Source organism: Bos grunniens, chromosome X, assembly GCF_055505025.1.
Source record: "Bos grunniens cultivar Pamir isolate PY7600 chromosome X, Bosgru_T2T1.0, whole genome shotgun sequence".
In the NCBI taxonomy this organism is placed as follows: domain Eukaryota; kingdom Metazoa; phylum Chordata; class Mammalia; order Artiodactyla; family Bovidae; genus Bos; species Bos grunniens.
The window spans coordinates 128,057,973-129,211,405 of NC_141194.1; the positions used below are offsets into that span (position 1 = coordinate 128,057,973).

A 1,153,433-nucleotide genomic window follows, 5' to 3' on the forward strand; every position below is an offset into this window, starting at 1 on the left:
CCACCCTGGCCAGGCACCATAGTAACTTTGCATGAGTTGTTTTATGACAGGAGATCCTGATAAGGAATACAGAAGTAATAAGCCACCACCAATCGGAAGAGTTCGGGAAAGGTCGAAAGGAGACACCGCGTGTCTGTCCACTTCCCAGAATCCCTCTCGCTAGCATCCGTCTTGTCTGAGCGATGTGTGCGCCACCAGGAAAGACTCTGAATTAAAGTGATTGGCCAAAGACCACCCGGAAACTAATCCCATCACCATAAAACCCGAGACTGCGAGCCACGAGCAGTTCTCCTGGGTTCCCTTGCCCTACTGCTCTCCACCCAGGTGCCCTTTCCCAATAAAATCTCTTGCTTTGTCAGCAGATGTGTCTCCTCAGACAATTCATTTCTGAGTGTTAGACAAGAGCCCAGTTTCAGGCCCTGAAGGGGTCCCCTTCCTGCAACAGAAAGAAGAGGGTGAGGCAGGTGTGCAGTGGGAGGCAGGATGCAGTGGTGAGTAGGGTGGCCTGGGACGCCTGGTTGGGGGCACGTGGTGAGGAGAGGACTTGGGAGGCATCCTCTTCCTGATCCTGGATGCTACACTCACAAGGTAACACCTCAGACTCACAGGTCACGAAGATCAAATGAGATAACAAAAAGTGAAAATATTTTGCAAACTAGGAAGTTCTAGGACTATAACACATTATTATTCATTATCATTCAAAGTTCCCTGTAGGGAATTACAGCAAACTTTTTAAGGCACAAATACAGCTGGATGGCCTACAAGGTTGCTAGTTCATACCTTACCTGGAGCAGAGAAGCAGTGAAGAGTTTTGGCGTAAAACTTAGCTTCCTGCTCCCAGAAAACAAAAAGTTTTGTTGTTGTTCTTTAGTCAATAGAGTATTCTCTACCCAAAGAAGGTAGCAGTCTATGTTTGAAAAGCTGTGCAAGTGTAGGTGAAGTTGTGACTGAAACAATTTAACAGAATTACAAAAGAGAGAGCCATGTTACTTTATTTTTGGTTGCCCCACTCAGTTTGTGGGATCTTTCTTCCATGACCAGGGATCGAACTTGGGCCCTTGGCAGTGGAAGTGCGAAGTCCTAAGCACTAGAGTGCCAGAGAATTCCCTGAGCCATGTTATTTTAGCATAGGAAAACATAATAAACTATATACTATGTGTCTAAAATCTAAGGCCTCTGAAGAAGGTCTAGCTCCACCAACCCATTTTAATAGATAACCATTATTTGCTGTGTTTGGTCAAGATTACAATTAAACTATCTACTAAAATTTAACAGACAAGGAAAAGGTAGCCAACAGAAAACTAGGTTAATTTGTAGAGAAATGACAGGTATGCATAATTTCCTTTAAAGAGATAGCCTTTATTTGAAGGATTTTTACACTGAAGAATTCAAAAATGGTAGGTTTTTGGAACTTACTGACCTGTATTGAAAAGGAACTGTTGACAAAGATTCACCAGAAATGATCTGAACAAGCAAGAAAATATAGTTAATACTACCGAAACCTACTGAAACACTTGCGGGACATGCGGTCTCTCTGACACAACAATGCCTCAAAGTGCTGTCGTGGGTACGAGACTGCCTCTCGCTACTTTCCTAAGCACACAGTAGCATAGGGAACAATATTCAGTCACTTCTGTTCTTTCCTGAACATATAAAAGTTAAAATACCAATTAAAAAACTAATATATTCTTCTCTTCAAATGTTTCTTACACATACAATTTCCATATTTCCAGTCAATAGTGGTGTGGTTTAAGAGCTATTTCATTCACAAGTCAAACAACAATCTACCCAAAGGGAACTGATAGTCTTTAGGCTCGTAGTGCAAATGAAGAGTTCGGGAATGCAGCAACTGACATTTCTAAAATACAAAACAGATCAAATTCTTAGGAGATACATGCAATAAGCTCTATTAAGCAGCTGGCCACAGAACAAGAACATTGGATCATGTCACTGGTGATTTCACTGGGACGCCAGGTATTTCCAAACTCAACTCGGACTCTCATCTTAGGCTTTGTATTTTGCTTTTCCAGTTTCGCTAATGACACACACGTGCTATAAAATAAAAATTGAGAAATTTACATTAGAAAAGTATCATCTGAAGTAAAAGGCAAGAACAATATTTGGCATGTCTTCTATGAACAGTATTATGCTGCGGGGGTTTTAGTGAAACCAACAGAGGTCTGTGTGCCTTCCCCATCTTCCTCACCCATGCTCACAAATGCATTCTCCAGATTCCTGCCTCCAGAGGAGGAGGTGGGTATTTGAAGGAGAGTGACTTGAGACAGAAACTAGTTCCTTTCTTTCTTATGACCACATCCATCATCTGAAATAATAATGGGACGGTTATTGTGTATTAAAGCTGTTCAACTGTTGAGCCAGCAAGAAGTGTCACCCTCGCCTGGCCAAGTTCCAGCTCTAAGGATGTCTGTACTTGACTACAGCTTTATGTGACTAATGGGAACCATCAGTCTGTTCGAATTATGAGGTGCTGGAAAGAGAAAACAAGTCTTCCCTTTTGTAAATTTTTATATGGGTTCTGAAAACTGAGAGTGAAGAAAAGAAGCATTACTTACATTCAAGTCCCTGAAGTATTCATTATAGTCAAGGGCATATCCCACAACAAACTTGTCTGGAATTTCAAATCCAACAACTAAAAAGAACCATAATTCATCATTCAGATACAGAAAACATCACTTTCAAATCTAATATGTGTAAACATTCTCTAAAGTAACTCTAAACCATTTCATATAAAACTTGTTTGGGTTAAAGATGGTTAAATGATTGACGAAAAGTAATTCACTTACAGTCTGGTTTATATCCAACACTTCGAGGGGTCCTTTTCATCAGCAAGCTGTTAATTATAAAATGTGACATGTGACACGTGGAGACACCAGAGGGCATTACAGAAGAGAACATGTGTGTTCTGCAACATGGTTTCATCTGCTGTTTAGCCTGCTATGGTCAGTTTTCACAAACTCAAAGAAAGACTGTGAAATGGAGAGCAACATCACAGGGCTCGCTGGGCAGGGGCAGCAACGAGTTCACACTACATATGGGGCCCTTGACTGATCTCCACCTGGGACAGAAGGGACTGTTCTGAGAGCTTCCCCCTGACTACCCACATGCCCATCAAAGGGCAGCTCATTGGGAGGATGAATGGGTGGGGAATGCCAATGAGCAAAGATGATAAGATAAAGGCTCTTAGTCCCAAATCCCCAGAAAACAATCCCTAAGCCACAAATAAGTGGCTTACAAAGAGGCACTTTAGCCAAAAAATAAATAAATAAACTACCACCCTAAAGGAGCTGGTATTTATTTTGGAGAGCAGAAACTGCTGGTAGGATGCGGCACCTCTACAAAAGCTAATTTCATAACCCAAATGCTGCCTGCAGAATTTTTTCAGCTGTTAAAAAAAAAAAAAAACAAAAACCTGTAATGGTTCTTTGAAAGTCTTTACATATGATAAGGGCAGTCCCAAAAAAACTCAAGATTTCACACCTTCAGAGATAAGTATATTAAAAGGGCTGGAAAGGACCTGCACATCAGAAGTATCTGGGAACCTTAAAAAATATGTAACAGAACTCAGATGCCCAAGCCATACCCCTCACCAATTACATCTGAAGCTCAAGGGAAGGGACTTTTAAATTCTCAGGTGAGGGACTTCCTGCTCCAAATACAGGGGGTCTGGGTTTGATCTCTGGTCAAGGAACTAGATCCTATGTATCAGAGCTGGGAGTTCACAATGCCACAACTCATAATTCCACATGCCACAGCTGGGGATCAAGGATCCTGAGTGCCATGGCTAGGACCTGGGGCAGCCAAATAAATAAATCAAATAAATAATTATTTTAAAAAACTCTCAGGTGATTACGATGTACAGCCTAAGTTGAGAAGCACTAGCCTAAACCTTAGACTCCAAGAGATCATAGTCTAGTAAGTCCTTCGTGATTCTCCTTTCAGTAATGAGAGGAGACACTTGGACTCGGTTTTCATTTAGAAAGAAAATAACAAATCGATCACAGCAAAACCCCTTCCATCTACCTGAACTCATTCAGGAACAATCCAGAAAAGGTATCATTAAACTCAGTGCAAGCTGTACTAAGAGCTCAGGGGAACTCAGCACCTTATGTTCCTATAGATCTGAATGAAATAATTGGAAGTTACAAAAAAATGCACAGGGAGGATCCCTGCGTCCTTTCTCCAGTGTCCTCCAATGAACATTTCACATAATGTAGCAATTACCACAACCAGGACATGGACATTGGTGGACTGACCTTGCCCCGATCTCACCAGCTTTGCAGGCTCATCTATGTGTAGTTCTAGGCAACTGTATCACACGTGTGGACTCATGTAACCACCACCACAATCAGGATACAGAACTTTCCATCACACATGGCTTTCTCTTGCTACCTCTTTATTTATAGTCACCTCCAAACATCACCTCCTAACCCTTGGCAAACACGAATCTGTTCTCCATTTCTACCATTTTGTCACTTTAAGAGGTTGTATAAACGGAATTATACAGTATGTGCCCTTTTTAAGATTGGCTTTTATTGAACAGTCCCTTGATCCTCCTGCAAGTCATTGTGTGGATCAGTAGCTTGTTCCTTTTTAGGGCTGAGTAGGATTCCATGGTAGGGTGGACCACAGTTTAACCAGCGACCTACCAAAGGACATTTTCATTCTTTCCAGTTTGGGGCTATTACAAATGCAGCTGCCATGAACACGCACACATGGGTTTTGTGCGGATGCAAGTCCGCATTTCTCTGGGAGAAAAGCCCAGTGTACAGCTGTTGGGAGCTGTATGGCAGATACAGGTTCAGTTTCTTAAGAAACTGCCAAACTGGTTCCCAAAGTGGCTGCAGCATTTGACATGCCTCGCAGTTAATAGTTTTTATTTGCAATTTAACTTTGAAGTTAAAAAGCTTTCTAGTCATTCTTAACCCTGCTCTGAATAAAAAGAATAAGCTTTATGTTTCCTCTCTTTATGCATAAAACACAAATACACATACACTACACAAACAAATGCACAATATATCTGTGATATTAAATGTAATGGCAAGGAAGAGATTGAGAAAAAAAGGTTGAAAAACAACTGACTTGGGTCAAGTCCATCACTAAGAAATGACCTAGGTATTCTTTGACTACTTCACACCTCCAGCAACAGGAAATACCTCTCTCATGAGGCAGTCTTTCTCAGTTTCTCAGCATATTCCAGGAAAGAGGCACAAAAGAATATCTAGAGAAGTACATGCCATGGTAGGTTGACATTTAAAACCCTAAAAGCACGTAGACAAATAAGCAAGTGCACTGACTGGTTTACAGGAAATTGCTTAGAGCACTAGAATGCATCATTTCTGCACTTCCATCATGCCTGTCCCAAATCCTGATGATAAACTTGCACCAGCTATCAGAAAAGCCCCGAAGGACAAACTGCAGACATATGACTCAGTGGAAGGCTTACTCTGATTCAAAGATGTTCAACAAATACTTTGTTCCTTTAAGACAGGTTTATAAAAACCAGATAATCATTTAGGGGAAAAAAAGGCAGATCACTATCTGACCCCTACACAAAAATTGCAGATTGGTCAAATTTTTTAAAAAAATGAAAAAAAAAATCCACACAGGAATGTCAGTCGACAAAACACTTAAAATAGTACAGCATAAATTCAGTCAGGTTTCTGGGTTCAAATCTCACCTTTACAGTGATCCAGCTCTGTGCTTTTTGGATAATTCCCTATGCCTTGCTATCCCCATCCGTGAAGTGGGACTAACAACTGACCTCAGAGTTGTCGGGGGGGGGGGGGTGAAACTCTAATTAGGGATAAAATAAACACAGGTAGAATAAAGCAAAAACCAGACAGCATAGGTAGGACCAGGAGGTGAGGCTGATCCAGAAGAAAGGAAGCAGGCACTGTCCATTTTCAATGTAGTTACAAGATGCGACACACAGGCCCACTGCATCACGTGACTGCGGGAGCTAAGGTGCTTCAAGGCCTACCCCTTCCCTCCACCTCCTTACTTGTCTTTAGGATCCTTGGTCTCAGTTTTGCAAAGTGGCCCCAAACCCTCTGCCATGCTACCCTGGACAAGTTGGTATCATTACTATATTGTTGGAAAACCAAATATTAATAACATAAGACGATAAGGCAACTGCACTGAAAGGCTTTAAAACGTGATGAATGATTTACAAGGACATTTACTGAGTCTTATTTGAGATTACATTACTTTTTGAAGATAAAACTAGAGTTGAAAAAATTTACCCTTACAAAGAAGCAAGTACTCTTTTTTCAAATGAAGTAGCTTATGTCAAAATGTTATATACATACCTCGCAACCTTGACCATCTTTGGTTTATGCTTCTTGACCAAGGCAAGCAAAGTCTGCATTGTCTTCCCAGTGTCAATTATATCCTTTCAAAACAAAGAAAAGATATTTAAATGGCAAATAAAACCATCACAGCTTTAAATTCAGTCATTATACAAACACACACAAAAAACCAAAATCCCATGTATAACTGGAATAACGCCATTTTTTTAACTGCAGTTATTCGCACCACAATTCATACTGAGATATTCTGGAATCTGAAAATCAGTTGGCTCTCAGCAAGCAGTAGGAACGCCAGTCCTCAGGGCTGGATTTTATAGGCACCAAGAGGTCAATGACAGCTAGTTTAAATATATATGCAAGTATGTACATGCATATTTTATTAGAGAGTTGTGGTTGCTGCCCTTCATTATAAGAGATTAGATATTTTTTCATAAATTCAAGATGAGGATGCTTTCCTTCCAACTCTTAGACACGGGTGGTGAAAAGACCACACTGAGAAACACTGTTTTCTATCATCTTAAAAGTGTCCAAGGGACTTCCCTGGTGGTCCAGTGGCTAAGACTCCACATTCCCAATGCAGGGGCCCGGGTTCCATCCCTGGTGAGGGAACTAGATCCTGCATGCCACAACTTAAGATCCCGCATGCCACCACCAAGACCAGGTGCAGCCAAGTAAATAAAGACTAAAAAAAGTATCCAAAATATTAAGATTTTACTAAATAGAATGACTTTACATGAAAGTGAATTTTAGCTATTTAGTCAAAAGTAGGACATTATTCAAAAGAAGCCCATCTCTAATTGGGAAAATATTTCTTCAACCATAACCCTAATGTTCTTTTGTGAAAATATTCTCTACAGATGGTCTAAAGCAGCGCTCACAAAATGAAGCTGTAAGTCATCAGAAACATCAGGGCTGGGGATTTGTGAAAAATACAGATTTCTGGGCTGTGGTAGACAGACTCTGACTCCCGCCCCCTAGTGGACACATCGAGAATAATCCCCTGCTCCCTGAGTGTGAGCAGGACTTGTGAAATGATGGAGTAGTCATTAGGTTGTGTTACACAAAACGGCTGGAGCAGCCTGGAGAGACATTCGGCTGGTTTTGAAGAAGTCAGCTGCCATGTGAGAGGGCCATGTGCTAGGACATGAGGATAGCCTAGCAAGAAACTGGGGCTCCCAGTCTCGCAACCACAGGAACTCAGTTGTGCCAACAATGGGAATGAATTTGGAAGACAGTACCAGAATACCATGAACCACAGGTGAGATCAGAGTCCCAGCCTTGATTCAGCCTGATGAGACCTGGGGCAGAGGATTCAGCTACCCTGAACTCAGGCTCCTGATCCCTGAACCCTGAGATAATAAATGTGTGTTGTTTTAAGCTGCTTAGTTTGTAGTAACTTATTAAGTGGCATCACCCTAGACAAAAATGAATCAATCTGAAGTGGAATTAGTGAATCTGCATTTTAAAAAAGCAACCAGTTCCCAGGGATACTCATGTACACAAACCGTTTGGAAAGAGTCTTACTTGTTTATTTACTTTTTTAATCTATAAGCTAAAATCTAAGAACCCTGATAACAATAAAAAAATGAATTAGGGGTTACTGGCGGCTCAGATGGTAAAGAATCCGCCTGTAATGCGGGAGGCCTGGGTTCAACCCCTGGGTCGGGAAGATCCCCTAGAAAAAGAAATGGCAACCCACTCCAGTATTCTTGCCGGGAGGATCCCCATGGACTGTAGCCTGCCAGGCTCCTCTGCCCATGGGGCTGCAAAGAGTCGGACACGACTGAGCAACTAAGCACATGCTGCTCTTAAGCCTTACACCATTTGACACAAAAGAGTGAGAATTTATTCTATATAGTACTATGATGAGTAATTTGGCAATAAGAGTCAAATTGAAAATGTACAAATTCTACAACCAAGTCATTCCACTTCTAAGTGCCTGCACCCGGAAGGAACTGGAACACATGCACACGGGACCTCACAGAAGGATGCTCTCAGCAATCCTGTCGTAGTAGGAAAACCTGGAAGCCAGCTCCCTATTTGTAGGGCAACAAACAGGTTCATTCATACACTGCAAAGTTATGATGGATTTTAAGGTCAAGTAACTCTATATGTCTCAACATGAATAACCTCAAAACCAATTCTGAGTGAGAATAACAAGTTGCAAGAGAGAACATATAGAGACTATGGGCTTCCTTGATAGCTCGGTTGGTAAAGAATCCACCTGCAATGCAGGAGACCCCGGTTTGATTCCTGGGTCAGGAAGATCCGCTTGAGAAGGGATAGGCTACCCACTCCAGTATTCTTGGGCTTCCCTTGTGGCTCAGCTGGTAAAGAATCCGCCTGCAATTTGGGAGACCTGGGTTCGATCCCTGGGTAGGGAAGATCCCCTGGAGAAGAAAAAGGCTACCCACTCCAATATTCTGGCCTGGAGAATGTCATAGACTGTACAGTCCATGGGGTCACAAAGAGTCGGACACAACTGAGTGACTTTCACATGTAAATTATCAAAAGATATGCTTTGTATATGGTTATATATATGCAACAGAAGCATAAATACATGGATGGGAATGATATATGTAATTTTAATTTTTAAATTCCAAGCCAAAAAGAGAGGGGTAAGATATATACCATAATGTTTCCACTATCCAATTTAACTTAAAAATAAATTACTAAATACTTCTTACAAACGATCTCATTCCCTTATAATACAAGCCCATCACTAAAACTGATGCAAAGGAATTTCTTTCCCTGGGTTACCTTTAGGACTGCATATACCAAGTTAGAAAATCATAAACACCATATTAAAAATATGTAAAACTTACTTCAACAATCAAGACATTCTGGAAGAAAAAGAGAAATGAAAATCAGTACAATGAATCAGACAGTGTTTCCAATTATAGTTTAAGTCACATCATAACAAACTCTAAGGATTTCTCCAAATTCTTGTTTTAACCTACTTTACTATATCAAACCCTGATTTAAACAAATGGGCCATCTGTTGGGATTTGGAACTCTTTAATATAAAATTTTCACTGCAATGGAATTTTTAAAATAAAATTTGACCCATATGTTCAATTTTTTAAAAGAGTTTCCATTACTTAAACAGAATAATCTTGGGCAAGTTGAAAAATTTCTCTGGGCCTCAGTTTCCCATGTAGAAATACACTAATGTGTATTCCAACTCCAACATTCAAAAAACTATAATTTGTACAATAACTCCAAAATCATGCATTTAACTTACCATATGGAATCCTATTAAAACCCCCATTTTCTTGGTAGGCTGAAATTGATCTGCATGTGCTCATATTCTTGGACTAAACTAAAAAAAGATATCAATGCTTCCTGCTACCATAAACCCTTATCCCAATTTCTACCTCTTAGAATTTTATAGCTGAAAGAACGCTTAGAGGAAATACTGCCTTAACTGTCTAAGGTAGAGAAGAGTCCTATCTATTCTTGGGAATGAGGTAGCATTTCATATACTGATTATAATCAGTCATAAGAAGATTCATGTATATTATTTATTTGTAGTCCTCATTTCTCTGTCACATACCTATAGCATTAGGTATGATGTTCTCTATACTTTTCTAAGTCAGTGGTTATCAAGGGGGGTTTGAAAGAAACATTTGAAATTTTTTAAACCTCACCTTATTTAATCTGTAATTTTATAACTGCATGTATTTTATAATATACATTATATTACTACAATAGTTCATATACAACACTCTCTTTCTCATATTACAACTAATTTCTCTCTTCTCAAAAGACACTGTAACCTAAATCTTTAGGAAAATTGAATATACAGTTGACCCTTGAATGACAAGGAGGCTAGGGACACCAACCTTCCACACACTTGAAAACCATATATACCTTTACAGCCAACTGTATCACAGTTCCTCCATATTCACAGATTCAACCAACTACAGATTGTATAGTAGTGTAGTACAGATTGATAGGAAAAATGTGCATATGAGTGGACTCACACAGTTGAAACCCATGTTGTTCAAGGGCCAACTGTAATCAAGTAATGAACCAATAATTGTTTCACCACCCACTATGTGGTTTGCTCAGCATTTTCTCTAGCCCAGCTAGCACATTTGAAGGATAATATTTTCCCATCAGTAACTTTGGCTCACTGATGTGGCAATCAGAACCATGGGATGGAGTTATAGTTTGAAAACAGCATTGAATTATGAGACAGAAAAACTGGAGTCTAGTCTTGGCTCTAATACTAAGTAGCTGCAAAAGCTTGTCTAAATCATAATCAAAGACTTTTAGTACTATGAGACAGTTTACACAAATCAAAGTCTAGAGAGATTAAATATTTGCCACACAAAATTATAGTATCCAGAGTATGGTATCATTACTGTTTAAAAAATAAAAGAATGAGAATTACAACCATTATTGAGAGTTTATTTTATATCAAATAACTACCTCTTTACTTAATAAATGAAAAAAAAAAAAGAGGCTCAGAGGTCAAATGATTTGCTTAAAGTTATAAAAATAGTCAAGTGGATAGACTTGAGAGGTTTTCAGGGTTCAAAGCCCATATTCTCAGCTACTAACTAGAAAAAAAAGGGAAAACTACTCATAGAGACAAACTGAAATAGAAAGTCTAAATAATCCATAATCTCACCCCTAAGAAATAACTTCACCCAACTTCTGCATCTTAATTTTTTTCCACAATAAATGAGCTTACTCAAAGTTATTTCAGAAGCAAAGAACTTGTGAGATCACAGAGCTATGCAGTGGGACAGCCATTAGGTGGGAAAGGCAAGGTCGAACGGAATCAGAAAGCTTTGAAGGCTAGGGCCCTTCCAGCACTAAAAACTGATTCTAGGAGTAAGGGCTTCAAATGACTTCTAAATATGGACAAAGCATGCTGAAAGGGAAGGAGGATATGTCTGGCAGAAAGGGAGAAGAGTCAACAGATTACAATTTCTCCTTTGAAGTTTTCAAAAGATGTTGAGGAAGACAACATTAGTTTGGCATGACCCTGATATGGGACCATAGAATTTGACACAAGTGTTGTATGTTAAAATTGCCTTACAGATACTCAGTCATGTAAGTAAGCTATAAGCATTAAAATCTGAAAACCAGAGGAAGAAAAGAACTTTGGAGCTACATAGACCTAAATTTAAATTCAAGTTCTATCATTCGCCAGCTTCCCTGGTAGCTCAGATGGTAAAGATTCTGCCTGCAATGAAGGAGGCCTGGGTTCAATCCCTTGGTTGGGAAGATCCCCTGGAGAAGGGAATGGCAATCCACTCCAGTATTCTTGCTTGGAGAATCCCATGGACAGACCATGGGGTCGCAAAGAGTCAGACATGACTGAGCGACTAACACTTTAACTTTCTTTCACTCTGCTGGCAGAGTGACTTTGGACAAGTCCTTCAACCTTTCTGAGTCCTAAGTTTCTTGATCTATAAAATGAGAATGATAATATCTACCTCACAGGATTCTTGTGAAACTTTTATAAGTTTATGCCTTTATATTTGGTACTGCATCTATCAGCAAAAAAAATAAAATAAAATAACTGGCAGCTGAAAAAGAAATCATAGCATTCCATCATTTATCACAGGTTACTCAAAAATCATTTCAGTGTATCAGAAGAAGAATATTCAAATATTTTAATAGCTCTATTATCTCAGCTAAATGTCTGTACTGGAAGATTTTTGATGTATTTAAAACTCTCTTTGCGATTCCTTAAAATAATAGTATATTTGAAGTGTTCGTACTACCAGAAACTGCTGAAAGTTCTACACAATTATTATCACTTGACCCTTTTAAGTCTCTGAGGTGGTTGCCAGTATCATCCCACCATACATATGGGAGACAGAGAAGTTAAAGAACCTGCCCAAGGTCATGCAGTTAGGAAGCACTGAGTCAAGCATTGAATCCGAAGTTCTCCAGCTCCAGAACCCACACTTTCAGTCACTACATTATACTGTTTATCTTTTAAGAAACGATGTGTGATCTATTTTTAAAAAGGAGGCTTTTCCCTTCATATATTCTTTTGAAGGATCCCAAATTAGATCCCCACAGAAGCATACCAACAGTACTTGGCAACAAGAGATTTGAAGTTTAACGTTGGATTCTGTGGCCTCTTTGCTATATGACCTAGCTTAGATGCCTAACTTAGATTGTTTCCAAGGGCTAAATAACTTGTGTTTGAGTACATAAATAACTATCTAAACTGCCTCCTGGTGATGGATTGAAAGCACAGTATGACTCTTGGTATGGAGTGTTCTTTCCTTCTCCCTCAAGATACATACCTTTCCCTAAGAGGAAGTTTATCTATGAGCTTGCCCCAAGAAATGAGAAAAACATCAAATAAACAACCTAACCTTACACCTAAGAGAACCAGAAAAAGAACAAGATACACACCTTTCCAGTTAAAGTTGAGAGATCATCTCCACCAATTACTTTTATGTCGCCTGTTGACTGGTCGTTCTAATTTAAAAAAAAAAAAAAAGGTATAAATATACATGTATATCCTTCCATATAATACACACACATTTCAAGTTATCAAATGGGAACTAGGAGATTTAAGAAGTTAGCTATCTCATGTCACAGCATTATGATACTCTAAGAATTATGTTTCTAGAAATGAATGACAAAAAATTAAGAAGTTCTAATTAGCCATTACTGATTTGATGCTTTGAAGAGTCCTAAAAATGGGGCACATGCATTTTTGAGTGGGCAGTATTACAGCAGCCACCCATCTTCAGTCTCAGGAATTTCTGAACCATGAAAGAATTTATTAGCATGACAGGTGTCTGGTTCTGGCCCAGGACCATTCCCATGAGTCAATCAAACTGTAGAGTCTGGTCTATATCACATTCAACTCCAAAGATATCTCCCTCAAAAGTCTAGCTGAGGCCCAGGCCATCTTCAGCACAGTCTGGGAAATCAGGTCTGATCAGGAGTCCTTTAAAGCATAACTCTTAGGCTCCAAGTTTTCTGCTATCATAGAATCTAGTAGAAACCATTAAGGAGTTTCAAAAAGGAACGCTCCACACCCACTCTAGCTGGTGGTGATAATGATCGTAATTCAACTGTGCTGGATTCAAGACAGAAAACTAGTGAACGAACAGTGAATGAAAGAGCTTAGACTTGCCCTTCCAGAGAGCAAACCATACCAAAGTTCTGCCAATTACAATGGTGCTGTAACAGATAAAGAGATCAAGGAACAGAATGGAACCCAGAAACAGACCCAGAAGCACATGAGGATTTAGTACATGATAAAGATGGCTATTTCAAGTCAATAAGAAAAAGAAGAATTATTCAATAAATGGTGTTTCATCAACTAGTAATCCATTTGGGAAAAAAATAATGTATGATCCCTACCTCATAGCGTACACAAAAATAAATTCCAGATGGATTACAATCTAAACATAAAAAATAAAGCCATAAGCAGACCAGAAGAAAACGCAGAATATTTTCACATTCTCAACAAAAATTGGAGACAACCAACATGTCTATTAACAGGGAATTATTTAAATTAAGGTCATCCACGCAGTGTAATACTGTGCAGCTATTAAAAAGAATCGGACAGTCTGTACATACTGTCCTGAACAACAGTAACTAAAATACCAAGTTGTAGGGCAATGTGCTGCCCATGAAGCCGTTTCTGTTCAGCATTTTAAAAAAGCTTATAACTGCAATTACCTCTGAGCAGTGACAAGGGATAAGAAGACTTTCTACTTTTACATGTAGGAATACTTGAGATATTTTGGGTTTGGTTCCAGACCATCACGATAACATGAATGTTGCAATAAAGTAAGTCACACAAATTTTTTGGTTTCTCAATGGACATAAAAGTTATATTTACACTGTACTGTAGTCTATCAAGTGTGAAACAGCATTATGTCTGAAAAACAATGTACATTCCTTAATTTTAAAATACTTTATTGCTAGAAAATGTTATCATTTATATGTGGAATCTTAAAAAATGGTACAAATGAACCTATTTACAAAACAGAAATCGAATCAAAGATGTAGAAAACAAACTTAGGGTTACCAGGGGTAAGGGGGGAGAGGGATACATGGGGAGGTTAGGATTGACAGATGCACACTGCTATATATAAAATAGATAATAAAGACCTACTGTGTGCAGTGCAGGGAACTCCACTCAACACTCTATAATGGCCTCTATGTGAAAAGACTAAAAAAAATGGATATACGCCCACATGGGGCTTCCCAGGTGGTGCTAGTGGTAAAGAACCCGCCTGGGAGACAAGATGCGGGTTCCGGAATTTGCCCTGGAGGGTGTGGCAACCCACTCCAGGATTCTCACTTGGAGAATCCCACGGACAAGGGAGCTTGGCGGGCTACAGTCCGTAGGGTTACAAAGAGTCCCACACGACTGAAGCAACTTCATGCACGCACGCATGTGCGTATGCATAACTGATTCACTGGTGTACACCTGAAACTAACACAACGGTGTAAATCAACTATATTCCAATAAAAATTAATTTAAAAGAAAATAAAGTAGTGACAGCAAACACTGTGGAGGATGCAGAGAAACTGGACCATTTATACTTCATGTGAGTGTACAGGCACTCTGGAAATCAGCAGTTTCTTTAAAAATAAAACATGAAACTATGGTACAACCTCCCCCAAAATATATATAAATAAAAATTCTAACCATCATTGGAGCCTTCAGTGAGTCTTAACCTTTTTGTAATGGTAACATCAAAGATCACTAATCACAGATCACCATAATAAATAAAATAATAATGAAAGCTTGAACTGTTGTGTCAATTACCAAAATGTAATTCACAGATGTAAAGAGTGCAAAAGTGTTGCTGGAAAAATGGCACCAATAGACTTGCTTGACACAGAACTGCCAAAAACCTTCAACTTATTTTAAAAAATGCACTATAAAATGAAGCACAATAAAACAAGCTGTGCCTGAATACTTCTATATACACGTCCATATTTGATGGCAATGTTATTTTTGAAAAACACAAATGGGCCAACAGAACACAGTGATGCAAACGAATATAAGATACAAAAGTATGACTTCCAATATAAAAAACCCTTGCATATCACTTCTCATCGCCACCTCTTATTCTAACTAACCTAAAACCTAGAGTTTCAAACACAGAATAGAAAACAAAAAGTGTACAAAACTTGAAGCTTTCAATGAGCACAACAAATCAAGGTAAACAGCGACATCTTCTGTTGAAATTTGGTATTACACTCCAACTTCAATTGACCCTTTTGTACAGAGGATAGATCTGAGAACTGAAAAGTATGGAAAGTATGAAATCATGGAAAAAACCCTGTGATCCAAAGGCGACGGTAATAGGGAAACAGACAAGAGAACTCCAAGTATGCAAGACACTGCTGCTCTGATAGATCTAAATCTCCATATTCGTGTTTGCTTTTTAGCTTCTAAGGGTTTTAGCTTCTAAGGCTTCTTTGATGAAAACACAAACAACTTTTAAAATGCAGGCTAAAACAGCACATTCATTTACGAAAAATGTTACAGTCCACTGTGCTAGAGAAGGCAATGGCACCCCACTCCAGTACTCTTGCCTGGAAAATCCCAGGCTGCAGTCCATGGGGTTGCAAAGAGTCGGACACGACTGAGCGACTTCACTTTCACTTTTCACTTTCATGCACTGGAGAAGGAAATGGCAACCCACTCCAGTGTTCTTGCCTAGAGAATCCCAGGGACGGGGGAGCCTGGTGGGCTGCCGTCTATGGGGTCGCACTGAGTCGGACACGACTGAAGCAACTTAGCAGCAGTTCCCAAATCGCATACAAATGACAACCATGAATCCGTTCCCCCCCAAAGGATTTCCCTCACTCCCTCCATTCCCGTTTAGGTCAAGGTTCCCACTGTCTCCCTGCTGCATTTCACTACTGAGGGACTCTCAAGTACTTCAAACTTCATGAGATGATGGTACTGGCATGGGAGAGCCCAATCTGTCCTTAACTCAGAATGTCACTGTCTACTACATAAAATTCCCAGAGAAGCTCTTTGGGTTTACAAATACATACCCTTAGTGTCTGTGTTTCCATTTTATCAAACCTTCTTTTTTAAAAATATCTATTTATGTGGCTGTACCAGGTCTTAGCTGTGGCATGGGAACTCTTAGTTGCTGCATGTAGGATCTAGTTCCCTGACCAGGGATCGAACCCAGGCTCCCTGCATTGGGAGTGCAGAGTCTTAGCCACTGGACCACCACGGAAATCCCTCCATGTTTAAAAAAATAAAATTTGTGGTTTCATGGGGCCAAACGTGACTACTTCCTTCATGTTCTATGAGTCAGGGTGCTTGTATAAAACCTAAGCTGCGCAAGAAGGACTACATCAAAGTAAAAATCCACAGGCAAGGATGAGAAAACACACTTTTGACCTTTCTGTTAGAGTTTCTTTACACTGTGGACAGTACATATCCCCATTCCTGCCAATTTAAACTGAACAAATTCTTTCCCCCATCAGTGTCCAATAGTCTTAGGTCAATAAGCAGGAGAAAGGCATAAATCACTTCACTTGCTTTATATATATAAAAATAGGTTTACAGAAGATAAGCTTTCAACCACATCAAAGTGGTACTTTACATTTAAACTTTAACTGTTCTGGAGAAAAAAAGCATACCTTAAAGCAATTGACTAAATACATACAGATTGAAAGCTACTGACCTCTTCTTAGAAGAGATACTTTAAGAAACTACTCCAATATTTTCTACATTTTTCTTTAACAAACTCACTCAAAGAGCCAGCTTCTTACAAATAACAAATCACTATAAGTAATTTGCACCTTTCATGTATTTAACAGTTGGCCTAATCAAGCTACTAATCAAGTGACCTCCAAAATTAAGACTGAAACTTATAGCTTTATGAATCTTGATTATAATTGAGGAAAAAAATCCCAGAATTGGCAAAATGAATTGTCTTTGCATGCAAAACTGATGAAGAAATAATAGGAAGCCCATATCAGAGGATCCAAGTCAGTTAAAAAGTTTCCCAAGTAAGACTCTTCTGCACAGAATTAAAGGCCTGGGTTCAAATCAAAGGCCTGCATGATCTTGGGGAAGTCACTTAATCCCTCTGCCCCTCATTGTTCTCAAATGTCTTGTTGCTGTTGTTTAGTTGTGTCCAACTCTTTTTCGACCCCATGGACTGTAGCCCGCCAGCTTCCTCTGTCCATGGGATTTCTCAGGCAAGAATACTGGGGTGGGTTGCCATTTCCTTCTCCAGGGGATCTTCCTGACCCAGGCATCAAACCCATATCTCCTGTGTCGGCAGGTGGATTCTTTACCGCTGAGCCACCAGCGAAGCCCTCCCAAATGTACACTGAGATAAGTCCTAACTCAAAAAAGGTTTCTACAAGATTTAAAATCCTAAGAACAATTTCATTTTAAGGTAAGCCATTTAGTCTGAACACATCATAAATCAGGCTAATTTTTCATTTGATTACAGCCCACAAAAAATTTACTCATCTGACAACTTTCCCTCCTGAGGCTTTCTTCTTTTTTAAAAAAATTATTTATTTTTAATTAGAAGGTAATTTGGAGAAGGCAATGGCACCCCACTCCAGTACTCTTGCCTGGAAAATCCCATGGATGGAGGAGCCTGGTCGGCTGCAGTCCATGGGGTCACTAAGAGTTGGACACGACTGAGCGACTTCACTTTCACTTTTCACTTTCATGCACTGGAGAAGGAAATGGCAGCCCACTCCAGTGTTCTTGCCTGGAGAATCCCAGGGACGGAGGAGCCTGGTGGGCTGCCGTCTATGGGGTTGCACAGAGTCGGACACGACTGAAGCGATTTAGCAGCTTAGCAGAAGGTAATTGCTTTACAATGTTGTGTGTGTTCCTGCTGTGCATCAACGTGAATCAGCCATAGGTATATATATGTCCCCTCCCTCTTAAACCTCCCTCCCACCTCCCACCCCATCCACTCCTCTACATTGTCACAGAACACCTGATTGGAGCTCCCAGCACCACACAGCAACTTTCCACTGGCTCTCTATTTTACATATGGCTATTTATGTTTCCATGCTACTCTCTCCATTCGTGCCACCCTCTCCTTCCCCCGCTGCGTCCATAAGTCTGTTCTCTATGTCTGCGTCTCCACTGCTGCCCTGCAAATAGGCTCATTAGCACCATTTTCCTATATTCCATATGTATGTTAATACATGATACTGTTTTTCTCTTTCTGACCTACTTCATTCTGTATAACAAGGTCTAGATTGATCCACTTCACTAGAACTGACTTTATGGCTGACTAACGTTCCACTGTATACATGGACCACAACTTCTTTATCCATTCATCTTGTCGGTGGGTATCGAGGTTGCTTCCACGTCCTAGCTACTGTAAATGGTGCTGCAATGAACACTGGGGTACATGTCTTTGAAAACTGTGGTTTTCTCAGAGTATATCCTCTTGGAAAAGGAAACGGCAACCCACTCCAGTATTCGTGCCTGGAAAATCTCATGGACATAGGAGCCTGGTGGGCTACAGATCATGGGGTCGCAAAAGAGCCAGACATGACTTAGCAATGAAACAACAAGGTATACGCTCAGTAGTGGGATTGCTGGGTCATAGGGTAGTTTTAGTTCTCGTTTTTCAAGAAATCTCCATACTGTTCTCCATAGTGGCTGTCTCATTTTTTTTAATTAAACTATTTTAGTAAAAAAAATTACTAAAAAATTGAACTCACAATAGAGAAAATACATTTGCACAGTTACTAACTGCTTTTTTAAAAAATATCATAGATCTTTAGTGATAGAAAAGGTCACTTAATATATAGCATTTTATTTTTGAAGGATATATATACACATCTTAATACCTCCTGAAATTGACATATGACAGTTGCCAGCAACTTACAGATATAACTGACAGTGTCTTCTTTCTTAGCAATACAAAAAGTAGTGGGAAATCTTAAAATCGAGGCTATCTTAGATTTAAACATGGTATCTGGAATCCCTAGGCAATTTCTCAACTAGGCAGTAAGCAAATAAAAATCTGAATAGCTAGTCTAAAAGTATGTAAACTATAATATGTGTGTGTATGCACAGAAAATTCTTCAAAATATTACAATTAAAAGAGGTACTGGAATTTAATTCCTTTATAATTTTTTATGGTTGTATGTTCTTTTACAGGTTTTTTTTTTAATCAGAAAAATTTACTTTTTATTCTGAAGAAAAACTAGATAGGCTGTGTTAACACTGTTATGGCTGTTCATATATCCGGGGAAATTTAATTGTTCATGGAGCATTTCTTTAGGATAAGTACAGATCAGTTAATGTTTAAATCACTACTTCAAACTGGTGAAGATTACACTAACGTCATTGTTACCGAGGCTACAAACAATTTTAAATGCCTATTTTATGATTACATCAAATTGTTTTATAATATGCACATGTAAATATCTTCCACAAGTTGATGAATTATTAAAGAGGGTAGAAATGTTACTTCAAATCAACAAAGTATATATGGTTTTCCTAATTTCTATTGTTTAGTAGTAAATCTACACAAAATGTCACATAAAATAGAACAGATAATTTTTCTCTATGGGAAAATTTACCTAAATGTTTGCTTTAATTATGTTCAAGATCTCAACACTTTTTATCAGTTGAGGAGTTCAGCTTAACAATCCTCTAAGATCTAAAACTAACAGGAAAAAACTAGCAATTCCTTGGTGGTCCAGTGGTCGGGACTCCACACTTCCACTGCAGGGGCACAAGTTCAGTCTCTGATCAGGGAACTAAAATCCTGCATGCTGTGTGGCGTAGCCAAAAAAACAGAATTAAAATGTCAATGTTCCTACTGCTTCAAATTGCTCTATGACTATAAATATACTTAAAAAGAAAATATTAAACTCCCTTCATTTTTTAATGAGCTTTCTTTTCAAAGAAAGAACATTCTGCACAAGTCTCCACAGTAATGAAGTAGAAGTCATAAAGCAACAAAACTGATTTTTATGTGTATGTGTGTGGGCAGGAGGATTCTTAAGAAGATCAAAAACAGAAATCATGCCCTGGACTGTGAGCCTCTAAGCAATAGCATATTAAAGTCAGTTATATTGACTAGAATTAAACCTTAGTGTAAATCAGCAAAACAACTTCTGTTAAGTAAAAATCCAAATTTTGCATTTAAGCAAGTCTTTAATTCAAGCAAGATTCGGACAAGTTAAAAGGAGTTTATAATTACAAAGTAATGTCATGATATATAAGCACAAAGATTTTTAACAGGATAGGGAAACTGTCTATGATGATACTTAAATAGTTGTCCAATCACCAGCAGGACTGATAAAAATGGGGGAAAGGTCAAAGACTTGGGTCAAATAGATGATTAACGAAAAGAAAGGAGGCTGAAAGTTAAATGTACGTAAGTGGTCCTTATTTCCAAATGGAAGTGTAAACATAACACAAGTTTCTACAAAGATGCCCTACAATACTGATTTATAAAGCAGAAAAAGATCAGACATTCATTCTAATCCTTGAAGAAGCTAGGGAAAAAAATCTATTATTTAAGGAAAATACTAACTCTCAGGAATTACAATGCCAACATGCAACCAGAAAAAAGGCAACAGTATGAAGTAATAAAAATCAAGCATACGGATGATAAAATTCACATGAAAAGATGACATGGATTTTGGTTCACCCCACAAGCATCAATAATGCTTACTCTGTCAATATTCTAAAGCATTTGAGACTGTGTGACACAGACAGAGGGAATGTGACGCAAAGGTGGTTTCTTCAATGTGCTAATGCTCGCACTCCAACACGCTTCCTAAAGGACAACTGCTGACCCTCCTTATTACTTACAACTAACTCCAAATGCCTAGGACTCCCTTGCAAGTCAATCTAGCGCCAGAGAGGATATCTGCCACCAGTCAACAGAGGATCCCCTAAGTCTCAAGAGCAATTCCTCAAGGGGGTTTTAAAAATCCAGAAAACCGAAACTAAATCAAAAAAACGTTAAAATAAATATAGGCTTTGGGGGAGAATGGATACATGTATATGTATGGCTGAGTCCCTTCACTGTTCAGCCGAAACTACCACAACATTGTTAATAGGCTATATCCTAATACAAAATATAAAGTTAAAAGTTTGAAAAAAACTAAAATAAATACTGGCGACTGTATAAGGCAACTAGTTTGAAAAAGACAATATTCACTTGGATATAAAGTACTAGGGAATATATTAGAAAAGCTCAGTAACCATGTAAAATGAACATGTAAGTATAGTTTGAAGAGCTTCAAAACATAGGAAAACCTACAGCTGCCATGGGTTTTTTTGGTTTTGCAAAACATAATGCTTCACAATAAATTCATGTTAATCTGAATTTTAGAATCCATGTAGTTTTGTTTTTATTTATTAATATAGATCAATTGGAATTTATGCATAATCAGTTAAAGCTGATACATATAGGATGCATAATAAAAATGCCATGTTTATTTTAAACATGTATGAAATATACTTACACAGTAGCTCTTCAGTCTGATAAAATCCACAGTCATAGGAATGGATTTGTCACTATTTCTGTTCAGTGCTTTGATGTAATCCAACAGGTCGGCAAAGAACTTATAGCCCCCCTTGAGCACACAGAGGGCCACAATGTGATGGCCACCCATCTCCTTCATCACATCTCGAGCCAGCCGTTCGGTCCTACAGAAATTAAAATCAGTAACTTAATAGAAATTAAATTATATTATTAAAAAAAACATTTAAACTTTATGGAAATTCCCCGGCAGTCCAGGGGTTAGGACTCCATGTTTTCACTGATGAGGGTCTGGATTTGATCCCTGGTAAGGGAACTTAGATCCTGCAAGCTGAAGGGAGTGGACAAACATTTAAAAAAAAAAAAAAAGGAGGTTCAAGTCAGTAAACCTATAGCTGATTCATGTTGATGTATGGCAGAAACCAACAAATATTGTAAAGCAATTATCCTTCAATTAAAAAATAAGTTCAAAAAAATATAAATAAATAAAATCAATGCATTGCAAATGTAAAAAAAAGGATTAAGCTTCCACAAAACACGTCCTCTGCCCCCTGTGAAGTCTATCTGTGCTCATAAAGCAAAGGTAAAAATTTCAAAAACCTTCAAAATCCATGTGTACTATAAGATCTATCATGAAAAATTTAAAAAAGCAAATTAAAATAAGATACAATTTTTACCTATCAAACTGGCAAATTCTGATAATACAATATTAGAAGAGACGGTGAAGAAAACAGCACACTCATATACCATTGGGAGTATAAATTAATATAACTTTCTGGAGGATACTTTGACAGTATCAAAACATTCAATAAACACCTTCCCCTTGGCCCAAAATTTCCCCATGGATAAAGTTAATTGACCAAATATCTGTAAAAGGATGTTCCCTTCTAGTATGATCTGTAAAAGCAAAAAAATGGAGACATCATGCATCCATCAATAAGGAACTGGTTATATCAATTATGGTACAGCCAGAAAGTGGAATGCCATGCAACCTTTAAATATTGACACAGCACCAGATGTACTAATCTGAAAAAATGTCCAATAAACTGTAGATCTATACAACAGCAATACTCATGTGTTAAAATATATGGTATACATACATAGGCAGTGAGTAGGGAAGAAATGTGTACAGGAGACCGAGAGAACTTTACTCTTCATGTTTAAGCGTCTAGAGTCAGAATATTTTAGAATATAGTTATAATAATATTATAATCTTAGAATAAAAAAGAACAGCCAGAGACACAAGACAAGCATTTAAAGAAAGTGAAGTTTTTCACTGAAATTTATTTAACAGAAAATTTTCAAGCTAGTGTGCATAATAATCAAAATATGACCTTGCCTTCCCATGATTGAGCCCCACTCCATTACCCTGTTCAGGGTTGAGAAATCAAAGACTTTGTGACTAAAGTTCATTCCTCCAGTTTCCCTTCAATATTTACTTTATTCTTCTCCATACAGATTCCCGGTATACCATGACTTATACTGGGTTATTCATAAGTTCTCCTCCCCTCCCTTTTTGTCAAGAGGGCTTCTAAAATAGAAAGCATCAATTATGTGAAAAGCTGGCCTAGTTTATGTTCAAATATCAACTAGTTAAAACAGTTGCTGACACCAGAAATTAATATAAGGAAAGACAAAATTCCAACTTGAGATCATACTAACCTGTCCATAATTAGTCCATGAGGAATAAACACCTTCTCCAAATCCTCAGCATAATGATTGGGTATACAAAATAAATTTAGGTCATAACCTGGTTCATCATCGCTAATCTGAAAAAGAAATACAGCTGTGTTAATGAGAGCATTTCAGGATACAAACACTTGATTGGATTTAGATGTTTAAAAACCTTAGCCTATCACAGAAATTTAGATATTATGAGATATCTTGTGTGTGCTAAGTCATTTCAGTTGTTTCCAACTCTGTGACCCTATGGACTGTGGCCAAGAACTTTCTGTAACTTCATAGGTATAATGAATTGTAGTTATAGAAGAAATCAACCACGTTTCAGAGATGAACAGTTAAGATTACAGAAGTTGAATGACATGAAAATTTCTTTAGTTCAGCAGAGAAGAAAAACTAAATAGCTAAGACAAATATGGCAAAATCTTGATAATATTATAAACAGAGGTGATAAGTACATAGAGATCAATTATACTTTTAATATGCTCTCCACTTCTGCATGTTTGAAAATTTAGTAAAAAATGTTTAATACACTATAGTCTAACAAGTTAAAATATCACAGTGAACAAGAAAAATTGATGGTCCCTAACTCAAATCAAAATAGTCTCATCTCACAGTAGGGGAAAAAAAACCCACCATGAAGCTAAGTGATTCCTTAAAAACCCACGCTTGCATAACCCTGAGACTGTTATAATCAACTCATGAGGAGCCTTCATACTAGACACTCTAAGATTGTTTGAGTAGGACCACATATTGGTCATCTTGGTATGTCCAGTTCCTGGAAAGTAAAATATTAATAACACTGAGGACGTGGTACCTGTGGTGGTGAAACATACTATGAGTACAGCTTTCTAAATTTTGTATATGAACCTATACACACAGAGGACTTCCCAGGTGGTGCTGGTAGTAAAGAACCTGTCTGTCAATGCAGGAGATGTAAGAGACGCAGGTTCGATCCCTGGGTCAGGAAGATCCCCTAGAGGAGGAAATGGCAATCCATTCCAGTATTCTTGCCTGGAGAATCCCATGGACATAGGAGCCTGGTGGGCTATACTCCTTAGGGTCACACAGAGTCAGACACAACTGATGTGATTTAGCACGCATACACACAGAAAAACTATAATAAAATCACAAAAACCTTTATCTTGGGGAGTGGAGTTACAGTGATTTTATTTAGCTATATATTTCAAATTGTCTTCGATGAGTATATATTGCTTTTTACAAAGTCAAGTCCTCATTAATTAGTTGTGGTAGTATGTCTTTTCATATATAATATGAAAAGCATAGGGAAATTTTCTAAGATATATTAAAACCAAATCTATGAATAAAAAATTATAATAGAAATAAAAGGAAGACAAGAAAAAAAAGAAAGGTTGGTATGCAAGAATATACCAAACAGTGGTCAACTGTAAGAACTGGGGACCTGCCACTTTCTGCACATTAATCTTGACTTGGGTTTTTTTCATTGTCAATTTCACTTAAAAAAAAATTATAGTTTCTTTATAATTTCTATTCGGCATTATATTTAAAATTTCTTCAGCACCTGGCCAGTTAGCTCAGTTGGTTAGAGTGGTGCTAATACAGCTTATTCCAAAGACACCAACTAGAATTATAATATTTTGTTTCACATTTTATTCAAGATGGAATATCTTCCAAATCACATTCAAGAAGCTGATGACATGAACTTTGGCAGCTGGCAAGAAATATTGGTCAAACCATAATTAAATCTTGCCAAGTCAGTTATTATCTATTGAGCATCTCCTGCTCCACTCAGCACTGTGTTAGGTGCTTAAGGACAAGTAGCTTGGTTTTCAATAAATTGTAAAAATAGATTTTTAAGATGCATCTATTATCCACAGAATTGATAATTATATTTTAAGAAATTTGAAGTTCATGTCGTCTTTCCTTCGGTCCCCAGAGTTCTGAGTTTTCCAGACTTTGGTGGAGTTTCAAGTGCTGTCAGACTGGTAGTAATTGCACGCCACTTCCGTCTGGAACTGTGGCCAGGAGGCTGGTGGTCATTTGGGCAGGTGGATCGGGACATGTCCACGGGCAAGGTCCAGCAGCACGCAGAGCACAGGCACTCGCTGGGCATGCAGCCTGAAGTCAATATGGGTTTGTTTTAAAAACAAACATGTATTACTTTCATACGCAGGGGGGAAAATCCTATTTTGGGTATGGGAGAAAGATTATGCTAGATCCTCTAGGGTGAAGTACTAATGTACCCAACTCAGCATTCACATCAGGCTTATTTCACAAGACATTACTACAAAAAGAATGCGAATGGGACATCTGTGACACCTACAGGAGTATTTTAAGTGAGTATTATTTTTATAATGCTTCATAACAAGCAAGGTATTACTTTTCCAAATTTTATAAACTGAAATCTAATCAAAGTTTTGGGAAAAGGAGAGGTAGACCTTACTAGATCCTATGCAAGGATAAACATTCATGTCAGGCTTGTCAGACTAGATCTGCTATTACCTGACAAGAATGAAAAATGTACCATTTCAGAGTGCTTTAAAATCAAGATCCAGAGCACCAAAATGGCTTCCCTTCCTCCCAGTTACTCACTGCTCTGTCACAAGCATAAACCAGGACCCACCCAGTACTCTGAAACATGCAAGACTTTCACGGAAGACTACTGCTTCTGTGAAAATGACTCAGTATCTGGCTATGGGTTTTGCATGCATCCTAAGAACTTCAAGTCTTGTTTGTATCCATCAAAGCTAATGTGAATTCTGCCCAGAGTTCAAGTCAGACACGCAGTCTAACACAGACAGATCAGCAGGGATATAGCCCCAAATAGGAATTCTGTCATCATGCCAAATTCATTTCCATCTCAGGGAATTCCCTGGCAGTCCAGTGGTTAGGACTCCATGCTTTCACTGCTGGGTGCCCGGATTCGATCCCTGGTCAAGGAACTAAGATCCCTCCAGCTTCGTGGCATGGCCAAAAAATGAAATTTTTAAACAAATTTTCTCCAATTGAAAAGGTTTTATTTTCAACTGGTACTATTCGATTTATATATCACATTCAGTGTAAAAGGGTTTTTTTGTTATTTGATGCATTAAAAAAAATACATCAATATAACTCTTTCCAAAAGGCAAAAACAAAATTCATAAAATCTGCATCACTTGAGGTACTTTAGACATAAATTCACAACTTTGTTATAATTCACTATAAATATATGGGGTTGCCATTTCCTCCTCCAGGAGATCTTCCCAACCCAGGGATCGAACTAGTGTCTCATACGTCTCCTGCAGTGGCAGGTGAATTTTTTACCACTGAACCACCTGGGAACCTCAATATTAATTGATTAATATCTGATATGAATTAACCCCATCTAATATGGATTAGTTAACAATCCAGTGGGTACTTTGATAGGAAGGGATCATATATACTTAATTACATAAAAATGCATTCAGCATCCACCTTGATTATAGCCCTATGCCAGATTTTGTAGGAGGATACAAAGATGATTATAAATTGAGAGACTTCAAAGAGTTTATAATCTAATGGAAAAGACAAATATATATATATGACTAACTATACAGCACATTAAAGCTTATAATCTGTACCATATCTAATCCCACAAGCCCACAAATGTGTGATTATCAAAAGTGCTTATACACACTAAAGATAAATGGAACCCAAGGTCACCTAGCACCAATGACCCCTTCCTAAAGAAATATTAAGCTTAAAGTATATGATAAAGTATTATATTCTGTTGCCTAAATTGCAAACTGAGTAAATTAGACTGACATGTCTCTGGCACCGAATTAGCACAGCCTTCTAAATCAACTAGGTGACAGAAATGCCCAACCTTGTATATGAGTATAAATTACATGGTATTATTTGTAGCTTGTATGTCTAAGGACAGTGGTTACTACCAACACTTCCTAAAAGAAGTGTATTAGTCTGCTGTAACAAAAAATCATAGACTGGGTGGCTTAAACAACAGTAATAGTAACTTATTTCTCACTGTTCTGGAGGCTGTGAAGTCCAAGATCAAGGTTAGCAAAGTAGGCTCCATTATGAGGCCTCTTCTCCTGGCTTGTAGGCAGCTATCTTCTCCTGGCTATGTGTGTGCTGGGGGCGGCGTGGGGCTGGGAACTCTGGTGTCTTTCTTCAAAGACCAAGGCCCCACCCCCACAACCTTATCTAATCCTAATTACCTTCCCAAAACCACTGCTTGGCAGGGCAGGTGGGGCGGGGCGGTGGCTAAAGCTTCAACATGTGAACTTAAAATGCCTCAAGCTCACAAAGAAGCTTCTGGATGGCTTTGGGAAGGACCCAACCCCAAAATATTTAGGGGAGAGCTCTGGAGGGGCTGGAAGTGGTAAACAAATGAAAATGTGGTTTCTTTGCAGATACATCTTTCCTTCTATGATTCCCAGTTCAGCCAGAAATGGCCAAAAGATAGGTTATTAATAGCTCTGAGACACTTACCATTTACTCAGTTCAGAAATCTGACTGCATCTACTCAGAGCTTTAGAAGGTAGCTTTCAAATTCTAACTCATCTATAATAAACTTGTTAATGGTAAAATCTACAAGGCACTTTTATTAATATGAAAGATTACTGAAAAATGTAACATTAGTATATATCTTTTGTTTAGGACCAAAATCCATCTTTTACTATCATAACTTATCAAAATTATTTTATTTTCCAGTAAAACTGGAGCCACAAATTCTTAATAATTATATGTGTCACATCTATAATAATGGTTTTCATACATGAAAAATGTTGTTGCTTGTACCTAAGATGTCTAATTACAAAGATATATTATCTAAAATTACAGTAAGCAAAGAAATTAACTAGAATGAAGATAACACATGCAACATCAATTCATCATCTGTGAGCTGGATGGCTTAGGTCTATTTGTGATCCAAAAATGACAATGTTTATGTGTCTAAACAAGACTAAATGGAAGTGAGGAAATGAGTTTTAAAATGTGAATTAAAAGGTATACAGTAATAGATAAAATACATTTTATTTTATTCTTAGTAACCAACAATACGGGCTTCCCAGGTGGCGATAGCGGTAAAGAATCTGCCTGCCAAGGCAGGAGACCTAACAGACAAGAGTTCTCTGAGTCAGGAAGATCCCCTGAAAGAGGAAATAGCTACCCATTGCAGTACTTTTGCCTGGAGAATCCCATGGACAGAGGAGCCTGGCAGGCTACAGTCCGTAGGGTCGAAAAGAGTTGGACACGACTGAAGCAACTTAGCACACACACACCAACAATAATCCCAAGCTTCCAGAATGGGCAGAAATGACCAGGTGGCATATTTTTACCTTTGATATTCAGACACTTCAAACTCTCAAAAAACACCAAAGCAGATATGTCATACCCTTGGGATAATCTGTGATAACTCAGGGTATCTTAAGACCAAAATTATGAATTTCTGATGCATTTATTCCTAAATGTGAAAATAGTTTAAGCTAGTAGTATGTTCATTTTCCAATTTTATATCAGCCTTACAAATAAAGTACATATATCACTTGCTTGCCCTCCCTTCTAATAGGTAAAGAATTAAAAGCTTTACAAGAATCTAAGGCTTACAAGAATTAAAATCAGCATTCTATTCAACTCAGGGATAAATTATTACCTGCTTCTATGTAAGCGGGCCCATAACTACTATCTATATGTACAAGGACATGCATTTAGCCAACATTATCATCTTTCCTTTCCAGTGTGCACAGTAGAATAATAGGCATGTTAACTCTGGGCAAAATACATGCCTATCAATTATCAGAAGCACAGTGCTGAAGATAGTAGTTCACAGCAATTTCAAATGTCTGTTTGAATTCTTATTTGTAGCAAATTTTTCTAAATATTAGACATTTGGCAGCCACTGGTAGGAAAGTAACAGTCTCAATATTGATATTAACAATGGTGGCTGGCAATTTTACAGCATATAAATCTTATTGATGCATGTAATATACAATTACAGAGGAAGAAGAGGACACTAGCACATCTTCATCTTTAGCATCTCTTCACACTGGGGGTAAAAATGACACGGCCTAATTACTCCCTAGTGAACTACAGAAAGCTAACAGAAAGCTAAAAGAACTCCAAGACCCTTCTTCTCTGTTGATCTGGTTGTTCCTTTTGTCTTTTTCCCGCCTCTTGCCTACAGACTTTCTGTAATACCTAGATATAAAAAATGGACGGAAAAAGTTAAGATGAATCTATAGGATGCATGTCACATTAATTAATCAATTTTAGAATGAAACCACCAAATTCAACTACTCCATTTCTCAGCGGTCACCAAGGATAATTTTGGTCTACACTGTCAGCCTAAATCCTGTTGATAAAATGATAGTGTTGTGGACCCCAAAAAAGCACTATTTTATCAATTCTGTTAAAATGTGGCAGGGTAAGATTTAAGCCCAGTTAATAGGGATTACATTTCTAGCAGTGCTGCTGCTAAGTCACTGCAGTCGCGTCCGACTCTGTGCGACCCCATAGACGGCAGCCCACTAGGCCCCTCTGTCCCTGGGATTCTCCAGGCAAGAACACTGGAGCGGGTTGCCATTTCCTTCTCCAATGCATGAAAGTGAAAGTGAAGTTGCTCAGTCTTGTTTGACCCTCAGCAACCCCATAGACTGCAGCCTTCCAGGCTCCTCCGTCCATGGGATTTTCCAGGCAAGAGTACTGGAGTCGGCCATCCTGAAATGTAGAAGATATTTTATCCACATAATGTATTTCTGATGCTTCATAATAACCTGCAAAAATTTAAAAGCTTGTTCTTTGTTCAAGTGTGTCCAAGTTTTCCCTGGTAGTTTAGAGACATACTTAGAAGTAGCATGGGTCTTACCAGGTAGATCTGGCGGTCAATTTCATCTGATTGATATTGGGTAAGTTACTTCATCCATCTATGCCTCCAAGATCATACTAGTATTTATCTACCTCCCTCAACGTCCCTCGGAATATCTATTATGTATTCTTAGGGCATTTATACTAGATAATGTTGTAAAATATTTACTTCACTGCCTAAGACATAGTATGTACTAAATAAACACCTACTACTGTCACTTTGAACTTAAAAGTGGAGAGGTTAAGAGCAGACTCTGGGGCCAGATAGCTTAGATTCAAATTCTAGTATTGCTGGGTCATCTTGGGAAAGTTACTTAACCTCTCTGAGCCAGGTAAATTTTTTAAATAAACATCAAACCAATTAATATGTATAAAGGGCTTAGTAACCAGCACATAGCAAGCACTATTTAACTGTTTGTTATTGCTAACATGGAGACAATTTCTGGGAAGGAAATAAAAAAGGGAACAGGAATTTGCAAACCAAAAACACAATGAATATCTTGATGTTTAAACAAAACTAACAGCCAGTTATAGCAAAAATAATTCACTGTATGCTGGGGCAAGCATTGGACCCCAAAACTTAAAACCAATCAACCTCCTCAGCAAGTGAATAAAAATAGCTGAGTACGTACTATTAGCATCATATTTAAGCACATGGCGCTTGATAGAGACCTAGGTTTGAGTCTGAGCTCCTCTCAATAACTTCAGAGATTTAGAGCCTAAAAGGATTCAAAGATTCCCCATCTGTAAAATGATAACCATACTTCTGTTAGAGGGTTGTTTTGAGGACTAAATAGGGATAGGCAGGTAATGACAATGATAGGATCCCAGCTGCTACTGTTGCTAAGCCGCTTCAGTCGTGTCCGACTCTGTGCGACCCCATAGACGGCAGCCCACCAGGCTCCCCTGTCCCTGGGATTCTCCAGGCAAGAACACTGGAGTGGGTTGCCATTTCCTTCTCCAATGCATGAAAGTGAAAAGTGAAAGTGAAGTCGCTTAGTCGTGTCCGACTCCTAGAGACCCCATGGACTGCAGCCTACCAGGCCCCTCCTTCCATGGGGTTTTCCAGGCAAGAGTACTGGAGTGGGGTGCCATTGCCTTCTCTGAAGGATCCGATAGGATCCCAGGGCAGACTCCATTAAGACCACTGCTCTTTAAGTCACAAGGCCTAATATGAAATAGAATCCTTTCTTTTTTAGGGCTCAACGGTTTATTTAATTTACTCATCCAACAGAAAATCATCGAGAATTTCTTACGTGCAAGGCACTGTGATTCCTGCCCTTGTGGGAGAGACAATCAACAGGTAATAAGGTAACTGTTAAAATAATAATAATAGTAATAATGCAGGCTAAGGCATTTAACTATTGAGAGAGGGTTGGCTCTTTTAGCAAGCATGATCAGAAGGGGAGAGCAAGGGGAGGGAGCAGCTTGGCTTCCTGGAGAAACAAGAACCAATGAGGTTGGAGACAGGATACCAGAGATGGATTATGGTACCAATGTCCTTGAAGGTCAGGACCAGATTCGCATTTTTTATGTCCCCTGAGACATCAAAGAGCAACGGATTGGGATTCAAGCATATCTGATTACGAGGCCTGGCTTACCTCTGGGCTGTGGGAAAATTACCTAATATCAGTTAACTATTTTCTACGCATGTAGGTATGGTTACGGCTGCCAAGGCTGCCGCGAGGATGCAATGAAGCAATGCGCATTCCCACAGATATTCATCATAGTGTTTGCAGAACTAAGTGAAAATACCAGTCCCCGCATGCCTCCCATGTGGTCGTTTCCGTGCCCGGGGCCCTCTCCGGACCTGCCCTGAGGACCTCACTCCCACACTCCAAACCTACAGAGAAGAGCCTCTCCTAAGAAATCCCCCACCCTCACCGCGCCAGATCATTCCCGAACTGGCCCACGGCCCCTCCCCATAGCACGCTCGCCAGCGGCACATGTCAACCAAAACGCCATTTCCACCCTCTCCTCCCACACGCAGCCCTCCTTCCCGGGGCTCTCCAGAGGCGGCCACCCCGACCTCGCCGTTCCGTCACCCCAACGCCCCAGCGTGACACGCGGCCGAACCCAGGAAGATGCGGCCTCCCCCCTTCCCGCGACCCCAGGCCACCCGGACCCAAGCCCGCACTGCGGCCCCGCGGCTCGGGGGGGGGCCGGTGGCCGCCGCCACGGGCCTCGCGAGCCAGGTTGCTCACCACCACGCTGGGGCTGCGGGCCGCCATAACGTAGCCGGCTGGCGCGCGGGCTGAAGGCAGTCTGGGGAGGAGGAAGCCGGTGGCGGGGCCGAGCGGGAGGCGGAGGCGCGGCGGTGGGCGGCGCCGCGCGGGAAAGCCAAGAGGTCTGCAGGAGCGCTCTCCACCGCCGCTCAGAGCTCCGGAGCAACAGGCCCCGCCCCGCCCCGCCCCGCCCAGGGCCGTCCGCGCGCTCCCCGCGCGCCTCCGTGGGCGCCTGCGGGTTTCCACGCTCCGGTGGTGGCCGTGGGAATTTTCTTCCCAAGGAAGTGGAGAGTCGTCCGCAACCTCTCTTTTGCTTTCCCTCAGTCTCTGTCCAGACGGTCCCCAAATTCCCAGACCTGCCGCCGCCCTCCTTTCCTCCCAGTGGCCCTAAATCGGGCACCGACTCTTCAGGTTTCTGTCACCACGTGGTTCCTCTCGCCTAGCGTCCCCTTCCCAAGACCTTGGACTGCATTGCGGCTTCCATTTCCCTGAATCGTGGCCCAATTCTAACAAAAATCTTTAACTGGGTGTACGAGTTGAGACCTAGAACCGTAGAGTCAACCCGAACAGGGTATAAATCCGAAGGGAAACCTTAACTGTTCTTTGACTGTGCGAATCAGACTCACTGAGCCACTCTTTTGCGTCTCAGTAAAATGAGGGTATTAACTTGGATCGTTGAGAAATAATGATATGTACGTAGACGGTGTTCTATGAGCACACACTATATATATATATAATATATTATATTTTACATTACATTACATACATATATATGTAATGTATGTGTGTGTGTGTGTACAACACTGAAGACGGTGCACGATCAGTAAATGAGAGCTATCGCCTTCACTGATCTTTATTCTTTGCCGCCACAATTCCCGATATGAATCTGGGGGGAAAAATCTTTCCCTACACTCCAATAGGTCGAGCACGCCAATAACAGTTGTTCCATTTCTACTGTGCTCATCTGTGTAGCTCCAGCACCCACCACAGCGCCTAGCACATAGTTGGTGGCCTCCATTAAGGCCACTGACAGGTACGTGGTGGGAGGAGATTTGTGAAACTGGGCAAGTCATTGAACTCGGAGCGTCAGTCTCTTTCTCAGTTACGAACTTTTTGTACCTATCTTTTGGTGATCATGAGTGTATTTCCATTGGGTATAGACGTTGACGTTCATATCAGCACATTTTTATTACTTATTCCTTTAACAAACACTGTTGCCCTAGGAAGTTAAATCAGAGAAGTTTCGGTTATATATTTGGCCCCTGACACAAGCGGACTCAGCCGCCCACGTTGGTTTCTAAATCAAGTTCCAACTCTTCAGAACCCTTCCAGCTTGCTTCTGCTTTGCAGTTTCTTTCTCCAACCCCTATACTCCTGTATTTTAACAGAGACTTGAAATAAATGGTGAAAGCCAGTGATTTTAAAGACAAACAAATCATTATTTCAACCTTGTCATTTTAGGTGACAACTTGGAGCTTTTACTTGTGAAAAAAAAATTTTTTTAACAGCAAACAGAGTACAACCTACAAGAGGTAATCCTTTTGTTTGGTAAGTGAAAATCTGGTTCATATATGACATCTTTTGCTGATTTTGGACAATATATTTTAAATTGAAATGTATTCATTTAAATTTTTAATTGTTTTAAAACTAAAGATGAAACAAGAAAATAATGGTTTTTACTAATTACTATTTTTTCTGTAGTAATTAGTAATACCATTATTTTAACAGAAAATAATTTTGTCAGATAGGCAAAATAATTTTCTCACATAATTTTGTCATTCTGGGTGTCAAATATGCTAGGTATGCCACCATTCTTCACTAGAAGATCTGCATGCAGAAAGAAGTAAAAAAAAGCATGGGTATAACGCAACATTCCCCTGCCCCACCCCTGCCTTTCAAGAAACAATTTTGTAATCCACTTATGTGGACAGAATGAGGAATTATTTCTATACTACAGCCAATTCTGAGTATATTTCTGCTCCACAGGTTTCTTTGTTTAGTAAGAACCTTGTTTTTACCATGGTACTGTGTATTTCTATGGGGGAAAAAATCACTGCAAAAATCCGTATCCTAAATGTTGAAAAACTGAATTTACAATAGCCTTCTCAATGTCAGATGTTTCTCCATCAGATTAAATTCTCATTAGTTTTACTTTGATTCCATGAATTGGATGAGAAACTGAACAATTACTGGAATTAACTAATGGGATGGTTCATTTTATGTGCCAACTTTGCTGGGTTGTGGTGCCCAGATATTTCATCAAACATTATTCTGGATGTTTCTATGCAGGTGTTTTTTGGATTAGATTAGCATTTAAATCACTGGATTTTGAGTATACCAGATTACCTCCATTTCAAGTCCTAAATAGAACAAAGGCTAACCTCCCCTGCCGGCAAGAAAGAATTCTGCCAGCCAGACTGGAACTGCAACTCTTCCCAGTTTCCAGCCTGCTAGCCTTCTCCATCAGATTTTGGACTCAGCCAGGCCTCCACAATCACATGAGCCAAGTCCATAAAATCTCTCTCTCTCTCCCTTTCTCTCTCCACACACACACATCCTGTTAGTTCTGTTTCTCTTAAGAACCCTGACTAATATAACTGATTTTCAATTTGAATCATCACATGATATCAGTATAAAACTGACATCATTTAACTGTGAAGTTCTCCTGCTAGTAGAGCTACATCTTAAAAGCTATTGTTTCACTTTTCATCATGTACAAGGAAGCATGACATCAAAAAGTAAATGAATGTTGAAAAGTATTTGATCTAAACAAAAGTCATTCATGAGCAATATGAAGCTACCCTCTCTGCAGCTGGACCTCCTTAAGTCATCCTCTTTGGGCACAATTTTCTTAAAATAACTACAAACCTTTGAGGTAGATGATGCTGTCTCTGCAGGCATGCATACAGCTTCTGGTTTTCATGTGATCAGTGATATCACTGAGGAGCCCCACCCACGAGTGGATAATTATCAACAAATGTTTTGTTCACATTGTACATTCATGATCAATTTTCTTAAATAACAAGTTCAGTATTTTTCATTAGTTATGTACTTTAGTTTTTTAAACTCATGCTAAAAGGGTGGACTGCAAGTTTTAAAAAATATAAGGGTTGTAGATTTGCAACATATAATGAATAACTATTGTACCAAGAGCATTCAGACTGTTTGCTGTATTATGTTCTATGGCAGGACATATTTCTACCTCTATTTCCTGAATATATTTTACATACATGTACATATGTAATTTCCTATGTCCACTGGCCTAGTGGCTTCATGTATCTTGCAGGTTTTGGCATGGGCACACCCAGCTGGCACACCCAATGTCCAGCAAGAGGCAGAGTAGTGAATACTGCTCTCCCAACCCCCACCCAGGATAAGAATGAGTCGGTTGTCTCTAACTCATAGTGTGAGTGCATTTGCTGACACAAGTGAACACCCAGCACACTGTCCTTGAGAGGAAAAGGGAGAAGGTTTATCACTGGCTGTCCATTGGTTGTTGCTTAGGTTTAACTGTGTTAAAGTGAGAATTTGGTTCTCTGCATATTGCATCTCACAAGCTAGTAGGCAAGGCCAAGGCAGAAGCTGGAATTTAAAAAGTGGTATGCAACTGACCCATCCTGGCTTATCTCGATTCAACTATTAATACTTACACTTTGACTTCCCTGTTGGTCCAGTGGTTAAGAATCTGCCTGCCAATGCAGGGAACATGGGTTTGATCCCTGGTGCGGGAAGATCCCACATGCCGTGGTACAGCTAAGCCCATGAGCTGCAACTAGTGAAGCCCTTGTGCCTGGAGCCTGTGCTCCACAAGAAGAGAAGCCACCACGAGAAGCCCACACACAGTGCAACAAAGAGTAGCCCCTGCTTGCCACAATGAGAAAAAGCCCACGTGCAGCAACAAAGACCCAGCGCAGCAAAAAATAAATTAATTAGTAAAAAAAATACTTGATAGGAAAATGAAAAATCTGGGACAAATGCTAAATTGGACAAGATGCAGGGTAACACATAAACTGGGACTGTCTTTGGCAAACTGGAATATATAGTCCCCCTATAATGGTGTAGGCCAGGTTGAGGATGTTTTCCAATGCTCCTGATAGGCAGCTCCCAATCTCTGACCGGTTTTCTTCCTCTCCAGTTCATGTTGGCCACCATGCCTAACATAATTTGTGCTTCAGATTCATGGCAGGTCTCCAGTTTCATCATCTAGCATTCTGTTCTTGGCTCTCCTTACAACCTTTACTTCCCACTTCAGTTTGGATTCCACCTGCACCACTCTCTCACCACTGCCAGAGGTCCTTTGTACCCTTCTAATTCTGCTCTGCCACAATGGCAGTGCCACATCCTTGTTCAACCCACAGCCTGCTTTGCCCACCCTATTAGGCCGTTAAGGGCTGCTGGAGAATATCCCACAACCATGGACATTGATTCCTCTACAGATTCATGGTCTCAAACCTCAACCGGGCCCTAAACAGCCATGCACAATCCTTTACAAGTGCTTGGTCAGTTACCCCTCTTGTTCTCCTCAGGAATGTTCTGAACACATTCTCCTTCAACTCCATCAGATTCACTCTAGAACACAGATTCAACCCATTAACTTATGAAGAGATGGAAGGAATCAGACCTGAATCCCATCAGTTCCTTCCGCCAACATCTGCACTGCTTCTTCACCTCTTTTCTCCAGGCCAAGAGGTGATGAGTCTCTCCATACTTGCTCCATCTGCTTTTTCATTTCCCATCTCCTCTCAACAAACCTTCATTACCTCTGTCTCCTGCACCAACCATTGTACTGAAAAAAACTTTAACAAAGAACACCACTGACTGCTATCTTGCCAAATCCAATGGACATTCCTTTTGGCCTTACATAATTGTCCTTCACATTGCATTTGATACTATTTATCACTTTGTTCTTGAATGTCTCTATATTTCTTTGGCTGCTGGAGCACCGCCTTCCTGATTCTCCTACTGCCCTATTTCTTCTTGCTCCTTCTCTCAAACTTCCCAGTATACCCTTCCCATGTTAACATCCAATACAATCACACTTAGTGCAATGATCAAAATCAGGAAATTAACATTGCTACAACAGTGTTAACTAATCTAGAACCCTTATTTCAATTTCACCCATTGTCTCATTAATGTCCTTCCTGGACCATGACTAGTTCCAGGAATGCATATTGCATTTCCCGAACTCTCCTTCATTCTGAAACAGTTCCCCAGTCTCTGTGGTCTTGACATTTTTGAAGGGCACTGGTGAGTTACTCTGAACAATGTCCCTCGATTTGGGTTCGTCCAATGGTATGACATCATTAGATTTCAGGCAGTCCACTTTGGGTCAGAAAGCCAACAGTTGTGATGCTGTGTTCCTCACAGCGCTTCACCTTAGGTGGCGCATGTTACCCATCTGTCCCATTATGGATGTTCACTTGGATTACTTAGTTAAGGCAGTGTCTGCTAGGTTTCTTCACTATAAAGACACTATTTTCCCCTTTGTAACTAATAAAGATTATGAGGAATGGTACTTTAAGACTATGTAAAAAATATTGTTTCTCATCAAACTTTCACCAATTTTAGCATTCTTGCCGGAAAGAATCACTGGGATGTTTATCAAATGTTGATTTTTCCTATTAACATAATTCCTTTTTAGTTTATTAGCTTGAATTCTATTACAATGAAGAGCTTTCCTTTCTCCCTATTCATTATTTATTAAGTTATTTATATCATCATAGACTCAGAGACTCCAATTTTATCTTATACATAATGATCCACTAGTAGCATGACTTTGTTACCCAAATTGCCCAAGATTTGGCCATTGGGAGGCCCTCTATGTTGGCTCCTATATCTTGATGTTTCCCCACCATCCTTTGAGCACCGTGTCTTTATTTTTTTGGCTGTTCCACGCAGCATCCTAGTTCCCAGACAAGGGATCAACTGGTGCCCTCTGTCTTGGGAGCATGGAGTCTTAACCACTTGACTGCCAGGCAAGTCCTGAGCACTAATTTCTGGCACTGCATGATTTTCTATGCTCCTCTTGTGCTTTCCGAGCCCTAGCCTTGGAATCAGCCATTTCCCCAAAAAGCCCTGGTTCCTTTAGGTTATAACTTTTAATTCATGATGGTAAAAACCAAATGTCTTATAATAAGCTTTTAGAGATTCATTCATTCATTCATGCCTCACTGCCAACTGGCAGGATCTTAGTTCTGGACCCGGGATGGTACTCCGGCCCTCAGCAGTCAAATCATAGAGTCCTAGCCACTGGACTGCCAAGTAAATCCCAAGAGTAATTATATTTTAAAAACTAAGGTTTAAAATGTAATGCCATCTATCAGTATTTAGTATGTGTGCTGTGTGTGTGCTCAGTTGCTGAGTCATGTCTGACTCTTTGAGACCCTATGGACTGTAGCCCACCAGGCTCCTCTGTCCATGCAATTTTCCAGGCAAGAATACTAAAGTGGGTTGCCATGCCCTCCTCCAGGGGATCTTCCTGACCCAGGGATCGAACCTGCATCTCCTGTGTCTCCTACACTGGCAGGCAGATTCTTTACCACTGAGCCACCTGGGTATGTATATGTATACTTAAGTTTGTACATTTAAATACTGATATATGTACATTTTGAGGTATGTTATATTATTTTTTGAAAAGAGAACCTTACATAAAATAGAATTAGTAGCTCACAAAAATAAAAAAGAGCTATATACTGAGTATACAGTTTGTTCTCAAGGTGAGGCAATAAAAGAATTAATTTCTACATGAACACAGAGTTGTTGCCTCACCCAATATAAATGTGTACTCTTAAAAGGTCTACCTTTCATGCTTCTGTGCTACATTTGAGTGTTTTTGCTATAGAAATTTGTAAAAATCAGCAAATGAGACAGAAAGGGTTCCTTGCTTCTAGAGAGGCTAAAATCTCTAAGGTTATGTTACCTTCTGTTTTGGTTTTCAGAAAGCACTGTTACTCTGGTTATTAATACAGTTAAAGCTGTGGCTACTTGACGTTCTCAGGTATCTGTATGCTAACATGACATCTCTTTCTGATGGTGCTCTTTTCCAGGATCAGGTTCAAAATTCAGAATATTAAAAACAGACAGGGTATTTTACACCAAACTATCTTTAACACCTTCTTAGATGTCTGCTAGCACCAAAGGCTTACTCCTTGATCTCCTGACCCACAGTGTGGTATCACAAACAAAAGGATTGAGGGGTGTGTGTTAGAAATTATTAGGTATAATAGATATGCTTCATAATTTTTCATGAGTTCAACAGTGAACTGTCTTATATAGTTCAGGATCCCATTGTAGGGAAAGTTGTAAGTCAAAGAAGCTCAGGTTACTTTAGGTTAATTTTGTACAGGTCAAATATACTATAGGAAATTGTGTGTCTTTTCAAGCTGGGCAGTAACAGGGAGACAGATAAGAAATTGACCTAAAAAATATTTTATTGCTGAGTTTAAAATACCTCTGTTGTTTGAAAGTGATTATATAGAACACATTGTACAGGACAGATCGTAACACTGAAGATTTATCAAGGCCTTCTCTGTTGGTATGTTCTTGCCTCAGGGTTATCATACACTAAGTATGATAAAAAGTTACAAGTAGGTTCATTCCCTTGTGTACTAGTCTCTAATCAGACATTCCATTTTCCTCCATTCTGATACTTTTGGTTATTTAAATGCAATCATTCCATCATTCAGCACAGTAGTCTCTGCTCTCCCTTCATGCTTACTTAAAGGGCCCTGCTATAAATAAGATAGAGCTGTGCTGTTTAAGAGAGCAGCCACTAATAAAATCAAATTTAAAAATTGGTTCCTCAGTCTTACTTAGCCACATTTCTTTAAAAAAGTTTTAAATTGGAGTATAATTGCTTTACACTGTTGTGTTGGTTTCTGCTGTACCAAATGAATCAGCCACATGTATATGTATGTCCCATCCCTCTTAGACCTCCCTCCTGGTGGCTCAGACGGTAAAGAATCTGCCTGCAATGCAGGAGACCCAGGTTCGATCCCTGGGTTGGAAAGATCCCCTGGAGAAGGCAATGGCAACCCACTCCAGTATTCTTGCCTGGAGAATTCCATGGACAGAGGAGCCTGGCGGGCTACAGTCCATGGGATCGAAAAGTCAGACACAACTGAGTGAATAACACAACACCCGCCTCCCCCAATCAGTTCCCTCTAGGTCATCACAGAGCATCAGGCTAAGCTCCCTGTGTCATACAGCAGGCTCCTTCTAGCTATCTATTTAACACATGTAGTGTACATTCGTCTAAGCTACTCTCAATTCATTCCACCCGCTCCTTCCCCACGTCTGTTCTCTGTGTCTGTGCCTCTATTCGGGCTCCCCTGATAGCTCAGTTGGTAAAGAATCCTACATTGCAAATAGGTTTATCGGTACCATTGTTCTAGACTTCATATATATTTAGCCACATTTCAAATGCTCAATAGCCATTTGCAGCTAGTGGCTACTGTATTAGTGTGGACACAGAACATTTCCATCACTGTAGAAAGCAGAGTGGGTCTTCTGGAAGGAATGCCAAAGAACAGTCTCAGAGCCTCATGAGAAAGGAAGCAGGCTTCTCCGTGTAAGCGGATACTGATCCCAGGTGCATAAAACTGACAGACTGTTCCAGTGTACCAAAGATTCACAATTTCCAGGACTATTTTAGTGTAGAGGGAGATGAGTTCACAAAAGCAGATGACTATGGGGGGAACACATGTATACCTGTGGGTGATTCATGTTGATGTATGGCAAAAACCATCACAATACTGTAAGTAGCCTCAAATTAAAATAAATTAATTAATTTTTTAAAAAGTAGATGACTACTCCAAGTGGAAAACAAAATAGGACTGAGTAAAATGGATGAGATATCTATGTATGGCAAAACCAATACAATATTGTAAAGTAATTAGCTTCCAATTAAAATAAATATATATTAAAAAAAAAGAAATCTAGTTGTGGTTGTTTTAGACTCTTTTCAGAATTGCTTTCAATATTCTATTTTCCAACAAAGGCCCCATTCTTTTGGCTCCATTTGTAACCCTCAGTTTAGCAGGTGGCGTCAATGCCCTTGAAATGAACACATTTGCTCAAAAATCACTATCAGTGGACTTCCAACTGAAACAATATTTCTAAAACAAAAAGCATAAATTCCTCAGACTGATACGTTATTTCCATTATCTGAGGGAGGAATAGAAACAGGAGAGTGAGAGTTGTGGGCAAGGATACAGAGCCCCGGACTAATCTCCTGCAGGAGTCCTGCCTTCAAGCCCGGATGACAAGATTTTGTATTCTGGTATCCCTGGCTACCTGGGAAGATGGGGAGTGGACCCTCTCAAGCTCCTATCAGTCAAGCGCAAGAAACCAGAGGTCCCTGTGGAAGGTACACTTGGAGCTAATGTGGGATGGGGGCATAGCTAGTAAGGGGCCTGGCTGTGCACTGCCAGCTCAGAGCCATAGGCTACACAAAATAGCTACCAGTGGAAATGAAGTATCATGGGATTTTCCTTGGAAACACCTTCCTAATATAGGAAACTAGTTTGAAGGAATATTATCAGTATAACTAAAAATAATGCTAAAAATGACTTTGTTACTATATAATTAAGACTATGCCTAATTTCCACCATTTACTAGAAGCAGCTGCTTTTTAAATAACTCATTTTCACCAGTAGCTATTGCAAAATAATTTAATGTTTGGCTGAATCCAGGTAAGATTCTGTAATTTTCGTGAACATATAGAAATGTTTCCACTCAACTTTGTGTGTGAACTTTTAAAGGTATAGTATCTGACAGACGTTTGTAATAATTATTTAGCAATTGTATTTTGCCTCTATTATTTTAATTGTACCTCCTAATATTCTTAAGTATCTTTGGGGAGTTTAAATTGGCATTAAACTAGATGAATAAGCACTTGATTTTATATATCTACCAGAATTGCCTGTAACATATACCTATATAACACATAATATAGGGGTACTTACATATGTAAGTGAATTTTGACCTTTAAGATGATTTCAAACAAAACCCCAAGAACTTGTGTTTGCTTCTTCCTCCTCAAATCTGGGGAAATTCAGATAATAGCAAACACTTAAATAGCACTTACCATTGGAGAAATTTAAACACTGGAGGGGTTCAATAATATTATTGTGATTATATTTTTTAAAGTCTTCATGCTATATATATATATATATATATATATATAAAATAATGGGATTTGATTCAAAATAAACCATGGTGTGTGGGAGAGGAATAGGTAGGGGTGTATATGAAACAAGATTGGAAATTAGTAATTGTTGTATCTGGCTACTGTGTTCACAATAAAAATTTTCTGCAGGGCACTTAAGTTATGTGAATTAACGGACTTTAAAAAATGTGCACAGAACTTTGACTTGGGAGTTTCTGTTTAGAAATTTACCTTAAGGAGATAATCAGACAGGGAAGAAAGCTATATGTTTAAGAATGTTCATCTCAGCATTATTTTTAAATATTTTTTACTCATGTATCCTATAAGAAAAAAAGAAATGTTACTTTAATAAAATGAAAAAGGAATCTAAGATGAAGACATGAAATACAAAGCAAAACAGTGGCAGGTGACGGGTCAAAACAGCTCAAAAGACCAGTTTCCTCTATTTTGAGTGTATGTCAGTAGAAAAGGTAGAGAATCCTCTGATTCTTGATTCCCTGATTCCTAAATGGGAAAGGAGAGAGTCCTCTCTAGGCCACCTGATCCAAATATAGTTTATACCCTTTCCTCCAGATGTGGTTCCTTAGTGAAACATCCTGATGACTCACCAAGGCTTACTCATATTTCCTGAGATCCAGCCTTCTTCAGGCTCCCTTAACAAGAACTGCTGTTTCTGCTGGTATGTTTAACTTTAAAAATAAATAATAATTTCAAAATTACAGATAAGTTACAAGAATAGTACAAAAAAAAAAAAAAAAAAAAAGAATAGTACAAAGAACTCCCGTACATCCTTTACCAAGACTTACCAACCTGTGACATTTTGCTCTATTTGTTTTATGTCTTTTTATACATACACACACATGGATTACTTTTTGAACCAGTTAAAATGCAGACATGACACACCTTTACTCCTAAACAGCTCAGTATGTATTTTCTAAGAACAAGGATATTCTCTTATATAACAATAATAATCACAATCAGAAAATTAACATTGAGACAATATCATCTAATATTCAATCCATATTTACATTTAGTTCACAGTCCCCCAAATGTCCTTCATAGCGAGAATTCTTTTTCTGAACCAGGATCCAACTCAGGATTGCACATTGCTTTTACTTGTCATGTCTCTTTGGTCACTTTTAACTTGAAACAGTTCCTCTGCCTTTGTTTTTCAAGACGTTGATTTTTCTGAACAGTACAGGCCAGTTGTTCTGTAGAATATTCTTCAATCTAGAGTTCCCTGTTGTCTCTTCATGATTAGATCAGCCCTCTTTGCACTCGCAAAATAATGGCAACCTAACCTGCAACCAACTTAACTGTATGATGATAGGGAAATGGTTAAATAAACTGTGATACAACCACAAAATGTACTATCATGCAACCAACAAAAATGATAGAGTATATTTACTGAGCTGTGAAGACACTTTCAATTTTTAATTGAAAAAAAGCAGAATACAAATCGATAGTTATAACATGAGCCCATTTTATATAATTACATATATGCATAGAAACCCTGAAGATTTTACAAAAAAATATAATGGTGACCTATGGTCAACAGGAATATGATGGATTAAATTATTTTTTTCTTTTTTTTTTGGTGCCATGACTGAGATGATGGAGTAAATTTTTTAAAATTTATCTGTATTTTCTATGACTATACTACCAAATGCAATCTACAGATTCAATGTGATCCCTATCAAATTATCAATGACATTTTTCACAGAACTAGAACAATAAATTTCACAATTCATATGGAAACACAAGACTCCAAATAGCCAAAGCAGCCTTGAGAAAGAAGAATGGAGCTGGAGGAATCAACCTTCCTGACTTCAGACTATACTACAAAGCTATAGTCATCAAGACAGTATGGTCCTGGCACAAAACAGAAATACAGACCAATGGAACAAGATAGAGAACCCAGAGATAAACCCATGCACCTGTGGGTACCTTATTTTTGACAAAAGAGGCACAAATATATGATGGGGCAAAGATAGCCTCTTCAATAAGTGGTGCTGGGAAAACTGGACAGCTACGTGCAAAAGAATGAAATTAGAACACTACCTAATGCCATACACAAAGATAAACTCAAAATGGACTAAAGACCTAAATGTAAGACCAGAAACTACAAAACTCTTAGAGGAAAACATAGGCAGAACACTCAATGACATAAATCAAAGCAAGATCTTCTATGACCCACCTCCTAGAGTAATGGAAATAATAACAAAAATAAACAAGTGGGACCTAATTAAACTTAAAAGCTTTTGCACAGCAAAGGAAACTACAAATAAAGTGAAAAGACAACCGTCAGAATGGGAGAAAATACTCGTAAAGGAAACAACTGACAAATAATTTCCAAAATATACAAGCAGCTCATACAACTCAATACCAGAAAAGCAAACAACCCAATTAAAAAGTGGGAAAGGGACCTGAAGAGACATTTCTCCAAAGAAGACATACAGATGGCTAGCAGGCACATGAAAAGATGCTCAGCATCACTCATTATTAGAGAAACGCAAATCAAAACTACAAGGAGATATGCCTCACACCGGTCAGAATGGCCATCATCAAAAAGTCTACAAACAATAAATGCTGGAGAGGGTGTGGAGAAAAGGGAACCCTCTTGCATTGCTGGTAAACTAATGGATGTAAACTGGTAAACTGGAATGTAAACTGATACAGCCACTATGAAAGACGGTATGGAGATTCCTTAAAAGACTAGGCATAAAACCACCGTATGACCCAGCAATCCCACTCCTAGGCATATACCCTGAGGAAACCAAAATTGAAAAAGACACATGTACCCCAATGTTCGCTGCAGCACTATTTGCAACAGCTAGAACATGGAAGCAACCTAGATGTCCACTGACAGATGAATGGAAAAAGAAGTTGTGGTACATATGTACAATGGAATATTATTACTCAGCCATAAAAAGGAACACATTTGAATTAGTTCTAATGAGGTGGATGAACCTACAGCCTAATATACAGAGTGAAGTAAGTCAGAAAGAGAAATATAAATATCGTATACTGACACATATATATGGAATCTAAAAAGATGGCACTGATTAATTTATTTTCAGGGCAGCAATGGAGAAATAGACATAGAGTACACACCTATGGACATGGCGGGAGGGGAGGAGGGAGAAGGGGAGATGTATGGAGAACATAATATGGAAATTTACAATACCATATGTAAAATAGATAGCCAATGGGAATTTGCTGTATGATTCAGGGACCTCAAACAGGGGCTCTGTGACAGGCTGAAGGGTGGGATGGGGAGGGAGATAGAAGGGAGGTTTGGGAGGGAGGGGACATGGGTGTACCTATGGCTGATTCTTGTTGATGTACTGAACAGAAAACCACAAAATTCTGTAAAGCAATTATCCTTCAATTTAAAAAAATTTTTTAAACTTAAAAAATTATCTGCATTTTTCTAATTTTGTCATATGAGCATCAAGTCATCTGTGAATAGTGAAAATATCTTTTAAAAACTTTAAAAAGTAACAGGATAGCTTCACTTTTATATCTGAAGGATCACCATGTGGAAAAGGAAATACTTATTACTTTCCTGTACCATGAACCAGCTAATTTCACTTAAAATCACTTCATCTTATTTGCTTTTTATGACAACCCAGTGGTTTAAGGGATATATATTACATATAACATGGATACTATTTTGACAGAGGTGTAGGGGCTGAGACTGAGAGGAGGAAGGTACCTTGCTCAGAGTTTACCACTTACTGGACACAAAGCTAGGACTCAAATCCAGGACTTTCAGACCATAAAGTTCCTAATTTATCCACTTCACTCTGCTCTTGTGTGGCTCTTTTTCAGGTGTCTGCTGCCTGACTCTATCTCATAATGGGCTTAGAATTTTGACAGTTTCCCAGATTTTGGTCTTACCATCATACCTCTGATGATTTTCATAGGTTTCATAAATAGGCACATACCTTAACTTTTATTTTTCTCCTAAGCAAGATTTATATATGTGTATCTATGTACATTGGAGGAGGAAATGATAACCCACTCTAGTATAGTCTTGCCTGGAAAAATCCCATGGACAGAGGAGCCTGGTGGGCTTCAGCCCATGGGATCACAAAGAGTCGGACACAACTGAGTGACTCAGCATCGGTGTACATTAAATGACTTTGCTTTCTGATGTGCCTCAAGCTTTGAGTTATCTTTATTATGTGGCATTTTCCCAAGCAAGGTGGCTAATCAAATTCATTACCTCATGACAGCACTGGCCTCAACATCTTCCTTCTCTCAACTTTCCTTTCCACCATTTTACCTCTCAGGTACCTACGGTTCCCTCCACTCTGTCTTTGTAGGTCCTCTGCCAAGGAAAGGAAACCAGATGGTGATTTTGCACAGGCACCTATTAAACCTCTGCTATTGGGGAGGGGCTAGGTAGACAGTCCATGCACAGTCCCAACCAACAGAAGGACTTTTCAGTTTCGGTCTTGTCATCTAGTGGGTTACTCTTCTCTTTGGGTCATCTGCAAAAGCAGATTGGCAGAGAACCGTGTGATGGAGCGTGGACTATATGGACACTAAATAGAGTCAAGGAAGTCAAGTAAAACAGGAACTCAAAAGCGCAAATTGGCTTTAGCAACAGTCACTGGTGAACTGTGCCCGAGTGGTTTTAGTGTAGTTGAGAGAAATGGAGAGATGTAGACAGAAGTGCATACAGTGAGCTAAAGAGTGTATAATAAAAATATTGAAGTGGAAATATCAAGTGAAGACTTGACTTTCAAGAAAATTATATGAAAAGAGAAGGTAAAGTAAAACTAGAAGGAAGCACAGGAACAAGGGACAGTGTATTAGGGGATGGAGATCTTCAGTCTGTGTTCTCTCCTCTAATTCTCACAGCTCTATGCACAGAGTACTAGTTTCAACTGCATTTAAAAGATGAGAGATAATGGAAGTGGAGAGTCAGCAACCTCATCAAGGCCACCGAAATCCGGAGGCCATCTGTAAGTACAAAGGACTGCAGACTGATATGGAGAATCTGAGACCAAACACCAGTATTTATGGGGCATCAGTCTGCATTGGGATTTCCTCTAGCAGGTCATCTTCCACCAAAGTAAGAGTACGGTAAACTCTAGGCAGAGGAGAAGCAAACAGTGGAAGAGAATTACGAGAAGTGGGAAGCTGAGGCCAGTGGTGTCAAGGGGTAATGGAGCTCATTAACCATCTTATCCAAACTGAGTATTTAAGGAAGCAAGACCAAATAAAATGAAGGAACTAAGAGTCTGGTGAACATGGGCACAGAGTACAAGTTAGGAATCTTGGCCAAAAGTTCAAAAGAAAAACATACAAACAAACAAAACCCAGTAGAATCCAAATTAGTTTATCAGTGGTAAAAATAGATCCAAAAGACAGAATGAGATTCTAAAGAAGTATATGTGGAAATCAAAGCAGATCAATTTTATCACTATGATTGATGGTATCATTAACAGGCAGATAAAATTCAGGTCAGGACAATTTGATGTGACACTCATGCTTGAGTAGCCAACACATTGGGTAAAAATGTCCAGAAGAATAGCATAGTGTCCCATTTGAGACGCAGCTTCAGTGAATGGAGCAGACTGCCGATAGGGACTGGAACTAATCACCTGCGGTCACACAGGTGACAGTTTGATCAGTTGATTGTGGTGACAAGTAAGAACAATACAAGAGGGCAAAGACCAGGACACCATGGAACATTTAGATCAAGGTAGGGGGAAGAGTCAGGAAAGGAGTAGTCTTGAAAGAGTGGTATAGATCATGGAAATAGTTTCCAGGAGGGCATCAAAGGAAAAAAAGAATAAAGATAGGAACGTTTTAAAGTTTTATGTCAACCACCTTTCTAGGAAATGGCCTACAAACAGTTGGCTGCATTTCCAAGTTTCATGAAATGGAGTGACTCTGGTTATTAAATGCAGTAAAGGCAGCCTAAATCCTTTCCTACCTTGCCTCTTTCCCAGGGAAAAAGAAAACCTGTCAAGCCTTTTTCCTAAGCAACATATGTTTTCTTTAACCCCTTTCCCTGCCCCTTGGCCCCCACCCTCATCTCCACCCCCAGCATACTGGATTCCTGCCCTAGGCTGCTTGGACACATGGGATAAGGTGAATCACTTAAGAACCATTCTTCCAAGGGAGGTCTGAGAAGACTATTGTGTTTGAGGATAATGCCAAAATTTCAGCTCTTTGATCTGCAAACTTTCAGACACTGCTTATCTTCTATGCTTGCTCTCTAACAGAGAACATGAGACCAGGGTCCGAAGAATTACTGCTTCCTGGTAATACTAAATCAATACTAAATATAGAACATAAGCCTATTGGGCTTAAGGATCAGGAACATTTGAAAATAAGCCTTTCTGTTAAGTTGTCTGGCTAAACTCTGAAATGAAAATAATACCAGTCTTCATTATTACTAAAGTTTCAAGTTACAAAAATGAACTCTCTAGTGTAGTTATCCTGTTTGTGGCTACTCCTTAAAGACTTAATTATTTCATAAGCATATGAAAAAAAGGGGAGGAAACATAACCAAAGGTCAAGTTATTGGTAAAATATTCAAAAGAATTTTTTGTAAAAAAAAAAGAAAAAAGAAAAGCTATTTGTAATATTATACATCTGACTTAAATCTATTTAAGTAAAATAATTGGCTAAAGTCATAAATACCCAATTTGCACAAAATGTTAAACTAATGGCATCAAGTCCTGGTTCCAAATCAGGAAAGGAGTATATCAAGGCTGTATATTGTCACCCTGCTTATTTAACTTATATGCAGAGAAGGCAATGGCACCCCACTCCAGTACTCTTGCCTGGAAAATCCCATGGGTGGAGGAGCCTGGTGGGCTGCAGTCCATGGGGTCTCGAAGAGTCGGACACAACTGAGCGACTTCACTTTCACTTTTCACTTTCATGCATTGGAGAAGGAAATGGCAACCCACTCCAGTGTCCTTGCCTGGAGAATCCCAGGGACAGGGGAGCCTGGTGGGCTACCATCTATGGGGTCGCCCAGAGTCGGACATGACTGAAGCGACTTAGCAGCAGAGTACATCATGAGAAACGCTGGGCTGGACGAAGCACAAGCTGGAATCAAGATTGCCAGGAGAAATATCAATAACCTCAGATATGCAGATGACACCACCCTTATGGCAGAAAGCAAAGAACTAAAGAGCCTCTTGATGAAAGTCAAAGAGGAGAGTGAAAAAGTTAGCTTAAAACTCAACATTCAGAAAACTAAGATCATGGTATCCAGTCCCATCACTTCATGGCAAATAGATGGGGAAGCAATGGAAATAGTGAGAGACTTTATTTTGGGGGTCTCCAAAATCACTGCAGATGGTAACTGCAGCCATGAAATTAAAAGACGCTTGCTTCTTGGAAGAAAAGCTATGACCAACCTAGACAGCATATTAAAAAGCAGAGACATTACTTTGCCAACTAAGGTACATCTAGTCAAGCTATGGTTTTTCCAGTAGTCATGTATAGATGTGAGAGCTGGACTATAAAGAAAGCTGAGTGCTGAAGAATTGATGCTTTTGAAATGTGGTGTTGGAGAAGACTCTTGGGAGTCCTTTGGACTGCAAGGAGATCCAACCAGTCCATCCCAAAGGAAATCAGTCCTGAATAGTCATTGGAAGGACTGATGCTGAAGCTGAAACTCCAATACTTTGGCCACCTGATACAAAGAACTGACTCATTTGAAAAGACCCTGATGCTGGGAAAGATTGAAGGCAGGAAGAGAAGGGGACGACAGAGGATGAGATGGTTGGATGGCATCACCAACTCAATGGACATGAGTTTGAGTACACTCCAGGAGTTGGTGATGGACAGGAAGGCCTGGTGTGCTGTAGTCCATGGGGTCGCAAAGAGTTGGACATGACTGAGTGACTGAACTGAACTGACTGAATGGCATCAATTCATTCTTGAGTAAATTCAATTTATTCTTTAGAAACTTTCTTGATAACCAAATATTCACGCTATTTTTTCCCCTAATTTATTTATTTACTTATGGCTGTGCTGGGTCTTCCTTGCTGCTCAGGCCTGTCTCTAGTTGTGGCGAGCAGGGGCTCCTCTCTAGTTGCACTGTACAGGCTTCTCATTCTGTGGTTTCTCTTGTTGAAGCACAGGCTCTAGAGCACTTGGACTTCAGTAGTTGCAGCACCTGGGCTCAGTAGTTGTGGCTTCCGGGCTCTAGAGCACAAGCTCAATAGTTGTGGCTTATGAGCTTGGTTGCTCCATGGCATGTGGGATCTTTCCGGACCAGGGATCAAACCCGTGTCTCCTGAATTCACAAGTGGATTCTCTACCACTGAGCTACCAGGGAGGGCCCTATTCATGTTATTTTTACTCTTATTTCTTATTTTATATTCAGACATGCAGGTAACTGGTGCTTGAAATTCTCAAATGAAAAAAAATTCTAGCAGATAAGCTAAAAGCATGATATGTATATCAAGTCATTTTTCCTAGTTAGTCTTAGATTTTATTCATACAAGGACAAACCAACTAGTTGAAAAGGTCAAGTGATTCTACCTTATTTTTTACATAATTGACCAGTTGTTAGACAGTGTTTGGGGAGTAGGAACCATCTCAACAGAAAAAGGTCATAGGAATTCTTCAATAAAACAGTACACAACCCCTTCAAGTACACTGAACTGAGTCACATCTGACCCTGGACACACAGTAAATCCATCTGGCAACAATGAACAGCTATGAGCAAGCTGTTACTTTTCAGAAAGCAGAATGAAGGCAAATGATTCACCAATAATTAATACAAATAATAATACATACAAAACTGTTGATAGTACATACGAAACAAAGCCTTTTGACTTAATCTTTTCACAAATGAAATATAATGTCCAGTTTCTCAAAGATAATTCATATTCCACTTTGAGATATAGTCTATTTGGTCTTTACAGCAAAATCAAAACTCCACAGAATTCTCTATAGAGCATGTATGTTTTTTTTAAAGGCTCCACACCTCTTTTTCATTAAAAAGCACTCCTTTGGAGTAGCAGAGCAGGGAAGCTTAGTCCCTACAGGTGGACTTTTAAATTGGTACTAATTTTTTGGATGGTGATTTTTTTAATCAAAATTTTAAATGTACATACCCTTTACTTAGAAGTTCCACTTCTGAAATATAGCCTAAGAAATTACTTAAGAACATGAAGATGTACATGAGACTGGACAGAACTGCAGTTCATCCATACACTCCAATGCCATGGCGCTGCTAAACAGAATGTGAGAAATCTCGTTGTGCTGACACTTTCTAGTGTTGTTCAAGTGAAAAAGACAAGGTGCAGAACTGGAAGTACAGCATAAGACTATTTATGCTAGGTTATATCTTAACATAAGCATTTGGCAGAATACACATCAAGTACAGGGGAATAGGCTGGTGGAAAAAGGGGGATTTTAGCATTTTGCTTTATACATCTGTATATTTTCATGTTGCACAATGACTACATTTTTTTAAACTGAGGTAAAGTTCACATAACATAAAATTCACCCTTTGAAGTATATAATTTGTGGTTTTTAGTATAGTCACAAAGTTGTATAACCATCACTACTATTTAATTTCACACATTTTCATCACCCCCAAAAGAAACTCCATGCCAGTTATTTCTTACCCGCCCCCGCCCCCCACAGCTCCTGGCACCCACTAATCTGCATTCCGTCTCTATGAATTTGCCTCTTCTGGACATTTCATATAAACAGAATCCTACACTATGATGATCATAGTGTAGTAAGCTGGCTTCATCCAGTTAGTATGAATCAGCACTTCATTTCTTCTTATGGCTATATATGACTTTAATAGCTCCAATTTTAAAGCTACTCAAACAGAAAAACCTTACTCTTTTGTATACACGACTTTATAGAAACTCAACAGCTCTAAATCCAGTGTCCATATTACAGTTTATTTCTACCTCCCTGCTCCTAACACTCCCTTGAACATTTACTCTCTCAGGTCCCATTTAAAAGGTTGCCTCTTCAAACAGTACTTTTGTTTTCACATAAATCTCTTAGACTATTATCATTCACACAGCAGAACGCTTTTTGCCCAGTTGTACCTTCCCTATCTCCACACCACTGGCCCCACCCCCAACATAAAACACATTTGTAAGTCTATAGACTTTTCACTTTCACTTTCCTGCATTGGAGAAGGAAATGGCAACCCACTCCAGTGTTCTTGCCTGGAGAATCCCGGGGATGGGGGAGTCTGGTGGGCTGCCGTCTATGGGGTCGCACAGAGTCAGACACGACTCAAGTGACTTAGCAGCAGCAGCAGACATGTATAGGCAAAGGTAGAATTTGGGAGTTTATGGATCCGCTATGTTGACAAAGACCCAGGTCTGGCTGACTTCAGTACATTTACCACAGGCAGAAATGTCTGCTACAGTGTAACAAAGTAAAATGCTATCGTTAACTTCCATAGTAACTTATTATTAACTTCCATAGGTATTTTATAGCTTTCATCTTCTGAATAAAAATCAAGACTATATTTTTGCCTTGTCCTTCAAGTTCGGTTACCTCATTATCTGAACAAGGCAAAATTATGTAATACTGGTTGATACATAAAGCAGCACTGTCACAGGGACTGGGTTTTTCTCTTAAAAACATGGACTGGCCATAGAATTTTCCTAGGAAATTCTACCACATTTATGCTTTGGAATGACCTCAGCAATGCTGAAAAAAGAAAACAAAAATACCCCAATCCCAAACCCCAGCTGTAAATAGTTTCAATTAGCTAAAGAAAAACCACATAATTCTCTTCTCCATATTTTTATTGGGTAATTAAAATGAAGCTCAGTAATGGATTTTCAATGTGCGCACACACGCACACGCACACACACTCACTCACTCAAACATGACAGGTAACATTTGCAATAAAGCACGCTATAGTTCTAGTTCCAGCATTAATCAGCAATCTCTTGCTTGATTTCTTTTTCCTCTTGAGTAGGGATGCAGGCATGCAGGTTAGAAATTATATGTATGGAATGAGTATATTCTACCAACCAAAACTTTGATTTCTGCCCTCAGTAGGACCACCTCAATATATGAGCACTACCGCTAGAAGTGTCCACAGTAAAGGAAGTACATTTAAATCTTTAAGATGGAATTCCTTTATGACAAGGATATTAACCTTGCACCCTTATGAGCAAGCTGATAAACTATACTAGGAGTTTGGGTTTATCTTTAAAATCGCCTTCTAACTAGGTTTCAGAGGATCTGATGTAAGTCATAGGTATCTGAATCATGTAATGATAAAAGAAACAAGATGTAATGCAGTTCTATTATACTTTTGAAAGATTTGCTGTTTCTCTCCCTGATAAAGCCTTATGTGTGAAACGTCAAAATTAACTCAAATTCACACTTTTCTCTCTTTCATACTTATTTAACCACAAAGTTATTAAACAAACCAGGCATTTCACCTTGAAATAATAGCAAGACTAAAAGGAACATAATACTATTGCAGTTACAGATAAGCTTCATCATACCCTTGTACAAAAAAGACATAAGTACAAACATGAAAGTCATAACTCATTTATTGAATGAATAGTATATGCAAGAATACCAATAAAAGGAAACTAATACTACAAACTACAATTTTGAAAATAAAGCCAATATAACAGGAACAAAATATACATAATATGAGAGGAATGTTTGATTTTGACCCATAATGCATTCCTTATCTTTACAATAACCTAAATGTCTGTTAGAACAAAACTGTATACCTTGGTCTAACTTTAGTGCTTCTTAAAAAAGCAACAACATTCTAGAACACTTTTCTTTTGCTTTGAGATATTTAAGATTCACACATTTGTTCAAGTACATAGATTCTGATTTAACAGTAGATCTACATATCTTGTTATTCTCTTAATATCTTGAGTAACATGTACTCCAGAGCAAGTACTATCCGAAATTCTAAAACTGATGATCATTGAAATAAAATGTACTTCAGTTGTGGGTTTTTAATAAATTGAGATGAAAGTAAAACTCACCCTTCCCACCCCCCTCCCCCCAGGAACAAAGAGCTCATTAAAGTATAGAAACTCAAGTCTATCTTTCTACTCTAAAGAACATTTCTTACTAACATTTCTGGTAAGGCAATAAATGCTCCAGAATAATCTTCAATATATGCTTGCAAAGATTACACTGTTTAATATCGATAACAAAAACAAAACAAAAAAAAAGGAAAAAAGAAAAAATGCTTCAAAATTTTAAGCTAAAATATGCATAAAGGACAGTCATGGCAGTATTTTTTGAAATGATGTAAATGTTATATACTTATCAAATAATGTCATGCTTATTAAAACTACAGTTAAGGACTTAAGAGATGAACAGTAAATACACTGCTGAGGTCCATTTTTCTAAATATTCATACCACAATGTAATTACTACCCAAAAGATGATGATGCTACTTGGGAACATAAGTACTGTACAATTTTTACATTGTAAGGCACTTTTACTCAGCATGTGACGAAAACATGGATAGAGAATCAAAATATTGGAAGTTTACAACCGAAGGTGATTTTTCATGTGACTTCAATTTACATTTCAATTTTTAATGAAAGACTGTTTAGCCAATGACACCACAGTGAGAAAAATAGGTAGCCAGCCACTTATCTAGCCAACCAAATGGTAAAGTGCTATTCTGGTTGCTAGTGGCAGAGAAAGGGTTGAAGAAACCCATACAAAGTCATACACTTTATTACATAACAAATTTATTAACTGACAGCTATAGTATTTGAAGTTCATTATATGATTATTGACTGGCCATTATTACCCCTTGGCACCTTCCATTTTTCCTAAAAATATCATTACAGTAGTTGTCCAAAAATGAAGGTGCTCTATTATTCCGTGGGTAAGTCTATGGCACACAATGTAAAAATGATCTAGACACAGTGATTCAAAGATTTAAAATAATGGGTTTCAAGCTGCTGTAAGGAAATAAAGTACAGATCCTTTGGGAAAAGTCACATAGCTTGGTAAACAAACATCTAGATCTGTCGTTGCACTTCAAGTCATGGTGAATTTTGAAAATTCATCACATACATACACAAAAAAATCCAATGGTATATTTAGAGCAAAAGGAGAACAACGTATAGGGCAATCCACTACTAAAGCTAGTTTCCTTCTAAAAATAATAAAAGATGGTTAAAATAAAGCAATCATTGAGTCCCTTGATTTAAGTAAATGTGTGAATACACACTTGACAAATGTGACTTTAAGGGACTGGCAGTTAAAAAAAATCAGTCATTAAGCACAGTGTAATTTTCCACCTGTTACATTTTTAAAATGCTTTTCCATAATCTGCAGAACATCTCAATGTACAGTCAAGTTAACATGTTATTTCTTGTTGGCTAATCTGCTTTAATGTGGTAGGTTAATAAACCAGAAATCAGAATCCCTACCCTTGATACTGAGGTGCTATGGTAATATTAGGCAGAACACAACTAAAGTTTTTTTGGTTTTGCCACAAAGAAATAGATAAATGTGCTTCAGCAGGTAAATGGAAGAAAATATCACTAGCTAGAAATGCCAGTGTGAAAATCCTTTCTAAAAAGCTGGGTTCTTAGGCTTTGAGAAACAATTCTGATGATCAATGAAACAATACCGAACATTACCAGAAGGAAAATAGGACACAGAAGCCTATTTTATAGATAAGCAAAGCAATGAATGAAAACATTAAAAATATTAAATAAAGTTTCTAAAATAGTGGTCACAAAATTAAAAATAAATACTGTTTTATGCAAAGACTGTTTTTTTTTTTTACTTCTACAGCACATGAGACCTCCTTACATACTTTGGGCCAATATATGAAGTGTTCCACAAAAACACGGCACTTGAGAGGAACAAGTTTCAGACATGGTGGCTAAAGTCCTTAGTAAGTGGTAACCCCTTAAATCTTAAAGAGGTTTCATTTGCTGTTGCCAAATGTTAGTTTAAACTTGAAAGGATCCAATCATTTTGCTAGAAGCTCTTTGTATGACATGAAAAGAGAAGAGGTTTACTGTCAAGAGAATTTTGGCATAAGCACTGGAGCTCAAAGCTTATAATCACCAGTTGCCCGAGTCCATGCTGGTCAGTGAAAACAACTTTAACAGGAACCAAATGAAAAGCTTTAGCACACTTCTTGGAAGAGATTTTTTAGCATGTGCTGTCAAAGCCAAGAGAAAAAGAAGGTTCTCTTCATTTCTAGCCTCCGTTACTTGAGCGTGGAAAAAAAAATTCAAAAATTCCCATGTGTTGCCACCAGAGGCATGTTTGTACTGTAAAGTGAAATTTGCTTACGCTTTCCCTTGAGTATGAATCCACTAAACAAACTTAGACATTCTAAACAGTAGAACTTTGTTCAGTCCAGAAATATAGCTTACTTCATTTCAATGTCTGCTTTAACTGTTGACACTATACACAGGGTTAATAGTGTTTCAATTGCTTCCCAGAAACTGCAAACTACAGCTACGTAATATCAACATGTCAAACTCTGCCATCTAGTGAAGGCTCATAAAACAAACAAGATGCTTTTAGGCAGTTCAATGAAGGATCTAAGAGTTGGGCAGTAAAAAGTTACAAACCCTTTTTGATTTTAGAAAACAGTGAAAAAAGAATAGTAGTTATGGATGTCTTATTCATTCCCAGTTTTCTAACTCTGTCCCATGAACCTGTTTAAAAGATGATAAAAAAATGTAAAATATGATGCTTGAGGGGAGCACAATAAATAAAATGTTATTGAGGAGCAAGAATATCTTATTGGTTTGACACTACAACTACATTTATTGATAAAGTGGATAGCTTGTTTTTACAGTTACAAAATCAGCTAGTTAAAAGAAAAAAAAACTATGCAAGCCTACACATCCTCAGCATTCTAGTAACATGCTTAACTAAATATAATAGCATTAAAAAAAAACCAAACTGCACATTATTAGTTCAATATATATTTATCAGTGTGTACTGTATTCTGACAACACAGCCAATATAGTTAACTTTCATACCTAGTTTCCATTAAGCTGCTGCTGAGTTAGTTGTTGCTGATCAATTTCTACTTTTCCTCGGCTTTTACTCTCTCGTTCTTCATCTTCTTCATCTCTCTCATCATTTCCACTATGATTTTTACAATATAGTCTACAATGATGAAAGACAAGAATCTCAAAATGTTTTGTCATTATTGATGAGAACATATTTACATCATTAGTGGACGAGGTTGACGCCCATTTAAAATATGGTCTCCTCATCCAAAAACTCTCCACAATTAGGTAAAGGTTCATTTCTATTTAATAGAAAGGAAAGCACTCTATTAATGAGATACAAAAAGTTCATCTCAAATAAAACCTCTGGTTTAGGATGAAAGTTACCACATATGTTCAAATATAAGGCAATTCCTCACTTTGCCCAATGAGATTAAAAAGGTTTTCAGCCAACATAAAAATATCAATTTTCAGTATATATGTGAAAATGTCAGTTGCTCAGATTTGTCTGACTCTTTGTGACCCCATGGACTGTAGCTCACCAGGTTCCTCTGCCCGTGGAATTCTCCAGGCAAGAATACTAGAGTGGGTAGCCACTGCCTTCTCCAGGGGATGTTCCCAACTCAGGGATTGAACCCTGGTCTCCTGCATTAACAGGCGGATTCTTTACCATCTGAGCCACCAGGGAAGCTTTACTATTGGTGTTTTACTATATACGCACCAATATATTTTGCATAATCAATCATCTCCACCATAGTCAGAGAAGGGTGGGGGATGATCTGAGCTTAGTTTTAAGGCAATTATACACAAGATGACAAGATGGAACAATGCTTAAAAAATGTTCAGTAGATGCCCTCTTGTGGGCAGCAATGGATAAAAGATGATCACGTAAGAATTCATCTGCCACAGATGATGTAAGAGTAGCTTTAACATGAACGTTTCTAACAAGTGAGTAGAATAAACGGCAGAGGTGGGGTTGGGGGGGCAACAAGGATAATTGACTTCTGACATAGTTTTGCTCATCACTTTTTATTCTTAAAACATTTTCAATAATTTTCAAAGAACTATGGAGAATTTCTACTCTTCAAACACTGCACATTAGGAATCACTTTTTAAATCATGACTTCAAGTATCAAGAGTGAGACTTTTTTATAGTGTACCCGTGAAGTATCTTCCTCCAAAATACAACCTGAATCTAATTAAGCCTTTGAACCAAGTTATAAATACAGGAAATACAGAGGGGTAGGAAATGAGGTATATGGTATATGAAACCACGAACAAGTAAATAGATAAAATCTAGAACAAGGGGCTTTTCCAAGACAACTTATCAGGGTTCTTCAATAAGTAGGAGGAAAAGGCAAGGGTGGAGTGGGGACTGTTCTTTATTGACAGAGACTTACTTAAGAGACTTCCATTAAATGCTATGTAAGGACTGTGAATGTATTGAAGTTTGAACAAATCAAGGCCAAAAGAACATTTTCAAGACAACTGGGGAAAGGTGCAAGTGGACTGGGTATGAGATGATACTAAGAATTTACTGTTAATTTTAAAAAGTGTGATAATAATTGCACAGTGATACTAAAGTATCTAAGGATAAAATGACAGAAGATCTGGGATTCTGCTTTAACATACCTCAGAAAGAAAAAAAATGTAGATGAAACAACTGTGCAATAACTTGGTACCTGCTGAGACTAGGAGTTGTGTAGTTTTAGAAATTTCTATAACAGAATTTTATCTAAAAGATGAGCTCTTTGTTAGAAAAATATTAATCTTCTCTGGGATTATTTTTCACTCAAGGACTATTTCCCATAGATCCATTATGTGTCTTTCCCCAGTCGGGACACCCAGGCCACAGGTGTTGACCAGTCAAAGATCTCTGCTGTCACAGAACTTACTATTTTATGGTGGGAGGCTAACATTTTAGAAAACTATATATTTATATAGTTTAGAAATACAATAAAACAGGATACAAAGATCACTATATAATCTTCCCTTGCCTTTTTAATATGAATATATTCATGATCCATCCTAAAGGAAATCAGTACTGAATATTCATTGGAAGGACTGATGCTGAAGCTGAAACTCTAATACTTTGGCCACCTGATGCAAAGAACTGACTCATTTGAAAAGACCCTGATGCTGGGAAAGATTGAAAGCGAGGAGAAGGGAACAACAGAGGATGAGATAGTTGGATGGCATCACCAACTCAATGGACATGAGTTTCAGTAAACTCTGGGAGTTGGTGATGGACAAGGAGGCCTGGCATGCTGTAGTCCATGGGGTCGCAAAGAGTCAGACATGACTGAGCGACTGAACTGAACTGATTCATGATCCAGAGAGGACTGGTAAAGAAAGAAGGGAAGGAAGCCATTTCATGTAGAAATATTCCTCCTTTCATTTCCTCCTATCTGCCCATTCTTCTCTCCCCAAACTACTCGGTTATGGACTTATTTGAACTCAATGGTCTCCATGAAAAAAGCTAGATTCCACCTTCTAATTTTAGAAACAAATTTCAATGTGAAAAAATGAAAAGAACATTTCAAATCATCGTAGATCCCAGTCCAAATATTTTTGTTCAGAGATGACCACTGCAACATGGTGTTCTAACAACTAAAAAAAACATCTAAACGTCTAAAAGAACTGATTAAACAGGCTAAATCACGCATTCAGTGGAATACTAGACAACCATTAAAATGGTGATGTGCTACTGTTTAACATCACAGAAAAAATGCCTCTACTAAAGATACAGGAAGTGGGAAACAGGTTATAAAATATTATATATAAGAAAGTTTGGTTTTTTAAATGTATACATGTAAATAATCACATAAATGTCTAGAAGAAAACATTCCAGAAGATTTAAGTTATCTTTGATGCTAGAATTAAAGTTGATACTAAGTTTTATTTTTATCTGTAGTTTCCATTTTCTTTCTGAAATGAAAATGGATAACTATTGTGAAAAATATATCTAAATAAAGTTAAATTTTAAATACAATAATTCTCATATATTTGATTTTAAATATTTTAAATGAGCTTGTTATTTTAAAATATTATTGGGGGACTCCCCGGTGGTCCAGTGGCTAAGACTCCATGCTCCCTATTCAGGGGGCTGGGGTTCAATCCCTGGTCAGGGAACTAGGTCCCATATGCCACAACGAAGACCCAGCCCAGCCAAATAAAATAAATAACTAAATAAAATTAAAAATAAAACATTATTGGCTACTTTAAAAAATAATGTATTGCTCATGAACTATATAAAGGAGAATATAAAATTGTCTCTTCTTCCCTATGCAATGAATAAGAGGTGACAGCTATTACATTTGCTGACGATACTCCAAGAAATTCTTTTATGTATAAAAACCATGCGACTTCTCTGGTGGTCCAGTGATTAAGACTCTGTGCTTCAAATGCAGGGAGCATGGGTTTGATCCCTGGTCAGGAAGTTAAGATCCTACATACTGTGCAGTGTGGCCAAAAACAATCCTATAATGTGACGGGATCTAAATATAATTTGGACAAATAGGCTTTAAAAAATACACATATCTTGTATGCATGTACTTTTCATATGCTAAAATAGAATTATGCAACTTCCCCCCCTTGACTGGAAATACCTCTTTCATAACTCTACACATGGGTCTACTTTATTTAACTGCTGCATAGCATTCCACTGTATGTACGAAAATTCATTTACTAAGTCTCTTGATGGAATTCTGATTTTTTTCCTTTCTTTCTTTTCTTCTTGCTATTGTAGGTGAAACATTAATAAAAATATTTCCCCTTTCTGCATGAGAATTTCACCTTTGGTTAACTCTTTAGCTCTGTTCCCCTGGCAACTTAACAAACATTCAGTTCAGTTCAGTTCAACTGGTAGACTATATCTGGACTGGGGGCTTCCCTGATGGCTCAGTGGGTAAAGAGTCTGCCTGCAATGCAGGAGACAGAGGAGACACAGGTTTGATCCCTGGGTCAGGAAGATCCCCTGAAGAAAATGACAACCCACTTCAGTATTCTTGCCTGAAAAATTAATCCCATGGACAGAGGAGCCTGGCGGGCTATAGTCCAAAGGGTCACAAAGAGTTGGATACGACTGAGTGACTCAGCACATGATTGAAACATTACAACTTCTCTAAGCAGAAAGCCTCCAACTCTGTGAACATTTCCATTTCTAAAATTAGTTTTAATGGTGTCCAAGTCCTTACTGGCAACACACACAAGTTAACCAGGAAAGGAAACTTCCCCTGTAAACTCTGCCTCCCCCCAAATAAAAGTAAAATATTTAAATTCTCTAAAGAACCACAGATATAAAATGGAGAGCAATTTATCATTGGAGACCTAAACCTTAAATAATATATATCTTTTACTACTAGTCTGCTTGTGTGGACTGAGCAGACAACAGTGCAAGAACATGTATGTGTAAGAAGTTTCATTGCATTGTTAGTGACAGCAGCAATACCCACTAAGGCATCTTCTTAGATTCTAAGATTCCAACAAAGATATGGATCTATCTTCAGTGATCTTTATCCCTGGGCCAGTACCATACTATTTTCATTACTATACAATATGATTGGCTTTGATATATAACAGGAAGATTTCTCTTCTCAATTGCATTAAAAATTTTCTTGGCTTCATGTGATAAAGATTAGTTGGCTGCTCCAATATCTATCCCTGCCCTTACCTACATAGTACTAAACCATTGTTTGGGTAGCAATGTGTCCACTAAGAGTATATTTCCCAGACTCCTTTGGACACATGACTAAATTCTGGCAAATGAGATGCTGAGTGTATGGAAATTCCAGGAAGGCTGATTAAAGCCTGACTCAGGTGGAGCAACAGCAACTTGGCCCTTTCATCTTCCTTTGCCCCTGCTTCCTCCTGCTTCCTATGGAAGGAAGAGACAATGGGAAGAAGGAAATGGGGACCAATGATAACACTGAAAAGCTGCCTACCAATCTGCATTGCTTTCCCCTGGACGTCTTTCAGGAAAGAAACAAACTTCTATCTTGTTTAAGTTTCCATTTCTTTTTCCAGGTATATAAGGTAACAATCATTACTAATAGACAATAATACTACATTTACTTTTTTAGATAAAACTGTCAAAAAGTTGGATTTCATTAAAATTGTATTAAAATGTATAACTTGGGAAGAATAAGTATCTTTCAAAGTTGAGTCTATCAAGGATCATAATATACTTTGTCATTCATTGGGGTCCTGTGTAAGATGCTATTTTTTTAAAACAAAGTTCACCTTTGGTATGTGTATGTGTGTGTGTGTGTGTGTGTGTGAAGAGGAGTAAGAGTTTGGCAGGGGGAGTGGGAGACAGTTTTCCTTTACATTTTTTAACTAGCTATTTGTTGTTTAGTTGCTAAGTCATGTCTGAGTCTCTTGTAACCCCATGGACTATAGCCTGCCAGGCTTCTCTGTTCATGGCATTCTCCAGGCAAGTATACTGGAGTGTGTTGCCATGGAACTGTGGGGGTTTTTCGTCATGGAATTGTTTTTAAAAATTCATCTCATACTCAGCAGTCTTACTGAGTGAGCTCTTATAAACTGTTAATAAATTCAGAGTTGATTTCTTTGGATTTTCTTGGTAGACAATGAAATCAATAATATTGACAATTTTTTCTCCTTCACAATATTTACTATACATTTTCCTTCCTTTCCTTGTTGTACCAGCTTAACCCTCCAGAAGAACAGTGAAAGTGACTTTGGTAGTTGGCACCCTTGTCTTGTTGAAATGATCTGAATGAAATGAAATGATCTGAAATGATCTGAATGAAAGTGTATTGGTATAGTGGTTCTTAATTAGAGATGAACTTGAGAATCACTTAAGTGAAGTGAAGTGAAGTCACTCAGTCATGCCCGACTCTTTGCGACCCCATGGATAGTAGCCTGCACCAAGCTCCTCCATCCATGGGATTTTCAAGGCAAGAGTACTGGAGTGGGTTGCCATTTCCTTCTCCAGGGAATCTTCCCAACCCAGGGATCGAACCTAGGTCTCTCACATTGTAGACAGACGCTTTACCATCTGAGCCACCAGGGAAGTCCTGGCAAGTCATAAAATACAAGGTTTGGGCCTCAACCTACTGTGAGGGTAGGGCCCAGGCATGACCATTTTTAAAGAGGGCTATCTCTACCTTCTGGTTAAGAACCATGGTCCATTTACTTTAATGCCAAAGAAGCTGTTTTTTTCTTTTAACACTCTAGTAAGACTCCTAGCTTACAACCAAGAGTACTTTTGCTACCTTACTTTAAAATTCAGAAATGAATGTTGAATGATATCAAATGTCTTTTCAGTTTCCACTAGGAAAGCGCTAGGATTTTTCTTTATTAATTACAATGGGTCACAGTCCTAATTTTGAATAATCTTGAAACTGTTAGACTACAGCCCTGGATTTGATTTTCTAATATTTTGGATTTTGGTACATATATTTATAAAAGTAAGATCAGTCTCTAGTTCTTAAATTTCTGTTGTTAAATGGTATCTTTGTCAGATTTAGTGTCACAACTATGCAAGTGTTACAGAGTGAATCAAGAAGTTTTCCATTTTTTGCTATGTGTCCATGGGGTCGCTAGGAGTCGGGCACGACTAAGCAACTTCACTTTCACTTTTCACTTTCATGCATTGCAGAAGGAAATGGCAACCCACTCCAGTGTTCTTGCCTGGAGAATCCCAGGGACGGGGGAGCCTAGTGGGCTGCAGTCTATGGGGTCGCACAGAGTAGGACACGACTAAAGCGACTTAGCAGCAGAAGGACTTAAAAATAACATTGGAATTATCTGTTCCTTAAAGGCTTGATAGAATTCATTTGAAAAACATGTGCCTTTATTATTAAGCAAAGTTTGGCCAAGTTTATAACACAGCATTAGCACCTCATGCAGTCACCCAAATGGCTTGGTGACTGCTGACACAAACTGCTTTGTCCATGAAGTAGCTGACTCTGGGTCACTGGTTTACTGCACACTGGGAATGTGAGAGCAAAGAAGTCCTTTACAACTTGCAAAGACAAACCAAATAAATATTCAGGGATCCCTATCAACTTACTCTCCATTTGATTAAACAATGGGAACCATTAGAGATTCATATTGATACCACTAGTCCAATGCAGCACAGGTAAGAAGACCATAAAAAAATGAAGGTAACATAGAATCCCAAATCTCCAAACCTTACTCTTTCATCAGTCTTCCAAGAGTACCTTTAGACTTCTATCTTCACAACTACTATTCTAATCTACCAGCAGTTCTCACCTGGACTTGCAGCAGTAGTCTCCTACCATCACCTCCCCCCTCCCCACCATTTGCACCCTGGCTTGTGTACCATCTTAGGGCCTTGCACACACTGTTCTCTCTGCCTAGAACACCTTCCAACACCCACATCCATTTTGCCTTTGATATCTCAGCTCAAGCACTATTTCCTTAAGGAAATTCCTAGATACTTTTCCACTACAGACTAGGTTAGCTCCTCCTCCTTATATGCTCTCACAGCACTTTGTAACAGAACTTTTACATCAGGGGTCCCAACCCCTACCAGTACCAGTCCATGGCCTGTTAGGAACCAGGCTGCACAGCAGGACGTGAGCAAACCAAGCTTCATCTGTATTTACAGCTGCTCCCCTTTGCTTGCATTACCGCCTGAGCTCCACCTCCTGTCCAGTCAGTGGCAGCACTGAATTCTCATAGAAGGGCGAACTCTACCGTGAACTGCACATGCAAGGTATCTAGGTTGCACACTCCTTATGAGAATCTAATGCCTGATGGTTGGAGGTGGAGTTGAGGTGGTGATGCTATCGCTGGGGAGTGGCTGCAAATATAGATTATCATTAGTACAATAAATGTAATGCGCTTGAATCATCCTGAAACGATCCCCCCACCCCCCCCCACCCCCAGTCCATGGGAAAATTTTCTTCTGGTTCGGAACCGGAAACCTGGTGCCAAAAAAGTTGAGGACCACTGTTTTATACCGTTTATGAAGTTTGTGATTGTATATTTATTTATGTGGCCATTTGACTGATATGTTTCTCCCACTAGACTGTGAGCTTCCATGAAGACACAGTCTGTGTCCATTTTGATCACTGTTGTATGCTCAGCTCCTAGCCCAATGCCAGGCACATAGGAAGCATAACAAACATTGGATAAACAAATGCTAATCCAGAGATGTCTAGGCAGAGGAAAATGCCACTGCAGTACTCATACAGCGTCCTCAGTATTCTATACGTGGCTAAACATCACCTAAGAAGCGTGAGCAAGTAAACTAATGTCATCTATTTAAGGGTGGTTACTTACTGACAAGTTTAGGAAAATGGACAATTGTTGTTCTCTTACTTGTAAATTCCTCGTGACATATTTTCAATGTATTTAGCTTTGTCTTGTACTCCACAGTGGTAATGGTAAGTCTTAACACAGGCTTTTATTTCACATCCAATAGTAGCACCAGGCTGACTGCAAAGTGTACATTTCTGTTTAGGGGAAGAGAAAGAATAATTATAAGCAGTATTTCCAAGTTTATGCAATCTTATTTTTTCTATTTTAGCCATATTTCAGCCAAACATTCCATGTTACAAAGAAAAGTTTTTCTATTGAAAGAGAGTACACTGAACTTATAGTATAGCATGTATATTAAATAGTGTTACAATCTAAATCATACTTTGACTTTCTAATATGTAGTCACCCCTGATGTTTCCATTATTTAACTCTGGTAACCATTAGCAATCTGACATTGAAACATAAAGGGAACACTCCTTAATACTGGCAAACACACATAAAAATATATTCTATATTTTAGTGGTTGGCTTCTTCTCTTCCCTGCAATCAGTCCCTTTCTTATTATGACCAGGGGGAAGAATGAGAAGATAGGAAAGCAATGCCCCCCAGAAAGGGATTGCTACCAAGTAGGCAAAAGGGCAGAAAGAGACTAAGGGGCTGAAATTCTCGTAAGACTTAAGGTGATTGTTGGCAAAAGAGTTTCATACTCAAAGAAGTTTGAGAAATGCTAGTTTTAAACAGATTACTTGATTGCAGAACTTCTGACAGCCTTTCCTCCAGGAAGGAGGGTATAGTAAACAGTTTCCAAGTTTATTGAATTCCAGATGCCCTTTTAATTTTGGAGCAGTGGGAGAGCATCTTGATGGAGCGATTTCCTTTGAAGCACACATGGGAAAATGCTAGGTTAGTGCTGACACTAACGGTCAATAGTGTAGAAGCAAGCAAGCTGATCAAGAGAACTGAATGGCTATCCTAGTCACCTATTGGACTTCAGATGTATGACATAACAACATTGCTCAACATCATATGACTGTTTTCCCCTTTATTTTTTTTTAATACTCCACATTCTGTTTTAAAGGAGTTTCGTTTTTTAAAAGAATAATCAAAGTATCAAGAAACTGAACTGGATTTAAATGGAACAGATGATATCAATAATTTTTATACCTTCAAAAATGCAGTTCCACAGAGAAAAAGTCATTTCTAATCAATTCAGACAAAGATCAGCAATGTCTGAAACAGATCAAAGGGGAACTTCACAATGGAGGGATTGACTCACCACCTGAATCCAAGGATCAGACATTATGACTTGTCTGATGTGATAAAATATGGACGATATAGTCCCACCTGTGAAGAGTTCTTACCCCCCAAAATGTTGAAAACTGAATCTAATCAGTTTTTTACATCTAACTTCCACTTTAAAAGAAAATCTGGTGGATAGAGGGACAAGTTAAATGGCATTGTGAAAAAGCAAACAGACAAATAAAACATGTGGGATGTTCTATAGGACAATTAATTCATTTTCTTCAACAAGTCAATGGCATACAACAAAACAGAAACAATAAAGACAGGGAGGACGGAGTGCCCTAAATTACCTAAGGGATATGTAACAACCAAATGCAATGTGTGAACCTCCTCTGATTCACACAAACCAACTTTAAAAAGATAGCTTTAAGACAGTTGGGGAAAAACAAATACAAACTAGGTATTAAATGATACTGAAGACTCATTGTTAATTTGTAAGTTGTAATAACATTGTGGTTAGGTAAGAAAATGCCCAACTTTTAAGAGATACATACTGAAATATGTAGAGGTGAAATGATATGAAGTCTCAGCTCTGCTTTAAAATACTTCAAGCAACAAGAATAAAAGGCATAGATGAAACGAGTGCCGCAAATTCTTGATGAGTCAAGGTGATGGACAGACATGTATTACTAGCCTTTCTAATTTTGATGTTTGAAAACTTTCACAATAAAAATTTTTTAAATAAAGTCATTTCTAGAGACAACTGCTGTCTTAAATATTTTGCATTCCTAGAACATTTTATAATATTCATAAACTGTAAAGGAGTAAGTGATCAAATAAAGATGCCAGTATTTCTTAAAGCTATTTATTAGTAATTCAGTATGTTTAAAAACACGAGCTTAGGCACATTTTATAAAGGAAACTTTAAAGCTATGATAAACATATTAAGAGACAACTATGTATGTGAACTTTAAACAGAAGGCTCTGAAAAAAATCTTTTCCTTTTATTTAAAAAAAAAGAATGAATAACAACATGGGGAGGTTCTCAATACTCTATTGGGGTCATGAAATTGTTCTTAAAGCGAGCTTAAACAATTTAACATTTTAAACTTAATAAGGTGTGTCACATTCACATCTTCATTTATTTTATTAAAAGACTCTCAAAATACCCTGAAATATAAATCTCTGTATAATTCTCTTAAGTAATGAAGTTACATAGAAAGAAGAATAACTTTCAGTAACATCAGCATCCTTTATTATATTACAAATGAGTCAAATATATACTTTGCTTTAACACATGAACTACTTTATATTAAAATTTTTGGTGACTGGATGAATTTAAGATGTGTTCTAAATTTAAAGCACAAAGTCAGAAGAGTAACGGTGCATAGCATAAACATAAAAGCACAGACCATTCTTTTCCCTCGTTTAATCTCCTGCAGTACAGTTTTAATATCAAAATCTCCAAATTCTGCTCTTGAAGTTGTTGTGAGCTGCACGGTGCCAGAAGAAAATAACTAGAGAAGAAAAATGCAAAAACATGTAATATTCAGAATCCTTGTGAGGAAAAGATTAAACAATGTGTGCACAAATGTGTTAGATTATTTTAATATCCTGAGAAAGATGACTTTTCCTTAATCAAATACGACTCAAATATTGTTTTAATCTAGTCACATGTCTGATTAAAATATAACTCAAAATAAGAACAATGGAATAAAACTAATATTGCCAGTACAGGAACAAGATTAAATGCTTCATTAAACAAGAAGAGTTCAGCAGTGTCATCCTGTCATCTCAACTATTTTACATTTCCACAAAGTTTAAAAAAATAGTTTCAAATGACAAATTTCAACCACAGATACAGATCAGAATCACCTGGAGATTTTTTTTTCCAACTAGACATGTTTGGCGGAGAAGGCAATGGCACCCCACTCCAGTACTCTTGCCTGGGAAATCCCATGGATGGAGGAGCCTGGTGGGCTGCAGTCCCTGGGGTCGCTAAGAGTCAGACACGACTGAGTGACTTCCCTTTCACTTTTCACTTTCACGCATTGGAGAAGGAAATGGCAACCCACTCCAGTGTTCTTGCCTGGAGAATCCCAGGGACGGGAGCCTGGTGGGCTTCCGTCTATGGGGTCACACAGAGTCGGACACAACTGAAGCGACTTAGCAGCAGCAGCAGCAGACGTGTTTGGGATCTACTCCAGGGATATATATTTTGGAAAAACCTCCCCACATAAATTTGATATGCATCTCTGATTAAGAACTCCTGAAATAAGTAATATAATTTTAAAAAAACTTTGGGGCCATGTCACATGACTTGTGGGATCTTCCTTCCCTGACCAGGGATTGAACCCAGGTCCTCTGCAGTGAAAGTGTAGAGTCCTAACCACTGGACCACTAGAGAATTCTATAAATAATATAATTTTTAAAAGCTAATCATCAATGGGATAAATAATTTCAATACAACCTATTTCAAAAATACTTACATATATTATGTGTCAGGCCTGTATCTAATGATGCAAAGATATAGTTTTTACCCTCAAGGAATTAAGGCTCATAAATGAATAACTGCAATACAGTATAAGAAATACAATAAGAGAGATTTTTACCAGGTTATAGTGGGGTCTAAACACAGCTTCCAAGACAAGTTCATAAAGGTGATGTTTTTAGTTATAAGACTGTTAATTATGGATTATCTGGAACACAGTAACTACAATCAGGATTACTTTAAATCCCACTAAAATCATAAACACTATATATTTTAAAATCTAGAGTTTATGAAGATTTGGGATTATAGAACATAATCTAAAAGAGACGCTCAGAGGGCTCAAACAAACTTTGTGTGCACCAGGACCCAGAGACCCCACAGAGACTGAGACAGAACCATGTTTGAGTGTCTCCTGCGGAGGTACGGGTCAGCAGTGGACTGCTGCAGGGGCAGGAGCTTTAGATGCAGCAGACCTGGGTGTGGCGTAAGCCTTCTTGGAGGAGGCCGCCATTAACCCCACCATAGAGCCTCCAGAACTTACAGAGAACTGCGGAAACAGACTCTTGGAGGGCACAAACAGAACCTTGTGCATGCCAGGACCCAGGGGAAAGGAGCAGTGACCCCACAAGAGACTGACCCAGACTTGGCCGTGAGTGTCCAGGAGTCTTGGCAGAGGCCTGGGTCGACAGTGGCCTGCTTCAGGTATGGGGGCACTGAGTGTAACAGTGCCTGCATGGGACCTTTTGAAGGAGGTTGCCATTACCTGTATTACCTCCACCATAGTTTGGCCCCAGGTAAATAACAGGGAGAAGGAAATGGCAACACACTCCAGTATTCTTGCCTGGAGAATCCTGAGGACTGGAGGAGCCTGGTGTGCTGCTGTCTGTAGGGTTGCGCAGAGTCCAAAAGGACTGATGCGACTTAGCATGCATAGCAGGCATGCAAATAACAGGGAGGGAACACAGCCCCACCCATCAACAGAAAATTGGATTAAAGATTTACTGAGCATGGCCCTGCCCACCAGAACAAGACCCAGTTTCCCCCTTAGGCAGTCTCTCCCATCAGGAAGCTTCCACAAACCTCTTATCCTTCTCTATCAGAGGGCAGACAGACTGAAAACCAGTCACAGAAAACTAATCAGGGCAGACAGACTGAAAACCAGTCACAGAAAACTAACCAATCTGATCACCTGGACCACAGCCTTGGCTAACTCAATGAAACTATGAGCCATGCCATGTAGGGCCACCCAAGACGGATGGGTCATGGTGGAGAGTTCTGACAAAATGTGCTCCACTGGAGAAGGGCATGGCAAACCAAGGCAAGATATTCTTGCCTTGAGAACACCATGAACAGTATGAAAAGGCATAAGATAGGACACTGAAAGATGAACTCCCCAGGTCGGTAGGTGCCCAATATGCTACTGGAGATCAGTGGAGAAGTAACTCAGAAAGAATGAAGAGATGGAGCCAAAGCAAAAACAACACCCAGTTGTGGATGTGAGTGGTGATGGAAGTAAAGACCAATGCTGTAAAGAGCAGTACTGCAAGGGAACCTGGAATCTTAGGTCTGTGAATCTAGGCCATGTAAGTGGTCAAACAGGAGATGGCAAGAGTTAACAGCGACATTTTAGGAATCAGCAAACTCAAATGGACTGGAATGGGTGAATTTAATTCAGATGACCATTATATCTACTACTGCGGGCAGGAATCCCTTAGAAGAAATGGACTAGCCATCATAGTCAACAAAAGAGTCCGAAATGCAGTACTTGGATGCAATATTAAAAACGACAGAATTATCTCTATTCGTTTCCAAGGCAAACCATTCAATATCACAGTAATCCAAGTCTATGCCCTGACCAGTAATGCTAAAGAAGCTGAAGTTGAACAGTTCTATGAAGACCTACAAGACCTTTTAGAACTAACACCCCCAAAAAATGTCCTTTTCATTATAAGGGACTGGAATGCCAAAGTAGGAAGTCAAGAAACACCTGGAGTAACAGGCAAATTTGGCCTTGGAGTACAGAATGAAGCAGGGCAAACGCTAATAGAGTTTTGCCAAGAGAACACACTGGTCATAGCAAACACTCTCTTCCAACAACACAAGAGGACACTCTACACATGGACACCACCAGATGGTCAACACCAAAATCAGATTGATTATATTCTTTGCAGCCAAACTTGGAGAAGCTCTATACAGTTAGCAAAAACAAGACCAGGAGCTGACAGTGGCTCAGATCATGAACTCCTTATTGCCAAATTCACACATAAATTGAAGAAAGTAGGGAAAACCACTAGACCACTCAGGTATGACCTAAATCAAATCCCTTACGATTATACAGTGGAAGTGAGAAATAGATTCAAGGGATTGGATCTGACAGAGTGCCTGATGAACTATGGATGGAGGTTTGTGACACTGTACAGGAGACAGGAATCAAGACCATCCCCAAGAAAAAGAAATGCAAAAAGGCAAAATGGCTGTCTGAGGAGGCCTTACAAATAGCTCTGAAGAGAAGAGAAGCAAAAGGCAAAGGAGAAAAGGAAAGATACAAGCATCTGAATGCAGAGTTCCAAAGAATAGCAAGGAGAGATAAGAAAGCCTTCCTCAGCGATCAGTGCAAAGAAATAGAGGAAACAACAGAATGGGAAAGACTAGAGATCTCTTCAAGAAAATTAGAGATCCCAAGGGAACATTTCATGCAAAGATGGGCTTGATAAAGGACAAAAATGGTAGGGACCTAACAGAAGCAGAAGATATTAAGAAGAGGTGGCAAGAATACACAGAAGAACTATACAAAAAAGATCTTCACAACCCAGATAATCATGATGGTGTGATCACTCACTTAGAGGCAGACATCCTGGAATGTGAAGTCAAGTGGGCCTTAGAAAGCATCACTACGAACAAAGCTAGTGGAGGTGATGGAATTCCAGTTCAGTTATTTGAAATCCTAAAAGATGATTTGTGAAAGTGCTGCACTCAATATGCCAGCAAATTTGGAAAACTCAGCAGGACTGGAAAGGGTCAGTTTTCATTCCAATCCCAAAGAAAGGCAATGCCAAACAATGCTCAAACTACCGCACAATTGCACTCATCTCACACGCTAGCAAAGTAATGCTCAAAATTCTCCAAGCCAGGCTTCAACAGTATGTGAACCATGAATTTCCATATGTTCAAGCTGGATTTAGAAAAGGCAGAGGAACCAGAGATCAAATTGCTGACATCCATTGGATCATCAAAAAGCAAGAGAGTTCCAGGAAAACATCTACTTCTGCTTTATTGACTATACCAAAGCTTTTGACTGTGTGGATCACAACAAAGTGTGGAAAATTCTTCAAGAGATGGGAATACTACACCACCTGACCTGAGAAATCTGTATGCAAGTCAGGAAGCAACAGTTAGAACTGGACATGGAACAAGAGACTGGTTCCCAATCAGGAAAGGAGTACGTCAAGGCTGTATATTGTCACCCTGCTTTTTAACTTATATGCAGAGTACATCATGAGAAATGCTGGGCTGGATGAAGCACAAACTAAAATCAAGATTATGGGGAGAAATATCAATAACCTCAGATATGCAGATGACACCACCCTTATGGCAGAAAGCAAAGAAAAACTAAAGAGCTTCTTGATGAAAGTGAAAGAGGAGAGTGAAAAAGCTGGCTTAAAACTCAACATGCAAAAAACTAAGATCATGGCATCCAGTCCCATCACTTTACGGCATATAGATGGGGAAGCAATGGAAACGGTGAGTGACTTTATTTTGGGGGGCTCCAAAATCACTTCAGATGGTGACTGCAGCCATGAAACTAAAAGACGCTTGCTCCTTGGAAGAAAAGTTATGATCAACCTAGACAGCATATTAAAAAGCAGAGACATTACTTTGCCATCAAAGGTCCATCTAGTCAAAGCTATGGTTTTTCCAGTAGTCATGTGTGGATGTGAGGTTTGGACTATAAAGAAAGCTGAGTGCCAAAGAACTGATGCTTTTGAACTGTGGTGTTGGAGAAGACTCCTGAGAATCCCTCAGACTGCAAGGAGATCCAATCAGTCTATCCTAAAGGAAATCAGTCCTGAATAGTCATTGGAAGGACTGATGCTGAAGCTGAAATTCTAAAACTTTGGCCACCTGATGTGAAGAACTGACTCATTTCAAAATAACCTGATGCTGGGAAAGATTGACGACAGGAGGAGAAGGGGATGACGGAGGATGAGATGGTTGGATGGCATCACTGACTCAATGGACATGAATTTGAGTAAACTCCGGGAGTTGGTGATGGACAGGGAGGCCTGGTGTGCTGCAGTCCATGGGGTCACAAAGAGTCGGACATGACTAAGAGACTGAACTGGGGATGTAATATACAGCATAGGAGACCTAGTCAATAATACTGTAGTAACTTTGTATGATGGAGAAGGCAATGGCACCCCACTCCAGTACTCCTGCCTGGAAAATCCCATGGACGGAGGAGCCTGGTAGGCTGCCCATGGGGTCGCTAAGAGTTGGACACGACTGAGCGACTTCACTTTCACTTTTCACTTTCATGCATTGGAGAAGGAAATGGCAACCCACTCCAGTGTTCTTGCCTGGAGAATCCCAGGGACAGGGGAGCCTGGTGGGCTGTCATCTCTGGGGTCGCACAGAGTCGGACATGACTGAAGCGACTTAGCAGCAACTTTTTATGATACATGGTAACTAGTCTTATTGTGGTGATCATTTCATAATATATAAAAACATTGAATTGCTACGGTGTATGCCTGAAACATATAATGTTATAAGTCAATTATACTTTTTAAAAAGATTTGGGATTATAGGATATGCTATTCCTAATTCTAAAATATGAATACTGTGGAGGGAAGTTCTATATTTGGTCACTAGCTAAATGCCTTTCCAAAACTTGGATTTAAAAGCATATAAAAAGAACCATACTTACCATGCACTTATAATGTGCAGCTGCCTTCTTGGCATTAAATATATGCAGTTTTCCTCTTGCTTGATTTTCTTCCTCCCCTACATGACAAAATCCACATTTAGGCCTGGTGTCACTAGGGCTGCTTCTATGTGGAGATCGATCTCTCTGCAAACGTGAAAGAAAAAGAAAAACTTGAAAAAAATCCATAAAAAATATGCTATCAGTACCTCAAGCTTAGTTAACACTTCAAATGATTAACTTTACCTATAAACACAGGTATACTCATGTTGCCACAAAAGTAAGAATCCAACAATTTTCTACTTACATAGGAACTACTTTCCATTTCATCCGTTCCATGAGAGGATGTAGACCTGGTATCTTCCGACAGTCCTTTAAAATTAGTTTTTCGTGGCCTTCCTTTGCGACTTTTCTTTTTACTTTTAGGCGATGAAGGCTCCAGTTCATGTTCATTAAAACTTTCTTCTAAATCAGCTGCTTAAAAATGAACAAAAGCTTTATTCACATGGACCAATTTTAAAATGAGCATTAGTTCATGGGTCCTTAGAACATACGTTTTTCCTCAGAATATCACCTCAAGATATGAGGAGAAATGGTCTGTGGTATGTTTGATGTAACAGCCTAACATTTCATATAAATGCAATGAAAATCAAATACAAAGAAACAGTTTTATTATAATCATTGTAAATTATTTCCATCAAATATATAATTCTATGCAAATGAGTCTTGTGATCCCGACTGTGCACATAATTCAGTAAACATTTCAAAATACCAATAAGGGAAATTTTAGAGTTAGAACTTGTTGGACTGCCTTGGTGGCGCAGTGGTTAGGAATCCGCCTGCCAATGCAGGGGACACAGGTTTAATCTCTGGTCTAAGAAGATTCCACATGCCATGAAGCAAGCAAGCCCATGAGCCACAACTACTGAGCCCACAATTTAGAGCCCGTTAGCCACAAATACTGAGCCCGTGGGCCACAATTACTGAAGCCTACACACTCTAGAGCCTGTGCTCCACAAGAGAAGCCATCACAGTGAGAAGCCCACACCACAACTATAGTCCCCACTTGCCACAACTAGAGAAAGCCCATGCAAAGCAACGAAGACTCAGTGCAGCCAAAATGATAATAATAATAAAATAAATTACTGTTTTAAAAAAAGAATTAGATGTTGTGTTGTTGTTTTTACCATAGGTTTCAAAGAGTTTTCCCTCACACTACTGGTGAAATTAGAAAAATTACCCAAAATTTAAACTTACAATAACTTGGAAAACTACATGAAAATAAAGTAGGTATAACATGCATATGTGCTCAGTCCCTCAGTCATGTCTGACTCCTTGTGACCCCATGGACTGTAGCCTGCCAGTCTCCTCTGTCCTTGGAATTTTCCAGACAAGAATATTGGAGTGGTTTGCCATTTCCTCCTCCAGGTAGTGGTGGTGGTTTAGTCACTAAGTCATGTCTGACTCTTGCGGTCTCATGGACTGTACCCTGCCAGGCTTCTCTGTCCATGGAATTCTCTAGGCAAGAATACTGGAGTGGTTTGGTTTCCTTCTCCAGGGGATCTTCCCAACTCAGGTTTCAAACCTGGGTCTCCTGCACTGCAGGCGGATTCTTTACTGACTGAGCTACCAGGGAAGCTCAGTCACCTCCTCCAGGGGATCTTCTCCACCCAGGGATTGAACCTGTGTCTCCCGTGTCTCTTGCATTGGCAGCTGGATTCTTTACCACTGTGCCACCTGGGAAGCCCATGTATATCTGTGCTGTCTAATATAGCAGCCACTGGCAACATGCTTTTTTTTGAAATTTAAGTCATTTATAATTAAATAAGATTAAACCATCAGTTTCTCAGTCTGACTGACCACATTTAAGTATTTATTAGTCACATGCAGTAAGCTGAGTCTCTACTGGACATCACAGATACAGAATGTTTCTATCATGGCAGAAAAGTTCTATTAGGCAGCACTGTTCTATATAGCTCTTTAAACTAACATGAAAATCAAAAGACCTAATTCAACAAAGAAGTCATCTACAAATGAGCTAACCAACTGATCAAGTAAACAAATATTAAGCCCTGGTGGCTCTCAGATGGTCAAGAATCTGCTTGCAATGCAGGAGATACAGGAGACCTTGGTTTAATTCCCAGGTTGGGAAGATCCCCTGAAGAAGGAAATGGCAATCCACTCCAGTATTCTTGCCTGGAGAATTCCGTGGACAGAGGACCCTGGCAGGCTACAGTCCGTGGGATCGCAAGAGTCGCACATGACTGAGCAACTAACACTTTCACTTCCTAAGTATAAAAGGAATTTCTAACGTAAGTGGTAGGAAAGCTATGTTGCAGGCTGTCTGTACATACTTTAATGGATTAAACAAAATTAATGTAGAAGTTTCAGAATTGTACTTCCAAGCAATTTGAAAAGAATTTGTACCATTAATAGAGGTGTTTCATTTGGTTATTCACTACAAATATTTTATTCATTGAGGGTGTACAGTATATAAGACAATGTATTTAGTATTCAAAAGATATAAAAACCAAATATTCAGTCTTAGAGTCAAACTACAGAAAGTTTTAGGTACAGTTCTAATGCCTATTTTGATTTTTCTTTTACCATAAATTATTGACTATAATTCCATGGACTAATTTCTCCATGAGAAAGCGTATTAACTCCTATTCTCAGATGCTGATCTTTCCTAATAAATATTTTAAGGGTTTTTTTAAAGCAATAAAAGCACATTCATTATGATAAGAAAAGGGTAATTTAAGTAGTGTACTTGCATATATAAACTCCAGGAACTGAGAGCATTAGATCATCTGCAAAACAGTTACTAAAACTTGTATCAATGTAACTTTACCTAACTATGGTAGAATCTGAGAGAAGAAAAAGGGGAGGGGGAGAGTTTTACAGACAAAAATCTGGATAACTCTCCCTGTGAAGACAGACAAGTCAATTAAAGATATATTCTAATCTTAACACTATAGCAAATTTAACATCAGAACACACCATCTACTTTCTTTAAACATTTAATCTGAGAATTCTTATGACACAATTTCATTAAAGGTACTAGAATTACTGTACGTACCAAAAATTAAAATGAAAAATCATAACCAAATGTTTCACTCATCCTGGTACATACTATATCATATATGTAAAATACATAATATTCTGTCATTTACAACGAAAACAAAAGTCATTAGCTATAATACCTATATTATAATCTATATATAGATTATATATAGAATATATATAGAATATATAACTATATTATAATCACTATAATAACACTACATTGTCAAATACCTATAAAGAAATTACTTAACTGATTCCATTATCAGGCCAACATGTCTAACTTTCTACATGGCAAATCTGTCTGTCCTAAATATGAAATCATTCAGTATAAAATTTCAGGGGACTTTAATAGCAATAGTAAAAAAAAAACAATCACAAAAGATTGACAAAATTTAACTATATTAGACTCTTAAACTTCTCAAAGTAAAAATATAAGTGATAAACTTAAAAGGCAAACAATAAACTGGAAAAATATCTTCTGTACTTATGACAAAGGATTAGTATCTTTATGATCTGATAAGCTCATAAAAGATTAAGAACCCAACACAAAAATATGATCAAATAATTCATAGAACATAAATAGTTAAATACACTTTGAGAAAATTTGACTTCTCTAGAGTCAAAGTGTAAATTAAGTGATATATCATTTTCACCTATCAAAATAGCAATCTTTAGTTATAAAAAGCTACAATAAATCCAACAAGAAGTGTGTTAGAAATACAAACATAAAAGAAACCCTACAAATATACTGAGATAAATGATGCTTCTGGAAGAACCAGATCAAAATGAGAATGGTATCAGTTCTTGCTAACCTTATTTAATGAAATGTTGAAAAGACAGAACTTAAGTTGATTCCCCAGTTTTCTGGAACAGTAAATGTATAATACTATCTTTTTAAAAAAGATATCAAAATATACCATAAAGCAAAAGTACTTAAAAACACTGGCATAGGAATAGACACATATCAGCAGAAGAGAAAGCTAGGTTGAAAACAAACCCATATGGATATGGGAAATCAGAGTATGATAATGGTGGCATTTCAAATGAGTTGGGGAGAGACATAATGGCACAAATGGCTACCTATTTTCTAAAAACTGAGATTCCTATTCTCATACCATATGAAACAATTAGAGATGGAGCCAAAAAATCTAGTAAAATAACAAACTATAAATGTAATAGAAGAAAATGGAAGAGAATTTTGGGATTAGGCCACCTAAGAAGCCATTTAGTGGCAGGGAATGAATATCTATACTTTACAGAGAGCACTTCAAATCAATTTTGAAAAGATAAACCTTGAAAGAAAAACATGTAAAAGATAGAACTGACAGTCCACAGAAGAAATATAAATGACCAAAAAAATGGGCAGAAGCACAACCTTATTAGTGATAAGGGAAATGGAAATTAAATGAGATAATCATATGGGTAAAAGTTATAAGGCTGATAATATCCAGCAGAGGTACAGGGAACTGGACACTCTCATACAATATTGGTACATATTATAGTACTTATTTCCAATGTTAAATGCATAGACTGTCACCTGCCATCACCATTTCTAAGATTTTATCCTATAGAATCACTTGCATAAGTACATAAGCACGTATGTATAGGGAAGATCAATGCAGTTTTATTTGTATGTGGAAAAAGTAGATGTAGGTGTTTTTAAAACACTTTGTTTGTATTTATTTGGTTGCACTGGGTCTTAGTTGCAGAATGTGGGATCTAGCTCCCTCGCCAGGGATCAAAACCGGGGCCCCTGCATTGGGAGCGCAGTCTCAACCACTGGAGCATCAGGGAAGTCCCAAGGTGATTTTTTAAAGTAGAGAAATCTGTAAGTAAACTACAGTTCTATTTATTCTATGGGCTATAACACAACAATTAAAAAGAATGAGGTTGATCTGTATGCAGACAGAGAAGGGTGTCTGATATATCACAGAAAGAAAAAAACAAGTTGCACAACATCACCTTTATATATACTATGATGCCATTGTATTATGAACAGTGCGTATATGGATACATATGTAAGAGTGTGTGTATCTAAGAAAGGTTCTGAGAAGATATACAAACCATTATTAGTAGTTACTCAGAGTGTAATTCTGGGGTGAAGAGAGGGCTTTGTGAATTAATTTAATAGTACTATTGTACTATTTAAATTTTTTAACAATGGGCAGTATACTACCTTTGTATTTAAAAGAATTCGTAACATACAATGTGCTGAAAGGAGGGGGTCAAGTCAGCCACTGCTGACGGGAATATAATCTAGCACAATCTTTCCAGAAAGTAGCATGGCAGTGTGGATTGAGGACCTTAAAAAGATTAAACCTTTTGACCCCAGCAATATTATTTTGGGAAATTTATTCTGAAAATTATTTGCACATGAAAATGTGAGGAGGAAGCTAGTCACAGCACCTTTGTTTAAATTTTTCATGGTTGCTTACTGGTTTTTTTCCTATTCAGAACTGTGAAATATTTTACATTTTTTAAAGGTATCATTTTTAATAATAATTGTAAAAGAATTATCTGCATGAAAGAAGGAAAAATCTTCCTTTCCACCTTCCAATTCCAACTGCTCTGCACTCCCAGCTCTTGCCCTAATTTTCTTGCTTCCCTTTCTTCATATTCACTCCCTCCCTTCTCAAGGTACTACTGTTAAGTAGTATCTGATATTTCTTTTCTCAATCTCAAGGGTAGAGAGCTTGGTTTTGAATCCTGGACCTCTTGTCACAGACTTTGTGTCCTTGGACCTGAGACCTACCTCAGAGGGTTCCTGAATTAAAAGAGTTAAGGTACTTAATCTAGAACAGGGCCTGGCACATAAGACACGCTCAATAAATGTCAGCTGTTATTTTCTATGCATATGCAAATCCAAGCATACTGCTCTACATCTTGCCCTTTTCCATTTAATATATAAATGCAAATACCCAAAATATAAGACCTAACATTTGAGTTTTTACTATACCAGATGTGCTGTGCAGTTTACATGCATTATTTCATTTGCGTCTCGAAACTGCCCCATGAGGTTATATCAGTCATCATCCCCATCTCCCATTTTACAGAAGAAAAGTAAATTCAGAAAAGTTAAAATTATTTTGCCCAAGATCACAAAGCTGGGGAAGAGCAGAGCTGGGACAGACACATGTCAGTGAGTGACTTTATGTTCTAGAAGTATTAATACTGACTATCTAGGAAATAAACATTTTTATATGCTCCTGCAAGGTAGAAAACTGCTAGCTATACATATGCTTATGTATGCATATTAGTGCTCTTGAAGGACACAAAAGAAACTGATCCTAGATGTTGCCTTCAGCGAAAAAATTTGGAAACTGAGAAACAAGGACAAGGATGAGAGGAAAGCTGCCTTTCCAGTACTTAGTAAATCTATTCTATGCACCTAAACTTAAAAGGTTTTTAAAGACCTTGATACCACATTAGGATCTCCCTAAATTTCCATTTAATAAAAGTAATGGAGATTGGAAATTGCCAACATCCTGGGTGATTTCACTGTCCACATGGACAATCCAAGCAACACGTAGTCATTCAGCTCCTTAATCTTCACTAATGTCCTCCATCAACCACCTAATCCCTATAATCACACCCAGATACCTCATAATCACCTAAAAGGATTCTCTCTCTGAAATCACTGCCTCATACCGTGGGACCACAGATGATTGCTTTCCTAAATAGTTTCATTCTCATTGTTCTCCAATCTTACCAGGACCTCCAGTCTATTAATTCCTTTCAGTTTATTTTTCTCTAGCAAATATTCTAAACTTCCTATCCCTTTACTTCTTGGTTGAACTCACTTGGAAAAAATCCTGATTCTGAATGAACCAACTAGCCACTCTCTCTGTGCTACACCCAGGATCCCGAGTTGCTGGAGGAAATGTCACACAAGCTGACAGCATCATTTTATAAATTCAGGGTTACTAACCTCAACTGCTCCAATAAGGTCTGGAAACTTTACACTTCTTTAGGTCAACTTTCTCCCCTGGTCTTCACAACTAGTATTTCAAAACTTTCTCCTTCAACTTCCAACCCTCACCCATCTCCCTACACTTTCCCCCACAGAGAAAACAGACCTAATAGGAACCACCTATCTTCCTTCTCTCCTATTACAGTAGAAAGGTTCTCCTTATCACAGGGCAGTTGTTCCACCTGCACTCAATCCTCCTCCTTGTACCTCCAATCTCTTCTTGTCCATTGAATCCTTTCTTGTAAGCATTAACAACTAATCTCCCTCCCCACAAAGGCCAACTAAGTGAAAGAAACCAAGCTGAAAAGGCTACATATTGTATGATTCCAAGTATATAACATTCTGGAAAAGGCAAAAGTATGGAAGATGGTACAGAGATTCTCAAATCTGATATTTCAAAACACAGTTCATGTTATATCAAGCTAACAGAACAGACTGAATTATATAGTATTTATCACTTTAAGTATTAGTAAAGTAGGTACTGAGCCACAGACGGCAAATGATCAATACACCACCAAAGGTATCAATTCCTCTTTGCTCTATAGACTAGTGCTGTACAATTCTCAAAGACAGTCCCTGAAATACAATCCTATTACCCCCACCATAAATTATAATCATTAAGTAGAACATATGTTTCCCATTAGAATAATGAAGTAAATGGAAGTTGTTTCTGACAAAGCATCCAGTATCTAATAAATTCAAGCTAGATAAACGTGATAAAAGTCTAAATTCAATAAATAGAAATTGCCATATTTTTAAATTGCAAAGTTATGCTCTCAAGTTCTACAATATGAGTATATACACACACTACATATGTCACTAATACAGGGAACCCCAATATGCTATAAAGTATACACCGAACCCAAATTTCAAATCAACTGTATCCTAAGTTTGAATTGTAGTATTCCTGCCAGTTCTACTAAAAGAAAAGTCCTCTCGAAAAGTATGAATTTAGATCTTCCTCATTAAAAAGTTTCTCAAAGCAAAACGGTGGTTAAAATTATTTCACTTTGTGTAGTCTGCAGTGACTTATCTCCACCACTAGATGGTACTATCAGCTTCAGAAACTGAGGGAATAAAAGGGGCGATGTCTATAGGACTCATTGTTGTCACCCTTAAATACCCTGCCCCAGTATGTTGATACACTTGCCAGATCATTAAGTCTCAATCCTTGGTTTACTGCATGTGCTCACTAAAATTTTGAAGAGAATCAAATAAATACATTGTTAAAATCTGAAGCAATGAAAGGTGAGAAAGCTTACTCTTAACCTTTCACTAAAGGTTTTTCAACTCAATTCTAGAATTAAATGAAAAAACTGAAGGAAAACACTATAAAGTTTATCAGTTGTACTTTATCAATCAAAAAAGATTCTGTTCTTATATTTGTCCAGTATCTTTATTAATAATAAGTTTTTGCTAAAGACAGTCTTTAACCAGCACTTCTAAAGTATTTAGATTAATCTGGTCCTAAAGGGAAAACAATACTATTTTGTATTATAAAACCAAGACCTAAGAAATCAAAAAGGGCCACAAATTTTAATGTGCTAACACTGATAATTAGGTAAGTCTTTATAAAAGAGACAACTTCTTAAAACAACAGGCTCAAATCATTCTTAATTCTAAGCAACATGCTCTCAGAAGCTAACAAAAACTTGAAAGATCTCTAATCTAAATGAAAGGATAGAACAATCTCAGATTAAATCTGAGCTTTTCATATTGCTAGTAAGAGTATCAAAACCATCTGTATGAGAAATTTGAAACAAGTCAGAATTCAGTTTCAGAACTTTCCCATACGTTTTAAAGACCAACTATACAGCTTGGCTAAGAATATATAAACATGACTGTTCTGGTTTTGTACAAATTTAAGTGGAAACAAACCATAAAATAATTTTAAAGGTTTGTATTTTAAAATTGATTATTTCTTATGAACATGTCTATATTAAGGGGAGTGAAAGTACTTCAGTGTGAATAAAAATTCAACAGAAAGGTTGTTTATCACAAAATGTACCAGTATTTCTAGTCCACATTTTCTTTATCTGACAGTAGCAAGGACTCTCTATAATTATTACCTTTACAACCCACTAACATAGTCACCTGAACACAGAAACCCATAACCATTGGCATCATTTCCCCCTAAAGATAAATATATTCTCCATGTACTCTTTACAGGAATTTAAGGTAAAAGTTTTCTTTAAAAATTCAGATCTTTTTCACTATTAGTTTAATGTAAACTTTTCACATTAGTTTATCCAAATGCTTTTCTCTTTTTTTCCCATTGTTCTGGTTCATTCATAACTTGAGTAATTTTTATAGTGCCTTAATTTAAAATGAACAAACATGTTCTCTATACTTAAGTATCTTCATTATAAATCTTAATAATAGGAATAAAAATTCATTTGCAGATATAATAAAACTGCTCTCAAAAGGCTTTGAACCTCTGTAGGAACTGGGTTAAGTATTCTTTAAAAAAAAAAACAACTGAAGTATAGTTGATTTACAATGTTGTGAAAAATATGGAATGCTTCATGAATTTGCATGTCATGATTGCACAGGGGCCATGCTAATCTCCTCTGTATTGTTCCAATTTTAGTATATGTGCTGCTAAAGCAAACACCCGAGTGCTTTTCTTAATTCTTCAAATAGCATTCAATTTTAGACACCTCTTGTGGTGAAAATATAGTATAATTCGCTCATATTTTACTCAAATTTCCTCTTGAAATTAAAAAGTAGCTGAATGACGTACCTTCAGAATTATGTGCAGTTTTCTTGTGTTTTCGACAATAAACCCTACAAGAAACGAAAAAATTAAAAATTACCAAGTAAACAAACCAACTCATTTTTCAAACTAAGAATGAGCAGTATACTTCACCCCATTCACTAGATTCCAAAAACCTTATCGTTAAACTTTCTATGCCATTTCTCGGAGCAGTCAATTCCCTACCAAAAACACCCTTTGCAACGGATGATGAGATGCTTGGAATCAGGCACAAGTTTTTTACAAAGACCTAAAGAAAGTATGACTTTAAGAAAGCTAAGAGAAGTTAAATAATTACATGTATATCCCTTGTGAAGGTTTCTCTCGTATCTGAGCTTTGTCATGCAACGCACAGTGGTAGTGGTATGTCCTGTGACAAGTCTTCACGTCACAACCGATTGTTGCTCCGGGACAATGGCACAAAGAGCACATCTACAGCAAAACAATAAAATAGTATTATTAGTGTGTGCTTTTGCTACAGCTATGATATCAGGTTAGAGGCATAGCAAATCTCTGTCAAGGAAAAGAAACTGGTTATTGAAAAGTTCTGTAACTAATATTGTTATTTTTCTTATATTTCTCACCTAGAAATAATTCAAATAAAATTCTACTGGGAGTATTTTTTCCCATGTTAAACAACGACAAAATTAATGGAATATTATTGATGCTACTGTTGTATTGTGGTCAAGAGAAAATCTGAAATGCTGCAGGAATGTAAACTGTGGACCTTTTCACAATCCAGATCTTCCTGGAAATGAGTAACTGGGGAAAATGGCTCATACCAGAAAAAACTGTCCTTCACATTTCCACTTATCAGGGAGAATTTTTAGAAAAGAAATCTCACATACTATTTGGGAACCTGGTAAAATCAATTTCAAGTGAGGGAGGGAAAGAAGATAAAAGAATTAGGTAGATTTTTAAATCCCTCAAGCCCTAAAAATATTCTATGATGTCAAACTGATTGTGAAAACATGCTCATCTATTTTAATTTAACCTGTTACTTACCTTTCACATCATGAATTCAAGCAAATAGATAAAACAGATGCTTTCAACATATTTTAATACAATTTACCTCTGACTTTACTGGATAATTCATATTGTTTAACTAGCTCACATTTAAATTTAGAAAAAAATTCTTTAAGAAAAGTACATAACGATGACTGTTAGTGGTTTTGATTACCATATCATAGTATACTGTACTATGGTGGTGGTTTAGTTGCTAAGTCAAGTCCAACTCTTGCGACCCCGTAGACTGGAGCCTGTCAGGCTCCTCTGTCCATGGGATTCTCCAGGCAAGAATACTGGAGTGGGTTGCCATTTCCTTCTCCAGGGGATCTTCCCTACCAGGAATCAAACCCAGGTCTCCTGCATTGCAGGCAGATTCTTTACCCACTGAGCTACGAGGGAAGCCCATTATGAGTGGACTTTTAATGAGGCTCTCTCCTAAGCTATAAATGCCATGCCAAAATAAATTCACAGGAAGGTAAATCTTAAAAACTGTTCACTTTGTTTCTTGGTAGGGATGCCTCATTGGGAACTGTTCTCATTCCTCTTTACTTGGCCCCTAAGTAATTTTGGTGTACCAAGAGGCTAATGTAAATTCTAATAAAATACCTTCTATTTCTCTAAGCAAGTCAAACACTCAACCTTTCATTCAAGCTATCATTTAAAAAAGACTCCTATATAAGTCAGAAACAGAAACATTCTCAATACAGGTACTTCCCAGAAAACACGAGGGCCAGTGCCCATTATTAATGCTAAAGAAATACACCACTTCCTTAAATAAATACAGAAACTTCAAAGCAATACTGTAAAAAGAAACACTGTGCCAAATTATCAAGCAAGGCAAGTTGTTAAATCCTTTTGGGTGGCTTATAAATTGTTAAGGACATGGAACATTTGTACTCAGCTTATGAGGTTCTATTATTTTAGTAAATTATACTTCTAATTAAAAAAACATAGACTGATTATAGAAATTGCAGAAAACACAAAAGAGCACAAAGAAAATTAAAAAATCATTCATACCAACCAAGTGTAGACACCATTACAGTGTTGCAATGCTTATGTGAAAATATTTTTCTCTGTAATTCTATACATATGAGTCACCTGGTTTTTAACTTAATAAATTGAACATTACCACTACTTCATTAAGAGCTGTACTGAAAGTAGCTCATTTCGAAATTACACTGAAAATGGGTTTGCACAGGTACATTTGGAAAATATTGAATGCAATGAGCAAGCAAAAATAAAAGGAGAGGTACTGTTACAAATCCCGTACCAGCTCAGCACTGGCATACATATAGTGAGATGGCCACTTTCAGATACTGCTGGAAATTGGTATACTCTCTGGACAGCAACTTGCCTTATTTATCACAGAGCTTATTAAAAGTGTATATACTCTCTGATCCAGTATTTTTCCTTTTATTAACCTAGTCTACAAAAGAAATCAGACTTAATTTATATGCAATCATATTCACTGAAGAATTATTTAGAATAACTCCAAATGTAAAACCACCTGTGGAAAACAGCCATTGAAAAATGTTTAAATAAGTTATAGTACAACCATATGTAGGAATGTTCTTTACTCTTTTCAAAAACATTTTAATGGCATGGGAAAAGGTTTATGCATAATATCAAGTGAAAAAACAGGACACAAAGTTAGGTATGCAAATTATGACCCCAATTATGTTTATAACTTTATTCTTTGAAAATAGGTGAAAGTAAAAACAGTGAAATGCTGAGTGAGTATCTCTAATTGGTTTTCTGTCTCATAATTTCCTATATTTTCTGATTTTTCTACAATGGGCGAATTACTTTTGTATATGAAAAATTATTTTAAAACCATTGGGAATACTCCAGCAAATGATTTCAATCCCCATCTCTCAGTTTATTGAGAATGAGAAGGAAACCAAATACCAAAATATATCAAAATGTGTTTTGGTTGGTTATAAATTCAAATCTGCCTAAAGTATAACCAGTTAACTACAGCAACTCAGGACAAATAAATTTTTTGAGTGAGAAAAAGCTTATTCTCATTTTTATTTTGTCAGTTTCTCTCAAGGAAGAAAGGAAAGAGGAAGATATACCAATAAAAATGTTTTCAGAGAGGAAGATTCTTCTCAAGGTTAGGAGTAGGAATTTTTCTTCATTAGAATTTATAGGAAAAAGAAAGAATTTACAAGATTTTATGCAGCATTCATATACCAGCAGATATTTCTGCTTGTAAATACATTCTGGGAAGGTATGAAGAAAATACCAAAATATTATCCAGAATAAAACTAAATATGAAATGTAAATTTGCTTATATACCTGTGAGTACAGAATGGGAACACTACTGTTATGTTCAAGATATCATTGCTATGTTGCAACCCATATCATTGCTATGCTGAACCCTTGAACGCCTATGGGACTTAAGATAGCGTATTCATTTTGGCTCTTACCATTTTACTTCTTTGTATGACTAATTATCTTTGTAAATGTATAGATTTTATCTACTGATTGCTTCTAGACCAAGTTTTTTGAAAGATAAACACTGTGACTACCATGTAGCACTCAATAAACATTTTGATTTTAAACTTACTATGTTACTGAAAATTTTAATATCATATACCATATTTTTTTCTCATTCATGTTTTTAACATCTGCAGACTTGACTACTTATCTTCAAGTACGTCTAAAAAATATTTAAAAGTCTGATTTGAAAAGGTAAAATGGAGAACAATCCAGTTGAAGGGGCAGAGAATGAGCAGAGAGAATGAGGAAGAGATAAAAAGACAATTAAAGACATAAAAATCCCAATTAAAGTTTGGAAACTAGATAGGTGGCTAGTATTCTTTTCTTTTAAAAAAAATATGGATAATAAAATAGAGAGGACTTCTACTGGAAAAAAAAACAGTTGAATAATAGGAAAATAACCCCTGCCCTGACACAGCAAGGCACTACTAGCTGGCTGGACCAGAGTGATGTTATCCTGTGTTCCTCTTTACACACACCATTTATTTGCCCTTCAATCAGTTATAGGCTCTATTGGGCCCTCACCAGAAGTGTGTTAACCTGCCATTTAACATCATGCTTGCACTGCAGTCAGAGTGCTCTCAAATGTGGTGAAATGCAAGTTAACCTGATGGGAACACATTTTTCAAGGACAATGGTGGACTTCCTCCTTGAAAAAAGGTCTTTTCCCACATACCAAATACACATATCAAATATTCTGTTGAAGGCCAACTTCCTGTCTTCAGGATAGGTATAATGTCAATTCTCAGCTTATCCTGCCTATACCCTGATTTCAAGTTCTTTAAATAGAGGTGAAAATGTCTTTGTTGTTAATGATTTTTCTTTTACTTTTATCCCTCTATTCAGTTTGCTATCTAGTAGACCTAACAAATTCAACAATTTGTCTTCCAAAATAGAGAGATTAGAAAATAAGACTCAACAGATGTTTGCATAACATGGTATCTTTTTTAAAATTTTTAATAAAAATTACATATATTTAGGATATACAGCATGTTTTAATGTACATATACATAGTGAAATAATTACTATAGTTGAGCTAATTAACATACCCCTCTCTCCAATATAGTTGCCATTTTTTGGTGCATTGGTATAAGCCCCTGAAGTCTACTGTCAGCAAATTTCCAGGATACCACAGAGTATCATTAACTATGGTCATCATGTTGTACAACAGATCTCTAGACTTATTCATCCTACATTAAGTGCAACTTTGTACCTTTTGACAAACATCTCCCATTTCCCCGACTCCTCCTGCCCCTGGTAACCAGGGTTCTACTCTCTGGGAAGCTATACTATATTAATATTCAGTTGGGCCAGACAAGCAGAGTCTCAAGGAGCTAATCCACAAACAAAAGAGGAACGAAGTCATGCATGAGAGTAGATGAACAGAACTGAAAGGACTATGACTTAGCTAAAGTCCTGCAGGAGCCCGAGGTTGGAACTTATCTGCTCCTCAGTCAGTTGATCAAGGCCAGGACTGAAATTCACTCTACAGAAGGAAGAAGTCTTAAGTAATAAAAAGACAAATACTGCTTTGTTAGTAGCTATGGGGGAAACACAGGGAAAAACTCAAGACCACAGACAGAGACAAGGCAAAACAAATGAGATGCCAACTTCTAGGACAGGTAGAAAGAAAAGGCTCTTGAAGACAAGTTCTAAGACTTAGTTTGCCCTGCTCAATTGCTGTGTATCTACTATGTATGTCAGTAACTGACCACAAGTGTATAGGTATAAATTCTCATAGCCAAGGAGTTACTAATCTCAAGACACTTGTTCCAAGAAAACTGCTACAAAATACAGAGAATGCAACAGATTTCCAAAAAAAAAGTCTGTAGAGAAAAAAATACCAGAAGCACTTGGAGTTGGGACTAGGGTACCTAAGATATTTTCACAGAAGAGATGAGACAAAAATTAAGTGAGAGCAGTTTACCTTACACTAGTGTTTGTCACTTTGTATTTTTTTTTTAATAACAGAAAACATTACCTCTAGTTATTAATAATAAAATAATTAGGTCTAAATGGAAAGCTAGAAAGCAAAACTGAACTCTTAAAGTTGTCTAAGTCATTTTAAAAATAACTTGATAGATTAGGACCTTAAATTCTCCAAGTGCTTCTAAAAAACAGGGCCACTGAAAACTACTTTACTAGAGTGACAGACTAAATCTAAGCAGTTACTGAATAAATAATTTCAGAAGTCTTTTAGAAATCAGAGGGCAAGGAACTAATAATAAGTAAGCCTATCAAGCTCTTACTTAACCTAGTCTCCTGACCTTGCTCTCAATATCACATACTCCAACTCCATCCAACTTTATGAATCATCATTATTCTTACGATTGAAACTGCCCACCCTGGCCAGGCACCATAGTAACCATTTGCATGAGTTGTTTTATGACAGGAGATCCTGATAAGGAATACAGAACTAATAAGCCACCACCAACCGGAAGAGTTCAGGAAAGGTCGAAAGGAGACACCGCGTGTCCGTCCACTTCCCAGAACTCCTCTCACTAGCGTCCATCTTGACTGAGCAATGCGTGCACCACCAGGAAAGACTCTGAATTAGAATGATTGGCCAAAGACCACTCGGAAACTAATCCCATCACCATAAAACCCGAGACTGCGAGCCACGCGGCAGAGCAGTTCTCCTGGGTTCCCTTACCCTACTGCTCTCCACCCGGGTGCCCTTTCCCAATAAAATCTCTTGCTTTGTCAGCACATGTGTCTCCTCGGACAATTCATTTCCGAGTGTTAGACAAGAGCCCAGTTTCAGGCCCTGGAAGGGGTCCCCCATCCTGCAACATTATGAGGAATATAAATTCTCTTGTTGGAGCTTTTGAAATTTGTTTTACTTATCTGAAAGATTCAGATTCAGAGTTTTTCGGAGCTCAGATCTTTATGTTTAAGCTCTTCTAAGATGTAGGTCTTACAGGCTGAGGGTACTCTAAAGTGCCATACTGCTTGCTATACTTAATCTGTGAACACCAAAAATCCATGCTCAAATAAGTACCAAGACATCCCCCCCAAATCAGACATAGATTATTTTATATTATTGGTTAGGTTATCTTCCATTACCACAAGTAATTACATAATGACATAAATTTACAGTATTCTCAACTGCAAAGAAGTATTAAATGAAGGCAAAGGAGAAAAAAATTTGAATTTTTAAAATATTAATTTGTTCAGTAATAGCCAAAGGCCTGATTTTCTCCACCATTAGACTTGAAGTTTCTCTTTGGCCTCACATTTATTCTCTTTAGTCACCTCCAAAGTAAAACAAAGTTATTTTTCTTTTTATAAATGACAGGTAAAATATCTGTGCACATTTAATCTGCATGCCATCATCCGAACTTTGAAAACAATTCACAGCTCTGTGAATACCTTCATGCTGCATGTACACTTAGTTACACAGGTGATGATGAAGCCAGGGAAATCTTCCGGAAAAAACTTACCTGTTTTCCCCCCAAAATACTCTAAGGCAAGCCCAATTCGGCCCATCTCCTGTCTTCACAAAGAAAGTTTTACTGGAACACAATCACACTCCCTTCTTTGGGTACTGTCTATAACTGCAACTGCAACAATATGGCTAGCAAAACCTTAAATATTAATTATCTAATCCTTTATACAAAGTGCGCCAACCCCTGTCCTAAGGCAATGATCCATAACTGAGTGCTCATCAAAAATCATTTGGGAACCTTTTTAAACCCACTCACCCTCCTTTCTGATTGCTGGTTAAGTATCCCTGATCTAAGGATTTAGTAGCACTATTAAGTCCGTGGGCATTTTGTGCTTCTTTGTATGTAGTAAGCAGTGGTAACATTCTATACACTTTGGGTGCTTCATTTTACCCTTAATGAATGCCAAATAAGCCACATACTCTAAATAGCACTGGAGGTGATATACGTATAATTATGGCTGATTTGCATTGTTGTATGGCAGAAACCAACACAACATTGTAAAGCAATTTTCTTCCAATTAAAAAATAAATTTAAAACATAGCACTGGCATTTACTACTCTGTACTTGTTAAAAAGTACTTCCTCCTCCTTGAAACTGTTCCCTCTTTGAGTTCTACAGTATCATTTTCCCAGTGGAACACACTTTAAATGTCACTCTCTCTGAAGTCTTCTGATTTCTCAGGTAAAATTAATTACGGTCCTCTCTCCCAGATCTCCTGTGGCATTCTTTACATTCTAGGCTAAAGTACATGTATTCATGATCGCATACAAAGTGCCTAACATTGTGCTTGGTACAAAGTAGGTGCTTAATTAAGTATCTGATAAATGGACAGACAGATGATTTCTAGACTCTGGATAGAGGCTTTGAATACAATGCCTAAGGAAAACAACAAAAATTTAACACCCTACTGGGAGAGTGAAGGTTGAAGAAACATGGAAACGCCCTTGTTTGAGGCATACACAGCTCTTCACCATCCTGAACAAATAAGCAACCCGATCTTTCCTTCTAGATTTCTCTCATTCCTCTTCAAACAGCTAGAATTGCAAACAACACTAAAACACTGATTAACCAAAACAGAGGAATTTTATGCCTATACTCTTATCTCCATGGGCAATTTACACCTAGCCCATTATTAAAGCTTCACACTATTGTCCCATTGAAGCCCTTCCCTCCTTCAAATTCAGCCAATTAAGGAGTGCCCACTTAATAGAGTACAATTGAGCACAAATGAGATGTCAAGCACCGTGCTAAGTGTTTTCCATGCATTCCCCAGCCCCCACCCCCACTTAATCCTATGCTGGGCAAAAAGAATAGTCTTTGCTCTCCCAGAGCTCACAACACAGTGGAGAAGAAAGGCTTGCGCACGTGTAACAAATACAATGCAGGGTGTCAAACCCTGTGTCAAAGATGAAGGTCGAGTTGGACTCAAAAACCAGAGTTCTGAGAGGCAGCTAGGAGATGAATAACGTCAGTACATGCACAGCAGTGGGGGACAAGTGGAGGATATTCAGGAAACAGCTAGAATGAGATAGGGGATGAGATAAACAATGGAAATGGTGGGTTAAGTTATGCATTCTGAAGGGTAGATATTCTATAGGCAGAAAGGAATCAGTAAAGGTTTGGAGTCAGGGAGTGAGTGGTATTAGGTTATAAAGGTAGAGATCAAGTAATTACCAGCAGTATGCTGGAAGGATGGAAAGAGGAAGACTGGATATAGGGTCGCAATAAGAAAGAATGCTGAGACATCCCAGAAATAGAATCGATGTGAGTAATATGGAAGGAAGGTATAAAGGATTCAGAAAGAGAATCGGGTTTCAGGGCAGGGAGATGATGAACAGTGGAATAGACAGGTTGAGTTTAAGATGCCTGCAGGACATCCAGGTACAGCAGACAAGTATGCTGCCGTTATTGTATTTCATTTTCCACAATGTATATCACTTGTCTCCTGAAAAATCCTGCTTTGCCCTTCCCTTCCCTTCTTACCTGACTTGAAATCCTGTCTAACGTTTACAGACCCTGAAATCATCCCACCTTTCTCAATTCTAATCTATTACTGCCAGTCTCAGTGGCCCATTCTCATATAGTTAACCTATTTCATGGACTCATACTTTTTTTCCCTTTTAAATCTTACCATCTCTGGGATATAGTCTTAGCTACTTAAATTGGCATGACTCCTCCCACACAAAATAAAAAGGTGTATCTATAAATTGTCATACTGCAGATTCATATATGCAGATCATATCTAGATTATGATCTCTCAAAACCAGATATCCTGTTTCGCTGGGGTGCCAAGCACTCAACTGGTAGTGAGTAAACAACAAAGTCAATATGTAGAATTATAGAATTGGTCTTTTTATTTTCAGAGGCTACTAAAAATATCTTGCAAGTAACAGAGACTCAGAATATTCTTAGATAGTATGTAGGTAGGATTTTTGTTCTAAAAACTAACAATGCTATTAACAGACTATATTAATAGCAGCCTGATAATGTCCCAAATTCAGTATTATTTCCATCTTTATTAGAAAACTATTAAGCTTTAATTGTAAAATGTGATTTGGGGTTAGGGAGCTTAAAGACAGTCTAGTATAGCCTAGTGATTAAGAGTTCTGGCTTTGGAGTTAACTGGCCCTGGATTCAAATTCTAGCTCTGCCACTTACCAGCTATATGATCACAGTCAGGTTACTTCTCTGAGCCTCAGGTTCCTAATCTGTTAAGTGAGACTAAATACCTTCCTATCTCACAATATGACTGTGAGGATTAAAAAGGATCATGTATTTAAAGTACTTAGCCCAGTCCCTAGCACATACTAAATGTTCAATAAATGTTAGCTATCTCTGCTACTGAAGAAGAAAACAGGAAAAAATGTTCAGAGGATTTCTCAAGACGTGAGAAAAATTTAGTTTAAAAAGGAGAAAGTTTAGGAATGATCTGAGGATAGTTATCAAGTATATGAAGGACTTTTCATTCTTAACACAGGAAAAAAAATACTTCCCTTAATGGAAAGAGACAGACCTAGAATAAATGACTCTAAATTAAATGAGATATTTGATTTATATAGAAGGACGAATTTCTCAACTGTGAAGAGTGTTATATAATACTGGTCCTGTTTCAGCTTGCTTGGGTAGAATCACAATTTCTTAATATATTTAAATATAAGATAGACAAAAAAAAATCTGTTATATGGCTTGTAGGTAATCTTGCCTAAGGGGAAGGAAAGTGAAATGGCTTCTTAACCCCTTTCGGTCTTAAGAGTTCTTGATACATTTGACACAGGTACCAATTAAAACAGTTCATTATTTGATGTAGATATTTTTGGGGGGGGGAGATGGATTTTAGTTCCCTGACCAGGGCTCGAACCTGGGCCCAGCAGTGAAAGCGAGTTCTGATCACTGGGCTACCAGGGAATTCCCGCATAGATACTCTTAATGATCTCAACACCTAGCTCCATTCATCAAGAGTATGTTCTTCAATATTCCTCCCAAGTGTCTCCTTAAACAAAACGAAAACAGCAACAATAACTCATAATTTTACTTGGAAATTTGCATTTCTTGGCTAGATAGCTGGAGAATAAGAGTAAATGGTACAGATGTTGTATCTCCACATATGGATTCAACAGGAACTAGAAACCATTCTGGAAAAAACAATTTGTCTTAATTGCAAAAAGACTTTCAAATTATAAAAACCTTATATGCTGGCAAATGTCTTGATGTAAAAGAGATAAACATGTTCATGCAGAATGGCTTTTCTCTCCAATTCTTATGGCTGACGTGATAATCTTGGAAAGTGGACTATGGCAGCAAGAACACAGAAACTAGCCACCTGTACCTTCTTTTTTGTGGCTTCCCATCCTTTCAAGACTCTGACGCACCTGGCCACCTATATATTCACACCTTACATCCAAGCCTCTTCTCTTCATGGTTTTCTTTGGGGCAAGCACGAGATACAGACTGGAACCTGCCTTAAAAGGACCTATGGACCAGCACTCTTGCCTTTCATTACTTTCAATGGATATTGACCCACTTCTCACCTAGGAATCTAGATGAAAAAGAGCCAGGGCAAACAGACTCACAAGATAAAACGCCTTAAAAAGTGAATTGTGCTTAGTTGCTCAGTTGTGTCCAACTCTTCGTGATCCCATGGACTGTAGTCCACCAGACTCCTCTGTCCATAGGAATTCTCCAATCAAGAATACTGGAGTGGGTTGCCATGCCTTCCTCCAGGGGATTCTGCCATATGGCAGGTGGATTCTTTACCATATGAGCCACCAGGGAAGCCCAAAAAGTCAATTAGGGAAGCTGATTATCTAGTTTTCACACAGTTTACCTACTTACATGAAACTCTTCACTTTTTGTCTTTCTTTCTGATTTATGCCCTTTTAATTGCTTAGATAAATCTACACAGGGAAAAGTAAAGAAGAAAACCAAAACCTGGAATTTTGGTTACTCAGTAATATTTCATGTAAAAATGATATAATGGAAGGGCCAAAACTAAGGGTAAAAAGGAGACTTAAAAATTATTTCAAAATTTAACATATAAATGCTACTCTAGTCCTAGGCCCTATGTAAATTATGCAAACCTGGCTCAAAAGTTCTCTCCTTCTGCCACTATTACTCAAGGCTGGATGCCCACAGCCTCAAAATTTAGGCTGCAAAACACCTTTCCTAAGGAACTTCCCTGGCAGTCCAATGGCTAAGACTCTGCTATATCACTGCCAAGGGAGCGGGTTCAATCCCTGGTTGGGGAGTGTCAAAAAAGAAAAGAAAAGAAAAAAAAAACCTTCCCTAAGGTAAAACTCTTTACATCTTCTCTAGCATGTTTTAGTTATGCAACATCACTGTATAGCAAGCAGTGATACAGCATTATCCATTTATACTGCTGGTAAAAATACAAATAAGGTAATGACTTGTCTAAAGTTACATAATATATCAGTGGCAGCTATTAGCAAAACAGGCCTCATGAATTCTCAACCCAGTAGGCTTTTCATTAGCCTACAACAATGTTAGCAGGGTCTTATTATTACTTATGAACAATAACTACAACAGGGCTGCCATTTTTAAAATCTTAACTATGTGCAGGCACCATGCTAGGTCCTCTACAGTTTCTTTTTAATTCTCACAATATCCCTGGGAGGCAGGGACTGTCGTTATATCCTTTAGGCAGGTGAAGAAAACACGGCTTAGAGAAGTAAAGAACTTGTGCAGAGTCACCCAGCTAGTCGGTAAGAGAGCTGGGATTCAAATCCCCGTCTGTTACTACAGCTTGTGGTCTTAACCTCCAGTACTGTTCTACTCCCTAGATCAAGGAATAAGCTTAGTTATGTATAACTCACTAGGGCAAAAAAATTAACTCCCTACATCTTGCCATTAAAAATTAATCAAGACAATTTATAATAGTGAAATCTGTACAAAGTTCTGATGCTGTCTGCACAAAGGGGAAATTTTACCTAATTTAAGTAAATTAAGTCTCCACTGAATTTAGCAATACTGATAGATGTATGTTGCTGCTTCTTATAAAAATAGGCATCGCATTTGTTAGTAACACAGTAACCTCAGGGACCAAAACTGCTCCGGTTCTGACTAGAGCAGCCGCATAGAATAACAACAATGCTAACAAGTCAGGGTGTAGACACGTTTTCCATGAATATTCATCAAGCCAAGGAAAAAACAATGGGTGATAAGGGTTACAGTACAACTAGTTTCGAGTTAGTAGTATTCTGTCTTTGTATCCAAATTGGTTTTTAAGGACTAGGAAATAAAAACATACTGCTCTGGTTCTCAAAACTCAGCAAGCACAGTAACATAAAGAAATCTAAAACCACCAAATGAAAAAAAGATCACATTTTTTTTTTTTTAATGGAGCATTCTAGTGTTATCTGCAGTTTTGGGGCTGGGAAAGATAAACGTTGTCATGGTTAAGGTCTCACTGCAACAACAACAAAAATGTCTGGCCTCTGAATTCCCAGTTCTGCCTATAGTGACTCTAGAGTTTAAGACTATGCGAAGGGTTGACTCATTGGAAAAGACTCTGATGCTGGGAGAGATTGGGGGCAGGAGGAGAAGGAGACGACAGAGGATGAGATGGCTGGATGGCATCACTGACTTGATGGACCTGAGTCTCAGTGAACTCCGGGAGTTGGTGATGAACAGGGAGGCCTGGTGTGCTGCGATTCATGGGGTCGCAAAGAGTCGGACACAACTGAGCGACTGATCTGATCTGATCTGATCCTAAAAACAAATCTCAAATGTTCTCTTTGAACTTCTTCATACTGCTTTTATTTTTAAACTATAGAAAACTGACTACTTTTCAAAATAGATTATTCCCGATATCAAAATGAGAGCCCTCCTTCCCATCAAGATTCTTTATGAGTATGAGATTACTCAGTGTCTAAGGACATAGATATATGTTCTGCCAAACCCATCTTTAAAATAAACACTTGATAGTGATTCAATAAAGAGCTCAGAAGAGAAAAATAACCAAAGAAGAAATTATTTCAATGTAAACTATAATGTATCAAATACCACTTGAGACAATACTACTTTTCCACCAGAACAATACAGTATCTTGCCAAACTGGTTACTTGGTAGCGAAGACAACTGCAGGAACATTACACTGGTGAAGTTTCAGAAAAACTGTAAAATTCACCAAAAGTTATCCAAAGTCATAAATACTGTGTTGTATAACTGAATCACAGTAAAATATGCTGTTCAGACACTGGTAACATTTTCTTGTTGAAAGGGTTCTGTCATCTTCATTTGTAATGATCACAATGACTTTATCATGGAAAGTAAAAACATTTCAGAATTATAATTTTAAAAATAAGCTTGAATGATGACTTTAACATAAAACATTCAAATTAAGCAAACTGCTTGTTTCTAAGTCAACACAGCTCGCAAAAAGATTTTAATACTTTTTTGGGGAAAAAAAGATAAATATACATATTGATTTACTCCTTTTTTGTTCATTGGCAGACAAATTAAAACTAGCCTTGCAATTTGCTGATTTGGGGGGAAAAATAAGACTGCAATTTAAAAAAAATTACACTCAGTTAATAAGGCAATACACTTTAAAATAAGCAATTTCCTCCTTAATGAGCTTAAAATAAGTTTTATTCTCAAGAGGCAGAAATAGCAACTTACCAGCTTCGTGCCTCTTTTAATTTCCTTTTGGACATCTTCAATAGAAAATCCACCAAGACTTTCGTTATCAGAGTGTGATGAAACCAAAGCAGATGAGAACAGCTATAAATTACATTTAAAAGAAATTAAGGTTCATATAAAAAGAAATTACAGTGAAACGTAATTTATAGTGAATAAGATGCTAAATTTAAAAGGAAATAGTAAAGTAAAAATGATACAACATTAGTGAGGAACCATTTAGCCGTTTAACTGGTTTTGTTGTTGTTCTGTTTAGTATTCAGGAATATTCATTGTTAAGATTCTCCCGGTTTCAGGTCTCCTGGTTGCCGCGAGCATACTTACCATACACTTATGGTGTGCTGCCACCTTCTGGTTTTCAGATATTAGTAACTGTCCACATTCCTTGTCTCTATTTGACTTACAAAAGCCACATTTGCGCTGTCTTGTAGGCCCTTTTTTCTGTTCAACAGAGCTTGACATGATTTTTAAATTGCCTTTAGAATGCCACTTTATGCCTCAAGAAAAGCTACAGAGGATAAGAAGGGCAACAAAATGGTTAATTTGTTTTAAAAATCAATTTATACATTCATGTAAATTGTTTCATATTTGACCTAGGTTTTAATATGTGTAATTAAAAATAGCTACTTAGTATAGACAAATGAACATTGAAACCTCTGTAATTTTAAAAAGTGTACTATCTATGCATAAAGATAAATTAATGAAGTAACTGGGAAAAATCAAACTGCTCTCAATTAAGGGACATGTGAAATAATTAGAACTACTTCTGCATGGATAAATAAAACATGAACAATGTGTGAAATTAAAATAGTCATCTGCTGACATAATTAATGAAAAATATTTTTCATGTATACCGGGGTGCCCCTTCAAGGAGACAAAGAATTATATATCTAAGAGCAGAGCAAAAACCATTGAGAACTACACAATATCCAGAGTGAACAGAACTCTTTAATTGCACAATTCTGTAAAGTTCACATATTGATAATCCAACAAATGAGAAATAAATTTTACATAACCATGACTTTGGAACACTTATTTTTAATATTTGAGTTCTTTTCAAGTTTAAAAAAATCATTTATACATCTTTATTAGTTTTTGCCACTGTATTCCTTTTGCAAGTAAAGGAAAACTTAAGTTTTACCGCAGTCTATTAAAAAACACAGACTTTAAGAACCAATCATTCATAAAAACAACTATGTTATCTGACTCTGAGATTTACTCCAAAAGTCTGCTTATTAAAGTTACAAACTGACAGTGGTGTTCTATATGCAGTAACTTTCATACTTAAATTAGTAATACTGTATAAAGGGTGGGAAATTTTTCTGAATGAGCCTTCAATTTAGTCAAAATTATAATTATAGGTAGTATAGTCAAACAAAAAAAGGGAAGAAAAGTTCTAACATGGAAGGTTTCAGATTTAGATCATCAGTCTCAACATGGATTCTTCAGAAGAACAAAAACAAATGTAAAATCAGTTACTTGAATTGTGCCGTTTTCCCAAATCAAAAGAACTAAGTAGCTCAGGACCTAGGTTACCATAACACACATTTCAACCAATAAAATCTCAATTTTTTATCTTAAAACTGACTAAATTCTTTCCATTCTTTCATATATTTGGACCTTTTCATAAAATGCTGAAAACATGGACTCACTAACACTACACAGTGTCTTTCTGAGGAGCGCTTGTTCACCAACAGAGCGGCAGCAGCTGGATGCCAGCAAGGTGGTAGCTGCAAACCATGCAGTGCTTCACAATATAAAAACACAAATACTGAAAAGTGAACATAAAGTCACAAAGAAACAGGTCTTCTCATCAATTTTTATCTAGGTTTTTCGGTGTAACGAAACTTCACAGGCCTTGACAGTCTCTACATTGATGGGTTTAACAAACTCTTAATGCTATCAACAATTTTAAATACCTCCCCCTTTCAAATGGCATCGGATACTTTACAACAGTACTGTATTCACAGCACTGGCTATAAACTGTGAAACTGATTGAAAACAGGCAGCAAATACTTTTAGGATTAAAGAAAAAAAAAAAAAAGAACATAACAGAGAAACAAAAGAAACAAAAGGGGAAGTGTGTTTGCATTTGCTCAGGCAAATATGTGTTCAGTTGCTTTATCAAGAATATAGCTGCCAACATCTTTAGAATTAAACATGCAAAACACCAAAATTCATAAATAGCACCAGAATTTGCTACTTGGAGTTCTAAATTAGCTTTCTTTACTACTGTGCAATGAACAGTAAACACTCTGAAAGCACTGTAATGTATTCAGCATTTTTTCCGGTCATCCTTGGCCAGTTGAAAGGATGGCACCACTACAAATCCAATCTATACAGACATCTTAATGTGTAATTTCTGTACAACCCCAGCATAAGCTATAAAATCAGCTTAAGATAAATTCCTAGATTAGAAAATTCTTTATTCTTAAAATTAATTCTGAAAATGGTGTCCCTAAAATCTACCCATATTGAATTCTACCTCTTTCCGTTTATAAACAGATAAATGTCTCATCCTAATTTTGATATCTACTTTACTAGATATCAAAGACCCCAAAATCTAAAAGAGAAAAAAAAGTACACTTTATTTTGCATTCAAAAATATTCTAGTGTATCTTTTCTATAATCAGTTTAAATATAATTTGTTAAGTGAACAGAAACGCATACAAAAGTGCACCAAACCAATTAAAAACTTTCCCCAACGTGCAATGACTAAATGGATTTTTCCACTAAAATTCAAATAATGCATCTGTGCATATCTTGCTAATTTTTTTAACAACCTCCTTGTAAAACATGAAGTGGAGAACATCATGGAAACAATGACTCCTAGCAAAAAATGTCTTTATCATAAAAATATAGATTTTTATCTAATGCTGTCACATTTGTGGTTTCTACTTAAGGAGAAAAAGGGCATTCCAAGGACCAATATTAAGTTCATAATGATCCATACAATACATGGCATTTTAGTTCTAGTCTAAAAGGTTTTTCCGGGCATGCAGAGATCAAACTTTGATGCTTTCGCCCAACAATGAGACCTTTTCCTTAAAAGAAATACAGCATTATGAATAATGTTATAAAGCACAAATAAATAGGCAAAGATGCCTGAGAAACACTGTCTGAAAAAATAGAAAAGCCTGTTTAGTTAGGCTGAAGCAATCAGTGCATTTCTGATTTTCCAAGATGCTGTAAAGCACCAAGCTGGCAATAACCTGAAACATCAAGGAGAGCCTTCAAGAACCAACTCGAGAGCTCATTCAATGTCTGGTATCTGAAAGACCATTTTCATAGAAAAACAAAACAAAAACTGCAGTTCCGGAAGATCAAACAATTCCACACGCAAGCAAGTTGAAATATACAGATCAAATATATATATATAAACATGATCCAAGAAGCAGTATTTCTATCAGTTACACTGGAGAGAAATTAACGAGTAAGAGACGAACCGGAAGGGCACCTGAATTTGGTTGCACGATATTGTTACATGCTTCGCACTGTTTTTGCGGTTATTCAAAAGGAAACTGAAGGAATTTTCCAGTTGTTTCAAACCCAAGGGTAGAGAAAGAATTTGAACTGTATGAAGAAGACCTGATATTACGTAGTAAGCCGATGAAAAGAAAAGGCATTTCAAAAATAAAGGATTTTTCAACTTCCACGCAGAATATCGAAACGAAGAAATTTCAAAAGAATGCCGAGCTGCTCGTCCATATAATAAAGGATGGTACACAGAACGTACCGGATCCTCTCCGTTATTTATTCCTCAGTACAAACTAGACTCCAAGATCTCCCTCTAATCAAGCGCTAGATAAACTCGCAAAACTATCTTCCACTAAAATACTTTAGCAGGTTCCTTTCGGTCGTGAAGTCAGGGTCCCCTAATTGTCCTTTTCCAATCCTCCTGGATCCAGGAAAAGATCACCCTACCACTTTCTTGAACCCTCCTCCCCCCAAGAGTTCGCCCTCTAATAGTCTTCGTTTCGTATCTCAGTTTCACCCCCAATTCCCCCCACCCCGGAGTTTTTCCTCATTCCGAAAGGCTAACCTTCTTGTCATCCTAACAATTTTTCCTCTCACTCTTCCCAAACTGCGAGTCCCCCTCCTCCCCAAATATGTCCTAAGCGATGGGAAAGACTAAAAATTCCCTGTATTTTGTCCTCCTTAAATGTCGCGCCCCCTCCCCCGAAGTCTAGGCTTAAGCCTAACGTCTCCCTCGGCTCCTCCGAAGCACTTTTCTCAGCAGCCTCTTTGCCAAGCGCCTTCAATGAGTGGCGCTTCTGGGGTCCCTGACAATAAAGCGAGACCACCAAGAGTCCCCCTTAACAACGGGCAGGGGCGGCGGCCTGGCCACCGCCATCCTCCTTGTCTTTCCCCGCTGGGCAGAGAATGGGGGGCCCCAGGGTACCGTGGGGACTCACCGGCGGGGCCCAGAGGCGAAGGGAAGGGGAGAAGCGCCAATAAGGGGAAAGAGAAAGAAGTCGATCTCGGTTCTCCGGCAGCGCCTGGGAGCGGGGCTCTGTCGCCGGAGGTTGTTTCCTTTCATTCGAGGAGAGACGGGCTCGCGGAGCGCCCTTACGTCGCCCCCCTCGCACGCAACGACACACTGAGCGTTAATACGTCTCGAGCGCGCCGCGGGCCCTGATTGGCCGCAGAGGGGACAGCTGAAGCCGCCCAGCCAGGACGCATGTGTAGAAGCCACCCCCAGGATGGATCCAGGCAGCAGGCCCCACCTCCTGCTCGCGCGCGTACCTTCTATTCTCCGGTCCACCGCTTAGCCAAGTGTTTGGGGGCAGAATCCTAGGAGATGAAGAAAGAGATTTAAAGATATCGCTGTGGGTTGGGCGGAGAAGGGACTGGGCTGGGACTAGAAACCGTTGACCAGGGGCCCTGGGTAACCAGTTTTCAACAGTGATTCAAGTTGGTAGGCCTTATCCCTTGCACTTGTTCACTGAGGCCTTTTCACATCCATTATTTCATTGTACTCTCGTGGCATCTCTTTCAGGTCCTCCATTCTCTCATTTTACTGCCAGGAAAAACTGAGAACCTGGTAGTGGAGTCAGTCTGCCTGGATTTCAGTCTGTGGGCCAATCATGTTTCACCTCTGTGCCTTAAATTTGTGTGTATCTTTAAAATGGGGATAAAAATAGTAGCTCACGGGTTTATTGTGAGGTAGAAATAAGATAATGCCAGTAAACCGTGTATTAGGGCCCCTGACGTATACCAGGCCCTGTATAAGTTATGAGATTTTCACAATCCGAAAAGATAAGTGATTTTCTTCATAATTCGCACAGGTAAACCCAACACCTAAACTGAGCACTTTTCCCCTTTAATGAATGACGCCAGACTGCGTGGGTTTGAAACTCAGCTCCCCCCACTTCTAGTTCAATGACCTTGAGCACATTGTATTACCTCTGTCCCTCAGTTTCGAGACATCGAAAATGGAGATCACAGTGGTATCTATCTCATAGGGTGGTTAAGAGAAATGGATTGAGATATGTAAATCACATAGAATGATGCTTGCGCACATAGTATGCCATGCTGCTGCTGCTGCTAAGTCGCTTCAGTCGTGTCCGACTCTGTGCAACCCCACAGACGGCAGCCCACTAGGCTCCCCGGTCCCTGGGATTCTCCAGGCAAGAACACTGGAGTGGGTTGCCATTTCCTTCTCCAATGCATGCAAGTAAAAAGTGAAAGTGAAGTCGCTCAGTCGTATCCGACTCTCAGCGACCCCATGGACTGCAGCCCACCAGTCAGTGGGAGTTTCCAGGCAAGAGTACTGGAGTGGGGTGCCATTGCCTTCTCCGTAGTATGCCATAAGGGTCAGCTTTTGTTATTTTTCTCCTGGGCTCACAGACTGCTAACTAGTGGTTTAAAAGAACAACAACAACAAAAAGCCTTAATAAACCGATGAAAATTTAAAGATCTCCTTCAGGTAGCTATTTTTCCCGTCTAAAAAATAAAGAGGGGAGCAGTGGATTTCCATTGTTTTGATCCGCTACCGTTTCGATGCTGTTTCACCATTTTTTTTTTTTTTCCGACCTCAATGTCAACATTCGATTGTAATCCTCAAGAAAATGGGAACCGCATTTGATGTAACACTTTATCCCGTTTGAAAGTGTTAGTCGCGCAGTCCTGTCCGACTCTTTGGGATTGCATGGACTTAAGCCTGTCAGGCTCCTCTGTCCGTGGGATTTTACAGGCAAGAACACGGGAGTGGGTTGCTATTTTCTTCTCCAGGGGATCTTCCTGACCCAGGAATCGAACCCGTGTTTCCTGTGTTGCAGACGGATTCTTTACCCTCTGAAGTGAGTGAATGAGTGAGTGAAGTCGCTCAGTCGTGTCCGACTCATTGCGACCCCATGGACTGTAGCCCATCAGGCTCCTCCATCCATGGGATTCTCCAGGCAAGAGTACTAGAGTGGGGGGTGCTATTTCCTTACCCTCTGAACATGTACCCAATAAGGGTAGACAAAGCAGGACCCTTTGCCCTTTCATCCAGGCCCTGTACCCTTGAAAGGGAGAAACTAGAGATTTACATAAGATCCAGAATGTGTATTCCAAATATTTACAGCGTGTTTGAAAACAGGTTCTCCCCCCACCCCAACCCCTAGCATCATTTCCCACCAACTTCACACACTTACTGATGTGAGGATGAGACTGATGATTGTGTAAGTGACAAAATGTAGTGCCTGTGCAGTATGTCATCATTTTAGATTTCCTCACAAATCCCCATATTTTGCTCTCTTTTATTCATTCTCTCATCCATGCATTCCTTCTAACACCCTTTGATTGAGTAAACATCTGCACAGCTACTAAGTTCCAAACATAAGAAGAGACATAGATCAACTCAATCCCTGACCTTGAACTCATGGTCTAAAAAGGGAGACAGACAAGCAAACAAAAACATTATGATGTGAAATATGCTGTATTAGGTGTGTGCCTGGTACAGATATCCTCTATTATGTACAAAGTATTATGCTAAGGCACAACGCCACTGTGAATAAGACACAGTCTTTGCCCTCAACTCTTTACAGGGTACCAAGGTTAAGATGAATAGCTGCGCTAGGGATAGACTATAGCAAGTGCCTTTACAGTGGAAAGGAAGTGCAAGGAGAGTTCAGGAGAAGAAGAGATCAGTGACCCCAGTTAGTTTCAGGTCCCAGGTCTGGTAACTAGTTCCAGTTAGCCTGACTGATCCATGCAACCTGTTATTTCAAGGGCTACAGAAAGGAGTCAGATGGTGGTAACTTGCTTTTAACAATGCCTGAGGATGGAACATCAGATCTCTTAATCTCTTACTGATTCACCAGCACACTCCCACCCAATACTCTTTCTTTTCCTTTCACTTTTTCTTCAGGCTCTAGGTCTGGTTTTTTGTACCTGATTCTCAGCAAAGTCTTTAACTTCCTGACTTATTTAGTGTAGGGCTATCTGAGCTACGCTACTTTATCTTGTACACCCATCCTCTCTGGCTTCCTTCAAGATGCAGAGAGAGAATCGTCCTTCCTGCTTTTTAAAGTTAAAGCTGTAGGTTTAATCACATTGTTTCTGTACTCTGGAGGAACTGATTCCCTACTTATTTTCTGCTTCAGCAGCATCAGTTGCCCTGCTCTCATTTACCTTCACTGCCAGACTCTGCCTTCACTGGTAGACTGTGTTATTTCTCTCAAATTGCTTTCCCATCACTCATTCAGCAAGCATTTGCAGATATTTTCTATATGCCAGGTATTATGCCAGACATTGCATGTTTGAAAAGGAGTAAGACACAGCTCCTGCCTTCAAGGAATTCTCAGTCTAATGAGAAAGACAGAATTTCTTTCTGTCTGTAGGTGAAATGCTACAATAGAATTACATACCTCCAAGATTTATGGACTCTGTCCAGTGGAGCAGGAAATACATCCCTGCAGAGGAAATGTTTTGAGTTGAGTCTTAAAAGACAGGTCCTGGTCTAGAAAAATCTGGATCCCATCTTCATGACTCTTCTGTCTTCATTCTTTACATCTTTGTTTCATTTGACTCTTAGGCCATTTACTTGTTCTGAAACGTTCACCTTCCTTGTCTTGTAAGGGACTCTGACTCTGGCTTTCTGGCTGTTATTTCAGTCTCTTTTGTAGGTTTCCCTTCTTCTCTTTTTAAATGCAGGCTTCTGCCTAGACAGAATCCTGTACCCTCCCCTGGTCTACTGTTCTATAAGCCCATGTATGTGCTAAGTTGCTTCAGTCATGTCCAACTCTTTGCAAGCCTGTGGACTGCAGCCTGCCAGCCTTCTCTGTTCCATGGGATTCTCCAGGCAGGAATACTGGAGTGAGTTGCCATTTCCTTCTCCAGGGGCTCTTCCCAACCCAGGGATTGAAACTGCATCTTTTATGTCTCCTGTACTGGCAGGCAGCTTCTTTACCACTAGCGCCACCTGGGTTGAACCCAGGTTTCCCGCATTGCAGGCAGATTCTTTACCAGCTGAACCACAAGGGAAGCTCCAACCCAGGAATTGAACTTGGGTCTCATGCATTGCAGGCAGATTCTTTACCATCTGAGCTATCAGGGAAGCCCTGTATCAGCCCAGCTGGTCTTAAACTTTGGAGGTGAGAATTATCTGAGGAGTTTGTTAAAAATGCAGAATTTCTGGCACCCCTCCTCTGAGGATTCTGAAGGTTTGGGTCCAGGAATCTGTGTTCTTAAACTGGCCAGATAGCCTGATGTGGATATTCTGGGGATCACACATTAAGAAACTTCCCTGCATTCTTTTTTTGTAGAACAGATACTATCTCTTGACTTCCACTAACTTGTAAACAACCATTTAGCAACTGCGCTTGCTCTGCTTACATCAGCCCTGTCCTTGAGCTTAAATCACTAAGTCCAATATAAGCAAATTCATCCTCTCCAGCAACTACAAAGTACTTTTCCTTCCATCTTCAGTGTTTTTGTGTAAGATACCACTAGCATTTCTGCTCCTGCCTAAACCAAAGGCTAAATTCACCTAGTGCCATGACCTCCCTTCTAGCTGTAATCAACACCAGTGGATTATGCATTCATTCATTAAGTACCTATTGATTACCTACTACATTGTTAGATAAATATGGACATGGTCCATTTGGGTCGAGTGGGGGAGACAGACAGTAATCAATTAATCACATAAACCAGTGTAAAATTATAATTATGACAAATTTTGCACAATTTGTTCAAAAAAGCAAATGTCCCTTATATGAAACTTAAGTCTATTTGCATTTTGTATATTGGATACATATTTTTTTATTCTTTATTTTTAAAGTGGATGGATTAAGCATTTGAAATGTTTCTGTGAAAAAAAATACAATGCTATGTATTTGTGTGAGATGAGTCAGAAGACCTGAGTTTGAATTGCTGGCCTGCCACTAACTAGCAGCGTTACCTCAGGTTATTCATTTGGCTTTGTTTACACATCAGTCAGATGAGATTACTGTTACTTGAAAAATTGATTGCAGGTTACTTGCAAGATTACTGTTACTTGCAAGGACAGATAATGAGGTACAAGAGTGTTCTTGCCCAATAAATATGAAGGACAATTTTGTATCCCTGAACTGCCGTATCATCTGCTTGATCTACCTGCTGACATAGGCTCCCAGCACTTGGCCACTATACTCTTCTACGCTAAAGCGTCTGTCTACAATGCAGGAGACCCGGGTTCGATCCCTGGGTCGGGAAGATCCCCTGGAGAAGGCAATGGCACCCCACTCCAGTACTCTTGCCTGGAAAATCCCGTGGACGGAGGAGCCTGGTAGGCTGCAGTCCATGGGGTCGCAAACAGTCGGACACGACTGAGCGCCTTCACTTTTCACTTTCACTTTTCACTCTTCTACTTAGTTTTTGTTGTTGTTGTTATTGTTTCAACTTCCACTTAGTGTGTTGATGAGCCTTTATAATATTGTTAACTCTCTCCACCCTATGGAGCTATTCTGGTACCGAAGTGAGGAGATGGGGGCCTTGAGGGCCTTGAGGGCCCCCATCCTTGAGGAATTCCCCATTCCTTGAGGGAATTTGTATAGATCTCTTTCCCTAGTTTAGCAATTTGAAGCTGAATGTGGAGAATGGGCAATGGAAAAGAGAGTAGAAAATGAAGAATGGGAAAGAGACTGTAATGAAGAACGGGAAGAAGTGAAATTGGAATGGGATGACATCATCTCAAGAGTTTGTTAATAATACAGCAGCCCAAGCCCCTACCCCAATAATTCTGGCATAGGTATGAAATGAGGCCCAGCAACTATATTTTTAGCAAGCTCCCCAGGTAAAAAACTGTGATAGATACAAAAGTTTGAGAACAACTGACCTATAGCCATCAAGCTGAAAGCAAGAAAAAAAACACAAACACTTATCACTTGGGCAATTCATCAGTTTCACCTGACTGCCCAAGAGATTTCATTCTGATAAATATCATTCTTACACATAGATGTTAGTGAGGACACGTGCTTATAACTGGCTTTGCCATTGGGTCCCAGGTGATCTTGAACATTGTGGTTCTGTGGCCGGCCCTATTTTGGCTGTTGGCTAAGTAGCATGATCAGACAAGTCTACACTAATCGCACATATTATAATAATGTTTTAAAACAAGAAGAATTGTATATGAATAAGATTTGTGGGGAGCTAACATTCACAATGAGATATAGTCTGAGCCAGGAGACAAAAAACAAATGGTATGGACAAAAATCCTGGTTTCAGGTTAACTTTTCAGTGCCTTAATTTCCTCATCTGTATACTGAAGATGATGGAAGTGCCTGTCTCAAGGATCTGGCACAGTTCCTGGCCCACAGAACTCGATAAACATTAGAGCTAGCTTTATGGGCAGCAGTATGGAGTGTTCCACTTAATGAGCAGCTGTAGTAGTCTTCAGTGTTTCTGATAAGTGGAATGGAGAGACAAAAGACTTTTGTTTCTTTCTTTTTGCTGTATTTGCTTCCTACAACTCCTTTGACAGTTTTCTTGGACTTGCTAGGACCTAGCAGCCTTCAAACTCTGGTTCAGTTGTCAGCCCTTAGCTTCCCGAAGCTTTAATTACCCTTCCACTGGGTGAAGCTCCCACCCTCTGTTTCCACAGCATCCTGGCCAGACCTTGAGCTCGTCATTTTCCACCTTGTATTGGAGTTATTGTACTTCTGTCTCTTCCACTAGACAGTGAGCTCTTGGGGAGAACAGGCCATGTCCTATTCATTTTTCTACCCTTAGCACCTAGCACAGTGCTTGCCCCATAAATGTTTACTGAACTTTCTCAGAGGAACATGTTAGGGAGCCAATGGTTACTACTTTGGGAAGACTTTTTCCTGTCTGAGACTGCTGTCTTTATTATTTTATTTATTTATTTGGCTGCACTGGGTCTTAGTTGGGGCATGCAGATCTTTAGTTGTGACATGTGGGATCTAGCTTCCTGACCAGGGATTGAACCCAGGGCCCCTGCATTGGGAGTGCAGTCTGCCGCTGGACCACCAGAGAAGTCTCTGATTCTGCTATCTTGTACTCTGTGCCTTGGCTCCTACACCTTTCTGTTGTGCTGAGAATCATTCAATGCAATTTAGCAATTAATTATATATTGTATACACTATACTATTTTAATTGCTTCATATGTTAATCTACCGCTTATTTCCTCTTCCCTCGGGCATTAAGAGAAGACAGGGCTATAAATGGGAAGTGGATAATCTAGCTGGAAGCCACACCCAGTTGTCAGTCAGGCCTGCTTATTGAATGCCCAGGATACTGTGGATGATACTATCAATCACCAGAGGTGAATGCAAATGAAAAAGTAGCATAATTTACCACAAGTGCCTAGAACACTTAGGCACTCAGTATTTGTTAAATGAATGAGCAATTTTGTGAAAAACAGTAGTGTACTTGATTAGACTAGAAATCAGGAGCCCTGGCTTCCAAACTTCATTTTGAACTTGAAAAGTCACTTCATCTTCCTGGGACACCTTTTCTTGTTCTAAAAAAATATGAAATCAGACTAGATTATCTTTAAGATCTCTTCTAGTTTTAATATGCAGTTCTGCCCAACAGTTAGGCTCCTCAAGGGTAAACCTGGTAGATATTGCCTCTTATCTTCTCCATAGCACATAGCACAGTGGTGAGCACACAGGAGGACTTGAGAAATACTCAAAGTCAGAAACTTCACCAAGATAGTTTTTTTACCAAGATATTTTTTTAAAAAGCACAACCGATGGACTCCAAGTGTGCCATGAAACATGCCTCATCTCTAAAAATGGGGCCTCAAAAAAGTAGGAGAAAACCTGGAAACCTGAATTGTTGCACTGCAAAATCATTAAAATATTTAGGATTTGGAAGCCTAACTTAGGCTCCAGTTGACAATCCAGTGATTTCCTTTCCTTAATCCAAGTGAAAACTTGAGTGCATGTGGGATACAATTACAGCTTGATCTTAGACTCTGTTCTCTCTCTTACTTGGTAATCATCCACCCCACCACTTTATTTACCACCCACTGGGATTGACAGCACACTCATTTAGCTCTCTAGCCAAAACATCTCTCCTCTGAATTCTAGGGCCATATGTCCAACTGCCTATTTGAAATTGCCTAGTCACCTCAAAAGCATCTCAGACTCAGTATGTCTGAAACACAACTCGTTATCTTCTCCCTATAACCTTGGTACTGCTCCACTGTTTGCTAACTCACTGACTGGTACCTCTGTCCACCAGTTCTGCAGGCTGGAGATCAAGAAGTCATCCTTGACACCTCCCTCTATTTCACTCCCCACACTGACCTCTAGTCTATCAATAATCATGGTAATTTTGACTCCTAATGATATCTAAAATCAGCCTACTCTTTGTTATCTCTACTGCCTCTACCATTTCCAACCTGGATCACTCCACCAGTTTACTGACTTGGCTATCTGATTTAATTGTCTCTCTTCCAATCTATCTCCAACACTCCTGCAAGTATCATTAATTCATTTATTCACCAAAAAATATTTATTAAAAAAAGAAAAAGAAAAAAAATATTTATTGAGTACCTAAAACTGATGTGCCAAGCACTCAGGATATAGCAGTGTACAAAACAAGCAAAAATTCCTATTTTCATGGAGTTTGCATTTTAGCAAAAGAGACACACACTAAAAATAATGTGTAGGGACTTCCCTGGTAGTCCAGTGGTTGAGACTTCGCTTTCCAGTGCAGGGGTTACAGGTTCGATCCCTGGTCAGGGAATGAAGATCCCACGTGCCTCGGGGCCAAAAAAGCCAAAATATAAAACAGAAACAACGTTGTAACAATTCAATAAAAGATTTTTAAAAATAAAAATAATACGGAGAATACATAGTATGGGGAATTTACTTCCAGCATGATGAATTAAGAAAGTTAACAAGTCTTCTCCACCCAAAGCAACTATGAAGCTTTACAAAACTATCAAAAACAGCCCTTTCAGTGCTCTGGAAAGCTGCCAAAGACATAACAGGGTGACCAATTATCCTGATCTTCTTGGTTTGTCCCAGTTTCAGCACTGAAAGTCCTACATCCCAGGAAACTCTTTCCCAGTATGCAAAATCAGTTTTCAGCAATGGCTGCCCAGGTTTGAGGGAAAGGTACCAAACTCATACTATGGCTCCAAATACAGGGGCTGAAAGCAATGCTATTTTCAGTGTCCAGTGAATATGGTAGCAATTATCTACCCCTAGTCACTGTTGCTGTTTTTAATCCTGACCACTGATATTGGCAACCATGATTCACTGTTCACAATATCCCATCATTCATTGTAATAGTCAGAGAGATGCAACTTTAAGTTTGCAGCTTATATACATTGTAGTCATGATTTGTAACATTCTGTCTTTGACTTTGCCTGTGGATTAACTGTTGTGATTTGTATGGAGATAGTGGCACTGTAATTTTTTTAAAAAATTTGTTGGGGTATAGACAATGTTGTGATAGTCTCAAGTGAACAGTGAAGGGACTCAGCCATACATATACATGTATCCATTCTCCCCATAATGGGCTTCTCTCATAGCTCAGTTGGTAAAGAATCCACCTGCAATGCAGGAGACCCCAGTTTGATTCCTGGGTCAGGAAGATCTGCTGGAGAAGGGATAGGCTATCCACTCCAGTATTCTTGGGCTTCCCTTGTGGCTCAGCTGGTAAAGAATCTGCCCGCAGTGCGGGAGACCTGGGTTCAATCCCTGGGTTGGGAAGATCCTCTGGAGAAGGGAAAGGCTACCCACTCCAGTATTATGGCCTGGAGAAAGTCACAGAGTTGGACATGACACAGAGAATAGTTCACTCACTATTCTCCCCCAAACTCTCCTCCCATCCAGGCTGCCACATAACTTTGAGCAGAATTCTATGTGCTATTCCGTAAGTCCTTCTTGGTTATCCATTTTAAAATAGCAGTGTAGTGGTACTTTAATTTTAAACTTTATGAACATTGTGTTCTAAGTGTTCAGATAAAGAAAATGAGAACAATTACAATACCAACTGCAGCTTGACCCAGAAATTACCAAAAAGGAAAACTAAATAAATGACTATGTTATTTTGATGACAGATGGAAGGACACATACAAATGGATTAGGGAGGTAAACAATGAAAACGACATACTGGATAATAAACTGAAAAGAGTTTGGAACTGAGCATGGCAGAGAAGGAAATGTGTAAGCACATACGGAGATTGAATCTCACAGGTGAAAGGTAAGACAGATAAGTGCTTATAAATCAGTCAAAGGCTTTTGGTCTTCCAAAAGGACACTAACGTTTGGTTGAAACTGGTGGCCACTAATTTACCCTAGGCATATCATAACAAATATGTCTTATTCTATCATTCCTATCATTGCTCTTTGAATAAAGTTACATTTCCTGATTCTAAGACAGCAACTAAAATGTCCTGTGGGTGAATGAAAGGGGAAATTTTGGTATAAAATGTTTGGCTCCTAGCAGTCTGGAGTTGATTTTACCGAGGATCTTACCAAGGATCATGCTTTGTACAGTAAATCAAATGATGTGTCAAATCATGGCAACTGAAAAATGTTCCTCCTAGCTTTTAGGTACTTTGATTTGAAAAAGAGGATTTCAAATCATCTTCTTAACTTCTTTGAAGATCATAATGAAGCTTCAAAAAATAATAAGAATAAAAGATTGTTGATATCTATCTTTGATCATTGTTCTGCATATTCAGTAGACAGTGCCAATGTAAATTTTGGAAAGCAGATGGTTTTAGAACTCAAAATAAAATGTCACCCAGTAAAGGGCAGTCAAGTTAAACAGTGCTTCCTCAATTTCTTATGAAAATTCTAACTTATTTGGAATCCAATTTTGATTTCACAATTTCAAATTTCCTCTGTACTTTTTTTGCCCTGAGAACAAGGGTTAACTTATGAGTAAAAATTATAGACATTTTAGGCATGAATAAGCCCATACAATGAATTTATAGATACAAAGGACCTGATTGGCAAACAGCTAGTCTAACAAAAGTAGCTTGAAGATACAAAGTGAATGAATGTACATTTTTGGAGAGTTGGAAAATAATTCCTGCAAGTCTAGCAACCTGTTTCCACTTAGTAAAATCTATGTATTCTGTGCTCAACACTTTTGTTGAGATTATTTTAGCTCTTACAGTTAAGCCTTTGATCAATTTTTGGTTAATTTTTGCATATGGTGGGAGGTAGGGTTCCAACTTGACTCTTGCGTGTGGATATACTGTTGTCCCAGCACCATTTGTTGAAAACGCCATGCTTTCTGCATTGAATGGTCTTGGCACCCTTGCTGAAAATCAATTGACCATAAATGTGAGAGTTTATTTCTGGACTCTCAATGCTCTTCCATTGATCAATATGTTTATTCTTTTGTTAGTACCTCACTGTCTTGATTAGTAGAGCTTTGCAGAAAGTTTTGAAGTTAGGAAATGTGAATCCTCCAACTTTGTTCTTCTTTTGCAGGGTTGTTTTGGCTATTCTGGGTCCTTTGAATTTACAGATGAATTTTAGGATCAGCTTATCAAATTCTGCAACAAAACCAGCTGTGTTCTTGATAAAAGGTTGTGTTAAATCTATAAATCAATTTGGAAGGTATTTCTAGCTTTGAAATATTTAAGTCTTCTGATCTATGAACATGGGGCCATTTTTAATATTTTAGGTTTTTTAATTTCTTTTTTTAATCCAATTTATTTTATTTATTTTTTTACCATTTTAAAAATTTTAATTGGAGGCTAATTACAATATTGTGGTCTTTTTGTGCCATACATTCACATGAATCAGCCATGGGTGTACATGTGTTCTCCATCCTGACCCTCCCTCCCACCTCCCTCCCCATCCCATCCCTCAGGGTCATCCCAGTGCACCAGCCCTGGAGCACCCTGTCTCATGCATCGAACCACAGTTTTCAGTGTAAAAGTCAGCACATCTTTTGTTAAGTTTATTCCTAGGTATTTTATTCTTTTTGATGCCATTGTGGATGGAATCATTTTATTTTTTAAATTGAACTATAGTTTATTTACAGTGTTGTGTTAATTTCACCTGTACAGCAAAGTGGTTCCATTCTGCATATATATTCATTCTTTTTTATATTATTTTCCATTATGGTTTATCACAAGATATTGAATATAGTTCCCTTGCTATACAGTAGGACCTTGTTTTTATCCCTTCTATATTTAATACTTTGCATCCTATGGAATTGTTTTCTTAATTTCACTTTATATTTGATCATTCCTAGTATACAGAAATACATGTGATTTTTGTATTTTGCTTCTATGTCCATGACTTTGCTGAAATCATTTTCTAGTAGGTTTTTAATGTGTTTGTTAGAATATGCTATATATAAGATCAGTTCAGTTCAGTTCAGTCCCTCAGTCGTGTCCAACTCTTTGCAACCCCATGGACCGCAGCACACCAGGCCTCCCTGTCCATCACCACTCCCGGAATTTACTCAAACTCATGTCCATTGAGTAGGTGATGCAATCCAACCATCTCATCTTCTGTCGTCCCTTTCTCCTCCTGCCTTCAATCTTTCCCAGAATCAGGGTCTTTTCAAATGAGTGAGTACTTCGCATCAGGTGGTCCAAGTATTGGAGTTGCAGCTTCAACATCAATCCTTTCAATGGATATTCAGGACTGATTTCCTTTAGGATGGGCTGGTTGGATCTTCTTGCAGTCTGAGGGACTCTCAAGAGTCTTCCCCAACACCACAATTCAAAAGCATCAGTTCTTCAGCACTAAGATTTCTTTACGGTCCAGCTCTCACATCCATACATGGAAAACCATAGGTTTGACTAGACAGACCTTTGATGGCAAAGTAATGTCTCTGCTTTTTAATATGCTGTCTAGGTTGGTCATAACTTTCCTTCCAAGGAGTAAGTGTCTTTTAATTTCATGGCTGAAATCACCATCTGCAGTGATTTTGGAGCCCCAAAAAATAAAGTCTGACACTGTTTTCCACTGTTTCTCCATCTATTTGCCATGAAGTGATGGGACCAGATGCCATGATGTTAGTTTTCTGAATGTTGAGCTTTAAGCCAACTTTTTCACTCTCCTCTTTCACTTTCATCAAGAGGCTCTTTAGTTCCTCATCACTTTCTGCCATAAGGGTGGTGTCATCTGCATATCTGAGGTTATTGATATTTCTCCCAGCAATCTTGATTCCAGCGTGTGCTTCATCGAACCCAGCGATTCTCAAGATGTACTCTGCATATAAGTTGAATAAGCAGGGTGACAATATACAACCTTGACGTACTCCTTTTCCTATTTGGAACCAGTCTGTTGTTCCATGTCTAGTTACTTTGTTGTTGCTTCCTGACCTGCATACAGGTTTCTCAAGAGGCAGGTCAGGTGTTCTGATATTCCCATCTCTTTCAGAATTTTCCACAGTTTATTGTGATCCACACAGTCAAAGGCTTTGGCATGGTCAAAGCAGAAGTAGATGTTTTTCTGGAACTCTCTTGCTTTTTCAATGATCCAACGGATGTTGGCAATTTGATCTCTGGTTCCTCTGCCTTTTCTAAAACCAGCTTGAACATCTGGAAGTTCACAGTTCACGTATTGCTGAAGCCTGGCTTGGAAAATTTCAGGCATGACTTTACTGGTGTGTGAGAGGAGCATTCTTTGGCGTTGCCTTTCTTTGGGATTGGAATGAAAACTGACCTTTTCCAGTCATGTGGCCACTTCTGCATTTTCCAACTTTGCTGGCATATTGAGTGCAGCACTTTCACAAAATCTTCTTTTAGGATTTGAAATAGCTGAACTGGAATTTCATCACCTCCTCTAGCTTTGTTCATAGTGATGCTTCCTAAGGCCCACTTGACTTCACATTCCAGGATGTCTGGCTCTAGGTGAATGATCACACCATCGTGATTATCTGAGTCATGAAGATCTTTTTTGTATAGTTCTTCTGTGTATTCTTGCCACCTCTTCTTAATATCTTCTGCTTCTGTTAGGTCCATACCATTTCTGTCCTTTATTGAGCCCATCTTTGCATGAAATGTTCCCTTGGTATCTCTAATTTTCTTGAAGAGATCTCTAGTCTTTCCCATTCTATTATTTTCCTCTATTTCTTTGCACTGATCACTGAGGAAGGCTTTCTTATCTCTCCTTGCTATTCTTTGGAACTCTGCATTCAAATGGGTATATCTTTCCTTTTCTCCTTTGCTTTTCACATCTCTTCTTTTCAAAGCTATTTGTGAGGCCTCCCCAGACAGCCATTTTTCTTTTTTGCATTTCTTTTTTTGGGGGATGGTCTTGCTCCCTGTCTCCTGTAGAATGTCATGAACCTCTGTCCATAGTTCATCAGGCACTCTATCAGATCTTGTCCCTTAAATCTATTTCCCACTTCCACTGTATAATCGTAAGGGATTTGATTTTGGTCATACCTGAATGGTCTAGTGGTTTTCCCTACTTTCTTCAATTTAAGTCTGAATTTGGCAATAAGGAGTTCATGATCTGAGCCACAGTCAGCTCCCAGTCTTGTTTTTGCTGACTATATAGAGCTTCTCCAAGTTTGGCTGCAAAGAATATAATCAGTCTGATTTCGGTGTTGACCATCTGGTGATATCCATGTATAGAGTCTCCTCTTGTGTTGTTGGAAGAGGGTGTTTGCTATGACCAGTGCATTCTGTTGGCAAAACTCTATTAGCTTTTGCCCTGCTTCATTCTGCACTCCAAGGCCAAATTTGCCTGTTACTCTAGGTGTTTCTTGACTTCCTACTTTTCCATTCCAGTCCCCTATAATGAAAAGGACATCTTTTTGGGGTGTTAGTTCCAAAAGGTCTTGTAGGTCTTCATAGAACCATTCAACTTCAGCTTCTTCAGCATTACTGGTCGGGGCATAGACTTGGATTACTGTGATACTGAATGGTTTGCCTTGGAGATGAACAGAGGTCATTCTGTCATTTTTGATATTGCATCCAAATACTGCATTTCAGACTCTTGTTGACTATGATGGCTAGTCCATTTCTTCTAAGGGATTCTTGCCCACAGTAGCAGATATAATGGTCATCTGAGTTAAATTCACCCATTCCAGTCCATTTTAGTTCTCTGATCCCTAATACGTCAATGGTCACTCTTGCCATCTCTTGTTTGACCACTTCCATTTTGCCTTGATTCTTGGACCTAACATTCCAGGTTCCTATGCAATATTGCTCTTTACGGCATCAGACCTTGCTTCCATCACCAGTCACATCCACAACTGGGTGTTGTTTTTGCTGTGGTTCTGTCTCTTCACTCTTTCTGGAGTTATTTCTCCACTCATCTCCAGTAGCATATTGGGCCCCTACTGACCTGGGGAGTTCATCTTTCAGTGACCTATATTTTTGCCTTTTCATGCTATTCATGGGGTTCTCAAGGAAAGAATACTGAAGTGGTTTGCCATTCCCTTAATAAGATCAAATTATCTGCAAATAGAGATAATATTGTTTACTTTTTCATTTCCTATCTGGATGCCTAGTTTCCTTGCTAAGGCCTGGTTAGAACCACTAGTACAATATTGAATAGGAGAGATGTTGTTTATGGATGAAAACTTGCAACTAGTAGGTAAATAAATCCTGGAAATCTAATACACAATATAGTGAATATAGACAACAATATTGTATTATGATCATCAAACTTGCAAAGAGACTAGATCTTAATTATTCCCACCACAAAAAAGAAATGATAATTATGTGATGTAATAGAGGTGCTAACTATCCCTACAATGACAATCACATTACTAGGTATATATGTATAACACAGTATTATATGTCAAATATATGTCTTTTACTGTGTTATACATATATACCTAGTAATGTGATTGTCATTGTAGGGATAGTTAGCACCTCTATTACATCACATAATTAGTTGTGGCACATAGTATCCAGTTCCTTGACCAGGGATCGATCCTGGGCCCGCTGCATTGGGAGTGTAGAGTCTTAGCCACTGGACCATGAGGGGAGTCCCTACGGCAAATATATTTCAATAAAAAATGTTGAAACATGTGGTTGACTACTATTGACTTGAGCAGACATTCACATTTCATTCCTGATCTTACGGAAAAAATTTTACTATTTCATCATTAAATATGATGATAGTTGTGGGTTTTTCAAAGATATTCTTCATCAAGTCAAGAAAGTTTCCTTCAATTCTTAGTTTATTGAGCCCTTTTATCATTAAGGGATGGCAAATTTCACCAAATACTTTTTCTGCATCTATTGAGAGGATTATGTTAGTTTTGTCCTTTATTCTATTCATATGGTATATTATTAATACATTAATTGACTTGTGGATATTAAAACAACTTTGGAATCCTGGGATGAATCACACTTGGTCATGGTCTGTAATTCTTTTTATATGTTGTGGGATTTGATTTGCCAGTATTTGATTGAGGATTTTTGTTTTTGTTTTCATAAGAGATACTGGTTTTTAGCTTTCTTTATTTGCTGTATTTTTGTCTGATTTTGGTGTCAGAGTAATACTGGCCTCATAAAATAAGTTAAGAAGTGTTCCCTCTTCTTTTATTTTTTGGAAGAGTTTGTGGGAAAGTGCTATTAATTCTTCTTTAAATATTTGGTAGAATTCACCAGTGAAGTCTTTTTTGTGTGTGGGTAGTTTGTTTTTTTTTTTAATTTATTTTTTATTGAAGGATAATTGCTTTATAGAATTTTGCTGTTTTCTGTCAAACCTCAACATGAATCAGCCATCAGCTCAGTTCAGTTCAGTTCAGTTGCTCAGTTGTGTCCGACTCTTGCGACCCCATGAATCACAGCACAGCAGGCCTCCCAGTCCATCACCAACTCCTGGAGTTCACTGAGACTCACGTCCATCGAGTCATTGATGCTATCCAGCCATCTCATCCTCTGTCGTCCCCTTCTCCTCCTGCCCCCAATCCCTCCCAGCATCAGAGTCCTTTCCAATGAGTCATCTCTTTGCATGAGGTGGCCAAAGTACTGGAGTTTCAGCTTTAGCATCATTCCTTCCAAAGAACACCCAGGACTGATCTCCTTTAGAATGGACTGCCATAGGTATACATATATCCCCTCCCTTTTGAAACTCCCTCCCATCTCCCTCCCCATCCCACCCCTCTAGGTTGAATACAGAGCCCCTGTTTGAGTTTCCTGAGCCATACAGCAAATTCCCATTGACTATCTATTAAAATGACGAATTCAGTCTCTTTGCTTATTTTAGTTCTAGTCATAATTTTCTATTTCCTATTCTGTCCAGTACAGTAGGTTGTGTCTTTCTAGTAATTTATTCATTTTATCTAAGTTATCTAATTTGTTGGCATCTAGTTGTCCAGGTGGTGCTAGTGGTAAAGAACCCGCCTGCCAATGCAGGAGATATAAGAGACATGGGTTCAATCTGTGGTTCAGGAAGATTCCCTGGAGTAGGAAATGGCAAGCCATCCCAGTATTCTTGCCTGGAGAATCCCATGGACAGAGGAGTCTGCCAGGTTACAATCCATAGAGTCGCAAAAAGTTGGACATGACTGAAGTGACTTAGCACATAATTGTTCATAGTATATGCTTATAATCCTTTTTATTTTTATTTCTGTAAAGTTGGTAGTAATGTCCTCTATTTTATTCTTGCTTTTAGTAAATTTTTTCTTGGATAGTCTAGTTAAATGTTTTTCAATTTCCTTGAACTTTTCAAAGAACCAACTTTTGGTTACATTAATTTTTTTCTATTTTTTCCTATTCTCTATTAATTTCCACTCTACTCTTTATTATTCCCTTCTAATTGCTTTGGGTTTCGAGTTTAGTTTAGTTTTTAGTTTTTTTGTTTGTTTTTTAGTTTCTTAAGCAGGAAAGTTAGGCTTTGAATTTGAATCTTTCTTTTTTTACTGTAGGTGGTTTATGGTTTTTCCAGTAGTCATGTATGGATGTGAGAGTTGGACTGTGAAGAAAGCTGAGTGCCGAAGAATTGGTGCTTTTGAACTGTGGTGTTGGAGAAGACTCTTGAGAGTCCCTTGGACTGCAAGGAGATCCAACCAGTCCATTCTGAAGGAGATCAGCCCTGGGATTTCTTTGGAAGGAATGATGCTAAAGCTGAAACTCCAGTACTCTGGCCAACTCATGCGAAGAGTTGACTCATTTGGAAAAGACTCTGATGCTGGGAGGGATTGGGGGCAGGAGGAGAAGGGGATGACAGAGGATGAGATGGCTGGATGGCATCACTGACTCAGTAGACGTGAGTCTGAGTGAACTCCGGGAGTTGGTGATGGACAGGGAGGCCTGGCGTGCTATGATTCATGGGATTGCAAAGAGTCGGACACAACTGAGCGAATGAACTGAACTGAACTTACAGCTATACATTTCTCTGTAAACAATACTGTAGCTGCATCACATAAATTTTGTATGTTGTATCTACATTTTCATTTATCTCAAAGTATTCTGTAATCACTCTGTGATTTCTTTGGCCCATTGTTTATTTATGAATATGTTGTTTAATTTCCACATATTTGACTTCTATTTCCTATGTGTACACCTATGTTCATTGCAACATTATTTATAATAGCCAAGATATAGAACAATCTAAGTGCCCATCAATGGATGAATGGATAAAGAAGATATATACAATTAAACATTACTCAGCCATAAAAAAAAAATGAAATCTTGCCATTTGTGACAACATGAATGGACCTAGATGATATTATACTACATGAAATAAGTCAGATAAAGATAAATACTGTATGATTTCACCTATATGTGTAATCTAAAACAAAATAAATGAACAAACATAGCAAAACATAAATAGAAATATAGAGAATAAACAGGTGGCTGCCAGAGGGGAGGGGGTGGGAAGAGGACAGAAATAGGTAAGGGAGATTAAGAGGTACAAACTTCCAGTTATAAAATAAATGAGTCACAAGGATGAAATGTATAGTATGGGGAATATAGTCAATAATAATGTAATATCTTCATATGGTGACAGATGGTAACTAGACTTATCATGGTGATTATTTTGAAATGTTAGAAATATCAAATCACTATGTTGTATATCACTATCTTGCCTTGAGAACCCCATGAACAGTATGAAAAGGCAAAATGATAGGATACCGAAAGAGGAACTCCCCAGGTCGGTGGGTGCCCAATATGCTACTGGAGATCAGTGGAGAAATAACTCCAGAAAGAATGACGGGATGGAGCCAAAGCAAAAACAATACCCAGCTGTGGATGTGACTGGTGATAGAAGCAAGGTCCGATGCTGTAAAGAGCAATATTGCATAGGAACCTGGAATGTCAGGTCCATGAATCAAGGCAAATTGGAAGTAGTCAAACAAGAGATGGCAAGAGTGAATGTCGACATTCTAGGAATCAGTGAACTAAAATGGACTGGAATGAGTGAAGTTAACTCAGATGACCATTATATCTACTACTGTGGGCAGGAATCCCTTAGAAGAAATGGAGTAGCCATCATGGTCAACTAAAGAGTCCGAAATGCAGTACTTGGATGCAATCTCAAAAATGACAGAATAATCTCTGTTAGTTTCCAAGGCAAACCATTCAATATCACGGTAATCTAAGTCTATGCCCCAACCAGTAACGCTGAAGAAGCTGAACGGTTCTATGAAGACCTACAAGACATTTTAGAACTAACACCCAAAAAAGATGTCCTTTTCATTATAGGGGACTGGAATGCAAAAGTAGGAAGTCAAGAAACACCTGGAGTAACAGGCAAATTTGGCCTTGGAATATGGAATGAAGCAGGGCAAAGACTAATAGAGTTTTGGCAAGAGAATGCACTGGTCATAGCAAACACCCTCTTCCAACAACACAAGAGAAGACTCTACACATGGACATCACCAGATGGTCAACACCAAAATCAGATTGATTACATTCTTTCCAGCCAAAGATGGAGAAGCTCTATACAGTCACCAAAAACAAGACATGGAGCTGACTGTGGCTCAGATCATGAACTCCTTATTGCCAAATTCAGACTTAAATTGAAGAAAGTAGGGAAAACCACTAGACCATTCAGGTATGACCAAAATCAAATCCCTTATGATTTTACAGTGGAAGTGACAAGTAGATTTAAGGGCCTAGATCTGATAGATAGAGTGCCTGATGAACTATGGACAGAGGTTCATGACATTCTACAGGAGACAGGGAGCAAGACCATCCCCCAAAAAAAGAAATGCAAAAAAGAAAAATGGCTGTCTGGGGAGGCCTTACAAATAGCTTTGAAAAGAAGGGATGTGAAAAGCAAAGGAGAAAATGAAAGATATAAGCATTTGAATGCAGAGTTCCAAAGAATAGCAAGGAAAGATAAGAAAGCCTTCCTCAGCACTCAATCCAAAGAAATAGAGGAAAACAACAGAATGGGAAAGACTAGAGATCTCTTCAAGAAAATTAGAGATACCAAGGGAACATTTCATGCAAAGATGGGCTCGATAAAGGACAGAAATGGCATGGACCTAATAGAAGCAGAAGATATGAAGAAGAGGTGGCAAGAATCCACAGAAGAACTCTACAAAAAAGATCTTCACTACCAAGATAATCATAATGGTGTGATCACTCACCTAGAGCCGGACATCCTGGAATGTGAAGTCAAGCGGACCTTAGAAAGCATTACTACGAACAAAGCTAGGGGAGGTGATGGAATTCCAGTTGAGCTATTTCAAATCCTGGAAGATGATGCTGTGAAAGCGATGCACTCAATATGCCAGCAAATCTGGAAAACTTAGCAGTGGCCACAGGACTGGAAAAGGTCAGTTTTCATTCCAATCCCAAAGAAAGGCAATGCCAAAGAATGCTCAAACTACTGCACAATTGCACTCATCTCACATGCTAGTAAAGTAATGCTCAAAATTTTCCAAGCCAGGCTTCAGCAATACGTGAGCCGTGAACTTCCAGATATTCAAGCTGGTTTTAGAAAAGGCAGAGGAACCAGAGATCAAATTGCCAACATCCGCTGGATCATGGAAAAAGCAAGAGTTCCAGAAAAACCTCTATTTCTGCTTTCTTGACTATGCCAAAGCCTTTGACTGTGTGGATCACAATAAACTGTGGAAAATTCTGAAAGAGATGGGAATACCAGACCACCTGACCTGCCTCTTGAGAAACCTGTATGCAGGTCAGAAAGCAACAGTCAGAACTAGACATGGAACAACAGACTGGTTCCAAATAGGAAAAGGAGTATGTCAAGGCTGTATATTGTCACCCTGCTTATTCAACTTCTACGCAGAGAACATCATGAGAAATGCTGGGCTGGAAGAAGCACAAGCTGGAATCAAGATTTCCAGGAGAAGTATCAATAACCTCAGATATGCAGATGACACCACCCTTATAGCAGAAAGTGAAGAGGAACTAAAAAGCTCTTGATGAAAGTGAAAGAGGAGAGTGAAAAAGTTGGCTTAAAGCTCAACATTCAGAAAACTAAGATCATGGCATCTGGTCCCATCACTTCATGGCAAGTAGATGGGGAAACAGTGGAAACAGTGTCAGACTTCATTTTGGGGGGTTCCAAAATCACTGCAGATGGTGATTTCAGCCTTGAAATTAAAAGATGCGTACTCCTTGGAAGGAAAGTTATGACCAACCTAGACAGCATATTGAAAAGCAGAGATATTACTTTGCCAACAAAGGTCCATCTAGTCAAGGCTATGGTTTTTCCAGTGGTCGTGTATGGATGTGAGAGTTGGACTGTGAAGAAAGCTGAGTGCCGAAGAATTGATGCTTTTGAACTGTGGTGTTCAAAAGACTCTTGGGACTCTTGAGAGACTCTTGAGACTCTTGAAGACTCTTGAGAGTCCCTTGGACTGCAAGGAGATCCAACCAGTCCATCCTAAAGGGGATCAGCCCTGGGTGTTCTTTGGAAGGACCAATGCTGAAGCTGAAACTCCTAATACTTTGGCCACCTCATGCGAAGACTTGACTCATTGGAAAAGACTCTGATGCTGGGAGGGATTGGGGGCAGGAGGAGAAGGGGACGACAGAGGATGAGATGGCTGGATGGCATCACTGACTCGATGCACATGAGTTTGAGTGAACTCTGGGAGTTGGTGATGGACAGAGAGGCCTGGCGTGCTGCGATTCATGGGGTCACAAAGAGTCAGACACGACTGAGTGACTGAACTGAACTGAACTGATACTGTATAATAAGAACTAACATATGGTTTTAGGTCAATTATACTTAAAAAACAAATAAATAGAAAAAGAGATCAGATTTGTGGTTACCAGATACAGAGGTTAGGGGGGAAGGGGAATTAGATAAAGGTGGTCAAAAGTTAGAAATTTCAAGTTATAAGAGAAACAAGTACTAGGTATGTAATGTACAACATAAGTATAATTAACACTGCTGCATGTTATATCTTAAAGTTGTTAAGAGTAAATCTTAAGAGTTCTCATCACAAGGAAAAATAATTTTTCTCTTCCTTTAATTTTGTATCTATATGAGATGATGGATATTCACTAAACCTACTATGTCATCACTTCATGACATATGTAAGTCAAATCACTATGCTGTACACCTTAAATTTATACAGTGCAATATGTCAATTATATCTCAATAAAACTGGAAGAAAAAAAGGCTTTTATTTCCTTTTCATCTTCTGCATAGTTTTTCTGTCTATTATCAAAAGTAAGGTGTTGAAATCTTCAATTATTGTCGAATTCTCTAATTCCTTGTTTCACTTAAGTCAGTTTTTGCTTCATGTATTTGGGGCTCTGTTGTAGGTGTGTATGCTTATAGTTCATATATGATCGTGGTGGAATGACTCTATCAATATATGATGTTTTCCTTTGTGTCTAGTAATGATTTCCTTTTTGGTGTCCACTTTGCCTGATACTAATAGAGCCACTCCAGCTTTCTTATGGTTGCTATTTGCATTATGTATCCTATTCCATTTTTTAAGTTTTAACCTATTTGTATCTTTGAATCTAAAGTGTGACTCCTCCAGTAAACAGCATACATTTGCATCTTGTCTTCTTTTATCAAGTCTGATATTCTCTGCCTTTTGATTGGATTGTTTAATCCATTCACTTTTGATTTTATTATTGATGGAGTACTTGCACTGATATTTCCCTTTTTGTTTACTGTATACAGTTGACCTCTGAACAACATAGGTTTGAACTGTGTGGGTCCACTTATACATGGATTCTTCTCAATAAATCCATACTACAGTATTACACAATCCTTGGTTGGTTGAATCCTCCAAAGCAGAACCGTGAATACAAATGAACAGCATCTATGGAGGGCTGACTATAAATTATACTTGGATTTTCATCTGCAGGGGTGAGAGTTGGGGCCCCATGATGCTCAAGGGTCAACTTAATTTCATGCCTTTTATATTCCTCTATTCTTCCTTACTACTTTATTTTGCATTCAATTCAGTTCAGTGGCTCAGTCTTGTCCGACTCTTTGCGACCCCATGAATCGCAGCATGCCAGGCCTCCCTGTCCATCACCAACTCCCAGGATTCACTCAGACTCACGTCTATCGAGTCAGTGATGCCATCCAACCATCTCATCCTCTGTCGTCCCCTTCTCCTCCTGCCCCCAATCCCTCCCAGCATCAGAGTCTTTTCCAATGAGTCAACTCTTCGCATGAGGTGGCCAAAGTACTGGAGTTTCAGCTTTAGCATCATTCCTTCCAAAGAAATCCCAGGGCTGATCTCCTTCAGAATGGACTCGTTGGATCTCCTTGCAGTCCAAGGGACTCTCAAGACTCTTCTCCAACACTACAGTTCAAAAGCATCAATTCTTCAGTGCTCAGCCTTCTTCACAGTCCAACTCTCACATCCATACATGACCACAGGAAAAACCATAGCCTTGACTAGACGAACCTTTGTTGGCAAAGTAATGTCTCTGCTTTTGAATATGCTATCTAGATTGGTCATAACTTTCCTTCCAAGGAGTAAGCGTCTTTTAATTTCATGGCCGAAGTCACCATCTGCAGTGATTTTGGAGCCCCAAAAAATAAAGTCTGACACTGTTTCCCCATCTATTTACCATGAAGTGATGGGACCAGATGCCATGATCTTCGTTTTCTGAATGTTGAGCTTTAAGCCAACTTTTTCACTCTCCACTTTCACTTTCATCAGAAGGCTTTTTAGTTATTCTTCACTTTCTGCCATAAGGGTGGTGTCATCTGCATATCTGAGTTATTGATATTTTTCCCGGCAATCTTGATTCCAGCTTGTGTTTCTTCCATCCAGCGTTTCTCATGATGTACTCTGCATATAAGTTAAATAAGCAGGGTGACAATATACAGCCTTGATGTACTCCTTTTCCTATTTGGAACCAGTCTGTTGTTCCATGTCCAGTTCTAACTGTTGCTTCCTGACCTGCATACAAATTTCTCAAGAGGCAGATCAGGTGGTCTAGTATTCCCATCTCTTTCAGAATTTTCCACAGTTTATTGTGATCCACACAGTCAAAGGCTTTGGCGTAGTCAATAAAGCAGAAATAGATGTTTTTTTGGAACTCTCTTGCTTTTTCAATGATCCAGCATTGTTATTCAGTCACCAAAAACTCTTCATGACTCCATGGACTGCAGCATGCCAGGCCTCTCTGTCCCTCACTATCTCCCAGAGTTTGCCCAAGTTCATGTCCATTGAATTGGTGATGCCATCCAACAATCTTAACCTCTGTCTCCCTCTTCTCTTTTGCCTTCAGTCTTTCCCAGCATAAGGGTCTTTTCCAATGAGTCAGCTGTTTTCATGGATATGTCTGGACTATTTTTGACCCTTTGCATTTCCATATAAATATTATAATCAGTGTGTCAAATTTTTTAGTGGAATAAAAATAACCTATGCTGCTAAAGAATCTGCCTGCAATGGTGGAGACCTGGGTTTGATCCCTGGGTTGGGAAGATCCCCTGGAGAAGGGAACAGCTACCCACTCCAATATTCTGGCCTGGAGAATTCCATGGACTACATAGTCCATGGGCTCACAAAGAGTTAGACACGACTGAGCTACTTTCACTTCACTTCACTTCATTGATATTTTGATTACTATTCCGTTCAGTTTACAGATCAGTTTGGGGAAAATCAATACTTTCACTGTACTGAGTCATGTAATCCATAAACATGGCGTATCATTCTATTTTTTAAATCTTTTTCTGAACTTTCTCAATATATTTTAGTTTTCAGTTTACAGCTCTTGGGTATCTTTTGTTAGATTTATTCCTTATTGCTTGATGTTGTTTGATACCATTATAAATGGTATCTTTCAAAATTTCATTTTCAAAGAAAATTTCATTTCTATTTACTTGATGCTAGTATATAGAAATACTATTGATTTTTTATATTTTTATATATGAACTATCCAGTAGATTTGCTAAATTTGCTTATTAATTCTAATAGATTTTCTGTAGATTCTTTTGGACCTTTTTTTTGGGTGCAAATCATGTCATCAATAATGACAGTTTGATTTCTTCCTTTCCTACCATATACTCTTTGTAGCTTTCCCCGGTGTTATTGCCACTGGACTCCAAGCTTCGTTGAATAGAAGTTGTGATAACAGACTTCCTTGTATCAGTCCTGATCTCAGGGAGAAATTTTTCAATAATTCATCATGATGTTTGATCTAGCGGGTTTTTTTTTTTTTTATAGGTACACTTTATATGATTAAGAGTTTCTATTACTAATGTGCTATGAGTTAATTTTTTCCTAATCATGAGTGAATGTTGTATTTTTAAAGATTTGCTCTCCATCCATTGGATCATTCTTACTGTGGCTGCAAATTTATCTATTTCACCTTTTAGTTCTGTCAGTTTTTGCTTTTTATCTAGTATGGGTGTGTATGGCTTTAGAATTTGTAATATTCTCCAAGTCTACTGATTCTTCTATTTTTACAAAATATTCTCTATCTCCGATCATGTTTTGTCTGTGATTAGTACAGCTGCATCAGCTTTCTTGTGGCTAGTGTTTGCAGAATATATCTTTTTTCATTCTTTAACTTTCAACTTATATTTAAGGTGTATCTTTTGTAAGCCGTTTGTAGTTGAGTTTTATTTTTATCTAGTCTGACAATTTTGACCTTTTGATTGGTATATTTCATCCATTCACTTTAAAAAACAACTTTATTGAGATATGATTCACATACTACAGAATTCACCCATTAAACTGTATAACTCAATGACTTTTAGTAAATTCATAGAGTTGTATAACTCAATGACTTTCAGTATATTCATAGAGTTGTGCAACCATTACCACAATCAAATTTTTAACATTTTCATAACCAGACAATTCACTTTTAATGAAATTATAAACATGTTTGGGTTTTTAACTCCCACTCTTTTTCTTCTATTTGATTCAGCTGTTTTATGTTCATTTCTCTGTTTTGCTTTCTTTTACGTTAACCTTTGCTGTTACTCAGATTTTCTCTTCTAGCCCGTGGCTTGTACATTCTTTTGTTTTTCTTTCAGTGATTACCCTGGAGATTACACGTGTATCCTTAGCTTATTGCAGCCCAATACAAAGTATTGCTTTTCTTCTTTACCAATAATTTTATATAACCTTAAAGTTCTTTAACTCCATTTACACTCCCATTTTGCATTATTGTCTTTATACTTTAAAAACGGTACTTAATTCACAGAATTGCAAATTTCAGAGATAGGCTAGCTTTCAGGGATAGGTGGACTCAGGATCTTACATCCCAAATAGACCTCTGTCCATCTACCATCTCTGCTTCCTTCTGTTTTGGATTCATTTCAGATAGGCGATCCCACTGTTATATTAAGCCTTGGAATCTCAAGGTATGCAACCTACTGCTTAGCAACCCGGTGGGGGAAAAAATGCCTATACCATAATACTTCCAGCTAAAGTTTCAGGGTTGGTGCTTGCTGGCTTGTTAGGGGTTCATCTTTGATCAAATACCCTACACTCAACCAATCATCATGGTATTTTATTGACCACATCTGTATCACATGCCTAACCCTGAAGTTAGAGATTGGAATGAACTCCACCCAAATTCCATGGTGTTGTTATGCATTTAAATTATATTTTACACCCTACTAAGCATTACTATTACTGTTTTGTACAAGTAAATCAATCTGTGTTTATTCCAATATTTAGTTCTTTATAGCTCTTTATTTTTTCCTGCATTTTTAGTATCCATCTGGGATCGTTTCCTTCTGCTTAAAGAATTCCTTTTAGTGTAGGCTTGCTGACTATAAATTCACTCAGATTTTGTGTGTCTGACATAAAATAAGTATGGCACCTTTGTTTTTCAAGAATATTTTTACTGACTGGATTTTTACTTTTGCAAGTCACTTTCCTTCATGCTGTAATAACACCATTGTGTTCTGGCTTCTATGGTTCCCGTTGAGAAGTTAGTTTTTTTTTAATGCAGTATTTTATTTGTTAATTGCATAATTAAAATGGCATGGTGTTTATACTTTTCATGTATCACCTGTTTGGAACTGGTACATTTCCCTCAAAATGTGTTATTCTTTATAAACACCCTCTAGATTGAATAGCTGTATTTTTCAAGGCATAATAGTATATTGCTTTAGTTTGTTGTGGCAATATGCTTCCATTTACAGATATTTAAATTTATAAATCTAATTTTTCAAAGTTCTTCAAAATGAAATGAAATGCTTTAAGCATATATGTCTAAATCCACTGTGTGTGTCTCTCTCTCTGTTTTATTCTTTTTTTTCTTAAATGTCTACTTCTGATCTTAGATTTCACTTGCTCAAAAACATCATCATCTACCATTTCATTATCAACTTTCCACATCACAACTCATTCACTCACTGAGGAAAGAAACTTTGAATCATCTTGGAATCCTTTCCTTCCTCCGTCTATTTATATTATATCACAGAATAAAGGAAGCAGGCAACAGAAATGCATCAGGAGAGATGCTTCAGTTTTAACCATTTATCTTGAAACGTGTAGAATAGGACTATGTAATAAAGCAAATGATGTAAGATGTGAATGTAAATCCATATTTCAAATTGTCTTCTTGATAATTAGAAAAACTTTTGCCTGACTTTTGTTCTATCTGCTTAGAGTGTCTCAGTCTTCACCTTGAAATAGCGATGAAGAAGCACTTATATTGGGATGATGGGAAACCTCTGCTCTTCCATTTTCTTTGCTTGTTTTGTGCTTGCATCATTAGCATTCGCTTCAACCCACGGCTTCTTTGCAAAGATCTGAAATATTTTGTCCACTGTATTAGAGTTGGTTTGTCTCAAATTAGATAACATTATGCATAAACATATTTAACCCTCCACAGGTAAACTGCAAGACTAAAGAGCCAAGGAATGTGGGAGAACACCATGAGCAAGTCATTTGCTTTGTGGAACTTCTCTTTGACTCATGAATCCCTCAGGCCTTGTTTGTGACCATCTGATATATGGATCCAGGGAAGGTGCTGATGACAACTTGTATATTAAACATTAGTGAAGCTACTTTTAAAATTTTCTTTGGATTAAAAGAACTATCACTATAAGCTCTAATATTTTCTTACAGTACCCAGTGGTACATCTTGCATCTCCCCTCGGGATATACACCCCATTGGGGATCATTACTATCTACCGTCCTGAAATGATGACCCATAAGTAACAGAACTTCACTACAGAAAGTCAGGCAAACGACAGTGTACATTTTTCTCGCTCTTTTCTGTCTCAACCCTAAAGTTCTCAGTGCAGAAGAAGGAAGAGAGAGCAAAAGAGAAGGAAACCCCCTACTCTGTTCTAGACCCATGTTGGAACTCCTCCTTGCCCTGAGAAAAGAATTTTGAATGAACTCAAAGACTGAAGCTTAGAAATCAGCATAACTGGGGAATTCCCTGGTGGTCCAGTGGCTAAGACTCTGCACTCCCAATACAGGGGAGCTGGGTTCAATCCCTGGTCAAAGAACTAGATCCCACATGCCACAACTAAAACTCTATGCAGCCAAATAAATAAAAATAAATATTAAAAAAAATAAATCAGCATAACTGGATCTTAATTACTAAAATGAAACTCATGGAAGGGGTTGGAAACTCCTGGGATTGGACCAAGATGTCACTGAAACAAATGAAAAGATAGAAAGGGAATTTCAACCTAGTAGGATGGTCATCACATTAAAAAAAATCCTAAGGAAATGTCATATTTTGAAACTTCAGAGATATCCAGTTGTGGACAAGTCCAAAAGACAGAGAATGAAGGAACTACAGAGAAAACTGGGCCAGGCCAATGGAAGGAGGCACAGAAGCAGTATCACTGTGGGGTGTGACACAAGACTTCCAGATGGATCGTGTAGATGGTCTTGCCAAGAGACTTGGCCAGTCTGGCATAAATGAGTGGTGTGGATCACCTAAGATCTCAAGCACAACCTCAAAGGTGAGGACATATTGGTTTGGATCTAGGCTTTGCCATTTTCACTTTAAGCATGTTGCTTAACCTCCTTAAGCCCCAGTTGCCCCAACTGTAAAATGGGAATGATAATAGTACTGGTCTTATAGGGTTGCTTTAAGGAGTAAATAAAGGTAAATGGGCGCATAGTAAGTGCTCCAATAAATGGTAGGTAGAGTCATCATTGTTATCACCATCACCTTCTTTATCATCAGATGGTTGCAGGTGCTTCTGCTGAAAGTGAAACATTTGGTAAATTCTTTACCTGCTCTGCTGAAAATGTTCCATCTTGAAAGAAGATATTGGCTGCCTTTCACAGAACTCCTATGTTATCACAGGTACTGTGCTAAAAGCATTTCTCAATTGCCACATAACTCCCACAAGATGGATTGTTGCCATTGTTCAGTCTCTAAGTCATGTCAGACTCTTTGTGACCCAATGGACAGCAGCATGGACTGCATTTTACAGGTAAGAACTATCACCAAGTTTTAAAGAGCTTAGTTCACCAATTTGCCCAAGTTCACAATGCTTGTTGGAGACAGAGCCCTACTATTTCCACCAAACCACAGTGCCTCCCACTGAGCATGGACCTCATTCTGGAGAATCTGCTAATAATATGGAAATGTTAGTAACAAAGAAAGAAAGGGACTGGGTTGACAGCAAGTTGCAACTGTCAGAAAAAGAACTAAAGGCATACTCATAAATGTACCTTGATTTTATGGAAGTCAGCTTCAAAATGTTCCAGGTTGCAAAGTCATTTTTAAGACTTCTTTCGCTTTTTTTTTTTTGAAGGTAATTTGGCTTTTTCTCTTTGGTTGCTTCTAAGACTTTGTGTCTGACTTTTGCAATTTTACTCTGATGTCACCATAAGTATTTTTTTTGTGTGTGTACTTAGCCTGTATGTGGTTCCATCTGTGTGTTAATGTCTTTACTTGATTTTGGAAAATGCTCATCCATAATCTCTTCAAATACTACTTCTGTCCCAATTGTTCTCACTCCTGTCCTCTGGGACTTAAAAGACATTTATATTAGGCATTTTCAATGCGTCCCACCTGTCTTTTTGTTCTGTCTGTTTTTTATTCTTTTTTCTTTCAGCACTACAATTTAAGTGTTATGTATTTAACTCTCAATTCACTGATCCTGGCTTCTGCCAGGTCTGTTTTGTTGTTAGATGTTTCTAGCTAGTTCTTAATTTCAGATATTAGTTTTCTGTTCTATAATTTCCATTTGATTCTTTTTTCCAGCTTTATTGAAATATCATTTACATAAAATATGGTGCAGGTTTAAGGTATTCAGTGTGATGATTTGACACATGTATATATTACAAAATGTTTACTGTGATTAGGTTAACGCATCAACCTCACACATTTACCGTTTTGTTTTTGCTGTTGTTACGGCAAGAATACTTAAGATTTACTCGTAGCAACTTTCAAGTATACAATACAGTATTGTTAACTACCCTCACCATGCTGCACATTATGTTCTTGGAATTCATTCATCTTATAACTGGAAGTTTGTATCCTTTCATCAATATCTTCCCATTTCTCCACCACCCCAGCCCTGGTAACCATCAATCTCATCTCTGTTTGTATGCCTTTGATATTTATTTATTTTAAACAATATTTATTTATTTATTTGGCTGCACCAGGTCTCAGTTGCAGCATGTGGGATCTAGTTCCTTAACCGGGGATCAAACCTGGGCCCTTGTGCTGGAGGTGCGGAATCTTGATCACTGGATGACCAGGGAAGTCCCCCAACTGTCTTTCTCATTTGACTATAAACTCCATGAGGAAAAGAACCCTGCCCATCATGTTTACCACCATAGTCTCAAAGTTTAACCCACATGGTACTCAGTTAATGTTTACTAACTGAATGAGTCAGTGGATGAAAACAAGAAGGCAAGGGGACACGCATGCAAGGAAAACTACTCAAGAGGGTGTCATGGTTAACTAGGAATTAACTATTATGGATTGGTTAATTAACTAGTTGACTATGAATTAATTAACCAATTAACTTTGTCACTGAATTACATTAATTACTTATGTTAATTAGCTTATTAATTATGAATGAACTATTAACAAGAAGGAACTGAGACTTGCAGTAAATGTTGAAAACGAAGAAAATACACAAAAAGCCCAAAGCTAAAACAAACAATAACAAAAAGACCTCTTGCTGCTGCTGCTGCTGCTAAGTTGCTTCAGTCGTGTCCGACTCTGTGCGACCCCATGGACTGCAGCCTACCAGGCTCCTCCATCCATGGGATTTTCCAGGCAAGAGTACTGGAGTGGGTTGCCATTGTCTTCTCCAAAAGACCTCTTAGGGAATTTATATTCAGAGAAGGAGAAGGAAGATTAAGAAAAGTATATACCTGATGCTTAGGGCAAATGATTAAATTTGATGGATGACACAGGAAATGAATAACTCCAACTCTCACTGTGTTTATTTCTGCTTTGATTGAGAAGTTGTTGGAGAAAAGAGATGTTCAGCAAGAGTGGAAGTAGGCAAAGGAGCTTAGAGGAATAGATGTAGACGTTAGAACTAGACAACAGCGCGATGAATTCTGGCTCTGACATTGGCCTTGGTTAAATCACATAAATAATTCTCACAGCCTCAGTTTTTCCATATGTAAAATGAGGATATAATTATTGGACAAGGTAAGGATTTGAATAATAAATGTGTGTTTAATGCTTTATATACCATAGAGCTTTCTCCTCAAAGAGAAGGTAGATTCCTTAAAAATTACTTGTTATTAATATAACAGTTAATTCTGGCAAGGATTATTAAAGGAAAATGTTCTTCAGTAATTGGATAAAGAAGGGACCAACTGACATGATATGTTTATATATGATCTAATTATATGTATATATAGGGGAGGAGAAGAGGATCAGTTCAGTTCAGTTCAGTCACTCAGTCATGTCCTACTCTATGACCCCATGGACTGCAGCATGCCAAGCTTTCCTGTTCATCACCAATTCCCAGAGCTTGCTCAAACTCATGTCCAATTAATTCGGTGATGCCTTCCAACCATCTCATCCTCTGTCGTCCCCTTCTCCTCCTGCCTTCAATCTTTGCCAGCATCAGGGATTTTTCCAATGAGTAAGTACTTCCCATCAGGTGGCCAAAGTATTGGAGCTTCAGTTTCAATATTCAGGAATGATTTCCTTTAGGACTGACTGGTTGGATCTCCTTGCAGTCCAAGGGACTCTCAAGAGTCTTCTCCAACACCACAGTTCAAAAGCATCAATTGTTCGATGTTCAGCTTTCTTTATGGTCCACCTCTCACATCCATATGTGGCTACTGGAAAAACCATAGCTTTGACTAGATAGACCTTTGTCAGCAAAGTAATGTCTCTGCTTTTTAATACTCTGTCTGGGTTGGTTATAGCTTTTCTTCCAAGGAGCAAGCATCTTTTAATTTCATGGCTGCAGTCACCATCTGCAGTGATTTTGGAAACCAAGAGGATATATGTACATATTTCTACATAGTGAGTTCTGGGTTGGTTATAGCTTTTCTTCCAAGGAGCAAGCATCTTTTAATTTCATGGCTGCAGTCACCATCTGCAGTGATTTTGGAAACCAAGAGGATATATGTACATATTTCTACATAGTTAGAGATACAGATAGCAAACTAACTTGATTTGATAGAGTAATTTAGACAGGTTGAATTGGATTACCAAATTGATCATAAAATGACATACAGCCTCTCCAGACTTCAGCAAGGCATTTGACAAGGGTTCTTTAAGTGCAGAAATACAGGTGGACAGTTTTTTTAATTATGGTAAAATATTTTGTGATATTGTGATTAATAATAAGAAATATATATTTGGTCTTCATCTCCATCTCTAGCACAGAGCTCCTAAAACCTTTTGTATTTCCTAAGTGATGAGAACCATAAAGGTATCTTTTGTATGTTAATCAGTAATCTCAGATGTGCAGCTGACACCACCCTTATGTCAGAAAGTGAAGAGGAACTAAAGAGCCTCTTGATGAAAGTGAGAGAGTGAAAGAGCTGGCGTAAAACTCAACATTCAGAAAACTAAGATCATGGCATCCAGTCCCATCACTTCATGGGAAATAGAGGGGAAACAATGTGCCAGTGTCAGACTTTATTTTGGGGGGCTCCAAAAATCATTGCAGATACTGATTGCAACCATGAAATTAAAAGACACTTGCTCCTTGGAAGAAAAGCTATGACCAACCTAGACAGCATATTAAAAAGCAGAGACATTACTTTGCTGACAAAGGTCTGTCTAGTCAAAGCTATGGCTTTTCCGGTAGCCACATATGGATGCGAGAGGTGGACCATAAAGAAAGCTGAGCGCCGAAGAATTGACGCTTTTGAACTGTGGTGTTGGAGAAGACTCTTGAGAGTCCCTTGGACCAAAAGGAGATCCAACAAGTCAGTCTTGAAGGAAATCAGTCCTGAATATTCATTGGAAGGACTGATGCTGAAGCTGAAGCTCCAATACTCTGGCATTGGAAAGACTGATGCTGAAGCTGAAGCTCCAGTACTTTGGCCAGGTGATGTGAAGAACTGATTCATTAGAAAAGACCATGATGCTGGGAAAGATTGAAGGCAGGAGGAGAAGGGGATGACAGAGGATGAGATGGTTGGATGGCATCAGTGACTCAATGGATATGATTTTGGGCAAGCTCTGGGAGTTGGTGAGGGCAGGGAAGCCTGGCATGCTGCAGTCCATGAGGTCACAAAGAATAGGACATGACTGAACAACTGAACTGAAGTGATAAGAGCCAGAAAGGTGTCTTTTGTGTGTTAATGAGTGAATTTGGAACTCATCTAAGGATAGGGATGGGTTGTCAGGGTAACCAATTGGGATTAGAGGGTTGGAATTTTCAGTTCCACTTCTTGATTTCTGGGGAGGGGAGAGGGGCTGGAGGTTGAATAAGTCAGCAACAGCTAATGATTTAATGATTTAATCAGTCATGCATACATAATGAAACTGTCATAAAAATCCTAAAGGATGGGGTTCAGGGAGCTTCCAAGTTGGTGAACCTGTGGAGGGCTGGGACAGAGCATGGATGCTCCATACCCTCACCCCATACCTTGCCCTCTGCATCTCTTCCATCTGCTGTTCCTGAAGTCTATCCTTTTATAATGGGCTTTCCTGGTAAGTCAGCTAGTAAAGAATCTGACTGCAATGAAGGAGATCCCGGTTCAATTCCTGGGTCGGGAAGATCCCCGGGGGAAGGGATAGGGTATTCATGGGCTCCAGTATTCATGGACTTCCCTGGTGGCACAGATGGTAAAGAACCCACCTGCAATGCAGGAAACCTGGGTTTGATTCCTGGGTTGGGAAGATCCCCTGGAGGAGGGCATGGCAACCCACTCCAGTATTCTTGTCTGGAAAATTCCACAGACAGAGGCGCCTACCAGGCTGCAGTCCATGGGGTAGCAAAGAGTCAGACGTGACTGAAGCGACTGAGCATGGCACGGCACAGCATAGGACAATTTCCGGGACAATTCACCTGCTGGTATCCATGAACTGTTTGGTTGATATGTGGATAAGTCTCCACTCCACATGTTGGAAATTGTGTCCAGGAATTAAAATTATATACATAACATAAAATTTACCATTTTAACCATTTTAAGTGTGTAATCCAGTGGCCTTAACTATATTCACAATGTTGTAAATTCATCTCCTCTATCCATTTCCAGAAATTTTTTTTTAGCCTCCTAAATAGAAATTCTGTATCTGTTAAATAATCACTCACATATTCCCCTTCTCTGAGCCCCTGTTAATTTTTCTTCTTTTTCTGTGTTTATGAATTTGACCACTATAGATACTTCTTATAAGTGGAGTCATAATATTTGTCCTTCTGTGTCTGGATTATTTCATTCAGCATAATCTTTTTAAGGTTCCATGTTGACAGTATCAGAATTTCATTTCAAGGCTAAATTATATTCCATTTCATGTATATGCCATGTTTTGCTTATCCATTTTTCTGTTCATGGACATTCTTATTGTTTCCAACTTTTGGCTATTGTGAACAATGCTGCTGTGAATAAGCTGTTTAAACAATTTGATGAATTAGCAACTGGTTGATACAGTTGTACTCAAAGGGTGCTGCTGAGTGATGGCACCCTTGAAGGAAGTTTCTAGTGGCTTGCCACAGGGTTCTTTTCTGCAGCCTTCCTCTGTTCATCAGTCTTTTCAAAAAAATATAGAACATAAGACTGGCTCCTTGTGTTGCAATAAATACAAACTTGGGGGAATGATAACTATATCATATAGAAAGATTAGAACTCAAAAAGATATTGGCGAGTTAAAGACACTGAATGAATTAAGAAAGACGGAAGTTTACAGGGGCAAAATATAAGGTCATATATTTGAGTTCAAAAAACCAACTGCATGAGTACAGTTTAGGTATGCTATCTCTTTGAAAGCATAAGCTTAATGTGTGCCAATAATATAAATTGTTCCCTCCAAACATTCAACTGATAGTAGGCTACATTCAAGAAAATATAATATCTAAAAAGGAGATCATAGCCATACGTACTTTGTGCCACACCTAAGGTATTGGTGTTCAATTGTGAGCAACACTCTTAAGAATGCAGAATAGTGTGGCGTGGGCTTTACCGTCTCAACTGCCCTACCCCAATTCCAGTTTTGTCACTTTTAATTCAATTTGTCACTTTTCATTTATTTTTAATTTTGTGGCATTGAGCAAGTTACTTAACTTCTGTGTTTCTTCAACTGTCAGATAGAGATAATAATAAGAATATTGTGAAAATTAAATGAAGTAACACATAGTAAGTACTCCATAAATATTAATTTTTAAAATGATGTGTTCAAAACAGAGTATTAATATAGTCAAAGAAAAAGAAACACTTATCTTTTCAACCCACAATTATTTATTAAGCTCCTCCACGGTTATAGGAGGAACACTTGAAGAAACTAGGGATGTTCAGCCTAGAGAAGACATAACATGGGGAGTATGAGAGCTGTCTTTAAATCTTTGAAGGACTGTCACGTGGAAGAGGCATTAGACTTTTTTTTGAATGGCCTCCTGGAGTAGAACTAAAACCAATGGGTGGAAGCTACAGATTTTGGATCAATGTAAGGAAGATGGAATTCTCTGCCTTCTGAGATAATGAGTTAACTGTCATTGCAAATATTCAAGCAGAAGCTCGACAAAGATTTGGCAAGGTACTGTAAAGGAGATTCTAGTATCACATGGGTGATTCGAGTACATGACCGTTAATGTTCATTAATCCTTCCAGACCTGAAGAGTCTATGATGATATGAAAACATTTTTGCTCTTTCTTAACTGTGGGATTGTATAGGGTCTGCACACCTTCTACCTGCTTCCAATTTATTTTGTCAAATCACATTTGGACCTAAACAGAATGACTTGAAGTCAAATGCAGGTCGATCTGGGAAATCTTAGTGGTTTATTTTTCAGCTATCTAGTTTACAAGTGGTTCTTTTGGAACCACATCACTCAGAGTCCCCAACCACTACCCCAACTCCTGTTTGGAATTACAGAGAAAAATGGTAACCCAGACTCCTGGGATACAGAGGCTGAGGGAAGTCTGATGAATTTTTAAAGAAACTATTGAAATGTTCCTAAGTGCTTACTAGAATAAGTGTCATTTGGTGGAAGTGTGGGGAAGATGTATATTTAAATTTTCAACCATAGATTCAGGAATATCATCTGAGAACAACTGAGGTTTGGTAGAGTTTTCTGAAGAGTTGAGAATGAAAAATAAAGCTTGTTATTTTTATAGGCTAGAGTTTAGGAATTCATAAACTGTAACTGTTGTCATAAGAAAATTTGAATCAGGAAAGTTTGACTTAGCAAGTGGCTCAAACATGCTCTTTATTTGTCATCTAAATTAAAATGTGAAACAGGATGAACTAAAACAGAAAGTTACATAGAAAAATGTATTATGCATTGTTTTTCATTACCTCCTAAATAGATAAGGATGAGCTAGAGAAAAAAGGCACTAGGTAAATCTACTAAATAAATGAATAAATTGTAAGAAGACTTTGTCATTTAGAGGAGACAACTAGCATTTATCCACAAAATACATAAATGACCAGGCAATTTACATGAATCTGTGACATGATTCGTCTGACATACATTAAAAAAAGAGGTTGATAAGTACATTTAAAAATTTCACAACCAATTTTGTTGGTACTTTGAGATAGTGTCTTAAAAAATACAGAGAAAATTTTTGAAATGTAAGCCAACAATACAGACTTTATTTCCATTTCTGGATTAGATACTAATGGATAGTATCAATAATTCTGGAGCCCATAGAAGCATATACTGGTTTGGCTACACTCATCTTTATTTGTAAGTTAATTACTTTTCAAGTGACAACAAAAATCTTAGTAGATTTTGTTTGTGGGACTTTTTTTCTTACAGTAATTATTTTCTTACCAAAAGATAATTCATTTTCAAGAGGCTGCTCGGGGAAAAGTTAAAAATAGAACACATACCATAGTAGGTGTCAAAAGCACTCTACAGTTCATGAACTACATTGATATCTCATAAATCTATTTTTGAATCGCTACAGAGAATAACTATTGGAATTCAGTAAGTAATAAGATCATAGTTTATAAAACCAAGTCAAGGTACACTAGAGCTGTGCCACAAAATATCTAATACCATCTGATATACTTGTGTAGCACCTCACTGTGTACAAAAGCATGTTAACACCCCTTCTCATTTGAATAAATTCATAACAGCTCTATGAATAGACAATATTATCCAGATCTTGCAGATGAGGAAACTGATATTTAAAGACTGTAATTGATTTGCCCAAGGTCTTACAATGAGAAAAGGCAGTTCTAGGACTCAAACTTAAGATGGCTGGCTCTGTGCTCCAGAGCAGTCATCCTTTATCTCCTGAAGGATACATTCAGCCTACAAGTGACAACTTGTGGGTCCATTAGTAACTAAACCACTCTGATTAAAAGCCCAAAATACAAAGCACTTCTTATATTGTTTCTCTCCTTTGGGAAGAATTACAACAAGTGTTACAAGTTTTAAATATTCTGACAAGTGGAGACTTCCAAGAAAGTGTATGAATATGTAACATCAGAATAGATACATTATGTGATTGTTTCGTCTGGGTACCTGAATTAGACACAAAGCTCTGTTTATTTTTCTTGCTAGTAAAGAAGCAATGTACCAGAACTGTATTGCTTGGGTCACTCAGATATTGGGTATCTACAGTGTACTGGGCACTCTATGTATACAACCCCATGAGTAACATAACTATTACTCTCATTTTAGAGATCAAGTATCCAAGTTTCACAGAGATTAAATAACTTGATTGAGACCACATAGTTAATAACTGAAAAAGCTGGGATATAAACACAGATGCTCTGACTTCAAAACTCATTCTATTAATCAAAACTACATTACTTCTAACATAAAAGAGGTATGAAACCATATATGACTTCAAAAAGAAAAGGATATTTTAAAGGTTAAAAAAAAGAATAAAAGCAGGAACACAAATTCCGGGTTACTTTGAAAGCTTTTTAAGATCATTTCTTTTAGTTTTTATTGGAGTATATAGTTGATTTAAAATGTTATGTTAGGTTTTGGTGTACTGCAAAGTGAATCAGTTATACATAAACATATACACACTCTTTTTTAGATTCTTTTCCCATTTGGGCCTTTATAGACTACTGAGTAGAGTTCCCTGTGCTACACAGTAAGTCCTTATTCAGTTACCTGTTTCAAATATAGTAATGCGTATATGTCAATCCCAATCTGGGATCATTTCATTAAAAAAAATTTTTTTGGCACACCCTGTGGCATATGGGATCTTACTTCCCTGACCAGGGATCAAACTCTCACTTCTTGCATTGGAAAAGGGGGTCTTAAGCACTGGACCACTGGGGAAGTCCCTGGTATCATTTCTTAATAAGTAGTCATATAGGTATCTCTCATTTTCTCTGTGTAAATAATAATCTCTAGTAGAATAAAATCGCTCTGTATGTGCAATATATACATATACAGATATATTTAATACTTTCTAGTCTACATTCCAATTTTTTTCTTGATTTTGGAGAAATTATGAGTACACACTGATACTTCTAACTTCATTCCAACTCTACAAGTTATCTCCTGCTGGTGACCCTTTTAAAATTTTTATCTCCCTTCTTCCAGCAAGAAGTCCGATTTCCAACAGTATTAACTCATTTTCTCCAATACACATAAAATAGTTTCAGAATTACTGTTTTCATACTACTATATAAAACAAATCTACTTAGATGGATTGAAGATCTGTATGCAGGTCTTTTTTATCCCTAGTCAGAGAATACACAGCCCAGGTACTTTGTTTGAAAGTTATTTGGATTAGTTATTTTCCATGTGGTGATGTTATTCATTTGAAATACAGTTGGGTTCATTTGTTTCTGTTTGTATTCAGTTTTAAGTTTCTTTTCCCCTCCTGTTGATTCAATTTTATTTTTGAAAATGTAGAACATTGGCACAATTTCCAAAGCTAAAACTGCAAAAATGTATCCTCAGAGAAGTGTGACTCCCTCTCCATCCTTTACAACATGCCCCTGCTCTCTCCTCCCTGAAACAGAACCTTAGCCATAACAATAATTTGTCACTTTCCAAACCTCAGTCCTACCTGATAAAATCTTCTTCCTTGGTATTTCATTTGGGAGGAAGCTATTAGAAAAAAATGTCTAAAAACTCTTCTCAGGGGGGCCAAAAATGAAAAAAAAAGTTAAAAAACACTGATCTATTCTCCATCTTTATAATTTTGTCTTTTTTATCATATTAAATAAATTGAATCATACAGTATGTAACCTTCTGAGATTGGATTTTTATCATTCAACATAATGTCTTTCAGACCCATTCAAATTGTGTAGATGAGAAGTTCTTTCCTTTATATTGCTATGTAGTGTTTCATGGTATGAATATATCAGTTTGCTTATCCATTTATCCACTGAAGGTCTCTTGGGTAGTTTCTAGTTTTTAGAGATTGTGATTGAAGCCTCTATAAACATTTGCATATGGGTTTTTGTGTGAACATAAAGTTTTATTTCTCTGGAATAAATACCAGGCATACAGTTGCTGGGATGCATGGCAAGAAAATGACAAACTATTTCTAGAATGTCTGTACCATTTTAGATTCCCACCAGCAATGTATGAGAGATCCAGTTTCTCCACATCTTCACCAGCATTTGCTAGCATCAGTATTTTTAATTTTAGCTATTTTGGTGAAAGTGAAAGTGTTAGTCGCTCGGTCGTGTCTGACTCTTTACGACCCCATGGACTGTAGCCCACCAGGCTCCTCTATCCACGGAATTCTCCAGGCAAGAATACTGGAGGGGGTTGCTATTCCTTTCTCCAGGGGATTTTCCCAACCCAGGGATCAAACCTTGGTCTCCTGCACTTTCTGGTAGATTCTTAACCATCTGAGCCACTGGGGAAGCCCAGGTGTGTATTAATATCTCATTGTGGTTTCAATTTACATTTCTCTAGTGGCTAATGATGTTGAACATCTTTTTGTGTGCTTATTTGTAGTCGTTCAGCACTTAGATTTTGTACATGTTTTGTTAACATTTTACCTAATTATTTTATTTAGCCTCTTGATGAAAGTGAAAGAGGAGAGTGAAAAAGTTGGCTTAAAGCTCAATATCTTTTCTGATCTTCAGAAAACTAAGATCATGGCAACTGGTCCCATCACTTCATGGGAAATAGATGGGGAAACAGTGGATACAGTGGCTGACTTTATTTTGGGGGGTTCCAAAATCACTGCAGATGGTGACTGCAGCCATGAAATTAAAAGACGCTTACTCCTTGGAAGGAAAGTTATGACCAACCTAGATAGCATATTGAAAAGCAGAGACATTACTTTGCCAACAAAGGTCCGTCTAGTCAAGGCTATGGTTTTTCCAGTGGTCGTGTATGGATGTGAGAGTTGGACTGTGAAGAAAGCTGAGCGCCAAAGAATTGATGCTTTTGAACTGTGGTGTTGGAGAAGACTCTTGAGAGTCCCTTGGACTGCAAGGAGATCCAACCAGTCCATTCTAAAGGAGATCAGTCCTGGGTGTTCATTGGAAGGACTGATGTTGAAGCTGAAACTCCAGTACTTTGGCCACCTCATGCGAAGAGCTGACTCATTGGAAAAGACCCTGATGCTGGGAGGGATTGGGGGCAGGAGGAGAAGGGGACGACAGGGGATGAGATGGCTGGATGGCATCACCGACTCGATGGACATGGGTTTGGGTGGACTCTGGGAGTTGGTGATGGACAGGGAGGCCTGGTGTGCTGCGTTTCATGGGTTTGCAAAGAGTCAGACACAACTGAGTGACTGAACTGAACTGAACTGATTTCATGTTTAAAATGGTATTGTTTTTAATTCTGGTTTCTACCTGTTCAATGCCAGCATATAGAAATACAGCTGATATCTGTGTGTTATCCTCGACCCAGTGACCTTTGGCCTTGCTGAATTCACTTATTTTAGTGCTTTCTGGTAGATTCTTGGGATTTTCTACTTAGACAAAATGACATCTGCAAATAAGGACAGTTTTATTTCCTCCTTTCTAATTTGCATATCTTTTTCTTGCCTTCTTGTCCTGTTTAGGAGTTTCAGTACCATGATGAATAAGAGTAGCGAGAGTAGAAGGCATCCTTGCCTTTTGCTTGTTTTCTGGGGAAAGCATTCAATATTGCACCATTAATTATAATGTTAACTATAGGGTTTTTTAGTACGATGATCTTTATTAAGTTGAGCAAGTTCCCTTCTATCCTTAGTTGGGAAAGAGTTTTTATCATCAATTTTATGGACTGAATGTTTACTTCCCCCCAGAATTCGTATGACAGCACTGGCCTTAATTCCCAAACCATCCACCTTTGCCAGCCACAATGATAACCACTTGCATGAGTTGTCTTATAACAGTAGGTCCCAATAAGGAACATGGTGCTGCCACCAAAAGCTAATTACAAGAATTTGGGAGGGGCCAAAAAGAGGGAGAAGACTCTGGCCCATAATATGTCTTATAAAACTAACCCGAAGTATTTGGGAGGGGTCAAAAGGAGGTAGGAGATGCCATCCCATAATATTGTCCTGCCAACCTCCCAGAATCCTTTTCACTGGAATCCATCTTGGCTGCAAGATGTACGTATCACCAGGAAGGACCCTGAGTCAGACCAAATATGGGCACAAGCATGATGACTGACCAGAGACAACTGGGAAACTAACCCCATTACAATACAACCTGAGACTGTGAGGCACATGGCAGAGCAGTTCTCCTGGGTTCCCTTACCCTGCTGCTCTCCACCCAGGCACCCTTCTCAAATAAAGTCTCTTGCTTTGTCAGCACGTGTGTCTCCTCAGACAATTCATTTCTGAATGTTAGACAAGAGCCCACTCTGAGGCCCTGGAAGGGGTCCCCCTTCCTGCAACACTTTCTTTTGATTAATGTTTACAGGATATATCTATTTTCATTCTTTTGCTTTCAACTTCCGTATACCGTTATAGTTGAAGTGAGTTTGTGTAGACAGCATCTAATTGAACCATATTCATTTATCCACTCTTCCAGTCCCTCTTTTTCAACAAATGTGCTTACATTTACTTTTAATGAAATATTGCTATGTTAAGGCTTATGGTTTCCATTTTGTTATTTATTTCTCTTTGTTCATTTTCTCTTTTTTATTGAAGTAGAATTCATATAACTTAAAGTTAACAATTTTAAATTATACAATTTAGTGGCACATTCATAATATTGTATACCTCTATCTAGTTTCAAAACAGTTTCATTACTACAAAAAGAAATCCTGCACCCTTTAAGCACTCATTCCTCATTCCCTCCTCCCCTCAGACCTTGACGACCACTATTTTACTTCCTGTTTCTGTGGATTTGCCTGTTCTGGGTACTTCATATGAATGTGGCCTTTTATGTCTGACTTTTTTTACTTCGCATGTTTCTATGTTTCACCCAGAATGCATTATGTATCACTACTTCATTCCTTTTTATAACTCAATAATGTTCCATTGTATGGATGTATCACATTTTACTCATACATGCATGATTTTATGCATTTGAGTTATTTCAAACTATCAGCAATTGGAAATAGTTTTGAACATTTTGTGTACAAGTCTTAAATACTTATACAAGTAAAAATAGACATCTGATTTTTAGCCAGTGGATAAGAAGAAAAGATAACATCTGTACTTGAAGTGTATGTTGGTGGGGAGGGGTCAGTCTTGTGGGACTGAGACCTTAATTTGTGGTCTCTGACAACTATTTCCAGGTAGATAGTGTCAGAATTGAGCTGAATCATAGGACACTCAAAGAATTGTTTGGTGGTGTGTAAAGCCAACCACCCCCAACACATATACACATTGCAATTGGTGACTAGAACCTTTTCATACCTATTTTCAATTTTTTTTGCATATCTCCCTAGCAGTGGAATTGCTGAGTCATTTAGTGATTCTATATTTATTGTTTTTAGAAACTTTCAGACTGTTTCTAATGTGGTTGCCCCATTTACAAATCCACCAGAAGTGTGTAAAAGTTCTAGTTTCTCCACATCCTCACCTACAATTTTTTTAATGTTTTTTTTTTTTTAATAATCATCCTAGTGGGTTTGAAATGTATATGAGCCGTATCCCATTGTGAATTTGAATTGCATGTCTCTGATGCCTAATTTTGCTGAGCATCTTTTCTTATGCTTCTTGTCCATTAGCACATCTTAGGAGAAATGTCTATTCAGATCCTTTTTCCATTTTTAAATTTGATCATTTGTCTGTTGCTGAGTTTAAAAGTTCTTTATATATTCTGGTTATAAGACCCATATTGGGCTTGCAAGGTGGCTCAGTGGTAAAGAACCTGCTTGTCAATGCAGGAGACACAGGTTCGATCCCTGGGTCAGGAAGATCCTCTGGAGGAGGAAATGGCAGCCCACTCCAGTATTCTTGCCTGGGAAATCCTATAGACAGAGAAGCCTGGTGGGCTACAGTCCATGGGGTCACAAAGAGTAGAAAATGAGTTAGCGACTAAACAACAACAACAGAAAAGATAAAGATTAGTAAATTGATCTTCCTTAAAATGAAGAATTTTTTGTACACCAAAAGACACCATTTAAAAAGTGGAAAGGCAAGAGATAGAGAGATAAGATTTGAAATCCATTTATCCAATGAAAGACTCCTGTGCAGCATGCATGCTAAATTGCTTCAGCCATATCTGATTCTTTGCGACCCTATGGGCTATAGCCTGCCAGGCTCCTCTGTCCATGGGGTTCTCCAGGCAAGATTACTGGAATGGGTTGCCAAGGCCATCTCCAGGGGATCTTCCCAACCCAGGGATTGAACCTGCATCTCTTATGTCACCTGCATTGGAAGGTGGGTTCTATGACTATATAAAGAATTGTTACATATTAAGAAAAAGAAAGTTCATTTTTTAATGAATAAAAAGACTTAACTGATATTTCAAAAATAGTATCTACAGATGGCCAATTACCACATACAAAAGTGCTTAACATATTATCAAATTAAATCCATAATGTGATAACAAATCTATCTGAAAAATCTAAAATTTAAAAGCCTGATGATGGAAGGTTTGGCAAGTTTGTGGAGTAATTTTTATACTCTATTCATTGCAGTAAAAATTGGTACAACCATTTGGGGAAACTGTTTGACAGTATCTGCCAAGCTGAACACGTTTTTCCTATGACCTAGTAATCAGGGTGCCAAATATATACCCAATACAAAAATTAATACAACATTGTAAATCAGCTTTATTTCAATAAAATAAATTTTAATAATCAATAAAAAGTTATGACCAACCTAGATAGCATATTCAAAAGCAGAGACATTACTTTGCCAACAAAGGTCCGTCTAGTCAAGGTTTTTCCAGTAGTCATGTATGGATGTGAGGGTTGGACTGTGAAGAAAGCTGAGCGTTGAAGAATTGATGCTTTTGAACTGTGGTGTTGGAGAAGACTCTTGAGAGTCCCTTGGACTGCAAGGAGATCCAACCAGTCCATTCTAAAGGAGATCAGTCCTGGGTGTTCATCGGAAGGACTAATGCTAAAGCTGAAACTCCAGTACTTTGGCCACCTCATGCAAAGAGTTGACTCATTGGAAAAGACTCTGATGCTGGGAGGGATTGGGAGCAGGAGGAGAAGGGGACCACAGAGGATGAGATGGCTGTATGGCATCACCAACTCGATGGACATGAGTTTGAGTAAACTCCAGGAGTTGGTGATGGACAGGGAAGCCTGGAGTGCTGCGATTCATGGGGTCGTGAAGAGTCGGACACGACTGAGCGACTGAACTGAACTGAACTGTACCACATGAGATCCCAGTTCCCTAAAGCCCATCCCTCACAATGGAAGCACTGAGTCTTAGCCACTGGACCAGTAGGGAAGTCCCTGTTCTTCATTTTCATCTGGGTAGTGAGGACATGACTGTGTTCATTTTGTGACAATTCACTGGGCTATGCATTAAAGGTCTGTGTACTTTATGTAGTATGTAGATTTTACTTCAAAAGAAAATTAACCTGAAAATTGGCCTTTGAAAATTCTCATAAAGGTAAATGGAATCCAAGGGAGAATAGGGAGAGAAAGAAAACCATGTTTTGTTATTTTCTGTGATTTGAATTTATATAAAAATACCTTTTCCCAGAAGTATAATACAGATCTAGTGGGTGGGACATATTTCCTGACTTTATAGTTGATCATAAGAAGGATAATAAAAGTAAGTAAAACATATATTCTAAGGGTCAAATTACATCCCTTTCCCCTCACTCAGTTCCCCTCACCTCTTCCTTATTTTGGCACCAAAAATGAGGCAGTACACTATGGTTAAAGGAACATAGGCTCCTTGAGTCAGGTAGCCCTAGGTTTGAATCCCTGCTCAGCCACAAGCCAGCTAGCTGTGTGAGCTGACCCAAGCATTGTATCCTCTTTGAGCTTCGTGTCCTTCAACATTAAAATCAGGCTGATGAGACCTCCCTCATAGGGCTTTATGTCAAATACTTAGCCCCTAGTGCCCATTCAGTAAATGCTAGCTGTTGTTGTTCTTCTTCTTCTTTGGGCCATTGTTCTTTTCGTAAACTGTATTACTGTATTCATATTACTGTAAAGTGTAGAGGCTTCTTCAGTTGGAAGTATGGAGATAGCTGTCTTGCAAAGACAGGCGGAGGAAAGGTGCTAGGATTGTGTCTGCTGCTGCTGCTTAGTCGCTTCAGTTGTGTCTGACTCTGTGCAACCCTATGGATTGTAGCATGCCCAGCTCCTCTGCTCATGGAATTCTCCAGGCAAGAATACTGGAGTGGGTTGCCATGCCCTCCTCCAGGGGATCTTACCAACTCAGGGATTGAACCCAGGTCTCCTGCATTGCAGGCAGATTCCTTACTGCTGAGCCAGGGAAGCCCCAGGATTGTATCTACTATCCCCTAATCCATAACTTTTTAAATTTTAAAAAAATTGGTCAATTTGGGGCGATCCTAAGATGGCGGAGGAATAGGACGGGGAGGCCACTTTCTCCCTGACAAATTCATCAAAAGAACATTTGAACACTGAGAAAATTCCACAAAACAACTTCTGAATGCCAGCAGAGGACATCAGGCACCCAGAAAAGCAGCCCATTGTCTTTGAAAGGAGATGTTTTATCATTGGTGCTGTATAGATGGAGAAGTCTTGAGGCTACTGTAAGAATAAGACTGAAAACCAGAAGCAGGAGGCTTATGTCTAAATCCTGAGAACACCAGAGAACTCCTGACTCCAGGGAACGTTAATCGACAGGAGCTCATCAAACGCCTCCATACCTACATTGAAACCAAGCACCCCCCAAGGGCTAACAAGTTCCAGAGCAAGACATACCACGCAAATTCTCCAGCAACTCAGGAACATAGTCCTGAGCTTCAATATACAGGCTGCCCAAAGTCACTCCAAACCCACTGACATCTCATAACTCATTACTGGACACTTCTTTGCACTCCAGAGAGAAGAAATCCAGCTCCACCCACCAGAACACCAACACAAGCTTCCCTAACCAGGAAACCTTGACAAGCCACCCATACAACCTCACCCACAGTGAGGAACCTCCACAATAAAGAGAACTCCACAAACTGCCAGAATACAGAAAGGACACCCCAAACACAGCAATATAAACAAGATGAAGAGACAGAGGAATACCCAGCAGATAAAGGAACAGGATAAATGCCCACCAAGCCAAACAAAAGAGGAAGAGATAGGGAATCTACCTGATAAAGAATTCCGAATAATGATAGTGAAAATGCTCCAAAATGGAATCACAGATAAATAGCCTGGAGACAAGGATCGAGAAGATACAAGAAAGGTTTAACAAGGACCTAGAAGAAATAAAAAAGAGTCAATATACAATGAATAATGCAATAAATGAGATCAAAAACACTCTGGAGGGTATGAATAGTAGAATAATGGAGGCAGAAGATAGTATTAGTGAGGTAGAGGATAGAATGGTAGAAATAAATGAATCAGAGAGGAAAAAGGAAAAATGAATTAAAAGAAATGAGGACAATCTCAGAGACCTCTGGGACAATGTTAAAAGCCCCAACATTCGAATCATAGGAGTCCCAGAAGAAGAAGACAAAAAGAAAGACCATGAGAAAATACTTGAGGAGAAAATAGTTGAAAACTTCCCTAAAACGGGGAAGGAAATAATCAACCAAGTCCAAGAAACCCAGAGAGTACCAGACAGGATAAACCGAAGGTGAAACACACCAAGACACATATTAATAAATTAACAAAGATCAAACACAAAGAACAAATATTAAAAGCAGCAAGGGAAAAACAACAAATAACACACAAGGGGATTCCCATAAGGATAACAACTGATCTTTCAATAGAAACTCTTCAGGCCAGGAGGGGATGGCAGGACATACTTAAAGTGATGAAAGAAAATAACCTGCAGCCCAGATTACTTTACCCAGCAAGGATCTCATTCAAATATGAAGGAGAAATCAAAAGCTTTACAGACAAGCAAAAGCTGAGAGAATTCAGCACCACCAAACCAGCTCTCCAACAAATGCTAAAGGATCTTCTCTAGACGGGAAACATAGAAAGGGTGTATAAACTCAAACCCAAAACAATAAAGTAAATGACAACGGGATCATACTTATCAATAATTACCTTAAACTTAAATGGGTTGAATGCCCCAACCAAAAGACAAAGACTGGCTGAACGGATACCTAAACAAGACCCCTATATATGTTGTATACAAGAGACCCACCTCAAAACAACGGACACATGCAGACTGAAAGTGAAGGGCTGGAAAAAGATATTCCACACAAATAGAGACCCAAAGAAAGCAGAAGTAGCAATACTCATATCAGATAAAATAGACTTTAAAACAAAGGTTGTGAAAAGAGACAAAGAAGGACTCTACATAATGATCAAAGGACCAATCCAAGAAGAAGATATAACAATTATAAATATATATGCACCCAACATAGGAGCACCGCAATATGTAAGACAAATGCTAACAAGTATGACAGGGGAAATTAACAATAACACAATAATAGTGGGAGACTTTAATACCCCACTCACGCCTATGGACAGATCAACTAAACAGAAAATTAACAATGAAACACAAACTTTAAATGATACAATAGACCAGTTAGACCTAATTGATATCTATAGGACATTTCACCCCAAAACAATGAATTTCACCTTTTTCTCAAGCGCACACGGAACCTTCTCCAGGATAGATCACATCCTGGGCCATAAATCTAGCCTTGGTAAATTCAAAAAAATTGAAATCATTCCAAGCATCTTTTCTGACTGACTACAATGCAGTAAGATTAGATGTCAATTACAGGAGAAAAACTATTAAAAATTTCAACATATGGAGGGTGAACAACATGCTGCTGAATAACCAACAAATCACAGAAGAAATCAAAAAAGAAATAAAAATATGCATAGAAATGAATGAAAATGAAAACACAACAACCCAAAACCTGTGGGACACTGTAAAAGCAGTGCTAAGGGGAAGGTTCATAGCAATACAGACATACCTCAAGAAACAAGAAAAAAGTCAAATAGATAATCTAACTCTACACCTAAAGCAACTAGAAAAGGAAGAAATGAAGAACCCCAGGGTTAGTAGAAGGAAAGAAATCTTAAAAATTAGGGCAGAAATAAATGCAAAAGAAACAAAAGAGACCATAGCAAAAATCAACAAAGCCAAAAGCTGGTTCTTTGAGAGGATAAATAAAATTGACAAACCATTAGCCAGACTCATCAAGAAACAAAGGGAGAAAAATCAGATCAATAAAATTAGAAATGAAAATGGAGAGATCACAACAGACAACACAGAAATACAAAGGATCATAAGAGACTACTGTCAGCAATTATATGCCCATAAAATGGACAACTTGGAAGAAATGGACAAATTCTCAGAAAAGTACAACTTTCCAAAACTGAACCAGAAAGAAACAGAAAATCTTAACAGACCCATCACAAGCATGGAAATTGAAACTGTAATCAGAAATCTTCCAGCAAACAAAAGCCCATGTCCAGACGGCTTCACAGCTGAATTCTGCCAAAATTTTAGAGACGAGCTAACACCTATCCTACTCAAACTCTTCCAGAAAATTGCAGAGGAAGGTAAACTTCCAAACTCATTCTATGAGGCCACCATCACCCTAATACCAAAACCTGACAAAGATGCCACAGAAAAAGAAAACTACAGGCCAATATCGCTAATGAACATAGATGCAAAAATCCTTAACAAAATTCTAGCAATCAGAATCCAACAACACATTAAAAAGATCATACATCATGACCAAGTGGGCTTTATCCCAGGGATGCAAGGATTCTTCAATATCCGCAAATCAATCAATGTAATACACCACATTAACAAACTGAAAGATAAAAGCCATATGATTATCTCAATAGATGCAGAGAAAGCCTTTGACAAAATTCAACATCCATTTATGATTAAAAAAAAAAAAAAAAAAAACACCCTCCAGAAAGCAGGAATAGAAGGAACATACCTCAACATAATAAAAGCTATATATGACAAACCCTCAGCAAACATTATCCTCAATGGTGAAACATTGAAAGCATTTCCCCTAAAGTCAGGAACAAGACAAGGGTGCCCACTTTCACCACTACTATTCAACATAGTTTTGGAAGTTTTGGCCACAGCAATCAGAGCAGAAAAAGAAATAAAAGGAATCCAAATTGGAAAAGAAGAAGTAAAACTCTTACTGTTTGCAGATGACATGATCCTCTACATAGAAAACCCTAAAGACTCCACCAGAAAATTACTAGAGCTAATCAATGAATATAGTAAAGTTGCAGGATATAAAATCAACACACAGAAATCTGTTGCATTCCTATACACTAATAATGAGGAAATAGAAAGAGAAATTAAGGAAACAATTCCATTCACCATTGCAATGAAAAGAATAAAATACTTAGGAATATATCTACCTAAAGAAACAAAAGACCTATATATGGAAAACGATAAAACACTGGTGAAAGAAATCAAAGAGGACACTAATAGATGGAGAAATATACCATGTTCATGGATCAGAAGAATCAATATAGTGAAAATGAGTATACTACCCAAAGCAATCTATAGATTCAATGCAATCCCTATCAAGCTACCAATGGTGTTTTTCACAGAGCTAGAACAAATAATTTCACAATTTGTATGGAAATACAAAAATCCTCGAATAGCCAAAGCAATCTTGAGAAAGAAGAATGGAACTGGAGGAATCAACCTGCCTGACTTCAGGCTCTACTACAAAGCCACAGTCATCAAGACAGTATGGTACTGGCACAAAGACAGAAATATAGATCAGTGGAACAAAATAGAAAGCCCAGAGATAAATCCACGCACCTATGGACACCTTATCTTTGACAAAGGAGGCAAGAATATACAATGGAGAAAAGACAATCTCTTTAACAAGTCGTGCTGGGAAAACTGGTCGACCACTTGTAAAAGAATGAAACTAGAACACTTTCTAACACCAGGATGGGGAACACATGTATACCTGTGGCGGATTCATTTCGATGTTTGGCAAAACCAATACAATATTGTAAAGTTTAAAAATAAAATAAAATTTAAAAAAATAATAAACTCAAAATGGATTAAAGATCTAACCATAAGACCAGAAACTATAAAACTCCTAGAGGAGAACATAGGCAAAACACTCTCCAACATAAATCACAGTAGGATCCTCTATGACCCACCTCCCAGAATGTTGGAAATAAAAGCAAAAATAAACAAATGGGACCTAATTAAAATTAAAAGCTTCTGTACAACAAAGGAAACTATAAGCAAGGTGAAAAGACAGCCTTCAGAATGGGAGAAAATAATAGCAAATGAAGCAACTGACAAAGAATTTATCTCAAAAATATACAAGCAACTCCTGCAGCTCAATTCCAGAAAAATATATGACCCAATCAAAAAATGGGCCAAAGAACTAAATAGACATTTCTCCAAAGAAGACATACAGATGGCTAACAAAAGATGAAAAGATGCTCAACATCACTCATTATCAGAGAAATGCAAATCAAAACCACAATGAGGTACCATTTCACGCCAGTCAGAATGGCTGCTATCCAAAAGTCTACAAACAATAAATGCTGGAGAGGGTGTAGAGAAAAGGGAACCCTCTTACACTGTTGGTGGGAATGCAAACTAGTACAGCCACTATGGAGAACAGTGTGGAGATTCCTTAAAAAACTGGAAATAGAACTGCCATATGACACAGCAATCCCATTGCTGGGCATACACACTGAGGAAACCAGAATTGAAAGAGACACGTGTACCCCAATGTTCATCGCAGCACTGTTTATAATAGCCAGGACATGGAAGCAACCTAGATGTCCATCAGCAGATGAATGGATAAGAAAGCAGTGGTACATATACACAATGGAGTATTACTCAGCCATTAAAAAGAATACATTTGAAGCAGTTGTAATGAAGTGGATGAAACTGGAGCCTATTATACAGAGTGAAGTAAGCCAGAAAGAAAAACACCAGTACAGTGTACTAACACATATATATGGAATTTAAAAAGATGGTAATGATAACCCTGTATGCGAGACAGCAAAAGAGACACAGATGTATAGAACAGTCTTTTGGACTCTGTGGGAGAGGGCGAGGGTAGGATGATTTGGGAGAATGCAATTGAAATATGTATAATATCATATGTGAAATGAATCGCCAGTCCAGGTTTGATGCATGATACAGGATGCTTGGGTCTGGTGCACTGGGATGACCCAGAGGGATGGTACAGGGAGGGGATGTGGGAGGGGGGTTCAGGATGGGGAACACGTGTACACCCATGGCAGATTCATGTTGATGTATGGCAAAACCAATACAATATTGTAAAGTAATTAGCCTCCAATTAAAATAAATAAATTTATATTTTTTAAAAATTGGTCAATTTTATCTAATGAAAAACATCTGCCAAAACAGTTCACCCATTCCTCCCACCCTCTACTCCCTGTCTCTTAAAACTACCAATCTGTTCTCTTTATCTATGAACTTGGTGGCTTTTTTCCCTTAGATTCCACATATAAGAGAGATCATACAGGGACTTCCCTGGCAGTCTAGTGGTTAAAACTCTGTACTTCCACTGCAGAGGGTGAGGTTTCATCCTTATTCAGGGAACTAAGTTCCTGCATGCCATGGTAAATGGCCAAAAAAGAAAAAAAGAGAGAGAGAAGGAGAGAGAGAGAGATCATACAATAGTTCTCTTTCTCTGTTCGACTTTTTTCACTTAGCATAATGCCTTTAAGGTCCATCCATGTTGTGGAAAATTGATAAGAATTTACTCTTTTTATGACTGAATAATATTCCATTGCATATATGTACCACAATTTCTTTACCAATTTAATCATTGATGGACACTTGGGTTGTTTTCCTATCTTGGTTATTGTAAATAATGTTGCAATGAACACAAGGGTACCTATATCTTTTTGAATTAGTGTTTTCATTTTCTTCAGATAAATTTCTTAAATATTTCCTATGTTCAAAGTTGTATGCTGACCAGCATGGAAATGATGTGACCCCAGGGCTTAGAACACACCTTTTGGCAGAAACAAGACATGTTCAGAAAGGATTGGTGGAAAGCAGGCATAGAGGTGGCCTAGGTCTGAAAGATAGGGATGAAAGTTACATATGAGCTTGGTAGCAGTAGGGGTCTGGGACCAAATTGTAATGATAAAAGTCCACACAAACTTCCAAATTCAGTTGAGAAATTGAGACAGCAGGAAGACTTTCAAAGCAAGAAAGGGATTTGGACTTGCCAGTTAGTTCAGTAATTCCCTGAGTAGTTACCAGGGATATCACTGTTGACCAAGTGTGGGTGGTGTTCAGGTTGGAGCTTACAGACCTTTCAAGACACTTTCAAAGAAGGGGAGAAAAACAGGGCTGGCAAATGGTTTAGGAACACGGCGAGCAAGGACTTCTGTGACCTGAGCGCTGTCATCCATAAGTGAGCAATTAAAGCGACTTTCAACCTTAACACAGGGGTTGTCCTTAATCATTGACAACTTGGCTAAAACTTTTCAACTTCTGATTATTTCATCTCCCATGATGAAGCTATCTGTTCCTTGTTATCAGTTTATCAGGCTGTAAGCCTTTTGAGCACCCACAAGGGGCAACAGAGAGCATTAAGTATTCCCAAGGGCTTCCCTTGTAGTTCAGCTGGTAAAGAACCTGCCTGCAATGTGGGAGACATGGGTTCGATCCTCGGGTTGGGAAGATCCCCTGGAGAAAGAAACTGCAACCCACTCCAGTACTCTTGCCTGGAGAATTCCATGGACAGAGGAGTGGGACAGGCTATAGTCCATGAAATCGCAGATTCGGACATGACTGTGTGCTACCTTTCACTTTTTTTCACTTTAGGCTCAGCAAACCCAATCTTTGGGAGTCTTTGAAGAAACTGCACTCCATGCCAATATGAAGCCTTCATTCAGTAACTAGAGTTAAGGAGAGGTCAACTGCTTGGAAGAGGAAATAAAGAGACTGTGCACAGGGAGACCTACCTTCTTTTATGGCCTAACCCTCACTCTTGCCTGGCTCTTTCCTGGACTCCTAGGAATCATGCTATTGGCTGGGGACAAAGCGATCCACGTTCATAACAGATCCTATCACACTACTGTCTTTCTGCTTCCTAGCCTTTGACTTTTCATTTAAATGATGTTGGATCTAATTTCTTTATGGCTGACTCACAACATAAAACATTTATTTATGATTCTGTACCCCCCTGAAAAATAAACAAGAAAAACACATCATTCATTCATTCATTAGACATTTGTGCAGAATCTACTATTGAAGAATTCTTTCAGACAAGATGACAATGTGGGGTAATTGTTATTGAACTGGCAGGAAGCCAAGCAGCATTAACAACAAACAAGTGAAAAGAAAAACTTTTCACTGGCAAACTAGGTGGCAAAATCATTCCACACAAGCCTGAGTATTTATATTCTCCCATTTCAGTATAAAAACAAATGCCTTGATCACAAATTTATGGGATTTAAACTACAAACAAGAGCATGTCACTTAACTGACACTGCATTAATCCTCTTTCATAGGCCAGAATGTGTGTAAGTGAGACAGCTTCTCATCAGACATGATCAGCTCCCTGGCATGTCCATTGCTCAGCTGGAGAAGAAAATGTCTTTCAAGAACAACCTGTGCATCTAAGTTTCGGATAAACATAGAACAGAAAACATCACTGTGCTTTTAACAGAAATTGTTGGGGAAAGCAAAATGTACTGCACACATTTCTGGAGAAATTACCAGAGTAACTATTAGAGGAGTGTTATTAAAATGTGTCCTGCAGGGTCCTGGAGCACAGCCATTCCCAATTAGATGTTGGCTTTATCAGAAACCTGCCCCTTCCCTTCACAGAGAAAATAATTGGCACCTTAGGAGAATCTGTGACAACATCAGCAATTTCATTTGCTTGGTAGTGGTATTTTTTCCCTTCTCCTTTTCTTCCTCTCCCCCACCCCAAGCTATAATTCACATGCCACATACCATTTTTAAATGTACAGTTCATTGCTTTTTAGTGTATTCACAAAGTTGTGCAACCTTGACCTCTAATTAACTTTCTGTCTCGATGGATTTGTCTATCCTGGATGTTTCAAATGAATGGAATTATCCATATGGGGCCTTTTGTGTCTGCCTTCTTTGATTTAACGTCATTTTTTTCAAGGTTCATCTATGCTATGGTATGGATCAGTACTGCATTCCTTTTATGGCTGATTGATATTCCATTTTACTGATATACCACACTTTATCAATGTATCAATGGACACAGATTATTTCCACATTTTGGCTATTATATATAATGTTGCTATGAACATTCACAGACAAGTCTTGTGAGATTGCATATTTTATTTCTCTTAGATGTATACTTAGAAGTGGAATTGCTAGGTCATGTAGTAAATATGTTTAACTTTTTGGTTAAAACTTTGGTTAACTTTTTGGTTTTCCAAATCAGCTGCAACATTTTGCTTCACACCAGCCATGTATGAGGTTTCAACTTTTCTCCATATCTTTACCAATACTTGTTATCATCCTTCTTTTTGTTTATTGCCATCTTAGTGGATATGAAGTGGTATTTCACTGTGGTTTTGATTTGCATTTCCCTAATGAGTAATTTGGAAAACTCAGCAGTGGCCACAGGACTGGAAAAGGTCAGTTTTCATTCCAATCCTAAAGAAAGGCAATGCCACAGAATGCTCAAACTACCGCACAATTGCACTTTTCTCACACGCTAGTAAAGTAATGCTCAAAATTCTCCAAGCCAGGCTTCAGCAGTACATGAACCATGAACTTCCAGATGTTCAAGCTGGTTTTAGAAAAGGCAGAGGAACCAGAGATCAAATTGCCAACATCTGTTGGATCGTTGAAAAAGCAAGAGAGTTCCAGAAAAACATCTATTTCTGCTTTATTGACTATGCCAAAGCCTTTGACTGTGTGGATCACAATAAACTGTGGAAAATTCTGAAAGAGATGGGAATACCAGACCACCTGACCTGCCTCTGGAGAAACCTATATGCAGGTCAGGAAGCAATAACAAAGTAACTGGACATGGAACAACAGACTGGTTCCAAATAGGAAAAGGAGTATGTCAAGGCTGTATATTGTCACCCTGTTTATTTAACTTATATGCAGAGTACATCATGAGAAATGCTGGGCTGGAAGAAGCACAAGCTGGAATCAAGATTTCCGGGAGAAAGATCAATAACCTCAGATATGCAGATGACACCACCCTTATGGCAGAAAGTGAAGAGGAACTAAAAAGCATTCTGATGAAAGTGAAAGTGGAGAGTGAAAAAGTTGGCTTAAAGCTCAACATTCAGAAGACAAAGATCATGGCATCTGGTCCCATCACTTCATGGCAAGTAGATGGGGAAACAGTGGAAACAGGGTCAGACTTTATTTTTGGGGGCTCCAAAATCACTGCAGATGGTGATTGCAGCCATGAAATTAAAAGACGCTTACTCCTTGGAAGGAAAGTTATGACCAACCTAGATAGCATATTGAAAAGCAGAGACATTACTTTGCCAACAAAGGTCTGTCTAGTCAAGGCTATGGTTTTTCTAGTGGCCATGTATGGATGTGAGAGTTGGACTGTGAAGAAGGCTAGGCACCAAAGAATTGATGCTTTTGAACTGTGGTGATGGAGAAGACTCTTGAGAGTCCCTTGGACTGCAAGGAGATCCAACCAGTCCATTCTGAAGATCAGCCCTGGGATTTCTTTGGAAGGAATGATGCTAAAGCTGAAACTCCAGTACTTTGGCCACCTCATGCGAAGAGTTGACTCATTGGAAAAGACTCTGATGCTGGGAGGGATTGGGGGTAGGAGGAGAAGGGGACGACAGAGGATGAGATGGCTGGATGGCATCACTGACTTGATGCATGTGAGTCTGAGTGAACTCCGGGAGTTGGTGATGGACAGGGAGGCCTGGCGTGCTGCAATTCATGGGGTCGTAAAGAGGTGGACATGACTGAGCGACTGAACTGAACTAAACTGAATGAGTAATGACATTATTAGACATGAAGGAAGCTTAAATACATATTACCAAGTGAAAGAAGTCAATCTTAAGAGGTTACATAATGTATAATTTCAACTATTTGACATTTTGGAAAAGGTGACAGTAAAAAAATCAGTAGTTGCCAGGGATTGGGGCAGAGGTGAGAGGAAGATAGATGAACAGGCAGAGTACAGTGGATTTTTAGGGCAGTGAAAATACTCTGTGGGCTTCCCAGGTGGCTCAGTGGGTAAAGAATCCACCTGCAGGGCAGGAGACCCAGGTTCGATCCCTGGATCGAGAAGATCCCCTGGGGGAGGGCAAGACAACCCCACTCCAGTATTCTTGCTTGGAGAACCCCATGGACAGAGGAGCCTGGTGGACTATAGTCCATAGGGTTGCAAAGAGTTGGACATGACTGAAGTGACTGAGCACCCAGGCACAAATACTCTATCATTCTATAATGGTGGATACATATTATTATCCATTTGTCTAAACTCATAAAATGTACACTGTCAAGAGTGAATGGTAATGTAAACTATGGATTTGGATGATTATATTTCAGTGTCAGTTCATCATTTGTAACAAATGTACCACTCTGGTGGGGGAAGTAAATAATGGGAGAGGATATGCATACACGGAGATAGGAGGTATATGGGAAATCTCTGTACCTACTGCTTAGTGTTGCTGTGAACATAAAATGGCTCTAAAATATAAAGTCTATTTAAAAAAACAGAAAGCAGGGCTTCCCTGGTAGCTCAGTGGTAAAGAATCTGCCTGCCAATGTAGGAGACACAGGTTCAATCCTTGATGCAGGAAGACTCCACATGCCTCAGAGCGACTATTGAGCTTGTGCTCTAGAGCCCGAGAGCCACAACTACTGAGCCCACATGCTGCAATTAGTGAAATTTGAGCACCTAGATCCTGTGCTTCACAACAAGAGAAGCCATTGCAATGAGAAGCCCATGCACTGCAACTAGAGAATGGCCGCTGCTTGCCAGAACTAGAGAAAACCCCATGCAGGGACAAAGACCCAGCACAGCCGAAAAAAAGACCTTGTTAAAAAAATCAAGATAATGCAAGAGGTATTTAGGGAATAGTGCTAGAAAATGTATATGCCTCACATTCAAGTATAATAATTGTATTTTTAATGTATTAACTTTTGTATTCTTGACTCAGCTCCTAAATTATAAAGACCTTGAAACTATAAAAACCTTGATAAACCATGGTTTCTTTTTTATGTTACATTTAAGCTCTAGCACAATGCATATAATAAACTTTCAATATATACTTTTACCAAGAAAAGGAAAAGAGAATGGATAACGTCTCAAATGGACGAATCAAGAAACAATAATATGCATATAATATTATTTGGAAATATCATGGTAAATACAGTCAAGACTTGTTTAAATATTTTGAAAGTGGTTGTCTTTTGAAAATGAAAACAGCACCTCAAATCACATATTTTAAAAAACCCAACAAATGAAGCCTTGTTTTGAATGAAATTTATAAACTCTTAAATATATTCACTATTATAGTACCCTTGGTTCTCCTGACTCCTCTTGTTTTCAAAAAATATTTTTGAGTCTTTTGCTTAAAGTATATTTTACTTGGTTTCTATTTCTTCTCTGTTTTCAAAATGCAAGCAACTTTTCAAATATATGTTGTCAAACTTTTTAAAATTAATTTTTACTGGAGTATAGTTTATTAATAGTGTTGTATTAGTTTCTGCTGTACAGCAAAGTACATCACTTATACATATATGCACTTTTTTTAGAGTCCATTCCTATATAGGCCATTTTGAAATGAGTTTACTCTTTAAAAACTCTTAATAATTTTCTTTTGTTTTTTCCATTATGTCTTATTTAATTTAAATTTATTTTTAATTGGACAATAATTGCTTTACAATATTGTGCTGGTTTCTGCCATATATCAATATGAATTAGCCACAGGTACACATATGTCCCCTCCCTCTTGAACCTCCCTCCCACTCCCACCCCATCCCATCCAATTTAGGTTGTCACAGAGCACTGGATTTGAGCTCCCTGCATCACACAGCAAATTCATGGATCTCAAAACTACTCCTGAAGAGATTTAAGGGAGAAATCTTAGATTGTACCTGGGTATATCTGGTTAACTTCTGTCTGGGAGTTCCTTACTCCCTTTATCTCTTCCTGAAAGCAATTTTTTTTTAAGTAAATGGCCAAAGTCATACCCCCAAAGTTTCCATGTCTTATGGTCTTATATTCAAAACATTCTAAATCATTTAAAAGATTACAAAGAGTCCAAGTGTCCATCAGTAAGGGCTTGGTTAAATTATGGTGCATCTACCCAATGTTAAATTTCAAGTTCAGCTACTTCCTTTCACCATCTTTCTAAAATAACAACAGGAATACAATTAGTGAGATATAAGTAGTGTACTCAATTTTTCATCATTTTTCAAATTGATTAGAGTAAAAATGTTTGACCTAAATACAAAAAGGACAGTGGATAAATTAAGGAGTAATGGCAACTAATTAACCAAAATATATATATATAAATTTATATATATATATATATATATTTGTTGTTTTCAGTTGCCTAATTCTATTTGTGATTAGACCAATAATTAAATTTACTTTTATTCCCTGAGAAGACACCAAATGATCATGGAACATATGAATAACAGAGATGCAAGTGTGAGAATCAACTGGCTGGTGACTAATCCATGAAGTAAAAAATTTACATGCTGAAAATTAATAATCAATTTTCTGTGAAATGCATCCTCAGTTCCTCGACAAGTTACAGTTACCATATGACCTAGCAATTCTCCTCCTAGAGAAACGAAAGCATACGTCCTCATAGAAACCTGTGTGTTAATGTTCATAGCAGCATTATTCATAATAGCCAAAAAAGTAGAAACTATACAACGTTCACAACAGATGAACATATGAATAAGAAGTGGTATATCCCTACACTGGAGATATTACTCAGCCATAAAAAAGAATGAAGTACTAATACATACTACAATCTAGATGAACCTCAAAAACATTATGTGCAATGAAAGAAAACAATGTTTCCATTGACATAACATACCCAGAATAGGCAAATCAGTAGAGACAAAGCAGATTGGTATTTGCTTGGGGTTGGGGGATAGGGTCTTGCCTGGAGAATCCCAGGGACAGGGGAGCCTGGTGGGCTGCCGTCTATGGGATCGCACAGAGTCGGACACGACTGAAGCGACTTAGCAGCAGGGGGATAGGGAAATGGGAAACTATTGCTTAATCAGTACAGGTTTTCCTTTTGGGATGAGGAAAATTTTCTAAAATTAGATGGTGGTGATGGTTGCACAAGCCTATGAATATAGTAAAAATCACTGGATTGTACGTATTAAATGAGTGAATTATATGTATTAGGAAGTTATATGAATAAAACTGTCAACAAAAAAGAAAGGAGCAATTAGGACAGATAAGAGGAGGGTAGCAGGTCTCCCTGGCAGATTCAGGTCCTTGGGTTTTGGAAGGAGCCACAGCTGTGGTTTGCCAAAGCACCTGAAAGGCTCCCATCAGTCACAGGCCTAGAGAAACATCATGAGCTGAGAGAAGCAGGATTCTTGATCTGCATGGCAGTCAGCCGGATCTCCAGCCACCCATGCCTGTGGGTGAATGAAATCACCTATATGGCAGGGAACACCAACCACTTGGTGCTGGGAAATGGAAGTCAGAGGCCCAAGCAAGCATGGTACCACTTGGAAGAAGAGCACAGCAGAAGGTGTGTGGGAAGCCAGCTCTCCCCTGGGATGCCCATGGACTATATGAGGAGACTGTCGACAGCCAGTTCTGATAGAGATCAATATATGCTAACTACAAAATCATTCCAAAAAAAGGAAAAAAGATACATGTACATTTTATCCTATCTTAAAACCTGTACACTTGCTCACCAATCTATTGATTTAAGGCCAATGTTTTTTTTCCCCCGAACATGAATATGTTGATGGGTTTTTCTCCTTATCCTTCTTGTTTAAATAGCACATTTAAACAGCATCTGATTTCCAGTGTCTGTTTATTCAAAACAAATAAAGGACTCAGAGATATGGGTAGTGAAATCTGAGAGCAGGATATTTCTAGATTTTCATGTTTTCCCATCTTTGCTGATATCTCAACCACAACTAAACTGACAATGATATTTTAGCTATTTAAGTCTTTTAACAGTTTCTACAATCATTAAACTTAGCTTTTATAAAATGTTTTTACAGCCATATCTATTCAATTTATGTAATATTTAGTTATAATTACAATAACTAGTGTTATTAGGGGTTAGGGGACTGCTTTGGTCTGAATGTGTCCCTCCAAAATTCATATGTGGACATTCTTACCCCTCAGGTGATGATATTAGGAGGTGACTATATCATGAGGTTGGAACCCTCCTGAATGAAATTAGTGCTCTTATACAAGGAGCTCCCAATCCAGTATTCTGGCCTAGAGAATTCCATAGACTGTATAGTCCATGGGGTCAGGTTGCAAAGAGTTGAACACAACTGAGTGACTTTCACTCACAAGGAGCTCGAGAGCTTGCTCACCCCTTTCACCATGTGAGGATACAGTGAGAAGCTAGCAGTCTGCAACCTAGAAAAGGGCCTTCAATAGAATGAGACTGTTCTGGCTCATTCACATTGGACTTCCAACTTCCAGAAGTGTGAGGAAAAATTCATTGTCTATAAGCCACCCAGTCTGTGATATTTTGTTATAGCAGCCTGAATGGTCCAAAAGAGGGACAGACTGAACTGACTTGTGGAAGGTATACCACCCCAGTGGACGAGGTGGGAGTGCTCAGGGCTGACCGGTGGGAAGCCTTCCACAGGCAGGTGACTCCTGTAGGCAGACAACTCAGGCATTAGTGAGCACATCCACAGAGACTGGAAAGTATCTGTGAGTTCAGCTAGTCAGATTGGTGGAGGTTGTCTAAGAGGCCTTTTGTTGTACCCAGTTCACCTCTTGGCCACAGTCAATCTTAATAGAGCCCTGCTCCTGAGTGATTGGACCCCACTCTGAAGGTTGTTCTGAACCTTGATTTTATCTGTCACTCTAGGTCTGAGGTGTGACATGCTGGCTTTCAGATGCTCCCAATGACCCCCATCTCCTGGCATTCACACCTTGTGTAATTGTCTCCCTTCAAGTGTGGTCTGAAACTTGCTTTTAACCAGTAGAATGTGGCAGGGGCTATGGGTGTCACTTCCATGATTATGTTACGTAAAATGGTAACCTCTGTCTTGCTAAGCAGACTCTCTGTTGCTGTCTCAGCACTTTGGTGAAGCAGGCAGCCATATTAGGGAAGCCTAGGTGACAAGAAAATGAGGTGAGTGTCTGGCCAGGAGACAGCCAGGAACTGAGTCCCTCAGTCCAACAGAGACCACAAGGAAATAAACCCTGACAGCAAACTGTAAGATTTTAGGAATGGATTCTTCCCCAACTGAGTCTCAGAAGAGGCCCCAGCACTAGTTAACACTTTGCACCTTGTGAGAGACCTTGAGGCGAAGGACTCAGCTAAACCAAGCCTGGATTCCTGGAACTGAGATAATAAATATATGTGTCGTTTTAATTTAAGCTGCCGATTTTGTTTTTGTTTTTGTTTTGGTGAGGGGGGCTACTCTATACGGCATATAGGATCTTAGTTCACCGACCATGGGTTGAACCCCTGCCCCCAGCTAGACTGCCAGGGAAGTCCCTTAAGCTGCTTTTGAAAAATGTAGAATTAGGGCTTCCCTGGTGGTCCAGTGGTGAAGATCTGTCTAGCAATGCAAAGGACACTGCTTCTATCCCTAGTCTGAGAAGATCTCACATGCTATGAGGCAACTAAGCCCATGTGCCACAAGTACTGAAGCCCGTGTGCCTAGAGCCTGTGCTCCACGACGAGAAATCACTGCAATGAGAAGTCACTGCGATGAGAAGCCCATGAGCTACAAGCAGAGAAAGCCTGCTTGCAGCAATGAAGACCCAGTGCAGCCAAAGATAAAACAAAGAAAGAATACAGGATTAAATACCAATACTGCCTTGTTGAGAATATTTGATTTTACATTTTCCTCAAAGAGATTAATATTGTTATAGATACCAGTAAACAAACACAACATGGCAAATATCTCTTTCAAAATAGTTTTTAGAAACTGAAGCATTTATTGGTGAAATGATATGCTGTCTCAGATTTGCTTTAAAATTGTCCTGTAGGAGTTGGGGGAGGAAGAATGGAGCAATATATTTGACACAAGTTGGGCTATGTGCTAGTAATTATTGAAGCTGAGTGATGTATCTGTGGGGGTTCATTATATTATTGCTTACTTTTCTGTATGTTTGAAATTTTCCATAATAAAACCAAAACAATTTCTATAATGTCACACAGTTCAGCAAAGGTAACAATAGTTAAACAACTAGTATTTCAGAAGCTATTATAATCTATGTATAAACACTGTACAAAGTAATGGGAATATTGTGATTCAAAGTAGGTCGTATGGATACTTCTATACTTGATTTGAGACACTGTTTTTCAAATACTATATATTCATGCAAGTTATGACATTGTTAATTATTCAGTTTTGGAGAGGGAGGGGATCCAAGACTATAGCTTTCTAAATGTATTTTGGTTATATAAGCTGTATGTAAATCATTGCCATATTAATTGGCAATGACTTTGTATAGAAAATTTAATTAGAAAATTTTAAGCAGAAAAAGTTAAATATATTGACTGTAACATAGGTTGACTCTCTTCCTATATGTGTGTATTTCTCTTTTATATACATATATATAGTAGCATAAATAAAACTGAAATCATATGTAAAAATGAAAAAGTTCCTATGTAAAGTTCTATGAAACTTGGGGAAAGCCTAGAGTGAAAAAAAAGTAGTTTAGTTGTTCTCTTGGAACCAGAACATTTAATAGAAGGGGAACAAATGAGGCCTTCTATTTAGCAATAAACATCTCTTTTTTATTTTTTTAAATTAAATTTATTTATTTTAATTAGAGGCTAATTACTTTACAATATTGTATGGATTTTGCCATACATCAACATGCATCCACCATGGGTGTACATGTGTTCCCAATCCTGAACCCCCCTCCCACCTCCCTCCCCATACCATCCCTCTGGGTCATCCCAGTGCACCAGCCCCAAGCTTCCTGTATCGTGCATCGAACTTGGACTGGCGATTTGTTTCTTATATGATAACATCTCTTTTTTTTAATTGCCTTTTAAAAATATTTCATTCAGTCACTTAGTCATTCAACAAATATTATTGAATATCTGTACTGTGATAATCAAGGAGCTCATGTTTTGATAGGAAAGAAAGAGGAAATTTAAAGTCCAGCCTTCAGTGAGAAAGTGACACTTTGGGGCAAGGCCTCAAGGAAAGGACTTTTAAAAATTATTTTATTTATTTATGGTTATGCTGGGTCTTGTTGCTATGGGCAAGCTTTCTCTACTTGCGGCGAGCAGAGACTACTCTTTGTTGCGGTGTGCGGCTTCTCATTGTGGCGACCTCTTCTATTGCAGAGCACAGGCTCTAGGCACACAGGCTTCAGTAATTACGGCACTTGGCTCAGTAGTTGTGGCCCACAGGCTATAGATTGCGGGCTTGGTAGTTGTGGTGCATGGGCCCAGCCACTCCACTGCACATGGAATCCTCCCACACCAGGGCTCAAACCTGTGTTCCCTGTATTGGCAGGCTGACTCCTGTGGACTGTACCACCACGGAAGTCCAGAAAGGACTTCTTGACAGTGGCTTGAAATTATCTTTCAGGGAGGGACTGATTGGTCAGAAAATAATATTAATGGAAATGAAAGCATGCACACAGTCATTTACAAAGCTTCTTATGTACATGATCACATAGGATCCTCACACGATAGAAAGAAGCATTGTCTACCTAAACAAGAGCTTACTTGCATGAACATGATTATAAAGCCACCAGGTACATACTACTAACAATTTGTGCCTGTTACAAGGGAGCCAATGAGCCAATTGTCTCAGAACATGCAGGACCCATCTGATGGGAAATTCTCAGCCCGTTGGTAATGGCATATTCAAACTAAAGGATTTCACAACCTGTTGGTCTACTAATGTAGCTATATCATGAAAATAAAATATGGGTTTATTATTTAATTTTCCAGATAATTATTCATTTCTGATTACATTTTCTGTCTCCTCTAAAAGTGGGCACAACTTTTCCCATTCACTCACTAACTGAGCAAATATTTATTGAGTGCCAAGCTCTGTATTGGGTTTCCAAGGTGGCTCAGAATTAAAGAATATGCTTGTAGTACAGGAGATTTTGATCCCTGGGTCAGGAAGATCACTTCAAGAAGGAAGTGGCAACTCACTCCAGCATTATTGCGTGGAAAATCCCATGGACAGAGAGCATGGTGGGCTATAGTCCAAAAGAGTTGGACATGACTTAGTGACTAAACAACAACAAACAAAGCTCTGTATTAGGCACTATTGGCTATCCATATTAAGTCAAACATGGATCTTCACATGAAAGGAAGATCTTTCCCCAATACAGGAAAAATGCTGGTTAAGACTTTATTCAGTGCATCACCTTAATTTAGGAGGCTGAAAGAAGTGGAAGTAGTTCAGAGAAAGGGAAAAAACCCTATGAATCCCAGTTAATGTGGACTTTTTTGCATGTAGAGATTTATAATACACCTTAGAGTTTACAAAGTGATATCATATGTGTATTGCTTCCTTTAATCTTCCCATAACAACCCCATGAGGGAGGTATTTCCATAAAGATTCAGCAATGTAGAACTTTGTCCGGTGTCACACAGTGAGTCAGGACTCAGATCCTCCTCGTCTTCTCCGTGATAGACACAAAGAAGTCCACCTCGAGGAAGGAAATGCTGCCTAGCTGTGGGGAGTTCAGTCAGCAAACAGCCTCCAGCTGTCAGCTCCTTCCACAGCTACAGAGTTACCTCACAGCCAGATCGCACCTTTTCTGAGACAGCCTGCATCTGTTGACTCAGAGAGGTTGGATTATAAAGGTGTAGCTATTTTGGCTTGATAACAGAGCACTTAGGTCATCACTGGTTGCTCCAGAGTCCCACAGAAGTAGAGAAAAAACAATCCTAAAGTTCATATGGAAACACAAAAGACCCCCAATAGCCAAAGCAATCTTGAGAAAGAAGAGCAAGCCTGGAGGCATCATGTGTTCTGATTTCATACTATATAACAAAGCTATAGTAATCAAAATAGTATGGTATTGGCATAAAAATGATACATAGATCAATGGAACAGGATAGAGAACTCAGAAATAAACTCATACATATACAGCCAAGTCATCTTTGACCAGGGTGTCAAGAGCACACAGTGGGCAACAAACGGTGCTGTGAATACAGGGTAAGTCTAAACATAACCCAGATGCACTGGGCCTGACAACGGAGGAAAAGGACTATACTCCAAAGAAGCTGCAAGAGGTAGCTGGTGTGTGTCAGCAGGAGAAGATCGGATTTTGAGGTTGGTTGATCGATGTGGGGATGGATAACCTCAGAGAGATGTAATTGAGTTTACTGAGTACTTTCCTGAAATACAGGTATAACACCTTGTTACGGACCCCAGGAAGTGGTGTAAATTTTCTATTAGGATGGCTCCTAGAAGGAAAATGTGATAGCCTATGCTGTATGGATTTGAAATGTCAATTACTGTGGTGGCAAATAGTTGAGGATGGGACTAGAAGGCTCAAGGAAGTGGGCGTGCTGGAATGGACATCCCCACGTCCAACCACAAGAACCAGCATAAAAGTTTGTCTTCCATAGGAAGAGCCAGAGAGCACGCTATTTAACAAAGCTGTCAGGAATGCTCAGGTGAGATGGACGCCAACGTCACTCAAGAGTTCAGTGGTGGCCTCCTTTGCCATCCAGGTCTGAGAAAAAACTGTCATAAACTTAGGTTACTGATAGCATTATAGATGAAAAAACTCATGACAACAGAAGCCAGGTTGTGGTGCTTAATCACCAGGCACCAGGAGTTTGCAGTTATTGTAATATAACCAAGTTTACACTGGCAGCCAAGGGGTCCGACCCACAGAGTTATGGAGATGGTGAACAGAGCGTAGCATTTACAGGCACTATTACTACTCCATTTGTGATAACAGAAACAGTCTGGGAGCCCTTGTTTAAAAAAAAAAAAATCATGATCCCCTGTCCAGTTTCCAGACCCAATTCAGTTTTCGACTCACTGATAGAAGACCTGGCTGAATCCCTCAGAGAAAGGACCCTGCAATATCACAGCAAGTATCCACTATAGTGATTTCCCTTCTGCAAAGGGACCTCTGATCATTTATTTGGGTAACTGTGTACTGGAGAAAGAGTACACTTTGATATTTTGAGGGCTATAGGACATAGGGTCTGAGTTGACATAGATACCTGGATACTCAAAATATCATCATAGCCTCCAGTGAAAGTGGGAACATATAAGGCCCAGGTAATACGTGGTGGAGTCCTGGCCAAGATCCAGTTCATGGAAGGTCCGTGGCTACAAGAACTTCGTGGTCATCACTCCAGTCTCCAAGGGTACAATTAGGTAGTTGGCACAACTACCACTCTGTGTCCTTGGCCAGTGAGATAAGAGCTATCACAGTGGGGAAGGCAAGTGGAAACCTCTGATACTGAACCACCAGCACCACACTGCCCTGCTTGGCTGTGACAGTAAATGGTCACATTGCAGAAGGGGCTTGTAGAGATTAATACCACCCTTAAGGTTCTAAAGGATTGCAGGGTGGTGATTCTCATCATATTTCTATTTAATTTGCCAGTCTTGTGCCTGCAGACATTAGCTGGGATAGGACTGTAGACCACCACAAGTTCAACCAAGTAGTAGCTCCAATCACATCAGCTGTGCTAGATGTGATCCCCTTAAATACGTCCTTATGGCCACTGGTTTGGCAAATACTTTATTTTCTGTCCCAATCAGAAAGGAGAATCAAAAAGAATTAGCATTCAAATGGAAGAGGAAATAGTATACACATTTACAGTTGTTGGGGTTTTTGGGGCGGTTCTGGCGGACACTCGTTTCTTCGCGAGGCCTTTCTCTAGTTGCGGTGAGTGGGGGCTGCTCTTCATTGCAGTGCGTGGGCTTCTCATCGTGGTGGCTTCTCTTGTTGTGGAGCACAGGCTCTAGGCACGTGGGCTTTAGTAGTTGCAGCTTGTGGGCCCTAGAACATGGGCTCAGTAGTTGTGGCACACGGGCTTAGTTGTTCCACGGCATGTGGAATCTTCCTGGACCAGGGATCAAGCCTGTGTCCCCTGCACTGGCAGGTAGATGCCTATCCACTGTGCTACCAGGGAAGTCCCACACCTACAGCTTTGTCCCAGCGCTATATTAGCTCTGCTATCCTCTGTCATAATTTAGTCTGAAGAGATCAGAACCTTCTGGGAATCCTGCAGAACATCTCACTAGCCTACTACATTGACAATATTTCGTTGATCAGACTAGAAGAGCAAGAGGGAGCTATTGTTCCACTTCTTGGTAAGATGCATGTACTCCTGAGGATGGCAGATAAACCCTACAAAGATTCAGAGGTTTACCAGATCCATAAAATATTTAGAGGTCCAGTGGCCAGGGATTTGCTGGGGCACCCCCTTCAAAGCAAAATACAACTTCTTATACTTGTACCTCTTCCCACAAGAGAAGGAATCATGACCTCTGATGGGTCTTCTTGGGTTGTAGAGGCAGTGTATCTCACATCCAGAGATTCCACTCCATCCCAAGTGACAAGGCAACACACATCAGCTATGACTGGGGCCCAGAGCAGTGAAGGGCTTTGCAGCAGGTCCAGGCTGCCATACATGCTGCCCAGCCATATGATCTTGGCAGATCACATGGAATTAGAGGTATCAGCAGTGGGAAGACACAGTATGGAATCCATGGCAAACCCCCATGGGAGAATCACAATGCAGGCCCACAGGGTTCTGGAACAAGGCCATGCCATCTGCAGAAAAGAGTCACATGCCTTTAGAAAAACAGCTCCTGGTATGCTGCTGGGCCCTGGAGAAGATGAAACACCTGACCACAGGACACGAAGTAACCATGCAACTAGAATTATCTATCATAAACTGGGTCTTATCAGGTCCATTAAATCATAAGGTCAGGCAGACCCAGCAACAATTCATTACAAGATGAAAGGGAGGTATCCAAGGGTGATCATGAACAGTACTAAAGGGCATAAGCAAGTTGCCAGCTCAGGTAGCTCCGATGCCCATAGCACACACCACTGATGCACAGAGCACCTCCCTCAGTTCATGCCAACAGCTCTTTGGGGACCCCCATCAGATGAACTGGAGGAGGAGGGAAAAGCCTGGTTTACAGATGGGTTGGGTCAGTATGTGGGCAGAAGTGAAAAATGGATGGTAGCTATATTAGCCTCCTTCAGGGGGTGGGGGACTTGAAAGAGAGTGTCACATGAAAGTCCTCCCAATGGGCAGTGATTTGGGTGATATACTTAATCACCCACTTCGGGTGGAAAGAGAAGTAGCTCTAGGTTAAAATATTTATACATTGATGGTCAGTGGTGAAGGTTCTGAATAGCTGGTTAGGGGTTTGGAAGGAAAAAGCCTGGTAGATGAGGAACAAGGAGATCTGAGACAGAAGCATGTGAATTGGCTCTACGCATGAAGATCTTTGCATCACATGTTAACATCCACCAGAGAGCATACTGCTCAGAGGAGGCACTGAATAACCAAGTAAACAAAACGACCTGGGCAGCCGACATCAGCCAGTCTTTGTCACTGGCCACCCCAGTGATGGCAAGATGGGTACGTGAACACAGTGCCCATGGTGGCAGACTCAGAAGCTACACATGGCTCCAACAGCATGGACTCCTGCTTACGAAGGCTGATCTTGCTAATGCTACTGCAGAATGTTCAACATGCCACATACAGAGACCAACACAAAGCCCCCAGGATGGCACTATTCCTTGAGACCAACTGGGCACCTGGTAGCAAGCTCACAACATTATGTTCCTTCCATCCTGAAAGGGCCAATGGGTCATTCTCATAGAAATAGACACAGATTTCAAGTATGGGCTTCACTCTCCTGCCTGCAGGTCCTCAGCTAGCAACTTCTTTCTCAGGACTTATTATGGGATGCCATATAACATTGTATCACACCATCTCTGATGTCTCTATCCATAGATGACAGATAGGTAGACAGATAGATAGGTGATAAAGAAATGTAGAAGATATAGGTATAGATATCAAAATAAAATCTCTTAATGGTTCTACTTCTCTGTTTGAATCCTGCCTAATGCAGGAACTTACACTTACCCTCCCTGTAACTCTACAGGACTTGAGGACCTGGTTTCCAAAGGAGGCATCCCTTCTCTGGGGACACAACTAGAATCCCACTGAGTTTGTTTCCTTTCCTTTTCTTTTGGTTGCACTGTGCAGCTTGTGGGATCTTAGTTCCCTGACCAGGGATCAAACCAGGGCCCTGGCAGTGAGAGCACCATGTCCTAACCACTGGACCACCAGGGAATTCCCAAGAATCCCATTGAATTCTAAGCTACAGCTGCTGCCTAAGCCTTTTAGGGCCCTTGTGTCCAGTGTCCAGCAGGCCAGAAGAGAGGTAAGTGACACAGCAGGGGTAATGGACTCTGATTGTCAGGAGCAGGGCTGCTGTTAAACGAGAGCCCTGAAGAAGCGCGTGTGGAACTGTGTGGCCACTTGGGCCTCTGTGAGTTCTCTTTTGCCCAGTGATGACAGGAGGCGGACAGATACAGCAGCCCCAGCCTGAGAAGGGCATGATGACTAGGGGCTCCCTCCCTTCGAAGACGGTCTGGGTCAGGCCCGCCAGTAAGGCACTGAGGCCACCAGAGGGCGGTAGCACCGGTAGAGCATGACCTAGAACAGAGAGTGAAGGAAGAAGATCCTGTGGTTATGCATGCTGTCGTGTCTGACTTTTCGCGACCCAGCTGACTGTAGCCCGCCAGCCTCCTCTGTCCATGGGATTCTCCAGGCAAGAATACTGGAGTGGGTTGCCATTTCCTTCTCCAGGGGATCTTCCCGACCAGTGATCGAACCCACATCTCCTGCATTGGCAGGTGGGTTCTTTACCAGTGAGCCTCCTGGGAAGCCTAAGAAGCTGAAGGAAGGAGATGCTGAGTGATAATTGCAGCCCCAAGAGCAGCTGCAGAGGTGGTGGTTGTCGTCAGTCCCACGAACGTAACTCTTTTAAGTTTCCCCTCTGGAAGAGAAGCCTGAAGGAGGCCAGAAAGACTTTGGAGGACAGGGTGGTGGATGCAAAGATGAACCTCCCAAATCTCCTTAAGGACGGACTCTACCCGACAGAGGGGAGTGAGGGCTGCAGACATCTGTAGCCGTCAGCTCTTTGAGGAACAGCTTTATCCTCAGAGAGCCATTCCGCCTTCCAGAGACCACCGGCATTTGGCGAGGCACAAAGGCCCAGCCATTTCCACCCAATGGGGGTCACTTTGATGGATAAAACTCCAGAGCTTCTGCCCGGTTGTCAAGACTTTGCTGTTCACATGGCAATTCCCTCTCTGCTCAATGTTGCTTCCTTTTTTCCTTCACAGGTGTCGATCCCTCATAAATTTCTGGGATCCTAAACTCCATCTTCTATCAGTGACCCAACAAGGCAAACTCCACATCTCCTGCTTTGCTAGTACACTGCCCTGCCTTGGCACAAACATATGAGCTGGAGCCCTTCAACCTCAGCTCTATTTATAAACATACCCTAATATATACCCAAAGGAAAAGATTTTAGATAACTCATGTTTTATGGGAGAAAAGTCCTTATGCTACATGTAAAGGTATTTTTGTACTCATTAAAACCACATAAAATGTATTATGCATTTTAAAAGGTTGATTACCTTATAACCAGAAATGCCCTCCAGGCTTACTGCTGACATAACCCACATTCATGAATGTCGAGAGCAGCTCTCCAGATTTTCTTCTACTTCATTATATGAAGGGGACATGTTGTTTTATAAAATCTTGAAAAAATTTGTAAATCTAAAGGAAACATTTTGTCTGTTATTGAAGATATTTTAATAAAGAGATATTGAAATGGTTTTTCGGAGAACTGTTTAGTTATGAATGAACACAATATGATTCCTTCATTGGAACTTTCAGAAATTTACCAGAGCATCAAGGAAAGAATAAGAGTGAAGTATATAAATTATCAGCATACTTAACACTGTCCAAGCAGTAAGGGGGGCTTAGAGCATTTTTTTTTTTTCTTAAAAAGTAGCCATCTTTCAATGAAAACACTTTAGGAAGCAAAGATACAAAGGAAAAAATTGGGTAAAATGTGATTAGTAATTTTTAATTTTAAAGAAAAAACTCAAACCCCAAAGCTATGATGAGCATAGAAAGACTCCTCGTTGTTTACTAAGTTGGTTCTATTAGTGCTGGAGCTTGTTTTAGAGAGCTGTCAATTGGTCTTCATATTTCAACTGTTCTTGTTTATGTTACTGTATGTTGTGTCCTTCATGTAGACCTAATAACCCACCATCAGAAGATGTATACTTTATGGTCTTTTCAATAATCAGATGCATCTTCACTACTCAGCCTTGCCATTTAAGAGATGGTTGACTCAAGTTGAGTCTGGATTGTGGCAATAAACCAGTTTATCCTTGAGAAAGTTAAATAACCTCTATGGTGATTGAACCTTTGGCTTATTAATTTTTGTACAAAAAAGTGACCTGATATAATGGAACAAACATCACATGTGGAGTTGGCCAAGCTGGGTTTGAATTCCAGATCCACTGCTTACTGTGTGATATTGAAAAAGTCATTTAATATATTTGAGCCTTGGTTTCCTCATCTGATAATCAAGGATTTTTGTGCAGATTACAGAAGACAAGGTACAAGGAAATATTTGACACAAAATAAATTAGTCTCCAACCAACAGTCCAAGTGCAGGCTACAGTACTACTGACATAAAAAAGAATCTCTCAGGTTATATCTTCTATCATGGTCTGGAATATACCTATTGTGGAGTTAGCAGGCATGGGCTGAAAGGCCAAAGAAATTCTTAAAAGTACCCCAGAACACACCCTCAGAGAAGCAGGTATAAACTGAGTCTCCTGGGAAATGCAACTTGAGCCCACTGAAATGTTGCAATCATCAAAAGTTGGGTGTGATCAATGGTGAGGAAGAGAATGAGAATGAGAGGGGGAGAGGAAGCGAGGGAGGAGGAGGCTGTGTGAACAGTAGCTCTGCCCACTCAACAGGGGAGACACCACCTTGATACTCAGTATGGAAAAAAGGGCACACCTACAGTACATGGGAAACTTCAGCTTCAGTGTCTTAAGAGTACAGAAAAGAAGACAATGACTTATTCTTATCCGAGCAGCTGTAGTAGTGGGTCCCCAGCTGCATGGCTCCTTGTGCCAAGGGGAAATGGAAAATACTATAATAGCCTCTCTTGTCTCCATTCCCTCTTCCTAGATGAGCTTTTTCCCACTGGAGCACTAGAGCGGGGCTTTCTTCCTCCTTCTGGTATTGTGCCTGCCAAGGCCAGGGGCCAGCCTTACTCTGACCTGATTGAAGGGGGGCTGGGTGGGCTCTGACCCAAGAAAATTCCCTTTGTCTTGAGGCCTGAAAGTCCATCATGACAGATTCACTACTTTGGCTTAAGCCTTCATACACTAACAAAATCAAAATATCCCCCCCCCCTGCAATTTGTTCCATCTTCCCAAATATATCACACACATCATTGATACACATCTTATGAATGAGTTTATCCTAATTCTCCAGAGAACACAATTTGAGGGTCAATAAATGTAAAAAGCTTAATGAAAATAATAGCTGGGAGGAGACAGATGGACTTGATCAACTTCCCCTTGTCAGTTATATGATAAAATAATAATAATAAAGATGGTGACATTTACTGACTATATGTGATCTCATCTTATCCTTCTGACAACACTATTTATTAACCCCATCCTGCAAAGTGAGAAAATTGAGCTACAGGGAATCACACAACTTGACCAGCCACAGGGCTAGTAAGTAGATAACAAAAGTTTGGGCACTTCATCTCTGTGTTACACTGCTTCTTGAAGACAGGAGCCACTGTGGTATTTCTGTTTCATATCTCTCTTTGAAACCGGACCACTCACAGTGGACTTAGCTGGGTACTATGAAGACAATCTCTTAGATCTTTTGTTTCCAAAACAAAAATGATGGCAGCCACAGGTACAGTGGCACCAGTAAAAAAATGTTTCCTGCAATTTGTTATCTGGAATCTCGTGTTTATGTCACGAGAACTTCATTCTCCAGTTTATCTGCAAAAAGCTGGAATCCAGGCAGTTTTCAGAGTAGAACCTCGCATGGGACTTTAAAACGTAGTCAGCAGAATGTAACATCGCAGTGTTCTAATTCATTGCTGTTAAAGAGTTTTCTTTGAAGCCAAATAGACTTTGCACATTCACATTCCAGAAATGCCCCCACCCCTGCCCCCATGCTTTGCCTGGAAAAATCCTTCTTATCCTTCAAGGCCCAGCTCAAATGTCACCTCCTTTATGAAGTCCTTCCCAGCCCCACAGGCAGAATTAATTGCTCCTCCTCTGTGCTCCCACAGCACTTTGTATTAGCACTGCTAGTAGAGCCCTGGCCACGTTGTTTTAGTTAGTTGCATAAGTAAGGTCCCTGAGGTCAGAGACCTGTCTTACTCTTAAATCCTTTTATCCCCATATCCCTGGCCTAGCTCATACCACATTTCATCAAATCTAAAACCCCAGTGATTGTAAGATCCACCATTATTTTATGAACTACTAAGAGAGACTTAAAAAACCAAACACAGACAATTATACTATGACTTGCCATCAATTTAAAGATGTGCCCCAAATTCAGGGATGTTTATTTATTTAGTTATTTATTTATTTGGGGCTTCCCAGGTGGTGCTAGTGGTAAAGAAGCCGCCTGCCAATGCAGGAGACAAGAGATGCAGGTTTGATCCCTGGGTTGGGAAGATCCCCTGGAGAAGGAAAGGGCAACCCACTCCAATATTCTTACCTGGAGAATCCCACGGACAGAGGAACCTGGTGGGGTGCAGTCGGAGGGGTTGCAAAGAGTCATACATGATTGAAGCGACTTAGCACTTAGTATATCTATGTTTTAGAAGTGATTAACTATGGTAATAACTGCTCAGCAAATGTTTCTAGAACTGGGTTGTAAACTCAAGGTGGAGCAGCTATTCCTAGAGCCCTTGTTTTTGAATAATTATGGAATTGGGAGTTGATAGGGATGGTGTGCAATTGTATTGCTGATTTCAAATATTTTACCCAACAGATTGAAGGGATAAGTGGCTTGACATGCCATTCCTGTTAAGAAACACTGCCACATTGCTCATTCAATGGACTAGAAGGTACAGTGACAATATGTTCTGATCTAAATTGGGGGCCCACAATCACTCAAGTGAGTGTGATTACAGAGACAATGGGACAGAGTATTTGCATCAGCCTTGACTCTGGTTCTGTAAGCCAATTCAATCCACTGCTGTTCCCATCTGCCCATGAAGATGAACAGTAACTTCTAAGCTTTCTCTCAGCTTGCTTCAGCCCTGCTTTGAAAAATTAAAGCATCAAAAGATGTGGTCCTTTCTCAGCTCCAAACTGTTGGCTCTCCTTGGCCCTCTGGACTTGGTGATTTTATATTGTTCTCCCTGGATTGTTTCTGGATCTAGGCTTTCTAAAGGGCCTTTCCAAAGGGTGAAGCTTGCTGGGACTCACCATCCCAGGCTGTCTCATCAGGACTGTTTCAGTTCCATCCTAGAAATACAAAGCCTCCCCCACCACTCGACTAAGAGCTGGACTAAGTGATGCACTTATCTTTTCTGCACCTCCTAAAACCATACTCCTTTCTCATCCCCCAAGCACTCATAAACACATACACACACACACGCAAGATAAACCAAGTTGTCACCGAAGACTATCGATGTGTGGTTGGTTGATAGAAATTCTGGAGTAAAAACTTCTCTTTAGAAATTGAAATATACTAAGAGGTTGGAGCGTAATAGCTTAATACAATTTGTGAAATATTTTAAACATGTAAGCTTATGTGCACACTAGCAGTCAGGGGCTGAGGGTCTTTGTGGGGGAAGGAAAGACCCTGGGTTGGAAGCAGTGACCATTAAAAGCCTGAAAGTCAGCTTCCTCTTTGAGCAGGCTGCCAGCTCCTGGGTAAAGTTATCACGTTGAAGTCAGAAAGTTCCAAAGATGATTATCTCCCAATTTAGTCCAATCTTCCCAGGCCAGGCAAGTTCTGCTCAACTCCAGGTCAACCTAGTTTCTCTCTATTCAAGTGCCTTCCCTGACCTTAATGAGTAAAAAGGAATCAAGAGAAAGGAGAAGAAATAACCTCATTTACTCCCTCTCCTGATTTATTATTGACATGGTATTCGGAGATGTTCAAACTATAAAAAAGAGCCTTTGTGCATTTCCTTTGAAAGGAGAAGCTCTGTAAAGTAGGTCCCCTGAAGTATTAAGAGCTGAATGCTTTCAAAGCCATGTTTTACTTCCTCGTAGGTAGTTATACACTTGTGATTAAATTCACTGTGATGAAATCACAGAATGTTAGAACTGAACAGAATCTGGATGATAGATCTACTTCTGCATTTTATAGATGAGGACTTCTAGGTCTAGAAGGTTAATTAGCTAGTTAGTAACAACAAAGCAGGTCCTAGAACTCAAAATGTCTAGACTCCCAGTCTGGGGATTTCCCGTGAGGGAAAATACTTGAACCCTTACAACTGTATCTCACCATCACAGGCTGTAATTACATTTGGCTCACTGGACTTAAAAATACCATGCAAATAGAGCTCCAATTACAAAAAAAATCTTGATTGATACAAACAAGTGCAACAATCGACTGGCCCACAGTCTCCACCAAAGGCCTGAGGCAGTACATTTTTATTCTTTTTAAGTAAAAAAGAAACTGTCATCGTCTGGGCTCTTTACACAGCTGGATTCCTGTATAAATCAAGCCGCTCAGTAAAAGCTTACCTAGATGACATCCAACACCTTTCACTCCCTCTCAGCCAGCTGGTGAAGTAAACTGGACAGGAAGCTTACAAATTTTCCCCTGGTAGAATTTTGGAAGAACTGTGTCAACATCGCCCCTTGCTGGTCAACATAAGAAAATGCAAAAGCCAAGGCTGTCAAAATCAGGGCTCTAGCCAAGGTCACAGCCATGTCTCTAAGTTGTCTTCCAGTCTATGAGAACCATGGCCAGGTCAAGTGAGAAAGCATGGGGAAAACAGCAGGAAGGAGGAAAAGCCTGCATTTGGGGGTGATGTTTATCTATTCCTAATTAAGGATAGATCTCAGGGAAAGCAGATAACTTTTCAGTATCCTGTTGAGTCTTTAAGACCCATACACAAGTCATACTTATATCCATAAATGAAATTTTTATTGTTAATATCAATGAACACAGATAGAAGAATATTCATGTGCCAAGGAAATATTGCTCACAAGATCACAAATGTCTGTTAATTTGTATTTATCAATGATTTGGTGAATTACTATATGTCTCTGAGTTAAAAACATATATATATATATACATATATATATATATATATATATATATACATATGTATATATATAAAGGGGTTTCTGAAACTTCATTTCTATTTGGACTTAGGCAATAAATTCATTAGAAAAAGAAAGCAGAAGCTTTGAAGTTAACATCTATAGCCTTTATGGGTAGCCTGATTCACCAAACATGAAAACTATATCCTGTCCCACACGTTTTAAGTCATACACAAGGAAAGCACAAGAAACACTGATTTGGCTCAAAGATTTGCCCAATGAAAGGATTTTTTTATTTTCTTTTTTTAAGTTCTAAAAAAATCCCCCATAAAGTTGTCAGAGGTACCTGATGGCATTACAGAAGCAAAGTGTTTCCTAAGCAACTCCAGGGCTCTGTTATTTCTTGCTTGTAGGGTCTTCTCTGTTCTCAGTTCATTCTTGATGGCAGTGAGCTCTCCACGGATCTTTTCCATTTCTAATTCATAATACAATTTCATTTCTTCTTTTAGGAATGCATTTCCGACCTCAGTCTGCCGCTTTAACTTCCTAACAGTTTCTTTTAAATCCTTGTTCTCAAGGCTCAACTTGTGGATGACCTCTTTGGCTTGCTGGAGCTCTTCAGTTAAGTTTTTAACATTTGTTGCTTTTTCAGAGAGGTCATTTCTTAAAGCTTGAAGCTCCCAGTCTGTCTTGGAGGTTTCCACCTCTGCTTCTTGAAAATTTAGGGGTTTTGTGGAGACTTCTTTTTTGGAGTTCAAAAGTTCTTTTTCTGCACTTTCAAATTCCTCTTCAATTTTTTTGCATTTCATATCAAGCACTTCCAGCTCTTCATTCAAAAGATTCAGGCGAAGTTTTGAAGACATTCCTTCAGTGAATTTCTTTTTCTTGTCTTTTTGTGGTGGAGTTGATAACTCCTTTATAACCCAGGTAGGAAGCTCTTCTGTGCTATTAAAGCTTTCTTCAGTTGCAATGTCTAAATTAGATGACTCACAGGAGACAGAATTTGTGTCTGCCTCAGTCTTTGAAATGTTTATCTTTCTCTCTATTAAATTTGATTCTTGCTCATTTTCATTTGGTTGGGAAATAAATTCTTTCCTTTTAAATTTATTTTCTTCTCGAAACTTTCTACTAGACAAATTAAATATTATTTCCATTCTCTTGATCTTATCTAAAGGCATTTGTTCAGAAGAAGATTCAAGCTGAGCAGCTTCGTTTGGAATATCCTGTGCACTGAAAAGAGGAGCAAACTTATTCTCCTTCCAGTGTTTTCTCCTAGCATCCATTTCTTCAGGTACCTCTTCCAATTCCTGAAAAACAAAATTTAAAATCAAGGCACATATTTACACTGGCAGCTGGGACAGTGGAAAGAACTAAGAATCCTGGCCCGTTGGTGAAAGAATCTAAATATTTGAGGGCTGGCACACCCTCTAATTCACCACGCGACTCAGGCCTCAGTTCCTTCTTTTATAAATGGAAAGGGCTAAACTGGCTAAGTTCTACAGACCCTTCCAGCTTTAAAGTTCTCTGATCCTATGAAATATAACCAATAAATGGACAAGCTTGGCTATTTATTATAGAGAAAATAATCCTATGAGAAAGCAACATGAAAACAGATTGCTTCAAAACAGTATAAGTGATTTTTAATTAATAGGTAAGCCTGTGCTTCCAATGTGCTTGATTTTTTTCTAGTTCTTCTTGGTTGAACTACTGTTTATTCATTCTTTAAAGTGACTGAAACATCAGTGCTTAATGCAATGTGAGCTGTTTTTGGTAAAGTATACCATGCAGACTTCCTTATGACTAACTCTGCCAAGTGCCCTTCTGTCTTGACCTGTAAATTCCTGTTATTCCAGTCTTGGGCTTTGCTTTTAGACAAGACTGCCAAGTGTACAGAATTCAATCCATTTTGACAGCAATTTCATGATGAGAACCGAATGTCAACAATTGGAAATACTAATGCCACCAAATGGGTTTCTTTTTCCAAGATACTGACTCCAAGTATAATTTTTAGATGAAAAATTAGCATATTAAACCACAACCAACTTTCTAAATTTACAAAAGTTACAGGATATTTATTTTGTTTCAAAAGGAGTCTTCCCCATTCAAAGAGAGTCCATAACATACAGCTTTCCTAAAACACAAAAATATTTGATCAGTGACTACTTTTGAAAAAAGGGAAAAAGAAGGACCCAAGCAACACACTGATGGGCAACTGGCATCTGAAGCCACCAAACTGGTGACTGCAGTTACTGCTAAAGGGTGGGAAGAAAAAGGAGGGGATCACTTTATTCATTCTATACATTAAATTGCTGCAATATATTTGCAACATTACTACTGAGAAAAATCAAAGTATGTTTGCATCTATTCTTCCCATGCACACAAATGTAATTTTATCTTGGTAACAAAAATGGCAGTTGTGCTTATTTTTAAATTAATATTTTCTTTAGTATTATTAAAGAGTATAAATGTTATATTATATTAATTAATATAATATTTCATATAAAGATGCTAATAGTCATGCATTAGCATGACTGTAAAATTTTGGAAGATACAGAAGATCACAGACACACACACACACACAGAAATATTCGTCATGATCCCATGGTACTGAGATAACCACTCTTTGGTATATTACTTCTCGATACTTTTTAACAAATGTAGTTTAAATTTTAGCAAGTTTTTCTTGCTACAGACAATGAGAGAATAAACTCAATACCTACATGCCTGACACCTTCCCCCGCAAAGAAGAGGGAAGGTAACTCATTATACCCAAGGATATATCTCCACTGACAAGTATTTGGTTTCGAGGAAAGGAAAAGGTGCAAATATGCAGTGAAGGTGTTAAAATGATTGGTTTAAAAGCCATAACCCAAACTTTAAGTTTAGTCAATCAGACCACAGTAGTAAGTCGAGACTTGAAATTCATGATATGTACCAATATTTGCCATTGGAGCATCCTCTGCTTTCTCTTGAAATAGTCCTCTCTGACTTTGTTATCCTATTAGTCACCATCCAGAAGCATCAGTGATGTATCTGCCCTTAAAGACGAAGATGACCATAATCACACTTGCTCTCCTCTCTAGAAACATGAATGCAAATACTGGGGATTATTACAGTGATCATAAAGGAAACGAACAGAGAAAAGGGGAAAGATGCTAATTGCCAGTCACAGTTTTTAGCAGTCAAATTTTTACCAGACAACTCTGTAAGAGTTTAAAAATGCATCTAGGGAATTCCCTGGCAGTCCAGCAGTTGGAACTGTGTACTTTCACTGCTGAGGGCTCGGGTTCCAACCCTGGTTGGGGAATGAAGATCCCACAGGTTGTGCTGCTGCTGCTGCTGCTAAGTCGCTTCAGTCGTGTCCAACTCTGTGAGACCCCATAGACGGCAGCCCACCAGGCTCCACTGTCCCTGGGATTCTCCAGGCAAGAACACTGGAGTGGGTTGCCATTTCCTTCTCCAATGCATGAAAGTGAAAAGTGAAAGTGAAGTCGCTCAGCCGTGTCTGACTCTTAGCGACCCCATGAACTGCAGCCCACCAGGCTCCTCTGTCCATGGGATTTTCCAGGCAAAAGTACTGGAGTGGGGTGCAGTACTCTCTGACAAGTTGTGCAGAGTGGCCCCAAAAATGCTTCTAATCTGGTAGCACTGGGAGACAGATTACTATTATTCCTTCTACCAAATTCTGAGTGAAAGGTATTGGTGAGGTTGACCAGGAAAGAGGTGTGCAGCGGGGCAAGTCAGGTGAGGCCACTTTATACTTGGAGATAGCAATAATGACAAATCTGAGATAGGGGTCTGGCTGTAGATAAAGGTTAAAATAGAAAGCTCTTTTCATTAATGATTTTGCACCTTGAAAAAGTCACTCTATCTCCAACCCTCCCATAAATCTCTGGCTAAAAACTTATATATATATATTTTTTTTCAGTGTTACTATCTTTCTTTCCTGAGCCTCTGTACAATTTCCTGATACAGCCAATGCTTTTCACAGAACTGGGAACAGTCCACTTATTTTATAACTGAGGCTCAAAGAAGTGAAGTGACTTGTCCAAGTCCTCACAGCCTATAGTGGTAAAACTGAGACCCTGTCTCCCAGATCAGTGCTTATTCTAAAATTTCTCTTTATTCTTCTGATAGGTTTCATTCCACAGATTGAAAGAAAACAACCCACTATTTTCAGAGCTTAGGTATTTTTTAAAGGGCCACAAAAGGAGAGAGGAAAAATGAATGGGGGAGGGTAAGGAGAATTGCATGTCACATATCAAAGGACAGAACAGAGAAAGGTTTGAAAAGCCTTTTGGAATTTCCCTCCCCTGGCTTACACAGGGCAGGGTCAAGAGGTCTCTGAACTGCTTCTTTCTTTCTCTCTCCCTTTCTTTCTTTCCTTTCTCTTTCTTTTTTTCCTCTTTCATTGGCAAGATATGCTTTAAGGGATTGTTCCCAAATCGAGTCACAGAGGATGGCAAAGCCCAGACTGAGGGTAAAAGGTACCAGGCTCATTTTCTCTTCACAAATTGTGCTCTTTGTTTTTTCCACAGAACAAGTACGACATTGGTATTCTCTGGCAAAGACAAGAAATATGCTTTGAGACAATGACACTCCTTCCTCTATCCTGGCATGGCAGCCAGTTTGCTTTCAATAAACTTGACTAGGTAATTTGTCGCAGCATAAGGCAAATCAAACCAGAGCCATTGAGAGAATAAGCATGCCTTTTTAGTGGGTCAATTGCTAACACTTTTTATTACAAGTGCCTACCCAACACAATATCGGGTGTTGAAGGACCTTCGGTAGGGGAAGGAGGTTCAAGAGGAATGAAACATTTAAAGAAAGAAACAACCAGGACACAGGAAAACAATATAAAGTCATATGACAAAAATGACGTTAGTGGTCCTCTAAGCCAGTGATCTCCCAGAAGTCCTTGGGACTGCACTGCATGCTTGTCCATTATATGGCTACATGTATGCATTTGTGTCTGACGTGAATTGATAATGGACTCCTGATTATTCTAGTTAGTGTCTCTCTAAAACATCACCATTCATCCTCTAGTAACTTCCTTATTTTTGCAAAGGTAAAGTAGTAGTGCATCTTGGTGGAGTAAGGAAATTTATTGACTCATGGAAATGGTTTCTACTCACCTAAAGAATTTGGGAACCACTGATAAAATAAATTGAAAATGATTTATAATGTAATATAACATAGCGTAATTGTTGAGAGCTAAGCGAAGAGTGATCACTTATTGTGGATTTTTAGGCAAACTATTACATAAAAATCTTAGGTGAATGCATATCTGTCCTCAAATAGCTCCAGAAACTAATACACTGTTTATTGTGAAAGGAGAAACCCACTAAACTATCTCATTTTCATTTTCAAGGTATGGGGCCCTGGGGAATATGCTCATATTAAGATGGATAAGTGATCAAATATAGGAAATCTAATTATTTTCTAAAATATTCACTTTAAATTACATGCTTTAGAGAAATCTGATGACATAAAAATCAAAGATCTTTTTTCTCTATTTCCTTATCTCATTTACATTAGATTTTATTTCAAAATGTCAGGAGTATCTCTTTTGCATAAATCTCGATCTGCCTGCAAAAGGCAATTATGCTTCCAGGCAGGGGGAGCCAGGGACTGGGAAACCTCCAGAAGCTTTTTCCCATCTTGCAACAGTGCTTTGCCCCAAACTTTGTAAACTGGGAGTGATGTTTAGAAAAGGTCATTTCCAACCTGTGATGGACAACCTTATGTTATAACCCTCAGCACTTCAGCCACACTCAACTAAAACTGTGGCTTTTAGTGACAGCTTAGGGGCAGTAAGGGGGAAGACAAAAGGCCCTTCTTAGCCCAGGGAACTTTTCCCCATTATTCTTGGATGGTTTCAGTTCTCTCAACCCTCAGAAAAACTGGTTGGCCAAGATAGGAATAGAAAAGTTTGTTACAAAGATCACTGGCCTTCCTTCATTGCTCAACTGTCCAATCTGTTCTCACATAAAAGCAGTAGTTCTCAACCTATTTTTCTGCTTCCCTTGTTCCCAAGCACAAAACCCTGCCACCATTACTCTCTTCCCTTGCTCCAGAAGATTCTGACCTGCCCCCTCTATGGGAGCTTCTCCATTATGAGGACTCTCCAAAGCTGTCTGAAAGAAGGTTGGTAAATATGTTTTGCCGTGCAAAATTGTGGGAAGAAGGAAAAGAAAGTTCTTGAGAAAGGAATTGTGTCAACCCTGGTGGAAAAAAGACTGAAGACGTCAGATATCTTGGCACCCACATTTTAGAACTTCATAGAAACTTACCTTTTGTGAACCTCAGTTTCTTCAGGTGTAATATACAGACAATACACCTTTTTCCAGGTGGTTAAGAAAAATTAGTGAAAACGAAAATGCAAGCAATTTTATACTGTACACAATGGGTTTTGTTCTTTTTTAGATTTTCCTTACCTTCCCTTGAAACATCAACCAACAACCCAACCCTTCTCCAAAGATATGTGCTTCAGAATTGCCAGTCTGAAGTCATCAGACCTCAGAAGAAGTCAGTTAAAAAAAAAAGAAGTACTGTTAAGGTAGGTAGAGGGGAACTTAAACTTGAATCTTACATTAATTTGAGCTGTATCTTCATGGAAGAATTAGCCCTAAATCCTGTAAGTTGTTGATGTCCCCAGATTTCCAAGCTAAATTTATTCTAAGCAGAAGAGTGGTAGCCTTTCTACACCAAAGAGATTTACATTTTTTTAAATCACTAATTGCTTTGCCATGAACTTACCAAATGTCCCAATGTTTTTCAGAGCCACCAATAAACATCTTAAAAATATTACAATTGGGGCATCAGTTTGAAGATTAGCAAGGATGACTCTGCAAGTTTTTTCTGTGCTTCAGCATCATTTCATACAGTTTCATTTTACCAATATGCTGAGATCTCCTGGCATCTTTTTCATCATTGTATCCCTTGTTGTTGCCTGGCACATAGTAGCCCTCAATAAATATTTGTTGAGTGAATAATTCTTAATATTCTTCCTGAAAATTCTATAATGTTTTGATTCTAATTGAGTTTCTGTAAATACTTGTAATTTTTCCTTTGGCTTATGAGGTTTTGTGGGTGGCATTTTAGGGAAAGAACTTTTATTTTTCCCTCAAAGTTTATTGGGCTCAGCTAAAGTCTTTAGGACACTTTTTTTTGTATTTCTATGAGGCTTTTTTGATAGTGTACTGACAGTGCAGACTAATGGTCTTGTTAAAAGATTGAAGATATTTGTTGGGTGAGGCTCTGTGCTTCTCAACACCCATAGCAAGCTATCAGCCAGCACAAGGGTACTTACAGTTCCTGAAGTCCAAGGTCTTCTGTTGGTTGCCACCGTTCTCCTTCTCCAGATTGAACTGAAAAAGAAAATGCCACAGCTTAATTAGAAAATATAATTAACAAGAATGACCAAATTGTGTTCATATCTGAGCTGTAGCTTAAAATTACAAGTGATAGCTTTAACGTTGTTTGGCTGATCTGAAATGCAACATCAGACACTTTGAAGCAAGTTTTCGTTTTAACTTGTCAACCCAATTTCCCAGCTATTACGCCATTAAGTCTTCCTTCCCCCAGCAATGCAAATATCAGATGGGACAACAATCATGGTCGCATCTTATTCAACACTGTACCTTCTTGCCTTTAGCAACTACTGAACAAATGAGCCACCACTAGCGGCCACAGCAACATGCTTGTTAGTAAGGAGCATGCCAAGAGCCACGTTAGCAGAGGCTGGAGCCAAGGCCTTGGCTCCCTCTCCCAGAGTCCAGTTATTTTGAAAAACCATTAAAAAGGAAAGGGATCCCAGTTTTTGCCTTAATCTCTCAGGGTCCTCACATATGAGCCAAGTGTCCACTTCACGGGACAAACTGTCTTGTCTATTGTTTGGCGGATATTGAGAGCGAAGCCAAGAACCATTGAAAACTGGGCCCTGTGAACGGTTCTTACCCCCAATTCTTTGTTATTAGTGTGGAATTACTCCTTCTAGAAGAAAAGATAGGAAGTCACCTTAATTCTGAAAGGCTGAGTACCGTATTAGTATGAAAGTCACATTTTTGCTATAAAGCTGCATCTAAGCATGCAGAGTTTGGGGGTTTTCTCTGTAAACGATTAACTAAACTCCTGCCACCGCAGCTTCCCGTGCAGAGGAGATGGTGAGGCTCGGGTGCTGACCAGGACGCCACTGCAGGTGACACCTCCCACTTCCCCAGGCCCTACCCCCATCTACCCCTTGGCTGAGAGAAAGCAGGGACGAGGCCTGACCCCACCCCTCCTTCCACACCCCGACTTCCACGCCCAGTCACCTTCGTTCGCAAACGCCCGCCAGTTCCCGGCCGGAGCCCTAAAGAGTGAGGAAACCGCAGCGGGCGTCGAGGCAGGGAGCACGATGCCTCCGCCCGGGTCACCCAGGGAGGGCGAGGGGCGAGCCTGGGGAGCCCCGGCCTGACTGGGCTCAGACGTACCTGGTGGCGTGGGTGGGGTCCAGTGGGCCCTGGTCCCTCTTCTCCGAAGACGGCCTCCAGCAGCGGGCAGATGACCTGGGTTCGGCGCTGGCCACCGCGACCCGGCCGGGCCGGCCGGGAGCAGAGCCTCTGCACTGCAGCGCCAGCGCGGGTCGCGCCGTTGCCTGGCAACCGGCCGGTCCGATTTAAAGGGACCCGCGCGCCGCTGCCAGGCGCGCGGGGCCCTGCGCTGCTTGGCGGTCGTCACAACCCGCCTGAGCACTGAGCATGCCCGGTGGGGCGGGCGCTGCGGTGGCTTCTGCCTGCACGAAAGCCGAGCTCGAAGAGCAGGAGAGAAGAGTCAGGGAGGGAAGGAGCGAGAAACTGCGAGGCAGCCCCACCCATGGTGGCCTTATTACGGAGGGTGTGGGTGACTCACAAAGCCACCTGGACTCTGCGATTGGCGGGGGGGGGGGTAGGTGGGGGGGGGGGCGGGAGTGGCACACGGATAATCCCTAGGCCTGCAGTTTAGTAACGTTCCCTCGAGGACGGTCAGCTCTGGAAGGTTGCCTGGATTTGGTTCGGAGTCCCTGATAACGTGGGAATTACACGCCCCCCACCCCCACCCCCCCGCCCCGCACATCCTTGCCAGTCAGCACAATGGTCTGGCCGGAATTTCTGCCTCTGACCGAGGTTCTAAGGGCCTGTATCAGGAGAGCATGTGTCCTGGTCGCGCCTATGGGAGACCAGGCTCGTTCCCCAGCTAGCCCATGGTGTCCTCACCCATCACTCAGGAATTTCTCTAAACCACTCTTGCACCTATTTGAATTTAAAACCAGTTGCTGGTAAATGGGCGTCCCTGATGGCTCAGATGGTAAAGAATCTGCCTGCAACGCAGGAGACCTGGGTTCAATCCCTGGGTTGAGAAGATCCCCTGGAGGAGGGCATGGCAACCCACTCCAGTATTCTTGAAGGCAACTATTCCAACACTGGGCTTCTCTGGTGGCTCAGACAGTAAAGAATCTGCCTATAATGCAGAAGACATGAGTTCGATCCCTGGGTTGGGAAGATCCCCTGGAAAAGGGCTTGGCAACTCACTCCAGTATTCTTCCCTGGAGAATCCCATGGACAGAGGAGCCTGGTGAGTTACAGTCCATGGGGTCACAAAGAGACAGATAGGACTGAGCGACTAAAACACACACACACACACATTCACACACACAAGAGTCCAAGCTACTGGCAGTGTAAAGTGGTTTCCTTTGATCAGTCCCCAAGCTACTCTCTTCCAGCTTCAAAGGTTGTTCACAACTTTCCTGATTTGGTTGGGGAACAAGCCCATGTTCTTCATCATGTGATAGATTTAAGTCCTACTATTTTGTTAAATAAATTAATGATCTCTTCAGACTTTGACTAGCCTTGTTGCCGAATGATGATTCTTCCATCATCAAATTGGCTACACACACTGACTATGCACCTTGGCTATAGTCTGATTGGTACCCAGCCTGGGCTTAACAGATGGACTAGATGGACTTAAAAGATGGACTAGACAAAAGTTGTGAGGCCTGAAACAAAGAGAGACTGGACTGTCCAAAATAATAATCCTAGTGACCCACTCCAGTACTCTTGCCTGGCAAATCCCATGGATGGAGGAGCCTGGTAGGCTGCAGTCCATGGGGTCGCTGGGAGTCGGACACGACTGAGTGACTTCACTTTCACTTTTCACTTTCATGCATTGCAGAAGGAAATGGCAACCCACTCCAGTGTTCTTGCCTGGAGAATCCCAGGGATGACGGAGCCTGGTAGGCTGCCGTCTATGGGGTCACACAGAGTCAGACATGACTGAAGCGACTTAGCAGCAGCAGCAGCAGCAGTGACTTTCAGGAAATCTGGTATTTTCTAGGAAGTAGCAAGGTGAAAAGAAACTTTGACTCTGGAATCTCAAGTGAAAGGAGGTTTATACAATTTAAAAAATGACAGTCTAAGGGCTTCCCTGGTGGTCTAGTGATTAAGAATCCACCTACCAATGCAGGGGACACCATTTCCATCCCTGGTCCTGTAAGATGCCACATGCCAGAGAGCAACTAAAGCCTATGTGCCTGCAACCAGTGAGCCGCTGTAACTGGAGAAAGCCCGCATGTAGCAACAAAGACCCAGTGCAGGCAAAAATACACAAACAAATAAATCTTAAAAAATAAATAAAGAGAAAAGGATTTTAAAAAAGAAAGTGACAGTCTAATTTTTCAAGACCTAGCAAGGGAATGACAGAAACAAGACCAGGATTCATTTCAAAACTTCTTGGGAATCAGATCTAACAGGTGTTTGGTGGCTGACAATGTTGCGTTCAGATGCCCGGAGGCCTAGTTCTCAGTCTTTTTTTTCCTCCTTAGAGAACCAATGTCAACAAGAGTTGGCAGCAGGAAGAGGCTCAATGCCAACATTGATTTTGTTATGGACCCCATCAGAATTAGTTTCTGGGATTCTGACAAAACTACTTTCCTTGACATTAAGTCTCCAAACTACTTTGCATTTTATCATGTCTATTTTCGTTCTTTTAAAAGGGTTTCATTTTTTTCCCCTGATATAAGATCCTTTATTAATATAAGAAAAGCTGCTGCTGCTGCTAAGTCGCTTCAGTCGTGTCCGACTCTGTGCGACCCCAGAGACGGCAGCCCACCAGACTTCCCCACCCCTGGGATTCTCCAGGCAAGAACACTGGAGTGGGTTGCCATTTCCTTCTCCAATGCATGAAAATGAAAAGTGAAAGTGAAGTCGCTCAGTCGTGCCCGACTCCCAGCGACCCCATGGACTGCAGCCTACCAGGCTCCTCTGTCCATGGATTTTCCAGGCAAGAGTACTAGAATGAGGTGCTATTGCCTTCTCCGAATATAAGAAAAGAATGTTTCCTAATTGCTCTGTGAGTCAGTTTCCCTGTTCATACAATAGAAGCTATAATTGTACCTAACTCATAGGAATGTTGTGAGGATTGGGTGAGTTAATATCTTTAAAACCCTTAGAGTAATCCCTGACATGTTGTTGTTCAGTCGCTAAGTTGTGTCCGACTATTTGTGGCCCCATGGACTGCAGCATGCCAGATGCCTCTGTCCTCCACTATCTCCCAGAGTTTGCTCCAACTCACGTCCACTGAGACGGTTATGCTATCTAACCATCTCATCCTCTGCTACCCCTTTTCACATAGCCAACCCTATATAAATGTTTGCTGTTATCATTAGTACTAATATCATCTTGTCTTATAAATTCATTACCCTCCTAAAATATAAACACACTGATGGAGGGCACTTCTATGGCAGTCCAGTGGTGAGGACTCTGCTTCCGTTGTAGGAGGTCACTCCTTCATGTAGTCAAGTATCAAATGGCAGAGAGTAAACAACAGTGAGGACAGAGATTTGTTATTTGAAGGTACTCAGACTTGGAGATGTTTTCAAATATGGAAGACAGAAAACAGTTTACCCCTCTAGAACCTTTATCAATACCAAAACAAGGCATGTGATAGTAACAAGATCATACAGTCACACAATGGAACCCAATCTTCTTGTTTTACCAAATAGGATATTGAGACCCAGACAAGTAATGTGATTTACTCCTTGATCACACAGCAAAATAAGCTGCTTTTTGATTTCCCTGGCAAACTTGCTTGAGTAGTCTCAAATGCAGGATATTTGGGAGAATGAAAAAATACACATTTATTGGTATATGCATCATGTTTATAAATATTTAAATTATTCATGCAGATAATAACAGCGAATATTTCTTGCACTTCATATCCTATACATCAGCAGATTCTGTTGGCTGTACCTTCATAATGTATTCAGGATCTGATGGCGTCTCGCTGTCTCTATTATCACCACTCTGATCCTGACCCCCACCATCTCTTGCCTGGACTATGGCAATAGCCTCCTAACTGCTTCCACACTTGATCTATATTAGTTTCCTAGGGCTGGCATATCAAAGTATCACAAACTGGGCACTTAAAACAACAGACACTTATTCTGTCATAGTTCTAGAGGCTAGCAGTCTGAAATCAGGGTGTCACCAGAGCTGACTCCTTCTTGAGCTTCTGAGGAACAGTGTGTCTCTCCTAACTCCTGGGAGTTGCCAGCCATCTGTCGCCTTCCCTGGCTTGTAGACACATCACTCCGATCTCTGCCTCTGTGTTCTTGTGGTGTTCTTATGTGTCTGTGTGTCTCCACATAGCTATCTCTTCTCTGTGTGTGTCTGTGTGCCCAAAGTCCCCTCCTTTTGTAAGAATGTTAGTTAACTGGGTTAGGGCCCACGTTAATTCAGTACGACCTCATCTTAACTTGATTATATTTGCAAAGACCTTGTTTCTAACAAGAGCACATTCATAGGTACAGGAAGAGGGGTAAGGACATGATGATATCTTTTGGGGGGACACAAGTCAACCCACAACCCCCTCACCATCTATTCTCAACACAGATCCAGAGAGACTGTTATAAAATACTAAGTCAGACCATGTTACCACTCTGCTCAAAAGCCTAACAAAGGCTTTCACTTTGACTTGTTGTAAAAACCAAAATCCTTATAACAGCCTACAAGGTCCTACAGGATTTGCATGGAGAATCCCCATCCCCTCTTTCTCCACTCCCACCTCCATACAATACCTTTTTGACCTCCTCTCCCGCCACTTTGTCCCTTGATGACGCCACTCTAGCAATACTGGCTGCCTTGTTCCTATAGCACCCAGGCACCCTCTCACCATTAGGGATTTGGCTGCCTGTTCCCTCTGCCTTGAATGCTCCTCAAAAAGTACATGATATTCACATATCTTATTGCCTTACCTTCCTCAAGTGTTTGTTCAGATCTTAGCTTCTCTGTGAGACCTACCCTGACCCTTCTATTTAATCCTGTCAACTTTCAACCTCTCCAGTGTTTCCACTTCTTGTTATCCTACTCTACTTGAAAAAATATAGCACTTTATTACTTTTGAATGTACTATACTGTTTTTCTTCTGTTCTCTCCATCCACCCCCCTTCCAGGTTGCTCTTTACTATGCTCCAAGAGGGCACGATCTTTGATTTGTTCACGGATCCATCCCAAGCATCAAAGTGCCTGGCACATGGTAAGCACGAACAAATATTTGTTGAATAGGTGAATGAATGAATGAAGCTCACACCTTATGCCAGGAATGATTCCTTTAACTTTCACAAAAATCATATGACCTAGGTGCTATTATTATCTACAGTTTTGGATGAGAAAACTGGGCCACAAAAAGGTTAAGTAACTAAGTGCCTAAGGTCACAGGGTTAGTGAGCAGCAGAGTTGGGGTTTGAACTCAGAAAAGTCTGGTTTTCAACAACTATACAGCATTGACATATAAAGGGCATCTGACCACAAGTGCCTGGGAGACCCTGTATCTCTTGTTCTGACATTCACATTTTGCAACTGCAGGTGATGCAAAGTAGCCATTTTACACTATTGCCATATGTTGCTGAGATAGTTTGATGTTGTTTGTACATTGCACTGAACAAACTCTGGAGACTTGTTATCTGGGGTCAGATACCAGCTCCACCACTTAGCTCTTATGGGTCTTTGTTAACTTCTTTCTATGCCAGATTATTCATTGGTAAATGGGGAGTAATTATAGTACCTACTTCACAGGGGGCTTTGAGGATAAATTAGTTAATATATGTAAAGCAATTAGAACTATACTTGGTAAACAGAAAGCGCTCAACAAGCCTTAGCCACTGCTAGTAGTAGTGGTGTATGGTTGAAGTGTATAATGAAGGTATCAAATTTTGATCCAGTCTTGGCTGTAATACAGAAGTTGTTATACAGACAAGACTTATCTTTGGTGTTAGAAGTTAGATTAATAGTTCTCTTAGGGGAGATAGTGACTGAGAAAGGGTACCAGGTAGGCTTCTGGGGTTTTTGTAATGTTCTATTAATATTTCTTGACCTGGGCGTTGGTTAAATGGATGCTTTTACATGTAAAAAATCATGAATTGTACACTGGAGATTTGCAAATTTTTTTGTTTGTGTACCTCAATAAATATTTTATTTAAAAGCAACTGAAAAAAAAATAAAAGCAACTGAACCCAGCCTTATATGACTTTCTTCTAGTGTCTCTATTCTTTTTCTTCAATTTCACCCCAGCTTCCATTTATTCAAGCAACAATTGCAGAGAACATATATGTTTTATGTATATATATAAATTAAATCACTTTGCTGCACACCTGAAACTAACACAGTTATTGTAAATCAACTATACTTCAATTTAAAAATAAATTTTAAAAATCAATTGACTATACATTTGAGGGTTTATTTCTGAACTTTCAATTCTATCCCTTTGATTTATATGTATATCTTTGTACCAGTACCACACTGTCTCGGTTCCTGTAGTGCTGTAGTCAGTTTTGAAATTGGGATACGCAAGTCCTTCTACTTTGTTCTATTTCAAGGTTGTTTTGATCTCCTTGAATTTCCATATGAATTTTACGCTCAACTTGTCAATCTCTACAAAGACATCACCTGAGATTTTGGTAGAAATTGCCTTGAATCTGTATATCAAGTTGGGTTGCATACTGTTCTATGATATATACGTTTCCCATTCTTTTCCTTTCAATATTTTTGCTTTCTTATGGTTTTTAATATGTCTCAGTAAATAACTGGCTGTATGTTTCTAAGACCAATCTGACATCTTTGTTCATTTCAGCTAGTTAAATACTTTAAATACTTAAATATTTGGTTTAACTTTATAGCCTTACTTTTGTTCTATAAGCTCCTCTTTACCACGTTTCTGTCCTTTCTTTCTTACCTTTTTTTATTCCATGGTTTTCTTCTCTTCTAATCCCAAGATTATGCCCTCTGATTTTATTTTTAAACAGTTATTCATTACTGAGACTGCAGTATGAAACCTACAAAAATTTAGAACTAATCAATACTCTTCAGACAACAAAAGGACCTTTAAATACTAGGTTCATTTACTGCTCCCTCTCAGTTTGTGTTGTTATTATATCCTAATTCTATATATTTATATAATTTAACCCTCTAAGACTTAATTATTTTTATACAGTTAATATTTATTTAGATTTATTCATATGTTTTCACTTGCTTTGCTCTGTTCTTCTTTTTACATCTCTGGCATCTGCAGTAACTTATTTTGCCTTTGAAATTTCCTAAATGAGATTCTGGTGGCAATTCCTTTCATTATATTTCACCGTCTTAGCTGAAAGATATTTCTGCAAGGCATACACTTGTAGGTTGATAGTTCTTTTCCATTAGCACATTAAAGCTATAATTCAATTGTCTTTTGGTTCCACCATTGTTGGGAATCAGCTGTCAGTTAGCTGTCTGATGTCTCTCCTTTCTTTGAAAGTAATCTGTGTTATTTCTCTGGCTGCTTTACTCTGTATCTCTGCTTAGTTCTGAAAAGCTCTTAGCTATTACCTCTACTTTCTTTTTAGAACTCTGATTAAGTGTATAATTCAGATCTATCACTCTAAATTCCAAGTTTCTTTCTTGGAAATTTTGTTTTCTTTTATCGGTTGATTTTTTGATCAGAAAAAAAATTTATTATAATATCTACTAGATGTTATATTATACACCTTGGATTGAAACTTATCAAATAGCAAAGCCTGTCTATAAAATTACTTTGTAGACTCTTTCATATATTTTACCTCTTTGCCTCTCTGTGCTGATTTCTGAATAATTTCTGTTTTTAAAAAAACTGAGGGACTTCTCTGGTGGTCCAGTGGTTAAGACTCCACATTTCCACTACAAGGGACATGGGTTGGATTCCTTTGTGGGGAAACTAAGATCCTACATCCCACACGCCATGTGCAGTGTGGCCAAAAATATTGAGGTATTATTGATGTATGACATTATATCAGTTTCAGGTGTACTACAAAGTGATTTGATATTTGTATATATGGTGACATGATCACCATGATAAATCTAGTTAACATCTATTACCACCACAGTTATAATTATTTTCTCATGGTGAGAACTTTTAAGATTTATTGTCTTAGAAATTATTTCTTCTGAAATGTCTTCCAATCCACTAATTCTCTAATTAATTGTGTCTAATTTGCTATAAATCTCTTCAGTTTGAGTTCCTTGATTTTTTTAACTTTCTGAAGTTTAATGAAATAATTTTTCAAATATGGTCATTCTCTAGAATTTCTTGTTTCCCACACACATTTTTATTTCTTTAAACATAATAAGTATAGAATTTCATATTCTGTGTTTAATAATTCCAAAATCTAAATTATTTCAGCATATGGCTCTGTTGTCTGGTAGTTTTGCTAATTCTCACTTATGGTAATTCAATTCCTTTTTTGATTATTAACTTTTTTTGTGAGCTGCTCATTTTCCTTATAAAATAATTTGGACAAATTCTTTGAGATCTTGGACAAAGAATCTATGTTTGCTCTTGCTAGTTGTCTGGAACATTAACTTGCCAGAATCACTTTAAATTTATGACTAGAGATATCTTGGAGAAGGAAATGGCAACCCACTCCAGTATTCTTGCCTGGAGAATCCCATGGACAGAGGAGCCTGGCAGGTCCATGTGGTCACAAGAGTTGGACATGACTTAGTGACTAATACCACCACCAGAGATATCTTGAGTCACCTCAGCAGTGTGATTTGGGGCTACAAGATGACAGTTTCTGGGTCATCTTTTTCCTCCTTGTCCTGCTTGGCATCATCAAGAAAATATTCCTTTGTAGTCCCTGGGGGAGTGGGTAGGAAAGCAAATTAAGTTCTCATTTGTTGAGGGTTTATTCCTTTGGGGCACTAATTTAATAGAAAAAGATTTCTATTAGACTGTTCACCTTTAATTGGTCCCTGGGCTTGCATCTTTTACCCCTATGTTGTAGATGGCTTTTGCAAAGTTGAACTCCTCAAACACCCAAATTTCTCAGTTGTTTTCAGGACAAAGCTGGTTTCATGACTTCACTTCTCTGTGTTCTCAGAGTCTCAGAGGTTTTATCCTGATAATTCCTTACCTTGTAGATCTTTAAGGCTTTTTCAGTGGATGTTTTCTATATATGAACCGTAATTTTTGTCATCTTCAGCAGTGATGACATGCCAGAAACAGAAAGCCTATACTCCCTCTTTGGCCCTCATCAACACAGCTTCTGGATTCACTAAAACCTTTCACAAAGGTCAGTAAAGATCACTCAGCTGCCATATCGATTTGACATACTTTTCATTCCTATTGAATTCAACCTCTCCATGGTTTCCGACACACCTGATTATATTCCTTCCCTCTTGGAACCAGCTTCTGCTTTCACAACACCTCACTTTCCTATACAGCTCATCAACGACCACTCCTCATGGCTCATATCTGACTCTTCTCATTTCTACATTTCCTCTGCCATCATTCTACCTTCACCTACTAACATCTATCTCTTATATTACTTTGGTAGCCTCCTTGTGATGTCCTCTACCCACTCTTCTCTCCAACCAATTCATTCTCCCCACAGCAACCAGAGTGATTTTTTAAAAATGAAACTTATTAGGATCTTGGGATTAACATACACCCACTGCTACATATAAAATAGATAACCAATAAGGATCTATGGTATAACACAGGGAACTCTGCTCAATATTCTGCAATAACCTGAATGGGAAAAGAATCTGAAGAAGAGTATGTATATGTATACGTATAGCTGAATCACTATGTTGTAAACCTGAAACCAACACAACAGTGTAAACCAACTATACTTCAATAAAAAATGTAAAAAATAGAGTTCTTTGAGAATAAAATAAAAATGAAAATTAGGTCATGTCATGTTGCCTGGGCCAAACCCTTCAAAGCACTGTATTTGGTAGATAAATTTCAAACTATTTACCGTTACCCATAACCACAAACTTTATATAATCTAACTCTAGATTATATATGGCTAATTGTCCCTTTATATAATGCTATAGACAAGCTGATTTTTTTTTCCGGTTCCTCAAACATGTTACACTCTTTCTCACCTCAGATTCTTACAGTTGCTGTTTCCTCTTCCTGGAATACTGTTTCCATGCTTTTTACATGACTAACTTCTATTTATACTTTCATATCTCACCTTTAACTGTAAATTTGTCAGAGGCTTTTCCTAACCACCTGATCTAATGGCATCCTGTTCTTTTCCTTGAGAAAGTTTTTCCTAATTTGCAATTAAATATTTATTGTAGGTTTATTTATTTAAGGTCTCTTCCCCCAATTATCTTTAAATGTTAAGAAGGTGGAGGCCCTACTTGGTTCACATAGCTGAGATGATTATTACCAGGCTAAGGGTTGAGCATATGAATTCAGCCTGTTCATAATAAATTCCTTCTTATGAAAAGTTTTTATTCCTTCTGATGAGAAAGGGCCTCCTTATTTTGAAGAGTTTATAAAATTTCACCCCCAAAAGCAAGGGTTTTTAGTCAATGAGTGCTAATAATTTTTTGGTAATTGAAGAATTCACTATGCTGTCATTTAGATGATAAAAAGTCATTATATTTTTCAGGCTCAGGCTATAACTATCAGAGGGAATATCTGAGGGAATTGTTCAAATTTAACATAATTTATTTCTATTCAAAATTTTATAAATAAAGATTCAAGTTTATAGACTATTGTCATCTTAACAATACCAAGTCTTCCAATTCATGAACACAGAGGTCTTTTCATTTATTTGGATCTTTACTTTCTTTCAACAATATTTTGTAGTTTCCAGTCTTGCACTTCTTTTGTGTTAAATTTACCCATAGTGTTTTATTCTTTTTAATGCTATTGTAAGTAAGATTTTTTTTTTGGCTGCACTGGATCTTTAGCACATGGGTTTTGTCTAGTTGCAGCATCCACGGGCTTAGTTGTCCTGATAAATGTGGGTTTCTAGTTCCCTGACCAGGGATTGAACTTAGTCCCATGCATTGGAAAGTGAATTGTTAATCACTGGACCACCAGGGAAGGTCCTGTGAATAGGATTATTTTAATTTCATTTCTGGAATGTTCTTTACTAGTATATACAAATACAAGTGATTGAGGCCTCCCTGGTGGCTCAGTAGTAAAGAATCTGCCTGCCAATGCAGGAGACACAGGTTTGATCCTCAATCCAGGAAGATTCCACATGCTGCGGAGCAACTAAATTCATGCACCACAATTACTGAGCCCGTGCTGTAGACCTTGCGAGACACAACTCCTGAAGCCCATGTGCCCTTGCGAGACACAACTCCTGAAGCCCATGTGCCCTAGAGACCATGCTCTGCAACAAGAGAAGCTAACACAATGAGAAATTTGTGCACCACAAATAGAGAGTAGACTCTGCTCGCTGCAACCAGAGAAAAGCCCTAGCAGCAATGAAGACCCAGTACAGCCAAAATGAAATAAATAAATAAAGTATATATATAAAAAACAAATACAAGTGATTGACCTTTTATCTTGCTATCTTGCTATACTGGTTTATTAGCTCTAAGAAGTTTGTTGTTGGGGGGGTAGGTGTGTATGCATTTATGAATTCTTCAAAATTTTCTATATACAAGATAAATTCCCAATTTAAAAATTCCCCCCAAAGAAATCTTCAGATCCAAATAGTTTTACTAACGAATTCTACCAAATGTTTAAAGATTTAACTCCAGGTTTGCACAATCCCATCCAGTTCATTTTATTAAACTATTATTACCTCTACCATCACTCCAGTGGGGAGGGGAAGGAGCATCTCATTGTTGCCAGGGGTGGCAAATCCAAGCTCTCCATGAGGTCTCCGCTGATACATTTTTGATGGAGAGTGGAAGAGGGGAAGCTTATTATGGGTCAGCAGAGTGACCTGACTTGGCTTTCTCTGACACCACTCTGGTGGGGGTGCTACAGAACTTTGTTACTGCCTGCTTACTGTGGAATTCTAAGCCAGCTCCTGAGCATTTGCTGTTAGGGCTGGGGGTGGGATCGCAGATTTTTCTGTGGTGTTTGGCTGGAGTAGAGCAGTTACTGCAAAATGTTTTCTTTCTTTCTAGGCTGCCCCTTTCTTGGCCCTTTGGCTAAGGAGTGCAGGCTTTTACTGGGACTATTTTGAGTCTGTTCCTGTTGGCATTTCTGGGTTGCCAACTTCTTCTCCATGTCTGGGAAAAATGAGGCAAAAAAGAAAACGCAGGGAACTCAACACCATGCTATTCTTCAGGGCCTGAAGTTCTTAACCAATATGGTTTGTCTGTTTCAGTCCAGCTTTCAGAGTCTTCTTTTGTTGCTTCATATATGATATATATATGAATTGTGTATATATCAATACACAATTGGAGGAAGGAATAGGAACAAGTATGTCTATACCATATTCGTGGAAGAGGAAGTTTTCTTGCTTAGTTTTTTTAAACAAAGAAACAAAGCTCTTTAGTTCTCAATGTTTTAATATTTTAAATGACAATATACTAAGCAAACACTCACTTTACTACATTTTTCTTTTCTCTATACACTTATAAACAACAGTAAAAGAGTTTTAATATTTTGATAAAAAATTTCCAAGCTCACAGAACTATTGTTACTTTCTCATTATTAAGATCTCTTGTACAGTTCAGCTTGGGTGGTCATTTTTACAGTCCAGCAGTATCATGCAAAAAGATGACTTTCTGTACTACAAGCCCTAGAAAGCAATAATCAAAATACAACTACAAAGAGTTGTAACTAATGTCAACAAAGGAGATAAGAAGTATTATAATAATTAAAAATACTCAATCCAAAGGAAGGCAGAAAAAGGAACAAAAAGAGATGGGACAAATAGAAGACACACATGGACGGAGGAGCCTGGTAGGCTGCAGTCCTGCTGCTGCTGCTAAGTCGCTTCAGTCGTGTCCGACTCGGTGCGACCCCATAGATGGCAGCCCACCAGGCTCCCCCGTCCCTGGGATTCTCCAGGCAAGAACACTGGAGTGGGTTGCCATTTCCTTCTCCAATGCATGAAAGTGAAAAGTGAAAGTGAAGTCGCTCAGCCGTGTCCGACTCTTAGCGACCCCATAGGCAGCCTACCAGGCTCCTCCATCCATGGGATTTTCCAGGCAAGAGTACTGGAGTGGGTTGCCATTGCCTTTTCCGAGGCTGCAGTCCATGAGGTCGCTAAGAATCGGACACAACTGAGCGACTTCACTTTCACTTTTCACTTTCATGCATTGGAGAAGGAAATGGCAACCCACTCCAGTGTTCTTGCCTGGAGAATCCCAGGGACAGGGGAGCCTGGTGGGCTGCTGTCTATGGGGTTGCACAGGGTCGGACACGACTGAAGCGACTTAGCAGCAGCAGCAGCAGCAGTACAAAGGTAGGCTTAAATCCAAGCATATCAATAATCACATTAAATATGAATGGTTGATACATCTCAATTAAAAGACAGAGATTGCCATATTAAATAACAAAGAAAACCTTAAACATATGTCACTTTCAAGAAAATTTAAATACAAAGATACATAGGTTGAAACCAAACAGATGGATTAAGGCACTGTGCTAACACTAATCAAAAGAAAGCTGAGGTGGTTATATTAATATCAAACACAGTAGATTTCAGAGTAAAAACTGTTACCAGGGATAAAGATTATCATTACATAATGATAAAGCAGTCTATTCTTCTAGATAAGAAGCCTAAATATTTTTGTGCCTAATAGCCAAGCTTCAAAGTACATGAAACATAAACTTACAGAATGCAAAAAGAAACAGAGAAATCCACAATAATACCTGGAGACTTCAACACTCCTCTCTCAATGATTGATAGGACAAGTAAACAGAAAATTGTTGAGCATATAGAAGACCCAAACAACATTATCAGCTCATTTGACCTAATTGATATTTATACAACATTCCACCACTACCAGCAAAATGCATATTGTTTTTAATTACATACATTGACCAAGATAAAACATTCTGGGCCATAAGTCTCAATTAATTTTAAAGAATTGAAACAAAACGTTCTCTCTGTTCACAATGGAATTAAATTAGAAATCAACAACAGAAGGACATCTGAGAAATCCTCAAATATTTGGAAACTAAATAACACACTTTTCAATGACACACTTTTCAATATGGGTCAAAGTAGAGCTCAGAAGGATTTTTAAAATATTTGAAACCGAATGAAAATGAAAACATAGTATATAAAATTGTATTATAGGCAGCTAAAGCAGTGCTCAGAGAAAAATTTAAAGCACTAAATACTTATGTTATAAAAGGAGCCAGTTCTATCTTCTCAAATCAATGACTTCAACTTCTGCTTTAAAAATCTAGAAAAATAAGAACTAATGAAACTCAAAGTAAGCCAAAGAAAAGAAGTAACAAAGATAGAAGTAAAAATAAAAATTTAAAATATAAAGATAACAGAAAAAATCTATGAAATTAGTTCTTCTTTTTGAGAAGACTAATAAAACCTATAAACCTCTAGCCAGATTAATCAGGAAAAGAGAGAGAAGACACAAAAAACTAAAGTGGAATGAGACAGAAGACATCATTACAGATATTAAAAGCACAAAAAGGGAATGTTATGAACAACTTTACATCTATAAATTCAATGACAGACGAAATGGAGAAAGTCTTTTAACAAACTACCTACTAAAACTCACTCAAGAAGAAATATATAACTTGAATAACAATCTACTATAATAATCGAACTTATTGAAAAGGTTTCTACAGAGAAGACTCCAGTCCCAGATAACATTATTTGGATTCTTCCCAGCACTTAGGAACAAAATATTAATTCTACACAAAGTTTTTTAGAAAATGAAAAAGTTGGGATACCTCCCAATTCAGTCTATGAAGCCACCAAAGCTATACAAAGGAATCACAAGTTAAGACAATAATCCTTCATGAACATAGATACCAAAATTCTTAATAAAATATTAACAAATCAAATTTAATTATATAAAGGATAATCCACCAAGTGACATTTTTCCTGGGAATGGAAGTTTGGGTTAACATTTGTAAATCAATCTATGTAACTCAAGATTTTATTCCAAAAAGGAAAAAATATGATCATCAAAACAGACATAGAAAAAGTATTTGACAAAATCCAACATTCATCTCTGATAAAACTTCTCAGCAAGCCAGGAATAGAAAAAAACTTCCTCCACCTTACAAAGGGCATCTATCAATACTAAAACCTACAGCTGATATCATACTCAGTGATGAAAGGCTGAATGGTTTTGCACTAAGATTAGGAGTAAGGTAAGGATGTCTGTTCTCTCCATTTATAGTCAATATATTACCAGAGTTTCTAACCAGTGCAACTAGGGAAGAAAAAGAAAATCTTTCCACATTGAGAAGAAAGATGTAATGCCAATTTTATCCTTTGAGACATGATCATCTTTGTACAAAATCCTACAAAAATATGACAAATAATAAGTAAGTTTAACAAGGTTGTAGAACACAAGATCAATATAAAAAAATCAATTGCATTGCTATTTACCACTCTAAAGGCAGAAAGTGAAGAGGAATTAAAGAGCCTCTTGATAAGGGTGAAGGAGGAGAGTGAGGAAGCTGGCTTAAAACTTAATATTAAAAAAGTAAGATCCTTGGAGAAGGCAGTGGCACCCCACTCCAGTACTCTTGCCTGGAAAATCCCATGGACCGAGGAGCCTAGTAGGCTGCAGTCCATGGGATCGCTAAGAGTCGGACACGACTGAGCGACTTCACTTTCACTTTTCACTTTCCTGCATTGGAGAAGGAAATGGCAACCCACTCTAGTGTTCTTGCCTGGAGAATCCCAGGGACGGGGGAGCCTGGTGGGCTGCTGTCTATGGGGTCACACAGAGTCGGACACGACTGAAGCGACAGCAGCAGCACCATGCACATAGTTGAATTTTCTCTTTCAACGTTGGAATCATTCTGATACACAGTTTTTAACTTGCTGTCGAAACAATATGTTGTGAATATTTTTCCATGGCAATAAATATAACGTACTTCTAAAAAAAAAAAAAGTAAGATCCTGGCATCTGGTCCCATCACTCATGGCAAACAGATGGGGGAAAAGGGGAAGCAGTGACAGATTTTATTTTCTTGAGCTCCAAAATCACTGCAGACGGTGACCACAGCCATGAAATTAAAAGACTCTTGCTCTTTGGAAGAAGAGCTATGAGAAACCTAACAGCATATTAAAATGCAAATACATCACTTTGCCAACAAAAGTCCAGCTAGTTAAAGCTGTGGTTTTTCTAGTAGTCAGGTACAGATGTGAAAGTTGGACCATAAAGAAGGCTGAGTGTGGAAGAATTGATGCCTTTGAATTGTGGTGTTGGAGAAGATTCTTTGAGAGTCCCTTGGACTGCAAAGAGATCAAACCAGTCAATTCTAAAGGAAATCAACCCTGAATATTCATTGGAAGGACTGATGCTGAAGCTCCAATACTTTGGCCACCGGATGCAAAGAGCTGACTCATTGGAAAAGACCCTGATTCTGGGAAAGATTGAAAGCAAAAGGAAAAGAGGCCGATAGAGAGGATGAAATGGTTCGATGGCATCATCGAAATGAGTTTGAGCAAACTCTGGGAGATAGAGAAGGACAGTAAAGCCGGCTGTGCTGCACTCCATGGCGTTGCAAAGAGTCGGACACAACTTAGCAACTGAACGACAACAGGTCGCTTAGCTGGTAAAGAATCCGCCTGCAATTCGGGAGACCTGGGTTCTATCCCTGGCTTGGGAAGATGCCCTGGAGAAGAGCATGGCAACCCACTCCAGTATTCTTGCCTGGAGGATCCCCATGGACTGTAGCCTTCCAGGCTCCTTTGTCCACGGGGTCACAAAGAGTTGGACACGACTGAGCAATGGAGCACATGCACACTCTTTAGCTATCAATTCTCCTCCAAATTGATTTGTAGGTTCAACACAACCCCAATCCGAATCCTAGAAGTTTTCTTTGGTGAAAATAAAAAAAAAAAAACTGATTTTAAAATTCATATAAGATGTATGAATATATGTACACAAGCGATTTTTGACCAAGTGCAAAGGCAACTCATGGAGAAAGGGTTGTATTTTCAACAATTCATGCTGGAATATTTTAATACCATATGCAAAAAAATAATTTGTATCCATATCTTGTATCAAATACATTCACTCCAAATGTGTCACAGATCTCGTCCAAACTGTAGTCTTTAAACTACATAACATATGGGGTTTTCCCTGGTGGCTTAGTGATAAAGAATCTGCCTGCCAATGCAGGAGGACTCAGGTTCTATCCCTGGTCCAGGAAGATCTCACATGCCTCAGAGCTACTAAGCCCATTCACCACATCTATTAAGCCTGTGCTCTACAGCTCGAGAACTGCAACTGCTGAGACCTTGCACCCCGACTACTGAAGTCGTCGCTCCCTAGAGCCCGTGCTCCGCAATAAGAGAAGCCACCACAACGATGAGAAGCCTGGGCAGGGCAACTAGAGAGTAGCCCCTACTTGCTGCAACTAGAGAAAAGCCAGCACATCAATGAAAACCCAGCAGAGCCACGAATAAATAAATAAAATTTAAAAATTAAAGCCTATATAGTTTATAAAAGAAAATCTTAGAGAAAAATTTTTTGACCGTAGATGAGGCATCTCAGGTGGTGCTAGTGGTAAAGAACCTGCCTGCCAATGCAGGATACTAAAGAGATGCGGGTTCGATTCCTCGGTTGGGAAGATCCCCTAAAGAAGGGCATGGCTACCTACTCCAGTATTCTCCCCTGGAGAATCTCATGGACAGAGGAGCCTGATGCACTACAGTCCATGGGGTCGCAAAGAGTCGGACAAGACTAAAGGGACTAAGCATGTGTGCATGCAGAGACATGCTGCTGCTGCTGCTGTCACTTCAGTCGTGTCCGACTCTGTGTGACCCCGTAGATGGCAGCCCACCAGGCTCCCCCATCCCTGGGATTCTCCAGGCAAGAACACTGGAGTGGGTTGCCATTTCCTTCTCCAATGCGTGAAAGTGAAAAGTGAAAGTGAAGTCACTCTGTTGTGTCTGACTCTTAGCGACCCCATGGACTGCAGCCTACCAGGCTCCTTCGTCCATGGGATTTTCCAGGCAAGAGTACTGGAGTGGGGTGCCATTGCCTTCTCTGATGCAGAGGTATAGGTTTCTTATATATAACACCAACAGCACATCCATGAAAGAATAAATTTATAAACTGGGCTTCATCAAAATCTAAAACATCTGCTCTTCATGGTACCCAGTTTAAGAAATATAAAGGTAAGGCATGGACTGGGAGAAAATAATCACAAATTTTATATCTAATGAAAGATGCATACAGAATATATAGCACTCTTACAGCTCAATAATAAAAAGACAAGTAACACAATTACGAAAAAAAAAGCAAAAGACTTGAATCAACATGTTACCAAAGAAGATATATCTATATATCGATGGCAAATAAGCACATGGAAAAGATACTCAATGTCATTAGTCATTAATGAAACGCAAATTAAAACCACTTCATGCCTATTAAAATGACTAAAATTTAGAAGACTGTTTGTACCAAATGTTGGCAAGGATGTAGAAGAGCTAGAATTTTTATACACCACTAGTGTGAATGTAAAATGATACAAGCATTTCGGAAAGCAATTTGGTAATTTTTTAAAAATTTTATTTTATTATTTTTATTGAGATACAATTTACAAACCACATTATGTACATTTCAGGTGTACTGTACAACATAATGATTAAATATTTGTATACATTGCAAAATGATCACCATAATTAGTCTCACATCTGTCACCATACATAGTTACATAATTTTGTTTTCTTGTGATGAGAAATTTTGGCAAATTCTTAAAAAGCTTAATATACACCAACTATATGATCCAGCCATTCTACTCCTAGGTATTTATGCAAGAGACATGAAACCATATGTCCATTTCAAAGACTTGTACATAGATATTTATAGCAACTTTAATTGTAATGGCCCAAAATGGAAAGCAACTCAAATGTCCATTCCACAGCTGAGTGGATAAACAAATTCTAGTATATTCACACAATGTAACACTATTCAGCAACAAAAAGGAATGAACTTTTGTTATATATAACATCATGAATCATCATCCTAAATGAAAAAAGCCAGACAAAATGACTATATACTATATGATTCTGTTTATAAAGAAAATTCTGGAAATGCAAATTCACCTATAGTAGCATAAAGCAGGTCAGAGGTTTTCAAAGGACGGGGTGCAGTGGGGTGGGCACTACACAAGGGCACAAGGAAATGTTGGGGGTGATGGATACATTCATTATCTTGATTGTGGTGATGATTTCATGGGTATATACAGATGGCAAGATGTACAGTTTGTGTTATGTCAGTGAAAGCATCACTATGAACAAAGCTAGTGGAGGTGATGAATTCCAGTTGAGCTATTCCAAATCCTGAAAGATGATGCTGTGAAAGTGCTGCACTCAATATGCCAGCAAATTTGGAAAACTCAGCAGTGGCCACAGGACTGGAAAAGGTCAGTTTTCATTCCAATCCCAAAGAAAGGAAATGCCAAAGAATGCTCAAACTACCACACAATTGCACTCATCTCACATACTAGTAAAGTAATGCTCAAAATTCTCCAAGCCAGGCTTCAGCAATATGTGAACTGTTAACTTCCTGATGTTCAAGCTGGTTTTAGAAAAGGCAGAGGAACCAGAGATCAAATTGCCAACATCTGCTGGATCATGGAAAAAGCAAGAGAGTTCCAGAAAAACATCTATTTCTGCTGTATTGACTATGCCAAAGCCTTTGACTGTGTGGATCACAATAAACTGTGGCAAATTCTGAAAGAGATGGGAATACCAGACCACCTGACCTGCCTCTTGAGCAATCTGTATGCAGGTCAGGAAGCAACAGTTAGAACTGGACATGGAACAACAGACTGGTTCCAAATAGGAAAAGGAGTACATCAAGGCTGTATATTGTCACCCTGCTTATTTAACTTATATGCAGAGTATATCATGAGAAACGCTGGACTGGAAGAAGCACAAGCTGGAATCAAGATTGCTGGGAGAAATATCAATAACTTCAGATATGCAGATGACACCACCCTTATGGCAGAAAGTGAAGAGGAACTCAAAAGCCTCTTGATGAAAGTGAAAGTGGAGAGTGAAAAAGTTGGCTTAAAGCTCAACATTCAGAAAACGAGGATCATGGCATCCGGTCCCATCACTTCATGGGAAATAGATGGGGAAACAGTGGAAACAGTGTCAGACTTTATTTTGGGGGGCTCCAAAATCACTGCAGATGGTGACTGCAGCCATGAAATTAAAAGATGCTTACTCCTTGGAAGGAAAGTTATGACCAACCTAGATAGCATATTCAAAAGCAGAGACTACTTTGCCAACAAAGGTTCGTCTAGTCAAGGCTATGGTTTTTCCTGTGGTCATATATGGAAGTGAGAGTTGGACTGTGGTGAAGGCTGAGCGCCCAAGAATTGATGCTTTTGAACTATGGTGTTGGATAAGACTCTTGAGAGTCCCTTGGACTGCAAGGAGATCCAACCAGTCCATTCTGAAGGAGATCAGCCCTGGGATTTCTTTGGAAGGAATGATGCTAAAGCTGAAACTCCAATACTTTGGCCACCTCATGCGAAGAGTTGACTCATTGGAAAAGACTCTGATGCTGGGAGGGATTGGGGGCAGGAGGAGAAGGGGACGACAGAGGATGAGATGGCTGGATGGCATCACTGACTCAATGGACGTGAGTCTGAGTGAACTCCGGGAGTTGGTGATGGACAGGGAGGCCTGGCGTGCTGTAGTTCATGAGGTCGCAAAGATCAGACACGACTGAGGGACTGATCTGATCTGATTTGGTCTCAGTAAAGCTGTTTAACAAGTATTGGGTAGAAAAGCCTGAACAAACATTTTGGCTAACCCAATATTTTTAAAAGTTACAACTAGATGGATAAGTTCTGGAGAGCTAATGTACTGCATAGTAATTATAGACAACAACACTGTATTGTATATTTCAAAATTGCTAAGAGGCTAGGTCTTAAGTGCTCTCACCACAAAAAGAAATAGCACTTATGGTGGTAATCACATTACAATATATAAATGTATCAAATCAACATGTGGCACACCTTAAACCTATACAATGTTACATGTCAATTATGTCCCCAAAAAAAACAAGCAACCAAAAAAGAGGAATAAGATTACTGAGCATTCTGGAGACAATTAAGGGAGATTGTAGGATAAGACAGTGTTAGAATCTCTAGAATCTCTAGTACGTTTGAAAACAAGACATTTTGTTGCATTGCCATGATTTGTTTGCAGTTGTGTGTTAGTCGCTCAGTCATGTCCGACTCTTGGCGACCCCATGGACTGTAACTGGAGCAGGTTGCCAAGATTCCCCAGGGGATCTTCCAAACCTAGGGATTAAACCCAGGTCTCCCGCATTGCAGACAGATTCTTTACCATCTGAGCCACCAGGGAAGCCCAAGAATACTGGAGTGGGTAGCCTAACCCTTCCCCAGGCGATCTTCCTGACCCAGGGATCGAACCCCGGTCTCCTTCATTGGCAGGTGGATTCTTTACCACTGAACCACCTGGGAAGCTCCTTGTTTGCAGTTACAATGTTCAATTTACTTTAAAATTTCAAAAAGCACTAAAGGAGAATGTGACATTTTAAAATGTACCAAAAGAGAGGCATGGGGTTTCAGGGGTTCTTTTGGCCACATAGCCCAGCTTGTGGGATCTTAGTTCCTCTGCTGCTGCTGCTGCTAAGTCACTACAGTCGTGTCCGACTCTGTGCGACCCCATAGACGGCAGCCCACCAGGCTCCCCCGTCCCTGGGATTCTCCAGGCAAGAACACTGGAGTGGATTGCCATTTCCTTCTCCAGTGCAAGAAAGAGAAAAGTGAAAGGGAAGTCGCTCAGTCGTGTCCGACCCTAGCAACCCCATGGACTGCAGCCTACCAGGCTCCTCCATCCATGGGATTTTCCAGGCAAGAGTACTGGAGTGGGGTGCCATTGCCTTCTCCTACCAGGGATCAAACCCATGTGCCCTGCAGTGAAAATGCAGAGTCCTAACCACTGGACCACTAGAGCAGTCCCTATAGGTTCTTAAAAGTTACAAAGCTATGGTATTTTCTTTTCTTTTTCTATTTTATTTATTTATGGGTGCACTGGGTCTTCGTTGCTGTGTGTGGGTTTTCTCTAGTTGCAGCGAGCCGGGGGATACTCTCTAGTTGCGATGCACGGATTTCTTTACGCTGTGGCTTCTCTTATTGTGGAGCACAGGCTCTAGGTGCCCAGGCTTCAGTAGTTGTGGCGTCCGGGCTTACTTGCTCCGCGGCATATGGAATCTTCCCCGACCAGAGATCAAAGTATTGGCAGGCAGATTCTTAACCACTGGATCACCAGGGCATTTCCTATAAGTTTTTAAAAGTTACAAAATTATGGTATTTTATTTTCAAAGAACTTTTTCAGCATCTCTTTTCTATTATTTTAGATATGTATGCATGTTTTAAAAGTCAAACAAAACAGTAAGGTAAAAAATGAAAACTCTTCCTTTGTCCTTGTCTCACTGTAATGTAGCCTCCTGGGCATTACCATCATTAACGATTTCTTTCAAATTCATTCCAAATTTTCTACAACATACAAGCAGAGAAAGAAACATTTTTGGGGGGTTTATTTTTGTTTTGTTTGGATACCAATGGGATCACATTAAACAGAGTCCAATACAAACAGATCTTTCATTATTTTTAACAGCTGCCTGTTACTCCATTGCCTGATGTACCTTAATTTATGTAACTAGTCACTCATTCATGGGTATTTGTGCTCTTTCTAGCTTTTTACTATTTCAATATTGTAATGAACATTCTTCAAGGATGTTTCCTGTACTGGTGGGCATATATTTGTAGGAGAAAAATCACAAAACTTGGACAGCAGGTGGTATAGAGTTATTAAGTGCATGGACATTGGTCCCGAAGAGGTTGCCAAGATTTGTATTCTCACTATTATTGTTTGGAGAGTGCCTATGGATTTCCCCAGCACCCCTGCCAACATGGGAAGGTGAATAATGCTGTTTTAATGTGCATTCTTGAACTCTGAGTGAGGTTGAGCGTTTTCTTATGTTTTACTGGAGATGTGTATTTCTTTAAAGAAGCACTTTGCTAAAGAGAGTTGAAAATGAATGGATGTATATACACTTTAGGGGAATACAGCAATTATGGTAAATGAAACACACTTCTCTGTTACTTGCACTTAAAAAAATAAAACTTTTCTATCACTAAGAAAAGTGGTAAACGTATAAAGGACAATAGAAATACAGTCTTCTGGCATTTAAAAAATAGACCAGTGATCTGCAATGTGCCATGGGCAGTAAAACATATGGTGGGAATTAAGATTTTCAGAGGGATAGAAAGGATGGCTTGTTTCTTTCACTGGCTTAAAGGTTATGACCCACCGTGCACCATGTGACCTGTCAGGACCTACTGACCCACCAATTATCCTGTGGAAAATGGAACTCACTAACTCTTCCTAACTTTTGCCCAAATCTGTAGCTCCTGCTGCGTTCCCCATCTCTGTTAAAAGCATCACATCTACCCAGTCAGCCGAGCTAGAAATCTAGGGGGCGTCACCACTTCTTTCTCTGCTCCATGCAGCTGCTCCTAGCCCTCACCTCTTTCACAGGGTCTTTGTGAGCCTGAAATGAGGTCCCACGTCTAGAAGTGCCCAGTACACTGTTAGGCAGGCAGTGGTCAGGAAAAGGGATTTCATTCTTTTGCCTTTGGCAGCTTTATCCATCAGTTCCATGCCCCCAAACAACAATCTCCCACAAAAAAAGCAACAAAAAATATTTTTAAAAGCAATGCCCTCTTACCAGCCACCCAGGAACTTTCCACGTTGTCTACCTAAGGCTTCTGCCCTACTTGTTAAACTGTGTACCTGGAGGAATCAGTGTACCAGACAATCACCTTCCACTAGGCAGGAATAATGGAGTTGCCCACGTGCAACATATTAATTGAAAAATATCCTAATCTTTTTCCTTTAAATAGAAAGGATTTTAATGATTTCTTCTCTTCTTATAGACAAGCATTGTTATTTTAAACTTTGGTTTGGAAGGAAAATTTGATGGAATGCTTTCAGAAAGATTTTGGAGGGGAGGTCATATGAAGGCAAAGGCAGAATGTCTAAATGGTGATGGGAAGTGAAATAAAAATCTTCAGTCACCACCTTGTGACCCAGTTATAGGTTATCAGCATCTCCTCTATCACAAAGCTGATTTCTGGCCCATGTCTTCCACCACCTTCTGTTGGTGGGTGCTCAGCGACTACAAATTCACTTTAATATGTCTATTACCCTCAGCAAAACATAATTAAGAACATAAATGGCCTGTTTCTAAAAATAATATTATGCATTTAAAAACAAAATATTATGAAGTTTGGATTATCTGCTGTTTTGGATTATCTCTTCCACTGCCTGAGAGGGTTGAATTTCCTCTGCAGTTTCATAGCCCTTGAAAACATGTGTTTAGTTATAAACATAGGTCCCTCTGGGGAATCTCCAAATGGGAATGTTTCTCTCGTTTGTGAGTGAGAAGTGCATGCATTTCCTTGACACAAAGGAGAGCATTAATGCTTGCCAATTTGCACATAATTTCAAAATGTGTTCTAACCCCCCAACTTTTACCAGTCAGCAAAATTTTTGTCTAGCATCTATTTGGCAATGAGCATGAGTCGACTCAAGAAGTTTAGTTCTTAGATACTACTCTAGGCTATATTTTCAAGCGTGAAAAAAATGAAAAGTATTTTTTAAATTAGAAAAGTTGTCAGAAGCAGTCTCTCTCACCCCATTCTCCTTTAATAGCCAGATTCTTATGTGGGGGCAACCACTGTTAGCAATTTCTTAAGAATATCTTTGAAAATAACCTCTACAAATACATATACATATGGGTATATTTATCCCTTCCTTTTCATGTAAATGGGAACATTTTATTCATACTGTCCTGAAAGATTGTTTCATATCAGGAGATCTGTCAATCCATCTGTCTTTTACTTTTAACAATATCACAGTATCCTATTGTGTGACTATACATTTATTTTATTTAACTAATCCTTATTCTAGATATATGGGCTTCCTTGGTGGCTCAGATGGTAAAGAATCCACCTGCAATGCAGGAGACCTGGGTTCAATCCCTGGGTTGGGAAGATCCCCTGGAGGAGGGCATGCCAACCCACTCCAGTATTCTTGCCTGGAGAATCCCAGGACAGAGCAGCCTGGTGGGCTACAGTCCATGCAGTCACAAAGAGTCAGACACAACTGAGCGACGAAGCACACAGCACAGCATAGTCCTTATTCTAGATATATAGGTTGTTCATAAGTTTCTTTCCAATTACAAGCAATACTGCTATAAAACTTTACACTTCACTATTTTTAAAAAGTCAATGTAAAAGATATTCAAAAGTTAAAAAAAAAAAAAGATATACAAAAGTAGAGAAACAACACAACAAACTCCCATATACTGAACACCTATCTTTAACAGTAATCAACTGACTCATGGGCAAAATTGTCCCATCCATACTCCTCCACTTCCCCCACCACATTTTGAGGCAGATTTCTTCTGTAAAAATTTCATTATCTATGTATAGAGGTAAGGACTCTTTAAAAAAAATAAACACACACCACTGCCATACCTAAAAAATAACAATAATTTCTTCATACCAAAAATATGCTGTCAGTGTTCAAATTTCCCCTAAGGACAATTGTTTACTGCTAATCTATTAAAAGTCAGAATCCAAACAAGGTCCACGTATTATACTTGATCAACATGTTTCTGAAGTCACTTTTAATTTAGAAGTTCTCACTCCCCTTTTCTTCCCTTGCAATTTATTTGTTGGCAAAATTCGGTTGTTTGTCCTGCAGTTTCCCATATTCTGGGTTTTGCTGACCGCTTTGCATGGTTTTGTTTAACATGTTCTCTCTTCCTGGTCTTTCCTCCAAACTGATAGCTTGATAAGCAGGCTTTGTCATATTCAGGTTCAATGCTTTGGCAAGAATGCTTCCAATACGATGCTGTGTACTTCCCTCAGGAGACCATACGCATTCTGCTATGGAGGTGGGGCTTCCTGGGTGGCACAGCGTAAAGAATACACCTGCCAATACAAGAGACACAAGAGAGGTGGGTTCAATCCCTGGGTCAGGAAGATCCCCTGGAGGAGGAAATGCCAATACACTCCACTACTCTTGCCTGGGAAATCCCACAGACAGAGGAGCCTGGCGGGCTACTGTCTACAGGATCACAAAAGAGTCAGAGGCGACTGAGCACACAGGCATAGAGGTGGGGGGTGACTGTTGAATACATAACTTTAAGTAAGATTACTTGTTCCATTTTAAAATTTTGACAGTTATTACCAAATTACCATGTGTCTTCTGCAGAAATTGTGCCAATTTACATTCTCTTCTGAAATAAATAAGAATCTCTATTTCTCCATACCAACACTGCTTTATCAAGCTCTTCTTAGTCTTTGCCAACTTGATACACAAAAAAATGTTATCTTATCAAGTGTTCATACAATCTAGATTTGACTAGAACCAGAGTTCACATTTCTGCAGCCCAATTTCTTTCTTCCCTGGCTCACATGAGTACAATATTGTACATCGATATATCTATAACCACAGCAACATTACAAATGATCTATATAAGCCAAAATGAATTGGCATGTGTGAAATAGTTGTTAAAATTTAATATAAAGCCACATGTACAATGCTACTGCCTTTGTCATGTCAGTGCCAAGTGCAAAGAAATTTGTGTATATATTTAGGAAGTTGGTAGAATTTCCCAAGTCTAGAACACCTGTCCTGTGCTGACTATATGGAGGGATCCAGTGATGACTGAGACCAAGATCTTTGTGCCAACAAGCTTACAGTCCAGTAAAGGAGGTGAGACAAGTATAACGCAGTTAAAATTTAGAGGAAGAAGGGGTCCCTTACTTCTTCAAACAGGTGGCATTGCAAACAGGCTTTGACAAATGAATAAGTCTCAGAAAAGCAGAGGTGGATATTGCATTCCTGATCACAAGAAGGGCATGAGCCAAAACTGGAGTGAAGCAAGCACAGAATATATTCAAGGAATCCTGAGCAAGCTAGTTGGAATGAGGAGTAGATAAAGGACTGGATAATTGAAAGGATAACAAGCCTAGGAAGTATGGAAAATCAAGCTAATTAGCATAGTTACTTTTGAGATACAATGTTTTGAAAGATTAAAAGGAAATAACTTACTGTAAAAAGTAAAAAGCCAACAAGGTGATTAAAAAAATATATATCACATGGGCCTTTTGAATAGTAGTCACTTTACAACATGCTACCATTATATCTTCGCTTAACGATCTTCCATGATAATTTTGTGTTCATTTACTGTATGTCAGCCAAACACAGTTTCCACAGTGTTCTATATATCTTGGTTAGGGAAAAAAAACAGAAGAAGCTACCTTTCTTCTTTGGTTAATCAAAGCTAGAGGGCACTGGGGAGTTTGATTTGGTTTCGTTGTTTATTTTTAATTATAGGTTAGAGTAACAAACAACTCTTAAAGGGAATTTTCAGAATTCTTAATAATCACACTAAATTACCAGCCCCAGTGAATTTCTCAAATACATTATGACTGGGAGAAGAGATACCACTCAACTTCTAGAAAGTTGGGCTTCTCTGGATAGGAAGCTACAACAATCATCAGTGTTTTCTGCTGCCAGATATGAAGAGTCATGTCAAAGAATAAGTACCCTTTGAAGCAGTGCTGTCCAATAGAACTTTCGGCAATGAGGGAAACACTCTACATCTTCATTGTCCAGGTTAGCGAGACTGAGGCACTGCATTTTTTGTGTTGCTGAATTTTCATTAATTAAACTTCAAATATAAAATAGCAACATATGACTGGTGGCTAGTGGTGCAGTTTTTAACTGTAAATGTTTATTCATTTTTCCTTAAAAGATTGAGTTATCAATGAAAACAAACATACAACATGAACTCACAAAACACTTTAATGCTCATACTCTAATGAGGGCAAGAGATTCAGTCTGGAGCAGTGGAACTTTTCACGCCTTGAACATTCCACTTATAGTCAAAGGCAATGGTAATTTACTTCTTTAGGCCAGTTTACTGGGTCCTATTCTTTTAACAAAGGCAAGCACGCCTGTGTTGTTTAACACACTTTAAAGTAGAGATAATAAAACATTAAAATCCTTAAGTGGCAATACTCAAACTATGCATATTGCTGCTAAATTCTTTGACTTTAACTGAGCTGGATTTTCTTTTTCTCCAAAAGTCTTGAGTGCTAACCCCTCTGGATACTTCATGCAGTGGAATTATGCCTTAAATTGCCAACCAATAGCCCCTTTTGCATACTTTTAAAAATGGAATTTCAGATTCATTAGAACAAAAGGATGCACTTTTCTCGACCTTGGGAGCTTGTGATCGTTGGGAGATGAAAAGAGTAGTGACACTAAGGAAAACTATTGTCCAGAAAAATAAGCCTCTCCAAGGGGCACCAGGAATCCACAATAAAATCCCTGTTTCCAAGAAAATCCAGGCATTTCCATCAAAAAAGCCTGGAAAGATAAATAGAATGTCCTTAAAAGCCACAGGTTTTTAATAATACAAAATGTCTAAGTCCAGGGTAAACAAAGAGCTAAGAAAAACTAACATCTACTAACTCAAGTTTCTCAAGACCCAGGTCGTGACCTAGAGCCTGATCACAAGGTATTTTCAAAAGAGCTGCTTTTCCTGCGCCTGCGATGAGTTTATTTTGTAGAACTTACTTGGCTACAGAACTCAACAACTGCGAGAAATTTTAAAGCCAGGTGAATTACCATGACTCCTTCAGTTCACAACAAGAAGAAATGGGGTTTGGGGGCTCATGTAAAAAGTGATGTCAATTTTTACATGATGTCATTTTAAAAAGGGACGCCCTTCATCTAACAACCAAAATGAACCGGGCTGATTTGTTGAATCCAAAGTTAACACTTACTTTTATCGTATCATTTTCCTGATACATTACTTCCTCTCTCATCTGAATTCCCCAAAGTGATGAGTGAAGCTTTTCAAAATGGAATGGTTTCTTCCTCTTCTATGCTTTCTGAATGAGCTATTTAAATATAGTTCTTTCTGATTTCAACCCTCTAGGAGGCAGAAGTCAACAGAGCTCTCTTCCCTTTGTTGCACAAGCTATTTAAACTTGCTGCTACACCACATCCTTTCTCTGACCAGCTGACTTCCAGGAACTAACCTGTGGTTTTGAAAACAGTATTTTCCATAGCAGGCTGTATTAGTTATTATTGATATTATTCATGCATTCTGAAGGTGTGCCCCAGGGCTTTTACAATGGGCTACTAAAAAAAAAATCAAAGAGCAATAAACAAAAATCAGAAGTCTTGCTCAACCACCTAAATATTAATTCACTTGTTTTTGGACTTAGCATTTTGTTCACTGAGATAGGCTCTGAAAATGTTAAAAGCAAGGACAAAATGAATTTTCCCATGGTCCCTAAAGTGTATTTTGCACGATTTTTATTAATAATTCAAGAATATGTCATTTGGCTTTTTAAAGTTCTGTTAAGTAACAGCTCTTGAGAATTAAGCTGTCACTACCGAGTCTCTATTCTCCCCTGGAACTAGCTCTGTAGCCTTTTCCATCTTCATCCAACAATGAGGGAGACCATCCTCTTTTGTACTTGAGAATTTGTTTAATGTAAACTATTTTGATTTTTTAATGATTTAGAATAAATGATGTAAAGCAGGCAAAAAAAAATCATTAAGGAGCAGCCTCTCATCATGTTCATTAGAAGAAGGGTTTTCTGAGCACTTCTAAAAAGTCAGGTTGAGGTTGTGTCAGGGCTCAAGTTTCACAGCCATCTCCACTTTGAAACATAATATACAAAAGCTGAGGTTTTTGTTTTAGCCGAAATCAAGTGTGTTTTGTGCTTAAGTGGGAAACATTTCAACATTTAAACTGTGGTCAAGCTCTCCACTTTGAAATATAAGGATCCGAGGAAAGAAAGATGGCTAGTTCGAGGCTGAAAGAGAATCTTTGTGAGATGTTACTGCTGTCCCTTTGGCTGCAATGGCAACCAGCACTAATCTAAAGGTCAAGCTGGTAACAATTCTTTCTGAGTAGTGCATCTTAACATCATTTAATAAAATCTATAAAACGAAAAGGCTAAATCCAACCTCCTCATACTGATAATTGTACAATTTCAATTGTGTTAATTACGTATTTATTACAGGCTCAGAATTAGGGCAGTAGAGAATTTAGATAAGTGTATGATAGTGTCTTAATCCTTAAAGAACCTCATATGTGAATTTAAATAAATGTATGATGGTGTCTTAATCCTTAAAGAGCTTAATAAGGGGTTGGCCGGGTGAATCATTAAGGCAACCATGTAAATGCCTGACTAGCGGTGTAAACAAGGGAAGGCAAGAGGAATCCACTTTAACTCTGAGTTCTCCAATTGTAAATTTCTAAAAAACACAAATGCTTTTTGTAAATGCTGACACAATAAAAAAAATGCTACTGTGGCAGAGAGGATAAACATTTGATAAAGTGTGTATTAGTGAGAATGGAATTGCCACACTGTTGCAACTCCTATCTTTCATATGGGAAGTATCCTGGGTAAGAGGTAGTTAGTAGATACAAAATTACTTGAAGTCAGATTATCTGGGTTCTACTTCAGCTGTGTAATTTGGAGCAAGTCTCTTAACTGCTGGCTGCACTGAATTTTCTTGATAAGATTGGTCTTTCAGAGCTCTTCTGGCTCTACAATTCTCTGGTTTTTATGAATACTCTGTAAAGTTTGTGTTTGATCTGTGTGTGTGTGTGTGTGTGTGTGCGTGTGTGTGCACGCGCACATGCGCATGTAGGTACAGATCTACACAGAGAGAGATCTACAAACCCTATATATTGTACTATGAACTAGTTACTATGGGCAACCACAACAGCAGATGTCCAGATTCCTCGCAGGTCTGGCATGGCCCAGGAGGACCTGAGACTAAGTTGTACCTCTGTCACGGAGTCAGATGGAGTTCTCCTTAGTCAGCTGTGACTCTGATTCTAGAACATGGAATGGATGCAGAGGTGGTTAAGCTTGTGGGGCTGAAATCATGGCTCCTTCACTTCCCAGTTGTCTAGCTTTCGACAGTTAAATGACTTCCGTTTCCTTAATTGTAAAATGGAGAGATGGTAAAAAGATTAGCTCATACGGTTGCTGTGAAGATTTTTATGACTTAATACATGTAAGGCTAAAGCTCTTAGAAGCGTGCCTGGCACATAATACATATTCAATAAATGTTAATGTTATTATGAGATGGATATAGAGTGAACCTCTTATTAACAGGGATGGCTTGATGACCTGGAAACATTGGGAAAGCAATATTAACAGCTAACAGCCACACTGTGGATAATGAATAAGAAGAGGGAAGACTAGTTGGTGCTATTAATAGAGTGGTTAGTGCCACAAGGCAGTGAAAATCCCCTAAGCCCTTGCTGTCTGGTATGGTCACCACCAGCCACATGTGCCATGAAGCACTTGAAAAGCATTTAGTCTGAAATAAGATGTGCTATAAATATGAAATACACACCGAATTTGGTAAAAAAGAAAAAACAGGTAAAATATCTCATTCATAATTGTATATTGATTACATAGTTAAACAAGTATATCTTGCATATATTGGGTTAGATAAAATATAGTACTGAAGTTAATTTCACCTGTTTCTTTTTCCTTTTTTAATGTGGCTATAAGAAAATTTTAAATTACACGTGCAGCTTGCTTTACCTTTCTATCGGACCGTGCTGCTTTGAAGAGTTAAAGGAGCCAACTATCCCTGTCCTTAAATTTTTTTCCCCAATAAGTCTCTCACTGAAGGCTAAATCACTCTGTGACTCTATCCCGGAAAGTTCTATTTCCCTTCCTCCCAGATACGTTCCCAGAGAAGTCACGTTCTATCACTGCTACCAGCACTGAGCTCTACTCTGACTTATCATGGCTTTGCTGTGTGTCCTTTGGTGTGAGGATAAAGATTTCTGAAATGATGCTGAGTGACAGGCCAACCTGGCTTCAAGTGCAGGCTCCCTCATGTCAAATTACCAATCCTCTCAGAGCCTCAGCTCACCATCTAGGACAGAAGGATAACAGTAACAATTGCCTATCTAATAGAGTCACAGTGGGAGACATTAATATACAGTATTTAGAGCAGTTCCTGGCACATAGTAAACCTTCAATCAGTGTTACAGATTATTAACATCTTTGCCTGGAGTGTTTCTTGGGATGAGGGGTCTGCATTAATAAATCTGTTTCGAGTTTAGGTGAAAAATCTACCCAAGCTATTCTGCTGATAATGATAAGACAATGGGATCACCTATGATTTTGCATTTTGGGTATTGGTATCCTTCATTTAAGGGAACTGATGGAGTAGAGATAGCAGCTGAAACTATTTTCTAAGGGCCAAGTGACAGTGAAGAGCAGACTTTGTGTACCTGAAGCTAATGAAGGAATGAGATCTCCTGGAGCTATGGCATTTGGGATTGCTAAGGAGGGATTGAGCAAGGTGCGTGGAGACCTGAATTGCTCATTCAACCTCTGTCAGCCCCATTTTCTGCAAACAGAAAACACTAAATGCCTAAGCACACAATTGAAACAAAATGGAAATTCTGTTCCATGATAGACTGGAGGAGGCAGAAATCACTGCGTGCTGGATTGAGCAAGGAAGCCTTCCTGCAGGAGGCGTAACTCGAAATGGCGCTTAAAGAATGGGAGGAGAGAGACCTAAAGACCCCAGATTTGCCGACATCTCTGCCAACCCTGTGTCCTTGTCACGAGGTGAATCCATTTTGGACATAATCATAGTCAAAGGGGTCTGCAGAATCTTTCTGCTGACTTACATGAATGAAAACCCTTATTTATAGCTTAAAAGATGAGGTCAAATGCAACTTGAGCCTCGGGTTCCAATGCTCACCCTTTTAGAATATTTTTCTATATGGTAGACCTAGGTAAAATAATGCCACATTAATTCCTGATTTACTGCACTCCTTGCGGCCAAATGTTTTGTGTTAACATTCATATCCACAAAAGAGGAACATTTTTGGCAGATTATTGAATACTTCAAGGTAATAACCACCTTAAATGGATGAGAAATGGTAATTTAATCAATAAAGAAAACAGACGGAAAGAAAGAAAAAAGTTCACAGCAGAGATAAAAAGCCAGTCTCCATTAATTCTCCACACACCATCTCAAGTCTCTCTCCAGAGGTAACTAATTCATTATTACTATTATTGCAGTTAAAAGGAAGACCAGGAAGAGGGGGTGGGGTGGGGGGAAAGGAAGAACAAAAAGGAGGGGGGAATAAGATAAAGAGCAAAGATTTATGGAGTGGGAAGAGACCTCAGAGGTAATCTAGTAAGTGATTTGCTTAAATGTCATTCAGCTAGTTAGTGACAGAGAGCAGACTCAAGCTGAGGGCTCCTGCTTCTAACTCCTCGTCCCTTTCGACACTACCACAGGGTTTGGGGAGAGGGTCGGTTAGAGCAGTCAGCAGGAAGGGCAAGGCCCGCATTCCCAGCCTCAGTCTTCTTAGCGTTCCAGCCCCTCCCCCTCTTTGAGATGCAAAACCCTCTTTCTAACACTTTGAACTGGCTTCCCTTAATCTTCCCCTACCCTTTCTATTCCAAATCACCAAAAGGAACTTCTCTGCGAGCTGTCTAAATCTTTACAGAGAAACTCCCTGGACTTATCTTTATTTACTAGGGGAACGCTTGATCTCTCAGTTATATATTTTTAGACAGAGTTAAAGAGTTGCTCGTGTTATCTAGTACTTTACATACGGTTTGTGATCGTTAGTAAACACTTAGTGTTGAAATACAATTAACAAAGTGGAAAAGAGCTGCCATTTCTGTATCCCCCAATACAAATATTCAACCTAGTCACTAGACTAACAGTGGAAGTGTCAACACACTCTGATAGCGTCTCATAAAACTACAAAGTTGAAGTTGTCTCCACCATCACGGAGTTTACAATCTAGTTGGGTGGACGGACAAAGCTCAATTATCCATAATGGCCTCAGCAAAGATGTGATAATACCTCATCTCATTAGCATGTTAGCATATGCTATAAAATATGATAATTTTAAACTCAGATGAACGCTTTTTATTCTTTTTCCCTATAAAAGGCTGGGGTGGGGATCCAATTCATGACATTCCTATACAACAATGGGGACACTGTTTCCACATTGCTCATTCCAAAAGGCATTTCTGAAAGCTAGAGATAGATGCCTTTTAGAAAGTAGACCACATTTTCTGGCACAATACTTAATTTATTCTCCTTTGATGACACGCCTGGTGGAATGAAGGAAACGGAGGGGGGGGGCATTTCCATAAAACCTGATGAGGCAGAATTATAACACAGATGGTATAACAGTTTATACAATATTAACAGCTCTTTTACTGTCAAACTAGTACCGATAAAGGCATCAGAGAGCGAGCTGTGTTTCTCCTTTTTAACTGCATAGTTGACGAAAAGCCTAAGACGCAAGGAACAAAGGAGGCAAATTTCAGTTTGCAGGTTACGAAGTTGAACATAAAGTTGCATCTGGATGGTCAAAGGTTCATTATTATTTATGATTTAGGATCCCAGTTTGGAGTGGGGCTGCGAGGCGTGAGAAATGTACCCATTTCCCTGTGTAACAGCCAGGTTCCTTGGAACACTTGAGTAGGAGGGGGTAGTTTTGTGTGTCATTTCAGCTGGCATAATCAGATCCTAGTTAAAGTGTGAGGATGATTAGATTGTTAACATTTTTGGATAGCATGAGTCTGTCCAAACTCTCTTTCAGTGCCTTGCTTGCAACTCTGGTGCCCCAAATGCTGACAGTAAGAACTTGGGATCTTGGCAAGGAGACTGAGAAATAGGCACAGGGCGTCAGTAGGAAAGAGAAGAGAGGGAGAAAGAGCGTTCATTGGGTGCTGTCAAGTGCTGCACATTGTGATCACTCTGATGCTCTCCTGCATGATCTCATTGAATCTTCACAGCAGCCCTATGGGAAAACCAAGCTTGAAAATACGTCAAAAACCATCTAGATTTCTTTCCAAATTAACCAAAAGAGTGGTTTTCTTTATTCTGGCTTTGTGCCAATTTAGTGGAGGCATCTTAGGCAAATTATTTTGGGCGTCTTAGTGTCTTTGTCTGTAAAACTAAGTGATTGGGTTAGATGCCTACTAAGGACCTTTCGAACCTAAAATATTGGCTCAAACTATCCTTTAAAAGATATCTTGCTATGTCCTTTCAAGGTTTAATGCTGTTATTTCAGTGTTTCATCACTTAGCATTGAAAAAACATACACACTTGACCAGGAGTTAGGCAAAATGAAAGGCAAATTGGAATTTGGGATTTTTTTTTTTTTTCAAAAATTGTGCCAATCTGTCAAATACTAGGATTAATTTCTATCACTGCAAATATATGACAGTGTTAAAAGCCAGCAAAATTAATTTTAGGATTAATTTGTTAGGAGCTTTAGATCTTAAATATCAAGACTTTTGTGTATACTTGGTAACTTTCTTAGTGAAGTTAAAAAAAAGATGCAGTATGCTTGCAGGGATTAATCAAGTATAGAGATTAGTTTAAGAATGGTGGGTTTGAATTGTAAATGAAATAGTTGAAATTGCAGAAAACCAAGGAACTGTAGACCAAAACAAGCATAAATAGGACACTTTGTTTAGGAACCAAAATATAAAATGAATTCTCTTAACTTTTCTATTTAAATTTCTGACACAGAAGTAAAAATCAAGTAAATGTATTGACTACCCTCCCCTCCTCCCAGTAGATTTTAAAGGTGTTATAAACTGCTATTTAAAGAAGAGCCTTTTGAAGCTTAATGAATAAGGATAATTAGTTTAGTGGGACAAATATAGCAAATGGAAATTGGTCGTGTTTTGTTAGGTGATTAACCAAACTGATGGGATCTATTCAATTTCTAGTTTGTTGATTATCCTTAGACACATTAAATGTTTGTAAATAATTTGGGTTGAGGTATAAATAAAAGGCTGTAATTGTATCTATATCTAATAAAAGATATAACATCTAGATACACTAACAAATAATATAATGTCAGAAGAATAAGTACATTTCCAATAACTGAAAAAAACATGATTAAAATATACAGACGGAAAAAAGCAAATTTTTTTTCAGACCAAATTAAAGAAAGCCTCAAAGAGTATAATTTGGTCTGAAGGTAAGTTGTATATCTTACTTTAAAGACGCTATCTACTACTGTTCATCAAGATCTAGTGGTTTCTATGCTTTTGTTTAATGAGTCTTTAAAGAAAAATTACAAACGAAATAAATATGAAAGGATTTACAGATTAGTCAAGTATTACATTCTAAAAATATAATTTAACGCTAGATATTCACTAGGATTATTTGTCTTGCTGTTTCTCCAAAATCAACAAGCAGACTCTATATTTAAAATAGCTTTGTTTATTAGCCTTGATATCCTCCAAGGAAACACTGAACTTTGGTCTAGTTAATCAATTATAAAAAGCAAAAAAGGTTTAAATGCTGTAATACAGTATTTTTTGTAATACATACCAACATATCATGTTTGCTTCCTTAACCTCGAGTTCTAGTATATTTAAATCACATCCTATAATAATGTTATTTAGTTCAGCAAGTTTATCAATTTGATATCTAAACATTTTCTCAAATATGCAACCCATACTTAAATCTTAACTTCCACATTTTCTTCTTGCTTTAATCTTCTAGCAGCACATAAACTGTTTTAATTCTTAAAGATGGTTTAATAAGTAGCAGCTATAGAAATGGGATCACTAGCAGCTATAAAGCAGCCGTTTGTCTTAGTGATGTGAATCATATTTTAAATCTAGGGAGTAAAGTTTCAAGTAGTTAAATTCATTAGGAATTGAAAAAGTGGGGGATGCTACAGACAGATCACTCTTCTCTAAAAGGAAAATATACATATACAGAGCTCCAAGTAGGGTTATAAATGCTATGATTTTTTAAAAAGAGAACTGTGTCCTTCCATGCTGGATTTTTAAATCATTAGTCTCCCTGTTGACTTAGACATCCTTTCAAAAATGTCAAAAGTAAGCTAGATTACATTTGTTTTGAGAAAATAAAATCTCTCTTTCATTTTGAAAGTAGATATCTTCTGTAGGCTGTATCTGTTGAAAGATTCCCTTTTACAGTGAGTGGTAGTCCTGTTATTTAGGTTGTTCCAAGCTTTCATTGCAGTCTTTTCAGGCATCTGGATAATTCAACACATTTCACTGCGCCTTCCTCCTCAGCATGAAAAAGGCCAGACAATAGTTCTACTTCCTTCAGCAATCACAAGTCAGGAGACAGTTAAAGAGACTCTCTAAGCTTAGCAGAGGACTACCAAACTGAGGATAAACGTTATCTTTGAGGAGAGGGAAGAGAGAGAAGCTCTAAAAAATACTATTGTGCTCTCTCTACCCAAGGTAGTAGGACTTTGCCATGCTTTATTGCAGTGATAGCAGAGACAAGACTGAATGACTGAAATTTTTCAAACATTAAATGAATACTCAGGATCTTGAGTCTTTACTTCTGAATCACGACCTTTTCAAGTAACACACTTAATATTGTAAAATTATTATATAAATGGATAATCCTTAACATTACGATTTGCTTGCTTTGGAAGAAAATGTGATGATAAGTCTTGGGAGATTGTACTTTGAATATAAAACTGTATCTTTCATCATGTTCCATGTCATGACTATTTTCCCTTAGAAAATTTATAATGGTGCAAAGATGGACACATTTAATCTGAAAAAATGATTGAAAAAAGTGATGTGTGTAAAATATTTCTGCTTTATAGCTTTTTCTTTGATTATAGTATTACAGTCTGCTAGCAATTTTATGGTTTGTAATATCAGAAGTTCTACTTCTAAGATCACATAAACAGGAAAATCAAAGTGTTTCAAACAGAGTGTAAAAATACCTTTAACACTATTTAATCTTAATAGTGAATCACTTAATGTCTACTGAGTCTATTCTCAAGGTAGGAGAATTAATTTAAGAAATTTTCCTACTGATGGAAGGCAGGTTATTTTGATATCTTTTCAGTATTTGCATAAGTATTTTGACTTGAAATATTTGACTTGTAAAAAATAATGCTGTTAGTGGGAGGAAACTGTTTTATCATACTGTTGAGAGAAGCAAAGATGGACAGAACAGTAATTTTAAAGTATCACATAATAACAAAATTAGTTCCATGCTGTAAGTGCTAGTACTCACATACCTCATTCGATTTACGCAAGATGTAATTTTATTCTATTGTAACTTATTCTTGCTATTCAAAACAAGATTAAATCATTAATAAGGATAAGAGATGTTTGTAAATAATGAAACACTTTTACTTTTAAAAATCAAAGTTAGCAAAGACCAATTCATAAAAGTAAAGTTTACTAACAAATGAAATTTAATAAAATGTGTATTTTAAACTTTTTCACATTTCAGAAAGTCGATCCACCTCTTCTACCATTTGATCTTCATAAAACCCTTTGAGATTGAGATAAATGTATTTTTGCTTTCTGCATTTTAAAACCAAATTATATAATTGTGCATGTTCAATTAGTGAAATTTCCTGCTTCTTAACAAGGGGTAAATCTTTTGAAATTGATGTTTAATTCACACTGACACTATTTAGTTGAAGAAGTATTGTTTACTTTACTCATATGATTTATGTTGGTATATGTTATTGAAAATAAATAGCATTCAGAAGTTCATTATTAATGCAAATATTTTCTTTTGTTTCATTGACACAAATTTTCTCAAACAAATTAAGCCTCAGTAACAAAAAATTCAAATTTCTTTTATTCAGATTAATTTATTTTCATATTCTTGCCATTCAAAACAAGATGATTCATTTTTAAAACAGGAAATGCTTGTAAATAAATAAATACTTTGAAAAGAAACAAAGTTAGTCAAGCCCAGTTTAAAGTGACTCTCCTGAAATCCCAGTTCTTGTTCTAGAATCAAATAGCAAAATAGCATTTGAAATATTTTCTCTTTGGTACCTCCACACGCCCCCCCCCCATATTGTTCAGTGAGTGTTCTGATCTGCTGGCTTTGTTTTAGGCCCCCTGGGCCCACACTCACATATGAACACAGAACCATGCAAATGTAGCCAAACACACAGTGCAGGAGGATGCTGAATTCCTGATCCCAGGCAAAACTAGAGTGTAAGAGACCTTTGCAAGTGTAGTCCAAAAAATTAAAGTAGTAAATACACATAGAACAAAAGCTCCATTCTAGTTGTGTGAGGAACATAATACTCTTAAATTACTTTCTGGTTTCCATGGGGACCTTTTTGTCCTAAGATACCAATCATTAGGTTTAACAGAGCCACTTAATATTATTTCTAAATCAAGTAAAATGATTTCTCAAATGGGTAAAATGTTTATTACCAGTATTTTTAAAGTGCTAAAATTCAAATTACTTGAGACTGCTGCTTTTGGTGGCACAATTAAATCTAGAGTCAATATAGAGGTATCCTCCTCTCCTTTTCAGGCGGATGAACGCTCCAAGTATCTCTATTTGGGGGGCAATTCTTCACAAGATATCTGGTTTTTAATTCATTAGAAACTCAAAATAGTGTCAAGAATTTTACATTATGATGAGAATTCTTAAATAAATTCTCTCTTCCTCCCTTTGGCCAGTTTCAATGCCTTCCTTACACATTCTTATATAACATCTGGGCTTCTGTGTAAGCGTATGTATGTTCTATATGAGATACACACATATATATATTATACCCACACCCATACACATAAACACACACACACAGGCCAATCTGTTTGGGCGTAAATGATGTGACTGGGACTGGGAGTTGTGGCTCCTTTATTTTGCAGAATGCTTAAGTATTGTTTGTCTCACAATACTGGGAGGGAGAAGGAGCCTGGTGGGAGCTGGAGCCTTAAGCCCTGGGCTGTGGTCTGGGGGAGGGGACGGGGTTGCGGGGTCACAAGCTCTTAGCTTTTAGCCTCAGCATGACCACAAGTTTTAAAGCATGAAGGGATCACGTGCTTTTCTTTGAGCTGTTAGTTATTCTGACTTTTGGGGTGTGTGTGTGTGTGAAATGCTTTGTTCTTTAGCTTTTTTTGATTCTCTAGGTATTTTGGCTGATGATTATAATTTTTTTTCCCAAAAGAAAAAGACCAAAATAAGTGACTTATGTATCAAATGATGTCCTAGTTTTTTCTGGATAGTAACATATAGCTTGTGCTTAATTTTACCTTACACTACCCAGGTACTGAGATGGAATAAATTATTTTCGCCAGTTGGGAACTTGATCCAGACATTCTATATGTTGCAAGCCTTAAAAAAATCAAGAACAAGAAAATATCCTGGTAAAGCAATCTCAAAATACCTTATTCCGGGTATTGTTCTGGCTTTAAAGGGAAGGGGGGTGGGAGGAGGGGTGTAAGTTGAGGGGGGCGAGTAGGAAGACTCTGGAGGATGTCTTGTTTAATGAACTGTTTAAAACTTTTGGAAAATCTTAAGCTACTGAAGTCCCTCAACATGGTATTTCCATTTGAAAGCCTCTACTCAGATCTTTCACTTTTGGGTAGCTGCTTCTGCTAGTTCTCTTTTAAAAGGATGATTTCATCTTTTCCAACTCTCTTCTCTTTCTCAAACCAAGACACAGAGACAGAATGCCAAATTAAGACTTCTGATGATAATGAGATTTATTTGGGAACATTTTCCAAAATCAGGGTAATGGGTCTTTTTGTTCTGATGGTGAAGAGGATGAGGATATGTTTACTCATTGACTGGGAGCTCTGGCTGCAGCACACAATTAATTATGCTAATAGTTTGTGAGGAGCGGATGTAACTCCCCTACCCCCCTTTTTTCGGGGGGAGGGGAGTTTGGCAAAAGGGGAAGGAGACGCCCTGGGGTCGGATCACATGATATTATCTTCGCGCCACTTTTGCAAAAACCCTTTTTTTACTCCAGGTTTTGCTCGAGCTCAAAGGTACTGTTCTTATCTTGCTTTAATACAATGTTTCTTGAAGTCGGGTTTAAGATCTCTTCCCTCCCCCTCCTCTTCTTTCCACTGCTAGTCGTTACCATTAAAGGTCGAAAATTGCATTGAAGTCGGTGCAATCTCACAGGACGGATCTGGTTCAGTAGTAAACTTTGGGCTGCGTAGTTTCCAGAAAGTATCAGGCAGAAGCGCCAGGGTGGGCTGCAAAGTCTGTTTGCGTGTTTTATGAAAAAAGGAGAAAGCCCACCTGTAGGAGTGACTCCCATCGAAGAAATAAGTGTGGCTTTCGTTGCCTCCACCCCAGACTCATAAGAGGCACTAGCCGTTCAGGTTGGACTCCATCGCGGACCAGGGCCGGGAGAGGCCAGTCTTTTGTAATCCGCTTGCCTGAGCTACTACTGTACACCAGGTTGAGAATCATATGGCGCCCTTGTCCCCGTCTGGGCTTTGGGCTGCCACAATCTCCTGCGGTAACAATAGTGGGGAGGGAGAGGTCGGCTTCATTTGGCACACCCCTTTCCTCATCCCCCGCTAGCGTCCCAGTGCTTTCCTCTCTGGAATCCGCGTGTTCTTTCCCTTCTCTGATTTGTAACTCTCCCGCACTCCCAAGCTCCCTGCCCGCTCCCGGGTCCGCCCGGAACCTGGAGTGGGTATAGTCTGATGACCGCATTTTGCCCAGTGTTCAAAGTCTGGTATGCTTAATTCCATTTTTATTGTGCTTCTTAAAAACTAAGACGTCGTCTTACTTTTCACAGAGAGTGTACTTGGGCTTTGGCCTTTAAGCAGCCGGCCTTCAATTGGTTCTCATTAGCTGTGGAATGAGAAGAGAAAGCCAGATAATTGCACCGTATCTTCCTTGCATTTGTGCGTGTACTCGGTGGCTGCTACCGTTAACGATGCCTGCCAAGAAAGCCTGATTTACTGGGTGAGGGGGGCTCCTGGCAAAGGCGAAACCCTCCCAACAGTAGCACAAGGTGCCAGAGGTTAGAACTTTCACATGTGCACAGAGTGAATATGCTGTGTCTGTATTTCTTTCCTCCTGGGGCCTTAGGAACACTTTCAATCTAGCGGCGAGGTGGCGCGCATGCGCGCGCCGGGTGGGGGACACCCCGGTCCCACGGCTCCGTGGGCCTCGTCGTCTATCTCCGGTGGGGGGATGGGGCGAGCGCCGCGGGAGCGGGACCGGACGAGGTGGTAGCGAGTGCGCCCTCCTGGGCTCGCCGCCAGTGGCACCGGCTCTAGCACCGGACGCCGCCCGCCCGCGTCGGAGGTGCGCCTTTAATTAAAAGACTTCGGCTCGCGGGAAAGAGGGGAAAATGCCGACTGCGCTCGGCCCGTGGGTAACTGGGACTCGGTGGGGTTTTCGCTTTGGCGGGGTGGGGGTTCCGTTTCCTAATTCCTGTGCGGGCCGGGTGGGCGGGGGCGGGCTTTTTCCCTGGGCTATTAAAGGCAGAGGGGCGGGCTTTTCCCAGGGATAGAGCGTCGGACGGAGGGCCGAGGGGACGGAGCGCTCCTCGAGTGGTGGCAGGACGGCTGGTGGCCCCGCGTCGTGCTGGCCGGGGGCGCTTTGGGTGAGGCGGGCACTCGTGGCCCCGATTAATTTCCTGAACGCCGCTTCTCGCTTCTCTTCCTCCTCGGGCTTTCCGCAGGAGGCTGCGCTCGCGCCGGGTCCGCGGAGCGCTCGGGTGGCGCGCGCCGCCCAGGGTGTGTGGTGGGGCGCCTGCGGGGGACGGGAAGAGGGGTGGCCGGTGCGGGATCGCTGCGCGCGCCACCTGCAAGGGGCGGGCGCGGGCCGGGTCCCGTGCCGGAGTGGCCCGGGCCGGCGGCCGGAGCCGAAGGGGCGAATCTTCGTTGGGGCAGCTCTGATGGGGAGAATTGACTGGCTGGGTGGGAGGGGACGGAGCGGGTGGGACTTGAGAAAAGCAAAGTACCCTAGTGCAGTTGAGGGGTAGCGGGGAGCGCGCGGGAAACGACTCGCCTTTTCTTTTCCATCACTGACCTTTAGGTTCCAGGAGAACTTTGGGGGTGCGGAATGAGGGGGTGCACGTGAAGGGGAAAAAAGGACTCCCCTCCCCCTTGGCTTGTCTCCCACCAACCCGGGAATGGAGGGGGAGGGAGGCGTGGGCTTGGCGCGTTTTTGGGGCTTTGAATGGAGAACTCCGTTTCCCATGATGCTTTGTTTCTTTCTCTTTAATCTCGGCGGCGGCGGCTGCAGCACGAGGACGGGAGCGCGTGGTGTGAGCAGCTGGAGCACACTCTGGGCGCGCGGGCGGCTCCCGGACTTCAACAGGAGCGCTAGGTAAGTGTGTGAGAGGCGCGGGAAGAACCCGAGGGATGCACAAAGGCGGAGGTGGAGGCTTTCCTCGTGGGGAGGGGAGTGTTTTTACATTTTAAGGAAGTGGGAGAGTGGCTGTCCATCGCGGGCGAGGTATACCAGATGAACAGCTCATTAAAGAAAAATAGTAATTGCGGCAGGCGCTCTCCGACCCGTGTGTGGCTCAGTGTTGCCAAGTTGAATCAAATACAATACATTTTTGAGTCCATTTAGGAGTATTTTTTTAAGGGGGAAAAGTACAGGCGGAGAAATCTAATTTAAGAGGAAAAATGGTCCTCTTCTCTACTAATTTTAGTCTTCTTTCTCCATAGAATTTAGATTTTTAGATTTAAGTGTAGTTTTTATGCATCAGTTTAAGGAGTTTTCTTATAAAAATTAGATTAGTGGTTTGGAATACCGTGAAGGAAGCCCAACATTTAAAATTCCCTCACTAGTTAAACATAGTACGGATTCTGAGTCTCTGAATTTTTCTTTTTCTTTTTTTGACAAAACTTAATCCATCATGGAAGAGGTAGAGTAACCCTGTGAACCCTTTTCAAATAGGGGCTCATTTCCTTGCTGCATGTTCTTAGGTAAGATAAGCACTTGGGAATGGAGAAGGTTTGCTTATGGACGATAATGACATGAAGGGAAGAGAAGCTAATCTGCCTTCTTTGGGTTTAATGGAGAAAATGGGTCCATAAATGTTTAAACAGAACAAGAGCCCTTTGAAATAGATCAAAATGTGACATCTCTAGGCCATCTGTGCATTATGTGAAGAGCGTGGAAGGCTGCGTTTCTTAAACCAGCTTTAAAATTTCTCTCATAGTCTATTAATGGAGTGGGGGCAGGGAATGTTCATTTAATCTCACAGTCATTTTTTGTATGGTGCCCTACCTCAAGAAGTGGATAGTCACTCTGATTTTCATATGCTTCTTTCTCTAAATAAACCTCTTCTAAAACCGGGGTGGAGGGAGGTAATGGACCTGCACATTTTCTGGGATGCAGATACCAAGTTTTCTTGGTGGAAAGATGGAGAGGGGAGGTCCGAAATCCGCTTATACATAAGAATTGGACTTTTGAAATTGCCAGTGTTATTTGTGTTCAACTCTGTGTAAATAATTCAGAGTATTAATATTTCTCAGGACTTGGCTGAAACTCCAAAACCTAGCTGGGACTCTCTAAGCCAAAGAAAAGCTTGTTTCAGGAATATTAACTAGTAGTTGACTTGTTCAGTATCTAACTTTTTTTTTTTTTGAACCAGGTGAGTCTGAATAGGTCAGTGAGGATGGAAAAGAAGAGCTCACGAAAGACACTTTTGCTTTTTTGCTTCAGGAATAGGCCTTGGCCATGTAAAAGTGCTTACAGTGCAGGTAGCTTTTTGAGATCTACTGCAATGCAAGCACTTCTTACATTACCATGGTGATTTAATCAATGGCTACTGAGACCTGTAGTTTGTGCAGAAGGAAGCTGTCGGTGCTTTGGAGCTGTTTCCCAGAACGTGTCTCTTGTGTTAAGGTGCATCTAGTGCAGTTAGTGAAGCAGCTCAGAATCTACTGCCCTAAATGCTCCTTCTGGCACAGGCTGCCTGACATACAGCATTGGAAAATATACCTTGACTGATAATTTGCATAGGACGCCTTTCAAAGGTTTGTCTTTGGTTTTGTCCTTGTTTGTTGGGAGCAGAGGGGTGAGGGTGGTGTGCAGCACACGTTTTTTGGTATCAAAGCATAAGATCAGGTCCCAGTAGTACCAAAGTGCTCACAGTGCAGGTAGTTTTGGCAGCGCTCTACTGTAGTGTGGGCACTTCCAGTACTCTTGGATAACGGCTCTTGCTGATGCTGAGAACATTCAAAGACACTGCTACTTACAGTTAGTTTTGCTGGTTTGCATTTCAGCGTGTGGATATATGGCTGTGCAAATCCATGCAAAACTGATTGTGATACTGTGTTTCTTCTGCGGCCCTACCTTCTCACGAATCTCCAGTCTTCGCACGAATCTCCAGTCTTCGCACCCATTCATTCATGGGTGGGGATTTGTTGCACTGCTTGTGTTATATATAAAGTATTGCACTTGTCCCGGCCTGTGGAAGAAATGAGGAATTTATCATCTTCTTTTAATGTTTAAAGGTTGTAAGTTCTGATACTTGATCATTGTAAAATGACCTGTTTTGCTGTTGTCGGGTGGATCACGATGCAATTTTGATTAGTATAATAGGAGAAAAATTGCACGGTATCCATCTGCGAACCGCAGGACCCTTGTTGACAACAGTCTGTTGGTACTTAAGTAAGATGTCCTTTCTCTAGTTAACTGCAGTTAAAAAATGTTCTGAAACACATCTGGAGTTTTAAAAATGGTAACAGTTTTTAAAATAAAATATTTGAAATCAAGAAGGTGTATTTTCGCAGTTGGGTGAAGGAGCAGATTGTTACTGAATGTAAATGGACATTTAAATGTAAATGTGCAAAATAAAAGATATTTATAGATCTGGAAAAAATTGACTCTTTTTCAAACAATTGAGAATGCTGGTAGATTCAAGAAAAAAATATCTCATGGTTGGATGAGATGGGGTCCTAAAGGGAAACTTGTGCATATCTGCTTTTCAAGTGTGCATCTGCAGAAAGCAGCAAGACACCTAATTTGGAAGATTTTTATGATGCAGACACATATCTGGACAAAATGTGCTCATTTTAAGTACCCGTGCTTACCCATATGAGGGAGATGCAAAGTTATAGATCAATGGGACGCCTACCCTTGAGGAACTGGGCACACTTGAGATTTAACAGGGTAGGGGGAGCTTGTTGATCCACTCACTTTGGGACTGTCAGAGGAAATCATTTGGTGGAAGGGCCACTGAGATGGAGAAATACTGCCTTGCTTTGGAGACTAGTAGATGTTGGAAACCTGGACGTGGGCTTATTAGAATTTGGGGCCCAGGGTTCTATGGGGTGACTAACCTTGTGCAGAAATTACCCTTGAGAGCTGTTTGAGACAGATCACATGGTAGAAAAAGTGAATATTGACTAATAACACAATGAAAGTGTTAAGTTTATTCAGCCAGTCGCCACCCCAGATAAGGCAGCTTGGATCCTGTAGTGGTTCTTGAATGTTAGCACTTGTTAAAATACAGATCCCCAGCCTTACCTCCAAAAACTGATTCAGTAGGTCTGGAGTGAGGCCTGAGGGTTTGCATTTCTAATCCAGGTACTGCTGTGATGGCTGGAGACCACACTTTGAGAACTACTGCTCAAAAACAATGAAAGACCTCAGTTTCTAGGACACAAAGTCAGTTTCTAGTCAACAAAGGAAGGTGTCTATTTGAAATGTCATCTTTTAGTCTTTATTTCTCATCAAAAAGAGATAACGGACAACCGAAAGGTGGTGTGTGTGTGTGTCATTTTTAGTTTGTTTCCTGTTGCCATGGAATTTTTGAATTTTAAAACCATTTTAATTTTCCCTTATAACAGTCCAGTTTAATCAAGAAGAGGAGCTCTTACTGAATTGCACTTAGCATTGAGCTACTTGCCTAAGGCTTCTGTTTCCTCATAAGGGGAAATAATGATAACGTTGGTCTACCTCAAGTATATGTGGGTTCAGTATGTTTTCTTTGGTGGTAGTGGTTTGGGGGATGGATTTTAATTCTTGGTGATGAAGTGAAATCTTAATGAAAAGAGACTTGGTAGTAAATTCTGTCTTCCATTATTAAGTAAGTGTGTGATTTTTTAAAAGTGACTAATGCTTGAGGCAATTATACAAGCATAAAGAACTCTACAGATATTTCCTGTGCTGTCTAATGCTTACTACTTTGTTGGTGCCTAATCATAGTTAAGTTTGATGTGGCAGCAAAGCAAAGGTCTCCCTCCCCCCTAATAAAGTAGCTCACTAAAAGAGGGGATTAAAGCTTATTTGTTATAATCCTTAACACCAGCAAACCTCCGCTTTAATAATGCAAGTTTATTGTCTCTAGTGGTTCACTGGTGCTTTAGCAAAGGTGGCTAGTATGCAGACAGTTATTGCAGTTTCCACTTTTAATGGGCATGTGTGGAGGGGCTGTGTTCCTGAGGGGTAAACCACTTGGCCTCTTTTGAGTCTCAGTTCCTTCATCTAAAATCAGGGCGGATCTGGGTGATGCTAGCTTCAGATATTCTGATCTACCTTTGGAGGAGAAATGTCAAATGGCATCCCGTGTATGCAGAATCTAAAAGGAAATGATGTGATGCAAATAAACTTATTACAAAACAGAAACGGACTTAGAACAAACTGGTTGCTGGAGGGGAAGGATGAGGGGAAGAGATAGTTTGGGATGGATATATACACACTGCTATCTTTAAAATGGATAACCAAAAAGGACCTACTGTATAGCACATGGAACTCTACTCAATGTTATATGGCAGCTTGGACAGGAGGGGAGTTTCAGGAAGAATGGACACGTGTATGTATGGCCAAGTCCACCTGAACTATCACTATCAGTTGCTGTCCATCTGAAACTACCACAACATTGTTAATGGACTATACCCCAATGTAGAATAAAAAGTTTAAAAAATAATAATAATCTCTGTTAAAATTCAGTTCAGTCACTCAGTCATGTCCGACTCTTTGCGACCCCATGGACCGTACCACGCCAGGCTTCCCTGTCTATCACCAACTCCTGGAGCTTGTTAATGGACTATACTCCAATATAAAATGAAAACTTTAAAAAATAAAAATAATCTGTTAGACATCTCCAATAATTCTAAAAGTGCTTTGCATTTAAGTCATTTGTTTAGAATTTGAGGGGAAATGGGTCACTTAAATTGGTAGTTATGGAGAAAATTTGGAGAAGGAAGTGGCAACCCACTTCAGTATTCTTGCCTGGAGAATCCCATGGACAGAGGAGCCTGGCAGGCTACACTCCATGGAGTCAAAAGAGTCGGACATGATTTAGCAACTAAACCACCACATGGGGAAATGAGTAACATACCACATACAGCTTACTTATTTCTAAAGATTTACAATAGGTTCAGGAGAAGCACTACAAGTATATGATTTGCCTTTGATTCAGTTTTTTTTTTCCTAAGGTCATCAGTGTGGGCATTTATTTTCCCCAGACAGAAGAGTCAATGTGGCATCAGTTTAATTAGCACAAACATATGTTGACTGAGAAGTTGTCTATTTGGCAATTCTGTTACATTAGCTTTGAAACAAGGGACTGTATAAAATTTAAGCTGAAAGAATCCTACCTTATACATCACTGTTGTTCAGTCGCTCAGTCATGTCTGACTCTGCAACCTTATGGACTATATAGCACGCAGGGCTTCCCTGTCCTTCACCATCACCTGGAGCTTGCTCAAACTCATGTCCATTGAGTCGGTGATGCCATCCAACAATCTTGTCCTCTGTCGTCCCCTTCTCCTACTGCCTTCAATCTTTCCTTGCATCAGGATCTTTTCTAATGAATCAGCTCTTTGCATCAGATGGCCAAAGTTTTGGGGCTTCAGCTTCAGCATCAGTCCTTCCAATGAATATTCAGGGTTGATTTCCTTTAGGACTGACTGGTTTAATCTTGCAGTCCAAGGGACTCTCAGGAGTCTTCTCCAACATCGTAGTTCAAAAGCATCAATTCTTTGGCACTCAGCCTTCTTTATGGTCCAACACTCACATCCATACATGACCACTGGAAAGACCATAGCTTTGACTAGATGGACCTTTGTTGGCAAAGTCAAGTCTCTGCTTTTTAATAGACTGTCTAGGTTTGTCATAGCTTTTCTTCCAAGGAGCAAGTGTCTTTTAATTTCATGGCTGCAGTCACCATCTGCAGTGATTTTGGAGCCCAGAAAAATAAAGTGTCATTGTTTTCATTGTTTCCCCATCTATTTGCCATGATGTGATGGGATCAGATGCCATTGGTCTTTGTTTTTTGAATGTTGAGCTTTAAGCCAGCATTTTCACTCTCCTCTTTCACCTTCATCAAGAGGCTCTTTAGTTCCTCTTCACTTTCTGCCATAAGGGTGGTGTCATCTGCTTATCTGAGGTTATTGATATTTCTCCCGGCAATCTTGATTCCAGGTTGTGCTTCATCCAGCCTGGTGTTTCTCATGATGTACTCTGAATATAAGTTAAATAATCTGAGTGACAGACAATATGCAGCCTAGATGTACTCCTTTCCCAATTTGGAACCAGTCTGTTGTTCCATGTCCGGTTCTAACTGTTGCTTCTTGACCTTCATACAGGTTTCTCAGGAGGCAGGTGAGATGATCTGGTATTCCCATCTCTTTAAGAATTTTCCACAGTTTGTTGTGATCCACATAGTCAAAGGCTTTAACATAGTTAATAAAGCAGAAGTACATATTTTTCTGGAATTCTCTTGCTTTTTTGATGATCCAGTGGATGTTGGCAATTTGATCTCTGGTTCCTCTGCCTTTTCTAAGTCCAGCTTGAACATCTGAAAGTTCTTGGTTCAGGTACTGTTGAAGCCTAGCTTGGAGAATTTTGAGCATTACTTTGCTAGTATGTGAAATGAGTGCAATTGTGTGGTAGTTTGAACATTCTTTGGCACTACCTTTCTTTGGGAGTGGAATGAAAACTGACCTTTTCCTGTCCTGTGGCCACTGCTGAGTTTTCCAAATTTGCTAGCATATAGATCATAGTCCAGCTTTATTCTTAAGTGGGGAGACTGAAGCCCAGGAGGAAGTGACTTGCTCAAGGTTTTGATAAATAAGCAATTAGGGACCAATATGTTGAGTGCCAAGATAGATGTCCAGAGGCAGAGAAGAGGACGTGAAACCCAGGCTGGATCAGGTAGTGCTTCCCAGGGGGCCTCAGGAAAGGGGGCCTGAGGGGAGGTAGGCAAGAAGGTCAGTGAAGGGTCTTTTTAGGCAGAGTGGTTTATGTAAAAAGACGAGAGCAGATGGAGGTTCTTCTTCAGAATGGCTGGCCCATGTGAGGAGAGAAGTAAGTTGGGGCTAGATCACAGAACCTTGTCCTGAATGGAAAGGGAAGTCACTTAAAAGTTTTAAGCAGAGAAGTGACCCTCATTTGCCCATTTAGTAAGACCTCTCTGACAGCAGCATAGAGGCTGGCTTGGAGAGTACTGGGCCCAAAGGTGGCTAGTAGGCTAAGCAGGAGGTGAAGATGTGAGTCAGGACAGCAGCCCCAGCACAGAGGTAGTGGCAGCTTTCTTCTATAAATACATGGATAAATCTAACACAGTTCCAACCAGTTTCCAAACTTCATGATGATTCTGAAGTTCATCTGTAAGAATACACAGGGAAGACACATGAACCCCGATGTTCACTGCAGCACTGTTTACAGTAGCCAGGACATGGAAGCATGTCCATCAGCAGACAAATGGATAAGCAAGTTGTTGTACATATACACAATGGAATATTACTCAGCTGTAAGAAAGAACACATTTGAGTCAGTTCTAATGTGGTGGATGAAATTGGTGTCTATTATACAGAGTGAAGTAAGTCAGAAAGAGAAACACCAATACAGTACATTAAAGCATATATATGGAATTTAGAAAGCCGGTAATGACAACCCTGTATGCAAGACAGCAAAACAGACAGAGATGTAAAGAACAGACTTTTGGACTCTGTGGGAGAAGGCTAGGGTGGGACGATTTGAGAGAATAGCATTGAAACATGTATATTACCATATGTGAAATAGATGACCAGTGCAAGTTTGATGCATGAAGCAGGGCACTCAAAGCTGGTGCTCTGGGACAACCTAGAGGGATGGGATGGGGAGGGAGGTGGGAGGGGGGTTCAGGATCGGGGGACACATGTGCACCCATGGCTGACTCATGTCGATGTATGGCAAAAACCACCACGATATTGTAATTATCCTCCAATTAAAATAAATAAATAAAAAATTTAAAAAAATGGTGAGGAGGAAAAGGAGTCATGAAGGAGAACTTAACAGATATTAAAACTTAGAAAGTAGCATTTTAAAAGTGATGCTAGGAAAAAATAAAAGTGATGCTAAGATTAAAAATAGATGCCTGTTGCTGAGATTTCTCTGCTGTTCTACTGATTGAAATATATATATAAGTATTTAGATGGTCATTAGGGTGCCATTTCAAATTGGGAAAGAAAAGATAGGTTAGTCAGTAAAAGTTGGTTAATTATTTTGAGAAAACCTGAAATGAAATAACAGCTAAAACTCTGATCCCACTCATCAGAATAAACCCCAGATGGATAAAGAGCTGAATATAAAAAATGAAACTGCACATTATCTAATTCTCCCTACTTTTCTTTATATTTAAAATTTTCATAACAAAACAATTAAACTATAAAGTACTAAGAAAATAAGGTGAGAAAAGCTCAGTCATGAGATTGAGAAAAGCTGTTTTAAGAATAATATTGATGACAAGGAACCACTAAAAAAAGATGAATTTGAACACAAAAACTTCACATCAAAAATCATCTGAAAATTAAAAAGCAGAAGATAAACTCATAATGTTTTATATGTTGTATTACATATGAATAGTATATAATAGTGTATTATATATGAATAGTAAACCAACTTTCTCCTTCCCTGCTTCCCTCCCTCCTCCCTCCTTCCTTCCATGAACGTTTATTGAGGATCTATTATGTCAGATACCCTCTTAGTGCTAGGGAATCACTATGAACAAAACAAAGTACCTCTTCCCTGGTGGTCCAGTGGTTAAGAATCTGCCTTGCAGTGCAAAGGATGTGTGTTCAATCCCTGGTTGAAGAACTAAGATCCCACATGTCTCAGGGCATCTAAGCCTGCGTGCCACATTGAGAAAGATCCCATGAGCCATAACTAAGACCTGACACAGACAACATTAATAAGTATTGAAAAAGTCCCTGCTCTAATGGATCCTTTAGTCAGGGAAATGGATAATAAACAAAATAATTATTATATCAGATGGCAAGTGATATGCAGAAAAATAAGTGAATTTGTTCATCTGCTAGGGCTGCTGTAACAAACTCGGTGGCTTAAAACCACAGAAATTTATTCTTTAATAGTTCTAAAGGCTAGAAGTCCAAAATCAAAGTGTTGGCAGGCCCTCTGAGGGCTCCAGGGGGTGATGCTTCCTTGTCTCTTCCTGGCTTCTGGTGGTTGCCCTCAGTCCTTGGTTTGTAGACACATTACTCCAATCTCTGCCTCTATTGTTGCATGATACTGTTCCTGTGTGTTTCTATGTGTCTCTCTGTTTCTTACAAGAATACCAGTAATTGGACTTAGGGTCTACCCTAATGCAGTGTGACCTGATTTCAACTTGACTACATCTGCAAAGATTCCATTTCCGAAAAAAGTCACATTTACAGGTATAGGTATTAGGACTTGAACATATCTTTTGAAGGAACACAGTTCAACCCAGTACAGCAAGGTGGGGGAAACAGTGTTGGGGTTGGTTGCTGTGTTAAAATATGACAATCAAGGGAGTTGTCACTGATGAGGTGACAATTGAGTAGAGAGGAGGAGGTCATGAGGGTATGAGCTATGTGGGTATGGAAGGAAGAGCACAGTAATTATTCTTAATCCAAATGAAACACTTGATAATAATAGCTGACACTCATTGAACAATTTCTGTGTCTTAGGTATAGTATCTCATAATTTTTACAATCCTATAAGGTTCTATAAGATAAATCAATTATTATGTCCATATTAGAGATGAAGAAACTGAAGCTCAGGAAGGTCAAGTAATTTGTCCAAGTTTTCACATCTGATAAACCAAGAACCAAGTCTCTACCCTACTGTCTGCAGAGTCTAAGGCAATAGAAAAATGAATGTAAAAGAATTCCTAAGTGATAACTTTTTAGGAGTTCATCCTCAGTAGTAATTAGTGCAAATCAGAACAACAGGGAGGTTTTTTTGACATCAAGTTTACCACCATTAAAAAGATTGAGGATAAGAGTACATCCTGTATTACTCCATTCATATGTCATTCTAGACTAGATTAAACTAATCTCTGACAAGGAAAAAAAAAATCAGAGCAGTGACTGCCTTTTGAAAGGGTAGGGGCATCCCAGGTATGAAGCGGCATGAAACAACCTTCTAGGGTGATGCAAATGTTCTATATTTTGACAGGGGTTTGGGTTCCACAGGTGTGTGCATTTGTCAAAACTCATCAAAGTACATATACTTAAGATTCATTCATTTCACTACATGTTCATTTTATCTAAAAAAGGAATTAAGTATTAAACTCTAGTTAATGACAAGCATGCTAAAGCATTTAGGGATAGAGTTAACTGAAGCTGCAACTTACTTTGAAGAGCTTAAAAAGTTAAGGTGGACTGATGGATGGATGGATGGATAGATGGATAGACATGCAATAAAGTCAATATCAGTTCAGTTCAGTTCAGTCGCTCAGTCATGTCCGACTCTTTGCGACCCCATGAATCGCAGCACGCCAGGCCTCCCTGTCCATCACCAACTCCCGGAGTTCACTCAGACTCACGTCCATCGAGTCAGTGATGCCATCCAGCCATCTCATCCTCTGTCGTCCCCTTCTCCTCCGGCCCCCAATCCCTCCCAGCATCAGAGTCTTTTCCAATGAGTCAACTCTTCGCATGAGGTGGCCAAAGTACTGGAGTTTCAGCTTTAGCATCATTCCTTCCAAAGAAATCCCAGGGCTGATCTCCTTCAGAATAGACTGGTTGGATCTCCATGCAGTCCAAGGGACTCTCAAGAGTCTTCTCCAACACCACAGTTCAAAAGCATCAATTCTTCAACGCTCAGCCTTCTTCACAGTCCAATTCTCACATCCATACATGACCACAGGAAAAACCATAGCCTTGACTAGACGGACCTTTGTTGGCAAAGTAATGTCTCTGCTTTTGAATATGCTATGTAGGTTGGACATAACTTTCCTTCCAAGGAGTAAGCATATTTTAATTTCATGGCTGCAGACACCATCTGCAGTGATTTTGGAGCCCCCAAAAATAAAGTCTGACACTGTTTCCACTGTTTCCCCATCTATTTCCCGTGAAGTGATGGGACCGGATGCCATGATCCTCATTTTCTGAATGTTGAACTTTAAGCCAACTTTTTCTCTCTCCACTTTCACTTTCAACAAGAGGCTTTTGAGTTCCTCTTCACTTTCTGCCATAAGGGTGGTGTCATCTGCATATCTGAGGTTATTGATATTTCTCCCGGCAATCTTGATTCCAGCTTGTGTTTCTTCCAGTCCAGCGTTTCTCATGATATACTCTGCATATAAGTTAAATAAGCAGGGTGACAATATACACCCTTGATGTACTCCTCTTCCTGTTTGGAACCAGCCTGTTGTTCCATGTCCAGTTCTAACTGCTGCTTCCTGACCTGCATACAGATTGCTCAAGAGGCAGGTCAGATGGTCTGGTATTCCCATCTCTTTCAGAATTTTCCACAGTTTATTGTGATCCACACAAAGGCTTTGGCATAGTCAATAAAGCAGAAATAGATGTTTTTCTGGAACTCTCTTGCTTTTTCCATCATCCAGTGGATGTTGGCAATTTGATCTCTGATTCTTCTGCCTTTTCTAAAACCAGCTTGAACATCAGGAAGTTCACGGTTCACGTATAGCCAGCTGTTAACAATAGTAGAACTTAGGTGATAAGGATGTGCATGTTCAATGTACAATTCTTTGAGCTTTTCTTCATGTTCAGGAGTTTTTACAATAAAATATTGGAAGGAGAACATGATTGGATGAGGGAAGAATGTAGACAACTAAAATAATGGCTAATATTTACTGAGTGGTTACTATGTACCGGTCCTTGTATTGCATGCAATACGTCTGTATTATCTCTGTCTTACAGATGAAGAAAATCAGGCCCATAAAGGTTAGATAACTTGCCCAAGGTGACACAGCTTGCAAGTAGGTGATATAGGCTGTGAATCCTGCCTGATTATAGTGGCCAGACTCTATATGGAATTAGTAAGTGGGAGAAAAAAAATCTACTTCTGCTTTATTGACTATGCCAAAGCCTTTGAATGTGTGGATCACAACAAACTGGAAAATTCTTAAAGAGATGGGAATACCAGACCACCTGACCTGCCTCATGAGAAATCTGTATGCAGGTCAGGAAGCAACAGTTAGAACTGGACATGGAACAACAGACTGGTTCCAAATAGGAAAAGGAGTACGTCAAGGCTGTATTTTCTCACCCTGCTTATTTAACTTATATGCAGAGTATATCATGAGAAATGCTGGACTGGAAGAAACACAAGCTGGAATCAAGATTGCCGGGAGAAATATCAATAACCTCAGATATGCAGATGACACCACCCTTATGGGAGAAAGTGAAGAGGAACTAAAAAGCCTCTTGATGAAAGTGAAAGTGGAGAGTGAAAAAGTTGGCTTAAAACTCAACATTCAGAAAACTAACATCATGGCATCTGGCCCCATCACTTCATGGGAAATAGATGGGGAAACAATGGAAACAGTGAGCAACTTCATTTTTCTGGACTCCAAAATCACTGCAGATGGTGACTGTAGCCGTGAAATTATAAGACGCTTGCTCCTTGGAAGAAAAGTTATGACCAACATAGACAGCATGTTAAAAAGCAGAGACATTACTTTGCCAACAAAGGTCCATCTAGTCAAAGCTATGGACTCCATATGGATATGAGAGTTGGACTATAAGAAAATGATGTGAGAGTTTGGATGTGAGAGTTGGACTATAAGGAAAGCTGAGCACCGAAGAATTGATGCTTTTGAACTGTAGTGTTGGAGAAGACTCTTGAGAGTCCCTTGGACAGCAAGGAGATCCAACCAGTCCATCCTAAAGGAGAGATCAATCCTGAGTATTCATTGGAAAGACTGATGCTGAAGCTGAAACTCCAATACTTTGGCCACCTGATGTGAAGAACTGACTCGTTTGAAAAGACCCTGATGCTGGGAAAGATTTAAGGTGGGAGGAGAAGGGGATGACAGAGGATGAGATGGTTGGATGCCATCACCGAATCAATGAACATGAGTTTGAGTAAGTTCTGGGAGTTGGTGATGAACAGGGAAGCCTGGCATGCTGCAGTCCATGGGGTCACAGAGTTGGGCACGACTAAGTGACTGAACTGAACTGAACTGAAGTGGGAGAATCTTGCTGATAGTTTCTCTAATTAGAATGTGACTGCATCTGGAGTATCCTAACTCCAAAGTCCACACACTTTATCCCTACTTCTTGAATTTTTTTTGGAGTGGCTCCCGAAATCCTGGCAAGCACAGCTGAAATACAGAGGAACAGCAGGTAGTGGCAATAGGTAAAAGGTTGTGGGAAATGATGCGGGGCTGGTGGACGTGATGGAGAAAGACAACAAGATCACTTTTGTACAAGTGAGTTTAGGAGGTTTTTGGGACATCCAGGGAGAGATGGGGAGAGCGGGACTAGAGCAGAGGACACAGATCTGGCTCTGCCCATCCATTAAAGCCTTAGCAATGAGGAGAGCAGAGAGTGCTGAGGACAGTCATTTAAAGAGCTGATGAAAAAAGAGCATGCAGCCAAGCTGAGGGCCGAAGAAAAAGCAGAGCAAAGTGGTGTCATAGAGATCAACATTTGCTGTGTATCCCAATTTCACACCATTTTCACTTAAGAACATCTGGTCTTGTGTTGGATAATACCCAAACAGCTTTATGTAGCCTGTCTTCTATAGGAACATACGAGAAAATATCCTCATGACTTATATTCACCATATTTTTTTTAACAAGACAAAGGAAAAGCAAGTTCACTTCAGGAACCATAACATTGTTTCATGGTAAAGTGCAGGTTCTTTCATATTCCAGTAATTCCTCTTTTTCTCCAAGAATTTTTCCAGCCATAGATTACTTTGACTATAAGCCAGAACACTTTGAATGCTTTAGAAGAAACAAAGTATCAAATGGCATCTGTTTTACAGTGACTTCTGTTCTTTTGTTGCTTTGAGTAATTTATGTAGAATTGTGCTTAAAGGACAATCCTATTTAGACACTATGTTGGAGGTCTGGGATGGTTTTTCAATTGACTTGTTGGAAGCAATTATAATTACTATCTATAATATTGGTTTTTAAAGTGTATCAAATTTGATTTTAGTACGGTCATTTGACAAAAGCTTAAGCATCTCTAATTTGCTTAAATTGCTTTGGCTACCAAACCGGGGATATTACTAGCGCTATTTCTAGGAGCTGCTCAAAAGCATCAACTTGGGAAACACTGTTACAGCCATTGCTTCTAATTTATTTCAAGCATACTCCATGGTTTCTGCATTGAATAATTTGAAAACAGCCATAGTTTAACTTAATGCATAAGTATGCTATTTTAATTTTGACAGGGCTCTTAAATTTTAGGTTGGAGACTGACTGTATTGAAAACAATTGGAAATAAGTATACCTGTTTTGGGCTTCCCAGGTGGCGCTAGTGGTAAAGAACCCGTCTGCCAGTGCAAGAGATGTAAGAGACACGGGTTTGATCCCTGGGTCTGGAAGATCCCCTGGAAGAGAGCATGGCAATCCAGTCTGGTATTCTTGCCTAGAGAATCCCATGGACAGAGGAGACTGGCATGCTACAGTCCATGAGGCTGCAAAAAGTTGGACACAACTGAAGCGACTTAGCACAGCACAGCAGCATACTTGTTTAAGGGTAAAAGCATATCATCAGTAATTTTTCTAAAGACGAAAACTTCATAATTTCCCCAGGGTTTTAGGTCCTGATTTGTGTTATACCATGGTTGATTCAGACAAAATTTAAGTTAGAGATTTATCTTCTTTAATATTGATAATTGGAAGCAGTATTTGAATAAACAGCAATTCTTTCTTGAATATGAAAAATATCTTAAATCAGAAACCAAGAACATTGTTTTTGCTTTGTCAGGTTGAGCAACTTTCACCTCCTTTCTTCCTGGCCCAACAGTGTGATCTTCCCCACATTTCAGGCTGTAACTGAAACATGGTTTAAACTTTTACTTGTGGGTACATTATTAACAATGAGCACTTCTTTAAAAAAGTTTGACTACTTTGGTGGTGGTGGGGTGTGTGTGTGTGTGTGTGTGTTTAGCACTGTGTTCTTAAAGTGTGGTCAAGTGAGGTTCTACCAAGTGACCTTCAGGGGACTGGCCTATTGTATAATAATCTCCATCTTAGCTCTAAGTATAGATTCTGTAAGATAGTGAGTGTCAGCCGCAAATCATCACATCATTCTTGACAAAACCAACATCACTCTGTCAATTAGTGTGTGTATGTCTTGTGATGGGATGACCAGTCAGTAGGGGTTTTAGCTCTGCTGAATTGATTTTTTAATCATCACCCTAGGCAAGGACTAGTCTAAGCAAGAAAATAATGGCAAAGCCACTATTGAATTCTGGTCTGAGCTTGCTAGTAAATTTGCTATGTGCCCTTGGGCATCAAAATTAAACTCTGCTAGTCCTTCACCTGTAAGGTGAGAACCACAGCCTCCTTTCCCTATTAAAGGTTTGTTTCACCCTACAGAGAAATCAAGGAGCCAGATCCTTGGGTAGTACAAGGATCCAGTAGTGGGTATCTCCCGTAACTTTTTGTTGAAGGTTAAGTCAGTGATAGGGAAGTCTGGCTGGAGACAGTTTGGAAAATTACAGGACATTAATTCATTGCTTGGACAGCTGATTATTTATTTATTTATTTTTGGCTGCACAGCATACAAGATCTAGTTCTCTGGCCAAGGATGGAAGCCACAGTCCTCTGCATTAGAAGCATGGAGTCTCAACCACCGGACCACCAAGGAAGTCTCAGACAGCTGGTTATTTTAGAGGAAGGATTATCCAGACTTCATGATGGGGAAACCCTAAATTGAAAGCGTCTAGATTCAATCCTAAAGTGTAAGTGCATATTATTTTTGCTAATTTCCGGATGTCTTGGTTTGTCCACTGAAATCCTGACTGTTGAACTAGATAGGTAAATACCTGCCAAAGCAGATTGTGTGATCTTAAGCAATTTTCAGGATGGAAAATATCAATTGCTCAAGCTAGAAGGGAAAAGGAATGAACATTCATAGGGTGCTTACTATGTGCTGGTTGTTTTATACATATTATCTCACTGGATCATCACAAGAATCCTGGGAAGTAGGAGTTACACCCATTGAGATTCAGAGCAGTTACCTGTTGTATTTTTTTAGCTTACTGTAATTTTGGCCAAGGTCACAAATCTATTAAAATAATAAAAAATTAAATACTGCCTTTTTTTTTTTGCTTTTCAATTTTTATTTATTTAATTTTTGATATTTTATTTTATTGAAGCATAGTTAACCTACAATGTTGTGTTAGTTTCTGGTGTATAGCAAAGTGATTCAGTTATACATATATATGTATTATTTTTCATGATCTTTTACATTATGGTTTGTTACAGGTTATTGAATATAATTCCCTGTGCTATATAGTAGGGCCTTGTTGCTTACCTATTCTACATGTACTAGTTTGCATCTACCGATCCTAAACTCCCAGTCCATCCCTCCTCCAACCCCTCTTGGCAGCTACAAGTCTGTTCTCTATGTTTGTGAATCTGTTTCTATTTCATAGATAAGTTCATTTTAGATTCCGCATATAAGTGATATCATATGGTATTTGTCTTTCTCTATCAACTTACTTCACTTTGTATGATAGTCGCTAGGTCCATGCGTGTAGTTGCAAATGGCATTATTCCACTCCTTTTTGTGGTTGAGTAGTAGTCTCCTGTCTGTCTATACCGTATCTTTAACCATTCAGCTGTTGATGGACACTTAGGTTGTTTCTTGTCTGGGCTATTGTAAATAGTGTTGCCACGAACACAGGGGTGCACATATCTTTTCAAATTATAGTTTTGTCTGGATTTATGCCCAGGAGTGGGATTGCTGGATCATGTGGCAACTCTATTTTTAGTTTCTTTTTTCTTTTTGGCCATGCCTCATGGCTTGTGAGATCTTAGTCCCTCAACTAGGGATTGAATCCACTCCCTTGGCAGTGAAAGCTCAAAGTTCTTACCATGGACCCCCAGGGAATTCTTTATTTTTAGTTTTTTAAGGAATCTCCAAACTGTTTTCCATAGTGGCTGCACCAGTTCACATTCCTACCAACAGTGTAGGAGGCTTCCCTTTTCTCCACACTCTCTCCAGAGTTTGTTTGTGGACTTTCTAATAATGGCTATTCTGACTGGTGTGAGCTGGTACCTCATTGTAGTTTTGATTTGCATTAAATGCCACTTGAGAGAAACTTTACTTGATATTCTGTGAAAAGTAAACTTGCCTCTACCCCCATCTCCACACACTATTTCTATCACAGTGTTTACCGTGTGACGCTTATCCAAATTTATAGTATTTGCTTATTTGCTCATTCCTTGCCTATTTTCCCAACTAGAAGGTAAACTTTGTAAGGGCTGGGACTACCCAATATCAGTCTTGTTCATCTCTCTGTCTCCAGTGCCTGACTTGGTGACTGACACAGAGTGGACACTCCATAAACATTGCTTTAGTGAATGAATGAATGAAAAATCTTGTCTTACACAGAACTCTTTTTTTCTTTCTACAACATAGCACTGACTCATATGTTTAGAAATGGAAAAGTTGAGACTCACAGCTGTTGAATAACTTGTCCAGGAGATCTGATATAGGTCAGACCATGAAAGCTGATTGTGGTCCAAAGACCTAGGATTATATTAATCACAGTATCAACTCACACTGGCCTGAAGTTGCATGTTTGGTTTGCTCTAGAACCATCAAACGGAGAAGGCAATGTCACCCCACTCCAGTACGCTTGCCTGGCAAATCCTATGGACAGAGGAGCCTGGTAGGCTGCAGTCCATGGGGTCGCTAAGAGTCGGACACGACTGAGCGACTTCACTTTCATGTTTCTCTTTCATGCATTGGAGAAGGAAATGGCAACCCACTCCAGTGTTCTTGCCTGGAGAATCCCAGGGACGGGGGAGCCTGGTGGGCTGCCGTCTATGGGGTAGCACAGAGTTGGACACGACTGAGGCGACTTAGCAGCAGTAGCAGCAGAACCATCAAATACTCAGTACAAAGGGTGTGGGATCAAGGACATAAGTGAGGGAGTGGATACAGTTTCCAATGACCCTGTTTCTTGCACAGGTCTGGTGGTCAAGGCAGTCCTCCAAGGGTGAGAAAGGGAAGAGCCCTGGAGCCAGGCTTGCAACCTTCTGTAACACTGTGCTGGGAGTAGCCGCATCCTTCCTCAAGGGGCTTCCCACTACAGCAGGCAATTCTTGGCTGCATTATTGGTGCCATGCTGAAGCCTTCTCTGTCCTACTGGGTTTTGGGGCTCCCCAAATGTGACAGCTGGTTAGTGGCAGAGCAAATTCAGCTCTCTTGGCTGAAAGCCAGACTCATGTCACAGTGCATACTGATATAGTTTGCTATTACTGCCCAACATAGTAGGAGATGATGTGATCATTATCTGGTAAATATCCACATAGGAGAAGAAGGGAAGAGTGGGTTTAGGGGCTGCAAGAGTAAAGTCAGAATCATGAGGTTATGGTCCAGAAATGACCCAGAGTGGAACAAAGTGTGTGACCTTGGGGAATTTACTTAACCTCTGTGACCCAGTATCCTTATCTATACAAGGAGAATATGGGACGGTTTTTAACACCCTGAGTTTCAGTTCATTTTTCCATTAAGTGGAGATAATGAGGGCTAATGTGAGGTTTTCATGAATAATAAGACATAAAAATTTAGCAAATTCTTGCTCCATAGCAAGCACCCAATAAATGTTAGTTGTTACTATGAATACTAAAAAATGAAAAGGAGTGATTGATGAAAATTAAATGAGTTAATATCTGTAAAGCACTTAGAATAGTGTCTGACACATAGTAAACTATATATTTGAACCTGTTAAATAAGACAAATAAAAATGAAATAGGATACCAAAAAAGAGAGTTTTGGGTAAAGTGGTTTAATCTATTTTGATACCTTTTATCATTTTGGGTCCTTAAATGTCAACTGGGATTTTTCCCTCAATGGCAATATATCTCTGATTTTTATCATTTTCTTTGTAGGTTTCCAAAATCAACTTTATAGGAACATACTTTATAGTCAGCTTTGTTAAAAACAAAGCAATTTCTCCTGACTCTCACACCAGAAAGATTCAAAGAGGCCCAGGGAGCCCAGGGGTTAAATGTCAGAAAATCTTTCAAGAGAACAAGGAAAAGCTAGAATTATATGTTTCAACAGGTGTTTTATGATAGAAACTCATTAAACTATATGAACATGTGAAAATAATACCCTGCACTTGTAGGACACTTTTCACTATTTCCTTCAACGTGCCTTCATGTCTAGTATTTCAATTGTCCTTGTAAGGTCTGCATGTGGTAGGGAGAGCAGGTATTCTCATTTGACATAAGAAGAAACTGAATCCAGAAACTCAACCAACGTTTATTGAGTCCTTACAATGTGTGAGGCATTTGTGATACAAAGATGGATAAAACATAGTTGTTCTTGTTCAGCTGCTCAGTCATGTCTGACTCTTTGCAACCCCATGAACTGCAGCACGCCAGGCTTCCCTGTCCTTCACCATCTCCCAGAGTTTGCTCAAACTCATGTCTTTTGAGTCAGTGATGCCATCTAACCATCTCATCCTCTGTCATCCCCTTCTCCTCCCGCCTTCAATCTTTCCCAGCATCAGGGTCTTTTCCTATGAGTTAGTTCTTCACATCAGGTGGCCAAAGTATTGGAGTTTCAGCTTCAGCATCAGTTATTCCAATGAATATTCAGGACTGATTTCCTTTAGGATGGACTGGTCGAATCTCCTTGCAGTCCAAGGGACTCTCAAGAGTCTTTTCCAACATCACAGTTCAGAAGCATCAATTCTTTGGCGCTCAGCCTTCTTTATGGTCCAACTCTCACATGCATACATGACTACTGGAAAAACATAGTACCTGCCTTTAATTAAACCAACTCTTGAAATAGAGTATGTTAAAATGCTATCATGGGGTATAGGAGGGGTGTGGTGATCAACTGGTATGTGTGTGTGTTTGTGTGTGTACATGCGTGTGCACACGTGCATCTAAGGAGGAGAGAATCAGAGCAGGCTGCACAGAGGTGCTCCTTGAGTTGGGTTATAACACTGGTGTGCTGGTAAATACTTTACAATTGGCTCTCTAGGGAAAACCAAGTCTTGACTTGTGGCATTTGCTGATTTCTGTGCTGTAAATACTTCCACCCACTTTAAGCTATCAGTGTGAAGTCCATGAATGCAGAGCTGGGAAGAGATGTACTGTGGCACATATTTATAGGCTATTTCCACCACATAGATGCAATGGATGGAGATAGCATCACAAACACAGATAACAATAAAGTGTGGAAAAATAATTAGGAAGTGATGAGTTTTGAGTATTTATTACCTTTACTTTTAATATAGTTTACTTAATTGGAAATTTATTTAATTAAACTTTGAGTAATGGCTGTGTTTAAAAACCAGTTCACAAAATTACTGTTTAACAATCAGCTCTCTTGAGCCTGTGATCTGGTTCCAGCACACCACTGGCAAAGCATAAGTTGCTAGGTAAAAGCAGGGAAGGGACATTTCAAGTAGGGAGACACGTTTGTCAAGGTAGCAAGCATATGAAGCAGCATGGTGCTTTTACCAAACTGGTGACTCTTCTTAGAAGTTGATTTTATGTGATGCTAATGAATTTTAAGCTTCAGGGTTCCTCACTTGCAGGGCCTGCCCCCCATCCCGCCCCAGAGTCTCCTACCTAATTTTGTATTCTTTTTCTTAAAGAGACCTCATTAGTGGTATACACTTCAGATGCTGAATCACTGAATCCCTGAGTGCCCTGTTTAAGAAAGAACAGAGCCAGAGATGAGGTTGTTGAGGATAATATAGAATCTTTTACGTCACATAAAAAGTGGCCTTAATCTTTTAGGCACTAAGGGAAGTTATCTGCTCTGACTTGTGCTCTGTTAGCACATCTCTGGCTGTATGTGGACAATGGGTGGAGGAGTCCAAACAAGAATGCTGTCCAGGTGGTTTGGACTAGAGAGGTGGTGGTGGAGATAGAGGGAGGTGGATGGATTCAAAGGTATTATGAGGTAAAATCAGCAGGACTTAGTAATGGAGGAGATTATATTACATGGGGAGAGGTCTTGAGGAAGAAGAGATGAGCATAACTCTCAGGTTTCTGGTTTAGGTAACATGGTGAATAGTGGTTCCACTGAGCAGGACAGAGCCTTGTAAGTACGGCATAGAAAATTCCAAAATTATCAAAGGGCACTCATGAATGGAGGATGGGATTTTCAGTCAGCCAGACTTAGGCTCAAATCCCAGCCCTGACTATTGTAGCAGACTTAGAAACTGGGCAAGTTGTGTAAACAGAGCCTCAGTTATATCATCTTTAAAATTTGAGTGTTCTTATGTAAATTAAGTTTGTAAAGTAAGGCTCAATACATTGGAAGAAGACTAAATATGAGGTGGGTAGGAGAATGAGCTGGACAAATCTGTTGTGCTGGATCTGAAGGGCTTGTGGGATAGCCAAGTAGAGAGGTCCAGTATGGCGACAGAGTCCTGGAGATATGACTATTTTAAAGGGCAGTTGAAGAAAGAAGGTTCAATAAAAGAGACTGTAAATGAGTGACCATGAAGACAGAAAGAGGACGAGGATATAGTGATGTCATGGAAATCACTGCTGAACCTCTTAGCACCACAACCTCACAGTAAATTGGCTTCAACTCTGCCTACTTCCAACCTCTACCCCCACCCTCCCTTTGCACTATCTTTTTTTCCCAAATCCTGATCTTTACCATTGAATCCAGTATCCGTGGTCCATCTATTCAACATCTGTCATGCCATACTACTACCTCCCTTGTCCTTGTCCTGATACAATACTCATTATACAAAATCCCAACTGTGGCCCTAATACAACAGCTCTCCTTTCTCTGCTCCTGCACCTGGCTGGCTGGACACTGCCAGAGAACATGACATGCCCAAGTGGGGATTGATGACTTCATGATCTCAGAGGAGTTCACAATGCTGCTATTTTACTGTCCGTATTCTGATTCTCCAATTTTCTTACAGCACTAGCTTGTGAGAATGTTAGGGAACTGTTAACCAAAACTATCCACCTTGACAAGGCATGATGATAACCACTTGTATGAGTTGTCTCAAAATAGGAGGTCCCAATAAGGAGCATGGTGCTGTTAACACCATGGTGCTGTTAATTTTTGTTAACACCAAAAATTAATTGGGAGAATTTGGGAGGGGCCAAAAAGAGGGAAGAGACTCCGGCCCGTAATATGTCTTCTAAAACTGACTGGAAGTATTCAGGAGGGGTCAAAAGGAGGCAGGAGATGCCAGCCCATAATATTGTCCTGCCAACCTCCCAGAATCCTTTTCACTGGAATCCATCTTGGCTGCGAGATGTACGCACCACCAGGAAGGACCCTGAGTCAGACCAAATATGGGCACAAGCATGATGACTGACCAGAGACAACTGGGAAACTAACCCCATTACAATAAAACCTGAGACTGTGAGGCACGTGGCAGAGCAGTTCTCCTGGGTTCCCTTACCCTGCTGCTCCCCATCCAGGTGCCCCTTCTCAATAAAGTCTCTTGCTTTGTCAACACACGTGTCTCCTCAGACAATTCATTTCTGAATGTTAGACAAGAGCCCACTCTCAGGCCCTGGAAGGGGTGCCCCTTTCTGCAACAAAAACAGCTGAATTCTCCTGTAACCTCTAAGAAGGGCACTGAAGTTATCTGAGAAAAAGAGGAAGCTGGCAGATTGGAAGAAGGCTGCCAGTCACGACTGTATGCATTCAGGGCATGATCGTTAGGCTGGGAAAAATATGAGCCTGGGCTTATCTCAGTGGAGCAATGTGGAGGAGGGACATTAGCCCAGATCCAATGGAATAATGCTGATTTACCTTGAAGCCATTGAAGTTTCAGCTTCAGGGCCCCTCATTTGCACAGACAAATTCCAAGGCCTGTACTTAATATTTATTCACAATTCTTTTAAAAAAACTCTCCAGGGATTTCACTGGCTGTCCAGTGGTTAAGACTCACTCCATGCTTCCAATGCAGGCGGCATGGGTTTGATCCCTGGTCAGGTAACTAAGATCCTGCATGCCACACAGCATGGCCAAAAAAGGAAAAAAGCCTCTCCAAATTGTGTAAATAGGGTCCCATCAACCTGAATCCACCTCTGATCTAAGTGTTTCCAGGGTGAATAGCTGCTTCTTACAGTAGCCGCTGGGCTTCCTTGGTGGCTCAGATGGTAAAGAATCTGCTTGCAATGCAAGGGATCTGGGTTCGATCCTTGGATGGGGAAGATCTTCTGGAGAAGAAGGGAATAGCAACCCAAATGCTGTACTCTTGCCTGGAAAATTCTATGGACAAAGGAGCCTGATGGGCTACAGTCCATTGGGTCACAAAGAGTCAGACATGACTGAGTGACTAACACTTTCAATTTTTCAATGCAGCCTCTGGGCTGTTCAAGCCTGCTAGAACTGAGATGCCAGCCCAGGAAGGAGGATGAAGGAAAAATCCTCAACTGATGAAGTTTTATTTATTTAAGTGATATTTTTAGGCAAAATATGTAAATTGTAGATCATCTTCAATTCAATAGGCATTGCCTGTCCCTTCTCTGGCGGATCTTCCCAACCCAAGAATTGAACTGGGGTCTCCTGCATTGCAGGCTGAGCTACCAGGGAATCCCCAAAGAATATATAAGTCTCCTTCTCACCATCCCATTCTTTCTCAAGGCATATCCACTTGTTACTAGTTTCTTGTGTATTCTTTTTAGAGATAGATGCATACATACAAATAAGCATGTATATTCTTTGATTTGGCTTCTCCTTTTCCACATACATTTATAGCATGCTATACCCAGTGTTCTTCAACATGTTTTTTCACTTTGCAATATGTTTTAGAGTTCATTCCACGTCAATCCAAAGAGAGCTACCTAATTCTTTTTAGTAGTTGTAGGCTGTTCCATTGTGGAAATGAACCATAATTTGTTTTATGAATCCCTTATGCTGGAGATTTTGTTTGTTTTCAATGTTTTGCTATTGTTATCACAAACAATATAGACAGAACTGAAATCTGATTATAACTTGAGATAGAGACTGAACTCATTGAAATAATAATCAAGTCACTTTTTTTTTGGCTATGCTGTGCAACTTGCTGGATCTTAGTTCCCAGGGAACTAAGGAATAGAACCTGTGCCCCCTGCAGTGGAAGTGCGGCATCTTAACCACTGGACCACCAGGGAGTTCTCTAAAGTCACTTGTGCAAACTGAGCACAAACTTAAAACTTGTACTCTTTATAATACTGACCTTTAAGTATTACAATTATTAGGTTAGATATATTTATAAAGCACTTAGTATCTAGAATGTGCTCAGCCAATGTTAGTTCTTGTCCCCTTCCTTAGGGCTCAAAGAATGAGAAGTGTCTGTTCCTAACCAGAGCCCATCCCTCCTTCTGTATCCCAGGTCTCCATCCCTTCCATGCCCTCATTAACCTTATCTGTCAACTGGGTCTGCTATCTCCCTTTCTACTGACTCCTTTCTCTAGCTATAAGCATTATCTTCTCTCCCCCATCCTAAAGAAAACCACCCTTTGTATTTCTTAGGATTAGATCCTGCTGTGAGTAACAGAAAAACCCAACCTAACAATGGCTTAAACAAAATTGAAGTTTCTTTCTCATGTGAAGGGTGTGAGGAGGGCAATCCAAGGTTGATGTGGTGATTGTATAGTTATCCGGAACTCGAGTTTCTTCCAGCTTTCTGCTCTGCCATTCCCAGAGTGTGGCTCTCTTCCTCAGGGACCAAGAGGAGGTGCCAACCATTGTATCAATATTCCAAGCAGTAAGAAGGAGGAAGGGGTAGGAAGAAGCAAGGGGCACACATCAATGACCTTTTCAGGGAAATATGCAAAATTCTACCACACATTTCTGCTTATATCCCACTGGCCACGTAGAGTTTCAAGAGAGTCAGGAAATATAGACTTTATTCCAATTTAGATGATCATGTGCCCAGTGGAAGCCAGTCTTTTAGAGGGGACAATGAATATTGGTTAGGGAACTAGCAATCTCTGTAACATCTTCCCTCAGCCCTCCTTTCTTCCTTCCCGCCGCCCATTTTTTCATGGCCCATACTCATCTTCTCCATGTACTCCCCCTTCAGTTGTTTTTTAGCTTTTTGGAAACAAGTTTGCTCTTGAATGTGCTTTTCCAAGGTCACTATTTGTTTACCAGCTCAGTTCAGTTCAGTTCAGTCGCTCAGCCATGTCTGACTCTTTGCAACCCCATGGACTGCAGCATGCCAGGCTTCCCTGTCCATCATGAACTCCTGGAGCTTGCTCAAACTCATGTTCATCAAGTCGGTGATGCCATCCAACCATCTCATCCTCTGTCATCCCTTTCTCCTCCTGCCTTCAATCTTTCCCAGCATCAGGGTCTTTTCCAATGAGTCAGTTCTTTGCATCAGGTGGCCAAAGTATTGGAGTTTCAGTTTCAACATCAGTCCTTCCAATGAATATTCAGGACTGATTTCCTTTAGGATGGTCTGGTTGGATCTCATTGCAGTCCAAGGGACTCTCAAGAGTCTTCTCCAACACCACAGTTCAAAAGTATCAATTCTTGGGTGCTCAGCAGTCTTTATGGTTCAACTCTCACATCCATATGTGACTCCTGGAAAAACCATAGCTTTGACTAGATGGACCTTTGTCGGCAAAGTAACGTCTCTGCTTTTTAATATGCTGTCTAGGTTGGTCACAGCTTTTCTTATTTGTTCATAAGTTTATGTATTAATAACTTATTCAATAGACATTTATTGATGCCTAGTACACATCATGGAGAAGGCAATGGCAACCCACTCCAGTACTCTTGCCTGGAAACTCCCGTGGATGGAGGAGCCTGGTAGGCTGCAGTCCATGGGGCAGACACGACTGAGCGACTTCACTTTCACTTTTCACTTTCATGCATTGGAGAAGGAAATGGCAACCCACTCCAGCGTTCTTGCCTGGAGAATCCCAGGGATGGGGGAGCCTGGTGGGCTGCCATCTATGGGATCGCATAGAGTCGGACACGACTGAAGTGACTTAGCAGCAGCAGCAGCAGTACACATCAGGTACTGGGCTAAATATCGGTGATATAGAGATAAATAGATCAAAGTTGTCTTTGCCTTACAGGACTCTCATGGTTTCATGAAAGGAACAGGAAATAAACAGAATGATTAAAATACTGACTAGTATGTGACATGATAAGGAAGGCATGAGAACATCTGGAAGCACAAAGGCAGCTAGGATGGTGAAAGTAAAGAAAATATTAGAAAATGACACTTAAACTTGCTATCTAAAGATAAGCAGTAGTAAGTAGATGAAGAAGTCAAGGGCTTCTTGGAAGAGAGTGTCACGGGCAAGGACATATAGCATTCTTAGAATTGCAGGTAGGCTAAAATGGTTAGAGTGAGGCTTCACAGGAGGCAGTGAGGAAAGGAGATCAGCTGGAGATAGATTACAAAGGCCTTGATGTATATGTAATGCCTCCAAGCTCAGGGGCTTTGTACACATGTTTATGGAGCCCTGTCTTTAACTTTCTCCTAGGTGTAAGGTGCAATGTGGAAAGCTGATGAGCAGAAAGACCTGATTAGATTTCTGTTTGGATAGATGACTGTAGCTACTTGATGGAGGGTGGAGAGTAGGACAAGATTAGAAGAAATGAGATCAACTAGGAGTCTACAATTCTAGCCCAAGTGAGAGACAATGCTCACTTGGACTGAGAGAGAGAAAATTTGATGAGTTTGAAAGATATTTAGAGGGGAGAAGGGTAGGATTCAGTGACTAGGTTGCTGCATGAGTACAGGAAGAGTCAAGAATGATTTTTGGCTTGGGCATGTAGGTTGATGATGGTGCCAGTACTGAGTAGGGGGAGGCTAAGAGGAAGAGTTTGGGTTGGGAGGATAATTAAGAATTCCAATTTGGTCATGTTAAAAGTTTGAGATGCCTAAGAGACCAATAAGCAGGTAAGTTAAGTAGCTAGTCACTTATGGAAGACTAGAACTAGCAATGTCTAAAATACATGGCCAGAGATATAATTTTGGGCAACATTGGGATCTGGAAACTGCATTCCTCAGTCATTCACAAGATCTCCTTAGAAGAATGCAGATTAAAAAAAGAAGAGAGCATAAGACCAAATCGTTTGGATCTTCAATATCTAATTGTTTGATAGGAGAAGATGAACCTGAGAGGGATCAGCCAGAGAAAAATAATGAGACTATAGTTTCATGGAGGCCAAGAGAAAGAGCTCAAATGAAGAGACTGCTAAAAGAAGAAGGAAAGAGTTTCCAGTGTTGAATGTGTGGAAGATGATAACTAAAAGCATATCTGGTAGACTTGAAGTGATGTAGATCATTTGTGACCCTAATGAGAGATGGTTTGATAGAGTTATGGGGAAGGAGGGTTGATTAGTTGAGTGGAGAAGTGAGTAGAGGGTGAAAAATGGAGACTTTTGGTATAGATAACACTTTAAATAAATTTGGCTTATGATTGGGAAGATAGGAAGGAAATGGAAGGATTCAGTGGAAAGGAAGCCATTGCATCTATTTAGAAGGAAAAGATAGTTGAGAGTGTAAGTTTCCTGAGAAAGCAGGAGGGGTGAGGTCAGTGGTTCTCAGTTGTGGTCCCTTGACCACTATCACTTGGAGCTGCTTAGAAAAGCAGATTCTTATGCCTCATTTCAGACTACCTGAATCAGAAACTTGGGGTACAGCTGTATTTTAACAAGTTGTGGTTTAGAGTTCTGTATTTTAACAAGCCTTCCAGGGAATTCTGATGTGCACTCAAGTTTGAGGTTCACTGTACCATAGATAAAAGGGAGAATATCTCCTTCACTGTTACAGGAGAGAATGAGAATCAGAAAAAATACAGATGTGGACAGATGCATCAGTTTGGTTTGGGGAAGTTCATTCATTCAACAAATATATAACATGTTCCAGGCACTAAGGATACAGACCAACAAATTCCTGACTTCATGCAATTTACTTTCTAGTAGCAGGAGACATTGGAGAAGGCAATGGCACCCCATTCCAGTACTCTTGCCTGGAAAATCCCATGGACAGAGGAGCCTGGTGGGCTGCAGTCCATGGGGTCGCTAAGAGTCGGACACGACTGAGTGACTTCACTTTCACTTTTCACTTTCATGCATTGGAGAAGGAAATGGCAACCCACTCCAGTGTTCTTGCCTGAAGAATCCCAGAGACAGGGGAGCCTGGTGGTCTGCCGTCTATGGGGTTGCACAGAGTCGGACACAACTGAAGCGACTTAGCAGCAGCAGCAGCAGCAGGAGACATGGGCTTCCCAGGTGGCACTAGTGGTAAAGAACCTGCTTGCCAGTGCAGGAGATGTGAAAGATGCGGGTTTGATCCCTGGGTCGGGAAGATTCCCTGGAGGAGGGCATGGAAACCCACTCCAGTATTCTTGCCTGGGATCCCATCAACAGAGAAGCCAGGTGGGCTACAGTCCATGGGGTCACAAAGAGACAGACATGACTGAAGCGACTTAGCACACACGCATGCAACTGGAAACACAATAAGCTAATAAAGAAATCTATCATAATAAGGACTTCAGATATTCTGAGTGAGCAGGGAAGTCATTACTAGAATGTAAGTTCCATGAAGGTAGGAATTTTTATCTGTTTTGTTCAGTGCTGTGTCTCATGGCCTTGAAGGGTACATTGATTATGTTTGTTGAATGAAAAAATTACAGAGTTTTGAACTGACATGATTTGGTTTACGTTTTTTAAACTCTCACTATATTGAGAATTGACATTTGAGATCAACAGTGGGAGCAATGACACCAGTTAGAGGCAGCTGAAATATACCAAGCAAGAGTTGATCATGGGGGTTAGTACACAGTGCTAGTGGTGGAAATGGTAAGAAGTAGTCAGTTTCTGAATATATTTAGAGTGGAGGCAGCAGGATTTTCTGACATACTAGATGTAGGATTGGAGAAAAAGGAGAGTCAGTGATAACTGGACAGGTTTAGGCCTGATAAGCTTGAAGGTTGGAGTTGCCATTGGCTAGGAGAGGCAGGCCTATCGGACACGTGTGGTGGAGCGGGGGCAGTGCAAGAATGAACACTAGGAGCAGAGGTAGGTTAACTGTAAAGCTAGCGAAGCTTAGGTCTCTCATTTGCTCTGGCTCTAGCAATATGTTAAGAAGTATTTTTAAGTTCTTCTTCCTAAGGAAGGAACTCTACATTGTATCAGTTTCAGGAACCAAACATTTGTATTTACCCAGATCAGAAGTTACATTTTGGAAACATTAAGGTTGAGATGTCTATTAGACATCTATTATGAAGCTGTATACAGTCAACAAAAACAAGACCAGGAGCTGACTGTGGCTCAGATCATGAACTCCTTATTACCAATTCAGACTTAAATTGAAGAAAGTAGGGAAAACCACTAGACCAATCAGGTATGACCTAAATCAAATCCCTTATGATTATACAGTGGAAGTGAGAAATAGATTTAAGGGCCTAGATCTGATAGAGAGAGTGCCTGATGAACTATGGAATGAGGATAGTGACATTGTACAGGAGACAGGGATCAAGACCATCCCCATGGAAAAGAAATGCAAAAAAGCAAAATGGCTGTCTGAGGAAGCCTTACAAATAGCTGTGAAAAGAAGAGAAGCGAAAAGCAAAGGAGCAAAGGAAAGATATAAGCATCTGAATGCAGAGTTCCAAAGAATAGCAAGAAGAGATAAGAAAGCCTTCTTCGGCGATCAATGCAAAGAAATAGAGGAAAACAACAGAATGGGAAAGACTAGAGATCTCTTCAAGAAAATTAGAGCTACCAAGGGAACATTTCATGCAAAGATGGGCTCTATAAAGCACAGAAATGGTATGGACCTAACAGAAGCAGAAGATATTAAGAAGAGGTGGCAAGAATCCACAGAAGAACTCTACAAAAAAGATCTTCACGACCCAGATAATCACGATGGTGTGATCACTGACCTAGAGCCAGACATCCTGGAATGTGAAGTCAAGTGGGCCTTAGAAAGCATCACTATGAACAAAGCTAGTGGAGGTGATGGAATTCCAGTTGAGCTATTCCAAATCCTGAAAGATGATGCTGTGAAAGTGCTGCACTCAATATGCCAGCAAATTTGGAAAACTCAGCAGTGGCCACAGGACTGAAAAAGGTCAGTTTTCATTCCAATCCCAAAGAAAGGCAATGCCAAAGAATGCTCAAACTACTGCACAATTACACTCATCTCACATGCTAGTAAAATAATGCTCAAAATTCTTCAAGCCAGGCTTCAGCAATATGTGAACCGTGAACTTCCTGATGTTCAAGCTGGTTTTAGAAAAGGCAGAGGAACCAGAGATCAAATTGCCAACATCTGCTGGATCATGGAAAAAGCAAGAGAGTTCCAGAAAAACATCTATTTCTGCTGTATTGACTATGCCAAAGCCTTTGACTGTGTGGATCACAATAAACTGTGGCAAATTCTGAAAGAGATGGGAATACCAGACCACCTGACCTGCCTCTTGAGCAATCTGTATGCAGGTCAGGAAGCAACAGTTAGAACTGGACATGGAAAAAAAAAAAAAAAAGAACTGGACATGGAACAACAGACTGGTTCCAAATAGGAAAAGGAGTATGTCAAGGCTGTATATTGTCACCCTGCTTATTTAACTTATATGCAGAGTACATCATGAGAAATGCTGGGCTGGAAGAAGCACAAGCTGGAATCAAGATTGCCGGGAGAAATATCAATAACCTCAGATATGCAGATGACACCACCCTTATGGCAGAAAGTGAAGAGGAACTCAAAAGCCTCTTGATGAAAGTGAAAGTGGAGAGTGAAAAAGTTGGCTTAAAGCTCAACATTCAGAAAACGAAGATCATGGCATCCGGTCCCATCACTTCATGGGAAATAGATGGGGAAACAGTGGAAATAGTGTCAGACTTTATTTTTTTGGGCTCCAAAATCACTGCAGATGGTGTCTGCAGCCATGAAATTAAAAGACGCTTACTCCTTGGAAGGAAAGTTATGTCCAACCTAGATAGCATATTGAAAAGCAGAGACATCACTTTGCCAACAAAGGTCCATCTGGTCAAGGCTATGGTTTTTCCTGTGGTCATGTATGGATGTGAGAGTTGGACTGTGAAGATGGCTGAGCACCGAAGAATTGATGCTTTTGAACTGTGGTGTTGGAAAAGACTCTTGAGAGTCCCTTGGACTGCAAGGAGATCTAACCAGTCCATTCTGAAGGAGATCAGCCCTGGGATTTCTTTGGAAGGAATGATGCTAAAGCTGAAACTCCAGTACTTTGGCCACCTCATGCGAAGAGTTGACTCATTGGAAAAGACTCTGATTCTGGGAGGGATTGGGGGCAGGAGAAGGGGATGACAGAGGATGAGATGGCTGGATGGCATCACGGACTCAATGGACATGAGTCTGAGTGAACTCCAGGAGTTGGTGATGGACAGGGAGGCCTGGCGTGCTGTGACTCATGGGGTCGCACAGAGTCGGACACGACTGAGCAACTGAACTGAACTGAACTGATGGACTGAATTGTGTTCCTCCCAAATCATATGTTAAAACCCTAATCCCCAATGTGGAAGTATGTGAATATAGGGCCTTTAGGGAGGTAATGAAGGCTAAATGAAGTCAAAAGAAGGGAGCCCAAATTCGACAGGATTGGTATCCTTATAAAAAGAGAAAGACGCACCAGAGAATTCTCTTTCTCTCCATGAGCACACAGAAGAAAAACTTGGGCTTTCCTGGTGATCTAGTGGTTAATAATCTACCTCCTAATGCAGGGGACATGGGTTCGATCTCTGGTCCTGGAAGATTCCATGTGCCAAGGAGCAATGAAGCCTGTGCGCCACAACTACTGAGCCTGAGTTCTAGAGCCTGGGAGCCACAACTATTGAAGCCTGGGAGCCTAGAGACCATGCTCTGCAACAAGAGAAGCCACTGCCAGGAGAAGCTCATGCACTGCGACTAGAGAGTAACCCCACTTGCCGCAACTAGAGAAAGCTGGTGTGTAGCAACAAAGACCCAGAGCTGCCAAAAATAAATAAATCTTTTTTTTTTTTTAAGAAAAACTATGTGAGGTCACAGCAAGAAGGTGGCCATATACAAACCATGAAGAAGTCTCACCAGACACCGAACATGACAGCAACTTGCTCTTGGACTTTCGGCCTCCAGAACTGTGAAAAAGTAAATGTCTGTCGTTTAAGGCATCCAATCCGTGGGGATATGTAGCGGGCAGCAGAATATGGGTCTGGAATTCAGGAGAGAGATCTAGACTAAAGATATAAACTTGGTGTCATCAATGTATAGACAGTAGTTAGTCATGAAATGATGCATTCATCAAGGGAGTAAAGTAGATAACAACAGAAGAGGTCCAAGGACAGAACTGTGGGCTCTCAAATATTAAAAGTTGACTTGATGATGAGAAACCAGCAATGGAGGGTGAAGAAAAGCTGCCACTAAGGGAAAAGGGGAAACAAGGGATTGTAGCATCTAGAAACCAAGGAATGAAAGTGTATCGAGGAGAGGGAATGACTTTATCAAATGCTGCCAGAAAGGGCCAAAAAGGGGAGGACCGCACATCCTGACAGAGTCATCAACTCTGTGTGATGCTTTTGGCTCTGATAGCTTCAGTTTACTCTGTGAAGTAGGTCAACCCTTGAGAGGCAGCGGTGGAACGGGGAGTGCTGTGGAGATAGCAAGTGGGGAGATTTAAGAATGAGGACATCTTCGGGGAAAATGAAAGCACAAGCTGACCTGAGAGAATGAGTAGGATTGTTGGGCAATGCGGAGTGCCTTTTTGAGACATCTGAAAGGCCACTGGCTTCACAGTTGCTGGAGGGGAAAAGACTGTTAAGGGTTAATAAAGTTTTTTTCCACCTATTTAAAAATGAGAACAGCAGATCCTTGTTTAGGGCCTCAAAGACAGTTTCAAGATAAGAAAGAGCAGGATGCTGACAGTCTAGGAGAGGCCACTTGGACCTCAGGGGGTGTCACGTAGCAATGTACAGCTGTAAGAAATCACACAGCTAGAGCTCGCCGAACCAGCTTTTATCCCCACACAAAGAGCTGCCCCTGGAGCTCTTTGACACTGGGCTGCCCCAGGTGACGTTTGTTGTCCTGACGTTGCTTCCCATTTCCTGGCTGGCCTCAAGGAGCATGTATACATGTGTCTAGTATACGGCAAGGGGAATCGGGAATGAGACCCAGATGGCTGTGCTCTGACAGGCTCACAGACGCATTCCCTGCCTTGCTGAGGAGAGCGCTAGCACGAATATTTTATCCTTTGGAAGCACCGTTCTAGAGAGAACTGAGGCTCTGCGACGTTAAGTAACTTGCTATTAGACACACCAGCAGGAAGCAGTAGAGCCAGAATCCAGCCCCAGGAAGACTGACCAACACAGTATAAAACAGAGTGGGTGTTTGCCATGTTGGTGCCAGGCCATGCACTAAGCACTTCATGTGGATTATCTCATTTCATCCTCACTACAACCTATTAAGGTTGACACCATTATTAATCTCATTTTACTAATGAGGTCAAGTAACTTAAGCCAGATCACATAGCTAAGAAGTGATAGAGGGCACTTTTGAACTCAGGAGAGGGGTTAGGATCAGGAGAGCTAGTCCCAGTGTAGATAGATGTGAAAAGAAATGGATGTTTCTTGTGAGCATGTGAGTTTTCTCTTAAAGGGCCCTTAGCCCCAGCAGTAATAAGGGCTCTGTAGTCCACAGTGGAGGACCAGGCTGGAGACCTGAGAGCAGAGAGAAATTTGCACTGGGCAGGGGTGTGGGGAGAGAAATCAGTGGGAGGTGAGAAAGTGGAGACAATGAGCCCAGACCACTCTCTGAAGAAGCTTGACTGTGAAAGGAAAGAGAGATGTGATTTAGAGCCAAGAGAGAAAGAAATTCTTTTAAGATGGGGGAGATCTGAGCATGTGTATGACCTGCGGCAATGGGGCGGGAAAGGGGGACGATACAAGTGAGAAAAGGGGTGGACTGAGCGAGTATCTGACTCACGGGAGGGACCAGCCTGGGCAAAGAGGAGGGGCCCCTCCTCAAAGACTAGATGCAAGTTAGTGCAGGTGGGTGTCAGTCAAGTTTGTAGATTAGGACGGTACAGCTCCCCATCTTCCCCATACCTCATGTCTTCTATTTTCCCTGTGAGATAAGGTGGTTTGTATAGAGTGAGGGAAATGCAGATGGTGTTGGGTGCCAGAAAACTGGCAATAAATGAGCTGTGTATATGAATGATCTGCAGTGTGCCAGGCCATTTACGTGCATACCCGTCATTCTTCACAACAACCTGCAGGATAGATATGATCACCGCCAGCTTGTCTATGAGGAAGCAGAGATACTCAGAGGCGTAGGAGCTTGGGAAGAGCTGAAGGATGACAAGGAGAGATAGCTGATGCAGGACAGGTGAAAACCAAAGGAAAGCTCTGAGGCCTGAGCTGGACTGGGCTCTCCTAACTGTGGGCTGGCACCTGTTTCTCCCGCTGTGCCCCTTGCTTCAGCTGTGGTCATCCTCCTGGAAGGGGGGGGGATGCAGACAGATGATCAGACTGAGGCAGAGTTGGGGGCCAGGCTGACAGACAGAGGCCAAGGAGCTCAGGTGCTGATGAGAATGCAGTTCAAGTGGTCACATGAGGCCTCCAGGGCAGGGGAAGGATGTGAAGTCGGGAGAGGGTGGATAGGCTGGGAAAAGAGGGGTGGCTCATGGTTCTGAAAGTCTGCTGGAAGTTAAAAGAATAGTCTCAGTGGGAAGGCGAAAAAGTGGAAAGAACAGAAAGTCGTGGTCCAGTCTGAGAATGAGATTTTGGAGTTGAACATGTCAGAAGAGGAGAGATGGCAAAGCCAAAGTTATGTACGTGGGCATGTGTGTGAGGTTGTGAGTGATACCCTGGAGGAACCCTGAGCCTGGTGTTTGGAGGGGGTGCCCACTTAGATACTGGAATCACTTTGGATGATGGCAACCTCATCTGTTCTTGTTCTCACGGTTGGAGAGAATGAGCCACCTGCATTGGGGAAGAGGACCAGGAAGGTTAGTGATCAGGAAAAGCATGCAAACCAGGCTTTCCTCATATCCACGGTCACCACGGTGGCTTTTAAATTTTTTAATCAATTTGGCCATGCTTCGTGGCTTGTGGGATCTCAGTTCCCTGATCAAGGATTGAACTCTGGCCATGGCAGGAAGAGCACCGAATCCTAACCACCAAGCCATCAGGGAACTCCCCGCATGGTGGTTTTTTAACTGACAATGTTGAAATAGTACTTTACCATCTAGAAAGTGTGTCTCAATGGAAATATTCTACTGCATGAATTTTAGGCCATCTCTTAACATATTTTCACACCCAGATAGCTTGGAAACAGATTATGTTGGTTTGCATAGAGTTACAAATGCATTTCACATCATTTTAAAAAGCTATTTTAACAATACTTCCTGGTATCTGAGACATAAAGCCCATTCATCTTTTGTTCCTTCCTCTCCTGTCCCTCACCTGCATAAACAAACAAGCAGACACACTCCTAGTATCACATCCTCCTTTTTAGATCACATGCCTCGTGGTGCCTGTTGCCCCAATGAGCTGAAGGACCAGATTTAAGGCTTCTGGCCTAATACTTTTTTCCTACCACATGAGGGCAGACTTTTTAACAAAAAAAAAAAAAGAGGGAACAACTGTTTACCTTATACTATATAGAACTGAAACAGTGCTGGGGATGTATCGTACAACGTGATGACTATAGCCAACAATGCTGTTTTGCATATTTGAACATTGCTAAGAGGGTAGACCTGAAAAGTTCTCACCATGAGAAAAAAGAATTGTAACTATGTGAGTTGATGGATGTTAATTTTTTTTTTTTACCATGGTGACCATGTCCCAATAACCACCTGTATCATATTATTACGTTGTACACCTTCAACTTAGACAGTGTTGTATATCAATTCTATTTCAATAAAACTGGAGGAAAAAGGAAGAAGAAAGAAAATAATGAGAAATTATATTAAATCCAGATCTTCTGTGGTTTCTAGGCCTTGACAAATCTAGTGATTTCCTCAAGCCTGCAACACTTCCTGCGCACACTCCATCAGGGATGAACTGGCTCCTTTCTTCCCTGCCTTGCTTCTTTTATTCTTTCCTCTGTCATTCCCTTACTCCCATAAATATCTATTGAACATTTACTCTTAGTAGGATTGACAAAATACAGGATGCCCTGTTTTGAACTGCAGATAAATGACAAAAATTTCGTAGTATAAGGATGTCCCATGTGTATACTTGGGGAGTCAAACTATAAAATATTTGTTGTTCAGGAAATACAAATTTAACTGGGTAGCTTGTGTTTTTGTTTGTTTTTGGCCACAACTCGCAGCTTGTGAGATCTTAGTCTCCCCACCAGGAAATGAACCCATGCCCTTGGCACTGAAAGTGAGGAATTCTAACCACTGACCTGTCAGAGAATTCCCAACCTGTGTTTTTGTTACATCTGGTGACCCTAACTCTGGGCCAAGAGCAATGCTGGAAGCTGCAGGGTGGGGCTAGGTCTAGAGGTCGGGGCTCCTGGTGGAGGCACGCCTAAGACAGTGAGCAGTGCAATGTGAAAGCCAGGGGTCCATCCAGGAGGGTGACCTTAGTAACCTCACCTTCAATGCTACCTCTTACCTCTTCACCTTGCAAAGCCCAACTTGAGGATCTCTTCCCTGGGACAGCTGTCACCTCAATGCCTTGTATCCACACCACTATGATTTACATTTCTGTCTCATCCACCAGACTATCGGGGAACTAGACGTCAGAGATTTCTGTTGTTGTTCACCTCTGTTTCCCAGTGGTGAACGCAGTGCCTGGCACAGAACAGGCATGGAGTGTTGTGGGAGCACAGACAAGGGGCATCTTATTCAGATGGGGGTCATCTAAGCTGAGACTGAATGGTGAGTAGGACTTAACCAGGCAAAGTCACGGTGTGTGTGTGACTGGGGTGGGTATGTGGATTGCAAACCGTATTGGAGGTAGGAAAAAGCATTATGTGCAAAGATCTAGAGGGGAGACAGTAAGTGTGGCTAGCTTTGGGGAGTGCTACATCTCCTAAGATTTCAGTGCAAACTCTGAAACTCCCATCTTTACCAAAGCCTTCTACATTTGATCTGACTGCATCTAGGCCTTTAAGTTCCTTCTATGCTTTGAGGCTCCCTCCGCCTCACCTTCCCCTGCCCCCCATCGCCCATCACCATTCCACTCTTTGTTATGCTCACTTCCCAACTGAGCTTATGGTCAGTCACACCAGAACTGAACTCTGAGGGCCTCTGGCCAATCCCAGGCTATGGGGAAACCACACACCTCCAACTCTCAAGTAAAAGTCAGGCACTGGCTAATTTTCTTATGATTTCCTGCTAATCTTGGCCAAGCCTTGACTGTATGATGTATGGCAAGAACCTGAGGTGTAGAGTCATACAAACATGGGTTTGAATCCTGACTCCTCTTACCATCACTATGGCCTTGGACAAGGTCCTCATCATTGAAAGTTTGTTTCCTCTTCTGTAAAATAGGAATACCAATACTATCTACCATCGAGAGTTGTTGAGAAAATTCAAAATAATATAGGCAGGGACTTCCCCCCTCATCCAGTGATTAAGACTCTGCACTTCCACTGCAGAGGGAATGGGTTCAATCCCTGGTTGGGGAACTAAGATTCCACATGCCATGTGGCACGGTAATAATAGTAATAATAATAGGCAAAGAACAATAAACTCAAAATGGATCAGGTACCTAAGTAAGACCTAAAACAATAAAACTCTTAGAAGACATGAGACAAAAACTTCACAACATTGGATTTGGTAATGATTTCTTAGATATGACATCAAAGGCATGGGTAACAATAGGAAAAAATAGACAAATTGGGCTTCAATGAAAAATTTAAAATTAGTGCATCAAAAGATACTATCCACAGAATAATGGATACAATCCACATAATGGGAGAAAATATTTGAAAATCATATATCTTATATTTAGAATATAAAGAGAACTTCAAAGACTCAACAATAAAGAAAACAAGCAACCCAATTCAAAAATGGGCAAAGAATCTGAATAGACATTTTTCCAAAGAAAAATATAAATGGAAATAAACATAAAAGATGCTCAACATCACTAATCATTAGGGAAATGCACATCAAAACTACAATGAGATACTACTTCTCACCCATTAGGATGACTGCTATCAAAAAACCACAAAACAAATCCAGAAAATAACAGGTTTTGGTGAAAATGTGAAGAAATTGGGACCCTTGGGTACTGTTGGTAGAAATGTAAAATGGTACAGCTGCTGTAGAATACAGTATGGCAGCTCCTCAAAAAAAATTAAAAATAGAATTACCATATGATCCAGCAATGCCACTTTTGGGTATATACCCAAAATAATTGAAAGCAGTGTCTCAAAGAGTTATTTGTGCTCCCATGCTCACAGCAACATTATTCACAATAGCTACATCATGGAGGCAAACCAAGCGTCCATCAGTGGATGAATGGACAAACAAAGTGTGGTTGTAAAGAGGAAAACCTAGCAGCCTCTCCTTTACTCTCACACTTCTACTAGTTCACAGTACTTCTGACACCTGGTGTGGTGGGAGGGCGGTTTTCCCACTAAGCACTTCTCTGATACCTCAGTTGGGTATCTTATAATTTCACTCAATTCTGACACTCTCTATCTGGAGATAGAGTCAGACCCCACAGGTTAAGCACTCAGTCCCAAGAAACTGCCCCCACCCCCACTTCAGATGCCAGTTGCCAGGTAACCCAATCCCTGGGTTACCCACAACTTCTCTCCAACATGGCTACAGACTGAAGGATCCCATGAACCCCTCCTGAAGTTGTATTAATTTGCTTTAACACTCAGAGAATTCAGGGAAACAATTATGTTTACCAGTTTATTAAGGGATATGATAAAAGGCACAGAACAGCCAGATGAAGAGATACCCATAGGGCAAAATCTGGGAGGGTCACAAGTACAGGAGCGTCTGTCTCTGCAGAATTTGAGTCCATCACCCTCCTGGTACATGGATGTGTTCACCAACCTGGAAGCTCCCTTTACCACCTACTATTGGGATTTTGGGGCTTCCTAGGTGGTGCTAGTGGTAACGAGCCTGTTTCCCAATGCAGGAGATGTTAAGAGACATGGGTTCGATCCCTGGGCCTGGAAGATCCCCCAGAGGAGGACATGGCAATCCACTCCAGTATTTTTGCCTGAAGAATCCCACAGACAGAGGAGCCTGGTGGGCTATGGTCCATAGGGCAGCACAGAGTTGGACATGACTGAGCAACTTAGCACACACACACTGGGATTGTTATGAAAGTTTCATCACATAGGCATAATCAATTATTAACTCTATTTCCAGCCCTTCTCCCTTCTCTAGAGAAGTGGGGTTGAGGCTGAAAGTTCCAAGCTTCTAATCATGACGAAGTATTTCTGGTGACCAGCCTCCATCCAGGAGCTCACCCAGAGTTACTGGTCATAAGAACAAATGATGCTCCTACCACCTAGGAAATTCCAGGGGGTTTAGGAGCCTTGAGTCAGGGACCAGGGTCAAAAACCAAATATTAGAACACAAGATGTTCCTTGTGCTCTTATCACTTAGGAGTTTGCAAGGTTTTCTGGGGCCCTGTGCCAGGAACTAGGGGCAGAGAGCAATATATATATTTTCTATGCTGTCACAGTGGTATATGCATACAATGGAATATTACTGAGCCTTAAAAAGGAAGGCAAGTCTGTGACATGCTACTATAAGGATGAATCTTGGGGAACACTATCCTAAGTGAAATGACCAGTCACATTTTTAAAAGACAAATATTGTGTGATTCCACAACTATGTGATACTTAGTCAAAATCATAAGGACAGAAAGTGTAATAATGATTGCTAGGAGCTGAGGGGAGAGGGGAGTGGGGAGTTAATATTTAATAGATATAGAGTTTCGGTTTTGCAAGATGAAAAGAGTTATGGCAGTGGATGGTGGTAATGGTTACACAACAAAATGAACGTGTTTAATGCCCCTGAACTGTACACTTAATAGTTGAGATGGTAAATATTATGTTGTGTGGATTCTACCATGATAAAAACAATGATCCAGGCAGTTCTTGTCACAGTGCCCGCTGCTTAATAGGTGCTGAATAGTTGGAAGCTGCCTGGAGGGCTACAGTCCATGGGGGTGGCAAAGAGCTGGACACAACTTGGCAACTAAATAATGATAACAAAGCTGGAAGCTTTCTTTATTATCTACCTCTTTTTTATCACTAGGTGAATCCCCACAGTTTTATTTAGAGGACCTACTCCAAACTTTTTCCCTTTCCTCAGCCTTCAGTTCTCACTTTCTTTCCTTGCCTTCTGTGTTCTTGGTTCTCCTTTCACTTCTTTGACAGTCTCTTGTGTTGCCTGTACTGGCTCTTCTTCCTTTTCTTTATTTCCTAAATGTAGATATGCCCTCATGATCTCGTGCTCAAAAGTCTTCTTGTTCTGCATTCCCTCTCTTAGTAATTTCATTTCAGGCTTTACGTGAACGACTTCTAAATGTGTATCTCTGGTTCCAATTTTCCACTTGAACTCCAGACCTGATTTCCAGGCTCCCAACTTGGCCATCTTCACCTGGATATCTCAAAGGCCCCCCACATTTAGTATATGCCAATGTCATCATTTCCAATTCTGCTCCCTGCCCCCACCTCACACCTGTCCTTTTGAATATTTTATGTCTGTTAATGGCATTATCATATTCTCAGGCCCTAAGCTTAAACTCTTGACCTCTCAGAGTTCTAAGGAATTGTCATGCAGTCTTTATATTTCCATTCTCACTGTTGTCAGCCAATTTTATACTTCAGCATCTTGTCCTCCAATAGAGGTAATCACTTTTCCATAAATAGGATGTTTGAGTAGTGTCGTATGTAAAGTACTCCCTTTTCCTGATATCAGAATTGTTGAGAGATACAATTCACAAATATGCTTGGTGAGCAAGGACTTAAAGGGAGGGGAATAGTCTTGAGGGATGTTTTATTCCAGCTATGATGAAGCCCGAAGAACTGTCTCTGCTTTGCAGCAAATGGCACCTAGGTTCAACTTTTCACTCCCTCATAAAGTGCAAGATATATCTTGCCAAACTATGCTCATGGAACACTTTTTTCAATGCTGAGTTCTACGAAGAGACATTATTGAGTGTTGTTAACACCACTGGCTGAGTGACAGTGGAGTTGACAGTCTCCTTCCATTTTGAGTTGATGTAATCAGCTGATGTCTCAAAAAAGCGGTCTTAATCCTTGGATTATGGCCTTGCCATGGCAAAGGGGCTTGCATAACTCAATGAAGTTATGAGCCATGCCGTGCAGGGCTACTCAAGATGGATGGGTCAAAGTGAAGAGTTCTGACAAAAAGTGGTCCACCTGATGAGAAAATGGCAACACATTCTAGTATTCTTGCCAGGAGAGTCCTATGAACAGTATGAAAAAGCAAAAAGATATGATACCAGAAGGTCATCCCACAGGTCAGGAGGTGGCCAATATGCTACCGAGGAAGAGTGGAGGGCAATTACTAATAGTTCCAGAAAGAATGAAGCAGCTGGGCCAAAGTGGAAACGATGCTCAGTTGTGGATGTGTCTGGTGAAGAAACTAAAGTCCCATGCTGTAAAAAACAATATTGCACAGGAACCTGGAATGTTAAGTCAATGAATCAAGGTAAATTGGACATAGTCGAATAGGAGATGGCAAAATTGAACATTGACATCTTAGTAATCAGTGAACTAAAATGGACAGGAATGGGTGAATTTAATTCAGATGACCACTATATCTACTACTGTGGGCAAGAATCCCTTAGAAGAAATGGAGTAGCCCTCATAGTCAACAAGAGAGTCTGAAATGCAGCTGAAGTGCAAGCTCCAAAACGACAGAATGATTTCTATTCATCTCCAAGGCAAACCATTTCAACATCGCAGTAATCCAAGCCTATGCCCTAATCACTGATGCTAAAGAAGCTGAAGTTGACCAGTTCTATGAAGACCTACAATACCTTCTAGGACTAACACACACACACAAAAAGATGTCCTTTTCATCATAGGGGATTGGAATGCAAAAGTAGGAAGTCAAGAGATACCTGGAAACTCTTGGTATTTCAAGGTGAGTTTGGCCTTGGAGTACAAAATGAACCAGGGCAAAGACTAACATAAATGTGTCAAGAGAGCACACTGGTCATAGTAAACACCCCTTTCCAACTAGACAAGAGACAACTCTGCACATGAACATCACTGGGTGGTCAACACCGAAATCAGATTGATTATGTTCTTTGCTGCCAAAGATGGAGAAGCTCTATACAGTCACCAAAAACAAGACCTGGAGCTGACTGTGGCTCAGATCGTGAGCTCCTTATTGCAGAATTCAGACTGAAATTGAAGAAAGTAGGGAAAACTACTAGGCCATTCAGGTAAGACCTAAATAAAATCCTTTATGATTATACAGGCATGGGTGACAAATAGATTCATGAGATTAGATCTGGTAGGCAGAGTGCCCGAAGAACTATGGATGGAGGTTCATACATTTTACAGGAGGCAGTAACCAAAACCATCCTCAAGAAAAAGAAATGCAAGAAGGCAAAGTGGTTGTCTGAGGAGGTTTTACAAATAGCTGAGGACAGAACAGAAGCAAAAGGCAAGGCAGAAAAGAAAACTTAATGCAGAGTTCCAGAGAATAGCAAGGAGAGATAAGAAGGTCTTCTTAAATAAACATTGCAAAGAAATAGAGGAAAACAATAGAATGGGAAAGACTAGAGATCTCTTCAAGAAAATTGGACATACTAAGAGAACATTTCAAGAAAGGATGGGCATGATAAAGGACAGAAATAGCAAGGACCTAACAACAGAAGCAGAAGAGGAGGCAAGAATGCACAGAAGAACTATACAAAAAAAGATCTCAATGACCTGGATAACCATGACGGTGTGATCACTCATCTAGAGCCAGACATCCTGGAGTGCGAAATCAAGTGGGCCTTAGGAATGATCACTACGAACAAAGCTAGTGGAGGTGACAGAATTCCAGCTGAGCTATTTCAAATCCTGGGCTACCCTGGTGGCTCAGATGGTAAAGAAACCACCTGAAATGTGGGAAACATGGGTTCAATCCCTGGGTTGGGAAGATCCCCTGGACGAGGGCGTGGCAACCCACTCCAGTATTCTTGCCTGGAGAATCCCCATGAACAGAGGAGGCTGGTAGGCTACAGTCCAAGGGGTCACAAAGAGTTGGACTTGACTGAGTGACTAAGCACAGCAAAAAAAAAAAAAAACCCATAAAACTATTTAAAATCCTAAAAGATGCTGTTAAAGTGCTGCACTCAATATGTCAGCAAACTTGGAAAACCCAGCAGTGACTATAGGACTAGAAACGGTCAGTTTTCATTCCAATCCCAAAGAAGGGCAATGCCAAAGAATGTTGAAACTACTGTACCTTGGGCTGATTTCATGCTAGCAAAGTTATGCTCCATATGCTTCAAGCTAGGCTTCAGCATTCCATGAACTGAGAACTTCCAGACGTACAAGTTGGGTTTAGAAAAGGCAAAGGAACCAGAGATCAAATTGCCAACATCCGTTGGATCATAGAAAAAGCAAGGGAATTACAGAAAAACATCTGCTTCATTGACTATGCTAAAGCCTTTAACTGTGTGGAGCACAACAAACTGTGGAAAACTCTTAAAGAGATAGAAATACCAGACCACTTTACCTGTCTCCTGAGAAACCTGTATGCAGGTCAAAAAACAACAGTTAGAACCAGATATGGAATAACTGACTGGTTCCAAATTAGGAAAGGGGTATGACAAAGCTGAATATTGTCACCCAGTTTATTTAACTTATATGTGGAGTACATCATGTGAAATGCTGGGCTGGATGAATCAAAAACTGGAACCAAGACTGCTGGGAGAACTACCAACAACCTCAGATATGCAGATGATACCATTCTAATGGCATAAAGTGAAGAGGAATGAAAAAGTTTCTTGATGAGGGTGAAAGAGGTGAGTAAAAAAGCTGGTTTAAAACTCAACATTCAAAAAACTAAGATCATGGTGTCTGTTCCATCACTTCATGGCAAATAGAAAGGGGAAAAATGGAAGCAATGTCAGATTTTATTTTTTTGAGTTTCAAAATCACTGTGGACAGTGACTGCAACCACATAATTAAAAGACACTTGCTCCTTGGAAGGAAAGGTACAACAAACCTAGACAGCATATTAAAAAGCAAAGACATCACTTTGCAGACAAAGGTCCATATAGTCAAAGTTATGGTTTTTCCAGGAGTCATGTATGGATGTGAGAGTTGGACTATAAAGAAAGCTGAGCACTGCAGAATTGATGCTTTTGAACTGTGGTGCTGTAGAAGACTCTTGAGAGTCCCTTGGACTGCAAGGAGATCCAACCAGTCCATCCTAAAGGAAATCAACCCTGAATACTCATGAGAAGGACTGATGCTGAAGCTGAAGCTCCAATAATTTGGCCACCTGATGCAAAGAGCCAACTCACTGCAAAAGCCTCTGATGCTGAAGCCAAAAGGAGAATGGGGTGGCAGAGGATGAGATGGTTAGATAGCATCACCAACTCAATGGACATGAATTTGAATAAACAATGGGAGATAGCAGAGAACAAAGGAACCTGGCATGATGCAGCCCATGGGGTTGCAAAGAGTAGGATGTGACTTTGTGAGTGAACGACAATAGCAACAATCCTACACTTAGATTCTACTCTTAAGCCATTCAGTTCAGTTTAGTCGCTCAGTTGTGTTTGACTCTTTGCAACCCAATGGACTGCAGCACGCCAGGCTTCCCTGTCAATCACCAACTCCCAGAGCTTGCTCAAACTCAAGTCCATCGAGTCGGTGATGCCATCCAACCATCTCATCCTCCATCGCCATCCAACCATCTCATCCTCTGTCATCCCCTTCTCCTGCCTTCAATCTTTCCCAGCATCAGGGTCTTTCCCAATGAGTCAGTTCTTCACATCAGGTGGCCAAAGTATTGAAGTTTCAGCTTCAGCATCAGTCCTTCCAATGAATATTCAGGGCTGATTTCCTTTAGGATGGACTGGTTGGATCTCCTTGCAGTCCAAGGGACTCTCAAGAGTCTTCTCCAACACCACAGTTCCAAAGTATCAGTTCTTCGGTGCTCAGTTTTCCTTACAGTCCAACTCTCACATCCATCCATGAGTACTGGAAAAACCATAGCTTTAACTAGACAGACATTTGTCAGCACAGTAATGTCTCTGCTTTTTAATATACTGTCTAGGTTGGTCATAGCTTTTCTTCCAAGGAGTTTGAACATTCTTTGGCATTACCTTTCTTTGGGATTGGAATGAAAACTGACCTTTTCTTTCTTTTAATTTCATGAATACAGGAACCATCTGCAGTGATTTTGGAGTCCAAAAAAATAGTCTCTCCCTGATTCCACTGTTTCCCCATCTATTTGCCATGAAGTGATGGGACTGGATGCCATGATCTTAGTTTTCTGAATGTTGAGTTTTAAGCCAGCTTTTTCACTCGCCTGTTTCACTTTCATCAAAAGGCTGTTTAGTTCTTCGCTTTCTGCCATAAAGGTGGTGTCATCTGCATATCTGAGGTCATTGATATTTCTTCCAGCAATCTTGATTCCAGCTTGTGCTTCCTCCAATCTGGCATTTCTCATGATGTACTCTGCTTATAAGTTAAATAAGCGGGGTGACAATATACAGCCTTGACGTATTCCTTTCCGATTTGGAACCAGTCTGTTGCTCCATGTCCAGTTCTAACTGTTGCTTCCTGATCTGCATAGAGATTTCTCAGGAGGCAGGTCAGGTGGTCTGGTATTCCCATCTCTTTAAGAATTTTCCAGTTTGTTGTGATCCACACAGTCAAAGGCTTTGGCATAGTCAGTAAAGCAGAAATAGATGTTTTTCTGGAACTCTCTTGCTTTTTCCATGATCCAGCAGATGTTGGCAATTTGATCTCTGGTTCCTCTGCCTTTTCTAAAACCAGCTTGAATATCTGGAAATTCATGGTTCATGTACTGTTGAAGCCTGGCTTGGAGAATTTTAAGCATTACTTTGCTCGTGTGTGAGATAAGTGCAACTGTGCAGTAGTTTGAACATTCTTTGGCAGTGCCTTTCTTTGGGATTGGAATGAAAACTGACATTTTCCAGTCCTAGGAAAATCCTTGCATCTATGCTCGAAAGACATGTAAATGATTACTTTTAATAGCAAGCTGCCCCAAACTGAAGGCAACATAAGCATTCATCAGTTGTATAAATTACATCTATGGTTGTATGCTGCTGCTGCTGCTGCTAAGTCGCCTCAGTCGTGTCCGACTCTGTGTGACCCCATAGACGGCAGCCACCAGGCTCCCCCGTCCCTGGGATTCTTCAGGCAAGAACACTGGAGTGGGTTGCCATTTCCTTCTCCAATGCATGAAAGTGAAAAGTGAAAGTGAAGTCGCTCAGTCGTGTCCGACTCTTAGCGACCCCATGGTCTGCAGTCTACCAGGCTCCTCCGTCCATGGGAGGAGTACTTTTTCAGGCAAGAGTACCGGAGTGGGGTGCCATTGCCTTCTCCGGCCTTCTCCGCTATGGTTGTATGAATATGGCATATTCATAAAATGGAAAAGCAAAACAAAAGAATAATCTGCAATTACCAAAAAAGAATCACAGATAAATCTCAAAAATGTTGAACAAAGTGAGTCAGGGAACACATGCAGTATAATTTCATTTCTTTGAAGTTCAAAAACAGTAAAACTAAGTAATATCTTATTGGTTTGTGGTTATGGAGGTAAACACATGTGATAAAAACTCTAAAGATAAATGAAGAATAAATAGCACAAAATTGAGCAGAGTGGCTAGCTCTTGCAGGTGGTAAGAAAGAGATGTTAGACCAAGGAGCGGCATGGAAGGTTTTAAAGGCATTCTTTCTGAAGCTGGGTGGTATATCACAGATTTTCATTGTATTTTTATTCTTTGAACTATGTATTTGCCTTAAATACACTATTACACGCATGGTATACTTCACAGTTTTTATTTTATTTTTTTAAAGGTACTATTATTTTTAAGTTCTTTGAGATGAGAGGATGGCCTTTTTTTTTTTCAGCTAGATAGCTCTTGTCCACCTTCAAAACTCACTTCAAATTTCCTTTGGGAAGCCACCTCTGACTCCCTAAGATGATTTATTTAATATGGAATATTTCAAACATACACAAAAGTAAAGAGAATAATACGATGAACCACCATGTAACTGTCTCCTAGCTTCAAAAATTTTTAACATATAGTCAATTATGTTTATTCTACAGCCTGCCACATTTCCCTGCCTGCCGCCCCCCCGCCCATCCCGTTAGATCATTTGAAAGCAAATCTCTACCATCCTATCACTTCATCTGTAAATACTTTTGTAAGAGTCCCTAAGAGTTAAGAATTCAAAAAAGGCACAACTCCAATATGATTATCCACTTAAAGAAATTGACAATGACTCCTTAATATCAAATATCCAGATAGTGTTAAATTTTCTCTGTGTCCTATAGTTTTTGATTTGTTTGAATAAGGATCTAGGCAAACTTTGCACATTACATTTGGTTATTGTGATTTTTAAATCTCTTTAAATGTAAGGTTTCTGCCCCCCCCCCTTTTTCCCCTTGAAATTTATTTGTTGACAAAACGAGAAGTGGTCAATTTTGTGCATTCTGGATGTCTGGCTGATTTACCTATCCTCTGCTCATTTCATAAGCCTCTCTATCTTTCCTTTTCCTAACATTTTCTATTTTCATCTATACATTTTGGGGGAATAGATGAGAAAGGATGCCAGGAGAGAACAGAATGAGGATGGGGGTAACCTCTACATGGATACACCCTAGGGTTCCCCACATTTGATTGGAATCATGAGTTTATTTGCCCATCTCCCTCCAGCATACCTCCTGGGGGCCAACACCAATGTCTTCTTTGATTCTGTATCCTCTGTTTACACAGAATTTTACACACAGTAAGTACTAAATACACGCTTATTGAATGAACGAATGCTGCTGCTCTCTTGGACTGCTATGTGCTACACCTTCTTTTCCAACTTTGTAGGAAGATTAAGAATTTGTGAAAACTTTGATTTCAACCCCCTGGGGTAAGGTATTATGCAAAATTCTTTTGATAGTTACTTTTCTCGAAAAGTATGACAAATTTCATTGTGAAGAGCACTTTATTTATTGTACTTTCCTTTGTTGCCTATTTCCTGAACCACCATGGTCTTGATAGGCTTGTTTGAATTTAAACACAAAAGTCCCTGCTCTGTAACTTAATGGGAGGTTGAGGGGGACTCCCAGCAGACTTGTCTTCAGGGAGAATTGTGGGTTAACGGCTTCTGAGTAATGCATTACTCACCACAGCTTCTTAGAAACTTCTGAACCAAATTGTTACTTTCTGAGATATCATTGCTCTGTTCCTTGAATTTCATGGGTCATCCCCTCTTGTAGATTTTCTGACTTCACTCTATGAAAAACAAACGTCCTTCTCTGCACTTGCTCTAGTATTTCCTCCTGATTTATGGTTGAGGCATATGTACTCTCTAGGGCACATGGCTAAATATCCCTTCTGTTAGCTCTGTAGCAGGTACTTAGACTTGTATTTATTGTCTGTTTTACTTTGTCACTAACAGAAAATGTACCAGTCCCACCAAATAAGGACACTTTTCTATCTGCTATTGGATTTGATAATATTGTACTCATCCGTCTGATCCTGTGAATACCACTGATGTCTTTAGAATTCTTTTAGAAATACTCCCTGTTTTCCTAATTCCAGGTAATGAATCTGGTTCACGGAACTTGAAATGTAGTTTTTGTAAAACTGTTATAAATTGGACTCAATAATTTAAAATCCAACCAAACTAATCATGCTGTAGCTCTGAGTGTGTAGGGTTTATGGAATTATGTTTGAAATGGTAGGTGATGAAGTCCCTCCCTCATTATTTTTTAATGCAGCAGTTAGATAATAGTGAATTAAGATTTCCTGGAGAGGCAATTTTAAGCCATAAACTGACAGTGAAAGATGAACAAAGACTGGATGACATATTGAAATTATACCTAGTACATAAACTTATATCAAACACTTCTAATCTGGCAAACAATGCAATGAGTGACAGCAGATGCAATAAAACAGAAACCTAGATCAATTATCTTAGAAAGATTGCAGTCAGCAGATAAAAATGGGACTGTGGAGTCTTCTGAATTAACTAGCACTGAGAACATGAATCAGTCTTTCATCTTTTATTATTTCATCCTTTTCCTTTGAAGTAAACTTAAAAATAATCTTTTTGCCAACTCCTAAAAATGAAATATTCACTATATCACTTTTGCTCCTTATTAAAAACTGGTATTAGTGTGCCTTTATACTGAAGACATCAAAGAAACTATGGAGTATACTTGTATAAACATAAGGAAGCCTGAAGTATATTGTTTATTTTTCTATGGAATAAATGCAAGATCATGATACTTCATTGTTGTGCATTTACTGAATTCTACTTGGATTTTTTGAAAGAAATTTTCCTTCCCTTTTTGATTCGACCTTTGTTGAATGGATGAAATATATGGTAATTTGTTTATAGCATTTTGCGATCAGCTCCACTTTTCATCCATGATAATGTCCACCAAGTGGACCACTGCATTCGTTTACTCTTTCCAATGGGCTTGGGTTTTAATAGTTTTATTCCACTGCCAAATAGTATCTAACTATATGTAATCAAGTACATCTGGATGTTATCTGTTCCTCCCATGTTTTAAACTGTCAGTATATCCTGGTACATGTTGCAGACACCATTGATTGCCTACCATCACTACCTCTTCCACGATAACAGAACCCCAACTTGTACTGGTTTGAGGCACTGTAGGTTTCAACAGAGGCTCAATCCCTTCTATCTCAGTCTGTTACCCAGCTAAGCTGGCCTTGGTAAATTTTTAAATTAAAACTTATTATTTTTTTTTTAGAGCAGTTTTACATTTGTTATTGACTCTCTCTAGCTGGGCTCCAACAACGGTCCTCCTGCCCAGTGCCATTGGAGCCAACAGAAGGAGACCAAGTTCAGTTCAGAGGCAAAGAAAGCAGAGGAATGGTCTGATCAGAGTGGAGAGGTGCGAGCTTGAGCTGTAGAGCACACGTCTATGGGCAGGGCTGCTTTATAGGGCTTTGTCAGCAGGCAGGGGCCAGGATTTCTCACGGGTGGGGAATGGTTGTGCTGCTCAGAGCACTCGGTCCGGATCCAAGTGCTGGGCGCGACGCTTCTGCACTTGGCCTGCCGCCGCCATCTTGGTCATGTGCAGCATTATCGGCATCCAGTCTGCTGCCACCCTGTTGGGTTGCAATGTCATGTACAGAGCTTCTGCACAGGGCCCGCTAAGCTGAGGCATCAGGCACAGCCATTTCACGCTAGGACTCTGTTATGAAGTGCCGGATGCGAGACTTCTATACACAACCCCAGGAACAAGTGAAACTAGACTAAGCACAAAAGACAAGAGGAGGAAAAAAAGGGTTAGACTTCATTTTATTACCTAGATTCTATTTTTATCTCCTGGGAATTGTTAATGGCCTTTGCCAGTGACAGATTCACGGCAATAGGTACAGAGATTTTTCTGTTCACCTCTGCTCCCAGCTATGCACAGCCTCCCTCCTGCTCCTTCCCTGTTACCCACATCCCCTCTAGCATGGTACGTTTGTTACAATTGTTGAACCTATGTTGTCACATCATTATCAGCCAAAGTCCATAGCTTACATTACCATTCACTCTTGGTGTTGAACATTCTATGCATTTGGACAAATGCTTAATGCCATATATCCATAATCATGGTATCATACAGAGTATTTTCACTGCCCTAAAAATCTTCTGTGCTCTGCCTATTCATCCCTCTCTGACCCCCAACTCCTGGCAACTACTGACTGATCTTTGTAATATCTTCGTAGTTTTCCTTTCTCCAGAATGTCATGTAGTTAGCATCATCCACTATGTAGCCTTTTCAGAGTGTCTTCCTTCACTTAGTGATAGGCATCTAAGTTTCCTCCATGTCTGTTCATGGCCTGATCATTCATTACTTTTTAGCATCACATAACAGTCCAATGTCTAGATGAACCACGGTTTATGCATCCATTCACCTGCTGAAGGACATCCTGGTTGCTTCCAAGTTTCGGCAATTAGGAGGCAAGTTGCTATAAACATTGTGCACAAGTTTTTGTGTGGACAAAAATTTTCAACTCCTTTGGGTGAATATCAAGCGGGGAGATTGCTGGATTGCATGGCAACAAAGAGTATGTTTAGTTTTATAAGAAATCATCAAAATGGCTATACCATTTTACATTCCCCTCAGCTGTGAAGGAGAGTTCCTGTTGTTCCGCATCCTGGCCAGCACTTGATGTTGTCAGTGTTCTGGATTTTGGCTGTTCTAATAGGAGTGTACTGGTATCTTGTTGTTTTAATTTACATTTCCCTGAATACATATGTTGTGGAGCATCTTTTCATATGCTTACTTGCCATCTGTATATCTTCTTTGTTGAGATGCCTGTTAAGGTCTTTGACCCATTTATTTTTTTTACAGGTTGCTTCTTTTCTTATTGAGTTGTAAGTGTTCTTCATATATTTGGTATAATAGTCCTTTTTATCAGATGTATCTTTTGCAAATATTTTCCCCATTCTGAAGCCATGAGAATTCCATTATCCTTGTTAATGACAGGCTTAGGCAAGGACATGTGATTTAATTCTGATAATGACGCAAATGGAAAAGTCCGTTGGAGGCCTCTGGGGAAGGTCTTTATCTCAGTCTTAGAAAGAAGCACCAGAAAAGAATGTCCTCTTTCCTGGCCTTTGGAAATTGTTTGAGGACATAGTGCCTGGAGGTGTTGTAACCATTCTGCAGCTATGAGAACAGTAGCAGACAAAGAGAACCTCAGAGTAGAAAAATGGAAAGAATGAATACTTGATAATATTGTTGAACCTGTGAATTGCTGACACTGCTTTATCTCTGTTTTCTTTGTCATATGATTTAATAAGCTAACAATTGTTGAACCCAGTTTGGGTTGAGTTTTCTATTAGTCACATCCAGGCATCCAACATAAAGCTGATGGTTCCTATATTGCATTAGGTGAAGTCACTCTCTTGGTTTCCAAGCACTGCACTAAAATTTCATAGCTTCAGCCCCATTAGGGCTGAATATCAACATGAAATAATTAAAACTGAATTACAGGGTATGCTTTCCTATTGTCATTACTTTTATTTTATTCATTAAATGTGTAGCTATCAAAGCAATAGTTGATGTCATAGAAAATTATGAATTTTTAAAATCTTTTTCTTTTTCAAACTGAAGAATTATTGGAGAAGGTGTGTTTAGCAAATTTGTGATGATACAAAGATAGGAGAGCACCATATGACAGGATTCAGAACTAGTTCAACAGGCTGTAATGATGAGCCACAAACAAGTGAATTGTAATAGAGAGAAATGTATGTATTTTTGCATTGAGGTTAATGAGATGCGGGCTAAGGTTGTTTGGGATGAGCATTAAAGTCTGCTTATATGACAAGCATCTGGTGAATTCAGTTCACTGTTAATTCTGTAAGTGCCAAGATTAGGACAAAGCCAAAAAATTACTAAAAGAGTAAATATATAAATCCTTCTTTCATTCAACAAGAATTTATTAAACATGCATTCCAGAAATGCATATTAAGAGCTGGTTGAGAGAAAGGGCTTTGGACGTCAACTGGTCTCAGCTTGGACTCTGAGATCTTAGGCAAGTTACTTCTTGGTGCCTCCATTTTCTTATCTGTAAAATATGACTAATAATAATGCATGATGATTGAGAGAACCAAAATAATTTATGTAAAGAGCCTGGAAAAGTATTTAGTAGCAAGAATAAATTTTTAGCATTTAGCCTTGTTCTAGATCAGCTGTGGTAATTGTTCACACTAATCTGCTTTGTTCAGTTTATACCTGGAGAACTTTGTTTTTGTATCATATTTGGAAGCACACTGAGAGACTAGGGAGCAACCAAGTAAGCGTGAAAAGAGGATCTCTGGAAACAATATCAGACAAGGAATAATATCAGGAATTAAATATATGACCTCAAAAGGCTTCTTATATTTAAAAGGGAGCCATATAAATCGGGGAATAAATTTATTTTGTGTTGTTGCAAAGGGAACCCTGGGCACAATAAGGAGAAGCAGAATTCAGCTTAATACACTGATGACTCTTAGCTATAACTGCTATGCAACAGTTGCCTGGCCTAATTGGAAAAGCAGTGACCTCCCTATCGTTGGAAGTACTTGGGCAGAGGCCAGATGAGCATCTGTCAGGGATGATACAGGGAATTCAATGAGTCCTGCAATTTCTGCAGTTGTGTATTTGACTTGAATCCTTTTTAGCAATGAGGTTCTGATTGAATTTTCAATCCATATATCCTTGGAAGGTTTTTTAACCTACAAGAAATATTAATACACCAACAAGAAAACTATTTTGCAGAATTAAGAATTTCAGAACTGTCTGAAATGTCCTTCAGAGACTAAATAGATACATTTCTCAATTACTAGTCCCTGAATTGATTGGTAAGGGAATTAAAAATTTGTTATTATTTTTACATTTTATTAATTTTCCTTTCATTATAAAAGAGATACATTAAATAAAATGGTAGAAGAGAAAGAAAAAATCAGTTTCATCACATTTTTATGCATAGTTGATCACATATGACTTGAATTTATATATACAAATATAAATATATTACATAATATATAACATATAAATATATTTTTGCTATTTTAATTGTATAAGGGTTTTATTATTTTTCTATGTTGTAGAAGACTCTTGAGAGTCCCCTGGACTGCAAGGAGATCCAACCAGTCCATTCTAAAGGAGATCAGTCCTGGGTGTTCATTGGAAGGACTGATGTTGATGCTGAAACTCCAATACTTTGGCCACCTGATGTGAAGAGCTGACTCATTTGAAAAGACCTTGATGCTGAGAAAGATTGAGGGCAGGAGGAGAAAGGGATGACAGAGGATGAGATGGTTGGATGGCATCACCGACTCAATGGACGTGTGTTTGGGTAGACTCCGGGAGTTGGTGATGGACAGGGAGGCCTGGCGTGCTGCCACTCATGGGGTCGCAAAGAGTCGGACACAACTGAGTGACTGAACTGAAATGAGGGCTGCCATAACAAAATACCACAAATTAGGTGGTTTAAACAACAAAAATTTAATTTCCCCGTTTCCTAAGGATTCTAGTCATATTGGATTAGGGGCCCACCATACTCCAGCATCATGTCATCCTAACTTAACTAATTACATCTGCAACAATCTTATTTCCATATATAAGGCTACATTAAGGGTGAGGATTTCAATGTATGAATTTTAGGGGTACACAGTTCAACCCACAACAAGGATCAAACCAATTGTAGTGCCATCTATAATGTATAAGAGCACTGTTTTCCTGTATCCTCAATGACATTTAAGCTTTATTATTTATTTATTTATTTTTAAATTAATTATTTTAATTGGAGGCTAATTACTTTACAATATTACAGTGGTTTTTGCCATACATTGACATGAATCAGCCATGGCTTAAGCTTTATTTTTAAAAGAAGTTGTTTTGCCAATTAGGTGAAGAATTGTACCACAGTGATGTTTTAATATATATTCTTTTTCTAGTGAGTGCAAAATTTTTTTATGTTTGCTTACTAGTTGAATTTCCTCTTTTGTGAAATGTCTGTTCCTGTCTACTGCCTGTATTTTTTTAATTATGAAAATAATATATTACAAAAGATTTGAAAAACAGAGAAAATAAAAACCGGCCATAATGCCACTATTCCAACACAGCTATTATCATTTTTACTGATTTCTGGGCTATTTTCATACGCATGTTTTACCCTTTTGTAATTGTAGTGTACATGTAGTCTTATCTCCTGCTTTCTTTTTTATCTTACAATGTAATATAATATGAAAATGGGTTAATCCTCAGTGCACCAGAATAGCTCATTCAACAATTATGAATTTGAACTAGGCTTCTAATATTAGACAAATAGAAACTTTTTTCAAGGATATACTACCTGGCCATTAATGGGGTACAAAATAAGAGTATTCCTGGTTGCAAGAAAGTTAAAATTACATTTCCATACCATGGCCTAGCTTTGGGTATCTGGTGCTCGGGTGTCCAATACATGTTAAATGAATTAATAGTCTAGTTATTAGACATCATTTTTTATTCATTTTTTTGGTGAAATATCTCCATTTTCAGAATTTTCTTCATTCTAGGCTCACACATGAAATACAGCATTAAGACTTTACAACATAAGGATCAATGCATTATCAATCATGCATTTAAGAACCAGCATCATACTGGACAAAATATAAGTTAAACTAGTATAAGATCCACCATTTAAAAAAACATATTTTAAAAGTCATAAGTGAAAGGAGGATTTTACAAAACGTCTTTCAAAGTAAACTTGTGTGTATCAAGAACTATGGTTCACAAAAACAAATTTATTCAGTGGACAAAATCCAAACATGGAATCCTTTTTATCCCTTGTAATAAAAAAAAAAAAACTTCACATTAGAACCAAGAGATGTTACAAGTTATCATTGACCTATCGTCTGAGATATACTGAGCTAAAATAAATATCTGATGGTGTTTATAATTCTACAGGTGTATATCGATAATATACACCAAAGATTTCTTTCTTTTTTCTTTCTTCTCCTTCCTCTCATTTCATTGGAAATATTTTGCACATATTGTCACTTGTATTTCAGTCTTTATAATTAAACAATAAGATGGAACAGACTAGAGATCTTTAAGAAAATTAGAGATACCAAGGGAACATTTCATGTAAAGATAGGCACAAAAAAGGACAGAAAATGGTATGGACCTAACAAAAGGAGAAGATATTAAGAAGAGGTGGCAAGAATACACAGAATTATACAAGAAAGATCTTAATGACCCAGATAACCATGATGGTGTGATCACTCACCTACAGCCAGACATCCTGGAGTGTGAAGTCAAGTGGGCCTTAGGAAACATCATTACACACAAAGCTAGTGGAGGTGATGGAATTCCAGCTGAGCTATTTAAAATCCTAAAAGATGATGCTGTGAAAGTGCTGCACTCAATATGCCAGCAAATTTGGAAAACTCAGCAGTAGTCACAGGACTGGAAAAGGTTGGTTTTCATTCCAATTCCAAAGAAAGTCAGTGCCAAAGAATGTTCAAACTACCACCCAATTGCGCTCATTTCACATGCTAGCAAAGTAATGTTGAAAATCCTTCAATATAGGCTTCAACAGTATGTGAACCAAGAAATTCCAGATGTACAAGCTGGATTTAGAATAGGCAGAGGAACCAGAGACCAAATTGCCAACATCTATTGGATCATAGAAAAAGCAAGAGAATTCCAGAAAAACATCTACTTCTGCTTCATTGATTATGCTAAAGCCTTTGGCTATGTGGATCACAACAAACTGTGGAAAATTCGTAAAGACTTAAGAATACCAGACCACCTTACCTGCCTCCTATGAAACCTATATGCAGGTCAAGAAGCAATAGTTAGAACTGAACATGGAACAATGGACTGGTTCAAAATTGGCAAAGAAGTACATCAAGCCTGTATATTGTCACCCTGTTTATTTAACTTATATGCAGAGTACTTAATGAGAAATGTTGGACTGGAGGAAACACAAGCTGGAATCAAGACTAAAGGGAGAAATATCAATAACCTCAGATATGCAGATGACACCACCCTTATGGCAGAAAGTGAAGAGGAACTAAAGAGCCTCTTGATGAAAGTGAAAGAGGAGCATGAAAAAGCTGGCTTAAAACTCAACATTCAGAAAACTAAGATCATGGCATCTGGTCCCATCACTTCATGGCAAATAGATGGGGAAACAATGGAAACAGTGACAGACTTTATTTTCTTGGGTTCCCAAATCAGTGCAGATGGTGACTGCAGCCATGAAATTAAAAGACACTTGCTCCTTGGAAGAAAAGCAATGAGAAACCTAGACAGCTTATGAAAAAGCAGAGATATTACTTTGCCGACAAAGGTCCACATAGTCAAAGCTATAGCTGTTCTAGTAGTCATGTACAGATGTGAAAGTTGGACAATTAAACAAGGCTGAGCACCAAAGAATTGATGCTTTTGAACCGTGATGGTTGGAGAAGATTCTTGAGAGTCCCTTGGACAGCAAGGAGATCAAACCAGTCAATCGTAAAGGAAATCAGTCTTGGATTTTCATTGGAAGGACTGATGTTGAAGCTGAAGCTCCAATATGTTGGCCACCTGATGCGAAAAGCTGACTCATTTGAAAAGACCCTGATGCTGGGAAAGATTGAAGGCAGGAGGAGAAGGGGACGACAGAAGATGAGATGATTGGATAGCATCCCCAACTCAATGGACATGAGTTTGAGCTAACTCTGGGAGATGGTGATGGACCGGGAAGCCTGACATGCTGCAGTCCATGAGCTCGGAAAGAGTTGGGCACGAGCCGGGCGCGGTGGCGCGCGCCTGTAATCCCAGCTACTCAGGAGGCTGAGGCTGGAGGATCACTTGAGCTCAGGAGTTCTGGGCTGCAGTGCGCTATGCCGATCGGGTGTCCACACTAAGTTCAGCATCAATATGGTGACCTCCCGGGAGCGGGGGGCCACCAGGTTGCCTAAGGAGGGGTGAACTGGCCCAGGTCGGAAACGGAGCAGGTCAAAACTCCCGTGCTGATCAGAAGTGGGATCGCGCCTGTGAATAGCCACTGTACTCCAGCCTGGGCAATATAGCGAGACCCTGTCTCTAAGAAAAAAAAAAAAAAGAGTTGGACATGACTGAGCGACCAAACAACAACAAATTAAACTATAAAAAATGGTGTCAAACTTAAAAGCTTCACATCCTTCTTCTCTGCCATCTCGTCTTCTCTAAAGCTTCCAATTAAAAAAAAGTGATATAAAAATATTGCTTCTCAAAATATGTGGTGAAGGACATTTAAAAAATTTTCAAATTGTAGTGAACTAATACTTTTATAAAATACAATAAAAACAAACTATTAGAAGAATTAAAAGATCAATGTCATAGAAAATAAAAATCCAAAAAATTTTAAAGATTCTATAGACATGAAAATTATCTTGTCAAATTTCTGTATATAATGTAAAATGCTTAATCTTAATTCCTGTACTTGTCTAGCTATGGACTGGTAATATAGAGTCTACACACTACACTTTGAGTAACATTGATATAAAACAAAGACCCTCTCCTTAAGGAGTTGAGAATCTTGTTAGGGTGAACACTATAATAGTAAAAAATTGTATTACAATTTATAATTGTATTTTTATATAATACAAAATTGTATTATAATCTATGCTATCCCAGACCACACCAGCCTGGAGTGACATAAAAGACATGCTCACTGTGAGACAGTAAAAAAATTTTATCTTGGTCTCTTCCCTGGTTACTGGTATAAGGCTCCTAAAACCCAAGTCATTTTCTGGGTGATAGAAGTGTCTTTTGTTCTACTGAGGCAACTCTAGGGGGGAAGGGGCTCCTGGCTGCCTCCTGAATGAAGACTGGCCACCAGAAAGACCAAGCCATGATTAGTGGCTTGCAATTTTCAGCCTTGCTTCCTTTCTTTTGAGAAAGGAGAAGGGCTGGTACTGGAATTAATGGTCAGTCATAAGGTGACATATACCAACCTCATGGGGACAGAAGCTCCTGTTCTCAGGACCCTCTCAGATCTTGCCCTGTGTATCTTTTCATCTGGTGGTTCATCTGTATCTTTTATCATATCCTTTAATAAACTGGTAAATGTTAGTAAATGTCTTCTTGAGTTCTGCGAGCCACTCTAACAAATTAATCAAACCTGAAGAGAGGGTCCTTGGAATTTCTGATCTATAGCCAGTTGGTCAGGGCTTGTGAGTGGCATCTGAAGTGTGTGTGTGTGTGTGTGTGTGTGTGTGTGTGAGTGAGTGTGTGCGTGTATGTGTGTGTGTGTGGCAGGGGGCAGTCTTGTGGGACTGAGCTCACCTGTGGGATCTGACATATCTCCAGATAGATCCTATCAGAATTGAGTTAAATCTTAGGACAGCCAGCTGGTGGCACAGAGAATTTGCTTGGTGGGAGAAAATCTGCACATATCTGGTGCCAGAAGTGTGAGTGCAGTAGTAGTGAGAATAAAAGAGATACACAGGAGGAGGACTGAGGTTTTTCCTTCTCATCTTAAAGGTAAAGATGGGTACAACATTGATAGGGGAGCACATATCTACATACACAGAGGTAACTATTAACAAAAATGGTAATAGTTAAAAGAAGTAAGATGGTCAAAAATATACCAAAACAGCTGTATAAATTATAAAACATACATCATGATTCTTTCAGCTGCATGACTGTAAAATTCACAAATTTCATGGGAAAAAATGCCATTATCATGTTTAAATAATCACAATATGGTCAGAGTGTCACACTCATCATTTCTCTGGGTTTGCTTGAGTTCCTTCTTGTGGAGTCTCCAGTTTCTCTCCACATCAAAACTCAACCACATTATTTCTTGGAACTCCCAGGAATAAAATCTCATTCATACAGCTTTCAAGTGGTCTTGTCCATACTTTTTCCATTGTCTGGTGACCTGCTGCCAAGACTTTTGATGTAATGAAGTTGTCATTACTGCCAGAGTCTATCAAAGATACTACTGTCCTCAACTTCTAAGTTTCAAATAATGGAAACAAAGGTTTGTCAAGGGACCGTTAGGTTTAATGATTCATGAGAGGTGCCAGTAACCTTTTCGACTTCTTGGTTCCCAGTCCCATGTATTCGGACAATGAAAGAAATAGCATTATATGTACTATTGGCTGACTCAGAGTGATTCCACATCCTGTAGCAGCATCCCAACCTCGCAAGGTGTTAGTTTCCTAGGTGGTACCGTAACTGAGTCTTCAGTAACCTTTCCAATGATCTATGAGACCTGCACCTTCAGTGATGGTGTACATAACACCAGTGAATCTCGTGGACTTCAACCCAATTTATCAGTAGCAACACACTTTGAGCCCCTGGTAAAGTACCATACTTTGAGGTGACTAGCCATAACCTTAGGGAAAGTTGATTGCATTAGACCCCTTCCTTTATGGATGGGGTAGCAACTTCCCTCACTAAAGCAGAAACTGTTTCTGGATTCACTCTCTCTCTGACCCTGCTGGTACAATACTTTTGCAATGGAGAGTAAGGCCTTTTAGCATGCATTCTACTTGAGACATGAAAGTTCTCATTCTCGAGGCCCATTCTGAAGACTTCTTAGCCATTTTCTTTTAAAAGCTTTGGTAGTCTGGTAAAGCTCATGAACCCATTCTCAGAGTAGTATTTTTAAGTGCAACACATAAAATACATAAGATTATTAAGGAAACCAGGATTCTATAATATTATATTGTTCCATCTTCCAGCCACTTAGGATTCTGTGGACCCCAAATTAAGAGGCTAATCTAGTTACCAATTTTCTACTTTCATGTTTTCCAAATCCATAACAATAAATCAAACCATTAGATTCTGCCAGTGAATTGTATAGCTAAGAGGCTGGTAAACTCCAGTTTATTAACTGCTTTTATAAATAAAGTTTTATTGAAATACATATCCTTCTATTTACATATTATCTATGGTCATTTTTACACTACAGGGGTAAAATTAAGAAGTTGCAACAAGATCATATGTGGCCCAAAAGCTGAAAATATTTACTACCTAGCTGTTTAGAGCAGAGAAGGCAATGGCACCCCACTCCAGTACTCTTGCCTGGCAAATCCCATGGACAGAGGAGCCTGGTAGGCTGTAGTCCATGGAGTCGCTAGTAGTCGGACACGACTGAGCGACTTCACTTTCACTTTTCACTTTCATGCATTGGAGAAGGAAATGGCAACCCACTCCAGTGTTCTTGCCTGGAGAATCCCAGGGACGGGGGAGCCTGGTGGGCTGACGTCTCTGTGGTCGCACAGAGTCAGACATGACTGAAGCAACATAGCAGCAGCAGCAGCAGCAGCTGTTTAGAGAAAAAGTTTGCCAACCACTGGTATAGATCCTGGCCTAAAGGCCAAGCAAGCAAAGTGGACCTGAAGTTGTACTCCTTGAAGTTCTGCACATTGGGAGGACTTTACTTCTCCACTGTTCTTCTGGGGTAGCCCTCAGGACTATAATGCTGGAACAATTCACTTCTGGCTTTTTCAGGCATATTACGCAGAGCCAGTTTTAAATAAGCCTTGAACTTCCCATGAGGTTGTTGGTATTGCAAAAATAGCTATGAAGCAGGAGTAGATATGCTGAGACTTGTAACTTCAATATCTACTCAGGCCACATTCTGAATGTATACTCAATAGCTTCCATTGAAGAGGAAATGCTTCAGGGTACATGTAAGGTTATAGCTAGGCAGCTGACTCTTAGCATTCAGTTCATGATGGGCAGTTTGGGTTATAATTAGTCACTTGAAGATCTGTGTTAGAAATTCAACCAGAAACTAAAAACAACCAGAAACTAGAAGCAAGACATGGATTGGTTTTAAAGGAGAAAAGTTACTTCCTTAAGGGAACATAAGTTTGTTTAAGAACTCCAGGGACTCCTTGCTGTGATTCTTGGGTATGGACTTTCCACAAGCTATTATAACATCCCAATATGCCACAAATGTTTCTGGCACCATTGGGTTTAATGGGTTATAGTGGCCAAGTGGTAGAACCACTCCTCGGATTAGGTGGAGCACCATCTCTTGCTCTGTGTTCCCTCAAAGATGAAAGATTACAGCATTGTAGGCCAGTAAATGGAAAGAAGCAACCAGTCAAACATGATCTATGTTTTCTAAAAATCCGTTGAAATTCTTTAAATGATAGGGAGTCAAAGATGCAACAACTTTTTATTTACTTTGGAAGGGATATTCAGTATGTCTCAAATCCTGGATGTACTTGCCCCCCTCCCACCAAAATTTTACTGATGTGTCAGGATAACCTTGTATTTTGGGGAGAACTGTTGCCCATTTTCTAGCATCTGAGGTACCTGTTAATTTTTGCTTTCTGTATTTAGTCAATATGATGTTATCAGTAGTAGACTAGCATAATGATAGGGGCTTCCCTGGTGGCTCACCAGTAAAGAAACTGCCTGAAATGTAGGAGACCCGGGTTTTATCCCTGGGTTGGGAAGATCCCCTGGAGGAGAGCATGGCAACCCACTCCGGTACCCTTGCCTAGAGAATCCCATAGACACAGGAGCCTGGCGGGCTGTGGTCCATAAGGTCACACAGAGTCAGACACATCTGAAGCAACTCAGCAGCAGCAGCAGCAGCACAATGATGTGCTGTGGGATGGTGAGATGATCAGTGTTCCCTGCAAATTAGTAGCACATGGCTGAAGAGTTGACATAATCTGTGGTATTCTGCTTCTGCTATTCTCTGTTGCTAAGCTTGTCTCTATTTAAAATTTTGCTATTTTGTATGTCACGGGTTTTTGCGTTAGTTTTAGTTTTGTAAAATATTGCATTAAAATATCATTTATCTTGGTTACTGATTTTGGGGGGGAGTCCCTTAAACTTTGTGCCAGAGGCAACTGCTTCACTCACCTCACCCTAATCTTTGTCCTGATTGATATATAGAGAAAGTGCTTTCATTAGATCAATAACTACTTGCCAACTGTTTACAAGATCACATCTGGAACAGTAGCCAGATTTAGAGTTGACATACAATTAATGATAATTTAAGGTCACTTTCAGACTCACCTGACCTTTAAAGTAGCCAAATATGAATTAAATCATCACTTCTATATCTCCTATGTTGATTTGAAAGTCACTCAGTCATGTCTGATTCTTTGCAAGCCCATGAACTGTAGCCCCCCAAGCTCCTCTGTCCATGGAATTCTCCAGGCAAGAATACTGGAGTGGGTAGCCATTCCTTTCTCCAGGGAATCTTCCCAATCCAGGGATCAAACCCAGGTCTCCAGCCTTGCATGTTCTTTACCATCTGAGCCACTATGGTAATATTTATCTCTACTATTCTACCAGGGAGGCAATATTGCTTCCTTGTTAAGGAGGTGGAGTTCCAAGAGTCTATACTTGGCCTTTTCTTCCATAATAGTCTCAAAGGCCTATCTCTGTGGCTCAAGAAGTCCAGTGGGAATTCTGTCATTTGCTGAGGATATGCATTTCATTTCTACCTTTAGGAACTGGGAGTATTTTCATTGAATTGGGCTTGGTGGTTTCATTGGGCCTATGGTGAGACTGCCTAGGGTCAAAACTGTACTTATATTCTGTCAGTCCTTATCCTAAAAGTCTATGGCTGGTGGCTATAGTGTTCTGACTGTCCAGAAAATAGTGTTAACTCAACATTAGGATCTACTGTTCTCCAAAATGTGGATATTCCCTTTCTGTAGGGAAAATGGCTTCAGTGTCACTGGGCAGAAAATGAGGAAAATGTATATATACTTGTGGTATTCTTCTTTAAGGGTACCTGGACTCCTTTTCATTTATGAGATCCTAAATCTATAAACTGACTCAGATATGGTAATGGGGTGAAAGGTCGTGACTCTCTATTGTGGTAGATCAAACCATGTTTCCCTTCACTAAACCAGGAATTTTGTTAGTGTCCCTAGGGTACCTGCTCAGTTATATAATGCCAAAGGACCAGTGAACTACAATTTCTGATTACCCATACAGGCCCTGCTACCTGTCCTAGTAGCTCCCCCCACCACACCATATCCTCATTGAGACCAACAAGCTGGTTTTGACTGCAGTATGTCATATTAGCTTCCTCACCTAGAAAGGACCATCGATAAAGCTGTTTTAAAATATGAGTCCTTGAGTATTGAATGGCAATTGCAGAGGGAGTACTGGAGCTGGAAAATCATCATTTTTCAACCATCATAGTAAAGATTGATTTAAGCAGGAGTCATAAATTGATGCTAAACCAAAGGGAAATTTTTGATGAGGATCAGAATACTTACATTGTTCTTAAAATGTCTCTCCACAGACTACTTATTAGTTGTTAGAGAAAAAAATATTAAGTGTAAAGCGGAAAAATCAGAAAACAACCTGATGGGATGATCAAAAATTACATCACCCATGGAGGTCAGATAAACCTGACCTCATATGAGAGACCTTAATATGTCTCTCAATATTAAACCCTATGAATGACACAGCAGCAAGTATGTAGTTTTCTAGCCAGGAATATATAACATGGATCTAAATATGAGGAAATACTAGACAAACTCCAAATGAGGAACAGTCTATTAAAACAAAAGGAATGAAGGCTTTATTCTTCAAAAAATCTCAATGTCATAAAAGAAAGACTGTGTGCATGCTCCAAACTAAAGAGATGCGACAAATAAATCTATATCTGATCTTAGACTGGATCCTGTGCTAAAGGACAATAAAGTGCTGTAAAGGATATTACTGGTCAATTGACAAAATTGTACTATGGAGGTTGGATCATATATATATATATATATATATATATATGACAGAATTTCCCATTTTGATACTCTACTTCAGTGTGGGTAAGTGATATACACATTAATACATAAAAAGACAAGGATCCTGTCTTACACAGAAGTTTTTTGCTGGTTTGTGAAAGAAAGCGAAGTCGCGCAGTCGTGTCCCACTCTTTTTGACCCTATGCACTGTAGCCCACCAGGCTCCTCTGTCCATGGGAATTCTCCAGGCAAGAATACTGGAGTGGGTTGCCATTTCCTTCTCCAGGGGATTTTCCTGACCTAGGGATAGAACCCGAGTCTCCCACATTGCAGGCAGACTCTTTACCATCTGAGCCACCAGGGAAGCCCAAATGCATATGAGAATCTGTGATTCTGTTACCTATTCAATTCCTAGAAAGCTGCACAAGTTGATATAACAACATTTGGTGCAAAGGAGGAGGAAGTAGTGGAGATTAAAAACTCAGATCTAGATGACTTCAAGAATGATGAAATGAGGAACTCTGAAAACCCTCCCTTCCGTAAAATCAATGAAAACACTAACCAAAAATTGTCAAAAGTAACTTTTCTAGTATTCCAGAAAATAAGTGAAAGCTTACAAAAATCCAGAGAGCATTTCTTCAAGAAAATGGCTTAATCTTGATAAGAACAGTAAGCTTTGTGTTATTAGAAAGTCCCTCTGTTTCCATGCTCCCTCCCCAGTCCTGTGGTAGCCTTAAAAATCAACAGCCCACAAGCACAGTGAAAACCAGCAACTAAGCAGCCACCGGAGGGATGAGAAGGACAAAGAATGTGAACTTTATACTTCGTGATTTCAAAACTTACTATTAAACTACTTTAATGAAAGCAGTGTGATACTGGCCTAAAGACATATAGATCAATGGAGTAAGAAAGAAAGTCCACAAATAAACCCTCACTTCTAAGGTCAATTGATTTTCAACAAGGGTGCCAGGACCATTCTATGGGGAAAGCATAGTCTTTTCAGCAAAAGGTACTGAGATAAATGTATATTTGCATGCAAAAGAGGGAAGTTACCTCACACCATATACCAAAACTTAATTTTAAATGGATCAAAGAGCTAACACTATCAAACTTTAAGAAGGAAAATAGGTGTAAATCTTCATGATCTAGATTAGAGAATCTAGGCACTTTTTAGGTAAGACACCAAAAGCACAAGCAACCAAAAGAAAAAACAGATAATTTCATGAATATTAAAACTTTTATACTTCAAAGGGTGCCATCAAGAAAGTGGTGAAACAACCCACAGAATGGGAGAAAACATTTGCAGATCACATATATGATATGTCTTACATACAAAATATATAAAGAACTCTTACAGCTCAACAATAAAAAGGCATTCCACTTAGAAAATGGGCAGTGGGGATTTTCCTGGGAGTCCAGTGGTTAAAACTCTTCTTTGGCTTCCCTTGTAGCTCAGTTGGTAAAGAATCTGCCTGCAGTTCAGGAGACCCAGGTTCGATCCCTGGGTTGGGAAGATCCTCTGGAGAAAGAAATGGCAACCCACTCCAGTATCCTTGCCTGGAAAATCTCATGGACAGAGGAGCCTGATGGGCTACAGTCCATGGGGTCGCAAAGAGTCGGGCATGACTGAGTGGCTAACACTTACTTACTGACTTTCCAATGCAAGGGGTGTAGGTTCAACCCCTCATTGGGGAACTAAGGTCCCACATGCTATAGGATGTGACTAAATTTTTTTTTAAAGAGAATGGGCAATGAATTTGAATATACACTTTCCCAAAGATGATACACAAATGGTTAAAAAGCACCTGAAAAGATGCTCAAAATAATTAGTCATTAAGGAAATGCAAATCAAAACATGATGAGATACCACCTCATACCCACTAGGGTAGCTATAATGGCTAGGGTATTGTATAAATATATAAAGGCAGACAATATTAAATGTTGATGAAAGGAGAACACTCACTATAGAATACAGACTGGCAATTCCTTTAGTGGTTAAACATAGAGTTATCATATATTCAAGGAACTCCACTCCTAGGTATGTATCCAAGGGAAACGAAAACTGATATCCACACAAAAACTAGTATATAAATGTTCATAGAAGCATTATTCATAATAGCCCCAAAGTGGAAAGAACTCAAAAGTCTACCAACTGATGAATGAATAAGTAAAATGTGGTATATACAGACAATGGAATAGTATTTGGCAATTAAAAGTAATGAAGCACTCAGTAACATGGATGGACCTAGAAATTATCATACTAAGTGAAGTAAGTCAGACAAAGATAAATTTCACATGATATCATTCGTATGTGGAATCTAATTTTAAAACATAATAGAAATGAACTTATTTACAAAAGAGAAAAAAGATTACAGATATAACAAACAAATCTATGGTTACCAAAAGTGAAATGTGGCGGGGCAGGGGAGGAATAAATCAGGAGCCTGGGATTAACATGTACACACTACTATATGTTGTTGTTTAGTCACTCAGTCATGTCCAACTCTTGTGCAACCCCATGGACTGTAGCCTGCCAGGCTCCTCTGTCCATGGGATTTCCCAGGCAGGAATACTGGAATGGGTTGCCATTTCTTTCTCCAGGGGATCTTCCCTGGCCCAGGGATCAAACTCACATCTTCTGCATTGGCAGGCAGATTCTTTACCACTGAGCCACCAGGGAAGCCTCACTGCTATACATAAGATAAACAAACAACAAGGACCTACTGTATAGCACAGGGAATTCTATTCAATATTATGTGATAATCTATATGAGAAAAGAGTCTGAAAAATAATGAATATATGTATATGTATAATTGAATCACTTTGCTGTACATCTGAAACTAACACATCGGATTAACCATGAGTGAAATCACTCAGTCATGTCTGACTCTTTGCGACCCCATGAACTGTAGTCCATTAGGCTCCTCCATCCATGGGATTTTCCAGGCAGTAGTACTGGAGTGGGTTGCCATTTCCTTCTCCAGGGTATCTTCCTGACCCAGGGATCAAACCCAGATCTCCGTCATTGTGGACAGATGCTGTACCATCTGAGCCACCAGGGAAGTCAATAAAAATTTTAAAAAGTAATGAAGCACTGATACCTGCTACATCATTGATGCACCTTGAATACATGCTTCATGAAAACACCCAGTCAGAAAGACCATGTATTGTTTGATTCCTTTCATATGAGATGTCCAGAATAGGAAAATCCATAAAGGCAGAAAGTACATTAGTGGTTGTCATTGGCTGGTGGGAAGGAGGAGAGGGGAGTGACTGCTACTGAGCGTGGGGTTTCTTTTTGGGGTGATGAAAATTTTTTGGATTTAAGGAGTGGTGAGGATTGCACAACCTTTTAAATATACTAAAAGCCACTGAATTGTATACTTTAAAATGGTGAAGCTTTTGGTATGTAAATTAAATCTCAGTGAAAAAAAATATCAGACCTTTAAAACTGCTTGATACTTCTTTGCAAGCAAATATAATGATCTAGAATTCCACTTATCAAGTTAGGGGCTGAGATGTAAATGCAACTTACTTGTTTGGATTCCCAGCATGAGGCAAAAAAGCTATGTCCTGTAGTGTCTTAAAAGTATACTCTTTCCTACAAATGAAATTCAAATGGATTGTTGAGAATATGCTTAAAAATTGCTTCCAACTTTGCCATTCCTCTTCTCACATAAGAAAACTACATAACTCTCTTCAAAACAATTTTGTATGTTTAAGATATGTTTAAAAATAGCAAATTTCAAAAATGGGAAAACTTCTTTACTAGGAGCTGCAATTACTTAAAAATTGTCAGTGCCTACACATTTGAGAATTTTCATTGCATGTTAAAGGCTGATTCATCATAAAGAAAATGGAAACAGAAGAGTGAATAGTACAGAAAGGAAAGACAACAGGAGCTTCCTACATGGAGTCATGGTTTCTTAGGTAATCATGTTCTGATTTTACAAAAACCATTACAGGATCTTAGGCTTTTGGGGTGAAAGAAGGGCAGCATGTTACATTATCCATCTTTCTTCCTTCAAATTTTGATTAGTGTAGACAAAGAAGTAGGTGGAAAGCCGATTGACATTAGGGAGAAATACAAACACCCCTCTAGTGAAAACTGTGCTTTCACCTTTAAAACATTATCATATAGTAGAGTAGTAATAAACAGTTTCTGGAAGACCATTCCTTTGGGAGCGTCCATATGCTCTCAAAGCAGGAAACATAAATCAAACACCTTAATCAGTTCATCTTGCTCTAGCCTACTGCTTGAATTAACCCACTATAGAGGTTCAGCGGGAAGACTTTGAACACACTCCATCTGAGACAACCATAGTGAGGGAAAGCTAACAAAGTGCTGAGAAACAGAGAAATCCATTGGTAAGAAAACCCAAATATTTGGAAGATAAATAATAACAAATATTGGTAAAGACATGAAGAAATTGGAAACCTCATACATTGTTGGTTGGAATATAAACGGTTTAGTTCATTAGAAAACAGTTTGGTAGTTTCTAAAGAAATTAAAGTAACCATATGATTTAGCAATACCACTCGTAAAGATACTGAAAATGTCCAAGTGAATTGAAAACATACATCCATGCAAAAACTTGTATACAAATGTTCCCAGCAACACTATTCATGAAAGCTAAAAAGTGGAAACAATACAAATGCCCATCAATTGACTAATGGATAAACAAATGTTGTATATTCATAAAATGGAGTATTATTCAGTCATAAAAAAGAATGAAATCCTTATTCAACATGGAGGAAACTAGAAAACATTATGCTAAGTGAAAGAAACCAGACACAAAAGGACAAATATCATATGATTCCCCTTATGTGAAATGTCCAAAATAGACAAATATATAGAGACAGAAAGTGGAATAGTGGTTGCCAAAGGCTGAGGGGGAGTAGAGAATGGGGAATGACTACATAGGTATAGGGTTTCTTTTTTGGGTAGATGAAAATATTGTGGAATTAGAGAATGGCGATTGTCGCATGTTGTTTTTCAGTCAGTAAGTTGTGTCCGACTATTTGCACCCCATGGACTGCAGCACACCAGGCTCCTCTGGCCTCCACTATCTCCTGAAGTTTGTTCAAATTCATGTCCATAGAGTCAGTGATGCTATCTAACAATCTCATCCTCTGCCACCCTCTTCTCCTTTTGCCTTCAATCTTTCCCAGTACCAGGGTCCTTTCTAATGAGTCAGCTCTCAACATCAGGTGGCCAAAGTATTGGAACTTCAGCTTCAGCATCAGTCCTTCCCATAAATATTCAGGGTTGATTTTCTTTAGGATTAACTGGTTTGATCTCCTGGTAGTCCAAGGGATTGTCAAGAGTCTTCTCCAGCACCACAATTTGAAAGCCTCAGTTCTTCAGCCCTCCCCTTTCTTTATAGTCCAACTCTCACATTTGTACATGACTCCTGGAAAAAACATAGCTTTGACTAGACAGAACTTTGTAGGCAAAGTGATGTCTCTGCCATTTAATATGTTGTCTAGGTTTGTCATAGCTTTTCTTCCAAGAAGCAAGTGTCTTTTAATTTCATCGCAGCAGTCACTGTCCACAATGATTTTAGAGCCCAAGAAAATAAAGTCTCTCACTGTTTCCTTTTTTTCTTCTTTTATTTGCCATAAAGTGATGGGACCAAATCCATGATCTTAGTTTTTTGAATGTTGAATTTCAAGCCAGCTTTTTCATGCTCCTCTTTCACCCTCATCAAGAAGCTCTTTAGTTCCTCTTTACTTTCTGCCATTAAAGTGGTATCATCTGCATATCTGAGGTTTGATATTTCTCCTGTCAAGTATTAACCAAGTTCTGAGATCAGAGAAAATCAGGTACATTCAGGGTAGTGTGACTATAGGACTGTTACATAGGCTTGTAAATATACTAAAAGACATTGAATTGAAAGAATACATATAAACAAAAACTTGTACACTGATTTTCATAACAGCATTATTTATAATAGCCAAGAAGTGAAAACAACTCAAATGTCCATCCACTAATGAATGGGTGACCAAATGTGGTATATTAATACAACTAGCTATCATTCATTAAAAAAAACTATAAAACTCTAGATAAAAGAAAGCAGACACAAATAAATGGAGGAATATCCATGGAGATATCCCATGTCCATGGATCGGAAGTATTAGTATCGTTAAAAGGTCCATATTGCCCACAGCTATCTGCAGATTCAATGCAATCTCTATCAAAACCCAATGGCATTTTTTAGAAAAATAGAAAAACAATCGTAAAATTCATATGGAACCACAAAAAAACCCAAATAAAGAAATTTTGTGCTAGAAGAACAAAGTTGGGGGCATCCCATATCCTGATTTCAAAATATATTACAAAGATACAGTAAACAAAACAGTATGGCACTGGCATAAAAACAGACACATAGACCAAAGGCACAGCCTAGACAGCCCAGAAATAAACCAACACAAATATAGCCAACTAATCTTCAATAAAACTGTCAAGACCATTGAATGGGGAAAGGATAGTCCTTCAATAAACAGTGCTGGGAAAACTGGATGTCCACATGCAAAAGAATGAAATATGGACCCCTATCTTACATAATATACAAAAAGCAACAAAAAATGAATTAAAGACTTAAATGAGACCCAAATCCATAGAAATCCTAGAAGAAAAAAGGGGAAAATCTTCTTGACATTGATCTTGGCAATGATTTCTTAAATGTGACACTGAAAGCACAGCCAACAAAGGCATAAATAGACAAATGTTACTATGTAAATTAAAAAGTTTTGAACAGCGAACGAGCCCATCAACAAAATAAAAGGCAACCTATGGACTGAGAGAAAAATATTTGGAACTCCCAAATGAGTGAGTTTTATGGTATATTAATTATATCTTATTACAGTTGGTTTTTTTAAGAACAGAGAAGACACAAATAAATGGAAAACATCTTGTGTTCATAGATTAGAAAACTTAATATTGTTAAGATGTCAATAGCACCCAAAGTAATCTACAGATTTAATTGCATTTTTTGTGGAAACAGAAAGATCCATCCTGAACTTCCCTGGTGGTACAGTGGTTGAGAGTCCACCTGCGAATGCAGGGGACATGGGTTCAATCCCTGGTCTGGGAAGACTCCACATGCCATTGAGCATCTAGGTCTGTGCACCACAACTACTGAGTCCATGCTCTAGGGCCCATGAGCCACAACTCCTGAGGATGCATGCTGCAACAACTGAAGCCCATGTGCCTAGAGTCTGTGCTCTGCAATAAGAGAAGCCACAACAGTAAGAAGTCCTGTGCACTGTAACTAGAGAAAGCTCATGTGCAGCAACAATGACCCAGAACAACAACAACAAAATTTCTTTTTAATAAATAAATTAAGAAAAGAAAGATCCATATAAAATTCATATAGAATCTTGAGGGACTCTGAATAGCCCAAGACAATCTTTGGGAAAAAAAAGAATGAGATTGGAGGTCTCACACGTGCTGATTTCAAAACTTATTATAAACATATAGTTACGAAAATAGTGTTGTACTGGAATTAAGACAGACCTACAGATCATTGGAATAGAACAGAGACCTTAGAAATAAATTTTCATATATATATATATTTTTTTCATATATACTGTCAAATATTTTTTTACAAAGCTGTCAAGACCATGAATTTCAAAAGGGAAAAAAAATCCTCTTAAACAAATGATGCTGAAACAACTGTATATCCGTATGCAAACAAACCAAGTTTGACCCATACTTTATAGCATGTATGAAAATTAACTCAATATGGATCAAAGATCTAAATGTAAAACCTTCATGACATTGGATTTTTCAAGGATTTCCTAGCTGTGATACCAAAAGTACAGGTAACAAAAATAAAAATAGAGAAATACAACTGTGTTACATTTTAAAACTTCTGTGCATAAAAGGACACAATAAACAGAGTTAAAAAGTAACCTATATAATGGTAGAAAAGATTTGCAAATCCTATGTCTGATGAGGAGGTAATGTCCAGAATATATAAAGAACTTCTACGACTGAACAACAGGAAAGCAAATAACACAATTAAAAAATGGACAAAAATTTGAATAGACATTTCTCAAAGATATATACAAATGGCCAATGATGCTCAACATCATTAGTCATTACGGAAATGTAAATCAAAACCACAAAGAGATACCAAGTCACATCCCACTAGGATGGCTACTATAAAAAAGAACAGAAAATAAGATGTGGAGAAATTGAAACCTTGGTAGAAGGCACTGATAGTAGAAATGAAAAATGGTACAGATGCTATGGAAAACAGTATGGTGATTGCTCAAAAAATTAAAAATAGAATTACTATATGATCCATCAATCCCATGATTGGATATAGGTCCTGAACAGTTGAAATCAGGATCTTGCAGAGATACTTGCACACCCATGTCCATAACAGCATTATTTACAATAGCTAAGAGGCAGGAAAAAGCCCAGTGTTCATGGTGGCACAGTGGTAAAGAAGCCGCCTGCCAATGCAAGGGGATACAGGTTCTATTTCTGGGTCAGGAAGATTGCCTGGAGGAGGAAATGGCAACCCACTCTAGTATTTTTGCCAGAAAAATTCCATGGACAGAGGAGCCTGGCAGGCTACAGTCCACAGGGTCACAATAAGTCAGACATGACTGAGCAACTGAACACACACCATCAATGGATGAATGGATAAACAAAGTGTGGTATATATATACAATGGAATATTATTCACCCTTAAAAAGGAAGGAAATCTTGTCACATGATATGACATGGATGAACTTTGAGTTATCATGCTCAGTGAAATAAGCCAGCCACAAAAAGACAAACAAATATGGTATGATTCCATCTATATGAGGTACCTCAAATGATCAAATTCATAGAAATAAAATAAAATGATGGTTGCCAGGAGCTGAGTTGGAGAGGGGAAGGGAGATCTGTTGTTTAATGGGTATAATTTCAGTTTTGCAAGACAAAAAAGTTTTAGAGATTGATTGCACAACCATGTGAATATAGTTAACACTACTGAACAGGACACTTAGAAAGTGTTAAGATGGTAAATTTTATGTTAGGTGTGTTTTTTAATCACAATCTCAAAAATATACAAGCAACTCCTACAGCTCAACTCCAGAAAAATAAATGACCCAATCAAAAAATGGGCCAAAGAACTAAATAGACATTTCTCCAAAGAAGACATACAGATGGCTAACAAACACATGAAAAGATGCTCAACATCACTCATTATCAGAGAAATGCAAATCAAAACCACTATGAGGTACCATTTCACGCCAGTCAGAATGGCTGCGATCCAAAAGTCTACAAGCAATAAATGCTGGAGAGGGTGTGGAGAAAAGGGAACTCTCTTACACTGTTGGTGGGAATGCAAACTAGTACAGCCACTATGGAGAACAGTGTGGAGATTCCTTAAAAAACTGGAAATAGAACTGCCTTATGATCCAGCAATCCCACTACTGGGCATACGCACTGAGGAAACCAGAAGGGAAAGAGACACGTGTACCCCAATGTTCATCGCAGCACTGTTTATTAATAGCCAGGACATGGAAGCAACCTAGATGCCCATCAGCAGATGAATGGATAAGAAAGCAGTGGTACATATACACAATGGAGTATTACTCAGCCGTTAAAAAGAATACATTTGAATCAGTTCTAATGAGATGGATGAAACTGGAACCTATTATACAGAGTGAAGTAAGCCAGAAAGAAAAACAGCAATACAGTATACTAACACATATATATGGAATTTAGAAAGATGGTAACAATAACCCTGTGTACGAGACTGCAAAAGAGACACTGATGTATAGATCAGTCTTATGGACTCTGTGGGAGAGGGAGAGGGTGAGGAGATTTGGGAGAATAGCATTGAAACATGTATAATATCATGTATGAAACGAGTTGCCAGTCCAGGTTCGATGCACGGTACTGGATGCTTGGGGCTGGTGCACTGGGACGACCCAGAGGGAGGGTAGGGGAGGGAGGAGGGAGGAGGGTTTAGGATGGGGAACGCGGATATACCTGTGGCGGATTCATTTCGATATTTGGCAAAACTAATACAATATTGTAAAGTTTAAAAATAAAATAAAATTAAAAAAATATTTTAAAAAGAAAAAAAAGTTGGAGGTGCTACTTAACACTACAGGCAGCAGATTTAATTAGCCATTCAAGAACTGGTATTGGTTCATATTGTTCATAAATTTAAGAAAAGTTTTAGCACAATTATAAATGATAACATTAAAATGGCTTTTTAACAGAATTTGGGATGTTTCTGTGAATCCAGATCTTTGAAATCATCATTAACAAGGGATTATTAGGTTATCAAAAAACCCAGCTTCTAGTACATGGAAAAGAGAGACTTCTGGCCTGAATGGACCACAGTTCTGATAGAATGATTCTATTATTATGTTCCAATAAAATTTAATGTCTAAGTGTGCTTGTTTAATTACTCAATTGCTTAAATAGTAGTAAAGTGATACTGCACAGAGCTTTGTGAAACAACCAAACCCAAACAGTGGTATATATTTAAAAAAAACCTGAAAGGACCCTTAATCATTATTTTATAGTTCTATATTTTCATGGCAGATGTTGACATTTTACCATTGTTCCAGAATCAAATGTCAAGTTATTCCTGTTCAGAATTTTCCATTTCCATGTGCAAAGAATTCCATCTGCAGCTGTATTTATAAGTGAACTCTCTGCTTGCAAAAGTCCAGCATTTCTAAGCAGGTTTGTAAATAGGTTTTGAAGGAGGACATGCAAGCACTAGAGACCTGCCTGGGTTAATTAATTCTCTTTTCAGGCACTAGAACCTACACAAGTAGGCCAGCTGGAGGTGAATGTTTCCTTTGAAAGAGATAATTATATGCCCTACCAATTGTTTGCTTTTCTACATCTCCCCCAGTTAGATTCCCCAGAATTCATAAACTGTCAGGAGAGGTTTTTCCCTTCCTGGGAAACTGAACATGTAGATAAGTTGAGATAATTGTGGGTAATTCAGATAGTTTGAAGGTCCGGATGATGCATACAAATAATTACAAAGAAGAGACTGTGAGCTTCTGTTAAATACAGTGTATGGAAACTGCTATGGCTCTATGAAAACAGGACGGTACTTCAGTTCACGTTTTCTTTCTTCTGAGATGCTCTTCCTCTGTTCCACACTATCCATTTTCTTTCCAGCAGAGCGCTGTGCAAAATAGCTCCCTGCCTCACCTGGCAAGAGTAAGAGCAAGGGGACCCTTCCTTCCCGGGGGAAGGGAGAGCACATGACCCCGGCACCAGCAGGGGGCAGCGAGGACTCTGGGAGCTCTTTGCACAACTAACTGGCCTTGCCCCTCCAAAGCCCACCTCATCCAGGAGCTGGATTTCCTGAGCAGTTTGTTAGATAGACCAAAGTTCTCATTCTTCCTCCCTGTTAGGAATTCAAGCACACCCGACAGACTCTCAGAGGCAGGCTGCTTCTTCAAGTGGTGTGAGGTGGGGAGAAGGTTCTGTGTCCCAGGCTGCCTATTCGGGTGAATGCGTGGACTTAGATGCCTGTCTGAATCTTACTCCCAATACTCTTTTCTTTACAGCTATTTAGAACATGAACTGGAAAGGTTACAAGTTTCACGTGTTCCTCTTCTGTCATGCCTAAAACCTTGTTTGTTCTACAGTATTGGGCTAGTGGAACTTTATAAAGCTAGAGGGCTTGATGTCTTCCCTCTTCCACCTTTAGCTTCACTCAAGGGAAGGAATATATGGGGAACAGGTCAAGAGTGACCTCTGCTTCCTTTGGAGGAATAGGAGAGGCCAGGAGGGGGTTTGTCTGGTAGCACCTGAGACACAAGTTAACGACTTTCTCCACAGAAAAAACAGCAGGGACAAGGGAGCAGATCACACCTGCCTCAGCTTCACAGGTCAGTGCTGCTCCGGGCCTCAGGCTCATGGAGATTTCCTTTCTCATTTTACCAGGACTGCTGTATTAGTGCCACTATAGAGGCAAGGAGCTCATGGTATCTAATGTCTTCACCCCTGTCTTGCTGTTCAGGGGCAAAGTGTGTGGTGGTTCATAAAAGGGAGAGATCAACAAAGACACCAGACTTGCTGGTTGGAGTAGAAGTTAGTCCAAAGGGAGAAACAGTGGGAGGCCCTGACAGGGGCCTTTGGTCTTAGTCCACGATGTGGCAGATGAAGGATGAAGGCCGACCTGCCTTATCACACTGGCTCCTTCATCATGAGTCTCTTATCCTGGGGATCCCATCCTACCACTCAGTTACAGAACTAGAGGCTGGGAGTTCCTGGTGGCTTCCTTTTTCCCTTTTTTTTATTCTTACAAGCAAGGAATATCTGTAAAAAGGGGGAACTGAGGATGACTGAATCTTGCCATAATTAGTAGAATGAAAGTTTCACAGAGTGAAATGTGAGGGAGCAGGTACCCAAAGAGTGATGCCATCTATGCTGATTTGGAAGCAAGACAGAAGCTGCTCTGTAAAGTTTTCTTTTTTAACACCAACATCTCCTTCATAAACCTCTATGGCCTGGGCCTATGAGCTTTAGAAACCTTGCTCCCTCTCCTTTTGAGAGAGTAAAAAAGGGCAGCTGTATGAGTGCTTTTTACAGAGACTGGGGACTGGAAACACCATCAGATTTTCCATTTTCCTGGTCCATAATCTATTTCCAATAGAAACAACTGTGCAGCAGCTCCAAGGGAGCTGGAGCAGGAGTGATCCACACCTTGCTTCACATGTTGGAAGGCAGCCCAAAAGGAAACTTAGGGGGAGCTCTGGTATATGTCTCCAGAGAGGAAGTAGTGGTGGAGGAAATGTTGTTGCCCTGGGAAGTCTAGAACATTGAAGGCAGGCCTCTGCTACCCTGTACCTGTGGGCTTGGCTACTTCTCTATTTTGGTTAAAATAAACTTTTAATTTTAGAGCAGTTTAGATGTATAGAAAAGTTGTACTGTCGTTGGATAGTACAGAGAACTCCTGTGTAGCCCACGCCCACTTTCCACTATTATCGACGTTTTATTATAGTCTATTTGCCATAACTAATGAACCCAAACTGGTACATTACTGCTAACTAAATCCACACTTATTCACATTTCATTGGTTCCCCCCTAATATCCTCTTTCTGTTTCAGGATCCCATCCAGGATACCACCTGCATTAGTCTGCTCAGGCTACCATAATAAAATTTCACAGACAGGGCAGCTTGAAAAACAGAAGTTCATTTTTTCCACAGTTCTGTAGGCTGCAAATGTAAGATTAAAGTGTTGACAGGTTTGGTTTCTCCTGAGGCCTCTCTCTTTGTGGCTTGCAGATGGCTGTCTTCTTTCTGTGTCCACATATGGCCTTCCCTCTATGTACATATGCTGTTGGTGCCTCCTCCTTATCAGGACACCAGTACTATTTGGCCCCCACCTTAATGACCTCTGTGCTGTGCTTAGTCACTCAGTTGTGTCCAACTCTTTGCAACTCCATGGGCTATAGCCCATCAGGCTCCTCTGTCCATGGGGATTCTCTAGGCAAGAATACTGGAGTGGGTTGCCGTGCCCTCCTCCAGGGGATCTTCCCAATCCAGGGATCAAACCCAGGTCTCCCGAATTGCAGGTGGATTCTTTACCATCTAAGCCCCCAGGGAAGTCCAAGAATACTGGAGTGGGTAGCCTACCCCTTCTCCAGTGGATCTTCTCAACCCGGGAACTGAACCAGGGTCTCCTGCATTGCAGTCAGAGTCTTTACCAGCTGAGCTACCAGGGAAGCCCAAATGACCTCATTTAACCCTAATTATCTCTTTAATAAAACCTTTGCCAACAAAGGTCCATCTAGTCAAGGCTATGGTTTTTCCAGTAGTCATGTATGGATGTGAGAGTTGGACTATAAAGAAAGCTGAGCACCGAAGAATTGATGCTTTTGAACTGTGGTGTTGGAGAAGACTCTTGAGAGTCCCTTGAACTGCAAGGAGATCCAGCCAGTACATCCTAAAGGAAATCAGCCCTGAATATTCATTGGAAGGACAGATGCTGAAGCTGAAACTCCAATACTTTGGCCACCTGATGCAAAGAGCTGACTCATTTGAAAAGACACTGATGCTGGAAAAGACTCAAGGCAAGAGGAGAAGGGGCCACAGAGGGTGAGATGGTTGGATGACATCACCTACTCAATGGACATGAGTTTGAGTAATCTCTGGGAGTTGGTGATGGACAGGGAGGCCTGGCGTGCTGCGATTCATGGGGTCTCAAAGAGTTGAATACAAGTGAGCAACTGAACTGAACTGAACTGATCTCTTTAAACCCTAATTACCTCTTTAAAGGCCCTATATTCAAATGCAGTCACATTGGGGATTTGAGATTCAACATGAATTTTGTGGGGACACAATTCAGCCCACAACACTATCTCTCCTTTCTTTTTCATTAATAAAAACTTTTATTTTGTATTGGAGTATATTCGATTAACAATGTTGTGATGGTTTCAAGTGAACAGTGAATGGACTCAGCCATACATGTACGTGTATGTATCCATTCTCCCCCAAACTCCCCTCCCATCCAGGCTGCCCTATAACATTGAGCAGAGTTCCATGTGCTGTACTTGTTGATTATCCATTTAAAACATAGCAATGTGTACATGTCCATCCCAAACTCCCACTCCATTCTTTTTAATTGAGTTGAGACTGAGCAACCATGTTTCTGCTATTATGGAGGTCGGAAACTGGAATGACTGTCAGATTTTTCATTTTCCCAGAAGTATTTTTTTATTTAACATAATTGATTCACAATATTGTGTTAGTTTCAGGAGTATAGCTTCAGGTTGTTTTTTCCATATAGGTTTTTTTAAGTTGAATATAATTTCCTGTGCTATATAGTAAATCCTTGTTGTTTATCTATTTTTATATAGTGGTGTTTATCTATTAATCCCAACTTCCTAATTTATCTCCAAGTTCCCCTTTGGCAACCATAAGCCTGATTCTGTTTTGTGACTAAGTTTATTTGTACCCATTTTTAGAAGCCACATATAAGTGATATCAAATGATATTTATCTTTCTCTCTCTGACTTACTTCAGTCAGTAAGACAATCTCTAGCTTCGTTCATGTTACTGCACATGGTATTATTTAGCTCTTTTTGTGGCTGAGTAATTTTCAATTCAGAGAAGGCAATGGCACCCCACTCCAGTACTCTTGCCTGGAAAATCCCATGGACAGAGGAGCCTGGTAGGCTGCAGTCCATGGGGTTGTGAAGAGTCGGACACGACTGAGCGACTTCACTTTCACTTTTCATTTTCATGCATTGGAGAAGGAAATGGCAACCCACTCCAGTGTTCTTGCCTGGAGAATCCCAGGGAACGTGGAGCCTGGTGGGCTGCCATCTACGGGGTCACACAGAGTCGGACACGACTGAAGCGACTTAGCAGCAGGAGCAGCAGCAATTTTCAACTGCATATATTAATATGTAACACAACTTTATCCATTCATCTGTCAATGGGCATTTAGGTTGTTTCCATGTCTTAGATATTGTAAAGAGTGCTGCTATGAATACTGGGGTACATGTATCTTTTTGAATTATAGTTTTCTCCAGACATATGCCCAAGAATGGGAATACTGTATCATATGGTATTCTATTTTTAGTTTTTTAAGGAATCTCCATACTGTTTTCCATAGTGGCTGCACCAATTTACATTCCTATCAACAGTGTAGAAGGCTTCCCTTTTTTCTACCATTTACTATTTGTAGACTTTTTGATCATGGTCATTCTGGCCAGTGTGATATCTTATTACAGTTTTTTTTTTTAGTATAAATGTATTTATTTTAATTGGAGGCTAATTACTTTACAATATTGTATTGGTTTTGCCATACATTGACATGAATCCTCCACGGGTGTACATGCATTCCCCATCCTGAACCCCCCTCCCACTTCCCTTCCCATACCATCCCTCTGGGTCATCCCAGTGCACCAACCCCGAGCATCCTGTATCATGCATTGAACCTGGATTGGCGATTTGTTTCACATATGATAATATACATGTTTCAATGCCATTCTCCCAAATCATCCCACACTCGCCCTCTCCCACAGAGTCCAAAAGACTATTCTATACATCTGTGTCTCTTTTGCTATCTTGGATACAGGGTTATCATTATTATCTTTCTAAATTCCATATATATATGTTAGTATACTGTATTGGTGTTTTTCTTTCTGGCTTACTTCACTCTGTATAATAGGCTCCAGTTTCATCCATCTCATTAGAACTGATTCAAATGTATTCTTTTTAATGGCTGAGTAATACTCCATTGTGTATATGTACCACTGCTTTCTTATCCATTCATCTGCTGATGGACATCTAGGTTGCTTCCATGTCCTAGCTATTGTAAACAGTGCTGCGATGAACATTGGGGTACACGTGTCTTTTTCAATTCAGTGTATATGCCTAGCAGTGGGATTGTTGGGTCATATGGCAGTTCTATTTCCGGTTTTTTAAGGAATTTCCACACTGTTCTCCATAGTGGCTGTACGAGTTTGCATTCCCACCAACAGAGTAAGAGGATTCCCTTTTCTCCACACCCTCTCCAGCATTTATTATTTGTAGACTTTTGGATCGCAGCCATTCTGACCAGTGTGAGATGGTACCTCATTGTGGTTTTGATTTGCATTTCTCTGATAATGAGTGATATTGAGCATCTTTTCATGTGTTTGTTAGCCATCTGTATGTCTTCTTTGGAGAAATGTCTGTTTAGTTCTTTGGCCCATTTTTTGATTGGGTCATTTATTTTTCTGGAATTGAGCTGCAGGAGTTGCTTGTATATTTTTGAGATTAATTCTTTGTCAGTTGCTTCGTTTGCTATTATTTTCTCCCATTCTGAAGGCTATCTTTTCACCTTGCTTATAGTTTCCTTCATTGTGCAAAAGTTTTTAAGTTTAATTAGGTCTCATTTGTTTATTTTTGCGTTTATTTCCATTACTCTGGGAGGTGGGTATAGAGGATCCTGCTGTGATTTATGTCAGAGAGTGTTTTGCCTATGTTTTCCTCTAGGAGTTTTATAGTTTATGGTCTTACGTTTAGATCTTTCCTCCATTTTGAGTTTATTTTCATGTATGGTGTTAGAAAGTGTTCTTCTGCTGCTGCTAAGTTGCTTCAGTCATGTCTGACTCTGTGTGACCCCAGAGATGGCAGCCCACCAGGCTCCCCTGTCCCCGGGATTCTCCAGGCAAGAACACTGGAGTGGGTTGCCATTTCCTTCTTCAACACATGAAAGTGAAAAGTGAAAGTGTTCTAGTTTCATTCTTTTACAAGTGGTTGACCAGTTTTCCCAGCACCGCTTGTTAAAGAGATTGTCTTTTCTCCATTGTATATTCTTGCCTCCTTTGTCAAAGATAAGGTGTCCATAGGTGCGTGGATTTATCTCTGGACTTTCTGTTTTGTTCCATTGATCTATATTTCTGTCTTTGTGCCAGTACCATACTGTCTTGATGACTGTGGCTTTGTAGTAGAGCCTGAAGTCAGGCAGGTTGATTCCTCCAGTTCCATTCTTCTTTCTCAAAATTGCTTTGGCTATTTGAGGTTTTTTGTATTTCCATACAAATTGTGAAATTATTTGTTTTAGCTCTGTGAAAAATACCGTTGGTAGCTTGATAAGGATTGCATTGAATCTATAGATTGCTTTGGGTAGTATACTCATTTTCACTATATTGATTCTTCCTATCCATGAATACGGTATATTTCTCCATTTATTAGTGTCCTCTTTGATTTCTTTCACCAGTGTTTTATCGTTTTCTATATATAGGTCTTTTGTTTCTTTAGGTAGATATATTCCTAAGTATTTTATTCTTTTCGTTGCAATGGTGAATGGAATTGTTTCCTTAATTTCTCTTTCTGTTTTCTCATTATTAGTGTATAAGAATGCAAGGGATTTCTGTGTGTTGATTTTATATCCTGCAACTTTACTATATTCATTGATTAGCTCTAGTAATTTTTTGGTGGAGTCTTTAGGGCTTTCCTTTTCTTAAATCACTTAAACATTTTTTTTGGCCACACCATGCAACTTGTGGGATTTTAGCTTCCCAATCAGGGACTGAACCTGGGGCCTCTGCAATGAGAACATGGAGTTCTAACCACTGGACCTCCAGAGAATTCACTATCTCATTGTGGTTTTGATTTGCATTTTTCTAATAATTAGTGTTGTGGAGCATCTTTTCATGTGCCTATTGGCCATCTATGTGTCTTCTTTGGAGAAATTTTCATTTTTCTATTGGTTTTTGTTGTTGTTGTTTTTATTATTGTTTTGTTTTGTTGTTTTGTTTTTTGTTGTTTTTATTGTTGTTTTGTTATTAAATTGTGTGAGCTGTTTCTATATTTTGGAAATTAAACCCTTGTTGGTTGTGCCATTTTCTAATATTTTCTCTCAGTCCATAGGTTGTCCTTTTGTTTTGTTTATGGTTACCTTTGCTGTGCAAAAACTTATTAAATTTGGCTAGATACTAATCATTTATTATTGCTTTTATTTCTCTTGTCATGGAAAACTGACCTAAGAAAATATTGGTACAATGATTTATGTCAATTTATGTCAGAGGATGTTTCTCTTATGTTCTCTTTAGGAGTTTTATGGTGTCATGTCTTATATTCCAGTCTTTAAACAATTTTGAGTTTATTTTTGTGCATGGTGAGAGAACACGTTCTAACTTCATTAATTTACATGAAGGTGTCCAGCTTTCTCAATATAATTTGCTGAAGAGACTGTTTTTTTCCCCATTGTATATTCTTCCATCCTTTGTCAAAGGTTAATTGACCATAGGTGTGTGGGTTTATTTATAGGCTCTGTATTCTGCTCCATTGATTTACATGTCTGTTTTTGTGCCGATTGGATTACTGTAACTTTGTGGTATTGTCTGAAGTCTGGGAGGGTTATCTTCCAGTTTTGTTCTTTTTCCTCAGATTCCATATAAATTTTACGATTATTTGTTCTAGTTCTGTGAAAAATGTCATAGATAATTTCATAGTTCAGTTCAGTTCAGTTCAGTCGCTCATTTGTGCCCAACTCTTTGCAACACCATGGACTGCAGCATGCCAGGACTCCCTGTGTATCACCAATTCCCAGAGTTTACCCAAACCCATGTCCATTGAGTCGGTGATGCCATTAAACCATCTCATCCTCTGTAGTCCCCTTCTCCTCCTGTCTTCAATCTTTCCCAGCATCAGGGTCTTTTCAAATGAGTCTGCTCTTCGCATCAGGTGGCCAAAGTATTGGAGTTTCAGCTTCAACATCAGTCCTTCCAGTGAACACTCAGGACTGATCTCCTTTAGAATGGACTGGTTGGATCTCCTTGCTGTCCAAGGGACTCTCATGAGTCTTCTCCAACACCACAGTTCAAAAGCATCAATTCTTCAGTGCTCAGCTTTCTTTATAGTCCAACTCTCACATCCATACATGACTACTGGAAAAACCATAGCATGACTAGATGGACCTTTGTTGGCAAAGTAATGTCTCTGCTTTTTAATATGCTGTCTAGGTCAGTCATAACTTTCCTTCCAAGGAGTAAGCGTCTTCTAATTTCATGGCCGAAATCACCATCTGCTGTGATTTTGGAGCCCCTCAAAATAAAGTCAGCCACTGTTTCCACTGTTTCCCCATCTACTTGCCATGATGTGATGGGACCAGTTGCCATGATCTTCGTTTTCTGAATGTTGAGCCTTAAGCCAACTTTTTCACTCTCTTCTTTCACTTTCATCAAGAAGCTCTGTAGTTCATCTTCGCTTTCTGCCATAAGGGTGGTATCATCTACATATCTGAGGTTATTGGTATTTTTCCCAGAAATCTTGATTCCAGCTTGTGCTTCATTGAGCTGAGCATTCCCATGATGTACTCTGCATATAAGTTAAATAAGCAGAGTGACAACATACAGCCTTGATGTACTCCTTTTCCTGTTTGGAACCAGTCTGTTGTTCCATGTCCAGTTCTAACTGTTGCTTCCTGACCTGCATACAGATTCCTCAAGAGGCAGGTCAGGTAGTCTGGTATTCCTATCTCTTTCAGAATTTTCCACAGTTTATTGTGATCCACACAGTCAAAGACTTTGGCATAGTCAATAAAGCAGAAAGAGATGTTTTTCTGGAACTCTCTTGCTTTATCTATGATCCAACGGATGTGGCCATTTGATCTCTGGTTCCTCTGCCTTTTCTAAAACCAGCTTGAACATCTGAAAGTTCATGGTTCATGTATTGTTCAAGCCTGGCTTGGAGAATTTTGAGCATTACTCTACTGGCATGTGAGATGAGTTCAATTGTGCGGTAATTTGAACATTCTTGGGCCTTCCCTGGTGGCTCAGAGGTTAAAGCGTCTGCCTGGAATATGGGAAGCCCAGGTTCAATCCCTGGGTCGTGAAGATCTCCTGGAGAAGGAAATGGCAACCCACTCCAGTACTCTTGCCTGGAGAATCCCATGGAGGAACGAGCCTGGTAGTCTACAGTCCATGGGGTCGCAAAGAGTTGGAGGCGACTGAGTGACTTCACTTTCACTTGAACATTCTTTGGCATTGCCTTTCTTTGGGATTGGAATGAAAACTGACCTTTTCCAGTCTTGTGAGCACTGCTGAGTTTTCCAAATTTACTGGCATATTGAGTGCAGCCTTTTCACAAAACCATCTTTTAGGATTTGAAATAGCTCAACTGGAATTCTATCACCTCCACCAGCTTTGTTCATAGTGATGCTTCCTAAGGCCCACTTGACTTCACATTCCAGGATGTCTGGCTCTAGGTGAGTGATCACACCATCGTCATTATCTGGGTCATGAAGATCTTTTTTGTATAGTTCTTCTGTGTATTCTTGCCACCTCTTCTTAATATCTTCTTCTTCTGTTAGGTCCATACCATTTCTGTCCTTTACTGAGCCCATCTTTGCATGAAATGTTCCCTGGGTATCTTTAATTTTCTTGCAGAAATTTCTAGTCTTCCCATTCTGTTGTTTTCTTCTATTTCTTTGCATTGATCGCTGAGGAAGGCTTTCTTATCTCTCCTTGCTAGTCTTTCAAATTCTGCATTCAAATGGGTATGTCTTTTCTTTTCTCCTTTAATTTCGTTGGGATCACATTAAATCTGTAGATTGCTTTGGGTTGTGTGGCCATTTTGATAATATTAATTCTTCCGATCCAAGAACATGGGATATCTTTTCATTTCTTTGAATCATCTTCAACTTCCTTTATCAGTGTTTTATAGTTCTCAGTGTGTGTCTTTCACCTTTCAGTCAACCAAGAATTCTAAATACATTGAAACTATACTTCATAAAAGAGGAAGCAACCAAGACATTGCCAGAAGAATAAAAGTAAATAATTCTTTGCTTTTCTTGAAGCACCTACCCTCTAAGTAATACCAAAGGGAGCTCTTTAGCCTGAAGTGAAAGGACACTCACTAGACAGTAAGTTGAACCCACACGAATAAATAAAGAGCACCAGCAAAGTTAGCTACATAGATAAAGATAAAAAGACTGTATATAGGTATATAAGTGTATGTATACATATGTATAGTTTGTAACTTCTTTTTTCTACCTGATTTAAAAAGACAGCTACAGAAAGCAATGATTTTTAATCTGTGTTCATGGACATACAATGTATAAAATGTAAAGCAAAAAGGAAGGGAGAAGGAATGGAGTTTTAGGAATGCATACTTTTTGTAAACAATTAAAACGAAGTTGATTTTAATAAAAACTAGACTCTTATAGATTAAGATGTTAATTGTAATCACCACTGCAACCACTCAATGTTACTATGCCACACAATGTTAGTTTATTCTCTTTACATTGATCTGCTCTTTGCCTGTAGCATGATTTGCTCTCCCTTACTCAGTTCCCTGTGTTTTTCCTCCAGTGCTACTAAGTTACCATCTTTACAGAGCTGGGGGTGTGGAGTGAGGGAGACATGGTTTATTCTGTTTTATGCATATCTAAGGTAAAATAATTCATTATGTCCATTTCTTTATTAGTCACAGGCTATTTTCATCCAAAGTGAATTTTAGTGAAAATAATACTTTTGTGGAATTATCTTTGATTGGTGAAGCAGTTCCAGCTGGAAAGCTTGCCTTCCTGGGCACTCTCTCCACCTTAGTCAGGCTGGCCACAGGCAGGCCACATGCAAATGATGTGTCTATAGTCTCAGTGGGCTTCCGTTGTGGCTCAGTCAGTAAAGAATTCGCCTGCAATGTGGGAGACCTGGGTTCGATCCCTGAGTTGGGAAGATCCCCTGGAGGAGGGCATGACAACCCACTCCAGTATTCTTGCCTAGAGAATCCCCATGGACAGAGGAGCCTGGTGGGCTACAGTCCATGGGGTCACAAAGAGTCAGACACAACTGAGTGACTAAACAGAGAAGAGCACATAGTCTCTGTCTATAGTTTGTAGCATGTTTATGAATGTAGGCATTCACTTGACAGAGCCTGGGAACTAAAGACGGATTTTCAGAGACAGTGTTGGTATACCTACTGAGTCACAGTACAGTTGAGAAGGATCAAATGAGTTCATGAAAAGATGACAGTCTGGACATTACACATGAACTTCTCTTTCACAGACCTTAGCTGCTTTGTGCCAAAAACCTTTGTTGATCTGTCTGTATTTGATGTCCATTTTGTAAACTTTGCTTTCCTCTTTGCCCTTCTGCAAGTGCTGGGTTAGTGGTTTGGTGTTTTGTTCCCTCTAAAATAAATGCACTTTATACCCCAATCCTGTCATGCTCACATGCTGCCCTACATTTTAAAGAGAAAGGAAAAATGTTTATTTGGTTCCCTCTCTATCTTCCTTCTCTGCCTTCCTTCTCTTCTCTTCAGGCTTGAGAAGTTATCTCCATCTCTAGAACAATGGGCAGTGGCTCACATTTTGTCTGTGAGGATCTGAGGAGTACCTTGAGGGAATCATGCTGGGATAGACAGGGCCCAAGACCACCAGGAAGCAGGTAACACTGGAAAGTGTTTGATGTAAAGGCTTCTGTTTTTTCTTTGCTAGAGATCTGGTGCAAAGGCCAGACCAGCAGGCAAAATGTGACCACAATAGGCAATCGGTAGTGGGGGTAGGAGTCGTGCTCCGTGTCTGTGGCCCAAGAAGCACCACCACACAAGCAGGGAATCTGGTTAGATGATGTGAGAAATCATGGTAGGTTGACAGGAGGAAACTGTGAACATGTATCAAAGTCTGGATATGAATAGGATTTCAGTTGTAGGAGGGAAGATAGCAAGGCTGGTGTTGTGGGATTAGGGGTTTAGGTAGGATATCAGAGTGAGGGTTTTGGCTCAGGAGGAGGCATACATCCATTGACCAGAACTGGAGCACAGGTAGGGCCTGGACCTTAGGACAAGGTGTGTGCAGAGCAGTAAAGAGCACAACTTGGTAAGCTTTCATTCATCCTGAACTTCTATCCTGTACCAGGTGCAAGCACTGGGCTAGATATTTAATGATGACTAACACAGGAAGGCAATGGTACCCCACTCCAGTACCCTTGCCTGGAAAATCCCATGGACAGAGGAGCCTGGTAAGCTGCAGTCCATGAGGTCGCTAAGAGTCGGACAAGACTGAACAACTTCACTTTGAGTTTTCACTTTCATGCATTGGAGAAGGAAATGGCAACCCACTCCAGTATTCTTGCCTGGAGAATCACAGGGACGGGGGAACCTGGTGGGCTGCCATCTCTGGGGTCGCACAGAGTCCGACACGACTGAAGTGACTTAGCAGCAGTAGCAACACAGGATGATTCCAGCCTTGCAAAATTGGGGAATAAAATGACTCTTCTACTAGCTGTGTGACCTTCGGCAAGTCACTGAACTACCTTGCAGCCCAGTTTTCTCAACTGTAAAATGTTTTGAGGGTATGGCAGCTCCTGAATTTCCAGTCTGTGTGGAAGAAGCAGAGGCGTGGTAGGCTAAGGAACTAGTTTTGAGGACGCTTTCATACAAAAGCAGAGTTTGTTTTTTCTCTAACACTTTATTATGAAGCTTTCAAATGTTTAAAAATTTGAAAGAAGTATAGAGCAAACACCCACCCACCACCTAGATTCTGCAGTGATTAACATTTTACTCTATTTGTTTTACCACATATCTGTCCATCCAGCCATTCATCAATCAAGGTAAGTTGCAGACATTGGTACCCTTCACCCCTAAATGCTTCAGCATGTATTGAAATGTCATTAACTATAATTCAGTATTTATTTATGGTACTTTTTCTTTTTGAGATAAATCTTAAGTGTACTATTAGCTGAGTTGTGACAAACGGATATATTCATGTAACCCAAGCCCCTATCAAAATATAGAACATTTTCTTTACCCCAGAAAGTTCCCTAATGCTTCTTTCCAGTCAGTCCCTACTTCACCCACCTTGTATTAGTTTCCTACTGTAACAAGTTATCACAAACTGGATGGCTTAAAACAACAGAAGCTTATTTTCTCACAGTTCTGGAGGGTTCAGTTCAGTCGCTCAGACGTGTCCGACTCTTTGCGACCCCATGGACTGCAGCATGCCAGGCCTCCCTGTCCATCACCAACTCTTGGAGCTTGCTCAAACTCATGTCCATTGAGTCGGTGATGCCATCCAACCATCTCATCCTCTGTCATCCCCTTCTCCTCCTGCCTTCAATCTTTCCCAGCATCAGGGTCTTATCAAATGAGTCAGTTCTTCACATCAGTTGGCCTAAGTATTGAAGTTTCAGCTTCAGCATCAGTCCTTCCAACGTACCCAAATCAGGGTATCCACAGAGACACACTCTCTCTGAGGGCTCTAGGAAAGAATCCATTCGATTCCCTTGTTTTTGCTTCTGGTGTTCCTGGCAGTCTTGGTGTTTCTTGGCTTATAGATGCACCACTACAACCTCTGTCTCTGTCGTCACATGGCATTCTCCTTGTGGACTTCTGTCTTTGTCTCTCTTATAAGACACCAGTCATATTGGATTAGGACCCACTCTAATCAAATTAGTTAAATTTGATTCTATCTGCAAAGACCCTGTTTCTAAATAAGGTCACATTTGCAGGTATTGAGGATTAGGACTTCAACATATATTTTGGGGAGACATAATTCAGGTGGTGCTAGTGGTAAAGAACCCGCCTGCCAATGCAGGAAACATAAGAGACTCGAGTTCACTCCCTGGGTCGGGAAGATCCCCTGCAGGAGGGCATGGCAACCCACTCCAGTATTCTTGCCTGGAGAGCCCTCATGGACAGAGGAGCCTGGTGGGCTACAGTCCATAGTGTCGGAAAGAGTCGGACATGACTGAATCAACTGACAGGCCTAATTCAAACCATAACACATCCCGGATGCAACTGCTATTCTGATTTTTCCACCACTGATTTTGCCTGTTCTAGAATTTCATGTAAATGGAATTATGCAGTATATATTGTTTTGTGTCTAGCTTCTTGCACTCAGCATGTTTTCATAATTCATTCATTTCATTGCATGTATCAGTTTGTATTTCCCTTCTGTTTCTGAGTAGTATTCCATTGTATGAAATCACCCTGGTGGCTCAGACAGTAAAGAATCTGCCTGTAATGCAGGAGACCTGGGTTTGATCCCTGGGTTGGCAAGATCCCCTGGAGGAGGAAATGGCAACCCACTCCAGTATTCATGCCTGGAGAATTCCATGGACAGAGGAGCCTGGTGGGCTACAGTCCATGGGGTTGCAAAGAGTTGGATATGACTGAGTGACTAACACTTTCAATACTTCTTTCCATTGTATGGATGTACTACAGTTTATCCACTCTTCTGTTGATGGAAATTTGGGCTGTTTCTAGATTTTTAGCTATTAAAAATAAAGTTGCTTTGAATATTGATATTCAAGTCTTTTTGTAGACATATTTTCATTTCTCTTGGGTAAAAACCTAGAGGTGGAATTGCTGGATGATAGGGAGGAAGGAAGGAAGAGAGGGAGGAAGGGAAAAAGGGAAGGGAATTCCATTTTAACAAACTGGGCTACGAGGACAGGACTTGAAGCAAGTTGGCATTGAGTCTTAAGAGTGTTGGAGTGGACCTTCTTAAAGCTCTGCTGACAGAACTGTGTCTGCGGCTAGCAATAAGCCTGTAGCTGAGATCAAATTGATGTCTTTGCTATGGGTAAAGGAGGTCTTCGAGACTGGAATCAGACCCTCGTGAATGACCTTAGAGCCAGGGTCAGGAATGAAGGTTAAATTGTCATGTGTGTATTCCATCAGCCCCTTACTGATATTTATGGACAAAGCTGTAGGGACTGGGGTCCATGTGCTTCACATTTTTTCCCCTTTGGCCAGCTGTGCCACTTGCAGGATCTTAGTTCCCTGACCAGGGATTGAACCCATGCCCCCTGCTGTGGAAGTATGGAGTTCTAACCACTGGACTACCAGGGAAGTCCCTGAGGTTTGTTTTTTAAACATCAGTTGCTGTTTCTTTGTCTAATATATATTTTAATCAAAGATCCTAGAGGCTTAGAATAAATCATATTCTGATTTCTAAATGTTATATTAGTGGCCCTGTTGTGGCCATGTTTTCACAGAAGAAAGGAGATGGAATGAAGCAGAATTGGAGAGTCCAGTTCTCTAGGAACCACCCCTTGACACTCTCTGGCCACACTAGAGTTAACTGATCCTGCCAGACTGCTGGAATGGCTACCCTATGCAGCTGGCTGGGATCCAGTTTTTTGGCTGCAGCCAGCCCTTGCTGCAGACCATGTTTAGTTCATCTCTATGTCTGGTATTTCTCTGACTCTACTCCTGGATTTATTCCAAGTGGGTATCTTTCTTGTTCTTAATGAGTTCCAGGGCAGAAGATTTTGCAGCCTCCTCTGACAGCTTATATCATAGAGCTTTATAACACTGTCAAGAACTGCCTATTTCTACTACAACTCATTTCATCCTTTTATGAATTAGTGAAAATAGAGATGAGGCCACCACAGCCTTCTTTCATGGTAGCCCTTATGTTCAGTGTTCTTGTAAAGGCAATTTAGTGCATTAGCTCTCAGACATGTCTGGTTCTCTCATGTCTTCTGCATTGACAGGTTGGTGCTAACTGGGAAACCCAATGTTACCTATGAAAGATTATTCATAGTAGATTTTCTTTAGGATTGACTGGTTTGATCTCCTTGCTGTCCAAGGGACTCTCAAGAGTCTTCAGCACCACAATTCAAAAGCATCAATACTTCAGCGCTCAGCCTTCTTTATGGTCCAACTCTCACATCCCTACATGACTACTGGAAAAATCATAGCTTTGACTAGATGGATCTTTGTCGGAAAAGTGATGTCTCTGTTTTTTAATATTCTGTCTTGGTTTGTCATAGCTTTCCTTCCAAGGGACAAATGTCTTTTAATTTCATGGCTGCAGTCACCGTCCACAATGTTTTTGGAGCCTAAGAAAATAAAATCTGTCAGTGCTTCCACTTTTCCCCCTTCTATTTGCCATGAAGTGATGGGACTGGATGCCATGATTTTAGTTTTTTTCTTCCAATTTTATTAAGATATAATCGAGAACAGCACTGTAAAACTTTAAGATGCAGAGCATGATGATATGATTTTCATATATCATAAAATGATTATCACAATAAGTTTAGTGAACATTCATCATCTCAAATAGATAAAAAATTAAAGAAATACAGAAAGACCTTTTTTCTTGTGATGAGAACTCTTAAGCTTTACCCTCTTAACAACTTTCATATATAACATAAGAAGTGTTAATTTTATTTATCGTGTTGTACATTACATCTCCAGTACTTATTTATCTATTTTTTTCCTTTAAACAACTTTAATTGTAGGACAATTACAATATTGTGATGATTTTTGCCATACATCAATGTGAAATGGCCATAGGTATACTATGTCCCCTGCCTCTTATACCCCCCTCTCACTTCCCTCACCTTCCCACCCCTCTGCTACTGCTAAGTCACTTCAGTCGTGTCTGACTCTGTGCGACCCCAGAGACAGCAGCCCACCAGGCTCCCCCATCCCTGGGATTCTCCAGGCAAGAACACTGGAGTGGGTTGCCATTTCCTTCTCCAATGTGTGAAAGTGAAGTCACTCAGTCGTGTTCGACCCTCAGCGACCCCATGGACTGCAGCCTTCAAGGTTCCTCCGTCCATGGGATTTTGTCACAAAGCACAAGCTTCGGTTCCCTGCATCATACATCAAACTCTCACTGTCTATCTATTTTACATATGGTAATATTGTGTAAAGACCTAAATGAAAGACCAGAAACTATAAAACTCTTAGAGGAAAACATAGGCAGGACACTCTCTGACATAGATCACAGCAAGATCCTCTAAGACCTGCCTCCTAGAATAATGGAAATAAAAACAAAAATAAACAAATGGGACCTAATTAAACTTAAAAGCTTTTGCACAGTGAAGGAAACTATAAGCAAGGTGAAAAGACAACCCTCAGAATGGGAGAAAATAACAGCAAATGAAGCAACTGACAAAGAATTAATCTCCAAAATATACAAGCAGCTCAATGCAGTTCAATACCAGAAAAACAAACAACCCAGTCAAACAGTGGACAGAAGACCTTAACAGACATTCCTCCAATGATCTTAGTTTTTTAATGCTAAGTTTCAAGCCCGTTTTTTCACTCTCCTCTTTCACTGTGAATAGAATTTTATTGAAGTATAGTTGATTTACAATGTTGTGTTAGTTTATGCTGGACAGAAAAGTGATTCAGTTATACATATATGCATTCTTTTCTTATTCTTTTCCATTATGGTTTATCACAGCATATTGAATATAGTTCTCTGTGCTCTACAGTAGGACCTCACTGTTTATTCTGTGTGTAAAAGCTTACATCTGCTAACCCCAACCTCCCAGTCCTTCCCTTCCCCACCCCTCCTCTGCCTTGGCAATCACAGTCTATTCTGAATAGAAAACATTTCTATCCAGAAGAAATATTTTAAATTTTTGTTGAATATTTTGGAAGTAAGAAAGAAGTGGGGTCTAAAAGCATTTTCTATAAGGTTTCTTTCAGAATATAAAGTTTCTTGTAGCCTCAAGTCTTGTTACTCAAATTGCGGTCCAGCAAGATGAACACCACCTGGGAACTTGTTAGAAATGCAGGATCATGGGTCCCATGGAGACTTACTGAATCAGAATCTGCATTTTAACAAGATCCGCAGGTGTTTGGCATGCACATTACAGTCTGACAGCAATAGCCTGAAGGTTAGCAGGATGACTTCATGACACTTTAATTTGCCCTGTAATCAGTCTGTAAGTGAGATGGTGCAGCATATTTAATATTGTATTATGTTAATATTCTTTATATAGATTAATCATAGATGTAAACATAGTCTTAAAAATTGAAGGTGAGTCCATTTTAGTATGATTTCTGCCCTTACTTTTAATATTACCTTTTACAGCTCTTTGTAAAATCCTATGATACATTTCTTTTCAATAATATTTCAGTGGTAATTTTTCATTAAAATGGTTACACATTCCAAGAAGACACATCTGGTTAGTATACTTTTAAAAAATTCTTGGAATTTTAAATTAAAAGTATGGGTACAATGATAATTTCCAGTTTTTAAGTGAAACTCAGTAGTAAGGAAAACTATTTAGTATTTAGTGTATTATTTGTTTAGTATGCCAAGTAGGTACATTACACTACTTAGTTAAAAGCTGTTCATTTCCAAAGGATTGTTGTGTCCTTGTTAAATTGCTAAATCACATTTTCAATTTTATGGGACTGCTCTTTCATTCATGTAGAAATTAAGATAAAACGACAGACTGGTTTCATAAATGTTAGGTACATTAATTTGACCAATATTCAATAACTATATATTGTATATATTTTGGAGGAGGAACCATATAGTAAACTTTGAAATCATTTTTGAGATATCAATCATATATACGCATTTTGTAAAATCCAAATAATTTTTTTCTTGCCTTCCTATAGCAATATTATGCCTTTTGAATGTCCATTTGAATGATAAAAAGGTTTTCTTGATTTTACTATATTGCTGGGGATTTTATTTCGCAATTCAACTGCACAATCTCTCAAGAATGATCATTATTAATCATTGTGTAGGCCAGAACTCATTAGCCAAAGCAGCGGCTGTGTGCCATATTGTTGTTTAGTTGCTAAATTGTATCCAACTCTTTTGCTGCCCTGTGGACTGTAGCCTGCCAGGTTCCTCTGTCCACGAGGTTTCCCAGTCAGGAATACTGGAGTGGGCTGCCATTTCCTTCTTCAGGGGAATCTTCCCGACTCAGGTGGTGCAGTGGTAAAGAATCTGCCTGCCAATGCAGATGTGGCTTGGACCCCTGGGTTGGGGAGATCCCCTGGAATAGGAAATGGCAGTCCACTCCAGTATTCTTGTCTGGATAATTCTCTGAACAGAAAAGACTGGTAGGCAGGTTATAATCCATGGGATCCCAAAGAGTTTCACACGACTGAGTGGCAGAGTACACACGCAGGCCAGAACCTGTGTTCATTTTCTTCCTAAGTCATTGTGGCATAAAAAGAATGTGGCTTATTCGTGGTTTAAGTATCCTTCATTAACATTGTTTGATAGTATATATGGCCCCATTTCTTCTTGCCTTTGCTCTCTTCTGGCCCATTATTTATAGGAGAATAAGGACAACTCGTTGTTATTCAGTCAGTAAGTCATGTCCGACTCTTTGCGGCCCCATGGACTGCAGCACGCCAGGCTTCACTGTCCTTCACTATCTCCTGGAATTTGCTCAAACTCATGTCCATTGATGACAACTTACTCTTTAAGAATTACTCTGTTGGGTTAATCCATGGAGATTGCGAGGGAAGGTATCAGGTGTGAAAGAGAATGGTCTTCCCAGTAGGAACATGGTCAGAGCTGTCCGCTAGTATTTTATTGTTGAAAACAGTTTTGAGTATTAAGTGCATAGTAAAGGCCAAAATTCTTCACATGATCTACAAAGCCCTGCATCATCTGGCCCCTTCCTCTCTCACTGAGAAGAAACTATAGAAATATTATACTTATTTTGTTTTACCTGTTGTTTAGTTGCTCAGTCGTGTCTGATTCTTTGTAACCCCATGGACTGCAGCACGCCAGACTTCCCTGTCCTTCACCATCTCCCGGAGTTTGCTCAAACTCATACCCATTAAGTCAATCATGCCATTCAATCATCTCATTCTCTGTTGTCCCCTTCTCCTCCTGCCTTCAATCTTTCCCAGCATCAGGGTCCTTTCCAATGAATCAGCTCTCCACATCAGGTGGCCAAAGTACTGGAGCTTCAGTTTCAGCATCAGTCCTTCCCATGAACATTCAGCATCAGTCTTTCCCATGAATATTCCCATGATTTCCTTTAGGATTGTGTGGTTTGATCTCCTTACTGTTCAAGGGACTCTCAAGAGTCTTCTCCAGCACCACAGTTCAAAAGCATCAATTCTTCAGCGCTCAGCCTTCTTTATGGTCCAACTCTCACATCCATACATGACTACTGGAGAAATTATAGCTTTGACTATACAGACCTTTGTCAGCAAAGTGATGTCTCAGCTTTTTAATATGCTGTCTAGGTTGGTCATAGCTTTTCTTCCAAGGAGCAAGTTACTTTTAATTTGATGTCTGCAGTCCCTGTCTGCAGTGATTTTTGGAGCTCAAGAAAATAAAATATGTCACTGTTTCCATTTTTTCCCTATCTATTTGCCATGAAGTGATGGGACCAGATGCCATGATCTTAGTTTTCTGAACATTGAGTTTTAAGCCAGCTTTTTCACTCACCTCTTTCACCTTCATCAAGAGGCTCTTTAGTTCCTCTTAGCTTTCTGCCATAAGGGTAATGTCATCTGCATATCTGAGGTTATTGATATTTCTCCCAGCAGTCTTGATTCCAGCTTGTGATTCATACAGCCTGGCATTTTGCATTATTTTGCTTGGTCTATGTCTAAAGTTTAAATGAGCTCTTTCAGTAAACACAGAGTAAGAACTCCAAATGAAAAGACAGCATCAAGTTTTTTGTTTGACTGGCAGTGTTTATCTTTTCTTCAGTTCAGTTCAGTTCAGTCACTCAGTCGTGTCTGACTCTTTGTGACCCCATGAATCACAGCATGCCAGGCCTCCCTGTCCATCACCAACTTAGTATTGAATAAAATAACAATGTGTCTTATAATCATTGGTGGCTTAGATTCACTGAAATGTAGTACTTGTGATTATTATGTACATCTTAGTGAGTTTTCCTATTCAGTTACCTCAGCCTGGAATCTTTTTCCCCTTTCTATGCATACGGGCTCCAAAATCACTGAAGATGGTGATTGCAGCCATGAAATTAAAAGACGCTTACTCCTTGGAAGGAAAGTTATGATCAACTTAGATAGCATATTGAAAAGCAGAGACATTACTTTGCCAACAAAGGTCTGTCTAGTCAAGGCTATCGTTTTTCCAGTGGTCATGTATGGATGTGAGAGTTGGACTGTGAAGAAAGCTGAGTGCCGAAGAATTGATGCTTTTGAACTGTGGTGTTGGAGAAGATTCTTGAGAGTCCCTTGGACTGCAAGGAGATCCACCCAGTCCATCCTAAAGGAGATCAGTCCTGGGTGTTCATTGGAAGGACTGATGCCAAAGCTGAAACTCCTATACTTTGGCCACCTCATGCGAAGAGTTGACTTGTTGGAAAAGACCCTGATGCTGGGAGGGATTGCGGGCAGGAGGAGAAGGGGATGACAGAGGATGAGATGGCTGGATGGCATCACTGACTCAATGGACATGGGTTTGAGTGAACTCCGGGAGTTGGTGATGGACAGGGAGGCCTGGTGTGCTGTGATTCATGGGGTTGCAAAAAGTCGGACACGACTAAGTGACTGAACTGAACTGAACTGATGCATACTACAACCTCTCCAATCGTTCAAGCCCCAGGAGCTACTCACCTCCTCTGGGAAGACTCTCCTAATATCATCAGCTTGAAATAATTTATTGCCTTAAATTTGTGTATCATTTAGTCCTATTTATGTACTTCTTATTTTCATCATTTTATTATGGTTATTTGTATATAGGCCCATCCCTTTTTCTAGTCTGTAATTTTTATTCATATTTATATCTCCCACAATGTCTTGAATTTAGTAATTAAATAAACATTTGGATAATAGACACTTGACAGGTACTAGAAGGCCTCTTCTCTTCCATCTTCAAAATGGACCCTCATTTTTCATTTCCAAAATTGAACTGAATCAAAGCATCAGTTCTCATCTCTTTATTTATTTACACTGAGCTTTGTGCACCCCACCTCAACTTTGTAAGACTTCCCACAAGGGAACCTCAATGAAAATGAGTTTATAAGGTCTTTTTGACCTTGACTGACAATTCCAGGAAACATAGAGATCAGTGGAGGAGGGGATGCAAAAATAGGACAAGGAAACCAAAAAAGAAATGGAGTATTTGGTGATGATGACAGGCCAACATATTGAAGAGCAGCTCTGCCCAGGATTTGATGGAGCCACTGGCTTAACCTAGAATCTGACTTCATTGTTAGAGTGCACATGCTTCTCAGGAATATCTCAGTTATTGGATTTTAAAATCCAAATCTCTCTTTGATTTTAAAATCTATTGTCAAGACAAAATTAAAGGCAATTTTAGAAAGAAAAAAATCACCTTTAATTCTCATACCTAAATATGACTCTTTTTGGGACTTCCCTGGTGGTCCAGTGGTTAAGACTCCGGGCTCCCAATGCAGGGGACACGGGTTCAAGCTCTGGTTAGGGAACCAGGATCCTGCATACTGCATGGGCACAGACAAATAGATAAACAAATAGTCATCTGCTTGAAAAACGACTCTTTTCATATTTTTATGTTCTGTTCCACTATTTGTATATACAGAATTTTGTATTCAGTTTTTTATATTATAGTATATATGTATATTATGTAAGAATGTTTATATATCTTAGTGTTATTACATTATGTTTGTAATTATTACCTTTATAGTTACATACTATTACATTGAATATTGATTTATATAGCATACTTTCTTTAAATTTTTCTCAGTAGTTGTGCTTTTAAGTTATTACAGTACTTGCTAGTATCAGTTCAGTTCAGTCGCTGAGTCGTGTCCAACTTTTTGTGACCCCATGAACCGCAGCATGCCAGGCCTCCCTGTCCATCACCAACTCCTGGAGTTTACCCAAACTCATGTCCACTGAGTCAGTGATGCCATCCAGCCATCTCATTCTCTATAATCCCCTTCTCCTCCTGCCCTCAATCTTTCCCAACATCAGGGTCTTTTCAAATAAGTCAGCTCTTCGTATCAGGTGGCCAAAGTATTGGAGTTTTAACTTCAACATCAGTCCTTCCAATGAACACCCAGGACTGATTTCCTTTAGGATGGACAGGTTGGATCTCCTTGCAGTCCAAGGGACTCTCAAGAATCTTCTCCAACACCACAGTTCAAAAGCATCAATTCTTCGGTGCTCAGCTTTCTTTATAGTCCAACTCTCACATCCATACATGACCACAGGAAAAACCATAGCCTTGACTACACAGACCTTTGTTGGCAAAGTAATGGCTCTGCTTTTGAATATGCTGTCTAGGTTGGTCATAACTTTCCTTCCAAGGAGTAAGCATCTTTTAATTTCATGGCTGCAATCACCATGTGCAGTGATTTTGGAGCCCCCCAAAATAAAGTCAGTCACTGTTTCCACTGTTTCTCCATCTATTTGCCATGAAGTGATTGGACCAGATGCCATGATCTTCGTTTTCTGAATGTTGAGCTTTAAGCCAACTTTTCCACTCTCTGCTTTCACTTTCATCAAGAGGCTCTTTAGTTCTTCTTCACTTTATGCCATAAGGTGGTGTCATCTAAATATCTGAGGTTATTGATATTTCTCCTGGCAATCTTGATTCCAGCTTGTGCTTCATCCAGCCAAGAATTTCTCATGATGTACTCTGTATATAAGTTAAATAAGCAGGGTGACAATATACAGCCTTGATGTACTCCTTTTCCTGTTTGGAACCAGTCTGTTGTTCCATGTCCAGTTCTAACTGTTGCTTCCTGACCTGCATACAGATTTCTCCAGAGGCAGGTCAGGTGATTTGGTAGTCCCATCTCTTTCAGATTTTTCCACAGTTTATTGTGATCCACACACTCAAAGGCTTTGGTGTAGTCAATAAAGCAGAAGTAGATGTTTTTCTGGAACTCTCTTGCTTTTTAGATGATCCAGCAGATGCTGGCAATTTGATCTCTGGTTCCTCTGCCTTTTCTAAAACCAGCTTGAATATCTGGAAGTTCATCGTTCACATATTGCTGAAGCCTGGCTTGGAGAATTTTGAGCATTACTTTACTAGCGTGTGAGATGAGTGCAATTGTGCAGTAGTTTGAGCATTCTTTGGCATTTCCTTTCTTTGGGATTGGAATGAAAACTGACCTTTTTGGTAGTATAGGTTAATACAATTACTCATATAATACAGAGCTGAAGTAAATATGGATGCATATAGTTTTTGTTCATTTGAATTCCTTCCTCAGGGAAAATTCCCAGGCATGCGATTACTAGGTTAAAGGTTCTTTATAGGTCTTTCCAAATTATTTTCTGCAGTGGACATTGTGGTTCTCTTCTAAGGAACTACTTGATATGGGTGGAACTGATTCTACCACCACCTCCAACTGTGAACCCTCATTACTCTTAACCACTCTGGGCAATCCATTCTCTGCCATAGTATTTGGTTGAGGCAATCCAGGCCTAACCTACTTAGCCTCTGGTATTCCACTGGTCACAGACATCAGTTCAGTGGTGGCCCAGTCAGTATGAAGCTCAGGACTTCTTTCCATGCTTATAAAATGCAGCGGACTCTCTTTCCCAAGATCCCAAGAGGAATTATATAGCCTCATTCCTTTGGCAGACATTTTGCAGCATTGAGGAGTGGCAACCTGAGGATGAAGTCAACATAAAGACGTAGGCAGAGGTGAAGGGATTACAAAGAAACAGAGATAGATCCATAATTAAACTGTGCCTTGGAACCTCCTTACTCCTGAACTCTTAGTTATATGATTCAATAAATTCCCTTTAAGTGAATCTGAATTGGGCATCCTGTTACAAGCAGAAGCATACTGACATACTTTTAAAAGAGAAGTCTGTCAATTTATATTGCTACTATTTGAACCAAAACTTCATTGAGCATTTTAAACTGCTAATTTGTCTTAATCCCTTTTTATTTGAATATTTTTTCCATGTTTGCTTCCTACTTTTATTTTCTCATGTGAACTGATTGTTCATGTCCCTTATTCATTTATATACTCGTTCACTTGTTCATTCATTCATTCAGCACATTTTGCTTGACTGCTATTATGAGCCTAGTTTTAATGTCATTTTTATAAATTCAGACAAATTCTTTATCTAGAAGAGCCATTAAGACTTTGCTTATCATGTTTGATGGAATTTTTCTATGGTAGAATCTTGCTCTTAGTTTAGTCTTTTGTTCATTCATTTAGCAAATACTTATTGAGCTCTGCTATACGTCAGGTTTGATTTCAGGCCCCAGGTGTATAGCAATAAAGAAATCAAATTTTTTGCCTTCACAGTCCTTAAATTCTAGTATGGTCAATAATTCAGAAATAAATAAACAAGTAAATTTATAATATGTTAGAGGATAATAAATGCTATAGTTCAAGAAAAATAATGGTCAGTAATGAGGACAAAGAGTGTTGGGTGGAAGGCATTGTTATTGCACATAGGGTGTTATGGAACATTTGAACAGGTGTGTATCTGAGTAGACAGCATTCCAGGCAGAGGAAAATAGCAAGTACAAAGGCCCAGAAGAAGGATCATACATGGTATGTTCAAGGAAGCCAACATGTTTGAGCAGTGAGTAGCTGAGGTCAGAGAGACACTAGATATCCAAATTATATAAATCTTTGCAGATTATCATAAGAATTTTTTCAATGGTGAAAAATTGAAAGAATTTCCCCTAAAGTCAGAAACAAGACAAGGGTACCCACTTTCACCACTACTATTCAACATAGTTTTGGAAGTTTTAGCCACAGCAATCAGAGAAGAAAAAAAAAAATAAAAGGAATACAGATTGGAAAAGAAGAAGTAAAACTCTCACTGTTTGCAGATGACATGATCCTCTACATAGAAAACTCTAAAGATTACACCAGAAAATTGCTAGAGCTAATCAGTGAATATAATAAAGTTGCAGGATATAAAATTAGCACACAGAAATCCCTTGCATTCCTATACACTAACAATGAGAAAACAGAAAGAGAAATTAAGGAAACAATTCCATTCACCATTGCAATGAAAAGAATAAAGTTCTTAGGAATAAATCTACCTAAAGAAACAAAAAACCTATATATAGAAAACTATAAAGCACTGGTGAAAGAAATCAAAGAGGACACAAATAGATGGAGAAATATACCATGTTCATGGATCAGAAGAATCAATATAGTGAAAATGAATATCCTACCCAAAGCAATCTATAGATTCAATGCAATCCCTATCAAGCTACAAAGGGTATTTTTCAGAGAACTAGGACAAATCATTTCACAATTTGTATGGAAATACAAAAAAAACTTGAATAGCCAAAGCAATCTTGAGAAAGAAGAGTGGAACTGGAGGAAGCAACCTGCCTGACTTCAGACTATACTACAAAGCTACAATCATGAAGACAGTATGGTATTGGCACAAAGACAGAAATATAGATCAATGGAACAAAATAGAAAGCCCAGAGATAAATCCATGCACCTATGGACACCTTATCTTTGACAAAGGAGGCAAGAAAAGACAATCTCTTTAACAAGTGGTGCTGTGAAAACTGGTCAACCACTTGTAAAATAATGAAACTCAAGCACTTTCTAACACCATGCACAAAAATAAACTCAAAATAGATTAAAGATCTAAATGTAAGACCAGAAACTGTAAAACTCTTAGAGGAAAACATAAGCAAAACACTCTCTGACATAAATCACAGCAGGATCCTCTGTGACCCACCTCCCAGAGTAATGGAAATAAAAGCAAAAATAAATGGGACCTAATTAAAATTAAAAGCTTTTGCACAATGAAGGAAACTATAAGCAAGGTGAAAAGACAGCCTTCAGAATGGGAGAAAATAATAGCAAACGAAGCAACTGACAAAGAATTAATCTCAAAAATATACAAGCAACTCCTGCAGCTCAATTCCAGAAAAATAAATGACCCAATCAAAAAATGGGTCAAAGAACTAAACAGACATTTCTCCAAAGAAGACATACAGATGGCTAAAAAACACATGAAAAGATGCTCAACATCACTCATCAGAGAAATGCAAATCAAAACCACAATGAGGTACCATCTCACGCCGGTCAGAATAGCTGCTATCCAAAAGTCTACAAACCCTCTTACGCTGTTGGTGGGAATGCAAACTAGTACAGCCACTATGGAGAACAGTGTAGAGATTCCTTAAAAAGCTGGAAATAGAACTGCCATACAACCCAGCAAACCCACTGCTGGGCATACACACTGAGGAAACCAGAATTGAAAGAGACGCGTATACCCCAATTTCATTGCAGCACTGTTTACAATAGCCAGGACATGGAAGCAACCTAGATGTCCATCAGCAGACAAATGGATAAGAAAGCTGTGGTACATATACACAATGAAGTATTACTCAGCTATTAAAAAGAATACATTTGAATCAGTTCTAATAAGGTGGATGAAACTGGAGCCTATTATATAGAGTGAAGTAAGTCAGAAAGAAAAACATCAGTACAGTATATTAACGCATATATATGGAATTTAGAAAGATGATATCAATGACCCTATATGCAAGACAGCAAAAGAGACATAGATGTAAAGAACAGACAATTGGATTCTGTGGGAGAAGGTGAGGGTGGGATGATTTGAGAAAATAGCATTGAAACATGTATATTATCATATATGAAATAGATTGCCAGTCCAGGTTTTGATGCATGAGGCAGGGTGCTCAGGGCTGGTGCACTGGGATGACCCTGAGGGATGGATTGGGGAGGGAGGTGGGAAGGGGGTTCATGATAGGGAACACATGTACCCCCATGGCTGATTCATGTCAGTGTATGGCAAAAACCACTACAATATTGTAAAGTAATTAGCCTCTAATTAAAATAACTTAATTGTTTAAAAAAAGAATTTAAAAAATTTTCTGTATTGCTTAGAAGTTTACTTTTTTAAACAGTGCAGTCATAAAAGATCATCATTTCCTTTTAAATTTCTTTTCCTAGAAAATATCTTTTCAAAGATATAATATGTGTTCTTTCCTAAACCCAGTTTGTTTTTCATCAACTAAATTTTCAATATTTTATCCATCCAAAATTTATGTTGCATAATGTAAGGAATGTAATTCAACCAAATTTTCCCCCAAAGTGGCCATAGTTATCCTAGCACTATTACATAAATATTTCTTTCCCAGTGTTTGACAGTGCTTACCTCATTTGCATAGTAAATTCTTATATATAAATGATTTCTTTCTGGATTGCTTTCCTTTTCTACTAGTTCTCTTTATTTTTCTGTTTTATATTAGTACTATATTGTTTTGATTATTATTATTTTATGTTGTGTTCCAATATTTGGCAAGGTTGTACCTTCTCCTTTTTATTCCTTTGCAAAATATTGTTTTGATATTATTGATGTTGATTTTTTCCAAATGAATTTTAGAATCATTTTGTTGAGTGTCATAGCAAACATTTTGGGATTTAGATTAGGAATTTATCAAATTTGATACATTATCATTGAGGAATAGTCTAGTACAATGGGAAAAATCATTTTAGCTGTGTTAATGTACAACTAACTGAATTTTTCCTTGGTCTGGGGATTTGATCAAATGGTGATTTTACTTTTTGTGGGAATAAGTTAGTGTCAGTTAACTTAGTTAAAATTTGGGGATTTAAAAAGTTTAAATGAGTAATAAGTATTTTATTTTAATTTCTTTGGGGATTAATGCCAAGCGAGGGTGTGGCACACCACAAAGTAAAATTGAGAATGTAGTTATTTATACATTCAAAAAAATTTTTTGAATGCCTCCTGTTGTGCTAGGTTTTGGGAGCACAACAGAATAGAAAACAAACCCAAATCCCTGCCTTCCTGGAGCTCACAATCTAATCATAGAGTGTTTAATGATCAATGGTGACAACTGAAATATTAGCTCCCAGGCTACAGAAGATTTTACTGAGAAATTCTAGGAGATTCCTTGTCCAAAATTTAGTGTGCTTTCTGCCTGCTTAATTTGAACTGGTTCTGAGGTTTTGCCAAGGATGGCTGGGAAAGACTTGTAATGATATTGGGTAATATCCAGAATGTAATGTGAACGTAGAACCATCACTGAAATATGCTACCCTGCACCTGCATTGCAGCTGTACCCATGAATCTTTATTCTGAGAGGAATGGGTTTCTTGTTTGGCTTTAGATGAGTTTTGTGATCTCATGCTCAGTGACCCAGGCACTGTTGTGAATGTTGCATTGGGCTTATGGGACTTGGTATATTTCTCTTAAATGTTCTTAATATTTGATTTGATTCTTTATGGGGCTTCCCAGGTGGTTCAGTGGTAAAGAATGCGCCTGCCAATGCAGGAGATGTGGGTTCGATCCCTGGGTTGGGAAGATCCCCTGGAGGAGGAAATGGCAACCCACTGCAGTATTCTGCCTGGGAAATCCCATAGACAGAGGAGCCTACAGTTCATGGGGTTGCAAAGAGTTGGACAAAACTGACCACGCACACATGCAATGATTTAGTCTGATATTCTTGATTGGCTATCTGCTCAGAGACTTGGAGGGAGTTGAAAATAAAGGACAAAATGCAAAGGCAAATATTAAAAGCCTTTATGGGAGGGATTGAAGAACAGATGGCATCGGTATGTAGTGGTAGCTGGCATGGGGACATGGGAAGTTTGAGGGAAGATGGCAAAAAAGTCCAAAGTAAGGTAAATGAAGGTTTGTAGAAATCTCCCCGTCACTGAGGAAGTTAGACTTGGCCTCGAAATTAATTAGGGCATGCTCAGTGGTGAAAGAATTTCTTTTGGCATGGGTCTAATCTGAGCAGTTTGAATTTCTCAAAAACAACAGTTGTGGTAGAACAGCTGTTATTTTACATCTGCAAATCTCCACAGGACAAACCCTGTGCCCTATATTTGGCTATTTTTCATTAATAGGGATAGAATCCCTGGAAGAGAAAGCAGTCTTGGGTCTTGGATTGAGAGAGTACTGAGCCTTGACACTCTGGAGCTTTAAGAGCAGCTTGCAAAAGGGCATTTGGCAGGGAGGGATGTTTGAAGAGGCAATAAGAGAAGTCAAAGAAGAGGGGAGGGAATCAACAGTAAAGCTGCCTGTGACAAAAGGATAAGCAATTGGATCAGTACAGAAAAATATGAAAGAAGTCATCTTGGGGTTCTGGCAGAGGAGGCAGAGTTTATTAATGTATGTAATTGTCAACAGTGTTAACAGTTGCCTTATACATGTTATCTCATTTAATCCTCACAGCAATTCTCTGAGGTAATTATTATCACTACCCCATTTTACAAAAAAACAGAGGTGAAGGGACTTAGCTAAAGTTATCCAGGTAGTAAGTGGCAGAGTCAGGATTCTAGTCTCAACAGTTTGGTCTTGAGGGACTCAACTATTACACTTACACAGTCTTTCCCAGACTATGTGGAATCAGAGCAGGATTTTGACATCATCCCAAGCCCATTTTTGTTTCTTTAGTTATTACTAATCTGTGTTTAGTGTATGAGGATTTATTTTGTGATATGGGATGCTTTGTGGGTCCTCTTTGAGTGAAGATTACTTTTGCTTTTTTTTTTTCCTTCAGAGTGCCCAGTGGAGAACAGTTGGATCTCTGTATTTCTGAACTAATGCCAGGGTTAAACCCAGGATCACTGGGCTGGTCCATGCTTTTAATGGTTTAAGTGTTTTATTTGTGAACCCCTTCCATTCTTGAAGCACCTCAATCTTGGATGATTTAATGAGCTTCTATTCATTCATATAAAAGCAACAAGCTTATAAAGCAAAACAAAAAGTAGGAATGTTGAAGTGATTATAAAAGGGGAAAATAAATCTTGAGGAAAAGTCTTGAGAAAAGATGGAGAAAGCAAAATCAAAACACACAAGAGTCTTTAGATTACATTCCTGTCTGTTAGGAAGGAGGGAGCTAAAAGTGGGTGAGGGTCTTAATAATGGCCAAGTACAAGGGTCTTCTTGTGTTCTGAGAATGTCTGGCATGAAGTTACCAGGGGAGAAACTAGAGCTATAGAACTCTATACTTTAAACAGGGTTGAAGAAGACACCCCAGTGGACTTCGAGGTATCTCTCTTAAGGGCATCAAGTAAAATATATTAATAAATACATCCAAAGACTCTCCTTTCATAAGCTATCTAGATTCTGTCCATCTCTGGAGTTAGTTTTACTCCAGTATGTGGCACTTAAAAATAACAACTGATTCAAGAATTTATGTCCTTATAACATTTAGGGTTTCCATCTATGAACATAGCATGTGTTCTATTTATGTAATTCATCTTTTATATCTCATAAAAGGAAAACATCTACCTTTGTTAATTAAATTAAGCCTAGAACCCTTAACTCTTGTCCTCAACAAATTGTCTTTCCCTAGGGGTCTTTTGAAATAGGTAGCAGTAAAGAACAGGCGTTTGAAGTTGGACAGAACTTTGAAGTTCTGCCATTTTCCTTGCTGTATAATTTTGGGTGCATCACTACACTTTTCTGAGTTTTAGTTTTCTCATCTGTAAATTGAGGTTTAAGAAGTATCCACCTCCCTGGTTTGTGGAGAGGTTTAAATGAGATTATGTGTGAATTCCCTGGCGGTCTAGTGGTTAGGACTTCATGCTTTTCACTGAAGGCTGGGGTTCAATCTCTGGTTGGGGAACCAAGGTCTCAAGGCCTAAATAAATAAATAAATATAATGAGATTATGTAAAGCAGTGCCTAGTTCAAGCACTCAGTTACCCACATAATTACCCACAACCCATGACTGCCTGTCTATGAAAGAAGAGATTCTGCTCCCCCATGAGCATTTTGGTCTAAATGTGGCTACATTAACTTTACCTGAATACTTTCTAGCATAGTTGAAATAAGGCTGGAACATTTAACAAAATTGTTCTAAAGGCTAGGGAATAACAATAGATCAATAAACACAGAGAATAATAGACACCAGATCATTGTACTTTACAAAAAGACTTGCTTTTCAGAACCCCATTTTATCCTTGATCCACAACTATTTCCACAAGATGGGTACCGTCTTGTGTATTCTTTTTTTTAAAATTTTTTATGTGGACCATTTTTAAAAGTCTTTGTTGACTTTGTCACAATATTGCTTCAGTTATATATATATATATATATATATATATATATATATATATATATATATATGTCTTCTTCAACCCTGTTTAAAGTATAGAATTTTATATATATATATATATTTCGGCTGCAAGGCATGTGGAATCTTAGTTCTCTGACTAGATATTGAACCTGTACCCCCTGCATTGGGAGGTGAGGTCCTAACCACTGGACTGCTAAGGAAGTCCCTCTCTTGTTTATTCTTAAATTCCTTATATTTTCCATCATAATTTATTTAATACTTGTATTTTATTTCTTTTTTATATTTTATTGAATTGATCAAAAGTTCTAAAATAATATTAAAAATGATAGAAGATATCTTTTTCTTGTTTTTTTAAAAAGGAAATACTGTTAATAATTTTCAATAAATATTATTATGCTTCCTGTTTAAAATAGATGTTCTGGGACTTCCCTGGTGTTCCAGTGGTTAAGACTGTGCATCCAGTGTAGGGAAATAGATCCCACATGCCACAACTAAAGATCCTACATACTGCATCTGAGAACCAGTGCAGTCAAATAAATAAATATTTAAAAATAAAGTAGATATTCTTTGTCATATTATCATTTTCAAATATATCCTTAGCATATTCATCATTCTATTCCTAATTTTACAGAATGCATATTAAATATTATTATTTGCTCTTTTGGTTTTCTCTTGGAATTAAATTTTGATCCATCTGGCAAATACTCATTAAGGTTCTACTCTGTGTCGGGCACTATATGAGGGTGCTGGAGAGACAAAGATGAATAGTATCACAGACTAGTCATAAGGACAAGATGCCAACCATTACAATACAGGGTGGTAAGTCCTAAAACAGACTAAGAGTGCAGGTTAATCCAGACCTTCCCAAGTGATTCACGTGACGGATTGGGTCTGGGTTGCAGACAGAGCTTATATTCAACTGGTCCTCACTAAAACAAATGGATCATTTAAAATATTGAAATACTTCCATAGTCAATCACTGTTGCCTTAAGCACCCTGAGCAATCACTCACTGACCCAGCTGTTTCCTGGAACTCACCCCAGCCCAGACCTCCTGGGAATTTACCAGCTAAAGGAGTAACACCTGCTACAGTATGACACCACAAGCACCCAGATTTAATGCTGCCACCCAGAATCCAAGTACATTCTGATTGGTCAATTCTTGTACCTTATCACTTGATAAATACTGTGAATAGCACCCTTGGTTATGAATGTACCAATATATCCATCCTCTTGACTCTCAAGATGACCAGTGATTTGGGACAGCCAGAGACCCCTTCTCTTCTCCTCCATCTAGGAGCAGCCTCATCTGCATACCTCAATGACCCATACAAATATTTTTATTTTCTATCTATGCTATGAAAACAGTTGGCAAGCACTGATTTAACCTATTTGTTGTTGTTGTTGTTTAGTTGCCAAGTCATGTCCAACTCTTTTATGACCCCATGGACTGTACACCAGGCTCCTCTGTCCATGGGATTTCCCAGGCAAGAATACTAGATTGGGTTGCCATTTCCTTCTCTAGGGAATCTTCCTGACCCAGGGACTGAACCCGAGTCTCCTGCATTGCAGGCAGATTCTTTAGCACTGGGCCACCAGACCTATATCAGTTCAGTTCAGTTCAGTTCAGTCGCTCAGTCGTGTCCGACTCTTTGCGACCCCATGAATTGCAGCACGCCAGGCCTCCCTGTCCATCACCAACTCCCAGAATTCACTCAAACTCACGTCCATCAAGTCAGTGATGCCATCCAGCCATCTCATCCTCTGTTGTCCCCTTCTCCTCCTGCCCCCAATCCCTCCCACTATCAGAGTCTTTTCCAATGAGTCAACTCTTCGCATGAGGTGGCCAGAGTACTGGAGTTTCAGCTTTAGCATCATTCCTTCCAAAGAATACCCAGGACTGATCTCCTTTAGAATGGACTGGTTGGATCTCCTTGCAGTCCAAGGGACTCTCAAGAGTCTTCTCCAACACCACAGTTCAAAAGCATCAATTGTTCGGCGCTCAGCTTTCTTCACAGTCCAACTCTCATATCCATACATGACCACTGGAAAAACTATAGCCTTGACTAGATGGACCTTTGTTGGCAAAGTAATGTCTCTGCTTTTGAATATGCTGTCTAGGTTGGTCATAACTTTCCTTACAAGGAGTAAGCATCTTTTAATTTCATGGCTGCAATCACCATCTGCAGTGATTTTGGAGCCCCCCAAAATAAAGTCTGACACTGTTTCCAATGTTTCCTCATGTATTTCCCATGAAGTGATGGGACCAGTTGCCATGATCTTTGTTTTCTGAATGTTGAGCTTTAAGCCAACTTTTTCACTCTCCTCTTTCACTTTCATCAAGAGGCTTTTTATATAGATAGTCTTATACTAATAGACTGTGTTAGTCTCAACCATTGTTGCTTTCCTACAATCAGTCCTTTATGATTGTGGGTTGCCATTGCCTTCTCCAATGCATGAAAGTGAAAGGGAAGTCGCTCAGTGGTGTCCGACTCTTCTCGACCCCATGGACTTTAGCCTACCAGGCTCCTCCATCCATGGGATTTAAGTTTTGCTAAATCATAACTGCTAGGATCTTCAAGATTTTTTCCTCATATTCAGAGTTTATACGGGTCTCTGATTTTTGTGTTTTATTTTATCTTTGTCAGGTTTTGGGATCAGGGCTAGATTTGTTTATCATGGAGCAAATTAGGTATCTCCTCACTTTTTTTATACTTTCTTCCTTGGAAATTTGAAAATACTTATTTATTAGTTTTAACAACTTTATGTGGTGACAGTTTCTCAATTTATTCCTCAATTATTAATTTCTTCAAATTTTCTACTTGTAGTATGAATTTTGGAGAAGGCAAAGGCACCCCACTCCAGTACGCTTGCCTGGGAAATCCCATGGATGGAGGAGCCTGGTAGGCTACAGTCCATGGGGTCGCTAAGAGTGGCTTCACTTTCACTTTTCAGTTTCATGCATTGGAGAAGGAAATGGCAACCTATTCCAGTCTTGCCTGGAGAACCCAGGGATGGGGGAGCCTGGTGGGCTGCCATCTATGGGGTCGCACAGAGTCAGACACGACTGAAGCGACTTCCCTTTCAGCAGCAGTATGAATTTTAGTATTTTATATTTTGAAGAAAAATGTATTAGCATACAATTGTGGATAGCATTTCTTTACAATTAAAAAATATTGTTTATCCTGGTTGTTATATTCCCTCTCTCATTTTTAATTTTGTGTGTATGTTTTTCTTACATAGGTTTGTCAGAGGTTCATCTACTTTATTAGCCCTTTCAAGCAACCAGCTCTTGAATTTACTTATTAATTCCACTGTTTTTACATCCTCTAATTAATTTTTTTGTTTTTATCTTTATTATTTCCTTCCTCCTATTTTCTCATGCAATATTTTGCTCTTTTTCTAAAATGTTCCATTTATTGTATTGGCCTTAAATTTTAACAGTGAGAGGTGAAGACGATGCTATTATACATCCATCAGAAATCCTTTTCTCTGAGCTAGACAGGTGTTGGAGGAAATGGAAAATGGGGGCTGCTAGAAACCCAAAACCAGAGACTACCACAACAAATATATGTATTCGCTTTCCTGAAAGCGTTTCTCCACAATGGGGCAGTAGGGAGTAAGAAGTGTTGGACCTGGCTTTCAAGAGAGGAAAACGTTTCCCTCTGTGCTATGAGACCTGGGCATGTTTGAGCTAGGAGCCCTCCATCCAGCCTGTCTGCTCTTGGTGCAGAGGCTGTGCTTGTAATTCTTGTCCCTAGTGTTTGCTTTCTCTGAGTCTTGCTTTCCTTCCTGCTCACCATAGTAGTTAGGAAGCACACCCTCTAGACTGATGTTTTAACCAAACTAAAATGGTCTGAATCTCTCCAGGAGTCAAGCAGAAGAAGCCCTAGAGCTTTGAGCTCAGGCCGGGATGTGGCGGCTGCACTGCCACCGTCACTCCCTCTTATTTGACTCCAGGGTTTCTGCATTAGAGGCTCAGGCACAGCTTGGCTGTCTCATGGCGTCAGGAGGAGCTGAAGGATATGGCTTGCATGTTTAAATTGTTTAGAGATGTGTGTGGAGGAGGAGGCAGAAGGAGAGTAAAAAGTGGGAGGAGGCTACAGAGATAGGCATTCCCAGGGGACAGAGGAAGCAGGTGCAGGGAAGACCCGTGCTTTCCTTCCTGAGCCCAGGGATCTTGCCTCTGAATATCCCCCTTCATAAATGTGTTTCTTCCAGCCTGGCTCTTGTTATAAGTCAATAGGGGGCAGCAGTCCCAATCCTAAGTGTAGGTACAACTAGAGGTGCGCAGAGCCTGCACAGTTCTGTAAGATCTGACATCTATCAGTCACCCCTTTGCTTCCTGTGCTCTGCCCACCCTAGCCCTCTTTTCTGTCCTTTAATGGGCAAAACACTTTCTTAGCTCCTGGCTCCTATACATCCTGGCTCATCTGCCTGAAACATGCTTCTACTGGCTCTTATCATGGTTGGCTCTTTCTCATCATTTAAGTTGCAGCTCAAATGAATCATCACCTACGTAGAGAAGCCTTCCCTGACCACCTACCTTAGTCTCATAAAGCACTGCCCACCTCCACCCCAAGCTACTGTTAGTTCCATTTTCTTGCTGTATTTTCTTCATAGACAAATCTTGGTTTTTTACTTGCCTGTCTCCTTCACCTGAGTGTAAGCTCCATCAGGCCAGGGGTCTTACTGCCTTGTTCACTGATGTATGGTCTAGTCCTACAATCAGTGTTTAGTATATAGTACACACTCAATAGATCTGTTTTGAAGGAATGAATGAACCACTGTGCAAAGCATTATGCTAGGTGCTGGTGGCACAAACCCAGAGGGAGCTTATAGCACAGTAGGAGAGGAAGATATGTAAATGAATAATTACTAATGGAAGGCAAGTGTACTGTACCATCATAAGCCTTGCCTCTGCATTTAGACAGGTCTGGTTTAAATCTTGGCTCTATCATTTACTGGATGCATGACTGGCTCAAGCCAGTCATGGTGGTTGCTCAAGCTCTCTGTGGCTCAGTTTCCTTATTTGTAAAATGTGGATAATAATAATAATACTTACTCCATGGGATCGTTATGAACATTATACTATGTTATAAAGAGTCAACATGGTGTTTGATAAATGGGAGTTATTATATTGAAGCCTTAGAGTGTGTTTATAGACGGAGTGTGCTGTGCTTCTAAATTTTTTTGTTGCTTTTGACAATTTTAGCTCTAGTTGCTCTAATGGAGAGCAGTATAGACTGAGAAGGAGCCACAGTGATATTCATTAACAGCAAGCCCACTAAGAAGAGTTCAGGCCTGGCTGATGGAGCTGGGAAAGGCTTCACTGAGAGAGAGCAGTACCTCCTACTTTCTATTCCATCTTACATAGCCAGGCCAGTGGAGAGAAATTAAATGCTGATAAATGCACAGGCACTTACTACTACAAATTCAATCAAGTGTCAAGATAGAACTGATTAAAAGAGGATTCAGAAGCTTCTAGCTGATAACCATTCTAATGTAAGACATTATTTTAATTTTTTTTGTTTATTTGACGCCAGTAAATGCCACATTGCTAATACTTTAAAGGAAAAAAAAAGCAATATTTTGCAAAGTGCCACTTTGTATTAATTTGAGAGAAATATACTTTTATTGCATTTGGTTTCCTTTTGGCTCTCCTTCACAATTATAAAACTAAACATATCAGTTCAGTTCAGTCGTTCAGTCATGTCCCACTCTTTGCAACCCCATGGACTGCAGCACACTAGGCTTCCCTGTCCATTACCAACTCCCAGACCTTACTCAAACTCATGTCCATAGAGTCAGTAATGCCATCCAACCATTTACTCCTCTGTCGTCCCCTTCTCCTCCACCTTCAATCTTTCCCAGCATCAGAGTCTTTTCCAATGAGTCAGTTCTCATCAGATGGCCAAAGTATTGGAATTTCAGCTATAGCATCAGTCCTTCGAATGAATATTCAGGGCTGATTTCCTTTAGGATGGACTGGTTGGATCTCCTTGCAGTCCAAGGGACTCTCAAGAGTCTTCTCCAACACCACATTTCAAAAGCATCAGTTCTTCGGCACTCAGCTTTCTTTATAGTCCAACTCTCACATCAGTACATGACTACTGGAAAAGCCATAGCTTTGACTAGACAGACGTTTGTTGGCAAAGTAATGTCTCAGCTTTTTAGTATGCTGGCTAGGTTGGTCATAGCTTTTCTTCCAAGGAGCAAGCGTCTTCATTTTCATTTTTTCATTTCATTTCATTTTCATTAATTTCATGGCTGCAGTCACCATCTGCAGTGATTTTGGAGCCCCCAAAAATAAAGTCTCACTGTTTCCATTGTTTCCCTGTCTATTTGCCATGAAGTAATGGGACTGGATGCCATGATCTTAGTTTTCTGAATATTGAGTTTTAAGCCAACTTTTTTACTCTCCTCTTTCACTTTCATCAAGAGGCTCTTTAGTTCTTCTTCAGTTTCTGCCATAAGGGTGGTGTCATCTGCATATCTGAGATTATTGATATTTCTCCCAGAAATCTTGATTCCAGCTTGTGCTTCATCCATCCCAGCATTTCTCATGATGTATTCTCATATAAGTTAAATAAACAGGGTGATAATATACTTGACATACTCCTTTCCCTATTTGGAACCAGTCTGTTGTTTCATGTCCAGTTCTAACTGTTACTTCCTGACCTGCATACAGATTTCTCAGGAGGCAGGTCAGTTGGTCTGGTATTCCCATCTCTTTCAGAATTTTCCACAATTTGTTGTGATCCACACAGTCAAGGGCTCTGGCATAGTCAATAAAGCAGAAGTTTTTCTGGAACTCTCTTACTTTTTCGATGATCCAACGGATGTTGGCAATTTGATTTTTAGTTCCTCTGCTTTTTCTAAATCCAGCTTGAACATCTGAAATTTCATGGTTCATGTACTGTTGAAGCCTGGCTTGGAGAATTTTAAGCATTACTTTGCTAGCGTGTGAGATGAGTGCAATTGTGTGGTAGTTTGAACATTCTTTGGCATTGCCTTTCTTTGGGATTGGAGTGAAAACTGACCTTTTCCAGTCCTGTGGCCACTGCTGAGTTTTCCAAATTTGCTGGCATATTGAGTGCAGCACTTTCATAGCATCTTTTTTTAAGAATTTGAAATAGCTGAACTGGAATTTCATCACCTCTACCAGCTTTGTTCGTAGTGATGCTTCCTAAGGCCCACTTGACTTTGCATTCCAGGATGTCTGGCTCTAGGTAAGTGATCACACCATCATGGTTATCTGGGTCATGAAGACCTTTTTTGTATAGTTCTTCTGTGTATTGTTGCCACCTCTTCTTAATGTCTTCTGCTTCTGTTAGGTCCACACCATTTTTGTCCTTTATTGTGTCCATCTTTGCATGAAATGTTCCCTTGGTATCTCTAATTTTCTTGAAGAGATCTCTAGTCTTTCCCATTCTATTATTTTCCTCTATTTGTTTGCACTGATCACTGAGGAAGGGTTTCTTATCTCTCCTTGCTATTCTTTGGAACTCTGCATTCAAGTTACAAGTATCACTGATACTTGAAAGCAATCAGTGTCTGAGGTGAAAAAAACTGTAAGGATTATTCAGGTGAACTCTTCATTTTGTAGAGGAAAAACTGAGGCCCAGCATCTTGCATGAGGACATTAGATTTGAAAAAAGTAGTGTTTTAGAAAGTTTAATCTAGTAACACAGCGAAAAACCTCCTGTTGGTCTGCTACCAATAAAACGTCCACTTTTCTGTTCTGGGCCAGCTTCTCATGTTTCTGTTTCATTAATTCAACAAAGTAATTAACTGCTTACCATGTGTCACACACTGCTGGTGTTGGGTACAAGCAACATACACACAGCCCACCTTACTGTTCAGCTGGCAAACTGAGAGAAAAACAGACAAAAAACAAGCAAGAAGGGATGCACAGGATATTGGGGGAGCACCTAGGAAGCTTGCCTAATTCAGGCTGGAGCAGGAGGGGATATGGAAGAGGGCTGTCATCAAAGGCTTCTAGGGGGCAATCTTATCATTCCATCTAAATTGAGAACTGAAGTTTTAACTGGGAGTTAGCCATGTGCGTCGAGGTGGAGGGCAGCTATATGTTACTACCAGAGGGGATACCAAGTACAAAGGTCAATGAAAGAACACTTGGTATGGCCATAAACAAGGAATGAAGTACTGATATATGCTACCGCATGGAGAAACGTTGACAACATTATGCTAAGTGGAAGAAGTCAGACACAAAAGGCCACATATTGCATGATTCTACTTATATGAAAATTCCAGAAGAGGTAAATCCATGCAGACAGAAAGTAGATGAATGAGTGGTTTCCTAGAGCTAGGGCAGAGGGAGGTGGCTGGGGGTGATGGCTAAGGGGTGTGGGACTTCTTTGAGGGGTGATGAAAATATTCTAAAATTGAGTGAGATGATGGATACACAATTCTACAAATATACTAGAAGCCATTGAATAGTGCACTTAAAAAAGGAGACTGTGTTATGCTGTAGAAACTAAAAGACATATGATATGACTAGAGGATAGAGAGAGAGGAGAAGAAATAGCAAAAGATAAGGCTGAAGAGATAATTTTACTATGAAAAGCTAACATAGAGCACTATTTGAAAACTATGCATATATTAACAAAGTATTAAAAAACAGCTCTAGAATGTAGGTACTGTAATTACCTCATTTTACAGATGAGAAAACTAAGACATAGGGAAGTTAACTTGCTCAAAGTTACATAGCTACTAAAAATGGTAAAGCTGAGATATAAACCCAGCCAGTCTTGCTTCCGAGTGTAACCATTACACTTTACCATGAAAGCAAGATCTGATCATGAAGAGCTTTGGAAATCACGTTCAGTGCTCAGTCATGTCTGACTCTTTGCAACCCCATGGACTGTAGCCCGCCAGGCTCCTCCGTCCATGGAATTCTCCAGGCAAGAATGCTGGAGTGGGTAGCCATTTCCTCCTCCAGAGCATCTTCCTGACCTAGGGATCGAACCGACATTGGCAGGTGGATTCTTTACCACTGGGCCACCTGGGAAGCCCAGAAATCATGTTAAAGAGTTTTAATTTTTTATTGAGGTCCTCTTAAAGTGTTTTAAGCAGAGGTGATAAGATCAGACCTGTGTTGGAGAAGACCAATTGCATTCCTGTTGCAATGTGACCAAATGGATTGGGCTGGGGCGGGGAGAGGAGTAGCAAGATCAGAGGCTGTGAGATCTGTAAGGAGTTGATCTGAACTGGGGGCTGTGAAATAAGAATGGCAGTAGCAATGAGGATGAAGGATGAAGAGAAGATAGATTTCAGAAATATTTAGGAGGATTAATTGACAGAATGTGATGATTGACTGTAGAGAGAAAGTCGAGATTGACTCAAGGGTTTTCACTTGGACAGCTGGCTTGCTGATGATGCTGTTTTCTGAGCTCATAGGAAGAAGATGAATTCAGATTTTTGTATGTCAAGTATGTGCTGTGCTGTGTTTAGTTGCTCAGTCACGTCCTACTCTTTGTGACCCTCTGAACTGTAGCCTGCCAGGTTCCTCTGTCCATTGGAATTCTCCAGGCAAGTGTACTGGAATGGGTTGCCATGCCCTCCTCCAGGGGATCTTCCCGACCCAGGGATCGAATCCAGGTTTCCTGCATTGCAGGCAGATTCTTTACCACTGAGCCACTAGGGAAGCCCATGTTGAGTATAAGTTCAAGTTTAAATGTTGAGTAGGATGTTGGATATTAAGGTCCAAAAATCAAGGAGACGTACCACACCAGGCATACAGATTTGGGGAGTTATCAGCCTACTGATGGTAGGAAGCCATGGGAGTAGGTGAGTGCTCAGAGTATGTGTCAAGTGAGAAGAGAAGGCGGCCTAGGGCACATTCTCAAGGAATACCCCTATTTAAGGATTCACAGTATGAGGAGATTGAGCTGGAGAAGCCAAAGAAGTAGGACCAAAATCGGGAGAACCTGATTTTGTAGACGGCAAACGAACAGAATGCTTCAAGAACGAGGGAGTGGCGACTGCATCAGAGATATCTGAGAGCTAATGATGGGAAAGTGCCCATTGAGTTTTGCAATAAGGGGTCAGTCCATTGGTGAGTGCAATTTCAGTGGAGTATGGGGAGAGGAAGACTGATTATAGTCATTGAGAGAGTGATTCATAGGAAACTTGCTTTTTGCCTTTTTTCCACAGATCCCACTAGCTGATTTTTCTACTTGAGTTACTCTCTGCCTTGTCCAGAGAGGTAGCTCCTATTGAACACTCAGCTTCCTTTCCCTTTAAAGCTCCATTTTGCTGGTGATAACTAAATGGAAATAGGCAGCAGATAAAAAAAATTCTAAGGAAGGGATTTAAGGCTTCTAGAAATCTGATAACTTTCTTATCATGGTTATTTCCTAGACCAGTTTTTTTCTAAAATATTTTCCACAGATATTAGATGATAAAAAGTTTCTGTGATTAAGATTGTTTCTTTTATATCTGACATTTGAAAGCCTTTAATATACTTATATACCTTGTGAATCTGTGGGTGCACTGAGTGTAGAATTAATGATGCTGTGTTTCTCAAACTTACTTGTTCATGGAACCTTTTGTTAAGAAGCATTCATAAGATTAGTGTTCCCCAGTATACACTTTGGGCAAGTCTACTCATGTTTATAATTCCAAATAACACTCTTCTGATGGCTCTAGAAGTTTTAAAACCCTCTTACTATTACTCTTCCACTCTTGAGGGTGGAGCTCCTACTCCTTCACCACCTCTTCAAAGTCTACATTCCCTTTCTCTTACCACTACCTGAGTGAAGCCTAATATGGAGGTGCATACAGGATTGGAATATGAAAGTCCAGCCAGGATCCCATTGCAGATGTCTAGTGTTTCATTTATTTATCCATCCATCCATTCATTCAGAGAGTAACTAAGCCAGACACTGTACATGGTCCTGGAGATATTTCAATGAATTCAACAGCAAAAAAACACAAACCTGCTCTCATGGAACTTATATTCATAGTAGCAGGTGACAGACGGTAATCAAGTAGACAAAAATATAGAATGATTTCAGGCATGAAAGGATGAACTCCTAAACCAAGTAAGGTAGAGGGAATAAGAATAGATTAGTTAAGTCTCAGGAGCAGGTATGGAGCATAGGGAGAGAAATTTCAGTTTGGCAAAGCTGAATGAATGAAACCCAGTCCAGAGCTTGGCATTACCAGTCCTTTTTTGCTCATATCTTTCTCCCAGAGAAGCTCTGGGCAGCGTTTTCTCTGCTTACTTAGAAAACCAATTGTCTTTCTTCACATCTATTGCCTGGGTAAGGATGTTAAGGAAAGCACAAAACATTCTAAAGGGCGTCAGAGGGGTAGTTTTAGACCTCCTAACTTGACACAAGTTGAAGTAATAACTTATTTTGTGTTTGTAGTTTTCAAAATGCTTTTTCATACAAGGTAGAATTTATTAGCCCCATTATATAGAAAAGGACATTGAAACTTATAGTCTGACTTGCTGAAGATTGTATAGCTGTTCATCCTTGGGATTGGGTCTTGAATTCAAGTCTAGCTGGCAAAACATCTAAACGTTGGTTATATTACTGCAGATTTAAAAATTCTCATGCTCATGGACATGTCTGGATTATTCTGGTGTGTTGGGGGGATTGGTAGGAAGTGGAGAGGGTAGAGAGGAGGAGGTGGAGTAATGATTAACTCTCCTTGAGGGGAAAATGGTCCCCATTAATGCATTTAGATTGAATGAAAGAGTTGTCAGGGCAAGGGCCAAATAGCGATTAGATCTTTTTCCCTCCGAGTAATCTCCATTCAGGGCCACATAAATTAGAATCCTAAGGGGAGGAACTGCGAAGCAACTAACCCTTTAGTCTCTCTCCCAACTAGTCAGACACTTTGAATGAGAGAATCTGGATGGGGTTTATGTGAAGGTTTAGGTTTGTAGCTTAAAGGCAGATGTGGTGAACTTGAAGAAGGCTCAGAGGAGCTGATAAAAGGATTGCAGAATAGAGGTTGAATTAAAAAGGTTGAAAGGATTGGAACTGTTCTACTTGGGACTTGCCTACCTCTCTCATCATCCCTCATAACTTTCTGCTTGCAGTTTGTGTTTCTGAGGTACTGAAATGCTTATAGCATTTCACATCCCTCCCCACATTTCTGTGGCATTTCTCACACCATGTCTGTGTATCATGTTGTCCAATTTGCTCAGGATGTCCTCTCTCCACATACCCAGACTTTACTAAGAGTCTGCACTTAACGAACTCTTACTTGGTATCTAGGACTGTGCTAAATATTTTAGAGGCAGTGATTCATGTCATCCTCATAGAACCTTCTGAGGTGGACAGTGCTGCCTCCATTTTCCATACAAGTGAACGGGGTTCAGAGAAGTGTGGTAACTTGCCCAAGGCCACACAGTTGAATCCAGATATTTCTGATACCAGAGTCTGGCTGCCTATGTTAGTCTGGGTCTTCTGAGAAGCAGAAACCAATATGGGATTAAATGTGCAAAAATCTCTTTAGGGAAGACCAGTATGAGAGAAACTGGAGAGGTTGCTGGAGAAGGCTGAGAGCTATCAGGCTGAGATACAGATCTGAGCTGTGTTGGAAAGATAGGGAAATATCTGGTAGGACTATCCTAGATTGCCAGGTAGTCAAAGAAAGATTCAGAGAGGCCTTCACCATTCTCTTGAGCCAAAGTCTGGTGTTGGTGGATTCCTGCATCTCCCCCACAACAGGTCTGTCTTACTGTTCCTGATGGCCTCAGTCTCTTCGCTAGAGATGGCCTGTGGAAGTGCAGCCTTGCGCACATTCAGTGATGAATTTCAGAATACAGCACCTCAGGCCTTTGATCAAATTATGCTCCTTGTAGTTCAATATCAATCACCTGGGCTAATTTTGTCCCTCCAGGGGACATTTGATAAGACCTGGGACATTTTTGATTGCCACAAGTTGGAGGAGGGTGCTCCTGACATCCAGTGGGTAGAGGCCAGGGAGGCTGCTCAATATCTTGCAATGCACAGCACAGCCCCTACAGCAAAGAAGGACGTAGTCTAAATACCAATAGTGTTGAGGCTGAGAAAGGCTGCTTAGTGAAAAGCCTGCAAGGACCATTCTCCTGGCCTCTGTGATTCTTCCCCTCTCCATCATACTGCCTCTGTTGTTGTTGTCATGTCTGACTCTTTTGCAACCCCCTGGACTATAGCCTGCCAGGCTCCCCTGTCCATGGGATTCTTCAGGCAAGAATACTGGAGTGGGTGGCCATTTTCTTCTTCAGGGGATCTTCCCGACCCAGGGACTAAACTCACATTTCCTGCATTAGTGGGTGAATTCTTTACCCCTGAGCCACAGGGAAGCCCCATATTGCCTCTACCAGCAAGCTTTCTCTGCCTTTCTGCCTTACCCTCACTCCTTTAGGTGCTCTTCCTCTCCTGCTCTTACAGCATTCTTCAGATATGCATCATAGTGCTTATCAAACTGCGTTATTGCCGCACGTTTACTTATCTGTCTCCCTCTATGGACTGTGAGAACCTTGAAGGCTCTGAGCTGTTTAGTGGCAAATGTAGTCGTATATGACAGGAAGTCACATAGTTCCTTTTCAGAACCCATTTACCCTAGTAGCTCCCATAACTCTCTGCTTAATGCTCACCAGTATGGCAAAGCCCCTTTTGAACATTTTCACTTGAATGTCCTATAGTAGCTCAAACTCAACACACAGTAATAAAATTCATGCTGCTTCTCCTCAGTTGCTTCAGTCGTGTCCGACTCTGTGCGACCCTGTGGATTGTAGCCCAGCTCTGTCCATGGGATTCTCCAGGCAAGAACACTGGAGTGGGTTGCTGTGCCCTCCTCCAGGGGATCTTCCCAACCCAGGGATTGAACCCAGGTCTCCTGCATTGCAGGTGGATTCTTTACCACTGAGCTACCAGGGAAGCCCAATAAAATGTATAGGCCTCCTCAAACCTGATTTTCTTCTTATGTTTTCTTCATCTGTGAACGACCCCATAATTTATCCAACTATTGAAACTAGAAACTTCGGAGTCATATCTTTTCCTTCATCTCCCCAATATCCCTAAATCACTAAATCCTCCCAAGAATTTTACTTTTATTCATATCTCTCAAATCTTCCCCCTTTACTCCATTCCCAGAGCCATTGCCTAAACAGTGACTCTCATCACTTACTTTCTGCATGATTGCAAGAGTCTTTGAACTCATCACCCTGCTTCCACTCTTTCCACACATGCCCTTCAAGTTTACACTCGACACTGCTGCCAGAGTGATAAGTCTTGCACATCTGAACATATTATCTTCTGGCTTGACATGCTTCAAGGGCTTCTTGTGATCTTCAGGATAAAGTCCAAACTTCTTATCACAGTGCACATGACTTTCATGACCTGGACCCCTGCCTGGCCTTCCAATCTTGTTTCCCATCACTTCCTCACACAAACCTTTGCCTCTAACTGTTTCTCAACTGGGAGTTATTTTGCCCCCTGAGGAACATCTGGCAATAACTGGAGACATTTTTGGTTGTTGCAACTCAGGGAAGCGAGGTGCTACTCAAGTAGTAGGTCGGGTCTAGAGCTATTGCTGCTCAACATCCTACAATGCACAGGACAGCCTCCCACAACAGTGAATTATCCAGGCCATAATGCCAATAGTAACTGTATCAACTGGGCTTCCCAGGTGGCTCAATGATAAAGAATCTGCCTGCCAATGCAGGAGACATGGGTTCAAACCCTGGGTTGGGAAGATCCCCTGAAGGGAAAGGGCAACCCACTCCAGTATTCTTGCCTGGGAAATCCCACAGATAGAAGAGCCTGGTGGGTTACAGTCCATGGGGTCACAATGAATTGGAGATGACTTAGTGACTAAAAAACATCAAACTGTATCAACTACCTATAGTTCCTTGGAAACAGCATGCTGCTTTCACCAGCCTATGTCTAAAACATGCCTTTCTCTTTTTCATCTTGGCTAACTTCCACCTGCCCTACAAAACTCCAGTGAATTCTCACCTCTCCTGGGAAGCCTTTCCTGACCTCTCAGCCTAAATTAGATGTCCCTCCTTTGTGCTCCCACGGCCCTTGGTGCCTATCCCCTCAAGCACTTATAAGATAGCATTGCAATTATTTTATTGTCTATTCCCTAGACAGATTGAATTCCTTGACAGACAGTACCACAGTTTATTCATGTTTGTATTCCCTATACTTGGCACATGGTACATTTCAATAAATGTTTATTACCTGAATGAATGACCACATGATCTAAACACATGACTGCTCAAATCCAAAACAGAGTAGAAGCTATTCCTTGTCATCATCCTCACCATTTGTCTTTATGAGATGCCTAAAATATTTACTGTGATGTTTGGCCAGCAAACCTACTAGAAGTTGATCTGAAAGGATTCCTTCATTTATTCATCAATGTTTCATTGGTTACCTAGTAGGTGCCGGACACTGAGCTAGGCACTGAGGACACAGCAATGAAAAAGACAGACATTTGTAAGTTGTCTCAAGGAATTTACAAATCTAGCAGGTTATACATGTTTGACTGAAATCTAGTTTGTCTAAGTAGACCACCTTGGGGATCCCAGTTAAGGGTCTGGAAATAATATCTATTAGAAAGAGTGCTTTCCAGTCTGGTTTGATTTGCTTGTAGTAAACTGACCATCTTGCAAATCCTTGCTGTAATAGGCATGTCCTTCCCCTTAGCAATACACAGAGTAAAAATGCAGCTAAACTTGCTCTATTTCTGGCCCTGAGTATTCAGCCATAGGACTGTATCTGAAAGGAAGAAGAAGATTACTGGTCTGAATAAGCTGCAAAATAAGTGCAGCCACTTCCTTAATTGGCTTTGTATGAAGAACATGAACGCTCATTACATATCTTGTCAATTGCCCCCATCCCTGGAACTGGGGCAGCAATTAAATAATGAAAAAAGCTCACTAGCACAGAAACAGTTAACATTAACTATGGTACTGGGTGTCAGGTGAGGTTTGGGCCTGTTATCTCTTTTCTAGGAGTGTCTCAAACTCAGCTACAGCACTAAGATATCCAAAGCAAAGGAGTAAATCATTACATTTTTCCAAGTGGATCTAATGATATTCATTCAACTTATTTGAGTAGCTTTGGGATGAACTAACACTGAAAGTGAAAGCATTAGTTTTAGTTACTCAGTCGTGTCTGACTCTTTGGGACCCCATGGACTGTAGCCTACCAGGTTGCTCTGTCCACGGAATTCTCCAGGCAAGAATACTGGAGTGGGGGGAGAGGCTGGGATGATTTGGGAGAATGGCATTGAAACATGTATGTCATATATGAAACAAGTCACCAGTCCAGGTTCGATGCACGATACTGGATGCTTGGGGCTGGTGCACTGGGATGACCCAGAGGGATGGTATGGGGAGGGAGGAGGGAGGAGGGTTCAGGATGGAGAACACGTGTATACCAGTGGTGGATTCATGTTGATATATGGCAAAACCAATACAATATTGTAAAGTTAAAAAAAAAAAAAAAGAATACTGGAGTGGGTTGCCATTTCCTTCTCCAGGGGATCTTCCTGACCCAGGGATTGAACCCAGGTCTCCTGCATTGCAGGCAGATTCTTTTTCATCTGAGCCATCAGGGAAGCACTACTAAAAGACTTACTTTGACCATGACTGGAAAAAAAATGCTACAGGAAAGGTTAAACCCCAGTATATGAGAGAATGGAAGGGACAGTATCCTCCAGATGCCCAGAGCAATTTCCAACTGACCTAACCTTGGGAGTTATCATGGAGTCTTTGGGCATCAGAGGAAACTCTGCTTTCATCCATTTAACAAATATTTATTGAGCACATACTATACATCAGCCACCATGCTGTGTGCTAGAGATGCTGCAATACAGGGGGCGGTAAGACAAAAATCCCTGACCTGGTGGAGTTTACATACTATTGCGTAAACATTTGGTGAACAAAGATAAGCTGCTCTGTGTGTATGGGAGAATTCCTGCTGGGTTTATGTTCAGCCTTTCTCCTCACCCCTTTGCCCTCCCCCAGGAAGGGCTAGTAATTCTTTTACAGATTCTGTAACTTTGGGGGGAACTGAACTAGATGGATATATCAAATCATTGATGAAACTGTCTTGACCCTTAGGTACAATTGGAGTTTTCCCTTAAACACTTACCTTGCCTTTCAGGACTTTACTGCTATAAATGGAATCATTCTGGTTCTCAGTATCCATGATTAAGCTCCTCTGTTTGCATGTTCAAATCTTGAGGGTGCCCCTTGGGCGTTTGGAGAGCATTTAGCACACTCAGCAGCCTCTGCAACAGAAGCCAAAGTGGCAGCAGGAGTGCATTCCATAAAAGCAGCTCTCTTCCTAGAGCCCATAATTAGAATGTGTTAACTACATCCTCTTTGCATCTGGTACAGAGCAATTGAAGGGTGACAGAGGCAGAATGGAAATGGTACCCATAAAAACGTCTCACTATCTGTAAAGGTAAAAAGTTGGTCTTTATTCTCACTTGTTCACTGGAAGTTAGGTTTTTTTCCCTTCCCTAGATTAGACACCTATGGAATCCTCACTATTTTCGGAGCAAAGGATTCTATGCTAAACACCACAGTTCCTGGCACATCGTAAGAATTAAAAAAAACAACAAAACATGACAGCTATCGTCATCATCATCATCATCATGTTAGCAGAGAATGCAATAACCAGAAGTAAACACATTGGATTGAGAGGAGTTCAGGTCTGTGATCTGATTTTGTCACTAAATAGTCGTGGGGTGTCTCAGATGCCATGATAAGAAGTGCAGTCTGGCGTATGGAATAGGGAGGAAGGAGGAAGTGGAAGGAATCTGCTCTCAGGAGCACACTGGGGCTAGGGAGGAAATAATCAAGTTGCACAGTGTTACTAGATACGCAGATCCGCCCTTCACTCTGCTCTGTGCCACAGGAGGCGGATCCATCTGGATTGCATTAATGGGCTCCCTTGCCTCCTGACTTCTGGTTGTGTTTGGCACCAACTGGAGATCAGAGGGTGGACGGAGAGCGAAGCTGGAGTATTTATTCCCCAGGCTCTCTTCTGATGGGCCGAGTACTGGCAGCAGCTGCTTCCCTCTGCTGAAGGCCACAGGTCCTGTAAAACCACACTCTTCATACTGTTCCCACTCCTTAGCCCTTCGGGTGGGTAACAGCTCCCTGCTATTACTATCTCCTGGGTACCATTCAGTCTCTTGTGAAGTTCCTACACTCTACTCATACCTTTATAAATAACCTCTTTATGAAATTCTCCCAACAGTACTCAGTTTGAGTATGCCATCTGTTTCCTGCCCAGACCTTAATTGATAAACCTGGGTGATTCTTGTACTCTATCCCCAAACCCAAGGCATTAGCATCATCACATCAGAAGACGTCCCTCCTTTTGGTCCCTCAAGCCCCTAGCACAGTGCTTGGCAAATAGAAGGTACACGGTAAAGATTAGTTAAATGAATAAATTAATGGACTTTAGTGAGGAGAGCTGCGTGGTCCAAAGGAAAGAGTTAACTAACTTGGGTATAGTTCTGGTCATCAGTAGTTCTCGAAGGGCCAGTCTGGCAAAAGGAGCTGCCTTATGGTGGGGGCATAGGATTTAGGGAGAGCAGAATCCAGCTCTTAGAAGAAGGTTGGCAGAAATCGAGCAAGAATAGTTTCTAAGACCCTCGTCACTGCCTGAGGTTCAAGATAGGGCCCAGATATGGGTGTTTAAGGACAGAAAAAGCAACATTGCAGTTACACTTAATCACTGGAGTTCTGGAGGAGAGTGTCCTGACTGATTGATTTATAGGCCTGGAATCTATTGAGTAGGAGTCAAAGAGTCTAATTCACTAGGCTGGCATAGTTTGAGGACTATTAACTAGTCATCCATGAAAGGTATTTATTGGGCTCCTTATTCTGATTTTGACACTTACCAAACAATCTTCAAGACTTAACTCAGTTTTCATTATCTTCCTTCTTGGAGAGACAGTACACAAACTAGCCAACAAGTACCATTTTTTCAGTATAAAATAATGAGTAATGGTGGGTGTAAGGTTAAGAACATGGGCATTAGAATCAGATAGACTTTTATTAATAAAAGAATCCTAACTTGCCCAGCTTGGGTAAGTCCTAACCTTTCTAAGTCTTGTTTATTGACTTTAAAAATGAAGGTGGTGGGAGTAGTTTTCTCATAGTGTTGCTATGACTGTTAAATAAGATAATTCACATAAAGCCCTTAGAACACTTCTTGGCATATAGTAAATACATAGTAAAGTAATTTTAGTGCATCATTTATATTAGTACTTGACTTTCTTGTTTATCAGTCCCTTGGAGTTTGATTAGCCCTAGAGCAACTCTTAAAAATAAGTTTCTGAATCTGCAATACTGAGGCCTGTGGCCAATCTTCATGATGCCGCCGCAGCCATTCCTTAGCTCAGCTCTATGTCAATCACTAGCATTGGCCAGAGGAGAACAGTTCTCTCTCCTCTGGGCTCCCTCAGCTTTCGGCTTGTGCTTCTGTCATAGTGAGCCATGTGAGTGCAGGGTGAGGCGCAAGAGTACGAGCTCAAATACACTTTTTGAAGAGTTTTAAAATAAAATTTCATTTGCATACATCATTCTAGGATGTCAACCTCTTCTGAAGAATAAGTTGGGCACTTTCAGCATATGAGGGCACCTGCTTCTCTCCTCTTATTCCAATCCCTGTTCCTTCCACTCCCAGACACCTGCCTCCTGCTCTGAACAAGTGTTGGAAAGCAAATATGGCCGAAATAAATACCATTCAAGCAGTGCCTACCCTGCAGGGAGCCCATAAAAGGAGAAGGCCCCTCTAAACTGGAGATCTGTTTATTTTGCAATTAACAAAAGGTCAGGAGGCCTGGCATAGAATCCAAGTGTAACTCTGCTGTGTTAGCAAGAATTGTGGAGTTTGAAAGTTATTGCTGGGGATTTGGTATTTTTATTATGAATTCTGGGAAGCCAAAGGTTTCTGGGTAATATGTGAATCACAGCAAAGTATTCTGCCATGGTTTGACCCAAAGTTAGCTCCTTTTTGGTGATATAAAAGGTCAATAGGTCATGGGAGCTCCTCTGTGTTACCTTAAAATGACCCCTGTTGAGGATGTAACAGATTATTAATCAGGAGCCATATCAAGGAGCTATGGCTAGGGAGGAGCCAGCTTTCAACTTCTGATTTAGGACCTGGGAATTTACAGTTCTCTTTCTTCCGCAGGGCCCTAAATTGGCTTGACATAAGTTTAACAGGAACGTTTATTTAGCTGTGGTTCTTTTCATCACAGGGTATTATGGGATATCATCCATTCAAAAAAAGTTTTGAGCACCTATTATGCACTAGGTACTGAATTAGAGTGATGAAGACACACAAAAGAATCAGAGGACCTTGTCCTCAAAGTACTTGAAGTCCAGCAGTGACACAGACATGAAAACAGAAATGCAAAAAAAAAAAAAAAAAAAAACAAACAGAAATGCAGTAAGTTGTTATGGGTGATGTGATGGAGCGTGTACCAGGGCACAGTGAGACCAAAAGGAAAGAAAGTCAAGTTGTTTAGTCGTGTCCGACTCTTTGCGACCCCATGGGCTGTAGCCTACCAGGCTCCTCCATCCATGGGATTTTCCAGGCAAGAATACTGGAGTGGGTTGCCATTGCCTTCTCCAGAGGATCTTCCCGACCCAGGGATCAGACCTGGGTCTCCCACGTTATAGGCAGATGCTTTACCATCTGAGCCACCAGGGAAGTCCAACCAAAAAGAAAGAGTAGGCCAATGTAGCCAGGGGAAGAGTGAGAGACAGGAAAGACTTCAGAGAGGAGGTAGTGTATTTCAATTGCATGAGCAAAAAAGCATCTTTTAAATGAGAAAAGTGCCTCCCTAAGATTTGCTTCATTGTTGCATTGGCCACAGCATCACTGATCCTGCATTTACTTTAGCCCTCTTCTATTGGCTTGTATCTACTTGTACTTTGAAAATTGGTTTTGAAGTCTTAATTGTAAGATTGTGCATTTCAAATTCTTTCACTTTGCCTTTGAAGCTAAAACGCTTATGCTCCTCTATCCCTCAGTTAATGCATATATTACATTGGTTAACAATGAAACATTTCTGTACTACGTGTGTCATCTCAGGCCGGAAACTTCTTGGAAGGGGAATCCCTTTGTTGTTATAAGCTGCCTGCCTTGTAAGCTTTTAAAGCTTATTACATGAGGTGCATGCTGGGAGGTAAGGGATGATAAAGTATTTGGGCTACAAAACCCAGTTCAGAATACTTACCTCTTAGCACTAAACTACCTCAAACCCTCAGTCACATGTCTTACCTGCTGCTAGCCAGGTAAGCTCCTATCACCAAGCCTTAACACTCCCTTTCTATTGATGAGACTCAGAACCAGAGCAGCATCATTGCTTCTTTTTTATTCCTGGGGCTCTCAGAATGCTTTTTCAACAGCAAGTCATAATTCTTGTCATATAGGAAACAAATATCAATACAACTATCAATTGACATATGTGTGTGTGTATGTGTGTATACACACATATATAAAACCAAAGACCTATATAAAGCTTCTGAACCTGGCTTAATGTCTTCCTGGGAAACTCCAGCTACTGCACACAGGCTAGAACCCTTGGCATGATAGACTCCCACAGGCTTTAGAGATGAAGTGCTCTTAATATGATTAGAAACATGAAATTCTTATTTAAATATTCTCTTTACACATGTCCTTTAAATGACGTATGGCTCACTTTTTTTGAGCATGCACTTTATAGCTTGATGATCTTAGAAAATATTGTTCAAAAGTAACACATCACAGGTGTCATTGCAATCCAAAGAGATATCTCAAAGGGCGTGACCGGCCAGAGCATCTTCTAGGATACCTCTAAGTTATCTCATTCTAGGATACCTCTAAGTTATTGATGAGCATTTGAGCTTCATGTTTGAAGCCCAAATGCTTGAAAGCTAACTTAATTTGACATTAGCTTAATAACATTTATGAAACCGAAGAAGAAAAACAAAGTTGTTTGGAACTTGGCAAGAAAGTCAGTGCTCATTCTTGTTGTAACACAACTTTCTAGTGAGAACCAAGGTAAATAATAAGTTGGGAAAAAATGGTCACCTATTGATCCTAATAGTGAGATGTCAAACCGTGTGTCTCAAATTAAAAGAGAGGGTGCGAGAAACCTCTTCTTCCTTACCACTTGCAAACTACTTGAAAATCTGCCTCAGTAAAATCTCATCTATTTGGACTAATGGGGGTGGGGGCAGGCAGACCAATCTGAATTAGTGACAGGCTGGAATTCTGGAATGTCTTAAAACATGCCCTTTTATTAGTTGAAGTCTATGTGTACAATAACTCAAACTAACTGCTCACAATGGTTCCCAAGAGAGATTCTCGGAGACTTGCTTTCTAGAATAGATAAGACCCATTTGTTATTAGCAGTTGCCATTGACTCATAAACCATGTGCTGAAGTCCTTAATAAGTTTGTTCCTTTAAGGAGATAGAAATGCATTTGCAGTATGGTTTAAAGAATCCTGCCCAGCAAACTTTTTCTTCATGGGGAATGCAAAGAGATCTCTCCCTAGAATCTCTCACACACAGTTGCTTGTGGGGTGAGGTAAAGGAAGTTAAGAGAAGCAGAGAATGTAGAGTTGGGAGAAACAACCCTTCCCCACACCAGCCTCTGCTTGAGTCCTTCTGGTCACAGGAACGGAGATCACTACCTCAGGAAGCTGATCAGTGCTAATGTTTAGAAACGGTGTTCCTTTACTCTCCATTATTTGAGGGGAGGACAGCTCCTCAAAGCCTCTGTGAGGGTGGATTTGTCACATCAGTATCTTTTGCCTCCCTGCCTCCTTCACTTGGGTGTAAAAGTGAAAGCTGATCTTGGTTGCCCACCCATCTCCTGTCCTCCCCCACTGCTTCCTCTCTCATACTGGAGCCCTGTAATAAAAAACAGGAAACAAACTGTTAGCTGAAAACCAGTCGTGTCCCTTCTTGGGTTATTTGCCTACTCATTAGGAGTTGTGGAAGATCCTAATCCTTCAAGATTTGAAAAAAGGACTATAATTGTGGAATGCATGACAGGCTGTGGCGTTGATATATTTTTGAGAAATGTATTGGGAGCAGCATCTAGTCAAATTACCCTGTATGGACAGCCTGCCCTCCTTCCATCCCAAAATGCACTCACCTTTGCTCTGTTGGGTAATGTAAATACCCAGCTGCCTCTCCATATCTGGGCTGAATGTTTGTGTTCTCTTGCCTGTGTGGCCTTGACATGCCTGACCACATCATGAAGGGTCTGTATTACAATGTAAACTTCAGCAAAGGGTTTGTGTTTGTTAATCTTTGAACAATGCTCACAAAAAGCGGTTTAATAAGTGTTTAAAATTTTTTTAAATTGTGGTGAAATACACTTAACAGAAAATTTACCATCACAATCATTGTAAGTGTACAGCTCAGTAATATTAAGTATATTCAAGTTGTTGTGCTCCAGAGCTCTAGAACTTTTTCATCTTGCTAAACTGAAACTCTATGCCTGTTAACATGAGAAACTTTCCATTCCTCCCTCTTCCTAGCCCCTGGCAGCCAACGATTCTACTTTCTTGTCTTTTTGTGGCTGGTTTAATTCACTCAGCATAATGTCCTCAAGGTCTATCCAGTTACACCATGTATCAGAATTTCCTTCCTTTTAAAGGCTGAATAATACTCTATTTGTATGCATAAATGCTGCTATGAGCTGCTGCTGCTACTGCTGCTAAGTCGCTTCAGTCGTGTCTGACTCTTTGCGACCCCATAGACGGCAGCCCGCCAGGCTCCCCCATCCCTGGGATTCTCTAGGCAAGAACACTGGAGTGGGTTGCCATTTCCTTCTCCAACGCATGCATGCATGCTAAGTCGCTTCAGTTGAGTCCGACTGTATGCAACCCTATGGACAGCAGCCCACCAGGCTCCTCTGGCCACAGGATTCTGTAGGCAGGAATACTGGCTGCTGCTGCTGCTAAGTCACTTCAGTCGTGTCCAACTCTGTGCAACCCCATAGATGGCAGCCCACCAGGCTCCGCCGTCCCTGGGATTCTCTAGGCAAGAACACTGGAGTGGGTTGCCATTTCCTTCTCCACTGGTGTACAAATAGCTGCTAAAGCTTCTACTTTCACTTCTTTTGGACATATACATAGGAATGAAATGACTGGATCATATGGTAATTATATTCTTAATTTTTTGAGGATAATAAGTTTTTTTAAATGAGACTGAGGAGGCAGAGAAACATAAAGTAGATGCATTATTATATTAGAGTCTCCCATTTCACCACACATCTATTGGGTGCTCACCATGTGCTCAGTGCTGTGTCTGATATAACTTGAGACCTTATAGTTCCTTCTTGGCTCTCACTACAATGTCATCTCCATAAAGGTGAGGATTTTTGCTTATTTTCTTCACTGCTGAATGCCCAGAACCTAGCATAGCACCTGACATTCAGTAATTTTTTTCACCAAATACTACTGAATATCTAGTATGTATCAAGTACAAAATGATCATGAAAGTCAGTGAGGAAAGCGATGTTTCCTGTCTTCTTGACTCGTGAGCAGAGTGGGTGAAAGGAGGCAACAGGGTCTTTCCCCCATTACTCTGTGCTAAACACTGGTGATACCCTACTTGCAAAGGGAGAAAGGGGTGAATTTAAGACCAAGAGAGAGCAGCTCAGCTAGAAATAAAGATCAGCGGAGACAGAAGCTTTTTGTGTTCCTAGACAGACAGCTGCCCATTCACAATACTGAAGCCATATTGAATTAGGAAGAGAGCAGAGAGCAGTACTTGATTATCCAAATCAACTGCTTATCTTGGCAGGGCACAATGAGCTCTTGACTGAAAAGAATTTTATTTTACTTTTGCATCAAATCGAAGTGAGGAGTTGGGGGCCCAAGCAGAGCTTTCAAATTAGGGGATTTAAGATGTTACCTCATACCTCGTCAATTCCACTTACAGAATATTAAAGAATATTCTCAGAGTTCTCTGGGGTTCACAAAATGGTGCATTCACGTAACAATGCCCATTCAAGGGCCCTTCCCTAAGTTAGCATGAGATATACTATTGCAAAAGTTTGTCTGGTAGGGAAATACCTAGGGTTCTTCACAAAGCCCTCAAAGGATTTGGCAGTCCTGTGCTGGTTCCAGGTATGCAGCATTTCTTATCCCTTCTGTGAGCCTCAGAGATTTTTCTTGTCTATTTTCTACTTTTAAAACCACCACCACCACTTATTCCATTCCTTAGGGTCCTTTTCACTTCCTTTGGGGTAGGCTGTACTCTCTCCCGTTATCCTCTTCTTGCGGTAATCCCAGTGCTGATACTTCAAGGGAATAAGCAAGTCGCAAATACAGAGAAGAGTTACACAAACTCAAGCCATTTCACAAAGTTCTTGTAATTAGTTCCTGCTTCGTTTCCTCGAAGGTACCCAGAAGCCCCAGTGGTCTGTTTTCTTTTATCTGTGAGGGTGGCACTCCTTCTTGCTTATAGGATAAGGCAACACTAATTAGCCTAGCATTCAAGGTCCTCTATAAGCAGACTAAGGTCCAGCGCTCCATTATTATCTCCCACTTGTCTTCCAGTCTACACAAACTGTCTGCTCCCATCAAATGGTCTCCTAATTGTTTCCCTCCCCAAACTATTTTCATTCCTGTTTCCTGGTCTTTGTTCACATTAATTCTCTCAGGCTCTCTGCTACTCTTTCCTCAGGGCTTGGAGTCTTACCTTTTGTGACCACCTGGGCCCTTTGGGCAGAGTTACTCCTTCCTTGGAATTCCAGTAATCCTTCTAGTGTGAGCCACTTCTCTGGATTTAGCACATGGGAGTACATATGTGTGCAGGTGTGCCTAAGGGCGGGTGGTTACTCCATCTCTAGGACTAACAGCACTATGCACTGAGTAGGTACTCAGTAAACACTTATTTTTAATGATGATGTCATGTTCTTGAAGCCTGTTCTTTCTTTCCCTAGGTAATGTTTACTAATGTGAATGAAGTGTTGCTGAGACTTGCTCATGTTTTTAAAAAGATGAGGATGGTGATGACTCAGTGGCAAGATCTTTTGGCAGAGAATTCATCTTGAAAATACTTGTATTATCCTAGCAACACACATGTAACAAGGGGAAACAGCCCAACAGTCTTAAGATAAAGCAGCAAAGATTTTTAGGATTTTAGTAAGCAAGACTTTCTTTCTTTCTTTCTTTCATCAAAGTGATTAAACACTGGAATGAGCTACAGAGGTAGATTATTAAGAAAATTTGGAGGGCTGGACAATTTATTCATTCATTCAAAGGAAAACGGGGAGGCAAAATAAAGGAAGGGGGAAAAGTTTAAGTATGAAGGATTTGGCATTTATCCATGTAAAACAGAGGAAGGCGGATGCAATCTTTTTTTTTTTTTTTTTTTTGCACTTTTTGGTCTTTCAGCTATGTATGGCTTCCCCAGCAGGATGAAGAGCCTTGTGGTGGGTGGGGCTCCTTCTTCACTGGGTTGTATAGCCATCAAGCAGGCCAATAAAATTAAAAAGGCAGCAGATGTTTTTCTCCCCAAAGAAGGGGTTGAAATGGTTATTGAGTAACTGTTTTTGTGATAATGTCCATATACATTTAATCACAAAAAGATACAAACAAATGACAATTGTAGCTCTGATATACTTCACCCAAAGAAGTACTGGGGGTGAGGGGTAGAAAAGGATCTGCTGGTACAACAAAGGGGCATCAGGAGTTGGAAAAAAGATAGGCTCATGCATGTAGCAGGACAGGAAGTAAAATAATAAAAAGAAGTACAGAAAGTCACTGAACGGAAAGCACGAAAACAAAAATAAAACGTTAGTGAGAAGTTTGGAAGTTTGCGATTAGATTCTTGGAAGAAAGTACAGACAATTTGGCATGTATTGCACAAAAAGCTGGTGATTGAATCCAATACAGAATACATCAATCCCAGAAACATCAGACCTTGCACTGCTCAATGACACAGTAATTTCAGGTGTCCAAGAGTAGGAATCTGTGTTTCTAATAAGTGATTTTGTTGATTGTAGTTGCTATTCAGTCACTCACTTATGTCCAACTCTTTGCAACTCCATGAACTGCAGCATGCCAGGCTTCCTTGTCCTTCACTATCTCCCTGAGTTTGGTCAACTCATGTCCATCGAGTCAGTGATGCCATCCCACCATCTCATCTTCTGTTGCCCCTTTCTCCTCTTGCCCTCAATCTTTCCCAGCATCAGGGTCTTTTCCAATAAGATCAAAGAAGTTTGGGGAGCACTCTCCTGTAAGGTAGTAGGAGTTTCATCAAAGTGTGAAACATCAAATGATTTCACTTGAAAGACAATTCATACAGAAGACAGAAGGAGAAGTGAGATAAAAGATTGAAAATTTGATTTGAGGAATAATAATTTTCTTTTGCCCTTCTTGCTCCCAAAATGATTAAAGGTAACATAGTTATTAATAATGGATACTAGCTGCTTGGCACTATACATGTATTATTTAATGCCTACAACAACCCCATGAGGGAGAAACTGCAATTGTTGTTTCCATTTTACAGATGAGGAAACTGAGACTCAGGTTAAACTATGAAAGGGTGGAGCTAGGATCCAGAGCCTCCGCTGCTCTTGTTTCATGAAACTGTTTACAAACATCACAAGAGACCAATCCAGAAATCCCAGAAACAACAGCAAAAAACACAACTAAGTGAAGAAATTTGGATGAAGAGAAAGCAAAGGAAGGAAAGTGGGTGAAGCTGAGATAGGGTCCTGTTCATTGATCTACATTTGGCTCTGAGCTTTCCAACAGTCAAAGGGAAAGAGGCAACATCTCTTGATTCAAAGTATCCATAAGGTGAAAGCAAACCTGCTTTTTAGGAGAAACTTAAGGATCTCTGGTAGAATTTCCTGAGAGCAGTGTCCCATGTGGGTCCTCAAATAGAGGAGAAATGCTTCTATTGAAAGGATTTTTTCAAAGGAGAAAGGAAACTTTACTGTATTAATTTTTTAAAGCTTGGGAAAGCAAATGTTTAAAAAAGGAAATAATTTGAAGATGGATTATAATATTATTCCCTTGTAAATATGTTTTACAGTTCACACTTTTTATAATAAAAGAACTACATGTGGAGTTCTTGTCTTTTGAGATCTTAAAGAGAAAGGTGGCTATTCCTCTGGCGTGGATGCCTGAAGGCAAGGACTGGCTTAATGGGGCCCCCTCCAAATCAGGGGCTGTGATTCTATACTTCTGTCGCTGTGCAAACACTTTTACCTGGGGCAGCTTAACCAGTCTTAAACGTAAAGACTCAGCCACAGCCATGGCAATGAATGCTTCCATTGTGAGAATCCTTTCTGATAAAATAAATGGTTTTTAAAAAAAAAAAAAAAACACATACACACATACACACAATAAAACAAAACCTCCACAACATTCAGGATTAAGACACACCCAAGTAAGACATTTGCAGTAACAAAAGTTTCACTTAGTAAATGCTTGTCACTGGGGATGGAGAGTCAGCACTTAAGCACCACTCGTTTAACTCCGAGCGTTTGCTGAAGTCCTTTGTGTCTTAGATGTCAAAGAAATCTTTTCTAAGGGAGCCATCAGCACCACCTCAGGGGTGATGTTTTAAGCCTAATGTGAAAAAGAGAGCTTCTCTAAAACTTCTTATATGATTAACACAGTTGAATGCCCTTTATGACAAAGCATGGGGAGTGCAAATAAAATTCTCTTCAGGAGGAGACCTTCGTCCTTGCTTTTTTCTTAAATCATTTCTTAGCAATGTAACACTGGGAAAGAACTTTCACATTTCAGGGGGATAAAAGCTCAGGAACATATAGCTGTGCGGTTTAAACTGACTCAACTCATCACGAATCGGGTCAAATGGCTCAGAAGAGGCTTCCTGGCTGTATGCAGCGAGGCTGAAACCTGGAAAAGAGGGGAGACAATCGAGTTACCGTCACCGTGTGTGTGGGGAAATGTGTTATGTGGCAGTAGTTAACCCAACAGCATTTGCCTTTGAGGGTCTATTTGAATCTTTGGCCTTCTGTCTAGTGCGGCACATCCAGGAAGAAGTGCACAGGAGGTTTCTCTAAAAAAAGAATGAGATGCTTGCTTCTGCAAAGAGAAGGGTATGGTTATGCCGCTGTCAAATGAAAGACTTCAGCCTTCCAACAGAAGGTGTCACCCTCTGGAGCGCCTGATGGACTGCTACCCTAACAGGTTTCCCCTTTATAAACAGAGTCCAGCCGCTTTGGCCTTATCTACTTGATTCTGAAATAGCTCGTCAATTTAATAGCATTCAGGTTGTTTATGCACACACAAGGCCCTTTGAAAATAACCCTTTTCATGTCGCCAAACAGGCATTTTGAAATCAACTAATTGGATGGTTGTCTGAATTCAACTCGTTGTTTTAAAAATAACCAGTTGTTCCACTGAATTACATTTTTTTACCCCCAAGCCAATTGGTGTGTGTAGACAGAGTTTGAGTCAATCCAGATGGCTGGCTGCATTTTTGACTTGAACTGACTGGATGTTTTGTGGTCAGATATATACAGCTCTTGATAGCCACTGGGGAAATGGAGTAGAAGGGAAGGAAGGTGTAGGAAAGTTAGGAGAAATTATATCAACAAAAGTTTCCATCTTGAGTGCTGTGGATCCAGACATTTTCTGCAATCAATCCTCCCTCCCCCTCAACACATGCACACACGCACGTGCGCGCACACACACACACACACGCACACACACACACACGCACATAGTTAAGAAAACAGAAATAAAGTAATAACATCCCTCCCAGCTGGCTCTGCTCACGGCTGTGGGTCTTTTCTTTCTTTATTTCTCTCCATGAATTTCTTCACCGCTTGGGTGGCCTGTGGAGGGATTCTGGCAACTCAGCATCATGGGTTTAGCTCCCTCTTAGGCTAACTTTTCCTTACTGTGTGGAGCTCTCCTTTGAGGGACTTCGTGCTTCTCTCGGTCTGTAAAAGCAAGGCAGGAAGAAGAGGGCTTCAGGCAGACCTGAATCCCTAATTCCAAGCATGAGGCCTGACTCTGACCCATGGAACCACTTTACCTGAGGGAAACTGAATTTCCTGTAATGAATGTAACCAGTTCTCCCTGCTCAAGCATTACTACTACGTTTTGAGAAATTCTGAGTTTTGTATCATATATGGGCTCCATAATTAGCTGTCAAATTCCGCTGGCATGAGGAAGTGCAGTTCAGATGCTTTCAAAGGCTACTTCATTCAGACTTAATTTAATTTCTTCATCTGCCTTTCTGATAACATGATGACAGTAGAACCACCTTACAAGGAAGAAAAGGTTCTTCAAACATTTAAAATCAAACTGCAGAGGCAATTTCCGAAATGCCTTCCACCTTTTTTCCCACAAACTTTGAGTGAATTATATGATACAAACTCACTTTTCTACTGCCAACATGGTGCCTTTTCTACCTTGTGCTAATGTCATCATTTGCAGTGAATAGAAGAGCAAAAGAAATATTCTGTTTGAAACCTGGCTCTGTCTCTGTTGTCCCTAACTTCTCTCTCTCATTTAGTAAATCTCAAATTGGCGTGCTTCTCAGAACATGTCATTTTTCATGCCTGGCTCTTTAAGGTGCATATTGAATCCTGGGAGGCTTTCAGAGACATCTGGATAACATTCAAAAGTTTTTGCCTATGACATTTAGGTTTTAAACCACTGCCACATGGCTTGTTGGGATTTTGTAGTTTGGGAGGTATTGGAGGTATCTGACTCATGTTATGGCCCTGTCTTCATTGCTGACCAGCTATCTATGTGACCTTGGGCACATCACTTTACTCTCTGAATCTCAGAGGTTTTCTCATCAATATTATGGGGGCAATAATATTTGCCCCCATATCTATCTCATGCCTGATCTAGCTCAGAGGACTCTTGGGAAGAACAATCCAGATAAGGCACAGGGAAGCCCTTTGTAAGAAGAATGAAGTCTCAAACAAATATAAGAGATTCTCAAAAGAGAAAATTTAACTGGGATTATTACTTAATAGGTAGTCCTGAAAACTTGGCCCTTCTTTCCCAGATCAAGAGGTTTGTTGTCAGCTCACAAAATTGCACCGTGTGCTACAATTACTTTAATTTCCTGCTTGTTGAATTTTTAAAAAAAACCCAAAGATCAAATTCTAAGGAAAAATGATATAAGTAGATATATTGCCTCAGTTTTCAGAATCCATAATAATATTAGCATAGGTTTAAAGAAACTTGGCAGGCTTAAAGTTTTTTTTTTTAGTATTAATGACACTAAATATAATGACTATGTTAAAGTAATCAGTAATATTACAAGTTCTGTTTGCAGCAAAACTAAAGTGAGAAAGTGAATTTCTCCCTGGATTTCAGATTCAGTTCTGCTTCAGTTGTGAACACAACTGCTTATAGCAAGGTAACCTGCTGTTCTTCTCATTTTAGAGGCAAGAACTAAGCCATATCTATGAAAATATACAAAAGGACAACAGGCACATCCATCCTTTATTCTTTGATGTTTCTGTTTAACCGTCTCAGGGTTTCCCATCCTTGAGTGGTGTAGGGGCAGCTGATAAAGCCCCGATGATTTAGAAGCACACAGAATCCTGCTTTATATTATCATCTTGTCTAGCTGCTCCCATGTGATTAAATGACCTTTTTTTGCCATAGGAGCAGTTATACTGAGGAAGATGAACTTTCCCTTCCATCTGTGTGTGAAATGTTGTTCCTCCATATGCAGACTATCAGCCAAGAGAATGGCATTCTTTCCGGTTGTCAGGATATCATTGGCCTTTTTCCTCTGAAGAAGAGTCAATTCATAGCCTAGTATCAAGCAGAAAAAAAGAAAAATAAATACATCATGATGTTTCTGTACAATGGTAAGTTAGAAATGATATGAGTATATGTGAGTATGACTGTGAAGTTTAAAACTAGGGTAGATCTGGCTGCAAGCTTAAGTTTGAAAACTTTTTTTTCAGAAGTGAATTTGAGCTCCTGTAGTTACATCCAGGAAATACGAGCCATTACTAAGGCTGGGAATTGAGGGTAAGGCCAAAAAAAAAAAAAAAAAAACAAAAAAAGGTCTGGAAATGTAATTGTAATTGGGGAGGCCAAACGACAGAGGTTAAGCCCTGGGAAATGGAATGGCAAATCGGTGTCTGAGAATTCCTGGGCCTGTGGCAGGTCTCTTGCTGGACTCTGGCCATCAATGAACACTGCTTAGCTCTCATACTCTCCACATGGACCTGTTTTAAGGGAGGCTGAAGGAGGACTGAGCAGCAGGCAAGATTGTGAAGTTCAAGGAGACCCTCTCAGAGCATATGCCTCCTTCAAACTTATGAATCATGTAAAACCTTGATAATCTGGCAGTCCCAGTGCTGGCATTGAGGTAACCCTGGCAGTGAACTGACAACTGAAGATGCCTGCTCACTCAGATGGTTAAAACAAACCTGGAAAATGTACATGAGGGCAAAAATTTTGCCCTCATCACTATATCACCAGTGCCTAGAACATAGTGACTGTTCTATAAATGTTGGTAATACAAATATTAATTAATGTTTATTACAAATAAACAAACAAACCTGGCTTTGATGGCCTTTAAGAGAAATAGCCTTAAAGTTCATAGAATAATATGAATACCTACAACATGCCAGAAGCTTTACCTATTTTATCTCTAGTCTCTCAAAGACCTTGCAAGGTTATATTTTTCCTAACATACAGAAAAGCTGAAAGAATATTATAGTGGACACTAGTATTCTGACTGCCTATATTCCATAAGAACCATTGTGTTCTCTTTGACTTATCATATGGATCTATCTATCTATTCATCCATTCATCAACGGAGGTTAAGTGTTTAATCCTCATTTTGTAAGTGAAGTCTCAACCAGGTAAGGCGGCTTATCCAAGGTCCCCCAGCTAGTAAGTAATAGAGCTGAAATTTGGACTTGGAACTATTGAACTGCATAACCTATGCCCACTCCACCACGCTGTGTGGACTTTTGTGATCACTGTGTTGCAACATAAGTTAAAGCAAGTAAACTGGAGGGTGGGTTGAAATCGACTGAGAGGTTGAAGGTACTAGTGCTGAAATCAGAGGAACATCCTAGGAAGGGCTAACGTAGCCTTTGACCTCAGTATTACAATGTGTAAATAGCAGACTAACGCAGGAGGGCAAGGATCTATACATTCTACATCATATGTTAAAGAGGAAGAGATAAATCATTACAGGGTATTCTTTTTAAAAATTAATTAATTATTGTTTTTCGCTGTGCTGGATCTTTGTTGCTTCATGTGGGCTTCTCTAGGTGCAGAGAGAGGGGGCTACTCTCTAGCTGTGGTGCATAGGCCTCTCATTGTAGGGGTTTCTCTTGTTGCGGAGCACGGGCTCCAGGCACCGGGGATTCAGTAGTTGTTACACATGGGCTTAGTGGACCCGCAGGATGTGGGATCTTCTCAGACCAGGGATCGAACCTGTGTCCCCTGCATTGGCAGGTGAATTCTTAGCCAGTGTGTCACCAGGGAAGTCCTTCTACAGGGAATTCTTATTATTGTTTTTAAGAAAGCAAGTTTCATGCCATGCCATAGACCCAGCATAGACTCAGTTTATTGTCTCACCATTTCTGTAGATTCATAGCCTAGTATAAAAATTGAATATGATATAACAGAACATCAAGAATAGATTAGATTAGATTTCATATACTTTGTTTACTAAGGCAGGGAAATATGTAATACAGTTCAGAAAGATTTCCATAGAAAGGATTGACACAGGTTTTCAACAGGGAAAAATGAATACTAAACCCCCCTAAAAGTTTATTACCATAATTTCCAAACAACAAAGTAATTTGTTAGGCCCATGTATACTGAGATTTAGGTAAACATAGTCTCTTACCTTTAGTACTTTACAATCTTAAAGAGTCAACATCAAAGCCTCAGTTATTTAAAAAATTTAATGACTTAATTACAAAAATCTCTAATTTAGATTTTTGGAGATAAAGAAAACACAAAGGAAGTATGTCTGTTTATATTTCCACTCTTGCAATATTGCTTACAACAAGCATTACTGTGCTGCTCATTAGGAGAAAAATTAGATTTTAAATGTTGTACACAATACTTTGATTAAAGAGAGTGCTAAGGAATCAACAAATATACCTTGAGAATCTCCTATGAAGCCATTTCTGGGGTCTGTGTTGTGGATGCATTCAGCCTTTCATTCAATAAATAGGTACTGGGGGCCTACTATATCCTAGGCACTGCTCTAGATTCTGGGTACAGAAGTGTAAGAACTCTTCCTTCAAGGAGTTCACAATCTTAGAGACACAGACTGTCAGAGGTGGAAGGAACCTTGGAGAGCATGAAGTCGGCCATCCTCAATTTACAGTTAAGGAGGCTGTGATTCAGAGATGTGAAGTTGCATATTCAGGGTCACAATGCTCAGAGAGGCAGGACGAGAATGAGAAACCAGTGCTTTAGACTGCTGCTCCTCTGCTCCTTCGATTATTCCAATCTATTTGGGAAGACAGGGTACTCTCACATGAAACAACTTCAGAACGATATGAGACAAAAAGCTGCTAACAAACCATATGGTATTAAGCATAAGTTTAACAGCAGTTAGGGAAGGACTGGAGACATCCAACAGAGCTTAAATCTTCTGAGTAATGACATGCAGTTTATTTATGGCAGGGGAGACTTGCTGTACTTCTGACATGAGAATGAATGAGATGAAGGCATTCCAAGGAGCCTACTTCCCTCTGTATCTTATCATCTTGTTTTGTTTTGGTATGTTTGCTATGTTTTTGTACACAGGCAAGCGTCTCTTTCATTTACAACAGAAAACATGACATAAATTAGGGGGGAAATAATGGATATAATAAAACATGAAGGTTGTGGAGATCAACCTCCATTCTGTAATTTACACCAAGTTCTACTGAGGGGCAAAATCTCATGCAAACCATATTTCCTGTCTTCTGAGTATTACTTGAATAAGAGTGAGCCAAAGTAGAAGAGTGTTCCTATGGGATAATTTTTTTGGAGAAATCTTTTAGTTACACATTTATCCTCACATGGGCTACCTATTATTGGAAAGTTTTTATGCCTTGTGAATAGGAATTCCCTATAATTAGGGAATGTGGGAATTTTTTTTGTAAAGAAAAGCATTTCAGAGCTTTATTTAAAAACATTTACTCAGTGACTACCATGGGCCAAGGCACTGTGCACATACTTAGCATAATACTTCTCAAACAGTTTGTAGTGAAGGGTCAATTTATTTAATATTATTTTTATTTTCTGATATTAATGTGAACTCCTGATCACCTAAAGCTCAAAAGTCATGATAGAGACAAAAAAGTAAACATACATTTACCCAATGTGGTAAATGCAGTGGTCACCCCAGGTTTTGGTACAGCAAGTGTAGCAGCCTCTGGGCTTGGTTGGTAGGGGATGGAACCATCTAGCACTTCTCTTCCCCTCCTTTGGCTGCAGGTCCCAACCGTACTGCCTCTGAACAACACAGTTTCTAATAGGTAGACTTTACAATTGACTATAGAGTTACCAGTGGGGTGATGGCCTTTTCTTATGAGATGCTACCGTTGAAATTCCCCTGGACTTGGTACTGTGGCTGAGGCTTGGGAAGTCAGATGGACGAGGCCACTCAAAGTATGAATTGCTGTCCGTGGTGGCTGTTGACTCCCTCCCATATGTTGTTGGGAGCTCAGGGAGCTCTGGGGGTGGGAAAAGGCCTTGAGAGAAGCAAACATGCGAGCGGTCAATGGTTAGAGGTCAACTATTGACCTATTGGGCACCCAGGCTCCAAAGCAAAAAGACCCAGAAAAAACTTAGCAAATTTACTTATAGATTCTACACAGCATACATCCAAATAAACATATTACATTACCTAAACCACTGAGTTTTGGGGGACACAATAATTCAAAGCAAAACAAAGTATTCATGAATTGCCATGTGACACCTAAAGCCATGCCTCAGGCGTCACCACTCTTTCCATTTAAAGCTACCATCTTCTCAATCACCTAACTACAAGCTCCTTAAATTTTAATAGAAAACTGATTATCTTACACAATAGAGACAAAATGTTAGATATACATTTATCTGCCCAATCAAAAAAAAATCAATGGACTAGGGGTATGAAGAAATATGTTAGGAATCTAGATCAATATCCTTTATACATATGAAGACAAAATGGAATAATTTCTTATTTGCAGCAATAAACATGATGCCACAAATAAAAATCTCAATAGTTGTTTTCAAAGTCTTGAACTCTAACTTACAAGAACCTCAGGATATTTTGTGGATTTAGTGAGGGCAAAGTATAGTCCTGGTCTGGGGAGAGGCCATCCATCCACAACTCATAATGCAGGCATCTCAGCTGGGTCTATTAATTTTCCACACACATGGAGCCAAATTCTGCCTAGGATTATTATGCAATTTTCAAAATGGCTTTAAGTCTTTCAACTTACAAAGTTACCATTTACATTGCACTGGCCTGCTGGCTGGGATGAATGAATGAACACTCTTTCCCAAAGGACCATAATTCATTCTCTGATCATAGCTTATACATTTGGGAGAATTGGGATCAGTGTGCCTGGCGCCTCCCCTCCCCTCCACCCCACAAAGGAGTCATACACTGCAAGAGAAGGAGACAAAGTGGCTGTGTGCCATAGAGCACAGAGGTGTGGCTAGGGAGGTGTTGACTGTGAGCAGCACCAGTCTAACATATAAGCAACTGTCTACATGATGTGATTTCAGGTGTACCAAAAAAGGCCTCATTGCCCCTCAGTTTAAACACTCCCTTCCCACTAGCAAATGCCTCGAATTCCACAGTTTTTAGAGCCCTGTTCCTTTGGTTTAAAGCTTTGATCCCTGTGAAAATACCCCCTACCCTGGGTGGGCAGCCTCATTGTACCCCATCAACCATATACACTGTGAGCGGATGAGTTTTAAAATTTCTGTTCAGAAAGGAGGTTTTGAGGGTGGTGTGAAGGGGAGAAGATACTGTGTACCTCAGAGGAATGGCGTGGGGAGAGCATCACCTGGAGGGGGGGTGGTGGCAAGGGGAACTGGGCCCAAAACAAACCATGTGTGCGTGTGTGGCCGTATGCATGGCTATATATGAGCCCCTCCCATGGCGGCAGCTGTTGAACACCCTTTCTTAACCCTCTCCCAGAAACCTTGATTTATGCTGCTTTTGGAGTCATAGAACCAGACTCTCCTCCCAGCTACAGCAAGATAATAGCTGCCGGCTACAGCTGGGAATTCTCGAATTCTTTCAAACTAGAGACTAGGAACGAAAGGTGAAGAAAAGTTCTTCTGGGCCTGCTGTGCTAGGTAGCCTTCCTCTGAGGCCCAAAGAGGAAAATGGGGCCCAGTGGTGTTATCTAAATGCTTCCAACTGGGCCTGAAAGCACAGAGCCATGAATTGTGGAAAGTGAACACCGGTGCTCAATCAGCACATCCTTTTGTGTTTCTAGACTGATTGTTTCTCTTTGTCTCTTCCAGCTGAAGAGTAAGGATGAGTCATTGGCCTGACTTCGAAAATAAGGAAGGGAGCCCTGAAAAGTAAGATGGTTGTTTATGTAAAAAGAAAAATAAAACCCAATCTTAATTCATAGTCACTCATCTTGGCAATATATAGCAGATAAAGTAACAGCTTTAACAGTTTGGCAAAGGAACGGGATTTTGTCAGTAAAACTCCACACACCGGACACTGGCAGAATGGACAGCTGTCCAGAGTGTCCCTACAGTCTGTCCTGACCAAAAGCCTATTCTTCAGTGCCTATTCCAGGGCCTGAAATCCCACTGGCAGAGTCTTAGCTTGGGGACTGAAACGTTAGAAAGTCTTTGGGAGTCACTTATTAAAAAAATGCAACCACTCCTTAAGCCTAGCAAGTTTTATTAATCCCACCTTGCTGCTGCTGCTAAGTTGCTTCAGTCGTGTCCGACTCTGTGCGACCCCATAGACGGCAGCCCACCAGGCTCCCCCGTCCCTGGGATCCTCCAGGCAAGAACACTGGAGTGGGTTGCCATTCCCTTCTCCAACTCCTTAGGTCGGCTTAAAGCCCTCAAGTAGCTGCTTGTGGGGGGAGCAGAAACTTTAAGGCCAAAACCTTAAATATTTGCCAAAACCTCAGGGTGAGTTTGCTTATGACCGAAGTCCAAATTCTACTCTTTCACATACCACCGCACAAGTTTTGCTAAATCCTCATATTCTCAGTACTATTAAAAAATTTTGAAGCTAACTCACAGTTTTATTTAAGTTAATTGATCATAGTATTGTCTACTAACTTTGTCTTAATGAAATCATGGGTTGAATGTAGTACTATGCATGTTCATACATTTCTGATCCACATTACAACAAAAATTTATTTAAAAAAAAAAACAAACAAAACTTCACTGGTCCACATACCACCAGAGATTCACACACCTCACTTAGGGAAGCACTGCCCTAATTGCTTCCCTGGTTCATATAAAGTATATTAGATATAAAAGTATATATTAAAAATAAGTCATAGTCCCTCTGTTCAAGGTACTCAATACCCAGTAGTTGAAAACAACTGTTGCCTTTGTAGTTAGTTGCATGAGCTCTGGAAGATCATGAATTTATGGGAGGTCATGTCTTCCTCTGCGAGGTCATGAAATTCAATCAATGCTTGCCTTCCAATCTGCCCTTTGGTCACAGGGCTCCACAGGTGGAACATATCAAACTCACCAGCCAAATTATGACTCTTAATTGGTGTTTCTTTTAAAGTGGATATGTCATTTGTCAAATGTTCAATGCAGGCGCAGGCCTAGCCCCAGGCAAAATTATGAAGTAGGAGAAGAATGCCAGAGACGTAGGCCGCACTCAAATGTTTGTTGAAAAAAGAATGAATGAGCCTTCCGTCCTTGAATCCCTCTCTCCCAACCCCCGCATCCACTTGGTGCCTTTTTAAATTCTATCTCCTAAATATCTCCAGTAGTGTTTTCCCTTTCCAAGTCTCCTCTGCCACAGGACTTTATCATTTCTTGTCTGGATTATTTTCACAGCCTCTTAACTTACTTCCAATCTGCTTCCTTCTCCAAGCCAATCCCCACAATGTTGCTGTAGAGATATTTTCATAGGGCAAACAAGATCATATCACCCCTCTGCTTAGAAGTTCCTTCAGTGCTTCCCCAGGCTCCTTTGCATGGTTTGGGGACTGATAATCTGACCCTTGCTTACCTCTGCTGCTTTAGCTTCCCTAACTCCCCAGCCTGAGACCCTTACTTGCACCTCCCATCATCCAACTGGGTCATGCTCTCTCCTGTCAGAATCTTTGTTCATGTTGCTTGTTTTCCCCTGACACCCTCCCCCCATTTTCTTTTCTCACCTCAATTCTACTGGTCTTTCAAGCCTGAGTTTAGGATATCACCTCTTCTGGGAAGCTTTCTGTGACTTGCCTTCTCACCCCTTAGAACTTTGCATTTGCCCCCATGTTAGCACTTACCACATGCTGGGTTGACATTTTTCTGTTTGGTTGTCTTTCCCACAAGACCCGTAGATCTTTGAGGTCAGGTACCAATGGTTAATCTTTGTATCTCATTGTTTGTACCTCACAGTGTCTGGCATGTAGCAGCAATTCAAATATTTGTCATTGAATGAATGAATGAGCCCCTCAGTCACCTACCTTTCCTTTGTCTCTCTTCTAAGCCCACAAGTTCTGGCACACAACCTCTTCCTCCATGGCCTGGCACTCACTGCAGAATTCCTGGGGTGGAGGCTCTCCTTTTCCTTTCTTTATCTGAACCTGCTTCTCCCTAGATCAGAGACAACAGGATCAGATGGTAAACTAATTCACACTGAGGTGTTAAGTCATTTCATTATACAAACACTTATTGAGTTCCTACTATGTGCCAGGCATTGTGCTAAGGTGTGTGTGAGCCACTAGAAAGAATATGGGAGTTAAAGATCCCTACTTATGGGTAATGACTAAATGCATTTCTCCTCTGAGAGGTATTTGATTTTCAAAGAACCGGATTTCAAATGATGAAATTTAAGCAGGAGAGGTGGGATTTGGGCTAGGAGACCTCTCAAACAGGCTAGCTCTGGCTCAATGAATTTGCTGTGTGAAACGGTTTTCTAATGAATTAGTCTGACTTTAAGCCTTAGGTTATCTTGTTGTCACCAGTTGTGCTTTGCTTCATGAAGGGTCACCAGGGGCTACCTTACAGGAGACATTCTTTTAACATCCTGGGATCAGGTGCCTTATCTGACTTTGTGTGCTTCTATTAAATTAACCCCCATGGGCTGTCAGATTTTTAGTTATAGTATTCAAAGATGAGGCAGGTGTGAACCTACCCCGCTTCGCCAGCGGTCCCCAGCTGCCCTGAATGTGACTCTTTGTGGGGTAGGTTTGTGAGCTGCGTTGGGAAAAAGAATCGAGGGAAGCCCCTCAGAAAGCAGGAAGAAGAGGTGGATTTTGTGCGGAGGAGGAAGACCTCTTGGGAAGCTCTGGTGGCCAGAGATGAGCTGGACCTGGCTGGCGGGGTGGGTACCGAGGCCAGGGACCTCCACGCACCCCAAGGAAGGATGGAGAGGTTGCAAAAATCCTAAAGGAAAAAGCCCACTCGGCTGTAGGCCAATGAGCGGCGGGAAGGAGGAGTGAGGCTGGGGAACTTCTCTCAGAGCCAGTCAGAGGGGACGGCTGCTGGGAAGCCAATCAGCGCGCCCGAGCCTGCAGCCCCTCTGCAGTAGTTATGCCAGAGCGCCCTGTGTAGAGCGGCGGCGAGCCGGCAGCTGGGCTGGGCGGCCAGGAGCCACCGCACGCGCTCCGCGTCCTCCTCTCGCGCGGCTCCTGCGGGATCCCAACACTGCGGTACCCCAGCAGTTCCCGCAGCCCCGCGCCCGCAGGCTGGCCACGCGGCCACCACCGCCCCCTGGCCGCGCAGTTCGCCTCGCCCCGCCCCGCCCGGTCCCTCCTCGCCCCGCCCCAATCCGGTCAGCCCCGCCCCGCCCCGAGCCACCAAGCAGTTCCCGCCCTCGCCCAGCGCCCAGGTAGCTGCGAGGAAACTTTTGCAGCGGCTGGGTAGCGGCACGTCTCCAGCTCCTTAGGGCCACTGCCAGGCTTGCCGCGTCCTGGGACCTCTCTCGCCCCCGCTGCCACTCTCCCACTCTCTCCTCGCTCCCCGCGAAGCAGGATGGCAGGGACCGTGCGCACCGCGTGCTTGGTGGTGGCGATGCTGCTCAGCTTGGACTGCCCGGGACAGGCGCAGCCCCCGCCGCCGCCGCCGGACGCCACCTGTCACCAGGTCCGCTCCTTCTTCCAGAGACTGCAGCCCGGACTCAAATGGGTGCCTGAAACCCCGGTGCCAGGTGAGGAGTCGTCCCTCGCGCATTCCCCTCGCCGAGCGGTGAGCCAAGGGGCGCATGGTGACCGTAACCCGAGCGCGCTAGCCCCGCGGGGCCGCGATCGTGAGCCCAGCGGCTGAGTACCTGGGAGTGGTCCCCGCGCTCGAGCCCGGCCAGGTCTCCCGAGGAAGAGAAGAAGGGTATATGTGGACCGTGTCCGCATCTCCCAGGCTCGCTGGGCTGTCAGCGAAGATGCGAGTGGTTGAAACCGCGAGCATGGCCTTCTAGCGGGCGCCCATTTTTTGGGGAGGGGAGGCAGGGCGGGAAGGCTGGAGTTGGTTCTCCTAGCCTCGGCGAACTGGCGCCGCACATCCGAGCTGGTGCCTCGGGAATTTGCCACCCTCGCTCACACTTACATGCCAGAATTTCAGCCTCAGCTGGACCACGGCTCCAGCCATTCTTTCACCAACCTGCCCTCACGCCCTCCTTTCTGCAGCCTGGGTTCCCAAGGCTCGCGGGCCCAAGTGCAAGCAAAGTTGAGGACAGATCTCCGAATCCGCAGTGACAGGTAAAGACACGCGGAGGGAAACTTTTGAGTAGGAGGGTCCCCCAAATGAGGAGGACTGAGCCTTTTCCCTTCAAAACAGCGTCTCTTCTCTAGGCTGGCAAAATCGTTTCCAAAACCATGCTGCTGGCCGGGGGAGCAAGAGTCCAAAGATGATTTAACTCCTCCCCTTCTCAAATTCATCTGCCTTCTTGACAGGCTGGACCCTGAAGGGAAGATGATTTTAGGTGGAGGAAAGTTTCTGAACGCTTGCCTTTTGTTCAGCACAATCAGATCGTGTTGTAAGGGCATATTTTAACCTTCCCTGAGCACTGCCGCTGTCAACAGATGAATATTAATGGCCTTGTGTGATTGACTGTCCCACGGTTGGAGTCCTAAAAGCCTGCCTTAGAATCCAATTAGGACAAGTTGCTACACTGACAATGCAGGCAAGAAGAGTCGGCTTCAAACAGGTTAATTTATCAGAGGTGCGCTCTAAGAAACGGCTGGTTGTATTCACAAACCGTAAAACGTTTGTGGCCTCCGAGGTCTCTTCACCACCCATGCATCCACCAAGGCGCGCGTCCCGCGCTTCCGAGGGATCAGGGAGCAGCCCTCGCCAAAACTTGGCTCGTGGCTCTCAACAAGTCAGGGAGGCGGGCCTGCTGGTTGGGCCAAGTTGTGAATGCGATGCGCGCCCTGTGGGCGCTGCCGGCGAGCGTTCACTAGCGGGAGGTTACCTAGGCAGCCAGCGCGCCCTCAGCCTTTTCTTTAGGTGGATGAAAAGAGCCAAGCGAGCCTGCTGTTTAGTTGCAAAGGTGATTGGTCACCCTTTTTGGTGACTGAAATGCATTTGCGCATATGTTAAATATTGCTTTGCAGGATTTTGCTCTATGGGAGGGTAAAACTACCTCTTCCACTGTTAAGTGTTAATAACATAACACGTGGGCGTGTGCAGGAGCTGTAAGGGGCAACCTATGAATCAGTTCCACAGAGCTGAAACAGCGGGCGAATCTCTCTCCCCTCGAAGTGCCATCCGTGGTAATTAGATTGCTAAGGCCAGAGACATGCTTTTGTTGATAATGTAAAAATTGGTCCTCGCAGGATGAGCCCCCACAAGATGAATGGGTCCAAGGTTGGGGCTGGGGCCACACTGGGCGGATTTGAAGCCAAGGAGTAAAGATTGTACTTAAAAGAAGAAAAAAGACCAGAGGGAATGCACAGATACTCATTTAGCAACCCCCCTCTACAGAGACTCAAACAGGCCCTCACCCTCCCTTGCCCTCCCCCAGATCTCTGGCTGCCTGCCTCTTTGCAGCATCTGTATAAAAGTATTGGGAGGGCCCACACACCGTGTGTGTGAGATTCGGCCTGGGCTCCCTCCTTCCAAGTTCCCTTACTCCTGGCCTAAGGATGGCCATATTCCATGTAGAGAACAGGGACTTGTGATGGAGATTTTTCATTTTCCTCAAGTATCTCCCAAACTCTATAGGAAAAATCATGTTCCGAGCATCTTTACCATATAAACCCAGCGTTCTCTACTTCACTTCTATTTAACAAACATATGCCCTGTTGAGGACCTTCTATATGGCAGGCACTGTTCTGACTCGCCCTGGAGCAAAGCTAAACTTCAAATATGGTGGATTATACCCACATAGCTACCATATAGCCTGGATTTTCTAGGGGCGGCGCAGATTTCCAATACCCCTGGCATAAAACCATGTGTCCCAAGCTTTAGTTGGGCAAATACGGTCTTTGTAGATACAGAAAGCATGGTGAAAATCCTAATGTCCGTGTGTGGAAAGAGCTCATCAGTATTTCAGAGAAGAGATGATAATGGCGGACTTAAATACAATGCCAAGTGCATAATTTCAAAATGAATAAATGTGTGATTTGCTGCTGTCATTCAGTGGTTGGAAATTGAAAAACAGCTGCAAAGTACTTGATAGTTATGAACCATCATGATGACCGCTTGACATTTTTTTCCCTATCTATATTTTAAGCCATGTTCAGTTTGCCCGCTCCACTGTATTAACTGCATTAAAGCTTTCTTTGTCCCAGATAAAATGAGATTTGGTCACAGTAAAGAGAAATCCTCAAGAATGTCCTGTGTCACTTAGGGGGAGCATTTGGGATTGACTGCTAACTTTGACCATTAGCAGAATTGGGTTAGACTGGAGAAGGTACATTTCTTATGCTAATATGGATGAGACTAAATAGCATTTGAAATCGGCCAGCCTAAATAAATCATTGGTGCTGAAGGACTACACTAGACTTCCACAAAGCTGATCTAAAGCCTTACAATCTTGTGTTCCCGTTTTTTTTTTTAGTGTTCAAACACACAGGATAGCAATTCTAAATGGCATGTCCCCCAAATCCATAGATCTTTTCATACCCCACTCTTTTTTTTTTTTAAAGGATTTGTAACTTGGAAAGCACCACAGATGGAAACCAGGCACACAGTTAGCATTTGGCAGAAAAATCCATATAACTGACTTTCAGTGCAGCTCTTTTGCCCTTATTTAATTTAGAAAAATTCAGAAAAAAGCCAATGAGCTCATAAGTCTAGATGTTTATTTTGTTTTGCTTAACCTACCCACAGGCGCAATCAAGAATGGATACAATTTTAGGCAAGGAAAGTGAGCTAGTAATCAGACAATGATGTTTCCAATTGTCTCAAGGGAATGTTACAGAAGTCTGAAAAAAAAATTCCTCTAAACAAAAATCAAGTGTAATTCACTTTATGAATGCCATACACCACTTTTGGAGGGGGGTGGTGGTGGTGAAGGGAATGGATGGAAATGAGAAAAACAAACCGTGGTAGTGTTGCAACTCCCAGAAGATTGAGGAATCTTGCCTTAGAGGGCCTTGGAAAGTTCAAGAACCAATCCAGAAGGCCAAATGCCTGTATGGGTAAAAGGCAGCCTTGAAGAGCCAAAATCGACTTGGAGTTTCTCAAAATAGATGAAACAACATAAAAATAAAAATCAACATTCTTGAAAAAAGAGAGAGTTTGGTATTCGTTGCTGTTGTTTTAAAGTATGAGAACTAGCAATCTCATCCGGGTTGCCAGCTGTGGCTCCCCAATTAGTTGGAAGCTGTTAGTGGTGCTAAAGCCGGGAGACAGAATAAGTGAGGCATGGGAGGGTTTCTCTCCCCTGAGATTGCACTAGACATTTGAGTGAGCAGGTGATTTGTTGAAACTTTGGAAAAGTCGTATTACCATGTGCTAACTTGGACTAGTTTGGCGAACTTGCTCAGATGTGGTCTGAATATATTTATTATGCTAATCCTGATGATCAGTACCGGGATGTACTTAGAGGGAAGCATCAGTCTGATTGAGGAGATGGCTGATGATTGGTGGGGCACCTTGGCTTGAAAGGAGTCTCAGATTGCCTGCTCCTTGGCAGGCTCTCTTGTTAGGTGTTGGGGGGTGCCCAGAGGAAGAAGACATGGTCTCTTTTGTCAAGGCACTCACAGTCTAGTGGGGGAGCATACGAGTAAACAGGCTTCTCAGGAAACTTGTAGGATTAAATAGGGTGAAAAGGGCTAGAAAATACCTTCAGGAAATTAGCTGAAATGGTCACAATAGCCAGCCTGGTCAATGGAAAAAAAAAAAAAAAAAAACTGAAGAGATGAAGTGGGAGATAGGGAGAGGTCGCTTAATAGGGCCGCCATCTTAAAAAGAGTTTTCTTAATTCTTGGAGCAAATTCTGTTTGTAAGCATTAGGAAATACAGGCATAAGAAGATTTCGATGGATGTTAGATGACACAGATGGTGTCAGTTTGGCAATGTGGTTTTTTTCTTATGGGCTGGTAGGTTGTATCCAATGTTTTGATGCAATATTTTTGAGCATTCTGCTGCTTCCATCTTTAGAGTTGCAATGTTTGCTGTTCACTGTAGCCTAGAAAGAGGCTGCTTATTACCAACCTAGGAGAAAAGAGGTCCGGATTTGTCTGCTACGAGAAAAGACAGAAAATATGTTTTCTCCTTAAATGGCAGCTATCAATAGGACCACGCCAACTCTAGTGTTTGATGCATATACAAAAGCATGGGTCTTAAGAGGTATCTTATTACTCATTTCTAAGAAAATTGAAGATAATCACTTATAACTTGTGCACATGATACATCATTTGGAAAGAATTTCACTGGGGATCATATTGCTCAACTGAAAAGTTCTGGCATGCTGAATTTGTACATTTTTGTGAATGCTTCCTTTTACTCTGATCTCTAGCTTTTTTTCTGCATATGGTTATTTGTATGTTTTAGATTATAAGCTCCTTAAAGGGAAAGCACTGCATTTGATGCAGTGTGGAGCCCAATGCTAAGAGTACCATAGCATGTTTCGTAAATAATAGATAATACACTTTCACTTTTCACTTTCCTACACTGGAGAAGGAAATGGCAACCCACTCCAGTGTTCTTGCCTGGAGAATCCCAGGGACGGGGGAGCCTCGTGGGCTGCCCTCTATGGGGTCGCACAGAGTCGGACACGACTGAAGCGACTTAGCAGCAGCATTTTTAGATCATTATGTATTCTTTGATGAAACTCTCAAATCCTTTCTTAAGCTATATGTCATCTTACTTAAAGTCGAAGTCCAAATTTTTATGAGACATATTGGGGTATGTGGACAAACTTCAAGCTGCATATATTTTGGAGACTGATTCAGGCTTACCTCAGTTAGCTGGCGACTCTTAACCATCAAGCAGGGCTTATTAAGGTTGAGATTAAGGTTGAGTACTCAGAGAACAAATTGAAATTAGCAACATTGTTATGACTGGCTTAGTATCATTAAAGATCAACAATTATTATAGCACATAAATTGTAAGACATCTCTTAAATCAAACTCTCTTTGATTTAATGTCAGCTAGACCTTTCTCACTAATGTTGACATTACCATATTTGGGAGTTGAGCTATAACACATGCATGGACCTGTTGAAGTACCTCACAGGTTTCTGTAACCTGGAATCAGAATTTGTGCACAGCCTCAATTCCAGAGATCACACCAGGAGCCAGCATCTCATCAGCCCTAGCTGAACTTCTAAGCGGGTTCAGTGTTTTTTGTTAATCTAAGGTCAAATGGAAAGTGTGTGCTGAAAAATCTCCCCTCTTCTGCCCATGTTTAGCAAGTTGTCAGGCTTGAAACAGGATCCCGAGGACTCCATTAAGAAATGAGTACCAGAAAATAAGAGTCCAAGTCATGGGCCCCCAACTGGCTTTAGAAAGAGCATAAAGTAATGGGATTTTATCTCCTGAAACATAATGACAGTAAAAATGTGATTCACAAAGCATCCTGAAGGTGAGCATTATCAGCAGAGAAAACGTGCCTTTTGAAATGCTGTGTGTGAGTGGAAAACGCTCACTCGAACGTTATAGTCTTACTTGAATGCCTGTTGAACAGACAATGTAAAGATTTACTTCTCTTCTTCAGATTAGGCCAGTTGAATATTAATTATCCAAGTGCTAATTATTAAAAATACTTGTTTGCCATTTTTAAATAAAAATGAATCCAGATTGATTAACAGAGAACGCATTCCCATGTTACAGCCTTATTTGAGAGTTTGTATTTTTTTCTCATGAATAAAAAGGAGTCAATGTTAGGACCAAAATGTGTTGCTAGTGTTCTGAACAGTTAATTACGTCTAGTAGCTGAAATTGCATTTATATGCTAGATTAGTAAATCTACTAAGCTCTTTGAAGTATACTTAATAGGCTTATATTGATAAATAATTGATAGGAAGACAGATAAAATACAAGCGAAAGTGGCAGTAAAAAGGGACAGAGAAGTTAAAGCGATTGTAAATGAAAGCTCCACCCACTGGATTCCAACCATTCACCTGAAAGTTGAAAGATGTACATTTCTCAGAAGTGGAAATTTTGAGTTTTCAGTATTTTTCAAAATTTACACAATGAAGCATGCATTTATTTCTTATAATTTCAGCAAAACTGTAGAATTTTAATTGGCTTTTTTGAATCTGCCTTTTGAATATAAATTTATTACTGGAAAATTAGAAATCTTGATTATGGTATCTTTAAGGTATGTGTTTGTAATAATTTAAATCTCCTTACTAGATTGTGATTTTCTTAGGGTTATAGCGGCTGTGTTTTATCTTTGTATCCCCAGTACCTAGCATAGTGCATAGTACAAATAACAGGTACTCAATACAATTTGTGGGTTAAATAAATAAATGGAATTATAAATGTAACCATAAAATTTCCATAAAACCATTATTTAAGTAGTTGATTCATTTTTACTAAAATACTAAAATTTCTAAAAAAGGAACTACTTTTTCAGGTCAAAAATCCATTTGTTGCCTATAGGTAAGTGATAAAGGACATTGATTTAATGCATTTGGCTGTACTATAACTCCCTGGAAAAAGTAGGATAGCCAAGACTTACAAGAGGTAAGTAGTTTGTACTTGTTTACAAGGTTATTTTAAGTAGTTAAAAATAAATTTAATATGTCTACATGTACATAAATGCATATTACATAAATGCATACATTTAACTTCACTTTACAGATCTGTAGTATGTAGTGTGAAAATAATGCAACTGGTGTCAGTTACAGAAACATATACTAAATGTATATCAGTTTTTCTTCAGTGTTTGCTGCATCTTACTTAAACATCAAGCTTCATAAATGTACATCTAAGAGGACATAATTCAAAGTGGATTTTCAGCCATGGGAATTTTATTGAAGTAGTATAAAGGGCCTTATGAAAGTCCTCTTAATTTCTGTATGCATTAGGGCATCCTTTTAAAGTTGGCTAGCGATGTTCTTGCAGATACAGGCCCAAGTAGTATAGAGGGGAAAAGAGAAAAAGATTATGATTGTTTAAAAATAATATTAGATTTGAATAGTTTCCTTCTTAATTGTGATTCTGTTCTCTGTCTCCCAAACTCTGCATACTGGTACTTCCAGTGCGTATCATGGCATCCTGGGATTCTCCATTGCTCTTTGTCAAATTTTGGTTTGGATGATTGAAGCTGAGGGAAACATGGTGGAGCCAGGAAAAGTTAGGGTGACAGATACAAGGAGGAGGTAAAAAGCCCTCCCTCTGGTATGTATCAAAAAGTGAACTCACACGTAATGGACTAAAAAGGATGGGGAAACATTTGAACATGGGAATTAACACGTGTGCAGAGACAATACAGAGGTATGCCCCGATTACATTCGGCTCCCAAAATTACCTTATTTGGACTTCTTACTTAGTATCCATGATTTTGAAGTTCATTGTTTATTCATAGCCTCTGACAGACCCTGTGCTCATTGAATGTAGGAGTCATGTTTGATTGTCACAGTATCCTCTAGAGTGGTGAGCAGAGTGCCTTGTACAGAGTTGTTATTAAAAGTTGAAATGAATGTAAGAATAAACACATAAAGACCTAGTTTGGAGGACTTTGTCGCTGTCAGATGACATCCTAGGATGCCACGTGTGCTAAGTCTCTCAGCCATGTTTGACTCTGTGCGACCCCATGGACAGTAGCCCACCAGGCTCCCCTGTCCATGGGATTCTCCAGGCAAGAATTCTGGAGTGGGTTGCCATGCCCTCTTCCAGGGGATCTTCATGACCCAGGGATCGAACCCAAGTCTCTTAAGTCTCCTCCATTGGCAGGTGGGTTCTTTACCACTAGCGCCACCCAGGAAGCCCTCAGGATGCTATGTACCTAGAAAAACACTGATTCTCTGAATGCATCATTTTCTAAATTGATTTGTAGCAGTGACTGAGGAAGAGGGGATGGTGAAGTTGAAGCATATTTTTCTATTCTTTGTGACCCTGGGAGCCTTTTTGCCCCTCTTTAAAAACTGAAGTTTGACAAGTAGAGAGATTTTAGCTGCAGCTTTATCTGAATGTGGTATTTGTATATGTTTTATGTATATATTAATAGATTATATATGTATAAATATATGTTTCTGTTATTTTGATAGCAACAATTAATAATTATGTGTTATTTAAACTGTTTGAAAGTTGTGAGTTGCTACTCTTTGCAGTGGGTGGTCTTTCACAATCATACCTTACATTTGTGTCATGAAAGCTTTGCTTTTATATCTTATGTACAAACAATGCAACCACTCATAAAGTGTCTGCAGGTTCTGAGTTCCACAGATCTGCTTGGTTCCAACAGCCCCCATACATATGTGTATACTTGTACATACACACATGTAAAATATCCCTATAACTGTCCACCCTTAATAATCCAGAGAATAAGCCTAACCTACACTGGGAAGAACTAAGGGGGTACAGCTTTTTAGCACCTGAATAAACCATTTTCAGTTGGATTCACCCCAAAGTGTTGCAGACCTAATTGTCACTGATACAGAGCTACTGCTCATTTATTGAGTTCCATCATTTCCCTAAGTACAGAGATATGATCCTTGTTCAAGTTGTGATGGTTAACCCATACTGTGAATTTGGCTCAGTTTGGAGAACTACATCTAGCGCTGGCTCGATTGCATGTTGAGCTCCCTGGAAATGAGACTATGACCCAAGAGATAGTTTTCAAGTTAGGTTTCATAGAGTGATTTTATTGGGGAACCACATTTGACTATTTTGAAAGACAGATGGAAATTCTCAGAAAATGAACCTATTAATAATGAACTTTGTATGCTATCTCTGAATAAATATTACAAGTTTTTCATTCATTCTTCAACCAACATTTATTGAGCACTGATTCTATGCCAGGTACTGAGCTAGGAGCTGATGAATAAGATAAAACCACTGCTTAGGGAGGGAATCAGTAAGGAAAACTATGGTGTCAAGGCAGCTTGATGAGCTGGGTTCCCTGTGGGGATCTGGTTGCTGTTGAATTATGGAAGAGGGTAACCAGTTGCCTTAAGTGGGCTGTCCTGTAAAGGTATTTGCAAAGGTACAGAGTTACTAGACAAAATGAGACATTTGTTGTATTGGTCTAGCTTGGATTGTTTGGAGTGCAGATGTGGGGAAAGTAGAGGAAAGATGAACAAGAGAAGTAGGTAGGAAATGCTAAGGGGTTTTGATGAACTGTATCCAAGGATGATGAGGAGCCATGAAAACATTTTAAGAGAGGAAACACTATTCAGTATGGAGGATAATTGGAGAGTGGGTGGTGGCAGAGAGTTTTAATAATGCAGGTGAAAAGGCAGGGCAGTAAATAGGAGAATAAAAGATCAAGTTGAGAGAATATAGGAAGTAGAATAGACATGACTTGTTGACTGGTTACGAGGATAGAAGGGAGAGTCTAGAACTTCTAGTTTTGCTGGGTGGTGGGGCCACAGCAGATAATAGGTGCTCAGTAAATATTTGCTGAATGAATGAGTGAAACATAGGAGGAACATGTTTTTGAGGGGTAAAATAATGAGTTTGATTTTGAACAGGTTGTGTCTGAGGGGTCCTTTGATCATTGGGGCAGAAATGCCTGGTAGGTAGTTGAGGTTGTGTTTTGGACCATAGAAGAGAGAGCAGTCAGGGCTGGAGGTATCTATTTGGACGTTATCAGCATGTAGATGGTAACTTAATACTGGGGATAGATAGATGAGATCACGGGGAAAGAGGGTATATACTCTTCTGGAGTACCAGAGAAGCAGGATTGCGAATCGTTAGCATATAGGCTCAAGTTGGAACTCATGGGTGTGGATGATATTTTCCAGGCTTTTTCATGTGACATGTCTTAAAGTGTGTTTTGCCAACATCTGGTGATTTTTCAGGGGAAAAAAAAAAAACAGCCAAAGACTTTAAGAACTCTCTTGATTAAAAGTATGAGTGTATGTTGTCATAGTGCAAGACTTTTGCAAAAAAGATAACGTCCTCCAACATACACACACACAGACTTCTATGTAGAAAAATACATTAGAAGCAACGGATCAGACTTCTATTATTTTTGATAGCAATAATTAATAATTATGTATGTCATTTAAACTGTTTGAAAGTTGTTGTTAACTCTTAGCGGTGGGTGGTCTTTCACAGTCACACCTTACATTTACATTGGTAAAGCCTTGTTTTTATATATCTTATGTGCAAACAATGCAGCCACTCGTAAAGTGTCAGCAGGTTCTGACTTCCACAGATCTGCTTGGTTCCAACATGGAGGTCCCTCTGGCTCTCCTGCTTTGGAGAGAAAGAAAGCTCTAACTGTGTGTAGCTTTGGAGCTCTGGTCTCTATTCCATTTTAGACTGGGCCCTGCTGACGAGTCTTTGAAACATATGGTTCCAGGCAAATACTAGGAATACTTATGTAATTGGGCTGGTCTTTTCCTTTTTTCTTTATTTTTAATTGGAGGATAATTGCTTCACAATATTGTGTTGGCTTCTGCCATATAATAACATGAATCAGCCACAAGCATACGTATTTCCCTTCCCTCCTGAACCTCCCCCCAAGTGTCTATGGAGATGGGAATTTTTTTGGTTGATGGTGGGGAAAGGGTTGTATACTTTTCTGTTTCTCCTGCAAAATGGTTTCTTTAATTTCTCTGTTGCTGAGGTTACTATTTTCATTCAACGTAAGCTTGAAACTCCTTGTTCTTCAGTAGATTTTTTGAGTCTACTTTGTTTGATGGCCTAGTTTGAAAGGGCACAAGAGAAGAGCATGGAGACTACAATTCACTGAGTGCCTACTGGATGTCACTTGTTTTATGTTTAATCTCTCATGTAATCTACACAGCAAAGTTAAAAGGTAGGTGATGTCATCTCCATTTTACAGACGAAGAAACTGAGGCCCGGAAGTTTCCTTTCCCCAAGGTTGTTTAAGTAGTGGAGCCAGGATTTACATCCAGATTAGTCTCACTCCATAGCTCATGTTCTTTCCAGTATTCACACTGTATTATGAGGGGAAGAATATGGTCTGGATGGATATAAAGTTTTTGTCCTAAATTCCCACCCTCCTTTGACTTTTGTGATACTGTACACTCTGGCTTCCCCTCCTAATTGTAAAACAGAGTCTCTTTGCCTGTTTATGCTCTTCCTCCCACCCTTCATTAGACACAAGTGTTCCAGTTGGGTTTGTCCTTTGCCCTTTCTGTTCTCTTTGTTCATTCCCACAACCATTCCCATGACTTCATTATCTTCACTGCTTGAATGACTCCCCCGTCTTTTTCCAACCTGACCTCTTCCTTGCTGTCTAGTTCAGTATTTCCCAGTTGCCTGTTGGATATCTCCATCCAGAAGTCCTGCCAGTGCTTTACTTTTAACACAGTAAAAAATTAGTCCATCATTTTCTTTTTCTATCTGCACAAACTGCCTCTCTCCAACATTCTTATTTCTGGTGATAGCATCTCTGCATGGTACCCAACTTGAAACCTTGAAATCATCTTTGACTTCTCTTTTTATACATCTCACATCCAAATCAGATGTCTGAGTCCTGCAAGTCGGCCTCCATCTTCCCTTTCACTCTTATCCTGTTGACATGTGTGCCCTCTATTTAAGCATAACAGGCTGCTAACTCACTACTGAGAGGATCCTGTAGTTGTCTGCCTTCAAGCCTTTACTTATAGACCACCTGACTGTCTTCCTCTCTCTGGTGCCTGTGGCCGTCTTACCCATTTTTCAAGGTGTCAGTGAAATGTTATGTTCTTCATGAATCACTTTATGATTAACCAAGACTAGATGTGATTGTCCGTTTGAACCCTGTGATCAATGAACTTCTATGGCTTTGGTTCTTCTTTGCTCTTGTAAATTATTTATATACTTGTTTCTTATTAGATCCTTGCTCATTAAAGTGTGGCCCTTGGACCAGCAGCATCAGCAGCATCTGGGAGCTTGTAAGAAAATGTAGAATCTGGGTTTCAAAACAGAAAGAAAAAAGCAGAATCTCAGCTGCCACCCTAGATCTACTGAATCCGTATTTCTATTTTTTTAAACAGGATTCCCCCCAGGTTACTTGTATGCATGTATAAACTCCTTGAGGGTAAGAACCTTGGAGCACTTAAGAGAGGGTCTTGCATATAATAGATCATTGTTCTTTTGACTTCTCAAGTTTGTGCCCCGCTTCAGCTGTTGATTCACTGATGTGGGAGCGTGGGGTGTGGGTGGAAAGGAGGGTGGGAGGAGGGGGAAGGAGAGAGAGATTTGGAGTGTCGAGGGGAGAGGGAGAGAATGTAGGGGTGTAAGAAAGTGAGAAGGGGTAGGCTAGAGAGAGCCTACAGGATCTTTGCTCATTTGCTAATAACTACGACTGGTTTGGAAAATAGTCTTTGCTCCTCTATTGTCTAGGCCTTGGCTTAATTTAACGTGGCCAGAGGCAGTATCTCTTGTGATCATTTTGCTCTTACTCTAGGGAACTAGGACCTTCCCTGTAGTTCGTAAGAATCTGTTTGCAATTCAGGAGACCTGCGTTTGACCCCTGGGTCGGGAAGATCCTCTGGAGAAGGGAATGGCAACCCACACCAGTCTTCTTGCCTGGAGAATCTAGAGCTTCCCAGGTGGCGCGGTGGTAAAGAATCTGCCTGCCAATGCAGGAGACACAGGTTCCATCGCTGGGTCAGGAAAATGCCCTGGAGGAGGAAATAGCAACCCACTCCTGTACTCTTGCCTGGGAAATCCCAGGACAGAGGAGCCTTGTGGGCTGCAATCCACGGGGTTGCAGAGTCAGACGATACCGAGCATGCACATGCGCTAGGGAAGTAATGTTCCCCACGTTCTCTTTTGCTGTATTCTGTGGTGTGTCTTCTCTGGCCATCTCCAGAAGTCAGAGTGGAGCCTGTGAGGAGTTTCAAAGAGCCACAGAACTGTGCTCAGTGTTTCAAATAGTCCCTTCTGTTTTCAGAAACAGATTTTCTGTTTTGTTTTCAAACTTCAAAGTCTATTTCTGAAATAAGGTTTATTTCCCCCCCCGGAATTCTGAAGATTTTATACAAGTGTTAATTTCTAAAACCCAAGTCATTTCTTTCCTTTGAAACTTCAGTGCTGTGGGTCAATTTAATAAAGTCGCCTGAGGGTTCTTTTGGCCTTCAAAAGCTGTCAGATTGCCTTTTTGTTCTTTGAGAGAGTGAGGTTGCCTCATTCACAATGCCTGAAGGTGATGTTGGAATCAACATTTATTCAGTTATTCAGAGTCTTTCCCCACCCCTCAACAATATTCAGTTTTATTTTCAAGTGAGGTCTTGGTGGCCACATGATGTTTTACCAACTAACAAATTCCCCAAAGCTCCGGAGTGTTCCATAGAGGAGTGATAAGCAGCCCAAGCTCCTCTGACACCCACAGTAAGGGGAAGAGTGAGCGTTCTGTGTGCTTTTGTCTTCCTTTTTCGCCTTCCTCTTTCCCACCCGCACACTCTTTCAAGTGGTGATAGTTTAGAACAGAAGGTGTTTTATGGTTTGCTATATTTATTGAATGCTTTTGTGTTTCTTGTTCTCTTAAAAAGATGAGTGGAATGCTTTGTATTTCCCTCACTATTTTTAAAGTGGCGTTTCCTTTTCCTCTTGCTTCTGAGTTCCCCTTTTCCCCTCTTTCCCCCTGTCTTCCTCTGCCTCCTCCACATCCGCTTGCCCTCAGCGATTCTGGAGAGAAAACAGGCTTTGCATTTCTGCCCACATATTGGGTTGGGGCACCTGGTTACTTCTCTTGGGATATTGTGAAATTCACTTCCTTAGTTTGGAAATGAAGAGGTCTAAAATGTGCACTGATGAATTTACACTCCACTTTCTAAGAACTCTGAGTAGTTAAGAGGCTTCTTGTACAGATAGAACAAGGCTAAATATATCTGACTTGAATACCTCTGATCGTTGCAATATAGTTTACATTCACTCTTACTTTGTCATAATTCTCAATGAATGCAAATTGCATCTCTGTTCTTCAAAATCTCTTTTCTTACATGGAATGCCTTTCCTTTTTCTTGGGTTAAGGGAGCCCCTTTGAAACACTGCTAACATGGGGTAGAACTGCTACCTACCTTGTAGGCTAACCAAACTAGTCTGCTTTTCCGTGATGAAGGGATCACATTTCAGGACATTGTTTCATTTGTAGGATTTTAGTGGCCTAGTTTCAAGTTTGACTGCAGGTTACAGAGTGTATTCCAATTGGAGTATTCTGTGGTATTTTTTTTTCTGTGTGTTTACACTTTGGGGATCTTGGGTTTGTCCTATATCTATTATCTCTTCCAAGCCTGGCCAAGGTTGTTAGGTTATGCAGTTATGTATAAATATTTAACAAGATAAGTTAGACAAAATGTGCTTAAAGATACTTTAGCCCTCCCCCCAACCTCCTCACCACCCCGGGCCCCAGCTCAGTTTTTGTGTGGACTCACAGATGGTTGCTTTATCTCACATGTTTAGATTTGGAAGACATTCCTTTGCACTTTGCTTGATGGACACAGTGAAATGGAAGCTTTTCAGTCAATCTTGACTACCAAAATGGTAGCACCAAGTAACAGATAACATTAGGCTCCTCTTCCTATTTTTTTTTTCCTGACCAGCTATCCAAACTCCCCTAAGCCAGAAGAGTTTTAAGCATGAGATTGTATGTTTTTTAAGAAAATATTTTGGATAAAGACTAATGCTCTCAAGTCCGGAATAACAATTAGTACCATTCATTAATCAGGGGCATGTTTTGACTTTGAGTCCTGGCGAGGAAATATAAACTGTGAAAGTCACACATATATATGAACCTCAGGCAAATTTATGACTTGTCAACCTTTTAAGGTTAAATTCTTAACCCCAAATCGGGGCTGGCTTTATATGTGGAGTTTGACACATTCCTTTGGGCCACTGAACACCCCCCTCCCTGAGCCCTTTGCTTAACAGCAGCTAATGGCCTAATGAGCAAGAAGGATTTCTGCCTCTTATCAGCTGCCTAAACAGCAACAGGAAGGCTGATATACAGAGTATAGGTCAAAACCAGAGTTCTTGAACCAAAAAAAACCCACAAGGTCAGTTAAAAACTCTGGATATATGGCATCGCTATAGTCATCAATACCTGTCAGTAAAGGAGCTGGACACTTGAGTTCAAACAAATAGTTAATAGTTGTCAAAAGCATGAACAGTCTAATTAATTTTGCTAGTAGTCCTTTCCTTCTTTGTTTAGTTCTTCTATAAATAGCCTTCATATAGTCTTTAATGAGCTTTTAGTTTGTGCCTGGAAGTTGTTATGGTCATGCGGCAGGAGTGTTTGATTGTCAGGTGGTGATGATGATGGAGGCAAGGGTATTTATATTTTGGCCCCAATTTTGGAAGGGGCTGCCAGATAAAGGTAAATAGATCTCTACTACTACTTTTCTTCCTTTTCGAAACGGAGTTTTTGAATAAATACACACTCAACTTGCCACAGAGTCAGAGAACCCTTTGTGATTCTTCATATTGTACTCAGACCTTTTTAAGGAGAAAAGAGTCATGGCTTGTTTCTTAGATCCACTTGGAATCCAGGCTCAGACTCGCATAGGATAAATATTTTAGGGGATTCAGTGCCCATCATAGTGAAAGCCCCTTGACTTTCATCTTCCGCATTTGCATTTTTTCAGAGACAATAATGAAAACATTTTTTTTCAGATTCCGTTCCGTTATTGAAAATCCTATTTACATAAACAGGCATTGTTGTGGCTTAGGGAAGAATGTGGGGTCCCATTCTTTAGCTCCTTGTATATCTTTGCTAAGGCTTGTCTAAATAGAAGTAATGACGCTTTAGTCTAAGCAGCTTTTCTCATTTAGGTAAGCAGGGTGGTTTGAAATTTCAGTTTACTAGATAATTGAGTTTCTTCTTCTTAATTATTTCAGGCATGCAGGTTGCTCTCTTGATAGCAAAGACCTTAAAAATCTAGTAATCTCCTCCGGCATCCATTGGGTAATAAAATCCTGTGCATTTTCAGGGGTTAATTTTCATGACAATTGTGTATCCCCTCCCCACCTACAACCCAACCCCCACCCCTGAAGAAATTCTGCTATCTATTAGGGCTTTGATCTCCTCACATTTGCAAAAAGCACACTTAAAAAATATATAAGGATGATGCTGGAATAACTGGATCTAGAGGAAATTTAAATATATTCAGATTCATGCTCATTACACAACTTTAATTTAGCATTTATAATAGCCTTGTCATATTCTTCAGAAAATCATCTGCCTGACTTTGCCAGACTTGGTTTTCTGCCCTGAATGAAAAACTGAAGATCAGCAAAACTGGAGCCTAACTATCCCTATTCTATTCCATTTCTCGAAAAAAAGAAAAGAAAGGAAAAAAAATGAAAGAAAAAGAAAAATTCTCACAGGTCATCTAGTGCATAGTGAGGTGAGGAAAAACCTTAAAAAAAAAAAAGAGCTCAGGCTGCCTTCACATCTGCTATTCATTCCCACTGGTGTGACTTCAATTCAACAAGTTTTTATTGAGCACCTGTGCTGGGGGTGGTGCTAATAATCATTAACATTTATTGAGCCAGGCGCTGTGCTAAACCCTTTATGGGCAACATCCCATTTAATCTTTACAATAGAACTACCAGGTGGGTATGATTTCTCCCATTTTACAGATAAGGAAACAGAGGCTTACAGAGGTTTAGTGACTTGTCCAAGTTTGAATAACCACAAAATGAATTAAATCTGCTTAGGCTGGTTTAAGAGCCATGTTCCTAATCACTACTCTTGTGATGGGCTCAGCATTTCTGGGGATTATTTTTGAAACCAGTTTTGAGAATCCAGTATATGTTAGATACTAGGGGTTTGAAGTAAAACAACAACAACAACTCTACTCTCTGTTCTTGATGGGGGAGGCAGACATGGAGACAGATGAGGACCAGGCTTGGAGGGGTCTCTGTATCTGTTGAGGGTAAGGAGGAGGGCATGGGAAGAGCAAAGGCTTGAATCTGTGGGAATGCTGCATCCCAAATGTAGCTCAGCAGACAGGGGTCATGGGCATTTGATTTTCCTGTTCAGTGAAGGTTATCATCTCTGGGTTGATCTGCCTCAGTGATTGCATCAAATGGTTTCCATCACTGCCCTAGTTGTCTGTAGCATCAGCTACCTTGAACACCTATACTCTTTAGATATACATGCAGGGTCAGCGTGGTTTGGGGAGAATTGGCCCCATAGTTCCCATATTGTTTCTACTTTATATCAGTTCTTTCTTTTAAGAAAGTAAAAATTAAATGGGGCAGATATTCCCGAATCAAATTACTGTGGTCTCAAGAGCTGGTGGCTTTCTGAAGGCAGGTCATATAAGACTAGCAGCTCACAGGGAGGTCCTAGATCCAGGCTTAGTTCGTTCAGCTTGATCTGGAGCCCTCCTGGCACTGCCTCTTGGAGCCCACACTGGGCTCTAGAGAGCTCTGTATCTGAATCATCCTTAGCTAGACAGGAGAATGAAGTTACTGTTAGCAATTTTTGAGTTTTTCAGTGAAATCCTGGGATGAGAAGGCCAATCCTCAAATCACCTGTTTGGGTAATTTATTTTTGTTTTTAGTAGCTCCTGAAGAAAGCAAGGAGGAAAAAAGTCACTACTGGGCATCACGGAACCATCTTTTATGTGTTGCAGTAATAACTTAAAATTTCCTCAGTTTTTGGAAACATTTAGTTCAGGGCAAAGTGAATTCACCAACGTGTATGTGTGTGTTTGAAACAATATTCTTTAGTTTCCAGTCTCAGCTTACCCCAAACTCATGTCTCCAAGTTTCTTATAGCTGATTTGCTCGCCAACTCCTCTCCCATGCACTTTCACCTTCATTAAATCTCTTCCACAGAAGGGGTTGCCACCAAGTCTAGACTTCAGTAACACACAAGAGGAGGGCCAATTAGTGAAGATTTTGATTCATATTACATGAGAGTCGGGGGAGGAGGAGGGGGAGGAGGAAAATGTGTCCTTCCCAGTCCTTCAGATACTAAAGTTCTAACACAACAGTATGCTGAAGATGTATAAAATTACTGGAGCATTTACACAGCTATTCCCCAAGATGGCATAAATGCCACAGCACTAGAGCATGTCAGTGTAGACACTCAGATCAGCTGAAGGATAGGAAAAAGGAAAAGATCAATAACGTTGCTTCTCACTAAGGGATCAAGAGTGAGGGTTTGATTTTCTTTTGGTTGCATTTTGCTCAGGTGCAATGTGTCTGTTGTACTAACAAGGCACCCGGCTCCCTTTTCCACAGGTTCCTATCATAGGGAAAGGGGAAAGATAAAATAGAGGGCACAGATTATTTACAGTGGCTGAGAAAGTAATTACAAGGTGCAATGGCTTGAAACTGAAATTTAGGTTAGCCATTAGAGCTGGGAGAAGCATCTTAACAGTAAGGGCAATTGGGCATCGGAAAGATTTGCTTGGGAGCTGGTTAAACAGCATCTCCAGAAGTGCTGGAAGACTAGGGCACCTATAATGTGAAGAAAGACAATGGGATATGCCAGCTCTCTGTGGTTGTTCGGTTGCTAATAGCTTAAAACTCTTTTCATGTATATGAAATACATCTAATTTATCAGACTTAAGAAAACAAACAGGGATTTCCCTGGAGGTCCAGTGGCTAAGACTCTGCACTCCCCATACAGGGCGCCCAGGTTCAATCCCTGGTCAGGTACCTACATCCCACACTCACCAACTAAAGAGCCCACACGCTGCAATGAAGATTGAGGATGCTGAGTGGTATAACGAAGACCTGGTACAGCCAAATAAATAAATACTTTAAAAAGATAACAAACACATTTGAGCACTGAGAATGAGGCATTTGGATTAGTCTGAGCACCCTTCTAACAACTTTTCTGTAATATAAGCCAAGGACTAAGGCAATAATATTGTTTTTTGCTTCTGCAAGATGTCTGTTTTATGGCTTGGGACTAATGCTGTTAAAGTGACATTTGGGCTTTGTCAGTAGGACTTCCTCAAGGCTGAACATAAATAAAATTTGTTTTTTTTTTTTTGTCCCTTTTGATCTTTTTTAAAACTTTCACTTTGACTGTCCAGGTGTTCTGGGTTAACTCCCACCCCCTCTTTCCTGTGCTGAAGGAAGCTCCCACATAAACTCTTTAGATTTGGAGTAAGAGAATTAATTACTCAAGAAATGTTGCACTTTAAGACAACACCTGATGAAACTGTTAATCAAAGTAGTAACTCATTCATGATGGAACATTGAGACATTACTAGGCAGATACTTGGGAACTTCCCAGATGGCTCAGTGGGTAAAGAAACCACCTGCAATGCAGGAGATGCAGGTTTGATCCCTGGGTCGGGAAGATCCGCTGGAGAAGGAAATGGCAACCAACTCCAGTATTCTTGCCTGGGAAATCCCATGGACAGAGGAGCCTGGCGGGCTATGGTTCAGGGCGTTGCAAAAAGTCAGACACGACTGAGCAACTGGCCACACACACATAGGTAGATACTTATAGGTGGTAGAGAGGAGGGTGTACTAGTTTCCTTGGGCTGTCATAATAAATTACCTCAAATTTTGTGGCTTATAACAAGTGAGTTTATTATCTCATAGTTCTGGAGGCCATAAGTACAAACTCAAAGTATCAGCTGAATTCCCTCCATAGGCTGTAAGAGAATCCTCACTGGCCTCTTCCAGCTTCTGTTGGCTCCAAGCCTTCCTTGGCTTGTGGCTGCATCAGTCCAGTCCCTGCCTCTGTCTTCACATGGCCTTCTGTTCTTCCTATATCTCCTTTGTATGTGTGTTGTTCATAAGGACTTGTCATTGGATTTAGGGCCCACCTAGCTAAACCAGGATGACCTCATCTCGAGATCTTTAATTTAATCACATCTTCAAGACCCTTTTTTCCAAATAAGATCACATTCACTGGTTCTAGGGGTTAGGAGGTAGACATCATCTTTTTAGGGGTACCAGTCAATCTACTATAGAAGAGAACTTTCAGGGCCTCTTGAATCATACCAATTTACCAGAGCTTTCTACTCTAAGGGTAGCTTGTTCTAGGGAAGCTTAAATTTGGTTGTAACATTTCAGTGTGTTTCCTGAAGGGGATGTAGGTTCAACTGCTGTTAACCCACTTTCTAAATGGGAGTGAAATGACTTACCTAGTCATGCTGGATCAGAAGAAGAGTTCTGAAACAGAGTAGGCTACCATATTATTATTCAGCATGGACTTGGTGTCTTAACTCTTGGCCTTATTGGGTTGGATTTTTCTCATAAAAATATATCTTTTTCTAAACACTTTAGCCATAAGAAGGCAACTATTGCTTATTAACCACTTGAAAAACCTTTCAGATCCTTTTCAGGGGATCTGTAGGGTCAGGGTGGTTGGTGTGTTTTCAGTCTAGTTTTTATGGTTTGCAGAAACATCAGGTACAGGGATTTTACAAACCAGAGACATCTGTGAAGCAAAAGGTTGCTTTTTCAGGGTTAGGTATACTGAGTCTTGATCTTCCCTGGTGGCTCAGTGGTAAAGAATCTGCCTGCAATGCAGGAGCTTCAGGAGACACAGGTTCAATCCCTGGGTCAGGAGGATCCCCCAGAGAAGGGAATGGCAACCCACTCCAGTATTCTTGCCTGGAGAATTCCATGGACAGAGGAGCCTGGTGGGATATAGTCCATGGAGTTGCAAAGAGTTGGACACGACTGAGTGACTAAACAACAATTCTTAATCTAGAATGGGCTCAGTGATTATCGATTAACCTATAGTTGGAAACTTAGACTCTCAGACCGGAAATTATCTATGCAGTCATCTAGTGAGGCCCAGATTTGAAAAGGTTTTGGTTGAGTTATAATAACACTTTAGTCATGATACAGAGGGTTCTTTCTTCTCCCCTGCCCCAGTGTGATTTCATACACAGGGGGAATGGCCTAGCACTTAGATTGGGCCTAGGTTGTTGAAATTCTCAGCTATGCTTCAGGTCTACATGTTTGAAGATTGTATCTGAAAAATAAAAATTATACATCTCCTAAAATATGGGCTCTCTGCTACTTATCTGAGTAGAATAGCAATTAGTGAAAGAGCGACTTGGGGAGACAGGAAAATTGCCTTGGTTTAGTTCTTCTGGCAGATTTCTAAAGATTCTTTATCCCAATTGGTATATCCTCCACCCCTATTTTGTTTTTATTAGGGTTTTCCCCTGTCGAAGTAATATAGGTGGGTGGGAGGAGGGTGCAGGGAAGAGAAGAGGGGAAAAGAGGAGGAGAGAGAGAGATCTCCATTTTGGGCCCTGAGCACTCTTCATTTTCTCTGGAATACTGTTCTACAAGTTGCTCTGCTGCTGCTACTGCTGCTAAGTCACTTCAGTCGTGTCCGACTCTGTGCGACCCCATAGACGGCAGCCACCAGGCTCCCCCGTCCCTGGGATTCTCCAGGCAAGAACACTGGGGTGGGTTGCCATTTCCTTCTCCAATGCATGAAAGTGAAAAGTGAAAGTGAAGTCGCTCAGTCGTGTCCGACTCTTAGCGACCCCATGGACTGCAGCCTACCAGGCTCTCCGTCCATGGGATTTTCCAGGCAAGAGTACTGGAGTGGGGTGCCATTGCCTTCTCCACAAGTTGCTCTAGTAGCATCGATTGGTCTGACCTAGTTCCTTTAAAATTGAACTCTCTTGACGTTCTGGCATTGGTTCCAAGTCAAAGGGGAGGGCGTGAAGCCCAAACCTCAGTGAGCCCCTTGAGATACAAAGATGAGTCAGTTAAGGAACTTAAATCTAGCAAAGATAAGGCATGCAAATATAACCATGATGCAAGTTACACAGTGTGAGAAGTGTCTGTGGAGTGCTGTGGGAATTCAAAGGGTAGACAGCTTGTGGAGGATGGAGGACATCTCTGCTTCCACGAACACTCTTTCCTGTGAGAATCCAATCCAAAGATAACTCAGAGTCAGTGATACCTCAGTAAAGCTGGAAAAAGTATTTAAAAAGACAAGAAAACAAAAAGTAGCCAAAGATAACTAGGAATCATCTTGTGGCAGGGCTCATATCACTCCTCCTCATCTGGCCCCAGCCACTTTGCACCAGCTCACTTTTGCCTCTAGCCTTACCAGTTTGCTCGGCAATGCCTGAGTATGCCACCCCTTTCACACCCCTGAGCACTTGCTCTGTTTTAAGAAGGAGAAGGATGTAGATGTATATGTTACCAACATCTCTCTAGGGCTTATATGGAAGAGCGTGTAGAGGCAGGAAGGCCAGTTTGGGGGCTGTAATAGTTTTCCAAGTGAAAAGAGGTGAGGAGATGAGGCAGAGATGGAAAGAAGGGGAATGATGAGGGATTTTTTAAAAAGCAGAATCAGTAGGAGCGGGCTTCCCTTGTAGCTCAATTGGGAAAGAACCTGGCTGCAATGCAGGAGACCCGGATTCGATTCCTGATTCCTGGGTCAGGAAGATTCCCTGGAGAAGGAAATGGCAACCCACTCCAGTATTCTTGCCTGGAAAATCCCATGGACAGAGGAGCCTGGCGGGCTACCGTTCATGGGGTTGCAAGAGTTGGAGACGACTTAGCTATAACCAGTGACAGTTGGCTATAGGGGGAAAAGGTGAATGAGATGTCCTGAGTGATCTAGAGGTTTCCTGTTAGTTTGGGAGTCCATTTCCTGGACCAGTCTGTGAACTCCAGGGCAGAGACTATGCCCTGTTCATTATTGTATTCCTTGAGTTGGGCAGAGACCCTAGCTCAGAGTAGGCATTCAGTAAATGTTGGATGAATGAATTGTTCACCACTTTGGCAGGCTGCATGTAATCAGTGAATTTGTATTCCCAGAGCACATGTTGATGGCTGGTTGGCAATGTGGTCCAGAAAGAACCTCTTTGTGGGAGAGTGTAGCAATCAAGGGATTCAGCCTTTACTGGGCATGAAATGATACGCAATTAATTGACAGTTGGCAGTAGAGATAAAGGTAATTCGTTCTTTAATTCTCAGGCTTAGAGAATGGCTTATCTCCAGGGTTGCTTTAAACTCCCAGTACTCGAGTGTGGTAGCGACATTTTTGGCCTGCCTTTTACAGAGGCAGAATCTGTGGCGGCCCCAGGCATGATCTTTGATTTAAAGTCTGAGCTCGTGATACCCAGGTGTGCCCTCTGCAAGGTCATGTTCTTTCAGGCTAAATAATAGAAGAATAACCTTCATCTGGGTTCCCTAAGACAATTTCTTCTACCAGCAATTCTCACTTCCCCATTGGTTTCAAATGCAGCCATTTCTTTCATCTGTATTCCTATCTTGATTAGTAAGAAATTAATGAGCGTGTAAGATTTGATTTAGATAATGATTAATTAGGGGAAAAGGCACCGTTCTAACAGCAAGTCACTATTATATGCTAAGGAAATTAGTTAATATTTTTGGATGGCAAATTGACTTGTCCTCTGTTTAAAAAAAAACCTTTTAAAAATGGTTGATATGGTTTTTTTTTTTGGTTCATTAGTAGAGCAATCTGCACTTAATCCTTTGGATAATTCAAATAGGCATCTATTATTTTCCCAATAAGTCATGAAGCAACCAGTTTTGGATATCATTCATTTCTTTGCTTAATATTACTTTAATGGTAATATTGCATTATTACTTTTAGCACAACATACTTTTGTTAGCAAAAAAGTCTGCTGTTCATAAAGCAGACCTTGGCAATAAAATATGTCAAATCATCACATACACACACACACACACACACATATATATGGAAAAGATTTCAATTTTCATTGTTACTGAGCCCTGATGATTTATTCTCTTCTGTTGCTGTTTGAATATGTTCTATCTGCTTTTAGAAAAGTATGAGGATAAAGGTCTGCATTAATATTTCTTCTGTTCTTTAGTGTGTTTTTAAATGTGATTTTTGACAATTTATGGTCATTAGCTAAAATTGCAGTGTAGTAAAATAAACCAATATGTAGAACATAATAAAGGTAATTAGAGAATCAGAGGGCTGGAAGTGACCTTGAGGGTTATTTCGCCCATTTCCCAACTTCAAGCTTTAAGACTAATCTTCCTAGACAGCACCCTTCATCATATTATGCCTCTGCTTGAGACTCAACGGGGTTCTTTATTGTCTGTACAGTCAAGCTCATAGTCTTTTAACTCCATTCCAGGCCTTTCAGACTCTGGCCCCTCTTGTCTGGTAAGCTAGCTACACCCCAGATTCTAGCTTTTCTCCAGACGGGTTAGACTTGCCCCACTATTCCACTCGTGCCAAACACATTTCGCCCATTGGCCTCATCTTTTACTGTTTAGCTTAAGCCCCACCTCCTCTTGGAAGTCTTGTTTGACCCCTAGAGCCTCTGGTGAGCATTTACTTATATAGCAAATGTTGTCTATATTTCATATTTTAAAAAATCAACTGTATTGAAATATAATTTACAAATAACAAAGTACATTTTGAGTGAAGAATTTACTGAGTTTTGACAAATTTATATACCCATGTAACTACCACCCCGATTAAAATATAGACTATTTCCATTCCCTCAGAAAATATACTGCATATTTTTTCACCTAACCATATATCAGCTTTAACTGTTCTCTAGCTATTTTTGTGTGTGAAAGTCTGGTCTCTTAGCATGAATTTATTTTTTGTTTATTTTAATTTTACTTAACATATATTGAATATTTACCTTGTACCAAGTAGTAGGCTAAGAGCTTCATATGCATAGTGTTACTCAGTCCTTGCAACAACTTCGCAGGGTAAGTGCTGTTGATAATAAGGATTGAAAAAGCATGTATAGGTTAAATAATCCATCTTTGCTTGCAAGCTGGTAAGTGGTGGGGCTTAGGACTGAATTGTAAACTACTTGACCAGAGGGGCCATAAGTGTTTTGCTCCTTCCTGCCTACTAGTGTCTTACAATGATGTAAGGCTGTTAAAACTTAACTGACTTAGAATAAAATCCAATAGAACAGATGCATTTAAACAGCCTCATACACAGTGTTCACTGTCCCCTTCCAATTAGAGACCAGGCTTAGGCCTGGAATGGGGTCTCCAAGTGAATGTGGCACTGACATCCTGGTACTGGCAGAGGTAGCTAAGGGAATCCAGAGCAGTCTAAAATGTCAAGTCTTTGAATGGAGCTAAAGAAAGACCAAGAACTAGGCCCGAAGGAAAGAGTCTGTGTTATGGGCCAAGAAGGTAAGGCTGGGGAACTTCACTGCTGGGCCAGTAGCTAAGACTCCATGCTCCCAATGCAGGGGGCCCGGGTTCAGTCCCTAGTTGGGGAACTAGATTCCACGTGCCGCAACGAAGAGTTCGTATACTGCAAGTAGAGATCCTGAATGTAACTAAGACCCAGCACAGCCAGATAAATAAATAAAAGAATGCAAGGCCATAGGTAGCCAAACCTAAGAGATCCATTTACACAAGAGGACACAGGAGGGAGCCTGCTGTGGACTTCTTGTGATTTAGCCTCTGGAAGGGGAAGCAACTGGTAAAGGTGCCCAGCTTGGATACACATGGGAATAATCCTCCAGAGAAGAGCTTCCATAACTCAAATATCCATTCTCAGTTGGAAGACCCAGAGCTGGACCCAATGTGCAAGCAAGACATTGTCTCAAAATAACTAGGAATAAATTACTTCATAGCTCCTTCAAGTGAAGCATCTATTTGTGAATCTTCAAGGTGTTTGGAAATTGATTTTTATGGAATTTTAAAATATTTTTCAGAGATCAAAGTTAAGCATACAGATGTAACATTTTCAGGGTTGTCTATCTCCACCCCTCCATTTTCGATCAGACAGAAAGTTCTTTTCTAGTGCTCTCAGTCTGCAGCCCTCATTAATCACTGCTACATGCACAGGGCTGGCTGAGATCGACAGAGCATCCCAAAGGAGATGGGAGTCATTCTCTGCTCTTCAGGAACTGAAAATCTAGGAGAGGAGATTATAGTATGAAGGTACTTTTTAATCCTCCAAAATAAATGGGAACTAGCAGCCCCATAATGACTTTAATTTTTTTTTTTTTTTAGCATCTGGGAATGCAAGTTATTAAGCCCTAAAGAGTTGAACCTTTGTGACTCATTTGAATAGTCAATTGCTAAGTCTTCTCCTTATCTCCATCCCATGCTATACTGCTTGTCTCTAGTCCCATTTCCCAGCTGAATTCCATTTTTACAAAAAAAAAAAAAAAATGAACACCTCTTTGACGAGTGTGGCCCGCGATTACTTTCCTTTCCCACCTAATAAAGGAGCACTTTCCCCTGGACCTTCTTTTGTTCCTGACATACTTAAGGAATGCTTTGCTACTTACTACGTCTTTTGTAGGTTGCATCTTATTTTGAATTGGCCTTTCTGCTTTTATTCACACAAGTGTGTACCAGTTCTCAGTGTGCCTCCTTAGTCATCTGCCCTGGGTTTTACTTTGTATTCATCCCACTTGGCATTTGGTTCCCAGAGTAATTCTTTGTTTTGTTGATGAGGATTCCTCTCTAAATTCTTTCTGTCTTTCTTTCTGTTTTGTGCATTCTTTCTGTCTTGTTTCTTTCCTGTGCTTGTTCATGCATTAAAATGATTGTATTTCATTGTTGTCATTTAATTTAGGTATGTCTAGCTCTCCTGGCCCACTGTTCCTTATGCTGTCATGTGCGGAGGCTTATTTTAACCTGGCCTGTGAGTTATATGAAATTTACTTAAAAGAAAATGTTTTTCCCTTTGGCATTTATTTTTCTCCTTTGTGGTTTGGAAATCCTGAATTCTTATCAGTTTAGAGATGTTTTATTTCCTCCAATCTATAGCTCACTCTTAGCCCCCAGATCAATTGTACTGGTTTATTGATTAACCAGGCAGTGATAAGTTGGAGGGAGGATAAATATTGCTATATATACATTTCTTATATTTGGATATAATAAGTACCTTTCTTCATGACATCTGACATGTTTTCCCATAAGTTCTCATTTAAGATTTTAGTCCTTTAAAGATTTTGGCTAAACAAATTCTTGAGGTAGTGGGAGTCTGTACAATGATGAGACTCGATCAACTCAGGGAACGGTTACCCCTATGCTTGCTCTAAGTTACTTTGTGAATTATCATATTAAGGCAAACCAAATTGGGGTCATGGTAATTTAAAGAGCCATTCCTGGGCTTCTGTTGGTACATCGAGTGGCAGTTTGTTACCTTATAGTAAGGTGCTCAGGGTACTTCACAAAGAAAAACTATGAGCCCTATTATATTATGACTCCCACTGGTTAGAGCTGGTGGGAGAAAAGCAGTACTAACAGCCACCCTTCCAAATAAACTCCAGCATTCTTGAAAACTGGAAATCTTCATCAGTGATGAAACACCGGTTTAGAAACACAAAGAGTTTATTGATAACATTTAATTTTAAGAGTGTATGCAAATAAAGGTATTTTAAACACACATTACTTAGGTATCAATTTACTAAGAAAATAAATTAAACCTTGCTAAATGGACAGGAACTTGGTATACGGAAATTGCCTGCTATGTAGGATTTTTCATATCTACACATCAGTCTCAACTACCCTTGTTTAACTCTAGATTAACCACATGTCCCCAAGGGGACTCTTTCCTTTCTTGGTCCAGTAAACTGCATCAGTTTCTGCTTTTAGAAAAGCATTACATTTTGTAACTTCATATAGAAAGAACACCATGAGCTAGAGAGCTCTGTTTTATTTTTTCTTTTTTCCTAAGATAATAATAAAGCTTTGAGCTTAGACCCTATTAAAATTGGTTTAAGGCTTGTACATGAGATTGACATTTATAGGAGATAAATCTGAACTCTGTGTCTCCAGACCCCAAACTGTATTTTGACACATTAAATATCACCTTTCCATCCAGGACTATAAATCGCAGTGCTGGATTAGGGTTGGTGATACATGTTATCTGTGCTCTCCTTCACTACTTTTGTCAGCAGCTCCCTTGAGGAGGGGAAAGTGGAGAGGTTGGAGTCAATACAGTGAACTCCAACAGTGATCTTATGTGAGGTTGAACTTGATTAATTTCATTCCTAAATTAACAAAACTTGGACACATACATTAAGGTCATGATTAACTGGAATTCATAGGGAAATGAGACATTGTAATAATCAATTTTCTGATAACTTATGGCTAATTAATCCCCCCCACTGAAAACAACACCTCAGATGTTGAAAAGCTGTCTAAAATGTCTGAATATGGGGACTTCCTTGGTGGTCCAGTGGCTAAGACTCTGCACTCCCAATGCAGGGGGCCCAGGTTCAATCCCTGGTCAGAGAACTAGATCCCACATGTCACAACTAAAGATCCCACATGCTGCAATGAAGATCGAAGATCCTGCGTGCAGCAACTAAGACCCAACGTAGCTAAATAAAATATAAATATTCTAAAAAGAATGTCTGAATATGCTTTCTAGCCTCACTTCAGTAAGATTTGATGTTTATTATGAAACTGTACTTTGCCAGGACTTCCCAGGTGGCACAATGGTAAAGAACAGGCCTGCCAATGCAGGAGATGCCAGAGACATGGGTTTGATCCCTGGGTTGGGGAGATCCCCTGGAGAAGGGAATGGCAACCCACTCCAGTATTCTTGCCTGGAGAATCACATGGATGGAGGATCCTGGTGAGCTACAACTCATGGGTTTGCAAAGAGTTGAATATGACTGAACACACATGCACTTAGGTTACTTTGCCAACCACCTCATGGAACTTTGGGGGTGTGCCCCCTCTGGGGGATATCCCATATATGTGTTTTGTCAACCCAGCTAATGATGTTGCTTTATTGCACTCATTTATATGCACTAGGTATTCATCTCTTAACCCCTTTAGACAGTCCACGTTTTTCCTGTTGAAAGCTGCACAGTGCTTGGCACATAGAAGATATGTTAGCCTGGGTCCTCTGAGAAGCAGATGTTAACTAGATGTGCAAGAAATTTATTGGGGAAAACACTGGGGAAGGAAATGAGCAGGGAATTGAAGGATGCTGGAGAAGCCATTTGACTGTGGTGTAGGTCTGACCCCTGTAGAGGGGAGAGGGAAGGAAGGAGGATTGAGTAGAAAGAATGTAAACTGCAGGGCAGTTTTAAGGAAGTTTTGTCAAGGTCAGTGGGGAGTCCTCAAGCCAAAATGCCTGTCAGCACCTTTGCCATGCTCAGTCATTGGCTGGGAGCAGCCCCTAAGGATTGTGGCGTAGGTATAACATGGCAGTGAATGCAGAGTGCAGCAGCTGGGGTCGTTAGTTATACACCCTGCGGCAGAAGGTCTGAGATGCCCATATTCATGGCCACTACAGAAGGAGCTCAACAAATGCTTATTGAAGGGAAAGTTTGAGAAAAACAGGAATTACAGAAGAAGGGGATTAGACTTAAATATTCATTGAGCCCTAATATTTGCTAGTACTGGTGGAGGATATAAAATCATGGGACTCCCTCCTGGTTCTCGCTTCTCCTCAAATGTCACCTTGTGAAAGAAACCATCCCTGATTACCCTATATAAATAGAGTCATCCCTGCAGCCACTACATCCCCTATGTCCCTTAGTTTGTTCCTTAAACATTAAAAAAATCAGCAGCTTTATTGAAGTTTAATTGACATACCACAAATATTTTAAGGGTACCCTTTGACAATTTGACATATGCCTTCAGCCATGAAACAGTCATCACAATCAAAATAACGAGCATACCAATCACTCTCCCAAATTTCCTCACTCTCACCCCCTCCTTGCCCTCCGACTCTCCCAACAACCACTGAACTGCTTTCTGTCACTATGAATTTTCACTTTCTAGATGGAAACATACAGTTCAGTTCAGTTCAGTTGCTCAGTCGTGTCCAACTCTTTGCGACCCCATGAATTGCAGCACGCCAGGCCTCCCTGTCCATCACCAACTCCCGGAGTTCACCCAGACTCACGTCCATCGAGTCGGTGATGCCATCCAGCCATTTCATCCTCTGTCGTCCCCTTCTCCTCCTGCCCCCAATCCCTCCCAGCATCAAAGTCTTTTCCAATGAGTCAGCTCTTCGCATGAGGTGGCCAAAGTATTGGAGTTTCAGCTTCAGCATCAGTCCTTGCAATGAACACCCAGGACTGATCTCCTTTAGGATGGACTGGTTGGATCTCCTTGCAGTCCAAGGGACTCTCAAGAGTCTTCTCCAACACCATAGTTCAAAAGCATCAATTCTTCAGCGCTCAGCTTTCTTCACAGTCCAACTCTCACATCCATACATGACCACAGGAAAAACCACAGCCTTGACTAGACGGACCTTTGTTGGCAAAGTAATGTCTCTGCTTCTGAATATGCTGTCTAGGTTGGTCATGACTTTCCTTCCAAGGAGTAAGCGTCTTTTAATTTCATGGCCGCAATCACCATACAGTAGGTAATATTAAAATCAGGTTTCTTTCACCTAGCATGATGTTTTGGGGGGTTCATCCGTGTGGTGGCATGTATCAATAGTTTATTTCTTTTTATGGCTGAGTAGTATTCCATTGTATGTATATACCACAGTTTGTTTTCCCTTTACTTAGTGTTTTTTTTAATCTGTAGCATTTTTCACTACTTGACCTTACATATGCAGTTTGTTGCCTCCCAGAATATAAGCTCCACAGGGGCAGGGTTGTTACAGGACTGCTATATATCCACAGTGCTTGGCACATAGTGGATACCCAATAAAACATTTGTTGAATGACTCTTACTCCCACAGCTTCAATTTTCTTTCACATACTGATGAATTCCAGGGATACAGGAATGTGTTGAGTCACCAGTGAAGAGCAGAAAACAGAAAGAGGGGTTTTTATCATTGAGAAACTTGGTAGTTGGTAATTGTTAACTGAGATACAGAATGCAGGAGACTTTGTGTTTGTGCTTCTGGGATATATTGAGTTCAGTTTGGGGTATGCTGAATTTGAGATTCCCATAGAGTAGTTTGAAAATGTGGGATTTGGGAGCTGAGAAGAGAGGTAAAGTCAGGATTAGAGAGTTCAGCAGTCATAGGAGTTATATCAGATCATCAGGGTTGAGAGAGAGAGAGAATGAGAAAGGGAGTCAACAACATTTATGTGTTAGGCAGAAGAATAGGAAGCAAGAAAAGACAGATAAGAATAGCCATAGCAGTAGGAGGGTGTATGTGGGTGTATGGGGATGTGTGGGCTCAGAGTAGGTTCACTAAAGCAAGGAATGGGGAGAATTTTAAATAGGGAATGGTTTACTGTGAGGACTGCAAAGTGTCACATTGAGTAAGGACTGAGAAGAAAAGGTTCTGGTTCCCTAATTTTGGAATAATCGAGAAGATGATTCATTTGGAAAATCTTTATCAAGATACAAAAATAAAAAAGGCATTATGTATCCTTTGGGAGGTGGTGAAGAGGTGGCTCAGAAATTCAGAGGAACAAGAGTTTGGCATTTGTGATAGAGCTAGAATTGTTGGGGTTGTAAGGGATTTTGGTGATTGTCTGTATGCTAATGTTAGAAGCATGGGATTGGCCAGACATACATTTCACTTGGAAATCATAACTGGAAGTTTGAAAATTGCTTCTTGGTTGTGTTCTCATTCATAAATTATAGTCATGAAAAAGAAATTGTAGGAGTGAAGACTGATCTTTTAACAGGCAAATTAAATATTGGTGTTCAATGACGTATACTTTGTGCTATAAATTAGTTTATGCAGAATTTATGAGTCAAACCTAGGCAATAAGTTCTCATGGTTATTCAAAAAGATTCAGTCATAAGGATAACTGGGAGAAATCAGGGATTATTTAAGATAAACTGTAATTTTAAATAATCAAGATTTTACTGTATTTTAAAAGAAACGCATTGTTTTGCTGTATTTGCCTTGTGTGTGTGACATTCTGCTTACTGAAACGTGAAAAACTTACTTGTTTCAGGATCAGATCTGCAAGTGTGTCTCCCCAAGGGCCCAACATGCTGCTCAAGAAAGATGGAAGAAAAGTATCAACTAACAGCACGATTGAACATGGAACAACTGCTTCAGTCTGCAAGTATGGAGCTCAAGTTCTTAATTATTCAGAATGCTGCAGTTTTCCAAGGTGAGTTCTGGGCATCATTTGAGATGTGCTGTGCAATGGCATCATTCTTCGGGCACTGGGCTTTTCACATGCTAAGTATAATTTAGAAATTACCATTCCAGTATTAATGCTTGATATAAAAACCTCCCAATGAGAGATTCTGGTTAAGGAAAAACATGGTTTTTAGAGAAGCCACATTACAGTCTTTGGGAAGGTGGGTATTGTCAAAAATCATTGTCCAAGGATATTCTGTTTACCTGTATGGAAAGGATATAAATCTCTGAAGAAAGAGTAAATGGTACTTTTTCTCCACTAGCCCATTAAACTTGTTTAAAACACAAAAAAGTTTACTTAAATACCAGTTTTCTGCACAAGTTAGTTGGATATTTGTAGAACATGCACGAACTCTTTCTGACCACTGGGACTATTTTCATTTAAGAGGGAGAAACTGGCTTAATGGCTCCACATCTTCTCATCTGTGTGAGTGGCTATCTTTCCTTTCTTTCTGAGTCTCAGTACTTACTATGTGTGTATAAAGGATAGCTAGGAGTGATAGCGAATACGTGTGTAGCGCTATGTGCTAGGTACTCTTGTATGTGTTTTACATATATTAACCCATTTGAGCCTCACAGTAAACCCTTTGAAGTAAGTAGCATTATTGAGTGAAGAATGAGTGAGTGAGTGAAGTCGCTCAATCGTGTTCGACTCTTTGCGACCCCGTGGACTGTAGCCCACCAGGCTCCTCTGTCCATGGGATTCTCCAGGCAAGAATACTGGAGTGGGTTGCCATTTCCTTCTCCAGGGGATCTTCCCAACCCAGGGATTGAACCCAGGTCTCCCGCATTGCAGGCAGATGCTTTAACCTCTGAGCCACCAGGGAAGCCATAGTGGTATGATTAGTTTCCCCATTTTATGGATGAAAACTCAAGGCACAGAGTGGTTAAGTAACTTGCCCAAGGTCACACAACTAATAAATGGGGAAAGTAGGATTTGAACCTAGACAGCCTGACTTGCCGAGCGTTTGCTTCATTACACCACTTTCTGTGAAGGAAAGTTAATTATGGATATTGGAGGTTTCTTCTATCCTTCCTTAAGCAGATGGAATGAGCTGCCTTCTTGTCCCACAAGGAGAGAATTGGGGTCAGGTGAAAAAAGAAAACCACTTCTGACTACTTGACATTCAAACTCTCTTGATTTATGGCACCTTTATAAGAATTAACCTGTTTGAATTGTAAGGTGGGCTGATTATAGCTTATTTTGTCTATTGTAACGAAATACTTAGAATTAGCTACAAAAAATTTTCAAATTAGCTAATAAAACATATGTTCACAACAGTTTCTTGGGTCAAAGCCTCAGGGGACATTGGGCTGATTATATGAAGTATAATACAGAAGCTTGAAGTATTTGTTAAAGCTATTTATGCAGTCAGACTCTTGTGAAGAGTTTGTTGAGACTAACAATTTGGCAAAAGAATGAATAATTTAAGCTCATTTTAAAAATACATGTACCATTCATGTACTTCTTAGATTAGTTTTGGAGCTGATCCGTTGGGTGAAAGTGGGGTGATGAGAAGTGATGTGATACCGACAATCGAGTTGAAGGAAGGCTGAATCTTACTCTGTGGGGTGTCAAGGTGCTTTTCTAGAATGTAGTATTTGTGATTTGTTTCATTTCTGGAGAAACCAAGCTCACAGATGTTATCTTGCTACCTTTTCCTGGCCCGGCTGGAGCGGGGTGGTGGCGTGATCACATTGGTATTGTAGTGCAGAGTAAGCTGATGCGGCTGTCCATCTGAGGACCTTGCATGTCAGCATTCATATCTCCATCCAGTTCTGCATTTTGCATGTTGTATTTTCTGTTTCTGGAACAGCACAAGAGCAGGAGAGAAAGTTTTGACAAGATTTTGGATTAGCTTCCAACCATGGCTGCTTTAGAATGGAAGTTGAACATTTGTCATGTGAATAGATGGTGGCGGGGGGTGGACAATACCTATTAGCTGTCCTCTCTCTCTCTCTCTCTCTCTCTCTCTCTCTCTCTCACACACACACACACACACAGACAGAGACATCATTTCTCAAATTGTGGGGACAGGCAGGACAACCCTAGCAAGGGAACCTGGAGACAACTGACGTGTAAACTCATTGCTGCTGCCACCTTCTCAAGGCTGGTGCCTTGCCACCATGTGTACTCATTTGGTATCTGTTTCATTCTGTCTTCTTACTCCTTTCCTGTTTATTTTTTCGAAAAAATAAACCCCAAAAGAAAAAAATAGAACATGGTCCTAGACCTCGAGGCAATTATACCATGCTTGTAGAGACATTGCCCCAAATCCTTTTTGTACGATTGTCCCCTTGTTTGGAGAGACAAGACTGAAATCAGGGACTGCTACAAGATGATGTGTTATTAATTACTGAGAAAAAGAGTATAAGTATCTCCCCTTTTTTTCTTATAACTACTTAGTATTCCAATTAATTTAAATTGGGAGCACAGTTGCTTTTTCTCTAAAATACACCCCATCCCCAAGATTCTGGTAGAACAATTTATTGAGAAAATTGCTCCAATACTTCACTCCTGTGAAATTTGATGTTAGCTGTTTTCACCACATGAAGTTGAAGAAGGCGCATCTTGATCTTGGCCTACATCCACAATCTCTTTAGGATTCCTTCATTAGTCCACATTGGGGGTATTAAGTAGTGACTGCGTTCTGCAAATATGTGCACAGTTCCACGAGCAATCCTTACTGCCTCGATTTGGAGTTATGTCTTCTTTTGCAGGAAGCCTTTGCCCTCATAAATGAGCCTGGGGTCCTTTGCTGCAGTGGTTAGAATGCTCTACTGCTAATGTTGTTTTGATAATGATTGAAGCATTAAAAAAGTTGTTCTTTATTTTCAATCTTTGCATTGCCTCGTTTCCTAAATTTAATTTACTTTGATGTGCTAAGTAAAATGGGGCAGCACAATCGTTTTTTGTTTCTGCTTAATTAATTCTTTTTGAAAAACCCCTTCACTTAAAGTAGATTTCCTTTTCTCTTTTTCTTCTCCACTACCTAATAATGAGGATGATGATGATGATAATGATAATAATAATAGCGATAGTAACAGTTTGTTAAGTGCCTACTATATGATGCTTACTTTTACATAATTATCTCTCATTCAATTTTCCCAGCAGCCCTATGAAGTTCATACTGTAATCATCTCCATTTTACAGATGAGGAAACTCATTGATGCCCAGCTTTTTCCAAGCCATCATGTGACATGGTTTTCCTTGTTCTTAGTGTGCTTGAGGTAAAACAAAATTAAGAAGTTGCAGGATTTGTGGTCCTTGAGAAGAAAAATGGGATAGAATTCTGAATTTTTCATCATATCTCCACCACCTATCTATCTTCAAGCCTTGGGTTCTGCTTTCTTTGTAGAATTTTAAACTTGTATGGGAAGATCCCCTGGAGAGGGCATGGCAACCCACTCTAGTAGTCTCACATGGAGAATCCCATGGACTGAGGAGCCTGGCAGGCTGCAGTCCATGGGGTCATAAAGAGTTGGACACAGCTGAAGTGACTTAGCACACACACACCCAGGAAATATTTGGGGTATGTCCAGGTGTTTTCTGTATGGTAGAGGATGCCAGTCTTCCCCAAGTTACCACTGACTTGGAGTGAGAATACTCTTCAGAATGTAGCAACACTTTGCTTTTCTGGAAGTTGCCTCTCTCACAACTGGAAGTCTCTCTATCAGAGAGGAGAAATGCTGGGTAAAGCAGAAAACATCTCTGCACCTAAAATGAAGCTCCTGATTAGGTAGTTGACTCATCTGAGAGCTCCTGGGTCCTTGTTCAGAGCCTACTACTGTTCTGCATTTATGCACAGTCTTTACAAACTTGATTTTCTAGTTTTCTAGTCACTAGTAGATAAGCAGTTAACTAGAAGCGTTTTTTGAAAGACTGCCAGAGGAAAGTACATATGAGGAGCAAGAAGTTAACGAGTGACAGTAAGAATAGAGGACATAAAAGTGACTCGAGTACCCATTGAATGTGGCAGCTGGGAGCATCTTATAGAGGCTTATATTGCTACGTGCCTCATAGCCCCTAGGTTATAGTAGATCCAACAACTAATGTCCCTAGTGATGGCTATGAATTGATAGGGAAAGATCAAGTTATGTTCATTTTTTCCCCTGAATATTTCCATTTTGAATGGCTAAAAATATTTTTGGTGCTGAAAGGCGAAGGAGGACATGCTGGACTTGGAGTCAGAAAAATTTAAATTCTGGTTTTCTGTTTATGGGCTTTATGTCTTTGAGTGGTTCTTTAGACTTTAATAGCCTCAGTTTTCTTATCTGCAAAATGGAGACAATAATTACAGTCCTGCTTCCCTCAGGAGTAGAGGTAATATATGCGAAAATGTCTTGAAAACTGTAAAACACTATATGCATGCAGTATTATCTAGACAGTTCATTTTATGGCTGCTTTACCCCACATGGGCCAGATAAATGATGCATTACCATTGCAGACAGTAACCTAGATAAAGCCAGAGTTCCTGATGCAATTTAACAACTTTTACCAAGTGTAGGTGATGCTGAAGCAGCTCCAGTGCGCAGGTGAGAGAGCACTTAGGCAAAGGACCCTTTGAAAGAGAGGTTTATTTTATGCATTCATAGATATGAAGCTGTGTTGTTTGAAATGCCAATACTTCCATGAGCAATCCTTTTTTAAGCTTCTGAAATCTTCTCGGAAGGCCCCTACCTGGTGTATTTTACACACAAATGGAAGGCTAGATCACAAAGACACTGCTGTGTTCAGGTCATGGTTTCATTGCATCTTCTGGTCCATTCTACCAGGGCAGAGAGGAAGAAAAACGCTGTCTTCATCCAGTGCTGGAAGGCTTTCTCCTACCTGCTCTCCATGGAAGAGACGAATGGGGTGGGGGCAGTGCTTTGCGCTTCTTTTCTTTTTCTGCTCCCTTATTTTCCATTTCCATCTGCTCTTTTTTCTCTGTCAGATTCCTGTCTCTCCCACTCCCCCCTAAATAAAATTGTCCTTGGTTAGAACACCCTTTTCCATCAGCTCAGAGCAATTTCTCCAGTCATTTCTGCTTGAAATAACTGTTTAGGGACATTATTCAAGCAAAGCTTTTTTCCTTCACAGTTAATATGTGACTAAATAATTGCTTGAATGTTGATAAACATGTTTTTGAGATTCAATCATTTGTTAATTTAGTTTTTATAATGTGGTGGGGGGTTTTAAGTGAGTACTGAGCAATTTTTCTCCATTTCACACTTTTTTTCCTGCTGCCTAGTCTGACACTTCTCCTGCCCATGCTGAGCTGCAGTGAGTCCTCAGCACAAACTGCGGGCCATTCTGTCACAACCCTTTCTTTTTCAAAAACAACATACAGGAGAAAATAATTACACTGATGTCTAATCAGGACTTAATTCATTTGCCAAGACCAAATATAATAACATTAAACTGACTCAGAGAATTTTAGGAACGCAGACCATGACCATGAGTGAGGTTATATATCCTCAAAAATGTAAATTATTAATCAAACCACTCATCTGTACAGCAAAGCTCTAGTAATCCCATTATAAAAGGGTGAATTTCTCATCAGAGGCCAGAAGATGCTGGCTTTAATTAGTGGACTTTTATGGTGTTGACTCAAAGAGATATTTTGGTTATAAAGTTTTTTAAAAATGTGATTAATTATTAGTACTATTGGAAAAACAATTGGAAACTGGGCGTTTAAAGTTATTTTGGTTTTAAACTAAGAATTTTTTGGATTTAATTCAGTTTCAAAATTCTGTGGCTGTAGCAGAGCCAGAGACGGTTCCGGGTGGGGGGAGGCATGTGGGTACAGTTGTAAACCTTTCCTGTGCCTGCTATTGATTTAGAAGTCAGTCATTAGACTGAAAACTGTTTAATAAAAGGAGCTTAGAAATATGACTCAGTGGGCAGGTGGGGACTGTCTTGGGCCAAGAGTGGGGTGACGAGATTGTGCAGATTAACCCTTTACCCCAGCCTGTGCCCCTTGTTTCTGAACTCCCCCCTGGAGCTGCCTTCATCACTGCCCACCTTCTCACTAGTGGGCCTGACAAAGCAAATTAAAGGAAATTGTCCCTGCCCTCTAGAAGCTTCCAGGAAAAATACCACTTTTGGCTGGAGTGATTACTCCCTCCCCTCCCCTACTGGGATTTGTTTACTTTCTGAAAACATATGTTCCTCCTCCTCTTTCTGTCTCACTGAGTTGTACTACCTGATAGCGGAGTAATGAAGCATATGTTCCAGAGATTTGAATTCTCCTGTCAATCGAGTGGAGGTACAAACAATTTGCCTTTAAGCTGGAAGTGGTATCACAGAAATGAAAAACACCTTTCCTTCTATTGACTGTGAGATGCTTCCAGGGGCTGCTGCACACCGTGGTACTCCTCCGTTTGCTGTCTGCTCTTTCATTCAGTCATCAGGTCTTGCTGCTGCTTTCATACTTCCTCCCATCTTTCCCCCACATTCTGTTCCCCTTTGCCTTCCCTAGGTCTCAGTCATCTCATTAATCACATACCATTGCCTTGTAGCTCTGTTTCTCTGATTTTAGTTTCAGGCTCCATCAGCTCACATCCAGGCCACCTGCAAAAGCTGAACTGGGTTTCATGTCTGTGGTCTCCTCCCTTGCTTCTCAGTTCAGCCGTGGAGTTTAAGTTCAAGATGGCAGGCTCTGGGATCACTTGGGCTGGGTTTGAATGAGTCTAGGTGGCAGAGGTAGGAGATGTGGAGCTGGTGTGGAGGAGAGAAATTGAAGGCTTTTGCAGTAAGAATCACAAACCTCCTGTCTGAATATGTATTTAAGTCCGTGAGAGATGAATGAAAAATTTCCTGTTCTAAAGTGTTTTACTTATATTATCTCATTTAGACCTCACACCAACCCGCAAAGTTGGTACTATTTATTATTAGCCTCATTTTATTGCTGAGGAAGTAGAGGCTTAGAGAGATTAAGTAACTTGTCTAAAGTTGCATAGCCAATAAATACATGGAGCAGACAGGAGTTGAACCTGGACATACAGCTCCAGAGCCTGTGCCCTTAATCACCACGTGTTTTATAGTCACTGTATTTTGTTTCATGGTCAAGGACAATCTCCCCAGTTCTAGCTTTCTTGCAGGGGAATTCTATTATATTTAACTAAGTAACATTTGCTGAGCAAGTATTTAGCACGTCTGCAGGCAGGCAGGTATAGGGAATTCAAAGATAAAAACTACTTCATGCCTACTTTCAAATAGCTCAAATTTCAGAAACCAAGACTTTTATACATCAGTATCCTATGAGAAATTCAGTAAAAAAATGTTAGCCGGTTTCTCTATAGGGGTTAGGAGTGGATCCAGGTTTTTTTTTTTACATTTATTTATTTTAATTGGAGGCTAATTACTTTACAATATTGTATTGGTTTTGCCATACATCAGGATCCAGGTTTTTTAAGGCTCAAAGGTTACAGAATTTGAAGGCCCTCTTAAAAAAAGGAGACAAATGTGCAAAAACCAAATGCCTGTGGTTCTTCTAGAAGGAGGCTTGCAAGTGCGGGTCCCTGTAGTTTGTTTCATTAACTTCATAGGAAATTCACCTCTGTGTGGGGCTGTGGGGTTGGAAGAGATTAATTTCAACCAGAGGGCAGAGATTCTTGGAAGAGATTGCCTGTATGAATTCTCCAGACAGATGTGGCTCTTGATCAAAGAGAAGGGCCAGTGAGGGAGTTAGGTAAATCAGTACACATCTTTCTGTAAATTTAAACTAAACTTTAAACATTATTAATTGCCTACTAGGTACAAGTCTTTCTGGACTTCCTAGCTAGCCCTTTGGTAAGTAGTTATCCCTTTGGAAAGGGCAAAACACCTAGGCAAGAAGCAGGGGGTGGGGGCGTAATGAGACGGGCACGTGCTCTGGCTTCAGGTAGACTGGAATCTAAGTCCCAGCTCTCCTACCTCCTCTCTTTGTAACCCAGGGCAAGTCATTTCTCTCTGAGCCATGAATTAAAGAGGGTTAAATCTAGTGAGGATGGAAGAACTCAGCTCTGTGCTGGTCTATAGGAACCAAATGCATGGTAGCCATTGTTTTTGTTATTCCTTCTCATACATTTATAAGCATCATTGTGTATGAAATATAATACCTGCTTTGCAGTATTGAATGTCAGATACCTGGCACATATACATTAAAAATGCTTTTCATGTTATAATATCATTTAATTAATATGCAATGCTCTAATATACCCACTCATAATCTTGTCATTCAGAGAAAACTATGTTTTCAGAGAATAGCGTTTCTGTGTGTTTTCATTCTTTCTCTGTGTGTATGTGTATACTTAAGACTAAAAAGAGTCTATGTTTTCTCCATAGTCCCCTAGTGGTCTGAATGAGTTAATGTAGCCTCTTGATCTAAGTAGCAATGGCAGACTCTGATTTCATTGGGTTGATTAGGAGAGGAAGGAGAACAAAAATGATGAAATAAGGATGTTTATCTTGCTTCCCTCCTTTGGTTGAAGTTCTTTAGCATTAGTACTGGACTTGATTAACTGAAATGTAATTATCAGATTAGAACAAGTTCTACTGTATTCCCTCTCCTGGGATCCTATGTTCTTTCTAGCACTTACCAAGTTGATAGTGATATATAATGATTATTTTATTAACATGAATCTCCTTTACTAGAGAATAACCTCTCTGAAGGTGGGGCTTATGTGTATTCTACCTCAACCCTGTATCCCCCAGTGAGATAGTGGACACTCAGTAAATGTTTCAGCAACATACACATACACACACAATTAAAATAAGTAATATTAATAGAAGCAAATTACTGTCTCTTCCACTTCCTCTGCAATCACTACCACGATGACCAGATGGACAGAAAAGTATAAGCTATTGCCTACAGCATTTATTCCTAGGTTTTGAAGTCTACTCAGATGTAAGATCTTAAAAGTCTAGATAGTGGATTGATGCTTTCCCATTGAGATGGAATGTCTTATGTTTACCTGAACCTCTGTCTCTGCATCTAGCCTCGCCATTCCCTGGCTGGTCTTTTCCTCCAGCCTAACCTCTTCACAGAGAACTGTGAACAAAGTGCAAAGCCAAAGATGTACATCTTGTGACCAAGAATAACAAGAATGGTGGCATCGATCACCTTTTCCAGATATACTCTTATATGTCATTCTTGATTACTGTGGGCACTTTAAAGTAATATAGCAAACTTTGTTTGAGAATATTCTTTTTTTTAAATAAGTTTTTAGTATACAAATGAATATACGTTTATTAGATACAATGAAAAAACCCACAAAGAAATGAAACAGTAGAAAATAAAATGACCCACATTCTATCCCCTAGAGGATAACTACTATTAATGTTTTAGTATATAATTTAACATACTTTTGTTCAGTATTGTACAGATATAGGTATGTATATATTTAAAAAATGGATTACACTGCTCTTTCAAGTAATGCAATATAACCATCTTTCCATGTAAATATTTGTATAATATAATAGTAATAGAATATTTAGAGGTTACCTAGTACTTAGTCATGCTATTTTCTCATATGTTATTAATCCAACTCTCTCTATTGTTAGAAATTTCAGTTGCTTTCAGTAGACCATAGTAAAATAATGTCCATGTAAGTATTTATGCATATCTTTATTTCCTTAGGATAAATTCCTGGAACTGGAATTGCTGGGTCAGGGGCTTATGCAGTTTTTAAGGTTTCTCACATTTATTGCCTATTTTATTTCCATCAAGTTGTATCTCTTCTCTTGCTAGCAATGTATGAATGTCCATTTTCCTGACCATTTGCCCTTTTAGAATAACCCCAGTTTAGGTGAAAAAAATAGTACTCTTTTCTTGTCAGGAAACTTTGTTGATCATTTGTACTTTTTATTTTGTGATTTTTCTCAATAATATTCTTTCATCTTTTAAAAAATTTAGCTATTCATTGTTCTTATTGGAATGCCCTTTTATTATTGATTTTAAGAGCTCTTTATATATTCAGGATCATAACCCATTTTATATGTTATAAATTGATTTTACTGATTTGTTAATACAATATTCATTTTTTTATGGTGCTTTAATAGCACTTCCAGTCAAATGTATCAATATCTTCCTTAGGCTTTCAATATAGCCTTTGGATTTTGCCTAATTGATGTTAGCCTTAGATGAATCAAAAATATGTTCTATTTCCTATTCTGACAGTAGCTGTGTAAAAATTGGTAAGTAATTTAAAGTGTCTGAATTTGTTTTCTTATGTGTGTGATAACACCCGATCTACCAACTTGCCAGAGCTTTTGAGGACCAAAAGAGGTAATGTATATAAAAATGCTTTGAAAAGTTTAAAGGATTATTGTTGTTGTTATGCAGTTATCTTTGACACTGACCATTAGTCTGAATGAGTTCCTGTTTATAGTACTGCTATCAGCATTGCCTTTTTTCCCCTGTAGATTTGAGACCTTTCTGACCATTTACTAGGAAATAATCTTGGTCTAGAGTTGCACTGGAGTCTGTGCTCTGGTAGCTGGAAAGGCCCTGGGAGGGTGGTGAAATGTTGCCTGCCACCAGTCTCGGCCTGGAGCATGGATTCTGGGCATCCTTCCCACCTTCCCAGCTGGGAAAATGGGCCCTGGAACTATTCTTTGAAGTAGTGTGCGTGTTGACTCCCACATGCCAGCCCATGAAGGGTAGCTAGAGAAACTCATCCAGTGAGGCCAGAGTGCCTGTTCCTGTCCAACAGAGCAGTAGGTGGGAGAATACCCAAAGCCTTCTGTCCACACTCATATTCCCTAGGGACTGGAAAAATAGTACTCTTTCTAGCAATTAACATTTGAAACAGACACACTGGCCTATCAGATAAATCAGCAGCTTAGCCTTGTTTTGTGGTACATATTCTGGAACGAGTTATTAGGAAAACCTTTTTTTTTTTTTTTTTAAATTATGAAATGACCAGAATTCTCCCTCTCTAAATGCCAGCTTAAAAAAATCAGAGGAAAAACAATTAAGCTATCTCATGCATCAAAGTAATCATTAGTAGAAAAACAAAGTATGTTCTTTCTGGCAATCTCTGCCAGATGGTTGAGATGGGTGATAGTGGAAGAAGAGGCTTAAATGATACACATATTATTTCAAATATAACCTTGAAGGCTTTTGTTTGTATTTTGATGGGAGGGGAAGATAGTGTATACTTGCATAACTTAAGCCTTCTTGAAGGTCAGAGGCCTCTGGATAGCTGGTTAGACATTTGTGAGGTTAGACATTTGAATTCATCTGGATCACTTACATGAAGGAGAAGCAAGGTTAACGAAGTTTACTGAAAGACTGTGTGTTAGGTTTGATTAATCTTCCTTATGGTAGTGATATGGCTAGGTATTATTATCCCCATTTCACAGACATGGAAGCTCGAGTTTGGAGCCATTAAGCAATCTGCCCAAGGCCACATAACCAGTAAGTGGCAGCATTAAGTTTCTAACTTCAAAGTCATTGCTCTTTTCATTGAGCCACACTGTCTCCCTTGGAGGTAGAAGATAAAAATAAGATTTACGAAGTGATAAAAATGATCGTAGAGAGTTTTGAGAAATAGAAAGTGCTGTTAGGAATCTGTACAGTAATGGAGAAATAAACAAAATGCCTCAAGAATGGCCCCCAAATTTTATTTGGCATAAGGCTTCAAATTCCATTGATGTGAAACGATTCTCTGTAGGGACATACTCTGGCGAGTTAATTGTACTCCGAGTATTCTATGGCAGCACGGCAGCCTTTCCTATTGCCTCATAAAGAATCGCACACACCCCCTTCAGAGTTCATTTTAGTACTTTTCAGGCTGACATCTAAAGGGGCTGCTACTCTGACAAACACAATCTGGCCAGATGTTATTATTTTGCACTACATTTAATTTCTTCCTGCCAAAGATTTAGACTTCTTTTCCCTGATAAAGATCAGGGGAAATTGTCTGGTATTTACAAAATCCCATCCAGGCGTATCTGTTACAATGTTCACTTAACAAAGTTTATTAGATTATTAGGGCTTTAAACCCTTGGGCTCTTTCGGTATTGAAATTAAAAAAAGAAAAACCCAAACATCTTCAACAAATTTAAGTGGCATAATTAGACCCTGGGCTTGTCTTACAGGCATTTTAGAATTATGAAAATGATTTAAATAGTATTTGCTTCCTGAGAAACTTGCTGAGTTTGACAGGGATGAAAGGAAGGCGGTTATGCTCCTTTGGTCTCCTGAGTTAATGGGGAAAGTGATATCTGGAACTGAAATAAATTTGCTATAGTTGTATGGTGAAATCACTCCCATAAGTAGTTAGCCGTACCACACAGGGCCTCTCTTTCTTGGCCTAGTTAAAATGTGGGCACGACAGTGTTAGAGAAACATGGGGGTCTGTCATTTCTTTGCTCATAAAATCTATTTAGAGGAAACACTTACCTGGACTCCTTGAACTTGAATTCTCTGCTCATATCTTCTATATTAGGCGTATTAAGACTGTAATAGCAGTGTTCAATATTTTAAAGGTATGGTTTGTACACACTTTTCCTCAAGAGATTTCAATGTGCTTTATGTTCACTGATTATATTTTTAAGTGTTTCCAGTTGGAGCTTTGTGGTACTCTTGTTTTCTTTTGTGTGAATGTAAACATGGGAGGGTTGAGAAGGTGACCTGTATTAGTCAAAATAAGGAACTCAGAACCGATCTGAAGCTTTGCCTATATGATGTACATGGGAGAGAGAAGCTAGACAGAAGCAGTCTAATTATGCTTATTTGTCTGGGGAGTTGGGTGGACTGGTACTAATTTAGACACCAGAATGCTGGACCATCAGACTTGGCATAACAAGAGAGAGGACTGTTTAAGAACATTGAATGCAAGTGTTAATTACATATGTCAACTTGGGCATTTTCTTCTATTGTATATTTATTTGGCATTAGACTGGGTTTTTAACAAATTATTAAAGCATAGTTCTTTAGAGACTATGTTAGAAATGTCTCACAAATAAAGCAAGACCACAGTTGGGCTTTTCCTTTTTATTTTGAAAGTGGCCAGAAGCCCGTTATATGAAAACTATAATAATGCAAACATACGTCTGTACAGTGCCGTAAGTGTAACTGTAAGTGTAGCAGTAAGTGCTGAAATGGCAGAAGTGAAGGCAAGGCAGGAGGTAAATATTTTGCAAAAATTAATGATCTAGAGTGAACTCTCATTAACTTTTGGCTCTGTTAATTTGAATATTGTGATAATTTGACTTGGACTGAAGTTTATGAAAGAATCTGCTAAACAAATTAATAGTGTATATAAGATTTGTAGGAAGGCATGTTTAATTTGCTTGAAGGACTTGAGCAAGCCCATTAATTGGGGCTGCTAATTATAACGAGCTTTGCTTATTAAAGCAAACCTGATAGAAACTCTACTTGGAAACACTTTATTAGCAGTGATTTAGAGTTACTCCAGGTATGGAAAAAAATAATAAAAAGTAGTGTAGTGTTTAAGAGAATAGATTCTGGAACAAATTGACTTTGAGCTTGAATCTTGTTACCTAGGGGAGCACACTTAACCTCTCTAAGCCTCAATTTCCTTAAACAGGGATAATAAATAATAGGACCTAACCACACACACACAGTTGTTGTGAGAAATAAATGATATGATGCTTGTAAAACTTAGAATAGTGCCTAGTATACAGCAAGTGCTCAGTAAATGTTAGCTGATGTTTGTTATTCTTGGAAAGTAGTTGTTAATCACACTTAACTAACTTAAACTGTCCTTTCCTTTATCAGATCAATTTAGTGAAGATGTTCCAGGACAACATACTGCTTGTTGAGCTAGCCACTCCTAAATTTGAATGAGAGGCCCTCTGGGGACAGTAACTTAATAAATTGCTTTCCATATTCTATAGACTAAATGTACACATGGAAAGGGATGATGACCAGATTCAAAGGCTTTTTAGTTTCCCAGGAAGGAAATTCTAATTGAGCATATTTTATGTTATAAGCCTAGTTGACCATGCATTGAGGTTGTGAAGTTATTTTGGAGCCTGAAAAATACCAAGACTTTATATGTCTGAATATTGTAACATTTCTAATCTTATTCCTTTTCTGCTATCCCGTTGATACTACATAAATTATAGGTGTTTGTTTTGAAAGAAAAATTGGTAACTATTGGTAAATATAAAACAGAATATAAATACCACCCAGAATCCTAACACCTAGAGATGACCATAAGTTTTCTGGCTTTCTCTCTGCATATATTCAAATACGCATATGTAGATTTTCTTACAAAAATGGAATCATACTGCACTCATTAAAAGCAGTGCTAGTGATAAAGCGGAGAGTGTACATGTTCTTTTCAGGTATGCCTTAAAATAGGGCATTAATTGGTAATCATGAGGTGGACTTGAAAAATTGCATATAATTTTACATCTGAGAGTCCTTGATCTGTTTCTGTTAAGACCAATAGAAATTCAGCACAGAGAATATGGACTCAATTATCTTTATAGGTCCATTATTATTCATATTTGATGTCTGTGTGTATAAGTGTGTGTGAGAGAGAGAGAGAGAAAGACAGAGAGAGGGAGGGAGGCAGGCAGGCAGGCTGCCTGTGTATCCTGGGTGGAGATTTCTCCTTGTTGTGTGGTCTAGTGACGAGCATTGGACAGGGAATAAGAAGATAGCAGCTTGTAGCTGTGACTCCATCATGACTCACTGGATGACCTTAGGCAATTAATTTCATTTCTCTGGGCCTTTGTTCATTTTCTCATATATGAAATGTGGGGTTAGACCAGATAACTTCTACATCTGCTTGCAGCTCAGAGAATCAGAGTTTTTTTGTTTTTAAGTCAAAGTTGCCTGTCTGCCTGGAAGAACCCGAGGCTCTGTGGAGATCTTCCTAAAGAGAGGACAGTGATGAATTTCAATAGTTTCTTTGGCGCCAGATAGACCAAAGCTGTAATTTTTAGCCTATCAGGCATTTGACTTTTGAAAGTGCTAAATCCTCCATTAGGAATAAATGTGGAAGCTTCAGGTTATTTATTGTTATTTACACTTTCCATTCATAACTGTCAGTGTCACAGGCTCTGTCGACATAACTGCGTCAGTGAGGTTAGCTTTAATCAGTTTAGTGGCGGCTAAGTCACAAATATATCAAATAGCCAATCATAATGCAGGAGTCCTCTAAAGCCTGACTGAATTATTTATTTTGTTATGATGAAAATGTCTGGGCTTTATTGTTTTTTTTTTTTTTTTTTTAAGAACTTGATTCAGCTTGAAGTCTAAAAATAAAAGATCAGTGATTGTCTCTTAGATTTTTATTCTGCCTTCCTTCAAGGCTTTTCATTTTTCACAAGCCGTTGTTAACACTTTTAAAGTCAAGGTGAGAGATCTGTGATGTTTTTTATCCTAGGGGTTTAAGCATATGTGAAAAACTTTTACCTTTGATTTCTTGTTCCTTTCTGTCATGTGAAAGCTGTGTGACCTTGAACTAACCACTCAACCTGTTTGAGCCTCATTTTCTTTGTCTGTAAAATGGGGATAATCTTAGTCTTTTCTAAATCTCAAATTATTATGAGACACAAATAAGATAATGCTTTAGTTGTCATACAAATGTATGATAAACTTGTGATTATCATTAAGTTTAGTGTTATCATTTAGGCCTTCAGTGGGTAGGTCTGACTTGATATAATAGATATTTGTGTGTGTGCATATCAGGCGTGTCTGACTGTTGGCGACCCCATGGACTGTAGCCCACCACGCTCCTCTGTCCGTGGGATTTCCCAGGCAAGAATACTCGAGTGGGTTGCCTTTTCCTTCTCTAGAGGATCTTCCTGACACAGGTATTGAACCCGTGTGATGCTGAAAAATTATATGGAAGCCAATTTTATAAATCAAAACTCTTCTATGTCTTACATTATATCGTGATAATATTACCCACAGAAAATTTTGTCCTCCAGAGGTCATTAAAAAAATAAAGGATTCAACGAACTTAAAATATACTCAGTACTGAAAAATGAGCAATATTCAAATTAAACATGTGTACTGCAAATCATATTAAATACAGTGCTACAAATATAGAGACTCTGAAAAGGGAAATAATTCATCATGATTCAAAAATGCTCAGGACATTTTAGGGGATGGGTTGAGAAGGGTGGGGGAATGGGCCACTGGCAGTGGGAGGTCAGGGAGGTAAGACAAGAAGAAAAACATTTAAAATATAGCTGAACAATCCTCTCTGTGTCAACCCATGCAGCTATTACCAACCCCCACTGCACACTTATTATTCTTTTTCCAGACATCTTTAATACAGACAGTGAAACTAGAGTAGAAATGTGGCTTTGTACTTAGAATACAGTTGTATGGGCTCTCTAAGAATCACTTTTGTTTTCTTTTTTTCTACCCGGCCATTCAGAGGCCCTGATTACCAGCGAAACAGTAAAGAAAAGAGAAATAGTTAGAGCCAAAGCAAAACACAAAGGAAGCAAGATTAGAAAATGGAGAAGCTGGAGGGAGAACATCTGAGTATAGTAACACGGTCACTTGTAGGCAGAAACTGTTTCAGGTTTACATACTTAATTATCTCATGTTTAAGTTGAATCATGGCTAATTAATTTTCCTGTGCTAAAGCAGATTTACAGGTACTGAGCATGTACTAACTGAGAGTGACGTTTATTGAAAATTGAAGAGTTAGGTGGATTTATTCCTGATGTGACTGAAGCTATGCTCCCAGAATGATTTTTCAACCTCGTCTTATTTCCAAGTCCTTGGGAAGCTCATACCATGGGGAAATACCAGCCTTAGGACCCAAATATAGAGGTTCCAGTTCCACCTTGGTCATTCTTCTAGCTCTGGGACCTGCAGCCAGCGCGGATCTTTTGTCAAACTTGCCTGTTTCTCTGCCGCTTTGCTCAGGCCTGCCTGCTCCATGCTCCCTTCTGTATCCTGTGCTGTGCTAAGTCACTTCAGTTTTGTCCGACTCTTTGTGACCCCATAGACTGCAACCCACCAGGCTCCTCTGTCCATGGGATTCTCCAGGCAAGAATACTGGAGTGGGTTGTCATGCCCTTGTCCAGGGGATCATCCCAACCCGGGGATTGAACTCGCGTCTCCTATATCGCCTGCATTGGCAGGTGGATTCTTTACAACTATTGCCCCCTGGCCAAACTAGAAATGATGTGCTTTGGATGAAGGAGGAGGATTTCTGTCCCCCTCACTGAACTGAAGCTCCTCAAGGATCTTCTTTGAGCCCGTCTTTGTATCTCTGCCTCCTAACTGAGTGTTGGTGGGTAGATGCACAAAATAGATTTTCAACACATGTTCGTGGAACTTTAATATCTCTAAACCTTGGGTTCTCATCTATAAAATGGAGCAGCTGCTTTTCCAATCTATCTTATTTAGGAGAATATGAAGATGTACATATAAAATTGCATACTAAACCAAACAGCACTATACACTCATTCATGTAAGGGGCTATTACAAATTAGAGTTGTTATGTGTAATTCACATTTTAAAATTTAGGGCTATTTTCTTAATGGAACTTGATCAAGTTAACCTTTCTGAAGTGTAAATTGTCTGTCCAAAGAGGTGAGTAGATTACCACATTGTTCTTTTAACTGGACAGGTTGCAGGGGATCCACAAAGCCCCTGAAACCGTATATAAAATGTTTTGTATATGTGACTTTTTTTGGAAGAGAGAGCACATATCTCAAATCAGATTTGGGGGTCTATGTACCCCAAACTGTTGAGAACCACAAGGCTGACTAATCTCTAGATTTCATTCTGCTCTAATCTGATTCTATGAAGAATCCTAGTCTGAATAAATAGTTTCAAATTTCTGATTATTTAATGGACTTAAGTAAGTAGCCTCAGTTATTTTAATGGCACTTAAGTCAGAATTCCCAGATTTAATAATACCCATTTCAGTACTGATCGTTGGCATATTCTGCTACCACTCAGATGCCAACTTGGCTTGAGGGAAGAACTATTATTTCAAATGTTGCCTCCCATCTACTTTCTCAAATGTAGTTACTTTGTCCTCACCTATGTTGCTTTTTAAGAGGGGCTGTATTTTGGTCTGTAGAATTAGAAACTTTACTCATGTTTGTGAACTGAGTGCAATAAACATTCCTTAAAGAAATAAAATAGCAATAGCAAAACTAAAGCCCAGGAGAGGCATTGGAGGAGTTGCACCATTTAGGAGCCCAGCTGTGGTTGTTCTGATCATAATGAAGCTACTGTATACCATTTAATTCTCTTGGGAAGTGATACAGTTAAAGTCCCAACATCTGTAGAAATAGCAAGGTGGATTCAACTTTGTTATGTACACTGAGCTTTCTATTTTCATGATGAGAGATGGGAGAAAAACTACCAGATTAGGAAGTATGGGCAGTTTTTACAGTGAGTAGAAGGAGGTGGTCTTCCAGTCTGTTTTAGAATCTTATTCATTGCTGGCACTGGAAGGAGAAGACTGCTAACCATGTGGGTGATCTCACCATAATCTTTGGGAGGAGAGCATCTCTAGCCAGTCACTTGGAATGATATAGTGGGAAGGAAAAAAAAACAGCCATTGACTAGGATGCAGAAGATAAGAGTTTTTGTTTATGGCTCTGCCACTAAGCAGATAGTGTATCATTGGGCAAGTCTCTTCCTGATCCTGAGCCTCTTGGCCTAGTTATCATATAGAGGCCTGTTCCAGTGTCAGTTGCTCAGTTGGGTCCGACTCTTTGCAACCCTAAGGACTGTAGCCCACCAGGTTCCTCTGTCCATGGAATTCTCCAGGCAAGAATACTGGAGTGGGTAGCCATTCCCTTCTCCAGGGGATTGTCCCCACCCAGGGATCGAACCTGGGTCTCCTGCATTGCAGGCAGATTCTTTACCATCTGAGCCAATGCTGTAATTATTTTTAATAATAATTATAATAATAGAGTTTCAATTTAATTGTCTACTGGGTGCAACTATGTTAGTGTTAGTAGCTCAGTCATGTCTGAGTCTTTGTGGCCCCATGGGCTATAGCCTGCCAGGCTCCTCTGTCCATGGAATTCTCCAGGCAAGAACATTAGAGTCGGTTGCTGTTTCCTTCTCCAGGGGATCTTCTTGACCGAGGGATCAAACCCATGTCTCGTGCTTTGCAGGCAGATTCTTTACTGTCTGAGCCACCAGGGAAGTCCCCACTATGTTATGGGTTTTAAAATAAAATTGATTTACTTACAATAATCCTGTTAGGTAGGTGGTATTATCTCCATTTTATGGATGAGGAAAACTGAAGTCCAGAGAGGATAAGCAACTTGCTCAAGTGCTGGCATCTGCCCACTCCTTCCTGATTTCTTTTCCCTGCAGCCAATCACCACCAAATCCTGCTAGTTATTCGTCTTCACTATCTCTACCATCACTGCCCTGGTTTCAATGCTTACCTCTAGTCTGGACTTTTAAACCACTTCCTAACTAATCTCTCTGCCTCCAGGTTTATATCCTTCCTCTAGTGTCTATCAGTTTTTAAGAAGTAACTCAGATATCATTTCTTTTAAGAAACCTTCCCTGTCTACCCGCTCCACTGGATTATGTTACCTTCTTCTGTGTCCCATAGTACCTTGTTTATCTCTGGTCTGCTTCATTAACAATATAATACTAGCCAATATTTAATTATTTAATTTAAATATTTAATCTAATAGGTGTCTACTATCTACCAAGTATAATACTATTCTAAGCTCATTATATCCATTAAGTCATCGAATCCTCACAGCAACCATATGAAGTGTAGATACTATTGATGCCATGTTTTACAGATGTTCAATAAGTTGCCCATGATCACAAAGCTATTGTGTACCAGAGCTGGAATTTCAAACCCAGACACGCTTGAGAGCCTGAGTTCTCAGTCTCTGCTCTATACTGTCTTTTGCCTCAAGTACTGCCTTCACCAGGGAGCCTTCTATGGCTCTTTTTAAAATTACTTTAAAAAATAATTTGGATTTCATGAAGTCCAAATTAAAGTTTGAAGCTGAAAATGAACCATTGTCAGGCACTTTTGATAGACTTCGGGGCTTTCCTGATGGCTCAGTTGGTAAAGAATCTGCCTGCAATGCAGGAGACCCCAGTTCAATTCCTGGGTTGGTAAGATCCGCTGGAGAAGGGATAGGCTACCTACTCCAGTGTTCTTGGGCTTCCCTTATGGCTCAGCTGGTGAAGAATCTGCCTGCAATGTGGGAGACCTGGGTTTGATCCCTGGATTGGGAAGATCCCCTGGAGAAGGGAAAGGCTACCCACTCCAGTATTCTGGCCTGGAGATTTCCATGGACTATACCGTATAGTCCATGGGGTCGCAAAGAGTCGGACATGACTGAGTGACTTTCACTTCCACTTTGATAGACTTGACGCACTAAATTGACCCCGGGATCAGATAATTCTATATTTATATAAAGCTAAACACTTCAGAACATTTATACTTTCAGGAGACACATGGTTCCTATTTTCCAGGTAACAAAATTGAGGATAGAGTTGTCTTCCATTCACATTCTGATGAGGAAGACCTTGGTCCAGGAGGTGCTTTTTCACGTTAACCTTTTCTTTCAAGAAGCACAGAAAGTGTTTGGTGTCTAACCGAAGAAGCACTCATGAGTGATTTACAGGAGCGCTTTGTTGATTCAATCTAGTTATTTGATGCTGTCTCATTTTCTTTTCCTAAACAACTTGTGCATGAGTGTGTCTGGGAGGATTGGATAGAAAAGAACATGCATATCAAGGTTTTATTGCCTGGAGGCTTATGAATCAGCACCTTCATTTTACTGAGTTTCTTTTTGCCTCAAGTGCCAGATTTTCTCCATCTTTCTTCGACAATGGCAAGTAGTTGGTAGGTGCATTACATAATTTTCATAGTGAGCACTGCTGTTGTTGATTACGAGAAGGCTTTGAGAAAGGGTTCTAATGAGACAGGATTGTTGATTCTCCCTGGGTTTTGACTTTCTAAGAAAGTCACTTATTCATAAATTGTCCCCCACTTGGCGCTATGTACCACCCTGAGAACTTTTCTCCCCTGAAACCCCTCACCCCCAAGAGAGAGTGGGAATGACTTGAGTGGAGCAGGGAAGCTAAGTGGGTCCTTCAGCATGGCCCTCTGTGAAGTCCGTGGAGGCTTGGTGAGAGCTTGAGTCCTTAGTTTTTGATATTTTTTCAAATTATGCATGTAATTTTCTGAGATGGAAAAGTGTGTGTAGTATTTAGATGTGCCTAATGCAAAAAAAAGCAATACAGAAATATCTAGAGAGTAAAAAGTGAAAATAGAAAAGTTCCAAGTCCCCCTTTGTCCATCTCCCTCTGTCTGACTGGCTATGCTGACTGGAAACACGGTAGTTTGATGTGTGTGTCCTTCCTCAACCATTTCCTATGCCTTTGTGTATGTACATACACACTCACTGCTGCTGCTGCTACTAAGTCACTTCAGTCGTGTCTGACTCTGTGCGACCCCATAGACGGCAGCCCACTAGGCTCCTCTGTCCCTGGGATTCTCCAGGCAAGAACACTGGAGTGGGTTGCCATTTCCTTCTCCAATGCATGACAGTGAAAAGTGAAAGTGGAGTTGTTCAGTCGTGCCCGACTCCTAGCGACCCCATGGACTGCAGCCCACCAGGCTCCTCCGCCCATGGGATTTTCCAGGCAAGAGTACTGGAGTGGGGTGCCATTGCCTTCTCCGATACACACACTCACTAGTCACTCTCAATTTTTTCCCTATGTAAATGTGACCGTGCCATATGTGCTGTTTTACAATATAATTTTTCACTTCATATATCTTACAAAGTCTTTCAAAATAAGTACTGAAAGGTTTTGTCCTTTTTAAAAATGATTGTGTAATGTTCCTATCCATCTCCTCTCCTGTTGGCACCTGGGTTTGTTATTTGCTTTTTTACTCTGACACACAGTGTCGAAGGGAATATGTTTAGTCACATCTTTTCATGCACTTGAAAACTTATACCTGGAGCAGAAGCTGTCTAGGCTATCCCTAGAAGGAGGACTTTGGGTCCAAGGAAACATTTCCAGAGGCAACGGGCCAGTTTTACATTCGGTGTTACCTCCCAACGTGCAGAGAGAGCCAGCATTTTCCATGTCACTGGGGAAGCACCTAACTGCTCCAGAGATCTGACCCTGAGCAATCTGTCTAGGAGTCTGTCCTTTGTTCAGTGACCCAGAAGTCCAGGAACAGCAAGGACAACTTAACACGGCCGAGCCCTGTTAAGTTGTCTCAAGTAGAAGATGGTCTTCTAAATCCTGCTGTCATACTATAGGCTGGAATTTTGAGGGCAGTTTTTGGTTAAATGCCTCAAAAACTTTCTTTCTCTGTTTTTGTTAGCCGGTCAGCAACCATTCAGGAGCATCTACTGTATGCCATGTGCTGCAGTGCATTTTCAGACACACACATGGGATTATGCAGCTGTACTCCTCAAAAACGTGGTCTTGTCTGCTTATGGATATGCTCTCCATTATTTTTTATGTCTTAATTAAGGGCTCATAGAAGAGATGCTTTGACTTAGATGGACTTTCAGTAGCATTTCACAAATAATATTCTTAAAGTGGGTTAGTTGTTTTTTTTTTTTTTTTTTGGTCCCTTTTCATATAAATCACTCTGTCTATAGAAAAACATCAAACTGTTTTCACAGAAGGCAGGGAAATAAGTTGTTTACACATCACCATTTGACTCTCTTTACCCTCATCCTCATTACAAACATCTCAGCCACCCAAGTGAAGTTAGTTTAAACCTCCAAGCTATCCATGCAAACAAGACCCCTACCGCTAAGGAGTTTGGAGCAAGAAAGCATGGGGGTTGTCTGCTATTTTTGTAGTCTCTCTTCTGGGTTCAGAATATTTTTTCCTGTGTTAATTCACTACCAAGAGGTTTGGTTTTAGTTCTGTGTCCTTTTTCAGTTCTATAAATGAAGGAAGGTGGTTCCATAATGTCACAGTATCTCAGAGTTGACAGGGAGCATTAGAGGTCCATCAAATGCAGCCTTCCTGCCTTCATGTGACTCCTCTGTACAATGTATTCTGAGCCAGTGATCATTTGGTTTTGGAGTGAAAACCTCCTCTGATGAAGGAATCCTACCCTTTAAGAAGCAGCCCATTTGATTTTTGTTCAGCTTTAATTGCTAGTTTTTATGTTAGTTTGGGCCAAAGTCAATCTCCTAGTAACTCTTTTGCCATACTGGTCACTCTCATGTGGATAAGCTTCTATTTGGTGATTAGTCCCCTAAACTCTTTTGCCATACTGGTCACTCTCATGTGGATAAGCTTCTATTTGGTGATTAGTCCCCTCAGAATTGCCCAGTACTGAGCACAGAGTAGCCTTCACCTCCTATAGTCTACATATGATTCTTTTATTGAGGCAGCCAGCCTAAGACACTATTGAGTCAAGAAGTGTTGATCTTAAAGTCAAGCAAAATTCTCCAAATTGATGTCACCAGCCTTCATCCCATGTTTGGGGTGTTGGTCTTATATGATAATAATATCTTGTCAAATTTCAGCTAAAACTGTAGCCTGTTGAGATCACTAGGATTTCAAAATGAGTTAACTGTGCCTTCCAGCTTCATGCAGTTTGTAAATTTGATCAGTGTACCATTACGCCATCATACTAGCCATTGATAAAAATGCCGAGCAGAGCAGATCACGTAGGTTCCCCATCAGAAATTTCCTTTTGGATTGACATTAGTCTATTAACTGGCACCTTTGGATACAGCCATTAAAGCAGCGAAGGAACCAGCTAGCAGTATTCTTTCCAATCTCTAATAGTCTGTCTTGGACGTGATGGTTCACTTTGTTCTCAACCCTCTTGAAATCCAGAAGCAGTATATCCACTGTTTTCCCTTAGTTTTCAGTCCAATACTCCCATCATAAAAGGAAATGAGGTTACTGGCATGACTTGTTCTTATAAAACTATGCCAGCTTCTTGTGATTACTTATTTCTTTGCTCACAAATCTGCTTGATGCTGTGTTCTGAAATCCTGCTTGAGACTGATGTTAGACTGATGAGATTATTATCTGTGACAGCCACCTACTTTTCCCCTTTAAGGAATATGGGAACCAGAGGGGCTTTGTTTTCTGGTTCCCCCTCACCAGTGTTTCCCAAATACTCCTTTCTTTGTCACCTTTTCCTATGCTGGGCTGACTCTCCTTCCCATCCCATCAGAACACTGCCCTCAGTTTTCCTAGGTGACACCTACTTAGTATGCTAATGGGTGCTAATGGACTAAAATGTATTCAACAATGAGTAATCTGTTTGCTTTCTGAGCAGGGCCTAAATCCCAACATGTGATTAGGATGGTGGTAATTTTGGGCATCATGGCGGTTATTAATGTAGTGTGGGAGGCTAAAACCTTTTGTTTCCTCTCAAATAGGTGACTGCCATTTAAACTCCATGTATGGCTTTCTGCCAATTGTGTTGGGGGCAATTTGAAGCGAAATTGATTGGCTAATTGCTTGTGGTCATCCGGCTTTTCAGCTGCCCGTGTAGCATCCCTGGAGGTAATTAGCACTTCCAGAATTGGGGGTGATTTGGAGTTATTCATGGTCATGGCTTCTGTTGTGGGAGCCAGGGCAGCAGTAGCTTAGTTATGAGTGAATCAGTTTTACTTTAAAATGATTACTGAGGATTGATGAGTTTCTTTAACAATTAAAAAAAAAATCCATTATGGAGGAGTTTGATATACAATTGCCTCCTAGAGTCATTTAAAGTAGCCAGTTGGGTTCTATATATTGTGTGATAAACTCATTGGTAGGAAATAGCTTCAAAAATGTTGAGCATTTTCCAAAAGCGACTGGAATTTCAATTGCAGCCCTATAACAGCACACATAGTGGAATATTTTTCAGCCAGTGTTATGCTAAACAGTATAGAATATATTTTTCATTAAGAATGTCTTCATATGTAAATGTCATGTAAAAACCACCGATATCTGTGATCCCCAAATTTAGAATCATCAGCACTTCAAGGTGATTGCTCTCTTTTAAAAACAATGTTCCTGGGTAATTTACAAGGACAGTGAATACCCAAGGAGAGCATCTTGGGATTCTGCCATTTCCCTCCAAAACCTGGCATTTGTCAGTGTCAGTCAGCATTGAAATTCTACCTGTGGCAGTAGAGGAAAGCCCAGAGTCATCTGCTTAGTTTGATTGTTCCTTTTTCATAATTAAATGGGAACCAATGTTATCATCTTTGGAAGATCCAGCTTGAGGGTGATATGCTTTTGCAATGCAAAGAAACAGTGGGTTTGTGTCAGTGCTGAGGCTAGGGCTGAGAAGCCTTGGCCCAACCAGCTGTTATGTTCCAGTTGTTCCCAGGCTCTTCAGTGTGGTCGCCTAGTCCCTTGACCTGCTGGTTGCAGTGTACAGCCCTCCTCTTAGGAATTCTTCTAGTTTTCTCCATTTCTAGCTTGGATTCCCAGCCTTGACTGATGCTGGAATTCAGGGAAGGCTAGAAGGAAAAGGCAATAATTCCTTTCTTTTGTCTACCCAATGATCACAGAAGCCCTACCCTGTATTTTAGGATGAGGTTATAAGAGAGGATGTGACTTAGACTATTTTCTCTTTCTTTTTTTTTTTCTGCAAAAAGCTTTATTGTTTCCATTTGGTCCAAGGCTTGAGAGAGGGCTCCAGGGTGTTAAAAAGCTGCCTAATGGCTGCAGAGGGGGGCTTCAGGCAGTCCTGATGTCAGGTGGGTTCTTCAATGGCCACCGGTCTCCAGAAGCTCCTAGTCGTGCTTGAGGGTGAGCCTTTCGAAGAGATACTCGTCCAACCCAGCCTGGGGACCAGCCAGCCTGCGGAGGTTGGTCAGGTGGTCACCCATCTTCTTGATGAGTTTCACTTCCTCATATAGGAAGTGCTTCTCCAGGAAGTCACAGATGTGGGGGTGTCCGCGGGCACAAGCCAGGCCATGCAGATCCAACAGGGCTTGATTCAGGTTCTTCTCTACGAGAAGGGCGGCTTCCATAGAGTCCTGTTTTGTTTTGTTTTTTTTTTTCAGGTTTTAAAACTTTTTATTTGCATATTAAAAAAATTGTGCATTCCAATAATTAAAATCATTTGAACAATAAAAAAATGGCACTCCAATTAAACTGCATTTTACAGTCCGCAGAACACCTTGGACCAGCTTTTTACTCTAGATTTCACTGTCATCCCACCCAGCTTCCTCCTTCACCAACATGCAAGTTCTTTTCCTTCCCTGCCAGCCACACAGGCAGATGGGAGAGGCAGGCGCGGCCTACGTTGTCAGTAGTTCTCCATTCTTTGATGTGAAAAGGGGTAGCACAGTCATTTAAACTCGATCCAACCTCTTTGCATCTTACAAAGTTAAACAGCTAAAAGAAGTAAAATAAGAAGGCAATGCTTGTGGAATTTACAGTGCATACTGGCGGTGCACGCTTCATTATGACTCGCCTACTTGCTTCTCCTCTTCAATCATTTCTTTCGAAGGCAGTGGATTTTTCTCTTGCGTTTCCATTTTCTTCAATTTCGACTTATCGAACTTCTTAATCTCAGCCATATCGGGTTTGTCAGACATGGTTGCAGAGGGTGCGAAGCGAACTGCGAGCGAGTGAAGTCGGGTCTGCGCTGTGGCCGCCGCCGAATGCCCGCGTCCTGGGTTTTACCCAACTCATCTTGAGATGGCTTCTGCACGTCCAGGAAGAGGGCGCGGCCGCCATGTTGGTTTTGCAGTTTCAAGAGACGCTCCGCGCCCTCACGCTTCTCCTTGGCCAGTTCGCGAAAAAAGTGACCGACACCCTCCAGGGCCACATCGTCGCGGTCGAAATAGAAGCCCAGAGAGAGGTAGGTGTAGGAGGCCCGCAGTTGCATGTTAACCAGGCGGTTGACGGCAGCCTCTACCTCGGTAGAATAATTCTGATGAATCTGGGAGCTCATGATTGGTTGGTAATAAGGAGTTAAAAAATGTTGGCTGGTCCGTGATCACAGACAGCTGAGTGGCTGACTCCGGAGGTTGCGACTGGAAAAAAGGTTGGAGGGTGGTCAGAGGCTGGAGCAAGGGGCGTCCCTGGGTCTGTTCCATCCAAGCACTGTTGAAGCAAGAGACAGATCCACGGGCCGCCGAGCGCACTTCTGACTATTTTCTTTTACATTCTTGTTTTAAAACATCTCACAAACAAGGAATCAGTGCCTGACATCTACTGTGTTCCATCTCTGATCACAGCTTCCAGCCTGCTTTCTCTACTTCCTGTTTTCAGCAAGTTTGATTTTTACTTTCACTTGCTTGTCTGTTCTCAGCCTGTCTTCTCTCCCTAACTAAATTGGTCAGATTTTGTTTCCTAAAAGGAGATTACATTGCTCTTTGCTGGAAAAGACAGTCACTGGCATGGTGGGAGTAGGGGTGTGTGTGTGTGTGTGTGTGTGTGTGTGTGTGTGTGTTGGCAAGGGGTGCTGTGACAGGGTGTGTAAGGCTGCTTTGCTAAAGTCTGTTTTTAATCCTAATGACTCTCTTAGTTCTAAGACTGAGTTCAAATCCTAGTTCTGCCTCTTTGTGATCTTGGGAGTTGTTTCCTTAGTGCTTCAGTTTCCCCATCTTTAACATGCGTGGTAGAAGACTCTATCTCATACAGTTCTAGTGTGGACCAAGTGAATAAACTCATGTAAGCTTACATTGATGGTTTCTAAAAAGGTCAGAGGAAAAGGTGGGAAGAAGGTAATGGTGGTGATACGTTTGTATTCACCCCCCTTCACTCCCATCAACAGACGGGGCACTAGGAAAAGTCACTGGTTTCTCCTGAGGATTCCCTGTTTGACCTAGAGGAAATTGCATAACCCATCTATCCCCAAACTGTTTCTGTCCCGAGTACAAGCTAGATCTTCTGCCGGGGGATCAATCAAAGAGCTGTCTTTGGCAGGGGGAAGTGTCATGAGAATAAACAGCTGCTCTCTCCGCCCCACAACCCCTCCTGCTGCTAAATGACTCTAGGGAAGAGGAAACCAGTCATCAAAGGCTTCTGCCACCTGTGCACAGCTGGTAGTTCCTGAGGTCACTTGGTAGTGACTGGAGGAGTTTAGAAAGTATCCACGGAGCTAAGTCACTGATATATCCCTTTCCCTAAGGCTTAAGGACTTGCTTTCTTCTCTGTCCTTCATTCCCAGAGTGGGGAAGCTCCTTTGTAAGCTGGAACACACTAGGCTGAGATTGCCCTAGGTCTTCCCTAGCGCTGTTTTGTGAATAGCATCCTTTGAGTGATTCTCAGTGTGAAGAAAAGGAGCAGGACTAGGCTTTCTTGTCCTTCTTCAGCCAGAAGAAGAATCTTCAGGAAGATTAGGAAGTCATTTCCTTTGAGCTACTTGCTGCCAAGTGTCAACTCTCCCGGGAAATCCAGGCTGCTTCAGCTAGACTTCCCTTTTCCTGTCTCCAAGGTTGCCAAGCCAACTGGCAGAGTGCAGGGCCCAAAGGTACAGCTAGGCCTGTGTTCCAGAGGGGGCAGAGTGGCTGACAGAGCAAAGGACACCAGAGGCCCCTCATCGTTGGGGACAGGCAGGACGGTCCCCAACCAGGCAGATCCAGAAAGCTTTAACAGAACATGACTGAGACACACTACAGAGGGGTCAACTTGGTTGGTATAGATACAGCACATCTGAGCAGCTAAGGCCAAGGTTTAGTAAAAGGGGAAGGAAGGCACATGGCCACAAATATCAAATCAGAACCACTGCTGGGTCAGAGTTCTATTCAAGGTTGGAATAGTCAGGGTTTAAGAACTAGAACTGGAATAATTCGGCTCCATCATTTATTGAGAGTTTCTCAAGGAGGAACAATAACAATCAAGAGCATGGATTTAGAGTAACAGAGGAACTGGGGTTAGAATCACTGTTCTGCCATCTATTAACTAATAGACTTTTTGTGGAGTTACTCAGCCTCTCTGCACCACTCTGAAACAGCACACATGATGCTAAAAAGGATTTTATGTATAGATACTAAAGAAATGTTTGGTAAGTGAATCATTTTTATCCAGAGGTTATTTCTGGCAAGATTGAGTTATTGATGGTAGCTCCCAACCTTAAAGTTCTACTGCAGTCAGTTTAGTACTTGTTCTGTGTCTGAGATGGTGCTGCCCTAGTGCCCAGCCACCTGGGGCCTGATCATTAGGGGAATGTGAAACCAGTTAACAGGGACCCAGGGACCACGGGAGGGGGGAAACACAAAGTTCTCTGGGAAGAATTCTGAAATAAATTCATGTGCAAATCAGGAAAACAGATTATTTTGACTTATTTTAAAATGATCTTTTTTATACCTTCATGGCTCTTCAATAGAAATGGCTTAAGCGAAAAGAAAACTTAATTAAATGAATAGGCAATTTATGAGTCTTGGGTGAGGCACAAATTTGAATTCTCTTGTTAAAATTGAGTGACCAAGTAAATGCAATGTGGTATCTTGAATTAGAGCTTGGAACAGATAAAAGACATTAGTGGAAAACCTGGGGAAATCTGAATAAAGGCTGTAGTTTGGTCGATAGCATTGTACCAATGTCAACATTTTAATTTTGACAAATGGCCCATGGTTATTTAAGATGTTACTATTAGGGGAAACCAAGTGAAACTAGCTTTGTAACTCTACTGTAAATCTAAAATTATTGCAAAATAAATCAAGTGGTTAAACTCTCTTACTTTCAATGGTGATAAGCTCTGCTTTTCAAAAAAAATTGAAATGTAATTGAATTACAATGTTATATAAATTTCAGGTGTACAGCATAATGATTCAGTATTTTTACAAATTATACTCTGTTAACTGTTATTACAAGATAATGGCTATAATTCCCTGTGCTATATGATATTTGCTTGTTGCTTATCTATTTTATATGTAGTAGTTTGTATCTCATAGCCCTAATTTGCCCCATCCCCTCCATCTCCCCAGTGGTAACCAGTAAGTAGTTTGTTATCTAGATCTGTGCATCTGTTTCTCTTTTGTATATACATTCATTTGTACTATATTTTAGGTACTACATATAAGTGATATCATATAGTATTTGTCTTTCATTGTCTGACATTTCAGTAAGCACAACATTCTCTAGTTTCATCCCCATCTCTGCTTTTTTTTTTTTTTTCCCCCACGCACTTTGTTTGAAGATGTTTTTGAAATTACATGGCATTGGGATGGGGGCACTCGGATACTTGCTTCTACTACATAGAGTTTTGAACTCTGCCCTTTTCCTTAACAATATATACATGCACTTTCACATGCCATTAGAAGTTCATGGTAAGTGTGATTGTTCATATGCATAATGTATGTAAGCACCCCCTTACTGATGTACGTTTAGGGTGTTTCCAATTTCGTGCTGCCGTGAACATTTGTGTACATATAACTTTGTGCTGATTTCTGATGTTTCCTTGGGCTAGAGACATAAGGAAACTGCACCAAAGAATGTAAACTTTTAGGAAGATCTAGATACTTAATACCGTATCACTTTCCAGAAGAGTTTTATCAGTCTATACACCCAGGAGCAGTGTGCAAGTGCCCGTCTCACTACCTCCTAATCAACATTGAGTCTTACTATTAAGAACAAGCATCTTTTCTGCATGCACTTGCTTTAACTTGGCTCCCTGCTTAGAATCCGAGTGTCAACCTATGGTTTAAGAATGACCAGACTTGGCCCCTGCCCCACTCATCCTTTTACCATTTTTGTATGTAATTCCTTAACATGGTAGCTAACTGGGACATGATCTTTTAAAAGACAATATCGTATTGACAAGTAACTGGAGATTCTCTTTCTTTTTAACCTTGTTTCTGGGAATATTGTGAAATTCACAGACAAACCTTTTGATTCTTGTTGATATTTACATGCACACACACACTTTAATACCACTGAATGGAAGGGGTGGGGAAAACAAAAAGTTGTCCCTTCGGGAGTCACTATATACCTGGGATTTGGAGAATACCAATTTGGCATGGCCTGGGTTTGCTAAATGCACCATTGCCTAGCACTCTACGCTCCTCACATATAGTAAGCAGCTTCTCAATAAGCAGGACTAATGACTACATTCTGCCTGTTTAACCTGCAGAAGTAGAATGGAGGCAGAAGGCGTAGAATGTTCTTGGTGGTGGCAGTGTCACTTCTGCTCCTATCTTGCTGTGTTGGGTCGCAGTTGAGCTCAGGGCCTTCCTTTGACACCAGTCATTCAGGAGGAGTGCACCCTAGCCTGCAAGCCAGCCTCCTATTCTGCTGTAGGGACCGCTCTCAGAAAACCAGCTGCCATTGCTGGGGAAGTAGTTCTTTCCGCTTCTGTCACCCTTCACAGCCTTAGCTCCTCTTGTATTTATAAGACTGTTTTAATAGTCTTGTCTTGTAATTACATCTGGAGACAGGAGACAGCATCTTTTGATAGTTCAAGTCCTAACGCATTTAAATTGCCCTCCTAATGCTGTAAAAGAGTCAAATTATATATTCTGGTTTGCACTAGACAGCAATAAATGTCAAGGTGCCATCCCCTCTGGTCTTTAACTCCTTGATGCTGTCTGTTTTCGTGCACCTCGCACTGACCGTACACTAGTGTTTTCCCATCTCCAGGCTCGAAAGGATCAAGTTGGGGAGATAAATTTCACTATTCAAAATATATTAAAAGGCAAAGGAAGTTTGTAAACATTGCTTTGGAAAGCTAAGCAAAGCAATAAAGTCAAGGACAGGAACCTGATTCAGTAAAGGAAACATTTCACAAGATTGTCATCTACTTTATTTTTAAAGCCGCAATAAGATGTAACGATAAAAAGGCCAATGATGCATTTCAGCCAAGTGATATGAACTCTTGCTAAACCAATTAAACTGTCAGTATACTATGGTTTCACATTTTCTATAACATACTAGGTCACCTTAGGACACTTAGTCACTTATGACTTTTTACCACTGATGCAAAATCAATTTGGCAATTTATAATCTTACATTTCATTATGAAAGTATATTATTCTGTAAGAAAGCTGCTGGAAAAATAAGAGGCTTCTGAAGCCCATTCATTCCTCTCCTGTTCAGGTGATGTCATAAAAGAATAAAATCAATCATATTATCTGATGTTTTGAGACTTCTAGTAGTTTTTGATTTATATGGTTTTTAAAGAAGATGTACCGAGTATACAATTCTAACCCAGGATGCAATTCTGAATGTTAGATAAAATTGCAGACATTAAAAAGTGAGAATTTTTACCGAAGAGCTCATTTTTCATCTACCTCTTTAAAATGTTCGAGTGTATGGATTGAAAGAACCCTTTTGCTTAAGTATCTATATGCCAGAGGGCGGGCTTTTTTGTGTTCCTGTATTTGGAGTTCCTGCTCTTCTCAAAGAGATGGCACAGATGGTTATTCATATTTAATACCATCACATTTCTCAGTTTATTTTTTGGAAATTGTAAGTTACAGAATGATACACCAGCTTATTTGAGAGAGAGGTGGAAAAAAGAAAGAGGAAGAGTTGGAGGCTTATTATTATTATAACTCTCATTTGGAAATACCTTCCTTTTTTCTCTCTAGGACAAACATTTCACCGCTTTTGGAAAAACCCAATGGCAGTAATAAAGTGCACATGACAGATCCTTAGTTTTAGGTGCTCATTAGCACAGAAGCAGACAGAACTGTTCTCATAAGATCATATGGCTAACAAGAGCATAATTAACATTGACTGTACATATAGCCCTTTTCTTTTGTTACGAAGTCAACAAGAGTTTCCTTTAACCTTCCCTTATGACTATTAACCACACTTGTTAATACATCTCCCCGTTCCCAAAGCTCAAATCAGATGTGTGCCTCTGGCAATTACAGCTGCAGTTACACTGGACCATTTAAATATGAGATTTAAACCTGAGATTCTCTTCTTTTTTGGTTTAAGTCAGGGTTACAGGGTAGGTAGGGGCGACAAACTGCATTAATTTTGATTCTGCTTGTGATCAAGCATCTCATGATACAAGGACTGTGTGGTACTCAGCTATTTGTCTACTCCCATTGTCTCAGGTATTTCCACTCTCATTGGCATCTCTCCTGTTTGCGTATTCTTTTTTACATTCCAGTCTGAACACAGAAGGACACATTGAGTGAGAAGAGAAACACAGAGTAGAAATTGAATAATTATAATGAGAGTCACTTTGCACTTTGTATCTTGCTGAGAAAGGTATTGGAACTAGGTTTAACTGACTTTCCGTTTACCAGGTATAGGAAGAGACACTTCCACCTGCACTGTCTCATTTCAACTCACAACAACCCTGTGAGGTAGACAGGATATTCCCTACTTTAGAGATGAGGGCTGTGGTTCCAGGAGATTAAGCAGTTTGCCAGGGGCATAATGTTAGGAACAGGTTGAGTTTAGTTTCCAGTTCTAATTCCAGTATTCTATGGGCTCCATCATGGTTATTTATTATTGTTGATATAATTAAGTCTTGACAAGCCAGAATACATAGGGAATGGTAGCACACACCTTAATAGGGGTTTAGAATATGAATGAATGTACAATTTTGGCTTTTTTAAAAGAATAATTTATTGGTATGATACCTGTTAACGTTAGAAAATGCAGCAATATAGGTAAGATAGTGAAGCAAACAATTTACTTGTGATACTAAGACCTATTAACAGTTTGGCTAGTAGACTTTTCTTTTTTAGATCTTTAAATTATATGTATACATTACAAGGGATGGTTAGAAAACATCACAGACTCAGTGGACATGAATTTCAGCAAACTCCAGGAGATAGTGGAAGACAGAGGAGCCTGCCTGGTGTGCTGCAGTCCGTGGGGTCACAGAGAGTCGGACATAACTTAGCGACTAAACAAAAACAAACATACATACCGTTTTATACCCTGCTTTTTAAAAAATGTAACTATTTTCAGAACATGTTCTTGTGTTATTACATAGATGTCAACATGATTTTAATGGCTATGCAGTACTCTACTGTCTGGGTATCCCATAAAATATTTAAGCAATTTATCTTGGATATATTAATGTGAACCAGTCCTCTGGTTTGATAATGTTCCTCTGATGTCACAAAATACATGGTAATGTGGTTTGTTAAAATGTTCAGAATATGTATTTTATTATTAGTTAGCTATGGTTAAATGTACATCATGTTGCATCTTTTTCGAGCTAGTGGTTGCCTTGGACATGGCCCCAAAGTCTAACTTTCAGAGCTTTTGCTTAGACATATGCAGGTAACACTAAAGCCAGTAACCCCTGACAAAGATGGCTGGAAGCTTGGGGGCTGAACATGAGGTGTAATTTAAGGGAAACAGAAACTCCTCCCTGAAATTCTCATTGGAAGAATCCTCTGGGTTGAGCTACAGAGGCCTATGGTGAAAAGTCAATTGTTTCTGTTGAATCAGTGTTGTGTCTGTTAAACTAGTTATGGTGAATCTATTCACTGGAATATTATGAAGCTGTTAACACTGATATTTCCAAAGAATATTTTATGATATATGTTAACACTTTATAAAGAATGGGATGTGTGTGTGTGTATATATAAAATTCCAGTTTGGTGGAAAAAACATATATACATATATACTGAAATATCTCAGGGCCTATTTTTGGATGGTGGGTGTAAAGTAAGGGAGTTAGAGAAGGCGAGGTTCAGAAAAAGAACAAGACTGGCACTTTACAGGAACAGATCACCTTTAATGAGGCAAGAAGGGGCAGCAGTCAGATTAGCGAGCTGCTGCGCTTATCCAAGAAAAGAGTAAGTATATATAGGCATGTATGTGGAAAGTTACTGTCTTAAGGGGGCCTGTTCTTCTCCAAGGTTGTTTGGAGTAGTTATCTCTTAAACGGCTGGGGTAAGGAATTTTGGAGATAGACCAGGGGCTGGACCAGCTGGGAGCTGGGCGTAATCAACTTTAATGTCCATTTTTTTCTTCGGGTGAGAGAGTTCTTTGTTTTGCATAGAATGGTGGGGAGGACCTGGAGGGGAGTTTTAACTCCAGGCTGTTTTGAGCCGTGTAACTTTCCTTCAGTGGGCATGATAGTTCATTTTTTTCTCCATATGTTTCTGAATTTAAAAAATATAAATTTTTTTATTATTCACTATGTGCTAGGCACTGTACTAGTATCTCAGTCTTCACAACAACACTGAAGTTACTATGATTGTCTGTTTGGCTAAGACCACACAGATTGCTTGGGGACAGAGCCAGGATATGAACTTGGGGTCTTGTTGTTTAGTCGCTAAGTCATGTCTGACTCTTTCGTGACCCCATGGACTGTAACTTGCCAGGCTTCTCTGTCCATGGGATTTCCCAGGCAAGAATACTGGAGAGGGTTGTCATTTCCTTCTCTAGGGGATCTTTCCAACCCAGGGATCAAACCCATGTCTCCTGCATTGACAGGTAGATTCTTTACCACTGAGCCACCAGGGAAGCCCAAGTTGGGGTCTGTTTATTTCCAAAACCCATATGACATCAGATAGAAAAGGGAGAAGATATATTTTTGATTTTTTCTTAACTGTTGAAAACCAAGCAGTCAAAGCAGTACTGGGACAAGAAAATACAAGTCCATGGCCAGACGATAGGGCATTTATGCTGGTGAATCCTGGGAGGTCCTTTGGCAACAGGGGTTAGCCTAAGGACTCTGCATCCCTGGGGTTAATAATATCTAACGTCACAGAGCTATTGTGAGGATTAAATGAGGCAATGCATGTAAAGGGCACATGGTGCATGCTTGCTCAATAATGGTAGCTAGTAGTATTATTTCTCTTATTTAGGACCTTGCTTGTTATAGGGATTAGAGACTCCAAGAAGCCTGAGGTAGGACATGTTTACCTAGGGAATCCTGTCACATCTCAATAGTCCTCAAACATTCCTGACCAGTTGAAATACCTTTTATTTGAAACTTTCAAATAAATAAGTCCTAATCAGCTTTGTGGACCCTACCAGCTTTTCCCGAAAACTACTCTGCTTTTTGGGGACTTATTTATTTACTCAATGAAAATAGGGACTTTGTGTAACACAAGGGAAGCAGGAAGTGATTGGTTTGGAGTTAATAGGCAAGCCTTTTCTTTTCCCTTTAACCTGAGGAGGCTTGATTGGGTTATGCTCCTTAAGAGTCTTGGAGCGTCTGGGAATTTGGAGAACAAAAGCTCTGCAGGGAGGCCACCTAAGAGAGAAGGCTCTTCACAAATCTTTGTACATTCTTAAATTTTTCATTCTGTTTTTCTCCTCTCTCAGTCCCTAGAATTGAGTGGCATTATCTTGAAGCCATGGAGATTTAAGAAACAACCAAGGTTGGCCTCTCTTTGTTGAGCTTATGAAAGCCATATTTAGTTTTAGTAGGAATGTGTTTTTCCCTTGGGAGGCCCCTCTATACCTGCAGCCATCAGAAATTCCATATTAAAATCCCACATTTAAGTCTTTACAGCTAAAGTCTGTTCTTGCGTGTCTGGACCAAGTCCAGCTGTCAGACTGCAATATTATTGACTTTCTCTTCTCAAGTGAGTGCTTTATATCTGCTGGCTCCATTTCTTTACCACTCGTTCTGAAACACCTTGTAATCTGGCTTCTGCTGCTGCCTCTTTAGTAAAATTGCTCCCCTGCAGGTTACCAATGACGGACTTTTTACTGAATTCACTGGGGCTTATTTTTCTTTCTCCCCCTTGAATGTTTTCCTTTCCTTGGCTTGTGGCAGTACATGTATCTGTTTCCCTCCCACCCCTCTGAGCATTCCTTCTCTCCTTTTTGATGACAAATCTTCCTCTTCCATTCAAATGTGACTATTCTCGAAAGGGGATGTCTTTAGTGCTCCCTTCCCCCTCTACTCTTTACTCATTTTCATGGCTTCAACTGCTATCTCAATATCATTAATTCTCCAGTTCTCACTTCTTACCGATGCCCCAGTCCTAGAGATCTTAGGGACTAATAATAAAGCTTTCTTTTGTTGTTGTTGTTCAGTTGCTCAGTCGAGGTTGACTCTTTGCGACGCCATGGACTGCAGCACTTCAGGCTTCCCTGTCCTTCACCATTTCCCGGAGCTTGCTCAAACTCATGTCCATTGAGTCAGTGATGCCATCCAACCATCTCATCCTCTGTCGTCCCCGTCTCCTCCTGCCTTCAATCTTTCCCATCATCAGGGTCTTTTCCAATGAGTCAGTTCTTCGCATCAGGTGGCCAAAGTATTGGAGCTTCAGCATCAGTCCTTCCAATGAATATTCAGGGTTGATTCTCTTTAGAATTGACTGGTTGGATCTCCTTGCAGTCCAAGGGACTCTCAAGAGTCTTCTCCAACACCACACTTCAAAAGCATCAATTCTTTGGCACTCAGTCTTCTTTATGGTCCAACACTCATATCCATACATGACTACCACAAAAACCATAGCTTTGACTAGACGGACCTTTGTTGGCAAAGTAATGTCTCTGCTTTTTAATACACTGTCTAGCTTTTTGTCATAGCTTTTCTTCCAAGGAGCAAGCGTCTTTTAATTTCATGGCTGCAGTCACCATCTGCAGTGATTTTGGAGCACAAGAAAATAAAGTCTGTCATTGTTTCCATTGTTTCCCCATCTGTTTGCCATGAAATGATGGGTCTGGATGCCATGATCTTCATTTTTTGAAAGTTGAGTTTTAAGTCAGCTTTTCACTCTCCTCTCTCACCTTCATCAAGAGGCTCTTCAGTGCCTCTTCGCTTCCTGCCATAAGGGTGGTATTATCTGCATATCTGAGATTACTGATATTTCTCCCGGCAATCTTGATTCCAGCTTGTACTTCCTCCAGTCCAGCATTTTGCATGATGTACTCTGCATATAAGTTAAATAAGCAGGGTGACAATATACAGCCTTGGCGTATTCCGTTCCCAATTTGGAACCAGTCCATTGTTTCATATCCCATTCTGACTGTTGCTTCTTGACCTGCATAAAGATTTCTCAGGAGGCAGGTCAGGTGGTCTGGTATTCCCATCTCTTTAAGAATTTTGCACGGTTTGTTGTGATCCACACAGTCACAATCCACACAGTCACTTTTGTGTACTCAGTGGAGCAGAAGTAGATGTTTTTCTGGAATTCCCTTGCTTTTTCTATGATCCAGTGGATGTTGGCAATTTGATCTCTGGTTCCTCTGCCTTTTCTAAATCCAGCTTGAACATTTGGAATTTCTTGGTTCACATACTGTTGAAGCCTAGCTTGAAGAGTTTTGAGCATTACTTTGCTACCATGTGAAATGAGTGCAATTGTGCAGTAGTTTGAGCATTCTTTGGCATTGCCCTTCTTTGGGATTAGAATGAAAACTGATCTTTTCCCGTCCTGTGGCCCCTGCTGAGTTATCCACATTTGCTGGCATATTGAGTGCAGCACTTTCACAGCATCATCTTTTAGGATTTGAAATAGCTCAGCTGGAGTTCCATCACCTCTACTAGCTTTGTCACTTGACTTTGCACTCCAAGATGTCTGGCTCTAGGTGAGTGATCACACCATCGTGGTTATTTGGGTCATGAAGATCTTTTTTGTATAGTTCTTCTGTGTATTCTTGTCACTTCTTCTTAATGTCTTCTGCTTCTGTTAGGTCCATACCATTTCTGTCCTTTATTGTGCCCATCTTTGCATGAAATATTCCCTTGGTTTTTGTGATTTTCTTAAAGAGATCTCTAGTTTTTCCAGTTCTATTGTTTTCCCCTATTTCTTTGCACTGATCACTGAGGAAGGGTTTCTTATCTCTGCTTGCTATTCTTTGGAACTCTGCATTCAGATGGGTATATCCTTCCTTTTCTCCTTTGTCTTTCACTTCAACTAAAAGTTGTCTTTTAGAGTCAGGCATTGTGCTCTGTACTTATTTACGTTATCTCTAATTCTCATAACATTCTTCAAGGCAGATAGTCTTAAGTCCATTTTACATAAGAGGAAACCAGCTCAAATAAGTTACATGTGTTTGTATTTTTCCATTCAGTCTCCTACCATCAACTGAAACTCAGCAGGTCCAAAAGAGAATTCCTTCTCTGGCTCCAAACTCCTGACTTTAAGGCAGTGCCACTCTCCCACTTTCTGTTCTATCCCTTGCAGGCTGAGAGAGTTGAAAATCAGACAGGTATTTGCTTTGGAATATTGCCCTCCCTCTCCAATAAAACAACACCCTCAAAATCCCCCAAGTCCAAATTATTACAGCTTCCATATCTTGAAAATTAAAGTTTAGGCTATCCTACAGATGAGCAGATCCCAACTATTAGGAGAGCTAAGTCTCATAACTTTCCAATACTGCATGTTCTGGGCTGCCTAGAGTTAAACTTAATTCTCAGCCCCAGCTGTGTTTTCTTCAGTCCTCAAGATACACCTCCCAAGTAGGTCCCTCCCATAGGTGGGGCTAGCCTGGCTTCTGCGCACTTCCCAGTGTACCAGCGGTAATCCCGCCCCTTTCTTCTCTCTTGGACTGGAAAGCCTACTGGAATGTGAATGATTTAGTGATGGTATTTCTGTAGTATAGGAATAGCTTTCAATGTACTATTTTTTAAAAAGAAAATTACTTACAAATGTTGGTAGTTCAGTATTAGTAACAGCTGATGCAAAACATATTCACAGCTGATCTGCACATACCGATGTGTTGAGACCATGAGTTTGAAAACACACAGATTACCAGGGAAGACCCAAATGCCCATTGGTGAGGACTAGCTTTCCTCTGCATGTGGTGTATTTGCCTAATGCTACAACATTTTAAACCTGATACTACTTAAGAGTCAGAGAAGTGCGAAACTCCACATCTTTCTGAAGTCCACTAACAGGATCACCAGGTGACAAGACCTTACTGTAGATTCTCTATGTGCCATTCTTTACTTGGGCTGTTTTTACTAGTACAGCTCCTATCTCTGTGACCATTTCATTTAAAAACAGAAATCTGCCATAGCTGCTATCATTTTTTAATGGAAGCAGTACAGAAGGTTAAAAGTTCACTTATATTTCATTCTTATGAAGTCAGGCTAAAGGAAAGCATAGACCCATTGAGAAATTTTGGTTATCTGTTCAGTACTTCCGTTTCTTCTCTTAGTAAGGAATGGGAGTCTGGAATTACGGTGGCATGACTCTTTAATCAGACTTGACCAGGATGGTAGTAACATGTATCAAAAGAGAAACATACTCAGATTAGCCTTTGGTGAATGGTCTTCTTAATAAGGAACTTGGAGCATACCTTTTAAAAAATCTGAGAAGCTGGGTGTTTAATCATTGTCATGAAAAGAAGATAAAAAACTGATGGTGTTTTCCAGGATTGTAACCTATATCTAGTTGAACAAACTAGTGACTAGTGGTGTCTAGCATGTACTTGGGGTTCAATGAACACTTGTGGAATGAATTTGTTATTTTAGTAAAAAGATTAAAATGTTCTGAATTATTATGACATTCCCTGTGGTTGTTAGCATAAATTAAAGTTTGATAGCAGTAAAATTTACTTTGAAAAAAATCACTGAAATACTTAGACTGTAAGAAAAGCTTTATCCTAGAATGTAAAATATCAGTGATATCTTACCAGGCTACCTTTTTCCTTCTTGGACTGTAGGGTGCTTTTCATCTTTGACTTAACATATACTATTTAGGCCAAGGGCAGTGGAGAGGTGATGAAGTTGGGGTCACTTGGAAGCATCAGTCCGTCTGGCCAGGGTCTACCATGGAGGACCTTGCATCAGATTTACTTTTGGGGGGCTCAATATTTTCTCAGTCATCCTTGTAAATTTTTATGTTCTGTAAGCAAAGAGTTTGGCCTGATAGTTACAGTCTGACCAGCAACCAAGGTTACCTGTGGTGTCATATGCTCTTCAGAGAAAAATTATTGAATAGAAGCCTAATTATAGCCAGTTTAGCTCACAAGAGGGAAATCAGTTCAATTGAAAAATGGTTAAGTGCCGACTATGGGCCCAGATTGTGTGATGCCTTCTGTAGAAGTATGAGATGTGGTCCTTGACCCAGAGATGCTTAAAGGCAAGATAATTACAAATGAAATAGTAGTAACAGTACCAGGCATCTGAGAATCATCGCTTGAGAAAGAACTATGAAGATCATTTAGCCCAAACTTTCCAGTTACAAGGAAGACAGGCTCAGATTAGGAATAGAATTTCCCAAGGTCTGCCAAATGATTGGTAGAAATCGTAAATATATACTCAAATCTTCTAATTCTCAGGTACTCCTTTCATTCCATCATTTAGGTAGTTATATGGCATTTGGACACACTTTGCTTGGATCAGTTCTTTTGATGCTGGGAACTTTTTGACAAGACCATTTTAACATGGGCGGGGAGGGGGGACTTCTGCAAAAGCCTACAAAACAAGCTAGTAAAATGTCCAGCTACTTTTTAAAAATTACCAAGTAATGTGCAAAACAGGCATCCTCACCCCATCCCTCAGCTTCACCTCATCCCTTAGCCTGGAGGGTGGAGATCAGGGATGAGGTAGGAGAGGAGGTCAAAGATGGAATGGGTGTCATGGATGGGGTAAAGCTCCAAAAAGGGATGAAGGATGGGGTGGAGGGTCAGGCACCATCTGGCAGGCAAAGCACACATTGCCAGGAGTCATGTGTTTCCCACACTTGCTCATCTTTGAAAGGCCATTAATCATGCTGGGCACATTATCTGCTCATTCTCTGAGAATTCTTTTATTTCTTTAACAGCCTATTTCTTAGAATCTCTGATTCCAAACTTTCAAGGGACGGGAATGGAGTGGGGAAGGATATTTGGGTGACAGTATAGTCCTGTAGTCTCAGACTCCGGCTTCCCTGGTGCCTTAAGTCAGCGTCTATCGGTTCTCTCATTAACATTCCATGTAAAATACTATATGTTTCTGCTCTTTTAAAAATTGTAAGCTTTGATAGGTTCTTTTGAAGGCATAGGACTGTGTAGGCTCTTTTGAGGTTTATCCTCTTTCAAAAGCTAATAAACCTAAATATACATCTAGTATTTTTAATAAAAAATGTATGAGTTTTTCACTTTGTCAGTGCAGTTTTTAATGTAAAATTATTTTTTAAAAATTGCCTGTCTAATGTAAAGAACCTAAAGGCATAAAAGGACTGAATATTCAAGAGTATTCATATAGGAGAAAGTAGAAAATGGAAGTTCCCCTGTAATCTGGGTAAGGATTGAGGATAAAGTGTCAGGGAGGTAAATGATAAACAGCCTCTAGTAGTCTGTTTTTTTCACGGCTGCATCGTGCTGTCTGCATTCTAACAACTGTGCCAGAATGTCAAACATAAATACAGGATGTCTGGATTTTAGCAAACCATTCGAAAGTTTTCTGTAATATCTTGTGCATAAGATTGTGAAATTTGACTGCATAACCAGTAATTAGGCAAATTCACAGCTAGTTGAGCAACAGATTCAGCGTCAACCTGGAGGAAGATGTTTTAGTGAAGGGCCACAGGACTGTTTTGGCTCTGCCTGGGCATTCGTTCACGCAACAAATACTGAGCACCTACTGTGTAAAAGGCAGCCTACTTAGTACTGTGAGGGGTACAAAGGTGTCCATATCATGGCCCCCACCTTAATGGAGCAAAGTCTTGATCACAATTGATCACAAAGACCGGCTTTTCACTTTGCAGATAACGTAAAGCTGGGTGGCATAGTTTAATATATAGGATGACAGAATCCAGATTTAAAATGACCTCAGCTTGTAGGAACTCTAGGTCAAAACCTACAAGATGAAATTTAACAGTGATAGATGTAAAGTCTTGAATTTAGGTTTAAAAAATTGCATATGTACAGGATATGAGAGATGTGACTTGGCAGCAGTTTATGTAAAAAGTTCTTGGGGATTTAGCTGATCACAAGTTTAATATGAGCCAACAATGTGGTGTAGCTTATTTTTTTTTAAAGCCAAACAATTTTAGGCTGTATTAGAAGCATGTGTGCTGATCAGACCACATCTGGAGTATTATGTTCAAGTATAGTCACCACATTTTACGAACATTGACAAAGTTGAGTATATCCAGAAGACAGTGACCAGGATGGGTCTGAAAATCCTATCACATGAGAAATGGTTGAAAGAAAGACCTGAGGGGTAGGGGTGGAGTGTCAGCTTTTGCTTTAAGCCTCAGCTTAGACCCTTCAAGTCTTGGTTAGGTTTCATGGCTGTGTACGTCCACATTCCTCTGGACAACCCTCTTGCCTTCTGCACTAGACTAGGGTTTTGTTAGACCAGGATTTAGTCTTTGTTCACTGTGACATCAGTTGGTCGAGCACTTTGTTTGATAACAAGGTCTGTCCCCAGCAATGCTTACAGAATGATGGAGGGAAATTTCCAAGTGTGACACGTTATGTACAACTGGGGGAAAACGGATGAAGAACTATCATGCCTGGCATCTATAGTCATTAAAGAACAGAGAAGAAATGTCAAAGTTCCTAAAAGGTTTTGAATGACTCTCCTTTAGTCATTTTCTTTTGCCTTCTGCTAGGATCTAATACTAGATTTGCATGTCTGTTTTAACAGAAATCCTAAAAATGCATTCTCTCCAAAAGGAGCATTTTCAAAACTAAGTTAAAGTTCAGGCACTAGTATCGAGGAGATACAAATGAAAACAATGAGATACCATTTTTTCACTTGGAGATTAGGGAAAGAATCCATGGTGGTCTTTCCATGGCATTGGTTGAAAAGAGTCAGACAAGACTGAGTGGCTGAACAACAACAAGGGAAAGAGTGGATAAAAAATAACACGCACTGCCAGTGAGGCTTTAGTTAAATGGACACACTCATGCATTTCTGGTGCAACCCTTTTGGAACAGCAGTTTGGCAATTTGTATTATCAAGGGCCTGAAAATATTCATAGTTTGATCCAATAATTCTACTTCTGGGACTTTATCCTATGAAAACCATCCTGAATACAGGAAAAAAAGCCCTATGAACAGAGGTGTTTTCTGATAACAAAAATATTGGAAATAACAAAGTATTTAATAATAGAGAAGTGAATGGTTATATAAAATGTGATCTGTCCCTTTGATATAAGGTTATAAAGCCATTAAAGTTTATAGTCTCCACAGGATATAAAGCTGTGCATATAATATGATACAAGTGCATGAAAATAAATAAACCTAAACTTATATGGAGAAAAATCCTGGAAAGTCTTATACTAAAATATCAAAAGTGGCTGTTGTTCAGTGTGAGATTATCAGACTGAAATTACTTTTGCATTTGTCTTCTTTTTTGGATTTTCTAAATTTCTTTTTTAAAAAGCATTTTTATTTCAAAGAGAATTTATGAGTCCTATAATATCTAGGAATAGATCCATAGAGTCCAGGCCTTCAGTCCTCCTGCATGTCACCAGTTATATCAAGGACATTCAGAAACTGTGAGGAAAAAGCAAATCCAAACAACTTCAAGGCTAAATTGATTTTAATTCTAAATTTAATTAAAATTAATTTTAATTCACTTTCATTCAAAGCACGTAAATGTAAATATATACTAGGCACACTTGGATCAAGGGTGTGTTAATGAACTTTACAAATAAAAGATGATACAATTCTTACAAAGGAAATAATCAGCATCTCAGATTCTAAAGAGCCAGGTACCTTTTGTAAATGGACATGAAAAAGTGCCTTGTGGTAACAGGCACTTAATAAAGTCTTGAATGACTGGCTCCTGGATGTGAGGAGGGAAGAATGAGAGATTGATTGCAAATGGATAAGATTGAATCGCTTGATGTGTACTGGAAGAATCTGGATATCAGGTATTATCTCGTTAAATCAAAATCTGTTCTAATGGATATTTATATATTGCTCAGATGTATGAAAGTTCAAGCTGTCAGACTTCTGTATACTGTAAAAATGCATCCATTACAAGTAATTTGCACTAACCCATGACTCTAGACATTCAATTCAGTCCAATTTTCTTCTATCAAAATTACTAGTAGGTTTTCCAATATCCATTGTTTAATTTAACACACGGTTTACCTTCTACAAAGAAGACATGTTCACAGGCATGTTTGATGCAAACTTCATTGTGGGCTACATATTAATGCAGCCTGGCCCTGCCTCTTCCTCTAATGAGAGTCTTGGTCCCTGAGTCTCTTGCATTATCATTTTCCCCATCATTTCTACTTTAAAAAAAAGGACCATGCAGCCCTCAGAAAACGAAATGGTTCTAAATTTAGTCTGTAATGTTAGTGAGTGGTTGTGGGTAGCAGGGATCAGGATTCTATCAGAGGTAAATAACAGATCCAGTTTCATTGAGGATGTTCAGAATATTTGAAGACAGTCTAGATTTGAAGAGAAAATAGAGTTTTTATACATGTTCACATTTTATAATCCTGTTTTTTTCTGTCTTAGAGTTCTACATAGCATGTGTATATATTTCTGTGGACTTAATTTTATTCTCTGTTTTCTTGTATATTGCATATATTAACGATAATGAAACACTATTAAGCAGATGGCTTCCCAGGTGGCTGTATGGGAAAGAACCCACCTGCCAATGCAGGAGACTTGGGAGACATGGGTTTGACCCCTGGGTCGGGAAGATCCCCTAGAGGAGGGCATGGCAACCCACCCCAGTATTCTTGCCTGGAGAATCCCGTGGACAGAGGAGCCTGGCGAGCTATGGTCCGTAGGGTCGCAAAGAATCAGACATGACTGAAGCGACTTAGCACACACACATTCAGTTCAGATAAGTTCAGTCACTCAGTCGTGTCTGACTCTTTGCGACCCCATGAACTGCAGCACGCCAGGCCTCCCTATCTATCACCAAATCGTGGAGTTTACCCAAACTCATGTCCATTGAGTCAGTGATGCCATCCAACCATCTCATCCTCTGTCATCGCCTTTTCCTTCCCTCAATCTTTCCCAGCATCAGGGTCTTTTCAAATGAGTCAACTCTTCTCATCAGGTGGCCAAAGTATTGGAGTTTCAGCTTCAACATCAGTCCTTCCAATGAACACCCAGGACTGATCTCCTTTAGGATGGACTGTTTGGATATCCTTACAGTCCAAGGGACTCTCAAGAGTCTTCTCCAACACCACAGTTCAAAAGCATCAATTCTTCGGTGCTCAGCTTTTTTTATAGTCCAATTCTTACATCCATACATGACTACTGGAAAAACCATAGCCTTGACTAGATGGACCTTTGTTGACAAAGTAATGTCTCAGCTTTTGAATATGCTGTCTAGGTTGGTCATAACTTTCCTTACAAGGAGTAAGCATCTTTTAATTTCGTGGCTGTAATCACCATCTGCAGTGATTTTGGAGCCCCCAAAAATAAAGTCAGCCACTGTTTCCCCATCTATCTGCCATGAAGTGATGGGACCAGATGCCATGATCTTTGTTTTTTGAATGTTGAGCTTTAAGCCAACTTTTTCACTCTCCTCTTTCAATTTCATCAAGAGGCTCTTTAGTTCCTCTTCACTTTCTGCCATAAGGGTGGTGTCATCAGCATATCTGAGGTTATTGATATTTCTCCTGGCAATCTTGATTCCAGCTTGTGCTTCTTCCAGACCAGCATTTCTCAGGATGTACTCTGCATATAAGTTAAATAAGCGGGGTGACAGTATACAGCCTTGACGTACTCCTTTTCCTATTTGGAACCAGTCTGTTGTTTCTTGTCCAGTTCTAACTGTTGCTTCCTGACCTATATACAGGTTTCTCAAGAGGCAGGTCAGGTGATCTGGTATTCCCATCTCTTTCAGAATTTCCCACAGTTTATTGTGATCCACACAGTCAAAGGCTTTGGCATAGTCAGTAAAGCAGATATAGATATTTTTTCTGGAACTCTCTTGCTTTTTCTACGATCCAGCAGACATTGGCAATTTCATCTCTGGTTCCTCTGCCTTTCCTAAAACCAGCTTGAACATCTGGAAGTTCATGATTCATGTACTGCTGAAGCCTGGCTTGGAGAATTTTGAGCATTACTTTGGGATGAGTGCAATTGTGCGGTAGTTTGAGCATCCTTTGGCATTGCCTTTCTCTGGGATGCGAATGAAAACTGACCTTTTCCAGTCCTGTGGCCGCTGCTGAGTTTTCCAAATTTGCTGGCATATTGAGTGCAGCACTTTCACAGCATCATCTTTCAGGATTTGAAATAGCTGAACTGGAATTCCATCACCTCCACTAGCTTTCTTCATAGTGATGCTTCCTAAGGCCCACTTGCAGATGAATTTGATAACTTATTTCTGTTCCTTGCTTGTGTTTTATTCTTTTCCCTCCTCTTATTTAAAAATACTTTCTTCTTATTTTCTTGTATCCCCTTGTTTTCTGTCTCAGTGGGAAGCAAACTATTTTTCAGAATTGGTCACTTCCTTTGGTTTTTTTTTTTTTAACCTCCAATCTCTGTTAAATGAAAAATTTCATTCAGCATTGAATTGACATGTCTATAGAGCCCCAAAATAAATAGAAAGTATTTAAGAATGGATTTGATATGAATTTTCTTGTAAGACGTCCTAGGTTGGTTGATACTGACAGATTTTCCACTTGATAATCTGAAGCTGTGATCCCAGGGATGAGTATACTTAAATGGGGATCTGGATTACTGGAAAGAATGGTATGTACTTCAAAACTCTTTTCCCCTCATCTGCAGTTAACTTTAGTGTCTTGTCGGTCTGGCAAGTGTTAATAATAGCTTGATCATTTGCCTGCAGATGACTCCATTGGAACTGTAGGTTGTTTTAGTGGGGGAAGAGGCGGTGAGTCTTTGATCTCCATATAGACAGAGGATAATTCACAAAGAATTCTATTGGAGTGATTTATGGCAGAAACAGCACAATTTTATGAATGTTTTCCCCCAGGATGTCCAAAATATGTTGGCAAAACTAAGTGGAAGATGCGCTCTTTCCATTGCTCCAACTTTCCTTTGAAATGGGCTTCTTGATTATATGAATTTTCAACCCCTGTTTTTTTTTTTTTTAATAAAATGTTTTTAAGAATAAGTAAGTGTCTCCTGATAGTTAAACATGTGAAATATTGGTGCTTGGTGAGGACAGGGGAAAATTTATTTTGAAGGGAGCAGATGGTACCCCATGGGGTGAAGATGATGTGGTAAATTTGCTTTCTTTACCGTGTGCATAAGGTCATGTACAAATGGCCGGAAAGCAAATGAAAGGTACCCTGGAGGCCATTTGCACTTGGATGTCAACTTTCTTTCAGGAAAGGCTATTTTTCTTTATTTTTGTTTTTATACAGATTTAGGCCCCAATGCTGGTTGTTAGTTTCTCTTTTTTTATTGCTGCTTATTTAGGGCTGCTTCATCAAGGGCTTAGGTTTCTCTTTGAAGTATCTGGGTCCTTCCTACCTCTAGAATGCAGCCTCTTAAGGCCTTTAGTGATAAACCAGATTTGAGCCTGTAGCCTAGCCAGCGTATTTTGCCTAACTGCCTCCTGCCGTCTCGGCATCATTTGAGTCTGTGGGGGTAGATATACTAGACTGATTACTGATGGTGGTGCATTCCCTCTTTGGTGGTTTTATTAATCTAGGAACATCTTCCCTGTCTCTCTCTGGGTAGCCAGAGACTATCCCGTTTCATTGCTTACTTCTCAGAGCACTAAATGCTAGTCTGACAATAGTCTCACTGCTTCATTTTATTATTCTCTGGTCCTTCCTTGTATTTTCCTTTCTGCTTCCCACTTAGTTTGCAATGCTCTGCAAGGAGAAACCATGTTTTACAGAATAATTCCTATATTAACAAGCTGTATGTGGTCCGGTGACACACCTTGATGTCAAACCATTTTTGGCCAAAGGAAGAAATGCTATAAGAAACACAGGGCTCCACGAAGTCAAAGAAAAAGTTATGTCAGATATATCAGAAAAAATAAACTGGATGTTGATGAGAGTACTAATATTTACTTTCAGGTTATAGTATATTGAGTTTTTTTTTCTGAAGCCCTCCAGCTGTACTTCTGTTCTGTCCTCTGAATTGTGTTAGGAATTTGTACTTCAGTAATGACATGCGTGCCTGCTCAGTCACTTCAGTCATGTTTGACTCTTTGAGACCCTATGGAGTGTAACCCGCCAGGTTCCTCTGTCCATGGGATTCTCCAGGCAAGAATACTGGAGTGAGTTGCCATGCCCTTCTCCAGGGGATCTTCCTGACCCAGGGGTTAAACCCGTGTCTTCTGCATTGCAGGTGAATTCTTTACCTGCTAAGCCATCAGGGCTGCAGTGTGTGCTCATTTGTGTCTGACTCTGTGTGACCCTATGGAATATAGCCCACTAGGCTCCTCTGTCCATGGGATTCTCCAGGCAAGAACAATGGAGTGTGTTGCCATGCCCTTCTCCAGGGGATCTTCCCTATGCAGGGATCAAACCTAAGTCTGCTGCATTGCAGGTGGATTCTTTACTGCTGAGCCACCCGGGAAGCCCAGAGCCAGTAATGGCATGGCTGTTGCCTGAGGCTCAGGGGCTATGTCGATGGAGAGCTTGTGGTCCCTTTCCCATCCTGACCCAGGCTAGGAAAACCAGTCACTTCATGTCTGGTGTCGAGTGCTGTTCAGATCACCAGCCAGAGAGTGGGTTGCCCCATGGGCCAGGTCGTTGGTGCCTTCTTTTCTAGCTGCAACCTTGTATGTGTTTGCCCGTCTCCTCAGCCACTTCAGCTCAGTGCAGCAGGGTAGAATCAATCAGAATCTAGAGCCAAATTTAACACAGTGAGGGAGGGGAAAACTGAACAGTAGAAAGGCAAGTAAAAAAGGGGAGGGGTGGGAATGGGGCAAGTTAGCCCCCTCTTGGCTTCCCACAGTGTTGCTCTTTCCTTCTTGGGCAGTGAGTTACTGCAAGGAGATACAAGTTCAGGTGTACCTGAGACGCGCACAAAAACATTTATATAGGAGTTCATTGCAGCATTATTTGTAATAGTGAACAATTTGGATTGGTTGTATAGAGTACACTACGATAAAGCTGTTAAAATGGTGTTCTCACATATTTTTAATGACTGCAAAGTACTCACAAAATAATACACATGAAAAAGTAAAATATGGAATAATAGACCTGATCCCAGTTGACCATTTATAATACCCATAGAGAAAATACTATGCAGAAATGTAGTAAAATATTAATGGAGACTATTTTTGGTGGATTTATAAAACATTTCCTTTTTGTATTATATATTCTAAAATTTCTAGAATGCAGATTTATAATTTTATACTCAGAAAAGTAAAATATTCCTTACTACCATCTTTGACCTCCAAATCCACATGCCAATATAGAGAGAACTACTTTTTCTGAGAATAAAAATTATATTTGTATTATGGAAGCTTTTTTAAATATAGAAAAATAAGGGGAAAATAGCAGCAATGAAATGTCTTGCTGCTACTGCTGCTAAGTAACTTCAGTCGTGTCCGACTCTGTGCGACCCCATAGACGGCAGCCCACCAGGCTCCCCCGTCCCTGGGATTCTCCAGGCAAGAACACTGGAGTGGGTTGCCATTTCCTTCTCCAGTGCAGGAAAGTGAAAAGTGAAAGTGAAGTCGCTCAGTCGTTTCCGACTCTTAGTGACCCCATGGACTACAGCCTACCAGGCTCCTCCATCCATGGGATTTTCCAGGCAAGAGTACTGGAGTGGGGTGCCATTGCCTTCTCCGGGAATGAAATGTCTTAAAATACCCTTAAAACTCTTTTCCTTTTGCTATGCTATGCTATGCTAAGTCACTTCAGTCGTGTCCGACTCTGTGCGACCCCATAGACGGCAGACCACCAGGCTCCCCCATCCCTGGGGTTCTCCAGGCAAGAACACCGGAGTGGGTTGCCATTTCCTTCTCCAATGCACAAAAGTGAAAAGTGAAAGTGAAGTTGCTCAGTCATGTCCGACTCTTAGCGACCCCATGGACTGCAGCCCACCAGGCTCCTCTGTCCATGGGATTTTCCAAGCAAGAGTACTGGAGTGGGGTGCCATTGCCTTCTCCGCTTTTCCTTTTAAGAGGTGCATACTATGACGTATCACTGTAATTTCTGTTACCTAACAAATTAGTGAGGTTTCAAATACAAGATACTTTAAAATAGGTCCTTATATTTTAGACGGTATCTTCATGCATGATTTTTAGAAACCACAAGGACCTTATACATCCTCTGGCCCAACTCTGGGTAAAGTTAAACAGTAGATTTTGACAGTATTCTTTGCTAGGCAGGGCTCTAACATACCTAAACTGAGAGAGAGTCTAAATGGCTTCTTTCTGGTTATACAACTAGCTCCAGAATCCTGGAGATACCCAGGACTTTGCTCTATCAGTTTATTTCCAATGAGGAAAGACATTTTGATATTCCTAGGGGTAGTAGCTTTCTTAAAATCATGTACCTCACATTTCTAAAAAAGGAACTACCTTTTGTTTTCCTTTAAGATAAGTAACTGTAACTCAAAAATATAGACAAATTTAAAAGATGTGTGTGTATGTGTGTTCATATACAAATGAACAGATTACTTGCTTTGGTGAAATAAAAAGTTGGTGCTTGTTTTTAAGAATGTTTCAAAATTAAAAACTGCTCTAATATTGAGTGAGTAAATATTTGGTGTAATAATTCACTCAGGTTAATGTCTTCTAAGCCTTTTTGCTATACCCTGTTTAAGAAATAAGAATTATTTGACTTATAGTTAATTTTTTATTAAAACATAGCATTTCACATGCCTTTAAATACACCTATCATAGAAATAGTTCTTTTATCGGATTTATATTATGGTAGGTTAACAGAAGGAGTTGGAGAAGGCAGTGGCACCCCACTCCAGTACTCTTGCCTGGAGAATCCCATGGACGGAGGAGCCTGGTAGGCTGCAGTCCATGGGGTTGCACAGAGTTGGACACGACTGAGCAACTTCACTTTCACTTTTCACTTTCCTGCACTGGAGAAGGAAATGGCAACCCACTCCAGTGTTCTTGCCTGGAGAATCCCAGGGACAGAGGAGTCTGGTGGGCTGCCGTCCATGGGGTCGCACAGAGTCGGACATGACTGAATCGACTTAGCAGCAGCAGCAGCAACAGAAGGAATTGGTTTGATTCAAACAGCAACTCCTGGAAAACCTATGTGATTGTATTTATAAACAATTTAACAATATATTATTCCAAAGAAAGAGAGAGAGATGGACAATACAGAACATAATTTACCTTAAAAAACGAATCCTACTTTGTGAAAAAAATTCCCGTTTTCCTTCTGGATGGTACTTGGTGGGCCTTTTTGTATAAGTAGTTTGTTCTTTAATAACTTTGGCCAGTTGAAGCTTGATTGGAAGCCTGCTTTGCTCAGTGCAGCAAGCTAGCAGAACATGAATGATAACTGAGCAGAGGGATCTCCATGAGAGAAGATTCCAGCAAATGGGGAACCCTTAGAGGACCTTTAAAAATGGTCCTAGGTAAGATCTTATATCCTGGGATCAGTTTCCTTCCTCCTTGTCATTTTGTTGGAAGAGCATTCAATAAGGAAATTGGTTTTCAGTGATGGTTGGTAAAATGTTTAAAGAAGATGACGCCTTGTAGCTCTGCTTGGTTTAATCTCTAGACCTTCCACATGGAGTGAGGTATATACATCTGATATTTTCTCAGACCCCACAGCTAGTCTGTCTGGATGGCTTTGGACTCTTAAGAACAAGTGTACAGAGTTGATGCTTTGTAATTGTTACCAGCACTTGATCGCATTACTTTGTTGAAAACACATCCTTTTTTTTTTTTTCTCACAGACTTTTTGCACAGGGCCCCGTATGTGCCAGGCAATCAATAAATATTTGATTGACTGTTATCTTTTAAATGTAAATTCAACATTTAACATTCAGATATTGAAGTTTCCCTGTGCCAAAACCCAAAGAAGTCTCTGCCAGGAGAATGCCTGCTTGAATACTTGGACTAGCTCTCCATAGGTCAGTTGGCATGTGTGTGTTCTGATTCTATGCCTTAGTCTATGAGGAATCTAATAACCAGTAGACTGTTAGTCAATTCACTTATTTAACAGCCACTCAGAGAATAAGGATCTTCCAATAGCTGGTAGGCAACCTAGAATCCTGAAGTTCAATCAAACTGTTTATTGAACATTCCTTGAACTAGGTTTGGGTCATGGAGGGTTGGAGGTAGATTTCACCTACAGTGATGGCTTGGATTTAGTCTCTATTCTCTGAGATCCTATAATATAGAGTGCTGGAATTCATTGAAGAAGACTGATGATATCCCGTTTGAAGAAGACATACTTTGACAACTTAGAAGAAACGGGGCTGGAGTTGGTTGATTATACCTGGGAATGCCAGGCTCCTTGAGGTACTGGAACAAGGAGGAGAAAAAGGAGGTATGTGAGTGCAGGAAACAGCAAAAAAGAATGGAAGAAGGAACAGAGGATGATTGTAAGAAGGTAGATGTGGCCCCAGGGAAGTAGCACACCCAGCTCCATGTCCTACACTGTGGAGACTGATGTTCGTTATAATGAACCAGAGCCATTACATAGTTTATGTTTCATATACAGAACTCCATTTACAGAGACAAACAAATGTAAGAAATATCCATACAGCAGTGTGTAAGTATTTAAAAAGTTACTTTTCATGCAGAAGACCTTAATCTGCAAATACTTAACAAGGTCAGACATCCTGGGGGAGACAGAAAAACATGTGTGTGCCTTTGAGCAGTTTATTTAGCTGAGAAGACCAGACATATACAAATGAAAATTTGACTCTTGTTACAAGGCCGTATAGGCCAGTTGCTTATGGATGGCGACTTCCAGTGGGCTCCAGGGGTTGGCCAGCTCCCAGGGGCCTTGAACAGTCAGGAAAAGTTTCCAGGTTCTTGAGCTGGCCTTGGTGGTTGGGCAAGATTTAGGTTGAGCAAACATAATGCAAGATCTGCAAAAATGTTGTCATTTGCCCTCTGAGAAGTTGCAGTGTCTGAGCTGCTCTCATAAACGCCTCCCCAAAAAAGGCTTGTGCACTTAGCAGTAATAGATTGAACCATCAACTCCTTAAAGCACACCTGGTTGATAATTAGCTCAATCACATTGTGTTTCAGTCATTACCCTTGCATTTCCCAAGGATGAGCTTAATTCATCTCCCACATTCAAGTGAGTGCCTGCATGACCAAAACTTGACTGAATAGAATTTCCGTCTCTATTATGTCAATTTAATGCTGTGGTAGTTTTATTGCAAAATAGGTATTGGGTTACAATTTGCCACCCAAATATATGCTCGGAAATTGTTAATATATGCTGTAAAAAGAGGTCCGATGGCAAAGGACTGTCTTTTTTTTCTAAACAGTGCTTTATCTGAAGGAAGACAAAGAGGAAATGAGCTGAAACTCTAAGTTGAGGAATTTAGAGCTGATAAGATCAACTGTTGTTTATTCAGAGACTACTTACTCTGGTTTTATAGCTTATAAACGTATTGATGATGGATACAGCCCCTTGCTTCTCAGGTTTTACAGAGTTTACTTTGTGTTTTAACCACACTTTCTTTGCCACTGACCTGCTGCTGGATATGAAGGGATAAACTGGTGGTGCATAGGCTATATTACCAAAGTGGAAATGGAAGGGGGTACCTTTATTATATTGGATTACTAGCCAAATGCCTGGAATGCTCAAATCTACTCACTGGTTGCTATTTAAAAGGGAAAAATACAGATATAACCACTTCTAGGAATGGTGCCAGGTGTCTGTACTAAGGCAACCCAACTCCAGAAGGCTATAAAAATAGCCCCCAAGTAGTAGGTTCTGATTTCCCACTGAGCTGACCAATAAATCCAACAACCAGTTAATTAAAAATGCTGGGAGGGAATGTTCGTTCTCCATTACCCACCTGTCCTGTGAATACTCATTGGTTACAAACAGGAGGCTACAACCTAGCGTTTCAACGTCTGCATTAGGAAACTTGCTCTTTCCTTTTTATAGTAACCTGGAGATATAAATGGCCTTTGTGGTTGCCTGGTACTCCTGCTTGGGTGTCAGGGTTTATTTGAGGCCAAAGTGATGTGGATCTTCTAAAAGATGAACCCGTTTATTATATTTGTCTCAGGGTTTCCTGGCACCATCTACAACAGCATGTTTAGTCTACCTTAGCTCCCCCTTGTTCAGGCTGTAAGTTTTCTTATAGCCTGCTGAAACCTGATGGGAAACGTTCCTGTCCTGACTGCTGCTATAGACAGGATACCATCATAGTCTAATATGCAAAGAAGAGTGCTAAAAGTTGGATCTTTTAGCATTTCAACCCGATAAAGGTTAAAATCAATTTGTGAAGCAAGCAAGCAAGAACTTGGATCAAGTAGACCATCCATACCATCCTAACCATCAAAGTTATTAAAAGGGACACACAGAAAGTATCAGAGAGAATACTGGACTTGGAGGTGAAAGTTCTGGGTTTGAATCCTGACTGTATTTATATGGTTTCTCTGAGCTGAGCTCCAGTGGTTCATCTGGAAAACGGGCATAATAGCACCTACTTCACTGGGTTATTATGAAGAATAAATGAGATCCTGTGTGTGAAAGTGCCCAGCACTTAGTGGATGCCCAGTAAATATTATTTGAATCTGATTTTGTTTACAGACTTGGTGTCCTCTGTTGCCTTAGGTGGATACAGGAAACACACATTTGCAGGGAGCTGCTGAAAAGAGGAGAAAGTGGTGGTGGTAAGGTGGAACAGATCCAAACTCACTGCATACAACTTTGGTCACCAGGAACCTTTTTTTCCCAAGACACCACTATTAGTTGAATTATGTCTCTTGATGTTTTTTGCAGACTTTTTTTTTTAAACGTAGATGTATTTTGATAGAAAACAGAGAAAAGTCATGAAACTTGAGTTCTAGTCAGGGCTCTGCCACTTACAAGTCACTTTCCCTAAGGCTCACTTTCTTCTATCTAAAAAATATATTGGATTGGAGAAGCATTGTGATTCTCTGTTCACAACCTAAATTCATGGGGATGATTGGCTTTTGCATCTTTAATAACTGTAACTGGAAGTTTTTATATAGAGTGAAAAGTTAGGGGAGAGACTGCTGAGTCCAAGGGTGCAGAAACTTAGCAAGGACAGAAACTTCTCTTGCCAGTGAGCAGTAATCAGGAGACCTGATTGAGATGAATATACAGATTGCTGTTTAAAAAAATTCATGCTTTTGAGCTGTGCTGTGAGCCTGTGTTCGGTTTCAAGACCTTGCTAAAGCTGAAGCTCTAATGTGATTTGCTGCACATTAGCAGGATATGGATTATTATTCTTGATAATATATACTTGATCATAAAGACCACAAACTGGGGCCCTATTATTTGAGGACCTATTGCATCCCTTTTCCACCATCAAAATAGGTTTGTAAATTGTTATTGGGGCCCAGCTATCAACCTTCTAAATAACTCTATCTCCTGCTACCTGGAATTACTTTAATAAGGAATGGCAGAGGGACTCAGAATCACATTACATGAGAAAAAGTTGAGAGACCTGTAATTTTTTAGCTTGGGGAATGAGAGTTTAAAGGGGCCATGTTGGCTGATGTGAAAAGCATGAAGTTTTCTCAAGTCCAATAGAATTAAGCTAGTGTGTGTGTATGTGTGTGTGTGTGTACGTGTTTGGTTTTTGGTGTGGGAGGAGGCACACTAGGATTGATGGAGGAGAATTATAGGGAGATACAGCTTTCTCAAGCCAGGCAATAACTTTCCGGCAATCTAAGCTACCCAAAAAGGGAATAAGGAGCCACCTCACAGAGGTGGCAGAATTCCCACGAGCAGTTCCTATTTATAATCCTAGCTGAAGTAAAAAGTGAGTCTCTTTGATTGGAAGGTTGACTCTTTTTCTAGAATAGATCTGTAGGGATCCAGCAGTCTGGTGCTGTTTCCACTACACTGAATACTTCCAGGGCCTAGCCTATGTCTCATTTGTGTCCTCAGCACCTAGCATAGGGCTTGGTCGTAGAAGGCGCTCAGAAAATGTTTGTTGATTGACTGATTGAAATTGCACTTGCAAGTAACCAAGTAGGTGCTTTTGGTCCTTGGATCAAGTGTGTTAAATTGATTTCCATATAACTATAATGTCCACGCTTTTCTTCAGGTGTTTCTATGCATTTCACTCACAGAAATCCACCAATTAACAACTTGTCATTGGTAGAGAACTAAGAGAGAAGAAATGTAATTTTAGCATTTTAGCTAGCCAGCTTTATGCTCAGTCATGTCCAACTCTTTGAGACCCCATGGACTGTAGCCTACCAGGCTCCTCTGTCCTTGGGATTTCCCAGGCAAGAATACTGGAGTGGGTTGCCATTTCCTCCTACAGGGGATCTTCCTGACCCAGGGATTGAACCTGGGTCTCCTGCATTGCAGGCAGATTCTTTACCATCTGAGCCACCAGGGAAGCTCAGTTTTAACATTGAATAAGCATTATTACAGTTACTGCATATATGGTAGCACAAAAATGACTACACACTCTGGAAAGAATTTTATGCATTTTAATGATGAAAATGTTTATACAGAAAAGTAGAAGAGAGAACAATTTAAATCTTCTTTTGTTTCCTTGAGAAATAAGAGGATGTACCTTGTGATTGTCCTGTGTGTACCTTGCAAGAGACCTCGGAGCCAGTTCTGAAGGTAAGTGTTTGTAGTTCCAGTGGCCAGAGGCCCATGAACAAACATTAGAAAACCAAAAGATCGAGAGTTTTTTGTCAGCCCTATTATGTTCACAATGAGACAGCCTAAAGAAAGGAAGATGAGTTCGCTGGGACTCGGTCTTCAACACTGGTTTCATCATTTTAGTCTTAAATCACCTGGTATGATTGGATACTACGTGTTCTTCCTGGTATTATCAGGCTTCCTGAGGATTAACTCATTTGTCCGGTAAAACATCTTCCCTATCAGATGCCATTGCGTTGATGCTCTAAACCTGCCTCTCATTACTTTATTGGTTGATTCTATAATTACTAGTTTGTTTTTTGTTTGTTTCTTTTTCTTCTTTTTAAACTTTTGACTGTACTGCTAGGCATTTTGGAGAAGGAAATGGCAACCCACTCCAGTGTTCTTGCCTGGAGAATCCCAGGGACGGGGGAGCCTGGTGGGCTGTCGTCTATGGGGTCGCACAGAGTCAGACACAACTGAAGTGACTTAGCAGCAGCAGCAGCTAGGCATTTGGGATCTTAGTTCCCTGACCAGGGATCGAACCTGCAGTGGAAGCTTGAAATCCTAAGCACTGGACTGTATAATTAACTAGTTTTTTAAATAAAGCACTTTGAACGATGCCTTGTAAAAATCATATTAAAGGAGTACACAGGCTAAACCTAATGGGAAAATGCAATCTTCTTCCTCGAGTACCTTGCAGATAACGCAATTTCTTTAGAAACTACCAAGAAATGACAGGAACTTCAAAAATATAATTTGATTAGCAACCTAGGGAAGATAACTGATGGCTCTTTGAAAGACTGGCCCCTGAGAAATATTTGAGCTAGTACCTAATAAAGTAATTAAAGATGCATCTGAAACTTTGGTTGTGTTTGCCTGATGTCTTATGACTACAACTTTTGCCTAACCCAACCTACATTCTCCTGGCAGTGGTTTTCCTGACTAGCCAGTTGTGTGGACACTTTATTCCTCTCCAAGGTATGTAAAGTTCTTTGCAGGGACTTCGTAGGCATTTCTTCCCAAGTATTCATATAGGCAGCTCTCAAAGGTAGTTTATCTCCCTCTTTCCAGCTTGTCTTTCCCTCTCTTTTGGTGTGGAGTGGCTTGAGGGTGTCATCATAGGAATACTACTTTTGAGCCACCCTGGTCACCATTTAGAAAAAAAAAAAATCCAAGCATCCTGTTTGGACAGATTGTAGGCTGTGACATTAGACCTTCCTGGTATGCAGAATGGCTTTCATCACTCTCCCACCCCATTCGACAAGGTTAAAGGTCTCAGGAAGGTATTTGACTTGTGGCTTAATCTTGCCCTCACTGCTGAGCAATGATGGGTCTTTTTGCTTGAACCACTTAGGAGGTGCCCATAAGAGAAGCAAACCAGAGAGGAGAAGTGAAGAGCAAAAGTGAGTTCATTGCTGCATTTGAAATGAAGAGGGCACTGAGAGGGAAATAGAATGTACACTGAAGCCTTTGCTTGTAGCCTTTTTTTTTGTTAAGGTTCTACTTAGGAAGTAAAATGGTGTTTAGTGGTATTTTGTTCAGAGACAGTATAGGGAATCTGAAAAAGCACTGTAATTTATCTTAGATGAGATGACCCTTAGAGCCAGGTACTAACGTCCCTTCTGCCATTTCTGTCTTGACCCAGGATCTGGCATTTGCATGGTATCACTACACGTAACCTTATTGACTATTGAAAACTGTTGTATGCTTTCATGTTAAAAAAACTGTGTGTGTGTGTATTACCCAAAAAAGAATTCTGTCCTTTCTGAATTTTGTAATATATAAATAATAAAGCTGTAAGTGTTCATGATATCAATATTTTTATGCCAAGGTTAAGTCTCAGTCTAGGTGATTTTCAGCTAAACTGTTTATTTAGGTGATCTTACTAGTTGTTGCACAACATTCAGAACACTCTCAAAAGACAATTAATTTTAGTTCATTTTAAATAATTGTTTAAAATAAAAAGCTTAGAATTTTTGTTTAACCTTTGACCAAACAGTAACAGACCTCAGACTTTTTAATAACTTCATTGAGCTATAGACATACTATTTTATCTCTAATATTTATTAGAGATAAAAATTGTTTTACTGAGATAAAATTCATCCCTTTAAAGTGTGCAATTCATTGTGTGTTTTTTTTAGTATATTTGCATGGTTATGCAGTTATCACTACTGTCTAATTTCAGAATATTTTCATTACCACCAAAAGAAAGCTTATATCCATTTGCAGTCCTTTCCCATTCCCAATTTCTGTCAGCCCCTGGCAACAGCGTTATACTTTCTGTCTTTATGGATTTGCCTGTTTTGAACATCTTGTGTAAGTGGAATCATACAGTATTTGTCCTTTCCCATCTGACTTCTTTCACTTAGCATGATGTTTTCAAGGTTCATCCGTGTTTTAGCATGTATCAGAACTTCATTCCTTTTCATGGCTGAGTAATATTCCGCTGGGTTTCCCTGGTGGCTCAGACAGTAAAGAATCTGCCTCCAATGCAGGAGACCTGGATTGGGAAGACACCCTGGAGAAGGAAATGGCAACCCACTCCAATATTGCTGCCTAGGAAATCCTATGGACAGAGGAGCCTGGTGGACTGTAATCCATGGAGTGCTTAAGAGTCAGACACGATTGAGCAGACTAACAGACACAGTATTCCACTGTATGGATATACATAATTTATTCATCTATCATGGTTGTTTCCCTTTTTTGCGTATCCAGGAATTTATCCTGAGGAAATAACTAAGTGGGTACATAAAGAATTAGTTATAAGGTTATTCATTTGATATTATGCAATTAAGAAACTGAAAATAACCTGAATCTCCAACATTAAGGGATTGGTTCAATTATGGGATATTTATATGATGGAATATTGTACAGCTCTTAAAAATGACATAGGAAAATGCTGACAACTTATTATTAAGTGACAAAATATTACATATAGTGTGATTCCATTTTTATAAAAAATTATTTAATATGCCCAGAAATAAGGCTGGAATCACGGATAACAGGAAACAGTGATTTTCTCTAGATAATGGGGTTATGGGGGTTTTACTGTCTTCTTTTTTATCTGTTTTCTAATTTTTCTAAAATTAAATCATAATTATTTATTGAGTACTTTGTATGTGCAAGACATTTTGTGGTGTACATGTATTTTGTAATAAGGAAATTAAAATCAATGTTATTATTAAAAACAATACAAAAGGGAGTGGGGGATTATGTATTGTGTCTACTCACATGGGCATATACCAGCTTCTGGAGATGTGAAAGGATCTTATAAGCAGCACTAGGGTCTGATGCCTGAACTCCAAACAGATTAAGAAGTACTGATAATGACATGTTTATCAGATAAGAAAGACACTGAGTCACTTTTTTGAAGCAGTCCTGTGCATTTCTGCTTTCTCAGTGGAATGTCTAGCTATTCTTTCCCTACAGGAAGTGATTGGAAGTGGAATGCAGAGTTTATTTCCACCTACACGGTCTGACATTTTGACATTTCCTGAACTGCAGGATGTTTGAGCACAAACAATTTGGCTTTTACTGCAAAAATTAATTTACTGCCACTTTCTCATAGTGATGGGCCTTTCTTTGTAAGAGGACAAAGCTATTCAAGTGGAGAAAATGAGATGGTTAATAGGATGACGGTAACATAAAGGTCTTGAGTCTGGAGAAAAGGACCTCGTTAAGCATTGATTATCAGCGTGGTGTAAACTCTTTGAGAAAGTGTTACTACATTCAGCACCACTGTTGAGTGAGGGAATTTAAATCTGCGTTCCATTTACATCATAAATGAGATGTGTGTATTCTAATAATAGGCTGCTCTTGCTTTTGCTGCATCAGTACACACGCATTTGTTCAGTTGCTCTGACTGGTTTGTCACATCAAGCCAGTCATTTGTGTGTTGACATGCAACCCTTCTGACTGTCTGGAGATAAAAACAATTTGGTCCACCAGGAATATGTATCTTTGAGTTACTTTTGTGGGCAGGACGTACTGTAGGGTAGAAGTTACTGAGTACAATCAAACCAACCTGAGTTCTAATCCCTGACAAGATCGAGTCTCTGAGCCTCAATTTTCTCGTTCATAGAATGGGGATGATAATATCTGTCTCACAGAGTTGATGCACAAATTAAATGAAGTTATCTTTTCAATGCACTCAACATATTCCCTGGTACATTGTAAGGGTTCAATAAACTTTTATACTTTTAATGGGTGTGCAAAGGAATTTAGGGAAGAAAATTGAATTCCTATTATTTTCCTTTTTTCCCTCTTCACTACATCTCAGCTTTCTCATTCCTGTTTTTTTTTTTTTTTTATCTTTGCCTAAAGTGAATTTTTTAAAATTTCTAAACTGTAAATTTTAAAATGTAAGCTTTAAGGTTACTTTATAGCCCAATGAGGAAATCCTGACATTGTCATGGAACAAAACAAAATGCACAAAGACCCATAGCATTCATACCCAACAAAGCTTGTGCTTAGTAATCTCGGTCATATTTACTTACAGTTGTCTAATTTTTGCTTTTTTCTTCTTAGCCTTAGACCTTTCATAAGGATAAACATATATCTAGATCTAAATAGATTTGGCCTCTTAAAATATAAGGCTTTTGTGGGTTTTTCTATAATCCTCACCAGAACACCAACCTATTAGTACATTCCTTTACCCCTCTAACTTGCTGCTTTTAATCTGTTTGGGGCTGAACAACTAGGTTACAAAACTTATCAGAACTGCAGATAAATGAAAAATATTCAGTTCTGAATGAGGACCGGGGTTGGAGAGAGAGGGATCTACATTGTTCCTGCTGAGATACCTTTTCTTTGATTATATTCTGATTCTTTTTTTAACTCTGGCCATCGAGGATACCTATAAGGGAGATCCGAATACTATTTCTCAGTAAAATGTGTGACCCTGTTAACATAGAAGAAGAATCTTCTTTGACTCCCTAAAAGGAGTTATTTAGGAAGCTATATGTAATGACTCTGTGCCACAGAACCCAAGCTGTAGTGAATTGTTACATGGGTCAGGTATTGCCAGGGTCACCACAAATGAGCTTTCCAAAAGCGATAGGTGATGTGGAGTCAAATATCTTGGGGAAGGGGAATCTTTGAAATTAAGTCAAATGGTGTGTTTACAAGAGTGAAATATTTAGTGCTCTGATAATTGTCTTCTTGATAGACAAAGGGGAAATATTTCTATCCAAAGTATCTGGTTAATATTTGACAACAGACAGTAGTCAGAATGGCAGGCTAATGTCTCGAGAGTAAACTAAAATTACCAGAAAGCACCTAATTTAGATGTGGAAAAAAAATTTGACTTCGTGGTTTGTGCCTTTCCTAATTTGATATGACAAATGAACAGTTCATCTCTGATATCTTTCGATGAATTTTCTTGTACTATAGTTTATGTTGAGCATGGATTAGGCTTTTAAGCAAATGCGAGACACAAGCTTTGACAGTTGTATATTTACATACAGATGACTTATAATTTTCATTCAGGAAGATTCTTGTCTATTAATGTCCCCGAGGTTCTCTCTGTAGATACACAATTACAGCATTGTAGCTGGGACCTTGCAGTCAGCATCTATTGGTTGTTTAATCTCAGTATCCCAGTTTCCTGATATGTATTGATATAATGGAATGGCTAACAACCCATTCAAAAGGTTGCTGTAAAGATTAAATGAGGTAATATGTGCCAAGCACCTAATACAGTGCTTGTACATCATAGAAATCCATAAGTTAATGTTATCACCTAGAGCTGGTCTTGGCTTTGATGATTGGCTAAGGAGACATCCACCAAGTGACCTAGCTGTGTATTTGGCTTGTGATTTGTTAAATCTCTGGAAGACCCAAGGGCTTATTGCAGTCTAGAGGAATGAGACTCTGAGAAGTGAAGACAGCTTGCATGCAGAAAATTGATAGGCAATCACGATGAAGTATTCTTGACTTGCCAAAATGAAAACTTCTTAGTGCAATTGGTAAACGTAGTTAGAGGCTGTTTATTTCTTTTGCTAGTGAAACCTTGCTATTCAGTGCCTCAAGTCTCTCTCTTCCTTAGGATATAGCCTTTTAGAGGAGGACCTATGGAAACTTTCCTGGGATCTCAATGAGCTTAATAAACTTCATCTAGGAATGAGCCGGAGGAGATTTCTTCATCTAGGAATAGGCAGGAGGAGAAGGGGACAACAGAGGATGAGATGGTTGGATGGCATCACCGCCTCATTGGACATGAGTTTGAGCAAGCTCCAGGAGTTGGTGACAGACAGGGAAGCCTGGCGTGCTGCAGTCCATGGGGTCACAAAGAGTTGCACACGACTGAGTGACTGAACTGAACTGACTGAGGAACGAGCCATCATTACCATAATAAAGGCTCACTAATCACTGTTGAAAGCCACAGGTTAATTATTGCATAAGGGTTGTATAATGTAGTTTCAGGAACTGAATAATTAAAAAATTTAAAAGACCATTTAACATATCTTTGACACAGAGCCAGAAAGTAGAAGACAACCTTACTTTAATCATTTAACAGGGATTTAGCAACTCAGGCAACATATATCTGAAGCAGTTATTAATAGTATATTGTGGTTGCAGTGTTGAAGAATAACATTTCCTCAGGACAATTGAAATTCAGTAATGAAAGCTAAAATTGAATACAAATAGGGGGGTTGCTGGGGGAAGAGTATTGGTAATGAGGACCATATAACGTTCAGAATTTGAGTGTCTAGATTCTAGAGTATATCCCAATACACTTTGAATTTCTACTCCCCCTAAAGTTGCTTAAAAGATTTCTTTGGCTTAATTGCCCTCTCTTTCATGCCCTTCTTTAGCTTAAATTCCTTATATTCTGTAAAAACTGACTTGCAATTCCCCTGTCTCATTCTGTGTCTTCTCAGTACATACACAGTAAGGATATGTTGCATGTAGAATCCTGTTAAAGGGCAGGATGACAATAATGGTCACATTGTATTAGAGACTCATCGAAACAAATGCCTACCACAAACCTACAGTTTTGATTTGGCCATGCTAAGCTGGGTACTCTAAATGCTCTTACAAATGAAGGGATAGGGAAGATTGTACAAAAGAGGCTATTTTGCTGATTCCAGAGCAGTGGTGTCTCTAAGTAAATACCTCTATAACCTTCTACTATAATTGTATTGGAAAGCAATACAAGTGGGATCTATAAGTATTGAAAGGCCCATAATAAAGACAGGATAAAGGTATTCTTAACCTTTTGTAGGTTTTAAAATTTGTTTATTGTTCATGGGGTATGTCCAACTGAATGCAGAGTTCCAAAGAATAGCGAGTAGAGATAACAAAACCTTCTTAAGTGAACAATGCAAAGAAATAGAAGAAAACAATAGAATGGGAAACGTTAGAGATGACTTCAAGAAAATTAGAGCTACCAAGGCAACATTTCATGCAAAGATGGACATAATAAAGGACAGAAATGGTAAGGACCTAACAGAAGCAAAGAGATTAAGAAGAGGTGGCATGAATACATATAAGAACTATACAAAAAAGATGTTAATGACCCAGATAACCACAATGGTGTGATCACTCACCTAAAGCCAAACATCCTGGAGTGTCAAGTCAAGTGGGCCTTAGGAAGAATTATTCCGAACAAAGCTAGTGGAGGTGATGGAATTCCAGCTGAGCTATTTCAAATCTTATAAGATGATAATGCACTCAATATGTCAGCAAATTTGCAAAACTCAACAGTGGTCACAGGACTGGAAAAGGTCAGTTTTCATTCCAGTCCCAAAGAAAAGGCAATGTCAAAGAATGTTCAAATTACCTACAATTACACTCATTTCACATGCTAGCAGGGTAATGCTCAAAATCCTTCAAGCTAGGCTTCAACAGTACGTGAACCAAGAACTTCCAGATGTACAGGCTGGATTTAGAAAAGGCAGAGGAGCCAGAGAAATTGCCAACATCTGTTGGATCATAGAGAAAGCAAGGGAATTCCAGAAGAGCTTCTACTTCGGCTCCATTGACCACTTTAAAGCCTTTGTGTGGATCACAGCAGACTGTGGGAAATTCTTAAAGAGATGGGAATACCAGACCACCTTACCTGCCTCCTAAGAAACCTGTATGCGGGTCAAGAAGCAACAGTTAGAACCGGACATGGAATAACTGACTTGATTTTGAACCAGGAAATTGGGAAAGGAGTACAATATACATGGGTGTATCTTGTCACCCTGCTTATTTAACTTATATGCAGAGTGCATCATGCTAAATACCAGTCTGGATGAAGCACAGGCTGGAATCAAGATTGCTGGAAGAAATATCAACCTCAGATATGCAGATGACACCACCCTTATGGCAGAAAGTGAAGAGGAACTAAAGAGTCTCTTGATGAAAGTGAAAGAGGAGAGTTAAAAAGCTGACTTAAAACTCAACATTTAAAAAACTAACTCCTATAGCTGATTCATGTTGAAGTTTGACAAAGCAACAAAATTCTGTAAAGCAATTACATTTCAATTGAAAAATAAATAAATTAAAAACTAAGATCATTGCATCCTGTCCCATCACTTCATGGCAAATAGATGGGGAAAGTGGAAACAGTGACAGATTTTATTTTCTTGGTCTCCAAAATCACTGCAGATGGTGACTGCAGCCATGAAATTAAAAGATGCTTGCTCCTTGGAAGAAAAGCTATGACAAACCTTGACAGCATATTAAAAAGCAGAGACATGACTTTGCTGACAAAGGTATGGGTAGTCAAAGCTATGGTTTTTCCAGTAGTCATGTATAGATATGAAAGTTGGGCCATAAAGAATGTTGAGCACTGAAGAATTGATGCTTTCAAACTGGTGCGGGAGAAGACTCTTGAGAGTCTCTTTGACTGCAAGGAGGTAAAACCAGTCAGTCCTAAATGAAATCAGTCTTGAATATTCATTGGAAGGACTGATGCTGAAGCTGAAGCTCCAATACTGTGGCCACCTGATGTGAAGAGCTGATTCATTGCAAAAGACCCTGATGCTGTGAAAGACTGAAGGCAGGAGGAGAAAGGGACAACAGAGGATGGGATGGTTGGATGGCATCACCGACTCAATGGACGTGAGTTTGAGCCAACTCTGGGAGATGGTAAAGGGCAGGGAAACCTGGCATGGTACAGTCCATGGGGTCGCAAAGAGTTGGACATGACTTAGTGACTGAAGACCAACAAATTTGTTTAAAAGGTGATTAGGGAAGGACTTTAGATACACATGTTCAAAGAAAGGCAATGCCAAAGAATGCTCAAACTACCGCATAATTGCACTCATCGCACACACTAGTAAAGTGGTGCTCAAAATTCTCCAAGCCAGGCTTCAGCAAATACATAAACCGTGAACTTCCAGATGTTCAAGCTGGTTTTAGGAAAGGCAGAGGAACCAGAGATAAAATTGCCAACATCCGTTGGATCATAGAAAAAGCAAGAGAGTTCCAGAAAAACATCTATTTCTGCTTTATTGACTATGCCAAAGCCTTTGACTGTGTGGATCACAATAAACTGTGGAAAATTCTGAAAGAGATGGGAATACCAGACCACCTGACCTGCCTCTTGAGAAACCTGTATATAGGTCAGGAAGCAACACTTAGAACTGGACAAGGAACAACAGACTGGTTCCAAATCGGAGAAGGAGTACGTCAAGGCTGTATATTGTCACCCTGCTTATTTAACTTATATGCAGAGTACATCATGAGAAACACTGGTCTGGAAGAAGCACAAGCTGAAATCAAGATTGCTGGGAGAAATATCAATAACCTCAGATATGCAGATGACACCACCCTTATGGCAGAACGTGAAGAGGAACTGAAAAGCCTCTTGATAAAAGTGAAAGAGGAGAGTGAAAAAGTTGGCTTAAAGCTCAACATTCAGAAAACGAAGATCATGGCATCTGGTCCCATCACTTCATGGGAAATAGATGGGGAAACAGTGGAAACAGTGTCAGACTTTATTTTTCTGGGCTCCAAAATCACTGCAGATGGTGACTGCAGCCATGAAATTAAAAGACACTTACTCCTTGGAAGGAAAGTTATGACCAACCTAGACAGCATATTGAAAATCAGAGACATTACTTTGCCAACAAAGGTCCATCTAGTCAAGGCTATGGTTTTCCCAGTGGTCATGTATGGATGTGAGAGTTGGACTGTGAAGAAAGCTGAGCGCTGAAGAATTGATGCTTTTGAACTGTGGTGTTGGAGAAGACTCTTGAGAGTCCCTTGGACTGCAAGGAGATCCAACCAGTCCATTCTAAAGGAGATCAGTCCTGGGTGTTCATTGGAAGGACTGATGTTGAAGCTGAAACTCCAGTACTTTGGCCACCTCATGCGAAGAGTTGACTCATTGGAAAAGACCCTGATTCTGGGAGGAACTGGGGGCAGGAGGAGAACGGGACAACAGAGGATGAGATGGCTGGATGCATCACCGACTTGATGGACATGAGTTTGGGTAAGCTCTGGGAGTTGGTGATGGAGAGGGAGGCCTGGCGTGCTGCGATTCATGGGGTTGCAAAGAGTCGGACACGACTGAGCAACTGAACTGACTGATTCATATATATGTTTATGTGTGTGTGTGCACACAGGCATGTATTTATACATATGTGTATTTCTAAATTTAGACTAGCAGACCATGAAGTCATTCTCAGCAAAGTTCAGAGCCTGTCTTTATGTAAATGACGGCTCAGCTTGAGACATTTTGTTGGACCTAGGGAACTGTTTTAGCAGAAGATGGATATTATCTTAGGCTATCTGGGGAAGGGAAAATGGGAGCAGCTGTGGAAAAATTTGAGTTATCTAGTGGGAGCCAGATTAGAAATAAGGTTGTCAGGGGTTGGATCGGCCTCCCTCCACCATGTATCCTGCTTCTGAGCAAGACATCTTCCCATTCAACCCAGCTTCTTCGTTGTCCCCTGCCTGTTTGCACAATTAGTGCAAGGTCGGTCACATGATGAGGTAATGGCAGATGGAGACAGTAATTCTCTGTAGGCAAAGACTTGGTGTGCAACTTTGCTCTTGTTTAGGGGCAGAGTTGGTGAGCACAATTTAGGTTTTGTAAATGCTTGCTGACTTGTACCCCACAGGCAACTCCTTGTTAATTAAATTGGCAGCTAAGCCTCAAAAAGTTGTTTCAAATATCTAGTGGTCATTTAAATGGAAATCAAGCAAAATTATGTCTTTCATTCTAGGGACAAAAAAGGATGATGCATCTAAACACATCCAAAGGTATTAAAAAGCACATTTCTAAAGAGCAAGTCCAAGGTCCAGTATCTTTCAGGAGCAAAAATAGACAAATTCAAGCAGGGTTTAAGGGCCATATCACTCAGTAGCACCTATGAACAGTTTTAGTCAAGGTCCACATTTAAATGGTTGTTAGTCAGGTCAAGCTATAGATTAGGAAAGGTGGTAGATGAAATCAACTCAGGGTCTGGCACCAGTTACAAAAGGAAGCAGGTCATTGGGTTGTGTTTATAGAGGAAAGAGAATGGATTGTAAGATTGTTATCGCTGGAATCATGGTAGGGGAGGGGATACCCTCATTTGAAGCCTGGGCCCCCAGACTAAAGGAGCCCAGAGTGCTTTAAGGACTCACATTTAATTGGCCATACATTCCACAGGAAGAAGCCCTGCCTCTGGCTACATCCCTTTGCCTTGAAGAAAGGAAAAGGAGGGGAGGGGTGGGGGAGAGCCCTCTGGCATCCTGGGAAGACGTTTCTAAAGCATCTCCAGATTTTCTAGCCTGGTTTCAGGCTTTATACTGAACACTGGCAGATATTTACACACCCTGGTTAACAACTTGGTGAAGAGTTTCTTTTACTGTTGCATCAGTAAGCAGTGGCATATGGAGTTTATACGATCCAGGTTGTTTGGAGCCAGATGATCTCCTAGCCCCTTCGATGTAAATGTTTTATACTGCTTTACGGTTTGCAGCAGTACTGTCCCTGACCCTAGAGGGAGGGAAAAAAAGAACTAAAGTCTTCACTTTGAGAATCCAGGTAACAAAGTGAAAAATAGAAGTACAGTTTCACATGTATAATATCATATGTGAAACGAATCGCCAGTCCAGGTTTGATGCATGATAACAGGGTGCCTGGGGCTGGTGCACTGGGATGACCCAGAGGGATGGCACGGGGAGGGAGGTGGGAGGCGGGTTCAGGATGGGGAACACGTGTACACCCGTGGTTGATTCATGTTGATGTATGGCAAAACCAATACAATGTATAGCCTCCAATTAAAATAAATAAATTTATATTAAAAAAATTTTTTTAAAGTTAAATTGCTTAAAAAAAAAAGAAGTACAATTTCATTAGCTAGAGGTCTTGGGTGTAGTTCACCCTGTTGAATCATACATGATGATCAACATGAATACAAGCAGCTAAGTAGTTTTCATTAGGATCCAATTAGTAGGTGATTTGGTTGCTAAATGTGTTTGCTAATTCATTAACAATTAGGTAAATTAAATTTAATGGAAATGATTTAAATTTGAAAATAAAATGCTGTACATATTAATTTTCACTTTATAGATTAAAATCCATTTGCTGCCTCCCCCATCCCCTTCCTCCCTCTCTCTCTTTTTAAATCATACACAGCACACAGGCAATTAGAGCACACAGGGTAGATTGTTTTTCTCATTTAAAGTATCTCTTCGCTCTGGAAATCAGTCCTCCAGTGGAGCATGTCTGTCTCTGGTTGAGTGTCAGCAACAAATGGTGCATGTGCACATAATACTGATGGGGATTGTTGGTGCAAGTGAGAGCAGGAAAAGCCCTTTGCAATACTGGGAGGGATTCTGGAAGGTATTTTAGAATTTGAAGGGGCTTAAGGCTTGATTCCGCTGCTGATATTGAATTGCAGCATGACCAAATGATTAACAAACTTGTCTTTCTTGAAATATCTCAGGGCAGAGAGGTTCTCAAATGATTGCAAATTGGTTAATGACTTTAAAAAGCATGTTTCTGGCTGTAAACATGTAACTTTGCTGGGTTTTCCTGAACAGTTGAGTATGTTTAGGAGGTAGCAATATAAATCAAGATATACCGAACTAGAAAGGTTATGTTACTTTTTTGTTAAATCTCAGAAAAAGCTCTTCAGTTCAGGATGATTCTTTGAAGACTGGTATCTCGATTTATTTTAAATAAGTTCATTTCAGCTTTACTATCAGGGATTATAAAAGTTGCAGTGCATTTCCTATTGTAACGTTTTGGGTTGTTTTCATTGTCTTTCTGATTTTTTCCTGATCTTTGAATAGGACAATAGTTGAATTGACAACTTCCTGGAAAAACAACCAGTCTTTTCTCACAGGGGATCATATTATGTAATTTTTCCTTGTTGTCAAATAGAAGATTGAACTATCAAAGCTAAACAGGTAGGCAAGGCAAACTTTAATGTGGATTGGTCTTTTCATTTTTAAATATCGTATTCAAATAGGATGGTTGTTATTGTGTGTATCTGAAAGCAGTAAGATGCTGAAGGCCTTTGTTCTTTGGACTTCCCTGGTGGCTCAGTTGGTAAAGAATCTGCCTGTAATGTAGGAGACCCAGGTTTTATCCCTGGGCCTGGAAGATCCACTGGAGAAGGAAATGGCAACCCACTGCAGTATCCTTGCCTGGAGAATTCCATGGACAGAGGAGCCTGGTGGGCTAAAGTCCATGGGGTTGCAAAGAGTCAGACCTGACTGTGAGACTAACACTTCCACTTTTCACTTTCACTTTGATCTTTACTATGGAACAGTGTGAGGAGAATGTGTGACCCAGTATGGTTGGTGACTTGCCAGGGTAGGTTCACATTTCTGAGAAACTGGCTGTGATTGTACAGTTAACATCAGTATTTTGCTTTCAACTCATGTTAATAGGTTGTTGAAAGTTCAAGTGAACATTGTTGAGGTTGAGTGAGTGAAAAATATTTAATGGGGTCTGTTAAGTATAAGAGGAGATCATTCATTGCTGGCTTCCATCAGGATATCTAATTTCTCCTTGAGGATCTGACCTGATTTTTTGTCATATGAGGGTCAGATTACTATTTACCTCAAAGTCAGCTACTGTGCTCATAAAAGTTGTGTTTATTTTCTCTCTCGGATATGTGGCCATAAATATTGGGTTAGAAGCATCATTGGATTTTTGTCCTGCTTTTACAGTGCCTTCTCTTAGTGAACTTGTCCTGTTTTCTCCCTTTTACATTCAGTTTTATGGGATTCTATAGAAAAATCTTCATAATATGAAATGGATGATGACTTTTATCTTTTTAAAGAGTTTAAGCTATGAAAAAGAGGAGAATCTTGGAGTTAAGCAAGATAGTGATAGTTGGTTCAAAAAATAATGAGGATTCAAGTAAGGATTGCATTCTTATTTTTTTTTAAATATAGATCTATTCATTGGATTGTCCTTATTGTTTCCATTCATTAACCTTGTCAAGTGATCATTTGACTGATAGACCTCTCAATATCACCAATTTTTGAATTTTCAATTAGATGTTACAGAGATAACCACTGAGTTGTTTGACTTTGCATTTGAAGTGTACTTCTTAGAAGCTTGCATCCTATATATAGATAGACTAAATCTTTAAAAAGCCATAGATGGAAATTTGGGTAATTTTCTTATCTCTCAGGATGGATGAGGGAACAGGGAGACAAAGCACTTAATCCTATGCAGATAGTTCACTGATGTCTCAGTTTTAAAATGTCTCCCTGGATGTGCCATGGCCCTTTCTCTTTGAGGCTTATTCAGTCCAATAAAGCACAGCTGTCAAGTGAACACGTTTAAAAATTCTGTCATTTATACCTCCAATTTCTATATTTGTCTTGTATCCTCCCATTTCCCTATATTTTCCAAAATATTCGAGTTTTGTATAGTTTTCTAGGATTGCTGTCTTATCTAGCAGTTTATAGGTTCTAAGTTTGTCTTCTGGACTGGAGGCCTTGCCAGTGATGAAGATAGATAAATGTATTGTATCCTCATTTGTCATACTAAAGAGGACACTTCTTCACTTGACTCCTGCAGTCATGTGGACATTTTTGCTGTGTATCTAACTGGACAGAGTAGTGGAATATACTTTCTTACCTTAGAAAACAAAAATGTTGTATAGCTAAAATAACTCTAAGGAGTTTTCAACAGCTTCTGATCCATGTTATCAGGTACCATGTGTAGAATGAAAAGAAAAGGTAAGAAGCACATTTAAGGTGTGGAAAGTCAAGCAAGGCCACAGAAGGAACTTTCTCAATACAGTTCTTTTCAGAAACACTTTTTTTAGTTGAATTATTTTTGTCTGTTGACAGTGAGGATTTGAATTTCCCTAACAATAATGTGAAGTGAAGTCGCTCAGTCGTGTCCGACTCTTTGCGATCCCATGGACTGTAGTCTACCAGGCTTCTCTGTCCATGGGATTTTCCAGGCAAGAGTACTGAGTGGGTTGCCATTTCTTTCTCCAGGGGATCTTCCTGACCCAAGAATCGAACCCAGGTCTCCTGCATTGCAGGCAGACGCTTTACCCTCTGACCCACCAGGGAAGCCCCTCTAACAATAATAATATGATCTTATTTTTGTAATGGGCTTCCCAGCTGGTGCTTGTGGTAAAGAACCTGCCTGCCAATTCAGGAGACAGTATGGCAAAAACCACTACGATATTGTAAAGTAATTCGCCTCCAATTAAAGTAAATTTTTAAAAAAAGAAAAAGAGATGTGGGTTTTATCCTTGGATGGGGAATATCCCCTGGAGGAGGGCATGTCAACCCACTGCAGTATTCTTGCCTGGGGTATTCCATGGACAGAGGAGCCTGACTGGCTACAGTCCATGGGGTCACAAAGAGTCCAACACAACTTAAGCAATGTATTATTCTTGTAATATTATCTTAGCGTTTACAAATATACTTTCACAAATATTTAATACCACCATCCAAAATAGCAGTAGACAGGCAATATTACTTAAAATTCATTTTCAGATTATAAATACAATGCATGGTTTTTAAAGAAGATTTGAAAATGCTGAGTATAAAAAGACAATAAAAGTCATCCATAATTCCTTCTAAAGATAACAATGAGTCAATAGCTCGTGTTTTGGCTTATTTCACTGCAGTCTTTCTCCTTTGCATATGTTGTGTTTGTATCGTTATTTGCATTAGGTTTTATGTACTGCTTGGAAACCCACTTTTCTGCTGTGTGTTTATTGTGAACCTGCTAGTTCATTAAGTATTCTTCTCAATACTGCAGTTTCCACTGTGTGGATTTAGCCCAATTTATTTGGACTTCATCATCTGTTTAGATTGTTTCTGACTTTTTCAACAAGAATTCATGCTGTGATTAACATTCTGGTACCTAAATATTTGGGTGCATTTCTAGTTATTTTATCAGGATAAAATCTTGAAGTTTCAGGATTCCTGAGTTAAAAAACATGTATGAAGATATAAAATTCTTTGATGTATTTTCCAAGTTACACTTTGAAAAGTTGTTTTCGTTTAGTCCCATCCGCAGTGTGTAAGGAAAGAACAATTGATATTATCCCAAAAGCTCGGGTCTAGAGAGACTCAAGACTTGCCCAGGGTCATATGACTAATATCACTTGTCCTTTGGTTTTCTGGCAGTTCTACAGTTTTTCCACTCCACCACTGCTGTTGTAAAGTTAGTGACAGATCTATAGTAATTTAACTGTGCAGTTTGTGCAGGGAAACCTCATCCAGCCATGGCTTTAAAATAAATTTAGTCCTATTTAGTTCTATTATTATTATTATCTATTATCTATCTACTATCTACTATCTATTATCTATTATTACAAACTCTAACGTGTTTGGAATTTGATAAATAATGAGAACTAAACATGAATGCGTGGGTCTCTTCTCAAAGGCATTCTTTTATATTTGCAATATGTTTTCTGACTTACACCTAAAATATCCACTATAGAGATTATGCTTAACTGAGAAATGATAGCCTAAAGTGATTTTGTTGTTCTTTTCTTGGTCACAAAGAGGTGGTTTAAAGTACTATTCTTTATTAAGTAACAGTTTTTCCAGTTCAGCATCAAGACATTGAAAAGATTACTTCTGTCAAGATTGCATCTTCTCTCAAACCATAATAAGTAACCCTTAACATCTACAAAATGAACTGAAACTTTTGTTGACTCTCGTTTTTGGAAAAAGAAGGAAAAAAAAAAAAACCACATAATTTTTATGTGTTTTTTATGTCAGGACTTCAGAATGAGATGGAATATAGCAATTAAAGATGGTTTCCTTAATTGGAATAGAACCAAACCAAATGTGGGAAGTAAAACAAACCTCTGCTCCACCACCACCAAAACAAAAACAAAACAATACTGCCAAAAGGCAAAACCACATCGGTAGCCTTTACTTCTTTCCCGTAGCATACACTCAATTCTTAGAACAGCTCAGCACCATGGCTGTGTGAGGACGGCCCATTCACAAATTCTAGGTCACCAGGGAGCCATATTTGCACTCTGTTGAAGGCCTTTTGCTCTTTGTCTTAGGGAATCAGTGTGATGACATTGTTTTACTTCTGGATTCCAAGGTATTGGAATAGATAGAAGGGACATAAACTGAAACGAAAACATTCAGATTCTGAAAGCTGGGGTAAGGCTTTATCTTATTTAAGGCCATGTTCTCTTTAGTATCACCTTACCCTGGGGGCCCTGTGTAAGTGTTTAATAGGTACCATTGCTTCTGGACTTAGTAGTATGTTGTTGGAAGTCTTCTTTTCGTATCATGATACGCCTTTGAGGGGAAAACGTTTTCCAGGTGTTAATAGGATCTGTATTCTGTTGTAGGCCTTGTCATTATTATTTCAAATCATATGATCTTAATGAAATAGGAATCTATGTAATATGAATTTTGTTATGTTTGACAACAATTAAAGATGCTTGGGAATGGTGCTTATGTTATTCTAATTGCCTAAAATGTGTTAATGTCCCTTACTTCAGTTGTTTTGTATTGGTTGAACAGCTTTCCAGGTAGATGGCAAATCCAGGTAGATGGCTTTAGTAATAAGGATCTAAATAGCCTATTAATATTTTTGAATGTAGCAGTTCTTCAGTGTTTTGGGAAATGACTGTTTTTTTCAGCTTTATTGAGACATAATTGATATATTGTCTGAGTGTAAGGTCAACAGTGTAATGATTTGATATATGTATATATCATGAAATGATTACCACAATACCATTAGTTAACACATTACTTACCTCACATGGTTATATTATGTGTGTGTATGTGCATGTGGTGAGAACTTTTTGTTAGAATTAATTAATTTATTTGGCATGAACCCCATAGACAGAAGAGCTTGGTGGGCTACAGTCCATGTGGTCACAAAAGGATCAGTCATGACTGAGCAAACAAACACAAAAAATCTCCAGGTCTTAGTTGCAGCACACGAAATCTTTAGCTGTGGCATGTGGGATCTAGTTTCCTGAGCAGGGATTGAACCCAGGCCCTCTGCATCAGGAGTGCTGAGTCTTACACTTTGGACCACCAGGGAAGTGCTATGGGGAGAAGTTTTAAAGACTTATTCTCTTTGCAAACACAGCGTTGTTGACTATGGTTACCATGTTGTATATTACATCCCCAGAACTTTTAGTCATGTTATTACTCTTTGAGCATCTTCACCCAAGGAAATGCCAATTTCTCATCAAGGTGTTTACACTGAATTCAGATAGTGATAGTAGTGGAGGTCTCTGTTGCTTAACTGTTATCACACAACAAGAACTATATTTTGAATATGTGCATCTTCTGAAGTTAAATTCTCAAAATGTCCGTGTTACAGTAAGCATCTTGAGACAGATATCAGTTGACAGGTTCAGTCAATTTGCAAGTATTTATTGAGCATCTGCCAAGTGCCAAGTACTGTGCTAGATACTGTGAGGGTGGTATGTCAGATGCAATTTCTACTTTTAAGTGAGGGTTTATAGTCTAGTTAACAAAGAGGTCATGCACATACTATCCCTTTTTGAGCTAAGCCTGAATGATGGAGAGGCTATTGATGAAAGGATATGAGAGACTGTGATATGTATTGTATATATAATGGCCTGACCAAAATCTTGGAGCCAGGAAAAATGAGCCTTGTGGGTGCCAAAGTAACTATTTGGGCTGGAATAAATGGTTCCTTAAAGGGAATAGTGTAGTGAAAGAGAAAGTTGAAAAGGCAGGCAAGGGACCGAACACCCTCATTTTCATTTCCCAGCTGTTTTCTAGGGCTATATGCCTAGAGCTCAATAAATATGAATAAATTTTAAAAACTTGTCTAGTTTAAAGCAACACCCAAGGAACAATATCTTGAGTTAATCCGTACAACATGTGGCATTGTAAAATAACCCTTCAGGGTGTCCCACTTGAAACAGCCCCCTTTTTAGTTTCTGCATATATCATGTGGGCCACCCAATGAGACCAGTTGGAAATGAAAGACTTGGATTGGAAAATTTGCCAGAGTGGTTAACATCTCTTTGGATCAAGCTGAGCAGCTGTGTGATTTCAAACTCACTACTTTCTAGTTAAATGATGTAGTATGTATTCCTGGATGTTTGAAAGTAAAAGTTGTTGATCAAATGATCTCATATGTGAGCCCTTCATATGAGACATTCCACTAGCCAGAGGATGGCTCAGAGTCTGTCCTTGACATAGTATCTGTTTTTTTTTTTTATTATTATTCTGTCTTGGCCACTGCCTTCATCTGACATATTTTAAAAGCAAGACCCTAGGAGTTTACCTTTGAAGTCAATATTCTAAAGCAAATTTTCTGATGCATTTAATTAATGGCAGTGAACCAGAAGTATGAGCAATTACAAATGGCAGATGATGAATAACTCATTTATATGAGACTTAGAAAGTCTGTTTATATTTACATTTGACTATGGGTGAGTCTGTTTTTGAAATTCACTTTCAAACTAAATAATGAAGTCTTACTATAAAGGTCTGACTTGAGCTGCTGAGAGGCTGGCCTAATTTCCTGCAACTGCTCCATGCTGGCTAAAGAACAAAAACATCGCCTGTTGTCCAACATATTACTTACATAGCATCATTCTCAGTCTAACTGATATGACTACCTGAAAAATTTTACTCTCTGGCTTACAGCTATTTCCTCTTGGTTTGTCCTCAACAAATACAGAAGGGAACAAAATCAGAGGACTTGAAAGTAAGATAGTTGTGTATAGGGAACTGTAGGGAAAGAAATATAAGCATAAAATGGAAGGATTAAGACTCAGCAACATAAGCAAATCTTTATACTTTTATTTGTTAATTTTTGGCTGTGCTGCTCTGAGTCTTCATTGCTCTATGGGCTTTTCTCTAGTTGTCGTGGGCAGGGGCTACTCCCTAGGTGTGGAGTGAGGGCTTCCCATGTGGTGGCTTCTCTTGTTGCACAGCACAAGCTCTAGGGTACGTTGGCTTCAGTAGTTGTGGCATGTGGACTCGTAGTTGTGGCAAATGGGCTTAGTTTATTGGTGGCATGTAGGGTCTTCCTCGGAGAAGGCAATGGCACCCCACTCCAGTACTCTTGCCTGGAAAATCCCATGGACGGAGGAGCCTGGAAGGCTGCAGTCCATGTGGTCGCTGAGGGTCGGACACGACTTGGCGACTTCACTTTCACTTTTCACTTTCATGCATTGGAGAAGGAAATGGCAACCCACTCCAGTGTTCTTGCCTGGAGAATCCCAGGGACGGCGGGGCCTGGTGGGCTGCCTTCTATGGGGTCGCACAGAGTCGGACATGACTGAAGCGACTTAGCAGCAGCAGCAGCAGCAGGGTCTTCCTGGACCAGGGTTTGAACCTGTGTCTCCTGCATTGGCAAGGGGATTATTTACCAATGAGCCCTCAGGGAAGCCAAACAAATCTTTAAAAGGGATGAGATAAAGGAGTTGCAGCAAAACTAAGATAACATGACATTTAATGCTCAAGTAGTTAGTTATTGGTCAAACCAAACAGAAAAAAAGTTTCTCTGAGATTAAAAAAATAGGATTGTTTATGCACTCCCAAAATGCAATTGCAAAAGATTAGGGGCTATAAAACATGGAATAGAAGGATTATAACCGTATTCTAGAAAAACAATTGAGGATAATCATGTTCCTTAATAAGAAGGAAATGTTCATAAAAATGTCATTGTAATTTAATGATTTGTTTTGGGTAAAAATAAGATCCCTAGTAAACCTTTTGAACGCTTCTTAGGTATCATAATTAGAACTGGATCATTTCTGCACTTTCAAGGAGTCTGCTTCTGAAGATCAGGTTCTATTTTGAAATTATGCTCATTCAGTAAACCATTGTGGATTTAAATCTTATGAATGTGTCTTACTCAATTTTGGGGAAACTGTGTAGTTTCAGCCATTAGCTCCTCTTGGTTTGAAAAATGTAATGTGTTCTCTATGTTTAAATTGGCTCCTTCCCACCATCACCCATTTTAATCTGTTTTAAGCTTAGCTTTGTTTACTTTTGAAAGTCTTCTTTATCTCTGCTGTATTAGGATTTGGTGAATAAGTTCACTTCACCTCATCAATATCCATTATTATTTGACAGACTGATTATATCCTTTCCTAGCCTCAATCTGTTTTGACTGGAGTGCCTGAGGTCTGTAATCTGCCTTCCTATAGCATCCCCTGAAGATATTAGCTAAATTTCTCAAGCTTTATTCTGTCTTGTCACCAGGGAGCCCAGAATAGTATGTTGCAACCCAGGTGAATAAGCATCTTGCTTATACCCCTGGCGCCATTTTGTTCATTTTAATACTTTGTGGATGGTTTACATCTCAGCAACAGTCTTTGGATTTTTGAGGGGAGAGCATATACAATAGGCCTAGCTAGTATTTTCTGTACTTTGTGTTGGTTGGTGTACCTGGGAACCTGCGGAGTTGTCTGTGATATTTGTTAAATGGCAAAAGAATGCCAAAGGGTAGTGTTTCTGCCTGGCATCATTGTAAAATGCATTAGCCTTGCATTTTACTTTTGTAGTAAACTTCTGGGATGGCAGCCTGCCAGGGCCTATTAACTAAAGTTTAGAAGACTGTGTGGTTGAGGTTCCAGCCGTCTGTTACCTGTACAATTCCTGCCAGTTAGGTGACTGTGACTAGGGCTACTTTATGAGGGTATAAAAACTTCTTAGCAAATTCAGCTTTTTATTATGTACTGCACAATTCCTATTTCAGGAAGACAGTCTATACCAGGAAATATAAGGGAAAGGAAAGACTTTTAAGTGCTCTCTGTGGGGGCCTTTTAAACATTTTAGCTACTTTGGCAGTTGGCACTGAGTGGGGCGGGGGGCAGTTGTCTTTTAAAAGGGATGATTTTTACATCTGTGATTTGGGGACACACAGTGAGGTGAATGCCCTAGCCATCAGGCAGTTAGGTCAGGCAATTTTCTTCCAACATTGATGCTGTTCCTACCCAAGATTTCCTTATCAATAGTTAAACCCATACAGCAAAATGGAACTGAAGGGAAAAGAGAGGCAGACTTTGCAGCCAGCAGGCAAATGATTAGTTGAAGTAGCCAGGCTCACAGAAGTTCTAAAAACTTAGAAACACCATCTGTATCCTTTCTTCCTCTCTTCTCATCTCTGTATCCCTCTATCCCCATCCCTCTCAAGGTCACATCAAAAGCCCAGAGCAATACAAGAACAAAGAAAAGACAGTTGGGAGGAAGCAGAAATCATTCTAGTTTTCTCCTCTCCACGTCAACACTGTTGTAGGAATAGTTTTGAGCTCCAGAGAACCATGAATTATATAAATAAAACCAGGAATGTGTCTTTTACTGATGACATTAGATGTTTTAGTGTGATCAGGATACCCACAGAGGCAGTTAGGTACCCCTGCACAGCTAGTTCTTTTTCTGTAAGAAGCTACATTTGCATCCTTTAACATCCCCTTGGCATTTATATACCAAGGAGAATGTCTGACACTCAGAGGAAAAAAAAAATGAGATTCCTGGGTACTTGAAACAGAAAATTGCACTTCTTTCTGTCATGTTTCTTCAGAGTCTTCGGAGAAGGTATTGTATGATGTGCGTGGAGACAGTTAATATAAAAGGTAACCTGTTATCATCTTCCAGTTCTTTGGGTATTAAATGGGGTTGAAACCATTTAAGGGACAATGTCTTGTTTGGCATCCTGTTGCTCCCTTTGGAAGGGACTAAATATGTCGGCCCCGTTTTCACTGTTGTATGGATACATCTTTCTCTGTGAGAGAGCACGTTTCTACTTAACGTGTACCATACGGTTGCACTACTTGAGGAGAGTGGACTGCCTCGTTATAGCACCTAATCACTTCTCCATTCCTACTTTATATGTGGTTAAAAGTGTACGATCTCTCACATGAAACTTTTTATTCAAGGCTTTTATGTGTTTACAAGAAAATTCTTCTGGGATTGCCAGTTCGTGGTGATGGTTGTTAATAGTTGCTTGGCATCATCTGTAGGAAAATGATGGCGTATCAAACACAGATTTATTGTTCACCTGCTATGTGAGCCATGCTGTGTAAAGCACTGAGCAGTGTCCCTTGCATTGCACGGATGATGAAGATCTTAACTTGGGAAGTAGCAGAGGAGATAGAGAAAAGCTGGAGATGGGTGTGAGAAATATTGAGGAAAAGGGAACTGGTTAAGACTTGATGAGTGGATGGATAGGGATGAGTGAGAGGAACGAAAGAAAGGTTTTTTACTTTCAGAGCCATTAGTAACTGGGAACTAGCATGGTGATGCCCTGAATAGAAATGGGGAGATCAGTTGAAGCAGTAAGGATTGAGTGGCAGTCATTCCAGGAGAGAAGATGATAACCTTAGTAATGTGTTAAGACAGAGAAGCAGGGCATCATAGGAACTCAGAATATCTTCTGTTTAATATCTTCAATTTTATCTGGTAAAAAGGAATTTTATTTGCTAGAAGTGAAGAGGACAGGATTGGGTTTGGGACTTGGGAAACTTGGAAAGAGTAGAAAATGGGAAAGATTTAGATTGGCTGTCCTGGAAAATGCCAGGTAATCTGCAAGATATCAATAAAAGGCTTGCTTAACATCAACCAGGGCTTAGCTAAAGTTAAGCTTTATCTTGAATGTATGCCATCAACATGGCAAAATTTCAAGATTATCTGGAGAAAGTCATGAAATTAAGAAGAGAAGCAGTGAAAGTAAATGATTTGGGAGTTGGCAAACTGATGATGGTCACACAGTCATTATTTTGGGGGGACTACCAAGAGCACTGAATATTTGGAAAAGAAAAGTGATCACTTAAATCATACATTTTCCAACCATGCATTCCTTTTGAAATGAATGAATTCAATTGTCCTTCCAAATGTTGCTTGGAAAAAAGAGGATCCCCTCTACTCCCTAACTTATTGCTGTTACAGTGGTGATTGATACATCATCACTAAAAAGAAAAAAAATCAAAGTTGAATTTCCATGTGTGAGAATTCACTGAAGTCGTATGAAATGTAAAATGGTGATTTCTGTAGTTGCCCAGGACTCTTAGAACCAAAAAACAGTCCCTCTCTTTCCCCACCCTTTGGAAAGTTCAAGTTTCTATTCTGAGCTCATTATTAAAGCAGACTGGGCCATTCAAGCTTGAAATGTGCTTGTGTTGCCATGGTTTGTGTCAATATTCTTCCCATCACGCTTACAGTTGCTTGTGTTCAGTGAACCCCAACAGGTGTGACTTAATGTAGAATGTAAGGAAGAACGCATGAAAACATCTGTTAGTGCTAGATTCTGTGTGCATTTCAAATGAAGTTATAATTGTGACATTTACAATTACTCACACAAGTTAAATTTGCAAGGCATTCCTTCTAAAAGTCATTAGTTCTTCCTAGGCACCATGCATCTGATCTAAGATGACTATTCTTGCACAGAAGCTGTTAAATCTAACTCATATTTTCTGAGATGTAGAGGACTGGCATGTTTCCTTTCAGAGACAACCAGTTTCCTACCATTACATTTCCTCTTCAAGTTTTAAGTGTGTGAAAGAAAAGGATGGTAACAGGGTCGAAGAAAGGTGGGTAGTGCTGAATACCGGAAGAAGCCTTGAGCTCAGTGAAAGGAACTAGGGAAATCAGGCCTAATCCCATCTCCATTCCACTTAGGATCTGTGATAGTTGTTTCTGGAGGCTTTTTAGGTTTCTTAGAACTTCTCTGTGTGTGTTATTAAACCTTGTCTGTTCCCCTATAGTTATTAGCTGTAAAACCCTTTACAAAACCTCAAAAGGGTTTCTGGGCTTAAGTAGATACAGATGGGGAAACTATATAGCTGTGTTCTGCTTGGCAGTGAGCCCAAGAGAAAACCTGAGTCAAAGAATAAGTGCTGGCAGCAGAGGAGGGGCAGGAGGGAGCCAGCACCAAGGGCCTGTTGAAACTGAATGAAGGACGATTCGGAGGGCTCCAAGAGAGGGTGCCCTTTTCATGGAAGACAATTTTTCCACCAACCGGGGTTGGGGGATGGTTTGGGGATGATTCAAGCACATTATATTTATTGTGTACCTTATTTCTATTATTATTACATCAGCTCCACCTCAGATCATCAGGCGTTAGATCCTGGAGGCTGGGGACCCCTGCCTTAAAGGCATCTGTTATTTAGTATCTTGCATTTGTTGTTGTTCTTATTTTGTACTTTAACAGCTATTTGTAAACATGTCTTATACCCTGAGCTCCTTGAGGGAGCTCTTTGTCTCTCCCACGGCGTCTGCTCCAGTGACTTGCCCATAGTGACTGTTTAATAAAGTTTGACTGATTGACCAAGTGAATGTGTGCTACAGTATGCCATTTCCCCATAGATTCTGCCAGTATTTTTTGAATGTTGCCACTATGGGAATAGAGGGGATTTTCAAGATGGAGGCCTGCCCTCCAGGACTTGCCTAGCTAGGTAGGAGGACCAGACACCAAAGACTATTCTACCTGTGATTCCTTGGGCTTCATTCAGTTCTGTGCTTGCCGTGACTTGTTCAGGTATTTTTTTCATTTCCCCAGTTGCAGTTTTAGCTAACGTTCTCTTTCCTCTGAACACTATTATCAATTCTCCTTCTGCCATTTATTTTCTGGGCCTGGGAACCTAATAATTCAGCATCTGATTCAGTGAAGACTCATTGCCAAACGTGCCACTGACAGTAACAAACTCCTTCCTGGGAGTTAGTCATTTCAAGTCACAAGAGAATCTTAGCGTTAAATGATATTACTCAGGCACTAAATGCGTAGCCTAGAAGCCTGAGAGAGAATGACGGCTTCTTCCTCTAGTACTTTCAACCCTAGAGGAGCCACTTCTATCTCTTATTTACCTATTCCCTCTTCTAGTTCTGATGATTGACTCAAGAGGTTTGGGGGCTTGATCTCTAAAAAAACATGGAAGTTCTTTGAAAATGACGTTAGTTTTATTGAAGAACATTGAAGTAGCAGGTTAGTCCGGACTTTTTTTTTTTAATCAGGGAAATTCCATTTCCTGTATTTGGTAAGAATATTATGAATGAGTTAACATGTTACTGTAGGTTAAGATAATCTAGAAATGTATCTGGAAAATCTATTTCAATTACCTTCTGGGTGCTTTTAGTGAAAACAATAAATTTCAAAGAATTAGGCGAGTCATAAAAATAAATGTTATGAGGGGATGATGCCTCGTTTTTCACCTTCAGAATTAAACATGCACTGTGGAATTATGCACGGCCAGGGTCACTGCCTTGCTTGTGGGTATTAATCGCTGCCATAGGTAACTTCTGAAGGAGGTGAAGGGAACGTTTCCCATAACACAGAGATTAAAGCATGCAATTTACTGAAAATCTCCTAAATAAATAGCGACCCAATGCTGGATTGTGCATTAAAGGGAATGCTGCTTCATATTTACAATTTGCATATGGATACCCTGTTGAAACTTGCATTTGCATATATAAGGTATTGATTTTGGTTAATGGAACATGAGGTCATTTCTCTTTAGTTTCTTTCAATTTAAGTATCATTTTCTTTTACAGCTCAGAGAGAGGAAGGCAGAAAAATAGCTTCAGATGATTGTGTCTGGAAATACTACACATATTCGTCTGTTTTTATTTCAATTTTTCATATTTAAATTGCCTGTATTGCTTATTAATCTCTGTAGCTGGCCACTTCTTAAAACTAGAAATTTGCATGACAAGTAATATTTACTTTCCCGAGCTACATTAAGTGGATCTAAAATGCCCTCAGACATCCCTGTAGCATTGTCTCCTAAAATCAGTAAGGCCCAGCATCTCTGGCCCATGTGAAGTGGCTTGGTTGAGTTTTTTTGCCGTACAATTCAGTAAATTGCCTGGCCCTCCTAATTGTGCTGAAGATTTAATGTCAAAATGGTGCCAGGGCTTAATTAGCTTTGGGCTTCAGGTTTTTGTAACTATTATGTTGGTTGCTTACCAATTACCACATGTTAGAAAAGATGAAAAAGGTACTCCATTTTACTGAGACAACAGAATCAGCTGATTTACATCTGCCTATACATTTTCAAGTAAGCAAATTTTATATAGTTTTTTGTTGCAGCAACCAAAACCCAAACTGATTTCTCCTTCCATGAGTGCTCTTTCCTGTGTGAAATGTTTCTTGTTCTTTCTTCCCTCCTGCTTGATTCAATAACATACACAGCTCATTATAGAGTGGGCACTCCATGGAGAGGATTGCTTGCGACTTTCCAACATGAAATGACAGCATCGATATGCAACTATTTTGTGAAAAAGTGCAAAAGGATTTTGAAACATACCATCTGTAATACTGTAACCTCAATTACATTGTTTTGTTGGCTTGTACGTAGAAAAATGAGAATGACTCTTATTGCTTCTCAGTACCAAAATCACCCAGTGTAATGTTATCTCTTTAGAATTTATGGTTTCCATGATAGGTTTGAATTTTGAACTTATACAGGGAGAAAACATTAATATTAAAATATCATTTCATTTTGTGGGGGATATGGATAAAAAGACATCCCACAGATAGCTGTAATTGAATTTTATTGAAAGAAGAGAACTTATAAATAGAGCAACAGCTGGATATGTTAAATTAAAAAACAAAACAATACCACATTTAAAGTACTTATGTCTAAGAGTATGTTTATTGTGCCCATATCACATTTTCAGTTCAAGAAGATCAAGGACATCCTTTTCCCATTGGCAAGTTATAATCTGTGTAAAACACCAGGTATGTTTCCATAGGCTATATAAATGCAGGGACATTCAGAATGAAAGAAGACCCCAAATCAACACTAGTTATTTTAGTTTCATTTCATTCACAGTTTGAGAGTTGTGTTTCACACTCATATTTGAGTAAGAAACTTCCTGGCTTCATGAATAAAAATGTTCAACAAAAAAGTTAAATCAAATGTTTGGAAATAGCAACACATTTCTCCATAAATTTTCACCAAAACTTTAGAATTGTATTCCCAAGAAGAAATATTTTTAAATTGGGCAACTTAGCCCATCTGTCAGTTACACTTGGGTTCAGAGGAGACAAGGCTGCTGGAGATGTGAGTGTTGCCTGTTCACAGAGATTAGGGATGGGGCTGAACAACGATCAGAGCCAGGTGGAAATGAGAGGCGATGGGAGTTGCAGCTGTTTGTATCTACCAACCATCATGCTATGCCAACAGCTGGAGAACAAATTTGGTATAAATTCCCAGGAGCTACTGTCGGTTAATGCGAGCCTTCCAGGAACACATACCAAATGATAGCCTACTTTCCTAATTCTATTATGGGAAATTTCTTCAGAGTCAATCCCTGTGAAATGGGATCAGGAAAGGTTTTAGCCAAAACCATGAAGTGAGTGCAATTTGGGTTTCCTGCCCTTTAACCTTTTCTTCAACTTTCATCCCTTCTTCTCCTTTCCCCTCCTAAGATGTCCAGTATTTGATGTCTTTAAAATACTACCCCAACTGTCCTTAGCCCTCCCATCCCAAAACCAGCACTGTGCTGCACTTTTTCTAGAAAATAGCCCTGTGATCAAGGTTTTGAATCTATTGCCCTATGTTGTTCTCGCTCTACTTAAAGTTAGCTGGGTATTCCTTTTCTTCCAGACGCTGTATGTGGAAAGGAAAATGTGCCAGTAATCAGAGATTCTTATTGTGTTCTCTCTCTCAGGAATGTTTTCATGTTAACTAGGGGTATGTGTGTGTGTGTGGCAATACTGGTCGGTGACTGCACAGTGCCCTTAATAAAGAGTGAGGTAACATAAAGGATAGCATTTATTAGTTGTGTGGCCTTCTCAGCACTCTTCAAATTCCATCACTTGGGTGACCCCTTCTCTGCCTGCTAACGCTATCCTGGAATAGGAGATTTTGCATCCATTCATTTACTGCCTGCCAGAAATAACAATTTAAAATTATTCCTGTGGCCCAGTGGAACCAAGAAGAAACTTTCAAGATTATCAAAATGTTCATTCTTACTTAAAGTAAGAGAGGGATAACATCATTCTTCAGTATTCTCTTACTATGCTTAAAATATTTTTTCCTTAGAGCATTGGTCAGAGTATTGCAATCCAGATTTATGGCTATTCTATTGACAAGGGGTTATTGCACAAATGTTTTACTTGCTGTTCCTAGGGGCTTATCAAAAATAATTGACTGGATGTCATTTTCTCTTTGAGACCAATTACTATTGACCCAGCTTTGCTTATTGTTTTCATTACTGTCTAATAAAGAGTGAAAATGTTGCTGAATGTTCTTAGAATTGACATGAGAAGAGCAGTCTTAAGAAGTGAGCAGGTATCTCTTGTGCTTTCCTAGTGCTGCTAAACAGAGCCCATATTCAGTGCCAGGAGATTGTGTGAACAAAAGCGTCTCCAGTATGTAAAAATCAAAACTGCCCAAGCTATGTTTTGGGATAACTGGGAGTGGGGGTAGCAGTGGGGAAATATAGTAGACTGACGTATGCAAGCATGTGGGTTATGCTCTGCATATAAACATCATGGTCCACGTGCAAGTCACAGCCATATGTGGAAGCCTGGGAGGCATTAGGATAGCTTTTGTGGCTTCTGTGATTAATATTGTCTAGAAGTGAGAAGGCTATAATGTATGAATCAGCACCTTATAAAGGCATGAGCTGCCTGTTTTACTTTTGTTATATGGCCTGTTGGTTGGACATTAACTATATCTTGATACATCCTTGTGCTGTCATCTAGGGATGATTGTTATTTTCTACAGTGGGAAGAGCCTGGCAAATGATACTTGGGCATATGCTGATTAGACAGGAAACTAGATGTGACTTATTAAATATGTTCCATTCTTCATAGGTAGAGTGGAAAGTAAACCCTCTCACTTAGTGAGTGGCAAAGAAATGCCCCTTTCCCCAAAATACTAAGACTTAGCCTTAATAAAGAGGAAATGCAAGTTTATATTCACATATAAGACTAATTTATTTATGAGTTTGGTTTAAGGAGCTGAAAACTACTCTTTATAAATTGGGGCTTTCTCCCTTCAGTTTCTTTAAGCATCTCCAAATATATTTAGTATCATCCATGATCCAGTCCCCATTTAAACTAGTACAGAAGACATACTTTTAGCTTATCCAACTTTGAGGTTGTTAATCTTATGGAAACAAGAACTCAAAGTTGAAGCTTTACATAGTAGCTGGCCAGATTTCAGTTCTTAGGATCCAAATTTCAGATATGCCTAAGTAGGTTTCATTCTTGGATTTAAATCAAATGATCCCAGTCATAGATCCTGTTTTTGAGGGCCCAGATGAGATGCAGATTAGTTACTTACTATGATGAAATTATCTATAAATAAAAATTTAAGGCCCTGCAGTTTTATGCTTATTATTTATATAGTTGCCTCCTCCCAACTGGGTTAAAATGAATATTCCAATCAACATTTTTCTTCCAGTTTTACTGAGATATAATTGACATTCTACACTATATATATTTAAGGTGTGCAGCATAAAGATTTGACTTACAGACATCATGAAATGATGTCCATGATAAGTTTAGTGAATATCCATCATCTCATATAGATACAAAATTAAAAATAATTTTTTCTTGTGATAATCAAATATGGAGTCATGTGACGAACCAGGCCCCTCTCTTTTATTTCCTGTTGAGATATTATACATATAAGCATGCTATCAGAATTTAGTTTTTGGAAGTATCTCATCCCTACAAAGCCATTCTTCCTCTTTTGGTTATTATTTGCCAATAATATTTGCTGATTTACACCAACTATTCTTATGAACTCTTTGGATTTATTCTCTTGACAACTTTCATATATAACATACAGCAGTATCAATCACATTGTAAATTACATCCTTAGTATTTATTTATTTTATAGCTGGAATATTGTGCCTTTTCACCACCTTCATCCAATTCATCCTCCCTTCACTCCTCAAAGCTGGTAACCACAGATCTCATCTCTTTTTTTCTGAGTTTGTTTTTTCAAAGTATCATTGACGTACAACAAACACTATGTTAGTTCCTGTTACAGAACATAGTGATTCTGTGTTCATTGCATCACTGTTTATAATAGCCAAGATATGGAAGCAGCCTAAGTGCTCATCAGTAGATGAATGGATAAAGGAAATGTGGTATACAGATTCAATGCAAAAAGAATGAAATCTTGCCATTTGTGACAACCTAGATGGACCTAGTGAGTATTATGGTAAAAATGAAATAAGTCAAAGGAAGACACATACATGATTTTACTTATATGTGGAATCCAAAAACCAAAACAAATGAACAAGCATAAGAAAACATAGATACAAAGACAAATAGGTAGTTGCCAGAGGGGTTGGGAGGCAGGGAGGAAAAGTAAACAAATAGATGAGGGAGATTAAGAGGCACAAACTTCCAGACGAGTATGAAATGTACAGTGTGGAGAATATAGTTGATAATGAAGTAGTATCTTTGTATGGTGACGTATCGTAGACTTATCATGGTGATCATTTTGAAATGTATAGAAGTATCCAATTAACTTTTTTAAAAGATTTACTATGTGTACTAGAATAAGAAGCTTAAGATGCTCTCAATGTTTGGTCCATAGGACCCTCTACAATTCGTAGTTAACATCTCGTGCATGCGTGCTAAGTCGCTTCAGTCATGTCCGACTCTTTACGACCCTGTGAAATGTAGCCTGCCAGGTTCCTCTGTGCATGTAATTCTCCAGGCAAGAATATTTGAGTGGATAGCTATTCCCTTCTCCAAGGGATCTTCCCCACCCAGCGATTGAACCTACATTCCTGCATTGACAGGCGGGTTCTTTACCACTGGCGCCACCTGGGAATCCCAGTTAACAGCACATCTATTGTCAAATCAATTTGAGTTAGAATTCTGGTTTACTCTATCCTAGATGGTCAACTCTGAAATAGTCCATCTTTCTCAGGCCTTTTCTCATTTCTAGAATAGGAATATGGATAGACCTTTCTTCCTTGGAATGTTGTCAGGATTAAACAGGACAGTATCCATAAAGCACTTAGCACAGAGCCTAGTATTTAGTAAGCACTCATTAAGTGCTGCGGAGAAGGCAATGGCAACCCACTCCAGTACTCTTGCCTAGAAAATCCCATGGACATCATGCATTGGAGAAGGAAATGGCAACCCACTGCAGTGTTCTTGCCTGGAGAATCCCAGGGACGGCGGAGCCTGGTGGGCTGCCGTCTTTGGGGTCCCGCAGAGTTGGACACGACTGAAGCGACTTAGCAGCAGCAGCAGCAGCATGCTGCTGCTAAGTCGCTTCAGTCGTGTCCGACTCTGTAGTTTTCACAGTGGTCTGAGTGTCACTTATCAGGTGATCTCCCTTGTTAGTCTGTGAATTTTTCCAGGAAAGGACTATGTCTGCCTGATTGTCCTTTGTATTCCCAACACCTAACCCAGTGACTATTACAAAGCAAGCCCTCTGAGTCTCAGTTTCCGAGTCTAGACAAAAGGGGGATAAGAATGGTGCTTACCTTCACAGGTTTGTTATGAGGATTTAAATTATTCACTAGGATAACATATAGATGAAAATCTCAGTGATTTACACATATATATCAATACTAGGAATTTACTTCCCTTTTTAAATATTTTTTTATGTGGACCATTTTTTTTTAAAACCTTTACTGAATTTATTACAATATTGCTTCTGTTTTATGTTTTGGTTTTTTGGCCATGAAGCATGTGGGACCTTAGCTCGGGGATTGAACCCACACCCCCTGCACTGGAAGGCAAAGTGTTAACCACTGGACCACCAGGGAAATCTCTACTTCCCCTTTTTAATTCAGAGGATTGCCAAGGGTCCAGTGAGATAATGCCATTATCGCTTTGCAAACTCAAAATCTTGACATAGAGGGTGTCTGTAAATCTGTTGAAATTTTCTTTTTGTCAGGAACCTGGCACCCTCACAGACAAGCAATGTCTCTTTCCCAAGCCTCAGACCTTGTTTTCTAAAGTCAGTCATTATCACCCCTTTATCTCCACCCCCACACACCAAAACCGGGTCCGGGGGTCCCTGGCAGAGCACAGTTCTTTGACAATAGCTTTCCTTCACCAGGTGCACGTCCTGGATCCTAAGGGACACATTGAGCCAGGGGCTTCCAATCTGCAATCATTGTTCTCTGGGAACCCGGTGCTAAGGCTCCAATAGCTCTGCTTTCAGACATCCTCTCCTCTCCAGGAAAGGTGGCTGGGGTGTGCAGAAGGGCTGTGTTCTTGGGGAGTATACTGGGAAGGAAGCCTGGAATGTGTGGAAGATGAGGCTTTCTCAGCAGATTCCACTGTTTATAAGTTTGAGTAATTGTGGGTGAAACAGAGCCTTATTCACTAATGTGTGATTTTAATTTCCAGGGCATACAGTAGATAGAATTTCCAAGACTCCAAGAAATAGTTAATGGCACTACCAGTGAGACTCATTCAGGTTTCCATATCGCAAAATGATTTTCTTCTCATTAAGATACTGACCGAAACCTTTAATTTTCATTCACTCAGGGATGAATCTGGGCGCATCCAGAGCACAATGAGAAATGACAGTAGTACCCAGTATGACTGGATCAGTGATGGAAGTCAGGGAGTCGAATGCAGGAGTGGGTAGCAGTTTGTCAGAAATTAACCTAACCTGGACTCATACTGGAGCAGGGGTGTGGAATTGGAGGTAAGGAGTAGGAGCTAGGAGCAGGCACCATCAGGGTCCCAGAGTATGCTAGATGGTAGGCTGAAGGGTGCACCATGTGGGAGCTGAGATCAGCCAGGGTATTGGTTGCCAACCATTGCTTTTTTGGGGGGGAGTCTGCCCCCAAAGGGCACTATTTGCAATCCCTCATCGTTTTTCCAGCTGGGTGAGCCAGAGGCAGTGTCATTTGGTGCCAGAAAGTAGCCTTTTCCCACTTTGCACAAAGGCGCACAGTGTACTAGCAGTGGCCCCAAGGGTGATTACCCGAGGTGGTGTGGGGGCGAGAATGTCTGTCTGGTGTTAGATGGGACGGGTGGAGGGAAGGTTAGTGATTGCTGGGAATTTTCTCTGGATAATGGCGGGGCACTCCATCAGCAGTCCATTTCCTGAACTGTCCACTTATGAGACTCTGTCCACATGGCCTGTTCTGTGTACCCAGATATCCATTTATCTTGATAACAATCTGATCTCACATCCACCATACCATCTCAGAAGATTGTCTGGCAGACTAAAATATTTCCTCAGCTTTGCTCCCCGACTCTTATAACAAGACTAGCTCCCTTTTCCCCATTTTATCCCTTTTATCTATAAGTACTTTTTAAAAAAAAAAAAAAAAAAAAAAACAAGGGCTGACAGCTTTATTGTTCAGGAATAATTGCCAAAAGGCTTAGTGGACTGTACTTGCCAGTAAAAGGTTATTTGCTGGCTTGGGATGTGGGCTCCCGTGCTGTAGTGTGTCATTCCAATTATGTTGTCACGTATTGAGCTCCTGCTTTGTGCCTTGTGCTGTTCTGGGCGAGGGCATAGTGACCAGTAGAGGCAGCTCATTTATACGGTGGTATGTTCCCATTTCCCATCTCCCTGCTCCCCTGGCTCTGAGGCATGGAGTCTTGAACAGCTGTTGCGGCTGAACTCATAGGGTGAAAGGGGTGATGACATTCATATTTGAATGTTTCCTAACTCATACAATTTCCATGGATAACTATACCTAGCAGGCAGAGAAGGCAATGGCACCCCACTCCAGTACTCTTGCCTGGAAAATCCCATGGATGGAGGAGCCTGGTGAGCTGCAGTCCATGGGGTCGCTAAGAGTCAAATACAACTGAGCGACTTCACTTTCACTTTTCACTTTCATGCATTGGAGAAGGAAATGGCAACCCACTCCAGTGTTCTTGCCTGGAGAATCCCAGGGACGGGGGAGCCTGGTGGGCTGCTGTCTATGGGGTCGCACAGAGTCGGACACGACTGAAGTGACTTAGCAGCAGTGGCAGCATACCTAGCAGGAGTCAAAGAATGGCAATTGAAAAAATAGTTCTATCAACTTCATATCCAAGTTAATTAAACAAACTTTTATTGATTCAAGAGAAACTGGTTAATCAAGTTCATGATTCATTCATAATCAATTTAACTTGGTATGACAATATTTGCCGGTGTGAGCAAGAAATGTAGGCAAAACGAGCCAGAGAACAAGAAGAATAGGGCAGAAGAAGGGGTATTTGGGGAAAAGAAACGTTTCATGGGGGTGGACAGTGGTAGACAGAAATCTGGGAGTCAATAGGCACATAGATAACAGAAATGACAGTGGGTGAAACTGCGGAAGACAATCTAAACAAACATCATACAGTAGAGAATGAAAATCTCCATTACTACTTGCTGTGTATCTTTCTTTCCTGAGTTCAAAGCATTTCACCAATGCTCTCACACTCACCGTCACAGAATCCCTTTGAGGCATGGAGTAATTATTGATTTCCTAAAACAGACACGAGTTAAGTGACCTGGCCTGAACCAGAGCCAGTGGAGACAGAGCCTGAAAGTATTGCAAAGGTCCATGGCAGTAGAATGGACTCACTTCAGTAACACATGGTTATTCGTGTTTGTCTTTGCTAACTTCTTGGACAATCTAGTTTTTCTTAGTTGAGTTTTGGCCCTGTAAAATTAGTACATGTTCACTCTAGAAAATTTTTTTAAATATAGAAACCATGAAGAACATAAAACCCAGACTATCATCTTGCCATCCAAAGAAAATTGCTATTAACATTTTAGTGTATGTTCTTCCTTTTTATATGCATTGTTATACCTTTTTATTACTACAAAGCAATAGTACTGTTACAGAAAATTTGGAAAATTCAGAGAAATATTAAAAAGAACAGTAAAATCACCTGTAATCACACTGCCTGGCAATAATTACTGTTAACGTTCTGGTATATTTCAGTCTTTTTTCTCTATGCATTCACAAAGAAAAATATATTGTTTTAACAGAATGCAATTAAGCTTATATTCAGTTTGATACCTGTCATATTCCCTTAATATTACAGCATGAGTATTTTACCATATCATTACACATTCTTAAAAAGTTTATTTTTAATGGTTGTATAGAATTCACTTTTGTGGTTGTACCGTGGTTTCTTATGGATGCACTATACTTTATTTACCATCTCCACTAACAGTGTATGAGTACCCATCTCACCACACTGTTGTCATTGCAGTTTATCTTTTTATATCTTTGCCAATTTGCTAGGAGAATGATGGAATTTCATTGTTTTAACTTAAATTTCTTTGACTACTAATGGGTTTAGCTTTTTTAAAGCAGCTCAGTTTTTTGACATGTGGCTTTCAGCACCTACTGAATGTACAACTTCTAGTCAAAACCACATATACATGTTGAGGACTCGTGGCTCCAGTTGTGACAGAACAAAGATTGCCTTGCTAATATGTTTTATATAGTACTGGGCTCAGTGCCACAGCCGCTAAATAAATCATAAGCTCACTGACAACCAGGCCCATATCTTAATCATTTCTGCATCTCCCATAGCCCCCAGCCTAATGCCTGACACAGAGAAAGGCTTAATAAATGTTTGTTAAATGGCTATGGAGGTGCAGCTTTTGTGAGGGTCAATATTAGGTTACTAAAATAGTATTTGACGTCTTGACGTGTTAGAAAAAAAGAATCTGTGGATTTAAAATTTTAAATCATTGCCCAGGACTCAACCTATCATCTTATTTTATAAGGAACAAGGAAGAAACTGATCCTTTCATACTAGGGAACCTCTTTTTGCCAAAAGAGCTGTTTTGCAACCATAATATCAAATCTATAAACACAACACCATCATGATAGAAGAGAGTCAAAAGCAAAGCTACCAGAAATGACTAGTTGGCTGCAAGGGAAAATGAATGCATGAGAAGAATAGGAGGAAAGAAGAAATAACTGTGGAATTCAGAGCTATTTTCCCTTCACTTGCCTAGTTGGTAAAAAGTTCCAGACTTTTAAAGTCACAAGGACTAATGGAGATTCTTGACTCCTATCTGTTCATTTTTCTGATACGGAAAATGGGCTTAAAGGGGTGGGCTGAACTGGCCAAGGCGATGCAGCTTGGATAAGAGCATAGCTAGGACTGGAACGAGTGTCTTTTTCCAAGAGATCTTCTTTGACTACTGTCCTAACTCTCACCCCCAGTTCCCACATCAGTACAATACAGCATTTTGGGGTTCCCCATTCCCCCTCGCCAGCTTTATATTCATACATCTCTCACTTTCTTTATTGAGGCATAATCAGCACACAACACTGTCATAGTTTCTGGTGTACACGAAATGTTCCGTGTTTGTAAATATTGTGAAATGATCACCACTGTAAGTCTAGTTAACATCTGTCACTATACACAATTACAGAGTTTTTCCTCTGTGATGAGAATCTTTAAGATCTATTAGCAACTTACAGTTGCCATACTGTACATTGTATCCTCATGTCTTATTATTTTATAACTGGAAGTTTTGACCTTTTGACTTCTTTCACCCATTTACCCACCTCCACCCGCTGCCACTGACAACCACCTGTTCTCTATATCTGTGAGCTTGTTGTTTTCTCAGATTCCACATTTAAGTGGTATCATATAGTGTTTGTCTTTCTGTCTTCCATTTTACTAAGCATAATATTCTCTACATGTATCCACATTGGTGCAAATGCCAGAATTTCATTCTATTATGGCTAAAAAGTATTCCATCACACACACCCCCCCCCCCCCCACCGCCACCACCACCACATCTTTATACAGTCATTTGTTGATGTGTCCTTGGGTTGCTTCCAAATCTTGGCTATTGTAAATAGTGCTATTAATGACTATCAGGGTGTATGTATCTGTTCAAATTAGTGTTTTTTCTGGATATATACCTAAGAATGGGATTGCTGGAATGTATGCTAACTCTATTTTAAATTTTCTCAGGAACCTCCATACTGTCTTCCATAGCAGCTGCACCAAATTTAATTCGCACCAACAGTGTAGTAGGGTTTCCACATATCTTTATTCTTGTGCTTGTTACACTCTACTACAATTATTTGTTTTTAAGTCTGTCTCCTCCAATAGACTGATTTCTTTGAGGACCTAGCATAATGCTCTACCTAGATAATCATGATAATCACCCAAGGTGTGTTGTTACATTTTGGCATTTAAACTCAAAGTGTCTAGAAGTCTTCCTAGTCCTATAAATCTGCAAGGTATCCAATCAGTCCCAGTAAGTACTGCTAATTACTCCTGATTTTACCATAAGGCATCAGTTGGAAAGAATAACTATTAAAAATTCTTTATTCTATAAAGTTAAGTGAAGTCGCTCAGTCGAGTCCAACTCTTTGCGACCCCATGGACTGTAGCCTAGCAGGCTCCTCTGTCCATGGAATTTTCCAGGCAAGAATACTGGAGTGGGTTGCCATTTCCTTCTCCAGGGGATCTTCCCCACCCAGGGATCGAACCCAGGTCTCCCGCATTGCAGGCAGACATTTTACCATCTGAGCCACCAGTTAAGTGGCTCAGATTTTCCCTTGCAGCCATTTATATTGAAGTATAAATGATTATACCACCAGGGCTTCCCTGGTGGCTCATAGGTTAAAGCGTCTGCCTGTAATGTGGGAGACCCGGGTTCGAATCCTGGGTCAGGAAGATCCCCTGAAGAAGGAAATGGCAATCCACTCCAGTAATCTTGCCTGGAGAATCCCATGGAGGGAGGAGCCTGGTAGGTTACAGTCCATGGGGTCGCAGAGAGTCGGACACGACTGAGCAACTTCACTTTCACTATAAATGATTAACAATGTTGTGTTAGTTTCAAGTATACAGCAAAGTGATTCAGTTATAATATATATGTATCTGATCATTTTCAAATTCTTTTCCCATTAGGTTGTTATGTAATATTGAGCAGTGTTCCCTGTGCTATGCAATAGTCCTTGTTGGTTATCCATTTTAGATATAGCAGTGTGTAATAACTATTGTAGAGAAATGCAGACTGGCAGTAGAAGGGCAACGTGAAGTAAACAGAGGAGATCAGGGTAAACTGAAGAGGGTAGTGGGTAGAAGGAGATCCTAAGGGAAATGAACAGTTATTGTTAGGCATATGGTGCTGCACTACGTGTTTTAACATGCACACATTTCTCACTGTAGTATCACACCCATTTTACAGATGAGGGAAATGAGAGATGTTAACAGTATCACCCAGGGTTACACAGTTATGAAGTGGCAGTGGTAAAATCCAAATTCTTGCTTCTCTGATTTCGAAACCTCTGTTTTTCCTTAGGTTTTCTGATACTACATGCTGCTTCTTTCTATATAGTCGGAGGTCACTAACATTTAAAGGAATAAAACATAAGATGCTTTTTTTTTTTTAAGAAGTTTAAAAAATTACATGTCACATTTACCAAATATTAATGATATGCCATACCTTCTTCTTCTGAGACTTTCCCTTAAATTTTCTTGATAATTCTTAGCCCTTTGGGTTTGCTTATTTATGTAACATTACCTGTGATGTGCTCTACAAGGAAAAGTCATAGGCGACAATGATATTAATGAAAGATTTTAGCATTATTTTAAAGCATCAAAGTTATATGTGTTATCTTGCCTTATTATTGAAATAGCAGACTGTGCTGTTATCAGAAACCTGGCTACCTTGAGCCCCTTCCCCCACTTTTGCCTCCCTGTTGGCTCTGCCAAACTCCTACCAGCTCAATGATCCTTGTCTCAGTGTGTTGTTTATTTCTTGACTGGCAAAGTTCCTACTTATTACTCTCTCTCAACCAATTGGCAGATGATTAGAAATGATATGTAGCTTGCCAAGATTTGTAAAAGTTTAGGGTGTATTTAGTCCCCTAACAATGAGGAAATCTTGCCCTGATCTTCAAAGAATTCCATTTGAGCTGCTGCTGCTGCTAAGTCGCTTCAGTCGTGTCCAACTGTGTGCGACCCCATAGACGGCAGCCCACCAGGCTCCCCCGTCCCTGGGATTCTCCGGGCAAGAACACTGGAGTGGGTTGCCATTTCCTTCTCCAATGCAGTAAAGTGAAAAGTGAAAGTGAAGTCGCTCAGTCGTGTCCGACTCTTCACGACCCCATGGACTGCAGCTTTCCAGGCTCGTCCATCCATGGGATTTTCCAGGCAAGAGTACTGGAGTGGGGTGTCATTGCCTTCTCCGCCATTTGAGCTATGTGTTCTCAAAAGTAAAGTTAATACCCATAGCAGTTGATTGCACCTAGTTGGTTGAACAATATGCCAGATTCAGTAAATTTTCTAATAATTTCCCTCCTCTTTTCTAGAGGCAACCTGGCATCAGCTTTAAGGAAAGGCAGGAAGATGGGTCAGTCTCACCCCTTCACCCCTCAAAGGCCTTATTAAATTACAGATTCCATCTTTTCCCCAAGAGGAGCTCAAACTGAATAAAATATTGAGTCGTTTGGGATAATATCTTGACTTGGCTTTGCTTTAATGAATTTTATCTTCATTCTACAAGAATCTAAAAATTTTCTTAGCAAAAATTGAGACATGTAGCTGGATGAGTATATTGTAGGACCTTAGACCTTGAATAAATAAGCCCCTCAATGCAGCCATCTGCTTAGGTATCCCTACACCTAAATCATATATGAGTTGTGGTTTTCCATCTTATTTGAGATTTTGAGACATAGATATTTTATGTCTTGTTTTTCCTCATGGTCTGTTTCAGTGTTTAAGTCTAACTCTTTTTCATGGGCAAGAAGTTATTCCTAATGTTTGAATTCTCTTCTAGCTATGCATTTAAGCCCAAATGATTGGAGAAATTTTGAAATCTTGGCAAGATTCATGACACTGAAATTTGCTAAAAAGTACTCAGGGTTGAATTACGGTAGAAACAATGAAGAATCGTGCCAGTCAGTAGGGATGTAAACAGAAGAGGAAAATGCAGAGCTGCTTTGATCGTGAATTTGCATGCATATAGGGATGAAGCCATGTATGGGAGAAGGACAAACAACAGGAAGGGAAAGTAGAATTTACATTAATGTTATTGGAAGTGAATCAATAGAGGAGAAAGATTTTAAAGTAATAGTATGAAATAACTGGAGGAAATAAGGCCTACTTCACAGAGAGTAGCAAGATGTGTGGGGATAGCTTTTCAATGGAGAGAACAAGACTGATTGTATGAAATCCATGAAATCATTATAATTAGTGTACTGGGAAGTTGGAGAGTAGATAGATAAAATATTAACTGGTTTACCAGGGGGTGGGGTAGTGCTACGGTATCTAATAAGCTAAGTAATCCACTGATTTTTAAGCATAAATGAAGAAAAACTCTTTGATGCAGTAATTGGAGTGATGTGCATTATGGGGTTTTATTTAGCAAGGATTTATGTTAAGGCCTTGGCAAAATTAGAAGTCATGTTTGAGAACTATCCATTTTGAACACGTATTCATGTGGGCCAGGGTAAAGGCCTTTCTGGAGGTTCAGTTCAGTTCAGTCGCTCAGTCATGTCCGACTCTTTGTGACCCCATGAGATGCAGCACTCCAGGCCTCCCTGTCCATCACCAACTCCTGGAGTTCACCCAAACTCATGTGCATCAAGTCAGTGATGCCATCCAGCCATCTCATCCTCTGTCGTCCCCTTCTCCTTCTGCCCCCAATCCCTCCCAGCATCAGAGTCTTTTCCAATGAGTCAACTCTTCGCATGAGGTGGCCAAAGTATTGGAGTTTCAGCTTCAACATCAGTCCTTCCAATGAACACCCAGGACCAGTCTCCTTCAGAATGGACTGGTTGGATCTCCTTGCAGTCCAGGGGACTCTCAAGAGTCTTCTCCAGCACCACAGTTCAAAGGCATCAATTCTTCAGCGCTCAGCTCTCTTCACAGTCCAACTCTCACATCCATACATGACCACTGGAAAAACCATAGCCTTGACTAGATGACCTTTGTTGGCAAAGTAATATCTCTGCTTTTGAATATGCTATGTAGGTTGGTCATAATTTTCCTTCCAAGGAGTACGCATCTTTTAATTTCCTGGCTGCAATCACCATCGACAGTGGTTTTGGAGCCCAACAAAATAAAGTCAGCCACTGTTTCCACTGTTTCCTCATCTATTTGCCATCAGGTGATGGGACCAGATGCCATGATCTTAGTTTTCTGAATGTTGAGCTTTAAGCCAACTTTTTCACTCTCCTCTTTCAATTTCATCAAGAGGCTTTTGAGTTCCTCTTCACTTTCTCCCATAAGGGTGGTGTCATCTGCATATCTGAGGTTATTGATATTTCTCCCGACAATCTTGATTCCAGCTTGTGCTTCCTCCAGCCCAGCGTTTCTCATGATGTACTCTGCATATAAGTTAAATAAGCAGGGTGACAATATACAGCCTTGACGTACTCCTTTTCCTATTTGGAACAAGTCTGTTGTTCCATGTCCAGTTCTAACTGTTGCTTCCTGATCTGCATATTGGTTTCTCAAGAGGCAGGTCAGATGGTCTGGTATTCCCATCTCTTTCAGAATTTTCCACAGTTTATTGTGATCCACACAGTCAAAGGCTTTGCATAGTCAATAAAGCAGAAATAGATGTTTTTCTGGAACTCTCTTGCTTTTTCGATGATCTGGAAGTTAGGGGAAAATAAATGAGGAATAGGATCTTTGAGGGGTGAGTTTTGAAATAGCTCTTTTAGACAAATCAAAGTTCTCTTTTAACCATGAATGATATCACTTTTTCACTCCTAGTTGGAGATTCTGCCCAGGGAAAGAGGAAAGTGTACTAGGTGAAGACTATTCCCATTCAGAATTCATTGTTGGGCACCTGTGCTAAGGATAGGTGCCCTCATCATTGCCATTGATGAGGAAAGATGAACTCATAAAATACATATGTCTTATACATACTTGAAGGCTTCCCTGGTTTCTCACACAGAAGAATCTGCCTGTAATGCAGGAGATACAGGTTCGATCCCTGGGCTGGGAAGATCCCCTGGAAAAGGGAATGGCTACCCATTCCAGTATTCTGGCCTGGAGAATTCCATGGACAGAGGAGCCTGGTGGGCTACAGTCCATGGGGTCTCAAAGAGTTGGACACGACGGAGTGACTAACACTTTCACTTTCATACATGCTTGAAGTTATATGATCATTACACTAGTATTTAAATGCAGCTTCTATGACTCTGCTCAGCTCAGCTAACATTTCTTGGTACTTAAAGTTAGAAGTTTTTGACTGAGGCCGGCAGCTATTGTAAGGATTACTGAGTAAATACCACATCTCTGTTTGATATTAGCTATTGATCTCCACCCCCCTCAGAAATTGGACAGTAGTGATCTTTTCTCATTCTTCAGGGTACTTCCCGAGCTTTGGAGGTTCTGATAATTGTGTGAAGTTTTGAACCTTCACTTTTCAAATCATTTTACAAGCGACTGTGGAGAAGCTAATGAGAATCCTGTGAATTTGCTGGGTTTGAACTTTTTTTTTTCATCTTAAGCTTTAAGGAAGGAGCACAGCTAGCTTTATTTAACAAAAAACTCATGTTAGACCATAGAGGAACATATCTGGTGAATAGAATTTTAGTATCTTAGAGTTTAATTTCGAGGCTCAAAGTAAAGATTATTGATTTTATCTATTATAATATTTTACACAATAATCCAGACTTGAAAGAAATAGACAATTAAGTAAGTTCCTGTCAGGGACCTGTTAGGTTTAAACCATGGCTTTAAACCTAGGAAAGGGCTGTAACTCAACTCACTGAATTTCAATACCCAGGCAGTTTCCTTGAAGTCATAGGGATCCTGAGATGAGTCAGCCATAATCTCTGCCCTCAAGGGATTTCTAGTTTGCTAGAAAAGAGAAGATACAGCCCAGTAATAATCCAAGGTAGAATTTGTCAAATGTGCTAAGACAGGTAAACACAGAGCTCTACAAGTTTAGAAGTGGTTGAGGTTACCTTTGAGTGGGGGTAGGGAGATCAAGTAAGGACTGGACCAAAGGATCATGTGACAGTTAAGTGGGTCCTGTCTCCAGCAAGGATCAGGCAGACTGGGCACAGGAAATGAGATTTTTCTGTGACTTTTTTGCCAGATGGAAAAGATTTTGAAAGTGGATGAGGGGAGCTTACTAAAAAAAAAAAAAAGAGAGGTTGATGAAATAGAAATAGTTACCTTTTAAGCTGAATGCTGGTATTAAACTTTATTAGAAAGTTATGGTGAATTATGGGCATATTATTGTTATATGTTGACAGATCAGGATGGATGTTAAGTACAGTGATTGGAAAAAACATGTATCTCCAAGGTCTCTATAAAATTTGTATTTTAATTTTAGAGTGCTTGGTAGAATTGATCAGAAACTGATCAGAGCCATATGGAACTTCAGTGAACTTATTTATTCTGTTGTCCAGCCTAGTTCGTCTTGGTTATATGAGAATCCATGTTATTTTAAGGTATTTTCAGTTTCCCTTAGTAATCTTGGGCTTCCCTGGTGGCTCAGATGGTAAAGATGGTAAATGAGGGAGACCCAGGTTCGATCCCCAGTTTGGGAAGATACCCTGAAGAAGGAAATGGCAACCCACTCCAGTATTCCTGCCTGGAGCACCCCATGGACAGAGGAGACTGCCAGGCTGCAATCCATGGGGTCACAAGAGTCGGACATGACTGAGTGATTAACACTTTTCATTTTCACTTAGTAATCTGTCCAAGTATTTGACAAGAAGTCTTCTTTGTATGTAACTTAAGTTTAACCTAAGTCGTGTAAACAGTGTTTCATCTTGTCCTCTCTTCAGCAGAGATGGAGATCAGCCATGCCCATTCCCTTCTCCAGGGAATCTTCCTGACCCAGGGATCAAAACCAGGTCTTCCACATTGCAGGCAGATTCTTTACCATCTGAGCCATCAGGGAAGCCCAAAATATCCTGGTGTGTGTGTGTGTGTGTGTGTGTGTGTTAGTTGCTCAGTTGTATGTGACCCCATGGACTGTAGCATGCCAGGCACCTCTGTCCATGGAATTCTCCAGGCAAGAATACTGGAGTGGGTTGTCATGCCCTTCTCCAGGAGATCTTCCCAACCCAGGGATCGAACCCAGGTCTCCTGCATTGTAGGCAGATTCTTTACTGTCTTGGCCACCAAGGAAGCCCATAGTATCCTGGAAGACTTATGAAATGTTTTCTCCATTTTATCTAAGCGTAAATAATTCCACTGTCGTTACCTTTACTTAAAAACTTACTCCCAAACTTTTTAATGATCTTCTTTTTCTCTAAACATCTTTATTCTGTACATCCTTCCGCCCTCCCAGAGATATTTAGAGAGCATGTGAGTCACTGTGCTAAGTGCTATAGCGTATCAGCCTTCCTTCCCCTATAACACTGATGTGTACCTTGCTGGTTATGGGACCACCTGGCCCTTACGAGGATAATGTACCATAAAGGAAGGGTGTGCCTTTGAACCGTACAGTTTTAATGACCTCGCTAAAAAAATACATCAGCATCACTGGAAACGTTGGATTTCTTGTCTGTTTCCAACTGAGTTCAGTTTCCTCTAGGAATGTGATCAGCATTGATATTCTTGCAGTCTGTCGGCAGCATGCTTCAGTGCTGCTTTTTGTTTGGTGTGACCACTTCGGTTGGTTTATGTGAAGATTGTGTATCTCCTAGTTCAGCTTCCAGTCCATTACCCTTCTCCATCTGTGAGCTCTATGGGAGGAATACCACAGACTTTTTCAGGAAGCAGGCCTATGATAAATTTTTTTCAAGGTAACAAATTCTTCCTTCTGTTTGTTTCTTAATCCCCCTTGGCTCCAACCTCTTCTCTCACTCCCACCCCATATTTCTTTTCCCCATAAAACAAGCAGAAAATCTGTGGCCATGAAGTGTCAGTGGACTCTGACTTAGGTTAGCTGAACTAATTTTGAATTCTTGGTTGTCATGAATGTTTCTGCAGTAATTAGCAGCATCTCTTTCCACCGTTGTTTTTATTAATACTGATTGACCTTCCTTGTTCTATCATTTCATGTATGTGAAATGACACCCCTTTCTCTTCCTTCATTGAAGTGGCAGCATTGATTTTCTATGCTTCTGTTTTCAGAAAAAACAATCAGACACACATTGTTTCTGTGAGTAGCTGTTTCTTTTGTCTCTTCTGGCTGGTGTTTTTAATACAAATTTCCTTTCTTATGATCAAATTCTTTTGTACACTAATAGAAGCAGGCATCAGAGAAGTAAGCACGTAACATTAATTCTGATTCTGACTCCCATCCAACAAGTCAGGGACTCTGTATTGTGCTTTTTTCTCTTTAAGTGAACACAGTCGTGAGTATTAACTTATTGTAGTTTGAAAATAGTTCATTCTTATTTTTAAGTTATGAAAAATTTCCTCTTTATAGATAACAGGTCTATGCTAACTGTTGCTGTAAAAGTTCTTTATTTCAGATACAAAAAGCTGTGAGCTGGAGAACTGTCATGGAAAGTAGGCAATGGAAAAGTCTCCTAAAATTGGTCCAATTTAAGCCAACTTGTTCCATTTATAAAAACATGATATAGTCAGTTGGATTTCTACTACCAGTGAGTGCATATACAGTGGTATCTGAAATTGAGAGCATATGAAATCCACGTTTCATAGAAGATATCTTTTCTGAATAATGAAAATTATGGTAGGGAAATCAATCTTCAAGCAGGAATCAGCTTTTAAAGAGTTTTTTGAAGGTATCTATGCCTACTCTGAAGTAAAAGAGGATAAAATACCTCCTTTGGTGAGAGAAATAAAAATACTCCTTAATACAGATGGCAAATGGTAGAGAAATGCCCTATATGAGATGTCATGTGTAATTATATAGTTTTATCTTGAAACATTTTATGGGTTTTGCTTTGCTGCATGTCTGTTGTCTTTATCCTATGTCATATGCATACATTCAATGTATATGTATGTATACATACAATTTGTTTCTATAAATCCACTTAAGTTAGGTGCTCTTGGCTTTTTCTTTGCTTTGTGACTGGAAGGGTCACATGTCAAAGGTTTCAAAATAGAGAATATTTGAGATGTCAGTCTTTATTTTTAAATGTCTGTTATGTGTTAGCTCTCATAAGGAGTAGTTTGAGTAATAGAAGCTTTACGATGAGTTCTATGGGCACAACTAGTTTAGGTGATGAAGTTCTGTTTAATAAAATGATATTGAATCTTGTGATATCACATCTTAGAATTATTCATCTGTAACTGATAGGCACAAAACTATACAGTATGTATTTATTAGGGCTGGTTAAACTATAAAAATAAAATATTTTGATGGCACTTAGAGAGGAGAACATTTTTCAGGATTTCCGAAAGAACACAGTTTTGTAGAACTGAGTGAATTCTGCCTTTTCACGTTGGATATCATTCTGGGTCTCATCCACATTGGGTCACAAGTTCAGTATCATAAATTTATGATGACTGTAAAACCAAACCATCCCTTCAGGTCTTTGGAGAGAAATATGGAAAAAGTACTGGAGAAAACAAATATGTATTTTTGTTAGCCAGGTTGTGTTTAAAGGACGTAAATATTAGAGTATTTGTCATTCACTTCAAAATCGTGCCTTTGGAAAGTGAAACTCTGGCAAGAATTCTTCAGTAGCTCCCAAAAGAAAAGTTATATTTTTGAGGTCGGGTGTATCATTGGGGTGGGAGGAGAATTATTTCCATGTGTGTTAAAGTTAGCCTGTATTTGAAGTTATTTAAAAAGATCACAGTTCAGTTCAGTTCAGTCACTCAGTTGTGTCCGACTCTTTGTGACCCCATGAATCTCAGCACGCCAGGCTTCCCTGTCCATCACCATCTCCCAGAGTTCACTCAAACTCATGTCCATTGAGTCGGTGATGCCATCCAGCCATCTCATCCTCTGTCGTCCCCTTTTCCTCCTGCCCCCAATCCCTACAGATCACAGTTAGACCTCATTAATTCAGAATTCTGTTAATTTGTAAACAAGATTGCCTGAGGAAGCCTTTAAACTTCCTGAGACTAAACTTCTCAAATACTTTAGAAGTAGCTCCTGGTAGACTAATTTCAAATAGTTATTTGCATGTGAGGCAAAAATTCTTGCTAGGCTACGTTTTATTCACTTTACTCTAGGTGTAGTATATATACAGTAATCCTTCCTTAAGTCTGAATTCAAAATTGCAGCCTGTAAAGATTTCCACCTATGTATTTTTCTCATCATCTCAAGAATTTTGGATTAACATTACAGAAATCTCCATTTATTGTCAGTTGTGAATTAGGGAGTGTTATCTAGGGACTCAGTATCAAAACATTTGGATGGAGGAAGGAAAAAATGTCTCTTAATATTTTATTTGTAACATTAGCTGCTTAGTCGCTCAGTCGTGTCTGACTCTTTGCGATTCCATGGACTCTAGCCCACCAGGTTCCTCTGTCCATGGAATTTTCCAGGCAAGAATAGTGGAGTGGGTTGCCATTTCCTTCTCCAGGGGATCTTCCCGACCGAGGATTGAACCCGGGTCTCCTGCATTGGCAGGTGGGTTCTTTATGATATGAGCAAGTGAATTTATAAAGATCTCACTCAAACTATTGTGGCAGAAGATCCTGGAAAGTTTGCAGTCAGCAGATAATGGTAAATAAAAGTTAATTGTATCGTACCAAATATTATTGATATTCTTTTATTTATTGTGCTATTTTTCTTGTCTTATTTTGATGAACATTAATAGATATTTATAAAAGTTGTCCTAGAGGTTTCCTGGCAGTCCAGTGGTTAAGACTCTGCACTTTCAATGCAGGGGGCATGGGTTTGATCCCTGGCTGGGGAACCAGGATCCTACATGACTCGTGGTGTGTCCAAAAAATAAAATTAAAAAAAATTTTTTTTTAAAAAAAGGAGTTTTCCTAGGGTCACTTCTACCATAGTCTCCTGAACTCTAGGGAGTGTGGTAACTAAAGAGAGACTTCTGATGGCGCCTTGAAGGTACTGGGTGTTTATGTTCCGCTCCTGGGACCCACACTGATGTCAGACTAGGATCTTCTTTTCCTGAGTATCTGAGAGGTGAGCTTTCTCTTTCTTGTTTTATTCTGTTTCTCTTGTCAAATACTGAACTTCTCTAGGCTCCTCTCATCTTTGAATAAAGAAAAACTTCCACACAAACCCCACCTTCTGTCCTCAGCCAGTCACATTGGTGCCCCAGGCCTAATTCTCATCGTTTTAAGTCAGCAGGACTGTGCTAGTTGGTAGCTATACCCTCCCCCAGTTTTCAGCTCCTTCCAGGCCTGACTTCCCCTTTCACCTCATCTAATCTATTATTAAGTCTCAGCTTATTGTTTCTCCTGACCAGCACCTTATCTCTTCAAAAGTAGCATGTACAAGCAGAGTCATTTGTCTAAACTGGGAAGGTTGGATCCTAGCTCCAACCATGAGGAATGTGCAAGGAGTGCAAAAAAGGGACTTGGTATTTCTGCTCCTTCCACTGTTGCCTACAACCTCCTTGCCTTCTGAGCCAGGACCCTCAGGGTTTGTCCCTGGATTAGTCATTTATTTTCTATAGTTTCTTCCAGTGGTCTCACTGGCTTATTGACCCATTATCTGCAGTGACTGTTACTTTCTGCAGTGAATATGGTGGAGGCATGTGATGTAAAATGGGACCAAACATTTAAACATCAAAACTGTTCCTTATGTGCTGCCATTCTTGTGAGTCAGTCATATGTTTCTGTCTTTCCCTCACCTTCCAGAAACTTAAGGGTAAAGGGGGGGAGGTAGAAGAGTGAGAGGGTTTTGTGAAATAAGTCTTGCTTCTCTTTGAATGGGAAAAATAAGTTCTGATTGTCTCCATTTTTTTTTTTCCTGAAGCAAAGTGGATTTACCAAATAAGGTTTCACAAATAGGTCTGCTTTGTCTTCCATAAACCTGGGCTCCTGTACAATCATCCTTGGTGCGAGTGGTTAATTTGGGCTCCTCATACACTTTATTTTGGTGAACAAGTTTAATCAATTTACCATGAATGTCCAGTCACATTTTTAAGATTCTACTGGCCTTCCATGTCATGGTTAACTTGTCTTTATTCACAAGTATATTTTGCCAGGAAGATATTAGGATAATTATTTTAGTTTCCTTTCAATGATTGTCTTCTGTGACATAGATTACCTGGGACTTCGTCTCTTGCTAAAAGGATGTATAAACCAAGGAATGACCCCCGGCAACAGCCATGTAGTTCATGTAGTTTTAAGATACATTAGTTGATGTAAAGGACAGGGAGGGAAACAGTAATGAAATGTACCAATAATGACTGAGTGGAAGAAACTTTTCATAGCAGGAAATGTATGGTTCTGAATAAAGTGTTACAGATTTTTTAAAAAACTGTTGATTAGATTTAGGAGAAGGAGGCGTTTGTACAGTTATCTATTTCTGCATGACAAATCACTCCAAACTTACTTGCTTAAAACAGCAATGACAATTTATCTCTCATGGTTTCTGTAGATAAGAAACTGGGGAATGGCTCAGTTGAATGGTTCATAATGTGGGTTCTCTAATAGGATTGCAGTCAAATGGTGGCTGGTGCTCCATTTATCTGAAGTCTTGACTAGGGCTGGAGGATATATTTCCAGATGGCTCACTCACTTGGCTGGCAAATGGATGCTGATTGAACGTGGGGAGTCTCAGTTCTTCTACATGGGCTTCTCTGTAGGTTGGCTTGAATGTCCTCTTAGCATGGTAGTTGGCTTTTCTTAGGACAAATGATCTGAGAGACCAAAATAGAATCCACAATGCCTGTTTTGATCTAGACTTGGAAGTCTTACATCATCACTTCTACTGTATTTTGTTGCTCAAGCGGGGCCAGATCTGATTCATTTTGGAAGGAGACTCTTCTAGGGCAGAGATTCCAAGAGGTATGAGTCATTGCGGGCCACCTTGGAAGCTGGCTACTGCCCCGTCTACGTGAATAAGGAAAAGCCCTCTGAGTACTGAAAATAGGAATGATCACAACAGTGATTCTGGACTGGCGTTCTTTCCTGATTGTTCTTTACTCTTAGCCTCTATTTTGTCTCTCTCTTTCTTCAGTTTACCCTTCCAGTATGTTTCCTCGGGGGCTCATCTTTGCTTTTCCTCATTGCATACACTGTACCTGGCTGACTCACAGGCTTACTGCTGAGGACTCAAGTATATTCATAGTTTCAGTCTAGACTTCTCTCATTCCAAGCAGCTATCTAAGGGCATTGCAAACTGAACATGTTCAAAACATAATTGACCACCTTCCTCTCTAAGTTTGCCCTTCCTGCATTCCCTTTCTGGATACCTCATCACTGGACTGTGAGTCCTTGAGACTAGGGCCAGTGTCTCATTGCCTTTTTATTTATTTAGTTAGGTATACTAGATATTGGTTTTTCCTGTGGTCATATATGGATGTGAGAGTTGGACTGTGAAGAAGGCTGAGCGCCGAAGAATTGATGCTTTTGAACTGTGGTGTTGGAGAAGACTCTTGGGAGTCCCTTGGACTGCAAGGAGATCCAACCAGTCCATTCTGAAGGAGATCAGCCCTGGGATTTCTTTGGAAGGAATGATGCTAAAGCTGAAACTCCAGTACTTTGGCCACCTCATTCGAAGAGTTGACTCACTGGAAAAGACTCTGATGCTGGGAGGGATTGGGGGCAGGAGGAGAAGGGGACGGCAGAGGATGAGATGGCTGGATGGCATCACTGACTCGATGGACGTGAGTCTCAGTGAACTCCGGGAGTTGGTGATAGACAGGGAGGCCTGGCGTGCTGGGATTCATGGGGTCGCAAAGAGTCGGACATGACTGAGCGACTGAACTGATCTGACTAGATATTAGCTGTGGCATGTGAGATCTTCAATTCTTGTTGCAGGATCTTTAGTTGGGGCACGCAGGGTCCTTAGTTGCCACATGAGGGTTCTTTTATTTGTGGCATACAAACTCTTACTTGTGGCTGTGGGATCTAGTTCCCTGACCAGGGTTTGAACCCGAGCCTCTGCATTGGGAGCATGGAGTGCAGCATAGCCACTAGACCACCAGGGAAGTGCCGTCATCACCTTTTTAATCCCATGCCTGCCTGAAGTCAACATGGGAGTGTTTGCCAAATGATGGTATGCATTATGAAGTCTCTGTCTGTAGGTATCTTTATGCTTTTGACAGTAGTGGAATGTGACGCTGGTAAAAATAAGTTGATAAAATTTTAAAAGTATAGATGATGCATTAGGATTACACGGGCCATATATATATATGGCCCGTGTAATCCTAATATATATATAATATATATATATAATATATATATATAATTATAATTTTTAAGGGATGTTTCAAGGGCTTATTTATGGACCAGAAGAGATGTCTGAGAGTCATTGCAAATGTTCCTTGGCATCTCAATATCCAGTTCTACCAGAAGGGGCCCACATAGACAGGCATCCTCAGGATAGGAACAAAGCTTTGCCTTTTAAAAAAATTCCCCTTTTATTGGGTACTTCGCCATGTGGCCCTTTGTAATCGTTCCTTGCTCCAACTTAAGCAGAGTTCCAACTTTCTCCTTTGACCCACATACCTTCCATATAATGCACTAGTTCTGAGATGCTGAGACTGAAATCTCTGTCAAAGGAGAAGGAAAGAGGGTGATGACAATTCAGAATGTTTTCTAATATTCCAAGTACTGTGTTAAAGTGATCTATCTGCATTATCTCATTTAAAGTTCACAGCAGCTTAATGGAAAAGATACTACTACCTTTCACCCTGTTTTAGAAAATGAGGAAACTGAATCTTCCATTACACAGTGAAAGAGAGATGGATTCAGATTGGGATTGAAGACTTTCTTACTCGAGACCTTTCTGTGGCATCTTTTCCATCCCTGAGCCTTACCTTAATGGTTGCTAGCTGTATGTATATATGTATCTATTATAGAGGAGATGTATGTATTATAGAGGGGATAATTTTGCCTAGAGTCATTGTTAGAGGGAGCTCTAAGTCATATATGTTGTTTATAAATATACATATGTTGGATACAAAATAGTATTACTTCCGTTAATACTTTAGTATCCTAATTTGAAACTCTGTACAGTTCAGTGAAGTATCTATGAAAGCTATTTTCACCATTTACACAAGAAAAGAATCTGAAATAGCTACGTGGCTTGTCAAAAGTCATCCACTGAGCTTAGAACTGAGCTGGGACTAGAACTTAGGTCTCTGAAAACCAAGTTCATTGTTTTTTTCTTCTTTTTTAGTGTTTCTAGTCACATGTCTAATCATTATTAGCCAGTAGATACACATGAATGCTTTGTGTTCTGAGTAATCTCAAATGATACTTATTTTTAAAATTAGGCAACAAAGGACTAATATTAGTTGTGAGCTTGAGAATCACCCTCAAAGGTTTCGATGACTCATTTGCCTTCACCCAAGCACCCTCTTTATTCCTTTAACTTAATTAAAATAAGTATATTCTCCCAGGACCCAGATAAAAGTTAGCTCCTGGGTCCTAGCACCGGGTGTGCGTTAATACAGCTTCTCCCCACAAGGGGGAGCCAAAAATGCTTCGGGGCCTTAGCGACAAACTACTCAAATACCAAGTTCTGAAAATCCTGCTGCCTCTGTTTTCTCAGTGAGGACCTCCCAGTACCATCACCAGAAAGGAAAAGCAGATGGTGCTTATATTGATGGTGGTGTGTTTGGGTATGGACATGGGATGTGGGTGGGGGATTTTCATCTGAAGAAACTCAGCTCTGAGAAATAAAGCTATTATGAGTCAGTCCTATGCTCTCTTTACCTGTTTCTCCTGCTGGAACATTGTCCTTCAAGCCCTTCTTTGGCCACCGTACACGTGAATCAGATAGCTCCCTGCTGAAGTCAGCTCCCTTAGCCCTGGATCAATAATCTTTCCATGTCATCACACTGGAGCTGTTTCTGCCACCTTCCATTAAGGGAGTTAAAGAGTACTTGGTAGAAAGGCTTCCACTGCTTCCTTTGCAGATGGTGGGTGGTGTGGGGAGGGGGCAGACCCCACAGGGTTATGCCCTTTGCTCTTTGCTCGGCTTTAACTTTAGTACTTCAGTTAGGCCAGGAGCAAGAATAGTTGTTGCGGCTTTGACAGATACAGCAAACATCTGAATTTGCATTTGAAGAATAAATTTGGATAACAACCAGGTATATAAAGGGTGGGGAAATGAAAGCTTTTTCTTTACATAAAAATGAAACTGTTGTTTTCATTGACACCATGTGGATCTCTTTTCTATCAGAAATATTTAAGAAATTTAAGTGTGATTATAACTTTCAAATATAATGTTTCCAAGTGTCAAGTTAATGTGTTCAGGGAACAGAAAGACTCAAATACTCAGTGTGAGTCTCACGTAACATCTGCTTCCACAAGTACTTTGGGGACCCTTTGAGGCAAAGACAGTGGGGAACCTTGACTTATTTGCTAGACATGGAGGTGGAGATGGGAACATCCCTCCGACCTCCCTTTCTTTTTGAAAATGAGGATTTCTGAACATAACCTATCATTTCAGGAGAAAACAAATTATGAGTCATTTTAGTTACATAGATAACAATATTCATAAATGAAAAATGGGGTTATTTTTTAGGACAGAGAAAAGCAGGCTATCACCACAATGTACAATGAACAGTATAACCCCCAGCTAAGATGTAATTACTGAATTTTTAAAATAGTAAAGCAATAATCTAGGCATTTAAGAATTACTGTTTGTATTTTGGAGTGGAAGTAACATCTTTCTCAGTTATTTTTTGGAACATGGCCACTGCTGAATAAAGGGGTCCAGTTTGTACATTGTATTTCTTCTGCATAATTGCACTAAAAGAATACGTTGGCATATTGTATGGTTTATAACGAGCTAGAAAAAACCTCCAGAAACCCTCCACAATGAATTAGGTATTCTGAAAACTTTTATTTTTTAAACAGTGATACTCTGTTCAGTTCAGTCGCTCAGTCGTGTCCGACTCTTTGCAACTCCATGAACCGCAGCACGCCAGGCCTCCCTGTCCATCATCAACTCTGAGTCCACCCAAACCCATGTCCATTGAGTCGGTGATGCCATCCAACCATCTCATCCTCTGTTGTCCCCTTCTCCTCCTGTCCTCAATCTTTCCATCATCAGGGTCTTTTCAGAGGAGTCAGTTCTTCACATCAGGTGGCCAAAGTATTGGAGTTTCAGCTTCAACATCAGTCCTTCCAATGAACACCCAGGACTGATCTCCTTTAGGATGGACTGGTTGGATCTCCTTGCAGTCCAAGGGACTCTCAAGAGTCTTCTCCAACACCACAGTTCAAAAGCATCAATTCTTTGGCGTTCAGCTTTTTTTATAGTCCATCTCTCACATCCATACATGACTACTGGAAAAACCATAGCCTTGACTAGCCGGACCTTTGTTGACAAAGTGATGTCTCTGCTTTTTAATATGCTGTCTAGGTTGGTCATAACTTTCCTTCCAAGGAGTAAGCATCTTTTAATTTCATAGCTGCAGTCACCATCTGCAGTGATTTTGGAGCCCAAAAAATAAAGTCAGCCACTGTTTCCACTGTTTCCCCATCTATTTGCCATCAGGTGATGGGACCAGATGCCATGCTCTTAGTTTTCTGAATATTGAGCTTTAAGCCAACTTTTTCACTCTCCTCTTTCACTTTCATCAAGAGGCTCTCTAGTTCTTCTTCACTTTCTGCCCTAAGGGTGGTGTCATCTGCATATCTGAGGTTATTGATATTTCTCCTGGCAATCTTGATTCCAGCTTGTCCTTCCTCCAGCCCAGCATTTCTCATGATGTACTCTGCATATAAGTTAAATAAGCAGGGTGAAGCAAGGTCTGATGCTGTAAAGAGCAATATTGCATAGGAATCTGGAATGTTAGGTCCATGAATTAAGGCAAATTGGAAGTGGTCAAACAGGAGATGGCAAGAGTGAACATCGACATTCTAGGAATCAGCGAACTAAGATGGACTGGAATGGGTGAATTTAACTCAGGTGATACTATGTAAATTGAACAAAAAATGTCAAAAAATGCTTGTTAGTTTTTAGTGTTAATCACTCAGTCATGTTTGACTCTTTGTGACCCCATGGACTGTAGCCCACCAGGCCCCTCTGTCCATGGGATTTCCCAGGCAAGAATCCTGGAGTGGGTTGCCATTTCCTCTTCCACGGGATCTTCCTGACCCAGGGATTGAACCCAGCTCTCCCTCATTGCAAGCAGACTCTTTACCGACTGAGCCATCAGGGAAGCCCTTTGTTGGTCTTTAGGCCGAGAGTTAAACCAAAGCTCTCCTAGATACAGAACAGGCCAGTGACTGGACTTTTGATTCTTCCAAGGAGGTCCTTCATAAGGCAGTTCAGCTCTGTCTAAACCTGCCCTTGAAGACATTTTGGGTTAGGTCCGTTGGACTGCAAGGAGGTCCAACCAGTCCATTCTGAAGGAGATCAGCCCTGGGATTTCTTTGGAGGGAATGATGCTGAAGCTGAAACTCCAGTACTTTGGCCACCTCATGCGAAGAGTTGACTCATTGCAAAAGACTCTGATGCTGGGAGGGATTGGGGGCAGAAGGAGAAGGGGACGACAGAGGATGAGATGGCTGGATGGCATCACTGACTCAACGGATGTGAGTCTGAGTGAACTCTGGGAGTTGGTGATGGACAGGGAGGCCTGGCGTGCTGCGATTCATGGGGTCGCAAAGAGTCGGACACGACTGACTGAATGAACTGAACTGAACTGAAACCTGTTCTTTTATCACCATGGCCCCAAATCAAGCACTAATGAGGTTTTGTGACCCCCATGGCCCCAGTAGCAACTAAAGTAGTTAATTGTTAAAAACACATGCAGTTGTTCTGTGACAGTGACTGTCTTGAACCACGAGCAATTCTTTCACATTTTGGCTGTAGATTCTGCACTTTCTTCCTAATTGCTTCTGTGGATTTTATACGAGTCTAGTCAGGGAGTACAGATTGTTAAGAACTGTGATGGGTTGAATTTTTACCTAACTTGCTGGCAGGAGGCACAGGGTTCCTGGATCAGAGATGAAGAACAGTTTCTTATTCACGCAGTAGTCAGAGTATTAGCATTTTTGCCCTGGCCCTAGTACCCACAGATGATGCGAAGACAGGTGGGTGGTAATTGTACACTCAGTGGGTTGAATTACAGGAGAGGAACCCTGAGTTTAGGGAGCTCAAATCTTTTATAACGGGCAGTAAGTACACCATCCGTTTGCTCCAGAGAGACATTATCTTCATTATACTGGACCACACTCAGCTATATCTTCTAAGTGAACCTGCTCTTTCCTTCAGAGTTAGACACTCTCTCTGTCTTCCAAGGCTGTTTGCTATACATACATCCTCGAAAAAATGTTCCAAAACAAAGGCACTCAGTGCTTCTGTTCACAAGATATGTAGAAACATTAGTTGTCCATGGAGAATTGTCTCCCAACACAGACCAAAGCCAAGAGGGCCTCCGAAGAACTGTTGGGTTGTTCCATCTTTGGGAGTCCTGCTGAGAGGACGAAGCACTACAGTCATCACCATTACTACTATTTCCATTGTCTGGAAGAGTATGGTCCTGAAGGTACTTTATCTCCCCTAACCAAAAAGTCTGGACTCCATTCCTGACTCCATGTTTGGCCAAGAGATTAGGGAGGATGTCTCTTGGTTACCATAATTTGTCTTGTGACCAGAGATCGGGAAACAGTGGTCCACAAGTTACCATGTTCCTTTGTTTTACCTCTGTTCCCTCACTTAAAACACAATAAACTTATCTGACTGAGGCTTTATGTAGTCCTAACTCAGAGGCACAGAGCTTTTAAAAAGAAAGACCATTCTATTGTAAGGAAAGAGGTGGAATTTGAAAGCTCAGGCCAACTCCTTGTCCCTGAATAAAAGTCAGTTTCCCAACATATCCTTTAATAAGCTCTGGATCAAGAGGTCAGAAGGCCAGCCAAAAGAACTGTCTTTGTCTGCCATATTTTTAAGCAAGCAAGATGTATAATCTGAAATTAAAAAAAAAATATTGAATCCTAGAACGGTGTCCATCACAGATGTCCGAAAATGATTCTGTGTCTTTAAAAATTCTTTTGCCTTGAAAAATACATTGTTTCTCTGTTGTCTGATTTTAGGTCTTCCAACCTGAGAGGCGGCTGTATTGCCAGACTGTATTTGATGGACACAGTTGTAAGGAACCATCGAGTCTTGTAGCTTAGCCGGATCCCTATCTAAGTCCTTGGTCTAGCATCTTGCCAGAACTCAGATGGTAGCTGGGGCATCAGAGCTCTGTACTGGGTGGAGCCCTGGATCTGTTCTAACGTCTGCCATTAATTTGGCTATGACACTCTGTGGACATCATGAGTCTCCTCACAGCCTAGGTGTACTCAATCTAAATAGAGAGGCTTATAGTATTCTACCAGCTCTGGCATGCCTCTGGGTGGGTGGGTGGGTGGGTGGGTGGAGTCATCTCCAATTTCTGTAATATGTGAATATTGGAACTTTGTAGAAGGATGATTCTCTTTTCTTGATAACAGCACTAACACATGCTTATTTTAGAAAAATAAGAATATATTGATTTACAAAAAGAATAATTTTTAACCCTATTTTCAATTTCAGTGCCATTTTTTTTTCTCAGTGCCATTTAATAGACCATTTTTTGGTCTATTTTATTTGTGTATCTGTGATATAATTGAGATCATATTGTGGTGTAGTTTGCCTTTTTTACTTAAGCTACCATGAACATCTTACCATTGCATTTATACTCTACCCTGAAGATGAAAACTCTTATTAAGTGGAGAGCCATTGAAGAGTTTTAAGTAGGTTTCACTGTAAGTCCTCTCTCTTCAGATCAGAGATAGAGAAAAGAGCCTATTCATACAATTTTGAGTTGGATTCATTCCATTCTTCATTGCTGTCTGCACAGAAAAAGAATGGCTCAGGGTTATATGCATTAAAGATGGGAGTTATAGATTAGAGGTTTAGTTATCTTGAGATGCTATATTATTAGCACTTGCATGTACACATTTATATGTTATGAAAATGAATTCGAATGGCACAGATCAAGACATCAATCACATGCAGACCACAATCAAAACTATCAACTACGGAATATCAAATCTCACAAGCCCCGATCAGATATGGATAGCTATCGAGCCAGGTTTTAGGAGCATGTGTCTCGTTGTTACCATAAAGCTTTTACTGACTATATTTAAGATTCCTTTCATTCCATGTACCTTCAAAATGATCCAAGGTAGTATATAAAATTTAAAAAAATAAACATAGGACCTTTCAAATAGAAAAACGGAGACAAACCAAAGGAACCAGAAAGGGTGGATGCCATGAGGTATTTGGACAGGCCAATCCAATAATCTGTTTCCTAGCAGCAAAAAGTAAACAGGAAAATACACTGGCGTGTATAGTTTTCATTGTTACTGAAGAAAAATATGTATACTTCTTTTCACCAGACAAAATTTATCATGAAAATTATTATACGGACCCTTCTGTGAGAGATAATAGATTATAGCAGACATCTTCAGCTACAGTTTTGCAAAGGAACAACAACCCTGTTGAAATGGGTAATTGCTGTATCAGCCTTGCACATAAAGGGTGAGAATGTGATATTAAATCATAATTCAGTTTAGGCATTTCTTTGGAGGCTGAGATAATGTGGGCCAGGTACTTGGCTTTCTGATGATTTAAATTAATATGAGAATAGAACTTAGGAAACACAGATGATCATCTTGGAACATGCCCAGTTTTTTGTCAAAACTTTTGAGTTTTGATTTGAGGTCAGATGCCTCAAATGAACTATTGATTGATGATAGCTTGTGTCGGAAATCATACTGGAAACATTGGTTGGGTTATTCTAAGACTAAGGGTCTGACTTGATTCATATGTTTTGAGTAGGCGAGTGATAACCTTTTCTTGAGTGAATAACTTAACCCGGACCCACAGCATGGGCAGAGTCTTTCCTCCCTCTTACTATTTCCTCTCTAGTAAGAACCAGGTTACCTGAATCCATTTTTTCTTTTCACGAAGTGCCCGACTTCTCTCCTTATTTATCACCGAAGGGTCTTCCACTCTTCCTCTTTCTCTTCAGCAGCTGTACCCTGGGGCAGCCTGAAACCGCCATGTTCCTGGACAACAGCTGTCACAGAGTGCAAACAGGATTGCATTTCAAAAGTAACTCCTGGTATAATTGCAAAAATAGGAAACAACAAGTCATAAAGGACTGGTTAAATTATGAAAGAGCAATATGATAGAATCCTAGGCAGCTATTAAAAAGATGCTGTTGAAGATTTAATAATATGAATAAATAGTCATTCTATATTTTAAGTGGGAAAAGCCCTGAGTGTGTGTGTGAGAGAGAGAGTGTCTACATATATTTCTGTCCATAGATATAAAGAGAGAGACATACCTGTCTATCTAGAAAGAGAGAAAGACAGACTGAGATGCAGAGAGAGACTATGCAGCTTTGAGTGGTGGAGGTATATTTTTTTTAACATTTTTTCTGTACTCTTAAAATATTGTACAGTAAACATGGATTATTTGTGTTTAAACAAAAGACATAAAATGTGAAAGTTCTTGGCATAGAATACAAGGCCCTTCAGTATGTGTTTGCTGCATCTTCCTTCAACTTATTTCTTGGTGATCTCCCGTCCTTTGTCGTATGCCCTGAAAACTCCAGTTACACAGCCCCACTACTGCTGCTGCTGCTGCTAAGTCGTTTCAGTCGTGTCCGACTCTGTGTGACCCCATAGACGGCAGCCCACCAGGCTCCCCGGTCCCTGGGATTCTCCAGGCAAGAACACTGGAGTGGGTTGCCATTTCCTTCTCCAATGCATGAAAGTGAACAGTGAAAGCGAAGTCGCCCAGTCGTGTCCGACTCTTTGTGACCCCATGGACTGCAGCCTACCAGACTCCTCCATCCCTGGGATTTTCCAGGCAAGAGTACTGGAGTGGGGTGCCATTGCCTTCTCCAACACAGCCCCACTAGTATTTTCCCAAAGGCTTTGGGATCTTAGTGGCTTGCCCAGCACTTAGCAGGTGCTCAGTGCCTGTTTGTTGAATAAATAGCAAAGGTGTCACTCTCCCCTCCCAGTTTTCATCAGAACCTCACTCCTCCTTCCTGGTCCCTGGTGCACTTCTTCCCACACACTTTCCAACTGCTGGCAGAGTCATGCATTTGAAATATAAACGGGCAGTTTAGTTCTCAAATGGTGGACCTTAGAGCATACAGCTGGCTCGGGTATGTTAATATGGATTTGGGGAAAGTCAGAATGTGTCTGCGGTTGTTTAACAGTGAACTTATATACATTCTTGCTCTTAAACATTTCCTTACCTCTAAGCAAGCTCACTCCTTGTCTGCTTCATGAAATTAGCCCTTCATTTTAGGACTTATTTTGAACATATAAAAGAAGGAAACGATCCAAAGGCATCTTAACTATAAAAACCCGCAGGATCTATTTCCTTCCCCAAACAACGTATCTGGCTCTGTTTTCCCTTCAAAGTAAAATCAGTCCTTGAAGAGACAGTACAATTTACACAGCGCCACCCAATTAACTTTTCTGGTCAATTTTATTTCAAAAACAATAACTAAACATGGTCCTCTATAACATCTATTCCTTCTCCCCAAGGAGAGATTTTGTGTTACTTGTTTTTGTCTTTGCTCAGCACTTTGGTGTGTGTGAGTTTTCATTAACTATTCTGAATGTAGGCAAAGGCAATGTGGTTGGAACAAACACAAATCAAGACCGCATAAATTAATAATCTTTTTAGTACCATTGTCCTACATGCCTTTAGAAATTAATTTTAATATCAGCAAACAAGTTAAAAACTCCTCTTCCACTTCTGCAGCTACTATAGGAAACCCAAACCTCTTTTGGCAGTTTTGTGAATGATAAAGGTTCATTTTTGTTTATGTTTAAATAGCAAGTGTCATATGGATTTATGCAAGGAGACCAAAAAAATTCATGGCAAGAAACCAGCCACCTGTGTTAATCAGTACAGTCTGTGGGAAAGTGAGATGTAAATTCCGACAGGTAGGTCTTTTGCTTCTGCTTTTCGTCTCTTCCTGACTGATTGGTTGTTTGAATTTAAATCTTAAGGACTTTCTTTAGAGAGTATCAGTTAATAAGCACCTCAAATAGGGTTATTGATGAGGAGAGAGTATCTTCTAAAGAGCTTGTAGTATAGAGCATAGAACTCGGTAAAGCTTCGTAATTAACAGTAGAGACTCTGGACTTAGACTGAAGTTTGGCTTTAATCTCAGCCCCACCTCATCCCAGCTCTTGTCATTTTAGACAGATTATTTAAGATCAATATATATCACTTTCCTTGTGTGTAAAATGGGGAGAATACTTACTTACCTCCTGCTGCTGCTGCTGCTAAGTCACTTCAGTCGTGTCCGACTCTGCAACCCCATAGACGGCAGCCCACCAGGCTTCCCCGTCCCTGGGATTCTCCAGGCAAGAACACTGGAGTGTTGCCATTTCCTTCTCCAGTGCATGGAAGTGTAAAGTGAAAGTGAAGTCTCTCAGTCGTGTCCCACTCTTCACGACCACCTGGACTGCAGCCCACCAGGCTCCTCTGTCCATGGGATTTTCAAGGCAAGAGTACTGGAGTGGGTTGCCATTGCCTTCTCTGACTTACCTCCTAGGATTACTGTTAAAATTAAATGAGTTAATATTTGTCCAATACTTAGAAAAATGCCTGGACTCTGTAAGCGCTATGTGCATATGTGCTCCTAATTTTAAATTTCTAGGTTGTGAAACGACAGTATTACTCTCATAATTGTTATTTTATTTTAAATTAGCATACAATAAATTAGCATATCTTTTGGTGTAGAGGTTTTTTACTGTTTACGCATGCATAAATGCATGTGACCACTATTGAAATGAGGATTCAGTACAGACATCACTTCAAAAAAACTTTGTCTTGCTACTCCTTTGTAACATCCCAGTCCTGTTCTCTATTGCTCTGGTTTTGCATTTTAAAGAATGTCACATAAGTGGCATCTTCTAATGTTGCAGCCTTTTGAGACTGACTTCCCTCACTTAGTGCACTGGCTTTGATATTCATCCAAGTTGTTGCATGTATGAATACTGTGTTCCTTTTTACTGTAAAGTAGTATTCCGTGGTTTAGATAGACTACAGTTTGCTCTTATATTCTCAAGTTGAAGGATATTTGGGTTGTTTATAGTTTGGGGAAACTACAAATAAAGATGCTATACACAATTGAGTATATAAGTTCTATAAGTTTTCATTTCTCTAGAGAATTCTAGAGAATCCACATTATCTAGATGTGGAATTTCTGGATCATATGATAAGTGTATGGTTAACTTTATCAGAAACTGCCAAATGGTTTTCCAGAGTAGCTGTACCATTTTGCATTCCCACCAGCAATTGATGAGAGTTGCTGTCACTTCACATCCTAGTCAGCACTTGGTATTATTGTCAGCAATATTTATTTTAGCCATTTTAATAGGGTTATAATGGTATCTCAACAGTGACTTTAATTCGCATTCCTGCAGTAGCTAATGATATTAGCATCTTTTCATGTGTTTACTGGTCATATATGTATCCTTTTTTAGCAAAATGTCTGTTCAAGTTGTTTGCCCATTTTTAAATTGGATTGTCTGTTTTCATATTGCTGAGCTCTTTTAGTACAACTTTTAATTTTGAAAAAGTTTACAAATTACAAGAAATTACAAAAATACAGAGATTTTTCTCTGTACCCTTCACCTAGATTGACCCAATGATAATATTTTACATAACCTTAGTACATTGTCAGGAGAAGGCAATGGCAACCCACTCCAGTACTCTTGCCTGGAAAATCCCATGGACGGAGAGCCTGGTAGGCTCCAGTCCATGGGGTTGCTAAGAGTCGGACATGACTGAGTGATGACTTCACTTTCACTTTTCACTTTCCTGCATTGGAGAAGGAAATGGCAACCCGCTCCAGTGTTCTTGCCTGGAGAATCCCAGGGACGGGGGAGCCTTGAGGGCTGCCGTCTCTGGGGTAGCACAGAGTCGGACACGACTGAAGCTACTTAGCAGCAGCAGCAGCAGTACATTGTCAAAACCAGAAAACTGGCACTGGCATAGTACTGTTAACTTAGTATAGATTTAATTAAGGTTTCACTACTTTTTACACATACTTTTTCATGTATCATTCCCTGAAATTTTATTACATGTGTCAGTTTGTATACACATCATGAAAACCGGGATACTAAACTGTTCCATCACAAGTAAACTCCCTTGTGTTGCTCTTTGATGGTCATACTCTTCCCTCAACACTAACGTGTAGTAACCAGTGATCACTCTTATAGCACTTTAATTTGGTCACCTCAAGAACATCATATCAATGGAATTCGACAGTAACCATTTAGGATTTTTTTTTCTCTCAAGATAATGCCCTTCAAGATCTATTACTCGAGGTCTCTTCATATACTATAATATAAATCCCTTGTAATAATATGATTTGCAAATATTTTCTTCCGCTCTGTAGTTTGTCTTTTTGTTCTCTTTAAAAGTTTCTTTCTCAGGGTTTCTCTGGTGGTTCAGTGGCTAAGACTCCTTGTACCCAAAGCACGGGGCCCAGGTTCAGTGCCTGATTGGGGAACTAGACCTACATGCTGCAACTAAAAAAAAGAAAGGAAAAAGAAATCCAACATGCCACAACAAACATCCTGAGTGCCCAGCTAAGATCTGGCACAGCGAAATAAAGAAATAATGAATAAGATAAAATTTAAAAGTCTCTTTCTCAGAGCAAAAGTTTTACTTGTGATGAATCAGTCCAAGTGATCATTTTTTTCTGTGGTAGATTGTGCCTTCAGTTCAGTTTAGTTGCTCAGTCGTGTCCGACTCTTTGCAACCCCATGAATCGCAGCACGCCAGGCCTCCCTGTCCATCACCAACTCCCGGAGTTCACTCAAACTCATGTCCATTGAGTTGGTGATGCCATCCAGCCATCTCAGCCTCTGTCGTCCCTTTCTCCTCCTGCCCCCAATCCCTCACAGCATCAGAGTCTTTTCCAATGAGTCAACTCTTCACATGAGGTGGCCAAAGTATTGGAGTTTCAGCTTTTGCATCAGTCCTTCCAAAGAACACCCAGGGCTGATCTCCTTCAGAATGGACTGGTTGGATCTCCTTGCAGTCCAAGGGACTCTCAAGAGTCTTCTCCAACACCACAGTTCAGGATTATGCCTTAGGTGTCATTTAAAACAACTCTTTGACCAAACCCAGGTCAAAATATTTTCTCACATATGTTCTCTTCTAAAAGTTTTATAGTTTTGCAATTTACATTTAGATCTATAATCAATTTTTTGATCTGTAATCAATTTTGAGTTAATTTTTGTGTAAGACATGATTTTAGGGAGAGGTTCATTATTTTTCAGTACATGTGTGCAATTACTCCAACACCATTGCGGAAAAGACTGTTTTTGCTCCATTAAATCGCCTTTGAACTCTTATCAAAACTCAGTTGGTCATATTTATGTAGATCTATTTCTGAACTCTCAGTTCTATTCCATAGATCTATATCAGTACTGTCTACTGTCTATACTATTAGATCTTTAAGGAAGACTTAAAATTGTGTGCTGTGATTGCTTTGATTTCATTTGTCTTTTTCAAAATTGTTTTGATTATTCTAGGTATTTTGGGTTTCCATAGGAATTTTAAGATTGGCTTGTCTGTGTATACAGAGAAAGTCTTAGAGAAATTTTGGTTGGAATCATGTTAATTCTATAGATCAATTTGGGGAGAATTGACATCTTTACTATATTATGTCTTCATGTATCTTGAAGCCCTTTTGTTATGTGCATGCACATTTATAATGGGTAGGCTTTCTTGGTGGATTGACTCTTGTCATTATGTAATGTGGTATCCCTGATATTTCTTTTTGCTCTGTAATCTACATTTTCTGGTTTTAAAATAGGCACTCCAGTTGTCTTTTGATTAATGTTGGCACAGTAAATTATTTTCTACCTTTTGCTTTAAATGTCCACATATTTTGTGAATTTCTCAAATTTCCTTTTGTTAATGATTTCTAATTTCACTCCATTATGGTCAGAAAATCCTGTGTATCATTTCAATCTTTAAAAATTTTTTTAAATTGTTTTTGATTTGTGGTCTATCCTGAAGAATGTTCCATGGACACTTGTAAAGAATTGTATTCTACTGTTTTTGGAGGGAGCATGTATAAATGTGAAGTCTGGTTGGTTTATATTGTTGTTTGTGCCTTGTTTCTCTGCTCATCTCCTGTCTAGTTGTGCTATATGTTAATTATTGAAAATGGGTTGTTGAAGTCTTCAACTATTATTGTTGAATTTTTTCTTTCTTTAATTCTGTCATCTTTTGTTCCATGTATTTTGGTTTCTGTTATTAGGTTCAGATGTGTTTATTGATTGTCATTTATTTATTTTGGCTGCACTGGGTCTTCATTGCGTTTGTGTGGGCTTTCTCTAGTGGCAGCCAGCGGGAGTTACTCTTTGCTGTGGGCTTCTCATCTCGGTGGCTTCTCTTGTTGCAGAGCACAGGCTCTAGGAACATGGGCTTCCGTAGTTGCAGCGTGCAGGCTCATTAGTTATGGCGCACGTGCTCCGGAGGTGCAGCTTGCGGGCTCTAGAGCACGGGCTCAGTAGTTGTGATGCGTGGGCTTCTTGGCATGTGGCATCTTCCCAGACAGAGATTGAACCCATGTCCCCTGCATTGGCAAGTAGATTCCTATCCACTGTGCCACCAGGGAAGTCCACAGATATGTTTATAATTGTTACATCTTCTTAACTTTTTAACATTATAAAATGTCCTTTGTGTCTAGTAACAATTTTTGATAGTGTTATTAGTGTAATACGTTAGCATAGCCACTCAAGCTCTCTTTAGATTGCTGTTTTCATGGTATATCTGTATCTTTTTCCATCCATTTACTTTGAAAATATTTGTTTTTTTTTATTTAAATGTGTCTCTTGTAGACAAAATATAGTTAGATTATATTTTATATCCATTTTGTCAATCTCTTTCAATTAGTGTAATAAATTTCCATTTAATGTGATTACTAATACATTAATGTGATTACTAATTACTAATAAAAGGTCACATTTACACCTGCCATTTTATTATTTATTTTCCATGTCCTGTATCTTTTCTTATTCTAGTATTCTTCCATTTCTGACTTGTTTTGTTTTAAATATGTTATTTTACTATGCCATTTTAATTCCCTTATCACTTCTGCTGTAGAGTATCTAGTTATTTTCTTAGTGCTTGTCCTATTAACTTCTTTTTTTGCTCTTTTTCTTAACAGCTTTATTGAGATATAATTTACATACCACACAAGTCACCCATTTAAAGTATACTGTTCAGTGGCGTTTAGTATTAATATATTCAGAGTTGTACATCCATAATAACAATCAATTTTAGAGTATTTTCTTTACCCAAAAGAAATCTTGTACCTCCTAGCCGTGACCTCCAGTGCTGTCATTCCCTCTAGTCCTAGGCAGCTACTAATTTACTTTCTGTCGCTGTAGGTTTGCTTATGCTGGACATTTCTTTTCTTGTTTTTTTTTTTTTTTTCTTTATCCCTCCATTACCAAAGGAAAAACCCTTTTATTTCTAAATTTTTTTATTTAAAAAATATTTATTGGCAAATAGTTGATTTACAATATTGTGTTTCAGGTGTACAGTAAAGTGATTCAGTTATGCATATATATATTCATTCTTTTTCAGATTCTTTTCTCATGTAGGTTATCATAGAGTTACTTCTTAATTTTTGAAGATCTAGTTCAGGTTAATATCATCTTGATATATAAAAACTTTGCTCCTCCCTGTTCTTTATGCTATTATTTTCATAAATTATGTATTATACATTGTGTTTCCAAACACAGAATTATAATGTTTGCTCTATGCCCTTGTTTTTTAAATAAAGTAGGAGGGAAAATAATTATTAAAAAATATATTTATACTCTTTTTTATATTTACCTATGGAGTTACCCTTATTAGTGTTCTGTGTTTCTTCCTGTAGATTGGGGTCACTGTTTCTTTTTCCAGTCATTGCTCTAGGAATTAGAATATGCATACTCTATTTTTCACAGTTTTTACAATCCATACTTTACCAACCAAAGCTGAATGCAGAAATCTTCCACTGTATAGATCCCTTTTATATTCTCTTTTTATATTATTTTATCCAAATATATTGAAAATCTTGCCAGACATGGCTATAATGGTTGCTTTTAATTGTGAAGCATATTTTAAAGAACTCAAGAAGAGGAAAATGTTATATTTTATTTATCTTGATATTCATTATTTTTTGTCTCTTACTTCAGTCTTGATTTTCCAATTTTCCTTCTGGTATCATTTCCCTTCTCTACAAAGGACTCCCTTTATAGCAGTTCAGTGGCTGTGAATTCTCATAGTTTTCCATCACCTGAGAATGTTTTTTTCTCATCTTTATTTCTTAAAAAATATTTTCACTAGATGCAGAATTGTGGGTTGATAGTTGTTTTCTGCAGTTTAAAAATGTGCTGCTTTTTTTTTTCTTACTCCATGGTTTCACGTGAGTAATCCATAGTCATTCAAATTGTTATTTCCTTGTAAGCAATATATTAGTTTTCTCAATATATTAGTTTTCTCTGGCCAGTTTCAAGATTTTTTTGTTTTTCTTTAACTTCAGCAGTTTATTATCTGCCTGAGTACAGATCTCTTGGCGTTATCCAGTTCAACATTTGCTGAGTTTCTTGAATGTGTAGATTTATGTATTTTGCCAAATTGGGATAAATTTCTTCTATTTATTTATGTTTTTCTGTACACTCTTCCTTATCTTTTTGGACTCTGGTGGTACAAATATTAGACTTTGTGTTTTATCTTTCCACCATAAGCCTATGTTCATTTTCATTTGCAATCGTTTTCCTCTCTGTTATTCAGATTGGAGAATTTATATTGCTTTATCTTTGTCATCTCCATTCTGCCATTGAATGAACCTAGTGAAGTTTTTTTGTTTGTTTCTTCAGTTTTTTTTTTTAAATTGTGTTGCTCAGACCTAAACTTTCCATCTGACCTTACTTATGCCTTCTGTTTCTTTGCAGAAACATACTATCTTTCCATTCCTTTCAAGAGGGTTTATCCTTATTTTTTGCAGCATTTTTATAATAACTGCTTTAACATCTTTGTCTGACAACTCTCTCATCTTTGTTATCTCAGTGTTGGCGAGATAAGATTGATCATCTTTGCCCTTGTGAGTTGTTTTGTTTTTTGTTTTATTTTAGTTTTTGTGTGCTAAGTAATTTTTGGTCATATCCTGGACATTTTGTATATTATACTGTGAGACTCTGGATCTTTTAATATCCTATGGTAATTAGGTTAATTGTATCTTCTAAATATGTTTGAATGTTTGGCCTGTGTTACTTATGCATGTTCTTTAGGAAGATAAAATGCATGGTCTCTGCAGTATACAGTTACCTGTTTAATAGATCAAGTGATGCCAATTCATAAAAGAAGTTTTGGGAACATATATACAATGGAATATTACTCAGCCATGAAAGGAACAAAATTTGGTCATTTACAGTGATGTAGATGAACCTAGTGGAGAAGGCAATGGCACCCCACTCCAGTACTCTTGCCTGGAAAATCCCATGGACGGAGGAGCCTGGAAGGCTGCAGTCCATGGGGTCGCTGAGGGTTGGACACGACTGAGCGACTTCACTTTCACTTTTCACTTTCATGCATTGGAGAAGGAAATGGCAACCCACTCCAGTGTTCTTGCCTGGAGAATCCCAGGGACGGGGAAGCCTGGTGGGCTGCCGTCTATGGGTTCGCATAGGGTCAGACACGACTGAAGCGATTTAGCAGCAGTAGATGAACCTAGAGTCTGTCATACAGAGTGAAGTAAGTCAGAAAGAGAAAAAAAAAAACATTGTATATTAACACATATATATGGAATGTAAAAAAAATGGTACAGATGAATCCATTTGCAGAGCAGGAATAGAGATGTAGAGAATGGACATATGAACATGAGAGGGAAGGGGAAGCTGGGCCGAATTGGGAAAGTAGTACTGACGTGCATACAATACCATGTGTAAAATAGCTAGCTAGTGGGAACCTGCTGTATCACAGGGAGCTCAGCTCAGTGTTCTGTGATGACCTAGAGGGGTGGGAGGGAGGGGATATATGTATACATATACTTCATTAATGCTGTTATAGAGTAGAAACTAACATAACATTGTAAAGCAATTATACTACAATTAAAAATAATAATAGTGCCTATCTTAGATTTGTTACAAGGTTTAATAAAGCATTTTTTAAAGTTTGAAAAAATAAAAATGGAATTATTTTAAAAATAAATTCAAGGCAATCTGTTTCGATAAAATGATGTTGGGGGTGTGATAATTGTAGAATTATTATCATACTTGTTTTTAATATGCATGTCTTTCTGGCAAACAAAAAATTCCAGGGTCAACTATTATGTGTTTTTGAAATTTTCATCACCAAGCAACAAATGTTTCTAAGGCATCTGCTCACTGTTTGTCTGGCACAATTTTCATGTCAGTAACAGATATAAAGATGAATAATATCTACATGGAAAGAGGTAACCTTAGTTAATGTGGGTGGGGGATCTGAGGCACAGAGAGTTAGCTTATCTACTAAGTGGCAGAACTAGGCCTTGGTATCAGGTTTTCTGACTCTAAATTATTTGCTTCTCTCTAGCCCCAGGTTGTCTCTATTAAGTACACAGTCTAAGAAAAAAGGATGGCAGAGCTTCAAAAGAGGTATAAAATAACTCTCCATTCCACCACGATTTGGACAGAATCATCAGTGTGCTAATATTCCTGAATGATAGATACAGTTGACAGTACAAGGATTGTGACATTGCTGTTCTTCACTTATTTGGGCCAGTTAAGAATGTGCCAGGATTATATAGAAATTCAAAATATGAATAATTGGTATATATTTAACCAAAATTCTTTTTTCTTTCTTATGAAGTCAGAAAGCATATTAGTCATTGTAGTAGACATGTTGCCAGCGGGCAATAATTAGTATACATTCATATTTCCAAAATAAGCTGTTTTGATGTTATCCTTGGTTATTAACTTACCCTCATTTTTAATTATTATGTGTTGAAAAATATAATTTTATAGAAAATGTTGCTATGTAGATGTGTGACTAGAAAGATCACTTTGCATACACTTGGAAATTTTCATCCTTTGGTTTTTAGGCATAATCTCTTTTGCAGGACTTAAAAAAATGTGTTGAGATCCTATTGTGTGCTGGCAATTAGACTAGCTTCCTGGTATATTTTCTCAGTCATAACTTTGACCACAGTCATTTTGAGACTCTATTGCCAGAGTGCCTAATCACATTTCTGTACTGTCTCCCACCTACCAGCTAGTTATTCCTGTGTCTGTTTTGCTCAGCCAGATCTCATTTCCCTCTTTGCTACTAGCTGAAGATATAACTGGTGTATTTCTTCTGTGAGAGAAAGTACGTAAGAGTATCTGGTTCAAGCCAGGTGCCTCAAAGAATGATTTTTTGTATGGACTTCTCCCATGTACTCCACTCAAACACATGACTCCACTGCCTGCTCTGAATTCCGATGTCTGCGTCTTTCTTTATCTCTGCATAATCTCCTTGGCTTCCTGACTTTTCAGTTGTGCTAACTACTAGTATGGCCTTAGCAAACTTCGCAGTCCCATCATTTATCTGATGGCCCCAGCATTACTGTCACTCAAAGTCCTAGCATGACATTTTATGGAAAACAAGGCATTCTGTTTATGATTCCTTCACACCAGCTTGAAATAACTGCTTCTGCTACCCCTAGCTAAACTGCATCATCTGACATCATGATCAGTAAGTATTGTACTAATTGGCAAGGAAAAAATGCATTAGCAGCACTACTGTAAAATCAAGTTCAAATAGACTAAATAAAATATATGTCTTATGCTGCCCTTTGTATTCTTGTTACAGCATCCATTCTTCGCCCTTAGTGTTGAGACACTTGTTTCTCTTCAATTAGATATGTTATTAATCGTGACATTGATAACAAACATGGCTTGAAGAAGTGAGGTTTCCATGTTTTAATTCTAACTGTTTCCTGAGCAGGTATCTAAGTTGTCATTGACTGCTCACTCGGTAGATGGGATTATTCGGTTCTATTCTGGTTAGCTTTATGTGGCCCAGACCTGATTTCTCAGTAACCAGAGGGACAGTGAAGAAAATAATTCAGGCTTAGATTGAACTCGAAGGGCTGATGGAAGTCTTGATGGTAACCTGATGGAATCAGTGGTAAAAGGTGATTTTAGAGCCATCTTGACCATGGTTTGAATATAAACTCTACAACTATGTATGACTTTGAGCAAGTTTACTTAAGCTCACTGAACCAGTTTTTTCATATTAAAATGGAGATAACAATCTGATAGGATTGTTAGGATCAAATGAGATATTATGTACAGCACACCTATTGTGCCTGCCACTGATGCACAGAGAAGCTAAGTACCTTGCCTAAGATCACACTGCTAGTAAGTTGCGGAGTCTAGTCATAGACCCAAGTCAGTTTGGTTCCAAAGACTTAAGCTCTTTTTACTCTGTTTTTTTTTTCCCACTAGCAATAGGGCATGTGAGCTGTTAATACGTAGAAACATAGAACTTTAGGACTGGAAGGAATTCAGACATCATCTATTATGCCACTAATTAGATATTTGAATTCCCTTTACAACATATTTCACCAAAGCCCTCTCAAGATATCATTGTGCTTCTCGTGAACACTTCTATTTTATCTGTAATTTATCTCCTCTGTTGTTATGTAAAGTGCCTGACCATGTTTGTGTTATGTTGGAGAGGACACTATCAGAAAGATGTGCAAAGAGAATAGGCACATCATTTAATGAGGAGAAGCCCCTGCCTCCTTCAGTGTTGGTAGCAAGTTTTTTTGTTAATTTTTTTAAACTCTCAGGAGAGAAAATCACCAAGGCATTCTCCATTGCAGCATTCCCTAGAGCTGGCTTTATCAGTCAATCCTAAAGGAAATCAGTCCTGAATATTCACTGGGAGGACTGATGCTGAAGCTGATGTTCCAATACTTTGACCACCTGATGTGGAGAGCTGACTCATTGGAAAAGACCCTGATGCTGAGAAAGATTGAAGGCAGGAGGAGAAGGGGACAACAGAGGAGTAAATGGTTGGATGGCATCACCAACTCGGTGGACATGAGTTTGGGCAAGTTTCAGGAGTTGGTGATGGACAGGGAAGCCTGGTGTGCTGCAGTCCATGGGGTTGCAAAGAGTCAGACATGACTGAGCAACTGAACTGAACTGATGTGGGGTTGCGGTTGTGGCACATCAGTTTTAGAAAGAACTGCTTTGACCTGAACCCAGCTCCTTTTGCTGAAGTACAGAATCATCCCAGATTCCCAAGGGGATTGGGCAGCCTTTTGTTGCCGTAGTGGAGATAGCCATAACTTTACAACTTACCCAGATTAGATGTGGCCAACCACTCTGTTGAGCTTGTTAAGCTGTTTGGGTAATTTGCTTTTCGGCTTCCTGCAACAAGTATTATGTTCTGGGGAGCAACCAGTCTATTTCACTCTTCATTACCTATCATTCAATATCAACATCTAGGGAATTCAGGATGTCTGATTCTGATTGTTTTTGTTTAGTCACTAAGTCATGTCCAACTCTGTGCAACCCCGTGGACTGTGGCCAGTCAGGCCCCTCTGTCCATGGGATTTCCCAGGCAAGAATACTAGAGTGGGTTGCCATTTCCTTGTCCTGGAGTCCTGGTTTAAATCCTCTTTGTTGGGATTACACAGCTGAAGCAGCGCTCTAAGGTTTAGTAGTTAGGCTAACTCTGGAAATGCCTAGCTGCTTTAGACCAAGGTAGGGAGGGTGGTCCTCCATTCTCAGCTTATTTCAATTCCATATCTTGGGGAGGATGCTACTCCGTCTTGTTTGATGTCATAATTTTAAACCACTTGGAATAATATTCTCCTTTGCTTTAATGTTATACATCCCTGTGCATGTTCTTCAGTAATTGAAAGGGATATCGGACAAATTTGATCTGTCTAGCTTTGACTTATGCTGTCCTTATCTTGGCCTTTGTGTCATTAAGAAAAAAATTGGTATTGATCTCGGACCATACCACTACATTGTGCTGCAATTTTTCTTCCTTGCTAGTGGAATATAAATCGATAAAAGGCAGCTGCTTTAGACCAGGGCCAGATATGGTGCTGTCATTTATATATTGTAAATCCAATGATAGCTGATCAAATCAGTGCCTCTCCTGTTCCAAACTTGACATGATTGAATTGTCAATAAAAAGGATTTTACAGTAAGGGAAGGAGAGCTGACAGTGTAAATGTCTGAAAACCCAATGAAATTCAGTGTAAAATGAAACAATGAACTAGGATATCATTTTATAATTTCCAATGGGAAAAAATATTTAGTGAATCATAGCTGAAATTGGGGATGATCACAGGAGGAGGGAAGCAGGAATGAAAAGCCAGCTCACTCGTATTATAATTTTTGAGAAATCTGAAATGCAAATTTGCAGATGCAAATTTTTGGAATTATGCATCATACTCACTGACTTGTTTATTTACAGAAGTGGTTCAAATACTCTCCACCTCCTCCCTCTTCCGTGCACATATTTTCTAGTGATAATACCCAGTTGCTGGGGAAAAATAAGCATTTCCTTCCCCAGGAGTCCTACTGACTTCTCACACGTGATTCAGGAACAGATCTGGTAGAATTTAACCCTACATTCTTAAAGTCAACCAGTAGAGCTCTAGTTTCACTTAATAGGTCCCTAGTGGAGAGTGAAAAAGTTGGCTTAAAGCTCAACATTCAGAAAACGAAGATCATGGCATCTGGTCCCATCACTTCATGGGAAATAGATGGGGAAACAGTGGAAACAGTGTCAGACTTTGTTTTTGGGGGCTCCAAAATCACTGCAGATGGTGACTGCAGCCATTAAATTAAAAGACGCTTACTCCTTGAAAGAAAAGTTATGACCAACCTAGATAGCATATTCAAAAGCAGAGACATTACTTTGCCAACTAAGGTCCATTTAGTCAAGGCTATGGTTTTTCCTGTGGTCATGTATGGATGTGAGAGTTGGACTGTGAAGAAGGCTGAGCACCGAAGAATTGACGCTTTTGAACTGTGGTGTTGGAGAAGACTCTTGAGAGTCCCTTGGACTGCAAGGAGATCCAACCAGTCCATTCTGAAGGAGATCAGCCCTGGGATTTCTTTGGAAAGAATGATGCTAAAGCTGAAACTCCATTACTTTGGCCACCTCATGTGAAGAGTTGACTCATTGGAAAAGACTCTGATGCTGGGAGGGATGGGGGCAGGAGGAGAAGGGGACGACAGAGGATGAGATGGCTGGATCACATCACTGACTCGATGGACATGAGTCTGAGTGAACTCTGGGAGTTGGTGATGGACAGGGAGGCCTGTCGTGCTGCGATTCATTGGGTCACAAAGAGTCGGACACGACTGAGTGGAACTGAACTGAACTGAGAAGTACTCAAAAAAATTTAAAGGGAAAACTCTAAATAAGAAGCTCCGACAGATGTAACTCTTGGTATGTGGCCCATCAAACTTAGTTTAGGTAACTAAGATCTGACCCCTTGAAAGCTGAAGAAATCCTGCCAATTTTTCATGAGACCTGATTAATCTATTTGCAAATGTAAGAGCATGGCACTTAATTGTATGTTGAGAAGTATATGCTGGGAGAGGCCAGGTTGGGAACTGATAAGAGGATGCTGTTTCGTTTAAATGCTGCCAGAGGCATGTTTGCATGACATTCTTCCCTCTGGACCTGATTAGAGGAGAATTGGCTTCTGAGAGATGCTTGACTTCTGAATTTTCAGCTTGAAAACTGTATTCCGAGTTTGATATATATTTTTGGAGGGCTCTTTTTCCACATTTTCTCATGATAACAGGGTTTTATAAACTGTAGCAACCATGACTACCACTGCAACAAGTGTGTTCTTGTGTCATCATGAGGTACCTTATAGGAGAGGGGATTAATCACCACTGTGCATCTTGGAAAGTATTATTTTGACCAGGAGTAAGGCGAGTCTCCTTTCCTGATTTGAACTTGAGATAACTCAAGTAAAATCTAACCTTGTTCCTTTGCTCTTGTTGAGGTACCTCACACCACTAAGAGTCCTCTTCCTCCTGTGATATGCTCTTCTCCTTGGGCTTCTCTTATACTGCTCTTATTTGAAACTTGTCAAAGCTTGTTCTTTGTCTCGTTCAACCAATTTCTTTCTTCTGTTTTCCTCAACTTATTATCATGGCTACCATTTCTAGGAGTGATATACAAACCAGGGACTGTGCCCTTCAAATTATACCTATTATTTCATTTAATATTGACAGTATCTCTATAAAAATCAACCAACTGAACCTGTGCAGAGAACAAAAGAGGGTCAAGGATATGCTAGATTCTTGGTTAACACCCAGTTTTACTGGACAGGGAAAAGAGTAGGAGTGAAAGAAAGAAATGGAGAAGTAGCGATCAGACCGGAAGGAGGGAACCAGAAAGGGCAGGATCCTGGAAGTCAAGAGAAGTTCATGTGATACCCACTATGAATAAAGCTCCCAGCCTGTCTCTCTTCATTTTCAATTTATTACTCATGGCTTATACCAAAGGTATTGTGAGTGGGTTTTGAAGAGTCGCTGGCCCTATGAACTGTGAAGCAAAATTTCAAGTTCACACAAGTGTACATTTTCTGGGGAATGGATCGGCAGATTTCTTTAGTGATCCATACATAAAACAAAGGTATATCTTCAAGCTCACACCTTCAGCTTTCCACTGGACATTTTCCATCATTCTTTCAAAGTCAGCATGTCTAAAATTTAACCTTTGTACCACCTCTTTGCAAACCACCCATCTTACCCCTCCCCTACCTTCTCCTGGGAATCTTGTGCTTTCCCCTTCGCATCACCATTGTCTCTAGGGTTTATCCTTTCTCTATTCTTAATTTTCACTACCTTTTCTTGGAACCTCTTCTCCTAGTTGACTGGATTATTGAGGTTACTCTTTTAACTTTTTTAAAAATTTGTTTGACTGTGCCAGGTCTTCATTACAGCACGGGGATCTTTAGTTGTGGTATGATAGATCTTGTTCCCTGACCAGGGCTTGAACCTGGGCCCCCTGCATTGGGAGCGTGGAGTTTTAGCCAGTGGACCGCCAGGGAAGTCCCCTGGGCATGTGTGCTCAGTCACTCAGTGATATTTGACTTTCTGCAACTCCATAGACTGTAGCCCACCGGGCTCTTCTGTCTCTGGGATTTCCCAGGCAAGAATATTGGAGTGGGTTGCCGTTTCCTTTTTCAGGTGATATTCCCAACCCAGGGATTGAAACTGAGTCTTCTGCATTGGTAGGCGGATGCCTTACTACTGAGCCATCTGGGAATCCAAAAGTCCCTTGAGGTTGCTCTTAACCAGTATTGTTGCTTCCTAACCTTCTCTGTTTTATAATAATGTCATACTTTTTGAAAGTTAGCCTCATCACATAAAGCAAGCTATTTACGAGCACAGTGTTTACGGGCAGTGGAATCTGACATAAAGTGAAAGTGTTATTCACTTAGTCATGTCCAACTCTTTGTGACCCCATAGACTGTATAGCCCGCCAGGCTCCTCTATCCATGGAATTCTCCAGGCAAGAATACTGGAGTGGTTAGCTGTTCCCTTTTCCAGGGGATCGTCCCAGCCCAGGGATAGAACCCAGGTCTCCCGCATTTCAGGTGGATTCTTTACTGTCTGAGTCACCAGGGAATCTGACATATCTGGGTTACAGTTCTGATTTTTCCTCTTGTTCACTGTGCAGTCGTAGTCAAGTTGCTTAATATTTCTGATCTTCATTTTTCCCTCTTTAAGAAAATAGGGGTAATGCCAATACTACCTCCTGGGCTTATTGTGAATACTCAGTGAGATAATCCATGTAAGGAGCTTAGCAGAGTGCTAGCACATTTGTAAGCTTTCAGGAGAGAGCTATTATTTTCTTCCAAAGAACATAAAATGTCTCCCTGACGCTTACCTCACCACACATAAAATCTTCTGTGTGACTTTTCAGACCTACCAGAAACTGGTCCCCAACTTGCCTGACCCTCAGAAGATGTGTACATCAGGGTTCTGTGTCCTAAATGTGCTCTCATCGTGCATACCTCACCCCCACCTCTGCATTTTCACTCATGCTGTTTCCTCATCCTAAAATGTTGGAGCCCATTCATTCAGCCTTCCTTCACACTCCAGTTCCTGTACCTTCTCTGGTCTCAAGTCCCCCGGTTCTCAACATATTCTAATTTCTCTTGTACTTCGTCATTGTCTGTAGTGCCTGATTAGTACCTTATAATACACTGTTCAGCACAATTTGTGCTTTACTTATGAGTTTATAGTGTTGCAAAATATGAAGCTGTTCATTTCCTTCCTGCTTGTTTTTGTTTGTTTTTTTCCTATCTGAGCAGGGATCAGGTCTTGACTTTTTTCCTCTGTTCCATGTGACTTGTAACAGTTTCTCTGTAATTATGTGCTGTATTTGTTGGGTTTTCTTTCTTTTCTTTTTTTGGTTGTTTTAATCAAACTGTCAAAGCTTGGATGCAGAAGACATGTTATATAAAACTTGCCACCATGCCTTATTTTTTTATGAACTCAGATACCTGGAGACATGGAATCTAAAGCTGAGATTGCTGGCTTGGGGAAAGCCGAGCACCTCCTTTCTCTCATTTCTAGAAATATTGGGTTTTCCTGGTGGCTCAGATGGTAAAGAATCCGCCTGCAATGCAGGAGACTTGAGTTTGATCCCTGGGTGGGGAAGATCCCCTGGAGAAGGGCATGGCAACCCACTCCAGTGTTCTTGCCTGGAGAATCCCATTGATAGAGGAGCCTGGCGGGCTATAATCCATGGGGACACAGACAAGATGGAGCAACTAAGCACAAGTAAGACCAGCAGGCTGGGTGAAGTCTCTTAAGTCCTCTCTGATCTCCTAGGACTCTGCGATTCTGATAAAACTAAGAATCTGCTCCAAAGGCCATACGGCTTTATTCTCAGCCTTTGCCCTGGCTTGCTGTGGTTTTGACAGAATGTAGCATCTCAAACAAGGCTTACGTGCTGTCCTTAATTGAAACTGTTTGTCCCTCCTAGTGAGCAGACAAGCCTCAGTTGAGGAAACCACGTCAGCAGATTTCATTCCAGGGTGGGGAACTGTTTCTGACAAGGAGCCCCATAAAGTATGTGTGCTTCAGAGAAAAGGGAAAACTGGGTAAACAAATACTCCCTTTGCTGAAGGAGGATGTGGGTTGAAAATCATATTATAGAAGAGGTATCCTGGAGTGTCCTGGGTAACCAGCCAAAAACTTGATCTGGTTTCTCTTAGCATGGGGTAACTCACTACGCCAACTGACATATTTCTCCAGTGACCTCTGCATCTGAAAATGTCCCCTAAAAGCACAGCTGTCCATTCTCCATGCTCCAAGCCTCACCGTTAGCCCTAACAGCCTGCAAGATGCTGTTGTGCGGGCATTTCTTCAGCATTTCTCAATAGAGGGGCATGTTCGGCTCCTTTCCATTTCTGACATTTGTGCGATTGAATCCCTGCCTAGAGAACAGGAGTGGCTTTTATATGGCCTAGGCCCTCTGTGCTGGGCAAGCCTGGGCTTTGTTGTAACAGCATCTTACTGTTGTTCATCCGCTATTTACCCACTGCCCCGATCTGAGCCGACAGCAACTTGAAAGTTGCTTCCTCAGGATATTCTAGGGAGCAGAGTGGAAAGAAGAAACATTGGCATGTCCTCCAGAATTTTAACTAACCAGAGAGCTGTCTGCTGATGGGTGCTCCGTGCACCACTAGCTCCAAACCCTCACTAATTATACAAACTCATCAGGAATGTCGCCTAGTGTTCTTCTATTTAATGGGTGGTTGTGCACCACATTCCTTTCATTCTGCATTCGAATTATTGACATAATATTGACATTCATGGGCAGGTTAGTTTTCTAATGATGGTCAGAAAATCAAAGGTTTTTTTTTTTGTATTTCCTGACTTTACCTGTCCTTTCAGAAAACCTGAGAGTGTTATTAATACTTAATGCTGCATACAGTTTTCGCAGCAGTACTCCTTTCCCCAGAGGTTAGTCTCAGAGAATACAGGACAGGGTAATTAGGTCTATTGATCTTTGCTATAGCCAGTGTTATCGGAATGGCTATCAACTTTATAAGTAAGATGTGGATATTCATTTTAGTTAAGGAGCTGTGACAGCTCTTGCTTCTTGAACATTCTTTACCCTAACAGAGGCATTTCTCAGCAGCAGCTATCTCCAGCTCTCTTTTCCTAGGGCTGGTATTAGGGGCCAGAGTGAATAGGTGCTGTGCCGAGAATGGGAAAACCTTAAACTTAAATAGATTTGGCCTGTGGGGCAAGTTTCAGAAAGTCAAAAACTCTCTTAAGGAGTTCCTGTCCCTGCCATTTAAGTTGACAAGTGAATTCTCTGAAAGAGAGTCTCTCTGGTAAAATGTTCCATATTGAACCCATCTCAGGAGACTCTTCTTTCACTTCACTGAACTTCCAAGTGGGGCAGATAATAGCTTAGCTCATAGCTGGAGATGTGTTAAGCAAGTGGCTTTGACAATGGTATTGGAACTTCAGTTCAGTTCAGTCACTCAGTTGTGTCTGACTCTTTGCAACCCAATGGACTGCAGCATGCCAGGCTTCCCTGTTCATCGCCAACTCTCAGAGTTTGCTCAAACTCAAGTCCATTGAGTCGGTGATACCATCCAACCATCTCATCCTCTGTTGTCCCCTTCTCCTCCCACCTTCAATCTTTCCCAGCATCAGGGTCTTTTCTAATGAGTCAGTTCTTTGCATCAGGTGGCCAAAGTATTGGAGCTTCAGCTTCAGCATCAGTCCTCCCAGTGAATATTCAGGACTGATTTCCTTGAGGACTGACTGGTTTGATCTCCTTGCTGTCCAAGTGACTCTCAAGAGTCTTCTCCAACACCACAGTTAAAAAGCATCAATTCTTTGGTGCTCAGTTTTCTTTACGGTCCAAATCTCACGTCCATACATGACTACTGGAAAAACCATAGCTTTGACTAGATGGACCTTTGTCAGCAAAGTATGTCTCTGATTTTTAATATGCTGTCTAGGTTGATCATAGCTTTTCTTCCAAGGAGCAAGCATCCTTTAATTTCATAGCTGCAGTCACCATCTGCAATGATTTTGGAGCTCAGGAAAATATTGGTTCCCCATCTATTTGCCATGAAGTGATGGGACCAGATGTCATGATCTTCATTTTTTGAATGTTGAGTTTTAAGCCAGCTTTTTTACTCTCCTCTTTCACTTTCATCAAGAGGCTCTTCAGTGCCTCTCTGCTCTCTGCCATAAGAGCAGTGTCATCTGCATATTTGAGGTTATTGATATTTCTCCCGGCAATCTTGATTCCAGTTTGTGCTTCATCCAGCCTGGCATTTCTCATGATGTACTCTGCATAGATGTTAGATAAGCAGGGTGACAATATACAGCCTTGATGTACTCCTTTCTCAATTGGGAACCAGTCTGCTCTTCCAAGTCTGGTTCTGTTGCTTCTTGACCTGCATACAGGTTTCTCAGGAGGCAGGTCAGGTGGTCTGGTATTCCCATCTCTTTAAGAATTTTCCACAGTTTGTTGTGATCCACACAGTCAAAGGCTTTAGTGTAGTCAGGTGAAGCAGAAATAGATTTTTTTTTGGTTTGAATTCTCTTGCTTTTTCTATGATCCAGTGGATATTGGCAATTTAATCTCTGGTTCCTCTGCCTTTTCTTAGTTCAGCTTGAACATCTGGAAGTTCTTGATTCACGTACTGTTGAAGCCTAGCTTGGAAAATTTTGAGCGTTACTTTGCTTGCCTAGAGAGGTACATCAGCGTCTACTCAGAGGGCCAGAGAGTCTGAGTGCTGGTTAGGACTGTTTTCTGGATTGTCTGGTGTATAATTCCTAGAGTCAAAGATTATTAGGTCACTAAATCCCTGAGAATAGCTCACAGGGAGTCAGGACTCCTTGTGTTTATTGCTGACAGTAGCCACCCTATGCTCCTTTCTCTTTGGTTTCCCAAGGAGGGATTGTTTTTAAAAAACGGAAGCTCAAATATTCAGGGGCAGTAGGTTCAAACATTTGTCTGGCAAGAGATGTGGTGGGGAAAGATGGAGGCTATACCACCAGGCACACATATACCACTAAGCAAGAGTCTAAAACGTGAATCACCTCTCAGACAGCAAGATAATTTAAAGTCAAGCTAGAAGGATCTGGACTGAGATCTCTTTATATCTCCTTGCCACCCATGTCCACCCTTCACCCTCAATTTCCCATAGGGTTTATGGAAATTGTGGCCACTGCTTTCCATGCACACCTGTACATCTATATACATAGCCTGAGCCAAATATATCAAGATCGAAAATCATTTGAGTTTAAATATTAACAGCATTTTGTTTCTCAAATGGCCTTGTAATTAAAAAGTAGATCCTTCTGGCTTGAATGATAAATAGTTTTTGAGGTTAGACCTGTCTGCCAGGTATTTCTTCACTGGAAGTATCTAATATTTTTTATATGATGAAGTCCATTAGATACTCGTATATATCTGCTTCTAGGTTGACAAAACAAGTGAAATATTTAGATTCCAAAGAAATTTCAATAAGATTTAACCCAAAGAGCATGAATACCAGAGAAGGCAATGGCACCCCACTCCAGTACTCTTACCTGGAAAATCCCATGGACGGAGGAGCCTGGTGGGCTGCCGTCCATGGGGTCGCGAAGAGTCGGACACGGCTGAGCGACTTCACTTTCACTTTTCACTTTCATGCATTGGAGAGGGGAATGGCAACCCACTCCAGTGTTCTTGCCTGGAGAATCCCAGGGACGGGGGAGCCTGGTGGGCTGCCATCTATGGGGTTGCACAGAGTCGGACATGAGTGAAGCGACTTAGCAGTAGCAGCTTAGCAGCATGAATATTTGTTGAAATTTTGTTCTATTTCAATAATTTAGATATGGTTTTGGGTTTTTACAATAGTTTGTTGTAAACTTTTGTAATCCCAGGAAAGGAAGACTTGGGAATTATCATCACTGTTTCCAACAAAACTTCTTTTCCTTATTTGATTTTTAAAGTAAAACTTTTATGTGAGACATACATTTTAAATTAGATTTAGGTACCTTTGAGGAATTTCTTTTAAGTAGCCTCAATATTTAAAGAAGTTATTTAAGCCTGAAATTCTCAAGACACATTTAAACTAGCACCCTAAACTCTGTGATTATTCGAATAAGAATTGTTGGTGGCTACCCAAGGGCAGATTTCAGCCTATGTGAGCAGCTATGTTGAGTTTTGTGACTTCAGAATGGCTAGTTTTTAGAATTAGACCCTTTTCCCTCAATTTAACTTATGTGCCTTGACCAATACTATATATAAATGGTGTTTGATGATAAAAGGGAGTGAGTCACACTTAAGGAGCAACATCAATGCCCATTAAGCAGAATATAAATAACCCTTTCTAGATATGCAATAGAGATTTAAAATGGTCCCATGGGAGCTGAATTATATAGGAGAATTTCCTGTGTAATTATTCTGAAACAAAAAAACAAACAAAAACCCTCAATAATTTCAGTTAGAGTCTTTACATCTCTTTAGCCAAATAGAGGAAACTCAACTTTACGTTCACTTTAGTCAAACTTATTTCTTTTTATGTCACTGGTTTTATCCTCCCTCCCTCCCTTCCTTCCTCTTTTTCCTCCTTCCTTTCTTTAGGAATGAAGCTCTGTAATTTTAAGCATGTTAGCTAGAGATATGTAATTATCTAGAGCTGTGTACCAAAGTACAAAACTTACATTTAAAAATGACTCAGAGGTAGAATGACAATGTAAATTATTGTCCAAAAAGGGACACTATTGAGAGTGAAAGAAGAGCTAAAAACAACCAACAGGTTGGTTGATCTACAAGGTGTAAATGGAGACTTTAGCAGGTTTGTTGTTGTTCAATCACTAAGTTGTGTCTGGCCCTTTTCAACTCCATGGACTGCAGCAGCACTTCCCTGTCCTTCACTTATCTCCATGTCCATTGAGTTGGTGATGCTATCTAACCATCTCATCCTCTTCTGCTCCCCTCTCCTTTTGCCTTCAATCTTTCCCAGCATCAGGGGCTTTTCCAGTAGGTCAGCTCTTTGCATCAGGTAGCCAAAGTATTGGAGCTTCAGCTTCAGCATCAGTCCTTCCAATGAATTTTCAGGGTTGATTTCCTTTAAGATTGACTGGTTTGATTTCCTTGCTGTCCACAGGACTCTCAAGAATCTTTTCCAGGACCACAATTTGGAAGTATCAATTCTTTGGTACTCAGCCTTCTTTATGGTCTAACTCTCATATCTATATATGACTAATGGAAAAACCATAGCTTTAACTATACAGACCTGAGTCAGCAAAATGATGTCTCTGCTTTTTAATATGCTGTCTAGGTTGGTCATAGCTTTCCTTCCAAGGAGCAAGCGTCTTTAAATTTCATGGCTTCAGTCACTGTCGTCGGTGACTATAGATCCCAAGAAAATTAAATCTGTCACTGCTTCCACTTTTTCCCCATCTATTTGCCATGAAGTGATGGGACCAGATGCCATGATCTTAGTTTTTTGTATATTGAGTTTTAAGCAAGTTTTTCACTCTCCTCTTTCACCCCCATCAAGAGGTAGCAGGTTAATCAGAATGTATGGTCACCTTATTCACAGGGAAGCCTAGTTAAGGTGTAAGAGGCTTTAGAAAGCCTCTAGTGTACACTTTTTCACAGAGGAAACTGAGACTCTGGACCCATAATACCTGGTTCTCGTCCAGGTCTTCTGGCTCTCAGCCCAGGCTTCTTTCAGTTACTCTCCGTGCCTCACCACTCTGGCTAGATGAAAGAACAGACAGCACAGAGCCATTTCATTCTCATATTTTCTTTCTCCTAACAGATAGCTTTTTAGATGTGAAATTTCTCAGACATGAGACTCACCAGCCCCTCTTCCCTCCAAATCAGTGCTTCACAGTTAATTAAGTGCACTGATTCTTATTGAACCTTCAGTACAAATTCATTGTGATCTTTCTCTCACTTTCTTGTGGTTTAGTTAGGATGATAAGTTCACAAAATCTAAGCCAATTAGATATTATAGAAGCATTTGGATAGTTTAAATCCAAAAATACTTTTCTTTTGAGAATGGAACCAAGTGAATCCTTAATGGATTTCAAGGCATATTTTTCAAACTAGCCAACATTAGGCAATGGAGTGCCGTTTTTCCTGAAATAATGAACTTGAACTTTTGCATCTGGTTGAGAGTTAAGAATGACTAAAAATCTTTGCTGTTGGCTGACATATTTGAAACTGCACAAAATGTAACTGAAAGAAATGGGCCAGAAACTGAGATTAAGGTTATAAATGTAATACTCATGGTCTCCTCTGGCTTTTATCCTGTGTGTGTTCTTTCATCCCTGTGATTGAAACACTAGCTTCCCTTTCCCTGGTGATAGGCAGTGTAGTGATAACCTCATTAATGAAGAGGATGTTCTCCAATGATATACTTTGTTGTCAGAAACTTCATCACCAGTGATACAAATGACAGAGACAATGTTCAGATGAGTTTAGGGATACATGAACAAAAAAGATATAGAATAAAAATATTGTCAGATTGTGATGGAAATCAGCGTGACTGATATAAGGCCCTCAGCATTGACATCAACATCTCACTCCCCTTTTATGTATAGCTCAGTCGTCGTTTGTTGACTGAATAGCATTGTTGGGTGCCACCACTGAGTCTCCAAGCCAATTGTTCTTCCTTTCATTCATTTAATGGCTCTGGCTGGGCAACTTGGAAGCTATAGCTAGAGGGTGTCTCTAGCTCCTTCTCACTACCCTCCGTTTTGCCCTCCTGGTTGGCACTTTCAAACTAGTAAATTGATTACTTTGGAACTTGCTCTCATCCAAACAAACTTCTGATATTCAGGCAAGCTAGCATTTGGCTTCACAATTTACAAAGTTGTAAGAAATGAATGAAAAGGAGCGCCAATACAACTAACTTCTTTGTAAGTGAATTTCCTGGAGAGTTCGATAGTGGAGGTATATGAAATTGTCTACGTGTTGCTGAGGGTTGGTTAGTTATTTTCTCGAGTCATTTGTGCATTGGTGTTCTTCCACCCCCTAATGTCTCATCCTCCTCTCACATACTTTATAGAATTGATGTTTCTCTTCTTGGCCCTCATATTGGTTCACTTTCTCACCTTACTCTTATATATAGCTTTCAGTTTTTTCCCATCTTCTGTCTTTCCTCCACATCACTGACCTCATTTAAATTCAGGAAACAAGGATTTGAATAGGAAAATGAGAGTAACCTGAAAGATACAGTGAAAAACTAACTTTTCTAGTGCATTCAGAACATATTTTCATTTAAATGCATCTTCTTTATTTGTATTTGGGAATACTGAAGCCATAAAAAGTACTATCTTTTTATTATGTATGAAGTTTCTTTCTGTGTGTTATGCATCTTTGTGTGCGGGAGGATATGTAGGAATATAGTCAAAACTGTAGGTGCTGGTATTATAAATTTGCAAACTTAGAACAGGTATTTGGTTGTTTCCTGGTTTTATAATAGTAATTGTGTGACCGGTACTTTACATATATTATCTCATTTAATTCTCACCGCAATCCTGTTAATGGAGTCTTTTCTGTCATCTTATAGCTAGTAAGTGGTAGAACCAGAATTTGAATACAGATTTCTCTGCCTCCAAAGCCCCAGTCTCTTTTCACTATATTATACTGCTTCCAAACATAAAAGATTCTGGGTTTTTTTATTTCCTAATGTTATAGCATATAAGGACCAGGCATATTTCCCCACTGACCTGCGTGTTCTTATATTCAATTTTTTATATCCAAAAGTCTGTAATTTTTTATTTACGAAGCATTCTAAGCTTTGATTTGTATTTTGGGATTGGACGACCCTTCTCCCATTTTCTTTCCCCAACACATATGGATTACTTTGAAAAATTAAACTGTCATTTGAGACTAAGAAGGAAAGGCAGAGTGTGTTAAATTTCTCCTTGTCTTGAGGGCATGTTTTTCATTAAGCTCTCTGCCTTTCTTGCAGGGAACAACTCTTTGGGGCTGGGCTTATGTTTAATTTGTTTTATGTAGACATGGTCTCCTCCCTATTCTTAGGGCCCTTTCATGATTACTTCATAGTAGTGTAGCCAAGTCCTGCCAATGGCATTGCAGTGGTTTGGCCTTCAGTACTTGGCTAGTATTATTAACAGAGTTACTTTCTCTCTGTTCTGCACTAAGTACCATATATTCATCCTTCTACTACATAGTCATTCATTCCTTAGAGGTTGTGCATTTGCCAGATATAACCAGATATGAAACACAGTGTATGCCTTTCCCAGGATATACTTCTTCAAAGTTTAGCCTGCAAGACATAAAATTGCTGATACTTGACTTTTTTAAACTGAAAAAAATGGCAGTTTAGTACGATTCAACCCCTGGTGACTCAGTGGTAAAGAACCTACCCGCCAATGCAAGAGATGCAGGAGACACGAGGTCAATCCCTGGGTCAGGAAGGTCTGCTGGAGAAGGAAATGGCAACCCACTCCAGTATTCTTGCCTGGGAATCCCATGCGCAGAGGAGCCTGGTGGGCTACAGTCAATGGGGTCACAAAAGCGTTGGAGACAACTTTGGGACTAAACAACAACAAACCTAATAGTTTCAGATAATATAATTTTCAAATAGATATGTAGAGTAATTCCTCAAGGTATCTAATAATGATGATAATAGGGATAAAAGCTAGCATTTACACAGGGCCTGCTATGTGCCATGTACTTTCTATGTGATTTCTCATTAACTCCTCTCAACAAACATAGAAGGTATTATTAACACTGTTAGTATCCTCTCTTTATAATGGAAGACACTAACTCTCAGAGAGGTTAAGGAATTTGCTCAAAGTCATGCACAATCAGTTAGCAAAGCTGGGATCCCAACCTAGGTTTGGCTGACTCCAAAGCTTGGGCTCTTTCCAATGTACCATCACCCTTGTGTTGTAATTGAGTATGTGGAATTGTGAATGGTGAGACAGTTCACTGATGATCACATTCAAAGAGAAGCTGTCTTACATCCAGCTCTAACTTTGGTCTAGAACTTGACCTTATATTTCACTATCTCCAAATCCTAGACTGTGTCTCTTGCCTTTCACCAGTTAAATTCTTCCTTGAGGCATTATCGGAAAGGGAGTTCCAGACAAGGCACCCACTTTTATTTTCTTCCTAGTATTAGATGGGGGGTGAGGGATAGTTGGAGAGGTGAGGGGAGGATCAAGATGAAGCTGTGTAGATGACCCAGTTTGTGACACTACCACAGCTTTCTGTGTCTAATATTTGTCCTCTTTATATTCCCCTTTGGTTGTCAAGACCGAATGATGGATCAGAGAATTCTAACAAAGGCTACAGCTTAAGTTCTATTCTCATATACTCAGCACAACTCCAGGGCCAATTTTAACCTCCATGTGCTTGCTTTTGTGTAATCTGGTGGATAAACAATCTCTCTGAAAAGCCGATGATGGAACTTGCCTCTTCTGATACTTAACTGATACTTCAATTAAGGCCTATTTTAAAAGGACCCAATTTGATAAATAATGGTGATATTCCATGTCTGCATACAAATAATATAATAAGCCTAGTTGATTTTTGTAAATAAAACAGAGTGTTTCCTAGAGTCCATTCCTTGAAAAAAATGTATGTGGCCCCCAAGAAAACTGGCAAATAAAGGATGGTAAAAGTTTGTTACAAGTTTTTAAATTATCAGTTAAAAACAGAATTTTAAAGGAATATTAAGGTATAAGGTTGGGCTTGCCAGGTGACTCAGTGGTAAAAAATCCACCTGCCAATGCAGGAGAGGCGGGTTCGATCCCTGGGTTGGGAAGATCCCCTGGAGAAGGAAATGACAACCCACTCCGGTATTCTTGCCTGGGAAATCCCATGGACAGAGCCGCCTGGTGAGCTATAGTCCAGAGGGTCACAGAGAGTTGGACATGACTTAGCGACTAAACAACAGCAAGGTATAAGATTGCAAGCCAGCTAGAATTCTAGTTCATAGAAGTGCAACTGATCTTGGCACTTGTCTGTTTTTCATGTTAAAAGCAACCTGAAATGAGACTGAAAGAAGGAACAAGTTGGAGAGGAAAAGAAACAGATTCAGTATTTGGGCCTTAGTGCATTGGAGGTGCCCCTCAGATACCCAGAGGGCTTATCTGGAGCTCAAGAGAAAGGTCAGGACTGGAGAGAGACAGGAGCATCCTCAGAAGAGACCCAAGTTGATACCTGAGGATGCGATGGGTTGGTACAGATGTTTTGAAACTAGTTAAAAGTACAGATTCTTTGGCCTTGCACTTGGAGGTATTTATATGGGGTCTCTGTTTGTTGTGGTGGTCATTTTTGTTTTCCCTTTTGTTTAACAAGCTCCCCAGGCCATTCTGATTTGCAGCCAGGTTAGACCATTGCCTTGTCCATCACCTCAGGACTTGGCTGCTGCTTTGTTGCCTCCAACAGGGATCATAAAACGTGAACGATTCTTCTCTTGTCCTTTCAAAAGAAGGTAGTTTCCAAAGCAAAGCAAGTTTTTGAGATATAGTTAAAGGAAATATGTAGGAAAATCCCAGAGACAATGGAGTTTCTCCACTGCAATATGTTTATCTGTTTAAAGGAAAGGAAATCATTTTTGTGGACTTAGATATTGAATGGGATGCACATTTTCCAAAGTTGCCCAAAGAGAAATAATTTAGGAAAAAAATAGGATACTGGGTTGATTTTATTATGTTAAAGAAATAGAACATTCTTAGCTTTAGTGGCTTCCACACTAAAAATATTGTTTTATTTTATTTTTTTTTAAATAGAGGTCTATAGATATGAAAGACACGTGCATACTTTGGGAAAAAATTGCATTTGGTCAGTAATATAGGATAAATGATAGTTGTGGTTCAAATTAACCTGAATCAAGTATAGATACCAGGCCATTTTTGAGGTTGAATATTGGATTTTTCCCCTCCAAGCATTGTCTCCAGATCTAACTGTAAGCCCTGGACACTCCAGGCTTCTCGAATCAGATCTGTTTCTCATTTGAAACAGATGGAACCATCAAGGATTTTTCCCATTTGACTATGCCTGGGGAGAGAAGAATGCTTTTCCCTTTGGGCACGTTTAAGGCCAGACCAGTCAAATTGAAGGATGGAGGGAGCAGTCTCTATTTTAGGCGCCAAAGGGTCAGAAGGGGAGTTGTCTTCTCAGGTGACCTAGAAGCCCAGAATGGGATCTTTTGGACCATGGTAGGGAACCTGGAAATTTCAGTTGGTCTAAATTCTTGGTTATGGAATTAAAACAAGTTATATCTACTTTGGTTATCAACTTAGCCTAGTATTTTGTCTCGGCTGCATCCTGCTGGAGTCATATTTTACTTTTGAATTTCTTCTCTTGTGACCTTGCATCTTTCACACATCTCCAAGTTTTCTGCTCATTCTCTCCTTCTGCTCATCTAAACAGATGTTTCCCAGTGGAGCTGGACTGGTCCCTAGTCTCTGGCAGGATCTTTCATTAGATAAGAAACTTGGAAGACATTTTGCATGCTTGATCAATCACTAGCATGTAATATGTAGATTGTTTTTATTGATAAAGTATTGTTGTTGCATATTTGGAGGGATGTTTTTTAGAACAGTTTTATGCGTGTTATCTGCTTTTCACAATAGGCCTGTGAGATAGAGAGGGTAGGGAGGTTTAATACTACCATTTTCCAGACTGGAAACCAAGGTTTTAGATTTATCTCAGTCCAGAGCCCTTGCCATTCAGCCTTCCTGTGGATTGAAGAAGACAAGGAGGAATGGAGAAGAAGATATGGATGCATGGGCTTTGAAACAGCTTTGCAGATATGCAGGCAGGGGATCATCATGATTAATAATTTGCCCATAGGAGGAAAATTATTAAGCACATTCTTAATAACCACGCAGTTCATATAAGACTGTTTACAGGCTAGACTCAGTCACAGATTTGGCTTTGAATTTATTATGTTGTTTTGAATATAACACCTGCTTCTTAAATACCATTAACTTTTTATCTTTTCAAATTACTTTTTCTTGGAGTATAATTGCTTACTAATGTTGTGTCAGTTTGTACTGCACAACAAAATGAATCAGCCATGCATATACCTATAACCATCTCTTTTGGATTTCCTGCCCATTCACGTTGCCACAGAGCATTGAGCTATACAGTAGGTTCTCATCAGTTACTATTTTCATGAGTTGTTGAGGGTGTGCATGTGAATGTATATAAAAAGTAGAGTTCCTGGAGTTCTCCCTAGATGATGGAGACCTATTGTGCTTAACAATGTGCTTATTTTATATATCGTACTTCAGATATAGAATACATGGTTCTATGAAATGCTGCTTCTATCCAGACCTTCAGAAAGTTTAATTATTCATCTTATTGTTCTGTTTGTATTGAGTCTCACATTGGAAGGGGTTATAAGGCTTGGTGTTTATGATTAAGAGTGTTAGAGTTTATAATTAAGTGTATTACCAATGGTTATCAGAAATGGAGATGTCAGCAAGGGCTTTTTTTCCCCTCTAGGCCCGTTTATGTTTCTTCATTGTATTCTGTCACTATCTTTGAACACATACACACACATACAGATAGACACACACACACACACACACACTCACTCACTCCCCTCTGGATGGTTAATTCATTCACGTGCAATTAAACTTAGAATGCAGACTTCCTGGAGACAAAATATAAAAAACCAAAGCTTAAGAGACCTATTAGTGAAGTTCATCTGAGTGCCTGAGGTATAAAGAGTCTTTACAGCCTTGACAAAATGTATCTGTAAGTGTTCTTTGTTTAACCAAGATGTGCTAATACATGTTGTGTTGTATTTTAGTGTTCTTGACCTTTTAATTAAAATCCCTTGAAATGAAGACTTGAAGAGATAACTGAGATTTAGTTGAAGCTACCCAAGATTAGTATTTCTTAAGGTCATGCCAGTTTTGCTGTCAGTTTTTTAAAAACACAGTAGCTGTTTCTTTCCTTAGAGAAAAAGAAGTGCTTTTTCCTGCATGGTTTTTTAAAATTGTACTAGCCTTTATGTGGATTTACTGGATTCTTAAGCAGAAAGATGCATGCATAAGCACACTTTACCAAGCATATTTTTATGAAAAATTAGACTTATGAACCTCCATTTTCCAATGTAGAAAGGAAGAAAGCTACAACTCCATTGCTTAGAATACTTTCAATTGAACCTGACAAAAAGTAGAAAATGTATTTCAAAGACCATCTCTGCATGGGCTAGTTAAAGACTGGGACCACCTATCTATCTAATTTCTATGGCTGCTTCAGATGAAAAGCTCTTGGTGGTCACATTTCTCTTTGAATTAAAAGGAACCCCCTCAGTGAACTCTGTTGCCACATTTTTTTTTCTTGTGAGATATTCCTTACAAGAAAGTTTCAGAAGTCATTGATCAATCCTGCTGTTTCTACTAACCTTGATTACTAGTGCTCAGATCTCCTAGTTCATTTACTGGGGAGATTCTTGATTATTCAATTAGTTGCTTGTAAGGGAAGATGTCATACACGAGTAGACTTCAGATGGAAGCAGTGATGGCGTCATTGCAGCTTAGACTATTTGAAATCAGCACATCAGATCAGATCAGATCAGTCGCTCAGTTGTGTCCGACTCTTTGCGACCCCATGAATTGCAGCATGCCAGGCCTCCCTGTCCATCACCGACTCCCAGAGTTCACTCAGACTCACGTCCATCGAGTCAGTGATGCCATCCAGCCATCTCATCCTCTGTCGTCCCCTTCTCCTCCTGCCCCCAATCCCTCCCAGCATCAGGGTCTTTTCCAATGAGTCAACTCTTCACATGAGGTGGCCAAAGTACTGGAGTTTCAGCTTTAGCATCATTCCTTCCAAAGAAATCCCAGGGCTGATCTCCTTCAGAATGGACTGGTTGGATCTCCTTGCAGTCCAAGGGACTCTCAAGAGTCTTCTCCAACACCACAGTTTAAAAGCATCAACTCTTCGGCGCTCAGCCTTCTTCACAGTCCAGCTCATAGATGTGCTTAAACAAAAGGCTTACTTCTCCCATTAATTGGCCATTTAAGCCTTCCCATAGGGAGAGAAGTAGAGTCCAGTTCAGTTTGGGAATTCTCTCAAACATTGGTGGTCTTTAATGATGCTTTTTAATTTAGTTAAATTCCAAGCCTTCCTAAGTGATCAATGCAAAGAAATAGAGGAAAACAATAGAATGGGAAAGATTAGAGATCTCTTCAAGAAAATTAGAGATTAGAACATTTCATGCAAAAATGTACACAATAAGACAGAAACAGTATAGACCTAACAGAAGCAGAAGATATTAAGAACAGGTGGCAAGAATACACAGAAGACCTATACAAAAAAGATCTTAATGACCCAAGATAACCATGATGATGTGATCACTCATCTAGAGCCAGACATCCTGGAATGCAAAGTCAAGTGGGCCTTAGGAAGCATCACTATGAATAAAGCTAGTGGAAGTGATGGAATTCCAGCTGAGATAGTTCAAATCCTAAAATATGATGCTGTGAAAGTTCTATACTCAATATACCAGCAAATTTGGAAAATTCAGCAGTGGCCACGGGACTGGAAAAGGTCAGTTTTCATTACAGTCCCAGAGAAAGGCAATGTCAAAGAATGTTCCAACTACCGCACAATTGCACTCATTTCACATGCTTGCAAAGTAATGCTCAAAATTCTCCACATGAACCAAGAACTTCCACATGTACAAGCTGGATTTAGAAAAGTCAGAGGAACCAGAGATCAAATTGCCAAGATCTGTTGCATCATAGATAAAGCAAGAGAATTCCAGAAAAACATCTACTTCTGCTTCACTGACTACACTAAAGCCTTTGACTGTGTGGATCACAACAAACTGTGGAAACTTATTCAAGAGATGGGAATACCAGACCACCTTACCTGCCTCCTGAGCAATCTGTATGCAGGTCAAGAAGCAACAGTTAGAACTGGACATGGAATAATGGACTGGCTCAAAATTGGGAAAGGAGCACGTCAAGGCTGTATACCGTAACCCTACTTATTTAACTTCTAGGCAGAGTACATCATGCAAAATGCCAGGCTGGATGAAGCACAAGCTGGAATCAAGATTGCTGGGAGAAATATCAATAATCTCAGATATGCAGATGACACCACCCTGGAACTTCCTACTGTACATAGCTCCAATGGTTCTTTCTACAATCTTTCCACAATACACTAGAACATTTTTTTTTTTTGCTTTTGCTTTTTAAATATGCATCCTACTCTATTATTTGGAAAACCATTCACATGTGCTTTTTTCTTTTGTTTTCTTGTTTAGATAAATGACCACCTAAAGAGATTTCAGGACAAAATGAACCCCCAAAGGCTAGGTTGACAGATACCATAATAACCAGTATCTCAGAGTTCTGCATGCTTGAGTTTTATAATACAGTGGATGAACTCAGATTGAGTGTGGAACCTGAAATTCTTTGCTCAAGTCCCCAGAAATCTAAACACCCTGATTTATTATCTGTAATATCTGGGCTGGTCTATGTATTTATAAAATGTTTTCTGCATTGAGAAGATGAACATTTCTGTGGAACATTGAGTAAGTTCTTTGGTTCTGGGGAATTCTCAGATGGTGAAGTGAAGTGAAAGTCACTCAGTTGTGTCCAGCTGTTTGTGATCTCATGGACTATACAGTCCATGGAATTCTCCAGGGCAGAATACTGGAGTGGATAGCCGTTCCCTTCACCAGGGAATCGTCCCAACCCAGGGATCGAATCCAAGTCTCCCACATGGCAGGCAGATTCTTTACCAGCTGAGTCACCAGGAAAGCCGTCTCAGATGGTAGAGGTGGTCATTTGAAGCCAAAACAGCCATCTAATCATAGGGCGACATAATTATTTTTACCTATTCCAATTATTGAATTTGACTCTTTTTTTTCTTATTTTGTCTGTTACTTTTTTTGTACAAACTCAATTTCCCCAAGGCAGTCAATCTTTGGGAGGCCAATGAAAGAAGGGATTAGAGGTATCATGGGTCAAAGAAAATGCAAGGTTAGTTGACCAGCTCTGTTCAGAAGGGTGCTGCCAGTTCTGGGTGGCTCCCAGCAAACTGATAAGAGAGCAGAGACCTCTCTGTAAAGTTATTCACGTTCCCTTGGGTTGACACACTGACCCATCAGGTCACCCTGGGAAAAGTGGAGCCTATCCTTTTTCCTTTGAGGCTTCCCTGGTGGCTCAGCTGGTAGAGAATCTGCCTGCAATGTGGGAGACCTAGGTTCGATCCCTGGGTGGGATCCCTGGGAAGATCCCCTGGAAAAAGGAATGGCTACCCATTCCAGTATTCTTGCCTGGAGAATCCCATGGACAGAGAAGCCTGGTGGGCTATAGTCCATGGGGTCAAAAAGAATTGGACACAACTGAAGTGACTTAGCTCTCATGCATGCACAATCATATGGAGCCCTGTGCTTAGGGCATAGCACTTGGTTAAATGTTGTCCACTTGCAATTCTCAATTTTTTAAACAAAAAGATGCCCTGGATTTTTGTTTGCACTATTGTGGTTTAGTCACTAAGTCGTGTCCAACTCTTGAGACCCATTGGGCTGTAGCCCGCCAGACTCCTCTGTCCATGGCATTTTCCAGGCAAGACTGGAGTGGGTTGCCATTTCCTTCTCCAGGGGATCTTCCCAACCCAGGGATCAAGCCCAGGTCTCCTGTGCTGCAGGTGGTCTCCTGCATTGCACGCAGATTTTTTTTTTTTTTTACTGACTGAGCCACCGGGGAAGCCTTGTTTGCACTGGGACCCACAAATTATGAATACTGATCTGCTTGTTGGTGAAGGCAATGGCCCACCCACACTCCAGTGTTCTTGCCTGGAGAATCCCAGGGATGGGGGAGCCTGGTGGGCTGCCATCTATAGGGTTGCACAGAGTCGGACACGACTGAAGTGACTTAGCAGTAGCAGCAGCAGATCTGCTTGTACCATGTCCTGCTTTAACAAGTGTTGGCCTGAGATGAAATAAAAACATCCACCACCCTTTTTTGCACACTTTCATCTTCTATATGCCACCCCAGCTCTGTCCCAGTGAAGGAAGCACCAGATTATACTAATTTCTACCTAAGTTTAGAGGACCTAATGGCTCTCACTTCCAAGGACAATTTTCTTTCTAAAAGAAGGTAGCAGACAAAGGGTAGTGTTCAAAGGAATGCATTTTTAGGTCATTTTTTGTTTGTTTTTGGCCTTTTAAAAAAATATAAAGTGTTTATTGGGACTTCCCTGGTGGTCTAGTGATTAGCACTCTGCGCTTCCACTCTAAGGGGTTTAGGTTTGATCCCTGATCAGGGAACTAAGATCCCACATGCCTAACACTAATCCTAAGATCCCACATGCCATTCGGTCAAAAAAAGTGTGTGTGTATATATATTTATATGTGTGTGTATAATATAAATATGTTTAGTTATGGCAAAAACAGGAACAACAGCAACAGTTGAACTTAGCTGTTTACAAAACTCATTATTGCAGATTGTTCCACGTACAAAGCGCAGGCAGTGTGATAGTGTTGGTGTTCTATTCAGGAGAGGTAAATAAACAAGCTGAATGGCTCAGAGAAGTTCCTGAAAATAAGCACGTTCATCCTGTCCCATGGGGTTCAAATGCCTGTCCTTGATATCTAAGAGCCTTGGTACTGGCTGTTGGAGGACTGAGCCCTACTCCTTCTTCTCTTGCCAGCATCAATGGGCCAGCAGATCTGAAGACACATAGACCAGGATCTCCTCTCTTGTGAACACCATCATTGCACCATCTGTCTGACCAGCACCTCTTTTAATTATTAGCAATCTGATCTTTCAGTGAAGGAAAGCCGGTTTGCTCTGTTATTTTTGCCAGTTAAATATAAAATGAAGTGTACCACCTTAATGTGTTACTGAGCTCCAGCTGAATTTGAAGTTGACCTTTCTTCACCTGTGCTAAAGAGGCATTATAAAAAGGGATTTCTTGATGTTTTGACAAACTTAGTCTATTGAGAAAAGATTTGTAAACATGAGATATCAGGAAATTTCTTAAAATTTTTTTTCAAGGAGTAGGAATTTTTTTCTTAATAACATTGAGAGGTTTGAGAAAAGACTTAAGAAGAACAGAACTAAGATCTAACAATTATTTATGTAAATTTTAGATGCAAAATCTAAGAAACTTGTCCCTAAGCCTTTAAAGAAACTCGGGAACATGGGGGTGGTGATCAGAGAAAATTTCAGAAGTTTAGCTTTATGAGGATAACATCAGTTCAAGTAAACATGGAAGTAAATGATAAATATGGTAGAGGTCTACTGATTCAGCTCTCCCTAGGCTTTCTACTGGTGAAGGCAACGGCACCCCACTCTAGTACTCTTGCCTGGAAAATCCCATGGACGGAGGAGCCTGGTAGGCTGCAGTCCATGGGGTCGCTAGGAGTCGGACACGACTGAGCGACTTCACTTTCACTTTTCACTTTCATGCATTGGAGAAGGAAATGGCAACCCACTCCAGTGTTCTTGCCTAGAGAATCCCAGGGATGGGGGAGCCTGGTGGGCTGCTGTCTATGGGGTCGCACAGAGTCGGACACGACTGAAGCAACTTAATAGCAGCAGCAGCAGCAGGCTTTCTATATGCTGCGCCTTGTGTTCAGTTCTATGGAATAAAGATGAATATAGTAAGGTCTTTGTTCTTGAGTGCAGAGTCTAGGAAGGGAGATAGACCTGTGCCCAATTGGGATATCTGATTTCAGCTGAGCCCATCTGACTCTAGTTAAGAACATGGATTTTTAATCCTTGGCTCTAAGGCCAGAACCATAAGGAGCAGCAGCAAGGGAATCCAGAAGAACTAGAGTTCTAGCCAGGAAATCAAGACAAGAACTGAGTCAGGCAAGATAGAGTGTCAAGGACAGGCGCAGGATTCCCGGAACTGACCGAGGCGTATAAATCTCATTGAGTTACTAAAGGCTCCCTTACTGCAACTGGAGTAAAATGTCAGAGCAGGACTAGAAGCCCAGGGAGACTTGATGCTGAGCCTTGGGCTTTCTACGAGCTTCCCTGGTTTCAGAGATTATCCTGAGACAAGGTAGGACTGGGCTTGTCTGTGGTCACTCAAAAGTAGTAGTGATGAGATTTAGTTAGGTTAACTGTGAGGGCAAAGCAGACAGCGTTATGGTTTCTTGAACAAAAAAGAAAAAGTTATCTCTGACAGTTTATAAATTGTACCACTTAAGCTTTGGGTCATTTGAAAAAAAAGTGTCCTCAGAAATCCTAATTTGACTGGTGGCTACTCAAGTAATTGAAGCAGTGGATATTAGAGAAACCTCATCTAAATAAGCACTGAACTCATCTATAGGAATAGAGAATGTTCCAGAATTTAAGTAGGCTTCCTTCTAAGTAGTTTCTGTTTTGAATCTTAGATAAGGTATAGCCAGTTCCTAATTATCATGTTTTCACTGAAAACCATTTGTTTCCTCCCAGTGCACCCCTTTCTTGGTATTACTATGGCAAATGTCTAACTTGTCAGTACATTTGTCTTCAGGCACATTTAAGGATTTGTCATATATGGTGGAAAGTGCTATTTTAAAACTCATACTTAAAAAACTGTATCAGCTTAGGGTTGATTTTGTGCTTATACTTTAGCATTCAGAAATGAGTTTCTTGATCGTGTTGAAATGTTTCACATTGCCTTCTAAGTTAAAAGTAAAAATATAAATTACTGAAATATTAAACTATTAGGAAATGGCTCTAGTCTATGTCCCTGAGGACTTTTGCTCCATGGAATGTACTTAACCCCATGTACAATATAGATGATGATTGTTTATTTGAGATCCTTATGAGAGGGTTGACCCACCATTTTTCATATCATAGCAGCACAAGAAGTAGAATAGTATTCTAGCACATAATGTGTTTTTCAAAAGCTTCAAGATAATTTATATTACTTGTAATATAACCTTTTTAAAACAGATTTTTAGGTCCATAAGTATTTAGATACATAAGCAAGATAGTGAAGTTGTTTTACTGTTTTTTTCTTTTTGAAGATTTGAATGAAAAATTACATTTCACTGGATAGTTTTCATGACAATCTATCTTATCGGACCAAAGCCAGGTTGTTCAGAATAGAAGCTGGAAATTTTCTCTCGTCTCACCCCACCTTGACCAGGCATTGCAACATGAATTTGGAATTGGGACCATGTGTGACCCTTATCCATTTATTTAATATTTAATCCTAGCAAAGCATAAGCAGACTCTCTTCCTTTGTAGTTTTTCATGGCTATGACCACTTTATGTGAATTACCACAAGGGGAGAACATGGTTCCTGACAGGCAGATAAAGGATAGTGTTTCTGAAGGACATTTTTCCTGAGGAATAGAACAACTTTTTGAATGTTCCTTGCTTCTTTTGATTATATCAGTTGTTTTCTGGTTGGAATAATCATATCTGTCTTAACTACTAAGGTTTTAAAAACATTCTATGATCCACACATTAGCTTATTTTCAGTTGGCAGATTTTAGGCTGAAGGCAGTGTTCTGTTGACTCTTGAATCAGAGCTTGATTCAGGTAGATAGTTATCGAATGCCCCTTTGTGTGTCAGGCTCTGAGGTAAATACTGAGACACAAAGATGAGAGAGACAAAGCCCCTAGCCTCTCAGGGTTCACAGTCCAATGGGGTAGACTAAGAGATAAATAGTTTCCGTGTATCGTGATATACTCAGATGGAGGTATGCAAAAATGTGCGACTGGAGCAAGTACGAAGATATTGTTTCTGCCTCTTAGAACTTGTTTGCCTACTTGCTAGTCACCAAATTTTTACATATTCCTTAAACTAGACTAGGAAGCCAGTAGCATCTTCTGCTGCTTAGTAGCCAACCTTCTGTCCTATGGAAGGACATTTACAGTGGATATGCTTTTGCGCTCAGATATATTTAGGCTCCGAGATACCTGAGGCCACTGTGGAGGCAGGTTTCCAACCCCAATTCAGGGTAGTTGGTTTTGGCCTTTTCCACAAGGTTGAGAAGGAACAGACAATAAGTGGAAGCAGGAGGAGGGGAAAAAATGGGGAAAGCTGGAGAAATACTGGGAGGAAGGAGTAGAAAAAATAAGGCAGCAGGAATGGTACACTCCTCCTGTCCCTCAAACCTAGGTGCCTTCAAGGCTAGAAAGGTTACTGACCCGGGTGTAGACTCTGTGTATTTTCGGTAAGCTATATTTAGCTGTCTGCTCCTCCAGCTCCTTCTTCGCAACTTTCACACAAAGGAGGCCTCCTTTGTGCTTAGGGACATTCTCAAGCACTTAGGTTTTTTCCCTGGAATTCACAGGCCCTGCTCTGTTCTGTGTTTTATTGCTTTCAGCTTACTTCCTGTTCTTTTGATTAAAAACTAAAGCCTCTGTAGAAATGATAAGAAGTTTAAAAATGGAGCAGACACCAAGCAGTGCTTACTGGTGTCCACGCCCTGTCCAGGTGCCGTGAATCTAGGGCAGCTGGGGTAAAAACGCTAAGTGGAACCAGCTTTCTGCACATATCTTGTGCATAGGAAAAAAGAGTGCTTTTGAAAAGGCTTTGCTTTTTTGAATTTTCTGTGGAGTTATTTATGTAAGTTTAGAGCTGTTTATTTTTTTTCTTTCATTCTGCTGTGTCGTATGTAGATGGAGGAGAAGTCTGCTATGTTAGCTTGGTTTAAATGATGCTAAAGGGGATACGTTTGCTGACACTATCAGGGGGCCGTCTGAAAATGATCACCTCCGACAGTCCAAGATGGACCAGCTCTTTCTTTTTACCTCCTGAGGGTTGAAACACTCTCAACTTTATTAACAGGAATTTGTAGGGACAAGCCTGCTAAGCTTATCTAGTTCCAAATGAATACCTTAATTCATCAAACGCTTACAGCGAGGCTCTGCAGGTTTATAGAAGAAACACCATACAGAAGCCTCTCAGAGGTCCCAGGCAGTGATGTAGTTCTGAAGCTAGAGATTATTGGTTTGCCACACAAATATATAGAGGTTGTTAGTATTTTGAGCAGACTGCAGTTGGTGGCCTGAGGGGTTGTGTGTGACACTGGAGTCCATAAAAGGATGTACCCAGGGAGTAGAATTTGGATATTGTGGGTTTGGTGAATTAGGGGGAAAATATGAAGAAAATCTGTTTAGGCGTAAGACTTGGACTATATTTACTAAGAGCATCAAACCTGTTATTTCACAGGAAGGAATGGTTAAAATTAAATATGTACATTATAGGCGCTAAGAATTCAAAACCAATAGAATATGACATCACAATCGAAATTCACATATTGAATGGTTTTCGATTTTCATTAAGGCCTTAAATTTCATAATAGAAATTATGTACATATGCCCATACGTATTAACTGTAATAAGGTTTTCTTTATATATATTTTCATACGTACCTTTAATATTGTAGCCGAGTGCTCAATTTTTGGATTTAATTATACTCTTTAAAAAAAGAAGCCCCAGTTTATAATGGGTACAGTATTTTAATTAAAGTGCACTTTTAGCAAGTCACAATGATAAATTTCTTGGAGAGGCAAATAATCAGCTTGTAATGTCAGCTTACTTTGATGCCAGGAGTTGGCTTTTTTTCTGGGTGAGGGGGAACTCGGGATGAGTGTAAACCAAAAGATTATCATTATCATTTTATTACATTACTCTAATTAAAGAGAACACATCAAAAAGAAGATTGCATTTGGCAGCCCTTTACATAATGGGCTTTTGTTACAAGGAAACGTGGCTCCCTCTCCTAGTGTGTATAGAGCAACCCGGGACGCTTCTGGCAGCTGGCCATGGAGTCCGTCCTGGCTTTGGCAAGAACAGATGGTTTTGGGGTCTGTTGTTCACGTTTGAGTTCCATGTTACCAATTTTGAATGAAGTCTTTACTGAACCCTTTGTCCTGCAGTCTACAGCTCCTCACGTCAGGGGGCAGTTAGGCGCCGTTCCTGACATGCCAATTGAACGCCGGAGTCCTGCCATTTCTTCTGAACTTGGATTCTCCCTGCCTCTGGCCCTCTGCTGGATGAAAGCAGCAAGTGTGGGTCTACTGCCCCCCGGTGTCCAGCTCGGAGAGATGCCGGACAGCCCTGCTCTGAGCTCTAGGAACCCAGGGGAAACAAATGCCTGAGCTGTCTCTCTGGCTCTTGGGAGCAGATGTGGAGGTGCCTGCTTGACTACCAAATTCTTATCAGGACATGCAGATGCCATGGTCTGTAGACTTTCTACTTTGACAAGGACCTTGCATTCATCCATTTCACCGCTTTAATTGTCCCACTCTATACACATTTATTGAGCATCTACTATGCTTTTAATTTTTAATTCAACAGATACTTTTGGCACCTACTGTGTGATAGGCACTGTGCCCTGAAGCTAGGGCTCTAGCTGTGGAAGGGAGGCAGTGATAAAGAAAAATCTCTGCCTTAATAGAACTCAAATTCTATTGGCAGGTGAGGAGGTGGAGGGCAAGGAGACAGCAAACAAGGAAATGTGTAAATAAGGCAATTGAAAATTTGTGCCAAGTGCTATTATGGTGTAAAGGTAAGGCAGACTCAAGTAAAAGAGTGAGGTAGGTGGTGATGAGATGTCAGAAAAGCCTTTCCAATGAAGTAGTATTTGAAAGGAGAGCTGAATGAAGTGTGAGAACACACCATTGTGAGGGTGCTAGGGAATGGAGGCCAGAGAGGGGAAGAGACTAGCCTAAAGACACAGCTTTTTCCACAGCAGAAGTATGACTAGAATACATGTGTTCCCTGACTCCAAAGCAATGATCTTATCTCTGTGCTGCATCCAGATAAAATAAGTGGGGAAAATCGTTACTGAGCTTCTATATATTGAGAGGACACCTGGCTTATAAGGAGAGACACAAACATGAGTTAAAAGTTAAGAGAGAGGCTAAATCTCTAAGTGTGTGTGTCTGGCAGGTATCCTTGGCATAGAAAAGTGTGCAGTTACCTGCATGAATGGCAGTCTTGCTGCTCAAATATCTCGTTGTAATCCTGTGGTGCCTGAGAGTAGCCAGGTGAGTGCTAGGTGGCCTGTGTGTCTTAGAGGAAGGGCTTCCAGGGTAGATACAACACTAGTTCGTTTGCTGTCTCTCCCGCCACCTCCTAACCATCCCCTCCCCCCAGCAGAATGGCTGCTCCTTGTATTCTCCTCGAGTGCTTGTTGGAAGAGAGGGGCTGTCTCTGCTTGCTTTAAAAGGCGCCAAGTCAGGAGAACTCTGTAGAGGATAAGTCTCTCTTATTCACAAAATGGCGGGGGTGATGCTCAAAGGTCATCAGATTCAGAGAAAGGGTCAAAGCACTAATGAAGTGGAACCCTCATCCACATGGCAGTCTAGTCACTTAGGATGGACGGAGGAGACACTGCCTTTGTTGAGAGCCTGCCCTATGTGCACTTTCTGGCATAACCTTGGCCCTTCCTGCTTTTTATGACTTAACTCCCACTCCTTTCATGGGGTTATCCATACTGTGTGTTTTGACTTTGGATCTTTCTTTAGAAGAAACAGCCTCCTGTTCTCATTTCTTTTTACATAACGATTCAAAGATTGGAAGGGAGTATTTTCCTAGTTGACCTTTAAAGTTTGGTTTTCATCTCTTTAAAATCTATTATCATATGTAGCTATGATGTCATATCTGACAGCCTAATTGTGGACATGCCTTTGAACATACCAATAGGCATGTAGTATAAGGGTGTAGCAAGTGACCAGCTTAACCTTTATTTACCTATGCTTTTTCTGCTGCCAAAGGGAATTTTTTTTTTAAGTGAGCATTTTTGGAGTAAAGAAATTTCTAGCAGAAAACATGTCCTTTTGAAAGATAAGCATGTTTCATCTCCTATAATAACATAGCCTTTTATGTCCCCCACCTCCAACTTGGAGAATGACACATGAAAATTAAAGAAGAAGAGTTTGAAATGAAATGTGATGAATATAATTGGAGGTTGCTTTTAGAATGGTCAGTTCAGTTCAGTCACTCAGTCGTGTCCGACTCTTTGCGACCCTGTGAATCACAGCACGCCAGGCCTCCCTGTCCATCACCAACTCCCGGAGTTCACTCAAACTCACGTCCATCGAGTCAGTGATGCCATCCAGCCATCTCATCCTCTGTCGTCCCCTTCTCCTCCTGCCCCCAATCCCTCCCAGCATCAGAGTTTTTTCCAATGAGTCAACTCTTCACATGAGGTGGCCAAAGTACTGGAGTTTCAGCTTTAGCATCATTCCTTCCAAAGAAATCCCAGGGCTGATCTCCTTCAGAATGGACTGGTTGGATCTCCTTGGAGTCCAAGGGACTCTCAAAAGCCTTCTCCAACACCACAGTTCAAAAGCATCAATTCTTGGGCGCTCAGCCTTCTTCACAGTCCAACTCTCACATCCATAATGGTCAGTGTGAGTGTAATCAATCTCCTGAGGAAATGATCGGCCCCTCTTCCCAGGGAGAGATGCTTCTTGTGGCTGGTAGGAGAGGAACAGGTTCTTTCTTTGCCTCTGACGCTTGCTAAAATCCAGGACTTCTTTGCTGCACATACCTCTTTCTTGGGGCTTTATCATTCATTTTCATTCTCTCTCCCCCTCTTCCTTCTTTTTCTCTCTCATAAATCAGCTGGTGTGTGTGTGTGTGTGTGTGTGTGTGTGTGTGTGTGTGTATGTGTGTATGGCTGATCCCCACGTTCTCTATGTAATCCAGCCAATTGACTCCTAATTTATCAGTTAATTACTAATACTGCACTGATTACCCTAGACTTCTCCCAGTCCTGTCTGGGGAGGAATCTGCCCTCATTGACCTCATTTCATTGTATCTCTTGCATCAGCATTGTTTTGGAAATAAGTAATTGCCTTGGGGAGCTTAAATAAAAGCCATAGTTAAGCAGGAGTTCCCCCAAGCTTTTAGCTGACTGAGAATATTTCCCTTTGGGAAATTCTTCCAAGTGCGCTCTGGTCTCATTTACAACTTTATTTGGTAAAGTTGAAGAATAGCAAAATGATCCATTTATGTTTTTTCAAATGATAATAGCTTGTATTTGCAGGGTCCTTTAAAAGCATTTCTGTATTTGTTTCATTTTTCTCCTGTAACAACCCTGTGAAGGATATAGCATCATCCTGTTTGATGGTGAGGCAGCAAGGTGTAGTTGAAAGCCTTTCAGACTCAGAATCAAAGGACCTGGTCTCGGTTGGCCGTCCATGGAGGTGACAGGTGTCCCCTGAAGACTCTGAAAATAGGTTGTTCTCTGATAATTAAACTTTAAACAAGATGCAATAGATCAAAGCAGAGAGGTGTCACCGGAAGGTATTAACATTGTTAAAGAAGTGATATGTCAAGGAGAACAGAGGCTGGAGAGAGTAATTGAGGGCATTCTGCAGAGCCTGTCTAGTTCTAAGGGCCAGTTCCTGTAGCAGGTTTATTTTCATTGCGGAGACGGTTCATTAGATTACAAAGACCTGATACCACTGAACGTGATTTCACTGACTCATCTGGTAATGATTCCGACTCACTAATCAACCCTCTGATTATAATTCATCTTTTCATGTAGCTTGTCAGTGGAGATATGGCCAGGAATATGAGAATCTAGTCTCCCTAGTAGTAATAATTCATATTGCAAATGAATACTTAGGCATTCTGGTTGCATATGCCAGTTACTTGGGATCTTTCTTAGCATGAGTCAGGTGAACACTGGGACACTGACAAAATAAAATTTGTCAAAATGAAGCCTCTTCGCAGTGGTTGCCTTTCCCTGATGACACCCTTCATTATTACTATGCACATATTCTTTTGACCATCTAGGGATTTTTTGTATTTATAGATTGTACAAACTTGAGCAAGTCATTCCTCTGCTCTGAACTTGGTTTCAAATCGGGAAAGGAGTATGTCAAGGCTGTATATTGTCACCCTGCTTATTTAACTTATATGCAGAGTATCATGAGAAATGCTGGACTGGATGAAACACAAGCTGGAATCAAGATTTCCGGGAGAAATATCAATAACCTTACATATGCAGATGACACCAGCCTTAGGGCAGAAAGCAAAGAAGAACTAAAGAGCCTCCTGATGAAGGTGAAAGAGGAGAATAAAAATGTTGGCTTAAAACCCAACATTCAGAAAACTAAGATCATGGCATCCGGTCCCATCACTTCATGGCAAATAGATGGGGAAACAGTAGAAACAGTGACAGACTTTATTTTCTTGGGCTCCCAAATCATTGCAGATGGTGATTGCAGCCATGAAATTAAAAGATGCTTGCTACTTGGAAGGAAAGTTATGACCAACCTAGACAGCATATTCAGAGAAGGCAATGGCACCCCACTCCAGTACTTTTTCCTAGAACATCCCATGGACGGAGGAGCCTGGTAGGCTACAGTCCATGGGGTCACTAGAGTCGGACACGACTGAGCGACTTCCCTTTCACTTTTTACTTTCATGCATTGGAGAAGGAAATGGCAAGCCACTCCAGTGTTCTTGCCTGGAGAATCCCAGGGACGGGGAAGCCTGGTGGGCTGCCGTCTGTGGGGTCTCACAGAGTCGGACACGACTGAAGCAACTTAGCAGCAGTAGCAGCAGCAGACATCATATTAAAAAGCAGAGACATTACTTTGCCAACAAAGGTCTGTCTATCAAAGCTCTGATTTTTCCAGTAGTTATGTGTGGATGTGAAAGTTGGACTATAGAGAAAGCTGAGCACTGAAGAATTGATGCTTTTGAACTGTGGTGTTGGAGAAGACTCTTGAGAGTCCCTTGGACAGCAAGGAGATCCAACCAGTCCATTCTAAAGGAGATCAGTCCTGAGCATTCATTGGAAGGACTGGTGCTGAAGCTGAAACGCCAATACTTTGGCCACCTGATGCGAAGAACTAACTCATTTGAAAAGACGCTGATGCTGGGAAAGATTGAAGGCAGGAAGAGAAGCAGACGACAGAAAATGAGATGGTTGGAGGGCATCACCGACTCTGGACATGAGTTTGAGTAAACTCTGGGAGTTGATGATGGACAGGGAGGCCTGGCGTGCTGCAGTCAATGGAGTCACAAAGAGTCGGACATGACTGAGTGACTGAACTGAACTGAGCCTTGGTGTCTGCATTTTTTGAGTGCTTTGGAAACTGAAGAAATGTAAGGTAGTAGTAGAATGATGAAGAGGAAGGAAGAAAGCAGGTTTGAGATTTGGCATCAGAGGTAATTTACCTGCATATATATGGAATCTAGAAAGATAGTAGTGATGAACCTATTTGTGGGGCAGGGATAGAGATGCAGACATAGAAAACAGACTTGTGGACACAACGGTGTAAGGGTGGGAGGAACTGAGAGAGTAGCATGGAAACATATATGTCACCGTATGCAAAATAGATAGCCAGTCAGAATTTGCTGTATGATGTGGAGCTCAAACCCCGTGTTCTGTGACAACCTAGAGGGGTGGGATGGGGTGGGATGTGGGAGGGAGGTTCCAGAGGGAGGGGACATATGTATACCTATGACTGATTCATGTTTGTGTATGGCAGAAACCAGCACAACATTGTAAAGCAATTTTCTTCTAACTAAAGAAGAAAAAGGTAATTTGCCTAACATCACATACCTAGCTGACAGCAGCCATAAGTAGCATATGACCCTCACTGTATTCTAGGCACACAGGAGCAAGAGATGGGGACAGAAGCCAGATTTAGGATAGGCTAGGCTAGAATCCCACGGACAGAGGAGCCTGTCAGGCTCCAGTCCATGGGGTCGCAAAGCATCGGACACAACTGTAGTGACTTAGCACACACACAGCAGGGTAGGATAGGACAGGGTAGGGTAGATATAAGTTGTGAAGCAGGGGACTGGCCTTCTACATGGCATTTAGGCTTCTCCCACTCTGTTTAGTCCACCTTGTTCCAAACTTCTTTGTGCTGGAGGGAAATGGTTAACTGAATTCTCAGGGGTTCTTCACCACTTGTTCAGTGTTCTTTCTGTTTAAAATCAAAGCCTGATTGCTGTAAGAACTAAAGACCAGATTTTTTTTTTCCAGAAAAAAATTCCAAAAAGTTAGTTTCATACAGCCATTCACTCTGCCATGGGACCCTCAGAACCTAGCTAGAATCCAGGAGTGTTTCTTTTAGATGGTTTTGCTGAGAGGAAAATATATACATTCCAATATCAGGTTATTGATACACAGTTGTATCCTAATCCTCATTCCTTTGATACTGATAAATGTTGGTAGCTCCAGTCTGTTCTTCCTGGGTGTAATTTGATGAGGTTCGGGTAGTTGTGGACCAAAGATTCAGTTGAACCTAGTTCTTAAGGATTATAGGAAATCCTATAGACATGGAATTCTGTTGGGAACCCACTGCTTTGTGATTATATTCTATTGCTATAAACAGCATTAAGCATCAAGTTATTGCTCATTAAACCTGACGTAGTTAAATAATCAGTACAGGTAGAGACCTATGGTAATTCCCTTGTTTTTGTCCACCTACCAGATGGACTGTGTATACAGTTATAAACTATTCGACTTGGAACTTTTATTAGTGAAGATACATGCTTAATTGTGTTTAAAAATCCTGTTGGAATTTCACACATACTTTGTAAAATATGTATTCTTTATTTTGACAGGATTGTGTTTAAAGGAGTCTTTTGATGATAGACATTTATCTTTTCTAGATCTTTTGTCCCTGGCGATTTGCTGTAACTTTTATAAGTCAGAGGGCTTATTGATCTATAGATTTTATATTATGCTGTGCATGAATAGCTATTGCTATATTACTGGAGAAACTGACTGCTGTATAGTCTGGGTGAAACATATTGATTTTCATGGACTGTAGTATTCTTCACAGAAAGAACATGTTGAATTTTAATTTCCTGAGAATGTCAACTTGCCTTGCCTGTCAAGAAATTAATCTGAGGCTAGTGTTTACTGGTGTGATAGCAGTCTTTTACTTGCTCTGACATCATGTCATCTTATTACATCAATATCTTTTATAGGCATTGCCAATCCTTGTATTCAGAATCTCATCTTTCCTTTTAATGGAAGGTAAGTAACCAGTGAATACAAAAACCTGTACCTGGCACATAATAGGCATTTAATTTGAGATATTTAATGAGATATTGCAAATACCTGCTCTAGTACCAAGTTATCTATATCTATATTCACATCTATCTGTCTAGCTATCTGTTTCTCATTTAGTCCTCAAAAAGAATCCTGTGAGGTAGATCCTACTCTTTCTTTTTCACAGGTGAAAAACTGAGGCTCAGAGAGGTCATTAAAGCTTGCCCATAGTCACACAGCAGAGAATACATAAAAAGTGGTGGAGCTGTGGTTTGGACCTGGTTTACCTGGTTTTGGAGTCTACTTGGCTATCCTACTTCCTACAAACAGACTGGGACTGACTTGGAGATATTCACATCTACCCTGTCTCTGACAAATCGCAAAATAAGACCCTCCCACTTTCGGAAAGAGAACGATACCTGGTGGGAAGGGCTGTGCTCAGGCAGTGCTGTCTGTCAACACCTGTCCGCATCCAGAAGTAAAGGCCCTAAGGGAAGTTTCTCGCAAGGAAATTCTCAGGCTGGTTTGTTCAAAGACGTAAATTTTAAATGGAACCACCTCAACATTTCCTACTGATTTATTGTTTCCTGAAGGGGAAAATCCAATGGTTACTTAAGAAACAAAATAAAAGTCAAAAACCCTTATGCAAAAAGGAATGATTGTCCAGAAGAGGCAAATCCATGCAGACAGAAAGAATAGGGCTTGCCAGGGCTGGGGGTGGGGAGAAGGGGAAGGAGAAGTGACTCCCAATGTGTCCAAGGTTTCTTTTTGGAGTGGTTAAAATGTTTTGGAATCAGGTGGCAGTGATGGTTATACATCTTTGTGAATATACCAAAACCCACAGAATTGTATACTTTAAAGTGGTGAATTTTATATTATGGGAATTATATCTCAGTATTATTTTTAAAAAGGAAACGGAACATCTGCTTAGAACATCCCCTAAGTGTTCATAGTGCTCTGAGATGCCTTTTTGTGGCCTATGACTTTTGATCAAAGATCAGTGAGTAACTTTAAAATCAGCTCTGCCCAGGGGCTTGTCAGCATGGACTCCTAGTTACCAGTAAAGATTTTTAACTCTGATTACAGTTTTCCTATGAAAATCAGAGTGCCAGATTGGGTCCCTGACCCTCTGCAGGATATCCAGGTAAAGGCTGTGTTTTTCTCCTTAGGAAAAAAATGTGAATAGAGATTTTTAACTCTGATTACAATTTTCCTATGAAAATCAGAGTGCCAGATTGGGTCCCTGACCCTCTGCAGGATATCCAGGTAAAGGCTGTGTTTTTCTCCTTAGGAAAAAATGTGAATAGTTAAAGTGTAACTTCCCCAAATAACTTGATTTATCTTAAAGTGCAGCAATTTGCTACACGTGCGGTTTTCAGAAAGCACTAATCAATTCCAGGTCAGAATCAGTTAAAGCGCTCCACAAATTGATAGTGAGGTCTTAAAAAGGCTCAGCAGCTTTGGAACGTTAAATTTACTTGCTGTAAATTTGGAATAAGAACATAAAGAATCACTTTCCAGCAAGATGATGAAAATTCATCATGTACATTATGTGTTTCTTCAGAAGCACACTACATTAATTTTCCAGCTCAAATAAGTGGAGGAAGTAAGGTTTCTTGTTACTAAAAAGTTGCTGTGATGTTTAGAGAGGCAGACCAATTCCATTAATGAATCCAATCTGCTCTGACTTGTGATACTGCCTAAAGTGTCCTAAAAACCCTAATGTTGATAAATGTCATACAAACCAGTATTAGGCTTTTTCCCCTTAAAACAAGACTGAGAAGGCCTTAGTCTTAACTTAGTTTTGTTTCCCAAGGATCCGAATGCTTACAGTCAGCTCTTGATTATCCAGGCCAATCGTGGAGAGCAGGGGCATGGCTCCTCTGAAAATCTCTCTTTGCCTTTGGTGTATGTATTAGCCCTCATTTGACTCTGAGGGCTGCCTAAGAATGAAAGAAGGCGGAAAATTTTTAAAAAGTCCCGCTAGTCAGCATCTCTCCTCAAAACCCTCTTCAGACATCTGTCCCACTCTAGGCTATGCTGAAGAATTATGGCATCCCCACTCAGCCCAGAGGGGTCTTCTCCTAGCTAGATGAAAATCATGAAGTTTTCATGTTTAAAAGGCCTCCTGCTTCGTTGCTGGCCCACAGAGAGAAGTGAAAAGAAGAGCAAGGCAACATCAGCCGTTCTTTCATCTGCTTTGCTTAACTTTGTTAATAAACATGTGAAAGCAAGGTAATCTACCCTAGGATACCCAAGATTTGCTTTCTTATCTTTGTTGGCCTGTCAAACACAGCTTTCCATCTCATCTTAAAGCACCCCCAAAAGCTTTGCAAATCTACGCTGTGGTCTAGAACTGCTTCACAGCTCCTAAGATGCAGTCTCTGTTGTTGTGAATGATGGCAGCTATTAAATAAATCCTGGAGATGCTGCCCTGAAACTCAGATCAGGAAAGGCTCATTGTACCTTGCCTTCATGTGGTCCCAGCACCTCCAACTGTAGGATCCCTGGCTCTCTGTGGCCCCTATCTGCTTGGATTCTCCTGACCAAGCTGAGTAGTACCTTGACACGTCTTTTTTGCCTGATGTCTGCTGCGGTGGCACAGGTCTCTTGGTCCCCTCCTTGCCTACTGATTCTGTGACATCTGCCAGACTTCTCTGGTGGCTCAGTCAATAAAAAATCTCCCTGCAATGCAGGAGACCACCTGCAGTGTAGGAGACCTGGGTTCAATCCCTGCGTGGAGGAGATCCCCTAGAGGAGGAAATAGCAACCCACTCCAATATTGTTGCTTGGAAAATCCCATGGACAGAGGAGCCTGGCAGGCTACAGTTTGTGGGGTTGCAAGAGTCGAACACGACTTAGTAACTAAACCACCACCAGGCTCTGCAGGCCCAGCAAACTCTGAGGGCTGGCCTCTGCTAACCCATCTCTTTGCTGTCTGGGTTGAAAGCTTTGGCAGCCAGTTTGCATAGATGTGTAACACCTATTCTTGTGACAGATCTCTGTTACCATGGGAACTAGGCACAGGAAGTCCATATACCAGACATCCAGTCTGAATTTCTGTGGTCATTTCTTAGTTGTTAGTGCTAATGGAGGGAAGCAGGGGCATTGGTGATCTGATTGAGTGGATGATCCCAAATTCATTTGTGTTTGATGTTGGAATGGACATGCACAGTCCATCAGCAGCCATGGATAAGCAGACTACTCTGAGTCTGACTAGGACTTCCATCCTCTAGTAAGATGCTAGCAGAGTATAGAGAAGAAGAAATGGGGAAAGGGGATGGAGCAAGAGGGAGAGAGAGAGGATGGGGCGGCATGTGGAATAGGAAATGTGAAGAGATGTACTCAGAGAAGGAGTATGTCTATGAGTTAAAGCAGGTGGAGTTCTGAGAGCTTCCCAAGGTAACTGGCTGGCTCTGCTGGGCTCTCCTTTTCCTTTTGTTCACTAACCAGCAACCTCAGGTTTGCATTTCTATCATGGTTTCAAGCGTGATTGCTCTTAACAACTGCTTCTCAGAAAGAGAGCCACCTTTTTATTATACTTTCCATAGAGATGAAATTTAGCAAGTGGTGGTAATTACGGTTAGGTCCCCAGCCCCTAGCAGAGAGTATGAGCTTGCAGGGTTCGTGTATGTACCATGATGTTGCTTTGGGGCTGGGCCAGGGGCTTAGGGCTAATACTCTGTCTCGCACAGAAAAGATGGAAGGGAAGGTCTGCCCTTTCAGTAAGTAGGATCCCTATGGTGACTTTTGGGGCTTCTCTGGTAGCTCAGCTGGTAAAGAATCCACCTGCAATGCAGGAGACCCTGGTTCGATTCCTGAGTCAGGAAGATCCACTAGAGAAGGGCTAGGCCACCCACTCCAGTATTCTTTGGCTTCCCTGGTGGCTCAGACAGTAAAGAATCCACCTGCAATGTGGGAAACCTGGGTTCAATCCCTGGGTTGGGAAGGTCCCCTGGAGAACGGCATGGCAACCCACTCTAGTATTCTTGTCTGGAGAATCCCCATGGACAGAGGTGCCTGGCGGGCTACAGTCCATGGGGTCGCAAAGAGTCAGACACGACTGAGCGACTAAGCACAGCACATGATGGCTTATAGGGCTGTCTCTTCTTACAGCAGTTCCTATTTTGGGAATGAGCTCTCTGATGAATCTCTAGTTTGCATGATTCATGGAGGTCTTTGCAAATGACAGTGCTTCTGACTCAAAAGGAGTTCTTAATTTCTGTCCTCAGAAGTGCGTGTAACATTAAAGCCCCAGGAAGCCTAAATAAACTGTTGATGACATGGCAGAGGTTGGATTTCACACCGGGCAAGGTCCTTCTGGACGAGACTCACATCTGATTCTCTTTGGGGCATGTGGCACCCATAGTACAGTGCAGGCCCTCACTGTACCTGGGAGCAGAAGCCAAACAAGCCTGGCCTCGGCCAGCTCCTCACTACCAAGCTGCCTCTTCCCCACTTTCCTGTGGCATACTTACACCTAGTTTGTGCTTCATCAGCCTTGTCCAAAGAGTTTCAGAAGAGAAGTCTACTCTAACGTATCACTTCCTCCAAGCAATCTAGAGTTCGCCTTTGCAAATAGGAGTCCGCTAGTAAAGAAAAGGGTGCAAGTTATTATTTTCTCAGTTTGTTGGAAAAGTGTTTTATTGGTCTCCTGTCATCCTGGCCTTAGAGTCATTTCATGGAGTCCCCAGTTGCCTCATTTTGAGCTGTGACACCTGGCCCAGCTTTAGCCTCTATGATCCTGGCAGTATACCCAGCCGGCTGTGACAGTTGCCATCTGGCCTGGCCTTTCACTCCTCTTACATCAGGATTGACTCATGTGGCAGGAAAACATCCCCGTTACCTTTTTGTGGATGAGGCATGCCAGTGGATTTACTTCTGTTGTGAAGGAAATGAGACCGAGAGAGATTTCCTTCCAGCCTATATTGCCAGAGAACATCACTGTGAGGCACTTGAGAAAGAAAATATCGAGCTACCTTTGTAGATGCAGAGGATCGATTCAGAGAGAAAATAATTTAAAAAAAATACAGAATTAAAAAGAAACACAATGTAAGGCTGTAATTGGAGGAGGAAATGCAATATCGCTCATACCGAGAATATCGTTTCTGTAATAATTTTCAATAAGTCAGTGTGAACATTGTAATTCTACTGGGATTTGAGATATGAGAAAAATGAAGTAAATATTCGGAATGAGCCATTATGGAGAAAGGTCCCTGATGAGTTGCTATTCACTATGACTATACTATAATGATGCTAACACAGAAATCCTTTGGAGCCTCCTTTTTGAAAGTTTTATTGAAGTACTGCAGTTCATTGTTCTCTATCCCTTTTGGGGTAACAACACCCCAGGTAGACTGTGAGGGGTTTGATCAAGGTGGTGATGTTGCCTATCGATCACTCTTTAAATCTCTGGCAACAGAACCTACTTGTTTCCCAGGCGAAGGACCACATTTCTGAAGGGTGGCTATCACTAAGACCACAGTTCCAGTGTTGCAGAAGCAAGTTGGTCGGTAATTATATGTTCTTATATAGATTGCTTTCAGAGATAGGTAATTATTGTGAAACTGACCAGCTGGAACTTACAGTTAGCTCAGGTCTAGACTTCCCAGGCTACCAGCAACCACCTGTCTTTCAGACAGGGTAATCTTGGACATACATTGTTTCTCTTTAATATTATAAAACAGAAAAGCAATGAAAACGAGATATGAGTGAACCCTTTAGAAAAAAGAATCTGTTATTAAAACAAAGTACAAAAGGATATATTGTATCTTTTAAAAAGCTTCCTTGTGGAGGGACAGGTAAGAAAAGGAATTGCTCTGAAACAGTTGTGGCAGGGTTAAAGAGAAATGAACTTTACTATTGAATAGTGAGAAAGCTATAAACTGCTCTTTTAGCCTGCAAATAGCTTTCCCTTTTTCCTTTCCCACTTTTATAACTCAGAAAAATGTATTGACCCTCCATAGCTTGTAAGATCAAACCTAAACTCAAGCGTGGTGCCTAGGTCCCTTCTCAACCTGGCTTCCGTCTGCTTTCAGCCTCCTCTTCCATATAGTCTCCATACCCACCTCATTTCATCTATCTATATGACATTTATACAGAGGCGCCATGTACAAGACATCGCTAGGTTCGTTGTGATCTAACACACATCATTTTACTTCAGTGGGGGCTTTATTAGTTTACCATGCATCCAACATGAGCTCCATTAAAATATTATGAGGTGCTATGTGCCTGGGCTGGGATTGTAGCAAAATAACCTGGAGGAAAAAAAGGAGTCTCGGATGTGGTGGGAAAGGGAAGAGTTGAAACGATGAGGGAGTTTGAAAAAAGACCATTGAATAACAAAAATGATGGGTATGATCTACCTCCTGTTTTTAATTTTTAGTGATTTTTTTCCAAACTCCTATGAACTCATCTAAAATTATGCACGATGAAATTGGCTAAGCCAATGAAACATTGCATAGTTACATGAAAATGTGCATATGAAATAATGCTATTAATAATACTTAACATTGAGTATTAGTATATTATGTGCCAGGCACTGTTGTAAGCATGTTTATAAATATTTTATCTTGTAACCCTCAGAACAACCTTCTGAGGGTAGGCACTATTATTTTCCCAATCTTACAGGTAGAGAATCCAATAATGAAAGTTTGAGTGACTGACTGAAGGTCACCCATCTAGCCTGTAGCGGAGTCAGGATTTGAAAGTACCTGTATTCTGGCTCCAGAGTTCATGCTTTTAACTACTATAATACATCTGTCTCTAAATGGAAAAGAACTTCAAAAAGTATATAAATATATTTATGCACATATAGATACATTGACAAAGATAATTCAAATAAATAGATTTAAAATTAGACTCATTCTCTGGTTGTTGTTGTCCCATTGCATCCGACTCTTTGCTACCCCATGGACTGCAGCACGCCAGGTTTCTCTGTCCTTCACCATCTTCCGGAGCTTGCTCAAACTCTTGTCCGTTGAGTCGATGATGCCATCCAACCATCTCATCCTCTGTCCCTTCTCCTCCTGCCCTCAATCTTTCCCAGCATCAGTGTCTTTTCCAGTGAGTCAGTTCTTCACATCAGGTGGTCAAAGTATTGGAGCTTCAGCTTCAGCGTCAGTCCTTCTAATGAATGTTCAGGATTTATTTCCTTTAGGATTACTGGTGAAGAAGTTTAAATTCATAAGAAAAGGAAAAGAGTAAGAATGGTTTAGTGTCAGAGAGGTCAAGAGAAAGCAGTTTAGGAAGGAGGATATCAACAGGTTCAAATGTCAACTGAATTAGTAATTAACTGATTAACTTAATAACTTTAAGTAAGTCACTTAGCTTCCTTTGTAATTGTTTTCTTATCGTTAAAAATTGCTGTTGCCTTACAGCTATGTTTAGAAGATTATTGAGATAATGTTAAAAAAGTCTTTGTTGTTTCCTTAGATAATAAAGACTTTTTTGAAATACCCCCACACTATTGTAAGCCATGTCCTAACAGATAAAGCTAACGGCAGATTATGTGTGAATTTTCCAAGTCTTGTGCAGTAGTCTGAGGTGTTTTATGGGCTTCTCTGGTTTCTCATTGGTAAAGAATCTGCCTGCAGATGCAAGAGACACGGGTTCAATCCCTGGGTTGGGAAGATCCTTTGGAGAAGGAAATGGCCACCCACTCTAGTATTCTTGCCTGGGAAATCCCCTGAACAGAGGAGTCTGGGGAACAACAAACAGTCCATGGGGGTCGCAAAAGAATTGGACATGTCTTAGCGACTGAACAACAACAAAAGTGTTTTATGTCCTTCAGTTCTAGTTGAAATGTCTTGATATTCGAAGGCAGTAAAAGCAAGCATATTCCTAGTTTGGTATCTTGTAGAAAAACCAGTTGATTGATTGTCTAATTTTTCATTGTTAGCATTCATTATGCACAGCGTGAACCATCCATGATGTCTAGTTGACGTCCTTTGATTTCTCATTCATCTGTTTACTCACTCATCCATTCATTTAGCAAACACACATTGGGAACTAGGCTTCCCTGGTGGCTCAGTGCTAAAGACTCTGCCTGCCAGTGCAAGAGCTGCAGGAGACTGTGGGTTCGATCCGTGGGTCGAGAAGATCCCCTGGAGAAAGAAATGGCAACCCACTCCAGTATTCTTGCCTGGAATATCCCATGGACAGAGGAGCCTGGCAGGTTTAGTCCATGGGGTTGCAAAGAGCTGGCCATGATTGAACAACTAAACAACGAAATTGGGAGCCTCTTATGTAACCAGAATCTATCTAGGTGCTGTAGTTAAGATGAATGAGACACACAGTTCTTGCCCTTAGAGCACTCATATGGAGAGATAGGTTTGTAAGTGTAGACTGTCATTACACCTTAGTGAGTATGCTTTAATATAAGGAGTACACATGATATACTCTGGGTGCACGGAAGAGAGAGAGAGACTAAGATAGGCAGGCTTGTTCTTTCTTTTTTTTAATTTAGTTTTTTATTGAAGGGTAATTGCTTTATAGAATTTTGTTGTTTTCTGTCAAACCTCAATATGAATCAGCCATAGGTATACGTATATCCCCTACCTTTTGAACCTCACTCCCATCTCTTGCCCCATCCTACCCTTCTAGACTGATACAGAGCCCCTGTTTGAATTTCCTGAGGCAGGCTTGTTCTTATTCAGTTGCTAACTCGTGTCCAAATCTTTGCAACCCCATGGACTGCAGCATGCCAGGCTTCCCTGTCCTTTACGATCTCCTGGAATTTGCTCAAATTCATGTTCATTGAGTTGGTGATGCCATCGAACCATGTCATCCTTTGTCACCCCCTTCTCCTGCCCTTAATCCTTCCCAGCATCGGGGTCTTTTCCAATGAGTTGGCTCTTTGCATCAGGTGGCCAAAGTATTGGAGCTTCAGCTTCAGCATCAGTCCTTCCAATGAATATTCAAGGTTGATTTCCTTTAGAATTGACTGGTTTGATCTCCTTGCTGTCCAGGCTGTTGATTCTTTTTCATTAAATTGAAAGTTTGTATAATCTTTCTCTCTTTCCAGGTGACCAAAATAGCAATAAGTTGAGAAGTAGAGAAGATAACTAAAATTTCTTAATCGTAGCAAATACACGCACAGCACAGACTTGCAGACTCTAAGGCCCTGTACTTTTGTAGGCAATTGCCATACACGTGTTCCACCACCTTTATTACATTTGGATCTAGGTAAACTCATAGCCAAATACTTTTGGTGTCAGCTCTGATCACATATATAAGCCCAGTGCCTTTGTCACATCTTTATATAACTCTCCCACCTGCTATTTCTTGAATCACCCATGAGCCCTATTCTCTCATATTCAAACCAAGCTTTCAGAGGCCGTCAGGCAGTCCCAGGTAAAGAAAACAATCTGGTATTTCCAGTTGAGTCTTACATGTCTTTGGCTACTATATTTAACTAAGTTTGAAGTGATTTTTTACATTTTTACCAAGTGGGAGATCATGATAATGCTGTAATAGACTTTATGGTCATCTGACTCAGGCCCAAAGTAGTTGATTATTACCTTAAATTCTCAGTTGTTTGTATTATCAAATAATCACACTATTGGTTCTATTAATGTCATCCCACCCCAGTACTCTTGCCTGGAAAATCCCATGGGCGGAGGAGCCTGGTGGGCTGCAGTCCATGGGGTCGTGAAGAGTCGGACATGACTGAGCGACTTCACTTTAACTTTTCACTTTCCTGCATTGGAGAAGCAAATGGCACCCCACTCCAGTGTTCTTGCCTGGAGGATCCCAGGGACAGGGGAGCCTGGTGGGCTGCCGTCTATGGGGTCGCACAGAGTCGGACACGACTGAAGCGACTTAGCAGCAGCAGCAGATAAGAGTTCATTACTAATTTTGTTTCCAAAATATTTATCTACAATGGAAAAATTTCTTTGTGTAAGTCTCTTCTCTTTTTTCTCTTCTTTTAAAACTTTTATTTGGTGGAAAATTGTCTTACAATTTTGTGTTCATTTCTGCTGTATGGCAACGTGAATAAATCATAATTTTGCATATATATCCCTTCCCTCTTGAGCATCCCACCCCTCTAAGTCATCACAGGGCACCAGGCTGGGCTCCCTGTGTTACTCAGCAACTTCCCACTAACTATTTCTTTTGCACAGGATAGTGTATGTATGTCAATGTACTTCCTCAGTTTGTCCTGCCTTCTCCTTCCTCTGCTTTTTCCACAAGTCTGTTCTCTGCTAGGTTCATCGGTACCATTTTTCTAGATTCAATGTACATGTGTTAATAGAAGATACTTGTTTTTCTCTTTCTGACTTAACTTCACTCTGTATAAGAGGCTCTAGGTTCATCCACCTCACTATAAGTGACTCAAATTTGTTCCTTTTATGGCTGAGTAATATTCCATTGTATAAATGCACCACAACTTCTTTATCCAGTCATCTGTCAGTGGACATCTAGGTTGCTTCCATATCTTGCCTATTGTAAATATTACTGCAATGAACACTGGTGTACGTCTGTCTTTTCGAATTGTGATTTTCTTAGGACATGTGCCCAGTAGTCAGATTACTGGGTCATATGGTAGATTTATTTATTTCTAGTTTTTTAAGGAATCTCCATACTGTTCTCCATACTGGCTGTAACAGTTTACATTCCCACCAATGGTGTAGGAGGGTATCCTTTGCTCCACATCCTTTCCAGAATTTATTGTTTGTAAATTTTTTGATGATGGCCATTCTGACCAGTGTGAGGTGATGCCTCACTGTGGTTTTGTTTTGCATCTCTCTAATAATGAGCAATGTTGAGCATCTTTTCAAGTGTTTATTGGCCATCTGTATGTCTTCTTTAGAGAAATGTCTATTTAGGTCTTATGCACATTTTTTTGTTTTGTTTTGTTTTGTTTTCCTTCATATTGAGCTGTTTGAACTGTTTATATATTTTAGAGATAAACCCTTAGTTGGGTCATCTGAAAATTATTTTCTCCCATTCTGAGGGTTGTCTTTGTCTTGTTTATAGTTTCCTTTGCTGTGCAAAAGCTTTTGAATTTTATTAGGTCTCATTTATTTATTTTTGTTTTTATATTCATTAAACTAGGAGGTGAGTCAGAGAGAATCTTGCTGTGATTTATGTCAAAGAGTGTAATGCAGATGTTTTCCTCTAAGAGTTTTATAGTTTCTGGCCTTACATTTAAGTCTTTAATCCATTTTGAGTTTATTTTTTTATGTGATATTAGGAATTGTTGTAATTTCATTCTTTTACACATAGCTTTCCTGTTTTCCCAGCACCACTTATTAAGGCTGTCTTTTCTCCATTGTTTATTCTTGCCTCCTTTGTCAAAGATTAGGTGCCCATATGTGCATGGGTTTATCTCTGGGCTTTCTATCTTGTTCCATTGGTCTATATTTCTGTTTTTGTGCCAGTAACATACTGTCTTGATGACTGTAGCTTTGTCATATAGTCTGAAGTCAGGGAGGTTGATTCCTCTAGCTCCATTTTTCTTTCTCAAGCTTGCTTTGGCTATTTGGGATCTTTTGTGTTTGCATATAAATTGTGAAATTTTTTGTTCTAGTTCTGTGAAAGATGCCTTTGGTAATTTGATAGGGCTTCCCTGTTGGCTCAGATGGTAAAGCGTCTGCCTGCGATGCAGGAGACCCAGGTTCGGTCCCTGGGTTGGGAAGATCCTCTGGAGAAGGAAATGGCAATACACTCCAGTAGTCTTGCCTGGAAAATTCCATGGATGGAGGAGCCTGGTGGGCTACAGTCCATGGGGTCACAAAGAGTTGGACACTACTGAACGACTTCACTTTTCAATGAATCTCTAGGTTGCTTTGGGCAGTATAGTCATTTTGAAAATATTAATTCTTCCAATCCAATAACATGGTATCTCACCATCTGTTTGTGTCATCTTTGATTTCTTTCATCAGTGTCATAGTTTTCTGCATACAGGTCTTTTGTCTCTTTAGGTAGGTTTACTCCTAAATATTTTTTTCTTTTTGTTGCAATTGTGAATTGGATCGTTTCCTTAATTTCTCTTTCTGATTTTTCATTGTTAGTGCATTGGAATGCAAGGCATTTCTGTGTATTAATTTTATATCCTGCAACTTTACTAAATTCACTGATTAGCTCTAGTAGTGTTTTGGTGGCATTTTTAGTGTTAGGTTGTGTGTGTAAGTTATTAAACTGTAAGCTAAACTGGAAGCAACTAAAGCCTAAGGCTGTCTGAAGGGCTACAGTTCTTTCTTTGCTAGTGCTTCTTTTCCATTTTGCTTTTGGCTGTTTGGTTCTCATCCTATTGTCTTTATAAAGAAGGGGTAATAGGTAGATTAGATAGCTCATGTAATCATTCTCATATAATTCTCTAGTGCTCCAATGCAATGCTCAAACTCAACATTCTCTCCTGTTTGTGACCCATTTAAGTTTTGTGGAGGAGAAATCATAAATATTCAGGAGTCAATATGTGTCACCACGAGATGGCTGTCTTCAATGGTGTGCAACCCTTTTAAAAGGGTTTTCAGAGAGTTTTGAGAGGGCTTTGAGAGACTGCAGCAATGAAATTAAAAGACACTTACTCCTTGGAAAGTTATGACCAACCTAGATAGCATATTCAAAAGCAGAGACATTACTTTGCCAACAAAGGTCCGTCTAGTCAAGGCTATGGTTTTTCCAGTGGTCATGTATGGATGTGAGAGTTGGACTATAAAGAAAGCTGAGTGCCGAAGAATTGATGCTTTTGAACTATAGTGTTGGAGAAGACTCTTGAGAGTCCCTTGGACTGCAAGGAGATCTAACCAGTCCATCCTAAAAGAGATCAGTCCTGAATATTCATTGGAAGGACTGATGCTGTAGCTGAAACTCCAATACTTAGGCCACCTGATGCAAAGAGCTGACTCATTTGAAAAGACCCTGATTCTGGGAAAGATTGAAGGCGGGAGGAGAAGGGGCTGACAGAGGATGAGATGGCTGGATGGCATCACCGACTCAATGGACATGAGTTTGAGTGAACTCCGGGAGTTGGTGATGGACAGGGAGGCCTGGCGTGCTGTGGTCCATGGGGTCACAAAGAGTTGGACATGACTGAGCGACTGAACTGAACTGAGAGAGTTTAGCTGATAGGCCACTCTGTATTCTTTACAAACAAGTTTTTTGTGGTCATGGACATTATAACTAGCTCTTATGCAAGATAGTTTCAAATGCTTCTCCCTGCAGGAGAGACAGAAGTATGATAGAAAGAACAAAAGACTGGAACTGATGAGCTTTGGGTTTTTTAGTAGCTTCTAAGTTTCCTCATCTGTGAAATGACAGGCTTGATAGTCAGTAGGCCCAGACCTATTTCTATACCAGACTTACCTTGGGAACTTGTTAAAATGTGGATTCTTGAGACCAATGCCTAGAAACTCAGAGTTTATACATTTGTAGTAGGGCCTACAACAAGCACCCTGGGGGATTCTGGTATCATAGATTTCCAGACCAAAAATGTCCAGGAGACACTGAATTTGATGTAAGCAGAACTGATAAGAGGATCCTTATATTAATATTTTCACACTAAGCTTTTGTTTTCTGGAATTAGAGTTCTCGGTGTCAGGCCTAACTAGAATATATTGGTGAGGTTGTGGGTTCAGCCAATGTGCTGGAGTCAGGGTTGATTTCTAACCTGGGAAGGGGAGGTGAGCACTATGATGCCATGATTTCAGGTCAAGAAATTGGCCTCCAAGGGTCTGGAGCAGATAGGAAAAAATGAAGAGGAGTAGAAGCCAAACTTTTACAGGAGTTGGTCGATTTGGAATGCAAGTAATTCCTGGATCAAGAGGGGTAGAGACCAAGGGAGAAGTAGAGATAGAGAAGGTGAGACTGGAGAATAAAATCTCAATTTTTAGAATGGCTGATGCTCCATGCATTAGTAAAGGAAGGCTGTGACTGTCTACTTTTTGCACTAATTTTGGAGTATACTCATTGCTATAATGCTGTATGAGGATGTGCGCAGGCAAGTGCATGGACTGTGAGTGGAACAGAAATGTTTTTTACATAATAAGGTATTAGAGATGCACCTGGCTCAGTATTCTTCTGTGCTTTGGACTATCACTGTAGGGGTTGAGAAAAATGACCAGAAGGGGATGATTGTCAGACAGTGTGAGCGGAGATAGAAAGATGAAGGTGGATCAGAAGGAGCCTGAGATGTTCAGCTCAAATGATCCAGAGAGATTTGATAACACAGAATAATGAGGAACAATGAAGGGTTCATGGCATTAGTAAATTTAAAGGACATGTTGATTTTCTATGTATAAAACAATGATATGAATAGGTAGATTTTGCTACTCCAGTTGAAAACTCAGAGAATAAAAGGATTATACAGTTGTTTGCCTTAATACTGGCGGTAGAACACTCTGGATCTCTGCATAGTAGGAGTGTGCCAAATGCTGTCTGAGAAAGGTTCTGTGAAGGGCTGAGGCAGGAGGGATGTGTTATGTCATACCTGGCATGGCCAGGAGGGGGAGCAAGTCATTTGGTTGATAGTTCATAATCTATGATAAGATTCTTTGAATGGTGTTTTTATCAGAAATAGCAATGAATTTAGTTTATAATATCTCCTCTGTTTTCTGCTATATATATATTATGAGAAGGATATACTTAGAGTAGATAAACTATAAAAATAACTCTATAATGACAACTCTAGAAGTTTAATGTATCACAGACTGAAAAAGGCTTCTTTGATTCAATGGAAAAGATTTCTTTGACCATTGTTCACTGGGCTCACTTGTTGATATTTGCCATGCACACCACAGTTTTCCCCTTCAGGGAGGCTTTTTAGTTTGCATTAATTTTGTGGTCTTATCCTTTTGCAGATAACCTTTAAAAGTAGTTTTGGGCATGTATCTTTCTTTAAACCCCAAAACCAACAGCCCCTTTAATTTTTTGTTTTGAAATAAATATAACTGTCATTCATCTGATATCGTGAATTATGTCTGTGAGTTTCAGAAATGTTCAGAGGTGCTTCTAAATAGGTTACTTTGCTATTTCCAAGGTATCTCTTTTCAAAATGATGCCCTCAGTTTTGCTAAAGTCACCCATGTAATTAATTGTTTATATTCAATCCTGTAATTTCCTTGTCAAAATGTAAATACTTTTGCATTGTTGGGGAAAGCTTGTGTAGTCACTGACTCCTTTAAAATGCCATTTTTTTGCAATCTTTTATGCCGACCTGGATTTTTCTTAACAATTAAGAGAGTTAAGCAAGCTAGACAAAGTATATGGTTTTGAATTCTGCTGTTAATATGATGGTCAATCTTACCTACCTGTTTTTATACCAATCTTACCATATCTGGTAATAGGTAGTTAGGGCATGATAGCAGCTTGAAGCGGCCTCCCCAAGCACCTGAAAATATTGAAAATAAATTTCCCCCTAAGAGGTAAGCTAGGAAATCAACAGGTTATAAAGGAGAACAGAGTTATGCAAATTCCCTTTGAAGAGAGTAAATTATAAAAGAAGAATGTCATCACATATTATTTGTATAATTTTTAAAGCATACATGTAGAAGAAAAGACTGGAAGCAAATTGGCAAAATTTACCTATTGTTGATAGTAGTTCTCAGAAATATGGGTGATTATTATGCTGCTTCTTTGAATTTTATTTTTTAAATTCCAGAAAGAGAGAGAGCAATACTGAGACAGAGACAGGCAGATTTAATGGCTCCTAGGGAAAAAGACCAGACAGCAGCCTGATTGACCGTGTCAACACAGCTGAAGAAAGAATATGTCAATTAGGCAGCGGGAGTTAGGGGCTGTTGGTCATGAAAGCAGAGAAAAAGGAGAAAGTCACAGAGAAAGCTAGTAGCTCTGATCAGCCTGTTCTACCCAGGTGAGAGACTGCCTTGTATGGCTCTGGAGTAGGCGTCACAGCAATGAAGCAGTGTGGTTATGAGTGAAGTCCCATAATCAGACTGATTAGTGTTCATGTCTCATGCCTAACACTCCCTAGTTTTATGATCTTGGGCAAGTGGCTATATGTTCAGTCTTTATTTTAATAATGTTAGTTACCACATAGAGCCTTTGTGAGAATAAAGGAAGATAATTTATATATTTAGCACAGTGCCTGGTACATTGCAATCCCTCAATAAATGTTAGCTATTGTTGTAACATGTTATTATAAAATCCTAGTTGTAGAGCTATATCTTAACATGATGCTATTATTAAACATTCAAATCTTATAACTTGAGTTGATACCAACTCTATGTTTGTTAAGCAAATCTTAGATGATACTTTGGCTTCCCATGTTATTTACCAGGGAGATTAGTGAGGATCTGACACGTTGTAAATTATGTTTATCATTATAAATGTATACAGTGGCATTTAGCTTTGATATAGCAGTCTTAAGAGGGTTTGATACTATGTGCTTAATTAATTCGAGACATTCTCAAAATTAAGTTTGGAGTCTCCAAAGCCTGGGAATTTAAAAATTTTACACACAGCCCTTTGTGAGCTTGGTTGATGTGAATCTATACCTGAGAGAAGTATTACTCAACTCTGGATCTAGTGAGGTTTCTTCGAAGGCAGTCTTCAGCATCCTCCAGCCGATTAACTCCCTCTGTTTCTATAAAAAAATTCCACAGAATAAAAACAAAAATCACATGCCCTTTTTATTGTGTGAAATTTTAGTAATAGTGAATATGCCATTTCAAACTTCTCTCTTCTCTCCTTCTCCAAGGAGAATCAAGTCTCCCATATTGGCATTAGAGAGAGGTGCTTAAGAACTTTGGAACCAGACAGACCTCACTCTGAATTCCAGCTGTGCACCACTTACTGGCTGTGTGGGCTTGGGCAAGTTCATTTTGCTCTCTGATCCTCAGTTTTCTCATCTTATAAAATGGGAATAAGAATTGTAATGTCTATATCATAAGGTGGTTGTGAGGATTAAAATGAATTAATGAATGTAAAGGGCTTAGAATAGTGCCTAGTTCAAATGAATGTGTCAGGCAGATGTTGGGCTTCCCTGGTGGCTCAGGTGATAAAGAATCTGCCTGCAATGTGGGAGACCCGGATTCAATCCCTGGGCTGGGAAAACCCCCTGGAGAAGGGAATGGCTACCCATTCCAGTATTCTTACCTGGAGAATTCCACGGACAGAGGAGTCTGGCGGGCTACAGATCATGGGGTCTCAAAGAGTCAGACATGACTGAGTGCATGCATGCATGCAAGCAGATATTGTTGTTGCTGTTGTCATTATTATTGTTGTTGTTAGAATATTGTCAATCAGTCATCATTATAGAACCAGTCTGTTGTTGTTCAGTCACTAAGTTGTACCCAGCTCTTTGCGACCCCAGGGACTACAGCACACTGTCCTCACTCTCTCCTGGAATTTGCTCAAATCCATTTCCATTGGGTCAGTGATGCCGTCTAACCTTCTCAGGAGGTGGCAGAGGATGAGATGGTTAGAACCAGTCTGTTGACATGTTAACCAATGATACTTGACCTGGATTGTCAGTGTCAGCACTGGCAGGGCCGTCATGGCATTTCTGAAACAAAATGAAATTAACTTTAATTTTAATTTAAAGAAAAAAGGACACTTGGCACTTATGGCGGTAGGGTATGATCATAGTATTAGCCAAATGAGCTAATGATAGAGACACAGTTCCAGCTAGGTTGGGACCAATTATGGTGGATCTTTTCACTGGGTTGCTGTCAGCAGCATACCTGTCTCAACATTGGTCTGTGCTGGCAGAACACACCAGCACCTTTCTTTATGATCAACACTGACAAATGGCTGCTCAGATGAATTAACATTCTCATCCGGCCTAACGCATTTTGTGGAAACAAGTTGGTAAGCCAGTGTATGAGCTGACCCACAAAACCTCTTAGCTTAAAAAAAAAACTACTGTATATCGTTGTTGTTTAATCACCGTGTTGTGTCTGACTCTTTGCGACCCTATGGACTGTAGCCCACCAGGCTCCTCTGTCCATGGGATGTCCCAGGCAAGAATACTGGAGTGGGTTGCCATTTCCTCTTCCAGGGGATCTTCCCAACCCATGGATCAAACCCGCATCTCCTACTTTGGCGGGCAGCTTCTTTACCTCTGAGCCACCTCAGAAGTACCAATATCATTGTACTTGTAGTCTAAGGAGTATTGAGAAATGGCAGATAAACTTTTGTTTTTTCCTTCTGTGGCCGCATTTGTTGACCTCCACTTGGTGTTTTTGAGAGGCCCATAGAAAGAAAACTGAAAATTCAGTAGTGGAGGAGGAAAAGATCACGGGGGAAAGGGGCATCTTATAATTTGTCAGCATGAGTACTGGTCACTTGTTCCACAGTAAAAACTCAGATCCAAAAAGTCCTGAAAAGCCTAAACATATAGCACAGCAATAGGGCAGCCTCATAATGGGTCTATCACAGGGACAATTTGAGCATCATTCACACTACTATTCCAGTGAACCTTTGATGTCGTGGTATGCCAGGACCACAGCGCACTTCTATTTCCTTACCCTTTCCCTGCTAAAAGAACTGAGAGCCTAGGGAAGACTAGGAAAGAGTTCACTTCTCTACTTCGGTTTCAGTCATTTTGGACCAGAGTCATTGACCTTGGTGATTTCCACAGGCAGATTTTGGAAAATGAGAACATTGAATTGTAATTCGTCCTTTTGTGGTACATGGCTCAATCGGGAACACTAATGTTTTAGGAACTTCCCCTCAACTTTCCTTCTTAAAACAGAGAATTTTCAGTGCTGTCAGCTCCAGGGTTCTAGACCCCATGAGATGAAATTTTAAAAATTATTTATTTATAATTGAAGGATAATTGCTTTACAATATTTTGTTGGTTTCTGCCATACATTAACATGAATCAACCATCGGTATACATATGTCCCCTCCCTCTTGAACCTCCCTCCCACCTCCCAGCTTTTCCCACCCCTCTAGTTGTTATAGAGCTCTGGTTTGCATTCTCTGAGTCATACAGCAAACTCCCGTTGGCTACCTATTCTCCATATGGTAGTGTATATGCTTCCATGCTCCTCTCTCCATTCATCTCACCCTCTCCTTCCTCTCCCCTCCCACTGACCATAAGTCTGTTCTCTTGTGTCTGCATATCCATTGCTGCCCTGCACGTACATTCATCATTACCATCTTTCTAGATTCCATATATATGTTAATATATGATATTTGTTTTTCTCTTTCTGACTTACTTCACTCTGTATAATAGGCTCTAGGTTTATCCACCTCATTAGGATTGACTCAAATGTGTTCCTTTTTATGGCTGAGTCATAATCCATTGTGTATAGGTACCACAGCCTCTTTATCCATTCATCTGTTGATGGACATCTAGGTTGCTTCCATGTCCTAGCTATTGTAAATAGAGCTGCAATGAACATTGGCGTACATGTGTCTTTTTCAATTTTGGTCTCCTTGGAATATATGCCTAGTACTGGGATTGCTGGGTCATATGATAGTTTTATTCCTAGTTTTTTAAGGAATGTCCACACTGTCTTCCATAGTGGCTGTATCAGTTTACATTCCCACCAACAGTGCAAGAGGGTTCCCTTTTCTCCACATCCTCTCCAACATTTATTGTCTGTGGATTTTTTGATGATAGCCATTCTGCCCGGTGCGAGGTGATATCTCATTGTAGTTTTGATTTGCATTTCACTAATCATGGGCGATGTTAAGCATCTTTTCCTGTTTATTAGCCATCTGTATGTCTTCTTTGGAGAGCAAGCTGGAATTTATAGCTCAGTTGAGGACAGTTAGGTCAGTGGAGGAGGACACAGTGCAATTGTGCTGTTTCTTCCTTTGCAGTGGCATCGGGGCTGCCTGCAGTCCTGCAAGGGGAGCCCCAAGCATGATTAAGGGAAGTGCTAAGCAACAGGATCAGAAGGTCTCATTAGAGAAAGTGACTGTGGCTTATATTTTAGAGATTGTCTTTAAAATGCCCAATCACAAGATCAGCTTTTTCCAGGCATGTTGCCAAGTTACAGTAATGGACCAGTTTTCAAATGTCCATTTAAAATCAGCTCTCTTGAATGTAGCACTGTGGCAAAGGTCCTTCTGGCAGGAAGCCACTTAAGACATCAGACCACTCCATGCATTATTTTTAAATAGTGCCCAGGCCTTTTAGTGATTTAGGCACTATTTTCTTTGAATCCGGAAAATGTCAGTGTTCCAGAAGCAAACCTAAGTGGTGCTGCCTGGCCAACAACTGGATTTCCTTTTGCGCAGACGTTCCCTTCTTGGGGCTTGAGCCTTGATATTTGTTTATATTGCCCCCTGTCCATCTACCCCATGGAACTATCTTGATTCAGTCCTTTTCCCTATTCCCTCCTAGATTTAAAAATTAGGTTGAGTTTGTGGAGGTTTAGGAATAGAAGAGTTAAAAGGAAGGACATTCACTGTGGCCTGGATGACACTCCTAGAATATAAAAGAAAATCATCCTGCTGTGAGGAGGCGCCTGTGCTCAGCCCCCCACCCCCTTATCTGGAAAAGGGGGGAGGGATTGGCAAAGGCTGCCAGAGGAGTTTTCCAAAGACATTTCTAAAATCATGAGGTTGGATCTTCTTTAAATAAAGACCTGCAGTTTGCTGGAAGCTCATGGACAAATGGCCGGTCAAGGTGGCCCATGTCTGGGATGCTGTAAGTAACTGAGGTACCTCTGAGTGGCTTGTTTCCTATTTTCTCACTCAGGACCTGGGATTCCCTCACTGATTTTAATATTATTCCATATGATGGTTGCCAGAGGTACTCAGACAACACGAAATGGGAAGCTGAATCAAACATTTATGTTTGTGGGAATGGCTGCTTGTCTTTCTGAGAGGGTACTTTTCTTCTTCCAGGTTGTAATTCTAGGATTACTTCAGTCACCAGCTCTCCGTTTTTATAACTCCCCGTTAAGGCCATTTTGTTAAGATAATTGGCTGTTCAAGATTGTTTGGAATGTCAGATTCCATTAGGTCACCTCATCCTTAGTCATTAACATTGTTCAACAGTAGGACACTGACAGCCCTCGTGGCTGGTGATGTCACACTTCTGTGGAAGGACGGTGGTATACTCTTCTTGCATGCATGGCATTCAGCATGCCCTTCATATATCTTAAAGAAATGTGCCCTTTAAAAACAAATATAATTGTGTGTTTAATAAAAGATGTTTCTGTAACTAATTTCTTTGAATATGTACTAGAAGTTTCGCCTCTTCAGATAGTTGCCAAAGCCCTCAATAACTGCTACAGACCAGAATTCAGGTAGCAGTCAAGCCTCAAAATTTAGCTCGTTTGGTGTGAATAGGTACTGATTAATAGTTTATGCATGCCTAGAGAGATGATGCGGAGAAGGCAATGGCACCCCACTCCAGTAGTTTTGCCTAGAAAATCCCACGGACGGAGGGGCCTGGTGGGCTGCAGTCCGTGGGGTTGCTAGAGTCGGACACAACTGAGCAACTTCACTTTCACTTTTCACTTTCATGCATTGGAGAAGGAAATGGCAACCCACTCCAGTGTTCTTGCCTGGAGAATCCCAGGGACGGGAAGCCTGGTGGGCTGCTGTCTATGGGGTCGCACAGAGTTGGACATGACTAAAGCGACGCAGCAGCAGCAGAGAGATGATGGAGGAGGGGATGGTTGGATGGCATCACCGATGCGGTGGACATGAGTTTGAGTGGGCTCTGGGAGCTGGTGATGGACAGGGAAGCCTGGCGTGCTGCAGTCCATGGGGTCGCAAAGAGTCGGACACGACTGAGTGACTGAATTGAACTGAGAGAGATTAGATGACCTGCTTCATAGATCCTACTGATACTGTAGTGGTTTTTTTTCCTTACTGCATTTCACCATTTTAGAGGTCACTAGAACTGGTTCTTTATCCGAAGATTAAGGGGGAGAGGAGGAGGTCTGGAAGAGGAAAGAAATCACAGGCAGTACTCAGATAGGTTCACATGTATTTTTGGATACATAACAATAATTTTCTTGTTAAACAAAAGAAAGGTAATGTCAAAAAAGAGATTATCAAACATCTATTTTTAGAAGAAAGAAAAGTGATTCATGAGAATGTCCATGGAGTCACATTGACTTACTCTCAACTTTTTCCTGAAGGAAGAATTATTTCCTTTAGGTCTTTGCTGCTAAGTAAATTGCAAAACACTTCCCTTTTTGCATGTAAACATTTTTTGACTTCTGGAGAAGCATCCAGCATTTATCAAACCCTCCCGCAGTCAAGTCATAATTGCAAATCATAGTGATTTCTCCAGTGCCTTGACGTCCTTGAGAATCTGAGGGAAACATAGACTACCTTGCCCAGCTTCACCAGGGACGTCTTCAGATATTCTGTATTTTTTCCACCCGCTGGCTTTTTTTTGGTCAGGTTCTAACCTTAATCCTATAGTTCCACTGCTTTTCCTACCCCATTCTTTTACATAGACACATACCAGATGCGCACACAGTGTGAGTCAGTTCTAATGTGGAGGCAAAAAGCATTTTATAAAGTTTATAGAATATAATAGCAGCTTGCTAAAGTGAAATATTCCCTCCTTTAAACAAGCTCAGGGGAAAGCCACGTGGTTGACTTTTGCTGGCGTTCCTTGCCTTCCTCCCTGCCTTTGAATTCAGCTGAAGTCATAGTGGTGATTCTGACTTTCCTGCCAAGTCTTTGGTCACTCCCAGAGCCCATTGAGTTCGCCCGAGCAGCTTTCTCCCCCTGAGTTTATCAAGCCAGCCCTCACCTTCCCTGTGTTGCCTGACCTGTCCTGCAGGACGCTGATTCCCAAGAAACTGTCAAGATCCTGGCCCTTGAATCCTGTCTCTGCCAGTAGCACTTTGAAGGAACTGTGGGCTCAAGGGAGGGCCTGGCCTTTTTGCAAAGGCTAGCTTTTCAGTTAAATACCATAGTTTTATGATTAGAGCTGAGAGCTCTGAGATTTCATACCCGTATCAATAATCCCAAGGAAATGCATAGTATTGACCTTTTTCTCTTATTTTCTTATAATTTCCATTTCTTTTTGGCTATAAGGCACTGCAGGCTATGTGTTTCTGGGGAATTTTTGTTCTCTGTAAGTAGTTGGAATCATTCAGGCTTTTGCCTTGTTCTCACATCCTACCCAACTTATGAAGTTGCTTTCCTGAGATATCCTGGAAACCCAGTATAGCCAAACAGCTGAAATACTTTTTTGGTGTTGAACCACGGGGGGAAAAAATGGTAAAGCAAGCTACTCACACCTCAAGGAATTATTGCATAGTGTTTTACTGTGTAAGCTTTGGAGTCAAAGTGCTTGAATTCTTACTGACTGTATATCCTTTGTGGTAAGTTACTTAACCTCTCTGTGCCTCAGTTTTCTCATTTTTAAAATGGAGATAATAGTATACTCACCTCATAGGCAAATGAAGTGAAGTCGCTCAGTCCTGTCCAACCCTTAGCGACCCCATGGACTGCAGCCCACCAGGCTCCTCCATCCATGGGATTTTCCAGGCAAGAGTACTGGAGTGGGTTGCCATTGCCTTCTCCAGGGGATTTTCCCAACCCAGGGATCGAACCTGGGTCTCCTGCATTGCAGGCAGATGCTTTAACCTCTGAGCCACCATAGGGGGGTTCTGATAATACGTGAAACACTGCAGTGTTTCATATCTATGAGGTATCTTATGTTTTTCAAAGTATATAGTAAGAAGATGCTCGCTCTTACTACACAGAAAACTAATCTTTAAGTGCTATGCAATAGTTTCCTTGGAAGGAGATGGTAATAATGGCAAAAAAACATTGCACAGTCAGGAGTCCTGTGTTTCGTTGCTGTCAACAACTGCTGCATAACTATGACTTATGGCCAATCATAGTTTCAGTTATCTCAGCTGTGAAAGTGGGCTAATAATAGTTCCCTTCACTACGCTTTGCATACATGAGTGTGGGCACACACACAGACAAACACAGATACACACACACGCATGCACATTCACTTTCCATGATAGAGAAGGAGGAGAATTCAATGAGAACACAAACATTAAAACTCTGGAAGGGCATGAAACACTTCAGTTATGGTGATTGTGTTGCCCGGTATACTATGTGTATTTAAGCTATAGTATTCTTGGAACAAAAATTACTTTCATATCTATAAGGTATTTTATGCTTTTCAAAGAAAATAGGCCAGCCAGTATTTTATCACAGCTGGCTGCTGCAAGCCTCTAGGGCATAAGGACCCTGTTTACTTGGTATATTCACAGTACAGCAGATAGTGTACATTCAGTAAATGTTAAGTGGAAAAAAATGTAATTTTATACAAGTGAAGTTGATCTAATGAGAGAGGTAAGATGCCTTGGAAATGGTCTTTAAATAGTTTTCTAGCAAGTGGTTATTGTTGTTGACTTCACATAATGTCAGAGGCCTGTGATAATTTAGGTTTCAAACAAGTTGAAATTTGGTTCAGACACATATCTTTAGAGACTATGTTATAGCTCAGCAGGAAAAGCCATAGCCTAAGCCTGAGGCTTGGAAACTGCTATCTCAGATCTATCTTATCTTTCATTTGAGAGTAGACTGTAGCCTTTAGGCTCTATATGTGTAAAAAGTGAAAAGTTGTTATAAAGAGTGCTCTGTGAATACTTGTTGAGTGCATGAGTGAAGAAGACCTTGGCAGAGTGTGTGAATAAATTTAAACCAACTCAAACTTGGTACTTCTCATTAGCGTGAGAGGAAGGAGGTTGGAACTGCATCTTCTAGTAACCATGTGGAAGAGGAGTCTGTTTCTTTAATAGTCACTAAAGTGTTGGCTGTGAAGCACTTGGAGCAATATAAAGTGCTACGGAAATTCCTAATAACAGGTTACAGACAGAACTCTTTTGTTGCATAGACTACTGACAATTAACTTTTCTTAGGTTACTCATTTAGTGTCTAAGTGGTTAAAGGAGGAAAGAAGAGCAAACAAGAGTGAGACTGTATCAGACAAATACATTAATTGTCCTAATATCAACAGAAAAATCCCCTTGTTGTGCTCTTTCTTTTCAATATAATGGTATATTGAAAAGAAATATGTTTTTATTAGATAAAGGTACTACCAGAATATTTGCATTGAAACTTTTAAGTGAAGCTATTCCCTCTTTATTCAGCAAAATCTTTCATTCAGTAGTTCCATAAAAGACGTTTTATTTTCCTCATGTATGTTTAGTAACAGTAGGAAGTTCAGAAATTCTTTATCCTTGATTCATGGAATTATGGTTCAGTTCAGTCACTCAGTCATGTCCAACTCTTTGCAACCCCATGGACTACAGCACACCAGGCCTCCCTATCCATTACCAACTCCTGGAGCTTACTCAAACTCATGTCCATCACGTTGGTGATACCATCCAACCATCTCATCCTCTGTCGTCCCCTTCTCCTCCAGCTTTCAGTCTTTCCCAGCATCAGGGTCTTTTCAAATGAGTCAATTCTTCGCATCAGGTGGCCAAAGTATTGGAGTTTCAGCTTCAACATCAGTCCTTCCAATGAATATTCAGGACTGATTTCCTTTAGGATGGACTGGTTGGATCTCCTTGCAGCCCAAGGGACTCTCAAGAGTCTTCTCCAACACCACAGTTCAAAAGCATCAGTTCTTCAGCTCTCAGCTTTCTTTATAGTCCAACTCTCACATCCATACATGACTACTGGAAAAACCATAGCTTTGACTAGATGGACCTTTGTTGGCAAAGTAATGTCTCTCCTTTTTAATATGCTGTCTAGGTTGGTCATAACTTTTCTCCCAAGGAGTAAGCGTCTTTTATGTTTATGGCTGCAGTCACCATCTACAATTTGGAGCCAAAATAAATAAGGTCTGTCACTGTTTCCACTGTTTCCACACCTATTTGCCATGAAGTGTCGAGACAGAATGTCATGATCTTAGTTTTCTGAATGTTGAGTTTTAAGCCAACTTTTTCACTCCCTTCTTTCACTTTCATCAAGAGGCTGTTTAGTTCTTCTTCGCTTCTACCATAAGGGTGGTGTCATCTGCATATCTGAGGTTATTGATATTTCTCCCAGCAATCTTGATTCCAGCTTGTGTTTCTTCCAGCGCAGCATTTCTCATGATGTACTCTGCATATAAGTTAAATAAGCAGGGTGACAATATACAGCCTTGACGTACTCCTTTCCCGATTTGGAACCAGTCTATTGTTCCATGTCCAGTTCTAACTGTTGCTTCTTGACCTGCATACAGATTTCTCGGGAAGCAGGTCAGGTGGTCTGGTATTCCCATCTTTTTAAGAATTTTCCAGTTTGTTGTGATCCAGTCAGAGGCTTTGGCGTAGTCAATAAAGCAGAAGTAGATGGTTTTCTGGAACTCTCTTGTTCTTTCTGTGATCCAGCGGATGTTGGCAATCTGATCTCTGGTTCCTCTGCTTTTTCTAAATCCAGCTTGTACATCTGGAAGCTCACGATTCACGTACTGTTGAAGCCTGGCTTGGAGAATTTTGAAAATTACTTTGCTAGTGTGTGAGATGAGTGCGGTTGTCTGGTAGTTTGAACATTCTTTGGCATTGCCTTTCTTTAGGATTGGAATGAAAATTGACCTTTTCCAGTCCTGTGGCCACTGCTGAGTTTTCCAAATTTCCTGGCATATTGAGTGCAGCACTTTCACAGCATCATCTTTTAGGATTTGAAATAGCTGAACTGGAATTCCATCACCTCCACTAACTTTGTTCATAGTGATGCTTCCTAAGGCCCACATGACTTTACATTCCAGGATGTCTGGCTCTATCTAGGTGAGCACACCATCGTGGTTATCTGGGTCATTAAGATTTTTTTTGTATAGTTCTGTGTATTCTTGCCACATCTTCTTAACATCTTCTGCTTCTGTTAGGTCCATACGGTTTCTGTCCTTTCTTGAGCCCATCTTTGCATGAAATGTTCCCTTGGTATCTCTAATTTTCTTGAAGAGATCTCTAATCTTTCCCATTCTGTTGTTTTCCTCTATTTCTTTGCATTGATCACTGAGGAAGGCTTTCTTATCTCTCCTTGCTATTCTTTGGAAATCTGCATTAAAATGGGTGTATCTTTCCTGTTCTCCTTTGCCTTTTGCATCTTTTCTTTTCTCAGCTATTTGTAAGGCCTCCTCGGAGAACCATTTTGCCTTTTTACATTTCTTTTTCTTGGGGATGGTCTTGAATTACTGTCTTCTGTACAGTGTGATGAACCTCCATCCCTAGTTCTTCAGGTACTCTATAAGATATAATCCCTTGAATCTTTTGTCACAAAAATAAAATTTCACAAGCTGAGAAGATAATAACCAAACCTAGAATGTCTTAATGATTTTTTTTGTTTGGCTAAGACATAAGCCATTCTTGTGACTGTTTGTTTGGAGCAATCCATGTCCCATAAACTCTTTGATGGGGGGGAACTTTTATTTTTACTAAAATATTTTAGTTAAGTAGAATGATTTGGTGAGCTCTGGGGACTTTAATAAAGTAATTGTGGATTCTGGGAGGAACTACATACAAAACTTGACTTCCTTGGATACTCTCAGACTTTCTGTTCTAAAGAGTAAACTACAAGATCTAAGAACGTGACCCTGAGGCCTCTTTTTGTAGGAGTCATTTATTAGCCATGGCAACCTTGAATATGTAAGAATATTTCCTAATTAATCAAGGATTGGCTTCTTCAAGTGAAAGCCTGGGAGACAGAAAATGAGAAAAAGACTAAAACTTGTGTCTTAGAACTTACTCACCAAGATGACGGGCAAGGTATGGTCTAGCATGAAAAATGCTGGACTACAAGATTATCACGTAAGAATCAGAGTTATTCTTAGTGTATCCACAGTAAATGAGTTCCAGGAGAAATTAAAGTCAACATCTGGAATTCCCTTATATTCCACTGTTAAGCCACTTTCTTGATTTCTCAAGGGTGGCTTGTTCCTTAATCCAATGTGAAAACAGACATATTCCAAGCCATGGTGAAGTCAGCCTTGTTCATGCCTACCCAGTTTTAACATTGTTATATATACTTGACCAATGTTTTAATATATAATAGAAGGGCAGAAAGATAAAAGGTTTTGAAAGGATCATGTATGCAGATTGCATCTCTGGCCCTGACAACTGTAAGGGAAGACAGTGTTGGGCTGCTAATGAGCCCCTGGGAAGTGTCTGGCATTTATGAATACAAACATTTCTATCATTGCTACTAAAACTAAAACTCATGAGAATACATTGTTGAAATAATATTTTATCTTGAAGTAGTAGGTATAGCTGCTCTTTTTCTCCTTCTCCTTATTTATCTACCTACCTATTTATTTATATCCTACCTTCTCCTGAAAAGAGTTTAAAGTACTCTACAAAGGGGCACATAGTAAAAGCAAGATCCAGTGCAACTAAAATACATGGGAACAATTAGGCAAAGGGAAAAATACAGGTAGGGAAGTAAGATGGAACGAGGACTAGGGTTGTGACGCAAAATGCATGACATGAAGTTTACTATGCTTGATAGAGGTAGACCACAAATTTGGTCTATGCTTTCAACCAACATATATGAAGAGAGAAAAATGATTGACGACATGAATCAGAATGTACAGAAGGTTAAAACAAAGTAGTTTTTCAGAAAAGCTAATGGAGGGTGAAGAATAAGAACTAATTGGGCTAATGGGGCAAAAGGTGGTCAACTGTTGCAAGATTCATAAATTTCCTAGTAGCTATGGATATTCATTTTTGTTTCTGGAGATCCTTTGGGTGAATCATTTTAATTGTCTTCTCTGGTCTGGAATAGTCTTTGGGGGAAAATTCATCGTGTCTATCTATGTATTTATCTATCCATCTATCTATGAAATGATATATATAATAGTGCTTAAAAAATGTTTCCTTCATGTTTTCTTTCATTTATTTCTTTATTTCCAGTTCATGTACTTTGTATTGATATTTAGATGTCTAGCATGTGAGACTTAGAATGCAAACCTGCATACATTTACAGTCTGGTCATAGACCTGCACCAGCCAATGGTTCATGTGTAATAGCAACTTATTTCTAAGCTTGTCAGTTCTATCTAAATTAATGTGGAACATAAAATTCCAGAAAAGTTCAATAGAAATTGCAGTAGAACTTCTAGTATCCTCTATATTAACTACTGTGAAAAATGTGGGAGGCTTTCTTACCACCTAAACTTGTATTTTTATGTGGTTGATTTTTTAAAAAAAATCATTCAATATTCAAAAGTAGCGTTGACATGTGTTACCTATTTGGGTATTTTGGTCCATTAACTTTTTCCAGTGGTTTTTCCAATTAAAATTACATTGATGCCATATGACATCTATTTGTATGGTAAAACTCCCTAATTCTTGAAAGAAATGTCAAAGCAGATTGAGCAGAGGGAGTGAGTTAACACTTTTCAGTGGTTCTAGTCACTAGTTCCATCAAGTACTAATTTCCAAGGTTCAGTTTTTCTCATTTGAAAAATTAGACTGTAAAAAAAAAAAAAGAAAAGAAAAATTAGACTTTTTTAAAGAACAGTTCTACATTTAAGCAAAAGTCAAGCAGATAATACAGAAGTCCTATTTGCTTCCATTTCCTTGCACACAGTTTCCTCTATTATTAATATTATTAGCATTAATATGTTATATTTCTTGTAATTAGTGATTGAGTATCGATATTATTATTTACTGAAGTCCATAGTTTACTTTAAAATGGACTGTTTCACAGTTCTGTGGGTTTTAACAAATGCATTATGTCTTGTATCCTCTATTAGTATATGATACAGAACTCTGTTACCATCCTAATAATATTTGTGCTTCACCTGTTTACTCTTTCTCCCTGCCTCTCCACCATGCTCAAATCCCTGGTCACTGATCGTTGTTTCCCAATAGTTTTGCCTTTTCCAGAATGGCAAATAGTTGGAATCATATAGTATACAACTTGTTAAAACTGGCTTGTTTTACTTAGCAATAAATGATCTAAGACTCTTCCAAGTCTCTTTGTGGCTTGATAGCTCATTTCTTTTTATTGCTAAATAGTATTCCATTGTGTGGATATACCACTGTTTATCCTTTGAAGGGCATCTTGCTTGTTTCTAGTTGATTATAAATAAAGACTCTATAAACAGTCATGCATAGCTTTTTGTGTGAACTTGTTTTCAATTTGATCCAACAAATATCTAGGAGCACAATTGCTGGGTCATTATTTTATTTATAATAAACTGCCAAACTGCCTTCTAGAGTGACTTTGCTACTTTGCATTCCCATCAGCAGTGTTGTGCTGCCTCTTTGTCAGCATTTGGTATTGTCAGTGTTAAGGATTTTAGCCGTTCTAATAGCTGTGTATTGGTATCTCATTGTTGGCTTAGTTTGAAATTCCCTAATGGCATAAGACATTGAGCATATTTTCTTATGGTTATTTGCCATCTACATATTTTCACTGATGAGATGTTTGTTCAGATCTTTTGTCCATTTTTAAATGAATTGTTTGTTTTTTATTGTTAAATTTTAACAGTTCTTTTATATTTTGCAAATATTTTCTCACAGGCTGTGCTTTGTTTTTCCATTCTCCTAACAGATGTTTGTTTCTTTATTCTTTTAACAAAACAAATGTTCTAAATTTTAATAAATTCCAGCTTATCAATCGTTTATTTCATGTATTGTACTTTTGATAGTCTATCTAAAACCTTATTGCTAAATTCAGAATAATCAAGATCTTTTCCCATGTTACCATCTACAAGTTTTATAATTTATATTTAGGTCTACAGTCCTTTTTGAGTTAATTTTGATGAAGAGTGTAAGGTCTGTATCTAAGATTTATTTCTTTGCATGTAAGTGTCTTGTTTCAGAACTATTTGTTGAGAAGACTATCTTTTTTTCATTGAATTGCCTTTCTTCTTTTTGTCAGTCTATTTTGAGGTTTTGTGTTCAGTTCCATTGATCTATTTCTTTATTCTTTTGCTAACACTCTGTTGTCTTGGGGGCTTCCCTGGTGGCTCAGACAGTGAAGAATCTGCCTGCAATGCAGGAGACAGAAGAGACCCAGGTTCAAGCTCTGCGTTGGGAAGCTCCCTGGAGGAAGGCATGGCAACCCAACCAGTATTCTTGCCTGGAGAATTCCATGGACAGAGGAGTCTGGCAGGCTACAGTCCATGGGGTTGCAAAGAGTCAGACACTACTTCGTGACTAACACTTGTGCTTTATGCCATCTTGATTACTGTAACTTTATAAGAATTTCTTTTCCCTCTTTGAAAATTTATTTTGGTCTCAGTGTTTCTCATTTATCTGATTGTAGATATAGGCACTCTGAGAAAACAATAATTAACAATTTGATTGTCTAGTAGTTCTTTTTAAAATTTTCAATATTGTATTAGTTTCAGGTGTAGAACACAGTGATTCAGTTTTTTTTTTTCAGATTATACTCCATTATAAATTATTACCAAAGGGTAGAGGGAAGGGACACAGTACAAATTAGGGGTATGGGATTCATAGACACAAAGTACTATATATAAAGTAGATAAGGAACAAGGATATACTGTATAGCACAGGGAAATATAGCCATTATCTTATAATAACCTATAGAAATTCTTGAACTTGGGTGTCCTAGTCCTGTGATTTTGTAATTCTTCAGTGTTGTGATGTCTATTCTGGGTCTTTTGCCTTTCCATATAAATTTTAGTATTGTTATCCACAAAATAACCTGCAAGGATTTTGACTGGTCTTCCATGGAATGTATAGACCATGTTTGGAAGAATTTACTTCATAATAATATTGAGCCTTTCTATTCATGAACAGAGAATATCTCTCCACTTATTCTTATACATATTTTATTAAAATTGTATCTAAGCTTTCCATTGGGGATGGTAATGTAAATGATATTGTATTTCCCATTTGAAATACCAGTTCATCATTGTTGGTGTATAGAAAACAATTGACTTCTGTATATTAACTTTGTATCCTGCAACCGTGCTATATAAGATTATTAATTCAAGCAGAGTTTTACATCAATTCTTTGTGATGATCTATATAGACAAGCATGTCATTTTTGAACAAAGACAGCTTTATTTTTCCTTTCCAATCTGTGTATCTTTCATTTCTTTATCTTGTCTTAATGTGTTGCTGCTGCTGCTGCTAAGTCGCTTCAGTCGTGTCTGACTCTGTGCGACCCCATAGACGGCAGCCCACCAGGCTCCCGTCCCTGGGATTCTCCAGGCAAGAACACTGGAGTGGGTTGCCATTTCCTTCTCCAATGCATGAAAGTGAAAAGTGAAAGTGAAGTCACTCAGTCATTTCTGACTCTTCGCAACCCCATGGACTGCAGCCTACCAGGCTCCTCCGCCCATGGGATTTTCCAGGCGAGAGTACTGGAGTGGGTTGCCATTGCCTTCTCCGGTCTTAATGTGTCAGGTAGGACTTTAAATATGATATTAAATAGAAGCACTAAAAGGGACATCCTTGCCTTGTTCCCTTATCTTAAGTTAGGGAGCAAGCCTCTAATTCCTCACCATTAAGTATGATATTAGCTGTAAATTACTTTATCAAGTAGAGAAATTTCCCCTCTATTTCTAGTTAACTGAAAGTTTTTATCATGAATGGTGTTGGATTTTGGTAAATGTTTTTTCTGTACCTATTGGTACAATTTTTTATAGCCCTTTAATATGATGGATTATATGAACTGATTTACTAATATTTTATTGTGGGTTTTTGTATTTATATTTGTGAGAAATATTGGTATCTATCTTTCCTTTCTTATAATGCCTTTATCTGGTTTTGGTTTTAGGGTAATGATGGTCTTACAGAATGAATTAGGAAATGTTCTCTCTGCTTGTATTTCCTGGAAGAGATTGTGTAGAGTTGGTATTCTTTCTTCCTTAAATGTTTGATAGAATTCACCTGCGAAACCATCTGGACCTGCATTGCTTTTGGAAGTTTATTAATTGATCACTTAATTTCTCTGATGAACAGAGAATAATTCAGTTTGCCTATTTGTCATTTTGTAAGTTTTGGTGCCTTTTGTCTTTTAAGCAATTGGTGGTGCATTTTATCAAGTGCACCAAGTCGTGGGACATAGAGTTGTTCATAATATTCATATATTATCCTATTAATATCCATATAATTATTAATAATGACCCCCCTTTCATTTCTAATATTAATAAATTATATCTTTTGTTTTCTTCTTGATTAGCCTGGCCAGGTATTTTAAAATTTTATCTTTTCAAAGAACTAGCTTTTTGTTTCGTTGGATTTATCTATGATATTTATTTTCAGTTTCACTGAATTTTGCCCTAATTTTTTATAATTTGTATTCTTTTACTTGCTTTAGGTTTATATTGCTCTTAATTCTCTAGTTTTGTTTGGTGAAATCTTAAATTTATTGATCTGAGATCTTTTTTCCTTTTCTAATATAAGCATTCAATGCTACAAATTTCCCTCTAAACACTGCCTTTGCTACATAACACAAATTTCAGTAAGTTTAATGGTCATTTTCATTTAGTTAAACATTTAAAAAAATTTCTCTTAAGACATTTTTTGTCCCATATGTTGTACTGAAATGTGTTGTTTACTTTGCAGAGGATTGGATATTGTCTTACCTTTCTGTTATTGACTTGTAATTTAAATTCATTGAGTGGGCTAAGAACATTATTTGTATGATTTCTGAGCTTTTAAATTTGTTAAGGTGTATTTTATGGCCAAGTGTTACAGTCTGTTTTGCTGAATGTTACATGTAAGCTTGAGAATGTATATTCTGCTGTTGATGGATGAATTACCCTATAAGTGTCAATTAGATCTAGTTCATTGATGATGCTAATCAGTTCAACCATGTCTTTAGTCAGTTTCTGCATGATGGATTTATTAGGTATTGATAGATGGGTGCTGATGTCTCCAACTATAATTGTGGGTTTGTATATATAAGAATTACGTCTTTTTGGAGAATTGACCCTTCAGATTATGTGACACCCTTTTTTATTCCTGATAATATTCCTTCTTCCAAAGTGTGCTCTGAAACTAATTTGGCTATTCCAGTTTTTTCTGTCTGGTGTTAGTATGATATGTCTTTCTTCATCCCTTTATCTGTATCTTTATATTGAAGATGTGTTACCTTAGATAATCTACAGTTGGGTTTTATTTTTATGTTTATTCTGATCATCTCTATCTTTTACTTTTTGTATTTAAACCATTCACATTTAAAGTGATTAGTGAGGTAATGTGTTAATATTCATCATTTATAAATGCTTTTTGTTTATTGCACATATTATTTGTTTTGGTTATTTTTAATCTTCTCTTTTTTTGCCTTCTCAGGCTTTAACTGAAGCCTGAGATATATGATTCCATCTCGATTATGCTTCATTTTGAAAATTTTTAGTGGTTCCTGTCAAGTTTGCAATATGCTTTCTAAACTACTTTAAGTCCAATTTCAAGTCTACACTAAATTGCTTCACCGGTAGTTCGAGTGCCTTATAATATTCATTTTACTTATCCATATACTATAATCACTGATACGTTATTGCTGTTATTACTTTGAACAAAGTTATATGTTAAATCATTGTTTTAAAAAAAGAAAAGGTTTTATTTTGCCCTTATATATATATATATATATATATATATATATATATATATTCCTTCTCTGATGCTCTTCCTTTCTTTATTTAGATCTGATTTTCTGGCTTATATACTTTTCTAGAAAAACATATTTTTTACATTTTTTTGCAAGCCATATCTACTGATGACAAATTTCTTCCGTTCTTGTTTGTCTGAGAAAGGTTTTTGTGTTCCTTTTTGATGGTAATTTTGCTGGAAAGAGAATTCTAGCTTGTTGTTTTTTCTTTCAATGCAAGATATTTCCTTTTACTCTCTTCTTTCTTGGATGATTTCTGATGAGATGTTCAACATAATTCTTATCCTGTTCCTTTATAGGTAAGATGATTTTCTTTCTTCCTCTGGCTTCTTGGAAAATTTTCTCTTTGTCTTTGATTTTTTACCATTTGAATATGATATGCCTTAGAGCAGGTACTTTGGTATTCAACCTGCTTGTAACTCTGAGTTTCATGGGTCTGTGGATGGTATCTATTATGAATTTTGTGAAATTTTTGGTATCATTTCCTCAAATATTTCTTTTGCTCTCTTTTGTCTTTCTTCTCTTTCTATAATTGCAATTATACATATGTTACAGATTTTGATTTTTCCCACAGTTCTTGGATGTTCCTTTTTGTGTCTTGTTTTTTTCTCGCCATATTTTCATTTGGGAAGTTTATATCACCATTTCTTTAAGCTCCCTGGTTCTTTCCTTGGTCGTTTCCAGTATACTGATAAGCCCATGAAAGGCATACTTTATTTCTGTTTGTGTTTTCTATAAGACTGCTTTATTCTTAAGGCCTTGAAGGGAACTCAATGGTTTATTTATTCTTCTCTCCAAATGATGTATGGCAAAACCAATACAATATTGTAAAGTAATTAACCTCCAATTAAAATAAATAAATTTATACTAAAAAAAAAAAAGAAGTCCAGTCTTCTACTGAAAAGACCCTTGGTCTGGGTCTGAATAAAGAAACATCTGCACCAAGTACTAAGGACAGTCATTTTGCTCTGGTGATAGGATATATGTCCTGGGTTAATAGGGGACAAGTTATTGATTCGTTTAAAGAGAGGTGATAGTTTGATTGCACACTTTACATACCAAACCATATTGGAAAGTTGTGTCCCCTTTGGAGCAACATATTTTAAGAAGGAAGTTGGTAACAGTAAAATGTGTCCAAAATGGGTGACCAGGATAGTGATAGGGGTATTAGTAAATCTAGAAACCTTGCTATATTTGGATGTGTATTAATTTATCAGATGTCTTTATCTGTATCATCTGTCTTTCTATATATAGTGTTAAAAATAGAATGTTTTCTGTTTGGTGCCAAATTTTTCATAATATCTCTGATTTTACATTGTTCTAATTTTTCCTGGATATAATGCTTGACTTTTTCCCAGGAAAGAGACAGAGGAAAACCTCCCCTAGCATAAGTGTACCTTATTATCTGACCAAAAAAAATCAGTAGGCTGAACATTTTTTGCAGTAATTCTAGCTCTTGGCTTCATTTCAGGAAACCTCAAGTTGCCAACTTCAAGCTGAGCGTCACTTTTCACCTGGTGTTGGTTCCTCTACGTCCCCAAGGAGTCTTTGCTTGAGTAGTTATGGTTTGGGCTGTTGTCCTGTGATATAGAAGTAAGGGGGTTGGGTAAAACCCAGAGATGTGCTAAGTGGATTCTGAGCTGTGAAAGTTGGAGCAGGGAGCACATGTGAGTTTGAGGTTGCATATGAACCCCTAGCCCTTTCCCCCTGCAATATGTGTTGTTATTATTATTTCTGGAGAAGAGTTCGTGATCTTTTATAATTTTCTTTTCCTGTTGATCCAGCAGTGCTAGTAACAGAAACTTAAAACAGTTATGGCATATAGTGTATGGAATTTCACGGTCATATATCTTGCACATTAGAGAATAAATGTACTGTGCCAAAGATGAAATTTGCCTTGTAGAGAATTCATTTTAGGGTAGCTTCAATGACTGAGATCCACAGGGTAGCATCTCAGCAGCCGTCTTCCTTCTCTGACCTTATGCAGCCCCAAGACAAAGGTGAAAGTACAATTGGCTTTAGCTGCAATTTCTCCCAGTACTTTTCCATTCGGAGAGGAGAAGCCGATAGAAATATAATGAGCTTAAAAATGAACTTGACTTTCAAAGACTTTTGAGAATGTGTGTGTTTGGCCATATGGCTGAGGACAGCTAGAGTGAAACCATTGCTGCGAGACAGTAGTTTGAGTTGACTACTTCTGCTTTGCATGACTGTGGGAAAGTGCTTAAATTCTGCTTGCCTCAGTTTCATCATCTATAAAGTGGGGACTGCAAAACCAAACTCAGAAGATTGTGGTAAAAAGTGGATATTGTAATATACTTGGAAATGCTTTGTAAATGCTATGCATGCCTTTTCAGTTGCTACAGTCATGTCTGACTTGACTGTAGCCTGCCATGCTGTCTGTCCATGGGATTCTCCAGACAAGAATACTCAAGTGGGTTGCCATCCCCTTCTTCAGGGGATCTTCCCAACCCAGGGATCGAAGCTGCATTTCCTTTCTCCTGTGACTCCTGCATTGCAGGCGGATTCTTTACCACTGAGCTACCAGGAAAGCCCCGCTTATAAGGTATATGGTATAGCATTTAAGGGCTTCCCAGGTGGCGCTAGCCACCAGTAGTCATATATGGGTGTGAAAGCTGGACCATAAAGAAGGCTGAGCATTGAAGCATTGATGCTTTTGAACTGTGGCATTGGAGAAGACTCTTGAGAGTCTCTTGGACAGCAAGGAGATCCAATCGGTCAATCCTGAAGGAAATCAACCCTGAATATTCATTGAAAGGACTGATGCTTAAGCTGAAGCTCCAATACTTTGACCACCCGTTGGGAAGAACTGACTCATTTGTAAAGACCTTGATGCTGGAAAGATTGAAGGCAGGAGGAGAAGGGGATGACAGAGGATGAGATGTTTGGATGGCATCTCTGACTTGATGGACATGAGTTTGAGCAAGCTCCAGGAGTTGGTGATGGACAGGGGAGCCTGGTGTGCTACAGTCCATGGGGTCACAAAGAGTTGGACACGACTGAGTGACTGAACAACAACAGGTGGCGCTAGTGGTAAAGAATCTGCCTGCCAATGCAGAGTTCAGTCCCCAGGTCGGAAAGATCCCCTGGAGTAGGAATGGCTACCCACTCCAGTATTCTTGTCTGCAGAGTCCCACGGACAGAGGAGCCTGGTGGGCTACAGTCCATGGGGTTGCAGAGAGTCAAGCATAACTGAAGCAACTGAGCATGCACACACATACCTTATACTTTCAAGACAAGGACAGTATATTATTTATCCCCATCTACTTAGCACTTATATACCCCTAGAACCTAGCACAGAGTCTAGTATTAATAGAGGATTGGTAGCTAAAATTAATGAATAGTTTTAAATCTTCAAATTTCTGATGATTTTGAAGAATTAATTGACTGGTCCTTTGGATTGCATTAGAAAATCTCTTCAATTCATTCAATGTTTAGATTCAAGGATTGAGAATAGTGTATGAGGTTAAGAAGAGATTGTTATAGATAAGCTTTCCAAGAAGTTCTTAATATTCTAAACAACAAAAATCACAAATGAACATTTAGCAATTGATGAAAATGAAGATTCTTTCTCAAGTGGGCTTGGAAACCCAGTAGAATTGCTCTGGCATCTACTCAACATTTCTGGGCATGGTCATAAACCCAAGGGAAGACTCTAGTATGCGCGTTCTACTTTGTGAGGGGTCTGGGGCAGATGGTGGTGGTACAACCTAGAGCTCACTTCTGCCACAGATGACTGAGGTGTTTGGCTAAGTGATCCCAAGGAGCAGTTGGAATGCAGTCTCCCTAGGTAGTCTGAAAATGGTAATAATTTGATTTTTCAAGGCTCCTGAAATGGCATCATTTTGGGGTACATCTGTTGTGGACCTCTGTTCTTTGGAAGGAAATGAAAGTGCTAAGTTAATTTTAAAAGTCTTGGGAAACTTGATTATTTTTGTTTTTAAGCTATGTCTTATTTCTTGAAAAATCTGTTATTGTTGTTTTTCTTTCCCTCATAAGAAATGCAGAACTCTGATTATTTGGGATAAATTGTGTCTAGAGGGCTTCAGTTTGGAGAAAATGGGATGGTGACATTATTACTTTCTCTCTCAAACCAGTGACACGAATCAGGCCTTATGCCAAGGGTTAGGGGCAGCAGATGTAATCCTGAACCCCTAGTCTCTGTAGAGTGGATAAGGCTTCCAAGCCATGTGGAAGCCGAACTTACCAAGGAAACTTAGCTATTATCCTTCCAGATGTTCAGCTTGCAAATAGCAGAGGTGTTATTTTCAGTATCAAATGTATAGATAAGTACATGCCTTGTTTTTTCCATCCTGATACCGTTTAGGGGATAAATTCCATTTTCAGGTCTGGCAATCTGTCAGATAGCTCCGTTTAAAGTTATCTACCAAAATGATTAAATTGGTGATAGCTTTTATTCTTGGCTAAGAACTTGTCTTTCCTCCAGAGATGAACAGGCTTGAATCGTTATGTGAGTTTATATAGTATATGGTTGGTTGTCAAATATTTATCTTTGTCTAAAAATGAAATAAATGTCTTGAAATACAATTTCTTTTTAACTGAATAAATCAATGAGAGAAAAAGAACTTCTCATTTAGCCAATTTTTAATCGCTATTTTTATGAGAGGCCAGAATGTTAACTGAATCCTGACTTTCGTCATTTGAAATATAATTTGTGTGTTTAAGAATTTATGTTCACATCAAGGTTTGGACTTCATGTTCAGAAAAGAAAATTGATTTATAGGAACAAACAACTGCAGGAGTAGAGGCAATTGCCAGAAGTAAACACGAGTCAATTATTTAAGGCAAATGGGACCTTAATCACCACAGCGATAGAGAAATCTCAAATTCAATTAAATACTGGACTTTCATGCTTTAATTTGTGGGCATTTCTATATCTCTTATTTTGCAGAGGCCTTTGAAATTGTCGTTCGCCACGCCAAGAACTACACCAATGCCATGTTCAAGAACAACTATCCGAGCCTGACCCCACAAGCTTTTGACTTTGTGGGTGAATTTTTCACTGATGTATCTCTCTACATCCTGGGTTCTGACATCAACGTGGACGACATGGTCAATGAATTGTTTGACAGCCTGTTTCCAGTCATCTATACCCAGCTGATGAACCCAGGCCTTCCAGAGTCCACCTTAGACATCAATGAGTGCCTCCGAGGGGCAAGGCGTGACCTGAAAGTATTTGGGAATTTCCCCAAGCTTATTATGACCCAGGTTTCCAAGTCACTGCAAGTCACTAGGATCTTCCTCCAGGCCCTGAATCTTGGAATTGAAGTGATCAACACAACCGATCACCTGAAGTTCAGTAAGGACTGTGGCCGAATGCTCACGAGGATGTGGTACTGCTCTTACTGCCAGGGACTGATGATGGTGAAGCCATGTGGCGGCTACTGCAATGTGGTCATGCAGGGCTGTATGGCAGGTGTGGTGGAGATTGACAAGTACTGGAGAGAATACATCCTGTCTCTGGAAGAACTGGTGAACGGCATGTACAGAGTCTATGACATGGAGAATGTACTGCTTGGTCTCTTTTCTACGATCCATGACTCCATCCAGTACGTCCAGAAGAATGGAGGAAAGCTCACCACCACGGTGAGTACCATTCTACCGTTTTCCAAGGAATTGGATTCTATTCGGGGTGTGGTGGCATGGCCAGTAGGTGCCGTTGGAGAGAACTAAGAAAAATATGGGCAGGGATGATAGAGGGCCTGAATGTCCTCACAAAGCTGGGCAGTGCATTAAATCCACAGGTTATGGAGTCCAAAGCCTGGCTTTGCATTTTAGATCCATCTACTTTCTTGTTTTCAGACCTTGGTTATGAGGCTCTATATGAGCCTCATCTTGCTGATTGATAAAATAAAGATTAAAAAGAGTAACTTCTTCATTGGGAGTAACATGGGTTACAGTTCTTCAGTAATTATTAGTTATTGTTACCACTGCTGTTAGTTAACACAACATTCTCGACAACCCTGTGAGGTATGAGCTATTATCTCCATTTTGTAAACGAGGGAACTGAAGCTCAGGGAAACAGAAACTTGACCAAGGGCACCCAGCTATAGTTAATGAAAGAGCCATGATTCACAAATTGATCAGGTGTCCTTTTAATTAGGTTATCACCAGTTTCTCTGGTTCTGATTTCACTCTTGTGCTCTTAATCACATTACTATTTTGAGTAACGGAGAAGGCAATGATACCCCACTCCAGTACTCTTGCCTGGGAAATCCCATGGACAGAGGAGCCTGGTGCACTTCTGTCTATGGGGTCGCACAGAGTCGGACATGACTGAAGTGACTTAGCAGCAGCAGCATTTTGAGTAGTTGATTTGCGATGTTAGTTTTGATGTGCATTTTGAGTAGTGTCTTTAGAAGTAGGAAACCCAGTTAGAACCTACTAACTAAAGCTACAAATGAATGAGGCAAAACATTCATATCTTCCACCAGTTGTTTCTGCAGCCTTGATTCATACCAGTGTAAGCCTGATGGTATTTGTATTGGGGTGGGACAGTTCTGTGAGGGAGCAGCTTGCTTGCTTTCAGTCAGACATTATTAGTTACATTGTACCTGCTAAGCTAGGATGCACACATTCAGAACCACAGGAGCACACACTTTTCAATACAGAAAAGAACATAGAGCCAAGAGCTCTCACTAAGGTTATAGTGACTAACTCCTGAATGTTGTCAGCTTTGTTGAAGGAGGTGGCAGAATCATCTAATACACTAGCCTTGTTGGGATCCTACCATCACCAGTTTACATAAAATTATGTCACAGTAATCCATGGGATAGATCCTAATATTATCCCCATTTTACACAGGAGTAGATGAAGCCAGCTTCAGAGCTGGCTTATGAGTAAATATTAAAAATAACTAAGGTCATGGCATCTGGCCCCATTACTGCATGGCAAATAGAAGAGGAAAAGGTGGAAGTAGTGACAGATTTCCTCTTCTTGGGCTCCAAAATCACTGCGGATGGTGACTGCAGCCATGAAATCAGAAGATGATTGCTTCTTGGCAGGAAAGTGATGACAAACCTAGACAGTGTGTTGAAAAGCAGAGACATCACTCTGCTGACAAAGGTCCGTATAGTCAAGGCTACGATCTTTCCAGTGATCATGAACGGTTGTGAGAGCTGGTCTGCAAAGAAGGCAGAATGCTGAGGAATTGATTCCTTCAAACTGTGGTACTGGAGAAGACCCCTGAAAGTCCCTTGAACAGCAAGGAGTTCAAACCAGTCAATCTTAAGAGAGATCAGCCCTGAATATTCACTGGAAGGACTGATGCTGAAGCTCCAGTGTTGTGGTCATCTGACATTCACAGGTGACTCATTGGAAAAGTCCCTGATGCTGGGAAAGATTAAGGGCAGAATGAGAAGAGGGCATCAGAGGATGAGATGGCTGGATGGCATCAATGATGTGAGGAATATGAACTAGGGCAAACTCTGGGAGATGGTGAGGGACAAGGAGGCCTGGCGTGCTGCAGTCCATGGGGTTGCAAAGAGTCAGACACAGCAACAAGATGAAGCTTAGTGGCTCAGCTGGTAAAGAATCTGCCTGCAGTGCGGGACACCTGGGTTTGATCCCTGGGTTGGGATGATCCCCTGGAGAAGGGAAAGGCTACCCACTCCAGTATTCTGGCCTGGAGAATTCCATGGACTGTATAGTCCACAGGGCGCAGAGTCAGACACGACTGAGCGACTTTCACTTCACTTCACAGAGCCTAAATACCTTGCCCCGACATCAAAGCTAGTTAAATGGCAGTGGGGAAACTGGGATTCCAACCCTGGGTTGTTGCCTTGCTTGATTCATGCTCTTACCTTCTATGCAGTGCAACTGCTGTGTACTCTGAACCATCGCTTACCCAGAATGTGGAGGGCAGCTTAGGCCATTTAGCCCTGTCCTTAAGCTCTGCAAGTACGAAATGATAGGGGTAATTGGTTTCTTTGGTGAATTAAACAAGAAAGGAGAACAAAAAATGATTCAACCCACAGGATGGCTACTCACAGAGCCGCTCTAATTGTCCCATTCAGAATGTTAGCCATTTAAAACACATTTGCTGAGAAAATATTTTATAGTAAAATGAACAGAAATGTCCTAGCAGTAGTGTTCTTCAGTGGTTAATTATTCCTCTGATTGCTTTATAATTCGAGGCCAGATTCTTGGGCCTTAAACAAAAGTAAATCTCAGAGAATTAGAAAAATGAAAAGCCAGTGCATTCGTATGTTCATTTCACCTGATGTTCGTTGAGGGCCCTCTATGTGTCCGACACAAAGCAAGAGTGCCAGGGGTGTGGAAATGTCTTCAATAAGAGGAAAAACAAGAAGATAACATTAAAGACAGAGTATGGGAGGCTTTAAAGTTTGCCTCTGATGTTGGTCACTTTGACAGCAACATTTTGAAAACTGATATTGGTCACTTTGACAGCAACATTTTGAAAACTGATGTTGGTCACTTTGACAGCAACATTTTGAAAACATGTTTTCTTCTCTAGTTATTTTCAACACAGAAAAAAAGGTGGGGTGGAGCTGGTAGTGGATTGAGTCCACTATTTTGATCAGGCTCTAGACATGAAAGTTTACTTAGTGAACATTTCTTAAGCATTTGCTCTATTCATGGCACTTTGCCAGGTGCTGGGTACTCGATGGCCCCAGACATAGTTCTTAAGTCTTTAAAAGGTCAGTTTAGCTTTGTTGACAGACGGACGTGTAACTGAATAATTTTCAGCACAGTGAACATCTCACTGTAATGTGAATCTTAGAAGGCCTGAAAGAGATTACCTAGTCCAGTCCCTTTGATTTTACAAATGAAAAAATAAAGTTCAGAGAGGCTTGCCCACAGTTATATAGTTAGTGGAAGAGCCAGAAGTAGGGTCCAAGGTCTGCTGCTGCTACAGTCGAGCACTCTTTCCACCACACTGATCTGTCTCCCATAAGACCCTCCCAGATTTTCACTCAAAAAGCTCCGTTAGGATTCTGCAAAGACATCTTGAACTTAAATTGAACAGCTATTTTGGGGGTGCCAACCCTGCTGTATGTTAGGTGCACGTGGGAGCATCTGTGTGTGTGCACGTGTACACACACACACAGGGAGTACATTTCATGCCATTATCATTCAGGAAGAAAAGCCTTGGCTGTCAGGAGGTGCTCAGTGAGGCAGTCAGTCCCTTTCTGTTTTGGCCATTAAGGGCCTGATTGCTCCCAGCTCCCAGCTGGTTATGAGAGCGTGAAGTCTGTCTTCCCCAGGGAATGCATAAACTAGAACAGAAAGTGTATGTAAAGTCTGCCTTGTTAGTGGTTTATGATTGCCAGCTCTAAGTAATGTATACCAAATGGTGGGGGTGGGGAATCACGGTCCAGGTGTGATCCAGTATACTCTGTATGCCCCATCAAGGGGCCAGGTCATTCATTATGGGTGGTGAGGGGAAGTGAGGGCTGGGTGGATTGCAGAGCACTGTTCCCGTTAACAAAACCACAGAAGGCCCCCAAGCCTAAGCTCCTTGAAAACTAAGGCATTAATGAGATTCTGCTGCAGCACCCTCACCTTCCGCTTGTGATCAAATGTGAGACCCGGCCAGTTAGTCCTGATTGAGGTTAAGTTGTGAGAGACCTCTGTGAAAATCAGCTCTTCCAGAGCTCTGTTAGGACAGCATTTTTAGCTAGCTATAAGCTGTGCATGAAGTCTGCCATGGGCTTACCCAGTGGCTCTGCAGTAAAGAATCCACCTACAGTGCAGAAGCCATGAAGTCTGCCAAGCAGGGACTGCTCATCTACCCCAGATCATGAAGGACATTTTGGTTTTATGGTGATGGACAGGGAGGCCTGGCGTGCTGTGATTCATGGGGTCGCAAAGAGTCGGACACGACTGAGTGACTGATCTGATCTGATCTGATCTGACGTGAGTGGGGCACTGTGAATTTTTTATAATTATGCCCTATTAGTGTTTCAGTTTTCCCTAAGATACTTTTCCATTCTTCAGACTACCAAGTGAAGACATGTGAGCAAATGTTAGGATGTTGTTCCTTGCTGCACACCTAGAGGTGGTAAGCATGTGGTTCTCAAACTTGACTCATCACCACAATCATCTAGGGAACTCATTAAACAGATTCCTGGAGCCCCTCCCCCTGCCCTGGGGATTCTGATACCATAGGTCTGTGCCAGAGAATTTGTCACTTAAAAAGTACTCCATTTGATTCTGATACTTCCTTGGAAGCAAATCCAGCCACCTTGTTTAGAAGATAAGACCCAGAGGTTGGAAGTGAATGACAATGGCAAAGCTGTGAGCACATCTATCAGATGGGGCTGATACTTGGGAATTCACTGAAATGGTAGGTTCAAAGTACCTGGCAGAGTTCGAGGCACATGGCAAGTACTAACTAAGCCGCAGTGCAGTACTCCTTCTACAGCGTGTTTCTAAGTGCCAAATGGATAATGAGTTTTTCTTAAACTTGTTTTTAAGTGCGAGGACATTTCATGTTATTTTAACCCAAAGAAGTGAATAAAAATACCAATATTTTATTGTGTGTTTATATGTGTGAGAGAGAGAAAGAGAGAAGAGGTGAGAGGAAGGTAAGGAAAGAGAAAAGTTTTACTGAAAAGTATTAACGATGGGACTGTAAATAGATCCATCTTGGTTCTTCATCTACATTTGTGAACTAGGTTAAATATCATGGCCCCAAGTGAGTACTGAGTAGGTCTTTAATAGTATTGAGGCATCATTTGGGTAGTATTTGAGAGTATTTGAGAGTGTCATTTTAAAATTTATCAGCACATTATTGAATTCCATACCTTATGGATATGCTCAGTCCTTCAGCTGTATCTGACTCTTTGCGACCCCATGGACAGGATTCTCCAGGCAAGAATATTGGAGCGGGTTGCCATTCCCTTCTCCAGGGGATCTACCTGACCTAGGGATTGAACCCGGGTTTCCTGCATTGCAGGCAGATTCTTTTCTGTCTGAGCCACCAGGGAAGCCCAGTAATCAGCATGTTGGATGTTTATTGCTAATTGAGAAAGTTTCCCAAGAATCTCTATGATTGGACTTACTTTCTTTACCCCCCTAAAGTAAATTGCTCATATGTCCTCACATGGCTGTTTGCACTTTTGTTTTTCCATTTTTACTTATGTACTTTCTTTATTGATTCATTTCAGAGTTTCTCAGCATTAGTGTTTCCTCTCCCACAATTTCATTACCTTGACTAGTTATGTGCTTCATTGAATGTTGTCCAAAACTGCAACCTTTTCTACCTTCTCTGTTTCTCCCCTTATTTCCTCACTTCAGTTCACTCGCTCAGTCATGTCCAGCTCCTTGTGACCCCATGGACTCTTCCCTGTCCATCACCAACTCCTGGAGCTTGCTCAAACTCAGGTTCATTGAGTCAGTCATGCCATCTAACCATCTCATCCTCTGTCAGCCCCTTCCCCTCCCAGCGTCAATCTTTCCCAGCATCAGGGTCTTTTCCACTGAGTCAATTCTTCCCAACAGGTGGCCAAAGTATTGGAGCTTCAGCATCAGTCCTTTCAATGAATATTCAGGACTGATTTCCTTTAGGGCTGACTGGTTTGATTTTACTGTCCAAGGGACTCTCAAGAGTCTTCTCCAACACCACAGCTCAAAAGTATCAGATTCTTCGGCACTCAGCTTTATTTATGGTCCAACTCTCACATCCATACATGACTACTGGAAAAACCATAGCCTTGAGTAGATGGACCTTTGTCAGCAAAGTAATGTCTCTGCTTTTTATGCTGTCTAGGTTGGTCATAGCTTTTCTTCCAGGGAGCAAGCATCTTTTAATTTCAAGACTGCAGTCACCATCTGTAGTGATTTTGGAGCCCCAGAAAAATAAAGTCTATCGTTGTTTCCATTGTTTCCCATGTATTTGCCATGAAGTGATGGGACTGGATGCCATGATATTAGGTTTTTTTTTTTTGAAAATTTCAGGTGTGTTTATTTTTTTTTTCCTTACAGAAACAGTTTTTTAGTTTTTAATGAATTTGTAAACAAAAAAGCTCCCAGTTCAAAATAAAAACAAAATCCCAGATCATATAGATGTTTACAGTGATTACATTTATCTAAGCAACATACATACATGTTCAGTTGTAAGATGTTAACTAAATTTCTGTGACAAATATGCGTTTTTTTTTTAATACCAAGAACATTATAGAGTTAATGCAGAGTCCTAAGGATAACCTAGTAGTCACTAAGTTTTTCTTTTCTTTTTTTTTTCAAGTTTCTGCTTATTTTATTTTATTTTTAAACTTTACAATATTGTATTAGTTTTACCAAAGATCTTAGTTTTTTTAATGTTGAGTTTTAAGGCAGCTTTTTCATTCTCCTCTTTTACTTTCATCAAAAGGCTCTTTAGTTCCTCTTCACTTTCTGCCATAGGGGTGGTGTCATCTGCATATCTGAGGTTATTGATATTTCTCCCGGCAACCTTGATTTGACTTTGTGCTTCATCCAGCCTGGCATTTTGCATGATGTACTCTGCATATAAGTTTAATAAGCAAGGTGACAATATACAGCCTTGATGTGCTCTTCATCAATTTGGAGCCAGTCTTTCCTCACTATGATATTCATTTTAGCACTGTCTGAAATAACATTCATCTCAGGGAACATTTAGTGAGTGTCCAATTGTGGAGCCACTAACAGACACAGGAGGTGCAAGAAGTGGCTGGAAAGATGACCGCGACTGTTGCTGTCCTCAGAAATCATTTGGCCAGGAGGTAGCAGAGCTGGGATTCAAAGCTGGATCTGTCAGACTCCAAAGCACATGCTTCTCACAATTTCTCTACATTGCTCTTTCAAATAGGTTCACTCTCTTCTCACCAAAATTTTCATTCCTTTACCACAGGCTATGTGGGTCTTGATTATCTTGTTTAATATCCTGTATTACTCTCTCCTGTTTTTACAGCTGCACAATCAGTTTGTGAATTCATTCTCCCTCCTTGGAGATTTCTCCTATAGTATTCCTCAATCAAGTGCTACAAAACATGAGATTTTTCGTCTCCGTAACATTTAAAGGCACAGAATAGTTTCTAGAGGAAGAATGAATGTCTTTGTAGGTGATGGAAGACCCAGTCACATGGTGAAACGACTTTGCCTAGAATCTGTATGCACTGTGCCAATGATGAGGGATGGATTATCTTGCCCCTGCAGTGTTTGGAGTCTGCCTGTTGTATCAACATACAGTTTTTAATGCATTTGTCTTTGATTCTGGACTTCGGTACACCCAGGTCTCCATTATGGAGTCTCCTTAATATTAGTAACACTGCCTACTGAGTACCTAACATATTCCAGTATTCAGGTACATCCATTTTCTTAGGTAGAATTTCTGAAGATATCTTCAGTGAAGTCAGTATTTATTTATGTGAGCTAGGAAGCTCTCGGGAAGATTCTCTGTTGATCCTCAATAATAATTCACTCTATCAAATTCTTATATTTTGCTGTCTATGTGAGTGACTGTAGCTCATCAGAATTTCCAAGATTAGCCCTACACTTTTGAAAGCTGAGGTTATTTCTCAGGTGTCAGAATGTCAGTGTTTTTCTCCTCATGCCATCACTTTGGACTTTCATTTTTTAGTCTCATATAGAGATACCTTGTCTGAATTCATACAAGCTGTTGTCAGTAGCAAGTGATTTCAAAGTGATAAAAACAAGTAAATGGCTCACTGCCTAATTACTGTCTGCAGGTCAGCATCTAGAACTGTGGCAAGCAGCTTTATTTCCATGAGGTCCATTTCTGGAGAGAGAAAAATGTTTACAGCATGCCATCTTTTTTTCGTTCACAATAAAAATAGCTTTAGTGATTCCCATGGGGAAAATATATAGTTTTAAAACATAGAGTACCTATTTATTGACAAGCCAAATACAAATGAAAAAATTTACATCACTTTCAGGCACCTAATGTTAATTTTGGGACACGTTTCAAACAGTGGTCACACAAGGGAAGCTCTTTATAATGCTTCATCTTGAAATTATGTATATTATGGGGCATATTAGGGAATCCAATGGGGTCCTCACAAATCTAGAATTACTTGCCTTTGCCTTGGCAAGAGTGGCACTGTGATTATATGTTCTGAATCTTTAGAAAGAAGTCTTCCCCCCTTGCTGTGGTCTCTGGAGTAATGTGGCAAGAAAGTATCCTCAAGAACTGTGAAACATCTGAGATTTTTACCCTGATTGCAAACTAACAAGTTACGCAGCCAGTATCATGGATGCTGGATAAGGACAGGAGACTCCAGCTCAGATATGCAGCACAGTTTACTTCTCACAACGAGAGCAGTAGCCAGAGTATTAGCATTTGTGCTGGGTCCCCAAGCCCCAGCTCCCACAGGGAAAGGCAAAGAGGACCAGATGACTCCTACGCACAGTGTGATGCATTACAGGAGAGGAGGCTTGAACTTCAGTTCAGTTCAGTTGCTAAGTCGTGTCTGACTCTTTGCGACCCCATGGACTGCAGCACATCAGGCCTCCCTGTCCATTGCCAACTCCGGGAGTTTACTCAAACTCATGTCCATTGAGTCGGTGATGCCATCCAACCGTCTCATCCTCTGTCATCCCCTTCTCCTCCCGCCTTCAATCTTTCCCAGCATCAGGGTCTTTTCTAATGAGTTAGCTCTTCGCATCAGGTGGCCGAAGTATTGGAGTTTCAGCTTCAACAACAGTCCTTCCAATGAATATTCAGGACTGATTTCCTTTAGGATGGACTGGTTGGATCTCCTTGCAGTCCAAGGGACTCTCAAGAGTCTTCTCCAACACCACAGTTCAAAAGCATCAATTCCTCAGCACTCAGCTTTCTTTATAGTCCAACTCTCGCATCCATACATGACTACTGGAAAAACCATAGCCTTGACTAGATGGACCTTTGTTGACAAAGTAATGTCTCTGCTTTTTAATATGCTGTCTAGGTTGGACATAACTTTTCTTCCAAGGAGTAAGCATCTTTTAATTTCATGGCTGCAGTCACCATCTGCAGTGATTTTGGAGCCCCCCAAAACAAAGTCTGACACTGTTTCCACTGTTTCCCCATCTGTTTTCCATGAAGTGATGGGACCGGATGCCATGATCTTAGTTTTCTGAATGTTGAGTTTTAAGCCAACTTTTTCACTCTCCTCTTTCACTTTCATCAAGAGGCTGTTTAGTTCTTCTTCCTTTTCTGCCATAAGGGTGGTGTCATCTGCATATCTGAGGTTATTGATATTTCTCCCAGCAATCTTTTTTTTAATTTATTTATTTTAATTGGAAGCTAATTACTTTACAATATTGTGGTGGTTTTTGCCATACGTTGACATGAAACAGCCATGAGTGTACATATGTTCCCCACCCTGAATCCCCCTCCCACCTCCTTCCCCATCCCATCCCTCGTGCTCATCTCAGTGCACCAGCCCTGAGCACTCTGTCTCACACATCGAACCTGGACTGGCGATCTGTTTCACATATAATAATATACATATTTCAATGCTATTGTCTCAAATCATCCCACCCTCACCTTCTCCCACAGAGTACAAAAGTCTGTTCTTTACATCTGTGTCTCTTTCGCTGTCTCGCATATAGGGTCATCATTATCATCTTTCTAAATTCCATATATATGCGTTAATATACTGAATTGCTGTTTTTCTTTCTGACTTACTTCGCTCTGTATAATAAACTCCAGTTTCATCCACCTCATTAGAACTGATTCAAATGCATTCTTTTTATTAGCTGAGTAATACTCCATTGTGTATATGTACCACAGCTTTATTATCCATTCGTCTGCCAATGGGCATCTAGGTTGCTTCCATGTCCTGGCTATTGTAAACAGTGCTGCAATGAACATTGTCTCCCAGCAATCTTGATTCCAGCCTGTGCTTCTTCCAGCCCAGCGTTTCTCATGATGTACTCTGCCTATAAGTTAAAAAAGCACGATGACAATATACAGCCTTGATGTACTCCTTTCCCAATTTGTAACCAGTCTCTTGTTCCATGTCCAGTTCTAACTGTTGCTTCCTGACCTGCATGGAGATTTCTCAAGAGGCAGGTAGGGTGGTCTGGAATCTCTTGAAGAATTTTCCATAGTTTGTGGTGATCCACACAGTCAAAGGATTTGGCGTAGTCAATAAAGCAGAAATAGATGTTTTGTGGAACTCTCTTGCTTTTTCTGTGATCCAGCGGATGTTGGCAATTTGATCTCTGGTTCCTCCGCCTTTTCTAAAACCAGCTTGAACATCTGGAAGTTCATAGTTCATGTACTGTTGTAGCCTGGCTTGGAGAATTTTGAGCATTACTTTACTAGCATGTGACATGAGAGCAATTGTGCAGTAGTTTGAGCATTCTTTGGCATTGCCTTTCTTTGGGATTGGAATGAAAACTGACTTTTTCCAGTCCTGTGGCCACTGCTGAGTTTTCCAAATTTGCTGGCATATTGAGTGCAGCACTTTCACAGCATCATCTTCTAGGATTTGAAATAGCTCAGCTGGAATTCCATCACCTCCACTAGCTTTGTTCGTAGTGATGCTTTCTAAGGCCAACTTGACTTCACATTCCAGGATGTCTGGCTCTAGGTCAGTGATCACACCATTGTGATTATCTGGGTTGTGAAGATCTTTTTTGTATAGTTCTTCTTTGTATTCTTGCCACCTCTTCTTAATATCTTCTGCTTCTCTTAGGTCCATACCATTTCTGTCCTTTATTGTGGCCATCTTTGTGTGGAAAGTTCCCTTGGTATCTCTAATTTTCTTGAAGAGATCTCTAGTCTTTCCCATTCTATTGTTTTCCTCTATTTCTTTGCATTGATCACTGAGGAAGGCTTTCTTATCTTTCCTTGCTATTCTTTGAACTCTGCATTCAAATAGGTAATATCTTTCCTTTTCCTTTGCTTTTGGCTTCTCTTCTTTTCACAGCTATTTGTAAGGCCTCCTCAGACAACCATTTTGCTTTTTTTGCATTTCATTTTCTTGGGCATGGTCTTGATCCCTGTCTCCTGTACAATGTCACGAACCTCCATCCATAGTTCATCAGACACTCTGTCTATCAGATCTAATCCTTTGAATCTATTTCTCACTTCCGCTGTATAATCATAAGAGATTTGATTTAGGTCATACCTGAATGGTCTAGTGGTTTTCCCTACTTTCTGGAATTTAAGTCTGAATTTGGCAATAAGGAGTTCATGGCCTGAGGCACAGTCAGCTCCCAGTCTTGTTTTTGCTGACTGTATAGAGCTTCTCCATGTTTGGCTACAAAGAATATAATCTATCTAATTTTGATATAACGGTGATGTCCATGTGTAGAGTCTTCTCTTGTGTTGTTGGAAGAGGGTGTTTGCTATGACCAGTGTGTTCTCTTGGCAAAACTCTATTAGCCTTTGCCCTGCTTCATTCTATACTCTAAGGCCAAATTTGCCTGTTACTCCAGGTGTTTCTTGACTTCCTACTTTTGCATTCTAGTCCCCTGTAATGAAAAGGGCCTCTTTTTTGGGTGTTAGTTCTAGAAGGTCTTGTAGGTCTTCATAAAACCATTCAACTTCAGCTTCTTCAGCATTACTGGTCGGGGCATAGACTTGGATTACCACGAATATTGAATGGTTTACCTTGGAACCAAACAGAGATCTTTCTTTCGTTTTTTAGTTTGCATCCAAGTACTGCATTTTGGACTCTCTTGTTGACCATGATGGCTACTCCATTTCTTCTAAGGGGTTCCTGCCCACAGTAGTAGATATAATGGTCATCTGAGTTAAATTCACCCATCCCAGTCTGTTTTAGTTTGCTGATTCCTATAATGTCAACATTCAGTCTTGCCATCCCCTGTTTGACCACTTCCAATTTGCCTCGAATCATAGATCTAACATTCCCAGTTCCTATGCAATATTGCTCTTTACAGCATCGGACTTTGCTTCTATCACCAGTCACATCCACAACTGGGTGTTGTTTTTGCTCTGGCTCTGTCTCCTCATTCTTTCTGGAGTTATTTCTGCACTGAGCTTCAATAGCATATTGGGGACCTAGTGACTTGGGGAGTTCATCTTTCAGTGTCCTATCTTTTTGCCTTTTCATACTGTTCATGGGGTTCTCAAGGCAGGAATACTGAAGTGGTTTGCCATTCCCTTCTTCAATGGACCATATTTGGTCAGAACTCTTCACCATGACTCGTCCGTCTTGGGTGGCCCTACATGGCATGGCTCATAGTTCCATTGAGTTAGACAAGGCTGTGGTCCATGTGATCAGATTGGTTAGTTTTCTGTGATTGTTGTTTTCAGTCTGTCTTCCCCCTGATGGAGAAGGATAAGAGGCTTATGGAAGCTTCCTGGTGGGAGAGACTGACTGAGGGGGAAACTGGGTCTTGTTCTGATGGGCGGGGCCATGCTCAGTAAATCTTTAATCCAATTTTCTGTTGATGGGTGGAGCTGTGTTCCCCCACACAAGCTTTTAGGGAACTCAAATCTTTTCTCATAGATACTAAGACTGTCCCCTGCTTTCTCTGACAGAGACACCATTACTATCTTCCAAGACTATTTGGTACAGAAAGATATTTGATACAAATAGTCTGGGGGTGGGGAGATGTGCCTCTGTTTATAAGACATGCAGAAACACAAGAGGACCATGGAGAATTGTCTTGCAACACATGAGTCCCCCAACCTTGGATGGCTGCCAAAACTTCTCAAGTTCATGATGCTTCTGGAGGATCTGTCAAGGAAATAAGAAGTTGCTGAAAGACACTTAGCTCAGCCTTGACTGTTTAGTCAAAAGGCTGGATGTGCACCAACTGTTGGACGCTAGCAGAAGGAACATCGAAGAATAGATGGCAGCTGTTTTCTCAGCTCTTCAGAGAATACTCTAAAAAATATAAAAGGGGCATTTGAGTAGTTGCCTCTGGTTAGGAATAAACTCGCCCCTTTGGGCCTCCATCTGCTCACTACTCTGTTGCTGTCTCTTTCAGTCTCCAAGCTCTTGTTTCCTTTCTTGCTTGTTCAGGCTCTGGGTTTGGGGGTTTTGTGTTGCTAAGTAGCTTGCCTGAGACTTTTCTCTTTTATGGACGGAGGAGCCTGGTAGGCTGTAGTCCATGGGGTCGCGAAGAGTCGGACACGACTGAGCATCTTCACTTTCATGCATTGGAGAAGGAAATGGCAACCCACTCCAGTGTTCTTGCCTGGAGAATCCCAGGGACGGTGGAGCCTGGTGGGCTTCCGTCTATGGGGTCGCACAGAGTCGGACACGACTGAAGCGACTTAGCAGCAGCATGATGAAGCAAGTGATAACCACCAAGTAGTAAGCAGATGCTTATCCATGTCTGTAGGAGTGCTGTGGAGGACAGATTTGTGCTTGGAATATATTCAGAAAGGTTAGAAAGTCAGGAATATTTGTTCAAGTGGGCAGCAGTCTAGGAAGCCCCCACTGATGACCTGGTATTCAGAGAATCCATCTGTTCCCATGATGAGAATGAGGGAGTCCAAAATGCCTTTTTAATGTTGGGTGGCCCGGGAATCAGAGCAGAGGGAAAGCAGCCTTCTATCTGGTGAGGGTAGAAAAGCTCTCGAATACTTGCTTCTTTTTTTTTTAATTGCAAAACCTTAAACACCTCAGAAAAGTGGAGTCATGTACACAGTGTGATTCCTCTGATTCTTTTTTACCCACTTGGAATAAGGTTACCTTTGGCAGCTGTAGGGCTACGTCGTTCGCTTGCAGTAGTGCTGCAGATGGCCTCTGCTATGCATTTTGCTGTGTTTCTCAGGTCTCAGGCAGAAAATGCTTTCCACTTGGCCCGTTTCTTAAAGGGCTGTCACTCCCCACCCACATTAAAAATTAAGTATGTATTATGAACATCACAGAAGCATTTTTAAACACACTTACACTGTAGTATAGTCATTTCCTCCAGGGAAGGGATAGTTATAATATTTGCTGTATTAAAGAATTTCACATAAGGCCACGATGACAGAATTTGGGGCAGATTTCTTCCAGTGTCTTACAGCCTTCATAAGATAAAACACACACTTTCATCATCACCAGCAGCCACAACTTTCTGAGTTCTGGTACTGGGTACTCTTCTACGTCTTTCTGTTTGCCATTATTTTCCTTACTGGGTAGACTGTTAATCAGTTCAGTTCAGTTCAGTCGCTCAGTCGTGTCCGACTCTTTGCAACCCCATGAATCGCAGCACGCCAGGCCTCCCTGTCCATCACCAACTCCCAGAGTTCACTCAGACTCACGTCCATTGAGTCGGTGATGCCATCCAGCCATCTCATCTTCTGTCATCCCCTTCTCCTCGTGACCCCAATCCCTCCCAGCATCAGAGTCCTTTCCAATGAGTCAACTCTTCCTTCGCATGAGGTGGCCAAAGTACTGGAGTTTCAGCCTGAGCATCAGTCCTTCCAATGAACACCCAGGACCAGTCTCCTTTAGGATGGACTGGTTGGACCTCCTTGCAGTCCAAGGGACTCTCAAGAGTCTTCTCCAACACCACAGTTCAAAAGCATCAATTCTTCAGCGCTCAGCCTTCTTCACAGTCCAACTCTCACATCCATACATGACCACTGGAAAAACCATAGCCTTGACTGGACGGACCTTTGTTGGCAAAGTAATATCTCTGCTTTTTAATATGCTATCTAGACTGTTAATAGAAAGTGGAAGTGAAGTCGCTCAATCGTGTCCGACTCTTTGCGACCCCGTGGACTGTATGTAGCCTACTAGGCTCCTCTGTCCATGGGGTTCTCCAGGCAAGAATACTGGAGTGGGTTGCCATTCCCTAATAGAGTAAGATAAATAACCCCTGTTTTGGTGAAGGTACAGAGTTCTTAATGTCCTTTAAAATGTCCTTTTGGCGATAGGGATTCAGAATGCATCAGTAGTAGTGTAGTTAGTCACTCAGTCGTGTCTGACTCTTTGTGACCCCATGGACTGTAGCCTGCCAGGCTCCTCTGTCCATGGGGATTCTCCAGGCAAGAGTACTGGAGTGGGTTGCCATTCCCTAATAGAGTAAGATAAATAACCCCTGTTTTGGTGAAGGTACAGAGTTCTTAATGTCCTTTAAAGTGTCCCTTTGGCGATAGGGATTCAGAATGCATCAGTAGTAGTGTAGTTAGTCACTCAGTCGTGCCTGACTCTTTGTGACCCCATGGACTGTAGCCTGCCAGGCTCCTCTGTCCATGGGGATTCTCCAGGCAAGACCACTGGAGTGGGTTACCATTCCTTTCTCCAGTGGATCTTCCTGACCCGGGGTTCGAACCCAGGTCTCCTGCCTGGCAGGGAGATTCTTTATCATCTGAGCTACAGCTAGAATGGGCATGAGGGATCTTATTGGGGAGATGAAAATGTTGCCAAACAGGTTTGTCATGGTCGCACAACTTCATAAATTTAGTAAAAATCATTAAATTGTACACTTGAAATGGGCGAAATGTATAAATTGAAAATTACACCTGAATAACATTGTGAAAAGAAGGACTTTGTAAAATTAAAAAACTGTAGAATTAACATATAAAGCATTTCGAATACAACAATGTATCAGCATATTATAAAACACCTAGTAAAATGAGACATGTATAACTGTTAGTCATATCATTCCAATAAATTACTCGCCTGAAAGCCTTCAGCCCTTTCATCCCTTGCCTGGCCTCAACCTCTGACCACCCTCTCTTCTAAGCCTATAAAGTAAACAAAAACAAATAAAAGCAGTGCTAGAAACTAGAAGGTTTAAAAAAAAGTCTCTTTGCGAAGTGCACCCTCCATCAAGGTGGCTTTCTTGTTTTAAATGGAGGGGGAGTGGGAGGTTGGGGAGGGTTGATTCTGACTTCCTGTTGCCCAAATTCAAATCCTTTCCGAAGAACATTCAGAAAGTGAATTAATTTTTCCTTTTTTTCATTCCACTCAGAATGCCTAAAACAGATAAAGTAGGAAACAGAGTCATTATATTTGGGTGCTGTCTATTATCATTTACTGACTGAGAGTCTGTCTAAGCCTTTCTGCTTTTTGCAGATAATTAATTTTGTTCCTAAATGTAGGAAAGAGTGATTGTAATCAGTATGTTTGTACTTTCAGCCACAAATAGAGCCCATCAAAGATATGCAGTCCAAATAAACCTCATAAAATATGCAGCCCCAGCAATGCTTGAAGTGAATGTTGTATCTTTTTTTTCCAAAGAAAAAATCTAAATGTATGATTTTTAAAAGTCGTTCTTGGTATTCTTGTGTGGTTAGTAGATGAACCCCTCTTTTTCTAACTCAAACCTACACTGTGAATTATTTTTATCATTAAATTTCATGAAGTAGAGCTGAAAGAGACTTTGATTTGGCCCAGAAATCACCTTGTCAGCATACACATATCTCTTGAGTTTTGGGTGCAGGTTGCTCTTATGCTTCTAGAAAATTATGAATAATTAGATCTGAGTTCAAGGCTCAGGTTCATGCAATAAAACCTAAGAGAGTAATGTCTGTGAATGAAGTTGAAGTCCCCTGAACCCTCCTGAAAGCCTTTAACCCTTTTTTCCCCCAGTTGCCTGGCCTCCACCTCTGACCACCCTCTCTTCTAAACCTATCCCCCCTCCCTCTTCTTCAAAATTATACCTGTCTCAGTGTCTTTCTCAGTCTCAGTGTTCATTCAGGGTCTGCATTTGGTTTAAAATGATGTTTAATCACGGTTTAGTCATCACAGGAAGTCCATTTCTACTTTTGCTAGTTCTCTAATGTGTTCCCTCTCCTGAGACAAACCCACTTCACTTAATGAAATTTTATATCACCAGAAAACTCTTCAAAGGGGTTATTAAGGCTGGAGATCTCAGTCACCATGACACAGCTGTAGGGGGAACTATTTAAATGTGTGAGGGGCCTTTCAGTGCTTTTGCAATCACCTGCTATGCATCGTAAAGGGGAAATAACATCAGTTCAGGAAGCAGACTATGGATATAGAGTCTGTGCCTTGTGCTACCACAGGAGACTGGCGTTGGCAAAGCGACTTAATCTGTACAGTGAAGAATGGGATGATGATGAAAGTGATTATTATTAAGCACTTGCATATGCCACACGTAGTTCTAAGCCCTTTACGTGGATTAACTCATTTAATGTTTATGACAATCCCAACAAGAAAGGAAAAATGATCATTAGTACCATTTTTCCAGGTTAAAGAACTGAGGCAGAAACACCGGGAAGTAGGTGGCAGCTACAAGGTTGCTTTTTAATGGAGGGCCTTCTTAGGGTCTTCTCTTGCCCAGAGCCACAGCCAGCCTTCAGTGTCAAAGTGGAGCCTGGCTCCCTCTGCAGGTGGTCACAAGATGACTTATTTGGTAGAAATGAGGCACAATGTGGAGCCAGGGAATCGCTTAGGGTCTTTCATTCCTGCCTGCTCTCTGTTATCATTCATCCTATTTCCTATATGTAGCCTTGAAAACAGCATGGAAACCATTCTTATGGGCTTAGCTTTTATTCTCTGCATTTTCTCATACTTAAATAAATCCTAATTAGATTTTTCTAAATCTGTTTAGAGCTCAGACTTCCCCCCAGGATCAGGGTCTATTCCATTTACCCTTTAAAAAAAATCCATTTTTGATAAGCTTAGGTTTAAGAGATACTTTAAAAGATAATGGCACTTAAGGTTCCCCCCTTTCAGATCAGAAATCCAATGAAATACTAAGTTCTGTGCCTTTCTTATTATGCATTAAACCCTGCAATGATCTCTTTCCAAACAGGAAAAGGGATTCCATAGTAATTGAGTTTCTGATTTACTCTACTGCCCCATTCTGCTGAACAATTCTTAATGTAAAGTGAATAGGTTTCTTGACTATAGCAACCTCCTAGCAGATTTTTAAAAAATTATGAACACTTTAAATTACCCTTGGACACTCTTCACAAGTTTTCTAGACAAAGTACTGTGGACAAAAGAGCAAGAAACTAAATTAGTGCCCTTACTCTGATTAAAAATAAAACAGTAATTGTGATAAATTGTCGTAATCAAACTTGACAGATGGAAGCTATAGAGTGCGTGTTATATTTCCTTTCAGCATGAAAAGGATAGTAACAAGCCCTGGATCACAGAGGGTGAAAGAATACAGTACTTATGGGAATGTTTCCCTCACACATCTGTGTTTATCAAGTTAAAGTCTGTTTCTTCCTCCATCATTTCTTCTGAATCTGTAATCCATTGATTTTTTTAAAAAAATAATGCATGACTCAAACCACTCTGCTGTGAAAAGCCCCATTCAGAATTGTCTCAGCTTTGGTTATCATTGACCAAAGACTCTTCAAGAAACCAGGGATAATAAATTGCAACATTCATTTTAATAGCACCATAGAGATTTTTAAGAGCAAAGCTTTCAAGATGGAAAGCCAAGTCAATATCCTGCACAGGAATGGGCCAGCCTGGTATTGCAAGGAGCAGGGTAAAAAAAGGTGCTCTGATGTAGTAGAAGGAACACAGGCTTCAGGAGTTATGGTGTGAATCTCTGCTCAGCCAATCCTTATCTTAGTGACACTGGGCATAGTGTATAATCTCCCTATTCTTAGCTGTATCATCTGTAAAATGGGGAGGAAAATGCCAGCCTCTTATAACTATTATGCAAATTAGCAGGGATGCCTAGCACCTAGTAGCACTATAAAATCTGACATGTAACATGATAGATTTCATATGCTGTGATACCGAGTGGCCTTTTCTTCCTAGGTCTTTCCTCACATGGGGGCATTCATCTTTGGGATCCTCTCATTAGCAACACCATCATTGATAAATATTTACCGAGCCCTTGTGACAAAAACCCTATGACAGAAGCTGGTAGCACAAATATTAGGCTGCCGTTTCAACAGATGAAACCAGTTGGCTTGGAGCAGAATTTCTGGATTCTTTTCCTAACACTAGGATAGCTCTGTCAGGCTAGGTTGCTTGTCTAGGTACTCCACATGTCTCCTGAGGACTTGAAGCTCCTGCAGGTCTTTTCATTCAGAGTTTGGCGTGTTTTATTGATTTGTTTGTTGATTGATTTAGTTTTATTTGTGGCTGTGCTGGGTCTTCGTTGCTGCACAGGCTTCTCTCTAGTTGTGAGTGGGGGTTGCTCTCTAGTTGTGGCACACAGGGTGCTTATTGCGCTGGCTTCTCTTGTTGGGGAGCACAGGCTCTGGGGTGCATGGGCTTCAGTAGTTGTGGTTCAGGCTCCAGAGCACTGGCTCAGGAGTTGTGGCATTTGGACTGAACTGCTCCGTGGCAATGGCACCCCACTCCAGTACTCTTGCCTGAAAAATCCCATGGACGGAGGAGCCTGGTGGGCTGCAGTCCATGGGGTCGTGAAGAGTCAGACACGACTTCCCTTTCACTTTTTACTTTCATGCATTGGAGAAGGAAATGGCAACCCACTCCAGTGTTCTTGCCTGGAGAATCCCAGGGACGGGGGAGCCTGGTGGGCTGCCGTCTATGGGGTCGCACAGGGTTGGACATGACTGAAGCGACGCAGCAGCAGCAGCAGCAGCAGCTCCATGGCATGTGGAATCCTCCCAGACCACAGATCAGACCCATGTTCTCTGCATTGGCAGGCAGACTCCTCTCCACTGAGCCACCAGGGAAGTCCTTGGTGTGGTTTTGAACAAGTTCATTCAGCCTGTATGGCTATAGGCCTCTCCTTCCATTTGTCCAATGCTTGCCACGAATAACCAGGATGATCAATCATGTTCCCCCAGGCATTCAGGCGAGCTGATGCCCAGCCAGGCAGATCAAGTTGAACTCATAAGTTTTCCAGCTGCTCAGAGAGGTCTTCACAGAAGACTCATGAATAAAGGGCAGTGTGATATGTCTAGATTCCCGATGGGGGTTTCTAGCATTCATTGAATTTGTTTGGGTTTAGTGCTGAAATACTTGGGAGTGGAGGAGGACTCAAGCTGTGCTGATGGTCCCTTTGTTTTGGAGTGTATCTGATGCAGTATGATGCTAAATTGCTTTTGCTGGGCACTACTGTTAAATGTGATTACATTTAGGTTGGTAGAAAAATAAATAGATCGGCTATACCTCATTACAAAATAAAAAGTTCAAATCGAAGAAATGAATAGATACCTAGTACATGTCTTTGGGATAATTTAATGATATCCTCTTGTTTTAGACGTTATACTTTTATGAAATCTCCCAATTTTGTTGTCTGTTCTTATCCATCCTGCCTACTCAGAGTCTCTTCCCCCGCTTTGTAATGAATGGCAACTACCTTTATGATTTGGGGGATTTGGGTTTTCATTCTATGTCTTTGGACATAGGGAGAAGAAGAAAACAATAGGAGGAAGTGAAGGGAGTTACAGGAGAGAAACAGGAACAGGGGAAGTGAATTAAACCATCTGAAAATGATTTTTTCTTGGCACATGTCATCTACAGTATTTAATATAATCATTGCTCCACTCATGCTGGCACAATACAAATAAGTCATAAATTCTAGATTTAAAAAATACAGTGTGTATCAGGGTTTTCTTGATTGCATCAGTTTTAGCATGTGACTACCATTCTCTCCTCACCTCTAGTCTTACATAGGGTAGGGCTTTCATTTTTCTCTTAAATCAAGCTAAAGGGGAATGGAGTCCCTCCTTGGGATAGTGAGGAGCCATCAAAAGTATTGTTGTTCAGTCACTAAATTGCATCATGTCTCTTTGTGACCCCAAGGACTGCAGCATGCTAGCCTTCCCTGTCCTCCAGTATCTCCTGGAGATTGCTCAACTCATGTCCATTGAGTCAGTGATGCTATCTAACCATCTCATTCTTTGCTGCCCGCTTTCTCTTTTTGCCTTCAGCCTTTCCCAGCATCAGTACAGAGAGCATGAATCTCCATCCACAAAATCAGAAGTATAATAAAGTACATTTTAAATGCTTTTTTTTAAATAGACTATTTTAAAGCACTTTTTAGGTTCACAGCAAACTTGAGCAGAAAGTACCAAGATTTCTCATATATCTCTTGCCTCCTCAATAACCATAGCCTCCCCCACTATCAACATCCTGCACCAGAGTGGTACATCTGTTATAATCGATGAGCCTGCACTGATATGTATCATTATCACCCAAAGTCCATCCTTTATATTAGGGTTCACTCTTGGGCTTCCCCGGTGGCCCAGAGGTAAAGAATCTGCCCACAGTGCAGGAGACCTGGGTTCAATCCCTGCGTCAGGAAGATCCCCTGGAGAAGGAAATGGCAACCCACTCCAGTATTCTTGCCTGGAGAATTCCATGGACAGAGGAGCCTGGTGGGCTACAGTCCATGGGGTTGCAAAGAGACACGACTGAGCGACTAACACTTTACTTGGTGTTATACATTCTATTGGTTTTGATAAATGTACAGTGATGTGTATCTACCATCACAGCATCATACAGAACAGTTTTACTGCCTTAAAAATTCTCTGTGCATGCCTGTTCATCCCTCCTTTCTGCTCCACTCCAGCCTTGAACTTCTAGCAACAGCTGTTATGTTTTACTGTCCCCATAGATTTGCCTTTCCCAGAATGTCATGTAGTTGGAATCATACAGCATGTAGCCTTTTCAGATTGTTTCCTTTCTCTTAGTAGTATGCATTTAATCTTCCTCCATGTCTTTTTGATAGCTCATTTCATTTTAATGCTAAATAATATCCCATTGTCTGGAGCATCTTGTATTTTTAAATCAATTTAATTTCCAGTCCAAATCCTTGTTCCCACTGAGTTAGTGGTAAATCCCACATCATTACTTTTTTAATTTATTGAGATATAATTCATATAGAATACATTTACCAATTTACCCATTTAAAGTGTACAATTCAGTGGGTTTTAGTATATTTGTGGAGTTGTGTAACCATCACCAAAAATCAGTATTAGTACAGTTTTATCTTTCCAAAAGAAACTCTGTACCAATAGGTTGTCACTCCCTCTTCTCCTCCCCACCACCCACCTAAGCCCCTACCCTGAAAACCTCTGATCTGCTTTCTGTCTCTGTGGATTTGTTTGTTCTAGACATTTCATAGAAATGGAATCATACAAGTCCAGCCTTTTTTGTCTGGTACCTTTCACATAACATAATGTATTCAAGGTTCATCCATATTATAGAATGTTTCACTACTTCTTTCCTTTTTATGACCAAATAATACTCCATTGTATGAATATAGATGGGCTTTCCCTGGTGACTCAGTGATAAAGGATCCACCTGTAATGCAGGAAATGCAAGAGATGTAGGTTCAATCCCTGGGTTGGGAAGATGCCCTGGAGGAGTAAATGACAATCCACTCCAGTATTCTTGCCAGGAAAATCCCATGGATAGAGGAGTCTAGTGGGCTACAGTCTATGGGATCTCAAAGAGTCAGACACAATTGAGAGACTGAGCATAATGACTGTTGATGTTGAGTAATTTTCTTGTGATTGTTGGCCAAATAAGATGTATATCTTCTTTGGTGAAAGGGTCTATTAAGATCCTTTTCAATTTTTAAATTGGGGTATCTGTCATTCCATTGTTGAATTGTAAGGATTATTTGTATATTCTTGATATGAGACACTTATCAGATGTATGATTTGCAAATATTTTCTCCCATGGTGTGGGATGTCTTTTCATTTTTCTAATAATATCCTTTAAAACATAAAAGTTTATAATTTTGTTTAAGTCTAATTTATATATTTTTGTGTGTTTGTCATATCTAAGAAATCATTGCCTAATCCAAAGTCATGATGATTTACACCTATGGTTTCTTCTAAAAATTTTTTAGGCTTTGTTGTTATGCATAGATGTATGATCCATTTTGAGTTAATTTTCTATATTTGGTGTGAGGTAGGGGTACAACTTCATTCTTTTGCTTGTGGATATCCAGTTTTCAGGAGAAGGCAATGTCAGCCCACTCCAGTACTCTTGTCTGGAGAATCCCATGGACAGAGGAGCCTGGAAGGCTGTGGTCCATGGGGTTGCTGAGGGTCGGACACGACTGAGCGACTTCACTTTCACTTTTCAGTTTCATGCATTGGAGAAGGAAATGGCAACCCACTCCAGTGTTCTTGCCTGGAGAGAATCCCAGGGACGGGGAAGCCTGGTGGGCTGCCGTCTATGGGGTCGCACAGAGTTGGACACGACTGAAGTGGCTTAGCAGCAGCAGCAGCAGCATCCAGTTTTCACAGCTCCATTTGTTGAAAACACTGTTTTTTCCCCGTTGAATGGTCTTAAAAACTTTTTCAAAAATCAATTGACCATAAATGTATGGATTGAACTTCGAGTGAAATGGCAAGAATGGACATCTCTGTCTTTATAATCTTAAGAAAAAAAGTCTTCAGTCTTTCCCCATTAAGTATAGAGTTAGCTGTGAGTTTTTCATAAATGCCTTTTATTAGTTTGAGGAAGTTCCTTTGTATTACTAGTTTGTTGATTGTTTTTATTATCAAGATATATTGGTTTTTTAATCAAATTCCTCTTCTGCATCTAATATATATGTGTCTTTTATTCTATTAATGTATTAAGTATACTAAAGTGATAACAATAATAATAATTAAACTAATTATTATACTAGATGTTATACCTCCCTTGCATCTCTGGGACAAATATCACTTGGTTGTGATATATGATCCTTTTAATGCATTGGTGGGCTTTGTTTTATACCTTTTTGTTGAGGATTTTGATATTTATCTTCGTGAGAGATATTGGTCTATAGTTTCCTTGTAGTCTTTGTCTGGTTTTGGTATCAGAGTAATATTAGCCTCATAGAATGAGTTGAGATGTGTTCCCACCTCTTCTGTTTTTTCAAAAGCGTTTTATAAGGATTGGCATTAATTATTCTTTAAATGTTCAGTAGAATTTGCCAGTAAGGCCATCTGGCCCTGGGCTTTTTTTTTTTAAATGGGAAGATTCAAATTGCTAATTCAATCGCTTTGTTATGAATTGATTCAGATTTTCTATTTCTTCTTGAGTCATTTTTGTTGTTTTAGGAATTTGTCCATTTAGCATCTATGTTATATAGTTCGTTGACATGCAGTTTTTCTTAGTAATTCCTTAAGACGTATTTTGTTTATATAAGACTTGTACTAATGTCCCCTCTTTCATTCCTTATATAGTAATTTGACTCTTTTTTCTGTCAACCTAACTAAAGGTAGATTGATCTTGTTAATTTTTTTCACAGAACCAACTTTCAATTTTGTTGCTTTCTTTATTTTTGTATTCTTGATTTTATTAATTTGTGCTCTAACTTACTATTTTCTTCCTTTTCTTTTGACTTGTGTATCTAGTGCATTTATATTTAATGTACTTACAGATATGGTAGGATTTACATCTGCCATTTTACTCTTAGTTTTCTGTTTGCCTCATATATTTTTTTGTCTGTGTTCCTCCTTTGTTTCCTTCTTTGCCATTAAGTTTATATTTTTTAGTGTAACATTTTCATTTCTTTGAAGATTTTTTTCCACTTCTTTTGTTATTTTCTTAGTACCTGTTCTAGGACTTAACAGTACACAACTTAAATTGTCAGAGTCTACTTAGATTTATACTAACAATTCCAGTTAGATATTGATATACCAGTGCTTTGGTTTTTTTCAATGCCCTGTCCACTCTGGTGGCCAAATAATTGTCTACTTGTTGTTCTAGAGTTTGAAAATGATTTGTTATCTGGAAAAGGCCCTCTCACAGTTCTACTATCAGCTCTGCCAACTAATTCTGAGTCTTATTTTGCAGTCATCTACTTTTTTTGTGTTTAGTCTTCATGGAATTTTTTTATTTTTTTATTTTTTTTTACTCAATTTTAATTAAAAAAAAATTATACATGTGTTCCCCATCCTGAACCCTCCTCCCTCCTCCCTCCCCATACCATCCCTCTGGGTCGTCCCAGTGCACCAGCCCCAAGCATCCAGCATCGTGCATTGAACCTGGACTGGCATCTCGTTTCATACATGACATTTCACATGTTTCAATGCCATTCTCCCAAATCTTCCCACCCTCTCCCTCTCCCACAGAGTCCATAAGCCTGTTCTATACATCAGTGTCTCTTTTGCTGTCTCGTATACAGGGTTATCGTTACCATCTTTCTAAATTCCATATATATGTGTTAGTATACTGTATTGGTGTTTGTCCTTCTGGCTTACTTCACTCTGTATAATAGGTTCCAGTTTCATCCACCTCATTAGAACTGATTCAAATGTATTCTTTTTAATGGCTGAGTAATACTCCATTGTGTATATGTACCACAGCTTTCTTATCCATTCATCTGCTGATGGACATCTAGGTTGCTTCCATGTCCTGACTATTATAAACAGTGCTGCGATGAACATTGGGGTACACGTGTCTCTTTCCCTTCTGGTTTCCTCAGTGTGTATGCCCAGCAGTGGGATTGCTGGATCATAAGGCAGTTCTATTTCCAGGTTTTTAAGGAATCTCCACACTGTTCTCCATAGTGGCTGTACTAGTTTGCATTCCCACCAACAGTGTAAGAGGGTTCCCTTTTCTCCACACCCTCTCCAGCATTTATTATTTGTAGACTTTTGGATCGCAGCCATTCTGACTGGTGTGAAATGGTATCTCATAGTGGTTTTGATTTGCATTTCTCTGATAATGAGTGATGTTGAGCATCTTTTCATGTGTTTGTTAGCCATCTGTATGTATTCTTTGGAGAAATGTCTATTTAGATCTTTGGCCCATTTTTTGATTGGGTCATTTATTTTTCTGGAGTTGAGCTGTAGGAGTTGCTTGTATATTTTTGAGATTAGTTGTTTGTCGGTTGCTTCATTTGCTATTATTTTCTCCCATTCTGAAGGCTGTCTTTTCACCTTGCTAATAGTTTCCTTTGATGTGCAGAAGCTTTTAAGTTTAATTAGGTCCCATTTGTTTATTTTTGCTTTTATTTCCAATATTCTGGGAGGTGGGTCATAGAGGATCCTGCTGTGATGTATGTCAGAGAGTGTTTTGCCTATGTTCTCCTCTAGGAGTTTTATAGTTTCTGGTCTTACGTTGAGATCTTTAATCCATTTTGAGTTTATTTTTGTATATGGTGTTAGAAAGTGTTCTAGTTTCATTCTTTTACAAGTGGTTGACCAGATTTCCCAGCACCACTTGTTAAAGAGATTGTCTTTAATCTATTGTATATTCTTGCCTCCTTTGTCAAAGATAAGGTGTCCATATGTGCGTGGATTTATCTCTGGGCTTTCTATTTTGTTCCATTGATCTATATTTCTGTCTTTGTGCCAGTACCATACTGTCTTGATAACTGTGGCTTTGTAGTAGAGCCTGAAGTCAGGTAGGTTGATTCCTCCAGTTCCATTTTTCTTTCTCAAGATCGCTTTGGCTATTCGAGGTTTTTTGTATTTCCATACAAATTGTGAAATTATTTGTTCTAGCTCTGTGAAGAATACTGTTGGTAGCTTGATAGGGATTGCATTGAATCTATAAATTGCTTTGGGTAGTATACTCATTTTCACTATATTGATTCTTCCGATCCATGAACATGGTATATTTCTCCATCTATTAGTGTCCTCTTTGATTTCTTTCACCAGTGTTTTATAGTTTTCTATATATAGGTCTTTAGTTTCTTTAGGTAGATATATTCCTAAGTATTTTATTCTTTTCATTGCAATGGTGAATGGAATTGTTTCCTTAATTTCTCTTTCTGTTTTCTCATTATTAGTGTATAGGAATGCAAGGGATTTCTGTGTGTTGATTTTATATCCTGCAACTTTACTATAATCATTGATTAGTTCTAGTAATTTTCTGGTGGAGTCTTTAGGGTTTTCTATGTAGAGGATCATGTCATCTGCAAATAGTGAGAGTTTTACTTCTTCTTTTCCAATTTGGATTCCTTTTATTTCTTTTTCTGCTCTGATTGCTGTGGCCAAAACTTCCAAAACTATGTTGAATAGTAATGGTGAAAGTGGGCACCCTTGTTTTGTTCCTGACTTTAGAGGAAATGCTTTCAATTTTTCACCATTGAGGATAATGTTTGCTATATATGACAAACCCACAGCAAACATTATCTTCATGGAATTTTAATTTTCCTTTCTCCCTACAATTCAATATACTTTGTACTTTCCTTTGGTGACAATGTATCTCAGTGTGATTTCCAAGTTAGTACTGCTCAATAGAAGTATAATGTAAGCCACATAGTAATCTTAAATTTTCTAAAAGCCACAGTAAAAAGTTGGAAGAAATAGGTGAAGTTAATATTTTTATTTAGCCTAATTGTGCCCCCGAATTAGTGTTTTGGCATGTAATCAGCATTTTAAAAATTGTTAATGAGATATTTTACATTTGTTTTTCATCTCAACTTGGACTAGTCACATTTCATGTGCTCAATGGTCACATGATACAGATTGGACAGTGTAGTTCCAACCTCCCCTCTGGGAAGGAATGTAGTGACAGTGCCAGTCCCACCCCTGGAAGGCTGCTTTCACAAATAATACTAGTTCAGTTCACTCAGTCGTGTCCGACTCTTGGTGACCCCATCGATCGCAGCACGCCAGGCCTCCCTGTCCATCACCAACTCACGGAGTTTACTCAAACTCATGTCCATTGAGTCAGGGATGCCATCCGACCATCTCATCCTCTGTCATCCCCTTCTCCTCCTGTCTTCAATCTTTCCCAGCATCAAGGTGTTTTCAAATGAGTCAGCTCTTTGCATCAGGTGGTCAAAGTATTAGAGTTTCAGCTTCAACATCAGTCCTTCCAGTGAACACCCAGGACTGATCTCCTTTAGGATGGACTGGTTGGATCTCCTTGCAGTCCAAGGGACTCTCAAGAGTCTTCTCCAACACCACAATTCAAAAGCATCAATTCCTTGGCGCTAAGCTTTCTTCATGGTCCAACTCTCACATCCATACATGACTACTGGAAAAACCATAGCCTTGACTAGGTGGACCTTTGCTGACAAAGTAATGTCTCTGCTTTTTAATATGCTGTCTAGGTTGGTCATAACTTTTCTTCCAAGGAGCAAGCATCTTTTAATTTCATGGCTGTAATCACCATCTGCAGTGATTTTGGAGCCCCAAAAATAAAGTCAGCCACTGTTTCCACTGTTTCCCCATCTATTTGCCATGAAGTGATGGGACTGGATGCCATGATCTTCGTTTTCTGAATGTGGAGCTTTAAGCCAACATTTTCATTCTGCTCCTTCACTTTCATTAAGAAGCTGTTTAGTTCTTCTTCACTTTCTGCCATGAGGGTGGTGTCATCTGCATATCTGAGGTTATTGATATTTCTTCCGACAGTCTTGCTTCCAGCTTGTGCTTCATCTAGCTGAGCATGTCTCATGATGTACTCGGCATAGAAGTTAAATAAGCAGGGTGACAATACAACTAACTGCCCTTCTAAGTTGCCCTGCTGAGAACTGCTCACAAGTAGAAGAAAGTAACTCAGAAGAAAGTGTGTGGTCTCTCTGACACACAACTTCTCATCCAAAGCATACTTGCAGGCAATGAAAAATTAATTTGAGGGAACTAGTTTATATTTCGAGGAAGGCATGGCAAACTACTCCAGTATTCTTCCCTGCAGAATCCCCATGGACAGAGAAGCCTGGGGGGCTACAGTCCAAAGAGTTGGACATGACTGAGCAACTAAGCACAGCACAGTTAATATTTCAGTTAATGATAGTTCTTTGTATATATAGAAAATAAAGTGTAGCAAGCTTTTTAATACTAACATTCTGGGGTGGATACCCTATAAAGGATTAAATCAGGCCAAAGCAAGGGGAAAGCCGCACAGTAACTGTACAAATTTGAGCCATTTCAAGTGCCATTTTGGGTGATCCAGTCCCTCCAGACACCTCTCCCTCCTGAAGAGGGTATTTTTCATTGTTTTGTTTTTGACTGGTGTCTAGGAGGTCGTGAGATGAATAGAAGCGTCTGTATATTTGCCCAAATCTCTCCCTCTATCCTTTTGTCTGATTTGGATGATTACTGGTTTCTTGTCCCTTGAATATTGCTTATTCTTAGCTTACTTTTGGTTTTTAAGGAAGAGTTACTGCTGCTTCTCTCATTTACTTCTTAACCTTTCTTGTTTCATGTACTTCTCTTTCTTCATTTTTGGCTGTGCTGAGTCTCTGTGGCTTGTGGGTTTTTCTCTAGTTGTAGTGCATGGGCTCCCCATCGTGGTGGCTTCTGGTTGCGGAGCCTGGCTCTCGGTGTGCAGCTCCTGTAGTTGTGGAGCATGGCCTTAGTTGCCCCATGGCGTGTGAGATCTTCCTGGACCAGGGATTGAACCGCATTGGCAGGTGGGTTCTTTACCCCTGAACCACCAGGGAAGTCCGATTCTTAATTTTTCTTAGTCACTCAATTTGATATCTACCCTTTTTGCCTCAGTTTTGCGGACAGTGCAGATAACTAATTTAGGCCTCTGATTTTTTATAAGGTTTTTCATGTTCTCTCTGGCTTTGACAGTAGTACTTTAGGATTCATGTTCCCTTTTTGTTAATTCCATCTATCTGCCATTCAGACTCTTTGCCCAGATCCTGCTGTCTCCTTGCCTAGACTCTGTATCAGGTCCCTGGGCTTGTGTTTTATAGATCCTTATCTGGATGCCTGAAACTTCTGGCCTGAATCTAGTGGCCATCAGGCTTGCCTGGATCTAAATTACTTGCCTGTTTCTCCTTCCATTCCTTCAGTCCCCTCTCTTAATACAGCATCTAAATTTCCTTGCTTCGATTATTAGCCAGAAACCTCACTCCACACCCATACCAGCCAACCCTCCTGGGCTTGGCCTTGGATTTCAAAGTGACAGAAGAAGAGGAAGAAAGAAACACTCCTTGAATGCAACTTTCAAGGCAATACACAGCTTTTAGGAAGTAACAAGTGAGGACTCTATATGGGGAGCTTAACTCTGCAAAATAAAAGACCCTATTGGATAAAAACAGAAAGAAACCTATCAGTCCAGCAGCTACGAAGAGTTATCATAGGGAAGACATTTTCTTGTTTTATCTGTCAAGTCAGAATGGGGAGATTTAGTTGATAGAATGTGGTAGACAAATCAGCAAGACAGAGCAGTGAGGATTAGAAGCACAGCAAAGTAAGCAAATATGATACGACTGCCTGTTGTAAAGACTGGAAAAACAAATACTAAGTGGGTATTTTAGTAGCATCTGTAAGTTCTGGGATCAAAGGAAAAATCCATAAACACTTCAAGATGTTTGCCTTGTACTATTTGGCTAATTGGCCAAATGTAATATCAACTTATAGGGGAAAGTAAAACACTGAAGTGTAGAAATATAGACAAATAGCCCAGGTTAGCACAAGCATACATGTCCATAAAAGAAGACCATAAAAACCTGAAATGTCATTCTTGGGATTGGCCTCATGTCAGTTTTAAAAAGCTGAGGTTGTGCTCTGTCAGGGATGCCACAGGAAGTATCCTCCGAAACCACAAGCTTCCTTTACCATCTGTTCTCAAAAACATCCTTGGGAAATGCTGACCGTGGGTTAGGACTTTTGTTTCTGTTATTGAAACCTCCTGATCTCTGATCCTGGGAAAAGTTCTCACTTGGTCTGTCTTCCTTCTTTGTCCTGTAGGTGGTATAAAGTTATGCATTTTTTTCAGTTATACATATATATTCTTTTTCATATTCTTTTCCATTATGGCTCATCACAGGATAGTGCATATAATCACCTGTGCTGTATGGTAGGATCTTGTTTATCCCTCCTATGTATAATAGTTTGTATCTGCTAATCCCAACCCCCCAACTCCCAAACCTCCTCTCCTGGCAACCTGTTCTCTATGTCTGTGAGTCTGTTTTTGTTTCATAAATATGTTCATTTGGGTTGTATTTTAGAGTCTATGTATGCTGCTGCTGCTGCTAAGTCACTTCAGTCGTGTCCAACTCTGTGCAACCCCATAGACGGCAGCCACCAGGCTCCCCCATCCCTGGGATTCTCCAGGCAAGAACACTGGAGTGGGTTGCCATTTCCTTCTCCATTGCATGAAAGTGAAAAGTGAAAGTGAAGTCGCTCAGTTGTGTCCGGCTCTTATCGACCCCATGGACTGCAGCCCTCCAGGCTCCTCCGTCCATGGGATTTTCCAGGCACGAGTACAGGAGTGGGGTGCCGTTGCCTTCTCCGGGGTCCATGTATACGTGATATCATATGGTATTTGTCTTTCTCTTTCTGACTTAGTTCATTTAGTATGATAATCTCTAAGTCCATCTATGTTGCTGCATATGGTATTATTTCATTCTTTTATGGCTGAGTAGGAAATGGTAACCCACTCCAGTATTCTTGCCTGGAAAGTTCCATCGAGAAAGGAGCCCAGCGATCTACAGTCCACTCGGTTGCAAAGAGTCGGGCACGACTGAGCACACACGCAATATTCCATGGTATTCGTGTATCACATCTTCTGTATGCCTTCATCTGTCAGTGGATATTTAGGTTGTTCCATGTCTTGCTTATTGTAAATGAGTCTGCTTGGAACATAAGGATGCGTGTACCTTTTCAAGTTTAGTTTTGTCTCAGTATGTGACCAGGAGTGTGATTGCTGGGTCACATGACAAGTCTGTTTTTAGTTGTTGTTCTTCAGGAAACTTCAGACTGTTTTCCATAGTGGCTGTACCAGTTTACATATTCACCAACAGTGTAAGAGGATTCCTTTTTCTCCACATCCTCTGCAACATTTATTATTTCTAAAGTTTTTAATGGTGGCCATTCTTTCTGTTATGGGGTGGTAACTTAATGTAGTTTTGATTTGCATTTCTCCAATAATTAGTGACAATGAGTATCTTTTCATGTGCCTATTGACTATCTGTATGTCTTCTTTGGAAAAATGTATATTTAGGTCTTCTGCCCATTTTTCAATTGGGCTTTTGTTTACTTGTTATTGAATTGTACTAGTTGTTCGTATGGTTTGCAAATTAAGCCCTTGTCAGTTGCATCATTTTCAACTATTTTCTGCCAGTCCTTTGCTTGTCTTTTATTTTGTTTATGGTTTCTTTACTGTGCAACAGCTTGTAAATTTGAGTAGGTTCTATTTGTTTATTTTTGCTTTTTTTTCCTATTGCCTTGAAAGACAGACCTAAGAAAACATTTGTACGGTTTGTGTCATAGAAAGTTTTGCCTTTGTTCTCTTATAGGAGTTTTATGGTATCATGTCTTATATTTAAGCCATTTTGAGTTTATGTTTGTATATGGTGTGATGGTGTGTGCTAATTTCATTGATTTGCATGTGGTTCTCTAACTTTCGTAACACCAGTTGCTGAAGAGACTATCTTTTCTCCATTGTATACTCTTCCGTCCTTTGCTGAAAATTAACTGACATAGGTGTGTGGGCTTATTCTGTTTCATTGATCCATTGTCTCTTTCTGTGCCAGTTCTACCCTGTTTTGATTACTGTAGCTTTGTAATATTATCTGATGTATGAGAGGGTTATACCTCCTGTTTGGTTTTTTCTTCAGGTTTGCTTTGGCAATTCTGGATATCTTACAGTTCCGTATACATTTTAGGATTGTTTATTCTAGTTCTGTGGAAAATTCCATGGGTCATTTGGTGGTGGTGTTGTTGTTTGGTTGCTAAGTTGTATCTGACTCTATTGTGACCCCATGGACTATAGCCTGCCAGGCTCCTCTGTTAATGGGATTTCTCAGGCAAGAATCCTGAAGTGGGTTGCCATTTCCTTCTCCAGGGGATCTTTCTGACCCAGGAATCGAACCCACATCTCCTTCATTGGCAGGCAGATTCTTTACTACTGAGCCACCAGGGAAACCTGGGTAATTTGATATGCTGCTGCTGCTGCTAAGTTGCTTCAGTCGTGTCCGTCTCTGTGCGACCCCATAGACAGCAGCCCACCAGGCTCCCCCATCCCTGGGATTCTCCAGGCAAGAACACTGGAGTGGGTTGCCATTTCCTCCTCCAATGCATGAAAGTGAAAAGTGAAAGTGAAGTCGCCCAGTCGTGTCCCACTCTCAGCGATCCCATGGACTGCAGCCCACCAGGTTTCTCCGTCCATGGGATTTTCCAGGCAAGAGTACTGGAGTGGGGTGCCATTGCCTTCTCCAATTTGATACAGATTGCATTAAATCTATAGAGTGCTTTGAGTTGTGGCCATCTTAACAATATTAATTTTTCCAATTCACAAGCATAGAACATCTTTCCATTTCTTTGAATCCTCTTTCATTCCTTTATTAATGTTTTTTAGTTCTCAGCATATGTCTTTCACCTCCTTGGTGAGGTTTCTAAGTATTAAATGAGATTTTAAAGGGGATTGTTTGCTTACACTCCATTTCTGATATTTCATTGTTAGTATAAAGAAATGCAACCAATTTCTCTGTGTTAATTTTGTATACTGCTACCTTGCTGAATGTATGAGTTCTAATAGTTTGTATGGAATCTTTAGAGTTTTCGATATATAATATCATGTTTCTTCCCTACTAATTTCAATACCTTTTATTTCTTTTTCTTGTCTTGAGTGCCGTGACTAGGACTTCCAATACTGTATTGAATTGAAGTGATGAGAGTGGGCATCCTTGTCTTCAGATTTTAGTGGGAAGGCTTTCAGCTTTTCACTGATGAGTATTATATTTGCTGTGGGTTTGTCATAAATAGCTTTTATTGAGTTGAGATATGTTCCCACTATACCCACTTTCATAAGAATTTTTATCATGAATGGATGTTGAATTTTATTAAATTAAAGCTTCTTTTTTAAACCAACTTTCCACTTTATATTTAGAGTCAGAAATAACCCTCAAAGATCTACTCTAGTCTCCTTACTTTGAAGATGAGAATACTCAGGCATATGATTTGAGGCAAAGGATTTTCCAAAGATGAACTAGTTAATGTCATATTAGGGTGTAAAACCTGTGGTTTCTGACAAACACGCCAGTATTCTTTCTAAAATACTATCTAATTCTTTGATAGGACATAGTGAGTATGCTAACTTTCATTATTGGACATGCAAACATACTCGCAGCTTTGAAAGTTCACAACTTGAAGGTTCATATGGAGGGGACTTACTGTATCTGCTCCTACCAAAAAATATTCAAAATAACATCTGAGATGCTTCTTGATTCTCTTTGTTTCTTGATTATAGGATTCCTAGAAATCACAATAAATGCATTATGAGTGTGGATTTCAATGTACAGACTCTTATGAGCCTTTTTTCCCATATGATCTTTTTAATTTTATTTTTAATTTATTTTTTAATTTGAGGAAAATTGCTTTACATTGTTGTATTGGTTTCTGCAATACAACAGCACATATCAGCCATAATTATATATCATAAGCATTTTTAGGTGAAGAAAATTAAAATAGGCAGAGGATGAAATTTCTTGCCAAGGTATCCTGTATCTATGTGTTTAAAAGTTACCTGAGAAAGTCTTTATGCAGAAGGAATCAAATACAAATATGCAGTTTAGACTTGGAGAACATCTTAAAGATGGCTCGCTATATAAATAGTGAATAGAAACCGTCAGTCTTGTTTCTCTTAGACTCTTGCAGAAGTCTAAGCAAATCAATATGAAAGTGTTGCTCAGAATGTGCTCCAGTTATAGCCAATTAAAGGTCAGCATATATAATTTACACAAAATAGATGAGCAGGAACAAAAGGTATCTGTTGTGCCATGAGGAATGATTCTATTTCATCTGCAGATGAGTACTAAAAAGGTCATTGAAAATACAAGATGCAAATCATTGTTTTTTTTTTTCAATAAAACATTTGTTCTAGGTTTGTTCTTTCAGCCAGTTTTATTCTCTTGTTTGCATGCATGCCATAGTCATTAGTACAATTGAATTATAGAATGACCTACACCATTAGACTGTTAGGCTGCTTGATTGAAATTATCTTTATAATGGAAATCAGAGAACACTTTTAACCTTGTTAGAGCACCACTGTACCGTTGATTAATATATAAAGCAAGTCATAAATTTCATAGTGAGCTATTTATTTCCAGACTATCTTGTGAAAACAGTTTGGGCTATATTACAGAAACTTTCTTCATACCTTTTTCTAGCTGACACTAATGATCCTGATTATTTCTAGGACTTTCAAAGCGTCAGTGTTAATTAAACTAATGCTTAAAAATAGGGGTAAAACAGAACATTTGACTGTTATATCTTCAATGTTTGACAATGTGTATGGTACTTCTTTTGTTAGGTGGTTAATTTCAGAAAACTGACTTCCTTTGATAAGGTTTTTCTCCAGAAGCAAATACTTGCCTGACTCAGTGGTAATAACCATTATTACCAAGGTCACAGCTTTATCTATACATCTAATGAGTGTTTGTTGAGTACTTTAGGTATGTTTTGTACTGGATTGTGTGGTATGAATAAAAAGATTTTTTAAAAAGTCGGCCCCTGCTCTCAAAAGAGTTCACTGTCTTGTGAGGGATACAATTGACAAAAACAGAGACCATCCAATGCACAATATAAGGACATAGGTTAAGGGGCTTCTAACCTAGCCTGTGGAGAAGGCAATGGCACCCCACTCCAGTACTCTTGCCTGGAAAATCCCATGGACGGAGGAGCCTGGTGGGCTGCAGTCCATGGGGTCGCTAAGAGTCGGACACGACTGAGCGACTTCACTTTCACTTTTCACTTTCATGCGTTGGAGAAGGAAATGGCAACCCACTCCAGTGTTCTTGCCTGGAGAATCCCAGGGACGGGGGAGCCTGGTGGGTTGCCGTCTGTGGGGTCGCACAGAGTCAGACACGACTGAAGCAACTTAGCAGCAGCAGCAGCAACAGCAACCTAGCCTGGGAAGCTGCCACAGAGAACTTCCCCATGAATAAAGGCTCTTCCAGCCAGTGAAGAGGCGAGCACCAAGTTTGTGGGGAATAGATGACTGTGGACAAGGAAACACAGAGGCATGGAACTTAGGTAGAGACTACGGAATATAGAAGGAAGAGGGTCTTTCTTACTCCCAGAACTCATCCTATGGCCCAGACTTCCGTCCTAAGCAGTAGCAGGCCACCCGGATCCTGAGACCTTGGATTGACTTTGGAAGAAAGGAGTCTGATATACTGCCTTTCCCCAAGGCCCACTGTAGCTGGCTCCAGCAGCAAGAGGGCAACATGAGTGCTGGAGAGGTCAGGCCTCCCACTCTGGACCAGTCACCTGTATATATGGGAGGTTTGGAAACAGGAGCTTGGACGTCTGGGTGGGCCTGGATTGTTTCCAGAAAAGAAAACAGAAAGGGTTTGTGGGGAAGGGAACTGGTCCTGTTTCTAAAGAAACCACTTCCTATAAAATTATACCCTTGCTTTTAGACTCTCATTAAGGGAAAGTAGGACTAATTAAGAAACCTGAACATCATCAATAATTTTTCTACTTGAGTTTTATGAGTAGTAATTTTTTTTAAAAAAGCACTCATGAAGTCACTGGTAGAAAAGCTAATGCACAGCTTTTTAGCAAATGCCCTTGAAGACTCAAGTTTTATTCAGTCATAAATTGCATACAAATAGCTAATTGCTAGCTTCCAGAATAAAATGTACTTATTGTCTCAAATTGGATACATAGCTTTAAAAGTCAAGCCATAGCCAATCTTTGTTTTTAGCGAACATTGCTAAAGGAGATACCAAACCAAACGGCCTGGGTGATACCATGCTAAACTCTCTAGGCTGGATTGGTGTGCTTTTAGTTCATGGAAATAGAATTGGGTAAACTCATTGAGTCCATGATGGTTTCAAATAAACTGTGCAACAGCAGAGATTTATAGGGTGATTCCTGGTTCACTTGAGAATAATCGACCCTAATAGGTAACTTTGTTTCTTGTCTAAATTGTCCTTCATCTTCTGCTCCTTCTCTTCATTGCTTTCCTTTCCTGCCTCCTTCTCCCTCCTCTTCCTTCTCAATTCTTCTTCTTCAATAAAAATGTAATAGTGAGAACAGATTGCAGTTTCCTTTTATGGGAAGACCTGCTACACGGTGTTTTATCTCCAGAGGCAGATCTTTAAGTGAAGAAGTGACGGCAGAGGACGGGCATTGCTACACAGGCCACAGAGGCCACTGGCGTAGGCATGAGGCAGTTTGCTTGTGGGGAGAACTAGGGCTAGCCTTGTGCCATTTTATTGCCTTTTAGGACAGTTTTCAGGTCTCAAAGTGAAAACTCAATAAAACTTTCAGAAGCAAATAAATAGAACCCAGAAGGCTTGTTTCCCTGGGGATGGGGAAGCACCGTATGTCAGTTTCATGCTTTTAATAAAAAGGCCATGGCTTCAAATAAATCGTAGTAAGTGTTTGCTTTTCAGGGATTTTCATTGAAATGACAAATGCCTGACTGTTTCTTATGCACTTTTCCCTGACCAGAGAAAAATCCAGTTCAAAATAAAATACCCACAATAATTTCCTATTGGACAATTTCCTGTATGATGTGTTGTCAGTATCCAATCTATTTCTGAGGGAGTCGTTATAACAGTTGTTTGCCCAAGAAGCATTGGAACCCAGACTGTGGCTATAGTTGTGCTGTTTGGAACCCTTAGAGCTTGTGTAGTCCATTCATATTCTTGTACCAGTGAGGAACCAGAGAACCAGATTGGAGAGGAAAGATGCATATAGAGGAGAACAGGAAGTTGGAGATAACCATGGTAAAAGGGAGTGAAGAGGAAGAACATAAAGTATGTTCAGAAGAACCCTCTGTCACTTTTTAAAATTTTTGGTAAGATTAGAGAGTGGAGTGACAGGGTGGGCATACAATATGCATTGGAGGAAAGGGAATTGCTGTTTTTTGAGTCCCTTTTATATACTGAGCTTAGTGCTGAGCACTTTGTATAGATTCTTTCTTTTAACCCTCACCACAATGACATAAAGTGAAACTTATTATTGTCCCCATTCTACAGATGAGGAAGCTGAGGTTGAGTGGAGTGAAATCACATATATTTTCTTTCCATTTAAGAAGAGGCAGGAGAGGATTTCCCTGGAGGCTCAGTGGTTAAGATTCTGTTTTCCCATGGCAAGGGGTGGAGGGGCAGGTATGGGTTCAACCCTTGGTTCAGGAACTAAGATCCCACTTGCCATGTGGTAGAGCAGAAAAGAAAAAAAAAGCAGCAGCAGGAGACCTGGGATCAGATGTGTGTGTTTTGAGGGCTCAAGTGAAGCACCTTGCCTCCCAGCCCATGTTGTGAAGTCTGTAACCTGAGAGTGAACACAAAGACTGAAGTCAACACACAGAGAGGGGCAGATCACAGGTAAGAAATTTAGATCTGAAGGGAATTCTTGATAAGAAGAGCACATGACTGCCAGCGTTTTCACTGGACAACATACGAGGCCACCCAGATAGGGAATGATTTCTTTGGAAGACACATTTCAAGTAAAATCCTCCTTGCAGAGTAAACAGAAAGATTTGTGAGCATGGAGGTGAGTGGGGCGATGGAGAGGACTATTTGAACACCTAAGAGTAAGAATAGGAAGACAGACATGTGACTGTCTGCTGAGAGGGGAGCCTGTGAGAAGAGGATGGCAGACTGATACATCAGAGAGGTGAGTGACCAAGAAAGTGAATGAGTAGGTGGCTGCAAGACTCCATGGAGCTCCTCATAGCTTTGTTTGCTCTTTGGACATTTGTGTAAGGACTATTTTTATGGTGTGATCCATAAAACTGAATGCTGACTTCATGCAGTCATTCTACTTCATGTGTTTTTCTTATGATTATTCAATTAGTTGCTTTTTAAGCATTTACTTTTACTCAGTAATCCAGATTCGCTGTCTCAGAATTGATATTTGAGGTAGTGTCTGAAGGGAGACCTACTTAGTGGCCTTTTGCAGGGGAGCTGGAACCTGAATGTCGTCATGTTCTTTTGTTGCTGAACTGCCAATGTCCGGATCAAAACAATCCACTTCTGAGTCATGTATGTTATTAGCTCTGGCAGGATAGCAAGACGTGAGGCAGATATTATTTTATATGTTAGGGAAACATAGATAAGGAAACAGAATGAAGAGACTGTCTTTATTCTTTATTAGAAAAGCAATCTTTTGTGATACATCTTAGCAACAAGCAATGAGTTTTTAATAAAACTGAGCAGATAGAGCACTCATATGTCCAGGCTTGCTCCCCCTCTTTGGCTCCAGAAACATATGATTTCATGACACTAGCAAGAGGCCTGCTGATTTGTCAGTTGATCAAAAGTTGCTGAAGGAAAGTCAATACAAAAAAGCTACTCATCATCTTGTCTTTTCCCGGTAACTCTACTGGACTTCCAGTGTCCACTTGCCTGTTCTCCACAGCAGTGTTATTAACACTAGTGCTTGTCCCTCTGTTGTAAAGGGTGAGAATCTCATTTTGTTTCTTTTCCTCTTGTTCAAAGACCGGGGGCTGACTCCTTGGAAGATCTGGAAGAATTATTATCACCAGCTATGTGTAGCCAAGGGTTGCTTTTCTTCCCTTTCTTCTTCAGTCATTTTCACAGTAATGCATTTCTTTATCACACTTGCCCTCCTCTGGACATATGTCTTAGAAGCCCTGCTCTTACTCACTGTAAATTGACTCAGAAATGAAGCAATTTGATTGTTCTTCAAGTAGAACAGTATGTTTCAGGTGTCCCCAGTCCGAGAGGGTTTGCATAGCTGCCATGCCTGCAGTGGAGTCAGCATAATTGCCTCTACCAGTATTTTGTAATAGACGTCACTAATTTTGTGCAGACAATTCCCACATGGGCAGAATCCGATGCTACAACAAGGATTTTTGCTAAAAGTACCTTTCTCCTTGGAACAATCTTGTTTTGCAATTCTCCTGTGTTATGTAGAGGCTAAATGATTTGTCTTAGGGGTCTATAGCTGACCTGAGAGTATTTCTATTAACAATAATTCTGGGTACCATTGAAGGGCCTTTGAAATCAGTGGGTGATTCTCTGTGAGCCCCAGCTGCCCAAGGTAATATGTTCTCCTGACAGGTTGCAGACTCTCTGATCTGATGGTGCCCATCAGGAGCCCCGTGTATGTCCCTCAAACTTCTGTTTATTTTTCATTATTAGTTGTCACATCACTATATTAAATTATGAAATCTGTTAAAAGATCATGATACAGTGAGCAAGCTTCTTGTCCAAGTCTTACTTATCTTTATTATAGTGGCTGCAAAACCATGAGGGGGAAAAAAGGCAAAATGATGGGCAAGGAAGGAGACAGCCTCTACTTTCAAAGGGGAATGACTCCTTTTTCCTGGCACCATACCTGCTCGTAGAGCCATAGGATTTTAAGATGCCACAGTTGGGAGTGCTTATTTAATCCAATCCCCTTCATCTTGTAGATGAGAAAGCTGAGGCCCCCAGAAGACCTTACCAAGGGCACAAAGGTCCCAGTAGCAGAGCTCGGGCTAGAATAGGCCTTGGATATTCACCCTACTAATTGAGTAACTCATGAAGAATAAGAGATGGGTTTTAAAGTTCACATCTGGTGTACCTAAGACACATTTCAAGTGAAGTCCTTATTACTCTTCAGTATAAATCAAAAATAGGTCCCATTTTTCAATCACCATGTCCAACTGGACAATGTGGGTGTCACCTGAGACCATTTTTGCTGTTAAGAAAGAAATACAGGAAACACTTGCCCAGGGTTATTTCTGTTGCTACTCGTTTTTTCCATCTTCTTGAAGACCACAGTTTCTTAAGTATTAACTTTGAACTTGGTGAATCTTTGATTGTAAGTTACTCCCAAACAGTTTCCTCAACAGGGACTATAGAGAAGCATGTTGGAATTTGGAGTGTTAGGTCCTGGTTTAAAGGCCCTTTTTTGTCCCTTATTAGCTGTGTGGCCTTGAGCAATCACTTAACTTCTTAGAACCTCTCTTGGTAAAAATAGGCATAAGATCTTCATAGACCTGGTTATAAAACACCTACGTCATAATGTAATATGGACAAGTGCTTTGTAAAGAGCAAAGGGCTATAACTAACCACAATGTTAGTTATTAGAATGCTTACCATACAGATTTCCTGAAACTGGCCTGGAATAGCCTTCATTCTTGAATGATCTATAAGCAGTAGATCCTTCAATTTCAATAACTTCTCAATTATTCACACTAATGGTAGGGTGGAAGAGCACAGATGATACAAAACAGCAATCCATTTCGATACCATTTCTGTTTGAGTTTTATTGTATTTGGGAAAGCTTCTAAAATCTCTTTGCAGAAAGCAAAATTCAACCGAGATGAATTCTGTGGGCACATCCAGCGCTTCCAAAAGCTGGCCATGTGTAAACCTGTGACCTTCTCTGGACCTCGGTTTCCTAACTGTAAAAGGGAGAATTGGCCTAACTGATTTCCTGGTGCCCGCCAGCTCTGACATCCATGTGTCTGTGAGTCTAGGTGTATTGAAGGCAACAGGTGAAAGCCCATTTTAGATGATGCCCCAGAGTTCTGTGGGGTGGCTGGAGTTGTGCAAATACTAGGGAACAAAAAAAATCACAAGCTGACAAAATGGCACTACCTCATTAATTTTTTTTGATATATGAATTTTAAACATTTATTTATATTTGTTTTCAAATATATATTCACACCTTGATTTAGATCAATGGGTTAGTCATTATATACACATAGATATATAGAGTTTAGAATTTGAGGCTCTATATTACCTCATTAATTGCATAGGCAAGGACAGAAGCCAATCCAGGGTGTAGGAAAACCATGACGGACATTTAAGGAAGTGACCAAAAGAAGAGATTGGAGGAAAAAGTGAAAATAACATCTATAGGCAGAAAGGGTTAGAATGATAGCAGTGTTCAACGCTGCTGTCACAGAGGAAACGCGCGAGATGAGTTTCTTTGTGCTATTTCTGTTCAGAGGTCACAACTCTTCTCAATTCACCTGATTTTTTTTTCTCTCTTTTCAATCATGTCCTTTTCAAAATTCATCTCAGCAGTATTTCTGAACCCTTCTGATTATATCTTTTGCTAAAACCAATCAGCAGAGGTCTGTCTACAGTGCAGGGCAATCAGCAGAGACTCCAGGTATTGGTCAGAGACCATGTCTTTATTTAGATGGACTGTGGCTAGTGGGTTTGGCTGAAGTTACAATCAGAACAATCCTGGAACAGTCCTGCTGCCATCTGTCAGTACATGGCTTCCCATACAATTTTAGGAGTAGTTCCTGGCAGTACAGTGGTTTTTGAATATTTGCATGAGAAATGGAGTATATACATAATGTATGTTGTACTCTAATATTTTTTCTTTTTAACTCATCTAATACCCTACCCCTTCAGCCTCTCAGAATTTAACAACAGTGGTAATCAGAGTGAGTTAAAGAAAATCCAAAATTCGGCTCTCCTGACATACTGTACTATGCGGTGGTAGCCTGTACCAGGGATAGCATGGACATTGCTGTATGTGATCTGAAATTCTGTGATAGAGTGGTAGGTAATGTTGCATGATAGTCGGCCTCAGTTTTCCATACTATGCATTCCCATTACATACTATACCTCTTCGTCAGACTCAAGTTTTAATTGTGCATAGTGAATAGGAAGTAAAAGTGTTAGTCACTCAGTGGTGTCCAACTCTTTGCCACCCCATGAGCTGTAGCCCTCCAGGCTCCTCTGTCCGTGGGATTCTCCAGACAAGAATACTGGAATGGATTGCCATTCCCTTCTGCAGGAGATCTTCCTGACCCAGGGATCAAACCTGGGTCTCCTGCATTGCAGGCAGATTCCTTACCCACTGAGCCACCAGGGAAACCCAGTGAATAGAAACAGACACATGAATAGCAACAAGCTATGAGAAATGAAGATGCATAATTAGTATCAGGTAAGTGACAGATTATAAAGGGGCTAATCAGATTATATCCATGGATTTAATATTATTATTATTTTATTGTTGAGTCATAAGAGTTCTTTAGCATTCAGAATACTAGATGCTTATCAGATATATGATTTGAAAATATTATCTCTCACTCTGTAGGTTTTCTTTTCACATTCTTAATAGTGTCCTTTGAGGCATGAAAGTACTTAATTTATATGAAGTCCAATTTATTTTTTCTTTTGTCAATTGTGTTTTTAGTGTCATATCTAAGAAATCATTGCCAAATAAATCCAGTGTCACAAAACTTTATGCCTGTATTTTCTTCTAAAAGTTGTATATTTTTAGCACTTAAGTATAAGTCTTTATGAGGTAGGGTTCCAAATTCAGGGATGTGTTACTAGATGCAGCTTGTTGGAATTTTGTTGAGGATTTTTTAGTCTATCTTCATAAGTGATATCTTTCTGTAGTTTTCTTTTTTTGTGACTTTTCTTTCTAAGTTGCTTCAGTTGTGTCCGACTCTGTGCGACCCCATGGACTGCAGCCTACCAGGCTCCTCCGTCCATGGGATTTTCCAGGCAAGAGTACTGGAGTGGGGTGCCATTGCCTTCTCCGTTTTTTGTTTTTTTTTTTTTTTTGTGTGTGTGTGTGTGTGATATCTTTGTGCAATTTTGATATCAGGCTATTACTGGATTCATAGAATGCTCACTACTCTTTCAGAGGTTCAGTCATTTTCTTGAATAAATACTCCTTGGATCTTTGCAGTCCTTTTGTTAATTTCTCGAGCTATGAAAATGTTGATTCTGACATTTTTTTTCCAGTTTTTTCACAGCTTTTTTGAAGGAGAAATTTCTCCTAGATATGTATGCAGAAATTTTTGCTGATGTCCTGTGATTGGTATTTTGATACATATGTTATATAACATTTTATTGCTTAATTTATTATTCATTCAACAAATATTTATTAATCACCTAATAAGTAGAGAGTTTTGCTGAGCACTGGGAATTCATTGATGAACAAGACTGCTTTTGTCTATGTCCTTGTGAAGCTTACACCTTTGTGGACAGATAGGCTCAAAGAAGTAATATTACAATGCGGTGTCATAAGTACCATGGTCAGGGAAGTATAGAGGACTGTAGGAGATTAGAGAATTAGATCAAATCCAGACTTTGGGGGACAGGAAAAGTTTCTGGAAGGAAGTCAAATGTAAATTGGAACCCAAAGAACAAGGGGATGGTTTCCAGGCAGAATGTAGAGCATGTGTAAAAAGCTTATGATGCTATGAAAGAACTCAGCATAAAATGTGATGGGAGGAGGGAGACACAAAGCTCGGAGTTTTGCAGGAAAAAGATCATCAAGGATATTGTAAGTGAAGGTAAGATATATATTTTATCCTAAAGGCTTTGGGAAGCCACTGAAGGCTTTTAAGCTGAGTAATGATATTATCTTTGCTGTGACTCCAGCACTCAGAACACATTTTGTTGTTTTGTTGCTAAGTCATGTCCAACTCTTTGCAACCCTATGGACTGTAGCCTGCCAGACTCCTCTGTCCATGGGACTTCCCAGGCAAAAATACTGGAGTGGGTTGCCATGCCCTTCTCCAGGGTATCTTTCCCACCCAGGGATTGAGCCCGTGTATCCTTCATTGAGGGTGAACTCCTTACCACTGAGCTACCTGGGAAGCTCTCCAAACACAGTAGATAAATAATGGTTTATTTACTATAAATACTTTGTAATTTACTTATAAATTATTGTTTTCTGATTATTCTGGGTGTTAGTATGCAGGAAACCTTTGGTGTCAGGACTCTTTTTCACTCTGAAAAAGTATAGAAGCCTCCAAAGAGACTTGCTTATGTGAATTATATCTATTGTTATTTATTGTATTAGAAATTAAAACAGGATTTTAAAATACTTATCTACTATTTTATTTAAAAAATAATAGGGACTTCCTTGGTGGTACAGGGGCTAAGATTCTGTGCTGCCAGTTCAGGGTACCGGGTTCAATCCCTGCTCAGGGAACTGGATCCCACACGCTATAACTAAAGATCTCCCATGCCGCAACTAAGAGCTGGTACAAGCCACATAAATACAAATGATTTCTTAAAACAAATAGTAAAGTCATCATGCTCACATATATTTTTCTAAGAAAATAGATATGTTTTCCAAAACAAAATCCTTTAATGGGATGAGTGGCATTGTTTTACGTTTTGTAAATCTCTTTCTTTTGACTTAATAGTAGACTTAATAATCCTTAATAGTAGGATTATCATATCTGCTTCTGCACTCAGTGTGGTTAAACTGATGAAAATTTGATCTCACACAGATAAACAGTTGGAAAAAGAGCAGTGTTTTAATATGCTTTTAAGATAACTAAGGCATTCTCTGATATTACATAAAAATTTGACAAGTGACAGTTCCTTTTTTTTTAAAGTGACAGTTTCTTAAAGGTTAGCTGCAATATGGAATCTGAAACATATCAATTAACTTTTTATTTTCTGTTACAAAAAAAAAATCTTCCTTGCAGTTTTAGTGGATCTTTAGCCATTATGTGATTTTGTATCATTTGAAAAATGGGGTTCACTGAGTTATGCAGATCTGCCAAAGGTTAACACACTTCACTATACAATATCAAAATACCATATGCGTTAATATCACCACAGCCTCATCAAAAGCTGTAAAGCTCATAGTGGAAGAACTAAGTTTTACCAAATCCTGATTTTTACTTGATAGTGAAAGCCTTTTCTTATTGAAAGACTTTATTGGGATTTCCCTGGCAGTCCAGTGGTTAAGACTCCACACGTCCATTGCAGGGGGCACTTGTTTGATCCCTGGTCGGGAAACTAAGGTCCTGCATACTGCACAATGTGGCAAAAAAGAAAGGTTTTATTTTTTAGAGCAGTTTTAGGTTTACAACAAATTTGAGAGGGAGGTACAGACATTTCTTATATAGCCCCTGACCTCACACATGCATAACTCTCCCCATTTTACCAGACTAGTCCTTATTTTTTTCTTTTTAAAAAAATTTTTACAAGGATGAACCTACACTGGCACATCATTATCAACCAAAGTCCATAGTTTATGTTAGGGTTCACTAGATATTATGTGTTTTATGGCTTTGAACAGAAGTATAATGACATATATCTATCAATGTAATATAATACAGGGTACTCTTACTCATCTAAAAATCCTCTATCCTCTGCCTGTTTATGTCTGCTCCTACCCCCGACCCTGACAACCACTGATCTTTTCACTGTCTCCATAGTTTTTCCTTTACCAGGATATCATCTAATTAGAATCATGTAGTAAGTAGCCTTTTTCATATGGGCTTTTTTCACTTACTAATATGCATGTAAGTTTCCTCCATGTTTTTCATGGCTTTATAGCTAATTTCCAGAGAAGGCAATGGCACCCCACTCCAGTACTCTTGCCTGGAAAATCCCATGGACAGAGGATCCTGGTAGGCTGCAGTCCATGGGGTCTCTAAGAGTCGAACATGACTGAGTGACTTCACTTTCACTTTTCACTTTCATGCATTGGAGAAGGAAATGACACCCCACTCCAGTGTTCTTGCCTGGAGAATCCCAGGGACGGGGGAGCCTGGTGGGCTGCCGTCCATGGGGTCGCACAGAGTCGGATACGACTGAAGTGACTTAGCATAGCTAATTTCTTTTTAGTGCTGAATTAAATCCCATTGTCTGGCTGTATCACAACTTTTTACTCATTTCACCTACTAAGGGACATCTTGATTGCTCCTGAGTTTCAGCAATTATGGAATAAAGCTTCTATAAACATCCTCGTGTGGGTTTTTGTGTAGACATAAGTTTTCAGCTCCTTTAGGAAACTAGGAAGGAGTGCAATTGGTGGGTCATGTGGTAAGAGTGTGGTTAGTTTTGCAAGAAACCACCAAACTGTCTTCCCAAATGGCTGTACCATTTTGCAGTCCCACCAGCAATGTTTGAGAATACCTGCTTTTCCACATCCTCATCAGCATTTGGTGGTGTTAGTTTTACAGATTTGGGGCATTCTAATAGCCAGAACAATTCTACAGTCCTTCTAATAGGTGTGTACTGGTATCTCATTTTAATTTGTATTTCTTTTATCACATATAATATGAAAGATCTTTTAATATAACGTCTTTATTTGGGGTGCTTTCCCAATGGCTCAGTGGGTAAAGAATCTGCCTGCAATACTGAAGACCCAGGACACTCAAGTTTGATCCCTGGCTTGGGACAATCCCCAGGAGAAGGAAATGGCTACCCACTCCAGTATTCTTGTCTGAAAAAAAAAATCCCATGGCCAGAGGAGCCTGGCAGGCTACAGTCCATGGGGTTGCAACTAGTTGGACACGACTGAGCACACAAGCATGTTCATGTTCATTAGCTATTTTGGTATCAATGATTTCCTATAGTGAGTGAAGAGGTATTCCCTTTCCTTGTATCCTGTAAAAGAGATTGTAGAGAATTGGCATAATTTCTTCTTTAAATGTTTGATAGAATTCACCAGTGATCCATCTGGGCCTAGTTCTTTCTGCTTTGGAAAGATATTCATCATTGATTCAATTTCTTTACTAGGTGTAGTTCTAATCAGATCATCTAATTCTTGTGTAAGTTTTGGCAGATCATGTCTTTAAAGGGATTGGCCCATTATATAGGTTATCAAATTTGTGGGCATAGAGCTGTTCATAGTATTCCCTTATTTCCTTTTAACTTATTTTCATTTCTGTTATTAGTAATCTGTGTCCTCTGCTTTTTTCTTAGCCTGACCAGAGGATTATCAATTAAATCAATTTTCACAAAGAACCAGTTTTTGGTTTTATTGATCTTCTCTATTGATTTCCTGTTTCCAGTTTTATTGATTTCTGCTCTAAGTCATATTATTGCTTTTCTTCCGCTTACATGAGATTTAATTTGCTTGTCTCTTTCTAGTTTCTTAAGGTAGAAACATATGATTTTAGAACTTTCTGATTTTTTAATTACATATTTAATGCTATGCATTTCACTTTGAGCACTACTTTTACAGCATCCCACAAATTTTGTTAAGTTGTATTTTCATCTTCTTTTAGTCTTCTTTGACCCAAGTATTATTTGCTGCTGCTGCTGCTAAGTCCCTTCAGTCGTGTCTGACTCTGTGCGACCCCATAGACGGCAGCCCACCAGACTCCCCTGTCCCTGGGATGCTCCAGGCAAGAACACTGGAGTGGGTTGCCATTTCCTTCTCCAAAGTGTTATTTAGAAACATGTTATCTTATCTTCCAGTATTTTGGAATATTCCAGTTATGTTTCTGTTATTGATTTCCAATTCCATTCTTTTGTGGTCAAACAGTAGATATTATATGATTCCTTTGCTTTTAAACATTTTAAGATGTGTTTATAGCCTAGAATGTGGTTCATCTTGGTGAATGTCCCATGTGTGTCTGAGAAGAATGTATATTCTGCTGTTGGTAGATGACATAGTCTATAGATGTCAATTATATCCAGTTGATTGGTAGTGTTGTTAAGTTCCACTATGTCCTTACTGATTTTCTGCCTGCTGGGATTTGTTTATTTCTGAGAGAGGTGTGTTGAAGCCTCTATGATAGTGGATTCATCTATTTTCCCTGGCAGTTCTATCAGTTTTTGCCTCATGTGGCTTAATGTTCTATTGTTATGCACATACATGTTAAGAATTGTTGGAGAATTGACCTCTCTATCACTGTGTAATGCCCTTTTTTATCCCTGATAAATTTTCTTACTTTGAAGTCTGCTCTATCTGAAATCAATATAGCTATGCCTGCTATCTTTTGATTAGTGTTAGCATGGTACATTTTTCTCCACCCACTTACTTTTAATCTCTATGGGTTTTTATATTTAAAGTGGGTTTCTTGTAGACAACATATAGGTAGGTCATGTTTGTGATCTACCCTGAAAATTTCTGTCTTTTAGTTAATTCATGTAGACCACTGACATTCAAAGTTAATATTTATGTATGTATTAATGTCTTGGTCACTGTGTTTTCTATTTGCTGCCCTTGTACATTGTTCTTGGTTTTGTCTTCCACTCTTCTCCTGCTTTTTGTAGTTTTAACTGAGCTTTTTATGTGACTCCATTATTTTCTCCTTTCTTAGTCTATCAATTTTAGTTCTTTTAAGCTTTTTTTATTGGTTGCTCTGGAGTTTGCAATATACATTTACAACTAACCCAGGTTCACATTCAAATAACACTACACCACTTTGCAGGTAGTGTGAATACCTTATAATAACGAAATAATCCCAATTCCTTACTCCCATTTCTTGTATTATTGCTGTCATTCATTTCATTTATATATGCTGCTAAGTCACTTCAGTCGTGTCCGACTCTGTGCAACCCCACAGACGGCAGCCCACGACACTCCCCCGTCCCTGGGATTCTCCAGGCAAGAACACTGGAGTGGGTTGCCATTTCCTTCTCCAATGCATGAAAGTGAAAAGTGAAAGTGAAGTCGCTGAGTCTTGTCCGACTCTTAGCGACCCCATGGACTGCAGCCCACCAGGCTCCTCCATCCATGGGATTTTCTAGGCAAAAGTACTGGAGTGGGGTGCCATTGCCTTCTCCAGTTTAAGAGTAAGAAAAGAGGTTTTGTTTTTATTTCGTCTTCACTTATTCCTTTTTCAGTGCTCTTCTTTCTTTATATAGATCCAAGTTTCTGAGCCATATTATTTTCCATCTCTCTAAAGAACTTCTTTTAACATTTCTTGCAAGGCAGGTCTACCAGCAACAAACTCTCTTAATTTTTGTTTGTCAGAGAAAGTTTTCATTTCTCCTTCACTTTTGAATGGTAATTTTTCAGATTACTCTCAACTTTCTAGATTGGTGATTTTTTTTCTCTCCACACTTTATTTTTACTCCACTCTCTTTTTGCTTGCGTGGTTCCTAAAGAAATGTCAGCTATAATTATTATCTTTGTTTCTCTATAAGTAGGATATTTCCTCCATCCCAGATTTCTTTCAGGAATTTTTCTTCATCTTTGATTTTCTGTATTTTGAAAATTGTATGCCTATGTGTGGGGTGTTTTTTTTTTTGGGGGGGTGCATTTAACCTGCTAGATGTTCTCCAAGCTTTCTGTATCTATGATTTGGTGTCTAACATTAATTTAGAGAAATTCTCAGTCATTACTATTTTAAATATTTCTTCTGTTCTTTCTTCTCCTTCTGATAGTCCCATTATGTATATGTTATACCTTTTGTAGTTGCCCCACAGTTGTTAGATATTCTATTGTTTTTGTCTCTTTTCTCTTTGCTTTTCTGTTTTAGAGCATTCTGTTGACATATCCTCCAGTTAGAGATTCTTTTCTCAGCTGTGTCCAATCTTCTAATAAGCCCATCAAAGGCATACTTCATTTCTGTTAGTAGTTTTCTTTCTTTTTGGCTTTCTTAGAATTTCCATCTCTCTGCTTACATTGCCAATCTGTTCTTGGGTACTGTTTACTGTATCCATTATTAATAGGTCATAGTTGTTTTAAATTCCCAGTCTGATAATTCCTACATCTTGCTGTCTCTTTAATTTGTGCTTTTTGCCTTTTAGTATGCCTTGTAATTTTCTTCTTGATAGCTGGACATGATCTACTGGTTAAAAGGAACTGCTATAAATAGGCCTGTAATGATATGATAGTAAGATGTAGGGAAGAGGAGGCAGTCTACAGTCTTATATTTAGGTCTTGGACTTTTAATGAGCCTAAGCCTCTGGAGCATAAACCTCCCAACTGTTTCTCAGTTTTTAAAATTCCACCTCCGCTATTAGGTGGGACAGGATGGCTAGAGTGGGCTGGAGTTGGGTATTTCTCTTGCCCAGGTGAGTTAGGTTCTGAAAATACCCTATAGCATTAGGCTTTAGTTAATTGGTTTCTGCTGAGGGCAAGCCTTGTTGAGAAGACCAGAATGCTCTGGTGTATTTCAAAATGATTCCTTTCCCTTTCTCCATGCTGGAAGCATGAGGAATTTTTTTCTCAGACATTTACTATGGGAAGCTGGTCAAACTCCTGAAGGTAAAATTCACATTGTTGGGGTGCCTTTATGGCTAGGTATCTCTGGAGAGTTTAACTTTCAAAGTTGTCTTTGTTGAGCCTCTAGCAGTTTGCCAGTTAGTTTGATTTCCTACTCCAGCCCTGGGTTCCCAAGGCAGTTTCTGCTCCTAAGTCTGTGCTTTGTAAGCCCTTACTCCCTCTATTCGCTATCTGTTTCTCTCATCTTGGTAGTAGTGGATTACCAGCTCTCCCCTCCTCTCTTATAGATCTGGAAAGAGTTGAATTTTCAGTCTGTTTAGCTTCTTACTTGTTTTTTAGATGGAGTGGCAACTTCCAAACTCCTTACATGTGGAACTGGGAGCCCTGATAATGCAAATTTTATCATTGGTTACAAACTGTCAGTTGTTTTCTTTAAAGTAACCGGCTTATTTTGTTCCTTTCCAAGGGTGAACATTTACTCAAATTTTTACTGTTTCTTCAAGTGCAGTAAGTGAAATTGGCTTTTTTAAAAACCGGAAGTGCTTAGCAGTGGGAAGTACAGTGACTACTATTAAGAATTTGGTGTCTCTAACCTGACTCATGCTAAGCTGCCAGCAGTTTTACCTCCTATATCTTTTGCATCATCAATGTAAATGCCCTCATAGTTTTTTGAAGGTAAATCATGAATTTCAACATTATTCAACACAGTATTTCCACACTGCTCATGTTTTTCCCCCAAATTCTCATAGATCTTCGATGATTAGTTATACTGGATGGATATAAGCAAAATAGCAGGTCCAGCTCATGAGTGTAGACTTGTCCATTTGAAAGGCAAAAACTCAATTCTGTTGAGGAGGTATAACTCCATCTTTATGTTTGCAGCTTAATCTTTAATTTGGTGAGTTACCTTCTTTCATTGGAAGGTGGTGTGATTTTTTTTTTCCTATTGAGTCTTCATCCTGTAGACATTGAGCAAATATCAGTCCTTCCGTGTTTATTCGTTTCTTCACCCCATGTGTAACTCTCCAGCTACTGTAATATAACAGCTTACCCTAAACTATGCTTCAGTTGTTTTTCCATTTCTATTTTGAAAAGCTCTAACAAATTTTGACTTTTAAAGAGCTCATAACTTCTTTTAAATATTTAACTCCTTTTTTTACTCCTTTTTCTTTAAACTGAATGATTTTCAAGATGACTACAACTTAGCTCACACTACAATCCTATTCTGAAATGTTGAATCATACACCCTATGATGAATTATTAATGTATATAAGGCCAAAGGAATGAGGTTTTGTTGTATTTTTGTTTATAGTTAATACTTTTTCAAAAATGTTTATTATTGCAAATAAGACTACAAACTGTAGTTACTTCCTGTGTTTTCACATAGACACAAAGCTTCCGGATTTTACAATTAAATGATAATGAAGTTACAAAAATTATAGTAGGCATAACCTAAGTAAATAGCCAATGAGAGCACTAAGGACTGAGAATAAATTAACCTCTGAAATAAAATATATTTGTGCCCTAAACATGCTATCTAGACCCACATATTCCAGAGCAATGATGTCATTATACAACATGACGTCTCTGGAAAATTATTCAATGTATTTGTGAGAGACTAGACCAAGTTAAGTCTTAGTACTATTATGATAATAGATTTGACCTCTAGGACTTCCTGAGAGGGTCTCAGAGAACTGCTGTTAAGGGAATGAATCTGCTGCTGTTGTTCAGTCGCTCAGTCGTGTCTGATGCTTTGCAACCCCATGGACTGTAGCATGTCAGGTTCCTCTGAATTGAAAGAGGTCAAAACTGGAGGTTGGAAGGCCAATTAAGAGGATGCTGGGCTCATCTATGTACTGGTGGTTTTCCAACTTGAAGTGTATCAAAATCCCCTGGAGGATGGCCAGACCCTACTCCCAGGGTTTTTGATTCAATAGGTTTAAGGTCAGGCCTTAAAATTTGCATTTGTAATGAGTTCCCAGGTGATACTGATGCTGCTTGTTTTGGAGCCACACTTTGATAACCACTGCCCAAGGACCTTCGGAGAAGGCAATGGCACGCCACTCCAGTACTCTTGCCTGGAAAATCCCATGGACGGAGGAGCCTGGTGGGCTGCAGTCCATGGGGTCGCTAAGAGTCGGACACGACTGAGCGACTTCACTTTCAGTTTTCAGTTTCATGCATTGGAGAAGGAAATGGCAACCCACTCCAGTGTTCTTGCCTGGAGAATCCCAGGGACTGGGGAGCCTGGTGGGCTGCCGTCTATGGGGTCGCACAGAGTCGGACACGACTGAAGTGACTTAGCAGCAGCCCAAGGACCTTGCTGCTCATCCCAGACCTCACCCCAGATATACTGTGTGTGTTCGAATCTAACTGTGTAGGATCCCAGGTGATTTGTATACATATCCAAGTTTGAGAAGCACTGCTCTAAGAGGCAGTTTCAGTTCAGTTCAGTCTCTCAGTCGTGTCCGATTCTTTGTGACCCCATGGACTGCATCACACCAGGCCTCCCTGTCCATCACCAACTCCCAGAGCTTACTTAAACTCATGTCCATTGAGTTGGTGGTGCCATCCAACCATCTCATCCTCTGTCGTCCCCTTCTCCTTCCCCTTCAATCTTTCCCAGCATTAGAGTCTTTCCCAATGAGTCAGTTCTTCGGTTCAGGTGGCCAAAGTATTGGAGTTTCTTGAGGCAGTTTATGGTATCCTAAAAGCTGAGTATAGAGAAAAGCCCAGAAGTTTAAAAGTTATATGAGAGAAAAAAATAAGACTTAGTGGCTGGACATAGAGAAGTCAGGGAAAGGGAGAATTCACCAGAAATGCTTTCATTTCTTCTGGCTTGAGCAATTGTGAGTAGGTGATTGATTCCTGTTCGCTGGGACAGGGAGCACAAGCAGATGAGTATACTTGGAAGAGTGTGTTTGAATTCAGTATTGAGTTTATTGACTGCATGGAGTTCTCTTTTAGCCCCCACAATATTGGCCATATGTGATTAAACAATAAAGTCCTAGGCTCCTGGTGCTGGGAAGGGATTGGTATTACATAAACTTTAGGCACACATGCACAGTTCTGTTTCTTCTCAGAATCCACTTATGACAGTTATAAATTACTAAAAATAAAAGTCTCTTCCACAAAATGAGTTTTTAAAACCTGTTTCGCCTCCTCACAGCATTCATTCCCATGGACACAAGTAAACAAGTTAGAGACAGAGTAACTGGCGAAGATCATGTAGCACCCGTCAATAATTGGAACCCTGAAGAACAGAATGGGATATCCCAGGTGTCCCAGCGCAAAACAGATCAGACTGTGATGCATGAACAATGTGGGCAGACTCAGTATGGCTCCCTTTCAGAGTGGGGATCCAGTCTCACCAAACAGTTTCACTAGTTCCCCAAAGTCCCCCTTTTAAAGAACTCCTCCAAATATTACTTATAGGTAGCTATGTACCTGACCAGCTAGGCCAGGATTCTAATTCACAAAGAGGGCTGCCAAAGGTAAGCAGTTCTGCCTTATGGAATGAATGAGTCAGTTTTCTGTCTGGATGTGGGAGACATTTCACTTTCATCCATTATTTTATTTGATCTTCACACTACTGCCAGGTACAGCAGGCATTATTATCTTCAGTTTACAGACGAGGAAGCCGAGTTTGAAGGTTATTAAAGGACTCTTCTACAGTTATTGAAATGGTAGGAGGATGTACTGGGACTGGAACCCAGGTCTCCTGACTCCAAATTGCATGCTCTTTTTACTGTAAGTGATATAGTTCAACTAAACATCAGACTGATCTATAGGACATTAGTTCCGTTTTTTTAAAATTCCAGCTTATTTAAAGAGCTGACTTGAATGAAATGTTCAAACAGTGGCACCTGATTTTTAAAAATAGCTTGATTCAGAATACATTACAGATTATTACTGAACTTTTATTTTAATAGTCAAGCAATTAATGATGAGTCACAGCAAATCTGTGGGAGCATAAAATGCTCACATTGTCCCCAGGTCTGTTCATTATCCTCTGTGCTCTCTATCCTGATCAATCAATAGTTAATTAATAATGATGTGCTTCCCGAAGTACAAGGTTATAAATTAATTTAATACTCATATGCATATATTCTGTAGGAAAAATGAGTGGAAACTGCCTGCCATGCCCATCTCATTGTAAGAAAATGTATGTAATGATTACAAGCATATAATAAGAATGGTTGGCCCAGCCAAATGTTTGTTCATTTCTGTTAATCAGTATTCATTTGAGCTACTTCCATGCAGTTCATGGAAGCAGTGCAATCAGTTGAGTAGTGTGGCAGATTTAAATCAGTAATAAAAGCCCTGGGGAAATTAACAAGACAAAACATTAACCACAGACTAAACATTAACATATATTAGCATTTTTATTATACCTGTAGAATTGTTAAATGGGCATGGTTGCTACTGTTTAAAAGTTTATGTTGTATATCACATAATTTCAATGTATATTTTGTTTTAAAACTTTTAAGATTTAATTAAGTGAAATTGAACAATGATATGATAGACAATTGAACAAAATGAACTTAAGTTCATTCTTTTCATTTAACTGGAACCTTACGGCCTTTCCACACTACCCTCTCCCCAGCCCCAGGCATGGGGGGAAAATCCATGGCAAGGTTCCCTAAAACAAAGACCACACATAATATTCCACCAGAGTGGACTGCAGGGTCAGAATCAATATTAAATTGTATAACTATATAGGATATTTTATTTTTAATTCTTCAGGATTCTGCTACATCCATCGACAATGGAAGACTAAATTTATATGAATTATTTAGCAACATTTCTCAGAGAAACACTCCTTGCGACCACAGTCATCAGCTGGATTCTAGCAGAGTAGTTATTCTGTCATTAAATAAAACTGAAAAGGTCCCCTAGAGGTCCTCAAGTCTTGGTGGCCTCAGGCACAGCTCTTGAGAGGAAAGGAGCTGTACTGCTCACAGGAGAAGTCAGTGGGATATCCATCTTACCAATTAGAAGCGGTCAGATTGCTGAGGGCAGTATGTGTCGTCGCCGGCTCAGCTCGCGCCACTGCCTTAGTGATGGGAACTTTTCTCTCTTCACTTCTGCTGCTTCCTCTCCTTCCTCCTCTTCCCCCTTCCCTCCTGCTCTTCCTTCTGTTATGAACCATATAAGTTAAAGCACACACACACCCACCCGCCCGCCACCCCACCACCCCTTAGCTGCTTTTTAAGAAAGAGAATGTAAAGTCATACACCTGATGTTTAAATCGAGAGCAGTTAGGGCTAGTTAAGAGTAGGGGAGAGGCAGAGATACTCATTAATGTAGGCCAGTATAGCTAAAAGCTTAAACCTCTTGAATTCTTGTAGCCATAGGATTAACCTGGAATTTCCATTTGGGGAGAAACTGTAAAGGATATACTTAAGCCAGATACCAGAACAGACCTGGCAGGATCCAGGGATATCCTGCAGGCAGTAAGCAGCAGGCTAGACCTACTTGAGAACTACGTTCCCACATCCAACAGAACTTGACATTCAGTGCTTTGGTATGGTTATGAAATGAATCTTGTCTGGCAGGTCAAAGAGTTTAAATCATTCCATGAGCAATACTTTCTGAAACTTTGGTCAAAATTGGGTATCACTTTTCTATTGATCTTTAAGAATGAGCCCTTCTTTGAAGTATAGTTTTAGAGGTTTCATAATCATTATCTTTCTGCAGTTATGGGTGGGATGTCCACATAACTATGGAACCAGGCCACACCAAGCCTCAGAGTCAATCCTTTTGATAGAAATCCATGGTATGGGGGGGAAAAGCAAAAACAAAACCATAGGTTTTAAAGTCAGACAGATCTGGCTTCTAGTCCCCGGCTCTGCCATTTACTAGGCATTTGACTCTGTTTTAGTTGCTTAACTTTTGTGAGCCTCAGTTTCCTTATCTTTTAAGATAGGGTCAATAATACCTGTACTATATGCCTCGGAGCACTGTGGTAGGACTCACTGGATACAATAGGGAATGGGTGGAGAGGTTTCCTGTGAAGCACCAGGCTGGAGAGAGAGATTATGTTACAAATGCAAGGCATTGATGTTGATGAGAAGCTTACAACAGACCCTCTTTCTCTGCTCAGCCATCTGGAGGGAAAGATCAAGTCTGAGTTTTTTGTCACCTGAGAGTTCCTAGAACCAACAATGAATGGGAGCCTGAGAATGAATTTAATCAGTAGAGTGTCTGCATTTCTTGACATGTTGATTATGGGGTGTATGTGTGAATTGCATCAAACCCAAATGCTTGGCATAGTTTCAAAATCTTCGGTAAAGTACTCTACTGGTAAAGGAATCCCCACATTCTCAAAGGAGCCCAGAATAAAATATGGCACTTCAAATACCACACCTTCCTCTTTTGAGACTAGAGTTAAAGGTGGATTGGAACTATGGGAGGTCAAAAGGAAGTCCTTCCCTCAGTGACAGGTGGAAGTGGGGTTGTAGGCCACACTTCCTGATGTCCAGTCTACTGGGCTCTTACTTACAAATACCTTGCTGGGCCCAGCAGTGTATATTCTCCAGGTATGTGCAAAGCCAGTGCTTCTGGACTCTGGTTAGAGGGAAAGATCAAGTCTGAGTTTTTTGTCACCTGAGAGTTCCTAGAACCAACAACGACCCGCTGGCCTGGATATGCTCAGAGGCCCTGGCTTCTTCTAACACTTTGGATCTTATAACACTTCAGAGCACTATTGCTTTCCCTGCCACAGGTTCTGGCGCATAAATAAAGGCACCATTAGGAATCACAGTTCATGGAGAACAAAAAGGTTTTATATTCCCGGTCTACTGATAGAGACACCTTCGTATCCAATAAATTCACTCCAACTAAGTAGATTTAAAGGCAGTGGTATCCTTGACTAGGTACATTAGTCAGTGAGAAGAAATTGGACTGCACTTTTTATTTAAGAGTCTAAAACTCCTGGGCAGGATACTGATTTCTCAAATGCCACTTGGGAGGCTGACTTCTTTAGCAAGTGCAGCTATAGAGTAAGAGCCAGGTCTCTCAGCATAGCCTGAGGTTTCCCAAGTAGGAAGCTGAAAGGACCTCTTTAATGTGAATACCGCATCTCTTTGTAAATTATGTTTTCTTTTTATGTCTACTTCTCAAAATAAGCTCATAATATTCACCTACAGCTCACACAGTGTGGAGGAGAAAGATGTGGAGAGAAGGGCCCAAAGGGGGGTCTACATTTGACAAACGCTTTGTATATGAGAAGAATTTGCTTCATGGTAGATTTGTGGAAGAAAATACAGCCTGTCTGATAAGATGTGGCAGATTTCAGATGGGGCAGTGGGGGTGTTGGCAGGATACCATTGTTTGCCCCTTACCCCACACAGAGCCTTGGGAAGTCGGCTTGATAATGCCACATTGGGTGGCTTGGGAAGAAAGGTCAGACTGCAGGCTTGCTACATTCTCATTTGTTCTTAACCTTCCTACTTCTGCTTCAGCTGCCCCCCTTTCCAGTAGATTTGGAGGGACTCAAAACTTTAAAGTCTTGCTGGGGTCCAATTAGTATTCACTGATACAAAGGGCAGACTTTCAATGGCGAGGGAGATTTTGCAGCTGTGGGTTGCAAGTAGGCAAGTTACTGTGCAAGATGTGTGAAAGATTGTGATTTTGGTGCTGGATTTGAAGCAGGTGTCGATGAAGAAAGTGTGTCCTGTGCTCCTGAATGTGATGATTAGAATACTTGAATCTCTTTGAAATAAACTCTAACATTGATATGTGTTCACAGAGTCATAAATAGATATTTATGGAAGGAAAATCAAGATTTTGTTCCATGAACGGTCATCTGCAGTTTAACAAAGAAATGCGTATGTGTCTAAGGACATAATTTTATGATGCACAGTCTGCACTCGGTTATTTGTAGCTGCATTATGTAAGTTCTTAAAATTTAACTCCCCAGTGCAGCCAGGCAGCCCCTGCCTAAAGTACCCTACCAGACTGCCACCAAATGGGGCGAATTCAGAGAATACAGACTCTTCATTTGAAGTTAATTAGCCCAAGTCAAGTGGCATTACATAAACACATCTGAAAAATTCAGTATCATACATTCCAAAGCCAAATGGAGTGTTTTAAAATGTCTGCAACTTTTGTTTTATTCTCATTAAGATAAACTATTGAGAAGAGGTGGTCTGAATATCATGCTATATAGGTGCTGTCTTTCATAAATGGAGGTGATATTACTGTGGATTCTAAATTTTTTTATACTTCAAAAATTCATTTATATATGGATAACTTTCCAAAGCTATACCAGCTATATGCTATTTGTCCCTTTATTAAGAGATTGATAACTTAGTGAATATGATCAGGACCATCTTCAGAAATCCAAAAGCTGGGATTAGCACTCAGAGCCCATGGCCTCTCGGTAGAATGGTATGCCAGATCAGATACTAGGATTTTCCTTCAATTCACTTCAATTATGTCTTTACTAAATGCCTAACCGTGTGTAAAATCCAATGTGAATTCCATGGAGGTATAGAAGTTGACAAAGATATAACCTTTGTCTTCACAAGGTATCTCTAGTATTTTTCCTAAAGTATACAATCTATATTTAAACCTTGTCTATGTTTTTGAGAATGGGGAATTCTTTCTTATCCCCAAACATAGAATGTAAGCAACTGGAAACCAAGCATCATCTTCTTGGAAGGCGATGTTGCATTAGCTTTGAAGTCAGACATGTAGGTTCCAAGGCAGATGGTGAATCCACTGCCTGTTTGTCTCAGGCAAGTCACATCACCTCTCTGAGCCTCAATTTCCTCAGCTATAAAATGGGAAGTCTGAATCTGATTATGAATTGAAAAGCCCTCTGCCTAATTAAGTGGTGGCGCTAGTGGTGAAGAACCCACCTGCCAATGCAAGAGATGTAAAGAGACATAGGTTCAGTCCCTGGGTCAGGAAGATCCCCTGGAGAAAGAAACGATACCCCACTCCAGTATTCTTGCCTGGAGAATCCCCTGGACAGAGGAGCCTCATGGGCTCCAGTCCCTAGGGTCGCAAAGACCTGGACACAGCTGAAGCGACTTAGCACACAGTGAGTTGCCTTATTAAAATAACACACAAGGAAACGAAGCATAGCATCTGGCACAAAGGGAAACATATGTTAATATTCATACTTACTTATATAGAAGTTTATTCAGGCTTTTGACTGAAAATGAACAAATAACAAATCTACAAATATTTTCACCAAATCATTTAGATTTGAGATAAGAAAGCTGATGCCATTTTTATCATTGCTCTGAGTATAATAGAGCTAAGCTTTAAATTCTAATGCTGTACACCTGAGATTTATATAATTTTAAAAAGAGCTAGCAAAATGCTCAGAAGAATCGGATCACTTTGTGTGCAGGAGGTTGCTCTTCTATTAACAGACTACTCTGTACATCTCCCACACACCCCTTCACTTCCTACACCAAACCTTCCTAAACTTGAAAGTTTCCATTTGTGAACTTCCTAGGGATAAATATCAAGTGCCATTGAAAGGTATCAGTAGCATAAGTCCTGTGTAGAGGGTCCTTTCTAACATGTACTTCACTATAGAAATAAGGCATTTTCATCTGAGGAAATCTGTGAATAGACTGCACCCAAAGTGCCCCCGCCGGTCTTCAGCCTTCCTGGTTCTTTGCCTTAAAAGCGTATCACCTTTTTTGACTCCAGTAATAGCTTCGTTCTGCTCTTTAAAAAGAAATTGGGGAAGAAATTGAAGTGCTTTTCAGAATTTGTTTCTACTATCATATCTGTGAAAGTATCATATAATTATATTGCATTTCTTTTTTCAGATTGGCAAGTTATGTGCCCATTCTCAACAACGTCAATATAGATCTGCTTATTATCCTGAAGATCTATTTATTGACAAGAAGGTATTAAAAGTTGCTCGTGTAGAACGTGAAGAAACCTTATCCAGCCGAAGAAGGTGAGAGGGTTTTTTTTTTTTTTCCTTCTAGATTTCAGCATACAATTAGCAATTGTGTTTTAAGATCAAAAACCACTGGAGTGAAGCTTCTTAAATACATGTTATTTAGTTCTTCTGAGTAGAGTATTCAATTAATTAAATTCTATCCTCTGTTAATGTTAAAAGAAAAAAGATATTGTATTATATCCAAGCCATATTTAAATGTAAATTTACCATATGTAAATATCCAGTACAGCAACACAGAGTGGAATAGATTTCCCAAGATCTTTATTGATTAAGCAAAACCTTTTTTATTTATGATCTGGTCTCACAATTCCATGGCTTGGTTTGTGTCTTTCCCAATTCCCAGACATTGAGTCTGGGGTGAGTTCACCAAAGAGAAACTGGCAAGACACTCTGATGTGTACACACCTACAGTGTACACTCTACACACTCTTTTAAGAATGATGAAATGAAGGATTTGGTTTCAGTTCCTTAAGACAGCAGTTGAGGGACCAAATTAAAGTTTCTTATTCTTTTCATTCTTCCCTCCCCCATCCGGATTCCCTCCTTCCCTATTATAGTTTCATGCTTACCTATAAAGGGTAAAAACTGGATTGGGAAGTTCAGTGCAAATCTTGAACTGATTTCCCCAAAAGGACTGCACCAGTAGCCAACCCTGCCACTGGCTCAGGAATAGCTAGACATGAGTTTAGCCTTGTGATGACTTTGAGAGGATTGGGAGAGATTGGCCTAGAGATGGAAAATTAAGAGATGAAATAAGTAACAGTCTCAGATTTGGACTAAGTTATTTTCTTTCATACCCATTTACTACAGGAGATTTTGAAATGGCAACTCTTAAGCATATATGATACAGTTTAGAGTGAGAGAGGGCAGTAAGGCCACTTGAGAGACAGTCCTCCAAAGCATTTCAGGAAGTCCCATTTTCTTTGTTGACTTCCAACCTAATACATTTCTAGTTTCCCTAGAGTAGCAGTTTTGAAGTGTGATTTGAGAACTCAGGGAGTCCCAGAAACTCTTTCAGAGGTGTGTAAGATCTTCCTTTTACTAACTACATATCTGTGTGAAGCTGGTTTTTATTCATACACTTCAACCAAAATAATATATGACAACACATTAAATACAGAAACCAATGCCGAAATTTAGCTGTCTCCTGTTCAGCCAGGCAGCGAAGATATTTTGCAAAAACACAAAAGCTTTACTGCTTTTCACACTTTTTTCATTAAAATGTTATTTATGCTAACATATCAAGACTGGGTTTAAAATTAATAATAAATTAAAATTTTTTTCCTGAGTTTTAATTTCTAAAACAGTAGATGTCACTATATATCATGTAAACAAAAGCTCTTCGGGGTCCTCAATAATTCTTAAGAACCTTTTGGGTTGTGTTGGTTATCTAGGGCTATATAAAAAGTGACAGCAAAACATAGGTATTTAAAACAACAAACATTTATTATCTCCCAGTTTCTGTCAGGACTTTGGGAGCAGCTTAGCTGGGTGCTCCTTAGTCTCAAAGAAATTTCAGTCAAGGTGTTTCCTGGAGCTGCAGTCCGCTGACAGGTGACGGGAAGCAGGAGGGTCCACCTCCAAGGGGACTCATTTACACGTGGAACAAGTTAGTTGATTGGAAGGAGGCCTCCGTTTCTTACCACACGGACCTTCTGAGTGTCCTTATAACACGACTGCTGACTTTCCCAGAATAAGTGAGCCATGGAAGAGAGAGAGCAAGGAGAAAGCCGCAATGTTTCTTACAACCTAGTCTCGGAAGTGATACACTGTCATTTCTGATGTATTTGATTTGTTAAACACAAGTTACCAGTTCTAGTCCACGTGCAAGGGGAGGGAAATTGAGCTCCACCTCTTGAATAGAGGAGTGTCAAAGATTTTGTAAACATATTTTTTATTTTGGCAGTGCCGCAAGGCATGCAGGATCTTAGTTCCCCGAGCAGGGATCAAACCTGCGCTCCCTGCAGTGGAAGTGTGGAGTCCTAATCACTGGACCACTGAGAAAGTCCTTGGACATATTTAAAACCATCTCAGGGGTCCTGGCACCAGAGTACTCTGAGAACCATTTCCACATAGCAAAGGGGTTCTTTGGGAAATTTTTGTCTTTCTGGGAAGACGAAATTAAGGCATTTCTCGAGGCCCTTTTTAGCTTCTGTCTGTCCCCTGTCCATTGTTCTCCATTGCTTTCACTCTGCCCAAACCACCCGAGAAATTAACATTACTTGTTGATCTTTAACTAATGGAAATCTCTTGCATATTGCACTGAAATGAGGAATTTATATAATATTATGTATTATTTATAAATAATACATAAAATGAAACAGAAATTATAATGTTTGTTTGTTATATTTGTTTTTATTTACAGAATAATATAAATTACATATATAGTACTGTGTGTATATATGTGTGTATGTATGTGCATGTATGTGTATATATATATATTTTGTTGTTACTGCTGTTGTTCAGTTCAGAAATTTGGGAAACACCTATTATGTGCCAAAATGTATACTGGGCACTGAAAGTCAAAACACAGTCTGCTCTGCCAAGTCAGTCTAATGTGGAAATAGACTTAAGTACAAATAATTTCAAACCAGTTTTATAAGTGCAAAAGAATGTGCAGAGTCTATGGAGGCAGCCAACAGGGGAGGGGAGAGCTCTGCCCAGGTAGAGTGGAGGCTTCATGGGAGATGTGCTGTATTAATTTGTAACAGAATCACATGTAAAGCTTTTTCAAAATAGCACACTATTCCAGTCACATTTTGAGTTTACTCTGTCACCCTAAACACACTTATAAGTAAATAGGTTTATTAAGATCCTGCTGCCTTCTATCTTGGGCTCTGTGAGATCCATTCCCTTTTGCCTTATTGGGGAGAGCTCTATGGGTGTTGATTCCTCCAGGGAAAAGAAAAAAATTGGTAAATGAGTTCCTGGCTGAGCACCCAGATTTGGCACTTTGTTAAACTCATTTTTGAATTTGTTGCTAACCCCCAAAGAAAAGAAAGGGTAGTGAGAAAAATGTCAAAACCTGTAGACTTGAGTTAAGTTGCAGTCAGGTAGGACTCCTTGGGTGTTGGAAACATGAGCCCACCCCATAATGCTTCTCATCTTTTTTGCAAACTGAAGCAAAACTGAGATGGAGCCCTTCTTTCTGAATTCTCTGCCGGAATAAGAAAACAAAGCAACAGGAGAGTATCTGATTTCATTTAACTCTCTCAAATAGGCATTGTAAACCCTCTTAGGGAGAGTGGAGAATTGAAGGTTAAGATGCTCTCTTGCTAAATGCACTGCCCCCTGCAATCTGATGTTATTAAGAGGGCTTGTTTGGGCAGAGTGGTAGCACCTTTGTAAATTTCTCTTTTTGTTCTGCACAGCATTTCACACTGTCCAAAAAATATCTGTGCCTCCAGCACCCCTCACACCCATGCTCCAGGGCCATCCTCTGATAATTGGAAAGGAGCCCTATTGTAGCTTTCAGTTTGTGGAGGTTGTAAGCAAGCTGTCTGAATCTGATGATGAGTTGAAAAGCTCCATTGCCTTATTAAAATAAAAACACACAAAGAAATGCAGGATTCCTTTGGTAGCATTCAGAAATCATCTGTTTGTTTTGTCTGCCCCCAACTGGGTAGTTTGCAACACACAACTAATCTTAGAAATTGCTTAGTTCAATTTAAAGGCGATTTGATAACTCAACTGGTGGTCTAAGTATGGGACTCAGCAATCCTTGGAGATACAAATATTGAAAATATCTGTCATCAGATTTCAACCAGTGAGGATAGGACAAGATGTACAAGTAGGACAATCACAATAGAAGAAATGATATTTTCACAGCCCTTTCCAACTCGAACATTTTTAGCACATCTCAGATGTCAGTCTGACCCTCCTTTGCTCCAATGAATGTCTCTTTCACCACTTCCCCTATGATACTACTTACCTTGTCATTTGCATATCCCCCCAAAGTTTGGTATTTTATGACATGAGCACTATCTTTCCCTTTTCCAAACACAAAATCTGTAGTTGAATATAGTCCATTCAGCATCTACATACCAAGCTTCTGGCCCAACTGCTAACCCGTGAGAAAGTCACATGGTCCCTCTACCCTCATGAAATTACATCTATGTATTCCAGCCTTCCTTGTCCTGCACTCCCCCTCCTCCCTTTCCTCTCTGACTTGGCCTAAAGGGGCAATGGATTAGGTGACACTAGTAATGACCTAGAAAGGAAAGAACAAAAGCTGATCTCAGCTCCCTGGTCCAAAATCAATGCTTACTCCCACTGCCTCTCCGATTGCTGCTCTGGTTTGGCCGGGCAGCTTTGTAAGCTCAGTGGTGCCTTCCACCCTCTGAACAAAACAACAAAACATGTCCTAAATGAATCAATGAGTTTCAGATCTGGTACAAGTCATTCTGCCCAAAATGGAACTCAGGTGCTTTCAACATTTGTCAGCACCATCTATGTTGGTATAAGGATTAGGCTCTGATAAATAGGAGGAGCTTCTAGCCTAGTTAGGGAGACAGAGACACACAATTTTGATACATTGATGGGTGAGTACCGAAACAGAGCTATGTACAAAAGAATGGCAGCAGCATAGATGGCGAAGTTAGCAGCTCTCTTGTGAAAAGGTAACTCTTAAGGAGGGCCTTGAAGGAAGAACAGCAATTCTACAAATGAAAGAAGGAAAAGAGTGTTCCAGGCAAAGGGAACAGTGTGAGAGAAAGTCTGGGCTAGTCTTTGGAATGGTAGAAAATGATAGTTTAGCGTCAGACTGTGAAAGGTTCTCGGCAGCAGAATTAAGCATGATTCTGCATCATTCTAATGATAATTATTTTAGTTTACATGCTTTTTTGTGTTTTCAATTTTTTTGAGCTCGTATTATTTTATATTAAGAAAAAAAGTCCTAATGATAAAGGAGAAAAGTTCAAGATCTGCAGTTGGGGATGAAAGGCTGTTTTTATTGGCAGTGGTTTCCAATTAGTGCTGCTTTGATGCCTGGCCCAAGCAAATCATTGCAAGAAAGCCAAGGGAATCCCCTCCCCCACAACTCAAGAAGGGGACGCTCCTCTTGAGGATGGTGGGAGACCCCAGGGAAGATCACGTGTGCCCATCTGCAACATTTCAAAATAGTTCGTGCATGCAAAGGGGCCCTCTCCTTTAGTTCCACATTTAACACATTGAAGAGACTCTTTTTCCTGAGTAGACTGCTGTGAGCAAGCATTGGGTTTGTCCCAAGCGAGAGCCTATGGCTCCACTATTTATATGTCAAATGATATGTTTGACATGTATGATTAGAATAAAGTGGAATTGGAATCAAAGAACATTCCCTTCAATTAAATTGTTTTTTCCATTCCAGGCAACTAATTGTCCAAACTTTTTTCTTTTTTTTAACCAGAGACAATTCAGTTGAGCAGACTGCCTTATTTCATGAGTGGAGATTTTTCTATTGTCTGTCATGTGCTACTAGCACAAAGAAAAGAAATCTGAACTGAGTCACACGTGGGTAATTAATATGTCAATTTAGTTTTAGGTATCTTTCTTTAAAGAAATAAAATATTCAACTCATCTCCTTCTAAACTTACTAGTATAAGCAGGGAGACAGAAAGTTACTTAAGAAAAGATAAAAGTAAAATATACTTAGTTCCCATGCCAGAACAAGTGTAGGAAGGAGTGACAAAGAAGAGGAGAAAGAGATGCCCAGTAAACCCAGTAGGCAGTAAACTGCTTCTGTCCTACTCTGCTACTTTGGGGGCTGTGGTGTCATCAACTCTCCATCAGTTTAGAAAGTCTTCTATCCTGAAAAATGTAACGTCTGGCTTTCTTTGAAAAAATCAAAGTTTTTGGAAACCAAGACTTATTTTCTCAGTCTTTTGGAACCGAAAAGCTGTATGTGGGGACTGTGAAGTATTGGCCAGTTTTCTAGATGCGCTAGAGCCCTGCTCCTTGTTTTCATCGAGCAGCTACTGCCTCATCCCGCAGGTCCTGGGGGTTACTTGAGAACAAGCATTTATTTCATCATTTTGATGTTCTTTGTATACCAAACCCACCCTGGATTCTCGGTGGATTCTAATGGGGGTAATATACACTGAGAACCAAAAAGAACTCAGTGAATAGCCTATCAAGAAGAATAGGTTTTAGAGAAATAACAGTAAAACTTTTCTGGAGAGGAAAGTCTACAAAGGAAATATATCCAAATATTAACAGTGATTATCTCTGGCTGGTAGGACTATAAATAAGAGATTTTTTTCTTCTTTTACATGTCTATGTTCTATAATATTAGCAATGATTATCTCTGGCTGGTAGGACTATAAACAAGAGGGTTTTTTCCTTTCTGCATTTCTATATTCTATAAATTCTCAATAGTGAACATACATTTTTCTTTTATAATGAGAAAAAAGCAGCAGAGTTCATTTTCTAAGATGGAAGAAATAGATTTTAACCATTCTTTGCTGCTCTTACCAATTTCTTTTCTCACGCTTCACCCTTATCTTTTTTTCAAGTCCATCCAAACTGGCTCTTTCCCAGCTCTCCTGACTGTCTCTTTCCACTGTTTCAAGGAGTCTCTCTCTCTTGTAGACAAGCCCTCTCTTTCTCTAAGACATATTTCACCTTGTAGCTTTTCTGGAGTTATGTCTCAATAACAGCTTTATTGAAATATAATCCACACACCATACAATTCATCCATTTAAAGTATGTAATTCAGCTGTTTTTACTATAGTCACAGAGTTGTACAACCCTCACCACAATGAATTCTCGAACGTTTTTGTCACCTTCAGAAGAAATCCCATACCCTGTAGCTGTCGTTCCCCAGCTTTCATCTGTCCCAGCCCAAAGCAACTACTGATCTACCTTATGTCTCTCTCCATTTGCCTATTCTGGACATTTCACATGAATGGAATCAATCGTTATGTGGTCTTTCATGACTGGTTTCTTTCACTTAGCGTAATGTTCTCAAGGTACACCTCTGTTATAGAATGTAGGAATACTTTTTTTATTTTAAGACCGAATAATACTCCATCATATGGAATATGTAATCATTTATCCATTTATCAGTTGATGCACATCTGTCTTGTTCTGCCTTTTGCTATTGTTAATAGTACTGCTATGAGCGGGTGTGTACATGTACTTATTAGGAGTACTTGTTTTTAATTATTTTGTGTATATACCTGTTATGTAGTGGAATTGCTGGGTCATGTGGGAACTCTATGCTTAACTTTGTGAAAAACCACCAAACTCTTTTCCGCAGTGGTTTCACTATTTTACATTCCCACCAGCAATGTGTGAGAGTTCCAGTTTCTTCACTTCCTGTCTTTTTTTATTATAGTCATGCTGGTGATGTGGTATCTTACTGTGGTTTTGATTTACATTTCCCTGACGATTAACATATCTTTTTATTTAAAAAAATTTTTTAATTGTTTTTGAATCTCAATTCTTTTTTTAAATCGGCATATAGCTGCTTTACATTGTTCTTAGTTTCTGCTGTACAGCAAAGTGAATCGGATATACATATACATATATCCCCTCATTTTTAGATTCTCTTCCCATATAGGCCATTACACAGAGTATTGAATAGAGTTCCCTGTGCTATGTAGTCGGTTCCCATCAGTTATATATTTTATGCATAGTAGTGTATATATGGGAGAAGGCAATGGCACCCCACTCCAGTACTCTTGCCTGGAAAACCCCATGGACGGAGGAGCCTGGTAGGCTGCAGTCCATGGGGTCGCGAAGAGTTGGACACAACTGAGCAACTAAACTTTCACTTTTCACTTTCATGCATTGGAGAAGGAAATGGCAACCCACTCCAGTGTTCTTGCCTGGAGAATCCCAGGGACTGGGGAGCCTGGTGGGCTGCCGTCTATGGCGTCGCACAGAGTTGGACACGACTGAAGCGACTTAGCAGCAGCAGTGTATATATGCCAACCCTAATCTCCCAATCCATCCCTTCCCTCTTCCCTTCCCCCCTTGGTATCCCACCTGATGATTAATCTACCTTTTAAAATTCAACATCAGATTCTTAGACACGAATCCTTTTGAAGGCCACCACCACTTTGCTACCAAGTAAAGACCATCCAAACTGCTATACCAGATTAGTCCAGTGATTTACCCAGTCCAATAGCTAGCTAGTCTCTGAAAAAGAGTAACAGGAAAAATATTTAGGGAGAGAACATGGTTGTACTTTCTCATACCCACTTTAACAGATGAAATATTATTTACCTTGTGTATATAAAGTTATCTGGGACTTGAAAAAGCTTAATTATCTTGCATATATAAGTTTATCTGGAATATAATATATATTTCTATAGATTATATATTTATATTCTACAGGCTCATAATAATGGAAATAAATTGCCAAATGGCTAACATTGTAAGGTATTATTCTGTGCCAGGTACTATGCTAAGCACTTTACATGCATTGTCTCATTTAATCATCCCAGCAACCTATCGTTTGCTTCATTTTAAAATAAAGAAACTAAGCCTCAGAGAAGTTTAGTCTGTCTAGTAAGGTTTTCCTGTTAAGTAAGTGAGGGAATAATTGGCATTTGAAACTCATATGAGTTAGACTCCAAAATCAGTGCTCTTAGCTACTACTCCTAATAAGTTTTAAGGGGCTGTCCTGAGAAGCCAACCATCATTATATCATAGCTCGTAGATGATACTGTGTTCTAAATTCAAAATAACTAATTCAGGAACAAGTTTTAAAAATACAGTCTCTTAGATCCATCGTGTATGTCCTATGGAGGTAATGAGTACTCTGTGAAGTAAGATGATCTTTTATTTCCCCAGGCTACCTTGTTCAAGTGTCAGAGAGATTCCCTAAGTTCTACAGTTTTAATGAGCCAGACATTATTTACATTCCTTGTGTCTTTCTTAGACTTTTATCTTGACCCAACCGAGTAATATCTTTCCATATTAAAGTGGGAGGTCTTAGGTTTATCACAGCCCTTCGTCCCCTCAACACTTAGATAGACCCTCTCTGAATCTGCTCCAGTGTGTCAGTGATCTTTATGATCAGCCAAGAAAAAGACTCCAAGAGTTGGGAGGCTGGAAGCAGTTCAGAGTGTTACGCTGAGTTTTTTTTTTTTAAACTTCTAGAAAAGTCAAACGGGAAGGCTTTGCTATGAGTTCAATTTTTCTTGCCAGCGCTATGTTAGTGAGAGAGAATTTGGAGGTAGGAGGAGGCCTAAGGGAAACTTTCATTAAAGGGATGGCCATCACTTCTCATAGACTAATAGCCATATTCCATTTCCTCGTGTAAGGAGGGGAATTACTCGGCCTCAGCCTTTAGTCTTTCAATTTCCACTCTTGGGAACCGTATTATTACCTTGTAAAACGGAGCATCTCCCCTATTAGCGTTAATTGAACGCATCTTTTTCCTCTGTGAGAAACTATAATGTTGACTTTTATGTTCAGAGCCCTATACTGAGCCTCTTCACTTTGGAGACTGACGAAGCGCAGCCACCAGGAGTAGGCTATGAGAGAGTTTGAGCATAACAGGAAGTAACTGTTGGGGTATCAGGAGTTATATATGTCTCAATAGCCCTTCCCCAGTTGTTTTGTCCATCACCCTGGCTTTACTGTGATTCGAGCCTTTCTGAAGATGTGCCAAGTATTGTAAGCACGCATTCTCTCTGTCTTCCTCTGAATCATTAGTTGAAATGAGTCGTCTTATGGTAATAAAATGGAAAATGGCATTAAATGCAAGAAAATAATTTCCACCAGTCTTCTTCTTTTAGCCAAATCTGAGAACAACCCCCAGAAGGCATTTCTGGGCTCTCACCAGTGTCCAAATGAGATTCAGGCCTCTAGCTCCTCCAGAGGCCTGTATATCAGGTCAGTCCATTCTTAGCCTGGAGACAATATTGAATAATTACTCCACTGCCAGGAAATTCCCTAGTGAGACTCTCTAAAAACTTAGTGGAGACTTAAGATAAACTTGGATACAGGAAGTACTCTTTAATTTCCTTTCTATCGATACTAGAAATACTGCTTTAGAAAATAAAGAGTATTTTACTTTGGTTTGTTTACCACTGGACATCTTTTGCATAGATAGTTTAGTATTTCTTTATAAGCATATACACTTCCCTCCAGTCTATAGTGTCTTATTTTGTGTGTTCATGTACATCTGAAAGAAGATAATAGGCCAAAAATTTTGCAGGGTATTTATGGGTGTGTGTTTATGCATGTTTGCATATATAATATGTTTTCTCTCTCTCTGTGTGTGTCTGTCTCTCACACGCACTCCTATAACATGAAAGCCAGAGCAAATATATAAAATATACTAAGAGCCCTCCCAACCCCCTTATAGGAACCACAATATACAAACAAAGAACAAAGAAACCTTCCTCCTCTAGCAGATGTGAGTTTCTCTGATGACATTGTCAGGAGAATTTCATAGAGCTTATACTGCTCTGAGCACCCTGCGATTCTGATCTGCAACTAATAGCCAGAGTCTATATGGAAAGGGGCCATCTCTAGGGTAATAGCATTGAAAATTACAATCAATGCACTCAATTACACTCAGAAGCCAAAAGATATGTAGCGCTTCAATGTGCCTTGTAATCTGCACCTTTGAGAATGTAGGTAACAGCATCTGAATGAAAAATGGAAGCTGAACGTGTTAGAAAATGGATGTTAGAATTAAATCATCCTCCTGATAGGAATAGCACCTTATATGGCAGGCAACTTTTTTTTCTAATATCATTTTATTGATTTTAAAAAAAACCTAAATTGTGACCTTGTAGCCAAGAATGTCTTTTAAAATCATTTATTGCTCTAATCAGCCTGGCAGAGCCTTTCTGTCATGCTGATAAGGAAATTAAACTTTCCTCATACTGGGTTTACTTGCATCTTATGCACAGATGTTTTGTTTTTCTTTCAGGGAACTAATTCAGAAGTTAAAATCTTTCATCAGCTTCTATAGTGCTTTGCCTGGCTACATCTGCAGCCATAGCCCTGTGGCTGAAAATGACACTCTTTGCTGGAATGGACAAGAACTCGTGGAGAGGTAATCTTTTTTGAATGTTAAATATAGCAGTATATGAGAAATACTCATCATATGCTCATCTCAGGCTTAGTTATGTCTTCTCTCCATTAATTTCATGAGAAAAATAATAGAAAAAAACATACACATGAACATCTATGACATGGCACATGCTGTCTATAACTTACAGCCCTCATAGAACTTACAAACTTTGAAGCGCACAGAGAACTATGGATTCAGGTACATTTTACAAATGGTAAGCATAAGGCAAGTCTTTTTTCTGTGGGTCTTTGGCTTCTTCCACCTTCTCATTATGTGGGCCCTTATTGATTGATTGATTTAAAGAAATCATATTTGTACTAATGGTCGTTATTTATGAGAATGAACTACATATCAAGCACCATGCTAAGTGCTTGTATGTGTTAACTCTCTATCCTTATGTCAATCCTATGAAATTGCATTATTTCCCCCTGTGTTATAGATGAAGATGGAGAAAAGAAGAAAGGGGAAGGAAGGAGGAGTACCATTTCACATCATTTTTATTGAAATGTTTGATTCTTTGAGTGTTTCTTAGTATTATCTGTACTAACATTTGTCATCTCTGAAGAATTTGCTAATCGCTGGAAAGGAAATAATATATATTCTTTTTCAGCAAATATTTACTGAGCATTTTCTAAGTGCCTCTCATGTAGAAGTAAACAGAACAGGCAAATTTTTCTATCCTCTAGGAGCCTTCATTCTAGCGGGTTAGTGATATTCCTGACCGCCATTGCTTTGTATGTGTAGAAAATGGCTTACAATTAAAGAATTAAATCAGGAGGGTACAATGCTTAGGAAACTCCATAATGGGGTGGATGAACATGCTTTCAAAAATGTGCGTGCAAGGGGTAGCATGTTGTAGAGGGGAGTACAGAAGAGACCTGGGTGCAAGTTCTGAATTTTTCACTGGCCAGTTGTTTAACCCAGGGCAAGTGACTTGAGGCAAGAACTGAGGTGGTTGGGTTAAAGTAGCACTAGTTCCAACAGTCTGTGTGTTTTATTTCCTTATCCACTCATTCACCCATACCTTCAACATTTATGTTTTGAGATTGATGTTTATGATTATGTTTTGAGATACTATGCATTAGGCATTGAGGTGGGTGCTAGGGGTATGAAGATGAACAAGATGACAGGCAAGTTACTTGCTTTGAAGACCTTTACATTCTAGCAGAACCCAATATCCAGACATAGGATAATTAATAATGATGCTAAATGGAATTAATTAGTGGTGTAATGCCATGGACAGAGGAACGCTTTGGAGCCACATGAACTTGGGTTTTCATCTCAGCTCTGCTACTGACTCGGTGTGGTCTTGGGTGAGTCACTTCACCCAGAAAGTGTCAAGATCCTCTTCTGTAAGAAAGGGGTATCTCCCAGTATTGTTGTAACTAGCAGGTGAGATAAAGCCCCTAGCAGGCAGGCACATACTGGAAGCTCAGTTGGTGTTAGTTCTCTTCTTTCTACCTTCCCCCACCACCCCTCCTCTTCCCAGGGCAAAGTAGAACATAGGCCTGAAAACAGCTTGTTTCTCAACTAAGCTTTGTACTGACCTGAAACAATGGGAATGGGGTGTATATTTATCATGCTAAAGTTTCTATCAGGTGCTGAGTAGAATCATGAAAATGTATCCAACTGTTGTGGCATATTCATTTAAATTATCAAAGAGAAGCAGTTGGTATTTGGCTTTATAAAAAGCAGATGCTTTAAAACGGGTATGCTGTTTAGTTGCTTAGTTGTGTCCGACTCTGTGCGACCCCATGGACTGTAGCCCGCCAGGCTCCTTTGTCCATGGAATTCTCCAGGCAAGAATACTAGAGTGGGTTGCCACTTCCTTCTCCATTAAAACAGGTATAAATGATACCATATTTCAAAAAGAAAATTCCCACAGGTTCAGTATGTGGTTCTTGCGTAAACTTGATGAGAAACCATCCCAATAACTTACCCACTGGTATATTAAGATGGTGGAAAATGAACAATTTTTCATTTGTTTTGAGCAGCATAACCATGGTTTTTTTTAATTAAAAAGCAAATTTTAGTTTATACTTATTTACTATTGTAATCATTCATTCATTTACTCATTTAACAAATATTTGAGTGCCTATTATGTATCAAGCACTAATATTTGTTTCCTCCTTGTTGTGATCATTTAGAGCAAATGTCGTCACCTCACTGAATATATCTTCTGATATATCAGATGATCCCGTTTTAGTTACTTCAAAACGGTTTCTTCTTAGGCAGTCCTATGTTTTTTGAATTAGTGGGATTTTTAAAAATTGAATTTTACTCATATAAACTATTTATGTTCGGTATACTTTCATGAAGGATGTTGTCCTGAAACTGAGAAAATCGTTTTCTATCAAATGGTGGAATCCAAAGCCTGCTAACTTTGAATGAGTCCAGAAGTTAACCAAGGGGGCACTTTTGCACCATGAAAATAGCTCTGCTAAACAAAAACTTTTCTGTTTAATTTGCCAGCTTTTAATATCTTAGGATATTGAACAAAATAATAAATATTATAGTATGGAGGAAAGCCATTATTTCAAGCTCTTATTTGTTACTTCTGCAAAACCTATTTTTTTCAAAGCAACTTTTATTGTTAATATATATGATGCAGAAAATGAAGGAAGGAAGAGAAAGAAGGTGGGAGGAAGGAAGGAAGTCAAATGTTATTTGTAGACAGAATACGGGTAGTGTAATCCAGGAAGTGCTTCTTCCATGGTTGGCAACCTTGGCTTATCATTAACCTGTACTTTAATCACTGACCTAATGCAATGATTGGAGAAGGAAATGGCAACCCACTCCAGTATTCATGTCTGGAGAATCTCAGGGACAGAGGAGCCTGGTGGGCTGCCGTCTATGGGGTCGTACAGAGTCGGACACGACTGAAGCAACTTAGCCTGCATAGCATGCAATGCAATGATGGGAGCAGGAAATAGTCTTAAACTAGGTTTTTACCAAATTACTCAAGAATATACATGTAATAATATGAAGTTCTGTAGCCTGAGCATATGTGTGCCCTCTCTTTGCACCATTTATGAAGAGTAGCCTTGAGCTGCATGTATCATCTATAGTTTTATCCCCTCTCTGAGGCTTTTCATTGAATTTCTCATTTAGTCTTAAGTAACAGTTGCCACTTCATATTGTCAAATGGGTTGTGACTTTGTTATCTTTATAGGTTGGGTTTGTGTTCCTTTGAAAATATTTTACTTTAAATCAAGAAAATTAATGAAAATCAAGGATCCCGAAAAAGAATAAGACTTGTCAGTGGAGACACATGATTAAAATGAAAATATTGATGTTAAAAATCCATATCAGCTGGGTTATCATAACTATTTATACCCTCCCACTGTGGATCTACCTATTTCTCAACTTTTAAAAGTCAAACAAGTCACTGTCTCTCTGAACAGAGCCATATCTCACATCCTTTCAGTTTTTATCTCTTCTGAATAAAATTAATCAAACTATGCAGGAAAAGAACGTTTTCACACATCTAGTCTCAGGGAGTACCACGTAAGCATCATTTGTCTTCTCACCTCCCCCGCCCTCCACCTCCTCCCCATCTTGGCTGGAAATAAATATTGGCTTCCAGGATTTCACAAAGAAGTCTTCAAATTAGCAAGCTTGACTCATGTGAGGTATACTCCATCATGAGAACCAGCATGTATCCTTCAGGCAAAAACCTCCTACCACTGCCAAAGGCAGAAAATCCTCCATCTTTTGCCTTTGTAGAAGCACAGAGAATTTCAACTAGAGAATCCCTGAGACCAAGATAAATATAAAGGTGCTCACGGAAGAAAGCTAACACTGGGCTTAAAAACAGCTAAATGTAGGCTTTGCCTGCAATGATGCTGAAAATACCTGTATGAAGAGTGAACAATTTAGCAAATACATTCTCAAGCACCTTTTTAGAACTGTTAGGCCAACTATCTGGCTGAAATTTTCATTCTTCTTTTAAACGGTTTGATACCACGTAAGCCCTGTTTTATTATTTAATCGTTTATTTTGAATTAGCATGAGAGAAATTATTTGAACCTATACATATTTGAAAACCTTAGAAAAAATGCTGGTTTTTCCATTTAACATCTGATAATTCAGGTTCCTTCAACAAAAATTGAGCACTTAGTATGTACTAGGCCCTGTGGGGCATCAGTGATAGGTATTAGAAGCCAGTGCCTGCCCCTGCTGAGGGGTTTCCAACTCAGTGAGGAGAAAAATAAGGGAAAAAATCAGCCAGCCTTTTTTCCTCAGCAGTCCAGAGAGAGCTCCCCTCAGAGGTGTCAAAGCAGAGGTTCTACCCATCTGTATTGGGTATCTTTTCCTGCATAGTTCAATTAAGTTTATTCACAAGAGATAAAACTGAAAGAATATGAAATATGGCCTATAGAGTGACAGTCACTTTGACTCTTTAAAAGTTGAGAGATCTGTGGATCCATAGTGGGAGGGTATAAATTGCTATGATAACCCAGCTGATACTAATTGATATTTTCTTCAGCATCAATATTTTCATTTTAATCAGGTGTCCCCACCGACAAATCTTATTCTTTTTCAAGATTCTTGATTTTCATAAATTTTCTTGACTAAAAGTAAGGAATTTTCAAAGGAACAAAAACCCAACCTATAAAGATAACTATGCATGCTTGTGTGTGTGTGTTGAGGTGAAATTCATATGATATAAAAGTAACCATTTTATGGTGTACAATTCAGTGGCATTTAGCACATTCACAGTGTTGTACAATCAGCACCTCTATCTTGTTCTAAGACTATATCATCACCCCAGAAGAAACCTTGTACCCATTAGCGGTCACTTCCCATTCTCCCCTTCCGTCAGCCTCTGGCAACTAACCAACTGCTTTCAATCTCTAGATTTACCTATTCTGGATATTTCGTATAAATGGAACAATTCACTTAGCATAATGCTTTTTAAGGTTTATCCAAGTTGTAGCATGTACCAGCACTTCTTTTCTTCTTATGGCCATATAGTACATTTTGTTTATCCAGTCATCAGTTTTCCACCCTTTTTTTTTTTTTTTTGGTTGCACTGAGTCTTTGTTGCTGTGCGTGGGCTTTCTGTAGTTACGGTGAGTGGGGACTACTCTAGTCGCGGCGTGCGGGCTTCTTATTGCGGTGGCTTCTCTTGCTGAGGAGTACAGGCTCAGTGGTTGTGGCATCCGGACTTAATTTGCCCCGTGGCATGTGAATCTTCCTGGACCAGATATCAAACCTCTGTCTCCTCACTGATAGGCGGATTCCCATCATTGTACCACCAGGGATGTCCCTCCACCCGTTTTTATGTTAACCCTGAGCAACTACCGCTCTGGTTAGGCTTTTCCCACCCCCTCTGAATCAGCTTGGCTCACGCTTAACCTTGAGGATAAGAGAGCCAAAGCTTTAGGTCTTCCATCCTCATCATACTTGAGCAGCATTCCCGTGCTAGGCTCTCCTCCACCTGTCCTCATCTCCATGGGCCTTTGCAGTCATTCTCCTCTGAGTCCTTTTTTCTCAGCGTTGTATATATACTCAGCTGGCTTCTCCTACAGTCAGCATACCTCCTACAGGAGTTTCTACTTCCCTGGTGACCTTGACGTTCATCCATTCCACATGTACAACTATTTGTGCTTTGTGGCACGATGCCTCAGTTCCCTCTCTGACCCAGTCCTAGCTGGTTTTGCTGCTCCTCTGCCATGTTGTTGGCCTCCATGGGCCTGGATCTAGATGTCAGCCCCAGAATGTTTCTGTTCTCTTCTGGCTAATAGATCTACATAGCCACTTGTGTTCATTGTGGATCAGTATCCATTTTGCACTTCCTCAGTATGACGCTGGGACTCTGGGTGGAGTACACGGGGCACCTGGCATTAGAGAATAAACTCCATGAGATCCGCAGGGTCACACTGCAGTGAAGGCACGTCCTCTGCCTCTTAAATAATCTTACCTTCCACTTCACCTGAGAGACTATAGACACATACTCTTACTGCGAATTTTCCCTTGTTGCCACTGATCAGACAAGTCTTCCAATGTTTATAAGGCCTCTCCAGGATTTCTCTACTTAATTGGAGAGGCAGAAGCAGGAATATACAAAGCAATTATTTTACTTCTCGAGTTTTGTTCTGGTCTCGAAACCTTCTGAATGCTTCAGGAAAGTAGGGTAATGAGACTATTTTTCTTCTGCTGGATTGGAGGGATAGACTGTGTCATAGCAACAAGTGGGAATGAATGTGAGAACCATTAACACCCAATTTCTGACATGTACAAAATAATTTTTTTTAATTGAGATGAACAAAATGGTTGATTTTGGCTGTATATGCAGGAAAGATGAGGGAAAATAGTTGATTCTGTTTTTATAATGCAGTTATTTAAAGAACACTGTTTTGAGGATTTGAGGTAGGAGGAGGGGCCAATTTGTAACACTAAAAGGTTTTTCACTGGTTCACAGAGCAAAACGGAAAGACCTTCAGAATCTTCAATCTGGCAATGAATGATTAATTGCAGAAAAGACCTATGTGCCGAGTGTATAGATATTCAGACACAGACATTTGCACAGCTCATTCCAATCACATCAGAACAGGCCAGCAGAATGCAGCAGTTGCTACATATAGCTCCCATACTCTCATGCTAAAGTAAGTTATTATTATTGTTTGCCTTCTGTTCGTTTAGGATTATGTTGTAGTTTTTGAAGGCTCAAGGCCGTATACATAGAATTTTAAATATGGTATAGCCAGTGAAAACCCCGATGGAGAAGCAAATATAAGATTACAAAAAAACAGAGCCAAGAGGAAGTGGGCAGAGGAAAGAAAGTAAACAGTGGATCATGGAAATAATATTGAGTGATATTGAGTCAAGTCCTAAAGTCATTTGCTTCTGAGCTGGTTTAGGCACAAACCAGACTAAACTCGTGCTGAAGCCAGGGCTTATATCTCTTCTCAGCAGCCCCTGTTGTGGTGCCTGGAGGATTATAATCTGAGGTGCAGTCTTCAGTATCCCAGCTCTTCTCATTGCTAGTTCTTCCTCTGCCTCCTATCCTGCAGGAAGCTCTGCTTGTGAAAGGCTGGTAGGAGGGAGAGAAGAACAAATAGGGATTTGGTTGGTTTTCCTTTTTTTTTTGACCAGGAAAATATTATTTTGTTTGGAGCACTGTCTGCCTCCACGTCTTCTCGGTCCCCTTCAGACATTTTTGGATTTCATTTTATTCAATCTTCCTGGAAGCAGAAACATGACTCTTGACTTTTTTCTGATTTGACTGTGTGTCCTAGAATGAAAGTACTGAGGTATAGCTAGTATGGCAGCTTACATTCTAACTTGCTTTAGGTAAACATAATTGCTCATGGAAAAGTTTGGAAGGAAAAATAGATTACATAGAAAATGGCTTAACTTGGTGTAGCATGAAATATTTGTGTCAGTGAAAGATTTTTATAATCCTGATAAGGTAAGATAGATACATTTGACATGCACCCCTGTGCAATAATTCCTCTAAGGGCTTAGATTGGCATATTCTCCATCATATATTTATTTCAAAACTTGCCTCTAGTGACAGCTATTTTTCAGGACCTACTCCATGGCAATACAGTGACATTTATCCCTTAAGATTATAGTGTCACATACAGCAGCTCAACCTGCAGAATTGAGTGAGAAAAACCCAGCTTATCCTAGTGACTAACAGCATAATATGGTCTGCCACATTCAGGATGGGCTTGTCAACTGTCAGGTCTAAAGTAGTGAGAGGAGACACCCTCACGGCTCAGCACAGATGTCTGTAACCACCTGTTGAAGGCTGGATGACCTATTCTTGAAGCAGAGTGTGCCCTATTAGTACTTAGGCCAGCCCCACCCACGCTCAGTTGGATCATCTCATTATAAGAAGAGCATTTGGGCCTTCAAGACAGGACCCCACACATCCATACCCTCACCAAACCTATCTCACCACACAGCTTCCTCTTTGCAATGTGATTCTGAAGGTGGAGTGAGGCCTGTCTCCTATTACGGTCACTGCTCCATGCACTGCTCCATTTTTGCTTGGAAGGCTTAGGAGATGGATCCATGAAGGACTATAATTGCTTTTAAGAAATTATTTATTAAACACATCAGGGCTTCTATGTGCTTGAGGTATTATTGCCTCCTTCAGAGTAGGCAACTTTAGTAGGTCATGGACTGACTTCACTGAGGCCACCAGTCCTCAAAATATTTTTTGACATCTTCTTTAGGAAAGGGTCCCTGATAGCTCAGTTGGTAAAGAATCTGCCTGCAATGCAGGAAACCCCGGTTTGATCCACTGGAGAAGGAATAGGCTACCCACTCCAGTATTCTTGGGCTTCCCTAGTGGCTCAGCTGGTAAAGAATCTGCCTGTAGTGCGGGAGACCTGGGTTTGATCCCTGGGTTGGGAAGATTCCCTGGAGAAAAAGCCTTGAGGTCATATGGTCAGTTTCCCAGTCTGCAAGCTGTTGGTGTTCAGCCCATTGATCATCAGTGATACAGACGGAGAATTAGAGAAGGCCCTGAGAGGTTAGGATGCATGAGCCAGGTGATTGGTGCGTGTCTGGAAGAGTGAGTACAGTCACTAGAATGATCCAGGTGAAGGTTTTAATCTTGGTTTAGACATTGACTGTGTGCTTCTGGCAGGTCCTTTAACAGCACAACCTCTTCCCTTATTTTGAGATGGGCATAATTGTACCTGTTCTGCAGGACTGTTGTGAAGGGGTATGCTGACACATGAGTACGTGATTGCTGTTGTTAATATTGGCACATCATTAGGGTGTGGTTGAACAGGACAGGTAAATGTCCAGGGCCAGGGTGAAGAGTTGTAGGCCATTCTTCCTGTCAAGGCACACTGGATTTGGGGTAAATATCTGTAAGTCTTTTGGAACCACACTGTTGAATGGGGAGGCTGCTTAAGCTGCGTTATACCATTTGGGATCTATTTGGGGTAAGAGGATAAAAGGAGCTGTGTATTTCTTGTGACACTTAAACTGATTTTACATAGACTTTCCAGAGAGGCACTCCAGAAATGTTTTAAGTAACGTCAGAATCGCTGATGGTACCCAACATAGTTTTGGCTGTATACATTCTGATTGATATTTATTTACAAATTTGAAGTCTGCCATTGCTTTCTATTCAGCGCTCTGAGAGCACGTAAGGGAGGTGGCGAATTGACTGAAACAAGGCTGCTGGGCGGGACAAGTGCCCCGGCCTTTTCTGTCTGAAGTGGACAGTCAATCCTTGAGTGATAGCAGTGTTGCTTCATCAGAACGCCTTTGACTGACGCAAGCAGAACCTGCCTGAAACATTTTCATCCAGGTGCTCTGACCCAGAAGAGTTATTTCTGGCAGTCACTGAGCATCAAGAAAATGGACTCTTAAGACTCCGAGTTTGAAGGACAGGCAGAGGCCTGTTAGGGGAGCCTCTTGGGAGGCTCTTGCCAGTGGCTCTGCTCTTAGACCCCTCTGGCTGCCTTATTGTTGGGGCTGCTGTGATCGTGCTATAGATTTTACCCGCTGCCGGAAACGATTGGCAGGTGCCCCTTCTCTACTGCCACTGGCCCCAGTTCTTGCCCCAGGGTAAGCTTTTGGGGGCTCCCTTGCAAGAAACTCAGCTCTGCAGGTTTTTTTTTTTTTTTTTTTTTTTGCCCTTTACCACCTATACTTAAGTGAATGCAAAATATTGGCTGCGTTTCTCTGGTGATTTTTACTAATAAAGTCAAGCAGTTAGGAATTAACAAAAAGCACCCAGAGGCAAATTGCAAAGTTACGGGGCAATTGTAAAAAGCCATGGGGTAGTTGTTTCAATGCATAGCTTTCGGGTCAGCAAGCCTGGGTTTGGATTTCTGCTCCAGTAGGTATTAGCTCTTTCTCTTCTCTGAGCCCATTTCCACATCTGCCCAATGGAGTTAATAATTTCTACCTTTAATGAATTGTTGACAGGATTCAGAGAGATTGTGAATACAGAGTACAGTGCCCGAAACACAGTAGGCCCTTAAGAAATGGTAGCTGCTATTGCTGTTTTTCAATAAAATGAGCCTATAAAAATGGTCCTTCCCATTTTTTACTGGAAGAGACATGGAGCTCTGCATGACTTTAATTCCCTTCAGTGATCCATTTCTGAAGTCTTTTACCAACAAAGGTCCATATAGTCAAAACTTTGGTTTTTCCAGTAGTCATATATGGATGTGAGAGTTGGACTATAAAGAAAGCCGAGCACTGAAGAATTGATGCTTTTGAACTGTGGTGTTGGAGAAGACTCTTGAGAGTCCCTTGGACTGCAAGGAGATCCAACCAGTCCATCCTAAAGGAAATCAGTCCTGAATATTCATTGGAAGGACTGATGCTGAAGCTGAAACTCCAATATTTTCCAACCTGATGTGAAGAACTGACTCATTGGAAAAGACCATGATGCTGGGAAAGATTGAAGGCAGGAGGAGAAGGGGACGACAGAGGATGAGATGGTTGGATGGCATCACCGACGTGATGGACGTGAATTGGAGTAGCCTCTAGGAGTTGGTGATGGACAGGGAAGCCTGGCGTGCTGCAGTCCCTGGCATTGCAGAGAGTCAGATACAACTGAGCAACTGAACTGAACTGAACAGGGAGACAGCTTCACCCACTTCCTCTCATCTTTATCTTTGTTTTTTCTTCCTTCTGCAAAAATGTTAAAATCCTCACCCTTGCCCCTGTTCAGCACAGGTGGTGGGCATTTGGGCCCATTGCTGATAAAGTGAGAGTTAATTGCATCTATGGATATGTCCTAGACTAGACTGCCTACCTTTAATATCTTGTTTCATAGCAAAGGCCGTTTCAACAGTTCCACCTAGAACTTTTTTAACAGTGACTCATTCAGGGAATCTTTCTATTTTACTTGCGTTAGAAACCAGGAAGGGTGAGGTTGCAGGGCAAATCTAGTTGCCCAATTCTCTGAAGTCCTTTCTGTCACCCTTGGGTTAACCTTTGTGGAAAAGGAGAGAGGTCATTAAAATCAGTCATGATTGCCCAATTTCTCAAGCCAATGAATGTTACTTTTTTACGTGAGTGTGCCTTTGATCCTTGGATTTGTCGCCTCTGTAATGAAGTTTCATTTCCCTCTGAAGGAAAATTTACTTTGATTTGTAGCTCCGGTGTCACAGGAGCTTCTACATTTTGCCCCCTGGTATTTTAGTGGTCCACGTGTCTCTGAATGGATGGATCTTAAGCCACCATAGTTTGAGTTACTCGGTGGCCCATTTTGTCCCCCTTCTTGCTTCTGGACACAGCTTCAGGCCCAGAGCTGGGATAAGTCCCTCTTGAAAGAGAGCCAGAGTGAGCTGGCCTCACCTGAGGTCAGGGTGCACCAGCCTTGGGTCCAACGGATGTGTAGAGGGTTATGCTACACAAGAACTCAGGCTGGGGACTTCCTGGTAATCGAGTAGTTAAGCCTCCGAGCTGCCAGTACAGGGAGTGAGGGTTCGATCCCTGGTCAAGGAACTAAGATCCCACGTGCCATGCAGTGTGCCCCCCGCCAAAAAAAAAAACTCAGGCTGAAAAGCTTAATGACCAGGACCAGAAAAGGCCTGAAGGGGCCAGAAAAAGCTGTTGCTGTGGCCTGCCCCTCCTTATCCTTGACTCAATGGCATCCTCTGAGGAGCCTGAATCCCCCTGCCCCAAGCCCAGTCTAAGACCCTCAGCACATAGATGTCCCTCTGGCACATCTCCAGTGAGCATGTTTTATCTAATCTCCCACTAGAAGACAAGCCTGTGTCTTCTCTATGTATCCTCCCTGTTTAGTTGTACCTGCCGTAGAATTGACTCTCTATACTGTTGAATACTGTTGAATTCAATAAATGAACCAACAAACATACTTGTTGGTAACAAACCTGAGTACCAGATCCAGCTTGCTCATGGTATATGTGTCTGCCTTTGGACAGGTTTACTTTAACTCTATGTTTCATTTTCTCCTTCTATGAAATGGTGAAATTAATGCTTCCCCTGCTGACCTCATAGGGTTGTAGTGAGCCTCCAGTAAGCAAACGCACATGAAATATCTTTGAAAATTGTGAGGCGCCCTCCATTTACTAGGTGTTAATGTAGAAAAGTGCTTCCCAAGTGGCTCAGTGGTAAAGAATCCGCTTGCCAATGTAGGAGATGTAGGTTTGTTCCCTGGGTTGGGAAGATCCTCTGGAGAAGGGAAATGCTGCCCACTCCAGTATTCTGGCCTGGAGAATTCCATGGACTGTATAGTCTATGGGGTCGCAAAGAGTTGGACACGACTGAGTGACTTTCACTTCACTTCACTTCAGGAAGATCATCTGGAGAAGGAAATGGCAACCCATTCCAGTATTCTTGCCTGGTGGGCTGCAGCCCATGGGGTCACAAAAAAGTCAGAGACAACTTAGGGACTAAACAATAAAAATGTAGAAAAGTAGATCAGACACGGAGGGAAGTTTTACCTTGAATAAATGGCATTATGTGTTGGCTAATTAGCATAGCATTACTGGACTCTCTTTATGAACACGCAGCTTTGAGCATCTTCCTGAGTATCTCTCTGTCTATGCATCTCTCCAGAAAGAGTACTTTAAAAAAACTGGGGACTTCCCTGGTGATCCAGTGGTTAAAACTTCACCTTCCCATGGAGGAGGGGTTCAGGTTCAGTCCCTGGTTAGGGAGCTAAGATCCCACATGCTTTGCGGCCAAAAACCAAAACATGACACAGAAGAAGATTGTAGCAAATTCAATAAAAACTTAAAAAATAGTCCACATCGAAAACATCTTTAAATTCCTTTTTTCCTTAAGCAAATCCACCTATTCCCACAAACTTCTATTTTTAAACAAGCCATTCCACAGTGTTGAATAAACTGATTGGCCCTGCTTAAGGAGATACTTTGGGGGATTTGTAGCATCAGTTTAAATTAATGAAAAGTCTCAGTGACAGACTTTTAAAATAAATGCAGCTTTATTACATTCAAGCACATATAGCAACACCACTGGGAATAGAACTTGAAGAAAGCCTGCGTCGGAGAATCAAAGTGAACAAATAAGGATTGTTGATAATGAGGCTATTGTGTGAATGTCCTGCTGAAGACCAACATCCTCAAACGGGCTAACGTACCCCTGGTGAAACCCATTAATTTTAGAAACTCTTCCCCTGCTCTTCATAGATACGATGAAAGTCCAATTAAAGCCTCCTTCACATGGCTTCTGGATAACCCAGCTTTTCCAAACCCCAGCGGATGGCATTTAGCTGGAGTGCTCTGTCCTCTGGTTATAACATAGTGATCCTGAACCGCAAACACCCTCTGGCCCCTATGGTGATCAGCTTGGTCAGGTTGGCCCAAGACTTTCTAATTTGGGCACAGAATGTCCCAAGTCCTGGGAAATTTCTCAGTCTCGGGCAAAGAGGGACAGTTGGTCATCTCCTGGCAACTATGCCCTCAGGAGCATAGGGAAAAGGCACCACCATAGGAGGTTTACACTGGATGGTTGAAGTGTTGCTGGGGAACTGCAGATCTGTTCGGCTTTCAGCCATCACGGTTTACCTTCTCTTACCTTTTCTTCCCTGAGGCATTCTGAAACCTTCTCTCTTCCCTTTGCCCCCTCTAATTCCTGTCTGAGCATGCAGTGAAACTTCAGAAAGTAGGACTGAGTGGAGGTGGCATAGCCCAGGGGTAGAGCATTTGACTGCAGAAGGTAGGACTGAAACAGTGAAAGTCTTAATCAAAAGAATGGCTAACATTTCTATAGCGCTTCTCATGTGTGCATTAAGTAAGTTAATTCTCACCACAGCCTTCTGATCTGGACGTGATTGTTGTTCTGTTGCTCAGTTGTGTCCAACTCTTTGTGACCCCATGGACTGCAGCACGCTAGGCTTCCCTGTCCTTCATCATCTCCCAGAGCTGCTCAAACTCATGCCCACTGAGTCGCTGATGCCATCGACCATCTCATCTTCTGTCGTCCCCTTTTCCTCCTGCCTTTAATCTTTCCCAGCATCAAGGTCTTTTCCAACAAATCAGTTCTTCACATCAGGTGGCCAAAGTATTGGAGCTTCAGCTTCAGCATCAGCCCTTCCAATGTATATTCAGGACTGATTTCCTTTAGGATGGACTGGTTGGATCTCCTTGCTGTCCAAGGGACTCTCAAGAGTCTTCTCAAGCACCACAGTTCAAAAGCATGAATTCTTTGGCGCTCAGCCTTTTTTATTGTCCAGCTCTAACATCCATACACGACTACTGGAAAAGCCATAGCTTTGACTATACAGACCTTTGTCTGCAAAGTAATGTTTCTGCTTTTAATATGCTGTCTAGGTTTGTCGTTGCTTTTCTTCCAAGGAGCAGACATCTTTTAATTTGGTGGCTACAGTCACCATCCACAGTAATTTTGGAGCCCAAGAAAATAAAAGTCTGTCACTGTTTCCATTGTTTCCCCATCTTTTTGCCATGAAGTGATGGGACCAGATGCCATGGTCTTCGTTTTTTAAATGTTGATGTTTAAGCCAGCTTTTCCACTCTCCTCGTTCACCTTCATCAAGAGGCTCTTTAATCCTTTTTGCTTTCTACCATAATGACGGTGTCATCTGCATATCTGAGGTTATTGATAATTCTCCCTGCGACCTTGATTCCAGCTTGTGCTTCATCCAACCCAGCATTTCTCATGATGTACTCTGCATATAAGTTAAATAAGCAGGGTGACAGTATACAGCCTTGACGTACTCCTTTTCCTATTTGGAATCAGTCTGTTGTTCCATGTCCGGTTCTAACTGTTGCTTCCTGACCTGCATACAGATTTCTCAGGAGGCAGATCCGGTGGTCTGGTATTCCCATCTCCTGAAGAATTTTCCACAGTTTGTTGTGATCTACACAGTCAAAGGTTTTAGTGTGGTTAATGAAGCAGATGTTTTTCTGAAATTCTCTTGCTTTTTCTATGATCCAGTGGATGTTGGCAATTTGATCTCTGATTCCTCTGCCTTTTCTAAATGCAGCTTGAACATCTGGAAGTTCTCAGTTCATGTACTTTTGAAGCCTAGCTTGAAGGATTTTGAGCATTCTTTGCTAGCATGTGAAATGAGTACAATTGTGCAGTAGTTTGAACATTCTTTGGCATTGCCCTTCTTTGGGATTAGAATGGAAACTGACTTTTTCCAGTCCAGTGACCACTACTGACTGTTCCAAATTTGCTGGCATATTGAGTGCAGCACTCATCTTTCAGGATTTGAAATAGCTCAGCTGGAATCCCATCACCTCCACTAGCTTTGTTGATAGTGGTGTTTCCTAAGGCCCACTTGACTTCACACTCTAAGATGTCTGGATCTAGGTGAGTGATCACACCATCATGGTTATCTGGGTCATGAAGATCTTTTTTGTATAGTTTTTCTGTGTCTTCTTGCCATCTCTTCTTAATATTTTCTGCTTTTGTTAGGTCCATACTGTTTCTGTCCTTTATTGTGCCTGTCTTTGAATGAAATGTTCCCTTGGTGTCTCTAATTTTCTTGAAAGAATCTCTCCTGTTGTCTTCCTCTATTTCTTTGCATTGTTCACTGGAAAAGGCTTTCTTATCTCTCCTTGCTCTTCTTTGGAACTCTGCATTCAGATGGATATATCTTTCTTTTTCTCCTTTGCCTTTGCTTCTCTTCTTTTCTCAGCTATTTGAGAATAGCTCAGTCAACCATTTTGCCTTTTTGCATTTCTTTTTCTTGGGGATGGTTTTGATCAGTGCCTGTTGTACAGTGTTATGAATCTCCATCCATAGTTCTTCAGGACATGATTATTACCCTCATTTATTGATGTGGTTGAAAGTGAAAGTCACTCAGTCATGTCTGACTCTTTGAAACCCCATGGCATGTACAGTCCATAGAATTCTCCAGGCCTGAATACTGGAGTGGGTACCCTTTCCCTTCTCCAGGGGATCTTCCCAACCCAGGGATTGAACCCAGGTCTCCCGCATTGCAGGCAGATTCTTTACCAGCTGAGACACAAGGGAAGCCCCAATGATATGGTTAAATAACAACAAAAGCCACGGCACTATTAAGAGAGATGGGATCTGAAATCAGGTAGTCTATGCTGTCTTGTCCACGACACTGCCTGTCACATGCTTGGCTTCTCTTCTTCCTGTTCTTGATGGAAACCCTGATCTAAGCTTGTTCTCCTAGTCCAGCACACTTGGGATAGGTGTTCTGTCTGGCTTTTCTTGGCCTGTGCTGCTAAATTCTATCCTTCCCTTGGTCTATCCCCAGTCCTGGCCCAGGAAATCGCAGTTCTTTTTCTGCCTCTTGCACCATGCTTCTCAGCTTTCAGATTTTCTCAGGGCTGGAAGGTGGTATCCCCTGGGAGAAAGAGCCAATGACCTTCACCTCCTTCTGAGGCCAGTACACCATGGCTCCTATGATAACACCATTACCTATGAATGTGAAGCCCATGCAAGTAGAGACCCCTTTAGCCCTAGACTGGAAGTCCAGCTTGGCTCTTAACTCTACCACAAACTGGTTTGTGTGACCTTGGGCAAGTCACTGACCGCCAGTCTTCTATTTGTAAAATGGAGTTAGACAAGATGACCTCTAAAGCTCTTTCCAGCTCTAACAGTCCATGAGTTTCAATGGCAAGGATATTTGAGGGAAGGCGGGAGTCTGAATGGAGGAGGATTGCCCTAAAGCCTCCTTGATGACATTGAATATCCAGTTCTTTCTCTGATGGCTTCCCAAATAGACCAAAGTGAAAGCAATTGAAAAGGAGCCCCGGGGTGTAATCATTCTCATTAGAACAGATCCTTCGGGTATCTTTGGGGCTACAGGGGGGCAGGTAGGTTGGCTGATTGAGATGTCAGAGTACTCAGTTTCTGATATTGGAGAGTTTGGGGTGAAATTAACATAATTAAGCCTTAAAGAAATTGCCACCCCCATAGCACCACACGACCCCAATGGAGCTTCTGAGCAAAAGAAATAGAATTCAGTGTCTGTTGCTCCAAATAATATTTGACACAACCACCCAGAATGAAAATGAGAAGCCCTCAAACCACAGAGCTCTATCAGTGTGGAGAGAGATCCATGGAGTGGAGTGCCAGGGGCTGAAGGGCAGGTCAGTGCAGAGGGATACAAAGTGGCTGAGCAAACCCAAGGGAGGGAGACAGTTCTCTCTTTGCTGAAACCCTCCGGGCTAGAGAGCTAGGGTAATTTTTGACCTAGCTGTCCTTGTGTGCATTGCTGTGAGCTTTTATTAAGTATTTATGTAGCAGTTTATATTTCACCAAGTGCTTTACAATCACTTTTATTTGGCTGAGTAAAGTTTTCCTGGAATCCCATCTACTTTATGATCAGGAGAGGCACTTCTCGTTTGCTTAGCACCACCCTGCACACAGCTGCACACAATAGGCCCCTTGTTCTGGCCGGAGAGCAGGTGCAAAGAGTCGAGGACCTGGAGGCACCTGCCAACTGCTGGGGAGGCTGGAGTAGGGGTGGTTTACACTTCAGTTCACCTTTCCTTCCCTCTGTTACTCTTGAGTGTTATTTTATTGCTGGTGACTAGAGAGCGGCCGTGCCAGACTTGGGCCCGCCAAGGGCAGAGCTGTTCTGCTATTGGCAGTGGAAGGGCCGGTGGCTCTAGTTTGGTTCCTCTGGCCATGCCCACCATGGGCACCGTCTTCCACCAGGGGAATACTGGAACACACTTCCACCAGAGTGTTTCCTTCTGCTCCCCAGGGCCGTGACTGCAGCCTGCATCCTGGGGCTCTGGGACCGAGTTTAAGAGAAGGCAGCAGAAGTGGCAGTTCTGCTTTCTTCAGGCCAGACTTTTTAGTGTCCTTGGGCAAGTCTCACACCTTCTTCTTGCTAGTTTCATCTCCTCTCCATCAGCCACAGAGGCGCCCTCTGCTGGCTCTCTGGGTGTCATGATGGAGGCCGGTGTGTGTCCTCAGCTCATGAAGTGGTGGGCTGCACATTCTCAAGCATCTTAGTTTGCAGGGAAATCCCACACAGTCACTAGTTGAAGATTTCATTTTCTGAGGACCAGATTTGCCAAAGACCAAACCAGAATCTGGTCTGTGAAGTCCAAACTGGGGATAGTGGGCTTTTAGAACACTGGACAGTTCAGTGTCTCTAACTCCTAGAGTTCTGTAACAGCACAGAGCTGCATAGATGCTTAATAGGCAAGTGCAGAATAGAAGATATTTGCATTCTGTACTGACATGTGCTAAGTCGCTTCAGTCATGTCCAACTCTTTGCAACCCCATGGACTATAGCCCACCAGGCTCCTCTGTCTGTGGAATTCTCCAGGTAAGAATATTGGAGTGGGTTGCCATGCCCTCCTCCAGGGGATCTTCCCAACCCAAGGATTGAACCCAGGTGTCCCACATTGCAGGTGGATTCTTTACCATCTGAGCCACCAGGGAATCACATTGCTTAAGGTTGCTGCTGCTGCTGCTAAGTCACTTCGGTCATGTCCGACTCTGTGTGACCCCATAGACAGCAGCCCACCAGGCTCCCTCGTCCCTGGGATTCTCCAGGCAAGAACACTGGAGTGGGTTGCCATTTCCTTCTCCAATGCATGAAAGTGGAAAGTGAAAGTTTAGTTGCTCAGTCATGTCCGACTCTTCGCGACCCCATGGACTGCGGCCTACCAGGCTCCTCCGCCCATGGGAGTTTCCAGGCAAGAGTACTGGAGTGGGGTGCCATTGCCTTCTTCGTGGTTAAGGTAGCACAAAACTCTTCTCCTTACTTCTAAGCTCAGATACCTTTTTGTCACTGGGTTGTTATTCCCTTCTCCAGGGGAATCTTCCTGACCCAGGAATCAAACCCATGTCTCTTACATCTCCTGCATTGGCAGGTGGGTTCTTTACCACTAGCGCGACCTGGGAAGCCTCTGTACTGATGGAAGACAGCAAATCCTTTTTCTGACCCCCAAAACTGAGAACCTGGAAATTTCACCATCAGATTTGAAACCCTCTCGAAGTTATTGCCTTGATCGTAGCGAATATAACAGATGGGTTCAAAGAATTGCTTTCACGACGGTAAAATCTTCTCAGAAGCGGGCCAAAGTTTAGACCACTGGAATAGGGTTTGTGATGCAAATTGATATTGTGTAGTGTGGGTGGGCTCAGTGTGGGAGCCCAGGCAATGGGACACAGGCTGCATGAGTGAGTGGTGCTCGGACTGTGGCAGCTCTCCCATTCGGCTGGCCCAAGTGGGCAGTGACCTGCCACTTGAACGATGGTGTTCACTGGGGCCTCAGGCAGGAACTCCACCATCCCCTACCTGGCCATTGTTTTCCAAAGTGCTGCAATCTGGCGGCTTGGGACACAGTGGCAGGTTTTCCTGGCAGGGCTCAGACAGAAGTCCAGTATAATGCAGGTCCTCAGTCACTGGCTCCAGATTGGGGCAGAAGACCCCAGGGGAACAGACTGACAAGAGCTGGGCAGAATAGATCAGCTTTGGATGAAGTCTTCAGTCTCAATTCATTTCAACAGAGGTATATTGACTGCCTGTTGTATGCTGGCCACTGGGTAAAGCAGAGGACTGACTCAGGTGAATATAAACACAGAAACCAGGATGGAATTTGGCCATATGGCCCAGGAAAATATACCCGACCAGACGAAGCCATGCCTGAACATGTAGGGTTCACCCCCAAAGCATGAAATACTGGCTCCAAGGATAGGTCAGACAGCTAAGCTCTCACCATTGTCTCCATTGGCTCAGGATCTCAGTAGGCCTAATCCCATGCACTGAAGATTTATTGTTGTTGTTCAGTTGCTAAGTCATGTATGACTCTTTCTGACCCCATGGAGTGCAGCATGCCAGGCTTCCCTGACCTTCACTGTCTCCTGGAGTTTGTTCAAACTCATGTCCATTGAGCCAGTGATGCCATCCAACCATCTCATCCTCTGTCATCCCCTTCTTTTGCCTTCCATCTTTCCCAGCATCAGGGTCTTTCCCAATGAATCGGCACTTATCACGTGTCCACAGTATTGGAGCTTCAGCTTCAGCATCAGACCTTCCAATGAATATTCAGGACTGATTTCCTTTAGAATTGACTGGTTTGATCTCCTTGCAGTCCAAGGGACTCTCAAGAGTCTTCTCGAGCACCACATTTTGAAAGCATCAACTCTTCAGTGCTCAACCTTCTATATGGTCCAAGTCTCACATCCATACATGACTACTGAAAAAACCATAGCTTTGACTGTATGGACCTTTGTTGGCAAAGTGATGTTTCTCTTTAATATGCTGTCTAGGTTTGTTATCACTTTCCTTCAAAGGAGCAAGCGTCTTTTAATTTCGTGGCTGCACTCACCATCGACAGTGATTTTGGAGCCCAAGAAAATAAAATATGCCACTGTTTCTCCACATTTTCCCCATCTATTTGCCATGAAGTGATGGGACAGGATGCCATGATCTTAGTTTTCTCAATGCTGAGTTTTAAGCCAGGTTTTTCTCTCTCCTCTTTCACCCTCGTCAAGAGGGTGTTTACTTCTTCTTCACTTTATGCCATTAGAGTGGTGTCATAGGCATATATGAGGTTATCAGTATTTCTTCCTGCAGTCTTGATTCCAGCTTGGGATTCATCCAACCCAGCATTTTGCATTATGTACTCTGAATATAAGTTAAATAAACAGGGTGACAGCATACAGCCTTGACAAACTCCTTTCTCATGTCTGCTGTTTCATGTCTGGTTCTAACTTGCTTCTTGACCTGCATACAGGTTTCTCAAGGATTAGGGGCCTGTAAAGGACTGTGGCTTAGACACTGACAACGAAACAGTGACAAGAATGTTGAGCTTTCTTTTAAAGCATTTCAGTAGTACCCATTCATGTAAAAACAGTTTATCCTTTGCTCGCAGTCTTTATCAGTTCATGAAATAAGGTTCAGCAAGACATCCAAAGCAACATTTAGGAGGCTTTTCTTTGTGAAACGCAATGCATGAAAAAAATCCACAAGTTACATTCTTCTCTAACTCAGACTTGCCTCTCCCTGAAACTCCTCTTGAGTCTGTAAAGTGTGATTGTAGGTAGAGTTTGAAAGTTCTCTTCTTAATTTTGAAGATCCTTGCATTAAAGAATGGATGTTTGTTCTGGATCCCGCAGGGACCTGGGACAAACAAAGCAGTGTTCTGAAGAGAAAGATTTGAAAAAGTGTGTGGGTGTTTCCAAGAGCCATGTAATTCGTTACTTGTGACAGTTATATGCAAAGTGGAAGCAGAATATTTTCTGTCACAGAGAGCAGGAACATGAAATGTGGAGGGAGGAGAGAGTGAAAAGGCTTCTGACACCCAAGTTGATCACTCGGGAAACTTGGCTGTCTGCCCTGGGGCACAGGTCAACAACGTCTTCTTCAGTGGACTAAAATAAATGTTGAACCGTTTGAAGTCCTAACCATAAGTTCCCTGCCTCAGACGCCCCATCCACTAGCAGTTTTGTGAGGACCTCTGCTGAGGAGTAGTTCCTTTCAATCAGGCCTGCCTGCTCAGTGCTGGCTACTCACCCAACGGAGACTCTTCCACCTCTGCAGTTCTCTCGGTACAGGGATGAGCGGACTTGAAGCTTCCCCTAAGTATTCATGGCAAGATTTATTCATTCTACTTCAGAAACTTCTTTTCCAAATAACATTTATTGAACACCTATTTTGTGTTGGATACTTTCACAAAACAATACCAGTGCTCATATATGTGTTGGGCCCTCTTCTAAACACTTAACCTATGTTATCTTAAATTTGCTAACATTCATTACATCAGCTAATCCTCAAAACAAATGTAGGTGGCATTATCCCTATTTCAGAGATAAGGACACTCAAGTCCAGGAGAGTTTAGTTACTTGTCAAAAGTCACACAGTACCAGCCTTGGAACGTATGTCTTGACTCCAGGACCAGTGCTCTTTCCACCATATTACTCAGCCTTTCTAAAGTATACTGTCTTTGCTGTCTCAGTAAACTATGTAGACAGGACTGAATTTTACCTTTGAAAAATAAAATAATTATTGATCATTATTTTCAACATCAGTTACTTTCATACAATGTTCTCGTGTGTGTGACCTGTTCTTTGATCTCTTCTTGTCTTTTCTATTTGGGGGACGTTGTGGCTCTAATCACATTCCATCAGCAGTGATACCAATAATAATTTGGATGGCTACTGTTGGGTCTCTCTGGAACTCAGTTTGCCCATCTGTAAGAGGGGTGCCTTGAACTAAATGATTTTGAGGGTCCTTTATGACTCAAATATTTTTGAGTTAAAATCTAACTTTCAAAAAAAAACTAAAAAAAGGTAAAGACCATTTCCTTTTGGTTTAACTCCAGTGGGACAAGAAAACATCTGGTTTTCTGGGCTAGAAAGTAAAAGTCACTCAGTCGTGTCTGACTCTTTGGAATTCTCCAGGCCAGAATACTGGAGTGGGTAGCCTTTCCCTTCTCCAGGGGATCTTCCCAACCCAGGGATCGAACCCAGGTCTCCCACACTGCAGGCAGATTCTTTACGAGCTGAGCCATAAGGGAAGCCCAAGAAGACTGGTGTGGGTAGCCTTTCCCTTCTCCAGTGGATCTTCCCAATCCAGGAATCAAACTGGGGTTTCCTGCATTGCAGGCGGATTCTTTACCAACTGAGCTATCAGGGAAGCCCACTGTCTGGGCTAGAGGGACTCGGTAAATGAGTTTGGGGTGATTTAATGATAAATCACCATTACACACCCTGTGCTACTACATCTCCACTCCCAATTATTGAACTTTGAATTGCCTTTTTTTTTTTTTTTTTTTTTGCTATTTTTGGAAATCTTACACTGGCTCAGATTCCTCTCCTCCTTGGTATGTTCCCCTCAAGGACACCCCTCAGAGAACCCTTCAGCAGCCCTGCCCGCCCTGGCTTGGTGTCTTGGCTGCCCGTGGTCAGGGCTCAAAGCCCAGGAGGCTGTTCTCACCAACCTTCCCACACATCAGGCTCTGCCTATGCTGCGGTTCTCACAGGAATCGCTTTTGCTTCCTTATTTACTTTTCTCTCTCCTTACCTCCAGGCTCCTCTGTGGGGTTTGCCTCTTCAGACAAACATTCAGGCATTTTCTCTCTGCCTCCCCATCTCTGCAGGAGGCTGTTCCCCACAGCGGGTGATATCAACTTCTCAAGCTTTCCTCACCATCTGGAAAATATTCTTTGCTTCTTGAGGTTTAAATGACTTCTTGATTATATTCCAAGACCAATCTTTTAGTCTCTCCTCACAGTGAGGTTAGAAACTAGGCTAAAAGAGGATTCTAATATAGCTATTCCCTTATATAGGTAATGTCCACTAGATGAGGTATAAATGGGCTTTCAGCCCCCTGATTTCTACTCTAAATTTTGCTTCCTTTCTGTTGAAATATATCTGTAATTTCTGAAAGGCTATTGTTTGAGAATCAAAGTAGTTCTTGGAGTCTGGTGGTCATATCTGTTTCTGGCACTCTCCTGTCTGATATTTGCTCTCAAGTGGTATTGCTGTACCAACAATTATGAAAACCATTTTTCTTTAGACTTGTGCATACATAAATGAGAAGCAAATTGCTGCCTTCTTTATTAAACATATTTATTAAACTCAGCAATTTTCACTTTCGCTTTATTTTTCTGTTCATTTATGTAAATGAAGACTGCATCTTGGATAGAAAAAGAACATTTTCTTAGGCCTATTGATAAGGTGGGTTTTCTACCCTGTGTTCTAGTTTGTTTTTAAAGGTATTTATACTCTTTAAATTATGCCATTTTTTCACAGTGATTGTTGCAGCTGGAGTGCTTTCCAAGGAAATAGTCTGATAAATCACTGTTTGGGCAAAGGGCTACTTGCAATACTGCAGCCTTTCCATAAGATGGCGCACTGAGAATGTGAGATCTGTAACTTCTGTGTAGATCATCTAAAACCCCAGTAGTAAATGAAACAAACTTCTGTGAAATTAAATATTTGGTGGGGGGAGGGGGCAAGTTGGTTTTTCTAAGACTTGCTTTCAAATACTTTCCAGTAGTCTAATGCCTAGAAGAAGGAGGAAAGTGAATTTTCTAGCAACTTCTCTCTCCTGCATCCGTACTAGCAATGCTCAAAATCACCAATGTGTATTTAAGGAACCTTTTAAAGAAGAAATTTCTTCTAAAGGTGAGAGTTATGATACTAACTACCTGTGATGCTGGGAAAGTCCCTCCCTGGGTCTCAGTTTCTTAATCTGCACCATCAGTGGATTGGATAAGGGTGCTTCCTATTTGAATGTTGTATGTTTGAATCCATTGATTTTCTTCCACTTCACCTGTGCTGCCTCAGCCAGCACAGACCCAGGAAGAAAAGACTGCCCATTTTACACATGTTTGACTCTATTCCTCTTCTACTAGTGCTCTCTTTGTGTCATTTGTCCTAACACCATCATGCCCAGATGTCCTATTTTCATTGGGTTCCTTTGCTCTTTATGGCTTTTGCAAGGTGTCCCCCCTCCATCCCTGCCCAATCTGCCTGAACAGAGATGTGTCTTCCTTTCACTTCACAAATCAAATTTGCTATTTTTGTGCTAATAAGCAGGTACCACACTGGATGGGGGAAGAAGACACCACAGGTAATGCTTTATGGGGACACTTCTAACATCACGCATAACATGTCCAGTTAAGAAGAGTTTAGATTTAGGAGGCAGGAGCGCCTCTCTATTTTTCCTCCTCCACTGGCCAGTATTCATTGCCAGAACCATGTCAAAGCTTTAGGAAAAAGCAGTGTTCTGGAGAGAGGACAGTTAATCTAATTAGAGATGAGTGTTGCTAAGCAGATAACCCATCCTTAAAATCCCCCATGGCCAACAGTGTCCCCATTTCTGACACTCGGGGCAGTCTGGGTGGGGAGAATTGTGGCTGCAGTGACTTAGCCTCACTGAAAATCTGTCAGGAACCATAGTACACCAGGGGCACAGAGGAAGTGAGTGGAAATAAAATGCTGGATGAATGAATTAATTACTGCAACTCTACAGAGACACCCCTAACTGAGTCCCTCTGAGCTTAAAGCTTGGAGCATGTATGTTACATGAAATTCCCTGGGGTTCCATTGCATATGTCGTATTGCTACGTGGCAGGGAGACCTTCGCCAACACTCACTTTCCTATTGTCCTTAGAGATTTCAGATCACCTTTGGTGTTTGTCTATACAGTGGTGGTGGAGGAGGATTATTTATATGTCTAACTTCAATACCTTATCTTTCAAGAATGCAAATATTTCACTGAATGGTGATGCTGTTGGATCTCTGTTTGGGAGAAGAAACTCCATACACAGGGCTCTCCCCAAGGGCTTTTAAAGGGCAAGCCCAGGAATCCGCTGATTAGGTAAAGAGAGCTGTTGTGGCAAACCCTGTTGTGAGCCTCGTAGACCATCACCAGTAGCTGGCTAATTGTATCATACCATGAATTGGGCAGTGTGAAATGGAAATGTCAAATATTTAGTCAGCGTGGATTATTTCTAAGGAATAATGGCAGCGGAGTGGTTAAGAACAGAGGCAGCTGGACATAGACTCAAACGTTCAAACTCTAGCTTTGCTATTGAGTAGCTGTGTGACCTTCAGCAAGTGGCTTCACTTCATGCCTCAGTGTTCTTCTTTGCAAGAAGGAGCTGATTATAATACTGTCCATCTTGTAGGGCTCTTAGGAGGACTCAGTGTGGTGCTGCGGGTTGTATTTTCCCTCATGCTGGAACAGTATCTGGCATAGAGAAAGCACTCAGCACTGCCAGCTGGTGTTACTACATGTACTAGGAGGTGCTCTGGGTGGTACACAAGACAGCTAACCAAGCCTCTGCCTTCAGAGAGCTCACGGACTGTACGGGCTGGTAAATGGAACGTATGTGGAAGGAGCACAAGCCACTCAGCGTGGTACCCACAATGCATTTGGGTGCAAGAGCAGCAGTTCAGAATGAATCCCAGGGAGGCCCTCAACTCCCATCAGGAGAGGACTCTATGCATCTTCTGGGAAGGTTGGCAAGAACTTGAATGGTTTTTATGCCTCTATTTAGAGACAGGGTCCTCATAATAATACACATTCAGTCATATCCTTACTGACTGTCCTTTTGAAATAGGTTAGCATTACCTCATTGAGGAGTAGAAAACATATAGGCTGTGTTTAACCTAACAAAGTATAGTTTGTGACCTGATGATAACCATCTGAGGTGTGAAGGAATTCCAGGGTGACACTGTGTGTGTTGGCCCAAACATGTGTTCTCATAAGGGATCCCCTTTAAGCCGGGGATCTAGTCATGGCCGACATAACTCTGATTAACAAGAATAATTTCCCAGAGGCTCTGAGTGAGGCCTAGGAGTTAGGCCCACTTTTTATTTTCCTTTGATTTGTTTTTTCTTGTTGTTGTTATTGTTGTTTCATGTTGTTTTCTTTTGCCTTAAAAATAACTGCTATATAAATTTTCACCCATTAAAAATTACTGTAAAGGTTTTAAAGTGTAAAAGATATAGAAGGACATAAAAAAGTAAAATTTCCCCCAATATCTTACTTACTGGAAGTAACTGCTTTTACCATTCTTTTTTTTCTCATTAAATTTTTTAAGTGTCTCAAATTCTATGACATATTTTTAATCAAGTTGTTTCCATTAAAAAGTACTGATTTTAAAGACCAATGACTTAGAACGGCCACACAAAAAATGAATGGTCCACAAGATATTCTCCTTTCCTTCTGAAGGTTTATCATGCCAGGTTACCATTAACTAGTCTTTGACTATTGAGCTTAAATGGCCAATTGAGACAAACAGTTCTGAGACCATTCTTCCACCACTGATTAAGATGGCAGGTATTGAGGATGTTGTTCATTTAGCCTTCTGAGCTATCTGGGCAGACTTGGTGACCTTGCCAGCTCCAGTTGCCTTCTTGTCTACTGCTTTGATGACACCCACAGGAACCATCTGTCTCATGTCGCGAACAGCAAAATGGCTCAGAGGAGGATAGAGAAGCTCTCAACACACGTGCGCTTGCCAGGAACCCTATCAATGATGGTAGCATCACCAGATTTCAAGAATTTGGGGCCATCTTCAGCTCTGTTCTAACTTTGTTCTGTTGATGTCTGCATAGTATTCCATTTGAACACTCAAGAATTTTAAGATTCTGCTCTACATTTTGTCTGGCTAAGGAGAAAAGGGTAGAGGTGTGAGAAACAGGACATAGTATTGGGGATGGGGGAGAGGTATTCACATGCCTAAATGGATAGGGGAAGAGCAGAGTTCCTGAACAGTTTTAAAATAGTGCCACTAAATTTAAAAATAGGGCCACTAAATTTTAGCAGATGTAGACATCAATCGAACCAGTACTTTTGGTTACTGCTTTGTGGAGTAAATAAAATAAAGTTTTAGGTCTAAGCCATAAGCCAGCTCTTCCCAACACTTCTGTAACCAGAAACCATGCTTAATTTACTAAGTCTTTTGAGGATTTAAATAGCACATGGATAGAGCAAAATAGTGGATGCTGTTTCAACTTTCAGAAAGTTTGACAAGCTTTTAAACTCAAGGCTGTTTTTAAAAAATTGAGTCACCATGGGATGGGGGAGCAGTGTTTAGTCCCGGCTCCTTATCCAAGACTTGGGGGTAAGAGACAAAAAAAAAAGAGCCGAAAGGGCATTTTTCTAAATGGCAGGAAATAGACAGTAGGGCCACAAGGGATCAGCTATGCGACTAATTTGACTTAATATTTATAAATGATTTGGAAGAAGGAGTACAGGGCAAAGTCACTAAGTTGGCAGATGTCTTTACACTATTCCACTGAGGATAATAAACTTTAGAAGGTGACTTGTTTTATAGGAGTGGGCAGGCTTCGATAGGAATAAGTCCAGGGAGATGTCTCTAGGGACACGTTCCTAAAGTTCATTTTAGAACTGCTTACCTCTTTACCTGTGAATCAGGTCTCTGCTTCAGGCATCAGTAGATATAAAGAAAAAGAGAATGGAGTTGGTGGTCATCAAGACGGAGATGATATTTAAACAGACAGCATTATATACAAGCACACAAAAGGAGGCTAATAGGGAGCTGATTCTCACCAGATATATAAACAAAGAATTTCCCTTAAAGAAATGCATTACATTTCTTTAACACAGCCCCCAAAGGCAATTGGTATGTGGTAGGTGATCTGTATATTCACTGGAGAAGGACATGGCAACCCATTCCAGTATCCTTGCCAGGAGAATCCCTTGAACAGAGGAGCCTGGCGGGCTACAGTCTATGAGGTCGCAAAGAGTTGGGCTCAACTGAAGTACTTCACACGCACACACAGTGTATTCACTAAGTTTTAACGTTAGGTAAGCTAAATAGTCAAGGCTGTATATTGCCACCCTGCTTATTTAACTTATACACAGAGGACATCATGAGAAACGCTGGGCTGGAAGAAGCACAAGCTGGAATCAAGATTGTTGGGAGAAATATCAGTAACCTCAGATATGCAGATGACACCACCCTTATGGCAGAAAGTGAAGAGGAACTAAAGAGCCTCTTGATGAAAGTGAAAGAGGAGAGTGAAAAAGTTGGCTTAAAGCTCAACATTGAGAAAACGAAGATCATGGCATCTGGTCCCATCACTTCATGGGAAATAGATGGGGAAACAGTGGAAACAGTGTCAGACTTTATTTTTCTGGGCTCCAAAATCACTGGAGATGGTGACTGCAGCCATGAAATTAAAAGACGCTTACTCCTTGAAGGAAAGTTATGACCAACCTAGATAGCATATTCAAAAGCAGAGACATTACTTTGCCAACAAAGGTCCGTCTAGTCAAGGCTATGGTTTTTCCTGTGGTCATGTATGGATGTGAGAGTTGGACTGTGAAGAAGGCTGAGCGCCCAAGAATTGATGCTTTTGAACTGTGGTGTTGGAGAAGACTCTTGAGCGTCCCATGGACTGCAAGGAGATCCAACCAGTCCATTCTAAAGGAGACCAGTCCTGGGTGTTCTTTGGAAGGAAAGATGCTAAAGCTGAAACTCCAGTACTTTGGCCACCTCATGCAAAGAGTTGACTCATTGGAAAAGACCGTGATGCTGGGAGGGATTGGGGGTAGGAGGAGAAGGGGATGACAGAAGATGAGATGGCTGGATGGCATCATCAACTTGATGGACGTGAGTATGAGTGAACTCCCGGAGTTGGTGATGGACAGGGAGGCCTGGTGTGCTGTGATTCATGGGGTCACAAAGAGTTGGACAGGACTGAGCGACTGAACTGAACTGAATATTGACAGAGTATTATACTATAAGGAAGCATCTATTAGATCACTATCTTCTGAAGTTGTGAAATTTTCAATAATAAAGAGATAATGAGGTCTGCCCTATCTCCTCACAGTGTGGCTGAGAAACTCAAGTGAGCTAAGGGATACAAAACCGCTTTGTAAAATGCTGTGCAAAAATACAGTGGTGTTAATTATTCTTGGCATGTCATAATTTGGGATTAGAAGTACAAATTGATAAAATTCTAGGAACTTATCCTTAATAGATATTCATGAAATGTACAAAGATCACCATACAAGGATGTTCTTTGCAGCATTGTTTATATTAGTAAAATATTAGAAATACCTCACTTGTTTATCAGTAAGAGATTAGATAAATAATTTATGATCTAGCCATACAGAGGAATAAAAACAAAGCAGTTATTTATGTTCTGACACAGAAATGGATCTAAGATACATATTAAGTGATAAGTTGCAAATCAGCCTAACTAGTACAATTCCAATTTTGGTTAGACTTGCATGTTAGTATACGCCTGTGAAGGGCTTCCCACGTGGCTCAGTGGGTAAAGAATCTGCCTGCCATGCAGGAGATGAAGGCAGACGTGAGTTCATTCCCCATGTTGGGAAGATTCCCTGGAGGAGGGCATGGCAACTCACTCCAGTATTCTCACCTGGAGAATACCATGGACAGAGGAGCCTGGCAGGCTACAGTTCATAGGGTCGCAAAGAGTCGGACACGACTGAGCGGCTGAGCATGCACATATGCACACATATACATGTGGAAACCTCTAGAAGAATATATATCAAACTTAAAGATGACTCTCTCTTGGAAGGATAAGATGATGCAGGAACTTGTGCTGTATGCTTTGATTATGTCTGTATATTTTAATTGTCTTCAATGAGCACTGTTATTTTTGTAATTAAAAATATGAGTAAAAAATATGAATTTGCCCTTAATTCAACTGCCCTATTGTAATTTTTTAAGTGTATAAGGTAGGGGCAAAAGTCCTGCAAATTTTTCTATTTCTTTAAGAGAATATTCCATTATCAGGATGAGGAAAAAGCGAAAAAAAAAAAAAAGAGAGATCAAAACCTTCTCCCCCTTTGGTAACAGTGTTCTGGTCTTTCTACATGAGAAAAGATAAAGGAGAAAATGAAATCTGTTTCTTGTTTTTGTTTTGTGTTTGTTTGCCTTGTTTTGAAAGGTGAGTAAATGTACAGAGGTCTGGAACCATGAAGCCAGCAAAGAAACCACCTCAGTAGTGAATTACTGTTCCAGTTGAAGTTGACAAAGCCCCGCACTGAAAGGCAGAATTGCCCAGGATTGTAAATATCCCCCATTCTCATGCTGGTGAGGATGTCCATAGATAGCTTGAAACTTCATTCTTGAAGCAGAAACCTATGTCTTATCCTGGGGGACCACGTTAAAACCTTCCCTTGAGCTGCTGGTTTGCCTCCCTGTGGAGAACAGAGACAGAAGCTGGCAGGTATAATTTATGCTGCAAATGGGTTGGGAAAGCCTTTTCAGGAGGAGCTGGGCTGCCCAGACCTGCAGGAAATGATGGGAGGAGGAAGTGGAGAAGGAGGAAATAAAGAACATGCAAGAGTCTTTATCCTTCAGATGAATAGAAAGCACACTCAGAATTAAGGACCCTCCTGTGTGCTTCCCTGGCCAAGACCCAACACCTCCCTTAGTGCTCTTCTGGACTCTACACTAGATGGAGGGCAAAATAAGGGCAGAGACCTTGTCTCTGTCTTGTTCATTGCCATATCCCCAACACCGAGAAAAAAGGAATGATGAATTAATACTTGTTAACTTTTTTTTAAAAAAACTTTACAATATTGTATTGGTTTTACCATACATTGACATGAATCTGCCACGGGTGTACACGTGTTCCCCATCCTGAACCCCCCTCCCACCTCCCTCCCCGTACCATTCCTCTGGGCCATCCCAGTGCACCAGCCCCAAGCATCCTGTATCATGCATCAAACCTGGACTGGCGATTTGTTTCATATATGATAATTTACATGTTTCAGTGCCCTTCTCCCATATCATCCCACCCTCGCCCTCTCCCACAGAGTCCAAAAGACTGTTCTATACATCTGTGTCTCTTTTGCTGTCTCGCATACAGGGTTATTGTTACCATCTTTCTAAATTCCATATATATGCATTAGTATACTCTATTGGTGTTTTTCTTTCTGGCTTATTTCACTCTGTAAAATAGGCTCCAGTTTCATGTACACAATGGAATATTACTCAGCCGTTAAAAAGAATATGTTTGAATCAGTTCTAATGAGATGGAGGAAACTTGTTGACTTTTGAATGAATGTTCTCCAGTACAAGTAGACTCTATCTGGAGTGGTCTGCCTTTGTACCATGCAGGCATCCCACGGGCTGGAAGCTAAAGGTAGCTTGTGGTCAGCTCGACCATGTGCCAAATACAGTCAACTTGCACTTTGCTTGGAACTCTCTTGTGACAAACCTTTTCTTTACCTTCATATTTCCAGATACAGCCAAAAGGCAGCGAGGAATGGAATGAAGAATCAGTTCAACCTCCATGAGCTGAAAATGAAGGGCCCTGAGCCAGTGGTCAGTCAAATTATTGACAAACTGAAGCACATTAACCAGGTATGTGTGTATCCAACAAAAACAGATATGACAAAAAATTGAGCAATGGATGATGTTGAGTGTTCATACTGTATTCTTGGGCTTTTGGAAAGGCAGCCATGTTCATCGTCTTCAGAGTCTCTCTGCTAAACAGGACTTCTGACCTTTGTTTTTCACCCCATTTTTAAATTATAAAGAAAATATCACAACATAAGAGAAAGCTTGGAAAACAGAAGGAAAAGTATTTGTCTCAACCCCACTAGTCCATCCTGTTTTCATTTTTATATTTTTTAATATTTGGTCAAAAAATCACACATAGGCTTTTTACGTAATTGGAAGTATATTAGTGATTTCTGCTTCTTAGAATTAACACTGTGTTGGAAACACTTTTTCATGTTGCCACAAATCTGCATACTAATCATCTTTTGTGGCCCCGAAAGATTCCTTTGAGTGTTAATTATAATTAATTTGCCTTTGCTATGCATTCAGATTGCTTCAAATTTTTACCATTAAATAAAGCGACCTCCTGCATAGTGCTGTCTCCTAATCTTAGCTCAATTTCTTAACATACTGGAGTTATGGGGTTAAAGGATATGAGCGTTTTACTGCATGTTTCCAAACTGCTGTCCAATGGGGATGTGACAGCTTTCACTGCCACCAGCAAGATACGAGAGGACAAGCTTCACTGCACCCATGCCAACTTCTGAGTCACTGCCATGCACAGAGCACCCACAGATTCCCTTGACTTGCACAGTTTTTCTTCTCAGGAGTTTAGTAACTGAGACACAAATAGAAGTTAGTTGTACCATCTGCTTGTGATTGCTTTGTGGCCACAGTTTAAAAAATGCCATCAAAAATGCCACCAGATACCAGAGTGGCAGTGTTCCTACCCTATGGTCCATGGGTGGGAGGACCCTGGCACCGCTGACTTCTATTCATAGCTGAGGAAAGACTTAATGAATTAAACTCCTTCTGCAAGGACAGAGGTTTCTGTAGGATGACATTGGCATGATTTTGTCTTTTCCTGTGAAGTTTAGCAGTGAAATCTTTATGGTTTTTAGGAAAAATATTTGGAAGGGCTTCCTAATAGTGACATATTTCATGGCGAATGGCATTTTGAAAGTATTTACTACACTTTTGAGTGAGATTCCTCCAGAGCCTAAGAAAGTGCTCTGCTCTCTGTGAGCACTTAATAATTAGTTGTTACTGCTTCTGAGCACAGAATAGTGGTAGTATTTGCATAACAGATCCTTCTTTTTGGTGAACTCACAACCTCACTAAGTTCTATAAAGCCTGGTTACATACAAGATGTTTCAAAACACATCTCTGAAGAATTCAGAGCACAGCGTAAACCTCCCATTGCTGTTGGTGTGCTTTACCTGGGGACAAAGGCAGTGTTTCTTTGAATTATTTCTAAATTATCTCAAACCAAATGTGTCTGGGTGACTCCACTCAACTGGTTAGATCCAAGCACTGGTAAGGCCAGAACCTCAGGGTCCATCTCTGTGCCCCTCATTTTAAATGAATAGTGTCAACAGATGTCTTTGGTCACCAGACATGAAGGAATACCTACTATGTGCTCAGCCAGGTTCCAGGGAGTTTGAGGATTCAAAAGGAGTCTGGCCTGTTTTCATACCTTCCTTGGAGGAGAAACACATGTTTAAATACAAAGAAAAGGCAGCCAATAATGAAGAAGAGCTAGACAGTGATGCTGCTCATCAGTTTTGGGGTGATTTGCTTAGGCCTGAGGTGGGCTGGGTACTGTGAGAAGGCTTTCATAAGAAATATCAGAGAAAGACCTGTGGATGGAGCCCCACCCTGTAAAAAGGGAAAGCTGCATCAGAGCATATGATCTGGCAGTCACTAAAAGTGACTATTTATAGCAAGCCCCTCAGTAAAGACTTTGGGTGTTTGATATTAATGCTCTGGGAGACCATGTCATATAATGAATAGAACATGGGCTTTGAATCCACGTGGATCCCAGTTCAACTGTGGGTCTTACTAGATATATAACTTTGGGCAAATCATTCAACCTCTCTGAGCTTTAGTTTTCATCTGTAGTATTTAGAGTTAGCAAAATAGTTCCTTACAAGATTATTGTGAGTATAAGAAATCATGTCTATGTATCTATGTCTATTCATATCCCATTATATAAAATTTATGTATAATTATACATTTTACATATTTGCATATATATGTAAAATGTATATATATATGTATACACACACACACACACACATAATTGCATGTGCATGACACAGTTAAGGTGATTATTATAGTCAGGATGTCCACTGTAGTCAGGACTTGAGTGAGTCTGAAAGAGAACAGTATTCCAATACTTCTTCCCAGTCTAATTCTGCCACCCAAATTTTGGGTGGATCAAAGAGATCCCTTTGATACATCTTTCTCTCCCATGTTGTTTCCTTCTTTCTCTTCCTGCTAACTTTCAGCCACAAAAGGTGAAGCCTCTTCATAGGTAGGGAGGTATATATTGTCAGTGTCGGAAAGGTCACCATTATAATTACTTTCTCCTACCTTTGCCATGGACATATGTGTGGACATTTTTGGTTCCTTTATAAATACCATTGAGCAACCAATTAATTCTCATTGATAGACCAGTTTTACCCGTTTAAGTTGAGCTGTTAAAATTGGCTGGGCTCCAAACACCCACGCTGGTTTTTTCTTGTCTCATCTGTATTGCTTTACATGGCCAAAATATATCATCTTTCAGACCTTCAGTAAAATTCATATTTTGGCCATGGTTCAATCTGAAAGTGAGACACTTTAGGGAAGTCATAATGAAGAATGGGATGATGATGATAATGTGTTGTATTTGTGTAGCATTGAACCATATTTCAAAGTGCTTTTATGTCCTAAAAGTCTTAACTGCTCATATTGGAAAAAAAATATCCAGCCTGGAATTGTATAAGATACAGTACTGTCAAAGAATCATTCTTTTCAGGAACTCATTGTTACCCTTGGGTATTATTTCATCCTCACTGCCTCCTGGGAGGTAAGTGATAATGTTTGTACCTTTTTTTATAGCTAGGGAAACTGAGGCAGAAAGCCATTAAGGGCTGTGTGGGCATGCTGCCAAAACATTCAGTAAGTTCAGTTGAAAATTCAACCAATCATCCAGATGTTGTTTCCTAGTCACTGCCAAACATCTGGATTCACTGAATGCCTGGCTACATTGACCTACAGTTAGAGTGATGAGGAGGTAGAATCAAGTTAACTTGCCTCAGTTCACATGTAAGTGAGTGGAGAATCCAGGAGTATAATGTTATTTTCCTAAGCTCCTCGCTTGGTGCTGCCACTATTAAAGTACAGTAGGCTGCTCCAACATACGCAACTGTAAGTGCAGAGCTACTTTTGTCTATGCACGCATGCCCGTGTGTGTCCATCCAGATGGACTGTGGCTAGGCCGTTTATGAGCACGTCCCCCAAGACCTCTTCACTTTCTTCCATGGAAATTCTCAGCTGCCTCCTTTCAAGTTATGGTTGCTGTTGATAGGATTTGAAATAATATATTCACTGAGGGAGTAATGTAACATTATTTCCGTATTGACAGTCCCACGATGTAACCTGGAGGGGACGTGTTCCGGGTCAGGCCCAGGGCCCCTTTCCTGGGAAGACCTGCAGGTGTGGAATGTCCTCCCCTCCTCCTTCCAAACCAGAGTTCTTGTGTAACATTCCCACGATTGGAAATGAGGACCCTTTTATTTCCTTTGCAGTTTTTAATTTGTGTGTGAGGATTTATTGTCTTGTGTTAGGAGAGGAATTGAACTCTTAAGTCCTCAATATCAGTCCTGGAATTTGCTGGGCCATGTTGCTTTAAAAGAAAAATTGTGTTTTTCTTACTATCCTGCTTCAAGGCTCCTGCATGGAGAGAAGACCCCACAAATACCAAGAATGATCATGATCCACTCTTACCCACAGGCCACTGTGGCCTGTGCGTCCTCTAACTCAGTTTGTTGGTAACAGTTTCTCTCTAAGACTTGCTGTGTCGTTAGTGTTAATGTCGCAGACCTTAAACTACTACAGAAGCTATTGTTTCCAAGAAAAACCTAGCTGTTTATTATTTTCCCTCAGTTTCAGTTCGGGTTCAAATGAAATTCCAGAAATTGTTTTCCTGCCTGTTGGAAACAGCTGAAGCCAGAGCAGTCAATACCTGCTCATTTGGTGTCAGAGCTTTTCATTCGAAGTTGGATAGTCTCATCTGTTTGGGATGGTTGAAATGTCCTGCTGAATGGTGGGGGTGTGGACGAGATGGCCTCTTAAGATTCCTTCCAGCCGTGTGATTCAGTGATTTGTGGCTCAAGGTCAGGCTTTAACCCAGGACCCTCTTGTGAACAAGTCTTGTGACTTTATTCTCTGCCCTGCCACTCTTTTTTAAACACCCTGTTCCCAGGTCACCCCTTTCTACTTTGTAACCTCGCATCTTTTCAGAGATTCTTCCCTTCCCACCAGTCTTCCAGCCTGGGCAGATGGAACTTAAACTTGCCCTTCCCCCTACCCAATTCTTCTGTTCTCCTGCCTTGTTCTCATTAGGCCATGAAAACATTAAACTACGAAAACACTTGCATTTATCACCCTCCTCCAGAACCAGATAGGTGATCTGTCTTCAGATCGTGTTAGCCATGTGACTCCATATGAATGATAATAATTCTGCCATCAATTTGCACAGCACAATTCAGTTTGTAAAGCTCTTTCATGAATATTACATAAATGGATCTTCACAGTGACTCAGAGAAGCAGACATTATTACCTAGATTTACCAGATGAAGAACCTATGGGCACTGGATGTCTAAGTGACCTTCATATAGTAAGTGGTCAAACTAGACCTAGAATCCAGGGGGACTGATCGCAGTCTCTGTGCTATTTCCTTCTATGTCTTTGAAGACACAGCATGCCTTGCTGTGGTTAGCATGATCCATATATAAAAGATGTGCAGAAAGAAGTACAAATAGCAGAAACTCCTTAATTTGTCTAACAATTTCCAAGTCCCTAATGTAGTAATATCTATAGCTGAAGCTCTAAAATTGGCAGCAGAGAAAGAGTAAGCATGTTGTTTACCAAGCATCCACTGGGAAGAGTCCTAGAAAACTGACCCCAATTGTGTATGGTGTGGCAACTGAGGCACTTTGTGACATAGACAGCAGACAAACTTTCTATTAGCTATCTCTAACTCATAAAATGATTTTAAATGGCCAAAGAAAATTTTAAATGTCGAGCACACAGTGGAATGTCTCCACTTCCATCCCCCTTCATAAATACCTGAAAAGTATTTTTAAGATGCCTGACAGATTATTTTGGTATCGTGAAAAGGCACTGACTTTGAAATAGAAAGTTGCAACTTTAATAAATTAATTAATAAAGTTGTTACATGTCAGAAAAGTACCCAGGGCATACCTTAGCATGTAAGTTTTAAAAATCTTTAAATGAATCTCAAGCATGATCAAAAATTCTTTGAGTAACTTTTTTCTCACAATAATGCCAGTGAGAGTCATAAAATGCTGGCCTACTCCAGTGGTTGCTAGAAAAGCTAACACTGATCTAAAATTTCTAAACCAAAGGAGAAATGTTTTGAGAGTCAAATTTAAATAAAAGGCCTTTCCAAATGAAATTATGTCCCAGTGTCTCTCACACTTCTTCACATACAAATAGTGTAGCCGAACTGTAATAATTGCCATTTCCATATGGAGTCAGAATGTGTGTTTGTGTGAAAGACAGAGTATCTACAATGGCATGTTAACAACAGCCAATGAATGACTTCTGAGTTATAAAAGAACAATGCGAGTTGGTCTTCAAATCCCAGACCTAGACTCTGTGGAGCTAAACATGATTTCATGAAGTAAAAGGGAATTAGCTGATGCATTCCAAAACACATTTATCATTAAAAAATCTTCTGTCATTTTGCTTAATAGCTTGAAAAATAATTACAATGTCTGGTGGCTTTGGGGAGCATGTGTTTTTAATATCTTAATTACTGTGTACAGTTTAATAACACTGCACCAAGATGAATTCCCAAGTATTTCATATTAAATTTCTTGAAAATGAACTATTTGCTTTTTTTAGAGGATACAGGATTAAAGGTACTTAAATTGGGTCATGTATTTTAATCTTTGCACATTAAGTTAAGTTATTCAAAAGCAGAAGATAAGTCAAGAGTGGTAAGCCAAAATGTTGTTGATAGCAACAACATTTGCTGGTGATTGTGGCTTATCAGTGAAAGGAAATACATGATCTTTTTCATTGCGGTATTATACTCTTTCATAAGGTTTTTTTAGTAAGAAGTATTGGAAGTGTTCAGAGAAGGCAATGGCACCCCGCTCCAGTACTCTTGCCTGGAAAATCCCATGGACGGAGGAGCCTGGTGGGCTGCAGTCCATGGGGTTGCTAAGAGTCAGACACGACTGAGCAACTTCCCTTTCGCTTTTCACTTTCATGCATTGGAGAAGGAAATGGCAACCCACTCCAGTGTTCTTGCCTAGAGAATCCCAGGGATGGGGGAGCCTGGTGGGCTGCCGTCTATGGGGTCGCACAGACTTGGACACGACTGAAGCGACTTAGCAGCAGCAGCATTGGAAGTGTTAACTATGGAAAGACAAGTTCTACATATGAAAAGGAAATTCTATCAAACTATAAAGGCTATTGGGTTTACAAAGTTAGAAATATATTTCCAAAATATCTATGAAATCCATAGAGTCTCTTATTTACATCTACCTGCTGGCCAAATACAACACAGCAAAAATAAATGCTTACAAATGATTGCTCTCTGCCGCCATAAACCTGTATTATAAGCAGTATATTGGTGTATGTATGTTCAAATACTCTTCGGAAATTCAGAGACAACTTTTATCTTGATATATTTATGAACATATACGTATCCTGCCTCTGGATTGTCAGCTCCTTAAGTCTGAAATCATGCATACAAGTCTGTTTTCTACAGCACCTAACATAGTGGCATATACAGAATAGACCCTCATATACAGTATTTTATAGATCATCAGTTCATTCAAAGAAGTTAATCTTTGTTGCCCTAAATTTATTTCTGACCTTTGATTTAATTTAAGGTACTTTTCACATTGAATATCAACCAGTTTTTGTGCTAAAGAAGAGGGTTATGTAAGTGCACCGTTACAGTTTGCAGGGATGTTTCGGTCATAGGGTCCAGCCCTTGGATTTTATAGACGAGGAAATGAAAACCTAGAGAGAGAAATGACTTGTCCAAAGTCACACTGCTAGTAAATGACAAAGCTGGGTCTGGGAAACAAACAGATTGATAGTTTGTGGTGCCTTTGCTCTGCTTCCAAAGGCTCTTGTGTAATCCAAAACATGCTTCTAAACACGCAAGCACATTTTCTTATACAGAACTCCCAACCACAGCAGAAGCCCCTACTGAAGCAGTTCATCTTTGGAACAAAAATGGGCATAGCGAGAGACAGGAACTTGCTAATTATTATCTCTTGTCATATCTATTAACTAGTCTTTGGTCATAACAAGCACGCCTCAGTGCCTCCTGCCTCATTAAACCCAGTGAGCAATGGTTGCACGTGGGCTAGGAGCCAGGGCAGGGGGCTCTCTGCTGGGATCACTGGACCCAAACCAGGCAGAGTCAGCAGGACCTATTGCTCGTGGTTTTATGCCCACTCACACAGTCTGACTTGGGCTCCTGTCCACACTCAGGATTAGTCATTAGTCATCTGTTCACTCTCATGCTCGTATCTCAACTCCTCCACCTTCCTGGGTACCCTATAATGATTTATCCAGTGCTTATCCCTCCTTCCAGAATGGCAAAATTAGCATCATATTAGTCAGTGGGCTTATGTGCCAGTTAGCTCAGTTGTCAAGGCAGTGTGTTCAGATTCTGTTCCATGGAAAGTAGAGATGTGGGAGACATGCTGTGGGGGTTATTCTGCGTCCTCCATTCCTTTTTTAACCAGAGTGTCTAAAATCTGCTTTACATATGGGTCTTCTAAATACGATTTCACTTAAACAAAGGGCTTCAACTGCTAAAACAATAAAAAGTCTCAGAGTGCCCTTGAAGCTAATATTAAAGGTTTAATCCCATATGGAGCCATTTCTTCATGTGAGCATTCACTCAATGAATGTACTAAGTATCTACAATACACAACGCAGTCACAGAATGCCTTCCAATCTCCATCTGCCACTCCTAAAATGAACTGTTAGTTAAAATGGAGACAATATGGAAAGTATGAATGGGTTGGTGGAGACATTATTCCTATTGGAAATGATGTTCCCATTGGAAGGCCCATTATTCTCATATTGGTGAACCAAAAGTATCTTCTTTGAAGCTGAAGACCAAAACAAAGTTTTCCTTGCCCATGTCATTAGGATTTTGACAAAACTCAATGGTAATAAAACTAACTTCTGAATAGAGAGCAGATACGTTTGCCCCAGGATGGCAGACCTATGTTAATTGGCTCAACCAAAAGTTTGGCCTTACTCCTTGATATCCATGGGTATTGAGACCCAGGGCTTCCCAGGTGGCATTAGTGGTAAAGAACCAGCCTGCCAATGCAGGAGACTTAAGAGACGTGGGTTCAATCCCTGGGTCGGGAAGATCCAGTGGAGGAGGGCATGGCAACCCACTCTAGTATCCTTGCCTGGAGAATCCCATGGACAGAGGAGCCCGGTGGGCTGCAGTCCATAGGTCGCAGAGTCAGACACGACTGAAGTGACTTAGCACACACACACACTGAGACCTAACCTTCAACTGTAAGCTTATTTGACATATGGCCAGGGACGTTTCCATATTCTGTGTAGGCTCAGTGTTAGTATTTAGTGAATGTAAAGTAATAATAATGGGGTCAGTTCTGTGTGCCTGACTGTATGCTTTCCTTAGATAGCAACCACGGTAATTTTGCATAGCAAATTTTGAGTGGAATATTTCCAGCAGAGTTATAATTAATGTTCAAAGTAAAAATTGTGTTATTATTCATATGTGCTTCATTGTCTTGGATAAGTTCCTAATATAGTTAAAGTGAAAGTGAAGTCGCTCAGTCGTGTCCGACTCTTTGTGACCCCGTGGACTGTAGCCCACCAGGCTCCTCCGTCCATGGGATTTTCCAGGCAAGAATACTGGAGTGGGGTGCCATTGCCTTCTCCAGGGGAATCTTCCTGACCCAGGGATCGAACCCAGGTCTCCCACATTGCAGGCAGACGCTTTAACCTCTAAAGATGGTCTTATTTGTTTAGTGGATCTGTGTTATTTACTTCACAGTCCATATCTTGCTAGTTCATCACTGCACTATGGGTAAGCAGTTGACAAGACCAAATCAGCTAAGAGAATTCCCATTGTGATAAGTCCTAGATAATGATGCCCAGGTTCAGATCAGTTTATATCCCATAGCACTGAAGAGTCTTCTGGTTATTCTCATGGTATCACTATTAGCAAATTTTGAGTCATCACAACAAGCAGAAGAAGAGCCAAAAGACTGGAGAAAGGCACAAAGTTTTACCCTCACCTTGAATAAGGAGGGGCAATTGGATTGTGGAAACCACACATCAGGGAACCTGGTATCACATCTTCCCCGAATTCTAGACCAGAATCTTGGAGACTGTGAGCTTCCAGACACCATGGTGATGGTTACTAGGAGCCACTTGGGGCTCACTCAGAACAAATCAGACCACTTCCCCTTACTTATATGTACATGTGATATAGATATGGTATACCTAGATTTCAGCAAAATGTTTGCCAGAAACTCCTATGATCATTTTTAAACAAGTGACATAAAATGTTGGCTTAAGTAATCATATGGTTTGGGGAATGTGTAGCTAATTCAGCATCATTCCTAAAGAGTATTTTCTTAATGTGTCAGTGTTAGCCTGGAGAGAGGCTTTTAGCTATTTGCTTTGACCTTTACTGCCTAAAGTTGTTACCAATGACTTACTACAGACAGAGAAGACATACTTCTGATATTTAGTGATGGCATGAAGCTAGATGGGGTTAGCCGATGCATAGATAACACAATCAGGATCTCAAAATATCTCAGTAGGATAGAGTGGCAGAGAAAACTAGCAAGGTGAAATGTTTCAGGGAAAAATGGGAAGTATTACATGAAGATTCACAAACATGATTTAGCCACTCTTTTGATGTGGCCACTACTGGGGGGTGGGGGGAACAGAAGCATGTAAATATATACATATGTGTTGGAGTAGAGGAGGGAGAGCATGCAAGTAAGTAGCTAGAGAAATAGTATCTATCCTATTTAAAGGTTCAGAAGAACTCTTTGAGGATTGTAAGGTTCACTATTCCACATGAGTTTTTAATAAACCAATGCTACCTGTTTCCGTTGTAAAGTCTTACTGGTATGTGACTTAGAGTCATAATGAGAAATTGGAGAGCCACAACACTATATACTCTAGTTTGGCGGACGTACAAAGGCTTTAGAACCAAACGTAGATGTATGTTTAAGTCCCAGATGTGTCACTTTGTGATTGCCTAGCTTATGGCCGAATTAGTTAACCTCATTGTACCTCAAATCCCCTAATCTGTGAAATAGCTATACTGCAATCTATCTTGAAGATTTAATAGAAGTGTTAGAGATAATACATGTAGTAGCATAGTAAATCATTGGTCTCCAACCTCTTTGCCACCAGGGACCAGTTTCATGGAAGACAATTTTCCATAGAGCAGGGTTGTGTGGGAATGGTTTTGAGATGATTCAAGTGCATTACATTTACTGAGCACTTTGTTTCTTTATTTTAAATCAATTAATTTATTTTAATTGGAGGCTAATTACTTTCCAATGTTGTAGTGGTTTTTGCCATACATCGACATGAATCAGCCACGGGTGCAAATGTGTTCCCCATCCAGAACCCCCCTCCCCCCTCCCTCCCCATCCCATCCCCCAAGGTCATCTCCGTGAGCACTTTATTTCTAATCTAATGCTGCCACTGATATGATGGGAGGTACGGGTCCATGGCTTGGAGGATGGGGACCCTTGCAATAAATTATAGCTACTCTTTTTCTTCATGTTATGATAGTCTGAAGAGTTAACATAAAGGAAAGTCACAGGTAACCTTTTAAGTAACTTGATTCACTGTGCCTCAGTTTATCAGTTTTTGGAATGTAGAAACTCTAACTTTTCTAGGTTGAATTATTGTTTAAATGATTTTAAATATAATTATCTCAACCATAAAGATTCTTGGAAAAGTATGTCTAGTGAATCTTTGACAGATTTTTTAACTATTTAATGTTCAGTTTGGCTCAAGGTAACTGAATGGAAAATGAAGCTGATAAATTTAAAAATTATATATACATACATATGTAGTAATATGTTCATATGTCTATGTACACACACACACACACACATATATGAAGGAGCGTGTGTTTAAATTAAGTTCCTCAGATTTTTCCAAGTTTGAACTCTGCCCTAAAGTGGAGGATCTATTAATAGGCAGGCTATCCTTAGAGTATAACTTAGAGACCATGATCCAGAAGTCCGATTTTAATCTTCAGCCCCACCAGGACCTTTCATGGAAGGATGGTATCAAGTGAAAAGACTTCAGAGGTATAAAGTTCAGGGCAAATTAATCTGCATTCCTTTTGAACATCTTGCTCTCTGGTTGAAGATGGTGAGCAGTTCCTATATTTAAAACCCGGCTGACATGTTATCCTTATTGGCAGATGTCTCACAGGAGGTATTTAGAATGATTTTGAGTGGCATATAATATGTTCATGAGTGTGTGTGTGTGTATTTCACATGCCGACAGAGCAGAAAGAATTCACAGGGCTTGGGGTTACTGAGCTTTCTTGAGACACCATCACTTTCAGCTGTCGGGGTGATGTCACAAATGCCAGGAACACTGCCTAGGCCCAAATTCCCAAAGCTCAGTTTTGCATTGCAGAGTCTAAGGCAGACAAGACCCCTTCCATGGGCTCTGCCATCTAAGAACCATGGAATTTGTTAGCTACACGCTGGGACCAGCCGCCACTTGTTGTCAGGCAAAAAGAGAGCTGCCCCCTGCTGCCTGAGCCTTTATCCCTGCCTGGGATACCATGGAAAATGGGGAAGGAATCCAGACTCATTAATGGGCTGGTACAAAAGATTAAGCCAAGCTAGAGGCAGTTTGTTATAGCTGCATATGGATTCTTGAAGGCAGTTGAAGGATCTCCAGACCAGAATCCAGTGGTGCTGTTGCCTTTGTTTGCCAGACCCAAGTATATGATAAGGGTGTCCCTGTAGGGAGCAGTTTTCTTATTGCTAGTTTCTATTTTACAGAATGTCATTCCCCCGGCTAGTGTAGCAAATTGGTTGATCAATAATTGCAATCTGATAACCCACAGTACCAATTATTGTTAAAGCTACAGGTTTTATTGTAAGAGGCTGAGAGGGAGCTCAGGTCTAAGCTTCTGCTTGGATGAACAGTCTTTGTTCTTATCTGTTGTTCTTGGAAATCAGTTAAACCATGATTCCTTCTATGACTTCTTTTCAAAATGAAACTCAATCAGGAAAAAAAGTAAAACATATATATATTTATAACATATATATATATATATATATATATATATATATCTCCTCACTGTTCATTTAGCACTTACTTATTGAATGCACACCTTATGTGCAATGCTGAATCTGGTGGGCTCTATTGTTAAGATATAAAGAATCCCTCCTCCTTGTCTAGACTTGTTACATATACGTGTATCATTATCATTTGAATTCATTTGTTCACTATTGAGCAGCTCTATGTACTGGAGGTAGGGGCTGTGGACAAGGATATAGGAATAAGTTTAAGCACAATTCTTGCTTTCAAGGAGGGTGATGAAAACATACCTACATAACTATAATCCAATGCATAGTGTAAGTATCACTAGACAAATATAAACCAAGTACTCTGCTCACCCAGAGAAGGGAAGGATTAATTTCAAGACTTCAAAAATAGGTAGCCTTTAAGCCTTTATGGCTTTGAAAGATGAGGAGAATTTTGACAGATAGAGGTTGGTGGGAAGGATCTTCCTGGCAGAGAAACGTGGTATGCACAGTGGCACAAAGACATGAAAGTACATCGATAACCAGAGTGGAAGAGGATGTAAGTAGTGAGAGATGAGACTGAAAAGATGGTATACTGCAAAATTTGGGAGGGTCATGAATAGTATAGAACATCTGACTTTGCCTCTGTTAGCAGTGGAAGTTGGGGTAGAGAGAGAGGGGGGCGTGCAAGTAAGTAGCTAGAGAAATACTATCTATTATCTTTGAAGGTTCAGAAGAACTCTTTGGGGATTGTAAATTTCATGATTCCACGTGAGTTTTTAATAAACCAATACTACCTGTTTAATAAACCAATATTCCCTGAGCTAGTGCAGCTGCTGGAGCCAGAGTGACGAGGTCAGATCAGTGTTTTATGATGTTAACTCCACGAGGGGCATGAAGGGTGGCTTGGACATCAGAAATTGGAAGCAAAGAGTTCAGTTAAGCTTGCTCAGGTTCACGAGGCAAAGATGTGACGCTTGCTACTAAAAATCATTCACCTTCCTTTCCTCTTCCTGATGGAACAGTTCAGGGGATGAAAACTGCTCTGTACGTGTTCAAGCCAGTCATCTTCTAGCTGTTAGCCAGGACATAGGGAGGCTGGAGCGTGCATTGGTTCGGGCTTCAAGAGTGAAGGTAGCGTGGTGTGACCTCACAGCAGACCAGTACCTAACTCAGGTCTCACAGAAAAAAAAAAATTATTTTTAATTCTGGTATTTCATTGAACCTGAAGTAGAAGTTCTCACAATAGAGTATTTAGAGTCCCTGGTGAATGTGTTAACTATAACTTTTTAATCAATTTGTTACACACTTTTTTATTCAGGATTCCAATTAAAAGTGGCTCCTTGGCTGTTGAATGTTGAGCGTCATCCATTCACCGAAGCCTCAAAAATTACCAAAACTGTGAGAAAGAGTGAGAGAGATTATAGTGGTTTTTCTTCAGCTGCCACCGTGGGTGCTTAAATGTGTTGGAGAGATGACTGTGTTTCGTGACAGCCTCACAAAGAGGAGGGGGGGTGGGACCCGAGGGAAGTGGTGACTGTTCGCCTTCTCCAACCTCCTTAAAACACATTTTCCCATTTGTTACCAACTCCTGTGTCTTTCTAATTATGGCAGCTACTTATAGTTTGTGCTGTTTCCCTAGAATGGTCTTCAAGAACTTTATACACTTTATAAAGTACAGGGCTCTGCTTGTTCAGTTTACTCAAACGTCTGCTGACAATGAGCTGAGCTGACCTGACCTTTCGCCGAGGCTGGCTGGCAGGCACTCGATACCACTTTTTCTCTCCACCTTAGCACTCTTGTGCCCTTGCTGGTCAGAGCAGATACAGAGAAGGCAGGCAGTGTAAAAGCCTGTTTACAGCACTTCCACAAGGGTAGGGTCTTATCTGCCCCACTCACCACTGTATCTTCTGCTTCTAGAACAGTGCCTGGCACATCTTAGGCAATGACTTTTTATTGTGTGAATAAGCGAAGTATTCTGTTCCAGCTTTTGAACCAGCTGTTTAACTCCAGTGTAGGGAGTCTGTAAGTTTTATCCTACGCCTGTTTCACCATGGAATTTGGGGAGCAGAAAACTTGCTTTCTAGTTTCACAGGCATACAGACAGAGGGGAAATTCTGACCTAGAATGGACCATGTGCAATGTCTCACTAGTACTTGATTGAGATGATGAGATTTGGGACTTTTCAGCTAAGATGATTAATGAGATTTTTGGACCTAGAGTTGAGTCTGTATTGGATTGAGACTTTAAGGAATATTGGGATAGGGCAAATGTATTTTGTTCATAGGGAGATAGTGTGCATGCATGAAAGAGAAAGCAGGGGCATTCTTTCCAGCATTAAAAAAAATTATTAAATATTACATTACAGTTTAACCTTTAAAGTATGTACAGAATATGCTAAATCTGCCAAAACCATCTAGAATAGTGCTTCCTTCGATTCAAAATTTTGTTTTACTTTTTCCAGTTTTATTGAATATAATTGACATATAACATCATGAAAGTTTAAGATGTACAATGTGTTAATTTGATACACTTCTATATCATAAAATGATGACCACCATAGCATTAGCTAACATCTCCATTCAATCACATCATTATATTTCTTTTTTATGATGACATTTAAGATCTCTCTTTCTTCACTTTCTTGAGAAACATGGTGGAATTGTACCATGTCCACCCCATGAATCCACTATTCCATTCATTCAGAACTTGGAGAACTTGGAAAATTCGTGATCTCACTGTTCCGTCTTCCTTTGTTGACCTTCATTTGGCGGCTATGCCATGGTTCCCATCCAGTGCAGTGATTTTTGACAGAGACTGCAGGCTGTGGCCTGCTCCCTCCTACTATGCCTACACTGTCTCTCTAAAATACGGTATTGAGAGGAGATGGGAAACCTACTTTATCTGCCAGAGCCTGAGTAACAGGAACTTTCATTTTCTGGCTGTCTCCTTTCTACTTCAAGCTCAGCTTGTTGAGGCTTGAAGAGCTAAGATGGAATTACAATTCATGTCCCTGTTTTATTTCTCAACTCATCTTCCTGGATTCTGAAGACTGTGGTGGTTCCTGCCTCAGTTATATGTAGGAAACTTTCTTATTTGCAGGCTATGAAAGAGAATCAGGTGATCAAAATCTTTATCATCATCTATCCTATTTACACATATTTCTTGTGCTTTTCTATAGGAAATAGTTTCTGTAAGGGAAGACAAATGGGTCTGTGATCTTATCTACTCTCAGCATCATCTAGTCCTGGTCTCTCTTCCCTGGAGCTCGTCAATCACCAAGTGCTTTCATGTCATTCTTTGTAACCTTCTTTGTCTGAGATCCTTTTCTATCTGTATACCATCACCCTTACTCCAGGCCTGCCTTACTTCACCTCCAATCCCCTGATGGGCACAGTGACTAGAAAAATCGATGAGACACTCACTGCCCTTGGCTTCTAGGGATGGGCAATCTTTTTTTTTTTTAACATCTTTGTTTTCTTATAGCACTAAAGTCTCCAATATGACTTTACATTTCACTTTATATTTTTCTTTTGTTGATTCATTTGTATAACTTCTGTCTCTACCACAAAAATACTTGTTGCTTTCCTTTTATAAGTCCCCAAATATGAGACTTGACTCCCACTTATGCCATGCTACCTTCTCTGAGATGGGGAACCTCTTTGCCCACAACTGCTTGCTTCTCATCTTCCTATCCACCCACTCTCATATTCCATATAAGTTAAAATTTTTTTCTTATAGGTTGATTTTTTTTCTTTATGCCCTTAGTGATGATTCTATCTTTAATAGAAAGTTAAAAAATGACTCTTGGAGAAAGACCGTAATCAAGACTACATAGCATTTATCGAGTGCTTGCTGAGTGCTGGTATTACCGGGTGTTTCAAAACATCTAATTAAGAAGCCCCATGCTTTCTATATGCTCCTTCTAGATTAAAAAAAATCTATATAAATGCTTTTGGCTTGAGAACCATACTTGCTATGTGCTCCTTTCTAGATTAAAAAAAATCCATAATCTATAAATGGTTTTGGCTAGTGATAATGAACAGCAGCACTTTTTTTTCCAAAGCAAAAACACCAGAAGTTTGGAAAGGAATTTGCAAGTTGTGTTGTAATGCAACTGATCTCTTTCTTCCTGAGAAAGTTGGTTTCTTGCCAGAGCGTTCAATTCAGGCCCACGCAAACTGGGTGTATTTATAGAGGGCTGAATGAGGAAGAAAACATGATAAACTTTTCTCCCCAGTACAGCAGACAGTGGTAAACAATCACCAGGTGAATACCATGTAGCACACAACTTGGGGAATCAAATGCCACCTTGGTATATGGCAGCCAGACATCTACTAGGTTGAAGGGTTCCCCCTTGCCCCTGTAGGCAGACAGTTGACGTCTGGAGACTCAGGAATGCTATTCTGGGTGATGGCAAGCCCTCAGAGGTTTCTTTGAGCACTCTTAGTGTGGGGCACATCTAGGAGAATATGCTCCCTAAAAGTGCCTCCAAATTCTTAATATAAAATGTTAAGAAAATCAGAATTTCTGCATTTAAAGTGCTTTAAGGGCCTTCCTTGTTGGCTCAGATAGTAAAGAATCTGCCTTCAATGCAGGAGACCTGGGTCAGGAAGATCCCCTGAAGAAGTGAATGGCAACCCACTCCAGTATTCTTGCCTGGAGAGTCCCGTGGACAGAGGACCCTGGTGGGTTACAGTTCATGGGGTCACAAAGAGTCAGACACAGCTGAGAGACTAACACACACAAAGTGCTTTAAAGTGTATGAGACTCTTTAATTTACATGACCATGTGTATTTCTCACAAATATTCTGTGAGCTGGTTATTATTCATTTTGGTTCAGTTCAGTCGCTCAGTCGTGTCTGAGTCTTTCCGACCCCATGAACCGCAGCACACCAGGCCTCCCTGTCCATCACCAACTCCCGGGGTCCACCCAAACCCATGTCCATTGAGTCAGTGATGCCATCCAACCATCTCATCCTCTGTCGTCCCCTTCTCCTCCTGCCCTCAATCTTTCCCAGCATCAGGGTCTTTTCAAATGAGTCAGATCTTCTCATCAGGTGGCCAAAGTATTGGAGTTTCAGCTTCAACATCATTCCTTCCAATAGCACACCCAGGACTGATCTCCTTTAGGATGGACTGGTTGGATCTCCTTGCAGTCCAAGGGACTCTCAAGAGTCTTCTCCAACACCACAGTTCAAAAGCATCAATTCTTCGGTGCTCAGCTTTCTTTATAGTCCAACTCTCACATCCATACATGACTATTGGAAAAGCCATAGCCTTGACTAGATGGACCTTTGTTGACAAAGTAATGTCTCTGCTTTTTATATGCTGTCTAGATTGGTTATAACTTTCCTTCCAAGGAGTAAGGGTCTTTTAATTTCATGGCTGCAATCACCATCTGCAGTGGTTTTGGAGCCCAGGAAAATAAAGTCAGCCACTGTTTCCCCATCTATTTGCCATGAAGTGATGGGACCAGATACCATGATCTTAGTTTTCTGAATGCATTAGTATTCTCTTTTATAGATGAAGATATTGACACTCAGATTTTAAATGACTAAAAGGTTGCATTTACTCTAAGTTCTGTGATCTTTCTTCCACTCTTTGGAGGGAAGAAGAACCATTAAGACAGTCTCAGTATATGGCAGGTCATTGGAAGTAGCCTGGAACCAGTAGCTATACCTGTAGCGATTTCTGCCAGGGCAAGAGTGTGACAGTCCACAAAGACGTGTGTATAAGCTAAGAACTTGTAGAAAAATTTAAAATTACAACATAAATGGATGATAATATGTTGGAATGATTTGCACTTGGATGTACAATTCAGAATGCTTTGTTGAATATATGCTTGTGTAGGGAAAAGTAATAATTTCCCAAAATATGACTTCTGTTCGGTGTAAAATCTTACACCTGCATCTCTGGATGATGATTACAGTGACAACAACAATGATGATGCCTTTGATTGTAATATTTAAGTTAAAAGGCTGATCTGGGGGAAAAAAAAAGATGTGTGTATAAGGATATTTCAGTGGTGGTGTTTGCATGGAAAAATTAAAAGCAGCACACATGTCTATCAATAGGAGATTTATTATGTGAACTACACCGTTTTTATACAATGGAATAATCTGAAGCCATTAAAAATATTGTTAAAATTTTGTTATAGATAGAAAGCTATCTGTGATATACTGAGAAGTACAAAAAGCAGGTGATGAGATAGTACTAAAGTACAATCCAATTTTAACAAAAAATTAGCACATGTATAAAGGTATGTACAGGGAAAGAGTCTGTAAAACTACATATCAAAACATTAGCAATAGTTGGGTAGTTTTCATTTTATTTTCTACTTCTCTGTTCTCTTCCCAAGTACTTTTTAAAAATCATCTTTAAATCTGAAAAAGCAGTGTTCTGAGACACAGATTATAGTTACCCTACCCATCACAGCTATATGCATTTCTCTCATTTTTCCCATTAGCCTTCATGTTTTCAGACTCAGGGTGTCCGTGATTTTCATCTGTCATCATATAGCTTTGCCTTCTTCTCCATCTTTCATTATCTTACTTCCCCTTCTCTGGACATTTTCCTGTTACATTTTGCCTTTAATACACCATCAGCAGAGGGTAATCCCAAATATTCTGGGAATAAGGTACAGTAGCACATATATGGAGAAGGCAATGGCACCCCACTCCAGTACTCTTGCCTGGAAAATCCCATGGGCGGAGGAGCCTGGTGGGCTGTAGTCCATGAGGTCGCTAAGAGTCGGACACGCCTGAGCGACTTCCCTTTCACTTTTCACTTTCATGCACTGGAGAAGGAAATGGCGCCCCACTCCAGTGTTCTTGCCTGGAGAATCCCAGGGACGGGGGAGCCTGGTGGGCTGCCGTCTATGGGGTCGCACAGAGTCGGACACGACTGAAGCGACTTAGCAGCAGCAGCAGCACATATATAGTAGCTCTAAAATCAGTATTGCAGCTTCGAAGCAACATCTCTCTTAGTGGGTTGCTAGGTGCAGTCATTCAGAAGTTGAGCTTTCACTGGGAGAAGAGTGGTAAAGAGCCGTGGATGCTGGTTGTTTTGACTTAACTCAGAGATGTGTATGTGGTCTCCATTGCATGTTGTCTGCTACACCAGCTTCCAGCTAAACCCCACTAAGTTTGATTTGGGGAAAAAACTTTCAAATCTATGGAATAAATGTTGATTCCAGATATAATATCCAGACTCTATGAAATAAGACAGCCCTAATCTCTCAGAGACCAAAGATAAGGCCATCTGACAGCTTTGCAACGTCAGAGATTTTTCAGTCATTCCTTTACACACATGTAAAACCTTCAGACTTTCTTGCGAAAATAATCTTTATTTCAAAAACTAGCTTTGAAGTTTGAAAATCAAAGCAGACCAGCTGTTTCTCAGCACAGAGAGGACTTTTCTGAAACTGCTAGAAAGCTAATAAGGATTTCAAAGGCCGGTGATAACTTAACTCTAATACCCAGCGTACACGGAGCACTGGGGGTGGGTACAAGCTGTTTACTGCAACCAAGACATTAACTAGGGAGTCTGCCAAGCCTAGTTCTTGTTTTTCCCTCTTTTCCTTTCTCTCAGAATCTGTTTTTCGACTTCCTCTCACAATCTCCTGGCTTCTTTCTTTGCCTTACCTTTCATTTTTTCCCTTATTTTCCCAATTTTTCTCTTAGCTCTCCCTCCACATCTTTTTATTTAACCACCTCATTGCCCAAACTTGCTGTAGCATAAACCTGGACTATATTTTAACCACTTATTATATCTTTTGAATGGAGTTTCCCTCCCCCTGTTATTTTTCTAGAGGAGATGAAGTGAATATTTTATATTTATTCCACAAAAACAAATACAAACTAGACTAAATCAAGTGGTTTCTTGTGTGTGGCCCCCATTGGTTTTTTTTCCCTCTGTGGGTCAGTGGCCCTTGGGAGAATAATGGTCCCCACCCTTGCACTAAGGGGTCTTGCCAATTTAATTCTTCAGAAAAGGAGATGAATAACAGTATGGACAATTAGTTACTGTGGGTGGGAGAAGGAATTTGACTGGAGGCCATTTTCTTTGGAAAGAGATAGGAAAGCACAAGAGGTTGCAATAGTTTTACTTGTGAAAACTAGAGGGTATGAAACGACTTGGTGGAAAGTTTAGCCGAGAACGGGAACATCTGGGGCTTATTCATGGTTTTGCAGAAGTTTTTGAAGTTTTTTTATTAGCTGGGTTGACCTCAGATTGAGGAGGAGATTTTTCAACTGTTAAACAGTTTTTTCTTTGCATTCCTAAAGTCATATTGTGCTCAGCTTGTTAATATCTGCACAGGGGGCCTTGGGCAGAGTCGCCAAGCCGAGCGGCATGCTTTTGGGACATATTTCCCCAGAGCTGGTATTTCCTTTTCTTGTTGAGGATTTGCATGTGTCCCTTTCATCCATGCACACAGCAGATTCCTCTGCAAATAATTGCATTTGACATCACAGTTGTTGGAGAAGATGCGGGGTGGGGGAGGGAATCCCCATTTCCCCTACACTGAGACAGCTGGAGGGAGGAAGCAGGTTAGACAGGGACATACATAAACATACCTGGAATGCAGCAGCAGGTAATTCTGTCTGTGTTAGTCATGATAATAACTTGCATGTTGGAATATCAACGACATAGATTCCAAGATGTCTAGAATTCAGAAAGGGGGAAAAAAACCCACAGATCGACACCTAGCATCTCACAGATTTACTGAGCCTGATGCTGGAAACACTGGCAAACATATTTAGTTAGTATCAGTGGAGCATGTTCCAAGGCACTTTTCCCTAATTTTTTCTAGGGAAGGATTGTAGGTCATTTATTTGGAGCTTCTGGAGGCCACAGCAAGAACATCCTGCAGGGAGACCACTACCCACTCCACCCAGCTCCCAATAGGCTGAAGGGGAGGGGATGTCATCAGTAGAGGTTCCTATTATTTGGGACCCTCAGAAAGGCAGACTCTCCAAAAAAGAGTGTTTGTTCAGGGCGTGACAGTGCTGAGAAAAGTGAAAAATAATCTATGCCCTAACACTGTGACCAGAAATAACTTTGTGTTAGAAATTAACCAGTACTGCCTAAACAGAAGCCTTCATTCTTAATGTCTGCAAAATGTTCTGTGGCTAAAACTCTTGGAGGTAAGTCAGTGATTTTTTTTTTCTTTTAACTGCCAGGCCCACAAAGGTTTCGTGCAAGCAAAAGAATTCAAACAAATTTCCAAAAATTTGACATTTAAAAATTTGGGGGATTATTCTGACACAGATGTTCTGTGTTCTGTATTGGGTTTGTGGTCTATGCCAGGCTCCTTGATTAACAGCTAGAAGACATAGACAGTTCAATAAATCAACACATAGTACTTGAGCTCCTATTCTAAATGCTTATTGTTTATTTAGCCACTGAGTACCAGGCACTTGGCTAGGCCCTGGGAATCTGTAGAGGCACAAAGATGAATCAGACACAGTTCCACCCTCAAAAAGTCATTAGTCTCATGGAGGAGACAGACAGAGACACAAATAATTACAATACAAGGCAGAATGTGATTGGGATTTTAAGACAGGCTAAAACAAAGTGTTGTGGGAGCACAGATGAAACAGATTCAGCTACAGAGACATTACTTTGCCAACAAAGGTCTGTCTAGTCGAGGCTATGGTTTTTCCAGTGGTCATGTATGGATGTGAGAGTTGGACTGTGAAGAAAGCTGAGTGCCAAAGAATTGATGCTTTTGAACTGTGGTGTTGGAGAAGACCCTTGAGAGTCCCTTGGACTGCAAGGAGGTCCAACCAGTCCATCCTAAAGGAGACCAGTCCTGGGTGTTCATTGGAAGGACTGATGCTGAAGCTGAAACTCCAGTACTTTGGCCACCTCATGTGAAGAGTTGACTCATTGGAAAAGACTCTGATGCTGGGAGGGATTGGGGGCAGGAGGAGAAGGGACGACAGAGGATGAGATGGCTGGATGGCATCACTGACTCGATGGACATGAGTTTGAGTGAACTCCGGGAGTTGGTGATGGACAGGGAGGCCTGTCATGCTGTGATTTATGGGGTCACAAAGAGTCGGACATGACTGAGCAACTGAACTGAACAGGAATTGGGGAAGAATCTGTGAAGGAAATGACATATGAGATGATTCTTGGAAGATACATAGAATTTTAACTGAGGAGGTTACACAAGGCTAAGAGCATAGCATGGACAAAGCATGGAGGTGTGAAACCATATGGTGTATTTGGAAGACGGGAATTAGTGAAGGTACCTGGAGAGGGTTGTGAGAGTTGGGGGACTCACTGGAATTGTAGCTTGGGCAGTTATGAACTTGAGTTAGCAGCCTGAGAGAAAAGTCTAACCACAGATTCTTTTTAAAAAAATATCTGAACCATATCATTCCTTTGAAGCCAGGTCCCTTGGGGACAATATTAGAACACTACATCTACTCTTAGGATCCACAATTAAATTTAGAGGCAAGGTTTTCATATATACCTACACTAGAAAACAGAAAGACGTGCATACTATACGATACAGTATGCATGGACACCAACTGAAGAGTGGAAGGAGGAAAGCACAAGGTATATTATTGGTGATTCATTGTTCTTGAGGCCAACTTGGAGCCTTGGTATATCCCCCCCTGCCATTCAAATATCACACCCTTCCTAGACAAACACTGCCACAAACCACAAACAGACTTCGTTTATCAACACTAATGGATGGGAAGGAAGGGAACAGAGAAGAAAAGGCTGGTGGGTGAAGGAACAATCAATTCATTTTTAGGTTCGAGAATGAAAAAATTAACTGATCATAAATTCCAAGTGATTGGTTTTTCTCCTGTTTTATTATGAATAAAGGATCTGTTCACGTTTTTAAAGTAATACCTCATAGTACAAAATGGAATAAGCAGGTAGGCCAGATTCCTTTTGTGTGTTTGTAAAGGTGTGAGAATAGTAGTTTGTCTAACACACATCTGGACTCCCTAGGGGACAAAAACCCTTCTCGTCATGTAGGAACACGTAAATATTTGACACTTCCTGCTGTATTGAAAATAGATTCAATTAAAATATCTAGTAATGACTCATTTTGATGATCAGGTGCTTACACATCCTTATTATTTTGCCTTCCAGAGTGTAATAGATTTGAAAGACAATCCCTGGGTGAATTTATGTTGCCCCTAGTAGAGTTTCTTTCTGGGCATCATTGTGGAAGTCATCATGGATGGCCTGTGAGAGGAAGCCCTGGGGAGAGTGGAGTTTACTAAGAGTGAACTTCCTTACTCTCCCTTTGGATCTGGTTGGCTAAGGCATCTACTGCCTTTTAGAGCATCATTCTTCCCGGTACATTTCCATTGCCCTACACTACGAGCAGCAGTGCACCTGTCTTGTGCTGGAAAGGAAATAAGTGTCAAAGTGAGAACAAAGTAAGGACAGTTGGCTCATTCCAAGTTCATGTGGGACTGGAATACAACTGCTCTTCCCAGCGTGTTGGAAGGGGAAAAGGCAGCCACATGGGGAAGGAGTATTAAATTGTGGCTTGTGTCCAGATCCATTCCAGCTATCATCCCTTTAAATCACTCCAAAATAATGCCAAGTTCATATTTAGAAGTGAATTTTCCAGAGAGCCTACCTTCTGAATAGCAAGGGGAGATCTACTAGTAAAACCATGTAAGTCACCCCCGGCCCCCAGTCAAAACTAGATTGATGCAAATGCAAAGGGTCAGGGCTCCAGAAGTTTCTGCTTTGAATAAGATGTGATGCCAAGGTTGCAGTGACTTTGGGAGCATTAAAGGTCCCATGGCACTTCTTAAAGGAGAGTTTGCCCAGACCGCCTTGGCCAGTGTTCACATCTGGTAATTGCATCTGTTGACATTGGCTCGCCTTGTCCTTTCAGCGGCATACAATATTGCCTCGCTCGCATCCTGTCTCAGACCCTTGCATGGTGTTGCTATATGCTGTTAAATAGCAGTTGCATCTCACCCAGTGGGGAATGCATGTGGAAATCCTTCAGGGAGAGTGGTGCAATAGAAATGTTGGATCGACGGTGTTTTTTCTTTCGTGAGCCAGGAAGTGTTAGTGTAAGAAACAGAGTCAAACACTGCGCAGACTAACCGTTAATGTGTGCAGCAGAGTAAGAAACCACCATATGCAAGGCAAGATATGTCAGGGATCAACAAGACCCCTTAGAGATAGGGAAATGAAAGCAATGTTTTTTGAAGTAATCTTGGGGCATGCCCTATAAGTTCAGAGTACCATCTAAAGAATTTTGGAGTTTCTGGAAAGTAGAAAGCTTCTATTGGCATGGGTCTCTGCAGTTTACAAAGTCCTTTTTATATACACAAGCACATTTAATTCCCATAACCCTGTGAGGTAGGTATTACTGTTATCCTAATTTTATAGCATGGGAAACTAGAGATTTGTGAGGTTCAGAGATCTGCCGAAGGTTTCACTTCCAGTAAGTGGAGGAAACAAAGGAGTTAGGAATCCGGGTCCTCAGACTCCAAATGCTTTACTCTTTGCAGTATACCAGGGCGTAATGAATGTGTTGGTTGTGGTTTGATAAACAAATCATGGGTCTGGCATATCATCTTAGGTACATTTTAAACATTGAGGTCCTAAATTTCTTGGGAATTCTGGAAAGCCCAGGTAGTTTTGACACCTCAAAGTTAGGACCAAAATTTCAAAATGTTAACTCTTTTTTATTTATTTTTTTAAAGAAACCTTTCTAAAGTAGACTTCCTTACCTTTTATGACTACATTGTACAATATAGAGAGAGATGCTTTAAGGTGTCGCTTCAGTGTCCAAGACTCTTGGCTACCTCTGCCTTTGGCTCAGGGCTTTACCTGGTAGCTTAGTGGTAAAGAATCTGCCTGCAATGCAGGAGACACAGGAGATGCAGTTCGATCCCTGGGTTGGGAAGATCCCCTGTAAAAGGGCAAGACAACCCACTCCAGTATTCTTGCCTAGAAAATCCCACGGACAGAGGAGCCTGGCAGGGCCACAAAGAGTCGGACATGACTAAAGCACTCACACATGCAGTGCATTTGTCTGATGCCAAGTCCTCCAGTCCTCACAGAGTAACTCAAAGAAGTATTGTCTAGCTGGCCTATTTTCATTTTCTGTTCACTTCTGCATTGTTGGATAGATAATGATATTTTGCATCCATACAAGAGTGAGTATAGATTGGAAATCACTAGTTCTACAAGTAAGTAGTTCAGTTATCTGTTGGGATCTGTCTGTTCCAATATAAATTCATTGCTATGAAATACTGCCTATAAGAGCCATGAGCATGGAATTAGGAAAGAGGAAGAGAAAAGAGCTCATGCAGACTATAGAAGGAAAAAGTGTGTATAAGTTGAGCAAAACAACACATTTCTGGGGGGAACAACATAAAACAAATATTGAAAAAACTGAAAGACATGGGATGGAAAAGAGAAATCTCAGAGGACTAGTAATTGAGTTTTTAAAAGTATCAACTTGAACTTCCTGTAGTTAATGTGTCTCCCAGCTAATGGCATGATTACAGTGGCTGAAAGCTAGGATAAGAAAGGAATCTGGGAAGACATTGCTGGCTTCCTATTGGGTTTTGATTCCAAGGGCAGGCATTTTCATCAAAGCTTGTTTTTCTCCTCTGTCACATTGACTGGCACTTCTCCCTTTTTTACAAAGAGATTTTTAACCACTTTAGTGAAATATAATTTACATTTAATAAAATTCACCCATTGTTGTTCAGTCATTCAGTTGTGTCCGACTCTTTGAGACCCCATGGACTGCAGCACACCAGGCTTCCCTGTCCTTCACCAACTCCTGGAACTTGCTCAAACTCATGTCCATTGAGTCGGTGATGCCATCCAACCATCTTGTCCTCTCATCATCTTCTCCTGCCTTCAATGTGTCCCAGCATCAGGGTCTTTTCTAATGAGTCAGCTCTTTGCATCAGGTGGCCAAAGTATTGGAGCTTCAGCTTCATCATCAGTTCTACCAATGAATATTCAGAATTGATTTCCTTTAGGATGGACTGGTTGGATCTCCTTACAGTCCAAGGGACTCTCAAGAGTCTTCTCTAGCACCACAGTTCAAAAGCATCAATTCTTCAGCGCTCAGTCTTCTTCACGGTCCAACTCTCACACTAATACATAACCACTGGAAAAACCATAGCTTTGATTATATAGACCTTTGTTAGCAAAGTAATGTCTCTGCTTTTTAATATGCTGTCTAGGTTTGTCATATATACAGTCTGAAGAGTGTTACTAAGTGTATACAGTTGAGCAACCATCACCCCAATCCAATTTGGAACATTTCCATCAGCCCAACAATTTCTCCATGCCTGTTTGGAGTCACTTTCTGTACTCATTCCCAGCCCCAAGCAATCACTAAACTGCTTTCTGTCCCTATAGATTTACCTTTTCTGAATATTTCATATAAACACAATTATATAAAATATGGTCTTCTGTGTCTGGCTTTTTTCACTTAGCATAATGTTTTTGAGGTTCATTTATGTTGTAGCATATATCAATATTTTGTTCCTTTTTATTGCTGAGTAGTCTTTCAGTGTCTGCATATATACCCCATTTTGTTTATCCATTCACCAATTTTGGTAAATGTTTCTGGATTTGGACTACTATAAATAATGCTGCTATGAACATTCATGTAGAAGGCTTTGTATGGACATATGTGCCATGGTCTGTGTGCAGATTGGAAAAGAATTTCCAGATACAGTATTTCAGAAAGGAGTGAGTTTATGAAAAACAAAGATTAGAGATAATCAGGGCACTGCAAGCTCAGGAGGCTGAGCTCCTGACAGACCAGGGAGAGCTGACCGTTGGAACAGCAGGCTGGCTCAAGGGAGAGTTGACCCCTTTCATAGGCTAGCAGCCAATTTTTGTAGCTTCAAAACAAATACAATTCCTGCTGGAAGGGTGGCATTAGGTGATTGGTTAGGGTGGGTATTTTTACCTAATATGGGGTCAGGGAGCTGGCCAGTTTAGATCAGGGTGGCTCATGGCAGTGGCTGCTGTGGGTTCAGTCATTTCCAGAGATGACCTTATTCTGGGCTCCATGTCTGTGGCCTTGGAACAAGGCCTTGCACCTGTGACCTTGGTCTGGGACTCCACAGTATGTTTTAATTTCTTCTGGGTAGATACCCAGGAGGGTCATATGATAAATAAATGTTTAACTTTTTAAGAAACTCTAAACTGTTTTCCAAAGTGATTGTACCATTTGACGGTCCCACAAGCAATGTGGGAGAGCTCTAATTTGTCTGTATCCTATTCAGCACTTGGTACTCTCATTCTTTGAGTGTAGACTTTTAGGTAGATGTGTAGTAGTATCTCATTGTGGTTTTAATTTGTGTTTCCCTAGTGGGTCATGGTGGTAAGCACATTTTCATGTGTTTCTTGGCAATCTGTATATATTCTTTAATGAAATGCCTGCTCAGTCATTTTGCATGGATATTTTATAGTTTAAATAAGAGAAGATAAGGGGAAAAAATGTGACTATGCTAGGAGATTATACACTCCTCTCTTCTACATGTTAATTAGCTTGTTTCTCTTTCAGTTGTTTTGGGGCTTTTGTTTGTTTTGTTTTGAATAAGTGAAGGACTAAAATGGTCCATAATAGTTCCCTGGGTTAAACAGAATTTCTGAAGACACTGATAATCTTCTAAGTAGAGTTTCTCTGTAGTGGGTGTGTGAAAATCGCTCAGTCGTGTCCAACTCTTTACAGTCCATGGGATTCTCCAGGCCAGAATACTGGAGTGGGTAGCCTTTCCCTTCTCCAGGGGATCTTCCCAACCCAGGGATCAAACCCAGGTCTCCCGCGTCACAGACGGAATCTTTACCAGCTGAGCCACCAAGAAACTTACCGTAAATTACTATGGGTGACATATTACAAAATACTTTTACGTGTATCATCTCAATGATTCCTCACAGTTGCTCTAGTAGGTACTATAGTCAGTCATCTACCTGAAGTTTCCACATCTGTGGATTCAACCCACCTCAAATCGAAAGTATTCAGAAAAAAAAAAAAAATTCCAGACAGTTCCAAAGAGCAAAACGTGAATTTGCCGACCATGGGCAACTATTTAGAGAGCACCTTACATCACATTTACAACTGTATTAGATATTGCAAGTAATCTATAGATGATTTAAAGTATACAGAAGGATGTGCATAGGTTGTATGCAAATACTTTGCCATTTTATATAAGGGTTGTGAGCACCTGAGGATCCTGGTATCCACGTGGGGAACTAGAATGAAAACCCCATGAATACGGAGGGATGACTGCATTTTAATCTGCTTATGACAGATGAGACTGATTAGGGAAGTGACTTGTATATGTGTAATCAGTTGGCAAGTTGGTAGAGCTGAGTTTTGACCCCAGGTCTGGCTCCCAATCCTCTACTCTTTCCACTCGATCAGGCAACCACATGTAAAGGTCCACTCTGGTTTTTTGTATCAGAATTTCAGCCAAGCCCAGATTAGTAACTTCAGGATATCACTTGTGGGAATAGCTGTTTGATAAACTTGCAGGAAGTATTTCCTCCATTACCTGATTGAATGGTTTTGCCCATTTTCCCTTGGCCCATATGTTTGGATTTCTGTATTATGGACAGCTTGATTGTAATCTGGAAACAATGAGGACTCAGAACATCTGTTGAGAGGAGGAAAGCTAATAGATGAGATGGCATATTCTGATTGGATATTATTTTAGGAACAAGTCAGTTTACATAAAACCAATTAAACAATGTTTGACAAAATGCTAAGTTGTAGAATCAAAATATTGTCCAAAACTTAAATGGAGAAATAAGAATACTAGTGTCTATAATATTGGAGAAATTATTGTTTAATTTCTTATATTCAGTGTCCTCTAATGTTTTGAGAATGTTTTATTGTTGGGTTTGGGTAACAGTTCTGCATCATTCAAGAGCATACTTTTAAACATTTGTCTGTTTTGCCTCATAAATCAGAGAATGCACCAGAATTTCAGTATTATAATATTCATATGAAGACTCCCAAACTGCTTCACGTGTCAGATACCACATGAACACAGAGAAACACATCCTTTGTTAGATGATGTGGCTTGTTAGGGTTGGAAATTGTGGTTATTATTACTGGGATATGCAAAAGAAATATAAAACACAGTGCCTTCCCCTAAAGATTTTGCAAGTATTAAAGCTGTCAATATTCACGCACAGAGAATAATTAGCAAATGATATAAGTCAGAACCTAAGAAACTGCTAAATGGAGCGCAGGAACATAAAATTTGTGACAAGAAAAGGATCACTGGAAGCTGAGTGCTATGGCCAAAACAGCTAGCACAGTACTGCACTCTAGCTATTTATCATCAAGTATACTAACGTTTGGGCTTCCCTGGTGGGTCAGATGGTAAAGAATCTGCATGCACTGCAGGAGACCTGGGTTCATTCCCTGGGTTGGGAAGATCCCCTGGAGGAGGAAATGGCTACCCACTCCAGTATTCTTGCCCTGAGAATTCCATGGACAGAGGAGCCTGGCGGGCTATCATCCATAGGGTCACACAGAGTCAGACAGGACTGAAGCTACTAAGCAGCAGCAGAAGACTAGAGTTTAACAATTACTTAATACAGGTTAATTGTAGAAATTTAGAAATTACATAAAAGTCAAAATAACTTAGTTCACTCCTAATCCTACCACCCAGAGATAATCACTGTTTGGACACATACTAATTGTATACGAGTTACCTTCAAACTAGTAAATATTAGCTGCTCTTAAAATAAATGGACAAAAACTCCTCTATCCTGAAAAGCGGTCATTATCATTCATCTGCTCTAGCAATATACCTCTGAGTGTGTTTCCCAGAAATTTTACTGATATGGTGTTAAAAAAAAAAAAAAAAAAGAAAAAAAAAACTTCTTTCAACAAGCAGATGGAAAGATGCTCAAAATCACTAATCATTCAGTTCAGTTCAGTTCTGTCACTCAGCCGTGTCCGACTCTTGGCGACCCCATGAATCACAGCATGCCAGGCCTCCCTGTGCATCACCAACTCCCGAAGCCTATTCAGACTCATGTGCATCGAGTCAGTGATGCCATCCAGCCATCTCATCCTCTGTCGTCCCCTTCTCCTCCTGCCCCCAATCCCTCCCAGCATCAGAGTCTTTTCCAATGAGTCAACTCTTCACATGAGGTGGCCAAAGTATTGGAGTTTCGGCTTTAGCATCATTCCTTCCAAAGAAATCCCAGGGCTGATCTCCTTCAGAATGGACTGGTTGGATCTCCTTGCAGTCCAAGGGACTCTCAAGAATCTTCTCCAACACCACAGTTAAAAGCATCGTTAGGAAGATGCAAATCAAAGCCACACTGAGATCCACCTATTTGGGTGCCTTGTTGTTGTTTAGTTGCTAAGTCATGACTGACTCTTGCGACCCTGTCAGGCTCCTCTGTCCATGGGATTTCCCAGGCAAGAATACTAGAGTGGGTTGCCATTTCCTTTTCCAGGGGATATTCCTGACCCAGGGATCAAACTCTCGTCTCCTGCATTGGCAGGCAAATTCTTTACCATTGAGCCACCAGGGAAGCCCATTTGGGTGCCTACTGTCAATAAAAACAGTAAATAACAAGTGTTGTCAAGACGATGGAGAAACTGGGATCCTTGTGCCCTGTTGATGGGAATGTAAGATGGTGCAACCACCATGGAAAACAGTATGGTGGTTCCTCAAGAAATTAAATATTAAATTACTGTATGATACAGCAATTCCATTTCTGAGTATATATTCAAAAGAATTGAAAGCAGAATCTCAAAGAGATATTTGCATACCCATGTTTATAGCAGCATTATTTACAATAGCCAAGAGGTAAGAGAAACCCAAATGTCCATCAATGGATAAATGGATAAACAAAATGTAGTATGTACATGCAATGAAATATTATTCAGCCTAGGAGGAAATCCTCTCACTTGCTACAACATGGATGAACCTTGCGGGCGTTATGCTGAGTGAAATAAGCCAGGCACAAAAGGACAATACCATATTATTATACTTACATGAAGTATCTAGAGGAGTCAAATTCATAGAGACAGAAAGTAGAACATTGGTTGCCAGGGGCTGGGAGAAGGGAGAAATGGGAAGTTGTTGTTTAATGGATGAGAAGTTTTAGTTTTGCAAAATGAAAATGTTCTGGAAATTGGGTGCACAGCAATGTGAGCATACATAACACTGGTGAACTATATATTTTTAAATAGTTAAGATGGTAAATGTTATGTGTATTGGACCACAATTTAAATTTTTTTCAGAAGCATTCCATATGCTCACCTAAGGATTAAACAGTAGATGAAATAAAATTTGTTTACATCAGGACTTAGAACCTTTACTATGCTAATATGCATTATGACACTTCATGAAGAGATGTAGCATAATGTATTTTCCCAACTTATCTGACCATGGATCTCTTTTTCCACAGTATTATGGAACAAGGGAAAATATATTAAGGATTTCTCCTTAGGAAATATTACTACAAAGTGTTGGTGATTTAATAACTCACCTCTCCAACAGACATTTTATTTCAGGAAGACACCTGAGATGATCAATGTTTATCCCAAAGGAATGTGTCTCTAGAGTTGGAATGTCAAGCCCTGCAAGTACCTAAGAAGGAAAAGATTTGGGGACACAGCACCTCTCAGATCTCTACTTGTCCGCAACCAACTCTTCTGCCTGCTTGCAAGTTCAGCCCTGCAGTTTGGCAGTTGAGAGGGGAGGCCATCAAGTGTAGAAAGTATTCTTAGGGAGGGGACAATCTTTAGTATCTCATTATAAAGTTTCATGGTTTCATTAAGGCATCCAGTCATTCTAGCATAGACAGGAGGCCCTCCTAAGCAGGAACTTCAATGCAGTGCTGGAACCTTTGGATGAACAGGATTCAGGTCAAGGGAAAGACAATTCTCTGGGTTGAGTATCTTGCTGTGTAATTCAAAATGAGAGGTTGCTAGTAGGTTTAAATGTAGTTGAGTTAAAGGAGGATGTCATAGTTAAAAGCCAAGAATTTCCTCTAGGAACAGGTGATAAAACAGCTGACATTCCCAATTGTTTTTCTGTTTAAAATGACTTTTCCAGACCTAGAGCCTGTAAGCATTTTATTAACATTTGATTAGCAATTATTCCTTACTGTGTTGAAGCTAAAATTAGATCAGGTTTCCTTGCATCGCCACACACACACACACACAAAAATCCTGAGTTCACAAAGAATCATTCGAAAATAATTCCCCCTTTTCCTGTCCTTACCTCTTCTTAACAATCTCTAAAAATCATAGCCTGTCAGAGCTAGAAAAGACTTGGAGCTCATGCAGTCCAAACCCCTCGTTATATATGTGGGGAAACCAAGGCTCAGAGAAGGGGAGAGATTTCCCCCAAGACCCAGAGAGTGTCAAAGCTGAGAAGACCTGCCTGTCCTTTGCAGTACACTGGGCTACCCCATTAGAAGATGATCTGCAGGGGCCCAATATAGCTATGACTCCAGATCAAACTTGTTTATAATTTATTAGACAGGCAAATAGCAAGGGTTTTTATTTGAAAGCCAGAATGCAATTTCTCTTAGGTAATACAATTTGTAGGCTGAACATGAAACTTAAAACCTGAAATAAATCAGCATTCACAGCATGTAAGAATGTACAGTCAACTATAATGTGACATTTTGTTTTATGTGTAAACATATAGCAATTAGGTCAAATATATCCGCTGGAATTACTTGGTGGCTTTGATTTGTGCGGATGCCTATAGCAGATTTATTCAGATTCTGAAGGGAATTGTTATTGTGAATTATCAGGTTTTATAGGAACTCTGTATTTGTAAATGATACACAGGCTATGTAGCTTAATAAAAACCAGGAAATAGTTTACTTGATAGGAAAGTTTGGTAAGAATATAATATAGATAAAATGTATGTTGCGTAAAAAATGGGGGTGGGGTACTTTTTGGTAATGTTCATATTCACTTACTAATTAACATACTGGTGTGTATGTATTTAAGGTCATGTGCTATTAACCAGTTTAAGAGCTATCACCAATCAACCAGTTATTAGTATGACACTTCAGATGTCAACCTTGGGAGTCATTATTCTGTAATCTATGGGACTCACACTTGGTAGCTCAGATGGTTAAGAATCTTCCTGCAATGTGGGAAAGCCAGGTTCGATCCCTGGGTTGGTAAGATCCCCTGGAGAAGCGAATGGCAACCCACTCCAGTATTCTTGCCTGGAAAATTCTATGGAAAGAAGAGCCTGGTGGGCTACAGTCCATGGGATCACAAAGAGTTGGACATGACCGAGCAACTCACTTGGGAGTCTGATGTCAACCAGTGGTATATTTCATTGTTCTCTTCAGGGATTCTTAGTATATTAGAATATTTAGAATTGGGACATGTGGGTTTCAAGAGTTTCTTGGGAGAAGCCATCAACTACATAAACAACCCCAATGCAGGTGTTGAGATAGGTTCAGTCTAGTTGTTTTACGATTGCTAAACTTTATCTATACAACAACCTCAGATGCAAAGGTTATAAACAATAGGAACAACAACAAAAAGAAAGGTGGCGTTAACTATTGTTAAAATGCCTAACCCATCAGCACTAAAAGGCAAACCGATTAAGCCATATCTTCCCCTTGTCCTAGACTCCAGGTTCCTGGTATGATTGACAGATGTCAATAAGATGCAGTAGTGCAAACGAGAAGCCTAATTAGCAGCTCTTTCATAAAGAGAATTACTAGTTTCATAACTGTGTAGTACTTGGAAGAAGCAGTACAGAATGGCTGTACTCCTACAGCCAATGCCCACAGGAAGTCTGTTAACTCAGAGCCCAGGGAGGCAATCCCTATAGAGAGATTGTCCACAGAATCACTTGTTTTCCGTAGATGTTTGAAATGTAATTAGAATTTACCATTTTTCTGTTTGTGTAAAAATAGGCTCCAAAATATTACATGTGGTGTCTTTTACCTATGGATTGGAACAGATAAAACAGATAAATCCAACCAGGTTTAGAAGTAGGCTTTTGTTGAATTTGTACTTATCAGAAAGCTAGCACTGTTAGTTTAAAGGAAAGAGTATAGCCATGTTCCAAAAGCATCAGATGATAATATTTCCCTTGTAAGATGAAACTGGAAATATGATGGAAATTTCAGAAATATAACAATCTCATTTGCCAAGTTTCCCACTTGGGATCCAGAGAGTCACTCACACAGCACTATTACTATTAACAGTAGGATTGAATTCAACTCCCCCAGGAAACCATAACTTTCCAATACATTATTCATGGTTTAGGAATCATTTTCATTTTCTACCTCAAGAATTTAGCCAAATGACAACTGTTTACTGAATTCTTTTTCCCAGTGTTTCATCATGTACTAAAATTCTACAGGCCCTTGTCATACCAGGACTAGCAATGTTGCTTCTCCTTGATGGCCCTTCTCCTCGCATGACTCGCTTTCCATGGTCTGAATGAGTACTGAAAGCAAATCCATGAGAGATTCTTGTGGAAGTTGAGGTCACTGAGATTTTGGTGAAATAAGATAATTGATACGCTGTGCTGTGCTTAGTTGCTCAGTCGTGTCTGACTGTTTGTGACCCCGTGGACTGTAGCCCACTAGGCTTCTCTGTCCACAGAGTAGAATTTTTCAGTGACCTTTTCAATTCTAGCAATAGAAAGTTTGTTTCTAAATTTGGGGTTGCAAATTTTTCCTAATTAGTTGTTTCCATTTTTTTCTCTTTTTATTGAGAAATAAAATACACATACTACAAAATTTATCTTATTAAAATATATGGTCTACTGGTTATTAGTATATTGACCAAGTTGTGCAACCTTTAGTTCAGTTCAGTTCAGTCGCTCAGTCGTGTCCGACTCTTTGCGACCCCATGAATTGCAGCACTCCAGGCCTCCCTGTCCATCACCAACTCCTGGAGTTCACCCAGACTCACGTCCATCGAGTCAGTGATGCCATCCAGCCATCTCATCCTCTGTCGTCCCCTTCTCCTCCTGCCCCCAATCCCTCCCAGCATCAGAGTCTTTTCCAATGAGTCAACTCTTCACATGAGGTGGCCAAAGTACTGGAGTTTCAGCTTTAGCATCATTCCTTCCAAAGAAATCCCAGGGCTGATCTCCTTCAGAATGGACTGGTTGGATCTCCTTGCAGTCCAAGGGACTCTCAAGAGTCTTCTCCAACACCACAGTTCAAAAGCATCAATTCTTGGGCGCTCAGCCTTCTTCACAGTCCAACTCTCACATCCATACATGACCACAGGAAAAACCATAGCCTTGACCAGACAGACCTTTGTTGGCAAAGTAATGTCTCTGCTTTTGAATATGCTATCTAGGTTGGTCATAACTTTCCTTCCAAGGAGTAAAGCGTCTTTTAATTTCATGGCTGCAGTCACCAGCTGCAGTGATTTTGGAGCCCCAAAAAATAAAGTCTGACACTGTTTCCACTGTTTCCCCATCTATTTCCCATGAAGTGATGGGACCAGATGCCATGATCTTCGTTTTCTGAATGTTGAGCTTTAAGCCAACTTTTTCACTCTCCACTTTGACTTTCATCAAGAGGTTTTTTAGTTCCTCTTCACTTTCTGCCATAAGGGTGGTGTCATCTGCATATCTGAGGTGATTGATATTTCTCCCGGCAATCTTAATTCCAGCTTGTGTTTCTTCCAGCCCAGCGTTTCTCATGATGTACTCTGCATGTAAGTTAAATAAGCAGGGTGACAATATACAGCCTTGACGTATTCCTTTTCCTATTTGGAACTGTTGTTCCAAACAGGAAATATGTCTGTTGTTCCATGTCCAGTTCTAACTGTTGCTTCCTGACCTGCATACAGATTTCTCAAGAGGCAGGTCGGGTGGTCTGGTATTCCCATCTCTTTCAGAATTTTCCACAGTTTATTGTGATCCACACAGTCAAAGGCTTTGGCATAGTCAATAAAGCAGAAATAGATGTTTTTCTGGAACTCTCTTGCTTTTTTGATGATCCAGCAGATGTTGGCAATTTGATCTGTGGTTCCTCTGCCTTTTCTAAAACCAGCTTGAACATCAGGAAGTTCATGGTTCACGTATTGCTGAATCCTGGCTTGGAGAATTTTGAGCAGTACTTTACTAGCATGTGAGATGAGTGCAATCGTGTGGTAGTTTGAGCATTCTTTGTCATTGCCTTTCAACCATCACCACTATCTAATTCCAGAACATTTTCATCACCCCAAAAAAGAAAACCCATATTATTAGCAGTCAGTCCTCATTCCCCCCTCCCCCAACTTGTGGGAACCACTAACTACTTTCTGTTCCTATGAATTTGCCTATTCTGAACATTTTATATAAATGGCATCATATAATGTATGGTCCTTTTAACTGACTTATTTCACTTAGCATAATGTGTTCAAGGTTCACCCATGTTGCAGTATGTATTAGTGCTTTATTCCTTTTTCATGGCTGAGTAATATTCCATTGTGTGGATACACTATATTTTATGTATCCATTAATTCACTGATGGACATTTGGGTTGTTTCTACCTTTTGTCTATTGTGAATAATACTGCTTTGAACATTTGTGTGCAGGTATCTGCTGGAGTCCTTGATTTCAGTTATTTTGGGTATATACCTAGGAGTGAAATTGCTGGGTCATATGGTAATTATATATTTATAATGTATATAATTTTAAGTTATATGTAACAGTTTAACTTATTGAAGAACAGTGAAACCATTTCAACAATGACTGTACCATTTTACATTCCCATAAGCAATGTATGAGGATTCCCCTTTTTCTATATCCTAACTTGTTATTTTCTGATTATTATTGTTGCCATCTTAGTGGGTGTGAAGTGATAACTCATTGTGGTTTTTGATTTGCATGTCAGTAACGACTCATGTTGATTCTGGGAGGGATTGGGGGCAGGAGGAGAAGGGGACGACAGAGGATGAGATGGCTGGATGTCATCACCGACTCGATGGACGTGAGTCTGAGTGAACTCCGAGAATTGGTGATGGACAGGGAAGCCTGGTGTGCTGTGATTCATGGGGTCACAAAGAGTCGGACACGACTGAGCGACTGAACTGAACTGAATTGAATGACTCATGATGTTGAATATCTTTTAATTTACCATTTACATATCTTTAGATAAATGTTTATTCAGATCTTTTTTAGATTTTAAAAATCAGGTCCCTTTTCATTTTTTACTTATGAGAGTTCATTAGATAATCTGGATACAAGACCCTTATCAGATACGTGGTTTTCAAAGAATTTTTCTCAGTCTGTGAGTTGTCTTTTCACTTTTTTGATAGTCTTTTTTGTCACACAAAAGTTTTTCATTTTGATGAAGTCCAATTGATTTTGTTTCTTTTGTCACTTACACTTTGCCTCACTGAAATTCACAAAGATTTACCCCTGTATTTTCTCCTAAGGGCTTTATAATTTTAGGTCTTACATTTTGGCTTTCAGTCACTTTGAGTTACTTGTTGTATATGAGGTAGAGATCAAAAATCATTTATATGAAGTAGGAATCAAAATCATTCTTTTGCATATGGATATCCAGTTTCCTCAGCACCAGTTTGTAATGTTGTTTAAGTCATTTATATCCTGTTGATAATCTGTCTAGTTGCTCTCGCCATTATTTAAAATAGGATATTAATATCTATAGTTATGAGTGTGCCAGTTTTTTTAATTTATTTTCTAATTGCAGGGAAATTGCTTTACAATATTATTTTATTTATTTTTGGCTATGCTAGGTCCTCATTGCTGCTCAGGCTTTTCACTAGTTGCAGTGAGCAGGGACTCCACAGCGGTGCACGGTCTTCTCAAAGTGCTGGCTTCTCTTGTTTTGGAGCGTGGGTGGTGGGGTACGTGGGCTCAGCAGTCATGACTCCTAGGCTCTAGAGCAGTGGCTCAACAGTGATGGTGCATGGGCTTAGTTGCTCCATGGCATGTGGGTTCTTCCCAGATCAGGGATCGAACAAGTGGCTCCTGCATTGGCAGACGGATTCTTTACCACTGAGCCACCAGGGAAGCCCCTAGTTATTATTTTTAAATTGCTTACTTTTCCTTTCAATTCTGTCAGTTTTTACTTCATGTCTTTTCAAGTTCTGTTGTTAGATGCATATACATTTATAATTGTAAAGGATTGGCCTTGACCCTCAATGTTTTTAAAAAATGAACTTCTTTGTCTACAGTACCAATTTTTGTCTTAAAATATATCTTATCTGATACAACAATTCTAGCTCTTTTTAAGTTACTCTTTGCATAGTATATTTTCTTATCTTTTTACTTTCAACCTATTTTTATATTTGAGTGGGGAGTGTGTCTCTTATAAGCAGTTTATAATTAGATCCGGAGAAGACAATGGCACCCCACTCCAGTACTCTTGCCTGGAAAATCCCATGGACGGAGGAGCCTGGGAGGCTGCAGTCCATGGGGTGGCTAAGAGTCGGACACGCCTGAGCGACTTCACTTTCTCTTTTCACTTTCATGCATTGGAGAAGGAAATAGCAACCCACTCCAGTGTTCTTGCCTGGAGAATCCCAGGGATGGGGAAGCCTGGTGGGCTGCCGTCTATGGGGTCGCACAAAGTCAGACATGACTGAAGTGACTTAGCATAGCATAGCATAGCATATAATTAGATCTCTGCCTTTAGATTGGAGAGTTTAATCCAATTACGGTTAATGTCATATTGATATAATAGGATTCACATCTATCATCTTGCTTGTTTTCTACATATCTTATGTCTCTTTCTCTCTATTTCTCCATAACTGCCTTTTGCATTAAATATTTTCTAGTTTGTAATTTAATTCCCTTGTCATCTATTTTATCACATTTAAAAATTATTTTATTTGTAGTTTCCCTGTGGATTACAGTTAACATCTTAACTATAACAATTGGGCTTCCCAGGTGGCGCTTGTAGTAAAGAATCCACCTGCCAATGCAGGAGACACAAGAGTCGTGGGTTTGATCCCTGAGTTGACCGTCCCTGAGTCAAGAAGATCCCTTGGAGGAGGGCATGGCAACCCACTGAAGTATTCTTGCCAGGAAAATCCCACAGACAGAGGACCCTGGTGGGTCACAGTCCATGGGGTTGCAAAGAGTCAGACATGACAAAGAGACTGAGCATGCACATTGATAGTTTGGATTAATCCTAACTTAATGTTACTACTCTATGGTTTTGTTCCCTCTCTCCTCTGTGCTATTATTACCATACACCTTATATCTTTATAAGTCCATCCATGCATAATTGTAATTATTGCTTTATGCAATTTTCCTTTAAAAGAAATAGGGACTTCCCTGGTGGTCCAGTTGTTAAGATTCTGCACTTCCACCACAGGGGGTGTGGGTTCAATCCATTGTACCATTGCATGCCACATGGTACAGCCAAAGAAAAAATTAATTGAAAATAAAAATAATAAAAGAAATAGGAAAAATATTTACCAAGTAAAAATTGAATAATGATAATCTATGAAGTTACTTTTTCTAGTTTTCTTCATTTCTTCCTACAGCTTTTGGGATATTGTCTAGTATCTTTTCATTTCAGCTGAAAGGATTCCCTGTACCATTTCTTGAAGGCATGTTTAATAGTGACAAATTCCTTTACTGTTTTTCCGGAAATGTCTTCAGTTTTTTGAAGGACTGTTTTGCTGGATATAGAATTTTTGCGTGCGTGCTCAGTCATATCTGAGTCTTTGTGACCCCATGGACTATAGCCCCCAGGCTTCTCCGTCCATGGGATTCTCCAGGCAAGAATACTGGAGTGGGTTACTATTTCCTTCTCCAGGGGATCTTCCTGACCCAAGGATTGAGCCCACAGTCTCCTACAGCTCCTACATTGGCAGGTGGCTTCTTTACCATGGAGCCATCAGGGAAGCCCATAGAATTCTTGATTGACAGAATTTTTAAAATTTTTTTTCAGTGTTTTGAATCTCTTATTCCACTGTCTTTGGCTTCTTGGTTTTTTATGAGAAATTGGTTGTTAATCCTATTGATTATTACTTGTACATGATGAGTTGCTTCTCTCACTGCTTTCATAATTCTCCCTTTGTCTTTGATTTTAAATAGAACTGTTAGAAATAGTAGGTTTGGATAATAATTTAACATAGAGCTAGAAAGTGGAACTTCACAAAGAAATATAGGGAATGATTTGCTCCTCTAAAAGGGAGGTAGTGTAGACAAAAGTGAAGGATCTATTTTCCCAGCTGAGCTGATAGAAAATATTTTTTCTGGCTTGTGTAAATAGAATAAGAAATAGACGTCAAGTTGGAGGTGGCCTGGACTAGGGTCATGTTTGGGAAAGGAGAAGAATTTGTTTAGCAGTAACAGCAGCTTCCTGTAAAACCTGTACTAATTAAGGCAGTTATGCACTTGTTTTCCATGAATTAAGGTATCTGCATAAGTGTGAGTACCTCAGTGTGTAAATTTGCTGAACACTTTGTCTCTGATGCTGTAGGTGATGTATTTATAGCAGAAAGTCTCTGCACTGTTAACTGACAAATAATGATGCTGGAATTTAGTTCAAACTTGTAGAATCACTACATATAACATCACTGACGGTTACACTACATATTCCTGTCTCTTTCTGGAACCATTAAAACACAAGATGTCGACCGTCTGAAATATCATGGTAGTCCCCAAACATAATTATTATTTAAAGATATAAAGATTATAACCAGCCTACCAAACCTAATCTTCGGGACAGCAACATATTTGAAATTTCAATTTAGTTGAAAGCTACCATAACTTAGGAATTTACCACTTATTTTAGCAAAATGCTTAAATGTAATGAGAGTAGGAAACAAAATGGAATTATGTGTAATTGAATGCAAATGCAAGGATTTCAGTATGATTAAGCCTCTCTAAGATGTTTTCAACCAGAATTATTTGGGAATAGACAGGAAGAGATGAATGGGAGAAAATAAAGAAGTACCAATACTTTGGCAGGTGAATTTATCCACCTAATCAGAAATGGATAAGATGAGGACTTTGGAAGGTGTTATTCCACTGCTTTTTACACCTTCTAGAGAAGAACTGCTTTTGGACTATATACTTCTTGAGGGCAGGCTTCATGTTCTATTATTACCCCTTACCCATGCCAACCTGGAAATTGGCTGCCAAGTTCTCAGGAGCCACGCTGTCCTCTTCATAGCCTGTGCTTTGACTACTACTAATGATCCAGGAGAAAGAACCTCATCTCCCTCCTTCCTGTTTTTATTTTTTATTTTTTTGTGTGACCCCATGAACTATAAAATCCATGGAATTCTCTAGGCCAGAATACTGGAGTGGGTACCCTTTCCCTTCTCCAGGGGATCTTCCCAACACAGGGATCGAACCCAGGTCTCCCACATTGCAGGTGGATTCTTTACCAGCTGAGCCAGAAGGGAAGCCCCTGTTTTTAAAGTCATTTTGCAAGTCCCTTTGCCTCTCTCCTGCTGCTGCTGCTGCTGCTAAGCTGCTTCAGTCGTGTCCAACTCTATGCGACCCCACAGATGGCAGCCCACCAGGCTCCCCCATCCCTGGGATTCTCCAGGCAAGAATACTGGAGTGGGTTGCCATTTCCTTCTCCAGTGCATGAAAGTGAAAAGTGAAAGTGAAGTTGCTCAGTCATATCCAATTCCTAGCAACCCCATGGACTGCAGCCTACCAGGCTCCTCCGTCCATGGGATTTTCCAGGCAAGAGTACTGGAGTGGGTTGCCATTGCCTTCTCCGAGCCTCTCTCCTACCTGCTGTCAACTGATTCTCCTGTGGTATCCCCAAGGATTAGGCAGCACTGGTGTGCTGAAAAGCTCTACTAACAATTGTCTGTGTGGGCTTGCTGTGCTCATCTGTAAAATGGGATTGGACCATATGATCTCTCAGGTCCTTTCGAACTCACTTACCATTCTAGGTCTATGACCTGATTCCCTTAGTAACAGGTTGAATATAATGCTGACTACTTTAGGGTGCTCAATACACCTAATATCTGCATTTCTTACATTGGACGCCATTCTCTGAGAGGTAAGTTCTCTGCTTCTCAACCATCTCCTTACCTGTTGCATGGGCATATGAGCTAATTTCTTCAAAGATGAAAATGACCATGGCTGTATCCAGAAATGTGTTGAATAAACAAGATATTCAGAATGTGTGCATATTACCCACTATATCCAAAGAGGTTAAACATTGTGGAGTAGGGAAACAAGTGTTTATTTAACAAAATGTTAATATGACTAAAAAGAGTCTCAGAAGATGGTGGAGAAGTCCATGTTAGAACTGATGAAGCCATTCTTACTTACTGAGCTCAATGAAAAGAAACAAATAAAGGTAAAATTATAAATATGTGTTGGCTGCAGCCTGTCATAAACTGTCCTTTTCCCCTCCCACACTTACATTCTCCTATTCCTGCTACTCTGTCACTACCATCACCACCAAATAGTTGTGTGAAATAGAGAAGGAACTCAGGTAAGATAGCCAGCCAAGCTCTTCAGTTCTAGTAGCAAGCAAAATGTACATACCCCATCCACCAAAGAGCCAATAAGGAAAATAATTTATCATAATCCCTAGGACATATACACCACCAAAATAGCACAGAATCAAGCTCTGCCCAACACTGAATACAAATTAGCTGGACTTGGCTACATGGTGCTCTTCCCAGACCTTGTGGTTAAATCGTAATGAGCTTTTTAGGAAAAACAAGGGGCCTGTATGAGAAATGGATTCCTAGGCAGAGCCAATAGGAGAAATGCTTGATGAGGTTTGGAATTTAAGAATAAGAAGCAATGATTAGAGAAACCCAGATGGGGATGAAAATGATTATATCTGTACTAGACTCCAACTCTGCTTATTTACTTCAGAGAAGTGAAATTAATCTAAGATATGCTACCAAGTGGCAAGTATTTCCATATACTAAGTGAGTGAGTATTTTATTTAGGGGATGAAAGGTGAGTGTGAAGGATAGTTTAGCCAAATGCTAAGTAGCAGTTATTTCATAAGTATATACAATCAACCCAGCAGAAACTTCTGCAGGTGGAATTTCTAAAAGTATTTGTATTTTGTAAATAAGTTCATTTGTATCCTAGTTTACATTCCACATATAAATGATACCATATGACATTTGTCTTTGGGTTACTTCACTTAATATGGTTATCTATAGATTCATCTATGTCAGTGCATTTTGTGTTATTTCATTCTTTTTATGACTAATATGCCTTTGGATGTATGTATATGTATATGTATGTATGTGTATTACCACATCTTCTTTATCCATTCATTTGTCATTGGGCATTTAGGTTGCTTCCATGTCTTGGCTATTGTGAATAATGCTGCTGTGAACATTGTTGAAGAGCACCATTCTTTTGATTCATCTATTTCAACCTTTAAATCTTTTGATTCATCTATTTCAACCTTTAAATCTTTTGATTCATCTATTTCAACCTTTAAAAGATGTGATTAGATGTGATTATTAAAATAATTTTACTCATGTTTTCTGTTTCCTATGGGAGCCTCCTTCCCTTTTAGGAATCTACAGCCTAAAACTTGGAAAGGGAAGGGTTTAAAGCGCTCTGATTTCCAAGGAAAGAATAACTAGAAACTCAGAATCTAGTTTTTCATCAAGTCTCAGCTAATTTACTTGTACCAGAGGCACCAGGCCATTTATTACACTTCAGAATAATACAGTGCAGCCTTAATTATCTGAAGCATATTTGAAGTTCATATTTTTCTAAGAGTACACCAGAGAAGGAAAACAGTTTTCAATGAAAACCTATTTATCAACCCTGATCTAGACGTCACTTTAAAGGCAGGAAGCTCTCACAGGAAAACTAGAGGCATCTCACTAACCCTTGGTGGGCCTCCTTCTGAAAGATAGTGAACCCTTTACTCCGGCCATTGAGGTTGACTCTTAAAGCCCTGTGCTTGATGACATAGCTGCTGTGGTTCATTCACAGAGGTTATTTTTAGAGGCAAGAATTCTCATTTCCCAAAAGTATAACCACAAAATATCTATTTGGAATGAGTCCCACTTATACACTAGGACAACAGTAAATGTGCAGATCGTGTCTGTGTAACCTCAGTTCCCCGAGGAAATGTGATATCCGAATATACCCTCACCCTGGGGCCTTTACCCTCCGTCAGTGGCCCTCCCACGTCTAACAAGGTGATTCCTTTGGAAACCAAGTAGAGCTATGGGGTTTTACAGATGTCTTCAAAGTAAGTTTTCCTTCCAGAAAAGAAGATACGTTTCATCCCCGAGACTTTTCACAATTTAAAACTGACATGGGGATAAAAAGGTCACTCATCTTCAACAATGGTGGTGGCCAGGGTTGAATGCCTTCCGAGGAAAACTGGACTTGGCGGCCTGAAAGGTTACCCTGCTGTATTTGCATTTTGTGGCCACACTGGCAAATCAGCCCAATCTGGCCGGCTCCTGGAGGCTAGGCCAGCCTTGACTCCAGCCTTAGAACCAGAACTGTGTTTGTGGGGTTTTTGAACCCCTAAAATGAGATTCATTCTAGTAATGCTAGAGACACTAAAGGAGGTCATTACAGAGCACGGAACTGACCCCCATTAGACCAAGTCATCTAGAAACAGAAGACTCACCTGGGGATTGGCAGACGCTCACCAGGTGGCCTGAAGCAACCATGTTCAGCCCCTTAGTGCTTTGGTTGGTTTTGGCTACATCTTTGAATTAGTTGGTTCATTTGCTTAAAAAGATTAATTTCCTGCCTTCCTCTTTCAATTTATCCCACTTTATCAGAGGAAGGGGCTCCCTCAGCCAGGGGGAGTAAAGGACCTGCTGGCAGTCAGTCACTCCGTGTATCTGTACATCTGTCTAGCCTCAGTATATCCAGGGCTCCCTGGCAGGAATCAGCTAAAACCATACGAAAGCAATAGCAATGGCTTATCAGACCAGGGTTGAAGAGAGGGAGATTGAGAGAACCAAAATTCGGTGAATAAATTGCTTGTTTATTTTGTTAGCCCTTTGGTTCATTTATTCTTTCGATCACCAAGCATTTCCTAAGCACCTGTTATGTGTCAGGAACGGTGCTCGTCCCAGGGCCATACCCTTTCCAATTTAATGCTGGAATACAAAAGCCTTCCTCCCTGGCCCCATTCCAAATCCTAACCACTTTAAAGTACCTATACTTGAACTTTTTTAAGGTAAAAATGAGTACATTGCCTCATATCTCCCTCAGCTCCAAGTTCTTTATTTATAAAAATGAACCTAATAATACTTGCCCTGCTGCCTTACAGGGGTGCAAGATGGATCCACTGAGAAAATAGAAATACCTTTAATTATAAAAATAATGAAATGCTGATAGTAATGACACAATAACTAAGATTTATTGAGAGCTTATAGGCTTCCCAGTAGTAAAGAATCTGCCTGCCAATGAAGTAGACATGGCTTCGATCCCTGGGTTGGGAAGATCCCCTGGAGAAGGGATTGGCAACCCGTTCCAATATTCTTGCCTAGACAATCCCATGGACAGGGGAGCCTGGTGGGCTACAGTCCATAGGATTGCAAAGAGTCGGACATGACTGAGCAACTAAACAACACATGTCCCACAGAACAAGTCTTAGCCAGGCCATAGCTGAATGTTAACTGGAACCAAAAGTTCAGAATTCATCCTCTTCAGAGATTCAGATCTTATAAATGTATTATTTTAATATAAAATTTAATACACTATTGTGTAACTACTTACTATGTGCCAGATACTAAGATTAGTGCTTTACATGGATTACCTCATTTTATCCCCATGATAATGCAATGTGGGAGATAGGAATAGGTATTATGAAACACATTTTATAGATAAGAAATATAAGACTCAGAGAGGTAAAAGAATAACTTGCTTATAGTAACAAAGCTAGTAAATGATAAAGTCTAGATTTGAATACAAGTTTTCTTTGTCTAGAGTGAGCTTTTTAACCACCGTGCTTTGCCTCCTCTTAGAAAAGTATAAAACTCTACAGTTCTAAGCTATTAGTAATATTATTGTAGATATTTTTATTTTAAGGCAGTGGACAGCTTCCTAAAACTGCAGAGAACCTTTTCTACCACTGGGAGGGAGCCCCATGGGAATAATTGTAATTTCATCCCAAGTTCGCTTCTCTTACATCCTGGCTTGTTTTACTATCCAGGTACTTACTGAATTGGGAGGACTTATTTTCACACGTTTCCACTCTACATTAGCAAACATCAAGTAAGAATCAGGGAAGCTAGAAGTGGTAGAGAAAGCATGTGCTGTGGGTAAGAGGCAGAAGTGGAAGCAATTCCCAGGCAGGAGTGTATAGAGCCTCTGACAGGCCCCACTGCTATCTGTTACTGCACATTTCTCTCTCTGCGTGCATCCCTAGTGTACAGACCCTTATCTTCCTGGGAGCATCCAGAAGGCTTTCCCCAGCCTCTTAAAAACATTTCACCCACCCTCTCTCCTGGTGCCTCAGTATTTGGCCATGGAGTGTTACTTGTTTTGCTTCACAAAGCATTTGTAATAAGCTCTTCATGGTGGCTCCTGTGCCTGCTACTGCTTCTCCTCTTCCTCCCTTTCTACATCTTTACGACCATCACCATCAACCTCAGCAACAGAGTTAACACGTTTGAGCCTCGCCAGGCAATGTGCTAAGCACTTTATACCCATTCTTCTATTTAGTCATTTAGTCATTCATCCATTTAATGACTATTTAGTAAACGTTTACTTTGTACCAAACACTGCCCTACACACTGGTAATCGAAACAGACGGTTATTTCTTCTGTTAGTGGGGGTGCAACAGGGGACTATATAATTACAAACTGTGGAAAGTTCTATGAAAGAAGATACATGGGACTATGAAAGGTGAAAGGTACTATTGAATTTACATCTTCAACAACCCTGTGAAGTTAATAAATAGCATTGTCCTCTCTTTTATGGGCATGGAAACTGAAACTCGAAGAGGTTGAGTGACTTGCCCAAAGTAACACAGATAGTAAGTATGCTGAGTAGAGATTCATATCCATGCTGGTCAGATTCCAGAGCTCACACTCTTAAGGGCTATACTTTATTGCCTCTCCAATGTGTGAATTGCCTATATAGCCATTCATTCTAGCCCTATGCACTTTGGTTCTGGCTTCTCCTCAAACGTGTGGAGTTGCAATTGTTTCCAATTAGTTGTGGCTGTGGTTTGGTGCATTAGTTCAAAGAAACTGTGCACGCAAAGCAGAGGTCACGTGCCCTAGGTCTCGTGGATGTGCACAACGTATAAATAATAATGGCATTCCTCCAAAGCTGGGATTCATTGGAGCCACTACATTTGTTTCCCATTAGCTTATGCTACTCAAATACAAACAGTCAAGCATGTATTTACATCGCTGTGGACATGGAAAGCCGAGCCCCCAAAGCATTCCTTGCAAGTTGTATAATGCTGAGCACCCAAATAGTTCAAAATCAGTTTTGTAAGCCCAGCTCAATAGCTTTAAAAGGTAACCTGGATTCCAGATATTTTGAAAAATGCCTAGAGAGAGGTATGTGAGTGGCCAAAAGAGACAAACCTAGCTAAATCCTCAAAATATGTACCAAGCCCCATATTTTGTTATTTATCCTTTATTTTTAAAATGCTAAAGTGCTTGAAGTCAAGAAAACTCTTAGCCATGTAGCAGCAGTGATGGAATTCTTCATTCTATTCTAACCAGCTGTCTGAAGCTTTTCAAAACAAACGTGTTTATGATACGATGGTTTGGTTCTTTAAGACACAGGAGATGCGAGGCTGGGAAAAAAGCAGGAGGCATCCGGTGTCATTATCTCCCCCTCCGCCCCTGTCCCCCCAACCGGCTTTCCCAGCCAATAACAGAAGGCTTTCCCATCAAGGTATAGTTCATGGATGGTGTCTGAGAAAATGAGATTGAACTGGAAATTATCTTAGGTAAAGAAGTCAAGATGACAAAAAATGTGAATGAAGGCCCCATTAGTTGATGTCTTTACCTAAGAGAGCATAGGTTTTGTGGGGTTTTTTTGTTTTGTTTTTTTTTGAAGACCTGAGGACTTGGAAGAAGACTCTATTTTTAATGAGGACTCTATCACTTACTTAGTGCTTGGTCTAGTCTTATCTCCTCTCCCAGCCTCCCTTGACATGGGAAATGGGGATGGCAGTCTTCCTTGTTTATACAAATTGATAGTGTGGATTTGAGGATTACATGAAAGAACATATGTTAAGTCCTAGCAAAGTGTGTGGCTGATAAAGTCCATATCTTTACAATCAAGATAATTCCAAGAGGCACATTACTTATACCATATAGGCAGATCGAGAATTGCTGCTCTCTCTGTTCTTTTTTTTTTTTTTCCCTCTGTTCTAATTTCAGCATATTTGATCCCGCTAAGAACAACAAGTACGTCGTTTGATCTTTGTTCTCCTGTCAACCAAGCATGAAAAGAGCTTTGGCCAAATCACACTGTCCCATGCTGCAGTGTTCTTTCGTTATCTTGGTTATGGTTTTAAGAACATGAAATTGCTGTACTCTAGAAAGCCTTTTTTGCTCTTATCCTTTGGTTCTAATTTTCTTAAGTAATTATTCGAGGCTTGTTTCCTTTTATCACACAACCCTGAATACCTGTTCCAAGGAAACTTAAATATTTCCCTTTGTAATCCTGAAGTCACTCACTTTACACAAGAGTATTTTCATTAACTACAAAGACAAAAGGTCATGGTGTCTATACCTAAGTAAAAAGGAAATCATCAGATTTTTAATAAAATGGTTTGAAGAACATGCATTAAGGATTCAGACACCTGTGGAGCTGAGGTGACTCTTGTCCAAAGATGGTTTCACTGGGTTTCTGGGAGGTGGAGTAACACTAGAGTCAGTTCAGTTCATCTCAGTCGTGTCCAACTCTTTGCGACCCCATGAATCGCAGCACGCCAGGCCTCCCTGTCCATCACCAACTCCCGGAGTTCACTCAAACTCACGTCCATCGAGTTGGTGATGTCATCCAGCCATCTCATCCTCTGTCGTCCCCTTCTCCTCCTGGCCCCAATCCCTCCCAGCATCAGAGTCTTTTCCAATGAGTCAACTCTTCGCATGAGGTGGCCAAAGTACTGGAGTTTCAGCTTTAGCATCATTCCTTCCAAAGAAATCCCAGGGCTGATCTCCTTTAGAATGGACTGGTTGGATCTCCTTGCCAGTCCAAGGGACGCTCAAGAGTCTTCTCCCACACCACAGTTCAAAAGCATCAATTCTTTGGTGCTCAGCTTTCTTCACATCCATACATGACTATTGGAAAAACCATAGCCTTGACTAGACGGACCTTTGTTGGCAAAGTAATGTCTTTGCTTTTCAATATACTATCTAGGTTGGTCATAACTTTCCTTCCAAGGAGTAAGCATCTTTTAATTTCATGGCTGCAATTACCATCTCCAGTGATTTTGGAGCCCAGAAAAATAAAGTCTGACACTGTTTCCACTGTTTCCCCATCTATTTCCCATGAAGTGGTGGGACCGGATGCCATGATCTTCGTTTTCTGAATGTTGAGCTTTAAGCCAACTTTTTCACTCTCCTCTTTCACTTTCATCAAGAGGCTTTTGAGTTCCTCTTCACTTCCTGCCATAAGGGTGGTGTCATCTGCATATCTGAGGTTATTGATATTTCTCCTGGCAATCTTGATTCCAGGTTGTGCTTCCTCCAGCCCAGTGTTTCTCATGATGTACTCTGCATGTAAGTTAAATAAGCAGGGTGACAGTATACAGCCTTGACATACTCCTTTTCCTATTTGGAACCAGCATGTTGTTCCATGTCCAGTTCTAACTGTTGCTTCCTGACCTGCATATAGGTTTCTCAGTAGGCAGGTCAGGTGGTCTGGTATTCCCATCTCTTTCAGAATTTCCCACAGTTTATTGTGATCCACACAGTCAAAGGCTTTGGTATAGTCAGTAAACCAGAAATAGATGTTTTTCTGGAACTCTCCTGCTTTTTCCATGGTCCAGCGGATGTTGGCAATTTGATCTGTGGTTCCTCTGCCTTTTCTAAAACCAGCCTGAACATCAGGAAGTTCACGGTTCACGTATTGCTGAAGCCTGGTTTGAAGAATTTTGAGCATTACTTTACTAGCGTATGAGATGAGTGCAATTGTGCTGTAGTTTGAGCATTCTTTGGCATTGCCTTTCTTTGGGATTCGAATGAAAACTGACCTTTTCCAGTCCTGTGGCCACTGCTGAGTTTTCCAAATTTGCTGACATATTGAGTGCAGCACTTTCACAGCATCATCTTTCAGGATTTGAAATAGCTCAACTGGAAATCCATCACCTCCACTAGCTTTGTTCATAGTGATGCTTTCTAAGTCCCACTTGACTTCACATTCCAGGATGTCTGGCTCTAGGTCAGTGATCACACCATCGTGATTATCTTGGTTGTGAAGATCTTTTTTGTACTGTTCTTCTGTGTATTCTTGCCACCTCTTCTTAATATCTTCTGCTTCTCTTAGGTCCATACCATTTCTGTCTTTTATCGAGCCCATGTTTGCATGAAATGTTCCCTTGGTATCTCTAATTTTCTTGCAGAGATCTCTAGTCTTTCCCATTCTGTTGTTTTCCTCTATTTCTTTGCATTGATCGCTGAAGAAGGCTTTCTTGTCTCTTCTTGCTATTCTTTGGAACTCTGCATTCAGATGCTTATATCTTTCCTTTTGTCCTTTGCTTTTCACTTCTCTTCTTTTCACAGCTATTTGTAAGGCTCCCCAGACAGCCACTTTGCTTTTTGCATTTCTTTTCCATGGGGATGGTCTTGCTCCCTGTCTCCTGTACAATGTCACGAACCTCCGTCCATAGTTCATCAGGCACTCTGTCTATCACTAGAGTAGCCCTTCTTAAAGTGTGGTCTGTGGTTCACTCACAGGAAGGTGGGGACAGGGCAGGATGGGGCTGTGCTCCACCCCAGACCTATTCAGTTAAAAGCTCTGTGGGTGGGGCCTGGAAGCTGGAGTTTTTAACAAACATCCTAGGTGATTCAGATGGAAATTGAAGACTCACTCTCATGGTACATAAAAATGTACACACCATTTGACCCAGTAATCCTACTAATGGGAAACTAAGGAAATAATCCAAAATATGGAAAGAACTATTGAATACTCCTGATGATCCATCTTTATTTATAGGCGCAAAAGAACTAGAAGTAATGTAATATTTTCAAAATTAGGAAAATGGTTAGGTAGATTTTGGTAGATCCCTGGAAGGCACTGTGTAGGTGTTTTAAACACATTTGAAGTATTACATTGATCACATTTATTCATTACAACAATTCTAGAAGACAGGCATTTCCCTCATTTTACAGATGAGGACATTGTGGTTTAGGGAGATTAAGCAGCAAAGTTAGTAGTGGAAGAAAAGAAGTTAGTAAGGGGGAAAGTCAGGGTTCTAACCCGAGTCACTCTAAACTCTAAAGTGCAAGTTCACCTGTGTAAAAATACAGCCATTAGAAACAAACCCTACCCTCGAAAACCAAACACTGGTTCTTAAAGTTTGGAAATTGGAATTTCTCCCTTATATCCCTTTCTTTCATCTTTCTATTTTAATACTTAGATAATGAAAATATGACATCATAAAATAAAAACTGATTGTATATTTAAGCAACTGTGAAAGTTTCCTGTGAGTCAACAGAGTAGCAAGGAGGGTAGAAAATGGAAAAAGCTGCACAGTGGAAAGGTCTCGTGTACTTCTCGCTAGGGCCGGCCGAATGATGCAAGGCAGAAATGTCAGGTTTCGCGAATGTTTCAGTGGGGTCGTGGAGCAAAATCATCAGACCAGTGTTTTAATAAGATCGTTTACATTACTAATCATTATTCTGAGCCCTGGCTTTTAAAAAGCTAATAGGATATTGTCCTTTGAAAATGGCAAACAGTTAATCAAAAGCATTAGGCACCTAAAGTTAACTGTACAAGGTCCTCATAACTTTCCTTTCATAAAGTGAGCATTCAGTCTGGAAGACATTGTAAAGAGTGACAGAGGGAACAAAAAGGTCAATATTGTGAATTGTAATTAGCTGATTTGATTTCTATGCCAAATTCCAGGCTGTACTAAATCCACAGTCCTCACTGGCAGCTCCTCATCTCTGACACATTACCCTTCTTTCAACACTCTGGCGCTTCAGAGTCCTTTAAGACTTTTGCATTAACATTAGCTTTCTAGGTTTGGATTGGTTTTGTTAATGTGTGAGGGTTAGGCTCATCAGCAACGTGTATGTAATATGGTTGGAAAGTGTGCTATAATCCTTCTTCAATGCTGAAGTTGTCACCCAAGTGGGAGTAATTTAAGAACTAAAGAAGTAATTTCACTGGCAAAGTTTTAAAGTTTTTTTTTTTAATTGCACTTTAAAAAAAAAAACTGAAATACCAGAGAATACTGGAGGCATTGTACACGGGGTTGGAAAACAGCCTCTCAAAGATTAGCTACAGATCTCAGCCAGGGTCATCCAAAAGCCTTTAGCTATTCATTTACAAGTTTTTCTATAATTCATCTGTGCTTTGGCTTTCTCTTTTTTTATGAGGTTGTGGAAGTAGCTCTTAGAGAATTAAATATGCCATGCCACTTCCTTTTGCTTCAGTTCAGTGCTATTGAGTGCCTATCATGTGCCAGGGGCTTCCCTGGTAGCTCAGTGGTAAAGAGCCCGCCTGCCAATGCAGAAGATGAGGGTTCGATCCCTGGGTCAGGAAAATCCCCCGGAGGAGGAAATGGCAACCCATTCCAGTATTCTTGCCTGGAGAATCCCATGGACAGAGAAGCCTGGAAAGCTACAGTCCATGGGGTCACAAAAGAGTTGGCTACAACTTAGTGACTCAATGACAACTATGTGCCAGACACTGCCTTCAGTGGTATGGGGTTCAAAGATAAATAAGGCATTCACTGTCTGCTGGTGGAGTGAAGCCACATGTACAATAAATAATACCAGGTTGCATTCATAAAGTGCTGTTTGGGAGGTACAGATACAGGGAGCAGTGCTGGAAGAGGGAAAGGGAGAATTATAATGAGCATCTGTGGTGGCCAAGAAGGCTTTATTAAGGAAGTGACATTTGAACTTGGCTTGAAAGGATGGAGTGCTTTCAATCGACGGAAATGAAAACAACTCACATTAGGTGCTCAATTAATGTTTGCTGAAGGGATTAATAAAAGGCACAGATGTGAGATGTGCTTGAGAAATAGCAAGTCCACAAGGCTGTATCTAACCACAGATTCCCCTTATGTGAACAGTTCTAATTCAGGTAATCTGTGACATACATGAAAGATGTATTTTTCAAAATTGGCCTTAAAACGTGTATGTCAAAAGCAGTTTTCCCGTACATTTCATAATGGTAATGGAAGAAATTAGGGTGGTTTGGTCAAACTGAAATGACATCGTCTAGGTAGTAGTACTTAAATAGTTAATGAACCCTGGTAGTCCATGAAACCCAAGGACCCACACAGTCAAAATGACTTGCCCAACAATACTAAATATTATTTGCCTTTTCACTGTGCTGATATTTGCACTGATGGTACAGAAGCAATAGTGAGAACAACTGTCAGTACCGCAGTATGAATCAAGGCAGTGACACCAAATTGTACTCGAAATCATTACACTTGGAGGAAAATAAAAGGCACTCCACTTAAGAATATCATTGCTAAAGCAGTACAAATGATTAATATTATTAAACCTTAGCAATTGAGTGTACTTTAAAAAATACATTCTGTGTTATGACATTTGACTTACGTGTAAGGTACTTATGCTACAAACTGAGTTGATATGTGTCTGAAGGAAAAGCATTTGTGAGATTATTTAAGCCATGAGCTAAATTAGCCTGTTTTACTGACTGACAAACTATGGTTATGCAGGCTTGAGTATTTGTTAGACATTTTATTTGAAAGGAACAAAGAGAGCCTGACAGTTAAAGGAAATACTGACAGTGTTTGTTGCCAAGGAAAAAATTCAAACTTTAAAGAGTAAATTAAAATTTTGGAAAACTTGTATCTACCACCATGACCCTGAGAGCTTCCCAATGCTTCAGAGACTTTTTAAATGAGATTGGAGGTGATGTTAATGAATGTGATTTTTAAAATATCATATAATGAAAGGTGTCAACATTTGGGAGACCTGCAGAGCTCAGTGAACCAATATTTTCCAGATGATCTGTGCATGATGAGACAAAATGGGTAAAAGGCCGATTCAAAATTCAAAACATACCAATGGATTTTAATGTAACATAACATGGAAAGTTTACTTATATGGTTTCATATTCAACATTGCAAGTAAGCTTTTTCACTTGTTGAGTTTTTATGTAGTTTCAATGAAAAATATCCAGAATTATCTGAAAAGGCTACTCTTAATAAAATACTTCTGTCTTTTCCCATTACATACCTGTGAGAGGCTGGATTTTCTGCAAATGTTTCAACTGAAACAACATATAACAACAGATTGAAGGGAGAAGTAGACACGTTAATCCAGGTATCATATGAAGCTAGATATTAAAGATACTTGCAAAAATGTCAAACTATGCCAGCCTTCCTTCTAATGGGTTTATGTCAGGGGAAAATATATTTCTTTTTCATTAAAAATGCTATTTATGTTAACATGTTATGGGATTTTTATTTGTTATGTTTTTAAATATTCCTTTTAATTTCTCAGTTGTAATTTCTGAGATGGTAATGTTGATAGATACAACTGTATAATCAAAAGTTCCATGATATTCCCAATAAGAGTATAAAGGGGTCCTGAAATCTAAATGTTAGAGAACTGCTGGTCTGGCTTATCCCAGCCTTTGTGTCTGTATTATACGTTTAGATGTGTAGGATGGGGGAAACGGTAGAGAAGGAAATGTGTTTAGAGTTTGATGGTGGAGATGGTGCTGGAGTAGATGATAGAGGGGTTGGCTTCACTGATACCATTAGAGGCTGTTGCCCAGGAAAGAGCCAGCTTTTTATTGTGGATTTTTCTTTCTTTGCTTAGAAAGGGAAACAAACCTGCAGAGTCACATTTCTCTATGGTATATAGCTTGTTCCAAGTAGATCATGGTGTAACAGCTAAATCACAGGTGGAGAGCAGAAAAGTATATTTTGCAGGGACAGTGAACACAGACAGTGAAAGCCACGGAAACCAAAATGTGCCTGTGTAAATATGCAGCGTTTCTTTTCTTGGATACTTGTTCTGCAGTTGCGAAAGTCTCACTTTCTGCATATCCACATCTTTTATTGTCCACTATTTAAAAATAGGAGGTGGACTGATATTTAGGACTAAACATGGATGGTGGGGCAGAAGCTACAGTAGGAACAGAGGGTATTGGAATACAGCCTTGGAGAGAGATGGTGAGGAAAAGTAAAATTGCCCTCAGAAGACCACTCATGCTGTGAGCTGGGCTTCTGAGTCTGTGGTGAGACTTTTGGGAGTGGAAGTCACCCTAAAATTAAAAAGGCATCGACTGTGTGACTGAAAGGCCAGATACTGCAGAGCAAAACAGGCATGCCTCTTATTAGGTATATGATCTACAATAAAGCAGAATGAATCTCAAAGCATCTTATGGAAGCTGTAGAAGATGGAGATATTTTTTAAAGTTTTTCAAGTGGTCAGGGCATAGTATGAAACAATTAATTATAAGTATTCATCTAAATGTGTATAAAATGTCACTGCCATTTTCTTCATGTGGTGGGATGCATTTGCTGATTTAATTAGGTGAATGTAAATATAGATCTAGTGGGCTTTCACAGGCATCTTTTCTGAACTTGGTGTTCTCTCAGCCTATAAATATGCTTTGCCTATCATGACTTAGTTCCTCATCAGTGACTTCTCCTCCCACGGAGGCTGAAGACATGGGGAAGTTCTGATACAATACTCATTCTGGCTACTGATGGTGGAAGTAGAGTGGAAGAGAGGAGAATCATGTCAAATGCTATGGAAAGGTCCAGAAGTATGCAGCTCTAAAGAGTATAAGCAATGTATGTCTATGTAAAGTTTGAAAATGATTTTTAAAACTTTCTATGTAGCTCTTTTTCACATTTTAAAATGCTTCCCGTTAAAAACACACTGTCTTAGACCTACCTGAGAAATATAAAAAGTTGCTGCAATCCTGGTTGTTTTCTTTCAGCTCCTGAGGACCATGTCTGTACCCAAAGGCAGAGTTCTGGATAAAAACCTTGATGAGGAAGGGCTTGAAAGTGGAGACTGTGGCGATGATGAAGATGAGTGCATCGGAGGCTCTGGTGATGGAATGATGAAAGTGAAGAACCAGCTCCGCTTCCTTGCGGGTAAGTGATTAGTGCTGGTTCAAATCTGAGCTAAAGTGGTGATGCTTGGGAATTAAATACCAATTGAATCTGCTCTTTCTAACTTCCCTAAAATCTCTGTAACACACAATGCCATCAAGGAAAGGTGACACTTTAGAAAAATGAAGTTTTCAGGTAGCTTTTTAAATCTTCTCTGGACCTAAACTTTAGAAAAATGAAGTTTTCAGGTAGCTTTTTAAAACTTCTCTGGACCTAAACTTCCTGTTTTTCATTGTCTAAAATGAACTGACCTAAATCAGTTGGCTTTGTTTCCTACTGGAAATTTCCTTGGTTCTTCTCAGTTATAAAAAGAGGTGCTAAAAGAAATGCAATCTTGAGAGCCTAGTGAAAAACCAATGATGGGGTAACTTTCAAAGAAAAGATATTAGGTGACCTTCCCCTCTGAGAATGGCATATTGGTTTTTTTCCAGTAGTAGTTTAACACTGATAGGCTATGCTACATAACTGTACAGCTACCTGAAAACAAGGAGAAGAAAAATAGAGAGCTGATGCCGCCAAGAAGGCAAACAGCCATAACAAAAAATATTTCTTCACAAGCTACATTTGTATCTGTTCGCCCAATGTTCAAAATGCTTTCGTATGGATAGGCATTCTTGTTTCCATTTATACAGAGAGATAAAGTAGTGTATGACTACAAGAAAATTGGGGCTCAGAGAAGAAATGAGATTCATCTAAATGAAAGAGCTAGAAATCCAACTTGGGTCTTAAGACTTCTGGTGTCCGTTCTTCTGCAATGCACAGCCTTCTCCTTGAAATCCTATTGCCTGTGGCCTCTGAGACCCTACAAGCTCCTCTTTCTGTTGCAGCCTCTTTCCTTCCCTATTTCTTTCTAATGCTGTCCTGAAACTGAATCTCTTCTTAAGCTTCTATGTTTTCTCACTTCTCCAGAGAAAATACGTATCTTATCTACTTTGGCTATTTCATTTTTTAAAATGATTTCTGTAAGTTCTTTTTTTTTTTTTTTATTCTGGCAAAAAAAATCTAACATGAAATCTACCCTCTTAACAAACTTTTTAAAATCATTTCTTTTTTTTGACTGTACCAAGTCTTTAATTGCCGCGCATAAGAATTTTGATCTTCATTGTGGCGTGTAGGGTCTTGAGTTGCAGCATGTGAACCCTTTGTTGTGGGATAGGATCTAGTTCCCTGACCAGGGTTGGAACCTGGGCCCCCTGCCTTGGGAGCACAGTCTTAGCCACTGGACCATCAGGGAAGTCCCTCATAACAAACTTTTAAGTGTACAGTATTGTTATTAATAATAATTATTAGATTGTACAGCACATCTCTAGACTTCTTCATTTGTATGATTGAAAATCTGTCCCCATTAAACACTAACTTCCCTTTCCCCCTCCCTCAGTCCCTGGCACCAGCATTTGACTTTCTGCATCTATGAGTTTGGCTACTTCACTCCCTCATAGAAGCGGAGTCACATAGCCCTTCTGTGACTGGTTTATTTCACCCAGCATGATGTCCTCAAGTTTCATCCACATTGTAGTGTATGACTACATGATTTCCCTCTTCTTAAGGCTAAATAATGTTCCACTGTATGCCTGTCCATGATTACTTTATTCCTTTAGCCATCAGTGGACATTTAGGCTGTTTCTACCTCTTGGCTGTGTGGTTAATGCTGCCGTGATCATTCTTTAAGTATTATACCACTGTGGGGATAACTCATAAAATCATTACCTCCAGTCTTCACTGGTCTCCTGAGCTACCTTCCCAGATCTCCAGCTACTTACTAGCTTTCTTCCTGACTTTCCCACCATTACCCCTAACTCTATGTATCATAAATCAAACTTAACAATAGACCATCTCAAACTGGTTCCTCCCTTAATATCATTATTTTTCTAATGCTGCTACCATTATCCCAGTCTCTGAGGCTTAAAACTGAAGTCATCTTTGACTCGTCTCCCTTGCCTTTCATATATAGTTGGGCACCAAATCTCTGTAGATGATTTATAATTTTTTTCCTGCTTCTCTCACAGTTTCCTTTCTATCCTCCTTTCCTCACATCCCCGACCCCTGCCTATGCTAAGATCACATTGTAAGTGGTCTCCAGGCTTCTAGGATAAGCCAGGAGTATTGAGAGCCTTAGGCTAACAGATTAGAGAACAAAGAATCAGAGACCCAGGCAGAAGATTCCACCAAATTCACCTTGTACAGCTGCCAGGTTAATCTTTCTAAAGCGTCTCCTACCTCTTCCTAGCTCAGCTCCTTTCATCCTGTCCCCGTTGCCTAGAGGGTTATGCTCAGACTCCTTAGCAGAGTTCTGAGGGCTTTCTGGTCTAGCCTAAAGTATCCTTCCAGTGTCACTTCCCATCACTAGCCCCACAGCAACCCTACACTTCGGAAAGAACAAACCATACTCATCCCCCAGGAGCATGAATTGACATACTGTTCTTATTCCTGTCTTCAAATGTTCCCCACATTTATTTCTATGTACATACCCTTTTATTTTCTATTGAATTATACCCATCCCTAAAAATGCATTTCAAGTATTATGCAGTGAAAATATTTTTAGGGGTCGAGTAAACTTGTATTTGAATTCTGGCTCTATTCCTTATGAGCTAGCAGGACCTGGGTCAGTTCTTAGCCTCCTAGCTAAATCTGCATCCCCTCATCCATCAAAAGGGGCTCCATTTGATCCATCCATCATTAAGCAACTAGTTCAGGATCAAACCAAGGGAAAAAGTTTGTGAAGCATCTGTCCCAGTATCTGCAACATACTGGATGCTCCGTAATTGTTTGTTTCCTTCAATGAAATCTTTCACAACCATCTCATTACATACTTATCTCTGCCCTCTGAATTACTAAAACAAATTCTGCCAATTCATTCAAGAAATAGTCTGCACTGTCTCCCAAGTTCCATTCCTAAGGCATAACATGGTCACTCAGAGCCTGGCATCCTACAGAAAGAATGTTGAGTACACATAATAAGTAAAACTCATAGAAGGTTTTGTTTATTGGACACTTAGCATGCTGCAAGTGCTGTGCCAGAAATTCACACACATTGCCTCATGTCATTTTCACAACACCACTATTATTATTCCCACTTTACAGATGAGAAAACTGATGCTGGAAGAGGTAGGGTAATTTGCTTAAGGTCATGCAGTGGCTAAGGTCAGAGTCAGGATTCAGAGTCAGGCAGTCAGCTTTCAGAGGCCATTTATTGGACAAATCTGCTTTGCATTTTGCTCCCCCCGAAAAGCTTGTGGTCAGCTAAAGGCTGCTTAGATGACTCAGCAAACTAGTAACTGGTCCCCATGCTGATCCTTAGTACACACCACTGTTTGTGTTTCTCCAGAAGTCCCTGTTTATCCCTCCTCTTGCTCTCCTGCCCAGAAGCTACTTCCCTATCCATTTCAAAGTGCAATTCCCCAATTCCATGGTGACTTAACTTTTTTAAAGAGTGTTTGGTGTGGGACCTCGTCAAGGGCCTTTTCAAAATATAAATAGATTACATCTACTGGTTTTCCTTTGTCCAAATGCACATTTATCCTCTCAAAGAATTCTAGTCAATTAGTTAGGCATGATTAACCCTAAGTGCTTTGTCAACTGTAAAATGCTACACAAATGGTGGTTAATTTAATGTACAGAAAAAATGATGCTTTACTCCCAATAGGGTACACTTGCCTAAACATGTTCAGTGAGCCTACCTGCCTGGAGTTCCTTGAGTCCCCTTTGAAATGCTTCTCATGAAGAGGAGACTCACTGGCAATCTGCCAGGCTCGTGGCACAATAGCTATTAGGAATAACAAGCTATACACTTTGGTCAGCTATTACACAGTTTTACCCCAAATCTGGGTAGATGCCATCTGACCCTGGTGATACATCAACATCCACTTGGTCAGCTAGACTTGGAACACTGTGTGCGGTCACCTCTGTCTCTTTTAGAGCTTCCAAATTCCTTCCTTTAAAAGACAACTTGAAAATAAAAAACAAGGCTCAGAGTATGTTCAGACTCTCTCCTGTCTCCCTTCTGTCCCCGAACAGTTCTTTTGCACTCTGACCAGCAAGCAGTCCTACTGGCTGCTCTCCCTGGCTCACTTATTCCCAGCTTTTGATGCACTGGAGGAAGTGCAGGACACGGAGCTTCTATTCTTGGCTTTGCTTCCAACTCCCATGTGTCCCGGGACGAGCTTCTGCCTCTTTTGAGAAGTCAGTTTCTCCATTTGTAAAATGAAGAGAATGCCCAGGCATCTCTCGCTGGCCATGCTAGTGCCAACAGTCTGTGATGATGTTGGCTTTAGTCCCTGGCAACATGCTTACCGGAGTCTTTCAGGGACACCTTCTTCATGCAGATTCCCTGTGTTTTGTTCTTCTCCTGAGCTATTTACACATTAAAACAGATCTTATTTTCTCTATACTAGCTCCTTTGACTGTCCCAGTCAGACAAGCCAGGCTTCTTACCAAGGGCTGCCCACGCCTGGCCCTCGGCACACTTGTAGGCCAGGATGCTCATAAGAAGTTCTGAGCAGTAACCAGGCCTTCTGAGCTGTATTCACTTTTAAAAGTCTTCATCCTAAAGTTTCCCAAGTGCTCTCTTTTTTCCTATAATTCTTCTTCCTGAATTTGGAGTCTGACCCTTCTTTCCGATTGTTGGATTTAATTGCTGCTGAGATGACCACTAAACGATGTCTTCTTACCCACGGTTACAGCTGACCTATTCCTTTCACTTCTCAAAACAAGGCTAAAATGTTTTCCTTTTGGAGGGTTACCTCTTTTCTCAGCCTGTTTCATAGTGTTGTGGCCATTAAATAAAATAATCCATGCAAAGCACTTGGCACAGGGTCTGGACCTAGTAAACACTCCAAAAATGTTGCCTACTGTTAAAGCACCTGGTGTGTTGCTGTTGCTACTGACCTATGGGAACTCCAAGAGCCTGCAAATGTAGATCAGAATTAATCGCCTTATTTTTTGGTTTATTTAAGACCCATAAATGGCAACTAAAGCCAGGTAAGTGACATTCTGCAATCTCCCCTTACCCCATGCTACTCCAAGTGGGGTCCATGGAGCAACAGTATCTGTATCAGCTGGGAGCTTGTTAGAAATGCAGGATCTTAGGCCCCACCTCAAGACCTAGTGAATCAGGAGGTCATATTAACACAATTCCTAGGTGATTTGTTTAGTTGTTACCACTTTCTAATTGAACTCTTGTGGCATTTAGGCTTAATACTTGAAGCATCCCAGAAGCCACTAACCTGTCCCTGCATTGAGCTAAGTACTCTAAGGAATATGAGAGAGGCCCAAGGCCCATCATCTCTGTGATAGGTTAGGATACTTCGGTTCTAGTCCTAGCATATTTACTACAGTGGGACCTTGAGCAAGTTATGTAGCTGCTCTGAGCCTCAGTTTCTCTAGCTATAAAATGGGGATAATCATACTTGCCTACCTCAATGGGTGGTTGTGAAAATCAAAGGTGATAATAAGCGTGAAAGTGCTTTGTAACCTATGAAGCTCTACAAATATTTATAACAACCAGAGGACTGTTATTATTATTCCAAAGTCTCTGGAAGCTCTTTGGCTTTCTCAGCAACCCTAGTTCAGCATGTATTTTCTGAAAAGATTGAATTTAACGCATGAGTTATAAAGCACTCGCATTGAACACCCATGTTCAGACTCCCTTCCAAAGATAGATCATCCATGATGGACCTGGTGCAATAAGATGACTGTTTTGTTGCCAGGTTGCCATCAGCATTGTTCCTAGTTTTTGGCCTTGTCAAAACTCTTATTGTAAGCTGTTTGGGTAGCTGGCAACTCGCAGAGCTTTGGCTGGGGCTGAGCCCTGAGAAGCTTTGCAAGCTCTGGCCATGTGTCCCTGGCCAAGACATGATGACTAAGCATCTTAAGCATCTGCTTCCTGTCCGCCAAGTCTCACCCACAGAGAAAACACACACACATGCCCATGTACACACACACACACATACGTAGGTGTGCACATGTGCATACCTGCTGTTGGAAACACAATTGAAATTTATGCTCACAGAAAACCTCCCAGCAAGAAGTACCTGTCTCAGAGACATCTGTGTTAGCACTCCCTCACCCCTGTCTCTCCTGGACCTCTTCTTGCTCCAGCTTGTGCTGTTCTGTGGGTACAGCCAAAGCATGCTGGCGAGCCTAACATCTTTATAACAGCGAGTCAGAAAACAAAGAGGCTCTTGTCTCAAGCTGGGCCAAAGAATGGATACTGCAAAAGCTGATTTCTTTGGATGAGGAAAGCAGAAACAGACCATAGAATATAGGAACATTCCTTGTGGCTCCCTGGGAGGCAGAGGGGCTTCAGCTGCTTGGTGGCAGCGTGAGGAGAACAGTCCATGGAACATACCTCAGGCCTAGGACTTGAACCAGTCGTAGAGCCAAAGGGCAGTCTCCTGCCATACTCAGCCAGTGTTTCTTGTGGAGATATTTGCCCTCAAGAAACATGCAGTCTCTTCATGTCAGTGTGAGGACTGAAAAAAGAAAACTTGACACTTGTTCCCTGACTGGAAGGGAAGGTGAATCCAAGTCTCAGTAGGTCCCTTCTGCCATTCCTCTCTCTCTTCCCCAGCTGTTGGGAGGGACAGAAGCTGGCTGCTTCCCCACCCCTTCCAGTCACCCCTTCCCAGCAGTTCTGGAGAGAAGCTGTGAGCCCCATGAGTCTCTGCACCTCATAGTCCCTCCCTACAGTTACTTTACAATCTGGAAGCAAAAGAACAATGACTCTCCTCTTGCTAAAAACAGAGATTAGAAAATATTTTTAAGCCAATGATTTTCATTCTTTTTTGTTTTTTAAGTGGATGTAGCCTTATACTCCGATTCCTAACACGCTTGTGCACATAGAATAAGGGAAGGATGCTTCAGTGGCTTAAACTGTTCTTCTGAACTGTCAAATCAAACCCTCATAAATGTGGGCTAGTAGTCACGTGTAAGTCATTGACTTGGTGAAAAGGGTAAAATTAATGGAGGAACTCTAAAATGGGCCTTTGATCATGGGTAACATCTGCAAAATTTTCACACTTTAGAACAAATCATATTGCCTGCTGAAGAATGAGTACAGGGTTTGTAGGAGAATGAAATGTCCTCGGATATTTTTAATGGGAAAGTGATCAAGTCCTGTTCAGAGCTCAAAATATATGCGGATTTCTACTGCCCTGCTGGTAACAAGTCCAGGAATAGATTATGGCAGTGTTCCCACAATGTATTCTACAGTTTGAATAACCTGATCTCACTTCCTTTGCACTCCTTGGAAAGCCAGCAGTCAGATCTCTGGCACTTATGTTGAAGGTTGCTAACCACTAAGTGCACTTTCGAAATTCTCAGCTAGGATCCTGTAGTGACTCCCTTCAGCCTTCTTCCTTGGGATATCAGTCCCTCAACCATGAGATCTCAGCATAAGTGGACCCCCTGTCATTTACCCTGGGAGGTAGGTCCCATCTGATGGGTGATCGGGACACTCTCCTACCCTTAGGCTGCTGAAGCTTGAGATACCACGGGAAGGAGGGCATTTCATCTATGGAGTCAGACAAACTGAGTCTCAGTTCTGCTCTATTACCTCCCAGTGTTGGACAAAGTCACTCAACTCCTCTGAGCCTCATATTCCTCATATGCAAAAATAATAAAATATTTCCTGATCTGCCCACTTCATAAGGAATTGAATGAAACACATGTGATAATGAATATAAAAATCCTTTATAAAGCAATTACCCATTTAGGGTAACATTATTAATATTATTTGGTACCATGGGGTCATAATTGAATTTTATTCATCAAAAGCCTACAGCTAAAATAAGAATAATAAAATAATAAATTAAATTCCCAATGTTCTGGCCAACAAATTTCACTATAATGTGCTCTCTCTTTTTTTCATCCCCAGGGTAGCATTTTCAGTTGCTCATTAACTTGTTTTTAGCCCAGTAAGAAGGTATTTAAACAGTAACAAATATGTCTGCTGAGTTGTGCAAATAACCAGTCACAAAAGTAGTAGTCACGTACATCTTGAAAGAATCTCAGCTAGTTATGTTTTGTTTTCTTTGGTGTTAGTGGGGCAGTCAGGGCAGGGGAGGACAATGAGTTGGGTAGGGTCATGAAAGGGCCCCTGATTCTTTCCATTCTATCTTGCTCTTAGCTACAAGCAATCTGCTTTCATGCCTTGATCTTCTCTTTTAGAGATCAAATGCCATAGGGAAGCTGAAGGAACCAAAGCTCACTATAATAGCACTTTTCTCCCAGACACAGACCAGGTGGTTCAGGCTAATACATGGACAAGACAGCCATTCCCACCTCACCCCAGAGCTTTGTGCAGTTCCCATGGCTCACGCAGAGGGATCTGGATGCAAACTTACATAGTGACATTACCAGCCAACTGAGTAAGTGTACCCAGAAAGGGGCCATCCCCACGCCTTAGTGTTGACTAGGGAATTACTTCAGGTAAGCTGGTGGAAGATGAGAATAAGGAAAGGTAAAAACTAAAGTTACCGTCTTGTTATTTTAAAGGACATATGCTGAGGTTCACGTTTGTGGGTCTACTGCCCTCTGAACCATTAGGCCATGAGGCTTTTATCAGGGGAAATGCTATAATGCTTCTGCTTATTGGTAGACCTTCCATACAACTGTAAGAATTGGGGGAGTGTTGGGGATAGTGTGAGCAATTTGTGACCATTGTATTATATTTTGTCATCAATTTTCAAATGAAAAGGAAACAGTTGACTATATGAATGTGGCTAAATGGGGTGATTGATTCCCCTGGAGGAAGCCATGTTGGCCACTTGAGTGACAGCCTCAACTAATTGCTGTGATCTAGTGTGACTAGAAAGGAATAGGAGGGGGAGGTTCAATACTTACTAGTAGAAAAGAAAGAGCAGAACCAGCAGGAAAGTGGCCAGCCCAGAGCCTCCACCTGAGCTGACAGATAGAAGTGAAGGGATCCTCACTTCATCCCCAAGGGATCTGGGAGCACCAGAAAGAGAGATTCAATGTCTAATCAAACCTGAGTGATGGCCCTACATTCCCCTGATGGACGATAGACTCTAGAGGGAGCCAAATCAGAGGACCCCAGGGGAGCAAGGAATCATGAGCCTGCAGAACAAGGGAGAAGCTGAGAGCACGTGGTGAGCACAGTCCCAGGGGCTGCAGGTGGAGATTAGATATGAAGCCAGGCTGAGGTCCCATTCTTAGAGGAGGGACTCAGTCATCAGCTGCCTTACAATCACTGACCTTCCACAAAACCCCTGAAACTACACGCATTGCACAAGTGCGCACACATATTATCAAGTCTCTTTCCAATTCAGACAGTGCTGTCTGTTAACTTTGTTAATATGGCGAAAAGAATAGAGGTACAGCTATCACCTCTTTCTTCCTCTTATTTGCCTGTGCCAGGGACAGGAGAGTTCCAGTTTCCTTTGGTAGGAATGACGTTACTGGCAGTTTTTGTTGTTAGTCTTTCTGAAAGGAAATCTTCTTACAGACCCTGCCTACGTACACACCTGTACAAGAGATGTTTAATGATCCAGAAAAATGATCCAAAGCACTACTGGTTTTTGATGTTTCTAAATAGACTGACTTACTGCCTTTTGATTTTTTTAAAACAATCCTAATGGATATGGGTGATGGTAAATAAAACCTTTAAAGATAAGAATGGGAATACCTGTGCAGACAGAATCTTAATTTGTAGCTCATTGGTGGACTTAAGCACTAATATAATTAGCAAGTAAACAAAAATGGAGTCAAGGCTAGTCTGCAAATTCTGGTGTCTGAGAACAGTCTGTTAGACCAGGGGGCAATCTCATTAGCACATTCAGGATGGCTTTCCGAGTGAAGTGGTTTCTTTGATTAATGACGTGCCTCTCAGAGGTTAGAAAGCAAGTCTTGGTCATCAGCAATCAGTCGCCAACCTCTGCTTCCTTCTCCTGCCTTGCCCCACAGTTGTCATTCAGTAGGTGTTTGATAAATACTTCAGTTATCCATGGGCAAGGTTTACCTGTCAGCATTTGCTTCTCTTTGCATCCTGCTTGGTAGCTTTCACGCGCTCTGCTTCTTTCATTGTGTGTGTGTGCTCGGTCGCTTCAGTCATGTCCGACTCTGTGCGACCCCATGGACTGTAGTCCGCCAGGCTCCTCTGTCCATGGGATTCTCCCGGCAAGAATACTGGAGTGGGTTGTCATGCCCTCCTCCAGAGGATCTTCCTGACCTAGGGATCAAACCCAAGTCTTATGTCTCCTGCATTGGCAGGCGGGTTCTTTACCACTAGCACCTCCTGGGAAGCTTCTTTCATTAGCTTCCTCAAAGTATCCTCCTAGCAATGGAAGTTGTGAGCCAAGAGACAAGAGATCCCTCTTCCAGTCAACACCTGGATAGGGCCTCCTGTGAGGGGCCTATCCCTCAGGCCCTATACCTATCCCACAGTGTATCCACACTGTGTGAGACATTGTGAGTCTGTAGCCTTGAGTGCATCCTGAAGAGAGTGAGCAGGATGGAGAAGAATCTGCAAACAGGGTCAGTGAAAGGACAACTGAAAAAAAGTCCCAACGTTCAGTCTCTACAAGAGGAGAATTAGGGGGCTTCCCTGGTGGCTCAGATGGTAAAGCGTCTGCCTGCAATGCGGGAGACCTGGGTTCGATTCTTGGGTCGGGAAGATCCCCTGGAGAAGGAAATGGCAATCCACTCCAGCACTCCTGCCTGGAAAATCCCATGGATGGAGGAGCCTGGTAGGCTACAGTCCATGGGGTCGCAAAGAGTCGGACACAACTGAGCAACTTCACTTTCACTTTCTACTATTTAGAGGTCTTGCATATGGAAGATGAGAATAGATCTAGAACCAATACTTGGAATTTATAAGGAAATATATTTTGGCTGACAAAAAGGTTAAACTTTCCACTTTAAGCAATTCTTCAGTGGAATGGATTGCTCTAGGAAATCAGCTTCCTGACTCTGGAGGTGTTTGACTAGAGAGTGAGTAACCATGTATCTGAAGCTGAAGCTCCAGTACTTTGGCCACCTGATGCAAAGAGCTGAGATGCTGGGAATGATTGAAAGCAAAAGGAGAAGGGCGTGGCAGAGGATGAGATGGTTGAACGGCATCATCGACTCAATAGACATGAGTTTGAGCAAACTCTGGAAGATAATGAAGGACAGGGAAGCCTGGCGTGCTGCCATCCATGGGGTCACAGAGTCGGACACGACTGAGTGAATGAACAACCATATATCAGAAACATTGGCTTGGTGTGAGGGTAGAGTGGAATGTCAGAGAATGGATAGACACCTACATTAGGGGCTCTTGACTTCCATGGTCCTGAATAGCTCTGAGATGCTGTGGTTTTATGATGCAGACATGTAAGTAGAACAAAAGAGAACCAAGTTGTTGGAGCAAACCAATGAGGCAATTTTTCAGGCTCCAGGAAAGAAAGAGGAGTGGAGAAGAGATTTTCTGGTTGTATTTGAGCACCTGTCACCAATTATGATTTTCTGCAACTATTTTCCTAAGCAAACGGATCCTTACAAATGGCAGACTCTTCCAGGGAGCAATTCTTTTCAACACCCTGTCTGTCACTCACAGCCTCTCGATTTGTTTTACTACTATGAGAATCCAGTTCTAATTTCTCCCCAATTATTTCCAGGCTTGTAGCTTCCTGCCTCGTGTTAGAAAAGCAAACTGGGATACGGACTCTCCTCCAGTTACAATTCTTTATCCTTAATGGCTGAATGGTCAATATCAAGGCTGTCCAGTCCACCCTTATCTCCTCCACCACTCTCTCCCTTCCAACTCTGGCCTCAAAGAATAGGCCAGTACATTCAGGTTCTCTAGTGAAGAACCAGAGTATTTTTTTAGTTTGCTTTTTTGTTGCAATTGTTGTTCCTCCCAAATCTGTCATGGACCAATACTTTTGTACGACATAATAAAAGGAAATGATAAAAAGGCCTACAAAAATAAAAGCCACAGTTTTTAATTATGAGACTCAGCAGATCTAAAAAATTTCTCTGTCAAATTGCTATAAAGATGTCTAAGTGCTTATTGCAACTTCTGGACTTACGTCCTCGAAGACTGGCAGTAAAGAGCAGCAGACCCCACTCTGAGCGGGAAGAAGTAACCCGCTATCTGTTTCTGCCTTGGATCGCTCCCTACCCTTGGACCCAGAGATGGAATAGACTCAAGCAGCAGTCTAGATGGAGGTGGGGGCAGTGGGGTACCGCTGCTGGCTTGCACTGGCTCACATGAGCCAACTGTTCTTTTCAGAATTTTCATGACTCAGTTGTTTAAAATAGCCATTATTAAAAATTAAATTCTATATAGCTATAATTATATTCTATTAAAAACAAGCCATTTAAAATTCATCAGATCCTGGTTATTTTAGTAGTTTTACCATTGTTGTTGTTCAGTCACTCAGTCACGTCTGACTCTTTGCGACCCCATGAACTGCAGCATGCCAGGCTTCCCTGTCTTTCATTATCTCCCGGAGTTTGCTCAAACTCATGTCCATTGATTCGGTGATGTTATCTAACCATCTCATCCTCTGCCACTCCCTTCTTCTCTTGCCATCAATCTTTCCCCACATTAGGGTCTTTTCCAATGAGTTGGCTCTTCATATCAGGTGACCAAAGTATTGGAGCTTCAGCTTCAGCATCAGTCTCTCCGATGAATATTCAGGGTTGGATTCCTTTAGAATTGACTGGTTTGATATTCTCTATGCCTTTTTGACATTACCTGTGTCTCCTTGTGCCTGAGTGGTAGAAGTACTCTATACTCTTCCCAACTATCATTAGCTTGAAATTGACCATGACAGAAATATTTACACCCCAGAAATCACTGAAAACTACAAATGAGGGCTTGACTTATTGGTTTGTTGATTGTCTAGAATCTAGAGTCAAGAAAGTGATGGAAAAAAATGTTAGCAGTGCAGATTAAACTTTAAATCGGGTTGCCTCTGTAGCTACTTTGTTGCGAATAAATAGCAGAATACATCGAGAAACTATTCTTCCACTATTTGCAAACTATTATCCAATTTAGCAGAAAAGTCACTCCTGTCATTGATAAAGGAGTGATGTTCCCACATAAGTCTTTGTTATTTCATTTTTGTCCTGTTCCTTAATGTAAACCAATATATCAAGCAGTGTTCTGGCAGGAACTACACTTGCTTGTCAATTGCAACCTTGGCCTGGCTACAGATGCCAGAGTCTGGCAAGAGTCAGTGAAAGCATTCTATGAAAACCAACTGGCTTGTTTTGGAGTTTAAAGAATATTGATAGATTTTATGATATGTAAATTGTATGACCCACATCCTTTATTCCAACAAAATTTAAAATAAGCCAACATGCATGCTTTTTTTTTTTTTTTTTGAGAGAGAGCCAGTTATTAAACATTTACCAGCACATCATGGGGTAAAGGGAGTGCTTTGAAAGATTATTTTCCTTCCTTCAACCTTAAAGTTTCTAGGCTTGAATCAATAGCTCTTTCTACCACAAGTGGGAGAAAATTTTTCTCTTCCAAAGTTATGCTGGCAAATGAAAGAGCCCCTCATTTTCAGTTAGTCTGAAATCTAAGATGCCTTTGGAATGCCTTAGGAATCCTAGAATTGGAAACTTGGAAACTATTAACCAGATGCATAAAGTTTTTTTTTTTTTCTTCCTCAAAAGCCCTTATTCCCTGTTGAGGTTGATGGACTGCCATTGAAATCTCTCTGCTAACCAATGGAAATCTCTTCAGCTCCCTCCCAAATCTAGATGGGAGTCTTGTAGACCAGCTCATGGGGCACCAAAGCAAGGCCCACTTTCAGAGCTGAGTCTCCCTATATCGGCGGGTATTAAGACAAATGAATGCCGTGTGCTGGGATTAGCCCTGGTTTCACAGACTGAGAGTGGAACTCCTAATATCAGGTTACATTTTGTTGGCTTGGTAATAATTTTTTTAACCACCAACCATATGGGCAGAGGTTGGAAGGAAAGCTAAATTTGGAACACACCCCCACTCTCCCTTTTAGCATTTCTTTCTTGTTTGTGCCAGGAGGCAACATGTTACTCATACTCACATTAACAGCACTGGTTGCTATAGGACTGAGGAATGAGATTCTCCCAAAATGCAGTTGGAGCAGGGTATTGGAGATTTTCTACCCAAGTACGCAGTAGTGCAGTCAGAACGTCTGTGCTCTGCTTCTGCAGATTTCTGAACGTGTCTGTGCACACAGCACTAGAAGACTAAATCAATAATGAAAGGATTTCATGTCTATTGGCTCATAAATGCTTTATCATTTTTAGTTGACATCCAGAGACAGCACTTTTCTGCCCTAATATCTTTCTGACTCAGGCGTTTTAGAGCATGGAGCCATGAATTCTCTCTCCGTTTAGTTTTTTATGTTCTGGCTTTCCTTCTCCCCATCCGCCACTTCATGAAGATGGATTAGGTTTTGGTAGTGGTAATGATTTGGGCAGTATCTGTAGAAATTATGCACATTTCAGTTCCAGGGCTTTCTCAACCTGAATACATAAGGCATACTTGAGCCTAAAACAGGAGTTTTAGCATCTCAAAGGAATTTAGAATCAGATTCAGTTTAAGGAATGGAAATTAGTCTACCTTCCTTCAAGGAGCTGTTGTAGTCTCCCTACGATGGCAATTTGAGGTCAGAAGGGCATTCTTCTTGCTGTCCCTGGATTCCAGGAAACAATGAGAAGTCCTGAAGCCAGATCTCACAGCCCAGCCTCCTCCTCTAATCTTGTCTCCCGCTAATCCCTACCCCACCCTATGTTCCAACTACTTTGAATTTCTCGCTGTTCCTGAACTTGCTGTTCTGCTTTTTAAGGCCTGCCTGAGCCTTTATAAATCCCTGTCTTTGCGACACACATAAAGCACTTAGCTCAGTGTGTGCCCCTCGGTGGGTTCTAATAATTGTTGGCTGTTAATACTCTGCACATGCTGGTTTTTGAGCCCAGAAAAGTTTCCCCTTCTTTACCTTTAAAACTCAGCTCAGATGTGCCTTCCTCCACAGTGAATCCTTGCCCTCGGCAGAGTGCTTTGTTTTGTTAATACCCATTCTAGCCATTATGAGCTTGAAGTCAGGTGATGGCCAGTGCCCGACACGTCACCGGTGCTCAGTAAGTTTTTGTCGAGTGACCCTGGCCATACAGCTATGAATAAGCACAGTACCTGCCCATGTAAGCACCTAGTCCAGTCGGGAGCATGGGGGACAAACACTGAACTAGATAATTATGATGTGATGTGATTAAGGTACAGATTGCTATATGCACATGGGGTTGTGGAAACACAAAGGAAAAGCTTCAAACCCAGACAGGGTGGTCAGAAAGTAAGCTGAATCTTAAAACGATGTGTAAGAGTCAGGGGAAAGGTGGAAGGCATTGCAAGGCAGGAGGATAATATGAGAAAAGACATGGAGGTGAGAAAGAGCATGGTGGTTCTGGGAACAATATGCAGCATGATGGGCCACAGCAAAGAGAGGCGAGAGGTGAGGCCAGAAGATTAGTTAGGGTCAGAGCATGAAAGCCTTCTCTGCCTTGTTAAGGAGCTTGGCCTTGATCCTATAGCAGGGTCTATAAATTCACAACATATGGGTCATCAGCCTCCCCACCCCCACCCCTCTCATGGCAGACATTGATAATCAATCACAGCACCCCATTCCACTGGGTCCAGATGTGACCTCATAATCCTTCTCAACGTACTACTGCAGGGCACACCACCCAGAGATCAGAGGTGGCACTCTGGTTGGCTGGTGTAAGATTTTCCACGTGTGTGTATATGAAGGTTGAGAGTTTGGGAGAGTATGAGTTACGGGAGAATTATGACATGGTCAGACTTGCATTTTGGAAATCTCTATGCACATTAAAAAGAAGAATCAACAGAGCCCAATTGTTTAGATGTGGCAAGATGAAGAAGAAAGAGTAGTCAAGAACCAGATGATTGTTCCTTCGTTGGGCAACTGGGCAGATCCCAGTGCCATTCAGAGACAGCATGAAGGAGGTAGTGATAGATTTGGCATGATAACAAGAGCTCACTTTTTTTGAGTGTTTACTATATACTGAGTAATGTTTTCAGCATTTTCTGTGAAGCAATTGATTTTATCCTCCCAACAACCCTGTGGGGTAGGTACCATTATTATTTCTGTTTTGCAGATAAAGAAACTGCACAGAGAGGTGTAAAATATTAAAAACCTAACAAAATCAGTGGGACTAAGAGAGATCATTAGGGCAAGAAAAGCTGAAAATACATCACTGAGTCATTTGGATGAATATAAAGAGAGCCAATCAAGTCACCAGGCACCCGTGCTAGGGTTTATCTGTTTGTCGTTAATCTTTTGGAACCCAAAGTATCTATCATTCTTGGAAAAGGACCACTGTGATGAATACAAATCCATCCAGCCTTCAACACATCTGTTCTACTCACAGGGCAGACATCAGTAGGAAATGAACTCAGTCTGTCAGTTCAGATGCTCAGTCACGTCCAACTCTTTGCAGCCCCACGGACTGCAGCACGCCAGGCTTCCCTGTCCTTCACCATTTCCCGGAGCTTGCTCAAACTCATGTCCATTGAGTCGGTGATGCCATCCAACCATCTCATCCTCTGTCGTCCCCTTCTCCTCCTGCCTTCAATCTTTCCCAGCATCAGGGTCTTTTCCAATGAGTCAGTTCTTCACATCAAGTGGCCAAAGTATTGGAGCTTCAGCTTTAGCATCAGTCCTTCCAATGAATAGTCAAGACTGATTTCCTTTAGGATGGACTGGTTGGATCTCCTTGCAGTCCAAGGGACTCTCAAGAGTCTTCTCAAACACCACAGTTCAAAACCATCAATTCTTTAGCACTCAGCTTTCTTTGTAGTCCAACTCTCACATCCATACATGATTACTGGAAAAGCCATAGCTTTTACTAGACAGACCTTTGTTGGCAAAGTAATGTCTCTGCTTTTTAATATGCTGTCTAGGTTGGTCAGAGGTTTTATTCCATGGAGCAAGCGACTTTTAATTTCATGAATTCAGTCACCATCTGCAGTGATTTTGGAGTTCAAGAAAATAAAGTCTCTCACTGTTTCCATTGTTTCCCCATCTATTTGCCATGAAGTGATGGGACCAGATGCCATGATCTTGGTTTTCTGAATGCTGAGTTTCAAGCCAGCTTTTTCACTCTGCTCTTTCACTTTCATCAAGAGGCTCTTCAGTTCCTCTTCGCTTTCTTCCGTCAGAGTGGTATCATCTGCATATCTGAGGTTATTGATATTTCTCCCAGCAATTTTGATTCCAGCTTGTGCTTCATCCAGCCCAGCGTTTCACATGATGTACTCTGCATATAAGTTAAACAAGCGGAGTGACAGTATATAGCATTGATGTACTCCTTTCCCAATTTGGAACCAGTCTCTTTTTCCATGTCTGATTCTAACTGTTGCTTCTTGACCTGCATACAGATTTCTCAGGAGGCAGGTAAGGTGGTCTGGTATTCCCATCTTTTGAAGAAGTTTTCACAGTACTGTTGAAGCCTAGCTTAGAGAATTTTGAGCATTACTTTGCTAGCGTGTGAGATGAGTGCAATTGTGTGGTAGTTTAAACATTCTTTGGCATTGCCTTTCTTTGGGATTTGAATGAAATCTGACCTTTTCCAATCCTGTGGCCTCTGCTGATTTTTTTTTATTTCTTTGCATTGATCACTGAGGAAGGCTTTCTTATCTCTCCTTGCTATTATTTGGAACTCTGCATTCAGATGGGTGTATCTTTGCTTATCTCCTTTGCCTTTACCTTCTCTTCTTTTCTCAGCTATTTGTAAAAGGCAGGCAGAATGAAATCCACAATCAAAGAAAACTAACCAAACTGATCACATGGACCACAGCCTTGTCTAACTCAATGAAACCATGAGAAATGCCATGTAGGGCCACCCAAGACAGACAGGTCATGGTGGAGAGTTTTGACAAAACATGGTCCACTGGAGAAGGGAATGGCAAAACACTTCAGTATTCTTGCCTTGAGAACCCCATGAGCAGTATGAAAAGGCAGAGAGACACTGAAAGATGAACTCCCCAGGTCAGTAGGTGCCCAATATGCTACTGGAGAAGAGTAGAGAAAGAACTCCAGAAAGAAGGAAGAGACAGAGTCAAAGAGAAAACAACACCCAGTTGTGGATGTGACTGGTAATGGAAGTAAAGTCCGATTCTGTAAAGAACAATATTGCATAGGAATCTGGAATGTTAGGTGCACGAATCAAGGTAAATTGGAAGTGGTCAAACAGAAGATGGCAAGAGCAAACATCGACATATTAGGAATCAGTGAACTAAAATGGACTGGAATGGGCAAACTTAATTCAGATGACCATTTTATCTTCTACTGTGGGCAGGAATCCCTTAGAAGAAATGGAGTAGCCTTCATAGTCAATAAGAGTCCAAAATGCAGTACAATCTCAAAAACGACAGAATGATCTGTTTCTTTCCAAGACAAGCCATTCAACATCACAGTAATCCAATTCTTTGCCCCAACCACTAATGCCAAAGAAGCTGAAGTTGAACAGTTCTATGATGACCTACAAACCCTTCTAGAATTAGCACCAAAAAAGATGCCCTTTTCATCATAAGGGATTGGAATGCAAAAGTAGGAAGTCAAGAGATACCTGGAGTAAGAGACAAGTTTGGCCTTGGAGTACAAAATGAAGCAGGGCAAAGGCTAACAGAGTTTTGCCAATCAAACGCACTGGTCATAGCAAACACCCTCTTTCAACAACACAAGAAACAACTCTACACATGGACATCACCAGATGTTCAATACTGAAATCAGATTGATTATAATCTTTGCGGCCAAAGATGGAGAAGCTCTATACAGTCAGCAAAAGCAAGACCAAGAGCTGATTGTGGCTCAGATCATGAACTCCTTATTGCAAAATTCAGACTTAAATTGAATAAAGTAGGGAAACCACTAGACCATTCAGGTATAACCTAAATCAAATCTCTTACAATTTTACAGTGGAAATGACAAATAGGTTCAAGGGATTAGATCTGATAGGGTGCCTGAAGAACTATGAATGGAGCTTCATGACACTGTACAAGAGGCAGTGATCAAAACCATCCCCAAGAAAAAGAAATGCAAAAAGGAAAGTGAATTAAAACAAGCCTATCCAAATGATGACCTATATGATTTCCAAATGAATCTTCAGAAGCAAAAGGCAAATGAGAAAAGGAAAGATATATCCATTTGAATGCAGAGTTCCAAAGAATAGTGAGGAGAGATAAGAAAACCTTCCTCAGTGATCAGTGCAAAGAAATAGAGGAAAACAATAGAATGGGAAAGACTACAGATCTCTTAAAGAAAATTAAAGATACCAAGGGAAGATGTCATGCAAAGATGGGCACAATAAAAGACAGAAATGTTCTTAATGACCCAGATAACCATGATAGTGTGATCACTCACCTAGAGCCAGACATCCTAGAATGTGAAGTCAAGTGGGCCTTAGGAAGAATCACTACCAACAAAGCTAATGGAGGTGATGGAATTCCAGTTGAGCTATTTAAAATCCTAAAAGATGATGCTGTGAAAGTGCTGCACTCAATATACCAGCAAATTTGGAAAATTGCAGTGGTCACAGGACTGAAAAGGTCAGTTTTCATTCCAGTCCCAAAGAAAGGCAATGCCAAAGAATGTTTAAACTACCACACAACTGCACTCACCTCACAAGCTAGCAAAGTAATACTCAAAATTCTCTAAGCTAGGCTACAACAGTACGTGAACCGAGAACTTGCAGATGTTCAAGCTGGATTTAGAAAAGGCACAGCAATCAGATATCAAATTGCCAACATCTGTTGGATCATAGAAAAAGCAAGAGAGTTCCAGAAAAACATCTATTTCTGCTTCATTTACTACGTTAAAGCCTTTGACTGTGTGGATCACAACAAACTGTGGAAACTTCTTCAAGAGATGGGAATACCAGACCACCTAACCTGTCTCCTGAGAAATCTGTATGCAGGTCAGGAAGCAACAGTTAGAACTGGACATGGAACAACAGGCTGGTTCCAAATCAGGAAAGAAGTATGTCAAGGCTGTATATTGTCATCCTTCTTTAATTTATGCGCAGAATGCATCATGCGAAATGCTGGGCTGATGAAACAGCCCAGCTGGAACAAGCTGGAATCAAGCTGGAATTAAGATTGCCAGGAAAAAATATCAATAACCTCAGATATGCAGATGATACCACCGTTATGGCAGAAAGTGAAGAGGAACTGAAGAGCCTCTTGATGAAAGTGAAAAAGGAGAGTGAAAAAGCTGGCTTAAAACTCAGCATTCAGAAAACCAAGATCATGGCATCTGGTCCCATCACTTCATGGCAAAAAGATGGGGAAACAATGGAATCAGTGACAGACTTTATTTTCTTAGACTCCAAAATCAATGCAGATATTGACTGCAGCCATGAAATTAAAAGATACTTGCTCCTGGAAGAAAAGTTCTGACCAACCTAGACAGCATATTAAAAAGCAGAGACATTACTTTGCCAACAAAGGTCCATCTAGTCAAAGCTATTACTTCTCCAGTAGTCATGTGTGGATATGAGATTTGGACTATAAAGAAAGCTGAGTGCTGAAGAATTGATGCTTTTGAACTGTGGTGTTGGAGAAGACTCTTGAGAGTTCCTTGGACTGCAAGGAGATCCACCAGTCCATCCTAAAGGAGATCAGTCCTGAATATTCATTGGAAGGACTGATACTGAAGCTCCAATACTTTGGCCACCTGTTGGGAAGATCTGACTCATTGGAAAAGACCCTGATGCTGGGAAGGATTGAAGGCAGGAGGAGAAGGGGACAGCAGAGGATGAGAAGGTTGGATGGCATCACTGACTCAATGGAAATGAGTTTGAGTAAGCTCCAGGAGTTGGTGATGGACAGGGAAGCCTGGCGTGTTGCAGTCCATGGGGTCACAAAGAACTGGACACAACTGAGTGACTGAACTGAACTGAGTGTTCATAAATTAAAAGAGCAAGATTAGAGGGGTATTGGATTACAGCACAATGAATTGTGCTGTGTTTTTCCAATGATTAACCTTTTCTTATTTCAGTGATGATATGCAGTGTACATTTGTGTGTGTGTAAATGTATGTATTTGATCCGTTTGTTTAATAACTTCTTGCCTTCTAAAGCACTTTTTCATTCCCCATTAAAGTGTTCTAATCAGGAATCTAATTGCTTTAAGGAATAGGCTATTTCGGTGGGTAATAGATGTGGTGTTGTTTTCATCTTAGCTTCACGTCTGGCTGTCTGGGCTGCATCAGTGGCATAGTGGCAAGCACTTCCAGGAGACAAGGCACTTTGGCCGGGAGGGAAAAAATGTCCTTGTCTAAGACCTGAGCACACAGCTCTGCATTGGTGTCAAATAGTAGTGAGGACTGTGCAGCCTGTATTTCCTTATCCCCAGACCAAGTTGCCTATTAACCCTGAACTCAGATCATGAGACCATAGATGTGCTAATGATTCCAGTGTTGTCTGGAACTTTTTATAGCTACAAGTGTCCATCTTTTGCCTGAACATACCAATCTCATTACCACCTACCTCTCTTTGATCAGATCATTCTTTACATCTGCCTGTGATGCCCTCTGTTCTCCCCTCCAGTACTTAAATCGTCCTCCACAAAACTCATGTTTGATGGCCTCAGCCTTCCATGTCTCTTCCTTTTCCAAAACGCTGGATCCACCATTCTGCACATAACAAAAATCAACTAGCAGATTGTGATTTACAAACAGCTTTCAAATTCATCATCTGATTAAACCCTTCTGACAGTCTTATGTGGTTTTAATATTAGCTTGTGTACAGGAGAAAACTCAGGCTCAGAGAGTTGGATTACTGGCCCAAGGTCAATTCATGGTAAGAACTAGAATTGGAGCCCAGCTCTTTCTGATGACAAAAGCATTTCCATAACTACCTTGCTACATGGCCCAGCACATGTAGCTGATGAATATTTGTTGATGATGATGATAACAGTCCTCTTATGCCAGTAAATAGCCATTGACTTTCTCCATGGACTTGATGCTCAAAATCAGAACAGCCTCAGCAGGCGTAGTTCAGGGTCTCTCCAGCCTTTAGGGATTAGGTCGTGAAGGGATGAGCTGAAAGCATGGTGCTCAGGCCAGTTTTGTTGGGCTAGTCTGGGTTCCCTCTCCTTTCTCTCTCCCTGTAACCCAGTATCTTTCCCATGAATCACAGTTCCTCTGGGTGCCTGAGTCTGGCCCTAAAGCAGGGACCATAGAGCACATGGTGTTCAAGCAACTCACTCTCTGTGCTTGGGAGATCTGAGTTCACGCCTCTCCGCTCCACTTGAGACCTATAATTATTGACCCACAGCGCATTCTTGTGCTCTGTGACCATCTGGCCTGAGTACGTCCTAGGCTATCATTTGCTTGGGCAGCAGTTGGTTTAGACAGCTTATCCTGAACATATCTTTGGAAACCTGCATAATCTTGGTTCTGGGAGACTGAGCAGGCAGCCAGGCTAAAGGCCCCATGTGCTGTTCTTGGGCCCAATGCCCCAGCTAAAATAATACACTTGGAATTATTCATTATCCCTTCCATGCAACTCTAAATTTTAAATTGCATACTTGTGAGTGAGCCTGGCTTTTTGTAGGTCTTTCGTACATTAGAGAATTGCATGTTTCAAAGATTCAAAATGATTGTGGGAATGAACTTCATTCTAGCAGTAACAACAACAATAGTCAGAAACATAGTAACACTCAACACTGGTAATTCTCTCTGTGATTACACTGGCCTGAATATTACCACATTTAATCTCTACAATATCCTCTGAAAGGTTGGTGATATTATATCCCCCATTTTACAGATGAGGAAAATGAAGCTCAGAGAGATTAAGTAAATGTCTTAAGATTATGCAACTAATAAATGGTTGAACCCAGATTCCAACCCATGCCTTTTTGGCTCCAAAGGCCATGAAATTCTAAAGCCAACCCTTTGCTCTGCCCCCTCCCTTCTTGGTTCATAGGACACTTGTCTATGCCATGTAAGCCTTCAGTTGGCAGCCCATGACACAGGTCCACAAACAGGTCATGAGCAGGATTCAGCACTAGGGTCCTGAAACTGGTCATTCTGTCTATGCTGTGCTCCACTGGCCAACCCTGAGCCTCCTTGTTCTTGGTTCTCCCGATGAGAAAAGGTAGACACAAGAATTCACATAGAGTGCATGAGAGGATGCCACTGAATTGGTCAACTTGGACTTTTGTAAAAATATAAACAAATCTGGTCTAGTATTTATTCCTCTTTTTCTTGAGCCTAGACATGCTCACAAAATCAGTCCTCTTTTGGCCAGCCAAAGATCGGACATGTTCCATGAAGAAGAGATCAGTTTTAAACATCTACAACCTTGGCTGAAAAGTATAAATTTGTTCACAGAAAAATCTGGTAAGAAATGACAAAAAATCTAAAATAACTTGAACCAGTGGTTATCTTTGGCTCATATGATGTGGCCAATGAATATAGATAATCTCTACTTTATAAAGAATGTTGCATTTATTAATGTGGGCCTCTATGGAATCTCATTTTAAATATGAGTTGATGAACTGGTCATTTTTTTTTTTTTAGTAACAGCTTTTTTTAAGATATCATTAAAATACCTATATAATCACCCATTTTAAGTGTAGAATTCAGTGGTTTTTAGTATATTCACAGAGTTGCACAACTGTTACCACCATTTGAGAATATGTTCATTATCTGAAAAAGGAACTCCATGCTGCTTAGTCATAGACCCTTATCCCTCCCACTTGCCCCCCGCCCCAACTCTAGGTAAGCACTAATCTACTTTCTGTTTCTATGAATTTGCCTGTTCTTGAAATTTTGTATAGATGGAATCTTACTACATGTGATCCTTTGTGACTGGCTTCTCTCATTCAGCATAATACTTTCAAGATTCATTCATGTTGAAGTATGTATAATACTTCAGTTTTTTTATTGCCAAATAGTATTTCATTGTATGAATAGATCACAATGTACTGTTGATGGAAGTTTGGGTTGTTCCCACTTTCTGGCATTATAAATAATGCTGCTATGAACAAGATTTTGTGTGGATATGTTTTTGTTGCTCTTGGAAATAAAACTAGGAGTGGAATTTCTGGGGCTTATGGTTAAGTCTTTGCTGTTTTGAGAACTGCCAGATTGTTTGTCAAAGTGACTATACTGTTTTACATTATCACCAGTGGTATGTGAATGTTTCGATTTCTCCACATCCTTTCCAGTATTTACCTTTTTTATTATATCCTAGTGGATGTGATGTGGTATCTCCTTGTGGTTTGGATTTGCCTTTTCCTGATAACTAATGATGTTGAGCATCTTTTCATGTGCTTATTGGCCATTTGTAGATATTCTTTGTGGAAAAATGTCTATGCAGATCCTTTGACCACTTTAAATTGTTATTTTCTTTTCACTGCTGGGTTGTATTTATATATTCTAGATACAAAACTCCTATCAGATATGACTTGCACATGTATTCTCCCATGCTTGACTTACCTTTTCACTTTACACTATTGTTGCGGCACAAAAGTTGTTCATTTTGGTAGTGTCCAATTTATTTTTTTTCTTCTTTTCACTTGTGCTTTTCGTGTCATATATAAGGAATGATTGCCTAATCTCAGATCAGAAAGATTTACACTTCTTCTAGGAGTTTTATAGTGTTAGTTCTTACATTTAGGTCTTTCAATCCATTTTCATTTTGGCACATAGTGTGAGATAGGGATCCAAATTCATTCTTCTGCACATGGATATCTGGTTACGCTACCACGTGTTGAAAAGGCGATTCTTTCTCTATTAGATGATCTTTATACTGTCATCAAAGTCAGTTTATTACAAATGTGAAAGTTTATTTCTAGACTTTCAATTTTATTCTATGAATATATACTTTTGCCAGTTCCTCACTGTCTTGATTTCTATATGTGCAGTAAGTTTTTAAACATGGAAATGTGAGGCCTCCAACTTTGTTCTCCTTTTTCAAGATTCTTTTGGCTATTGTGGGTATTTTGAATTTCCTTATGAATTTTAGGATCTGCTTGTCAGTTTTTAGATTTGTAGAAAAATCTGGGGGAGTTGATACCTTATCAATATTAAGTCTCCCAGTCCATGAATGGGGTGACTTTTTGCTTATCTAGGTCTTTAATTTTTTTCAACAGTGTATTACAGTATTCAGAATATAGGTTTTGCATGTCTCTTATTAAATGTATGTCTACATTTTTTATTGTTTTTGATATTGTTGTAAATGGAATTGTTTCCCTAATTTTCTGATTGCTCATCCCAAGTGTATAGAAATACAATTGACTTTTGTATGTTGATCTAGTATTCTGCTACCTTGCTGAACTCATTTATTACTTCTAATATTTTTTAGTGATTTCCTCAGAATTTTATACATGCAGAATTGTGTTGTGTGCAAATAAAGATAATTTCACTGCTTCCTTTCCGGTCTGGACACTTTTTATTTCTTTCCTGGCTTGACTACACTGGCTATAACTTCTACAATGTTGAATAGAAGAGGCAAGATCTGACATCCTTCTTGTTCCTGACCTTGTGGGGAAAGCTTTTATACATTCACCCTTAAATATGATGTTAGCACTGGGTTTTTTGTGGATGCCCTTTATCATTTTGAGGAAATTCCATTCTATTCTTAAATTGTTAAGTGCTTTTATCATGAAAAAATGTTGAATTTTGTCAAATCCTTTTTCTGCATTTATTGAAATAAGTATGTGGGATTTGTCTTTATTCTGATAATATGGTGTATTGTATTGTTTACTTTTTGTATGTTAAACCAACCTTGCATTCCTAGGATAAATCTCACTTGGTCATGGTATATGGTCCGTTTTACATGTTGCTGGATTTGCTTTGCTTATATTTTGTAAAGTTTTGTGCTTATACTTATCATGGATATTGGTCTGTAGTTTATTTCCCTTTGTGTTATATTTACATAGTAGTATCATGGCCTCATATAATAAGTTAGTAGTGTCTCCACTTCTGCTTTTTGGAAGAGTTATGAAGGATTGTTGTTAATTCTTCTTTCAACATTTGATAGAAAAAGCCATCTGGGCCTGGGCTTTGTCACTTCAGACTTTCTATTTCTTCTTAAGTCAGTTTTGGTAGTTTGTGTATTTCTATGAATATATCCATTTCATCTAGGGTATCTAATGGTGTTGGTATACAGCTGTTCACAATATTTCCTTATAATTTTTTCCCATAAGGTTAGTTGTAATGTTCCTTTTTCATTCCTGATTTTAGTAATTTTTTTTTCTCTTTCTTTTCCTTATTCACTTGAGCTAAATGTTGGTCAATTTTCTGATATTTCAAAGAACCAATTTTTGGTTTTGTTGATTTCATCTATTGGTTTTTCTGTTGTCTGTTACATTGATTTTGGTTAATTTCCCAAATGACTTTCTTCTTTGATCTAATTTATTTATTTATTTATGTACACAACATAAACCTAAATAAACTATATTGAAAAAGAAATCACAAAGTAAATTAGAAAATATTTTGAGATAAATGAAAATGAAGATACAACATACTAAAACTTAATGGCTTCAGGGAAAGTAGTACCATGCCATGACCTGCCCTTCAAACTGCCCTTCAACCTTCCTTTCAAACTTCCATTCTCTTCCATTCAAACTTCTCTTCTCTTCCCTTGCCTATCCTTTCCTACCATTTCCTATCCTTCCCTTCCCTCCCCTTCCCTATCCTTCCCTCCTCTTCCCTCCCCTTCCCTATCCTTCCCTCCCCTTCCCTATTCTTCCCTTCCATATACTTCCCTTCCCTATCCTTCCCATCCTTTCCCTATCCTTCTCTAAATTTCCCTATCTTTCCCTATCCTTCCCTCCCCTTGCCTCCCCATCCTTATCTTTCACTATTCTGCCATCCCCTTCCCTTCCCTCCACTTACCTATCCTTCCTGGCCATTCCCAGTCCTTCCATAAGTTTCCCTATCTCTCCTCATTTCCCTGGCTTTCCTTATCCTCCCCTTTCCTCCTCTCTCATTCCCTTCCCTTCCCTATCCTTCCCTATCTTTTCCTATCTTTCCCTTCCATTCTCTATCCTTCCCTCCCCTTCCCTAAATTTCCCTATCTTTCCTTATTTACGTATGTTTCCTTATCCTTCCCTTCCCTTCCCTTTCCTTCCCTGCTTCTGCTGCTAAGACGCTTCAGTCATGTCCGACTCTGTGTGACCCCATAGACAGCAGCCCACCATGCTCCCCCATCCCTGGGATTCTCCAGGCAAGAACACTGGAGTGGGTTGCCATTTCCTTCTCCAATGCATGAAAGTGAAGTCGCTCAGTCGTGTCCGACTCAGCCTTCCCTAAATTTCCCTATCTTTCCTTATTTCCATATCTTTCCTTATCCTTCCCTTCCCTCCCCTATCTTTCCCTATCCTTCCCTTCTCTATCCTTCCCTTCCCTATCCTTCCCTATCCTTCCTTCCCCTTTTCTGTCCTTCCTTCCTCTTCCCTGTCCTTCCTTCCCCATCCCTATCCTTCCCTTCCCTATCTTTCCCTTTCCTATCCTTCCTTTTCCCTTTCCCTTTCCCTTCAGAAGAGACTTCCTATAGGTCTGTTTTTAACCCTAAAATCAAATGGTAATTGTGAATCACATGCCCTCTTCTAAAGGACATGGAGGAAGGATCTTTGATTGAACTTTCCACTTTGTGGCTTATCTGAACTTGCAGCTTTCAATCCTTCTGCCACGCCTCCCAGGCTGAAGCAACTGATGTAAACCAGCACAGAAGTGAGGGGATTTTGAGTACTTGAATGTAGTGGTTTGTTATCCTGTTGCTGAAGCCATAAGAGCCCAGAAAGTAAGAAACCTCTATTTGACCAGTATTCTCAATCTCCTCAGTGACAAAATCAGATCAGCTGTAGAAAATGGCTATCAATACACCTGAAAAGAAGTAGACAGCCTAAATGCATAGAACACAATGGCTGACTCTGAGTGACTGGATGAAGTCAAACGTGATGCCTAAATTGTCTGTTGCTATCATTTATGCCATTTTTAAAAGCTGACTGTACCTCAAAAAAGTAAGTTCTGGAACTAATTTCCTATTTTAAATGGTGTTCAATATTGCCTTTTGTCAGTGAAAATTTCTCACTTGTAGATTTATAAGGTAATGCAAATAAACATCAAAGAAATAAAAATATTATGATCAACCAAGATGTGGGTTTCAAGACAAAAAGAAAAAATCCGATCTCTTTTCATTATTCTAAATCCTCATGATACTTATGCCATGCACATATGTATAAGTTTATAAAGCTATGCAATAATAAAAATCACAGACATTCACAGTAGGTAAGCTTAAGTTTGAAACACAGGAGAACCATTTCTTATGAGATTTTTTTTTTTTTACTTCTTACATAAATGCTCTTAAAATCAACCACAAAATATCCTGTCTCTAAGTACTAAAATTGGGTACACACTGGCTACAGTAATATAAAGATGGCCAAAGACCAGGTTCTCAGACCTGGACTGTATATCTAATTCTCTTTCAGTAAATCAAGCTAGTAAAGGCAGTGAATCTCATGCTGAGAAAAGACAGAAGCCCAAGCTCAGTAGGGCCTGATTCTAGTGAGAGCTGAGACATTGGATGCCTTTAAGAGAATCCTTTTGTTCAGCTTAAAATGAATCATCCACAGATGTGCCCATTTCATATTACATTCATTAATATCTCTGTTTTAAAATGTTCTGTATTGATACAAATGTGTTAAAGCTGATGTTTCTAGCGTAACCAAAATTTATGTAATCTAAAATAACTTCCATCTGCTAATGCTCATTATGCAATATGAAGATGGCTCTTAAGAGCTTACTGTCTGTATCTATAGGGCACTATGCAGATACGGCCACATGTGTCTCACATTTAACCGTAAAATGGATACCAACGTCCATTCAGCACAGAGTAATGTGAAATACAACATTTAATTCCCAAATGCTAATTTTGCTAAGAAAAAATATAAAACCTTTCTGGTTGGGGAAGAATTTATAGAATCAGGCTTCAAGGCTATTATAATTGAAGTTGTATCTTTACTTCAATTAAAGTTCCCATCAACAGTGATGGTCAGGAACTAGGTTCATGGCAGTGGGCTCTCCTGTGAAGAAAGGCAACTTCTGTCCCCAGCTCCCAGGAACTGGGATCATGGTTTCTAAGTCTCACACACACACACACGCAACACACAGTTGGTCCTAAAATCTAGTGTTTGGCTGTAGACAGAAATAGAGCAGGAACACCACAGCTTTGAAAGGATTGTAGCTCCAAGGTTAAAAGCTCATCTGCATTGGACAACTGCTTTAGATTTGTTCATTTATTGAATTGAAGGTGGGAGAAGAGGTCGACAGAGGATGAGATGGTTGGATGGCATCACCGATGTGATGGACATGAGTTTGAGTAGGCTCCAGGAGTTGGTGATGGACAGGGAAGCCTGGTGTGCTGCAGTCCATGGGGTTGCAAGGAGTCTGATATGACTGAGTGACTGGACTGAACTGCTCATTTTTTTCATGGCCCTCTACAGTTTCATCCTACTCAGCCTTTCCCATCTAATCCCTTGCTTCTTCTCGCTCAGTACAGCCAAAGTGTTTCCTGAATATTTTCCATTTTTCCATGCCTCTGTGCGTCCCTATGTACCATTCTTTTTCCATCTGAAATATTTATATCTGTCCTTCCACTTCCTCCTTCCCCTTAATCTGCACTTATCCATACCTACCCATGCTTTCCAGCCTCCTTTTCAGTGCTTCTTCCCTCATAAAATCTCCATGATTTTAAAACATTCATACCCAACCCAGAAGTGCTCGATTCCTCCTCTAAACTTTCTCTGTACCTGACCGAGACAATATAACACAGTAGATAAGAACGTAGCCACATACAAGTGTTTTGGACAACCACGCTTCTCTGAGTCTCAGTCCCTAAATTTGTAAAATGGAGATATCACTACTTCATAGGACTCTTATGAGGGTTAAATGAAATTATGCACACTGAGAACCCACATGGTAGATGCTCTGTCAGTTGTAACTGGCCTTAAGTACAGGGACCATGTCTTGTTCAACTTTGTACCCTCCGCACTTAGCATTGTTCCTGGCCCAGAGTGGGTACTATGTGACTGTTTCTGGAGTCAATAGGCACCCCTTTAATAGAGGGAGGACATGCTTTCTAGACATCTGGGAGTTAATCTACTGGGTCTGTCACTTGCCTTCCTCTAGCTTCCTTGTTAGCCTACAAAAGGGAGCTGCTCACTGCAGACTGTAGTAGCTTTCTCTCTGCTTAAGTTGGCCATCAGGTTGAACAATACAAATTGGGCATTCGGTGCTTCATTCTAGCCTTCTGGTTATTCTCTGAGGATTTGTTCTCCTATGTCGGACCTGGAGCTTATCCTTTGTTAAGGATTGAATTCATTCAGAATTTTGCATTGTTAGGTTTTTAAAGCAATTTCAGCTGGTTTGGTAGTTTGTTTATTGTTGGCCAGTGTGACTTCCTTTTCTCTCAAAATCCCTTTGAAAAGTTCTGTAAAGTTTTTGGTACATTCAGAAGAACATGAAAGGTTTTATGTGTAAATAAATGAGAAATGCTTTGGTTTCTCTTAAAGTGCTTCTCTGGTAAAGTCAAGAGGAAAACATGTGTTGTAAATGGGCCCCAGTTTTTATTTGTTGGATTTTGGCCTCTCTGCAATCCCTTTTTGACAGATATGTGGAGCATGTTGAATTCCAAGTTGACTTTCAATTAAACTACATTTCTATATCTTCTTTTAAAAAGTATTCTTAGGGATACAGGGGAAAATCTTTAGTGCCAGAGACACTGGTCAATAGCTTGACCACATTTTCAGGAGATAAAGGCAAGGATAAATCCAAATGAGGAACAGGAAACTCAAATGGAAGAAAAGTAAGTAACTAAAAGAGCTCTGCTATGGACCATTGGTTTGACTGCAAAGGAGAATGTGAGTTTTGTCCATCACAGGCAAAATGTGCAACTCTTAATTGTGTTTTAAGAATTGGAGGATGCTACTCCGATGGGATGTGGCCATAATTTTTAAGCGATCAGAGTCTTTAGTCTGTTGTTTCTCTTCTTAGAGCCAAGGTAAGGGTCTCGTGGCAAGGCAGATTGGACATGCAGTTCTGTGCCACCGTTACGCACTTAGGTGCACTCTAGGAAGGGGAAGAGACTGGGTCCACCCAGGAAACTTGGCATTCAATCCACGGTATGGTACACAGTATACACTCCAAAGTACTTGAACAAAGGGAAGGAACTAGCCTGATAAGAATGTGTTCCTTGCAGCTTCCTGCTGGCATCAGTGCAGGAGAAATAAGGGAAATACTGACCTTTTCTCTGCCCTTGTGACTCTTGAGCCAATTCCTGCTTGGGTGTCACTGAATTTCAGAAAAAGGTGGAAGGAAAGGGGAAGATTCCCTTTTTAATTTTATCCTATCTTTCCTGTCTCTGCTTGGAAGCTACTGACATATGGACAGACTCAAAGGTTTTTGGTTTTGTTCATTACTTATCACTTTTGTGGTCTAGAAGTCAAGCTTGAGCTAGGTCACAGGGCACAGTGGTGGTGGTTGGTGGTGAGAGGTAAGGTGGAGCTGAGGGAATAAGGCCCTCTCTGTAGGAAGAAAAGGCCCAAGGTCATGTTTTGACCTTGTGTCTGCTCACCTTCTGCAGCATAAACCAATTGGTGAGTATTTTATTTGCATAGGATACCTGAAGCTATACAGGTATGTTATATTCACTTTGATACCTCATGTGGTGTCCGTAGGTTTCACGGGCTTAGCTGCAGTACAGCTAAAGATTTTGGAAGAATGGAAGACAAGTAGCAATGTCAGCGCATGTCTGACTTCCATACCACCACGTGGGTAGAGTGTGTGTGTGTGTGTGTGTGTGTGTGTTAATTAAAAATTGAATTCAGAATATTGTAAAGCAATTATCTTTCAATTAAAAATAAATGTAAAAAAAACGAATTCAGTTCTCAGTTAGGAAGCCAAAAAAAAAAAGTTGAAAAGCCACAGTAACTCCTAGTGCCCCATGTTATGAACAGAAGTGCCTTCATTCAGGTCAGGCCCCCCGTGTCCTCTCCAGAGGAGGGCCACCCTGTTGGCGTCTGGACGTGGATGATGGTTCTTAAACTACACATAGGAATCCCTCACTGCCGCCGTCAACACCTGCACTCTAGACAGATGACTCACTCATTGTGCCAGCAGACGCATCACTGAAACAGATCGTAATCTGCAACACAATCCATTGGGCCAGGAATACACATTGGGGAGTGGGTATCGTCATGGAGCCTGGCAAGCTCTACATGGAAAAATGATTCAAAGGAAGCATTCTGGCCAGTCCAGTTCTGAGGCTAATGGCTTTATTTGGGAAAATTAGTCATTCTTCCACTTTTGACCAACAAATATTTATTGAGATCCCACTAAATATCGAGTCTTCTACGAGGAACTTGACATAAATGCTCTCATGTAATATGCACAGCAGCTAGTGGGGGAGGTAATTAGGCTCCCTTTAGAGATGACAAATGGAGAAGGCAATGGCACCCCACTCCAGTACTCTTGCCTGGAAAATCCCATGGACGGAGGAGCCTGGTGGGCTGTAGTCCATGGGGTCGCTAAGAGTTGGACACGACTGAGTGACTTCACTTTGACTTTTCACTTTCATGCATTGGAGAAGGAAATGGCAACCCACTCCAGTGTTCTTGCCTGGAGAATCCCAGGGACGGGGGAGCCTGGTGGACTGCCGTCTATGGGGTCGCACAGAGTCGGACACGACTGAACTGACTTAGCAGCAGCAGCAGCAGCAGAGATGACAAAACCGAGGTAAAAGAAGTCAAGTGACTTGCTCAAAGTCTTACTGCTGGCGATAGGTGGAGTTTAGATCTGCTCTCAGGTCTGTCTTTTCCTCAAAATCTCCCTTTGCTGCCTGTGGCATGCCAGGAATGCTTTCTCCTTATTTCACGTTATTTCATAGCTCAGTTCTCCCCAAGAGCATAAATCTGTTAAGGGCTCCATCGTTACCAAGGTCCCTTGAGGATGGGCCACTTGATGATTTTTAGTGGCCACCTTCAAAGTTTTCCAAGTTCCTTTCTGGCTAACTGTATGCAGGTAGTCGATGGCATGGGAAAATGCCCTCATCTGCATTAACCTGGGAAGGTGCAAGGGCTGAAGACAAGGTGCTCAGAGAGAATTGAATTCAGCCAGTTATTTCAGCTCAATTCACGCATTTTTATGGCATACCTCCTCTGCGCCTCACACATTATTAGACATGATGAGGATGAAGAAGCCACATGTGATAGTATGTGCTCTCCAGGAGGAAGGAAGGTATAGAACCAAAGAGTTTGTACTTAATCCTAGGAACAGCGGGGAGGCACTGGTGATTCTTGAGCAGAGATGTGACAACTGCTCCCAAGGTATTTTCATTCACTCCTGCAAGGCTTCCTTGGGGGTCAGGAACGGAAAGAGCACAGGGTGGTGGGCATTGGGAAAGCCTGACTGCATGCTCCTGGGGTATTAAAGACGTGACAGTTTCTGCATCTTTGCCTAGCACCTCCCATACATGTGAAATCCCACAGTTGAGTGGAAAGGATATAAACCATCTGCAGTAACATATTTGTTTAAAAAGGAGACACCAGCATGAAGACTTAGCAACTTTGAACCAGCTGAAAGAAGAGCAGCTGCCTGATATTTTTGTAGTGCTTATATTGATTGTTCATCTTCCATTCTTCTTGTGGTTTGTGTTACTAGCATATTTGTATTGGTTCTGCCAAAAGAGTCCTTGAGAGAAGAAAAATTCATAAATTATTTTGGAGAGTTTAAATCTACATAAGAATTAAAGTCCCCTGGAGCTTTGGGCCACTGGCGTGCACAGTTGAAGTACATAAGATTATGTGTGCTGTGTGCTAAGTCACTTCAGTCATGTCTGACTCTGTGTGACACGATGGACTGTAGCCCGCCAGGCTCCTCTGTCCATGGGATTCTCCAGGCAAGAATGCTGGAGTGGGTTGCCATGCCCTCCTCCAGGGGATCTTCCTGACCCAGGGATCAAAGCCATGTCTCTTAGGTCTCCTGGATTGGCAGGCAGGTTCTTTACCACTTGCACCACCTTGGAAGATTCAGTTCAGTTCAGTCGCTGAGTCGTGTCCAACTCTTTGCAACCCCATGGACTGTAGCATGCCAGGCTTCCCTTTCTTCACCAAGTCCTGGAGCTTACTCAAACTCAGGTCCATCGAGTCGGTGATGCCATCCAGCCATCCCATACTCTGTTGTCCCCTTCATGAGTGTCCTTTTATATCTTGAGGGCCTGGGGGAGGGGCCAGGAATCTCCAATCCCTATTTGCCTTTTTCTGGAATGTTTGCATTTTGGAGGTACCCGCTCTGTGCCAGACGCCATGCTAAGTTCTCACACAACCTTACAGCAACACTGTTTTTACAGGTGAGGAAACTATGGTCCAGAGAAGTTATATAACTTGCCTGAAGTCAGAGTTTAGTATATAGTTGGTCCGTTATTGACATCTCTGTTTCCAGCTCCCAGTCTAGGACTCTTACCACTATACTATATTACCTTCCTCCCCGATCTATTTGGCATTCCTAGAGTTTACACGGAGAAGGCAATGGCACCCCACTCCAGTACTCTTGCCTGGAAAATCCCATGGATGGAGGAGCCTGGTGGGCTGCAGTCCATGGGGTCGCTAAGAGTCGGACACGACTGAGCGACTTCACTTTCACTTTTCACTTTCATGCATTGCAAAAGGAAATGGCAACCCACTCCAGTGTTCTTGCCTGGAGAATCCCAGGGACGAGGGAGCCTCGTGGGCTGCCGTCTGTGGGGTCACACAGAGTCAGACATAACTGAAGCGACTTAGCAGCAGCAGAGTTTACACAGTATGCATCACAGGAAAAGGATGGCAGTCTCTGATTTGTTCATGAGCACTCATTGTCACTTAAAACCCAGGGTTCTGCAGAAATAGGGCTTGAGACTGTTGTGTTGTGATGGGGGAGAGGGACATGTTGAGAGAATTGGGTACTGATGGAGCAGTGCTAGCCTAGGAAAGTTGCCCTGATCTGCTACAAGACAGCGTGAAGTCAGCAAATCTCTTGAGAAGACAAGGAAGGACCGTGATGCAAAGGACATTAAAATGGGAAGAGATACGCTTGTCTTCTCAATTTTGTCCCAGGTAGACGAGTTAACAACGTGGGGCTATCTGATTTCTTCCTATTCCTTCTGCGGATCCAGGATCCATCTCCCCCAGGGAGCTTGTGGACTGGTAACAGAGATCAAGGTTGATAAATGGTCTCAAGGCCAACTAACAGTGGCAGGTCACTCGAGGGTGGGTCAAAATCTCAGACTTGATTCTGGGATCCCTTTAAGCTCCTGAACTCCTCTATTAGGTTATGAATTCATAATTTGGCATTGTCCCGACCTTTCAGCACACTCCTCCCAAGTACTTCTAGAAGAAGTGTTGGCATGGGAAATGAAGTCTGGTGAAGAGTTGGCCAGAACCCCACCCCTACATTTTTGAGGGCCATGACACAGGACACCCCATTGTTAGAAATGGTCATGGTACACACGTAGGAAATGGGACATAGAGCCCGACCTGGCTAAATCACACACTTACAGGTGCCTGGGCCCAGAGTCCGGGCTTTGGAGGAATAAAATTTAGGGAAGCCTTGTCAGCAAATGAAGGGTTAAGTAGACTGAACTGCCTGCAAAGGAAAAAGGAAGTATTTGAACTTGGTTATTTCAAAAATGCTTGATGTGCTAGCCTATTGCTTTTTACCATCACAAAGCTATGAGGAGTGACAACTTGATTTATATCTGAAATCTAGTATCTGGCATTTCAAAACAGTCACAAGAACTGTATGCAAGAAAACATTTCCTATCTTCAGTTACCTGTAACCGCCTCTTTCTCATTTGAGCGGATTTTGTGAATCAGATTATTTCTAATATATGTAACATTAAGCACCACTGATTGCACGTTCAAACTCAGTCTATCTAGACACAAATCAATTGGACCGACTTTCTAAAAAAGAAAGTTGAATTGTCTTGTTTCCATAGCATTAGATAGCCAGCCTGCCTCTTTCATCCTCCAAGTGTTTTGGATTCTTGTAGCTCAGCTTCATTTATTGGTCCCTAAACAAAAATTTAAATATACCCAAACTCAGCCTATTCAGGGAACAGAAACATATTTCAGTTGTCTTTTTTTCTTTGTTCCTGACCATTTCCCTCTCTTTGGTCCACAAATTAGGACTTATGTATTATTTCAGTCAATTCCCTCGATAAACCTGTGAAGGTAGTGGTATTATGTTCACTTTTCAGATTAGCAATCAAGAGCTCAGATTTTTAAAAATGTGGTCACATAGCTAGTAAGTGAGGGGCCTGAGAGAATGGGTTAGGAACCTGGGACCCTCAGTCTCTGACACTGCCCTTCTAGATCCTAACATTCCCGGGACAGCTCCATGATGGTGATCCTCATTTCAGACTAATCCAGTGGAAGCAGACTAGCATCTCTCCAGAACGGACCTGGCCGTGCAAATTCCATCTGAGTTCTACTTTAGCACATTACCTATATTGCAGATGGAGACTAAGGCACAGACATCAAGTCATTTATTCTTTGTTTTTAAATTTATTTATTTATTTTAATTGGAGGCTAATTACAATATCGGTAGGCGTACATGTGTCCCCTCCATCCTGAACCTCCCTCCCACCTCCTCATTTATTCTTGATCTTGGAGAAACTCAAGACTAGAACCTCATACCTCTAAGGGAAACTGAGCCAGGCGGCCTCCTTATTTTAATGCTGCTTGGGAAGGTTTTCGTGACTCCTTCACCTTTTTGATTTTACACGAATATTCCAAGACGCCCAGAAGTTTTCCAGGGCCTAATTTCATTCTTTTGAGTTCTCTTAAAGTTAAAACAGAAAGTCTATATGTGTGTGCCACGTGTATATTTTAGAACTTTGTGTTTTATGTACTATGGCTTTCAAGCCATATTATTATGGATTTATACAGGTTTTCATAATCACTCAAATGGTGCAATTCATGCTTTTGTCATCAAATATAAACTAAATTTCCTAATGGAGAATGCACTTGGTCTGGAACAATGCCAAAAAGAGTCCAAAGAAGCCACTGGAAGTTTGCTTCCCCAAATATGTGTTGATGAATTATCAGGTGTTCAATTAAAAATACAGAACTGATTTTTAATTCCTATTGAAATCGTTGCAAGTGCTCCAGGTTCTATCGCTTGTGCACTTTACATGCCTTCTCCATTATTAACATAAAGAAATTAATGTTTTACAAGCTTCAATACTTGATGCCATATGCGTCCTGAGGATATTTAAAGGGAGAAGAAATGTAAATAGAATGAAATTCTTAAGCAAGATTACTGATATGACAGGACTAAAGAGCTTGGGAGTCTGTGAAAAGTGCCTCTTTTCTTCCCTTTAATAAGTCCATTACTTGCACTTGGGCATATTTTAAGGTCCTTTTCATGCTGAATCTAGAGTTGAGCATGCTTTGCATTTCAAGCTTTGTCTATGAATCAGTAGAAGCCAAAGTTATTTCTGCTTTAAAATAACAGGAGCCAGGAACAGCTAATCTCTTTTCATTCTGAGTTCTTGACATTATTTTACTGGACAAAGTTTGTGTTGGCTACAAAACAGGCCATTCATAACATCTATGAGAAGGAATTTAGGTAAGAATGAAGAGAGATTGTAGGATGTATAAAGACTCCCTCTCCTGAGGCCATTAAGAAATTCCAAATTGGTGCTGTTTTGAATAGTGACATTGCATTAGCCTTGCTAATTTCAGTCATTCAGGCTGATAGTCTGTTTACCAATCTACTAGATGAAACCTTCCCCTAACTACAGCTTCTTACCCAAGGTGAGTTGGTATTTTTAGACAGGCATGGGGGCGCAGGGGGTGGGTAGGTAGTGAGAGAAGTTGGAAGGTGATCAAGGCTAGCACAGTAGAGCCTCTCAGCCAGAAACTCTTTGGAAAGTGGTGTATGTGTTTAATGCCTCAGTAAGACATGTCCTACATTGTTGAAGGAAGTTTACTTTCCTTTCCTTAAGGAGGAATGAGAATATGAGATTTTGTCACACCCCTGGCTCATTGCATCCAACCTCTTTGATTATCTCTGACTTTTGTCTGTAGTTCAATAATCAGGACTGGCAAAATAATCCATCCACGTGTGTTTGTTTTTAAGTGGGCATATATTTGCTCTTCAGTTCATAAAAATGTGCAAATAAACTGACAGATAATTAGTGGCAAAAACTCCAGGGGATAGGGAACTCCTTTTTAGGGGAGACTACATGTAAATGACATTCTCATAAATCTCTCTGGACTAACTGGCATCTCACATCATGCTGGAAAAATGTATGGAGGGAAATCTTTGGAGCTTCACAAGCAGAGAAAGTAGAAAGATTGCCGAGTGTTTGAAAGGGTTTAGGGTTTCATTGGAAGAGCAGCTGCACCCCACCATGCCTGTGCTCAGATACACGGAACACCAGTGAAGTGGTGCGCTGGAAATCATGCGGCACAGAGAAGCCCGCGTGAGGGCAGGGGGCCCTCCACGCCCACTCACATCCGGCCCTGAGTTACTGACCTAGGTTTCCTGTCAGTCAGTGACTGAGACCAAAGGACACGACAAGATCCTTCCCTGAGCTCCACGGGCCATCACACAGTAAAGATGAGAGCGAGAAAGAGGAGGGGTGGGGTGGGGGTGGGAAAACAGGAGAGATTTACTTAGGCTCTAGAGCAATGTCTCTCCAGAGAGAGGACTAATATTTCTGGTTTTCTCAAGTAACAAAAAATAACACCCGTAGCGGATTCATGTTGATGTATGGCAAAACCAATACAATATTGTCAAGTAATTAGCCTCCAATTAAAATAAATAAATGTATATTTAAAAAAAATAACACACTTGTAGAGCACGTTAAGGTTTAGAAATCACGTTTACATATCTTCTCATACTTCTCATCCTTCTCACTTAAGAAGCAGCACAACTTTGGTGCCCAGTAACCAAGGATTCTCTGCTTACAGGCAGAACTAGAAAGGTGCAAGGGTCAGGCTCCACCCCAGAACCCCCACTGCACTCAGCTCCTGCCTTTCTTGTGGCACTTCCCCCATTCTAACCTGGATACAGTGATTTTTGTTCCTGTCTCTCCTTCCTGACAGGATAGAGAGGTCCTTGAGGCCAGTGACTGAGTTTTCCTCATCTCCGTATCCCCCATGGCACCTGGCACAGTGTCTAGCAAACAACAGGCTCCCAGTTGATACTCATGGTCTGCGCCTCCCTAGATGGACTCCTTGAGGATGGGTGCCGTCAGTGAGAACTGCAGTGCCAGGCCTGCATGGTTCTCAGGACGTCAGTAAATGTTCCTAATGCTCAGCAAGTAATTAGTTAATTACACTGGACATAACACAAACCCTTCCATTCAGCCATGGCTGCCACTCGTCCACCTCAAGTGGTTATCGGTGATATCACATTTAAAATGACATCTTTTAGAACAACTCAGGTATTTGTAACAAATATAAGGACCCAGAATTTGATACATTTTCAGTCCTATTTTCTGCCAAAAGAGCACTATGGAAACCCAAGGGTGAGAAGAGGTTTTAGGGAAAGAGAAAAAAGTCACGAGGTAAACAAGGCAGGCTGAGAGGCTGGGGGGTGAAGAACGCTGCCTGAGTCTGTATCCAGGGCCCCATACTCTACACTCTGCCTGCCTGCCTGGGGCATGAGAAAGGTGAAGCCAAAAAAAGAAAAAAAATCAAATTGAAAAGGAGGCCTCCTAAACTCAGTCTTAGGCTTAATACTAAGGGGAAAAAAAGATTTGAGGATTACTTACCTTGTTGTTAGTCAAAAGGGGGCTTCGGATTTCTCCCCTGGGTGACCTAAGCTGTAATCTGTCTCTATAGTCCTCTGTTAATACGTCTTCCATTTGTGAGGAAATTACAGTGAGCGCAGAAGCTCGACTTACTTTCTGTAATCTCTTGGCAGAGAGATTAAAAAGACAACAAAAATTGCTGTCCAACTGGAATACTGCATGACATAGGGGGAATTGATTGGGACAAATCAATGGAAGAAAACAATCTCTATTTAAGGAGAATGCATCTTTAATCATGGTAATCCCTTTAGTAAATTACTTTCTCTGGTGACATGGCGTACCTAATTACAGTTTGCTCATTTTGATTCCCCCTTATAGTGTTCCTTGCTGCTAATGCGGTGGTGGATTTGCAGGCTGAGCAGTGAACTTATTAGTGGCATTAAAAACTCAGCCAGTTGGGTCTCAGGACCAAGATGTCACCACATTTAGAAGTGAATCAGAGATCACAGGACAATTATATTTTCATTTCACTTCCTCAGATCTAGTTTCCATCCCCTTAATGATCTGGATTCTCTGCTCTGAGAAGTATTCTCAATATCCTTCTAAAATTGTGAAAATAAAAATGGAATACAATAGTAAAATGGGTATAACCAAAGACAGCTTATGTACTAAGATTTGTTCAACAATCCAGTTTATACAGTTAAGCATAATATTAGGGGTTTTTGTTGGGGCTGGGGGCGGGGGGGGGGGGGGCTGTGCTGCACAGCATGTGGGATCGTAGTTCCCTAACTAGGGATCGAACCTATGCCCCTTGCATTGGAAGTGGGTCATTGTGACTCCCAGGTATTCTGTGGCTGTTGTGACCAGACAGATTTGTTATAACTCAGAAGTACCTCCTTTGTTTTAAATGAGTATCTGTCTGTTTTAAAAATAATTGTTGCAATAGGGTGATGATTTTTCCCCAAAGATGCTTTAATATCATCCTATGTTATTGATGGGCTTCCCAGGTGGCACTAGTGATAAAGAATCAGCCTGCTGATGCTGGAGATGTAAAAGATATGGGTTCAATCCCTGGGTCAGGAAGGTTCCCTGGAGGAGGGCATGGCAACCCACTCCAGCATTCTTTCCTGAAGAATCCTATGGACAGAAGAGCCTGGTGGGTTACAGTTCATACTGTTGCAAAGAGTCGGACACAACTGAAGTGACTTAACACGCATAAACATATTATTAATATCCTCTATGAGGAACCAGAGATCAAATTGCCAACATCCAATGGATCATCGAAAAAGCAAGAGAGTTCCAGAAAAACATCTATTTCTGCTTTATTAACTATGCCAAAGCCTTTGACTGTGTAGATCACAATAAACTGTGGGAAATTCTGAAAGAGATGGGAATACCAGACCACCTGACCTGCCTCTTGAGAAACCTATATGCAGGGCAGGAAGCAACAGTTAGAACTGGACATGGAACAACAAACCGGTTCCAAATAGGAAAAGGAGTATGTCAAGGCTGTATACTGTCACCCTGATTATTTAACTTATATGCAGAGTACAAAATGAGAAACGCTGGGCTGGAAGAAACACAAGCTGGAATCAAGATTGCTGGGAGAAATATCAATAACCTCAGATATGCAGATGACACCACCCTTATGGCAGAATGTGAAGAGGAACTGAAAAGCCTCTTGATGAAAGTGAAAGAGGAGAGTGAAAAAGTTGGCTTTAAGCTTAACATTCAGAAAACTAAGATCATGGCATCTGGTCCCATCACTTCATGGCAAATAGATGGGGAAACAGTGGAAACAGTGTCAGACTTTATTTTTTTGGGCTCCAAAATCACTGCAGATGGTGACTGCAGCCATGAAATTAAAAGACGCTTACTCCTTGCAAGGAAAGTTATGACCAACCTAGATAGCATATTCAAAAGCAGAGACATTACTTTGCCAACAAAGGTCCGTCTAGTCAAGGCTATGGTTTTTCCAGTGGTCATGTATGGATGTGAGAGTTGGACTGTGAAGAAAGCTTAGTGTCGAAGAATTGATGCTTTTGAACTGTGGTGTTGGAGAAGACTCTTGAGAGTCCCTTGGACTGCAAGGAGGTCCAACCAGTCCATCCTAAAGGAGATCAGTCCTGGGATTTCTTTGGAAGGAATGATGCTAAAGCTGAAACTCCAGTACTTTGGCCACCTCATGTGAAGAGTTGATTCATTGGAAAAGACCCTGATGCTGGGAGGGATTGGGAGCAGGAGGAAAAGGGGACGACAGAGGATGAGATGGCTGGATGGCATCACCGACTCGATGGACATGAGTTTGAGTGAACTCTGAGAGTTGGTGATGGACAGGGACGCCTGGCGTGCTGCGATTCATAGGGTCGCTAAGAGTCGGACACGACTGAGTGACTGAACTGAACTGAACTGAATGTCATCATTTTAAGAAAAAAATAATCTCCTTACTCTCAAAATTTTCTCCAACCCAGCTTTCCCAACTTCTGTCCTACTGTCTTGCAACTTATCTCCCACGCATAGCCTCCATCCCTACTTGTCAGTATTATTCTTGGAATATTTCTGAAAGAAAGACACCATGTTTTCAAAGGTGTATGTCAGAGGATGTTCACTACAGCCTTGTTCATGCTGGGGAGAAATTAAAAACAAACTAAATGCCTATTAGTGGGAAAATGCCTAATAGCACCGTTATATCTATTCATACTATGGAATTTCTCGCAGTGATTAAAGGAATGAGGCAGTTCTCCATGTATTAGCATTCAAAGATTTCCAAGACCTAGTAGCATATGCATAGAAAATACATTTACTGGTAATTACCTCTTTTGAGTTGTGGAAAGGGACATGTTGAAAAGGTGGCTGGCTTTTTTTTTTTTTAACTCCATATATTCAGGTATTGTTTCAATCTTTAGCTTCAAGAACATATTCATGTGTTGAGTACTTCAAAAATTAACAAAATAAAAAGAGTCTGTTAACTGTGTGGAGGATGGTTTACGTGAGAAGGAGACCAGGGGAGAGGTTAGAAGAATGTCATCTAAGCAGTAGTGGAATAAGCAGTGGCGCTGGGAAGGGGAAGAAGTCACAGAATATTAAGGAAGCAGAATTCATGGGATGTGAGAATTAATTACACCTGGAGGATGGAAAAGGAAAAGGAATCTAGGGTGACTTGTGGGTTTCTGGCTTGGGCAAATGGATAGCTCAGTTCAGTCCAGTCACTCAGTCGTGTCTGACTCTTTGCGACCCCATGGACTGCAGCACGCCAGGCCTCCCTGTCCATCACCAACACCCAGAGTTTACTCAAACTCATGTCCATTGAGTTGGTGATGCCATCCAACCATCTCATCCTCTGTCGTCCCCTTCTCCTCCCACCTTCAATCTTTCCCAGCATCAGGGTCTTTTCAAATGAGTCAGTTTTTCACATCAGGTGGCCAAAGTATTGGAGTTTCAGCTTCAGCATCAGTCCTTCTGTTGTAGCCACGTGTTCCCGGAAACAAACTCACTCAGAAGGACAATGCAGATAGTGGAGTGCAGTTTATTACACCGGCGGGCCCAAGGCAGAGTCTCCTCTTAGCCAAGGACCCTGACCAGCATTTGTGAAAATCTTTTATACCCCATGTGTACGTGTCTGAACCCACCACTCCAAATTCCTTGAGACACATAAACAAAGGAAGGGTAAATACAATCCCAATAACCCCATCAATTCACGTGTTATGTGCTCAAAAGTTAAACAATTAGCCAATAATCAATAAGCCCAAGGTTACACTCCGATAGGTACGGAAAAATTTACGGCCTGACCAGAGGGGGTCTTACCCTTCTGTCGTTTCCATAGTCACTAAACACAGAGTTCAGAGTCCATTGGAGAGGTGGCCGAGCATGATCAGCATGAACAGACCTAAGATGGAGTCCAGGCCCTATGAATTCCCTCTTCACTTTCAATGAATATTCAGGACTGATTTCCTTTAGATGGACTGGTTGGATCTCCTTGCAGTCCAAGGGACTCTCAAGAGTCTTCTCTAACACCACAGTTCAAAAGCATCAATTCTTCAGTGCTCAGCTTTCTTTATAATCCAACTCTTATATCCATACATGATTACTGGAAAAACCATAGCTTTGACTAGATGGACCTTTGTTGGCAAAGTAATGTCTCTGCTTTTTAATATGCTGTCTAGGTTGGTCATAACTTTTCTTCCAAGGAGCAAACGTCTTTTAATTTCATGGCCGAAATCACCATCTGCAGTGATTTGGGACCCCAAGAAAATACAGTCTGTCACTGTTTCCACTGTTTCCCCATCTATTTGCCGTGAAGTGATGGGACCAGATGCCATGATCTTCGTTTTCTGAGCTTTAAGCCAACTTTTTCACTCTCATCTTTCACTTTCATCAAGTCTCTTTAGTTCCTCTTCACTTTCTGCCATAAGGGTGGTGTCATCGGCATATCTGAGGTTATTGATATTTCTCCTGGCAATCTTGATTCCAGCTTGTGCTTCATCCAGTTTTCAAGTACTGGATGGCTAGTTGAAGCTAATCTGAACTGGGGCGAGGGTAGGGCAGCAGGGGCCCACTGGAAGAGAGCAGCTAAGGGAATAGAAACGCTGTGTTGTTTGTGGCTTATTGAGTCTGAGTTGCCTGAGGGACATCCAGGTCAGAACAGTTCACTTTCCAGACAATGTCTGAGCAAGAGATAGATTTGGGACTCTGGGGAAAGAGAAAACCAGGGCCACAGATGAGAACGTTCAAGAAGGCTTATCAAGTGAGAAGTGAGGAGAGTCAAAGAAGGAGAGAACACTCGTCTTTAAGAAAAACAGCCCCCAGAGCAGTCTGAGAATGATTAGAGGAGGGACCTGAGAGGAAGTGGTATCAGATAGTGAGGAGGACAGCTAGTTTTAAGACAGAGTAGCCAACAACAGTATTGGATGGTGCAGAGAGCTCAAGATGAGAAGATGAGAAACTCAAAAGAAACCATTGAGGGATTAACTGTAAACTAGTACAAGGGACCTTATGGGTAAAGCTCCATGACTGATAGCTGCTGCTGCTAAGTCGCTTCAGTCGTGTCCGACTCTGTGTGACCCCATAGACGGCAGCCCACCAGGCTCCCCCGTCCCTGGGATTCTCCAGGCAAGAACACTGGAGTGGGTTGCCATTTCCTTCTCCAATGCACGAAAGTGAAAAGTGAAAGTGAAGTCGCTCAGTCATGTCCGACTCTTAGCGACCCCATGGACTGCAGCCCACCAGGCTCCTCCATCCATGGGATTTTCCAGGCAAGAGTAATGGAGTGGGGTGCCATTGCCTTCTCCTCCATGACTGATAAAAATGGTCTAAAATTGAATTACAATGGTTGCACACCTTGCTAAATTTACTAAAAGTCATTGAACTGTATACCTGAAATTTACTTGAAGTAGGTGATGTGGTATGTACTCAATAAATTTCTTTAAAAAGTAAAAATGAGGGGTGGGGGAAGTATATATTGGAACTTAGTTTGAAGCAAGCTCTGATTCCAGGGAGAACTTTCCAGTCTAACCTCTTCTTCCTAATTGGTTAGAAAAAGTCCCATGAAATACAACAGGCAGGAAGCGTACATTGCTGATGCCACATCCTGATCCTTTCCCAATCTCTTGCAACATCAAAAACTCCTTTATGTGTGTGATTTGCTTTTCACCCAGCAATAAATACTACCACCCTATTCCCTGTCTTCCTTCAGATGATTGCAGTATAGTTGCTGTGTTCATTATTTGTATTAACTTCTAGCATATATTTCCATTTTATAGTGCCAGGCTATAAGGCCCCGGTTCTGATCTGTTTTGTTGTTGTTGATTGCATTTTAGTGTCTTTAAATGTGGCTTCATTATTGCCCCTGCAAGGCCTTTCAGTCTGAAATCTCATCATTCATTTTCTAACACCTCTCTTATGCTTATAGCCTGATGCCTCATTCTTCTCAGTCATTTCCCTTCTTAAATTGATTTGGCCAATGACATGTATTTGTGTGTTAACAGGCACATTTGCCTTATTCTGTAGACAGGTAAAAACAATATGGAAAACTTCTGCCCCTTCTTAGTTATAAGGAACTAGGGCTGCCCTTGACCCTATGTATTTTTTAAAAAATATGGAACACTTAATGAATTTGCGTGTCGTCCTTGTACAGGGACCATGCTAATTGTCTCTGTGTCATTCCAGTTTTAGTATACGTGCTGCCAAAGCAAGCACAACCCTATTTATTTTTTATGTATTTACTTTTTTAATTGAAGTATAGTTGATTTACAACATTTTGTTAGTTTCAGGTGAATGGCAAACGGATTCATACACACACATATATGCATACATACTCTTTTTCAGATATTTTCCCATTATGGTTTATTTTTGTTGTTGTTGTTCAGCCGCTAAGTCCTGTCCCATACTCTTGCAACTATATGGACTGCAGCACACCAGACTCCTCTTGTCCTTTACTATCTCCAAGATTTTGCTCAAATTCATATCTGTTGAGTCAGTGATGCTGTGGGGTACAAGATACTCTTTTCTTCCTCTGGATCCTGAATGATACCATTATGTGGCTGTACTGAGCGAGGTGTCTACCACCTGCAAATTACTGATAATTGTTTCCTGTTGATAGGGAAAACTTTCCATGGAAACAACTCCTAAGATGCTTGTTCTGTCTTCTCTATAAACAGCATCCTCTTATGGCCATCCCATACCATATATGCATGTTTCATAGTGTGTGAGTTACTCAGTTGTGTCCAACTCTTTGCAACCCCATGGACTGTAGCCGGTTAGGCTCCTCTGTCCGTGGAATTTTCCAGGCAAGAATACTAGAGTGAGTTGCCATTTTCTTTTCCAGGGATCTTCCCGACCCAGGGCCAGGGATCAAACCTGGATCATCTGCATTGCAGGCAGATTCTTTACCGTCTGAGCTACCAGGGAGGCCCATGCACATTTCATATTGCCTGACAAATACTCATGTTATTTCTGAGACTTAGCCTCTATCTTAATAAGTGGGACAGATTTTGTGCGGGGGTTTCTCCCTACCCTAGGCAGGTCAGTAGTTACTCCCTTAAATTTATGTCTTGGTTGATAACTCTTTGGCAAACTTAAAGCTCTAGTCACTAAGCTACTCATGGTCTCCAAAAGACACTGATCCCTTTCTTTGAAAGAGAGAATCCAAAGCAGTCTCTTTAGATTCCTCTCTAGACAGTGTTTGTGTCAAAGGGAGGAATGCAAAGGTCACTTGAACCCTGTCCCTTCACCCTTTATCCCTGCCATGAGACCTAGAAAGACCTGAATGAAATCCTAGAATCTCAGGTTTGGAAGGGTCATCAGAAGCTCTTTACCTTCACCCCCTCATTCTATGTTTGAATCCCTTCACCAGCCTTTCTACCAAATGGCTGTCCAGATTCTCATGGACCACCTCCAGAGATGGATCTCAGTGCCTAGGGGCAGCCTACGCAATTGTCAGATTGCAGTAATTAAAGAAAGTTCTTTATCTCTTTTGAGTTCAAATCATTTTCCCCTTAGAAGGATGACAAGGCTGTGAAACAGAAGTACTAAAATGGCATGGCTGTGAAGCAAGAAGAGTCTGAGATGAGAAAGAGAAGGGAAGGAGCAACAGTGGTATGCGTGGTGCAGGGGCTGGAGCAGAGGCAGATAAGTAGGTCAGTGGAGGTGGCGGTGGGGGGTGGGGCAATGAAGGAGACTGAGCTGAGAGGCAGGACTGTGCCGAGGGTAAACAGGAAGGCCATGGGTATGTTGATGGAAGATTAAGGAGATACTAGAACCTCTTCTAAAACAAATGGAACCCAGGTTAGAGGTTTAAATCAAAGTGCAGAGGAACAAAAAAGCATCTTTAACATTCGGAATCCATCAGAGGATTCCAACCTTGCCCTTTGCCTAAGGATATGGAAAAGATCACTGTAGAGACAGGAGAGAATGTTTAGTAAAGCAACAACTAGACAGAAGAGAAGGGATAATTGGACAGAGGAAATGAGTTTAAAGAGCAATGGAAAGAGAAAAAGAAGTGAATAGAGAAATGGAAAGGGGGGAATGAAAACACAGAACTTTTAGGTTAAGGAATTGTATTTATTCTCATGCCAGCACATAATTGTATTTTCCTGGCAGCCATTCCACAGACCTCTGCAAGGGGAAGGGGTGCCGGCACATGTGACTATAGGGATTGAGGTCTTACTGCTCTGTGCTTTTACAGCCAAGCAAAGGACTTCATGAAGCTGTATTTTGATGTTGCAGGGACAGGCACTGAAATGTCAATCACCAGAAAACAGCTCCTCATTTGGGAATTGGTGGTGATGGAAAGGGCAGGGTATGCTCCAGCGGTGGGTAGATTCCGGGGCAAGGGCAAGGGTCAAAGGTATGGGAAGCCAATCACAACGGTTCCAAGTGAGAAAGAAATGGAACCTGCCCACCAGCAATCCTGTTTCCCACCCAGTGTGGCACCCAGAATGCTGGCATGTGTCCCTTGCTTACATAGTAAGGCATCGAGTTTCAGACAGTGAAAGGGAGTAAGAAGCAAATCGTGTAGATTCCGTCCACACTCGGTACAGTGAACTGATGCTGTGGGTAATGAGAACTGGCTATTGAAAGGGCGGTTTTGGTATCTAAAGGTCAGGGTTTGAACGCTGCCATGTGCTTCCTGGGCCACCCACACCGTTGGCCCTGCCTTTGTGTTATGTTCATCATTGCTCAGTGGGACTCCTTCCGCTAAGGAAATCTTCAGTTGATAAAGATAGACTCCTCAGGAAGGGTATCTACTAAGGAGGTAGCCCTTCACCTTCATATTCTCAGTAGACTGGGGTTACGTGTTCATTTGTGTGGCCATTGAGTCACACATTCATTCAGTTTTTCACTGTCTCTGCTAGCTCAGTACCAGGTGGGAGCTAAAGAGAGAAGTAAGACTCATTTCTTCCTTTGATGGGGCTCCAAGTCTAGCTGAGTGACTAACTCTACTATGTATGCTGCAGATTGAAATTCGTGCTATGATAGAAGTACAATCCAATTAATAATCAGAGAGAGAAGTGATTCATCTGGACTGCGGTGATAAGGGAAAGAAAGCTTCCTGGAAGAAGTGCCATGTAAGTTGAAGCCTGAGAGAGAGGGAAAAAAAGAGATGCCATCCCAAGTTGAGGGAACAGCATGAAGAAAGACACGGGAAGCTCAAAGCACTTGCCACTCTCAGAAAATAATAAACGGGGTGGTACGACCACAGTCTATGGTACTTGGGGAAATATATGGGCAGTTGAAACTGGAAAGCAAGACAAGATGAGTTCAAGAAGCTCATGAATGCCCATGCTAAGGAACTAGGACTTTACCCACATGCAGTAGGGAACCATCATCGGATTTTGAGAAGAGAGAAATGTGATTCAACAGGTGATTGGGGAAAAGGGTATTTGTCTTTTTTCTACTGTCACAGAATAGAACATATTCTTTCTTCCCGGACAGCAGCGGGCCATTGGAGAGCAATGGGCATCTTGTCTGCTAGGGCACTGAGGACTGTGGCGGGAGGGGAGAAAACAGGGGGAGAGAGGCTGAGGAGAAGAGGAGAAATGGTCACTGCCCAAAGACTGAGGAGGGGGGACTTCCCTGGCAGTCCAGTGGTTAAGTCTCCATGCTCCCACTGCAGGGGGGCATGGGTTCCATCCCTGGTCACCAAGCTAAGATCCCACATGCCAAGCAGCTCAGCCAAAAACCCCCACACAGACACAGGAAGTGGCACCTTTGTGAACGGTGGTGTACTGACAGTCCAGACCCAAAGACGGGAAGGGAGGAGGGAGCCAGGATGACAATGTGTTCTTCCAAGTAAATTGACAGTAAAATAAACTCAGTTCCCCAAATCCCATTAATGATGAGGGGGGCATTTCACAACTGGAGAGTTTTTGGGGAACAGCTTCAGATAAAACAACTAAGCGAGGCTTTTCATCTTTCATTTATGAGGGCACCTGCCTCCTGTTGATTTCTGGCCTGCAATGTTCCTACACCCAGGCTGAGTGTTTTCAGGGACTTGAGCCATTTTGACCTATTGGCTATTATTCTAGTAACTTTCCTTTGCTGTTGGATATTGTATGCAGTTTAGTTCTCAGGTACATTTTTTGTAAGATCCACCATGGCTGATTAAAAACGGAAGAGTACCAGATTTGGGGTTTTCCCATTCCAGTCTGTCTAAAACCCTATGTCAACTACTATCAAAGAGTTTTTTATTAAGCATCTTGGAGCGCGGGTTCCAAGGGACTATAAGGGCACTCCCTCACTCCTAACCGCCCCCTCAGCGATTTGATTTGGCTACAAAAAGTGACATTTTGTATCTTCCTTCTACATCTTCAAAGCCCAATGATGCATACCTCTGTAGCTGCATCATGTTTGAAATTTATATTATAAAGAGAGCTCTGTGAATCTAAACCATTAAGTTTTTTAAAGTAATGAGGACAGAGTGTATTTATTCCTTCATTGATGTTTTTAAAAAATGCATTTTCAGCTTAGATTTGTGTGACTCACAAAAGTAAATGTAAGTTTCCTGCAGTTGTATATAAATTTCTCTTAAAATAGCCTCAGATTAAAATTCTTGACAAAAAATGCCCTCTTCCTTCACTCCCAATTGAGGAGCCATATTTGCAATTCTAGGGTAGTGCTTAAATATCCATTTAAATTTTTTTGGACAACTTGAATTTCGAAGCATACCTTTTGGGGGTGGGTGTTTTGGTATCAGGTATATTCACACACTCACTCCTCTCTAAAGTAAAATGCCAGAGGAACGCTGCATTCACACTCCCCTTAGGAACTAGGATGTACCTGTAAATGCCATTATCTTTTGGCTTCTATAGTTTTTTAATCACGGTGAAATATATATCACAAAACACTTGTCTTTTTAACCATTAAGTATACAATTCACAGGCATTATTTACACTTGTAATGTGTGCGACCATTACCACTATTGCCAAAATTTGCCTATTCTGCCTAGTTATATTTCTAGAAATGGAATCATGTATTATGTGGTATTTAGTGGCTGGCTTCTTTCAGTTAGTGTAGGTTTTAAGGTTCATATAATCTTGGAGCAGGCAGCAGTACTTCATCCCTTTCTATGGCTGAATAATATTCCATCGTATGGGTAGACCATGTTTTCTTTATCCATTAATCGACGGGTAGACATTTGGGTTTCTTCCACCTCCTGGATGCTGTGAATAATCTGCTGTAAACATTGGTACAGGTATTAATGCGTCAGGGATAACAAGAATATAGCATTTCCAAGACCATCTGGAGTTGGAACTCTGGAGACACCTCCTAATGAAGCTTGCTTGTGCAGGCGTTTGCTGATAGCTCTGCCACAAGACACACAATACACAGCTCTGACGACAGTGCTTCATCTCACTCGCTCCCCAAAGGCTAATCAGCATTGAGTGAATCCACATCAGCTCCCTCTCTCTTCTCAATTCGGTACTATCTGGTTTTGGCCCAACCCGATCGAAAGTTCTCTCAAAAATCTTCCATTACCTTCTTGTTGACACTTTGAGTAGCTTCTTCTCAGTCCTTACTTTCCTTGACCTTTCTATAATACTGTGCTTCTCCTCCTCTCTTTAAAGTGTTCTCTTCACTTGCCTTCTTGAAGCCTGTTTTCTTCATCTTCTCCCCTGGCCCTGGCTGAATCATGTCTCTGTCACCAGCTTCTCATATTCCAATGAGTCTCAGGCCATTACTTCCCATGGGAAGGAAAGGCTTTGAGGAACTGTGATTCCTGTGGAGCCCTTAGGCAGCCTCAGATGAGAAGGGTCTGAATCTCTGACAGTAATAGTTATGACACTCCCGTGGAAGGTGGTGATCATTCTCAGGCTGGTGGAGGAAAGCCAGCACCCACACCACCCATCCACACTGTCAGTTTCCAGGATGAAGTTGTTCTGTTTTGGGGAATATGACTTGACCCATGATGTACCTAAACAAGTATAGCATTGGCCCACATCATAATAAGATTCTACAGCAAAATGACAGTTTCCAAACGTATTACATGATGTTCTTCTTTGTTCCTTTCTCAGTGGCTGGACACAAAAGTGAGGCATAGTTAGTGGCCAAATCCCCTGGACGCCATCTTGTATTATACACTAAGCTTTCTGAGCCCCATTTAAGGGCAATTACTGTGGCATCCCTCTCCTGACTAGGAAGTTATCGCAAAATGACTTTAAGTCATTAATCAGGAATATGTGGTCAGAATAGCCCAGCTTTGATAGTATACACAGCCTGGGTGACCCAAGTATCCCATGGTGCTCTTAAAACCATTATACAGCAGTGAAGAGTGGGAGTGAACACCTGATTCTGAGGATCTGGGACATAACCTGGAGGTCCTAGTAAACGGGAAATACTTTATGAAATCTTAACTGAGTTTGCAAATAACACCCTTTTGCTCCATCATACAGCCTTGTGTGTCCCAGTATAAAATAGTGTGCTTTTCCCTCTAAATCCCTGGGAAGAAGCATGCCATGGCCTCATGTCCCCACAGCCCACTGCAGCATATACCCAGCCCAGACTGAGAAACAGAGCCTAGAGGAAGAGAGGCCATGCCTCTACTAGTGGTAAAGTCCACTGTATTCTTTCAGCATCCTAGCAGTGTACCTAAGGGTATTTGTAGGCTGGAATTAGCTGTAGGAAATGAAGTGGGCATCTCATTGCCCGGCCCTCTGCCAGGAGCGGTGACTGGATTGTTCCCAGAATTTGCAGTCACGTAGTTGGGGAAATTGGCAGCTCACTTATTTGTCACGAAGGCACGTTGTGAAATGGACCCTAAAAGGAGTCCCATTAGACCAATTAAAACCAGAGGCCTCAAGTGTGCCATTTCCCTCGTCTGATCTATGAAGAAGAAAATCTCCGACTCACTCCCGGAGACCTGAGGTTCATTAACAAAGTCATTTTCCTCTGCTTTCAAGTCTTAAGTAGTCATTTCACACCTGAAAGTTCACAAAGGTGGTGGTGGGGGGGGCGTTGATGTGGCAGGAAGGAAGGTTGTATTGAGGGGAGGACAAGGAAAACCAAGATCAATTAGGGATTCAGAAGCCAACGGCCCAAAGGCTTCTGTGGGAAGGGGCAGCAGAGTGTGCAGTAGTACAATTTCTAGTGATTTTCCCCATTTCAGCCTCGGGGGCCTACCAAGCAGTGCATGCTGGTTTCACATACTCATGTCCCAGGGCCCAACCATACACAGCAGATACAAAACACGGGGAGAACAGTGTTGCTCTGTTGCCATATTAGGGCCTGGATTGAAGCCTTCTGCTGGTGAAGGCTTGGCAAGGAAGACACCCCCTGTTCAGCTCAGCAGCAGCATTTGCTCCCCTGGCATTGCAATGACAGCTCCTCTCTTGGGCTGCCCCTGTGAAGTCCGCCAGCTGGGGTGGGTGAGGCCCCTCTAGCAGTGCCTTGCCCTGCTTGATGCCCATGCCACCAGAGGGTGAGCGTTTGAATCTTCTTATATGTTCAAGACCCCAGTGGCTCTGTAAGGGCCCAAAGGCTTGTCTCACTGGCTGACGGATTTTCCTTGGTTGCCTGTGCACGCCTGCTTGATGTACCTCAGCAACTTCTCCCCCAGGGCTTGGTGTTTACGGCCTTTAGGAGCCATCAGGGTTTAAAGAAAATAAAAACAGTCCAGCATGGATTTATTTCTTGCCAGGGTCTCTTATCCGCCATTAAACCAGCTTAAGAAGAAAGAGGATTCAGAATTTGGTCGCTGGTGAACATGACTAGGAAGGCTCACACCCCAGGAAAAGCAACTGACTGCAGCTTACAGGTGCTCTGGTGGGGCAGCCATCTTGGCTCCTGTGGGTAGAGGAATGATGGCGGCCTGAGCAGACTGTGCTCCTCATTGGGCCCCAAGAGCCTTGGAATCAGAGAGAAATAAAACTAGAAGGAAATTTAGAGTTCATCCAGTCCAGTACCTTGATTTAGCAAAATGGGGTGACTGAGGCCCAGGAGAGGTGACTTGCCAAAGGTGAAATAGTAACTCAGTGACTGAGACAGGCCTGGAACCCAGGGCTCCAGACTCCCAGGATGGAGGCATCTTCCTTAACTCCCCTAGGAGATTCTGAATAACTAAGAATGGGGTTGTTGGTAGTATTGTTGAGTTGTTTCTGACTCTTTGTGACCCCATGGACTGCAGTATGCCACGCTTCCCTGTCCATCACCAACTCCCAGAGCTTGCTCAAAGTCATGCCCATTGAGTCGGTGATGCCATCCAACCATCTCATCTTCTGTTGTCCCCTTCTCCTCCTTTGAATCTTTTCCAGCATCAGGGTCTTTTCCAATGAGTCAGCTCTTCACATCAGATGGCCAAAGTATTGGAGCTTCAGCTTTAGCATCAGTCCTTCCAATAAATATTCAGGGTTGTACCCCAGAGTAAGTGCTTCTTCCAATGCAGAAAACTTTTTCCACACAAAGCTCAGGCCTAAATGACTGATGATAATTTAAAGGGATTATCTAATCTGCAACACAAAGGACATAAGAGCAAAATGAGAGTCAGGGCTGAGTCTGTAATTAGTACAGACTGTTGGGTCTAACCCTCTGGGTGTAGTTAAACTGATGACAAATAGAAACAGATTTTTTAATTTAGCATGAAAATCTCCTTGCTGGCCCAAAAGGTTCTCACTGACATTCAACTGCAAGACAGAAACAATTTATGTACATTTTACACTATGTACCTAACCAAACATCACTGATCAACATAAAAATATGAGTGATTTAAGAGTATGGTTTGTGGTGATCCCCATAATGCATCTGGCATGTAGCAAAATGAGATGGTCTTGGTTTGGTGTAGATTTAGCTTCTTCGTAGGTTTTTGAATTTTTTTTTTTTTTTTCATATTTGCTACTGGCAGATCCCCAGATACTGTTCCCACAGGCTTCTTGTTTTTCCCAAGACAAGATGTCTGACAAGTCTCTCCCACCCACTTAGGGCTGTCCTCCAAACTGTTAACAATGATCTTTCTGAAAAACACAAAACAGATTGTGCGGATTCCTTCCTTAGAAACCTGCAGTGGCTCCCTATTGCCCACAGAATAAAGTTTTATCTTTCTAATCTGTCAAGATCTGGCCTTTATTTTCTTGTCCTTCCTGCCTTACCTTTTATCATCCAGCAAGCAACCCGTGCACAAACACACCCCCCACAACAACGAGTGCTCAACATTGCTTCCCTCCATAGAGGCCGCTGGCGCGCACTGAGCGTGCCCTCTCGGCAGTCTCGGGTGTTGATGATTCGACTCCAGCGGAACCCTCTGCCTGAAATGGGTAACCGTCTCACTCAGCCCTGCCACAGTCCACCCATGCTTCATGGCACAGTTATAACCCAGTTGTCCAAAGGAGCCTTCCAGCAAGCTTTTTATTTGGAATTTCTCTCCCTTCTTTGTTTTTAAAATTTATATTTTGGCCATGCTGGGTCTTCATTGCAGCACACAGGCTTTCTAGAAACCGTGGCATGTCGGATCTTAGTTTCTTGACCCGAGGTCAAACCTGCACCCCCGGCATTGGAAGGCGGATTTTTTTTTTCGGGGGGGGGGGGGCAGTATAATTGCTTTACAATGTTGTGTTAGTTTCTGCTGTACAACAATGTGAATTACACATCCCCTTCCTTTTGAACATCTTACCCCCTAGATCATCACAGAGCACCAGGTTTCCCACTAGCTATCTATTTTATACATGGCGGTCAGTGTTACTCTCTCAGTATGTCCCACCCTCCCCTTCTCCACCCCAAGTCTACATGTCTGTTCTCTCTGTCTGCATCTCTATTCCTGCCCTGCAAATAGGTTCATTGGTACCGTTTTTCTAGATTTCACATATTGCATTAATATATGATATTTTTCTCTTTCTGACTTACTTCATTCTGTATGACAGACTCTAGGACCATCCACATCAGTACAAATGGCCCAGTTTCATTCCTTTTTATGGCTGAGTAATACTTCATTGTATATATGTACCATATCTTCTTTATCCACTCATCTGTCAATGGACATCTAGGTTGGGAAGGCTGATTCTTAACCGCTAGACAAGGGAAGTCCCTTCTCTCCTTTCTAACCCCCTGGTGTTTCATTTTTGCCTTTATCTGAACTCTTTCCACTTTCTGTCAAGTGTCTTGTTGATTTGTCTATTGGTCTGTAATCCCACCATAGTGTGGATTCCTCAAGGCAAACATTAAGTAAGTCTTTCTCCAATCTTCTAGCTCAATGCTTGGGACATAGTAGGCTGCCATTAAGTTTGTTGAATTAAATTGGATTGTATTTCCCCTGTCCAGGAATGTCCATGCCTATCTTAACCAAATCTCTATTTCCTCTGTGTCCCATAGTGCTTCCTTGTCATGCTAAGCTGTCCTCTTCATCTCTGTTCTTCATGATGGTGGCCCAGGCTCAGAATGAGTCTTTGCTGGGACCCCCATCAGTATCAGCCACGGGAGCCTGGCTATAGGACTGAGTGATAAAGCTTTGCTGCTGCTGGGTAGGAAGTCTCAGGAAACCCATAGCCACAGCGTAGGAAGCACAGGAAGGTATTATTCTGAATATTCCTAGGGTCATTTGGAGGTAGGAGACTTGGCCCAGCTTTGTGCCAGGTGTGTGTCTGATGGCCTTGGCCATCATTGCTGATTGCTTCAGGAAAATAGAGCTGATGTAAAAACCACTTGGGGTCCCAAAACCTAAAACTCTTTTCAGTAGTTCACAAAGCTTCAGAAGGCTACTTAATCAACTGTGATCGGTTGTATGCGGAAACGTTGATTTCTCTCATGTGATTTTTCCTATTGATGTATAGTTGATTTACAATGTTCTGTTTCTGCTGTATAGCAAAGTGATTCAGTTATACACATAGATACTTTTTAAATATTTTCCATTATGGTTCATCACCAGATACTGACTACAGTGCCCTGTGCTGTATAGTAGGACCTTGTTGTTTATCCATTTTATATTTAGTAGTTTGTATCTGCTAATCCCAAACTCCCATCCTTCCCCTGCCCGTCCTCCTCCTCGACAACCACAAGTCTGTTCCCTGTGTCTGTGAGTCTGTCTGTTTCATAGATAAGTTCATTTGTGTCATATTTTAGACTCCACACGTAAGTGACGTCATAAGGTATGTGTATTTCTTTCTGACTTCACTTAGTATGATAATCTCGAGGTCCATCCATATTGCTACCAATGGCATTACTTCGTTCTTTTTTATGGTTGAGTGATATTCCATATATGTGTGTGTGTATATATACACGCAGCAGATCTTTATTCATTCATCTGTGGATGAACATTTAAGTTCCTTCCATATCTTGGCAATTGTAAATCATGATGCTGTGAACACTGAGGTACATGTATCTTTTTGAATTATAGTTTTGTTCAGATATACACGCAGGAGTGGGATTGACGGATCATATGTCAATCTATTGACATATGATCTAAAAAACTCTATTTTTAGTTTCCTGGGATACCCTCCATGATGTTTTCCGTAATGGCTGCACCAGCTTACATTGCCCCCAACAGTGTAGGAGGCCCTGTTCTCCACACCCTCTCCAGCATTTGTTATAGCCGTTTTGACTGGTGTGAGGTGATATCTCATTGTGGTTTTGATTTGCATTTTCCTAATAATTAGTGATGTTGAGCATCTTTTTATTGCCTGTTGGCCACCTGTATGTCTTCTCTGGAGAAATGTCGATTTAGATCTTAGGCCCGTAAGACCTAAGTTGGGTTGTTGGGGGTTTTGTTATTGTTGCATTGTATGAACTGTTTGTTTTGGAAATTAAGCCGTTGTTGGTCACATCATTTACAAATATTTTCTTCCAGTCTGTAAGTTGTCTTTTTGCTTCATTTATTTCATCTGGTTTTTAGTTCTCATTGGCAGGATATTTTCACTAATTGAGGTTTTGGTTTGGTTTGTTTTTTTTTTTTTCAAGAAGGAACCCATTACTACTTAATCACTGCAGTATATTTGGTGTATAAAATTTGCAATTCGTGTATGGTATAGCTCCATGTGAGGTTCAGAGTTAGCCGTGTGTTCAAAGAACACTTCTGCCACTTACCAGCTGTGTAAATATGGGCAAAAAAGTAACCTGAGCTTGAGCTTCCTCATCAGTAAAATGGGAATTATAATACCTATTTTATAACATTGCTGAGAGGGTTCAGTTACATGAGATCATGTATATAAAGGGTACTTAGCACAGTGCCTAGCACACAATGAGGACTCCATAATTGGTAGTCATTTTTATAATTTCAAAACATAGATCCTAGATATAGACATAACAAAAGATGTATTGGGTGGTACAAAGATGAGAAACTGCTGGATTTAACATAATTCCTGGGTGTACCATAACTGCTATAGTAGACAAAAGTGTGTAGTGTTCATGGATTATTTGAAGAGCAAGATAAATAGTAGGGGAATCGAGTGTTCACAGTAGTAGATGTTGTTTGTTTAATCCTGATGTTGGGCAAGGGGAATATCCGGAAAAGGAATTTTAAAGCACTGCTGAGAAGGCTGTCATTCAGGTCAGTCCTAAAAATACTCCTCTTCATTTAAGTTGAGAAGTTGCCGTGAAACTCAAGGCTGGGCTTTCAGCAGACCCAGCCATATGTGTTCTCAAGGCTGGTGAAATCTGATCAGGCCCTAAGCCTGCACTGTCCTTGCCGACTGACAGCTGACCTCCGCCTGCTCTGTGTGCCCTGCACCATTCACCTTGCAGAGACAGAGGTCTGATTTCCAAGCAAAGCATTGCTCTTTGTTCTTTTTCTCTTTGATTTTCTTCGTATCTAGTTATTTTGGGGGGAGAAGGAATGGAGATTAGTCTGCTGATTTGCTTTTCCCTCAGTAAGAGGGTTCACGGGAAATTTTGATTTGAATTATTAACAATGAAGAAGAAACACTTTCTCAGCTTCAGAAGAGCACAATGTGGTCAGATTCCTATATATTGGAAGTTAGGACATCATTTCTTTGTACAGCAATGAAAAATAATTATAGTTCATAACAAAATAGAAAAATTATTTGTATTGAATATAAGCAAAGGACTCAATGAAATATGCATTCAGATTAATAGGAAAAACATCAATACCAATTAGATAAGAAGGCAAAGAATATGAACTGTCCTTCATTGAGAAATACAATTAGTGAATGACAAAAAAAACCTTCATCTATACTAATAATTGCACATGTGTGCTCAGTCGTGTCCAACTCTTTGTGATCCTATGACTGCACCCCACCAGGCTCCTCTGTCCATGGGATTCTCCAGGCAAGAATACGGGAGTGTTCCTCCTCCAGGGGATCATCCCAGTCCAGGGGATGAACCCGCATCTGCGTCTGCTGCATCGGCAGGCAGATTCTTTACCACTGTGCCACCTGGGAAGCTCATACTAGTAATCAGATACATGCAAATTAGAGAAACTGTAAGGTAGCACCTTATACAGACTGCAGTATCTTTCTTTATTGAGACATAGTAAATTTGGTTCCCTCATCATTGCTAGTGGCATTATAAACTGCAATAGCCCTTTGGAAAGTAGCACTGTGGACTGTGTAATCAGACCCTTTGGCTTTGATCACCTTGACTTTGCTGTCTGCTCTCAGCAATGCCAGCCTGTTAACAGCAGCCCTGGTCTTAGGCCCTGCTCTGCACACATCCTGGACCAGCTGAGTCCCCACACCTTCTTCCTGTGACTTATTGCATGTTTCATCCGCTGTAAGAGGAGCTCTTCCTTCCTCTTCCTTCCTTCCTTCTGCAGAATCCCAGTCATTTCCTCTCTGCCTGTTGCTAAGCATCTCCATGTCCCCAAGAGATCTTTCTGGCTCCATTGGCCACAGGACAGTTGGCTGCTGAAGTTGCTCACATCACATCACCTTCACAAGATATTGAAATAGAAACACTGGTGACCAAGTCTAGAAAAGCCAAAAGAAAAGATTTGCACTCTAAATCTGGAAAAGCAAATCTAAAAGAAACTGAGCCTTGGGCCAACCATCTTTAATTTCCTGATACACCACTATCAACTTAGATTTGCCTTCTGGGGGACTTTTGAGTTAGGCCAACCCCAGTACCCCAGTTTCTTTACTGAATCATAAAGATATCTCATAAATGGTAGGCAAAGAAGGACTGTTACCCATAGGCCTCTTAGTCTTAATTTACTTGATATCAACTTAAATCCTAAGCATATCATGTGTGTGTGTGTTGCCAGGCAGCAGTAAAAAGACCATATAGATAAAAGAAGAAATATTTCAGAAAAATAAAACAACTTTCAGTAGCAAACTACCCTACTGTCAACTCTAAGGCAAGGCTCCCAGGGGTGCAGGACACAGAACAGGTACACTGGGGGTTCACATCCCCTCCCCCACCCACACACATACACATGAGAACACACCTGGAGTTACCCACAGGGCACAGCCTTGCCAACCAGGAGACGTGACAAGCACCAGTGTGCACCCCGGGGTGTGGGTGGAGCCAAGGGCAGGAGGGGCGTGGCCAGCTCATGTGCGCCTTGCTGGTGTGCTCTCTGGCAGGAATACCACTAGCCCTCTTCCTCGGGCGGGCCCCCAGCTCCTCACCCGTGTTTTCTTCCCATCTCCCAGTGGCCTTCCTTTCAAGGAAAGAAAGAACTCAAAACCGGGCTACCCCAACAGTCCAGACAAGTGCCTGGCCATGAAGAGTGCATACCTGAAGCCGTTGGTGAGCCTGCATTTAAAGTCTTTCTTCTCTTTCCACAGAACTGGCTTATGATCTGGACGTGGACGATGCTCCTGGAAGCAAGCAACATGTGAATCAGAAGGACAATGAGATAGTTGCCTCTCACAACCTTGGGAATGGCCATCCTCCCCTGAAGCTTCTCACCAGCTTGGCAATCTCTGTGCTGTGCTTTTTCCTCCTGGTGCACTGACTGCCAAGCTCACAGGATATGTGCTGCCCTTCAGCACCCTGTGGTCTCCCTCTATAAAGGGAACCACCTTTTTCTTTTTCCCTCTTTTTTTTAATCTTCTATACCTCCTTCAGCCATTAAGTAGAAAACTAACCCTGTGTTACGTTTTCGAAAATCACGTGGCATCTCCATGAGGAGGGCAAATTTTAGTGGTAGTATAGATTGTCTTTTGCAATAAAAAAAATCAAATTGTGCCAAATTATTTTCCTATGTTTGGCTGCTAGAACATGGTTGCCATGTCTTTCTCTCTGTCTTTCCCTTTGCATGGATTTCTTTGAAAAAAAAAATAATAAACACTCAAATAAAAATGCATTGAGTCTTTTTTGTAAGCCCTTGTACATGGTGACCATGCCGTGCTTTCCTCCTCCTCACCTAGCTTTCTAGTCTGTATAAGAAAATCCCCCTCCCTCCCTATCTTTTGGGTGAGTATCAGTCTTGGCCCCAAGCTCCAGCCAAAGCCAATCCCTCCCAACACACACCCCATCCATAATCTCTATTTAGGTTAGAAGGAATTCTCTGATGGTCCAGGGGGTAAGACTCTATGTTCTCAATGCAGGGGGCCTGGGTTCGATCCCTGATCAAGGAACTCAATAGATCCCACATGCTGCTACTGAAGCTCCCGCATGCTGCAACTAAGACCCAGCACAGCCAAATAAATAATTTTTAAAAATAAATGGGTTAGAGTGTCTTACCTGTGAAACTAAAGACACTTCAAAATAGTCCCCCCCATCTCTCTTTACAAATTTCACTTTGCTGAAAATGTTTTGCCCAACGAGAAATCCTCTGTATGAATCATGTACACAATAGTCTTCCTTTCTCCCTACCCAGAGAGGGGTCCCCAAGGGTACAAAGGAGTACTTCCCCCAGGTTCCTTGCTGCCTGTCACTCTTCTCCAGGGGTTGCCACATGGCAAGGCCGGCAGTTGCTCTGGGTCAGGTCATAGGGGTGGTTGTTGGGAGACCCAGGATTATAGGAAGCAACGCAGCTCTTGGCCTCAGACGGGGTCCTTCAACAGTTGTTTTTTCCACAACTAGGCCTTGCATACCTGTTGGCTGTCAGGCACTCTCCCAGCTGCAAAATGATAGAAAACCAGATTGGATCCCGCTCTCATGGAGCTGAAGGTTTGGCACCAATACTAATTCCAACACCAACTTTCTGTCCATTGTAGGCCCAGTATTATCACTGAAGACTCTGTTTCACACATACGCCATCCCAATAATGATGCCGATGCTGCTCTTTGAATGTTCTGCTGCCAAAGAACCTCAGGAATGACTGACTTCACATTGTTTCCAAGGCCTGGCTTATTGCCCATTTGCCAGATCAGGTCACCAGAAACATTGTTGACTCTTTCTAAGTGGGACCTCAACTCCCACCTGAGGGCAAGGAGAAGCCAAGCTGAAGGATGAGGAGAGAGAGGGGCTGGGCACACAGCCGGAGTGTGAGCCAAGGTCCAGGAGGGGCTGAGACGTCCCCTTTGATTCTGGGAGGCGGTCCCAACCAGGAGCTCTCATATCTGCAGGGTGACAGGAGGAGGGCGGGGGGTCATTTCTCACAACTTATGGGTCACCAACACACTTTCATCAGGGTCTCCTGAGGAGCACAAGTTCCTGGTAGCCATCCTTTGCAGAAATTTTGCAAATACAAATTGGAAACTTCTGGTTTAGCATTTCCTTCACTTGGTTTTGGTCAAGGCTACAATCAGTGGTCTTTGTTAGCATCTTTCAATGATTTGTAGTGGTTGGTAAAACTTGAACAGGCATTATCTTTTAAACATCATTATTTCTGTATTTGAGTAAGATTTATGAGAATCATTATTCTTTGATTCATGAAACCTAAATACCGCAAAAGTTTGTTCCTTGGACTCGAGTATGCCAGGCTACACTACCAGCAGACCAGAAGGCTGGGAAGCTCAGTTAGCACCTAATGGCGGTCCCTGTCACTTGACAGCAAGCTTTTATTTAATGTGGCAAAAAGGTGACCCTGAGATTGGGTTTTATGGCTACAAACAGAAGGGCACCATCTTAAAGTCCTTTTCCTCCTCTCTAGGAGATGAAAGGGACTGTTTCTGAACATCTTTCACATTCATTTCCCTTTAGTCCTCAGCTTCCCTCTTGTAAAATGGACAATCCAGTTCAGATGTCCAGCTTCTCTGTTGCTCCGATTTTGTGGCATCGTTGGTCCCAAAAGGAAGTAAGAGCCACTCCCTCTGCCCAGTGTTGGGCTTACGCATGTGCTGTTGCCACGTGCCTCTCAAGACGTTGCCAGCTTCAGGTCATATTTGATACACTTCAGTTCCCAGAACATGACCCAAGCCAGGCAGCGTTTCTGTGATCTTGGTACACCGCCACTACAGTCCATGCCCACTGAGTGATGAGCAGCCAGCAGAAGGCTCTATATAAAGTCCAAGGCCTTCTGGCTTCAGCTAAATGGTCAGAATTAAAATAACTACTCACACTTACAAAACATGGAAAATCCACCACCTCCTATTGACACTTTACTTTTACTCAATGGCCCGTCTCAGCATTTTATCCATGCCTTTTCCTGTTTCTCTGTATTTATTCTCCTAGTTCAGAATCTAGTTTCACAGCTTGTTGCTGGTAGCTTTATACCTTTGAAGTGTTTATCTTACCCTTTGCTTTAAACATCCTACATGAATTCCGTTAAGATGACAATTCTGTCCTTAGACTAAGCCTGTGTACATGTGTGCTAAGTCGCTTCAGTCATGTCCGACTCTTTGTGATCCTATGGAGTGTAACCTGCTGGGCTCCTCTGTCCATGGGATTCTTTAGGCAATAATACTGGAGAGGGTTGCCATGCCCTCCTCCAGGGAATCTTCCTGACCCAGGGATCGAACCCATATCTCTCATGTTTCCTGCATTGGCAGGTGGGTTCTTTACCACTAGCACCACCTGGGAGTCCTTAGACTAGGCTCAGTAGTTGGAAAGTTGCACCATCTTTGGAGTTTTCAGGCCTCTTTCTGGTTGGATCCATGTGTGAACTTCCACCAGCTCAACTCTGGTATTTTGAACAAGGTTAAATCATGTAACAACATACTGAATCCCTAGGTTGAAAAGGGCCCATTAGTTCATCCCACAACCCGTGTTTGATTAGCACCTAAGGCAGAGCTCTCACTAGGTTGCAAAGCAGACTATTTGGTTGCTGGACACCTCTGATTTTTAGAAAGTTCATTTTTTCAAAAGAAATTTACACAGGTAATCAAAATCTAATTGTACATCATCATGTAAAGCTTAAAAGATGACATTTGTCTCGTGATTCCATACCCCATAGTTAGTATTAAATATTTGATTGAAATCTTTCCACTTATTTTTTTTGCTTTGTATGTATATATTCACACACATGAGATTATAATGAATGTGTAAGTCTATAATATGAATCAGTCTTTGATAGGTTGAGCCTAAATCTGCCTTTCTGTAATTTCTACCCATCGTTCTTGGCCCTTCCATAATGATTAACATGAGAGTAAGACAATACCACTTTTCACATAGCTGTCTTTAATCAGTCAGTGACTCTTGCCTCTTCTGAGCTGGTTTCTTCAACTCATTCACCTGTTCCCTGCTCCAGCGGGTCAGTGGTCCTTTCATGCTGTTGTGCTGATCCGATCAGATCAAATTAGTTGCTCAGTCATGTCCAACTCTTTGCGACCCCATGGACTGCAGCACACCAGGCCTCCCTGTCCATCACCAACCCCCGGAGCTTGCTCAAACTCATGTCCATCGAGTTGGTGATGCCATCCAGCCATCTCATCTTCTGTCGTCCCCTTCTCCTCCTGCCCCCAATCCCTCCCAGCATCAGAGTCTTCCAATAAGTCAACTCTTCACATGAGGTGGCCAAAGTACTGGAGTTTCAGCTTTAGCATCATTCCTTCCAAAGAAATCCCAGGGCTGATCTCCTTCAGAATGGACTGGTTGGATCTCCTTGCAGTCCAAGGGACTGCTGAGCTCAAAGTGCAGCTGGAGCCTGTGCAGAATGGAGCATGGATTTTCAAGTTCCTACAGAGCCCAAGACCTCCACCTCCTTAGAATGTAGACACTTAGAGGCCACGTCACATTCTTCATGAAGGATGGGCTTGTAGCCAACTGAAACCCCCAGGTGATTTTGCATGAATAGCTGCCAAGCCAGGTCTCTTCCATCCCATACTCATGTAACTGATTTTTTTAAACCAAATTCCAAGGGCTTTTGATTTTACTTGTCTAGATATTGGGCCAGACAGTATACACTGTGTGTGAGATAGAGACAGAGAACAAGAACAGGGGGAGAAAATTTTCTTCTTGCCAAGGCCATACATTTTTGGAAGTCTTCTTTTGGAACGACTGTTGAGCCAGTCTATGTACCATACAAGAAAATCAGCCTCATTTCTTTATAGTCACACCTTGTTTGAAACCAAAAATAATGTTCTTCAGCTTGATCACCCACCTCATTCACTACATTTGCTGCCAAGTAGCTTTTAGCTGTTTCCAAAAATCTAATTTGCCTCCAAGAAACAAAGGCCTCCCTGAGAAGATTCCAAAGAATATGCTATGGGATATGGAGGAGTTTTCCCCCAAGGAAAAGTTCTACAGTATTTGAGGACACTGTACATCTTGGAAGGACACGGCATTAGTTTGAATATAAAAGGTCTGCTAGGTTTGCCAAGGAACCGACAAAATAAGCTCATTGCTTTTTATTCATTTTTATTTGTTTGGAAACATATATACTGGTTTTGAAAGTTTCACATTAAAAATAGATGGAAAAGAACAAAATGGCAGAGTAGGAAGACACAGATTTCACCTACTCCCCAACCAACACATCAAAAATACCTCTATATTTGGAGCAATCTCACTGAAAACTAACAAGACTAACATAAAGGCTCTTCTGCAACCAAGGCTAAAAGAAAGATCCACACAGAATCAGGTAGGAAGGGAAGAGACGTGATCAAGTCGGGATGTTTGCCCCTGGAAGAGGACACAGAATGGAGGGAGGGGGTGAAAAACACAGAGATCCTCACTGGGGAGGGAGCAGTTCCAGCCACACATTGGGCATATGCAGGCCTGGGAAGATGAGTCCCCTTAGCTACTTTGAAAACCAGTGGGACTAACAGGAGGGCTGTAAGAAACCTAGACTCTGCTAGTGAAGTGCATGCACACACTTGGCTTACTCCTGAAACAAGGCAGGAAAAGTGAAATTGTATGAGATTCTTTCTAGTTTCCCACGAACACTCCAACGAGCTCCCTAGCCTGAGCCACACATTCACTGTGCCCACTTGCTTCACCACGCAGCTCTACACTAGGGTAAAGGCTGCCATGAGAGGAGTGATCAATCATGAGGGAATGTGCCGACCCAGACCCAGAAGAGCATCTGAACAGCACAGGGGCAGCCATTACTGGTGCTTATAGAGTCAGCACATCAGAAGTGGTCCCAGACTCTGACTGGTCAGGTGGCCACAGACCAGGCCAGTAGACCCACACTATGTACCCATGCCTGGCCCCTCTTCCTGTAGGGAACCCTGGTTCCTCTAGGGCAAGGGTTCTGGTGCTGGGAGGAGGGAGAGCACACACTTAGAAGGAATGGAGCCAGCTTGGACACAAACTTTAGGGCTTCTGCTCCAGCAACGTGGGATCCAACCCCCACTCTAATAGGGTGTTTTTTGGCCACTAAGCAAAGTAGAAGATCATATCTGGCTCCGGTTCTAGCCCCTCTATCTCCAGCCCCACCTCCCACCATGGTGATAGCTGCCAGCACACCCTGAGTAAAGACATAACTCACATGCATGTCAGATTCAGCTCTCCCACCAAAGCCACTGGGCACATGCAGACGGCAGAGGGCCACTCCCACACAAGGACACACCTTCGGGACTACAACAGGTAACTCTTTCTTTGTCTAATTTCACAGAAACAGAGAAAGTTAAGCAAAATAAAAAGCAGAGAAATTTGTTTCAATTGACAAAACAGGAGAAAATCCCAGTAAAAAGAACTAGTGAAACAAAAATAACATAACCAGATAGAGTTCAAAGCATAAGTCATAGGAATGCTAACTGAATTAAAGAAAAGAATAGATGAACACAGTGAGAATTTTAACAAGGAACTAGAAACTATTAAAAAAAAAAAAGTGAAAAATACAATAAATGAAGTAAAAAACATACTCTGGTGGCTCAGATGATAAAGAAAAACACTAGAAGGAATTAATAAGACTAAATGATACAGAAGAACACATAAGTGATCTGGAAGATAGAACAGTGGAAAGGGTTCGTCGCTCAGTCAGGTCTGACTCTTTGCAACCCCATGGACTATAGCCCACCAGGCTCCTCTCTCTATGGAATTCTCCAGGCAAGAATACTGGAGTGGGTAGCAATTCCCTTCTGCAGGGGATCTCCTCAACCCAGGGATGGAACCTGGGTCTCCTGCATTGCAGGAAGATTCTTTACCATCTGAACCACCAAGGCAGTGGAAATGATCCAGTGATCCAATAAGAACAGCACAAAGGATTTTCCTGGTGATCAGTGGTTCAGAATCCACCTGCCAATGCAGGGGACACGGGTTTGATCCCTGGTATGGGAAGATTCCACCTGCTGTGGAATAACTAAGCCCTTGCACCACAACTATTCAGCCTGTGCTCTAGAGCCCGAGAGCCATAACTAAGGATAGTCCCCACCCGCCACAACGAGAGAGAGCCTGTGTGCAGCAACAAAGACCCAGCGTAGCCAAAACATCAACAAAACAAAACAGCAAACAGAAAAACAAATTTTAAAGAATGAGAATAGTTTAAGGGACATGGAAAAAGCAAGAGAGTTCCAGAAAAACATCTATTTCTGCTTTATTGACTATGCCAAAGCCTTTGACTGTGTGGATCACAATAAACTGTGGGAAATTCTGAAAGAGATGGGAATACCAGACCACCTGACCTGCCTCTTGAGAAATCTGTATGCAGGTCAGGAAGCAACAGTTAGAACTGGACATGGAACAACAGACTGGTTCCAAATCGGGAAAGGAGTACGTCAAGGCTGTATATTGTCACCCTGCTTATTTTACTTATATGCAGAGTACATCATGAGAAACGCTGGGCTGGAAGAAACACAAGCTGGAATCAAGATTGCTGGGAGAAATATCAAGAACCTCAGATATGCAGATGACACCACCCTTATGGCAGAAAGTGAAGAGGAACTAAAAAGCCTCTTGATGAAAGTGAAAGTGGAGAGTGAAAAAGTTGGCTTAAAGCTCAACATTCAGAAAACTAAGATCATGGCATCTGGTCCCATCACTTCATGGGAAATAGATAGGGAAACAGTGGAAACAATGTCAGATTTTATTTTTTTGTGCTCCAAAATCACTGCAGATGGTGACTGCAGCCATGAAATTAAAAGACGCTTACTCCTTGGAAGGAAAGTTATGTCTAACCTAGACAGCATATTCAAAAGCAGAGACATTACTTTGCCAACAAAGGTCCATCTAGTCAAGGCTATGGTTTTTCCTGTGGTCATGTATGGATATGCGAGTTGGACTGTGAAGAAAGCTGAGCTCTGAAGAATTTATGCTTTTGAACTGTGGTGTTGGAGAAGACTCTTGAGAGTCCCTTGGACTGCAAAGAGATCCAACCAGTCCATTCTGAAGGAGATCAGTCCTGGGTGTTCATGGGAAGGACTGATGCTGAAGCTGAAACTCCAGTACTTTGGCCACCTCATGTGAAGAGTTGACTCATTGGAAAAGACTCTGATGCTGGGAGGGATGGGGGGCAGGAGGAGAAGGGGACGACAGAGGATGAGATGGCTGGACGGCATCACTGACTCGATGGACGTGAGTCTGGGTGGACTCCGGGAGTTGGTGATGGACAGGGAGGCCTGGCGTGCTGCAATTCATGGGGTCGCAAAGAGTCGGACACGACTGAGTGACTGAACTGAACTGAACTGAAGCAATATAAAGTATACCAACATTTTCATTATAGGAGTCTTTAAAGGAGAAGAGAGAAAAAGGTGAAAAATATACTTTATGAAATTGGAATGGAAGAAATGAAACTGTCACTATTTGCAGATGAACTGATACTACATATATAAAACCCTACCATAAAACTACACAAATCAGCCATAATTATACATATGGCTGATTTGTGTTTTTGTACAGAAGAAACCAATACAGCATTGTAAAGCAATTTTCCCCTGATTAAAAATAAATTTAAAAATAAATAAAAGTTGAGAAAAATAAAATTAACAGTTAACAAAAAAGAGAAAATCCTAAAGTCTTCACCAGAAAGAGAAATCAAAGAAAAAAATATCCTGTTTAAGACTACATCAAAAAGAGTAAACTACCTAGATATAAAATTAACCAAGGATGCAAAAGGCCTATTCTCTGAAAACTATAAAACACTGATGAAGGAAATTGAGGACAGTACAAAGAAATGGGAAGATATACCCTGGGTTCACTGATTGGAAGAATTAATATTGTTAAAATGTCCCTATGCCCAAAGTAATCTATAGACTTAATGCAATCCCTATAAAAAAATTTCATATTTTTCAGAATTACAAATAACCCTAAAATTTACATAGAACCACAAAAGAGCCAAGATTTCCAATGCAACCTTGAGAGGAAAAAAAAAAAAAAAACAACAATAACAAAACTGGATGTATCATGCTCCCTAACTTAGACTATACAACAAAGCTACAGTAATTAAAACAGCATGGTACTGGCATAAAAACAGACACATAGATCAGTGAAACCAATAACCCAAAATAAATCGACTCATCTATGATCAATTAATCCACAGCAAAGGAGACAAGAATATACAAAGGGGAAAAGATAATTTCTTCAACAATTTCTACTGAGAAAATTGGACAGCCACACGTAAAACAATGAGATTCAAACATACCCTCATACCATATACAAAAATAAACTCAAAAGGCTTTAAAGACTTAAACGCAAGAGGGAAACCATAAAACTCCTAGGAGAGAACAGAGGCAGACTATTCATTGACATAAACTGTAGCAATGTTTTCTTGGATCAGTCTCCTAAGGTAAAAGAAATAAAAGCAAAAATAAATAAATGGGACCTAATTAAACATTAAAGGTTTAGCACAGAAAAGGAAACCACTGACAATACAAAAAGACAACCTATGGAATGACAGAATATTTGCAGGTCATGTGATGAACAAGAAGTTAATATACAAAATATACAAATAGCACAGACAACTCAATATGTAAAAAAAAAAAAAAAAAAAAAAACCGCAATCAAAAAATGGACAGAAGGCCCAAATAGACATTTTTCCAAAATAGACATACAGATGGCCAACAGACACATGAAAAAATGCTCAACATCACTAATTATTAGAGAAATGCAAATCAAAATCGCAATGTGATATCACCTCACACCTGTCAGAATGGCTATCATCAAAAAGTCTACAAATAACAAATGTTGGAGAGAATGTGGAGAAAAGGGAATATTGATACACTACTGGTGGGAATGTAAATTGGTACAGCCACTATGGAAAATAGTACTTAATATGAAGGTTCTTCAAAAAAATAAAAATAGAACTACCATAGGATCAAGCAATTCCAATCCTGGCAATATATACCCCCTAAAATGAAGACACTAATTTGAAAAAATAAATGCACCCCAATGTTCATTGCAGCATTATTCACCATAATCATGACATGGAAGCAATCCCTGCTCTCATGGGGATTCACATCTATTGGGGGAGACAAGAAATTACAATACAATATAAACATTAGAATAGAAGTATACACAGGATGTGAGGGAGAGCATAGAACGGGGAACATATTATGGTCAATGTCACTTTCTTCAAGGGATATAACCCTTGAAGAAAGTGTAGAAGAAAGCACAGAAATTTACATATGGCCGATTTGTGTTTTTGTGTGGAAGAAACCAATACAGCATTGTAAGGCAATTTTCCCCTGATTAAAAATGATGTAGAAACTGTAGAAATGCTCCAGATTACAAAGGAGACAGAGTGTCTTCGGCAGAGCAGTATGACACAGGTCCACAGTGGACCATGCACACGGCTATTGCATTATTGGCCATTGTGGGGCACCGTGGGACTCCAGGGTGCCCATCCACGAGACGGGAAACTTATGTGGAGCATACACAGAGCATGCAAGGATGGGCACAATAAAGGACAGAAATGGTAGGAACCTAACAGAAGCAGAAGAGATTAAGAAGATGTGGCAAGAAAATACAGAACTGTACAAAAAAGGCCTTAATGACCTGGATAACCACGATGATGTGGTCACTCACCTAGAGCCAGACATTCTGGAGTATAAACTCAGATAGGCTATAAACAATGCTAGTGGAGGTGATAGAATTACAGCTGAGCTATTTAAAATCCTAAAAGATGATGTATCAAAGTGAAAGAAAGTGAAGTTGCTCAGTCGTGTCTGACTCTTTGTGACCCCATGGACTGTAGCCTAGCAGGCTCCGCCATCCATGGGATCTTCCAGGCAAGAATACTGGTTGCCATTTCCTTCTCTAGGAGATCTTCCCGACCCAGGGGTTGAACCTGGGTCTCCCGCATTGTAGGCAGATGCTTTGCTACACTAAACATGCCACCAAATCTGGAAAACTCAGCAATGGCCACAGGACTGGAAAAGGTCAGTTTTCATTCCAATCCCAAAGAAAGACAATGCCAAAAAATGTTCAAACTACAGCACAATTGTGCTTGTTTCACATGCTAGCAAGGTAATACTCAAAATCCTTCATGCTAGGCTTCAACAGTATGTGAACTGAGAACTTCCAGATGTATAAGCTGGGTTTAGGAAAAGCAGAGAAACCAGAGATAAAATTGCTAACATCTGCTGGATCCTAGAGAAAGCAAGGGAATTCCAGAGAAACATCTACTTCTGTTTCATTGACTATGCTAAAGCCTTTGACTGTGTGGATCACAACAAACTGTGGGAAATTATTCAAGAGATGGGAATACCAGACCGTCACCTTACCTGCCTCCAAAAAAACCTGTATGCAGGTCAAGAAGCAACAGTTAGGACCGGACATGGAACAACAGACTGGTTACAAATTGGGAAAGGAGTACGTCAAGGGTACATGTTGTCACCATGTTTATTTAACTTATATGCAGCATACATCATGTGAAATTCCAGGCTGGATGACTCACAAGCTGGAATCCAAATTGCTGGGAGAAATATCAACAAACTCAGATATATAGATGATACAACTCTAATGGCAGAAAGTGAAGAGGAACTAAAGAGCCTCTTGATGAGGGTGAAATGAGAGTGAAAAGGTTGGCTTAAAATTCAACATTCAAAAACTAAAATCATGGCATCCAGTCTCATCACTTCATGGCAAATAGATGGGAGCGGGGAAATGGAAACAGTGGCAGATTTTATTTCCTTGGGCTCCAAAATCACTGCAGATGGTGACTGCAACCATGAAATTAAAAGATGCTTGCTACTTGGAAGAAAAGGCATGGCAAACCTAGACAGAGTATTAAAAAACAGAGATATCACTTTGCCAACAAAGGTCCCTATAGTCAAAGTTATGATTTTTCTAGTAGTCATGTATGAATGTGAGAGTTGGACCATAAAGAAGGCTGAGTGCCGAAGAATTGATCCTTTCAAACTGTGGTGCTCAAGAAGACTCTTGAGATTCCTTTGGACACCAAGGAGGTCAAACCAGTCAGTCCTAAAGGAAATCAACCCTGAATACTCACTGGAAAAACTGATGCTGAAGCTGAAGCTCCAATACTTCAGCCACCTGATGCGAAGAGCCAACTCATTGGAAAAGACCCTGATGCTGGGAAAGATTGAAGGCAGGAGGAGAAGGGGACGACAGAGGATGAGATGGTTGGATGGTATTGCTGACTCAATGGACATGAGTTTGAGCAAGCTCTGGGAGATAGTGAAGGACAGGGAAGCCTGGCGTGCTGCAGTCCGTGGGGCTGCATAGAGTCAGACGTGACTTAGTGACTGAACAACACAGAGCACCACATAGTGGTTAGAAACAATGAGAAGTATTCACAGCCAGCAGGATGAGTCTATCTCAAAAGCGCAATATGGACAAAAAAGCAAGACACCGAATGGACTATATCACATCTAACCTTTGCAATGAATGAAGATATATTCACAGAAGACAATACACATTTTACAAAAAAAGTACACACTAAAAAGCATACACTGAGCATGTTAGAATGGTTGCCTTTGTATGGAGGGGAGTGGGCTTTGGGAATAAAAAGGAATAAATAAGTCAAACAGAGCAAGAAAAAGAGCCTTGTCTTGACCAACTCTGATGATATACAGTGAACTGAGCAGTTATCTTTAACTCAACCTTTTGTACCCGAGGTCACAAACAGAACCAAACTTGAAGAAGAGAGGGAAAGAGGGAGGCTTAGAATTTTGGGAGAAACATCTCTCCAAGGCCTGGCATAGAGTAGGTGCTCAGTAAATACATATTGAGAGAATGAACAAATGAGCAGTCCACACGTTCTACCTCAGGTCACTTGAAAGTATTGGCTAAGCAAGTGTGCTTTCAATCATGTGGCGTGTGGAGGTGATTCAGAAGTGACCCATAGAATCCCCGAAGTTTCAGTTTGAGACAATATATTTAAGAGCTCCTTCAGACAGATAATTATTGCTTTCTTTTGGGGTGAAAATCCCATTTCCAGTACCCTTAGGCAAGGGAACTGTAATATTTATTCTGCTTTATTAGAGTCTTGAACTCATAGAGATAGATGATGAACATTAACTCCCTCATTTTACCAATGTAGAAACGGAGGCCCAGAGAGGCTAGGGGACATGCATAAAGTCACACAGCAAGGTAAGTGCAAAGTCAGTACTGATTCAACCAGAGCCTCTCCCATCACATTATATATACCGTCACCTGGAAAGAGCAGAATTAACAAATGGTTACACTGGAGAGCTAGAGTCAAGGCTGAAGTTTCTTGAAATCTGTGTGCATATAGAGTTAGTTATACTGATCTTCATTTTGATCCTAGTGTGAGTTCAAAAAAAAAAATCTCTTATCTAACAAAACACATTGCCCTTCCAAATGAATGCGTTCAAGCCAGGGCCTGCTTCTAGACGCTTTGTGTTGCCCTTACAAATTGGAACCTGGGGTGCGGGAATTCCATCCTCCTCAGGAAGACTCCCTGGCACAACGGCTCCATTGTTCTCCTCTCTCACACTGTTTGGTTTCATGCCTTTGCTGTAAGATGTTAGGTATTTATTTTGTTTTGTTGGCGCTTTTGTGATCAGTCTAGACATGGGCCTCCATGGAACCATCCAGGAGGCAGATAAATCTCCCACGGTGGAACTGGGGAACCCCCTTGGTGCTGTTCTCTCAGGGAAGGAAGGGCGGCAGCTCCTGGTCACCCAGCTCCCCAGCCAAAAATTCATGAAAACGACCGCAGGATGGACTGAATTCACTAACAGAGGAGGTAGGAAGTGTTCCATCTCTAAAAATATTCCCAGTCCCGTAGTAATCCTCACTTGGTCCTTGGGATGAATTTGCTGCCCACATTTTTGTCTTAGCCAGAGCACTCAACACTGTCTCACTGGAGATGAAAAGTCTCTTTTTTGCATGGATCACAGAGACTGCGTTCTTACATGTCTCCACAATGGAGGATCTGAAGATCTGACTTAACCCTAGATAAGCAAAGATACATATTAAGACAAAAATACAGGGGGAGGGCAAAGCTGACTCAGATTGAATAGAGGTGGGTTTTATTTCGACTCTCTTGATGCGAACTGTTTTGGATTCTTATACTATCACAGAACAAACAGAAGCATGACAACTGTTTCACAATTTACAGGGCTGATTACTTTTGCCATTAGGGTACAGTGCTGATAGATAGTAACAATTTTTTACCCTTCCGGAAATTAAAAAAATGTACACCCTTCTCCTATGGCCTCCCCCAACACCACACTGCCAACAGGAGAAGCTTCTAGGGCATTGAGAATTCCAAATAAAAATGGTCTTAGGCTTGCAGTCAATAAAATCATTTAGCCTGGGATCTGCCACCGCACTGAGGTCCACCCCTTACACACAGCAGCACCATAGATGTTTGTGGCATGAACATCAATTTGAGTGGCCGGATCCCTGGCAGGTAACGTGGAAACTATTCACTTTCCCTCAGACAACAGTACCACAGATTCCCACGTCTATACAGCAAGGCCACCAAGCACCAGCCACATGGAACATTGACCATAAGCTTCAAGTCTGACCTCCTACTGATGGAGCATGTATCAGTAACCTAGGGCACACTTACCTTGGAATAATATCGTCTTGTGTTCTGCCCTTTTACCAACAAGAAAGTTTTATTCTCCCACAGTTTTCTAGAACTTGTTTATGGTTATAGTTGCAAAACTATTACACGGCAAAAGTATTGTTTAGGAGCAACACCAAAAATACGGCTACTTCCAAATGGCCATGGGACTGTCTAAACTTCTCTTTATGCCCTATTTAGAGTGATCAGAGTCCTCAACCATCAAAGAGTCAATGCTTTCTCCATATGCCTTCCTTCAGTGTGTTTCACTGTATTTTAATTCTGGGAATATCAGGAAGCTGTGTATATACATACACAAAACAAAAATGGCATATTTAGTTTTGCCAAATCTATAATTATAAAGAGTTTACCACATTATAACTTGTTCAGTCTAGAAGCTGCTAGTTAAAGGTTGTCTTTCCATTATAATGAATATTTAAAACACAGTTCTGGCTCCCAACAAATTAGAATCTGTCCGAAATATATTGCCACACCCCTCCTTTCCAAGGGTAAACTTCCATCTCTTTAGTTCCTTAAATTTGCTGACAAACTTTGGTATTCCCTGTGCCATCAAAACGGTTATATCTAGTGTTGATGAGCTAAGTTCCTGTGATTTCAGAGGCCCCTGTAGTCCTACCTCACTGGATCATATAAAATCTATGATTCCCCAGCATGGGTCCCTCACCTGGTTTTGAGAAACCTATAGAAAACTGAAGAAGTTTTAGTTAGCAACTTCTCACTGCCTATCATCAGGTCAGCCAAAGAGTATCAACAAAAACATTTTGGTAGATTTTAAAAGTTCTCATAAGGGACAAAAATGTAACTTTAGGAGCTGATGGATGTTATCTAAACGTATTGTGATCACTCATTTATCTATACATATATTCATCACGCTGTACACCTTAAACTTGGACAATGTTATATGTCAACTAGAACTCAATAAAACTGGGGTAAAAAGAATATTAAGTATTACTTCAAGCCCTGTACTGCTTACTGTCAGGCTCGTCCTGAGGCTCACATAGGGAAATGGACAGGAAAATCTTTTAAATGGCTTGACACATCCATTGGAGGTTTTTGAAAAAAGAACTACCACATTTTTGGTGGGAAGAGAGCACTGTGCTTTGCCCCATGAGAGCAGGAAGCTGTCAGCTCTCTTAGGCCTTTGTAACTGCCTAGTGTCACCTGACTTACGCAGGCCCCTACCTGTCAGGATGAGAGCTCTCCTCAGCCTCAAATGGGCAGTGGTCCTCATATCAAAAGAATCTCTTAGAGACATCACTTGAAAAGGCTTACAGCTTCAGAACCTTTGCCCTCCTCATCCTCTTCCGAGCATTTCACACTTGAAGTTGAGAGGACACCTTCAGAAGGAAGAGAACAAGATGGATATGAAGAATTGAATACTCTGGCTTCTTTTGATCCCAAGAATCAATGTTCCTTTTGAAGGAAACATTACTGAAAACTCATGAATGACCAAGGCCAAGAGCCTGCATGACCACTGCAAAACATTGTTCTTAATCAATCCTGCCTCATCTCTTATTTCTCCTGAAAGAGCCTTTTTAAAGCCTCACCGGTGGTCTTATTCCACCTGACAATGCAATAAAAATTCAGTCCCCTATATTTTGTATTTAGGGGCTCAGGTCCTGCGAGGTATTTTCCAACATCTCTCTCACTGGGCACTCTTGCGTTACCCCCTAGCTAGGGCAGGAGGAAAGGCCCAAGGGGCTGCCTATCCATGACAGTCACCCGAAGGAGACAGGCAAATCCACTTGTCACCGGTCAACTCTGGTCATGGTCTAGGTTTTTCAGAATGCTTTTGTTCATTATAAAGCCATCAGCGGTTCAGGGATATGTGTGTACAGCAGGACTTTGGGAGGGGAATGAGGAGCCTCTAAAGATGAGGTTAGAAAGAGCCAAACTGTGAGGAAAGCTTAGGCTTCCCAAGCATTGACTAGAACCATTGAAGCCTGTGCTCTGAGATGGCCACAGACACAAGGACAAAGGTACTCATATTTTCTAAGCACCTGTCAGATCTTCAGTTCAGTTCAGTCACTCAGTAGTGTCTGACCCTTTGTGATCCCATGGACTGCAGCACGCAGGGTTCCCTGTCCATCATCAACTCCTGGAGTTTACTCAAACTCATGTTCATTGAGTCAGTGATGCCATCCAACCATCTCATCCTCAGTTGTCCCCTTCTCCTCCCACTTTCAATCTTGCCCAGCATCAGGGTCTTTTCAAATGAGTCAGTGCTGCACATCAGGTGGCCAAACTATTGGAGTTTCAGCTTCAACATCAGTCCTTCCAATGAATATTCAGGACTGATTTCCTTTAGCATGGACTGGTTGGATCTCCTTGCAGTCCAAGGGACTCTGAAGAGTCTTCTCCAACACCACACTTCAAAAGCATTAATTCTTCAGCACTCAGCTTTCTTTATGGTCCAACTCTCACATCCATACATGACTACTGGAAAAACCATAGGCTTGACTAGACGGACCTTTGTTGGCAAAGTAATATCTCTGCTTTTTAATATGCTGTCTAGGTTGGTGATAACTTTCCTTCCAAGGAGTAAGCATCTTTTAATTTCATGGCTGCAATCACCAACTGCAGTGATTTTGGAGCCCAGAAAAATAAAGTCAGCCACTGTTTCCACTGTTTCCCCATCTATTTGCCATGAAGTGATGGGACCGGAGGCCATGATCTTAGTTTTCTGAATGTTGAGTTTTAAGCCAACTTTTTCACTTTCATCAAGATGCTCTTCAGTTTTTCTTCCCTTTCTGCCATAAGGGTGGTGTCATCTGCATATCTGAGGTTATTGATGTTTCTCCCTGCAATCTTGATTCCAGCTTGTGGTTCATCCAGTCCAGCATTTCTCATGATGTACTCTGCATATAAGTTAAATAAGCAGGGTGACAATATACAGCCTTGACGTACTCCTTTCCCGATTTGGAACCAGTCTGTTGTTCCATGTCCAGTTCTAACTCTTGCTTCTTGACCTGCATACACATTTCTCAGGAGGCAGGCCAGGTGGTCTGGTATTCCCATCTCTTTCAGAATTTTCCACAGTTTATGGTGATCCACACAGTCAAAGGCTTTGGCATAGTCAATAAAGCAGAAGTAGATGTTTTTCTGGAACTCTCTTGCTTGTTTGATGATCCAATGGATGTTGTCAATTTGATCTCTGGTTCCTCTGCCTTTTCTAAATTCAGCTTGAACATGTGGAAGCTCACGGTTCACGTACTACTGAAGCCTGGCTTGGAGAATTTTGAGCATTACTTTGCTCATGTGTGAGATGAATGCAATTGTGCGGTAGTTTGAGCATTCTTTGGCATTGCCTTTCTTTGGGATTGGAATGAAAACTGACCTTTTCCAGTCCTGTGGCCACTGCTGAGTTTTCCAAATGTGCTGGCATATTGAGTGCAGCACTTTTACAGCATCATGTTTCAGGATTTGAAATAGCTCAGCTGGAATTCCATCACCTCCACTAGCTTTGTTCATAGTGATACTTTCTAAGGCCCACTTGACTTCACATTCCAGGATATTTGGCTCTATGAGAGTGATCACACCATCGTGATTATCTGGGTTGTGAAGATCTTTTTTGTATAGTTCTGTGTATTCTTGCCACCTCTTCTTAATATCTTCTGCTTCTATTAGGTCCATACCATTTCTGTCCTTTATTGAGCCCATCTTTGCATGAAATGTTCCCTTGGTATACTCTAATTTTCTTGCAGAGATCTCTAGTCTTTCCCATTCTATTGTTTTCCTCTATTTCTTTGCATTGATTGCTGAGGAAGGCTCTCTTATCTCTCCTTGCTATTCTTTGGAACTCTGCATTCAAATGGGTATATCTTTCCTTTTCTCCTTTGCCTTTTGCTTCTCTTCTTTTCATAGCTATTCTTAAGGCCTCCTCAGACAACCATTTTGCCTTTTTGCATTTCTTTTTCTTGGGGATGGTCTTGATCACTGCCTCCTGTACAATGTCACAAACCTCCGTCCATAGTTCATCAGGCACTCTGTCTATCAGCTCTTGTCCCTTAATCTATTTCTCACTTCTACTGTATAATCGTAAGGGATTTGATTTAGGTCATACCTGAATGATCTAGTGGTTTTCCCTATTTCTTCAATTTAAGTCTGAATTTGGCAATAAGGAGTTCATGATCTGAGCCACAGCCATCTCCTGGTCTTGCTTTTGCTGACTGTATAGAGCTTCTCCATCTTTGGCTGCAAAGAATATAATCAATCTGATTTTGGTGTTGACCATCTCGTGATGTCCATGTGTGGAGTCTTCTCTTGTGTTGTTGGAAGAAGGTGTTTGCAATGACCAGTGCATTCTCTTGGCAGAACTCTATTAGCCTTTGCCCTGTTTCATTCTGTACTCCAAGGCCAAATTTGCCTGCTACTCCAGGTATTTCTTGACTTCCTACTTTGGAATTCCAGTCCCCTATAATGAAAAAGATATCTTTTTTTTTTTTGGTGTTTAGTTATAGAAGGTCTTGTAGGTCTTCATAGAATTGTTCAGCTTCTTCAGCATTACTGGTTGGGGCATAGGCTTGGATTACCATGATATTGAATTGTTTGCCTTGGAAACAAACAGAGATCATTCTGTCGTTTTTGAGATTGCATCCAAGTACTGAATTTTGGACTCTTTTGTTGACCATGATGGCTACTCCATTTCTTCTAAGGGATTCCTGCCTGCAGTAGTAGATATAATGGTCACCTGAGTTAAATTCACCCATTCCAGTCCATTTGAGTTTGCTGATTCCTAGAATGTCGATGCCATCTCCTGTTTGACCACTTCCAATTTGCCTTGATTCATGGACCTAACATTCCAGGTTCCTATGCAATATTGCTCTTTACAACATCGGACCTTGCTTCCGTCACCAGTCACATCCACAACTGGGTGTTGTTTTTGCTCTGGCTCCGTCTCTTCATTCTTTCTGGAGTTATTTCTCCACTGATCTCCAATAGCATATTGGGCATCTACCAACTGGGGATATTCATCTTTCAGCGTCCTATCTTTTTGCCTTTTCATACTGTTCATGGGGTTCTCAAGTAAGAATACTGAAGTGGTTTGCCATTCCCTTCTCCAGTGGAGCACATTTTGTCAGAACTCTCCACCGTGACCTGTTCATCTTGGGTGGCCCTACAGGGCATGGCTCATAGTTTCATTGAGTTAGACAAGACTGTGGTCCATGTGAGCAGATTGGTTAGTTTTCTGTGACTGTGGTTTTCAGTCTGTCTGCCCTTTGATGGAGAAGGATAAGAGGCTTACGGAAGCTTCCTGGTGGGAGAGACTGACTGAGGGGGAAACTGGGTCTTGTTCTGATGGGCGGGGCCACGCTCAGTAATTCTTTAATCCAATTTTCTGTTGATGGGCTATGTTCCCTCCCTGTTGTTTGACCTGAGGCCAAACTATGGTGGAGGTAATGAAGATAATGGTGACCTCCTTCCAAAGGTCCCATGCAGGCACTGCTGCACTCAGTGCCCCCAACCCTGTAGCAGGCCATTGCCGACCCCGGCCTCTGCCGAGACTCCTGGACACTCACGGCCAAGTCTGGGTCAGTCTCTTGTGGGGTCACTGCTCCTTTCTCCTGGGTCCTGGTGTGTAGAAGGTTCTGTTTGTGCCCTCCAAGAGTCTGTTTCCCCAGTCCTCTGTAAGTTCTGGCGGCTCTATGGTGGGGTTAATGGCAACCTCTTCCAAGAGGGCTTATGCCACACCCGAGTCTGCTGCACCCAGAGCCCCTGTCCCTGCAGCAGTCCACTGCTGACCCGTACCTCCACAGGAGACACTCAAACATGGTTCTGTCTCAGTCTCTGTGGGGTCTCTGGGTCCTGGTACACACAAGGTTTGTTTGAGCCCTCTGAGCGTCTCTGGCGGGTATGGGGTTTGATTCTAAACATGATTTCGCCCCTCCTACCATCTTGATGAGGCTTCTCCTTTGCCCTTCAACATGGGGTATCTCCTCAAAGTCACTCTAGCACTGCGCAGCTGCCATTCCAGAACCTGCTGTCTTGCTGGGGCTTCTCTGCCTTTAGACCTGGGATATCTCCTCACAGCCACTCCAGCACCACACAGCTGCCACTCCAGCACTGCGCAGCCACTGCTCCAGGTCTAGCCACCCACTGAATTCAAATGAGAGCTTCAGGTACAGAGTCACTTTGCCCAGCAGTGAGGTAGGATATCCACCTGCCACCAGAAGGAGCCTGCAGCTCACACAACAAAGCTCCATGGTGACTCCCTCCTCCCTGCTTGGCTCTGCTGATCGCCAGTTCCCCTTCCTGGCCAGCAGCCCATAGGCCCTGCCCCTGTGGCTTCAGAGAACACTTTTAGGCCTGGTCTGTGCCCTGAAGGAGGGATTCACAGATCTTCTCATGTGGTCTGGCCCAGGCCCTTCCAGAAGCTATACTTCCAGGTGGGATGGAGTCCATCCACCAATGCAGCTCAGCCCAAAGGTCTTCTGAGGGTCCCATTTTGCTTTTGACCTTAAGCTCTAAAAGGCAAGGTAGAGTACCAGAACCTGACATCCTCAGAGGCGCCATCCATCACGTCCCTGTAAGTCCAGATGAAACCGAAGTCTTCGGAGCCGGCAGGCAGCCAGGCTTGGTTTCATGCGCTTCCACATTCTTCTTCTCTAAGATGTTTCCGGAAGCTGCAGAGCTTAGTGTTTCTGATCCAAAAATCTTCTGGCATTTTTTATTTGTAATAATTCCAAACCCACTGAACATTCTTGTAACAACTGAGATTTGGGAGTGAGAGTGGAAAAAAAGGATCAGTGAAATGATGAGGGGCCTACTCACTGTTAGATGCTAGATTTCAAAGGGAAAGGAATTTGATGGCCCTGTTTGAGCTCCCAGGAAGTGTTGATCTCCTGCCTGAAGCCCCACAAGGGTTTTTTATTGTGGATCAGGGTAGCGGCAGGTATGGGACTCAGGGCTATGATCCAGCAAGAGTTTGGCAGGTCTGGGAGGAAGTGCCCAGATGCCTCTCAAACCTGGGTACCTTATTCTCAGCCTTTCCTCCTCTACACGTTGCAGCCAGGAGCAGAGCAGGCAGGCCCTTGAGGTCAACTAGTCCAGTCCCCTCAGCTAATAGAAGGGGAAAGTAAGGCCTTGGGGTGAGGGACCTTGGGATTGTTCTAGAGCCTAGGGCCTCCTGGCTCCAGTCCAGGGCTCTCTTGGTCCTAGCCCATAGTAGGATCAAAAACAAAATCACATCTGCCAAGTTACAGTCTAGAGCTTTCTCCATCTTACGAGTCCCTGACTTCTAACCCCTCCTATCACCAGTCCTTGTGACAAGAATCAGACCAATAAACACCTTGTAGAATCCTTAAATCGCCTAGAAACTGGAAGACAGGTGCAAGGGCAGTGAATAGAGAGCTTATTAGAATCGGTGTTCCCTACGAGTCCTAACAGACATGAATTTTCCTTAGAGAAACAGATGGAGATTCATTTCAAGGGCCATGAAGAAGAAAAAACACATTTGCTCAAATGGCATGGTCTTTTTCTTCTGCAATGACTCAAGCTCATGCTCCTGCCCCATCCCCTGTGAGCTCACAAATGTGCATGTCTGTAGATCTGCCTTTCCCATTGCTCAGCCCTTATTATAGGGAGGGAGGATTCAACTGCTGATTCCAAAAACTATTTTCCAAGAATAACAGCATATCTGGCCCAGCACAAGGCTTTCACTTCCACTTGCTGGCAAAATATGGAGGCTGGGCATTCCCTTTTATCCATCCCTGTCACTGAGGCTTGGCCCAGGCCCTTTGGAAATCTCAGCTCCAGGAGGGGTTCACACATTCAGTTCTTAGAACCAAAAGGAGAGGTTGACAAAAGCAGGGCAGTGTAAGTGAAGAGAAACCAACACCCCCCCTACAGTAGGAGCTAATTGGATTGGAAACATAACTCTGGCAAGACTAAGTTATGGGGCCACAAGGATTTGGCTCAACTAGGGCCTCAGGAAACCTTTTCCAGAGGCCTGCTGGCTCCTGGAGTATAGAGAACCCTGCCCGAGAAGTTGTGGGGAGAAACTGAGCTCCTCCAGACACTGTAAATCCATCTGACCTAGGGCAATCTATATCTGCATGTTAAATGTATTGTCACAGAATACCACGGAGCTATCTACCAGGCCTTTCTGAGAGGTGAATTCTCATAGGGGGAGCACATAATATTAGCAGCTCAGAAAATCTAATGGGTCTAGGGGGAGGGGGACGTGGAACAGACCTTGCAATCATTTTGCTTAAGTAAACTTTGAGTTTTTAATCCTACATGGGTCCCTTTCCTTACATTCCTTTAAACATGAGAAAGAGGTTAGATCTTATATTTAACTTTGAAATTTTGGAACAAAATCTCTTCCTTAGTCAAAATCTCCATTTCAATTTCCTCCAAACTAGTTCTTAAACTGTCTAGGGGCAAGAGTGGGTGTTGAGGGTGGTATAAGACTTCTCTGCAAATCATATGAAGGCTTAGATTTCTCTATTAAAAAAATAGCATAGATACACTGTGATAGGCAACCTCTCTGATGGCTCCTAATAATCCCTTGATAGTCACATCTTTCAGTAACTGTTTCCCCTTGAGTGGAGACTGAACTTAGTGATTTGTTTCTAATGAGTAGGATAAGACAAAAGTGGTGGGATTAGGTTAGAAATAGATTGTGGCTTCCTTATATATATTTTCCCACAGTAATAATAATAAAGGACTGTTGCTTCCATCTTCCTGCTCACTCTCTTGCTCACTCACTGAAGAAGCCAACTGTCATGTTGCAAGATACACTATGGAGAAATTCACATGGCAAAAAATGAATGTCTCTGGACAGTAGCTAGCAAAGAACTGAGACTTGCCAACAATCATGTGAGTGACTGTAGAAGCAGACAAGCCTTGAGATGAATGCAGCACTGGCCAATACTTGGTTGCAGCCTATGAAAGAACCTAAGCCACACCTGTGTTCCTGACATATAGAATCAAGTGATAATAAATTGTTGATTTTTAAGCTGCTAAATATGAATATAGGGCTTCCCTGGTGGCTCAGCTGGTAAAGAATCTGCCTGCAAGTGGGAGACCTGGGTTCGATCCCTGGATTGAGAAGATCCCCTGGAGGAGGGCATGGCAACCCACTCCAGTATCCTTGCCTAGAGAACTCCATGGACAGAGGAGCCTGGCAGGCTACAGTCCATGGGGTCGCAAAGAGTCAGACATGACTGAGCAATTAAGCACAGCACAAAACGTGGATATTACTTGTTACACAGCAGTAAATAACTAATGCATAGCAATGCACAAAGATTTTGCACATATGTTCAGGGGATTTCAGAACATCCTAAATCTCACGCCATGGCCCTTCTAAGTTAACTCCTTGTTAAGAACCCCTTGACCAGTGATGACCAACAGAAATGCAATACAACCCACACAGATATTTAAAATTTTCTAGGAGCCATGTTTAAAAAGTAAAAACAAATAGGTAAAAAAATTTCAATAGCAAATTTAGTTTAAACTAGTATGCCTCAAATATCATCATTTTAGCATATAATCAATATTATTAGTGAAGTTTTTTCCTTTTGTTTCAAATGTTTGAAATCAGATATGTCTCCTCAATTTAGACTAGCAACATTTCAAGTGCTCAGTAACCACACGTGGTCAGTGGCTTCTGTAAATGGACAGTACAGCCCAGGACTAATATGAAATTCACATAATGAACAAATAGTGGTTTCTTTGGTCATCACAGCACCTGCTGCCCTAAATGCCTGGCACTGACAGGGAAGTTAGCAGGGCTTACTGCTATTGAAAAAGCCCAAGGGGGTAAAAATGGTAATATTCTCCAAATTGCTCTATAGATCCAAAACAATTCTTGTCAAATCCCAGCTAGCCTTTTTTGGCAGAAATTAACAAGTTGATCTGAAAAATCATATGAAATCATGAGGACACATGATAGCTTAAAAATATTGAAAAAGAACAAAGCTGTATGAATCACATTTCCCCATTTTAAAACTGAAGATAAAGCAACCAAAATCAAGACAGTATAGTACTGGAATTGGACTAACATATAAACTAATGGATACTGTTTGGTGGTGCAAGTGGTAAAGAATCCGCCTGCCAATGCAGGAGATGCAAGAGAGGCGGGTTCAATCCCTGGGTAGGAAAATCCCCTGGAGTAAGAAATGGCAACCTGCTCCAGTATTCTTGCCTGGAAAACTTCTATGGACAGAGGAGCCTGGCAGGCTACAGTCCATGGGGGTCACAAAGAGTTGGACACGACTGAACACATATAGACCAATGGAACAGAATTGAGAGTCCAGAAATCAACCTATACACTGATTTTTGACAAGAGTGCCAAGATCATTCAATGGGGAAAGAACAGTCTCTTTCAATACATGGTGCTAGGAAAGCTGGATATCCACATGCACAAGAGTGAAGCTAGACCCTCCCCCCCACCTCGCACCATATATAAAAATTAACTGAAAATGGATCAAAGACTTAAACATGAGAGCTAAAGTGAAAGTGAAGTCCCTCAGTCGTGTCCGACTCTTTGCGACTCCATGGACTGTAGCCTACCAGGCTCCTCCGTCCATGGGATTTTCCAGGCAAGAATACCGGAGTAGGTTGCCATTTGCTTCTCCAGGAGATCTTCCCCACCCAGGGACTGAACCCAGGTCTCCAGCATTGTAGGCAGACGCTTTACCGTCTGACCCACCAGGGAAGTTCTTAGAAGAAAACTTAAGAGTGAATCCTATGACATTTGATTTGGCAATAGTTACTTAGATATATCATCAAAAGCACATGCAACAACAACAACAAAAAAGATAAATCGGACATCACATCAAAATTTTAAAGATTGTACTTTAAAGGAAACCATTAAGACAATGAAAAGGCAACTCACAGAATGGGAAAATAAAATTTCAAACCATATATCTCATAAGGGACATGTATCGAAAACATATAAAGAATTCTTACAACTTAATAAAAAAGGCAAACAACTCAATTTTTTAATGGGCAAAGGATCTGAATAAGCATTCCTTAAAAAATATACAAATGACCCATAAATTCTTTAAAAGATACTCAATACCACCATTAGCCATTAGGGAAATCCAAATCAAGACCACAGTGACATCCTACTTCATACCAATTAGGATGACTAGTTTTTTTAAAAAAAGGAAAAAAATAAGTGATGGCAAGAATGTAAAGAAATTGGAACTCCTCTACATTGCTGATGGGAATGTAAACTTATGCAACTATTTTGGAAAACAATCTGGCAGTTCCTCAAAATGTTAAACATCATATGACTCAACAATTCGACTCTTAGGTATATAGCTAAGAGAATTGAAAACATATGTCCACATAAAAAACTTGTTCATGATTTGGCAGTTTCTCAAAAGCCAAACATAGAATTACCATATAATCTAATCTAACAATTCCACTTCTGGGAATATATTCAAAAGAATTAAAAGTAGGGACACAACAGGTATTTGTACACCAATGTCTATTTCAGCATTATTCAGAACAGCCAAAAGGTGGAAACAATACATGCCCATCAGTGGATGAATGGATGAATGAAAATAGTATATCCATAAAATGGAATATTATTCAGTCACAAAAAAGAATGAAGTAATGATATGTGCTATAACTTCAATAAACTTTAAAAGAAGTAAAAGAAGCCAGTCACAAAAGGTTATGTATTAGTTGATTCCATTTTAATAAAATGTCCAGAACCAGGGAAATCAAGACTGAAAGTAAATAGTTTAATTTAAAAAAATTTTTAACTTTTATTTAGTAAACTAATATTATATGTTTCACATGTAAAGGTTCAGATTCTTTTCCATTACAAGTTATTATAAGATATTGAATATAGTTCCCTGTGCTATACAGTAACACCTTGCTGTTTAGCTACTTTATATATAGTAGTGTATATCTGTTAATCCTAAACTCCTGGTTTATCCCTCTCCCCCCCCTTTTCCCTTTGGTAATCATAAGTTTGTTTTCTATGTCTGTCTGTGAGTCTGTTTCTTTTTGTAAATAAGTTGATTTGTATTGTTATTTTAGATTCCATATATAAGTGACATCATGTAATATTTGTTTTTCTCTGACTTACTTCACTTAGTATGACAATCTCTACGTCCATCCATGTTGGTGCAAATAGCATTATTTCATTCTCTTTTGTGGGTGATGCCCCTGCCCTTCCATCTACACAAGGCAGAAGTGGGTTTTCCCTGCCGGCTCTGCACACGCACATATACACATCAAGTCTGCTCCTGAGAGATTGATTCCTCTTAGGGCCTTTCCCTGTGGCCCATGGAAGCATGGACTAGAAAGAGGTACCATCCACTTATAGGCATTGCCTCCTCCCCTCTCCCTGCACAGAGCCCCATCTCTGTTTACAGAATTGTCTAGAACAAACTTGTTGGTCTTCACTTCTGACCTCCATTTAACTCTGTACCCTAGCTCCTCACCCAGCCTTTGACAATCTCTTTGGAATATACACCTATGAGAGCACCAGCTTACCCTCTCAGTGCCACCCTTTCTTGCCTTTAGGAGATAAAGTAGGATGAAATACAGCCCCTTGAAAGATATCTGTATCCTAATCCCAAGAACCTGTGAATATATCCTTAGATGGAAACAGAATTTTGCCGGTATGGTTAAAGTAAAGGTGTTATAGATAAGCAACAAGGAATTACTGTATAGCACAGCAAACTATATTTGAAATCTGAAAAAAAATATATATATATATAACTGAATCACTTTGCTTTATACCTGAAATTAACACAATATTGTAAATCAACTATACGTCAATTTTAAAAATAAAATAATAATAAACTGAAACTTGTTCAGTCGCATCTGACTCTTTGTGACCCCATGGACTGTAGCCACCAGGCTCCTCTGTACATGGAATTCTCCAGGCAAGAATACTGGAAAGGGTAGCCACTCCCTTCTCCAGGGGATCTTCCTGATCCAAGGATTGAACCTGGCTCTCCCACATTGCAGGCAGAGTCTTTCCCATCTGAGCCACCAGGGAAAGGGTCCTAAAATAGGGAAACTATCTTGGATTATCTGAGTGGACTCTAAATGCAATTATAAGTGTCCTTAAGAAAGAGAGGAGACTTCCCTCGTAGTCCAGTGACTAAGACTCTGAGCTCCCAATACAAGGGGCGAAGATTCAATTCCTGGTCAGGGAGCTAGATCCCACATGCCTCAGCTAAAGATTCCTCATGCTGCTACTAAAAGATCTGGTATGCCACAATAAAGATTGAAGATCATACAGACCCTGCACAGCCAAATACATAAGTAAATAAATATTTTTTTAAAGGAGATAAGTGAGATTTGATAGACAGAAGAGGAGGCAATGCGACCTACCAGAGAGGAAGATATTGGAATGATGCAGTCACAAGCCAAGGAATGCTGGCAGACACCAGAAGCAGAAAGAGGCTAGGAAGGAACTCTTCCCTAGAGACTCCAGAGGTAGGACAGTGCTGCTAGCCCCTGATTTTGGACTTCCAGCTTCCAGAACTATGAAAGTAGAAATTGTGTGGCTTTCAACCACCAAGTTTATATTAACCTGCTGCAGCACACACAGGAAACTAATACAGGAGGGATGCGCCTCAGCTTCAGGCGAGACTCCTTCCTGCTTGAGGATTTCACTTGGCCCCTAAGGCAAAGTCTATTCCCTGTGTGACAAACCAAAGAGGGGAGACCAACAGGGCCAACACAGGCTTCGGTTCCTGAGATTCTGAGGCCCAGGAATCCTGGGGAAGCCCAGGGAAGAAAGTGGATTACTTTATCTCAAATCACAGAAATTTAGAGCTTACAGAGGACACAAGAGTGGTGAAATGCTTTGTAACAGCACTGAGAACTCCAAGCTAACTCACTGGCAAGGCCTAACTGTGGGGAACTCAGTTCTGATGCTTCCCAAATCTTCCTGGCAAGTGGTTCAGAAAGTGCTAACCAGAAAGTATTTTGCATAAACGTATTTATTAAATACAAACTCTTCCTCTTGGCCTTGGTTGTATCCTGGTGTCACCTGGGGAGCTGTGAAAAATCCCAACACACAAGCCACAACCTAAACCAACTAGATCAGAATCTCTGGGGATGAGACCCAGGTATCAGTATTATTAAAGCTCTCCAGATGGTGCCAACGTGCAGCCAAGGTTGAGGACTGCTGCCGAAGTCTTAACCTTCAGCCTGTTCCACCACCTTGTATAGTGCAACCCTGGGAGGTCAGGATAGAAGACAAAGGCAAAGGCTCGTTGAAGATCTCACCTCCAACCTAGCTGGAAAGAGGGAAAGAGAGGCAAAAAGTAAGTGGAACCAAGAGATATTCAGAGGCTCCTCCAAAGACCTCTACACAAGAACCCTAGTAGTGCCTGCAGACTGGAAAACCTCTCTCTCGGGGGGGCATTACAGAAGCATCTAATGGTTCCCTTGGATTGGAAGTGAACCTAGAGTCCTGGGACTGGCTTCATTTAAGATGACACAAGCCCTAGACCAGATAGGGGCATCCCTGGACTCATTTATCCTGATAGGAAGCTGCTGTAGGGTGTTGTCAGGGGCATGACTTACCTCCTCCAGCAGAAAAGACTAAAGAAAACAAATTCTCCTTCCTTCTCTGTTTCCAAGTTTTCTTTGTAGAATAATTATGGTGACTATACAGAATGAGTATTCACTGCCATTTCTGTGAGCTATCTATCATTTACACTTGGTTATAATGTCCTGTTCTTGCCTGGAGAATCCCAGGGATGGGGGAGCCTGGTGTGCTGCCGTCTCTGGGGTCACACAGAGTCGGACACGACTGAAGTGACTTAGCATAGCATAGCATAGCATCACATCCTGTAGAGCTGAGTATAAAAACTGTCACATGAGTCTGCTTGGGTTGTGAGGTTTGATCAACACTAAACTTTGTTTGCATGCATGCTAAGTCACTTCAGTCATGTCCGGGACTCTTTGAGACCCCATGGACTGTAGCCTTGGACGAGGGGTATCTCCTCACCACCGCCCTTCCTGACCTTCAATGTGGGAAGAGATACCCCACGCCCAAAGTAAGAAAAACCCAAGTAAGACGGTAGGTGTTGCAAGAGGGCATCAGAGGGCAAACACACTGAAACCATCCTCACAGAAAACTAGTCAATCTAATCACACTAGGACCACAGCCTTGTCTAACTCAATGAAACTAAGCCATGCCCATGGGGCAACCCAAGACGGGCGGGTCATGGTGGAGAGATTTGACAGAATGTGGTCCACTGGAGAAGGGAATGGCAAACCACTTCAGTATTCTTGCCTTGAGAACCCCATGAACAGTATGAAAAGGCAAAATGATAGGATACTGAAAGAGAAACTCCCTAGGTCAGTAGGTGCCCAATATGCTACTGGAGATAGTGGAGAAATAACTCCATGAACAGTATGAAAAGGCAAAATGATAGGATACTGAAAGAGAAACTCCCCAGGTCAGTAGGTGCCCAATATGCTACTGGAGATCAGTGGAGAAATAACTCCAGAAAGAATGAAGGGATGGAGCCAAAGCAAAAACAATACCCAGCTGTGGATGTGACTGGTGATAGAAGCAAGGTCCGATGTTGTAAAGAGCAATATTGCATAGGAACCTGGAATGTCAGGTCCATTGATCAAGGCAAATTGGAAGTGGTCAAAGACGAGATGGCAAGAGTGAATGTCGACATTCTAGGAATCAGCGAACTGAAATGGACTGGAATGGGTGAATTTAACTCAGATGACCATTATATCTACTACTGTGGGCAGGAATCCCTCAGAAGAAATGGAGTAGACATCACGGTCAACAAAAAAGTCCGAAATGCAGTACTTGGATGCAATCTCAAAAACAGAATAATCTGTTTGTTTCCAAGGCAAACCATTCAATATCACAGTAATCCAAGTCTATGCCCCAAGCAGTAACGCTGAAGAAGCTGAAGTTGAACAGTTCTATGAAGACCTACAAGACCTTTTAGAACTAACACCCTAAAAAGATGTCCTTTTCATTATAGGGGACTGGAATGCAAAAGTAGGAAGTCAAGAAACACCTGGAGTAACAGGCAAATTTGGCCTTGGAATACGGAATGAAGCAGGGCAAAGACTAATAGAGTTTTGCCAAGAAAGTGCACTGGTCATAAAAAACACACTCTTCCAACAACACAAGAGAAGACTCTATACATGGACATCACCAGATGGTCAACACTGAAATCAGATTGATTATATTCTTTGCAGCCAAAGATGGAGAAGCTCTATACAGTCAGCAAAAACAAGACCAGGAGCTGACTGTGGTCATGAACTCCTTATTGCCAAATTCAGACTTAAATTGAAGAAAGTAGAGAAAACCACTAGACCATTCAGGTATGACCTAAATCAAATCCCTTATGATTATACAGTGGAAGTGAGAAATAGATTTAAGGGCCTAGATCTGATAGATAGAGTGCCTGATGAACTATGGAATTAGGTTCGTGACACTGTACAGGAGACAGGGATCAAGACCATTCCCATAGAAAAGAAATGCAAAAAAGCAAAATGGCTGTCTGGGGAGGCCTTACAAATAGCTGTGAAAAGAAGAGAAGTGAAAAGCAAAGGAGAAAAGGAAAGATATAAACATCTGAATGCAGAGTTCCAAAGAATAGCAAGAAGAGATAAGAAAGCCTTCTTCAGAGATCAATGCAAAAAAATAGAGGAAAACAACAGAATGGGAAAGACTAGGGATCTCTTCAAGAAAATCAGAGATACCAAAGGAACATTTCATGCAAAGATGAGTTCGATAAAGGACAGAAATGGTATGGACCTAACAGAAGCAGAAGATATTAAGAAGAGATGGCAAGAATACACAGAAGAACTGTACAAAAATGATCTTCATGACCCAGATAATCATGATGGTGTGATCACTGACCTAGAGCCAGACATCCTGGAATGTGAAGTCAAGTGGGCCTTAGAAAGCTTCACTACGAACAAAGCTAGTGGAGGTGATGGAATTCCAGTTGAGCTATTCCAAATCCTGAAAGATGATGCTGTGAAAGTGCTGCACTCAATATGCCAGCACATTTGGAAAACTCAGCAGTGGCCACAGGACTGGAAAAGGTCAGTTTTCATTCCAATCCCAAAGAAAGGCAATGCCAAGGAATGCTCAAACTACCGCACAATTGCACTCATCTCACACGCTAGTAAAGTAATGCTCAAAATTCTCCAAGCCAGGCTTCAGCAATATGTGAACCGTGAACTTCCTGATGTTCAAGCTGGTTTTAGAAAAGGCAGAGGAACCACAGATCAAATTGCCAACATCTGCTGGATCATGGAAAAAGCAAGAGAGTTCCAGAAAAACATGCATTTCTGCTTTATTGACTATGCCAAAGCCTTTGACTGTGTGGATCACAATAAACTGGAAAATTCTGAAAAAGATGGGAATACCAGATCACCTGATCTGCCTCTTGAGAAATTTGTATGCAGGTCAGGAAGCAACAGTTAGAACTGGACATGGAACAACAGACTGGTTCCAAATAGGAAAAGGAGTACATCAAGGCTGTATATTGTCACCCTGTTTATTTAACTTATATGCAGAGTACATCATGAGAAACGCTGGACTGGAAGAAACACAAACTGGAATCAAGATTGCCGGGAGAAATATCAATAACCTCAGATATGCAGATGACACCACCCTTATGGCAGAAAGTGAAGAGGAACTCAAAAGCCTCTTGATGAAGGTGAAAGTGGAGAGTGAAAAGGTTGGCTTAAAGCTCAACATTCAGAAAACGAAGATCATGGCATCCGGTCCCATCACTTCATGGCAAATAGATGGGGAAACAGTGGAAACAGGGTCAGACTTTATTTTTTGGGGCTCCAAAATCACTACAGATGGTGACTGCAGCCATGAAATTAAAAGATGCTTACTCCTTGGAAGGAAGGTTATGACCAACCTAGATAGCATATGCAAAAGCAGAGACATTACTTTGCCAACAAAGGTTCATCTAGTCAAGGCTATGGTTTTTCCTGTGGTCATGTATGGATGTGAGAGTTGGACTGTGAAGAAGGATGAGCGCTGAAGAATTGATGCTTTTGAACTGTGGTGTTGGAGAAGACTCTTGAGAGTCCCTTGGACTGCAAGGAGATCCAACCAGTCCATTCTGAAGGAGATCAGCCCTGGGATTTCTTTGGAAGGAATGATGCTAAAGCTGAAACTCCAGTACTTTGACCACCTCATGCGAAGAGTTTACTCATTGGAAAAGACCCTGATGCTGGGAGGGATTGGGGGCAGGAGGAGAAGGGGACAACAGAGGATGAGATGGCTGGATGGCATCACTGACTCGATGGATGTGAGTCTCAGTGAACTCGGGGAGTTGGTGATGGACAGGGAGGCCTGGCATGCTGCGATTCATGGGGTCGCAAAGAGTCGGACATGACTGAGCGACTGATCTCATCTGGACTGTAGCCTGCCAGGCTTCTCTGTCCATGGGGATTCTCTAGGCAAGAATACTGGAGTGGGTTGCCATTTCCTTTTCTTCCTGGCTCTTGGCTTTGTTGAGTAATGAATGCTGTCCACTAAGTAACTGACGTTCATAGCAGAGTTCCATGCCTGAGAAATTTGTGACCTTGGAAAATACCAGTCTAGCTTCAGAGGTGAGGAAGATGAGCCCTTAAGGAGATCTTTCTTAAAAAAAAAAAAACATGACCAAATCTGCTCCTTTCTTATCTGTGTTTTAAAGCTACCTGATCCACAGTACCAACAGTGCTGGTTTATCGTGGAAAATATAAATGCAGTAGAGCAGCTTGGAGTCCAAATAATGAAAAGGTGGATTTGAGTCTTCTGTAGGCAGCCAAGAATAATGGAGCTGAAGCAGTCCTTGGAGAGAAAGGGGGCTCAGTCAGGAATGTGTGGGAAAATCAAACTCCTCTGTGTCTCTCCAGCTCAACTTGAGAGGAGAGAATGCGTCAGCAAAGACAAACGTTTCAGGACTCTCCCAGGGAGCTCAGTGCGAGCCAAGGGATCTGCTTGGAAGTCATTGTCCAAGAAGGAACACCAGGGCTTTGAAGATGGAGAAAATCATAGGATCTGGCCTGGCTCCGTCCAGCTCCTGACTAGATACAGCAAGTACAGCCACCTTGGGCCCACTGCTGTGTCCTGGGAGACATGGATCAGAAAAAAAGGATCCCATGGGGGAGCAGGGGCACGGGGAGGCTGGGGGTGATATCAGCAGGCAGAGAAGCAGAGCATGTAAGCAGCACTCATCTCTTTGGGTTACAACTTTCTGGCATTCCCCTCAGCTGAGGTAAGGGGCTTCCTGTTAGAAGCAGATGAACAGCTCCTAGCATGTTTATACAACTAGCGATTTTGTTGTTGAAGAAAGTTTCTGTTAATCAAATAGAGTATATTTTGCTCAGAGTTTGGATCCTTTGGAAAATAAACATCTGATCTTATTTCACTAGAAATCTGCTGGTTGCTGTCTATGGGGAATCTCTTGAGAGTTTTTCTCTCTTTAAATGCCACATCAAATAGATTTTATTTGGGAATTTTTATCCTCTTCCCCAAAAACATTTCATTAAAATAAAAATCCAAACTGCAGCCCCAAACCCTGAACTGAATGAGAATCGGGGGTTCATGTCTGCTGCTAGGACTCATTGGAGCTTTGGAGTCACATTATATTTGACCCCCATTATTTTTTCTCCTGAAACTTGAGGTTTGGGGAGCTTGACATACCACATTTCCTTTGAAATTCAAGGGTGTACACATTAACAGTAAATCTTTCCTCATGGACATAACCAATTTTAACTGATTTGTTTTCTACCCGTGAAAGAGAAATCAACTCAAAGTTCCCAGAACCTAAATAAATAGAAGTGGAATTGGTACATGCATTTTTCAAATGTTTCAAACACTTCAATAACTATGGAAATATCAACGATACAATTCAAAATAACAGTGAAGGAAAATATAATCGGAATAGGTTTGTGTTTAAACTAACAGAGCCCTAATACGCCTGAGAGAAACACTATAATGAAGTTAATTAAGAATTAATGAAGTTTACTAACTAGCAATTAATAAAGCTCTCACAATGTGACACCTGACATTTAGTTCCATGATTTCTTTTTTCTGGTTCCAGATGTATTTTAACTATAAAAACAGCACCAGCCTCATAAATGATGCTCCTCTGTCTTTTTAGCAGTCATTATTGATCAATGGGCATTTTCTCCCACTCTGTGACTCCTTGTAAATGTCATTTTTCTTATTCCTTTGATGTTTGCAGATACATTTACATTCAAACAAGTACACAAAATCCCAGAGATCACTACAGGAAGACACACTTCTTTGGGAATACGTATCAGCTGCAGGAGGTTTTCAAAAATGCTAATATGTAAGTCAGTCTAGCCTAACATGGAGCTTCATTCAGCCTCATATTCAGTCTTAGACATAAACACGGGGGCAACAAAATGCCTGGCTTGACTGCAGTGATCAGAGTTCCAAAACACAACAAATTAGTTTCACACCAAGGGAAAGGTCATTGCTTTAATCCATGTCTTTGGGGAATGTACACAAATATCATTCTTCCCAACCTACGTAATTCAACAGTTTAACTGGTGTGGCCACTCACTGTTTATTTTCCCATTGGGTAATGGAAGGAGTTAGCATCACATGACAAGGAGAGGATACAGGCAGTTGCAAATGTGTTGATGATTCTCCCTCTCTTTCCCCATCTCTTCCTCTTTCTGTGCCAAGTGGCTTTCCTTCTCTCTAAGGAATCCAGAAAAGGCTTGCCTCAGCCCCCAGGGCAAGATTCAATATCAAAGAGCCTCTTTGCCAGTGAGGATTGGCTGCCCCAGCTTTCCTACCCCCCTACCAGTGTGGCCAGCCACTGCATTTAGCTCTGTGACAATTGCTAAATTCACAAAGTCAGGCATCCTCCTAGATAGGGAACTATTCGGAACTCAACTGGGAGGTACAGCATATGGGAGGGTGGGGGAAGAAAACACAGGATTGGAGGTAAAATCCACTAGGGTGACAGTCATGGCTCCAGCAGCATGTGACCTTGAAGACATTTTCATGCCCTTTGGAAGTCCATTTGCTGCATCTCTAACATGGGAATGGGTGGTGGTGGTGGTGGTTTAGTCGCTCAGTCGTGTCTGACTCTTTCGACCCCGTGGACTGTAGCCCGCCAGGCTCCTCTGTCCATGGGATTTTCCAGGCAAGGATACTGGAGTGGGTTGCCATTTCCTTCTCCAGGGGATCTTCCCAACACGGGATCGAACCCAGGTCTCCTGCATTGCAGGCAGATTACCGACTGAGCTACAAGCGAAGCCCAACATGGGAATAATAGCACCTAATTCATAGAGTAGCTGTACTGATTAAATGAGAGATCATATATGAAGTGTGCTTAGTACAGCCCTAACAGGAATGAAGTGCTCAATACATGGAAACTCTGTCTTTCTGTACAAAGGAAGATTCCAGTGGTTGCATCTTCACCGAAGGAGGGGCTGTGATTGGCACAGGGCCTGTGGAAAGACTTCTGGAGTGGCGGGCAAATTGCTATTTTGTGTCCTAGGTGGTGGTGACAAGGCTACCAGTAACTACTCACTGAGCCATCCCTTTGTTTTATGTGATTTTCTGTATCTGAGTTTCATTTCATAATAAAAAGATTATGATAAAGAGGAACAAATACTTGTTTCAAAAGGGAGGGAGGAAGGAAGACAACCAACATGTGTGAGGAGAGGGAGATGGGAGAAAAAAATACAGGCAGGGAAAAGGAGTCTCACCACACCCACCTGAGGTCAAAGGGATGCACAGAGCCAGGCAGGAAGGCAGGATCAGAGAGCATCACAGTGGTCCGGCTGCCTGGGAACAGGTGCCACGCAGAGCTCCCCAGTGAGCTGAGGGCCAAGGGCCAACATGGCAGGGATTGCCATGTCCCTGCCCCAATTCCCAAACAGTCCCGACCTTCCGGAACTCTTGTCTCTTGTCCTGATGGAAACCTCACATTCACCCTGTAGAGTTCAAGACAGATGTTGCTGTTGTGGTACCAGCCCCTGAAGTCCCTTGAATGAGCCCTGTTCCCTGTTACACCAGATACCTCGCTGCTGCTGCTGCTGCTAAGTCATTTCAGTCGTGGCCGACTCTGTGCGACTCCATAGACAGCAGCCCACCAGGCTCCCCCGTCCCTGGGATTCTCCAGGCAGGAACCCTGGAGTGGGTTGCCATTTCCTTCTCCAATGCATGAAAGTGAAAGTGAAGTTGCTCGGTCATGTCCGACTCTTAGCGACCCCATGGACTGCAGCCTACAGGCTCCTCTGTCCATGGGATTTTCCAGGCAAGAGTACTGCACTGGGGTGCCATTGCCTTCTCCGATACCTCACTGGTCCCATCCAAACCAGGTTCTAACGCCAACTGATAAGCTTGGTGCTCTTTTTCTATTTGCCTAGCCTTTTAGAGAATGAATGAGACATCCATCCCACAGAGAGGTGCTCTCTGAGGTCAGAGGTCCTGCTGAGATGAGAAGATTATGGGGGACACTATTCAATGCCTTGACTACCTCTTAGTGCTGTGCATCTGGCCTCCACAGTCATAGACTTTAGCTCAGTTTATTCAGAAGGACTGGAGAGAAGGGTGCTGTACTAGGGACATACTATCTATGGACACCAGCTGAAAGATGCTCACTCAGAAGAGTAATAGTGCTTCTGTTAAGGAAGATTCTACAGCTGTTACTGAGCAACACCATGGCTTACTGGCTGAAGGGTGATGGGAAAACCAACAAATCCTAGACACAGCTCTCTTTATCTGTGCGCTACAAAGAGCCAGAGACTGTCTCGAACGCCAGTGGAATGACCAGAGAACCAAATCTGTATGTGGACCCATGTGACAATGGACTCTAGTCCAAGAGGCCCCAGCTCAGGACCCATCCTAAGATCCCATTCTTCATAATTGTACAGCACCTACTACTAACCTCACACCCATCCTTCTCATTTCTGATCCCAGCTGTTCCAAAGTAACATGAGCCTACTCAGCTCTTCTCCCAGTCCTATGCCTGCCACCCACAACCCCTGCCAGGTTCTCTCTAGAACCTCAGACAAAAGAACTGAGACTTACTATTTTCTCTCCTCACTGATGTCTTCCCTTGACCTGTTGAATCGATGGATTTATTTTCGCTTTCCCCACCATCTGTTCTGCACCACCAAATGGCATCCCATCCACTTACTCACATAAACCAACCAAGGCATTATTCAACTGTGAACATTACTGCCATGAACATTCATTTCCAAGGTTTTGTTTGAATACCTGTTTTCAGTTGTCTCAGATGTATTCCTAGAAGAGGGATTGCTAGGTCCCATGGTAATTCTATGTTTACTTACTGAGGAACCAGGGAACTATATTCCATAATGGCTGCACCATTTTACATCCCAAGTGATACCTGAGGGTTCCAATGCCTTCCTATCTTCACCAACACTTGTTAGTTTCCTATTTTAAAAACTGCGGCCATCCTCGCGGATGTAAAGTGGTACTTCACTGTGATTTTGAGTCACATTTTCCTCGTGACTGATGCTACTAAGCATCTTTTCCAGTGCTTCTTGGCCATTAGTAGGCTTATTTCTCCACAAATCTCCCCTCTTCCTTTCTCTTTTTTTCCTCCTACCACTGTCTTGTTCCCCTTCCTCCCTGCTTCTTACTCCCCTTCTTAGTCTCCTTCATGGGCTCCTACCCTTCTGTCTGTCCACCTCTAAATCTGATCTTCCCTGGGGTTCCATCCCAAGTGCTTTTTCCTCCCCACTCCACCCACTGTGTTTGGGTGATTTCATCTGCCCATGGCTTCACCTCTGTCTCCACACTGACAACTTCCAGACCTTCCTCTAGAGCCTAGCCTCTTTCCTAGGCCCCAGGCCCATACCTCCAGCTGTTCTCCCAGTGGCTTCACTTGGACGTCTCACAGCACCTCACACACTTGGCTTCTGCTCGGACAGCACTCACCCCATCCCCACCATTCCAGACCCGCTCCTCCTCCACTCAGTGCCGCGGGCCCAAGACCCTGCAGTCTTCTTAGGCTCCTCATCCCAAATTTCTCATCAGGCATAACAACCTATAGATTCAGTTTTGCAAATGTTTCCAAATATACCAGAAGCCCAACAAAGACTTAAAACTTTGAATTATTTATTGACCTAGCACTCTAGGTGATAAAATACTCAAAGAGATCATATTCAGAAAATGTTTCCAGTTCAAATGAGTAATTGACTTACCTGAAATCTACCCCCTAGATCAGGTATGAGAGGTGAGGACCCAATTTCTGGGTTCGATATCACTTCTCTCCAGGCTAGCGACCCCTTCATCCCTGGTCTGGGCCCATGCTGTCTCTCACCTAGACTATGGCAAGTCTCCTCACTGGTCTCCCCATCTCCAGAGCCCCCAATCCTGAAACTGATTCTCTACACTGACAACAGGGTAACCCTCCAGAAGCACCGCTCTGATTATGCTGCACATGTTTGAAAGACTCTTCAGTGATTATCCTTCAACAGCATAAACAGGCTAAAATCTAAACTCATGGCCATGATTTGGCCCATCCTGAGTCTTCCAGACTCATTTACTGTCCTTGCAGCTGCCCCAAACCACCTGCCATGCCAAGAACATACTCGATGACAGCTTGACCCCTTGCACACGTTCTGGTTCTGTCTGTCTAGGAGGAGCCAGGCCCTCCTTCTTCCCTTCCTGCTCCACTCCCTCAGCCACTGACCAACTTGGATTCTCCAAGATTCAGTATAAACATAAACTCCTCCGCAAAGCTTTATTGAATCAGTCACTGGATTCCATCTCATTCAGCTGACACACACTCAGCTCCCATTACATGTTATACAGTGCTAGGCACAAGGATACAAAAATGAGAAAGTCTACAGGTCCTGCCCTAAAGGAACTCACAGAATGGCTAGGGAGGCCAGGTGAGGAAATCATCACAAGACTGCAGTACATGCTGCGGGTTTGCACCAAGGGCCATAGAAACACCCAGGAGGCAGTCAGTAAACCTGCCTGGAGAGGTCAGGATGCAAGGAAACATGAGCTGTGTCTCAAAAGAGACTCCAATGTGAGACTGGAGATGCAGGAGAAGGGGGACCTACCTGGTGGTCCAGTGATTAAGATTTGAAGCTTCCAGTGCAGGGGAAATGGGTTTGATTCCTGGTCAGGGAACTAAGAACCTGCATGCCATACAGCATGGCCAAAAAATAAAGATACCAAAAGAGTGCAATGAATTGAGTCTGATGTAGGATGTGCTGAGTTTAACGGACCTATAGACCATTCATCCAGGAGGGCATATCAAATGGGCACCTGGAAACACTAAGTGTCTGAAGGTCAGAGAAGAGTTGTGAGGTAGGGGGCGGGGACAGTTCTGGAAGATGTCAGCACTTAATGGTGGTAGATGCCTTGACATCTAATGGATGGTAAGTCTGGGAAGGAGACTAGTTGCAGATGGTCCCTTTACTACAAACTGTTGCAGTCTCACCTCTCAGTCCTTTAAAAAAATTTTTTTTTTAATTTTTTGGCCATACCAAGCAGCTTGCAGGATCTTAGTTCCCCAGCCAGGGATTGAACCCATGCCCCAGCAGTGAAAGCATGGAGTCCCAACCAGTGGGCCATCAGGAAACTCCCTCTCACCCCCTCTTTGTGTAGCTCAACTGCTAGGCTAAGTGCAACTCAAGGGTAGATGCTGATGTCTGCTTATGTCAGCATCACCCCATCTCCCCACACCTAGTTACTGCCTGGCATAGAGTAGGTGCCCAATACTTGGTTGTTGAATACTCGTCACTGAAATGAGGGGCAGGTGTCCAGTGACCACAGTCGTGAGAGAGGACTAACAAGACTATGACATTGGTGGCTGTTTTCAGTGATGCTATTAAGGATCTCAGAGCCTTTGAGATGGGACACAGAATAGGCATGGGGAAAAGGGCAGCAGAGAGAAGGCATCAAGAAACAGAGGTCAAAGTTCCTCCAAAAAAGCTTACAAACAATTAAGGCCGATACTGTCACTTTGTCACCAGCATCATCTTGCAATCAGTTCTGGCACAATCAGAGTGAAGCATGTTTCTGGAAAAGCATGACAAAACAGGATTTGGTAAATAACATGTGCATTTCACTTCTAGTTGTTGGAGTACTGAAGCCAGGCAGGTGGCAAGGAGGGAATACAGGGGAGACGCTGCTTCTGTGGTTGACATTTGGCTATCAGGTCAGGAGAAGACTGAGGAGACGTACCTGACCTTGCCCAAGCATCTCTCAACTTGTGTCTGATGCACTGGGCCAATGGTATTGACAAACACTGGGAAGCAAAGAGGTGCCCTGCCAGCTGGGTGAGGGCTGATGAGGACCCAGTGTCCTCTATCCTGGTTTGAGGACTCATCACCCAGTGTCTGAGTGAGATGGCAGTGAGGAGAAGACAAGGCAGTGAGGAGAAGACAAGACAGTGCCTCGATGTAAGTCTTAAACCCACCCAGGTGACAACTTCATTTTCAGTTAGTACTTTGCTGTATTTGCTGTCTATCACATGTTATCCATTTACCCACCCCTCAATCCATCTTATCTTTTGGATTCACCTCATAATAAGCTGCAGACATGAGTACACTTTACTCCTAAACCCCTAGCATTCATAGCATTAACTAGAGTGTAAACTGTGTTTATTGTTCTTTCTTTGAGGTAAAATTTACACTCAGGAAATGCACAAAGCTTAAAAGAGCCACTTGATGGGTTCATTTTGATGAGTATACACCTATGTATCACAAGCTCCCATCATAGCGGAAAACTTGAGTTATTTTGCTCCCTTTGGCAGACTCCTCTGTTGACTGTATTCTCAGGACATCTGATTGAGGAGCTAATATGGTTTTGAAGGATGCTAAGGTGACATTTGTAAATGTAGCAGACACCAGAGTGGAAAGAGCCAGTGAGCCTTATGGAGTACAATGGAATTCTAAATGCTCAAGAGTGCACAATTTCCTTTAGGGTAGAAGGAACTTGCAGCTTCAGGAGACCTCAGAGGTTGGGGATTGGGAGTAGAGAAAGGGTCTGGGAGTAATCAGTTTGAAAGCATACAGAGTTGAGCTGCATTCCCACTCCAGTAAATCTAGAATTGCAATAGTTTCAATAGGCTGTGTAAATGTTGACCTTTGGACTCTCAAGGGGAAAGCGGGGATGGGCCAGAAAAGAATGGCTAGCCATGTGGAGTGTCTCCAGAGGGGAGATCTCCAATCTGGGGACCCTCAGGACTTTGTGAAGCACTTGGTCCCCACCCTCCCTGTGCTGCTCATCCAGGATATGATCTCTGCCCCGAGTCTAACCACTGACTTCCAGAATGTTCTTACTGCTGCTACTGTTGTTGTTCAGTTGCTGTCATGTCCAATTCTTTGTGACCCCATGGACTGCAGCACATCAGGCTTCCCTGTCCTTCACTATCTCCTGGAGCTTGCTCAAACTCATGTCCATTGAGTTGGTAATGCCATCCAACCACCTAGTCCTCTGTTGCCCCTTCTCCTGCCCTCAGTCTTTCCCATCATCAGGATCTTTTCTTGTGAGTTGGCTCTTTGCATCAGGTGGCCAAAATATTTGAGCTTCAGCTTCAGCATCAGTCCTTCCAATGAATATTCAGGGTTGATTTCCTTTAGGATTGAGTGGTTTGATCTCCTTACTGTCCAAGGGACTCTCAAGAGTCTTCTCCAGTACCACAGTTCAAAAACATCAATTCTTTGGCACTCAGCCTTCTTTAGAGTCCAGTTCTTACATCCATACATGACTACTGGAAAAACCAGAGCTTTGACTCTGTGGACCTTTGTCAGCAAAGTGATGTCTCTCTTTTTTAATATGCTGTCTAGGTTGGTCATAGCTTTTCTTCCAAGGAGCAAGCATCTTTAATTTCATGGCTGCAGTCACCATCTGCAGTGATTTTGGAGTCCAAGAAAATAAAATCTGTCACTGTTTCCACTTGTTTCCCATCTATTTGCCATGAAGAGATGGGAACAGATGCCATGATCTTAGGTTTTTGACTGTTGAGTTTTAAACCATCTTTTTCTCTCTCCTCTTTCACGTTCATCAAGAGGCTCTTTAGCTCCTCTTTACTTTCTACCATTAGAGTAGTATCATCTGCATATCTGAGGTTGTTGATATTTCTCCTGGCAATCTTGATTCCAGCTTGTGACTCATCCAGCCGGGCATTTCTCATGATGTATTCTGCATATAAGTTAAATAAGTAGGGTGACAATATACAGCCTTGGCGTACTCCTTTCCCAGTTTTGAACCAGTCTGTTGTTCCATGTCTGGTTCTAACAGTTGTTTCTTGATGAGGAGCTTCTAAAAAAGTAGCTGAAAGTATTTTTCAGAAAGTCTATGTATCTTTCCCCCCAAGTTTGAGTGATTCAGGAATGTCTGGGCATTATGGAAGGACTCTTGTCTTCATGAAAACTGAAAGCTGAGATGTGTAAGGCCAGTGCTTGATACAGCAAGCAAGGCACCCCTTCTCTTCTCACAGGTTCGTCAAGTCCCAGGCTTCAAATAAGGGGCCCCCACCCGGTCCAGCTATCTTTAGCAATGCCCTGCTGATAGCCTGAGCTAACCAAGTGGGTCAGATGCCACAGTCAAGGGCAGGGAACCTCTCCTCCATGGTGGCTACTGACCCACAAAACCAATGTCGATTTAGGTCACACACAGTTATCAAAGGCAACTCCTGTTTGCAGTGACTGCTTCTTAAGGAAGGGTAAGGTACTGGGGCTGTTTTTATCTTCAAGCAACCCACAGCAGATAATTGAGAGAATGGACCATAGCACTCAATTCAACACTGAATTCTATTTTCCAAAGATGCTTCATTCCTTCCAGTGGCTATTTAAGAAAAAGACAGAGGGATTGTAGGAGAATGGGAATAGCAGTACAGAAAGAAGACAGTTGGGAGGGACATGGAAGATAGAAGGCGACTGAAAACAATGATAAAAGGAAGAGTCAGGGGTTGGCGGTGGGGGAGGGGAGTGCTGAGAAAAAGAAAAAAAAATGGCAAGTAGAAAGACAAATCCGTGTAGTACACAAAAGGGACAGAAAGATACAAAACGGGAGAGAAAATGAAATAGAAAACCAGAGTATCAGCCAGGCCAACTCCTTAATTTTATTGAGGGGAAAACTGAGGCCCAGAAAGGGGAAGTGATTTGGCCAAAGTTTTGCTACCAGTTGATTCTTCAGCTGAGGCTAGGACTCCAGTCTCTAGACTCCCAGATCAGGAGCATAGCAGCCTAGGTACCAGGCTTTCTGGGAGAGACCAGACATTGTTCACTCAATCAAGAAGTTACATGTTGAATCTGAATCTAGGAAGGAAAACAGAAAGCCTCAGATCTCATAAGACCAAGTCAGGCAACTGACAGATCATCAGAACCGGAAATCTCAGGTCCACAAGGTACCTGGAAGGGGCTCCTGGAACCACTGGGTTGACTGAGGCCAATGGGCCCAGTCCTCCTAAGTGGCCCATGGATGGATTCCCTTAGCTACAAGGAGGAAACAAAACAGGCTGGATGTCTGTTCCTCCTCAAAGCTCATCTACGTGTCCACTGCCAGTTCTGAGCACAGAGGTGGAAATCAAAAAATGTCAGAGGTTCCTGGGAAATTGGAGGCAACATGGACTAAGTCTCCCCCAGGGCAAGCTGATCCTTGGCTCACTCTGGGCCAGACTCACTCAATCCACTCCACCAACTCTAGACTAAGAGAGATCCAGGCCAACTCCAGGTTTATCTTTCTGTTAGGGCCCCTCAAGGCTGATTGCTCCAGATAGTACTTCATGGTTGCCCCAGAGTACTTGGCAATTCACTAGCAAACTCAATCTAACCTGTCCCCCTCCACAGATTTACAAACTTTTGACTGAATTTTGCCAGGGCTGGATATAATTAGGCATGGAACCAGAGGTTCCCAAAGTCTGCTATATGCCTACATAATATACCCATATGCATGTGTAGAAAATGCTTTTGATCCACAAATCTTATATAGAAAAGCAGCTTATGATGGAGTTTCTTAAAAACCCTCTTCTATGGAGCATTTATCCTCTTCAGGGATAAGTCTGGATTTAATTCCCAGTTAGCCTCATCAAACCACACAGGCAAGTTTCCTCAGTCTTCTAGTGTTCTGGTTTAAAAACCCTATGGGTGATCCTTTAGTTCCATTCTGTCACCTAGGCTTAGAGTGCGATGATCTGGGGAGGCTGTGGTGAACATGACAAAGAGGAAATGCTGTGAATCAGTAATGTCCTAGGCGGCAGAAACAGCTGAGTACAGCGACTAATACATAGTAGCTGCTCAATAAATATTGTTGCCAGAGTCCTTTCATACCAGCCAAACTGCTAAAGCCCAGAGAGATTAAGTGACTTATCTAGGATCATACAGCTGGTCAGTGACAGCTAGGTCACTGTGGACCTAGTGTGGACCACGCATCCACACTAGGTCGTGGATGAGTCATATGAAAGAGGAATATTTTAAACACAGGAACCTTCTAACACTTCTAATGTATATATAATTATATACACAATACAATGGAATACTACTCAGCCATAACAAAGAATGAAATAATGCCATTGCAGCAACATGGACGGACCTAGAAATTATCATACTGAGTGAAGTAAGTCAGAAAGAGAAAGACAAATACCATATGATTTCACTTATATGTGGAATCTAAAATATAACAAAAAGGAACATATCTATGAAAGACAAACATTCACAGAGAGCAGACTTATGGTTAGCAATGGGTATTGGGGGTGGGGGAGGGAAGGATTGGGAGTTTGGGATTAGCAAACTACTATATACAGGATGAATAAACAACAAGGTCCTACTCTATAGGACAGGGAACAATATTCGACATCCTGTGATAAACCATAATGGAAAAGAATAGGAAAAAAAATCTATGTATAACTGAATCTTTGCTGTACAGCAGAAATTAATGCAACATTGTAAATCAACTATCAGATCAGATCAGTCGCTCAGTCGTGTCCGACTCTTTGCAACCCCATGAATCACAGCACGCCAGGCCTCCCTGTCCATCACCAACTCTCAGAGTTCACTCAAACTCATGTCCATCGAGTCGGTGATGCCATCCAGCCATCTCATCCTCTGTCGTCCCCTTCTCCTCCTGCCCCCCATCCCTCCCAGCATCAGAGTCTTTTCCAATGAATTAACTCTTCACATGAGGTGGCCAAAGTACTGGAGTTTCAGCTTTAGCATCATTCCTTCCAAAGAAATCCCAGGGCTGATCTCCTTCAGAATGGACTGGTTGGATCTCCTTGCAGTCCAAGGGACTCTCAAGAGTCTTCTCCAACACCACAGTTCAAAAGCATCAATTCTTCGGCGCTCAGCCTTCTTCACAGTCCAACTCTCACATCCATACATGACCACAGGAAAAACCATAGCCTTCACTAGACAAACCTTTGTTGGCAAAGTAATGTCTCTGCTTTTGAATATGCTATCAAGGTTGGTCATAACTTTCCTTCCAAGAAGTAAGTGTCTTTTAATTTCATGGCTACAGTCACCATCTGTAGTGATTTGGAGCCCAGAAAAATAAAGTCTGACACTGTTTCCACTGTTTCCCCATCTATTTCCCATGAAGTGGTGGGACTGGATGCCATGATCTTCATTTTCTGAGTGTTGAGCTTTAAATCAACTATACTTCAATAAAATTTAAAAATGTAAGTATTATTTATTCTTATCACTAAAAAAATAAAAGAAATTAGGATGTGGGAATTCCCCAGCCATCCAAGAGAGGTTAGGACTCGGCTCTTTCACTGCCAAGGGCCCAGGTTCAATCCCTGGTCAGGGAACTAAGATCACACAAGCCTCATGGAAGGGCAAAAAAATAAACAAATAGAACACTAAAAAATACATATATATAGTAACCTTCTAGAATCACAGTCTCTCAGAATGACCAGTGTGATCTCCCTGGAGCCAGCATCCAATGATAAGCTAAAAGTGCTCAGAATTACCACCCAGGGATTTTAGTCCTGCCCCCTGGTACTACACGAAGCAGCCAAACCCTTCCACTTGATAAGGATTTGAAGACAGTCAGTGGAACCTCTGCAAATCCCTGGTTCCTTCAACCACCCTCCACGTGACACTCCTTCCACTCAATAACTTCATCGCCCTCCTGTGGATTCACCGAAGTCCCTGTGGTGCCCAGAAGCGGGTACATCCTCTGAAGGGGACTTACTCTGCTCCTTCCTCTGGATGTTATGAGAGCGTGCTGCATCTCTCAGCACTCACATGGCACTGTTTGCCCTTCTTTAATCTGTGGTTAGCTCAGACCCCCCCAAGATCTTTTTTATATGATCTCTTGTCAAACTGTCTCCTTCATCTGAAAAAAGTACAAGCAAATATTTATAAACTCTGTACTGCACTTCACATGGGTCCCACTTTTTAAGGTCTGATTCCTGGAGGAAGATGCCATCAAATTCTTCTAGGCCAGAAAACCTAAGTCTAAATGGTAAACCTTCAGTGAAGTATTCTTCCACAACCTTAGTTTTTTCCTACCTCACATATTTTTATCTATGTGTGCAACTCCATGGACTATGGCCTTCCAGGCTCCTCTGTCCATGGAAATCTCCAGGCAAGAGTACTGGAGTGGGTTGCCATTTCCTCCTCCAGGGGATCTTCCCAACCCAGGGATTGAACCAGTGTCTCTTACATCTCCTGCATTAGCAGGCAGGTTTTTGTTTTATTTTTTTTTTTTACCAGTAGCACCTCATGGGAAGTCCATTTTCATCTATATAAAACTTAAATAAGGATCATTTGTACAAACTATTAGAGCTTACTGGTTTAAAGATAGCATACATGTGTTCAGCAGAGTAACATTTATTTAGTGAATATCATGCACTGGACATTGTGAAGGGCTTTCTATACATTTAGCTCATTCCCTCTGACAGCTGGAGGATTGTTCTCCCAAGTTTATAGACAAGGAAACTGAAGCTCGAGAGACTCCACTGTTATTAAGGGGGAGAGGCATGACTTGAACCTAGTTCTGACTAATCCCAAAGACCATGTCCTTTCATTTAAGCCAGTGGCTCTTAACCGTGGCTGCACATTAGAATCAGCTGGGGAGCACTCAAGCCTCCCAACACCCAGGCCCCACCCCAGCCAATTAAAGTGGAGTTCCTGGAGGTGGGCTCCAGGCAGGGGTAGGTTGTAAAGGCTCCCCAGGTGAATCTAATATACAGCAGTAAAACCACTGCTTTGTACCATGCTGTTTCCAAGGTATATTAGGCCAGCATAGATGTGAAAACAACTATTAGGCCCTCTGTATATTTGTAGCACTGGTTGCTTCAAAAAGCAAGACTGAAGTTATTTAAAGGCACTAACATCAAACGAATAGTGCTGGAGAGACAAAGCCTGCAGTCCCCTGTTCTGATGAGGGAACGAGGGTAGCCACCTATATTCCCTTGTAACTTCCCACCCCCTTGAAGCTTCTGCAGCTTATTTCTCTGAGTCATGTGCTTTCCCTGTTCACCGCGTTCAGTTCTAGAAGCTGGCCTATCTACTGGGTGAGCAGACTACAGGTGAGTCCTAAACATTCGTAGCTGTGGTGGGGTATTTCTGTGTCTCTTTAATGTATGAGGACAAAAGTCTTGGGTTTTCTGTTTTGCTTTTCCCTTTCTGAGTAGGTTGTCCGAGATGGTGCCTGAAAGGTTTGCCTGGGGAATCAAGACTCTATATTCCTTCCTGTACCCCTCTGGTGGGTCCTTTTATGATGTTTGCAAAATTAGGAACGGACATGATGCAACTGGGAAAATAATTCGTACATTAGCCGGAGGTGCAAATCCCCAAAGAGCCCATTGCCAAACTAAGAAAACTCCAAGTTACTGGGAAGCTGTAAAACCTAGCACTGCGAGAACAAAGGGCCCAGGCATATGGAACAGCTTATCAGAGGCCGGGCAACAGAGCCCGCGTGAGAACAGCACCGGCTCCAGAGAGAGACACCTAGGTCTGTTCAAGGAGAGGTCAGGAAGCGTTGGGGATGGAGAGAGGGCTGAAAGATGTGATTAAAGTAAATCCTCCAAAGATGGAAAAGCTGGCCTCAATGGCTCCTTCCTGTGCTTAATACACTTTCTCAGTTTCCGGGGAGTGGGCGTGGGCACTGTGGGCCATCTGCTTCTGGCCTGTGGCTCCCTGTCCTTCCTCCAGCACTGGAAGACATTCTTTGCAAATCCTGGGTGTGTGTTTCCCTTTTTACAAGCAGTCAGGGCTCTGGGAAGAAAATGGATCTCTCTTCAAAATCATAATACCATCATATAGGCAAAAAGGGCCTCTTCTCATAGCCTTCCCAGAGACTCCATTGTAATAACCCCTAAGTAGTAAGGGCTTCTGGGACAGTTTCCACACACACACATTGAGCACTGAGGAGAATGAAAGCAGAGACCCAATTTAGGTCTCTAAATACACATGTTCCCATGGACTGTGACGAAAAATGGGACTGAGTGGTTTTTTTTTCTCTGTTTATCCTGTCTTTCTTTTTTTTTTTTTTGGCCTTGAAGAGTCAGGTAATCTAATCTCCACAGACCTCCATTTTTCCTCAGTTTGCCTGGGCAGCAGACACCACCGAAGAGAGTTTTGGAAGATAAACAGAATGTGTCAACACATCCAAAATGTTTCCCTCATGTGGCTCTCAGCTCACACACTTCTTTCGAGCATTGGAGCCATGCGACATTTCCATGCAAAGAAAGTCTCAAAATAGCAAGCAGTAAACAGAGCCAGGGAGCCTGATGTAGCCCTGCCCCGTGCCAGCCCTGGGTCCTGCTCCCATCCACAGGGAAGCCAGCTCTTTCCCTCCTCAGACAGCCAAGCCAGGCTACATGGTCAGATAATCAATGACAGGTGTCACGCCCCATAATAAACTTGAAGGAAACAAACAGACACATATAGAATCCTCCAGGCTTGACTGCTGCAGGAGCAGCGTTGACTGGCACCTTACAAAGAAGCCCTACACGTGGGCCTGGATCATTCCATCCCAGGTGCCCTTGGATCGGCAAGGAAGGTGAGAGAGCGGAAGGGGCCCCAGGAACTGCTCAACTGGGGAGGCTCTAGCCAGCAGGGACTGGGCCGAGACACCGGCAATGTTTATTCAGCTTACAGCTTTCATTTATCCTAAGTCATTTCAATGAGTTCAAGGAAAGAAATCATTCTACTGGATTGAGTCCATCCCTAAATATTTGGGACACACGCTGAAAGGTTAGAAGCAAACTCCTGCAAAGAAATGATTGCTGGAATGAGGGAGTTGGCTACCAGAGGAGGCCTGGGACGAAGGCCAACCATGACCCGGGAGGGAATCAAGCGCAGTGAAACGATCCATGAAGTTTCTTGGCATTTTCAAGCACTCCTGGAAAGAGAGTGGCTCATCAACTTCACTGAAGAATCTCCGAACAAATAGCTCCACTGTCTCTGGGTTTCCTGGCCTCAGAAATGGGCTGGGCAACTTGACTGAACACTGGGAAATGAACATTTTGAGTCTGGCATCTGAGGCTTTCTACTGGGGTTCAGGGTGCTTCAAACAGCTTGCTGTGATCTTCAAGGTTGCCCAAGTGCCAGGCAGAGCCCCAGGAGAACAGGTTTTCTCAGCCCTACCTAGACCAACATCTCTTGGCCTCTCATTGTGTAGGATGGATTTGAGTCAAGCATGTCCTTTGTCTTGAAAACAACAAAATGAAAAACCAAACCTATCAAAACTACTCCAACGAGGCGGTGAATAATTTTCCAACAAAAACTTCCTGAGAAAAAGAGAGAAGGGACTAATAGAGTCAGCATCCTATTAGATTGAGGCTTCCCTGGTGGCTCAGATGGTAAAGAATCCACCTGCAATGCAGGCAGACCAGGGTTTGATCCCTGGGTCGGGAAGATCCCCTGGAGAAGGAAATGGCAACCCACTCCAGTACTCTTGCCTGGAGAATTCCATGGACAGAGGAGCCTGGCGGGCTACAGTCCATGGGGTAGCAAAGAGTCAGACATGACTGAGCAACTAACACACACATTGTTAGAATTAAGGGTCAAGAGCAAATTTCCTGTTTTGGAGAGCTTGGGCCACACTTTTGGGCTTCGTTTTTGGAAACTCAGCACCAGCAAGAGGAGGTGGTGAGCACTTGCCTTGGGAGTTCTCCGCCAAGAATCAGGGACCCAGGCCCAGACCCTGGATCCAGTCCTGGAGGCCAAGGTGGAGCCTGCTACAAAGAATGGACTGGAGTTGCTACAAAGGGGAACGAAAAAGGGGGTTGGAGAACAAGGACAACCTAGATGCCCACAACAAACCAGGGTAGAGGCCGGGACATGTGTGAGACACAAAGTTGGAGGGGCTCCACAGACACCGGGCCCTCCAGGCCTGGCTCTGCTTCCCAGGCCCCTGACCCTGTCTGTGGAGAAAGGGTGCTGTGAAGGAAGGATGCACCCCTGGTGAAGACAGTCACGTCACCCGCACGTTATAGCACATTGTATTTTTTGAAGCATATACTCCTGCTTCCAAGAAAGAGATCACAGTTTCATTTGTGGGAGCAGTACCCCCAAAGTACCCAACAAAAGACCAGAAACGAAGAGGCAGGCACAAAGACCTCTCACCAACATTCCTTCGAGCAAAGCAAAGCATTACCACGGGGCTATTTTCATGGCAAGAGGCTCATACGCACTTTAATCCTGAAGAAGCAAGATGAAACACCCTACAATCTCTGTTTCAAATCCATGTTTAAATTTTACTTTAAATGTTTTATGATAAGGGATACAAAGTCTTACTTAATGTACCTTCTAAGGATTTCTTGTCCTGAAGCAATTTGTAAATGTTGCAGGGTGTCAGAAGTCGGTTTCAGTGCAGAGAAGGAGCTGTGTTCTGAAATCCCAAGGGGCACAGGGCTAGGAGGAGGCCCTGGGGCCATCTGATGGGAAGAGGAGGTTTCTCATTGCCCTGGAGTCTCCCTAAGAGTTTATTACTTAAGATTGGGAAACCTTGAGCAATAGGGCTTTGGGATTTCATCTCAAAATCCTCTAGGCAGCAGATTGCTCCCTTCGGGCTGCTGCTGTGTGTTAACAAGGGATGGGTTAGAGCATCTGCTGCAGATGCAGGGCAAAGCATGAGCAGGTCCTAACCTCCTTAGAGGTAAGCTGAGAGTGCTGGGCCCAAGTTGGAGTCAGCAAACTTTTCCTGGGAAGGACTAGCTAGTTAACAACAGGAAATATGGATCACATATGGTCCCTAGCATATTCTTTCTTTTCATTTTTTAAACAGCTTTACTGTGATATAATCTGCATATCATGCAATTCAGCCATTTAAAGTATATCATTTAGGGACTTCCCTGGTGGTCCAGTCGTTAAGACTACATACTTCCACTGCAGATGGCATGGGTTCGATCCCTGGTCTGGGAACTAAGATCCCACATGCCATGGGGTGTGGCCAAAAATTTAAAAAACAACTATCATTTAGTGGTTTTCTGTGCATTCACTGTGTTGTACAATCATCCCTAAAATAATTTTCATGTTTATCACCACAAAATTAAACAAACCTGTATCCATTAGCCATCATTCCCTTTTCCCCATCATCCTAAGCTCTAGATATGTTGGCCTATTCTGTTCATTTCAGACAAATGGAATCACAAAATATGTGTCTGGCAAATGGCTTCTCTCACATAGTATAGTGTTTCCAAGTTCATAAATGAGGAACATGTATCAGGAATTCATCCCTTTTTTTGACCAAATAATACTCTATTGTATAGATATTCCATACTTTGTAATTCTTTCCTCAATGGACAGTTGGATTAGTCCCTCCTTTGGGTTGTTGCTAATAATGCTGCTATGACATTCCTATACAATGTCTGTATGGATCTGTGGATCTGTGTATTCAGTTCTTCTGCATATATACCTAGGGTTGGAATTGTTATGCCATAACAGTAACTTTATGTGTAATCTTTTGAGGAATTTCTGTATTTCCGAATTGATGGCACCATTTTCCCATTGCACTAGCAATATATAAGAGTTCTGATTTAGTCACAGTTCTCACCAGCACTTGCATTTGTCTTTTTGATCATTACCATCCTAGTGAGGGGCTTCCCTGGTAGCTCAGTTGGTAAAGAATCTGCCTGCAATGCAGGAGGCCTGGGTTTGATTCTTGGGTTGGGAAGACTCCCTGGAGGAGGGCATGGCAACCCACCCCAGTATTCTTGCCTGGAGAATCCCCCTGGACAGAGAAGCCTGGCGGGCTGCAGTTCATGGGGTCACAAAGAGTCAGACATGACTGAGCGAGTGAGTGTGAAGTATGATCTCACTGTGGTTTTAATGTGTATTTTCCTAATGACTCTTGATGTCAAGCATCTTTTCAAGTATTTTTTGCATCAACACTCTATCAAGAGAGTGTAAAAACTACAGCCATACCACCCTGAAGTCACTGAATTTCATCTGATCTACAAAGCTAAGTAGGGTTGGGCCTGGTTGGTATTTCAGTGGGAGACCACCTGAGAATTCCGGATGCTATAGGCTTAAAAAACAAAACTAGACTTGGCATCTATCCCCAAGCTAATTTTAAAGAATTCTGGAAGTTCCCTGGTGACCTAGTGGCTAGGATTCTAGATTTTTTACTGTCGTGGCTCAGGTTCAAGCACTGGTCATGGAACTGAGATCCAGCAAGTCATGTGGCATGGCAAAAAAAAAAAAAAAAAAGGTGCTCCAATAAGAAATCTGGAACTCTTGACATAAATGGAAAAATAGAAAGTTTCAGTGAAGAAAAAGAAGATGTAAAAAACGAAATAGACATTTAGGGGGAAAAAAAGTGTGGGAAAAAAATAACTCACATATGGGAGAAAACATTTGTAGATCATATATTTGATGAGGGTTTGATATCCTGAAGGATATTAAAACTAATACTCAACAGCAAAAAGACAAACATCCTAATTGAAATGAGCAAAGGACTAGAATAGACACTTCTCCAAGGAAGACATATAAATGGGTTATAAGTACATGAAAAGATGCTCATCAATAGTCATCAGGGAAATGCAATTCAAAACCACAGAAGATACCACATCATACCCAGCAGGATGGCTACAATTTTTAAAATGGAAAATAATAAGTGTTGGCACAGATGTAGAGAAACTGAAACCCTCATAGATTGCTGGTGGGACTATAAAAAGATGGAGCCTCTGTGGAAAATTGTTTGCTGGTTCCTCTAAAGTAGTATTGCCATATGATCCAACAATTCCACTGCCAGGTATATACCCCTGAAGAATTGAAAACAGGAACTCAAACATATATTTGTACGCCCACATTCATAACAGCATTGTTTGCCATAGCCCAAAGGTGGAAACAACCCAACTGTCCATCAGCAGGTGAATGAATAAAGAAAATCCATACAATGGAACATTGTTCAGTTTTATAAAGCAATGAGGTTCTAAAACATAGCTGCAACTTTAGATGAACTTTGAAAACATTATAAATTATATAACCAGACATAAAAAGCTTATATGGTTCTGCTTATATGAAATATCTAGAATACATCAATTCATAGAGACAGATTAGAGGTTACCAGGGACTGGAGGGAGTGGGGGATGGGGAGTTATTGCTTAATGGGTACAGAGTTTCTGTTTGGGGTGATGAAATATTTTTAAAATGATAGCTGTATAACCCTGTAAATGTGATTAATGCTATTGAATTGTACACTTAAAATGGCTAAAATGGCAGTCTATGTTACTTTGAATTGCAATTAAATATAGTAAAAAGAAGTACTATCTTTAACCCATATATAGTGAATATAATAGTAAAAATGATTTGGGGGGCTAAGAAGCAAGTCCTTGGGTCAATTGAAATAAGGATTTCCAAACAAAGAAAGGAGAGGAAAGTGACCCTAATTATCAGGAAAACAAGAACTCCATTTGCAGGAGGAGAGAACAGAAGCCTCCTGGCTTGTGTGGGACACCTGAAGACCGTCAGTCAGGAGGAAATGCTTCAAGCACCAATATGCATGGGGTCTTTCAAGGGCACCCAGTCCGGTGTTTGGGGACCTTGCCCTCAGTCCTTTTGACAGAATGGCACTGCAAAACTTAAAAGTTAAAGCTACCAGGATGCCCAAACATGACTTGTGAGACCAGACCAGTAAAAGCTGGCCGAGAGCTGGCAGTGATCATGGTGGGGGCAGGAGGGGGAGGTTCCTGCTCTTAACTGATCTTAGGAGGGGCACAAGAAAGCATTCTCAGGAATACAGTAAGACAGTGGAACTGCAGAGTACAACAAATCCCTGTGGCCACACAAAGAGGAATTTGAACCTCTCAGGACCCCGGGACAGTCAGAAGTCCAGGGGTTAGAGATCCAGATCTGAGATTGGGTGGGACTCAGCCATATGCTCTAACCATGCATTGAGTCTATGTGCTGGACGAGCCGGCACCTTTGCCAGTAGGCATTTTGTGAACAAGGTTGGCACCTATTTACCACTCAGGTCCTGGACTATCCCATAGTCTAAGGCGGCCTGGACAAACAAGAGTTTCTATATTCATTTTCATCTCTATCTCGGATAAAACGTGCACCTTTCCATTGGGCTCATCAGACCAAGTGAATCAGAGTCCGTGTGCTCCTCTCCCAGATCCCTTAGCTTTACCATCAGTCAGACTCCACCACTTAGCTGCTCACACCTGTCTATTTGGGGCTGTGCATATCCTGGGACCAGTTTTTGCAGTACCAATGGATATAAGGCACTTTTGGACAAAATTGATATTTGTTGTACATTCTCTAGGTTTTCTTTTCTTTTTTTTGGCCATGACATGCAGCTTGAAGGATCTTAGTTTCCCGACCAGGGATCAAACCCCAGGCTCTCAGCAGTCAAAGTACCAAGTCCCAACCACTCGACCACCAGGAAATCCCTAGGTCTCCTAATTTGAGTCTTATGCTTGCTGAGTCAAATGCTTGCCTGAATGAGTTCCTGACTTTCTCTCTTGTCCCTACCTTGTGGTCCCCAAGAACTACTTTCCATTTCCTTCTCCTTTTCATGTTGGGAAGGGTTCCAATATACCCTTCTGCTTTTTCTCACGGCTTACCCTCAGCACCAGACTGGTGTGGACCCTGACCCGGGCTCTCTGGGCTTTGCTCCACTGTACATGCTGTCCTGGGCATTTTGAACTCTAGTTCACCCCACTGCTCCAGCAGCCCAGCTCCAATTCAACTGAAAGTCTGATCTTTCCCAACCCATTCAATGATCAGCAGTTGCCTATGGTCCTAGCTCTGAGAGAAGCTAGTCCCTGACCAGGGATTGAACCCAGGCCCCCTGCAGAGGAAGCACAGAGTCCTAACCACTGGACTGCCAAGGAATTCCCAGAACCTTCTTTCTCTTAATGGCAATGAGACCAAGCTGTAAGCTCAGTCCTTTTAAATAGAAAACAGTTCTCTTAAAGGTTGTTTCAGGAATTATAAAGTGATAATAAACATCCAAAGAACACATTTTACCCCCAGTTACTTTTGGAGCTAAACATGGTGACAAAATATTCATTGGCAACAGCAATGGTTTACCCAATAGACAAATTCATCCCATGCTTAGGATTCCTATGAAGCTAGGCGCCCCCCAAAAAAGTAGCTGAAAGCATCTGAGGTTTGGTATTTCAGAAATAGAATTGAATTATATAATCATTATGGAAAAAAATAACTTTGTTGGGCTTCCTTATACTTATTTTCAATTTAATATTATTTTTCAGTTGATTAACCTATAGCATCAGGAGACACTGTAATCTCCTCCATACCTAGGGTCTCCAAACATTTTTATAAAACCCTAGGTGGCTATTTCATTACAGAGTTCTGTGGATTCCCCATAGTCCCTTTGGGACTACCTAGGCAACAGGGACAGGGGAGAAAAATGATTGAGTTCAGTAATGGGTGAGATCCAGGTTGGGACATTTGTTTCAGGCATTCTCTTGGGTGCAGAGGCTGAATAATTGAAATTCAAAGCTAAAGCAAGGCTAAGACTAACAGACATCCAGATTCAGGTTTCAGCGAGTCAAGAAAGGCAACTTAAGTTCAAAGAACAGGCATTTGGCTCTATTTTTCCTTTTTATAAAGACCTCTTATGAAAAGAAAGTTAATTTCTGTGACTCATAAACAGAAGATCTCCAAAGCGCCATAAGGTTTCTATGCAATTATGTCAGAAGAACGTGATGAGAAAATAAATAATTCCATGCTTCCTGCCAGTATATCCATGTACACAATGTGCAGTCCACAAAAGCAAGGTTAAGGAATAGTGTTAGTTATCAAGGAAAGAAGAGGGTTCATTCTGGTTAATAACTACAGCCTCTCCACGTGCACCAGGGCACCCAAATTTGATTTTGTCTGTGATTTGCTGCTTAGCCACATGCCAAGAACATCTGTGATATTGCCACACACCAGGGAAACAGTAGCTCTCAGCCCACTGGTACCAAGTGGGGTTGCTAAGCAATTACAGAAGTTATCTGAGGGTTTCTGGGTTTGGAAAACCTAAGTGACCCTCTGCATCAGGAGCAGATGGGAACAGGTAGTACCCTCCAGGGACCTGACAGCACCAAGATAGAAAATAGAGAATCAGAAAAGAAGACCCAGGCACATGTCCAAGACAGACTCTAGTATTTATGCACTTTTACTTGTACGTGTTACTACACCATCACAAGGAAAAAAATCCCTTCTGCAAACATGAGAAATGCAACCTCCAAAGATGATGTTAATTGTACTTCTGGGTTCAAAGAACATACTAACTGCAGTATTCCCAGCACTTTATTCCTATAAGTTATTTCTGAAATTGATGCCAATAGCCAGTGACCCCAAGGGAACTCCATGCTGACTGCAACCAACCTACCCTCCACCCAACTTTGGAGTCTAGCCTGCTCCTTCTTTCCCAGAGCTATAGGAAAAAGACAGTGAGAGGGGCCAAGAGGTGTGGAACTCTGAGCAGCCAAAGTAGTACAGGGAGCCTAGGACCTGAAGAAGACAAACCAATACAAAGCCAAGGAAACAGCAAAGGAAGGGAGAATCTCAGCTTTGTCCAAAGATGCATCCTATACCTGATCCAGCTCCAGACCTGAGAACGGAGTGAAGGAGCTAGCTGGGGCCCTGCCTCCATGTAGCTGCCCAGACCCCTACCCTTTGCCAATTAAAGGTCAACTCAGGCCCATTCCATCAATTCCAAGTCCATCTATTCCATTGTCTACTCTACCTTTCCACTTAGATACCAGAGAAGTTTCTCAAATTCAACATGCCAAAACCCCAACATTTGACCTGTGTCTACTTCCTTCCTCAAATCCACTCACAACCTTCTCAATCTCTCTAATGCAACTCTGTTCCTCCAATTGCATAAACCCAAGTCCTGGGCATCATTTTTGATTCCTCCTTTTCTCTTAAGCCCTCAATCCAATCCATCAGTAAATGCTATTGGCTCTACCTTCAAACTCTATGGAGAAGGGAATGGCAGCCCACTCCAATATTCTTGCCTGGAGAATCCCATGAACAGCGGAGTCTGGCGGGCTTTAGTCCATGGGGTCACAAAGAGTTGGACGTGACTGTGTAACTAACATTTTCAACACTTTCAAACTCTATCTGGAATCTGACCACTTCTCATCTCCTCCACCTCTACCATCCTGGCCTGAGCTGCCATCATCTCTACCCCAGGACTATGTCAATAAGCCCCCTCCATTGCTTCTACCTTTATTCTCCCACACTCTCATCTAAACGTAGCAGCCAAGAATCAAACAGTTTACAAATAATAAATGCTGGAGAGGGTGTGCAGAAAAGGGAACACTCCTACACTGTTGGTGGGAATGTAAATTGCTGCAGTCACTATGGAAAACAGTATGCAGGCTCCTTAAAAATCTAGAGAAACCACGTGACTGAGCAATCTCCCTCCTGGGCATATAACCAGAAAAGATGAAAACTCTAATCTGAAAAGATCCATGCACCCCAATGTTCAGTGAAGCACTATTTACAATAGCCAAGACATGGAAGCAACCCAACTACCCACCAATAGACAACTGGCTTAAGAAGATGTGATACATCACACTACTGTATATAGAGCACAGGGAACTCTGCTCAATGTTATGTGGCAGCCTGGATGGGAAGGGGGTTTGGGGGAGAATGGATACATGTATATGTATGGCTGAGTCCCTTCTCTGTTCACCTGAAACTATCACGATCTTGTTAATTGGCTATAACCCAATATGAAAGAAGGTATGGTATAGATAGATGTAGATATAGATATATAGATATTCAATGGAATATTACTCAGCCATTAAAAAGGAATGAAAATTGCCATTTGCAGCAACATAGATGGACCTAGAGATTATCATACTTAGTGAAGTCAGAGAAACATACCATATAATTTCATTTATATGTGGGATCTAAAAAAGTGATACGAATGAACTTATTTGTAAAACATAAATAGACTCCCAGATATAGAAAACAAACTTATGGTTACCAAAGGGTAAGAGGGATGCATAAATTAGGGGTGTGGGATTAACAGATACACACTACTACCTATAAACAATAAGGATTTAATTTACTGTGTAGCACAGAGAACTAGTCAATATCGTATAGTAACCTATAATGGAAAATAACCTGAAAAAATAAATATATAGTTTTGCCAAATTATGTAAAGTTTAAAAATAAAATAAAATTAGAAAAATAAAAAAGACAGTAACAATAAAAAAATAAATAAATATATATATATAAAACTGAATCACTTTACTGTACACCTGAAACACAATATTGTAAATCAACTATACTTCAATTTTCTTTAAAAAGATAAAAGGAAACATAAAACACAGCATCCAGACTGAACTATTTCAACTGCAGATCAAACCATGTCATTCCTGCTCAACACTTTGCCACAGTTCTTCATTTTATCCCGAATCAAAGCCAAAGTCTTAACCATGGTCCACAAGGCCCTATGTGATCTGGCTTCCCATCATGCCAGCGTATACTGCTCCCCTCTCACACATTCTGCTCCAGCCACAACTTGTAGATTGTTTCTCAGAAATACTGGGCACAAGGACTTCCCTGGTGATCCAGTGGCTAAGACTCTGTGCTCCCAATGAAGGGGGCCCAGTTTCAATCCATGGTCAGGGAGCTAGATCCCACATGCCACAACTCAGACCTGGTACAGCAAAATAAATAAATAAAAATAAATTTTAAAAAAGATTCACTAATAAAAAGAAAATGCCAGGTACAATCTTACTTTAGAGTCTTTGCTCAGACTGTTCCATCTTTCTGGAATTCTCTCCCCCACCTGAGATCTACGTGGCTCACCTCCTCTCCTCCTTCAGTTTTCCACTGAAATGGAATCTTATTGAAATGACTCCCTGACTCCCCTGTGTAAATTGAGGGTCCTTCCCCCAACACTCCCCTTCCCTTTCCCCTGCTTGATTCCCCCTAGTGATTAGCATTCATCATTTAGTTAGTTTAGCTTTTACTTTCCCTAGTGTATTTGGATCTTGAGATGGGAAAAGTTAGGCTTTCTTCTCTGTGGAAGGCATTTCTGGCCACAGGAGACAGGGGCAGGAAACAGACTTTCCCCCCAGAAATAGCCCTCAGTGTGAGGGGTCTCCTGTGCCTCCAGGTAGAACCAGCTCTGTCAAGGAGCTTGGGGTGGGACTGGCCCCACTATTCAGGGCAGATCACCACTGAGAAGGACTGAGATGAACAACTTCTGGGCTCCCATTTGGTGGGTTCCACAGGTTGGGTAGGTAAGCTTTGGACTATGACTCTCCAGGCCCAGCCCCAAACCTCCTTTGTCGCCTATTGTCATGAGTCTGTAAATTCTGTTGGAGAAGGGTCCCTCTCTTATTTGCTGCTGAATCACCAGCACCTAGATCGGGGCTTAGGACACAGTAGTTGCTCAATAAATACTTGTTCGCTAAATGCATGAATGAATCAATGAAATGACCAAGTATACCAGGGAGAACTTGCTCCCTGCCAGCCTCCTAATCACTACTCTTTCTCTACCTTTCTCCCCTATCCTGTTGGCTGTCCCTGGCTTGGTTCCCCCAAGTCCTTTCTGTCTGTCTTCTCCCTCATACCATTCTTCTGCATTGCCTCCCTATTTCCAGCCCCCAACCCAAGCCTGCCTCGACCTGCAGCACAGTTGGCAGGGCCACTGACAGCCCTCATCTCCTGCTTGCTCGAGGGCCTACTATGTGCCCGGCATCATACTAAGTACATGCTACACACTTTCTTTATTCCACAGGATGACACATCTGTGAACAAAGCCAGCTATCATCCACCTGCCCTCAGATCGAGCCTCTTCCCTCAGACCAAGGGAAGGGGTATTTCCCTGCCCTTCGCACACTGAATGCTGAACTTGCCCACTGTCCTATCTCAGCCTTGCCTTCCACAGTCCTTCACGAGAAACCTCCCAGCATCCACCTCACTCCACTCGTTGTAAGCCCCCAGGTCTGACTTCTCAGGATACCTCGCACTGAGGACACCTCGGGGATGGCCTACAGAAGAACAAAGGCCTGGATTTCAGCTGCCAATGGTAGCTAATTTTCCCAGAACCTAAATTCTCATCTTGCTGATAATTATTATCGTCTGCTGATAATCCAGCCCCAGGGACCCACATCACTATATAGTGCATTCTCTATATATCTGATCTCTAACCAAAGATTGGAAAATCCTTGCCTGGGAATGGAGTGAAAAGCATTTTTGGAAATATTCAAAACATGCATCTCGGTTCCTCAATGAGAACCAAAGCTGAGGATGTGACGTTTATAGGACATGTCAGTGGAAAAGATTACTTTTCTTAAAATACATTTGTTAAATGATAGGTAAAACAGCAAACGGATGGGAACCTACAACTGGGAGACATCACAGGAAGAGGGAAATATGATTTTTATTATAAACATATGCATTTTATTATTTCTCCCAGTGAGGATCAGGATTGGGAATCTGCAGCTGTGAAAGGGCAAGGAAACAGCAGTATTTTTAGACCTGTCACTTTAAAATATACCTTCTTCTGCTTTGCCGCACTGTTTCTCTAAACAAGGCCCTCTTGCAGCCTGAGCACAGCAAAGATGAATATACATATGAAACAGATGACTAGAAGGCAGTTCCTCTTACCCTGGCAGACACTGTCTGAAATAACTTGGCTTGTCACCACCCCCACCCAGGACCAGCTCATTCCCCATGCTCAGGCATCTGGGCCACTGTCCCCCACCCCACCCCACTCCTGTCCCATCATCCCCCACAAGTCTAGTCCTAGCTGGTACCCAGTCCTGCTGGTTCTTTCTCAAAAAGTCTCTTCCAATGAGTATGAACATGTGAAGCCACTGCTTAATAGCCTGTGTGCTAGAGACATATTTCTTTGCATCTAGGCCATTTTCCCATGAGGCAAGCAAGAGGGTTTTGCCCCAGCTTATAGAGAAGGAAACTGAGGCTCAAAGAGGTGAGGTTTCTTGCTCAGGTGGTGAATGGGCAGATTGGAACCCAGGTGTGTGGTTTCAGAGTTCTGGCCTATGCCACAACCATGCTGTCTTGCATCCTCCCTGCCTCCCCACCCCAGAGGAGGGCATTGCAACCCACTCCAGTATTCTTGCCTGGAGAATCCCATGGACAGAGGGGCCTCGCGGGCTGCTGTCCGTGGGGTCTCAAAGAGTCAGACACGACTGAAGTGACTTAGCACACACTCGAGTCTTCCCAGCCCTCAGCCTAGGCTAAGCATTAACTGCTGCATGGCTGCGATGTCCCCTTCCCACAACTCCAAGTCCTGCACACAGAGCCACAGGCATTTGCCACAAACAATTCTCTCTTTAGGAAGCCCCTGTCTCTCCAGGGCCCTCTATATTGCCCAGGTATCACATTCCAAAGGTCTCACTGTGGCACTGAACCCTCCCTGAGCCCAACTCTAACTCCAACCTGTCTCCAACCATTTCTCTCCCTCACTTCATCCTCATCGATCCCGCACGTGCCTCAGCATCTTTGCTCACACTCTAATCCTCCACTGGACCTCCTTCCACCCTCTTCATGTCCTTCACAAACCTTCACTGGTGACTCCATAAAGCTGTGAACCCTCTCCTGCAGTAAATTCCACTGCTTGGGTCTATGCCTGTCCTAACATTTTCTAGGTGTACTGTGTGTCTCTCTTCTCCCCACAGTAAGCAGATGTACTACTCCCCTGTCTGCCTGGCACCAAATTGGGTACAGAATACAGGGCTTGTAGTTTCTGACCAGTTTTGACTTGAGTCTGTTTAGCGCCAAGCTAATGGGGTTTCCCCAAAGAGGCGGGCTTATGGGAAGGGATGTGACTCATATAGAAGCCACTACTTTGTCCACAGCGAGGGCCAGCATCTCAAAGACAGCCAGAGCTGGCTGTTCAGAGAGCTGAAAGCACTGCATCGGGCCTTTCAATCAGTGGTTCTGTTTGTGCCATTAAGCAGTCCCTTCTTCCCTGTGGCATCCAGAACCAGAGGCCTGACACAAGTGGGAGTGACAGGCACTTTATTACTGACATGTCATCACCTACACGGGACTGCTCTGCCAACAAGAAGGCGATTTCTCCAGCCACTTCACAAATGACTGAATTATGGGCTTACTCAGTCTTTCATGCTGCCAGGCTCAACATTTTCGTTTACTCCTCTCGTTACCCTTGGCATGGTTTCCACACTGGGGAAGGCAAAGCACTCCCAAGCTCACGTCTCCTCAAGGACTCTTAAAAAATATGCTGCTTTAAACCGAAGATCTTCCTCACTTCATAGACATCGCTCTCCCTCCCTGCCCATGGGCCCAGGCCACTGTTGGGGTCTCAGGCCTGTGGAGAACAGTGGAGAACTTGTCCACCTCTTGGCTCTTGATTTCAAACCATTTCCTAGTGAAATACTGTCATTTTGGGAAACAAGTCTGTCAGGAAGTCATTTCAGGCAAAAATCAAATCCACAGCACTCCACACAAATAACAAACAGCCTGCAAAGCCCTTCAGTGGGACTCCAAGAACTGCCATTTGGAAGGGAGGTCAGGAAGTAGAGCATAAACATCTGGTGTTCCAAAGGGCTGGCCTGGGGGCTGCGTGCAGATGGGAGAAGCCCTGGGCCCTGGGCCTGGCCTCTCAGTACCTTCTCTTTGTTTTTTTTTCACAACTGATTTTTGGCCACCAGGGCACTGAGTCACCAGACCTCAATTAACACTGGAAGTGCTACTCAAACAGATTGACTGTTTATCAAGGTGATGGGCCATTTTCACTGACTATTTCTAGTATTTATTTTTTAGTTAGCCAAAGTGCTAATTTGCTTACCATTTCTTGGCATCAACTGTCCTGAGAGGTCTTTGAATCTTCAGAGGGTCCCTTTTGTCCTTCATTTCCAAGTCATGCTGGCTCCTTGGGCATTTTGCAGAAATGGATTAACTTGGTCCAGTCCTGAAATTAGTGCAAAAACACTCTGACTTCTGGAGTGTCTCAAAAAGAAGACAATGTTAACAATAGTAGACTCTTCTCAAACCACCTTGCATTGAAAGAGCACGACATGTTTCACAAATGTTAACTACTTAAATCACCCAACACACCTGCATCCTGAATAAGAGCCATCCAGATAGCTGTCCCTGGATGAAATGTAGTCCCATCTAGAGTAAAATTCCCATGCGGAAGCTATAATTGCTGGAGCTGCAAGTTGATGGACAGTTTTTGGTTAATATCCAACATTTTGCTAACACTGTAATGGGATCTTCATTGGAGGTCCCATTGGATCAAGAGCTCCACCCCTCATCTAACTGGAAAGATGATGCCTCTGGGCCTGTGTTTCTCAAGTGTAACCTATGGTCTGTAAGTTGCCTTCACTTTTGCACTAGCTGGTTTAAAATCTAAGAACAGGATGTGCTGATGGCTGGGTGAGAATTCCAGGCAGCACAAAAAGCAAAGAGAAGGTGGAGGCAAAGGCTGACTGAATTCATTCTGGCTTGATGGCCCCAAATTCCCCAGGTGTCAACTAAGAAAATTGGGAGTGCTACTATCGGGTTGGCCAAAAAGTTTGCTTGGGAAAACCCTGCACGAATTTTTGGCCAACCGAGTACCTCACTGCTGGCTGCCACCAGGGGTGGGCACAAAGGTATGCAGCTGGATCTCAAGACTTAAAGCAAGGTAAGGGAATCCAGCCACAGGCAGAAGAGAGAAGTGACCAGAGCAGAGACAGATGAGAAACCTAGCAGAAAGATATCACACCAGACAAGGCCTCATTTCCTCTTCCCATCACTCAATGACATGTTGAGAATTTCCCCCAGTCCACCTTAATCTCCACTAAAAGCCACTTCTCCTGATACTCCTTCAGCAAAATGGAAGAGTCCTGAAGCTCAGCAGAAAGTGGATTCCTAGGGTGTTGGCCCCAGGAGGGTTACTTGTTTTTAACCAAGGCTCTCCCTGAGTTGGGGAACCTTGACTTACATGGTAGCTGACCTTGTACAGACTTCAAGGCTACTCTACAATCTTATTGTTGATAGGAGTCCTCTGTACCTCCCATTCACCACAATGACTAATCCAAACCTTCAGTTCAGTGCAGTTCAGTCACTCAGTCGTGTCCAACTCTTTGTGACCCCGTGAACCGCAGCACAGTCCATCACCAACTGCCGGAGTCTACCCAAATCCATGTCCATTGAGCTGGTGAGGCCATCCAACCATCTCATCCTCTGTCACCGCCTTCTTCTCCTGCCATCAATCTTTCCCAGCATCAGGGTCTTTTCAAATGAGTCAGCTCTTCGCCTTAGGTGGCCAAAGTATTGGAGTTTCAGCTTCAACATCAGTCCTTCCAATAGAGCACCCAGGACTGATCTCCTTTAGGATGGACTGGTTGGATCTCCTTGCAGTCCAAGGGACTCTCCAAGAGTCTTCTTCAGCACCACAGTTCAAAAGCATCAATTCTTCAGTGCTCAGCTTTCTTTATAGTCCAACTCTCACATCCATACATGACTACTGGAAAAACCATAGCCTTGACTAGACGGACCTTTGTTGACAACGTAATGTCTCTGCTTTTGAATATGCTGTCTAGGTTGGTCATAACTTTTCTTCCAAGGAGTAAGCATCTTTTAATTTCATGGCTGCAGTCACCATCTGCAGTGATTTTGGAGCCCCAAAAAATAAAGTGACACTGTTTCCACTGTTTCCCCATCTATTTGCCATGAAGTGATGGGACCAGATGCCATGATCTTAGTTTTCTGAATGTTGAGCTTTTAAGCCAACTTTTTCACTCTCCTCTTTCACTTTCATCAAGAGGCTTTTTAATTCCTCTTCACTTTCTGCCATAAGGGTGGTGTCATCTGCATATCTGAGGTTATTGATCTTTCTCCCAGCAATCTTGATTCCAGCTTGTGCTTCTTCCAGCCCAGCGTTTCTCATGATGTACTCTGCATATAAGTTAAATAAGCAGGGTGACAATATACAGCCTTGATGTACTCCTTTTCCTATTTGGAACCAGTCTGTTGTTCCATGTCCAGTTCTAACTGTTGCTTCCTGACCTGCATACAGGTTTCTCAAGAGGCAGGTCTTAGCACTCTTCAAATCCCAGGCCCCAGCTCTGCCGCCTTCACTCTTAGCAGGACGCCGGGCAGATGTCCTCACCAAGATACATGCCATAATGTATGAACTTTTTATTCCTTCCCTTGTCTTCAAACTTATTTATAGGTACATGTTTCCAAACCTACCCTTTCTTCATTTCTTCCCCAGGGTCAGCAACAGGTGTCCCTCTCCACTTCTGAGTCCTTGCTCATCATGTCTCCTTCCTGTGTCTTCAGCCTTTCCCTCTATGCTTGCTTCCTGTCCCCAACCTAGAAGTATGCAGAAGCCTCAATTTGGAGAAGGTCATCTTCTACCATTTGCCTTTTAAAGGTGAGATTCCACAGGGTTCTGTCCTAAGCTTGCTCACAATCTCCCTGTTGATCTCATGTATTCCCATGGTTCAGATACTCCAAAACACCAAATATCCCTCAAATAATATCCATAGCACAGGACTTCCCTGGTGGCCCAGTGGCTAAGACTCTGTCCTCCCAATGCAGGGAGCCCAGATTTGATCCCTGGTCAGGGTGTTCTTGCCTGGAGAATCCCAGGGACGGGGGAGCCTGGTGGGCTGCCGTCTATGGGGTCACGCAGAGTCGGACACGACTAAAGCGACTTAGCAGCAGCAGCAGGGACCTAGATCCCACATGCAGCAACTTAAAGTCTCCACATGGGCAATTAAAAAGAAAAAAAAAAAAAGATTCCACATGCCACAACTAAGACCCAGTGCAGCCAAGTAAACAATGTTCAAAAATATCCACAGTTCTCTCCCATCACTTTCTTATGAGCTCCAAGCCCCTATGTCCAAATGCCTACTGATGATAGCTCCACCTAGATAGCCCACAGGCCTTTCAAACTCGGCATGTCCAAACTGAAGATATCTTTCCCACCTCCCACTCTCAAGCTCTTTCTTTACCTATAACAATAGCATCCACTCAGACACCTGGATCCAAAACCTGGAGTCGCCATTGATAAGTTTCTGATTTTCCACATTGCACGGGATGTCTCCCTGTCCATTCTGCTTCCTTAATATCACTGTCTGTTAATTCCATCCCCTCTCTTCATATCTTGAAAGTTGCTCAGTCGTACCTAACTCTTTGCAACCCCATGGATTGTAGCCCACCAGCCTCCTCTGTCTGTGGAATTCTCCAGGCAAGAATGAAGGGAAGTGAAGTGAAAGTCACTCAGTTGTGTCTGATCTTTTGCGACCCCATGGACTATACAGTTCATGGAATTCTCCAGGCCAGAATATTGGAGTGGGTAGCCTTTCCCTTCTCCAGGGAATCTTCCCAACCCAGGGATGGAACTCAGGTCTTTCGCATTGCAGGCAGATTCTTTGCCAGCTGAGCCACCAGGGAAGCCCAAGAATACTGGAGTGGGAAGCCTATCCCTTCTCCAGCGGATCTTCCCAACCCAGGAATCAAACTGGGGTCTCCTGCATTGCGGGTGGATTCTTTACCAACCGAGCTATCAGGGAAGCCCCTCCAGGCAAGAATACTGGAGTGGGTTACCATTTCCTTATCCAGGGGATCTTCCTGACCCAGGGATTGAACCCGGGTCCCCTGTGTTACAGGTAGATTCTTTACCTTCTGAGCCACCAGGCAAGCCCATGTCTTAGTAGTCATTTATTTAGTCATGTCATGTCAATTCTAACTACTTGACAGTTCCAGTGGCTTTGTTTTTTTATTCACCTCCCAGTTGTTCTATTTTAATAGTCAACTAACTTGTATCCTTCTTTCTTCTAGGCCCCTCCAGTCTGGGCCTCCAACTGTGAACACAGCCAACTACTTCCTCTATACTAACAAAACACATTATCTTGCCTCCACTCTGGTACTCACAATAGCACATATTTTATGTTGCAATTATTTGTTTACATGTCAGGGAGTCTCCCACTGGATTTAGAGCTGCTTGAGGACAGGCTCTCACTTTAATTTGACTCACTTTTAATTCAGAGCAAATGAATACATTTGATGCTGCTTGGTTGTCTCTAGTAAAAGGGCAGCAAAAGACACTACCAGAATAGCTAAAATTTTAAAAGGCAGATAAGATAAACAAGGACCTACTGTACAGCACAGGGAACTGTACTCAATATTTTGTGATAATCTATAAGGGAAAAGAATCTGAAAAAAAGAATATATATTTTTATATAACTGAATCACCGTGCTATACACCTGAAAGTAACACAATATTGTAAATCAACTATAGGTCAATAAAAAACAAAATATTTTTAAAATAAAGATAATTAGATAGTATTGGTTCCAATTTTTAAAATTTTTAATTGCAGGATTCTTGCTTTACAATGTTGTGTCAGCTTCTGCCATACTCAGCTGTTTAAATTGGGTGGTCCAATGGTTAGGACTTGGCATTTCCACTGCAGAGGCACAAGTTTGATCCCTGGTCGAGGATCTAAGATCCACATGCCACACTGTGTGGCTAAAATAAAATAAAAGGTAGATAATACCAAGTGTTGGAACTGGAATTCTCTTACATTGCTAGGCAGAGTATAAATTGGTACAAATACATTGGATAAGTATATGGCAGTATCATAAATATAGATATATAGTGTCCTATGAAACAAGCAAAATTCACTCCTAAATATATTCCTAACATAAATGTATAGACACATGTACCAAAAAGACATATACAAGCAGGTTCATATAGCACTATTCATAATAGTTTCCAGTTGGAAACATAAATAATTATAAGCAATAGATTAAATTCTATGTAGCACTGAGAACGGAGAAGGCAATGGCACCCCACTCTAGTACTCCTGCCTGGAAAATCCCATGGACGGAGGAGCCTGGTAGGCTGCAGTCTATGAGGTCGCTAAGAGTCGGACACGACTGAGCGACTTCACTTTCATGCATTAGAGAAGGAAATGGCAACCCGCTCCAGTGCTCTTGCCTGGAGAATCCCAGGGACGGGGGAGCCTGGTGGGCTGCCATCTATGGGGTCGCACAGAGTTGGACACGACTGAAGCGACTTAGCAGCAGCCAGCAGCAGCAGCACTGAGAAGCAAAGAACTATTTCTGTTAAAACAACAACAGCAACACATGTATAATTCTCACCAAAAAATACTGTTGCATGCAAGAAGCCAGACAAAATAATCTACCCTATAGAATTTCATTTATATGAAGTTAAAAGACAGACAAAATTATTCTATGGCATTAGTTCTTAGGTTAATGACTAACCTTGGAAGGGGACTAAATTACTGGAAGGGGACATTAAGGGGGCTTCTATGGTGCTGGTCATGCGCCATTTCTTGATCTGGGTAGTAGTTACAGAGGTGTGTTCAGATTGTGATAGTTCATCAAGATGACACTTCACTTTTCATGTGTATACTATACTTTCTTTAAAAATTTACTTTAAATAAGTATATCTTGAACTACATTAACCATCTTTTCAACTTTTAAGAGTTCTTCTGTTTTTGAAAATGTTTACATATTTCATTTATGAGTTGCCTCTTGAAATCCTCTCCTCCATGTCACAGTTTCTATTCTCATCTCTTTTGTAGTCTTTTGCTGTTTTCTAAACTGGACTCTCTGCCTTACATCTGTCTCTCCCCCCACCACACATACACAGAGTTCATTTTACATACTATTAATAAAGCCCACAGCTCATCACATCCTACCCTCTACTGAAAAGACTTTAGTGGCTCCACTTCAAAGAATCAAAGTCATTGAGATGCAGCAACTGATTGGAAGATGGAAGCCTGGGAGAGAGGGAAGAGTTAGCAAAGATTCTTGGCAACTGGGTGACCTATGGGTAGTGTCCTAAACAAAAATAGGAAACAGAATAAGATGAGTGAGCGCTGAAGGGAAATGGTGAGCTCAGATTAGAATACAGTGAGTTTGAAGTCAGTGGCTAACAAAATTGAGTGGAGCTCTGACAATCTAATGAAAAATGGATAAGCAGTGAAGAGTAGTGAGTATCTCAGGTCAAATCAATACAAAGGGAGACTGATTCTAAAGAACAAGGAATAGATTCTCATCAGATAATTTGAATCTGAAGGAAGTTCACCTCAGCTATAGTTGATAACACCTGAAAATTCTAATCAATGCAGCAAATGTTAGCTCAGTTCCACTAACTCAGAACCCCACTCCTCATCTCCTCCATGTGCAGTTAGTACTGCATGGTCAGGACCTGCAGCTGGACAGGCCACCCAGGAACTGCGGTGGCTCCCAGTGTCCTACAGATCTGCCTGTGTGGCCTGCCCAATCCACCACAAACTCTAGGGCTGGGACTTCCTCCCATCAGTCTCTAACAGCCAGGAGTCAGCAGAAGAAACCACAGCCCTATCCCAAATCCTCAGTCCCTCCCCAGGTACTTAGGGTTGAGAAAAGACACTGTTCCCTCTACACTATTATGCCTGCAAGGACAGGGTCTTGAGACCCTTCTGTGGACCTCATCCTCAAAAGGTACCACCTCTCAGCACCATGCCCTTTTAGATCAAAGTTCTCATTTTTCAATCTGTCTTCAGTAAGCTCAACAACTCTTTATTCTTAAACCCTGAACAGCTCTTTTTCAGTGTTTATTATATATTGCTATATTGGTTTGGGAGGAGAAGCAGGTTATAATATATCTATGTATGTTCCTGTTTTAGTTATAATATACATATTTCTATGCTTAAATAAGCACATTGGATATATATACACATTAAAAAAAAAAAAAAAACTGGAAGGAAATATACCAAAATGTTAACAGTAGGTTTACTTTCTTCTTTGTGTTTTTCTATGTCATGTCATTTTTAAATGCATGTATATTAATTTTTTAACTAGAGGTAAATTTTCCAATGTCCTTTTTTATTCAAAAATTGAAAACAGTTTCCACTTCCAGTATGGTAGAATAAGTCATTAACAGAACCACCTCCCTGAAGATATCAACTATAAACTCTGAGGAAAATGACCAAAAAAAAAGAAATCTAGAGATTCTAGAGAGTGAAAAAAGGAGCATATTCTGGATGGAAGCTGAAAAGGAAAGCCTGGGATATGGGGTGAGTTTCCATCTTTACAGCTTGACCTTGAGCACAGACTTCATCAGAAACTCTGCCATCTTTCTGCCCTGAAAAACCAGATGATGTCAGAACCCAGGGTAACTATAGCCATCTGAAAATGCCATGGGAACCCTATAAATTAGAGAAGCAGAATAGGAAGTCCCCATATTCCATGCATAAACTCAGCCAAGGTTTCTGGCTGAACCCTGGGCCTTTGAACCATGCATTCCTGGGGGTAGACTCAAGTCTTATCACAGTTAAGGCTAAAAGATTTGAACTGCTAATTGAGCTGATAACCTCCATAGGTGAGGCAGAGTTTGCAGTCTGAGGCTAAGTTAATTGCTTACTAAAACAAAAAAGTGTCAACCCTTTTTGGAGGAATATAGTATAATCCAGAGTCTCCACAAACTAACAATTACAATGCGTGGTATACAATATGAAATTACCCAACATATGAAAAAAAAAACAAACCAAAAAAAACAGGAAAATGTGACCCATTGATTCTCAAGAGAAAAGATAACCCATTGAGTTCAACACAGAGATGACCTAGATGTTGAAATTATCAGACAAGAACTTTAAAAGAGCTATTTTAACTATAGTCAATGGGGTAAAGGAAAATATGCTCATAATGAGTGAGGAAAAGAAGGAAATCAAGAAAATAGAAACTATGTTTTTTAATCTAAGAAATTCTAAAACTGAAAGATACAGTAACTAGAAAGAAACCTCAATGCACTCAAAAGCAGAATGGAAAGACAGAGAAAGAGTCAGTGAATGCGAAGATAGATCAGGAGAAATTCTCCAATCCAAAGGAGAATAAAGGTCAGAAAATAAAATGAGCAAAGCCTCAGGGATCTGTGGGACATTATCAAAAGATCTAATATACAGGTAATTAGCCCAGGAGAGAAGAAAAAAATTTAATAATGGCCAGAAACTTCCAATTTGGTGAATCTCAAACAGAATAAATATGAAGAAACTTATGTCTAATCCAGCATAATCAAGTGGATGAAAGCCAAGGATAAAAAGTAAATCTTATGTGTAGCCAGAGAGAAACAAAATATTATATATGGGGGAATAATTATTCAAACGACCATGGTCTTATCAGAAATCATGAAGGCCAGAAGGCAGTGGCACAACATCTTTAAAGTGCTAAAGACAAAATATTGTCAACCCAGAATTCTGTAACCAGTGAAAGGATCCTTCAAGAGTGAAGATGAGGGACTTCCCTGGTGGTCCAGTGACTTAGACTCCATGCTCCCAGTGCAAGGGGCCCAGATTCGATCCCATATGCTGCAACTAAGACCCAGAGCAGCCAAATGAAAAAATAAATATTAAAAAAAAGAGTGAAGTGTGAATTACATGAAAGTAGTAAAGTAGTATTAGTCACTCAGTCATGTCTGACCCTCTACGATCCCATGAACTATAGCCAGCCAGGCTCCTCTGTCCATAGAATTCTCTAGGCAAGAATACTGGACTGGGTTGCCACTCCCTTCTCCAGGGATCGAACCCAGGTCTCCTGCACTGCAGGCAGATTCTTTACCATCAGAGCTACCAGGGAAGCTCTGAATTACATATAGAACTCAAACTAAATGTACTCATTAAATTTTATTGAAATGTGATGGACAAAATGAAAAATGAGATAATATTTGAAAACAATTACAAACATAATTTTAAAACAATACTAAAATAAAAAACCACAACGCTGACAAAATTGTGGTTAAAATTGTCACCTCCATACAAAGTGAATGCAAATTGGTTTAACCTCCTTGAGAAGCAACATGTTACCAAGAACTAAAAAGAAATGTTGATCTCAGTCTTGGAAATTTCATTCACTGCAAAAACTAACAGGTGTATAAAGGTATTCGATTCAGTGTAATTATGAACAGTGTGAGGCTGAAAGGAACCATTCCCATTAACAGGGCAATGATTAGCAAATGACTGTCCATTAATGGAATAGAAAAGACTATTAGGAAACTATTAAAGTATATTATGTGAAAAATAAACAATGTACAAATGTGTACTGTGATGTTAAGAAAAGCAAATTATAAAATTACATGTTTATCATGAGTATGCACATACATGTATTAATTCCTTTGAGAATACTTATTGAACACTTAATATGTCCCGGGTATAGTGCTTTTCACAAAGGTGAAAAGACATGATCCCCTACTTTCAAGGAGATTTAGTCTAAGTGGAAATTATACAAACAAACCGAAAGGTGTTGTAATTTGTAAAATGCTTTCGTGAGGGGGAAGGAACGTGAAAGCCTGATGAAGAAATAAGGAAATACTTCACAAAGTGGCTAAGACGTTTATAGACCATGACAAAAGAGAACATGAAGAAAAGAAACCATTTGTGTTAGGGCAGAGAAATTGGGAGGCATTTATCTCTGTACTTCAAATTTTCTTATGTTAAATGTTTCAATATTTATAGAATTGAAAAAAATTGAAGATATAAAAAGTGAAGCCTTCTATATTTGGCTACTGTGGGAAAGGTTTATGTGAAATAAACCACAAATACATTGTAAAAATAAAGAAAGTAAATTTTTAAAGAAAATAAAAAGGCTCTCTGGTCATTTTCCCCCATTCTCACTTTCCTTAGGGACAGGCCACACAAATCCCCTGAGTGGGCAGCAGCATCTCCTGGCCCCCACCCAAGTTGACACCATACTTAAAATATCCACCCCAGATGGTCATCAACTTACCTCCTTGCACTGGGTTGATTATTAATAGTCTGGAGTCTTTGTGAGGCGGTTTTGTTTGGTTTGTTTTTCTTTTAACCTGAAGTTAGGAAGTGGCCATGCCAGAACTTCTCAGATTCCCATGACAGAATTCCACAGTAGTGGGTTGAATGGTTCCCCCCGCCTCCAAATATACATCCATGTCCTAACATCCAGAAATTGTGATTGTGACCTTATTTGGAAAAAGGGTCTTTGCAGATGTAATTAGGCTAAGGATCTTGAGATGAACGCATCCCGTATCTAGGAGGAGCCCTCAGTTCAGTGACAGGTGGCCTTATAAGAGACAGAGGGAGATTTGGGACACATAGGGGAGAAAGCCATGTGAAGATAGAGGCAGAGATTGGAGCCATGCAGACAAAAGACAATGAATGCTTGAAGCCACCAGAAGCTAGAAGAGGCCAGGAAGGTGTGACAGTTAATTTCATGGGTCAGCTTGGCTGGGCCACGTGATACTCAGATATGTGGCCAAACATTATTCTGGGTATTTCTGTAAGGGTGTTTTGGGTGAGATTAATATGTAAATTGGTGGAATTAGAATAAAACAAGTTGCCTTCCATACTCTAGATGGGCTTCATCTAATCAGCTGAAGGTCTGAATACAGAACAAAAAGACTAGACTCCCCTAACCAAAAGACAGTTCTCTAGGAGATGGCCTTCTGATTTGATCCGAGACCCTGGATCTTCCTGGTTCTAGAGAAGACTGTCTTCAGACTCAAAACTGGGACATTAGCTCTCCTGGGTCTTCAGCTTGCTAGCCCACTTAGCAGACTTTGGACTTGCCAGCCTCCATATTCCTTATAAATAATTGATCGATACAGCAATGGATCAACAGGTCCTATTGGTTCTGTTTCTCTGGAGAACCCTAACACAGGATCTTCCCCAAGAAGCTTCAGAAGGAACATGGCCTTGCTGACACCATGATTTCAGACCCTTGGCCTCCAGAACTGTGAGAAAATACATTTCCATTAAAAAATATGTTGTTTTAAGATATCCAGTTTATAGGAATTCTTTGTATCACAGCCATAAGACTCCAAGACAGTTACTGTGGCCTCTGACTTTTTAAGGACCTGGGTCAGGGGAACTTTGGAACATTTGCAGAAACATAGACTTCCTTTCTGATATTTTTAAGCCCAACACATGAGTCAGGGGCATGTGAAGAAGTAAGAAAAGCATAGTGTCACAGAATCACACAGACTAGAATTCAAATTCTGGTTCTAGCACTTAACACCTGAATGGATTCAAGAACCTCACGTATTTTACATATAATAGTGTGTGTATGTTAATCCCAAACTCCTAATTTATCCCTCCCCGCCACCACGTTTCCACTTTGGTAATCATAAGTTTGGTTTTCAATATCTGTGAGTTCATTTATTATCATTTTTAAAAAATTGAATCCACATATGAGTGATATCCTATGATATTTGTCTGTCTTTCTGACTTAGCTTAGTATGATAATCTCTAGTTGCATCCATATTGACGCAAATGGTATTATCTCGTTCTTTATGACTGAATAGTATTCCATTGTGGGGCTTCCCAGCCAGGGAAACTGGCGCTAGTGGTAAAGAACCTCCCAGCCAATGCAAGAGATGTAAGAGACACTGGTTCAATCCCTGGGTCAGGAAGATCCCCTGGAGGAGGAAATGGCAACCCACTCCAGTATTCTTGCCTACAGAATCCCACGGACAGAGGAGCCTGGTGGGCTACAGTCTATAGGGTCACAAAGAGTCAGACACGACTGAAAAAACAGCACAGCACAGTCTTCCATTGTATATATGTACCACAGGAAAAGAATCAATATATGTATAACTGAGTCACTATGTTGTACACTTGAAACTAACAACATTGTAAATCAATTACACTCCAATGAAATTTAAAAGAAAAGAAAAAAAAAGAACCTCACTAACCTCTATGAAGCTATTTCCTCATCAAAGCAATATCTCCTATCTTTCTGGGGTCCTATGAGGAATAGAAACACCCTTGGTAAAGCACCTGGCCCAGAGTACTAATTATAAACTGTTTTTCTTCTCCTATCCACCTCCTTCCTTCCTTCTCTAATTTGAAAGCTCTGCAGACAAGGCTTCTTCCAATCCCACCTGGCCTGACATCCCATGACTACAAGGAAAATGCCTTGATCCGATTTTCCCAGCATTCCCCATGAGCCCCCCTCCCCATTCCTGTCTCAGTGCTTTGCGTGCCTTTGCCCCACTTACCAAAATCCTCTTCCTCCTGAAAGGCACAGCTCGAGCTCTCCTACTCTAGGAAGTTTTCTGTCAACACCCAGCCCATGGTCCTCCCTCCCTCCTCCGAACTCCTCCGACTCTCAGTGAGGAATCACTTCACACACTGAGCTTCCTCCCTGTGTAGCCAGTTCCCACATGCCATCAGGCACTGCGGGAATTGAAAAGCATTTCCCACGGAAACGACATTACAGATAGTAGCCAGACTAGCAAAAGTGTGCACAGTACCCTACTGGGCTTTGCACTTCTGGAAAGCAGGCCCCACATACATTCCAAGTATTATAATTATGATCCATTAGGCATAAAGAGATGCAATATAGACGGTGCCCCTCTGTTCTGGCTGCACCAACCCTCCAGCACCGCCTCCTGGGCTCATATCCATCCATTCCGTCCTAGGAAGGCTGCCTGTCCACCAGGGCCTGCTGCCAGGCCTGCTGTCTGGGACCGGACCACCCTGACAGGTGACAACAGGTGTCCAGAGAGAGGCCACCAGCACAGCTGGGCACCTGGCACAGAGGTGAACTGGCCTGACAGGAAGGAAGTGCTTCCCAGACCCAACAGGGAGGAGGGCGTCCCCGTGCCCTGGTCTGTGGCTAGTGGCAGGGGCTGCAGGGGGCAGAGGCCTGGAGAAAGGGCGGGCCTGGCCCACACAGAGGCCACAGGGAGCCTGGTGGCTTTCCTGGGACACGGCTGCCTTTTCAGCCCCAATTAAAGCCTGGACCCAAGTCAACTGCTTGCTTTTCAGTGGGGTGAGGCTCAGAGATGGGCCGTCCCTCCCTCTGGCTGCAGTTCAGCTCTAAGGGGTGCTTCCTTGGGCCCACAGGGAAGTAGAGAGCTGCTCACCACTTTGCCTGGGGCTGGAAGGACAAAACTGAGGGCTAGGTAAGCTCATTTAACTCCTTCGTGTCTTCTACCCAATCCTGAAACTAACTAGATCAGCATCACCTGGGAACTTATTAGAAATGCAGACTGTCAGCTCCCACCCCCTCCACCTACGCATTCAAAATCTGCATTTTAATAAGATCCCCAGGTGATTCCTCCCCACGTTAAAGCTTGAGAAGCACTGCCTTAATTGTTCAAGGCAGAAGGGCAGGAAACCTAGATTTGCAATTTGATGACTGAGGACAGCAATGGTGGATTTTAGCCTTGATCCAAGCAGAAAAACTTGAGTAGTAAGGCTGGTGTGGATAAAAGCCAAATTGCCTACAGCCCAGCCCAGCCTTCCAAAACTCCAGACGTGGAGATTCCAGCTGAGATACAGAAGGGACTTGTGATTGTGATGAGTGTCCATAAACCAGTGACTGCCACTATTTGTATTTGTTTTGTATTTGTATTTCTCATCGTCTCGACTAGACTACAAGGGCTAAAAGGTCAGGAATCACATTGTATGAGTGTGTACATCATAGGAGAAAAATGGTATCTCATTAATGAGCACAAACTCTAAATTAGGCAGACCTGCCTTGTGGGCTCAGAATTTCCAGTAATTTACAACGTGGTCTTAGCCATAACAAGCCCTTTCAGAGACCTTCCATGACTTGGTTTCCTCATCTGTAGTACTGAAGTGAAAGTCGCTTGGTCCTGTCCAACTCTTTGCTACCCCATGGACTATATAGTCCATGGAATTCTCCAGGCCAGAATACTGGAGTGGGTAGCCTTTCCCTTCTCTAAGGGATCTTCCCAACTCAGGGATGGAACCCAGGTCTTCCAGTACTAGTGAAAACCTACCTCCCAGGATTCTTGGAGGATGAAAAATTGTACCCAGTAAATAACCGGTCCTCCAGGAAACAGTCACGCCTTCCCCTTTGAATCTCCCTACCCCCAGTGCCTAGCTCCAAGCCATCACATTTTAAATGCTAAATTAAAAAAAATGTTAGGTGATTGATCACCCCAATGTTCCTGAATAAAATGCATTTTCAATAAATAACTCTTGCTGTTTTCTTACTGTTTTGCCAAATTTCAAAGCAAATCATCCTTGTTATGGAAATTTGGGCAAAACATAGGAAGGTCTTAATGAGAAGTCTAGCTCTTTTCCATACCACCCTCAGTCACCCGGAGGCTCCAGTGAGTTCAAGATTTGGCTCCCCTAGGAACCCAGAGCCATGGCTTTACAAGGGGTGCTGAAGACTGTCCCGTTGGGGATGGCCTAGCAAATGGAATTCAAGAAACTGCTAAAGCCTCCCTTTGTGAGCTTGCATCCAACTGGGATGAGCCTGTGTCTGTCAGCTGATGGAGGCCCTTTGTGCTGAACACCAAAGCAGCCTAATTAAGGCTGCTGAGGACAAGTAACTAGGGGATTGGGTAGACCTGTGTAAAACTGACAAGAGGCAAACCCACCTGGAGTGGCTGGTTGCCGTCGTGTGGTAGTTAAGGACTTGAGCAGAGTTTCAGGCCAAGGATGACGTCGAGGGGGAGAACTTCAAATGCAAGAAATGAACAAATAACAAACTTGGCTTTTGTTCCTAAAAAAAAAAAAAACCGGAAGAATTTTGCTGTAATACCACCACCCAGCAACGTAACATGTTGATGCTAACATTTTGGAGTATTTCCTTTCAGATACAGAATGAATATGAAGGTCATAATAATTATCTGTTATTTCTGTTGTCTTACACAAAAGTTTGTTGTCTCTGAAGACAATGGGTAAGCTGGATTTCCTTCCTTGCTGAGATGTGGGGGTTCTGGAAACCCAGACCTTGAAAGCAGCCCAACTAAGACATTTCCCTGGTCCAATGGCTCGCCTCTGTCACTCAGATCGCCAAGTGATATGTGTTGCACAATCATACTTTCAAAGACTCTGTGCACAAATGAAAGTCATGAAATAAAGCCGGGCAGTTTCCACTTTAATTCAGAGAGAGAGGAGGTACTTGAAATTGAGCAGTAGAAATTCTCTCATTGATCTAGTGGAGTGGAGAGCCTGTTAGGCAAACAAGAATCCTTGCAATCTCACTGGTCCAAAGAGTAGCTGGCATCCTTTCAAATGAGGCAGTGACAAAGCTCTAAGGCACCTGGCCTTCAAATAACTGAGGATTTGGAAATCAGAATTCTTGTTCAGCCTTGCTCAGTGGCCACCAGGGCCAACATACTCAGATGCAGCCTGGGATTCTGACAGCTCTGAGCCCCTACTCCTCAAAGAATTTGGAGATGTGAGCCTGACCCCCAGGCTTTCATGATCTGGATAAATGCTGTTTCTCTTCCCTCCTTTGTCCAAATCTTATTCATGATCCCGAAGGAATTAGGTTTGATGTGGAAAGGCATGCTTTCAAACCCTGATTTTGGTCACTCGTAATATATATGAGGCCTTGGCTGCTGCACTGAACCCCTCAGATCCTCAGTTTCCATATCTGTAAAATGAAGCTAGTGATATGACTTCTCTCCTTGGTTTAGTGTGAGGAGTCATTGAGACAGCTTCTAGAAAGTTTCCTGGGCTCAGGGAATGCGTTCAATCAATGAGAGAGTGGGGGATTCCCTCCTCTCTGTACCTGAGAGACCCCGTTATTTCTTCAACTAGTCCAAAATGTACTTCTCTTTCATCTCTTCGCCAAATCCTTGATGCTGATTTCATGTCTGGAGTCCAGCCTCTTTTGCTTTCCATTGGTCCAAACCACTGCTACTAACGGAGAAGGCAATGGCACCCCACTCCAGTACTCTTGCCTGGAAAATCCCATGGATGGAGGAGCCTAGTGGGCTACAGTCCATGGGGTCTCGAAGAGTTGGACACGACTGAGCGACTTCACTTTCACTTTTCACTTTCATGCCTTGGAGAAGGAAATGGCAACCCACTCCAGTGTTCTTGCCTGGAGAATCCCAGGGACCGAGGAGCCTGGTGGGCTGCTGTCTATGGGGTCACACAGAGTCGGACACGACTGAAGCGACTTAGCAGCAGCAGCAGCTGCTACTAAACCGGGTACATCTTTCTCCCACCTGCGGCTAGGACCTGGCTCCACTGTATAGCCCCTCCCAAACTCATGCCTGACTTCCCTGTCCTTTCCTTTCCATGGAGAACTTTCATTCATTTCGCCATTTCTCCTTTAACATCATTACTGGGACAACCTCCCAGTTTCTATTCACTAAGCCATCTTTCTTCATTTAAATCCCACTCACTTCAGAAGGCTTGCTTAAAAAATAAAACCAGAAAAAAACCTAGTAATCAAACTCAAGCGGATTCTTTACCGGCTGAGCCAGGAGGGAAGTCCAGTCAAACTCAAGGGGTAAGGAAGAAAGTGTTTTTTCCTCTCACTGTCAATCAGAGCATAGTTACCCTGAAAAAAAAAAAAAATCAACATTTTTTTAAAAAGCTGATAGCCTGTGCTGGGAAGGGTGTGATGAAAAAACATTATCACGTGCTGTAGGTCAGAGTATATTATCAGCTCAACCCTTTGGAAAGCAACTGCGCAAGATTTATGGAACCATAAACATGTTCCTGCTCGTTAACCCCGTATTTCAATTTCTAGGAGATGACTTTAAGGAAATAGTAAGAAATTTGAGTGAAAAGGCGCTACACTAATATATATTCATTTCAGTGTTAGTTAAGATAGACTAATGTTGGAAACCACCTAAGGGGCCAACAAGAAAAGTGTAAAGGAAGTGACACGGAATCCCCCAGGTGTATTCCACAGGTATTAAAATAATAATTATGAAGTATCTACCTAGAAAAGTGTATAGTATGAAAAGCAAAGTACAACAAAGTGTGTGTGTATGTGTGTAGAAATAAATAGGGAAAGATTTAAAATTTAAAAAACAAAATAGGAAAGTACTACCAGTGTCTGCGTTGAACAGTTATTAATACTGAATAGGGAGGGATTTTCTTTTTCTCTGCTTTTCAAAGGTTCTGTCATGTGGTTATATTACTATTATAAATATATAAAAATTACATTATGTTACTTTATATGTTACATTATATTTATAATATATAGCTGAAGCTTCCCTGGAATTAAGGCGTTCAGAACCAGAAGTTCCCAAAAAAGGACCACCACAAACAAACCCAAGCCAGGTTGGTCAAACCACCAAGAAACCAGCCCCCCAAGGGACCCTATTTTGGGCTCCACTAAATCGCAAAGTCAGAGCCTGGAAGATGAGCTAGGTCTGTGCTTTCCTCAACGGGAAACACTTGCTACATCTTGGGCTTTGCAAACAGACACCTGGAGGATGGGGAATAGGAGGCCGAGAGGAGCTCAGCCCCGGGGCTGTCCCTTCCCCGCCCCCTTCCCAACGCCTGGGGGCAGGGAATTCCAAGTGGAGTCAGAGAAGAAAAAGCGTTGACTCCACACTCTTAAGAGATGGTGAATTGGGGCAAATACTTCCCAGGAAGAAAGTTTTAGTGGCCATTTGTAAAACTGAAAGAAGCAATTCAGGTGTGTGTGCTCCCGCAGTGATTGGGAATTAGGGCTTTTTCCAAGCCATGGACTGGATTTGGAAGACAAAGGAACTGGATCGGAGCCAGAGAGTTTTAGGGCTGGAAGGGACTTATGCCAGAAAGGAACAAAAGTCTCCTGAATGCTGGCTACTATGTGCCAGACACTTTAAAAACAGTATCTCTTGAATCCTCAGGATAGCTCAGTCAGGAAGCTATTATGGTCCTTGAGTTTCCAGGCAAGGGAACTGAGGCTCAGAGAATGTCCAAGGTTAGGCATCGGCCAGTGGCCAAGCCAAGAGGAGACCTGCAGCTGTCTGACTCCAGAGCCGTGCCCTTTCCTCTAGGTCTAGGCCAACCCCTTTCTTTTGAAGATGAGGAACCTGAAAGTCAGGGAGGGAAAGTGATTATACCTTGTTGGAGAGCTCATCAGAAGGAGGGCAGGACTTGAAGCCCAGTCTTGTGATCCCCGGCTGGCCGGGCACTCTCCACTCCCCCACCCAGGGCTGCCACCCACCTCTGCCCTTAGGCTTCTGCCCAACCTGCTACTTCTATCCACTTCCCCTTTCCAGGACAATTCCTCCTTGATTGGGAAGCCCAGGTTGACACAATCTCTGGGATCTTTGCAATTTGGGACTTATTAACATTACTATTATTTTTATTTCATTTGATTGTTCACTTCTGTATTTTCTCCTGAGTCGGGAGTATTTGTGGCAAAACATTATCTGAGAAGTAAAGAACATGTAACTGAATACAGAAAAGCTGTTTGCCCTGGGGCTTTATGTTTGAAACCAAAGGCAGCACGACCATTGAGTGTATTATCTGGATGATATCTAATACCACTGCTTTAGAGTGTGAGAATGAACCCTTTTCTTAACAGAAAAAAAAATCAGAAAAGAATATTGACCTTCCTAATGTTTCCCAGCACAAAGAAATCCATCTACTGTAGATTCCAAGACAGACCAGACCAATATGTCGACATGCTGGGCTCAGATTTCATTCCTGAAAATCTGGAACCTTATGCTGTATAAATAACATGATCTTTTCCTTCGTTCGAATCACGGGGGAAAACAATTGCTGGCAGATCTCAGAGTTCGCCCTCCCCGCTAACTGTCCCCACAAGTCCTAACTTGCTACCCGCAAGTCATGACTCGCATATTTTCATTTGAAGACTTTTGAAACGTTCTGGAAACCAGAGGGGGAAAGAGAACCAAATCCTCCTGAGACATAGAGTAAGGGGCAAATTTTTTAAGAAAAAAAAACATAAAAGGAAATGTCTTGCACATATAAGGGTATATTAAAACAGTTCATGGGACTTTATGGTACATTTTCTGGCATTGCCTGGTCAGATACAGAAGCACTGTTAGATCTGTCCTTATTTTCCAGAAGAACAAACTGGTGTGCAGAGAGGGGATATGTCCAAAGAACTGGCTAACTTTGACTTCTGGTCACATTCTCAGTTCTCTGTGCCAATCAGAAGAGCTAAATACCATATTTTAGTCTTTGTAGAAGAAATTTCTGCCTAAACCAGTATCATTTCCTGGTTAAAGATTTTTATATTACCAAAGTGATTATTAGAAGTTGTTATCACTCTAAACCTATTTACATGTCGCAGTGTTACATTTGTTCCTGTTTGAATTACAGCCATGGGGATTCCCTGGTGATCCAGTGCTTCCAAAGCAGGTGGCACAAGTTGGATCCCTGGCTGAGGAAATAAAGTCCCACATGCCGTTGGGCATGGCCAAAAGTAAAATAAAATAATAACAAAATAAATTAAAAGTTACAGTCAAACCCTCTGACAAATTTCTAGATTATTCAAATAGCAGAAGAGTTGAGGGGCACTGGCCATGTCTTATTCTTCTCTATAGTCCCAGAGTGCTTAAATAAGGTTTAGTACTGTGCCTTGCACTTCGGGTCATTCATAAAAAATCAGTTGAATGAATGGAAATTAGCTTATTGGCCCATTCCTAGGCTGTTACCTGTGGTACATTTTCAGAGACTATGGAATATACTGTAGAGAGAGAATTTGGTTGGAAGCTGAGTGACCCTGAGTGAGCGATTCCAATAAATATCTTGGGAGTGGAAGCAAGGTCTTTGACACTCTACTGATTTATTCCATGCACACTTACTCCCCTCTAGTCCATTCTCACCAGTATGTCTTCCAGTGTGTTCCCCTGGTCATCAAGTCCAAACTCCTAAGGTGCTCTGTGGCCTACCACGACAAGTCCATCACCCAGGTGATGGGTCACCCAACTCCTGCCCACCTCTGCCCTGTGCTGAAGCCACAGCTAACTGCTTTTAGTCTTTTCTCCCCTACCCCCACCATCCAAGGCCAGACTTTTCAACACCTCAATGCTTCTCCCCTAAACACCCAACTCTCCACTGTTCTTGGCTAGTGAACTTCTACTCATCCTTTATTTCTTGTGTCATCTCCAGGAATCTCCCCTTATGTCTGCATTCAAAGTGCAGCATTCCCTTTCCTGTACTCTCATAGCACCTGCCCACTGACTTGAAATACACTGTTTAGATGTCTGTTGCCCCTGTGAAAGTATGATTTTTTGAGGGCAGGGACCAGATCTTGCTCATTTCTGAGTCCTTGGTGCCTAGCACATGAACCTGGTCAGAGGAGCTTGGACCATTTAATGATGTCTAAACTTGCCTGAGGAGTTTTAGTGGGTGAGACCTCAGCAAGAGTGCAGTAAGGGAGGGAAAAGAGTAGCATTTCTGGGGCCTCCCCATCTCCTTATAAGGACGATATTTTTATTTTCTTGAAGTGTTAAGATAATAGTCAAAGGTCACTGTGCCATTTGGTCCATGGGAACTGAGTTCTCAGACCAAGGATTGAACCTGGCCCATAGCAATGAAAGCCTGGAATCCTAACCATTAGGCCACCAGGGAACTCCCTAAGGCCTAGTTTTCTGTGAGGTGTGAGGGCAATAACTAGCTTTTAAAATCTTATCAGACATTTCAAGATCTGGGATGGGAGACCTCATCTGTCCTACAAAACCTCAGATGGACCAGTTGTCTTATTGAATGATGGGGGAAGCTGGATCTTTCCATGAGTCATGGTCAGTTACTACCTTAAAAGTGGTAAGAGCATGCTTTCAGGAAATAAAACCTATTACTTTTGACCAGATAGTAACAGTAAGAAAGTGTTCCCCAAAGAGGATAGGTTCCCCGTTTTAAATGAAAAGAAGGAAGTAAAGTGAAACAATCAGGTTACCATAAGCAAAGGATTCTAAGTAGGTGCTTTCAAGACATTTGGTCTCTTTAGTAGGGCTGGGTACCATTAGCACACATTGGATATGACTTTGACTTTCAACCGTATTTTCATAGATGTTCCAAAGCAGCACTATCCAGTAGAACTTTCAGAAATGATGGGAATATTCTATATTTGTCCAAAATGGCAGTCACTAGCACAAGTGGCTGCTAGGCACTTGAAACGTGGCTGGTGCAACTAAACTGAATTTTAAATTTTTCTTAATTCCAATTAATTTTATTTCTAAATAACTATGCTTAACTAGTGGGTAGCATATTGGACAGTACAATTCCAAAGTAAATCTCAGCCCAATGAAGGCCCCAATCACCTTGCCACCTGTAGATCAAGATCAGTTTGCTTCTGGCAAACTTACTTTTAACAAAGCAATTTTTATTTTTATTTTTTTGGCTGTGCCACACAGCTTGTGGGATCTTAGTTCCCACAAGGGGTTTAACCTGGGCCCAGGCAGTGAAAGCACTGAGTCCTAACCACTGGACACCAGGGAATTTCTGTAACAAAGCAATTTTTAGAACCATTAATATAAACGCTTTCCTGAAAATTTAGAAAATAAGGAAAAGGGGAAAAATTCTTATCCCTAATCTCAGCATTTTGGTACATATTTTTCCCACTTTGCCCAGCTTGCTCATTAGCACCTTGAGCCTTTTGGCAGTCAGAAGGTGTGCTCTTCCGTGGAACCTAGGGACCCTTGGGGGCAGCCATGACTGGTAGCCTCACACAAGTACTTCCGGAGGGGTAAGCAGAGGGGCCACGGCTGTTGCCTGTGGCAGCAGCAACCATCATGGTGTCCTGGTTTTGACTCTCCAGGTAGGAAGGTCTTCTGTGTGTTCCAGACTCATGTTCTGTCCTATCCAGGTAAACACTGAAATATTGGAGCTTCAAGGCAATGGCAAGCCACTCCAGTACTCTTGCCTAGAAAATCCCATGGATGGAGGAGCCTGGTGGGCTGCATTCCATGGGGTCACTACCAGTCGGTTGCGACTGAGCGACTTCACTTTCACTTTTCACTTTCACACAACAGAGAAGGAAATGGCAACCCACTCCAGTGTTCTTGCCTGGAGAATCCCAGGGACAGGGGAGCCTGGTGGGCTGCTGTCTATGGGGTCGCACAGAGTCGGACACGACTGAAGCGACTTAGCAGCAGCAAGGTCCCTAGCAATTAGCTAGTCCAACCTATTTAGAGTGTAGATAAAATAGACACAGGACAGAGACTGAAAGAGATTGGATCCCTGACTCTTGATTCCAGTCCAGTGTTCCTTCCTCTCAATCGCCAGTCTTTACAGCAGCTTCCCAAGTCCAGTGACCAGGGCCTCCTCCTCCTCCTCCTGGTACTGCCTTACCACAGCTGCTGAGGAGAAGCAGGAGAAAAACTGAATGTGAGGCACTTGTCTTCTCCCAGATCTCCTCTGTTTTCATTTGCTTGGCAAAGTAGGAGGAAGTGCCTGTAACGACACCTGGCCTCTGTCCTTTGGGTAGCCCCAATCAGATACCAAGGCCACCGTCACATCTCCTCCAGGCCTGCCGTCATTGCCATCATGAAATAAAGCCTTGGTCGCCTGTTCCCACCATCCCCTTCTCTCCAGGCCTTCTCAGAATGGCCTGCTTGAAACCTGAGCCCAGTTCTTTCCCACACAGGAAAGAAAGGTTCCCACGACGGAGGCCATCTTTTCCAAGACTTCCCTGGCACACCAGAGGAAGGGCCACATTCCTCCAGAAGGCCAGTCCTGGCCTCAGGGAGGGTGATTTGCAGGAGTTGTCCTGACTCTTAGGGGGAGTCCGTGAAGCTAAGGCACACATTCACCACGCTCTCTATGCCCTCAGAGTTTCTCCACGAGCCTTGGACATCATGCGGCCTCTAGTAGCTTGGAAGTCGGGACCCCATTGCTACCTTCCAAATCCCCTAGCCCCATTTGCTCCCAGTAAATTTAAACAACTGCATGAGTGGGTCTAAACTCCCCTTTGTGCTATAATTAGGCTGGAACAAGGCTCACCCCAGGACAGAAATACTGTATGGGGCAGGTTATAGACTGCTGCTGGTCCCCACAGTAGGGAAGGAGCGACCTTCTGAATAGGAGGATTAACACATTAGCACATAGATTCCTGCTTCCGGGGAGGGTTGAATTCTAGGATAAGAGCTCCAGTTTGTAGAGAGGGGGAGGGGAAGGGGAAGACAGCACACTACAGACTGTGTGTTTCCTTCTCGGGGTACCTGGGGAGTCGGCTCAGGAATAGACCGACAGGCACCAGTCAGAGGAGCAGAGCCTCCCCAGGTCCTCCCCAGTTCGGGGTTGCACCTGGAAAATGCAGAAATCCAGGAGAGAAAAGTCTTTCCTGCCAGTGCCCCTTTCTCCTTCCCTGTCAGGTAGTGCTGGGGCAGCTGGAAGGCTGTAGAGAAGCTCAGAAAACAGGCACGCTGAAGCTAGCCACACAGGAGTACTCGGAGGAGCAGCTGTGTGGTGGAGGAGCAGCTGTGTGGTCTCGGGCAGGTGCGGCACCCATCTGGGCATCGTTTCTTCATCCACACAAAAGGGGATATTAACATTCATCTCACAAGGTTGTTAGGAAGATTACATGAGATAACATAAGAAAGCACCTAGAAATGAATAAGTAACACCTAGCAGGCCCTCAACAAATGATAAGGGCTCCCTCTCCAACATCCTCTCTGCCACCCACGTGGGCAAGAATTTCCTCAGCAGATTTCCCACTGAGTCTTCTGTTTGACTCAGTTTTCAGCTATGCCCCAAGACAATCGTCCCATGCCTGTCCCCTCTCTTTGCCCATGAGTGCACAGGGCAGAGTAGAGGTGGTCGTGTCCACCCTCCTAGCTCTCCTTCAAAGGGCTCAGCCCTGGAACATGGTCAGCCCAAGTTGGTGATAAGCTCTGCCTTGCTTCTCTTCACAAGAACTCATAGAAAGGAAGCTCTTGATGTCTTCAAGGGCCATAAGGGAGGTGATGGTAGCTGGGAGGGCCCACAGAGTGTCTACAGCCATTTATGACAATGCATTGAAGTGGGCTCCAAGCCAGCAACAGACAAAACAAACAATCAAGGAGCCTTAAAAAAAGTAAAATAATTTTTTTAAAATTAAAAATATTAAAAAAAAAAAACAAATAATCAAGGGGCCTAGGTAACAGGTTCATTTAAATGAGAGAGAAGTTGGGACATTACCAGCTTTCCACTTGTCCCTCTTAAGAAAGATGGAAAAAATAAAGAGAAAAAAACTTAAAAAAAAAAAAAAGCTCTGGAAAACTTTTGAAAACCAGAGAACCTGCTAATGAAGTTTTTCTCAAATCTAACAAAAACAGCAAAGAAACTTGGCAAAGAAATGCCTAGGTTGTTGAGTTACTAAAATAATGAAAAGCTTTTCCTTTACCTCTAGTGTAAGATTTGAAGGGAGCGAAAGATGTTTCTGTCCCCAGACCTGCTGGACAGCCACAACTCTGCAGCTTAGATGTAAAGGAAGGTGCAGAACAGCAATAAAGGTTGGTAACAAAGCACCACTTGCCTGCAGAAGATTTGCCTTCCCCAGAACAGCACGGGGTCAGTACATTTTCATGGCTTCTGCTTGCCCTGCTTAGCTCAAGACTGAGATGGTTGGATGGCACCACTGACTTGATGGACATGAGTTTGAGCAAGCTTTGGGAGTTGGCGATGGACTGGGAAGCCTGGCGTGCTGCAGTCCGTGGGGTTGCAAAGTGTCACAAAGAGTCAGACATGACTGAAAGGAACTGACTGGCAGATGAGGCCAGAGAATAACCCACTTAATGTCTGTAAGTCTCAGTTTCCTCATCTGTAACTGAGAGTGGGTGACCCTAATCTACCTTTACCCCAGTGGAGCTCTGACATCCAAGTTTTCATCTGAGATCTTAACATTCAGGGAGTGCATATGTTCCTGTGGTAGGCTGAGGCTTTGAAGTCCAGGAAATGAAATGTTTTGTAAACTATAAATTAATACCCACACCCCCCGCTTCCCCCATAAAGTATCATGATTGAAAATAGTACTCAAGAGTCTTGAATGCTTTCTTTAAACTGAATATTCATGTAAGGGCTGAATACACTTAAAACTTAGATGGAACTCAACATACAGGCTCTAAATCTGCCTCTCCGAGTGCACATCTCCAGATTGAGTCTATCAGGCCTGAATGGCTGAATTCTGCCTGTGAAAAACCACTCTTTCAGAGAATGATGATTTGTGTAGGATCAAAGGTCAAGAATGCTAATTTCACATCTTTTACTCTTAGAGTACCTTTAAGGCATTGGCAAACTGGTGGAAAATGGTTTGGAGTTTGTAAACATCTTGTATTTACTTGCCAAGCTTGCTTGGTGGTAGCTCTTCATTGGGACAGAAGAATGGACTTGGCTTGGAGAGTGACTGAACAGGTGGGATGCTAGAGCCAGAGGGCCTGCCTGGCACCCAGAAAGCCCAATAACAGAAGGAAGGTCCAACACCTGGAGGGCCCAGCTCCCTGAGGGTCAAAGCAGGAGCATCTCAACTCACTTCAGGAAGTATTAATACTTGGTCTAGAGCCATGCCCCCTACAGGAGGCAGACTTGGGGGACCCTATTTACATTTCTAAGGGAAGAAATCCTCATTTTACCAGCTGGCACTGGCATTGGCCCTGGACTCAACAGCCACCAAAGTCAGCATGCCAAGATCTCATCTTTAGTCACTTTGAATCATGGGCAGTTAGGGCTTTGGTTTTGCAAATTTGGGCAGAGAAGCAGGATATGTGGTTAGGAGGACTAAATCAGAAACTTAAACACTTACCCACATGGAGAACTCATTACCTTAGCAGGCAACCCATTTAGATTTTAACAGCTCTAGTGGGTTAGAAATCTCTTCCTTATATAGCATTGAAATCTGCATCCTTGTAACTTCCACCCTTTGTTCCCAGTTTCTCATTCAGAAACCACATGGACTAAATCTGTTCTCTTCCCCCAAGAGGCCTTAAGAACATTGTTCCTTGACTCTCAGATTTAGCTGGGCATTGGCTATAGTGATAGGCAGTTGGTTAGATAGATGCCTTTCCATCCTTATGATTCTATGTGGGAAGGAAATAAGGAAATTGATCCTAAAAGGAGACATGACAGTTCCTAAGTTACAAAATTTCTCAGTGGTTTCACTAGGAATCCTCCCTGACTCCAGGTATGCACTCCTCTACACCCACCCCTCCCCACCCACAATAAAAAGGCTCCCCTGAATTTCTATTATCAACCAGAATGTCCTGCTCTGGCTAGTATGATCAATGACTCCTTAGCCAAAAGAAGCAAATATCACACAAATCCCTTTACTGTGGTGGAAGTAGTAGCAGGCAGAAGATATCCGAAGTTTACAGTATTAAACATACCTTAAAAAGTCAGGCTTTTCAATATAGACATCCCAGTCTTCCTACCCCTACCCCTCCTTCCCCTTCCCCACTCCCTTTTGCTTTACCATTTTTAAAATTTTTTAATTTTCTTTTTAATTAGAGGATAATTACAATATTTTGATGGTTTCCATCATACATCAACATGAATCAGCCTTAGATATACAGACTTTTAATAGGCAATTTGGAGACTTCCAAATGGAAGTGGTCCACCGGTTTTAAGACTTGGTGCTTCCACTTCAAAGAGGTGTGGTTTCGATCCTTGGTTGGGGAACCAAGATCCTGGATGCCACACGGTGTGGCCAAAAGTCAAAAATAAATAAATAAAACTTAATTTTAAAAAAATAGGCAGTTTGCTGTCAAAGACTCAATTCCACAGAAGGTAATCTGGGCTCATGTTGGAGAAGTAAGCATATACAATCTACTGAAGGAGATGACTGAGCCATCACGCTGTGCCGCACACTGACCCCCGCTCCCGCCTATCTGCTCATAGGCTGGCTTTCTGAACCAGATTGCCCTTGGCATACTTGCACTTTGTGGTTCCTTGTGCCTTGTCTGAGCCAGCCAGGGTCACCAGTGAATGCCATTTAACACTACTTTCGCTGGGGCTTCTAACTAGCGTGTTGATCAAGTCCCCAAAGTCAGACAGTCAGTAACTTCTATTGAGCCTCTGCCCTTTGCTGAGTACAGTTCTAGTCGCCTTGAGAGGGAAACAAAAGAAGTAAAAGCCAGGGCCCTTGTCTCGGATGGATTTACAGGCCCATTAGCGACTCTCTTGAGAAGAGACTTAAGGACACTTAAAATACAACATACAAATGGGTATAATAGGGACGAGAGTGAGCCAAGCAGAGATTCTAAGTTCCTTGAGGGAAGGGCTCTGCCTTTGTGTCCCCCCAGGAAGGGCCTCTCCACTTTCTCATTAACCTTTTGTTTGGAGCAATTAAATAGACCTCAAGGCTGGTCAGCCTCCACTTTCTCTCTGGTCTCAGGCTCAATGATCAAGTTAATAACACTGGGACTTCATTGACTTCAGATGGGGGTATTTCAATATCTTGGTGAGATGGCTGAATAGGCCTTTGGTGTCTTGTATATCCACGTGGATCTTGGCATTCCATCGAGGAGAGGAATGATAAAGCTTTCCCCTGGAGTATCTTCCCCTACTGGCTCCTGCTTTATAATAGCAGCTGCTAATTATTTAATACCTACCCTATCCCACTTTACATATGATATTTCATTTAATACAATAGAAAGGATTATTATTAAGTTTAATGAAAGCAGTACTATCAGTATTTCACTTGTTCAGAAATATTAATCTGCAAAAATAAGAAAGCCTGGGTCCAACCTGGAGTTCTTACGCAGAGCAGTGAAAAATAAATCTGAAGAGGACACAGAAAAAAAAACTAACCACAGGAATAAAACATGCTGAGTATACAGATAAGATTCTCCTATAAAATAAGTCATCCCAGCCACATTTCCCTGTAGCAAAGTGCTGGTTAAAACTCTAGGCAGTGGTACATTTATTAAAGTAATATTTAGATCAACAGAAATTGACATAGATCTTTCATGTTGTTTTGAAATGGATTTGTAAAAAATCGATATGGCGCACTGATGTAAAAACTGAAGGGAGCTAATACTTGTCATCTGTATATTATGTTCAAGACACTTTCAAGCTTCACAACCTTTCTTTGAGGAATGCCTCATTTTTATTCCCATTTTTCAGATGAGGAAACTGAAGCCCAAAAGATTAAATATCTCTTCTGAGATCATGTATGAACAAAATGGCAGAGCAAGGATTCAAACACAAGTTTACCTAATCCCAAAAATATCAATAGGATTCTTACCTCTACATCATGTTGCTTCCTAGCAATGAATGAGTTAACCCAGATAATGAGACAATAGAAGAAGAAACTCAGTTGCATCCATCCAGCCCCAGGCTAAGTGCTAAGTGGCTCTCTGCCTCCCTTCAGTCCAAGAAGTGCCCCTAGCCCTGAACTGCAGCCAGAGGGATGGCCCATCTCTGAGTCTCACCCCACTGAAAGGCAAGTGATTGAATGTCCAGGCTTCGGTTGGGGCTGAAAAGGAAGCCAGGAAAGCCACCAGGCTCCCTGTGGCCTCTGTGTGGGCCAGGCCCGCCCTTCCTCCAGGCCTCTGCCCCCTGCAGCCCCTGCCACTAGCCACAGACCAGGGCACGGGGACGCCCTCCTCCCTGTTGGGTCTGGGAAGCACTTCCTTCCTGTCAGGCCAGTTCACCTCTGTGCCAGGTGCCCAGCTGTGCTGGTGGCCTCTCTCTGGACACCTGTTGTCACCTGTCAGGGTGGTCCAGTCCCAGACAGCAGGCCTCGCAGCAGGCCCTGGTGGACAGGGCTTCCTGGGACGGAATGGATGGATACGAGCCCAGGAGGCGGTGCTGGAGGATTGGTGCGGCCAGAACAGAGGGGCACCGTCTATACTTCATCTCTTTATGCCTAACGGATCATAATTATAATACTTGGAATGTATGTGGGGCCTGCTTTCCAGAAGCGCAAAGCCCAGTAGAGTACTTTCGTTTCCCAGTCAGTCTCTCACACACAGAGGCAGGCATGCAAGCACACTTTAAAGAGCAGGCCAAAAAGTGTTATAAATAAAATTCTAGAACATGAGTGGGAGGAATAAACAGGAAAATTTCACTGTAAGAGATGAGAACGCACCAACTACTTGTAGGATGGCTTTGCTCCAACAGCCCACAATTGTGCTGTTAACCAGAAAGCGGGAGAGATCTCTCTCGTTGCTTTGCTCAGGTTTTTTCTCCTTCTCCTTGTCAATACACATTAGAGATGGTGTAAATATCATTGTTTTTCAGGGTTAAGCTAACAGTAAGAAAAAGAAGGCAGTCTTCATTGGTGCGGTGACAGAACAGAACCTGATGGGTCACACTGACATTACAGAGCATCCTTCCCACCCAGCCAGTCTGGACTCCTGGCTGCCAACCCCATGGGCTCAGCTCCCTTGCTCCTCTCCACCTGTATCCACTCTTCCCGCAAGCTGAAATGTCCCTCACAGCCCTCCCTCTGCTCATTCCCAAAGCCTCCACATCCTCTAGCCCTTTGTTCAGGATATTCTGATGATGTGACAAGCCTTCCCCCATCTTTCCATCCCTTTAGGGGTCTTGCTGGTGTGGATAACTAAATCCAGCCCTGGAAGGCCCAGCCACCTGACCCCTCCTCTGACCATGAGGACCACAGGCTATCTGGATCTAATACATGGCCTGTTTTGTGAGTTAATAGCTCAGTCCTCACCAAAAGTGGATGCTCCCAGAGGCCAGGCCAGGGCTGTGGCTTATTCCCTCTTCATAATATATACTTGACTTTTTTCAAAACTTGAAAAACAGAGAAGTTGTCCAGGGCATGGTCCCTATTTTGATCTCTTTCATCAAAGCATAACTTACTAAATGGCTGCATATATGATTCATAACTCTCCTGACAACTCCTCTATCAGTTCATTCTTCTCTTGCTCACAAAACCCCTCCTCTGCCCCAACCCTGGCCTTTGGCTCAGTGGTTGTGATGGGCCAGTAGTTCATATTTTTCAGGCCAGGGTAGTATTTTCAAAATAACACAAGAGCCAGCTCCATAGCACTAGAACTTCTTTCAATTCTTATATTGTACAAGCCCAGGAAATACACATACGGAGGTTGCTAGGAAGTAAGAGAGATTTTTTTTTTCCTTTGGGCCTCCATGAATTAGAAATAAAAGAGCCCATGGGGAAAGACGGGTTCTGGAAGGCTCAGAAGAACTTTTAGAAAATCTGCTAAATAATATTTCTGTCTGCTGTTTGTAGATGTGACTCGCTTTGAAACCATCTGTCATGCAGTCCTTTGGAGAGAGCTGAGAAGTATTTAAATCTGTGAAAATGAGTATATTTTGGTATATACCAAAGCAGTGTTTTAATGGGTGCCTGCTGCACATTGTCCAGTGCATTCTTTCAAATGTGCTTTTTATCCAATTGTCAAGTAACATTTAGAAGAGAGTTGAAAGAAGGGAGAGGGCAAGGAACGGCCAGGTCGCAGGGCAGTCTATAGCTGTGCTTCTTTGCGGAATGGGCGGAGAGGCTGCCATGCAGGTGGGAGAGCCATATTCCTCAGGGGTCTGGGGTGGAGCTAGAGTGTTCACTGCTTTTCCTTCTGCTTAGTGAAGGGGGAGGGCTATGGCCAGCTGCTCCTCTTTCCTAGTAAAGGGTTAGCTTTGTGCAGCCAGAATGGGGCATGCTGACAGCCCAGCACTTCAACCTTTGTAACATTTCTGTTTTCACTGCTGCCCTTGGTCCCTCTGGGTAATATCCCAACTTAGAAGTACCCAAGATGTCTAAATTTCTGGCAGCAGCAGCAGCAGCTGTTGCAATTAAAAAAATATTAATAATTGAAAATCATTATTAATGATTTTAATTAATCATTAAAAGGCTTCTTCATGTTGAGTGGAGAAGGTAGATGGAAATAAAACTCCTTTCTCCCAACACCAGGAAGACTAATTCTTAGTGTTTCACATATGCTGTGGCCTTGTTTGCCCAGTTAAATTGTAAATTTCTTGGGGGCTAGACTCTTGTTTAGAGCAAAAATCAAGCATCAGAACCAGAAGGAACTCCAGAGCTCACATATCAGAGATGAGAAAATTGAAGTTAAAAAAGTGGGCAGTGGATTTCCCTGGCGGTCCAGTGGCTAAGACTCTGCATTCCCAATGCAGGGGCACAGGTGTGATCCCTGATCAGGGAGCTAGACCCCACATGCCACAACTAAAGATCCTACATGCCACAGTGAAGACCAAAGAGCCCATGTGCCACAACTAAGACCCTGAACAGCCAAATAAATAAATAAATTCTTTTTTAAAAACGGGGCAAAACTGACATAAAAAAAGAAAGTGGGAAGTAGCAAGTTAGGACTTATCAGAGATGTCCAGATTCACGGTGCAATGGTTTCTTACTGTGGCATTCTCCAAAATCTGCCAAATACAGACTCCTCAACTGCTGTGCCACAGAGGGCAGCAGGCTAGAAACTTCTCTTATAATAGCTGGATACAATCCATGATAAAGAAAGTATGTCAATATCCCAAAGAATTGGAAATTGCTATTCAAATACATGTGTGTGCATGTTCATAGCAAAGGATGAATGGATTAACAAATTGCAGTACATATACACAATGGTGCTGCTAAGTTGCTTCAGTCGTGTCTGACTCTATGTGACCCCATAGACGGCAGCCCACCAGGCTCCCCCGTCCCTGGGATTCTCCAGGCAAAAACACTGGAGTGGGTTGCCATTTCCTTCCCCAATGCATAAAAGTGAAAAGTGAAAGTGAAGTCGCTCAGTTGTGTCCGACTCTAGCAACCCCATGGACTGCAGCCTACCAGGCTCCTCCGTCCATGGGATTTTCTAGGCAAAAGTACTGGAGTGGGGTGCCATTGCCTTCTCCAATATACACAATAAATACCCTTATAAAAATCTCTTTATACATCTCCCTGGTTATTTATTTAGAATAAATACCTGGGCATGCAAAAATAAATAAAATGTGCATATTCATATGATGGAATATTATTCAACCATAAAAAAGGAATGAAATACTGACACATGCTATAGCATGCATAAATCTCAAAAAAATTATGCTAAATTAAATGAGCCAGATAAAAGAACCAATATTGTATGGTCCCATTTATATGAACTGTGGGGGTCACAAAGAGTTGGACATGACTTAGGGACTGAACAACAGCTTATATGAAATGTCCAGAATAGGAAAATTAATAGAGGGAGTAGATGAGAAGTTATTAGGGCCTAGCAGGAGGGAGAGATGAGGAGTTATTACTTAATGGGTAAAGAGTTTCTTTGTGGGGTGATGAAAAGGACTGGACCTAATTAGAGGTGGTCCTTGTACAACACTGTGAATGCACCATGTCACTCAGCTCTTCACTTTAAAATGGTTAATTTGGGGCTCCCCTGGTGGTCCAGTGGTTAAGAATCTGCCTTGCAATCAAGGTCCACTGATTTGATCCCTGGTCTGGGAAGATCCCATAGGCAATTAAGCTCATGTGCTACAACTTCTGAGCCCGAGCTCTAAAGACTGAAAGCCTCAACTACTGACCCACTCGCTGCAGCTACTGAAGCCCACATGCCTAGAGCCTGTGCTCTGCAGTAAGAGAAAGCACCACAATGAAGTCCATGCACCACAATGAAGAGTAGCCCCCGCTTGCCGCCAACTAGAAAAAGTCCACACGCAGCAACAAAGACCCACCACAGTCAAAAAATAATCATAAAATAATAATAATAGATGGATAATTTTATGTTACGTGAATTCCAAGTCAGTTGAAACAAAAAAGGAGGGGGAAAAAAAGCATGTCAGCATCTTAGCTCATAAGTCTAGGCCATGTCTGACTGCTGGCTGCCCCCAGCACTGCACATGGTCTCACTGCTATGTAAATAGTGTTGTAAGGATAGCCTGGCAGTCAAGGGCAGGGCTTTACTATCAGAATCAGGTATAGTTCTCAGCTCTGCCACAGGCCATCTGGGTGCCCTCGGGCAAGTGATTTAATCTCCCTGAGCCTTAGTTTACTTATATGTAAAATGAAGATTCAGAACCTACCTCATGGAGTTGCCACAAAGTCTAAATAACACAGAGCAGGTGCTCAAAAGGTGGTAAATTATATTTTTATGGAGGCTGTAGAGATGAGAAGAGTTCAATAAAGAGTAGCTGTTAGCTAGGGTAGGACAGTAACCTCTTCCACCAGCCTGAAAGAAACAACAAAGGAGCCAAATGAGTATTGGATCTTAAAAGTGCAACATCTAACAGTATTCAGCTCAGAGGATGTGACCATCCTAATATACGTTTAATATTTTTGAGACTGTAAAAGTCACACATATTTACTGTAAAATACGGAGAAGTTTCCAAATTTTATGTATACACACACACACACACCTCAACCCATCCACTGAAAAAAATTATAGTTGTGGCTTGTATTCCCCTCTTGCATAACATACATCTGCAATGTATATATAGCCTGATGAATTTTTACATGTATATACACTCATGTAATCAGCACATGGATCAAGATATAGAACATTCTGGCACTCCCAGGTTTTCTTGAAACCCTTTTTTCATAAATACTGCCTGTGATGCCTGCTCAGTTGCTTCAGTTGTGTCTGACTCTTTGGGACCCTATGGACTGCAGTCCACCAGGCTCCTGTGGCATGAGATTCTCCAGGCAAGAATTCTCTTGGAGTGGGTTGGCATACTCTCCTTCAGGGGATCTTCCTGACCCAGGGATCGAACCCATGTTTCCTGCATCTCCTGAGTTGCAGGTGGATCCTTTACTGCTGAGCCACTGGGGCGGGGAAGTCCCAAATATTGGCTAACACCAGCAAATTTTAAAAACCATATCATTTGCATATATGTATTAAAAGTAAAAACATGTACAAATCCATCTCCTTGTGAACCGTATGTCATGTTTACTTGGACCTGAGGGGCGAAAAATCCATTAAATGTATTCTATTCTTGTATACATTAAAATATAAACACATGCTCGAACATAAATACACACATATAGTATAGACAGAGGTCTATGTATTTTAAAAGCATGTACTGTCCTTCATCTCATTTCTGTTTTATAATAAAGAAACATAAAATATAAAAAAAAATAAAAGTGGACAATGAATCTGTACTTCAAAGGAAGTAAAGTTAGGAGTCAGAGACATGAGAGCATTTATTTGTAAGTAAATTATTTATTTATTTACTTATCTTTGGCTGTGCTGGGTTTTCATTACTGCTTGTGGGCTTTTCTCTAGTTGAGGCAAGCCGGGGCTACTCTCTAGTTGCGGTGCTCAGGCTTCTCATTATGGTGGCTTCTCTTATCGCAGAGCAACGGCTCTGGACACATGGGCTTCAACAGTTGCAGCTCTCGGGCTATAGAGCACAGGCTCAATAGCTGTGGTGCACGGGCTTAGTTGGTCCACGGCATGTGAGATCTTCTAGGACCAGGGATTGAACCCATGTCCCCTGCACTGGCAGGCAGATTCTTAACCACTGGATCACCAGGGAAGTCCCACGTGAGTGCATTTAAATTGGAGATTTGACATGAAAATAAATTTCTCTTGATACATTGTGTAGCTGCCTCCTTACCTTGACCCTGAAGAGTCAAGGGCAGAAAGGACAGGTTCTCTTGGAGGCAGTGGAAGTGGAAGAGCAGGCAAGGGCCTCTTTATCATTTCTACCAGTTCCTGTGCGTCCTCCCCCGACCCCCACCCACCAAGCTGCATGCATGCTGTGTACTCGGAGAATTAAGAAAACGGCCTGGCCGTCTGAATTCTGGAAAGTCAGTCTGGGTGAGGGAAGATGTCAGCAGAGAGGGACATGGGAAAGGCCAACCCCCTGCGCTGCCTGTGCAGCCTGGATTCAGCGAGGGGCTCGGAATGTCTGTCCAGGTTTAATGGTTTCCTTGCTCATTTGAATGCGTTATTGTTAGAGCAGCAGCAACAGCAGCCGTTCTGTAGACTTTACCCATCACTGGTTAGAAAATGACAAATGTCAAACTATGTCTGACCCTGACTCTCTTCAGCTCTTTTTATCTGTGGTATCTCTTTGGAATAAAAATGCCTGCTCCCTGCTGGGTCTTCTTAAAAATGCACATTGTCTCTTCACATAAAAGCAGGGATGATGGTGCTAGGGAAAAAGAAGAGGAGGAGAAAAAAAAAAAAAGAAAGAAAAGAAAAGGCATTCATTCAGACTTCTCAGGTTTGAAGTGCAAGTCCAAAAACCTGTTGGGCTAAACTGACACTTCATTAAGAATTTCCTTCTGTCCCTTTAAAACATTCTGCAGCTTTCTAATGGGGCCTTGGTTTTGTCGCTCAGTGTCCTGATCCTCACAGAGAAGGAACTGGTTTTAGAATGTTCAGGGCCAGCATTGGGGAGAGTGCCCTTCAGCACCAGATGCCCTCTCTGTTTCTCCAAACAAGGTGGAGAATGAATATAAAATGCACTAGGCAGGGTCACATGTCCCTGGGTGTCCTTCTCGCCACGCTGAGCCACAGTGTTCCCTATACCTAGGAGCCTGTGTTCTCAGGTGAATCCTGAGTAGAAGCAGGCAGCTTGGACAAACATCATTACTATGACCGCTGTTCTAGTCAGAACCTTTGTTTTTGCCTCTGACAGTCTGTTGCTGGCTTGAAACTTCAAACCCAAAAGGAAAGGTCAAGTTTGAGGTGGATTGACTAAACAAATGCCAAGGTCCCTTCCAGATCTCACAGTCTAGAAGCCTCTGCTCAGCCGAGAAGCCTCTGCTGGTTTCCTGCTTCCACGCTACCTTTTTGTCTGTGCAATTTTCTCATCAGCTAGGTGAGATGTGGAAGTTATAGAAACAATTTTGAAAAACAAATGTTCCAGAATGCTTTCACAATCTAAGTACCAAACACCGAGTTATTAGTATTTTTATTTAATCAAAGCGATATGAAGAAATAATTTTCTTTCCATGTATGAACCATTTATGTCCAGTGAGTAAATTAGAGACAGAACTCTCCCAATTATATTGAAATACACATTTTATATCTAAAGCTGTAGGTCAACTCATGGTCAACAAGCTAGAGTAATGATTATCTATGGCAACAATTTTGCCATCACATGGAAATGTACCCACTGAAAAATGTACCCACATTTCCCCCAGTAATTAGAAATCCCCTTTATAAATTAGACTATAAACAAGAGCTTAGGTGTACAGAACACCAATACCAGAGACCAAAGATCTCTTTCCCATACAACTCCTGGTTTTTGTTCTTCTACAAGCATGAGACATTAGTTGGAATTTATACAGAAGCTACAGACTTTATGAAACTTTTGCCCCAGTAATAAAGTATGAGAAAATATCAACACCAGTGAATATGTGATTATTGCCTAAAAATGTCCATGTTACTCTCTGGGCCTCAGTTGTCTCATCAGGAAAATGGGAATAATAAGAAACATCTTCCCTATAGTGAGAGGGTACTGTATGAAAGTAACTCAGATCCCTCTCTGCTCTACAACTTGTATAATTCAATGCTAATTATGGACCAGTACAGTGGTAATTCATGTGTCACAATACCAAATTATTAGACCAATTTATTGCCATGCTAAACAACATTCAATGCTGATAGGGCTGGATCAGAGCAAACTGTGAAGCAGATGGAATTTATAATAACCATTGGGCTTCCCAGGTGACTCAGTGGTAAAGAATCTGCCTGCCAATGCAGAAGACACAGGTTCGAAGCCTGGGTCAGGAAGATCCCCTGGAGAAGGAAATGGCAACCCACTCCAATATTCTTGCCTGGGAAATCCCATGGACAGAGGAGCCTATTGGGCGGTAGTCCATAGGGTCGCAAAGAGTCAGACATGAGTGACTGAGCAAACACATAATAACCATAATAACAATAATATTAGCTCATGTTGATTGAGCCCCAACTTTTAGGCTCCATGAGAGAAGAGATGCTGTTTTATTCAAAAAAATATTCCCGAAGACTTAGTGTTGATCTTCTAAAAATGCGTTGAATGAAGGAATGACTGAATGGACAAATAAACAAACGCTTTATACCAGGCTATGCTAAGTGCTTTCTGATTACTTCAATATATTTGTATTTTATCCTCCATGCCTGGAGCTGAGGGCACTGAAAGGAATCCGACATGCTCCAGGCCAAGAGGAATGCTTTTCATATGTTTTGGTGTTTTGTTTTTTTTTTGTACTCATATGTTTTACTGGCTTTATTCATAATCACCAAAACCTGGAAACAATCTAAATGTCAACTAGGGAATAGGTTAACAAACTGCGGTACATCTACACAAAGGAAGAGTACTCAGCTCTACAAAGGAACACATGATGGTTAGGGGAACTGCATGGAGGCACCCCAAATGCAGTTTCCCGCTGTAATCTTCACAGAGTAGGCGTGACACATGAGAAAACGGAGCCCTGAAGAGGGTAAGTTACTTATCTAGGGACACACAAACAGGCGATAGCAGAGCCAGGATTTAGCTCTCGGGCTGCCTGAACCTTTAGCCTCACCTTCTTCACTGGGCAACACTATCTTTCTTCTGTCTTATATTTCTTTTCTGCCCTTCATACAGAATACCCAGATGAGAATTGTTTGGACTTCATCACTTGGTTGAAAAGACTGCCAGGGCCTAACCTGCCTTTTTTCAGTCCATTCTATGCCTCCTCACTTCCTCATTTCAGTCTTTTGAATGCACTACTTGAACCTTTTGACTCAACTTACATTATCTTTTCCCAGGGTATTGTGCCGCCATTATCTGGCACTGTATTTCATGACAGTCATTCAGATGAGCCTGTACTTGGTCAAAATGTTGTCATCACTGGCCTCAAAATTCCCACTCCTGGGCTTCCCTGGTGGTCCAGTGGTTAAGAGTCCACCTTGCAATGCAGGGGACACCGGTTTGATCCCTGGTTCAGGAAGATCCCACGTGCCACCAGGCAACTAAGCACTGCAATGAAGACCAAACAGAGCCCCCCAAATAAAAATAAATAAATCTTAAAAAAAAAAAATTCCCACTCCTCTCTGCCTAGTGATTCTTCCCCATCCTTCATGGTCCAAAGGGAGGCCTACCTTCTCTACTCATTTGCACATCAGCCTTGCATGGTCTTGGAAGTTTTCCTGGGCATATTTTGGGCTTGGGGCATAGTGAGAAGTGACTGTGTCATTGAACATGGACTCAGAGGGCCTTGATTGAATACTCAGAACCAGTTTCCTCACCCATAAATTATGGAAAATAATGCAGGCTTCACAATAGAGTTCAATATCTGAACTCTGCTGCATTAAACAAATGTGTTATTAGCATGAGATTGCCTTCCCATGGAATTCTTTTTTCACCAAAGAGTGTGACACTTGGAAATCATGCTATAGGAAGGTTAATTTTGTGATAGTCCCTGGATGGATGGAGGGAGGGAGAGGTTGGAGATCTCTTAGGCATTGGCTCTACAGTGTAGACAAGACATAATGGAACTTGGACAAGAGTTGATGGAGCCTGACTGGAAAGCAAGACTCAGTTTGGGTTTTTAATGAAGAGAGAAAAAGTGTGGCAACTATGGCCCTGGGATAACAGTAGGCAACACTGGCACAAACAGGGAAGTATGGAGAGGTACCTGGAGCTGGTGATTCAATCTGTAAACACAAATGAGCTCTCAGAGAGAAGAGAGACTAAGGCGAACTTCAGAGAAGGCAATGGCATCCCACTCCAGTACTCTTGCCTGGAAAATCCCATGGAGAGAGGGGCCTGGTGGGCTGCAGTCCATGGGGTCGCTAAGAGTCGGACACGACTGAGTGACTTCACTTTCACTTTTCACTTTCATGCATTGGAGAAGGAAATGGCAACCCACTCCAGTGTTCTTGCCTGGAGAATCCCAGGGACGGGGGAGCCTGGTGGGCTGCCGTCTGTGGGGTCACACAGAGTTGGACACAACTGAAGCCACTTAGCAGCAGTAGCAGCAGCAAGGCGAACTTCAGGCACTAGAGAAAGAATACCGAAGGGAGGTAAGGAATAAGGAGACAGGAACAGAGCACATCCATCAGCTTCTTCAAAGTCACTGATCCTTCTATTGCTGGCACTTCTGTAAATTTGCAGAGGGACCAAGAGGAAGAGTGGCATTCATGGAACAAACAGCAAATTGGGATGAGTGTCCTAAGGGCTGTGCGTTGTCTTGTGTGTTTTTTGCTAGTGTCTTTCTCCACGTGGATATGGATCCTACCTCCCCAAGCAGGGTGCTAGCTTCACAAAAGTCTCTGGTCTTTGGAGTTTCTAGGGCCTTTGCAGAACCAACTTTTGCACACAGGAAGTAGTCAGAATACAGACCTTGGTTGGCTGCTTTCTTTTTTTCTTCAAGTTTTCATTCTTTTTTAAAAATTAATTAATTTATTTATGACTGTGCTGGGTCTTTGCTGCTGAAGGGGCTCTTCTCTAGTTGCAGCACATGGACTCAGCTGCTCCACGGTACGTGGGGTCTTCTCAGATCAGGGATTGAACCTGTGTCTCCTGCATTGCAGGCAGATTCTTTACCACTGAGCCACCCAGGAAGTCCACTTCATTGCTTGAAAAGGGGCAAGGGAGGAAAGTTTCCTGGTGAGATCTAGGCTGAGGACAGGCTTAATTTGTCTAGTAAACTTTTAAGAGTTCTGAAGTAATCATTAACATTTAAGCAACAGGAGATTTCTGGAAATTCCCTAGTGGGAATCCCTAGTGGTCCAGCAGTTAGGATCTGACACTTTCACTGCCGTGGCCCAGATTCAATCCCTGGTCAGGGAACTGAGATACTGCAAGCTGCACTGTGTGCCCAAAAACAAAAAATAAGATTTCAGATACAATTCTAGGTCTCTTTTCCCCCTGGAAAACTGCCCATCGGGCAAGAGGCATTCAAATGAAAAGCCTAAAGACCTTTTGGAGGCTGCTGGGGGTGGGGTCAAAGAATCCTGAGAGAAATCAGGACCTCTGCTAAGGCGCAAGTGTGGTAGTCATTTTGTATAGACAGGGCTCTGGAAGCCTAGAAGCAGGAGCCATCAGCTCTTTTGTGTGGGGGGATGCAGATCCATGAAGGTTTTCCAAGAAGAGGGGCTATCTCAGCTGAGTTCTGTTTTTATTTTTTAATATTTATTTGGTTGCACCGGGTCTTAGTTGCTGCATGCGGGATCTTTAGTTGTGGCATGCGAACTCTTAAGTTTTGGCATGTGGGATCTAGTTCCCTGACCAGGAATTGAACCTGGACTCCCTGCATTGGAAGTGAGGAATCTTAGCCACTGGACCATCAGGGAAGTCTCCTCAGCTGAATTTTTTTTCTTAGCTGAATTTTGATGGAAAAGTATGAACAACTTTCCAAGGAATGGAGGGGAATGAAAAGTATTCCCAGCAGGGGCAGGGTGAGGATGCAGGCATGATGGAGAATGGTGATGCATTCTTGTGGGGCCAAGCACTAGATACAGGGTAGGGAAGGGCCAGTGAGAAAGCTGGTAATGGAGACTCTGGCCCAATAGCAAAAATCCAGAGCTGTTGAGTGACTTGGCAATTGATCTGGAAAGCAATACGGTACCGATGGGGGGAGAGGTGCAAGGTTAAGCAGGGGAGGGACATTGTTCAAGTGATGTGAAAGGCTCACTGTGATGGCTGTGGGATGGCCGGGTATGGTAGGAGAGAAACTGGAGGGCTGCAAGACAATCAAGTATTAAGGAAGGAAGCCACATCCTACTCCTTATCCGCATATTTGGCAACCAAAGCAGCTCCTCAGCGGGCCATCTCTTGGCCATCTCATCCCAAAGCTGAGAGAGTGAACGGGGTTTGTGTAGTTTCTGGCTTGGAAGCCAGCAGCAGTGAGCATATACTTTGTTCTCTCTGCCTGCCAGCGAGCGACCCCAGTGCCACCTCAGGAGAAATGCCTCACCTGGAAAAACCAACTCTACCAAATACAAGCCAAAACATTTTGGCTTGTATATCTCTCCTCCCTCTCAGGCTGGGTAGCATCTGGCATGTAGTAGGTGCTCAATGAGCATTTATTAATCTGAAATAGGGACATTCATATGGGATTCGGGCTTCCCAGGTGACGCTAGTGGGAAAAAACCCATCTGCCAACACAGGAGACATAAGAGATAAGGATTCAATCCCTGGGTCAAGAAGATCCCCTGGGGTAGGGAATGGCAACCCACTCCAGTACTCTTGCCTGGAGAATCCCAAGGACAGAGGAGCCTGGTGGGCTACTGTCCATAGGGTTGCAAAGAGTCAGACATGACTGAAGCGACTTAGCATGCACGCACGCATATGACTATAAAAGCTGGCTTAAAACTCAACATTAAAAAAACTAAGATCATGGCATCCAGTCCCATCACTTCATGGCAAATAGATGGGGAAACAGTGGAAACAGTGGCAAACTTTATTTTCTGGGGCTCCAAAATCACTGCGGATGGTGACTGCAGCCATGAAATTAAAAGATGCTTGCTCCTTGGAAGAAAAGCTATGAACAACCTGGAGAGCATGTTAAAAAGCAGAGACATTACTTTGCCGACAAAGGTCCGTCTAGTCAAGGCTATGGTTTTTCCAGTAGTCATGTATGGATGTGAGAGTTGGACTATAAAGAAAGCTGAGCACTGAAGAATTGATGTTTTTGAACTGTGGTGTTAGAGAAGACTCTTGAGTCCCTTGGACAGCGAGGAGATCAAACCAGTCAATCCCAAAGAAAATCAGTCCTGAATATTCATTGGAAGGACTGATGCTGAAGCTCTAATACTTGTGGCCACCTGATACAAAGAACTGACTCATTGGGAAAGATCCTGATACTGGGAAAGATTGAAGGCAGGAGAAGGGGACGACAGAGGATGAGATGGTTGGATGACATCACTGACTCGATGGACATGAGTTTGCGCCAGGAGTTGATGATGATCCGGGAGTTGATGATGGACAGGGAAGCCTGCCATGTTCATGGGGTCGCAAAGAGTCAGACATGACTGAGTGACTGAATTGAACACATATGGGATTCAGTCAAAGGCCTTACATTTTTTTCAGTCTTGGTTCAGCTACTTAAGAGCTCTGCGGCTGTGGATAAGCCACATAACTTCAGTGAGACTTAGTTTGCTGATCTATTTTCAAAATCACTAAAATTTTCTATGAGAGTGTGCCTAGAAGCACTTTGCAAACTCTGAAGTACTCTATGACCCAAAGTTGGAGAAGGCAATGGCAATCCACTCCAGTACTCTTGCCTGGAAAATCCCATGGACGGAGGAGCCTGGTAGGCTGCAGTCCATGGGGTCGCTAGGAGTTGGACACGACTGAGTGAGTTCACTTTCACTTTTCACTTTCATGCACTGAAGAAGGAAATGGCAACCCACTCCAGTGTTCTTGCCTGGAGAATCCCAGGGACGGCGGAGCCTGCTGGGCTGCCACCTATGGGGTCACACAGAGTCGGACACGACTGAAGCGAAAGTGGTGTATCCATAAAATGGGGTACTATCCATCCACAAAAAGGAAATGCTGACACATGCCACTACATGGGTGGATCTTAAAAAAAAAACATAATGCTAGACACAAATGGCCACATATGACATGATTCCTTTTATGCAAAATGTCCAGAATTGGCAAATCTATAGAGACAGAAAGAAGATGAGTGGTTGCTAGGGGTTAGGGGGGAGAAGTGAATGGACTTTAATTGCTTAATGTGTTTTCTTTTAAGATGCTGAAAATATTCTGGAACTAGTTAGTGCTGATGGCTGCACACCATGGTGAATGAATTAAATGCCACCAAATTGTACACCTTTTTTTTTGGCCACACTAGGTGACTTGCAGGATCATATTTGCCTGACCTGGGATGGAACCCAGCCCCATGAGTAAAAGCAAAAGTCCTAATCACTGGACCACCAGGCAATTCCTGGTTAGTGTATTTTATCTCAATTTAAAAACCAAACCCAAAAGGCAATATGAAAGTTGATCATCCTGAGAAGTTGTTGATTCCTGCACTCTACCTGCAGCCCCCAGTCCATTTTTTGGCATTCAGAGAACTTACAGAGTAGGTGCATCTCCACTAAGGAGTGCAGAAAAACTGGAATGAGAGTGAGGGGGATGGGGAGGAGGAGAGCTACAGGCCATCAGAAAAGGGAAGCTAGATGGTATTTGTTTCGCAGATTGCCAGTTGTTCACCCTGTTTGTATTTAAATGAAAGGAGGCTTTGAAGTGGGAGCTGCCTCTGAGCAGGGTTTGGGGTTCCTGACTTGTGTGGTAAAGTTCAGACTTGTCCAGATTCGTTTCTAGCCAGAGGTTACTGTTTCTGGTGGAAAAGGCTCAGGTTTTGGTTAATAATATATGAACAGGAAGAGCTGGAGTAAAATGGGGGACAAGGAATGAGTTCACCCTGTACTTGATGTGAAAGGAAGTTTTCTCTGATTTGGGCTGCATAGTTTGGGAGTATCTTTTTCTCATTTGAGGAGGTTGGGTTTCATTTTATTATTAACGTTGGTCCCATCTCAGATCGTATTCTCTTTGGGAAAGAACATCTTTAAGCAAATGCATCAGTGAATGAAAGTTAAAATTGCTGGGCTAAGTTCTAGCAATGCCTTGAGGACCTGATGATTATCAGTTTAAGGAAAACCTGGACCATTTGAAAGTCCCTCGAAAATGGCAGGAAATTCATTTGTACTGGAGTTTGCATGTTTAGAAAGAGTCCTCTCACAGTTGCAGAGTTAACCATTCTGCCAACCCACAGAAACTGAAGTCCCACTTACAGATGGGTCACAATCCGTCTGTTTATGCTGATGATCTCCAAGAGTTAATAAAATGTAGAAGAGTCTATAGTGAGCTTTCAAAACAACAGCTAGCTACTTTCTACAGCTCCTCACAGCCAACCACATCAACCAGGTTTACAAACAACAGTGTGTGTGTGGGGGGGAGTCTCAACAAACCCTATGAGGGTGATAATTGTAATGATGGTTCATATCTTCACCCTATGTAATTTTATGGGAATTGAGAGTCTAGCCAAATAATAAGTTCCAGCCCCTTTTATCTGCCCAGTTCCCAGCACACTCCCGAGGTGTCTGAGGCACTTCTCACCCTAACCTCTTACAGCAGATTGTAACAATAACAAGGGTAATGACAAGTTCCCAATCTGCACAATTCCCTTCATTAAGGAGCCCTGGGAGCTTCAAAAACATTCATTAATGGAATCTGACGAAGCTTAGAAGGTGGGAAGACTCACCCATTTCCAGTTTTCAGGTGGCTACGTGGAGACGGGGTCCTAGAGAGGTCTGAGTTTCTGTCAAGAGGCTTAGGGGGTCCTTGGCTACCTTTATTCCATGTGACCTGGGAGTTATCTCTGGATCTGGGGGCACCCCCCAGCCGCATGCCAAGTGACTGTCCTCTGGGCCTCAGTTTCCCTTTGTGCAGAAGGAGATTTGGGGCCAGAAAGTGAGTTTGGGCCAGAAGATTTCCAAGGTCAACCCTGAATCTGCCAGCGCGCCCCTCCCCCGCCCCGCCCACGCGGCAGTTGGGGCTGGGGGGGGGGGGTCCAGAACCTCCCGGTTTAGGGTTTGATTAGACTTGTAGCAGAACCAGCTTGGGGGTGTGGGGGTGTGGGTGGGCTGAGAATGCCTGCCACGTTTCCAAACAGGTGAGCACCGTTTGATGGAAAGCAGGTCTGAGGAGGCCAGGTGAGGCTCTAGGGCCAGCTCGTAGTCTGCCTGCAGCAAACAATGAGATTAATGCCAGCGTTTTCCATTCCCAGCCCAGGAGCTGGGCGGTGAGGAGCGTCCTCTTGGCTGCGGGGCGGCAGCGGCAGGGGTGGGGTGGGGGGGATGGATTGCCGGGGTAGGTATCGAGACCAGAGGGCTCGGTCCGGCTTTGGCCCGCGGGCAGCGGGTCAGGGGGTGGCGCGCAGAAGGCCTAGGACTCGGACGTGGGTTTCAAGTCCCAGCCTCCCGGCCCGGTCCCCAGGGACTTGGGCCTTTCAACCCGGAGAAGTTAGCCGGTCCTCTCCGGGTGGGGGGCGGCGGGCAGGCTCCCCGCCTCCCGGGAGGAGGGGAGGAGGGAGGAGTCCTGTGGGGCGTGTCGCGCGAGGGAGCGCCGCGCGCCCGGTGCGGCCCCCTAGGAAGTGGATTTGGTTGCTCCGGATCCAACCCCGCTTCCAGGTTTTCTCCCGTCCCGGCCCTGCGTGCTCCCGCCCGTCTCCGGCACCCCCCCCACCCCGCCGCCCGCCCCCCGCCCCCTCCCCCTGAGTGCCGCCCGCTGGGCCAAGTTTGTCGAGCGTCGCCGCGCACGCCGGCCAGTCAATCAGCGGTAAAGCTGAAGAGGGCACAGCCGCGCGGCCGAGGGCAGAGCGAGCCGAGCCGAGTCGAGCCAGCGGAGCGGACCAGCGCCGGGCAGCCCGAGCCGCGCGCCGCGAGCGCCCGCCGCCGCCCACGCCCTCCTCGGCCCCCGCGGCGCCTGCCACCTTCCCCTCCTTCCCCGCGCCCCTGTCCCGCCGCCGAGTAGCTCGCCCGGGTCGCTGCCCCCGCGGAGCCCGGAGGTCACCGGCCCGCGCCTCCGCTCCCTCTGGGCCGCGCAGCGCCTCCACGCATTCCTCCTCCTCCTGCTCCCCGGGCCGGGCTCCTGGCACCGGGGACCGTTGCCTGACGCGCGAGGCCCAGCTCCACTTTTCGCCCCGCGTCTCCTCCTCCTGTTCTCCTTCTCCAACTCCTCCAACTCCTTCGCCCTCTGGCTCCGCTCTCGAGCCCCTGTCTCCGAGCCCGCCCGCCCGCCACTTTCCGTCCGGTCCTAAAGGTGGGAGCGCGTCCGCCCCGGCCCGCACCATGGCACGGTTCGGCTTGCCCGCGCTGTTCTGCACCCTGGCCGCGCTCAGCGCCGCACTGCTGGCTGCCGAGCCCAAGTCGAAAAGTTGCTCGGAAGTGCGACGTCTCTACGTGTCCAAAGGCTTCGACAAGAACGATGCCCCCATGCACGAGATCAACGGTAGGTGGGAACCCCCGGGAGGCGAGCTCCAAGACGGGCACCCCGGAGAAGGGGCCGCGGCAGCTCCCTTGCCCCGCCGGTCTCCGCGCTGCCGGACGCAGGTAGCCGAGACGGAGAAATGGACGGGCGCGCTGGAGCGAGCCCCGGCGCAGAGCGTGCCCCGCGGCGCGGCGGCCCCCGGTGCGCCGCGGGCGGAGGGGCATCCCAGAGTTGCCCGGTGTCACTTTCGCGCTCTGCTTTCATCCCCCAACCCCCTCCCACGGTCTCCCGGGTCCCAGGAAGCCCCAGAGGACTCTGGCCCGCAAAGTGCGTGTCACCGGCTCCCTCGCCTTTTCCGGGTTGAATTCCTTACTGGGCTCCCCGCTTTGTTGTCGGGGTGACTAGAGGTCGGGTGGGGGTGGGGGCCGCCAGTGAGGGGGTTTCTAGAACTTGCCAGATTCCCGGGGGCGCGAAACGTGGAATTTGAGTTGATGTTTCATTGATTTTCTTTAAAATCTCCCCGCCTCTCTCCACTCTCCGCCTCTCCCACCCCTGACATGGATTAGGACTTTTAGTAGCTCCAGCGGCTTTAGAAGTGGCCTTTAAAAAGAAAAACGACTCTCCAGCCCTCCAAACCCTGACTTTTGGGAACTCTCCTGCTTTCCGGAAGGTGTTGGACAAGAAGGGTATCCCCCCCCCCCTTTCTTTTTTTCTCACCTCATTTTAAAGGTTAATTGCACTTTCAATTACAAACCTTTGAAAGGACTGATTACAGGAAACCTGAATCTCAGTTTGGATATGGTTATGCAAATAGAGACGGTTTAGCCGGTGAAAAAGTTACCCGGATTTCGGCGCTGGGGATGCGTGGGGTGTTTGTGAAAGCCCGTCTCCGAGCGCCGGGGAGGCAGCTTTGCGTCGGGTGCCCTTCGGCCCTCCTCGCCAGGCGAGCGGCGGTGGCCGGGCCGGTCCCCTCTGGGTGGCACTCAAGCATTCGCAGAGAGGCCAACTGTTCCGCGCAGCCCCGCGGGCCGCGCCGGGGCAGGTAGCCTGTTCGCCCTGAGGATTCAGAAAGAATCACGAATCTAGCTGGCCGATGGCCAGCTTAACCTAACGGAGAAGTGAGCGATTCGAGCCCCGGGGGCCAAGCTCCATTCCGAACCTTTCATGGAAGTGAGCAGCGCGCGCCTTTGCCTCGCGGTGTTGGTCACACGGGTGGGGCGTGCAGGGGGGCGGCAGCCCCAGAGGAAATACTGTAATTTCAACCAGGCGCTTCCAAAGGCTTAGGAAGACTCGGGGGTCATTTTTTGGAAAGGGCTATTAATACCCTTGGAGATTAAGTGCAGTCATCAATTACACATAAATTACAAAGGTAATTGAGGGAAGTTGCTGGGCACTTTTTAAGAGTGTGACCGGCATCTATCTAGAAATAGAACCCAAGAAATCGGTGGAGCAGCCTAGGAGCCCACGGCACCTGGGCAGTTATCAAGTAACTCGCACATTACTGATTAGAGACTGTTTGCCCTTGAGCTGCTTGTCTTTTGGGGAGGTCAAGTCGGTCTTCTCAGCGGCACGAGTTTATTGGCTGGAGTGTCCTAAAAAAGCCCTCTTTCTTTCCCCTCTCCCTTCCGCCCCTCCTGAAAAAGTAAAGTTAAGCCAGCAGCCACTGAAGCTGGGAGGCTCCACAGGTCAGACCTAGGGTCTTTGTGCCCTGCGCGGTTTGGGCCCCGGGGCCCAGCGGAGATGATTGGCGTGAAGGTTACAGTTGTCATTCCCACGTTTTGAAGGGATAGATGCAGCGATGCACTTAATGGGAATGTGACAAGTTTTCATCTTCTGCCCATGCAAAACAGTATGTGCCTTTGAGGTGCACTGGAGGCGTTGGGGGAGTGGGTGCTGAAATTGCCCTCCCCACCTTCTCCAGCTTTGCTCTGTGCAGCCTTGCCAGGGAGGGACATCTTTCCCAGCCAGCATCTCAGGAAAAAGGACGTTTTCAGGGTGCTCAAGGACAGTGCTAGGTGTTCCCTTCGATTGTCATGGTCCCCAGAAAACACCTGAGGAATATTTTTGCATAAATGTTCCTCTGGACATATCCCCCCCTAAAGATAGGAGCGTTATTAGTGACCAGCAGCAGGAAATGGAAGCTAATGTGCTCACACCCAAAACATTTTATTCTTTTTGTCTTGTCCTTCATCTCCCTCCCAGGGCTGCTGCTTTTATTTCCCCTTTTGAATGACCTACTGGACTGCATTCTCCCGAGGAACAAAGGAAGTGCCTTTTTAGCTGGAATCCTTGGAAGACCACCAAGGACTTTAGCTCATGCAGTGCAATTTCGCACCACTTTCAACAATAACAAAAATGCATGACTGAATGGCTCAAAAATGTGGAGTGTTAGAGGCATTCATTTGAGTCTAGGACACTGTCACAACACAGACAGACCCAAGTAAATACCTTTAGATGGTCAGTATAGAAACAGGGGTAATCTTTACTATCACCCTGGCCTCTCCAGATGCCTACATTGTCCTTGTGTCCCCTATGCTCCACTCAGATAATTTTGGTCATTTGGGAGAGCATAGTCAATGGGGTGATTTGAATGAATTAATTGCCAGGCACTTTCCTTGGTTGAGGCGGGAGGTGTGTGTATTTTCTTAAGCGCAAAAAGTCCGCGATTGTTTTCCAGGCAAAGGGTCACGGCGTCTGAGTGCCTAGCCCCAGGCTTAGCCCAAGTTGAAGGTTTGATTCCCAACGGCCTTGCACTTGCCTTCTAGAGGTTTGAACAGGCTTTGAGACTACTCCACGTTCTTAAGGACTCTCAGTCTTTTAAGATCATAATTAAGATAATTTGATGTGCTCTCAAGGGTGTCAGGGAATACATCAGGCTGACAGGGCCTCCAACCTAGGTCTTTCTTGCACTGCCTATCCACTTGACCCCTGTACTTACCAAATAATGGGCAGCTCAGATGCCATGATCAAAAGGCATCTTTAACACAAAATATAGATTTTTATTCAGCTTTCAATGGGCATACCTTCTGGAACACGTAGTATGTGCAATTTTCCTGGAGGCACTCAGCATCGTGGAGGCAGCAAAGAGGACAGGAGGGCTCTGCCACTAGGAACTTACCAGGTAATAGGGAGATAAGCTGTGTATACACATGATGGGAATACAACATGGTGTGTGATAAGTACCATATGAGTGGTGCAGGTGAGGAGAAAGGAGGGCCTGGGGAGTTCAGGGGAGAAGGGATTTGGGACTAGGGTATTAACTCACTAATGGTAGTTCAATAGTTAAAAAAGAAAATAATATTTATGGTGAAAAATTGTAAAATCTTAGCATTCTCATTGTGCCTCCCTCCAGAAGGACAGGATAAAGGACATGCAACAGTTGGCATTTTATTACTCATCTAATCTTTGCTTCAAATTATCTTGAGGAGTGAGCCAGTTTGGTTAGAAACCTTAAGCTTGCCAAGGTGAGATGGAAGGCTACCAAGGAGAACTTGGCATCATAGTTGTGATTTGGGAGTTTGTTTTCCTGTTCCCATTTACGTTTATGACCAGTGCACCTGTGAGTGTGCTTGCACACTCATGTGTATATCTCCAAGGGAATTGAATAAGCTATGCTAGGATTACGTGGGAGAATGTGTGTGGGAGAAGTAGGAATACTTTCTGCTATTGCATTGATTATTACATGTAAGACACACAGCATGTCTTCAAGGTTGTATTCCCTCTTACATACTTTAACTCTGTGGGTTAGATTTTGCTGAGAACTTGTGATTTTTCTCACCTGTCAGTATAGAAATTGTCCCAAGTTTCCTGGACATGCTCAGAAAAGAATTTAGGAAAAGTTCTAGCTTACGCAGCCCAGTCTCTAGTTAGAACATACAAATATAAAATGTTTGATTCAGCATAATTACTATTTTCCTTTTTGATTTGACTCACATTGGGTTGCATGCAATTTCAGGATTAGCTGGAGACTAGACTGAGGAATGAAAAAGGAAGTTTTCTTTTGTTGTCTCAACAAGGGAAACAGCATCAGTGTTCATCTAAGTCAGTTGGCTCCTGAATAACATCATCTGTTTTAGCACTGAATTGGTTGGCAGTATATGTTTTCCAAAAATGCATTTTGGTCTCAGTGAAAGATGGGTGGCTATTAAGTGCTTTCTCTGGGCCTGGTCCTAAACATGATCATCCCAACTCCCATAGAGGGCTGGTTTTGGAAACATAGGCTATGAGAGAACTATACTTGTGCACTCAGTGGTGTTTAACTCTCTGTGGCCCCATGGGCTGTAGCCCACTAGGCTCCTCTGTCCATGAGATTATTCCAGCAAGAATACTGAAGTGGGTTTCCATGCCCCCCTCCAGGATATCTTCCTGATCCAGGGATCAAACCTGTGTCTCCTGCATTGGCAGGCAGATTCTTTACCCCTGAACCACCTGGGAAGCCCATGAAAGAACCAGTAACTAACTAAAGACCATCATCACAGCACTATGCTGATGCTGTACCCTAATGGAGACAATCTAATGTTAACTGTAAATTGTTTTTCCTGGGCCATGGGGAGCCAAAGACAGCTTCTGAGGAGGGGAATGTTATTAGTCATACTGTTTCTGGAAGATAACTAGTGGCGCACTGGGAGTTCAGGGTTGGTGAGGCAAGGGGGATAAAGGTAGGGAGGCTGTTTTAAATAGTTCTTAACTGGTCTACCTGCCTCTTGTCTGTCCCCCTTCCCCATTCCATCCTGAGTATCACCAGCTTCCTTCCCCTTCAGCAGTGCTGTGAGTGGAGTCATTCCTCCGCTTTGAGCTTCCCTGGCTTCAAGCATCTCAAATGATAGTTTCATTGAGTCACTCCTGACCGCCCCCCCCCCCAGGGTTATGTGCCTCCTTCTGAAACCCAGGCTTGAATCAGATCCATGGTCTTTGCACCCAGCTGTCTTGTATCATAGTTCATCGTGTGCGCAGGCACACGTGTGTCGTCTTGCCTCAGCTGTAAGTAAACCGAGGGCACGAGCTCCTGGTGTGTTGCGTGCCCAGTGGTCCCAGGTACAGGAGCGCAGTGCAGTATTTGTTAAACGTGTGTGTATGGTGGGAGGGGGAAGGAGTCACACAGACAATTAGATCACGTTGTCTGGCAGGACACCAGTGCTATCTCGGATTATGCTGCCTTGATAATAGATCGTCATCCCATGGTCTCTTGCTCTTCTGGGAAACTTTTAGGTCTAAACATTCTGAAAAGCAGTAAATTTAGAGTAAACCTCCTAGAAATGTTGTTATAACTTGGAGACTGTTTTTATTCTTTGATGGGACTACTCGTCTTTACCACTTCATTAATAACTGAGTGTCATACGAATTTTTCAGAAGGATTTGGAATTCTGATTTTCTTCCTGGTTTCTTTAAGAAACAAACCATTGAGACTTTTGTGATTAGGCAATTTAAAGCAAATGGAGAAGAGTAATTTAACACCTTAGATTTCAGCATATAGAGCTGTTTAATGTACATCAAGGACCTTTTAAAAAAATCTTGTTTGTTGTCTTTACCAAGGTGAACAACACAGGCTTCAGGATATCGCTAGTTTATATAAGCAGGGACTTCCCTGGCGGGCCAGTGGTTAGGACTCCATGCTTTCATTGCCAAGGGCCTGGGTTCAATCCCTGGTCAGGGCACTAAGATCCCACAAGCAATGCAGTGTGACCCCCCCCCCCAAAAAATGTTTTTTTATATAAGCAGACACACTAAAATGTGAACAGGTAAAAACTAGCATTTTCAATTCCACTTGGTTAAACATCTGTTTCTTACTATAGAGAACATGAAAGTGCAGAAAATTCATGAAGCGATTCCATCCTGGAGGTAATTTGAAATATTATATTTAATTTCTGATGCATTTAATTCAGCAATCTGGTGGGAGAGAAAAATCAAAGAGATCCATCAGCCAGGTATTCAACTTTTGAAAAAGAAACTCTAACAAATGTTAGAAATTAGGGAAAAAATTGAATGGAAGAGTTAAAAAAAAAAGTCAATAACCTCCAGGAAGCCTGGAAACTATGTAAAAACATCTTATTGGAAGCCCAGATAAATGTGTGCCAAACATCAAAAAGACCAGCTGCTTGGGGGAAGAAAAAAAGAACCCGGCATGACTAACTGGCAGAGTAAAAGAGGCTGCTTCAGGGAAAAAGGCATCTTTCACAAAATGGGAAGAGTTTAGGAAGTCCGTGAGGTATAGCAGGGCAGGTACAAACTAGAAATTAAATGAGCCGAAAGAGAATCGGAGGTGAGCCTTGCCAGGGACTTGAAAGAGGGCCCAGGTGATGATAATGGTGAAAAGGGTGGGCTTAGTGAGTCCAGCCTCTCCGAGGAAAAGCAATATGGCTTCTTTAAGGGGCAGCCATGCCTGATTAACCTCCCAGAGTTCTTTGAGAGAAAAGAACCAAGTGCATACAGGGAAACAGACCTCGTTTAGACTGTCAAGAATTAGGCAATGGGATTCCAAGGCAGAGTATATTCAGGAAATTCATTTACTTTGGGATAGGTGAGAATGTTTGTTTATTGCAGAAAGGAAAAGGGAAGGGAGGGGGAGAGGGAAGAAACCCCACTGTCCTAGGTGGAGTAGTTGACATGGAAAGACCATGGTTTCTTAGAAAGAGCGGGTCTAGCCCAGCTCTGTGACAAAGTAGTTATTTGATCCCTTTGGTCAGGTTCTTTCACCTCCATTTGAAAAATGGGTGTGGGGTTGTTAGAAGACTGGATTACATCAGGGATTCTCAACCCTGGCCATGCTTTAGAACCACCTGGAGAGCTTTTAAAATCTACTAGTGCCTGGGGTACTACCCCCCAGGCCAATTAAATCATACTTTTTGGCAGTAGGGCTAGCTAAGTTTTCAATTTTTCTTTTCTTTTCTTCCTTTGGCCATGCTGCCCGGCACGTGGGATCTTAGTTCCCCTACCAGGGGTTGAACCCTCACCCCCTGCGTTTGAAGTCCCTTGTAATTTTTTCAAAGCTCCTCAGTGGTTCTGATGAGCAGCCATGGTTGAGAAACAGTGCCCTAGATGATCTGAGGTCCCTTTCACCTCAGATTCTGTGATATTGAATAAATAAATTTCATCGCAAACTTATCTCAGAAGAATGCTTTGATTGAGATCCAGTGCATGCTTGTTTTGATTTTGGTTAACTTGGTTTTAAGAGAAGGATCTGTTAAACTTGGGAAAAATATTTTGTAGTCAAGATGCAAGTACATGCCATCACCAGTGATGCTTTGCCGATGGTTGAGAAATAAAGACTAGGACACTGAAAGTACTTTGGAGAGATTTAGACAGGAATCCAGCCTTGCTGTTGTTTATTGATTAAGTGTCAGTGTGCTGGGTGATACTTCTTCCCTTTATCTTTATTGGTAAAATAAAAAAAATCTCTTTATCCCTTACTTTAATGTCCTCTTTGCCATGTGTTTATTCTCTTCAAGTATCTTATCAAGAAATAGAAGTACAGTAAATCCCTAGGCTTCTGGCCGGCATAGTCATCCAGAACGCAGCTGGGAATGTGGAAGTAAGCAGAAAAGCTAAATGATGGAAACAGCTGTCATAAAGCCAATGCATTCTACTTGGAGAAAAAGGCCTTCGGAAATTTATCATCCCCAATCATTGATTGAATGCCTTTTGTATCGAGCAGAATGCTAGGTGCTGGGGATTCAAAGATTTTGTTCAAAACCAGAATCCAGCTTTTTGGAGGCTGCTGCTGCTGCTGCTGCTAAGTCACTTCAGTCGTGTCCGACTCTGTGTGACCCCATAGACGGCAGCCCACCAGGCTCCCCTGTCCCTGGGATCCTCCAGGCAAGAACACTGCAGTGGGTTGCCATTTCCTTCTCCAATGCATGAAAGTGAAAAGTGAAAGTGAAGTCGCTCAGTCGTGTCCGACTCTTAGAGACCCCATGGATGGAGGCCCACCAGGCTCCTCCGTGCATGGGATTTTCCAGGCAAGAGTACTGGAGTGGGGTGCCATTGCCTTCTCCATTTTTGGAGGCACTTATATTCAAATTTGGTAGATAGGGTTTATAGGTAAGAAGATAAAAACCTTAAGTCACCTGGCTTCCCAGTCCAAAACTGACTAGGAGTAGGCATAGGAGTAGCCAGTAGTGCCGGTTGGAGAATGGATGGATCAGAGGAACGGGTAGATTCAGAGGCTTGACATCTGGGAGGAGTGAGAGATGATTGTGAAACAGGTTGGGTGGCCAGAGGCTGAATAGTAGACCCAGAACTTGCTGATCATTGGCAGTTGGAGCCCTATTAGGATGGGTGAATACTCAGAGACACCTCTCTAACCATTGAGGGCACTGGTATATTTCAGGGCAGTATTAAATAATTGTGTTTGGAATATTCTGATTTAAAGCTTAAGAAAGTGTGTGTGTGTGTGTGTGTGTGTGTGTGTGTGTGTGTGTGTTTGACTATACCGCATAGCTTATGGAATCTTAGTTACCTGACCAGAGATCGAACCCACATCTCCCTGCAGTAAAAGCACAGTCTTAATCACTGGACTGCCAAAAAAGTCCCAGAAAGTAGATTTTAGAAAAAGTGGACGCCTTCAAAATACAGACATTGCCCTTGAAGGCATATTACCTTTTTAGAGCACCTAGTTTCCCAACAGTGCTGGGTCAATAAGGAGTCAATTCTGTGTGTCACTTTGTCGTTTTCTAGGGGGGGGGGGGGAGTTAAAGGCTGTGTATCTTTCTGACCCAGGGATCAAACCTGGGTCTCCTGCATGGCACACAGATTCTTTACCATCTCAGCCACCAGGGAAGCCCATTAATAATTCAGGGGTTTACTCATGGTCAGAACTTTTGGTTGGTGATTTTGTTGCTCTGAACTTTGTCTTATAAGCTCCCTAGAACGTCCCAGGTAGATTTTGTTCTTATACTCTCACCACCTGCTAAACTCACCTTGGGAAACTGACATTCTGACCTGAAGTCATCAAAGGCAAGGGTTGGTTTTGAGTTAGAGGTGACAGGTTTTTGTTTTTTTTTTAATTGAGTGTGATATTCCTTTTTCATCAGCCAGGTTTTCTTTCTTTCTTTTAACAGATTTATTCTTATTTATTTATTTTTGGCTGCGCTGGGTCTTCATTGCTGCACAGACTTTCTGTAGTTGGGGCGATCGGGGGCTACTCTTTAGTTGTGGAGTTCAGGCTCCAGGGCATGTAGGCTTCTGTAGTTGTGACACACCAGCTTAGTTGCCCCCATGGCATATAAGATCTTCCCAGACCAGGGATCGAACTCACGTCCCCTGCATTGGCAGGTGGATTCTTAACCACTGGACCACCAAGGAAACCCGTGACAGGTTTAAATATGTGTATGTTGGTTTCCCTTGTAAACATTTACCAAACTAAGTAAGTGGATAATCATATATAAAGAAACAGTAGAAGTTAAGGACAGGGGTACTGTATTAAAAGTGAGGACACATTTGAGGATTCCCATCTCTGATGAGGTGACTGTTTGAACCTTTAAAGAAAAAGAAGCCATTCTTGACAGCTCACACATGCTCTGAGAGGCTGTGTAGCTCCAGGTTCTATCACACTGCCTGGCACATGATAGGTGTTAGAAATGTTTGTGGTTGACGAATAAGTTCAAGCATGATTTGTGACTTTGGTAAATTCCTTCGAGGAATGAATATTTCTATTTCTCCATCCCTTTTAATTCAATAAATTTTAACTATTGATAAAATTTCAAATATATTCAGTACTAGATGCTTAAGTTAGAAAAATAACCTTTTTTAAAAAAAAACAAAAACCAACTTGTAGTGTTTATTTTTCAGTTTGTCCAGAGATGGGAGCTAAGTATTTCACGTGCTTTGTCTTCATCCTGGTGGACAAATGGTTGCTGCTTCTTACATTGTCTGTTTCAGACGTTAACAGCAACTCCACTGTACCTGCTGAGGTGCTTCTAGAGAAAAAGAACCATTGCTCCTGTTCCTTGCTTTGGCTTCTCAGCCTGGTGTTGATGTCCTTCCCCTTCTTCAGGCAGCTCAGGTTGGGCCCCAGGCAGGATCGCCTGCCTTTGTCTAGTCTAGCTCAAGGTCACCTGGTTCCCGCCAACCCCGCGGCCATTCTTTTCATGCCGGTCCTTTCTCCTCCCAGCTACTTTGTCCGTTGGCTTTTGCAAGCCTCTTTAAGCCTGGCTTCTTCTTGATGTTGGGCTTCTGTCTACAGGAGCAGCCTAGGAAGTGGTTTCTCTTGGACTGCAAAGGTTTCCTTAGTTCTCCAAACCCTTGACGTCGGCATCCCAGCAAGCATTAAGCCACAGAAAAAATTTTTTCCCTTCAGTTATTGTTCTATTCCACCACCCGGGTTTGTCTCCATTGAGTTTTCAGTCTGGTGTTTGGTTAGAGATGAAAACAAAGCACTGTGTCCTTGCAAACTGCAGTGTGAAGCATGTGGTTAACAGTTACTACTTGCAATGGTCCAGCCTGAGTGGGAGTATCGTTTTTCTTGGCAGTCACTTCACAGAAAGTCCTGCCTCTTTGGTGCCAGAATAAGCAGTCATTACATTCCTTACAATTTATAGTCAAATTATTATCTACTATTGTTAAAATTGCCTTAATTATAGAATATTTCCCCATGCGAAGATTTTAAAAAGCAATGCAAGACAACTTTTCACTGGTGTACTTCAGAAATGGTCCTTAAAAATCACTCGCTGACTAGGATGTCAGAAGCTATGATGAGGAATAGTTTTTTTGTGTGTTTATGGGGAGACATTTTTTTTTAAGGGGAGGTGTGTGGTGGGTTCATTTTAAACTGAATCTGAGCTAAATGCCCCCAGCTGGCTGGTTTGTTAATATTTTGCCTTGTTTATCCTCAGTTTGGAACTAATTTTTTTTTCCCCCTGCCCCTTCAGGTCCCATGGGCCTGAATACATTCTGGGAAGAAGGCTCTACTGGTGGGAGGTGGATTTATCTTTAAGCCGTGTGGTGATGGGAGAAGATGGTCTTGTATCTTTCAGTTCGGAGGGCAAATGAAGAAACCAGAACCTTCCAAAATAAGAGACTGTCCATTTTCTTGTGATCAGCACACAGATTGAGATGACTGTGGGAAATGTTTGTTTAGATTCTTCCAGAATCTCTGCCTTTGGGCTCTGCTTTCAAGATGTATCCAAGAATCTGTCTTCCTCTTTACCACCCCGATAACTACAGTCCTGATCTCATCCCCCATCACTTCTTCCCTGGATTATCACAGTTGGCTCTGACACATCTCTGCTCTGGCTCTCACTCCCTCCTCTTCCCCATCAGTGTATTCCCAGCACATCAGCCAGTGTGATACTATTCTGTTAAACCTCACTGGGATCTTATCACTTTTGCTCAAAGAGCTCCAGTGACTCCCCTTGCCACCCAGACGGAAAGCCAGAGCTTAGGGAGCCTTACAGGGTCTGCCTCTTGCCCCCTCCCATGCCAGATGGTACTGTCTTCTTTATGTTTTTTATTGTTGTCTCCACATGCTGGTCTATCTTCCTTCTGGGTTTTGCTTACCTGTCACCTTCATGGGGAAGTCTTTCCTGACTTCTATGTGAACTAGAATGCCCACCTCCACATAAACTTTGTCTCTCTCCCTCACTGCTCTATTCGGATCTCACAATCTGACCCGAGGGCAGGGACTTTGCCTCTTTAGTCACTGTCCTATCTACACCTGGTGTCTAGTGCATTGCCTGGTACTCGGGTGTTCACTGAATGAATGAATGCATGAGTGAGTACTCCTGGCAAGTAGCATGTGGTTTACCCTCCAAAAGCCTTTTCCTAAGAACATCCTACTTGTCAGTGTGAGGCTACATACCTTACCCTCCCTCTGTAGAAAGAGGGTGCCTAGGCTGAAGGTTTATTTAGCAACTGTTTACCAAGTGCCTCTGAATTGAGGGGCATCATCCTGGGCACTGGGGGTAAGGCAGCCTTACTAGTGCCTTATACAGGCCTGGCCTCAACATGCATGGGGCTTACGGTCTCAACGAGGAGACTGATATTGACTTGACAAATCTCCAAATCAGTATTTAGTGACAGCTGTGATAACTTCTTCCAAGGAGAAGCCCTTGAGCTTGGGTGAATGATAATCAGAGTGAAGCAGAGTGTTTTGGGACTTTAGAACCTGCACTTAGGCCCATAGGGCTCTTCTCACTTCCTAGGAGGTGTGCGTTTTACACCATCACACCCCGCCCCCCACATACACTTGAATGGCAGGGTCTTGAAATGTAAGTCTGCAGCACTTGGGGCAGCACAGGGGAGATGGGCCTGCATTCGCACTCTTCTCTCGTTTTGTCCCTTGGCCATCACTTTAGAGGCGGGGCTTCCGTAGGCACCGGGAAACGCAGAGAACTCTTGTTGTCACTTTGCAGCATTGTCTTCTGTCCTCGGAGTGCTCTGCAGAGGAACCACTAGACACTCTTGAGTCCTGAACCCTCCAGGTTTCTGTGAAAGCTCAATGTCCATTCTTAATCCTGTAGAGACCACAGAAGTGCAAGTTAAAAACATTTATTGAAGTATAGTTGATTTACAATGCTGTATTTAATTTGTGTTGTGCGGCAAAGTGACTCAGTTATACATATTCTTTCCCAGTATGGATTATCACAGGATGTTGAATCTAGTTCCCTGTGCTATACAGTAGGACCTTGTTGTTTATCCATCCTACATATAATAGTTTGCATCTTGTTTTTGTGGTTCAGTCTCAGTTGTGTCCGACTCTGACTCCGTGTACTCCACCACACCAGGCTTCCCTGTCCTTCACCATCACCCAGAGTTTGCTCAAACTCATGTCCATTGAGTCAGTGATGGTATGTAACCACCTCATCCTCTGTCGTCCCCTTCTCCTCCTGCCTTCAATCTTTCCCAGCATCAGGGTCTTTCCCAATAAGTTGGCTCTTCACATCAGGTGGCCAAAGTATTGGAGCTTCAGCCTCAGTCTTTCTAATGAATATTCAGGGTTGGCTTCCTTTAGGATTGACTGGTTTGATATTATCTAAGCTTTTTTGACATTATCTGTGTCTCATTGTGCCTCCATCGCGTCTGACTCTTTGCGACCCCATGGACTGCAGCTTGCCAGGATTCCCTGTCCTTCACTATCAGAGTTTTCTCAGATTCATGTCCATTGAGTCAATGATGCCATCCAACCATCTGCTAATCCCCAACTCCCAATTCTTCCCTCAGCCATCCCTCCTCCTCGACTCCCAATTCTTCCCTCAGAAACCCCTCCCCGCTGACAAGTCTATTCTCTATATTTGTGTTTGCTTTTGTTTTGCATATATATTCGTTTGTGTTGTACTTTAGATTCTACATGTAAGTGATATCTTATGGTATTTGTCTTTGTCTGGCTTATCTCAGTATGATAACCTCTAGGTCCGTCCATGTTGCTGCCAATGGCATTATTTCATTCTTTTTAATGGTTGAGAAATATTCTGTGTGTGTGTGGGCAGGGGGGGTGGTGCTTCCCTCGTGGTTCAGTTGGTAAAGAATCCTTCTGCCAAGCAGGAGACGTAGGTTTGATCCCTGGGTCAGGAAGATTCCCTGGAGAAAGAAATGGCAATCCACTCCAGTATTCTTGCCTGGGAAATTCCATGGACAGAGGGACCTGGTGGGCTACAGTCCATGGGGTTGCAAAAGAGTTGGACATGACTTAACTAAAGCAACAACAAATGTGTGTATGTGTGTACATGTATGTGTATACAGCACATCTTCTTATCCATTCATCTGTTGATGGACGTTTAGGTTGGTTAGATATCTTGGCTATTGTAAATGGTGCTGCAGTGAATATAGGGGTACATGTATCTTTTCAAATTAGTATACTGTTGTCTGGGTATATGCCCAAGCATGGCATTATAGGATTATATGGCAACTCTGGGGCTTCCCTGGTAGCTTAGTTGGTAAAGAACCTGCCTACAATGTGAGAGACCCAGGTTCGATCCCTAGGTCGGGAAGATCTCCTGGAGAAGAAAATGGCAGCCCACCCCAGTATTCTCGCCTGAAGAATTCCATGGACTGGCCATGGGATTGCAAAGAGTCAGACACCACTGAGCGACTAACACTTTTCACTTTTTCACGGCAACTCTACTAATTTAAGGAACCTCCAGACTGTTTTTCCATAGTGGCTGCACCAATTTACATTCCAGTCAATAGTGTATGTGGGTTCCCTTTTTTCCACATCCTCCCCAGTATTTATTATTTGTAGACTTTTAAATGATGGCCATTCTGGCTGGTGTGAGGTGGTGCCTCATTTTAGTTTTGAATTGCCTTTCTGTAATAATTGAAATACTAGGGGTTTTTTTGACCAAGTGGCTCAGAACAAAGCCCTCTGGCCCTGTGGTGACTGTTCCAGTAGAATTCTGGTTCAGCAGAGATGGATCTGATGCTCCTGCCAGTCGGCAGCAGGACTCCTTACCTCTCCAAGCTTTTATGAATGGCAACCAAGTGTGCGTGTCTCCCTGGCTGTGTGTGTGTGGGGGGGGGGCGGTGAGCATGGAGGCTGGCCAGGAAGATGGGATTGTAAGCAAATGCAATCTGAGTGATAAGTGTTCCCGCAGTTATCAAGGGAAAAGAATGGGAAAGAGCCTTTCCTGCCATACACTGTGCCCCTCAGAACAGGGTTGACTCCATTTCAGAGTTTGATACCATTTTATTTTTTAAAAAATTGCAATAGGATTGATAGTTTTCAGAATTTTGGATGAGTGCTCTGGATAAAAATAGGGCCTTATTTTTGTTAGTATGTTCAGAAATTCCAGGCTCTAATGAGGGACCCTGAGGCTGAATTATGCATAGGCACCACCTTGCATGCTTGGCAGTTTTACATACTGGTACACAAGTAGTCATGAGATCCCAGGATTGCCAGTGCTTTGCAGTGTTGAAGGCTGAAGTCCCAAGTTCTTGATTTAATGCAGTGAACTGACTGCATCTGTAGTAAATAGGTTGTATGCAAGGACTAAATCTTGTTTAGATATGCAGATTTACGTGTGCCCTAATTTATATATGGATTAAAATGTGAAGTTTTTGGTATATGTCCTATTTTAAATAATACAGGCTTGCACTGTCATTGTATAAGGATAAGTTGCCTGATTAAAAATAAACATAAGCGTTTTGTTTCTTGTTGTCCAAACAAGCAAATGGTTCATATGCTATGAAGTACTCATGGTGAGGACTAAGATATGTAGGTTCATGCTGAGGCAAACCAATCATTAGCTCTCTAAGCATAGCTTTACCTTTAGAGAGAAGTGATTAATTGTCTCTGCTTTTATTTTAAAACAGACACAGCATGGACCGTTTTCGCCAGTAACCTAGTGTTTCTCTTGGAGCCCGGAGATTTTCTCTTCGTTCCTTCTAAGTTTTAGAATGAGAGATTCTGGGATGAAGGAAGCTGAGGCTAAGCTTGTTTATCTCTGCTGGGTCTGTAATAAAAGGGTTTGCTAAGCAAATGAATAAGTACATTAGGAGATGTTTGACACCTGCATAGGGGAAGGGAGTTATCACCAAACACCTCAAGGACAGCCATTTTGATTGAGACCATTGTGTTCATTACAAATATGTCTGTTTATTGAAGTAGGTCTCTAAATTGCTTTAAAACTTTGGCGGGGGGTGTGGGAAGAAGTCACTTTGTGTTTAAAAAGTGATGTCTGCGTTTCTTTAAAATATTGTATAATTCAACCCATATTCCCTCCAATTAGTCAAATTTATAGAAGGCATTTCTATAATTGACCATAGCAACATGAGTGACTAATGGCAGTTCTGCTGTTAGGGTAGGATATTTGTTTTCTTTCTTGAAATCCCAGCAGCTGTTGTATCCTCAGAGTTTGCAGGAGGGAAAAACAGCCCCCCAAATTGAGATGTGTTTTTCATGTGAGAGGAATGCAAGCTGATCACTAAGAATAAAGGGAAATGATTGCATTGGCATAGTTATTAATTTCAGAAATGTCTTTGAATCTGTGCTATATGCTGGAGTGCTATGCCAGTGCTTTGTGGCTTCCTGGGGTGACATTTCAGAAATGTAAGACTTAGATTGTGTATCTTGCCAAATATAAATTGCCTCTAATATTAAGTGTTTTTCTTAACAAAAATTGGTTGTAAAGGAATTTTTCACCGTTTTCAATTTACTTAATGTGTGATCAAACCCTCAATTTTCATCATAGTGTATATTTAGTACTGGACACTCTTGTGGGAGAAAGAATGCCAACTGTAGACAGCCTCCTTAAGGTGTGTCACTTAGGAGAGTCATTCTTGGAAATGAAGGACAGTCTTGATTGTTAATTTTAAAAAGGAAGAATAGGGACTGCCCTGGTAGTCCAGTGGTTAGGACTTTGCTTCTGCTGCAGGGGGCATGGGTTCAATCCCTGGTTGGGAAACTAAGATCCTGCAATGCTGCACAGAGTGGCCAAATAAATAAATAAAAACTTTAAAAAAAGGAAGTATAAGGCATTTTACTCCAGCTAAATGTAAAATGCTGTCAATTTCTTTAGATACCACATCACTCTAGTATGTTTCTCGGTTATATTGGATTCTGTCCACTGAAGCAGTTGGCTTTGTGCTTTTGTTCCTTTTTAAACAGTTTATTGTAACCTTGATGGGACCTTTCTGACCTCCTTTCTCTTCTCTTCCTTTCCTAATATTTGTTTTGTTTAATCAGTCAATATTGATATATTTTTCCCATTAAAAAAAAAAAAAAAAAAACAGCCGAGAAGAGGCTAACATGATTTCATCAGCTTGCTAATTGCTTTACTAATGGGAATCTGTTGGTCCCTTCAACATCAAGGGTGCAGTTTTAAAAGGAGCTGGTGACCGATTCTTCAGCCATATGTCTTTAATTTTTAAAAATCTGGCAGGGCCTGAAATTTTGAGAAGTCACGTCATTTTCTTCCAAGGCTTTAAAATTTTAATTGTAAAATAAACCCTACCTACTTAAGATCATTAATCCATATTCAGTAAGATTCCTACAAGCATAGTGATCATTATTATTTTAGTTACAATAGATAGCATATACTGAGTACTCGCCTTGGGTCTTTTTGGAAAGCATTATGTAGATTAACCCATTTTATATAAACAAAATAAAAAGACACATGGAAGGAGAGGGGAATGAGGAATTCTAAAAGAGAGGCTTATGCCAGTGAATGGGCAAGCCAGTAGGCTTTCTAGGTAGCTTTTATCAGCCAATGGGAATTTGCTGTATGACTCAGGGAGCTGAAACCCGGGCTCTGTGACAACTTAGAGGAGTGGGATGGGGTGGGAGGTGGGAAGGAGATTCAAGAGGGAGGGGACAGATGTATACCTATGGCTGATTCATGTTGATGTGTGGCAGAAACCAACACATATTACGAAGCAATTGTCCTGCAATTAAAAATAAATAAAAACAAGAAAAGAAAAAATATAAATCAAATCACATTGAAAAAAAGAAACCTGACAGTTCTTTAAGATAAGACATTTCCTTGTTACTAAACCTAGAAAGAATTTATGATATAGGTTCTTAAGTAAAAGACATCAAACAGTGTAATAATCAATGTCGTCAACATGATTTCATTTCTTGTACTGATCTCCCATAAAACCCCAAGAAACAGCATTTGAGAAATTCAGTCTGGCTTTTGATCCATGGGATTATCTTTAGTCGAACGAATTCAACTCTTCTATCATTCTAGATAACTGCTTCCTTTTCGTGTATGAATTTATATCTCTTGGTTTCTGAGTCAGAGCTCTCCTGTAATGGCCCCCTGATAGCAGCCATTACAGCCACCTGCAATGTTCAGAAAACCAGGAAGAGTTACACACCAAGGGAAGTGAGAGCCTGTGGGCTGAAGCCACTTTAGATCTAGGGATTGAAACCATTTGAGGGAAGCTGGACAGCATCTTTGATTTTTCGGCCATTTTCCTTCTCCCTGTCCTGATTAACTCTGCTCTGAGGACTTTGTACCTGGCCCTCAGAATTGTCACAGTGTCATTTGGTCTCCAGAAGTGAAAGTGTTAGTCACTCAGACGTGACTGACTCTTTGTGACACCATGGACTGTAGCCTGCCAGGCTTCCCCTGTCCATAGGCTTCTCCAGGCAAGAATACTGGAGTGGGTTGCCATGCCCTCCTCCTCCAGGGAATCTTCCCAACCCAGGGATCGAACCCAGGTCTCCCTCATTGCGGGCAGATTCTTTACTGTCTGAGCCACCATGGAAGCCCGTTGGTCTCCAGAGATACTGTTTATAGTAGGCTAAATTTTTTCCAATTGAAAAGATGATATGACAATAATAAAGAGTAACTTTTATGTCCTTTTCACATCATAGTTCAAACCCTATTCACATGAACACATTTTTATGTGATTGAAATTATAGTGCTTAGTGTATCTGCTGTTTTTCTTCCAGTTTTATTGAGGTATCTTTGACATACAGCATAATGATGTGATTTACATATACCATGAAGTGATTATCACAAGTTTAGTGAACATTCATCATCTCATGTAGATATAACATTAAAGAAATAGAAAAGAACTTTTTCTTATAATGAGAACACTTAGGATTTACTCTTTTAACAACTTTTATATATAACATACAGCTATCATGCTGTATTACATCTTTAGTACTTACCTTATAACTGGACATTTGTACATTTTGACCACCTTCATCCAATTCCTCCTGTATCTGCTATTTGAAACAGAACGTGAAGAGTGCTTCTGTAGTTCTATACAGTGCAGATTTTCTAATGGCCACATAGATGTCTGAAGTTGATGCACTAGAATCTATTTTACCTATGCCATATGACTGTGTAGTTACTTTTGGTGGTTTGTGGATGCACGTGTTTATGTGTGTTGGGTACTACATTGAGCGCAACAGTGATCATCTACACACCTATGTGTTTGGCTTCTGTCGAAGAACTTCCTTCAGTTCAATTTTATGTAAATCTGTTTTTTTAAAAAAAAAAAACTTTCAGAAAGCTTGGGGGAAAAAACCCCGACACATTCCTCTGGTGTTTAAAGCCTATTGGCGGCACACACCAGACTCCTCTGTTTCAGGTGTGCAGGGAACAGAGAGGAAATCTGAGGTTTAACCTAGGGACTTGGTCAGCTCTAAGAGTTCAGTTTTTTCCAGCATTTCCCACATTCTCTCTCTCTCAGCTCTTGCCAGGAACCTACATGTACTTTGCTTCCTAAGAACGTAGTTCAGCAATATTTTGAGAAACAGCTCAAATGTTGGCTGGTGGGGGGATGGCGATTAAACCTGAAGGAGAGTATGGATTTTTTGCTTGCAGGGCCTTTTTCTGTGGGTTCTTATGCCTTTTGGAGGAAAGTTTCCCACATGTTTATGTGTCCTATTTAAAAAAAAAAGGTGTGTGTGGGGGAACCCGAACAAAACATGTCCTAAAAACATTTGTCATCTAAACAGAACTTCCTAGAAAGCAGTGCCATTGTTTCTCAAAGGAGGGGCTCGTAATAACCCTCCTTCTCACTCCTCTCTGTTTTTGACAATGAAAAGATTTTATGACTATTAGTTGTGAAATGGCTAAATTCAGCTTCTTATTCTTTATGGAAAATAACTTTGCTATGCCTAGTGTCTGTCTCTGGTCAAAGGGCGTTTCCTCTGTCATTGGCTTCCACGGTTTGTCTGCTTTCAGCTTTGTGATCGGGAGGGTACAGTCTCGCCTTTTAAATTGTCCGCTTCATCTTTTATCTTTCAACAGGTCCTGGAAGAAAAATCATCCAATGGCTTCTTTCCAGGGTCAGTTTTTGAAAGATCCAGGGCTTGCTTTATTTTGACAGGTGGCTGGTGAAAGAGGCGCTTACAGGGTGGGGTAAAGGAGGGACATCTGAGTGCAGGAAGAGGAGAATGGTTGGCTGTTGCTTCTGGGGCTTTCTGACACAACGGCAAGTAATTATGATGCTCTTTCTCCTCAATGGGGTGTTGAAGGAGGAGTTTGCCAACAAGTCCTCCAGTTGGAAGACAGCTGTACCCTTTTTAGAACCATTTTGGGGTTTTTGGGAACAGAATTAAGATCTGTAGAAGATGCAACTGTGTAGATTAATTGGCTGCAATGATGCACAGGAGTGATGAATCATTCAAAAGGTGTCCTTCTCCCAAGGACCTGTCACTTTGGATCAGTCCCAGAGGCCAGGCCAGCGTGGTATCTCAGGTGGTCTCAACGACCCTGGTGTTCTAGGATATCTTCCAGCAGTCCTGACTTGCTTTAGCCATGGTTGCTTTAGTTTATAGCACCCCTAGGGATGGCTAATTACTGACTGCCTACTGGATAAGGTAGTGCCTCTTTGTTATAACTGAAGCAACTCTCGAGGTCATTTAAATTTGGGTTATTTTTAGCTTCCAGAGATTGCCACTTGTAGGGTTCATGGGTCTTTGTAATGTTTGAAGCGTTAGAACAACATGTGGATTCCTTACATCTTCTCTCCTGTACCAGACTGCCCTCACCCCTCTTCCCACTCTACATCCGACTCTTTATCACTTCAGCTTCTCTTTCCTGAGCTGTTGGTTCAGTTTATGTCTTGTTTCATTCGCACAACTCAGAATTATACAACAATATTCCAGGTGGTTGGAAGAAAAGGAGGAGAATATTTTCTTTTTTGATTCCTACAGCCTCCCTTAGGTTCAGGAAGTTTTATTTATGGTGTTTTTGACTACATTTAATAGATTAAGTCCTGTTAATAATTAAGAACAAGATGTAAGATGTAAACCGGTCTAAAAAATTAACTAGTAAAACAAGTGAAGCTCAGACAGTTCAGAACTGAAAGGATTCGAGATCGAGGAGGTTCTTTTTCAGACCCCCTTTTCTTGCTCTAGGCCAGTTCGGGCTTCCAAGTGCCTTCGTGGGAGGATACAGAGTGATCAGTTAGGGTGAAAGCAGGGGGCAGAAGATGGTCCATGTTGCCTTTTTGTACTAGAATACCGTGATAACAAAGGCCTCTTGGAAAGAGGGCCATCTGCTGAGGCAGCACAAGCCTTCTATCATGAAGGCGGATGCTTGTTACCTGGGGTTTTAGGAATTCACTGTAAATTAAAGAGCCTTGATAGCAAAGAAGATGGCTCAGTTTCCTAAGTGAAGGCAGGTGCTGGCAACAGTAATTTATTAATTTTTTTATGGAGGGGTTTCAAGAAACTTGACAGTATGCTTTTAATAGCTTTTAATTCCTTTGCTGATCTTTTCCGAAGTTCTGAGGTATTTCATTATGCTATTCAATTTCAGTGTTTACATTAGGCTTTAAGCCAATTTGTTTGGTTTGGTTTTTCCCCTAAGTGGACACAAGCTATAACATAAGCACAGAAATATAGCACTGCCAGGCAGGAGAGAGCCTTCCTTGGACCATGTGTGACTCAGGAAGCCTGGGTCCTGTGCCCTGTTTGGCCCCTGACCAGCAGGGTGATGGGCATTCAATAACTCATCATATCAGGGCCTTGTTTGTCCCTGGTGTTCATTAAAGGAGGGCATTTAACTAGATCATCCCTAAGATCCTTTCCAGCTCTGATACTCTATATTTCACTGCAAATGTGTTGAGAGCTGATGAGATGATCTGGAAAGATGAGAGGAATATGAGGAAAGCCCTTTCCTCATTGCATATGTATTCTTGAGTACAATAAAACCTTGAAATGAGCAGTTCTGGGTAACTGAGCTTTCTGAATGGTTTTTGTCTCCTTGCTCGCTGTCAGCTGTCATTCTGTACCGTTGTCAGCATGCCTGCTTTTAGCAACTCCTGTCCATCCCCCCCACCCACCCACCCCAACCCCCGTCTTGGCTGCTTCTCTTGTGGTCTTAGGAACCGTAGCATTACGCTCATCAGGACTCTGTGCCAAGTAAGCATACAGAAGCCATGGGGGGAGGGCCTCTCCTATGACCCTTTGGCCGATCAGAGCCTTTGGAGGCTTATTTTTAGGTTCCAGATAGGCTGTGTGTCACTCTATCCCTGTTTGTCTCAGGCTAGACATTAGTGTAGTTAATAATAAGCACATTTCTTCTCTAAGCTAACTAGTAAGAGTAGGTGGATGAGAGGAGGCTAGGATGCACTGAGACTGGAAAGGGGCTGGGAAGGCAGTGTGTATCCCAGGGCCTAGCCAGACAGCTCATCTTGTAAAAGATCAAGAAAGTGGTTTGGAGAGTGAAGTAAGTCACAAAGAGAAAAATAAATTGTGTATATAAACACATATATATGGAATCTAGAAAAATAGTACTGATAAACCTGTTTACAGGGCAGGAATAGAGACGCAGACGTCGAGAACTGACTTGTGGCAAGACACATAGCAGGGGAAGGAGAGGGTGGGACGAACTGAGAGATTAGCAGTGATATATATATATACTACAATGTGTAAAATAGATAGCTGCTATATAGGTTGGAAGCTGCTGTATAGTGCTCTGTGATGACCTGGGGTGGGGGCAATGGAGAGGTAGGAAGGAGGCTCAAAAGGGAGGGTATATATGTATGTGTGTGTGCGTGCTAAGTTGCTTCAGTTGCGTCTACCTCTGTGACCCTATGGACTGTAGCTTGCCAGGCTCCACTGTGCATTGATATTCTCCAGGCAAGGATTCTGGAGTGGGTTGCCGTGCTCTCCTCCAGGGGACCTTCCTGACCCAGGGATTGAACACTGTATATCCTGCAGCTCCTGCATTGCAGGCAGATTCTTTACTGCTGATTCACTGGGAAGCCCTGTAAAGTAATTACCCTCCAATTAAAAAACTTAAAAAATTTTTTTAAAAGACAAAAAAAGTGGTTTGGGGTGAAGAGCTAGGCTAAGGAGCTATTTGAGAAAGTTGGAGTCGCACTGTAGCTTGGATGCTTGGATTCTAAAGAGAAACGTGCCCCGGGCGTGCCTCTCTGCTTGAAGCAGGATGCTGGCAAGCGCAGGCTGCCCCAGCAGATGTGTGTGTTAAGGGTTTGCTTGTCTGGTTGGTGCCTGGAATGTTTCATGCGAGCTTCTGAAAGGCCACAGATATCTTGCTCCCTGTGACTCAGGGCGTAGTCCCAGAGTGGGAATTTGAATCGAGTTAACCCTTCAGCAAGGGAGAAGGAAATGGCAACCCACTCCAGTGTTCTTGCCTGGAGAATCCCATGGACGGAGAAACCTGGTAGGCTGCAGTCCATGGGGTCGTACAGAGTCGGACACGACTGAAGCGACTTAGCAGCAACCCTTCAGCAAGTTCAATGGCTAGGCATTAACATCCCGATATGCTTCCTTATTCTGAAGTCAAAGGATTCATCATTATGGCACAGTAGTCTCTCTGGCCATCAGGCCAATAAGCAGTACATAACCAACAGTCGAGGGCGCTGGCCACACAGTGTATTTTGTGGTCACTGTTTCTGCCCAATGAAGTCTCTGCATCTCTCAGACCTTTGCATCCATTTTCTCTGATACCCACAGTTGGACAGCTCTTCTGCTTACCCGTAGCATTTTGCGAGGAAGGAATAGAAGGACGAATGAGTGGACATTAGAATAATGAATATTCATTCACTTATTCTGTGTTTATGCAACATCGTCTATGTGCCCAACTAAGTGGCAGTTACTAGGAATATAAAAAGACCCTGTCTCAGTCCTCAAGGAAATAATCCTCACCTATTAAAACTGGCTATCAGTTTTATTACTTCTCCAGGTCTGGAAGCTCCTTGAAGTCAGACACCCTGTCTTGCTCAGGTCTGTAATCCCCCACATCATGCCTTGCACACAGTACAGGGGCTCCATAAGTGTTTATTAGCTTGATCTGAAAAACACCCAACTTTCTGCCCATGGAAAAAAAAAAAAAAAAACGGGCTTACATTCCCAGAAGCTTTTTCCAGACCATCATCTTTGGCTCGATGCTTTCTTTGATCTAACAACAGCAGGCATGTTAGTCTTTGAAGCATGCACTGCCCTCGACATCAAGTGGACTGAAAACCCTGGTCACTGTCGGCCAGGTACTGAAAGGGTCTTCTTTTTATTGTGAAGCCTTCAAAGAAAGGACTTGTGCCCATTCGTACTCCTGGATAAGTGCACATTCCAGCCCACCACCAATCTTGTTATGCCCAGAGTTTCTAAAGTGCTTTAGCTACAAATATGTGCATCTATTGAAAAGATTTGATGCCATCTACTCAGCTGTAGGAAAGCCCAGCAGAAGATTTGTCCCAGGAAGAATAAGGCTTTTAGACCACACAGCAGTGTTGGAAAAAACAACGTCTAATCATCTAGTTCTTGAGCTTAAGTCTAGCGTGAAAATAATATAGCTAGGGATAATTTATGCTGAGGGTAAATGGGTGTTCAGAGTTAGCAACTGAAGAACTTACTGGGGGAATTCAGTTGAAGCATTAGAGCCCTTTAATTCAAGCATAAGTGCTGCATGGAATTTGAAGGGCTGCTACCTCACAGGTCACATGATTAATAATCAGCAAGCCTTTCGAAGTACAACGATAAAATTAAATCCAGCTCTCATTTACAGGAAATGCTGCCTCTAGTACAGATTATAGACTTATTAGGTTTATCTGGCAAGGCCTGTCCTTTAAGTGCTATATAATTATTCCTAAACCTTTCAGGAAAGAATTTGAGAAATAATATTTGAAACCCATAAGCTATAATTCACTAACAAGGTGGAAATTTCATTTAGTCGTCTGTGCTTGCTTGCTTATTTATTTATTTTATTGTTCAAAAATTAACCTTTACTCACCAGAATTGCTTCCAGTTCTCTGCTGTTTCCATTCTGGCAGACAACTATAAATAACACAGAATTAATATCATTACAAAATGCTTTATTCGCAGCATATAATTGAAACCCACTGCTGTTTGCACAGGGCATGACTGCAATAACAGGAAATGCTGGGAGACCAAAGGAGACATGCTCAGCCCACCCCAAGGATAACTGGTGGCCTTCTCCCATAAAGCTACTTAGCCCTCGTGAATGGAGGCCGGTGTGTTTTGGCCAAGGATGATTTAGCAGACATCTGTGCAAACAGGCTCCTGTCAGGACACAGTTGGTCAGAAGTCACATAGCAGACTGGAACAGCCCTTTGGCCAGCTGTGCAGGTATCTGCCTTTGTGGGCTGCAGGTCCCAACCTCTGCTACCACTAGCAGGCTGGGGTGCATGAAATTTCTTGATTGACCCCTCAGAGGGAGGCGCTGGGGGCTTCTGGCTGCTGCCCCCCTTCAAGGCTTACAACAGAATCTGCTCTCTAATCGCCATGAGAATTAGCTTGGGGTCCAGAAGCACCGGGTGTGAGTTCTTTCTTCCTAAAATCAAATTTCTGCATAAAACGAGCCCTCCTCTGAAACACATAAACTAAACGGAGTAGAAACTGGGCGGGGGGGCGGGGGGTGTCCTTTGTACTCAGAGAATAGGTACTTTTACTTCAAATGTGTCAGCGTGAATTAGCACTATTAATGCTTTCACAACTCAGCTAGTTATTGAGCCGGCCCTTAAAACAAGGGAGGCGAGGGGGATTTGAATAGACAGATCTCTGACTTAATAGCCACTTCTCAGGTTGTTCTTTAGGCTCTGAGCATGTGCACCTGCCTCCCATTTCCATTAACGTCATTAAGAGCTGCGTATCGTGTGTAATACAGGACCATCAGGGTTCTTTATGGCTGTTCTTTGAAAGGGAATAAAATCATGTTCTTTTCATTCTCCCTAAAACATGACGTGTTAAAATTAAGAGCCGTGGTGCTTTTGCCCAATTACTTTTGCAGATAAAGTTTCTTGATAATCGCCTAGAAGTGAATTTTAATTTAAACAAGCAAGTTGTGTATTCTTTGGTTAAACATTTTCCAATTCCATTTGTGTCCCTGGTAGAATCCTCTGAAAGAACTGCCGAGATTTAGGGGAAAAAAAAAAAATTTAAAGAACACCCCTCCACCACCAAACACAAGTAAAATGGATGCCGGTGCCCTTACTGCTATTTCACAGCCCACTACCTCCCCATGGGGCCCCCATATCGAAAAGCTGCTGCACAAAGCTGAAACCCCCATCCTATCCCCTCTGCCCAACTATTATTTTAGAAATAGCCCTTAATTTTAGCATTAGCTTAATAAGATAAGCCAGCCACAAATCAAACATGAGGGAGTTTTGGTTCCCTCACTTTTGGACATGTAGGTCAGAGCAGCAGCAGGACCTCAGCAGTTAAATGACCTGCATTATGACTAGTACTGAGCACCTGTTCTGGGATAAGCTTCAGGAAATCTTTCATCAACTTCATAAGCATCTTGGAAGATGATTATTTTTTTCTTCATTTTTCTGATCAGAAACTGAGCCTCAGTTTTTCTAACTGTAAAATAGGATACTACTTTCAGGGCTTCTGGTGATGACAGAATAAAACAATATATGGAAAGATGCTTCAAGAACCATATGAACCATACCAGGCGCCATTATTGAGACAGCTACTTCTGATTACGCATAGGTGCTTGGAGTAAAAAATGAAGCAGGGCAAAGGCTAACAGTTTTTTCAAGAGAACACACTGGTTATAGCAAAACCCTCTTCCAACAACACAAGAGATGACTCTGTACATGGACATCTCCAGATGGTCAATACCAAAATCAGATTGATTATATTCTTTGCAGCCAAAGATGGAGAAGCTCTATACAGTCAGCAAAAAACAAGACCAGGAGCTGACTGTGGCTCAGACCATGAGCTCTTTATTGCCAAATTCAGACTTAAATTGAAGAAAGTAGGGGAAACCACTAGGCCATTCAGGTATGACTTTAGGATTATACAGTGGAGGTGACAAATAGATTCAAGGGATTATATCTGGTAGATAGAATGCCTGAAGAACTATGGACGGAGGTTTGTAGCATTGTACGGAAGACAGGGACCAAAACTATCCCAAAGCAAAAGGCAAGATGGCAAAGTGGTTGTCTAAAGAGGAAAATAGCTGAGGAAAGAGGAAAGGCAAGGGAGGAAGGAAAGACATGCTTAACTGAATGCAAAGTTCCAGAGATTAGCAGGGAGAGATGTGGTTGAGTTGCTAAGTTATGTATGACTCTTGCAACCCCATGGACCATAGCCTACCAGGCTCCTCTGTCCATGGGATTTCCCAGACAGGAATACTGGAGTGAGTTGCCATTTCCTCAAGGAGAGATAAGAAAACCTTATTAAGTGAACAATGCAAAGAAATAGAGGAAAACAATAGAATGGGAAAGACTAGAGATCCCTTTAAGAAAATGGGAGATACCAAGGAAACATTTCATGTAAGGATGGGCATGATAAAGGACAGAAATGGTAAGGACAGAAGTTGAAGAGATTAAAGAAGAGGCGGCAAGAATACACAGAAGAACTGTACAGAAAAGGTCTTAATGTCCTGGAGAACCATGATGGTGTCCCATCACTTTATGGCAATAGAAAGGGACAAAAGTGGAAGCAGTGACATTTTATTTTCTTGGGCTCCAAAATCACTAGGGACGGTTGGTGACAGCAGCCATGAAATTAAAAGACACTTGCTCCTTGGAAGGAAAGCTATGACAAACCTAGACAGCGTATTAAAAAGCAGTGACATCACTTTGCCAACAAAGGTCCATATAGTCAAAGCTATGGTTTTTCCAGTAATCATGCAGGGATGTGAGAATTGGACCTTCAAGAAGACTGAGTGCTGAAGAATTGGTGGTTTTGAAGTGTGGTGCTCGAGAAGACTTTCAGAGTCCCTTGGACTGCAAAGAGATCAAACCAGCCAATCCTAAAGGAAATCAACCCTGAATATTCATTGGAAGGACTGATGCTGAAGCTCTAATACTTTGGCCAACTGATGTGAAGAGCTGACTCATTGGAAAAGACCCTGATCCTGGGAAAGATTGTGGGCAGGAGAAGGGGACAACAGAGGATGAGGTGGTTAGATAGCATCACTGACTCAATGGAGATGAATCTGAGCAAACTGTGGGAGGTAGTGAGGGACAGAGGAGCCTGGCGTGCTACAGTTCATGGGGTCACAGAGAGTCGGACATGACTTAGCAGCTGAACAGCAACTTTCAAGTAAAAGGTCACAACCAAATGAGCCCAATCTTTTGACTGTTTCTGATATTTAACAACAGAATTAAATTTTTTAAATCATTTCTGACATTTCTCCTAAGACCACCTTGATTACATTTTTAGACTCCTTTTCCCTAACCTGCCACCCCAGAAAAATTGATTTGTAAATGTCACTGCAGGTCACCCTATTTGTGAGCAATATTGAGTCCTTAAATGAAATGCTCTACTACAAAGTCAAAAAGGACATATTCCTGTGAGGCAGAGGTTGTGTCGCCCCTAAATACATTTTGTTTATTCACTTACAAGTTGGAAAGGTGCAGGGACTTGGTAAGGAAGTAATCCTAGGCTCTTGGAGGCATCAAATTACCTGTATTAAGGTACATTCTGATACTCTTTTGCACACAGATGTGCATCTGTTATGAGTCCTGGCTTAGGGTTCTTTGGCCCTGATCTGGGTTCAGAAGGGCGGCTAAGGGGATCCTCAAGGGCAGTGCCTCCCAAGAGGCTCTTAGAGACTAGAGAGAGAGGGACTTAGTCTTTTCAAGCTGGATCCAGTTAGTCTTCTGTTGAACTCTTTTCAAGCTGGATCCAGTTAGTCTTCCTGTTGGGGTTATACCCCTGTGCCCAAAATCTGACATCTGTGCTAGGAGCTTCTTAAAATGAAAGTGAAACTCGCTCAGTCATGTCCAACTCTTTGCAAGATCATGGGCTATACAGTCCATGGAATTTTCCAGGCCAGAATACTGGAGTGGGTAGCCTATCCCTTCTCCAGCTGATCTTCCTGACCCAGGAATCGAACCAGGGTCTCCTGCATTGTAGGTGGATTCTTTCCCAGCTGAGCTACCAGGGAATCCCAGGATCTTCTTAGGGCTCCTGGTTACTGGTAAGGTCTTTGATGACACCCCCGGGGAGTGATGTCTGACCTAGGACCTTTCAAGGTTCCTGCTTGTACATGTAGCCCAAGGTCTCAAGCCTTCCAGAAACGCTTTACATGTGCCAAAGACAAGGGCCAGAGTCTGCTGTTGGCTTGGGCTCTCCCTCCCACTCAGGTAATTGTGCATCCTTAAGTAACCTTTCAAACTGAACACTGAGACATTTATAGCAACCCTAAAGTTCCTCTCATCTCATCCTCTGTCTTTCCCCTTTCAAAGTTTGAACTTTGAGATCCAGGGTAGGGGTGGGGTTGTGTGTGTGTGTGTTTTTTTTTTCTTTTAAGAAATGAGTTTAATTCACTGAAGATTTAACAACTGGGTATGGCTCTGCTCCCACCTTCAGCTGAAGGACATGGCCTTTGTTTGACAAAGATCCTTAAGACTTATTAACTTGTAAAAAACTGATAGCATGATCCCTTCCAGGAAAAAGGAGAAAGATTGTATGGGTCCTTCTCATAAAGGAGTCAGAATTGTCCCAATCAGTTAGGGCTTTTTTATTTTGTGCATGGCCATTTGCTGTAGGTGGTGGGTTCCTATGGACACATTAAAGTGCAATTCTTTGTGCATTTTTAGTTCTCTGAAGAAAATTCTCATGTTGCATGATCACAATAATAAGCTACATGTTTTTGAAAGGGCTTTTTAACTTTAAGAGCACCTCATAATATTTTTAATGGACTTTGTTTTTTAGAGCAAGTTTAGAGCAAATTTGAGCACAGAGTACAAAGAGTTCCCATATAGCTCCTGCCTGCCCACATGCCCACCTCCCCCACTATCAACATCTTGCACCAGGGTCATGCATCTGTTGCAATCTGAACCTACGTTGCTGTATCAGTGAGCCTGCATCATCAGCCAAAGCCCATCCTTTCTTTACATTAGGGTTCTCTGGTACATTCTGTGGGTTTTTGACAAATGTATAATGACAGGGATCCACCGTTACAATATCACATGGAATAGTGTCACTGCCCTAAAAATCCTCTGTGCTCTGCGTATTCATCCTTCCCTCCTCCCGGCCACCCACCTACCCCACCCCCCAACTCCTGGCAAGCCCTGATCTTCCAGCTGTCTCCATAGTTTCCCTTTTTCCAGAATGTCCTGTAATTGGCATCAGATAGTATGTGGTCTTTTGAGATTGGCTTCTTTCAGTTAGTAACATGCATTTAAGCTTCCTTCATGTCTTTTCATGGCTTGATAGCTCATTTCTTTTTAGCACTGAGTAATATTTCGTTGTCTGGATGGACCACAGTTTGCTTATCTGTCCACCTACCAAAGGATGTGTTGGCTACTTCTAGATTTTGGTAATCATGAATAAATCTATAAATGTCCTTGTGCAGGCTTTTGAGTGGACATAGTTTCCAGCTCACGGATAAATACCATCTAGCATGTTTAGTTTTATAGGAAACGTCCAAACTGTTCCCGAGTGACTGTGCTGTTCTGTATTCCTATCAGCAATGAATGAGTTATTTTTGTTCCACATCCTCACCAGCATTTGGTGTTGTCAGCGTTTTGGATTTTAGCCATTCTATTAGGTGTGTAGTGGTATCTCATTGTTGTTTTAATTTGCAGTTCTCCAGTGATGACATGGAACATTTTTTCAAATGTGTTTTCGCCATCTGTGTGCCTTTGGTGAGGTGTCTTCTTAGGTCTCATGTTTTGAATCAGGTTGTTCATTTTCTCATTAATATTTTTTCATCCTATGATGTTCATTTGTTCTCTTCTAACTGTCAGCTGGGCGTTTTGATTTTGGTTACATATCTCACCTAAGATATGTAGATTTTAAGGCAGATCATGCCTGGTAAATGTTCCCCCTGGGTTTGCTGAAGGATTCACTTTTATTACCACGAATCTGGTGAAAGGGCAAGTAAAAAGTTAGTGATCAACTCAGTGTGCAGCTGGCAGTTAACCTGTTGAATGTATAAACTTGTTGAATGTATAAGCCCAGTTGGTTCTGCTATATATAACACAATGTATTCCTTCTTAAAAATCACTGTGCTATGCAAAATCGTGCAGTAAAACCAGAGGCCTTAATGGGAATATTGGGGTTAGGGTATAACACTAAGTATCTTCACCAGTGGCACATTTAAATAGCAAGAAACCTAATAAAAACAATAACCTAGTTTTGTACATTCTAAGTGGTCTAAAAATATATTACAAACTACAATAAATATGACACTTTAAAGAACCACCTCAAGTTTGCATGGGGGTTCAGAAGGGTTCAGCCTGTGAGTTATGGTAAAGTGGTGAATGGAAGGTTATCTGAAATCAGATGGTAAATGAATGTGAATGGGTGTGACTCAGCACAGTGAACTGAGGGAACTGGTCGATGTTTGTGTGTTTATGTGTGTGCTTCCATACACATTTTGTGGATTCCTACATGATTTGTTTCAGCTGGTGGAATTGTTTGCTTTCTTTTGTTTGTTTTTTTTTTAACCTAGGGTTTCTTGATGAAATCACCAGTGAAGGAACCATGTGGGAGCTGTGAAATTCACATTATGCCCAAATTGTTTCCTAATATAACAGTGGCAGTAGAAGAAATGTACATTTTCAAAATAAGCATTGTGCCCTATTAGACTAGTCAGTTTCTTGAACAGGGTGTGTGTGGGGGGTTAATTTCATCCTCAGAGTAACTGCTCACATATGACCTTCTTTGTCCAGCTGCTCTTGAGGGCCCACCGACCAGGGCTCTTATCACCAGTCAGTCCCTCCATGAGGGGCCTCTTGTGCTGCCTGGGGAAGCTGGTTAGCATGCAAAGAGTGATTTCTGGTTTTATATTGATTGGAGAATGCTAGGTTGTTTAAGACCTCTAGCTTACTCAAATTGCTGGTGTGGATGAGGCATTGGCCAGCACTGAGTGGCAAACAGGCTTTGCTGGAGCTGGTCTAAGTAAGGCTGGCTGCATATTTGATCCCTCAAATGGACTGTCTTCCTAGAGTAATTAAAAGCATATTGAAAGTTGGTCTTCTTTGCAGTCTCTGGCATGGATTGTAACAGGACTGGATTCCAAGTGTCTTTTTTCTGTGCACTTTCCCTCTTATGGATTATAGAAACCATCTCTTGCTAAGCAGAACTTTCAGTCATGTCAAAACCTCGTTTTCCAAGGGAAAACAACACCGTAGAGAGGAATTTATTTTCAAAAATAGACATTCACTTTGCATATAGACAAGTGCTCTAACAACAACACCATGTTGCCCTTCTGTTCTGGGGAATAAATACATTATTGTTAGTTTGGAGGGCGGGATTCTCCACAAAAGACAGATGCTCTGCTCTGTGTGTATTTCCAATGATCCCCTCACTAAAGATGCCATGGCTCTATCATTCTTCGGAAGCTTTGGGGTTTCCTGTACATTGGCTGAGACAGATAGGTCCATAGCCTTAAAACTTCTTGCTACCTGGGATCTACATCAGGGGTATGGCACTGCTCTGCTTGATTGGGAATGGGTCCTTGGAATTAGGAGCTAACATTTTAAAAAGGTTTTGTGAACAAAATTCAGGACCATCCCATCTCCGGGTCAAAGCTATGTAGTTCTCCTGGAGCCCCATATTTCTCTGTTATTACTTGCTCTTTAGAACCACTCTCTTCTCTACAGAAGCTCCATTTCAGCATTGCTTTTCGTGTGTTTCTCCTTTCATCCTCACAAAACATTGTAAAGTTACTCTTCTCTCCACAATTTTCCACTTATGGGACTTAGCTCCAGGTCCCTTGCACTGGATCAAGCAACATGCAGTTTGAACCCAAAACTTTTGTTTTTAACTCTTTGTTGTTGTTGTGTTAGATTTCATATAATAGAGAATCTACTATTTTTCACCCATTTCCTTCTTTTTTTCTATTTTGGCCATACCACGCGGCTTGTGGGATTTTAGTTCCCTAACCAGGGATCATGGAGAAGGCAATGGCAACCCACTCCAGTACTCTTGCCTGGAGAATCCCATGGACGGACGAGCCTGGTAGGCTGCAGTCCATGGGGTCGCTAAGAGTCGGACACGACTGAGCGACTTCACTTTCACTTTTCACTTTCATGCATTGGAGAAGGAAATGGCAACCCACTCCAGTGTTCTTGCCTAGAGAATCCCAGAGACGGGGGAGCCTGGTGGGCTGCCATCTCTGGGGTTGCACAGAGTCAGACACGACTGAAGTGACTTAGCAGCAGAAACCAGGGATCAAACCCACGCCCTCAGCAATAAAAACGCAGAGTTCTAACCACTTCACCATTTTAAAATGTCACAGTTCAGTGACATTTAGTACATTCCACAATGTCGTGCAACAGTCAACACTCTAATTCTTTTCTCACGTCAAAAATTCTTCATCTGCCGGGTGCCCCCCAACCCTTGGCAGTCATTAATCTGCCTTCTGTCTGTAAGCATCTTGTCTATTCTGGATATTTCCTATAAATGAAGTCATACAGTGTTGGAACTTTTGTGTCCAACTTCTTCACTTAGCAAAGTTTATCCACACGGTTGCATCTATTGGTATTTTGTTCTTTATACAGCCAAATAATAGTCCGTTGTACAGACGTACCACATTTGTAATCCATTCCTCGTTTGATAGATGACCTGTGGGTTTATTGTACCTGTGGGTTTATTGTACCTTTTGGCAATTTCAGTAGTGTTACTGTGAACATTCATGTACATGTTTCTGTCTGAACACCTGTTTTCATTTTTCTTGAGTCTATATGGAGGAGTGGAGTTTCAGGTCATATGGTAATTCTATGTTTCACTTTTTGTGGAGCTGCCAAACTTTTCCACAGTGGCTGCGTTGTTTCACACTCCCATCAGCAGGTGTGAGGTGCATGCAGGTCTTTCTGCAGCCGGAGGCTGTGTTCATTTTCTTAGGCCATACCATCTCATAATAAGTCCCCAAAGGTTCCAGCAGCCCCTTGCCAGGTGTCCCCTCCAGCCAACAACAGAAGCAGGTTTCAGGAGGTCTTGTGTTGTGAGGGGAAGTTGTTGGTAATTACAACTTGGGCTTGGGGAAAAGAACAGGTGTTTGCCATCCTCCTCTTCCTCCGTGTCAGATAGTGAAGAGTGTAGGTGCTGGAACCACACACTGTGTGAGCTGCCAGGGAAGCCCAAGAAATACCCAGAATGGGCAAATCAGTTACTACCTAGGATTTAGGGAGTGATAACTGTGGTATCTTCCCTGGTGGCTTAGATGGTAAAGAATCTGCCTGTAATGTGGGAGACCCGAGTTCAGTCCCTGGGTGGGGAAGATCCCCTGGAGAGGGAAATAGCAACCCACTCCAGTATTCTTGCCTGGAGAACTCCATGGACTGAGGAGCCTGGTGGGCTACAGTCCATGGGATCACAAAGAGTCAGACACGACTGAGCGACTAACTAACTGAGTGACAACAGTTGTGTGGAGTTTTTAGGAGTCACAAAAATATTTTAATCTTGGCTGTGCTGATGGTTGCAGTAATTATACTAAAAACCATTGTGTTTCCTGGCTATTATAAACAGTACTGCGATGAACATTGGGGTACATGTGTCTCTCTCAATTCTGGTTTCCTTGGCGTGTATGCCCAGCAGTGGGATTGCTGGGTCATAAGGCAGTTCTATGGAGAAGGCAATGGCACCCCACTCCAGTACTGTTGCCCAGAAAATCCCATGGATGGAGGAGCCTGGTGGGCTGCAGTCCATGGGGTCGCTGGGAGTGGACATGACTGAGCGACTTCACTTTCACTTTCCACTTTCATGCATTGGAGAAGGAAATGGCAACCCGCTCCAGTGTTCTTGCCTGGAGAATCCCATGGATGGAGAAGCCTGGTGGGCTGTAGTCCATGGGGTCACACAGAGTCGGACACGACTGAAGCGACTTAGTAGTAGTAGTAGTAAGGCAGTTGTATTTCCAGTTTTTTAAGGAATCTCCACAAAACGAATCGCCAGTCCAGGTTTGATGCAGGATACAGGATGCTTGGGGCTGGTGCACTGGGATGACCCAGAGGGATGGTGCGGGGAGGGAGGTGGGAGGGGGGGTTCAGGATGGGGAGCATGTGTACACCTGTGGCGGATGCATGTTGATGTATGGCAAAACCAATACAATATTATAAAGTAATTAACCTCCAATTAAAATAAATAAATTTAATTAAAAAAGCAAAAAAAAAAAAAAACCCCAAAACCATTGTGTGGTATATATTTTTTTTGCCACACTATTCAGGTTGGTTCCCTGAGCAGGGATTGAACCTGCATTCACAGCAGTGAAAGCACTGGACCACCAGCGAATTCCCTGTGTTTTACTTTAAATGGATACATATTATATTAACATCTCATTAAAACATTAAAAACCAGAGTTGGCTCTGGAGCCTTACTGCTGCTTATTAGCTCTGGCCTGGGACAAGTTCATTAGTGCCTCTGTTCCAGGGTTCATATGTGTAAAAGGTGGTAAAATAATAGGTTGTACCTACCTCATAGAGTTGTGAAGATCAAAGAGGCTAATATACATAATACAGTGCTTGGCATGGTGCCTGACACATAACCAGTGCTCGGTGCATGCTGGTAATTATTAATATTAGCATCATAAAATAGTTTCTGAAGATCCAACTGATAGATGGTGTTCATGATGGGACAATGAGGATAGGAAATAGGTAAAATTCCTCTTAAAATTTGAATTCTTGGTTCAACCCTACTGCTGAGGGCAATCAGCAACACAGGACCGTGTAATGAGGCAATAATTCGGATAGTAATGGGAGATGAGGTCATGTGGCAGGGGGTGTTGGGTAGACCTAAGGGCTAGAAAAAGAATATTGGTACTGATGTGGGAGAGGAAATTGTATTAAAAAGGCTGCTCTGCCTTCACTGACAACAGATGTTGGGAGGTCTCGGGCTCTGGGCTCCAGGGCCTCTGACCCCCTTGGAATTCTCTCCAGTTCCTTTGGAGGTCACAATCTGATAGTTGGAGGAGTCGTCGTGTGGAGGAGTCGTGGTATAGAGTAGCTCCCTTGGATAGGTTTTCCTCTTGCTTCGCCTAATGTATCCCATCCCCAGGAACCTAGCAAAGAAAGCAGCCACTTTTCAAGAGCAACGGAGGAAAAGGCTGGAATGGGATGGAAGGCAGGCACCTAAAGGACAGAGAAGGACCTGTGAGTGAAAAAGAAAGCTGAACAAAATGCCGAGCTGCTCCTGCTGGTCCAGTTGCTCTCAGGCTGAAGGGCCTCCAGAGAGAGTCGAGCCATCATCTGTGTTCACACATGCAGACTCCATGCATGGGACAGCCTCCCGCAGGAGGGGCACACAAGAGCCAAGACAGCCACCCTCCCCCCAGTACTTGAGAGAGACTCAGAGTAAACACATAAAGGGACTGAAGATCATGTCCAGAGAACAAGGTCACAAGTGCCACAGGCTGGCCGTAACCGAGTGTATCAAGTGCCCAGAGAGTCAATATGGTTGTGTTTAGGTTCACTGGGTGCTTTTCTTCTATCTCTGTGCCTCCTTTCCATAACCCGGTGTCCTACATGGACTGATCATGTTTTACAGCTGGGAACACCCTGGGTTCCCGACCCGCCAAGTGATTTGTCACCAAGAGATGGTTCAGCATTGCTGTCTGCTTCTGCGAGGGTATTTGTGTTGGATTCCATCATCGGGGTAGATTGCCTCTGCCAGCTGAAGCCACACACGCACACACCGTGCCCGAGCCCAGGCCCTGGGCCGTCGCGGCAGCTATATTGCCAGGATGCCGGCAAGTGTGAAATGCCATTGGCAAGGACCAGGGGCTGGAGCGTGCAGCCCTGTTCCCCTGGGGGAGGTGGTTGTGGGCTCAGATGTACAGCTTCTTCCTGCCTGCTCGCCAGCCCCTCCCCAGTCTGCTGTCTGTCCGTCAGCTGCAGGACCGCCAGCCGGTGCCCGCGGGCTGTTCCTTGGCAGCAAGCCAGTGGCGAGCTAGGAGCCTGTGACTTTGAGACTTGGCCCTTTTCAGTTCTCTTTGTTCCGAAAGAAGTTTCATCCTGGCTCTCTTCAGTGGCTGCAGAGGATTAGGAGAACCCCGGGGAGACTTGGCTATAGGACAGCTCTCAATGCTGTGCTGGGAAATTTGAAGAGGGGCCATCTCTCTCTGTCTTAGTTCAAGTGACATTCTTCTCTACTTTCCTAAATGGGTTTTTACTGTTGCAAACCCTATAGCATAATCCCCGCGTGTACTTTTGTGATTTTGCAGCTATGGAGGGGATTAGACCAGTATCTGGACCAGTAAAATATGGTAAGGACTGTTGAAATGGACAATATGAAGGAAAATTAAAATCTCAGTACTTGTTTTTAACAGTTGGACTAGTAAGAATCAGTGCTAACTTTTCCAGGTTAGGATTTCTCTTTTTTTTTTTTTTTTAAAGAAAACAAGAAGTCTGCTTTTCAGTGCCTTGATAAAAGAAGGGAGGCTTTGCTCCTCTGAACAGAGCTTGACAATCGGATCACTAAATGGCCAAAGGCTATGGTGTCCCCAAGTACAAGTGGGCCATTTTCCAGAATGTGTAACTACTTGTACTTTTCCCGGTTTAATATTCGTAAGAAATGAAAATAGCCTCAGTTGTAAAGAGGTTTCGTATTAAGCTTTTTTATTAGTGTTAATGGCTTTTAGCTTTTTTAAAAAAAATGCTATTTACTCCATGACTATGAATAACTTGTTTTCTGAGCATCTGATTATTAAAATAGATGGACAGATCTTTCCATTTTCCATAAACTGCCCTTTGGTGTAAATATGAGATAAATGCCTCTATCCATCTTGTTAACCATGTTTCTTTTGGTATCTTGGGGAGAACTTAACTGTGAGCTGCTTCTGTTAGATTTATTACCTTGAGGACACATTAACAAATCAAAAAGCTATAACCGACTGCATATATACATACCAGAGGTGTGGAGTTCAGTTTCTGTAATCCCACAATACACAAATGTTGGCAGAATTTCCATGATTGTATTAATCCTGTGAGCTACTCCGTCATGCATGGTAGCTGATATTTACAAATTGAGGTCTGGAATGGTCAGAAGCTTTGAAGATGTTTTATTATGCAGTATGTGAAAGTGGAAGTGTTTTAGACTCTATTGGCTAACCGGGCAGCAAAAAATACAGCCTCCTAATAGGCTGCAGCAATCTCCTAACAAACCTGAAGGCTCCTGGAGAGTTTTTATAGCCTAAACCAACAATGTTTTGTCAAAGGTTTCACCAAGGTCTTACTCCCTGTGGATGGGTTTTTGATATCTGCTGTGAAATGTTAGTTCATTTCTGTCATCCACCTACCTGTTGACTGACTTGCTTAGTCAGTTTCTGTATTGTGGAATAGGATAGCCCTGCTACAAGGAGCTCCTGGGTCTTTAAGGGCTCCTCTTGATTAATGGGAGAGGATTTGAGCATAATTAGGAATCACATTGTGTTTGAAGACTGGAAGTGGAAGCCCAAGAAGGGTCACTGATTTGTCCTCAAGGTCATAGAGTTAGATTGAGTCAGCCTTGCTTCCTTGCAACATATGTAACAGTCTGTATAGAAGTTGCTTTTGCCCGCGGCCTTTCACCCTTTTGAAGGTTTCTGTGATCAAAGAACGCCTTGGCTCACCCTGGCCACCTTCTTTGTGACTTCCCACATTTCTCTTTCCTCCATTCACCTTCCACCAGTTGTCTTTTTCTCCCATCTGCCTTCTCCCTTCTTGTTCCTTTCATTTTGTTGTTGCCCTTCTCTAGAAAGTCTCTGGGTAGTGTTCAGTAGTTTCAGAACAGCAGATGATATTCCAGGAACAAATGAATTACCCTTTGGTTTGTCTAAAGAGTAGGACTTTCTTTTTCCTTTGGTGGCTATGAGGGGAGTGTTTGTTTTGGTTTCTCAAAGCCTTCCCCAACCACAGCAGTCTCATGGATCGGAGTATTTTTCCCCAGCTCTACTAGTCATACTATGAAAGTCACCATGTTAGAGTGTGCAATTCAGTGGTTTTTAATATAGTCACAGAGTTGTGCGACCATCACTATTTTAGATCATTTTTGTCACCCTCCCCAAAGAAACCCCTTTAGCAATCAGTCTCCCTTTAGCCCCTGCTTAGTCCTAGGTAACCACACATCTGCTTTCTGTGGACAGAGGGGCGTCCTGAGAGCCCTGTCTCCGGTCCTTTCCCTGTGCTGAGAGGAGTCGTGGACAGTGGCCTTCCTGATTTTTGCCCGTTTTCCCTCAATAACTTCGAGATGAGTGTGCTCTGTATTCCAATTCCTATTCTATAGGCTCCACAGTTGGACTTTGCAGAGCCTCCCTTTCTGATGTCTGACTTCCTGCAATCTTGTTGTCAGATGATGGCGTCCCCTTTGCCTCGGAGCCCTGGTAATGGGAAAGCCCAAGACTGGAAGCTTCCTTAAGGCAGGGACTTCCCCGGCTCTGAGCCCAGTGCATGCCTGCCACATGGGAGATGCTCAGTGTTGGCTGAATAAGTGAACATGGCACCCCACTCCAGTACTCTTGCCTGGAAAATCCCATGGACCAAGGAGCCTGGTAGGCTGCAGTCCATGGGGTCGCTAGAGTCGGACACGACTGAGCGACTTCCCTTTCACTTTTCACTTTCATGCATTGGAGAAGGAAATGGCAACCCACTCCAGTGTTCTTGCTTGGAGAACCCCAGGGATGGGGGAGCCTGGTGGGCTGCCGTCTATGGGATCGCACAGAGTCGGACACGACTGAAGTAACTTAGCATGCGCTGATATTAATGAAGATGAATGCCATTGTGTGTGTGTGTTTTCTTTAAATAACCCAATTTTGGAATAATTTTTAAAATAGCATGTAAAGCTGTTGTCAGAACACATTTGAAATGTATCTCATTTTGTGTATTAGTGAGACATGGGTGCTTTTCTCTCAGCCATTTTGTGTATTGTTGTGAGTCTGGTGCTCTGTCTGTCTGGAGGGGAAAAACAGAAGGTTTAGAGGATACAGTCAGACTAGTGCTATAGACATACTCCATGTAGCTAGTGCTATACTCCATGTAGCTGCTTTGGTTCCTTTTAGCATTGTTCTCCTTTATCTGAGGAAGAGCATCTGGTAAGGAATGCTTTTACTTGCCATTGAGGACATGCATGTTGTGCATTCAGAAAATAAGTGGTATTCAGAGATTCTATCTCAAATTCCTCTGAGTACCGTAACAGGGGGCCTGGCGTCCAAGTTGAGGCGTCGATAAAACATTACTGGGGAGAGTGCAGGAGTTCAGGGCATTTTGAAGCTCAGCACATGTTCACATCCCTCTAAAATTGGTGAAGACTCCAAAGTGAAACCTGTAGGATCATGTGGTTTTAATGTTGTCCTGCAATAAGATATGAAAAGCCACACACTACGGAGCACAATATTGAAAATTGCTTTGAACTTGCAAACCCTGCTATCTCAACTGTCCCAGCAACTTTCAAAACGTGATAAGCAGGAATGTAGCAGTTCCAAAGACATGTGCTTGCTCTTAAGCAAACGCCTCAAATGCTCCTAATTTGTACCAGAGACCTTATCAAAGGCCTTGGCAAAACTTCCAGTTTTGCAATTATGAGTATTAGTTGAGCTTAACCTCTGAGGCGTGGGGTAAGGGTGGGGAATGAGCATTTCATGTAACTCTCATCAAATCAGGTGGACAGAGAGTGGAAAAGAAATTGAGAAGCAAAGGGGCAGGAATTTGAGAGGACCCTCTTTTTTGAGCCACCAGAACTTTCCCTCCAAGAGCACTGTCCCCACCGGGCAGGCTGTGAGAACTCATAATTTATGAATAACAATGTTAACCCCATCGGTGAACACTTGGCTTCATGTTAAGCTTTGGATTGTTGCTGCTCCACCCTTAGGCTCCATTTAGGAGCCTGATAACGCTAGGAATCAAGCCTTTCTAAAGAAATTGCTTTCATTGTTCATTCTTATTAAAGACTTTTTAACAGTCCAGAAGACAAATTTTGTGTTAGGAAAATAAATGACGCATATCTAGGTGTCTGTGACCTTGAAGTAATGACTGGTTTTCCTAGAATTAGGATCTGTATTTCTTGAGAAGCTTTTAAGTAGATTGTAAAAGAGCAGGTCAGAGGATATTTTTAGAGATGCGAAGTATCTATAACTTTGCAAATACAATGGTCAGCAACAAGAATTTTGAAATAACTCCATCTTCCTCAGGAAGGCTGAACAAATAGTGTTTATCAGTAAATGGAGGCCACAGCTGTTTTTCTCTAACATGTGATGGGGAATAAAAATCTTTTACTATATTTTGGCATTTAGGAAAATGTTATAATTTGCTTTTTGGGGGAGTGGGGAGTGTGTGTGTGTGCATGTGTGTGTGTGAGGAGGGGGAACACATTTTCCTTTATATACTGTGTGTTTCAATCTTTATTCATTTTCAGAAAATGCAAGAAACGGGAAGAATTTTGAAGGAACTAGTAAGTTAGGTGTTACTATTGAACCAGAAACCACATTTGCTGATATTTTCTCCATGAACATCTGAGAGTTTTGGTTGTCAGGAGTAGTCCTGAAGCTGGCTGACTCTTGGTGGGGGGACAGGTCATTGGTCATAAGTAGGGGTAGATGACTTGGAAGAGAGGGGCCCGAGTGTTAAGCTTGAGAATGGTTCAGGAGGTTTCGTTCCAGAAAATGAACACCAGCATGTTATGATTGCCCTTAATCTATACCCTTAGGGCTTCCTTAAAAAACAAAAAGACATAAATTGAAAAGCCAAAGTTGGGCTTCGTGGAGACGCCTCGAACTGTTGAGCCAGGGTCTGGGTGGAGTGGCTTGGTATTGGCCTTGGGTGTTGAAGGAATGGAGGTGCTTATTTGGGGTAGGTGGCCTCATTCATTGCTTTGAAAATACAGAATGACTTTTAGAATGTCCTAGAAAGCAAATTATCTTGCAGCCTCAGTTTCTGTTGGGTCGGTGAATTGCCTCTCCCTGTGAGAAACCTTGTAACTCATATAATGGCCTAAAGGTTTTCTTATATTTATATGAACCAATTTGGAAAAAGAGAAATCAACTCAAGCTTGGTTTTTTTTCTATCAAAGAAAGGGTATGCCCATTAAAGACAAGCTTTGTGTATGAAGATGGCTTTATTTATATTTAGAAATGATGGCTACAGGCTTCTCTTTGAGTTTATTTAGATTCCAAAACCTGAGCATGTTTCAGAATTGGGGTAGGGAGGACACTGACACTTCCCCACAAAAGACAGTAGTGATTTGAGTAAAGCAGAAGTTTGAGTAGTGTGTGTGTGTGTGTGTGTGTGTGTGTGAGAGAGAGAGAGAGAGAGTTTTTAGTCCTGCAACTGAAAGTTATTTAAAATAATGAACACCGTGATTCAAAGGACTGCATATTTGCCTTAAGAATATCAGTGAGTATGAGTTGCTTCTTAGCAATTTTTGTAGTTCTGCCCTGTCTTGTTTGTTGTGGGGGTCATGATAGACTCTGAGAGAAGAAATATTGAGGCTAGTTTAGGCCTGGAAGTCAAGAATAAAGTAGGCTTTTAATGAACAGTTTCAAAATTTGCCATAGTTTCCAATTACATTTATTATTTGAACATGAAGATGGCTTAGGACTTTTAAGAAAAATGATGTTCATAAAACACACTGAAGGGGAACTTGCTGAAAGATTAATTTCATATATGTGTGTACACACACACACAGCAGCTAAATTGGGATGCCACAGCTTGATGAATTTTTCAAATATTTTAGCAAAGGTTTCAGAGCACTCATGAAACAAGCTAAGGATTGCTTGTCATAGCTAATAAAGTTTGCTTGGATCTCACTTAATTTTTCTGCTTGACTTCACAAAGTAATTGAAACTTCCTTTTTGCTTCGAAACCCCCGCCCCCTGCCCCAAGAGCTAGTCTTAAAAGAACCTCTCTTTTGGTTAGCAATTCTGTGGAATTTTTCTGAATGTAGGACTAGGTCCTTAAATAGTTACTGAGCTAGTGGTCATTCAGTCCTCAAAAGGGAAATTAGTTAAATCTGTACGTGGCTTCTGGAGGCTGAAGAACATCCGAGGAGGAAAGAATGGCTTATTACAACTGGAGCATTTAAAGCATCTCTTGGGGAAGACTGGAAGTATGACCCAAGTCGAAAAGTGGAGAAGGAACTGTCCACCTGGAACAATGAAGGTATGAAGAAGGATCTCCAAGCAACCTGAAGAACTTAGGTGTGGGAACTCTGAATTGATGCAGATGAGTCCAGATGATGAGCTTTCCCAATGTTCCAGCGTCTGCTTGTTGGCGTCTTTATTTCAAGTGGTTCTCTAGAAAATTGCTTTTTTCCATCAAATAAACCAACCCAGAACCCTTAGCCAACTCTTGCAAAATAGCTTCTCCCTCCCTCCCTTCCACCCATGGTTTGTTTTGGGTTGACCGTAAAAGACAAGACAGACTGTTAACTTTACCAGAAAATTGGGCCGGGGGGAGCGCTGCAGACAGGTTTTGCTGCTGTAGCTGTGAGGTGAACAAAAACCTCAGATTGCATGTCCCATATTCTCAGGGCAAAAACACTTATTTTGGGAGCAATGTGGGTGGGTTTTGAGGCGCTTTTCTGTTTTTGTTTTAAAGCATTTGGTAAGAAGACACTTGACTTTGAAATTTTATTTTCATATGTACTGGCTTGAGAACTCTGACCTCCCACCTCCGCTCAATCCACCGTGTCAGCTTTCATTTTTAACTAAGTAATCAACTGGTCGACATAACTTGCTTATTTTAAAAGCAATCATATGGGAGTAATTTGGCCTTTTTTTTTTTTATCAAGTCGAGTGTTAATTATTTTGATCTGCCTCTTGAATGGTGGGTTGTTAATAGTAATATTAGTCACAGCTGGGCTGTGAGTGCTTGATTCCAGATTCCTTGGTTGAATGTTTCATAGGTCACTAAACAATTTTATGATGAAAATGATTTATTTAAAGCCTAATTCTTGACCTCTCTTTTCCCCCAGTGCCTCAGGATAATTAAATGCTCAGTACTGTACCTCTAGTTACTTGCTGTTCAAGAATTCCTCATTTCAGTGTTCATATCATATGCAGAAAGAATTATGTATCCTGGAAGGAAAGCTTTGTAAATACTGGGGTGTTTAATTCAATTTAAATTCATTTAGGAGAGACTAGTACCATGGATGGAGTGACTGCATTATAATTCACCATGCAAACGAAGCATTTGAAAAAAATTGACATTCTTGACTAGGTTTCTTGTCATTCATACTAGTATATTCGGTTTCTTAGCTTAGCTCCAATGGTCTAATGTGTATACATTTAATATCGTTTAAGACAGACTCTGGTTATCTCATGTAAGTGACAGTGGCTCTGTGAGAACTATAACTTCACAGAAATATAAGAAAAAAACAGGAACTAGGGTCAGAAGCCCCACAGGGTATAAAAAGGTCATAACCTTTCTCAGAGGAGGCAAACGTGACTGATACACTAGTTTTTGAAGAGCACTTTATTACATGAAGGAATGTAGTAACAGGGCTGAAAGCAAACATGGCAGTAGTGAAGGTGAAATCAGCTGTGTGTCCTGCTTTGGGGGGAGATTAAAGGATGCAGATTTATGTAAAATTATTGAATTATAAGTAGGCTAAAAATGTCCTGTTTTTGCATATCAAAAGGTACAGATCTTCTCAATCTAGTTGAAAATGGATTGAGTGCACCTAACCTACAGAGCATCATAGCTTAGCCTAGTCTACCTTAAACACGCTCAGAACACTTAAAAATAGCCTGTAGCTGGGCAAAATCATCTAGCACAAAGCCTATTTTATGATAGTGCTGGAAAAATCATGTAGTTTATTAAATACTGTCCCCAAAGTGGAAAAGAGAATGGTGGTCTGGGTACAGTGGTGTATGGATGGTTTCCCTCGTGAATGCCTGGCTGACAGAGCTTCAGTGGCAGCCACCGCCCAGCATTACCTTCCACATATCCCTAGCCCAGGAAAAGATCAACATTTGAAGTTTGAAGTGTGGTTTCAAGTGGAAGAATGGTAAGTTGAACCACTGTCAGTTGGGAACTGTCTTTACTGTATTTGATGACATCTTGCACGTATACATCTATGTATAAGTAGGATTTGGGCTTCCCTGGTAGCTTCTCAAGGAAGAAGAAAGGACAAGCTTTTTTTCTTTCTCCACATTCCTTAAGATTATATAACAATAATGTATCCTGCCTAAGGACAGTCTCTGGATTAAACCTTCTGTTATCTTAAAATGTAAATTATGGGAGTAGACCTGGTCTTTACAAGGATGTGGAGAAGGCAATGGCACCCCACTCCAGTACTCTTGCCTGGAAAATCCCATAGATGGAGGAGCCCGGTGGGCTGCCGTCCGTGGGGTCGCTAAGACTCGGACACGACTGAGCGACTTCACTTTCACTTTTCACTTTCACGCATTGGAGAAGGAAATGGCAACCCACTCCAGTGTTCTTGCCTGGAGAATCCCAGGGACGGGAGAGCCTGGTGGGCTGCCATCTGTGGGGTCGCACAGAGTCGGACATGACTGAAGTGACTTAGCAGGTAGCTCAGATCGTAAAGAATCCGCCTGCAATGCAGGAGACCCCGGTTGGAACCCTGGGTCGGCAAGATCCCCTGGAGAAGGGAATGGCTACTCACTCCAGTATTCTTGCCTGGAGAATTCCATGGACAGAGGAGCCTGGTGGGCTGCAGTCCCTGGGTCGCAGAGAGTCAGACACGACTGAGCAACTAAGCACACGTAAGTAGGATTTACACTTGGATATGTGAGCAAAATCAAGAAGCCATGTCAAAGTCTAAAGATCCAGTTTTTTTTTTTTTCTTGCCACACCAGTTTTCCAGACCAGAGCTCGAACCCCTGCCCCCTGCATTGGAAGCGCAGAGTCTTAACCACTAGCTTGCCATGGAAGTTTTCTCTTATATCCCTTAATATTGAAGTAATGTTGTCAATATTTTCTTAGATGACAAAATTACCATCTTCTTGAAGATCTTGAGAATGAAGCTCTAAGTGAATCAATAAAGTCTTTTAGATAATAAGTAATGAGAGGACAAAAGATGTTGAAACGTGAATACTTTTCTTAATAGTGCTTTTGTGAAATAAAGACATTCCGTTAGACTTTGGTGTGGTGGCTGGAGAGAATGTGATGTATTCAGCATGGATGTTGGAAGTTCTGCAACTTCCAAAATATGCTGCATCACTGGCCCCGGGGCTTCCAGGTGGCCCAGTGGTGAACGCCTGCAATGCAGGAGATGCCTGTTTGATCCCTGAGTCAGGAAGATGTCTTAGAGAAGGAAATGACAACCCGCTCCAGTATTTTTGCCTGGAAAATTCCATGGACAGAGGAGCCTGGTGGGCAGTCCATGGGGTGATAAAGAGTCAGACATGACTTAGTGACTGAGCACACACGCATCCTTATCAAAGGGTTTGGTTTGACCATTCAGATAATTGAGATTGAAAGATGGTTTGGCCATCCAGATAATTGAGATAATTGAGATTAAATTAAGACTTCAGATGCTGCCAGGAAAAGTAATAGCATATACATTTCATCCCCAGTTCCGTTTCAAGATGATTCACAGTTAGAAGATAGACAGCATAGTTTAACCACTAGGCATATTTTTACCCCTTTTATTTGAAAATCTCAGCAAATACTTTACTTGAAATAGTATAGGTGAGGGAGGGGCTCATTTTTCCTGTTTGCCCAACACAGTCCAGCCAGGTTTACACCTGTTGCCAGCGTGATTGTTGATAGTACCTCTTTTCACTCTCTCAACGTGTCCTGGTGTGGGCTGTAATTTACAGTCACCTTAAGGACAGGAAATGGTATATTCACAAAAAGAACTCGATAATTTAAAATGATTTAAAAGAGTCTTGCTCCAAAAAAAAAAAAAAAAAGTGGGTAAGTGAACTTGCAAATCTTTTCTAGGTGTGACTTAGCGTAAGGTTGAGGAATGAAGCAGCAGCAGATTGATGTCCTGGGGGTTCTGTGTATGTAGGAAGAGCACTAGAGGCAAGAAAGCCATCTAGATGACGCCTAGAAAGAATCACTCAGAATTGATTCTGATGACATTCCAAGGCCACCATTGTGAATAGCACTCTGTCACTGGTTGCACACACAGGTGCAGTGGGCGCAGGACAGTCAGGGCTTCTGTCCTGGGAGGGGTGTTGTGGGCTCTCAAGTGTCTTCCTCCCTCCTTGGTGCTTCTGCCTGAGAGTTCAATATGCAACTGCCTTCCTCCAGGGCTTGCCAGTGTTTTTGTTTTTGAAATGACCAATAAAGGGAATCTTTTCTTCTTTGTGAACCTCTTTCCAGGGAATAACAAAGAATGGCAAAGAAGTGCTCTTTGCTGTTTTGTTTGTGCATTTAAAAAAAAAAAAAAAAACTGGTTACAATAGTATAGGGCAAAACTATGAATTATGGTTTTGTGCCCAGTGATCAAATATCCTCAGCCTAGGGAACACCATAATACCCAAGTTGTACAGAAATATCCAAACAGTGCAGAGGAGGTGTTTTTTGGATCAGATTTATGTGTTTTTTATGATGGCATGTAGTTTAGTGGACTTCGAGCTGGGAGACTGATTTCCAGGCTACATTGGATGACCTTGGATAAGTCACTTAATCCCTCTGTGCTTTAGGTCCCTTTTCTATTTCTTGAGGCTTAACAAGGCTACAGAAATCCTCTTCTGGGGTTGAAGGAGTGAAGTGCTGGCTTCCAGTAGATGGATTCACTCACTCAGCCTTGTGTCTCACTTGCTAAAACAGGAGAGGTCATGGAGGGCTTTATAAGTGCCTTCAGCTCTAACCCTTGCCCCAAGCAGAATGAGATTCCGAATGCGGAAAGTTCCCTGGACAGGAATGTGCAACCTAAGTGCGGTGGGAGGTAAGAGGGCCTGGAACTGGCCTGCTTGCAGGACTATTTTTAGTTCTGGGGCACTAGGGTGGGTCAGCTCCTTTTCCAGGGCAGTGTTTTAAACTAGAGCCTTGAGTGGCAGGCCCCTCTGGGGAAGCTTTAAATTGGGCCAGGATGGGGTCCCAGTCCAGCCCTGGCTGACAATAGGAAAACTTAGTTTGGTAGGCAGTGGTAGGGCAGTTAACAAGTTATTTACAAGTAGAGTATCTCAGTTGAGAAACCTGGATTACCTTGGAGCAGTCAGAGAGTGCTGCTTAAGCAGCGTGGTTCAGAGAGACATGACAGAGAGAATAGGGCAAGGAGCAAGGACGGACCCACAGATCCCCATGTTTTAAAAGCACCTTCGTTCATTAAGTCCAGATTCGGACCATCTCAGCCTGCTTTCTGTGGAGCCCTGTCCCCTTGGAGTTCATTGTCAGAGAGCTTCAGCTGTGGACCTTTATGGTCATAGGCACAGGTTATGTTCATCCTGCTGACTGTCAGTGGTGATTAGAACATTTTTTAGGCTTTTCTTACCTTAATCAATTGTAAGCGATTTGGCCTCAATTCTTTTCAATATTAAATAGAGAAAGACCGTAGTATATTAGACCTGGAGCTAGCCCCAAACTTAAAGTTTGTTGCTTGGACACAGTTTATGAAGTTGGTCCTAGGGACTTACCTCTGTCCTGCTAGGCTGGCAGTGAGAGTAGATTAGTCTGGCAGTGTTCCTGGGAGGAATGTTTTGCTTTAGTTTACTACCGTTTAATTCATCACTGCTTTTCAGTCCTCTACCCTTTGATAGAATGGGAATCATTTTCTGTTTGTCTGTGGTAGAAGTTTAAAATTCGTTTCCAAAGCACAAGTCTGCAAAGGGGCTCCATTTATTTGTCTAGAAATGTCCCCCCATTAGCCTTGGCAGGCCTCCAGCCTTGCAGACGTAATGGACCGAAAACTCTGCTAGTTCCCAGATTTTGGCATTCATACATTGGAATGTACGAACTGAACCACCCCCACAGAGGTAGACAAAACTGTAGTCTCATAATTTACAAAAATACAGCTACTCTGTTTGGCCTGCTACTATATGCAGAATGTAGAAGTTGCCTTTGAACTCTAGGGCTTGGAGAAGAGAAAGTACACTGCAGAGGGAATTCAAAGTGATCAGGAGATCTACCTAAGAACCTCTAAGGGCTTCCGTTGACTAAGAAATCAGAGGTTTAGTCTGAAGGCCGTTTCCAGCCCTCCTATTCATTCACACATTTATTGAGAACTCAGCCAGGTACTGTGGCCCTAAGGACACTCAGGAAAATAAAAGAAACTGTTGACTGCAAGAGGAGCATTAAGTCTAGGAGCTCATTTGGGGGCCGATGTTCCTCAGCTCTGCCCTCCACTGGAAGTCTCCGAGTGCCCCTGAGAAGCAGAATCGTGGGAACATAAGATCTTAGAGCTCTTTTGAACGTTAGAGCCAGAGGGGAGGTCAAAAGTCATTTAACATACGAGGTCATTGAGACTAAGACAGCCAGTTTTGCCACACTTCATCCAGCTGCCTTGTTGCAGAGCCAGGTCTCTTGTTGACAGACCAAGGCTTCTCATCTTTGTTGCTCTTTAAATGATACTGTGCTACTTGTGCTCTCTTTTTGGCCTCAATAGAACTTGGGAGACTTATAAATCCATAGATGTTTGGGAATGTCTCTTAAGACCAGCAGGTTGGGAACCACTGAACTGAACCATTGAAAGCATGTGTGTGTGCTTGAACCTAATGATAACGTTTGGCGCTTTGGTCTTGGGACTTGATGTTATGATCTGAAATGCTTTTAAACTTGAGTCACCTCAGTGCATACCTGATCCATGCATGCCTTCATTACATACTTTTGCCCTGAAATACATAAAGCTGATAAGGACTTGAGAAGGCTGCTCTGATGCATGTAAACACTTGGAGGGCTGATGAGTGTCCTGCTGCATCCTTGTTGTCCAGCTCTTGAGGGATTGCTTCTTAACATTTCATCAGCCAGTCATTTGCCATTTCTGATCTTACTGTCTAAAAAGCACACCCTCTAACCTAACATCCAGTAGAGGATGTTGCTCCATCTTTTTGCAGGGAAAAAGCATGTGAAACAGCTGCAACTATTTAGGAAAGATGAGTAATGCAGAAAATAGTGCATATTTGCAGGTTTTAACAGACTTGTTTCTTTTTCTAACAAAAAATAAAGGAAAATAATCAGTCTGTAGGTTTGGAAGACTTTTGAAAATAAAATCACTCTAACTTTGGTTTATTAAATGATGGAAATGCTTAAGACTTTCATGTTCTGAAGAGATTTACCACTCAGTGTTTCTATTGAACATCAGAATAAAAATAGAGTAATGTGAGTATGAGAGATCAGTAAGTCAGAGGATATTCTGGCAAGAAACCTCAAATTCAACAGGCTTTCTAACAGATGGTTTTGACATGGAATCTTGGTAGGATATTGTTATAACTGCAATGGAAATGGGTGGGGTGGGTTGGTGGGATAATCCATACTAGACTCCGAGCTCCTTTAGGGCAGAGAGTATGCTCATTTTTTTTCCTCACCATCTGGCACCATGCCTGACATATACTGGGTCCCCAATAAATGTTCATTGAGTGACTAGAGAAAGAAAACTGGTGGAGATAGGTACAGCAAGCAAGGTAGTAGTAAATCACTAATGATACCGGGATCAAAAAGGGAAGTTTTAAAAATTAGGTGGAAGCCACAGGTTGTATCTATAGGCAGTCACCAAAACTACAGTTGAAATAGAATGAAAGATTAAGAAAAAACAAGTTGGAGGTGTTGAAAAAAGTACTTAGTTGTCTTTGGGGATAAAATTCTACATCTGTGATCAGAGGAAAAGCTCAGCTCAGCAGCCTGAGTAATGAATAAAAAGAATTTTTCTGAATGAAAATAAATAAACAAGCTCTGTGACTCTCCATTGAAAGGCCAATTGCTGCCTCCCAGCATCTTTAAGAATGACATTTTACCATACATCAACATGAATCCGCCAAAAATCAATACAATACTGTAAAGTAATTAACCTCCAATTAAATAAATTTATATTTTTTTAAAAAATGACATTTTACCCACCCAAACCATTCTCCTCTAAAATGAATTGATAATGTTTGCCTTAGTAGTATCTCTTGTTAGAGAATGAGACGGTCTTAAATTTCTTACTCAGGTTTTAGCTGTGTCAGAAGCAGTGGATATTCTTAGATTTTCAACAGCATTTATATCTGGATATCTTTGGGATAATTTGTTGTGTTCTGATCCAGAAAGTTGATTATGTGTTCCTTTTACCATTTCTGAAAGATGTGATTCACATAAGAGTTATTAAAAAACGAGGAGAGTGTTATCTGATTCTTATTTACTATTTCATTGCAGTTTTACAAGTGTGTGCGTGTGTGTGTGTGTATGGAAGTTCAGAATGCTCTGGCTAAATTCTAGGATGAAAACAGGAAGTAGTGACTATATTTAAGTGTTTTCTTATTTGAGGGATTAAAACCCATGTTTTGGAGTTTGTTTTGGTCATCACTCCCAATTTAAATGGCATTGTTGTTTTCTGGTGGCCAGAGCAGCTTGTGAAGACCAATAACTTGTGTTAAACTTGTATGTGAGGCCATTTCAGATGGTATTCTTAACTCTTAAGATGTCCCTGGGTGGCATTCAGCATACTCTTTGGCCTATCTGATTGACTCCATAATTCCACTCCTAGGTATATACTTAAGAGAAATGAAGCCTTTTGGGCAGAAAAAAGAAAAACAAAACATGTAAATTTGGGGATTACTGAGATTTTAGTAAAGATGGCTTCCTATTTAATGTTTGTATCCAGTATCAAAAGAAAAACCTAATATAATGTTTGTGACAACACTACCCACAGTTGGTTGTCAGCAGGTGGAAGCAAGCTGAATGTCCATCAGCTGATGAATGCAGAAACAAAATACAGGCCTGCCTCAGTTTATTGTGCTTTACTTTATTACACTTCACGGATACTTGCGCGTGTGCTTGTATGTGTTTTAAACAAATTGAAGGTTTGTGGCAATCCCGCATGTTGACTAATGTGTCAGTGTCATTCTCTTGACATTAGTTGCTCACTCCATGTCTCTGTGTCACATTTTGGTAATTCTCACAATATTTCAGACTTTATATTTGTTATGGTTGGGAGTCTTTGTTACTATTGTAATTGGTTCTGGCATTTTTTAGCAGTAAAGTATTTTAAAATTAAGGTCTGTACTAAAGAATGTAAAATTAAGGCGTAGTACAGTGTAAACATGGGGTTCCTGGTGGCTCAGGCGGTAATTCAGTTTATTGTGGTGGTCTGGCATCAAACCTGCAGTATTTCTGAGATATTCTTCTTTGCTATATCCATACAATGAAAATTATATAGCCACAAAGAGGAATGAAGCACTGATACATGTTATAACACAGATGAACCTTGAAATCTTCATGCTTTGTGAGAAAAGCCAGTACAGAAAGACTGTATATCGTATGATTCCTTCCGTATGAAATGTCCAGAATAGGTAGATCCATAGAGTCAGAAAATAGATGACTGGTTGCCTGGGGCTTCCCTGGTGGCTCAGACGGTAAAGCGTCTGCCCGCAATGCGGGAGACCCGGGTTCAATTCCTGAGTCGGGAAGATCCCCTGGAGAAGGAAATGGCAATCCACTCCAGGACTCTTGCCTGGAAAATCTCATGGACGGAGGAGCCTGATAGGCTACAGTCCATGGGGTCGCAAAGAGTCGGACACGACTGAGCGACTTCACTTCACTGCCTGGGGCTGATGTGTGTAGGCAGTTGGACGGGGGAGAGTGATGGTGACTGCTAATAGGCATGAGATTTCTCTTGGGGGCGAGGAAAATGTTTTAGAATTAGATAGTTGTGATGGTTGCAAAACTCTATGAACATACCAGAACCCAGTGAATTGTACACTTTAAATGGGCAAAGTGTATAGTATGTGAATTATATTAGGATTTTTAGAAGTTGGTGGGATGGGTATGGAAAGAAGCATGTTAGTGTCATTTCTGATGTCTGGTTCTCAAATGGCTAATGTCAGGGTTCACCTGACTGATGGGATTCAAGAATTACAACCTGGACCGCAAGAGACCAGAGTTCTGCTGCTGCTGCTGCTGCTGCTAAGTTGCTTCAGTCATGTTCGACTCTGTGCGACCCCAGAGACGGCAGCCCACCAGGCTCCCCCATAACCAAATAAATTGTGCCACCTTGCACAAATTCATCCACATTGGCAGGGAACTTCATTTCCTCTTCTATAGACTGAGGAAACGCGATCTCAAGATCATTAAGTCCCTTCTGGGTTTTAGTACTTGCAAACTTTGATGGCATTACTAACATACAAGCTTATTTCACCGTTTTCCATTCCCAGAGAATGAAGGGTGATGTTGGGAAATGAGCAGTGGGAAAAACAGCATATCCTTTTTCATAACAAAAGGATTGAGGATGTCTGGAGAAGGGTGAAAGAAAGAAAAAGAACTTGGCTTAGTCTCTTTGAGCTGCTATAACAAAAATGCCATAGATTCAGTGACTTAACAGAATTTTTTTCTCACAGTTCTGGAGTCCAGACCAGCAGAGTCTAGTGAGTGTCTAGAGGCAGTGTCTTGGAGAAGGAAATGGCAGCCCACTCCAGTACTCTTGCCTGGAGAATCCTGTGGATGGAGCAGCCTGGTGGGCTGCTGTCCAGAGGGTGGCACAGAGTCAGACATGACAGAGGCGACTTAGCATGCATGCATGCATTGAAGAAGGAAATGGCAACCCACTCCAATGTTCTTGCCTGGGGATTCCCAGGGACGGAGGAGCCTGGTGGGCTGCCGTCTATGGGGTCTCATGGAGTCGGACGCGACTGAAATGACTTAACAGCAGCAGAGTCACTGTCTAGTGAGAGCCCCTGGAGTATTTTTATAAGGTCCCTTATCCCATTCACGAGGGTTCCACCCTCATGACCTAATCACCTCCCAAAGGCCCCACCTCCAGATACCATCACACTGGGGGGTTAGGTTTCAACATAGGAGTTTGGGAGGTGGAGGTACACAGACATTCAGCCGATAGCAGAGCTTTAGGTTTAAAAAAACAAATATGGTTTTTTAGACTGTTAGGCAAGGGCACGAATGTCAGGGTAATTCATATTAGTGATCCAGGCCAGGAATTGACAATAATTTACCCATGTACCCCTCGGCCTCTCTGTCATGGCATTCTCAGCTCTCAGTCATTCCTCAGTTTTCTGTCCCTCATCACCATTTGTTTTTACCAATAGGAGCATCGTCTCTGGGACCCCGCCCCCCCTAGACTCCTTCTGTCCTTAGGCTGGCTTGCCTGACTTGACTTACCTGTTATTTGTTTTATTTATTTATTTTTGGCCAAGGGGCCTGTGGGATCTTAATTCCCCCACCAGGGATGGAACCCGCACCCCCTGCAGTGGAAGCACAGAGTCTTAACCACTGGACTGCCAGGGAAGTCCCTGACTTACCTGTACTTCGTAGTGGGAGGCAGCTGTGCAGATCCACAGCAGCACCCATTCATGGCTCTGAGAGGAAGCAAGGAGTGTACAAGCTTTTTCTGAAAAGTCATCAAAGTGGAGGTTTTCAGGAAATAAGGCTTGTGTGCGCGAGCCATCCCAGAGGAGTGTTTTCAGGACATCTCTCATCGAGGAGGCTCATTCCGCTCAGAAATGCTGGCAGCATGTAGGCTTTCCATACCTTCTTTAGCAAGGCATTAACTCAGTATCCAAATCAGGGTCCTTGAAAATTGTAAAACCGTTCTGAACTTGTTCTTACCAGTGTAGAACGTTTGTATTGTGTTTGTGTTACATGTAGGGTACAGCTATGGCAAGTGACATTTGGTCCTGGCAGTTTTAGAATGAGAAATAGTTACTGTTTGCTCCAGCTTCTTCCCTTCTCTGTCCTTTTTCTTCATGGTTTTGGTTTCTGTTTTGTTTCCCTTGTGGTTCAGCTGGTAAAGAATCCACCTGCAATGCAGGAGACCTGGGTTCCATCCCTGGGTTGGGAAGATCCCCTGGAGAAGGGAAAGGCTACCCACTCCAGTATTCTGGCCTGGAAAATTCCATGGACTGTATAGTCCATGGGGTCAACTGAGTGACTTTCAAATTGTATTTAATTTGTTTAGGGGTCTTGTCCTTGCTGAGTCTTGCCTTGTTGCTTGTTCTCTTTGGGGAGAGATGAGCGACTTTTGCATGGGCACTGTAAAATGAATAAATGAGAAAACTTATGCAATTTTGTTTTCCAGAAACTTTGGTTATTTTGGTCTTAGATATTACCCAGGTTTTCTTCCATTTCATTTCCCCGGAGAACTTCAGACAGCAGTGGTGTTTTTCCTGATGTGTTCTTCTTCTAAAGGCATGTGGTTTGAGAGATTACTCCACTTCAGGATCTTATTTTTGCTTCCTTCTTGGATGTTTCAGATCGATTTCCTTCACTAAGATCGGGTTGCCTTGAGAGAAATAAAGAACAATCTGAAGTGCAGATAGCAGAGTGTCTCTCCCCAAATGAGAAAGTAGGTGTTTGAAGAAGTAAGCCCACTTTGAGAAATAAACCTTATTTTCATGTTTACTTAACTCTTCTCTCTTAAATCTTCTGGGATTAATATTTTTGGTAATATGAATCAGCCGTTTGATGTGCTTTTGAAAGGAAAAAACAGCACTCTGGTCAGTTGTATCTCTGGTATGGACACCACACTCAGGTGAGAGGAAGAGGAATGTTTTGTTGAAGCAAAAAAATCATCTAAGGATTTAAATGTATACGAAAGAAGCCAGTTTTCCCTAATGAATTGCCCCATTGATCTCTCTCTGAACACATCTAGAACTTTTTGTGAAGCTCTTGAGTTGTAGCCTCAGACAACTGTTGACCTTACCCTTGTGACATTAAGATGTTATGTGTTGGTTGTGTTGCTTCCTCTGAAAAGGAAACATTTGGGGTAACAGATTTTTCTAGATAATTATTCTTTTACAGATCAAACAAACTTATAAAATGTTCTAAACATCTCTGTGAAAATATCTTGGAAATATTTATTCTCTTGCCTAATTAAATAGAATGATAAAAAATCATAATGAACTAGTTAAAGAAGACCCAGGGCCATCATGAAAATCATTTAATAAATGATTCTCTAACGTGGTCCTGTCCTTAGGGCTTTTTGAAGGACGGGAAACTCTTTGCCCCTAAGCTAAATGGCCCCATACTGTTCTGCCTCTGTTGCTTCTGCCTCCCTTTTCAGCCATCACTTGAGCTGTCATTGATTTGGGTTCGCTCTTTGTCCTTTTTCACCCAAGGCAGAACTGAATGTCTAGAAATCAGACAGCAGCAGCAGAGTGGGTTAAATAGGCAACTGGAATATTTGTGTGCAAAATAAAGGCTATGTCCCAGAGGGTGGCTCCAATATTCTACAGTAAATTGCACAGACTTTGTCCCTGTACCCCACCTCCACCCCCCGTTGTTGTTGTTAAGGTCAGGCTTCTCTTGCTCATTGGATTGTCTCAGAAGTTGAAGCAATGTGTAAGTGAGAGGTTGCTATGCTTCTGGGCTTGTTTATTGAATGAGTTTAATATATGAGGAGTCAATAAAAAGAATAGTCTTAAAGCCTCTTTTAAAACTTTGTAATTCTGCTTATCTCTTTTGTATCTTTTAAGGTTCAGTGGCAGTATATGGGAGCACGGGTATACGATATTGCTTTCTGTTAGCACCCTCCGTAAATTGTATATTCAGGGTCCCATTTATTCAAATGCGTATTCTCCTTGCCTCACCAACCCGGCAAGCTCTGGTTTATTAGATGAACAGGAGTTTTCTCCTTTGCCAAAATATTTGGTGTTCTGTCTCTTCCATAGGGTTTATTTTTGTAAATATGCAGTGATTTCACCTTTATCATAAAATTGGCCAGCCTACTTGATTTGGAGATGAGCCCTACTGGTTTTTACTTCCCAGGGTCCCCTTCGGAACCCTTCTTATGAACAGGAATTGCATTGACAAGCACCAGTTTCTCGGGCAGCGGCTGTTTGTAAAGATGGCCTACACATGTTGGTCAAAACAGTTTCACCCTTGAGTTACTTCAAAACTGACTGGTGGATACCATCTGGTCCCAGTGATTTATCTACTCCTGGTTTGTGATTAGATGCATAGCATCGTGTTTACCACTATTTGATCTAGTACCTCTGACCTGCCGAGTTCAGTGTTCTGGTTTGGTAATGCGAACCTCCAAGACAAAGAATTCATTCAGTCTCTCGACCCGTCTCCTTTTTAGCTCTGTGACTGTGATTAAGTGAGTCCTTGGATGCTCTAAATGGCTTCCTCCCTTTGATAGAGAGAAAGAGCCTCTTACTGTGTTGACTTGGCAATCTCTTGCAAGTTGCTCCTGCCTAATTTTGATTTTGTGTCTTAACCTGCATGCCTTTTGGGCTTTTCTTTATACCCAGTCTGGGATTAGCTTTTTATTTCATCAAAGATACCTTCACTTGTTTTTCACTCTGGCCTTTTAGCTGTGCTGAAGTTTCTCTCTTCTCTCTCTGTCCCCAGCTCTCTTTCAAAATATAAGTGCTTGGGAGCACTTATCTCTGAAGTAACAGGTAAAGGACTCTTCCCCTCACCCCCGATTTTCAAACTAGTCTCCAGATATCTTGCATGCTGTTTACTTTTTGAACCCTTTTTTCCCTCCCTCAATGATGCCTGGTTTGTCATAGCTTCTTACTCTAAAATGGGGGGCGGGGGGTGGAAATCCATGCATTGTGTTTTGCACTTTTCTTTTCCTCCCCCAGGGAGTTGCTGAATTGCACAGGGCCATGCTCCCCATTACATACTCTCTATCCTGTTCCTCAGTGCCTGAGTTCTGTATACCACTCAGGATCAAGGCCAGGGCATCTCAGGCCCTTGTTCTCCCCTCCCTCCCTGCACACCACCCCCCCCCCAACTCCATAAAAACACTTGTTCAGGAAGCATTTTTTGTCTCTCCAAACTTTGCCTACACATCCTGGCAAGTAAGTATTATGGTGATTAATTTTCCTTTTCTCACTCATGTCCATAAATCTTAGGCACAATTGTGAGGCGTAATGGAGGGAAATCTATGGTCCCAGTCTAAAACCTGGTAGAAGAAGACCTGTTTGACAGAAATAGCAAAGAAATAAAGCAAGTAGAAGGAGGTGATCAGGTGATAAACTGACAGACGCTCTGAGGTCAATATACTCTCATCAGCAACATCAAAAAATCAGCACTTAAATGCACCACAATTGTGCAGGGAGCTGTCATTTCAATCTTTGTTCTCCCTTCCTTTGATGTGATAGGGAACGAATTCCCTTCATCTCAGGGTGAGTGGTTTTTTTTTCTGGTTTTTATTTGACACACATTTATTCTTAGATATTCTAAATTTCTGAATCATCCACCTTTATCTTATAGAGCAGAGTGTTCTTTCAACAAAATGATTGGCTAGTAAGAAAGAATTGATCATTTGTCAGCATAGTGCAGTTAACATGGTACGTAGTCAAGACATGTGTATGCTTTTTTTAAAGTAAGATGCTTATTTAAGTAAGTAAATAGGAGTGTCTTATTTCAACCTTTTGTATTTGTGAGTGCAGGAGTCTTAGAATGCAAATGCTTCATACTTTACATGTAAGAATACTTAGATATTGATGCAGAGTTGATTCCTCAAAATATTAGCTAGGCTCTTGCTGGTATTTCACCCTTTTGACTTGAAATAACCACAGCTTCATGTGAATCAACCTTTCTTCTTCTTATTATTTTTAATCTCCCAAAAGTATAACAGAGTCATTTTAAAACTAAAGAAAAGGTTCTCTAACCTGTAATCCCAAAGTGATATTGCTGTAGCCTGAATTTTTACCAAGGGACAGTCTGTGTTTTGGCTAAATAAAGCTAAATTGCTGTTTTTTTCCTGTAATTTTTAGAAATAATGGTTCCTAAGCCTAATAATAGTACCTGTAGTAGTAGTAGCAGCAGTAATAATCACAACAGGAAAATACTCTTCCTTTAATTAAATATAGTTGAACCCCAAGGCATAGAAAGGATCCCCCTTCTGAGAAATATACAGCCATTCCTTGGGGTGGGGGGTTTATGGTTACAAGATCCCCCAGGAAACCAAAATCCACAACACATTCTAGCACATCGTTCCATATGCTTTAACTCATCTGTAGATTATTTATAATACCTAACACAATGTAAATATTCTATAAATCGTTGCTGGACATTGAGTGGGCTTCAGCTATTGAAATGGGCTTTCCTCACTACGTTGAAATCGATTCCAGAATATGATTGAAAATCTTGAACTGTGGCAATGCAGAAACTGAAGCTCCAATACTTCGGCCACCTGATGTGAAGAGCTGACCCATTGGAAAACACCCTGATGCTGGGAAAGATTGAGGGCAGGAGAGAAGGGGGCAACAGAGGATGAGATGGTTGGATGGCATCACCAACTCAATGGACATGGGTTTGGGCAAGCTCTGGGAGATGGTGAAGGACAGGGAAGCCTGGCGTGCTGCAGTCCTTGGGGTTGCAAAGAGTCGGACATGACTTAGCGAATGAAGAACAACAATACATGTGCTTCTGTAACATTAGCTGTAGTTTGGGATCACGCTACCTTGACTCAGAACGTAAGGTTAAATAGATTTTATTTTTCAAGTGAAAAGTAAAAATAAAATCTTTCAAGTGCACAATTTATGGTTCAATGAGAAGGGACAAAGAAAGCTATTTTCTGTTCATTATTTCTAGTTACCAATACTCATTTAAGTACACTAAAATGTTTTCTAATTCAAACAGATAAGTGCAGTGTTATCTTTAAAAGAGGTGGACATTTAATGTCATTTGGCATTTGTTTTCATCCTCAAAGACAGTTTTAAAAATTGCCTCTCGGGTTCCTATGGGATCCGGAAAAACTATGAACTTGCACAAATATATGTGTGTCTGCAAGGAGAAGGTTACTTTAGTTTTATTTTCCTTTGAAGTACCTTTAAGTATATTCTTAAAATATGTCCTGAACCACATACAGTTGTTCGTTCTTCACATAGGATAAAACATCTTCAAGGAGAGGAGCCAAAAGCAAGTATATTAAAGTGACGTACTCTTTTCTGGCAGAAAGTCCCAGTATGAAACTGGGTCCTTGAATTTTCCAAAGGAGACTGTATTTATTGCCCTTCTTTTCTAAGAGGAGCCATTTTAATAATTTTGCTATCACTTCAAAGACTTTTCACAATAATTATAGTCAGTAATTGCAGTAGTAATGCAGTATGCCATCTGCAGGCTCTGTGTAATGGAAACTAAAGAGAAAAACATGTCCCTCTGCTTGATGGGAGTTGCCGTGAACTTGAGGCCCTGGTGCCAGATTGCCACTAGCATCAGCTTTAGGTGGCCCTCCCAGTCCTCAGCCCTGGGTCCTCTAGCAGTTTCCTTTTCTTTGTCTTTCCCTGGACCCATTTCTCTTTAGTTCTTACTGTCTCTCTCTCCCTCCCCCTGCCACCAGCACCTCCCCCATCCCCCTAAGCTGATAGGTCACCTTCTCAGACTGGAGGAGTAATTGGAACTTCTTTAGGACAGGTATTTGACCAGATCATTTGCTTTATGAGTGAGTAGTTGGCCCATGGCCCCAAAGATTTATGGAAAGCAAGTTGGATATTGAAATAATGAAACAGATGCTTACGCTCCCATTGCTCCAAGCCGTGGAAAGCTGTTTGATGATTTGAATTTGTGAACATCAGGCCTCCAGACTGTGTCCTGGCCAGATTCAGGTTCTGATGCTCTGGTGGCTCTCTTAGGTCCTGTGACAGTGGCTCCAATGGCAGCTCTAGGGCAAGAACCTTCCTATCTTCTTTGAGGCTCAAACCAGAACGGCCTCTCTCCTTTTATCCCCACCCAAAGCAAAAAATGGGAACAGGAAACCCCTTTATACCTAGTTTTCTGACAGTTCTACAGGAAACAGGGCCAGGCCACCTCCAATATACTAGTTGCTTTCTGGAACATTCATATCTATCTCTGTGGCCTTGGATCTGGCAGGCCTATATCTGAGGATGGTCAGGAATTGAATAGGCCTGTGGGGACTTGAACACAGAGCAAACGACTGGTTTTTCTCTTTTCCTTGTCACTTGCTGGCAAGGGCAATCACTTTTCCATCTTCTTCTGTAAGGAAGTAAATTTTTGTTTGTGTCATAAATAAGTAATCACGTTAATCCGTTAATTTAGTGCCCAAGATCTGCCCTTATTTTTCCCTTCTCTGTGATACTTAAACCAGAGGAAAATGGTAGGTGACTGGCATGGCAGCCCAGCCGAAAAATTTCCTAATTGATTCCTTACATTTTAAGTACCTTTTTATTGGAGTTTCAGAGCCCGGAACAAACAGGGATTTTTCCTAGCATAGTAGAAAGAAACTGTGTACTATCTCAGTTCCTTTGCTGTTTGGTGCATCAGTCACTTGAGGGCATAGAAGCTCCTCTCCTGAGACCACAGCAGCAAAACTTGAATGGGGTGTCATACCAGTGATTTACTGACTGTTGGATATTAAGTTTAGGGAAGTTCATCATCAAGGATCAGGTTTAGATTCACAGACTTTTCAAAAATCAAAGCATGAACATTGTCTGAAAGATGGGGTTTTAAAATTAATTTGAGTGGTTAGTGACCTGATTTGGCAAGCCGAATAGCTAAAGCATTTGTGTGAAGCTTTTCCTTTGTGGATTTTGCTTTATTGACCAAGAAAGGCAGCAGAACTATATCCTTAAGGAATTTGCTCATTGCAAGATTTTGCTTTGAATCTAAACTAATACCTTCTGTTACTGTTGAGGACTCAAAAAAAATGGCCACAGCATATCTGGCAATGTATTATATATGAGTATGTAACTTTCTCCCAGCTTGTCCAAAGGACCTACTATAAGGCACATCTCTTGAAGCCTCAGTGTAAGATGCATGAGTTGTGGTGGATTTACCTGGGATAGAATCACCTCTTCTCCTGTCTTTTGAACTTGAGTTGTTTCGAGATAAGATCAGAAGACCACAGAGATCTTTTGGGGAGGGGATGGAGGAGTGGAGTAATTCAGAATATACAGTAAGAGGGAGAGAGAAAAAGCCTATAGAACAGCAATAAAGTCCACGTCAGATTATCTTGTCATTTTCAAGAGGGTGGAGCCCAAGCATTTTGCCTTCTCTGCACTGAGTGGCATCTAGCATGTAAGACACACTGGGTAAAAATACTAGATTAAGCACCCCAAATTTTTTGTGTTGCCAAATTTGGCCAAAAGTTAGTTTTAGAGAAGTGAATTAATACTTCGATATAGACTTGGGAAAAATTTTAGGACAGGGTTTCATCTCTTGAGGTGGACTGGTTGAAGTAGTAAACACACTGAATTTTCTAATTCTAATGAACAAACAAAATATAATTGATCAACAAGTCTGAGCCTAAAGGAGAGATTCTGAAAAGTGAGATTGGGGAATTGGATGGTATCGAGGAGACAGTCATTAGAATAAATAGGGAGATGGCCATTAAATCCCAGTTAGACCTGGGATGCCTCACTTATAAAGACAAGCAGGTAGAAGATATAGTAAAGAATGGGACCATGGAAAGTTAAGCAAATTTAGTCTTCTAGGAAGGCCAAGATCATTTCTATAAGTGGAGTCTCTGCTTGACTAATGACCTTGTGTTTTACCAGAGACTAAAGCATATGTGGATGAAGGGAAACCAGTGAACTTGATCTATCTAGGCTTTCAAAAAGCTTCTCCTGGGGTTGCACGGCAAGCCAAGGCAACGTAAAGTAACTGGCATCACCATACAATTGTGAGACTGTTTCACCAACTACTACGTTTGGCTTAGAGGCAGGATGCAGAGGGTGAGGGATAATAAGTCAAGTCTCTGTATAGCTACATTAAAGTGGCATTCTCTCCAAAATTAGGATGGAGAAAATTTTGCGTAAAACTCTAGTAAATGGCCTAGGAAAGGAAGTGTACTTTACTTTTGGCAACAAAATGGTAATGAATTCTAGGGGTCTGTCCCAGGGGTGGCAGGCCCAGGTGTTAGGATACTAGATAATGGTGAAGAGAGCTTTTTTGAGGGTTGGGGAAAACCCTCAAAACGAGGGCTCTGCCTTTCTTCCATCTGTCTGTGCTAAGATGTGCTGAGGCTGAGTTTTTCTCTCATGTTATAAAAATGAACCCCTATTGAACTGTGGTCCATGGACCTGGGCATCTGTAGTGTTGTTCAGTCGCTCAGGCATGTCTGACTCTTTGCGACCCCATGGACTGCAGCTTGCCAGGCTTCCCTGTCCATCACCATCTCCTGGAGCTTGCTCAAACTCGTGTCCATTGAGTCGGTGATGCTATCCAACCGTCTCATCCTCTGTCAGCCCCTTCTCCTCCTGTCCTCAATCTTTTCCAGCATCAGGGTCTTTTCCAATGAGTTGGCTCTGGAGCTTCAGCATCAGTCTTTCCAATGAATATTCAGGGTTGATTTCCTTTAGCATTGATGGGTTTGATCTCCTTGCTGTCCAAGAGACTCTCAAGAGTCTTCTCCAGTATCACAGTCTGAAAGCATCAATTCTGTATTAGGGTAACCTGTAACTTACTGTGACCCTTAACAAGAATTTTGTGGAAGTGGATTTTAAGGGTTGTAATGAAGTGCAAACTAATGAATTTCATTGATATCTGGCTAGAATTTTCAATTTATTTATTTATTTATTTGCCTGCATCAGGTCTTAGTTCTGGCATGTGGGATCAATTTTCCTGGCCAGGGATTGAACCTGGCCCCCCTTCACTGGGGAGAGTCTCCTGGCTAGAATTTTAAAGACTGGTTCATGTGGCTTGAAATCTGTTGTTAGAGAATCATTTTTCTTTATGTGAGTCAGTGAACTTTGTTATCATTCAAAGTAAAAGCATTCTAAATAGCCATTTGGAGAAATATCTTTGGGAGAATTTCTAATGAATGACCATGTTCTTTAGGTATATTTTCACTAGAAAGTAGATTCACTGAAAACCTATTCTCACACTATTCTGGAGAGAGGAATTTTAGGTATGTCTTGAAAGGGGGTGAGTAAAGAGAAGCTTAGGAGGGTTTTTATTTTTCTAGTTACCAAAGCTGAAAAGAAGCATGGAAAAAAAGAGAGAAAATAATGTTAAAAATATTCATGACCCACACAACCTGTGACATGTCTATAAAACAAAAGGTATTAATATTTGTATTAGATCAAGTGTCTGGTATTGATAAGCCTCCCCACCAACTACATTTTAAAAATAAACTTTTAATTTGTATTGGGGTATAGCTGATCAGGGTTTCCCAGGTGGCTCTAGTGGTAAAGAATCCACCTGCCAGTGCAGGAGACAAAAGAGACATGGGTTCAATCCTGGGTCCAGAAGATCCCTGGAGGAGAGCATGGCAACCCACTCCAGTATTCTTGCCTGGAGAATCCCACGGACAGAGGAGCCTGGCGGGCTACACAGTCCATAGTGTCACACAGAGTTGTATACGACTGAAGTGACTTAGCGTGTGCATGCGCACACACACACAGCTGATCAACAAACAATGTTGTGATAGTTTCAGGTGAACAGTGAAGGGACTCAGCCATATATATACATGTATCCATTCTCCTCCAAACCCCCTTCCTATCCAGGCTGCCACATAACATTGAGTGCTATACAGTAGGTAATTGTTGGTTATCCATTTTACATATAGCAGTGTGTACCTGTCCATCCCAAACTGCCTAACTATCCATTCCCCCCATCTTTCCCGCCAGCAACCATAAGTTCAGTCTCTAAGTCTGAGTCTTTCTGTTTTGTAAGTAAGTTCATTTGTATCATTTCTTTTTAGATCCCACCATATAAGGGATGCCCACCAACTGCATTTTTCTCCTACACATGGAATAAAGTTGGTACCCACATGTTGACCCTTTCTCATCTTGCTGTGAAACCTCAATGGCTGTGGCAGATTATTTTAGAATGAGGCTCTTGGGGGTTTCTTTAGAGATGAGTGGGAAATAATAAGGAAAATAGCTCCCTATTAGAAGTGTGGCGTTCAATCAGTCCCTGGGAGGAGGGGGAAAGGAACATAGCCAGTGTTTTTTCTGAGGATGCCTTCTTCCTTGCCTTTCTCTGAGGTCTGATGTGCTTGCCTGCAGGAGACTGCTCACAGAGACCATCTTAAGACTTACACTAGGGGTGCAGAGAAAGGACAAAATGCTGGTGGCCAGCATGGCCCCATCCTGAGAATCCCATCCTGAGACTCCTCTGAGCCTGGTCTTAGAGATGTGTGAGACCTTTGAACTGTCTTAGAAATGGCCCTCCTGAGGCCTTGGTCTACCAGGAATTCGGACACATGGCGTGGGTACATAGGTTCCAGAAAGAAGTACCATTGGGCACCAAAGAAAAAAATGTTCTAGCCAGTAGTGTTTCCTCTCTAGGCTACTTTTTATTTGTAGTTGAATATGAAATAGACATATTTGGTCTCAGGCATTCTGTTAAATGATGAGCCCAATGGAAATCATAGATTAGTATTTGCAAGAAACTCTGAAATGATGCTACCCTCGGTATGTGCACCTGACTTATTGACATGAAAGTTCTTTGTTACTTGCAAAACGAGTGAGAGACCTTCTTTTCCTGCCTCCTGCTCCCCCTCCCCTGATCCAAGATCCCCAATACATTTCAGTGAGCCTTTTATTAGACGACTGTTTATGTGGTATTTACTGGATCCTCAGAATTGTTGAAGAGATTTGGGTTAATTGCCAGTATTATTATTCCTGTTGAGTCCTAGATCTGGATGAAGTGGTTGGAAATGTGCAAAATAGATGCAGTCACTCTGGCTGCTCTAAAGTAATGGTAACATAAGGTCAAAGTATGCATTTCAGGCCATTCACTCAGTTTGGTTGATGTGCCTTACTTTAGTAAACCTTTGGTACAGTTAAAATGGGGTTTTAAGATTGTCGGATAAAACCTTAGGTTCATAATTTGCTTATCAGTATAAAGCAATAAAAAGCCCTGCTTGATTTCAATCTGGAGTGGGTTTTAAAGCTGTTGCAAGCTCCCTGAAATGAAGTGTGGAGTTTGAAAGTAGCAACCCTAAGTCTTCCAACTACACTTACATGAAGTATTCTTAGAAAAATATAATAAAACTGACGTTTGAAATGTATGTGTTTCTGATTGGCCTTCTAGAGTACCTTGCAGGATTAGTGGACCTAAAAATAATTGGCAGCTAAGCCCTCCAGAGCTATATTTTGGCAAGGTTTTGCAAAATGCTCACTAGCTGCATTTCTTCTACTGATTGGTAGGTGATCTCAAATCATACATCTCCATAATGACTATAATTTATGTGCTTTATTATTAAGGTTTAGGCCAAGTGACTTCAGGCTTTGGATGTGCACAGCACTTTACTTGCAGTCATTTCACTGCTGCTTTGCAAGGGAGGAAGGATGGATTAATATATACATTCCCCCACCCCCCTGGGATTATTAAAACCTTTAGAGATTTTGTTTCTTTGTTCCCATGAAGCAGAGCATTGTATATTCCTCCTGGGGTTCTTAGGTAGCCTGGAGGGGCTGGAGTTATACAGCAACCTGTGTTTTAGCTCACTTTGTGGCTCCATGAATTTAGATCAAGAAAGTGAACAGAAACTATTTTGGTAACCCTTGAGACCAATGGCTAGGAATTGTTTACTTCAGAACAAATAAAAATTAGGAAAAGAGTAAAGTAGCAATTGAGGGATTAGGAAAATTACCCCAGCAAATAATAGCTTGATGTGATTCCCCAATATTAGGATTAAATCAAGTGTTTGATGTAATACTGATGAAAGGCAACTCCCCCACATATTTGTCCTTTTTACTTTGAAAACTGAAGCTTGCTTTTTTTTTAAAAAAAAAAAAAAACTTTATCCTAGAAGTGTTAGATTTACAGAATTTGGGAAGATAGAGCCCAGAGTTTTCCTGTACCCCACATCCAGTTTCTCCCATTATTAACACCGTATGTTTCTGTGGTACCTTGACATAATTGATAAACCAATATTGATGCATTATTAACAAGCAGCACATTTTTTACATTAATGGTTTCATTGAGATATGATTTATTACCCAAACAATTCACCCGTTTAAAGTATACAATGGCTTTTAATATACTCACAGAATTGTGTTTATCACCAACATCAATTAGAACATTTTCATTATCCCAGAGAGAAATCATACCTTTAAGCTTTAACCCCTTCCTTACTTCTCACCCCTGACCGCCACCATCCCACCTCAGCTCCATGCAACCACTTTCTGTCTCTATAGATTGACCTAGGCTGGACATTTCATGTAAATGGCATCATACAATATATGGACTTTTGCAAGTGGCTCATTCACTTAATATAGTATTTTCAAGAGTTCACCATATTGAAACACATTTCAGAACTTCTTTCCTTCTTGTGGCTGAATAATATTTCATTGTTCAGATACATCCCATTGTGTTTATCCATCCGTTGTTGGACATTTGGCAATTATGAATAATGCTGCTTTTAACATTTGCATGTAAGTCTTTGTATTATTGCACTGTATTCATAATGCTTCCTTCTTTACAAAGGGCTCAGCCTCCAGGGGGTAAGTGATTTTTCCTAGAGCTTACAGTGAATCATGTAGGTCTGAGATTCAAACCCATATTTCCAACTCCCTATATCAGTCTTCTTATCCCCAGACTACCATTAGACCTGAAGAATGAAAGACTCAGATAGTATCAAGTATTTGGAAGTTTTTAAAATTCACTTCTTTAAAACTGCTTTTCAAGAGCTAAGTTTTCATAAGCCTCACCAAGGAGGTGGAAAGAATTATACACTGAGAAATATAAAACATTAGTAAAGGAAACTGAAGATGATTCAAAGAATTGGAAAGATATTCCATGCTCTCGGATTTAAAAAATTAATGTTGTTAAACTGGCCAAAAAGCGATCTATAGATTTAATGCAATCACTATCAAATTACCCATGAAATTTTTCACAGAACTAGAACAAATAATCTTAAAATTTATATGGAAGCACAAAAGATCCAGAATTGCCAGTGGAATTCTGAGGAAAATGCACAAAGCAGGAGGCATAACCCTTTCAGACTTCAGACAATTCTGCAAAGCTACACCTATCAAAACAGTGTGGTATTGGCACAAAAGCAGACATCTAGATCAGTGGAACAGAATAGAGAGCCCGGAAATAAACCCACACACTTAGAGACAATTAATCTTCAACAAGGGAGGCAAGAATACACAGTGGGGAAAAGATTCTCTTCGGTGGTGCTGGGGAAGTTGGGCAGTACCTTGTAAATCAGTGAAGCTAGAATACACTCTTACAATATACACAAAAATGACAAGATACCATAAAACGCCTGTAAGAAAGTATAGGCAAAAGACTGTCATAAATTGTGCCATTGTTAGATCACTCGACCAAGGCAATAGAAATAAAGAAAAAATAAACACACGGGATCTAATCAAATTTACAAGCTTTTGCACAGCAAAAGAAACCATAAACAAAACAAAAAGACAACCTACAGACTGGGATGTAATATTTGCAAATGATGCAACCTACAAGGGCCTAATTTTCAAAATATACAAATAGCTCCCACAATTCAATAACAAAACCCCCAAACAACCAAAGTTTTTTAAAAATGGACACAATACCTAAATAGACATTTCTTCAAAGAAGACATACAGATGGCCAGTATGTACATGAAAAGGTAGTCCACATTGCTAATTATTGGGTAAATGCAAATCAAAATTACAATGAGGTCTCACCCCACACCAGTCAGAATGGCCATCATCAAAAAATCTACAAACAATAAATGCTGGAGAGGGTGTGGAGAAAAGGGAACCCTCCTACACTATTGGTGGGAATGTAAATTGTTACAGCTACTATGGAGAATAGTATGAGGGTTCCTCAAAAAACTAAAAAAACTACCATATAACCCAGCACACCTACTCCTGGGCATATATTCAGAAAAGATTAAAAACTCCTAAAATGATACATGCACCCCAATGTTTATTGCACCATTATTTACAATAGCCAAGACATGGAAGCAAAGTGAGCATCAATAGACTGTTGGTTTAAGAAGTTGTGGTATTTATATATAATGAAATATTACTCAGCCATTAAAAAGAATGAAGCAATGCCATTAGCCACAAATGGACCTAGAGATTAATACACTAAGCCAGAAAGAGAGAGTTAAATACCATATGATGTCACTTATATGTGGAGTCTTAATACAGTACACATGAACGTATCTGTGAAACAAAAAGAGACCCAGATGGACAACAAACTTGTTGTATTCAAGGGGGAAGGAAGGACTGGGAATTTGGGATTAGCAGATGTGAACTATTACATGTAAAATGGATAAATAACAAGGTTGTTCCCTATGTTGCACGGGGAACTATACTCGGTGTCCTGTGATAAATTATAATGGAAAAGAATATACATGTATGTTTGAGTGTGTGTGTGTGTGTAACTGAGTCACTTTGCTCAATAGCAGAAATTAAAAAGAACATTGTAAACTAACCATACTTCAATAAAATTAATAAAGCAAAAACCCAGAAACAAAGCTGAGTTTTCTCCAAAGTCCTTTCTGCTTGAAAGGCTTTTGCAAAATCAGAACCTCTTACCTTGGCAGTTTTTCTAAGGACTTTCCAGTCAGTTCTTCTCAAATGCTCCTCACTGCAGTGCTCACCCTTAGGGTGCAGTTTGTATATTTGTTATTTACCAAAGGCATTTGGTTTGCATTTTGAGTAAAATCAGTTGGGCATCAGAGAATGTCTGACTTCAAATTGTGCCGGCACAGGCAAGCCTGAGTTTTCTGCATTGTGTCCCATACACTGGCTGCTGTTTCCTCCATTTAGGACTCTGACAGAGGAATCCTGAATAGACTTATTCTGTCTCCTACAGGTATAGAAAGCTGACACCCTAGTAGTAATTACAAGTATTCCTGTATAACCATCTCCCTTCAAATGTGTGAGAATCTGAGAGACCTTTTCTTGCCTTCTAGTTGGAGTTCAAAATGAAATTATAATTAGCAGTAGTTAGGTTTGTAGTAAATAGGCTGGGAGCTGGCTAATGAAACTAACCATCATTTTTAACACTTTAACATAACATTTGGGTTATGAGTAATTAGAAGTAAATGGACGTTAGCTGCACCTTGTCTGTACATCAGAGCCAGCTTTGGTGGGAGGAGTAAATGAAATAAAATGAGAAAGCCCAGTTCTGCAGATTGCCCACTGCAGAGCCGTGTTAAAGGATGGACTGGATTCCTCATATTCAATGCCTACTTCTTTAACCATTGATTTGAAGTGCTACAGGAAAAAAAAAAAAAAGAGCCAATCCACACTCGGCAGGACTGAGTAGTAATTTATTGTGATTGTCTTTGTTCAGCTTTGAAAAACGAAGGCATTGATATTAGGACTAAGGAGAAATTACATCGAGCTGGTGTGATTGAAAAAAGTTTGGCTCTTTCGAGTGATTTTTTTGTTTTTAATGCTGCAGAGTTAGGCTTTAAAAGCACGCTTCATTGACTCTCATCCAAGCCTCTGAGGACAAGGCTAAGGGACCTTTTTTCTTTTGAGGGCCACTGACCCACAAAGAAAAAAACCTAATCAAGGGCCATGTACAAAAAGCAACTTAATTTAGGTGCTTCCTTAGAAATCCGTAAAGCCTTCAATACACCTGCTTTTGAACTTAAGAACAGGGAACTCTCAACAAGTATAACAAATACAAAAAGTCCTTTAGTTTCTCATTATGTGCTGTTAAAAGAGGCGGAGTGGGTTAAGAGAGAATAGGATGAGAAGAGTGAAAAGGGGTGAAAAGGTAAGGGACCCGAAGAAGGCTATGAAGAACGCAGCCAGGGTCCCAGAAGCAGGAGGTTGAGTTAGGGATGTAGAGGAGGCAAATGACGGTTGTAGAGCATAACCATGTTTACTTGAACTGTTGGGTTCTAATGCTTCAGGCTTTGAAGCTAGAATTCTTCAGAAAGGGCATGTGTCAGAAGCTCCTCGCATGCCCTCACCCCCAGCAGTGGCTGTTGTCTACCTGTCCCACATTGGATCCTTTGTGCCTGTACTCTGCTCTTTCAGCCTAAAGACCAAATTGTGACATCGTTCTTAAATGAGAAGTACATAGGATCACCAAGTTTAGAGGAAATCTCCAGAAACAAAAGGCATTTCTCATTCAGACCCAGCGTTTTAGAAGCAATCTCCAACAAAGTGGAATGTCTTTCCATCGATACGTATGGCCTGGCTTTGAATCATAGAAATCATTTTTTGGTGTTAAAGTAGAACTATTTATGTTTTAAAAATCAAACGAGTTGCTTGAGTTCTTACCAGTGTGCAGGGCCGTAATTTCTTCTTCAGATGCACCAAGACTTGTCCCTTGTCCTCCCTTTGAACTTCTCATCAGCCAAAACTGGTTATGGCACCAAATCCGTAGTAGCCCAAGTATGGTTTGGGATTTAATTCACAAGTATGTCTTGGACAGGGCTTCTGGCAAGAATGTCACATTACATTTTCAAGTAACACTTTTTAGAAATGCAGACAGATTACGTGGTGTAGTCAGGGCTCAAATGAGCAGAAGTGGCTCTGTGATGATTTTTAGCCTGTGAAAATCTTAAAAAGTAGCTACTCTCTTATTATAATTCATTTATGTAGTTTTGTACATCCTAAGTTCTCATTGTATTTCAGTTCATTTTCTATGTGGGGTATGAGTGTGATATGGATTTCTTTTTAAACACAGTTACAGCAAGTACTGTAACTTGTACTTGCTGTAGTAGTTGGGGACCTTCGCATTATTTTTTGCGTGAAGATTGTGTTGAGGGAGGAATCCTCCACCCTGAAACCAGGAGACAACTGGGTATCTCTTTGCTAATTAGATGTCTCAGTACCAAAAGACCTGCTGTGAACTTGATAAGCCAGTGAGGAGGCAGTTTTGTTTTTGGTTGTAACAAGGTGTTTCCAGAAAACTGGGCTTCTTCCACGAATGAGATCTAAGATGTTCGGCAACCTCACAGCTCTAAACTCTTTCACATCCTTCCTTAGCCCCCACCCCACCCCATCCCCACCCCCAAAGATTTCAAAGTGGCAAAAGAAGCATTTTTTAGTTTGTGGATGAGGAAGTTATTTGAAGATTGTTTCCCTTCTCCTTTTCTTTAAATAGCCCTTTACTGCTGCAAACCCATTTTTGTCTGGCAGTAACACTCCCCCTACTTTTTAATTGCCAGGAAGGAAGAATGATCAGGAATATATCTGATTATGTAATTATTTGCATCTGTGCAGTTGACAACACTAGTGTTAGTCAAATAAATTGCCAACATCATGTTATCTGAAGTCTGCCCCTGCCAAAAGGCTACTTTGCCATCTGTCCGAGGTGAAGACTTATTTCTTCTAAGCACCCACAGCCAAGAAGCAGCAGTGGTCGGCTCCTGGCCCAGTTCATGTCCACGATTAGTGTTGTTACACAGATTTTACTCTTCATTCCTCATCCCTTGATTTATTAGTCACACTTAACCATTGAAAGGTTCATATGTCTTCAGCATATGCCTTCCTGAGTTCCTGAGACCTTAGATCTTTTCAGAACCCTTTTGTCTATCATGGAACATGAGCTGCAACAACAGGAGGAACAGTGAAGGTAGATCCTTGTAAACATCAGTAGAAAATTATACAAGGGTACCTATACTAAACAATTAATATTGGCAGAACTAATGTGATGGTACCTGGTAGGATTTTTTTTGAGTGGTGCTGTATCTCTTGGTCATTATAAGAGAAAGGCATGGTCTGTTCGAAGGGTAAATTTTGGTCTGTGACAGAGGAGGAACAAGGCGGGAGTGAAGTTTGGGGTTTATAAAAAAGAAGCTTTCTAGACTCTGATGTCAAAACCACAAACAGAATACTTTTGGTGTAGGGGAGGCAGATGGTTTGTGCATTGAGCTGCTATGGAGTGAATGTGTCTTGGACATTTTCCTTGACTCTGAGCTACCTGAAGATTATGTTTCTTGAGAGCCATTAGTCTATTTGGATGAATGAGTGACTATACCACACACAGTCATAAAGTCAATCTTCTAGTGTCTTAACACCTGTACAGAAAATGCTGGACAAGAAAATCTTGACATCTGGGCTTTTGCACAAATATCACAGACAGAGATAAAGCCAAGCATGGGCACCTAAATCAACCTCTTCCCTCTTGAACTTGATGACTTATGGTGGAGATTGATTGTCGTTCATTTTGTCTTCTAGGTGATCATTTGAAAATCTGTCTCCAGGGTTATACCTGCTGCTCTCAAGAGATGGAGGAGAAGTACAGCCTCCAAAGTAAGGAGGATTTCAAAAGTGTGGTCAGTGAACAGTGCAATCATTTACAAGCTGTCTTTGCCTCCCGCTACAAGAAGTTTGATGGTATGTATTAGAACTTTGGTCTCAGTAAGTGTAGTCATTTGCTTAGTTATTTATTTTTCGCCGTGTTGCTTGTAGGATCTTATTTCCCTGACCAGGCATTGAACCTGGACCACGGCAGCAAAGTGCTGAGTCCTAACCACTGGATGGCCAGGGAACTCCCTTGAATTCATTTTATACCTTTTAGTCAAGTCACATCCATGAGCTGCCAGTGAAATTTGTACAGTTGCTTCTCCCTGAGCGCCCTTCTCTCAGTGCTCGTTTTCTCTCAAGATGCTCTCCTTCCTGGATCCCAGGGGCAAGTGAGCCTTACAGCTTTAGTGCTAGAATCCTTCCAGATACACTAGGATCTGTGTGGAATGGTAGCCATTATGGAAATATGGTCACAAGAAGCCAAGGAAGAGATTGAAGTAGTTTAAATGCTTTCGTTTATTTTCTTGGGTGAACACACAATAGTGTTGTTGACGCAAGTCACTTAAAAAAAAGCTTTCTAATAAAAAACAGGCATTTGAAAACTTAGCCAAAATAGCCATAGATATTCTGCAGATGCTGGACTTCAAATTTAATTTCAAAATGGCTCCCCCAAAGCCAACCAGAATTCCTAGAAACCCTGTAGAACACAGGAATAAAGCTCAGCTCTCGAGTGTCCATCCAGCGGCGACCCAAGAGATAGCTCCTGGGCTCTAGTCTTCAGTATACTGGGCTCCATCCAGAGCCTCATTTTACCTGGAGCTTCAGTAGCTCAGATGGTAAAGAATCTGCCTGCAGTGCAGGAGACCTGGGTTTGATCCCTGGGTTGGGAAATCCCCTGGAGTAGGACATGGCAGCCCACTCCAGTGTTCTGCCTGGAGAATCCCCATAGACAGAGGAGCCCGGTAGGCTGTAGTCCATGGGGTCGCAAAGAGCTGGACACGACTGAGTGACTAACACTTTCAGTTTCACACTTGGTCTATCTATGTGACACTTGATCTTAGCCAAAAGGCCAAGAAGCAATGGTCTATCCATGTTAAAGTCACAAATGAACCCATTTCATAATGTCCCCTGTGCCAAATACGGATTCTCAGATGCACACTTCATCTTTTCAGAGTGAAGAAATAGCCAATCTGAGTTAGATGAGACTTCAACATATCTGAAGCAATGTAATAGATAACAGACTTTCAAAACTAGAGTTATGTGGTCCCAAACACCTCAGGCTTCCTTTCTCTGGTGCTGTTCACTCAATCTGAAGATTGTTGTGAAGTAGATTTAATTTTAATAGAAATGATTTCCTTTGTGCCTGTTGTAAAGGCCATTCTAATTACATAGTACCTTTGAAGCATGCTTTTCCTGACATTCTGTGTGGTGAAGAAGTACAAGGCAAATTTTCAAGATGTGAAATGTCTTTGAGCATTTCTGCAAAGGGCTCATTACCATGGTGAGAAGTGGGACTAAATTAGATTTGATCTAGCTGATAAGGCAGCCCCCAGTTAGAACAGGTTGTATTTCAAATGCTGGCTTTGAGATTCGTTATTTGAAACTGATAACTGATTTAATAAGTGTTAGTAGGTTCCCAGGCTACATGACAAATGGATAATTAAACTGTAATGTAGGTGAACTAAATTTTTCTATGTACCAATTTTTGTGCCCACTTTCCCCAACACTTTCTATGAGGAATTATGCTTAGTCTGTATCTCCTTTCTCTAAATAGATGGAAATAATTTATATATTTCTGTATCCTGTTGACACCACGTGAAGATGAGTGTTATTGGCAAAAGACATCATTAGACCACCTGTGTCTCCTGGTCACTAAATTTATCAGTATGATCATTGAAAAGAATGGTATTCCCTTGACTATGGCATTTCCCATTCAAGACAACAACTGAGAAAAACTTAGGAAGATAGTCAGATGGTCATCTTTCAAAACATGAGATGCTGATAATTAAAAATTACTACTTGGGGGTTTACTAATGGGACTTAAAAGGGAAAATTCCAGCTCTTTAGCAGTGGCTAGAAAAGGCAATGGCACCCCACTCCAGTACTCTTGCCTGGAAAATCCCAGGGATGGAGGAGCCTGGTAGGCTGCAGTCCATGGGGTCGCTAAGAGTCGGACACGACTGAGTGACTTCACATTCACTTTTCACTTTCATGCATTGGAGAAGGAAATGGCAACCCACTCCAGTGTTCTTGCCTGGAGAATCCCAGGGACGGGGGAGCCTGGTGGGCTGCCGTCTATGGGGTCGCACAGAGTCGGACACGACTGAAGGGACTTAGCAGCAGCAGCAGCCTGTTTGTAGCCTGCTGGAGTGGAGATGAGGCTGTTAACTTCCAAGGTCACCACCTCCAGATCACCCCATTTCTTATTAGACATGTGTCCTCCTGCTGTGGAGCACAGACATAGTGATTTCTCTTGCCGATGGGCCTGCTGGTTTTCCTATTCTCTCCCCTTCACATTCCCCATGGTTTTATAGCATAATTCGTATGACTCCAGTGTGTAGTTTTTAAAAAGCCATACAAAGAAACTTTATCAGTAAGTGTTAACATATGTTTTTTAAAAAGGTAGAGAAAAACAGTTTCTCTTGCCCATCCCTACCAGGCTTCACCTTCAATATATGTGTTTAGCACTGTTGCTTTATCAGTTTCAAAACTGGCCATGAAAAATTATTATGAAACTCCAGCTTGTTTTTTCTGACTTCACATTAGAGTATGGCATAGACAATAAAGGTAGGCAGCATAGATTTAAATTATTTTGAAGGTGTAGTAGCTAAAATGTGTTTGACCTGCAAATCAGAACAGAGCTTGGATACTTTGCTTCCCCCCACCCCCAAGTTAGGTTTTCTGAGACAATTAACTGCTTCTATATGGTAAAAATTGAATGGTAGCCAAGAAACCATCATCCTCTGGTGGGTGCTGCATTTATTGATTGATTTTTAAGGTTGGCAATTATGACCTGCCAGTACTCCACAAGGCCTAAAGATGATGTTGAGTGAAGTTGTACAGGGGCTGTTGTGACTCTCAGAAATTCAAGGGTGGGGTGATTTGGTCACCACCTTTGTAAAAGCCGAACCAAGGGTTATTGATGTGAATGGAAGGCAGGAAGTTGAGCAGAGTAACAAGATGGCAACTGGAGAGAGAAAATGGGTCAGCAAGGTGGCACAAAGAAGGCTAGCGATAAGTACTGAGAAAACAGTGAGGGACACATGGGAACAGAGGAGGTCAGACTACTTCAAAGAAGCATCTTTGGCCATCTCCAAGCTTATAGTATAAATTCAAAGTGGCTATCCTGAGCTCAGGCAACTTCCTCTATCATCAAAACCTCAGTCATGTTTATGAGATACCATGTTTTTCTAAGGCAGGAACAAGTACTTTTTTTAAAAATAAAATTTCAAATAAAAACAAGGTTTTTTGAGGCTTTTCAGAAATTCCCCCTTTTTAACCAGAAAGCATCCCATATCACACTGCCTCAGTGAGCTCTGGGCAGAGTCTGAGCGCCAGCTCTGGCGTTTTGGAATCAGTCCCCTTATCTCTAAGGTCCATTGTTCTACACGTTTAATTTTCTGTTCTTTGCACCTGTACAGTGTATAAACCAGTTTTTAAGTTGTGAAACACGTGTGTGTTTTGAGACCTGACTGAAGTACCTGACTGAAGACCTTCCTTAGGCATCAGTCCCCCCAACCACACCTCTCATTCTCAGATATCCCATATATTAAAGCCATACCTCTGAATTTAGGACTCACCTTTGTATTCTCCTATGCTTTAATCTACTCTTTGACTTAGAATGTTCAATACCAAAAATCTACTATCCTGGGCTAGAGACATGGAGCCAGACAGAGTTAGCTGCTCCCCCTCTTGGTCAGTTCTGGGAATTTTTCTTTCTTTCTTTCTTTTTTTGAAGTATAGAACTGCTAATTAACATAGCTGAATCAGTTGTCTCATAAATATGCTAATCAGATACTCCGTTCAGGGGGCTTTGAAAGAATTGCTTGGCAAAAGGACTTGAAATAATAGAAGTAGGGCATAATCCGTGTTTGGGGACCACAACATAAAGACCCGCCCCCAAATGTCACATTTTGTGAGGCTAGTTGTTTTTAAAAGAATCAGAGCTAAATCAAACAACCCAAATAGATTAAGAAGATTAGAGCTGCCGTGTTAAGTGCATTTCCAAATGACATAGTAAAAATGATGGTAACAACCACAAAGATAGATTCTTGCTTACAGACTCTCCAAATCAAATTATTTGCACGTTGGTTTGCAGGTTCAAAAAGACTTTTTAAGGAAATTGCAGTGTTGTCCGATGGTAGTCCATTGGGGAAACTGCTTTCATTTGCCATTGTGGGAGCAAATGTAGCAACTTTGGGCAGGAGGTGGAGCCTACGGCGTTATCAGCCTGCTTCTGCTGTGAACCCACTGTGACCTGGGGCAATTAACTGGTCTCAGTTTTCCCATCCATAAAATGAAGGGGTTGAGTTGGATGCTCTCTAAAGACCCTTTCAATTCTACAAATTCTGTGAATCTTCTAAACATGTGACCAGACCAGCTGCTTCAGTGAAAGGTCTTACAAGATGTTAATTAGGCGTCTGCATGGTCCCCTCTATTTTCCTCCTATCATTTCTTAACCCTCTGCTACTTTCACCAGGTCTTTGAAAACCCTCTCATGGGCCTGAAGCTTGTTAACTCGAATAATGGTAGAAATGTTCTGAATTAGCTTAAAACGCACATAAAAGAAATAATTGTCTGTCCCATCTATCTGAAGAGTGCTTCATGTCCTGCTTTTGTGAAATGATAGAAAACAAGAGGGCTGGAGAGCTTAAGTGAGGGGTGGCCACTCTTCAGATTGAGCCAAATTTGTGTTTTAATCACTGACTAAAAATTTTCATGGTTCATCCTGGCCATTACTTCATTAGGCCAATAGGCAAAGCAGTGTGGAGATTCAGCGAGTTGAAGGCATTCGAATTCACATGCCCATGAAAAACAAATGTATAGCCAACTAAACTTCATGGCCATTAGCTAAGCTGAAGTTTCTGGAATTTTCTTGACCCCTGACCATAAGTATTTTTCAACTGTATAGTTCTCTTACTGTCCTTTGCAAGGCCATACCAACTTACTAAAGACTTCCTGGGTCTTTAGTTTAAGTCTTAGACATCCTTAAGATACACGTGTCATAGAAATGTGTAACATACACAAAACATAGTGTTGTTTTTAAGCCTTACCTCAGGTTTCATTCATTAAGATGTCTTTTTAAAATTTGTTGCTTCTTAAAACTTCTAGAAAAGCACAGCAGGCAAGATGTAGCCACAAAAAGTATAGAAAAAGGTTTCCTTTCAGATCATACTGTGCTTGGAAAGCACTGCTACTCTATGTTTTACAATTCTATTTTCTTTCTTTTGTTTTTTCCCTCCGTGCAAAAGAGACTAAAAAGCTGGGTATTTTTTCTAATTCTTTGATAATCTCCCTGTGAAACGTGACTAGAACGAGCCACTACCAGTTTACTGTAATCAAATCAAGAGCTCAGACAAAACACACACGTTCCTGTATTGACAAAGGTTTTCTGCCTTTTGAGTTGTTATCTCAGGTGTGACCAATTGTGACTGTGGTGTTGGCTCTCTCATTGAAAATGCCTGTGCAGCTTTCAGCGTGCCCTGAGCACTCTCTCTTTGGGCCTGTGCTATTAGCTGTGGCTTCAAGAAGCAGCTGATCTGTTTGGAGGCGAGTAAATACACAGAAGAGCTTGAGCCAAACTGCTTTTATCTGTTTTTGTTGGTTCATTGTGCTTTGAGCCTGGGAGTTGAGAACCTTGTTGATCATCTCTGCTCACCCTTTTTTTCCATGCGTCTGTCTGTCCTGGCAAAGAAAAGGGCTTATTTGATCTAGCAGTTACTCTGATTGACTGAGAGAATTCCCAAGCCATTCAGGCCTTTCTTGTTCATTGTCCTGGCCCATCTCCACCTCTCTCTCTCTCTGTCTCTCTCATAATAAAGGGGACTCAAGCAGGGAGTGCTACATGGGCACACCTTTTCTGTAGGTCACTTTGGCAGTATGTCAGACGTGTCACATAGGCTCATTCTTACCCTTTGATTCAATAATTCTGCTTCTAGGTATTGATCACCAGGAAAGAAAAATCTGCATAGATTTTTCTGCATAGAATGTGCAGCACAGTGTTATCTGTCATTAATGAAAAATAGGAAATCAGTCTAAACATCCCATAGTGATTACATTATGATTTGGCCATATAGTGTCATAGTATGCAGTTGCTAAAAATGATATTTCTGGAAGCTTTTAAATCAAATCGGAAGTGCTAACCATACAATGTTACATTAGAACAGGGTATAAATACCGTATGACTTCAACCATGTGACAACACATTCCTTCATAGAAAAGACAGGAAAGAAATTCAATAAACCATTGTTGTCTCTTAAAGGTGGGATTATGGGTAATTTTTATTTTCTTCATACCTTGCCATATTTTCCACATTGCTACGACTTCAAAGGAATAGTTTGTAGGAAAAAACAGTATTTTTTAACAAAAAATGTAAGAACTGCTTTGGTGTTTTGCCACTTTTGGGTTATTTTCAGCATCATGATACTCACTGTAGACAATTAGGAAAAAGTAGAAAAAAATGCATTGAAGCATTTAAATTGGATGAATATGATAAGGGAAAAAGTCATTTTTGAAAGCATGAGGTGGATTACTTTTCTGATTATGTCACTGCAAAATTGGAGTGAACAAAATTGAGAATCATATTGAAAAACATCACGCTGATTCCCCAATACCCCACCATCACCACTGTATGCCTCATCCTTTTTTGCTCAGGTAGATAATGTATATATGTACATAGAAATCAGAATCATAACTGATTATGCTACTGTGCATCCTCATTTTTCATTTTATATTAGATCATGAACAGATAGACTGTATATGAGGTTTGTGTATAAGGTCATTTCATATAATAGATAGACGTGGAGGTTGGTATATGGAGCACTTGGAACACTACTCGAGCCTCTTTCTTTTTTTTGTTGGAGGTTTCTTACACCTGCCCCCATGGGCCATTCTCAGCAAGAAGGGATACAGCTGTGCTAAGGTGACTTGGCTAGCTGGTGCTGGGAGGATCATTACTAGAAATGGAACAAGGCCCAGGGGAAGGGCTTACAGCAGTGAGCCTTGTGTCCTGGGCCAAGTTATCCGGGAGAGAGAAAGGAAAGGAGCTTTAGCATTCAACATGCATTAACTACTGAAAGCAACCTTGGGAAGAAAGGGCTGCTCCTACTGTGGCTGGATCCCACAGCCCCTTTCATATGTTAACAGCCCCTAATAAGGGCCGCAGCTGGCAATGGCCTTGTCAGCCTAGGAGAGGTCCATTGTTGGGCGATAGCTGAGGAACATTAGTCAAGTACAAGTCCTTTTAGTGCACCATGCCCTCCCTAGCAGGCACTCCTGAGGAGGGACATTATGCCAAGCTGGAGGACAGTGCCTGTTAAAAACTTAACATGGATTTGGCCAGAAAAGCAAGACAGAGGAGACAGTCAGAAGCCCAAGTTTCAGTTTGGTTTGGTCAGTAAAATGCTTGTTTAATTTCCTCCCCCCCCCTCCATTTGTAGATGCCTATGTTAGCTGTTCTTCATCAAATACTTAAGACCTTGGGTGAAAGCATGGATAGCTATAATTCTCTGAGTTTTCTTAACTGTGAGAAGTATGATTTGTAGCATTTACCAGGAGGTTTCTTTCTCAGGAATTTTGTGGATGTGGTAACTTACTGTTTGCACACCACACCAGGGCTGTGAAATAAGGCCTTTACAGTAAAGAGGAAATTAATCCTTATATTTAAAAGGCAGCTTCCTAATAACATAAATACAAGGGGGTAATTTATAGCACCAAGCAAATGGATTGAATAGAAAGGGCTCCCAGTCTCTTCAGGTCACGGGTTAATTCTAGAATGCATTCTAACTCATTAATCAATAGCCAGTCGATTGTTTATAAAGTAGTAACTAATGGCATTTAATAGCAGAACTGAAGGCCTTTTGACCCATTTCAAGAATTTTGAATGTTTATTTGATGCAAGACAAGTGGCAGTGGATAGAAGTTCCAAAAGCACATGATGTTCTTTTTGTAAAAGACAGGATATTTACATAGAAAACTTTTATATGGAAAAGTTTTGCCTTTTCACTCTGGTAGTTTTTCCCATCTTGAATGGGTACTACTGACAAGAAGAATAATCACCTTTACAAAAAGGAATAATCACATGTTAAAGGTGGAAAATAGTCCCAGTCTCTTAGCAAAGAACGTGGGTGAAATACATGGGAGTGGAGCACTGACCTACTGTTTCTGAATTCCTCATTTTCCTTTCCCTAATTCTTTGCCTTGATCTTTTTGTATTGGGTTAACCAAAAAATTTATTCAGGTCTCTCCATACTGTCTTACAGGAAAACCTGAATGGCCTTTTTGGCCAACGCAATATATATATATGTGTGTGTGCTATATATGATATTCTGTTGTAATATCATGTGTAATCTCTTCCTTGGATTTCTCCATCCCATGTTTTTCACTCAGGAGTTGCTCCACCCTTGTGGATGTCTGGGACATTTTACAGCATTGGAAGCTACAGCCATTATGCATCTTTATCTTTGGCTAAATTGCTCCCAGTTTTATAAGGTCTTGGGTCTTAACTGTTCTCCAGCAGCTTTGGCTTAATTTATGTTCGCCCAAGATCGATAATATTTGACTCTGCCAAGAAAGATAAAAACCACCCTTGAAAGGTTTTTTTTTTTTTTTTATGATTATATATATAAAGAAACTCTAAAGGTGACAGTATCATTTCATGTATCACGTATGGTGTGCATTTATTGAGCAGCTATTATGCGTGAGGCATGATCCATAATGAGGGGAGCAGTGATAGTCCCATTTAATGGAGGAAGAAGCAACAGAGGCTCGCTGAGGTTTAGATCCTCTGTCCCATCAAGGTCACATAGCTCATAAATGAGAGGTCTCATGCCTTTCCCACTGTGTGATGCTGCTTTAGATCCTGGCATGTTACACTGTTTATTTCCATTGCTATGTTAAGTGGTCATTCATGAGCCCTAGGTGTAGCAGCTGTTTGATCCTTAGAACATAAACCCTTAAGCCCCCAAACTGAAAATTGAAAGAGAAATAAACCCTGATCAGAGACACCATATTTCAAATACTTATAAACTGTCTCCTCTCTGATTCTTCTTTCAGACACCAATGGCATCACTTAAAACTGACTCCCTGAACAGCATTTTTCATGAACACGAGCAGTTCCTACAAGGGAGATCTGATTTCCAATTAATTCAGCTTCTGATTGTGGTGGAACTCTGGTTGACACTGCCCCTGACTGGTTCTGTTTTAGCCACCAACTGTCTTATAATTGACTTTAGGCATAATGTTTATGAAGGAATGATTGCTAGGTATCTCAGGCCCACTCAGTTTTTCTTCGGGAATTAAGATCTGATTTTGAATAATGGGGTAGAAAGTAGAGATGAGCTTTGCAGCAATGAATGAAGTTGCTATTGATGGCTGGGGACCATGTCCTGAATGTCTAGTTTGTGTTCTGTACCCCACTGTAGAAGGAAATGTAGGAAGAGAGGGGGATGGGGATGTGAAGGAAACTACAAGAACATATGAGAGCTGCCAGTTTGGTAAGAGGAACAGACGCAAAAGCTTTCCTCCCCCCTTTTTTCCTTACAGCAAATTGTTATGCTTTGATTGGTATTGTATCCAATTGGTATGGATTTTAGAATCTAAGTTATGTCTGCCATATCCTTAAAAGATCTCTTTGAGACAAAAAACATAGGTGGAATAGTCCCATTTACCAGGCTGATAAGAACGTGTCAGGGGCGGCCCAGGTGGTGCTGGTGATAAAGAACCTGCCTGCCAATGCAGCAGACGTAAGAGGTGCAGGTTCCATCACTGAGTCGGGAAGATTCCCTGGAGGAGGACACCGCAACCCGCTCCAGTATTCTTGCCTAAAGAATCCCTTGGACAGAGGAGCCTGATGGGGCTCCTCCATGGGGTCGTAAAGAGTCAGACACGACTAAAACGACTGATCAAGAGCATGTCTAAGGAAGGACCCCTGGTGGTCCAGTGGCTAAGACTCCATACTAACAATCCTGCATTTGATCCCTGGTCAGGGCACTCGATCCCACATGTTCATCTAAAGAGCCCACATGCCACAACTAAGACCAAACACGGCCAGATAAAAAACTAAATGTTTTTTAGAAAAGAACACGTCTAAAGAGAAATGAGGTTGAGTCTCTTGGATCCCTTGACTTTTGTTCTGTTGACTTTGTAGGTGAGAAATAGATGAATATTAAAAAAAAAACTTGCTATATGAAATGAAAGATTAAGGATTTTATAGACGCTTTAAAAATCTGGTGCCTCCATAAAGGCATGTGCGGAGAGTAGCAGGATAGTAAAGGTGAATTGGATGGAGAAAATTCATCTTCCTAGAAATTTTCATTACAGTCTGCTTGGGCAGGAATGTTAAGATGCATGGCAAAACCATGTGCTTTGATTTGAGCACATAGCAACCACTTGGTACATACTTGGGAAATTGCATAGTTTGGAGAGAGAAAATTATCAGATTTCTAACTCCTTATATCAGTGTTATAGAATTTCTATATATAATCCACTCAGCCTTTATATTCGCAAGTTATGGCCGCACTAAAGAATCTTTAAAAATGTGAAGAAAAGGAAATCAATTTTCTGAACGGTTAAATGAATTAGAGCCTAATATATATGTAGCACTAAACTAAACTCTGAAAAATATAAGCTAACATCACACACATATGCGCATGCACACACACACACACACAAAACCTTCCTAGACAGAATTTGAGTCCTGGGAAATAAAGTCCATTGTGGTATTAGGCAGAGAACGTGCTGTGTTAAAATCAGATCTGTTCTTCATTGGATCATTGATCTTGTACCTCAGTGTAGCTATATAAATATATCTATACCGACCCACGGGCTTTTGACACAAATGAGGAAGTCTTGAGTATGTTTTATTTTTACCATAAAATTTGCAGTGTCTTAGTGATTCTTTGACCTCGAACACTTTTAAGCCTAAAAAAATAAACTCTGACCTTTCATAGTGGTATTCAGTTAAAACCAAGCTATCCATATCATTCCGCCCCCAGCTTTAAAAACCAAGGTTTTAAAACCATTAAAAACCATTCATTAGAAATGTGAGTATTCAGAATTATTTAATGAGTCGTGAAAACACAAGTCAAATCATTCTCAACTTCCCATTTCTACAGTAAATGATGTGTGCCAATTTTATGAGCAATATAGTAAAAATCCAGCATAGGGAAGGATCTATGGTTGTCTTTGCCATCCGCTCTTTTGGATGGTGAAATATTAGTACCACTGGGTTGACACAAGTTTTCCATATTGATATCAGTGACCAGGCTTTATTTTTCCAGTATGTGAGAGCCAGCACCACTTGGCAAGGATGCTAACGACTCAAGGACGGTATGGCAAGTGGACCAGCTGACGTTTAACGTCTTTTCTTACCCCAACTTTCCCCAACTTTGAAGTCTTAGAAAAATGCTACCTCCATCCTGACTCTTAGTTTCAAGATACTTCCACATGAGGAAATTTACCCCCAACCACCTTCAACAAATGACCCCCAAGAATGCAACAAAAAAAGCTAAAACCCAATTTATTGGAAATGTATTTTCTTCTAATTAAAGCATTAACCCTTAGCCTGAATGCTTCACATTCAGCACAGTTCTTGAACTGGTGGTGACTGCTAGTGAGAGATAAAAGGGAACAAGTTTCATTGAGAGTCTTTTTTGTTTTAATTTTTTAATTGAAGGATAATTGCTCTACAGAATTTTGTTGTTCTCTGTCAAACCTCAACATGAATCAGCCATAGGTATACATATGTCCCCTCCTCCTTGAACCTCCCCCATCTCCCTCCCCATGCCACCCCTCATTGAGAGTCTTGATTCTCAAACTGTAGGGTGTAGCAGAGTCCCAGATGGCTGCCCCCTCCCTCCAGGGTTTCTGACCCAGTAGGTTTAAGGTGGGATCCAGGAACTTATGACCCAGTGATGTCGATGCATGTCTATACCATGGGACCACAGTTGAGAACCACTTGGGATCTTGCTGAGAATGAGAGCCCCTTCCCAGGTACCTGATAACTGTAAGTCTTTTCATATGGTTCCCCTAGCTCCTTCTGTACTTTATGTCCTTTCAGGGAGAGAATTTTGGTAAAAATGCCAGGCTGTACAGTATAATGGGGGTTTCCCTTTCTCTCACTGAAGAAAACTCAGGAAATAAAAGGCAAGCAGTAGAGGAGGGTTTTGTAGCGCTATTCCATTTTGATAACCTCACTCATGTTCTTCTGGCTTTGAAGGAGTTGTCTTATTTGTCTTTCTGCTCCACGTTCACTTGGAGGCAGCTTCTTTCTTGATGCAGTCCTTATATTTTGCTTTGGTATTTATTACATTTCCTGCTTATAAAAGTGATACCGTGAGATGTTTATTTTTATACCAGACATAGATTCTTTGCTGCTAAGTCACTTCAGTCGTGTCTGACTCTGTGGGACTCCATAGACGGCAGCCCACCAGGCCCCGCCGTCCCTGGGATTCTCCAGGCAAGAACACTGGAGTGGGTTGCCATTTCCTTCTCCAATGCATGCAAGTGAAAAGTGAAAGTGAAGTCGCTCAGTCATATCCAACTTTCAGCGACCCCATGGACTGCAGCCTACCAGGCTCCTCCGTCCATGAGATTTTCCAGGCAAAAGTACTGGAGTGGGGTGCCATTGCCTTCTAAGAATGATTAATGTTGCAGAAGACTGTTAACTTCTCTTTTTTCTTAACTTCTCTTCTCTTCTGTGAACTTCTGAGAAAAGATTCAGGAGAAACTATTTGTATTTAAGAGATTAAGTCTTTAACGTTTAGGCTGTGGGAGTATGTGATGCTACTCCAGTACTCTTGCCTGGAAAATCCCATGGGTGGAGGAGCCTGGTGGGCTGCAGTCCATGGGGTTGTGAAGAGTCGGACACGACTGAGCGACTTCACTTTCACTTTTCACTTTCATGCATTGGAGAAGGAAATGGCAACCCACTCCAGTGTTCTTGCCTGGAGAATCCCAGGGACGGGGGAGCCTGGTGGGCTGTCATCTATGGGGTCACACAGAGTCGGACATGACTGAAGCGATTTAGCAGCAGCAACAGTATGTGATGGCCAAAAAGTAAATCTGGGTGGCGGGAGGGGGGCGGGAACAGGTATTCTTTTTTCCCTATTTATTTTCCTGTGTTGTATGGTTGAATCTGTTATGCATTTCATTTCTGTCTTTCTGGACTGGAAAGGATCTCATGGTGTTACTGTATGAATCCTTTAGGAACCCAAGGCCACCTGGGTTACCCCAATTTATACTGATGTCACAGGGAATACCTTAGAACTTCTTTTCTTGCTTATGTGGGGTGTTTCATTATGTTTCTTGGCCTCAAGCATTTCCCAGGCAGTTTTCTTATATGTCATGTAGATATAAGGAGGAGAAAGGTGGTTAAAATCATGTCTAAGTAAACAGCACATCTTGACAACACCTGTCCCGGTGTCAGGTTACAATGAGGAGGCATTATTCACTTCAGTTTAGATTCTTACAGTAAAAAATTCAGGGAAACTTTATGTTTTCATTTTTGTCCAGTTCTTTATTTACCTTGTGACTGACTGAGAAAAGGAGGGAGGGAGAGATTCAGTTTTATATTGAGTCCTGAGAAATTATTGGTTTAAAGTTTCTTTTTTTATGTAGGTGTCTTTGTGACATAGGTTTCCCTTCAGTGACAAACTATCAGAGATGCCAAATTCCCCCAAAGAAATCCACGCTATATACAAGCATGTTTTCCAATTTAATATCAGGAGGGTTTTTTTTTTTTTTTTTTTTTTTCAGTTTTCAGATTTACCTGAAAAGCACTCCCATTATTTAATTATTGAGAACCCTTTCCGTTTTGGTTTTGTGTTTAGAATTTTTCAAAGAACTACTTGAAAATGCGGAAAAGTCCCTGAATGACATGTTTGTGAAGACATACGGCCACTTGTACATGCAGAATTCTGAGCTATTTAAAGATCTCTTCGAAGAGTTGAAGCGCTACTATGTGGCAGGGAACGTGAACCTGGAGGAAATGCTGAATGACTTCTGGGCCCGCCTCCTGGAGCGCATGTTTCGCCTGGTGAACTCCCAGTACCACTTCACAGACGAATATCTGGAGTGCGTGAGCAAGTACACAGAGCAGCTGAAGCCCTTTGGAGATGTCCCTCGGAAACTGAAGCTCCAGGTCACTCGTGCATTTGTGGCAGCCCGCACTTTTGCTCAGGGCTTAGCAGTTGCAAGAGATGTGGTGAGCAAAGTCTCAGTGGTAAGTACTGTTTACAGTCCATGATCTTGTTTTGTTTCATGTTAAAGTTTGGGAGGTATGGGAAAATAAACGACTAGAAATCCATTGTCTTAATAACAGTCATCTTTTCTTTCTCTCCCCTCTTGTCACCTACACTTTGTCCTGATACATGAGCACTGTATCGCTATAAACAATACAGTGATGAACATCTTCATGTATCGTCATCATTCTTTTCATGGTTTTCTTGGTAGCCATTCTTAGAAATGGCACTACCTGCTCTTGACTTAATGGCTTTGCAGAATTATCAGGAAAGAGAATAAAATTGTAGTATGCAGGAAAGCAGATGCTATGAACCATGTTTTCCTCATTTGTAAATTACAAGAATCAGATGAGACCAGTATTTTTCAGACTGTTCTTTGGAGCCTGCTAAGGGGGGTACCTCAGGGGCCTCCTTGACAGGAGACAAGGGAGGCGCAGACTTAGTGGGCAAGACTCTGCATCTGTGCCTTTACCTCCTAGCTGCCCTAGGAAACCTTTGCTCTCCTCAGTTTTATGTAGTAGGGTTTTTTGGTTGGTTGGGTTTTGTTTTTGTTTATTTTTTTTGGCCGCACCAGGTGGAGTCTTCGTTCCTGAATCAGGGATCAAATCCATGACCCCTGCAATTGGAGGCATGGAGGCTTAACCGCTGGGCCACCGAAAATCCCTGTAGTAGGATTTTGAGCAAGATTTCAAGGAGGGAAAAATGCTATGCCTTCTTCACCCATCCTCTCCCCACGGTGAAATTTGAGAATGTTTTGAAGGCCTTTCCGCCTCTACCTTTCTGTGACTCAGTGCCAGTGAAGATGGACTATTCCAGAGCAAAGTTATCTGTGCAGGACTGATCTTAGTGCTATTACCGTTAGACACTCAAAGGGTCATACCCAGACAACATGGGCAGACCAGGATTCATGGCCCCCCGATTATAGACTAAACTTAATTTAACAGAGTGAAGGTAAACAATTATGTGTTGTGAAAATTAGGTGCTCATCAGATGTTTTGTTTTAGCGTTGCATGGTGTGTTAGTTGATTGGTTGCATTCATTTTTACGGTTGTGTGTGTTCACATTTCCCAGCCAGAAAATGACAGGAAACAATTCTTTACAGCACATTTTGTTCACTCCTTTTCCTCCTGATATTTTCATCATAAATTGCAAAAAGAAAAAAAAAAAGAAATGCTGGGGCATAGGAGAGTTGGGTGGGAGCAAGTAGGGAGATGATGGTTATAGTTAAAGGAATAGCCTGGTTCCTGAACTTCTGCCCACCCCAGCACCCATTATTAATTTTGGAGATGCTCATGTCAGAGTCCCTAAACAATGCATAGTGAGTCCAGATCAAAGTTATTGACATCATAGTTCCCCTCACACATCTGCCATCTTTCAGCAATTCCTTGCATTTATCCTAAGCTATGGAGAAGGCGATGGCACCCCACTCCAGTACTCTTGCCTGGAAAATCCCATGGATGGACGAGCCTGGTGGGCCACAGTCCATGGGGTCGCTAAGAGTCGGGCATGACTGAGCGACTTCACTTTCACTTTTTACTTTCATGCATTGGAGGAGGAAATGGCAACCCACTCCAGTGTTCTTGCCTGGAGAATCCCAGGGACGGGGGAGCCTGGTGGGCTGCCGTCTGTGGGGTCGCACAGAGTCGGACACGACTGAAGCGACTTAGCAGCAGCAGCAGCAGCAGCAGCCTTGGCTGAGTAGCCAGTAAGGCACTGCTGTGTGATTTTGAATGTCGGTGTGCGTGTGCATGTGCATGCCAGAGAGAAAAGCAAGGACTAGAAAACCCTTCGCAAGTGTTTTAAACTGGTTTCTTTACATTAACCTCCCCCTTCCCTTTCAGTTTATTCTTGGGAAGAAGGACCAGGCTGACACAAGCCTGCTGTGGTGTTAGCCTCACTTAGCAAGGTTGGGGCCCCTTTAGAGAACTGAGATTCCAGAATCCCTAACTGGAGGAGGAAGGTGGTGATCAGAACAAGGAAGCAGGTTAGAAGCTTGAGGGCTAGAAGGCTAGTCTTAGTCACGCCACCTCCCAGAGGGGAGAGAAATGAACACTTGCAGCTTCCCTGTGTTGCATTCGTCTTGACATAGTTTTCAGAATTAACTGTGGGCAATCAATAAGACTGACCATTCACCCTTACTTACCTATGCAGTAAAGAGTATGTGACCCAAAAGGAAATAATCACAATTTCCAATGTTGCTTTTGATATGAATTTTTTTTAAGCAAGAAAGAAACTTCTGTGTACCTTACTTTTGACAAGTTGTATAAGAAAGTTACTTTGCAAATACAACCCTAGATTTTTTCAGAATTGATCCCTATTCTGTATTGTCATGTCTGCCTAAGAGATATTTGCATCATTATGTGAGAATGCAATGAATACAAGCTATAGAGCTCAGTTTACTTTGAGTAAAACATTACTTGCCAGTTGTTTAGTGGAAAATACTGTTATGACTTAAAACATTTTTAATTAAAACATAGTTTATTTCCAATGTTAGTTTCTCATGTACAACCAAGTGATTCAGTTTTTTTTATATATATATATATATATACACACACACACACATATTTTTCATATTGTTTTCCATTATGATTTATCCCAGGATTTGAATATAGTTCCTTGTGCTATACAGTAAGACCTTGTTGTTATATATAGTAGTGTTTATCTGTTAATCCCAAACTCTTAACTTCTCCCTCCCCCATTCCCTTTTCCCTTTGCTAAGCATAATTTTGTTTTCTATGTCTATGAGTCTGTTTCTGTTTTGTAAATACGTTCATTTGCATCATCTTTTAGATTCTATGTATAAATACTACCATATGGTATTTGTCTGACATACTTTACTTAACATGACACTCTCTCGCTCCATCCATGTTGCTATAAATGGCATTATGTCATTCTTTTTTATAACAGAATAGTATTCCATTGAACAGGTACCACGTGGTCTTTATCCATTTGTCTGTTGATGGGCATTTAGGTTGCTGCCATTTCATGGCTATTGTAAATAATGCTGCTATGAACATTGGAGTGCCTGTATTTTTTCAAATTAGAGTTTTTGCCATAAATAAGCCAAGGAATGAGATTGCAAGATCATGTGGTAACTGTTTTTAGTTTTGTAAGGAACCTCCATATGGGGCTTCCTTGATAGCTCAGTTGGTAAAGAATCTGCCTGCAATGCAGGAGACCCCAGTTCGATTCCTGGGTTAGGAAGATCCGCTGGAGAAGGAAGCGGCTACCCACTCCAGTATTCTGGCCTGGAGAATTCCATGGACTGTATAGTCCCTGGGCTCGCAAAGAGTCGGACACAACTGAGCGACTTTCACTTTCCATATGGTTCTTCATAGTGGCTGTACCAATTTACACTCTCACCAGCAGTGTAGTAGGGTTCCTTTTTCTCCACATCCTCTCCAGCATTTATTATTTGTAGACTTTTTAACTATGGCCAATCTGACTGGACTGAGGTGGTACCTTATTATAATTTTGATTTGCATTTCTCTTAACAATTATTGAAGGTGAGCATCTTTTCGTGTGCTTATTGGCCATCTGTATGTCTTGCTTAGAGAAATGTGATTATTCTAAATGTTATGTTTATAATTAGAAACCTTAAAAAATAATATTTTGCTTTGCTACTGAGCATCTTCTCAACCTAAGGACTGACTTGAAATCCAACTCTTCAACTAGGTTGAGTTGTATCTAAATTATGTAATAATAAGACACTCAAGTATGAAATCAGTTTCTAAAACTGCCAAAACACAAATTATGTAAAAATCTATCGTCTATGTAATGTTTCTTTTTAGAAGGTTGTAAATTCATTACATTTGTGTTTGGACTATGACTACCAGTTCAACAGATTTTAATTTAAGGTGTAGTGTGTATTTAAAATTGAAGATGTTGAAGAAACTACATTTGATTAATAAAATAAGAAAGCTCTAACAGTTTGGGGACTCAGGGAATGTTTTTTCATATAGATTCCCACCCCTGCCAACTGTTATCCAATTGTACTTTACAGGTGGACATTGTACTTTACAGGTGGACTAGAACAACCCAAGAAATAAATATTTCCTTCTTTTAGTATCCAGTTTCACTTTCATGCATTGGAGAAGGAAATGGCAACCCACTCCAGTGTTCTTGCCTGGAGAATCCCAGGGACGGGGGAGCCTGGTGGGCTGCCGTCTATGGGGTCGCACAGAGTCGGACACGACTGAGGTGACATAGTAGCAGCAGCAGAATTAATTACCTTTTTAAAGAGACCCACCTCACCCACTTCATCTAACAAGAGGTCAGTGAAGTCAAATATGAAGACCATTGCGGTCTTGGGGCTAGTTATTATTTACTTAACTCAGAGATGTTCCCACTTTCTCTTCATGAGCATATGCCCTGCTTTTCCAGTTTACTTGTGCAACAAAAGGGTTGCGGTTACGTGTTGAGCAATGATTTGATTGTCACTAAGCCTTTTAAAGGCCATTAGCACCAGCAGGCTTAACTGACGGCAAGAGAAGTCACTTCTTAAAGTATACTGCCTTGCTTCAGTTTTTCTGGGCACAGACATCCAGAGATTTCAGCTTACTCCATTGAGCTTTGCAATTCAAACTGCAGAAAAGTTCCTTTAATTAGGAACAGATGGTTCAAGAATACCCCGGTGCTCCACATCTTTGTATTACTTATTCCATCTTTACTTGTCATGGTTCATGATACATTTCTTATTTACCTGCTTGCAGCAGCAGTTTTGCCTGGAAGGGTGAAGTCTGTTGTGGTCTTTCAAAAATGCACAAGTGGTTACATGCACCATGAAAATCAATAGCTCCTATGCCAAAGAGAGTTGCATTCTCATGGTTTCAATTAACACTGACATAATGGGGCTATGTCTACACCCCCACCCCAAACCACGGGGACTATAATTAGAAATCAGTGCCTTAGCATTGTGATGTCTAAATGACTATCCTGCCTTGAACATGAGATCCATTGATCCCTCTTCCATTTCTGTCTATTTGCAATGCACCAACACCTACAAGAGTACTATACAAATTATTTTTCCGTTTTCCCAAATTGTTATAAATGTCTATTTTAAAAATGAGCAATACAAAAAAGCTTTTGAGCATACATGTATATTCAGCCCTTAAGATTCTTTTTCAGTCACAAAGACTAGAATTGCAAAGAGGAAGGAGGGAGGTATATATATTCTCTACCCTATAATATATACAGAGGTGGAGATGAGGAAGGTAGGGGTATGGGAAGTGCCATGGAGTGAAGATTCTCAAAACGGTAATAGAGCCCTCTACAAGGGGGGAATACAGAGATGCTTCAGTTTAATCAGTAAGTCGTGTCTGACTCTTTGTGACCCCGTGGACTATAGCCTGCCAGGCTCCTCTGTCCGTGGGATTCTCCAGGCAAGATTCCTGGAGTGGGTTGCCGTTTCCTTATCCAGGGGATCTTCCAGACCCCAGAATTGAACCTGCCTGGCAGGCGGATTCTTTAACCACTGAGCCACCTGGGAAGCCCCTTGACTTATCATTAACAAGTCTACTTAAAAACACAGCAACACTTATTTTCAAGCATTTATGTAGTTTCAGTTCTACCTACCATGGCCCTACATACTCCTGAATGAATCCTAGCTTACTTCATGTTTTTGTTACATCTTTGAAATTCTATTATTAGGGAAATAGGAGCGTCTTCGCCTTCTTTCTTTGCACGTGTGCGTATTGAATCCAAAACTAGTTGGGAAATTGTTGAATAAACCTTTCACATCTCACAGTGTGTTTGGGTTCCCTATCTTTTTCTTTAACGGTAATTTGGAAAACGATTTCCTGTTATTTTTATTGGGTGCTTATGTTACCAAGCAACAGATAAAAATCTAGACCCTTTCTGTTTGTTCAGTACTATTGGCAGCACAGGGGAAAAAATGTTGTAGTGAATGTATGTTAGGAACTAGAAGAAACTAGGAGGAAATGTGTTTTTAACTTGAGTGCCGCATGTTGACTGCCATCACTGTGTAATGTGGCTGAAGGCTCGTTCTGAATTACTGAAATGAAATCCAGGCTGTGTGAAGAGCTTGGCTCCAGCATTTCTCTTTTTTCAGGCAGCTTGCAGTAGTTTTTAATGTGGTGTTTTGAAAATGCAGGTTATTTGGTAGAAAGTCCTGATCTATATTAAGAGAATCTTTGCAGAGAAAAGGACATTTCTGCAAAAGCTTTTTATAGCAGAAATGGCATGCAGCTATCATGTTAAATGTATATTCTGAGGAAGGTAGGAACGAGTATTTTCAAGAGTCTTTACTAAGTTAAAGAGTCTTTACTAGTTAGAAAGGGAAAAGAGGACCCCCCCCCCGACCCTGACGGACTTTTACCATAAAATAAACTAGCAGCTAAGATCTAAATGCTTGTTTATCTTACCATTTAGAAACACCTTAGTCAGTCTTGAGGGGCTTCCCTGGTAGCTCTGTTGGTAAAGAATCCACATGCAATGCAGGAGACCCTGGATCCATTCCTGGGTCGGGAAGATCCCCTGGAGAAGGGCTAGGCCACCCAGTTCCATATTCCTGGGCTTCCCTGGTGGCTCAGACAGTAAAGAATCTACCTGCAATGCGGGAGACTCAGGTTTGATCTCTGTGTTGGGAAGAGCCTCTGGAGAAGGACATGACACCCCACTCCAGTATTCTTGCCTAGAGAATCCCGTGGAGAGAGGAGCCTGGTGGGCTACAGTCCATGGGGTCACAAAGAGTCAGACATGACTGAGAGACTAAGCACAGCATAGTCAGTCTTGAGGATTTCATAAGGCTATTAATGTATTGTCATTATGCTCAGTAGCTCAAATTGATTTTGATTTGCATTAATAAAGAAATATTGAGTCCAGATGATATTGCCTTTCTATCTTTTAGGTCCCCCAAAGTAAACACACTAAGCCATCCCATTCTTCTATAAATAATGTCCAAAACTTCTTCTTATGCTCAGCCAGTAAAGAATCCACCTGCAATGTGGGGGACCTGGGTTCGATCCCAGGGTTAGGAAGATCCCTGGAGGAGGGCCTGGGAACCCACTCCAGTATTCTTGCCTGGAGAATCCTCATGGACAGAGGAGTCTGATGAGCTACAGCCCACGGGGTCACAAAGAGTTGGGCACGGCTGAGCGACTAAGCACATGTAAATGATATGTCATGTTCTAGTAGAGATTGATCATCTCTGCTACATTTGGCTGCAAGTTTTTCAAAATGTGAAAAGTTCAGCAAAATATATATTGTTTTTTTTTAATTTAAATTTATTTATTTTAATTAGAGGCTAATTACTTTACAATATTGTATTGGTTTTGCCATACATCAACATGCATCCGCCACGGGTGTACACGTGTTTCCCGTCCTGAACCCCCCTCCCACCTCCCTCCCCATACCATCCCTCTGGGTCATCCCAGTGCACCAGCCCCAAGCTTCCTGTATCCTGCATCGAACCTGGACTGGCGATTCGTTTCTTATATGATATTATACATGTTTCAATGCCATTCTCTTGGTTTTGTTCAAGTAACCTCTTTTCTCCCCATGTCTACCAGTGTTTACTTGAGCTTTTGAGTTCTTTGTATCTCTACTGCTGGTGAATATTTTCTTTCTCACCCTGTAGCACCTTGAAGCATTCTAAGGATATAGCATTGAGTGCACGAGTCATTAATCTTTGTTAAAAACTGTCATCTCATCCATAGTTGTCCAATCATATACTGTTCCATGTAGAACAGTTGCATCCTAACTTGCTCTCCCACCTTAAAAACTGGTGAATAAAAAGTAAAAAAAAAATACATAAAAAATAAAAAACCAAACTGGTGAATAAATGTGAAGCCTGAAAATTCTCATTAGAAAATATCCAGCCCCAGAGCTGAGATAGTCACTGTGTGTGGATACCCTATGCTGGATCATGGAGCCGTGGAGAAGGGACAGCCCCGTGGGCTTCCCTCAAGGTTCCTATGCAATCTGTTACTCAAAAGAAACACATTAAGGCAATTCAGTGTACCTGCTCCCAGACAAAACTGCCCGAGTTCAAATCTTGGCTATTTACTGGAACATCTTGTGTCTGTTCCTTAATCTCTTTGGGCCTCTGCTTCCTCATCTGTGAAATGAAATGATAATATTCATCTCCTACAATTATTTTGAAGCTTAAATGAGTTAATATGCATAAAGTACTTTGAACGGACCCTGGCACACATAGTAAGTACTCAATATCATATAAATCTGTGAAATCCAATAAAAGGTATCAGAAAATGAATTCTGACATTGAAGAGAATATTTTTCTCTTGAATGTTCACATCTCAACCTTCATGATCATGGTGGTTTAGTCGCTAAGTGCTGTCCGACTCTTGCCACCCCATGGACTGTAGCCTGTCAGGCTCCTCTGTCTATGGGATTCTTCAGGCAAGAATACTGAAATGGGTTGCCATTTCCTCCTCCAGGGGATCTTCCTGACCCATGGATCGAACCCAGGTCCTCCTGCATTGCAGTCAGATTCTTTACCAACTAAGCTACAAGGGAAGCCCAACATAAAAAGTGAATTAAGCATTCTCTCTGAGACCTTTAACCCATTCTTTATGTAAGTGGTTCAGAGCAGGAAGAGAGTAGTGTATAGTTTTCCTGTTCCTTCCAAATATCATTTTGAGAAATAACTATTAACTACTAAGAGAGGTCTGAAATATCTGACTTTTATAAAAGCCATCATAACTAACCCCCACCCAACTCCGACCCCAGCCCCAAGGATTCTGGAAGCACCCGTGGACTCAAGAGACCCTTCTAAATAAAAATAAAACATCAAATGTTAGTCAAGAGCTGTGACCCAAAGGAATAATCAGATTGATCATTTTAAGTGGCATGCCATGCCATAGCGAATCAGTACATAAGTGAGGATTAAAGAAAGATTTTAGAGTATGGTTACCCCTTTTGTTAATCCTCACGTGGCATGATCTACCACCCAGCCTTGGGTCTTCTGGAGTAAATTACTTCAGTAAGTAAGTTCTTTGAGGACTTCAGAGGAGTAATTGATTTCGAGTGTTACAAGGGAGTAGAATGTCAAAGAAGTTGATTTTATATTCAAAATTAATAAATCCCCAGAACAAAGTATGACTTAGTCCACTATTATATCTGCCTATGGGCAAAAGGTTTGCCCTTGAAATCTTGGCAAGACCACTGAGAGCTTGTAAGGGAGCATGGTAGTCCAGAGTCAAAAAGTAGAGCTTGTCCTTGGTACTCAGGATTCACCATCCTGAGCTTGGTCTGGTCAGTGAAAGTGGGCACCCAACACCTGAGGTGGAGTAGTTTCATCACTTCTTCTGGGGGAATGAGCATTGCAGGGGATCCCTATTTCTGCAGTTCTCATGACTGAAAGCCTTTGTCTTTTACTGGGGCCTCATCACACACAAGGGGTTTATTTCCCAGGTTCTGAATGCCCTTCATGTGGAATACTGCATGGTGGTCTGAGTAGTGTTTGGGAGAAGAAAGACAGATTTTCTCTAACTTTGGTGTTTCAAATGTCCTTTCTCATCCTAGCTTTCTTATAATTTCCCCATCTCTCTTCTCAGTCTGGTATTTAGTGTTTCCCATAGCATATTATAGCTGAGTTACTTGTGGTCATTTTTAGTAGTTACACAACAAATCATGTGCAGAACATGAGCCAATACTTAGCCAAAGTATGAAATGGAAAAACTCTGCCAAACCCAGCTTCATAATCTTCCTTTCATAAAACTCTACTGTGTCACTTGGTTTGATCTCTCTTTTTAAAACTTAAGCCTCCATCAACCTATTTAAGGAAAGGATAGTACTACAAGGCCTGCTGCCTAAATGATTTAGTTTATAGTTGAACCAAGGATACGGTGAACTCATCCTAGAGTTATCTTTGACCAAAGTGTTTCTTGAGCATGGTTACGGAGTTTAAATTTTTGCCTATTTCCTAATGGTCTATACCATTTTGAAATTTCTTTTGTGTTTTCTAGAACAAGTCTCATAGTCTAGAAATTCTTACTTGTCTTGCTACCTAATCAGAAATGCATTCCAGAAAAATCTCTGGCCCATAGTAGGTGCCCAGTAACTACTTGTTGACATTTTAACTCTTTCTACCTTGTTTTCTGCTCCAAGTCCTTTTTTTCCCTAATAAGCATTGTAATGAAAAAAATGTCATGCACTAGCCTGCTTTTCACAGACATTTTTTATAATAATTCTTTACCTCTCCAAAATCCAGCCGTTTTAGCAGTCTCACCAGTGTGGAACCTAATTAAAGATCAGAAAACAAGCAATGTTTAACATTTAAGCTTCATATTGTTCTCTTTAAAGAGGCAGCGACATGACAGATGTGGAAAATGCTTTCAGTGTTTGCTGAGGTGCAGTGCTAGAGTCAGATGCGGCGAAGTGGCAAGTCCACAAGTCAGTTGTTCTCTCTGGCTTTGGTTTTTTCATCTCTTAAATGTGAGAGCTATACTTGGTGATCTCTAGGGTCTCCTCCAACTCTAAGACTTCTATGATTCTCTGACCACCTTCTCTCCTCCCTCCAGGCCTGTTTGTTCCTCTGTCAAATGAGAGGGTGAGAAAGTATCAAAGTCCTAAGTCTCTGTAACTTTAAAGGTGTGCTCTTGTTTTTTTTTGTCCAGAAAACCTAGCTTTCCAGCATGGCTATTCCTTAAGGGTATTGGTTAGCCAAGATTTTACTGTACATTAATACGTGGTTAAAAGGACCAGTTTAGTGCCTAGGAAAACATTTGGCACTGGTTAAAACTGTGGAAAAGTCCTAATTCTTCCTAGGGAACCTTGACTTCAGTGTATACAATTACATCCTGTTGGACAGTCGTCCCCCTTTACACTTGAGTTCTGTTTGAGATAAGAGAATGTGTGTACATCAGATAGGAGCCTAACAGTGCGAAGTTTTTCTCCTGACAGTGTTAATCCCCCATTCCTGTTCCTAAGGCTACTGTTGATAAGTGGTATCCAAAGTTACACTCCAGAGCAGGTGATGCACATTGCTGCACTGCCCTGTGTCCCAGCATCTGTTCCCTGCGGTGGTATCTGCTTTCACAAGTCTGTTTGCAGAACTGGTCGGTACTGATAGAAAGGAATGCAGTAATCCTCTGATACTGACTCCAAAAGGGGAGGGTGGGGCCGAGAGACTGAGAAGACAGGACCTCTTGGGGAGCTGCTGGCTTGTGATCCTGGCCATGATCCTTTCTAAGCATTGATGGAAATGAATGGCAGGATGGGATCAGCTCTTCTATGCCCAAGACAGTTGCATTCTATAGAAGTAGAAAGATGAAACTAAGTCTCATTTATCTGCAGAGGCCATCGAGCCGCATCTGACTTCGGTGCCGCCTTCATCCTTGCTGCTTCCCTTGCTCATGAACTTTTAGTAGCTCTCTGTGTCCTGCCATATGGTGTCTTGGTTTCTGCCTGGTGTCTAAGCCCCTTAATAGCCTGGTCACATACGCAGTCCATCTTATATGCGGGCAACTTTATTTCCCAGAATTCCTCAACCCCATCCACAGTCTGCTCTGTACCATGTATGTTTTTGTTGATTTCATTCTCCCTTAACTGCGTGTTCTCCCTTCATTTGATCATTTCAATCTAAACCGCTTGTGATCAGCAGATGCAAACTGTTGTATATAGAATGGATAAACAACAAGGTCCTACTGTATGGCATAGGGAACTATATTCAACACCCTGTTATAAAACATAATGGAAAAGAATCTGAAAAATATAAATACATGCAAAACTGAGTCCCGCTTCTGTACAACAGAAATGAAGCACAACATGGTAAATCAACTGTACATCAATAAAATTTAAGATATAAATAAATCAACCACTTCTTTGGAATGTAACTAAGTCCTACATCTTCTATCAAGTGTGCCCTGAGCACCCCATGCTTTGTTGCTCCCAAGCCTCAGACAGCCTTCACATAATCCCAAGTTCAAATTTATTCATATTCTTCCATGTAGGATATATCCATTTTGCCTTCTGTGCAGCTATGGGCACAGAAAGGAGTACACACGAGCTACCCTTCTAAACCTTGACTGGGGGCCTACATTTGAAAGGGCGCTCTAGCAGTTTGCAAAGAAGACGTGCTCAGATTACAGTCTGGCATGGCACACACAGTGATGACCATCTAAAATGAGTGGGAGTAGTTGAGTGTGTGTGTCATATACAGCTGAGTTGCTGAATGATCATTCCTACCTCCCCATGCCTTCCTAGCATACCCTTTTCCTTTACCTAATCTTGCTGTAATCCACCTCTTTGGTAAGCACGCCAGGCCGTGCTACATGTGATCCATTGTGACTCATAGGTGAAATTCATGGCCAAGCCTTCAAAGTCAAGTTGATAGATTTGCAATAGATATGTAGTTGCTGTCTCTATCTTGGTCCCACCATTGTCTATTTCTTCTTCCAAATTAGGTGAATCCCACAACCCAGTGTACCCATGCCCTGGTGAAGATGATGTACTGCTCCCACTGCCAAGGTCTCGTGACTGTGAAACCCTGTTACAACTATTGCTCCAACATCATGAGAGGCTGTTTGGCCAACCAAGGGGATCTTGATCTCGAGTGGAACAATTTCATAGGTGAGCAGGCGATTAATGTGTTTGTGTCACTCCTGGGCTTCCCAGAACTCACCTGCCAATGCAGGAGACATGGATTCGACCCCTGGGTTGGGAAGATCCCCTGGAGGAGAGCATGGTAACCCACTTTAGTATTCTTGCCTGGGGAATCCCATGGACAGAGGAGCCTTGTGGGCTGCAGTCCATGGGGTTGCCAGAGTCAGACACGACTGAGCGACTAAGCACCCACGCATGCACATCACTCATTAGGGATAGCTCACCTTCCAGCCACAAGAAATGTTTTATTTTTTAATTAAGAAAATGTTTTTTTTTGGCTGTGCTGCATGGCTTGTGGGATCTTAGTTCCCTGACCAGGGATTGTACCCCTAGCCCCAGTAGTGAAAGTGCCAAGTCCTACCCACTGGACCAGCAGGGAATTCCCCAAGGGATGTTTTAATTGTCAGCGATGGAATTTATGTTCATTATATAGTGATTCCTGGAGTTCTGACGATACTCAAAGTTCATACCACTCTACAAGTAAATGTTCCCTTGAACTAATGGTGGCATTTCTGAAGACAGTGGACACCAAGCAAATACCAAGTTTCAATAATGAGAAAGTGCCTTTTTGACATTTTCCCCCAAAGGTTAGTTTTAGTTCTACATCGTAGGCTTGTATCCATGTAAACGCTGGAGTACAGCCATCACTGACCTATGGAAGGAGCTTTTCAAATGTTACATGTGTGACATGGCAACTGAATCTTCTGCGTACCTGCCAGATACCACTTAGATATTTGAATCAAGTGCAATCTGACTGTGGAAATTTAACAGTTATATTTCTATAGAGGATTTGACAATCACAGACTGCTCTGGTGAGAGTGGAAGGACTTTTGCCCTGAGAATTTCAGAGGTCAGTGTTCTCACCTACAACCTGAAACCTAGAAAACCTATTACTGGAACCCAGACAGCAATGGAAGTGACCTAGCCAGCTTCCAAGAGGGTTAAGTATGATTTGTGGGAAATGACAAATTAGGGATAATTGAAATATCCAGTCATCAACTCCCGGGATGCCTGCTTAATGCATATGGGAATCCTGGAATGTTAGTGGCAGGTGTTGAAGCTGCTAGTGGTGTGGCTGCACACACAGACTATCAGGACCCCAAAACAAACTCTCTCCCATCCCCCAGTTGCATTTGCATAATTGCAGATTTTGAGTGTCTTTGTAAGCACCTATTTTTCACTTATTTGTCCACATCATGGGAACATGTATGCAATTTGCTGAGGGTTTTTTGTGGGGAGGGGAATGGGGGGATTGGAGCTGGGGAATGCTTTTTAGTCTGCATGAGATCTAATTATATTAACTCTGAAAGTGCATCAATAAATTGGCTCCAACAGATTCTTGAGAATACTGACACAAGGAAAAAAGATGTGAATATTAAACACCGCAGCACAATTGTAGGCTAAATAGTTCAAAGCTAGAAGACCTGAAAAAAAGTCCACACACAGAAAAGCAGAATCCCATGAACGAGAAGGCCTAAGACCAGACACACACACACCAGTACCACATCATGCCCAGAAAGCAGCCATGGGAGAGACTGTTACTTGAAGACATTTCCAGATCTAAATTAAAGTTGATATACTTTTTCTTTTCTATCTTTTTTTTACTCGCCTTCTCACCTCCACCCGCAAATGTCATGTTTGCAGTTCACTTTTGCTTAATTCATTTTTAAGAAACAAGATGGTTTGCCTTTTCACGTTTGCCTGTAGCACCGAATGCACTAGTTCTCTGGGCAAAGCAGTAATACCTGCACACTGATCTAGGTTGGCTAACTTTTCTACAGGCACATCATGAATAATGTAAACTATTCTGTTATTCTGACGTGTCTGGGAGAAAGTATAACTCATAAATTTGTCTTAAAATACAAATTCTAGGGACTCCCCTGGTGGTCCAGTGGCTAAGACTCTGAGCTTTCAATGCTCTGGGCCCTGAGTTTGATCCCTGGTTGGGGAACTAGATCCCACATGTCACAGCTGAGACCCTGTGCAGCCAGATAAATTAGTAAAAATCAACATTTAAAAAAGCAAATTCTATATATTTTTCCAAGAGCTTACAGGTCCATATCAAAACCATACTCTGGCTTCCTTAATTTACGTCTTCAGCCACGTACTCTAAATCAAGGAGGACTTCCATGGCTGCTGTTCTTGCTGTGTGTTTTATAAATGACATTTGTTATCTTTAGAAACAAAATTAAACTCAAGTGGAAATTGGTAGGATTTCAGAATCAATTTTCCTCATTTATTTTAAATATTTTTTTAGAGGGAGGAGGAATATAATTCTATCTAAACTGAATTTTTAATGGGTATTTTATTCTTTATTTCTAATAAGCTGATATAAAAGGCCAGGAGTAACAGACATTGTTAATCTCCAATGCTTTTTCATGGATTTTCACAACGGTTTAATTAATTTGCCCTGTGGTTGTCGAATTCAGTCCCAATTTACATGCCTGTGCCGTAAGTTCAGTGTTTTTTTTTTGTTGTTGTTCCTTCACAAGCAATTTTTCCTCCTTTAAATGACTGCAGTTAATGAATGGTCAAGGAGGGCTTTTCCCCCCTGCTTCTTTAAATCAGATCACGGGATTAAGTCGGAAAACTGCCTTTTGTTCATCCAGTCTGGTCGTGAGGCTAAAGATGTGGGTTCGTGATTATCAGCAGCACAGAGCAAAAGGAATCACTTTTTCTAGTGAGAAGGGGCTGCTTTGTTGCAGGGTGGGAGAGAGCTGTCATGAACACTGAAATGCTGCAGTCAGACTCGAACCTTTAAGGAGACTAAGGATGTGTTTTTCAATCTGCCTTACCATTGTGCCCTCCTCTCTCTCTCGAACTACACCTATTAAATGTCACCCACCTTGATAAAGGTGGATCCAAATAGTTAATACACCTTGGACTTGGTTTATAAGCAGTTACAGGAAACCCTCTTTTTGAAAAATAGTGCCCCCACAACAAAAGTCAATTTCTGGAGAATCATAAATTACGTGTAGGTACAACTTGCTCTCCGTCATATACTACCATTGTGCTAACATTCATTTGACTCCCAGCCAACCTTATTCACAGCACGTGTCGCTGCCGCTGGGGATTTAGTATGAGGGGGTTGGGATTGCTGGCTAGGCCGTCAGCCAGTTCCTGGCAGGAGGCAGGAGCTGGTCAGCTATCCTGCAAAGGGAGACCTGCAGCCTAGATTCATCAGAAGCAAGGACACTGGATCTGACATCATCAGATCATGGGGGCGCCCAGTGGATGGCTTAGCAGGACTGTCCCAGGACTGAGCAGGGACTTTGGCTCCCGGGCTGCAGGCTCTGGGCAAAATACAGCCTCACTCACATTGTTCAGCGACACCACACGCAACGCTGGTATGACAGTTCCAGCCCCACTCCCTTCTTAGGCCCTCGTGCGTGGCCAGCCGGCCTGGAGTTGACAGACGCCAAACAGCCAGAAGAATCGGGGTTTGTGTTCCCTTTCACAAGCACGTTCATCATCTGGCCTTTCCTCCCCCGTAGGGAAATAAGTAGTGACGGATGCACTGTTTCCTTCCTATGTAAACCTCTGCATTTGGGGTTTTTCTCTGGAGCTGGCGACTCCTTGGCTCTGAAGGTCTGTGCTCTGCGGACATGGTGGTGCTGATGCTTTGAGAGTGATGAACATGTTTAGGTTTTGCTCCACTTGTTTACAGAACTCCCCTTTCATTAGCACATCAAACGCATTTTTCCTTTTCTGGAAAAATGGTATATTCATGCCGGCAGGCTTTCCTTAGAGGTTGGGAGTGTCAGTTTTTGGTGATTACCACAATGTGACCTGCAACTTCATTCATTATGACTTCCCCCCCAATTTTGCATTGCTTGGAAGTCTACTCGTGGTTTGTGACATTGGAATTCTGGTTGAGAGAAGTGAGCTCAAGCTTTAAAATGTTGGGCCACATTTGTTCTTGGGGGAGGTGAAAGGTTGCTGACCACCTGCGAGCTTAGGTAGAAGTTCAGCTGTGGCCTGTGCTTTGAGAGGGACTCACTATGTTCTAGAACCTTGCCCTTCTTTCCAGCAGCTGTCCTTGGACTACCTAAAGGCTGTGGAGTATGTGGACCTAACTCTGCTTTAAGGGGAAAGAGCACATGGAAAAGTTCACTGCTTGTCATAAATGAGGCATCCTTTTTCTCATTTGGATATGACCTTTCCAGTTTTCTAATTTTGCACAATGAGTATCAGGGAAAACTACTAACTAAATCCCAAGAACCATGGATGACAAGAAAACCAGTACAGGGGGTGGTTTTCTTTAAGAGATTCAATGTGTCCTAAAAAAGTCTAGACTTTTCCAAAATGTAGAAGTGATTTGCTGAGTAGTGAAGGACACACATTGTGAACACAGATTTTGTGCCCTGTCTCTGTTTTTTTCATTTGAATAAAAAGTAGCACATGTTTTTTGCTTTAAAATAACTCAGGACCCTTGTATTTGAAATTGGAAGTTTATCTTAATACAAAAATTGGATTTTACAAAATGCCATTATTTGTAAAGTCCTTAGAATTCTTAAGGAGGCGCCTAAAATTCCTAGGAACACTTTCATTTATATTTTCTAACTGCATACCCAAGGATCTGAAAGGGTTTCATTTTAAAAAATGAAAGAAAAGAATTGGTATCCCAGGATTTGAGCTGGTTTATGTTTTTGACTCTGGTAAATCGAACATGAAATGGGAAGAGCCATGGAAGTCCCTGGGCGAGCTGGCATGTTATTCTACTCCCAGCCTTAGGTGTGTCAGGCAGGAGCTAGGTCAGAGCTATGCAGTGACAGCTACTGACACGTGGAGAGATTAATTATCAGTGTAATAGAAGGTTTCCGATTGTGTGTTTTCTTGCTGGGGGAATAAAGCCTTCATCTGGCCACTTCCCACTCTAGAGAGCTGGTGGTACATAGCGACTGAATGCAGTTTTGTGTCATAGAAAAAGATACGAAAGTATGAATTAATGATGATCATGTCTTCCCCTCCAACACCCCCCCCCCACAAGGGAAACAAAGACAGTAAAATAATCAGACTGATCACTCAAGGCCAAGCTAATGATTTACTTTGTATGCTGTGTTATTCTGCCCCAAACCTCATGTTAGATGCTATGCTGATGGTGGCTGAGAGGCTGGAGGGTCCTTTCAACATTGAGTCCGTCATGGATCCCATCGACGTGAAGATATCAGATGCTATTATGAACATGCAGGAGAACAGTGTGCAGGTATCTCAGAAGGTAAGGAAGGCAGGTCCTGGATTGGAGAGATGGGGCCCACTCTAGCCTGCTATGCCTCATGTGGCCACATTTATGCCCATGCAGGTTTTCCAGGGATGTGGACCCCCCAAGCCCCTCCCAGCTGGTCGGATTTCCCGTTCCATCTCAGAAGGCACCTTCAGTGCCCGCTTCAGGCCCTTCCATCCCGAGGAGCGCCCCACCACAGCAGCTGGCACCAGTTTGGACCGATTGGTGAGCCCTGGGGCAGCAATGGCTATATTTAAGGGCAAAAACCTGAAAACATTTGCTCAAAATGCAGTTTGATTTGGAGGATTCCAAGCACAGGGTCTTTTCAGGTGAAACTTCTCCAGCAAATTGCACAGCGATGTCAGTGAACCTGCTTCTCTGATTTCCTCGCTCAGAAAGTTCATCCATAGAGCTAGAAAGTGGGGTGCTCGGAGGCTTATCTGAACCACCTACCTTTTATGTCACTGTGCGGGTAACTCATAGGCTGGGTCCTGAGTCATCAAAGCCCTGCCAGAAGATACTGTGTTTTTCCAGTGTATCTCTGGGGCGTGGGACCCGGTAGGCCCCAGATGGTAGTTCTAATGAAGAACAGGAATGGACAGTGGGTGTAGGCACTAGGCAGCTTTTGTTTTAAATGGCAACTTAATCCAGAGCTTGCATTTCATCTGTTAATTCTTGTGGTGATTTTATACATTTTACATAGAAGTATTGGGGTGACCAGAAAGGTCATTTGGGTTTTCCCACCAACCTGAACAAATTTTTGGCCACGCCAAAAATCTGCATTTTTCTCTTCAGACTACAGAGAGACTCTGGAGATACTTTAGACATGCTCTGAAGGCACATGTGTAGGTAGTTTGGGGTTTTTACAGAGGTTTTTGTGTTCTCTCTCTCTCTCTCTCTTAATGAGGTTACTGATGTCAAGGAGAAACTGAAGCAGGCCAAGAAGTTCTGGTCCTCTCTTCCTAGCAGTGTCTGCAATGATGAGAGGATGGCTGCAGGGAGCGGCAATGAGGATGATTGCTGGAATGGGAAAGGCCAAAGCAGGTGAGCCGTCGTTGGCCAAGTGTGCGATTTCTCCCTCCATGATGGGGAAGTTTCAGAGAAGGTTTGCTCAGTCGTTTCATCGAGGCATTGTGAAGCCTTTCACAAGCAGGTGGCAACAACGTGGAAGATTTCTAAGCATTCTTAGGAACTGGCGTAGAAGTGTCGGGAAGGCTGCTGGCTACTTGCAGAGAGTCTTGGGGCAAAGGTTTATGCCCATGGTTATATGATAGCGTTACTGCTGCAACCAAGGATTGAGTTGTTCTAACAGTGTCATTATTTTTCATATTTAATACCTGTGGTCCTGTGCCTGATGGCGTGGCCTCATCAAGTACCAATTCTCAAAAGGTCTCATTGTCTTCCTTGATGATGCTCTGTGTCCCTCCCCTACATACCCAGTAACTTAGACAAGTGTCCACTTAACTCTGCCCCACCAACCTCCACAAAATGGGTAGTTTTCAAAAAGGTCCCAGAGTGGAGGAACATGTGTATCCCCAGGAAGAGGAGAGATTCCGAGTTATTCAAAAGGCAAGCACTTGCAGTTCACTGCAAGTGGCCAATACCAGAACCTAGCAAGAATCTTTGCCAATCTTCGGCAGCTTTTGTTTTACTGATCCTCTTAACGAGGTCATTTCTCATTGCAGGTACTTGTTTGCTGTGACAGGAAATGGTCTAGCCAACCAGGGCAATAATCCAGAGGTGCAGGTTGACACCAGCAAGCCGGACATACTGATCCTTCGTCAAGTCATGGCTCTTCGAGTTATGACCAGTAAGATGAAGAATGCTTACAATGGGAACGATGTGGACTTCTTTGATATCAGTAAGCATGTGTGCTTCTAAAGAACAAATTGTTATATGTTTGTTTGTACACCTTGACATGAGAAAGAGCACAATAAACATTCCTTTTTTTCCCCCCCCAAAAAAATAGGTGACGAAAGCAGTGGAGAAGGAAGTGGTAGCGGATGTGAGTCTCAGCAGTGTCCTTCGGAGTTTGAGTATAATGCAACTGACCACTCTGGGAAGAGTGCCAATGATAAAGCCAGCAGCGCTGGGGTCCCCGCTGTGGCCTGGCCCTACCTCCTCCCTGTCTTCTGCATCTTATCCCTGGTTATGCAGAGAGAGTGGAGATAATTCTCAACCTTAGAGAACAAGTGTTCATCGTCAGTTACAAAGGCACTGGTTATCACTTTTATACCATCCTAGTGACTTTGCTTTTTAAATGAATGGACAACAATGTACAGTTTTTACTATGTGGCCACTGGTTTAAAAGATGCTGACTTTGTTTTTGCATTCAGTTTTGTGGGAGAAGGGGATTGTATGTAAGGTCAGTCCGGCCTCCTCAGTCATGTTAAATGTGGCTAACAGTGTAGGTACAGAGCATAGTTAGTTGTGCATTTGTGATTTTTATCACTCTGTCTGTTTGTTTTCTTTCTGTTTGTGGGTTTTTTTTCCTTTCAATATGATCTCACCTTGTTTCTTACAAGAAAACCAGGGTCCTTTCTTGGCATGTAACATGTACGTATTTCTGAAATATTAAATAGCTGTACAGAAGCAGGTTTTATTTATCACGTTATCTTATTAAAAGAAAAAGCCCAACAAGCAGTAAAATTGCCATCTATCCCTGTTGTTTTAGTTGCCTTATCTGGAGAGAAGAGGAGGTGTTGTATCTTTTTTTCTGCAATGTGAAGGCACAAGGGGGCTTCTGAGCCACTTGTCAGGTTGTGTTCAGGCATCAATACAAGAAGAAGGTTATACTTCATTTATAAGCTGGTGACTGGAGGAGGCTGCAGACTACCCATTTTGGTTGAGCTGGGTTGTAGAAACTTCCATCACAGATCAGTCCATTTCTGGAAGCTGCTTATCCGTCGAAGATTCTTGATCTCCCTCGAAAGATATAAGGCATTCAGGCTATCCCAGGGTATCACACTTAATTTGGGGGTGGGTTTGGTTTGGTGGTTTTTTTTTTTTTTTTTTTCATACAGGCACGTTAGCAAGCCACTGTGCTGGTCTTCGTGTCCACACTTGACCCTCTTTGACAAGATCAGGTGTGTTCAGGGTGGTATGGCCATAGACCACCCTCTTTGAAGTGATATCCCACCAGCAGAAGTAAGTGGCTAGCAATCTCACTTGGTCCCTCTTGGTTCAGATTCCAAACCCAATCATAGCCATCTGGGGGGCTAGCCAGAATTGGGGTACAGCCTGGGCTCAGGCAGTAAGTATCAATACTCAAAGTTTTTGTCCATGCATGTGTATTTGCATTTATTTGGTTTTGGATCCAGTGTTTTGTTTTGTTTTTAAAAAAAGAGATTCTAAAGTGTCTTATTGAGTCTTTTTCTTGCCCAGTCCTGCCCCATCTGAAAGCCAAAGGTCTTGCCGTGGTTCACAGCTGTGTGCTACCCTATCAGCCAAGCACCCCAGTTGGGGAGCTCTGAGTGTCCAGATTTTTCTTCTCATGTTGTTGGGCGTTTGAGTGGGGGGCAGGGAGGAATGGGAGTAGGTAAAACTGAGAAGATCACATCTTCGGGGTGACCTTTAACCACGCAGGTGAACTGACAAAGGCCATTAACTCTTGTCCCAGACCAAAGAGTAACCACTGCCTTGGCCCCTTTGGGGCCGTTTCCTTGTGTCTTTACCAAATGACAGCTCATAAAACTGTGAGAATGTAACAAATCACATTAAAAGGAGTTCCAGAAGTCTTCAGAAAGAATCACTCTGCAAAGTCTCTTCTTGCTTTAGACAGCCATTCAGATCCCAACCAATTCCCCAAAAGCTGAAACCCACAGAGAGGTTGTTTGTGTTACTGTTCAATCTTCAGTTATAAGAGTAATTCTCTATTTTTATATTGAAACGTAATTACTTGATAGCTCAGGGTCTACATTTCATTCAGCTTTTTACACCAAATTCTGCAGAATGGACAAAATGAATATTGGGGCTGTTATAAACAGAGGCTTAATTTTATTAGAAGTAGCCAGTTATTTATTGAAGCATGATGTTAATAAAATAGGCATATTCTGGCTCATGTGTATAAGTTTTGTTTCTTTTAAACAAATCACAGAAGACGTAAAATTGAGAAGGCGCTCCATTTATGTATGAGGAAAAATTGATTGTAAATAGCTAAGCTGCCTTGTGAGAACTTGGAATATGTGCTGATACTTAGTAACTACCTCAGTTGTGAGGAATTTCCTTTTTAGCTTAGACTGCTATTACTTTTACTTGGTAGAAATGAAATCTGGTCTCCAAAATGTGGCTCAGAGAGTTATCCCCATAGACCTTGTTAGATTGTTTTTAATTTAAAACCTTGATCTCTGCCCAGCTGTTTTCTTTCAGTCAAGTTCTCGAAACCAATAACATTTTCCGAATTAAATATTCTTGAAGGTTCTTCTGGAGTCTAAATGATTTGTTTTCTTTCTTTGCAATTTTTCCTGTTACTCTTTTATTATTTAAATTGTCTCTTGCCTTTGAACTTGAACTATGAAATAAACAAATCATAGATTTTTCCATTCAGGTCTGACTGGATAACTGTTGGCTTCCAACCAGCTGGCAGGCTCACACCCCTACTCTCCCCAAAACAGAAATAAAGGCAAGTTGAATATTTTAAAAATCTTAAGAGTTCCGTATATGAGGTAGAAGGAAAGCTTTGTGAGGAGACCTTACTTTTCCAAAGCCTCAGTTAATAGCATGTGAAGAGTTTGTGCTTTACAAAGTCATTAATTAATTACTGGTTACTTTCAAACACTTCACCCACTCTGTACCTTAAGAAACATGTTAGGACTCTTAGATTGTATTTTCTTTCAAAACTAGTAATTAGCACCTGTTATTTTGCTAAAACTGTACAAACAATGGACTTAGATTTTTGAACTTTAGTTTCCTGGGTGTTAGAAACCTAACAATATACACATAATTTTTTACGAAAAGTAACAGTTAACATCTTTAAAGTAAAACTTACTGTATGTGATTACAAAACCACAATAAAAATAGGTATAGATGGTGCTATACAAAATTCTACTTCCCCTTTTGTGTTGGCAGAATATGTCTATTTGCATAGCTAAAAGGTAGTATGTTAATAACAGTGTCTATTACAGGAAGCCTCCGTGTGTGTGTGTGTGTGTGTGTGTGTGTGCACTCGCTCTCAAGCAAATACCACACTATCAAATACAACTTTCTTTTTGAAATAAAACACGGAGAAGAATCTTCTAGTTAGAACTTAGTGGGAAAAATATAATTTGGCATTCCGTGATATACTTTAAAAATTCAGTTTCTACCTTTAAACTCCTGATTGTTTAACTTTAAAAATCCTTTTTATATGTGTGAAAAATACCTGAAAGAGAACATGGTAACACAGGAATTCAAGCCCATCAGTAAGGCTAATGGCCATGTAAGAATTGCTTGTCTAATTGAGGTTTTAAGTAGGTTGTATATTGACTGGGTTTAAAAACAAAAACCTATACTACAAAAGTACAGAGTGAAAGTTTCTATCCTGTTCCTGCATTCATCTGCTCAGTTATCCCTACACCCTAAATAAACTTATTAGTTATTTCTATATGTCTTCTTCCAAAATTCCTCTATACAAATACAAGCAAATATGAATAGAGGCTTTTCTTTTTTGTCTCTTTACCTGAAATGTAGCATATTATGCCCAATCATCTCATATTTGTTTAGGTTTCTCATAACGTTCAGAAGTATTGAGAGGAAGAGGAGACCCTAAAGGACTCCTGTTCAAAAGGCATGGCTTCTCTGTGCCACCACAATTTGCATTTTTACTGTACTTTGGCCCAGATTAATCTGAGTAAGTTTTTGAGAAATAAACATGGAGTTGATGAGCAGTTTGGCATTGTAGTACTATAATCCCAGAGTGCACAATTAGGATGCTCTCTGTGCTTCATTAAGGTTCATTTTTGGCACTTTGTTTCTGTATCATCACCAGCAAAGAAGACCTTGGGCAACGCGACTGGATAGATCCTCTTAGAGCACAGCACATTAATACCACTGTTAATGCTTGGAAATGGTTCAAGAAGGAAATGTCATGGCCTAGAGTGGACTCATATTCTATTAAAGTACTCTTAATGTTTCCTCAAGCTCAAATGCCTTGAAATAGCATCAGCCACCACACAGGAAGGAGATGAGAGTGTTAGGAAAATGTGTAACTAGATTGTCTGGGATACCACATGAATTATCTGTCTCGTGGTCAAGGAATCATTAGGATATGCACGTGTCCAAGTTCAGTTTTCATGTAAAATTAAGTTTTTACTCATCAGGGCATGAAGTGATTTCTAAATTCAGAAGTAATCAGAAAAATTTCGAAATTCATTTTTCAGCTTGAGGGTCCATGTGTGGAATTAAATGCCCAATTTTACTCTACTTTTGATATTTCTTAAAGAAATATTAGGAATTCTGGGGGGAAAAGTATAGGATCATTGGAAAGAAAAAAATTTTTGTGCATCAATCATGCCAGATGCACGCTGATAAAAGGTGAAGAAACAACACGTGTGTGATGACACAAGATGCTTTTCTAAAGGGTTCATGGTCTGGGACTTCTCTGGCGGTCCAGTGGTTGGGACTCCTCACAGGAGGCATGGGTTCAGTCCCGAGTCAGGGAACTAAGATCCCATATGCCTCTTTGGCACAGCCAGAAAAAATAAAAATCATTAAAGAAAATAAACAACTTGTGGTCCTATGGACTGATTAAAGTTCCCTGCACTTTGGGGAAGTTTTGCAACAACTTTCTTGCCCTACTATGTGTTGCTGTTTCTTACCAGAGGGTTGGAAGTCCTGTGTGTTTGTGAGTGTGTATCTACACACAGAGGTGTATCTGTGTATTTTCAAACAATCCCAGTTAGACTTTACCCTGTCACTTAGGGCTGCCTTCTCCCTGCTGGCAGTGGTGTATGCTTGGGGAACGCAGACAAATTTTAATAATAGCCTAAGGGAAACATAATTAGGAAGGTAAGTCTCCTGCCAAGGGGGAAAAAAATACACGCACATATAAAATGCATTCCAGATAGAATTTCTTAGATTAACCACTGCCTGGGATTTGCTTTTCTGCCTCACCATCGATAGCCTCAAGCTGCCCATAACCCTCTCTTCTTGGTGACTTGCTGCATGGGGCAGTTTGTGCCAAGTTGGCCAGAAGGAAATAAATCATGGTCAGCAGGTGGTTTTCTGAACACACTCTAGGATCTCAACTCTGACTACATTTAAAAGTCTTTAGTGGCCCCGCTCTCACTTCTCTTGTTGTTATTGTTCAGTCACTAAGTTGTGTCCGACTATGACCCCATGGACTGCAGCACACCAGGCTTCTCTGTTCTTCCGCATCTCCCAGAGCTTGCTCATACTCATGTCCATTGAGTCAGGTGGCCAAAGTATTGGAGCATCAGCTTCAGCGTTGCTCCTCCCCATGAATATTAAGAGTTGATTTCCTTTAGGATTGACTGGGTTGATCTTGCAGTCCAAGGGACTCGAGTCTTCTACAACACCACAGTTCAAAAGCATCAATTCTTCAGCACTCAACCTTCTTTATGTTCCTACTTACATCCATACGTGACTACTGAAAAAACCATAGCTTTTACTATATGGACCTTTGTCAACAAAGTAATGTCTTTGCTTTCTAATATGTTGTCTAGGTTTGTCAGAGCTTCCCTTCCAAGGAGCAAACATTCATGGCTGAAGTCACTGTCCACAGTGATTTTGGAGTCCCAGAAAATAAAATCTCACTGCTTCTACTTCCTGCCTTTCTATTTGCCATGAAGTGATGGGACCAGATGCCATGATCTTAGTTTTTTGAATGCTGGGTTTTCAGCCAGCATTTTTACTTCTCATTTAAGTATAAGGAAAAATTGTTGTTACTCTGTTGTTGGAGTTCTGAATACTTTGCAACAAGTTTTGGCAGCAGCAATGAACAGAAAATCAGCACATTGACTGGAAAAAACAAAGTCATTCCTTTGTATTTCTGTTAATTCACCTGCAGTGAGGCAGGATGAACCTGTGTGACTGGCACTAAAGCTGGGCCACAGCCATGATCTCACAGGGTCTTGCAGAGTAGAAACCCTTCCATTTTGCAGATGTGTCAAAGGGATAAGTTGGGTGACTTGTCCAAGGGGTGACAGGTAAGAAATGCAAAAACAAGAGCTGGAACAGGGCTTGGTCTGCCACAAGGGCCTGCTTATCTTGGGCTCTCTCTTTCCTTCTATTACCCTTTCCCCTTTATTTCACGTCTGAATCAGCAGGAAGGGATGGTGCTTGTCAGGCCTGCTGCATGAAGAGCTCTCCCGGTCCTGTGGAAGGGCCAGGGTAAGGGTCATGGCAGACCTTGGCTGCAGACTTTGGCTGGCCTGAGGACAAGGTGAGGAGTCAAGGACCACCTGGAGACAAATCTTGAACATTTTTCTAACCACACACAGTGGCTCCTTGCTCAGCTGACTTCAAATCAGAAAGAGCCTTGATGATAGCGCAAGGGGACCATGTGTTCTTTGCCTTTTGGTTGTACAGAACCGGCATTAAGTCATGTGACCTTGTCTGTCTGCACCAGGACAGCATCATGTGACCATGTATGAACTGGCACTGGGGGTGCTGGGCAGCTGCCTTGCTGAGAAAGGGGTCTCACTGAATACCATGGTAGTGAAAAGAATACCATGGTAATGAAAAGAATACCATGATTTGTGTTGGAAAAATTCACACCTGTTTAATCAACTGGAGTTTTGTGAGGAGGTAAATACATCTTGCAATAAATAAGGCACACTGAATATTATCTGAGCTTCTTAAAGAGCCCTTGAGAAGATTTCAAAGTCATACCCGGGTTAGAGAGAGGACACAACCGAGCTTACAGGCACTATTCCAGCCTGGGGACTGTAACAAAAGCTGCCTCCTGCTGTACTGGTCTTCATGCTGCTTAGAAATGATAACATCTGAAGACAAAATCTGTGCTTTAGCGTCCAGAGATTTTGACTCACCTTTTGCTACGTAGGGCAAGGTGGGGTGGGCGGGGAGAGAACCTGGGAGCTTTGATTGGTTTCCTGAACACATGTCCAAGCATGCCCATCAAGCAGTATGTGCTATAAAGCTTGGGAAGGGTCCTGCTCTAGAGGTATTCTGACTCTGGTGTTTAATCTCAACCTTGACACAAGGTCCAGAGAGATGTCATTGAAAACCAGCAGGGACCAAGGGCTCTGCCTCCAAAAGAAAGGCAAGTGAAGGCCTCACTGGTCTATGGAGAGAGTGCTGAGAGGCCATGTGACCCCCACTCCCAGATGTTGTGGGAAGAGCAGATTCCTAGGACTCAAGGCAAACCGTCTTAGAATGTGTAAATGGTCCGATTTGAAGACAGAGCAGTTCTTCCTCTACTCGGTGAATAATGACTTACGTAATTGGTTAAACCAACGGTGCTGTAGGCTGATGATAAACAAAACGGTGGGCAGGAGTCGTGTAGAGGCAGCAACCATGGGGGCTGCCAGAGGCTGGTGTTCACCTTGCCCCTTGCGCCACTGGCCCACACACAAGTCAGAGCTGGATGGATCCTTATGTGCCCCACATTGTGTAATTTGTCCTCTAAGTTCCCTTTTGGAGAACTGTAATTTATGTGCAACCAAAGTATTTGAAATTCCTTGTAATGAAACAGACTACAAAGATGAAATACCTAGAGATGTTCGCCTTTGGTGAGCAGAGGTCTCTAATGGCTCTGGGTATATGGGCCTCCCAAATTACATGGGATTTGAGGCAATAATGTGATCTCTGACACGTCTGGCCTTGCTCTGTGTTGGAGGACAAGAGGGAGGATGTAAGATGGAGTCGTCGTCAGGAAGCCCCTGGGGAGACACAGGGATGTAGGACTAACTGGTCTGAGCATGGTAGCGTGGTAGGTATGGGTAATGAGCAGGTGGAAAGGAAAGGTGTGTAAAGCGCAGAGGCCACAGTTTTGCTAGTACAGGGTGGGGCAAGGGTGGGGTCTCTCAGGAGCCAAGCAAGGCAATTTTCAATTCAAGGGGATGGGGACTTCCCTGGCGCTCCAGTGGCTAAGACTCAAGCTCCCAGTGCAGAGGGTCCAGGCTCAATTCCTGGTCAGGGAGCTGCAAGGAACCACATGCTGCAAGGAAGGTCAAAGATTGCATGTGCCACAACCAAGACCTAGTGCAGCTAAATAAATATTTATCAAATGCAAGGATCTATCTAATGCAAATTACTGAAAGGACTTGACCTGTTGCCCAGTGTGTATAAAGAAGATAAACTAAGTGTGAGGTCGCCCTTGGGTTTGACCACATGCTTAGCACTACATAGTGTGAAAGGGCTATAGTATGAAAGGGCTCATCTCCCTCCATAACTCATACACTCTGGCCTCCCCCAAATGATCTTGATTTGGAACTCTCTGGTAATGACAACCCAGTTCCACTCAAGGAGTACTTTTTGGACGTCCAGGCTCAGAATGCAGTCAGACACATTCAAAGTGCTCCTCCCAGCCCATCAGACATTTGCATTCTGGCCACCACCTGCACGGTCTTCTCCATTTCTTTAAGCACTGCCTCAGGCTCACCTGCACGGCCCTGCCCCCACAGGCCCTCCAGAGCTCCCAGGTATATTCAGCTACACCCTTCTGCTATGGCCTCCTGGCTCTGGAGAAAAACACAGAGAAGGATCCCAGGAGTCTGGTTCCCCAGACAGCATCCTGCGCAGACCTGGGATTACAAGGGAGTGAGGAAACATCCTGAAACATTAGACAGCCGGTGAGGGGGATGAATGGGCCAAATATCTTTCAGGTTAAAGGAGGAGCCCCGCCTGCTTGCCTCCTGCCATCCCAGGTGGCTTATGGCACTTTACCACGGGGGTAGTCAACCACCGTTTGCAGACTACGAAGCCTCCACTTCACTTCTTTCTGGGCTTTTCACATCTAGACTTCGGGTGCTGGAAACACAGTGGTGTTCCAAGGGTAAGGAGTGTTCCTCTAAGGGATGAGGAATCAGGAGCTGCTTCATCCATCACAGGCCTTTGCCCAGAACAGTGGCGATTTTACAAAACCTTGCTCACCAGGTTCTATGGCCACCAAGGCCCCTGGAGGTGGGATGACCGCCTTCCCAAGGCCTGCACGGAGCCCTACCTCTGGCAGGGGACCCAGGTTAGAGCCTGTACAGGAAGGAGCCCCAGCTGCAGGACCTCTGAGATCCTGGCTCCGTCTGCCCTCTTGGCACCCTCTTTGTGGGCTGTACACTATCCACATTTAGAACGGAGCTGGCCTGGACACCGACCATTGCTGAGTGATAGCAGGAAAGCTGCATTTAGATCAAAGCCTTAGGCTGAGGTTTTCTGGAAAATGAGCAAGGAGAATGAAGCCTGGTTCTTGCAGGCAAGAAAAGATTCTGACTTTCTAACAATGTTGTTCAGTCGCTAAGTCATATCTGACTCTCTGCGACCCCATGGACTGCCAAATGCCAGGTTCTTCTGTCCTCCACAATCTCCCAGAGTTTGCTCAAATTCATGTCCACTGAGTCAGTGATGCCATCCAACCATCTCATCCTCTGTTGCCCCCTTCTCCTTTTGCCTTCATATTCTGATTTGAGGGTTCAAAACAGAGGAAGATCCAAAATGTCCCTTGACCTCCCATCACCCTGACCTTTTACTATTCTCCATCCTCAAAACATGCCTCATCTCTACTCTTTTCTACCAGGACCCCTAGAGGAGAATTCCACGTGCTAAGCCTTTTATCTAGGAGGCAGGCAGACAGAAAACTTAGGCGACCACCTGTCTAGCCTCTTAATTACCCATCCCCACCCCACTTCTCTCCACCTTTCTCCTCAGTTTCCCACCAAACTGAGTTCCTTGAGAGTTGCCATCTCCTTTGTGAAGGGCTTCCCTGGTGGCTCAGCGGTAAAGAATCTGCCTGCCAATGTAGGAGATGCAGGTTCAAACCCTGGGTTGGGAAGATCCCCTGGAGAAAAACCCACTACAGTAGTCTTGCCTGGAGAATCCCGCAGACAGAGGAGCCTGGTGGGCTACAGTCCATAGGGTCGCACAGAGTCAGACACGACTGAACAACAGCAACAATCCTGTTGTAAAGAAATGCTTTTCTCTCCTTGTCACATAATGAAGCTTCCCCAGCTTCTTTGATTCCAGAATTGACAGGGAGAAAGGAAAAAGCTGTGCAGAAGTGTTTCCCAGGATCAAAGTCCCATCTGTATCTCCCTGAAGAATCCAAGCTGCTCTTGGAAGACCAGTATGGGAGGGAATGGGTGATGCTGAATAATCCCCTGTTCTGTCTTTCCTGTAATCTTCTGGCCCAGACCATGTGGATTAAAGAGTGGTTTCGCCATATCTCTGTAAGATGTTAAGAGGACAAGATCCCATCAAAGACTGTGGTATTAGTTAAGCCCATCCTGGCTTAGGTAAGAATAAATCCAACTCAAAATGATCTAAACAACAAGGGATTTATCATCTCATGTAACAAGAAGCCATGATGTAGGGAAGCTCCAGGAATGCTTATTTCTCAACATTATTATCAAGGATCCAGAGCCTTTCCATCTTTTAACTTTGAGCTGTTGAGTAAGAAAGCTAAGCTAATCAAGATTCGTGCCCTGGGCAGAGTCTAGTCTTACCTGAAAGGCATGGCCACAGGGAAGAGGATGAACACTAAACTACCCTGAACAAATTAGGGGCTGATCAGCAAGGAAGAAGAGAGGAATGGCTATTGGGTAGGCAGATAACTGGGTTGGTTACACCAGTAGGCACATAGGGCGCTCTTGCTGCATCCGGGATGGTGAAGTGCATGGTTGTTGTTCGGTTGCTAAGTTGTGTCCGACTCTGCGATCCCGTGGACAGCAGCAAGCCAGGCTCCCCTGTCCTCCACTATCTCCACTATCAGACTCATGTCCATTGAGTCAGTGATGCCATCCAACCATCTCATCCTCTGTCGTCCCCTTCTCCTCCTGCCTTCAATCTTTTCCAGCATCAGGGTCTTTTCCAAGGAGTTGGCTCTTCGCATCAGATGACCAAAGTATTGGCGCTTCAGATTCAAAAGTGCATTAGGCATCAGCAGCTTTGACAGGGATAGAAAACTTCACGGAGCTTCAGGGATTCCAGAATGCAGAGCTACACAGACATAAATTCACCTTCTAGACATACCAGCTCAACTCAATTCCCAGGGTCTCTTCAAGGACTTCCAGGTCAATCTTGAATCCTTAGTGATTGGTTGTCCTCTACAACAGTCCTGCCAAGCAGTTGCCCAGCCACTGCTTGAACAGCTCCAGTGACAGGGAACTCACCGCTTCACAAATGGTGTTATCTCTAGGCAGCTCTAAGTATTAGAAAGGGTTTTCTGCCGACTCCAGAGTGTCCACATATGTACTGTTAGCTCAGTGATTAGGTGGCAAAGCCTTTGAAATTGCTGTCAGTGTTTACTGGAAATGGAAGTTTTCAGATGTTTCTAACTAAAATTTCCTTGCAGATTCATAAGTGTTGCCAAGAGATATTTTAAAAAATAAACAATTGAGTAACTCTGGGGAAATTTTGGCTTGTCTGCATTAAGATCTGTAGATATTTTTCATAATTCAAACCCATTTTTGGCTTGACTGGTTTAAATCTTAACAAGAGATTAGACCATAACATAACCTAATAACTAACAATTTGGGGGGAAATGTTTTAAGAATAGGCCTTGTGGTGTTAGCTTTGAAAGTAGTCATTGTATGTGAGTCCCACATAGCTCCTGCCCCAGTTAGATTGGAGAAGCCTAGCTGAACTCCTGGTTGTCCCTGTGGGAAGAGGAGGTCATTTCCCCTGGTACCATCTCTTGCTGTGAGAGTAAGATAGTATATTTGGTGTGTTCACATGAATCCAGATGAATGGGAAATAGCAGTGGCTTCAGCCTTGGCCATGACCGCTCAAGGACTTGGTAGCGTTGATGGCTGTGCTGCAGCGGGTGGAAGTTGGGGACAATGTCTCAAGGGGATTCTAGGGTAGAGATTAAGGTATGTTTTGTCCCCTAATAACTGTTCTTCTCTGACTACACGGATCGCCACTCCCTGATCAAACCAAAGGAAGTTGCCCAGGCTCACCAGAGTCATAAATTCTAGTCAATTGTTTTTAAATCTCAATATGATGTTATGGAAAGATTTTCTCTATGTCCAGATGGGAAGATTGCCCATAAGTGTGCCTGCATTGTCAGAAACATGATATTACTTTAAAAAAAAACTGAAGTATAGTCAATGTACAGTAATATTATATAAGTTGTAGGTGTACAATAGAGTGATTTATAATTTTTAAAGGTTATACTTCATTTATAGTTGTTATAAAATATTGGCTGTATTCCCTGTGTTTCACAGTATGTCCATATAGCTTATTTTATACTTCATTCCCTCCCCCTTCATTGCCTCTCCCCCTCCCCTCACCCCACTGGTCACCACTGGTTTGTTTTCTATATCCTTGAGTCTGCATCTTTCTTTTTAAATTATATTCACTAGCTTGTAGTATTTTTTCAGATCTACATTTAAGTGATAATCATACAGTATTTGTCTTTCTCTGACTTATTTCACTTAACATAGTGCCTTTCCAATCTATCCAAGTTGTTGCAAAATTTCGTTCTTTTTCATGGCTGAGTAGTAGTCCATCCTATATATGTACTGCATATTCTTTATCCATTCATCTGTTTATGAACACTTAGGTTGTTTCCATGTCTTGGCTATGAGCATTGGGGTGCGTGTATCTCTTCAAATTAGAGTTTTTATTATGAAATAAAAAGTAATATTTCAAGGTTGATTCCCCAGTGAGTCACAGGAGCAGTGAGTGGCTAGCCTCTTGAGGGAACAGCCTGAACAGACACCATTGGAAAAATGAGAACATGTCTGTTAAAGGAGAACAGCCACCTGTGACTACTGGGAATTGGGAGCAATCTTCTGAAGGTTGGCTCCACAGGCTATGTCAAGCTCTAGTGTTACCCCCTCTTCACCACTCTCCAGGTTCATGTTCATTCCCTCCACCACCAATTCTGAAGCCACTATCCTTGCAGCAACCCTACGTCCTTCCACCTCCCTTCTTTGGGACTGGCCACCCCATGTTCAGATATGGGATTTGGGTTTGGTTTCAGCTTTGTAGAAATATGATTAAGGCAGAGTCATACTTCTCTAACAGTGACCAAGAGCTTGACATAGCCTGTGGAACCAACCTTCAGAAGATTGCTCCCAATTCCCAGTAGTCACATATGGCCATTCTCCTTTAACAGACACGTCCTCATTTTTCCAATGGTGTCTATTCAGGCTGCTCCCTCAAGAGGCTAGCCACTCACTGCTCCTGTGGCTCACTGGGGAGTGTCTTCTTAGGCTGTGGCACACTTAGGGGCCCATCTCCTAAATCTGATGATGGATATACGTTTTTTTAATAGCCAGAAGTTGGTAAAGGCCAAGTCTGATGCCCTGACCAAAGCACTCGGTCACTAACCAGATCCTTCTGCGTATTATATGGGTGCCAAGGAAGCCAAGTACTCGTAGGGTGACCTCAGTGTCAAGGTAAGTAATTTTGCTCAGAAATGAGATGTGATTATGAAAGGAGAGAGATTTTCTCATATGGCTCTCAGAAACAGGTTCTGAAGGCAGGTCACATGAACAGTTGCTTCAAGTCGGTACTCGAGAGGAGCTGGCATGCTTGGCAATGTAAGTCCTGCTCTCTTGTTAAAAGTCACAGATTTCATGACCGTATGGACACATGGTGGGTGGTGTGAGGCTGCGTCAGGAGGTCCTATCAACTGGATGGTCTTATCCAGCTCACTTTAAGGTTGGCCGTTGTCACCTTGTCACCCATGACCTGCTTCTCTGGCAGTTACCACTGGTGTGATCAGTGCTCAGAACCATCAGAGCCTCAATCTGTGTGATCTCTCAGGGACAAATTCTGAAACTCAAAAAAAAAAAAATAGTGGGAGAAGCCAGGTTTGTCCCAGGCCCCCTCTGCCTCCCAAGTATCAGTCTCTTCCTACCCTAGGGGCTCTGACATTGACAGGGAACAGTATCTTCAGTGGAAGCAATGACATTGTCATTGAGGGATTTGAGGTGAGGGTGGCGAGGAAGGGCAGGGCCCTGGAGGCTGCTTCCAAGTTCCCTAAGTCACTCATTAGCTCTGAAAAACACCAGCCACTGTGCTGTTTCCCATCCTCAAGAGAACGTGCCACCAAGATGGTCTCCAGAACCTTGTAATGCCTGGCCAAGAGAAAGATGGTTTCCATTTAGTCTATACTTTAAGCTGCTTCCCCCGAGGGAAGGCCTGGCCCATCCACTTCACTGTGTAAATAACAGGCAGGAGGAGCCTGTCTGGTGACATGGGCCAGACTTCTCGGGTGCCTCCATGGATTGCAGATAAGCTGAGTGAGGACTCAGGGTGGAGGGCACCATGAGTGGATACCAGCCAGACCACCATGGCCCAGGCAGGTTGGTTATACAGGCGGATCCCTGCTCTGGAGAGGGCTGGGCTGATGAGGAATTGGAGGCTGTTTCAACAGTCAACGTAATTTGAGGCCTAAGTAAAAATGTGTGTTTGGTAACAGAAACACTCATATTGGAAACAGGTGGGGTTTGGGCTTTTGCCTATGCTCAAAAATGGATTGTCTGAGGCCCACAGTGCTTTTCTGGCTCCAAAGTCTGCCTGTTTGGGGCTTGGAGCTTCACAAAGGATGAGGCCTGCTTGAGCCTCTGTTCTGAAGGGGGCTCCTTGAAGGTTACCAAGGATATGGGGTTTTCGTCAAGTTACAGACCTTGCCCCGCAGTGAAGAGCAGCAGGAAGCCCAGTTTCTGTCCTGTGGGTCATCACGTGTGCCTATGCTTCCTGGGGGCAAGTGAATAAGCAGCTGTAAAACTTGGAGGGGACTTCCTTGGTGGTCCATTGGTTAAGATTCTGAGCTTCCAATGCAAGGGGCACAGGTTCCATCCCTGATGAGGGAACTAAGATCCCATATGCCACGAGGCATGGCCAAAAATAAACTTACTTGAAGCCCTGGCTGTTCACCAGGTACAGTGTAAGTATGTAGGAGAGACAAAGATGGGGTTTACATGATAATACAAGGCATAATATGCACAGAAAATGCTAACAGTAGAAGGTAACACAACTGCCAATCAAGCACTCGGGCTCTCCAGACTGTTCTCTCTGCTGCTGCTGCTGCTGCTGCTGCTGCTAAGTCGCTTCAGTTGTGTCCAACTCTGTGCGACCCCATAGACGGCAGCCCACCAGGCTCCCCCGTCCCTGGGATTCTCCAGGCAAGAACACTGGAGTGGGGTGCCATTTCCTTCTCCAATGCATGAAAGTGAAAAGTGAAAGTGAAGTCACTCAGCCATGTCCGACTCTTAGCGACCCCATGGATTGCAGCCCACCAGGCTCCTCTGTCCATGGGATTCTCCAGGCAAGAGTACTGGAGTGGGGTGCCATTGCCTTCTCCAGACTGTTCTCTCAAAGCTTACTATAGTGCACTGGGAGTGTTTTATAAGTAGGGTTGATTCATTAGTGTGTCCCTTGATGCATTTATTAATTCAATCCATAAACTCTTCTTCCATGGAAAGAGAGGTCATTCATATGAGTATGTGTGTGTGTGTTTTAAGTGAGGGGTCCTGGTTATTATTTAAATAATGAATTTCCTTTCTTTTCTCTCTGCAAACCATACTCTCATCTTCACCCTGTAGTGAGTGTATATTCAAGTGCAGGCCAGAATCAGTCAGAAAGTGATCTGTCCAAGTGTTGCTATGTAGAAACAGAAAGCTGTTTCCATCCATATGCCCAATCATCTGTAATACCCTGCATCTCATCTCATCTTTAATATTTTATCATTTTTAAGGAGAAACAACACTCATCATTGTATATTAGTTACAAGTGGGCAAAGTAGGGCTTAATTAGAGTTTTTGTGGGTTGGCGCAATTGATGTGCTGGTTCCATGAATGTGAAGGTAGAGCTCAGACCGGTGGGAAGGAGGGCATAGTGGGGCTCCCACCACCACCACCAGCCCACTCTGGAAACTTCCTGTGGATCAAAAGGATCATTATGCTTAGGTGACTCTTGGGTGTTTGAATGCAATTTCTAAAGCACTACCTGCTCTAAATATCAGTGTTTTGAAGACAATGGATTACCTTAGCTGGGATTACCTTACCCACAGCTGGGGAGGGTAGCCAAGGGCTTGAGGTGGCCCTTGTTAGCATCACTTTTGATTGTAGCTTATATCAAAAGACTACGAATACAATGAAGAAAATAAATTTAATGTGAGATTTTCCAATGTGTTGGGCCACATTTGTCCATCTACGGAATTACTGGGGAAATTACCTGCAAGATTTTACACAGTGATCTCAAATATTTACTGGAATGCGGTGAATACAGAATCACCGACATATACAAATCCCGATGAATTTGCAGGTGGGTATCTGCTGGGTTTTCGTCAGCAAGCTAGACGATTCTCTGAATTCAGTTCCCAACTCGGAAGTTCCATCCTAGCACTTTGTTTCATGTGAAAACAGGAACAAGCCTGCTGTGGCTTTCTGGCTCTCACTAAAATGCCCTGGAGCCTTTCCGCCTCTCTGCAGTCTGTGGGGCTGAGCCTTAAGTCGGACTGCAGGGCTCTGGAGCCAAAGGCAACCCGAGGTTGGAGGCCATTTAGTTTATGACCATTTGGGGGTCTTAAACCCTCATGAAACTGAATGGGTCTTTTTAATTTTGTTGCTGAGTTAGTGGGGTAATTGCTTCAAATTCCATTTCATTCTGGCTGGGGTCTCGTGCTCTTGTTTTGGTTTCTTGAGGATTGTACTTGATTTTCTCACTTGAATCCTATAAAGGTGCTGTCCACAGTGCTCTTAGGGGACCATTCTTTGGCCATTTTCTCTGATACCTGGTAAGCAACTAAAAAGTCCTGCTCCTAATCAGTGACTGGATGGAGCAGGAGCAGGGAATTTTGATCCCAGTTGTGAATCTTTCAGTGGACTCTCCTGTGAAGCTCATTCTTGGAGGACACTTCCTTCTTAAGGGAGGACCACGGATCTGAAGGTAGTCTGCACTGATTGTGACCAGAGGGAGGGAAAACAGAGTGTTAAGTGCTTCGTATACCTTTTGAAAAGATTTCTCTTTGCATATATGTGTGGGTAAAAATATACATGTGAATATGCTTTTGTTAGCATGAAGTCACCAAAGTTAACCTAAGTAATGAACTTAGAGACCCTTCAAAACCTTTTCTGGTCTGTTTATGCTACACTGAAATCCCCATATAATTAGCCATTCATTTTTAAATCAGAAGAAATGAGTCATATTTGTAGGTAAAAATGTTGAGAAATAAAGAGGAAAGGGAGAGGGTAGAAAAAGATCGGGTACAGGCACAGTGCATGTGCTTCAAATTTTTTTTTTCCTGAGACTCTGAAAAGAGAAATGAAGTTTTGAATTTACCAAGTCTAACTGGACATGGAACAACAGACTGGTTCCAAATAGGAAAAGGAGTACGTCAAGGCTGTATATTGTCACCCTGCTTATTTAACTTATATGCAGAGTACATCATGAGAAACGCTGGGCTGGATGAAGCACAAGCTGGAATCAAGATTGCCTGGAGAAATATCAATAACCTCAGATATGCAGATGACACCACCCTTATGGCAGAAAGGGAAGAAGAACTAAAGAGCCTCTTGATGAAAGTGAAAGAGGAGAGTGAAAAAGTTGGCTTGAAGCTCAACATTCAGAAAACTAAGATCATGGCATCTGGTCCCATCACTTCATGGCAAATAGATGGGGAAACAGTGGAAACAGTGGCTGACTTTATTTTGGGGGCTCCAAAATCACTGCAGATGTTGATTGCAGCCATGAAATTAAAAGATGCTTACTCCTTGGAAGGACAGTTACGACCAACCTAGATAGCATATTCAAAAGCAGAGACATTACTTTGTCAACAAAGGTCCATCTAGTCAAGGCTATGGTTTTTCCGGTAGTCATGTATGGATGTGAGAGTTGGACTATAAAGAAAGCTGAGTGTTGAAGAATTGATACTGTTGAACTGTGGTGTTGGATAAGATTCTTGAGAGTCTTCTGGACTGCAAGGAGATCCAACCAGTCCATCCTGAAGGAGATCAGTCCTGGGTGTTCATTGGAAGGACTGATGTTGAAGCTGAAACTCCAATACTTTGGCCACATGATGCGAAGAGCTGACTCATTTGAAAAGACCCTGATGCTGGGAAAGATTGAGGGCAGGAGGAGAAGGGGGCAACAGAGGATGAGATGGTTTGATGGCATCACTGACTCAATGGACATGAGTTTGGGTGAACTCTGGGAGTTGGTGATGGACAGGGAGGCCTGGCTTGCTGCAGTTCATGGGGTCGCAAAGAGTTGGACATGACTGATCAACTGAACTGAACTGAACTGAATTAGGTTTTCCGATTTCAGAACAGGTTAAAGTGGGGTTTCCTTTCCCAACTGTAAGCTAGAATTGAAATAGAAGCCAACTTTGTCTTCTTAGATTTAGAAAGTATTTTCCAGGCAGAGTATTTTAAGGAACAACTTTCCTCATAACTAATCAGTATATACAGAAATGTTTGAACAAATGCCTTCTTCATTCCATAGCAAATAAGGTGCTGATAAGATACAGGAGTAAAAATATAACCACCTGTTCAATAAGGAGTTCCAGAGGGGAGAGAGAGGGGAGAAGAATGTGTGTGTTCCTGTGTCCTCAACCCAGGGACTTTCCTAGTGACCCAAGTTACTAAAAGAGAAGTGGGTGAGTCCAAACCAACCTTTCATAACATTTGCTGGTTTCTTAGAAATAAGCTGCAACTAAGCATCAGGTAATGTTCCTTGGGCATTGTTTGAGGGCTAGTTTGCAAAAGTCAAGTGAAGGAGTTGTTTGAATCTTCTTTGAAAAGCATCGTGTAGCTTTTAGGAGATTTATCAAAGTCATTGAAGTAGCTTCTGAAACAAAGGGGGGATGTAATATCTTTTTTTTTTCTTGGCCACATAGCGTTTGGGGATCTCAGTCCGCCAACCAGGATGGAACCCATGCCCCCTGCAGTGGCAGCTCAGAGTCCTAACGACCGGACCACCAGGGAAGTCCCATGGTTTATCTAAATTGTATAAACCTAAGTCATTTGGGGGCTAGAAGGCAGCTGAAGGTGAGGCAGCTTTAGAGGAGCCAGCATTTTGCATTCACATTCCCTTCATCTTCCTTGCCTGCTGTTTAGTCACTCAGTCATGTCCGACTCTTTGTGACCCCATGGACTATAGCCCACAAGGCTCCTCTGTCCATAGGATTCTCCAGGCAACAATACAGGAGTGGGTTGCCATTTCTTCCTTGCCTACTTCCTCAGTAATGGATTTGTCAACAACAGGATTGACCTGAAGAATTCCCTGAGAGCAACGCCTTGTTATTGAGCAAACAATTATAGTAAGAATGTTGAGATTTGGGCTCAAATTGTATTTTGTTACACCGACTTCCTATAGACCTCAGGTGAGTATGGTATGTAGGGCTTTAATGTGAAATGATCTCTATGAAGAATTTCATTTTCCCAGGATCTTTGAATGAAATGAATACTGATCCACTATTGTTTTCTCCCAGGGCTTATCTGGAGGGAGAACAGAGGGGCTATAGAAGTGTGTACTCCTCTCTTTCTTTGGGGCAGAGATCAAGCAGATAAGAACGAGGGATCTTCAGCCAGCAGGGACTCCCCTTCAAAGCAGGAATGTGAGCAGGTCAACTCTTCCAGCTCTTGAAGGATTTGGGTGAGAATTTGTGTGTATTTACGGGTATAGAATTGGACAACTAGCCCTCTCAGCTTGGGCTCATACATCAATTTGATCAAGGGCTTCTACTTAAACTTGTCTTGACAAGAATGTTCATTCACACAGAGCTAGAGGGTCCCACTCTTCCCCCAAACCCATGCTGCCATCAACCAATTCCCTGGAAGAGTAAGGCACCAGGTGCAAGCCTCCTTAACTGTTATCATCCACCCACATTTCACCCTTTTATTGATGAGAGTATCATGAAAGACAGTACAGTTTAGAACACACAGAAGATCAGCAGATCTTTGAACATGCAGGTAAAGAAGAGTACTCACTGAACCAGAATATCTGGAGCAGGGGCTTTGCTGTTGTGTGAGTGATGAAGGAATTAACAGAAGTCAGCATCAGAAACCCACTTTAAGCTATTCTAGGCTGTTGGTTTTATTTTTGTTTAAGAAAGCTCTTGCCAAATATAATCCGTGCTGTAGGTTCAGTCGTTCTCAGTACTTTCCATGATCTTCGTGATGTCCTGTGTTTAACGCCCCCTCCACGTGTTGTTATAGAAACACGAACACTATGGTCCTTCCTGCTTCCCGTCATCAAATACTGCTCTTTGACTAGAGCTGCTCAGAGGTTTCCTCTTTAACCTTTTCAAGCCCAGTGGTGTGTGGGCTCCACATTCTTTTCTAAATATGCAGAAGCCACCTGTTTGAGAATGTGGGCCAGAATATTGCTGGGGCTCAGTGTCAGGTTCACCACTTTGCTGTTTCCGGAATCCACCCATATGTGTGTCTATATTTAGTCACCACCATCAACATTTTCCATCTCTTACATGTTTAGCCAACTTTTGTGTGGGCTGTTGCTTTGACCTTGCAGTGAAGTTCTAACCGTGTATGGGACCCAAAATAAATAATTAAAAGATCATCTGTTCACCGCAGTCTGCAAGCTCCTCAACCTATTTCAATTCAGCTACAGTTGGGACCCGAGCCAGGCATACTAGAGGGACGAACAACTCCTCTCAATGGCTTTGGGTCGCTGAGGGTCTTGTACCTACAACTTGGGTTTTGCCCTTTAGCAGAAATGCTTGCCCACAGATGCACAGCAGGAACCCCATCCTCTCTAAGAGGGATGCAAGTGACATGTTGGGGACTGGTCACAGATGCCTAGGCCACAGCATTCTAGAAAAAGCCCAACCCTCTACCCGTTTAAATGGGACAGAGATTGGTGACAGAGACTATTTCTGGGAAATCCATAAGGGGAAGGAAATTACACAGTGTAGATTGCTTTTATTTAATAATTTCCTCCATAAAATCTGCTTCAAATGAACACCCTGGTGGTCCAGTGGTTAGGACTCCATGCTTCCACTGCAGGGGGCATATGTTCGATCCCTGGTCAGAGAACTAAGATCCTGCATGCCTCATTTTTGTGGCCAAAATAAAAATGAACTAGCCCTTTCATAAAAAAAAAAAAAAAAATGGAACAGCCAGGAAAGATTAGCAAGGAGAGGGGATGTGACAAGTTGAGCCTCCAAAATCAGGGGAGTGTTCTGGGAAGGGCCTGAGGAAGACTCTATGATGATGCTGCAATCCTCAGCTTATTTCTGGAGCTCTGCATATGGCTGGTCATATGTTAGCCTCCAGTGAAATATCCCCTGTTTATGGGAACGCGGGTTATAGAGTAAGCTGTGGATGGTCAGCTCCACGACAGAGGGGCCCAGGTTTGTTTTGTTCAGGCACTTGTCCTGGAACAATGCCTGACACAGACTAGGAGACCAATAATTATTTAAGCCCATAACTATACATAGTATCATAATGTAGTTTAAAGAACAAAACATTAATAAACTCATTGGTCCCCTTTGAAGATACTAGGTAACTAAATCATTTGGAAAATGGTGAATAGTAAGAAAGAATCAAGCATTTATCTTTCTTTTCTATATAAACCATACTCCCAGGGGAACAATATTATGAGGGGAAGATTTGTTTTACTGAAAGCATTCCAGCTAATACATGAGGAGAGAGGGACAGAATTGAGGTGTCAAGATTTTGTATCCACTAATAAATTGATGAATCCAAGCCTTGATCATCAGTTGCATTAGCATCATAAGAAGAATGACCAGGCATCGAGTGCTTCCTGATGAACTTCAAGCCACCACTTATGAAGGACTCGATCAAAAGAATCAAACGTGAACCTGATCATGCTTCTAATCCTAACTTTCAATTGACAGGAAATCTAGGAAACAAGGCAGTACATTGCCATGAGTAACATCTAGACTGGGAAACTGGACAAGACAAATGCAAGAGGGAAAAAAAAGAGAAGAGGGGAATCTGAGAGGTTTTAAAAGTCTTCAGAAATTTATTGATTAATTGCCATGAATGAATTGGAGGTTGATCTTGATTTGAACAAATAAATTGTTTTAAAATCTTTTTAAGTGAGTTCCCTGGGCTTCCCTGGTGGCTCAGATGGTAAAGAATCTGCCTGCAATGCAGGAGACCTGGGTTTGATCCCTGGGTTGAGAAGATCCTCTAGAGAAGGGAATGGCAACTCACTCCAGTATTCTTGCCTGGAGAATTCCATGGATAGAGGAGCCTGGCAGGCTACAATCCATGGATTGCAACTGACTGATTAACAGACACACACAAGGGAGTTCCTTAGCAATCCAGTGGTTAGGACTCGGCACTTTTGCTGGTCAGGGAACTAAGATTCCACAAGCCTCGTGGTGTGGCCAAAAATAAATAAACAAATCTAATATTTTTTAAAAGAAAGAAACAATCATTGATGGGTGAATGATGGCAAGTTGAAGCAGAAAACTGCAGCTTGACAAGCTTGCCAGCGCTCAGTGGCTAGCCCAAGCCACGGGGCAGTGGGACTAATTTTAGTTCCCACCTGCTGGTGGAAACAGGGTTCTGAAGATTCTACCAGGCTTGATTGGAATTAGTATATGCTCCATTTCAAGATCAAATCAGCCAGATAAAAATATTTGTAACTTCCAAGGGTTCTGTTTCAGGATGTAGGAGCCCCCTGTACCAAGGCTGGGGGAAGCTGCAGCCTGGTGAGTGGCTCAGAGCTGGACACTGTTGGCATCTTTGAAAGTTAAGGGCAGTTAGAATTGTTAGTCTAAATGGGAATATTAAAGTGGAAAAAGGTGTCAACAAGAGGCGGCCAAGCTCATTGGAGAGCTTGTTCAGGGTGAGGAGAGAGAAAATGAAATTTGCCCATGAGAGAGCCATCCTGACTTACCCCACTGATGGAGGTGTAACTTCGATAAGGGTTATGGTCTAGTTTGGTGATGGTGCATCCCATGATTTTCTGAATTGTACTGGTTCCAAATTGATTTTTTACCTCACTGGCTTATTTATCATTTGGTTTCTAGCCCCTATCTGCTTCCCCCAAAGGATCGGAGGCGGCTTTCTTCCCTAGTGAATTTTCAAACAGGACCATTTTGAAAGACCTTTTCACACTGCCAGCAGCAGCAGGAGCCGGCGGGGCTGCAGGAGGCAGGCTGGGCCCCCAGTTCTGGTTACTGAACTATTCAATATACCAAGTATTTACAGGGCACCTGTGTGCATAGTTCTCTGGCTACAAAAGAGAAAGAAAGGCTGTTTCTGTCCTTTGTACTTGGCTCAATCCACTCCCAAGGCCTCGGGAACTTGAAGGGGTGGGGAGCAAAGGTGAGAACCCTGGAACAAAAGGGGACATGTGGCAATTAAGAACTCAGGAGCCTCCTATAGACACTAAAAGACGGCCGGGCCCTTTCAGACATCGCTGCCAATGCTTCCCAAACTGAGGCCCACAGACCCTTAGGGCTCCAAGACAGTGTGCTGGCCACAGGGTAGGACTTGACACCAGTGGAGAAAACATATGTCTTCTTTTTTATATATTTATTTATTTTAATTGAAGGCTAATTAGTTTACAATATTGTGGTGGTTTTTGCCATACATTGACATGAATCAGCCGTGGGTGTACATGTGTTCCCCATCCTGGACCCCTCTCCCACCTCCCTCCCCACCCCATCCCTCTGGGTCATCTCAGTGCACGAGCCCTGAGAACCCTGTCTCTTGCTTAAAGATATTAATTAGAAAGTGAAGGCAGGGAGAGAACTTTGTTTTTCCTTTTTTAGACTTGTTATTTCTATATTAAAACACACACATAGGCATTTATAAAATGAAAACATGAGATTTCAAAGAAACTCCCTGCTTATGGCAGACTGCTTCAGATGATGCTCTGAGCCAGCCTCCTCCCAACCCCTCCCTTCGGTGGGACTTGTATTGGGTGATATTTCTGTGGGGAATTTTAAGGGCCTCTAAGAATTACGACTGTACATCCCAGCGCTGCCTGTGCGATATAATGTGTACCACATGTGTAATTTCAACTTTCTAGTAGCCACGTTCAAAAGAGAAGCGGGACAGGTGAACTTGATTCTGGGAATAGATTTACCTCAAGGTGACATACCCCAAATATTGTTATCTCAACCTGTAATCAATATTTTAAAAATTAGTAATAAGATAGTTCACTTTCTTTTTTTTTCACATTAAGTCTCCGAAATCTGGTGTGTATTTTCCACTTACCACACATCTCAATCCAGACCAGCCACCTTCCCAGGGCTCAACAGCCACACGTCACCAGTGGCAACTTTGACCCCACTGACCCCGGGCTGACCCCCTGCCAGAGCAGAGGAGCCCGACTGCCAAGAATGGACTGCGCGGGCCACACCTTCTCATTTTGCCAGGACCGGAAGGTACAGTTTCTAGTCTGCCTTCCTAAACTTTTGTATGCTTATGTCAGATCCTTACCATTTTGTTCCTTTACAGTGTGACTATTCTCTTGCTTGGAGAGCAGACACACACACACATATACACCCACAGAGTATTTGCTCACATGCATTGCCTTTTGCTTTCCGCATTCCCTTCCTAGCCCCACACAAACCAAACTGCTCTCTCCTGTGGCCTGTTGCCCCCAGGTCCAGCCTTCCAGACAGAAAAAGCAGACACTCCAACCCCAGGTCAGAAGTTCATAAGTGCTAGTGACTTCACGTGCAAAACCCTCTCCATCCCCACCCTGACTCGCTCCACACACATTCCCACATTTTCAAAGAGGCCTTCTGGAAATCATGCCTTATCATCACTTGGTGGGTAACAATGTATCAGGGTTGGGGCCTTTTGGGGTGGGGTGGTGAAATGCTATTCCAGGAGCCTGTACAGTCATTGTTACAATCAATGAAAAACAATCCAGTGACTCTAAAGAAGAAAAGGAACTCACCCACAAGCCCTCTCCCCAAGCATAAGCACTGCTCGTAGGATTTCCTTCCTGCACAGGGCCTTTTGATGGGCCTGAGACACTTCGGAGGAGGGCCAGCTGGGACCGGGACCACAGTGGCCATAACCTTGTCTCAGTGAGTTTCCCACAGCTTGGCTGCTCGCAAGGGCTTCCTAAGGAAGGGGAGTCCCAGCCCCTCCCCCCAGGCAGCCCCTCCCTATAGACGTGCACTTGCCAGGGACTGGCCCACTCCATCCCCAGCGCAGCCTGAAGCTGTCAGTTGTGCACACAGGAGCCCAAGCAGCCTGTGGAGGTTCCTTGACCCCACTGGCCCCGGGCTGACCCCCTGCCAGAGCAGAGGAGCCCGACTGCCAAGAATGCACTGGAATCCCGCTGAGGCTGGAGCCGAGGCCGCGAAAATGCGCGGAATGCCATTTGTTCAGACACACTGGCCTTTGCACAGAAAAGCTCTTTGGGCTTCAACAAAGGTAGGATGCATTGTTTCAGGACTAAGGGTCTGATCCAAGTTCACTTCAGTCGGTCTTAAAAGGAGGACGCCAGCTCATTAAAAACAGAGCAAAGCAGCGGTGCTGCAGAGATGACTTGAACTTGACAAAGTTCCCACCCGGTCTCAATTTTGAGACTGATGTCAGATCTCGTGTTAAAAAGAAAAACCCAAAGGAGAGGGAAAAAAAAGCCCTTGGGCTGTTCACAAAATGGGTACTCTCATAAAGATAATTCCACTGTTATCTACAGTGTAAGGAAAAGATTTAGATGTGACTATGATTTAGAAAATGATTTTTGTAATTTAAAAATTATCATTAGAATTAATTTTCATTAACTTGACGGGATTCCATTTTGGTCGTGGTGGAGGAGTGTGTGCTGGTGAGAGGCATGTGGTAAAGTAAAATCAGTACTAGGCTGGGGCTGCCTAACATTTACCTAATACTTTCCATTTGACACACCTCTTTTAAAAAGTCTTTTTTCCACATAATTAAAATATAACCTTCAAGGTAAGCAAATGGGTGTGGGCTGCTACTGTGGTGAGATGAGGAAACTGAGGCAGCTCGCCAGAAGGTGAAGTAACTAGGTGACAAGGCTGACAAGGCGTATCCATTAAAAATAATGTTAATGATACAATCATCATTTTAACGTTCTTTTTACTGGGTTAATAATACAATCATCAGAGACTTCCCTGGTGGTCCAGAGGCTGAGATTCCACACTCCCAATTCAGGGAACCTGAGTCTGATTCTTGGTCAGGGAACTAGATTCCATGTGAAACAATGAAGAGTGAAGATCCCATGTGCTGCAACTAAGACTTGGTGCAGCCAAACACATAAATATTTTAAAAACATCTCACTTTTTAAAAAATCATTATATCACATATTATAGCTTACTGGAATGCAAAAGTAGAAAGTCAAGAAACGCCTGGAGTAACAGGCAAATTTGGCCTTGGAGTATAGAGTGAAGCAGGGCAAAGGCTAATAGAGTTTTGCCAAGAGAATGCACTGGTCATAGCAAACACCCTCTTCCAACAACACAAGAGAAGACTCTACACATGGACATCACCAGATGGTCAACACCGAAATCAGACTGATTATATTCTTTGCAGCCAAAGATGGAGAAGCTCTATACAGTCAACAAAAACAAGACCAGGAGCTGACTGTTGCTCAGATCATGAACTCTTTATTGCCAAATTCAGACTTAAATTGAAGAAAGTAGGGAAAACCACTAGACCATTCAGGTATGACCTAAATCAAATCCCTTATGATTATACAGTGGAAGTGAGAAATAGATTTAAGGGCCTAGATCTGATAGACAGAGTGCCTGATGAACTATGGACAGAGGTTCATTATACTGTACAGGAGACAGGGGTCAAGACCATCCCCATGGAAAAGAAATGCAAAAAAGCAAAATGGCTGTCTGGGGAGGCCTTACAAATAGCTGTGAAAAGAAGAGAAGCGAAAGGCAAAGGAGAAAAGGAAAGATATACCCATTTGAAGGCAGAGTTCCAAAGAATAGCAAGGAGAGATAAGAAAGCCTTCCTCACTGATCAGTGCAAAGAAATAGAGGAAAACAACAGAATGGGAAAGACTAGAGATCTCTTCAAGAAAATTAGAGATACCAAGGGAACATTTCATGCAAAGATGGGCTCAATAAAGGACAGAAATGGTAAGGATCTAACAGAGGCAGAAGATATTAAGAAGAGGTGGCAAGAATACACAGAAGAACTGTACAAAAAAGATCTTCATAACCCAGATAATCATGATGGTGTGATCACTCACACTCACCTAGAGCCAGACATCCTGGAATGTGAACTCAAGTGGGCCTCAGGAAGCATCACTACAAACAAAGCTAGTGGAGGTGATGGAATTCCAGTTGAGCTATTTCAAATCCTAAAAGACGATCCTGTGAAAGTGCTGCACTGAATATGTCAGCAAATGTGGAAAACTCAGCAGTGGCCACAGGACTGGAAAAGGTCAGTTTTCATTCCAATCCCAAAGAAAGGCAATGCCAAAGAATGTTCAAACTACTGCACAATTGCACTCATCTCACACGCTAGGAAAATAATGCTCAAAATTCTCCAAGCCAGGCTTCAGCAATATGTGAACCGTGAACTTCCAGATGTTCAAGCTGGTTTTAGAAAAGTCAGAGGAACCAGAGATCAAATTGCCAACATCTGCTGGATCATCGAAAAAACAAGAGAGTTCCAGAAAAACATCTATTTCTGCTTTATTGACTATGCCAAAGCCTTTGACTGTGTGGATCACCATAAACTGTGGAAAATTCTGAAGGAGAGGGGAATACCAGACCACCTGACCTGCCTCTTGAGAAACCTGTATACAGGTCAGGAAGCCAACAGTTAGAACTGGATATGGAACAACAGACTGGTTCCAAATAGGAAAAGGAGTACGTCAAGGCTGTATATTGTCACCCTGCTTATTAAACTTATATGCAGAGTACATTGTGAGAAATGCTGGGCTGGATGAAGCACAAGCTGGAATCAAGATTGCCTGGAGAAATATCAATAACCTCAGATATGCAGATGACACCACCCTTATGGCAGAAAGGAGAGAAGAACTAAAGAGTCTCTTGATGAAAGTGAAAGAGGAGAGTGAAAAAGTTGGCTTGAAGCTCAACATTCAGAAAACTAAGATCATGGCATCTGGTCCCATCACTTCATGGCAAATAGATGGGGAAACAGTGGAAACAGTGGCTGACTTTATTTTGGGGGGCTCCAAAATCACTGCAGATGTTGATTGCAGCCATGAAATTAAAAGATGCTTACTCCTTGGAAGGACAGTTATGACCAATCTAGATAGCATATTCAAAAGCAGAGACATTACTTTGTCAACAAAGGTCCATCTAGTCAAGGCTATGGTTTTTCCAGTAGTCATGTATGGACGCGAGAGTTTGACTATAAAGAAAGCTGAGCACCAAAGAATTGACGCTTTTGCACTGTGGTGTTGGAGAAGACTCTTGAGAGTCCCCTGGACTGCAAGGAGATCCAACCAGTCCATCCTAAAGGAGATCAGCCCTGGATGTTCATTGGAAGGACTGATGTTGAAGCTGAAACTCCAGTACTTTGAAGCTGATGTGAAGATCTGACTCATTTGAAAAGACCCTGATGCTGGGAAAGATTGAGGGCAGGAGGAGAAGGGGGTGACAGAGGATGAGATGATTGGATGGCATCACCAACTCAATGGACATGGGTTTGGGTAGACTCTGGCAGTTGGTGATGGACAGGGAGCCCTGGCTTGCTGCGGTTCATGTGGTCACAAAGAGTCAGACACGACTGAACGACTGAACTAAACTGAGCTATAGCTTATGTGCATGCTCAGTCACTTCAGTCGTGTCCAACTCTTTGGGACCTTATAGACTGTAGCCTGCCAGGCTCCTCTGTCCATGGGATTCTCCAGGCAAGAATACTGGATTGGGTTGCCATGCCTCCTCTAGGGAATCTTCCCAACCCAGGGATTGAACCTGGATCTCCTGCATTGCAGGCAGATTCTTTACCCACTCAGCCACCTGCGAAGCCCTATCACTTATATGTATAATGTAAAAAAAAAAGGGGGGGATACAAATGAGAAGTAAAAGTGCAGATGTGGAAACAAATGTATGGCCACCTGGGCATAAAGGAGGGGAGGGATAAATTGGGAGATTGGGATTGATGTGTACAAATGACTATATATGATAATCAATAAGAACCTACTGTGTAGCATAGGGAACTCTACTCTGCGATGACCTACATGGGAAGAAAACCTGAAAAGAATAGATATATGTATATGTATAACTGATTCACTTTGCTGTACAGCAGAAACTAACACAACACTAAATCAACACTATGCCAATAAAAATTTTAAAATAATAATACAATCAACATTATCATTATCATCATCCTGCCAATAACATCTGACACATACACTGCCTCCTTCATGCTAGTTACTGTGGTAAGGGCTTTGAACATACTTCCTCATTACACAAACTATAGCTCTGTGGGAGAAGGTGTTGTCATTCTTCCCAGTTTATAAATGAGGCAACTGCAGCAAACTGATGTTCAGTACCTTGTCTAGAGTCACACAAGCTAGTATGTGTCAGAGCCAGTATTTGAACCCAGACCTCTCCAACCCCTAATCCTCCATCCCATCACCTTTTCTCCTTAGCAGAGTGGAAAGAGCACTTGAGAAATATGGACAGCAGCTCTGTCATGTTTGACTCCAATATACACTCCTTCTTTCAGCATTTATTGAGTGACTACTATATGTATGGCTGTGTGTGTGTGTGTGTGTATGTAGGGAACATGGTAGTGGGGGCAGAGGTTAGAGAGAAGAGATCATTAAGAAATTTGCTTATTTACTAATTATGAATTTATTTGTCCACTGTTCCTGTCCTCATCGTGTTTATGCTCCAGGGTGGCAGACAAATGTGTAAAAATCTAATGAGGTGGAATGCTAAGGGGCTGAAGGGAGGTACCAGTAATCTGGGCTTCCCTGGTGGCTCAGTGTAAAGAATCCACCTGCCAATGCAGTAGATGCAGTTTTGATCCTTGGGTCAGGAAGATCTCCTGCAGGAGGGCATGGCAACCCACTCCAGTATCCTTGCCTGGAGAATCCCTATGGTCAGAGAAGCCTGGTGGGCTACAGTCCATAGGGTCACAAAAGAGTTGGGACACGATTTAGTGACTAAAACAACAACAATTGGTAATCTACTGGGGGAGCCAGTCCTCGGCTTAATGCAAGGAAGGGAGGAAGGGATACACTTTCCCCTGAAAACAGCCTAAGCATAAGGCAGGGCCATGGGGCCATGTGACCAGAGCAAGGCCAGGGAGAGCAGGAAGCTGCATGTGATTGGAACCTAGGGTGTAGGGAAGCTTGAAACAGTAAAAGTGGGGGTCCAGAAAGGCAAAAGACAATTTAGGGCCAGATGCTTAAATGGAATGCTGAAGAGTTGAACTTTTATTCCTTGGGTGATGGGGAACCATTGAATAATTTTGAGTGGAAAAATGAGAGCAGGATATAACATGCTACGCTTTTTTGGGGGGTAGGGAGGAGTCAGTATGACCACTCTTTGAGGCATGCAAGATCTTACTTCCCGGGTGCCTGCAGTGGAAGCACCGAGTCTTAACCACTGGACTGCCCGGGAAGTCCCTGACTTGCTGTGCTTTTTAAGGAAGTGTGCAGGAGAGGCTGGAGGAAAGTGCCTTCACTGAGAATGCTGGAAGAAGACCCTGAGTTCCAAGTGGAACGAGAGACATCAGATGATACTTCCTATTGACTACAGCATGCGCCTTGTCCACCACCTCTGAGATTCCAGTTTGGAGGAGTAAAAGCATGGCCATAATCTATTAACTTAGTTCTTAGGAAGAAAAGAACAGGTCCTGTTGGAGGGCATTCCAGCCCACTCGTGGAGGGCATTCCACCTACTGGATTAGTTTCCTAATGTTACTGTTAACACATTAACACAAATGCAGTGGCTTGAGATCACACAGATTTATGATCTTCAAGTTCTGGAGGACAGAATTCCTAATATCAAGGAATTGACACGCCTGTGTTCCTTTGGGAGGCTTCACCAGAAAATGGGTTTCATTCCCTTTTCCAGCTTCTTGAGGCTGGCGCATGTCTTAGTGGATGACGCCTTCCTCTGCTTTCAAAGCCAGCAACCCAGCATTTTCAAATCTCTCTGACCTCTGCTTTCATTGTCATATCTCCTTCTCTGACTCTGAGTTTCCTGCCTCTCTGTATGTACAGTCTCATAAGGTCTTTATAATGACAATGGGTCCACCTGGATAACCTCGGATCGTCTCCTCAACTTGAAATCCTTAACTACATCACATCTCCCAAGTCTCTGTTGTCATGTAAGATAATAGACTCTGAGGATTAGGCTGTGAACATCTTTAGAGTGGGCATGGTGTAGCCTGCCATACCCACGCTCCTTTAAATCATCTATTTCTCAAGCACCTTAGAGAAAAATGGCTGTCCATCAACTGTAGCTATTTAGACTTTTTTCCTGGTACTTGAAATATCAATAACCTCAGATATGCAGATGACACCACCCTTATGGCAGAAAGTGAAGAGGAAATGAAGAGCCTCTTGATGAAAGTAAAAGAGGAGAGTGAAAAAACTGGCTTAAAACTCAACATTCAAAAAACTAAGTTCCTGGCATCCAGTCCCATCACTTCATGGCAAATAGATGGGGAAACAATGGAAACAGTGACAGACTATATTTTCCTGAGCTCCAAAATCACTGCAGATGGTGACTGCAGCCATGAAATTAAAAGACACCTGCTCCTTGGAAGCAAAGCTATGAACAACCTAGACAGCATGTTAAAAAGCAGAGACGTTACTTTGCCAACAAAGGTGCGTCTAGTCAAAGCTATGGCTTTTCCAGTAGTCATGTATGGATGTGAGAGCTGGACAATAAAAAAGGCTGAGCACCGAAGAATTGATGCTTTCAAGCTGTGGTGCTCGAGAAGACTCTTGAGGGTCCCTTGGACAGCAAGGAGATCAAACCAGTCCATCCTAAAGGAAATAAACCCTGAATATTCATTGGAAGGACTGATACTGAAGCTGAAGCTCCAATACTTTGGCCACCTGATGTGAAAAACTCATTTATTGGAAAAGACCCTGATGCTGGGAAAGATTGAAGGCAGGAGAAGGGGACAACAGAGGATGAGATGTTGTCTCATCGAGACATCGATGGCATCACCGACTCGATGGACATGAGTTTGAGCAAGCTCTGGGAGTTGGTGAGGGACAGGGAAGCCTGGCATGCTGCAGTCCATGGGGTCGCAAAGAGTTGGACAAGACTGAGCGACTGAATTGAACTGAACTGAAGACTTTTTTCCTGATATTTGAGGAAACTCTGATGGAGACACCATATGGGCCATACGTTCATTTGGATTTTTCCATAAGACATTACAGAAAAATCTAAAGAACTTTGTAGGCAATCCAGTATAATGCTTTCTATAGGAAGATGCTATGCTTGGGTTGGTTCCCAGAGGGCTGCAATTACTGAGGTAAATCTTTGGACCAAAGTAGGACTGCCCTTGCCCTCAGTAAAGTGAAAGTTACTCAGTCGTGTCCGACTCTTTGTGACCCCATGGACTGTAGCCTGCCAAGCTCCTCTGTCCATGGAATTCTCCAGGCCAGAATACTTGAGTGGGTGGCTGTTCCCTTCTCCAGGGGATCTTCCAAACCCAGGGATCAAACCCAGGTCTCCTGCACTGCAGGCAGATTCTTTACCGTCTGAACCACCAGGGAAGCCCACCCCTGACCTCAGAGTTCCTGTAAAATTTGTTCTCAAAAACCACCTTGCACAGGAGCCTGGGAGCTGGCATTCCCTGCCCAGCCCTGGAGCTGTCACAGGCAGCAAGGAGTTCACACGGTTCCTGGGAGCAGTTCAGCAGTGCTGTAGTCCAGGAGGATTGTGAGGTCTTGTTATCTAGGGAATTCTGGGACTGCAAACTAGTTTTCTTGTTTCACCTAAGGAAGATCAAATAGAAAAGCTAAATGAGATGATGAAAAGAAAAATTCACTGTATCTCTGCATGAGGGCAAAGCGCTTTTACCACTCCATGTGAACCCTTCCCATCTTGTGAGGAGGTTCATCAAGAGCTGTCTGGATACATATCTTGACTGTGTGCTGGACCCTCTGATGGAAACCACATCTATCTGGATTTCAGACAAGGGTTGAGTTCAAGCTTTTTTTTCCATGGCTATGAATAAATGAGCAAAAGCATGGTGTAAACTAGAATGCCTGGATGAATGAAAGAGAACAAATGTCTCAGTCCCCCACAGCACCGCAGATGTGTACACGGACAAAAATATAATATGCTGATTAAAAATCATTCTGTAACTGTGAGAACTGACAACAAATTGATCATTATGCTATTGACAAAGCATCAACCTGTGAGGAACTAAGACCTTAAACTGCTGTTTAAAGTCTCGTTTGGCCACGTTGCAATACACGTGTATCAGTAATTTACGGGACACATTCCTGAATACTTTGCCACTCTCAGAATAGGTTTAACTTTGACAACGTTGGTTGCCAGTGGAGAACATAGCTTCTTGAGATTAAAATGGATCCTATCCAGAACCAGGACCAGAGGGTGCCCATTGGGTTTGTCAAAAGGATAGTAAAACACGAAGACAGAAAGTAACAAAGGAAAGATGCCATGTAAGAAAAGGGAGATTGGCAGTACAAAACCGTATAAAAACCAATTGGTCAAATAAACGTGGATTTTAAATTTAAAAAATTGATTCAGTGGATCCTTCAAAGAGTTCCATTTAATCGTTTTGTTAGGCTGAACCTGATGGCTGGATAAAAATAATCTTGGAACCAGCTTGTGGTGTCTGGCACACCCCATCTCTGCTTTGGATCACTTTGTGTATGCATAGAATAAGCTTTAGGGTTTTAGCATTCCTTGATGTTCAGTTTACTTATTTTATCAACTGCTTTCAAAGGGAACTTTAAAAGACTTCTTTTCCCACTCCACACACCACCCAACCCCGGCCTGTTTCATGGCATTATTATTATTTGAGCTAAATGTGTTTTGAATATATTGCAGCTGCTGCTGCTGCTGCTAAGTTGCTTCAGTCGTGTCCAACTCTTCGCAACCCCATAGACGGCAGCCCACCAGGCTCCCCCGTCCCTGGGATTCTCCAGGCAAGAACACTGGAGTGGGTTGCCATTTCCTTCTCCAGTGCATGAAAGTGAAAAGTGAAAGGGAAGTCACTCAGTCGTGTCCGACTCAGAGACCCCACGGACTTCAGCCTACCAGGCTCCTCTATTCATGGGATTTTCCAGGCAAGAGTACTGGAGTGGGTCGCCATTGCCTTCTCCGATATTGCAGCTGAGCCTCTGGAAATAAAATGGAAGGTTTTGAGTGATGTAGTGTCCGGAGTCTAGACTAGCCTCCCCCAGACAAATACCTATTGATCTCCGGAGTCAGCTGCCCAATGGCCATTGCCCAGGAGGAACGGGCCTTCCCTCTGTCCCTGCCCTGTGACTTCTCCCACAGCCCCCATCACACCACCTGGCACATGATTTCTGTACCTGTCTCTCTTCTTCAGAGACGCTTAATGCCTCCAAGGCTCCAAGGCCTTCTCTAATTTTTTTTTCTAAAACTTTTAACAACTATTTCAATCATACAAGTAATACTTCAAAATGGTTTCATTGTAAAAAAAAAAAAGTGTAAATAAATGAATAGAGATAAAATAACATTTCTGTTCATTCCCCTATTCCCATTCCTTTCACAGCTGTCCAAATCTTTCTATTTTGTTTTTAATTTTATCATTAATTGTGCTTATAAACACCTGACATTAAATTTACCATCTTAATCATTAAGTCGGAGAAGGCAATGGCAACCCACTCCAGTATTCTTGCCTGGAAAATCCCATGGACGGAGGAGCCTGGTAGGCTGCAGCCCATGGGGTCGCTAAGAGTCCGGCACAACTGAGTGACTTCACTTTCACTTTTCACTTTCATGCATTGGAAAAGGAAATGGTAACCCACTCCAGGATTCTTGCCTGGAGAATCCCAGGGACAGAGGAGCCTAGTGGGCTGCTGTCTATGGGGTCGCACAGAGTCGGACTCAACTGAAGCGACTTAGCAGCAGCAGCAGCAGCAATCATTAAGTATAAACTTAAGTATAAAGTGGTAAGTATATTCATATTATTGTACAACAGAGCTCTACAACATTTTATTCCTGCAAAACTGAAATGCTATGCCTATTTAACACTGTCTCTCCCCCACTGCCACCCAGGCCTAGGCACCTTTCTCCTTTCTGTCTCTGTGAATGTCATTACTCTAAGTACCATATATAAATAGAGTCATACAATATTTGTCCATTTGTGACTGGCTTATATCACTTAGCATAATGATGTCAAGGTCCATCCATGGTATACCATGTGTCAGAATTTCCTTCCTTTTTAAAAAATTTAATTATTTTTGGCCATGCTGTGTGACATGTGGGATCTTAGTTCCCTGACCCAAGATCAAACTTGAACCCCCTGCATTGAAAGTGCAGAGGCTTAACCGCTGGACCACCACGAAAGTCCTAGAATTTAAGGCTGGATAATATTCCATTATTCCATCATATGGCTGTATATTTTGTTGATCCATTCATTCATCAATGGACATTTGGGAAGCTTCCATTTCTTGGCTATCATGAATAATAAAGCAGTGAACATGAGCGTGCAAATATCTCTTTGATCTGCCTTGAATTATTTTCTATATCTACCCAGAAGTGGGACTACTGGATTACTAGATCATATTTCTAATTTTTTGAGGAACCATTGTATTGTTTTCCATAACAGCTGCACCATTTTACATTCCCACCAATAGCAAACAAGTGTTCCCTTTTCTCTGCATCCTTGCCAACACTTGTTTTCTGTTCTTTTGGTCGTTGCCCTTCTCATCAGTGGTAGTGGTTTAATTGCTAAGTCATGTCCGACTCTTGCAACCCCATGGTCAGTAGCCTGCCAGGCTCCTCTGTTCATGGGATTCTCCAGGCAAGAATAGCAGAGTGGGTTGCCGTTTCCTTCTCCAGTTCTCATGGGTATGAGGTGGTATTTCATGATGGCTTTAGAGAAAAAAAATCTCTAATGATTACTGGTGTTGAGCATCTTTTTGATGTTGGTCATTTGTATATCTTCTTTAAAGAATTGTCTGATGAAGTACTTTGCCCATTTTTAATCAGCTTGGCTTGTGTGGTTGAGTTGTGTTAGATGTATGACTTTCAAATATTCTCTCACATTACACAGGTTGTCATTTGAGTCTGTCAATTGTTTCCTTTGATGCATAAACAGTTTTAAGTTTGCTGTGGTCCCATTTGTCTTTTTTTTGCTTTTGTTGCCTCTGCTTTTGGTGTCATATCCATCCAACAAAGCATTGTCACATCCAATTTGTTGAAATGTTTCCTCTGTGTTTTATAGTTTTAGGTCTTAAGTTTAGGTATTTAATCCATTTTGAGTTAATTTTTGTATGTGGTGTGAAGAAAGGGTCAACCTCATTCTTTTGCATGTGGACATCCAGTTTTCCCTACACCATTTGTTGAAGGAAGTATTCTTTCCCCGTTGTGTTTCCTTGGCACCTTTGTTGAAGATCATTTGACCAGTACATGCAAGGACTTATTTCTTGGCTCTCTACTCCATTGGTCTGTATGTCTTTATGCCAGTGGCACACTGTAATGATTACTATTGCTTTGTAATAAGTTTTGAAATCAGGAAGCATGAGACCTCTAGCTTGTCCTTTTCTCTAAGATCACTCTGAATATTCTAAGTCTCTTGAGATCCCATATGAAGTCTAATAGCAATTTTTGTATAAATAGAAAAATCTAGCATTCATATGTAATCTGTAGTTTTCTTTAAAATATTTTTTTTAAAAACTGAAATGAAATCAGACCAGGCAGACTTCTCTGCTTTTGCCATGCAGTGGCCTCAGCCTCATAGTGGTGCCTGTTGAGCCCTCCCAATTCTTTTAAGCTGTTGCACAGTCTTCAGATATGTAACTGTCTCCTATATGTCTCAAGTGGCTTCCCACATGGGTCAGAGATAAAGAACCTGCCTGCCAGTGCAGGAGACATAAAAGATGAGGATTCTATCCCTGGGTCAGGAAGATCCCCCAAGGAGGGCATAGCAACCCACTCCTTTAATCTTGCCTGAAAAATCCCATGGGCAGAGGAGTCTGTCAGGCTACAGTGCATGGAGTTGCAAAGAGTCGGACACGACTGAGCGACTGGGCACAAAAACATGCTTGGTAGTGGTTTGATAGTAAGAGGTACTGTGCTAACCTCGAGGTGTCAGAAGGGAAAACAGGTAATAGGATACAGCTGTGAACAGGACAGCCAGGACATCTGTCCTCAGAGTGTTTACATTCTAGTTGGATGAGAGAGATAGTAACCCAAACTGGAAGATAATTTCTGATTATGGTAAATGCAATGAGATAAATCAAAAGATCACATGATGACATTGTCTAAAGGTCGGAGGGATCTTGAATTAGTCATGGATCATCGAAGGCTTCAAGGAGCCATTCGTGTGGCATGTAAATGTTTGTTGAATGACTGAATGAATGAACAAGCAAATGAAATACTGACTAAAGAAATAGAAGTAAGTTGGTTTCTGGTATGAATAGATGTTTATCATTCCATACTATATGTAACTCTGTATAGCTATAGCTGTTCTATAGAGACTTAACTGTCTTCTAAGAATAGATCAGCGGGGTGGGTAAGTCCAGAAGTCCCCAGGTTAGATGATGCTCTAACTCAAGAAGGGGCCTAGCAGAGTCAATAATGAAAATCGAGATTTTTACTCTTGGGTAACTTGAGGCTTTGAAGTTCCTAGGCTGACGCCCTTTTCCTTGGGGGAAGGTTTGAGAGATGAGGTGCCATGAGTTTAGTGTGGATACCATCAATTGTCTAGCAGCTCCTGGCACAGGCAATTACAGCCTGTGCACCTACAAGGAAATTTGAATTTGGAAAGAGGAGAGTTCACGGGAACAGAAAACAGTGAGAAGGAGCTGGGGTGGCATCAGATCTTCCCAGAGCAAGGAGGCAGAGCTGATGCCAGAGCCAGAGACACTGTCTTCAGTGACACCATTGCCTTTTCGGTGCTGTACTCAGAGGGGTGGCAATAGACCTTGGGTGCCAGGCCAGAGGATGTTCTATGGCTTTTCCCCTAGAAGGGTGATAGTAGGGACTTTTGGCCGTAGATGAGACTTCTCCCTTGATAAGGTTTTGTGTGACAGCACCCATGGGGATTTGGCTGGGTTTTCATGCATCACTAACCTGACAGGGAATTCCTGGATGTCTGCTTATATCCTAAATGGAAGTTTCATGTCCATGGACATAGACATATATATTCTCTGAAAGTCCATTGCATGACAATGGCCCTTTATGTGTGTTTCCCAATACAGTAGATCCTCTACATGTGAACCTTCAAGTTTCAAGCTTCCAGCGATGTGAATGTGCATTTGAATGTGCAGTCATGTAAGTTAGTTCACGTGTCTGGCATATATTGTCACATGCGTGCATCCTCTACAAGTGGTTGTACTTTAGTGTACTTTACTGTAAAGTACTGTAAAGAGCACAGTAGTACAGTATTTTTATTTCAAGCCCAGCATGTCTGGAAGCAAGCATAAAAGCAGCAGTGACATAGCTGGTATTACTGTACTTTTCAACGTACTGTTCTGTAAGATGGGCTTCCCTGGTGGCTCAGACAGTAAAGAGCCTGCCTGCAGTGCAGGAGACCCAGGTTCAATCCTTGGGTCGGGAAGATCCCCTGGAGAAGGAAATGGTAACCCACTCCAGTATTCTTGCCTGGAACATCCCATGGATGGAGGAGCCTGGCGGGCTACAGTCCATGGGGTCACCAAGAGTCGGACATGACTGAGTAACTTCACTATGTATTATCTGTGTGAAAAGCATTATAAACCTATTACAATACATTACTTTATAGCCAACTGTGTTATTAATAGTTGGGTATTAGGCTAACTTTGTTGGACTTACAAATTGGACTTAGGAATGGGCTCTTGGAATGGCACTTGTTTGTATGTAGGGACTTATTGTAGTCAGGCACAGATTCAAACCACTTAAAGGAAGATGCCATTGAAAGACCTGTATTGGGGATTATGAGTCCCAGGTCTCAGCCTATGACATTTCACGTGCTGCCCAGCCTCCCTGGACTGCAGTTACCTCATCTAGAAAATGACTACATGATTCCAGCTGCTCCTTTCAGCATGAGATTCAGTGATGATATAACTCTTGCAAGTGTAGATATTCCCCTGGGACCCATGGTGATTTTTGTGCAAACTGCAGAGGTCAAATGGGCCCAAGCCTCTTGGGTATGGAGGAGGAAAAATAGTACATTATTTACAAGATTTTCTAGATTCTGAAGTAGTTGGGTTTGTCAAATATGCAACGATGAAGGAAATTAGAAACATAAGGTTAAAAGTGAAGGGATGACAGTCTCCCCTGGTGGTCCAGTGATTAAGACTCTGTGCTTCCGATGCAGGGGGCTCTGGCTGGTCCCTTATCAGCGAACTAAGATCCCACAGGCAGCCAAAAGGAAAAAACAAACAAACCACAAGAAAAACCAATGTCAAAGGACAAGAAGGAAAGATCAAAAGATCAAAACCTTGGAGCTTTATCCCCAAGTTGCAAAGTACAGCTGTCGGGAATGTCCCCCATCCTCCTCATCCCCCAACTCCCTGTACCCCTGCCTCCACTGCCGCCACCCCTGGGGCACTTCCTACCCTTTAGAGACTGTGCAGGCAAGTCAGCTGGATCCTTGCACCCAAGTAAGCCCCTCATCTGTTTGCCCCATTTCCTGATTCTGGAGGACCATACTTCACTCTAGAATCCCATGGAATAGCTCAGTGACTGCGGTGGTCAAAGTTTTGGATATATTGAGTTTTTCCATTCATGTGCTTCTGATGGTTTGAAAATCTACTTTCAATGAATCTTTCCATTGAATGTTCTGTTCAGATGGCTACAGAGTTAGATCTGGTTCTTTTCACTCCAGATGCATCTGCAGTAACATTTAATAAAATTCTTTTGTCAACGTAATGAAGCAGAAAAACTAGAAGGATTGATAGCCCCCACCTGTGGGGGGAAGTTATGTGCAGGGAATAGAAGTTTCAGAAATAGTGTTTTAGAGGGTTTTCATCTTTGCAATATGTATTTTTTAAAAAGAATGACAGTTGAGAATGTTCTGCCTGCTATTTTTATGTCATTTAGGCTAGTGCAGATGGTGATTGCAGCCATGAAATTAAAAGATGCTTACTCCTTGGAAGGACAGTTATGACCAACCTAGATAGCATATTAAAAAGCAGAGACATTACTTTGCCAACAAAGGTCCGTCTAGTCAAGGCTATGGTTTTTCCTGTGGTCATGTATGGATGTGAGAGTTGGACTGTGAAGAAGGCTGAGCGCCGAATAATCGATGCTTTTGAACTGTGGTGTTGGAGAAGACTCTTGAGAGTCCCTTGGACTGCAAGGAGATCCAACCAGTCCATTCTGAAGGAGATCAGCCCTGGGATTTCCTTGGAAGGAATGATGCTAAAGCTGAAACTCCAGTACTTTGGCCACCTCATGCAAAGAGTTGACTCATTGGAAAAGACTCTGATGCTGGGAGGGATTGGGGGCAGGGGGAGAAGGGGACGACAGAGGATGAGATGGCTGGATGGCATCACCAACTCAATGGACGTGAGTCTGAGTGAACTCTGGGAGTTGGTGATGGACAGGGAGGCCTGGCGTGCTGCGGTTCATGGGGTCACAGAGAGTCGGATACGACTGAGTGACTGAACTGAACTGAGGCTAGAGTATGCAGCCAGTGGTGGGGGCCCTAAGTAGGACCCCCATTCCACGTAGGTCACGGTGTTGACACTGAAATTGAGGAGGGGGACAGAAGCCCCGGGTTGTGGAGCTGCAAATCTTGACCCCATCCAAGTGGGAGGCCTGAACCCCCAGATGACAGTGAGACCCAGAGGATTGAGTCCTGCCAGAGCCACCTGTACTCACCAGCTGGAACTCTCTACAGGGGAGGCCCTGCTGTCCAGGGCATGGCAGCCACAGGGAAGGTAAGGCCAAGGGAAGGAAGTAGGTCCTGTCTCCAGGAGCAGCTGTGAGGTCAGGTGTGCACAATCCCGAGGCAATAAGGAAGTGGTGACTGGCGACGGGAAACCCTATGGATCAGAAAGTACTGGGGTAACTGCCAGATGGGGAAAGAAGAAAGGCAGGAGATGCATGGGGTGGGGAGAGAATGCTAATGAGATGAGAGTGCAGGGGGAAGGGCAGGAGAGAGATTCCACAGAAGAGAGAGACAGACAGCAGGTGCTGATGATAGAACTCAAAGAAATAAAGTAGGAGCAGACTCATTTATCTTTTTTTTAATTTATTTAAAAAAATTATTTTATATTAGAGCATACTTGAAGAACAATGATGTGTTAGTTTCAGGTATACAGCAAAGTGATTCAGTTATACATATTCTTTATTTAATTCTTTATTCTTTATCTAATTCTTTCCCCATGGAGATTATTACAGAATATTGAACAGCGGCCCCTCATTTATCTTTTAATCTTTTTCCTTCCCTTGGGTTGGAGAGACTTGGTGGGGTGTGGCTTCAAGGCATGGGCAGCCTGGCCAACACTGCTCTCCTTCCCCATCTGGCCTGAGCCTGCCTTGACCCTGAGGCTCTGGTTGGAAGGGTCTCTCAGTTCTGACCTCTTGCTCTGTGTGCCCTCCCTCTGCCCACTTCCGCTTCCGCCTCCTCCTGCCCTTCCTTCACTTCTCCTTTCTCTTTCTTCGGCTTTCCTCCCACTTTGGTCTGCCACTTGCAGGGCCTCGAACCAAAGTGAGGATGCGACAGGACCTGAGGACTCCATGTTATGGTGACAAAGTTCCAGTTCAGCACATGGACTGTGTCGCCATGGTCAGCAGAAACATAGGTTTTTCTCTGCAGAGCTGACAACCTCTAGTGCCTGTGAGGTTTGTCAAATGGAGCTCTCACCTCCTGGGGAGATCCCCTGGGCCTCGTGGGGAGATGCTTCTGGCCGTTACCTCCCTGGCTCCCTGCAGATAGGTTTGAAAAAGGTCATGTTAATGGTATTTTGTCTGTTACAGTAAGATTTGTAGACAGCCCGGATTGGCAAATGAGGGGGGGTGGAAATCCCCCCAAACAAATTACAATCCACTTCATGTTTACTAGCCCAAAGCAAATGTGCTTTATAGACTCCAAATGTGTAGCTCGAGGTTGCCAACTCTTTGTGCCTCCAGCTGACTTCGCAGGCCTTGACCCTCTCAGTAACCTGTGGCTCTCCAGGCCCCCATAGGACGTGACATCTGTAAGGGAATTTGCCAAAGGGTGGCAGAAACAAGGACTGTTTATAAGACTTCAGCCCTAAAGAGTGGACGAGCATATTTCTAAGCACTCCTCTCAAAAAAAAAAAAAAATCAGGACCCGCAGTGTGACCAAGATCAAGTGCACTGACATCAATGAGCAGGGAAATAATTAAAATTTGGACTATGTGTTTGCCAGAATTATGACAACCACTACTTTCCATAAATCTGGAGCAGGACCTTGGCAGAACTGCCAGGGTCCCTGTGGAAAACTGATCTGTGTTCCTCTGGCTCTGTTCCCCACCCCCACCCCCTCCCATCCTCACTTAGCTTTCAGTAGCATTTTGAAGCCTTGGTAATCACCGAAGGCAAATGGTAGAACACAGATTCTGAAAAGGACAACTTTGTTGTTGCCAACATCACGGGCACTGTTTGTTAGTTTGTTGTTTCTGAACGAGGATAGGAAAGGGGAGGAGGAATTTGATCTAGCCCTTCCAGCTAGAACTCTGTGAGCTGTGAGACCTGGATCCTGCTGCTAGGCCAGCCGCTGCCAGAGCTAGAGTAGGCCCTCCGTCGGGCTCCCTCTGCACACTGTTCCTGGGGCCCACTGCCCCCATATAGAGGGAAACACGGGGATTCAGAATGCTTCCCAGTCCCCTCCTGGCTTTCTTGTGATGTAGTTTAGATGCTTTAAAAACAAAAAAATGAAGAGCACAGTTGAAGTCCCAGAGAAGTTCTTGAGAAACACTACATTGTACACAAGGGGTTTCCTGGTACAGCAGCGGGTGAGGTGTAGAAGAAAGTTCTAGAAAGTCTGCCGCTGTGACCACTCTAGGATCCTTTGATGTCAGTGTATCCCACAGAAGCAAAAAGCCTATGCTTTCTTCAGGAAGAAGAGGTTAGTCATTTGTACTGATGTGTAACTATGACATGATGAAGATTATTTCTAACTTGTCATCCAACTGGGATATTGTACATGTCTATGTATACAAGTGTAACTCGGTGACAACCTGAACTTGAGGTCCTGCACAGAATTGGGGATACTTCCTAAGAATCTGGTATTTCTTCAGAGAAACACTAGGTGGCATGGAGAACTTAATAAATAGAAAACACCAATATCACAAATAGGAAAGTAGAAAATAACCTTCTCCCTCAATTTGCAGCAATTATAAAACCACCCCATCAAAGTTCAACAGGAAAACATCAGGAATATGGCTAATGTTCCTTCCTGAGGCATTCCCAGAGAGAACTGGGCTGAAGGAATAGCTTCCCCAAATCTCTTCTTATAATCTTTTCTTGAGTATTGCTTTATAAACATGATTATAAATTCAAAAATATAATTGTTACCATGGCCAGATTCCTTAATAGAAAGCACTCTATTTCTGTCAGTGTGGACGTGGTTTTCATTTGAGAAATGCTGACAGACTTTTCTCCTCCCTCTTTTCCTTTATGAAATCAGCCAAGGGGTGGAGGGTAGGGGCATGGAGAAAACAAAATCGACTCTCATCACTCTTCTCCAAACATCCCTTTGGCTAAAATAGCAGGATTTTCCCTGCCATTTGGGCATTCACATGTTTGCTTCCCTGTGTTCAGGGCTGGAAAGAAGAGTATCTTTCCCATGATGCCAAATATGAAAACATGGGGAACAGGTGTCCGAGTTCAATAACTATACCACTTCTGACAACACCACACCTTCTCCTTTGCTTAGCAAAGCCTATAAGGAAAAGCGAAGCTCCGTCACACGAAGACATTGTTGGCACACCAGGTACTGTTTATCAGAGCCTGGCTTCTTTAAAAAGGGCCTCTTCTGTCCTTCTAGTAGTTGAAAGTCCTAAAACACACACAGTTTCCAGCCACTTAGCAGTACCACAGTCTTCCCCTGCCAGGCAGGCAACAGGCTAGTAAAGGCAGGGGTCACACTTCTTGCTACTTAAAGCAATGAGAGCAGTGCTTTGCAGATTTAATATAGTCAAGGAATAAGAGTCAGCCAGAAAAGTGGATACTCCCAAAGGCTTCAGCTCTGTGAAGCGGAGCTGTCTTGTCATAGCTGACACCAATGCTGGAATAGTTGGACATCTCATGCTTAGTCAGAGGACTCACAGGAAGTAATCAAGACACCCCAGTCCAGGTTCCATAGAGACAGTGATCAGATGCCAGGGGATGTGAACATATGGCTTACCTCTCCCTTTGACCAGCTGTGTGACCTCTCTGACTCTAAGCCTGTGTGTGCTCATCTGTGAAATGGGCATTATAACAGTGTTGTACAAAGAAGCATGTTAAATGGCAAGTCCCCTGGGGTTGGGGGGGCTGGGTCATACTGCAGTGTTATGATTCCAAGAAGCAGCAGCTGAAGAACCCAGATGACACTGCTCTTGTCTTCTGACTTCAAGCAGAAGCAGCCAGAATAAGACAGTCCAGTTTTGCAGCCGGATCCCAGCAGAGTGAAGCTACATTCAGAAAGTGTCTCCTTACCTCAGGTTTTTTTTTTTTTTTTTGCATTTTAAAGTGTCTCCCTCTTACTCTCCCAGAAAGGAAATTCAGCTCACAAGATCTCTCTCTTTTTTTTATTCTTCAAAGTTTGTTTGTTTATTTTATTTCTTGGCTGTGGTGGGTCTTCATTGCTTTGCATGGGCTTTACCTAGTTGTGGAGAGCAAGGGCTGCTCTTCGTTGTGCCGCTCAGGCTTCTCACCGCGATGGCTTCTCTTGTTGCAGAGCACAGATTCCAGGCTCGTGGGCTCAGGAGTGTGGCTCTGGGCCCTGGAGTGTGCTGGCTTCAGTAGTTGCAGCATGTGGGCTTGGAGTTGCAGCTCTCGGGCTCTAGAGCACGGGCTCAGTAGTTGTGGCACACGGGCTTAGTTGCTCTGTGGCCTATGAGATTCTCCCGCACCAGGGATTAAGCCTGTGCCTTCTGCATTCATTGGCAGGTGGATTCCTATCTACTGCAGCACCGGGGGAGCCTAAGATCTCTTTCAATCCACCTTAAAGTGCAGATTTGTATAAGTCCACTTTTCGTTAAATAAATCATGCTAATTTCCACAGAAAAGTATGTAACACACACACACATACACAATTTAACAGGCATTTAAAGCAGAAGGAATATTTTCTTCCTTGAGGATTTTTGGGACAATGGTGATAAAAACCATTATAACCAATCTGGTTGCACTTTCTCTGAAATTTTGAATATCTCTGTATCTCATATTCCCTCTCTCCCTGGGAATGAAGGGTCTGCTAATACAATACACCAAGGATTATAGCCATTTTGTTATTGAACTGCACTCCTTAGAAGGGATGGATTTGTTTACAAATTAATCAGGTAAATCCTTTTCCATAAAAATGACCATGTCCTAAATGATCAATTTTGCAAATGTGGATTTTTTTTTCTTGAGGAAGATTATCCTCTTCCCCCTCTCAATGTATTATGAAAATTTTGAAATACACAGCAAACTTGAACTATTGATATTTTCACAGTGAGCATCTATATCCTGATCACCTAGATTTTGCCACTGATATTTGACTTTATTCATTTAATCATGAAACATGGAACTATCCATCCCTCTCCCATCTACTCATCCATCTTATTTTCTTGATGCACAAATGTGGCTTTTGGCCTAATCCAAAATTTGAATTTGTTCAAAGTGCTATCCATCTGTTGGGACTCTTGTAAAGCTTGCACTCTTCTCCCACTGACTTAAAAAGAAACATCGGTGTTCACCTGAAGACTCCATCTTCCCTGATGAGCTCACTGCATAGATACATGGTGCCCTTGTGATGCCTCAGTCAAAGAAGGCAGCGTGCCTCTGCTGATGGACTGTGAACCATGGCTCAGTGAGCTCAAGGTCAAACTGGCCCCATTCTGGGCTGTGCCTATGCCCCAGACTAAATAAAGGGTTTGCCAGGGCCCTAGTGGCTTGGATTACCATGAGGGCCTGGGTACCAGCATGTACATTTTTCCTCTGCTTCCATCTCATTTTCTTTGAAGTCAAATTAATTTTCAGTCCTACCACCGTTTCTCTAGGTTAGGCACACCAAAAGTGTCAGGCTTTTATACATTCGCCAGCCTGCAAGGAGAGCTGACAACCTCTCCCAGGTCTCTGAGTACCCTTCACCCTCCATTTTTATACTTTGATCTTGTTTCCCGGGGCCCTTTTTTATCTTGCCCGCAGAAAATGTGTGATGCTCCCTCTGATGATCTACTCAGAGCTACACTTCCCTCAAATACTTGAAGCTCTAAAAGTACTTTTCAAGAAAATTTTTTCATTTTCACATTGTAATAGACCTCAGATAAGAGGATATTACTGAGTACAAACTAAAGACATGTATACTAAGGTGTGAGTGGCTGATAGACTCTTATCCTCCTAGAGATTAACTGCCTTTTATTTCTTAAAAAAAATTTTTTTTTCATGTGGTGTGGCATGTGGGATTTTAGTTCCCTGACCAGGGATCAAAACTGTAACCCCTGTCTTGGAAGTGTGGAATCTTAACCAATGGGAAGTCCCCTTAACTGCATTTTAAAAGAAAGAGATACTTACTAGCTCAGATGGATCTTGGGATGGTAGTATATGTGGGAAATCATCATGAGGCCCATCACAGTGACCCTTCTCTGCTTCTAGACCTGTGCTCCCTTGGTTCCCTTCACCACAGTGTACACAGAACAAGAATGTGTTACATTTGACTCTTTTCAGAGAAGTTGCCAAGCCTTGCTCTAGTCCTTCAGCTCAAAAGGTATACTTTTCCCTTTGAGTTGAGCTTGTTTTCCTGTGCCATTGCCTTGAGTAAATAACATCTTAAAGTATCTTAGATAGTTTCTGGAAAGTTTAGGAGTTCTCTAAACGGGACAACAGAGGCACAGAACATCTGAGTGGTAGGCTCTTTGCAATGCTTCAAGGGTCCCATTGTCCCTGACAGCTAGAGTCCATCTGCCAGGGTGGGGATCTGGAAGCTCCTAAAGTTAGAGGGTTTTTCCTGTGGTCATGTATGGATGTGAGAGTTGGACTGTGAAGAAGGCTGAGTGCCAAAGAATTGATGCTTTTGAACTGTGGTGTTGGAGAAGACTCTTGAGAGTCCCTTGGACTGCAAGGAGATCCAACCAGTGCATTCTGAAGGAGATCAGCCCTGGGATTTCTTTGGAAGGAATGATGCTAAAGCTGAAACTCCAGTACTTTGGTCACTTCATGTGAAGAGTTGACTCATTGGCAAAGACTCTGATGCTAGGAGGGATTGGGGGCAGGAGGAGAAGGGGACGACAGAGGATGAGATGGCTGGATGGCGTCACCGACTTGATGGACGTGAGTTTGAGTGAACTCCGGGAGTTGGTGATGGACAGGGAGGCCTGGTGTGCTGTGATTCATGGGGTCACAAAGAGTTGGACACAACTGAGCGACTGAACTGAACTGAAAGTTAGAGTCTTTTTTTATTGGTTTATCTCAAATGAACTTTTGGGGACATAGATCCTCATATAGTGCTTGAAGCTTCTGCCCAAATTTCCAGATCTTACCATGCACCAAATGCTTGTTTTTTAAAAAACACAATATTTCTGTATTAGAAATTTTTATTCACATTTCACTGACAAAGCCATAACATATCCTACAACAATTAAATTATAATAAGCTCCTGGTATGATATGTGATTTTTGAAGAACACTTATGTATATAATCTTATTTGATACAGCAGCACCTGTGGATAGGCAGAGCACATATCAGTTGGAATATGATTAATCTTGTTTTGTAGAAGTGGACAGCACAGAGATTCTATCCAGACCTCATATAATGTGCCAGCCCTGGAGCTCAACATGCTGTGTCTTTCTAGAATAGTTCTCAGCCACGGAGCATTCTACTAAATTTGGGCATTATTAAGCTCAGGTCTTGAGGAAGAATGGATATTCTAGATATTCACTTTTTAGATGAGAAAATGGAGGCCCAGAGAACTAAAGAGACTTGCTCAAGGTCACACAGCTAATGAGGGTCAGAACTCAATTTCAGAACTTCACACTCCTACTAGATTATAGGACCACACTGATTGGATTGACAGGGAAAGCCAACTTTTGAGAGTGTTGCTTGTGTGAAATGGAAAGATTTGGATTGCGGGCTGTTGGTATATGGTCTCTAAGACTGAGCTTTGGGAGTGGCATTTCCATTCTTCCTCAAGAACTGAGCTTAATAATGTCCAAATTTAGTAGAATGCTCTGTGGATGAGAACAATTCTAGAAAGACAGAGCATGTTGAGCTCCAGGGCTGGCACATTATATGAGGTCTGGATAGAATCTCTGTGTTGTCCACTTCTACAAAACAAGATTAATCATATTCCAACTGATGACTCACTACCGCACATCTGAAGACATCAAGGATTAATAGCACTACAAACCACTTGGCCAAAATAATCCTCAACTTGGGTCATCTTGTGAATCTCAGACCAATCCCTCCACCCTTCTTAGCAGGCCTGGGGGGGTTCACATTCTTTCTACTTTCTCTTCGAGTAATCAACTCTGACCAGTGATAAAAGTCAGATGCTGAGAGCACCCTGGGCAAGTGCCAATTTCCAGAGTCTTCTCTGAGGACTCTGTTGCATCCTGCCTTCCCAAGAACCTCTCACCTACATCCAAGCCAAACATCTCAGCGGGGTTTAGAGCAACACTGCCTTTGCTGTGGTTTCAAAGAGAACTTTAAAACCAAACCCAATAGATAATAAGGACCTACTGTATAGCACAGGGAACTCTACTCAATACTCTGTAATGACCTATATGACATCACTTTGCCAACAAAGGTCTGTATAGTCAAAACTATGGTTTTTCCAGTGGTCATGTATGGATGTGAGAATTGGACCATAAAGAAAGCTGAGCACCAAAGAATTGATGCTTTTGAATTGTGGTGTTGGAGAAGACGCTTGAGAGTCCCTTGGACTGCAAGGAAATCAAATCAGTCAATCCTAAAGGAATTAAACCCTGAATATTCATTGGAAGGACTGATGCTGAAGCTGAAGCTCCAATATCTTGGCCACCTGATGTGAAGAACCAACTCATTAGAAAAGACCCTGATGCTAGGAAAGATTGAGGGCAGGAGAAGAAGGGGGCAACAGTGGATGAGATATTTGGATGGTATCATCGACTCAATGGACATGAGTTTGAGCAAACCCTGGGAGATGGTGATGGACAAGGAAGCCTGGCATGCTGCAGTCCATGGGATTGCAAAGAGTTGGACATGACTGAACAACAAAAACTGATTCGCTTTGCTATACACCTGAAACTAACATAGCAATGTAAATCAACTATACTCCAATTAAGAAAAATAAAGCCAAATCCAGTTTCTTATTGATGACCTTTAAAGCATTTTCCTATTGGGTCTTTGAAATGGAACAAAAACAGGAATTATTGCTTATATTCAGGCTGGATCTACTTGTCATCAAAATAATTGGTTGAAAATTTAAAATGCAGCTAAAACTTTTTTGGGGTGTCATCTAGCCAAAAAAATCACTGAAAGAGTCAGTATTACCCAGAATTTGAAAACTGGTTTGTATCCAAAGATGCAGCTTAATTTTAGAACATGCATGGTTCGTCAAACTGAATGTTTAAAAGAAAGTTGCTTCTTTTGGGGTGGGTCAGACAAGATAGATCACACCAAGAAAAAAAGACTTCTTTTTAAAGAGCTGGAGTTATCAAAGCCAATCAAAAGAAAAGCTTTAAACATCCTACTCAACCCTAAAACCCAACTCCTGCCACTCAGCATCAGAATCTGTTTTGATGCTGAAAATCTACGAAATCGGAGTTAATCTGAGTCTCAGCATCTAGCAGCAACCATCGAGTCAACCAGTGATCCAAATCATTCAAATACTGTGCAAGAAACTTGTCATGGAAAACTTCGTTTTTTGTTTTTTCATCAAAAATGTCTCAGCTTCCTTTGGACAGAAATGGAAAGTGACATTTCAAATTTTAATCCCTTAATATGTAGTCTGGTTCTTTCCAAAGGTTGCAAGATTTCCAAGTTCTGGAATTCATAACTAACCATATGGAAACAGAATGTTCTACATATCTTAGCTTCCCAAATATTGTCAGAGCATGAGTGACTCTCGTTGACACTGGGCAGGACCATATGCGCAGTCGTCCCTCTTTAGCTTCACTCTTTGCCAGGACAAACCCCTTCCTCTCGTAAGACTAGTGTCTTTACTGTGCCAAGCACATTGGATGTTTGATTTCTTCCATCAAGACTTTGCCCTTACCACTCCCCGTACCTCTACTCCACAAAGAGTGCCTTCCCTGTTTATGTTTCCAGATCCATCTATAATTCCCCCTACCCGTGAAGCTTTCTTGGATTACTACAACCAAGAAGACTCTCTACAATTTCTCCCAGCTCGTGGGCTTTATTATCTATATCATACAGGTTGAGACTCATGTGTCCATTTTCCAGTCATGACACACTGCCATGGCTCAACTCCCAAACTAGCCTCTCAGAGGACAAGAGCAAGCTTGAAAGTCAGATGGAAGTCGCTTCCACTTAGGGGCCCTCCACTTTCTAGCTGTGGGAACAGTGTACCTCTTCCAGCTTCCCTCATTTTTTTCTCTAACAGAAACCACAGTATCTGTTAATATATTAAAGGGTTAGGAGAGAATATTAGCAGTGTGCCAATAGTATTACTAAACCTGGCACATAATAATTGGGTAATAACTAATAGATTTGTATGTACTTCACAATATCTATTCTGCACAGGGCACACCATGGGTAATGGATCATGACTTGATGACTTCATACATTTTTAAAAATATTTATTATTTTTTTATTTGGTTGGGTTGAGTCTTAGTTGTGGTTTGAGGGCTTAGTTGCGGTTTGAGGGTTTAGTTGCCTGGGGGTGTGTGGGATCTTGGTTCCCTGACCAGGGATCGAATCTGATCCCCTGCATTGGAAGGTCGATTCTCAACCACCAGGGAAGTCCTGACTTCACACATTTTAATGCAGTATCTCTGAGACTTAGATAATAAAATAAAAATAATTCTAGAGTTATGATACTGGGAAAAGTCATAAGAAGTCATCTTACTATGATGTATCTGTTGATATGATTCACTATCTATTATTAAGGCAAAAAGATAGCTTCTTAAGTAGGATGTTTGGGATGTGTATGCATTTGTGTGTGTGTGTATGTATATGCACATATAAATGTGTGTGTGTGTGTAGTTTTTAAATTGGAAAGTATTCACCAAAATGCTAACAGTAGTTACCTCTGATTTGTAGGGTTACAAACAGTCTTAATTGTCTTTTTGCCTATCTATCAATTTTTACATTACGAAAATGTTCTACTTGTGTAAATAAGACATAATAAGTGATTTCCAAAATATCCTATGTATATATAATTAAACTATGAATATAGATCAGGTCTGGGAGGTAGGAAAAATGCAAAAATGACAAAAAAAGGGAGTTGTGGGATATGACTGCTTTCTCTCCCCCAAATCTAGTTATTGCTTATTGTTTCACTATGTTTATAACAGCAATTTTAGTTTGTAGAAATCATTTTCTAAATCATTCCTATACTTTTGAAAAAGTGAAAGTCACTCAGTCTAGTGGGTAGCCCTTTCTGTAGCAGATCTTACCAACCTAGGAGTTGAACCAGAGTCTCCTGCATTGCAGGTGGATTCTTTACCAACTGAGCTATCAGGGAGTGCTCATCAGTTTCATTTCTACTCAATAAATAATTGGCTGCTCTCAACAGGCAGTATTCTGAAACAGGGGTCTTCTTCAGCTCCTAAGAATTACCCACATCCATAAAATGGGCAACCTATGTCTTGATCCATCTATTAAGTAGTTTCTTGCCTGGTGGACCCCAGTGATTTTGACTCTGGTGCTCTGTGTCATGTGGATCCTGCCAAGACTTTGTGAATTATTCTGTGGCTGTGGGGATTAACAAGTTCTTGTCCTGGTGGCCAGGGTGAGGACATACGCCTCTGTGTGTATCAGCCTATATCTGGGAGGCTAGAAACACAGTGCCTACAGGTGAGTGAGTACCCCTGGGACGCAGACTGTTTTTTCTCCATCATCTGATCGTCTGTCCTTTACACTGTGTCCCTCTCCATGCCACCTTGTCATGGTTGCCAGCTTTGGACTGGGATATGGGCTCTGACTCTCATCCCACATGGACACACAACCTGGATTTGTAGCAGAGGTCAAGAGGTAAGTAGAGCCGAGACAAGGAGACACAGGGTAGGGCTGGAGGGGTCTTGTTCCTGTCCCTCTCAGCTTCAGGAACAGTTAAGCACATACTGTGTGTGTGTGTGAAAGTGTTAGTTGCTCAGTCATGTCTGACTCCTTGAGACCCCATGGACTGTACCCCTCCAGGCTCCTCTGTCCATGGAATTCTCCAGGCAAGAATACTGGAGTGGGTTGCCATTCCCTTCTTCAGGGGATCTTCCTGACCCAGGGATCGAACCACCATTGAGCCACCAGGGAAGCCCAGTACAATAGCAGATGTATTTTAAATTAATTAATTATCAGAAGCAAAGAAAACCAAGCTCATATGGGATTTAACCCAGGACCTCTCACACCCTAAGTGAGAATCATAGTCCAATGTGATAGCACATGTATTTTAAATTAATTATCAGAAATAAAAAGCACATGGCTTGTCTGGGATTCAAACGCAGGATCTCTCACACCCTCAGCTAGTATCATACCACTAGACCAACAAGCCACATGTCTGTAGGCCTCTCCTGGAGTGTTAAAGTCATAAGTATCCAGTTAACAACAATAGGAACAGAAGGCGTTTACTGACTGTGTGTCAGACTCTCATCTCTGCAATGGAGCTAAACAGTGAGATTATATACTTTGTATACTTACTGTGGAGGCTCTCTCCAACCTGATGATGCCTTCCCAGTTCCAAACAAAGAAGAAAGTAACACAATGAATGCAGATGAACTCTGGGTTAAGCAAGCACTGACAAGGTTCGTGTTTGTCAGGAAGAGACAGATTTCTGGGACCTTATCTCCTTGTTTCATTAGGTTGTGTTTCTGCCAGGAAAATCTACATCTTCTTTATGAACACTTGCTTTAATCTATTCTGTATGATCATTTCAGAAAATAACTCCAGAGACCAAGATTTCAGCTTCTGGACCAAGGGTGAGCATACTGGGTGGACAGACTTCCCAACTTGCCTGATGAGGTGGATGGAAGTGTGGTCCATGTTACTATACATAGTATATACAGCAGGGAGCTCGATTTCCTAATAACAGTAAAAGAGAATGTGTCCTCGGAGATACACTGCCCACTAACAAAGAATTGTGTCATAGAAAATGTAAGTAACTATGTTACAATATGATTCCTACACAATGTTCTGATTATCTATCTTGATTTTCAGACTGACAAAGAGTATGGGAGTTTTCAGTAACGATTTAAGGTGTCCTATCTTGCCTGGAAAATCCCATGGATAGAGGAGCCTGGTAGGCTGTAGTCCATGGGGTCGCTAAGAGTCAGGCATGACTGAGCGACTTCACCTTCACTTTTCACTTTCATGCCTTGGAGAAGGAAATGGCAACCCACTCCAGTATTCTTGCCTGGAGAATCCCAAGGACGGGGGAGCCTGGTGGGCTGCCATCTATGGGGTCGCACAGAGTCGGACACGACTGAAGTGACTTAGCAGCAGCAGCAGCAGCATATTGAACCAAGATCTTTCACAGTGTGGCTTGGAAAATGATGGATCAAAAGGGATAGATCCAGCCATCATAGATCAGTTTCCTTTGGTGAGGGTGTGTGTGTGTGAGAGAGAGAGAAAGAGAGAGAGGGAAGAAGGGAGAGAGGAGATATATCTAAGGATATGGAGAATCATTTTGTTTACAGAACGTGGCCTGAAGCTTATAACAATGCCTTAACAAATCTCCTGGCACTGGAATCCAAGCATTGATTTTCATTAAACTTTGGAGCTTTTGCAATTCTCACTGAGCTGAGGTCAGAGCTGGCAGAGTAGGACCCAGCTGTGTGCCCTAATAACCACAGCCTCTGAGTCCGTATATGGTCTTAATGGCCAAGGAAGCCTCCTCTTCTTCCTCCCCACCGTGACTGTCATTGCTTCAGAAATGCCCCCCAAATGGCACTAAATGATGTGCAAACACACCAGCTGGATTGCTAATCTTTTTTCGAGGCTTCTTTAATGGTGCATTCATAGCCCCTTGGAGCAAACTCAATTTCTCTCTGTGCACGCTATTTCCACTTCTTCAATTCTAGAAGAAATCATTTTGGCAAACACATTTTTAGAGTTGGATGAGAGGTAATTTATGCAATTGCTTACCTACTATTGACAATAGGCAGCAACTCCAGTCACAGGACGAAGGATGGCTATTCATTACTCACAGTGGAGACACATAAATGGATCTGGAGCCTTTTATGAGGCTTGAAGCAGTGAACTTGGGGCAAGAAAATCTTGTGTGTTTGAGGGGATAGGGAATAGAAAACCAGAAGTCACCTCTTTGGATCTTCACCTTTACACTGAACACCACATCTGAAGAGAGACTCAAAAAGGCCCAGCAGAGAGAAGAAAGCTTGAATGGTACAAATGTTAAATACCACATGCTGAAGTAGGCACTGCCAGGGCATCCATGCTAAGGATGTAGCTGTGGTCCTGATCTTGGAGGGTAATTAGGCAACTGAGTGATGAGACATGTTTATTTTCCCCAGTGGACCAGTCAGCCCACCTTTTATGTCTCCTGAGGGAGCCTGTGGTCACATCCAACAGAATTCCAAATGTGCTCAGAAAATGTTGCTTTAAACTTCAGGCTCAGTAGAGAATTTTAAAAAATATACACACATATGCATACATATGTATATACACACACACACACACACACCCATGAATGGATCATAAGCTCTTTTCTAGGTGTGTTTGTTCTAAGCCAGGACTGATGCTGAAGCTGAAGCTCCAATACTTTGGCCACTTGATGTGAAGAATTGACTCATTGGAAAAGAGACAGGCTGGGAAAGATTGAGGGTAGGAGAAGAATAGGCCAACAAAGGATGAGATGGTTGGATGGCATCAGCGACTCAATGGACATGAGTTTGAGCAAGCTCCGGGAGGTAGTGAAGGACAGGGAAGCCTGATGTGCTGCAACAGCTACATTAGAATCCCCTGAGAAGCTTTGAAAATTCCCTAATGTCCAGGCCCACCCCAGACCAACTGACTCATAATTGCTGGGGGTGGGACCCAGGAGCCAGTATTTTTCTGAGCTCCCCAGGTGTGCAGCCAAGGTTGAGAACCAATGCTTTAAGCATTTAAAGGTAATCAAGGCAATGGGTTTCTAGTGCATATTGGAATCATCTTGGAAGCTTGTTAAAATGCACATTTCCGGGGGACTTCCTTGGTGGTCCAGTGATTAAGACTCCAGGCTTCCACTGCAGGGGGCATGAGTTTGATCCCTGGTCAGGGAAACAAGATCCTGCATGCTGCACAGTCCCCACCACCCCCCAAAAAAAGTAAAAGAAAAATGCAGATTCATGGGTCTGGGTTTGGGGCCTGAGATTCTGTGTTTTTAAGAAGCTTCCTAGGTGATTCTGAGGTTGGAAATCCATGGGTCACACACTGAGAATCCTATTTAGAGAACTCTTCCCTGGAGTTAGTGTGTTTCCCGTGCGTCATTTATTGTTTAATTTCATATCGGTCCTCACCTTTCATACAGATCCCCCTTTGCCAGTGAATATGTGGGAAGTCCTGGTCCCTGACGGTAAGCAGGCTGATAAATTCAGACACTTCACCTTGTCACTTCCAGAGGTACCCAGTCAATATATCTAGGGGTGCTAGAGGCATATGGTGGGGGTGAAGGTGGACAGAGCAGGAAGAGAAGGGAAAAGCTGGCTCGAGTCTAGTAGGTGCTGGAGAGGGAATGAGATTTGGAGTTGAGAACTTGGTCTCTTAGACAGCCACCATCGGAAAGATCAGCCCTGTAGCAGCCCCTGCGTTGCCGCAAAAAAAAAAAAAAAAAAGTAGAATCTACTCAACCTGGGCCCAGACCATGGGGTCCCAAGGGTGCTTCCTGAGTGGGTCCAAGCTGTATATGGCTCTGCCCCAGGCACCTCCTCCCTGCAGCCTGCTTCCTTGCCCAACCTGTTGGGCTGACCTCCAGGAGAAAAGTCTGAGTATTGCTGCTGATGAATTTCTAGAAGAGGAAAGGGATGGAGTGGGAGAAAGCATAGCCACAAGAAAGAGATCCCCAGTGAATTTTCTAACTGCCTGTGATGTTAGATAGTTGTCCATTCTCTGTAATTTACTGCTCATTCCGCAGACCCACTGGATGTAGAATGAGAGTACACAGCCTTTGATGTCAGGAATTAAGCAAATTGTTACATGGAAAGAACAGCATGGCCACCCCTTATTCCTTACTGTATAGCAATACCCCTGTCAGTCACCTCTCCTGGGGATGGGGGAGCATGACATTAAGGAAGGCTTTGCAGAGAAGGTTGCCTGTACCTGGGCCTTGAAGAGGATGGGGAAGGATTTCCATAGCAGAGATGGAAGGAAATGTTTCTAAAAGGAGGCATGATATGCAAAATGCTGGAAAAGGTGATTACTGGATTGTCTGAATTTGCTGCTAGAACCCACCCTGGTGGCTGCTGTGAGTTACTTGGTTGTTTTTACCAAGTTCATTTTTAAATTGTAGTTGGCATTTAGCCTCCTCTGACCAATCAAGAGACAGCTCTGGGTTACTTTGTTGTTTGTTTACCCTGAACTTTCTTGAATGTCTGCAACCAAGTGCAAACCTAAAAAAAAAAAAAAAAAAAAAAAAGCCCTGGAACTTTCTCACCTAGTCCAGTCCAGTGTTAACAGATCCCAGAGCCCCCAACACTCCTGTGCACTCCAGCTCTGATGTTTTCCCCCTACTGCCCACCCTACAGCACCAGGGGAAAGCCCATTACCTGCTGGAGTGGGAAAAGAGAATCAGGAAGGCTTCATGCAGGAGGCTGCATTGGAGCAGGGCCCTGGGGGAAGGGACACTGAAGGGAAAGGGGGGAGGGGATATTCCAGTGAGAAGCAACCACACAAAAGGCACAGTGACTCTAGAAATCAGTAAAACATGAACACTGGCTAGAGGGCCATGAGTTAATAGGATTCTGACCATTTCCTAGTTCTCATGATCCCATCCCCCAGTTCTCTCACAGCCCATGCCCATCCTCCATGTGGCGTGAACGTGCCCCTAACTGCTCACGCTCAGTGAGGTAGTCTCCATTATGTGTATCTGGGCTTCAGTGGTTGGCCCCCACCCCCATCCCACTTAGGGCACATGGTGAAAACAGGCCACAACTTACTGGTTGTGAGGCCTCAGGTACGCTGTTTAACTTCTATGAGCCTAGTTTCCTGATTTGTAAAATGGGGATATTGAAACTCTCCCCTTATATGCAGTTGTTTTAAGGATTAAATACAATGTATAAAATATGTATAAAATTCTTAGCATGATTCCTAGAATATAGTAAAGTCTTAACATATTCTCTCACGATATTATGACTTTGGCTATTACACTTTTATAATATGAGATAAAAATTGACTTTACTCCGTGAAAAAAGAATTAGAGGATTTCACTTTTTTTTTTTTGATGTTTGATCTTATTTATTTGTTACTCTTAGAACATCTCAAATTTGATTGGACTCAGAAGTAGAAGCTCTCAGAGAGGACAGGCTCCGTCTCTTGGCAATCTGTTCCTGCCATTTTTCTCTGGCCTCCTTCATTCTCTTGGCCAAAAGTTTAGCATATTCTGCAGCCTCTTCTTTATTTTTCTTAGTACGCTGTTTCTTCAGAGCAATATGCCGGCGTTTGTGTTGCAGAACTCGTGGTCACAAGACGCTGAATTTTGGGTGCTTTAGTCCTAGGTTTCTTACCGTTTTTGTTTAGGGGCTTTCGCACAACATATTTGAGAAGGCAATGGCACCCCACTCGAGCACTCTTGCCTGGAAAATCCCATGGATGGAGGAGCCTGGTGGGCCGCAGTCCATGGGGTCGCTAAGAGTCGGACAAGACTCAGTGACTTCACTTTCACTTTTCACTTTCATGCATTGGAGAAGGAAATGGCAACCCACTCCAGTGTTCTTGCCTGGAGAATCCCAGGGACCGGGGAGCCTGGTGGGCTGCCGTCTGTGGGGCTGCACAGAGTCAGACACGACTGAAGCGACTTAGCAGCAGCAGCAGCAGCAGCAGCACAACATATTGGCGGACATCATCTTCTTTAGAGAGACTTAAAAGTTTGCGGATTCTGCTAGCTCTTTTGGGACCCAGGTGACGAGGCACTGTAGTATCAATGAGTCCAGGAATATCCTTCTCCTCTTTTTTCATGATGACCAAATTGAGAACTCAGATTGGCATCCACAATGCAACCCCGTACAGATTTGCACTTTCTCTCTCCAGTCCTCCTTGGTCTGTAACAGGAATGCCCCTTACTCAGTAGCAGGCGAACTCGGTCATGGGTCAAGACACCCTACTTCATGGGGAAACCCTGCTTATTGTTCCCGCCACTGATTCGGACCACATACTGTGGTGTTGGAGAAGACTCTTGAGAGTCCCTTGGACTGCAAGGAGATCCAACCAGTCCATTCTGAAGGAGATCAGCCCTGGGATTTCTTTGGAAGGAATGATGCTAAAGCTGAAACTTCAGCACTTTGGCTACCTCATGCGAAGAGTTGACTCATTGGAAAAGACTCTGATGCTGGGAGGGCTTGGGGGCAGGAGGAGAAGGGGACGACAGAGGATGAGATGGCTGGATGGCATCACCGACTCGATGGACGTGAGTCTGGGTGAACTCCGGGAGTTGGTGATGGACAGGGAGGCCTGGCGTGCTGCAATTCATGGGGTCGCAAAGAGTCAGACACAACTGAGCGACTGAACTGAACTGAACTGAACCCTTCCATTCTTCACCCAGAGAGTCAGCAGCAACTTCTGTGGCCATACGCTTCTCATAGAAGGTACAAAGTTTTCGTTCATCATCCACTTCAATGAGCTTCTGGCAGCCAGTGGCGGGGAAAGAGATGTTCAGCTTCATTCTGAAGCAGCCAACAGCCTCCAAGGTGTCACGAAAAAGAGTCGTCACATTCTTTCAATGCAGTTAGGGAGCGGTTTTGCGGACTCCAAGGGTCAACCCTTTTCATAACTAAGTTCTCACTTCATTCATTCTACAAATATTTATTGAGCACCTATAATATGCCAGGAAGTATGCTAACTGCTGGGAACACGGGAAGCAAGACAAAGTAACACCCTCCCCAGCCACATGGGGCTTGCATTCTAAAAGAGAGTAAATGTACACTGTCAAGTTCTAAGGAAACAAGTTCTAAGGAAAAACTCAAGCAGGGTAAGTGGATGGGGAATATGGGGTCTGGGCCACTTGAGTGGGCAGGGGAGGCCTAATATAGGAAGTGTCACCTGAAAGCTCAAGAGACTGAGTCATGGGAATGTTTGAGCTTTCCAGGCAGAGAGAAGGGCAAGTGCAAAGACCTTGAGGCTGGAGAGCACCTCATGTGTTTGAGGAACAGCATAGAAACCTTATTATTTTTGTGAACCACAGCGTTGATTTTAAGGGACACATGGCTCTCAATATCTCTATGTTTCTTTCAAAGTTCTGAAGACTGAAGGTCATGGAGAAGACAGCTAATTGTGCAGTCTAATGATTCTTTGTGGATTCTCCAGCCCCAGTCATGCTGCTCCTTTTGTGTGCCACTGGCCTTTAGATCATGCCTGCCTTTGCTGTAGGCATTTGGCCTGGAGTACCTCAAGAATGTGATGGAGAGGCAGAGCTGGGAGGCGAGGAGCCTTTCCTTGGCTCTCACTCTAGGCTAAGGACCCAAATGAATGTACTGGAATTTTATGGATCAATGGCATTCCCTTATTCATCCTGCCAACTCAATAAGCGTTTTTGACTTACATTCTTTAGGTATAACTGGACTAAATTCTGGGAAAGATAGAAATAATTCTAAAATAATAGAATTGTCCCATCCATCTTGAAACCTTTTTGGAAACATTTGGGATAAATCGGAAGTTTTTAGAACTATACCATCCCACTCTTAGGACTAAATGAAGTGAGAAGACATACATACACAGCTAATGCTGCTAAGTCACTTCAGTCGTGTCCGACTCTGTGCGACCCCATAGACGGCAGCCCACCAGGCTCCCCCGTCCCTGGGATTCTCCAGGCAAGAACACTGGAGTGGGTTGCCATTTCCTCCTCCAATGCATGAAAGTGAAAAGTGAAAGTGAAGGCACTCAGTCGTGTCTGACTCTTAGCGACCCCATGGACTGCAGCCTACCAGGCTCCTCCATCCATGGGATTTTCCAGGCAAGAGTACTGGAGTGGGGTGCCACTGCCTTCTCAGTGTTAATAACAGCCCTGGACAATTGTAGTAGAAACAGCACAATGCAGTGCATGATAGTGTGCTAGATATGTTGTTCAAATGATGAAGACTATAGCAGTTGGTTGGAGGAAGCTTCCTGGAAGTAGAGAGGCTCAGACTGAGCCTTGGAAATATATGCAAGGGCAGAGAGGAAGAAGGAATACCTTTGCTCAAGAGAGCAAAATGCCAACCCTTTGGAAATGTTCACTCCTGGAAAAATGTAGGCTAAGTCAGTCATGCTAGCTAGCCCCACTCTCTCTGCCATTACAATCCATGGTCTAGACCCATCATAACTTTTATAATATTTCCACCCTCTAAAATCTTAAGTGTTTTTGCATTCCATGTGAACTCTAATCCTCAAAATAATAATATCGGCAATTTCCCAAGACCATGGGCCTAAGGTACCAAATGGTTTCAGTCCCAGTTTATGCAAAGGATTCCAACTTGCCATAGGAAGATGGATGGCCTTTTCCAAACTGGATAGGCTTTGAAGGCAGAGGTGCTCAGTTCAGTTCAGTTCACTCAGTCGTGTCCGACTCTGCGACCCCATGAACTGCAGCACGCCAGGCTTCCCTGTCTATCACTAACTCCCGGAGTCCACCCAAACTCATGTCCATTGAGTTGGTGATGCCATCCAGCCATCTCATCCTCTGGCGTCCCCTTCTCCTCCTGCCCTCAATCTGTCAAAGCATCAGGGTCTTTTCAAATGAGTCAGTTCTTCACATCAGGTGGCCAAAATATTGGAGTTTCAGCTTCAACATCAATCCTTCCAATGAACATCCCGGACTGATTTCCTTTAGAATGGACTGGTTGGATCTCCTTGCAATCCAAGGGACTCTCAAGAGTCTTCTCCAACACCATAGTTCAAAAACATCAATTCTTCAGTCCTCAGCTTTCTTTATAGTCCAACTCTCACATCCATACACGACTACTGGGAAAACCATAGCCTTGACTAGACAGACCTTTGCTGACAAAGTAATGTCTCTGCTTTTTAATATGCTGTCTAGGTTGGTCATAACTGTCCTTCCAAGGAGTAAGTGTCTTTTAATTTCATGGCTGCAATCAACATCTGCAGTGATTTTGGAGCCCCCCCAAAATAAAGTCAGCCACTGTTTCCACTGTTTCCCCATCTATTTGCCATGAAGTGATGGGACCAGATGCCATGATCTTAGTTTTCTGAATGTTGAGCTTCAAGCCAACTTTTTCACTCTCCACTTTCACCTTCATCGAGAGGCTTTTGAGTTCCTCTTCACTTTCTGCCATAAGGGTGCTGTCATCTGCATATTTGAGGTTATTGATATTTCTCCCAGCAATCTTGATTCCAGCTTGTGCTTCCTCCAGCCCAGTGTTTCTCATGATGTACTCTGTATATAAGTTAAATAAGCAGGGTGACAATATACAGCCTTGACACACTCCTTTTCCTATTTGGAACCAGTCTGTTGTTCCATGTCCAGTTCTAACTGTTGCTTCCTGACCTGCATACAGGTTTCTCAAGAGGCAGGTCAGGTGGTCTGGTATTCCTTTCTCCTTCAGAATTTTCCACAGTTTATGGTGATCCACACAGTCAAAGGCTTTGGCATAGTCAATAAAGCAAAAATAGATGTTTTTCTGGTACTCTCTTGCTTTTTCAATGATCCAGCGGATGTTGGCAATTTGATCTCTGGTTCCTCTGCCTTTTCTAAAACCAGCTTGAACATCTGGAAGTTCATGGTTCACATATTGCTGAAGCCTGGCTTGGAGACTTTTCAGCATTACTTTCCTAGCATGTGAGATGAGTGCAATTGTGCAGTAGTTTGAGCATTCTTTGGCATTGCCTTTCTTTGGAATTGAAATGAAAACCTACCTTTTCCAGTCCTGTGGCCACTGCTGAGTTTTCCAAATCTGCTGACATATTGAGTGCAGCACTTCCATAGCATCATCTTTTAGGATTTGAAATAGCTCAACTGGAATTCCATCACTTCCATTAGCTTTGTTCGTAGTGATGCTTTCTAAGGCCCACTTGATTTCACATTCCAGGATGTCTGGCTCTAGGTCAATGATCACACCATCATGATTATCTGGGTCGTGAAGATCTTTTTTGTACAGTTCTCCTGTATATTCTTGCCACCTCTTCTTAATATCTTCTGCTTCTGTTAGGTCCATACCATTTCTGTCCTTTATTGAGCCCATCTTTACATGAAATGTTCCCTTGTTATCTCTAATTTTCTGGAAGAGATCTCTAGTCTTTCCTATTCTACTGTTTTTCTCTATTTCTTTGCATTAATCACTGAGGAAGGCTTTCTTATCTCTCCTTGCTCTTCTTTGGAACTCTGCATTCAAATGGGTATATTTTTTCCTTTTCTCCTTTGCATTTCACAGAGTTGAGTAGGGCTTTTTTTTTTTCAAGTTTGAGCAGAAACATACCTACAAATGTACAGACACCTAGGCCAAATGGCTTTGTTTGGCTTGATGTAGTTGTTTCTCTTGTGGGCTTCCAAGTTGAGTGGATGTGGTGGCTATATCCATGGCTGCTCTGCCACAAGGAATATTGCGATCCAATCTCTTGGACTAGGCTGGATCTTTGCTTTTAATTACAGCAACATACTAAAAATGGACAGGATTTTAATTTGGTTATGTTAACCCATCCCATTCCTTTTGTTTCCTTCCTAGTTCTTTTCCCTGGAAGACACTTTTAGAAATCCAAGTTCTCGGGATGATATGTAGGATAGTGAAGTCCAGAGATTAGTGATGGCTCATCTGTATTTATACCATTACTACTTATGACCTTTGTTTTTTTTTAATTGAAGTATAGTTGATTTCAATGTTGTGTTAGTTTCAGGTGTACAGTAAAGTGATTCAGTTACACATACATGTATAAGCTATTTTTTTTCCAGGTTCTTTCCCCTTGTAGTTTATTACAAAATATTGAGTATAGTTCCCTGTGGGTCTACACAGTAGGTCCTCGTTGGTTATCTAATTTACATATATTGATAATAGTATGTGTGTGGGCTTTTGGTTTTAATTATTTTTGGTTGTGCTGGGTCTTCACTGCTGCATGTGGGCTTTCTTTAGTTGCAAGTGGGGGCTACTCTTTGTTGTGGTGTGCAGGCTTCTCATTGCGGTGGCTTTTTCTTGTTGCAGAGCACAGGCTCTAGAGCATGGGCTACAGTACTTGCAGCTCATGGGCTCTAGGGCACGGACTCAATAGTTGTGGCACACGGGCTTAGTTGCTTCGTGGCATGTGGAATCTTCCTAGTACAGTGCCTATCCACTGTACTACCAGGGAAGTCCAGGCCTTTGGTTTTGAACTACCTAATCTGGGTGAGGAAGCTAGGATCTATTGATGACTCCCAAAGGAGGAAGTCATAAGGTCCCGTAGTGGAGATTTTGGTCATGTTAATAACACTAATGATAGCTACTATTTACTGAAAGCTTACATGGCGCCAGACTAGCTGATAATCTGATCTTTCCAACAACGTTGTGAACTAGGTACATTATCCCCTTCTTTATAGAAGAGGAAACTGAAGGTCAGGGACATTAAGTGACTTCCCCAAGTTTGTATAGCTAGTGAGCCTTGGTGCTTCTGAAGCTTGGTCAGGTTTGGGTTCTGAGTCCTCAGTTCAGTTCAGTTGCTCAGTCGTGTCCAGCTCTTTGCAACCCCATGAATCGCAGCACGCCAGGCCTCCCTGTCCATCACCAACTCCCGGAGTTTACCCAAACTCATGTCCATCTGAGTCCTAGTTTGGTCTTTCTAATTTACATAACAGCTTCATCCCCTTTTCTGAAAAATCATCTGATAAAACCCCTACCTCACAAAGTGGCTGTGAGGATAGAATTAGACAACATGCACCAAGTGTCTAATGGGGCTTGGCAGATAGTAAGTGCTTAGTAAATGGTGTGTTCGTGCATGCTAAGTCACTTCAGTCATGTCCAACTTTTTGTGACCCTATGGACTGTATCCCGCCAGGCTCCTTTGTCCATGGGATTCTTCAGGCAAGAATACTGGAGTGGGTTGCCATGCCCTCCTCCAGTGGATCTTCCTGACCCAGGGATCGAAGCTGGGGCTCCTGCAGCTCCTGCATTCCAAGCAGATTCTGTACTGCTAAGCTGCTGGAGAATAGCTGCTCTTATTAGGAACCTGATTCCCAGGTTTGGAGACCAAGTGCCACAGTGGTCTAGATGCTGAGTCACAAATAACGTGCCAGTTTCCCTGAGCTGCCAGAATGCACATCTGTTTATATCTCCTTCATCTGATTGAACACGTCACATGCTCCAGTGCTAACTTGGGAATGTGTGCCAATTCTATTAGCTTGGGTAAATTGGGCGGGGAGCCCTGGACAATTTAAGGCATTCATGTGATATTCCTATTGGAATTTGTTGTGTGTTTGTGAATTGGTCCTACAGGAACGTCGTTTCTTCAGAAATCCAGTGGTTGATGCAAAAGCGATTCTGATTGCAGGCGAGAAAATGTCGCCTGACATGGGACATGAATGCCTTTCCATATAATAAGTTTGGTCCCTTTGCTGGGCAGCTCCAGGCCTCCAGAGTATTCAGGCCTCTGTCTCACTCCATCAGGAAAAACACTTTCTGTGGCCCGTTTACCTGGTGTGAAGGGGGAGAGGCTGTGCCTGGTATGTGAAGAAGAGGGTATGGGACCCCGTGGGCAGTGGGAAGCCAGAGGAGAGGAGGAGGCCGGAGGAGAAGGCCTGGGCTGCACCTTGAGGATGAAGTGCCACCTCTATCTATTATGAGGGCGATTACATGAAGAATCCAGAAAATGACTTTGATTAAGGTTATAAAAGAAAAAAAAAGAAAAGGCTGTTCTAGTCTGTTATCTAATAGCAGATGAACTCTTAAGGGTGTTATGGACTGCATGTCTGTGTCCTGTCAAAGTTCGTATGCTGAAGCCCTCACCCTCAGTATAAGATTCCTATTGAAATTTATGAGTGGGGCTGCTGCTGCTGCTGCTGCTGTGTCGCTTCAGTCGTGTCCGACTCTGTGCGACCCCATAGACAGCAGCCCACCAGGCCTCCCGTCCCTGGGATTCTCCAGGCAAGAACACTGGAGTGGGTTGCCATTTCCTTCTCCAATGCATGAAAGTGAAAAAAGTGAAGTCGCTCAGTCGTGTCTGACTCTAGCGACCCCATGGACTGCAGCCTTCCAGGCTCCTCCATCCATGGGATTTTCTAGGCAAAAGTACTGGAGTGGGGTGCCATTGCCTTCTCTGTGAGTGAGGCCTTTGGGGCTAATTAGAAGGCACTTGTCTCGAGACCCATGCACCACCATGGAGAGTAATGCAAATCTAGTACCTGGAGAACTGAGTGGAGACTCATGATCATGTTTTTTTTTTTTCCTTCAGCATTGAGACTTCACTTGACCAAAAACCTGGAAATGACACTGGGCAAAGCAGATTGAATCATTAAAACCTTCTATCACTGACCTCTCCTTCCTTCTTCCTTTCTCCTCCCAACTAATCAGATACATCTTTCTTTTTTAAAAAATGTTCATTTATTTATTTGGATGTGCCAGATCTTGGTTGTGGCACATGGGATATTTAGCTGTGGCAAGCAAACTCTTAGTTGTGGCATGTGGGATCTAGTTCCCTGACCAGGAACTGAACCTGGGCCCCCTGCATTGAGAGTCTTAGCCACTGGACCACCAGGGAAGCCTCCACTTCCGCTATTGCCAAGTCAAACACGTGCGCCTGTCTCTTGCACAGTTATACTCCTCACCTCACCAATGAACTGCAGTTCATTAATTTTTTCATTCCATACATCTTCACTGGGCACCTGCTCCCAAGTGGCAGGCACTGGGCGAGGTGCTGAGGACAGGCCTGTGAAGCAGTCACGTGTCCTCCAAGACCCACTGCTGTCATCAAGTTCTTCTGCTTCCTGTCCTTCACTCCTGCCACTGCCTCTGTACACATGCCTGCTCCTCTATGGAAACGCCTTCTCTTCTCATCTCTGCCAATGTACGCTTCTCATCACCTCTAAAAACTCTATTAAAATGCAGAGTTCCCACATGTGCCCCACACGTTGAAATAGCAAGCGGGAGCCCAGGAAGGTCCGCTTTGCACAGAAGGCTGGAAGATCTGTAGTCAGACACCATCTGTCTAGAGCCTTTGTGTGTGAGCAAAAGAGAAAACTTCCAAAGACTTCACATGTGCCGATTGATTTCATAAAGGGTCATACTGTAGGGATGAGAAACCCAGTTGGCGGCTAAAACAATCCCTGAAGGTGAGAGACAGAAAATCAAGCAGAATTTTTGTTATCATGAATTTTGTGTGTGTGTCTTTGGTGGGGGGTGAGGGGTGGGGACTTCCTTGCTGTATGCAGGTTACATTGATTAACCAAAACTTTAGCCGTCTTTGGTATGCCCTATTACTGGCATGAATTGCTCTGGAATAAGTGGGTAGGTCTTATCAATAGAATCACATTTAGACTCAGTGATACAAATGTAAATCTGAGATGAAAACCACAGCCTATGATATCCATTCACCTAATTATGTACTGAGTAGCTACTATATGTCAGCCAAGCCTGTCTCTAACTTATGTGGGGTCCAGGGCAAATGTGCAAAGGGAGTCCCACATACTATATGGCTAGAGACTTTGAAGTTAAGCTAACAGTGCTTTATAAAATGTGTTCTGTCCTCCTACTTTGACAAATAAAGCAGATCATTGTAATGATCTGGAAGTTCAGGTTCAAATTTAAAATTCTTAGGGGACTTGCCTGGAGGTCCAGTGGTTAAGACTCTGCTTCCAACGCAGGAGGTACGGGTTTGATCCCTGGTTGGGGAACTAAGATACCATATGCTGAGGGTGGCACGGCCAATAAAATAAAATAAAATAAAATTCTTGGATTCGTCAGCATTTCATGCCAAACATAACAGCACAGATGGATCAGTTGCAGGTCCCCAGTCCCCAGCTTGATCTTCTGATTCCCTTTCTTCCATCACATCTCTGTTTTGTACCTGTTATGAATTTTCTCATTCGTGTTTTTTGGTGATCATTTATATAATTCTTTAAAATGCTTTTAATTTTGAAATAAGTTCAGACTTAAATGCAAAAATCTTTCTAAGAGTTCCTGTATATTCTTCACTTGGGTTTCATTCTTTTAAAAATAGCTATATAGTATTCCACTATAAAGACTTTAAAAAGCGTTTACCTCTAATTTCCCCATAATACTTAAAGCTTTTACATTTCTTTTCTGTTTTCTGTTATAGAAATTTAAGCAAAATATATACTTTGTCTGTGATTTACATTATTCTTTGAGTTAAAAAATGCAGTCATACTTCAGACTTACATTTTATCAGTGCCTTTTCAATCTGTGGTCCATAATTTCCAACTGCCTGATTTTCAGAAACAGCTATCGCTCCTTACATTTCTAATCAAATTTTCTTGTTGAAATTCCTTTCATTCCTCCCAGATTCCTGAAGCCAGTCTTTTTTCTGCCCCTTTGCAATGTAGGAGAAAATATCTGATTTCTCCCAAGCCTGCTTCTGCTCAGCTGGGGCCCTTAGAGGCAGTCTAGATTCAGGGCTTCACGAGCCTCTGTCCAACTGAGCTGACAGCAGGACTGAAAGTTGAGCTAAAACGACCTGCAACTTGGGAATCGGTAACGGGCTGTGTTTATAAGCATCCACTGATGAGTGAATCACTGACACACACATAAACACACACACACACTCAGGGAGACAGAACATGAGCTAATAAGGCCTCCAGGGCACATCTTTGCTTCAGGTAGCTTTAATGCAAAAATGGATTAGCCACAGGTGCTTAATCAGAAGATGCAATGAATGGTAAGCCATTTAACTGAGGGGTTTCTGTCTGTGTTTTGAACATGTACCACACTTGCCTTTCCCACCCCAACTCTACATTGTGATACTCAGTGTGCACCACGGAAGTTTGCTCCATTTCCCAGAAGACCATGGGGTTCACAGTTCATGCTTTGGCCCATTGACACTGCTCATAGCTGCATGTCACCAGAACGGGGCTAATCCATAGGATACTTTCTTCTTCAGGACCACATGCCTATCTCGCTGAAAATTTACTCGTTTCTGGCCTGTTTTTTGTTAACTGGCACCCAACACAGCAGGTGCTGAAAACACAACTAGTCCTCACCATATACTTCTTCCTTCATGAAGGCAAAATGTCTAGACAAACAAGAGGGCAGGAGGGACTGTCAGTCCTTTGGAAATCCCTTCCACTCCATCATTCGAAGATTCTCTCATGGTTTTCCAGTCCAACAGAATCTCCAGCTTTTTGTACATTTAATCCATATGTTTCTGATGCATGTAGGTTTAAATTACTACAAGGTGGATTTAGAAAAGCAACTCAGTGTCAAAGATCCCTCAGGATCCATCTTATTTAACTCCACACCAGATGTCTCATTTTCCCAGTAGGAAATAGACTTTGAACTTGGAAAGTTCACATTCTGTTTTCTACTCATCTCCACACTGTGAGAGAATTTTCAAATTGGTCAAGTGAGCCTCTTCTCTCCCAGAGCAATGGAGTGTGGTTTGCATTGTGTGGGCTGTCAGTGGACTTGCGCTGTGTGTCGGGAAATCTGCTTGGCTTCGAATTCCCCTACATAGTCAGAAGGACCTGCAGGAAGTCACACCTTTTGGGGACCTTTGTTTCCCCCATCAGGAGACAATCATGCCTTGACTACAATATCAGATGATAGAAAAGAGATGTGCAGAATGTTGAGTTGGCTGAGAGAAAGATAATTACATACTCCCCAAGTGGCCTGCCATCACAGTAATTCAACTTTTTAATTCCATGCAGTGAGTTAGGACCTATGAGATTGAGCCTTAAATTTGATTGTGTCCCATGTGTTCATATAGACTCCTATGGTATTAGAAGAATCCTTAGAGATACCATCTATCCCAACTGCTTATGTGGCCAATAAGATTTTTAGAAGCATCCTAACAAATTGACACAAGGCCTGCGCTTGAATGCTGTCTTCCCAGGAGGTGTAGTCCTGTCTGACCAGTCTGTTTCTTTATTGAAACCACTTGGTCATTAGCAATATCTTTCTTAAATTAAACTGGAATTCATGTGTGTGTGATTTCTGCCCTTGCTCCTCACTGGTTGCCCTGGAGTCACAAAGAGGAAGCCTTTGCTTTCATCCACAAGATGGCTCTTCTGATAGTGAAGACAGCTTTCATCATGTCTCCCCTGCTCCAGAGAAAAGTTATTTTCCTTAGCATACAATTCTATCCCCATCCCAGAAGCTCTTGCTAAGAGGATAAAGGTAAGATTTCAGGGATCTTGGGCTTCCCAGGTGTCTCAGTCGTAAAGAATCTGCCTGTAATGCAGGAGATACAGGAGACTTGGGTTTGATCCCTGGGTTGGGAAGATCCCTTGGAGTAGGAAATGGCAAACCACTCCAGTATTCCTGCTTGGAGAATCCCCATAGACAGAGGAGCCTGGCAGGCTACAGTCCATGGGGTCGCAGAGTTGGACATGACTGAACGCCTGAGTACACGCACCAGGGACCTTGACCATGTTCCCTGATTCCCCCAGGAGGAGCTCTGGGATCTCATCCAAACAAGCCCTCATGTCCAGTCCTGAGCCAAGGGGATCAGAAGGTGAGATGCCCACCTCCTCCTTCAGCTCTCCCTCAAGTACCCTGAAGGGCCAGGAGGATATTGTGTTGACAACTTGCTGTCTGTTTTTATAAATAAAGTTTTCTTGGAACACAGCCACGTTTTTTTTTTTTTTTTTTTTTTTTTACATATTTGTGCTATCGGCACTTTGAGCTACAATGGCAGTTGAATGGTTGAGACAGAGACCCTCTGGTCTTCAAACCTTGAATTTTTACTCTCTGGCCCTTAACAGAAAAACTGCTGACCTCTGCTTTAGACCATAACTGACAATTCCACAAGTTATGTGAAAAATCTTGATCCTACACATGTAATACAGTGACTTTGCTGATATAAAGGCAAGCAAAAAAATTTTATGGAATAAATACAAGTTAATTCTCCAATTATATATGTCCTTAAGTTATTACTCATCCAAATATTGTTGACCCATCAAAAGAACATCCAGTTATGCACAATTGTAATTAAATTCAGTCTTCTTTGATATTGTGCTGACTTTCAAAAGTGTAAAAGCCATCACTTGACACATTTTCATTGCTTTTTTAATTATAAATTATACTTGTCAAAGTAAGAGATAGAACATATTTTAATAGTTTGCTGGCTTGACTTATAGTTTTAAATGTTTAGACATATGGTATGTGGGCCTTTGTATTCTTGGCCCCTCAAATGTCAGGGGAGCACATAGAGGTTTTGCAATTATATCAAAAATTAGGTGTCAGGAGCCATTTTTTAGTGCACTGGGGCCTTCTGTTCTGGGCAAAGGCTCTGAGAGGTTCTGCCCACACCTTATGAGTACCGTCAAGCCTGCCCTCTGCAGCCACCCGAGGGCACTTAGAGAGAACCCAGTAGAGAATAATGTTTCCAGAGTTCACCCATACTTCAACATATATATCAGTACTTCATTCCTTTCTAAGGCAGAATAATATTCCATAGTGTGACTAGATCACATTTTGTTTATCTTTTCATCTGTTGATGGAGATGAGTTCCTTCTACCCTTTGGCTATTGTGAATAATGCTTTGATGAACACTGCTGCTGCTGCTGCTAAGTTGCTTCAGTCATGTCCGACTCTGTCAACCCCATAGATGGCAGCCCACCAGGCTTCCCGTCCCTGGGATTCTCCAGGCAAGAACACTGGAGTGGGTTGCCATTTCCTTCTCTAATGCATGAAAGTGAAAAGTGAAAGTGAAGTCACCCAGTCGTGTCCGACTCTAGCGACCCTATGGGCTGCAGCCCACCAGCCTCCTCCATCCATGGGATTTTCTAGGCAAAAGTACTGGAGTGGGTCGCCATTGGTGCACAAATAACTGGTCAAGGCCCTGCCTTCAATTCTCTTGGGTATATGTGTACCTCAGAGTGGACTTGCTGGCTCACATAGTAACACTACATTAAATCTTTTGCAAAACCACCATGCTCTTTCCCACAGAGGTTGTACCATTTCACATTCTCACCAAGGGTCAAGGAGATGGCTTTGACTAGTCCTGGAAGGAGAGCCGACACGACCAAAGTCACATGTGTCTAGAAAAGGTACTAGCTGGTACTGGTTTTACAGCCAGTTCTCCTTGTGTTCTGTCTTTATGCTGTTTATGAATTAAATGCCCTTCCTCCTTTTATAATTTTATTTAAAATATTTATCTATTTGGCTGCACTAGGCAACCTCTTAGTTGTGGCATGTGGGATCTAGTTCCCTGACCAGAGATTGAACGTGGGCCCCCTGCCTTGGTAGCACGGAGTCTTAGCCCCTGGACCACCGTGCCCCACTTTTCAAAAGCAAGTCTTAGCCCCGTGCCCCACTTTTTAAAAGCAAGTCTTAGCATGGCAGCCCCACCTTAGAAGTCTCACAACCCCTGTAAGACTTTGGGGCACCCCCATGGCACCAAGAAAGGAGATCCACCTCTCCAACTCCACTTGCCCTACTTGGTAGACTTGGACTCCAGGAAGGGCCAGGCCCTAGGATTGTTCAGCCTTTTGCCTGGCTCCCCTTTGGCCCTGGCATCGTCAGCACCTGAATGAGCCTCTCCCAGGGCCTGGAGCAAAGCCTTCCCAGCCAAGTGTAGCCAGGCAGCCCCAGACAACACCTCCTCCAGCCTTCTGGCCTCCTAATATGCTTTGCATTAAAACACCCATTTTGGCTTTGCCTTTGAGTCAGTTCTCAGGGGAGTAATAAAAGATGAGCCCTCAACATGTGGCCCATGGAGACACAGTGGATTGAGAAATGACTACAATTCATTCAGTTCAAGCCCTTTTGGCATTTTCCCACACCCCAGCCTTGCCTGCAGTGCTGTGTGTCTTGGAGGGACACCTCGGAGGTTTGAGCTCCTCTGTGATCTGGAGGTGCAATTCCAGCAGACACCTTCCCCTCTCTGGGTCTCAGTTTCCCTATCTGCTAAACAAAGCGGGTATCTCCGAGGAGCACTTCCAACTCTAAATATCATTCAGTGTTTAATATTCAGAAAGAGCCTGATTCCAACCAATACATTGGTCATCCACTCTGTGCAATAGAATGATGGACAGTACTTTGAAAGATATTTTCTTTCCTGGGTGAAATGGTATGACATACATGTCTTTCATAATGATACCAGTCTCACCTCTTCCAAAACAGGGTTACACCCTTAAATATGTTGTAGGAGAAGGTTTTCTTTGCAGAATCTTAGTGTGACTTTTTCTGAGGCAGAACATTGTGTTGGGGTTGGTGGGGGGAGTGGGAAATGGGGGTGGGAAATGCTGGAGTGATTAACCAGATAATGAACCCCGTCTGCTTTTAATCAGCCCCTTCCTGTTCTCCCAGACCTCTAAACTTTTAATATTAATGGAAACAGATTTGAATTCTGGAAAGAGCTATTCTGGAAAATAATTGGATATTTACTAGGTGAAAAGTGAAATTGCACAGGCATTTCATAGGCTTTGGTATTTGACAGGTGCCATTTTTCTTTCCAATGTGTTGCATACCTTTGTTTTATAAACCAATATGGATAGTGGCATAAAAAGATTACAGGGTTACATGGTGGTAAGGCCTGGGAATATGTTCAGGGTGGGGAGTGGGTGGGCAGAGAGAGAGAACTTCAGTTGGGGACAAGGCTGAAACGCCTGCATTAGTAGGGCAGAATTATTTGAAGGCGAAGAGTGATATGTCTTTAAAAGAACCAGAGCCATGTTCAGCAATGGAGGTTGCACCCAGAGAAAGAGAGAGATTTTACTTATGGAACTTACTTATAGAAGCCTGACTCCTTCCAGGAAGGTCATGCCTCTGTTGGCTTCAAAAAGGACTTTGTAGGACTTCACTGGCGGTCCAGTGATTAAGACTCTGCACTTCCACTGCAAGGGGCACAGTTCCATCCTTGGTCGGGGGAACTAAGATCCCACCCCCTCAAAAAACAAAACAATACAAAACACAAAGGACTCTGTAGTTAGAGGGAGCAGGAAAGCACTGGAAGGGAGTGGGGAACTTTTCTTAAAACAAAGTGCAGGCCCATCCAGGGTTGCAGGCAAGCAGAACAAGGCAGGTCTGCTGGGAAGGAAAGGAGGACTGCCACAGGGTGGTGACTCAGTCCCCTTGGGGTCTTTCCCTTAAAGGCCTCTGACTTCAGTTGTCACTGCTGTGAGTCATGGACCCCAACCTTTCCCTCCTGCTTTGGCTCTCGTGTGGACACAAGGCCTATTGGGGTAATTCCTCTAGGTAGAGTTGAATCTGGTAGACACTTTTGAAAGTTATTTTTCTGTAGGGGAAGGAGAGAACCAAAAGGAAACACTTTACAAAGAATACAAAGTGAAGTGGTTCAGTCGTATCCAACTCTTTGCAACCCCATGGACTATAGCCTACCATGCCTCTCCGTCCATGGGATTTTCCAGGCAAGACTACTGGAGTGGGTTGCCATTTCCTTCTCCAAAGAACACAGATCAGATCAGTCGCTCAGTCATGTCCGACTCTTTGCGAACCCGTGAATCGCAGCACACCAGGCCTCCCTTTCCATCACCAACTCCCGGAGTTCACTCAGACTCACGTCCATCGAGTCAGTGATGCCATCCAGCCATCTCATCCTCTGTTGTCCCCTTCTCCTCTTGCCCCCAATCCCTCCCAGCATCAGAATCTTTTCCAATGAGTCAACTCTTTGCATGAGGTGGCCAAAGTACTGGAGTTTCAGCTTTAGCATCATTCCTTCCAAAGAAATCCCAGGGCTGATCTCCTTCAGAATGGACTGGTTGGATCTCCTTGCAGTCCAAGGGACTCTCAAGAGTCTTCTCCAACACCACAGTTCAAAAGCATCAATTCTTCGGTGCTCAGCCTTCTTCACAGTCCAACTCTCACATCCATACGTGACCACAGGAAAAACCATAGCCTTGACTAGATGAACCTTTGTTGGCAAAGTAATGTCTCTGCTTTTGAATATGCTATCTAGGTTGGTCATAACTTTCCTTCCAAGGAGTAAGTGTCTTTTAATTTCATGGCTGCAGTCACCATCTGCAGTGATTTTGGAGCCCAGAAAAATAAAGTCTGACCCTGTTTCCACTGTTTCCCCATCTATTTCCCATGAAGTGATGGGACCAGATGCCATGATCTTCATTTTCTGAATGTTGAGCTTTAAGCCAACTTTTTCACTCTCCACTTTCACTTTCATCAAGAGGCCTTTTAGTTCCTCTTCACTTTCTGCCATAAGGGTGCTGTCATCTGCATATCTGAGGTTATTGATATTTCTCCTGGCAATCTTGATTCCAGCTTGTGTTTCCTCCAGTCCAGCGTTTCTCATGATGTACTCTGCATATAAGTTAAATAAACAGGGTGACAATATACAGCCTTGATGAACTCCTTTTCCTATTTGGAACCAGTCTGTTGTTCCATGTCCAGTTCTAACTGTTGCTTCCTGACCCACATACAAATTTCTCAAGAGGCAGATCAGGTGGTCTGGCATTCCCATCTCTTTCAGAATTTTCCACAGTTTATGGTGATCCACACAGTCAAAGGCTTTGGCATAGTCAATAAAGCAGAAATAGATGTTTTTCTGGAACTCTCTTGCTTTTTCCATGATCCAGCAGATGTTGGCAATTGGATCTCTGGTTCCTCTGCCTTTTCTAAAACCAGCTTGAACATCAGGAAGTTCACGGTTCACATATTGCTGAAGCCTGGCTTGGAGAATTTTCAGCATTACTTTACTAGCGTGTGAGATGAGTGCAATTGTGTGGTAGTTTGAGCATTCTTTGGCATTGCCTTTCTTTGAGATTGGAATGAAAACTGACCTTTTCCAGTCCTGTGGCCACTGCTGAGTTTTCCAAATCTGCTGGCATATTGAGTGCAGCACTTTCACAGCATCATCTTTCAGGATTTGAAATAGCTCAACTGGAATTCTATCACCTCCACTAGCTTTGTTCGTAGTGATGCTTTCTAAGGCCCACTTGACTTCACATTCCAGGATGTCTGGCTCTAGGTCAATGATCACACCATCGTGATTATCTGGGTCGTGAAGATCTTTTTTGTACAGTTCTTCTGTGTATTCTTGCCATCTCTTCTTAATATCTTCTGCTTCTGTTAGGTCCATACCATTTCTGTCCTTTATTGAGCCCATCTTTGCATGAAATGTTCCCTTGGTATCTCTAATTTTCTTGAAGAGATCTCTAGTCCTCAAAACGGGCTTCCCAGTAGATATTTTCCTGAGGCAGCCAGGTGGCGCTAGTGGTAAAAGAACCCGCCTGCCGATGCAGGAGACACAGGAGAGGCAGGTTTGATCCCTGGGTCGGGAAGATTCCCTGGAGGAGGAAATGGGAACCCACTCTGGTATTCACCATCGTTCACTCATAGTCCCAGATAGCTGGTTTATTTTGATGAGAGTCTTGATGTTCTGGGGCCTCATCAGCTCCATGTTAGTCTTCACATGGCAACTGCCATCTTATTTCCACCTGGGAGCTATGTACACCCAGTGTACATCTTTTCTGTTCTGGTCAAAAAGTGAACAGGCTCGTTTTCAAAACCTTTTTTTTGTTGTTGTTCTCCCTGAAGTCACTGGTTCTGGTCTACAAGCTAAAAGATGCTCCTTTGTTTAGCATCAGTTGGTGAGATGAGGTGGGTCTTTTATCTGGGAGCACCATGTTGGTCACAGGCAAGGCTGGCAGGGAAGTCTGGACTGCTCAAGGCAAATGGAACAATGGAGCCTTCCACCTAGTAACAAAGTAGCATATTTAGGTTTCAAAGGACAGGGAATGGCTTTGCAGGACTTTATCCATGTCCTTTAGGGAAGACACTCCAGGAACATCACAGAATTATCTCAATCATATAAAAAACTTTCTTGTGTGAAGAAGTCTTGGATGGATGGCCATACGTGCCATTCAGCCTTTCAAATTTCTATAGGTGATTGCTTGAAGCAAAATATTAGAAGTTTTAGCTTCTGCAAGGTCATGAATAATAGAGTGCACTTTCAGCACATCATGAAAATGAGGCCTTTTAGACCAATTTTCTTGCAGATGAGGAAACTGAGGCCAGTATAGGAGAAAGAACTTGTCAAAGTCACTCCATAAGTCACTAACAGAGCCAAGACGAGCTGAGTGTCAGGGCAGTGCACTGCCAGGAAAAATTTGGGGGAACTAAATTAAGGCAATAGAATTAAGCTACCCGGCTCACACAGAGATCCAACCCAGGGCCAAGGACAATTTAATATTGCCTTCTAATCCAAGGTCCTAAAGGAAGCCAACTGGTATGGGAGCCTGAGCAAGAAAAGATCCTTTCATTCCCACCAGGATCAGTCCCATCACTTGGTTTCCCTGGTTGAAGCTAAAAGCTAGTCCATGGTGGAAAATTCCTGTTACTTACTCTCCCAATTACTGCTTCCACTCTGCTAAACTTATACCAGACACTGTGTTTGTTCCATAAAATTCACAGAAGGTATATCTGGAGTGAATTAGGTGGCGGAAGAAAAGGAGAGGGGAAGAGGGAGAGGATGGACTTTCTTGAATCCATGGACCAGCTCAGCTCAGCCGTAAGCAATATGCCTTGTGTTTTGCTTGGGCTCTACATCCTGGGGACTTCTCATCTTCAACAGATTACCCAGAGAGACTTGCTATTGACCAGATACCCTCCAAGGCCAACCTCCCCTAGTCTGCAACTTTCTTGCTCTGCCAAAGCCCATTTGAAGTTACCACTGCCCACTTTATACAGTCAACCTATGTGCTAAGGATTCTCTTTGTGGACCATCTATGGCAATTATTTTTATTACAGTGAAATGTGTATAACATGAAATTAACCATTTTAACATGAACAATTCAGTGGCAGTTAGTACACAAAACGTCATGATGTAACTGCTACCTCTCAGTTCAGTTCAGTTCAGCCACTCAGTCCTGTCTGATCCTTTGCGACCTCGTGGACTGCAGCACGCCAGGCCTCCCTGTCCTTCACCAACTCCTGGAATTTGCTCAAACTCATGTCCATCAAGTCCGTGATACCATCAACCATCTCATCCTCTGTCGTCCCATTCTCCTCCTGCCTTCAGTCTTTCCCAGCATCAGGGTCTTTTCCAACGTATCAGTTCTTCACATCAGGTGGCCAAAGTACTGGAGCTTCAGCATCAGCATCAGCTTCAACTCCTACCTCTATCTAGTTACAAAACATTTTCATCACCCCAAAGAAAATGCCATAACCATTAACTAATAACTCCCCATTCCCTTCCTCCCTCAGCCCCTGGCAAATATGAATCTTCAATTCTTGCTCTATCGATTTACCTATCCTGGAGATTTCATATAAGTAGAATCACATAATATGTGATCTTTGGTGTCTGCCTTCTTTCATGTAGTATAACATCTTCAAGGTTCATCAAAGTTGTAGCATGCATCAGTCCTTCATTCTCTTTTATGGCTAAACAATATTTCACTGGATATACCACAGTTTGTTTATCTAGTCATCCATTGATGAACCTTTGAGCTATTTCCACCTTTCGGTTATTGTAAATAGTGCAGTTTATGAATACATGTGTGTATATTTGTTTAAGTAGCTGTTTTCAATTTTGGGGGTATAAATCTCAGAGTGGAATTGCTTGGTCATATCGTAATTCTACGTTTACTTTTTGAGGTACTGTGTAGTAAAATTTTAACATCTTTCTAGCTTCTCCTGACTAGTTTCTGGCCTCCATGGCCATATTCTCCCACTCCACAGCTGGTGGATGTCAAGGGATGTTCATTGGTTTTAAAATTAATCTATTTAATACAAAATTAACCAAATATAACTTTTCAAGTAATTTTACTGCAAATTTGTCATAAAGTGCTTTAAAAATCAAACAGGAAATGATTTTTAGATTATAGAACAGCATTATCAACAAAAACTTTTCTCACTGTCCAGGATGGTAGCTGTTAGGCAAATGTGACTCTTGAACACTTGACATAATGTGACTAGTGAGCCTAAGGCAAGGAATTTTAAATTTAATTAATTTTTTAAATTTAAAATTTAAATAGCCACAGTATCACAGTTATAAGCTGCATTCCTAATCTTCTATAGTAGAGCAAAAACTGAAACGTATCCCTAAGGAGTAGTTATTTTTCACATTAGTGAAGGGAGAAGCCTTGGATATGCTTTTTAAAAATATTTAGTTATTTGACTGTGCTGGGTCTTAGTCGTGGCACCAGGATCTTCAGCTATGGCATGTGGGATCTAGTTCCTTGACCAGGGATCAAACCTGGGCCTCCTGCATTGGGAGCATGGATTTTAGCCACTGAACCACCAAGGAAGTCCCTAAATTTATTTTTCTTTATAGATATCAAGCATAAGTACTCAATGCTGGTAAGATTAGTACAAAAATGGTATTTTTAAACAGTGCTGGTGGCAGTGTAAATTTCTTTCAACTCACATACAGGGTTATCATTACCATCTTTCTAAATTCCATATATATGTGTTAGTATACTGTATTGGTGTTTTTCTTTCTGGCTTACTTCGCTCTGTATAATAGGCTCCAGTTTCATCCACCTCATTAGAACTGATTCAAATGTATTCTTTTTAATGGCTGAGTAATACTCCATTGTGTATATGTACCACAGCTTTCTTATCCATTCATCTGCTGATGGACATCTAGGTTGCTTCCATGTCCTGGCTATTATAAACAGTGCTGCGATGAACATTGGGGTTCACGTGTTTCTTTCAATTCTGGTATCCTCGGTGTGTATGCCCAGCAGTGGGATTGCTGGGGCTGGTGCACTGGGATGACCCAGAGGGATGGTATGGGGAGGGAGGTGGGAGAGGGGTTCAGGATTGGGAACACGTGTACACCCGTGGCAGATTCATGTTGCTATATGGCAAAACCAATACAATATTGTAAAGTAATTAGCCTCTAATTAAAATAAATAAATTTAAATTTAAAAAATTTCTTTCAACTAAAATTCATTTATTCATACATCCATTCATTTATTCATACATCCATTCATTTATTCATATGCAGTAAATGTTCTGGTTGGATGCTTCCATGTATCAGGCACCATACTATGCACTTGAGGACAGAGAGATGACCAAAAACATTATCCCTCCCCACAAAAGCTCAAAGTCAAGCAGCCAGGTAAACACAAAATTGCAATACAATGTGATGAAGGATTTTACGTACATTTTTTTCACTTAATCCTTGCAATAGCCCTAATAGTGAGTTAGGTATGATTTCTCTATTTTACAAACAATGAAGCTGTGACTTCGAGAAGTTAATAAATTGAGAAATGTTGCACGTGAACACTGTAATTGAGGTATGTACAAGGTCTACTTATACAAATAAGGGAGTAATTCACTATGCTTGCAGTGGAAGAAGGGAAAGTTTGAGCTGAATTTTGAAGGATGGGCAAGAGATATGCCCAACAACAATATACTTGGTTCTATGTCTTTAAGTTTTTTCCCACATAATCTGACTTAGTAACTCCATTTAGGAGAACTTATCTCACAGAAATATCCAGAAGTAAGGGAAAAAACCCTATATGAAGAGGATGTACATGTCTCTATTATTTATAATAGTGAAAGATTGGAAACCATCTACATGCTTAACAATGAGAGGATAGTTAAATAGATTACAGTCTCTCTACTCTATGGAACATTGATGCTACCAATGAAAATAATTTAAATGATAATTAAAAAGACTGTAGCAATATCAAAATTACTTATGGCATGATGTCAAGAAATAAAAGCCAGATACCACATCGTGTATTCATTATGAATGCAATTACGGAGACCATGATTACATATGAACAGGGCTACAACGGACACACACACACACACACACAGTTGCTATCAGGCTGTGGGGATCAGGGTAAGTTTATTTTTCTTTATTTTTCAAAGTGTTATTTAATGTTATTTTATCTTTTACTATGAAATAAGGGGGCATTTTAAAAGAGACATCAAGCCTGGTTTTAATGTGACTTTTACTTGTTCCAAATAGTCATTTTCACTGGAAAATTTGAGATTCCTTTTAAAAGAGATCAAATATGGAAAATATTGTGTGGTCCCTTCTGTTTTAGCCAACTCAGACTTAGTCTCCAGGCAAGGCAATGAAAAAATAAGTTGATAATTGTTTTGTTTTGTTTTTTTGCACATGTTTTAGTGGTCTTGATTTTATCATGATGCACAACAGAAATCACATTGCTGTCAAATATTTGCTGACCATGGATTTGGAATAAGAGAACTAATGAGCGACAGTCATTCCATTTTCAAAATGCCTCTCTCCTGGGACTGAAGTTGGGTTCTAAGTGTATTTCTTTTTATGTGATGACATTAATATAAAACCAAGTCTTGATTTGGTAATGGGCTGCTGCTGACAGACAAATGTAGAAGAGGGAAGGAAGTCTTTGTTGTTCTTAAGTTGTTGGGATGAGATAGCTGTACAAATATAACCTCAAGAATGCTGTCACCTTCGAGCGATGCAGGGTAAGCCCTGGAGGCACAATTTCCGTTTACTAGCAGGACTGTCTCAAGTCTGAGATAAGCAGTACAGAGGTACTATTTTTATTCAGAGTTTATTTCTCATCCAACAAGTGAGGTCGACTATGAGACCCAGCGTGACATAGTGGCTAAGGGTTACACAGACCGAGACTTAAATCTTGGCACCTCCATTGGTTGGCTATGCGATCTATGCTTCGGTCTTCTCATCTATAAACAGAGAACAGTGACAGAGGCACTTTATCGAATTGTTCTGAGGGTTATCTGAGACAATACCTAGTGCTTAGCCTCGAATCTGACACACGCTGATAGCTCAATAAATGATAGCTGCCATTACTAACGTGCATATGATACTGTGCTAAGTAATAGGCTGTTTACTTGTCTTCTTCTTTTACTACATTATAAATCGCTTGACATTGGGGGCTCTGTGTGACTTGTTCACCATCATATCCCCTGTCCCTAGCACACGGTTTAGGACTCCATAGTTGCTCAAGAAAAAGTTGTGAATGTTTCATATTCTTTTATGAGCTGGTTAGTCAGATGTGGCCACAAGAGGAGACAGAGGAGAGACTTGGGGAAGCAGAGTTTATAATACTCACAGGTGCTAGACACAGGAGGCTCAGCGCGCCCCATAGGGCTACTGGGAAAGACACCAGAGTGGTCAGGAGGCAGGAGATAGGAGGGAGGGGAAGGTTGAGGCCTTGGCCTTTATGTTGGAATTTCTGGGGGTGGGGGAGGGGTGCTGGTGGGGAGAGTGGGGAAAGGTAAGGCTGGGCAGAGGACTTTCAGAGGGGCTGCTGAGCTAGTTTGAATACTTCGGTGGGCTTTGGGCTATAGGGGTGGTCCCTACCTGTCTGGCACTTGGCCCTGGGGTCATTAAGGCAGAGGAATATTGTCTCCTAGGATGTAAGGGCCAGACAGAGATACCACTTTGGATTGATTAGTTTGAAGATCAGACATACTCCCAGCTAGGTTCTTTCTATCTCTAAGAATGGCTAGCCCCCAAAAGGGCTATCTGTCCCCAGCCAGAAAAGTTTTTTAAGATGTCAAAGCATCTTCAGTTCAGTTCAGTCACTCAGTCATGTCCGATTCTTTGCGATCCCATGAATCACAGGACACCAGGCCTCCCTGTCCAACACTAACTCCCGGAGTTCACTCAAACTCATGTCCATCGAGTTGGTGATGCCATCCAGCCATCTCATCCTCTGTCATCCCCTTCTCCTCCTGCCCCCAATCCCTCCCAGCATCAGAGTCTTTTCCAATGAGTCAACTCTTCGCATGAGGTGGCCAAAGTACTGGAGTTTCAGCATACAAGAAATTTAAAATATTTACAGTACAGTGGAATTAACTTAATTGACTGCCTAGTGAATTTTGGAAATACCAGAAAGCATGAGATGTAGCCCATGGTCTTCAGGAGTTTACAGACATCGTGGGTGTGGGCAGAGGGTGCAGGGAGATGTGGACAGGCAGCTACTGGGTTGAGGGAATAGGAACTCATCTTAAAACCAGAAAAACGCAGGGGGCAGGGGTTCAACCCCTGCTCAGGGGACTAAAATCCTGCATGCTGCATGGTGTGGCCAAGATAGAACAGAAAAACAAGTTTTTTAATACTAGTTCAACTTACTGGGTATGTGGCCTTTGGAGTGTCAGTCAACCTTTCGGAGCCTCAGTTTCCTCAACCTTAAAAATGGGAATAATAATGATAATAACAATAATAAAGTGCTCAAAATGAATGTGTGTGATGTAAATTTATGTGATAAGTATACATGAATTTATGTGGTAAGTGTATACTTTGTGAACTGAAAAATAGTATACAGAACTAAAGAGGTATTATTATTCTAAGTATATGCTATGCTAGGAATAATAAATTTCAGACATGTGGGCTTTATTCTCTATAAGAGGTATGAAGTGTTAGTCACTCAGTTGTGTCTGACTCTGTTACCCTGTGGACTGTAGCTCGCCAGGCTCCTCTGTCCATGGAATTCTCCAGGCAAGAATATTGGAGTGGGTAGTCATTCCCTTCTCAAGGGGATCTTCCCAACCCAGGAGTTGAACCCAGGTCTCCTGCATTACAGGCAGATTCTTTACCAACTGAGCCACCAGGGAAGCCCTTTCAGGCCCTGAACTGTGGTAGAAACACCAAACTGATTTACCTGGAGGATGAGGTGGGCGAGTGGATGCATAGATAGGCACAGAAGAGTTAGTTCCAATATTGACTTGATTAATGAGCAAAGGAAAAGCACAAAGCGTGTGTGTGCGCGCGCGTGTATGAGTCTTCCTTACATAGAAGCTTCAGATCTTTGAACCCAATTAGTGATCTGTCATTGCTGTTGGAGTCCCTAGATTGGCACCTTGGGTTTGGCACCAAGAGGAGCACATCAAATGGTTCGCCAGTTCATGGCTCCATAGAATCCTAAGCTGTGGTAGAAACTATTTTTCTGATATGTTCAGAGAAGAACAAAATATAATGGTTATATGCAAATCAGTCTCTGCTTTGAGCATAACAGTTTAAAATGCTTGATTCTGTGGGGGAGGAAAAATAATTTTCTGTTTACCCTCCTAGATTCTTGGCTGGGACCCCCGTAATAAAAGATAGATTAACAGGAGGAAAACAAACAGAAGTTTAATAACATGTATACTCTTTGTCTACAAGAGAGAGAGCCAGAAATCTGAAATAACTCCCCTCAACGGCCCCAGCTACCACCTTAAAAATCGTCTCCAACTAAAGCAGAAGGTTGGGAGTGGGGGGAAGGCCAGCATTGGGAGGCGACCAAGAAAGCACAGTAAACAGGCTAAGATTATTATGCAGATTTAAGCCCGTGCTTTGTCCATTGATAAGAGTTTCTAGGGGTTTACAGTCATTTTCCTCTTCCTGGTACAGAGATGGAAACACCCTTACAAATGGAGATTTCTCTCATAGATGAAAATGTGTCTTACAGAAGGTTAACTTCTACTTGTTTTTCAGAGCTTTCCCTGTGTCTGCTGAACAATAATCAGCTCAAAATATTATGCCAAAGACATATTTAAGGGTGTCAAACTATGCTTGCCTTCAATTTGGTTACTTTTAATTTTCCTTCTTTCTTTGATTAATTGAGTTGTGAAACTATTGTGTTGTAAGTCAAACACAGTCTTGGGGTCAGTTTGGGGTTTAAATCTCAGCTCTGCCTCTTATTAGTTGGATAATGCTGGGGAAGATCCTTACTGTTCCCAGAGGCCTAGTTTCCATCTGAAAAATAAGAAAAGTTTTTGTGAGGATTTAATGTGATACTGTATATAAAGCAACTGACACCTAATAAATATGCCAAAAATAGTAGGCAAAAGAAAAAGTATGTTTTGGTTGTCTTTTCAAAAGAAAAAAAAATCACTGGAAAGAGACTGGCTCTTCTAGCATTGACTCATGGGGCCTTTATGAAGTCTTTGATGACAGCATTTTTCATATATGTTAATCAACAAACACATTTTCACTATGAGAAGAGTACAAGTATCTTCACTGGTCTGATTGGGGTCGGTTGTTTTCCTCCACATTATAAACTAAATCAGATTTTTTGTGGAAATAAGTTTTTCTTTCAATTTATTTCTTATTGAAATCTAGTTGAAGTACAATGTCATGTTAATTACTACTGTACAGCAGAGTGACTCAGTTATACACACATATATATACATTATTTTTGTATTCTTGTCCATTGTGGCTTATCACAGGATATTGAATATAGTTCCCTGTGTTATACAGCAGGACTTTGTTGTCTAGCCATTATATGTATATGTACCAGTTTGCATCTGCTAATCCCAAACTCCCAGTCCAACCCTCACCCACCACCACCCTCTTGGCAACCACCAGTCTATTTCAATGTCCCTGATTCTGTTTCTGTTTTGTAAACAGGTTCATCTGTGTCATATTTTAGATTCCACATATAAGTAATATCATATGGTACTTGTCTTTCTTTTTCTGAGTTTCTTTACTCATTTATGTTGCTGCAAATGGCCTTATTCCATTCTCCTTTATGGCTGAGTAGTATTCCATTATATATATGTACCACATCTTTATCCATTCATCTGTCTGTGGACATTTAGGTTGATTCCATGTCTTGGCTATTGTGAACAGTGATGCTATGAACATAGGGGTGCATGTGTCTTTTTGAATTATAGTTTTGCCTGGGTAATATAATTGCATTTTTATGTAACTGAATAAAACATTTTGTTTTCTCCTTCTTCTGCCCAGGTTGGTTCTTTGATCCATTCTAAGCAATACCAGCAGATTGCTGCTGCTGCTAAGTCGCTTCAGTCGTGTCTGACTCTGTGTGACCCCATAGACAGCAGCCCACCAGGCTCCCCCATCCCTGGGATTCTCCAGGCAAGAACACTGGAGTGGGTTGCCATTTCCTTCTCCAATGCATGAAAGTGGAAAGTGAAAGTGAAGTCGCTCAGTCGTTTCCGACTCTTAGCGACCCCATGGTCTGCAGCCTATCAGGCTCCTCCGTCCATGGGATTTTCCAGGCACAAGTACTGCAGATTAACTGCCCTGAAATATCAAGTTGAAAGTAGCATTTCTCTACTTGATAGAGTCCAGTATACCCCTGCCCCATGCCCCCCGCCACTTCCTACCAAATTCAGAACTTCCCAGCTTGGCAGTCAAGGCCACATCTGGGACCTTTAGAGGTTTATCCTATGTTGCTCTAAACTAAGGGATCAGTAAATGTCTAACAGTCAATTTCTGTTGACCTTAAACAAATAGAGTGCCAGATATTTCTCCAGCAAAGATGGGTTTGTTCAGGATCAGCAAAGAGTTGAAATTCAGGGCCTGCAACCACAGTGTCCAAGGGAAGGAGAATGCTTTTATAGAGGGGGTAGTTGGGAAGGCTTGAGTAAACAAAGAGTCCATGGCTTTTCACTGGCTGAACCCTTGCCTGCAAAGAAGAGATTTTCTTCTTCCTGTTGGGCTCTGCTATCATCACAGGGCATGAGAGCTCCCCCTTCTGGTCTCTCTTTAATGGAACTTTCTGTTCCCTTAATTAATCTTTACTATTTCCTGTATATAATATGTGCTTTCTTGGAAAGTGGTTTGGAAGAGAAGGAGAGAATACAGCAAAGAAAAAGTAGAGAATTACTATGAGGATTTCAAAACGTGTACATGTGGTTATATATGCATACACACACGTGTGCATGCATATGTGTGTGTGTTTGTATAATCCAGCCAACTTTTCTCATGCTCTACAAGGATTTCTTCTCCTACAAAAAGACAGCTGGAAAGAGCCACTTATGTAGTCCATGCCACTGTTAACTGAACTACCGTTATTCCTTCAACTTGCTTCAATCTGTCTTGCCTCCACCTTTTGGCTCATATTATCTTCTCTGTTTACCGTCTTCCACTTTCTGCCCTGCATCCATCCCTATCTCCACCTATGAAAATCCTACCCTGCCATCAAGGTCAGGTTCAATTTCCACCTCCGCTTCACACTCCTTCCCTCTCTTCTGAGCTCTTCATGTACTGCCCATGTAGTGTCAACCTCTCCTAACCCTGTGTTTTGTGTTTCTTTCCTGATAGCAGGGCTGCCAAAGACAGTTGTTCAGGTAGTGCTCTGAATTAAGGTACCCAGCCAAGGGGGCAGAGGGGGGCTGAAATCTACCTGCTAAGATGGATTGGGAGTACTTGGTGGGAGAACCATTCTTAATTTACATAGATACACAGTACCTGCTCTCAGCTGTTAGATGAACAGTTCCTCGAGGAAGATAATAGATCATGACCATCTTTGGGCTTCCCTGGTGGCTCAGGTGGTAAAGAATCTGCCTGAAATGCAGGAGACCCAGATTCGATCCCTGGGTCGGAAAGATCCCCTGGAGAAGGGAATGGCAACCCATTCCAGTATTCTTGCCTAAAGAATTTCATCGACAGAGGAGCCTGGAGGGCTACAGTCCATGGGGTTTGCAAAGAGTTGGACATGACTGAGCAACTAACACACACACACAGCACTTTGACCAGTGCTCGCTGGAAGCCTCCTTGTAGGCATCAAACACTGTGACTGTTTTCTCTCCCTCTGATGGTTAATTTTATGTGTCAACTTAACTGGGTTAAAGGATGCCCAGGCAGCTGGTAAATCCTTACTTCTGGGAAGATGGCTGTCCAGTGGTTGAGACTCTGTGCTTCCAATGCAGGGGAAGCAGGTTCAAACCCTGGTTGAGGAACTAAGATTCCACATGCCACGCAGTGTGGCAAAAAAATACCACATTCATAGAAACAGAGTAGAGTGGTGGGTTATTAGGGGATGGGGGACAGAGATATTGGGAGATGTTGGTCAAGGGGTGCAAACTTTCAGTTATGCAAGATGAATAGGTTCTGGAAATAATATGCAGTCACATGACTATTGTTAACAATAATATATTGCCCACTTGAAATTTGTTCAGAGGTTAGATCTGAAGTGTTCTCACCACTCACAAAAAATGATTACCATTGGAGGTGACGAATAGATTTCTTGGCTTGATTATGATGAATATTTAATAATTTATACTATGTCAAATCATGTTGTACCTCTTAAATTCACTTAATTTTAGTAGTCAACTATCACAATAAAGCTGGAAAAATTTTATATATATATAAATTAAACTACAAAAATAGTGGAAACCATCCAAATGTCCATTAGCTGGTGAATCGATAAACAAGATGTCATTTCTTCTTTAAATGCTTAAGAGACCTTTAAATGTTTAAGAGATTAAAATTAAATAGAAATGCTTAATACAATTTACCAGTGAAACCATTCTAGGTTTGGCAGTGTTTTTATAGGAAGGTTTTTAATTACAAAATCAATTTCTTTTATTTGATATAGGGCTATAGAGGTTAATTACTTCTTCAGTAAGATTTGATGGTGTCTGTAAAGCTATATTCCTATTTTATCTAAGTTGTTTAAAGTATTGGATTAAAGTTTCTATGATATAAAAAAAAACAACAAAATGTGGTATGTCTTAAAAATGGGATATTATTTAGCCACGAAAAGGAAGTACTAATACATGTTACAGCATGAATAACCCTTGAAAATATAGTAAGTGAAAGAAGGTTGTCAAAAAAGACTATGCAATGTATTACTCCATTTATATAAAAAATCTAGATCAGGCATACCCACAAATGTAGAAAGCAGACTAGTAGTTGTCAGGGTCTGAGTGGAGACAGGAATGAGGAGTGAGTGATTAATTAGAAGGGTTTCTTTTGGGGGTGATGAAGTTCTTCTAAAATAAGATGGTGAGAATTGTTGTATTACCTTGTGAAGGTACTAAAAGCTACTGAATTGTACACTTTAGAAGGATGAACTTTATGGTGTGTGAATTATATCTCAATAAAGCTGTTATTTAAAAGAAGAAATGAACATAAATGTCCTCTCACCCCAATTCATTTCCAGCACCTTTCAGAGCTTACATATATATTTATTTTTATGTTGTGATCACTGAGTGTCCAATATTTTGTTATACTTTTTCATTTATAGTAGTCCCCTTTTATCTACAGGGGATTTGTTCCAAGACGCGCAGAGGACACCTGGAACTGTGGATAGTACCAAATCCTATGTACACTATGTTTCCTATACATACATAGCTACAATAAAGTTTAATTTCTAAATTAGGTGCAGTAAGAGATTGCATGCTAAATTGCTTCAGTCATGTCCGATTCTTCACAAACCTATAGACTGTAACCCGCCAGGCTCCTCTGTCCATGGATTTCTCCAGGCAAGAATGCTGGACTGGGTTGCCATGACTTCTCCAGGGGATCTTCCTGACCCAGGGATTGAACCTGTGTCTCTTATGTCTCCTGCATTGGCAGGAGGGTTCTTTACCACTAGAGCCACCTGGGAAGTCCAGTAAGAGATTATAAGCAATAATAATAAAATAGGACAATTATTAACAGTATACTATAATAAAAGTTGGAGAAGGCAATGGCAACCCACTCCAGTACTCTTGCCTGGAAAATCCCATGGATGGAGGAGCCTGGTGGGCTGCAGTCCATGGGGTCGCGACTGAGCGACTTCCCTTTCACTTTTCACTCTCACGCATTGGAGAAGGAAATGGCAACCCATTCCAGTGTTCTTGCCTGGAGAATCCCAGGGACAGTGGAGCCTGGTGGGCTGCCGTCTATGGGGTCGCACAGAGTCGGACAGGACTGAAGCGACTTAGCAGCAGCATAATAAAAGTTATGTGAATGTGATCTCTCTTTAAAAATATCTTCTTATACTATGCTCACGCTTCTTCTTGTGCCAATGTGATATGACAAGATGCCTACGTGCTCAGATGGAGTGAAGCGTATGATAGAGGCATAGTGATATAGCCTTAGGCTACTATTGACCTCCTGACAGTACCTCAGAAGGATGAGCTTTTGCTTCCAGTGGTCCTGGATTATTGAACCGTGGCCATATCGATGGTTGGATGTCAGGAACATATGATGTCATGGCTGGAGATCCTGGGTGGCATGGAGCAGGATGGCATGAAATTTCATCATGCTACTCAGACCAACTGCAATTTAAAACTTTTTAAAAATTTATTTATTTATTTTAATTGGAGGCTAATTACTTTACAATTTTGTAGTGGTTTTTGCCATACATTGACATAAATCAGCCATGGGTGTAACATATGTTCCCCACCCTGAACTCCCCTCCCACGTCCCTCCATATCCCATCCCTCTGCACCAGCCCCGAGCACCCTGTCTCATGCATCGAACCTGGACTGGCGATCTGTTTCGCATATAATAATATACAGGTTTCAATGCTATTCTCTCAAATCATCCCACCCCCACCTTCTCCCACAGAGTCCAAAAGTCTGTTCTTTACATCTGTGTCTCTTTCTCTGTCTTGCATATAGGGTCATCGTTACCATCTTTTAAAATTTCATATATAAGTGTTAATATACTGTATTGGTGTTTTTCTTTATGGCTTACTTCACTATGTATAATAGGCTCCAGTTTCATCCATCTCACTAGAACTGATTCAAATGCATTCTTTTTAATAGCTGAGTAATATTCCATTGTGTATATGTACCACAGCTTTCTTATCCATTGTCTGCCGATGGGCATCTAAATTGCTTCCACGTCCTGGCTATTGTAAACAGTGCTGTGATGAACACTGGGGTACACGTCTCTTTCAGTTCTGATTTCCCCAGTGTGTATGCCCAGCAGTGGGATCGCTGGGTTGTATGGCAGTTCTATTTCCAGTTTTTTAAGGAATCTCCACAGTGTTCTCCATAGCGGCTGTACTAGTTTGCATTCCCACCAACAGTGTAAGAGGGTTCCTTTTTCTCCGCACCCTCTCTAGCATTTATTGCTTGTAGACTTTTTGATAGCAGCCATTCTGACCAGCGTGAGTTGGTAGCTCATAGTGGTTTTGATTTGCATTTCTCTGATAATGAGTGATGTTGAGCATCTTTTCATGTGTTTGTTAGCCATCTGTGTGTCTTCTTTGGAGAAATGTCTGTTTAGTTCTTTGGCCCATTTTTTGATTGGGTCGTTTATTTTTCTGGAATTGAGCTGCAGGAGCTGCTTATATATTTTTGAGATTAATTCTTTGTCAGTTGCCTCTTTTGCTATTATTTTCTCCCATTCTGAAGGCTGTCTTTTCACCTTGCTTATAGTTTCCTTCGTTGTGCAAAAGCTTTTAAGTTTAATTAGGTCCCATTTGTTTATTTTTGCTTTTATTTCCATTACTCTGGGAGGTGGGTCATAGAGGATCCTGCTATGATTTATGTCAGAAATTTAAAACTATACATTGTTGATTTCTGGATTTTTCCATTTAATATTTTCTGACCACTGTTGACTACCGTAGCCGAAGAAAGCAAAAACAGGGAACAAGGAGGAAATAACCTAACATTATTTCACATACATTTCAATGTGCTGTATTAATCTAATTTATATGCTTCTAATTTTTAAAAGAAAATCTTATCAAAGTGAAATGCATATAATATACAGAAAAGCACACAAACATATGAGTATAAGGATGAATTTTCCAAAAGTAAATACACTCAATGGTTTGTAATTTTGCATAACAAAAATAAAGTGCATCATGGTGCCATACCATAGTTTGCTTCACTCTTTCTCTATTTGGTGGTGAGCAGGGAGCTTTTGAGTTGTTTTTGATATCTGAAAATTATAAATAACAATGCTATAATCATCTTTGTAAATATTACCACTGCACTATGTTATTAATATTTCTTTAGAGTATATTTTTCCAAAGCAAAAATAATGGATCAAAAAGTATGTCAAATACCAGTAGACTGCTTTTTCTGAAAATGCAAATTAATTTCATGTTTCACCAGCAATGTGTAACTGTACCTAATTTACCACAGCTTAGTGAGCAATAGGTTTTATCATTTTAACCTTTACTCCTCTGTTTATAAGGTGTATAATAACACTGTACATAGATTTTAATCTCTCCTCTGTGACTGCTAGGGTGACTGTTCTATTTTCTGTCAGGTAGTTTATTATCTGTAGTCCTCACCTATAAGCTGCCTAGCTCCTTTGATCACTTTTCTAGTGGTATCTGAATGTTGATTTCATATCCTTGTTTCAATTCTAAATATGTTTCAATGGTACAGTCGCTCCAATTATGTTTCCACCTCTGTGTTTACATCATGTAGCTTTAAAAATATTTGTTTTGTTTTCTATCATCACAAATTATCTATTAAAATGTGATAATGGATACCCTCCATTTATTTGGTAACAGTGATCCTCCTCTTCTTTATCTGGGGTAAAAATGTTAGTGCATTTTCTTCTCAATGTTTTTATTTTATTTAAGACTTTGAATCATCTAGAATTTATTTTATTCTATGATTTAAGCTATAGACCTAAGTTCCTTGTCCCCATACTGAAATCCATTAATTAAGTAGTGACTTTTTTTTCTACTACTCAGTTGTTTCTGGTTTGCTGAATGTGGGGTTATTAACCAATTCTATTCTGGGATATTAATATTTCTTATAGCATTTAAAAATCAAATATCATATAGCTTTGATAACTTGTTTAAAAATCTTAAAGAACAAGTCTACAGTAATTGGATCCTTCTGACCAATTTTTCTAACAACTTTGTCAAAGTCTAAAACTGTTCTCCATGGCTTTCATTTGCACTGCATTGCATTTATATGCAACTAGCTATCTTTATTGGAGAAGGCGATGGCTCCCCACTCCAGTACTCTTGCCTGGAAAATCCCATGGATGGAGGAGCCTGGTAGGCTGCAGTCCATGGGGTCACTGAGGGTCGGACACGATTGAGCGACTTCACTTTCACTTTTCACTTTCCTGCACTGGAGAAGGAAATGGCAACCCACTCCAGTGTTCTTGCCTGGAGAATCCCAGGGACAGGGGAGCCTGGTGGGCTGCCGTCTATGGGGTCGCACAGAGTCGGACACGACTGAAGTGACTTAGCAGCAGCAGCAGCTATCTTTATGCTATTTGGTCTCTCAAGTATTACTTCTCAGTAAATAGCATCATTATTCATGTCTTCCTTTATTTCTCCCACTGGTATTTTATAATTTTCTTTCAATATATCTTTATTCCCTCAAATTAAATGAATTACCCAGTATTTAATACTTTGTCATTATTTTGAATCCCCTTTTTCATTATATTGTCTAGCTATATGTCACTCTTACTAGGAATGTAACTGACTTTTGTCAGTTATCTTATATGTGTTGATGAACATATTTATTATTTTTAATGAATTTTCCGTTGATATCTTGGACTTCTTTATATAATCCTGTCATTTAAGAAGAGTGATATTTTTATTTCTTCTTTCCACATGTTTATAACTCATTTCTTTTTTTTCTTCAATCACATTTTATTACAAAGTTAATAAAATGAGATGATGAGAGAGACATCTTGTCATATTTATGTTCTTATGGAGTGTCTCCAGTGCCTCTGGCTCTTGGTTTTATTTTTATTATTATTTTTTTACTGAACAAATCATTTTTATATTGTTGTGATAACAGTACATTGACAAACAAATATTTCTAGTTGTTTGCATATGGAACTTTCTAATGATAGTAAAAATTCAGTCAGCTATTTCATGGCTTTGCAAATAACTTAGGCTTTTGTTTTCAGATGTGTATATAATCATCCCATTACGAAAACCTTCCATACCTTTTAATTTTGTTTAACCAATGGAACTTATGAATTTTAAGAAATGTCTTCTCACCATCTTTGGAAAATTAGGCCTCAGCTTAAACAGCCCCAGAGAGGATTTCCTGGAAAACTTAATCTAATGTGACCACTCACCTCTAGGTCACACTCTAGCATATCACCCTCTCTCTTTTTGGGCAAAACACGTGACACCATGTGAAACTTTTCTAGTTAGTTATTGGCTTACATGGCTCTCACCCCATGAGAATGGACGCTCCAAAAGAGCATGGCTTTTTGACTCATCACTGGTGCATCTCCAGTGCCTAGAACAGTGTCTGATACGTATTAGACTCTCAATATATATTTTTGAAGTGCAAAAGTGAAAGTGTTAATAGCTCAGTCATGTCCAACTTTTTGTGATCCTGTGGACTGTAGCCCACCAGGCTCCTCTGTCTGTGGGATTCTCCAGGCAAGAATACTGGAGTGGTTGCCATTCCCATCTCCAGGGGATCTTCCCAACCCAGGAATTGAACTCAGATCTCCCACATTGCAGACAGATTCTTTACCATCTGAGCCACCAGGATATAAATGAATATACAAATGAATGTAATTTTTAGACTTTATCCATTAATGTTATATCTTATATTACAGTGTTTCTAAGTGTATAATACTTTTATACCTAGCTCACAGCAGTTTTGTGTATTTTTATTCTTTTTGTGATGATATTGCTTGGAATGTTTGTGCCTATATTCATAAAACCAACCTATCATTTTTTTTTCTTGATATTGTTGTGTTTGAGCATTTAATTAAACACCATACTGAGAATGCAAATTAGTGCAACCAGTATGGAAAACAGTATGGTGTTCACTCAAAATATAAAAATGTACATCCAGTATTCCACTTCTGCTTCTTTGTTCGATGAAAACAAAGACCATAATTAGAAAAAATATATGTACCCTTATGTTCATCACAGTACTATTTATAATAGTCAAGATGGAAACAACCTAAGTGCCCATTGACAGATGAATGAAAAAGAAGATGTGGTATATATACAAAGAGATACTACTGAGTCATAAAAAGAATGAAGTTTTGCCACTTGTGACAAAATAGATAGGCCTCGAGGGCACTATGCTTAGTGAAATAAGTCAGACAGGAAAAAATACTGTATAATTTTATTAATATATGGAACATAAAAAAGCAAAATAAACAAAACACAAACACATAGATACAGAGAATAGACTAGCAGTTACCAGGAGGGAAAGGGGAGGGTGAAATGGGTAAAGGGGTGCAACTGTGTGGTGACAAATGGAAACCGAGTTTTCGGTGGTAAGTGTGGAAGGCAAGTTATGACCAACCTAGATAGCATATTCAAAAGCAGAGACATTACTTTGCCAGCAAAGGTCCGTCTAGTCAAGGCTATGGTTTTTCCAGTGGTCATGTATGGATGTGAGAGTTGGATTGTGAAGAAGGCTGAGCACCGAAGAATTGATGCTTTTGAACTGTGGTGTTGGAGAAGACTCTTGAGAGTCCCTTGGAGTGCAAGGAGATCCAACCAGTCCATTCTGAAGGAGATCAGCCCTGGGATTTCTTTGGAGGGAATGATGCTAAAGCTGAAACTCCAGTACTTTGGTCACCTCATGCGAATAGTTGACTCATTGGAAAAGACTCTGATGCTGGGAGGGATTGGGGGCAGGAGGAGAAGGGAACGACAGAGGATGAGATGGCTGGATGGCATCACCAACTCGATGCACATGAGTTTGGGTGAACTCTGGGAGTTGGTGATGGACAGGGAGGCCTGGCGTGCTGCAATTCATGGGGTCGCAAAGAGTCAGACACGACTGAGCGACTGAACTGAACTGATGCCGTGGTATACTCAAAAGCTATAGTACATGACTTCCCTGGTGGTCCAGTGGTTAAGAATCTGCCTGCCAAGGCAGGAGACTTGGGTTCCATCCCTGTTCTGGGAAGATCCCACATGCTGCAGAGCAGCTTAGCCTGGGTGCCGCGACTACTGAGCCCATGCCCTAGACCCCATGCTCTGCAGCAAGAGAAGCCACAATAATGAGAAGCCTGTGCAGTGCAGCTAGAAAGCAGGCCCTGCTCTCCACAGCTAGAGAAAGCCCTCACAGCAAGGAAGACCTAGCACAGCCAAAATGAAGAAGTGAACATGTTAAAAAAATAAAATAAATGTTTCTAAAAAGTATACTGTTGTGCTCATGAAACTTATATAATGTTAGAGACCAATGTCACCTCAATTAAAAATAGATAAAAACCGAATTCACTTCATAAAACAAGTTTGATAGTATGCCCTTTTCTGTATTTTTGGACAGATTGTTTAATAATAACAGAAGGATTGTTTCTTGGAAAACTTCTCCAGTGAATCAATCAGAGCCAGGTGCCTGATTTTATATTCTTTAATTTTTTACTTACTGTAATTTCAGCTTTATTGACGTATAGTTGACAATATTTTCTTTTCTATTTTTTCATCTATGAAAACTCTACTCATGTTGATTCTCTGCATCATAGTTGGCATTGCAGATGTTAATGTAGGTTCACATTCATCACTACTCAGTTATTACTTTCTTTTTTGAAAGATTTCTTTATTTATTTGGCTGCGGTTGGTCTTTGTTGCTGCGAGAGGGCTTTCTGTAGTTGCGACAAGCAGGGGTTACTCTTCCTTGCTGCGTGTGGGCTTCTCATTGCCTTCTCTTGTTGCAGAGCACAGTCCCCTGGGCACTCAGGCTTTAGTAGTTGAGGCGTGTGAGCTCCGTAGTTACAGCTTGCGGCCTCTATAGCACTGGCTCAGTGATTGTGGTACATGGGCTTATTTGCTCTGTGGCACGTGGGATCTTCCTGGATCAGGGATCGAGCCAGTATCCCTTGTATTGCAAGGCGGATTCTTAACCACTGCATCACCTGGGAAACCCCTCAGTTGTTACTTTCAATAGCATGTAGCTGAGAATGATAACTCACTGAATCCAGTCATTCACTCATTCAACAAATATGTTTTGAACCATTTTCTCTGTGCTGGTGGCACAAAAATGAAGAAGACACAGTCTCTGTTCTCATGGACTCTATGGTCCAGCTGTGGAGTGTGCTGGTTAATCTGTGTTTATGGTGCCCTTATCCCCACTCCAATCCATTCTCTGCCCTTCTCTGCCTTGCCCTGTGCCCTGGGAGACTGACCTCTATGAATGCAATTGCCAAGGCTCTCTGGCCTTCTGGCCTCAGGTAGGAGTTCATCTTTTGGAGGAATGGCAGGAAATGAGAGGTCACGAGGTAGGAGAGGTTGGGGTATTTGTACCCTCGCTTCCTACC

General features: G+C 41.0%; 6 protein-coding genes, 6 long non-coding RNA genes, 5 other non-coding genes and 2 pseudogenes across 63 annotated transcripts; 8 read left to right on the forward strand and 11 right to left on the reverse strand.

The window, feature by feature from the left end:
• Window positions 1–1,338: 1,338 nt before the first annotated feature.
• On the reverse strand, window positions 1,339–32,716 carry HPRT1 (hypoxanthine phosphoribosyltransferase 1). 3 transcript variants are annotated; one of them, XM_086389241.1, is made up of 9 exons: window positions 32,509–32,716; window positions 23,462–23,568; window positions 21,783–21,966; window positions 12,720–12,785; window positions 9,155–9,172; window positions 6,330–6,412; window positions 2,805–2,851; window positions 2,574–2,650; window positions 1,339–2,052 (listed from the first exon to the last, which is right to left on the reverse strand). In XM_086389241.1, exons 1-9 carry the CDS (start codon window positions 32,533–32,535, stop codon window positions 2,005–2,007), a joined length of 657 nt encoding a protein of 218 aa, XP_086245367.1. In that variant the 5' UTR covers window positions 32,536–32,716; the 3' UTR covers window positions 1,339–2,004. The 3 variants fall into 3 exon arrangements, with proteins under 3 accessions (XP_086245367.1, XP_086245369.1, XP_086245370.1); XM_086389243.1 differs by lacking the exon at window positions 32,509–32,716 and adding an exon at window positions 30,937–30,975; XM_086389244.1 differs by lacking the exon at window positions 9,155–9,172.
• An 8,879-nt stretch (window positions 32,717–41,595) lies between these two features.
• Window positions 41,596–113,042, forward strand: LOC147341381 (uncharacterized). Its single transcript, XR_015159618.1, has 2 exons — window positions 41,596–41,896; window positions 112,979–113,042. It is a non-coding gene; the product is annotated as an uncharacterized LOC147341381 (long non-coding RNA).
• On the reverse strand, window positions 54,217–103,017 carry PHF6 (PHD finger protein 6). Of its 8 annotated transcripts, none has more exons than XM_086389247.1 (11): window positions 102,891–103,017; window positions 98,800–98,983; window positions 98,458–98,559; window positions 84,657–84,790; window positions 84,347–84,390; window positions 74,875–75,041; window positions 74,571–74,714; window positions 68,568–68,672; window positions 65,974–66,107; window positions 57,685–57,814; window positions 54,217–57,354 (listed from the first exon to the last, which is right to left on the reverse strand). In XM_086389247.1, exons 2-10 carry the CDS (start codon window positions 98,935–98,937, stop codon window positions 57,685–57,687), a joined length of 1,098 nt encoding a protein of 365 aa, XP_086245373.1. In that variant the 5' UTR covers window positions 98,938–98,983; window positions 102,891–103,017; the 3' UTR covers window positions 54,217–57,354. The 8 variants fall into 8 exon arrangements, with proteins under 8 accessions (XP_086245373.1, XP_086245371.1, XP_086245377.1 ...); XM_086389245.1 differs by having other exon boundaries at window positions 74,875–75,044; XM_086389251.1 differs by lacking the exon at window positions 98,458–98,559.
• Window positions 84,111–84,217, reverse strand: LOC147341383 (U6 spliceosomal RNA). Its single transcript, XR_015160024.1, has one exon. It is a non-coding gene; the product is annotated as a U6 spliceosomal RNA (small nuclear RNA).
• Window positions 113,043–173,585: 60,543 nt separating the features above from the next.
• TRNAE-CUC (transfer RNA glutamic acid (anticodon CUC)) lies at window positions 173,586–173,657 on the reverse strand. Its single transcript has one exon. It is a non-coding gene; the product is annotated as a tRNA-Glu (tRNA).
• Window positions 173,658–180,930: 7,273 nt separating this feature from the next.
• On the reverse strand, window positions 180,931–189,565 carry CCDC160 (coiled-coil domain containing 160). 2 transcript variants are annotated; one of them, XM_086389253.1, is made up of 4 exons: window positions 189,148–189,512; window positions 187,986–188,043; window positions 183,609–183,752; window positions 180,931–181,980 (listed from the first exon to the last, which is right to left on the reverse strand). In XM_086389253.1, exons 3-4 carry the CDS (start codon window positions 183,627–183,629, stop codon window positions 180,979–180,981), a joined length of 1,023 nt encoding a protein of 340 aa, XP_086245379.1. In that variant the 5' UTR covers window positions 183,630–183,752; window positions 187,986–188,043; window positions 189,148–189,512; the 3' UTR covers window positions 180,931–180,978. The 2 variants fall into 2 exon arrangements, with proteins under 2 accessions (XP_086245379.1, XP_086245380.1); XM_086389254.1 differs by lacking the exon at window positions 183,609–183,752 and having other exon boundaries at window positions 189,148–189,565.
• Window positions 189,566–214,673: 25,108 nt separating this feature from the next.
• Window positions 214,674–218,136, reverse strand: LOC147341386 (uncharacterized). Its single transcript, XR_015159619.1, has 2 exons — window positions 218,000–218,136; window positions 214,674–215,131 (listed from the first exon to the last, which is right to left on the reverse strand). It is a non-coding gene; the product is annotated as an uncharacterized LOC147341386 (long non-coding RNA).
• Window positions 218,137–231,493: 13,357 nt separating this feature from the next.
• Window positions 231,494–287,091, forward strand: LOC147341387 (uncharacterized). Of its 2 annotated transcripts, XR_015159621.1 has the most exons (5): window positions 231,494–231,609; window positions 232,254–232,337; window positions 246,665–246,895; window positions 247,924–248,105; window positions 286,080–287,091. It is a non-coding gene; the product is annotated as an uncharacterized LOC147341387 (long non-coding RNA). The 2 variants fall into 2 exon arrangements; XR_015159620.1 differs by lacking the exon at window positions 286,080–287,091 and having other exon boundaries at window positions 247,924–248,466.
• Window positions 287,092–289,752: 2,661 nt separating this feature from the next.
• LOC147341388 (signal recognition particle RNA) lies at window positions 289,753–290,052 on the forward strand. The gene has a single exon (XR_015159987.1).
• A 78,221-nt stretch (window positions 290,053–368,273) lies between these two features.
• Window positions 368,274–380,679, reverse strand: LOC147341389 (uncharacterized). Of its 3 annotated transcripts, XR_015159623.1 has the most exons (6): window positions 380,110–380,305; window positions 379,439–379,568; window positions 375,331–375,517; window positions 371,439–371,606; window positions 369,597–369,763; window positions 368,274–368,711 (listed from the first exon to the last, which is right to left on the reverse strand). It is a non-coding gene; the product is annotated as an uncharacterized LOC147341389 (long non-coding RNA). The 3 variants fall into 3 exon arrangements; XR_015159622.1 differs by lacking the exons at window positions 368,274–368,711; window positions 369,597–369,763 and having other exon boundaries at window positions 371,271–371,606; window positions 380,110–380,679; XR_015159624.1 differs by lacking the exons at window positions 368,274–368,711; window positions 369,597–369,763; window positions 371,439–371,606 and adding an exon at window positions 373,343–374,286.
• A 124-nt stretch (window positions 380,680–380,803) lies between these two features.
• On the forward strand, window positions 380,804–841,166 carry GPC3 (glypican 3). Of its 4 annotated transcripts, XM_086389256.1 has the most exons (8): window positions 380,804–381,123; window positions 413,224–413,385; window positions 619,338–620,032; window positions 680,690–680,823; window positions 691,703–691,828; window positions 723,447–723,567; window positions 780,050–780,209; window positions 840,650–841,166. In XM_086389256.1, the coding sequence occupies exons 1-8, from the start codon at window positions 380,949–380,951 to the stop codon at window positions 840,817–840,819; spliced, it is 1,743 nt and encodes a 580-aa protein (XP_086245382.1). In that variant the 5' UTR covers window positions 380,804–380,948; the 3' UTR covers window positions 840,820–841,166. The 4 variants fall into 4 exon arrangements, with proteins under 4 accessions (XP_086245382.1, XP_086245385.1, XP_086245383.1 ...); XM_086389258.1 differs by lacking the exons at window positions 380,804–381,123; window positions 413,224–413,385 and adding an exon at window positions 568,890–569,036; XM_086389259.1 differs by lacking the exons at window positions 723,447–723,567; window positions 780,050–780,209; window positions 840,650–841,166 and adding an exon at window positions 701,983–702,820.
• LOC147341391 (thymosin beta-4-like) lies at window positions 439,318–439,945 on the reverse strand. The gene has a single exon (XM_086389260.1). The coding sequence runs from the start codon at window positions 439,876–439,878 to the stop codon at window positions 439,744–439,746; it is 135 nt and encodes a 44-aa protein (XP_086245386.1). The 5' UTR covers window positions 439,879–439,945; the 3' UTR covers window positions 439,318–439,743.
• Window positions 591,529–591,600, forward strand: TRNAR-GCG (transfer RNA arginine (anticodon GCG)). The gene has a single exon. It is a non-coding gene; the product is annotated as a tRNA-Arg (tRNA).
• Window positions 826,078–826,184, reverse strand: LOC147341393 (U6 spliceosomal RNA). The gene has a single exon (XR_015160035.1). It is a non-coding gene; the product is annotated as a U6 spliceosomal RNA (small nuclear RNA).
• Window positions 841,167–841,286: 120 nt separating the features above from the next.
• Window positions 841,287–922,596, reverse strand: LOC147341394 (uncharacterized). 25 transcript variants are annotated; one of them, XR_015159634.1, is made up of 7 exons: window positions 922,187–922,596; window positions 920,594–920,682; window positions 918,761–918,885; window positions 906,610–906,732; window positions 904,217–904,339; window positions 856,273–856,427; window positions 853,807–854,449 (listed from the first exon to the last, which is right to left on the reverse strand). It is a non-coding gene; the product is annotated as an uncharacterized LOC147341394 (long non-coding RNA). The 25 variants fall into 25 exon arrangements; XR_015159626.1 differs by lacking the exon at window positions 906,610–906,732 and adding an exon at window positions 876,778–876,996 and having other exon boundaries at window positions 922,187–922,575; XR_015159633.1 differs by lacking the exon at window positions 906,610–906,732 and having other exon boundaries at window positions 922,187–922,577.
• On the forward strand, window positions 887,727–891,260 carry LOC147341395 (uncharacterized). Of its 2 annotated transcripts, none has more exons than XR_015159650.1 (2): window positions 887,727–888,533; window positions 889,509–891,260. It is a non-coding gene; the product is annotated as an uncharacterized LOC147341395 (long non-coding RNA). The 2 variants fall into 2 exon arrangements; XR_015159651.1 differs by having other exon boundaries at window positions 889,551–891,260.
• On the forward strand, window positions 893,363–893,481 carry LOC147341396 (5S ribosomal RNA; annotated as a pseudogene).
• Window positions 922,597–947,996: 25,400 nt separating the features above from the next.
• Window positions 947,997–1,059,379, forward strand: GPC4 (glypican 4). Of its 6 annotated transcripts, none has more exons than XM_086389268.1 (9): window positions 947,997–948,106; window positions 1,022,624–1,022,782; window positions 1,036,741–1,037,132; window positions 1,049,538–1,049,703; window positions 1,054,824–1,054,954; window positions 1,055,039–1,055,185; window positions 1,055,868–1,056,004; window positions 1,056,646–1,056,821; window positions 1,056,930–1,059,379. In XM_086389268.1, exons 2-9 carry the CDS (start codon window positions 1,022,674–1,022,676, stop codon window positions 1,057,130–1,057,132), a joined length of 1,461 nt encoding a protein of 486 aa, XP_086245394.1. In that variant the 5' UTR covers window positions 947,997–948,106; window positions 1,022,624–1,022,673; the 3' UTR covers window positions 1,057,133–1,059,379. The 6 variants fall into 6 exon arrangements, with proteins under 6 accessions (XP_086245394.1, XP_086245391.1, XP_086245393.1 ...); XM_086389265.1 differs by lacking the exon at window positions 947,997–948,106 and adding an exon at window positions 948,213–948,329; XM_086389267.1 differs by lacking the exon at window positions 947,997–948,106 and adding an exon at window positions 948,437–948,531.
• Window positions 1,059,380–1,114,846: 55,467 nt separating this feature from the next.
• Window positions 1,114,847–1,116,313, reverse strand: LOC147341398 (small ribosomal subunit protein eS6-like; annotated as a pseudogene).
• Window positions 1,116,314–1,153,433: the final 37,120 nt, after the last annotated feature.

Excerpts from the sequence above, each read along its gene's own strand:
- PHF6 (XM_086389245.1), bottom strand. The coding sequence starts at position 98,937 with ATGTCAAGCTCTGTTGAACAGAAAAAAGGGCCTACAAGACAGCGCAAA. Across the intron at positions 98,560-98,799 it reads CAGCACACCATAAGTGTATG|CTGTTCTCATCTGCTTTGGT; the intron begins GTAAGTATGCTC and ends TGTAATTTATAG. Across the intron at positions 68,673-74,570 it reads CTGCACATTATAAGTGCATG|TTATTTTCTTCTGGCACCGT; the intron begins GTAAGTATGGTT and ends TTTCTTCTCTAG.
- HPRT1 (XM_086389241.1), bottom strand. The coding sequence starts at position 32,535 with ATGGCGGCCCGCAGCCCCAGCGTGGTG. Across the intron at positions 21,967-23,461 it reads CATGGACTAATTATGGACAG|GACCGAACGGCTGGCTCGAG; the intron begins GTTAGTATGATC and ends TAATTTCTGTAG. Across the intron at positions 2,651-2,804 it reads TGTTGGATATAAACCAGACT|TTGTTGGATTTGAAATTCCA; the intron begins GTAAGTGAATTA and ends GGTTCTTTTTAG.
- GPC4 (XM_086389263.1), top strand. The coding sequence starts at position 949,709 with ATGGCACGGTTCGGCTTGCCCGCGCTGTTCTGCACCCTGGCCGCGCTC. Across the intron at positions 1,049,704-1,054,823 it reads CGAGTGGAACAATTTCATAG|ATGCTATGCTGATGGTGGCT; the intron begins GTGAGCAGGCGA and ends ACCTCATGTTAG. Across the intron at positions 1,056,005-1,056,645 it reads AATGGGAAAGGCCAAAGCAG|GTACTTGTTTGCTGTGACAG; the intron begins GTGAGCCGTCGT and ends TTCTCATTGCAG.
- CCDC160 (XM_086389253.1), bottom strand. The coding sequence starts at position 183,629 with ATGCTCCAATGGCAAATATTG. Across the intron at positions 181,981-183,608 it reads TGCTCCAATGGCAAATATTG|GAATTGGAAGAGGTACCTGA; the intron begins GTACATATCATG and ends TTTGTTTTTCAG.
- LOC147341391 (XM_086389260.1), bottom strand. The coding sequence starts at position 439,878 with ATGTCTGACAAACCCGATATGGCTGAGATTAAGAAGTTCGATAAGTCG.
- GPC3 (XM_086389256.1), top strand. The coding sequence starts at position 380,949 with ATGGCAGGGACCGTGCGCACCGCGTGCTTGGTGGTGGCGATGCTGCTC. Across the intron at positions 680,824-691,702 it reads ACCTTATCCAGCCGAAGAAG|GGAACTAATTCAGAAGTTAA; the intron begins GTGAGAGGGTTT and ends TTTTTCTTTCAG. Across the intron at positions 723,568-780,049 it reads AACTGAAGCACATTAACCAG|CTCCTGAGGACCATGTCTGT; the intron begins GTATGTGTGTAT and ends GTTTTCTTTCAG.